Source organism: Erithacus rubecula, assembly GCF_903797595.1.
Source record: "Erithacus rubecula genome assembly, chromosome: 2".
NCBI lineage: Eukaryota > Metazoa > Chordata > Aves > Passeriformes > Muscicapidae > Erithacus > Erithacus rubecula.
The window spans coordinates 19181670-20335102 of record NC_136685.1 but is presented as its reverse complement, the minus strand read 5'-3'; the positions used below and the strand labels follow the sequence as shown (position 1 = coordinate 20335102).

At 38.0% G+C, this 1153433-nt stretch overlaps 8 protein-coding genes and 4 long non-coding RNA genes across 30 annotated transcripts; 3 read left to right on the top strand and 9 right to left on the bottom strand.

Moving 5' to 3' along the window:
• Positions 1-214445: 214445 nt before the first annotated feature.
• On the bottom strand, positions 214446-286965 carry MYOM2 (myomesin 2). Of its 3 annotated transcripts, XM_079297947.1 has the most exons (39): positions 286860-286965; positions 281819-281898; positions 279873-280005; positions 278733-278852; positions 276962-277100; positions 276631-276788; positions 275652-275744; positions 267720-267808; positions 267589-267639; positions 267147-267311; positions 262607-262768; positions 260554-260695; positions 258763-258962; positions 257519-257572; positions 254784-254911; positions 251967-252150; positions 248672-248846; positions 247212-247333; positions 246962-246982; positions 245402-245589; positions 242815-242941; positions 238467-238645; positions 238186-238300; positions 237464-237620; positions 237265-237371; positions 235836-235880; positions 235221-235357; positions 230527-230671; positions 230353-230412; positions 229555-229622; positions 225693-225806; positions 224259-224346; positions 221214-221252; positions 220441-220546; positions 218560-218723; positions 218196-218232; positions 218051-218073; positions 217114-217169; positions 214446-215157 (listed from the first exon to the last, which is right to left on the bottom strand). In XM_079297947.1, the coding sequence occupies exons 3-39, from the start codon at positions 279977-279979 to the stop codon at positions 214831-214833; spliced, it is 4392 nt and encodes a 1463-aa protein (XP_079154073.1). In that variant the 5' UTR covers positions 279980-280005; positions 281819-281898; positions 286860-286965; the 3' UTR covers positions 214446-214830. The 3 variants fall into 3 exon arrangements, with proteins under 3 accessions (XP_079154073.1, XP_079154075.1, XP_079154074.1); XM_079297949.1 differs by lacking the exon at positions 246962-246982; XM_079297948.1 differs by lacking the exon at positions 281819-281898 and having other exon boundaries at positions 286860-286954.
• A 25220-nt stretch (positions 286966-312185) lies between these two features.
• LOC306797885 lies at positions 312186-314916 on the bottom strand. Its single transcript, XR_013773218.1, has 2 exons — positions 312777-314916; positions 312186-312728 (listed from the first exon to the last, which is right to left on the bottom strand). It is a non-coding gene; the product is annotated as an uncharacterized lncRNA (long non-coding RNA).
• Positions 314917-317647: 2731 nt separating this feature from the next.
• Positions 317648-339252, bottom strand: KBTBD11 (kelch repeat and BTB domain containing 11). The gene is made up of 3 exons (XM_079297539.1): positions 339191-339252; positions 325392-325523; positions 317648-324972 (listed from the first exon to the last, which is right to left on the bottom strand). Exon 3 carries the CDS (start codon positions 324898-324900, stop codon positions 323125-323127), a length of 1776 nt encoding a protein of 591 aa, XP_079153665.1. The 5' UTR covers positions 324901-324972; positions 325392-325523; positions 339191-339252; the 3' UTR covers positions 317648-323124.
• Positions 339253-349786: 10534 nt separating this feature from the next.
• ARHGEF10 (Rho guanine nucleotide exchange factor 10) lies at positions 349787-455106 on the bottom strand. 5 transcript variants are annotated; one of them, XM_079297951.1, is made up of 30 exons: positions 454917-455106; positions 446785-446844; positions 442440-442515; positions 427824-427994; positions 425460-425750; positions 424489-424552; positions 423237-423316; positions 422076-422132; positions 419372-419535; positions 416258-416374; positions 414984-415098; positions 412465-412577; positions 408725-408802; positions 408324-408503; positions 406957-407073; positions 405104-405196; positions 403574-403744; positions 401121-401266; positions 398669-398844; positions 383872-383987; positions 382125-382252; positions 381534-381634; positions 380696-380817; positions 377234-377320; positions 375691-375914; positions 374475-374632; positions 365931-366073; positions 360016-360190; positions 353620-353742; positions 349787-351695 (listed from the first exon to the last, which is right to left on the bottom strand). In XM_079297951.1, the coding sequence occupies exons 3-30, from the start codon at positions 442474-442476 to the stop codon at positions 351181-351183; spliced, it is 4062 nt and encodes a 1353-aa protein (XP_079154077.1). In that variant the 5' UTR covers positions 442477-442515; positions 446785-446844; positions 454917-455106; the 3' UTR covers positions 349787-351180. The 5 variants fall into 5 exon arrangements, with proteins under 5 accessions (XP_079154077.1, XP_079154076.1, XP_079154078.1 ...); XM_079297950.1 differs by lacking the exon at positions 446785-446844; XM_079297952.1 differs by lacking the exons at positions 446785-446844; positions 454917-455106 and adding an exon at positions 454681-454701.
• A 7649-nt stretch (positions 455107-462755) lies between these two features.
• CLN8 (CLN8 transmembrane ER and ERGIC protein) lies at positions 462756-468084 on the bottom strand. The gene is made up of 3 exons (XM_079326320.1): positions 467996-468084; positions 466059-466697; positions 462756-465671 (listed from the first exon to the last, which is right to left on the bottom strand). Exons 2-3 carry the CDS (start codon positions 466623-466625, stop codon positions 465357-465359), a joined length of 882 nt encoding a protein of 293 aa, XP_079182446.1. The 5' UTR covers positions 466626-466697; positions 467996-468084; the 3' UTR covers positions 462756-465356.
• A 35192-nt stretch (positions 468085-503276) lies between these two features.
• Positions 503277-941532, bottom strand: DLGAP2 (DLG associated protein 2). Of its 4 annotated transcripts, XM_079325551.1 has the most exons (16): positions 941378-941532; positions 866146-866200; positions 729442-729474; positions 652808-652840; positions 600189-600254; positions 584203-585272; positions 569022-569233; positions 553776-553923; positions 550393-550612; positions 532892-533241; positions 522727-522812; positions 521077-521492; positions 512289-512380; positions 507856-508008; positions 507011-507028; positions 503277-505511 (listed from the first exon to the last, which is right to left on the bottom strand). In XM_079325551.1, the coding sequence occupies exons 1-16, from the start codon at positions 941393-941395 to the stop codon at positions 505293-505295; spliced, it is 3189 nt and encodes a 1062-aa protein (XP_079181677.1). In that variant the 5' UTR covers positions 941396-941532; the 3' UTR covers positions 503277-505292. The 4 variants fall into 4 exon arrangements, with proteins under 4 accessions (XP_079181677.1, XP_079181678.1, XP_079181679.1 ...); XM_079325552.1 differs by lacking the exon at positions 507011-507028; XM_079325553.1 differs by lacking the exons at positions 866146-866200; positions 941378-941532 and adding an exon at positions 829237-829577.
• Positions 639232-643293, top strand: LOC306813665. Its single transcript, XR_013777018.1, has 2 exons — positions 639232-639441; positions 643149-643293. It is a non-coding gene; the product is annotated as an uncharacterized lncRNA (long non-coding RNA).
• Positions 893704-897154, bottom strand: LOC306811773. Its single transcript, XR_013776729.1, has 2 exons — positions 896897-897154; positions 893704-893842 (listed from the first exon to the last, which is right to left on the bottom strand). It is a non-coding gene; the product is annotated as an uncharacterized lncRNA (long non-coding RNA).
• Positions 941533-941692: 160 nt separating the features above from the next.
• On the top strand, positions 941693-1007390 carry ERICH1 (glutamate rich 1). Of its 4 annotated transcripts, none has more exons than XM_079325639.1 (7): positions 941693-941819; positions 956722-956913; positions 968646-968726; positions 970257-970391; positions 999144-999521; positions 1002219-1002413; positions 1006834-1007390. In XM_079325639.1, exons 1-7 carry the CDS (start codon positions 941798-941800, stop codon positions 1006905-1006907), a joined length of 1077 nt encoding a protein of 358 aa, XP_079181765.1. In that variant the 5' UTR covers positions 941693-941797; the 3' UTR covers positions 1006908-1007390. The 4 variants fall into 4 exon arrangements, with proteins under 4 accessions (XP_079181765.1, XP_079181764.1, XP_079181766.1 ...); XM_079325638.1 differs by having other exon boundaries at positions 968643-968726; XM_079325640.1 differs by lacking the exon at positions 1006834-1007390 and adding an exon at positions 1003495-1006827 and having other exon boundaries at positions 968643-968726.
• On the bottom strand, positions 984219-1056814 carry LOC306811768. The gene is made up of 3 exons (XR_013776728.1): positions 1056551-1056814; positions 1016754-1016921; positions 984219-984299 (listed from the first exon to the last, which is right to left on the bottom strand). It is a non-coding gene; the product is annotated as an uncharacterized lncRNA (long non-coding RNA).
• A 17631-nt stretch (positions 1056815-1074445) lies between these two features.
• On the top strand, positions 1074446-1100892 carry TDRP (testis development related protein). 2 transcript variants are annotated; one of them, XM_079325706.1, is made up of 4 exons: positions 1074446-1074687; positions 1086869-1086928; positions 1095344-1095447; positions 1097689-1100892. In XM_079325706.1, the coding sequence occupies exons 1-4, from the start codon at positions 1074580-1074582 to the stop codon at positions 1098032-1098034; spliced, it is 618 nt and encodes a 205-aa protein (XP_079181832.1). In that variant the 5' UTR covers positions 1074446-1074579; the 3' UTR covers positions 1098035-1100892. The 2 variants fall into 2 exon arrangements, with proteins under 2 accessions (XP_079181832.1, XP_079181833.1); XM_079325707.1 differs by lacking the exon at positions 1086869-1086928.
• Positions 1100893-1108769: 7877 nt separating this feature from the next.
• Positions 1108770-1139660, bottom strand: FBXO25 (F-box protein 25). 6 transcript variants are annotated; one of them, XM_079325586.1, is made up of 11 exons: positions 1139554-1139660; positions 1136546-1136689; positions 1129807-1129916; positions 1128424-1128473; positions 1125344-1125436; positions 1121657-1121750; positions 1120755-1120939; positions 1118825-1119007; positions 1116538-1116681; positions 1112447-1112473; positions 1108770-1109945 (listed from the first exon to the last, which is right to left on the bottom strand). In XM_079325586.1, exons 2-11 carry the CDS (start codon positions 1136680-1136682, stop codon positions 1109856-1109858), a joined length of 1113 nt encoding a protein of 370 aa, XP_079181712.1. In that variant the 5' UTR covers positions 1136683-1136689; positions 1139554-1139660; the 3' UTR covers positions 1108770-1109855. The 6 variants fall into 6 exon arrangements, with proteins under 6 accessions (XP_079181712.1, XP_079181710.1, XP_079181713.1 ...); XM_079325584.1 differs by having other exon boundaries at positions 1136546-1136711; positions 1139554-1139628; XM_079325587.1 differs by having other exon boundaries at positions 1139339-1139589.
• Between the last annotated feature and the right edge of the window lie 13773 nt (positions 1139661-1153433).

Sequence of the window (1153433 nt, the reverse complement as noted above, 5' to 3'; positions counted from 1 at the left end):
GTGATGTACTGATGAATGGTAAAAATGGATTAAAATTTTATAATGAATTATGCTCAAAATAGATATATTCAGAATTCACATAAGCATCATAAAAGGCCTAAGTAGGAAATACAGCATATGATAATAAAACATGAGTGAAGATACTAGAGCTGTTGAAATGCCTTGATGACCTAGTTTGCTGTCTAAGAGTCTTGGATGTCTAAGTCAAAGCCAGTAAGCCTTTGCTGTCTGAACAAACAATGGATAGTCATGTCATTCTGAAGTTTGTGGCAGAGAGAGGTAAGAAGAGTTACCCTCTTAAGGTGCTTGTATTTCTGGAAATATCTGTGGTTTTCTCTATTTCCATCAAAAATTAAAATAACCCATGCTCATTGATTTATTATGAGTTTTATTAATAGACCAGCTATCTAGATTGGTATGATAGCATCTATGAAGTGACAACTGTATCAGTCATTTTGAATTTTGGAAAACTGCAAATATATATCTTTATACTGTTTAGGTTTTTTTTATGAAATGTACTTTTTTTTAAGGAAGAATATCTCTTTTTAAAATAACTATAAGTAGAAAGAGCATCTTGTCATGAAAAGTGGTTCTGTACATTATGCTCAACACCACTTTTTTTCAGGAAGCTAGTGTTAATTTATTATTTATTATTTTTACTCAATTTATTATTTTTTACTCAACAGCCCACAGAAAAGCATCCTCAGCTTCCTTTATTTTCAGCCAATGGAGGTGATGGTGTAAAGCTTCTCATATTCAGTGTCTAAGTGCACTGTCATTTAATGCTCTCTTGGAATTCTTAGGAGGGAATCATTTTCCTGACACAAGTACTGCAGAATGACTGTGTTTTTACAGCAGAGTCAATCTACAGTATTATTCTACAGTATTTTTACAGCTTGTTTCTATCCTCTGTAAGGGCTATGTGGCCAAACCAGCATCATCTGAAAATAAGGTCAGTCTCAAAGGTCAGTTATTGCACACCTTGTTCTTACCAAGTGGGGATAGAGAAGGCCAAATAACCAGACTACTTTTATGTACCATCATTGGGGAGTTTCTAAACTCAGAGAATTTTCATTCTGCTTTTTCTATTGCACTTCTGGCTGTCAATTGTCTAGATGTCTTTGTGATATTAAACATGTATCTGAAAATTATCTTCACTCCTTTTTGCAATATTGTGATATACAATTTATTAGAAAATGAATCAATTGTTCTATTTGTTGTCTATGTGACTCCAAGTCATGCTAATTGAATAGTTCCAGAATAATGACAATAAGATATTATCTAAATCTATAATGATACAAATTCAGACAGGGGTTTAAATTTTTGATGCAGCCAGAGGTTATTGTGAAAATTAAAGAGCTTTGTAAATAGGATTATTTTAATTAACACTGTTTGGGGATTTTTTTCCACTTAATCATTGTGATTGTCCCCCCAAAGGGCAAAGAAATAGCTATTTTTTAGTAAGTAATTTTTTTAAAATAGAGTTATAGAAATATGACATCTACACGCACCTTAGTGACAAGTTTCAAGGAATGAACATTTAAAAACCTGTAATAAACAGGATCTAAAATTCAGAAAAGAAGTGGAAGAAATAAATAAAAATCACTATGAAGATGTCTGTTTGTGGTTGGAAATTTATATTTGATATCCATGTACAAACCTGGAAAATATGGAGATACTCTGACTTTCCTCACTATCATTTTCAGAACAGATTATCAATTCTAATTTAAGTTGATGTGGAAAAAATAATGCTTAGATGATGCTTACTGATTTCTTTATTGTTGTGTTGATATCTACAGAAACTGGACATCTTTTCTGGCAAAATAAAAAAGTTATAACACAGTGCATGAAAATCTGTACTTTATCCTGTATGCAAACCAAGAAATACAAGAATTTCAATTCCTTTCCCTGCTATAACTATCGTCATTAGGATATTAAAAGTATTTTAAATTTTTGAATTTAATTCAGGATGACAAGGGTAAAATTCTTCAATAATTTCAGTATTAGAAATAGCACTTTGAATTTCACTTCTATAAATCAGATTTTCAGTAGTTTTAAATCTAACAGTTTCTATTTAAACACTTCTCTAATTAACCATATTTATTCTTAATTTTATTTTTTTTTCTTTTTTTTTCCCTGTAATAAATTTATTCCATTTGGTGATCTTCCTTTATCACACCTGAGTGTCGTATAATGTAAGCATACAATAAGAAGGTCTGATTAATTTATAAGTCAGTGTATAGGGGCACTCATTTGACTCATATGTGAAAAATGGGGAGTGGTTGGTACCATAAACGCCAAGAGTTGTTATTATACTTGTTATGCAGTTTTGTTATTGTCACTGCTATATCAATCTTACATTATCAAACCAATGTTATAATGTTTGAGAAGACACCTACAGCCTGCAGGTAAGTGCACAAAGGCAATTAAAATAGCAAACAGATGAAACACTCCCTTTTAGAGTTCCCAACAATTGAAATCAAATCATCATTTTTATTATATAACCTGAGGTTGACATTATCTTCTGAATGCATAGCATAGAAAAAAATACATTATGCAGAGAAAGGAGCTCTTTCAGTTTTGTTTGTTTTGCTGCACCATGAGACAAATGTGTCAGAACAGAAATGCTGTTTCAGCTGGGTAGACTGTTATACTTACAGAGAGAAATTCAGAAATCATCACACGTCCCTAGGCTGAGCCTAAATTAATAAGGGGCCAGGTACACAAACAAAGCCAACACTGGAGTGGTGGGGGCTCAGTGAGTGGACAATGACATGCAAATCTTTCTGTTTGCTGAGCCTGAAGGTTACTCATGTTCTTAAAAACTGAAAGAATGAGATGTTTCACTGCTGGGAATTCTGGCTGATAACGACTCATTCATCTTCAGGCACAAAAATGCATATGACCAAAGTGTCAAACACTTAACTGTTTAAGATAATTTTGGTGTGACCTAATTCTGGCCTTCCAGTACCTGATGGAAGCATACAAGAAAAATAGAGAGGGAATTTTTACTCGATCACCTAGTGTAAGGACAAGGGGAAATGGTTTCAAACTGAATGAGAGTAGGTTTAGGTTAGATATTAGGAAGAAATTCTTTACTATGAGGGTGATGAGGCAGTTGAACAGGTTTCCCGGAGAAGCTGTACGTGCCCCATGCCTGGAAATGTTTAAGGCCAGGCTGGGTGGACCTCTGAGCAATTCAGTTTAGAGAAAGATGTTCCTGCCTGTGGTGTGAGGATTGTAGCCTGATAATCTTTAAGGTACTTTTTCAGCCCAGGCCACTCTACAGTTCTGTGATATTATAAACAACATAGTGTTATGATCTGATTATTAAGAGTACTACTGCCCAAATAAAGGTGCAAATGCCAAAATCAATAGTACGGATTTTATTTAACTGTAAATGTGAGAAGGAAATGGGAAAGGGGGGCAGGGGAGAAGAGGGAGATACAGAGAGAGATCAAGCAGCAGATTGTCTGATCCACAGCTGTGGATCCCATGGCATTTCCCTGGTCCTTCTTCACCCATGTCCTCTCAGTGGTAAGGGTCTCAGAGGGGTTCTTCCCAGGCAACACCTTTATACAGTCCAAGTTCTGCGTATCCACAGGGCATAGATGCTGCTTCCATAACTTGGGATGGCACGTGTATAAGCAATTGCTTCCTTTCTCACAGTCTGGCACAGAGGGAATTTTTGCATGTAGGGTGTGCTGGCCAGACCTCAGCTCTGCTAGGCCTGGAATTGGTGCCTTCCTGCTGCAAATTCGTAATGGTAAAAAAAAAAAACAAAAACAAAAAAAAAAAAAAAACCAAACCCCAAACCATCATATACTTTTTTTCTTATAGGCCTAGGTTTTTCTCAGGGATTATACACAAAAGATGCATCTCATGGCATATATTCATATCATATCATATATTATATTTATGAGCATATAAATAAGCTCTCTGCCTTCATTTTCCTCTATATAAAAAAGGAATGCTCCATTGTAGGGTGCTGAGAGGAGTGTCTGAGTCATGCCCAGGCACTGCCTGGGAGAAGCACAGGCTCATTAAGTTGGAGAATCACCTTTTGTTGGAGAGGACCCCTGAGGTTACCTCACCCACTGCATAGCTCAGCACAGGGCAGAATGAGTGCTCCTTCCCTCATCCTGTTTATTGCATTTGTAATTCATTATCCCATGGGAAACATTCTGGCAGGACTTGGCACACACCTGGAAAACCTCAGATGATGATACCAATGTTAAATGTTATCCATATCATACCGTAGAAAATTTCTGTTTTCAGGAACCAGCATCTTTCAAGAACACTGTATATCCACTACATGTGTCTATTGAATCTTCTAATAAGCACTCTGTCTTCTGATAGAAAAGCTGTACCACAGGTCTCTTATTGCTCAGCAGGAATAATCAGAGCAACAGGAGCAGATATGATCTCCAGAACTTTATTAACTAATATTTCTGGACTAGAATAATTATTTGATAATGGTTTCAATTAAAATGAAAAATGAGAACTTAGTAATGCTATCAATATATTTCGTAGACTCTAAGGCCCTCCCATTATTTTGTAGCAAGCAGAGATCTCTAAATTGCTGTTGTTTGAATTATTGCAGAATGACATGTAAAGCTGAAATAGCTTAATAGTATGTCTATAACAAGTCTGGCAATTACATCTCAGATGTGCATGAAGGATAAATAAACCAGCAATTTCACTCCATTTTGCAAAGATAAATGAAATGTCTAGTTTATTAAAGGTATGTCAAAATAGAGGTATTGTTCTGTGGTCTGAACACAGACAATGGGCTAACATTTCCTGAATTTTAATCAAGGTCAGACAATGGATCTGTGAAAATGCCATAATAATCTATGCAGAAAATAACAAACTAACACCTAATGATTGCTTGGGGTCCTTTTGGCAACCATTTGGTATATGTCAGATACCCAATCCTAGTGTGAGTGTCATGATAGCTGCATGGTACTTGGAGCTAAGGTGCTTAGGAGCTTTGAAGAGAGAAAATAAGCCATTTTACTTATAGCTAACTGTGAAATTGTAAAGGAGTTATTCTGTCCTCATTTTGTGTTGTCACAGAAGGGCTTTTTTAACACATTGGTGTGTTTCCATATAATGCACTCAACACCAGTCATTGAAAATGTACTCCTCTGACAGAGGCTTTTCATCCAGTCTTCACACTCTTCCTTCTACAGAGTACAGACATTTACTAGTTCAGCTCTGATTGTTCTGTAATTTTGTTAATCATAACATTCACAAAAGGGAATAGAAACTCTATCTACCTCACACATTGAATAAGAAAGTCCTCCATTTTCATACTTCAAGCCTTTGGACATCAGAAAAATTATTCACTCTTTAGTCAAATTCAGGCTTTATTATTATGGTATATGTCTTTTGTTGATTAAATATGATGCATCTTCATATGAATATTTACTTCAAAATCTTTGAACTTATAAAAATATTTTCCTTTTTCCACAAATGTTTATATAGTAAAGTAAGAAAAAGAAATCTTTCCTTTTTGGCTTCTAGATTTTAGTTCAGAGCACTGAGCTCAGCCTGCTTCACATGTATAGTATAATATGAATAATTAGGAGGATAAATGACAGATAAAGTTATTTCTATCAAATGGATCAATATGGCATTAACATTTAAATTAATTTTCGCTTGCTTCTTATCTGGAAATAAAATCTAGGTAATATTTTAAAATCTAGGTAATATTTTAAAACGCATATTTAGCAACTTATTATATAATGTCAAGTCTGAGATATTCAGTTTCAAAATAATGTATTTTAAGGTAAAATTAATTATTCTCTGATAGTTATAACTTATGCACCAAGTATATCTTCCTCAAAAATTTTCACTACCAAAGCAAAATTATGCTAAATTCTCAAACATTGACAAATGTTAGAATTCTTCTATTGTTCCTAAACTCAGAGATTAATTTAAAAAATAAAAGGCATTTACTTCACGTTTATATATTCAGCCTGCTTTTAGTATACTTGCAATTACTCTTATGTAGTAGATGATGTCTATCAGCAGATCAAAATTAGTCATATGATGAAACTAAAATGAAACATGAAAAAGTAGATAATTAATAATATTAGAACTTTTAGAAGCACATTAGCATTTAAATACTTGCGTATTTAAAAAGCCTCACCGACTTATCAGATTTTATTCATTTAACAAATAAATTTGATTAAAACTTGTGCTGGTTTTGTCTGAGATAACTTTCTTCAAAGTGGCAAGTATGGAGTTCCATTTTGGATCTGTGCTGAGCACAGGGTTGATAATGCAGAGATGTTTTTGCTATTGCTAAGCAGAGTTTACACAGAGCCAACCAAGATCTTTTCTGCATTTTGTGCTGCCACGCTGGTGAGGAAGCTGAGGGTCTGTGGAAGGTTGGGAGGACACACAGCCAGGACAGGTGACCCAGACTGACCAGAGGGATATTCCAGAGCATCCAGCTCAGTATAAAAAGTGGAGGGAAGAATGAGGTAGAGGGCACATTTGGAATGACGACATTTGTCTTCCCATGTAACCACTCCCAGAGATGGCTGAACACCTGCCTGCCCTTGGGAAGCAGAGAATTAGTTCTTTCTTTTTTGTGTGCTTTTCCTATTAAACTGTCTTTATGCCACAAGTTCTACAAATTTTACCCTTCCAATTCTCTCCCTGATCCTCCTGATGGAAGTGAGCGAGTGGCTATGTGGGGCTTGGATGTTGGCTGGGGTTAAACTGCAGCAGCTGCAAAAGCAGTCCCAAAAATCTAGTCAGCTGGATTCCTGGTCATCTGTTCATTCTACAGGTCTACAAAATTATGGACCCTGATAAAGAATTTTATATTTAGCTTTGTGACTATATTATTCACTGTCCTTTTCTAATGTCTGGATTAATTTTTAAGATATTTGCCTGACATGAACTAGCTATGACAAAATTATATTCCCTGAAGTTTAGTGGAGTTTAGAACATTTTTTCTAATACCTTTACAAATACTCAAAGTGAAAATAGAAAAGCATTGACATTGCAATGCACAGGAATTCCTTTTGGATTTAAATGGAATTTAAATGTCTTCTCGACTACTTCTGAGCTGCTCAAACTTGCAAGCTCCAGCTCAAACAGAAAGGCAAGTTCTTGAGATTAGAACTGCAAACTTCTAAGTTTAAATACCAGTTTCTGTCCATAGGTAGAAGAGTTGACTTGGTTGTCCAGAATGAAGCCAAGCATCTCAAGGCTTGGCATCTCTGGGTAACACAGTCTGAATGGCTGTCTTGAGCTTAAGCACTTGCTTTCCAACAGCTGTCACTTTATAAACTACACTCTGAAACCTAAAGGATTTGATATTCATTTTCCCATTACCCTGGATCATGTTACAGAATTATTGTACTGCAGTCAGTGTGGGAGGAAAAATAAACATTTCACTATCTTCTGTTGATAAATTACCCAATTGTAAAAATAATTTTAATATTAATGTGGAAAAAAAAAAAAAAGATTAAAAAAATTGGTTGTCCCTAGCCTCAAGAATTTACTTCACCAAGATAGGATAACAAAAGACATTTTGTTTTTCCACCATTTTCTTCAATAATAACTCCAGCAGAGCTCTGTTCCATATGAAGTGAAAATGCTTGCTGGAGATGACTTTTTATTGCCATATTTTGAAATATCTTGTGTCATATCTGAGACATCTTCTCAAAAAATGATCAGCAGCTATTGCCTCATGACCAAAGTGCCACATATATCACTAAGTAAGATATACAGCTCTAATTTCATTTTTCTAATTGAGTTATTATGCTTATGGTCTAGAAAAAAAATTCAATTTTTGTGTGAAACTGAATTAATAAGAATTTTGGAAATCACTGTTGCTAGTAGCACTTCCAGATAATAACCAAAACGGATTAACTAATGAAGTGTAAAAACACCATGCAGATAAAGTACTAACATACACAGGAGAGCTGACACTGTACATAGATGTATGAGCCTTAAACAAAACGATCAAGCAAAAAATGTAACAGATGCCAAATTTGTGATGTTACAAATTGATTAACTGATGTCAGCATTTTAACTACACTGAATAGCTCTTGAGGGTACTGCCCAAAAAATGTCAGTGTTAAAGTGCATTTATTGCCTCACTGGGGAGATATAGATTCACTCAGTTACCCTTTGATTTTTGAGCTCAATAGCTTTTACAGAAGCACAGCCATTATATAAATTATATGTTTAAAATTGTTTCACCTTGATGAGATTAAATAACTCTTTTCAAGATGTTCATTTTAGCTTTTTGACCTACCACAGAATTTTAAAACAGGAAATTACTTTAGTATTAAAGGAAAATAAGAAATTGATTTTAAGGAAAATGTCAGAATTTTGAAATTTATGGCATTACAATTGCTTTATTTATAGTGACTAGAAAAAACCACAGTTATTTTCGTTTGATTTTTTTGTCATCACAATTTACTCTTACTTGTTCCACTGAGGTAACATCTCATTTGTTTATATGAAAGTTCTGTCAAACAATTATTTTAATTTTGGAGGGAAATAATGTAATAGATTTATTCTCTGACACATCCACAACAATCTCTTTATTTTTAAAGTGCTAATCTAATTAAGAAACTTTTTTAAAGCGTCTCCACTTAGGTATTTTCAAGAAAGGCACTGAAAGATGAAATCGCTGAAATTTGACAATTTAAGTTATTAAATGGTAATGGGTTAAACAAAGATATTCTGCTCTTCAGGAAATCACCTGAGTGAAGACTGATCCTAATAAATATGTAAGCCTGATTACTTTGAAATTAATGATTAAAACCAAAGGAAATGACAGAACCAAGCTGTTAATTGGAAGAAACTTTAATGCTGCTGTATTAGGTTTGCATGGCCAAGCTTTGGTAGCAGGGGGCTGTGGGGTGGCTTCTGGGAGAAGCTTCAGAAGCTTCCTCCATGTCTGGCAGAGCCAGTCTCTGACAGTCCAAAGCTGGACATGCTGCTGGCCAAGGCTGGGCCAATTAGAAACTATGGCCATGCCTCTGTGATAACACAGTTAGGAGGAAGAAACAAACTAAAAAAAAGTTATTACACAGTTATGATTTTGGCCAGAGAAAGTGGGGTGAGAACATGTGAGAGGAACAACTCTGCAGACACCAAGGTCAGTACAGAAGGAGGGGGAGGAAGTGTTCCAAGTGCCAGAGCTGAGGCTTCCGTGCAGCTTGCAGTGATGATACCAAAACCAGATGGCTAGAAACTTTCTAATAGAGTTTTGAGTATTAGCACACATTCTTTATTGCAGTGTGCTGGTCACTCAGGGATCCTTCTTTCATTTGAGTGGCCTGAGCAGCAAGCGAACAGTCTTTATTATACATGCTGATTTCATATTCATTAGCTATCTCCACTACCTTTGACTTTATTTGACATAGTCACATATGACATCAGAAGTCCTTATTTGATTCTTTGAGGTTGTCTTCATACCCAGTGTCGCTTTTGGCAGCTGTTCTTCAACTCTGGCTTTTGAGTAAGCTCAATGTTGTTTTGCATCATGGCATCCTGCTTTTTGCATGACTTTTGTTTGCCTAAATTACATTCTTTATCTATTTCTACATGGCTGTGCTGTTCTGTTCTACTGACCCTGATAAGAATAAAATGTTGTTCTCTTCCACTATCCTTATGCTATTCTGCTCTGCTGTCCTTGTCATTGAGGCAGCTGTGCCCCTGCAGCCCATGGAGAACCACAGGGATGCAGAGATCCACCCACAGCCCATGGAGAACCACAGGGATGCAGAGAAACACCCACAGCCCATGGAGAACCACAGGGATGCAGAGAAACACCCACAGCCCCTGGAGAACCACAGGGATGCAGACATCCACCCACAGCCAGGGGAGGAGACCCATGCCAGAGCAGGAGGATGCCTGGGAGGAGCCTGTGATGCTGTGGGAGGCCAGTGGGGAGAGGAGCCCACTAGAGCAGCCTGTCCTTGAAGAACTTCACCCTGGAGGAGTGATTCATACTGCAGTAGTTTGGGAGAGACTGTTGCCTGTGGGATGGAGTCATGTTGGAGAAGTTCATAGAAAACTATCTCCAGTGGGAGGGACCCCATATTGGAACAGGGAAGGATTCTTCTCCCTGAGCAGTGGCAGAAGCCATGGGTGATGAACTGACCATAACCCCCATTCCCATCTGCTTGCACCTCAGGGGGAGGAGGTAGAGCTGGAAAGGTGGGAGGAGTGGGCAGATATTGTTTTTAAGATCTTGTTTTACTATTCATTATCTTGCTCTTATTTTGGTAGTCATCAATTAATTTGATAACTCTAATTTGTTTTTGCTTTTCTCATGATGGTATTTGATGAGTGATCCCTCCCAGTACTCATCTCAACTCATGAACCCTTTGTTAAATTTTCTCTTCCCTGTCCAGCTGTGGAGATGAGAGACAGAGAGGTTTTGGTAGGTGCCTCGAATCCAACCAGGGTCAACCTAAATTTATCAAGGAAGGAAACTCCCTTCTTGTAAGTCTGTAAATAGAAAATCATACGTGGAGGAAGTGATAGCAGGAATACCCAGTCATTATTTCAATGCCAATCTATACATTAAATAAATATTTCCTCTCATTCCATTTCTCCTCCAAAATGAACCAAGTAATCTTCAGTTTAGGCATTTTGAAAAGTAGTTAGCTAAATAAACTGAAAATTCAAGTGGATAAATTTCACTTTTGAAAGAGGAAGTCTGAGCTTTCTGCATTGATGCCCTTTACATGGAAATGGAAATAAACAATTCCTTGCTCAAGAGATCCATGCTTCACTGCCACTCTCTGTGCTACAAAGAGTCGTAATTCTTGAAGAGATAAGAATTCTGTCAAAAGTAGAGACCAGAAGAACAAAGACCAGATGTGACAGCATAAGCCCTTGGCAGTGCAAGCCTATGGATATACTCTTTTAGGTGCAAACTAATTTAATTTTATATAAATTCTTTTTTTTTTTTTTTAATCAAGCATTTCTGCTAGTTCTGGATTTATCGACAGTGATGATAAAACAAAATCTGTGCTAAAACAAAACCATTCTGTGTATACTGCCCATGATATAAACTGAAAGAGTTTAAAAGTATTTAAGGTTCACAGGCATGGATCACATCTCTTTCAGCAGGCCATATGGAATACCATAACTTGAAATTATTAAACTTATAGGATAAGTATATAAATAAAATTACATCAATCAGTGTGGCTAAAGATTCTCAAAAACATTCACAAGGAAAAATAAGCTGAGTAACAAATTTAATAGCACAAAAACACTGTAATGAAGGAATAAGGAATCATAAAATATTTGCACTAAATATTTTTGTGGACCATCATAAAGCCCCAAAGGACTTGCTGAAAGGGCTTTACAGAGGTTCTGCACTCTGGGTCAGACTAACAGGAAAAATACCAACCAGATATTCTCATGAGGTCAAAACAAGACAAAACTTTATTGGAAAATTATAGAAAATCAAGGAATTTGGCAAAAGGTTTTGTACAACATCCGACTAACTCAAAACAATTCTCACAGGATTAATTTGGCCCATTCAATTTACAGCAAACTAATTCCAATAGCAAACTATTTGACTTTAAGTTTCTTGAAATCTTCCAGAAGTGAGAATTAGAAGAAGAAAGAGAGAAAGACAAAAAGAAAAGATATAGAAAAACACACATACAGCTACAACTAACTCCTGCATTCCAAGTGTGTTCAGACAGGAACTCCAAGGGCAGGTAGGATAATACACCTGCACCTTTCTAGTCTCTGACAAACATGGTAACAAATTAATTTTGGATTTAGTGATAAGATTATGCTCAAGACACGACATTGGATTTAAATTGTCACAGATACCTCTATGGTACCTTCATAAAAATATTTTCTTGCCCCAAAATATAATAGACAATATTTTTGGTCTAACAACATAGCATATATTTTTGAACAGTGATAGATACATCAATTTTCATGTACATCAAATATATTATCAAAGAATCCCCTGACAGACAGGAGATTATTTTTTAATGATGGTTCTGGTGGTGATAGAAATTTACACTATATTGACTGATAATAAGCTTATTCCATTTAGGTTATAGTTATCTAACAAAAGACATTACTGATTTCCACGGTCTGCCTTTAAAAATATTTGGTAACATTTTATAACTCTAGTCAATGAAATGAAATTACATGGGCTACAATTTAATTTTGTGAGGCAGTTATGAAATGCGTCAGTTAAAGGTGAAAGGCCTGCCTCCCTTCAGAATGTTTCCCAGGAGAGTTAAATTCTACAGCAGAGGTTTTGGGACCTTTCCACTGAACACTAATCAGGAAAAACAGTGAGGAAAAAATGAAAAATAAAAAAAGAGAAAAAAAAAAAAGAAATTAAGATGAAAATGAAAATATTCTTAATTTACTCAGGTAAAGTCACAGCACAGATGAGAGAAATTGAAATTATTAATTTAAATAGCATCAAACATTCTCAAAGACTGAAATACAAAATTAACATTATTATAACTATAGAACCAGTCAGTACAAGGTGTTTTCCTTACTGTGTTTTTCCAATAGTAGTATGGTAAGTGACAATGTTCTTACAATGGAAGGTAAAGATGGTGTATAGCATTTAATTTTCTTCTCTTCTCAAATCTGGAGTCAAGCAAAATGCCATAAAGATCTAGTAAGGTGCCATAGTACTATAGTATGACATCAAGAAAAGAAACAGCTCTGATAAAAGATGAAGCAGTGAAGTTTTTACAAAAAAATAAGTCAGTTACAACAGTTGCCTTTGAGGAGTCAAAACTTAAGAAATGGCTTCATATTATCTGAGCTGAATATCATTGCTTATCAGGGAAAGTGTAGAAAGTATGTTTTCTAGGGGAATTGAAGAGTCATAAAGCTATTGGTGATATCAAAATGGCCTAAAAATAATTTGAGACAAATTAAAGGAGATTTAAGCATGACCCCCAAATTATAGAGCAGAGGGAAATAAAGTAATGATATTTAGATTTTTTACTTACTTTTCTTCCTTCACTGGTTTTGATAGCATTTATAAAAATCCCATAGAAACATTAGATTGGAAAATATCCTGAAGAAAACAAAATGCAAGAGATCTTCAAGCTCAACTTCAATTAAAGAGTATGATTCCTGAATAAATATGAAGGATTTAGATAAGAGTGACTGGAGTCTAAGTAAAAATATCTGAAAGAGAACATGAATAATAAATGAGTGATTAATGTAAGGAAATAAGAATGAGATATTCAGGATTTTATCAGTACGTAGCATAAGTATTCAATATAAAAGTTTTTAATAGTCTCTGCAGATAAATAAGAAAAGAAGAAAGGCTTTGTGTCTCTCTCATGTCCTCTTTCCTTCAGTGGCTGTCAGACAGTACTTAGACAAGAGTAAATTGCAAACAATTCTGCTAAATGTCCTATTTTCAGTTCAGTGACTTGCTGATCTAGTCAAGATTTCTATATATTTAGTGTCGTGTTTCTTTCTCTACCTGCGCAAATTCGTTTTTTCCTCTGTGCCCTTCGATGAAGAATTCCATCCTTCAGAAGAGCAATCTTATTTCCTTTGTTTTGACCTGGCTTTTTTTTTTAAATATAGTCTCTAATTCTCACTGCAAGAAATTCTGAATCCTCATGTCCATGACATTCATACCACTCTGTTACATCCTTCATCTCTTTTCCACACTTGCATATTTAGTTCTTTGCACTGGAACTGAACCATGCCTATGATCATAATTCCTCCAGTTTTCAGTTCTACATTACCCTTTCAGAAGCTGAGAGCACCATCTGAAAGATACCTGTAACAGTCTTATCATAAAGCTTTTCCATTTTCTCTTATTTTTTAATATGAGCAATGTTGGAAGATTTGTGAGACTGTGTTGAGTCTTCTCAAGCATCTCATATTTATTCATACTGATTCCACTGATTCTAGCTTTTGCAGGAGTCTTACTCCATAAAGGATTAGCTAGGATATTCTAGGATTCAGTCATGACAGATGAAACTGAAAACTGTGCTAAGCACCAGTGTTGGTTTTGCACAGCCTGGTTTTTGGTAGCAAGGGGCCATGAAAGTGGCTTCTGTGAGAAGCTGCTGGAAGCTTCCACCATGTCCAGCAAAGCCAATCCCTGATGGCTCTGAAGATGGACATACTGCTGGCCAAAACTGGGCCAATTAGAGATGGTTGGTAGTGCCTCTGTGATGACATACTTAAGAACAAATCAAAACAAACGTGGGGGCACAGTTGTAATTTTCCAGCCAGGGTAGGAGTGACAACAGGTGAGGGAAACACCACGGAGACACCAAGGTCAGTGCAGAAGAAGGGGCTGGAGGTGCTCCAGGTGCCCAAGCTGAGATTCCTCTGCAGGCTGTGGTGATGACCACAGTGAAGCAGTTGTGCCCTGCAACCCATGGGGATCCATGGGGATGAAGAGATCCACACACAGCCCATGGGGATCCATGGGGGATGCAGAGATCCACCCACAGCCCATGGGATCCATGGGGATGCAGAGATCCCCCCACAGCCCATAGGGAGGTGGCCATGCCAGAGCACGCCTGCCCTTGGAAGACTGACCCCATGGAAAGAGCGACCCCCAACGCAGCAGTTTTGGGAGGACTGCTGCTTGTGAGAGTGGAACCATGTCAGAGAGGTTCACAGAGAACTGTGTTCCTGTGGGAGGGACCCCACAGTCTCACAGGGGAAGGACTTGTCTTCTGGAGCAGTAGAAGAAAACCTTGGTGATGAACTGACCAAAAACCCCCCAAAATGTCTCCCTGTGCTGTCAGAAGGAAGAAAGAAGGGTTGGGGGGGAAGATGGTTTTAAGGGCTTGTTTTACTTCTCATCCTACTGCTCTGATCTTGTTAGTAATAAATTCGCTTAATTTCTTCTTCGAGTTGAATTTGTTTTGCCCTAGGAGTGTTTTCTCCTAGTCCTTATCTCAACCCATGTATCCTTCATTAATTTTTCTCTCCTCTGTGCAGCTGTAGCAGGGGAGAGTGAGTGAGTGGCTTTTGTGGGTGCCTGGTATTTGGACAGTCAAACCAGAACAGCGCCATTCTTACCAAACTAAGATTCATTTAGAATGGTTCTCTATTTATTTTTAATAATCAGCCATTAGGGAGTTTCTAAGTGTGCTGGTTTGACCCTGTCTGGATGATGGGTGCCCATGAAAGACACTCTGTCACTGCCAACTGGGAAGGGTGAGGAAGTGTAATGAAAGACTCACATGTCAGGACAAGGACAGGGAGAGATCATTCACATTAACCATTACCAATCAAATCAGAGTAAGGTAACGAGAAATAAAACCAAATATTAAAAACATCTTCCCCCTAACCCTCTCTTCTTTCTCAACTCCATCACGAATTCTCTCCCTCCTTCCCCCCACCAGAAGTAGGGGGGATGGGGAATGAGGGTTGTGGACACTTCATCACATCTCTTTAGCTGCTTCTTCCTCAGGATGAGGACTCCTCACATTCTTCTCCTGCTCCAGTGTGGGGTCCCTCCCACAGGAGACAGTCCTTCATAGACTTCTCCAATGTGAGTCCTTTCCACAGGCTTCAGTTCCTCACAAACTGCTCCATGTGCATCCCTTCTGCGGGGTGCAGTCCTTCAGGAACAAATTGCTCCAGCTTGAGTCCCCTGTGGGGGTCACAAGTCCTGCCAGCGAATCTCTACTCTTGTGTGGACTCCTCTCTCCAGAGATCCACTGGTCCTGCCAGGAGCCCACTCCAGCATGGATTTCCCATGTGACCATGGTCATCTCTGGGCAGCCACATGCTCCAGTGTGGGGTCCTTCCCAGGCTGGATGTGAATATCTTTGTGTGAAGGCTGTTCTGAATGTATTGCTTATGTCAACCAAAATCTGGAATTCCATTCTATGTTAAGTGTACTCAGTCTCACAGACTGCCTCACTGTATCCAATCCCATAATTCCCAGATATAGAGGTCTTATAAATCCCAAGACTTCAAGACAAAAGACCATTTTTTGTCCAAGAATTTGACATACATGAAAATTATCAGGGGAAAAAAGGAGGAAAAATATGTAGGTAACAACAGGGAACATTGGTGTCAAGTTCATCGGGTTCTGCTTTTGACTCATTACTAATTCAAGTAGCTGTAAAATAAGATTAAAAGTAGTAAGGGTGATTTATTATGTTTTTGTTCTGGGAAAAACATTAAGGCCATAATTATGTATAAATATGTATTATAATGGCAGCAAGAGCATGGGGAGTGCAGCCATCAAGACAGTTCCAGCAAAGTCATTCCCTAGATGAGTTATTACCTGGGATTTTATGAAGACTGAGTCAATGAGAAACATTGCAATCTTTTCTGAGTGAGCTAATGGAGATTCATGGTATAACTGACCATTCACTACTCTAGTAAACCATTGGCTTACTCTCATATATTAAGACACTGTGTGTGAGGGAAAACTTTTAGTCCTGAGATATCCATTAAATGTGTCATAACTAGAAATTTTAAACAAATTAAATTGATATCTGGGATGAGATTTGTGAATAAGGCTATTTCTATAAGCTACATTTTAAAAAATTGTCTGGGAAAAAAAAGTCTCTGGGAAAGATGTTGAAATTTACAATGCATATTATTTGTGTGGATTACTCAACTCATTTGGAAGGACTTCTAAGGAGAATTTGGTTTTTTCAAGGCAAGGGAGTACTTTGCATATTGGCATTGCAAATATTTGGAGAATAATGCTGTAAAGGATTAATTGTGTAGTGTGCACTAACAAAAATCCTGAGCAGGGCACAAACATGAAAGAGGAAGACAACAATATTTGAATAGTTTTAACACTAAGTTTCTGTTGCTAGGGAAACCATTTCCTTCATCTGCACCTCTTTCAAATGTGCCTATCTCCAGGTCACTCAAATAGTGGAGATCACAATCTGGTGTCTTGTGAAATGTTAAAAATAAGTCATATATGACTGTTATAGAGTAATTAGTGTGCTTTTTAATAATCTGCAGAAGCTGTAGGAGATTCGTATCTGCAAAATCATTTTGAAACTCACAAAGAAACCTGTATATCAATCATTGTATTTTCATTTTGTTCTAAGTATTTTTACCTTTTTCTTTGTTGTGTGCCTAACTTCTACTGTCACTGTTTCAACCTATACTTTACATTTTTAAACAACAAATGCATAAGATGTCCTGCTTTTTATAATCATTCATTGAATTCTTCAGCTTGCTACATATTATTTTGCAAAGAAGAATTAATAAATCTATAAAAAGTCTGTATCTGCATATATATAACTCAAGGTTTGACGTGGAGAGCAAATAGATCTACCACAGTTGTGGTACAGGCACACTGACAGCATCAAGCTTCAAACAAGCACTTCTGTCATCACTCTGCCTTGTATAATCTCCTGGTTCACTGGAGTAGAGAAGTTCACAGAACTAGGCAATATTGTGAGTTGAGAAATGGTAGTTTTCCAGGATCTGTCATCTCCTACATAAGACTGAAATCCATGCTTATTCATATTTTTCAAACAAAACCATAATAAACTGCTTCTGCCCTAAATTTTAAATATTAAGTGCTTTGTAAAACTAGAGACAGAGATATACCTGTTAATTTGAAATTGTTTCTTGTAGATGAAAAACATTAGGAACAAAGAATAGATCCTGCATCAATATTAAATAAAACAAATTTTAATTTCTACTTTCTCTATATATCTATTTTTGGTTTTGATTGACATTGATGACATGTTGTTTGTGTAGCAATAAAAAAACAATCAAAAAAACCAATGGTGCTTAAGCCACATATTTTAGTTAGGAATCAAATTTCCTTGAAATGTCAAGTTTTGAAAAACAAAACACAATTGTTTCATTGTAGACTGTAAGAAAAATTATAAGTGCTTGGATAGTAGTAAGGTTTTTATAAGGAAAATGAGTTGCAAGAATAGGATTTTTTTTTCCAATTTCTATGTATTTTCAGAGCTGGTATCCTTTGATCAGGCTTATTCCTCGTTACTCACTCCACAATGTTTATTTCCCATTTCTAAATTAAACATGTGGCATTTAGGTATGCCCAGTGCCTGAGATTAAGCAAGAAGGAGTAATTTGTATTTACCTGTGTGAAATTTCTTCTGATGAAGAAATAAGACTGAGTTTGCCAGACAGTGGCAGAAGCTAAACTGTAAAATGGTACAACAGCTGCTACAATGGGTACACCAACTCTTACAGCTGTTGAAACTAATCTGTCTCCCAAAGTCCTCTATCCAATTTAATTACCACGGTAAATAATTAGTTGTTATGCATTTTAAAGGCTGTTTGTGATGGCCACAGACAGGCATGCAGGCAGTCACACATGGGAGGGACAAGCCTGTCTGTCTGTGTGGAAGAGCCCTCCTTGTCTGCTACCTCCAAACTTTTTTCTTAATCTTACTCTACAGAAATTACTTACAGCAGTTAGATTTGGCATGCTGGATGCAGCCCAGACAAAGGACCTTTATTAAATCAAGTATTAATCCCTAAATATGACCTTTTTTTATGTATTGTTTCAGCAAATAGATAGATGCTGAGATGATGAACTAGCTATACTTTATCATGGCTTAGCAAAGTAACTGCAGTTCCTAAATGTTACAAAGCATAAGCTCAAGAAGATGCAGTGGAGAAGGTACCTCTTAAAAATGGTGACCAACAACTGTTCCAAGCAGGGTTGTGACCAGGTGTATTATCAATAGGCCTTTAGCATTTAAATGGTCAAAATACTTTAAATTTAAGCACTACAGTTGCGTGTTTTGACCCATCTAAAATAATCTAAACCAGAATATCAATGCCACACTCCAGTTAAAATATTTTGGTAGGATTTTATGATGATTCTTTGAAACTGATACTTTTTTTTTCCATAATTTGATATTACTGCTGCAAATTAATACCTTAAGTTCTGAGTAGCAGAAAAGCCATTCTCCAAAAGCTGATCATTACTTTCCAGGTCATGCATGAAGGAGAAAAGGAGAAAAGGAGGAAAGGAGGAGAGGACCTCTCCATGGCTGTATGATATATAAGTACAAAATTTCAGTAATGGATGAAATTAATTTACAGGTTGGCAATTCTCAGCATTGTCCTTCAGTGGAAGAGACAATCTTCATAACCCTAAAAGTCCTAAGGAGGGATTCAATAATTGCCTCTCATCCTGAAGCAAGGTGCAGAAAGGGTGGAGATGCAATGCACAATATGTCCACATAACCCTGCCTTCCTCTTTTAGTAACATCCCCAGCATTGCAGGGCACAGCAAGAAGGCCCAGAAATAAATGCAGTAACATGAGAAAAGCTGGCCTAGGTTCATGACCAATATTCCCAACTTCTGGGCTACAGCTGCAGAATTCTCGCAAAGTGGAGAAAAGCCCAAGACCAAAATCAGGCTGGGTGCACAAAACAATTCTGCACCTGTACCAGCTGCCATCCAATGAATCCTTCTATGCATAAGTCAGTGGTTATCATTCTCCATCTGTAAAACAAGGTGATCTCAAGACTCAGAGGAGCTGATTTTAGCAGACTTCAGGAACCTGCCAAAGATAAGTCAGTATGGCATTTGTCACTGTGACAGCTGGCTTTGTGAAGACTTGTGACACTGGTCTCATGGCAGTTGGTTAATATCACTTCCTGGAGTATAAAATCATTTCTCTGAAAACACTTTAAGGACATGAGGCAGCTTTTTGCATCAGTTCTCTGGAGTGGCCTCACAAATTAGTGTAGGCAAATTGCTATACTGATTTCCTTTAATATTGCTATCATTATATTATTATTAGAAATAAATTATAATAAAAACTTTACAACACTAATCTCAGCAAGTTAATACTCTATATATTACCAGTGTTAAATTTTGAATTAATGTATTTCCAAACTATGTGATCAGTTTAAAGTTTATGGTATTTGTAAAAAATAATGAGTCTTGGATTTCTACTGTTCAGTAAATATTTTGAATCTTAAAATCTCAGCAAACATAACACATAAAAGGCACTAAATTAAAAAAAAAAGCAAAAAATGACACCATATCTCAGGATAAGCATTTCTGATTTGCTTTGCTATAGACCTTAATAAAAACACATGTAGCACAGAATATGCATATAATCATATTACCAGCTTTAATCTTACCTAATTAGATGCAAAGATTATCTACAATTTTAAAGCTCTGCTTTTTTTTGTCTTGTGCATTGTGATTTCACATTTTTTTGATACCTTCTTCTATGTTTTTCATGGAACAGTACTTCTTTTTGTAATAATCTCTTATGATCATTGAAAAGAATGATTGATGGTGGTTTTTCCCAAGACACATTTAATTGAATGTCTGACAGTTTCCTATTCCTCTAAATACTTTGCTTCCACTATTTCTGTGCTTAGTCTCTGTCTTCATTTCATATATCTTGTCAGTCAAGGTTGAGGGGAAGAAATAGGTATTTGTCATCTACCTTTTGAAAAGAGGGAAGTTGTAGGGACAGCATTTTTGGTTTGTTATACATAATCTCTATTGGGTAAAAAGCACAACAAAATTCATGTATTAGATATTAGCTTTATGTATGACCCTGATTTTTATTCATATAATAAATTTTAAATAAATATAATAAATTTTAAAATTGTAATTCAGCAGATTCCTTCCTCACATATAATTCTCATGAGCAAATTTCTACAGTGTTAAGCAAAGACAAGCATGCCATGGCATTTTAATTATACTAAAATTCTACTGCACCAAGGTGTTGGTTTGTATTCTCCTCTCCACCTTAATAATGTGTCTGTATATTCACAGTATTAAAATTTTACTGCAGGCATCCAAACATTTAATACAACTTCAGCAGAAAACTGTGGATGGTTTACAACTCATCCTCTGAATGAAAAATATCTTAAAATACTCCTTCAGCTATTTTAATAGTAAGAAGAGAGTTTTTCACTGCTGGACAGAAACACATATTAATTCTACATTTCCTTGAGTCTTAGAGTGGAAGGGGAGACTAAAAACCCTAAACATTTGTTTTAAAAATATATTTAAAATGTTACTTTTGGAACCTGAAATTTTATAAGGAAGATCTGTTTCAATCATGCCTCACTTTAAGATAGATGCATAAAAATTCTCAAAATCACTCCCAATTTTGAAAATGCATTATTTTCTCATAAGAAAATGTGTAAAATGCCCGAATTTTATAATTATATTTGTAACTGCAAGTAATTTTCTTTAAAAAGAGAGGTTTTAACAAAAATTTCAAGAATTATCAAGGCAAATATATGTACTCAACGATAATAATGGACTAAAGAGTTCACAGGTTCATAAAGCAGTATAAAACTTAGCTGAAGGAATGGAGTTTATTTTTTACAAACAATAAGCTGTGGGGTTATTTTTATTTATTTGGTCTGGAAGAACAGCTGTGTTTATACAACCTTTTTGTGACTCCATTCCAAAGGGGAAATGTATAAACCTGGCCCCTGTATCTCACAGTGAGAGTGAAAAATTCAGATGCTACATGAGTCCCCCTAGTTCCTTTCAAAATAGTTGCCAAGTCTTCTGAAAAATCTCACACTTGAAGTAATAGTACAAAAAATAAATAATGAATTAAAATAAACCTTTGTCTTCTCACTGTTTGAAGTCCACCATGTGTTCAGTAGTTCAGCCTCTCCTTAAGCCATCTCTTACTATCTCACCTTGGAACTGGAAGAAGAGCTGGTGCCTGAAGAGGACTTTAAGCTGCACTCCCAGCAATTCAGCCCAGCACAGCACTGCCCTGGCAGCCACTGCTGAGCCTCTGACTGCCTTATGGTCCTTACCTGCAGCTGAATTGAAGACTCATCTCCATGTTGCATTGCACCCCTTAAAACCCCTTGGATTTTCATTTGGGCTCTGCCAAGTGGCTTCTCTTGTACACCTACTCAGCACTTGGCAAAGCTTTCTACTCTGCATTATTTTTCTTATTGGAGGTGAATTACTGTGAAGATTCTGGCTGGCAAACTGCATTCACACAAACTTTCTATTCAGCATTCAACAGTGGATTTCTATGAGCTTTAAAGTTATGAAATTATGCTTCATTTCTTCTCTTATATCTCACAGTATGAGGTACTAGCATCCAATGAGGGCTAGATCCTTGCTTAAAACAAAACTGCTCTATTTGTAATGCAGTTTTGCAGGTTGGGACAGACACTGTCCACTGTGTCACCTGGACTACCATTAAAAGTAGGCACTGATATTTGGAATTTCATCACTTATAGGGACAGTGTGTGGCTTGTCAAATTTTTACATTTAGTGGATGACTACAAAATGAAAAATTTTGAAAAAAGGGAAGGGAAGGGAAGGGAAGGGAAGGGAAGGGAAGGGAAGGGAAGGGAAGGGAAGGGAAGGGAAGGGAAGGGAAGGGAAGGGAAGGGAAGGGAAGGGAAGGGAAGGGAAGGGAAGGGAAGGGAAGGGAAGGGAAGGGAAGGGAAGGGAAGGGAAGGGAAGGGAAGGGAAGGGAAGGGAAGGGAAGGGAAGGGAAGGGAAGGGAAGGGAAGGGAAGGGAAGGGAAGGGAAGGGAAGGGAAGGGAAGGGAAGGGAAGGGAAGGGAAGGGAAGGGAAGGGAAGGGAAGGGAAGGGAAGGGAAGGGAAGGGAAGGGAAGGGAAGGGAAGGGAAGGATTACTGTTTTCTACCAATGGTTGTTATTCTCTTTTAATTATAGCAGTGAGATAAATGGTGATTAACATAAATCATTTATATAAGGATCACAGGGGAAATTTTTTCCTCAGTTAACTGATTGATTTCTAAGGAAGCGTCAGATGTATTACTGAGGACAGAATTGAACTCAGGACTTTAAGTCAAGATCTCATTTCACATATACATCAAAATCAGATCATTACATTTGTGAGATGCTGCTGTGTTGTAAATCATATATTTTTTAACAAATAAGCTATTTTTTCAAAGATTATTGAATATTGATATTATCTTCCAGAAAATAGTATCTCTAATCTCTAGAAAATTTCTGATTATGTTGCATAAAAGAAGGATCCTTGCATCAGTAGTTAAGTTCATTGTTCCATGTCTGTCTCACAAAATCATTTGTCTTTCCACGTACTTTATTTCTCTTTCAGCTGTTTACTTAGGAATTACACTCGAGGATATGCTCTTCAATTTATACACCTATATTCTGCTCAGCCATAATGGGATTAAGTGTCAGTCATGCACTCTACAAAATTCTGATGTCTTTTATTTCATGCAGATAAACACTACCTTAAGTAGCTTTCACATCACTCAAAACGAAAATGAAAATCCATATTTGCTACTGTACCTGGTTTTATAATGATTCCTCCTACATACAGATTTGCAAAAATGTTATACAGTAAAGGCTAGGACCATCATTTCCCATGCTGTCTTCTAAACCTGTTTTCCATGATAGCAGGACCCCACAGCCTTCTGGTTTGAGGTATATGGATTTCTAACTTGACTGAGTATTCTGCAAGGGAACAATCACAGCTATGCTACCTGAAATGGAGGCACCTGCTGAATTAACTGTTGCTAACTGGAGAGAGCAGAAAGCACTAAAGCTCACTTTCTAAGTCTTCCTTTCATCATAGCCTGTGGGGCCTTCTGCAGATGATCTAAGGAGCAAACAGACAAATTTGCAAATCTGTCAACTCATTGTCATCAAAAAGAAAGTTTAATAGTGGGAATGGCCCATTGTTCAAAACAACAAGGAAATGTGACAAAGTTCTCAAGTCAAGGATTGATTTGATAGACTTTGCAACACCTGTGTATTAAAAAAATGCAGAGTATTTTGGAGTAGGAAGGCAGAATAATTATGTTCATGTATTTTTAGGTCATTTTCTGTCTGAATCATGATCAGCAGAACTTAATGGATAAATGAGGACAACAATCTTTCTTCTTGACATAAAATTTACCAGAGGTTCCTAAATTTTAAATGCATAAAGTGCATTATTTTCATCTATCCTGATCTTTTGAAAAACTGTATGTTGTTCTGGCTAAAATGCAACTAAAACTATTTTGTTTGACCTGCTTTATGTAGCTGAAGTTTTCTTATATACCAGAAAAACTCTATACACAGGTGTCCTGGTTTGAAGGACAGGTGTCTGCCAATAAAGGCAGAAGCTTCTCTTTCAAATGGAGAATGTAAACCCCTCCCTTCAAATTATTATAAATTTGAAATTAAGGAGCTCTCAGGCAAAGATATGGGAATTAGGAATAACAGTTCTTTACTGGGAAAATTAAAATAGAAATACAGTATTACAAAGAACAATCCCAAAACATAGACAGAGTCAGAATACAACCTGACACCCTGTCAGTCAGGGTGTTGGTAGCAGTCCCATTAAATGGCTACAGTTTCCCCTCAGTGGCAGATGTGGTTCAGTTGGAGCAGTGCTCCAGTAGAAGGTGCAGTTTTCCTCTGAAGGTCCAGGGATGATGTGGAAAGGTCTGGCTACTCCTCTGGAATCCAGTGGAAAAATGGATAACTTGCCATCCAAAATCTCAGTTTTTTGTCTAGGTAGTAAAGGCTTGGCTGCTCCCCCTGGCTGGAGCATCTCCCAGTGGGATGATGTAATTTTATCAGTCATGCAGTGGGACTCAATGGCTCAGCAACAGATGATATCTCCTGGAGGGAAGATGGCTTGTGGAAAAGATAAAGATGATTGCTCCAGCTGGTTTTAAAGATGGCCCATTAGCAGATAGTATGTGCCACAGAGAGAAGGGTCACTGCCCCACCCGGCTTCAACAGATAGTGATAGAATACACATTTCTGGTCACATCAACCCAACACAACAGGGCAGTTAATCTTGTTATGGCCACTCTTGTAAATATGGACTGAAGCTAGGAAAATAATGGCATCATATTGGATTTAAAATTAAATCAGAGATCTGTTTCAGGTAAGTAAAGTTTGTGTTTATTGCACTACCTTGAACATTCGCTCTGCAGGAAAGGTTTTAGCTCAAATGCTTACATTTTGCTCTTAAGCAGAGCCAACCCTGAAAAAAATGTTCAGATGAACACAAATTTCTTTTTCCTATTCCTTTAATATATTGTGAGTGATTAGTGAGAGAAATCCCTTGTAGCTACAGTTCTGTCAGAGTTTTCATCCACAGGGATTAATATTGCTCTTAAAAATTGGTGGTAACTCCTTCAGTTCACAGCACTTATAACTCTATTAATTCATACATGCCAATTTATATCTAAACCAGAAGAGTGGTATTTTTATTTCATTTCCTTTCATGTAAATTAGTTTGGATATTTTTTGATTTAAAGATATTTAAAGTCATACTACTAGGCATGTCAAACACTTTGACAGAAGTGGGCAGCTTTAATCTATACCTCACTGGGGTTCCTACATAATTTCCCACAGGAGAATACAATTAATCACTTGATTTCAGCTAGCTTAGATGAAATTCTGAGGTGGAGAATACTATATTTCACATCACTGAAATCCCTCCAGGTAGATTTACTAGGCACCCCTAGTGTTTTCCTGATGTTTTCTACTAGTTTTAAATTAATCTTTCCAGAAAGTAACTGGCTGTTTCAAAAAAAGCAATATGTTAATTTCTAATCATATCTTTATTCCTTACTTTACAGGGATGTCTGCTTCAGAGATAATGGAAGAAGCTTGCAAATTATAGAAACACATAAGCTTATAAGAGCTGGCAAAAAAGGAAAAGCAGTGCAAGGATTTAAAGCACATCCCAGGATTGCAATCAATTTAAATTAAAAAAAGAGAAATTGCACTGCAATATTCCTTTTTTGTAAGTAGAATATTTTTAACCTCTTTTCTCAGAGATACCTTTCCAGCTCCTACTGCTCTTTAAACTCTTGTAAATTGATCAGTAATACACATTAATTTCTCCTGATGAACTTAGATGTTTGAGCTGAACCTTTAGCTAGATTTCTTTGTTTAAATAATACATCATTTTTATCGGTGTCAGAGAAATGTTATCATTTATGTATTCATAAAGAAGGATTTTGCCTATTACAGCAAACAAATAACAAAGCTGCACCAGCAAAGCCCACCCTGAATGGAACCCTGAATGAGGCCCTGAACTGTGGATTAAATCACCTAATGCAACTAGAGATAAGGAGAGTGACACTGTTGTTGAAAACATCTGGAAGAGCATCCACAGCAGGGCCCAGCCCAGGGGGTTCAGACCACAGCCCCAGGTTTATCTGTGCCAGGCTTGCACACCAAAGGGGGAGGAGGAGAGGTTTTGGGGCTGTGTTCCCAGACACTGCACCAGAGCACTGGACATCATGGAACAAGATGCAATGGATTCACAGTCCTGCAAGGGACAGTGTCAAACCTGCTCCCCTCAATGTATATAATATATAACCCATTGGAATCTATACTCTTTGGTGAGGGATCCTCAGAGACAGAGGGAAGCAACGAGACATTGTTGGAGCCCATGGAGCAGTGATACATTTCTACTTAATCTCTGTCACTCTCCCTGTTCCCTCTCAATGTACCTCTTTTTTACTATTTATTTATTTATTTATTTTCTCTTTTTCTTTGCCTTTTTTATAATATTTGTAATAATATTTTTATAATATTTTTATTATAAAATATAACTTTGTTTTTTGTTTTTTGTTTTTTGTATCAACATCTAACCTCATTTGGTTTTAATCATGTGTTTTGGATATACACAAACCTTTCAGGATTCAATCAATTTTATTCTCTGAGAGCTCCCTTAGGTCTTCTGTGCTCAGGGTACATGGCAAAAGACAACTTTTTTTTTTTTCATTGCAATTCCCACAATAGCTCCACTAAGTTTTTCTGTTACTGGGAGTTTTGAAAAAAATGCAAAAATTATTATAAAGAGCCTTTTGTTAATTTTGTTATTATTACCTTCTCAGGTTACTCCTAATGTAAGAAAAGAAGCCTGAAAGCAGAATATTTGCATGAGTAATCTTAAAGGTCTGGACAAAGTCCAGTCAGGGAAGTAAATTTGTAATCTAGTATTATGGTGCCTAAGCTTGCTGATCAGCAAGTACTGTGAAAGATGTGAAAAAAATACAGACGTGAAAAAGCTACAGTTTGTTCTCTCCATCTCTATAGAGAGATCAATAGATGTTGTCTACCTGGACTTTAGAAAAGCTTTTGGCATCATTTCTCACAGCATTCTCTTGGAGAAACTGGCTGCTCGTGGCTTGGATAGCTGCACTCTTTCCTGAGCGAAAAGCTCAGTGGGTGGCTGGACCCAGAGAGAGGTGGTGGATGGAATTGCATCCACTTGTAGCAGATCCTAAGTGACATTCCCCAGGGCTCAGTACTGGGACCAGCTTAATATCCTTACCAATGTCCTGGATGAGGGGAACAGGTGGATCCTCAGTCAGTTTTCAGGTGGCACTTAATTGGGTGGGAGTGTTGATCTGCTGGAGAGCAGAAAGTCTCTGAAGAGGGATCAACAAGGCCACGTGCTGGGTCTGGCACTTGGGTCAAAACAACCCCATGCAGGGCTACAGGCTGGGTGAGGAGTGGTTGGAAAATTGTCTGGAATTGTCTGGGGGGATATAGGCAGAGAGTTGTGGTCAATAGCTCTATGGCCAGGTGGAGGCTGGTGATGAGTGATGTTCCTCCAGGCCCTTGTCTTGGGCTCTTCAATATCTTCAATGATACAGTGAGGTCCAGCACACACTCAGCAAGTTTGGAGACAACAGGAAGCTGAGCATTGAATTGGACACAATAGAATGGATTCCAACCAGGGAATGGCTGGAAAATCTTAGGAATTGGGTCCATGAGAACTTCATGAGGTCCAACAACTGCAAGGTTCTGCACCTGGATCAGGGCAATTCCAGACATGAGCAGAGACTGGAAGAGGTCATGTAGAGCAGCACTGTGCAGGACTTGAGGGTTCTGGACATGGGTTCTGTCAGAGCCCAGAAAGCCAACCACACCCTGGGAAGCATCAAAGCAGTGTGGGCAGCAGGGCAAGGGAGGGGATTCTGCCCCTCTACTCTTCTCCCATGAGATTTCACCTGGATTACTGCATCTGCCTCTGAGGTCCCCAGCAGGAGAAAGACTTGGACTTCTTAAAGCAGATTCAGAGGAGAACATGAAGATGCCCAGATGAGTTGAGCACCTCTTCCATGAAGACAGGCTGAGATCTGGGGTCCCTGCAGAGACCTATTGTGTCCTTCCAGTACTTAAAAGGGGTTTATAAAGAAATAGGAAGAGAAACTTGTTACATAGGCAGAAAGTGGCAGTCAAGGAGGAGCATTTTTAGCCTGAACGGGTTTAGATTAAATGTTAGGAAGGAATTCTTTACTGTGCGGGTGGTGAAGTACTGGAACAGGTTGCCCAGAGAAGTTGTGGATGACCCATCCCTGGAAGTGTTCAAAACCAGGTTGAATAGGGCTCTGAGTAACCTGGCCAAGTGAAAAATGTCCCTGCCTGTGGCAGGGGGATAGGACCTTTTAGGCCTCAAGCATTTCTATGATTCTATGAAGCATTTTCTTTCTGACTGAGAAGCGGCACAGTTTGCTCAGAGATGCTGCAGAATCTCCATTCTTGAGGTATTGAAATGCTGTCTGGACATGGTCCTGGCCAAGCATCTCTAGGTGGTTCTGCTTGAGAGGGGTGGGGTTGGACCTCCAGACACCCCTTCCAATCACAGCTTTTCTTTAATTCTAATTTTGCTGATGCAGTCAAGGGGATACATGCAAAGAGTGCAAAAGTGCTGCTATTGTGCTTGTAAGGCAGCAACCCTGAATAAATTAGACTAACATCAGTCCCTAGAAAAATAAGATAAAGATGACAGAAAAGTCAAGTACTGGAATGTAGTTAATTACAGACCACTAAAGCTTTATGCAAACTCGGTTTTGTCTAATATGCAGAATTTCATTTTTTAATTTAGTCACAGGTTTTACATGGCAGCTAAATACCATATAACTGTTCTCTTACTGCACCATTTCGCAGGTGGGATTGGAAAAAAGGTAAAATTTTTGGATTGAAAGGAAGACAGTTTAATGAGACAGAAAAGAAAAAAAATAATAACAGCAAGTTAAATATTAGAACATACAAAATAAGTAATACACACTGGTGGTGTGAAGTGAAAAATAGGAAAGAGTTTGATACTGTGTGAGCCCTGCTCACCAATCACAAAAACATCAGTGTGTTACCAGCATTATTCTCAACCTAAATCCAAAACACAGCACTGTACCAGCAATTGGGAAGAGAATTATCTGAGCTGAAACCAGACGACTGTTTTGATTTGTTTTGATTTGTTTTGTGTATAGCATTTTATACAGTTTGACATAACATGCTGAGGGGAAAAGAACCATGTATATTAAATCACTGTGGTTTGTATTAAATGGATTAAAAAAGGGTTAGATTGTGATGCTAAAATAAAGTGACATTTAAGACAAATCAGTTCTTCTATTCACAATGATGGCTTAAAACCTCATGGCAAAATACATATAAATGAGGACAGACAGTTCACATTGCTTTTTAACATAGGATTTAATAACAGATGTTTTAAGAAAAAATGTAATTTAAACACATAGAAATAAATTACATGCACAGGTTATTAAATTATCATATTATATAAACCCCTGAAGAAAGTTTATGGTTTTTTTGAATTTACTACATAACAAATTACTTAATACACATAAGGGTAAGAGTACTTTTGATGGACCCAACTACCTGGCAGCTATATGATAGCAAATGACAGAATGAAATACAGTGATGGAGTTATTTCTGTGATGCAGAGAAGTTATTTTAGAGGAACCAAAATTAGGATTAAGACTATTCATAATTTTAATTAATTATCTAGAAGTAAACACAAAATTACTACTTAAGAAACTCTCTAGATACCACATATAAAATTTCTGCATAGTTAAACAGTGGTAAGGATAAAACAGATGCAGAACTTTAAGAGAGGAAAATTCACATATATTTAGAAAGAAATAAAGACAGAAATGGTCACTGAATTTTGGAGAAGTAGCTCTGGAGAGAATCCCCATCTGTAAAACATTCGTAGTTTTAACCTGTCACATAAGTCTTAAACACATCTCTGTTTTCTTCATGAAAACAAATCTTAGAATCGTCTCAATAGCAATAGCATCTTCCTACTTTCAGATCTAGAGTAAAAAATTATAAAAAGACATACTGACTTCAACAGGAAGGTGCAAAAATCAAAATATACATGACAAAGTTTTTTAGGAAAAAAATTGTCAGCTGTTAAAACTGAGTAGTAATGGCAGTTTTAACAGAATACTAATGAACATAGACTCTATTAATAAAGACTTTCATCTGAAAACAGGCATTTTCCAAGTAAAATATACTTCACTGAAAGCAGTTGATGCTACTGGGCAGGACACAGAGTGGATGCAATCTGGTAGACTATTATGTAGGAAACAAGCTGAGAAATTCCACTGATTTCTTCTGGCCTTAGCTGACATACACAGAGAAACTGAGGAGATCTAGTTTAACTTGTCTTCTTTTTTTTTTTTTTTTAATCTTTTTTACATCTTTGTCTTCTACTCACTGTACAATAAGTGAGAGCAGAAGCACAAGAGAGTCAAGGACTTCAGATGAATTCTGGAAAATCATCTTGCAGCCAATGTCGAAATACCACAGCCAGTGGTTCAGAAAGAAAAAACTCTAGAGTGTCTTGCCAGTGATGAAAATACTCAAAAGTTCCAATTCCAAGTATTTTGAGATTATGCAGACACCCTACTAGTAGTCTTTTATTTGGAAGATTATACAACACTATTGGTGAAAGTTGGCAAAAATATGGGAAATGGTATCTTCATGCCTGAGTACTAAAAACAGTCTTTTGACAGTTTATGAAGGAACTAAATGGTGATGTTATAAAAGTCAAGCTTACCCAGAAAAATTCTGGAGGAAAGTTCTTACAGTGGATACTACATAACTGACATTCTTTTTTCTTTCTTTAATTTGTAAAATAATGTGAAATTAGGGTCCTCCAGGTTTATTTTTTTTTCTCAGTGTTTCGGTTTTATCCCCATTATTGATTAATTAATTTTTTAAGTGATTTTATCTGTTGAAGAAAATAATTATATATTAACTTTTAAAGAAAGCAGAACCAAATACATTTTCCTTCCAAGATGCCACATAATCATTGTCTTCATTCTGTTCTTTTGCTCTTTTCATCTTCTTATGTTCAGTGACTAAAAGAAAAGTGTGTAAATGAGATTATGTAAATGAGACCCTACTGTCTTCAACACCTTTTGCATCAGAACTAGCACCTCAAAATTTGCATTATACTGACAAAAATTATCTAAGAAATGCAAGGAAGACAGCAGAACATATAATTTAGGATCAGTAGTGATACGATATTCTTTGCATCTCAGAAAATAAATGAGAGAAAATTTATGTCCATCATAGAGTATTTGATGTTGGAAGGGAGCATCTGGTCCACAGCCCCAATTTTTCAGTACTTTAACTTCTCTAGGCAATCTGTGCTTGATCACAATGAAAAAGTGTTTTCTGATGTTTCTGATGTTGAGATGGCACCTGCTGTGTTTGAGTTGGTGCCCATTGCCTCTGGTCCTGTCACTGTGTACAGCTAAAAGAGCCTTGCTCCATCTTTCTCCATTGTGTATTTACATACACTGAAAAAATTAATCCTTAGCATTTCACTGAACATTCTTGAGTCTTGCAGACTTTCCTCTTAGGAAAGATGTTCCAGTTCAAATCTTTGTGGCCCTTTGTTAGACTCATTTCAGCATGTTCATACCTCTGTTTTACCAGGGAGCTTGGAACTGAACACACTACTCTACCTGTCCCTCTGCATGGCAGTGCATTACACCTCCCAGTTTTGTATTCTTAGCAAACTTTCTGATCATAGACTCTATCCCACCATCCAGGTCATTAATGTTCAATAGGATAGGACTCAATATTGATTCTTAGGATGCACTATTGACCTCCTTCTAGATTTCTTTCTACTGCTCCCTGCTCTCTGGGCACAGCTAGTCATCCTGTTTTCAGTTCACTGTTTTCTCATCTAGCCCACACAGACACAGCCTCTCTGTGAGAACCTTATGGGGGACAGTGCCAAAAGCCTTACTCTTTAAAAACATTTATAGAACCTTCCTTATTGATTATATTTAAGGAAATGCCTAATCCTACAGGAAAAAAATTGCATATTGTAGTTTGGAACATTAATCTAATGTGCCATTTTATTTACCATACCATTTAATTTACCATAACTCTAATTTGCAAAGTGCAACCTTCCTTCTCTTTCAACACTGCATTTCCAGATAAAAATAATTCCTTTTTTATTTACTATATACATGGCTAATATGATGGTTTCACTTTCTTCTCTTTTGCCTCATTCATATGAAAAAACTACAGCTCAAGGTGTTGAAAGTACACATCTATTCTTACAAAACCTAATAATAAAAACCTAAAATAATAATAAAAACCTAAAAATTATGTGTTTGACTTCATAAAAACTAAAGAGCACTTTAAGACAATAAATTTTCTACAACTAGGATTTCAGAATGCTTTTTCTTTCCCTTTCTATTTTTTTAATGTAACATTTACAGCTGTCTACAAACAATACAAGCAATGTCACCCACATGGTTTGGAAAAGCTTAAGGCTTGGATGGAGACCAGCAAGTGTCCCATACCTACTCTTATGTACTAAGACCTGACTGGGAAAAGTACTTTAAAAGACAGGTAATATCTGTAACAGAGACAGATCCATTTGTCAGTTTATTTTAAGGAGTTTTGAAATCTCCAGGTCTTCCAAGTTATTTCTGCTGTTTCTACATGATCATGTTGCAGACAGAATGCCTGTTTTAATTTACAGACTGCCTAGGCTCATTTTTTTTTTTGATAGCAGCCTTGCAGTTTCATCCATGCCTTGGTCACTTCAAGACTAAAGCTATATTGGTACAGTAAAACAGAGCTGCATCTTTCTGGTACTAGAGATAGTACATCATTTCCTAAGCAGCCCTTTTTCTTTATGAAAGTATATTAGGTGTGTGCTCTGTGCTCCATATCAGCAGTTGCTGAGCTGTCATGTCAATGTTACAGGTTGAGATTAGGTCTATAAGTGCTGGAGACCAACACATTCAAGAGACTTACCTGTCTTTCGTTTTCTGCTGCATCTCTGCAATTGTAAGATGAGACAAAACTCACCTGAATTTCAGTAAATATAAAAAAATGCAGTTGGTGTCTTTTTTGTTAGATTCCTCTGTCTCTGGGATTGTTTCCTATCTTCATTTGTATCATCCAGAATCCACTTGCTTTTTTTCAATGCACGCTATTTTTAAATATGCTACTAAAACAGAGCAGTTAGTTAAAGTTTGACAATAATAATATAGACATTGTTGGGAGAATAATTATTTTTGCTGTATTTCTGTCTTGTTATGATTCTCAGTGTGACTGACGCTGACTAAAATGTATTAACTTGCTACTAATGTGATGCTACTCAGATACTAAATGTTTGGTTTTCACTTTAGGGATGAAAAATTCAGTTAAACAAATAAATGGATAAAGAAATAAGCATGTAAACATTTTCCATAGACTGTAAAAATAGTAAATTATCAATTTAAAACTTATAGAACAGTATGTTCTTTTATGTTTAGCTTCATAAAGACTAATTGCTTAATCCTTTTTGCTGCTTCAATGTTTTCTATGATTTTATTGTAAATTCAGCATTAGCATACCATATCTATAATATTTTTATTCTTTTATTAAAGGTTTTTTCTTCTAAATTTACCACAGAAAGTATATTGTCTCAAATGAGTAGACACTGTAATTTGCATTACTTTTCTTGAACTATTTGGCAGAAACAAAATGTGCATTTTTTTACTACAAATTATTTAAACATCAGCTGCAAAATTAGTGCTTTTTATCAATCTGTTATCTTGAATAACTTTGCTTTGGGAGAAATTAAATCCCCACTTAAAGCAACTCTTTAAAAATACATATTAAAATATGTTTCTGTAATTAAAGTGAAGGGAAAAAAAGCTGTTCCTATTAACATCTTCAGTCCACTGACTTTGGTTAAATGAACACTGTTTGAGGAAATAAGCTGCAGCTCAAGTAAATAATAGATATGTTCTCAGTTTTAAGAAGTATTTTCATTACTGTGGTATCTTAGATCCTAGGCAGAATCATGGTGGAGTTTATTTAAATTTTGTAAAACTACTTGATAACAAAAACACTTCAGAAAATTTTCGTATCTTAGAAATTAGATAAATATATAAGACTGAGAATTTCATAATACAGCACTTTTTATTTTTGGTTTAGAAGGTGTTATCTACAATCCTATAAAACTCTGTCATCACTTTCAAACAGGGACTTCACTGAGTTAAAAGCCACCACAATTTTAATCCTTCAGGTTTAATCAACTTCTTTTTCACTCTTAGAGTGTACTTAGTCTGAAACAGAATTTTCTTCTAGGAATTCATTGGATCCTATTTTCTGGTTTTACAGTATTAGAAGATGAGGAAAGTGTGAGTACCTTGAACAGTTTTTCCACAGGTCATGAGAGGCACACTAAGCAAAGGAAGTTTCATTCTCTTCCTATGTCTCACATCACGTAGATACACCTCACAATGACATTAGGAGACTGTCCTCTTTCATTGTACTTTCAATAGAGAGAGATGCTAAAGGAGCTACAAATTGTAAAGAATACAGATGGTCAAGAAGTTTTGTCATTTTTCAAATAATGACTTCAAGGATTCAAGTCACAGCAAAACATCACCATTATGTGCCACCAAACAATTGCAAGAAGAGTCTGTACTTGTTGAAGACAGGAAGAAAAGCCTGGTTAAGGATTTATTTGAGATACCTTAAGGTAATTACTGGTATTTTTCAGGAAGCACTGCAAGACAAAGATGACCCATAAATTACAAATTTAAGAGATATTTTCAAAAAGCCACTGATTAAATTTCCAGCCCTTATGGAGGCAATGGGGTTTTGGGCTAAATTTTTTTAATGCCTTATTTTTTTTTTCTTTGGTTTTCCCATTACAGATAAAAAACATCAATTTCATGTAATTCCAGCCAGTCCTGTGTTTATTTTAAAAAACTTTAGGAAAAGATTCAACACTTAAATTCATAATGCAAAGCTAAATTTTATCTTTATCAGTGGATATTCACATTCTTCATAATCATGATGATCAAGTATTATCTCTGTCTGCTGCTACAGAAAAACAGTCATGCCAGAAAAAAAAAAAAACCCCACACATCCATTCTTCCCTCCACTGTTTGTGCACTCAGCATTCTTCAGGCATAACAAAAAGATCAATATTTGCTTCACATTTTAGTTTCTGCCTGTTATTCCCTGCATTTTCTCCAGGGCCCTATATTGTATCTTCCCCTACTGTTTTATTGAATTTATAATATTTTTTTTTATTTGCTTTCTATTACAGCACAGATAATAAAAATGCAGAGCATGATACTGGGCATATATAAAGAGCACAAACAGTAAGTGGGAATACCAAGTGGTTTCTTGCCACACAAGAAGGAATGGATGATGGGAAATATCATCTATAAACTCTCACGAGGCAGTGAGAAACAGGAATTGCAATTAGGGTTCAATGCTGGATATTGACAGTTCTCTCAGGCTTTGCTGCTTCATGAAATCAGTGAATTAAATTCATTTAGTATTTTCATTTTCTGCTATGTGCTTGGGTGCCATGTCCCAACAGGTATCCTATCACATCTAGGGACAGGGAATGCTCTCCAAGGATGTTATAAAATCCTGTATACAAACTAAGAATTTCCATTATCATAGGGTTAGCCAAACTCAGAGAGACGAGGAATCACAACTATCTCTGGAGTTTAGGCACCTAACTTTTCTCTCTTGGGATCCAGAGTCTAGGTGCAACAACCTGTAAGAAAAACAAAATAGGAAAGCTGTCTGAAGAAGGAAGGAACCATTCCTTTTACAAAGGCCTGGCAGCTGTATCATTCAAGGAGACACTGGAAATGTTTTGGTAATTTCATTCTCATATTAAGGAGTTTCAAATTTTATGTCTTGGTTCCAGAAATTTGGTGTAAGAAACTCAATGCTGAAATATCCTTCATCTTGAACTTCTTCATGGAAATTCTATTTGCCTATGAATGCTTTAATGAGCATGTTAACATGTAAGATGTACACAGCAACTATGGTGATTGTTTTTCAAAAAGTGAGCACATCACGTTTCATGATGGATGTAGAAACACCAGGGTGTTAAATCAGCTCATGGTTGTCACAATGGTTTCTTGGGACTTTGAGAAATATCATGTCTTCTAATTCCCAAGCTCACTTTGTATTTAATGCTACACTTCACTTTGCAAAACTCATGAACATCCTCCCAGAAGCAGAAAACAGGTCTTCTCTCTTCTGGCATGTGTACATAGTCCATTTCTTCTCTTTCCCATTTTATACCTTCTTTCCCATTTTATACCTTCACACCTAGCAAATAGGAAACCAATTTAAATCCTGTCAGATACAAGAGGAAATCAAACATGGATCATTCATTCCTGGCCAAATGCCCCAAATATGAGTCTGTTACTGGAAGTGGCGGCTGAAACAACCATCACTGTTTCCCTAATGGCAAAGCAAATTTTTCTCCATATTATCCCATGTTTTTAAGCTGGAAGAAGTTATACTAAACTCAGATTTTTATGTTTGGAAATAAGATGAGAAATGAGAACTGCTAGGATGTATCTGTAGGTCCCTCTCTTCTAGATTGTAGGTAATTTCTTTCTCAGGCTGCTGATTTTTAAATCCACTTATCCATTAGTTTTCATCCAGAGCCTAAGGAGCTTGGGCAGGGCATGTCTGTGTGTTTATTTTAATTTTGGGGGAACCTGTTTTCTAGAAGACAAAGTATAATGTATAACGTAACTGTACCACTAAAATTCGCTGGCATATTTTATTATGTTTGGACTTAAAAACCTTAAAAACTTCCAGTTAAATAGTTTCAGACCATTGTTTCAATATAGAGTATCACATTCTGATCCCACTATCACTGATATCTATCTAATTCCTACTCTTGATGTCAATATGCTATGTTTTAGGCCATTAATATAATTTTTAAAATAATTATGCAGTATTTTGGCTAAATAATGAGAATTATTATTTCAGTTATGATAGGATTTAAAAAAAAATAGCAAAAATTGGTATTTTTTTTCATTTTCACGAGTTGTAATTATCTTAATCAAATGGCTTCACTGTCCTAATAACCAGTAAAATCCACTACACACAGTCTCTTGGGATAAACAGGAGCAAACTGCAAATGTCTCATATGAGTGCTCTCCTCAATATTTACTGCCATGAAGGGTGTTAGAAGTTTCTGCTAGCTAATTTTAAAATTCTGCCACAGTACAAGTCCGTTGTACTGAAGAACTATTCTTTCTTATTTTGAGGAATGAAGGAAAAGCATACAAATTTTAGGTCATTGTCCTGCAGAACACTCTTGAGGCCACTCAAGCTGATCATTTACAAGGGGCAGGAACTCAATGCCTCTTAAGAAACAATTGTGTATTCCCCAAAAGAAGACTGTAAAAAAATAAATTAATTGGTTTGCCTCCTGTTTTATGAAACATTGTAAGATATTCTCGTTGGCATGCTGAAATCCTTGATATATGTACACAGTGTTGGTTTGTGTTTTTTTTTTTTTAATTGAATTCAAAGCATTAGAATGACCCATGCAGAAACCTTAATCTGAAAGAGTAACACTTTGAGATAGAGCCCCTTCAGATAGCAGTCTTAAAAAAGTGGCATTAGAATGAGTCTGTAATTATATGGAATGCTGCAAAGTAAAGCTGAGTGTAATATCATGCAGGAAAATAAATTAAAATACAGAAAATCTTTAGGAGAGGAAATATGTATGCACTGGGGAGTCCTGAAATAAAAGTAATCTTTTATGGCTGGCAGTTCTGCATCCAACAATTAAATGCTTTGCTGATGATTGTAGCTCATGAAGGACTCAAAATAACAAAATTTGTCTTTACTGCTTGAAAATTAGGATGAGGAAGAAGGTAGTGAGGGAAACACAAAGGTTTAAGCTATACCTGAGAACTACTAATAAATGGACTGTTTTGTTTTACTTGATTCTCTTATACTTCTTTCAATTATTATTATCTATTTGTCTTTATAAAAAAAAAAAAAAAAATAGATGGCATCCTTTCTCAGGGCACATTGCTTTACACGTCCCACTGGCTTCAGAACACACTACCAAATAAGAACTGTCTGATGTACCTTTTGGCACAGCTTTGCTGCCAGAGTTAGCTACAAAACTATCAGCGAGCTCATTAGTATTTATCCTGCATCTGTTTGAATTATTTTTCTCTAGCAATGATTGGCAATTAGTCTTGAATTATCAAGCTAATGCAAGACTTTATATCACTGTGAATACAAGAACAATATTTCTGTGACTGTATTCCAGCATAAGCCTTTCTAAAATAACAATCAGTTTTATATATAGGATAACAGTGTTTCTGACATGTCCAAGCTTGTCAAGGTATTTCTAAACTCACGGGACCACAGAATCTTTGGACACCTCTAGTCTAAATTCCTGCTTGAAGGTGGGTCAGCTATGGGGTTAGATCAGGCTGGCCAGGTTTAGAATCTCAAAACTGTCTAGCCACAGAGACTGTACATTCTCTGGGCTGCTCATTCTCCACTAGTTAGCTTCTCTTATGGTGAAAATGGTTTTCCTTATGTCAAGCCCTGCTAACTGACATTGACCTTGTTCTCCGTCACAACCTTGATGTCTTGTTCAGCATTCAGCCAGTCATTCCCCAGCTGGTATCAGCTACTCCTCTTTCCCAGGAAAAGGACTTTTACATTTACTGAATTTGCAGTCATTACTGAATTTGCAGAAATTCCTGCTGGCCTATTCTTCCAACTTGGCTAGATCCTTTTGGGTGGCAGCTCTGCCATTGAGAAGAGCCAATTCTCTCAGATTTGCATCTTAAGAAGAGGGCGTTATGCTGTTTCTTTGAAGCTATTGAGGAAGATGTTGACAGGACAGGTCTCAGGGCAAAGCCTTCTATTGTTTGATTTCTTACCAAGCTCCAGGAAGAATATAGCTGATTAATCATGAACCTCTGCAGGTGATTCTGTTCCTTCATTTAGTAGTCCACCATTCTAGACTCTAGAATCCTAACTCAGGTGCAAGAAGAAAGAGGAGGCCATTCCTGCCTTGATCCTTCTCAGAGAAATGAGCTTTTGGAGACATCAGGGCAGATCAGAAAAGAGTCACAGCAGAGAAGTGGCCAGCCTGAGAAACTTCTGACAGCAGCAAGCAACAGGTATATTAGCCAGGAGGCAAGGAACTTTCTGAGCATAATAGAAGATTGAGAATGAACTGAAGGATGTCTGATAGTGTGTTAATGTGTACAGATAAAAAAAATGTGGCTCAGACAATTAGTTATTTTTTTTTATGTGAAGCTGTATAACTCTCATTTTTATTATGATGTAACAAGAATGTGTAAAAGTCACCTGCATAGGTTTTAATTTTTAGATTTATAAGAACTTAGTTTCAAATAAGTGGAATATAAACAATTAGATTCAAATGGATTGCTGTGATTTATATGCTTAATTAAAGGTTTATGAATATTAATTATTAAGTTAGACAAGCTGCAATTTTTTTCCAAAAAATCAGTCACATTTGGGTCTATTCAAAAGAACCCGAAGTTGCAGTGTGTATGCCAACCCAGCTGTTCTTGCAGTTATTAAAAACATGAAGGATGTAGCTACCATTCATTGGAAATAAAGGCAGTTTTTTTTATTTTCATTAAACAAATTACAAAATGTAGTACATGAGCCATTTGTTTCCCATCAGATTAAAGCATAAAATTAGTCATGAAATATCCTTGACCTATATGGCTTTGTTAAAAAAATTATTTATATTGTCAAGAAAGTTTATGTTATATTTTTATTTTGACAATGCATCATATGAAGTGGTTATTATCAAAGTCATTGACTTTCCTCTGTGTATTTACCAGTAAATTCCTGTGTCTGCAGAGCTTCTTTGCTGGCAGCTTAACAGAAAGCACAGAGGTACGTGTACCTTTTTTGAAATTGTTACTGAAGAGGACCAGAGAAACAGAACCTTACAATGAAGAATGGGATAATGTTACTTTCATCTGAATTACAATTTAGTGCTGGTTTCCAATAGGGTTTTTTATTGTTATCCAAAAACAGCTTAGTGGCTTCAGGGTTATATATGGGAATACACAGTGTGAAGAAAGAATGCAGTTTCTAGCCAAATTTGAGGGTTTGCCACTTAATGTCATATAGGGGCAGTGTTTGTCCCCCTCTAATCTTCATCTCTTTCTTCTGTTGCTGCCATTTCCATGTGCTTTGGATCATTCCTCATGCAGTTATTACTGCTGATCGAAACACAGGGAGAAAGGTCATCAACCCAAAAAAGCTACAGAGGGTTCAGTAGTAGTTCGTTATTTATACCATTGGAAATAGAATAATGTCTTTAGTTTCTTGCTGTCAACAGCATAACAATCATGGTTATAAAATACATATCTGCAAAGGCTTCTAAATATCCAACTCTACAGAAGTGGTAGAAGTGGATGAATCTACCAAGAGTCATGAATATGCACAACAGAGCCAAAGAAGGGCCAAGGAAGAATGTACAGTGTAGGCATACCAAGTATTGTAAATACCTGCATTCTAAAACCAGATTTTTAAAAGAAGTAAGAAGTGGACCCTGGCATCTGTCTATATAATCAGAGCAAGAATCTATATTTTACAAGTTTGGTTATGGCAAATGCCATATTCAATTTGCAATAATCGGACTTTACTGAAAGAGCATATAACATGCTAAATATGGAACAGCAAAAGTAATGTTTGTTTACATATTATAGTCTACTCTAGGGACCAGAATATAGATGTAGGTACAACACTGAATGTTCTTCAGCAGTGCTTAAAAATATAACAGTGTAGTTTCCACCTAGCAAGGGAGTCTGATATAGGTTTCTATTAAACCCAGAAAAACAGGGTGAAGTTTTTCTTAAGCAATAAGCAGAGTTGTAGCCTGACACTGAGCTGGCAAGAGAAGAGATATATACCAAACCAGTTGTTGAATGTACTTTTGGCCACTGTTGATGGAGATAACCATCAAAGAGAAAAATCCTCCAGGCTTCTTTTCCCTTTCAAACTGTACAACGTTAAGATGAAGGAATCATAAGGTAGTGAAGCATTTTTTTTTACCATGACAATCTGCAAAGTAAAACCAATCAATTTCAGGAAAGAAGATTTAGTAAATTCGGAATTGTTGGACTGCATATCCTGAGAGACTAGTCTGAGCAGAAAAAAATATTTAAAAATTCTGGCAGTTATTTTAAAAAATGGACATAAAAGGCTCAAATGCAAGCTATTCCCCTGAAGAGGAAAGACAGAAAATATCGTAAGGGACCTACTTGTCCGAATGAAGAATATTCATAGATTAAAAATGAAATGAGCAAAAAGGAAGTGGAAACTAGGCCAGACTAATGAGAATGAACATGAAAGTATAGCAAGAACATATAGGGACAAATTAGAACCATAGGGAGGGAAAAAAAGAAAATGGAGCAGCAATTAGCAAAGGACAAAGAGAATGTCAAGTACAAGACAAGAGAAAAAACAAAGGAAAAGGTCAGTCTGCTGCTGCTAACCACAACTAATGACTGCTCTTCTGCTGCAATTTTTAAATCATAGCTCTACTGCAACTAAGAGATATAACAACCACTAGTGGCAGACATAAGAAAATAAGGAGGTGAGTGACAAGTTATATGGATTTGTCATGAATGGATTGTGTGAACCAAAACATAATTTCTCTCTAGTAGAGAGCAGCAGGCCTTGTGAATAGAAAAGCAAAAGTAGATTACATATATCCTGACCTGAGCAAGGCTTTGAAAGACATTCTCATAAGCAGCCTTGGGAGACATAATCTAGACGAAAATAAGTCTAGAGACAATATTAATGTTTTGCTGTCAGAATGAAGGCTGTGTCAAGCAGGGCTCTCCAGGGTTCTGTCCTAGGCCTAACATTATCCAGTATTTTCATATGCTTCTTGAATTTGCTGTTCAGTGGGGACAAATAAAGAATACTAAAATCATGCAAAGACAGCTTTGAACAAACACAAGTCACAGCTCTTACACAAAAAGAATAAATATTATCCTACGCTGTGAGTTGAACATGGAATTGCAAAGTCTTGCTGTTGTGCAAGGGGAAAAAAAAATCACACTTACATGAATAAAATTGCATATAAAACCCATTAAACAGCCTGATCCTCTACCAGGTACCAGCAACACATAATTTGAAGTGGTACGCTCTTTTGGTCATTGTATTTCTAGAAAGACAGAATGTAATAGAGTAGTTTTCATTGAGAAAACAGGATTCAGTAAATAAGGAAGCTATCCTTTCTCTCTGTCCATATCAAACAGCACAAAAAATAAAGCAGCATGGAAGACTGCATGGCAGCAGCATGGAGAGATTTTCCAGTGACAAAAATGGAAGCTGAATTTAACTGAAGTCAGCTACAGCGGCACCACAAAGTGAGTTATCTCCATCACTAGAGCTCATGAAAATCTGGGTTACCATGTCTGTCTTTATGAGTCTGTGTACATACACACATATAAATACATATATGGTTTGTAGGCAGATACATAAATATTCCTGTCTAGAAACAAGGATAAGGATCTCTGATTTCTTGCTGGTTAAAAATAAAAGGAAAACATACAAATTATCTTAAGTAATTTTTAAAGTATTTGTTTATTGCCAAGAATCTCATGCAATTTTTTTATTTTGCTTGGGTAACTATCATGTTCATTCAGAAGTAAAATAGTTTCACTTATATAATGAAAGAGTTTGTCAAAATCATGGACATTTGAATTATATAGCACTGGAGATTTCTAAATGTAGTTTCAACAGAACTGGTAACTAAATATATGCAGATATATTTCTATTTTCCCATAAAAGAGCTGCTTTCCCAAACTCTTCATGAATACGTGTGAACATCCAAATTTTAATGCAAAGTATTACACTTATCAAAAAAATTTAGTGAGCTATATGTTCAGACAACATATTCTACAAGAATCCTGACAAATAAAACTAGAAAGTTATGTGAATAAAAAGGGCAAAGTTATCAATACATTTTAAACCAAACTAAAATAATTTTCAAGAAAAAATTAGTTTGCTGACTTTTATGTCAAGCAGAAGACATAAAAATTAGCTAAAAGACTGGGAGAAATATGGATTCATTGACAAAAGCTGAGTTGCAAATTAAATAGCCACTGAGGGCAGAATTCTGAAAATTAACATCGAACACTTTGGTCAAAATCCTGCAATTTTATAATTATAGTCAAATATTGCAGGGAGGTATTGTTAATCTATAGAGATAAGAAATTCTGCAGATTTTGTACAATGGCATTTTAATCTCTTTGATTAGCTTTACAAAATATTTTTATCATGCAATATTCATTCTAAATATGTCGTAGAAAAAGCAGCTTAATGAATATTCATGGTGTGTAGTTTGTATTAAGGCAAATGTCCAAAACAGAATTGTTCTTTTTTGCCATTTTAAATGTCCTACAAGCTTGAAAAACATCCAGTCATTGAATAAAAACAGTCTTGTGTCTTAGCATTAGCAACAAATCTGGGATGCAGAATATGCAAACTGTTTGTTGAAAATTGTTCCCAAGTACTCTGTATGCTGAAAGAGATTTGTATTTCCGCAATTATTCAAGTTACCACTGAGTAATTTAGCGTGCTGAAATTGTCCATGAAAACAACTGGACTCAAACACACAGCCATTTTGCAAATATGGTGATCTAAGGTTTTAGCACTTCTCTTTTGCTTGTTGTTTTCCTTTGCAGGTTATACCCACTGCAGCTGAAAACAGTGAAAAAAAACAAGAGAGCACATCCTGGTGTCAATTACAGATGAGGATAATTTGAATATGGTTGACCTAAATTCTGTCAAAATCTGATTCTGACAAAGTAAATAAAGAGAAAAGGAAAGCATAACAATGCAAAAGCATTCAGTAGATATGTGTTTAAATTTTTCGAGATCATCTATAATACATAAATTGTGTTTGATTAAGTGCAATTAATATATTATTTTGAAAATGGTGCTTGAAAGAAAGAAAGAATGTACCTATGTCTAGCTTGTTACTGTAAGGAAAGGGACAAAAAAAGCAAATAGAACAGAAGGGAGGATTCTGAGAAGTGACAAATCTTACATACCTAGAGTTACACTAAATGCCAGAACAACAAAAACATTTTTTTGTTACTGATGTGCCTTTAAGGGCACACATTTATCCTTCCTAAAGCACTCTCAGTGCAGACACAGGCTGAGTTCACAAGCTAAACTGTCATTACAGGGAACAGCGTCTTCCAAAAACAACATACAAATGAGGCAGGAAACAAATGAAAGAAATAAAAAATATCAAACACCAATATTTCAACTATCAAGAAGCAGGAAAGTCAATATTAGACATCGCTCAACTAAAACATAATAAAATATTATTGCAAAATCAACATGCAATATAAAAATTATTATCATAATTACAAATCAGAAAAAAAATGACAACTTCCATAGCCATGTAGAATTGATAAATCAAGAGAGAATTTTTTCTAAGTAATAAGAGAGTTCAGAATTGCTTGATCTCAGAAACTACTTTAGAAAATTATGTCAATCTACATTCTTTTCCAAATATTTTTACCATTTCAACATGAACAAAATCCATGGCATAATAAGAATCTACTCAAGCGACAATTGATTTAACAAGGAAAAAAAGTTCTCTGAAAGATTTTTTAGAGTGCCAGAACTTCAAAGTTTATTGCCTTTCATGATCAATATACAAAACAAAAGTTCTCTTTTAGAATGTTAAATTAACATTTAATTAGTAGTGTGTAGGAAATAGGTCTAATATATGGGACTCTCCTTTTTTAAGAGTTAATTATTTCTGAGAAGACGTATATGATGCATATAACATTAGGATGAGTTATTACTCACAAATTCCTTTACATATTAATTGAACTTAAGGCTATCATAAAGCAGATATACAAAATGGGTGGCACACTCGACCAGCCACCTAATGCTATCATTATGTGCTTTGCATATGACACACATAATGAGAAATAGTATGGTTTTGTATATCCATGTACATATGAATATGCCAATATTATTCCACAAATATGTACCTTGATTTTTGCTGATCTAAGTATATCAACCACGACTAAAGAGAATATCCAAACACATTTCATAAGACTGTAGAAATGTTGAGATTGGAAGAGGCTTTCAGTATCATCTAGTCCAACATAGTACCACCACTATAACTCCAAAATTACTAAACATAACCTTCTAGTCTTCTAACTCCACCCACACAGAAGAGAGCAACCTCCACCTGGCTACGACCTCCTTTCAGGTAGTTGTAGAGAGCAATGAGGTCCCCTCTGGATCTCCTTTTCCCAAGACTAAACAAACTCAGCTCCCTCAGACATTATTCATCAGACGCATCCTCCTGTCCCTTCATGAGCCTAATTGCCCTAAACTGGACACACCCCAGCTCCTTAGGGTCTTTGTAAAGTGAGGGGCTCAGACCCCAAGCCTGTAGCACAGCATGGACTTTGCTGTGATCCAAGTGCAGGAGTGCAGGAGCCTTCACCTTATTGACCCCCCTGCAGTTGTCCTCAGCTCACTGAGTTTGTCCAGGCTTGTCTGCAGACCCTTCCCACTGTCAAAGAGATCAATACTCCCCCAAACTCAGTGTCATCTGCAAATTTACCCAGAGTGTGCTTAAGTCCCGTGTCCAGATCATCAATAAAGATATTGAGCAGGACTTGGCCCAAAATGAGCCCTGGGGATTACTGATAGCAACAGGTCACCAGCTGGAGTTGGCTCCATCCACCACAACTCTGGGCCTGGCCATGCAGACAGGTTTTACCCATAGAGGAGTCCACCTATCCAAGCCACAGGCAGTGAGTTTCTCCAGGAGAATGCTGTAAGGGACTGTGCCAAATGCTTTTCTGAAGTCCAGACAGACAATATCCACAGCCCTTCCCTCATTCACCAAGCAGTTCACCTTGTTGTACAGGGAGATCAGGTTGATAAGAAAAGTTGTACCTTTCATAAATCCATGTTGGATGGCCCTGATGTCCTGGTTATCCTTCATGTACTCTGTAAGGGCACTCAGGATGATCTGCTCCATAATCTTGCCTGGGACCAAGGTTGTCTGACAGGATTGTAGCTCTCGGGAACATCCTCCAGTCCTTCCTGTACATGAGTGTTATATTTGCCAATTTCCAGTCTTCTGGAATTTCTCTAGTTAATGAGGATTGCTGATAGATGACATGATAGCACTTTCAAGACCTCATAGACTAGAAACTGAAAGTAATTGCAGCAGTAAAATCAAGGGATATCCTGTTGTTTCCTAGTTAAACTCTAAAGTCCAGACACAAAAACACCATTTTTACTTTTGTGCAATTCAGAAAACTATCTATTAGGTCTTTCAAAAAGTCCATGATTATTACAATAGGCTTCTTAAATAATTGATCTAAATAGAAAACTTTTAATTGCCTGGGACCTGAAGATGGGAAATTGATTGATAATCACAGTCTTTGACAAGTGTCTTTATGCTATCCCATAATGTGTACTCCTCTCTGTAAAGGTATCAAGTTTGAATTTCATCAATCATAAATAGTTTGAGAAGTATATTTTAAAATATTTTAAAATTTAATCCTAATTCCACTTTATGTGTCCAGGTGCCAGGAGCAAGAGGGAGCCTTTCAGGTTTCTGCAAAACTTGAAAGTTCTTTACTGCTGTAGCTGGAGTCTGGGTTGGATAACAAGTAATTTAATTAAAAACATCCAATTTCTTTCTACATTTTACCTTCAGGCTTCTTTTTAACACTATTCATTGTAGTAATGGGACACTGATCCACTGTTATGACAGATGCAGACTTTAGTCCAGCAAGATTTTCAGTGGATATATTATAATCCTGCCAAATTCAGACAAGCACACAGGCAGATATTCACCAACTTCATTTGCATGTTCATTTCACTGGGGCTTTCAGCAGACCTGGTGTAATGCTGCTGCAGATCAGACACTCTTTTGAAACTGATGTCTGCAGACTTTACACAGAATATTTATAGTTGCAGTGAGACAATTCAAATTAAATTTCTTTCATTTGGATAATATAGATGGAGAGAAAAAAATTAGAAAATATTTTATTTTATTATTCCATATCATTTAGTTTAGCTAAAGCAGCAATAGTGTCACTACATCAGTAATTCTTATACTCTGTAACCTTCAAACTCCATAACCTTGGCTGCCATCATTGCTGCTAAAGGATAAGGATAAAAGATACAAGCAATATACTAGCTGTATAAAATTAAAACAGATGCAATAACAACCGTGCTTCATTATTGTCTCCCATCACAAATATTTGGAATTAATAAGCAATGATTGCAATAGACCACAAAAGCTTACTGTATTGTGTTTCCTTGTAGCAGACTATTATGCAATACGCATAAAGAAATGTAGTATGATCTGAAAGCTAGAATATGAAACATTGATTTTGCATTTCAGCCTGAAGACATCAGCCAAGAACTACATAACTAAGCAGAGATAGTATTTAGAAGACTTGGTTATTCATAATTATGGTCATCTCAGATCAGTGACTTTGCATTTGGCATGGATATCCTGATACTTTAATGTATTAAAAACCCAGTTTGATATTAAGAAATGGAAATGCTATAGAATTCTAACGCCCTTGAAATCTTTACAATCCATGTCAAAAGCAATAGTTTTAAAGAGATCATGCCACATTTACATTTCAAAATAAGTAATGATTTAAAAAGTTTTCTAATACAGTAAGCAAAATTACATATTGTGGGGTGAAGACCAAGGTTCAAGCCTTGGCCCTTATCATTCATACTGCTTCAGTAATGGCAAGGGACACCACCTGTCTGAAATGCACAAAAGTCGGAGCTGGCTATGAACCAATGTAAATAGTTTAGTAGTCCCCTGCTTGACACCCCTACCTGTTACTCACCTCAGTTGAAGTGTGTTTCTTCTTCAGTCAGTGCTAGAACAGCAGCTTGAAAGTATTCTCTCCACATTAAAATCCATTTTATAGGATTTCTCAGAATGTGGGTTTTGTTTCTTACAATTTTAGAGCTCCCAGCAACAGTGTTGGAGGGAGCCCTGTGCATAGTGTTAAGATAGAGACTTTTCAACCTCAGAAAACACTGGAGGAAAGCATCAATCTAAGCAAAAAAAGAATTGCCCTCAATATTCCTTGTGATACCCCAACACAGCTGTTAAGCAGTCCTAATAAAGGCTTCTCCATGCATAAAACAAAAGGCAGTAAGACTAGATTTTTCCTACCAGAGCCAAAAGAAGTTTTCCCCTGAAAAAACTGGCAACCCAATAATAAAAACTGTGAAAACAAGAGCATCATGGGAAAACGGAATTTGCAATGAGAGTGATACTGTGAGAAAAACAAATAGAAACAACCTTCCAGACTAATTTTTATCATCTCCATGAGTGACTTAAAATCTCCTCACAAAAGTCTTCTGTCCTCTTCACCATTCCACTCTTGGTCTCCGTGCCTTTCCACACCACACAAGACAGTAGAATTCTTTGGAAACGTTGGACTAACCTCTAGCAGTAACTTGGAACACCTGTACTGGTTGCCCACAGCCTTAGGAGTTAGCCGGATCCAATTTCCTTCTTGAGACTGAGACACCTCTTCTGAAAAATCTTGCTGTGAGTGTGAACATGTTTGAAAAGCAACAGGTATGGTTTCTGTGTGGAAAGTGAGTCAGAACTTGCAGGATATTAATTTTTTAGTAGTTGTCCATGTGGTTTTTTTTACCCAATTTCATATTACTTGCACAGAAACTTTTTCATTTTCATCCTGAGTGGGAAACCTTTTGGGGCATGACTCAGCCTGTTTCAGGCATGCACTTTAGCATGAGACAAACTGCCTCCTCAAGGTGTCTATTGCTCTTTATTGACAGTAATGGGAGTCCCAGGGGTAATAACTGTAGATGAGATGTACTCTCACTGTAGTTTAGTTAAATGAATCTTACCTGAAATGCACCCACACCTTTTTCATCATGAATATAACTCAATTTAATGCCCATACCCAAGGACAATAACAGCCGATGCTCATTTAATTCACATAATGTATTTAGTATGCCACTCATTCAATAGGGGCCTTTTTTGCTTGCTACAGGTAGATGAGTGAAACTACAGGTTCTTAATTAAATTATGTCATCTCCAAGGGCACTTGGTCCTTTCATCCAAAGCACTTCATAGCTCAGTTATCTGGAAGCAAAGAGCAAGTATAAAGCAATGTCTGTAGCAATGAGGTTAAATGTCCATCTGTTTATTCTAGGTAAAAGCTTACCTGTAAAAGATCCCTCAAAGCCAAATCTCACTGAACAGCAGCTTGGAATTCCATCACTGTCATGAGCAGATCCTTTTCCACCTACTTGCTACTCACTGTTGCTCCTTCAGCAGACAGCAAGATTTGCAGAGGGTGAGATATTGCTGTTCAGCTCAGCAGAATTTACAATGCACATTGTATCATCCATTTTTCTGTTCCTTGACAGGTGACAGAGATGTGCAACCGAGTAAGGGGAATTTAAACTCTATTTTCCATATGTTTCTCATTTGCATTTTACTGATGGAACTCCAAATCAACTTGATGGTTGTCGTTATCGTTTGTAGGATTTTTAATTAAAAGTATTAAGCAGAATTTAACTCATACAATGTTTTCATTGTTGGGAGTGAATGTTCTTTCCAGATGATTACTGCATTGAAAAAAAAACCTCTATGCATAACATTTAAGAATCAAGCATACCAAAATACAAAAGAATTGGTAACATGTCACTCCTAATATGTGGAAGTGCTTAAGTTGAAGCCAGGCACCTTTTCAGGGTATTTGACCGTCACTTGGGACATTTGCATTGTGCTCTATAAATTTCAGCATGTCCTGCAGATGAAAATCTGGGAAGGGCATCTTTCTTTGCCTCTGACATGGTCAGATAAAAGCCTGAGTCGATCTGAAGCCATGTGTGTCCTCCAGTAAATTTGACACTATCTCATTACTTCATAAAGGACACAATCTGTCACCTGATGGGGCATGATCTCAGGACTTGTTTGGGCTTGTCCTGGTATGTATTTTGTCTTGGTTTAACTTTCAAATGACACATACAGCCACACAGAATTTGTGTTTCAGTTGGAGTATAAATTAGGCAACTATAAACCATTGAGATCCTTTCTGTGTTTTAGACTACATATTCAGAATGTAAGTGCCATAGAAAACTTGGCCATTTGCCTTTGACTCACACCCACTGCAATTAAAAAAAAATAAAAACGGGGGGAGAACTACAAGCTTCTTTAAATGCAAATGCATTATCAAATATTACAAATTAAACATTAATAGTATACTATAAATCTTCCTGTTATTAATAGATTCACAAATGGCTATATAATAGATATCATGAGAGACACATTTCACCACTGGGTCTGAATCCAAGTTGCAATTTACAGTCTGGAAGGGGAGACAAGTAGATTGTTAAAAGACTGGACTACCAGACTGAAGGTTCAGATAGTCATCATTTAATGATCTACATGACCTTATGACTGGCACCAAGCAAAGTACTGCAAGGGGCAGCACTAGAAACTATCATGTTTTTCACATTCCTCAGTACATTCTTCCAGTACTTAAAAGCAGCTTATAAAAAAGATGGAGTGAATTTTTACATGGGTAAGTATTTACAGGACAGGGGAGAAGAGTTTTAAACTAAAAGAGAGGATATTTACATTAACTGTTAGGAGGAAATTCTTTACTCAGAGGATGGCAAGGCTTAGAGAAGCTGCTAATGCCCTGTCCCTGGAAGTATAGTCCCTGGAAGGGACCATAAAGCACACCTAGTTCCAAAACCCCTGCCATAAGGAAGGATGCCACTCACTAGACCAGGTTGCTCAGAACCCCATCCAACCTGGTCTTGAAGACTTCCAGGGATGGAGCATACAATTTCTCTGGGAAACCCATTCCTGTGCCTTACCACCTTCAAAATAAGGAATTTCTTCCCAATATCTAATCTACATCTACCCTCTTGCAGTTTGAAGCTATTCCTCCTGTTTCCTGCAGCACACTCTTTAGGTACTGGAAGGTTGCTCAAGGTCTCCCCAGACCTTTCTCTTCTTCAGGCTGAACACCCCCAACTCTCTTTTCATAACAGAGGTGCTCCAGCTCACAATTCTTTGTCATTCCTTCTTGGAACTCACACCAGTGTGTCTATTTCTTTCTTCTGTTGGGGATCCCAGAGTTGGACAAAACAGTTCAGATGAGGGCTCATGAGAGTGGAGCAGACCTTCTGGCCACATTGCTTTTGATGAAGTTCAGAATACAGTTGGCTTTTGGAGCTGTGAGCACACACTGCTGGCTCATGTTGACCTCATCATTTAACAAAACCCTCAAATCCTTCTCCTCAGGACTGCTCTCAATCCATTCTTCCTCCACCCTGTATCTGTGCCTGGAAATGTCCCAAGATAGGTTCAGGACCTTACACAGACTATCATAGATAGCTGGGTCTGATAGGTATTTTATTTCTAGGGTTTTTTTAATATTTCCTAAAACTTCCCAGAATTGATGTTTCTGCCGTTTCTTTTAGCACTATTCCCAGTCTTCTACTGCTCTATGATACATTTTTCCTCAGTGATAGATTATAAAAAGTAAGAGTTAATCTAAACCTGTCACTTGAAGCCCAAGTTTTTTCATACCAGAAAATGCATCATATCAGAAAGGGTCATTCTTCATTCACCTTCCAATACCCTTTAGAATATTGCATGCTGTCCTGGTTTGAAAGGACAGGTGTCTGCCAGTAAGGGCAGAAGTTTCCCTTTGGAATAGAGACTTTGGTTCCACTCCCCTCCCCCAAGTATTATGATTGTTTGAATCAAGGACTCTGAGGCAGAGATAAGGGGGGGTGGGAATAACAGCTCTTTTACTAATATATCTAACTATACAAACAGAAAACAATAACAGTTAAAATTGCTAACAGAACGAAATAGATAACTCGGTGTCAGTCCCTTTAGATGCAAGCACGCTGTCTCTGTGCTTAGTCCAGAGCCCGGATTTGCCAGAGGGCAGATGGGAATGAAGGCAGGAGGGAGGGGGGAGGGGCAGCAGCGGCCACGCCAGTCTCGGGCGGGAACGGGCTCACCCTCACCGAGGGCGGCGGCTCCTCGCTCACCGTGTGTGTCCGGGGGATCAGCTGTGTCCGCAGAGGCAGGAGGCTGGAACGGGGCAGATGCAGGGCAGGTGATCGCAGAGGGTCTGGCTCTGCTGTGCTCGGCCGCGTGGCTGAACGATCCCAGGCGTCCTCCTCCCGGCTCGCCGGAAACGCGAGTGCCCTCCCGGAAGCCTCAGAGGCCCCTCCGGGGCCGTCCCCACCCACCCCTTTGTCTGGACCCATCAGGGACCCTGGGTGTAGCCCGGCCAGCTCCATTGGCATGATAATGGGAAAAATTCTTTCAATTGACACAGTAACAGAAAAATAACACATGCAAAGGGAAGTTTAGACAAAATCATAATACATTATGTAATCACAATATTTTCATCTTAATTTGGGAAGTCTGATAAAGATAATATGTTTCCATGCCATGAATCACACTTGATTATGTTGATTGCACGGTTGCTCTATTAGAATTATTGTTCTGACAGAGAACATTGAAAGTTTGCAACATGAAATGAACTTTTAAGTTGTGCCAGCAAAAAAAAAAAGTTATTTGATGACTGAAGGGCATAGAGATCACAATGAAACTGGAAAATCCCATTTTTTTAAATCTAACCACGATGAAGATTTCATACCTTCATTACTATATACAAAAAAAGCATAGTGTGCCCCTGTTAAATAACACCTTTCTTGTTTTGGGCTGTCATGAAGATAATGAAAAATTAGTTTTTTTCAGTTATTCCATTTAAAATTAATTAGAAACTTTGGGAAGGCCAAATATTTCCATGAAAATAATAGGGTTATTTCAGTGTGATCTTTCTCACTGTCATAGTTTAAGTATGGTATTCTTCAGTTTAATGCACCCACTGAAATCATATGCAGCTCACCCACTTCTCCCTCCCACTTCCCTCTTCCCTGCATCTCCAGATTGGAGAGGAGAATTGGAGGCATAAAAGGTAAAGATCACAGGCTGAGATAAGAACAATTTACTGGAAACAGCAATGAGATATGAAAATGAAGAGTAAGAGTAACAGCACCAATACTAATGACAGTGGTAGAGGAAAGAGGTGAATTATTAACATGGAAGCAGCCATGGCCTATGGCTCCTGCCACACTACACCAACTCAGAAGGGACCCCTTCTCCCTGGAGGAAATTCTCTTTTCCCCACACCTGACCATGACAGCAAGTGCCATAAAAGAATCTCTGGATCTTACCCTTGCCCTTCCCTGGTGTGTTGGCTTTGTATGGCCTGTTTTTGGTAGCAGGGGGCCATGAAAGTGGCTTGTGTGAGAAGCTGCTGGAAGCTTCTGCCATGTCTAGCAGATCCCTGAAGATGGACATGCTGCTGGCCAAAACTGGGCCAACTAGAGATGGTTGGTAGTGCCTCTGTAATGACACAGTTAAAAAAAAAATCAAAACAAAAGGTGCACAGTTTTTCTTCTAGTCAGAGAAGAGAAGGTGAGAACAGGTGAGGGAAGGAACATGGAGACACCGAGGTCAGTGCAGAAGGAGGGCAGGAGATGCTCCATGTGCCAGAGCTGAGATTCCTCTGACCACGGTGAGGTAGCTGTGCCCTAGAGCCCATGGGGATCCACAGGGGATGCAGAGAACCACACACAGCCCATGGGGATCCATGTAGGATGCACAGATCCACCCACAGCCTATGGGGATCCATGGGAGATGCAGGGATCCACCCACAGCCCATTGGGATCCATGGGGATGCAGAGATCCACCCCAGCTCATGGGGATCCATGGGGGATGCAGAGATCCACCCCAGCCCATGGGGATGCAGAGATCCACCCCAGCCCATGGGCAGGTGCCCATGCTAGAGCAGGAGGATGCCTGGAGGAGGCTGTGATCCAGTGGGAGATCCATGGAGAGGGGTCCCTGCTTCCAGGCTGGAGCGGCCTGTCCTTGGAGGACTGCAGCCCGTGGAAGAGTCACCCATACTGCAGCAGTTTTGGGAGGACTGTGTTTTGGGAGGAAGCTCATGTTGCAGAATGTGTGGTAGGACTGCTACTTGTGAAAGTGCACCCATGCTGGAGAAATAAACAGAGAACTGTCTCCTATGGGAGGGTCCCCACAGTCTCTCAGGGGAAGGACTCCTCTCTCAGAGCAGAGGAAGAAAATCTTGGATGACAAAATGACCAAAACTCCCATGCCCTGTTGCCCCAGTTTTGAGATCACCCCATGCCCTGTCTCCCTGCACTGTTGGTGGGAAGGAGGGAGGGACTGGGAGTAAAAAGGTGTTATGAGGGCTTTTCATTATCCTCCTCTGATTCTGTTACTAATAAAGTCACTTTGCAACTTTAAATTGAGCTTGTTTTGCCCTTGAAGTGTTTTCTCCTGGTCCTGATCTCAATTCATGAACGTCTCATTAATTTTTTTCTCTTCTATCCAGCTGTGGCGGGGTGAGCAAACAGTTTTCAGTTTTCATGGGTGCCTGGCATTGGCCCAGTATCAAGCCAAGACACCTGGCTACTGCAAAAATTAACCCTGTCCTGACTAGAACCAGGACACTCACTAGTTATTTCAATAGTAATTTGCATTCCATTCACTTTGTCTACATAATTATCTTATTCATAGACTTATATCTGAGGAAGAATCCTGTAAACAAACTATGTAGTTAGAAGCAAGTAAACTTAATGCTTATATAGGATAAAGAAAATATCATCTTACCACTTCAGTAAATCTTATGTGAATAGTCAAACAACAGAGCTAATTAAACCCATCACAACTAGTGTGTTATATGTCCTAAAGCAACAGTTTTATTCTAAAGCTTTTGTGATGTCTTGCTGTGGGAAATGGATATAATTTAAGTTAATACAATGCAATTCAAAGGTATGGCTATTATATGGGGTCACTGGAACACAGTTTACATTGTTTGGGCATCTTAGCTCCATATTACCATATCTTGTTATATTTTGATGTCTTTGTGTAATCATAAAATCACTTTTCCTAAATTTGTGTCTTGTTATGATGTTGCCATGCTCGAAGAGATGCAATTATTCAATTCTGTTTTTCCAGAGCTTTCTATGTTAGTTTTTTAGAGATGCACACACTGTGTCTGTATTCTTGTCGGCAGCTGTGAAGAGAGAATAGAAATGGGACATAAGCAGAGTCAAATAAAATAATTTTATGAAAAAAATATGATTGAATCTTTCCAGCTCCACTTCAGAGTTTGATTAGCAGTGATGACAATAGCTTTATGCTGGGCAGACCTTTTACTAATTTAAGATGACATTTCTAATATCATACTTTGTGTGGCCACACTATTATTAGACAAAAGCCTGTCTGAACTGAGTCCTCAGATGCAAAACACTACCAGGGATCATTTTCTAAATTGCAGTATGAAAGATGCATTCAGCATCAGAAGGTAAAGAGGCACGAATGCCAGCACTGAAGGCATGTGTATCAGCAGGTCTTGCTAGCTGAGTGATTTAATGTGATGTGATACTAAAGTTTGCAGTAGAAAGATGCTGCACTTTAAAATGAATCTTTTTGTAATTCTCTTTAAGTAGGTAACAACATTTTTCCCAACATCCTGCTATTACTCAGGGATGAAAACGGGATACATGACTCATTGTGTAGTATAAATTATTTTGAACTATAGTTTTGATACTGAGGAACATTTTAATAGACTCAACAGTTTCAGTCATGCTTTGTATTCCCTCCTTTCTGTGTGTGAGATATCATATATTTTTGCATATATCTGTTGATAAGGAGGAAATGAATTTAATATCTGTACATTTAGGTAACAGACAGTTCTAAGGCTGCATTTACAGTTCATTTCAGGTAAGGAGGGTACAGGACTGGAATGACTGAGTAAGGAATTGCTGGTCAGACTAAAGGGCAAGGAGCATAGGCAGTGGAAACTAGGACAGGTAACCTGGAAGAGTACAGAGAAGTACAATTGTATAAGGAAGGGGTGAGAAAGGCCAATGCAAAACTGGAACCTAGCAAGGGAAAGCTAAAAAGAATAGAAAGGTCTTGTACATGTAGGTTGATCAGAAAAAGAATGTCAAAGAAAGCTTATGCTCTCTGATAAACAATGCTGGTGAACAGGTGAGGAGAAGGCTGAGGTACTTATAATTTTTTTGCCACAGTCTTCAATGGCACCCTCTCTTCCCGCACACTTCAAGGAGATGACAGCATGATAGGAACTGGGAGAGCAAAGTCCCAGAAAAACCTGAATGTGCATGTCTATGGGACCCAATTCTGTGCATTCCAGAGTTCTGAAGGAAGTTGCTGATGTAGTTGCCAACTCTCCATGATATTTGAGAAGTCATGGCAGTCAGAGGAACTTCCAGGCGACTGCATAAAGGGAAACATTGAACCCATCTTTGAAAAGGGCAGACAGGGAGAAGTTAGGAACTACTGACCTGTCAGTTTTGCCTCTGTGTCTGCAAAGGTTATGTATCAGATCCTCCTAGAGGCTATGCTGAGGGACATAGAGGACAAGGAGGAGATTTGAGGCAGCCAGCATGGCTTCACCAGGGCAAGTCTGCCTGACCAAGCCAGTCAATTTCTCTGAGGCAGTGACTCCATCAAGTGGTCAAGGGAAGGGCTACAGATGTCATTTATCTGATCTTCTGTAAAGCCCTTGACACTATCCCTCACAACATCATTCTTTCCAAATTGGAGCATGATGGATTAGATGGGTAAACTGTTAGATGGATAAGGCCTCATCCAGAGTTTCATAGTGAATGGCTCAAACTCCCAATAGGCATCAGTGGTGTCAGAGGAAGGTGTCTCTTAGGGGTCCTGCTCTGTCCTTAGGGACAAGAGTTATATAATATCTTTACTAATGACATAGAAAGAGATCAAGTGTACCTTCAGCAAATTTGCAGATTTTGCAGACTACCAAGTGTTGTACAAAATGCCATCCAGTACAAGATGCCATCCAGAGGGTGCTGGGCACCATCGAGAGGGACTTGGACAAGCTAGAGTAGTGGGCCTATGGAAATCTCATGAGGTTTGACAAGACCAAGTGCAAGGTACTGCACCTGGGTTGGGGCAATGCCAGATGTCATTCTAGGCTAGGGAATGAACACGGTGAGAGCAGCCCTGCTGAGAAGAACTTGTAGGTGTTGGTGGATGAGAGGCTGGACATGAGCTGGCAATGTGTGCAGGGGATTTTGGCCCTCTGCACTGGTGAGACCCCACCTGGAGAGCTGCATTCAGCTCTGGGGTTCCACACCCCCGACTCAGGAAGGACATGGAGCTTTTGGAGTGAGTCCTGAGGAGGCCACCAAATTGATCAGAGGGATGGAGCACCTCTGCTGTGAGAAAAGGCTGAGAGAATTGGGATTGCTCAGCCTGGAAAAGAGAAGGCTTTGAGGTGACCTAATTGCAGCCTTCCAGTAACTGAAGAGAACTTACAGGAAGATGGTACAAGACTATTAACAAAAGTATATAGTGACAGGACAAGGGGAATGGCTTTGAACTGAAAGTCAGTAAAGATCAGATTAGATTAGATTAGATTAGATTAGATTAGATTAGATTAGATTAGATTAGATTAGATATTGGAAAAAATAATATCTTTACTCTGAGGGTGGTGAGGCACTGACAGATGATGCCCAGGGAAGCTGTGGATGCCCCATCGCTGGAGGTGTTCAAGGTGAGATTGGATGGAACTCTGAACAGCCTGGTCTATTGGAAGGTGTCTCTGCTCACAGCAGGGGGTTTGGAACTAGATGATCTTCAAAGTCCCCTTTCAACCCAAACCACTCTATGATTCATTTGCAGCAAAGCAGCAGTCCCAAGACTGTGAAGGAGGTACAGGTCCAGATGACTGTACCTTGAATAACTGGCCCTACTCAAAAATAAGATGAAAAAGCCAAGCTGATGAAGCTCTCTTGCTTCTCATCTATGTCACTGGTCTGAGTACTGACTTTCTCAGAGTTATCTCTGAAGAAGGCAGAAGCAGTAGGGAGGGTGTTTTAAAATCTAGTTTTCATTTCTTATTATCTAAGGGACGATGAGAAGAGATCCTCTCTTATGAGCTGGGCCTGCTTAGTTTACAGAAGAATAAAACTGGGAGGGGATCTCATCAATTCACACAAATACCTCAAAGCTGGGTGTCAAGAGGAGAGATGCTGGATTGTTTTCAGTGGTGACCAGTGACAGGATGAGGAGCAAGAGCCATAAATTAAAACACAAGGAGTTTTACCTCAGCATGAGGAAAAACTTCTGAGGGTGGCAGAGCACTGCAGGAGGCTGCTCAGGGAGGTTGTGAGTGTCCCTCTCCAGAGACATTCAAAACCTACCTGGACATATTCATGTGCAACCTGCTCTAGGTGCCCTGACTGGAGGTCTGCCCAAAGCTGCAATATCTCAGCCTTCCCTGCATCAAAAGGTTTGTAAGATTCTATAACTTTCTATCACCTTTCCCATCACTGTATCAATAAATAATTATCTGTCTTGAAACTGGGTCTTTCTAGTAGATATCTGAATGAAACTGGAACCTACTGATTCCACCATGAAATTATATAAAATCCTTTTACTTACTTTCCCCTTTTACCTTTTGAGTGCTTCTTTTTCTGAAATGTGAGTGAAAGATGGAATATGAAAGCAAAGTTTACCAAACTGATACATTTATAATTAATGATGAGCATTGGCTGAATGTTTGAAGCATTTTGACTGTTTGATGTATATCCCTCTACAATAAGATTTAAAATCCAAAACTTTAACAAAGTATTTTTGAAATTGTATGACTGTTTAAATGGGCTGCCATTGACACTTCATGTGTTACTTTAAATTTCTCTTAAATGTATTTGTTTATCATCTTAATTTTGATTAAAATATGGCTTATTTCAATTTTCTCATTTTATTTCAGAGTAATTCAAATTTGAAGATACAGTTTAGGTTGATTTAAGACTATCATTTTGCAGTTGCAATAGTTTCACATTAAGATGTGTTTTCTGAGAAAAGTGACATGTAAAACATCTGCAATATTATTCTTTCAAATAGTCAGGGAGGTCTTTATGGCCACCAAGTGAGAATGGAAATTGCAGTTAGATTTGTATGTCAGACTGGCTCCATTTACTGTAAAACATCCTTTTAAACATCATCAGAAACAATGACAAAGGTTCTCCAAGGGTGAGCTATCACAATATATATGTTTCCCATTTTTTTTTGTAAGGCATAATATTTCTACAGTACATTAAACATACTCTTGAGTAAGAAACATTGCTAACAAAGATGCCAAACTCTAAGGGAAAAAATATTGATTACATGAAGACTCTCCTGTCTCCAGGCAGCCTCAGCTCAATAATACTTCAGAAGGACCAGTCACTTTTTAATGTAAATGTTGCTTTAAACTGAGCAACATCTCTAACATGAAAAGTGCTAGCTGCCTCTATGCACTGAAGGACCTGAGGAGGCTGGTTTTTTATCTTATCTGCCATAGCTGCACCCTTCACTGTCCTCAGACTTCCTGTCTGTTGGTAAGAGGATATTTAGCTGATAAATTTTAGATTTTATTTAAAAGAGCATTTTCCACCTCTTTAAAGTTCTTTCCACCTTTCTGCTTCAGTGGAGATATCAAGAATATAGTCACACTTTCAAATGCAAGAAAGTAAGATAGCAGTTAACACTAAAAAGTTTCTCAAATAGGATTTCCCTTTCAGATAAAATATTTTGTCCCACTACACACCTTCTGCCTGTAACCACATGTCAATTTTTCTTACCTCAGACTCAGAAGTTACACCCACAGCTGCCACCAAGGAACACATGCACAAACACAGCAATGAAATTACTGCAGAAAACTTTATACATCGTGGAATTTTCTAAAGAGGTTTTCTTTGCTGTTGATGTTTTGCAAATGAAGCTGTCTTATAAAGCACACTGGCTGAGGAGCTGAGACATGGCAGTTGTCAAGTGTCATGTCAGGAGGCAGATGTGTGAGTCCTGACTCTCGCTTTTGTCATGTCAGACTACCCTGAGCATCTCCATGAGACTCTGAGATCCTAAACTTGCTTTCTCTAGGCAAAATTCAACTGAAACCAAATCGGAGCTCTTCATTAGCTATGCAAAAAATCAACAGCTCACAGATCAATAATCTCAAGTGCTTTTAAGTGACTCAAAACTCAGTACTGGCTTTAAAGGGGGGAAATTATTATACATGAAAGAAATTACTGAAGCGTCTAAATGTCTTTATAACCTAAACATCTGACCATCATTTCAGAAATCAATGAGAAAAAGCCTTTTTCTTAATGCTCTGAAGTGTTACTGCCTAACCCTGAAGAAAAAATTTAGAAAATTATTTTTCATCAGTAAAGTGCCTTAGACTGCATCAGGAATACACAAAAATTGGTCAGATCTAAAAACTCTCAAAAGTCCAGAGGCTAGGTCTAAAACCATCTTTTTAATATTATGTACACCTAAGCCACAAGGATGGAAGGAAAACTGTAATTTTGTGAGAGGCCAGTGTTTCCCACACAGGAATCCATTATTTATCCCATCCACTTGATCTTAGAAAACCCTTCTGCAGTTCTTAATCTATTCTGAAGCAGGTGTTTTTGAAAATAATGACTAAAAATAAACCTTTAAGAAAGTTTAAAAATAATCTAAAGTTATAATCCTCTTTTAAAGAGATTCCTATAGATTACTACTTATTGTTCAGGGATATTTGTCTAATACATTGCTGAAGTTCTGTGCTCCAGAACTTCTGGGCAGGATGTTTCAGTACTTTACTATCACTTTTACTTGGATCTTTTCATTTGGATCATTTTTTTCCCCTGAAATAGAACAGACATTTTCACTATTGGAATAAATCCTTTAACTTAATTTTATTTTTTTCTTTTTCAATTGCATTCTAGGTTATTTCCTTCTTCTCTACAAACCTATACTTATAGGTTTGCTATCAAATGTCCATTTATCATCATTCTCTTTCCTCAAATAATAAACCCTAGATGTTTCAATCTCTGCTTACACATCAGGCTTTATAGTGTTCCAGTTATTCTCATTTTTCTTCTGTGGATGCTTTTGTAGTTCAGACTCAAACTGGTCACAACATTTCATTTTTGCCCACACAATTTTAAGTGGAAATTAAGAGCAACTGGCAGCAAAGGCAGTAGGGAAGAATCCTATTCCAGAGCATCCAAGTTTTTTTGCCATTTATTGGGATTTCAAACAAAGCTGTGAAGCCAGCCCCCTCTGACATAATACTATGAATTTCATCCCATATTAAAGTGTTGATTTCAGTATCCTAAAAACATCTAGATTTGAAAGTCTCATAAGGCATTGGGAAATGCTAAACTAACAGCCCACTGGATAATGTCATGCTCTATATTTAACAAGATAAGCCACTTTTTATTTCCCCAGGTAGAGCAGAACTTCACATTAATGTGAGGATAATACATTCACTTAACTGTGATAGTCTCAGCAGTTTTCAAATTCGAGGGTTTTTTTTAGAAAATAAATTTCCAAAAGAAAATAAAAACAGAAATTCAGACAAAAGATTTGTCTCTTAGGATGCATCAGTAATTAATTCAGTTCTACCAGAAGTACTATAACAAAGAAAATCAATAAAGCCCTTCCAGAAATACAGACTATGAGTTTGAAGTTTCTCTGTTTTTATTTTGTTGGTCCTGATAGGCAGTCTATTCCCATTATCCACAATGAATATTAAGTTAGAATAACTGGTCTATAAATTCATAATAGTGAGACTTCTGGCTTTCACAATTTATCATAAAAGCATTTTTAACTGTACTATGGCTGAGTTGATTTCTTTACATGCTCTGTGCAGTTATTCTGTGCAACAGATATCTTACTTAGAAAAGTCATTGTTGGTTTAGATACACTGAGACTGTTCATCATTGTTTTACATATTTCAGAATGGAAGCAAGTACTTATTACCTGTCAGAGCAATGGAAATGACCCTTAACATTCTATCTGGGGAACATAAGGTATTTTCACAAAGCTTTCACTTCATAAAGCACGTTTTTCATAACTAAAAAGGCCTTTGGGTCAGACTGCAACAAAATAAGAATTATAAAATGTTGGTTATAAAGAAAATATAGACGTTTTCCTGAAAAATGCAAAAGCCTTCTTGTATCAACAGCAGAGAAGTGAGAGGAAAGTCAAAATTGTTTGTGTACTGTGGTACTCACTTGTGATTCCATCCTCAGTCAACCCATCTCTGGTGAGTAAAAATGGCTGAGTCTGCAGTTGCCTAGGAAGTTGAATATAAATTGCTTAGTTTGTACTAGTTGTTAGCTGATATCCAAATAAATGTGCTAATTAATTACTGTTTTAATAATAAGATTTAAACTGAGCTCTGATCCTCTTGGGATCACATACCTTTCCTAAGAACAGCAATCTCAGAATCGGCATTTGGGAGTCAATCAACTATCATTATTGGTTTCCTAGATCCAGGATTTTCATAGCTGATTAGTCAAGTAGGCTTTTTTTTTCACACTCTGAAGGAGAAGGGAGCAGGTGGGCAAAATAATGTCTCCATTCCCAAATGGTGATGTCAGGGGCACATCATCACCCTGACCAAAAACTGAGGAATGAGCACTCAGCCATGGCTGATGGAATGTTGCAACAGCAAGGACAGGAGAACAACACCTGAGACAGCTGAGAAGGTGCAGTGCAAACCACTATGGACTGCTGGACTGGTTGTCTGTACCAATACCTGCTTACAAACACCCCTCCAAGAAAAAGAGCTGGGGAAAATATCACTATGTGGACATCTGGCATTGCCTGAGGGTAATTCACCTTCTGCCAGGGTGAAGTCCCTGACCAGATCCTGACAGTGATGAGCACCATGTTTCCCCAGGCTGGATTGTGCCAGCCCAGCACAGTGGCTGTGGTGAGCAGGTCCTGGCTAACCCCAACTCTGCACACATCTGTGTGTGTGTGTGCATGGACAGACACCAAGCTCTTCCTGACACACCCCCTCTCTTGCTTTTTCCACTTCATAAATTGAGATTTGCAGTTTCCATGGACAGATGTTCCTTTTTTGTCTCATTGCAATAGAAAACTGTGTCTTGGCACTGTAACCTACCTGGCTGGATCATGCACATAGTCCTAAATATGCCCCTTTGTTGGAGAAATTGTATGCCACACTTCCTTTGAAGCATCTACCTCCATTTACTGAAACATTACAAGTTATTAGCTGTTTCATGGATTGAAAAGATACTATAGCAATGTTCAATTTTGCTGTAAGTACTAGTTTTCCTTGATCTTCTTTAGTGTTCTAAGTAACTTTTATTATGAAATATACTTAAAAATTCCTGTCCAACATTTTTGAAGAGGATCCAGTAATGCATTAGGCAATACCACTAAAAGTTATATTTATTCTCTCCTCTTCTGTTTATTCTAACATGTCCTTGTCCTTTCCCCTATTGTCTATCAGTATCTTGGGAAGCAAGGGGTTGGGGTTTCATGTCTACTTGAAAAAGAGGATCAGAAATGAGGAACAGCTTGAAGAAAATGCGCTTTTTTTCACATTTATACTTGAACTGACAGTTCTTAAGCTATAGTATGTGCTTAAGTAACTGAGTCCAAATGAAAATCTCACTATAACGCTCAGGAACACTTTTTTGTTGGGAAAAAAAAAAAAGAGTTTAAGTATCAGAATTCAGCAAATTCAGTTAAAAACAATAAAAACAGGTTTTGATTTAAGGTATTATCAAAACAAGGAAGTAAATAATACTGTCTTCATTCCAATGGCAATCTGAGACAAGAATTATACATGGAATTATACATTATAGATGCTGGCTTTCATATTAACCCATTGGTTTTATAATCAAACAATTTTTTTGTATGAGGGGTGCACATATATATTTTATATCCTGCTCAAAGGCTTTTTGAGTTTGACTTCTTTTTAACTGCAGATTGGGGAAATGTAGCAGTGATACAAGGGGAAGTATTACTAGTTGCTCTTTTGTTATTTTTCTATTACATTTAAATCATGTAACCTATCTTAATTACCTTTAGGTCTGTAGCTATAGAATATATATGCCTAAATATAATAATGTTAACTGTATTTTCTAATAGTGTTTATATTTTCAGAGCATGGCTTTATAAGTCTTTCCTTCATGCATTTTAACCTCTATTTTTGCTCTAAGTTTGAGACTAATTTATGTGGGTGAGAGCAAAATGTTATTTTCCTCACTGTATTAGTCAGTTTGATTAATATTGTTTTAATGATGTCTGCTCTTAAAATGGTATTCTATTCTGATTCTCATTATGCTGTTGTACTGCCTCCAGTATGAGTTCCACAGTACCATAAACAATTGATTAGTCAACTGTGACTTTAGTGACTCATATTTTCTCCAGGTTATACTGTAGCTATCCCTACATGTAAAATCTTCTTTTTCTTAATTGCCTCACATTATTCTCAATTATATTAATAATTATTAACATCATTATACATGTACAATTATTAACATCCTTTCTTCTCTACTGCATATAAGTCCTCCAAATAACACAAAGGGTTAATATTTTTATACAGATATGGAAGAATTTCACAAACTGAATTCTTGTTATTTACAGTACAGAACAAGATGATAATGAACACTGCTCTGCATTAGACCTTTGAGTTGTTATTTGTCTCACTGTTTGAATAAAAATATGCTTGAAGTTATGATCTAAGAGGACACTTCTGCCACATTCAAAATGAAAAATAATGGCAGGAGAGAAAACGATATAATGATTTTACACCAGTCAAAACCTCCCAGGTAATACAAAGCCTTTTTTCTGCATGAGAGACAATATTAAAAACAAAACAAAACAAAACAAAACACCAAAAAAAAAAAAAACCAAAACAAAACCACAACACCACAGATATTAATAAAATACAAGAAATAAATGGGTCATCAAACAGATGGTATATATTTGCTAACATGAGGAGATATTTCCTAGACTATATAATTACCTTTTCTGTTAAGTTTCATGACACCCATTATGAGATACAGCATTACTTGGAGAAGACCTGCATTGTCTTCTTGTGGAATAATTAAGCTTTCCACTGCTCAGTGGATTACACTGAAAGCAAGAGCAAATGTAGAGAACAAGGCAGGAAGGCAAGCTAATACCAAATTGAAATCATAAAAGGAGAGAATAAAAAGGAAAACTATCACAATTACTTTTAAAATATGAAGTCTTTTTTTCTCCTCAAGTCTCTTGGCAATAATTTTAAATTTATTTTTGGGCAGAAGCAATGATTTACAAATGATTTATTTGTAAAGGACCAATTTCTATGTGAGTACAGCTTTATTGACATAGTATGTTATTCTGCACAGGAGAATAGTCTAGTCTAGAGAAAACTGGCCTTAGACTTGTAAAAATCCTGCATCCAACATCAGCTTATCATTGTGTTTACAATAAATCATTGTCTAAAATTTTCCCAAGACGTGAATCTACACAAGTCATGGACTTGTTCAACCTTTTTATAAATATACTTACAACTGCTATTAGTGTGAATTCCTCTCATTGTCCACTATATAAAATAATGCCACTGAACCATATCCTGAGACACAGATGCCCACACTATTCAATATTTAAGTACTTTAATAAGAAAATAATCCATTAGAACCTTGCCTTACCTGCAAACTTGTGTTAAATTTTTCTCCTGTACTATCCCAAATTCTGCTGCTGTTTAGATTCAAAACCATAAAAGTTTGATTTTCTTGCATTGGTATTGAATCACAGTGGATGGAAGCAGAGAGAAATTACAGAGGTTGTCTACTCTATTCCCTGACTCAAAGTCTGATCAGCTGTATTATTCATAACAGATTATTTCAATTTGGTGTTAAAGAGCTTGCTTTTCAACAACTAAGAGAGTTTAGCTCTGCTCCTCTGGATGTAGACATCTGAAATTCAATCAAATGAATCCCAGATTATGTGCAATAGAAATATGTAAATATAATGAGACAAAGGGGTGGTAAAAATATTGAATAAAAAAAAAAAAAAGAACTATAGTATGTGACAATTGTGGGCCTGAAAATTTGGTGAGGAAAGTTTTGGCATGCTATACTAACAAGTTGTAGACAAATGCTCATAATCATGCATTGTTTTGTAGTCATTAAAAGATTTCTGCTCCAGCAACTGGAAAAACCTAACTAAAAACACTAAAAACAGCAAGCAATAACCATTTGTCATTTTAGAGATCACTTCTAGAAAGAGGAAAAAAAAAAAAAATTAAAAATTGCAGTAGAAATTGGGAAATAAAAGATAAAAAATGGAGTTCTATTCTGCAACAAAATGCTTAGTTTTGGGTCCCATAACTCCCATGCACTGTGGACAGGAGTTGGATGATTAGATTATTCTTTCTGTTCTGGTCTAAGTTACAAATACAAATGTTATAGGACTTATAACATTTCTAAAGGGCAGAATTTTTCACTCCAGCTATGGAAAGCAGTTCTGCTGCTGAGGAATGAATTTTCACAGTTTGATACTGACATGAATCTTATGAATTCTACTACAAACAAAATGCTTTTTAAGCTTCAAGTGAAGTTTTTAGTTGAAGCAAATGCAGCAGAAGCATAAAAAATATTTAGACTTTTGAGTTAGACCTTGAATGGAAAGCAGGATGAAATGGAGAGTTCTGGATTTCAGCCCAACTCTACTCAAACAATAAACCTAAGAGATATTTGGCAAACATGCAAAGTATCCCAAAGAGATTTGTATTTTCAGAGCTTTTTTCTTCCTCTAATCCTATTTTCAAAGAATAAGGCTTTAAAAAAATAAATAAAAATCAAACTAAGAAAATGTCAGGGTATTTGAAAGTCTATAATCTTAAAAGCTGGGGTGAGCATTCTCCTGTGCACCACAGACATCTGTGTCAGTTTATTTGATATGTTGTTCTGCCTGCCCAGATGAGGCTGCCTAACCTCCACATAGAAATACAGCCTGTTTGTTTTGAAGAATCATAGAATCAAAGAATGCTAAGGGGTTGGAATGGACCTTAAAAACCATCTGGTCCCAACTCCTCCTGCCATGGGCAGGGTCACCTCCCACTAGACCAGGTTTTATCCAACCTTGCTTTGAGCACTGCCAGAGTTTCAACATCCACAATCTCCTTGTACAACCTGTGCCAGTGTCTCACCACCCTCACAGTAAAGGATTTCTTCCTAAATCTAACATAAATTTTCCCCCTTTCAGTTTGTACCCATTAGTCCTTGTCCCGTCACTGCAGTTCCTGACAGAGTCCCTCTCCATCTCCCCTGCTGGCTCCTTCAGGCACTGGAAGGTTGTTCTGAGGTCTCCACACAACCTTCCCTTCTCCAGGCTGAGCAGCCCCAACCTCCTCAGCATGTCTTTCCCCCAGTTCTCTCATCAACTTTGTGTCCCTCCTCTGAGCTTGCTCCAACAGTTCCATGTCCTTGGTGTGTTGGGGACACCAGAACTGCAGGCAGAGCATCAAGGGGGGTCTCACAAAGGCAGACTAGGATGGCAGAATCACCTCCCTCAAGTGCTGCCCACCTTCCTTTAGGAGCAGTACAGGATTTGGTTGATCTTCTGGGCTGTGAGCACACATTGACAGCTCACACTGAGTTTTTCATCAACCAACAGCCCATCTTTCTCTGCAGGACTACTCTCAGTAGCATTGTTGAGCATTGCAAGTCCCTAAAATCAAACACATCCTTGTTGCATGGGCACCTATCATTGTGAAAAAAAATGTTCAACATTTTCTGCTGTGACAGAGAGGTGTCACTCCTCATCATGAGCTAGTTACACTCTCAGAACACAGAAAAAAGTAGGGGAATAAAGAAATCTCCTATCATGTTTTTGCCATCTTTTCAACATCCTGCGAGCCTTTAGTACCATACCTGAAGGTATTCTGTGCAGAAGTACTTTCCCTGCTGAAAGAGAGCAGGATGATGCAGAGCAGCAGAAAACAGGCAGGAGCAAGTCTTATGCTGCAGTCATAATCAGGGCACCTGACCAAAGGAAAAGTGTTGGGATCAAGACTCCCCTTCAGTAATGACTGCTGGTCATTGGACAATGGTAGCTAGTGAAAAATGCAAAATTTTATTTCATGCTCAGTGAGAGTCAAAAATATTGCTTCCTCTCTGGCCATGCAAGCCTGACCCTACTAGCCAAGCTCTTACTCTCACTAGGGAGAACAATTTAAAACAATAGTTACTTAAAAATAATAATAATAACAATAATAATGGTGAAGAAGACAAAGAAGAATTTAATTCTTTTTTTTGCTTCACCCCTTCATTTTTTAATAGAGCAACATTGTAAGGCTATCTTCAAAAACCAAAGGCGGGTGAATCCTTGGTAGAGGGAGCTTTCTGATCACTAATTTCTACTGTATTCTCATGTAATCAGTGGCAGATATTTGAACCTGATCCTCACAGACAGATGTCCTCATCTGTAAGTTGCTGCTTTTTATGCCTTCCATGGGTGCCAACAGTTGGCAGAACTACAGTTCTTACCAAGTCATGGCAAATACATACTCTGCTTCTCAATTTAATGCTATGGTTACATTCAAAACCCTGCCTAATTCTGCTGACCACACTGAAGCCTTAGTGAGACCAGAGTTACCTAATGACAGCAACAATAACTAAATCTTTTCAAATTATTCAACATTCCTCACAGATTTTAATTATATTTACCTTAAGAACAGAAAATTTCACATCAAAGCTGGATAAAATCACTGGGTAAACACAATATACAGTTGGTATTCAGTTTCCTAGTAAAACTTTTCTTTGATTTTTTTTTCACAAGACCCTTATGATTGTGCATTTTCATACTATGAAGCTCATAATAAAAGCATAGATTTTGATCACTAGATTTTTGTGCTATACTTTTCAAGCTGTTAATAAAGGCTAAACTTAAAACTATATCCTGTTTGTTCAACTTAATTCTATGAAGCATGGGGACACTTGTTTAAGGATTAAGGCTTTGTAGTGCTTATTCAGTAAAAATCCCCCACCATAAATAACTTGCAGTAAGTATATAGCCTACTTAAATGTCAGGAAAGCTTTAATTTAATGACTTAGCAGCTGAGACAACAATAAGCTTATGAATACTCTGAACCCATAAAAAACATAAATGAATAAAAATACCTGTGTGCTTTACTAGATTTTATCTGAAATTTAAGTATAGTTACTTTGTTCAGAAGACTACAATGAGAATGATCAAATAAACACTTCTTTTTGATATTAATTTATTTGCTTAATCAATTCTTCAACACTATTTAGCAAATAATTTCAATATGATGAAAAAGAAAAAATCAGACTTGTCCTATTATTACTCACTTGGGAAAGAATATGGTTTGGAATTAATTCAAAGGAAATTAGTTAGAATCAGGAAGGAATCATTAATTTATAGAAATAGAGTTTCTGAAGATTGCATTGATTTTTTTAAAATAATATAGACCAATGCAGCAGATCCTAACAAGCAAAAAATTGCATATGTTCTTTAAAGAAAAACTTATGAACAACGCAGAGTTTTTAATATAACTCAACCATTTGCAGAGCAGATGAATAGCACTGAGTATTGAGAATGTTTAAAATAAAGAAAAAAACAGAGGAGCAAATATTCCTGAACTAAGGAAACACAGGGTTATATCAATCTGTTCCATCAAGCTTGCTGCTATTCTGGACAAAACAGAATGTACAGACAAAGTCAGAAAGACCATTATGGTCTTTTCCTTTGAAAATTAAAATTTAAGAATGAAAATAAGTTTACACCCATTAGTGGGAAGAATCAAATATACTTATTTTAAAATATGGCATTATATTGGAAAAGTCTCATCAAATTAGGGCAAAAAGTGCCTGCTATATGTTAGTACATGATTAACTACTGAATAATGAAAAGCTCCGGTTCCAAAATTACATCAATTGCATTTTAAATGACAGGAAGCATTTACCCATCTCATACTGACTGCAACCACAGAACTGTGCACATCTCATACACAGACTTAAAGATTATAGGAATATGAGGGAGGCCACAGGCAAGGATACACAAGTGAAAATAGAACTGACTGTATAAATCTCAGTTGTCAAGACCAAATACACAGTCAAAAGCATCTGTAAATAATGGTGTGCTAAAGCATGGGTAGTTGCAGAGGAAATGTTGTGGAAAAGCTTATGGCAAATATAGTTCAGAATCCATCTATCCTTGGATTTAAATAAATTGTTCCAAATTCTTCTAATAAATGTTGTCAATTTTAATAAATTCTGTCAAATGGTGGCAATTTGCAGCAGACCTCATGAGTCATATGCAGTACTGTAGCATCATATCTGCAAAGGTAATAAATTGAACCTAGGACAAAATTCATGCCCATGTATAGAAGCAAAACCTAATCAACAACAATCACAACTGTCATACTCATTTTTTTTCCTGATTACTGAATTTTTCAATCGTGTCTTCTTTTAAGAGGAAAACTTCCTGAATATATCAATGCATTCTTCAGATGTATATTACAAATTTTATGAAACTATATTACATGAGTCAAACACTTATGGTTTTCTTACAATATCTAGAGAGAAAGTTTTCTTTCATATGGAGAATTTAAAGTAAATGAAAACTGTTTTTTTCCTGAATTCTGATTACTGTATATATTTTATGTATATGGTATATATTTTATGTATATGGTATATATTTTATGTGCTGTTTATCTAGGTATATTAAACTGACGAGGAAGAGTTTCATTTAGCAAAACAGTTCAAACAGAGTTAATTAAAACAGTAGCTAAACAAATTTTTATATAGTTTAATATATAAATGGTTAACACTGTTGCCTATGGACTTGCTGCACTATGCCACAACTGCAGGACCTTGTAAAACCATATTTCATTTTTTTCATACACAGCACTCAGAAGTGTGCTAGGTCATTTCCAGGCATAAAGAATTCCTCTCTCTAGGAGATCTCTCTTTTATTCTTTGTTTGGCTGCTACCTTTAATCTAAAATAATAATGCATGCTTGCTCCTGGTATATAGAAACAAAGCATAGACTCTGGAATCCAAGCAGGCTGCAGGATCAAAAGCTTCACCCCTGCGTGGCAGGCTATGAAGTAGCTGCCCCTGGAGAAGGGCTGAACTTCTGCTCCTCACTCTCAATTGGTGGCTGAAGAGCCTGGCAGAGCTCCTCCCTTGCACAGTGGTCTGCTCCACAGGCAGCTTGCACGGGTAAAGAAAACAGAAACAGCAGCAGCTATTTGCCTGCAGGCTGCAAGATGCATCATCTCAGGCAACTAATCTCCATTAAGGGGGCTGTAGTAAAAGACCTACTCTTGCAGGAATAGGAAAAGGTGAATACTCTTCTAATTAAGGCCTGGTATTACGTGGCAGCAGAACTGCAGCTGTGTGGTAATATTAATGACATTTTGAACTGCTGAGACAGATCTTAGTCTGTGCTTCCAGCTGAAGCTTGGAAGCTTGCTTCACAAAAATGGGGCCCCGGGGCTTGCTGTGCCAAGGTGCAGCGCTCTCTCACAAGGTACTGAGTGACACACACAGGAGAGACACTTGTCACACTCAGCCCCCCACCAAAATCCCTGGAAGATCGAGTATATCTCGAACTGTGAACAAAATGCAGAAGAAAACAATCTTCTAAAAATGTTCCTCTTTTTCTCTACCAAAGCCCCTACATGGCTGATTAAAAACACAACAAAATTATGCAATGTCAACCATTCCTGTTAATGATGCTGATTTTTCTTTTTGAACATTTTGTCCTGTGCTCAGCAGCACCTCAGTCTGAATTTAGCCTCCAGCTACATTGTTATACCCTTAATTTATGGCAGGAAATCTGACAAAGATTTCTACAGCATTACATTGCTCTGCCTGCTTCCATTCAGACTGAGAATTCATTCTCATACTTACACTTAGGTGTATCTGTCATTTTTCATTTCATTGCCATAGATGCTAGACATACTTTGCTACAATTGCTGGTGCTCTGCTATTGATTGGCAGTGACTCTGGCTTGTCCTTTAAACCTCCATCTGTCTTTGCATTCCCCTGGTCCTGCTGATGCCAGCTGTGCCAGTCACTGGACACCATTGCTGGAACATCATCTCTCTCTAGTCCACACTATTTGCAGATACCAATAACCACAAAACAAATAAATAAATGATTACACCAAATATTACTCAGTGGTTCCAGCACTGACGGCAGCCAGACATTGGCAACTATAGCCTAGCAGCACTGCTGGGACATAGAAATCCAACATATGAACTCAGTAACACTGAATGACATCAAAATAAGCAGCTTGTCTGATGGTCATGGAACCAGTATCAGTTACACTAGGTCTGATTCAAGGTATTATTGTATTTAAACCTTTGTAATTTTAAAATATTCATTATGGGCTTTATATGCATTTTTTTGCATGCAGACCCAGAGGTGCAAAGGATATGCAAATGTTCTGTTTGGGAGTTCAAAGATCACTGTATAACACATCTGGAAATCTTTTCTTCAAGAGTCAAAATGCATATCTGAAGTTTTCAGGATAGCCCTGCCTCTTCTATATGTATATATATATGTGTGTGTGTGTACGTGTAGGTATACAGATATATAATCTAATAAATCAAGTAGAAAATAATGACCTGCATAAACAGCTGCTGGATTTTTTAAAGGTAAATGGACTTCTGTTTCTCTTGTTCTTTCCTGCAGATTGTTTCCATGTGAGAAGCTATTTATGTACACTGTTAATGCTAATATGATGGTGATCCAAGTCTTCATCAAGCATGCATTATGAGGTGTGAATCATGAACATATCTGTTTATCCATACTACTGGGTTTGTTTCTGATTTAAGATGTGAAGAGAGGTCAAATCCAGGTGATAGTTTTGTGTTGAACACTATACAAATACAAGATTGTCCTTACATGTACTAATGAAAGATCTATTATTGGTTATCCCAAGTGAAAGTCAGTATGAACTTTTTTGGGAAATGTCTTGCTTGTGGGCTTACTCATTCTGAAGTGTTACAGAAATATGATTTAAGGATCTATTTATTTTTATACTTATTTTTATTGATGGTGGTGGCAGTACTGCCCTTAATAGCCCTTTGTCTGTAAAACCTGCTGTAATGTTTACCAGGTATTCAATTACCTAAGACAGAAACAATTTCATAAAAGTCCTTAAAACAGTTTCCATTAAAATATCTCCACTGTGAGACAAGCTAGAACTGCTATTTTCTGAGAGTGTAAGTGGAAATGTCATTTGGAAACTAGAAATCTCTCCCATCCCTGATTTTAGATTATGGTTTTAAAGCTCTGACATTCTGCACTACAACTTAAACTACCACATGCATAAATGCATGCACTGTTCTGCAGACAAGTCATTTTTCCAAATGAAAGTAAATCAACATCTGCTTAAAACATAATGCTGCAGATACTTGTGGGCAGGAACAGTCTGATTTGCCCATTGCATGAGTATTGATTTTTGATTGCAAAGGTTTTTCTGCAGATGAAAAGATCAAAATCACTTTTTAGTTGCTTTACTGAAAACTTGCAGTCTACAAAACAAAGTGTGAAAAAACAATTCAACATATTGAATAAAGAAGCAGCAATTACTGCTATCTTTGTCCTTATTACTAAGACACTGCTCTAAATGGTCACGAATTAAATGACCAAAAGACTGAATTTCTGTTCATATCAGTACTGTGCAAACAGCCAAAAGGGTAAAGTATAATGGTGGGCAAAAGAGAAGGAGGAAAATGAGACATCACAAACTCACTAGTCAAGTGTCTTTATGCATCAGAACAACATAGCCTCAGTTCCACTCCATCTTCCATTTCAGAATATGCAACTACAGGCATTGAGGTGCAGAAACTCAACTGGTAATGAAAAAAAAGAAAATCAAACAGAACTTTAGTATTGTAAGAAAAAAAAAAATAAATTTATACTGGGGACAAGAAAGTGCATAGCTGCTAATCTGTGTTCTGGAAGTACTTCAGGGCTACAGGCACATCCCTGTTTGACGAGTGAGCTCCTGAAAGCACTCCAGCTTCTGCATCAGTGCTTGTGTGCAACAGACCAGGCAGTGGAACTCCATTAATCATGTCAGGATATGGGAGCTGGATTCCCATATGCCAATATCCCATGAAATCCCTAATCTAACTGTGCATACACTCTGCTTTTGCAGCACATACAGGCTGTAAAAAAAAATGCGGGTGAATCTTCTTCCTTCTTCAAAGTGAAGAAACTGTGGTGCTCCTGCTGACCTTTAGTATTATAGTTCCCTTATCAGAGCACTCACTCTACAAACAAAAGACCCAAGGTCATTTTTCTGCTCAGCACAAGCAGATTTAACCTCACATCTTTTACCTCCTGTGTGAGTGTCCTAAATATTAGACTGCAGACACTTCTCTGCATGTGACTATGAAAGTATCATTCCCTCCTACTGAAACTGCAGCTTTACAGCAAAACTGAAATTCACTGGAGTAATAGCAGAATATAAAAACAGAGAAATTCTCAGCTTCAGTCCTCATTTTCTCTATCTCGTCCTGGCTAAGTACTGGACACTGGGAGTTGTGGTCAGTTCACCCATGGGAGAGAGCCCTCCACAAACTTCTCCAGGGCAAGTTGTTCTCCCCAGTCTGCAGTTCAAAAGTTGCTACAATGTGGGTCTCCCACAGGGCCAAATGTCCTGCCAACAAATTTGCTTTAGCTTGGGCTCCTCTCTCAGCAGGGCCAGTGGTCCTGCCAGGACCCAGCTCCAGCAGGGGTCTCCCATGGGTCACAGCCTCCTCTCAGCCACACACTGCTCCAGCATGGGCTCCTCCAGGGGCTGTGGGTGTTTCTCTGCATCCCTGTGGTTCATGGCTGCAGGGGAATCTCAGCTCTGGTGCCTGGAGCACCTTTTGCCCTCCTTCTGCACTGACCTTGGTGTCTGCAGAGCTGTTCCTCTCACATATTCTCACTCCTCTGTCTGGCCACAATTGCTGTTGCAGATTTTCCCCTTCTCAATTACGTTTCTCATCAAGAGGTGCTACCACTGTCTCTGATGGGCTCAGCCTTGGCCAGCAGTGGGCTCATCTTGGAGAACGAGTTTCTGTCAGCCTCTCACAGAAGCTGCCCCTGTAGCACACCCCACCCTGCCAGAGATTTTTTATTTATTTACTACAAATTGTTTATTTGTTTAAAATGGTGGGGTTTATGCAATGAAATCCATATAGAAACTGGAAGTGCAATACCATGGAGTACTGCAGCGTGATGGTGAACTGTGCAAAAGAATAGTGCCAAAATTACATTTTTTTCATTTTCAAACTTGAAAAATCTTTTTTATTCCAGTGAACTAAGTTCACATTTGCAGAAATAGTTTCTTGACTTATAAATGCTGCAGGTTTTAGCTATTCTATGCTCCTTTATCCTGTCATAATTTTTTTGTCTTTCCTTGGTTTTTATTCATCATTTTGGTAATTTCTGATCCTTCTGAAGTACATATTATTATCTTCTCAAGCTACTACAGATTTTATGTGAATAAAAAGCTTTTAACCTAGAGGAAGGGCCTTTATATTATAGCTGAGTCCATCTAAATTAAAATGAATGCCTTGTTCCCTTACTTTGAACATAGAAAGCAGCTTTCTTCACATTTATTTGAATAATTTAAAAAAAGGTATTAACTTTGAGAAAAATTTCAGTTGAATCCATATTTATATATATTTCCATTTTTAGGAATTTCAGTAATATATTTTTTCTCCACCATCAGCTTTAAAGTACACCACCTCTAGATGAAAAAGATAAAAGTCAAATATAGTTTATAAATTATGAGTAGGATGCAGGTTCTGAGTGCACATGGCTAGAGATGTGATAAAACTCCTTTTTAATCTTCCTGTTCTTAGTTTCATGATGCTGCTAGATATTCTGCTCCAGAAAAAGTGGCTTACTGGTGAGGAGGAAGATGCAGTTTTTCATTTCCAAATTCTCAATCAGTGTGACTTTTTCTTGAACTGATGTTAATATTTTTCCACTTTTATTTGAGTAACAATGGGCCAAAGAGTTGAGGTTTACTAAAATATAATGTGGACCATACAGAAAAAAACTGTGTGTGAAATATAAGATTATAATATTATTAAGGGAATGGCTATGGTTGATGGGGCAATTTGAGTTTTGTAACTCAAACAGCAGAGGCAATGTGCTGTGAAGTAAAAATGTATGTACCAACAAGCCTCAACAGAACATGTCAAAACAATATTTTGGGGTTTTACCCCTCTCACAGACGAAGCTGCACCTATCCTTGTCTTGAAAGTATCTCTGAATACATTCCTGAAATGTTAGGTATCTTTAATTGTCTTTGGAGAGAATTTAAATCTTCTTTAAATCAGTCAGAATGAACATAAAGCAGTGACACATCTAATCATATCAAGGTGCTTTAGCTAGTATTCCATGCCCAGCAGTGTTCAAGAGAGGGAAAGATTATAAGAAGTGGGGCATGCAAGTGAGTGACAGTCCCACTCTGGCTTTAGCATTCTGTCAGTTTACAGTCTCTCTAAATTAGAGGCTGAATCTTGGACATTTTATCCATTTCTCAAAATAGATACAGGACTTTTTCCACGTATTTTTCTCATTCATGTAAATCCTCGCCCCTATGATCGCCTCTGACACTCACACTCTCAAATTCCACTGCTGCAGCTATTAAAGCAAGGTTGTTTGCTTGCTTGGTTGTGTGTTCAGCAATTGGAAAAAATGGCAAGCAAAGGGCACTTTAAACAATCAGGCTGCAGACATACCCAGTCTCACCTTATGCCTTTCTTCAACCAGACTTAGATAAGCAGGTTAAGTTAGATTTCTCTTGAGTTATGGAAATGAAACCAAGTTAAACCAATTCCATGACAGACTGCTTGCCCTAGTGGCCTCTGCCTTCCTTGAGCTGCATATATCTTCTTCTAGGAATCCCTCTATATTTGACAAGAGTTTCTGGGCAAAATCATCATAGAGATCAACAGCTTCTTCACTTCAACTCCCAAGTATGAAGTTTCTGAGGCTTGAAATTGTTGTTTTGCTTTTTCTTTTTGGATGAAAAATCCATACAGCAGAGATTTATCTAGGAGACCATCACATAATACTCAGTGGCTTGGAAAGCTATATCTATAATATTCTTCTTGTGAGCTGCCTAGACCTTCTGAGGGTTTGATATCTCCTGTCAATAAGAAATCAGTGTCATTTATTGGTCCCATGCAAAATTTTTTACTTCTAGGTAAAACTGAACAATCTTTGACACAATCTCAAAAAATATATATTATTATTAAGTACAGTGAAAATATAGGGTATAAGAGAAGGGAATTTTCTGGTTTACCAAAGATCCAGCTAACTGAGCTGACGAGTATAGGAGAGCTGTTATCTTTCAAGCAATCAGATTCTTGAAATTTACTGAAGCTGCTACACTTTCCTAGTTTCCAAGAGATAAGTGGCATGAGTGAAGAATGACTGCTCTTCTGGGTTCTCATAAAATACAACTCAGTCCAAAGACACATATGAAATATAGAGACTCAACTGTAATACACTTAACTTTTTTTACAAAGACACTATTGTACTGAGTTAAATAAGTTGTCTCATTGAAAGGAATGGAAAAATCTAGATATGGGGAAGTAAAGTGAAAACATAAAGGAAATAGAAAGCAAATAGTCTTCTCCAGGAAACAATTAAATTAAAATTAATAAATAAAAGAATACAAATTTTGCATTAAAAAAATTGAACTGGAAACAAAGACAATGCCTGTTTTTGTGTATTGGTGCTGAAAATTCAGATACAGAAGAGGATTCTGCATCCCCTGATGCACTGTAATTGGACTCTTAACAGAGAGGTTTAGAGCAAGCACCAGACTATTCAACTTAATAGTCAGTCCTGTTAATGTAGCAAGGAGCCTTTCTTGGTACAAGAATGACTCTACAGTTCAGAAGTGTTAGGCCATCCCAGATATATTTGCTTTTCCAGAAGGAAAATGTTCTCTAACAAAAAGATCCTGACAAAACTTGTTTTCAAATCCCAGATAATGAAGACGAGTCGTAGAGGTTTTGCCAACATAAGAAATTCACTGCACAAAGGAAAAATACTGCAATGTGGAAGTTGTCTCTGGAGTTATTATGGAGAAGGGACAAGGGTGGAGGCAGGGTACTTTAGGAGAAGAATGGTGAGGTAGTCACCGTTGAGTTACAAGTTATCTGTGAAATATTTACCATTGACATACTGCAATTACCATGTAAACTATCAAAAACTGAACACATTATCTTCTTTTTCTTTCCTTAAGCAATAAAAATAGGGAGCCTTAGGAAAATTATTTTATTATGAAAGCAATTAGTTTTTTACTGATATAATATTAGTCCATTTACTGACATATTTAAATGCAGGCTGCGTTATAATGCAAAAAAACCAAAAAACAAAAAACAAAGCTAAAAAACAAAACAAAACAAAACAAAACAAAAAAACCCAAAAAGCAAACAAAGTTTTTAAACTGCTTTGGAAACTCTATTTCAGACATTCCTCTTCCCATAACCTGAGGCTGCTCCTTAGTTTAGAAGTCTTCTGTCCACTGGAATTGAACAAGCTTGAGCACATACCAAGATTTAGCTTTATAGTGCATCTGTGGACTTCACCAGGGTGTGTCATAGCCCATATTTGTAACATGGATCAAAACCTAGCTGGAGACAGAAAGCAGGGAGTAGGATTAAATGACCAATTTTCAGTCCTAGCAAAAGGTTAATAGTGGGGCCCTGAAGGCTCAAGGGTAGGTGTCACCATGCTTAATGGTCTGGGAAGGGGATGAATAGTGAGAAGAAACTTTGGCAGATGCCACAAAGATGCTTAGGAGGGTCAAGCCCATGATGTGCTGTTAGTTTCTTCACATGGGTCTAGAGAAGCCAAAAGGATGGGCAATATGATGAAAGTACAAAGCAAAGTAAAATAGTGTTTTTTGGGGAGTTTTTCCTTAAATATTGATAAATGGAAGCTATCTTTAAAGGAAGGAGGAAAAGAAACCCTGAACAAAGGCTCAACAAGATCAAGAACTAATTATCACATCATTAAGAGAACTTTGAGTAATATCCATATATTACTATAAAAATGAAAATATTTAGAGATGCCTGCTGTAGATCTACAGTTAGAAAACTAAAATGTTAGGAATGCATGACAACTGGGTGATTGCTATGGATGCTGGGATAGATAAACCTTGAATCTGGGTCAATACTGTGAAGTCATGATCCAAGTAGACAAGAATCCTTAATGAGTGTGTCCAGAAATTGTCTAGTAAAGAATTTCAAAGTGCTGTGGGGTTTCTTACTTTATTACAAATAAGATTTAGTTAACTGAGCTTAATAATACTTAAGTTCACTTGTGAATATCTATTTAAATCAAAAGGTAAGAGATGGAATTATCAGTTCTGAAGCTGTGGATACCCTTTGAAATAACATAGACCTGAGTATTTTAGGAGGTGCTGTCCTTAAGCTGAAGGATGTTTTACAGAATTAATGAGTCAAAATGGTAACTTGAAAGCATAATGGGAAAAGCATCATTATTACACCAATCCTTTGATGCCAAACACTGGACATATCAGGGACTCAAAACTGAGGAGGCAGATTCTAGCTAGAAAGAAGCAACATCCTCTGTAAGGGAGGAAATCACTGAGGCAGAGAGAAGGGAAAGGACCCTCCAGCTTGTGCTGGTACCAGCCATTATGTCACTGCTCAGTGCTCACCAGGGGTACCTCTGCATTCCTGACACTTGTCTTGTACTAGACTACAGGAACTGTCTACCACCTTCCAAATACTATATATATGGTAATGGAATTGTTCATGAAGGAATCATAAACCTAATTGCAAAAAAAATAGAAAAAAATTAAAAAGATTTTGTGTTTAATGATTGCAGAAAAATCACAAAGAATATAGCATTTAGTGAGGACATTTTACAGAGAGATACAAAGTAACAAGTGAGAGTTATTGCTTTTTAAATACTGCATCTCCTATTTTAGAATTTTCTACATATGTTTAATTCAGAAATTCCAATAGTTCTGATTACATTCAATATAAAATAGGAAGAGTCTCTTAATTAATTTTTGAGTAGTTAATAAAAGACTGTATAATGTTAGAGAGAATTTCTAAAACAACTGAGACATAAACATTTAAATGTATATGTGATTCACTTTCTTTCAATGGGACATTCATTTCTGAGTTCTATGGAGTGAAATAAAATTAAATTTATCAAATTAGATTTAATCTAAAATATATTATGCATATTAATTTGACTGACTTACTTGATTCAGGGGAAAAAAAAGGAAATTCCTCTTTATGCTTCAGCTCACAGGCCATCTTCCAGATGGAAAAGGTCTTTAGTGGCAAAAAAGGACAAAATCCACAATTTCTGTTGCAAATGAGACATACCACAGCACTGAGAGTGTGGCTGATGCTGGCTGTTTTCTAATCTTCCTCGTACTGCTATTGCTCTTCTGGGATCTATTATCAGATGGAGCCTGGTATAAATCTGGTCCCCAAATCAGGGATCAACAAATGATACAGTGACTTGGCCACAGTAGGTGGTGAAAAGCTGTGACTGCAGGGCTGCAGCTATGACTGATTCTGCAAGGCATCCAGCAGCTGCATGGCAGTCATTACAGCATCCTTCTGCACACACTCTTGTCCACTGAAAATTCTGAATTCTTCCTAAAATCTGTCTTCATTTGACCCACCATAAATGTGTTCCTGACTGCTTATTTTGTGGAGCCAAAGGCAGTCAATTATGATGCTGTTCGTGTCACACACTTGTGTTTTGCTGGCTAGAAAACTGGTGTGCCTGAACCAATTAAACCAGTGAACCATTTGGGCTTAGATGGATCTTTGACCTCTGCCTGTGAAGGAATTTTAGTCCTGACATCCATCAGTAAAAGTGCTGTAGGGCCCAATTAGTCTTTATCCTGCCATTTAGATTGCTAATATGGTACAGATACCAGGGCTAGTTCACTTTTCACGTTGACAGGTTTCAGCCTACAAACCCCCTGATTTCAGTACAGCCTTGAACACAGTGCTTTGTAGAAAAAGTTTGTTGTGTGGTAAAGAAAAATATTTACTTTTCAGTTTACATATTCATTGCAAATCCTCAACTTCTCATTTCTCTGGTATGCTATTTCTCGTAATTATTTACCCATCAGGCTCTCCAGCTTTCTGGGCTGCCCTTCCAGCGGATAGCATTTGCAATATTTTCAATCTTTGAATTTAAAAACCTTCTGTAAGCAGATGTATGATCATCCAAGTGTGTCAAAGGCCATCAGAAGTTGCATATAATACTTTGTAAAGTCTGATTCTCAGACAGAAAGAAACAAAACCTGCAGAAAAGGATTACACTAACAGTCAGCATCATTTTCCTGCATAGATCAAATCTCATTTGTTTTTAGATGCATATCTACTTACTTTAGTGACAAAAATAAACACCATTTTGTTTCTTTGTTTGCTGATTTCTCTCAGCCCTGCAGAAGTAATATAACTATTTGAGACAGCTGGATACTGTTCCATCTTGAGCATCATCGTCAGAATTGCTCACTAAATCCCAATAGTTACACCTGTTCAAAAACCTTACAGGCAAAACAATCACATAGCTACCACTAAGGGCATAATTTAGCCCTTGGAAACTTTGTTACTGTTGATGATTTGTGATGTGGAAAGAAGCCTGCTTGCCTTTTGGAGCCTGGACTGAGTGTCAAAAACTGCAGCTCAGGAAAAGATCATTTCTCTAGGCAAGCTCCTGGGTTGATAAAATGGGTATGATGCCTGAACAGAAGAAGACCCTCACTTCATAAAATGGGCCAGTTTCACTGGTAGTCCAGCAGAGCCAGGCTGCCTCAATTTTCACAATGAGTACCACTGGCAACCCTAGTTATCTCTGTGCCAGTTTGACAACTCATCCAAACAAACATGTGAGCTGATGATCTGAAGTAAAATATTATGACAGAAAACTTGCTAGGAAAAGGTATCTTCTGTGAGCAAGTAATTTTATATAGGAGATTACTATTTCTATAACATAAACTACATTAAGTACTTGGTGTCAGCAGTTTCAGTATATCCTTCACTGGCAGCAGTAAGTAAGCCTGGAAAATCTGACTCATAGGATTAAACTGGTGAAATCAGTGGGAGACAAAAATTGTTTAGTAGTCTGTGTGGTAGAGTATGAGGTACTTAACACCCATCGCCCTCCAAAAGCCATTGTAATTCCCACAGTGCCATCTACTGTTCCAGATGCCAGATGTACCAATTTACCTGTGCTGCAGACTAATGATGTGATCCTCTACTAGGGTACCAACAAAAAAATAATTATTGTTACTCTTATAGCTTTTCTTGTCTTCTATATTTTTAAGTTAATATCTATGGTTTCTTTCAAAGATTAATATTTAGTATAAAGGTTTCCATATGATACAGAATGCTTTTGAAATTAACACACGTGCTCTGCCTGAGCTAGAAATCAACATTTTTAGATTATCTAAATGCAGAGATTCATTCACATATAGACATGTATTTCATTTTCACAGAAAACAAACAGGTGTGCATGTTCACTTATGTCTACCTTCCAAGTTCCACAGCTCACATTTCATATAAGAATTTAAGAAATTTACATAGGATTTCACACAGTGTGAAATAAGTACAGGATGGTAATTGCAACAATTATAAATCTCTATAATTTTACGATGGTGTAGGTGCAAAACCTTAAAGAATGCAGTTTCCTATCTCAAAACACAGTAGAAACCACAGAAGGAGCCTCCCATAAGATAAGCCATCAAACAAAGGATTCCCACAGTGAGAACTTGAGATAAGCACAAACAGCAACAACAGGAAATGTTAATTCCAGTCCTGGTGAGGAAGATTTATAATCCAATCTCAACAGCAGGCCAGATCAATTCTTCCACTGCAGGAACTAATGGTGAAATCCTGTGGTTCTCATTCTGTGAGACCTTCCCTAGTGCTTAGTAAGAGTGATTGACAGATATTTTTGGCCCCACTTCTGAAGCTGCAGGAAAGCAATGAAGGACTAATATCTTTTTCTCTTACTTTACTTAAAGTATTATCATAGTAATAGCTCTCCCATCCACCTTCTCAACTATGGAGCCCTGTAAGATTTATTACTATCCTATTTAATATCATTCTATTTGCACTCAAATGTATTTTGGGGCAAACAAGCTTAAATACTACAAACACAGTGATAACTGAATACTTATAAAAAGCACAAACCAGGATCTCCTTATCTCTGCAACTAGCTGAAAGTAACATCTGGATTGAAAACAACTGAGAGAAGTACAAGCTTGGTGTAAATAAGCTTATTCTGACAATATGAAGACTGAATACTTCTGTTTTTACAATACCCATTTCTGAAGTGGTCAGATACCCTTAGAGATAAAGTAGCTTTGCAACACTAGTTGCCCAAATAATCAGTAGAGCTGAAAATACACAGACTTCTGTGCCTAGTCCCAAGATAACATTTTCTTATCTTAGAGAAAGTTTCACCGTCTCTGTCCTTGGTTATGGGTACTTATCACAGGCAGGAATGAAGCCTATGGTCTGCATTAAAGTTCTCAAAGGAAGATTCTCAGTAATATTTAGCAAAGTACATTAAGGAAGTCAGGATCATCTAATTCTGGATTCGCGGAATGTGTGAGTTTCTGGTTTCTACTTTTACTAGACATGGGACCCAGTGGTCATATATTCTAGTATCAGTCAGTTTCAATACAGTATATCTTATAAAGCAGGGTATTTGAATGCATACACAGTAGAGATTGTTGAAAAATGTGTTTGTACTTCCCAGTCATCTTCAAAATGACTTTAGTGATTAACCAACAATGTGTCTGGACTGAACTATTGCATTTTCTTTTTTATGGTTAATACTCAGAAAGAGGCTTTTCATCAGTCTGCCTCCCCTCAGAATGTCTGCTGCTGACCTCTACTTGTCCTCACACCATGAGGCTTCATTATTTATTTTGACACTTTCCTCCTGCTTGACCAGACAGCTTCTTATTCTTTCTTAATTCATTTATTCATCAAAGATGAATTCACTGCTCAAAAAGCATTACTTATTTCTCTTTTATTCCTTCCTGGTTGGGTATACATGTTTAAAGCAAATGCCTCAAAAATCTGTAAGTTTCATCAACTTAAGTGACTACATATTTCTCTGTCATTATCACTGAAGAACACACTAGCTTTTCTTATAGCTTCAGTGACTTTTAGTAGACAAATAAAATAAAATAATTCCCATTGGTGCAAACATCCGACCTCCATAATTTCTTTTTGATATTTTCAAACATTTTTTTCATTTGCATTTTTATATTGTCATTGTTAAAATCTGCTTAGGTGTAGAGATGCAGCCAGAAGTCCATTTACAAGGAGGTAGTGATTCATGTACTTGCTTTCTTCTCATGTATATTGGTGTAATTTGAATAATGTGTGTCCACTTACCAACCATCTATGTTAGAGAATCCATGACCTCTCAGGTGTGTGCCTCAGTTTCACGGATACCATGGGAATGCCCTATAAAATAGTATAATTACTCAATGTATGCATAAGAAATTCATTGTTAATCAATTTACATGCATTCAGTGTGTATTCAAGCATAAGCACAATGCATTGTCTACTCAAAATGAAATATTCTTTGAATCACTGAGTCATAGAACAGTTAGGGTTGAAAGGGACATTAAAGATCATCTAGTTCCAGCTGCCCTGCCATGGGCAGAGATGCTAATACTTGTGTCAAGTTTGTCAGAGACCCATCCAATCTGGCCTTAATGCTTCCAGGGATAGTGTCTCCACAGCCTCCCTTAGCAACTCGTTCTAGTGCCCTCAGGACAAAGAATTTCTTCCTAACAACTTATCTAAATCTGCACCCTTTCTGTTTAAAACCATTGCCCCTTGTCCTGTCACCATATGTCCAGATAAAAATTCCTTCTCCCTCCTTATACAAGCCCCCTTAAGGTACTAGAAGGCTGAAATTATGTGACTCCAGAGCCTTCTCTTCTCCAGGCTGAATAATCCTACCTCAACCTGTCTTTATAAAAGAGGTGCTCCATCCCTTTATCATATTCATGGTCTTCTTCTTGACCTGTTCTAACAGTTCCACATCTTTCTTGTTTCTGAGGACCCCAGAGCTGAATTCAGCACTCCAGGTGGGGTCACACAAGGGCAGAAGAGAGGGGCAGAATCCTCTCCCTTGCCCTGTTGCCCACGCTGCTTTTGATGCAGCCCAGGGTACAATTGGCTTTCTGGACTGTGAGTGCACACTGTTGGCTCATGTCCAATCTCTCATCCATGAGAAACCCCAAGTCCTTCTCTGCAGGGCTGCTCTCAATGAATTCTTCTCCCAGGCTGTATTTTACCTGGGACTTGCACCAAAATATTACTTATACCTATTTGAGTAACTCTATTGAGATATGGACATTGGCATATATTGTCCAATGGTCTCTTCAAGGCTCAGTTTACACTCCAAACTTGGCTGCTCTCAGTGACCTATGAATGTGAGCAAGATCCTACATAAATGCTAGCTAATTTAGAGCTGGAGAACCTCACCTCAGCTGGGAACTCTGCAGCTTGCCATGTCCCATGAGGAAATGTTTTTCCTGTGCTGCAATATTTAGGATTCCCATCATCAGGGAGAATGTGAGGTTACTACCATCTTTTCTGTATTTTCCATCTTTTACTCATACAAAGTTAAGAAGATTCAAATGTGGTTTTTTTTGTTATTGTGTGCCAAAAGAATTGTCACCTGAGTGCAAAACAGTAGGAAATTACTATGCTTTCAACACAGTACAAGGCATGAGGAGAAAGCTTCCTTCCTGTATGGAAATGATCATTCCAAATTTCAAAAAGGAATTCCTAATACAAACAAAAGCATGTGGCGTATCTTTGTGATATTGGTATCTTTGAATATGCCTTGTCATAGCAATTTTAGAAATTTTTTATGAACTTAAGAGTTCTTATCAGTCCTTTTTAAAGCCAAATTTATACTACTACAGTTTTTTAAATGATTGAGGTACATTCTCTTCCCAATTTACAGAAACATAAAAGAGAGAGACCCTACCCATCCAAGGTGCATCAATGCAGAAAGGGAAGTTATGCAGAAGACTGAGCCCAATTGTTGCAGATGCAGTTGAAAATTACTTGATGAAATAGAAAAGGCAAAATCACTTGTGTGCAAGCATGTGAATCAGAAAGGGCAGGTAGGGCTACAAATAGAGGAGAAACCTCTGTCTGAAGTGCAGAGGGCTCACTGGACAGAGAGAATTTTCTGTCTGTGATGCTTAGCTAAGCGTTCTGTTCTATCTACAGACGATACTCTGAGTCACAGACCCTTTCATGCCCTTTGTACTTAGTATCAGGTCTTCTATCTAATATGGGAGAAACTAGGAATCAATCCACCTTTTCTACAATATTAGGGATTTCCAAAATGTGCATCTCAAACTAGATGTAATTCATATATGCAGGAGGAAGGTTTTGGATTCAGGAGAGGAAACAAAATTAAGTGGAAGACTTCTGAGAGCACATGTGACCCTATGATCCCTTCTAATTCATCTTGGTTTCAAGCCAAGCAAGTAACCTTAGACCACTTCCAGCAGCTGTTTAATCTGTTTGATTTTGCAGTTGGAATCAACTAGCCAATATAAATGTGAGACAGTTTAAGGATGTAGCCTTTTTTGGCTATATTTCTCAGTCATTCATGTCTGTGGATGCTTCTAGCTAGCAGAGGAACAGTCAGACTAGTCAGATTAAGTCACAGCAGTTTAAACAAGTCTCTTTGATTTTGTACAGTAGCAGAAGAGATGAGCACTGAGGCAATCTCATCAATGACAAAATGACAAATAGGAGCTCAGGCTGGTAATGGCTATACCTGACTTAGAGGGTTCTTCCCATCCAGGGTGAAGCTCAAGCTCAACAGATTAATTCATCTGCTGGCAGTGTCAGTTGCACCTTCATTCTCTGTAAAACCCTCTGTCCTAGTTCAGAGAACTCATGGCTTAAACCTATACAGCTTCATAACTGTACTGCCAGGGAAAAGAAATGTTTGCTCAACTATTTAGTCCTCAGCTTTTTGACATGTGATGTATTACTTAGAATATTTAGACCAAAAACCAACCAACCCACCAACCAACCAAATAAAAACAAACAAAACAAAACTAAATACATATATATATATATATATATATATATATATATATATATATAAAACCAGAAGATTAACTAGCCCAAGGTTCTGATCCATATCTGGAAAAAAAAAAAACTAAAATTCATCTCAAAATTGTCCAACTTATTTCCTCAGTGATATCTGAGAAACATCACTCAGGATAATAAAGTGGTATGAAGGAAAGAAATATTTTTTACACATATTTTGCTATATTATGAATTATTGGCAATAGACAAAAAAGAAAGAGCAGATTGAATTCTGTAACCTTGAATAACTGCAGGGCCTGCTGTTGGGGGTCATGCAGACTCCATGTGCAAACTGTTTAAATTTGATTTGGAAGTTGTTGTGACACAATGAATATGGAACAGTGTCATTGTTCAATTCAGGAAAGCCTTAAACTTTGACTCACAACAGCCTTTTTACTCCCTTCTCTAATTACAAATTCTGCCATATGAAAGGTCATGAAACTGTGAGGTAGGACAGCCTGTGAGGGAGAGGGAGAGCACTCCCCTGGTTTGGCTTTGACCTAAATCAAGCTGACAAGTCAGCTGGTCTTTTTAACTCCAGGATGTTTCTGAATAAAGGCTTTCAGACTCTGAAGGAATTTTTAGAAATCAGTAGGCAATGAGTGGAGAGCAAGACATTAGTCTTAGACCCGTAAACTCATAAATGTTTATACTCATAAATGTTTATAATGTCAGATATTAATTTAGTGGCATAGTAATATTACATTTCCTGAGTTAGATGCTGTTCTATTTTAAAACCAATTACAACTCTCCCAGTTATTTTAATTTGAAAAAAATGGTTTGGTTTTAAAAATTTAATAGTTACTGTTATCATAACTTTCATTCATTAATTCTCTAACACTTTGAGGAAGATAAATGCAGTAATTCCCAGTGATTGATTATCTGTTGATGCAGAGATACTCAAGATATAGCAAAACTTAGATACCTAAGGATAGGCACATATTCATTGAAGTGACTTGTCTTCTGGAAGATTGGAATAGAACCAGCACCATAATAAGCTTTTTTCAAATCTAAGGTCAGGACCTGAGCTTCTGCCATTAAACATTAGCAATATTCACCCTTGTTGTAAGATTTGGGAGTTACTGAATTCATTCATTCATTTATACATGACAGCTTAGGAATGAAAGTGATCTTGTCAAGAACCTATGAAAATCTTAAATTTATCCAACTGTAGTTCTCATAAGACTATATGCCTAAGAATTGCTGTCTTATTACATATCCTTTTTTGTCTTCAAAATTGTTTAAAATTTTCTTTTTGTTTTCTCAATCACTCATAAAAAACATGGGCAGCTCTTTTGGAAAGTGTCTATTTTATGTTTAATAGGTATACCACAGCAGCTTGTAGTTTGTGCTCAGGCCTTCTTGTGAAGAAGGACAAGGTTTTTAAAAAAAGAAAATTATGAAATATGCATCAGAGAAAGGAAGGTTTTAAAGCTGTGCAAAATTCATATGCAAAATCCCCTGCTGAAAAAGTGTCTAAATTGAATATAAAATAATTCAGAGGAAATGAGGGAAAAAGAAGGGGAGGGAAAGAATATGTCAGACCACAAATTCCTTTTACAGGTGAAATTCAGACATTCATAAATCAATTATAGAAAAGTGCTGCAGGCTACAAGTTGGAATTCTAGTTCCTAGATTTGAATCAGGGTATGTTTGTTTGATAAATTTAAGCACAAACATGAGAAAAATTCTTTTTTTTTTTTTTTTTAATCAGAGGAGTAATGGTGTACATAATCCCTACGCTCTTTTTTCTTTCTCCCTCTCTTTTTTTTTCCTTTTTTTTTTTTTTTTTTTTTGTATCTACAGTATCTCTTAAAATGAATCTTTAAGTCAATAATTTAAGAATTTTAAAATGTACATCTTTGTAGAAATTGTTGCTCTTGGGTCAGTCTACTTTTTAAAAAATACTGAAATATTTATATTTGCATGATGAGATATTTTATTCATGGACTGAAAATACCATTTAAATAACATTATGAATTATTTTTGCAGAGTCACCAAATGAACATTTTGTAACTTGGATAGAAGGCCATTCCACTGCTGCTACAGGACCATCTGCCCAATATCAGCTTTGAAGAACTAGCAAGTCTCTGAAAAAATCCAGAGATGGGAAAATTATCTTCATGTAGAGAAAACAAATCAATGGGACTTATTCTTTCTAGTTGTCTGCTAAAACCTACAGAATAATATAAAAATAATCCTTGAAAATTGCAAGGCACATCCTCAAAATCAAAAAGGAAGAAAAGATGGTCATGGTAGAGTAAGAACAGAATATAAGCATGTTGTTACATTCAAGGCAGTAATTCCCAAGTACCAGAGAGGAATACTGCATTCTCCTGTGGGTAGCAGCACACACTCCCCAAAATAGATACAAGGCAGTAGCTAAATGCTGTTATAATAAGAACCAACCAAAAAAAGAAGCAAGATGACATATCACATAGGACTACTTCCCACATTTCAGATAGCATCCCTGCGGAAGAAAAACAGATGACACAAGATTTCTGCTACTAATTCTAAACATCATGGACCTCATTGACCTTCAGATGCAGAGCAAAGCACATTGACTGAGCACAGTCCTCACTTCAGGCTCCAGTCTGGCACTCTCTTATCAGAGTATCCAGTCCCTCCACAATGCCTGAACCCAGCAGCAGTGCCATGGCAGGCTCAGATGTGCACAAGCTGCCAGAGAAGGAGAGATGAGCTGGCAGGACACAGAAGGATGTTGTACCCTACTGTTTTCCACAGGAGCAGCTTAGCCCTGGCACATGACCCATCATGTAATCTGCTCTTTCTCATGTACTTGCAGCATGTTTTGTGAGGAGATGTAAGATTGCAGGCACACATTTTATGTGCCAGGACAGCAGGAGGTTTCTGGGCAGTTCATCTTATTTGTCCATTCCACTCATGACAAGAAACCTCTCTTCAGCAGCCTCAGAGGGCACTTAGGAAATCAGACATTAATGGCAAGACAGAAATTCTCCTGCCTACATTACAAATCTTGCTCCCAAGGCCCCGAGGGTTTCTGCTTGTGCTAGGTAGGGCTCTCAGCAGCTCATTTGTTGGCAGCACCAGTTATGCTTCTATGAAAATGCCAGCTGCAGGAGCACAGATGCCTTAGGGAGCTCATGCATACAGGGAGATCAGTGCCGGCTCTGAGTGTGTTACTGTTGCCTACCTGGTGCACTTTGGTGGCTATTTGCTTGTTCCAGTGTCAAAATCACTTTTAAAAGCCTGGCCAAAGGCTCTTAGTGCTCAGTATACAAATAAGACCATTAAAAGGCTGCCACTACAGGACTGATATTCACAGCAGGCTTTCCATGTATGCAGCCAATAAATAAGTAATGGCAATAAAATAATTTCTGTTCTGTATTTGATTCTCTAATATTGTACCACAGCACTGTTTCCAGAAAGGGAAAAGGGACTGAGATTACTTAGATTTTTTTCTATTTTAAAGAAAAAAAATGAAAGAAAAATAAATAATTGATTGGCAGAGACAAAAATAAGATATTCATTTCAGTCCTTGCTTACTTGGGCAGTCATGTCACCTGAACAGAATTTCATACATGAACTGGATTATTTGTGCATTTACTTTATGTCTATGAAAGCAGCAGCTTAGGGATAGTATAGAAAAGCACCTCAAAATATATCAAAAATCAACACTTTTTTTCCTCTATTATCTACACCCAGGCCAAATACAGCTGTTTGAAACAGTTGATGTGCAAAGCAGACAGGGAATGTGCATAATATCCTGAAATCCTTCCTCCATGCCCTGGGAAAGGCAGTCCTGATGCAGCTGTAGCTCTGACACAGCTTCCAGCACACCCTCTGCTCCTCAGCAGAAGTAGCCATGGTGATAGTGAAGGGTAGATGGCTGGATGAACAGTCTGAAGTGAATTCAGATATATTCCCTTGGAAAGTATTTATCATTTAGGAGAAATTGTGGCAGCTCTTAAGGTGCTTTGACCTATCTATGGGTAATTTGGGCAGGGCACGGTACCCTAATTACAGTGACAGAGTTCATCCTCTGGCTGTATACAGCACAATGGGCTGAACACCAACAGCTCTAAATAATTAAATTCCAATATTAATATTCAGCAACTGCACCGTCTGATTCAGTGGACATGGAGAAGCAGACTACCTAGATGTCATAAGTATGGATGGAATATAACTGCTGCATCCCAAAGCAGGAAATGCCTGATAATCTTATTCTGAACTGCAGCTTCAAAGGTCAAAAAACTCTTAGTGAAAATGCAGCAGGGAATATGGCCTGTATCCCATAAGAAAGAAAATCTAAAATGTACTGAAGAACTTTGAATTTAAATAGCCTTAATAAGGGAATGAATGAAAAACAAAAGATGTAAAAATAATCTCCTAAACATATATTTAAAGAAGTGAAAAAAGTGAAAGCTTAGATGATAGTGGGTCCTAGAGGATATAGACTTATTTACAAGTCATAAAATATGATCCAAATAAAAGGAAAATGTGAGCAAACTGAGAGGAAGAAAATCAATTTAAACAGTGGTGAGGCATTCAAAGAACAAAATAACAGACTTGTAAGGAGAGTTTTCAGTTTGAAACAAACTGGTACACTGCTTGAAGCAGATGCAAACAGAACACAACATGGTTGTTACATTTATTTTTCTCCAAACCTGAAAACATGGCAAAGAAATGAAAGGACAGGGAAAAGCAGTGAAAGAACATGGCAAATAAGTGAAAAGACAACCACTCATTTGCTAGTGTTTGTCTGTCTTCCATATAGATCCTTGCTACTTTTCCAAAACCAAGGTGTTCCCTCTTATTTTTATCCCCTCTACAACCTTCTCTGTGTGTTATTTTAAAATACTAAAGAATAAAAACAAAACAAAAAAAACCATCTCCAACCCCCCAAAACATACACACTTGCATATCTCTTGAAAATTTCCTTGCTGGTCTCCAGTCTATTCCAAGTGCTCATCCCCACCCTCCACAGTGTCTTTTTCCTGCCCTGCTGACAAGAAGCAATTACACAGGGAAGAGCTCTGGGGAAGCTTGAACACTGAGTTGTGCCAGGTAGAAAAAGGCTCACACATTCCTCTATGCAGAACTTAGATGTCAACAAACACCACAGAGTGGGCAATAGGATCAAAAAGGAAACAAGGAAACAAGGAAAATATGTTCAAAAGGAAACAATCTATTGACACTGCCAAAGCAGAATGTCAAAATCAAGCTACTAACTGTGATACAGACCAAAACTTAAATTAGGTTTATCTGATGAACAACATAGTAGTACAATGAGCCATTGTAATAATCTTTGGATTGTGGGGACTATTGTTTTGGTTTTTTTTTTTTTCCTGACAGTAACTCCAAGAGAACAGATTGGTATAATAAAGAAAATATTGTCTGGGATTCTCTGAGACAATGTAGCACAACTAGACTTTATGCCAAAAGATAGCATTGAGAAAGAAAAGAATGAGGAAAAATAGGATATTTAAGTGTCCTAGAGAAATTCGTATCCTGATTTATATTTTTTGCAGTACAAGAATTAGGAAGCTCCTGATGAAATGTATGAATGCAGACAGCATCACCTAGCATGTGATAATGTAAGATTTAGTATCTTTTTCTGTCCCCCATCTGATGTCCCTTTTTCTACTCAAATGTTTTTTCTTGAGCTCATTATTCTTCCTACTGTTAAAATACTTTCCTTAGCCAGGCAAAAATTCCTCTAACTGTAAATTTGTACTAAAAAAGCAACTATTAGAAACAATCCCAAATAAGAGCAATATTTCTAGATCTTTTTTTGGCCAATAGTACTATCTGGTCTGCCAGTACTATCTGGATTATCCTTAGTGTAGAGATTAAAAAAATATACCTCCTGTAATCTGTATAAAAACTATACATTCTGTATCTGTTTCCCTGTCCTCATGCTCTGTAGGCCTGTTTTTTATCTTCTGGGAACCATGATAGTATTTCTGTGACAAATTAAATTTTGCTGAATACCACTTCAGTTCAGCTACTTTTTCTTTCTTTTCCAAATATAGTGGAAATCTTTCACCATCTTTATTCTAGTGACACAAAGAGTTCCTGAAACACTGGAATTATTTTATCTTCTCCTAAAGGAAAAGCAAAGAAGAGATTCAAAATTAAAGAATGAGTACCTTACTCTGGAGTTCACATTTCCAACACTTTACTGTCCATTTTAAAAGTTTAAAAGACTTTCAGCAGGGACTATTTGCCACAAACTAACTAAGCTTCATTCACCACAAATTAATCCTCACTCAAATAAATGTTTCTTTACATCTCATCAGAGTCCAGTGACACTGGCAAACATTAGGGCAAACTGCTGCTACAGACAGTCAAATATCACTACAAAGGCTTTCACAGACTTCCACTGATATTCAGTGATGCAATTTAATATACTTTGCTCCTATTCATAGAAACAGGAGAGCAGTACTAGGCAGAAATATACTGTTTTTTCACCTCTTTTCATGAGAACTTGCCTATTATATGGTTTTTGGATGGTTTCTCTCTCTCATCAATTAACTCTTTTCTCTCAAGTGTAAAACCTAAATAGTTAAGGCAACATGATGTAAACCTTTGTGCAATAGCACATTGGCTAATGTAACAGCAGGAAATTTAGAATATTCATATAAAATTGTTATAGAGGAGATATTCACCACTAGCTGCACTTTTTTTTTTATGTATATGGAAAGACAATTTTGTTGTTCTAGATAAAAGGACCTACATTTACAGTCATACTTGCAAAATTTAGGCAATGTATTTTACAACTAGTCACAAATATTTTCTGTTTGGTTTATTTTCATTTTAGTACCCAAATTCCAAATTTTCCAATTTAATTTTGCAGTAGGGTTTAGGCTCATCCACTCCATATTTCTAAGAAGCATGTAAGAAAGCAGAACAAGGAAGATCCATGCTGTACCCAAAGCACCAAGGTCAGATGATCATTCTTTTCATCAGTGGTCTTAGACATACTACTGCAATTATGAGTTCTATTTCAGTGCAATAAAAAATAGCACAAGTGGGTGAAAACCAATCACTTTATCTGACTTAAAAGCAGGATTCCAGGAACAATTTTATTTTTTTTTTATTTCCCAAGTGCCACACAGATTGCAGTGCCAGTTCCAAGTAATTCTTACTGGTATTTCACAGAAAGACTACCTTTAATTCTGTGTGGACACCATGTCACACAGCTGGGTGTTACTCCATTACTCAGGCACACAATTGATAAATCTATTATTATAAAAATTAATTTTAGAAACGAGATTATCTACTTAATAGAGAATTAAATTTTTGAAAGAACTTGAGAACTTTTATACAGTAGTCTGAAACGATTGATTTTCTGGCCATCCTCATTTTGAAGAATGGTCAATAAAAGGTAACAAATATAGTTTCCACCCTCATCCACAGTTTTGGATGGCAGAGGGACTGAAAGAAGTAAAGATTCCCCTTTGCAGTACTAGTGAAAGGAACAGTCATCAGGGAACTCAAAGAAACTTTCCCACGTGTGAGAATTAAGCTGTCAATTACTGGCATGATTCATGATCTGGGAGAGTTATGAGCACTAAAAGCCCTCTCCAGCAAAAGATGACTCAGGTGAATTGATCATAGTTATCTTTTCTTAAACTGCTTTTGTTTTTCTGGGGTTTTTTAATACCTCTTCATTGATATTCTTTATACAGCTAACAAGTGATTTCAGCTTATAAAAATCAAACTCAGCCTGGGAAGTTATTGTGCTGTCTCTCTGGAGAGAGCATGCTTCTCGTTCTAATAAATAGAACACTGCATTCATATGTAACAAAGTACTTTAAAGACAGTTGCTTTATAGACTGTAATGAGTTTAATGAGGATAAATGTGCATGGTGCTCCATTGGCTCCCAGCTAAGTCAGATAGAATTCCTTACAGTAGATGATGTGGACTTTAGAGTTTTCCTTGCAGATTCTTGTAATAGGTTAAAATTTGGTTTACCAATAATCACACAGTAGCTGTATATCATCCTGTGCTGAGATATATGAGTATTATTACTCTTCACTAGTTCAAACAGAGAACATCCTTCATTATGATAAAGCAGGGGACACACTTCACAAATAGCTCTATTTTGCATGGTTCTATTTTCTAACTAGTCTTTTAAGAAAATAAAGAATAGAAATCAAAAGATGAATGGTCCCTAGAATCCTCACCATGTGAGGATTAACAAAAGAACCCTTAACAATATAATTTGGGGGAAAGAACTATAATTCAATGGACCTCAAACTTTAAAAGTGCAAGTAAAGCATAAAATTAGCTTCACTTTGAAATAATAAAAGCCCATACTATGGTATGCGTAGTTAAATAGTGACAAAGTGACAGTTCTGACACTGAATTACAACTTTTACCCTTCAAAATATTTAAATGTATCTTTTTATAAATATTTTTTATGTTTTATATAATTTTGTTTGCAAATATAAATTGTATCCCCCTGAATGGGGATTCAACTAGGATCCTTTGAATACCCTTTCAGGGGCTTAAATATATAGTATCAGACAGGCAAAACTTGCCTGATTTATATGAATTGACATTTTCAGAAGTACTGGAATGCATTTATTGTTTTAGCTAATGTAAATTAATCCTGTTGCATAGTCATGGACTGCTAGTTTTAATCAGGGTAAAACTCAGAGCATTCAATGGTGATTTTTATCTTTCTATAAAGCTAAAATTTTTTTACTGTCTTATCAAATTTCAAAGAAAGGATATAAGTTAAAACATTCATTCTATTCAATCTTTATAAAAACATGAACTTATTCAGATATCCCCAGGTTTCATAAGTAGATGCTGATGACAAAGCACCTGTATTTAATTATTCATGTTCAGCTCCTGTCTGAAGCTCATGATCAACCTTTTTCCTGCTTATGAAACCCTTTTTATTTCTCTTTTTTCTGCTTTATTCTAAAGTTATTCTGTCATGATCTGAAGCAAGATTCAACTTTGTGATTAATATCACTGTAGAAAGCAGCAGCAATGGAGCTACAGCATTCACAATTCTTGAACTTCCTATAGTTTTGAGTTGCTGTTTCTAGGTACATAGTATTCCTTAATGCATTTTCAAATATTATTACCCCTATGCTTCTTCTCAAGCATCACATCAGCACAATTTAAGAGCACATAATTATGTGTTAGTAATTATGTCACTGTAAATAAAACACGTTCTCTTCTGCTCATATTACATTATCCTTTACAATGTGCTTCCCTAGAGACTGTTCTGTAAAACTCATTTTAGTAATTTTTTATAATAATTCCTGTGATGGTGCCATGTTTGGAAGAATAAAAGAACACACGTTCTGCCAAAACCTTCAACCAGTATCACTTTGATATTTCAAGAAAAACTTTTGATCTTTCTGAATATTATCTGTATGGTTACTTGTACGGAGACCACTGTCACTATTGCCTGCATAACAACACTACTGTGAAAGTTGGTACATTCTGGGTAAAACTTTGAAACAAGGAGACAGAAAACTTCTGAATTCTTCCCTATTTATGAATCCTTGGCTAGCTGTAACAGACATAGAAAAATAAAATCAGGAAGTACATAGAAAAAAAAAAACATCTTTTTTTTTTTTCCAGTGTGGCATCTTTCTCCTCCTTGATAAGAGAAATATGCCCAGAGGAAAAACAGCATGCAGTACCTAACTTTATAGAAATAACTAGTCTTGAATACAAATTCAAGGCCTGAAGACAGACACCAGGAATGCTATATGAGCATTAGAAGGAGCAGAAGATGCTGTTATGTAAACTGGAGGAAGCAGGGCAGGTATGTGATTGGGTTAATTGACTGAGTTGTTTCCTTTCCGTATTATTTCCATACTTGGAGACAGAAATGGTTGGATAGTACTATGTTGATATGGATTTTTTGGTACTGTCTTCTCCTCCCCAGAGATTATTGGAGACATTCTTCAGCTCATCATACTTAAAGAATAACTTCAAACTAAAATGTCTAGAATTTATGAGGGCAGCTTTTCAACTCTTGAACTGGTAGCAAAAAACAAGTGTATTTATTAAGTTATCTATTTATTTATCTAAAGGAAATAAACACCACCTAATTTCAAAATGTTTATATCTATGTTGTCCCAAAGCAATTAATTCTGTTTTAAATTCTTAGCATTGGAGGAGACATTACTAAATAGGAAATAACTACCACTAGGTTGAGAGAAGTTGTTTGATAAAATTAACCCTCAGGGTACATAACTAATGAGAACTGAGCATCTTTCTCAGAATTCAATGACTCAATATATTTTTTAAGCTATTCTTCTGGCAAAAAAAACACTGACTTTCCAAAGCCTAAATATAGTACTATATATCAATGCCATCTATAAGCCTAGATATTATCAGTTAACATTGATATTTGTAGGTTACTTTAAGCCTATTAGGAATTCCTGATCCTTTAGTTAGTTGGGTTTTTTTTTTTAATATCAAAGATATTGTGTTATAAATATCACACTGAGAGAATCCAGTCCCACAAATCAGTTAACATCTCCCACTGCAATTAAAGCAAATCAGAATTGAGTTCATGAGACCTCTGAGGACTGGGCACAAACACCAGCAAGATAACTTTTTCCCCACTTACCATCCAAATTCATTGCAAACAAGATTCTCTTCTCTTGAGAGGACAGTTTCTAATTTAAAACCTGATTATCATCTCATTAATTTTAGCTGGTAACTTAGCCTTACAAAAATTCTTATATATTTCTTCACATTTTTTGTAGAAGAAAGAGGATAAAGGATTATTAAATTAGGAATTAGTGCTCACCATTGGAATTTGTAATAACAGTGTTTTTAGTTTTCACATTTTCCCTTTTTTGCCCAGTCTTCCTTGCCTCTCATCATTATGGGCCTAATCTTCCTCTGTACCTATCTTTTCTGGGTGCAATTTCTAAAGGGGAAATATTTTCATGTCTCTAAATAATATAAACATACACATGTATATAAATATATACACATTCATACAAATAAACAATGGCAATATGTGAATTCATACAATTTCAGTCCACCTTTCCTGACTTCATCCTTCAAACTTACACTTCTCATCATCATAACTCTGTGTTAAGAAATGAATTATTTTCTTTCCTATTATAGTCTTATTTTCTGCTACCACCACTAGGAAAATAATCTGAATTCAGTTGTATGTATGTACATATTTTTGGTCCAACGCCGTTACCCAATAATCATAAATTTATGAAAGCTTTTAAAAAAAATCTCTGCAAGTGTGGCATTATTTATAGTTCCAAATTAGAAGGGAAAAGACAGCAGAATAAACAGCATACGTGGCAGGAGTCATGGCTACTGATATGGATTAAAGAAATTAGAAAGGCCGCCTCCCCTCTACAAGATTAATTGAGCAGGTGTTGCTTCAATAGAAAAACATCAGCTTAGTAAAAGTTAAAAAATGTAAGACAACAAAATAGCTGATAAAAGTCATGCTTTGCTCCTGGACTTTCCCATGGGCTGCTGGCATCTGTTGCCTTTCCTGCAGCACCCAAAAGAACCTAATCTTGAACATTAGTTTTCCTTTTGCTTGCACAGAGATAGGCAATGTAAGAGTTCAGCTCTGACAAAGGGTAAAATCACGCTGCCTTCAGCTTTGCAGTCCAGATCATCTGCCCCTGGAATGGAGCAAACAGCTGTGCTATAAGGAACTCTGGAGGTCTGTAGCTTCTCACTTATAGCTGAGTGAGATCTCATTGCTCAGCTCAGAGACATCCTGTCTCATTTCAAATATCTGCAGAGATGAAGAATCCACCACCTCTCTGGGCAGCCTGTGACAGGGTTTGCCCAATCTCACCATGGAAATGCCTTTCCTCCTCTGTGTCTGAGCTTTGTTTGCTGCCTCTCCCCATCACCATGCCACACTGCAAGGAGTCTGTTTTCAGTCTGTTTTCTGTTTTCCCCCCTTGCCTTGTAGTTCCAGGCAGTACAGGAAGGTGTTTTCTTCAGACTGAGTAAATCCACCTCTCCTGTGTGCCCCAGATGGATTGCTGCTGGATGTCTTGTAACAAGACATGATAGAGCTGTCTTTGCCCCCACCATTTGTATGGCTCATGTACTCTGGCACAACTAAGGACTCTGAAGTTAAAATCCTCTCACCAACAGCTTACCTCAGGAGAAAGGACAAAATACAGACAGACTGAAGAAACTTGAATTCCTTTTCCAGCAGATTCTATGTTGTCATTGTGCACAGAATTTCTTCCTCATGCATGTCAGGGTCTCTTCATTAGTGCATAATAGGTTTTGTAATGTTATTACCCACAACAAAAATTTATTTTCACATTTATTATCAAGTTAATTACAAAGAAAACAAACTGTATCAGCTGAAAGCAAAGGACAAAGTTTATTTAACTTGTAATATCTGATTAGAAAAACTTCAGGCTGTAATGTTCAGGTACAGATTTGTAACTGATTCTGATTGCTGTCTTCTTGACTGGTATTGGCTATCATACTTTTTTTTAGCTATAGGAAAGCAGATTTTTTACTTGCACCTTTATGTGATAAGAGATAAAGTTACTCGGTGTAATTAAAAGGTTGTATTTTACCATTTTAATAGTTAAAGAATTGCATTTATAGACGGTATTGAGAATGAATGAATTTAACAAAATGTGAGTGGTATGATGATGGCTTGAACATTTAATGGAGCAATATGCATGTGAGAGGGAGCTGATGAAAATATCAGTGACACAGAGGATTCCTTATCATGGTTTAGTGCATTAGATAATTTCCTTTCATATCCCTGGTATCTAGCTTCCAGTGTTAAATATTCCTTGTCATGAGTGCTGCTGAAGCACAGGTCTTCCACAGCCCAGACTAGGTCACAATCTCCCCTTTATGTGAGTTAACCAAAATTATTACTATTGAGTCCATCTGCTGTCTTTTTTTAACTCTATTTGTTGAAGAGGGAGCCCTGCTGGAATGGAAGAGACAGATTAATGGGGAAAGTGAAATGGTTCTTTACTGCTCTGTCATCTGTGCCTGCTGAGTCCTGCTATTCCAGCTCACTAGCCAGGTTGGGATGACCTCCACAGCTGATGCAGGGGAAGGGGAAAAAGCTGAGTGAGAGCAAAGGGAGAAAAGGAAATATCACACAATGGAAGCCAATTCATCTTGTTTAAAGAATTATGTGAAAAGTAGTGTGGACTGTATTATGGATGGAAATAGTTGTTTGGAGGGGCAAGAAGAGATCCCTGCTTTACCCTTAAAATCTTAAATCCTTTTAAGTGACAAATAATGTTTTTCTCTAAGTTGGTAACATCTTAGAGCACTTAGCAACCTTTCTGTAATTATTTACATTAATAAATCACATTGGGTGAGAAGCATTCATGACAGGCTCTAAAGAGGGTCCAGTTACTTCCAATTGCCATACAGAGAGGATTGTAAATAATATCTTATTATATCAGTTCTTTACATGTTAAAAATATGCCCTGAAATAAATACATTATCTTAAAACATCATTACAAGATTAAATGCCCTGTGTATTTGTACAGGTTTGCACAGTAATTTAGATAAATTAGTCAGACATATTTTTTGTTGGCCTGGATGTTACAACTGATCCTGATGATGCAGAGAAGTCAACTGCTAATTAACCTGTTCTTTTGTTGTTAATTCCTGTCTGGATTAAACTAGGCTCCTGAATATGCTCATTTAAACTGCAGGTGCCATGCTGTTGTGTTGAAGAGCATCTTGAGTAGAGCTAGGATGAAAGACACCCCACAGAGCTGCAAGTGGACACCACAGTCACATGGCCTTAAAAAGTCTGACCCCAAATCACAGTTTACACTATGTTGCTGTAATGGACATAGGCTGAAACTACCTGCAAATGTTGATTTCCCAAGCCACACTGCTTGTAAGACTGAGAGATTCAACTAGAGTTGTAATTCTCATTTTTCTGGGTTACTCCCAACTAATTAAAAGGTGCAGGGTTTGAGGGTTTTTTTTTCCATTTTTTTAAATACATTTTTTTGTCCATCATATTTATATGATGTATCAGCTTGTTCATGATCACAGTTGTGAACTGCTTCACAATCTTTAAAACATTTAACCTCAGACCAAACTTAAAAAGCAGACCATTGTCTCCACGCTCAATGAAACTCCAAAATGGAAGTTACATTTATAAATTACTTTGGGGAGTTATACCAGTGGAAAAATTTAACAGATCTGTCTGAAGACTCAAGTTAGTTTGTTTTTTTTTTTTCCTCAAAAATGTTAGGCAATGGATAGAAAAAGAAAACAATTAAAAACCTCAAGAAATTTGTAATGAGGTGGTGGTAATAGGTATTTTCTTCTGTTGGTGGCTTATGTACATGGAATTATGTACACTGTGATTCACAAGGAAATAATTTAGAAGTGAAATTCAATAAATTATTTAATTTAATATTCCAGTGACACCAACACCTTGTAGGCTGCTGGATCAAAATTTATATTCTGGGCATGGTAATTTGGAAGTTACTATCTAAGGGTTTACAATTAGGAAGTTTTTTTCATTTCAGACAACCTGACAGACTTCCATGTAACTATGCATTATGACCTCTCACTCAGAAGAACTTTCACAATATACTACTGGGGTTTTTTAAACAGTGGCCTTCTAGCTGCACTGAAAATATTCCAGTGTATTTAGTCTGGCCTGTGACTTACGGGCTTGTGAAGGTGTATTGCTGAAATAAACACATGCAAATACCAGCTTCTTAAAGGCATGATGACCTTTTACACAGGATTTCAGTAAATTAAAATTTTAAACCCCAAATCCATACAGCTATCTCTTCAGGGTTGTATGTACTTATAAATATTTCAAAACTAATATCAGAACAAAATCAGGTTGACCTGGAAATATGTTATGCATATATGAATGGGATTATAAATGTTATACAAAAAAACTTCTATGCCTAAGTGTGAGGTAAATTATCCTCATCTTAGTTCTTTCACAACAATAAATACACAGACCTAGTGCTGAAGAACTTGCCTGGGCACAGAATTATCAGAGTCTTCCACTACAAGAGCCCAACCATTAAGGCTGCAGTGTGAGATCCATGAAAAAAAAACACACCAGTCACAGAAGCAGACAGACTTTAAACTCAGCATTTCTGTACTGTTGAGGTGCAGTGTTTTCATTTTTTCCGAGTCCTTTTGAAAGTGATACCGGGACTGAATGTAAGTCTGTTTTTGGAAATGGCTGCAGATGATTAAGTAAACTGAAAAACAGATCTGCTACAAGTCTAAGCATTTTCCTAATTCAGGAGAAAATAAAATGCTATCATATTTTTGCTATCATATATATATATATATATATATATATATATATACACATATATAGATATATATATGATGCAACTATTTTTGCTTTGAAATGATTTTGCATGTTTTGCCTTAAGGATGAGAGATTTTAAAGGAAGTTGAAAAAATAACAAACATAGGATTTAATGATGTTCAGTTTAACCATGAGAGCAATGAAAAAGCCAAGGATCTAAAACCAAAATTCTGCATAGATCAAGTTGTCTGTCTATGCCAATACATTTTTAGGTAGCAGTGGTATTAAAGTAAATCAGCTTCTTATCTGAGTTTCCTGGTGCACTTATATAATCTGACTCTGTGTATATCAGCTGAAGAGCAAAGTCATCAAACTGTTTTGAAATACTTAAGGCAGAGTAAGGAGATGGGTAATGGCCAGTGGGGATTTGTTATGAACCAAATATGTCAGCCTAGTCAGATGTCCTCCTGTGACAGGCTTCTGGCCTTTTTGGATAAAGGGAAAAGCAGGCAAGCTATGTCTTGAATACAATAAAGATTTTTGGTACTTTTTCAGATGACATTCTTATGAATAACTAAGTGAAAGGATTAGAAGGCATATACAAACTGCTTGGAGAACTGTACCTTGTAGGATCTACTGTGTGAGATCCTAAAGAGATCTGCTCTGGCTTATGGGAATAAAGAAATATTCAGTGTAATAGAGACACCTTATTTTTTATGATACCAGTAAATTTGCACTGAATTCAATGGTGTTCTAACAAATTAGAAGGCTGTTCTGTGTAAAATCATGCTGCTGTTCAATGGGATTATGTGCAAGGATCCTAGTCAGAAGGAGTTAAACACATCTACAAACACTAACAAGTGACCAATGGTTCATACAGGCTGCAGGCAAGATAAACATGAGCCAGCAGTGCCCTGGCAGCCAAGGGGGCCAGCCCTGTCCTGGGGGCACCAGGCACAGCATCACCAGCCAGGCAAGGGAGGGATTGTCCTGATCTGCTCTGAGCTGGGGCAGCTTCACTCAAGTGCTGGGGGCAGTTTTGGACACCACAATATAAGAAAGATATTTTAATTATTAGTGTCCAAAGGAGGGCTATGAAGGTGATTAATGAAAGGGCCTTGAGGGGAAGCTGCATGAGGAGCAGCTGGTCTTGGGGGCTTGGTCTGTTCAGCCTGGAGGAGACGGAGGGGAGACCTCACTGCAGTTGCAGCTTCTTGTGAGGGGAAGAGGAGGGGCAGACCCTGATGTGGTGACCAGTGAAAGGACCCAAGGGAATGGCCTGAAGCTGAGTCTGGGGAGGTTTAAGTTGGATATCAAAGAAAGGTTCTTCACCCAGAGGGTGTTTGGGCACTGGAACAGCTCCCCAGGGCAGTGGTCACAGCACCAAGCCTGGCAGAGATCAAGAAGGGTTTGGACACTCTCGGGACACATGGGGTGACACTTGGGGTGTCCTCTGCAGGGCCAGGAACTGGATATCAATGTCTGTTCTGGGTCCCTTCCAATTCAGGACATTCTATGACTCTATGACTCACGCAGAAAATTAGTTCTAGGCCTAGTGGAGCACAAGATAGATCTGAACTAGACACATTATGCAAAAAAACACAAGGTGGACAATTTCCTTAATACCATTCTAGGTTGTATGGCCAACTGACTTAGCCTACAAAATATAAAATGCAAGACAATGCTTTTAATGGTTAAAGCAAAAGGAAAAGAGCATTCCAAAAAAGATGTAGATTTCTTGAAGTCATGAGCAGTGAAAATATTCAAGATGTCTTGAAAATGTGATCTATGATAGAAAATTGAATTAATTTATTTTGTTTAGCATCAAAAAGGGAAAAGGATAGGAAATAAGGCAATAGATTTCAAGTATGTAAAAACAAAAAAAAAAAAAGATTATTGCAGAGAGAAAAGAATTATCTCTTCTTCATGATCATGATGAATAGGAAAAACTTCATAAGTGCATATTTCAGCAAGAAAGATTGAGGTTAGATATGAAGGAAAATATTATAGTGAGAAGTATATTGAAGCACTGGGATGGATTGCTTGGCATTTCCAGACCTGGATATCTTTATTAACAGGTTGGCAAAACATCTATCAGGGTGACACAACACATAGTTAATCTGGCCTTGAACAGATGGGTGGACTGAGTGAAATATTGAAATTCTCAAACTTCTGATTGTGTGCTCTGATTATTCACTTCTGGATTATTGTCTGGCCTACGACTTATTTAAAATAATATTGTCTTTAACTCATCCACACAGTTTAATCATGACTTTCATTTGACTACAAAACTCTTTGGCGGCTTTTTTTTCTTTTTTTTTTTTTTTTTTCTTGCAGTATTACTCTGGACAATCTGTATGATAATGCCTGCTTGCTAAACCATTTTGATTTTTTTTACATCCTCCATAAAAGTTTACCCTGCATTTGAACTTCTGGAAATGACTGGAATTCAACTGCCAGGAACAAAACCAAAAAATTATTTTATATCTGTTTATCTCTTTTTTTATTTTAAAATTGTTTTTACATAATCTACATGACTACATCAGATTTTTCATGTTGGTCATTAGACAACATCATATTTCTCTCCCACCCCCCCTTTTTTACAATTCCTTAAAATTCCTCATACTCTTTTAGGCTCTTGATTTTCTGTGAAATGTTCTAATTTTTTAATCTTACTCCAGATTTTATATAAATCCTGATTGATTATAACCATAAACATGATTTTATGTTGATAAACTGGAAAAATCACAAAAATATCTTTTTTCTCAGAGATTTCATGTTTTCACATGTCACCTTAGTTCCTTGTTAGCCTTTCTTTCTTTTTCTATCAAGCTATTTCCTTTAATTGAGCAAACTCAATATTTTCACTCTTTTCTCTATTACACATATTTTCATAGTCAAATGGGAACCACCATACTATGAATTTCTGATTTCTGCTGGTCATCGAATCAATAAGAATAGTTCAGATTTACCAAGAGTCAAGAAACCTCAAATAACCATCCCCCTAGAATTATATACATTCTGCTACTTACCCATATTTTGCTTCTATTTCTATCTTGGTTTTTTTGGTTGTTTTTTTGGGGTTTTTTGTTTTGTTTTGTTTTTGTTTGTTTGGTTTTTTGTTGGTTAGTTTTGTTTTGGGGTTTTGGGGGGGTTTTGGGGGTTTTTATTTTTGGTGTTTTTTTTTTTTTTTTGGTTGGTTGGGTTTTTTTTTGGGGGGGGGGGTTGTTGTTGTTGTTGTTGTTTCTGTTTTGGGGTATTTTTTTGAGATAGGGAGCATTGAATGGAAAAAAAATTGGACTGAATTTTTAAGTGAATAATTACCAGAGCTAGTAGAATTAGGCACCAATCCAATTTGCATTAAGACAGCTACATAATGCATAATGCATACTGTAATAGACATGATAACAGAAGAATTATAGGCTTTCAATTTTTTTGGCTTTAGTATAGCATCTATATAGAAGTTTAAAAAAAAATTGCATTTTTTCCTCCATCAAAATTTTTTCGAGTGAGTTCCTGTGTAAAGATTGTTCATTATAAATACAGGTGGCACATCACTAGAAAATGTGCAGTTCCCATAGATGCTAACAGAGAAGGGTTCCTACTGTTTTATACTGACACCAGTGTTTTCTTCACATTTGCAAATGATGGATTCAGAGTAGCAGTTGAGAATGGCAGGAGATTTTAGATTCTCTTATACTCTTGATCAATTTTGATAGGACTATGACATGCTGTATGAAATATAAACGATTCAATGCAGGGAAACTACAGGCTGTAATGGTGCACAGGAATGCTGCTTGAAACTGACAGATATGAAAAAAGTCTTCCCGTGAAGAAAAATTGAGAACATCATAGCATTGTTCAGGCAGAAAAAAAATCATTTATTTTATTTTTATCTTTTTCTCCAGAGTGTGTTTCCATTACTACACGAACAAAATCTAAACTTACCTATATGATTAAGTGGAGTTAGGTTCTATGCCCAGAAAACATCTGAAATCAATGGAAAAAAATCTTCTCTGATTTTGTAGGGACCAAAACAATGTATGATTGTTTAATAGTTTCCCTAACTAAAACAAACCTGTGAATCAATGCTTATCTCATAAAATGTGTTTCATGTTTTATCTGATTTCCTTCTAGTAAGTTATTCTCTCTGCTTTACATTTCATCTCAAATTTTGTCTCAGACTGTCAGTTCTCAAAGTTCAAAAGGAAAACAGTCATTTTTTTCTGGGATTTGCTTAAACTATGAAAATTCTTAACTTAGGTTTATCAATAAGATGTACATCTTCTACCCATAATTGTATTTCACTGTTTCTGATAAGACAAACTCTATGACATGGTATTATTTCATTCATGTAAAGGTGAGGAAGACACTTGTATAATGTAAAACAGCAAATAACCTATACAGTGTTCATCTGCTGTATACTTCAGTGAAAAATTAATGCAATGGGAAACAAAATCAGTTCTATGTACTCTCATTTTTAAATTGCCACACAATTCAATTATTGCAGATTGTCAAATATAAAATCAAATTACTGCACAGTCCTTCAAAGTATGGGTGAAAAATTCTAATGAGTAACATATTTAGACTCAACGTCATGCTCATATATTTAGTTCTAATGTTAACTCTACCTTGGTAAATATTACTGAAAAACAGAATGTTGCTATAAGAAATCTGAGGTTTGTCTGAGCCTAGGTCCAACCAGTCTATATTCATATACAATACTTTACTTCTTTAATGTTATCTTCCTCCACCAGTTTTTTTAATTATGCAATTATCATTGCCCAAGTACTCTGCCTCTGAGCAGAGTCAATTTTTATTATTAAATTTGCATACAAATGTCACATCACATGGTTCTTTTGCATAACTCAGTGGCAAAATTTGTTTCCAGATTCGCAACTAAATTGATGTTCAATGGCATATTTCATTGCTAGGTGTGCAGGTGGGCAAAGGTTGCAAGTTTAATTGAGATTTTTAAAAATTATAATTATATAAATGTATTTATGTAATGTAAAATTTAAATAGAAAAACAGGATATAAGGATGAAGGAAGAGAAGTAAGTTTGAATTAAGCTAGAAAATGTCATTATATTGGAATACAGCATCTGCATTAACACAGTCTGGCTGTAGCCTGTTGTCTCAGTTGGAATAGGTTTGATAGAAAAAAGGATTTTCTATCAGGCATATGTGGTAGCAGATAAGGAAGGATACACTGGAACTGGAAGCCACTGGAATTTTCAGGGCTTTGTGACAGAAATATTTCTTTCACTGAAAATAGCTCCCTTCTTCCTCTGAAAGTCATGTTCTCTCCCTGCCTCCCTCCCCTTCCCTCTGCTGTTAAATCACTGGGACCAGAGAATATTGATCCTTTATTTATCTTTGGTCAATGGAGTAGAAGCAGAAATATTAGTGAGGAACTATCGGAGATATGAACTCAAAAGTAACAATTTCAGTTTTGGGTTTAGTGTTCAAATTTTTCAAGGAGATTTTATTGATGGAATCCCTCTGACTACTGTAAGAACCTCCCATACTTAGGGTGAACATTTCTAAATGTGATAAATTCTATTTCTCATTAATCTCATCCCCAGCATCACAAAGAGATAGAAATCACCAGTGGCAAGTCTTGTGAGTGGTTAAACCTTCTCTCAAATTGTCAGTGACAGAGAATTTCTGATTCACATGCCGAAATATCTCCTACAGAGACGTCATGCAGAATGCCTACACAACTGCATCAGTTGCAATTATTATTTTGTCTATTGGTTTTCGTTTCTATATTAGTGTCTGCTTTTTCATAAGGGTTATTTAACTGCAAGAGATATTTAACAGTTACCTTTTGCTTGATATTTTTTCTACCATGTAATTTACCCATTTAAAATATATTGGCTATTTATATGTGTGTGATGGTATTTAAGATTTAAAGATCTCTTTATTTGGTTGATAGCAATTAATTAATAAAAAAGCACTTGAGTGTTTTTTTCTAGCTGTGATATTATGAGATATTCAAAATAATAATTGATAGATTTGTTTAAGTATATTTCACTAATTAGGGTGCTCTGGGGATTTGTAATTGATTTAATTGAAGTTGAATGAGTTAGTAGATATATGGATAGCATATAAAAAAGAACACCTGAGACTGTAAGAGACAGATATTTGGAAACAGAATAACTGGCTGAGAAATTATGTTTTAGCTGTTGACTGTTCATAAAGACTTGATCACAAACATAAGATATTTCCTAATTTTTGCATTACACGTTAAATTTAAAAATGCTATCCTGTAGGACTGTATTTTAATACATAAACATTTTTTTGTATATGGACACTTGCATATATTATACATATACATACATATATGTAAATATATAAACACATATATATATTCTACCTATATATCTATTTATAAGCATATAAATTTTGACTATCTGGTCTCTTTCCTGTTTTTACTTTGTGTGAGAATATACTCATATGGACAAACCTATTCAAACACACATATTTATATGTGTGTAAATTTGCACATACCCAGAATGTAATGAAGGTAAGGGAGATATCTTCAGAGAATGAGTAAGAAGTAAAGTGACAGCATAAATTTGACACAGAGGACCAAAGATAAATTATATTAAAAAAATCTGAGGGGTTCATGAGAAGAACAAAGAGGACTGGAGCCAAAGCTGCAAGCCAAAGCTGCATGCCAAGTATTGCTTAGCCACATGGACCAGGGAAAACAATATGAATTTAATTAACCTTTTGTCAGTCTATGTTACTGCATCTCCTCTCATCAGAGCTGCTGTGTCTTTGTGGACGTCTGCAAAAGGAGTCATCCACTTTGTGGCCCATTTGTTGGCCACAGAAAGGGGAGCAGGAAAGGTCCAGTGAAATGCACAGGAATTAACTGCTGCATGGAGATGTGGGATTAACTGCTGCATGGATCACTGCCTCCTTCGTGGGTGGTGGTCCTCCCATCAGGATGACTCCACCTGGTCTCTCTTTCTCTCTCTTAGCTAACTCTGCTAAATCAAGGGAAACCAAGCTGTAGGCAGCTCAGGAAAAGATGAGTCTCTTGTCTCAGTCCTGAAACCCTGCAACTCAGCACAAAGATTAAGCCCAGATATCAACACTTTATTTCAGGGATACACTACTAAAAATCAAACCATATAGCAAGTATTATTGATATAATTGATTTTCTTATAATACATCTTGGTCTTCCACCTGAGATATGGACACTATAATTTGTACCTTACAGACTAAAATCCATTTTCATGTTTAAGTGGAATAACAACTACAAAACCTAAAGGAGAAACCCTTGCCTACAGTTTGAAAAATGTTTGAAAATATATTAATTCAAAATGCTTTTAAGGATTAATGAAATGAATAGAATTGGGTTAAATATAGCACACTAAACTAAAGAAGTTGCAAGAATGTGTAACTGAATTCATATCTTAAAAAAGCTGAAATTCTCAAGGCAAGTTGAGAGTAATAATAACTTGATGAAAATGCAGGGAAGGGAATAGAGAGTGTTTAAGGCTAAATTAATGTATAACCAAAGGTTATGCATGTCATGTGGTTATAAATACTGAAAGAATAAAAAAAGGTCAGTAGGGATGTACATGAAAGTCTAAAAATAATTGAAGCAGGAAAATAGCCTATCAAAGTTATAAAATATCCAGAAAGAATTTAGAAGAACTTAGAATGAACCCCAACTGTGAAAAGTAATATGGAAAATAATAAAAGAAAGAGCCAAAGTGATGTAATGTTTGCAGCACCTTTGAAATATTATACCATTTCTACTTAGTATGAGGTGTGCTCTTTGCAGCAATGAAATCAGCTCCTTCATTACTGCAGCTCAGGAGAAAATAGATGTAGGTTATTTCAAAAGACTAATCATGAGTGAAATAATGAATGAAAGATAATTTGAAGACAGTTTATCTGTGTTCAAGTACGAAAGTATAAAAGCATCAGGACACTACTTCCACTCCTTTTTCCTATTCTGCTCTCCCCTCCACAGTATGTTTAATTACGATTGAATTAAATTGTTCTTGTTTTTTGAATATTTTGTTTCATGTTTGAGCACAAGCAACAGAAAATTGCAAACAGGGACACTGAACATAAATATAAAAGGGAAATTATCTTTTTTTTCCTCAGCAGTCTAAGCCTTTCTGATTTCAGGTCAATGATGGATAATACAAAATAAAAAGTTTGAATGAACACTGGGTGTCAAATCTCTACTCAAAACAGAAATTACTTTGAATTCAGATCAGGCTTTGTAGAATCTTCACCAATTTCATGTATTGCCAAAGTTACCTTGGCAACTTCACCTGGTAACCTCTTCCAGTGTTTTCTCACCCTTGTAGTGAAAGTTTTCTTTCAAGCTCCCTGGAATTTGCCCTGTTGCAATGTCCACGGCCTGCAGTTCTTTCATAATGTAGGAAGAGTCTATCTCTGTCCTTTCTTTAAACACCTGTTAGGCATAACTCCTTAGCCTTGATAACTCCTTAGCCTTCTCTTTAAGTTGAATGATGTCAACTTCCTTGGCTTCTTCTCATACATGCTCTTTAATAATCTTGGTATTCTTGGCTTTCCTGCACAGAGAAATGCAGAACTGGACATATTTATTCTCAAGGTACCTTAGCAGAGGCAAACAGGAATAATCCTTTCATGAACTGTTTCACTTTGTTGATTTGGCCCAGTATCACAGAATCACAAAACTGGTAAGGCTGGAAGTGACCACAGTGGGTCATCTGATTCAACCTCCCTGATCAAGCAGGGTCATCCTAGAGCACATGGCACAGGATTTCACAGCCTCTCTGGGCAGTCTGTTCAGTGCTCAGTCACCTGCACATTAAAGAAGTTCTTCCTCATATTCAGGTGGAACATTCTGTGCATCAGCTCCTGCTCCTTGTGTCATGACTTACTGCTTGGCACCATCGAGCAGAGCCTGGCTGCATTCTCTGACCACCTTTTTTGGATCCTGATAGACATTGCTGATGTCCCTTCTCAATCATTTCTTCTGGAGGTTGAACAGGCCCAGCTCCCTCAGCCATTCCTTTCCCTAAGAGAGATACTCCAGTCCTGTAATCATCCCTGTAGTCCTCCACTGGACCCTCTCCAGGAGCCCCATGTCTTTTTTATCCTAAGGAGCCCAAATTGTGCACAGCAGTCCAGTCTCCTCACCAGGGCTGAGGAGAGGGGCAGGATCACCTCTCTGCAGGGCTCTCCCATATGTGCACCAGGATATTACAAGGGTCCACTACTGACTCCCTTTCAAACTGCAGTCCCCTGTTCCTCCCTTCTGCTTTGACCTCCGATAGCTCTCCATGAAAAGTTTAAGGTGCTGCTGGCTAAATTAGTAAGGCTGTTGGCAGATATGCTCTTCCTCTGCTTTTTTTATCAGATTCCTGTCCTTTTCCAGCAGCCCTTCTTCCTTGAGGAACTGGGAAAGTCCAGTGAGTGGAACAGGGAAGACAAGCCCAGGCCTTTGAGGTGACAGACAGAAACATTTCTTAGAGTGGAGACCAGAGATTGCTGAAAGTCATAGAATGTACTAGAACACCTTCCTTGCAGACACATGAAAGACAAAAACAGACTTGTGTAAATCTGTTGCATTTCTATTCTGTTTTACCCACTTTATTTTTCTTTTTCTTACTTTTTTTTTTTTTTTTTTTTTCCCTGAGAAAAGGAAACTATTCTAATTTGCATTGTATTAAAAGATGCCTTTTTGAGGTTAAAATCTCTTGTGGTCTTCTATGGAGTGTGCACCAGGAAAACAATGCTTAGGGAAATTAATTTCAAGGTTTAGATTACAAATAATCCTTTTGTGGCATTATGATACCATTATGAGTAAGTCACTTTATTTGAGTGCTATTGCAAAAATGTTCCTCTCAGGGCCTCAACACAGAAGTTTCCAAAAGAGGACTAACATAAGCAGGTCTCTGCTTGGACACTGTAGAAAAGCCTGCAACCTCTCATTTCTCACCTTTGCTTAAAAACAAGAGATGCTAGAAGTCCAGATTAAGTTACTTTTCTCCTATACATGCATTTCTTGGATATTTTTAATTTCCAAATCATGGAAGCTCAAGAAAAATTTGGAAGCTTTTAAAACTAATCTTATTCTTCCTTTCAATAAAAATCAATGCTGATTTGGGAAAGGGCATTTTCATTTCTTCTTGGTCTTGAATTCTGTGGAAAGATAGACTGAAAATAAGTGAAACTAATTCCTTTCAAAGCTTTTTTTTTTTTGCAAACATATAGTCAGTCTCCAATCCCCAGTGTGGTCCAGAGATCTGTGGTACCTTTTCACAAGCAGAGGAAAGCATGCTTCCAGAGTGAGCATCCTTGGCGTCCCAGTTCCTCTCTCATACATGCACATGGCTTCTCCAGAGACCTTTGTCCTTTTCACACTTTTTCCAGTTTCAAAGGCTAAAAGCTAATCAGATCCAGCTCCATGCTAAGGTGAACATAAAAAATCTTTTTGTCTTTTTTGCTGTAGGCTACACTATTTTCCTCCATCATGTACCTGTTTATTGCAAATTCTGGCAATGTTTTAGGTTGTCATTTTTCCCTACACAATGAGCATCTTCACTGCATCTCCTACTGGGTGTGATAGTATCATGTTTGTATTTTCTGGTTGTGTAAAAAATTGCCTCTTGAAAATGTTAGATAAGAGAGATATATTTTTTACAAAATATGACTGACGGATCACTTATTACATCATCATAAAATTATTTTATTTTTCTCTGAAATCAATTTAGACCAGTCTGAACAAAGCAAAATTTCATGTCAAGAATCTGTTCTTCATCATGTTGTCTGCTGCTTCAATGCAGCTGAATGTGAATAGTGTGAATGCTCAAATTAATGTAAATATGCTCTTCTGGAAAATCATCTCCTTGTTTTTTGTTTTCTACCAGTGTATCCCTGTGTCCTGAAGCCATTTCTATTCTGGTTTGTAATTTTTCTTCTTTCCTTTAGATTTCTACACTTTTCTGTAGGGTTTGTTCTTTACCTTCTAGGCAACCAGTCTTAAAGAATCAGTGTGACATAGTTATTTGTCGCTTTTATCTATCCCATCTTACTTGTTTCCTTCTACCTGCAGTTCTGGCTTCTAAGCTAACCCACAACTTCTCTCCAGGCTTTTACATGTTCCTGCAAGGCATGGGGAGAAGAAAACTCATAAACTGCAGGCTGTAGCTCTCTGAGAACTACATGCTAATAAAAATTTTAAGACAGTGTTCTCATTTATTTGTAAATGATTACTCAAGTTCCAGTCTCATGACAGTATAAATCAAACCCTATTATTGGCCTAAAGTGAGATCAGAATATTTTCCTTTGTTTATTCTTAGTATGTGTATTTCACAATCATTCAGGTTTTTTTGGCTAGATTTCAGTATGCAACTGAAAAATAAAATTTTCATCATTCCAAAAGCCTAATAGGAGAAATTCTTTACTTGTAAAAGAAAAAACTGCTACATCCAATCCATACAATGAAAAGATTTTGTATGCCTAGCACTGATCTAACTGTTGGTGCAAAGGAGATGTTTACAGATCCCACAGAAGTGGTTAAGTGCACCCCAAGTTAAAAGATGGAGACAGTGAGTGGGTGATCTGTTGGTGGAAAAGCACTGATACAGAAATTTCATTAACACTAGAAATAGTTAAACAGTTCTCTCAACGTGTTGACTAAAAAGTCATCATTTAAACTCTGCATGTGCTCACTCTGAGCAGAAGATTAACACTGAGGTGAAAAAATATCGTCAAGAGGAGTGGAATTCCATAGGTGTCCCACAAGGTAAGTGCTTGGGTCTTGCACTTTAGGTTATTTCTTTCATTTCCAGATTTCACTTATAGGACAGCATTCTATAAATGTGTAACATCATCTTACAAATTCCCTTCTCTTTTCCATAAAATTTGGGCACATTCTCCTGTTTTTATGCTGATGCACAAGCATATTCACATTAACTTTGGTGAAGAAGAGATAAATGCTGCAGTGACCAAGCAGTTCCTCTCCCCAATCACAAAATAACAGCAGCAAATAAACGATATTTTCCATGTGCCTGGGATATGAGGTCCAACGAAAAAAAACCCTCCAGGTTCTCTTGGAGCTGCTACAGAATACAAAATAAGCCTGAAAGCTACCAATATTTAAATTAGCAAAATCAGAGGTGTGTTGTTATTGTTTTGTTTATTAATATGAGGTAGGATAATCAGGGAGAAAAATATCATTGCAAAATTAGAACAAAAATAGCACATTTAAGGGCTTGGGCTTTTTTCTTCCTCAGTGTTTCCTTCATTGAATTTAATTAAACTCTCCATAGCCTGATGAGAAAACTTCCAATTAAATTCTCATAATATAAGAGTAAACATATAAAATAATTGCCTTCATGGGTTAGCACATTTTAAAAGTAAATTCTAGTAAATTTTAGTGCTCTGAAAGAACTGTGTATGGTTTTTTTCATAGTTGTGGGTTTAAAACTGGTATGTTCACATTATTAAACCACTATTCTAGTAGAAATGAAAACAGAAGATAATAACATTCTGGGTTTTATGTTTATAGTACTCTAATTCTCACAGTATCATTATGCAACAGGTTAATGATACCAGCAACATTTTCCAGATGCAATAGTTTTCATGACCCAAAAGGTCAGTTAATTCTCCCAGAAAATTTTGTACAAGGAGTGTCAGAAGAGTGGGATAGGAAGTGAAAGGCTTGAAGGAATGCAGAAAAAAAAATTCTGTTGTTTTCAGTTCAGGGAACTATAATTCCAATAGCATCCACTCAGCTGCTAGAAACCATGAGACACTCAATAGGGATGGTGCTTAACCTCAGAATGCTGTGGCCATCCACTGCAGCTATTAGATGTCTGTGTCCATGGTATTCTGCTTCTGGAGAGAAAAAACAAAAACAGGTTTAAAAGAAAGAAAAGAAAGAAAGAAACATTCTGTGATGCAGTCAAAATTAGTATCTGATAGTAGAGAAGGAGTCAGGACACTTTAAAGAAGATAAAACTTTGAGAAAACTCTTTCAGATATCAGATAAGCACAGCATCCTAACTGGCTTCAGGAAGTGATAAGAAAAAGAAATTCAGATTTTGATGTTCATGGAGCATATGTTGATATTTTAATAAAATGCAAGATGACTCCAGACAGTAGATGTGTTAATGCACCTTCATCTATAGAATGATCTTCCTGGAAAAATTTAAATTCCTTGGAAAATGGGAAATATTTCCTTGGTTTCTATAGGTAGAGGAGATTTTTATCTGCAGTAGTATTTTCATTCCCAGTCATACCATTCTGTTCAGTGCTTAAGAATAAGAATGTGGGAAAGACAGATGACCTTCTGAACCTCACATTCACATAGAGTTTATATTCTCTGACCACAGGCAAGGTCTTCATTACTTTTTTTGCCTTTCTCTTTTTTTGTGTGTTGTATATTTTATTAGATATTGAAATGCTATATAATTATAGGACATTAAGTAATATCACAATGACTTGAACAATGACCTACCTTTCCCATGTCCCTTCATTTTTACCTCTAACATGGGGCTCATCTATTCCAGATTGTGCTGTGGGAGAAAATTGCCAAATATTATGCTAAATTATGCAGATACTACAAAATATTAGATGCTAAAGGTTATTAAGTTTCAAATAATATTCAATGATACAAATTGACTATGAACTTATGTTAGGCTTAAACAAATACCTGAATATTTGCATTTTTAGAAATGTTTACATCCTGACTCATCTCATAACCCATTTCTAACATCATTGTTACAAATGACACTCAGTGTTAAGAGCAAGTAAATAAATGTCTGTTTGGATATGTACAGACCTGGCTTTACTACTGCTCTCAGTGTGTAACTGTGTGTCCTAGCATACCAAACTATTCACAAGTCTAAAAATAAACAAAAAGGTCTACTTTATTGTGGTGATTTTTATGGACTTCTTCAACCTTATTCCTTACATCTATAAATTCTTGCTGATTTTTGCCATATTTCTGCTCCTACATAATGTATCTGCAGAGCAAGTCTCAACAGTTAGGTCTGATGCAAACTGTACTGAAGTTACTAGAGTCACCCATTACTTGAGTGGCTTCTCAATAAGGTCACAGATAAACTAAAAGAATACTTAGAGAATAGAAGTTGCATTATTGGCTTGGAAAAGTCACTGAATGTGCATTTCCTTTATGCGAATTTCAGTTAACTGCTAATGGAAGTTGATGTGGTTATTCAGCCATTTCAAATAAACTTTCTGTCTGAAACACCAATAATTCGACACTATGCCAGAAGGAATGATTTCCAGCAAAAATAGTCCTTAATTTCCCACTAAACTATCTTACCATTATTATTGGTCCAACAAGCAGTGGATGATGCATCAGTAGTTAATTTCCTCTCAAATTGTCTTACAAGCTAAATTTCAAAAAGAGAAGATCATCAAGTGACCTAGACTACTTGTCCTTGGGCCTTTGTAGTTGAACCAAGTCTGGACTTTGAAGGTGGTTTACCAAGTCTGGACTTTGAAGGTGGTTTACATCTTTGAAGTGAACATTCCTGACATCTTCACCTACTTTACTTTGGCTCACATTGCCAGCTGTCTTGGGACATATGAAATGGATTTTTTTAGGACAAAACTAAACTTTAACATCACTTCAGTCACAAGCTTAATGCTGTTCTGATCACTTTGTAACTAACCATCATTTATATTTTGCATAAAGCAATACATAGCTTTCAAATAAAAGGCTACTGACTCATTGATCAGAACTAAAACTAGAACCAATTGACTTTTACATGTCAATATAAATATCACTATTTATATAATAATCAGTGACACTGGCTTTTCTAAGCTTTCACCTTAACTTTCCCTTTGTAACATCAATTAAATGATTGATGAGAATAAAATTGATAGGTAAACTACAGGATCATGCAGTGATTGGAGAGATCCAGAGATCATCTGGATCAACCTGACTGTTCAACCACGGCCACCTAGAGCCAGTATTAATAAACATTGCATGCTCTATGTTTTGCATTATATTTCCTTATACAGACAAACTATTTCTTTTTTGCATTCAGAAAAAAAGTGAATTGAATATTTTTCCTCTTTTCCACTTGTCTTCATGCAAGAGCTACATCTTATAGAATGCATTTTAATTTAGGCAAACATCATATAAGCAGTCTATATTTTCCCACAGATCTTTCTACTTTAGTGCAGATCTAAAGAATTGAACATGATTGCACTGATCTGACAGTTGCTGAACCACTATCCACAGCCTAATGTAAAGCCATATAGCAAGAATAACTGGAGGCAGAAGCAGAAAATCTCTGGCAGGAATAGCTGGTAGTTGATCTTTCTCAACTATCATCTCACTCTCAATGAGAAATGGAGACCAGACTACAGCAATTAAATTCTAGACACAGCAAAGGCAGAGAGCCAACAAAGGAATTTGAAGAGGTGGAGCTTGAAGTTAAATAAAACCTGCAAGAGGGATGTTAAAAAAAAACAAAAAACAAAACCAAAATTCAAGAGAGCATATATTTCTTGTTAATATCTCTAAATGTCAGAAACTAAACATTCCTATTTTTGTATCTTCAAATATGAAATCTATTTTCTAGAGATATTATTAAATGTGATCAAAGTTTTATCCTATTTTACTAAAAAGACATAAGCACCTGAAATTCATCAGGTGACTCCATTCTTCCATTTCTAACTTTATATACTGCCCTACAGATGACAACACAGACTGTTCAGAGTCCATAAAGTTGGGAGTATATAAAGCAGTCCCTAACGTGAAATACAGTCAGTATAAGGATACATATCCACAGTCATCTGGTTCCCAGCAATGTTTTTACTTTTAGGACTGGTGTAAAGACATAATTACACATGCTTGAGTCTCTTCCTGACAGACAATTGCCTTCTGTCTCCATCCATGACACCTCATCAACACTCTGTAAACTTCTGTTGCATTTTTTACATCTGCCTCCAGAAAATCTCATCTCAAATACTCAAAAGATTGGGTACATGAAAAAACTTCACAAAACATCCCAATAATTATTTTTTTGCTAATGTTTTACAGTTTACCCAAGCAAGTTTGCATGCCAGTCTCTACTACTTACTTAAGAAAGATAGTAGGTTTGTATCTTTCTAAAATTTAATTTTGAACTTAACTCCTTTGAGACTCAAAAGTAAATTTATTACAGAAATAGAAAGTTCATAACCTTCCACTTGTTTGCAAGTTGTAGGCAAATGTCTTGGACATTATGAAGCAGACAATTCAGTCAGCTATCCATGGTATGCTCTGTTTAACTAGACGAAATGTGGCACAAAATTTTAATTATTTAATGCTGAGAAAATGTCAAGTATCACAGAGATGAATGTGGTTTATTCAGATAAGTACCCGTTGGAAAAGGCTTCTGGGTATATTTCTTTAAAGAGCAAATGTGAGCTGACAACATACCTCCAAATACAAATCAAAAATTTTAACCTAGCCACTACATAAACTCAGAATGATACAGGCACTTCAGTAATGGATGTAGCTTTTCTCCACTTGGTGAGACATGAAATGAAATCTGAATTTCTTCTTCCTTTGACTAATTATGTAAGAAATTATCTCACAATGACCCAGTTTTATTGGTTAATGAGCATGTAATTAACTTAGGTCTTACCACTTACTTAGAAGTCTGTATTGAAGGTTGCTCACACAGATTAAGAGAACATAGAGGTCTATAGAATCAGGACACCTCACATGTACAAAGAGCAGGCAGATGAATTCATGGGGCACCCCTCGCTCCACCTTAAAATACTGCAGCTAAATGGCAAGAGAAACACAGCACTCCCTTTACCATGCACTGTTTTCTTGGAAGAAAACTGCATCAACATGACCAAATAAAATCTTCTCTAAACTTAGTGGGGTGAACAGAAAGGTTAGTGTCCCTTGTGTCAGAATGTATGACAGATATGGAGTTGCAGCTACAGAAACATTTGCATCAAGCAGTAGCCCATCCATACTTATGACATATACACCTCCCACAAAAAGCCTTTACTTGATATGGATGTCCTGAAGGCAAATTACAAAGATGATCTAAGGAAGAAGTGGTGCAAATAACACATTAGAGATGTGTGGCCTTTGTTAATCTTTCATACATGTGTGGCACAATTAAATAGCACATGTGTTTCAGTTTTCAGATACTTGTTTTGAAATAGTGTCTCTGTCGTTAAGAGAAGATAGGAAATGATTAAAATGGTACCTTTTAAGTCTGACATACACCATGTGTTTAAACATGCACTCACAAAATGGAAACCCATAAACAGTTTTCTAAGTGGAGCAGTATTATTCATTAAGAAATTTCATGACTGGGGAGCTGTTCACAATGAGATACCTAAAATATATTCTGGACTCCTTTTTTAACACATTAAAAATCAATACCTTAAAATCCATGTCAAAGTTCTATTGGAATATGAACCGGTTTGTTTTCTTGTGGAGTTGTGCAGATTTAAATTAAAATAGACTAATAACAGTATAATTATAACAGACTAGATGAGACAAAGTGACCACAATTTGAATTCCCTTTCATGTTCTAATATAATGCTTTAAATCTGATAAGAATGATCAGTCTTACTGTACAACTTGTTCTACTTTTGCTTATTCTAATAGCAATCTTTGCTTTCCTAACAGCAACAAACAAAACTAAATTTGTTTCTGTGGTAGTTATTTCCAGTAAACCAATAAAATTGCAATCCAAGTTACCCAATACCTTCACTCAGTATTATTCAGCATTTTGTTTTCCAACTAGCTTTATTTCACTACAGTTTTCAAAAACAGACAGTATATCTAAATGAATTAACTTAGGAGGAGCAGGTTTTGAGTTTTGCTTGCTCTCTACCTTTCTATGCTCCCTGCAAAACCTCCTCCCTGATATTCCAGGGCTAACAACTATCCTTTTCTGCAGTAGCAAAGAAATCAGAATGCATAAAAAAACCATTTTGCAGTGTGAACATCTATAGTAACTTACCATTCATGCATCTAAATGTACAAAAACAATAAGGGAACTATTAAACTGAAGTGCATATTCTTCCATTTGCTGAATGTTATCAAACATATGTTTATGCCATTACTTAAGAATATCAAGTAGATAATTTAAACCTTAAAGGAAGTCAAGACAGTCTGTAAACAGAACATATGTAAGCAGATTGTTTCAGCTGGATAAAATACCAATGTGATTTCCCTTAGAAAAGAAATCATAGATGTGTCAGAAATATATTTAAAACCCCTAAAAAACTTCTGAAAGGTCTTAAGGTCTAAAAGGTATTTTAAGTCTTTTTATCAGCTGTGGTTGGATATATAGGGAGAGAAGCCACCCTGAAGTATTCAGCTTTTACCTAATACCAGGATGTTTTTCATCCTTGCAATGTCATTTTGATACCCTATCATATTTGTCTAATTCCACAGCAGCCGTTCTGTCCTGCTTAAACACTGAATATTGATGAACCTTAGATGAAAACCAACAAGGGCAATTGAAACTAATGGAAAAAAATATACCTAGAGACTGGCTTAAAATAGGCTGAATGGAATAGCAGAAAACCCTAAAATTCAAGAAAATGAAAGACAAATCCTTGGATTTAAAATAACATGATAAAGATTTAAATATTATGGTATAATATGCTAAAATTTGTAAAAGATCTTTAACCATTTACTTAGGAAATAACATGTAGAAATTCTGACTAAACATCTTGAATTACAGATTATTTTTATTAAATTAACCAAACACTATTTAGAAGTATATTATGAAATGGTTTTCAAATAAATGTTAAAGCCACCAGCACTTAACATTTTATACACAGATAATGACACAGTCAGGCCAAACATGACTACTGTTTATTACAGCATTTTTGTTTTAGAGAACTCATGGAAGCATCAATGCTAAGTAAGGTGAAGACTTTTGACCAGAATAATAATAATCTGTGTGCTGAAAGAAAATATGTATTGCAGTATAATCCCTAGTGGACAGTAGAGCACACAATAAAACTACCAGACATAAAATGTTGGGGGTATAAAAACTAAAATTTTTTAGAAACTCCCTATTGACTAGTTGTTTGACATATGGCCAACAGGAAACATGGAACAAGAATGACACCTAGTGGTTCCACAGCCTTTCCATTAGGGAGCTTTCTTGTTTCTCCTCATTTGCAAATACACAGCCACATATACACACACAAACATACATGTTTTCTAGGTCTTGTAATGGATTTTACTTCTCACTCTTCTCAAATCAGTGTTCCTCACCCCCACATTGTCCCTGACTCAGCTTGCAATCTCATGAGACAATCTATAAATACCAGGTAAGGGCAGATGCCCTAAACGTAGCTCCATTTATATTCCTCAAGCCTGACAGCTGCTGTGCAGAATGCTGTTGTACAGAAGCAATCTGCACAAGTTTTTGACTTAACTTCTTTTCAATTGACTAAATGGTCGTTTTTTATCAATTGACTCCCTCATATTTGCTTTCATTAGCTATCAATTTTCTTTGAAGAATTCTTAGTAGAAGACATATTAAAAAGAGAAGAAAATATTTCTGAACTTTAGCTGAAGAGGGATCTTCCACTATTATCAGATCTTTGAAAAAGGCTGAAGGATGGATTAGTGAAGAAACTAGCAAATGGAACTAGCTCTTGTATGTAGATGAATGTATTGAAAGAAAATTGCCAGGCAAAATTGGGATAATTTATCATCTGCTATTTTTTAAATATATTCCTGACATAAACGCTTTGTAACACTCAGTTTAATTTAAAAATAGCAATGTCATCACCCTTTCACAATATTTACCCAAAAATAACAGATGCAAAATCTTATAAAAATTGTTATCCATAAACAAGAAAAGAATAAAAGATTGGTTTTCCAAAACCAAAGCCACAATGCTTTCATTGCTTCTTGAAATATTCCACCCTGTGCTCTCCTCAGAAATACATGAATATTTTTGATTGACAAAAGCCTGCATAGATATGAATCAGAACATTTTAATGTTAATTTATATGAAGATGTAATGATATTCTACTGCATATTTTTCTGCTTCTGAATCTATTTCTGGACCACTACTAATAAAAAGGCACTGCTTCTTTCAAAGGTCTAATTACAAACCTCTAGAGAAAACAGTGCAATGGAATTTTTACACTGCCACAGTCACTGACCTCAAGCTGAACAGAGAAAGCACATCTGATACGGTCATTCACTTTACTTTTAAGCAGTGGTGAAAATCCACATCTAATATTGGTTATATTAATTTACATGCCATGCTACATTATAGTGACAAGACCTAAGAAAATACCTAGATTAAATGTAGACAGATAAAATGCACTCTGCTTTTCATGAGTTTATCCTTGTGAGTCAGGTTTGAGAAGTGCTATGGGCTTTCCTGTGATACAAATATAGATTTTCTTTACATAGAATACATGATGGGCTATGGTGCAACCCCAGACAGTGACCAGGGACCACACAGCCTCTCACCTACTGCCCCTGCAGTGGGACAGAACTGGGAGGGCAAAAGAGAGAGAACTCCTGGGTTGAGATAAACACTGTCTAACAGGTAAAGCAAAAGCCACACTGGCAGCCAAAGCAAAACAGGAATTAATTCACCACTTCTTGCAGGCAGGCAGGTGTTCAACCATCACCACAAGAGAAGAGGTCCTAGAGCTTCTCCCCAGCTTTATATACTAAGCATGACCCCATGTGTTGTGGGACATGCCTTGGATCATTTGGGATCATTTGGGATCATTAGCCGTGTCCTCTCCCAGCTCTGTGCACCTCCCAGCACCCTTGCTGGTGAGCTGGACTGAGATGCAGCAAGCACTGAGCAAGAACAGCCCAGCAATAAAGAAAACATCCCTGCATTTTCAGTATTGTATTCAGAATAAATCCAACACACGGCCCCATACCAGCTCTTGTGAAAAAAATTACCTCTATTCCAGCCAGCTGCTGCTAGATAAGTGTCTTAATATGCTGGCCACTCTGTTGAGCATGAATGCAGATTCCTGAGAAATATTGTTTTTCATGTTATGAAAATTGCAGACTAATCTAAGTCTTGCTTGTGAAATGCTCTTGAATGCTTTTGGTAGACTTGGTCAGGAAGACAGCTTTCAAAAATTCTAACACAGTGGGTCACACACTGAGGTTTCTATTATTAAAATGATGTGGGTGTGTGGAGGGGAGAGTGCAGGGATGTATACATGTTCTGTTAAAAAATTTGTGGCTTTATCACTGCATTATAACTGTAATTCATTTTATAGTAATGAATTTAGTCAATGGATGTAGCAAGAGTTTCCTCTTTTTTTTCAAGAAAAAGTTGGTCATCTAATTAAGTTACTTGTGTAGAACAGATTTTTGTGGTTAGGTTTCTTATTTCTGTTTAGACTGAGTCTAAACAGAACTTTCTTGAGACTTAAGTTCTCCTCCTTTAAAATGGAGAAAGTAATTTTAGCCTTCTCCCTTCTATTCAGCTCTCCTGTTTAGGTGATAAAGTATTCAAAATAAAGCATGTTTTGATTTATTTGACCACATAGGTTTTAGCAGCAAGAGAATATTTTTATTCAGGTCATCAGAAGGATCTAGACTGATTTGGATTAAAAATAATGGCTGTTGCCTTGCTGCCTTTTTCCCAGCCTGGAATTGAAACTCAATTTTTGTAAGGAGGTAATATAAGAGTAGATCATTATTTGAAGGCCTTCAGGGGCAGTTATGGAAAGGTCCAGAAAAGCCCACCCCCCCCTCCCCCCCCAGGGTTGAGTATATTTTTATAGGTTTTAGAAATTAGCATAATTGACAAAAGCACCAATTAGGAGGTCAGAGGAGCTTGACCTGTCTGCTGCCCCGTCGTTCACACCCTTCATTTGCTGATGTATATTTGAGCCTATCACAGCTCTGTTGTTTCTTCATTCTTTCTTGTTTCTCAAGGAAGGCAGCAGATGTTAGAGTCTTTTCTACAATCTCCCATAGTTATATCTCTGTTGGAAGATTTGAGAGCTCTAGGGAACATTCCCAGGCATGGAACTCTATTATTTGTTGGGGTAGAATGCCAGATTTTCTCACACAGTTCTGGGACAGAAAATTGTCAGTTCTTCAAGGAATGCCAGGACATGATTCCAGTTTCACAGTTTTCTTTATAAAGTTTTCAGTGGCAATGGTAAGCTATAAAAGTGGTTACAGCAAAATATGTGTGCTATGGTTAACATTTAAGAAATGTGTGACCACAGTGAATGGTCACCAGCAAAAAAAAAAAAAAGGATCATTTCTCATCAGCACCATACCATCTGGATGCCTCTCTTAAGCACATATTTCTGAAGCTTACCTGCATTAGAAACTCACCACAACATTTGTAGCAAGCATCTCTCTGAAACTTTCCTTAACCTTCTGGCTTATTGCTACTACATTTAGGTTTGTTGCACAAATACCTCCTGCATCCTTTGGAGCCAATACAGCTCTTCTGGAACGAAAATTAAAAGAAGAAAGCAAAGAGAAACTACCTAATTTTTCTCACTTATAAAATCTTAATTTAAATGGTGTCTAAATTAATAATTCATAGCAAATACATTCTGTGATTAATAAAGCTCCCTTTTTTATTGTGCACTTTTGTATTATGGTATTATTTGCATTACAAATATACATTATTTATTTTCTCAGTGGAACCGTTCTTAAAAGTATAGTTTAAGAAAAGAGCTGGGGCTTGACTATATCTGGAAGAATTAGCAGAAAGGCAGTATTTTAAATGTGTTTAAAATATTGATTCTGTGTCCTATAAATACTGCTTAAGTTTTCATCCCTAATATAAATTTGCTACTGCGGTATTTAGCAGCCAGCTGCAGAGTAGAAATTGAAAACCTTAGTGTAAGCCCTTGCAAATTACTTCAGGGAACTGCATCAGTTTCTTGTAGTTCATATACTTGCACAGGAAGTTCCAACTTATATGTTAGATCTTTCTCTGGCTCATTTAATTTCCTCTATATGAAACACATTACAAGGGGAAAGTGGACAGTGCCCTTTGCATCCCACAATCTTCCATATTTCTCACTTTCTGTTTATTGATAAAAGTGAGGGATATTTCCCCTCTGCTCTTTGTGAATAAATTCTCACATTGCATCTCTGTATATTCATGCCAGAAAAGCATCCTGCCCTGAATGTTCATTTGAAAGGCATCAGGAAAAGAAGGCACACATAGTGAAACAAGTTCATTTCAACAAAGAGTCACAATAATCCTTTTATGATGTTCACCCTACACCATCCTCAAGTCTAGAATGAAGGTTCAGGTAATTTCTTATTCTACGTCCACACAGAATAACGGAAAATTCCAATTTCCTGTTACAGTGTGTGTGCAGAAAATCCACTTTAACAGCTGAAATTGCTAGAATTTGGAACATGTGTCCCTAACCTACCCAGGTGAATCTTCATATGCTTTGCTTGCTCAGGAAAGTGAGGAGACTATTTCATCACACTTAGAGGCTGTTGAAGGAATTAAACTGTAAAAAGCAAAAGAATACTGTCAGAGAGTTTTATTCACATCAAGATTTTCTTGCTCTCCATGCAATGAGTCCTGCTTGGAAAAACATGGCCTCAGGACCATGTGGTTAAAGACTGTTAAATACTCAGCAACTGGCCACAGCATCAAACAGGAAGGAGTGATGAGAGAACAGAAGGAAATCTTGCATATCAGACCAGTGTAAGAGCAAAATGTAATATTTTACCTTATCACCTTCCCTCTAAAGATGACTGCTACAAAAAGATCCTTTCTGAAAAATGGTTTCTCCAGGAAGTTATCAATAAATGACAGCTCAGATTAGAGAACAATTTGCTGATATTCTGAACCTGAATAGTTAGTTGCCTGTGTAAGGCTAGCTTTGTTTTCTTCTGCTTTAATTTGTTCTCACTTTTATTACAACCCCTCAGGCTCTGGAAATGGGTATCTTCAATTACAAGTTATTTAAATCAGCTGTTCCAGAAACGTATTTGCTATTTTGATCAACTTTTGAATGCTAATTAGAATATTCTTCCTACTGCTTTTCTCCTTAGGAGCTAGAAACTCAGCTGTGTAAATCAGCTTTTGATGATGTACACAGTGGTATGTTTGACTCTGAATGTTTAAAGATAAGGAAATGTTGCAATAGCATATTTACCACAACAGTATTTGATTGTTCTTTGTCAAGAATAGCAAAGAATGACAGACAAAAACCAGGTTTTATAACCAAGTGAGGTGTTTTCCTGAGTGGTTAGACTGCAGTTCAGCAGATCAGTTATTTTGAATCAGGTTTTATGAATGAAGTTCTTAAAAGACTACTTTTCCACAATGCTTTTCCTGTCTGAAAATTAAATCCCAGTCCCTTATCTCAAAAATGGAGCACAAATTTTCCTACCACATCAAAATGCTTTGAGGCTGTTTCCAAACTTTTCGCCACCCTCCTCATAAATGATGAGTACTGCATATGACCTGGAGAGTAACTTTATTTTTTTATTTTTAAACAATGGAATATCTACAGGAAAACAAGCAACATTTTCATTGTCAGACTCCATACTACCTCTTTCCCAAAAGGAATTTTCTTCATAATTAAATTTTGTAGGATACTAAATAGTAGCCAAACCTAGTGCAGGATCCTGACGAATCAGCAGGATGTGCCTAGTGAGACAAACATGGTTTCTTCTGTCAGTTCATTGAAACAAATTTACCTGACTTAAGACCCAGGATGCCCATCCCTGGTGTGGTGGGCATGGATGTGCTGCAGTTCCTGGTGCCCAACTCCAGCCTACAGTGAGGCTGGACACATACTCTGTGTGCTATATACACCCTCTGGAACAAAGCAGCAGATCAGTCCTGAAATGAAAATAGTGCCTTTAGAGCTGATGCCACAAAGAGCAATCACATAAATCTAAACTAGCCTAATCAGAATTGGAACTAAATGAAAGAGAGTCAGATGGTCCCATCTTGTTCCTATTTTCCACCAGACCAGACTCAAATGCTAGCAGACATCACATCCCCACACACCCCCCTTACACAGGGCACTCTGTAGCAAGTCTGGATTTCCCTGTAGCCAGCCCCCAGAGCTCATGCCACACCTACTGGCTAATCCAGGTTGGCAAGTGCTGCTGTCTCACAGGAACACATCATTCTGTGCAGCAGCTGCCCCACAGGGCTCACTCTCCTCCCCATCTCCCAGACTGCCTGAGCTATTTGCCAGTTCGTCTGTCTTGAAGCAAAATTCCTATACAGAAATACACACACAGAGCAGAGATTGCACTCCCACAGAAAAATGTCTAGTGAATGTATAAACTAACTGCTTACATGTGTCTGCAGCTTTCATTCCCCTCTCTCTCTTTTCCTATGCTTGTTCCCTCCACATCCAGCATTTCTCTGCCTATGTCTCTTCCCAAATAAACAGCCTGCTTCAAATTACTTTTCCTGCATTCAGCCCAGTCTTGCTACATCCACACCCAACTATGCAATTTTTGAGGGACTGGAGAGAAGACTACAGTTTTGGTTGTGTGAATGTTTTGTGAAACCTCCTTAAAGGAAGACTATTAGTGTTGTTTGGCCTGTGGAATCAATATCTGTGCCTGGATGCTTGTCTGTATCTGTATTCTGCTCTAGAAATTTATCTGGGCAAACTGTGAGGCTTATTTCACTTTTGTGCATAATTCTAAACTAACCAGGTGTTAGATGTCAAGACAACTTAAAAGGAATTCAGAATTTACTCAAAGCTTATGATGTCAAGACTAAAGATGGAGGAGAAGGAGGTATGAGATTGACAGCAATGTTAAGATTTTATGCTTTATTTCATTAGTTAAGCCTTATGAATATAAAATATCACAAGCTTTTCCAGCCTGGCTTCTCTCTTTGTGTAACTGAATATCTTTCAAAGCTAGAATTAACCACAAGCTGATTCTGAATTACAATCAGAGCTGGCTTCACATGGATAACTGAGACTTGGCTGGATAACACTCCAGGGATCCAAATGGGTATCTACGGTTTGTTCTGAGGGCATATGAAATCAATTTGTTACAGTGGTATAGTTACAGTTTTTGTAATAATTTAGTTTTTAAATTTCAGATTTGGACTCTTCTGAAGCGATCTCAGATGTGTTAGATTTCAGAGTACTCAAAAATGCTTATTATTTCCTGTCTGGACATGGAAAATCATGGATTTTTAAGTGTGAAGTAGAGAATATGAGGCTTTTCTATTGATGAAAAAAAAAAATTATTGGAGGAGAGTATAAGTAGTTCAGAAGTCATCCACATTGGGTGATTCTGGTTGAGCAGTTTGTGTCTTACTGTCCGCAGGGATATGCAGTGCTTCAGATTCAGTGGAAATAAACTAAGGAAAAAGATTTTATGCTACTGTGTATTTATGTGACTATTGACAGCAGCTCAGAGGAAAGAGCATACTAGTACAAAGATTTCCACTTAATGTGATCACTAGCTAATTTGATCCTCCCTGTTATTTGATTTGATCTCCAGGAAATAAATCATTTCCATTGATTCTCAGTGTGGATTCTTATTGCTTATTTTGTTCACGTCCACTTCAGCTAATCCTAGATAATTCAATCAACATTTATTGAATCTGTCATGGAAAAGGGAAGAGTAATCATGTTGTTTACAACATAAAAATAGATTTGTATCATGTGTCTTTTCTATTCTGCTTTTCAGTTTTTCCTGCATCAGTAGATAATGAATTGAAATTGGTAGTTACCTTTGAGAGAAACTGGAAATTAACATTTTATGGCACCTGCAACATGGCCAAGCACAAGGCAAAATTAAAAATGTAAATGCTATCAACATGCTTCTACTCTGATTTGTACTGATGTATAAAAGAGCCCACTGTTGAAGTCAGGCAAGATACACTGACAAAAAAAGCAATTGAGTGAAGAGATTACATTCTTGGTCTGTTTGAGCATTAGGTAATGAACATGTACAAAATGTTGTTTTAAATTGAAATTTCAATAGTTTTGTTCTCTCAAATAATTTAATCAACATATATTTTAGGTGCTTTCTTAAGTCCACTAGAGATAAATCATCTACTTAATATGATCCAAGTAAGGTGAAAAGAAATAGCCAGCCCGTGATGAGAATTCAGTTGAGTCAGTGGCTGCGAAATATGTGGGTGGTAAAAATTAAGTTAATTATGATGGGAGCATTAATTACTCTTTTGAACCACTAATGCAAAGGGATTTTATACTAGCTGCTATTGTTAGCATAAAGGGGTGAATGGAAGTGATTCTTCCCCTCACTGACCAGTGGTCATATTCCCTAGGCATCAAGTGTGAAAATATATAACCTTCTTCAGCACAAATACTTCTGCATCTTTGCCTCAAAATATGGGACTCCAAACAAGTTCCCCTATTGAGAAATGGATAATTAGGACTGGATTTTATTTCAATTTTCAGTGTTGTGACTGCCTTTTTAATGAAGATACCAGTGTAAAAGCGAACAGTAACTCAATGGAAACTGGAAATGGTCCTTTTAGTGAAATGCAAATGTTTGTGCTAAATATTAAGCTAGAGAGGAAAGTTGTCACTTGTTGAAATCGTGTCTTATGTTTTGTAACGAGAATTACAGTAAGCATATATTGATGCAAATTCAATTCAGTAGTTTTCCCCACGTCTCTTTCAAGCTTTTTGAAATATTTAAAACTGTCTTGTAAAAACTCTTTAAGAATTGTCTTTCAATAATCTATCAAAATGGAGATATATATTCTATCACCAGATGATGGCAGTTATTTTTACAACCAAATGCTTTTATTAGTTGGATGCTTAATTTGGCATACAAACTAAAGTATTATGCAGAGAGACTGGAAGATAGCAATATCTCAATTTCCAAGAGATCAATGTTCCAGTATCTGGTTCCAAGGCTCATGAACTGACTCCTCTGCAAGACACATGAGACAATAGCTATAGATTTGATTTTCTCCGTGCTGCATAAGAGGGAAACTTGTGAGAAGCAAGCCATTCTGATCTGACAGGAGCTGATTTCCATCCCTAAATCTGGACAAATCCATAATCTTTAATAAGCAAGCAACACATAGGTTTTTTTTAACAAACAATTCCTGCAACAGCTGATAGCATTGGTCCATTTTGATTAGTGTCCAATCTCCTGCTGTGCTCAGTCTCCACTCATTCAGAAGGAACATGCAAGATAAAACAAATGGCACCAATCTAGCTAATTATGCATCATAAAAATCCATCTTCATGAGGTGTCACATACTAAAAATTGCTATTTCCTCCCAATAAGTATAAATGGTAGAAATATAAATTATATATATTAATGGAAGCCTAAGGTAACAGGCCAAGGTAAAAGCATATTTTGTAGGTGGATGAGTCTACCTACCATGCCCGTAGAAGTTCAGGAAAATAATGAGACAAAATAATGCCAATAATGTGCTGGTTTGTTTCAAATTTCAGGAATGCATTTCTTCATCAGAACACTTTTCTATTTTTGTTTAGAAGATTCTGGAATGAACTCAGACACCCAGTCTCAGTGCAGTGGCTGTTCATTTTCTAGCACAGAAAAAACACAGATACGATAACTCTAGCCCAGACTGACTCCATATCACTTCTGGAATTAAATCCAGATCTTGGAAGAGCTACAGCTTCTGGAGAGAGGAGACACTACCTTCTATTGCCTACAAGAATTTAGGGTGAGTAAGTTCTTAAATGTATTTATTTCTCCTAAATGGCTTAACTAGGAGGAAGAAATCTGGGCTTTTGTGTCTTTGTAGAGATTGGTGAACTGTTTTCATGGAAGCTTGGAATAAGAAGAAATTAGTCTTGCAAATTCAATAGGATATTAAACATCTATTGGGAAAATGTAATAGCAATGTTGTTTTCCTTGCAGGCAAATTGCACTAATCTTGCAAGAGTAAATTCTAGAAATTCAAAGAAAATACAGCAATAAAGGTATATTTGAATGAACCCATACTGATCCAACAATCTGTAAAGGAATAGAATAAACCAATGAAAAAAGATGCAGCGAGTTTTAATGACTAATGGCTGGAAGTTGTGTACCAGCCTGAGAGATAAAAATACAAATAAAATTTCCTTCTGACATTAATTGAAAATTCAATTCAGTGTTACTGCAGAAAATCCATAAAGCTCAAGTAGCCTTGCCATGAATTTGTTGATAGGCAGGAAAGATAGGACGTGTATCTTGTTGCTGGAATCAATGGTACTAAACAAGGACCTCTTGCAAAGGCAGAAAAATATTTTGTCTATATAGTAAAGATCATAATATCAGATTAATTATGTTCCCTTCTCATTATTCTGCAGCTTCTCTTTCAGATTCAGAAAGATTTATAACTAATTTAGTTTTAGAACACTTTAGATGTAGAACTGTTCCCTGTATCTCTATTCTACCACTTTGCTCAGTTTAGTACTGACCTTGCTGCAACTACCAGCAGGTTAAGGTACTGCAAAACAGCTGCAATCCAATAAAGGTTGACCAAAAGATAACAAAAATCTCAGCATTTTTCACACTTCAGCATTAAAGTGTGAAAATGAAGAGCTGGACTTTAATTTCAAGATTAATATAAAAAGCAGCCAGTACTAAGGTACAATGCAGTCTTGGTTTTCTTGTTGTTGAGAATCCAGCAAAGAAAATTTCTTTTTATTTAAAGTAAGTAGTGGCTTAAACAAACCATCTGTTAGTACCATCATAAAGATATATACCTAGAGACACAGGCATCTGATAAGTGTATTAGGATGACTGTTATTTAAAATACTGTGACTGAGTCTTAAAATTTGGAAAAAAAAAAAATAGAGAATACAAGTCTGCACAATCAAAGTTCTAATGAAAGAGTGGATACTGTGTGATTTTCTTCTTTTAGAGTAAGAACACAGGAAGCCAAATGAAGCCATTAGAAAAGGTAAAAAACAGCCAAAGGGGTGAGTCTCCAAGGAAGTGGAAGTGCTTGCCAAGATGTTTTTTGGATGCAGAAGGTTCACACAGATTCAAAGGAGGCTGCACAAAATCACTACAGAAATCCATTGTGGTTCTATGTGGAAACTAAATTCAACTCAGACAATCACAAATACATAGAATCACTGAACAGTTGAGGTTGGAAATGATCTTGGATATCATCAAGTCCAACTTTCTGCTAAAAGTAAACTTTAAAATTAGTACAAGTTACTCAGGTCCAAGCACGAAGGTCCCACAACCACTTTGACCTGTACTCAACAGCTGTTCTGACTCAACAGCTTTTTACAGTAAGAATATTTTCCATGCATCTCCTTGAAATTTCTCTCACTGCAAGTTGTGTTCATTGTTTAGTACTTATTGCCCATGCACTATGCACCTCTGAGAAAAGTGGTGTCTTTTTCTTACACCCCATTAAGTACAAAAATCCCATGACACTTTAGCACCCTTCTTAAACCACAGAACAAAGCCAACCTCTCCAACATGTCCATTCATACTGTAGGCTCTGTTTCTCTACCCCTTTTAGTGAGGTAATTTTCTGGGCACCACTTCCTTGGGCAATAAAAAACCTGGACACATGCTCAATGTGGAAAATTACTACAGACTGAAAACTGGAAATTAGAGTGCAAATTGCTGTCCTTATATCCTTTTCTAGGCACCCATTTTGGGCAACTGTGGAAGAAAGAATAGTGGGTTAAAAGCAGTTTGGATTGACCCAGCATGTCTGTCTTTATATTCATTATTCTGAGCTTATTATTTTTTTACTTTTTTATTGGTTTTAGCTGTTATTTGTATTACCACACTGCTTTTGATAAGTTATCCTGCTCTAAACAAAGAGCATCAGGGCCAAGTATAACTTCTTTTGAACATTTTCTACCTGTCCTCAGCCAATACTAGGTCTCTCTTTTGTGTGTTTTTGTGTCTTATTTCACTTTATTCAAATGAAACCTTGTCTGGCAGTGGTTTAATAATCAAAGACTATTGGTTTTACTGTATTTATCACAGGTTAAATGCCAAAAATACTGCACCTAATCGTCTGCTTGAAATAATGACTCCAGAGAAATAAAACAGTCTGTATGGACCATTTTCTGCTAAAATAAAAGAGAGAGTATAAATGTCCTAATCCCTTTTTAATATTTTAAATGAATAAAGACATTTTTAAATTTTACTAAATTAATCTATTGTATTTAAACTCCACATTAAATATTCTTTCTGTAATGCTAATCAAAATGGTGATTATCAAACAGTACAGTGTTTGCCTGGGGTAAAATTTATTTTTATAAGAAATGTAATATTTTCTATTCAAATATGCTAGCTGTTCAAATTTTCTTCAATAAAATTATATCTAAAGAAAGAATGATGTGCTTTTTTCTAATCTCTGGTTTTTTTACTCTCATCCCTTATTGAATAAATTCTTTCACTTCTTAAAGTCAAACTCAAGTGAAGCAGGATTCCATAGTGAAGATTTTCCAAGGCTTATGAACCCAGAGAAAGAAAATAAAAACCAAGATAGTAATAGGGCACAGTCTCATTCCTTTTCTTAATCAGAGGAATAAAGGCAGCATGAAAACCATACATTTTCTCAAAATCTGAATATTAAAGTGTATAATGATATCTAACGACTTGCTGCACTTTCTCACATGGTGCATGGCTTTCAACAACCACGTCAACTATAACAGCCAACAGTGGAGAGCTTGCTGTGTCTGTTTAAAGAAGGAATAGAAGACAAATGTGATTAGCTTGCCTGAAGTCTAAAGAAAGCATTAGAAAATTTGGGGGAGTTTAAGTTATCAAGTGTGACTTCACAGTGCTTCCAACACCACAAAGATTGAGATCTTAGTTCAGTCTCAGTTCATAACCACTTTTTTAGCTGTTTAACACACCTTCTCTGGTACTTTCAGCCTCCAATACATAAGAACTTGCAAGCAAAATCATGGCCTGAAAACTACAGCTGCTGTGGAATATACTCATTCTCTAATCAGGTTCTGTGTAATTATCTTCTGTCAGAGGAAATTATCTTCTGTCTTTCTTTAACAGAACTCAAAGAAAATGGGGTTTGGTGCCCCCATCATGCATTTTCTCAGACAGATGCCCTGCTCCTCTTCTACAAGCTACCAAGGAGCTCAATTCTGCCATGAAATTCTCATGTACCAACATTCCCTAGTCTACTTCAGCCAAAATAAGATGTATTATCAAAGGATGTTTAAACAGCTCCAGGGTCATTTATTCATATTTGCTTACAATTATAACCTGGAACTTAAGTCTATAACTTCCTGTCCACCAGTACAGGAAGACAATGTACAGCCCAGTACAGAGTCCCCCTCCTGTGTGGCTTATACATGCCTCTATTAGCTAAAGCTTAAGAATTGGCCTTTAGACTGAGCTGAGTAAGTTCCCCAGTCTGCCTTTTCACTGAAATTAGAGTCCTTTATTTGGTACAGAGAGAGTGTCTTTGAATGCAGTGAATCAAAAAATATGCTTTGAAATTATGCTTTCTAATTCATCAGATTACTAAGTGACTTTCCTTTTGATTTGGAAACTGTATTAAGACCTCTCCCAGTTAATTCCAGCTACAGCAGAAAAATATCTTTCTTATTTCAGCCACATAGAAAGAATATCACAGTCCTAAAATACATCTTAAAGCCAGAATGTAATTGTTGAGGGACTGCAGCTGTTATTCTCTGATACCTCTCCTCCACAGCTCAAGATGTCTCTGCCTGAGACATTTCTATTGTTGGGATTTGTCTCCACTGTTTATAATGTTTAATTCCATTCAGTCTCAGAATCTCATCCTAGTTAATGCTGCATTCACCCTCTTGTTTTAGTCTTCTACTTCCTGCCATTGAGGTTGTCCTTGTATACTGCATTTATTCTCTGTTTTAAATACTTTAAATAATCTTCCCAATTATCCAATGGCCATTGATTTTTTTTTCTCTCATTCAGCTGCGGCCTGTCATAAATCCACACTTAATAATGAGGAGACTGCTTTGCATCATCCTGACTGAAAAGCTTTACACAGGTTGAGAGCATCTTCTTATCACAGTTCTAAAAAATAAAGGTCAGCAGTGGTTGGACTAAAATCATCTTATGTGAAGATTGGCTTTATGTGGAAGGATTTATCAAGACAGATGTAGATATAAAGTACTAAGATGCCATTTAGGAGGTATAAGTCAGCTCAAATGAGATTGAACATACATGCAATAGGCAACATCTATGACTAGATCTAGAAATATTTCTAGTTTCTCAGGTTCAAGAATTAATTATGGTTTTATTCCTCTATATGATAACGTCCAGGGAAGATTCTTGTCTTCATATTTTACCACATGCTCTGTATTCTACTGAAAGTCAGACGTATTTGGTATATACAGCACACATATATGGCCCTCTTTTCTAGATGGATTATCAGGGTGTCAGGGTTGCAATGGTACAATGCAATACTTTACAACCAGTAAGAGGCAACATATCATCTAAAATTTATATGTCCTTGGAACACAGGTAAGATTATGTTGTCTTCTCAGCAAAGTTAAAATTGCATAGCATTCACAGATGAAAATGCCCATCCTGGATGTATAAACAGCTGATAATGCAAATAGGTTAAAAAACTCTTCTTCAGTCTGGCATTTTTTTTGCTAAAAAGATCATTGTCTTCTCAGTGAAACTAAATCCAAGCATTCAAATCAAAAGTTCAAACTATTGCTCATATCTGAGGATTTTCATGTATTGCAACCTGCCAATAATAAAAAAGCATGTCTATTCTCTCTGCTAATGTCTGTGTAGCGCCTATTGCTCCTCCTCATTATTTTCTTGCTGGTGCTATATTATTCCTCCCACACTTCCTCCTGTGCTGGTTTTGGCTGAGATAGAGTTAATTTTCCTTATAGTAAGGAAGGGTCTATGTTTAGGATTTGTGCCAAACACAGCAGGGATGGTTTGTTATTGCTGAGCATACACAAAGTCTTTTCTGGCCTTTTCTGCTCCTCTCACCACCCAACCCATGCAGAGGCTGGAAGTGCACAAGAAGCTGAGAGGGATCACAGCTAGGACAGCTGACCCCAGGGTCCAAGCAAATAAAAGGCCTGGACAATAGAAAACAGAAAAAGAACAGTAATATATTCTGGGTATGCTAACACTAGGAGATCTGAGAATTCACCTCACTCCAGGAGCCCGTTCCACACACAACCAGTCTTGAGTGTAGGTGGAACTTAGTTCTGCAAACACAATTGTTTTTTTCGTGCTGGAGGCAGATACCAGGCATCCAAGGAAGAGAAGCCTTTGTTTCTCTGCTCTGTTGCCAATTTAAGCAGGCAGGTTTTGTCTGTTTGTCTGTCTTGCAGGAAAGATAATTGTGCTGAAACACATTAGGGCAGTCTCCACACTGTTCTTTTAACAGACTAGAAGCGTTTCACCATAATCACATCTTTTGATCACAGTGCAGCCACTATTACTGGGCATGTACTGGACTGATTGCAACCTTGAAAAAAGCTGAAAGACAGCCCCTCCCTCACAGTTTGACACAACAATGAGACTTCTGCAAAAATTTCAGAAACAAAAATATGTAGGTGGAGCTTTTCTTGACTAAAGATGAGCTAGTTCACACCATCCTTATTTCTGGAACAGACACTTTCCTAGCAAAAAGATTTCCTGATAGTTTCAAGAAGTTATCATACAAGGTTTCAGAACAAGATTGGTTGCGCCTAATGGGTGCTGAATGCTTAGTGATGAGCCTTTAAAACACCCAAAAGAAGTACTGCCATGGCCTTCTCCACAGAGTGCTGTTCTCTTATTCCCTGCTCTCTGTGTCATGTTTGAGTCTGGGGAGCAGCTTGTTTGCCAGAGGCTCTTGATCAGGGGCTGTGACTAAAGCACCACGCAGGGAATTCTGTTTTCTTACTAACACAGAGCCCAGTGGAGTCTGCCTGAAAGAAAATAAGTTTTTGTCTATCCTCTAGTCAAAACACTCAGCAAGGGCTAAATTGGTTACCAATTTTGTTTGGATTTAACTTCTCTCTTTAAAATTTCCTGAGGCTGCTTAGAAATATGTTCTCAGTAACCTTTTCTTTGATAGAAATGTCTTTCTTGCTCTAACCCTTCCATAGAAAATCACTTTCTATTTCAATTCTTACTGTGCTACTTCAAAAAGAAATAACTTTTTCAACAATCTTCAAAATATTTTTGTCTTCTCCTATATTTGTGTCAGAGGCTAACATTTTTCTCCCTTTCAAAGATTTTTCCTTCACAGATGTGCATGGGCCTAATTAGAGCCCTTGGCTGGATATTTCTAATGAAAGAAAGCTCACATTTAAAAAGCTGTAGTATTGGAATGCATCTTGTAAAGGAATCTGGAAGTATGCAGTAATACCTCAACAGTGAATAATGCTAGTTTTGGAAGAGAAAGACCACTGGGAAATTTTCCTTTATTGGGGGGGGGGTAAAATTTTTTGAAGGTTGAAATCATGCCTAAGTTAGGCTAAATCTGAGCTGAAAAGCAGCAGCTTCATTTGTCACAGAAGCATCCTTCACAGTCATTCATCTTATCACACAATTTCCTCCCTCTGGGAAGGACACAACATCATCTCATAATGCAGTGAAGTACTTTGTGTGTCTATATCCTGTGGTGACAAAACTGAGCTGCTGCTGTTCAGCAAACAGACCAGCCTTGGCAGCACCTGCATTCCTCTGTGACACACCATGGTGACTGAAGGGGCTCTGCTGCACTGGGCTTTATTTGTTCTGAGGTTAAAGGCATTGCTAGACAGTTCTGAAACAGACACTGTCCTCCACAACTCTGCTTTAGCAATTTGAGTCCATTAGAGTCTCCTGAAATACATGGATCATTAAGCTTTATGACATAGGAGCCGAACTTTACAGTCACCAGCTTCCCTCTGAATTATAGAATCATCCATTTATAAATCTGGATGAGAAATGCCCACTAAGAGGACTGTATGGTCACAAATATTCTGCAGCTAAGATCTCTGGCACAGATAGATTTCAATGGACTGAAAATCAGTGTGAGAATTCAGTGAAGTCTTTGCAAAATGTATCTAATTACAGGACTGTGCAAGTTCCACTCTTGATGGGTACTTTGCACCTTCTCCTTGTGAGACAATATCTCTCTGAATGATCTTGTTCCATGACTTATTTGATGTGACACTGCATTTTTTCTACTTCCCCATATTATTTACCTTAGCAATATTCGCAACCTAATTTTTGCACTTCATTTCAGTCATTTTCTGTCTGCATTAATTATAGTTATGCCTGTGTTTCAGGTTTCAGATTTTAAAATAAATTATTACCTACCAATCACTGTCAGGATGATCTAGAGCTTTTAGAGATAACGCTCTGATTTTGCAAGTATTTCTCCTAATTCTCATCTGCTTCATTTGCATTACCAGACATTAGGGGTGATTGTAATCCTGTTTGTGCTAGTTACTCAGACTCCAATATCTGCCTGATCATTTATTAGCTGATATTCTCTGGGTGCCTCTTCATTACCTTCCTCTAATCCCATCTTTTTGATAATTTCATTATTCTATAGCATCCCTACCCTCTGCCTCTCCAGCCCAGAGGTCCAATTCTACTTTTTCCAGTTCAGGCCAATAAACCAACAGAAAACCATCTTCCTTATCTGAGCTGTATTCACCATAAATGCTTTTGGATAACCAAGGTCTGTGGGGTATATCTTCGGTTAAAGATTTAGGCAGCCATTTTTGTGATACAGAACAGTTAAAATTTTCCAGAGGTTGTTGGCATCTCTGACTATCTTCAGATAATTTTCACCCTATTTCTGCAATCTTATCTTTAGTTTTGACTACATATATTAGCACAGTGTAATACATATTGTCAGACTCATAACAAAGAGCAAAACTTAAAGGTTTTTTACCTTTTTGGGACAAGGTTATTCTTTTCAAGGTCACCTTTACAAGCTTTTAGATGTTTGGGAATCACGTAGTTAACTTCTAATCATAGCTAGACACTCTGACAACATCTTGATGGTTTTACAAATGAGTTTTTTATTCCTCTCAGATAATTCTGGATATACAGGATAAATCTCTCAGAATTCTTCCTCACATAACCTTTTAACTTTGTTTTTTATACCTTCTGTCCAGAAAGTATCTAGAAAAAACTTTTTTTTTACCTTAATTTTTAACTCACATTAATTTTTGAGAAAGATGTCCTCTGGGGGACAAAATGGAATCTGCCATCTTAAAAGACTGAAACTGTTTCATCAGCAATACTTATTACAAACTTCTGCAACCCTGCTCACCAGAAAGAAAAATTGGAACACAAGCTTAATTTACCTGACTGAATAATGATGACATGAACCTTAGTGGTGTGACCCAGACTTCATTGAACTAAATACAAAAGGTGCAGCATAGAGCAACTTCCTTAAGTCATACTTATTCTGCTTCTACTCTCTTGAAAAAGTGTTAATTAAATCACCTGCTTGTTCAGGAGTTCAACAGACTGAAGTTAAAGTGCTGTGTATTTTCAGTTATTTGCCACAGATCCATGCTTCCCAACTAATTGCAAACTTTCTCTGTTCAGACCCACATGCCGTGTTGAAGTGTTTGTGCATGTGTGTGTGTGTGTGTGTGTGTACTTCAGTTCCTCCATGCAAGAGAATTAGCACATTGAAATCATGGAGACTGAATACTCCCTAAAGGAGGCACCACTCTGAGGATGCTGTGATTAAAAATTATTAAATGTTTACGAATTACTAAATTACTAAATGCTGTGATGGCAGCAATGAATCCAGCTAAACAGACCTGCAATAAGGGATAAATTAATTTCAGTACTCCATATAAAAGGAGTCTGGGGTAGTAGTTTATAAGTCAGACCTTCTTTTTTTGTGTCTGTCTTATTGGTACTTATTACAGCAAGGTTTAAATAAGTGACCCATAGGTTGATCCAGTTTAGAATATCCTCTGGGAACCTACACAGGAAATTGTGTGCCCTGCTTTTGGCCTTCTTGCTCCCTATTCAGAGTCTCTACACGCACATATGCCACTGTTTGCAGAACATGCCAAGTCTGCTAGAGTCAGGGGAAATCATGAGAGATGTCAATGTTAACCAGGAATCCACTTGATTATTGCAGCTCCACTGCATCATATTCAGAGTTTTAGTGGATGATCCCATTCTTTAGCATTCTTCATACAATTATGTGGCTTCCAGCTAAGTTTGAGAAACTTATTTCTTCAAAATCACTAAATGTTTGGGATTTTTTTAACGTAGACCCTCACAGATGTCCTCCATTTGAAATTTGAAAATATGCATTGATATGTCTATGCAAGTCCTACTGAGTGATCTATCACTTGCAATAAAATCTTCCAATAGCTTCCCCTGCAGCTGATGTTAAATAAAATCTTTTCAAAGCAGGTAATTTGCTGGTTATTCACTGAAAAAAATTCACATTATTGTTTAGCTGCAGAATAACTTTTCCCTTGAGACTTTTCCCCCAAGGATTTGTTCATCCTGGTGCTAATGTCATTTTTGAATAGCATATGAAGGTCAGTCTTATTAGAAAGATTTTGTTTCATTGCAGTAGTTAAGCTGGTACTTTTATAGTCTGACAATCAACTGGCAATCAGTCTATGAAACTTTTTTTTTTTTTTTGGTAATGAAGAATTTGTTAGTATCTCAGTTCCCAATTTCAATAAGAAAAGCAGATATTTTGCTTTTTATCCCAAAGACCAACCAAACCTGTTATGCTAATCAACTCAGTTTGAAGTTATGAGATTTATCTACCTGACTGATAAAAGGTTTAAGCTTTCAGAACTATATTTAAAAAAAATAATAATAATAGAAGAGCGGCCAGCATTCATTTACTGGGTGATTATATCCTGCATAAAAAGCATCTCTGTGTCAACTGAAATTGATCTTTTGAAACTAAACTGAGACCAGCAATTAATTTAAAGTATAACAGAATTTCTCTTAAAAACTCTTCAGACTGTTTTACAGATAGAGTTTGTAGGGTGGAGGAAATATATTTATTAAAGTAATTTCTGATTCTTGCAGTTCAGATTGAGTTTAAAAGTAGTTTTGAGTAGTAGAGAAAACAATGAGAAGTGAAGACATTGTCAGGGGTTTTGGACAGATGGAGGAAAATTTGTTTATCCATATCTGATAACTGAAAAGCTTTGGTGAGAGATCTCAGTATTTTCCGTGTCAAAAGCAGTGAAGACCCCAGTATTTTCCTGTGTTAAAAGCAAAAAAAGGAGTAGTACAGGTCCATTACCTACTCCTGTTATTCTCTCAGTCCAATTATTCCCAAATTCTGCAGAACTCACAGTAATTCAGAGACTAATATAAGTTTGACACACTATAATCAGGAGAGAACAACAGTCATCATGATCCTGTTAAAGGGGATATGAACAATCCCTGTAACTTGCCTGGAAGGAAGTCACGGAGTGACTTAGTAGTGCCACAGCTTCCAGATCTGAAGAAAATCACCAACTACACCAGAGCCCTACTTTGTCTGGCTCCTCAGCATTTCAGCAAGCCCAGTAATTGTTAGCCAGCTTGAAACACAACACAGGAATAGGTGCGTTCTGTTACTCTGTAAATGTATGTGAAAAAAAATGTTCTTCAAACACACCTATCTGTTGAGATGTCTGCAATATTTGTTATGTATCTTGGCTAGCCTTTCAGTTAGATTTTTTAGTTATGAGCATTCAATAATCCATGAAGTGCCTGTGATTGCACCACAGCTAGGAAAGACTGAAGCTGTCCTTATGCCACACACCTGAGTCAGTGTTGTAGGGGATGCAGGTGCCCAGGTGATGGCAGAGGGGGCTGAAGGGGGTCTCAGTGAAGAGAGGCTAGACTTCTCCCAAGCTGAATGCAGATGGAGCCAACCCATTCAGGGCACAGCTGAGCCCACAGCCCAGGGGGGCACTTCAGGGGAAAATATGTGTAAGAAAGGAGTGAGGGGAAAGGTTGTTGGAGGAGGAACACCCAGCAGGAAAGGTGTTTCTTTAATGTTTGTCTTTTTGTTTCACTCTACTCAAGTCACTAATTAAATATTTATTTTTATTTGTAATAGTTTATGTTATTTTTCCCCAAGCAGAATCTGTTTTGCCTGTGTTGTTATTCGTAGATCTTCCCATCTTTCTCTCTGCATGGACCTTTCTCATTCCCATCTCCCTGCTTTCTCCCCTTTGGCCCACTGAGGCTGTGTGTGAGAGCTCATGGGTGGTATTTTGGCTGCTGACTAAGGCTAGTCTAACACAAATGGTGGAAAATCAGGTTATTTTTCAACAGCTAGTCTGGATACATTTCAGAAAATGTTGCCACATGCATACCTGTGCAGGGCATTAAACAGTATGCTGTAGATCAATACAAAGCTTGTTTGCTTCTGACTCCCTTTTTTTGTGCAGAGGTAGGAACAAGTCACACTAATTAAAACACTTCCTGAAGAGTATTTTTTCCTATTTCTCAAGACATTCTGAACTTTTGGTGCATTCAGAAGGTCCTTGCCTCTTATCTATCTCAGGGGCACAGAGTCCCTCCATATTTACCCACTTGCTCTTCATTTCCCCTTCTATCAGCACTGTGCACCTTGAACTCCACCCAGCCCATTCCCTCTGGGAACTGCCCAGCTGCTGGTCACAAGCTCTATGGAGCACACTCTCAGAGCCCCATGAAGCACACTTTGAATACTGCTTTAGCAAAACCCACATACAGGCAAAAATTCTAAACATTATTTCTGCAAGGTGTTCATTATGTGTGAAGATTTCTTCCCTTCCCAACTCCCCTCCCATGTTTTATCTTAATAGAAATAATCATTGTGGTTTTTATCTTAATAAATGGACTGAAAAAATTCCCCCCAGAAGGTTTTACCAAGTTGCAATGCTTCCTCCCAAGTTAGCAGCATCACTTCCAAATGCACAGGTTGTTCCATTCTTGGATACTTAACTCTATAAATAGGAGGATTAGATTCAGCTTTCTCATTCCTCTACTCATATATAACGCTTACCTGTAATTGAGATCTCTTACTTTACATCTCCTTGCTGAGAAATTAGGTCTGTGAGTATCTGAGAGATAGGATGAGAGAGTTTTAAAGCGCTTGCTACTTGTCAAATTCTAGATATAAATTTGATTCTGTAATTTTTTAAAAAACAAGTCATTTAAATACCATTGTAATAAAAAGTATTAGCACAATCTAATTTGTATATGCAGCCATGTAAATTCAAATAAAGTAATGAACAGTTTATGCTTCATCTGAGGTATTCTCATTTTTCTCCTTAGAAAATAATCTTAAAGAAGCACAAGGTATTCCATATTCACCAATTTTGATGAGAAGCAGATTTTAGTAAATAACATGATTTATAGGTGATAGTAGCTTTAAAATCTGTTTTCTTGGAAGGTGTATAATGTTTCTACTTCTTGTTTGATAAATGTAAGTGCAACTAAATTACTCTGAAAATTTATATGCAGGAACTGCAGTCACTAATTGGAAGCTGAAAGCACTAGACACTCCACTAGCCCTAGCCTATTTCTGTACCAAGTAATAGGATTATTGGAAACTCTGTCCTTACATATTCTGTTCAAGGAGAAAAGCACTGAAAAATTCAAAGGTTTAATTTAGCCACCATTAGAAATATACTGCAATTTGTGGAGTATTCTGTGCTGATAGAAAAAATGAGCTACTCAGCAGGGAGCAGGAAAGAGTGCACACAGAAAAAAAAAAAAAAAAAAAAAAAAAAAAAAGAAATTACAATGGTCTTTACATTCATCTCACTGTATGGCATGTACTTTTCATTACTGCTTATATATATTTTTTTATAAAATTCAACAGCAAAAAGTGCACATAAAACATGCACAGTGTTTTCAATTCAGGTTACTAGAAGAAACCTGTTAATGGAAAGGTACTAATATGAGCTATTTCCTTCATGTATGACCCTGAAATAAAATAGTTCATCAATTACTTCCAGCTAAATCTACCCATTGAACAAAAGTAATAGACTCTTAGAGGTCAAAATATTGGTTGTTTTAGATGCCCAGTTCACTTTGTAACAAGACACTTTCAAGTTTCACTTTAAAGAACTAGAGCATTGCTTTCTTTAAATAAGAGATCCTGTGCAGTAATCTATCCCACTACTTTAACTGACAGATGTTTACAAAGAAGCCTGTTTGGACCATGGTTTTTTAATTACTCTCTCCTAGCAAAATGTAGGAAGGCTTCATCAATTCTCATATGCAAGAAAAGACAGTTTTGATTATGTACAACTTCCTTCTGCTCACTGTACAGGATGTGAAGACTCTGTGGAAATCTGTTTAATAAGATCCTACAGTATTATCAGTAGGGCTGTTGGCACTCTTAATATCTTTCTTTTCATTGTATTTAGTGTGCATATATATCAAAAGCTTTGCTTTCAGGAGTATTAGTTATAGACACCCCACATCCCATCACCACGATGTGTGATGTAAGGTTATGTGTCCCCCATCAAACCAATTTTTTATTACTTTTTGGTTTTTTCCTTTTTTTCTTTAATTTCTTTTTTTTTTTTCTCCTTTTTAAATTTTATTTCTTGAATATAAAATTGGGTGTGTGTCATCCTTTGGGAAACATGAGGGTTCAAACAGCATGGCATTAGAATTCTAATTTTGTTCAATTTTATTCAAACAAAGTATTTCTTCAGGCATTCCTCTCTTTGCAACATCACAGTATCATAGACTCCTTGGTATAAAGATATATTCTTCAAGGAGGATGCAAGTATAATTTTTAAAACTTTATATTAACACCAACTTATTCATGGTGTAATACGCAATTTTTATTTGTGATTGATTTATGCAATGTAATCTATACCATTCAGGTTATTTCTCCAGCTTTAGCCAACTTTTCTATCTGAGGATGATTTTAAACTGAATATTTTAATTAAGATAGACCATTAAAAAACATTTAATATTAACAAGTTTCAAAGTTATGCATTTTTTAAACAGAAAAGAAGATTAGTAGAAAAGAATTGATGGCAATTTGAAGGACCAGATACTTGATATATTCATGGAAAAGAGACATCCTTGAATTTGTTTCAACCGAAGAGGGTGCAAAAGAAATTAAAATTAAATTATTTCTGGAAACTAATTTTAATAGGATCCTGCATGAGTGAAATTGCAGTACCTGAGAATATCCTGTACTTACAGTTCAGAAATGTATAAGTTAAAAAATTTTTCCTGATCAAAACATAAATTGGTTTTATTTTACCAACAGAGGTAGGCAAACCACTGAGATTCATTCTTATTTTCACAATCATGAAAGTTTGACTTACTTTGGTAGTTTAAGTCATACTTGAAGAGAAAGTTTATCTGACAGGCTATGAGGTAGTTTATTTTTTGTGAAATAAAATTAAACAGTTTCTTCTTTCACCTTCCTAAATAAGACATTTATTTACCTGTAATGATGCCTAAGTATTTTTAGGAGGTTTTTTATATATATTATATATTTGTAGCTTTGTATATTTTTTATATACACCTGAATAGTTTTTAGCATTTTCTTACACTTGCAGTAGTGTAGATTATCCTTTCTCCATCATTATGTCACCTTCTTGAAATTCTGTTTAGTCTTATTTTCAAGAAAGAATTCCTGACAAGGATACTCTATTTTGCACCAGTACCTGGGAGACACAACAAAATAAAGGGCTAAGAACCCTTGGAGAGACTTAGGCAGGCCTAGGATGGGTTACCAGGGCATCCAGTCTCCTACTGGATGTATTTGATAGATATGCTAACTAATTAAACTTATAAAATCTGTGAAAATCTGATGTCAGAGCTGGGCATAGCTATATTCTGAGAGCATGAAAGTTTTCATTTAAAAATTGTTCTTTATATATCGATTGGAAAGTTTGTCTTTCAATTCTAAGCAACAGTAGCATAATGATGAAACGTGGGTAAAAGATTTCAAACATGTTCTTAGACGCTGGACTTTTCTGAGGGTATAGATGGCCTCAACCTTTAGAAGAAGAGGCAGATAAAAAGTTTGACCACGTGCTGTCTTCTCCTACTTCCCTGGTGAGTATACATTCTATCTCCCTTTTACAGGTGACCCAGCATATAAATTCTTCTGAATAAGAGCTCAGGGAGCCATAGCATGTGGTCAGATTTAAGGGAAACAGCTTGAGCCTGTACATTACCCACGAGGAAGACACCCACTGAGACAACACAGGCAAAATTCAGCTTTGTTTGCTCAGTTCCTGCCATTATCTCTGGCCATTGAGTGTATCTTCTCTCACCATTTTAACTATTTCATAATACAGTTATATTATAGAGTAGTCTCTCCAATCTTCCAGAACATTCACTAGCTGTATGTTCATCAAGAAGCTGGATTTTTATGCCAAGTATTGCCATTGGTTTCTCCCATGTGGTTTCTTTCTTGATAAATGCTAAGGATAACTCTAGATTTAGCAACTCCTAGACGTAAATAAATTCTTCTATTGGATTTTTGAATCTTTAAATCATGTGAATAGCTGCTGAGATGATTAGCACTATTATTTGGTGGGTGGGGATGCAATTTGCTCCCCTTTTATAGTGACATTTATCATCCTCTCCAGCCTGGAAATGTTTATTCAAATAGCACAAATAAAGAAAAACTAGAAAGATTATTTATTAAAATCAGATTATTTTCAGGACTCACAAAATGAACACATTATTTGAAATTGAACAAAAGACCAAGATAGCCAGGTGGAAGAGATTTTAATTAAAATTTAAAAGTTGGGTGAAAAAAGTGAAAGATTTCTCGTAAATATGTAGTGAAGCTGACAGGTCAAATGCAGGATTCACCCTGGCTTTAAAAAAAAAAAAAAAAAAAAAAAAAAAAAAAAAAAAAAAAAAAAGAACAGAGATACTATGTTCTCAATTTGGTCTGAAATTAAAATTATATTTGTGGTACAGGAACTAAAACTATATTGGTGGTACAACAAGATGGAAATGGTCTTTCTAGAACAGTGCCCAATAATAGGGTTTACAACAAGAGAGATGAATCAGCAGCTCCCTTTTGCTGCTTCATGCACTTCAAAGTGAATAGTTTTTCCACTTTGTCTTGTCAAACATTATTGTAAAAGTTCTAGGGGATTTTGGGAAATCTTTTTGCAGTAAAATATATTGGACAGATGAGAAAAAGGCTGAAATGACTTTTACTAAGACAAGGGATTTACCACTGAGGAAATTTTGTAAGTAAATTACTCCTTCATTTTGGTTTTCCTTAGATAATTTCATAGAAGCCTGAAAAAGTTGTGATAAATTAAGTCAACATATTTCAAAGAAATTCAAACCAAAACCATCAATATTTAGTGACAGAAGTAGTCCCAATGATATCTGACAACTGTTGTGTGAACAAGCACTTCAAGTATTCAGAACATTGATGCACTGGGTCCTGCTGAACAGAAAATAAGCATATTTCATTTATACTTTACTGATTAATGTTCTTTTGTTTTTTTTTCCATTACAAGCAGTACAAGCCTAAATGAAAAGAAAATTTAGATTGGAAGAGGAAACGTCAGGACACTAGCTCACAAATATTGACAGTCTTTCTGAACTTCTGGGGTTTTTTCCCATTTAGTCTCAAATGTTATTGTGATTTTTACTATGGCATATAGTCCTAATTGAATAATTTCTTTCTCTTATTTTTAGCCATTTGAAGGATGACTCATTCCAGAGATTAATTAGCTATCTTAAAATGGGATTAACCTCTTTTTGGAAGTACCTCTCCCTACTTCAGGCACCAAGAGTCATGTTTTAGTAGCTCTCAGTTGCTGGGATGAATATCAGTGATAGAGTCAGGCATATTTTCTACTTGTTCCTGCTAAATTAATAACTCAGCAATGGCCCCACCTTCAAGAAACCAGTCTATTTTGGGGGAATTTTTAGAGCTGTTAATATCATTGTGTTTTCCTAACCTTGGAGGTCCATATTGTCACAGTTCCAGAAGCAATGCTGGAATCCTGAGAGGACACATACAATTAATTTATATTAATGCTTATTAAGGTACATAATTATGTCTTATGAAGGCATGTTATTTGTGTTAGGATGTATGACAATAAGTTCAGAAAAGCTAAAATATCTCCACTGCCTTCTTTACTAGCTGACTGATTGTTTGCTAAAAAATGCTTCTTGTGGTTTATACTATGAGAGTGTAGTATGTTCTCATCACCTTCAATTGACACTTCTGTTAGAGTCCAGAATTATAAAGAAAGCAGTTTACTGTCTGCTCTTTTCAAAGTGCTCCTTTGGGGCCAAAGCACAAGAAAACAATTTGGTTAGAAAGTCAAGATGAGAATGTATACAGTGCAAGTCTTGCATTCAAGATATTCTTATTGAAGTTGTGCGTGTATACATATATATGACAGAAGTTTATCTTGGCACTATTTGTCTTGCTTTTTCTCCGGGAATATTGGGTTTGTGAGGCCAACTTACAGTAGCAGCAGGTGGGGACAGAGGGAGCATTTCAACAGTGGTTTCTGTGAGAAACTGCCAGAAGCTTCCCCTATATCCAGTAGAGCCAAAGCCAGATGGTTCCAAGGCAGGTCTGTCACTGGCCAAAACTGAGCCCTTCAGTGACAGCAGTAGTGCATCTAGGTGAACACACTTATGAAGGGGGAAAAGTTACTGAGTGGAAGGAAAATGAAGCCAGAGAAGGAAATGAGTATATGTGAGAAAAACACCAAGGTCAGTGCAGTAGGAGGAGGAGGAGGTGCCAGGTACCAGCCCAGCAGCCCATGGCAAAGCCCACGGGAGGCAGCTCTGCCCCTGCAGCCAGTGGAGGGGCAGGGTGGAGCAGACACCTATAGACCCTGGTGGACCACACAGTGGAGCAGGTGCATGCCCAAAAGAAAGCTATCACACTGTGGAAGCAGGTTCCTGTCAGGATCCATGGCCCTGTGGACAGAGAAGTCCATGCTGGAGCAGGTTTGCTGAAAGGACTGACTCCACAAGGGACCCACACTGGAGCAATCTATTTCTGAAGGACTCCTTGGAAAGGACTCATCTTGGAGAAGCTTGTGGACTACTATCTCCCATGGGAAGGAAGTCACATTAGAGCAGGGGAAGAATTCCTTCTCCTGATGAGGAAGCAGTGACAGAAAGTGACACCTATTCCCCATCCCACTGAACTAGTGGAAAGGGAGAAGGTAGAGAAATGGGAATAGCAAAGGAGGAACGGTTGAGCTGAAGATGGTTTAAGATCAGATTTAACTTCTCATTGCCCTACTCTGATTTTGATCAGTAAATACAATTACTTTCCCCTTGGTCAAGTCTGTTTTCTCCATGACTATAATTTCTGAGTGTCCTTACCTCAACCCACAAACCTTCTGTTATATTTTCTCTACCCTTCCCAGCTGAGCAGGGGAGTAACAAAAGGTCTTTGGTGGGTCCCTGCCATCCAGTCCAACCTAGTCAAAAGGCATAAATTCCTCTTTGGTTTACAACACTGTTGAACATAGTATCATGGAATCATTAAGGTTGGAAAATACCTCCAAGATGTAGGACTCCAAAAAACTGACTCAAACAGGCTTTTAAGAGGGCAGTTTTTCATGTACTCTGACTTACAGTCACAGTATAAATGCTAATAAGACATCCTCAAAAAGTAAAAACAACAAAAAATACTTTACTGGCAACTTCAGAAAATCAGAGGACTTTAGTGACAGCATTCAACAACATGAAACACTTCTCAAAGCATTAACTTGGCCCATTCAACTTAGCAAATTCTAAGCCCATTCAATTTTAAGTCACTTGAAAATTGCAAAATGAGGGAATTAGAAGACAGAAAGATATGGAAAAAAAACCAAACAAACATAGCTGTAGCTCTGGGTTCCAGTTCAACTGATAGAAATTCCAAGAGAAGGTAGGGTCAAGACCTGTGCTTCCTCCTGTTCTTTAAATACCCCCTAAACTCCTGGGCCCTTCCCCAGGTGGAGCTTGCAGCCCTTTGGTCACACAGGAGCTGGGCTGGGGTCTCCAGAGGCAGCTGTGGAGCATTGCCTGCAGTGTGCCAGGGACTGGCATCACTGCAGGGCTGGGATACAGCCTGGGGAAGGGTGGGGTGTAAGGGGCAGTTCATCAGCTCTGGTGCAAGCCCCTTGTCAAACATATGTACCTGAAATGTTTGGAGCCAGCTATGCCTCCAGGCTCTCACACAAGCTCATTGAGTCCAGCCTTTGACAGAACACCACCGTGCCAGACAAATCACAACAGTAAGGGCTACATCCAGTCATTTCCTGAGCACCTCCTGGCATGGTAAATCCAACATTTCCTTAGAAAGCCCTTTCTGTGCTTGGCAACTCTTTCAATGAAAAAAAATGTTTCCTAATGTCCATCTTGCAGATCCCCTGGCACAGATTGAGGCCATTTCCTTATTATTCTCTCTGTTACCCCATGCTTCCTTCACTGTTTATTTCACTGACTTAAATTCAAATTATTAATTCTTCACAGTAGGCATTATCTTTCTGTTATGTGTGCTCCCTATGCTCCACTGCAATGGGCCCTTGAACTTTGTATCACATTCTAATATTGAAAACAGAATGCTTCTAATAAATCTCTAAACTCTATTAAAAACAAAATTATAAATTATGACAAATCATTTACAGTTTCTCTATGGAAGGATTATACAGAATTCATGTTCTTCTCAAAATATGCTAACAAATAATAAAACATCTACAAACTTGGGAAGCTATTAAAGAGGTACACATGACAAAATGATAAGCTCTTTACTCATCAGCAGAAGAAATTTTGGAAGATATGTTTCTTCTGGGCTGGCTGTTCTATTATTACCTCAGCCAAGTCCCAGCCTTCTCCAGCTCTAAGCCCCAGCAATGCAATTACCCCAGGAGCACTGCAGAACACCATCAAGTGGCTGGAAAATGTAACAGATATGGCAAGTCTCTTCACAGTGAAGAGATAGTAGATGAAAAGGCAGGGTACTGTAATTAAAATGTAGCTAAGAGCTACAAACCAATGTTTAAACTCTTGAAATTCTTAGCTTTCAGAAAAATGAACCAATGACCCAAAGCAATCTTGAACTGCAAGAACAAAGACACTGTTACATAATTCAGTTTTCTTCCTCTTTGAGGAAATAAATACATAAGCAGACTTTTACTAAGAAATATTTTCCCTGAAACACTTTTTAATTAAGCACTTCAAATATTAAATAGGAGCACAAGACAATACAGTAATACAATACAGATAATTTAAGTGCAAAGGAAAAGCTAAGAGTTCTATTTTACCCCACACATGGAGGGTACTGGAGACCTGTAAAACTTGAATATATGTATTATATGTGTTAAATACTGAGATTAATGATGTGTAATTTTAATTTAAACTAGATTCTAGCCATCTACTGAAATGCCAAGCAGCATGTGCAGAGACACTTTTGTCACTACTGCAAGAAAAAAATATATGTTTATTGACTGTTAAATTTTGATGCAAACTGCCATGCTAAACTGAGCAAAACTTATTCTAGAATCACCTGCTTAAAGCAACTCACAAATATGTTATCATATCAATTCTCTCTGCATCATTTTCTGCTTCAACTGATGAAGATGAGATTCAAGAACAACTTTTACAGACAAAAATAGTCTGATATATTCATGAGCCAGTACATTGAAAGTCTGTACATAGTTAAACAGATTATTTACACACTTTATTCGATGGCATGCTTAATTTTCACTTAGGATATGTCTTACTAAAGGTCACTGCAGAATTGGGTATTGTAGTCAAGAGATTCTTTATTGCATCATATATTGACTTTATCATAAATTCCTAAAAGCAACATTTTATTTGATCATTTGAGTTGAGAGCGTAAAGACAAATTTTTGGTCTAGTTGCTCAATTAATACTTCAAAGAAAAGTTTCTGTACTAATTGTATGGCTGTTTAAAGATAATGTCCAATATATACTCATCTCTGACAATTTGATTGTTAATTATCCTAGCAATTCTCAGCATGATATTTATTAACATTGTACATAAAATGTTTCCTGTGTTTACTAACATAGAAATTAGTTCTCCATATATCATGGATGCACTTGTTTAAATTTGAACAGACTGTTTCTCTATAGGAAAATTACAATAATGGATTTGCCTTTTATTTCATTTTCATGCACTCACTGTCCTTAATTCTTCATTTACATAATTTATATTTTTCTTTCTGAGGAAAAGATATTAAAAAGTACATTTCTCAGAGTAGAGAGCAATGTTCATTCTGCTGCTGAAGATCAGGAATTCTGGATGTTGGACATACTCTAGTTTTGAAGACAAGGTATGAGACCCAAAATTGTCCTCCTCCTGTCCTGATTTCCATCCTTTGCTTTTGCTCTCCTTCTCTAAACATCTTCCTTCTTCTACATCACAGCATCTATGGCCTTCCTTTGGCTTGTCCATTCCACAGCTGCTGCCACGAAGGGATGAGGAGGAATATGATACTCTGGCAGCAGGGAAGCATGTGAGAATACCCCTCCTTGACTGGCTGTCATGTCCTACTCTTTCCACATCACTATTTCTACCTTTTAGTATTAAGAAGGTTTTCTAGAGCTGCTAAAAGGAACCCAGCTGATTTCTAGTTGGAAAGTCTTTAGGAAATGTCTCAGTTTTCAAACTATATAATCACTTCTCTTCTGGTTCCCCATACAGATCCAGAGGTGTAGGAGTGGTTATTTCAGTGTCTAACAGAGCTGAAACATTTTTTTCTTCTATTGTACAATATGGAGGCAGACGAGGGTGACAGACTCCAGAGACAAGATTCTATCAGTTCCTGAATATCAACATAATCTGACCTCCTCATACAGTCTGAGTTGAAGGATCCATGGGGCTCTCTTACTGCAGGCAGGATCTACAATGCAACAATCTAAAAAAAAAAAAAATATTTTAATCATGAGATTTATTGACAATGGGACCTTTCTCAGTAGCTTACTAATTATAGTATGTTTCATTATCTCTGAGTCCTCATCAAAGACAAGATGAAGTGAGGTGGGAGTTTATCTGAGCCATGGATTGTACAAAAAGATCTTTCCAGGCAAACCAAAGTCAAGGTCTTTTCTCCTCTGTTGCATGTGTTACTTCCCCAGCACAAAACATTCTTTCTGTATAGACATGAGTGACGTATAGATCTACATCCAAACATTTAAAATAAAGAAAACTAGGAATCAGGGCAAAATTGTGGTAATGAGAAGTCTCAGAAGGTATTGAGATTTTTGCCATCTGCCTCTCAAAAGAGTTAAAAATATAAATTCTTTTTCTCTGATTTTTAAAAAGCCATTTCCTTAAATATTGAGACTCTAAGCAGGGAAAATTATTATCATTATTTCTTAAGCATTTTGTGAGACACACCTAAATGTTTGAAGCACACACTCAAATCCCCATCATTTATACTGACATACTCGTCATCCGTATTTATGTTATTACCACAATATCTTCACCCTTCATAATCTGCAAAGTATTTAACCTTCAAAAATCCCTGATGGCAGAGTAGTAGTATTAGTATTCTCTCTGTATAGAAGCAGCAGCAGGAGTGGTGTTGTAGTGGTATTGTATAGTGCAGTAGGAGTATTGTGTGGTACAGCAGTGGTAGTATTATATACATGGCTGGGCAGACATATGGTAAAGACCAATATTCTGTAAACATTGAACTCTATACTGAAGTAACTAGATGTCTAGAGGGTTTTCAAATTTCAAATTATTTGAGCTTTTGTGCTTTTTCCTATTCACATCTTTATCCACCCATATAGTTTTACTGTTCCCTCAACAAACATTCAAAAGCCTTTATTTACACTGCATTCAAATGTTTTGAACAGTTCTTGCAGCTGCGTAATTCTTTCTCCATGTCCTAGATGCAAAAGGAAAACTCGTGGTCAAATTTAGCAGAAAATATTGCAGATTGTGCAACTCTGCAAATTATTCAAATTTCTTAAGCCTGTGGTGTTTGTTGATGCTGACTGTATGCAGCCATGACACTCAAATGCAGAACAGAACTTTATTTGGCTAAGTTCAATCACTGAGTTGTTGAAGCCTCCAAATTCTCAAACTTTGTCCATATTAAACATGGAATATAGATAATTTTAAATAGGCAATGTCTACAGTAATTTTTGCTAGTTTTATAACCTTATTGCACCAAAATAATCTTTGTCCCGCTGTTAAGGGACAAGAGAGGTAGCAAACCTGTAGGGGTTTGGATGTCTGTGGTGAAATGGTGCAACAAAAAGAAAATTCTTAATTTCCACATCTCAGAAAGACTGTTCTTCTTCATTAAAATGGTGAAGTAATGTAATAACTCATGTGATTACACTCTTACATAATTTCAGAATCTTTTAGAAATACTATTAAGGAAACATTATAATACACAAAATGACAGGCTTTGGTAAGGCGCCATAATAAGTAGAAATGTCACATCAAAATAGTGTATACAGGATTTTTCTTAGATTTTAAATATACAGTTTAAAAATTGTCTCCTTTATATCACTACATTATACATAAAGGTCTATTTTCCTCTAATTACACACACAGTAATAGTATATTATAGTAATTTAAAAATCAGACCTGTTTACTTCAAATTTACAACAAATTTAGAGGTGGATGAGAACTCAAACAGTTTCCTTCAAAAGACCACCTTTAGGTGAAATTATATTTTTCTGCAGCTGACTACTCCTGAGAGCCATAGTAGCAAGCAGGTAGATTAGATAAGAGATAGTTTGGTTTTAAGTTTGTCCCATGCCATAAAATCAACATTATCTAGTGCTTACTGGATGATTTATAGGAAAAGAAACTATGCCCTACAGGACTTTTAGATGGCTAAATGTTTGTTGGATGACCAGGCAGGATCCAGTGTTCCTACCTTTCTGGATTAGGATAAAGGTTAGTTCAAGGATAGTTATGATGATGGTTAGGGTAGTTATGGTGCTTCATCTGAGTCCTTATCTCTTAAATCACTGAATTCTTGTTATTTTCTAGAGTCCCACTATCATTACTGATTTGTACTGAGATAAAACACACCTCTAAATAATATCTCTTAAGCAATTTGCAGCCTTTAATTACGCTTCTACATATTGTTCAAATTAAAATATCTCAGGCTTCCAGAACTTCTCTGAGCATGTAGAGTACTCCTCAGGCTGTTAGAAGAGAACCCAGAATCACTTTTCAATGATTTCTAGCAGAAAACACTTTTTGATTCTACGCTTCTCAATCTGAAAGAGCAAAATTCTAGATTTTACTTACTAACTGGGACAATATTTGGTGAAAGTCAAAACAAGAACCAAGGAACAGGACCAGAGACATGGTGCCAAGCATCAGGATGACAGGCAATGGGCAGAAACTGATGTGCAGGAAGCTCTGCCTGAATATGGGGAAGAAAAACTTTACTGTGTGGGTAATGAAGCACTGGAACAGACTGTACAGAGAGGCTGTGGAGTCTCCCCCACTGGAGATATTCAGGAACTGGATGCAATCCTGTGCAATGTGCTCCTACTGGAGAAGGAGGCTGGACTACATGACCCACTGTTATTCCTTCCAATCTTACACATTCTGTGATTCTAAGGTAAATGCTTCCCAAAATACTGTGCAGCACTTACACATTATCCCTATCTCCTACTGAAGGCTGACAGACTTGGAGCAGAGATGAAATGCAGATTTTGTTCAGACAGCCACCAGCATGAATCAGCTTCCCAGTCTTCAATAACCTAGGAAAGAGTCTACCTGGTCTACATCCATCAGCATAGTTGTATCTCCTATACAGTCAGCTACTGCACACTTGCCAAGGGGTTTTGTACAGCTCAGTTCTGCTCAAAATGAATATTGATAAATGACTGCAGGAAATGGTGGGCTGCCAAAATCAAAAATCTACATGTATCTTTTCCAGATGGTTGTGAGATTTTTTTAATTTAAATATTATGCCACTGATTAGGTGTGAATAAGTTCTTTTCTATTGAAGTGACCTTTTAAGAGAGTTCCCATATAAGCAGCTTTTCTACTTAGAGTGTTGCTCAGTGCAGTGGAATGAAAATGGTACTGAAGGGGAACATTTTTCTCTGCATACTCCAAGTCAGTCTATTCTGACAGGCAGCAAGAGCAGGTAGTGATTTGAGACTGGTCATATCAGACTTCAGGCTTTAGAGTGTATGAGAAAATGCCTTCTTACCACTGTCTATTCATCTCTCTGAGCTATTTTTTGAGATACTGTGAAAGCAGTTTTTTCTCCTGTGAACTGTATTAAATAAACTCCATAGGTTTACTGTGATTGCATATTTATAGAGATGCTTACTGTTTCATTTTAACACTAATCTACTAGGATATTAGTTTTACACAGTTCTTTGAAAAAGACCATGGAGTCATGGTGGAATAATGCACTAGCAAGGTTTATCTTCTAACTAGCTCTTCTTCTTCCTAAAAGAAGGTACTTTTTCAAGAGCGCTTCTTGTCTTTGACTATACAGACTTCACATCCATAATTCACTGAGTTTCACTCATTAACCCAGCCACTATTGTTCAAATGTGAAAAAAGAAACAACAAACTCCCCCCCAAAATTAATTTTGTAGTCACATTTAGGGTCCAGTAATTGCTTCGTAAAGTTGATTCATGTAATTTAACACTATAAATGAAATTTTATTTTAACTGTGATTTTTAAGTTTTGATCAATATATAGCAAAATTTCTATTGTATGCATATAATATGACCAATGAAAATGATGAAATTTTTCATCCTATTTTCAGGTTATTCAAAGTCTCCATGATTGGTGAGTAGTCTAACCAATTTAAAAGATAAAAAAAATTCAATGAGGTCCAAAATTTTTAATCAGATAAGTATAAATCTCCAAACTGTTAATATTCTGTTACAGCCATGTATCTGTCATGGCATACAAGGTTAAAAATCCACAAAATTTCACAGCAAATATAGGTTGATCTTGAAACCATGACAGCAGTGTGCCAGAGGAAGTGAAGAGTCCCCACAAACAGAATACTGTAAATCCTTATTTTGTTGACAAATAATTGTTCTGGATAGATTGAAGCAGAAACTGTAATAGAGAATAATGTTAAATAATAACTTTGTGGTACCTGATAGGATGGAAATATAACTTCAAGTTCTCTTAAGTGATTGTATTGCTAAAAAACACACCCCCACAGAAATTTGTATATGTAGATGATAGTATAATGAACTGTACCAAGACCACATTAGGAATTTTGTTATGTAAGTATGAGTGACTAATCACCTGTTCTGCATCATTCTTTCTTTGTTACCTCTTTTTATCAAAAACTGTGCTTGTTTTCTAAAAGATATGTCAGCTGTTTTAGGTTCTTGGCACTCGAGAATTGTAATAAAATCAAGTATCTCAACTCAGCAGGTTGATGGCTCTTGCACACAGGGTAAAAGAACTCATATTTGGGACAATGTGTGTCGAATTTGAAATTACTCTGCTAATCTGCAAGGTGTGTGACAATGACTCACATTCACCCACACATTAAAAGGTAAAGTCATCATCCTCCCTAACAAACTCTCTGATTTTTTACCATTCCTGTGTACTCTGCTCAATAACAAAAGCACTCTTTCCACCATTTCCAAAGCATGTCCCTTTCCATCCTCCTTTCATCAGTCTGATTACAAATTCTGAATGGTCATCAGCATTTGTCCTTCCAGAAGTTTAAGTTCCTCTGCCAGTTTTCCCACCTTTCCTGGCTCTGTATTACTTTGATCCTATTCTCCCAAGGATGGGGTATCCAGATGATACAACTGCAGCAGCAAACTGTTCTCTCCAGACCCACTCTGCCAGAGACACAAATGGGAAAGTCTGGACAGCAATCTTTGCTTCTCCCAATACAAAAACAACATGTAAAGGTACCTTGTACTTTGAAACAACTTCTTGTCCCCTCCAAAGTACACTATAAGGTAAAAATTTGTATATATGCTTTCAGTCCTGTTTTTTTGGGCAGCTTTTATTCACAAAGCTTGGCAGATAGGGAAGGAAGCCAGATAAATGGGATAAGACCTCTTGAGCTGGAAAGGACCTGTGCCTGTGGTGCCAGCCAGGACATCTGCTGGGGCAGGAGTGAATATGTCCATTGATTCTGACTTCTGACTTCCTTTTTAACTGCTCAGATCTTTCTAGAATCCCAGGTCATTTCATGTGGTGGAAAGCTAGCCAGCTAGGTAACATAAGCTTTAAATCAGAGATCAAATTTGTCACATTCAGTTCCATTTAGATGAGTAAGTAAGCATCAAATGTGCATCACAATATATTATAAATGATAAAAGCAAAGTAAACACTTTAAATCTCCATTCATTTGGCTGATGAATTAAGGACTCATTAATGGCAGTGAGTCATTTTTTAATAAAATCTATCAACAGAACATGAAAAAGCCCCTGTGGTTGTCATGGTATTTAATATAAAATGTATGGTAAGATAGATGGCCGATTTTTAATTAATAGATCCCACTCTATAAAGGCAGATATTTAGGCTCTAAAGCCACATAGCACACACAGTAAATTGTGTGGATCCAGGCAGGGCTTTGCTACTGGAATTATAATTAGTCTATCTGCAACTCCATCTGTAGAAATTCCTTCTCAGACCATGCAGATATTCTGTTGTGGTAGCAAAGAAATTTCATAAATAACAGCAAGAATGGCAGCCACAATATATAAATCTCTTTCTAACCCAAAAACAAACAAAAAAATTAAAAATCCCAGATACTAATCACTAAGAAAAATATTAAAATATAGACATCTCAAAAGTGAAAAAAAACTCAAAAACCAGTGAGGTAGATATTTTCTCAGGCAGGAGAACGTATCAGACTCTTTCTAGAAATCCAGTGGAAATTTGTTCCTGACTCAAAGTGATTATATGAGTTTAGTGAATTGTCTCTGTGACAAGCAGCAAAGAACACAGTAACTGGAAAATTATGCTTATTTATTAGTTTTCCATTCTTTCAGCCAGTACTCCTAAGAATCTTGCTTGAAACTCTTGAATTAAGGGACAGGAAAGTTATCCATCCACTAAATTATGTTATTTTATTTGCATCTTCTTTGCAATTATAAATATTCCTTTCTGTTACCTGAATTACAGATCACTCATAAAAGAAACTATGATAGCCAACAATACTTAGCAGGGTGAATGATTCCATCCTGGCATGAAGTAGCTGTTCCTGGGTCTTGTTAAATGTGAGCAGACACGAGGAACTCACGAGAATGGAGAGGATCTCACATTGCTGGTACAATGGGGACACAGGGGTTTCAGGAATGCTAAAGAATAAATGTGTGTCTGAACTGTGTATCTGTGCTTCATTAGAAGTGATGTGACAGGTCTAAAACTCCCTTATATAATTCTTGGGTGAATAAAAAATGAAAAGCTGAATATTTTTGCGTGTAGGAGAGGTGATTCATTAGAATTATAAACAAATATTACCAGACCAGGTTTTTAAGCTAGAAAATATAAGAATCTGTAGGAAATTTTGGTAAAAAATAGAGAACTTGGAAGAGGGTCTAGTCACTGAGGTGCACATTCTTTTCTGTGCTAGAAATTTATTTTAAATTCAATCTTTGTATCCAAGTTTAGAAATATTTCAGGGGATTCCTGTTGTGTCTCCAGAAAGTTTGTCCAGGACTCAAGCTTCAAAACTAGCAGGGTGCATTGGCTTTTCTCTGCTCTGTTTGCCTGAACAATGATTTATTTTCCCTGTGCACTGGGATGGGACACAAAGCTGATAGACCACAAGTAATAGGAATAAAACCAGGAACTGCAACACTGACTTGTCTGGGGATCATTACTTGTAAAGTGCCTTAGTAAAAGCACTAGAATACAAAAGAGGCAGAATGAAGAAGATTCCACTATCACTTAATCATATTTAAGTAGAAGTAAAATAATGTGACAGTTAATATGAAAATTGTTTTGAGAATTTGTGAAACTAGAAATTACATTATTTGATTAATTGTGTTGATTTAAAATTAGACTTTAAGAAGGCAGTACACATATTGACTTTCAAGATCTGTGATCTGTGCTCAACAAAAAATTCTGGGATGCATAAAGAAAGCTGAAACAGCTCCCCTCGCTCCCCAGAAATTTTATTTTTAATTTGTAATTTTTTTTCAGCCAAGCTCCCAGGGTAGCTCTCAGACATCAGGGACAAATAAATGTTATGGGAAGTGATGGTACACCCTCTGGCATGTGATTTCACTATCTTTCTATTTGAGACATGCATCTAAGTGTTCAGAAAACTTTCATATGCACATATTGTATTTAATCACATGGTAAAAGAGTGACAAACCTTTGTTGCCAACTCTGACCAGCTTCTGTTACAGACAAGCAGAAAATGTCACTCCATTACCTGTTTGTCAAGAGTTCTAATATTGCTAAAAAAGTCAATTATCAAAAGCAAAAATTCAATAAAAACATAACTTAGGTTACATTAAGACAAGTCTAGATTTTATGGTTTCCTCTATACTTGATCATAAATATCCTAGTGCTGCTTATAGATTGGAGTTAACAGTACTGTTGTGTGACCATCCTAACTTATAGTTTATTCCTTCACAAGGCAGACTAAAAACTGTGGTATAATAAAGATTTGGGGCCACAACATAGATGTCTGATGCCAGAAATAAATTTTGATATAATAATATTGCAAGATAGTTTAAATACATAAGCAAACACACACTTGTAGTTAATAGCTTACATCAGTACAATTTATTTCCTCTATTGTTTGACAAAAAATATTAAAATTAAATATCTCTATATTTTATATTTTTCTGGATAGTTCTCTATTTACTGTGATCAGAACAAAAACTGAGGACATCATTAACAAGGGCCTGTTGTTACATTAGATAAATTAATATTAACATTAGACTTTGTCTGACCAAAAGAACTGCTAGTGACTTGTGATTTAGGGAGAAAAAGACTGGACAATAAAAGATTTATTTAATCTGTCATTTTCTGACAGATTAAGTAGTCAAACAAAGTTTAATGCATCTTTAAACGGTGTGAGAAAAGGAGTTGCTGTGAAAACAGCTTTACTTTTCCGTTACTTTATTACACTTTTAATTTCTTTATCAGCAGCAAAAAAAAATATTAAAAAATAATAAATTAAGAAATCTATTTATGTGTCTAAGCTAAGTTACTGTGCCACTCTGTTGCAGTATATAGTAGCCTCACATCTGCTTCCTGTACTCTCAATTTTTTGTAAAGAAGTCATATGTTTCAGAGCATTCTTTGAGCTTATTTTTGGGTGCTGAGATACCAGTTATCACACTTAACACAAACAAAAGAGGCCTGGTATCTGAGAGTGGTTGTGAATATAAGAAATTAATAGTTTATGACATATGAAAGAAGACAGATAATAATTATGATATGTAACCTCAAAATGATGTAATAATCTCCTTTCATCACAATGTAAAGCTTATGACCAAAACTGTGATGTTTGCCTATCCCAGAATGGAAGTTTCTCCTTTTAATTCCATGGCTCATTCTCTGCCACTCAATAAACCATGGGGACATGCATTAGTACTCTGATTTCAGGGGAAGCTTTGGGGTAGAGGGGTGGTCTGGGCTGAGTCCTCCCACTTTCAAGCAAAATTTTACTCCATCAGTGTGCCAGAACAGTTTTCTCTTCTAGAATTTTCATTTTTCAGGTTCTTTTTATTGCAGAATCACAGAATAAGCTGAATTGGAAGGGACCCACAAGGATCATTGAGTCCAACTTCTTACCCTGCACAGGACTGTTCCCAAGAATCACACCATGTGCCTGACAGTACCCATTTTTCAGCATATCTTTTACTTCTCTTTGAGGAATTATATTCCTTTGCTCTATTAGAGGGTTTACTTGATGGTTATTATTTTGCTGCTTTTATTTTATTTCTTGTTCCTCTGTCCTTGCAAGCTTTCTCGAGAGCTGTTGATATTGACCACTATACATTGTTCTATATAAAATCAGAAAGTTATGTTCAGACAGTAAAACTGGCTAGCAGTCAAGTCCTCTGTTTATTTTGTATAATTGCACTCTTGAAGAAGCTGCCAGAATATCAGTGAGATCTAAGCAGCCACTTGATTGCAGTAGCACAAGTGTGGCACAAAACTCACTCCAGTCCTTCTCACTTTAAGCTCTGTATATCTCGGAATAGGAGTCCAGAAGAACTCACCTCCCCACTTTTTTATGTTAGGAAATTAATGGGGTTTGAAAATCATTTATTAAGAGTATTGTGTCAACTGGCAACTATGGTAAGGTGTCTCCTTATTTCTTCTGGCACTTTACAATGTGGTGTTATGGGTAAATCAAGTTTTTTAATAGAGTATCATTCTTTGAAACCTAAGCAAAACAAGAAAAGCTAGCATAATAAAATCTCATTTGCTGCTAAGTTTAATCAAGTGATTATGTGTTTCATTCAGTCTCCAGAAACTTCTTTATGTATTGCTGGAGTTTGTTTTTTTTCCCCAGAACCAGTGCATCTAAACACAAGAAACTCCTAGCATTTTGGCTGAGGCTGTAGTTTTATTTAGCTTTAGTTTGCACAGAAAGAAAGATTTACTAGTGTAGAAACAAAAATCTAAAGAATGGAGGACATGACCTATGGGGAAATCTGCAGGAAGCAGAGATACAGAAGGGTTTCTAAAAGATCTATCAACACAGTGATTAGACAGGTAGAAAGAGAGACATGGTGAGAGCAAAGACAGAAAGCAAAGACAGAAAATTATTACAAGCAAAATAAAAGGCAGTTTAGAGGTCAAAGATGATGAAGAAATATTGTAAAAGTCAAAGCTTTTGCTAAAATGTCACTGAAGATATTAACAAAAATAGTACCCTTCAATGTAAGGGATAAATTGAGCATAAATAAATGGGGAAAACCAGTCTGCATTTAATGAGCTTGAAGTAAAAGGGACTAACAAGATAGGACAAAAAATGAGAATAAAATTTAAGATAAAGGTGGGATATCTTTCAAAGAGCAGAGACTGCCCTTTTACATTGTTAAATAAAAGATCCAGAAAGTAGTGAGAAATTATGTGGAAAGAAAATGCAAAGGTAAGAGTGGTGTGGAAGAGTTTCAGAGTTGAAAAGAGGTCACAATAACAAGAGCAAAGTTGAGGGGAGAACTGCTAGAAAGTATGCAGGTCAGCATGGAGAAAGGAGAACTGAATGTCAGGAAGAAAACAAGGAGGCAGAAAAAAGATGAGAACAAAGACTTGCCATATTTCAATAATATCATCTTGCCAGAAAACAGCAGAGTCCTATATGGGGAAGAGGAAAAGAGAGAGGGATGAAGGAAAAGACAGAAAGAGAAGCAGGGAGGGAAGGAGATGACAGTGGAGGGTTTGAAGTTTGAGTCAATGGTGGGGAAAAAACAGATGGAACTAAGGAGTTTTAAAGTAGCTGGAAAATAGTCATTTAGGTAAACAGATGGCAGAACTGAACAGAAAAAGCAGGTTTGAAGTAAAAAGAGACAGCCTTCTCAAGTACTTAAGAAAATATTCCACTGTGTTGAGGAAAGTGTGAAATATGCAGATTCAATGACATGAGAAAATAGGAGTTAAATGAAGTGGTGGAGTGCCAAGGACACACTGATCATGAACCAGTGTGAGGACAAAAGAGACAATAAAAGAGATGCTAAAGTCAAATGCAATCTCAAAGCTCAACAGACTGAAGATAGAGAGAGAAGAATATTGCATGAGAGTAAAAGAACATTTTCTAAATGAAGAAAAAACATTTCTCAGTGGCAGCCATAAGCCACTTGCATGGTAGTGTGATGAAACTGGGCATTTTTTGAATTTTAGAACAAGAATTTTGGTTCACATCTGAAAGTTTTATCATTTTCAATACAATGAACCTTTCACAAAAATCAATTCAACTTCTACATGAAATATATGTGGATTGAGGGGTTTTATGTGTCTTATTTTTTCAAAACTTCCAGACAAATTGTATAGATCCTTAAAAAAGTATGCAAATCTGTGTGGCATTATTCAAAACGGTTTTTTTTTTTCTGCTCTTCAAGCTCATGAAAAAAACTCAATATATGACTGTCTATATATGAAGATGACTGTCTAGATGCTTTTTCTCAGCTCCTCACTGCTGTAAGCTTTTGTGTCATCATTCTTTCTGTACAGATTTGTGTAGCTGAATCCCCCAAGTTCTTTTTGCCATGTTTAGCTTTCCTTTCATCTATTTAAATTTCTTGATCAATTTATTAGCTATTCCCAAAAAGAGTCTAGCCACAGCCCTCTTGTTTTCTTTATTCAAACCAATTCTGATAAACACTGGTAATTTTCTCCTACTCTCTTTTTAAAATAGAAAGTCAATAGTCTCACATTCTTTTTTGACTCCAAGAGATATTTGGAATATCCACAGGCAAAACTTATCACCAGCTCTGCTGCCATTTTTCCCCTGAGAAAACACAAAGCTGTAACATCAGTAAATATTGCCTTTTTGCCTAACCTTTCTCACTGACCTCATATTGACTTAACAGAACCTTTACCTCTGTAAGGGACCAAAAGTTGGTCAGGTCCATAGGAGCAGCATATGTTCTCACAATGGTAAAGAATAGAACAATTCCCATTCCTCCAATATAGTTCATTTTCAAAAAGCTTTGTGGTTTTTAATGACAGATTCCCTATGCTGTAAAACTGAGAACTAAAAAAGCCACAATAACTAAAAGATTTAAGTGTTTGAAACAGCTCAAAATAAGAGGAAATCTGAATATTCAAACCAGAATAACTATGCTATAAATTACTCACACAAAACCTTTCATTTCAACAGTGACCTTGGTCCCAATCAAGACTTTAGGGGAAAAAAACACAAAAAAAAACCCTCTGGAGAGTTTTTTTTTTTTAAATGCATGCCTCATCAAGTTATCATAATTAAATCATCATTTTCATCAAGCAGTAAAATGTGACCAAAGTACCATACAAAATTATTAATCACAACACATATAGAATTTCAAACAGTTTAAGATGCATTTAATAAAGTTTCCCTAAGATAACAATGAAATAAAATCATGTTAATGTTTTGATACTGGAGGAGGAGGTAGAAGTATTGTACAAAGTTTATTATTAAAAATATGAAATCCCCAATACTGAAAATTACTGATGTGGATGAGGGATTCATTTTGATGTATGTTTCTAGGATTCTTTCATCGTCATTTAATAAACTGAAAAATTAACCCTGTTCTTTATTTGCCTGTATACACTACAGTAAAAGTTAAGTCCAAAGCAGCCAGAAATCCTTCCCCTCAGACTTAAACCCTCTCTAATTTAAATTTCCACATTTTTAAAAAGATTTTGTTACTTTTTCATAGAAATCAGAAGCATTTTAATACACATCATCTATAGGTGCATGCATACAATATCCCATGGCAAACCATTTTATTCAATTACATGGACATTTAACCTTCATAGAAAATGAAACTACGTAACTTAGAGGATATAACTGAAGTCACTTTAAGACTCAGAATGCAGGATGCTAAGCAAATCTTAATCCCTGGTTTTGACAAGAAAAGAAATAGAAATGAAAACATTTCAAATTCATCACTCTAATTTTTTTTTTTTTAAACAAACATCCCATATGATTTTCCAGAACACTGTATTCTGTGGGTATTCTTCATTTTCCTTCACATCAGGTTCTATGGTTTTTATGCTGATATCCTAAGTAGTGAGCAACCTTCTTATTTAGAAATTATGGCCTGTTGACTCAGCAATCGAGACCTGACAATCAGACCTACCTTTCTAATGATAATCAGCACTGTTACAAGTTCACATATCCATACTAATTTCTTGTTTCAAGACATAGAAATATTTTTATCCTAAATCCACATTATCCTTTTTTTTTTTTTTTTTTTTTTTTTGGCATCCTTAGTTGTCCTTTCTCTTTCTACTGATCTCTGGTTTAGTTACAATCACCCTCCTCCATTCTCTCCTATGCTGTTCTGTCCATTCAGTCTCTGGAGGGAAGTTCCAGAGACCTCAAGCTGCAGTAACACCAATTGGGCCAGTCTGAAAGAGCTCTGATATTTCTGCTTATTTGGCCTTTTGTCTTTGCCTTCATTACATAGGAAAGCTTTCCTTCATAGGCAGTGTCCTGAACAACTTCTGTGTTTTCTGATTTGATGGGCAAAACTATTGAGGAGTCAACTTGCTGTCTGCCTATCCATTAAGTAGATTTCTTTCTTACAAAAATACAGGAGGTAGAAATGTTTCTGATTTCTGAGAGAGCATTCCTTCTGTCTTGGTCACATGTGGTGTTTTGCTGTTCTGATTTCTGCTTAGATATCTGAACTAAGTTTTCAGTGGTGCAAAGATGATATTATATTAATATATAATATATTAATATATTGAAATGTGTGGGACAAAACACCCCATTCCCAAGTGCTATGGCTACATCTACACTGCAATTTTGCTGGGAGGCCACAGATGCTGCCTGAATGTTAGCAGAGCCCAACTCCATCTACCTTCACTGCATTCGTGGACAGCCCAGGTTCCAGCTGACTCTGTAGTAAACAGTGCCAAGGCTGTTCTTTCTGCACAAAATCAGCCAAACCTCAGGGAGCTAGGTTGCAAAAGAAAGACAGCAATCCCAAAGTACTTTTCTTCTCCAACACTGTAAAATATTAATTCAGTAATAAAGTATAAAAATGGGTGTGCTTTATATCTATATGAATACTTGGAGATATCTTCCCTAAAAAAAATACAAACTGGTTTGCCTCAAACTCAAACACAACTAAACTTCTGAAAAAAAATAGAGTTATTATGAAAATTGTTTACTTGAAGAGCATTAGTTTTGTTTGTTTTTTTCTCTGTATTTTAAATAATGCTGCCAACAAAGATAATACAAGGAGCTTAATAAACAACAAAGGCTGTTATTGGACTTGACAGAAAGATCTTTAAAATGGTAGGTTTTGATTAAAAATATCAATTTTTCTTCAATTTATTGGGCAGGTAAAATACAGTTTGTAGTGCTTTTCCTACAATGCCCTTGTTCAAAACATCCAAAGCAGTTCTCCTGGGGCTGTATGCCATCATATTTTAATGTCTTTAAGGACAAAGAAGTCACAATATCTTTCTGGGAAACTTGTGCCAGTGTTTCAGAGTAAAGATGTTTTTCCATGTGTTTAGATGGAACTTCCTGAGTTTCAGTTTGTGCTCATTGCCTCTCATTCTGTACTTGGACATCCCTGAAAAGAACCTGTCCTCTGTCCTCTTTGCATCTTCCCTTCAGGCATTTACAGACATTGCTAAGTTATTCTTCCTCAGGTGTAAGAATAGTTATTTCCTTTTGCCTAGTTTCATGAGGTTCTTCTCTGCCCAATTCTTCAGACTATTCAGGTGAAAGACAGCACATCCTCCTAACTTATCATCCACTCCTCTCAATTTTATACCATCTGTGCACTCAGTTCTGTTTTCCATGTCATTAATAAAGATATTAAAGACAATTCACCCACTACTGACCACTGGGATACTCCACTGGTTATTGCCTCCAGCTAGAGTCTAGTTATTCAACCAGTTCTAATTCTACCTCACTGTCTGCTCAACCAGCTCATAATCCATCAGTTTCTCTATGAGAATCTGTCTTGGAGGAAACAGGGTTGAAAAGGTCACTGCAATCAGAGTAGACAGTATTCACTGCTCACCCCTCAAACACCAAGGCACTCATTGTATCAGGCAAGGTTATCAGCTTGGTGAAACATTACTTCCCACCCTTGAAATGCTGATGTCTTGTACCTTGTAGTCACCTCCTCACTTACATGCAAATTCTTGAGGTAACCCTGATTCAGCCATGCCTTATTGTATTTGTTTTCCCTTTTTTTCACATTGCTCTAGGCTCTTTGAGCACATAAGGTGTCTTTCACTACCCTCACCAGAGCTTCTGCTAACTTCATATTCTCTGGAATTCCTAGCTTAAAACCCTCTTTGCCAGGTCAGCCACCATGCTAGCAAAGGTACTTTTGCCATGGTTAGTCAGGTGGATCCCATCTCTCCTAAGCAACATTGATCTTCAAATAGTGTTCCATGGTGAGAGAAAACAAAACCCTGCTCCCAGCACCAGTTTTGCAAACAACTGTTAACACATTGAACCACTGCCCTCCTCCTTTGTCCTCACCAGCAGAGTTCTGGAAAACATTATCAGTCTTTGATAACCCCAACATCTGTAGCCACTTTCCCTACTAACCAATGTGCCACTAACATTTCCACTGGTGCCCACACAGAAAACCAGGGGATTTTTAATTGAGGGTTTGTACAGGACTCAGCAGTCTCTCCACAACATCCCATAACAAAGGCAGTGGCAAGCAGCAAACTTTTCTAGACAACAGGCTAGGCTAGCATATCCATATTATTTATCAGCACATTTCTTGAGAGAACTTCCACTCAGGCAAGGATTTCCCCCCTTAAAATGCCCAAGAGTAGTTCAATCAGAACAGGCATTTCCAGCAAGCAGTAAAGGCAAGTCCAAGATGCTTTTTGGCATCTGTGGGGCCAAAGAGGTTTAGCCACATCAATCCATGTTGTGTCATGCTGTTCTCCCTAAGGCACCTTAGTCCATTCTCTCAACAGGAAACTGTGGACCTGGAATGATGGATCCTTCAAAGGAAAATGTGTTTTTAGTATTATGAAAGTAGAGAAGGACAAAATCTTTGCATCAAATAAAGAGAACATGAGAAGGATCCAGTATGCTTTGATTTATGAATCTTAATACAATGACAGAAATAGAGAAATTTTATATATGCCACAAGGGGTTACTTGAAATTGAATGAGTCAGAAAGAATTTGAACAGAGGATGACTCTTTGTTAGTGGACTGACTGTGAAAAAATGAAAAAGATTTTCAAAGTTGAACACAGCACAAAAAGGCAAACACAGCAGGATAAAGCAAAGGAGGAGTACCACAAAGAGATTGATAGAAATTAAGATAAGTGCTCAAGTGTGCACTCAACATAAAAATGAGCTAAATAAGAGATTAAATTTGAATTTATGGAGACTAATAAAAATGGATGTAAACTCATTAACAGAAGATTATTAAAGCCCATCCAGTTATCTGCATATAAATAAATATGTGATACAATGAGCCTAAGCAAAAATTTTTTCAGAAGATAACAATAAAAGTATATTAATATCATGGGATATAAATTGTCTTTAGCATAGGCTGACAGTGTAATGATGCTTGAGCAATTAGGACAGAAAGGGAGAATTATAACTATGATATACAGGTAAGAGGATGATTTTGCTAATATATCTCTTGTGCATTTTTAGAAGTGATGCAGTTGAACAGTCATCATGTGGGCTGTATTCAGAGAGGAAAAACATGGACTCCTTAGGTAATCACAGGCTTACAGGCCAGATTGTGAACATTTTAAGATGGAGTGGAATTAATTAAAGTGCTTCTCTCAGCCAGGATGCAACTTACAGTATCTTTTTTACATATACTAGTGTTTGTATAGGTGGTGGAGGGAATGCTATTCCTGCCAAATACTTAGCTGCAGACTCCATATTTCTCCATAAAATTTTATTACCTGTGTCCAAAATCCCAGAGCTGTGGTTTAATCCGGCCTTTTTTTTTCCTCTCTTTTAATTTCTCTTCAGATCCATGCACTTGTATTACTACTAGTATTACATCTTTTACTTGCTATTTCCAATTTCTTCTGATTCTTAAGGATAAACAATCAAATATTGGTCAGAGCTATCAGTGCATTCAGTTTGTTCTCCAAATGCCCAGAGGTTGGCACAAGATTCACAAGAGTTTCAAAAGAAGACTGGGACATACAGCTAATCCACTAGAATATCCCTGCCCTTGGAAATGATTAATGAAGAATTTAAGAAATAATTTCACATAGCCAGTTTCCAACAATTCAGCATCAAGTATTTACATCACTTGCTTTCCAAGGGGAAAAGAATTCATCATGATCTTTTCACATATGGACTGGTCACATGTACCTCATTAATTTTTCCATTCTATTTTAACTACATATATATGCTCTTTTTCCAGCTCTCTTAATTTGATGTTTTTCTTTCAAAGATGATGCATATCTCTTTGACAATAATAAAAAGTAGTTAGTTGCCTTTATTTGACTGTGATTCAAGATCTTGGGTCTTTGAACCTATTTGTCACTTTGCATGTCTTTTCAGAGGAATTTTCAACATGCCTCACATGATACAATGCAGTTGGTTCATAGTTTTCCTAACACTGCTTGAAATCAAAAAGAAGAAAATTTAAAACATGTCATAAACACAAAATATATCTTTTCTGCAACCATTACTTATTTATACTCAATATGGCAAGAGATTGTAGACATGCAGCAGGATTACACTGGAGTTCTACATTTCTTAAATACTAAAAGAAAAAGAGTTCTTTTAGGTTCTTTTCAGAAATCACACTTTAACACAGTTTTTCTAAGAAATTAGAATGGTTTATTCAGCAAGTGAAGACTGGAATATGGCTGTTTTGTTAGGATACGATAGGGGAAGCAAGGAATAAAGGAAGCAAATATATTCTAACTTTGAAGATTAAAGCACATTAGTCTCATATAACCATGAATGAATCCTGAAACATGGATTTTTTTTTTCAAACTTTACAATTAAATTGAAATATTCTGGAACATATTTTCTTTAGATACAGAAATGGAAATAGCAGTTTTATGGTGGAGTTTTGTAAGTTTGTAAAGTGTTTGGGCTGATAAGTTTCCTAGATACCATTCTTGGGAGACAGTCTGAAATTAATTCACCTGGAGGAAAAGATTTGGGGCACATGAATGGAAGCCAAGCCATTTAGTCTCTGAAGCAAGGGGGGTTCTCTGGCCTGTTACATTAGTAATCTGATTTGCAAGTCTTCACTCCTTCCTATTGACTTTCTTGTCCTTGGATGCATCTTATTCTGGAGTTCCATATTTTCTTTTCTTTCATAAGCACCATTTGTCTTCACAAATATTCTTACACCACCTATGCATTTCTTTTTCCCCAAGATCCTCACTCCTGCCATTTCATTTTCCTAGTCTGGGGGCTCTGTGTAACCTGACTTGGCCATGACAGAGGGTCTGTGTATGCCCATTTTTTTTGTTCCTTTGACTTTTGTTTACAGATGATCAGAGAAATGCTTTGAATCAAAAATATTTTTAATGACACCTCTACAGAATAAGTAAGAACAAACTTGCGTTATCTCCTCCCCTCTAGGGTCAGGCCCAACATCCTTGGTACTGAATTAGACATTTGTTTTGAGATCTATATCATGCAAAATTTAGTTCCTAGATTTTAATGCATTATTTTAAATTAAGGTAAGGAAAGAAGATTAAGAAGATGTCAATGCCCTTGTGCAGGAGTTACAAGAAAGCACAAAATGTAGCTTTCCAAAATCATGATCACCTGTTCATCAAAATTTAAGAAGATATTTCTGTCTTATTTCAGGAATGACAGGGGAAAAGTTATTATCCTGTAAATGATTTTAAAGAAAAAAATAAAGAGAACATAAAACAAAATGTGAAGTAGGGGCAGATAAGAAACAAAATTTGCACTTCCACCTTTTTGATGGGAAGGCAGCTTCACTGACTCAACTTTTTTCCATGAAAAAGTACTTCTACTTCCACAGTATACTTCTAGTAGAAGACTGAAATTTGACAGAAATGTACAAAATGGTCAACATCAACTTATAAAATACATTCAGCATATTATCTGATACTGGAGGTTTATATTTGTCAGTAAAAGTATGGTATCAGTCTGTGCATTCCAGTGGAACTTGGCTACCCCATGGATTATTTTAATATATATATCTCATAAATCAAAGATTCAGGCTGAATCAAAAAAAGTGAAAATCTCAAAGAATAGAACAGAGGGGACATTTAAAATCTCAGATACTCCCTTTTTGAAATATGGCCATTATTTATGGGCAGAAATAAAATTAAATTTTAAACAGACTATTCAAGGCATAATTTAATTTTGGCTCAGTAAATTTACTCATATGGTAAACTGATATCTAGAACTGAAGAGAAGCAATTTTGCCAAGATCTATTCAGACAGTCAAAAAATGGTGAAGAAAGCTTTATACATTGGAGGGAGACCCAAATACATTAGAAATCAAATTAAACACAAATATAAATAGAAATCATGGAAACAGAAACATAAAAAGAAATATTGCAAAGAATCATGAACAAACCCAAAATATACTCCATTTCCCAAGTGAATAATATACTCTTTAAAGAAAATTGAAATGTTGTTCGCAGTAAAACAAACACACAAACACCAGAAATACTGTCTAAAATAGCTTCTAAAACAGCCTGTGTAAATGGCTGAATTTCTGCTTTCAAGAAATTTGATGCAGAAAGAAAAAATTTAATCTACTTGTTTGTCCCAGATCTTTAATTTTCATAGTGAGAAACTATCTTTAGTTTATTAAGGCAAAATTTCTCTATCACTGGGCACTCATATTCAGCACAGTGAGATCAAGCTAGTATTTATGGTAAAAAAACTTTCATGAGAAGCAAACAAAAAAGTCAAAAGCCCTCCACAAACATGCAAGTTAACTCCTATCCAGTCTCCCTGCATTTCCTTCTCAGCCCCAGGTCTGCTGACTGCTCAGGCTGGAGCCAAGGGAGATCCATCCTCTCCAGGGTGTCAGAGACTGAAATAGTTCATGCCTCAAACATTGATATCAAAGAGTTTTGCCCATCATAATAAAAACTGTATAAAGAAGCTGCAAGCAATGAAGCCTCCCTGAAGATACCTGTGAGTTAAACCACCTAGATAAGATGCTCTTGTCCAGCCTGGGGAAAAACAAACAAGGCTGAGGCATCCACAAGGGGTTTGTTGTGAAAGCCAAATGCAGCAGAGTTGAATTTGGGGTAGGGGAGACCACAGCCCACAGAGACCAGGTTTACTCCCCCCAAAATGAGGAAAGGGAGGAGGTGTAAACTCTGGTCAGAGGCAGTGAACAAAAACTGGCCCAGCTGTGGACCCTCCAACCCCACAGGTCACATCCATGGGACATTTACATGAGAGGCAGCTGAGATGGTTCCTTAATCCATCAGAGACCCCCAAAATGCCCCCTGATTAATTCCTGAAGTCTTGCACCACAGGACTGCATGTGCTGCAACAAATCCAGAGTGTTGTAAGAGACAAAGGCAAACTCTCTTCACCCCCCAGCCTGAGCATGTATTAACCCAATTAACCCATTAGATTCTGTGCTTTTTTGGGGTGACCTTCACCACCATAAAGACCAGCTGGAGAGGATCAACAGAGCATCATTGGGATACACAGAGCAGTGATATTTTCCTTATTCTGTCTCACCACCACCATCCCCCCCCCCCCCCCAAAAAAAAAATCCATATTATTGTCACTGATATGGTCTCATTTGCACCTTAATTTGGGCAAAGGCATGTGGTCTGGGGAAGATCCATTTCCCCAGGGCCTCTGACAACAACTGGGCACAGCACAGAAGGCAGATGGCCCCACCTCTGGCATTTCACTCAGCACCCATATCCTGAGAGTTTGCAAAAAATTCAGATCTGAAATTAAGAATATATATTAAGGTGCATTAAGGCAGAGCTAGAGATGTCTATTGATGCTAGTGTAGGGGTTCATATTCTCCCAATTAAAGAAGGAAAAACTAGAATAATTTGCTGCTAGACAAATGTTGAAGACTAAACAGTTACCAGAGCTATGCAGACTGTCCTTTTGTGTGTGCACTGACCACTGTAAGGGGCTGAATGATAAATAGGTTCAAGAATAAGCCCACAGGATGTGGAAGATAAAAATCAAACCTTTTAGAACTTAAATTTTGATTTTCATAATTCTCAACTATTTTGTAATGATACCTCACAGCATTAAGAATGCAGAACCAAGGAAGGAAAACAGCAAATAGATATTGGAGTTTTTTTCAGTTGTGGCATTTTGTTTCATATTTTCAGCAAAAGTGTGGTTAACAGGAAGAAATTTCATAAGTATTTTTTCTGTACAATGATTTTTCACTTTCAAGTCAGCTACATGTAAAATAAAGACTAATGAAAAGTAAAGTTGTTTGAGAGAGAACAAGCCTTGTGATCCCTGAAAAACTCACCTCATTATATCTCTAAGAGACTATTACCATTATATTAATAATCATCATCTCTAGGTTGGAATAGATTTTTTATCTAAGAGACTGAACAAGCTTTCAAACCCAATTTCTCCATTTCCTCCACTCACTACACTTTTTTTCATGCTCTGAGAAGTCCTGTATCATATAAAGTCAATTACTTTTGGATGAAACTAAACTTCCTGAGCACACATAACACTTTCCAATTGCTAATGTGCTTGCACTCCACAGCAGCACTCTTGAGCTGCTCCAGGAGAAAATTCTGAAAAGAGCAGTGAGGAAGTCAAGTTCTCATCACCAGTAATTTGGTTGTATCTGTCCTCAGATCATACAACATGCTTACATAGAGCATTCCTCAAATCAGTGCTAGGATCAAAGATATTTAAACAGTTATCTTCTGAGTCAATAGCTGTTAGCTGCCTCAGAACCTCTGAGTGTGCAGGAATATTCTGATGTAAAAGACTAAGAAGTAGAAGAACATCACTATCTAGTGTCAGTGCAAAACTTTAAACACAACCCAGCTGCATTCCTTGCAAACAGTACACTGCATCAGGCTATGTTTTTAACTTTGTTTTTATTCAGTCTTAAATACTTTGGCTATAATTATGGGGAAAATAAGATATAATTCTTGTAATAGGTTGGACTATTAATTTCAGTTTAATGAGACTATGCTGTTAATCAAAACTTGGGTGTGCTATTTGATTTTGGATCTATTTTTAATTTAAGTCCAATGGCTTTTAAATCAGGTCACTGACCAGTACATTTGCACATTCTCAATGAAAGCAAATTTACCCATATTATGCTTTGTGGAGCATTTCAATATAGCAGCAAGCTCTAAGATTGTATTATAAAATCTTGCAGATAGGGGCATGTAATTTTGTCTGAATAGCAATACTGGTTAAACATACCATGTCACTACAGCTCTTCTCAGTCCTGTTCTTTGCCATTTAGCAGCCAAAAATTCCTGACTGGCAGTTAAAATAGTTGTCTGCTGAGATATCAAGAGTTAAGCAGGTGAAGAAGTGGCACCAATATTTTAAAAACATTGTTTTAAAAACAATGTTTTAAAAAATCTTGAAAAATGCAACAACATCTGACTTCAGGATTTTTGTAGCATTTGCTACATTTAATTACTTTTCAGTTCCTAGCATTGGTACTGACATGTCGCTATAGTGAATCCAAAATTTCTAATTAAATGTTTGGCTTTCTCTTTATTCTTGTTTTTGTTTTTGTTTTTGTTTTTTTTTGCTATGACACATGGTATTACATTTAATTTTGCATTGACAGATTTTTTTTAAATAGAGATTTTTTATTTGTGGAGTTTATTATCGTTATTATTATTAGTAGTAGTAGTAGTTTATTTTACCTGTTATAAGGCCAGCTAGAAATTCTTATATGGTATTATAACTTATGTAATATCTCAGAGGAGAAAATCTTTGAAAGCCACATTAAAATAACCTTTACAATTAATTCATATAAATATAAACATAAACATCCTAAAATGCTTGTAAAAAAACATAGAGATTTTATATTAATATGAAAGAAGTATATGATATAAAAGTCATCCAATGAGATGTGATTCTCTGATACAATGATAAAAATGGAATTGAACTTAAAGAAATCTAATCTTTATTAAAAAATATTCATATGAAGAGATATCTGATTTAGAAATAAAGCTCCCAACAACTATAAATTGATACTATAAATCAATAATAACTATAAACATGTTCTCTCAGTTGAATAGGTGAAGGTAAAAAAAAAATCCAAGTGCTTAAATTTAAATATGGAACAAGAATATAATTTCCAATATCTTAAGCATCAGACTTTGAACAATAGCATACCAGTTATATGCTACAGAAGAATATTTGATAAATATGAATTATAAGATATAAAGTATTTTACATCTCTTTTCATTTTATTTCAAATAAAATAAATATTTCTGATACTGAGGGGTTTATTTTCCCTCTAACATAATTAGATGTCATTTTATTACCATATGTTTTAACACTAATCTAAGACATATAAGTTGTGTCCAATATATATATAATATATATATAAAATACAGCCCAAATAGTTCTCTGATTCAGTGATCCACATATCCCTGTTTCTCAAAGGTGATGTGTGCTGTGTGTTATCTGTTGCATTGTTAGTCAGCCTCCCAGAGGGTGCAGGTGGTCTGTTCTGCAAACCTTCATCCCCCATCTGTAGGGATGCTGGCTTTGATGGTGTGGCTCAATGTCAGCAATTAATAAATCCAAAAAATAGAACAGATAATAAAATTGGTGCTTTTCTTTTGAGAGAAGTGAACTGTTTTACACTTTTCTAGATTTATAGGCCCTATACAAGAGAAAGCAATCTACAAGGGACCACAAGGATGGCTTGATGAATAAATTATTTGGAAACCATCTTTTTGTTAACTCATAGCCCACATATTGAAGAGCCTTCTTGATATGGAAAAGAAAAAAAAAATAAAAAAAAGATGCTCTAGTCACAGACATAGGTGATATAAGTAAATTCAGAGCAATAGTGTAATCAACACCTACTGATGCTCCAAAGTGTTCAAACTCTTCTCTCCAAGGGCAGGTTGTTTGGGGGCTTTTGAGTAACTAGTCTAGTGGAAGGTGTCCCTGTCCATTGCAGGGTGCTTGGAACTGCAAATTCTTGAGGTCCTTTCTGACCCAACCTATTCCATGATTCTTTAATCCAGAGTCTTGTCTGATGCCTTTAAAAACACAGGAGAAAAAATATTTATTAATAAAATATTAGACCAATAGCCACAATATAAAAACATTTTCTTCTAAACTTCCTCAAATTCTGGGAAAAAAACATAATGCACGTATGTTATACAATAATCTGACAGTTAAAATATCTTATGCTTTTTTTAATATTCAAAGGAATTTTTACTTAGAAATGGTCCTAATAGGAATCTTTCTAGGAAAAATGGATGCAATTATGAAAAATAATATTATATTTTCTCACATATAGTAATCTATTTTCTATCACGTTAATTGAGATTGTCAGGGCATAAGGGAATGATCTGGTTACAGAAGAATATGAAAATTTGAAAATAGGTTCATTAAGGATTTTAAAAAAAGAAAAGCCTTATCATCATTCAACTTTTATGTTCTAATTACATGATGATTGATCTGTAATCACCATTGTCTCCTGTCACATGCACTAATAAAAATCCTTCCCAAGTGCACAATAAAGTCCCACAACATTAACTGAATTACACAGTAGGCAAGTTTTGGTTTAAACATTTTTAGTAGTCTTGGTTGCATTGTCCAGAGTTTGGTTTTGAGATTCTTTTAGTTATAGTGATAAGTGTATATTAGAGATTCTTTAAAAAAAAATATTTTAAAAAAATTTAAAAGAAGAAGAAATCTAGCTGATTCACTTAGCTAATTTAAGGAGCTTTAGTCAGTTTCTGGACTACTGCAGTAGCTTCAGAATAATCTCCAGCAGAATCCTGCCAATGGGGCCATGGACTGCAATCTATACACTGGCTTGGAAATTTCCACTTCTCTCAGACAGCTCTGACAGGGAGTTTAGAACTGAAATGCCATTGAATTAGTAATGTTCCAATATATCAAACCCACAGATGATTAATTTTTTTCTCTTCTCCCCTTATTGAACAAGTGATACAGACATTATTGATGAAATGGTCATATGCTACTCCATCATATGGGGCATTCCAGGTCAGCCTGTAAATTATGCTTTTTGAGCAAAGAAGAAAAAAACAAAACCTCCAAACTATTTTCAGAGAGTGACAAATGTCAACATTCAGCACCTTGTGTTCAATTTTAATTCCTGTATGATGTAAACACATATGTTAATTTCCTGTCATTACACTAATTTCAGTAAACATAATTAAAATAAATATGTACCTGCAGTTAATTTACAGTTGTAGCTTGAGCTATTTCTGAATCTAAATACGTGTACCTAGCTGTAAACAGAATGCAGAAATTGCACAGCTAGTTTTTATTGTACTGCAATGCCAAACAATTCTTACAGTTTGGGACTGGAACTGAGTAGTATCCTATATTTAACAAAAAGATGAAGTGAGGAGAAGAATTTCAGAAGCAAAACATTCTCATACAAAAGCAAATAGTTTACATTCTTGGTGTCTGCAGAGACAATCTTTAAAAAAGATGTTATCCTTAGTAAAATTTAAAATAAAATTCAGAAATTGGTTGCTAACAGCTGCAACTGTATACCAAAATTTGGAAGCAGAACTTTTAACAAGTACATATAATTTTGGGAAAACCATCAAATTTAACTTTTATTTTGAAAAAAAAATTTTTGTTTGAAACACGCAACTTGAGAACAAAATTCCCATACACTTAATAAAATTTTACGAGGCCCTGAAAAAAACATAAAACAATTTTTCTTGCAGACCAGATTAAATTCTTTCTTTTTTTTTATAATCAGTTTTAGATACATTTTTTTTAGAGGAATGAAAACAGCAGCATTAAAAAAAAAAATTCATGCTTTAGATTCTGAGATTTGTCCTTAGCTGAGAAAAGACTGTGACGCAGTGAGAAGCTGTGGGCTCTTGCTGGCAAACTCTGCAGCTTTGCAGAAGTGTTTATCAGCCTTGTAGGGTGCACTTGGACTCATAAGAACAATTTTGGCTGTGCTTCAGGACTTTAATTCCTGACTGCCATGGTTCTTGCCTGTTCTCAAGATCAGCACAATAGTGTTTATGCTGCAGAAGAGCCAAACTCAGCAATGCCCAGCTTTAAACTGGCCTCCCAGAACATTCTCAAGCAGGAAAAAGGCTATAATCATTAAAACCTAAATATGTTCTGTCTGTAGATCACACACCAGGGTTTGCTTGCCTTCACATAATGACTAGCCCTCTCATTTACCTGGAACATCAAGTTACAACCAAAAGCACCTGAGGTCTTGTCAAAAAGAAAGGCACACAGCTGAAAAAATTTGCTCCTTAAACTTCAGAAGCTTCCCAGTAATATTACTGAAGGAAGTCTCACCTTTGTTGTCAGGAGTAGAAAGGGTTTCAGGCAGATTAACACCCCAGCCAAGCATCCAGAAAGCCTGCTTGATGCTGCCTGCTTTTAGTTTTCTGAACAAAAGAAACTTTTCCAGCATTGCAACCTCAGGTAGAAAGAAATATGTGCAGCTAGACAGTGCCATCTACATCCTGAGTCCAATTTGGCTCACACCCCACGTGATATCTGACACCTCCTGTGCCCATTCCTTTCCCCTCCACACCCCAGAGGAGATGCCATGTGCTCTGACTCTGTACATTCAGAGCCCACAAATCCAAATCAGATTCTCTTTTTTCAGACTTTCCACAGCCTTGACAAGTGATGCTGGTTATATGGAGAGAGACTAAATGCTAATGGAAGTGGTTTGGGTTTAATAGCATTTAGAGGAACACAGGGCAGGATCATCTCTTACTCTGAAGAGAAAAAATTACCAAGGGCATGCCTCAGTTCTAATATTTGTCATTTTTCAGTTTCCTGTAGTTTATAGAATCATAGAATGGTTTGAGTTGGAGGATACCTTAAAGATCATTTAGTCCATCACCCAATCATAGATAGGAGCCTTACATGAGACCAGGCTACTCAGACCCAGCCTTACCCAGCCTTAACATGCCCAGGGATGGGAGTTCCCACCTGTGTAGGAAACCTTTTCCAGTTCCTCACAACCTGCACAGTAAAGAATCTCTTCCTAGTATCTAATCTAAACCTACCTTCCTTCAGTTTAAGGCTATTCCCCATTGTCCTGTCACTACATGCCCTTGTGAAAAATTTGTCTCCAGCTCTCTTGCAGGCCCCCTTTAGGTACTGGCAGGTCCTCTAAGGTTGGCACAGAGTCTCTCCTTCTCCAGTCTGAACAGCCCTAACTCTCTCTTCAGCCTCTCTCCATAAGAGAGGTACTTCAGCCTTCTGATCAATATAGTAGCTCTTCCCTGGATTTGTTCCATCAAATTAATGTCTTTCTTGTGTAGTTATCAGTTTGTTTCTTATATATAGGTATACATTGTTTATAAGTTGTGAATTCTATTTTGGCATTCACTGCAACACCAATATTTTTCTTATGTTAGAAAACCTGCACTTAGTAAGCAGCTTGTGTAAGAAGAGTTGTTTGGGAAGATTCTACTCATGATCCTTCTTCATAGATGATGAACTCAGAGATACTGACTGAGTTAACTCACTGCCTTTTCTCTGGGGGGTGGAGGGAAAATCAGCAGTGTTAAGCAAAAGTGTTAAACAACACTTTCTAGTTTCAATATTGTCGAAACATGAGAAATTCTTTATTACCTTTTTTCATAAAATATATTTTTCATCTTTTTTTACTATCTCAGAATTCTAGAATCATCTTTACTGTGTGCATTTTAAGAATGCCTTTGACATTGTTCATTCTTCTTTATCTTCCCTGGAAAAAAGCATAACAATGGCAATGCCTATTTTTTCATAATTAGACCCTGCTGGTGGCTTCTGGCTGTTCTATTAACAAAGAAAGCACCTTCTTCTGTTTGCACAGTCTCAAAGCAAATATAAGACTCTATTGTTTAGGACCCATCTGATCTAAGATTAGCTTAAAAGTTAGCAAAATACTATCTCTTTGATAACCTATTATTGAAGCTGCATTATGTAGCAGCCTCATTACCTAAGTCCATATTAGAAAATTATTTGTTTATACTTACACTCAAATTTACCAAATTTCAAACTTTCATAAAGTCATTTTTCTGGTTCTGCTTTCTGCCCAATGCATTTTTGTATGTCATGGGTGAAAACACTTTAACAACTTTTAAGTACAGTGAGCAAAACAAATATTCTGTCACCATTATTTAAACATTTTAGAATAAATTTAATACCTGTGGTTTGCAATAAACCCTTGATATTTGACAAGAAAAGTCTTGGAACAATAAAGGAAAGCCCACGTCTATGTGTAAACTAAGCAAAATTATTTTTAAATCCAGATATTCCCAAGTTTTCCTGGTACCAGATGTGTATCTATAACAAAGGAACTGAAATGTGTAGGAAGCTGTTAAAAACTTCTCAGTGCTTATATTAATAGGATAAAACAGGAATTCATTTCATTCATCTGATTTAAGAAACCAAAAGACCAACAGAGTGGTAATGAAGGCTTTGCCTAACTTCTAGGGGAAAGCAGTATAAAGACTAGCAGTCAGATTTACCCTGCTTGGGGGAGTCTGGTTTTGTGCCTGGAGCTTCCAAATATCTAGTGATTTTCTCTTTGGCTTCTTTTTCAAAAGAATTTATCTTGGAAGAAGAGTATTAGAGACCCTGGCTGTGAGCAGTCTTTGTAGACATCAGGGCTTGACCCAGAGAACATTTAAGACCACAACTTTACTAGTACACAAGGTACTAGTGCCAAGAAACAATCTTCAGAATGAGCTGTCTAGGCAAAACACTTTCATATATTCTAATAAATTATTCTCCAATGTGTAAGACAGCCGAGAGCAAGTTGTCTAGTGGTGCATGGCCCATGCTAACCCTGAACCATGCCAAGAAATCTTTTGAGAAAGTTTGAGATCAATAAACTTACCATGAGCTGCCAGGGCAACTCATAAAATGAAGTTCCAGCATGCAGAAATATTCCTTGACATTATCATATTTACTAGCAAATGAGCAAAAAGGTGTAGTTAAACTGCACAACTTTTATGCCTTTCAGCAGAATTCATGTTTGTTTAGTTAGCTGCTATTTTCTAATAGTCTCACAGAAGGATTAAGCATCTTAGGAGGTATCTGACTGTAAGGATACATGATCAATATCCAGTGAAATACGTGGCAGAGAAGAGTTTAAGTGTGTCACCAGAAAGAGCTAGGTTTGACAAAAATGTCAGTAATGTAGGTCTGAACCTCAGACAGGTCCAAGTTTCTTCCTCTGTCTCTCATTTCTGAATCTGTATTTGATGTTGCACAGTATTTGTATAATATCCAGGAATAATGCTGTGAGCACAGAAAAAAAAGACACATCATCTATCCAAATGGAATTGTCTTCCTTACAAAGTCATGCTTATTCTTGTATGGTCTTATTATCTGGCAAATTTTGTTACCACATTTGCACAGCATTGTAGAAATTCAGTGGAATGACAGCAATGTTTTTCTACCTAGAAAAGACCATTTTTTCATAGTTCAAATACTGTCACGTAGAGCATGGGCAAGAACACAGAAACTGAGAAGGGAATTATATTGATTTGGAAGAACTTAGAAAGAAACTGGTAACCACAGATGTATTATGTGAGGTACAAGATACTATTGGTGTGAGCTGAAATGCGCTCTGAAAATTCAGCCTGGACCGTGTCTGTGTTGGAAATGACCTAAAAAGTCATCAAGATCCAACCTCCCTAGCTAGGCAGGGACACTTTCCACTAGAACAGGTGTTCATAAGCCCTCCAAGCTGACTTTGAACACTTCCAGGGCTTAGGCATGCACAGCTTCTCCAGGCAACCTGTGCAAGCACTTCATCACTGCCACAGTAAAGAATTTCTTCCAAACAGCTAAACTAAACCTACCCTCTTTCAGTTTAACACCATTCCCCTTTGTCCTGCCACTACATGTGTGTGTAAAAGGTCCCTCTCCAGCTCTCTTGTAAGTCCCTTTAGGTGCTGACCAGGCACTAAAGGCAGCTCTAAGGTCTCCCTGGAACCCTCTCTTCCCCAGGTTAAGCAGCCCCAGCTCTCTCAGCCTGCCCTCACAGGAGAGATGCTCCAGCCTCTGATCATCTTTGTGGCCTCCTCTGGACCTGCTTGAACAGGTCCATGCTGTTATTGTGTTGGGGCCCCAGAGCTGGACACACTACTTTAGGTGGAGTGTCATGAAAGTGAAGTAATAGGATAACATCAAATTCCATTCACTTTATCTTTTTTTTGATATATTCTTTCATCAGACTTTCATAACATAGCCTTTCACTAGAGAAGGAAACAAATGAAAAGAATTTATTCTTTTTTCTGATGCTCAATTACCAGCCTTATAGATAAATTCACATGCTTTAAAACTTCCCCCCCACACAAACAGATCATCTGTAGGCATAGAGAAAGATAGGAAACAAAATAATATGCTCCACTTACATATTCTATTTTGTGTGTAGCTTTATCATGTGCAAATTATTCAAGAAAAATAGTTTCTTGGATCAAACTGAGCTGAAAAAAAGCATTAGTGATTGCCTAAAGCAGCATAAATAAAAGAACAAAGTTGTGGTTTTTATTCAGTGTTTGACTTTTGTTCATGTTTTCTTTTCCATTGCTGAACCACACTTCTCAACGAAAAATGACCCTGGGTGTTTGCAAGTCTTACATAATTTCACTTGGGGACTGTAAGCTTTAGTTGTCCAAAATCTATGCCAAATACAGTCAAGAACACAAAGAGAAAGATCAAGCATCAAGTAACACTGGAATGTTTCCAATTTTTTTTTTTTTTTTTTTTTAAGGAAATACAAACTTCAGCATATACATGTAAAGTCTACACCCTTGTAAATAAATCTTCAAGACAACCCATGCAAGACTGCAATAAGGAAGTAAATTTAGGAAATTCAGATGCAAGGGTAGTACTAATGAGAGGAGAGCAAGTTTTTAAGACAAGGGACTTCTCAGCTAAGGTCTTTACAAAACCTGTACACATACATCTCCTGTAGCACTCATGAAATTGAGGGATTTGTAAATAATTTACAGGTCATACATCTGAAAATATGGTAGTGATTATCTGTCACAACTTGCCAAGCAACAAACAGACCATCTTATCAACTTTGATTTCCATTTTTGTCAGTGTAACCTTGAGCATGCCCTAGACCTGTATAAACAGACATTCTGTTAAGTATTATAATTCTTATTTAAATGAAGTGCAAAAGTAATAATTCCACATATTGCAAAGCAGTTAGTGATCTCATTGTCCCCTTGTGTTGTATGCATATTTGTTTATCAGCATGAAGCAGCTTCTTATCTCTTTTCAAAGCCCAAGGCAAACAAAGTAAACATTTAATTAGAAACATCAGTTCCCAAACTTGGCATTTTTGACTTACAGTGAACTCCCAGCTCACTGACAAACACCCAAACAACACAACTTTCTCTGCACTTGTATGTACTGGTATGGGAGAAATCATTATTAATATCACTGATGCCTATGCTTATAAAACTCCCTTATTCCAGTGTCATTTGAGGAAACATTAAGCAGACATGGATTGATGGTTTAAACAGATAAACTCAACATTAGTTTTTAATCCCCTGAATATATATGCAAATGGATGATGATGACTTTAATGGAAATTTTGCCTACATAAACATTGCCCTCTAATGGGAAAGGAGGAACAAGAGCTACTCAGAATTTATATTTGGATCCCATGGGTCATAACCATTTTAAAGAAATGGGTCTTATTGTGCTTTTATGTAGTGCTTTGATTAACCTTCCATTGCTTCATGGGGTTTGAGGCTTCAGGGATCTTCATCTAGACTGATTTCCTGGATAACACAGGCCATTTATTTTCACCCAGCAACCCTTTTATTAGTACAGAAAAAATCCCAAATGTTTTATGTTAAAGCATTTCACTTCATAGAGGCTGAGACTGTTGAATAGCACTGCAATGAAGCAGGAAAGCTCAGTATCACTTCAGGGCCCCAGAGAAGCAGAGAGCAAAATAGAGGATATACACTTCAATAATCCTGCAGGATACTCTCTGCTTCAGGTTGCAAGGAGGAAAAAAAGAAGGAACTCTGCAGCCCTGTGAATATGAATGGCAAAAATATTTATTTCCACTTCTAGCCCTGACAGTTGTTCAGCCTGTATTTTTCTTAACACAAAAGATTGTTTTATTCCCCTGACAGTTGACATGGTTGGCCTCAGGGCACTGCCTTACACTGTCTTGGTCACCTCTGAGGTAAGAGTGAGCAGAACAAAATAAAAATAAAGTTAAAACCCACAAACAGCAACAAAAACCCACCCACACAACTAAAATACCTCACAAAAACAAACACAAAAAAACCCCCAATTTCAATAGACTAAAGAAAAAAAAAAAAAGAAAAAAAAAAAAAAAGAAAACTAAAACACACAAACCACAAACAAACAAACAAACAAAAAAACTTCCTTGATTGTACCTAGAGGAAAACTTTCCTGCAAATTCTGGATAAAATATTAGAAATGGTGCTTTCTAATGCCATATGTCCAAACACTGAGTTGCCCTTCTTTGGGCTATAAGAATGTTCTCAAAAGGTGAAGTAAAGCTTTTTTCTTCCTTTTTTTTCCCCTTTTTTTATTCTCCAAAATAATTTATATTTCTCTGAACTTTGGTGAGTGCAGTACCTCCCCAATGTTTAATTACCTGCACAGCAAGTAAAATTCATCTTACCTTGAGGCTGATTTCTTCTAACACTAACCACCAGTCACTGAATCCTGTTTTGACTTTTTTTAGGAATGTTAGAAAGTTTCCACCCATCAGATTCACTTATGTGTGAAATGGTCTTTCAGACTGCTTTTCAACAAGCTCAGAGGGTTGAGTGCTGTAAGTCTCACATTGTTTTGCAATTCATAGATCACTTTGAGTGCCTTCCTTCAAGCTGTCTCAATACATCCCCCTTAAATCACAGAGGCAGATGCAATGGATTATCATTTCATCCTTTACAGAGGTTCAGCTAGAGGCAAGCTCATGACCCTATTTCTACTCTTTACCTATACAAGGATCACATTACCTCTCCTTGCCCCCAGCATTACACTGTGGAAGACATGAGGAGCTGGATATTCTGGGTATCTTAAAGCCTTATTTTCCAAGATTTACATTCTCCCCTGCAGACTGTCTTCATTTCTTGCCTAGACTAACTTATTTTTCAGCATTTAAGTGCCTTTTTTGGGGCATCAGAACACTTACCCTGGTATTTCTATTTCTTCATGAGAATATGCAGTCCTCATTGCTTATTTTTTCATCAATAGTCATGTCATGACTGAACTTGCCTGGCAAATTGCTTTATGATCCTAAAGAAAATGTCATATAAATAAATACTAAAATGATAGTCTAAGGGTAGGCTTCTGCTATTTGCAACAAATAAAAGTAAATTTAGGGATTTGCAGTAGACAAGTCTTTAATTCATCTGATAGAACAATTTCTAAGGTAAAAAATTTTAATTATTTTGACACTATCACACAATATAAATAATCAATATAAATAAGCGTAATGAAACCAAAAGTAGTTCTTACCATAGACTTATAATAATATTTTTAAGCACTACAGTTCTTCACTAAGCTCTAAATCTTAATGAAACAGGAAATCAAGAAAAGGTAGCAGGTCTACATGAAATATTGAGATGTTATCTGATTGAGCAGGGGCAGGAAACAAGAAAGATATGGACGTGATAGGCTAAGTACACCTCAGAATTATGAAGGTGATTAAATGATTGAAGAATCTGACATATAAGGAGCATCTGACATATAGGGAGAGGCTTAGAGATCTGAGAATGTCAGGAGAAGACTCAGGGCAGACCTTATCATTGTGCATTAATAACTTTTTAGAAGGAGAAGGAGCAAAGACTTCTCAATAATTTCCACTGACAAAAAGAGAGACACTGGGCACAAAGTGAAACACCTGAGATTACACCCAGGCATAGCAAAACTCCTTTTTACTGCAAGGATAGTCAAACAGCAGAACAGACTGGCCAAGGAAGTTGCAGAGTCTTGATTCTTAAACCCAGCTGGACATGGTCCTGGATAACCTGCTTTGGCCCTGCTTGGGCTTGGAGTGGACTATCTCCAGCAGACCTTTCCCACCTCAATTCTTTTGTGCTTCCATAAATATGTCATATCATTTTAGTAGTCTTTAGTTTATCAGTCTACTTATTTGAATTTTTCTCTTTTTAGACAATAAGAACAAGTTCATGTCTTACCTGAATTGCTACCTGCTCTGTTATCAGAGAAAATGACAGATTGACTGACTGAATACTGCTAGCAGCAGGGGTTAACATCCAAGGCTCTGAGGTGATGGAAAGAATATTTTCTTAAAAATCTTCATATTTGTTGGTATTTTTTAATGCCACTGATAAAAGTTAGATAGAAAAGACTACAGGAAGGACTCGGTCAAAAAACAGCACAATAAGTAGGAGACAATTTTACAAGCTCTCTATGTTTTTTGGGGTTTTTTGGGGTTTTTTTTTTGGTTTTTTTTTTAATGTATGTTATGGATGCCTATGTATGTATGCTGCATGCTCAGACTCTGGCAGCAGCAGAAGGTGCAGGGGAGCTCTGTGAGATTTATCATCAAAAGCCAAACTACCTTAGCTCTCTCTGTAATTAATGGGGAGAAGAGCAGGTGTCTTTTGTACCTGGGGAAGGAGGAAGGAGGACTTTCCCCCACTGCTTTAATGTTCATTTCTTGATCTTATTTCTAATTTCCAATACCCAAATAAATAATTAAATATTCATATCAACTGGCAACATATTAAATTAATTTTCATAAGTCGAGGGGGATTCTTTTTCCACAAGGGTAATTGGTAAATTATCTGAACCCATGTATTTTCTCACTCTTCTTTTACCCTTTTTCTCCTGTGTCCCATTAAAGGGAGGGATGGATTGACCCCACAGGTCTTGGCTGGAGTGGAGACCAGTCTGCCACAGACAAGAGGCTTCTGATATGAGACCTCACATCTCCCAACAAGGAGTACTTGATCAGTGATTTGACTGTGTTCACTACAGTTTGTTGGGAAAGTATCACTAACACTGTTAGGAGCTGCTCCTGTGTGATGCAGAGCTATTTTTAGTTTCTTTCTCAGTATAGGAAATTTGTTCTAAAATATAAAAGTGTATAAAAATTCCAGTTGATGTTGCCTTTGGACAGCATAGTGCATGTTAGCACACACAACCAACAGGCATGATGCATGTCTAGCTTATCCTGATGAACAGAAGCAGTAGAGAGGTTCAGTGAAGCTTCTCTAATTATACCTTAATTTATAAATATATATTTATGTAGATATTGGTCCCATTTCCCACAATCCTATTCTAAGGATCAGCATTCTACTTTTAACCAATCAAACAGTCATGATCCATAAAGGGCAGGAAACCAGGAACAAGAGAACTGCCTCTTGTCACTTAGTGTTGTAGTGCTTAGAGTTACAGGAGTGGGGTGGATGGCTTGGAGGCAAAGCCTGGCTCTCAACCATGGTCTTTGCATCATCTCCTTGAACTGCACACATGGGCTAAGCTCAGAAACTCTTGGAGATTGCCTGTGGGTCTGGACTGAAAGCTGACCTTTTGTTTGAGTGCAAAAATTAGTGTGCATTGAAGCCTTGGTAATGCTCAAGAACTTTTTGGATTTTTTTAAAAATGAAGTACTGTGAAGAAGTTTGCCTTTGTTTTGCAGTGCATTTTCAGGGAAGTCACTCTTGTTATTGTTTGTTTCTTGTATTTCATTGGCTTCCAGAAGTACAATACTCTGGTTCTCAAGCTTGCACAGTATTCCTAAGAGACAAAAATATTGTTGAAAAACAGTGAGGTCTCAAAGGTCCCAAGACTTACTGTCTTCAAAAATGTTAAGATTCCTCCCACAGAAATAACTCTTTTAAGGCTTATTGACAGCTGCTGATTCAGAAATGCATTCAATAAAACAGCTAGTCAACTCGAAAAAGTGGCAATAACAAATAAAGAACACTCCATTAGGAATGAGAACATCTGGTCATCCAAAAGTGTGGAATAAAAACTGCAGTACTTAAGGCCAAGTTCCCATTGTCTTCTGAATATTTTATCATAAACATCCAAACTTACTCAGCTCTTTCTCTAATTAATGTCAACAAATGTATTTCACAGAGCTTTGTCACAAGGCAAAAACACAAAAGCAGTTAAGTGCATGAAGAAGGCAATATATAACTGAAATAATGACTATAAACTAAAAGGGCTAGAGAATAAATAATTTATAACCAGACCTGTTCAACTGTCTTAGTAAAGCTAAAAAGACATGCATATGTTTATCGAAAAGACTCCAATAAAAAAAATACATTCTACCACAAAAATAACAGTAAATCTCAGATGTTGCTTAGAGCAGACAATATAAACCATGAAAGGTCATCATATATTTAAAAGCATTGTGGAAATACTGTGTAGTATGCAGCTATGACGTACACTTGGTTTTCCTGTTTAATTTGATGCTATGGGATAAGTTAATCTAAATAAATAATTTGTTTCAACAGACACTGCCTGCAAGTGCCAAACAGCATGCACATGTTTTTCCATCATATCATAATTTCTGTTTAGGCTGAGAAGATTGTGAGGACTTGCACATTTTTTTGATATGCTTATCTATGTAAAACTAGTAAATACAAAATAAGTAAAGCCAATACTACTGTTCTTGTCTAAATTTGATTAAAAGATTAGAAACAGATGAGCTATGGTAAAATTAAGCTCACAGATAATCCACAACACATATTGCATCTGTGTACTAACACACTCTCCTTCTCATTTGAGCAAATTAGCCCTCATTTAGTGGTGTGTTGTGCTGCCAAACCACTTCCAAGCAGTTTGTTTTATCTCTACTTAATCTCACAATTCAGACATCCCATAAAAACTAAACATGAGAGCAGATTTTGAAACCACGGGACTGGGAAAGGAGCTGTAAGAGCCTGCTCTTGTGACAAAGAGAATTTGTTTCTCTTATTCATTCACCTGGAAATGGATAAACACAAGGGGACAAATAGGGACAAGGGGACAAATTACTGAGGAGTATGAACAGTGTTTAGCTGTGATATCAGCTCACAGTCCTGGAGAAGAGGAAAACACAGGACTGAGGGTTGAACTTACCATGACTCAATGAAATCAACATAGAAAATGGCTCAAAAGACATCCTCATACCTGTATTATATTCCTGCAAATATTCTTTAGAGGTTGTCTTTGCCACAATGGCTACAAGAACATAGAGCACCTGACACCTATTGATTTGCAGGGCTAGTTGGGATTCTCTCACAGTTTTCTACACACTCAGGTTTTCCTGGCTCTGCTGACTCCAAATTTTCAATTCTGCATCTTAAGATCTTCTGTTCTGTGCCCTTTTTGCACATAGTGTCCATTTCATGCATTTGATTCCTCTATATGAATGTATTATAGTAGAAAACCAGTTTTTCTTTATAATATGGCATATTGCAAAGATTTTCCTCTTCCAAGAGATTCACAGAAGGCAGATATTGATATGGGGTTTTCGTTAAATTAAGACTATATTTTCTATATCTCTATAAATCTACAAATTTACATTTGATACTGTTACAAGTTCTGGTTTATGAATACCTGCTTTTTCTATGGTAGATTCATTAGTGGATTTATGTATTAAATTTTACTGTGGCTTTTTAGTAGAGTCCAGACTCTTTTATAACAATTGAATAACTATGACAATATACACTTCTTGTTGGTTTGTCTCTTTTAATTAGCTCCAGGGGGTATTCTCCAATGAGCAATTGATGTAGATGCAGAGTATCTACCAATCAGTTTAAAAATTAAAACAATTATTCCCCTAACCAAACCAATACAGATATTGCATAATACAAAAATGCATAATCCAGTAAAGAACAGAGGAATTTGGGGTTTTTTTAGAGCAAGAGTTTCATTGTACAAATATTATAACTGAATGAAGCCTTGAAAGAAAGTTCATATGCTTTATTTAACTTCATTTTGGATATGTTTAGTGAAGAGAAGAATTCAAATAAATTAAACTATCCTTTAGGAATAAAAGGTCTGAATGTAACTGATAGTAAACTGATATGTAAAATCACAGAATATTTGAGGTTGGAAGAAGTTTGAGAAACTCAGCTAGTGTGCAGGCAGGGTCACCTAGACCTTGTTGTCCAGGACCTCTCTGTCTTCAAGGGAGTCAACAGCTCCTCCCAATTTAGTATGATGGGCAAAACTACTGCACATTCCCCAGAGCTGTGTGTCCAAGGGCCAGTACAGTGCTGTGAGTGGTGCATAATGAAGCCTGAACTAAACTGGTGGAAACCAGGAACACAAACTTTTATCAACAGAAACCAGGTTAAGGAAAATCAAATCTTGGTCAAGGGTTAAATTTATATCCTTAAAAACAAAGTAAACTAACATACTTCCATTGTTTTCAATTTTCTTATGTGCCCTTGAGTAGCTTTCTTTTAAAAGTAAATACTGTAGTGATTTTCTTGAGGCCATAGCCTGTGAACAGCTTTTTGGTGGAGGAGAAAATGAAGTGGATGGAGGACCATTGCTCCTTTCCCTTACAGAGAGCAAAGCCCTTCTGCTTTGCAAATAACATCTTGAATAACATCAGCCATGCTAGGTTTATGTGAGTGGGATGACACACATCACTCTAAGGGAATGAAAAGGAACATCAGCAGGCAGCCTAAATGGCAGTATATTTACTTTTACACTATTCATATATTCATAAATTCACACCAGCTGAGGATCTGGCTCCTGAAGCTCCCTTTCAGTCCAAGAAAGCAAAGTGCCTCATCACAGAGCAACAAACTGCTCACAGTTGGTGCCATTCAAGGTGCAGTTTGCAAAAGCAGAAGTACTTTGGAAATGCTGGAAAAATAGAAAGGACGCTGGTTTCATATCCAGTTCACTGAAATACTCTGTTCACAGATTCAGGGGAATGACCAGAACAATATATTTTTTACTGCTAAATAAGTTTGTAAACCTTTGAGAAAGCAAAAACCTGAATAGATAATGATAATTATGTTTGAAAATGCATAATCCTTCTGTTAACAGGTATATCGTACCATAAATATAACAGAGAGCAGTTTATGGAGATGAGATTTTTCTCATTTTCATAATTCAAAAATCTCCCTTTCTCAAGCAGGCAAGCCACCCTGTCAAGAAAATATACAAAAAAGGCAGATCCCATTAAGATGGATGTTGTTTAACAGTGCAGAAAATATGCTTTGTTACAGAAAAAATAATTCTCTAGTAAAGTATATGAACAAGTGAAGTAAAGTGAAGTAATGATATTGGATTTCTACTTCTTTACCAGGAATTGATTTAATTTTCAAGCTAGAGACACAAAATGCTTACAGAAGTAACATTGATCAATTATATAGTGCTCAAATTGTGCAATATTATTTTTCAGGCTGAGTTAATAACTTTTGCCTCATTTTCTGTCCATTCTTAACATCATTGTGCTAGAAAGAATATTTTGAGACAGTTTAGATTTTTGAAAGATGGCATTGAACAGGGGGTCACTAGTTAGTAATAGTGCCAAAAAGCAGTTTTGCTGGCTCAAGGAGCAGCTGTATTTAAGTAACAACCTACCTTTATGCTACCTCTGCACGGCACATTCATGCAGAGGAGAAAAACATACAGAAGAGGAAAGAAGTCTAGCTGAGGTAAATCCACATTTCAGCAACACTTTCTCTTTGCAGCAGGTCAGTACAGAGGCAGTTAGCAAAGAGCTGCAGTATGTGCTGCTGTGGCATGTGCCAGCAAATATTTCTGAGCAGCAGAAATGCAGCAAACCACGGGGGTGGCTGACACAGTGCTTGTGGCAGCCTGCAGTGGATCAGTGTTCCGTGACACTGAGAGAAACTTGCATTTGTCTGCATCTCCTCACCCTCTAGCCCTTCTGCATATAACAATTTGCACTTGATCTACCCATTTCCTTGGCAAATACTCTCGTAATTTACACTTTCTATGTTAGGGAGAACAAAAAACAAAAACAAAATGAAACTAAAATAATTTTTAAAAAGGGAATAAAAAATAAAGAAAAATAGTCAAATGCATAAAGGATGCAGAGAGAGACCAAGGCAAGAGAACTTATAAAAAGCATCTGAAAGTGATAGAGGACAGTATACTAAGATCAGTATTCATTTCATTACTGAGCTTAGTTGTACATCCTTCTTGTCAGAGATCTTCCCTCTATTCCTGCAAAAGCTTCTCTGCAAGCAGGAGAAATACTCATCCATAGTGAACATGATAGAATTTAAAATATACACCTGTTCAAACTACTTACATTTAATTCTTCCTAAGGTAAATTAACACTCAGGTTAGCAAACTCCTTTTCTAAATCACCACCTCTGAAATGAAGGTCTGAGAGGATGACAAGAGGAGTGAAATATTACCCAAAATGGAGAGACTCATAAGTGCTCTGTTAGAAACAGCACAAATAACAATTTTACAGCACAACTTTCTCTGGCACCACTCCTACCAGTGGCAGGCCAGGTTTTAGGAATGAGCAGTCCAAGACAATTGTGAAAAAGTCCATGTTCCTGGGCTGCTGAACTTGACCATTACCCTTCCCCTGCATCGTCCCATATGTCATCTTCAGCAAGGGCTGTTGGTCCACCCATTTCCCTGGGTGGAAATGCTTTCATACATGTGCCTTCATCTAATTCCAGACAAGCTTCTGTTGGGCAAGCAATTTCTTGGGCAGAGCACCTGGGACCTGTTCCTGTGTGAGAAAGATTGGAGTACCAAGACCTTCCCTGGCTGAACTTGTGTCAGATATGCTTGTTCATGGGAATAGAAATTCAAACAGCAGACTTAAAAGAAGTGGAGAAAGCAAGACCTGGGCAAGGGAAGAAGGATGGGTGCAGTGAATGGGCAGCATTATGGGATAGCTGTAGGAAATTGAGATAAGCTAGATGTTTTTTGGAAGGCCATTTTGTGTCCAGACTCTGCATCTTACAGTGAGACTAAATTTTACATGTCACCATTATTGTTATATTTTCAGCTCTGCTCTGGAATCACCAATCTGGATACACTTTCAAAAGCCATCTGCACACAATATAGGTAATCAACATGCTTTCTGCATGCCCAAAATCTGTTCTTTATCAGCTGTAAACAGTGGAAATATAAGTGATTGAATAGCATGCACTTATCTCTGCAGCCAAAATACCAGACCACTGCCAGTGCATAGCCCATATATTCACACTTTAAGATACAAGCACAAATATGACAGATGAAAACTTTCCCTGTTCCTTGTTGCCATATGTTCAAAGGATAAAAATCTAGACAGAATCAATCATCTTTTATATAACCCAAGTATTAATTGGAGTGAGACTAATTAGTTGCCTACCTTTGATGAGAAATGACAAATGAGTTCTCCTCCTCTCTTTTTTAAAGTGAAAGATTTACTACTCAATTTTAATGGCATTTTAAACATTTCCTTCTCTTTTAATCCATGGTACAAATTTAATAAAGATACCTCAGCAGCAGAAAAGCTTTCTGCAAACTGATTCTGATACATAAGGTGAAACAAGACCATTTTTCAATAGATTCTAGGAGTCATCAGTAAGCTGAATATAATGCTCTGCTGCTAGGCTTAATTAATAAATTTGAACTATGGATTTGAAATGTCAACATCTGATGTAAACACTAGTAAATTATATTATCATTAGTATCTCTGACTATAAAATCTTCATTCCAATCTCTCTTAAAAGTAAACAAACTAGTATACATTGCAATTTGGTGTGCTGACCCAATAAAGCCTTGCTCATTATCACAAAGTAATGGATAACTGTGCCATAAATAGTTTTGTTGGCTTAAAAGAGCTGTACTATATGTAAACTATATTTTAATGACAAAGAGCCTTTCTGGTAAAAAAATACTCAGATCTGCTGAATGGAAGAAAAAATATACTTCTCAGTGTCATTTGAGGAATGGTACTCTATATTTTCACTGTTCATGGCATTGGTAGCAGTAGTATATCTACCATGTATTGAACTATAAAATGCTCATTATGAAAGTATTATTTTCTGCTAGAAGTTCATGTAAATGAGAAAGCTGAACCTCTCAATTTTTTTTTTTGTGAAGAAAATAAATATATAACAGTTTTCCCTCACATCTTAGTGGATTTGAGAGGTTCTAACACAGCTAGCAGTCTGTTGGGCACATCTATTTTATCAGTAAATGGATGATAAATTCAATAGAAAATGCTTAATGAAAGCTTCATGAACTACCCCAGGTCTCCTGAGGCTTACACAGAACAACTCTAATCTTTCATAACATGATTTAGTAAACTGCAACAGTTGCATGTATTTCTAGCACACAGATTTAGTGAACAACTTAGAATTGAAACAAGGCATCATTATTCTGAATAAAAACATGATAGATAGAATTTTATCAGCAAAAATTTACCAGAATACAAATGCATCCTCAGGAACTTATCTGGAACGTTCATTTTGTATCAAGGAATTCTCCTTCCCATAATAACACATTCAAGGTTCATTAATCCTGTGGAACAAAGTTTTCCTTACTTGATTTTTACAGGGAGTTAAAGTAGTAGCATTTCTCAGTCTGTCTATTTGCTACTTTCAGTTTAAATCTTGTATAAAAATTATTTTTGTGTGCACATAATTTATTTAATTAGAAAATTTGATAACATTATATATGGGTGGAAAATACTGCATTCTAAAAATACTTTCAAAATAGAACATTCTTTATGGTGTAGAATTGGGTCCTTATACATATAATTTGATTTATGAAGTAAAGTTTTGTTCATAGTATCTATAATATTGTAATTTCTGAAATACCCAGTGTATATTACAACTTGGACAAATATTGCAATGGTGAACTTTCTTAGGGAGTGTGGTTTCAACAGAATTGTGTGGGTCTGCGGACCTAGACTAGGTCTAGACTGTTTCCACAATGTCTAAGTATCAGCTAATTTATCATCAATGATGTAGCTGCTGCTGATCCACCCTGAAATATTTGTGATGGTTTTGCTTCACAACATCTATAGTCACTCACCTAGTAAAAGTCTGAATTAGTATCCTAGTTTTTTTGTCGCAAAATAAATTACTCTTTAAGTCTCTGTATGTAGTGACACAACAAAGCAGAAAAGATCTAATTCTTCTACTGCTACTGTTTCATTCATGCTGATTCCCACAAGTAAATAATTTTTTTCTGTTTGATTTCCCTGTCTCCAAATCAAAGATGATAACGCAGATCTTGTACAATTTGCAGAAAACTTTCAATTTACTACTACCTTAGGGATTCAGTAGCCAGGAAAACGTTCAGCATATGGACAGAGAGGACCCATAAATCCTCCACTTATTGGACTGAAAGTCTGTAGTAAGAAGTAAATATTGGTTTGCTCTGATAGGTTTTGCAGCTAGAACACACCACCACTGAGATTGCAAGCAGCAACTCTCCTGCCAGCCACCCTGGCACTCACTGTCAGCAGTCCCATCCTCCTGCTTCCTCTCTGTGATCCAATTTCCTTGCCTGCATTCTTCATTAAGTGCCTTTCCTAATGGGGAAGAAATTACACTGGGGGAAGAAAAGGGAAGCCAGGGGCAGAGGTTTGCCCAGCTGCAAAGACTGCTCATGGTAGGGAAGCTGAAACACTGGTGCATGTTTCCTGGTCTAACCATCAGTCTCTTGCCTCTCTGCTTTCAAGTCTCTGTTCCTGACAGCTGATCAGTAAGGACACATCCAAATGCAAATAAAATGAAAAATTTCAAAATGTTAAAAGGGGAAATGGAGGGAGGATAAGTCTCCGGTGTGCTTGGAGAACCAAATGGAAAAAACAGCTTATTGATTGCTGAGAAAAATAAAACTGCATGAGTACTGAGAAGGGAAGGGAAGGGAAGGGAAGGGAAGGGAAGGGAAGGGAAGGGAAGGGAAGGGAAGGGAAGGGAAGGGAAGGGAAGGGAAGGGAAGGGAAGGGAAGGGAAGGGAAGGAAGGGAAGGGAAGGGAAGGAAGGGAAGGGAAGGGAAGGGAAGGGAAGGGAAGGGAAGGAAGGGAAGGGAAGGGCAGGGAAGGGAAGGGAAGGGAAGGGAAGGGAAGGGAAGGGAAGGAGAATAGGGAAGGGAAGGGAAGGGAAGGGGAAGGGAAGGAAGGGAAGGGAAGGGAAGGAAGGGAAGGGAAGGAAGGGAAGGGAAGGGAGGAAGGGAAGGGAAGGGAAGGGAAGGGAAGGGAAGGGAAGGGAAGGGAAGGGAAGGGAAAGGGAAGGGAAGGGAAGGGAAGGGAAGGGAAGGGAAGGGAAGGGAAGGGAAGGGAAGGGAAGGGAGGCAAGGGAAGGGAAGGGAAGGGAAGGAAGGAAGGGAAGGGAAGGAAGGGAAGGAAGGGAAGGGAAGGGAAGGGAACGGGAAGGGAAGGGAACCGGAACGGAAAGGAAAGGCAAGGAAAGGAAAGGAAAGGAAAAGGAAAGGAAAGGAAAGGAAAGGAAAGGAAAGGAAAGGAAAGGAAAGGAAAGGAAAGGAAAGGAAAGGAAAGGAAAGGAAAGGAAAGGAAAGGAAAGGAAAGGATTCTTTTTATATACACCTACAATAAAAGGCTAACATAAATTCATTGCAAACAAAAGATATTTGAAATGTACACTTAGTCCAAAAAGCCACAGATTGTTATATTATCAATAATGAGATGATCAAATTTATCAAAATTTTGTTTATGCTTGGATATAGAAGAGATACATGAATGTCAAGCAATTGTCATTTTGCTGAAATCAGAGGTAATTAAAATCCTCAAATATCACACACCATGAACATTTCCACCTTCCTTCTCTCTTTTAAAAGCAATTCATTCCAATGCAAGGACATAGAGATTTACATTTCCCCCTGCATAACACGCTGCACAACTGAAACTAACAACAAATTCTTCTTCTCCCAAGAAAAAAGTACATAGGTCCAGTAAAGTGACTTGCTTAGTAATTGTTGAAATATTATCTCAAATGACTGCTTAAATGACCCTTAAATGAATACTGAATGACAGAGTTCCAGAATGTGGTCCTTGCATCCACCCTGAATCCTGTCCTGCTCTGCTGGGAGTCCAGCTAAGGCATAACTTACTGAAAGGTGAGTCAGAGCTAGATTTATGGTTTAATTTAGATGCAATCATTTTAAGAAAGGACTAGTAAATTCTCCTAAGTATTAATCAGTCTCAGAGCTCATCAGGTGCTTTTTAAATTTTAGCTGGGAGACTGACTAAAGTGAACCAGAGAGCTGTGGTCAAGCAGAGAGATTCAGAGAAAATGTTACACCTGAGTGATCCTGCTAATACAGGAGAAACTTAAAGCATTACAGTTGAAAAGAAACGCAGTTTGAAAAAACTCTGATTGGTAGCAGAAATCAAGCAACTTCAATTAGACTTGCCCTTGAGGAGATGTCTGGAGCTGCAATATGGGTACAAATTGCATTGCATTGAGAAAATACAGAAACTGTCTCTTTCAGAAACACAAAAATCTACTTTGAAAAAACAATAGGCCTGCTAACATACCAAGTGGAACAAATTAAAACCATCAACATCCCAGAAACTGTTTAAAATTGGTAACTTAGCATGACCCTAAAGCAGAATAGGAATTAGATGTTCTGATAATGTTCAGAAAAATGAAGGCAGAGATTGGCAGCCTGCTCTAGGAAACAGCAAAGTAGTAACATACAGAGCCCTTCAATGAAGTTTTGTCTCATCCACACAAAACACAGCTTTAGAAACTTTTATAGGTTGTACAATAATCTCTAACAGAATAATCACCCAAGGAAAAGGAGTCATTAGCACTGAACAATCATCAGATGAGTGATTTATCACTAGTCTTCTAAATAATCATAATAATGATGGATGTGAAAACTTCATTAAAAGAGCTATGGAATCGATAATCTCTACTGTAATGTAATGTGTAATCAATAAGCATGTGGAGGGTCTAGTAATATGCATCCCTGCTGTCTTCCTGATGTTTGGTTTAAAAAAAAAGTATGACATATATGTAAATTCTAGCAAAGTAAACAACTCTCCCTGGCATGTTTTGTTTCAAATTCAGCTGAAAAACTGACAAATCTGATAAACAGATAAAAATTTAAGACTTCCCCAAATATTTCATGTGTGCACAGCCACCAGTCCTAGAAGAATTCAGGAATTAAACTGTTAAGCAGTGTTGTACCTAGCCTTTAGGCATCCCAATCAGGACACCTAGACCCACAAGAAGCAGTATATCAAGCACAGAGGGGAAATATATATCAAGCCTAAAGGGAAGAGGTCCTGAAGAAAGTGTCCCAGCACAACCAGGCAGCACAATCTTCCATTTGGGATTTGCAGCCTGGAGAGTTCTTAGACCCATTCCCTCTACCCTCAAAACAATCAAACAAGTTCTCTCAAGGTACAGCTTTTTGCAGGTGGAATTGCTGAAGATAAGAATCAGCTCCCTGCAAATACTTTTTGAGAACACAGGAGAAAAAGGCAGAGTTCAACAGATGCAAACTTGGCCCAAGAGCTCCCTATTCCCACCTCAGCTATAGTGCTACCAGGTAACTGTAATGTTCTATTCTAGGTATTTAGCAAATGTAAATGGTGAAGATTAGAGAGAAGCTGGGTGAGGGTTTGAGGATCATGGGTTTGGTGTTGTTTCCACTCAGTCTAAATCCCCCATCAGACACCATGGCCTTTTCCTAATCTTTGAATGAACAGCTTTAGGATGCCCTACAAAAGCTGCTTCATTCATTCAAAGTCAAGGAAAACAAAGCACAAGACTGCAGTACATTTAATGCTGGCCAGATAAATGTAATAATGTGGTATTATGCTGAGCTGATATGCTTGACTGCTTTCTTGCTGACTGGACCACAATATGCTGGAACTACAGTCTGTGACCTTTCGGGGTGAAAGTTGTTCCATGGTGCTGACATTTACCCAGGCTTTGTGGGTTTCTGTCTCCTAATATAGTGACTGCTTTATGAGAGATCTTGGCATATTCCATGGAAAAAAAAAAATAAAATGGAGGGCAGTGTAAAAACTTCAGCAGCCTAGGTTACCAGGATAAAGAAAAGAGAATTCAAGAAATTTTACATTCATAAGACATATGAACTTACTGTTATCCCCAGGGAGTGGCTGCTTACCAAAACTCCATTAATTTTACAGCTGTGGCTAAAGTAAGTGGGTTTTATTGCACAGATGAGCAGTGTCTGTTCCTTGCTAAGTCTGTCCTAGTTTCACATGATTCATTTGCTATTTCCAAACTTGTTTGATGGTGTTCCTGGCTGCAGATGTTTCTTCCTCTAGAATAATACCTGTTTGCAAAAATTATCTGCAGATGATAAAACCAGAAGATCTTGAGATATATTCAGATAACTGCAAAATATACAAGGTTTTGACCAAAAATCCCTGCAATATAATAGATAATACTTATCACTAAAAAGCAGGCAGCAGAGCAGGCAGGCAGGCAGCTTTCACATGCACTAATAACATCACACTGTGAAAGCTGTAGAGAGGGTGCTGTTGCCCTGACAGATAATTTTGTAAATAATATTGCTTTTCAGTAACCTTTTTTACTGAATAGTCATTTGATATTGTTAAAAGCATTTTCTTAGATCCAATATTTACAATTAAAGCAAAATGAGTGTCCATGGTATTACAGTAAAACAGAATGTAGAACAGAAAAATATGCAAAGCAAGGGAAAGTATATTGCCTTGGCTTGTCTCAAGCTCAAGATGACTTACAGCATTTTACTGAATTATAGGGGCAAGCAGCAATGGGAGGATTATTCAGGATGAGATAATTTCCTAGTGGAAAAAATGCAGCTGTTCTCAGGTTGCCTTCAACCCTATGGCTAAAGTAAGGAAGGAAAAGGGTAAAAAAAGGGACATACACATGACATTGACATTACATCTGCCACAGCAACCACTCAGGATCACTCACAGCAGCAGTTATATTGTTCTAACTTATGCCACCAGTCTGGTCTGATACACAGCTGGCCCAGGGTCATGGTACTGGCATCCAAAGTAATTTACAGCATCTGTGCACCTCCCCAAGTTACACTGTGTGCCCCGCAGCAGCAATGAAGAGTTTGGATCATTAACTTTAGAGGCATTTAACTTATGCTTGTATTATGACTGCTGCCTGATGGCATCCTACTCCTCTCTCTTCCCAGGTTGCCATGACAAACTAAAAATCTTGATGCAACGACTAGTTAGTAAATCAGATGAGTTTCATGAGGATTTAGAGGATAGTAGCTCTGCCTCCAATATCTTAACAGATAATCATTTTCATGGCCACTTGACAGTGGCAACAGTTATGACTTCTGCATACTGCTCCATTAGCATTTTTAGGATTCAGCATTTTCCAAAGATGCAGCTGTTCTTTGATTCATGAACACTGCAGCACTGCACAGAGGATACACATGGCCAAATATTCATCAGCCTGGATTTAGGCACCTGTGTACATGATCTGCATTTTGTCATTATTGGTAACATTTAGCACATCTCTTTGGCATCATGAAAGTGTTTCTACTCATATTCTGATAAGAAATCTGCTCCTTTTTCCCTTTTTTGTCTTCACCCTTAACCTAAAACACTAATTTCATGAAGTTGTAAATTATTATTTTAGATGTTGATGGGGGGTTTTTACCTGTGTGTGAGTTAAACTGCTTGATTTACGCATCTTTTTAATGAGCACATCCAGAGCTAGGTACTTCCCAGAGCTTAGTTTTCCCCTCCAAACAGTAAATACTAAAGATCAATGTAAATTGAATTCCAGATAACCTTCATTTTTATAAAAGTAGTTCAAGAACATTTTCATTCAAAAGTTATGGAAAAGAATGGCTTGTATCATGGCTCATGTCAAAATGGCTCATGTCAAAAGCAGCGATATTTTGTGACAATTATGTTAATAAACATATAAAAATTTTCTTCAGAATAGCAAGCTGCCACTATGGAAAGAACAGTATATTTGCTTGTATAAATAATTTATTTATGAGTTTATAGCTAAAGATAACAGTTCTGTCATGTCAATCTTACATTGAATTAGAGTATAGTGCAGTAAATAGACTATTATATGAATATGACCAAGAAGGCTTCTAGCACAGATAAGGACTCTGCTGTACCTGGAAATCAAACTCCCATACAAATTATTGTTTTGGGGTTGGTTTTAAGCAGTTTCTTTTCTAATAAATCTTGGTCCTTACACAATTTTAATTACACATGACAAAAAATATCTCATTGCATTCATACATTAATAACTATCAGTCTTGAGGTTTATGATAGAATTACAACCCAGAGATGCTCACCTCACACCCAGTGGGACTTTCTGCAGCATCCCTTTCTCTTCAGCCAGTTCAGTATCAATCAAGAGTAGGAATGAATTACAATAAATTGATTTTCTTCTGTCATGTCATGAGGGAAAAGTCACAAGGGGAAATGGTGGTGAAGAGCAGATTGAAGTTTTAACAAGGACAGTTCATGTAGCCAATCTTTTCTGACCCCATGACACCTCCAAAGTAAGGGGCTCCATAGCAGATAGTTTGCCAAATTGCTCAGATAGTTTGTCAAGTGGCTCTAGTGGGAGCAGCCAGCTCCAGGATGATTTTTTTGGGTGCATCTGGGGAGACCACACTTGTGAATGGTGTGGCTAAAGTGGACAGAATAAGCCAGTTCTCTTGAGAAGTGTTAAATGCACTTGACTTCTCCCTGGCCCTGACAGGCAAACTTTTCTATTTGCTGCCTTTTCTAGTTCAGATTCTCTAGCTTTTCTGTGCAACAATCATCAGATTAAAATTGAATTCTTATGTTTTAAATTAAAACTGAGATACTAGAATCAATCTAGGACCTCCAAGTCTAAATTATGAGATGAAGCAGTAAAAATTCCAGCCATTGGCAGTGTTACATCTCATCAATGTATATGAGGCTTTTTGTTTATCTTATAGCACCATTCAGCCACAATTTTTAACAGAAATTTTAATTTTATTGTGGTAAAAAATAATGATAATTTGCATTTTTACCATGTTTTTAGACAGGTTTTATCCATCCTATATCACAAACACCACTTGAAAGATAAATCATCCTGCTACTGAAATGCAAAATGATTTAATGAGACACAGTACTGTAAACTCCATCTTGTTCTCATCAGCCTTTTTCATTATCAAGGGAGTGCAATATCAAATTAGTTTAACTTCTTGACTCACAAGAGAATGCAAAGAGCTCACAAATTAAGATTCACCTGCAAGAATTTTTCAGCACCAGGATTAAATGTGAATGCCCAGTTGATTGATAAGCAGAATTTAGAGCAGGCAAATAAAGTCCTTGGGGACTAAACCTTTCCAGTGCCCAAGAACATGTCACTTAGCATGACCCCATTTGTTTCAATAATATGACAAGCTTGTGACTCAAAATCTCAGCCTGATGATATACAAAGGGCTGCATCCAGCTCAAGGTCTTTAATGATCCCCATTTCTGAATGCAAATACAACTGTACTTGTCACATATCTTTTACTGTGACAAAAACCTTCATTTTGTTTCCCCAGTAAGGGAAGAGAAGCCTCATTGCTGTTGAGTTGTACACCCCTCATAATGACAGGGTCTCATTCTTTCGCTCAAGACCTTGTCCCTAAATCCATGATCTGAAGAAGGAATTAAGTTTTCCCTTAATATGACAAGATTACATGGGACTACTGCAAGAGTTTTGTAGATTTTTACAGCAGGAAGAATATCAGTGGCCAGCCTGGACAAAAAAACTACTAGCTATGCCCTCCCTTCCTAGACAATAACAAAACAAGCAAACATATAAAAATGAAGTTTAATAGTAAGTATTAAATAACTTGCAATGTAACTTGTAATCTGTATCCATTCAGAAAGACCCTCTCTCTCTCAATTGCTGTACAAGCTATGTCTCACATGTTAGTTGAACTCGCTGTTGAAGATTAGCAAGTTGATTCCAATTTGAATTCTGTTGTCCTCAAAGAGGGTTACTTCCTCATAATACCTTGTGTTGAATGCATATCTGTTTGTCACTGTTTAAACAGCAGAAGGATGACTGGACTATAGCACTGGGCATATTTTCACACATTGCTTTTTTAACATGTTTTCATGCATGGAGCATCATGTAAGACAGAATCTTGTTTGTCTGTAGAGATATATGTGCCGAAGCCCTCTGAAAAACTTATCCCTCTAGGGAAGGATAGAAATTGAGATTTTGTGGTGGATTAATCACTGTGTAGAAGTACTCAAGTTGTCTTAGTTTTTCCTTTAAATTTCTTTAAATTTTGGCAGAAGCACAGAATCAATTAGGTTGGAGAAGACCTTCAAGTTCATAGAGTCCAACCTTTGACCACCACTCTTTAAACTAGACCATGGTGCTGAGTGCCATGTCCAGCTATTTCTTGAAATCTTCCAGGGATGGGAACTCCACCATTTCCCTGGACAGTCCATTCCACTGCTTTATAACACCTAACATGAAGAAATTTTTCCTGATGTCCAAACTGAGCCTCCCTGGGTTCTGCTTGAGATCATATTCTCTGGAAGGATAATGACCACCCTGCTGCTACCTCTTTTCAGGTTGTTGTAGAAAGACAGGTGGGACAATTTACAAAACATCTATTTTGTTTCAAATTGCATTGTCAGAGTTTCACACATTCCAGCACACTAATTTTACTCCAGGTCACAACCTCAATTTTTCAAGAGCCTCAGTTGCCCATAACATTTCTTTCATGGCATTTCTTATGCTTGAAGTGCAATACCTTTTCTCTGCTCTCCTATCTTCATAAGTTTGCTTTTCTGTGAAGAGTTTGAACAGTAATCTATTAAAGTTTTTCACTATAAAATGTAATTCCAGTAAATGATAGCTAAGGTGTTGCAGTTCTGGGTTGAATAGGAATACTGCAGCTATCAAGCTTCTCCAATATTCTGCACATACAGTCTATGCACTGAAACAAAACCTTGTAAAAAATGGATGGAATAATCATAACCCATCTGGAATTAGCCATCAAAATAAAATGCATAAAAAAGGAAAACAAGAAATATGTGAAATAACTTCTCCTTGTCTTTCAAATTAGGTGTAGGTTCATCATTGAATCATTTATTATAATTCAGAAACATGAAGAAAACAGAACGAAGCTTAAAAATCAAAAAATGGCAGTTAAAATATGCACCTTTTTGTTAGTTTGTTTTTGGTTTTTGTTGGTTTTTTTTGCAAAGGCAGAGCTTCAACTCTTCACAAAATAACTTATGGCCCCAATGGCAAGGTAATGAAAACAAAAGAGAATTTGAAAACTAAGTACTTCTAGAGGTGAGAAAAATATATGCTAGATTCTTGAGGTTTGTTTTGTACCATGACAGAAGAGCAAGAGAGACATAAACACTGAGGTCATGGCCACAATGAGTCACTGAAGCTGGGTACAGAGAACCAGGGACACATCAGTGAAACTGGCAGGGCACGGGATCCCTTATTGGTTTTTTTTCTGTTAGAGATTTTGGGTCTATAAAATCAAAGCAAAAAGCTGTATGCATCTTGACAGATGAAATCACTGCATAGAGAACAGTGATAGCTGTGCAGCTCCTGCTCTGCCCTATATGCTATCCATCCCACTGCCAGTCAACCAGAAAAGAACATTTAATCAGGGTATGTAGCTCAAACTCAATTTTTATTTTGTGGCAACTCTGTTATTGGTATCTCAACACCTAGTATGGAGAAGAAACTCTTCAAACTAAAGAATTCCCAGCTAGCACCTCCTCAGAAAGAAAAGAGTGTCCCACTTCTCATTATGAATAACATGTTCAGGTATTAAGTATGTATTAAGTATTAATTAAGTATTAATTACTATGTATTAAGTCTACCAGGTCCAGTGCTGCTCAGAGATCCTGAGAAGGGGACAGCTAGGGTTGGCTGGACCCTTGATCTGTGTGCACAGAACCATCAGGAAATCTAGGAAATCATCAGGAAATTTTACCACTAGGAAATCTCTATCATGTGCAAACAAAAATTTAGCACCTTGGCCACATTTACACTGGTTTTGAAGAGGACAGAAAGAGCCAACTTTCTTCCTCAGATCCTGCTCCTTCTCCTTCAATCTGTCATGAATTTAGATCACTTAAAGGACTGCTGCCTAAGGTATGAGCAAAAGCAGTTTTAATATGATGCTGTAAAGCTGTGGTGTAACAAACTTCAATGACAAGGTTCACTTTTTCTTCTGTAGAGTACAATAATTTAAACTCTGATTCAAAACTTACCAAGACAAAATCCTAAGTCAGCAACTCAAATCAAAGTTACCATATTGCAAGTTTATGTACAATATTGGTTGCTACCAAAGATCAGTCACTGGTGAAAGTTCTCTCTGTAACAAGGAGAAACCTTGAGAGGTTTCCCATCTTCAGGGGAGATCACCACCATGTAACCATGCTGCTGAGCAGGGGGAGATCAAAGGAGGCTCATTTAGGCTGCCAGTGTTAATGTGAGGGTCTCCACACTGTGGGTCAAGCTTGTTACCATTCGAACCAGATTCGTCTTATGCTACAAATGATTGCTCCTGCAAGAAAGATAAGCAATCCTTCAAAGGTTAGCCCAATCTCTAGGGAATATGTGCTGGTACAATTCCCAGTATCATTCCTGAAAGGGAAACACACTATGAGTCTTGGCTGAATTTTTCTGGATGGGTTACCCCTTGGACGCTCAACTTATTTAACAGCTCAGACTAAAGACAAAAGTCCCTTTGGCCACTCAGAATATCCCTGTCTCTTTAACATCAAAATACAAGATCATAGGAAAGAATACAGACAGATATAAGCAAGCTGCCAATCCTGAAATGCCTGTGGAGCATCTTTAATTACAGTCTGAGGCCTCATGAGGAGACTTGGGAGCACAGTTACTGCAAAGTCATTAGCCCATGGCATTTTCAATTAAAGCCTGTCAGGCCCAACAAGATGTGCTCTGATGGAAGGGGAATTACTATCTATGTTCTTTGGAATGAAAAAGTCATACATTTTGGCATGGGATGGACACGAGGCCTGATCAGAGTCCATCAGAATGTAGTGTGCAGAACTTGGGAAGTGATATTTCTGAATCTGCACTACTATGAGGTAGGGATTAGTTTCTGAAAGGGAAATCATGGTTAATTAAATGGATTACAATACAGGTGATTTGATGTCCTGATTCCAGCTGGGATAAAGTCAATTTTCTTCTTAATAGCTTGTAAGGTTCTGTGTTTTGGATTTAGTATGAGACTAATGTTGGTAACACAGTGATGTTTTAGTTGCTCATAGCACTCACTCTAAATAAAGGACTTTTCAGTGTCTCATGCTCTGCTGGGTACGCAAGAAGCTGTAATGATAGCAACCCCCCAGAGTTTGCCTTTTCTTTCCCATTCTCCTCCACACCAGGGTGAAGGGCTGGGGGAAGTGAGCAAACAGCTACATGGTGCTTAGTTGCCAGTTAGTGCTAAGCCATGACACTTAACGATGTAGAAGACAGAGAGGTCTGCAAGAGATATTCTCTAGCTTGTGGCAAGACACTTCAGGCAGTCACAAAAGGATGGGACATAGACTTACTTCATATGAGTAAGCCTGAAGAAGTGAGTGCATAGGAATTTCTAATAGGAGAGCAGTGCATGTAAAACATGATTGTGTTTAAAGAGAACAAATGATTGTGTTTAAAGATATTGTGTTTAAAGAGAACAAAACTGGGTTTAAGACCTCACAACAAAGTGAAACAGGTTTGCGTGTCATGCTTAGAGGAAAAGACACATCTGAGAAAAATTGGAATCCCATTGATGAGCCATTAATGCCAGACTGCAGCAGCAGGGGATGTGCACCAAGATAAGCTAAAAGATCACACAAGAGCCCAACCTGTTCCTGAAAGGTCAGAACATAACCTTTAACAGCCAAAGCTGCCACAGGTGTTTACTGTACGTGACCTGGAGGCCTATCCAAAAGCCAAGAAAATCAGTAAATTTTACAGTTAAGCCTGCAAAGTTCTGTGTATCTTGCAGATGATTTCAAGTACAAATGTGCCAGTTAATCATAACACATTTTTCCCTAAGTTACCCAAAAATTAGTGATAAGATAATCATTGGTGAATGATAATAAAAAGGCATCCTGAACAGGAAAGGGTTCAAAATCCAGAAATGCTGGGTTCAGCTACCAACAGTACAAGATTCACAAGCTGCTGAAGCAAACATTTCATTTTCATTAGGACAGGCTTGCTCACTGAAAAGTGGTTGTTAGAACAGTAGGCCATGTAGCCCCAATTATTTACTTACTAATAAGTCACTGAGTCTTGATGTTATCACATACACATTTCATGTGGCTACTGGTGCTTGGACACTTCAGTACAACCTCTGAGAAAATTAGCCAGCACAAAGGCATCTGCACTGAACCTAATTAGCTAGTACTTTTATTTGTTTGGACTGACCTTAGCAAAGTTTTGGTGCAGGTCAGCTCACACACTCCTAAATGGCTCTTGAAGTTAGGGTGGGTAAGTACTGTCTCCAGTGGGCACTTAAGATCACCCTGAAGTTTGTGGTGGGCACTAGAAGAGAAAAATGTGATATGTTGGTGTTGGTCTAGATAATAGAAAAACAAGCCTTGTGCTCTTATATTTCTTGGGACAGACTCTGCCATTAAAGCAGGATTAAATGACAGCAGATGGAATGACAGAGGAAGAGAGATCATACCAAGAAATCAGTAAACCAGTAACAGAAGTGAACAGAAGACAACTGTAACAAGTCAAACAAAAGACAAAGGCAAATTCCAGCCCAGAAGCAGGAGTATTCAGAGCATTTGCCAGTTTCTGAACTGCCTTGGGCAGAAGAACTTGGACTTATGAGAGTCACAGAATGGTGCTTCTCCAGCCAGAGGATGTGCTTTGCCAGCACAACAGAAAAACTGCACAAGGCACATCTTATGGGTTTAGCTAAAGGACACAAACAGACCATGAAAGGCTTATGGCATCCATTGGTTGAGAAGTTGCCACAGAGAGATGGCACTGAGAGGAGCAAATGCAGAAACAATTTCTACACTAACAGAAGCATCACAGTCAGTCAAAAAGTGGGATGAAGATGCCTACATATTTAAAAGACTTGAAGGCATAATGCAATGTCTTCATAAAGGCCAAATTATGAGAATCAGCTGTGAGTTGGGACCAAGTGACTGATGGAAATCAACAAATGCTTGCACAGAGACTTTGAAATAAAATAGATATCGCAGAGAAGGCAGCAAATTAAAAGAGTTCAATAGAGGAAGACAACCTGTAAAAACATAGGAAAAAAAACAGATATAAAGAAAGAAATCTGTAAATAGATTCTTCAACTAAAGAGCTAAGAAAGAGAAAGATGGTGCAGAATTTATCACGCCTGACTTCAAACATCAGCCAATGCAATGCCTCCCATCCAACCAGTTTATACTAAACTCACTTTACAGACAGTGGAAAGAATATATGATTCATCTCACTTGTTTGGGAGACCTGCTTTAGAATGACAGGACTTGTGCCCTACTGGTACTTGTTTCTCTCCATTTCCAAGAAGGGAGTTTCAATGATTAGCTCAGATGGAGACATCTGCATGTGGCCTCATAACTCCCAGCCAGGGAGTCGTCTTGTGTTTTACCTCCCATTAAGCACCATGCAGGAGGTTGATTGCCATTTTCATATGTGGAAGGAAATTTTTTTCCGAGGCAGCTAAAGTGGCACATGACTATATGGGGTTCTTTTTCACATACTATCTTGCAATCAGGAGGGCTGGCTTTGGGTTGATTCACAATTGTTGGCTTGGCTTTTAGTGCACTTCTTTATTCAAAATGGTCCAGTGGAGGTCACCAAGCCAGCAGACTAAAATTTTGATCATAATTTGTACTGTGATTTAAAATGGTAAAGAGCTGCACTGACTCTGTCTTTAACAGAAGCTGTAGTTCTTTCCATCTGCCTCCCTTCTCCATGCTGTGTGCACCAATGTCATTGGATGGATAATGGCTTCCCACTAAGGCCCTCAGCAGGGTGGAGGGCAGATTCACTCTTGGGAAGTGATGATGTCTGGTGAAATCTGCATTGGGTAACCTTGTTGGATAATTTAGAATACCATGGGAAAGACTCTAGCTGCAGTTATTAACCCTATCACTTCTAACTGCAGTGGGGTGTCTAAGTCTCTTTTTCCTACAAGATGTCAGCTGTACAATAGGAATGTAACAGAGGAGAAACAATAACATACAATGAAGTTGCATTAACCTAAAAAATGGCACATGTTTATTGCAAGTTAATAGTTTTTCACTGCACCTCCATGTATTTGAAATGTTCACAAATGATATGGTGTGAACACAAGTGCACTATTATTAAAATACAACAGTCTGATAAACCTTGAGCTACCCGAGGACAAAGCTAGTACTGAGTTACATACACATCCCAATGAGGAATTAAATATTAATCTAGAAAGCTAGTGGTAGTTTCTTACAGGTCGTGGCATCACTGAATCTTGCAGAGGCAGAGCTGAGAGTCAAACCTGTGGTCTTTGCTCACACATCTTATGTTAATTTTAAGTGGAATTATCCTTCTATAAAAACTGAATAAAAACTGAAAAAAAATTGTAGGGCATGGGCCTTGGAAACCTGTGGAAGATGCTGAGTCTGAGAGGCTTGCATTCAGAGCTCGAACTCTAATCTTCCTTCATAAATATGGTTGATATTCTGGGGTTTTCATATCCTAAGAAGAAACTTGATCTAAAATGAGTCTTGCAATATTTTACAAGGCATGCTTAACCTCTTAATTTGTGTCATGCAAAGATTAAGAGGCAGTGTTATTGCTTGCAAAATCACCTGCTATTTCCAGGAAACAGTCTTTGCTGGACCTGTCCTTGTCACTGGCATAAGTATAATGCTTTTAATAATCTCCCATTGCCTAAGTGATGTGTTTGCATCAAAATGATGGATATGCTATAGCTGGCAGAACTTTTTAAGATCTGTGTATCTCTATCTTGTTCTTCTGCTGCCATCTAGAGGTTTTATTCTTAGATTTGCAAAAAAAAAAAAAAGAAAATAAAGTGTATTATTATATTTCAAATTTGCGTTTAAAAATTGTCTTAACATCACTTAAGGTGCTGTTACCACTGTATCTCTGTCTCCATATAGGAGCATATTAATGAAGCATGTACAAGTTTTTGAGCTGTGAGATGCAAGTGAGCCTCATGGGCTGAAGTAAGATTTATACTAGAGGCAAACACTGTCATAAAAAAAAATCTTGTCCTCGTAAAAATCACCTGTAAATTCGCCTTAGGAGGAATTTTCATAAAACTTGTTTTCCAGCAACTAAACAGCAACATATCAAAGCAGCCTCTAAGCAAGCAGGTGCTTGGAGAAAAGGCAGAATGCCAACATGACAGGTACAGCCAGGAGTCTGCCCCTCACACAGCTGGCTGGCATTCCATCTGCCTCCCGCGAAAGGCGGCGAGGCTCCAGCTCACACTAGCGGAGCCCAGGCCAGCACAGGCTGAGCTCACACCACACAAAACTCACAGCGCCACAGAAAACCATTCTGACACAAACACTGCTCCTTACAGGCAACAGAAACAGCTAATTCACCCCAATGGGCTCCTGGCTCTGTAAAAATAACAGAGTCACATGCACTATAAACGACTCTGTCTCCCTTGACCCCAGTGTGAATAGGTTAACTTGGCGTCAGACCTCCTCGAGCAAATCTTACCTTTTGCCTCTTCAAATGTTTATTAATTAAACTAATGCTAGCAACAGATCTGTGGAGGGTGTGTGTAAATGCTAATATGCCTCATCATGTATTTCATCTGAATGGATTACCAGAGCATCGTTTTTGTCCCTCTTATATCCATCCAATTGTATTGCCCCTCTGGGCAACTAGGTGCACATTGACCCTGAAAAGATAGTCCCTTTTGAACAGAGTTGAACCAATTCATTTCCCAGCACTGATAAGATTTTTAAATGTGTACAAAGGAACCAAATGTACACTGAACACTGAAATATGTGAAAGAGTTTCTAGGAAGTCTTTAGCTTTTAGAATAAAATGTTCCTGTGAATGATAATTTCTGTACTTCAGCAGAGGATTAGCTGTCATAATAAATTATTTCTGTTTGCCTGGAAGGAAATAAGTGAAACTTCCTTAACTAAGAAGGCCAGCAAAAGGTACAGCAGAGATGAGACTAACCTTGTCTACTGTGCCCAAGGATACCTCTGAAAAGCTGCCATAACATGCAATAATTTGATAGTGTCAGCTAAAATTAACCTGTGTACTGTAGAAGGAGATAAGAATAATATTAAATTCCTGCTGATACTCACTTTGTATGCTACAGAGACTGGCTCTGATGTTTTGTAAGCCTGCCATAATATGATTTTGAAAACCTTAAATACATTTAATAAGAAATTAGAATAGAAAATATGAAAATGGTTTATTTTGTTGAGATTTGCTGAAGTTCTTGTGATGACAGATTCTTGTAAAATATATTTTCTTGTTTTGACAGGTGTTCAGATGGCAAATCCTTACTTTTTTGTGTCCTAAAATCTCCTTACTAAAATACTTCATGTTACTACCATGTTCTTCAGTCTTCAAACCTCTTGGACACTTTCATTCAATGACCAGATGCAGAATGTGGATTCCTAGCCACACATTTTCACCCCAAAAAAAGTATTTTTCATCACCATTCAGTATAATTCCTGGATATTTATACTGTACTTAATATAAATTCACTGTTCGTCTGCTCTGGATACAAAAAAAATTCAAATTATTTTTATTTAAAATCAAAACATCTTTTAATAAAGTGTGATCAAAGGCTATTTCCTTTCCAGAGCTGGCCAGTTGTTTTGTATCATGACTGCTTACAGATATCAAGGAGTTGCAGAGGTTTGCAGTCTTTGGAGACTTTGAAACTACAGTGATTCCATCCTCATCATTACTTATTCAAACCATCAGGTTCCTAAGCAGTTTACACTAGCATGCCCTCAATCCCTCCTTGACTACTGAAAATTAGGATAAAATAGAAGAAAGGGAGACAACCTCTCAAATCTAGCATTTTACAAGCCCATGTGAGAGGCAGGATATCTCAGTCTAGTCTCTTTTTCAGTCTGTTTACCCAGCCAGGTAAAGTAAAAAAAAAAGAAGCAGCAGCATTTCCAGATGCAAACCAAACTCAGCCTTAGTGCACTCCCTTGATAGAAATACTTGTTCAAATCTCCATGGATGAGAAGGAGGAGGGAGGGAATTGCTGCTCTTTTGTCCCCAGATGTGTGCTCCAACCTACTGCATCTGACAGATTGTAAGTTGATTTCTCATTTCATCTGCTTTTCATCTTTCTCCAAAGTAAAAACCACATTGTGGTTTTTCAGAAAGCCTGAAATTCAATTTGTTTCCAAAGCTGTCCATTTTTCTGAGTTTTTGGTTTTTTTCAGTTTTCCTCCAGCCAGGAGGAGAAGTCAGAGAAATTGTTCCTCTATTTCCCACAATTAAGCTCAGAAGCTGAAACTCAGAGTGAAAGGCTCAGCATCAGCTTTCAGCAGTGACCCCAAACACAAATTTACAGGCTGCATACTTGTGTCAAACTCTTTCATCCAGTTTCTTCAGTGAAGATTTTGTAGAGCCATTTCTTCATGTGACCCTTCATCCAAGCCCCCATCTCCCACAGGACCCCCTTTTTATCTCATTTATCCTGGAGACTGGAAGAAGTCAGAAGAGAGGAGGGCTGCCTTCAACGTGTTTCACGAGTGTTATTTACCATGAGAACTCTTTGCTGTTTAGCAAGGAGCAAAGCTTCTTCTAGGAACATAGATGGATTTTTATTGAGCAGGGAAACTGATCCAAAAAAAGTCATCACTGCAAACACCCAATTATGTATCATATGAGAGATACATAAGCAACTGATGCCCATCCCATTTGAATGTTTCACAATAAGATTGTATTGAAATTTTTGCCTAAAAGAACATCACTTCACCCATGCAAGAGTTCCCTTGTTCTTTTCACTGAGAGGAGAATCAAAGACATAATTATCTTAAGTGACTGAATTGTATACATATCTTCTGGTGCCAGTTTAAGCTTGACCTGTATTGTAAAAAGTAAAATTAATGTTGCAAGTGCCACCCAGTGACTGTGATTAACCATAATTTGCATTCTTTATTGAAAGTCGATAGTCTGCATGCTACCAGCTGTGAAATTGTGCAATAAGCAATAATTAAACAATGAAGAAGAATAAATAGAACTAGTTAGGTGTGATTTGGAGCAGTGAGTAGCAAAGGTGACTTTTAAAGTTTTATTAGCACAAAGCAGGAAAAACAAAATACAACCATGGGACATATGGTTCAGTTAGCAAAGAGTGAACATTTGTAAAAGTCTACTAAAGTCATGCTATTTATAGAACAAAAGTATAACTACTAAAGCAAGACTATTCACTAAACTTGCAGGACCAAGGGCTTCAATGCCAAAAGGAACATCTCTGAATATCTAATCTAATATCTATAATATATATATCTAATATCTATATAATTGCAGTTCACTTATCTCTACTGATGGGACACTTGTTCTCAGAGGCTTATTTGATTGCTTGAACTTCGTTTTTTTTGCAGAGGATGAAGAAGTATGGAAATGAAAGTTTACTGTAGGTTTGTAGGTTTTTTGAAACTTGCCCTTGCATATGGGAACCTCTGGCAGGAATATGACTTTTCACTGCTTGCAAGTCCTAGTCTATTATATGGTTTCAAAATGAGATTGTTGCAGATGCATACAGCACCACAGCACAGCTACCTCCCTAAGCAAACTTAAAAACTCAGTTTCCCTTTGGACATTACCAACAAATTTTGTGGCAATAGCTCAAATACAGCTCATCTATTCTTTTCTGTTTGCAAAATATAGGGTGAAGCTTCATTTGTACAGGATCTTCACTTATCCTCAGGTGGGAGAACTTCTTCTGATGGTGGTATTGGCCTGGGTTTAGCAAGCTGACCAGGCTTAATTTCAGGCATTTTTTCACCATGTCTGTACACACTTACAGTGACATCCACTGTTTCCCCACCATGCTTGTTCTTGACATGGATGCTGTATTTGCCTGAATCTTCTGAAGTCACCCCCTTGATGGTTAAACTGGCATATTTCCCTTGTTCCAGTGAAAATGCATAGTGCTCATCAATTTCAATTGCCTTGTCATTCTTAAACCAAACCACTTCAGGGTCAGGATTTCCAAATACAGTACAGGTCAGATTCAGTGTCTGGGGGAGAAAAAAAAAAAAGATGTGATTTTGAGATCAGTAAGATTTGTTTAACTAGAATATGTTTTGTATTGTTTTTAGGCATTTTTTATTGTTAGCTAATTAAACTAAGGCCTGGTATCATGGTCTTGAAGACTGAAAAGTAGAGCCCCTAATATTTCTTTTTCCTTTGATTCAGATTTTCCACCATCTCACCAGCAACTGTGATACAGCAATAGCCTCAGGGTTGCAGTGTCTGAAGATGGTAAGTTGGACTGTCATTGCAGTCCTGCCTGCAGGAGACTCCTGACAACCCATTAGTCTGACATGAGGTTCAGGCAATGATAGTTTTAAAAACATCCTTGAAACTCCCCTGTACACAGCAGGGAGGAGAACTGAGCAAATCTTTTCTGACCAAGGCCTCCTGAGGTTATTGCTTGAGATGATTAAAAAAAAAAAATCACTTAAAAATAGAATACAAAACATGAATCACTGGACATTGGTTCCAGGTGCGGCTGACTGGTAAAGTGGAAATATTTTATGAAGAATAAATAATACATAAATATTGATAAAGCACTCTTAAAATCATAGAATGGGTTAGAAGGGACCTTAAAGAACCCCTGCTATGGGGAGGGACATCTTCCACAGGCAGGAACCTTCCAGTAGACAGAGTTGCTCACAGTTCAGTCCAACCTGGCCATGTGTTATATTCATGTGAAGCATATTCAGAAAATAGCTGACATTATGTAATGGACCATCCTGGCAGCTTAGGCATTTTTCAATGGCTGAACTGAGATTTAAAGAACTCATAAAATTTTCATGAGTATTCTTCCAAATTTTTATAGGTGCATGCTGAACCCCACTTTGGCCATCCTCTAAGTGTGTGCATGTAAACCTCATGTGAATAGGTACAGTGATCACAGAAAAAATGAAAGAAACTTCTGAGAAGTTGCATTGATTAATCTGTTCTTTGTTTACATTTGCTGAAAACTCAGTCCGACAAATTTTGGCCCTAGATAACTAAGTTACTTTAAGAATTGAACATATGCAGCATTGAGGTAGAAGAGAAAAAGGAAAAAGAAAATAGGAAAAAAAAATAAAACAAAGGAAAAAAAAACCCTGCTGTTAGCAACCCCAAACTGATAATTTCTACCAGAATTCTTCCTTATATTCCCTCCACTTTCCACGTCAGGTTTCACCAAACCCTGATCCAGAGGGAGCTGAGAAAGTCCATCTGTGCTCACACATAGACATTTTTGAGGAATGTTTTTCTTGACTGAAGATGACTGAATAGGTATGATATATATAACTCAGAGTAAAAATAAAAGGAATTAAAAATAACAGGAATCAAAATAATAATAAGAGAAAAAATAACAGGAATAAATTTTCAGTGATCAAAAGCACCATATGTTCACAAATAGAAATGGTCTTGCTCAATTCATGCATCCAAAGTCAGAATGCTGAAGGAAGATTTAGATACTATGGGTACAATCTAGTGGCAAACTAAGTCTGTGAGTATTCTTGAAGTGCTATTGTGTAGGAGGCAAGGTTAACTAACAGCATATAGGAACTAGAATTACTATAAAATATTTAAAGGAACGATGATGCAAACACAAAAAAAAAATTTAGGACAATAACCTTTTGTCTAATAGTGTGAATTTTATTCTTTCTGTCCTTTTTGTAACATGGGCAACATTTAATTACTATTGCTTACAAAAGTGATGTCATTAAAGAGAAATTAATAATTAAATTATAATAATTAATCAAGTCTTAATAAGTTAACACTAAAAACTTAGCAGATATAACCTACAGTCATTTTTGATAATTTGGGTCTGTTGTACTTATGAAATTATAGATTTGAACTAAAAACAAAATGTCTCCTTCTGCTTTCATTTTCTATGAAACCATTTGCATTCCCTCACCTTTTGACATCAAAGTAAACCTCTCACTGCTCAGCATGACAAAATCTGTCCTTACCTTCCCATCCATGATAGTAACAACATCAGGCAAACCACCAATGACTTTACCACGATCTAGGAGAAAGAAAAATATTTTATTTATTTAATTTATTTAATTTATTATTTTATTTATTATTTTATTTATTATTTAAATAAAAATATGGTGACTGTGTGAAGTTTAGACCTCAAAATTACTAATTTCTTAATGATTTTGGTGTCATTAGTCACAACTTTTTTTTTTATTATTCTTTTTTTTCCTTTAAAAAAAAAATTACAATTTTTGTGATATTTTGGGAGAGTTTTAATGTGTTGTATAGTCTCTTTAGATATTTTTGGCAGAGATTGTGCCACAGTATTCTAAACTGATACACATGACAACTCTGAAGGTACTGCTGAGCTTGACAGTTTATGTTTTGTGCCCAGAGGAAAGTAAGGAAGGTGCTTTTAGCATCTTGATGGTATCCAAAATCTAGGAAAATTTGTTCTGCCAGGTCTTTGTGGGCAGAATCATCATATCACCAGGGAATTGATACCATTTCCAATACTCCTACAGTTTCTAACTGTAACAAGCTTCCCCACAGTCTGGGTCTCAGCAAGCAGTGCAAAACAGGCAGCAGCAGACAACTTTTTAATAGATAGATCCCAATATTTAGTATTCTCAGCAGCTTTCAGACTCCACACTTCCTTGTAAGACACACAATTTACACTTCACCCAATCTCTGCAGACACAAGAAGATACGGTGGAGGCTTGCAAAGTATGCAAAGTGTTTAGTGGGTTTCCAAGAAAATTAAAGACAACTAAATCCAAATTACTGCTGTTAGTGCAATATTTGTGCTAACAGAGTTCTGTAGCCACATAATTCAGTAAGTAATGGTAGTGCATCCTCATGAATGCTTTAAAAAAAACACTAGATCACATTGTAAAACACCTATGATAAAATGTAAAATAAACTTACTCTTCTCAGCAAAAGCAGCTGCCCTAAAGTTGTTGAGAAAGAAAGGGAAGCATATAATGTTATTGATGAAATTAATAATAAAATATTTTTTGTAAGCAAAGATACTGTTGTTATGGCATTAAAATACAAAAGATGCAGCACTTACTTGAGTCGCTGGAACTCTGCATATGCATCATCAAAAGCTGTAACAAAGCAATTGAGAGGGTTATTGTCCATGAACATGACTTGCACTAGGGGCTCAGTAAACATTTAAACACATACTCGTGTTACAGCTCTTTTAAAACCCACATAGGGTCACACAGTAGCACAATGAGAAGCCAGACCCCTGAAAGCTAATGCAGCTGGTGCTGAAAACACATACAAGACTAAAAAGATAATAACAGTTATAAAACTTAACCATGACTGGTTCTGATCAAAGACAAGCTCTTTCTACTATCATTCCTCTATTTCCAGTAAAGTCTACACAACCTATGAAAAGGCACTATAGAAATCTGATTATATAAATATACCTTGCCCAGACAGATCAAGCGTGCGCTTGTAGGATTCCTTGCCACCAAAGATTTCAAAGGTGTAGTTCCCCTTATCTTTTTCAGTGGGTTCAGTTATCTGCAACCAGGCAACATCATCTCCACCTCCAATCTTCATCTTTTCACCAGAAGAAATCTTAGATTCCCTGGGAAAAAAAAAATATTAATAAAGATAAGTTTGAACATTCTTTTCCTCCATGTTGTTCATAGGAAATATCTATAAAAAGTCACAAATTATAACTTACTATTTCTAAGGTACAGATAGAATACAACTTATGGGCACATTTTTCCAGAATACTCTTTGCTCCCAGGTGGGAGTATAAAACACTTCAAAAATATCAACCTGTCTTTCAATTTCTAAGGTTCATTTGTTCACCCTTTCCTCATTCTCCTTCTGTCCTCACACAGACCTATGCTTACATCTTTATGCACACACATGACTCTGTGTGAAAGTGCTTAGGGTTTTGTACACTTCATACACAGTCAAATATAATACACAAGGGTTATAAATTATAGGCCAATCTCCTTTTTTGATGAGGGAAAGATATCTTTAGTTTTTCATTAACTTCAAAAATCGATTAACAAAAGATTTGTACAAAATTACCTTTGCATCAAGTTAAAATACATTTTTGTTTTTTTAAACAAACAAGAAAAGAAAATTTCTTAATTGCAGATACGTAATAAAGATTCTTTTAAAAAATGGCATTAACTGGACTTATCATCACTTCCTAGTTAAGAATAAGGGAAATGCTTTGCAGATTCAGATCAGGCGGCCTTCTGGGCCACAGTCTGTCACAAAGAGAGGAAATAGAAGAAGTTATTTAATGAGGGCATATAAACCAGACCTCTTTTAATGGCTCAAAGGGAACTTTCTTCTTTCACTCATTAACTAAAGAAATACTTCTTTTCATTCTTCTTCCCCAAGCATTTTTAGCTGGAATTTTTAAAAAATGAAGTCCGTTTTAACTTTTTCTTGATCACTCATTTTATTTGCCTAGACAAAGTTAAGTTGACTCCATAGCTAGAATTATTTTGATGGTGAAAAAGTATTTTTACCATTTTCCTTTCTTTAAGAGGTTAGTCAATTGTTTGGTTGGTTTTGTTCTGTCTTTTAGCTTTGGCAGCTCTGATGATAGCCACTGTATTCATATAAGAATTGAAATGTTATTCATTCAGAATCTGTGTTCAATGATCTTCAAGATCAAAGTGTAAGACATTTTAAAGTCTGAAATACTTGGTGACTGTCTCCAAAGTCAAAGATTAATGTAACATGAGAGTGGAAATCTATTAGCAACTTTAAAGATCATTTTCAGCCATATTCTCATCTCTGAGTGTTATTCTCAAGGTTCTGTGCCCCATTGAATATCTTTTCAAAGAGGAGTATCAAAATTAATATATTTTTGGTTACTTAAGACAGTAGTAGTTTGGAAAAAATAATTCTGTTCTTAATACAGGCTTTTACTAAACTGTGAAAGCAGATCCTTGGCATTCACCTAGAACTGGAGGAGAGTTTCGTCCACTTTAGAGAAAGGGCAACCCTGAATTGGAAACTTTGCTCAAATATTTTGCTGTCTTCTGACCAGTCAAATAATACAATAAAAGACAGTCTTGTGTTAAATAAGAGAATGCAATACAGTTGATTCCTTTTTTCTGTCATTTTCACCCTCCTGATGAGTGTTGGGCAAGCCTTTTAACATTTCTTTTTCCAATGTACTTTCTGTGTTAAAAGAGAATATATTATTCTGGAAAGAGGAATTCATTCATGTGGTCCAACTTATAAATAAATATCACAGAACAGCAAATATTAAATTGTAAAGACATCATTTTTTTCTCAAGTAAAATTGAAAAAATATTCTCATCTACCTGTGGCACCAGCTGACTTTCATTTCTTCATTGTAGTATTTCAAGAAACACTGGAGCCTTATTCCTTCCTCAGTGCAAAGAATCTTCAGTGGAGAGGCTGACTTACCTAGATTAAATAGAGTATGTGTGGATCAAAGAGCAGAGACAGTGGAATGAGCAGGAAACAGAGGAGTGGATTATTTGTACTGTCTGGACAAAAGGAAGACTTGAGTCATGATTCTCAAGTATCACAGAGATGGTTGTCATAGCTCTCAGGAAACATCTGCTGATTTATATCAGGTGAAAGTTCAGTAAAGTTTATGACCTTATGGTCATATACAGGATCATGACTGGCAAGATCCATTATGAAATAATAATCTAGTCATATAATTGCCATGAAAGAGTAGTGTAATGATTGTATTTGCATAAAAAGTTTATTCTTGTGCAAATCCTGTTCTTTAAGTGGAAAGAACAGCTTCTCACTGGGAACAGATTCGGAATATCATTCTCTCTATATCAAGGTTCACTTACTAATGGAAAATAGGGAGAAAATTATTCCTGCAACATTTTCACAGTATCTAAACCAAACAAGTCAGGTGGAATAATAATTTGTTCCTTTTTAATAGTGACAATTAGCAAGGTCAACTGCCTGTTCAGAAACTCAGTAATGTCCATAATAATACAAGCACTGGCACTCTCAGAAATTTCCCACTTAAAATAAAAGTTTTCTATCTCAGCCTAATGTGACTTCAAAATTTAAAACTACATGAAAATTCAAGACAGTGTTTACTTACCACTCATTCCACTCAATGCTAGAATTATATCATCATAAACTGCAGAGAGAAAGAAAAAAAAAAAAAAAGGAAGAAAATGTGCCATCAAAATTCAATCAGAATATAGCTTTTTTATGCTCAGTTTAATTAAAGCAAAATGGGAAATCTTCATATCCTTAAGCAAAGAAGACCATTAAAATTGCAACAGGTACACAGAAGTAATTGAAAACTGTCTGTGTACAGCATATGAATATTTGAATTCCCTGCTGTGTCAGTCAGTATTGCAGCCTTTTGTGGAGTTAGCTGTCTGCTGCCAAATCTTTGTCTCTCTCTCCCTTAGGCCAGCAAAAAGAAAAAAAGTCATTAAAACTGAATAGTTCACATTCAAAGACAGTGCAGGTGAAAAAGAAATTATCCCATTCTTGGTGAAAACCCATTCTCTCTGTAGGGTGGCATTTGACAGAAGTGAAGTCCTTTAACAGCAAGGGAAATAAAGCAGGTATCATATTGAGCTTTTGAAATATCACAGAGCTGATGGGTTTGTAGCAGGAGAGAACACCAGAGACAAGGGCACCAGAGTGGGGAACCCTTTCACAGCAGAAGAATCACATTCAGTGACACCATGTAAGATAAAAAGAAGGAGAATGAGCCACCACAGTCTAAAGAATGCATAGTCGTGTCTGAAGGATGCTTATTCAACACTAATGATTTTCATGAAAATGGAAGAAAGAAAAATGTGACAAGTTCAGAAAATACTACTTACATACTTGTTCTATATTGATCTGTCTCAGATAAATAAGTCATTATACAGTTCCATGATTCTTTGCAATCTCCAGTATGTTTCTACTGATGCCTTGACATAAGGATGGGAATTGCATATTTTATATATCTTACATTACAGATGCCTGAGAAGGTAGGGTTAGATTAACCATACTGTCTAAATGATGGTGAGGTTTTATTCCGAGAGAATAATGGGAAGAATTTATGCAAAATAAAAATGCCTGGGAGACAATTGATAATACAGCCTTCTGCAGTAAACCACAGCTTAAGAACTCAGCCTGATACTCATCTTTTCCTCTTATTACAGATACTTCCTCCGTCTGCTGAAAAGGAATGTTAAGAGTTAAAATTGAGTTAATTTTTTAACGTCTTTCTCCTTCTATTAGGAGCCTGAAAATAATACTCATCATTTGGGACAAATATCTACATGTGGTTGGGATGACTCTAGATTCACTTCAGCCTGTTTGGTGTGACCTCAAATATATCCAGGGAAGATCTCTTCACCAAAGTAAAATTCACTCATGTTGGCAACAGATCAGTGTTTGTTATGGACTCAGAATCACAGAATGTTCTGGTTGGAAGGGACCTACAAGAATTATCAAGTACAATTGTTAAGTGAATCCCATACAGGGATCAAACCCACCACCTTGGCACTATTAGAACTATGCTTTAACCAACTGATCTCATCTGAGGGTCAAAGTAAACAGACACTTTTTACATAGAAAAAATTAAATGTAAATAGAATTGCTGTATCTCACTGTGATGTCTGATATCACATGAAACCTGTTTAAATGTCTATAATGTGCATATTTTAGATTATATTCCCTTATTTGAATTTAACTTCATTTGAATGTCAGTGGATACTGAACTTGAAGTAACCTGACCCGTAGAATATGCAGTCTTCCCTGCTCCTGCTAGACATCTCCTTTTATCTTTTATGTTTCAAGGCTAACTCCACCATTTAGGAGAACCATTGTTTAGTTTATTAGTGCAGTTTTCATGGGTTTGCTGGATGGCATTTTCAAAGCTTCCTGGACCCACAGAATTAGATACTGTGAATTCTCTAACTAGACATTTCACTGTAAATTTCAAGCACCCCATAGTTTGCCATGCCTGAAGGGTCATCACTGGAAACTGGACCTCTGACCATATGATGGGGACCTACTGCACCTTTTGCTTATTCCAGTGGTCAGGAAACACAGACATATCATAAACTAAGGGAATGATACCTGTGTATGTATCCAAGGACAGGAAGGGAGGAGGTGATTAATGAGAACATATTGCAAATTGTGGGACCTGAGCATGACATAAATGGGATGGAATAAGGGACAGAAATTGTACTGGTTGTGGCTGGAATCAAGTTAATTTTCTTCACAGCAGCTTTATGGTGCTGTGTTTTGGATTTGTGACTAAAGCAGTGTTAGTGCAAAGGGATATTTTAGCTGTTCCTGAGCAGTGCTTGTACAGTGTAGAAGGTTTTTATTTTTTCTTCTCAGACTGCCTCATCAAGAGAAGGCTGGGGGTGCACAAGAAGTCAGGAGGTGGCACAGCCAGGACAGTTGACCCCAGCTGAACCAAAGAACATTTCATACCATATGATATCATACCCACTGTATAAAGGGAAGAAGAAGGAAGTGAGGAACACTTGAAGTGGTGTTTGTCTTCCCAAGTCACTGTTACATGTGATGGAGCCTGGCTTTACTAGAGATGGCTGAACACCTGCCTGCCCATGGGAAACAATGAATTAATTCTTTTTTTTTTTTTTTTTGCTTTGCATAGCTTTAGCTCTATCTATTAAATCATCTTTAGCCCAACCCAGGACTTTTTTTTACTTTTCCCATTCCAATTCTCTCCCCCATCCCACTGAAAGAGAGTGACCAAGTAGCTGTGTGGGGCTGAGATGCCATCTGACACTAACCCACAAAACTGCTTTATGATTTAGAATCAAGTCACTCTCAGTCCCCACTGAGAGTCACTCTGTCACATTAGGATTTTTGGTAGATATTAAAGTTTAACAAAGCTGAGAGACTCCCAAAAAATGGAGTCTGTCTGGTTAGAAACAAACTTCATCTCCTGCCTGTCAAAATGCTAGAGATTAATCACAGCAATGCCCAGTGTCACCCTTCCTAAAGTGCTGATCTGCAGTTCAGGTCCCTACAACATAATAAAAATCAAATTCAAAGAATGCAAAAAAATATGCTAATTTGCCATTTGCAAGGATAGATATTTGACACATCTGGAGAACATGTGGAGATCATTATTCCATTATGGCAGATTGAATGTTACCTTTTCCTGATAATTCAAGAGAAGATACATCATGACCTCTATCATCTGATAGTGTTGCCTTATAAACTCCTTCATCTTTGCGAGACAGCTGCAAGGAAAACACAAGGTGCTTACTGACAAACTTGATATTAATATATAGTTCTAGATTTGCTCAACTCCTGCATTATTTTCTGAATAAAACAATATACATTGTATTGTCTTCTGGATAATATCACCAGAGAGGAGATGGAAACTATGAACGGCTTGTTCATGCTTTTTTTATGTAGATGCATTTAGTTCTCAAACCTAAAACTTATTCTGATTTCAGTTCAATTTCCTCTAGAAACCATGAGGTTTTTTCTCTTGTTTTGAAATACAGGATTGATATTGATCTTGATCAGTAGAAATTACAAGCACTGTAGTAAGATGTAACAAGGCATAACTGCAAGCCCCACAAACTTTAAAAATGTAATTTTTCTTTAACAAAAATGGTTTTTTTTAATTATGTAAACCATAGCAGCAAATCTATATCCTGCAATATCAGCTCCTTCATTCTACTTGCATTCAAGCAGCAACTGTAGTCAAATTATATCTGTGCTAAGTAAACAATTAATCCATTAACCATGAAGAGTTTACATTCTGAAATCTATCACATTGATATTGCATTAAAGGCAATAGGAATTTTCTGGTTTTGTGGATTTATTTTAAGTTCTTTTAAAACCTGAAGGAAAATATACAAACAGTTATATATAGACTGGAGATTACTTAAATACTTAGACTTATAAAAATCCACAATCATGGAAGCCATAGCTCAAATATCATAAAATTGAATGACAAGTAACAAGAGCAATCCAAGATAAACAGAAGCCACCCTCCCAAAAAGAGTCTACTCAAGAAAAATGAAGCTGGTAAATCAGTATTCTCTTTCAAGAGAAATGAAGGAAGGAAATTAGAAGAATATGAAGCCAATAAATAAACAATTGAGATGGAATGCACATTACTGAAAGCAGAAAATCTCATTCTGAGAGGTTTTGTCGCTTCACAAAGGCAGCAACTATGCAAGTTAAGGTTTAAGACAGAAGTTGGGTGATCCTGTTTGCATAAAGATAAATCTTAAGAAGCCATAAAATTCAAACTTATTCATTTTAGGTGATAAAACTAAAACACTGTCATGAATTAGATGCTTGAACAAATTGAAAAATTAAGGAGTAATAATAAAGAATGAGATATAGGTCATTCAAGGACTCTGAAGCAACTTAAGCATGAACTCTGAGCTGATTACAAAACAGATACTTTTGTTAATAATTGTTATTCACCTGCTAATTGAAGAGTAGAAAATATGGGGTTTTTTTACAACTGTTAAAAAAATTGTGATAGCTGTCTTACTGCTTTGTCTGGCAGCTCTGCAGTGTGTCAAGAGAAGCTGTAATTTGTAGTCTGCAGGTGATACAGTACCTTGGGAATACTGAGGTGACATTCTCCCTTCTGCAGATCAGGCAGCTCCTCAACATCAACCCCAGAACCATCCTTATACCACTTAAAATCAGTCTCCTTCTTTGTGTTTGCAATCTGCACAAGAGAAAAGGCACATAAGCCTGGCTATGTCCTGAGGAAAGGTATTGCACTGAGGAAAGTCACAGAGGTACTTTCAACATATGAAACTCTTTTTTTTATAACATATGTCAAATAAAGCTAAGTAAAAAAACAATTTTGACCAAGTCCTGCTAAGCAAATCTTAGCCTTACAGTGTTTCTTTGCAGCACAGTATACAGGTTACAACTTCAGAGGCCTGTAAAATCCTTAAAGAGAATCCTGGCAATCTCTTCCTTTAAACAGTTCAGACCCTTGTTCTGTGTTTGTAGTTTGTCTGGAGACAGCTGCAGAAGAAGTATCTTTCAAATTAGAGCTGAACTCTCCTTTATCTTTTTGTGTTTGCCCTGTGACTCCAGAGAGTTGATACACAGAACTTGGATAGGACTAAGCCCTACCTTAGTCTTTGGCCAATTTGGAAGTTTATCCCAGCTACCTAAGCAATGTCTCTCATGGATAAGCTGCAGAAAGCAACTGAAAAGCATCCAAGACTTCAAAATTGTGAGCTGCACTAAAAGTCCTTTTTTATTTTACCTTCTACATTGAGTCCTATGGGGCATACAAAGACCTGAGGAATCATACAAATGTAGTCTCTCCCAACAAAAAGGGGCTTCACAACCTAGTGCATGTGCAGAGCAGTTGTTTGAAAGCAATAATTTTGCTGTAGTAGCAGCAGTTCATTGAAAGAATGCTTAAATAGACTACAGCTGTATCTGAAGTACTGTTCTAATTTTGATATAAAAACTGTAGATTGGATACACTTTAAATATTACTGGATAAATTGCCTCAAACTGTTAATTCAAAGAAGCTAAAAGTGCAGCTCATTTTAGAAACCTGGCTACAGATATATATATATAATTTTTTTTTCCCCCCTCACTTTCAAAAACGCTATGGTTTATTTGACATCATTATCCCCACACCCTTCTAAAAGTCATAAAAAATGCAATGGCATTTTCATGTGTAGCCTGAATTCCCAGTAACTGTGGCTTTGGTAGTAGGACAGAGCTGGCAAGATATTTCTCATTCCCCAGGCAGTTGCTTTAAGAAGGCTCCTGAAAGAAAAAGCAAAAATCTGAACAAATGGCTAGAGGGCAGCCAGGAACTTAATACAGATCAGCAATAGTTTTCAAGTGGCTTGCTTGGAGGAAAAAACATGTGCCAATTTCTAGCCCTTTTACATTAGAGAAGTCATTCCATAGACAAAGAGCTCTATGAAAGCTCTCTGCAGAGGTGACAAATTGGAGGGTCTTCTCTACTGATTGCTCCACATCTCTATCAAACATGCTCAAATTTATCACATCTACTCTTGCTTAATAACCAGTGTGGTTGCTATGGATCTCTGACAGTATTTGAGATCACCACTTGGCCCAAAGCAATGACTTGCTGCAGAAAAGTGAGCAGCATTTTACATTTACCAGTAACTACAAAGTGGCTGTTCCTGTAGTCCTGTGACATGAGTGACAATTTTATTTGAACAAAGCCTGAAGGAACAAGCCTTTAATGCTTTCCAACAATTTTTCATCAAAGACTGTTAGCACTCAATCTGACAATAAATAGACTGAGTTTCAGACACATGCAATTTGCAGTGCTGGAGTTATTTCATGTTGGCATTTACTATGAAGTGTTATGTTTTTCACTGTTTACCCACACAACAAAAATCATGCTTTTAACAGACACAGTACAAATAAGGGCCAAAGTTGTGCAAGAGCAAGTAGCTTCTGAATGTTCCAAAATTTAGGATTATTGAAAGCAAAATGACAGTAGTTGCTGGCATATGAAGAAAAATAAAGACAAAACAAAAAGCAAAAAGCACTTGCAAATAGACAGCCATGTTCCACTGACATTGAGGGGCTACAACACCAAGAATATGGGTCTCAATCCCAGCTAATTCAGAATTAAATACTATGCCAATCAAAACTCAATCAGGTCCAGTCATATAGAAAATAAGGGATATGTGAAGTAATATTTGATATACTCTTTTATAACACAATCCATATTTGTCCATCATTTCTGTTATGGGCCTGGATCACACAGTCAGTCCTTTGCCCTACACAAACTTCCAGCTGACGTGATTTCCTAGCTTCCCTATGCCATGCTATGGACTTGAAAAAAATCAAGGTAAAATGCCCTCTCTTACAGATACTCACTTCACATTATCCCAGGCTCTTAGAAGAGGCAAAAACTTGCTTGAAAATATTTTTTTTTTTCAGTGAAGCACTAAACAGATCCTGGAAGAGGCCTGGATCAAGTGTTATGATATGGCCTGAGATGGCAGAGATTATTCCTTGATTGTTTTTATTACCACAGAAATAGCGTGGAGTGGCCACACTTCTAAGTTGTTTGTCAGGTATCTGGAGTTTGAAGGACAAACCCAGGCTTTGTTTTGCAAACTCTTCCTATGTACAAATAGAAGCTAAACAGCCATAAACAACAGTAGCATGTGAACCTAAGGGCCAGTCACATACTAACAGTTACAAACATTATAAGGTCAATAGCACAGTTAAAATGATGAGTGTGCAAGCAGCCCACATCCTAGATGCCATTTACATAAAATGTTCTGACCTTGTGAACAAAAAGCACACTGGTGAAAAACAAATAATCAGATGCTCAGCCTTTCACAGCTTCACTGCTATAAACAGGCTTGACAGTCAATGAAAGAAGGATAATTTCAGATTAATTTGTAGAGAATTAACACTAGCATAACTGGTTCAGCAACATTTAATTCCCCATGTGAATGAAAGGATAAGCAGGGTTCATGCCTGAGGCACATGCATGTGGAGATTATAAAGTACTCCAGCAAAGGTACTGTGTTAACTAATGAGTGTTGAGCTCTAAAATGGGAGCACATGGAATGGCAGCTTCAGCACCAGGTCAGCTCTGCTGGGAATAACTTGAGGTTAAGGGTCTTCTAGTTAATGAGCAGGAAAAGAAAAAAAAGGGGGAAAAAAAGAAAAAAATCCCCCAAATGTGCATGTAAATTGCTCATAATGAATGATTCAAGTTAGTCGACTTATAAGCCAAAAGTTATTCAAAAGGAGAAGAAAATTGATACAAAGGATTCCATATTAGATGGAAAAGAGAATGAAGAAGATTTTGATGTCTGAATTCAATTTACTTAGTTATTTGGGCTCTAATTAGCCACTAGAAGAGCAAAACAAATAAAAATATATCTGTTCAGAAAGGCATTTAAAGATGTAATAGCAGAAGTTACACTGAAATTAATACACATTATCATTACTTAACATTCAAAAGTCATTAGCCAAACAATTATTTAAAAATCATGTTTTATACCCTTAATTTTAGAAGTTTTTGTTGCACTTTTGATTACAGTTGTATAAATAACAGACGCTTTGTTAGAGAAATCAGAAAATTGTAAAGAAAGATTTTGAACTCCAGCTTTTTTTGGCTATTTTTGAGGTAGAAGAAAAGGGATATATCTTAAAAGATGCATATTTTGTGTAAATTATTCTTATGGCTCACAATTCTTATAAAGAATTAGACCACCTAATAATACATTTAGAAATGTTCTATAATTTTTTTTTCATCAACACTACTGCTGAAAAATAGAAAGTCAGAAAATTCCACATTAAAATTTTCAAATTAATTAAAAAATACTTTTCATATGGAACTTTTGTTTTTTAAAGGTATCTAAATCCTTTTTAATATTTTTCTACCTCAATTCTTCATCAACATATTATAAAAAATAATTTCTAGTTTATTTCCTTACCTTACAAGAAAGCAAAACTTCGCATTCCTCTGTAACATTCCAATACAAGAACTCTGAGAAGTGAGGACCTAAGAAACAAAAAAATCTTAGAGAAATGTAGCATGAAGAGTATCAGAAAGATCCAGTGAAAGAAAGGATGACAAATACAACATCCCTATACCAGAACAAGACAGAACTTCTGAACTACCCATGCACTAGAAGGAAAATCCTGCAATTTTTTATGGTACTTACCCAGTGTCTACATTACAGCTTAGAAACATGAATCTCATCTCTGAATCTGTATGAATTAGGTACCCAATATCAATTTTCTCATTCAGCTGCAAGCAATTTTTATAATGAGTATTTAAAAAATTCTACAAATGTATAGCCACTATGCAACAAATATACATTTATTCCTGGAATTTTGCCTCAATAGAAACAATAGCATCAAGCTTTCAGTCTTCCTTGTCTGGCACTACTTGTCTTGGCTGTCTACTCTTCTGTCAATTATATCAAACAGACAACTTGTACTAAATGCAATTAAATGTTTTATTGGTCCAGAGCCTACAGTAGGCACACTTCTCATTAATATTGAGCAAAGATAACCTCTTGTGAGAACTCTTTTTTCTCTGTTTATGGAAGGTTCTGCCACAAATTAACAATGCTGGAAAATAAGATCCACCAAGGTTTCAAGTGTCTCCTAAGACTCAACCATATACTCATCTTCTGATGAACAGAAACTGTAAGCACTTAGCATTCACCAGGGATGAATCATTAGCTGCAAACTGAACCTAAAGTCACCAATCTGCCCCATCTTACCTTGTTTTCTGAGAAATTCCTTTCTCTGGAGCTCAGACTCGGCCAATACTTTCTTGAATGCTAAATTTTAGAAGAGGTGAATGAAGAATGAGTTAGCCACAAAATTACTCAAAGAATAGTTGACCTTCACTTCTTCATCAAAGTCTCAATGTTTCAAAGTTTCAGTGAACATACCATCTCCAATGAGAACTAATGAGGACTGGTTTTTGGCCTTTCCATCCTGAATCTGTATTGTGTAGGTACCTTCATTGTCAATTGTAAATTTTTCCATCACCATTTCTATAATGCCATTTGGACGGTCACAATTTATTTTATGCCTCTGAAATAAACAGATAAGTACTTTACTATAGTGTAAATTACTTTTGATCCCTATTGAATAAATCATAATTTACATTCCTTCCCCCACAGTCAACCTTTTTCATTCCCATTTAATTGTAAACTAAGGAAAAAGAACTCTGCTTTTATTTACTGTTTACAATAAGGTCCCACTGATGAGAGAAACCTCTGTGTGCAGCTGCATTTGGAATCCTCAAGTCATCATAACACAGCTGGTTTGTATCTGAAAACAGTTGTTTTTGGCACTGTGCATATTTGAAGAGCCTAACAGCCAGCCTTTAGTTGCATTACAGCTTACAGTTCAACAAGGGTTCTTGCTAGGCAGAAACACTATTCCTTGCAGAGTCCAGAAACAACTGGAAATATTATGTTTCTAGGTACAAATGTGGATCTTCAAAAAAATCCATTACACCAAATCCAAAAAAGTAATCCCTACTAAATGTCTGAGATATATATAGTAGTCAATAGTAGATCTTATTTTCTCATAAAAAATAGTTTATCTAGGAAGTGTATAATGATTTTCTCATTTAATGCTAGGTGTAATTTTCTAAGAGCACTTATAATAAATGACCATGAGAAAAGCAACTTATGTAAACCCCTCAGAGTTTCTGGGAACCAAAAGGAATTGATGAAGTCCAGCAAAAGAGGTATAATTCTATCAGGACATATAGTTACCCACTTAAATGTTTCAGGAATACACAAAACACCAAATATTGACTTCAATTAAAAGTTAAATATGCTTTTCATTGTTTTTGTCCTTTATGTGTTTGCTTTTTATTAAATATTCCAGAAAGACAAATTATTGGCAAGCATTGTCATGGAAACAGAAAATCACAAGCTAATATTAGACAATCTTTGCAAAATATGTGTTTTGAATTTTCAGGTCCTGTTTTAGATACAATCATGTTTTACTAATGTCTTTTATTCAATGAGTTACAGCTATGAGGACAATGTCCCCTACTAACAATGATGTTTTTTGAATCTCAACTAACAAATTCCGAAAGCTAAATTAAAATAACCCATAGAAGTTTCTTGGTGAATACTTTTAGGTAAACAATGTGGCCAAGGATATTACACACTGACTTCGAGTCACAATTTCACAGAACCATAAATGTCATCATCTAGAAGGAGTTATATGCAGTGAATTACTTTAGACCCTGCTACTTTTAAATTTATTACACATACTGTTAAAAGGAGACATGGTATCTTATAAATAGAATGTTTTGATAAACCTGTTTATTGGTCTCCAAATGTAACAAATGGTACAAAAGTAACAGATAAAGTTTAAGGATGGAGAAGAAAGAAGAAACTTTATGAAGGCTAGTAAAAATGTCACTTATCAGCTCTCTAGTATCTTATTGAAATTGAAGAACCTCTAAGTCCCCTAAGATCCAAAGGTAGTAGGAATGACCCCACAGATATATCTCCTTTAGTTTTAAGGGATGTGTCTTGGCCCAGTCTCAAAAACAGACTCACTCTTGCATGGATAACAAGTCTGGAAGAACAGTGTCACACAGTCAAGATATTTAGCATTCAGTACTGGCATTTTCAAATATATAAATCTTTTAAATCTTAATGGGATAATGGAAGGATGAAGAAAAAGAAAGGATGTGGAATTAAAAAAGCAGTCAGCTAACAGATTGATCAGAATAATAATTTTTTAAGGGATATGCATGTTAACTTGGATACACTATTTCCCATCCATAGTGGAAAGAAAGATGTCACAGAATAAGACAAGATTGAATTAATTGGGAAATTAAGTAGAAAATCTACTTGTGTAAGAGTTCATCTGTAAGAGTTAAGGTGACAAGTGAGGAAGGTTAAAAAGAGCCTTAATTAACTTACCTAAACTATCGAAATTGCAAATTTCAATGTGCAAAAATCAAATTCTTGCTTACAGACTCTTCCCCTCAGAGGTCAAGGACTACATTGGCATTTAATTCATGAGTTCCCAGGGAGAACATTAAATTATGTTTTGCCAGAAGCAGAAAAGTTTAAAAAAAATCAAGGTGTATGTTTTAATCTGATTCTTTATGACACCTTTTTTTCTACTTTAATTAAACAAAATATTAAAGTATTCAAATTAAATCTCAGTAAATGGGGCTGAGTTCATTCCATTTTAAGCTTATTTTGAAATCTTACCAAAAAAATCCCTGTTAGGACCTAGCAGGAAAAATTTATCACTTCAGCCAATGTCAAGAATCAGGCTACAATTCACCAGCATAATGGTCTATTGAACATGTTCAGTGACTGTAGCCCAGTCTCCAGACAGGTTTTAGAGTGCAATTAGGCTTCTAACTATTGCCATTATGCAGCAAGATGAAGTTCAATGATTTTATGGGCATCATAAATATTAGGCTTTTATGCGACTTTCCACAAAAATATCATCTGTCTCCAAACATAAATGTCACCTGTGGGTTACTAATTAAAGAGGTGAAATAATGCAGCTTCATTTCAAGACTATCTCTGATGTCAACACTTCCAAAACATATGCAAACTAAAAATAGCTCTTTCTGTTCCATGAACATTGCCAAGACAGAGTATTGTCATTTCAATACATCCTAGGCACAAATATTCAGGTTTTCAGTGCTATGGTTTATTACTTCTCAAAGCAAGAAAAGCAGAAATATTTTACTCAGAAATATTTCTTCCACTTGTCAATATGTAATTAAAGTAAATGCCTTTTGCTTTTCTATGGTGTAAAAATGCTGATAAAGCTTCTCTGACCCAAACCAGGATTTGCATTCTCAATAATAAACTGAATCTTTCAAACAGCTGCACAGGACGTGAATCCCTACCAAAACAGAAAGCAATACCATATAAAAATTTTAAGTCTATGAACACTGCTGCATTGTCAAGTGCCACCCACTTGACTTACTACCTAAAAGTAGTAATATCAGCCTCAGAGTTTTTGGGAACAGCATGTCTTGTTGGTTTGGAATCCAAAACTGTACTTGAAGCAGCCATTTTCTCGAGCTATTTTTCTAAAATATATGTGCTTAACATTGGTCTGTATGTAAATTCTCCTTCTGTTTGGCAATTGATCATCTAATTACCAAAAATGAATTTGGATAGTCCAACTCTGTCCAGTATGAATAGGCTTACTCTGCACTCTATACCACTACTCTATAATGCAAAAAATATTTGAGTTATAGATTGGCCTTCTTTTCAGGTATTATCACACTTTAATGACATGATATTAGGAAACTGTAGCATCCAGGGACCTACCAGCCTGTCAGCCTGATCTCAGTGCCAGGGAATATTAAGAAGTGGCACATCTTGAGAGACACCAAGCAACATGTACAGGACAAGCAGGGACCAGTCCTAGCCAGCATGGGCTTGTGACAGGCAAGTCCTGCTATAGTGACCTGTGACCGTCAGTGACAGGGTGGCCCACTTGGTGGGTGAAGGAAGGGCTGTGGATGTTGTCTACCAGGAATTAAGCATTTAACACTGTTTCCCATAGCGTGGAGAAACTGCCTGCTCATAGCTTGGATGCTCCTTACTGGACAGCCAGGGGCAAAGTGGTTGTGAATGGAATTAAATCCATTTGGTGGATATCACAAATTATATTCTCCAGGGCTCAACAGTGGGGCCAGTCCTGTTTAATGTCTCCTATCAATGATCTAGAAGGATCAAGCTGGGTGGGAGTGTTGATCTGCTGGAGGGTAGGAAGACTCTGCAGAGATATCTCAACAAGCTGAATAGATGTCTTGAGACCAATTGCATGAAGTTCAACAGAGCCAAGAGCCAGGTCATGCCCTTGGGTCTAAACAAGGCTTGGGGAGGAGTTTCTGGAAAGTGGCCCAGCGGGAAAGGACTTGGAGGCTCAAGTCAGCAGCTGGTTGATCATGAGCCATCAGCATGTGTCCGTGAGATCAAGCAGGCCAATGGCATCCTGGCCTGTGTCAGCAGCAGTGTGGCCAGAACACCAGAGCAGTGACTGTACTCAGCACTGGAGAGGCCACAGCTCAAATCCTGTGTCCAGTTCTGGGCTCATCACTGCAAGAAAGCATTGAGCTGCTGGAGTGTGTCCAGAGAAGGACAACAGCTGGAGCACAAGCCCTGTGAAGAATGGCTGATGAAGGTGGGGTTTAGCCTGGAGAAAAAGAGGCTCAGGGGAGAACACTAGTGTTATCTACACCAGCTTGGAGGAGGTTGTAGCCAGGTGGGGACCAGTCTCTTCCCCCATGTAACAAGCAATAAGACAAGAAGAAATGGCCTCAAATTGCGTTGAGGGAGTTTAGATTGGATATCAGGAAAAATATCTCCACTGAAAAGATTGTCAAGCATTGGACCAGGCTGCCCATGGAAGTGGTTGAGTCACCATCACTGGAGATACTTAAAAGACAAGTAGATGTGTCACTTAGGGACATTGTTAGTGGTGGACTTGGCAATGTCATGTTAACTGTTGAATCATGATCTTAAGGGTCCTTTCCAACTTAAATGATTGCATGATTCTATGATAACAATAGAAACCTACAGATCTCTTAAACAAAATCACTCATGAATGGTATTCATTATGTACTTACCTCACTGTTTTCGACTTCTTTATCATTAATAACAAATCTGAAAGTAGAATCTGGAGATAAGCTTTCAGCCTGAATCCAGAAACGAACTTCTCCTTTATCAAGAACCTCATAAGCTAATTCTGATTTCAGTGGTATTGCTGCAAAAAGAAAATAATCAAAAATTGACAGTTCATTAAATCTTTTGAGAAATAGGTATATCTTAGCAAAATATTAGTAATTCCCTATTATTTATGGATTTCTGGATATCAATTAAATTTTACGCTGGGAAAAGTCCTCTAAAGCAGCCTTTGGCTGATTTTTAAATTAATTTCTTAAAGGGAGAAGAGAATTTACAGCTTACTGTTTGTACATTGTGTAAGGATTTGACCAGTAACAATCTCTAATACATTGTTATTAAACTTCAGAGACATTTAGAAACAATGATTTTATTCAATGTCAACTAATATTCTTCTAAAAAAAATAAAAGATAAGGAAGCAAGGTGTTCCATGGTAAATTAGGCTGCCATAAAAATTAAGTTGCCATTATCTCAGGAAGAATCTTTTTGGAACTCCAGTCATTAGTATGTAATTATATTCCTTCTAGAAGCGTCTAATAGAATCAGATCATCAACTTACTTGGATTCTTTATTTCATAGCTTAACGCCATCAAACGTTCAAACTCTGAAAATAAAAAAAAAAATTTACATGTTTTAATTTATTCCGAAAAATACCTACAGCTAATGGGTGTCAACAAAAGTAAATATCAGCATCAGCAAATTATCTTCTTAATCTTGTATATGAATACACAACTCTTCAGGAAATGATTGAAAAATAAGATTTAGGAAACATAAATTCTAACACATGGATTTAGCAAATGTTCCTATTGCATGCATTTTAGTGCACACTGTCTTATGCAAGAGAATCTAAACAAAGGCCAAAAACTATTTTAAACTCTAAAAATAGCAGTATGAAAGAATGATGGGAAACAATAGCTTCTAAGCAGTGTAAATGTTCATTTATCCCCTGATTTCCTTTCTCATACTGCTCCTTAAAATTTTGTTTTACTGTGGCAGGAAACAAGATTGAGTTCAGGTTAGTCTGAAAACAGTACAGAAAGTTCCAGTAAATGCATTAGATCCTCATGAAGGCTGTGTGAGAGTCTAGAATTCTGTTTTTTAGACTTTCATACTAATCCTATTTGCCACAGTCATTACCAATAAAGATTTGGAAAATGAACATTACTGTCAATTCCAAATTTAGAGATAATATAAAGACCAGAGAAAATTAGCATGGATTTATGACATGATAGAGGATTTAGCAAAATTACAGGAGAATTTATTGCTTTTGAGAGAGTAAATGAGCAGTGAAAAGATGGTTTTCAGTGTTAAGATGCAAAATCCGATACATTTTTTTTCTGCTTTTGTTTGGTTGGTTGGGTTGGGTTTGGGTTTTTTCCCTGAACATGGATTTCTTCTCAACACCTAATTGGAAAGGGTGGTTTGACAGCTCTCACTGTGATTCCTTAAATGGCTTAGTAGGTTGAGAAGCAGAAGGATTTTACTATTTGAGGAACCAGGCAGAGCACCAAAGTAATTTTTATTTTACCTAAAATAGCACATTAATTGTGAATCCAATGAAACAAAATAGCTACAATAAGCCAAACAATAATTTAACCCAGTGTATTTAGACCTTGTTAAAGTATTTTCATTTTTCTCACTAATTTCCTGCATCTTGGTTATAAGAAGCTGCATCTAGAGCCTCAAGAACAACTGAAAGTGTAAGGGATATTTACAAACATCATTATAATCCCAACATAAGGAAAACAATTCTAATTTACCATATTTTTTATCTTTATCTAGAAAATGTTGCTCGAAGTTTTATTATCATTATGATAATCCGAAAAATAAGTAATCACAAAAAGTCTGTTGTGTGTTCTTCTGTGTTTTTCTTTAATGCATAGGATATAATGCAAAAGTTGTAGGGTTCTATTCTTTTTTCCTTGGGCAATTTTTAGTGCACTTGAGGTGATACAGTGAAGAAAGATTTGAAATTGTAAGGACCTTACCTTCATCATCCATAACGAAGCTGGAGGAAACCCCATCTGTGTCACTAACTGAGATAGAGTAAGTTCCCAAGTCTGATTTATCAGGATTTTTGAAGTACAGCTTAGAACTAAAACCACCAATGAAGAAGAATATAATTAGCTGGTTATCACATTTTTAACACGACTTACTGATTTCCTTTGGTAGATTGGCATGACTTACTGATTTCCTTCTGTTTCAATCTTAAACTTATGAGAATCTTCAATCTCCTCATAAGATTTACCCCATGCAAAATGAGATGCATCTGTTGCTTCTTTGCAGTCAAAAGCCAGGTAAATATTACCCTCATCATCCACACCTGAATAGATTTCTTTTGTTCCTGCAAAATAGGAATCAACTCAAATGTCAAGACTGCATTTTTCTGTCAAAGTGCAAATCATAAATTACTAAAGCCCACATCTATTTTGTCCTAAAAGATACTGATTGTATTTGCAGATCTTAAAGCAGATTTATGTCATATGCTGACTCAGCATCACATGCTAGTTAGTTTCTTACTCTACATGCAAGAAAGGAATGATAATACTAATAAATGCTTATTGAGAAACAAATGGATAAGATATAACTGAACATGAGAGGACATGAATGCTTAAACAAACCAATTTAATTATCATTCCTGGATCTTTAATAAATATGTCGTCACGACAAGTAGCACCTTTGTTAGAATAAAAATCAGAATGATTATCAAATAACTCAAATAGTAAGTAAAGGAAAAAAATTCTGATCACTGCCTTGTATCCACATGATTTTTTAATTTAATTTTTAAGGCTAAGAGCTTCTTAATTCTTTAACTACTTACATGTGATATAATATCAAATAAGGTTGATTTAACTCAATGCCAAGTATTTCAGTATTTTAGAAACAGGAGATTAAACAGTTCATGTTACCTGGGCGTTCCTCAACAAGCACTGGTTCAGATATCTCAGATGACTTGCCTACCCCAGCATCATTCACTGCACGAACTTTGAAAACATAGGTATGACCCTCATGTAAATCAGTGACCTTAAACAAGATAAAGGGCAAAGCCAATTTAAAAAACAATCTAAACTATTTTGTTTACTCGTATGAAGGTATTAGCGGAAGCTGAAGTTCAAAAACATCTTTTTTATACTCGATCAGAACATCTAGTACTCAGTTTTCTATTAGTATTAATTAATAAAAATATTACCTTAAAATAACGCTTTGGAGTAGGTTTTTCATTAGCAGTGATCCAGTCTTCTGCATCTACTTCTTTATAGTCCACAAAATACCCAGTGATAGGGCTTTTGCCTTCATACACAGGAGCATTCCACAAAAGAACTAGTGAAGTATTTCTAATTTCACATATCATTAGACCATAGGCAGGACCTAAAATGTTTCAAATATTGGAAATTTATTTCAATATAATTAAGCTTTGCAAGCTGTCCCTGTAGAGGCTGAAATATATTGCTATAATTTTGACTGTACTTTCTTCCAAAAATCTCATCCTTTACAATACACCTGGTATATGTAGCATTTAGGTCATTTTCCCCTCATGGCTGTATACAGAAACACCTCTCTTATATAGTGAGTGACATTAGTATTCTGAAGCATACTTTCTTAGCTAGATCTCAGTAACTCTTTTTAAGGTTAAGTTAATCATGTGGAAAATCCATTCAGTTTAAGATTTTCCAACATGCAAGAGAGGCTTCTTGTCTATTATTTAACTCACCAGCCTCACATCAAAGTTGCTTCACTGAGCCTGATTCAGGTTAATAATTTAACATCAGGATTTTTATCTTTTCATTAGTATACATTGGCCATGATCTTTCAAAGTAAACCAAAATCCAGTGGCACCAAGAGACTTTGGATCAGCCTTCTTGTTCCCTGAGAGAAGAATTTTTATTGTGAGCTGGATAGCTCCAGCCAATAGGAACTTCTCAGGATGAATGATATCTATTAGAAGAAAAATTAAACCAAAAATACCCTGACACTCTACAAATAAGTGAGAGTTTAAGGTTATGTTCCTTCTACTATACTTTCCTTCTCCTTCACCTAACTCTTGAAGCGCCATTCAGTCTAACTTATAACAATTAGTTTTTTACTATGCTCTTGATAATTATTTACACTATACTCCTGATATTTATTTACACTAATAAATAAATATAAATGTAAAGGCATAATCATATAAGTTTCCTACCACAGTCAAACACTCATGACAGAATACTCATACTCAGTCAAATTATGTTGCATGCTCCTTGTGCTTCAGATGTAAAGCAAGGTAAGCTCAAGACTTAATGTTTAACTTGACACAGTTTTCAAGATATCAATTTGCCCTACAACACATAATTTAAAATAATAAGTAAAAAAGGGAGTGGAAAACCTCACAAATAAATCTGATTGCCATTTAAGCCTACATGATGTTAACCAATGATGAATGAACATAAAATTTGTAAAGGATAATATTCAGTAAACACACTGGGGGAAAGAAAAAAAATTCGAAAAGTTTTTCTCCAAAGTGGATAAACACATTTCAGAAAAGTAATATATTAAATATCCTAATAAGGATAAACATTAGATTTCTCATAGAAAAACTTCCATTTTCAAGGAACCTAAAACCCTTCCTCAGGGTTCTTTAAAAATCCCAATCTGAATGTCTATATATCCACAGATAATTAAAAATCCACTGTCAAATGGACCCAATAGAAATCTAGACAGTAGAAGGAAAAGTGTAATGAAGCATGTTCTATTCTGAGGAGTCTGAGAATAGACAGACATTTATTTTTACTTAAAGCAATGTAAGATAATCCATTAACTATCATTGCTAACTCACAGAAACTCACAGAGACACCTAAGACTAAAGTTCTGTGGAAGAATGAAGTAATTATGGACTCTGGGCAATGAATCCATCACTTGTGCTGGAAATCCTGCAAAAGGTTTTGGCCTTTCTAAGGAAACCTTTCTTCTGTATGAAAAGGTGGAAGAATATTGTGTTGACATGGGGAGTATATTGCAGTCAAATTACATTAGTTTTTCAATATCTTTAGTCCATCAGAGAAGAGGGTCAGGCTCTTTCTCCCAGTCTTAAATCTCAACTATTTATTTTCATTATTGCCATGTTTAAAAATGCACTTTAAAAAAAGCTTGTGAAATATTTAAGAGGTTCAGAGTTTTGAGGATTTTTTTTTTGGTGGGATGGGCAATGTTCTTTGCCTGTAGGGGGGATTTTTAAGCAGGAGGCAAGCAATACTGTCCATTCAACTCATATAATAATGAGAAAAACGTAATCAGCCAGGCACTAAAAAGGTCAGATTGTTCATTATGGAAATTTCACTCTCTCCATTTCCATTTCTGAAAACACATTTTAATTTATTTCTTTATCTGTCATTTAAAATGAAGGATAATTTTTACTTCTTTGCACACCACATAATGTCAATGATGTTTTGAAAGCATTGTAGAGAGCATAAATTGTAAATAATTTCTATAAGAAAAAATAATTGTTCAAATAATGATGCATTTACACTAAACATTATGAGATTATAAGAAAATATAATTAAAGTGAAGTGAGTTAAGGTCATGAGATTAACCATTTTATTATTGGCTGTTTGTCATATAACCATATAAATCCATATGGTAAGATTTATGAGCTCTGAAGAATTAAGCTAAGAAAACATAAAGACAAACAGCTTTTCAACAAAGAATATGGGCATTTAAAGGAACTAACTTGGAACTTAACAATGTGATTTTTGTTTTAGAGGGCAAAAAGGGGGATTTTTAAGAAGGCAAACAACTTGCGAGAGGTGGAGTTACAGTTACTCTACTCAGCACTGAAAATTTGTTTGGAGTTGTGTCTCCAGTTTATGCACTGCCATTCAAAGAAGTGAACCCACTAGAGAAAGAAGAAGAGCAAAAACATTTTTCATTAACAATAGGGAATATATGATCTATAGGGAAGTTTGCAGGAAGAAAGATTCAGGAATGTAAGAGAAACTCAAACTGCAAATATAGCAAGATTAGGAATGGATCTTGTTCAAAGAACCTGGACATTTCATGAGCAGAAGACTTTAAAGATATATTAGATAAGCCTCTGTCAAGGAGATAGGTATAGGTAACCTGCAAGTGAGCAAGCAGATGGATTAGATTTGAGATTCTGTCCTCATAAACAATTCCATGATCTTATCAAATTTTTTCTTGCTCCAGGTAAGAACTACCTTTTGCCTAGCATAGGAAAGAAAACTGAAATTTCCCTGCCTTATTATTCCACCTCACTAATAATTTAGATAGTTTTAAAATTCCGAATTTAGGAGGTTTGTGGGGGTTTTTTTCTTTAGTGAGAAAGTAATGGTGTGAATATTTATGCTCAGAACAGATGTTTTAGGTGTCAGACAGCTCCTGATGGCATAAACAAGTATTAGAATGAATTTTTAGGTATATACCAAAACTCAGTGTCATATATAGAATTCAATATAACAACACAGCAGTATTTTACAGCATTTGCAGGAAAAGAAGGTAGAAATATTTTAAAGTGGTAGGCCCCTGTGTTTTCACTATGGCCTGTATTTGTGACACACTTTGTTTAAGCAAATCAGCCCAGACATCAGAAACAGCTTCATCAAATGTGTTTTTCAGTATGGGTAATGGTGTTACAGTGTTATAAAATAATAAGAATGGACCTTCAAAAGTACATTTATAGCATATTTATGGGCCTTGAATATTGCTGTGGGGGAATAATTCTTTAGATTTTTACCATTTTTATATTTAAAATATTATATAAAACATATATTAAAATATAGCATATATACATAGAATATGTATTATATGTTATGTATTACATAACAAATTTATATGCTCACATGAGGTAGGTTACAGATTAACTTCCTTTCGGTGAGGGTCCCAAATTCATAGTACTTATAATTGCAATTAATACTCTTCAGCTACATCTACACTGCCAAACTACAGACAGCCTAAACACAGGGTTTGAGTATTGGTGCAGAGTTATTCCTACTGTGTGTTTGTTAGCACATTTGTTCTAACACCTGGCTAACAATAATCTCTCAGGTAACCCCTAGGTACAATCTAGGGAAAACACACATACATGGGCACACTATTTGAGAATAGAAGACTAGCTGTGCCATTTGTCTCTACTGTCAAGAAACAGGCTCCTCTTATGTGTTATTTATGACTGAAAGCTAACATAGTTTTGGAGTCTGAAACTCCAGGAATATTCTTAATAGACTGCATTTATGGTGCAGAGATTTTGTACAAGTGATGAGGGTGAGGTGGAGCTTGTAGGCTTGAAGAGGTGATAGAAACACATAAAGGCTCAACATTATTCAGAGATGGTGAGAGCAGTGAAGGAAAGGGACACTCAACAAGCTAAGTAAAGGTAATCTGTTTCCCAGGAGACTCAATGCCATCATTGGAGGCATGGAGATAATTTTTACAGAAGCAAGGGCAATCTCAACAGGTACTATGGAAGAAATTAAGCAAAAGACATCCTGCAGAACTCTGTGGCTGTGTTTTAAGGATTTTGAGATTCATGAAGAATTAATACTTACCAGGTTCTGGCATAGTCCAGGCTTTACATTTAAAATGCTCACTAGGATCTGAAGGTTGACCTATTCCAACCAGATTTGCAGCAGAAACTTTGAATTCATAGAATGCATCTTCAATCAAATCCTCTACCTTTTTTAATTTGAGAAAACAATTCAATATATCAAAAGCCATGATTTACATTAATTTAATAAATACTCAAATATAAACATTATTTAATTAAGTACCAGGCCTGACTGCCATGCTGAAAGGTCTAATTTGAAGATTTTCCTCTTAAACCAAACACACTGCAGAGTTCTATATTATGTGTCCACATTTCAGTCACATAATCTATGAATAACAGCATCCATATATTGGCATGAAAAGTTGTAAGAGCTTAGAGCAAAGGTTAAAGGAGTCCAATCCATGAATGATCACTAGCAGATACTTATGGGTGCGTGTTCTAAAATTAAATACCTTCTTGCATTGCTTGTGAATGGCTGTCCACAGCCATTCACTTAAGCAAGAGTTTAAATTGTGTGTTGCTTAAAAAGGTCACAATGGACTGACATGGAAAGAAAAGGAAATGATAGAAAACTAAAAGAAAAACAACATAATTAGTTCAACAATGTGCTGATATAACTCCAGGAAAGAGCCTCTCAGTGTTTTGTGGCTTGTACGAATCTTTCTCTTGATGTTTGTACCATTACAAAGTGAGAAACTAAGCACTGGTAAAGGGATGAGCAGAATCCATAATATTCCTCTGCAAACATCCCTGGTAAATGAACTCTGATTTATCTAATGAGCACAACTCCACACCAGCATGTCAGATTTTGAGATCAAAGTAGAGGACTAAAACACATGAATGTCTTGACACCCAGAACAGCTCATGTCAGCAGCCCTCTTCTGTCCTCCTTTTAAAACACCTAAATACAAAAAAACAAGTCTTCTACACCTGATACCTCTCCATGATTTTCCCACAATTATATTTAATCAAATGTCTCAAGAGAGACAGCTGAGACTAGTACTCCTAGTGGAGATGCCAAACAGTTTTTCATTAATAAATAGTTTGAAAATATGAAATAAAAAACTATTTTGGTGTCATTTTTTTAACAATAAAAAACACGTGAGGGTAACAAACATATGGGGTAGCATCAAATACAAGACCAAAGCAAACAAGGTATCACAGAAAAGTTAGGCAATAAAATAATTTAGATATAATTTCCTCAAGACTAGGAGCTTCATACAAGCCACAAGACAGAATAACAGGTCAGCCTGTAAAAATTGTTTTGAAATCCCAGGTTATTAAGGGAAAGAATATTTGTGGGGTTCTCACAGAATTATTTAATCAGAGCAGTTTAAACCTTTAGTGATTTCCCAGTGCTGCACTGAATATCTCGGGCATTCTCTGCTTGCAGTATGTCATAAAATATTCTGTGCTACTAAAAGCTGTCTTGGTTTTATTTCCCATCAGTATTTCAGAATCTAGTCATTCAAAGTAATGTAGGAAGATGCACCTTTAGGCATAAATACAGTTACTGGCAGGATTGACACTTAAATATCTAGTTAAATTCTCAAAAGTGGATCCTAATTTACATAACTCATTTGTTTGCAAATGCATTAAAAATAAAAATATGTGGAAAGCATTGCTTAGTACTGCCCTTTCATGCCTATCCTACCTGTCCCTTTTATTTCTCAACATCCTTGCTCTGTCTGATGTCAGATGCCAGTCACAGAATCAGTCAGAAGCACAAAAGCATCTGAGTATTGTTGCCTGCCTTCTAAGCATGAAACATTCTTCTTCAGCTCATCTGCATTGTCTTCTACTTCAATGTCAAACACCTGCAAGTCTTCCCTTTGCCCTAGGGTTTACAGGAAATTTGCTGACTTGCAGAAATAAGATTTTAAGTAATAGTGAGTAAAATCTGATTGTTATTTAATTTTAAAAGCAGCACATTATTGATTATTTACTATATCTTATTTCCCTAACTTTTCCTCATGGAAATTCACATCCAAATTTTCCTATTTTAAGAAACATTTAATATATTGCAAGTTCAACAAGAAGCAATTTGTTTCAAAACTGGTACTCTTTGAAGGAGGTGATGAGATATAGGGCTGAGTTCATTAATATACATGCTTTTTCAGTTGAAGGCAGATTTGGAGAATAAGAACAGGGACAGTTATATTTTCTTTTCTCAATCCATCTCCATTTAATTTACCAGTCTCCAGTTCCACAGAGAGTAGTTATCTGTCCTGCTAAATGTTTGTATCCTTTCTCAGTATGTTGTTATTATGGTGATGTATACAGTGATCATTAATGAAAATAGCTTGTGGAACATTTTATAAATAATCTTTTTTCTTCTGAAAAATGTGCCTCACACTTTTCCCTGAAAAAAATTCTTATCTGAATAGAATTATTCATATTAGAATTTCATAGTAGGGGATGGAACTGATTCTTTAGTCCAGGTTTAACATTGTTGCACACAGAACAGAAGTGCCTAGTTTTGTTGAAGTGAGCATTTAAATAATTTATCTGGAAAAAAAACCAAAAAAACAAAAAACAAAGAAAGATTCAAATCAACTCCAAAAATATTATGATCAAAAAATACAAACCGTATAAATGGTCTGGGTAATAAGGGCAGAATTGACTTCATGCCAGTTTTGGTGGTTAGCTTCCCGTTTATCCATGTAATAACCAAGGATTGGTGAACCTCCACTGTATGTTGGTGCTTTCCAGCCAAGGGTCATTGAATGCCCATCACAGTTCAGAAGAGTGATGCCATGAGGATATGAAGGGCAAGCTACAAGACAATAAGCAACCTGAGAGTTAGGACAGAGACTAAAACACTGCAGTGTAGAAGCTGCTTAGCATTTTTTATATTGTTTCAATTTTCTGCATCATACTGCTCTAAGCTGCATAATGATAGTAAAGTAGTTGTAAAGTTGCTAACCAACATTCATTTTATCACCAGATATAAACATGGAAGGTTTTAAAACATCTTCCTAACATTTTGCCCTCTCAGATGGTAGCAAAGAAGAATAGATGATCTTTGCAGGTAAAAAGTAAGGTCTAATAGCAAGGGTCTCCAGACCCAAAATTATGCTAAAAGATTTAAGTGGGTCAGAAAATCTCTTCCTAGTAAGAAAAAACAAGAAGCTGCTCAAATGCTACTAGAATACAGTAATAATCATCTACTAAAAAAATTAAAAAGATTATAAACTTGAATGGAATTAAGTAATATAACTGACTGATCTATGGCCACCACAATTTTCCTGTATTATCCTGATATTATATGCTGTATTCAGACTGTGACTGCTTTTTGCCCTAGGAAGAATAGAAGATACTTATACTATCAGTAGCCTAACCTATGTTGAGGCACAAACGTAATGTTCTTCATGAGGTTACTTGAATGGGTTTAATCCCTTCTGTGGCAGAAGCAGAAATGTCACCAAGGCACCTTGCTAGGGATGAAGAAAACTTTTTCTCTGATCTTTTTAGTCCCCTCCTACTGGCATGCACCCATACAAAACAAGCAGTTTTGTATTTGTCATCCATACTTGAAAGTCTGCCCAAAGATACTCTTTTCCTGACACTGGGGTGTTTCAATCAGTACAGCTAAAACCTGGCCCTAATGCTGATCTGATACTTTCAGTTGAATTACCAGTATAACTTGAGATAATGTGACTTACCTCATTCAGAAGAGAATACATTTGCAAAGCCCTTAGTGCACTCTCTGATCTTGTAGCTGTACTAGTGACCCCCTTGAAAACTGATAATAATCAGCAGAACTCTCAGTCTTTTTTTTTTTTTTTTTCCTCTTTTCAGATATGGTGTCATACTCGGAGGTCTCAAAATGTGGCCTTGTGTTTGCTGCCACTTCTTGGTAAATAATGACTGTAGAAGGCTCCTGTAAATAGTCCTAAAATAATGCTACAGAAAGATTCTGGCCATGCTGATGTTAAGTCATCTATGAATAGTCCTGCTAAATTCTCATAAAGTCTACAAAAATGAATAAAAGCCATCCACATCCCATAAGTGTGTAAGATCCATGTGCTCTGTGTTTGGTGGTATAGCCCATGCAACCCTCATCTCCAAAGCACACAGTGACAAATAGGTGCAAGTGCATTTACAACATTGTGGTGATAAATGTGCAAGTGTCCATGCACACCTACCCATATGAGACACACTTCCTCCTAAAAAAGTCAAATAGAGTAACTTTGTCAGTAACATACAAATTTACTTTCTGTTGACTACCCTGAATTATAAATCTTTTAGGAGATTATTTCTCACAAGTGTGTCTACTGGTCTTCTCCAAGAGGTAGAGGGCAATCTGCTGGGGAAATCGGACCAGAAGTGATGATTGCTGAAAATGTGGTTTTCATTCTGGAAAAAAGAACCTGAGTTCCACAGGATGACACTTACTAAGGGCTGCCTGCACTGTCACAGCCTCTGACTCCTGGGAGTTTTCACTCAGTCCCACAGCATTGGCAGCTTTCACACGGAACACATACTGCTCTCCAGTTTCCAAACCATGGACAACAAACCTGGGGTAAGAAAGATAGCATCACACATTGGTACATATTTTAGTGGTGTGTAAATATATACATTTTATGCTGCAACTTGAAATTGTTGTATCAATTAAAAAGCTCAACTTCTTGAGTGCTTCACAAAGGAAAATATTTCCAAGAGGGAAATGTAATAAAATGGCATGGTGTAGTACAATGTAACTGCATGGGACACTGTAGCAAAAATCTACATCAGAACTCATCAAATTGTTAGTACTGATTCTAGCAGGTGAAGTCAGATAAAATATAATATATTCCCTCTGAACTTTGGCTTGCAAAATTCTAATCAATTCTGGGAAGGAACCGTATTTTCCACTGTAGCTTTATAGTCATTAACAAAAATGGTTTTCAGTTTTGATCTGAGGTTCTAGGTATGACTGTACTAAATAAAATACTCAGAGCTACCCTATCATAAAAGATGTGTTCACATATGAAAAAATGAAATGTTTTTTCTTATTTTTGTGATTTCCCAACCCCCTTTGACCAAAATTGGTCTCTACTTTTCCTTTGATCAAATTTCTTGACTATGTGAAAGGAAAAACCCATCAGAATACAAAGTCACTTAGTTAATGACTGACATAATACACTACACAAAATTACATGCTTGTTTTAGAAAATACAAACTACAAATACAAAGTACAAATCTAAACTTTGCATTTGGTGATTGATTCCAAAAAAAGTAAGTATGATTTTTCACAGGGGAAATTGCTTGAAGCATCCCATCATGGAGTTTGATATCTTCAGGAGTGAGTAAGCAAACAGGGTCTACTGTCCTTTATCCAGAGATGTAACAGATCAGGGAGCTCTGATGTTTCTGAAAAGGGACCCTTGGTTTCCTACACAATAGTGTCAGCTGCCAAAGCACTTTCACCACCATATTTATAGCAGAAATGCTATTTTCCTCTGTTATTCATGAACAATGATAAAGCTTTAGAATTCCCTCTTCTTTCTCATACTCTTCCTCATCAGCTCTGTTACCCCACAAAAAATTTCATACTTAAAAAGGGCATATTTTGCACTTACTTATGTCCAAGAGTCTCAGAATCACGTCTCTAGAACCTGCTTTTAAAACTCAAAGCCGTGGAATAGAAAAAAAACCCACTTCTTCATGGAGAAAAAAAAAAAAAAAAGAAAGCAATGGTAAGGAGAATTGCCCTGTGATTTGGAAATCTTGGCTCTGAGAGTCTGCAGACTGTTTTTCTTCACATACATTCAATATTTTCCTTCAATTATAACCCTATGGCTTAACACATGAAATGTCTTTAAAATATCCTTCAGTTTTCAAACTTCCCAAAAATACAGAAATATTATCATTACCTGTTATATTTAATAGGTTTATGGTTACTGGGTTCCCAGCGATTTGATCCCACCACAGAATATTCAATGTAGTAGCCATATAAATCCTCCTCATGTTTTGGTTTATCCCATTGAACTACAACTGAGGTTTTTGTATTCCTTGTGGCCACCACCTGGCCAGGTGCCGATGGCAAAACTAAGAAAAAAAGATAAAAACATATACTATTATAAAATGCACAAAAATGGAAGTAATTTGAACTAGATGAAACACTGTATAATTTGACCATATTTAATCACTACAGCTATGACTATACCTACTATGTTAATATTTTTATATGATATATATTTTAATATTTTTTTCACTCTAAGTCTAGATAACCATATATATGTGTATATAAATATATATTTTTTCTATTTTTTTCTCAGAATGCTCTAAGCTGTGAGTCTCCTTGCCTAAATTATTTTACTTCGGTTTTATGATAATCAATTATAGGAATATAGATTTTCAAATATGAGTGTGGATAAAAGCATACAGATATGAAATTTACACTCTCAAATTTCTCTCTCAAATAAGAGGTTGGTGTATAGCTTATGTCCCTGTAGCATTAATGTGTCAGTAAGAAATGCACATGAACTATAGAGATATAATATGAGGATTAAGAAATACTGTCTTACAGTTAATTAATGACATCCCCAATTCCAAAAATATGAGCTTTTCAGGGCAACTTTAAGCATATATATTTGAAGCCCAGAAGTTTATCTAAAAGTAGCTAGATGAGTGTCATAGAAACATGGGGACATTGCCTGGAAGGGGTCTCTGGGGTTCATCTAGCCCATCCACCCTCACTGTGAGTGAGATCATCCCTAACACTAACCAAGGGTGTCAGTCATGGATTTGTACCAGTCTTGAAACCTTCTGGCAATGGAGATTTCACAGCTGACCTGCACATTGCATCTTTCTCATTAAAAGAGTATTTCCAGAATGAGCTTGTCATTTCACAATGCTGAGAAGTTTGACACCATCATCTTTGTAAATCTTCAAACTAAATAAACACCTCTCTTCATAGGTCACAATCTCTAATCCCCTAGTCATCTCGGTTGCCATACAGAGGAACCTCTCCACTTTACAACCATCCCTCTCAACAAAGGAAGCCAGAACTGGGAAATAATACTCCAGGACCAACCTCAACAACATCAAGAAAAAGAGGATAAAGCTTTCTTCAATCTGTTGACTACCTTCTCTCCCAATGAGCCATAGTATGCAGTTTACTTTACATGTAAAGAAAGTTGGTTGCCAGTTTAATCTAAACAGATGAGAACCAGAAATATTGAGATCCAAATGGAAATATTGAGATCCATGGCCCTCACGGTTCTTAGTAAGAACCAATACACAGTCTGTACACTATAAAAATCTATCTGAGCTTTCATGGTATGAGAAACTAAAGCAATGTCTCAGCCTAACATGACAGGTTAAGAGAGGCACCCAGTACTGCCTTTTTGGAGGTATTTTAGTTTCCTCAGATGAATATTGCAGAGAAATGCAAGCAGCATGAAACAAAAGAAAGCCAGCATGTTTTCCACTTAGTCTTTCAATATTAAAACTAATACTTACACACTACTGTACTTTATGCAATAAATTTGCAAGATCAAATGTATTCAGGCTCATAAATGTACCTACATTTAGGCTTTTATGTGTGTCTACAAGCACATATTCTTGAGCTAATGCTATAGTCAAAGAGCTATGGCTTAACTCAGTTACACAAATAAGTTAATTTTGGATCATCTGTCACTTCTTCATGGCGTTGTCAGATACAACTCTGGAGATACCACAGTCCTCTGGAATGGCAAATTGTAAGCATTTGAAAAGGATGTCTCTTTAGCCAGTTAAACTGAGCCTTCCATCAGTGCTTGGTAGGGCTCTGAAAATTATTCATCTCAGCCCAAACAGACATGGGGCAACTTATGACAACAGCAGCCATAATCCAGGCTTTAATTGCCACAGTCAGAGCAGAGGCATCTACTGCACCTGCAGATACCTACATGGAAACACCTAAATTTAGATTTTAATATAACACTGAATTCTCTTTTACCACTCAATTAAATTGCATCATTTAAAGTGTCATTTAGAATGACCTAGGATACCCAACCATTTTTTAGTTTCTGCTCATAAGGTACCCATAACCACTGTGCAGTAATTGCTCTTCCCATGAAGGTGCCTCAGTCACTCTTATGAATATCAAATGACACTAAGTGTGGCAACTAAGTGTGTTTCTGGTATATTTTAGCTCGGGTGATAAACTCTGTCTCTGAAAATACTCCTGAAGTTTCTCTTTAAAATAAATTCTTCTGCTTTGTGCTGTATTTAAAGCTGTGAGTTATGCAGAAGATATTGCATAAACCCCTAAGGGATAACTTATTTTCTGTCCTAAGTACAATAAATACAGTGTTTTTCTTCTCTACCTTGGGGAATGTTGGATGGTTTAAATAATTTATATACATTAATGAGACATCAAATCAAGAATATATGAAAAGATGCTTTTCTTTATCAAGTAGTAACAGATCAAGCTGAAAGTATGGATTGTATTTTTAAACTATGGTATATCAGATACTGTAAATATTTTGTGAATTACTGGAAGGTGTACTAGTAGCATATATGCACTTAAGGTGACAGTTATCAATACATCAAGCTGCTATATGTAGCTTCTGCAAAACTGCGAAAACAAAACACATATTTCAAAAACAAGATGAATAGCCTCTCCCTAAATTTTCATTTTTGTTTTGAATGTGACCCCAAGATAAACACTTCATTTTAATTTGGAAAATCACCACTGAATATGTAGTTGTATCTTCCCCTTTCCCTGAAGTCTACTCATCTGTATGACACAGGAATAGTACACCAGCAGTAATTTGCAACTCAGAATACTAAGAAAGAAATGAAAGGCTACCTTATCTAAGTAAAACTGTAGGGAATTGGGTAGTATATAATTACCTGAGCCAGAAAATATCATTATCAAAGTTAGTGATTAACCTATTTTTTGATGTCACATATTAACAGAACACTGAAGAGTGAATAACTAAAAATAATTTAACTTTACACTGATTATTGTTTTCATTAGCAAGGCTTGTGATCAATAGGAAAATTCAGGAAAGGCTCTAAAATTTAGCATCTTAGTCTTTTTTAAATCTTCCACAGAACTGACACAAAGAAAGTTGACTCCTGTTATTGTAGTTATACTAATCTAATGAGAGTTATCTATTCCTGATTTGTAACATATCTATGGTTTTTAATACTAATGCCTTATAATTAATACCTTACCAATAGTATCTTGTGGTTGAATAGGTTCTGTGATTTCAGATGGATCACTGATGCCATTTTTGTTTGCTGACAACACTCTGAAAACGTATGGTTTTCCTTCTGCAAGGTCAAACACTGCATAGCGAGGAGATTTTACTGCAACCTGCGCATTGACTCTTTGCCAACTTCCACTGCCAACCATAGACTACAAAAAACAACAAAAAAAGCCATGAATCATTTCTGTGAACTGTCAAAAAGTGAACATATTGCTGTATTGCATCCTGTCATGAATTTATTTAAGAGCTATGAGAGAAGGATCACTTTCAAATGCCTGACTTAAACATATGCAAATTCTTACGGCTCGTGCATTCCATTACTCTACAGAAAGGTCTGAAGAGCTCACTGTCTCCTTGCCTCTCTCCAGTTCAGTACATGCACACTTGTACATACAGCCAGACTACTTTCTGTGACTGTCAACTGTGATTGGTCCCAAAAGAGTTATTTTCATGTCCTGCAAAACTCACGTGAACACCCAAAGGTTTGGAGTCAAGCAAACAAGCCCCTATCCAAATTCTAGAGAAAGGTAGGGAGGGAAATGTTACTTCACTCACAACTTTATCTTTATTTATTATGTTGAGTAAAGCCATGTCCCCCTAAAAGATTTATCAAATGAAGTAATTACTTCTGAGCATTCTCAATGCAGCAGCTGAGTTTATCATCACCACAATTGCACACGGAGGAGAGCCAGCAAGTTAGTACTCTGAGAGAACTCTGTGTCCATTAGATTTACCATGTAAATTGTTTAACCAAATATTAGTCATGGAGTCTTTCAGAAATTTTGATAAAACCCAAATGCATAATAAATAGATTGAAGAAATTTTCCTTGGTACATAGATAGGTGCATGCAAATTATATGTTTATAAAATTTTGGAACAGAAAATCTGAGAACAAAATCTGATGGACTCTGCATTTCTTAGAGGAGGAACAGTGTTTCATGGGTGCTTGGAAACCACCCTATATATAATGACACCTACAATAGACAAATAATAATAATGTAAACAGCTGGAGTCCATATATCAAAATCTTTCTCATAGGTACTGAACCCACCTAGTGTTCTTAACAGAAAAAAGAAATATAACATCAATTTTCTTCATAATAGAAAACTACAAAATATAAAATAAATATTATTTTCCCATATATTTTACTTCCTGCCATGAAAAACATTAATTTCTTTTTTCTGCAAAGAATCAGCATTGCATTTTGTTCTTCAATCTGATTTGATTTATCTGTTAAAAATGTATTTCAAGAGAGCATAGAAAACTCTTTTCTATTTTGTCTATTTGTCTCTTGAAGGCTTTATAAATATATTTTTATCCTTCAGGACTGAATCTTTTTTATTTGAAATAAAATAATTAGAAAATGTTGCAAATTAACAGACAACAGTGCAAAGCCAAAAAAAACTTTGACCTATGAACTGATTGAGCTGTTCATATAATTTATGTAAAAATATTTTAGATTCAGGTATGCATTAATGCAATGAACCTCTTTTTTCTAATAATAGGCTTTTAGTCCTTATTCTCACTTTCCTTCTGAAAATTTGATGTTTAATTGAGACTTTTTTTTCATCATTGACACTGCTCTGTACTGTTTCTGGAGCTATATATACTTATTTGCATAAAACAAGCATATAATATATATTTTCCTATTCATTCTTAGAATGAAATTCAGCTAAGAAAGTGTAGGTGTCCTTTCAATGGAAATCTACCTCTGAGCCTTTTATCTGGGCTATTTCTGCATATTCTGGAATTAATAAGGTATTTCCAAGACAAGAACTGGTTCAAAATCCATACCTTAATATTCTTGAAATGTATGGATCAGAGAAGACATATGTAACTTGGAATAAATGCAAGAAAGGCATTATATTTTATTGCATATAAACAAAAACTAGATACTTGTTTCTATGAAAATTTTCATTACTTTTTTTGAATGTATAATGCAGACCAGGGTCATGCTTGTTGGAAAATTTGTTCAGAGGCTGCATATGCTAGAAGCATAATTCATAAACACTAAGTATAGCTTGACCTGTAAGTGTTTTAGAGGTCAGGTATGAAGCCCATTTTACCTACTGGGAAAACTTTGTAGCAAGTTCCTGTAATCCAATACAATTTAGAAAGATGATTCAGGGAAAGATTTATCTAAATTTTATTCACTTAGGTGGATGAAGAACAAACCTCTCCTACTGTGAACACTGAAGTTCCCTTTCAATTCAAAGAGAAAAAAGAGCCATGAAGAGTACCAGGGACCAGTGAACCTGAGACAGGCATCTGCCTCTTTGCTGACCTTACAGGGGATAAATTAGAAATGTCAGTGCAGAGTAGAGGTTGCCTTAAGCCTGCAAAAAGTGAGGATCAAATTATGAGTTATTTTTTTATTCCTTGCTCTACCACAGGATTAACAGAATCTTCCCTTTATTATAGAGAGACTGAAAACTTAAAATCATGCCTGTAGGACTGTGAAAATTATAGATGTTTCTTTTCTTTCCTTTTTTTTTTTTTTTTTTTAACTGCTACTTTACATGATAATTTGTTCCCATTTAGACAGCAGTAAATAAATAGCATAGGGGAATCCTTTTCTCTGGACCTTGAACTTCAATGGTCATTAAAACTTGCAGTAAGACATTTGACTATACAAGCTTCTCTAATATCCCACTTCCAAATCCTGCAAGACCACAGAAGGTGTTAGTTTTATTGCTCATTCTGCAGTTCTGAAAATGGGTTGAGTGCAATTGCACACAGCAATGAGGCACCTTCAACAGAACACCTCTACAGAGTGCAGTACCTTCTCAATGAAATATGTCAGTGGCTCCCTGCCACGGGGAACAGGTGGATCCCAGCTGAGTACAACATATGTTTTGCTGATTTCTGAAGCATGTACATTGGTGGGAGGGCCTGGAATCTGAACATCTCCTGTAAGATTAATAAATGTAGCAAGTGTTAAACAGCAGATTAACTCCTGGGTCAACATTCATACTACAGCTCATCTTTCTGATTCAGCTTTCATACCCTGCACTGCAATGCTCAGCTGTCAGCAGCTGTGATATCATCTGTGCAGTTCACCTGATCAATTAAATTTTGATAAATGAAATTTCAGTATTAATAGCTAGTTACTTACTCTTTCAGTAAAACTTAAATGTACTCCCTGAAACTCTGTGCATTTGTTACACTTTGATCACATTTGAATTACTTCAATCTGCTAGTAAAAAGCCTTCTCACTATATGCAAACATTTTTTGATCAGAGACAGAAATCTAAAGAGTTATTATGATAAATCAGAATTTTTAAAAATAGCTGGAAGGGAAGTACAATCAAAAAAGCACCTTTAAAACAAAGAGGAAAGCACAAAAAGAATCAGAACCTATTGCCAATATATCCCATAACATAATGGCATTATTAGCTGTATGGCCTAAAAGGCTTCCAAAATCAATAAGTCTAAGGCATAAAAATTTATCAGCAGTCCTATGATGGCTCAACCATGTAGTGTGGCCTGATCAAATTCCTTTCCACACTCACTCTGCAGAGTTACCAGCATTGTTAGACAGGCTGCCTACCCTGGGCCGGCTTGAAAAAATTCATCTCAGCCTTTCATGGTCCTGCTCACTGACCACAACATGAGAAAAAGGTGGTTCTGCTATCCAAGGAATCCAAGTGGGGTAAAACAGCACCCATGGGATGGGAGAGTGACCTGTGATGGACCTGTGATGGACCCCTACACAAGCACAGCTACACAGCCTTGAAGAAACAAAGACTTGGTAGGTCAGAAATAGCAATTCAGCAGACACCTAAAAATTTATCTTTATGGATTATCATAGAAAAAGGAAAAAGCTTTGCTCTTTGAAAGCAAATTTTTCCACTTCACAGGCTAAGAAAAGAGCATATATTCTCAAAATGTTTAAGATTTCTCTTCAAAAAAGGGAAAAATACTTGTGATAATCTCTAAATCATGGCAGTGGTATTTTAAAAGATTATACATATCTGTAGAATGAACCAGGCTCAAAATATACACTGATATTATTTCATCATATGCATTTACTAAATAAAAACCAAACCTTTTTTAAAGCAAGCTGATATATCCAATGAAAATTATTTTTCACAATGCTTTCTATATTTGATTTCCTACAATTGTATTTTTTCTTTCAGAAAGGTACATGAATCAGCTGAGTTTAAGACAAAATTGATGATGTATAGTCAAGAAAATGACAGTAATCATTACATTAAGACAAAAGGCTTCCAACTCATTTCAGGCAATGAAATCTTAACATATTTTCTTTCATTCTTGAAAAAAAAAAAAAGCCTCCCATACTTTGTAATGATATAAGATGGTGGTACAGAATGGTTGCCAGAATGGGACATCAGCCTTCATTAAAAAAGAAAACCATTTCTTGATTTGTGAGATTGCTCTCTCAAAAGTAGTCTCCAATCTTGCAGATGAAAGTACTGATCTACATAAAGAGTGATATTTGAATATTCATACTCTATTAAATATGTACATTCATGTGACAGAAATCTAAATATCATTATTTGTGATTATTCCAGAGTGGCCATTTACTGGACCTGATCATTCTAAGGCAATCCTGAGAGCAGAAGAATGGTCTGTGAAACCAAACAAGACAATTAAAATCTGACACTGTAATGTACCTCTGATCCTATAATCAACATATCAATTATTTAAAGCACTACTATAAAAATAGTGAAACTTCATCTGTCCTATACATGCACTGGGAAAACCATTTAATGTCTGATTCTCCTTAAAGCTACATCTGTTCTCAGGTGATTTCTCTTGTACTGTGTTATTTTTTGAGTTACAACTTTATAACCTTTGTGGAATAGAGCAGATAAGACACTTTTTAAAAAATTTTGAGCCATTACAGTTAATAATTTTAACAGTTTAAGTGTAAAGAAGGTCATTATTCAAGTATAAAAACCAAATCATCCCATAGAAAAACAACAAAAACCAGAAAAAACTCGAAACATTATCCCAAAAGTTGTCAGGGCTCTCTCCAATTCTCCTGGGGAAAAACATTACTTAGTCTATGACCTTAACCTTAAGAATAACCTCTGTATTCAGGTAGATATATTAATTAAAGAGTGGAGATGAATTGTGTAAGTTTTTATGAGAATGGCAATAACTTGCTCAGATAGTCAAAATCAATCTAAAAAAACTATGCTTAGCTGCCAGAAAGCTAGAAAGAAGAGAAATATGGGAAATCAAATGCCCAATCAAATGGGCAATTAAATGTTCATCCATTTAACTCAGAGTAGCACTAGTAAAAGCAAAAAGGTGGGAAAATGCTGTCAATGTCTCATAAAAGTTTTGCTGTTGAGACTGTGGTGTTCTCCATCCTCTAGACCTCACTGTTCACTTGCGTTCTCTGAACCTTGCAAGTCATAATGTGTGTTTATTTCTTACTAAAAGGACTTTAACACTAGAAGGATTTATTTTCAAGTTGTGTTTCTAATTATAATGCTAAATTCCTGGGGTATAAGCACATGGACTGAAACTAGAAATGCTACCTACCTTCAAGGTCATCCTTACTGATCACAATCTTTCGCCCTTCATCCACATGAACAGCTGTTAATCAAAATATACAATTAGTTTCTCAAATTAGTTCAATATGCTTACAAACATTCCAAATTATTTTTTGTCACCTGTTTAAAAACCTGTATGACTCTTTTTCTACAATGTTGTTATTAAATCTTTCCCCAGAGAAAGTCAACTTGAAGTAATATACTGGCTTATTCACTATAGGAAAATAGGGCATGATCAGACAGTACTATTCAAAGATGTGCTAAAAAGCAAGAGTCATAGTCACAGCAGATGGATTTGATTTTGAGGCAGATTAGTAATCAATTGTATCATGAGTATAGTAATTAATCATAAAGCATAAACACATACATAAACCATATGTAAAGGAAATGCATATTCAGTTCAGATTTCACAGGCAACATTGGGGCAGTGCTTTAAGATATTCATAATTACTTTAATTCCCTTCTGACTAAAAGGAGGACACCAAACAGAAGGTGTGCAAGTACATGATATACAGAATTTGCATAGGGGTTTAGGACAATGCTAAGTCAATAAAACTACTCCCCAGTGCAAGGCAGCTTAGTGTATTCATGGACAAGCTCCCATAAAGCTATTTAGCAGTCTGTAGAGAGATATTGAATCAAAGGAAGAAACAAACTCTGCTCCTTAAATTAACTGGGCAAAAAAAAAGAAGAGAGGGAGGGAGGGAGGGGAGGAGGGAGGAGAAAGAAAAGAAAGGGAAAGAAAAGAAAGAATAGAAAGAAAGAAAGAAGAAAGAAAGAAGAGAAAGAAAGAAAAAGAAAGAAAAAAAGAAAGAAGAAAGAAAGAAAGAAAGAAAGAAAAAGAAAGAAAGAAAGAAAGAAAAGAAAGAAAGAAAGAAAGAAAGAAAGAAAGAAAGAAAGGAAAGAAAGAAAAAGAAAGAAAGAAAGAAAGAAAAGAAAGAAGAAAGAAAGAAAGAAAAAGAAAGAAAGAAAGAAGAAAGAAAGAAAGAAAGAAAGAAAGAAAGAAAGAAAGAAAGAAAGAAAGAAAGAAAGAAAGAAAGAAAGAAAAGAAGAAAGAAAGAAAGAAAGAAAGAAAGAAAGAAAGAAAGAAAGAAAGAAAGAAAGAAAGAAAAGAAAAGAAAGAAAGAAAGAAAGAAAAGAAAGAAAAGAAAGAAAGAAAGAAAGAAGAAGAAAGAGAAAGAAAGAAGAGAAAGAAAGAAGAAAGAAAGAAAAAGAAAGCCTTGAATATCCTACTTTGAGTTCTCTCCAGGTCAAGAGGGTCGAGCGCCGCCACGGGCTCCGAGGCTCGCGAGGGGCGGCTGATGCCAGCGCTGTTCACTGCTCTCACACGAAATGTGTAAGACCTCCCCTCTTGAAGACCAGTCACAGGATACTTGCAGACTTTTACAGGAGCATCATTGCACTGGACCCAGTTTTCCAAACCTACTTCACATCTTGGAACAGCAGAAGAAGCATTGGTCAGTATTGTCTCACAATAAATATGCCCCATGCTATTACACCAGGTCAGAACCACAGAAGTCTCCTACCCTAGGCTAAACCACACATCTCATTAAAGAAAGTCACAGACTTTATACAATCTTCTCAGATCAGAGATCCAATTCCCACTCTGTTAATATTTTTTTCATAATGCAAAGGTCATTTTTCTTTCATGGTTTTTGGCCTTTTCAAATCTCTCTGCTTCACTTCTGTTTGGTTCTCTTCCTTGCCATGTAAAGAATAAATTACTCACTTTCATTTTTAATATTCGTGTCCACATAATACAATGAATTTGCACCTAATCATTTTCTTTTCTTCCTCATCATATTTTCAAGTAAATTTCTTTGTGCCTTTCCCTATCAAATGGCTGGGCCACAGGGCACAGGAGTCATCAAAAAGCAGAGTGATGTGCTCATGCTGACTGCTTTGTGTGTATATATATAGCTTGTGTGCTACTACGATAAACTTTGTGTAGAAGACTCTCTTTTGCCCTGACTGAATCAGAAAAAATCTGTGTTGTGATCAAGGGCTCCTTGGTACTCTAGTGATATGAGCAACATGCCAAATGGCTCATCTGACTAGATTATACACAATATAGGTGAAATACTTCTATGATCTGTGCACTGCATAAATTGGATATAGATGCTCCCAGGTCTCAAGTTAATTTCCTCATACTGACTACCATTCATAAACCACAATTTTTCCAGTTATTCCCAGACAGTTATCATTGAATTAGACCAAATGACAGGGTAGCAAGCAGCAATGAGCTGCAAATGTTGCTTTTAAGTGCAGAGCAGTACACATTATGAAATCGTTTCAGTAAGGCTTTGCTGACTGACAGTTTCAGACACAAAGGATCAGATGTTCTGCTCTGGGTACAAGGAGCAAGCATTCACTTCAGTGGAAAAGATATGCAAAACAGTGCCTGGATTCCCCTGCTTGCCAGCTGCCTGCACTGAGCTGAAACCCCAGCAAAGTGCAAAGCTCACTGAAGGACAGAGCCCTGCCACTGTGATTTAAACTGCCAGCTCCCAGGAGTCCAGGCCTTGAGCTCCTGATGTACTACATTTAAGAAAGAAATAAAAAGATAATGTAATAACTCCTAGGTTTCAGCTTTTGCAGTATAGAGATTAAAGAGACTAAATCTAATTCAAGATGCCCATGGATTCCAGCTTTTATAAATTAAATACTGTCAGGGCTCATTCTCTGATGTGCCCACATCCATACTATTGAACATTTTAAGTGTATGACAAAATATGTCTGTCTGCAAATATTACTTGGAATGGCCTCCAGCCTCTGCTAATTCCCAGACTGTGCCCAGAATTGCCTGTGAAAATACTAAATCATCTGGGCCAAAAGTTTGCCTGGGAATAATCTAGTAATTTAACACAGTGTGTAACTGAGTTCCAGTGCCAAGTACCTGTAAAAATATATCCAAAGAACACACACACTGAAAAGATAAAATGGCTTTTTTTTTTTTTTTTCCATCTACAGTATATACATATTTCTGGCAATTAACAAAATTAAATAATGCTAATATTTACATACTTGTCAACAAAATATCCAATAACAGGGCTCTCACTGGTTGTATTTGGTGGTTTCCAGGTAACAATAACATAGTCTCTGTTAGCATCATGGCATTCAACATCCATTGGTGCCCCTGGTGCTCCTGCGATCAATGCATCCGCATCTGGACCACAAACAAAAATCAATTGGTTTTAACCCCAACTGCTCTGACATACATCAAAAAGTCAAACAGAAGACTTCCAGTTTATTGTGCTACTGTTTATATGAATGGAAGCCCAAACTTATTGTGCTACCTCTTTATATGAATGGAAGCTCAAACATTTTACATACTAATTCACTGCAATAATGATTCAGGACCATAACATCTATATTTTTTTACAGACAAATTTTTCAAGGATATTTTTGAAAACAGAAAAGCTTTTTAGGAGCCAAATGCCTTTTTTTTTTTTCTTTGTGAGAGTTAAAATCCTAACCCACCCATGTTTTTGGTGCTCTGATACACTGAAAGCTGACTCAGTGGGTTACCAATCAGACCAAGTTGCTCAGTAAAAAACATGATCAGGAAAACAAATCTCTTAAAGAATAAAAAATTTGTAGACTCCTGGAACATTTATGATGCTATGTTTCATTTATAGTCTTAAATAACACCCTTAAGATACCCTTTTGTGTCTTCATTTTGAGAGATATTGACTAGTCTGGACCCACAACTCCTAATGAAATCTCGTAACATGTAAAGTTCTCTCCTTTCAAATGAAGATTTCTATAACAAAAAAACAGAGTCTAAATTTACAGTCTAATCCCAATCACTTGTGAAGTAGTTTGTGCTCAGTATCAGAACACAGCCTGCATGAAAAAGGCAACAGACAGCACTAGAGACTCCAGGGGACTTAGCACAGGGCCAGGGTTCTGGGCATGCAAAGGAATCAAATGTAGTATAAAAATGACAAGAGACACCTAAAATTTACACATCACTAGAAAAAAAACTCTTAAGAAAGCTTTGATATTAGTGGGTGTTTTCCACCTGAATAATGTCTTTCTTGGAATGTACTCTGGACATAAATGGCTTTACCAAATTCTTTCTAATGAGATTAGGGTGCTAGAGTGGTTTGTTCAAAACATACTACAAAGTTGATGAAGCCCTTGCACTAGTCAAGTGAAGAAGTTGGATTTCAAACCCCTGAAAAAGACATTCACTCCCTCTACCCCACAGAAGCTGTCTGGATGACACTCCCACAAGGCACATAAGCTCCAATATGTTTTCAAGAAGAACAAGTTTTTAAATTAATACAGCTACAGTGGCCTCAGTGGGGCTGTTCCATTTTGCCCACATCAAGGATGTTGTCCAATGTATCTAAGAGAGTGTAGAACTGCTCAACCAGAGATATTTTTATCTTTCAATGAAAAAAATATAAAGCTGAATACTAAGTTCTGCTCACAGGTACATGCAGAAGCTCATTTTTACTTCACTGAGAGCTGTGCATGGAAATGTGATGAAAAGTTCTGACCTTTATTCTATTTTAATCCATTTACCTCCTTTTATCTATATCTCTTGTGAAAACTGCATTTCTTCAGTCAGCTAGTTTCTTACTTTGCTTCTTTTTTCTGGTTAATGACATGACTATGACTGGCATAGTGGTGGGAATATTTATTTTGCTTTCTTCTGCTTGTATCCCTAAGACCAGGCACAAGATACAAGAATGTCCAACAGGGCACATTCCCAGTTTCCAATCTCTAAAGCCAAAAACAGCATGGTGAGAACTGATTGTAAGCAAAGATGTTTATTTCCTACCAGGAAAGGAGATGAAAAATAAAGAAGCAAATTTTTTCTTCACAAGCATGGCTTCTCTGCTCTTCAGGAAACAAAATGTCATCAGGAACTTGCTCCTCTTGAAGCTCCCCATACATGTAAGGTGACTGGTTTTTAGTTCAGACTACTATATACAAATCAAATTACTATGAAATTCCACAGGGCTAAATTTCTTTCATACTTCAGTTATTACATGTGATTTTTTTCATAAAACTAAACTTTATAATGGTTTTTAATTTCTCCTCAAGGACCAGATCAAAAGTTTACCTCTTACAAACAGGTATGCACTGCATTCACTGATTCCACCTCTCGAAACCATGCGCAGGGTGTATAAACCTTCATCATCTTTGCTCAGATGAGTAAAGGAAAGAGCTGCCTGGCCTTCTCCAAAGTACAGCTTTGTCCACTTGGAATCCTTTAGCAGCACATCTGGAACAGAAGACCCATCAGACACATTACTGTACTGCTAGAACAACCTGCATCCTAGTGCAGTTCTCTGCTAAACAGGGACACACACTGAAATTTCTGCCAGTTTTATTCAGAATTATAGGGCTTTGATGCTATGAATCCTCTAGAGAGAGTAAGTTGCATCTCTTTAAAATTATTTGATCAGTGAATTTTAGAGAACATGAGGTCTAGTACTACCCTAAGCAATGCCAACAACAAAATTCCTATCACTAATTTTTAATACACTGAGAGAAAAAAATGTTACCCACATTTAGAAATATTGACATGCAAACCTACCATAACCTATAATGAATGCAGGGTGGGACCTTGATTAGTTTTTAATAAGTTTTACTTCCTGTTCATGTCAAATGTTAGTTTACTCAATTTTTTCTTACAAATTACAAAAAAAAAAAATAAAATAAAATAAAAGATATTTCAGTTTAATCTTAAAACTGCTATAAATATACACCAAACTTAAATCCTCAAAGCATGCCTGTTGAGCAGTGAATTAAATTAAATTTAGACCTCTCAAAGGTGAGAGGTGGTGACCCATGATTAATGCATATTAATCTGATTGCCTAGTGAAACCAGAGCAAAAGAATGAACAGGATATTTTATGCTAGGCAAAGGGCTTTCTCATATCATCCTTTGAAATAGCTGATTGGATTATTTTTGATTTTTAACTCCCTAAGGCAAATCACATACAAATTTATTGTAATCAATGCAGCAGAACTGTATTTAAAAGATCTGAATATCTATGAATATCTATTATCCTATTGCTTAAATAGATTTTGGAGCTGGTGCTCAAACATTTGCAAAGGAATCAGTGGTCTCACAAGCCAGCTGAGTTGTCTAGGAAGGTATAAAACATGACACACATTCAGATAATAAAGCATGTAGAAGACACACTACTAAATCTTACAGCAGTAAATTGCATAATCAGCTAAGCATGCTGCAGTTTTCTAAGAAGCACACAAACTAAATTTGATCACATTCCTTCCCATGAGATCCTTAGTCATGAGATCCTTACCTAGAAAACCTGAGTGACCCCTTTCTGTCATGCCTGTCACAATGATACTCAGACTTTAGGTAGTCAGACATGATATACTTTAAATTAAATCAGAAAATGCCTTCACCTAGAAACGTTAAGCAATTCATAAGCCCTGTGGAAAATGCTAAGCAAAAAAAAAAAAAAAAAAAAAAATTGATTAACCAGCATCTTTTAAAAGCTGGTCACTTATTTAGACTCCAAGCTTCAGTGGATTGGTAGCCACCATCATTTCAATATATAGAAATTGTAGGCAAGTCTACATTGTAATGGTCCTAAGGCCAGAATCACCCATTTCCATTCTTTATGTATACCTGACAGCAGAAATTGAGGAGGCAGTTGTGTTTGGTAAGAGCAGAAAAGCTTCTCTCCTCCCACAAGGCCAAAGATCCACCAGAAATCAGCACAAGCCTACTTTTTTTTTTTTTTTTTTTTTTTTTAATGCAGTCTGGATGAATGATTTTGTAGGCAAGAAAATTAGAATAAATTTTGGAGGGCTCAAACATATTTAAAAGTTCTAATAGAACAAGTATTCATAAAGCTGCCAGCACAATAGTGTTACAAGTTCTGACTATCCTTGGTCTGTTCATGTGTTGTGCTCTGTTATTTCTCCAACAATTTATTTGCAGAAGACTAACCCTCACAGGCAGTGTACCTCAAGCCTCACAGGCTGTTTTTAATATGTAAGAAAATTTTCCTAATACAGTACTCTGATTAAAATTCATACAGTGGGTAACTATTATATACTGAAATTTATTTTTATTATGCATATTTTGTTCTGCTATATTTTTGCTAGATTCTTCATTCCATGATTTTTCCTTCTGAAGTCAATTATTTTATTTTAGATTACAGTATAAATGGCTGCATTATGGTGGTACATATAGTTTTATAGTGTTTATATTACATTAGAGATCAGTAATAGAAAATTCCTGCTATCAGCTGAAGTCATGTCCAGATTAGATATAGGTTCCTGAACTGTTATTTTGATTTTGGTCTTTTTGAATGGTTCTTTCAGTATTCTAAATTTTTCTGAGTGGGCCATGAATAACAGACATCATATTCATGTTTGTGAAATCCCAAATCAATTAAAAGGATTTGATTGAGCTGACTTATATGCCCTTAGGAATCTACTGATACCCTCAATAAGGATCACAAGTGTGAAGTTTATTTATGCTAGATAAACACATGCTTCTCCTGTGTATAATTATTAGAAGTAAATCACACATATCTATCTTGGGGCCTTGGTTGTCATTATTTGATTTACACAAACTGAAAAAAATTACAAAGAATATAGTCTTAATGAAAGAGTACAATTAAATATTACCTCTCTAAAGAACCAAAATGTCTAAAGCATGTGATATTAGACAAATTATTAACTTCTCACTGCTTATATTTATGCATTGCCTCCAGCTCTCAAGAGACTCAACACAGGGAACTGTAGCACAAAACAAAGGCTCATAGTGGATGAATTCCTGCTGTGTTTGGGAAGAAGTTCTGCCAGTTAATGCACCTGTACACCTCTTGGAAGTATTGTGATCCGTGTACTGGTAAAGAAGGACAAATCTAAGCTAGTTTGCAGCATCCTATTTCACGTAGCATAAGTAGAATAATTGGATGAACACCTGTCTGACTCCCTAGCAAAAACCTATGGCTTAAAACAGACCAAGTTTTCATCTCAAGTTTTCACAAGTAAGGACTTATAAAGCTAAATAGGGGGAAAACAAATAGTGCAATATTGTTACATATCAAGAAGGAATTATCTTGTAATTATGAAGACACAAAGAGAAAGGGTCATGAGCTTTTGTCCATAGTGCAAGAAAAAATAATGGTCAATGAAAAGTGGAAGAATATTGGGCATTCCTTGAAAATTAGAAGTTCTTCTTAGCTGCATTTTCCAACTTAGAATTTGAGAGATTTGGCAACTTGAGAAACTGCACCCAGTAGGAGAGAAAGTAAAGGTACCCTTGAAAATGATAGTTCATCTGAGAGTGAAGTGAGCAATTATTTTTAGTTATTAAACATCCTGAAGTGCACAGCAAAATTCCTGTATGCTTCAGTGAGAACAGAATCTGAATTCAAGGACCAGCTGTAGATTTTAGGTTATTCACCAAACAGAAAAAGCCATTTTTATTGTCTCATATTTTTTTACTTTAGTGACATCTAACGGTTAATCACAAGGAAGTATCCACACTGATAGAAAAATAGGCATGGAAGATTAAGCAGTAGTTTGCTGCCTAGAGGATCAGATGTGAATCTATATGAAACTATGAGGTACATGAAACAAAAGGTACAACAAGCAGTAACAAAATCATTATTTTTCTGATTTTTGTAATCTTCAATTTTCTTTACAGCCTTATTAATCTTACTGTCATTTCTTAGTTTATTATCACATTTTGTCCACTATGGAAATTTCTGCCAACTTTTCTGGGACCGGTCCAAACATGAGTTTTGGAAGTCCACCATTATCAAATGTGATCCCTTTGAGGAAAGGTCTAACCATTCAAAAATAACCAAGGCTTTCCTTAAATCCTCAGGTGGAATAATCACTTTAGAATCCTACAGAGATTGTGGTTGGTGAAAGGTGATGGGCTAAATATGTACAATAGGCTGCTATCCATTGAGCTCTAAGTAACTAGTTTTATGTTTCAAAACCCTTTTTTGCTGCAGTGAACAAACACTACCCATCCAGAGTGTATGTACCATCCACCCCAGTATATGATGAGTTTAGTGATGTTATCTTGAGTACTTCACGGTAAGACTGCTTCACCTGGCATTAGCACAGATTTTCAGAGACAAAGGAGGCAAGGTAAGAGACCTACCAACATGGCACATAAACAGCAGAGCAAACATATGTGCATCAGACCTGGCTTCTATAAGTATTGCCTAACTATACATTCACGTGATTTTAATATAAAATTCACAATAAATGCTGGAGCAAAATTAAAGTGGAGAGCCATGCCCAGTAATTCAAACCTTATTTTAGTGCTCTGTGAGTACCCTTCAGCTCAGTGGTCACAGTATTCAACTGTGAGTCATTGTGAAATCTAAGAACTGGCTTTGCATCTCTTCCAAGTAAATGTTCTAACTTTTGTGCTATCATGATATGAAGTTACTCCTGCTGCTACTAATGCGTGCTCAAGAAAATGTTGATCAAGTCACTTAATTGAGAATGCAGGACTATAAATTCTAACTAGAGATTTTTTTCTCTATTCCAAATTTAATTGTGAGAATACAATACCCTAAACCTCACCTGTATCCTCAATGTATCCTCCAGCATTTTCCAGGTAGATTCTATTCAGTGTAATAACTTACCATCTCTGTACCACTCAGCACGAGGTCGTAGTCTTTTCAGCTCTGGAGTGATCATCATAGAACATTTCAAGGTCAGTGTTTCACCTTCAGTTGCAAAAGTGACTCCAAACTTCTCCAGAAACTGGACATCAATGTGGGTGAAGCAGACATCATACGACAGGGGCACTGTGCATGAGAAAATGAAAGCATTCTTGAGTACAAGTCAATTGTACTTGGCATGGATTAATGTCTGATCTAAACAGGAGATGGAGTTTCCTGTTATACTCTATTCTGACCCAGAAATTCAACTGGGAAAGCAAGAGCATCCGGACAGCTCCTACTGTAACTCAATGCTTAGAGAGCAAAGTTAGAAGAAGCAAGTTGCATCCAGTTTTCTCATCTGTAAAACATCACTCTGACATGAGGACATAAATTATCTAAGCAAATAGAAAAGAGGACTTACTGTGGAAGGGCATTATGGCAGCTGGGTGAGGCTCTTCATTCTCTCTGAACCCTATGAATAAACATACAAGAAACATTCAGTGACATGAGCATTATATTTATTCACTGTTTTAAATATAAAGTAGGACTTACTTCGCACAATCACAGCACAATTAGTTGATGCCTGACCATGGACATTTGTTGCTACTGCTGAATAGGTTGCAGAATCATCAAAGTCAGCTCTGAAAAGGGGAAGGAGAAGAACTGATGTCTCTTTGAGCAAATAAAAATTTTCATAATGATTGATATTGCAAGCCAAACTATCTCAACCACAAGGAAAATGTATAAAGCTCTTTACTGGTAGGGCAAGTGTAGAAAGCTCTTTGCTTTCTCCACAATGCAAGACATCAATGAAAGACAATCAGAAAGCTGCTGCTGTTTTTAATTGCAGTTTTATCACAGCTTAGTGTGCAGGCTGCCTTAACTTGAGCAAACTGCAAATGACCTTTAGAGAATGATCTAAAGGAAATAGCTGGACAATGCCAGTCTGGCTATTCCCTTTCTGTATGTAATCTTCCTTAATCCATATTGCTCTTCTGCCATATTTTAGGAGAGAGACATGGAACAAAAGAACATTTGATTCTTGCTAAAATTCTGTCTTCTATGACTATTCCCAGCTGACCGACTGGTATTTTTTTGCCTCTCTCACATTTCAATCCAGGAAAATTATAAAAAATCAGAAACACTGGTAAAAATTGTTTATGTGCATACATGGCTTGGTTTCTGATATTTTTAGTGAGGAAAAAAATGTATTATGCAAGGGCAGTACAAAAAATATAAAGCAAAAATATAGTTACTTGGTGCAAAACTGATTGTCTCACTTAATACATCCTTCCTTAAAGTTTCATGAGCACATACATGATCAGCTGTTAAGATTGTTTAAGTTTAGGAGATCCCTTTCAGTGAAGAAATTTTTCCTAATATCTAAACTCAACCGCCCCTGGTGCAGTTGAGACTATTTCCTCTTGTCCTGTCACTTGTTTCTTGGGAGAAGAGCCTGGTCCCACCCGGCTACAACCTCCTTTGAGGCAGTTGTAGGAGCAAATAAGGTCCCTCCTGAGCCTCTTTTCTCCAGGCTAAGCACCCCCAGCTCCCTCAGCTGCTCCTCACAGCACTGGTGCTCCAGACCCTTCCCCAGCTCCCCTGCCCTTCCCTGGGCTCTCTGCAGCCCCTCAGTGTCTTTCTCACAGTGAGGGGCCAGAGCTGGACACAGCACTCGAGGTGTGGCCTCAGCAGTGCTGAGCACAGGGGACAGTCCCTGCCCTGCTCCTGCTGGCCACACCATTGCTGGCACAGGCCAGGTGCCTCTGCCCTTCCTGGGCACCTGGGCACACCCTGGCTCATGTTCAGCTGCTGTCAACCAGCTCCTCCAGGTCTGGTTTTCCAGTGGGCAGCTTTCCAACACTCTGTGCCCAGCCTGTAGCCCTGCCTGGGGTTGTTTGGATCCAAGGGCAGGATTTCTCACTTTGCCTTCTTGAACCCCACACAGCTGGCCTCAGCTCATTGATCCAGGTTGTCCAGATCCCTCTGCAGCCCCTTCCTGCCCTCTAGCAGATAAGCACTCCCACCTGACCTGGTGACATCTGCAGACTGACTGAGGCTGCTCCTGTATCCCTCATCCACATCACTGATAACAATATCAAACAGTTCCTGCTCCAATGCTGAGCACTGGGGATCACCACTTGTGACTGGCCACTAGATGGATGCAATCTTGTTCATTGCCATTCTCTGGGCTGGATGTTTTTTAACAGTTTGTTTTCATGAAGGATTTTAAAGAAATTACAATACCTGTTCCCAGAGCTATGTTAAGCTTAAGTGACTCTGGACTTATTTGAGAGATGTCAGACTTGACAACACTTCTTCGCAGTGAATTTTTAAAAGCAGAACATTTTTGTTTTATTATCCCAGTTTCACACTCTTTAACACTTGTGTAATACAATGCCAAAAAACAATATAAAACTGCAGTACAGGACAATTTCCTAAGGCATATTATGCCTCTATACTGAAATGTACATACTTCATCTCAATCCCCTTCCTAGGAGTTTTGTTCTCCTAAGAAGCAGCAAAATACATCTTTGATGTATTTGTGATGGTTTCCAAGGTAAAGAAAAAAGAATATGATCTTAAATGTCACTAGAATAGACAGAAGAAGTTCAAAATCTGAAAACAAATATTTGACAAATGTTAGTGATATAATTCATTTTCTCAGGGACAACATAAGAACTAAGTAACTGACCAAATAGCCAGCCATATTCTTACAGCACCTTTTGTTTTTTATGAAGAGAAATGAGGTTCTTACCATTGTTATGAACACACAATTCCACAGGCCAGGCACCTCTTACTATTTAAGAGGTCATAACAAATCTACCCATTTTTTGTACTTTACTGCTTTGAAAGCAATTTATATGTCTTTGCTAAGATCACTCATCTGACTCTCCAGAAGAGAAATAAACCATCTTAGACAGCCTAGTATTCACTGAAACCCCTTTAAATCTTATATTGGAAATGTTGGATTTTTGTGGCTAGGAGCTAGACAGCACTTTTGTTTCATATCCACTATGAAAAAAATAGCACAGGATGGCAAGTTACATAAGGTTCTGACTTTTCTTTAGTGCCAGGTAATGCTCAGATGGAGGATTATCCTGGAAATTATCTACTTCGTTGTATGCTAAAAAAAATAGGTTTCCTAAATTGCACTGTTAAGTGTATTGAGTCAAGACCAGTTAGAAACTACATTTGAAGAACCCAGGAGGCAAGGTGTGGTCTAACAGTTATTCTTGTTTTATGGTGGAGAATATGTTTTTCAGCCCTTACAAAGGTCAGATAAAATATGCATAGAGTACATTTAGATATCATAAAACGTGAGTGCAGAACTCTATCTGTCCCAAGGTACCAATACTTTTTTGAGTAAATTAAATTGCTCTGAACCCACATGAGGTTCTGAAGTGCTAATACTTGTGTGGGGAATATTCCCCAGGCAAATACATCTATTTAAAATGCATATATTCATCTAACTGCCTAGTGTGGATTTAAACACAGGAGTTAAGAGTGAAATAGCATCTTTGCCTGAATTACAACACAATTCAGTGTATGTAAAGAACGCAAGGCAGTATGTAGTAGATTACAGAGTTTAAAATCACTCCTTTGAATACAAATGACAAAATTTTCAGCATTATGGCTATATGACATCAAAATGTGGAAATACTCTGCAGAATTGACATTTCCTGTCCTGGTTCTCCAGTCAGAGTGAACCTGACTGATTCTTTTTATTTGGTCGGATTTCATTTTTAGGAAAGAGGAACCTCTGTTATAATATGGCCACTTCCTCAAGCCCCCAACTACTGCAGCTTATAGGGACAGTGACTAGCAAGTCAGAAGATCACATATTTGGGAGCTGTTCCTTGCCTTTCAGCAAGGAAAGGAGAGCAGTACACCATTTTGCTGCCTATACAGCCACTGATAATGCATACCTGCAAAACCCAGGGACCTGCAGTCTACCACCCACCAACCTTGCACAGCTCAAGGGCTCTGCAGGCTGTGCCAGAGGATCTCTTTTGTCCCAATACCTCTGCTCTGCTCAGCTCCCACCCACAGCACAGAAAGACATGCCTCACTCTCTACCTCCCCAGATCAAATAATCTCAAGCCTTTTGTGCCTAATCAAACTAAAATAGCTCTCTACTGACCACACAGGCTCATTTGTTAAATCAGAATAGCTAACTTTCCTTTTTAAAGCACTGGGGGTGGTGCTGAGGACTGGAGTAGCAGATGAAGCTCTGGCTCTGCCTGCTGCTCCATTCAGGTGTTACACTGCACTCTGCAGGCTCTGCTGCTCCATTCAGGTGTTACACTGCACTCTGCATGTTCTCCCTGCTCCATTCAGGTGTTACACTGCACTCTGCAGGCTCTGCTGCTCCATTCAGGTGTTACACTGCACTCTGCATGTTCTCCCTGCTCCATTCAGGTGTTACACTGCACTCTGCAGGCTGTCCCTGATCCATTTAGGTGTTACACTGCACTCTGCATGTTCTCCCTGCTCCATTCAGGTGTTACACTGCACTCTGCAGGCTCTGCTGCTCCATTCAGGTGTTACACTGCACTCTGCATGTTCTCCCTGATCCATTTAGGTGTTACACTGCACTCTGCATGTTCTCCCTGATCCATTTAGGTGTTACATTGCACTCTGCAGGCTCTGCTGCTCCATTCAGGTGTTACACTGCACTCTGCATGTTCTCCCTGATCCATTTAGGTGTTACACTGCACTCTGCATGTTCTCCCTGCTCCATTCAGGTGTTACACTGCACTCTGCAGGCTCTGCTGCTCCATTCAGGTGTTACACTGCACTCTGCATGTCCTCCCTGCTCCATCCAGGTGTTACACTGCACTCTGCAGGCTGTCCCTGATCCATTCAGGTGTTACACTGCACTCTGCATGTTCTCCCTGATCCATTCAGGTGTTACACTGCACTCTGCAGGCTGTCCCTGCTCCATTCAGGTGTTACACTGCACTCTGCATGTTCTCCCTGATCCATTCAGGTGTTACACTGCACTCTGCAGGCTCTGCCACACACTCCTGCTGATGCACTGCAAACTACTCCCTCTGCCGTGGTATGCACTGCTCAGGCTGTGACTTTATTAAACAGGAAAGGGACAGACCTCTAATAAAGAGAAATTACTGTCAAACCTTGAGCCCTGTATATATGAGAGTGGCCACACCACACTGACAGTGCCCTGGAATGACAAAAGTCCTTCCCTGCTCCTGCCACCCACCTCAGCTCACCCTCCACTCACTGGGGGGTGAAAGTCAGGAACAGCCCCAGGGAGGAGCATCCTGCTGCCTCCTCTGCACAGCAGCCAGTGTAGCTGGGAATATAATATATTCAATCATAGCTGAATAAAACCATGATTCATTTAATAAGTCATCACAGTAAATAAAGACGCAAAAATATTTTGCTAGACAAGCAACTAAAAACTTAAAAAGTGTTATGACTGTTAATTACTAAGATATTCACTGAGACACACAATATTTTTCAGCTATGCCATAAAGCAATGGCCACCCTCATCTTGATGACCACTGATACAGAATTTTTTTCCTGTACTATCTTTTTGTAAATCTTTTTATCTTCTTGTAAATTTTTTCTTGTGCCCATCCATAATTGAATTATGTAGGATAAAAAATGCATTTTAAGCAAACCCACACGTTCCCAGATATGTATGATTTATTTCAACTACCAGGAGCTTTCTCTCCTAGGATTCCTCACAGTCTCCTCCTAATAACCTGTGAAATGACAGCTGAAAGATGGGATGAACCACTACCCCAGTGCCTAACTTCTGCTATAATTATGAGATGTGAAAAAACATAATTAAACTCCAAACTCCTTTCTCTACCGCACAAGGGAGATTTTGAGCTCAACCTCCCATTTGAAGCAGTTTAAAAGGAGAAAGAAGGAGACATGATCATGATAGCCCTGCATGTATGCAAAAAAATGTGGTAAATTGAGAACACAGCATCATAAAAAATGTGAGACAGAGAAATTTAAATTATCTGGTTACTCTATAGGTTCATGTGTTCTGGAGAACACCAAACAGTGGGGGGTGAAATTGTGTCCAGTTACTACTTTAAGACAACAAGGTGACGTTAAGCTTTCAGTGCCTCAAGAATGTTTCCACTGGGATCAGGGAATACTCCCAGGAATAAATATCACACTTGCATCAGAAGGAAAAAGTTCACTCCCTGGCTTCGCTGAAGTGCTGGAAAAGTAGCCAAGAAATTCTAAGGCTGTTCTGACCGGCTGTGGATAAGATTACATTCAGCTCAGCACTTTAGTATGAACAGCTGAGAAGAGCACAGAAGTGGATAGGAAGAAACTCCCAATGGCTCCACCTCCCAGAAAAACTAATTATTCATAAAATGCAAAATATAAGTGCACAAAGATATTAATGGAAGATACGGAATTAATTGATCATTACATTTGTATAAAAAATAATTATTTATTTATTTTAACCATTGTCTATACACCTATTTCTTACAATGCAAGATATACTTAATGTTAATTATGTGCTAACAAAATGTTCTTCCATTTCCTGCCCGCCTATTTTCTGTGCTTTTAGTACAGAAAATACAGCTGATGATAAAGTTTTGAAATAAAATGGATTAGCAATAAAGAATAAAAATTTAAATTAGGAATTTTTATTTAATAAACTCTCTAAATCATAACCATCCTCCAGTACTATTTTAAGTGTAGAAGACAAATCTGTGGGAAAGCAGCCAGGAATCTTTAGGTGACAAAAAGACCACACTGCCAGACAGAATGAAAGAGAAATGGAGCAAGAGTCTCTGAAAATGGCAGTTTGGGTGAATGTGAGTCTGCATGAGTACATGAGGTCTGGTCTAACAGACAGGGGTTGGGAAAACCTGAGTGGGTGCCAATAAAGGACTGTGGTACATCTGAATTTGCCTGAAATACAGCTGGGTCTGAACACTCCCAAAGCTGGTTGTGCTTACATGACTATAACAGCAGAGAAAAGAGGTAAAAAGCATCAGGAGGATGGAACCCATTATTACCCTTCAGCCTGATGGTTGCAGGTGCTCAGAAAGCAGCATCAGCACTGATTCTCATTTTTTCTAAAAGCTATTTACTCCCAAAATGTCACAAGGGAACCTACATACTACATAACTGCATCTGAACTCACCAAGCAGTTCCTCAGGAGTGCTAACCAAGGGAAACAAACAGTCACAGTCACTCACCATCAGGAAGTGAACAAGTTTCATCTCCTGACTGGCACTCACACATATCCAGACAAAGGAGAGAGTTTTCCATTTCCCTGCTAAAAGGGAGAGGAGTGCAAAAGGACAAGCTGTTTTTGTATTTTAACCTCCTGTTATTATTTTCAAAAGTAATGTTGGTGGGGAGAAACAGCAGTGTGGCCAGATTTCATGGATACAGAGAGCAGTTAGCCAGTTATCCATGGCCTGGGGGTAGAAGACTGAGTGCCTTTGAAGCACCTTGGGAAGCAACAACCTGGTGATTCTTATTGCCACATTCTGTATAGGGATGTGTTTCTCCCATCCTGAGCTATGAAAATGTTGACAGGTGTGCTGGACTTGGCTGCAGGATGACAAAGACAAGTAGTCCTTCCCAAAAGCAGAAGGAATTATGCACTTATTTTCTGTACTAATGCCACAAGGCTGTGCTCAGGGCTGCTTCCACTGCTGACAGATGGAGACAGGGTAGAAGATTAAATGTTTGGGCAGCCAAGTGTTAGCCACAAATATTCCAGCTGTTTCAGCACAGCTGATGTTCATGTTCTGGACAAATTAAAAGAAGGGGGTTGTGTCTCTGCTCTAGATATTAATTTTCTTTTTAAATATTGCAGTCCTGTCTTCATTTTTATTTGGGCTTTTATAGTCTTTAAAAGTCTCATGTAACATTTCAGTTGTTTCTGAAAGCATGGGATTGGTTTATTGGAAGCTGTTATACCCAAGCATGTTCTATATCACAAAGTTCACATTTTGAAAAAATAAAATTTATTAAATTAGAACCTTTATAAAAGTAATTTACACTTTCTTGCTTTTTGAAAGGAAAAATAAAGAGATGAAAAAGTAAATAGAATCTAGCATATAGTGAAAAAAATACAGCTATGTATTCCTGCCCTGCCCAGATATAATTTTGTTTACCTAAAAGAACTTCATCATCACAAGAACATATAATTTTTCACTTCAAATGCTAATATGTAATTCTAATAAAAAAGAAACTACCGTTTTTTTCATGTACTTGCTCTTCTTTTTATATTTTGTAGATTGCTGAAGTTAATGAATACAAATATCTAACTTAAAGTTTCATTTTCATAGCCTACTACTGAGGCATTCAGTGAACCTTCTCCATCCTAAAAGTCAATACCAAAAGAAAAGTGTGTTGAATTCAACAATTCTCTTTCAGACTTTGTGCTATTTTTTAAATTGTATTTGATATAAAATACTTTGCATAGAGTTTAAGAAAACCATTGTATTCTGCAGAATGATTTACCTGTTTATATGTAACACATGAACTCCATATTTGCCTTCAATTCTGTACTTTGTTGGATCACTTGCAGGAGAAATCAATTCCTCATTTTTGTACCTGACAATCAAGAAAATCAAGAAAAAAATAAAATAATCATGAAAAAAATAAAACTCATAAATATCAGCAATTCATTCATTTGGTAGATCTTAGGATCATGATGTTTACTATCATCTGAACTGTCACTACTTGCACAGAGGATTTCCCAGTCTGTATGGATAGACACATATTGGGCCATGTAGGCAAAGCAGGACCATCATAGCAGCAAGGAAGTGGAAAGGGAAGATGTGCACTCTGTCTTGAAGAGGAGGAAAAGAAGAAAAGAGAAGATGGCATGAGGTTTGAACTTACAAGTCCACCAGCCCTGACACAAGATGGGAAGCAAACTTTACCTTGCACCATAGTAGAACGCTTCAGCACAAAACAGCAACAGAATTATGCCTTGTGTTAGGGCTTTACAGTCCAGCCTGAGGGTTTTGTATATACAGGACAGACCTATACAGAGAGGAGGGCAGCTGGAAGGACCTTTGTGTCCTCCTTAATAGAAGCTGACAGGATGTGACCACAGGCACTGCCCATTACAGTGACACTGCCATTACAGTGGTGCTGTGCACATTTATCCAGGTTTAGAAAGTAGCCTGTGAGATCTGCGTGTTTTACCACTTGCTATTTTGTGATCAGGAAACTGAATGGCCAGAAAGACTGGAATTCCTGTCTCTATCTGCCTTCTGAAATGCTTGAGTTTGTTTCTCACATTGCATGGGGCCACTCTGCAAATGTTCCTCCCACTGCAGTATCAACTGCTACGATCCAGCACATCTAGGAGGATTATAAAGGGGATTTAACAAAGCCATTATACACATGACACTTATCAGTTATGGCATAACTTTCAAATGAAAAAAGCTTAACAACATTTTTGGAGGGCTAGGAAAGGCCAGACTCTTACCATTGTACAACAGGGGTTGGAAATCCTTGTACAGTAAAGCAAAGGCTCACAGACATCTTTTCCCAGACAGTGTGAGACCTCAGCCGCACTAGAATTTCAGGGGCTCGACTTATCCTTTCTTCAATGATATGTCTTTCCAGAGCCATACTTTCTTCTACCTATTAAACAAGGGAAAAGAAAAGAAGCCTCTGGCACCAGCCTCAAATAGAGTAGATCTAACCTTAAATTCACAAAAAGATGCTTAATCACTACTCATTCTTGAAGCACAGCTTTAAATTTCAGTATATCTTGGAATTATTTTTGCATAGGAGCAAAAAGATTCAGCAGGTACCATTCTTTGCACAGCAAGTCTATCCAGATGCTCTCGAGCACGGTGCCTGGCTGTGTGAATCTCCTTTTCCAAAGCAGACAACTCACTGGCAAAACGGATTCTTTTCTCATCACTTACATGAGACTTTTGCTCATGACTCCTGTGGGACAAGGAAGAAAATCAGGTTACTACTGTGAAGCTTTAAGTTTGTCAGTCATACACACCAGGCAACCAAGGGCTCTGAAACCATATCAGTAGGATGCAAAATTTAGATTAGGAATCCATTAGGAATCAATCTGCATGTCCTGAATATGTAAAATCATGTGAATATTCTTCATAGTCTTTCTTCATAATCATTTCATATTCCCCCTGTATTTGTGGGGCCATAGCTCTAAGCCTTGAATTCTGCTATGGTCACATTGACATGGTTCCCCACAGTCCTCTGGTAATCAAGATCAAGAACCTGCCTGGCCTCCTTCTGGCTCCTGATTTTCCTTCCCATGGACATAAGAAGGCAGAGGAATGAAGGCAAGTTCTGTGACTGTTCACATCCTGTTAAAAGTTGTGCCTTACTTGCATAATACCCTTAGCTTTAGAAGCTTTAGCACCTTGGAGCTCTTGTAGCTCCATGGGCTGTATCACCTGACCTCACCTGGAAGATACAGACCAGGGAGTTCACAAGGATTTGATGAACAACTGCATGTAAAAAAAGCTATCCCTTAACAAGGATGAGCAAGAAGTATTACAGAAACTACCAGGAAAATATAAAAAAAGTTTTGAAAATATTTAAAGTTGTTCCCTGAAAACCTAACTCCATAGATTTTCCAGAATTCCTAAAAATACCCCAACTCATAAATGTTTTTAGGAGGAGCTAGCTTCATTCATGCTGATTCAGTAAACAGCCTATGCTACTCTTTTCCTTCCCAGGACAAAATAATATCTGAATATCAGATATTTCTAGCATAGCTGTCAATATAGTCATCGTATGGCAAGACTCTGAAAGCGCAACCCAGATAAGAAAACTTCCATGAAATTCAGTGAATAAAAATATTATTTGTGTGATGTTTTAAAAAAATTCTCTATACTGTTTCAATGCATTTTAAATACCAGCCGTGTTTAGCCATTTTTTTTATATTGCTGAAATTAAAATCAGTTTTTAAAACCTAAATTAAAATAATTTGATTTTTCCTTGAGATTTCTGTTCTGAGGTTGTATATTTCAAACCAAACCAAGTACCAGAACCATATGGGTACATATGATTTGCACAACATATTTTCTATAAACAAGGCAGAATTCCTTCTTGTAATATAAATCCTCCATGTCTTTGGTGCAGTAGCTGTAGTACACAGCAGACCAGAAACAATGAAATTCACTAAAAGGAATATTGTCTTCAGCACAGTTACTCTGGGACTTCTCATCAAGGCAGTAACTGAGACACGACAGAAACCCTTCTGATATTCAGGAAAGCATTTAAAACATTTAAATTGATCCAAATTAGAAATTTAGGAATAGTGGAGTAGCTTTGTTCAAAATGAGTTCTGGGTACTAGCTGGATTCTAATTTATTTTTCTTTTAAAGCTGTTTTCAAGGGTCAGAGTGGGGATCAGGGGAACAACTCAGTTGAAATATGAGACTGAAAGTGACACTCAGTCATTTAGTGTTCCAGCCAAAATAGATTAGTACAGAACAGTGACAGAGAAACCTCCAGTCTTGTCAACTCTGAAAAGAGCCCTGGCAAAAGAGCTGGGTCTAGTGCCACTACCCAGGTCAGATTGGACCAGCAGAGCTTTACCTTTTCCGGGATTCCTGCATTGCTTCATGCGCCAAGGTGCGTGCCCTCCTGGCACACAGTCTACACGTTGTTTTGCCCAAGCCAGATGATTCATAATAAGCAGCCTGCCTGGAAGCAGCCCTTCAAATATAAAAGACATTGTTATAACCCAGCAATTCAAGTAAAACATGAACTCACAAATGTCAAAGAAATTACTTTGGGCTGAACGAGCTAAACGCCACGACTGAGCACTGTTCAGTGAGGCACCTTTGCATCTTCACTGTCTGCACTAGGTGCTGATTACCACTTGTCTTTCAAGGTCTCAATGCCCATCATCTGTCACTGGGGATCATTAGGCACTTTATTTCATTCTATTAAATTTATACTTATTTCAGTCTTCAGTCATTCAGGTGTGATGATAGCATTTCAGTGAACCACAAGGGTACCAGCCTGTCTAACACACAAATCACAAAGATTCCCCATAGCATTGTCTGTTTATAAGTATTCCTGCCTTTCTATTTTTCACAGAACTTTCTGAAACTGGTCTCTTTCACAAGGGAAACTGGACCAGCTAGACAGCTAGGTAGGCATGTTAATTACTAAGTAGGGAGAGCAGCGATTGTGAAACAACCACAATACAAAGCTTCAGGCTTTGAGATACAAAGAATGTGTATTTTCTGGTTAAAACTCTGAGATTTCAAATGAGAAGCATTAAGCCTTCATTTAAAATTAAAAAAGGAATTGAATCTCAAAATCTGTAATTAGTTATAGCCAGTTTCTGGAGAAGGAATATCATCATGTCATATGGAAGAGTGGCTAAAAAAGCTGTTTCTATGACTTACAATAAATTTCACAGTATTTTTTCTTAATTTAGAGTTTCAATTCTAGCCTACAAGGAAGATTTATGAATTCTCAATTTAAAGGTACCAAAGAGAACAGATCCTAAACTCAAAGCTCTGTGTAGGTGTCTTACAATGTTGCTAGGAAGTTCAGCTATCCTGGTGGGAGATTATAGACAAGGAGTGTGCCAATGGAAGGAAGTGGAAAACTATCATTCTGAATAAATAAGAATTTTTTGGGGGGGAGGAAAAAGGTAAGTATCTTGATTCTAAGGACTACCCAAAACAGAGACCTGTCTATGCCCAAATACATGTCACTTACTTTCTTGCAGCATATTCCTCAAGTATATATCTTGTCTGAATGTTGCGATAGGATTGATCAAAGTGCTTGTGCCTCCTCTGGTAAAATGGCACTGCTACTGAAGACATGCTCCCTCTGTGATGACCAATAATTCCTGCAGAGAGGGAAGTTAGCCACAGATATTTAGCCATGCATTTAGCCATATCTTTCAGACACTTTGGTTTGCTATTTTTTGACATGTTGACATGTGTAAACAGGCCCAAATGTATAAAATTGCACTAATTTGTGACAGAGCCACCAGTCACACACGTGGGCACCTCAGGCTGTATCTTACCAGTCGTACTGTGTGAGCTATGGAATCATAGATGATAGCATAGAAGATATTTCACTAGACCATTTTTCCCCTTCTTTGCAGATGTCATTTAACGCCTACAGAGAAATTTCCAGGGATGGAAATTTGACAGGTTTTTGGCCATTGTTAGATATTTCAGTTCTCTGTTCTTCAAACCTTTCACTTTTTCCATTTTGGCAATTTATGCTCACTATGTTTTCTCCAATTCACCATGACAACAAACAGACAGTATTTGCTCACTTTTATAGCAGCCTATCAAAGATTTTCTTTGCTTTTCTTTCCTGCTCTCCTGTTTAAACTCAATAAAGCTGGCTCATGCAATCTTTCCTCATGAGGTTTTTTTTTTCTGGACTATCTATCATTCTGGTTTCCTTCCTGTGGACTTTCTCCAAAGCATGGCATAGATTTTGATCAATATTTGGATACAAGATTCTAAGAAGCATTCAGGGTGCTCCTAGAAGCAGTGTGGGGAGCAATAGCACATTTCCCACTGAGTGAGAGTTAAGCAGATTACCAACGCCATTATGAGAACATGGAGGTGCCTACATCCCTTTGTGCTTGTTAGAACTATGATGACAACTTCTTGCAAAAGTGAGGAATGTCACGAGCCATGTCATGAGTAGGTGCCAGCTTGTGTCACTGCAGTCTTGGGGTTGGGTATGGGGCTCTCTGCTCCTGAGCTGTTTGGTCCAAACAGTGGTGAGGGATCCCAACTGAACAGCCAAAACCTCCCCTACAAGGCACCTGCACTTCATTGACAACAGAAGCAAGCTCCCAGTAGAAGTCTAAAAAGCAGGTGAAGGTTTAGTCAGGTAAATTACTGCAGTAACATCCCATATCCCACCCAAAGCTGAGGGAGTGCCCCTGCTGTTATGCTCCCTATAGGCTGTAGGCTGCCAGCTCCATGCCAGCCCCCAGGGCACTGAGGAGCAGCCTGGGATCACCTCAGGGCACCCATGGCAAGGGGAGCAGCACCAGCTCCCTGTGCTGTGAGCACACTCAGAGTGTGCAGGGTCCTGAGGACAGCAATGGACCTGACTGTCCCAGCCCAGCCTCATCCAGAGCTGCTCCTGCCCTGCCCACAGATCCCGTGTCAGTCCCAGGGCCATCAGTTTCTGCCCCAGAAATGACACAGCAGAACCAGACTCCAGCTCCCTAAAGCCTGGCCTTGCTGGATGTGGACCAGGCCAAGAAGAATCTGCCTCAGACCCACACCAAAAGTCCAAATTTGCAGCTTCATGATGTATATCAAATGAAAACTCAAAAGGATATGAATAGAAATCTTATAAACTCATTTAGATAAAATATTTAGCAAGTTAAAATGACAGTAGAAACCATATTTCCAGCATACAGTATTTATCAAAAAAAGGAAATGCTAGTCATTGGTTAAGTAGAGAAAAAAATGTAATTGTGTCTGATTGTTACTTGCAGATAGTCAAGGGCGGAGTCAAGTACTCCCAAATTGTGATGTTCTCATATCAGCTACTTTTACAAGAAAAAATAAGGAGCAAACATTAAGTATATTTAATAGAAATCACATCTTATTTTAAAATGTTGAGAGACCTAAAGAGATTTTTACAACTTATCACCTCATAATTGCATAACTTAGAGTTACCTTTTCAGCTTTTTTTCAAGAGATATGGGAATGACAAGTCACAGGTTCAGTAGTGAGAGCTTTAGGCAAAGCAGAAGACACTGCAAAACAAAAATTTAACAGGTTTACAACATTATCATGGGGCATTAAAATTTTATATTGTCACATTTATAGAAAAATACAAAAGTTAGCATGGCCCAAGTTGGTTCAGAACCTCACAGAGGTGCTGGCTTAGTAAGATGCTGTCATACAATGCTGAGCTGACATGGACCCCTCAAGAACCTATTAACCCATCATAAGGCACAATGTCTTGGTTACAGGAGCAGAGTTGCACAGACCCACAAGCAGCCTTGGCTCCTGCTAGTTTTAATATCTTTACCTCATGTGACCTGCAAACATCAAACACTGATTTTCTTCCTGCTGTGTGACTATTATGTATATGGCACTGGATTTCCACATTGCTTCATATGTTAACTGGACAATTAATGGGTAGAATTTTCCCTTTTTTTTTGTTTTTATTTAGCCTTTTTGCCTAAATGAAGGTGCAAAAGACAAACAGATTGAGCTCACTCTACTGTTAAGTGCTACTCATGTTTACATGTGGCCAAGTTAAATAATTCTGTGAATTTATCAACATACAATGTAAATGCTGCCCCATATATCATTCACACTGAGATCTTTATAAGGATTGCAGAGTAGTGCCCATTTATCTGGATAGATCAGTCTAAGTTATTTTCATTTTTGAGAGAGGAGAAAACACCATTGTCATTTACAGTCCAGTCTTTTTCACTAAATGTAAAACTTACAGTTTAATTAACATATCTTCTTCTATTTGTCAGCACCCAAGACTCCTCAAATTTGGCTTCATATATTTTTCACAGTTACCCAAACACCTTTAGTATAGAAACAAGGGTAGCCACCCACTCACAGCCTTCATACAATCAATTAATTGAGCTTGTTAGCAGCCAGACTGCCTTTGCCTTCTGTTAACACAGAGGGGAGCTGCCTGGCAACAATTCCAAATTTAATAATAATCATCGGTTAATTACAACAACATTTGCAGAATATGTATTTAATACTTAATAGTGCTGCAAAGACAAGTATCAGAAGAGCAAAGTCAAAGTCCCACTGTAAAAGCAGCATGTAGGGTATTGAGCTCCTGATAAAATAAGTGAATAGTGTATTCCTAGGAGCAATATGTGGACTGTTCTTCCATTTTCCACTGATATACATTTATATGAGATGTTTGAAATATGTTCAAATATTTAGACAATCAACCATTAAGACACTCAGATAATATGATATGCTGATGAAAGCTTAACCTTAGTGAATTTACTGGTTTAGGTGAACCAAAATTCTGTTAATGACAGTGTCTGGAGACCTAGTTATACTGGCAAGTGAATTGGTAAAACTCACTCAAAAATGTGATGAAGGAAGTAGTATAGCAGAGAAACTGGGGGGGAAAATCCCAGTGGAAAATTGAGAGTCCAATAACAACAACAACCACAATAACAGCAACAACAAAAAGGATAAGTCCAGAGAAAAATAAATTAATTATCTGAATCGTTATTAAAAAATCAAAAAGCAAATCTCAAGCTTTATTTACAAAGTTCCACTGCAAAAATTTTGGAAGCCTTGATGAAATACATGGCCTGTGTGTCATAAACAATCCTTGAGTTACATCCACACACATCCTATTAATGACCCTAGATTTCAAGAAAAAGACCTAGAATTACAGGGAAAAGATGATCCTAAAGCATTTGGTGTCTCATCTGACCTTTCCATGCTTAGTGCAATGTAGCACTATTCTACCCTATTATTATTATTATTGTTATTATTCCTATTTTTTTCTATGACTGTAAATGCTGGGGACATCAAAAGCACATAAAATGAACTAATCTATGTGTTGTATAAACCATTCAGAAGATTATTAAACACAAAGAAAAATATTACCTCAGTCAAAATGCCCTTAAGGATTAATGACATAAACCATAGGTGAATTAGACTATTCAAGTCAGTTTACCTAAACATACATTTCTTCATGCTTTGTAGCGTATATATAACAATTTTTACTTGACCCTGAGTAAAAGGCTGAGCTCCCAGGTCAGGATATGCATAGTTTTGTGACACAGTAATACTGATCTGAATAGAAAGCCATAATCTAGGACCACGTGACAAGGGGCCACATTCTTGAGCAGAGAAGCCAAGGGTCTGATATAAACATTGTTAGTCTGATAAGTGAGTTAATTTAAGGTTTAAAGGACAAGCAGTAAATTCTAGCATGATCATTTACATTGCCTCAGAGAGCAGGCACACAACCAAGTAAATTGATGGATGGCTTGACAAATGCCATGGTAAGAAGGACATGGCTGCACCCACCATAGATAGAAACTGGCATTCCCAGATTCAGAATGCTCCTGTCATGAGCAATGCACTGTACAGCATGTGTTCTCTCAGCCTGACCTGCCACAGCTATACCATGCAACATGCACTTCTGTGCTCATCTCTGTTCCTGGCCATCTGCAGAAATGCCAGAAATTATTCACGGGTTCTTGCCTGTCCTCACGTTGACAGAAATTCCTTTGACCATTTGCACTGATTTGAGGGCTTGTCCTGTTCTCCCCATGACTTAGACATCTTTTTCTCTACCTGTCTCTTGTTCTGCTAGCTGTTCTCCCCATTGTTCAAAGTTAAGTGTTTTCAGGAAGCTACCAACTTATTCTTTCATGGTGCATAAAAATCCCTGATATTTAACTGATAAAATGTCTTTAAATCCATATCACCTATATACCATATGGAAGATACAAAAAATTGGTTTCTCCTAATGACCAGTATAAAAAATTACCATATTGCCTCAACAAATACATTATCCTTTCCAGATGGCTGTATCCATGCTGTAGAGATTGCAGACTTAATAACATATTATCATTTTCTCCCATAAATTGACTTTGATGGAAATCTTGTAAAACCATCATGAACCACTGTGCAGCTCTAGACACTACAGCCTAAATGGAATAGGATGCAGAGGATCTGGTTAATTCTTCTCCATTTTGATAAAAAACTAATTTGATTAAAACTTGATTTGACAAAATTTCTAATATGTCTCTCCAGTCTTTTTTTTTTCTGTGTACACATGGGTATATTTAGATCTTCCAGAAAATTATATTTTGTGAATGAAAAAACCTACATAAATATACTATAATTTTAAGATGTTTCAGGCCTCCCATTGAAGATCTTGTTCAGTCCTCATAAGAATTCAGTTACAGCTTTTTCGACAATAGAACAAAAATGCTCATCTTTAAAAAAAAAAATATCTTATGGAATTCTCACTTGCTTACTCTGCTGAATTCCAGACATCATTCAATAAGCTTGAACACTTTTTGTGTTTTTCCTTTGATTTCTTTAGCTACATCATAGTTGGTCTCATGTTTTACTGATTGCACCTCCTTTTCATGGAAATAGTATTTTCCTCATTTCACCAAAGTTTTAAACAGATTCAAATAATTCCTTGAAATGCATGTGTTACTTTTGTTATTACACATTATAACAAAAAAAAATTGAGTTCTCTATATACACTTGTCTGAATATTCAGCAAAGCAACATTTTCAAGCATCTGGCAGCATCCACCATCACAAATCTGTCTATAATTTTTACTAATTTTATATGCTTTGAATGAGTAAACCTTCAACATTTCTCAACATCAAACAAACTGTTTTCAATGACATACAGGTAGATTAAGCAATTTAATGCAATCATTCGGTTACAGCACAGGTATGATTAGTTAGAATGAACACCTTGACTTTCTGATAGTCCCTGAATGGCTTGCTTCCTGCTCTGGCCACAACAGTTAGTGAGGGGTAATTTGAAATATATAATGGGTGGTCACAATCATGTCCACAGCCCTTGATAAGGGCTCTTTGCTCTGAGGAGGTGAGCAGGGGGCAGAGCCATGGGTACCCTTCCCTCCAGCAAGGTAATTGTTGTGGAAGGAAGCACCAAATCCTGTACTTTAATAAACCTATAAAAGAATGTAATTTTGCATTTTCTGTTACTCTTATAAAGGAAAGGAGTGGAAGTTTCCAAACTGACTTTCCTTCCATATCTCTAATAGAAGCTGAACAGTATATATCCCAGATAGGGTACTAATGTGGATGTTACCCTATGAATTCATGATCATACAAGACTGGGAATTAAATGAGGCTAAATTTGTCCACACTGACTTGAATCCTTGCCACCCTAACATTCCAAATGCACAGAGTTCACACATATTCTGATAAAATTTGAAGACTTCCCTTCATTTGGCAAGTATATTATATCACTTCAACTGGACAACTAAGAACATTGGACAGTGAAATGATAAAAATCATTTTTCCTCATCCCAACATTCATTGTCCCTCATTATGGTGCTTCTATTGGCTCACAGGCATTGTCAACATACAGGCATAATTTCAAGAGCATGAACTTGATTTCCCAGGACTCTATCAGTGGTATTTAGCTGGAATTTTCATGTGGCACAGAACATATCACTTAGCTTAGAGCAATACAGACACCAGAGACACATCTTCTGGAAACATGTACTTGAAAGCATGGCAGACACAAAATAAAAGTAGAATTTTTTTTGCCTAGCTACTTCAGCTACTCCCATTCTTCAGCAGGCCAAATAGTTTTGCCAGCTACTATAGGATTTTATGCTTAATCATTTACACACAGACTTCAGAAAAATCATACAGTATAAGCACATTAGAAAGTGTGCAATATTTTTGCAATTAGAAAAGAATAAATATGAATAGAGCTATATATTTTTGTAGTGTAATTCTTTATATGCAGAAACAGAGGGAATGTAATACACAATAAAATCAAGGTGACTATGCTCAGGAAAAACCAATCTTACTTTAAATTTTTATTTTGCTTTTCTTTTCATGAATCACTTTGTGTCCTACTCATTGCTTGTTTTCCCTGAGGAAAGTAATTTTTTTTTTTTTACAGGATAACACACAATCTCCTCCTACAAGCACTCTCATTTGTTCTGTACAAGAAAAACATGGATAGAAAACGGACTTACCTGGGGATGTAGAAGAACTGCAAAGCAGAGAGAAAGACCAGCCTTTCCCAGCTTTGCAAGCACTGCCCAAGGAAAACAAATAATTCCCCTCTCTAAAGGCTGCTCTGCCCCTTCACTCCTATTTAAGGGCAGTTGCAGTGCTATATTTAGAACTAACCAAGTGATTCTCCCAAAACTGGGGTCAGCCTAACACGCAATGAGGGAGTGATATAAAGGCTAAAGCAAAGCATTAGCCTATATGCAGTGTAATACTGCATTTTAATAAAAGACAAACCTCATTCCTTAAAAAAGCAGGTGATTATAATAAAAGTGGGGCTTCTTTTCCCAGCAACACCAAGCACATGGGAAGCAATTAAATGTCAGAAAACAGTTTAAATTTTTTATTTAGAAAAGTTTGACATTTTGAAATAATCAGTAGCTTAGAAGACCAGTGAGGAGATGTAAACTGCAGAATATTATTAGTAGAGACATGAGATCACCTTGGTGCTTCAGGCTGTAAAATGAGCCTCCCTATTGCTTCCTTAAAAGCTCTCTGGATGTGAGACTGTCTGCAACATATGAAGGCATATCAGTTGTATAAAACCCTTATTATTTCCATCTCGATTACATCACCCAGTCAATCTGAGAGAGATTTTTCTATGTCTTGTAGTTAAAGTAGGAAGAATTTAATATGCCTAGAGACATAGTCATGCAGAGGAAAAAATACAGCCAAAGCAGTCAGTTCTGTGAGACCTTGTCCCCTGATGTCTCTTGATTATTACTAAGTAAAATGGATGCTTGCTGCCTGTAGGACTCCTAGGTTTCTGTCCAGTATCTGCAAGGCACCACTGTGGTGGCTCTGGCATGTCCAGATGGCATGGGGTAGCAGCACTGGCCCTGCAGAGCCAGGCTTGGGATCAGCCACTCTGCCCCATTCTGGTGGTAGACAGCCCCACAGGGAATGCACCCATATGGGGGAAGGGAAGGGAGGGTGGGACCTCTGACAAGGCTTTGTGACAAGCATGAATAATTAATCACTTTCCTCTTATCCTGTCTGAAAGTAGGACAACGTGCCTGGGAGAACCTGGATAAGTGGCAGACCTAACCATACCTCATGACTTAGCCCAAAATGACTCAAACAATCAGTGAGTCAGCAACATACAAGAGGTAGGGAATTCACTTATCTTAAAATTATTTGAAAATAACAAAATCTATTTTCAATTTACTTATATAGAAATCCAGTAATTTTTAAAGTCACTAAATGACAATCTCTTCCACTGCTTGGTATGTGACACTTTGACAAATGCACAATGTTCTTTTTAAGTCCTGTGTTCTTTTATGCATACATGTAGGGAAGCAGAGTAAGAGGTGAAAAGCCTTTAAATAACTGATTCTTATCCCATCTGCAGTGCTCATCCAAGTTTCCTAAATAGATCTGGTACTTTTGTATCATCTAGGGCTACCATTTGCTTGAAACAGGCTTCTCCCTTCCTCCCATTGATCTTGAAATATAACTCAGTCTGACAGAATTAGATCTACAGAGACAGAATGTAATGATTGCATATGCCCTGAATGTAGATGCTGGTTCAGAAGCAGCTGTCAAAGTAATTAACATGTAATAATCCTGAGCAAACCCACTTTACTTACCCAGCTCCATCTCTTCTCTCCTATTGAATTTTCCTGTGGGAGGTAAAAGGCCATTTTTCAGGAAAACTTTAAAGTTCTCCCTATGCTCTGCTTTTCATTTCTTGTTCTATATTTATTATCTCTGCAGAAATGGAGGCATTTATTGCCTGCTCTGTCTGTCCTTACACTTGAGCACTCTTCTATTTTAAGTTTTCTTCAGGGTGTGGCTGGATGACAAAAATATAGAAGTGCATCTTGAGGACTGTGGGAAAAATGCCAAAGGCAAGAACATGTAGAAAGGCTAGTCCCAGGTTGTGTCCAGGAAAGACAATACATAAATTTTTCTTCTTTTCATAGATATTACAAAATAAGATGGAAGGGAAAACTGCAATGTGTTATTCACTGGTGGTGAAATTTAGACAGCAGAGCACCAAAAATTATCGAGCATTTTAACTATGAAATCATTTATATTATATTCCTACTTCTCCCCTATCACAGAAGGTCCCTTCACCTCCCAAATAGAAGATCTTCCCTAAGAACTTTTCTAAAGCAGAGATTTAACAGTGTATCAAAAGGATTATTCAAGTATTTTAAATTTAGCATGTGCTAAAATCCTCTTGTGAATTTGGCATTTTATAATTACTTCTTTATCTTATGCCAGTTCCTTCATGTGGGTTGCTTAATTGATACAGGCCTGAGAAATGTCTCAACTACTCCAGGAAAAGGAAAGACAAAGAACTGAAATGGAGCTCAGGAAAAAGAGGTGTTAGCTTTTTAGCCATTGGATTAAACATCAAAACAGAAATGACATTAAATGTAATGGTGCTAGAAGAGGTATCCTTTTAGCCCATAAGGGTACCTTAATAGCACCCTTGTGCTTTAATCCTTCTCCAGTTCCAGGACAGCCTAATGCATCTTTGTATGGCAGCTTCTGAAGCCCAGCTTTGCTAATATGTTAACTACTGATTTCTTTGAATGCTTGCTGCATATTTATAGATTGGTAACTAGCAATGAGGCTCCTCATCTCTGAGGCAGTCCTAGTTATTCACATAGCCCTGTGGTGAGGTTTCTAAAGCCATGCCAGAGCAATGGATACTGTGCACTGGTGATTTTAGAGCAGTGTCTCTCTTCACAGTTACCCAAGTCCCAATATCTGCCATGGTATTACAAATGAAAAACAAAACAGTTCATGCAAATTCAACCACATAAAAAAATAAATCATGCTCTCCTTTGTTAATGCCTTTGGTCAGAAATTCAGGACTATCAGTCCTATATCAGTTATGGGCTCCACAGAGAAATCCAATAGAATGTGTCTCATTCAGAGGAGAATACCACCACCTGAAGGACTGAACTCAAAACAGGTTAGGAGGCAGTGCACCTGCCCATGAAGATTAGGTAGGAAGAGAGCAGTAACAGATGCACTTGACTGCTGACAGCACTGTAAATGTGCAGTTGAGCACAAATCCCCAAGGGAAATACACCTCATTGCCTCATTCAGGTGGGGAGAGAACAAACCCAAACTGACTTCTAAAAAGCCTAAGCACTTCTCTCTCTACCTCCTCTTTTCTGCTTATTTTCTTTTTTCTTAATGATTTTTTCTTCTTCTAGTAGAATTTCCTAATTTTCTTTTTCAGTGCCCATCTTCCTGTATTTTAAGGCTGGCTTCATGCAGCTGAAAACTGTCAAAAGCTAAAACTACCCTTCCCAGAAATGAGACTATGCTGTGTGGAGATAAGACCAGAGGAGAGCCAAGTAATTTGGAGGAGGAGGAGGAGGAAAATACAATTCCAGCTAAGGGAAGGGTGTACAACTCCCAGGAGAGAGGACAATGGCAGCTGAAGGAAAATAAAACAAAACTCCCCACATTAGATGCAAGATGTTTTTAACAACCAGACAAGGAATTTTATTCAGCAATTCATCTGAGCTAGACTGAACTGCATCTAGAACAACAAACAATTTTAGCATAAGTCTTTGAACAAACACTAAAACACATGAGTATACAACATGTTGGGATTTTTTTCCCTGCGACATAAGGTTGAGCAAATCTCTTAGTAGGTATCCTCATTTATATCTAAGACAAACACACCACTGAGCTACAACTCTCTGAGTTACAGCAAATCAATTATTTTTTAAGATATCTAAACAGTAATGTGTCCTCCTGCAACCCAAGAAGCCACTCAAAAGCCCATCAGAGTCAGTGCTAAGGTTTTACTGACCCAGGAAAGCTCAGATTCATGTCCTTGATTTAATATCAGCTCAGTGGCATCTCTTTATTTACCTTAAAATGAGACCTGTGTAAAGACAAGGACCATAAAGATGTTTGTTTTATCCTTGGTATATTTATTCCAGTGTCACACAACACACTTGGCAGATAGCTGCTGCAGCAGCAGTTATCTTTACAACTAACCCCAGTATCATCAACAGCACATTAAATCCAAAGAGAACCACAGGCTGTAAGAAGGCAGAGACTGAAACTAGCACTGCAGTGCTGTGGTCCAGAGGTTTGTCCACACTTGGAAATGAAGGCAAGGCAGCTGCTGTCCTGAATCCACCATTAGCAGCACCACTCAAAGGTCATTTTAATGTCTTTAGGCTTCAGTAGCTGTCAGCTGTGGGGGTTACTTCTTGTAACAGCACTTACATACAGGAATCACATCAGGCAAGCACAGACAACTGAGGCACAGAATTAGGGAATGTTTGAGGTTAGAAGAGAACTCTGAATGTCATCTTATCCACCCCATTTGTCAAACAAGGCTACTTGGAGCTGGTTGTCCAGGACCATGTCCAGATTTCCAGAAATGAAGACTTGTCCTGGTTTTGGCTGCGGTAGAATTAAATTTCTTCCCAATGGCTGATATAGAGCTGTGATTTGGATTTTTTCTAAGTATAGGGTCATTAGATAACAGACGATAACAGATGTTTTTGTTATTGCTGAGCAGGGCTTACACAGAGCCTCGGCCTTCTCTGCTTTTCACAGTCAGGCTGGTGAGGGAGCTGGGGGTGCAGGGGAGGCTGGGAGGAGACACAGCCAGGACAGGTCTCCCACATTGACTAAAACGATGTTCCAGACCATATGACATCCTGCTCAGTATGTAAAGTGGAGGGAATAAGAGAGATGGGGGGACATTTGGAGTGACGACATTTGTCTTCCCAAGTAACCACGGTGTGTGATGGGGTCCTGCTATCCTGGAGATGGCTAAACATCTGCCTGCCCTTGGGAAGCAGTGAATTCCTTGGTTTGCTGTGCTTGTGTGTACAGCTTTTGCTTTTCCTGTTAAACTGTCTTTATCTCAATCCAGGAGCATGTTTTACCCTGCTAGCTCTCTCCCTGATCCTGCTGGTGGGAGTGAGCAAGCTGTGTGGGGTTTAGCTGCAGGCTGGGGTTAGACTATAACAACTGGGCCAGCTCCTGTGTACTCTCACAGTGATGGGGGGAAAAAAAAGAAAAAGAAAAAAGAAAAAGAAAAAAGAAAAAAAGGAAAAAAAAGTTTTCTGACATTCATAGCTCTATGTTTGAGTTTGTGTCTCTGACTGGAACTGACTCTGGCTCTGTCCCCTTCTCCTCTTGGTCTGGCAGAAGCTGAAGGTCACTGGTGAAGGCACAGACATGACACCCTCCAGGTTCACAAACACACACATATTTGCTTTGGTTGCCTACTGTCGCTCTGTCTGCATCAGTGCTTGCTACAAACAGATGCACCCTCTCGTGATGGCAGATGTTGCAGGCACACCACACCCATGGGTCCCCCCAGATAAGTGTATGTAGAGTATAAGAGCACCTTAAACCTTCAGTCTGACACCAACAGCCAGCAGCCAGCCCCCCAGTAACTGGCAGCCAGTCCATGCAGTATTCACACACATGGATGAAGAGTGAGATGACACAGCTGTACAGTTAGGAAAGGTTTGAATGAAGACAGGACAGACTGTGGTGATCAGGCTCAGGGCTCAGTCAGATAGGTGTACTTTATATGCAATCAGCCCTTTTACAGCCCTTTCTAGGTGATCCTCTCTTTGTTCCAGTGATGTCTTCCCCTAAACATTTCTTTGTCACTTTATGCAGATCTACCAATTCTCATAGCTCTGGACCAGCACTCAGGATCTCCACTCACCCCACCACAACATCTCCAGGTAAACTCTTCTCACACTCCACATATCCTCACCCAGATAATGTGGAAATTATCTGCTCTTGTTTCACAGAGGAAAAGGAGAAGGAAAGGAAAACATAAGAGATCACACGGCAGCGCCTGCATGGTGAGTCCAATGTGAGAGCTGACATGAAAACCTCAAACGGTATCAGGTTCAGGCATATCCTTCTATTCAAGGTCATTGAACTTTTTATGGCATATCCAACACTTCACATCACTGAAGGCACATAGCTATGGAGTGTATGTCCCATGCCACACAATATACTGCCTGACCTATGTGATCATTACTGACTTTAGAATAATTAACTTTTACTGTATCCCTGGAAGCAGGTAAAAATTGTAAAAATTAAATTTTTTTATTTCAGAACTAAATTAATTACATTCACAACAGCTCCAAGGAATGATGATCTGTCAAGATTTCACTGTAAAGGGGCAAGAACTATTGCAAATGCAGATCACACACAGATCACACAGGCACAATTTTCTTAAGAAGTTATATCAGCTGGACCCCTTCATTCCTGTTCCTCACTACTGCTGGACATCTTTGATTCTGTACTTTCTACAAGAAAAAAGAATGAGTTTACCATAGGTAGATATAACAAGAAGTGTGCTAAGACTGATGGTCTCCTGTAGACCCCAAATTTACACTGCTTTGATAGGTTTTCATATTTTCAGTAAGAACAAAGACAGAAACCACTGTTTAGCAGCAATGTTAACAAATCATGCTGATTCTTCTCCAACTGCTCAGTGGTTGTTTCTTCAGGTCTTTAAGAGCAATGCCACACTGCATAAAAAACAAAGCAGTATTTCATTACATCTTCACAATGAAGAGACCTCCTCGATTATTCTATCCCAATCTTCAACTACTGTTTCTGCCCATGGTCCATATAATAGTGCTTCAGGTCAAGCTACATTTGGAGGTCACCAGTTCTTTCCATTCCTGTTACTGCTCCTCCTATAGAGCTGTGAGTATTCCTAATGGGGAGGTTTTGCTGAAATCTTTGTCCATGCCATTTAACTGATTATTAAGTTTTCTCACTCTTTACCAGTCAGTTGTCACTAAATCAGTAATCCTCTAGTGTCTTTGATTTATTTGACAAAGCATCAAAGACTCATTTCATTTCAAAAGGTGTTTTTACCCAAATAAAAACTGTAGGATTCCCCATGCAAACACTGTTCACATTAAAATAAAACTTAGAAAAGTTATTCTTAATTTGTTCTTTTTTTTTTTCATAATTCATCCAGACTAGGTCTTGCTCCACATGCTAGCCTGCTGAGTATTCCTCTGCAACTGTATTTTAATCACAAGGTAATGTTTATTACATTGCTGATTGACAAACTTACAGATATAAGTACATATATTTTGATTTCTACATTACTGATATCTGAATCAAACAATTTTTCTATTATTCTTAGCTTTAGTCTGAGATAGCTATGTGCTCCAGACACAGACAGCTTGGCATGGCAGTGAAATTTTTGTACCACCTGGTTTTTAAGTCTGATTTTTTACCACAAATTAGGCAGCATTAGGTACCGCCAGCATCTGGCATCTAATGTAATATATTCTGAATAAATGGTAGGCAGATTCAGAGAGCTGCAAGACCAAAGCAGGCTTTCATCCAGCTGATAAATATCTCGGGGCTTACGTCACATCAGAACGGCACAGAATGTAAAGCTCTGAATGCTCAGGACAGCTGTCCTCCTTCCCTGCCTCCGTGGCCTTTCTGATTACACTTGTACCCAATCCCATCCACTGGCAGTGTTTCCCTAGTGACACTAATACTGCACCAGCTCAGGAGACGAAAAGATCTTGAGCGGAGTGTGGTCGTCAAGATGTCTGGGTATTTATGACAGGACAATATCAGCAACATCACAACATCACAGAAACCACTCAGGCTGCCTAGGACCCCAGTGAGCTCAGTGACAGATCATTGTTCCTTACCTGATCAAACCAGCTGTCTGGAATTTCCAGTATTGATTGGAAACACATAGTTTGAGACCAGAGTATCATAATCAACACTGCCTTATACCTCAGAATCTATTCAGTTGGGTTGGCACCATGCAATTGATAAAACATATGGTTGAGACACCAGCTGGCTGAAGTACTTGTACTATAAAAGGAAATAGGTCTTAATTTGGATATATCCAGGAATTAATCCTGACTTATTGCTTATGCTTTTCTCCAACTCCTAATTATGATTAGTGTATATATAAAAAATGTGATTTTTTTAATAGAAATTAAAATTGCCTAGCATTACCTTCCATGCAGTAGTTTTTGCTGGCTTCTCAGATTTAAAAAAACACTGCATCTTCTTCCTCTGAAGGTGCTCACATACTAAACCTAAAACTTCACCTTCCCACTGCTATTGTACTGAATTGTTAGACAGAATATTGGTTTCTGACTGTATTCTGGCAGGGCAGCCTACTAACACAAAGAAGCCAGGAGTTCTGTAAGCAAGGTAGAAAAACCAAAGAATTAAAACAAGCTTGGGTTTTAGATGTTTATATAATTGTAATTTTGCAGATGTGTGAAAAAAGAGGATCACTCTTTAAAGATATTGCAAGCAGACAATGAAGCAACAAGGAAATTGGAACTATGTGTTGACATAATAGTCGATAGCCACCAAGAGATGAGAGACAGAAATAGATCATGGTAAACATTAAACAATAGAAAAAATAGTTTGCAGATACCTTTCCAGCAGTGTGCATTTGTGCCTTTCTCCAACTTTTTATTATATTCAATGTAAAATAATGGTGCTGCTTTTTCTAGAGTTGAAATTTGCCTATCATTACCTTCCACTAAGTGGTAGTAGACATTCATATCAGAGCAGTAATTCATATCAGAGAAGCAGTATGGACTTGCCAGCAGTGTGTCTTTCTGGCCAAGAAGGCCAATTATATCCTGGGTGTATTAGGAAGAGCATTGCCAGCAGGTCACAGGAGGTGATCCTGCCCCTGTGCTCAACCCTTGTGAGACCAAGACTGGAGTGCTGTGTCCAGCTCTGGGCTCCTCAGGGCAAAAGAACCATGCAGCCTCTGGAGCAGGTCCAGCAGAGGGCTATGAAAATGATTAAGTGCCTGGAACATCTTGTACAAGAAAAGGCTGAGGAAGCTGGGCCCGTTCAGCCTCCAGAAGAGAGGACTGAGATGGATACAGGTATCTTAAGTGAGGTGTCAGAGGATGTTTCCAGGCTTTTCTCAGTGGTGCCCAGCAACAGGACAAGAGGCAATGGGCAGAAACTGATGCACAGGATGTAGCTCCTGAACATGAGGAAGAACTTCTTTACTGTACAGGTGACTGAGCACTGGAACAGATTGCCCAGAGAGGCTGTGGAGTATTCTTCACTGGAGATATTAAAAAACCATTTGGGCACAATCCTGTGCCATGTGCTCTAGGGTGGCCTTACTTGAGCAGGGAGGATCTACTGTGGTCCCTTCCACACAACCATTCCCTGATTCTGTGATTTTGTTACCAAAAAAAGTAATATTACAGAAAAAGGAAGTGTGTAGGAAAAGGAATCTTAACAAAACAACACCTTAGGATTATGATATTTTCAGACATTTTCTGGGAAGTTCTAATTGAGCAACCTGCATCGCATTCCTAAACTTTACTATAAAAGCTTCAATTTGAGATTCAGCTTTGCATCTGTAAAAAGACAGATATCTTTGTACATGTATTTTTTTTCTGCTTAATCCTAGGTAGAATTAGTACAAAGATGTAAAAAGTAAAAAGCTTATTGTGATAACTGCTGGGGAAGAGACTACCTGACAGCATGGAAGATTGTGTCTTTGCAGGAATCATGAAAAAAAAGCCAGTAAATAGAGGCCTGTGCAAGGGAAAATAAGAGTTCTGTTTGGTTCTATTATGTTCTTGGTGAGTTTGAATGGGCAACAAAATATGATGGCTGGTTTTCTGTGCACTTTTGATCAATCACACACTTCAAACTCATGTATGATATATGTGGAACAGAAATACTGCCTCCATTTTCAGCTGGAAAAACAAAAATGGCACTGGAAAGAAAACAGACAACTACCCATGTAATCTCTCTAACAGCAGAAAGAAATGCATGTGCAGTGTTACTCTCTTTCTAATGGAAGTAGGACAGGAACTTCCTCATGTGTCACATACCCTGGGAAACAATTGTGCTTCGTGACAACCACATAGAAATAGTCCACTAAAGCTCAATTCTCAGGTAATATAGAACAGCTGTCTCAACAGTTTAATTTCTAATTTGCTGTGTGCATTATTCATTATTATTGTTTGCTATTCCACCTCCTCCCACCTCCCCATACCTCCCTTAACATTTCTCAAGAAGAAAGAAAAGACAGATGTCCCATCATTCCTGCCAGCCTGGAGGATGAGACAATGACCAGGATGACAGTGCCACTATCTCTCCCCACTCAGACACATAACAAGCAGGGTAACACAAAACTTACCAACATAACTAATAATGACACCCATTAGTCTTCTGAGGGGTCTGTCTCTACAGCCAGTCAAGCCTCCTGCTGATGAAACTCACAGGCACCTGGACCATGGTGGGTTAGTTCTGGTCCTGAAAGCAACCCTCCTCATCCAGCCCTTCTGAATTCACAGCTGCAGAGGTGCTGTATTCCTCCCATTGTGAACTTGACCCAAAATTGAGTAAGGGGATGTAAACTGCTCTGGGGAACAGCACAACACATGCATTTGCTTTGTTCTTTAAATCTTTCATAGGGACCTGCTATTTGCTGTAGACAGGGCAAGGGCACCAAAATGTACCTCTAGGCCTGGTATAATAAAGCCATTCTTTTGTTAAGACAAAACTTATGAAATATGCACCCGGGATGTTAAGGAAGAAAAGGTCAAAGAATCTGCATTCCAGATGCTAATGAACATTTGCTTGGTGAATGTAATCTGTTGAAAGAAAAGAATAGAGAACAGCAACCAAGTAAGGAAGACAAATCATTGTGTATGAAAGAGATCTGAAAAGGAGCCAAGTAGATGATCTCTTTCTCGGCAGATACCTTACAGCTAAAGATCAACACCAAAGATCAACAACTTCCTCCAGGTAATAATTTAAATAGCAGCTATCCAAAGACAGCTGCCTGTAAAAGTTGTTTGAAATTAATAACATATACAATCACCTCAGATTTCTTTAAAACATTCAAGGAAGTTTCATGACTTGATCATTCTGGACACCATTTGCAAGTCTACCAATTAGTATTCCATTTACCATACTTGGAATAATTGTTATGTACATTAATAAAACTTGAATACATAATTATTTACACTGACATACCATGACAGTCATTAGGGACTATAGCAGCTGATATACAGGGAGAGGATGAGAAATCTTGGCTGATCATCCTGGAGAAAATTAATTTCAGGGGATTTTATGAATGTGTATAAATACCTAAAGGGAGGATGCAAAAAAGACAGAGCCAGGCTCTTTTTAGCAATGTTCAGGAATGTGATAAACTGTAGATTGGCCCTGGGGGATTGAGATGTGGCCGTAGGCAGGGCAGGGTGAGGCTCTTATTAACTCCAAAGTTACATTTGGGCTGGAAAATTGGTGAAAGTCTCCACACCTCTGATTTCTCTTGAAATGCATTGCATTGTGTTGGCCATTAGTGAAACTTCTTTGATCAGGAAATGTCTACTGCCTGCCTTATTCCACAATTTGGTAAGTAATCCAAAATAACAGAGCAAGGTTTCCATGCAGAGTATTTGCATTTAGACAACTGGTCCATTTAAATGCTGGATTTCATTTTAAAACTTCGTTTAACTTCTGCAATATATTATGACTCATAAACTCCAGTTTCAAATGGGCAAGTTTCAGTGATTTCACTATTGCAAATTATTTAAACTTCATGCTGCCGTGTAATGATAAACATTAAACTTCATATTTCTAGTATATTAAATATTCACTTGCCTTCAACAGATAAGAACATCTGTAGATATGGAATTGCTATCAAAGGCTTCTCAGGTCCAAGGAGGACTCTCAGGCCACAATGAAGGTGTACTTAACTTGTTTATGAATTCTTAGGATACATTTCTGTCTTCCTTTTCACAGGGGAAAGCTCAGGACAGATCAGCCGTGGGTGTGGGGCCCAACCCGAACCATGTAGTCTGGGGAGCAGAAGAGAGGGCAGCCAGGAGCCAGGAGGGTGCCTGGGGGTGAGGCTGCTCCCACATGCCTTGTAGCTGTTATTGTGGCTCACCAAGCCCAAGAGCAGGTCAGAAGGAAGGAAGCATTGGACCATTTTCCAAAGGTCTCCTCAGAGCCAGCCACAGCCCTTGGCCATGCAGCTCTGCCCTGCCCATCCCCTCATCCCTGTGCTGCTCAGGGGGCCCTGGGGCTCTGCTCCTCTGCTGAGACTCCTCTTTGGCATTGACTTCCAATGGAATAAAAAGGGACTGAATTTTCCCTCTCTGAACGGCTATTTTTGACCCTGTGCCAAATCTCTCTAAAATTTGAATATTTAATATCAAATGGAAATAGTTTACCTAAGAGACCATATAGAATAAACCTGGGATGTGACATTCAATACAGGCGAGAGAAGGACTTCCATTTATCATTAGTATCAGCACTGTTTCAGTTCAAGGCCTTTTTCTGAAACTCAGAAATCAGAGTGCAAAAGACAATTTTATTATGTCTAGAGTGGAATATATATATTTGTGATACAAATTTTCTCTCACAAAGATCTATTTCCTAAAAATCATATAAGCATTCACCTCTGTCTGACCTTCCAGCCTTTCCTGGGGAGCTGAGCTAGGTCAAATTTTTGGTCAGTGTAATAGGAGTTACAGGATCATTCCAGCTGCTGTAACTCCAGCACTGTGCTTCAGATCATTTATTCTGAAAGTAATTTTTTCCAGGATCGTTTATTTTGGAAACTATTTTAGTCCCTACAGGCTGAGAAACACAGTGAAGGAAAAAAAAATAATTTGGAGCTTCTCCAAGATGTTCACAGCTAAAGATCTTTCTCACTATCCACGTGACTCCTGAGACAGCATAAAAGTAACCTAGGCTAAGAAAATAAGGAAATGTGAGTGTGTTGTTAAAAGGAGGTCAGTTAGAGATTCTAAAAAACAAAAGGAAGAGGTTGAACACTGAAACAAAATAATATGAAAAATAATATATCAGTAATAATAAAAGAAAAATTATTTGTCAATCACTCTTTCATACTAAAACACACTCACATATTGTCTTTTAAAACTCTTCCTCTTTTCTCCTTTAAATAGAGTCAGATTTTCAAGGCATGGAAAGCTACTTCATTTGTCTTTTTCATACACACACAAAATTTAAAAATAAAAAAATAGGCCAAGAAAAAATAACTAAGACAAGGAAATGTTCAAGGTCATCAGTCAAAGTATGAAAATACTTCTTTCTCCACCATGGTCTTTTTATTTTAGCCAGACTCTCATTTATCTTCCAATATCTCTACCTTGGGAATTTCATGCATATTTTTAAATAACCCCACCAAGCAGCTTAATAAAAATAATAAGCCTATCATTTATAAAAGAGATTTTTTGAAAATAACTCTGTTACACAAATGCAGGAGTACTCAATCTCCATCGTCTATGATGCTCTCTGAAGATACAGATAGCACAGAAACACTTCGGAAAGTGCTTTTATTAATTGAAAGAACCATTTTACAGACATTATCTTCAAGACAGCTAGTTCTGTAAAATACATTTGCCAAAGAAAACAGCATTGTCCTTACCAGATAGGTTAGCTATTTCCTTCTTTCTTTTTCTTTTGAAAAGGCAAAATATTAGGTAGCTATGGCCACATGTTTTGTCTAGCTATTCATCCTACTCCCTTGGGCTACTCTGAATGACTTAAATGCAATTGAAATCCAAATTTGACTTACTAAATTCATTTGACAGACAAATTAAGAAAATGTAATTTGTAAAAGTAACTTGGATGAAGCTATAAAACCTGTTTTTCATTTATCAAGACACTTTCTTTTCCTTAAAATACATAAAACAAACAGGTCCTGTCTGAACATGGTTACCTTTTTAACATCTGGTATATAAGCACTTCTATCATGAAAAAATACAGATTTTAAATGTTCATCTCTGACAGACCTTTCAGTGTGGATGGAATATTTTGTATTTTCAAGTTTACCTAAGAAGCCCCTTATCTTTTGGACTTCACAGAGTAATGCTTATATCCTAGTGTGACTTAACAATGACTGCAGCACACTCAGTGAAATAATACAGCCATTCCATTGACAAAACAAATAGTACAGATACAGAGAATAAATTGATTATTTCTCTAATCTCCTCTTATGTTTTCTTTTTTTTTGTTTTGTTTTGTTTTCTTTTTCTTTTTGTTTTTTTACACAATTAGGGTATGCCTCCACTATATTATGAAACTCCCTTGGCACAAAATGTAAAGTAATATTATCTCTGTAGAGAGAAAATTTTAAAATGGCAGCAGGACAAGAATGAACAAACAATTATTTAATTTGTGATTGTTAAGCTCTGTAGGGAATTTTTGTATCATCTCCTTTTCCTGCTTTTCATTTCTTAGCAATGTGAATAAAGTTGCCCTTGTTGCTGCTCAGTAGAAGCCAGTACCCACTAGATGGGGCCCCAAGGCAAGAAGTTCTCGGCTCACAGTGTCAGGTTCACTCTGAGAAGCTGCATTTCCAGAGGAGAAATATTACAATGAGGACAAAAAGTGGTGAGAAATATCAGAACCCCAGTGTGTTTAAGAGTTAGAGTTGAATTTGTAATTTAGTTCAGAAGGGTACTGGGGAGGTTGCAGATGACTGGAAGCTGGCTAATGTGATGCCCATCCACAAAAGGGGTAGGAAAGAGGATGCTGATAATTATAGGCCAGTCAGCCTGACCCCAGTGCCCGGTGAGGCAATGGAACAGTTTATACTGAGTGCCATCACACAGCACTCCAAGGATGGCCAGGGGATCAGACCCAGCCAGAGGGGTTTAGGAGGGGCAGGTCATGTTTGACCAACCTGGTCTGTTTTATGACCAGGTGACCTGCCTGGTGGATGCAGGAAAGGCTGTGGGTGTTGTGTACCCAGCAAGGCCTTTGACACTGTCTCCTACAGCATTCCCTGGAAAAGCTGGAGCTCAGAGCTTGGACAGGAGCACTCTGTGCTGGGTTAGGAACTGGCTGGATGGCCAGGCCCAGAGAGTGGTGAATGGTGCTGCATCCAGCTGGGATCAGCACCAGTGGTGTCCCTCAGGGCTCTGTGCTGGGGCCAGTCCTGTTCAATATTTTCATTGATGAGGGTGTTGAGTCTTTTATTAGTAAATTTCCAGATGGCACTAAGCTGGGAGTGTGTGTTGATCTGTTGGAAGGTAGGAGGGCTCTGCAGAGAGACCTGGAAAGATTGGATGGATTAGGCAGAGTCCAGTAAGATGAGGTTTAATAAGTCCAAGTGGCAAGTTCTGCACTTTGGCCACAATACCCCCTTGCAGTGTTACAGGCTGGGGATGGTGTGGCTGGACAGTGCCCAGGCAGAAAGAGACCTGGGGGTGCTGGTCAACAGCCAACTAAACGTGAGCCAGTGTGTGCCCAGGTGCCAAGAGGGCCAGTGGCCCCTGGGCTGTGTCAGGAACAGTGTGGCCAGCAGGAGCAGGGAGGTCATTCTTCCCCTGTACCCAGCACTGGTGAGGTCACACCCTGAGTGCTGTGTCCAGTTCTGTCCCCTCAGTTTGGGAAGGACCTTGAGACGCTCGAGCATCCAGAGGAGGCAACAAGGCTGGAGAGGGGCTGGAACACAAACCCTGTGAGGAATGGCTGAGGGAGCTGGGGGTGTTCAGCCTGGAGAAAATGAGACTCAGGGGTGACCTCATCACTCTCTGCAACTCCCTGAAAGGTGTTTGTACTCAGGTGGGGTTGGTCTCTTTCTCCAGGCAGCAACTGACAGAATGAGAGAACACAGTCCTAAGCTGTGCCAAGGGAAATACAGGTTGGATATTAAGAAAGAGTGATAAAGTACTGGAACTGTCTGCCTGGGAGGGTGGTAGAGTCACCATCTCTGATGTGTTAAAAAAAGATTGGATGTGGCACTTGGTGCCATGTCTTAGTTGAGGTGTTAGGGCATGGGTTGGACTTTATGATCTTGAAGGTCTGTTACAACCTAGTTATTTGGTGATTCTGTGATTCTGTGAAGCTAACAGGAGATTTGCAAGCATGACAATTCAATCATCAATACCATAACAGTATTTAAATTCCTCTCTTTTGGACTTTAAGGTGTGCCACTTTCCCAAACAATTCCTGAGTACAGGCAGGATTCAGTCTGAGAAAAGCATCGCTGCCCGAGTGGTTTGGAGGCAGTTCTGTACTGCTAGGTAAGATAGCTTTACAGTGCAGTATAAAGTAGCCCTACAGATGCCAGTAGCTCCAGGGATCAACCATGACAGCCATAACCCTGTTCATTTTAATATTATATACACATATACATGTATGTGTGTATCTAAAGCTAGCTAGCTATCTGATAATACCAGAATCTGGTAGACTTATAAATGGAGCAATTGCTGAGAATGAAAACTGCTAAGCAATATTGGAGTGAGGGCAGGGGAGAGACAAGTACCACAGGAGGAGTATGGAGGTGAAGCAGCTTGTGCATGCTATGGCAGGGTCACCACCCATCTTGAAAGTCTGTAATTGTAGCAGGGGAGAACAGCATACCATAAGAGAACTGACAAAATTCAAATGAAGGAATGGAATCATTAAAGTGTGAATTCAGGGTTTAACTGGAGCAAAGAAACTAAAACAGACAAGACTTGTCTATGTTCACACTGGTGCAGGAGAAGGAACATGAGGTCCAGATAACACTGAATATTTGCAGTGACCAAAATAGCAAAGTGCTTCTGAACAGGCAGGCCTGGAAGAGCCACTAGCTCCTGATGACAACTAAGCCCTCTTCAGGAGCTGTACTTCTTCAGAGCAGGCCCACACTGTAGAATGCCATCTCTCTGCTTTACAGTGCTCTCAAAACAGACTCTCCTCCTATCCAGTAATATAAGGAAGGGGGAAGGAGATCTATTACTTCATCCTCACGTATGTGGCAGCTTTTCTTTGCTGCCTCCTACACTTCATCTGCCACTGCTTTAAGTCTGCCCACTCTTCTCCTTCCACATGGTTCATGTACAGTTCTGTGCCAGATACTCCTTTGTCACCTGCATGGCTCGTTTTGCCAAGGTCACTTTCTCACATGCCATCATCAATTGTTCTTTCGCTTCTCATCCTTTTAATGAATTATTTAATCAATCAATCAATCAATCAATCAATCAATCAATCAATCATTTTCCATGTTTGTTATACTCTTTGAAGGCATTTCATTCTCCAAATTACTTTTCTCCTGCACTTCATTAGACTACAGTTTGCTGAGCTCTCTCCAAAGTTCAGCATGAGATTACATGTGAGTGGGTGAGCCTATAAGCTCTCAGACAATGCTCCCAAGATAATTAGAAGCATGTATTATTAGAAGCAGGGCATCTGTGTTCAATTAATCTTGAAAATACTTAATAGTACTGTATTGATGCCTTGAGTTTTAGCTTTCATGTTTTCCAGATTTTGTACTGTGTTAGTATATAGCTCTGAACTTCATATAAAGTGTTAGCAAGTTCTCTTCACAGTTTATTTAGATAAAACAATCCTTTTACAACTTGAGAACCAAGGACACCATTGCAGCTTTGGGCACAAAAGATGTAAAGAACAGCAAATTGAGGAGAGAAATCTGAAAAGTTTCTTCATTTCCCAAAACTCATATTGCTTCCCTCCCCTGAGTCCACATTTCCAGTCAAGGACAATGCATGAAACTCAGTGCAATATTTCAGCCAGTCTCACCCATACAATTAATCCTCACTTGAAAAATAATGCTCCTGTTCAGACTTTTAGCTAAATGGCAGATTTCTCTTTGGTACATAACAAACACACACGGCAACCCAATATTCTTTGTTTTCCCATACTTTCCTCAGAGACTTGATGGGATTCTGTCACCTGACCAGCTGCACCCTACCTCCATCTCACATTTAATTTCACATCCACAACAGAAGCATTTAGTGTCATTCCTTACTTTTGTTCAAGGTGTGCCTTTTTTTACTCCAGTAAAAAGGCTTTCTTGCTGCAGTGCAGACTCCTTGCTTTTTTCCAATATCTACATGACTTCATCTGCAGAAAAAGATGTATACTGAGGCACTTTGTGTGATAAAGCACTTCTGGAAAGCAGACTCCTCCTTGCTGTCATGAAGCTCATTTTTATTGCCAGCCATGGCATATGGGAGAAAAGACACACTCAGCCTCTTTGTGTGTGCCATAGAAGTAAGATCTGTGGAGGAAGCAGGAGTACACAGATACATTTGTTACTACAAGGCAGGGAGCAACATGACACAGACCAAACGGCTAAACCAGGAATAGTGTCTGGGGTCTTGTCCAGAAAGAAGAGATTAAATAGACTATATGGCATTCAAAAGACATTTTAAAAAATCCCAAACCCAGAACTAAACAAACAAACAAAAAAGAAAAACAAAACCATAAAGCTTATTTCAAGCGTCAGATTGCCTAAATAGTCTAGGAATAGGATGGAAAGAAAACCAGCATTTCATGAAGTCCAGGAGAGGAATAACTTTGAATTTTGAGTTTTCTTCCCTGACACCACCAGAACAAAATCTCTCAGAGGAATAACATACTAAATCAACAGCCTGAGCTCACTCTAGGCACTTGAAAAGCCAAACAGGACATATGAATTACTTGCTGCCCACCTGGAACATCATGTACCCTAAAAAGCAGTCTCAGGTGAGTCTTCCTGAAAACTGCATAGCTCAGTCAGAGCCTGAATTAGGAAAAGCAAGATCTTAGCCTACCAAAATATTCACACCATTTGTTTACAGTTCTGGATGTACTACACTTCCTAGTTAAGAGACTTCACATCTTCTTGTTGCTGCACCTTCCAGTTCTTCTATGTTTTACTATTTGCCGTCTTTGTACTACCTCCCTTTAACAGCATCACAGTCAGCTTCTCCAACACTGTCCTGTAATTCCCTACACATTTTCAAAGCTTCTTTTCTTCTGAAAGAAGAAAAAACGTAAAGCTAAAGCATTTCATTCAGTTCAAATGCATTGGAGCAAAATCCTCAAGAAAATACATGTTTTTATTATGTTTACCAGTCATTAAATGAGATTTTCTCCCTGAGGTATTTCTCTTTCTGTGCTTGTTTGCAAATAAGGCACCAGTGTAGCACAGACATATGCTTGGTTTCCACACAGAATATTCTCACTGAATCCCACAGGTGAAAATCGATCTAATCACACTAAAAAAATGCCTGCTCTCAATTGTCTCACCTGGGTACAGCATTTCAGCAGTAAAACTATGCTGGCACAAACTGTTAAGCTAAGCACAAGCATCTGCTGACACAGCAGCTACTCTACTTAAGGTTCAAGGGTATTTTATATGCACTTAGAAGAAAGATATTGCATGTGTATGGTAGTACACAATGCTCTTTAATTGTTGGTAAAGCTATTCAAATACAGAAAAAAAAACCCTCAGTGTTACAGAATAATGACTTTAATGAATTGGTTAAGGTTTTAAAGACATGATGTATTTTATGTAAGGTGCAGTGACCCCTCTGAACAGCAGAGGACATTTAGTTAGTTCAACTTGTCCTTTGAATGGTATCCAGAGAGAGGAACAGTGAGGAAACTCAGGCTGGGGATAGGCAGAGAGAAAGGCTCTTTTGTGTGGCAGCAGAGGCAGAATCCCAAATGCTCATTTTCACACACAGACAAAAGAGGAAGGGCAACATTTATCTCTTCTGGTTTTTTTAAATTTTTTTTCAAGGTCTGCAGCACAAAATTCCTCCTAGGCAAGCTGCAAACAAGGAGGAAGCATCTTGTGTGCAGGGGCCCAGCCTGGCAGATTAGCAGCATCACTCACCACAAACCTGATGTAGCAAGAGAAGCTGCTGTGAGAGGACACAGCAGAGCAGAGCTCTGAGAGCTGTGTAAGAAAATAACAGCTACAGCTGCCACTCTAATCATTGCACCAAATTTCCAGTGATGGCCTCATTTTGCCATGCCAGTGACCCAGTGTGGATGCCAGAGGAACTCACAGCAGTCAGTGGGCATTAGAGCAGGGTAGGCATTACAGAGGAAGGAAAACTAGAGTAGCAAAGCCCAGTATCAGCTTAATCCTGCATACCACACTGTGTTGCTGCTGCATTTTGACTTCACTTGTTAAGCAAGACATGCACTGCAGCAAACTGGGCTTCTCTGCCAAGAGGAATGCAAACTCTAGATCAGAGGGATAACAAGAGACACAATTGCCTGCAATGACTGTGGCCTGCAGCTGAGCAAGAATCAATCATGTTGGTTTTTATTCCAGATCCTGGGGCTCTTGAGGGTTTTGCATTAAAACTCTGCTGCATAAACAACCAAGAGAGGGACCAGACTCTGAATCTGTCTCAGCAAACAGCAGTGTTCAGCATGTTTTTATATCCCTTCTCTCATGCCCTAAATCTCTCATATCCACACATTTTGGTGACTTAAACTCTAAAGTTTTGCTCATACCATCTTTTCTAGTTAGCTCTTGTCATAAAGCCTCCCTAAGTGAACTGTACCTTACCCTTGCAGATATTTTGTCTCCTTCATTACAGTGTTACCTTTTCCAGTGATCACAACCAATCACATAGAGAAGCTTTCTGCCAGCCTAACTCACTCCATCTATACCAGGCCATTCCCACCATCAGCTGACTTATATGTGAAGACCCCAGTGCTTCACAGATGTCCATATTACCTCTGCATAAATTATGAGTCTGGACAAGTCACCCAGCCACAGGGATAGGAAGCATCAGAGATCTCCTAGGAAGAGCACCACCATCTAGTAGGGTTTAAATAAGCGTCATGAATTTGCCATGAAGAAATATGGGAGAAGTGGAGGTGATGGGGAGGGATTGAGGCTGTTAAAGGTTCCCGATGCTGCAGGGAGCTGCAGCTTTTGCAGAACTGTGTGCTCTATCATCTGCATGATTATAAAAGCTGATCTGTCTCAGATATAGCCCAGAAGGTGAAAATAGTGTGGAGCCATTAGGTCTGGCACCAGAGATGTCCTCCATCCTGTAAATAGGATGTAGAGCTGTAACAAGCACCATGAGTCTGTTTTTTGTGCAGGTGAACAAGCCCACACAGGCAATGCCTCTGCTTCTCCCTCCTGCTCCCTGCCTGCTCCCTTCAGCCTCCCCTGCCCAGTGCTGCTGCTGTGGTGGGGACAGCAGGGAGCAGCCCTCTAGGCAGTTCAGTGAACCCAAGAGCAGAGCACAGCCCCAGCCCCTCTCCCTGCTCATCACAGGCTGCTGGAGAGATCGAGCAGGGCTCTCTGACAACCCACTTCAGCTCTGGATTTAAGCACTTTGGATAGACTGGAGGTAGAGACAGGACAGGTTTGATGCCTTCCTCCCAAACAATTTCTAACTGACTGAATATTACTCCATAAGTGCTTGAAAATTCGTATTAACCCTGCAATGGATAATTCTCAATGCTGTTTTACCCAGACATCCAAAATTACAAGCTCTTTCAGATCTTCGAACAGTGAAAACCAAAGCATTTTCACTTTTTTAAGCATTTCAGGTTTTCCTCTCTATTCTGATCTGAAATGACAGTGTGCTTTCTTGTTTCAAGGAGGTGCAATAGGTAACAGCAAGACAAATATGTGACCCAGGGGAGGTATTTGAACAGGAGCTGAGCTCTCAAACAGACTATAAACCTTTCATCCCTCACTCTCAAGCCTCTACTTTGTTTATGCCAAGCAGAATTTAGTAGAGTAGCAGTTAGTAATGCTAGTGAAGGAACTGCAGGCTGGGTGTGGGAACAGGCCTTCTGTCAGAGCACAGCTCTTATCTGTCCTCCATGGCATGCTCCAGTCATGTCTCATCTGCTGTGAGAGATCATTATCCCCCTGCCTGTCCTAGCACCTCTCCACTGCCACTATCATTTCATTATTTGTCATCCAACCCACCAGCTTGAATGTTTATGTAAATGTAATCTGTCTTTTGCTTTACTATCACCTGCTTCATTTACATTTAAATGCCACCTACTAGCAGTAAGGCAATAGTTCTGTTTCCTCCCATCTGAGACACTGAAATGTTATGATTAATGGCTTACCCATTTTTAAAAAAGGACTTTGCCCATTACAGTAAAATTGTATAAAGAAGGTGTGAACACATAAGCCCACTCCCTGTCTGAATATGCCTCCTGACTGGAACTTGACTATGAATTAAGCCACCTAACAGGAACTTGAGATAAGGGTTGTACTCCTGTCCAATTATCTTGTGTCTAAGAAGAGGAATGCATCCACAAGGAAAGCCAAACCCAGCAGTTGTCCTGGCAATCATCCTGGCTGGGTTCAGGGTGGGGGAGGCCATAGCCCACACACTCATTTGCTGAGTTCAGGTTTGCACACACCTTCCCTAGGCCAGGGTGGGAGGAGGAGAATTTTTGGGTGTATGGTGTAACCCCCGGTCAGAGAGAACACCCATGCTCCCTTACACAAACTGGCTCAGTTGTAAACCCCATCAACCCCAGGAAGGCCACACACACATGGGACATTCACAAGAGGCAGCTGAGCAGGAATCATAAACCATCAAGGACCCCCAAAGCACCCCCAGACTCATTCCTGAGGTCCTGCACCAGATGACAGCAAAGGATGCAATGGGATGCAGCCAATCCATGTCTATGGCAAGAGATGGTGTAAAACTTTCCTGACAGAGGAGGCACCTGGGTGTTCCCAACTAGCCTGAACATGTTCCATATTAATATATTAATTCACCAAACTCTGGGTTTGGTGGGACCCTCACCACTGAGAAGACCAGAACAGGATCAGTGGGAGGCTGCCAGCATCCACAGAGTGGTGATATTTTCCACTTAATTAATTTCTGTCACTCTCTCTCCACCACCCCTCTTTCCTATTACTCATGAGCTCTCTCTCTCTTTCTCCTCCCCTCACATTTACTGGTAAATAAAATCCACATAATTGACTTTTTCTTACTGTCACTTTTTTACACCTTAATTTAGGCAGAGGCACCTCTGTAACAATAACTGGGTCTAAATATCCCATAGAAAGTACCTTACCTCTGGAGGAACATTCACCAAAAGACTCAAAATACTGTTTTTTTATCTTGAGATATTTTTGACTGATTTCCCCCCCCCCCCTTTTTCCCAGTTCTGCTCCACTGATGCTTGCAATGGTCAGGTAGATAACCTAACTTAAAATACTGCCAAATACAGTATCCACATTCTGTCTTACATAGATTTTTAAACTGCTTTAAAAAGCACAGTGTTCACAATCCCAGTGGTCTCTTGTAGATTTTTGGGCTAGATACCAAACCCCGCTGCCACCATCATCATCATTCAACTAGTGATTGTAACCGTGGGATATTTTATTTTAAATTTTTGTGCAGTACATGCAGTCACTGTCACCTAGGAGATGCTGAATGAGTAGGAGTTTAGCCACAGATGATTTTGAAAAGTTGTATTTTGCAGGGTGAATCAGATGATTCTTCCTTTAGCTGAAAGGTGTCCATGTGACTAGTGAAAAATAAAACACTTGATATAATCTCTTTCGAAAATTCATCTGATAACAACTGTGATCACATCTGGCATTTAAGGAGTAGTAAAAGGAGTTGTGTATGAGCAGAAAATAGAAAAAAGATGAAAGATGAAGAAGTAGCCCAAAGGGTAAGGAAATTACTGAAATCTCAATTACTTAACAACAGACAAAGAAATAAAATTTATGTTTTCTATTTATAATTTTGTAAGCTATTACCATGAGTGCTGCACTCATAAACCCACCAGTGAATAAAACAGAATGAAAAGTGCAAAAACTTGCAGAGTCTGCAAGCTTAGTTCTGTGCTTCAACACAAACATCACCCTGCAGACAAGCTCTGTCTATTGCCCCTTAAATGAAGGAGCTATCCTAGAGTTTTCTTAGATCAGAGAAACAAAAAGCAAACTATATGGGGAGAGAGAAAGCAATAACATCTCTGTTTCCTTCTTGAAATTTACTAGGGCAGCCACCGGTTTTACTGCAGAGCCACAAGCCTTTTCTATTTACAAACTCAAAGGGCAGCGCTAAACTTTACAAGATGCTTGTGCCAGGCTCTGTTTCCAATTACCTGCACACTGTGTGGTTTCCCAAGTGGGGTTTCTGCTGAAACTGTAATCAGTCTAAAGCAAGACATATCCACAAATGGCAGCCTGGATCCACGGGCTGGCTCCACATCCCCAGCAGCCCATCATGCCTATAGGAAAACACTGCCTTCACTACCACAAGAACCCAGCTGAACTTAGATACATTTGGCTTCAATTCAGATGTAGGCCAGCTACTCAGGAGAAAAGTGGCCAACGGAGGTGAGGGAAAACTATTAACAATGTATTCTTTCTGTAGCACCTCTCTGTGAGATTTCCCTCTTCTTGAAGGGCTTGCAGTGGCCAATGCAAGAGGCTACACAGGATGCTTGAGCATCCAGATGAAACAATTTGCCAGTTTACTAAACCGCAATATCTGTAAAGCACTTCCAGCACAGAGACATCCAAGTCTCCAGTTTTGAAAGGAAGAGGAAGCTGTATGCAGAAGGACTGATGGAAGCAGCTCTTTCCATAAGCAGGCTGTGCCCTTGAAAGAGAGCAAAGCTCTCCTGCTAGGATGAGCACAGAGTTACCACACCGCCAAAAGAAACTGCTCAGTGTTTCTCCATACTTTGTTTTGAAATTTTAAACCAGAGGTATTGTGGCAATCATCAGCAGCTGGCAGAGGCAGGAATTGACTGTTCAGTGAACTACACCACCAGAAATATGTAAAATGTCTTTAATGGGAATGGCTAGTGTATTTTAGATATCCTTACCACCTTAGATCCTTACAACTGCACATGGAAAGGCACTGGCAGAGGCGTTCCAGAAGCAGTTTTTCAGGAAGCACAGATCAGCATTGTTCTCTTTGACTTCATATTTTCAGATTTGCAGCCCTTGACAAGACCTATGAAATCTAAGGAAAATGCAGTCCTTCCCAGGTAATGTGTTTGGTTCGTTCTTTTCTCCCTTGTATTAGGGATTTATTATATTTCTTCCTTTTTTTCTTTCTTTTTTTTTTTTTTTTCCCCCTGACAGAATTCGAAATTCTCTGAAGTTTCCAAAAATATGCACTTCAACACTGTAATGATATTTTACCCATTTAGGATTTTGGAAGAGAAACAAAAAGGAAGGTCCTATCTATTTTGATCCACAAAAAGGACTCCAATGATCTATTCAGTACTTCTGATGTAACTTTTGAGAGTTAAGATAAAAACATAAAAACATAATTTCACCCAAAATCTTAAAAATTTGAAGTGAAAAAAATTGAAAACTGGTTTGTAACCTTAATTATGTGCAGATGGCAAGGCACTGAACATCTATTCAGATAAAGTCTCTCAAAAGAGACTGAGGAAGAGCACCACTTTTTCATCACACTTCTCTCAAGACTACACGTCCTCCCTGGTATAAAGTACAGGGGCAAGAGATGAAGGTGGAAGAATAGTCACAGCAGAGGTATTACTATTTCCAAACTGTCCGTGTATTTACTCACCTGGTTCCTCCACTGCAGATTTGTGTGCATCTACAGAAAGGCAAGCACCCCACTGCCTTCTCAGAACCCAGGAAGGATGCTGCAAAAGGCCACAAACAGGGACAAAAGTAGGAATGGTTTCACTCCTTCTTTATTCAGGTCAGCTTCACAGGAAGAAAATATTCTGTTTACAAGGAGTGAATACAGCAAAGTATTGAAACAGTAAAATGTACTCCCCAATATTAGCCAATATTCCCAAAGTGCTTTACTAATGAAAAAAACCCCAAACTTAATTCCAATACCTAGTGGATTGAATCACCCAGCTCTCCCTCCCAACCCCCACTTTTCTCTTTGGAGAGAACTGAAGCTTTAACAGCTTTCCCCCAGTAATAAATGGAATTTTATGGCAGAACCAGAAATGAATCTAGTTCTTCTTTATGTCTCTGTTTCCTAATGCAAGAGCAGCAGGAACTAATAATTCATTGCCCATAGAATTATCTGTCTTTTTCTTTTTAAAACTATGTGCAAGCATATGTAAGAGTCAAAAAAAAAATTATCAGGGAACTGTTTCCCAGGTAATCTGCACCTGTGATTTCCTCTCACTAAGAATACTTCACTCAAGCTCCTTTTTGCTCCCACGTTCTCTCCCCACCTGCTGCCATCCACCAGAGCAGTGCAGAATCCCTGTGCAGCACTGTGGAAGAAGAACTGCTGCAGTCACTCAGCTGGCTCCTTTGCCTTTTTTAGTGCCCCCAGAGAACAGGGCAAGTTCAAAGAAAATGAGGCTATTGCCTGAATCCCTTCACATTTAAACTGTGCACGAGGAAGCCCTGGGTCTGATGAGGGGACCTACACTCCAGCTGTTTCAAGTACAGTAGCAACATCAAGGATGGCCACTGCAAATACCGATTGTTTTACTGCCCCTTCAAAAATAACTTTTATAAGTTCTTTTTTACCACATGCAAGCTGAGCTTTTTTCTTGGCTCTTGGGACTGAAGGGCAACCTTGTAATATGAGTAAGAGAAAGCCTGGAAGTGTGCTTTCCCCAGAGACCTACAAAGGAGTAAGAATTGTGCCACTGTGCCTCTCTTGTTTTTGGGAGAGGGAATTTACTCCTTTCTGCAGACACTGAGCCAGGCACTTTGGTCAGGAAAGCAGTGGGAGCCAGAACAAATTCTGTTCCCCATGGCTTTCCAGTTGTTGCTTGCAAGAGATTATGAGCAGAGACTTCTTGCCTGGAGGCACAATGCCCTTAGCTAGACTGGGATAAAAACATGTTACAGGGATATGTAATGACACACACCTGTACACAACAACCTGCTCAAAAAGCCTGATATAGCAAGGACAGCAGGTATCATGTGTTAAATGACAGGCTGGGCTCCTTCCCATTAGTGTGTCAGGCAGCTGAGTAAGAGCCAGCGTAGGCTTTTTATGGACCAGGCTTGTCAAACATTCCATATGAATCACCATTGTACCCTTATACTCCAACTCTATCAAAGGCAAACCAGACTTGGGCACAGAATCTACTTTAAATAACCCTGGATTAATTGAAGAAGCACTTTAGAAGGAGATATGAAGAAAGCTGATGATTAATTAAGGGGGTTCTTTCAATTTTTCTTTCAGTAAGTATTTTAAAATATTTCATTTGCTTTAGAGTAGGGTGATATGGAGTACTGCACCTGCAAGGTGTGTTACTGAATCACAGAGTCAGAATCAGCATTTGCTTCAGTAGATACACAGGAGTAGAAAACTTCAATAAGAATGTAAAGGAAAGAGGTTATTCTCTTGATTAGTCCATGGAAGATCCTGCATCATGCTGCTCCCAGCCAAGGAACCCTCTCATGGACCTGCATGATTTTGCATTTTCCTAATAGTTTAAAATGTATTTTTAAGAAGACTCTCTGCCTGTCTAGGACTTTATTATGATCTAAAAAGAGATTGCCAGTAAGGGAAGAACTTTATTTTCCTTATTTGTGTTCCCTAAAGTTATTTTTAAATCTCAGCTTTTATTTCTCTAGTTCTTATAAAGATTATATGTTTTTCTTTAATTAGAAAAATACGGGAGAGACAAATGATCCATCACTGCAGATGATAGATCCACTTACCTGTGCAGAATATGTAAAAATTCCTACACATTTTGTATTGTCAAACTCTGCAATGATTTCCCACGTGTGCATAGAACTGCCAATCAGCAGGTCAGGGAACAGAATGGGCTGAGACATGGAGATGTGGATCATGTTGACACAGGAAAAAAGAACCACTTTATCTGTAATACAGTAACAAGTTCTCAGTAAATTAGTCCCTGATCACCTAGATAATGGTTTCTAAATGGTGTGGGAATTAACTTTATTCCACCGCAGTTTGAGCTCTTTATTCCTCAAAGACTTCTTAGCTGGTTGGTACTTTAATCCTGCAGTTACTTTTTCCTGTAGCTGCAGTTGTGCGGTGACTGAAAGCTCAGGTGAGCTTAACAAAAGGTGCCAAACTCTTGCCTTAAGTCTGCATTATGGCTAATTGCTCACAACTTTCTCTATTTCCTTAGGAAGTGAACGGCTCATGGCTCCACTTTGCCAAAAAGAAGATAGAATAGGTCTTCCACACTTCATATAAAAATTGAGGGCTGTATTAAGGGAAAAAATTATCAGGCTATGGAAGGAAAGTTTGTCTCCTGGGAAAAGATAGTTTCAATGATCTCCTATAGGTAATTTTTCCAAATTCACAGACTCCCTGTGTTGTCCTATTGAAATAAACATTTGAGAGAGAAATACAAACAACATCTAAAGGAAAAAAAAAATGAAAAAACCAAAAGACTGGAAAGGAAAAAAAACAGGCAAAAAAAGGAAAAACAGAAAAAAACACAAAAAAAAAAAAAAAAAAAAAAAAAAAAAAAAAAAAAAAAAAAAAAAGGATAAAAAGTCATCACCTTCAAGACTCTCCATGAATAAGCTGCTCAGCAGGGAACTTGAGAACTGGCACTGCCAGCACAGAGAGAGAGCACAGCAACGAAGGGCACGGCACAAGACATCCAGGCATGTATTGTCTTCTCTCTCCTTCCCAAGGACTCTGCGTAGGACAGCTGTGATTCAGAGGCTGCTCATTCAGCTCCTTCTTGTCACTGCTCACTGTCAGTGACCTGCCAGGAAGGTGTCCCTGCTGGCAGGCACAGTCGTGCTCTCCTCCCTCTGCCTGAGTTGCTCACCAGCAGCTGCTCCCATTGGGATTTATGAGACACAGACCCTCTTCACACTCACTTCAAGAAGCCTGCAGGTATTGCCACATTTATTGCTTCCTGGCCTACTTTTAGCCACATGCTGTTATTTAGCCTAGGACCTCCTTCTTCTCTTGACAGCTGCCAAGACAATGCAATCCTGAAACAAGAATGGGCTTTGTTTCTAGGCATAGTCCCAGCACTAACAGCTACTGATTTGAGTTTCCTTTGTCCCCACCCGTGATAGGTACATCTGTCCATAGCCTGTAAACCTGTGTTTGATGACACTGTTGTTCACTTGGTAATTACTCAGCATGACATGGGAGTTCACAGCTCTGTGGGACTTCTCTGTTTGCACAGTCTAGCAACTGAAGATTTGTCTTTCCAGCAAGACTTCTCTGCCTTTGGGAATACAGGTCAACATCATCTGCCTGCAGATGCTTTTATATGGAAACTTACTGGGAATTTTGAATAGTGATGCATTATACTTGGAAGCAGGGGATTTTATGTGTCCAAATTGAAAGGTCTTTGAAATCCACTTTTTTTTTTGTGCTACAGCTGTTTGGTTTAGCACTTCAGAACTGGAAAATTAATCATGTCACAGGTTACTGGACCCACCTACATAATTTACTAATTTACACCTGGGTTTGAGCCTGGGGCTGAGATGTAAGTGCAAAATATTCAGTGAATCAAGCAGGAGTATATACTCAAGATAAAACTTAATTTTCACAAAACTTCCCAAAGTGTAGTTCACAACACAGAGAAAAATTAGAGTTAAAAAATTTATATTCTAGTGAATAAAAAAACCCCAAAAGACATGCAAGTGACTGATTGCTTCAGTCTTATTCAATCAAAGCTTTTATTTTGTTTTCCAAAGCAGGTCCCTGATGATTTTACACCACACTCAAAACTCTGGGGCTGAAAGGAAAAGGAAATTCTGGTAATCTAAGATGTTTGGTTGAGCAAATTCCAGATTTGCCCCAGTTTAATCAGCAGCAGAATTTAGCCCTTCTTAAGAAAATGTAAGAAAGCTTGCAGGTTGCAACAGATAAGGAAATAACAGAAATTACAACAAGTCCAACCCGACACAGTCTCTGAATACTGGAGTTTTCAAACAGGTCATACGATATCATGTCAAGCAAAATATCTGATGAGAAAATAAGTAGGAGACAAAGTAGGGAATTTACATTGTGCTTGATTCTGCTTAAAATTACACTGCTGTAAATCTACTCCAGCCAAAAATCTGCCATGTGTGACATAATACAGGAGAGTATCCTGGAAAAACCTACATGTAACTTCAATAAATGAGTAATGCATTTTAAGATGCTAAAAATAAAAAAGAAAAAAAGGGAAATAAAAGTCAACTGGAGTATATGCTAATCTGCACTTAGGAAAATGCTTTCACTGCAGAATATTTCAAGTTCCAAACACCTGGGGCACTGTGAAATTAAAATACATCATTTTTGCTTATCCTTAGAAACATTTCCTAAATATTTGTGTGATAATGTGTATAATTTTGTCTTTGCTTTGTAAGAAAAAATGTAATACCATTTACTGATTGGATGTGTAACAAAGAAAAAACAACAATTACCCAGAAGTCCCTAATGGGGAGCATAAGTTTTTTTTAAAGTATTTATTTCATTACAACATAAATTGGGAGTACATAAAAAGCTTTACCTATATATGCTTCAAAAATGAAATTATTTATACATCAGTTACACATATAATTCATCTGAACTGTGAACATTGTCTAAAGAATTTGCATTAGTTAATCTGTTGAAAGTGGCAGCATCAACATTGTTATTTCATGATTTCACAAATTTGTCCAGGGTTTATCTACTAAGACTTAAAAGCAAAGCAAGAGACTCCTACAAGACATAGCTTATTGAACACTGTGGTGGTTTGAGAAGCATTGGAGGTGCAAAATGGTAAAACTAGCAATATAATTGGTAAAAAACTAGCCTGCTTAAGAAATATGTGAAAAAAACCTGGCCCTATAGTCATCACTGTCTCAAGTACCAACTATGGATTCTCTTCCCTGCTATTTGTTTCATCTGGATATACAGTAGGTACTTTTGACTCCGAATTAATCTTTTCCCTTCCATCCCTCACTCCCATTTCTTTCCTTTGATTAATTCATGAAAGTTAGTCTCCAAAATAGCCTGCTGTTGCATTTAACCCCAGCCAGCAGCTCAGCCCCACATAGCCCCTCACTCACTCCTCCCAGTGATTTGGGAGAGTGAATGAGAAGGGGGAAAGTGAGGAAACTCATGGGTTGAAATAAAGACAGTTTAATAACCAAAGCAAAAGCTGCACCTGCAAGCAAAGTCAAACAAGGAACTCATACACTGTTTTCCATGGGTAGGCAGGTGTTCAGGCATCCCCAGGAAAGCAGTGCTCCAACACACATAGAGATGACTAAGGAAGACAAACACCATCCCTCCACATGTTCTCCCTTCCTTCTTCCCCCAGCTTTATATGCTGAGCATGACATGGTCTGCAATATCCCTGTGGACAATTGGGGTCAGCTATCCCAGCTGTGTCCTCTCCAAAGCCCTTTACACCACCAGCCTCCTCCCTGGTAGGGTGGGATGAAGTGCAGAAAAGGCTTTGGCTCTGTGTGAGCACTGCTCAGCAACAATGAAAACATCTCTATTATCAGTGCTGTTTTCAGCACAAATCCAAAACACAGTCCCATACCAGCTACTGTGAAGAAAATTAACTCCATCCCAACCAAAATCAGCACTCCTGCTGATTCCTAATACCAGTGGGTTCATTCCAGCAGCTCTCAGGATGCAGTAGGCCAAAACAAATGAAAAGTGTGTGATTTCATATTTGAGCACACAATCTTACTGAGCTTGTGTGTCAATCTCTGCTTTTAGTAGCAGTAATATAAAGTCAGAATAGTTCCAATAACCAATAAATGAATGGAACTATTACAAACTTGCAGTGCATTACCTGAGCTGAGGCAGCAAATAGGTAAAAACATACTTTGCTACAATAGTACTTGGACTCATACTATTGGTAATAGCCAAACAGAACTGTTCTGTTAAACCAGTGCCAATCACGTGTGCAAAACAACAGTAGAAAAAAGAGAAATCAATAAAATGATTTTTATTACCACTGCTCAACAGTACTACCATTTCCCCTTCTTCTGTTTTCTTAAGTTTCCCAGAAGCAATGGAAAAGAAAAAAAACCAGAAATGCCCAAAGATAGGATTCTGTCTAGATCTGGATTCATTTCAGCAGAAAACAGTACATATCAGTCCAGAGACAAAGCACCAGCACCACTGTCAAGCTTTGTGATAATGAAAGTTAACACATCTATGGAGCAGTCAATGGAATACATGATGTAAATCTGGAAAAGCAATAGCCACTCATGAATAGTGGTAATTAGGATACAGCACTATGAGAGCCAATCAAACAGCACAGGAGAGGTATGGCTTTCATGTGAGAAATTTATTCTTTTATCACTTTAAATTTTATCAGGTATTTATTTACAAAGAAACTTTCTGTGGATAGAATTTACATCAGTGACTGCACAATTTTAGTCATCACTAGGATATGACTAACATCCTCCCCATGTTGCTTAACAGTGCCAGTTTTGATCAAACAGGGTTATTCTTTTGCCAATTTTTTTTAACTTAGTTTCAAGTGAAAACAGAATTTGTACACATGCTTTTGCTGCAATTAAGATTTCTATTTCACGGAACCAGTTAATACATAGAAACAGTAAAGTTTCATCTGTTAAGAGGATTTCTTTATTGAAATTGGGATTTAGTTTTAGATTCAACGAAGGGTTTAGGCATTTCATTGTTAGTACTGCAATGCCTCTTCACTAAGGTGGCACATCTGAGAAGAATCTCCATTCCCTGTTTGGCTGCCCACTACAGTAGCTCACCTCAGACTGGAACCCAAAACAGAGAGCCTGTCTGCAAAAGCTTTCCAGAGAAAACTTACCCAAATATAGGCACTCGTACTAAATCTATGCTGAATTACCCATCCAGGAGGTGGGGCCTGGAATCTGCCCAGAACTCAATGCACAGGAGCCTATGTGTGATTTCAGAGCATCTGCATGAAGCTCACCCAAGAAAGAGCTGTAGGAGGTGGTTCCAATGGACTTTCCCTGAAGAGCCATCAAGATTTGAGAATGTGTGAATGCATGAAGTGCAAGGCCTCAGTTCAGTCCTTACTCAGTTTAGGGGAATTCAAGCCTAAATTCTCTAGTAAGCAACCTTGAAATTAGGAGTAGTCTAGGGAGGGAAAATTACTCCCTGAAAAACTAGGGCAACTATCTCCTGCATGTCCCATTAAAATGGGAGGACTAAGATTCAGGGGGAAGAAAGACAGCAGGGCAGACTGTCTCTCTAGCTAGTCTCAGATCACTCAAGTGAGGATGACTACCTTGATGATTTGTGAGACTTTTAGCCAATTAACATACAATGCAAAATGCATAAATATTTAGAGACCATGGACTAGCTCCAAGAGTTCCTTTAGTCTATTGACAACCAGAGGGTGGGAGATGTGGACTGAATGCTTGCAGGCTAAGAAAGCACATACTGATCTCTGTGTTCCTATGCAGATAGAGTAGACTTCAGGCTACTCTAGATAAAATGGCTGTTTTAAAAGCAAAATATATGCAAACACAACTTGAGAGTGGCCTGGCCATTTGGTTTGTACCTACATTAAACCCTATTACATCAGTGATTTCTGGATATCCCATTTGTTAGGTAGGTGTGAAACTGCTCTGAGCAGTTCCACATGGGTGGAGGGAACTGCTCAGCAGCTCCACATGTCAAAGAGACAGTCGTTGCTAGGTTTAAGGAAATGTGTAGGGCTCTGGAATGACAATTTCAGACTTTAAATACCTAAAGAGTATGTAAAATCTGCTTTTAGTACCCAAGTTTGGTGGGGGGGTTTCTTTGTGAAGATACAAAGAGGGGAGAAAACAACTCTCAGCAAACCTGCCTGAGGCCTACCAGGGAGGAAACAGAGGCCACAGAGTAGGAAATCTGGCTAGAAACATGCCTCTGTTGTTAATCATCAGGCTGTGACTATGCAGTGTACAAAGGAAACAGGTTTGATAGACAGTTACTAATGAAGCCCAGACTCTCCCCACGGACACTGTGTAAACAGTGAAAGCAGGTAAGCACTTGATTCAACTTTTTTTAAAAATAGGAGCTAGCAAAAACACAAACCACTGCTGGTTTGTTGAACAATTATAACTGTAGAACTTACTTCTAAATGTTTTTCTTCATAGTGTACAGCAATAAATATTAGAAGAAAGGGCATGGTTCATTCTATCCCAAAAGTTTGTGGATTATTGTCACATCTTAAATCATGGAAACCTCCCAAAACTCATTTAGAAGCATTTTCATGCATTAGCAGAATGAAAGTGCTCAATTAATGCTTAATTAATAGGAATGCAAAACCTGGCTTGATAGCTCACTATGCTGTAGTATAAGAGCTATACTAAGTAAGTCTTTTAACTATGAGACTGTCTTGTATTGCAGGATAAAACAGACATTTCCTTGTGTGTGTTCCTGGTGACGCCACTATTTCAAAATCTGGCCTAGCACTTACATCTCTAGTCTAAGTATGCACCTAAGCATTGCACTACACAGCTTGAAATAATTTCTACAGTTAACATAAAAATTATGCTGAAAGCAAACATGTAATTTTTCTTTCCTGCTCAAGCTACAACACTGAAATTCAATTTAGAGTCAATATTTCCAAGGATTCTCGTCTGAGAATTAAATCAAATATTCTGTGAAGGATGTTAAATTCCACTGCACCAACTTGTACTGAGGCTAAGATAAATGTCACACTCCACAGGCCTACAGCTGCTGCCTGGCTGATGCTTTAATTAGCTCACTAGGGAACAAGCTCACTTGGCTAAGAACTTCTAGGACTGGACCACTGGTTTCTATAGAATGACTAACCAGATTAAGCTGCATTAAAACCCTGTGCAACAACAATGAGAAAAAAAAAAAAACAAACAAACATTAAAGCGAAGGAAGTAATTATCTATGAAGGTCACTATTCTCTTTCGTACAGATGGTGTCTCATAGGACAGAGCCTGCTGCCTTCCTTTGGAACTAGCAATTATGCATAAGAATGCTAAAGTCCTGTTTAACAAAAACATCTTAATAAAACATAGTAAGATCAGCTTTTTTTGATGAAAGGTCTCTATGTCTTTCTAAAATATGAATCTATACTAGAGCTTTGAGTATAAACAATTCTCTTCCACAGTCCATATGAGTCCATGCTGAATATACAGCAATGTACCAGCAAAAACACAGGTTCTTTTTTCTGAAAAAGTTTCTCAGTGATTTACCATAAAGCTGGAACATTTGTCTTGCCTATTGATTTTTTAAAAATATAAAATGTATAAAATAAATGCATGTGCCCCTTTCAATATAGTCTGTCTGTGAAGACATTTTTTGTTTTCCAGTTCTGAATAACATGACAAAAAGTGTGCTCCAGCTTTCCACAGGCAGGAAGAAGTTTTGTATGGTTTTGCCTCATTTGGATGCTGCCCCACAAACAACACTCCTGGGCAGTTTAGAATCACAATGACAGTGTACGCCATCAGCACGTACTGCAATTAACAAGGACTTATTGATTACAGCAATCATTAGTTCAAAATAAATAAAACAGTCTCTCAATCAAAAGACAGGGAAGTAACATCATGCTAGTGCACAATATAATGAACATGTGTAGCACATTCCTATTTTCCATGGCCCCTTTTGATGGTCTTGAAATAAGTGGGGAAAGGCCTTTTGCCACAGGTCATTTTAGGTTAACCTTCCTTGACCTGCAGCTAACTAAAAAGCATATGAAGTACAAAGCTTTTCCCCAGCTCTAGTGGCATACATGGTCATGTCAACTGGTTGCAATCTGAACAGCTTCAGTTCATTTTTAATTTAAAATCTCTGATCAAAAAAAAAAAAAGAATTAAACAGTATCTTTTCATACAGAAACCATTGCCTTTCTCAAATAAAGAACATATCAACATTTCATATCTACCATAAAATGCCACATTTCAAAAAGGCAACTTGACTTTTTTTTTTCTTTTTTCTTTGCATTCCAAGTAAAACATGTGGCATACATTTGTGTTACTTAAAACATTAAGTTTGGTATCTGTTAAATCATCTGTGGTTGAAATTCCTGGGACTAACACAGTGCCACAGCTTCCTTAAACCATCTATTGCACCAGAAATGAAAGGCTGTAATGGAGATGTTCTTCCTATACTTTTTAGACACAGGAAATAGTTGGTTTAACATGAAAACAAATGCAGCTAAACTATGTTGCCAGCAATGTTTATCCCTCAGCATCATCCCAGAGGGGAAAAAACCACAAATGACAGAAAAGGCTCCAGCCCAGATAGCAACTACATGTAAACACACAACCAACACTAACATCCCGTTATGATACTGTTGTCAAGAATATTTTAGAAATAAGGTGTAAAAACGTTTTTCTCAGATTGGGGATTGGCACAAACATAATCCAGAGATTATCTTTTATAGCAGCTTTTACTTTTGTGTGCTTGGCTTTTCACACAAAGCACAGCAAACATGAGAAGAGTTACAACTGAGTTAAAACCAGCTCAACATCTTGAGAGCAGAGACGAGGAAAGGGGAAGTCCATTTTCTCTGCAAACACAATAGAGAGGGTCCTCACTGTAGAGGGGAGTTTGTGGACCTGCAACCCAACTCCCCTCTCATGAAGCCAGAGCCAGGCTGGCCACCTTAAAGCGGGAGGGAGCCTTCCTGGTCCCCTGCTTTGTCCAGCCTCTCAGGCAGGGTAAGCACGAAGGGCAGGAGGACACCCTTGGCATCCAAGGGGGCTTTAAGTAGCTCGCTGTCAAAGGTGCCCTTGAGCCCACCATCTGCTTCCACCTCGCCGTCCTGGGCCAGGCTGAAGCGCAGGGTGCCGGTCCGGTTGACGCAGTAGATGGTGTTGCCCAAGGGGGCGCAGCGGAAGGGCTGCACGGGGCCGCCGCTGGGCCGCAGGCTGGCGCACTGGCTCCAGCACTTGGCCACCGTGTTGTACCGGAAAACTTCAACACCGCCGCTCGTCCCGCCGCCGGGGCCCTGCTCCCCACCGCGGCCACTGCTCACGTCAAAGCGGTAGATGAAGCTCTTGAAGGCCACCATGTCAGCGGAGCGCCGGCGGCTGCTGTTGTAAGGGCACTCCTGCCACTCGTCACGCTTGGGGTCATATTTGAGCAGGCGGTAGAAGAGGGAGCCTCCTGACACATAGATCTCCCCGTTGCAAGTGGTGGCCTCGTGGGCGACAGCAAAGGCACCCTTGGGCAGAGGCGCCACAGGGCTCCAGCGGTCAGCCCGCGGGTCATACCTTTCCACAGTGAAGAGGCACTCGCCCCCCACAGCGTAGAGGTAACCATCCAGGGCCAGCAGCTTGAGCTGCGAGCGGGGCTGAGCCAGCGGCCGCACCTGGCTCCAGCTGTCAGTCAGGGGGTTGTAGCAGAAGACCTTGTCGGAAAGGCGAGCCCTGGGTTCGCTGCCCGCCGGCCCTGTCACGATGCCCCCTGCTAGGAAGAGGTAGTTGTGGAGGACACACATGGCGCAGCCCTTGGCATTGGCCTCCTCGGGCAGGCGCGTCAGCACCCTCCACTCGCCGCTGGCCTCCTGGTAGCAATGAATGAGGGAGCCGCTCTCCTCCAGCGATACCACGGAGGAGGGACTCTGCGGCCGACTGCTCTCGCGGCTCTGTGGCCGGCTGCCACCACCCGGCCGCTCGAAGGCGTCGCTGACCTCGGCCACCAGCAAGCAGGGCCGGCCGGCGTCCATGCGCTGCTGCAGGATGAGGTCCCGCTCAGCGCCGCTGAGGCGGCCGTACACGCTGGGCTCCCGCAGCACCTCCAGGTAATGGTCGCTCATGAAGCGATAGGCGGCCTCCCGCAGCTCCGCCAGCCGCTGCTTCTTGGCCAGGCAGAGCAGCTGGTAGCAGTTGCTGAGGCAGAGCTGGGCGCGCATGGCCTCGGCGGCACAGTGCAGGGCACAGGGCATCTGCAGGACGCGGGCGCCGCTCACCACCTCGGCCAGGTTGTCGTGCCGCACCTCGCCCATGCGGGCCGTGTACACGTAGTCGATGAGCAGCCGCAGCGCCCCGTAGCTCACCCCCTTCACCCGCAGGACGTCCCGTGAGGCGCGGGCACGAAAATAGTCGCTCTTGGCCGCCAGCACCGACTTGTGCGCCCGAATGCGGCGGCCCGACACCTCGATCACCAGGTCGGGCTCCTCCGGCGGCCGCTCCCGCGGCCCCACCACCTCCTCATCCTCCTCCTCCTCCGGCGGGCGGGCGGCGTTGTTGATCTCCCACTGGCTCTGCACCACCCGGCCGCCGGCCGCGGGCGCCTGGGGCTCGGCAGCGGTGGCGCTGAAGCAGAGGGAGGAGCTGAAGCCGCAGGGGGCGGCCGGCGTGGGCGGCGGCGGCGGCGGGGGAGCGCCGTTCGCGGCCCCGCTCTCCTCCTCCTCCGGGGCCGCGCCGTTGCCCTCCATGGAGCCGCGCTACCTGCGCCGCCGCCGCGCCTGGTCCGTGCGGAGCGCTGCCGGCCGCGGCGCGGCCATCACCTGCGGACAGACCCAACAGCGCTCAGCATCCGCGCCTTCCCCGCTCCCCGCCGCTGCTTTCCCCCCCGCCCCTCAGCAGCAGTATTCGGGCCGCCGCTCCCGCAGGCGGGGCTGGCTCTGGTTTCCGGGGCTAAACCGCCGCTTCTCCTTTCCCCGGGGGATCCACCCCTCCCGCGGCTAACTGCGCCAGCTCAGCTCCCGAAAACCTGAGCTCTCTTGGTGGGATGGGGGATGGCCCCGATGAGCACCTCAACAGCCTGAAAAGCAGCTCTGGTATTCCCGCTGCTCTGCAGAAATTTTAAGCAGTCTGCAGGCACTGCAATCCTTTCCATGAGAACTGATCCATACACCGTGCTGGGTGATGAGCACAAATCTGCTCTAACTGCGGATATGTAGGAGTAGCATCACAATGTATTCACCTTGAGCAACTGTTTCAGTGGAAGGCTGAGGCTGCACTCTACTCTGGAAGGCGATTCCCCACTAGTCAAGTTTGCCTCGGCATGACCTTCGGGAAATTTTCTTCGTATTAGTGCTCCTCATACGCATTCCCCCTGTTTAAAACAAAATGCAAGAAGATGATTATTTTTAAAATTGATATATTCTCTGTTCATATATATATATATATATGTAATATATATACCTAGAGTATCTTAAAGACACCATAAGCAGGCTAATAATCCTAAATGTTCATGAAACACATGAACATATTTTTTCTTTATTTGGGACAAGAGCAATCTCACATTTGTGTAGCAGCATAGGTAGCCGTAAAGCACTAGCAAGGTGTTAATCAGACTTCATAAAGATTGCTTCATGTCTTTATTCAAAGATTTATAGCTTCTGTTAATAAAAAGTAGAAGCAAGGAAAAAAAAAAAAACACAACTGATAATTAGAACATAAAGTCTCCTGTAGGAAAAGGCAGGAGGGCATAGCTGCAAGTAGGTTAGTCCCTGTAAGCAAAATCACCACCCAGTTGTACCTTCATTTCACAAATATAGTTTTTAGAATTTAATGAGGTCATTTCTTTGCCTTATGTTTGTTTATGAATTTCCCAGACTTGGAACCAAGCATCAAAACTTGGTTTAAGTTTTGATGAGTGACGCATAAAAATTGTCTAAACTGTCTAAATGTACTTAATATAATTTAATAAGTATCTGCAGCCCTGATTCTATTTTTAAGGATGTTATTAATTTCCATTAAAATCCCCTTTGTCAGTTTTTTCACAGTCCTCAAGGAACACTCATTTCTATGTAAAATATGCATTGTGGCTTCCTTTCAGCAAACATGATTCATTTACCATGTTAAATTAGCATTAGGGAGATCTAAATTTTTAATTTTTTTTTTACTGAAAGCATAATTGGTAAGTGACATTGTCTGGAAACCCCTGACACAGACAGGAAATGTAGAAGCCCATACTTGCAATGCAAACTTTACTCAAATGATAATATCAGTCTTCCCTCATGGCTTTTTTATTTTGTCCACTTGCCCAGTAAAGGGCTTTCTACTACATTTAATCACATTCAGTTAGACTCAATCAATGCTAAGATTTGATTTCTGGGTATTGGAGACTTTCAGACCATAAAACCAGCATTTTAAAACTTAATAAAATGAGTGTATTTCATCAACTTTGTATTCCTTGTCTGAGTGTTTAAAAATCTGGTACTTAGGAACTTTCTATGACTGCATGAACTTTGGCTAGCTTTAGTGGCAGACTTCCTGCCGTCCAAACCCAAACTCTGTAGGTCAAGCTCTACTGAGTTTTCTGTGGTTTTAACCAGACAAGAAGAAATGCAGTGATTTGTGTGCACACTCAGTGTGTCTACAGAAGTTGTGCTGACTCATTAATAACTTAAACTGGGCAGCATCCCTGTTAATGTGATTCTGTTTTCCATGGAGCCTTAAAGGTACACAGAGCAGCTACTGTAACTGACAATATTCTGACCTCACTTCTGACACCACTTCTCCTAACTTCTACTTACCTACCCCCCCTACAAGAAGAATTCAGTAGCTTCATAGTTTCACACTCTTGGTCTATGGATTGATTTTGCAAGTGAAACTATTAAGGAAAAATGAAACAATGCTACCAAAAATCAGAAGTACGTGTGATCAAATGTAAGAAGTCAAAACCAGTAACTAATACCAGTAATATCTCTCTATGGTGAAATGTATTTATTGCATTATGTCCCAAAAGAAAATGACCACTTAGAATATTCAAAGTAGTTAAAACAATAACCAGAAAAACTTATCTTTTTAACTTTGTCAGCTAATGGAAAAAAACCAAACAAAAGCATGAGATCCTGCTCAAGCACAGTAATCATACCTTTCCCATATTCAAATATCTGCTCGGCTTAAAAGTTTGATTTGACACACGTGAAATGTTATTGAGAAAGAAGCTTGTAACAAACACCTGTGTTAACCCACTACAATTCCCCTGAGGAATCACAAGGAGAAGGAAGGATTGATGGCACTGCTTGCTAATGGCAAACAGCAGAATTCTGAAGAAAATTATCCTCTGGTACATCCAGAGCTAATTACCAAGCATATGCTGAATTTCATGCTGAGCATGAGAAGGACCTAAAGTACCAAATGCAGCTAAGGCAACATGGAACTATACGGAGAAGCTGAAGATTTAGAATAGCTGAAAGAGGGCTTGGAGGATGATAGCAATGACCATGACAGCAGTGACCACTCCAGCAATCTCTGCACCTCTGTCTAGTTGAAAACAAAATACACGAATTACACAAAGATGAAGCTGAAAAAAAACTCAGAGAAGTTGTGGAACTTTTCCATTATTGAGCAACAAAACTGATCTGAGTTAAAAGGTCATGGATTTAGTATGGAACAGGAAGATGCTGAAAGGGCCTGATTGGAATACAAAACTGAGATCCTTCTCCATTCTTTTCTTATCTACAGTGATCAAAGAGTTGTACTGCTCTTCTGGCAACACAGATTATTCAAAAAGTACAGAATTGCAGAAGATACTTGATAGCTGTGATGATTCAGAAGAATCTGACCACCTGACAGTCTCATTTGGCTTAAAACAAACTTGGTTTTAATGTTCTTTCAAAACTCACAAACAGGTTAGGTACTGGAAAATTAATCAAGCTATTGAGAGTACTGTGTACCTATGGACTGAGGTAACCTTTTATAATGGGGACTTTTAAGTTAGCAGCTGAATTGCTTAGTCTGAAAATGTTTTCATTATCATGGGTTTGGTCTAGGGATGATGTAATGTTAATGGACAGAGGAGTTGCCAACAAACATGAACTGTATTTACAGACTTGGCAATGACACAAAATGTCCTGAATGTGTGGCCCCAACCTCAAATGCTGTGACACACTGCTCAAGTAACAGCACAGATAAGGCAGTTTTTCTGACAGAGAGACTGTAATGAAGAGCTGCAGGTAAAGTTCCCTGGCACTGGATTCATTTGGCAGTCCTTCTGATAAAATCCAATTAAACACTTGTATTGAATTGTTCTCTCCTCATTTTTTTGTGCAGTGCCAATAGCCTTTGATCCAAATCACCTCCTCTAGCAAGACCCACTTTCTCTGGGGAATATGTGCATGTGGGAGGAATTGGGTTACTTCTCTCCAGTTCACAAATGAAATGGCTCTAACTCAGTCTCATGGCAAATAAAAACAGTGCTTTCCCTACCATAAGCAACTCTAATTTACATAAGCAGGTTATCCTCCCCAGGAGACTTACCAGTTCAGAAATTACAGAATGCCATTCTGCTCCACCTTAGCCCAGAAAAAATGTTTTTATAAAAACTTGTACTGTGAAATTTTTACTTAAGTAGAGAAGCCCCTTGGGATAGGGGTGTCTTCTGACTGAGATGATTAAGGCATCCAAAGAGGTGGGATCATCAAAAGAGAAAAAACACCCTTTATATTTATTTTAAAAACTAAACAATGACTTAAAAGTATAGTTGGCCAGCATGAAGTGAAGCAGAGTCAAGTGTAGAGCACTTTGCATATTTATAAAAATAGTCTGTAACACTCCTGGTCACTGAGTAGATCTGTGAAATCTGAAGGAAAAAAATCTTCTCTTTGTAGATGGGGAAAACATCTGGAGCATAAAGATGCCATTTCTCTGAAAGGGCCAGCACTGCTTGGATCCTATTACAGATTTAAACTCTAAATCTTAACCACTTGATTAACCCTCCTGTTTGTAAGGAAAAAAGTACAATTGTCTTTCAACATGACACCTCAAGAAAAACAGCAGGAAGAATAATTATTTTTCTCTCCCTCTTTTAATGTTAGGTATGATACAATTCTAGTGTCTTGCCCTAACTGCTGGATATATAGCTTTTATAGTACTACCTTCACAATTAAGTGTGGATGCAAATTTTGACCTCTGAAGGTGCTGTAATTTTTTTGACAATATGTAATAGAGGTTTGACCTGTTTTTCATCTCTACAACATTTTCATACAACCACAAAGAAAAATAAACATTTAAGAATTGCAGCTTATGACTACAGACCACACAAGAAACAGCAGTGGATATAATCAGAAACTCAGAGGAAGAAAAGAAAAGGTTATGTGTGTCTGGGCAGGGAGGAAGAGATAGAGGAAATAAATCATAATAAAAATATTATCAAAAGCCTGATTAAACCAATATTATAGGTAACAAATCTAAACTAAAAATTATACAGGTTCTTAACAGTCATCATGACCAGAGAAAAGGTTTCCTAACAATGATATCCATAGAGACAAACATTCTCTAAAAAAGGAAACAATCTTTTTGAGTTCCTTCCAGTTTAGACTCTTTAGAAATAGTTAGGGAGGAGTAGTGTCTCTCAGGAGTTCTCACAGAAAAAAGGAAATAACACTCCTACAAAAGCAAAATCTAGCAAAGATTAAGTTCAAGATATCTCCAATATCCCTTTAAAAAAAGTCTAACAGAAAAAAAACCAAACCAACCAAACAACAACAACAACAAAAACCAAAAAAACCCCAACAACAACAAAAAATCCAACCAAACATAAAAACAAAACAAAACAAAAAAACCCAAAAAAACCCAACAAATCCAGACAGAAACAAGTTCTGAGTGATTACAATACCTTTAGAAAAAACACTCCAGGGCTCATGTGGTGTCTTTATCATTAATACACTACAGGTTAAGAGATAACTATGGCATAACAACACCATACTGTATGTAACAAAACTTTTTATGCAGAATTGCTGCTAATTCTACACATGGGCTCACAGCTACACTTCCAGATATGAGTATATGGTCACATCTGTGATAAACTGAAGTTTGGTTGCTTTCATCAGATCTGGGCACAGCTACATTACATTAAATTGACAGCAGTACCAAACATACCAGAGTGGTGCTACAGCTGAAAGGATAAATGCAGCCCTTGAATGTGTGTACTGGGAAATATGGAGTACCCATAGGGAAAATGTTACCCTTCAGCATCAGTAGGTTTGCAATGGAACATGGTGGTTGAATGGATGGAAGCATGTATGTTCAAGGCTTCACATTTTGGAAGTAGCATTTAAAAATCTGTGAAGACAGAGAAGAGTACCAAATTATTTCAGAGACATAAAAAACCCCCACTTTAGTGAGAAACTCAGAATTGCACTTTGCAACCAGACAAAGGCTTACTCTGTTTCCATGCTGCACACCAGCTCCCAAGAAAAAGGTGGCACCTAGCCTAGGCACCCTCTAACAGCCACACAGCTTTGGAGAAAAGGTGGCTTATGCCAGTAGCCTGGAGAACTAGTACAGCAAGCCTTAGTCAGCCTGAGAAATGCAGAGCTGACACCTCTTCAGGGCTTGGTATGTTTGCTCTGTGACTTGATGACTGTGCACAAGCGTAGGCACATGAAAATTCTGCATGCTGAAAGCTTTCTTAGGCTGGTGAAAAAACCCTAAGCAAACCACGTGTAAGTGTAAACAAAGCAAAAGATTTATGCTACTGAAGGGGGTAAAAAGAAAGACTGCTAGAGCATATTGTGGTTAATTAAAGTTTACCATAATTGATAGGGAGAGTACAGGATGGGCTCAAGGAAATCTACAGAATAAAACCCAAAAAGTGCATTCAGCTTAGGAGGATCCTGAGTAAGAAAACTGTCAGTGTATTAATAATCAAAGACAAAGAAGTATGCCATGGAGAAATACACATTTTTATCCTGCCATATACTTCTGTCCCATGTAGGAGGCAGGATGCTGGTCTGGGTGGACATTTCATCTGACATAGGAAGATCCTTATTCTGATGTGATGAAAGGGATCTTGAGTATGTGCCTTGCTGGAAGTCACTCAGGAAGCAAGGATAAATAAAATTTGACAGGAGCAGACTAGTTGATCTAGAAATCCCTTCTGACCTTAAATTCTGAAAATTGCCACACACTGGGAGCACTGACTTGAAGCAAAGCACCAGCTTGTGATGATTAAAAGCCTCATTTAAGCATTAGAGTGTAATGTACTGTAATGTGGTAATGCTGACTGCAGAAATGCTTTTCAGTATTAAACTGTATTGTCAACAAATTGCAAACATATTCAAAGTCTCTATGAACACTTTGGCAAAGTACTAACAAAGAAGGAGGAGAATATCAACTGAGATGCCAAGTCAAGCAAACCAGCAAATTAGTTCAGAAACATTTTTGAAAATCAAAGTAGAGTCAGGCTTGGTTTTGCATTCCAGAACAGCACTTGACCTCCATAAATGTACTGCACTCTTCCAACACACCTGCTCTGTATTGCATTTAATACAGAAGATGGCGCAACCTTTTTGGAGGAAATTAAATTGCTGTTTTAAAATAAAACTGGATTTTGCTTTTTATATCATTGTGGAAATACAGATATGGACATACAGATTGAAGAGCCCAAAGCACCAGAATCTGCCAAAATATGTCACCATTGTGCTTGAAAAAGATGGAATGTGAGAGGCAACAACAGACTTCAAACGGAAGCTAAAAGTCCTGTTTTTCTGAGACTTATATCTAGGAAAAGAAAGTAAAAGAAAAAGTTCTAGAGGAGGCAACAATGAAAATATTTTTTTCCCAGACAAACTCTATATCTGGTACTTAAGAGAAGAAAAACCTCACTTTTAGAAATGAAACAATTTCACTGATTTCGGACAAATTAAGTAAGTGATGCTAAGAAAGGCAAAGGTCCTTTAGATACATGGTGAATGGCACCCTTCTCATTTTTGGAGATCATATATGGTTTCTTTGCCCAGATACTTCTTCAATCTTAAGGTTTACAGTCATTCTAGCTGCAACTAAAAATTACATTACAGCTAGTTTGATTTAAAGAAAAATTCCAGGTTACTGCAGACATTGTCTCTGGACTTTGGACTGGATTCAAATAAGGAGAGACCTGCCCCAGTGCTAAACACAGCAAAGGCTGACTTTGAGGGCAGGTTTATCTGGCAGCTGGCAATGCAGCAAAGACGCAAGACAGCCAGATCAGATAGCAGAACAAAACCTCCAGCATGACAGCCCTAATCTGAAAGAAGGAAAGGAATCAGCTTGCACAGACTTCTCTCTGCCAGGGCAGAAATGCTGCTGGTACACTTTGCTATTGATCCTATAACTGTGACCTACTAGGTGACTCACAGCAGTTTGATTTCTTTTATTTATTTAATGAAAATCAGGCCAAAGTGGATAGACATAGGGCCATACTCCCACACAGAATTGATCTGTGGGTGGGATGCACCTCCCAGTTCTCCTGCACAAGAGACCAATTCTGTGGGTCTGAGCTGCACAGCCCTGCTGATCTATCCGTAACCAGCTCCTGGAATGGAATCTGGATCACACACACAGGCTCTGCACACATATGCATGCGTGGGTATAATTAGATGCCAACTGATTTGGATCCCCAGAAATCAGCACATGAGAGCTACAAAAGGCTATAGAAAAATACCTAAGACCATGGTGATGAAGTGCTTAGCTTGTACAATCAGGGGACCTTAGTTCTTGCTTTGGGTGCCTCAGACCAGAATCCTCTGCAAAATAAATCTAAATTCCTTTAAAAGATAGCAGTACCGACTCTTGTTGCCACTTTGCCTTTCTGTACAATGATTAGAGCTCTGATCAAGCCCCATGAGAAATCTGTCACTACCTCTTCCTTTGCCTGACAAGACTAAAACCCCCAAATATCAGCCAAGTGCCCAAACCATCAAGTCTATGAAAGCAGGGTTATTTTCCTTCACACTAAAGCACTCTGGCTTGTGCTGAGATTGAAAAACATTTTTGCTGATCTCAAAGCATGCTGCAGTCATAGGTACTTTGGTGGCAAGCCTTTACTATCAGGAGTACCTGTAGGCTGTCAGCCCTACAGTCAGATTTCAACAAACAATGGGAATGCTTTTAGCAGCAATGATGCAACTAAAGGCCTAACAAAGTATGAAATGACTTTATGTAATCATTGGAATTAAACAGGGAAAGAAGACATAATTTAGTGTAATGCATGCTGTTGACATTAGTGGAAGTAACACTTGCTGACCATTCTGGGACAGAAATATAAAATAGTTTTCTATTAAAATACTCTTATTTCCATGCCTGACACTTTGTCCCTTGGACACATAGCATTTTTTACTATAACGTGAATTTCATATGCTGAACCTGAGTCTTCAGGCAAAGGTTTTCTGGCATGGATTTCTCTGACTAAGCTCAACTTTTACTCAAGAATTTAGAGCAGGCAATTCAAATCTCCCACTATAATTTTTTTTCCATTGAATGAGGCAGACAGGTGTCTAAATTAAAGGGACAGAAGACATTGCCTGGTTATCTAATCTTATTCCTGCAAGAACAGGCCAAAGAATTTTACTCCTGTACCAAGCCAGTAACTTCTGGATGAATTAGGTCAAAATTTTGTTCTGCTCAGATCATTCATCTCACATCTATTTGGTTTCTCTGTTTTGGCCAATGGCCTTGATGGAAAAGCAGGTGTCAAATAGATCATCCTGAATACCTTGAAAAAATGTACATGCTGCTTTTCACTTTGAAATTCTCTTTCCCCAAAATGATTCTTGCTTCTTTTGAAGAGACATACAGACTTGCAACACAACCATGAAGGGTGATGATGATGCATGTCTGACTAATCTATGATCCAAAGGTGTCATTTTCAAGTGCTGCAGAAAAAAAAGGTTGCTAATGCATGCAGTTAAATATGCATGTTCAACATTCACAGTGCTATCCCTTACATTTATTAGTTTGCAATCTGGAAAGAGCTGTGCAGCCAGAGTAAGAAGTAAGACTTTTACATCAATAGAATGCAAGACAGATGTTATGGAGGTGTGAGAAGAGACTTAGGTTCAGGAGTCCTGGTTTGTGGTTCTGACCATTTAGAGATTTGTTTCAGTCAAAAGTCTAAACTTTGGTTGCTTCTGCCTGGAAAGATTTTAGATCCACAATATCTCCTCAAAGCAGGTACTGAGGCTTTTCAGCCAATGTCATGTGAAAAGCTTCCTGATTTTGGAGGTACAATCCAAGTATTTATTTCCAATAAGGCTGCAAAATATCTTGGCAGAAATACTGTCCAGGTTTTAGACTAACAGATTCTTCCAACTCTCTTGTCTGTCTCAAGGTCTTCTATCACAGACAATGAGTGTTACAGACCTCATCCTGAGCAACAAGAAGCACCAGTAGTGAATTTTATCACATGAATGCACATGAACAGCTTTGCCCTCATTTTCCTATATCAAATCTTCAAACTTCTTGGGACACATGGCATTGACAAACTCCAAAGCTCACACTCCAAGACACTCAAACGACATTGACTGTTTCCACATCTACTGTGGAAACCAAATTGCAAAACTCAATTATCAATTGTTATCAAAGAAGTATGTTTGTGTACTGCTCACTTCTATGGCTTTGAAGAGAACAAGGCTTGCACTAGTAGCCTGCAACTAGACTGCCACCTAAGTTTCACAGAGAATTTTGATAAAGCCAGAGTCTGACATCACTTTAAATCCCAACCCCCAAGGAAAATTCCCATTAACTTCATGGGCATCTGGATTTCTTACACTGTAGTACTGGGTTTGCATGGCAAGGTTTTGGCTGCAAGGGTGGCTTCTTTGAGAAGTTGCCAAAGGCTTCCTCATGTCTGACAGAGCCAGTGCCAGCCAGCTCCAGGACAAACCTTCCAGAGCCCATCAGTGATGGTGGTAGTATCTCTGGGATGACAGAGTTAATAAGAGGAAAAAGTTATTGCACAGGAGCAAACTGCAGCCAGAGAAGACAGGAGTGAGAATATGTGAAAGAAACAGCTCTGCAGGCTCCAAGGTCAGTACAGGAGAGGGAGGAGGTGCACCATGCCCTGGAGCAGATTCCCCTGCAGTCTGTGAGGCAGCTGTGTCCCTGCAGCCCATGGAGGTTAATGGTGGAGCAGGGATCCACCTGCAGCCTGTGGAGGATCCCACACTGCAACAGCTGGATGCTGTGGATGCCATGACCCTGTGGGAAGCCCACACTGGAGCAGATTTGCTGGCAGAACTTGTGACCCCACAGAGGACCTACGCTGGAGGAGTCTGTTCCTGAAGGACTGCATCCAATGGGAAGGACTCATGCTGAAGCACTTTCTGAAGAACAGCAGCCCATGGGAAGGACTTATGCTGGAGAATTTAGTGGAAAACCTTCCCCCATGGGAGAGAACCCTTCATTGGAGCAGGGGAAGATTGTGAGGAAGAAGGAGCAGTAGAGACAACATGTGATGAACTGACTACAATGCCCAGTCCCTGTCCCCCTGTACCCCTGGGGGAGGGGGAAAGGTAAAGAATTCAAGTCCAAAGTTAAGTCTGGGAAAAATAGAAGTACGGTGGGAAGATGTTTTTAAGATTTTGGTTTATTTCTCATTATCCTACTCTGATTTCCCTAAGTTGACTCTGTTTTGCTCGTAACAGTAACTGGTGAGTGACAGCTCACTGCTTATCTTGACCCATGAGGCTTACATTTTATTTTCTCTCCCCTGTCCAGCTGAGGAGAGGAGTACTAAAACAGCTTTAGTGGGCATGTGGCATCCAGCCAGAGTTAATCTACCACAACTGTAAATGGTAGCTTTTTTTTGAACTAAAGCAATGCAGGGAGTTGCAGTAAAAGGAAAGATGAAAGAAAGCTACAGGATAAGAGAAAAACTCTTCCATGAACAGATTTGTCTTTGACTGACAGAATCAGAACATTTGTTGTTCACTTGCCACTCCCACAGCAAAGTGTCAGCTTTTAGTTCTTACTGTCTAACACCTAAAATATGAGTTGCAGAAATAATAGTTCATTTCCAGAGTTTAGGGCCTGTTTTTTCAATCTACTTACAACAAAGGGGGAAGGAAAAAAAGCAGAACTGCTTCCAAGGAAAAAAAAAACCAAAACTACTGTATAACTCTGACAGGTTGATAGTCTGAAATGATTCAGAAGTCCAGGAGCCTTCCAGCAGTTAGAGAGCCAAAGCTGAGATGCAAAACTTACCTAGCTGCTTAAGTACTCCTGAAGGAATCAGTGTCCAAAAAAACAACAAAGAGCCTGTGCTAATCTACAAATGCATACATGTAAAATAACTTCAATTAGCACAAATCATGTTGTGACAGACAATGTAACAGCATGGAAGCTGCTTGACCAACATATGTTGATTTGTATAGAAAAATTGTGGTTTCTGGCGTGTTTCCAAGTGAGTTAAAAAAGGCTGTCAACCTGTCTGTTTCAGCCAGAGGCACAGCAATGTGGGCAGCTTGTGAAACATCACACCTGAAAAGCATTTATGTGACACATCCTTCTTCTCCCCCTGGCACATGGCGCAAAATCTGTAGAACCACTGGAATTATTCCCCTGCTTGTTTTGCATTAAATAAACTGATTTAATCATGAATTCCTACCATCCTCGCTGATGAGGTATAAGAAAGAAAATGGGAAGTACCAAATGTGTAGTGCAGAACAAAAAACCCCAGCCAGCTCTTCTTTGCATTAACACTCAATTCCCCATACACAATACTGACCCAGTCCTGTAATCCTTCTGAAGCCAGAACTGCCAGTTAGCATCCAAGGAGCATTTTAGGATGAAGAAAAGGGTGCAGCATGGCCAACAAACTGGTCCTGATTCTGCAGAGAGTTACACAGAGATTTAAACACTCTGTTCATAGGAGTACCCCCACTTGTAATGCCAACATCTGCAGTGTAAACTGAGGGCTTGCTTAATTAACTACAGGAGGAAGGCAAAATCTCTGTCCAGTCAGTGTGTTGCCACATGGTGAAGAGATCTGGCACAGGGAATCTGGCAGGAATGTATGGCCCAGGTTAGGGAAGCAGCAGGGTCCCTTCCTGCTCAATGACAGCTCCGTCACACATCAGGTTAAACTGGTTGTCAAATCTTGAACTGCTATAAAGTAATTCTTCTTCCATGAAAGGAACTAATCATGCCTGCTCACTGACAAAACAACACTGAGAGCAAACATGAAGCAGAAACAATAGATGGTGACAATTTCACTAAAAAATAAAACACCAGGAGTAAAAAATATCATGTCCTGGGAAGGCTAATGAGAAAATACAATGAAAATGAGCTCATTTTTTAAATGGGTATTTTCAAGGATGTGAAGTGGTATAAAATGACTTCTCTGCTTCTGTTCAGAGGCAAGAAACAGGCTTCCAACTGCAATGCTGTATATTAGGAATAAACAGAAAAATCCCTGCAAAATCCACTAAGGGTCCCACCAAGAAAAAGAAAAGTATTTTAAAAAAATTTTACTTCTACCTTAAGAGAAATTGCAGGATTTCCTTTCATGTTTTATTATACCCTTCTTTAGCAGTCAGCTGCCCCTAATATCCTCCTGCAACAGGATACTACAGGATGCTGAAACCCCTGCTAAGTAGGATCTGGATGCAGTCATCTCACCACATTGTCATCTCTATGGTAACCTAGGCCAGCCCTAAATACTATAATCCTGCTTTACCATTGTAAAGCCAGTTAATGACTTTCATTGAATGTTTCTGCCAAATAATGGTGTTCTAATATTTATTGACATTTCAAGTCTGTCCACCTCCTCGGACTATTTGTTATACTGAAAAGTGATGCAAACACAGCATTTGTAGAAGAAAGGAAGCTACTATGGATTTCAGCTCTTTGATATTATCTAGGTGCAGTCCTGCAAAGTCCAGCTTTGGCACCTGGCACCACTGCCAGGAGCGAGTCCTGCAGAGCAGAGAGGAGCTGGGGCAGGCATGGGACCAGTCCTTGGCTCTTGGCAGGTTCTCATCAGACAGTGCCATTAGCAGTGGATGAACTGAGCATCCCACTGGCATGCACTGGATGTCCTAATTAAAGAGTGAATAAATGCTGTGTGATGGGCTCTGGGAAGAGAACACAGAATAAGTAGGATGGGCTAAACAGTTAAACAAGGGAGGAAATATTGCTTTGACAATACTAGTGACAATTTAATTATTATTTTCCACAAACATTCCACTTAATTCCTTTTTGGGAGACAGATGGTTAAGTCTCTGGAAAACAGAGAAGCCCTTTTGCTTCTCAGATCATACAGAAGGATTGTTCTATTTTATTGCTATTCTATTTTTTATTGCCCTACTTTTTTTTTTTTTTCTAGCTTTTTGCTCTAGTTTTCTATTGTTTGGTTTAAATGCTGTAGAAAAGCTTTTCAGAATATTATTATTTCTATTTTTATTTTGTCTTGACGGGTGAAGGAAGTTTGCTATTGGATTTAATGATACCATTTTTTGTGTTACGTGCAAGTTTGGGTTCAAGAGTCTTCTTTTTGTTGCTTTAAAACACCTGACAGAAAAACCTACCTACTGAAATTCAGTACAAGTTTTTTTTTAAGCATCTCCCACCCTGCAAAATGCTGCTCGAGTATGTTCACCCAGGGCTTGCATGTGATTTTAGTAGGATGGGGTAGCACGCCATGAGGAATTTATAGCGGGAAGCAATCTCCTGCTGTTACACATCCCTACACGTTAGTGTAAAGAGTCACTTGGATTTTGAATAGGTCAGCAGGATTTAAAAAAATTAAAATAAAATACGCAGGCATCAGGGTTGGCTCCTCTGCGCCATACGGAGAAGGGATACAGGGATATGCCCGGCCTCCCCGCTGCCCAGGGGAGGTGGATTAAGGCGGCCAGAGGAAAGAGAAAAGAGCACGATTAATCCTGACAGCGCTCCAGCAACCCCTCTCACACATGCGGCTGCCGCGGTCGCACCGCAGATCTGGGCAGATCAAGCCCGGCACCAGCGCTCCCCGGCCCCGCTCCGGCCCCGCTGCTCCCCGCTCACCTTTCGGCGGCCGCCGAGCCCGCGCCGCTCCGGGGCAGCTCCGGGGCAGCTCCGCGGCGGCCCCGCGCCTGGCCCCGGCAGCGGCACGGCGGGAGGCGGCGGGAGCGGCGCTGCGATGCCAGGCGAGGCAAATGGCTGAAGCGCAGGGGCCGGGCTGGCGGAGGGGCCGGGCGGGCGCGGGGCCGCGCTCAGCCCCTTTGTTCGCCTGGCAGGGGAGGGAGGAGCGGGCACGGACCTGTTGCTGCCGGCGGCGGCTCCCGGCGAGCGGCTGTGGCCGAGCCCCGAACGCTGCGGGATGCCCGCGCTGCGCCGCGGGCTGAGGCGGGGCGAGGGCGGGCGGCCCCACCTGCCCGCGCTGAGGGGAAACTCCCCCCGTGCGGCGCCGGCCGGCAGCGCCGGGCCCGCCCTCACCTCCGGGCGGGGCCGCGGAGCCGGGGTGAGCGGTGTGGGGCAGGGCCGGGGCTGTGCAGGGGGTGAGCGGTGTGGGGCAGGGAGCAGTGCCGGGGGTGAGCGGTGTGGGGCAGGGAGCAGTGCCGGGGGTGAGCGGTGTGGGGCAGGGCCCGGGGCTGTGCCGGGGTGAGCGGTGTGGGGCAGGGAGCAGTGCCGGGGGTGAGCGGTGTGGGGCAGGGCCCGGGGCTGTGCAGGGGGTGAGCGGTGTGGGGCAGTGCCGGGGCTGTGCCGGGGTGAGCGGTGTGGGGCAGGGCCGGGGCTGTGCAGGGGGTGAGCGGTGTGGGGCAGGGAGCAGTGCCGGGGTGAGCGGTGTGGGGCAGGGGGTGAGCGGTGTGGGGCAGGGAGCAGTGCCGGGGTGAGCAGTATGGGGCAGGGAGCAGTGCCGGGGTGAGCGGTGTGGGGCAGGGCCGGGCAGTGCCGGGGTGAGCGGTGTGGGGCAGGGGGTGAGCGGTGTGGGGCAGGGAGCAGTGCCGGGATCAGAGGTGTGGGGCAGGGCCGGGCTGTGCCGCAGGAGCCGCAGCGCTGCCCCGCCGGAGCCCCGAGGGCCGCGGCCCCGGCACCGCCTGCCCTGCGGGGAGGCTGCCGAGCCGAGCTCTGGTTATCCAGGAGGAACAACGCCGTGGAGGCCAAGTGCAATTGGCACCAGGGTCGCATTTCCTCCTGCGCTTCGAAGCTGAGACTCTCACCAGGGTTCCCAGAATTAGACCCTCTTTTCAGTTTCTTACAAAACTCTTCACGTTATGTTGTTTGTATTCTGGGTCTGTTCCCGGCAATAGACAGTGGTACCTGATCCGGCTCATGTCCCACCGCAGGCTGCAGTTCGATTTCTAGCAGAGACAGCAGATGTGTTATCCTATCCCGGTCTTTCTGATTCGTTCCTGGTGCTAGGATATATCGTATTGTCTTTGTAACATTTAGTTTTCCTATGATACTGCTGCCTCAAAACACTATTCATCTGCAGGTTTTCTCTTTTTCCCTCTCCACTGACTCCAAGGTCCTGTCAGACTGGTTCCCCAGCAGTGCCCAGTGAGTGGCTCCTGGCCTTGGGAGACACTCCTGTGCAGACTTGAAAAGCTACTACTGTCTCCTGTCTCCAAACAACCTGAGACTTAATTGCTTCTGTGCTGGCAGCATGGCCATTACAGCTGTATATTCTTCCATCATCATGGAACCACGCTTAGCATGGTTTGCTGTCTTCTTCATTTTGTCCCATTACTTCTACATTTTGACACCAGTTGTGCTAAAAACGTATGTGTTGACTTAACACTTAAGCTAAAGTGCTTGCATGCAATGCTGGGTAACTGTAACCACTTGAAACCCTTGGCTCCACTCATGTTGTGTGCCGACTTCAGAGCAGCCCTTAACCAGAAGGCTGGTGTTCAAACAGGTCGCATCTCATCTTGAGTGAGAGAGGCAGCACTCTTCTGGGTGCTATAAAATAGAAAAGCAACAATCATAAAATGTCGTCAGGGTCTTGGAAGACACAGTAACCATAACATCTTTAGCATAACTGCAGTTGTAAGGCTTTAGCATAACTGCAGATTTGTCACTGTCCCCTGATTTGGCTCCATTACAAGGTTAGAGTGTAAGTTTTAGATGTGGTTTTATTCCTGGCTACCTGGAAGAAATTTCTGTGTGATACAGCAGATCCATTAAAACCTGCCAGAAATAACTCCTCTCTCTGATGTGAGGAATTAATATTCTTGCTTGTTACTTCATGTTACTTTAAATACTGTATAATTCAAGATGACACTAAAATTAAACTGATACAGCTATGGGAAATTATTTTCACTTTTAAAATCTCACTTGTTCTATTTCTCTGTGGAATATTGCCTCTCCTTCAAGTGCCTGACTTCTATTAACACTGATGAGAGTTACGTGACTGTGGCAGCAGTGTAGTATCTGAGATCATATGAGATCATTCTGACTTATACTTTCTGAATACATGACAATTTTAAACACTGCTGGATTTTCTTAGCTTCTCTTCAGGTTTAATTGCTACATCACATTCCAGTACAATTCCAGCACACAGTGATGTCTGTTATATTTTGTGGAGACAATTGGAAAACCAGTAGTGGATAGGAAGTAGCATATTGTGGTTTTATGGGTCATCCTTGCCCCTGTGGCTGGAGCCAGCAGAAGACCTATACAATATCCAATTCCCATGGAGATCCTAGCCTGAGAAGTCAAGTAGCACTTGTCTGTTGCAGACTTCATCCTCTGCTTTCACTGAATATTGCCAGAAGCAGATCAGGTAAAATGACCTCAATTCTGCTTTATGAAAGTTCAGCTTTGGGCAGCAATTCCCGAACTTTGTAACTCAGTCTGTGTTCTTCCCACCGTTTCTTTACAATTCTCCATGCCCCTTTGCCATTAAATTCATTAGTGAAAACAAATATAAAGGATTTGCTGACCTCTTAGCAAAACTTTTGCAAAACACTGCTGCTCTATGGTTCACAGGCCAGAACACTTGCCATGGAAAATAAGGCTGCTCATCAGTTAACCTCACAGTTTCTCATAGGGGGGACACCCATTGTAGAAATAATCTCAGTTTTAGTTGCTTGATTTCCCTACTTAGCCTGACTTCCTGAGGCTCCATTTATAATTAATGTACAGGAATAACTATGTCTGAAGGACAATTTTTCTCACCTATCTTCAACATCTTATCTTAGGGATGAGGTGAATCATCCTTTGGTTATTTCGCATTTTTCTGCATTAGCTGTAAAATCAGACTGGTACAGCTGTAGACAATTTTTAAATGCCTGAATTACATGAGATGAATCATTGTCCCAGTGTAGAAAAGACCTTGTCCTAAAGAAATCGGGCATCACAGTTTACATAATACGTAGTTCTGTTCCTGACATGCATTTCTGTATTCAAGGGGACTGGTAGATTATTGCAATGCTGCTGCTGGCCATCAGGACTTGCTGAGATCCTGTGTTCTGCAAGGGGCACTTAGCCTGGGGCAGCAACAGTGGAGTGCTGAGTTGAGGCAGGAAGGGAAGCATTTGCTGTGCTCTGCTCCAGAAACCTCAGGTGGCCCCTGCCCAGTCACATACAGCAGACTTCCTTCTGGACATGCAGCCCATGCTCTGTGCCTCTCGTGTACCAGTAGTGGTGCTCAGTAATGGAAAGGAAACACAGTTTGGAACAAAAGAATTTTATCAAGTGTTTCTCGGTTAAAAAGATTAAAAAAAAAAAAACAACCCAAATGAAGAAATAGTAGTGGGGAGGTTTTTTTGTCTCACACACCTTTCTGTTGAATCCACATTAGGCAAAACAAAGTATTCCTTCTAGAAGGCATAATACTGCAATGTCTTTAGTTCAGAAACAGGCAATAGTGCTGAATGCCTTTCTCATGACAGGGTCACCAAACAGTATCCTGATCTAGAGCACATCTGATCAGAGCTTTTCAGGGCCATACTCTTTCAGGGCCAAGGTAGTATATTGATTTTCTTTCTCCCACTGGCTGCACCAGCATCTGCATTGCTGCCATTCCCAGCTCAGAGGCTGTCTTGCAGGATTGGGCTATTGTGGTAGTTGGAGCAAATGCACAGCTCCTCAGCCAAAATTAGCCTGTAGGTTACATCAAAAATTAATCATCCCAGTCTCAGGCGGCGGATTTTTTGCAGAACTTCTCATTTAAGGAGGTTAGGAATAATTTAACCAAATAATTATTTTATGCAGATAAAATGTTCACTCCACATCCTATGAAGCAAGAAGCTTTAAGCCTTCCTAGATTCTTAACAGGCGTAGAGTGTATCTCAGAGCATATGCAGACTAGCTTCTATAAGCAAGCAATGTAGAATCCTGCAGGTAGTGCACCCATGGCAGCAATTATTTGTCCAGTTAATTAGGTGGGCTTTGTAGCTTTTGCTCATTGAGTCCATCCCATTGTGGGCACATGTCCAGCACACTAGGCAAGACTGGAACGTCTGCACAGACTTGCTACCACTGTCTTTGCACATGCAAAGCTGTTGGTAGGCTATTTTTAGTTTTCTGCGTTGGCTGTTTTGTTGTTTTTTTTTGGTTTTTGGGTTTGTTTTGTTCTGTTTTTTGTTGTTGTTTTGCGGTTTTGTTTGTTTATTTGTTTCTTTGTGATTTAGATTGGCAGAGGGATGTATGGAAAAAATAAATGTTGCAGCATCAAAATTCTGGAACAGATAATAGTTGAAACTTGCTGGTATTCCTTCTGTGAGTAGATACTGGAGTGTCAGATACATAGTGGTAGTAGCTGATGTGTGTGTTCTCTGGAGTGCCCAGAGATCTGCTTCATGGCTAGAAGCCAACATGTAAAGCCAAAACAAAACAAAGAGAAAAGAAAACCTGACTTCTTTTGCTCATCCTGTGTTTAACAGCTGAACACTCCTGTGTGAAATGCTTCTTGATGTTGTAATACAACAGCCTCAAGGACTGGTTTGATGCTATTGCTAGAACAGACAAAATAGTTACTGTATTTCTGCTGAGCAGAGATGCCTAAAATACATTTTTTATACTTGGAGTACAAAATGTACACATGCTGTATACATGTTACACATGATATGTTGTATATATCTGATTCAGGGCAAAGCTGATCTGCCTGTATTATTTTTCACACATCCCTGTAATATGTTCATGTAGTAGAATTGGAAGAAAAGTGCTGGTTGCACCATGAGGGTTATCAGCTTGTAGCAGACAGAGCCTTGTAGTTGTAAGGAAAAACAAATCATAAAGATTTCTTCAGTGTTGGTGTGCACCAGAGATAAATCAATATTGGTTTCAATTTAAGAAAAAGCAACCAGCATAAAAAAAAGACCTTATTACCACAGACTTCTGCCACCCAAAAGAGTATTCTGAATAAGTGGAGCAGCTTTTAATGAGGTTGAAAGCATGTGATAAAGTTAAAATACACAGCATTTACGTAGATGAACGATTCAGAAAATGTGCACATAATCCCCTAATTTGCTAAAAATAAAACCCAGAAGAATTTCAGGAAAGAAAAAAGGAAAAAAAAAAAAAGCCTACCCTTGCTCTTTACATTGCTGAATTTATCCAGTCATTTCTTCTCAGCCATAATTAGCCACAGATTGTTCCCATTGCCCATCTCATCTATATGTGTCTATGACTATGGCCTGGGAGCAAAAATACCTCATTATCTGTCCATTTCTCCCCAAATGCCATATGGAATATTATCATGTATTGGTGTATGTTATAACCAGCTTTGCTCTCCTGAAAGGCAAGGAAAGGATGACACATGGACCTCACCTGATAGAGCCTCATGGTGTGTCTGGAGCCTCTGAAGTGCTCTGCAGTTCAGCAGTGCAGATGCAGCTTAAGTTAACTGATGGTGTCAGTTGCTTGTGATCAGGATTATAAGCATCACAGGCTGCTCTGAACAGCACTGCACAAGAGTGGTTGCTCCTACAAATCTTGGGGGTAATCCTCCTCATTAGTGCACACAGTCTGTGCTACCCAACTTTACAGAAAAAAAAAATCTCCTTAGAAAGGGAACACTAAAAAGCATTTAGTTAGTGTTGTCTGGCAGGCATGTTCCACACCTTGAAATGCACACAGATAGAGCAAACCAGAAAAGCCCACAGGAAACAAATTAAAACAATTTGATTTGGAAGGCATGAACAAATGCAATTTTTGTACCCACATTAAAGATATCCTGATGCTCAAGTTGAAACCCATGGAGTTTCTCTCCAATGTAGAATAAGAGAAAGGAAAAATGAAGCTTCTGTAAGTTTTTTTTTAATTTAAAACCCAGTCATTTTCTGCTTTTGGGCATTTAAGATACATAGGTTTCAGTGGAAATCGGGTACTTCAGTGCTTTGAGAGCTGGAAGCTCAGCTGAACTTTTTGATGTCAAAATACTCCTGAAATTGTATTTCAAGTAAATTCTTACAATGATTTCATCTGCCCTAAGGTGTGTCATTTTAATCCTAGGTGTTCCAGCTCATCTTGTAGGTTGGGACACACACTAATGATAACTGCAATTATCATTGGAGTGTAACAATATGTACCACAGTAGAACTTGCAGTTCTGCTGTCAAGGCCTGTTTTGCTGGAGGAAAAAAAAATGCCTTTGAACACCTTTGAAGGTCATGCTGTGAAAGACTAACTGCTTTATAGTGTGGTTTATGGAGCTTGGCCAAAGCAGTTGAAGCACTTTTGGTCAGTATCAGCATTGTTGTATTTCAAATGGAGTCACACAGTAAATCTCCACTTGCTAGGAAATTTTCAGATCCTTTCATCTGAAGCTGTTTCAGTGTTGCTGAGTCAACACTCTTTGTTTTAGGAGGAAATAAGTGTTTCTGGCAATTTGGTAGGTGGGCATGTCTTTAAAGAAAATGCTATTAATCAAATAAGCACAATTACAGGGCAGCAGCAACTAATTCTGCAAAATCTCAAGCTAGATCTCTCAAACTGAATACCAGATAGATCTGGCAGTGTGCATGCTGCATTTGTAAGGAAACAGAATATAGTTTCTACATGTGGATTCAAGCCCCTAAAGCTTGAAAGATATAGGAAGTAGACCAGAATTCTGAGCTGTGGCATGGTGCAGGCAGCTATGATTCCAGATTAACAGTGGCACTCTTCATACCAGCTTGGCACCTGTGTGACACATGTCAAGTCTATGCTAGTAGGTATTTCTATCTCCTGACTGGTCCCAAGTTCCAGACTGTTTAGGCAACCATCCCACAGGAGGAAGGTTGTATGGATACATGCAAGGTTGCATCAGTATCAAGAAACTAGAGGCAGAAAGCCTATTCTGCAAATGGCACCACACAATTTACATACACGTAGTTAATCAGTCCCTAAAATATATCAGGTAAGTGGCTTTGCCAGTGCTGTCTGACAGGAGCAGCCCAGGCCAGGCTCAACCCCAGCCAGCTAACTACTACCTGTGATCACAGCTCAGTGCTCCAGTTGCTGCCCTAGTCCTGGCCAGTTCACTCACACAGACATTTTCCACCACTACATGTACAGGGTACCTGCACGGAGAACATTGTTTAAAGGGCTAATCATAGACTTGGAGAGCAGCAATGGCTTTAATCTGTGTGCTTTTACAGACTCATCATATAGCTTCAAGTCAGGCAAATGTTTTTCAACTTATTTTCTTCCTAGCTACAGATACTAATCTGCCTTCTTAGAGGACTATTATTATGTGAAGTATTATTACTATGAAGCTATGTAAAGCAATCTAAAAATACTGTTATCAGCTCCATGGTATCACTCATTGCAATACAGACTAACTCATGCAGAACCCTCCATTTCAGCTGCACCTTTCAAATGACTGATATTTCTCACCTGCAAATGCATTTTACAAAAAACAATTTGTCTATATGCAGTCAGAAAATTAAATAGGACAGAAGAGAGAGGAACAGTGAAGTTTAAACTCTGAACCACAGTTCAGGAAACCCTTCCCAATAATGAGGTCTCTCTCAAAAAGGCAGTAAGCAGTTTTATCCCTCAGATTGTCACCATAAATAATGAACTGGAAATTCCCATTGGGACAGAATTTGTCTCCAGATGTGCATAGGTATCCTGCACTCGTATGACTCAATGTTTTTTGGAACCATGTATTAAAGAGATGTGTTATACGGCCAGGAGCAAAAAAGCAGGCTTTCCTAGCATCCAGAGAATTCTCAGAAACTCCCCTGGTTTGTTTGTATTAGCACAGGTACACTTAAAAACGCTACTGCTGAGTCCAATAAACACGAGTCTCTGCATTTAAACACAATCATGGGATTATGTATGCATCCTTTAGGGCAGATTAATTAGAAAGAATTGCCTGTTAGCAACCAAAAATTAATTTCCTCTCTTAAAGCCTTTGCTCGGCAATACTAATTTTCAAAATTAATGCTTCTCATTTTTATGCAGCATGCATGCTGCCCAAGTGCTGATGCTTACTCCACATGGCATAGTAGAAATTCTACTGCTCAGACACTATTTGAGTGCATTGAGACAGTAATCAAGCCTTATAATAAATGACTGCATAATTTCAGAAACTGCATTTGCTGCTATTTAATTTGTAGAAATATAAATCTAAAAATCAAAATTCATCTTTGTCATCCTAACCACACATTCTATTTTCTCTTGCATGAGTCCATTACTAATATATAATTTATTAATGCATGACCCAAATTCTAGCCTTCTAGTTAAAATGATAACCCGAGATGTTGTTCTAAAGTTAATTTTTATCATATTTTTATTCAACATTTTTATCAATTTATACTTTGAACATAAATACACAAGTTTTATGGCTCGTTATAAAAGACACTATTATGTGTTAGAAAACATATATAGAATATATCATAGTGGTTACATTTGCTCCCCTTTTTTTCCTATTATTTTCGTAACTTCTATTAATTGAGAAAAGCAGTATCAGAAAGCAAAATCCAACCTCCAAGCAGCACAGTCTACAACAGCTATAAGGATTTTTGCCAGCTGTAAGAGAAACTTTGGTTCCTGCCTGTTTTCGTAGTAAGGTAATACCAGTAAGTTCCATGTCAAAAAGAAACATTGCACCTTGTGCTCAGTTAGTGACTAAAATCTAGTTCATGACAATGTGCATTTTTAAAGACAGACATACAGCTTCTCTTTTGCTTTACAGCTTAATAAGATAAATAGACATTTTCAAAATAGGGGAATTGAATGAGGGACCCATTCTTTTCTTACGGAAGTCACTGGCAAAACTCCAGTGTTCTTTCAGAAGAGCAGATTTGTACTTCGTTTTTACTGTTCAATTGATAGAACTGAAGAAAATTATATTTCAGTTGACAGGATAAATGTCTCCACAACTCTCAAGAATTACTGCTAGAGGATCCTGTAATAACACCATGCATGGGTTTCCAGTTGAGTGTGTGGTGGACTCTACTTACTGCTCCTAGTGATCAAGATCCATCAGGGAGTAGATGTGATTCTCCAGTCCTGAAGGCAGGGACGTGGAAATACCACGCCCAACGAGCATCCAAAATAAAACCTGTGGTCTTTTTGCTGCAGTGTAGCCAAGGGATACTAGATTATATATGCTTTATACACAGAAGAATCTTTAAACTTGTTTTTCAGTATACATACATTAAACTGTACAATGTAATGCTTCCACACAGTGGGCAAAGAGCAGCTCCCGGGGCCATAGCTATGGAAGAGTACAGAAAATCAAACTGGCTTTGATCTCTCAAGCCAGGGGAGCCTAGGCAGTAGGTCAGGGAGAAGAAGAAAAGTCGGGGAAAATGTTGCCAGCTGCCTGGCTTAGAGGCAGTCTGCTTTTTCCTTTTTTTCCCCCGTACCAGGACTCAAGCCAACACTAAGCCTATGCCAACACTGACAAAACCCAACTGAAGTTGCAAGACACACAGCAAAAGACATAGAATAAAAGCAGAAAACAGTAATGAAGACCCTAAGCCTACAATCCCATCTGAAACAAGTACCCTTTGTGACTCATTGAAATCCATGATATTATGGATCAATAAAGGATGTAGGCAAAGCCTCTGAAATAGGATGCATATCTGATTTTGAAAAGCCACTTAGCACACTTTTGGTGCCACTTAGCAGGAAAAGACTGCCTTCACCAGCATTCCCTCTGTCCCACTCACTGGTGTCAGGCATCAGGGACGACCTGATGTTAGCCCAGTGCTCTATCAAACTTGCTCAGTCAGCCTACACACAGATTTTTGGGTCACCTTGACAGAGGTTTGCTTTTTTAAGCAGGCAAGACTGAAAATTTTAGACATACACAAATCTGCTGCAAAATTAAGAAAATAAAATTCAGCAACATTTTAAAAACCCCAACCCTACTATTATATCCAACAAAATGCCTCAGTCTCTAGTACTGTTTGCCTTGAAATGGCACATGCTGAGAAACACTGCCATTATGGTTGATAGTGATTTAAACTGGGCAGATTGAAACAAAACATAGTAGAATCAATGCTTTGAATTAGAAATAGCAGAAACTATATCAGGACAAATCACCCACTTACTGGATAAAAATGGTACCAAAGTAGCCAGAAGTTTTATTTTATTCTAGTCAATGCATCTGATAAATGTTCTACTTCACATACACTTAAATGTCATTTTACTGAATTGATGGACAGTATTAGCATTCTAAATAAAACTGAAATTTAATCATTCTAATTTCTCTGTATTTCAGTCTACTGATGAAGGAAAAGAATGATCCCAGTGACTATTCAACAAGTTACCTGCATTAAACAGATTTTGACTGAAGGATGTGTCTCATCACCATTTCCAGCAATGTCTTTATGAGCTGAAGCCTTTGTCTTGTATTTCACATGTTAATAGACTAGTGCAACAGGTGATTTCAGTACAAATCCCAAATTCAAAGTTTCCTCTGGAAATACATCAATTAATTAATAAAACATTGATTAGATCCCTATTTAGAATTCATCCTTTTAACAGTACCAAAGCAACAACTTGCCCATGAGGGAATCCCACTTTCCCAATACCCATTTACAGGACCGTGCTTTGCTGAAACTGGGTGAAAAGAAGTGCTTGCCACTCAGATATGACCATATCTCTGCTGTTGCTGTTGCACTGTGACTTTATTTGATAGATGCTTGCCTGGGGACACAGCACAACTCAGATAACGTTTGACTTACAGTGATTACTTGGCATTCCTATAAATATTCCTATATTAGTATATATCTTCCAGATTAATGACTTGCTTAATAACTTCATTATTAATTTACTGGATGTGCATGCCTCCTTAAAAATGTTACAATCCATATTTAACTTTGATATTGAGTTGCAGAGGGAGGATGTGTTAGCAGCTCTATAATGCACAGGTGTCCTGTATCTGCATTTTCTCTTTTCCCAAAGCCATCCTTGAAACTTTCTGTATAACAAAAACAAGTCACATACACATTGCACCTACCAAGAAAATTAACGTGCCTTTTGTACTGCAACATTTCTAATAATACTGACCATTAGAAATTAGTGTTTTAAAAAATCTATGTTCTATGTTGAAATAAACAGATACCAATTAATTAATTTAGCCATTTTGCCCCAGCCAAACTCTGGTTTGTGGAATGAAGTTTAAAATATTATAGTTCTTGCCAAATTAATATTAGCTCACATTAAACTACTTATTTAAAAATATTTGCTAATTTGTTAAAATCTACTGTTCCATGCAATATGTCAGTTTGGAAAAAGTAGGAACAACTGATTTATGTACGCAGAAACCAGCATGAAACATGGCATATCCTCCCCACCTTCCCTAAGTGCTATAGAACATAATTAAGGTATTTATAAATGTGAGTATAAATAAGGTAAGAGATTCTAAAACCATTTAAAAGTCCCTAACAGTTCCTTTTTTACTAAGAATCAAAGCACCAATAGCTAAACATTTTCCAATACTCCAACACTGAAGAATGTTCTAAGTAAGTGAAGACTGTCTTGCACCCTTAATCCTGTGATCCAAGCCTACTGAAATTGCTCCCAGGTGTATAAAGTCTATCCGCTTGGGTCCTAAACTGGCATTAGCCACAAAAGGATGTTACACTTTTTTTAATAGCAAAGCCAATATTGGATTTAGTTCAGTTAGACATTTAATAGTGGGATTTGCCAGACCATCACTGAAGACACTAGTTCATCTTGTCGCTGCTGTTTGGTCTTCTTGTTCACTCTTCTGTGTCCTTGGCCACCAGAAATTACTAATACTGAACTTGCTTTCATTTTCTTAGATTTCTGTCTTTTACTTTTGAATGAGATATTTTGATCCTTCAAAAGCTCATAAATGTTACTGTCCTCTGGTCTGTGTTCTAGGGAACTTGATCCATGAGACAAAGTAAGGGATCCAGAAGATGATGACAAGTCACTTCTTTGTGCAATGGACCCTATTGAATCCCCCAGCCAGACTGCAGTGTCCTGAGTGTTACTCAGGGAAGAGCCTGGTCTTTCACTGTGCAGAATGTTCTTTTGGTCATCGTCCTTAGATTCTGAGCCAGGGGGGAGGCTGTTCCTCAATTTGTTTCTGTTCTTCTTGTTTATAGATGTAGCTGTTACAAGAAACTTGACTGGGCTATTGTGTGCATGGTATGACACCATTCCTCTTCCTGGAGCCAAAAGAAAAGACACAATTAAAGAACATAATTTCTCAGACCACAGTGTTCTACCATAATTAGTTCATGAAATTTGCTCAGAATAGCATAACTTTTAAAGCCCTATTATATGCATCCAGTCTTTTGCCTTGTGTGGACATTATTTACAGAAAAAAAAGAATTACAAAAATAATGTTCTACCACAAGTGTTTTAGGACTAATAAATCAGCTGAAATATGGCATACGAACTTTAGATGATGTATTTTTGTGCTCTGTTCTCACTACATGAGCATGAGCACAGAAATACTGCTGACATTTTAGATGGCATCAACACAAATGTAACACTGAGTTTTCTCCAGTAATTCCCACATATTTTGTGTACCCCAAATAAATCCTATTCTTCTGTACCTCTCCAGGACAGTATAAGAACATCTGTTTCATTGCAACAGACTCATATACACTGTACATGAGGAACTAAAACTCATCCTTCTGATTTCCTAGTTATCATTACAGATTCATAAGGAATTGAGTGAACAATCTTTTTTTTTTTAGAGTATTTAATCTGTGGGATATTGGTGGTACAAGGAAGATTTACACAGTGCAAATCATTTGAATGCATGCAAAAGAAATTGCACATGGCCAAATTGAGAAGCTGTAAGAATATCAATAGATGTGCCTTTTACAGCAGAAGAAGGGAGAAAAAAAATTACATCTACCAAGAAACTAAAATATGAAAAAGAGCTAGGTTAGCAAGGGGAAAAGCCCACAAACCTTATAAATCATTACATCCATCCCTAAGTTCCAAATGCATTTCATGTTATAAGAAAACACATTCTGCTTTTACAGGAAGTAGAATCATATAAAGATGAATTATTGCTATTGGAAACATAATGGGGAAAAGCCACAGTTTTTAAACTCAAAATACAGTTATCAAAGACTATAAAAACAGATCTCTAAATTTAATGTTGATAGATCTATGAAATCTGACAAATCTTGATCCCAGATAAATGCAAGAATATATACCAAATACATAAACCAAAATAATAAAAATAGAAAATGGAAGAATGAGAGATTTTTTGATTCTGCAACTATGCATATTCTTGCAATTCCATTTATTTTCACCTAAGAGAGGTTCCAGACTTTTACAAAGCCTTTATCCTGTGTCATACCAGATTATTGCTGCGTATTTTGCTGAACACAGAGGATTTCATTTTCATTTTGTGAAGTTACATAAGCTTTTTTTTCCCCCTGGAGGAAGCTGCAAACAGCTTGCCTCATAAAATCTGCCAGCTTCCCTCTGCAACACAGAAGCTTGAGCAGAATTCTGAATCCAAAACACTGGGGAAAAGCCCCTATTAAACACACTTTTTAAAGCTTGCTTCTGCTAGTATCTTAAGCATTTGTATAGCAATGCAGCAGCATTGGTGTGTTTGTATTTCAAATGGGGTAATATGAAAGTAATTCATAAATACTTCTCTCCAGAATGAAAAAACCTTGATCACTGTTAAAAAAATGAAATATATACTCTCCTATATTCCATATCTCCAGTTTGGGAAAAAGGGAACACAACCAATTTATTCAAAAACAAGTTAGACAACCTGTTCATTTTTCAGTACCTGTGTCTCTAAACCTAATGCACCTATTTTCCCTAAATCTGGAAAAAGGAGTGCCTGCATTCTTTTCTCATCCCCGGATATTTGGCTGTAACCCGACAGGATTAATGCCTGTCCTTTAAAGAAGAACAGTTGTCCCCTCTCAAACAAGTGAGACAAAACTAGACAAGTATGTGTATAATACTATAAAGTTTGGAAAGAACAAGTATAATTTCATCACACAGTTTTATCTAAACAATACATATAATTTGGCAGGTTCACTTAAGTTACTGGCAGAAGAGAAGTGACATCTTCAGTACTCGATCTGTTTGAGAAATTCCACTCACCAGTTACTTTGGGAATCCCCTGCAAGCGTGGCACTGGTAAGGCTACTATTATACCCAGGTTTGTTCCAACCAGCAGTAACCCATGGCACACCAGGAGGCTGGTCACAGACACACGCTGCTGCCCTGTGGAGTTTAGCAATGCTCCGTTACTGAACAGTCATGACCTTTGCCTAGATCAAAGCAACTTCAGCTGTACCATCTCAATTCAGCAAATATTTTGCTGGATTATGGCATTACACTTTACATACATGACAATTTAAATATTACCAAACTTCTAAAATATTCTGCCCCAAATCTCTGAACCACAGCATCTAAAAGTAGACACAGACTGTCTCTACAAACATGCTTTTATGAATAGGCTATGTTTGTATATTCCCAGTAACAAAACTGAAAGGCATTTCACTTCACCATACTCAGCAACATTCTATACTCAAGACTCAAGCCTGCTCACAATTACTTTTTTCTCCTAGTTTTTAATCAGTGAAACTAGATCAGCAGTGCTGTATCCACCTGTCTAAGTTTGGGTCCCCACACACAAGAATGCCATTGGCATATTGGAAGAACTGCAATGGAAAGCAACCAAAATGATCAGGGGACTGGAGATACTACAGAAACTGCTGTCTGCACCTACCTGATAGAAGGATGTGCAGAAGGCAGATTATATCCACATGTGCAGAGTGCATGATACAACATGCCCAAATTTAGAGTATGGGAAAATTGTATTCTATGCAGGGGAAACCTGCATCACTGCAAAGGTGGTCAAAGACTGCAATGGGCTGCTCAGAGAGGTGGTGGGATCTCCATCCTATCCAAAAGTACTAAAAATTTGACTGGACAAGACCTTGAACAACCAGGTCCAATCCAGCCTTCTTGAAGGATGAACAAGACAGCCCCAGGACTAAGTTCCAATCAAAACTACTCTCTGATTCTTGCTCTATGATTATATGCTTTTTCTACAGCAATATTTACGGGATTTCAATTTTTCTAATGAAAACAATGTAATTTTTGCTGGCAATGCTGACTAAAAATATATTTGATCCAGTTTAGATGAATTTTCAAAATGGCCTTGACAAGTTTCAGAAATGGAAACTGATGGGCCCAAACTTCTGCCCAAGTTTATGAGGAGGAGCATTTAGACTCTGCTCAAAGCTCAAAGAGTTTCAGGTTCAAAACATATACAATCTTGGATTTATTATTAACTCTACATGCAAGAAAGCAGTCATTCCATCATCATAGCTCTCAAGTTGTGAATCACTTCATTAGTAGGTCAAGAATTTGAATTCTATGTTTGATTCAACTTGAGTGAACCCTCATGTTCAGCACTTTGGAGATGGATTTTAATTATGGTGTTTTACAAATGGATGTATTTTCTGTCTTGTCCTTCAAAGCTGAGCTAATTGACATCCAAGAATATACGAATTACAGACTCACTGGGAAAGCAGGGAAGGAGCAGCTTGACAGTTGCCCAAAGCACTTGACTGGAAAATAGGAGGCAGTCCACAGTACAAGTCTTTACTCACAGAACTTTACAAAACCAAAGTATTAACCCAGCAATGATATATTCTAAGAAGCTCACATAGGGTCAGATCTGGAATCCAAGTTCTGTCTACCTAAAAGCACATCCTACAACACCCTAAAGGCACAATGATTAGGCTATCCTGGTCAGGTGTAACAAGAACAAGTAAGTTTAAAAAGCTCCATCTACTTGTGCAGACTCCTACATTGAGTTCCATGAACTATAGGTGTTTATGCTTGTACACAAATTACAAATCTTTTGAAGTTTGCCCTTTCAATGGGTTTGTTGTTAAAGGATTTTTTTGTTTTGACTTTTTTGAGATATTAATGCGATTAATTTAGTTTTCAAAACAAAGAACACAAAGGCATTCTTTCAGCACAAAAGTCCCAACAGTAATGCCCAAACACCTCTGTGTTCTGGAGTTTTCAAAAATCAGTGTTTGAATTTGTGATTTAGAGCTCAGGCTTGCTCAAGTTATTTACAATGTGTGAGTCCTCTCCTACCAGTTGTACCACAGCAAGTGCAAGCTAAGGTTTACTTAGAGTTTGTTTTACAAACTACACAAATACTTGAGTGCAATATTTTAATTTTTAGTATTATCAAAGGCTCCAAGTACACTGTTGCCTCTCAATCCCATGCAGAAGCAAGATGCTCCTATTTTTAAACAACAGAACTTCAATGCTTTTTAAGCATTTAAAAGATAACATTAAATTCATGATTTCATACTCCAAACCTGAAACAACTTTTAGACAATAATTTTTACCTGGCACATATGTGTTATTGTTTCCATAGGAAAAAACAGCAAATTATCAGCCAGCAACTTAGACTCTTAAACACTGAGCACAACCTAAAGCATGAAACAGCTACAGTGAGGTCAAAACAAAAATTGTTTGATGTGAAATCTTGGCAAAGCAGGAAACATCTGCATCTGAGAAGGCACTCTGAAATAACATAAAGCAACTAAAAAAACACATATACATATATATAGATTTTAAAAAAACAAACTTAAAATATTAATTTATGTGCTAGCCAAGGTTTGAAATCATACTTATCTTTGTTATTTTCTGATTTTTTATTTTGATATATTTCAAATTCAGAGAGAAATAGTCAATCAAAATCCCCAGAATGTATTATGCAATAAGCAGACAAATTAACAAGTTAAGAAGGGAAAAGTATAAACATATTCCAAAACCATTAAAATACTCCTCTTTACATAGCAACTTTTAGATCACACTGTTCCTAAAACCTGTAAAATAATCTGACCAAGATCTTGACTTTACAAGAACTGAAGCCAATAATTAAGTGTAAGGTCTGCTCTGTGTTCACCCTTCTCAGGTGTCTATTACATCAGAGCTAGATAAATCCTCACAGATCTGAATTCAACCCCAAACAGGTGCAAGGACATTGCTGTATCCTTTACATGGCCCTGCTGCTCTTACAATGCAAAAAACCAGCCCACTGCACAGATGTATTGGGCTGACCTAAAGTTTCTTCATCTTATTATCACTTCCCAGCAGTGATCACAAAGCAATTGCATTGTATGGTCAGAACCTGGCAGAGAGGGAAAAAAACAAGCTGTAAAGCCTCATAGTAGAGTTGGTTTTCCTTAGAGAGGAAATGATACTTTTTTTCCTTTGCTTTTGCCATCTGTTTCCAGGAAACACACATGCCATTAGAGGATATATGGATATAAACAGAATACAGCAAGTTAAGCAGAAATAATCTCTTCATTAAACAGGTACCCTGTCATCATCCACATGAGCAAGTATCAAGGTCACAGTAATTACAGTAGTCTCCTTAAAAGGGCAAATTATTTTATAGCTGAGAGAAAAAATATGTTTAAGGATCTTCTTTAATAAAATACTGACCATGACTATGAAAAAACAAGTGGTCTGTTCATGTACAGTATGATTTTTTTTTTTTTTTTTGTATGAGCTATGACAAAGGCTGGTGAAAAAGTGCCTTTATTGATCCTTCAGCTACAGATTTTACATTTAAGTATAAACTTGCTAAATGATGTATGCTGTACTAGTGAAGTGTGTGTATTTGTCTTCAAATGTTAACAGATTTCTCTGCTGCCCAGTATGCCCTCTGTTAAGATAACAGAGAAGTGCTTGGGCTTCTTAAAAGCAATCCAGCTGTACTGTGAATCCACAGTGAACTAGACAGTGAAATAGCTGGATCTGTAACAGTGATTATGTTCTTCCTCTCAACCATTCTCTTCCTTTTGTACATGGCATTTGGTCTTTCATTACAGAATAAAATCTTGTTATACATTATTAAGAAATATTTCTGATGATATATGAAGCAAAGGTAGTGCAGATCAGTCTAGACTGTATGTCTATCCCACAGTCACCTCTGTGATCCTGGTTTCATTTTCAGTCCTGCATTCCTACACTCAACCTTTCCATAGTTCCAGAAAGTGAGAGCCTTCCAATCTCCAATATTCAGAAGTGGACTGCCACAGATTTAAAATTACTTCCAGCAAAAAGAATCTGCACAGACACAGTCAGTTTTTTTGCATTACTAAGCTTCACCAAATCATAAGGCAATCAACTTCTGTGCTACTTCACTCCCCTGTGAGTCTGTCCTTTACAAGACAAAGAGCTGTGATATTTTAAACTGTCTTCTCCTAAGAACAAGACTGGGAAAATTTAGTGCTATGAAAACACATTATTAAGGTTATGAGACCCTCCTACTGTTTAGTTACTGTAGTTATCTTTTAAGTACAGTACTGTAACTCACAGTAATCATTCTTAATAGTGACAGTAAGTTTTTTCTTATAACAGCAAAAATTCATCAACTTAATGAAGCAATATTCCTCTTATTTACATTACTTGAAATGAAGACTCAGATGACATCTCTAGAGAACCTAACAGGCCAGTATTACATATTGTTACTACTAAAATCCTGGGAAAAGTCCAGCTTCTTCAAATTATATAGAAATCTTGTCTTTCAAAATTTCTCTTCTTAAGACTCTTAGCAATGCTTTTATACCAATTTCTTCTGTCATTTCAACACCACTTGAATTTTTACTTATCTGCTATTTCTGCATATTAAGGAACTTCAGTTGAATTTCAGAAAGCTAACAGAGCTGTTTCCTTTAAAACTAAACATCATAAAAATGTTTCATGAAGGCAGCTACATATATTATAAATAAACAGCTATTTCAGCATGTTGTCATTCAGTTTCCCTGTCAGTTTTTTATCCTTTTTTATCTCATTATAGACTACACAGAACTTGACTTATTCTTTAGCTCCTTTTCGTTCTGAAACTGCTGCTTTAGTCCTTATGCTGCTTTATTATGCAAACCTCTGTCTTTTAACTTTTTTTGTTGTTGCATTTTTGAGATCATATAAAGAGGCCTGAGAGCTGCTGCTAAATAATTGAAATTCAGTTCATTTTTAGAAAGGAGTCTCCCTTTGAACATCTGCTGTAATAATGTCCTACTCCTGAAATAAACTCCCATTTCCATTCACTGGTGTGCTTTCTGTGAAGACACTGAGAAAAAAAAAGGAACTAAAATGGGTAAGAATGACACCAAGGAGCTGTAATTAGCTAAAATTCTTTTATAAATATAATAGTATGTTATATCAATAGTTTTATTGCCATGGCAATGAACACAAGGCTGAATTTCAAAATATTTCTATATGCAGAAAATACATAAAAGGGAGGTCTTACTTCCCTTTTTCCCCCCTGCTATGTACTGCAGAACATAAAAAAAGTTAATCATTTTACAACTGATCTTGACTTCTTTGCACAACTCTGATGAATCCAATCAAATTATCTATTTAAAGGCAGGTGATCTGCTGCTGTTCAGTGCTGGAGCTATGGTCAAACACCACATGAAAAAAGCACCCTGTCTAGAACATGACAAACGGACACAATTTATAACAGAATTTTATTGCAACGCTAATGGCATCTGAAAGAAAATAAGGTAAGAAGACAGAGACTGAAAGAGTGAAACATTTTTGATGTAAGATTCATACCTAACTCCTGTGAGAATATAAATAAAATCTGTGTGGGAAGAACTGGCTTCATCTAGAAAAACTAAGCAATAAAGCTGGCACACACATTGCTCATAAGAACTGCAGAAGCTTGGTCTATTCCAATCTACAAACAGGGAGAGACAGAAAGAATGTTTGTCCACTCATGGATACCTCCTGCTCAGCCATGCCAGTACCACTCTTCTGTCTGCTCCCAGCACTGCCCCAGCTCCCACCTGATGTGTTTACTGATGCTGAGGTCCTTGTCACTCACTTGCTAAACTGATACTAGCCACTTCAACTGCCTATTGAATAGCTTCATCTTAAAACATCTAAAGAGCTTTGATTTGTAAAATTTTATCCTAACAACCACAGGTTAGATTTAAGACTAACCATTTAATTCAACAAATTAAGAGCTCTGGTCAGCAAAACACTGAACACACTCTGAAATGGCAGCATGTCAGTGGTTCAGCTGAGTTCCCTGGATCTACTGATGCAACTAAAATTAAGCACGTGGTTTTTTGGTCCAGATCCTAGGCAAAATGATTCTATCATGTACTTGATTCTAGGGTTCCAAAAGCAAATGCTAATCTCTGCAAAGTAAACACATTTTCATGACAGATTACATTGTCTGTTTCACAGTCACACAATATGATCAAACAGAAGAATCCACCTACTTATCTATCTAATTCCATAACCTCTGAGGAGAGCTGTTACTCAACCAGCTCACTGCACACCTCACCTGGGCAGGAGATGGACTATAACTTACTAAAGCAAATACTCAGGAGACACTTATCAAAGTCCGAGATGAAGCTTCTGATTCTGGCCTAATCTACAGCGTTGGAGAACAACAGTGATAAAACAAAAATGTTACCAATGATGCAATTCAGCTACCTGGCAACATATTGTGAACAGGTGTGGCAATGTTAACATCCTGGAGGTGTTTCAGTGTCTCTGTGTGGAAGAGCCGAAGAGTAGATCCAGATGTGAAGGCAATCCAGACTCCCACTCCAGCCACAGCCATGTGAGAGATTACCATCCCTTCCTCTTGATGGGCTTCAAAATGGTTCTGCAAGAAAAACAAGGGCTCTGTGGGAAGATGCAGTCAGCATATCACTCCACCTTTCTTATCAGCTTTTCAGTGTAGGCACTGTATCTTCACCCTCTTTGACAAGGACACAGCTTCCTCTGTCTTGCTCAGGATTTGTTCTGATAGCCACATATGATGTGTTAATTTCCCTGGGACTTTTTCTGGAAATATATCATCATTAGTATAGAAGGAGTCTTGGCTCTTGAGCCAAGGTTCCGTCTAACAACAGAGCAACTCTGATTTTCTGTTTTTTAAAAATATTGCATGATAAGGGCTGGCAAGGCCAAAACAGCTCCAGCTTAAAAGGATTTTGTATTTCTTTTTTGTATTTCCTTTGGGAAAACTACCACAGCTGTACTTTTATCTGTAGCAGAACATCTATTTCATCAATAAAAAAACACTTTTCTTTTGTTCTGCCAAGGGATCTTTTCATAACAAGAATAATAGAATGTAATAAAAAGTAATATTTAGATAGTGTTTAAGAATATAAACACACAACTATTTGCTCAATTACACACATAACAATGTCAGCCTCAATATTGTGGTTTGGTTTTTGATGCTTCTGAATTTCACAAGTATTATCTATTTTGTTTTCCTGTCCTTGAAAGAATTGATGCTTCTCATTATAAAAGGCAAAATCCTCTTTCTATATGTAAGTAACAAAACACTTTAAAGATAGACCTTTTTCCTTGCCTAGTGTCAATTACAGCCTGGCTTGAGGAAGGCAGAAGTGTCTCTCTCTGTCTCTATTAACATGTGATATAAAGCTGTAGTAAAGTTTCTTAATCATTAGCAAGAAGGAGGGATTTTTCCCTCTAGTTTTGTCTTGTAAGAAGACTGTCTCTGAAGTTGAACACAGCCTTTTATTGTTGTGCCAGCTGTTATCAGAAACTCAGTCTGATAAACACAAAACTTACTTACCTAAATAAATGGCTAATTGTTCCTTGGATAAAAATCTCTCACTGAGGGGTATGGAAGTAATAAGTGCTCTAATATTCACTTAATGTAATATATACTCTTTATTACATTTGCAGATAAAATGTAGAAGTACCTCCTCCTTCCTTGTGAAATACACTTAAATTTTCTAGGCATTACAATTAAGAGTTACATTTTGGTATTTTTTTAAATTAAAATTTAAATATAATAGTGTTATAGATATATTGAAATATATATGTTGAAATTTTCCATCAAAATTCAAGTAACAGGCTAAGATCAGAGACAAAGAATAAAAATTTAGAATTTCCACAAACCATAAGTTTTGGTATTATGTTTAGTCTTAATTTTTTTTTCATACTTTATTACTTCAGAAATTATTATTTTCATTGAGAAATTTCTGTTTAAAGAGAATGGGAATTATCTTCTGTGTTTTTCATTTGTTATGTAATTCTTCCAATGTTCAGTTTTTAGTAAATGAACAGAATTTTCTCTTCAGCTGTCAAGCAGTGGCTCAGTTTTTGAGTGTTACTATATTTCCTTTTGATTCTTTGAATAATAACACTGCAGAATGTAAGGTAAGCAAGTCTGCTGGGCACATTTATATTCAGTTTTCCTCAAGTAACCACTATTCATTTGTTACCAAATGATACACACAATTTGAAAATCATAAAATTTATCCAACAGAAGAATTTATCCATAAAAAGCATCTTTCAGAGCCAGAAACAGCCCTTTTGACTAGATTTGCTGATATTCTCATCATGTATGTTCCATTGCAAAATATATTTACATTGTTTATAGACTCCTACATCCCTACACTGGTGACTAATTGCCTTTTGAGAACTTCTAAGGGATAGACCCATGGCTGCTGGAGTAAACTGACCAGCAACTTGCAGTCTTTGAAATTAGAAGAAAAATTAAGAAGCTTGTAAAAAAATTTTTCTCTGGAGTGATCCAACCACAGTGACAACTATGTTGGTGCCACTGAAAACAACTTGCACATGCATTTTTGTCACATTCCATTTTTACCAGCCAACTCATTATACTCCCACTTAAATCTGCCCTGCCATTTGTACAGCTGTCTGCTGGAACACACAGATCCATTTGAAATAAAACTGCAAACATGACAAGACCTGTAGAAAGAACTATTCTTCTCATTGAAAGGGTCTTCTAACATGGAACAGGAACATAGCCCAAAACTGCACCTTCTTATGCATAAATTTTTGCATAAAGGATAGCTTTGACATCTGTTTCAATTACATGTCCACCTGAAAACCAGTGAGCTGGCCTTTTACTTCTATTTTTCTTTTCTTTTTATAGCAAGAAATACAGATACAAAAGAACAAAGATGTCTCATTCCTTTTGTTGGCAAAAGAATTTAATTTCATTTTCTTTTTCTCTTTTAGTTTTCATACCTACATTCCTCTCTATTCAAAGCCTGGCTTTTTCCCCTCAGTCTCTCCCATTCTAACTACAGCAGCACAGAAATTGCAGAAGGGTTTGTGGGTGCCACAGCCCAGTGCAGCTCACCAGTGTTCCTGCACACAGCAGAGCCTTTCTTTTGAGGGAGTGCCCTCTTGCACCAACCTGTACTAAGAGATAAATCTCAATGTCTCCAGCTTCAGGTGAAGAGGATAATGGGTGCCATTACCCCCAACATCAAACAAATGTCTTCACTGCTTTAAAGAAGTTACAGCACTTGGGCAACACACACTCATGTATATTGACTTCCATTTCCATAACCTTTCAGTGTAACTCCTGTATAGTTAGCAAAGTTTTAAAAACAAGACAAAACAGGCTAGGATAGAATGACACTGATGATACGGTGATTTCATTAAATACTCTGGCACTTTTTGAAGCTTTGAAATGAGCACAAACTGCCTTTGCAGAGTACAAGTTGCTCTGGGCACAGAGACCACTACTGGATGTACCCAACAGCAATACAACTGTCAGATCTAGGGTCAAAACTAAGTGGCCAATTTCTTCTTCACAGAAAGAAGATCAGAGCATGTAATTAATATATAACAGCAATTGATGCATTTCTCATGTGTGCCCTGCCAAGGATCTTGAGGCTTTGTGCCAGTCTGGGGCATTGTGCCAACAAAACACATTACCTAAAACATTCTATTACAGTAACATATCATTAGAACAAGTGAATTGAGAGTCTTAGTCATATCAGAAGGGGGGAAAAAAGCAAAAGCAATATCAAAATCCAATACACACAACACCAAACCTGCTCATTTACAAAAATTATTAAATAAAGAAAAAAACCTTAGGAAAGCAACGAGGTATGGAATGAGATTGTCTTCAAGGATAAAGTAGTTTGTACATTTCCACTTTAGCAAATGCACAGAGAGAGTTAAATATGGGATACCTATGAAGCAAAGAGTGCCTCACAAGAGCAAGTTTAAAAAATAGTCTTGAATATGCTCATGGACTTGCACAAATATGGCTTTAAAATTTTGCCTTTACAGATAATGTACATGATGCAGAGCACATAGTATGTATGCATGACAGCAGCAACGAACTAGCAAGCAGCTGCATTGCAGTATACAGTGGAGAATCTCCACATTAAGGATGTAGAGATATGAAGGAGTTCAGTGAATAGGGAAGAGTAACCAGGTGAGCCCTGTGCAACACTTGGATTCCTGCTGACAGAATGAAGATCATGTTTATGCAAACAATCTTGAGTCAAATCATTACGACTAACTCTCAACAAGAGAGAGCACAGAGAGAGAACAAATATTTGCTTGCTGCTGCTTCCCCACATAGCAAAGATTCTGCCCTTCACAGTAAGGAAGAGGCAGCTCAGATGTTAAAATATTTCCTGTAGACAGCGTTTTAATTGCCTCATGTATAATGCTGAAACAATATTGCCAATGAACATGGTAAGGACAACACAGCAGATCATTTTTGGAAACATAAACCTAGCAAGTTATCAGAACAAGTCGGGTCACTAAGTAGGCAGCAAAACTGAAAACATTAGTGACCTGTTTAGTCTGAGAAACTAAACAGAAAAAGATCAGTATGTCTTAGTACCCATAAAGAAGCAGCAGGAAATCATCACTAGTTCACAATTCTGTGAGAAAGATGACATGCTATGCCATGAGTAGTTGTGTGAAATAAAAAAGATGACCCTCAGCCCGATGTAGAGAAAATCATAGTGTTCTTGAACAAAATTATTTATATTGAGAAAAAAGAACTCATACACACCATTTCTTATATGCTGCTTGCTGCAGCACTTACTGTGTGTACAACAGACCTATAATAACCTGAGCTCTGACTACAACAGATGGCTTAGTTGAGAAATGAGGAGAAATCTCCTGTGATGCTTTTATAGGAAAATCTGTAGTAACAGCTGAAAAATGAAACTGCCACGTCAGAGATATTGGTAGAGTACTTGTAATTTTATGTCTCCAAACTTCTGTTTTTAACACTGCAGTCCATGACATTTTACTGTATTATGACAGAGTAAGCTTTAAACATTCTTTAATCCTCAAAGTTTGTTTGACTCTGGGTTCTCCTCCTCTAAAACAGCCCAGCATAGCCAAAACTGCAGCCATACCATCTGACTTAGGGAGAGCTTTGTTACTGAATTAGGCCAGACTTGCAAACTTATTTACAGCAATCAGGCTGTACATATCCAGCCTCACACAGGAATAACCTGGCTGATGTCTTACCATTTTCCTAGTGAGAATCTGAGAGATTTTACCAAAGTCTGTAGAACAGCAACCATGTCTCCCAGAAAGTCCATTTCAAATACCTATGCAAATCACTCATCCAAAATCTTTCCTTAATCATTCCATTCAAACTACCAATAAAATAAGCCTTAAAGTGGGAGAATATAAGACCCAAGTGTCTTCTTAGATGAAACAAATATCTCAGAAAACACAGAAAAAGACAGAGGAAATTAGGATGTTAGCTATTTCCCTGCAAACCCATGACAGTGACTCACAGAACCAATTGTACCAAACAGACAATTGTTGGGAGAAAACACGATCATCAAAGAAAAAAATGCAGCAACAAAGCACACAAAGAAGGAGGCTGTGAGCTCATCATGACTCCTGTTAGAAAAAACTTCATGGCTGTAAACATCATGCAATTCAGTGACACTGTTGTAGGCTGAAGAAGAGGTTGAACTTCTAATGTCTCATCAACTCTTAACTCTGGATGACTAAGATGTCCTTTTGGTGAAAGCTGTAATTTTGACAGAAATAATGGCTTAACATTTTCTGGGAAATATGGTCACAAATGTTAGTTTGAACCCTTAACACTCTTCTCTCATTCTGAAAAAGCTGGCTTTTGTGTGACTATTCATGAGAATGTGCTCTTGTGCAAATAAAATTTTTGTAGGCCACCGAGAAGCAAAACTCTGAAAAAGTATATTATGAAATTATCACAAGGTACAAGTAACATCTAACTATATAGAGACAGTATCTTAGTTAAACCTCATTTTGAAATTAACATGAAATTCCTATAGGCACCCACTTCTCTGCTGCCTTCCCTCAGATTTCATTTGCAAGAAAATCTCTTGCCCCAGATGCTCTGTCATTTCCAAGCACCTCACAGAAACCAGTGGGTAAATGGGAGCAGGGTCTAATGAGACATCAGCAGAGAACACAACAGCAGAACTACAAACTAAGGGAATGACATTTAAAAGATCTCAGACCACTTCCAATTAAAATCTTCCTGAATCATGATGCTTCTTAAACAGATTTTCATCTTTAAATTTTACCATTTATACCCTGAAGCATAATAGGTGAGTAATACATTTAAAAGTGTTTACCTCTATGGAGTGTGTCACAGTGCTGATTATAAAAATTTGTCCACCACATGCAGCCCAAATTGTGTCCTCCATCACAAGCAGACTCCTAACAGGCAGAACCCCCAATTTAACTATCTTCTGAGGTTCTGTGTTCCATGTCCCATCTTCAAAAGAAAAAAAAAAAAAAAAAAAAGAGAAGAAGAAGAAAGGTTATACACAACCAAATGGTGATACTGCTTGAATTTCTGCAAGTTGCCACTTCAAGCTACACTGTGATTTGTGTATGGTTACTTTTAGCTTCCAGGGTAAATTTGTAAGGATAAAACAACATTAAGGGGAAAACCCAAGCCTAAGTACTCATATATTTGTCAACAGAGCAAGTTTTATCAAGATTAAATGATGATTCAGGATTGCCAGAAATCCATGGCTGACACAATTGGCTCCAACTTAGAGGGAGCTCATGACCAACTTACTTCAAGATGAATCAATTTCTAACTAGGACAGAATCATCTTTCATGTGCAAAGTAGTCAGGAAGATTTTTATTGTAGGCTCTAATGAGTGCAGATCACTCTGTAAGAGCATTTTGATGGAATGGACCTTCCTGCTACTACTAGGTGCTTCATTTAAGACAGAAATTAAAACAAAAGAAGAAATTAAAATTTGGTCTTGTGCCATATTTGCACTTTTCTTACCTTTTCCACTAATTATAAAACCCACAGTGTTTTCTTTGGACTGCATTTACCAGATCTAAATTAAATTATGCATGTGTATGTGGCACAGTCAGTGAGGTTCTGGTAAGAACTTCATGCTATGGTCACTCTCAATTGCCACCTCTTTGAAACAAGGACTAGCAGATTATTTACCCCAAAATGTAGGAATCAGTAACATGAGCTTCTTGAAACAGTTGTAACTTTATATTTTATACATACATATGTATATATAAAGTATATCAATAATAATTTTAATGCTTTCATATTAGTTTATATATTGTAAGTGCTCATTGAATATAGTCTCAAAAATGATATTTCTATACATTATGAATTATTAATAATATAAAAATCTAAGCAAATTAAAAGTAACTGGGTTTTACACTGAGATATAATATTTCACAAAGCACCATTGCTTCATTAAAAAGCCTTCTTCCTGCACAAGTTGCAGAAAAGTTGCCTATTTTTCTGACACTGGTTTCACCTCAGTAACCACTTAAATTTTGATTGACGAGACCAAAGTAAACACATCTTTAGGCAAGCACTTAAGTAACATTTTTTTCTCTTCCCTCCTGAAAACAAGTGCATCTTCTATTATTTGCTTAGAGAATGAGGATACAAAATTTCCTGCTTCACCAATAACAGTAGCAACAACAATAATGAGAAGCCTCAGTTCTGGAGTACTTCTCAAAATTCCTGTCATCTGGGTGATACAAACTTGGCTGAGTCATTCTCAGGATGTGGCTCTTTTCTGACAGCATCTTTGTAGAAGTGATATTTAGTTTCAGGCTGTCAAAATAATTTTCATTATTTTAGTTTGCATTGAGAAGAGTGCTCCCAGTTATAAGCCTGCAAACTCTCCCAGCAATGTCAAAGTCACTGTGTTCTCTATGACTCATATGTACTATTAGTAACAAACAAACTTCTGGAAAAGTTTCCATTCTTTAGAAACCCCATTATCCACAAATTAAATTCTAAACTGCCCATACCCCATGATTGCTGTAACCACTGTAGGCAGTGCAAAGCCTTCAGAGAGTGAAGCTGCACACCTGCCTGTCAGACCTTTCATCATGCAAAGGATGCTGACTGCAGAAGTTTATCAACAATCTCTAACATAGCACTATTCTTAGGGATAAACTCAGCATAACTCTGATACATTCTTTCTGTCTTTTCTGGAGGATAAGAACTCTGAGTTTGGAAAAGGAGCAGGTATGCTAAGAAAAAAGTTAACTTTCCTAGTTATATTTTCACACTGAAAAAAACATTAACATAAAACAAAAAGTTCATGGAACTAGACAACCCTTTCTGTTAAAAACATTCAAACTATACATTAATTTTATATAAAGCATAGCTGATACTGAAACAACAGGAAAATAAGGATTTTCAGGATCTCAATTGTGGACTCATTCACATTTTGCCTAAATCAAATTTCAAACATCTAATGTGTTTCTTTTTTTTTTTTTTAATCTAGACCTTTTTGCCCTGAAGTTCCATGTAACATCTCAGATGACTAAGCATTAAGCCTTATTAATAATTTTGATCAATGTAAGAAGGGGATTTCAATACTATCAATGTTATAAATACCAACTGAGTAATGAATATCTGATTCAACATTTATGCCTAAAAAACCTCAGTTCTCACAAAACCATTTTCTGTTGGTGTGTGTGTTAACACAGTAGTTGACAATCCAGTTTAAAAGTTCTGTAGGACTGGACATATGAAGAAGGTGAGACAGAGGTCTCATGTCTTTCATCTTACCACGATTTCATGAAAAAACCCCTGAAGCCCCACTTGATGTATCAGCCCAGGAAAAATCCAAAGCTGTCACTCCACACTATGACCCTAGTCATGGGATAAGGCTATTCCCTGGTGCTTTTTTATGTCTTCCTGCAAATATTGCTGTCTTCCAGATCAGACAGCATCTGAGACAGATGAGGGGGAATAAAGGTAGGTCTGGTAATTAGAGCAGTATTCAAAGGATGTGTCAGCTGTGTTCTGGACCCTGCCTCAGTGAATGATTAATTAATTATCCAAAGTGGAATGGCACCAGGAGGACAAATTAAGGCCTGTGCATCTCTCTCCTCTCATTTTGTGGCAGCCAGGGAAATCTCTTGAGAGTGGAAAGCATGGGTAAAAAACCACTCAAGCAAGGCAAGGGATTAAGCCTGATAATCTGACATACTTCTGTAAATGCTTTAACCACAGGCTGCTGGCTAAAAGGAAGATCATGACTTCCTTCTGCTGACCAAGAATTTTATCATCTATCTCCAAAATTACTTAGCAAATCTGTGTCTAGCTCACAAGTGGTTTAAGACAATCAAAATCACACTTTGAAGAAAACATAATGCTCACCCTGCCTCTCCCTGCAGATCTCAGCAGACCCTGTTCAATGCCTGCCTGCACAGACTTCATGTTTGACACTGGCTATTTCATATTATTTGTCTGATCCAGTGTCCATTGCTTCTAAAATCCAAGGGGAAAGAAGCATTATCTCTATCTGACTTGTGTAAACACCTGCAGACTCAACACTTGCTTATGCAAGTCGTTTCAACAACTGGCACTATCCAGGTACTTAAAATTGGTCACAGCACTTGCAAAAAAGATGAGGAACAGCTTTGTTTGATGGTATAAAATCCTTTCCTAGTAACTGACTAAAATAAGTTTATTTTTTCCTGGCAAAAGAGAAAAGAAGCAAGCCAAGATAAAACCTTTGCCAACAGAATCTCAAGGCATACTATTTTTTTTTTTTGCAGGTACAGCTGTTTGCAGAAAAGAGTTGTGTCTACAAAATCTGAGAACAGGGTCAAAGATAGAAATGAATCCAGGGGCTTCTAGAAATTAGATGTCATATATTTATGTTGCATATAAGATGACTGATATTTGCATATTAGTTGAGTGTTTTAAAAAACATAGAAGACAGATTTTATATTAATAGATCTGTGTTATGCCACTATTTTTAATACTCTTTGTAAGTTATATTTCTCCAGAAGTGACATGCCATAGTTTATGAAAGTGTTGAACAGTATCTTGTGTATTGTGTTTAGCTGCACCAAAGTAAGATCTCTCATGCACATAAAATATTTCAAAGACTTTAATGTAAAAGGACATTATTTGCATTAGTGCATTTTGTTATTAGTCTTGTGATTTATGAATTTGAAAAATTAGTTATCCTTCTATTCACTCAAATTTAATCAGATAGGAAAAGTTTCAAAACAATGCCCATTTTATATGAAAAGTTTCAAAACAATGTTCATTTTATCTTTCTGTGGTCTGTTTCCACAAAACCCAATGAAGGAAAGTAATACTATTTTACAATAATTTATAAGAATAGGCTTCCTATTATTAATTTATAAATATTTTAAATATTTAGTGCTTTTACAATTGTAATTAGTTGGTGCACTCAGCTCTTCATATGAGATAACATATAGTTTATTTCCTCAGAAAGTCTTTTCAAAGTTTGTGGTAGTCTTCCCTTCCTTTATGCTTTCAGTCAAGCTGAACTGAGCAGGCGTTTTTGTTGACAGCTTCCTCTTTCTTAGCAGCACTATTGATGGTTTCACAAGAGCTGCCAGCACAGCCCTGGGAACAGCACTTCTTGGTTAATTAGTGCAGTGGAGCACAAACATTTTTTCCATCACATGGTATGTAAACCAGCACTGTGGAGGAGTAAAATAGTACCTACAGAATTCAAAAGTTAAGCACATTCCTTATCACTTAAAAATGAGACACTCAGGCTCTTCTAAACAATGTGTAACTAGGAATGTCCTATACTGTGCATGCATACTCATTATTTCTCCCATATGCATCAAATTCTTCAAGCTAAACAGCTGACAGAGCTCTTCCTAAAATTTCCAGGGTGGTGCTGGAGGTCCCAGCATCAGATACCAAATAAGACAGAAAGCAATGTCAACATATTTCTGGTAATGAGTATTATGTGACACTGCAAAGACAACAGTATTTTATCTCTGTTTCTGTATCACTGCTCTAGTCCTCCCAAACAGCTTAATACCACTGCTTATTTCTCACAATGTCCACCTGAAGTGGCAATCACATGCCACAAGTCCACTCTTCAGAGAACCCAGAGCAGTGCATGGATCCACTCAAGCTCTGACTTTGACATCAGCATTTTACAGTCCATATATTCTTCCTTTCCTCAATTTGTCAGAGGACACAAGAGTCTTACCAAATCCATCAAGGTACCTCACCAGTCAAATGACTTGCTACTCCTTCACTGTTGTAACTGTCCTCCTGTCCTTTCAGTTTCATCATTTTCCTTGATATCAATCCTCTGAAAATGCTCACTTGATTAGTGCCATAAGGCCTCTTTAGACAAGTAAGTCATAAAAACATCAGAGCACCCTATGTTCTTACCAGTGAAGTTTCTTTTGTTCTGTGCATGGCCAAAATTGCCTCAGTCATTATTTTATCTGACCAAATTCTTACTGAACTACTAAAATATTAATTCTTCTACTTTCTGCCTCAATAATTCCAAATTTTTATTTTCTTTTTCCTGTTTCTCTCCTGTACTCTTCACTGGACTCTATGAAAAGGAAATGTATATCAATGTCTAGAAGAAAGGAAGTAGCTGGAACTGACTACAGTATATCAGGAACAATACACCTATATTATATAGAGATTGTGATTTCCCTTTCCTAAGATACTTTTGTGAATGGAAGTCAAACACGCGCTGACCTTTTCTGCTATTACATCACTCAGAAAACACATCTGCTGGGCTGTCTGCAATCATCACAAAGGGCCTTTGTTATGTTTTTTCCACAAAGACAATACAACACACTTTTTCCTTAACCTCTTCTAAGCATGTTTTGCATGGAAATATTAACTCAGCCAGAGGCAAACCCCACATGCAGAATTTTTCACAATGATAACTGTGCAAAAGTTCATAGACCTGTAAAGGAAAATCTCAGCAAACAAGGTGTCAGAAATTTAGCAATCTGCTTCACTCCCATTCCTATATAGAATAGCATTTGATTTACCAGATATCTCACAGGTCCCAAAACAAGTCTTCTCACACACATAGAATTAAGGATTAGTGAGGATAATTATAAGGGGCACTATTTTTACAATTAACATACTAGCACATACACCCTAGTGTTCTGTGATATTTCCACAAATCACCATGCTAGGTCACATTGAAGAGCCCAGTAGATTTTACAGTATCAGCACCTCAAGACTTTGCTTTTAGTTTATGTTCAAATACACTAAAGTATATATTTTTAAGTTCAAATACATTAAAGTATGTATTTTTTTAAGTACTTAAAAATACATAAAATACTAACAAGTATTTAAGTCTTTTCCTCATATGTGAAAATTCATGGATACACAGATGTCTCACTAAAATATGACTACCCTCCAGAAAGGAAGTTGTGCACCTCCTACTCTCCCACTAACATGGCACTTGCTCCTTGGTTTACTGTACAGACTTCTCAGTTTCCTTTTTTTACTACCTCAAGATAAGACTTTCTGCAGCCAGAGAGCACTCTGGATGTTGCTGATCTGACAAAGTCCTCTAGAAGAAACTCAGAAGAAAGGACTTGCTGTTTGTAAACAAACACCATAGATATTTATATGCACGGACCCCTCTGAGAACATCTGGAGAAATTAGAGCTATTTGGGTCCTGCAAAGCAAATGACACAAGTCATGGGTCTCTGACTATACAGAGCAAGGCATTGAGCTTCAGTGACTGAACTGATCCACACAGTTTCTGCCCAACTCTATGACAGACTGTGAGACAGATTTTCATCCTAGAAGAAAGATTATCTTTTCTCATTCACGGAATCCTGCAACAGGCCGCACAACCATTTTTCCTGTGCATCTCACAGCATTTGTCCTTCTCAGGCTTCAAATCAAGGTGTAATGTGGTGATATATTTCACATTCACTTTTAAATTTTTACTTAATCTCCTTGATGGTGACAGACCAAAACCCAAGCTGAAGTGCATGGCTGAAAAGTAATCCCCTCTGCAGAACAGAAGGCAACCCTGATGAATTGCACAAAGCTCCTCAGAGGTTGCATTCCCCCTCCCTCCCATTTCACTGCTTGGATTCCTTTGTTTGGTAAATAGGTCAGTGCTCATAAAAACACCCCTCCAGGGCTGACTGCCTCACATAGCCACAGCAGCCAACTATAAGGAAGACAGACACTAACATGGCAGCAGCTAATCACACAACTTCCATGGGGCCTGGAGAACTGAAATAAGCCACACTGACCAAGCAGGAAGGAGAGGGACTACAAGATTAACTGACAAGTGTCAGAAAAATATCATTTCCCATCTCAAAGTTCCAGTGATCATGGCTCAGACTTTGACAAGCTCTGTGAACATCTCACTGCCCATAACCAGTGTCTTTAGGAGAAGTTGAACAGGGTCTATGATCTATGATCCTGGTCAATGCAACAACCTCCATCTCATAACCAGACTGTAATGCAGTCTAGTTAACAGCTTTGCCCCACCTTTAACACTCTCTATAGATATGCAACCCATGAATCCTTTCTTAGCTATACTGCCAAGGATGTCAGTTGTGGTTTTGAAGTGGTCTTTTCTGGAAGCTGAGTGATAGTAATTGCAGTCTTAAAACAGCTTAAATACACCAACACATTTCAGAGAAGTCGACAGATTCACTTTAATACCCCTCTCACGTACGTAGAGAAACTGAAATACCAAAAATATTATGAATCTAGGATCAAGACCTCACTCCTGTGCCTCAAAAACAAAGAAAAAAAATGCTATTCAGTGGTAAAAAAAAGTTTGGCTTCAGATCAGAGACAACAGCTCAACAGGAAACCTACTGGGTTGAAGATGAGAACTGGACAAAGGAAGTCTCTTTGCCAACACTTTTTCCCAGATCCTTTGTTGCTTGGGAAAAAAAAAGCATCCTGTACCTTTCCCAAACAAAGTCTTTATATGAGCTAATAGTGGACATACAATTTGTTCCAAGATTACAGATACTGAGTTTGATTCCTGAGTGACAGACTGGTAGTATTTAGTAGCCAAGACACAGTGCGACACAAATGCAGCTGAACTGTTCACAGGGCCCACCTCATTAGAGAGCCATCATTACAGCAGCTCATACAAGTAAGGCAGATCTCTGTTGGCTCTGTACTTTGCAAAGTTAGGAGTGTCTGTGCTAACATTTCACTTAAAACCTTGAGCAAAGCCTCACTGATTTTGAACTGAAACACTAGATAAATAGGCAATGCTGCAGGGAAGTTAGTGAGATGTACTGGAAGCACCTAAATCAGCTCTGGAAAAGACAGTTGTAGTTCAGAAGAATTGCCTGGGATTTCTCCTTTATTCAAATTATTTTAGTCAATTATTTAGCTAAATACAAAACAACCAACTGTGATGCTAATAGAAAATACAGGCCTACCTTTAAATACATGAACGTCACACATAGGACTTATTCATCTGTACAGTAAAAATGGGGGTGTAATCTAAAGAGATATACAGAAATCTCTACCAACAGATTTCTGTGTTTCACAAACACCAGTACTGGGTAGCTGAGAGCAATAAGCACTGTGCTGTGTAAAATACTGTGTACTGCTGTTGGCACATAAATTTCTGGACATTTGCAACACTGAAGACTTCAGGGTTTAAACTAAGGGGGAAAATCAATTGTCACATGCATGTATGGTGAAAGTGGAAAACAGTATCAAAGTTCCTACTATCCTTCAAAAAGAGACAAGTCTCTTCAGACATACAGGAAAAAGTAGTAATTCTAGCTCAGCAGTTTTACAAAGGATTTTCAGAAAATATATTAGTGGAAAATTACTTCTGCCAAAATACACTGACATGTGAGTTCCTCAGGATGCCATCAAATCATATCACTATGCAGCATTACCTTCTGCTTTTGTGTAGATTGAGATGTTTCCATTTACCAAGCCAGCAAACAAGTACTGAGATCTATATGTTAAGCTCATAACAGTTGATTTCTCAGGAGTGAAGAAGTGTTGAAGTCGAATTTTCTTTGAGCCTTGGCAACTTTTGTAAACAGAAATGCTATAGAAAGAAACAAGAAGAAACAGACCTGTGAAATTATGCTTTACATAGTTCTTGTTAGAATATGCAGAAGAAAAGTTTAGAATAAAATATTGGGGGAAAGAGGATTTTCTCCTTCAGTTCTTGACACTCCAGAATGTCTGCATAGACAACTTGCAATTACTTGGCATTGACATATGACAACACATTCATATTATCTTGTCTGCAGAAAGCTATTCCAAAAAGAGACATAATAAAAATTCTTCTCAAAGTCCTTATTATCAGTCTATCTAAAACTTTTGTTAAAAAAAAAAATATTATGTGGAGAACTAGGGAGAAGAAAAGAAAAACTCACTACCAGATGTCACTTACACTTAAAATTTTCACAATTCCTATTGATTGTTATGATGGGTATGCTAAGAATATTGTTAAGGCTGGAATTAAATCACTCATTTCTAGAAATGGCATTTTCCTTAGAGAATTTTGTTCTCCTTCATTTAGACTGGTTACAAACACCTTCAAAAATCACATGCAGTTACACACTTATGCCCTCAACTAACTATAACAAGATCTGCTTGCTGACTGACCTATAAGTTTAGAACAAGTTCTCCATGTTGTTCTCCAACACAAATCAAGTGATGGCTCAGAAGGCCACCAGTTCAAAGACAGAGCAAAGTAATTCATGTCAACAGTAAATAGCAACATTGTTTTTTCATGTGCCAAATCCTGCATAATATGACAGGACAGAAGATTAATTGATTCCTCTTTGCCATTCTGAAAATTTTCCAATACCTGAAGATTATTCTTTATTGTACTACACTTTCCAGATGCGATTATCTAACCCTCTTTCATCAAAAAGATGTCCTTTAATTTCAAACACCACACAGTGTAATTTTAAATTATGTAAAGTGCATTTTATCCTTGATTTAAGTGGAAAGGATACCTTGAGGTCACTGAGATAACATTTGAATACTTTCTTTAAAAGTAAGTATTTTCTTAGCAGTATGTCACACAATTTTGCTATAGAATAGTAAATGCAATCAATAAATCATACACATTACACTAAAACTAAGAATCACCTTCCTTCTTCCATGCCAAGGCAAATAGTAGGCACATTAGATGTTTTTGCAAGAACATTTTCAGAGTCTGGAGCTTTGTTTTGCTCTTTCAGCTTCTCCTCCTCTGGTATGTAGACCATGCAGAGAATCCGTGATTCCACATTGAAGCACTCAATAACCTTGGGGCTGGAGCTTTGAAAAGAGACTATTGCAATCTGGCCCATCTGATTAGTACAACTGCCAATCTGAAACAAAAAAAGGAAAATAAAATTAAAAAAAACAAATAACAGACCATGACTGATACCTGCCTTCAGGAAGATCAGCATGTACAAGAAGGAATGACTGGAATGTTAACTGAAGTGTGCATTTTAAGTTATATGTGTGAATATGAATTTTCATGCATTAAGACAGAAGAGAATTATTCAGTACACATACAAGATATGTCAAAACATTATGTATACAAACTTGCCTTCTACACTCAAAGAAAAAAAATATGTTTTTAAAGCAGGAATAATAGTATGGCCTATTCTGATATCTGACTCCAATGTATATACATTACATAATGCAATTACTGTAAATATTTGTGCAACATGCCATTTTAATAGCAGATGTTCTAAATTGTCTGAGGTTCTTTTAAAACAGGCAAAGTAGCTGAGGCCTGTCCTTTGCCCAAATAACAGGTCTACAAAGAAATGCTCTGTCCTAAAAGAAGGAGTCTTGTAAACTTGCTGATACAGAAACCTGAATTTCTCCCTGATCCAGCACTAAGTATCATCAACATGTCCATAAACTTGTACATTTTGGGGATCAGAGAGAAATAAAAAAAAAACAAAAACCAAAAAACCCCAAACAAATCTACCCAAGCACAATACATGTTTTTGTATAATAACTCTTTCTGTTTATATGAAATAAAATAGAAAAGAGAGAGAAAGAATATTTTGTAGCAGTAGAAAGATTTAATTTGCATGTTTTTGCAATGACTGTTTACAAATGGCAAAGACAAAAGGAAATTATATAGGTCGCCTTGAAAACACCTGGTAAGAGAAACTATTTCTAAATTTTAATTCACTATTTCAGTATTGTAGCAACTAGAAAAGCTCCTGAAATCATTAGCTTGCCTTTTTTTTTTTTTTTTTTAAGAACAGCTTCTATCCACCTCTGCTGGAAATCTGCATATCTGGAGTCATAGTAATATGCAGAGTAATTTTTTTTTCCTATGCAGATTTAAGCAGATTATTTTTGTCTAAAACATTCTTATAATATGAAAACAGTAAGACAGTGTATGCTCATTTCTGTTTCAGCAGCAATTGTTACAAATTAGCACAAATCTCCCTTCTGAATGTGCTCAGCACTTTGGAATTCATTCTGTGCTGTACAAATAATACACACTTAACTACAGAGATCAGCAAGATCACATGGACAAATTAGTAGCTAACCTTTTATCTTTAAACAAATAAACAAAGTCAACCCAACATTTCTTTCATACCTACACATTGCCAAGTCACAAAATGCAATGGAAAGAAACAGGAGACAACCACTTTCAGATTTTAAATATTACACTTACCCAAAGAAAACCATGTTCCACAGCACAGGAATCTGACTCTGTTTCTCCAGCAAGGTATGGCTCAGGATTGTAAGCAGCACATTCAATCTTCAAAGAGAGGAAAAGAGAGCTGTTATCTCATTAAAAAAATATGCCTGTTTCTGTCTATTTTAGTTTGCAATTAACTAAAGCATTTTAGGATATCAAAGACTCTCATAAGGCAAGGAGTCAGCTTAGCTCACCCAGATTCTGGTGGGCAGGGTCAGCTGCACAGATACTGTTCCTGATGCACTCCTTATCTACCCCTGAAGACCTTCAAGACCAAAGACTACACATTTTCTTTTGCTGATCTGCTCAAATGCTTCATAACTATTATTAAGCTTTTTCATGTCCCCAACCTGACACCATCCCTGATGCAATCCTTAGCCTGTTACCTCTCATCTCAGACACCAGGTAATTTTCATTATCTGCAGTGTCCTTTTCAAATTTTTATTTTTCAACTTATTACTGCCACTTTTTCAACTGACTTCTCTCCAGCAGATGTATCAGCCACATGTGTATACTTGAGAGTGCAGAGTTTTCTGACCTGAACTCACTATTCTAGCAGAGCTGGTACCAGCACCACACCATTGTTACCTCTTCAGAATCCTGTTTCAACACATTTCATCATTAGTTCTCTTTGTAACAATATTATATTCTTAACCAATCCTTACCTTGCTGGTCAGTATTAAAAATTACTTTAACAGACCAACTAAACCACCTCTTCAATCTGGATTTATGGAATTCCTAATTTCTCCCTGAGCATATCACCTGTCTGTCCTGCTGACTGTCATCCTTTTTATTTTTCTTTTCCCTCCCCTCAAATTATTTCCCCAGCTGCCTTAGTCCTTCTGAATGCTAATATTATCATTCTTTAGACTTCAACTCCCTTCCAATCTCATGTCATCATGTTACTGTCAGTAAGTTAATAACAATACTCATGATTTTATCATGCAGGCCATTTAAAAAAAAAACTGAAAGCAACACCAGACTCAAGGTCTATATTTAAGTCCATCCCCACTCCAAAGATCATTCAAGCTCAAGGATCTGAAAAAAAAAAAATTTTTATGACCAGTCATGGATTTCTAATTTCCTTAATGTTCACAGCAGTTTCCTAAAGCATATGTAAACACTTCAAAATATATAAAAGGAATTCATAACTGTGTAGAGAATAAAAGGATTTGTAATGAGGTGTGATATTCCATTTTTACACAAGATTCTCTACAATTCAAACTAATGTTCTCTTGGAAATCTTGGACATCAATGTCCTGATTATATTGTAGTACACATCTCAGTTAGTATTAACTTAGACTATTCAATTAGTATTAACTCCCTATAGCCTGGCAACATCATCTCCCAACACTGAACAATTAAAAAAAAAAAACAAAAACAAAATGAGTCAGCAAAAGTTAAAAGTTCTAAATTCAAAGCTAATTTTCCAAAGTGCAAAGAATTTTACAAATTGCCTTGAAGTCAGCAGGCTTTACAAAGTGATTTGCTTTAGCATAAAAATGATTATTAATTCAACAGAGCAATTTCCTATATACAGATAAAAATTTGAAATCACTAGATGATAAAAAAGACCAAAAAAAAATAGAAAAGAGAAAAAAAAAAAAAAAAAGAGGAAAAAAAAAAAAAAGAAAAAGAAAGAGCTATCCATGCCTGTCTTAGCATGTCTCCTTTAGCACATGCTGAAGCTATCTACTTGTGGTAATTTAGAGTAGCTGTGACAAGGAAATATATCACTAGCAAAAAAATTAGACAGTCTGCAGATTGAATATTTCCCAGGCTCCTTGTCACACCTTTGTGTCACTGTGCATCTTAGTCAAAAGTGATGTTTTATTCCATAGTTAAACCCTGGCAGTTTAGCTCTCAGTCTTGTCAGAAGCCTGGGATGTAAACTTGCTCTGATGGCTCCTTACACCACTGGGCAGCCTGAGCAGCACACAGAGCCAACAAACAGGATTAGCCAAGCAAAGAGTTCTCTTCCCACCCTGAGCTGGGGCCTGAGAGCCAAACTGCAGCTGAGGCTGCAGTAATACCTAAGCCATATTTTCTAGCAATATCAAGGACTTGGGAGAACCAGAAATGATACCTGGGCTCACACCCACATTACTTTAGAAGCTGCAAAACTGGCAAAGTTAGCCCAGGGCTGAGGCAAATTTTGTCACACACTCTGCTCTCCTGAAGTGACTCAATGGTAAGGGTAACAGATTTTCCTTTCAAAATAAGAAGACCCTGTTCTAACTTGATTACAAGAGTTGAGCCTGGGCCTTCCTGGCATGTATTTTCAGGACTTACAAATGCCTAGGCTCTAAGGAAATACATACATAATTTAAGTTTCTGAAAAAAAAATAAATTAGCAGGTTATTTCACCAGTGGTGACTTTAGAAAGTAGTCAGTACAGAAAAAGCTGTTTAGTAAGACAAGCACAACTGGTTGTATGGGAAATCAGAGACTTTCAGTAAACTTTCTCTGCTCTGAAAACCAGTATCATAGGAATAGATTGTCTTAGCTCAATTATACATTTCTACTGCATTTTGAACCACCAATTATTTTCCCCCAGCATCCAGACTTGCATACTCACACTTGAAGTGAAGCTGTCAGCTGAGCTTCCCTCCTGTGTAGGCTGATCTAGCAGTGAGGGTCTGCAGACTCACCTCTTTAAGCAGCATCCATGCTATGACATTAACTTAATTTTGGGATTCTATCCACACATACACAATTTTATTTCCATTACTCTTTCTGTACAAGACTTAATTACTGATGGTCAATAAGAAATCCTGTTGATACACAGGAAAAATAGCATCCAGCACTCTTCCCTTCCCTCTATTGGTTTGGTATTGTACTTATTTTCACCAACAAAGTCAGTGGTCAAAAAGGCTTCCTAAAACATACTGTTTTAGGAAATGAACCATTAAGACAATTTCTAAATCATTGTTCAGAATATGACATTGTACATAAGATTCCATGAAACATAATTAAAGAAAAAAAATTAAAATACTGTTCTCTGTGCACTAATAAAAATGAGAAATTTGAGGAGGATTTAGCAGAGTTACATCAGAAGAGGACAACTTTCATGGAGATCAGATTCTTGCTCTTTGTAAACTTCAGGTTACTTCTAAACCCCAAACATACATTTGGAAATCTCAAGATGAACTAAAAAATTCCCATCCATTCTGTTTACACTGAGTTATTCACTTACGTATGACAGTGAATGTCATACTATGTAAAAATAAACATCATGCTCCTTAGTGCCTCAAAGATTGCAGCATTTTGCATTCCTGTGACTCTTCTTTAGTTGCTAATGACTTTTAGTTTCTAATGGTCTTAAAGCAGGGTGGCTGCTCAAGAAAACTAACAGATGTGTTTACATTATGGAATTCTTTAGAAATTATATCACATAAGAACCTAACTGACATCTCATATCAAAATTCCATTCACCTTAAACTCTTGTTGCTTGGCCATCATCACTGGCATGTGTCTAACAAGGAGAGGATGTTTTTCCTTTTTGATTTGATTCCCATCATCTTCTATGCAGAACCAACCTAACAGGTTATCCTCCGCTGTAATGGAAAGAACAAACAATAAACACTCCACAATCCTTTCACTGAATAATCACTTCCACCTCTCCACAGGAATAGAAAAGAATTCTGTCAGGCCTAGTCATACAGATCAGGCTGTTCTTATGCCATAGATACATAAATGACAACATAAAACTGTGAACAAAAATTTAATTGAGTAAATTACATACATACTGATAATGCAAAAAAGAGCACCTTAAATTAGCAAAATATTAAGGGTAGTCTCCTAATGATCTTGTAAATTGAATAGTGAAAAAGACTCATCAAACCTTTCCTCAGACTCTAGGAAATATAGAAAATTTGCTGAACAGCATTTCTCTGCCTAAGTAACACCCCTACCAACTGCCAGTTATCATAATTTTAAGGATCCTTCCCCTGGAATGATGGAAACATCCATTCTGTGTTGTTTTTTGTTACTTTGCTTGTCTTCTGTGAGACATCACAAAAGTACTGTATTTTGGCCATGTGCTGGTGAAACTTGATATCAAGCAAGTTAATGTTTCTCAACATAGGCACCTGTTATTAGTTTGTAGTGATACACAATCATTACTATTTATTGTATTGCAATTTTAAACATCTATAGACAAATTTTCACCAAAATCATTCTCCAAAAAATAAAATAATAATAAATAAATAAATTACACTGTGCATTGAGAGCTATTTTAACTTGTTAGGCAATTTGAATAACTAGGAATTACCAAGGGCCAGTTTAGCCATTTGTAAATTGTTGATCCAAGACTGTTTGATGGCAGGGGTAAATGTATTGAACACAGCTGTAAAGAAAGTTGGCCGCCCAGACCTGCAATACAGAGAAAAAAAATCAAAAGCCACTATAAATGCATTGGGTATGAATATAACCATGGCTAAAAATGTTGACCAAGGTGAAATTTAATTATTTTTTAATACTTAGAAAAGACTCAGCTCTGATTTAAGTGTGCAGGCTATGATATGCTGTATGTCCATCTTCCTGCACTTTACATGAAATGTTATGAGAGGAACTAGTGAAGGAATACAACAGTAACTGTTCCCTATTAGCAGTCCCTGCCATGGTTCCTCACCTGCTTCTTGCATCCAGAACTGGGCTGGGCTGGGCTGAGAAAGAGGAGAAAAGCTACAGTGCTGCTATGGAACATGATAGCTTCAGCATTATGGCAAAAGAGCAAAAGTCAGGGGCTTACCATGGAGACAGAAGGGAGGGAAGAGCTAAAGATTCCCAAATCCTCACTCATACATCTATACCTAACACACACACCAATTTAGAAAGTTTTGTAATCAAGATTTCTACTGACTTGTCCTGTTTTCCTGGGAGTTGCAGCTGAATTCTACAGCGATCTGCCGCTCTGATTTCGTCTTCTTTTTTCAAAATCAGTTTTTGTAAACCTGAGGTCCAGTCATGGGCTACAGATTGGTTTAAGTTCTGAAAAATTAAAAAGCTAAGATTCAACACCAGCCTGTTGCAAACAAGATAATAAGGTGATTCCTGCATATAACAAACAATGACACATGGGCTTCAATTAGACCACATTTCCATCATGGAAAATTTAGCCATATTTATAAACACAGTTCAGAAATATCATAAAATATTTTCTAATGTATTTCATCTGAATATTTAATCTCACATTGCTCAGTTTGATGATGCATAAGTGACATTCCCAAGTGTATGTCAAATTAAAAAACGTAAATTTCTATCAGCTGTATGCATAAGCCTTTTACTTTATTGCAGCATCACAAATTCTGCTACTAAAGAAAGTCTTTTGAAAACATCTATAAATCATACTGAAAATATGCTTTTGTTCAAATCTTTGAGTCAAAATTTTTACAGACCCCTCATGAAAGATGTGTGGTCTAAGTCTGTTTAAGATGTTTAAACAATAGCTCACTGCAAGGTGAGTGTTCTTTTGCAGAGAGTAAAAGCTCACCTGAATGATACAAAGCATCAAGACTAACAAGTAAACAGAAGTACACACACTTTTCACCATCAGAATTCTATGACAACTTAAGCCTTTTTCAAAAATAAAGAAGCTGACCTTATTCCTCAACTAAATTCTTGCCATGGTCTTACACACATCTAACTGGAAACAATGACTGAATTTTAAGTTTTCAAAGAATAGTTGGCTCTGACTGTCAGTGCTGACAGAAAGGTTTTTTATATGGTGATGGCTGAATGTCTTATGGTATATCTGTGCTATACATATTCCCAATTATGCAGATGAAATTCACCTTCAATGCTTGTGGAAGCTTTGTCTAAAAGCATTCTTTCCATATAGTACATATTTTCACAAAATATTCAGAGTACATATTTTCACAAAATGTTATGTTTTATCTAATGCCTTCACTCTGAAGCCAAGATATGTCAAGAGAAGCTCAGCTTTCATATATTCATACATATACACACATTTGAAACCTGTGGTGGCAGGTAGGAGTTAAAAATTACATGTAACCACATATAGAACATACAAAAAACCAAGCAAAAAAGTAATTGTTTGAAGTCTCAAGATGATTGGTGTTAAGCACTATATCTGTTTGCCAGAATATAAGCTAAATCAAAGGGATGTGAACAAAGCTAAAGTAATATACTCTTAAAATTCTTCTGAAAATCCTTTTATAATTTTTGTTATTTATACTCAGTTTTAAGTCAAAAAAAAAAAAAATCCCCCCCAAAAGCCAGGATTATGAGCTTGGATGGGGATCAAGAGCTTCCTCCAAACAACCATCCTCCTACTACCATGTCTAACTGCAAGAATCCAATTTCTTAACATCAAAACCTAATTGTGTTTCCATGTAAGCTTATCAGCTACTGAACAAATGCAGACACTTGTAGTACCCACCTACACTTAAAAACAACAAATAAAAACAAGATTAGGAGGACAGCTGTAATCTATTTATAACACTTAAAAGTAAATGCATTACTAAAGGTAAAAAATTTTCCAATTTTGCAGAGAGAACTAAAGAATGGTTTGTACAAATCCTAGGGCGAGGCAACTATACTTCTTTACAAGAACAGACTTGAAAAGTAAATCCAGCTTTGTTTATTACCTGATAGTTTCCTTTAAGGCTGCTTATTAATTGACTAATTTGACCAAGTACATTCAAGTCATGTAAAAGGTTCTGCAGATCATGGTACAGCTGCCCTGGTCCCATATAAAGCTTGTCTGAAATGAATCAAACCATACAGTTATACATAATAAAAAGATGCAGTTATCAGTTGAACGAGGAAAGTATCACAAAGACATATATATAAACATATATTAGTCTCAAGGTCAAAGTGGTTTATTTCTACATATATCATCAGAATTTCACTTTGTTGCTCCAGCTGCTTCTAATGTCCTGTAGACAGATAATTGTGAAATGCATCCTAGGAGATAATAGGCAGTGGCATATATCACATACAATCTTTGCAGGTACAGGCACTACCATTGGCATTTCCTTTTAGATCATCTAAAAAAGCTTTTTTAGCTACAAACAAGATCCAAGTTGTTCATCTAGTACGATGGAGAGCACCATCTGCAATTTAATATCCCACACTAGAATTGTAACATATATCAAAGCTTCACCAACCCCAAAATCTCTTTCTGCCATGGAAGTTTTGTTTAGCACTAAACAATAGACTTGCTGTAACACATTAATGCAAACATCTTTCCTGGAGGTTGGTTTTGGTTACATGACAAGCAAAAAAATCTGTCTGCATTTTTTGCTTTGATGGTTTAAAACTCAAAATTTGCTTTATTGATTATGAGACAGTTTGAGGTCACATATCCATATCCTAACTAACATAAGCCTGCAATTTCACTGAACTACTTGAAATTTTAGTGCAATCATGCCTACATTTAAAAAAGGATCTGTTCTAAAATCAGTAGCAAATATGAAGAGCAGCAGAAAATATTTTATGCTAATAAACAATAAGTACAAGGACTAATATGGGAACAGTAACTCAGAAAAGCACACTGATTACTAGAATAAGGTGTTCATTTAAATGCATAAAGCTTGCAAACCCCTGCCAATAGACTCTGAACTATAATGATGCTAGGAGTAGAATGGCTAAGTAATTCCTTTGGAAACAACACTCACTCTCCCATAAAAAACCCACCCTGACTCATAGAGAGTCAGCATGTTTCCCTTTGGCTGAATGACAGTAACAGGACTGGATTATCTTGCCAGGAAACTCCTGCAGATTCTTTAGCTCACGCAGTGCAGTATCCAAACTATGGATGTTCATCCCTAGCACAGCTTTGGAAGCCAGGCAGCACACACCCCTGCATCAGAAGGATTTCAGTAGTGCTGGCAAGAACAGGCTCTAAAAACAGTGCTGGGTCCTGGCTCTGCAGACAGCTGAGGGGCACAGACACGAGCACAGCCTGCTGTGGCTGCAGGGCAGAGGGTGCTGGGCACAGCTCAGCTGCCCCACACACACCACTGCTGCCTGCCTTCCCCAGCCTGCTGCAGGGCCAGGGTAAAAACCTGCCAAACAAAGCCACCCAAATAGCCTAAGCCAGAATAAACATGAAATATAAACATGTATGAAACAAGCTACTTAAATCATTAGTATATTTTCAGTTAGGTATCAAAATAACTATTTCCTGAAGACATTTTCCTATTTGGAGACATCATACAGGTAGAGGCTACCACAATGTTTTTCTTTAATGCCATTCATTATATTAAGCTGAAAGTCTGCCTTAAACCCTGAAAAGCATTAAATTACAAGGCTCAAAGAAAATATTATTTCTGTGCATTGTACTTGAACACCGAACAGGAGAAACACTGCACTTTACTACTGTTCACCCATCCAGATAATAGATGCAACTATCATCCTCTTCTTTGCCTGCTCTGAATGTTAGTTAAAGGAACAATCTAGCCTTTCTTACCCTTAAAACCAAAACAGTCCATAAGAAAAGAAAATTACATTTATTGCATGCCATTAAAAGAAAAAACCACAAAGTAGATCTAAGAAAAGAAATTTTGAAATTATGGTCAGTTGACTATGTTTGAAGTTTTGTTAAAAAAAAAAAAAATACACTTTTCTTGGACTGCAGACTGTATACCTTCATTAATCTGCATTTTCACTTTCTTCAACCCAAATACTTGAAAAATCTACATCTGGAAAGATGCAAACACTTCTCTCCTTGTATCTATCTTCTGACAGCTTGCACCTTTTTTCCTGCTAACATCCACAATAATCATAATTTGTAAAGTTCCAGAATTACCAGCATCAAATACTCGATTTTGATGGGGCTACTTGCAAAGAAAGGGGCAGAGCAGTGTTAACAGGAAATCCAGTCAAATCTAGCTAAAAGTCATGATAATGTGTCTTGCACTGTAAACAACACAAATGATATCATTCTTGCTCCAAATTTCTCCAACAAAAAGATAACTTCTCCAAAAAAAATTTACACTGAACAGAAATTATTGTTCGATTGGTTTTTGCAGAAGTGCAGTCACCTGCCATTTACAAACTCCACTACTAAACAAACCAATAAAATTACTGCAAGTATTTTTGAAATTTAGCTTTGAGGGTTTGAACCAAGAGAAAATGTACTACAATCAGGCTGTGAAAATCTGAGTCTGTGAGGCTTCACTTGTACAGGATGGATATTTCCCCCTAAGTGAATGATATTATTCTTAAATTATAAAAGCCAGGATCACTCTTTGTAGCCTGATAAAGACAGCTAGCAGACATTTTGTTTATTATTGTTTGGAGAACAGACATTAATGCAACAGATACCAAGCAGCATCCAGGCAAATCTCCTAGATGCTGCAGGACTTTATGCCACAGTCTTCAACTGAGGCCATAAAGCAATATTTAACTGCTTACACAGATGGGTTTGCACTGGGCAGTATGTATATATATCCACCATGCCTGATAATCCCCTTCTTGAAGCTTCGAATAATCTTACAAATATCTTTGTTCTAGCCTTAGAAATAAGGCATAACATAAATCTTGAATTTCAATCAGTAATTGTCACCTGAGTCTTTTTTTTTGTCTGCATCATGCACATTTTATAAGCTATTAATAAGTCAAGATAAAAAGAATGCAATATGAATGTCAAAGCAAATAAACTAACCTGGCATCTGAAAGGCTGTCACACAGAAAAACCAACAAAAGCAATTTTAGACTCATTCATTAGAAGATCACATTCTTAGTATAGGAAAGGAAGCACAAAATCAAAACAGTAAATAATTAATGAGAGCCTGCTTCCATCCTCTGATGTTCTAGAAAAGAGAAATGGTCAAGCTAAGAAGGAATTTTAATAGTCAAAGACTGGATCAATAGGCATGAATAATATCAGCCTTTCACTGAGGTCCTTAGTGGGCACAAACTGACACAGAAAAATAAGGCTTCAGAAATCAACAATGATGTAGATTCATCAGAAGCAAGTTCTCCAAAAAGTGATCACTTGGATTGTGTCTGGGTAATAGTTGCAAGTTATATATCAACTCTATCTCTGAATTGGGTCCTGTAAGGGTTGCTCACAATGTCTTTTAAAATAGAACTGGCTTCTCAGTGTTTAAGCAAACACTGACTACCAGTTGGTCCTGAGAATTGACTGATGGAGGATTTTTCTTGAGTGGAGGAGGTGGGGGAGAACACTACTCTGTTCATCAGATGTTTCCCAGTTCACAGGCACAGACTGGCTGCTTCAGCCCACACATGTTCCCTGACCATTCAATTGCTGGCTATTTTGGGGTGGGTGTTCACTCCTTTTACCCACAGAGAGTACACTTTAAAACTCTTGGCTTCACACCAAAGCAGATACATGCTTGGTTTCTTTTGTACTGTGAAATGTTTCACAAATGATAAAGACATTTCTAAGCCACTCTTGTCAATTATCAAGCTCTGAAACAACTCATTTTTCCTATGGGAAAAAAACCCTTCATGGTTTAGAGAAGGCTCTCCCCAACTCTACACATCCTACGTGCTACAGAGTGTGCCTGGGCAGGAGGGAAGGCAGCGTGCTGTAACCAATAACCACATATGTGGCTTCAAAGGCAACATTTTTGCATTCCACCTACAGATCAAGGGTGAAATCTTGGCCACATGTAATCTAGCAAGAATTTTTTTCACTAACTCCTTTGTTGCTAAGATTTTACCCGAGGAATTTGTGCCTCCCTGCAACAAGCAAGTTTATTGCCAACAACCAGTAATTCTTTCAAAATACCCAATTCCTTGCTCAGCTTAAAATGAAATACACTCAATGTTAAAAAAGAAAACAAAACCACAATTTGGTTTAGAGGGAAGAAAGGAGGTTAAAGTTTAAATTGATTTTGCTGCTATGTAAAACTGGGGAGAAGGTTATGCTTTTTAAAACAATTTCTTCTTGGTCCAAAATACATTTGAGTATAATACCAAACATTTATTTTACCAGCTTGCTTCCCAGTATTACTCTCAACACATCTTCAAATTCATCAATTTTGCTGGTATGAAGCAATTTTTATAATTGAAACAGAAGCAATTTGAGGTGCTGTATACCCAGGCATTTTCAAAGCCTGCAGGAAACTCCCTGGGTGTGGTCAGGGAGTCAGTTTAACTTGGTTCAGGCAAAAGTAGAATTTGGAAGGTTGTGAATAAATAGACACATGCTAGAGAAGCGTCCCTGTGCTAGTGCCTGGGCAGAGGGGAGGATTCCCAGCTCCGGCAGAAGGCTGCATTGCTGGGGAGCACAGAGAGCAGCCACAGCTCTCTCCCTGCACAGCAGCAGCTGCTCCAATAGGAGCTGGCACAGCCGCTGCCCCCTCGGGACTGTCGTCCGTCTGGTTCCCCTAAATTTTCCATTTCCATGGCCTCTTCAAGCATATCAGAATCCTGAACTGATCCCACCCTATTCTTCCTTTCTAAGAATTACAAAGGGACACATTTATTTTCCATGGTGATTTGTTACCTACTAGCTCTTGCAGTGTGTTTTGATTCCCATTTGTGGGTTACTATTTTGTCACAGATTTATGCTACTAAAGACAGAGTAGATGCAATCACCCCTAATTTGAACATCTCTTGCTGGGCAAGCAAACATAATGGCTCAGCTGGTCCCATCACATACCAAATTCCTGTTTATTCCCAATTAGAAGGATTTTCTTCAAGTAATACTGTTACATAAATCCAAATGTCACACAAATGAAATAAAAGCTTCAATCAATATACTCTCAATATTGCAACAATTTTTGCAAACATTTCTGTATCATCCATCATATTGAAATGAAATACTATTAATAGACAGACTTCTGGGTGTCTCTTTCACTGCAAAGTAACTAATATGGACAACATCTGCCTTGAGTATAATCACAGTAATAATCTTTTCTCCATGTAATTCAAAACTATAATACATCAATGCAAATTGTTTTTGGAAAAGCTATATTGAAATGAAGTGAAAGCCAATGCATCATGAAAAGTCAAGGTCCTCATGAAGACTGCTTTGCTTCTGAGAGACAGAGCCCTGAAGTCAGGCTAGTGCTGCACAGAAGATCATGAAATGGAAAAACCACAACTGAATCTCAGAAAGGCTCTTCCCCTGACTACAGCTCCAATGTTACTGAGGGGTAACAGAAAATTAATGATACGCTTGAAGAACATGCCAGATTTGAAGACCACTCCGAAAGGTTGGTACATCCCAAATTTGACTTGCCATTTGCAATCTGGCCTTCAAGGCTGAGCATATTTGTCTTGCTTCCTCCCACTGAGCCATCTGTGTGCATCCAGGCAGCACACTGAAACGTTAGATGTTACCAAAGGAAGAGATTTGGGAAAGTTTCAATCCTCATATACAGCATAAAAATCACCTGGGGAGGGGGAAGAAGCTACATATGTGGGAGGTAACTTTAAAAGTTGCTGTGTCTGAGAAACACATAACAAACTGGTAGTTGTATATGATTACGCACTTGGAACAAATAATAAAAAAAGCAGGCCCTTACACAACATTTCAACTACATTTAAACCTGAGAAGCTTGCACAGTATTCTGGAAAGCAAAGTATCATGATACTAGATGAATTATTGATCAGTTCATAATAAACTGGACATATACCATGAGACTGTTAACCTATTTATGTTAAACTATGATGATGCAGCACTAATATATTTAAAGTCATTTAAGTGTAGACAGAGCTGTTCAAGCCTTTAAATTTGGCTTTGATTGTCCTCGAAAGGTTTTGTTGATTTTTTTCCTGAAGTAATAATTAGCAGACAGCATCCCACTGCTTAACTTCTAATGCCCACCTTTAGAAAGGACAAGAATGAAGACTGGGAAAGACAATGTTGTATCTGAAGTAAAATAGTTTTCTGTACACCAAAGGCCTTGCTAATTAATATAAAGAAGAATAACCTGAAATAATTAATAAGGCCCAAGACTCAATCACTGCAGCTGAGGAATTTTTCTCCTATACTTTGTACTGAATCCTGCTCCTATAGATACACTGGTATGCAAAACACACCAATGCTCAGTAGAAGAGAACTTATCAAAGTGAGAAACAACATTCTCCTTTTACAGGTATAGTGGAACTACTTTTCTCAGTACAAACAGAAAAAGAAATCTTTATGTGGCATTATTATATGCAAGCTATCTATTTCAGCAACTAATAAGCTGGCAAAAATATTATGAATATTGAATTACCAGAAGCACTATAATTCATTTAGCAGTTGATACTGATGTTATATAAAGTATTATTTTCTTTCCCTTTGCAAACTCCTTGTCCTAGAATACCTAGCTTTCTCTAGAGGGCTGGTGATGAGGACCTCCTTCTGTACTAAGACTTTATCTTGCACAGAACATGACACATCCAAGCACCTGTTATACACCAGAGTCACATCCATACCTCTGATATACTCCTCATCCTCTCCAGAAATTCTGCATGCGTGTTAAAGCCACTAACAAAGAAGATGAGGTTTTTAGATGCTGAACTACCAACCTCCTGCATGCTGTATTATGCAAGCAAAGTCCCTGACAGCCCACATCACCATCCTCATCATATCTGTGTCTTCACTTGCTCACTCATGCTGTTCCTGTTTCCACAGATGCATCAGAGAAGCAGCACGTGGGCAGGCTCAGTTTTCTTGTTTCTCCTTTATGAGAGTTTTTTGAACAGCAAACAATTGAACAATTGGAATTTTGACTAAAACTGTAATAAAAACAAAGTTGTTCAAAATCCTGGCCTATGACCTAAACAAGTCCATGGGTCAATTTAAAGTTCATCACAGAAAAGGACACTGCTTGTCCTCCCCTGGTTTGCTCTTTCATACTAAATCCAAGTCATGATCTCCACAGCTGCATGCACACAAAAAAATCTGAACCACCATAAGTCAACTGTAGGTCTTCTGAGATTATACCACACTTTCACGTCCAAACTACACAAGTTTTTAAGTGGCATCAGTCTCCAGGTTTGGAAATTTAAGCAAGTCAGGAATGATGTCAGAGAACAAGAGTTTAGCTGGCAGCCACCAATGCAAAGCGGATATTTGCAGCTACTCACACGTATCTCTGCAGAACAACCCTAACTTAGGCTTAGTAACCTAGTGTGGGAAGAAGCAGCACAAGCACACAAATAGCATTAGGTGATAAGCAATAAACCCCTTGAGTTTATTAGAATGCAAATTATTCAGCTCAGACATGGTATAAGCAAGCAGTCAGGATACAGTCAGGGCTCTCCATCATCAATCAACATGAATCGGTTCATCATAAACATTGAAATGACACTGCTCAGTCTAATCATACTTTAAGCATGTAAGCACCTAAACATAACTTATGTTCGTAATTATTAAAACTGATAATCTGAGTCCATGAAATTAATGTATTAAATTAACTATTCTCATTGCCATGCAAGACAGGGGAGTTCTTCAGGTCCTAATCACAGAACTAAATACCACACGACACCCAGTACACAGAGTAGAGCAAGTCTCAACTCTAACAAAGTATTTTTAACATGCTTTACCTCACTGTCAGTTGCTAATACCTTTCTCTCAAATGGTAATTAATTACATGAATGTTAAAACCTGTCTTTCTCATTGTACCAGATCTGAACACTGAAGAAATAGGCAGCATAAAAGCTACCATCTAACTACAAAACTGCTTATTCATATACCTTGGGGAATAGCAAGATAAAATCACCGGCTTGCAACTGCAAGCAGTGAGCAAGGTATTGAACTCATAGTGCTATATCATTTGTGAATAAAATTATGCAAAATAATGCAAAACCACTGAGGAAATGTAAAGCCCCTGAGATAGTGAGAAGTAGTTCATACATTGAGAGCACAGCTTCAAGATTATATTAAGCTCCAGCTAATCCTGACCGCACAGGGAATTTCAGATATAAAAGGCCATAAATATTTTCCTTCTGACAGAAGCAGCTGTACTGTATCAGAGATTAAAGCAGCAGGGGACATAAGGGAGAAACACTGGAGCCCTGATATGCTCATTAGAGTGGACCCCACAGCCTGGTTCCCCAATGTCACACCAGCTGGGACAATGGTCAGGGTCTCCCCGGAATCTGTACTGACCACAGTTCCTGGCTCTGCTCCCATGAGGCAGAAAAGTGCTGTAAACAAAGGCTTGAGAGTGAAAGAAAAGAAGTGCCATGGCCCTTTCTCTCACAAGGACCAAAGAGGAAGGCTGAGGACAGCATGGAGCTGGAAGTCCCTGCCCTCCTAAGGAGGGAGAGGGTTCACACAGGACCTCTGGGATGCACCTGCATGGGCACAAAGGGCAAGAGAGAAACGGTGCAAAAAGACAAACACTGATACACACAGGCAATGAAAGTACACGTGTGAAGGCATTTAAACAATGAAAGCACTGCAGGGATCCCAAGACAGGTCTGCAGGCAGCTGTAAACTGGCCAAGCTGCCAGAGCTTACACTGGAGCTCCCACCAGACTATAACAACTCATCTGGGAATGGCACTGTGAGGAACTCACCTCCCTCTTTCATACACACCAGCTGGGTTTCTAATATCTTTACTCCTCTCATCATGATGTGGATGAGACCTCTGGCAACACAGAGCAAAGTTTATAGGAACAGATGACAAATCCTATAACTGCTATAAAAAACACAAAAGGTGAAGAGAAGAATCTCATCCTGCATGGGTGAGACAAGCATGTAACACCAAAATTTATCCTTGCCTAATCCACTAGATAGAAACTTATGTCTGCTTAACAAAGTGAACTATTTAATGTCACCCCATTTGCTCAGAGGAACATACTCTTTGGCACTAGATTTAGTTAAAATCTTTGGTATTTTGTTTGCATGTATCAGTGACAGTTTATATTTCTAAACATATTAAATCTCCTTTAGTGCACAGTACTGTCTTCAATAACATTAACTTTTTAAAATAAAGAACTTACATTATTAATCTTTATATATTTCATTGAGATGAAAGCTAGTTCAATTAAGCAAGCCATGCCACATCATTCTTTCTAAAATCTTATCACCAATGCTGGACTTGATATGTCACTTAATATTAATTTTGCTTACTCTGGATTACTATTTGCTGTGCCATAGTGATCATAAAGCTGACTTTTTTTTCTTCCCAATTCTGTACCTCTCATTAGAAAAACCTGAAAAAAAAATCCAGCTTTAAAGGGAATAGCCATCACAGCAGCACTACCTCCATTTTTGAAAAGAGCTGCTGTTCCACTAAGCAAGATGCTGACAGAAACAAGTGCACACTGCAGCCCATCAAACATCCCTCTCTGTTTCCCTGGCAACACTCAGAGGCCAACACAAAGTGACTGCATCAAGCAGAAGGAAACTTGGAAGAGATGTATCATTTCTGCACTTTAGCATCATGTCACTACTATATCTGACAGTAAACAAACCCCACAGAGACCAAGAACACAATCAAGTGGAAACAGAGTACAAATGTATCCCTGGAAGTCTGAATGGGAAAGGGGAACAGCCATGGTTTAGCAGTGCTGAGCTTTGCTCTCAGTTACAAACCATAAACCTGTGAAAGAAAGAAAAAGACACTAAAATGCAGCTAGAAGCATACTAACCTGATTTTTGACTTCACTCTTTTCTTCAATGCTCATCACTGCATGGATATATAGTATAAATGGGTCTGGCTCATTTCCCCTTTCAGCCTTTAGACATATGGCTCAAATTGATGTTTTTTTGCTTAAGTAACTGTCTATGCCTCCTAATCAACCTGATCAGAACAGAACACCGCTGACAGGCACTGGTTTCCCACCCAGACGTGGCAGGGTGCTTAACCCTCTCCCTTTGGTTCTACAGTCTCTCTAGTCTGGTCTTCTTAATTAAAAGCACTGTGAGAAATTTCTCACTCACCCTTTTCATTCTTGGGGACCCAAGAACAGGCAACTGGGGGTGGTTGTTGCTGCAGCACCAAACCAGCATTTGCCTCAGCACAAACCACAATTCACAATCCATGTTTGCAAAAAGTGCTGCAAACTCATAACATGTGCCAGAAGTCTGAGAAACTGAAACTCTGGCCAGTATATTTGACTTCTATTCCTATATTCCCACTTAAAAGGCAGCAGAATACACATATTCACAGTGATTTTATGTATGCATGGATGAATTGCAAGGGAAGGCTGTCTTCTGATTCTTCTAGAGTGATAATACTGAATAATTTGATAAGAAGTTACAAATTTGCCCTTTGACTATACTATTTATATTTTTGGAAAGTGTATTTATAATATTTCATATCACAAAATCTTTAGGTTGGAAGAGACCATCAAGATCACTGAGTGTCTGGTAAAGTTACAAGGATTATTGTGGAGCTAGTGAAAAACACCTGAAAGACAACACAGTCATTGGGCCCAGCCAGAACAAGTTCATGAAGTTGAAATACAAAGTAACCCAGGTAGCTGATCAGGGGAAGCCAGTTGATGTGAACTGTGGTTTTCAGTAAAGCTATTGATTGGAGGTCTCTCACAGGGCTCAAAATGTCCAGCAACTGGAAAAACACATCATGTGATGGGTGAAACACTGGCTCACAGGTCAGGCTCCAAGGGTTATTTATAGTGAATGGGGTGGTAACATCAGTCTGGTGACCTGTCACTAGTGGGGTTTCCCAGGGCTTCATTTTAGGCTCAGTTCCCTTCAATGTCTTCAAAAACAACTCCAAGGAATAATAAGTGAATTTACCAATGGCACTAAATTGGGAAGAGCTGTCACCTCCCTTGAAGACAGAGAGACCCTGCACAGAAACCTTGACAAATTACAGGGCTGGGCAATCACCAACCATAGGAAGTTTAACAAGAGATTAACATGCTGGATTCTGCAGGTGGGACAGGGCATCCCCGGATGTACAGAGAGACTGAGCACAGACACTGGAGAGCAACCACACAGCAAGAAAACTGGAAATCCTTGTCAATGGCAAGTTGAATATGGGTCAGCATTACCCTGGAGCCAGGAGGGCCAACCATGTCCTGAGAGGCAGGTACAGCATCTCAACTGGCCAGGTGAGGAAGGTGAATATCTTACCAATACAAGTAAATCAAAACCAAGAATATAGAAATTTCTGTTCACACTGAAAATATTCCCTTGTTCCTATATTAATTCAACTTTTCCACACTATGAATATGTCTACACTTCTGCACATGGACTAACTGGGGTGAAGAGAACAGAAACAGCCTATCAGAAACAATGAATGGATTTACCAGGGGAAAAACTCTATCTCACATCTTTCTGCCAATGGTTCTACAAAGAAATTAACATATCACACTTCTGGGATACAAAATTAAATAACTGCTTCCAAAAAATTGTCAGTCTGGGATGCCAGAGAGCCCATACAGACTTTCAAGCAAGACTAACTCTAATACATGAAACAGGAGTTTGACTAATTAGCTGAGAGAAATGCGTTTTTTCCTGAAGACTGAGATTGTGAAATGTTTACCGGTTATTATTGCAGAAAGCAAAGACAAGTTGTAATTGCACTCTACCAAGAAAAAATATTAGAATCCTACAAATAAAGGACCCTGCCAAACAGCTCAGGCGTCAATCCTTCTTCATGTTCAAGAGAATTTAGTCTACTGTTGGTGCTGGGGAGAACAACAGGAACAAAGCAATAGCACATCAAGGATGGGGCAGTATGGCAGAATACACTTGAGTAAAAATTGCCTGCTTTGCCCCACACCCTCAGGCCACACAGCTCTACCAAAATACAAATGGCTTAAAAAAAAAAACAAAACACCCCCTACACAGGTTCTGTAGAATTCAGAGACAAAAGACTGCTGTACAAAGCTCAATGGGGTTGAAAACTGCCCACTGAGGATTTTGCTAAGTGAAAACCAAGTTCACACAGCCCTTGCTTTTCATCTTAGAACAGTACTAAAGCATGCCTTTGATTTATACATACTCATAAATCTTTCCACCTTCCAGTTGCATATTACAGGCTGTACAAGATTAACTCAAATTCAGCTATTAATTCAGCACCCAAAGGAAAGTTTGCATCTTTAAACTATACTGTTTTTTTTCTTGCCACAACATAGAAAACTGGAAGCACCAATTGTATTTGGTCAATAAACAGCAAGGTACAATTGGGATAGCTACCTCTTCACAGAAAAGATTTTGGTGGAGGAAAAAGTGCCATGATAAGGGAAATGTAACCAGCAATGAGTAATCCTCACAAGTAACCACCTGAATTCATCAAGAATCCTTGCTAATCACAGCAGCAATGTCAGAATACTAACCTTACAAGAGCTAAGTGCTCAACCTGGCATGTGGCAGACAGAAACAAACTTTTATCAGTCTTCCAGAAATGCAAGAGGTAATCCTTCTACTACTTAATGATTTTACACAGAATCATTATTATTCTATATCTTTTTAGTACCCACAAACTGGATATGTAAGCTACAAATCAGGTCTGAGAAATGGTTTTCTGTCTCAGGATTTTGCCTGCAGTATCCCAAACCGTTCTTGATCGCTAGATTTTATTAAAACCACATACTAAGAGGCCACCGGGATTTCACTCTAGACTTTGGAAACAGGAGACATAATTTTATGATGGCTGCAAAGATATGAAGTTTCAAGCAGAGTAGATAGTATTTCTCTGTTAGCTTTTTGCAACTTGTAGTAAACACCCAGCAGTCTCACCAATGATGTGATACTACCATATATTAAAGATCATGTCATCATCAATTATAAAATGCAGCAACTTGGTGGTGCAAACAAGAAGCAACACTGAAGGAGTATACAGACTTACCAGTCTGTCCCTCTGCAGGAAGGCTGTACTTTCTGAGCTTCTGTAATCTTTAGGAGCCAACTTAAGCTAGAACTAAGGAGACAACTCCATAGAATAACTAACACAATTAGGTGTGTACAGAAACTTGTCTATAAAGGCCAGTTCAAACAATACTGCATTCAGAGTAACAGCTAGTGAAAACACAGTAGTATGTGCAAAAACAAGGCTATGATTTTCCTCTTTCATGTGTTCAGTTCACATTTTACCTAGAGTACCATTTAACCTGAAATTTGTACAAATTATGTACAAAGTAATTTATTTTTTTGTGTAATATCATCACCAAACATGTTGCAGCTGAAAAACCTCAAAAGCCAAGAGGTTCAAGTAAGTTCTACATGTCTGTTTGGGCAGGGGGTTTTGTTTCTCCCCCATATGACCATGCTGACATGCAATGATTTGGTCTTATCAGCTGTGAAACTTCTTCATAAAATCATAATAGGAATATTCAATGATCTGTTCCTCCCACACTCCCCTACAAAAGGGTCCCTCAATTCTAAGAAATACACTTCTTTATATAGTCCTCTCAGAGTTATGCATACAGCAGCTGCTAAATGATAAAATAAAGGCTTTAATCTCATTCTCTAAGTAGTCCATTATTGCTTAAAAGGAGTCAAGAATTAAGTCATCCATGCAACAAGACATAAGTGCCCATAAAATTTCTGTAGCTATTTACAATGGCAGGAGCAAGACCTGACAAGAACCATCCTGGAGAATACAGGGGGGAGTAAATGCTACACTTTGATGCTGTAGCATTTCTGCCTCCTTAGAGCACAACTGTGGGAAAATTCATGAAGTCAAGGGTGCAATATTAAATAAATGTAGTGTGAAATAATGTCTAGAGCAAGCACTGAATTATAGCACAGATGAATTATAATCCATGAATAGGAATCAAATTACAATCTAGACATATTAAATGCATTTAATATTGCAATATTTAGGCAAAAAATAGGATATAAAAATAACTCCTTATGTATGAAAGTGTAGCTAACAAGTAAAGTCTTAAAATTCCTATTCCTCTTATAGGCAGTTGGTAGACTTGTAGGAGGCATTAATTACCATAGACAAATTTGTCAACTTCAGAGCTCAAGGTCATTTTTGGGAGAGATGCCAGGAGGAAATTGCCTATTAACATATAGCTCCAAAAACATTTATTAAGGTGTTTTTTCTGAAGCACTAGTTAGAAGGGCAAGATACCACGGGCATGAGAGAAGAGAGTAAATTCTCAAGTGAGAATTTACTTGTGCCCAGACTCTTAATCACAGCAACAGGGTGGCTTTGTAATCTTTATTGAGACAAACTTCTTTGCTCTAACTATGGAGTAAAGAACAAAGGCAGAACCAGAAACCACGAGACCACTTGGCACACTACACCAAACCCACATTTTTGCACGTCTGCACACTCTCATGCTTTAGAACTCCTTACTCATTCATGCATAAAATCCTAAACTACGACAAATACAAGTGATTCATGTTGCAAGGCAGGAGCCTGGCTGTCACTTTATGCATTCTCAGTTTCCAAAGAAAGAGGTTCTACTACTCTTCATGCTACAAAACTCTTCATGGACAGAATGATTTCCTTTGTTTTCACTAGCACATTGAATTTCAAATATGGATTTAAACAAAGCAGTCTGTAAAAGTCAGTAACTCCTGTCACTTACTTGGCTTAGAGTTAATGATGACATTTTCAGCAGAGAGCTGGGGTGGGAACCTGCAGTTGTCTCCTTGGCCCTCACTGCTGCCATACTCGATGACATCCACTTGTCCCAGGGGTACACTCCACTTCAGCAAATACCTCTGGCCACTTGTCACGGTGCCACTGCCTTCAGAGGAAGAGCTGCAAGATGCACAAATTATCACTGTGACAAGCAGCTGTGTTTCATGGAATACTACTTATTATTTTAGCTTCTAAAATCTGTTTATCAGCTGGAGTATAGTGCACAACTTCAAAGAAACATGGATCAGGCTGTCTTTTGTGACTGACCTTTCCTGGCATGCAAAGAGCAGCCATGCAGGTGCAGCTAATCTTGTCCACAAACACCACAGAACTGCCAACAACAATCCTTTTATTTCTATAGTAAAACATAAATGACCAGCTTTTAAGATCAATGTGCATTCTGAAATCCTAACATAAGTACTGTAGCTCATACTTTGGCTCCAGGTTTTCCTTATTTTTTTAAAAACACTTATTTTTGGGCCCTAACTGCTATGTTTAAGGAAGCACAGACTATGGGAGTGAATGACTTCAGATGACTACTGGCAACAGGAAGGACAACATGACCTCTGAAGGGCTGATAAGCCAACACCTCTGCCAAGCTCCACAACCCAGTTCTGTACAGCAGACCCCTGAAACTGCTGCAGCTTTCAAGAGTAATTCTGCCTGAGCTGCTGTTTAAGAAGTGCACATCACAACAGGCATTTCAGAGGGAATAAGCACACTGAGGAAGCTCATTACGAATAGAAATGACATTAATACCAATTTTACTTTGTTTCCTTCATTCCCTTATTTCCATTCAAGAACATGTAAGAAGCATTTATTATAAAGGATAAAAGAGATATTAAAGTGAAAAAAAAGGTTTACTTCACAGATAGCATGACTGAAATCCAGAAGTCAAATGCTTGAGAGAAATCAGCAAAATGCATTTACTGAGAATAACTAAATGCTGAATTCAGCTACTCATCTACACAGATTTTTGTTTCAATGAGGACGCAAGTATGAACAAAGAATACAACTGCCACAACTTAAGTAAATATTTATAAATTCTTGACCTTGCTGAGAAATAAAAAAAAAAAAAACCAACCAAAACTAGGAGGACACAGTTGTGTTACTAGGGATAGCACCCACCCCATCCAACTGCTGTTACTCCAGAGTCAGGCCACCAGCTCCTGCTGGTCATCTAGACTGGGAGCAAAGAAAGACCTGAGGGTCGTGTCATCTGTAAAAATATCTATCTTTTGCAAACCAGGAACACTCAAACGTTCCCAAGTGCATAGGGTCCACTAGCTACAGAGAAATTTTCTATGGCTTGCAAAAGATACATACTTTTACAGAGGACATGACCCTCAGAGGTTCAGAGACTTGGCATGATCATGAACTTTTAACATGGAAAACAAAAACAGACTGCACTTTGCTGCTTCAAGTACAAATACAGAAAATCCAATACTATGCTGGTATGAAAGAAGACAAATATGAATAGTTAAAAACAATATCCAAGTGTTACTAAGAAAATAAAGAATTTATAAAGGCAATGATCACAGGATAATTGACACGAGCTTGTTCATTTTCTGAAGTGTACTTATTATGTGGCACTTCTCACTCACTAATATGAGACCTAGCAATCACACACTTAGAAATATATATACAGGATTCATACTTCAGCAATGAATTAAAACAGGTTAAGAAAACCTGTTCTTGGAAGATTTTAATGATCCACATTTTCTTTGTACCATCACATAAAACAATTTATGATCCAAGCAACATATGAGTGTGACACAATCTTGGCATACACAGACACTTAGTAACAGGAATAATTACAGCCAACAAAAGCACAGAAGGAACTATGAGAAAATGCTTTTTTCAAAGCATTTCACCTTTAATCCTTCAATATTTTGTCTTAGAGATAACAACCCTTCCCCATCTGGAACTTCATTAGCGAATTCCAGGTTTATTCTGGCAACCTGCATTAACTTTATGGGTTTGGTTTTGTTTGTTTGTTGGAGGTTGTTTGTTTGTTTTACAGAGGGTGGGATTTAATTTACAAAATTGTGTCAAGTTACAAATCTGTGTGTGTTACAGTTTGAATTTAAGGAAGAAGAGAAATAAAGTCTTACTGTGGCAACCTGTATTCCACTAAGCACTAATACACAGCAGCAATTAGACACTACAGAGCATTTCTATCTGTAATGTCCAACTGATATAATTTTTTTAAAACTTACTCTAGAACTTCCAAATATCAGCCAGCAATTTGGAGGACTATAACAAAGCTAGTTATCCACTTATTATGACTCCTACAAAACACTAGCCACAGTAAGTACAACACAAAAGCAATCCTCTAAGTGTCATTTTTTCACACCTGAAGCTCAAATGATCATCCAAAAAAAGAAAAAACTTACCGAATATTTACAGTTGCACACATCAGCACATCATTTAACATGAAAAGTCGCCGTTCTTTGGTTTTGATAATTTCTCCTTTGTCATTATAAACTGTCTCAACCATATCATCAGTCCGTATGAGGTATCTGTTCCCACTGCTGAGTAGCTGGATTTTGAAAACAATCAACATTGCATATTACACACTGTTCATCCAACATCCAGCACACAAAAAACAAAAATGATGGGTTATCACTTGCCATCCCACCACAAGTGATTGCAGGTGGATTTGCCAAGGCAATTAGTTATCTTTATTAATCTACTTTTGATTTAGAGAAACAGTAACTTCTGCTGTCACCCATGTGGATATAAAGGGCTTTGTATCTCAATGCAGACCATGGTTGCTTTGGGAATCTTCCACACTGACAAAGTTTTCTTGGTGAAAGAAGTTATTTCTTCCACAATTTCTGTGATTTCCTTCCTCAGTCCTTTCTTTCATAGTCACTGAAGACCTGCACATGGTTCCAGCTGCCCAGAGTGGGAGGCCAGAGTGTGAGAGGGAAGTGTGCTCAGCCTGTAATGTCCCTGTGGACTCACAGAGCTGAGGAGTGCAGCTGGCAGACTGTGGAGAAGATTAACATGTCCCAGAGAATCTTGGCATGTAAATTTCTCCCGACATTTGCCTTCAAGGGCTGAGGATAAACCACTGTGTGCAAGCATGAACTTATCCCTTAGATGTCAAACATTCCTCCATAGTGTCCAACAGGATAAAATGGTCCTTAATGCACTAATTTTCCAATCAACCACCTCCTTCACCCTAGCTGGCATTGTTCCAAAAGTGTATATGCAAATATACAAGCCCTGGGGGACCAACCCTGTCCTGGGGTGGCATCAGGCCCAGCACTGCCACCCAGGCAAGGAAGGGGATTGTCCTGCTCTGCTCTGAGCTGACCTCACCTGAATATTGTGTGCAGTTTTGGGTGCCACAACATAAGATAGATATTAGTGAGTGTCCAAAGGAGGGCCTCAAGGATGGTGAAGGGCCTTGAGGGGAAGATGTAAGAGGAGAGACTGAGGTCACTTGGTCTATTCAGCCTGAAGGAGACTGAGAGGAGACCTCACTGCAGCCCACAAGCTTCCTTGTGAGGAGAGGATTCTTCACCCAGAGGCTGGTCAGGCACTGGAACAGGCTCCCAGGGCAGTGGCCAAAAATGACATAATTTTGACAAGCCTGATTTAGTTCAAGAAGCATTTGGACAATATTGTCAGGCGCTTGGTGTGACTCTCAGGGGTGGTCTTGTGAGACAGGATTGGACTCCATGATCCATGTGGGTCCCTTCCAACTCAGCTGACTGTGATATTAACACACAAGGCCTGCAGGACCCTGTCAGATTTGGAGTGACTACCCACATATGTATCAGTGAATCCTCCACTGCATAACACACAAAATCTTACAGTCAGTATCAACTGACAAAATGTAACTTGGGCAACCTCTTCAAAAGCACATTCTGTGCCTTGGAACTATTTCCAGATGAATAATAGCTGTTTCAAGAAGCAGGATTATGACAACTAGAAAAGAAAGTAAAATGTCTGAATCCATCTTCTAATGCAGTTAGAATTGAAATACTGTTCCAGTATGACAATAAATTCAGTGTTCCATTCCGAGTTAATAGCTTAAAACAAGTGTTTTCTGGTTGACTATTGTTTTCCCAAAAGATGTGTCTATGTATCACCAAAAACCACACCATTCCTTCAGCATATCCCTACTACTTTATCTGAGAAGAAGTCCACAGGAAAATAACCTGTAACTTCACAAAAGCAGTAATTGAAGCATTTATGCCCCACTTCATGGGAAAGAAGGAATTATTTATGATACCAACAAAACGAGCATACATGTATCCACAGTACAGATAGCTACTAATAAACTCAAATAAAAAAAAAAAAAATTGTTCCTCCCTTCTTACTGAATGTCTTCTAGAGTTCTTTTCAGACATTTCTATTGTATGATGCAAATACATAATGAAATAGACTGAGATTTTCCTTAACACAAGGAAGATGTTGGACCTATTCAATAGCACATCCTGAAACGCTTCAAAGTTGGAGGCACTGCCTTATAAAGTAATCCCTTTCTTTACACATGAGTAATTCCTCATAGCTAGGGTAAATTAAAAGTTGGATTTTTCCACGCAGAAAATGTGCATGAGATTTTACTATATACTATTATTATTTCCTACACTGTCACAGAACACCAACACTGCTGAGGCTAGTTCAGTGTGTTGCCCATTCCAGCACACAGCAGCGAGCCTGTTCAGTCCCAGAGGTAGGTCACATCTCATATTTACCACTAGAATGACTCCATCTGGTTGAGCTCTACAAAAAAAAAAAAAAAAAAAAGCCAACATAGCTGTCTCTTTGGTCTCTGCTGTAGAGATTGCTCAAGGCCCAGAAACTGACTCTTTCATTTTACTTTCCTTACCTTGTTCAGGTAACGCTCGTTCATTGCTTTTGCTATTTGTTTTATTTCACAGCGCTGATCTGCATCCCTTTTCCTTTCATTTAACTTCTCTGCCAGTGTCTCGAGTTCTGTAAGAGCCATCTGTAGAGGTAATCTGTCAGGATGTCCTTTATTAGTGTTCTTCAACATATCCTGAGGGGTAATTATAAAACAAGACCAAAAAACCAGATTTATTTCCAAAGTCAGGTTCCAAAGTTTACAGGATGTACAGTTACAATTACATTCTTTGCTTAAGTAGTACTAAAGAATAAGACCAATAAACACTTAATTAATAGGCAGACAGCATGTTGCTTAATTATCTTAGTAATTATTTAAAAATATACTCAATGGGATCACATATATTCTTATTTAAAGAACAAAATTACATAGAAGAGACATAATACTAAACAATCTAGCAATCAGTATTATACTATAATATGTATATGTCAATAAAAATGATTTAAAATGAAACCTTTCTGATATTTACTATCATAATAATATTGTATTATCTTTATTACTGTTATTATTCCTCATTAAAACGTGGACAGCATACTCCCTCCTAAAGTAGGAGACATTACTTCATTATGGTCACTACAGCTCCTCCAAGTCTTTCTCTTTTGAGTTTGAATTATACTTTGTTTCCATTCCCAGAGCACTTAAAAAATCCCTGTATGTTCACTCTGTCTTCCTGCCACAATAAACTTCATCATTCCTGCTATTCAAAAACTCTCCCCATGGCTTGTGACCCACATGCTGCCCCCAGGGCTGCCTCTGCTCCTTTGGCCACAGAAACTGCCAGACCTGCAGCCCAAAGCCTGTCCTCCTCTGCAGTGAACACAGTTGACACGTGGTGCTTGCTGAGGTGCATCTGCTGTGCTCTGGTACAACACAGCAAACCTGTCTGGAGCAGGTCTGTACTGGGGAACTGTGCTCTTCCTGCAGACTGACTGCCTGTTGAGATGAGACCCAGGGACTCCCTGCCAAATCCAGTTTCCATGGGAAGAGAAACATAATGCTGCAGGTCAGATGGAAGCTGCACCATACTCCAGCAGGTCCTGTGAGCCATGCAGTCAGAGAGTGTACTGTTGTTCTGCATCTCACATATATTCTGAACTATCCAAGGAATGAATTCAATCCTCTTTATTTATTCTTCAATGAAAAGTAATGCCACTAAGTCCCTAGTCATGTTTTGAAGTGTTACTACCTAACAAACTGATACAAACAAGTAGCATATTTGAACTACACTTTTACTAGAAAACAATTTATAAGCTATATTTTACTTAGCAAGTAAACTATAGTAAATCTAGTTTACTAAGGCTTTCCTGCAGTGCCCTTACTGCCTGTCTCTGCAATCAGACTATGAGATCAGCATGTTTAACGCACTGAAATTTTCTATTTATTTCCCCATGATCTAGTGGTCACTTCCACTGCAGCATGATCCTCTAGCAGAAGACAGCTACCAAGAGTAAACTAGGCAAGAGGTAAACATTCCCTTTGCTAAACATTCTTTACCTGCAATAGTAGAATGAACTGTGGAAAACGTTGGATAGGTTTCATCATTAAACCATACAGTGTAATGCGATCAGGGCTTGACTCCTGACACTGCTGCAATGCAAGAAAGCCACATTTACTACCATGAGAACATTTCCACCAGTTACAGATCAAAAGGAAAACATTTCCTAAAAATTCATCTATACTGCTTACATTAATTATAATAGGAAGGCTGGAAAGATTCCATTTACTATCAAGACTTAATTTAAAAATATTAAAACTTTTAGAAAAACCCATCACTATTAAAACAATGGCCTGCCACTGAACTGAAATATCCTCCTTAAATAAATACAGCTGGGCTAAAGCCACACCAGCAATGCAGCATCTATAAATCTAAAAACCAACCTATGGTTTTTAAGAGGAAATCTAAGAAAAACATCATTATCTCAATATTACGCAAACAGAGATTTTGATCTTCTTTATTAGAAGAAATGAAGGAAAAAATGTTCATTTATACTTAGAAAGAAAATTGTTAGACTCCATTACTTCAGTTACCAGGAATGGCAGATAAAGCCAGACAAATTTCTTTCTGCAAAAAGCCAGAAATGGCCAGAAATATGAAGGTTATAGGAAGTACTCAATATTAAAAACAAAGCAAATATAAACAATATTAAACACCACTAAACTGGTGTTGTGCTTAAATTGCTATTTATTGCTACAACTATCTGCTTCACAACAACTTATTTACATAGTTATCTATACAAATCTATTTTTTTTCCAAAGATTTTGATCTTCACTGCTTGTGGAGAAAAGAAAAAAGGAAAGGTAAAGAAGTGTCATCTGTCATCAGAATTGGGCTGTGTTTCTGCAAGCAGAACCAGTGTGGCCCTGACAAGCAGTGATGAGAGGTGTGGATTATCTCTCTAGTGGGAAAAGAGGCTTTTAACAGTAGAACATGTTTAACATGTGACTACACTCTCTAGTGAGTCTGATCTTCATGGTGCTAAAGCTTCCAGGGTATCATCCTGCACAGAGCTGTCCACACTCCAAAGAGTTATTAGCTAATTTAAGATCTGAAGAGAAACCCCTGCCACTCTCCTCTAGAAGAGCTGCACTAAGCACACAGCTTTACTGTTTTGTGGACCACTGTAACTGTCCTGACAGGCTGACCAGCTCTAAGAGGCATAACTCAATCCAGAATGCTTGGGGAATGAGACAAGCTGAGCTTCCAGACTCTCAGCAATGTCACAGACAGCCAAAAAGCCTTGCAATGGATTCTCTGCACCCTCAGTAATGTCAGCCCTAGGGATTTGCAGAACTCCTACTGTGTGTGCCAGGCTCTCCATACACATCATGACAAGCATCATATGCAACAGGGCAATATGCATTCTGCAAAAAAATCACCAATTTCAACCCCAAGCCAGAAACACGGTCTTCAAAATCTAGGAAAATCGTTGTGGAATGGAAATCCAATTGCACTACTTCTCACAACACAATAAAAAAAATTAGAATTAAAATAAATTCCAAATTAAAAAAGGGCTGCATACAATGAACTACTATTTGAAACTCACCTGATATGGAGGAATCCTAATGTTTAGCCAAATAAAGTAATGCAAACACCAGTAAGCTGATTTGAATAACAATAAAACTATTGTCCCACTTCAAAATACATCCCAGCTCTGACAGCACATTACTATGCCAAAAATACAATACTGGAAGGGTCTTTTTGTGCCAAACCCATAAAATAGACCTTAAGTCCATGAAAAACAGTGAGACAGTATACAGTATCAGCAGTCAAATTTCCTCCCAAATTATAACTCATACTTTCTTATTTATCACATATGCACAACTATATAAAAATTGAATGAACTAACCTTTAAGAAGTCTAAAAAGGCAGGTTTGGTGGCACAAGATTTCTTCAGAATCCCAACCGCTGTGCTGAAGTTGTTTACATATTCACTGTATGCATCCAATACCATAGATTTAGAAAACTGAAAAGAAAAAAGGGCAAATCCTAACTATAAATACAGAAGACCTCTGCCAGCACAGCTATACAGACCTCTGGCTGTCAGGGACTCACTCAGAACTAAGAGCTTTGCTTGGCCTAGTGCTGGACACACAGAAATACTGGTAATACCTGAAAATAATCTTTCTGCAGAAGACAGACTGGAAACAGAATGATATAACAGCTGTGAACTAGAAGAAATATATTTACAGAAATTGCTTCATCTTGGCTAGAACACTGGGGCAGAACCTGAGGACTATGGGCAATCAAAGGGCATCCACTGAGATTCAAAGTGACAGCTAAGATCCCCTGATAATCTCACTACCTGTCTTCCAGATTAAGTGAATCAGCAAAGTCCCAGGGCCTTCACCCTGACTTCAGCTATTATGGACTAATCAAAAAAAGCAGATAGATTGAGTAGCCTGCCAACAGTTATGAGAATGGTAAGATCACCACCCATTGCCTTCTTAGTGATTTTATCCCTCTCTTTTGCAGAGCTGGTCTCATTAAGACTACCTAACTTGCTTCAGTCACATTGAGGCTGGTTTGCTTTAAGCGACAGATCTTTAATAACTGTTTCATTTTGGCTGAAGTGTGATCAGATCCCAGCTCTCTTACAGCAGGCATGAAAAGGTGGTGATTTCCAGAACCTGGGTGGCAATAAAACAAAGCATTCAAGCCAGGAGACAGGTAGTCAGCTTCTTTCATGGTGAACAATGTTTTTCTATCAACCAAGGTCACTTCTTGTTTTCTCTAATTTAAAGCATTAGCAAATTCTGTCCTATACTGAATTTAGTCAGTTTTACAATTAGCTTTTATCAGTGTTCCACCTCAATTCAAATTCAGGAATTCAGGACATTACCTACTGTGGTTTCTTTCTACTTGCACACTACTAGGTACGACTACCTGTTTTTTACAAGATCCGAGTCTCAGTCTCACTTTCATTTCAGTGGCTTTGTGAATCTTTAATTTCCCATAAAAATAAACTGCTTACTTAAATGTCTGAAAGATTAATCAAAGCCTGAAAACTTTTCTCACAATCCTTCATATCTGCCAACCGAGCTGAAGATATGTGTTTTGGTGTCAGTTTCCTTATCCGGATAGTACATGCATGCTCTGACAGTTGCCACAGGCATTGGAGAACATGGGAATAAAGCAGTGAAGTTAGAAAGATATGGAGATGGAAAAACAAGACTAAAATAAAAGCAGATTATCTGTTCTGACACATTTGCTTACTGAAGCAACAAAGACATCACCGATCATTTCCACAGAGTCCCACTCAGACACGCGACTCGCCAGCGCAATCTGAAACATTGAATGGCACTGAAGAATTTCCTTAATTCGATAAAAGACCATTTTAAGTTTTCTTTCACTCAGTAATTTTGGTTCCATATCTGAAAGGGGCTTCTCATATTGCTGTGGGAAAAAAGAAAGCAAATTGATTTAAACAAACAAAAAAATGGACTTCTACAAGCAGAAAAACTTATGCAACAGTATACACACACAAAATCACTAAACATTTGGCACAAAGCATCTATAGTAAAATCTGTGTTAGTCATATGACAGATTCTTTAATGATAATTAGTGATTCTTTTTTAAATATTCAGGATTTAAAAATACAAAACATATTAAGGTACCTCCAGGATTCTTTTGAGAGCATCCACGTAATTCTTCTCACTATCGACTACAGAGCCCAAAATATACCTTCTCACAACCTGTCGAAACAACAAAGTTTTGTCCAAAGCTGTAATCAGGTAACACATTAATTATAGTTGGAAACTATGATGATAAAATTCTCACATCAATTAGAAAAGGAAATACAAACAAATTTCAATACTGGAACTGCAATAAAATAATACTGTATCTCTTCAAAATTAATTAAATTTACTATTACTCTAAAAATACTAATTTTAAAGAACACAAAAATTATTGTATTGATATCTGTAATTTTTTTCTCACTGTTATAATTCCAACATTGTAATTTTGAAACCTGTGTTTTGACTTCAGCATTTTACAATGATCTCAGGCACCTGGTGCAATTTTTAGACCTGTCCTGTGCAGGGCCAGGAGTTGGACTTCAATTATCCTAGTGATCTTCCAAATCAGGATATTCTATAATCCTATGCACCTTAAATGTATATATGTAGGCATTAATGGAAACAATCACAGGTATAAGATGATGTTCACTACTTCAGTGATTTTCTACAACAAAATAGGTAACAAGTTTTCAAAAATCAGTCCTAAACTTTATTTTTTAATAGGTATTATCAATTTACTAGGAGCAACATGAAGGGTAAACAAACACTATTTGCCTTTTAAAGTTAAGACCATATAAACTGTATTATTGAGAAAGTATCCAAGTCAGCATTCTCTTTTGGTCATTACCATGCGTAAGTGAAAACCCCCATGTTATCTATATTTATATGCATTGACAGAGTTGTAAGAGCTTCAGGAAAAGCTACCACATTTCATGTTAAACTACAGACTATTTATTACACCTCCTCCTCCACTTTCTGCTTCTGTGATTCAGCTGAAATGCACTTTGTATGTACATGTAGGTGCAGGACAGGAAGGACTGGAGAGCCAATCTGGTTTAGAATTTAAGCTTCTTGCCATCAATTAGATCTCTTCTGGCTTTCACCCAAATCCATTTCCTAATCTAGCTCACCCCAGTTTTCAAAAGGGGGACTATGAGGGAGAAGACAGCACAGGGGCAGGATCAAACCGCTTTCCACAACTACAAGAGAAGGAAAAACTGCTCATTTTCCTATTTTAAGCTAAATGATCATGAAACTCAAATCTCAGGCTTGCTTCTTTCTGCTCCAGAATCCCACAGCCTCCTGCCTCCTTCACCATCACTGCCTTTAAATTCTCCACACTTGTATTTTGCATTATTTAATGCAGGTTATATGAGAATATTTTTTTCTCAGGTACTGGCATTGCAAAGGAGGACCTCAAATTATCTGAGGCTTTGCTTAAGACATATACAGTAAAATTAGTTGTGTCCAATCTGTGTTTAGAATGGATTTAGCAGTGTCTTATTTGGTACAGTGGATCAGTGGCTCTGGTAATCCTACTTTTAGTCACAGTTCATTCTTCTGAAAAGAATAAATATCTGTATAAATAAAATTTTCAGGCTCTAATACACAAAAAGAATACTTAATAGTGGCTTCAGGTTATTGCAATGGATACAAACCCCAGCCCCAGTACATGCAGGCACCAGGATTTAAAGAGAAGCCATCATGCCACCTGCTGTTTGAAGCCAGCATGTCCACAGAGCAGCTCTGCTGTGACAGGGAGCTGGGCTGGAAGGGGGTCCTGGCCTGGGGCACCCAGGGCTGTGACCCCTTCCCACAGCCAGGCTATGCTGGCTCTCCCTGGACTGCTCCAGTGTTTCTGTGCACCCCAGCCCATCAGAGCCCTGCTGATCAGGAGCCAACCTCCCCCACACAGTGGCTGCACCTCTGCAGTTTGGCATCACCTCCAGATGTGCACTGCAGCTGGCATCCAGATTACTCACACAGGCTTTAGATGCCAGAGGCCAGTGCCTGCTCCTGAAGGACAGCACTAACACTGACCACTCACTGCACCATGGACTCCCTGAGCGTGGCATCCTCACCTGTTTTCCACCCACCTTTTAGTCCACCCATACAGACTGTATCTCACCTACAGGAGTACAGGAATACTTCAGGAGACAGATGAAAGCCCTGTTAAGGCAGAGGTAAGTGACCCACTTTGCTCCCCTCAGCCCATAAAGTCACCACAACCACCTGTCCCCTCAGTCACCTCAAAGGGGCTCAAGCTGGTCATGCACAAATGGACTCTGGTCCATCTATGCTGATTTTTCCCCACTCACTCTCCTGTCCTGCTAAACACAGACACAGCTCACAAAAGCATGTGCTCCATCACTTTTGTTGGGATTGAAGTGAGGCCAGACTCAATTCTACTTCTTGTGGGTAAAAGTGTGACACTTTTTCCCAGTGTTCTGATCACTGTGATCTTAGATGACTGAGAAAGGCCTTACCCAGAGCATCCTGATATCATCCCATCTGGTCCCACAGACACCTGTATGTCCAAATGGCCTCAGGTGCCTCAGCTGCAGACCTTCACTCCAGCAGACCTGCTCTGGGCTCATGGGCTGAGTCCTGAGGACAAGTCTCACCAGTAAAACCCAAGGAAAAGGTGGCACAGTTTGTACCCTTTGTCACTAGGTCTGTGCCCCACCAAGCAGCATACCATGTTTTTCTCAGCTTCCTTTTGTTGCCAACGTAGATATCAGAAACTATTCACTGTTGCCTTTCACATCTCACTAGCTCCACCAGAGCTTTGGCTTTCATAACTGCATTCCTGCCCACTTAACAGCTCCTCCTGGGCAGATGAGCAATATTTGTGATGACTTATAAGAATATTACCAGTTTTTTACAAGCTGCAAAAGAGGGTAAACTTATTTGTACAAAACTACCCAGTGATACTCATATTCCTATTTGGAAAGAAGGAAAAAGCATTCTGACTGATGCTGAAATCTAACACTATAAAAAATCTTACAGTAATGGAACACAGTTAGGTAGTTGCTTTGTTACAAGATTAGCACTTCACTGTGTTAAACACAACAGAAAACTAAACCTCATCCAAGTAAAAGGTTAAACGAAAAAAAGAAATCCCAAAACTCCCAGTCCTCTTCTTAATTGTCCCTTAGTTTGCTTTTTTGCCCATTCTCTTAAAGTACTGATCAACTAACTCATGACTTGACACCATAAGAAGCTAAAAACTCTCATACAGTTATTAGTTGTCATAACAATACAGTAACATGAACCCAAGTGATTTATTTTCAACCAAAATTTCTTAACCAATGCTGATTTCAGTATTTTTTGAAGTGACTTCCACAGTGACTATACAGTTTGAGGTGGAGAACAGCAAAATGAATTCTTTTGTAGACTTCACTTTATCGGGGATGTTTTTTTTAACCAAAACCCTTTAGATTCAAAGAGCATACAGAATATTCTCTACATTGACAATAGAAATCCCAGAGCACCTGGAATAATGTTTTCTGGTTCAATAAAAATGCTGTAACTCTCTTCTTTTTTTCACTCAAAACCACCACATTTAGTTTAAGTTTTCACGTAGTGAAACAATATAGTTCTTATAGATAATTTTATAATGTAATCCAGCATTTTGCACCTCTGTGTGTACTCAGGACTGATGCAACTATATGTACACACAGCAGTTTTCAAAAAACTACTTATTCAGTTCTGAATTTGATGTCCATTTGAATAAAATGCCAATATGTTTGAAGACCAAAGGCATGTAGGAGCCATTGGTGCAGAGTAGAAGGGGAGAAAAAAAGAGGCAGAAGACCATATTTCCCAAAGCTTACTACCTGCTGCTGTGATAATCCTTCAGGCATAGGAGTCATAATTGCTTCTGTATGCATACAGTCCACATCAATAAATAAATTTAACTCTTCTTCTTCCAGACAAGATGATCTATGATCTAAAAATAAATAACCAAAATGTCAGCTTCTACATGTGGATTAAAAAAAGAAGAAAAGCAAAACAAAACCAAAAAAACAAAGACCCTATCATCCAAGCACAGGAATTCTAAATTTACACTTACCAAACAAAAGGAATTTCCCAGCACTTCTGTATCATCTATGAAATCACATAAATGCTACTACCAATAGGCACTCTAATACAGAATACCTTTCAAAGGTATCCTAATATCCCACAGCTGGAGACAGCCTAAAAATCTTTTGCTTGACCTCTACTCCCTCCTCTCAGCCAGGAGAATGGGGCTGTCCAGAGGGTAGAGCATGACAACTTGGGTTAAAGCACTGCAGCTCCAAGGACAGCAGTTTTAAAATAAATTATCCCTGGGAAGAAAACCCCTATATTATGATCTAACTAGAGGAATTCCATACACCCTTCTATAGCTGAATTAAAATAGCAAATTAACCAAAATGTTTGCTTTCATCAGAAGGGAGAGAGGGATTCTGCACTGCTCTGTGGCTAAAAATTTTACTGAAAAAGCACCACCAAAATGCACTGATAGGTGGCAGTACACAGTCAGCCAAACAAGCAGTCATGAGGAAAGGAAGCATAAAGAACAGTATGAGAAACTGCCTTAGAACAAAAAGAGAAATAAGGGAAGCAGATCTGATGGCTGGGAGAAACTTGTGAGTTTTGTTAACAAAATTTTCACTAGCTGATTTGGAAAGTGGTTATGGGATTCAGCCATTCACTAATACACTGTGTCGGCAACCTAATCTATAGAAATGTAAGAAGAAATGCCAGGTCCATTGTAATTCTGCCCTGCAGATCTTATTCATCTGTTCAACTGCAAGAAGTTAAGGATACACTTTTTGATCACCTCACTTTTTGTACCTTTCTATATTCCATCTGTGAATTAAGTAAATTGAGAAGCAGTCAGAGGTCATGACAGATATAAGATGTCCTGGCCTGTACAGATAGAATGCAGTTTTATGTTACCTCTCTCAATAAAAATATTTCATTCCAGCCTTGTGGTTTTAGCTACCTATAACTGTAGTTTTATAAGCTCTAAAGTCACTACTATTTAATTATTTGGGCAGAATTTTGAGCAGAAAGATATACTATCTCTCAGACTTATCTGCAAAATAAACTAGTTTAATTTACCTGTCTCTTGAAAAAATTACCTGTGGACACCTGCTGCCAAGACTCATGGCAAAGGACTGTCACTTGCTCTCAACTATAGAAAGAATATTTCACGGGATTTTTGATTTTACATCACTTTCTGTTTTCCCAAATTCAGTTTTTATAAAAAAATATCAATTGATTAAGCAGTACAGTCTTTTCTCCTACTTTCACTCTTAAGCATGAAAAGCATTACTCCTTACCCAGTGCTGAACTTTTTTAAATAGTCAACTACTTCTCCACTGAAAACCATGTCTTAACAGCACACTCTCCTGACATTTAAATTATTTGATGGAGAGACCTGGACAGACTTAGTAAAACTGTGCTGGTTTTGGCTGGGGTAGAATTCATTTTCTTCACAGTGGCTAGTACTGAGCTACATTTTGGATTTGTGCATGGCACATATTTGATAATATAAAGATGTTTTTGTTATTGCTGAGCAGGGTTTACACAGAGTCAAGGCCTTTTCTGTATTTCACACTGTCAGGCTGGCAAGGGTGCTGGAAGGTTGGGAAGAGAGACAGCCAGGACAGGTCACCCAAACTGACTAAAAGGATATTCCAGACCACATGATATTCTGATCAGTAAGTATATAAAGTGAGAGGAAGAGGAGTAAGGGGAGGGGATGTTCGGGGTGATGACATTTGTGCCCCAAGTCACCACTGCATGCAATGGGGCCCTGCTCTCCTGGATATGGATAGGCACCTTCACTGCCCTTGGGAATCAGTGAACCAGTTCTTTGTCTTTCTTTGCTTATGTGTGGCTTTTATGTTCACTATTAAACTGTCTTTATCTCAACACACAAGTTCTCACTCTACCCTTCTAATTCTCTCCACAGTCCTGGTGGTAGAGGAGTCAGCAAGTGGCTGCTGGCTGGGGTTACACCATGACAGTAACTAAACATCACTTCCATACCCCCATCCACCAGTACCTAGGTCACACTGCTTGGTGGGATTTTTTGTAATTGTTTTTAAGTTGATCCTTCTCTGTGACCCTCAGGTTTCTCAGGTCACTCAGGTTCTTGTCCCAAACAGAAAAAACTGCTCAAGATGCACTGACCATACTGTCACATGAACTGAATATTAATACTATATGTTTCTGGATATATATCTGATTTGTGGCATCTAGCTCTCAGCTCCCACCACAAAAACTTGCTAGGCCAATCATCTTCCTTCTCAGAAATTCCTAGAGAATGTAACAAAGAGAAAACACTGTAAATAGCATATACCTTGAGAAATGAAAGATTTTGTCCGAATGAAGGAACGACCCTTCTTCACAGCTGCTTTTGTCTTTTCAAGTCCATCTTTGGTACCTTCTCTAGCAGCTCTCATGAGCTTTTGCATCTGTAAGATAAAAAATACAGTCTACATGTTCAGTGAATAATAGGAAAACATTTGAGCCTGCACACTTTTTGGTTATCAATATCATCCAAAGTCAAATGAATATATAGTAAATAGAGAGAACCATGAAAGCTCAGAGCCAAGCTCCTGTAATTCAAAACAAAATTAAAACTAGAGACAAGGACTTATTTCATGGCAATATTGTATGCAAGTCTAAAAGAGCAGAAATGCTTTCCTAAGAATCCTTTTGTATTCAAACAGAAACTTTAAATAGCCTCAGATGTTCCCCTACAGAACAAATACCTACTACTCACAGGTCATTAACAGCCAGAGGTCTTGTCCACCTTTTCAGTGTCACAAAAACTCTTCCAAAGTATTTCTGACCTAAAGATAATCCCCTAGACTCAGTTATATATTAACTATATTCTTAAATGAATACTGTTATGAAGGAAAAAGTTACAACTAATAACTTAATTCAATGGAGAAATACATTTATTTAATTGAAAATTCCATAATCTTACAGTATACTACTACAGCCAAATGAAAGTTCATTAAAAAAAAACAAAAGCACCAAACAAATTTTTCTTTGCTGGAAAATGTTTATTAAAATACCCTGCTTTGTACTACTTCTTTCCCAAAATGCCACCACAACAAAAAAGCCCCACTACTGTCAGAACACAAACAAAGCTGTCTTGCTGCAATCAGGCAATTTCTGGGTTTGAGACTGAAGCTTTTAGCAAAAACCCAGTCTTTTCATACTGGCTCTATTCAGAGTGCAGAGCAGGGAGATTCCCAATTCCATCTTGTGTGGCTGCAGAGCTAGGGCCAGGCTAGCCCTCTAGAGCCAAGGTCTCAGAGAGGCACTAGGGTTGTACACCTGGCTCACACTCTGGGACAAGGGCACCAGTCAGGAGGGAAAGACAATGCCCTATCTCATTTTCTGAGACTGTTAACATTAAAAGTAAGCATGAGAAAAGGTTATTGACCAAGCATTTTTAAGAGTATAGCAATATTATAGTCGTTAATACTGCACAATAAAAATTCATCACACTCAGAATTCATTTCTCATAAATTTTTTCAAGCTATTAACAAAAGACAACATTGTCTGTGCTGGAAAAGCAATTACTTAAATGTAGCTAATTACAAAAATCAACTACACTACCTTCAGCTCATGTTTTTGCTTTAGTTGCTGAATCTCTACTGCTCCCACAGTGTTTGACATCAAATCTTTCATCTTTCTTTCATAATGCTCCTTTAAACGCGTTAGGTCATGAGAAAGCTACAGTGTATAAAAAGACACAATCTTTTCATAAAGCCATAGTGAAAACTTCATGCTAAAGCACTCACACAAATCATGCACATTGCTCCAGCTATCTACTGACACAAAGACAACTAAGGGAAAACTATCACTGAGGGAAGCTCTAGACTGAGGAAGTGACCATTGCTCCTGGGCACTGCTGAACTCTGCCAGGTGCTTTTCTGTAAAGACAGGGGCAAAGCCACTTCAACTAATTGTTATACATATTAATTGTATTGTGCCTATCACTTAAAAAACACATGGAAACAATACATCAGCTTTAACCATAAGTATTATTCACTGGACACAAACTCTAGTCTGTATTTCAGACTATCCTTCAAAACAGTGAATCAGAAGAAAACTCAAGAGACTGAAGAACGTGTGGAGATTGCTGACACCTGAGAATATGGAAATTGATAGGGCAGTGAATCAGGTAAGGAGACACTAACAGGATTCATGTTCTTGCAGTTTCCACATGCATTATAACCTCATTATATGAACTTTGGTGTAACCATCTCATACATGAATATATTCATTTGCAAGGCAAGGAAACTATCACAGAGAAGGAAATGCTCTGGAATACTAATTACCCTTTGTTAAACATTTTGACAAAAGTAGATAAAAGAGGTTTAAATGCAACCAGGAAATAAAAAAAAAGAGGAAAATATTTGGTGTGCCCTATAATAGAAGTCCAGTAGAAAACCTCTCAGCTTGATATCAAGAGAATTATTTGGCAAGAGATCAAAGCCTCAGGAAAGAGAAGGCCTACTGAGTTGAAAACAAAGCAACAGGCTCAGCACGTAGCTCCACTAGGCTGGGTCAGGATGCAATTACCTCTAACATGATGATTCTGGCATTACAGTGGTATAATGAAAATAGCATCTGGTTCACAGACAAAAAATATTTAACAGTACAAAAACCTTCCCTTCTTAAAACAAATTAGTAAATAAATAGAATAATAAGAATGATAATGAAAAGGTGGCTTTGAGGGAAGTCACACCAGCCCTTAAAATTAAAAATCCCACCTTCAACCATGTCATACTTTTCAACTAACACTAAAATTATAATTAGGGCAAGTTCCTCATAGGTTCTGAAAGGCTACAGAAGGCAATGTACAGGGAATAAACTGCAATATCCATCACAAGACCTGAGGAAATGTGAGAGCTAGTGTAAAGAATGGATACAGAGAAAATATACATAAAGAAGAGTAGTGTCTGCCTGTGTTGAAGTGCCAACGCAGGGAGGGCTGGAGTTAGTTTTTTGGGGTTTTTTTTTGTTGTTGTTTTCTTGGTTGTTTGTTGAGGAGTTTTTTTCAGCAGTCCTAAAGTTTCTTTCCTCACCTTGCCAAAACATTTCTCTAATTTCCTGATTTCTCCATCTCCCAGGTGCAAGAGCCTCTTTAAGTGTTCCTCACCTCCTCACATCCATCCTCACAAGGCAATCCCCAAAACCTTTTGTCACAGGCCTGAAAAAGCCATCTGCAGGGCAGTACCCAAGGGCACACCCCTCTTCTCTCATCCCTCCTGTGTCTCTTGCTCTGTGTCCTATCCTGGTATGATCACATTCAACCACTGTCAACAGTTTCCCATGACAGATCAAAGTATACTTTTAAGAGTACCAAAAAAATATATTTAAACCTTGCTTTGTTCACATATGTAAATAGATTCTTATCACTATGTCCAAAGTTGAATCTAGGGATAACAAAACAAGATTTAAAAAAATTTTAAAGAATAAGCCAGCAGCCATGTTAAGGTTTACACACTCCATGCAAAGTAATTTCTTAGTCTCTCTGAAGGTATTCAAAAGAAAAAAATAATCAAACTCAGTATTTTCAGTCTTGTTAAAAAAAAACTCCCAAACAAACAGCTGTAACAGCTTAAGATTGTTCTAGTCAGAACAAAACCAAGACAAAAACAGAGGATGAGCACTCAGCTTACAAAATGCAGATTTGGGTGGGCTCAAGTCTTGCAGTTAATTGCTCACTCCCTGATTTCCAAAGGACAGGCAGCAAGGATGGGGGTGAGGGGAGAGCAGATAACATGTACTGGAGGGAAACACAGACAACAAGGCTTTTATTCTCATCAAGTTAAGAAACCTGTAAAATGAAAATAAGGGTCCCATGAAATACCATCCTGTCTGCAACCCTGCACATTCCAGCCACGGGGTGCTGAGGCAGCTCACAACACACAGCTGCCAAGTGGCTCTTGGGGGCCTGCCCTAGTCAGCACACACTGGGGAGCCTCTCACACAGAGGGTGCACAAGGGCAGGAGAAGAGGAGCCAAGGTGACAGGAAGGCAAGAGCCCAGGACCTGTCTCCCTGTGCAATGGGACAGATGCAGTGAGGACAGGCACCTGTGTCACCTGTGCCTTCCTGGCTCCCACAGAACAGATGGAGCCAAAGGTACCAGACTGAAGGGTCACAGATGGATCATTTTAACCTCTCTTCTCTCCTAACAGGTAGAATTCTCTTTGATTACTAAAATCTTTTATTTTCAGAAGTTTTTTAAGCTCAGTCACTTTCAAACAAGCAAACTGATGCAGATCAAAGACAGAAGGTAGGGAACAGTGGCAAAGAGTTTAGTGACTTTTGAGCACCTAAAGATCCCAAATCGTCAATTCTTGTCAGGCTTGTTCCTGTTTATTCTTCACCTTATTTTCCACACTTATTTACACTTACACTAATCCAGCAACTGCAAAAGAAGAGAAGGTGAGGAACTTCCCATAAGCAAAAATAATCTAATCTTTAATTTCATTTTTATCCATTTTTTTTTTGTAAGAAGCTTCTGTTTAATATTTTCATCTCTTCTTTTCCCTGTTACATTTTTTTATGCACTGTCACTTCCACACTGGTTCATATCTCCTTTAAAAGGATGCTCTTGGCATTTGATACTGAATTGAGGAAAAAAAGAAATACAGGTGAGAAAAGCAAATGTTGTAAACCAGGATAACCTCAATGAGCAGCACTGCAGGATACATACATGTCTCTTGTGGTTGCCTCGCAAAAAGGAGCTGGGAATTCCATTTTTACACTCAGAATCACTCTGTTCTTCATAGCTTTCAAACTCACTTGAACTCCACCCATATTCCAGTGAGCTGTTTCCACCATCATCACCATTTTCAACATCATCATAAATCAATTCCTCTGCAAGAATTAAACCAAAATAAAAAAAATCTGCACTGAAATGCATGTTTGTTCAAACACCAAAAAAATTGTACAGGATATGCTATAAAGAATTGCACAGACTTTTGTATGCACATTAAAAATTCTGAATTAAATCCAATATTCAAAAAGCCAAAGTAGACTGTCTTTGTTGAAACAGAGTACTAAACAAGGACAGTGTTATGGTACACACTATGATCCTTTCAAAAACGTACTACTCAAATGACACTGTTGTGTCCAAATCCCACAAAATTATTTAGAATTTCAAAGGAAGTTTACACTAGCTCTGAATGCACTTCTGTACTGAGAAGTATCATCCTTCAATTTGTAAGCTTGCCATTTGTCCCTAGGGACATCAGCTAAAATGATAAATGCTAAAACATTGCAAGAATCAAATGAAAATGTCACTACTTCCAGCAGAACAGATCAGACCAAAGTAGTAAGAAAGGTGTTACACAATAGTGTTTTATGACTCATCACCACCAGTCACTGGATAGCTCCCACACCTGGCAACTACCTTGTTCAATTTACTTTAAAAACTAGAAGTATTAACCTTTTCAAGACATAACCTTTTCAAATCTATATTGCAAAGGCTGACCAAAGGACCTCTTGTTAAATACACAGGTCTTTCCATTGGCACAGATGTCAAGAACATAAAACTTACTCAAAATAAAATGGAAATTTTAGAGCCAATTGCTTATCAGGAAACAGGAATGCACTCTATCTGCAGCATCATTTGTCATTACAAGTAGAAAAGTGTGGACACTTGTCATGGTACAACACCTCTGCCAGGAATCACTATTGTCAGAGGTTATGATGCAGCATTTACAACTGTCTCCTATTAAACTCAGGAAACAGCAGCTGTGCTTTTAAGATTTGAGATTTTATTTAAACAGAGAAAAAATATATACTCAAAAGAAAAGCTGACATGTTTTACACATCCATCTAAACCTGGATTTTAATATTAACACTAATTAAATTATTTAACACAGAGGATTATCGATTCAATGTTTTTGTAAAATAAATTTAAATCCCCATGCATATCAAGACAGTCCTTAAAAGCATGGCTCCTGAAGAAGACATTTTAGTGCCAATCTAGCACAATGAGTAATTTAAAACACCATCATAGTAAGTCAAAATAAATACTGACTTATGCAAGTCTAACTCCTCTGCTGTCAGCTTTGGGGCAGGATCACCCCATGACTGGGTAAATTTATCTTATCCTTACATTACGCTAATGAAGATTGCCCGACTGAAATTTTTTTGGAACAGTTGCATCTCCCTGAAAAAATCTACAAATAATAAACATAAAGATCATGAATGTACATAGGTGAAACTTCCCTCACTACCTATTTCCTCAAAATCTTTCAATGTCTTTAGGGAAAAAATGAAAATCAAAATTTTAATCAATGTCTTATGGGTCAAGCTAAAGATTCTGACCAATAGCTCAACTACCTGGGCCTAAGTGTACATGTTTCCTTTATTGATCAGCAAGATCACAAAATGTCAGCATCATCACAAAGATGTCCCTGCTCAGAGTAGCACAGTCCCCTGAGGGAACCTCCAGTAATATAAGTATTCAAGTCATGAATGTAATACGGTACTTTCCAATAATAAATGACAAAAAATTCAGTAGTAATTTGTAAAACACCTTGCCTGAACACTCCCAAGGACAAGGAATGAAACTGTTACAGCTTCAATGATTAATGTAGTTTTCACACAAGAAAGCTTTTAAGTGTTTTCTTGATTCATTAACAATTTCAGCATCAAACACCTACACCCCCTGAGAGCCATGAAATAAAATGCTGAGCTCCCAATAAGCCAATTCAAACACAAAATCAGCCAGTAGCAACTGATCTTTAAGCAGACTTCACTATACCCAAAACTGCAAAACAAACCTGAACAAGAACCCAATGAAATATGGCTCTCAAGCCCTAACTCCATAATTTCCAGTAAAGGTAAAATCTTGACTCCAGCAACTACTTTGAGATCTATTCTGCCCCCTCCACACATGGTCACAACCATCAGGAGTGGACCACTTTGAAGCTGAAATAAAACATTTCTGTAGAGTCACAATCAGGATGGTGAACAGCCACTCTGAACCATCTCCTCCATCTATCAAGCATTTATATATTGAAGGGGACTTTCAAGGAAAGAGCTTCTCTCTATAACCATGACACATTATCATACATCATTTAATTACCCTTTCCCTAACTACCTTGCCTTGTTCAGGGCCCTACAACACCCAACATTGTAATTCTCTAATATGCAGAATACTCAAGTATTTGGAACAGTGCCTATAAAACAAAGCAGAGTTCAGCTTCTGAGAAGAGCAGTATACAAGATCAGCTGAGATAGCCTTTAAGTGTCAGTATAATTCTGAACTTTTTAAGACCTACCAATTACTGACACCATATTAATTCCATTTACACATACTTCAGGTACTTAACCAATGTATCTGTTGAGTGTACATGCACATAATTCCATTTTACATTGCTTTCAACATTACAAAGATCTCAAACCTGGTTCAGAGTCTGAATCTTCTCTTGGCACATCATCATAAATTACCTCATCCGGGTCTAAAACCAAGACAAAAAAATAAATAAATAAAATTAGAAACTTCCTAAAATTTCAATTGCACCAAGTGTTTAAGCATGTAAGAGGCATGTGGACGAAGCCATTAACATGCATTTAGCTTTTGGTCAGCCCTGAAATGGTCAGGCAGTTGAAGTGCTGTAGGTCCTCTCCAAGATATATTCTATTATATTTTAAATAATTTGGTTATATTGGCATATATTAATACAATGGAGATATGACTCTCTCTCCACTAGCATTTTGCTTGCATATCTAATATTTAAATATTGCAATAACGCACAAAGCAGTATATGGCATCTGTGAAATTTCAGAGTTTTATCTGCATTGTTTATGATGACTTCTGGTAGCATGAAAACAAAAATCTACTTCAAAAGCCAGCACTTCTCCCATACTTCTCACTGAAGTATGGTACGTTCTGTGCTGTTGAAGGCTGCTCATTGCTTTACTGAATGGCTGCAGAAAAGCTGAAATTGACTTTGGAAAAAGAACCAAAACTAAATAATGTAATGATCATCATAGACATTAGGAGGCAGAATGACAACACAAATTCTTCAGTTGCTTCACAAAATATGTAAGATGAACCTCCAGCCCAGTGGGAACAGCTGAGAACAGGCAGGATAACCTGTCCTCAAACACACAGTCTCTGTTCTGGTTTAAAATGCAGCTAGCAGCCAAGATTCAATAGCATACACCAAGACTTTCTCTTCCACCTCCTCCAAGTACTTATTTGCCAACTACCACACAAGAAGAGCAATCTCAAATATGGTCACAGATCAGACTCTCAACTGGAGCTTATTTCCACTGCACATGCATTGATGGAGCCAAATGACTTCCATAACAGATGATTTCACAGACTCCAAAAGGTGCAAAAGTGAATGTTACCTTTATTCTAAAACAGAATTTTATTACACTGTTGAATGCTCTAACTGGTACAGCTTGGTTCTGGAACCTATCTGAAAACACACAGTAAAAGTGAACTTGGATATTCCCATAAAATCTGCTTGTGCATGTAAACACACACATACTGCTGATCAAACTTGAAACTGACCACCTTCTACAGCTGTACTTCAGTGCTCACTGGTACTTACTTTCCATCCATGCTGTATTTGCAGGATCTGCAACCCATTTGGCCAGGGCATCATCCTCTCTCTTGGTCTGGTTATCTTCACTTGAAAAAGAGGCCATAAAATAAAAGAAGTAAACGTTACACCACAATGTTTTTAAACATCCATGAAGACAAGACAATAAATATATTTCTGCCTTCTAGTTTTCACTCCAAGGCTGCTGGTTAGTCAAAAATATTGCTTCAGCATGTAGTTGGGTGACAAATAATCTATTCTAGTTAACAGTCCGGCAATTTTAGTCAGAAAATTGAAATAATTTTCTTTACAATTTTAAAAAATACTCTGGTTTTGAGTTCATCTACCAGAACACAAGAAATCCTCTCGGAGACAGTGAAGTGAGTGCTTCCTTTTCATAGTAAATAGGACTAAAGACATTCTGGGTTACATCAGGAGCAATCAGGCAAAGCTGTTATCCTCCTCCACCTGGTGCCACTGAGGCTAAACCTGTAGCAGCACACCCAGTTTTGGCTTCCCAACACTCCCCTGCTAGTGAGTTGTGGAGAAACTGAAGCTACCTCTAGAAAGATGTAGAGAAATTGAAGTCAGGGACTAAAGCACATCGTTTACAAGGAAGGAGGTAAAAGACATGGAGACTATTTAGTCTGGTGAAAAGGATGCTATGGGGTGATCCAAGAGCAGCCACAACTATCCAAAAGAGAACTGCAAAGTTCTCTACAGAACTACAGAGATGGAATCAGAGTCATTTTTCTGTTTGGGTTTGTTTTGGGGTCCTTTTTTTTTTTTTTAAATGCCAGACAAAGTGGTCAACAGACTGCCACTGGAAGGTTTGGTTTGGATATTTGGGAAGGTGGGAGGGACAAAGGGGAAAAAGGAAGGTACAGCAGGGAAGATGGCTCAGGGAAGCTGCAACACTTCCACCCTTGGAGGGTTTGAAGGCTCAGCTATCAAGGTTGACCTGATGGAGTATTGGCAGTGGTCCTGCTGAAAGCAGCAGGCTAGACAAAATCTCCAGCAATCTGTTGCAGATGACATTGCCATCAGTCTATAGAAAAAATCAACCTAGCATCTTCAAAAATGTCATGCACAGTTACATACATTAGTGGTGATTTTAGTACACAATCAGAATTACTAAGAAATTTAAAAAACCAAACCAACAAATATGGAAGCATCACACAAGGAAAATAGTTATTAAATGCAAGCTTTCTTGGGAATTAAGGTTTTACAAATCATTAAAACGTGATGAACTGGCAATTACCTTTTCTGAGGGTCCTCCAAGTTTACAGAATTATAATGACATTCTTCAATTGCTGACTGTGTACCTGACAAGCAGAAAAAAAAAGGAAATAAAATGCTTGCAATAACATGTCAGTTTGGCTCAAATTGCACATTTTAGCATAAGAAACTGATTAAGAATAATTATTCTTGCTAAAGAATAATCTCCCTCTTTGCAATAGTTTTATTCTTACATGTGTTTAAAAAAGAAGTTTCCTCACACCACACATTTTTGAGAACTAAGTAATTCAAAGACACAGCCATTTGTTAGAAGAGCTGTAAAGAGGATATTACAATGTCTGATGGACTTAATTCTATCTCTCAAACATATATTCCTCTACAGGTAATAAGGACTACAAACACTTGCTTTCACTTGACAGTGTTCCTAAAGGTGGTAAAAAGCAAAGGCTGGAATAAAGGCTGGAGTTATAGAAGAATTACTGCCTAGCTCAAGAAAAGTATATTCAAAATACAAAAAGGAAAAGGCAGGATATCAGGACCTTTCTTTTCCTACTGTCTTGACATTAAGTGTCAACTTTCAACTCTGGTTGCAAAATGGATCTCTTGTTTCTGTAATAATCCATAGTTATTTCCCTTTCTAGTTTCCTCTTCTGTCTTAAAGTTGTACTAGCAGATGGAGAATTCATCAAATCATCAATAGAAAAATCCCACAGCACTTCTAAATCCACAAGAATTGGAAAATAAACAAACTGAAATGCATATAGAAAAGGCAGAGGGGAGAGAAATTTTGCCAGGATCTAGAAAAAACAATAAAAGGTATGAGACGAAACCATTTGGCTTGAACACTGAACTCTGGATCTGAAAATTATCTGATTATGTTAAAAAGGAATTAGCATTAACCATACTCACCCAGGGTGAGTGCTATACAGGAAATGTACCTGAGGTTAACCAAGGACTGCCCCTCAAATAAAGTAAGGTGTGTAAATTCAGTACCTTCTTCATCTACAGAAACACTGCGTATGATGACGGGGCTGGAGTATGCTGGCACTATCAAAGGTAAGTTGGATGGCACAGCATATCCACAAGGGACAGGAACAGAATATCCAGCAGACAAGGTGGGACTTGCACATTCATCTTGAGGACTTGGTTCTGGTGATGAGGATGGATCCTTGTCTTGGACTGGGGAAATATTTATGACTGAGTAGGGATTTACTTTGGCTGGAGTGCCTCCTGCAGCAGGTTCTGATGTTTGCATCTTCTCACTGTGTTCTGAATCACCAGCTCCTTTAGTTGAAAGATTAAACAAAAATACAAAGTTTTATTTTTCATACCTGTTCAAGCTGCTCTAATACCTTTTTGCAAGTACTCTAAACACTGACCTGATTTTTACTATACAAGTTGCTTACAACCTGACTCAAAATTCCCCCGCAGTAGCGCCAACCTCCCTATTTTACAGATGAGGATTGCAACAAGAGCAAAATGAGTTACAAAGATGCCTATGGAAAAACAGCAACTTGACTGACATAAGCACATGAGTCAACCCTGAAGGTTAAAATCTGGATTCTAGATGAATTTGAAACTAACAAACACAAACACAAGAAATATTTTAGGGGTAGTCATAAGGACAAGAAACGTTCACTGGAGGGATATTCCTCAAAGAGCTGTCCTGAAAAAGCACTGTTAAGAAAGGGAGGAAGAAAATAACTTCACGTTTCTCTCTTTGAAAATTTATTGTTTTCTGTTATACAAAATTCCCAGTATTTTTTGAGACATTCTGAGGTACAGCAGAACCACAGGCCCCTCTGCATGCCAAGTGACGAAATGACTTTAAGCTGTAAGCACAACTTCACAGTAAGTGTGAGCAAGCAACAGATGCTCAGGGAAAAATAGTATTTAAGTTCCAGGTTGTCAAACTGCATAGCACCTGAAGATTTATCTATCTTCAATTGCCATAAGCACAGTGAATCTGTTTACAAAAGAAAATTGAATCAAAGCAAGCAAAATCAGCTGTATGAATTTGAGCAGAATACAGCAATTTCCAGACTACATCTCAGCATCGGGACCATCTGCATATGTCATAGAAAATGTTTCAATATATAGCATAACTTCTGTTTATGAACAAAATCCATACACTCAAACTCCACTGAGTTTTATATACAACATCTCAAGCTCAGCAACCAGCAAGTTTAGCTGTGAAACAGCTTATCTCAAGGCATCAATGTGCCTTAAGACCAGCAAGGATATACACTTTTCCTGTAGCATGACACTCAGACCATGTCTAATCCATTGGTTTGTGTGTCACACTTGAATGGGAAAACTCACCATGAATTATACGAGATAGTCACTTGCCCTGTCAGATCTACCATGACTGTAAATTGGCAGGAATATTCAAAACACTTGCAGGGTATTTCCATGTGTGAGACTGGATTATGACTCAAAAAAAACTGACCACTTTCAGAGGTGCCTGGGTGCTTTGCTGAGGCCAGGTTTGCAAGTTCACAAAGAACAGGCAGTGAGTTTTTGTGGGTGTAATGACAACTTCTGGTCTGCATAAGACCAAGAGGGTGAACTGACCACCATCAGAGGCTACAAACTGGGCTCTGAGGCCAGTAAGAGGCAGATCTTGGAGAGACAAGATCATGTCTTTTATTATGCCAAACTGCCCTCCCTTACATACATGCCCTCCTCCTGGGGATGTCACATTCACACAGGTTATTGACACAAGAGGCAGCTGCCTTAGAAGAGCTCATAACCTGCAAAGGACTCCTGAAGTGCCCTCAGACTAATTTCTGACACCCTCCACCAGAGAAATGCACGTGATCAAAACTTTAACCTCACACAGGAGGTGCTTGAGCACTTCCACCTGAACCTGAGTGTATTAACCCACCAAACCCCACATTTTGTGGGTTTTTTCTCACCTCTGACAGATCAAGACCTTCAATCATCACTTGAGTCGTGTCTCATCACAGATCCATGGGTGATGATAATGTATGTTCCTACTCTTACCCTTTCTTTCTCTTTCTTCCTTTCTTTTCCCTTATATGTTTTATTAAGTGAATGGTATTTTTATGCTTTGATATTGCCACATTGCTATATATATAATAATAAAAATGGCTACATATATGCTTTCCATTGCAACCAAACTGTTCCAAAACAAACCCAACATGTGTGTATCTACAAACACCATTCATTCAGTGTCATTTCTCTCTAATCTGCTCCAAGAAATCCATTAAGAAGAACCTGAGCTGCCCTCAGGGGTGGGCTGTAACACCACAGAAAACCCTTGTCAAAGTACTTTTATTGCACTGTCAAGAAATGATCAGTCTTGACTACTTAGCCCAGTGGAGGTTGACTTACCTGCAGCACCAGCCTCTTGGTTCTCTATGTGATTTCCAGGATCAGGAATAGGGGGCACAAGGGCTTGTCTGTCTGCTTCTGGTATCTCATCTCCACTATCAAAGTCAAACTGTTCTCCCTCGTCCTCCTCTTCATCATTGGGACCCGTGGCTTTTGGTTCATGCTCCAGAACTGTGAAGAAAGACACACCTTTGGTTGTTTGCTCTTAAGAATGATTTCATGGGACCAGTAAATGCTCTGCATTACAAATGAAGCTTTCACAATGAACCCTTAGATTTTTAAGTTACTGGAACAGAACAAAAGTTGATTGATGTGTTGATAACCTCATACAGTTTTCAGTAAATCCTTTAGTGCAAACAAGGAAATTACTTAGAAAGAAATAAGCAAGTAATAATGCAAATACCCTTGCTTTTGTCATAATGAGCCAAAAGATTTTTACAAAAACACTTCAACGGCCAATTTTTGAACAAGAAAATTTCACAGATTAATTTATTTGCCCAGGGACTTTGCAACTTTATAACTTCAATTAATTTTTCCTTTCTAACTCAACTCCTAAGTCTATTCTTTTCTAACAGTGTCCAAATACCAGTGACAATAACTCAGTTCACACACTCCAACAGAGACCAGCAGATTGGTTTTCCTACTCCAATCTGAGACAGTTTTAAACCAAGGATCTCATGGAGCATGCTATTAGCTCTATTACCATATATATGTGCATTCTGGTGGAGGGAGGGTATGGAACTTTTGAAGAAGTAATGGCTGAAATAATGATATCCTAATATGGATAGGAAGGGTGGGGTTGGGATTTTTTTCTCTTGGCTTGAGAAGATATTGTAGCACAGATTTGTGTGTACATGGGGCTCGGGAGAGGGAGCAGGAAGAAGGACACAGCAGTTTCCCTCCCACACTATTAGAAAAAACCCATGAAAATGTAAACCCCTTCATGTACCCACAGCAAAAATTATATCCTAAAAAAGATAAAGATGTAAACATAGAAATATGTTATAAGAATTCACCTGAAGAGGGTAAGTTAACACAAAGTGAAAATTCCCCCCTCCTTCCACAGGTAACATAAAACAAAAATTAAGTCTTGCAAAGAAGATTGGATCTACTGCGTCATGGTGATGTTATCAGCTATCCTACCATCCAGGACACTTTTTTTTATCTGCATGATAAAACCCACAACACCCCAAAGCTCTAGACTGCTCAGATTGTCATGGTAATCAGCATTCCTGCCAAGGCTTCTGTTTCTTCAGGCAGGCTGAGCCAGCATATTTTACCACAGCCACAAATAACAAGATCTTTCATGCAGCCTCTCTGCAGGACAAAAAGTGAACTAATTGCAAAAATAGTAAGGAACAAAAAATCGGGGTTATCCTGCATTTATTGTCATGTTTTATAGCTGAGGCAGCAGGACATTTAATTTCATTTTGATTAATTCCTTTCAAACATTCTTCTGTATGAAGTCAGGCTTCTCATTTTTGCTTTGTCCATTAGCAATTCTTTTTTTCCTGAAAGATGCAAGAAATTCTTCAGATCTCTTCCAAGTGATTAAAGACAAACATGGCATTCTTCCTGATGCAGCATCCATCTGACTAAACTGTAATACTTGTTACTTGACTGTGTAATGAAGAAACAAAAGGGGGGAAGATGTCTGCTCAACATGAGTAAAAAAAAAAAAAAAACAAAAATGGATGTGCCACCTATTTTTTTTTTCTGTTATGGCTGCTAATACTGCCCTGCTTCATTAATCTCAAAACATTTACTTTGCATCATAGATATAAACAAGGCACAGAACCTGATAAATGGGGACTGCAGCCTAGAAAGATCCCATAATCTCATCACTGATGGGACAGCGGGTTAAGATTACAAAAAGAGACAAAAAAAGAAAGAATACATTGTCTGTCAGAAAGGGTAGACAGGAGACAAACAAATGTCCTCGGTTCAGAAAGTTCTAAAACTGTATTTCAGCTTCGCATAATTTTCACATTTGCTTAATTCTGCACGCATAAACTTTAGCCTTTTAACTTTAAAGATATCTTCCATCTCATATTTAATAAAAATATTCTCCTTTAAGTTTTTAATATCAAGGGCATACTATTTCAATTGATGGAAGAAGTATTTTAACAACAAAGATAAAATAAAAAGAGGATGGGGGCTTTTTACTTCAACTTAAGAGCTGATCAGAACAGCAGTTAAATACAGATTATGTCACACAAAAAAAAAGAAAAATTCCTGTTTTGAAAATACTTACTTTCCATAGTTCTTTGTGTTATGTCACAACAACACACAGACAAAAGCTCTTTTTAAGTGCTACAATTAGGAGGACACACAGCAGATAGACCCAGGCTGAATCTGGCTGCTACCACCACATCTTAAAATTTCATGATCATGTAGAAAGCCCCAGTTCCTCCTACCCTTAATCTGCAAATCAAAAGGATCAAGCCAAAAAGTGCATGAGGCAAGTGTTCTTGCAGAACAAAAAAAGGGGGGAGAGGGGGAGTCTGGTAGGTGGGTGTGTGAGGAGGGGATTTTCAAAGGCAAAAAACACAGAGGACAGCTATTTTTAAATTATTTTAATTAATTAATTTAATTAATTTTAATTAATTAATTTTATTTTTAAAACACACTGATTTTTTTTCTGAAATAACAATCACACAATGCTAAGAATAACAGAGTCTGTCTGGAATTACATCAAATAATTAAATTAGTTACTAAAAATCCAATTTTCCCTTTTGCCACTGCTCACATCCTTAGCTTTATGTGTGGCAACAGAGCAATGAGAATACAAAACTTGATTGAACTTGTTCATCTTATGGCAATACCACTCTGTAAGTGCTTCAGGGAAATTCTCATTTCTAAAAATTTTTATTTTGAGTTTTCAAGACTAAAAAAAAATCTTATGTAATGGAAACATTGCCTTCAAGTTAAATTAAGTACAAAAGTGCTAACTTAGAATCAGAAAGACAAATGTATGTTCTCATAACTGTGCACAGCAAATTTATGACTTTTTATGTGCTTTGTTATCCAGTGAAATGACATTTCCTAAGTTTACTTCAAAATAAGCTCACTTAGGTTGTGTTTACAGAGACCTGCTGGGGCATAAACAAATTTTAAAAATGTTTGGCTGCTCTGCAAATTGCAAAGCGTTCTTGGAACCATTTGCCTTACCATCTATTATCCTCAAATTATTTATAGTTCAATGTAATACAGGTTAAGGAGTTAAAAGAGTGACATTAAAAAGCCCAGATTAAATCAGTGAAGCTTCATTAATAGTTTTCTTAAACAGTTTATTTTAGTGCCACAGAAGTAAGATAAAATAGCTCTGCACTTACTATCAAGTGCACTTTAAATACCATATGAACACACTGGAAATAATAAAAGCACCCCAAATGTCTTTGCAATCTCATAAATCCACGATGACCCAGAAGAAGACAATTGAAGAAGTCAACTTTCTTCCATGAGAGAAAAAGCCATGATGAAGAATGAAATAGAACCCCAAGCACAAACAGTTCAGCAATCTGGGCCACAGTAACAATAGACCAGGAAGCCCTGGAGTAAAAAAGGCGTGCTGCCACCAAGAAATATGAATACTTTATGTTTTAAGGTTTAAAATATATTTTTAGAAATTGAAGGCTTCTGTATAATTAGGAATGCCATCTTTGTAATCACTTGTACTCCTTCTTTTTAAGTTCATGGGCTATTATGGAACAAAAAGCAAAAATGCATCTATTATATTTAAAGAACTCAATAAATATTTTTAGTCACTTCTACCAGAACTGATAAAGGAAATAAGTGCACAATGTTTCAAATGACACATATCTAATTAGTATTTAGTGAAAATATATTAATAGAATTGAACCTAAAACACATTGGCAGGAGTTACATACTCTTATTCCAACATGCAGTTTTAAAACATTTATCTTTTTATTCATTATTTCAGATTACAATGAGACACTTAGGACTGCAAAGACTCACCTTCCTTTCAAATGGATTCCCCAAATGTTTCAACTTTCTACAAATACTTCAGTGCCTTAAAATACACAAAATTTTTTTGTAAAAAAAATTTAAACTACTACTATCCCTATGTCAGAATATTTTTAGGTATTATAAAATTTCTAGCTTATACAGGTTGTAAGTCAAAACAAACTGCCAGACATAGCAATCTGAATGCTTATTATTTATCATTGATACATTCCAGAGATTTCTCTGAGGAAAAAACCTTCCCTTTACAGATATGTATTTCTCAGCAATTAAAATCTGCAGAACTCCTTATGTAAGTGTACAATAGAGATAAGTATTGAAAGCATGCAAATACAAGGAAATTACTGAATTTTTAAAATGATCATGATTTTTGCAAAACTAACCATTTGAGACCAAACACACCCTACTGACTGGGTTCCAGGATAAATGGCATTTCAAGCTGTTCTCTTTTTATTTCAGACAAGATTTTGTAGCAGAGGCTTGGTGTTTGCCAGGATGGTGAGCCTTGCGCTAGGAAACACTCATGCCTGCAGAAGCCTCCAGATTAGGCCAACTTTGTAAAATAATAGCTGCCTCATATTCAGCAAGAACTTGAACACTGCTTTCAAGAAACTTGGTCGCCACTGGGCAGCCTCTTGTTTTTCCCAGCTTGAAAGCACTACTTAAGCTGCATTCCTACAGCTAGAAAGCAACGTGGTGTTTTCAACCCACTCATCTGCCACTTGTAACCACTAATTCTTCAGTCCCAGGAGAGAAAGCCGCAGTTATTCTTTCACTCTGGTACTCAGCTGACACATCACTCTTCTGCCTTTCCTCAAAGGACACCTGCACCAGCACCTGCACAGGAGAGTGGTGAGGTGCAGGGCAGGAGGGACTGGAAAAAGGCTGACCTGTATGAGCAAGTGCTCCTGCCACCACTGCCCTTCACTGACACAGCACATCCACCAGCATGCACTGGCATCCATAAACCACCTCCTCACAGTGGAAAGTATCATTGTGCTGGGGGAAGATAAACATCTAGGACAAAACTGCGTATGCAAAAAACACAAGTGAGCGCTGCTTCCCATGGGAAGTGGATCCAAGCCAAGGACTTTCATTCCCCTTGCACTCAGAGCTGTGCTGAGCTGGCACTGCAGGGAACCCAGGTCCCTGTGGTACCAGCACGCTGCTAATTACACACAGCTACCACACACATCCAAAGCATGACCACAATGTCAGCATCACCAGCCTCTGTGGAAAACAGCTACAAGAAAACACCAGCCAAACTAAAGAGTACACATTCATGCAAAAAGTGCTTCCAGTGATGGAAACAAAAGCAAAACCACATGAATTAACAGGCTTTCCCTGTAAATAAATAACAAAGAAATAAATACAAATGCCTCTTTAGTATTTTGCAAATACACACACAACATACTAATTATGGTGTTGAGTATGCACAACAGATATTGTTCTTCTGGATAAAAAACAAATTCAAAACCAGACTCAGGAGAGCAATGAATCTCCCTGCTCAGGTTTCAGAGAACCTGCTAACAACAGCATGTCCAAAACCAAAAAAATTGCATTCCTTAAAATAAAGTCCAGGTCTGTGGATGTTGGTAGAGATTTACAAATAACAAAAACCATAAAGTTTACAAACTACTTACAGTGCTAAAAAACAAAAACAAAAAAACAACAACAAAAAAAAACCACCCTAACTCCTAATTAGCTAAAATTTAAAATAATTAAGTAGCAAAAAATCAAGGTCTAAAATAAAAGCATTACGACATGAATCAGGCTGTCCATAGAAGAGCGGGAGCAACACCAGCAGACTTGTACTCCTTTATAAAGCCTCAAGGTGCTTTTCAGTGCAGGCTACCCAATAGCCAAAAAGGCAGCAAAGTAAAATCAGTGTTTTGTGGCCATTTACTTTAAATATTCAGCATACTGGTGGCAATGGTATTGCCTGCCACCACTAGAAACTAGATACAGCTTGGTCCCAAGGATGTCTTTTCCACCTCAGCACCATATTAACACATTCTGACATACAAATTTCACCAAGAAATTTTGCTGGTGCTGTGAGGAAAGCCTGTACATTATTTGGAATTTTGCATGAATACATGAGAGATCCCTCTCTATGCTGAAAAGCACCTATCCATACTAGAGGCTACTAGCTTTCCATCAGTATTCAAGGAATACCAATGCACTTAACCCCTAGTACATTTGTGGTACAAATGCCACAACAGGTGTGCTGAGAGTGGCTCAGCCCCAGCTACTGCACACACGACCCACTGAACTCACCTACAATGTGCTGCCAAATGGACAATCCACACAGGGAACAGGAAAACCAGAGAGCTCTAAGGAAACAGAAATCAAATAGCTCTGGCAGCACAAGGACAGAGCATGTTAAGGTACTATAAGGTATCATAAAGTGCCAATTACATGCAAAGGAAAAACAGAAAAAAATGGTAGAAAATGTAGTTTTGACTATGTAGTCAACAATTTTATGAAAAAATAACCATTTTTAAAGGAAACTTCCATCAGTGAGAGCAGTCTGGCTTATTACTTACTTCTGTACTTCCTTTTTCTATCAGTTATCAACTATTAATATCTTGTTTTCCAAATAATTACTTCTACTTTGAAGCAATTGCTGCTTAATGGTTTAAGGTATATGCATTTCTCTAATGCAGTCTTTTTAATTCTAATTAGCAATAAAGATTTGCTGAATCATCTAGCAATACCTTGGACTAAAAGCACTTTAAAAGCAATTGGGAACCCTATGAAGCAGAAGGCAGCCAGACACACCCTGGATATCTAAAACAGGGAGCATAAGAACCCACCTCCATAGAAAGAAAACATACAGCTCAGGTGCATAAACTGACTATCATACTGAAGAAAAGCTGAAAGCCAACCAGAGCAAAAGCTTGAGATTTTAGGTCTTGGATCACTCTAGCAATGACAGAGTCTGGTAAAGTTAGCACAGGATTTTGCCTTCATTTTTGGATCATGTTTTTTCCTCCCCCTTGCCAGCAATTGTACATATCTCCTAGACTGAACCTTCAGATGACTTAGGCAAAGAGATGCCTAAATCCTGGATCATTGGTCCAGGCTCAATAACCCTTTGTCTAGCAATGTCAGCACTTAAGCACTTACTGGGTCTCCCCAAAAGCAGCACTCAGAACACCTAAAAGCCTCTTCCTTCCCACAGATGCTGACATGCAGCTGTTGATGTGCTCAGCCCACCTCCACAGCAGCAGCCCAGGCAAGGATCAGGAGAGGCACATAACTCCAGGAATCCAGCTGTTCTTTTAGACACACACACCAAAGGTTCCTTGTTCCCATTACAACTCCATCTAGCACTCTGAGCATGGAGTGCAACCTGTTCACATGTTTAAAATTAATTAAGATTTAACTATTTGTGTTTTCCTCCTGATGAATTCTGGACAAAGAAAAAAAAATAGATATTAAATTTTCCAGCAATTTACTGTATCTTTTACTAAAAAAAAGTATCAATTAGAACAGAATGGTTATGTCCTGTAAATCCCCAACAATAGTGGAAATATTTTGGATTTCAGCTGGCTTCTTACCTCCTCATTTCTATAGTTACCCCTTCATCCAGCCTAAAGAGCACTAATAAGATAGACTGATTTGTAAACTGATTTGTAAGCATAATATTTGCAAAACATGACAAATCCATTATCTCAGCAACTAATGAGGAGAGTTTTATAGCATCCCCTTTCCCAGCATTTCTTTAAATTATTATTTGAACACATCTTGATGTTCTTTGCCATAACATGGTACAGTCCAGTTTTAACTCAAGTTAAAAACCCTGTGGAATTCAAGCAAACTCATGGTAACAGTAATTTTTCTGAACACTCAGAAATCCTATTTTAACACACCTGTTACCAGAAATTCTATCACTTTAGTGGATACTGGGCAACAATGGTGTTCCCTTGGGACCTTTCAGTCCAGCAGCCTCAGAGCCCTTCTCACTGCCCCCTTTCATTAGCCATGGAAGCTCTGCCTTGGCCCCAAAAGTGGTCCAAGACACCACCATGAGCAAACATCACCATTCAGACCTTCAGCCAGTCCACATGGAAGTCAGAAACTAATTTCTTCTATTATAAAGACTCTTGTTAAGAATTGGTTTTGTGTATTTGTCTTCCACAGCCAGGTTTTGGTAGTGGAGGGGCTACAGTGGTGGCTACTGTGAAAAGCTGCCAGAAGCATCCCCTACATCCAGCAGAGCCAATGCCAGCCACATCAGAGTGAGATGCTGTGGGGAAAATGAACTCCACCCCAGCCAGACCCAATACAGCTGGCAAGTGTTCTCATGCAAATATGAATGGGTCACCATCTGATACACATCAGGAAACAGCAATCCCGGCCAAAGTTAATTTTACTTCTACTTCCCTTTGCCATACAGGAGGACTGCTAAGATCCTCCAGGTAAAGTATACTTAACAATTCACTGCTCCCAGGGCAGCACCTGCACTTCCCTCTATCCCCCCTGCCAACATAGAGAATGGGGAAATACAGCAATACAGTCACCCATCAGTTGGCATCCCCATGGCACAGGAGCACAGGCACCTTCCCTTCCAGCCCTAGAGAAACTTCCACCAGCATAAGATGATCCAGAAACTATCATGATTTAACCTAAACAAAGTTATTGAGCTCAGCAATAGACTATTTAACAGTAAGACTTATTCTTGCAACAACCCTTCTTTGACCTACTAAATCATCTTCTGTATCCATTTCAATGAAAATATGGTAAGGCTAGAAAGATTATTTCAATGAGGAAGAAAAAAGAAAATCTGTGCATGGGGTTGGAAGAGTCTTGTCCCAAAAATGCTTAGACAGTATGTTTTCCTCAGATTACTAGGCATAGTTCCATTTCTTCCATGCAGGAAAAGCAAGTAGTGATTAATAAATGTCTCATTCAAAAACTGACACTTTATTCAAGTTATTGCAATGCAGACAAGCTTTTATCTGAGAGGGACTCATGCACAAGGTAAGAGAATTATAACAAATCACAAAAACTGTGAATCTTTCTGTAAACTCTAGAGTGGAATCATTACAGAGGCTTTAGGCATGGTTCGTGAATATTTACTGAGTTCACTGAAACAGAAGTAAAACCCCCAAAAAATATAATATTTCTTGGTTCTTGGCCAGCAATTCATACCAGCCAGTTAATGACAGATAGAAGTCCTAAAAAGGCAAAAGAAGTATAGAACAAAATAACTCATCCTGCTCTTACATGTTGGCTCACTGAAGTCAGAATTTCAGAGTTCAGTTGCAACTCTTCATTGAAAGAATACCCAAAAATCAGCACAAATTCCAGTATAATTTCTGGGGTTTTCTAAAGCAATCAACACTAGTTACCACCAACCAATGATCAGGTTTTGCTGCAATCCCCTGAAAGGCCTTTGCTTCAACTACACTTTCTGATTAACATGTCTGGGCCTTGTCCCTACACAGAGCTAGCAAGTAAAGTCCAGTCACCTTAAAGAGCAGCTGAGTAAACAGGAAAAGCCACAACAAAACTACTACATCTTATTATTCAGAAAGAAAACACCAAATACTATCAAAACAATGAAATCACCCACCATAACAATAACATCATTTAATACATTCTAAACATCGAGCAAAATTTTTTATCATTTTTCTTCAAAATAAGATATAATTACATTTATGTATACTTTGTTTTCTTTGTGGGTGCTAAAACCAGAAACAAGCTATTTATTATTTATTTATTTTCTATTTTTTGTTTTTCCCAACACTTGGCTAGAAGAAAAAATACGTAATTAGGAGTGGCAGGTCACACCATGGATGGTTTTTGCAAAGGGAATTTTCTTAATTTTCTTGTTACTCTTCATTACACAGTTTTTCTTATAAAATAATTAATCCTTACCTTAAACAATGCATTTTCCTTCATTTACTGAGAGAAATGTGACCTTTAGAAATAAATAAATTGTTCTGTTACAGATGGGATGTCAGACACTAGCAAGCCATTGCCAGTTTCAAAAACAAGGAGCCATTCATAACTACAATTCATATTCTGTTCCCATTCTTCTGAAATCTTGGCTCCCTTTTTACAATCATTTGTAACTGTCTATATGCTGAAAATAGATACCTAACAATATTGTTTAGCCCAAGACCAATTCCCTTTATATCTGCAGTTTAATTTAAGCAATTCTTATTTTCCCAATAACAGTAAATAAACACAATCTTAGGGTCTTCAATGTTCTGTACTTTCAGAAACTAAATCATAAAAGATAAAAGTGCTTCTCTTGTCAATATAAAAAAGCCCAATTTCACCACCTCTTGTCTCAGCCACAACATTAGCTACTTAAAACTCTTACAACATAAATAAACTATGAAATTTTTCACTAAATAGTAGAAATGGTACCTAAATAATCTGAAAGAAATACATATAGGATACAGAATAAAAAGCAGCTCCCATAACAGAGACATAAACTCATCTCTACAGCAAAACACAGCAGCTCCTTACTAGAGTAAACAAATTTTTTTTTAGGTTGGTGGGGCTTTTGTTGACTTTCGCTTTTTTGGGGTTGGTGGGTTTTTTGTTGGTGGGTTTTTTTGTATCAGGGAGGTCTTTTTTGTTATAATGTGTAAAGTCATCCCAGTGGAAACTTTTATGAGAGCACAGTTGTTTCTACTTCACTCTTACCCAAGGACTCAGGCCAGACTTCCTTCTCAGGGACAGAGGAGCAAGGACTATTTTAGTGTTCTGGCTCTGACAGGGAAATGACAAAAAATAACAGTGGAAAGACACAATCATGGCACTCAGTTGCATACAGGATATCCAGATTTACGTCCTTGACCTCCTTGCTCTACATGTCTCCATATCAGGAGCAAAGAAATTTCCCAGTCACAGGTCTAGAGAGTTGATTTTGTTATATAAAAAGGAGTACAAAATTGGTGCGTAGGAAATATTTTTAGTTAATTATCAGTTTTAGAAAAAAACAACTTTATTTCAAAGAACATCTTAAATCCCAAACTTCAGCATGACAAGGCTGCTTATCTAGCTTTACCCAAGGAACTGGGGACAGTGATGTGGGTGAATGAACATCCAGCTCTCCACTACACTTGGTCCTTAAGGGCACCTCTCATACTTCTCAAATGTAGATGATTCTCTCTCAGGTAGAGGGAATATTTGGTAATAATATAAAGATTATGCATTCAAATTAATTCTTGCTATGTCCCATGTACAAACACTGAATTTTCAGTATTTCAGTTTAAAATTTTAATACATCATTTACGTTAATTTCTATAAACGGGAAACAAACAAACAAACACTCAGTATGAGGCAATACAACAAATGCTTCTAATACTTTTCACAGATATAAGGCATAGTGCCATGTACCAGAAAGAGTGACAGAGGGACAAATTCAGAGACAATGAAACTGCAGAACTAAGCCTCCTTGACACAGAAAGCACCCCAGTTTCCTCTGGGCAAGAAGCTGTTTCTCAGGTATCCATCCTGCCAGGCAAACAAACACAGCTTTCCAAAGGAAACCAGCCCTGATAAATGCCTCTCAAATCCTCACTTAAAGTAATGGACTTCCACTTTTCAAGATAGCCATGTATTTTCCAGGTAGAGAAATGAAAAAGTGCCAGACATGACATCTCCTAATGAAGCAGTAATCTCACAAGTACAGGCCATCACACATAAACACCATCCTAACATCAACACCCAGCCTCCAGTCCCAGCTGTTCAGTGTGAAAGTAAGTCCTCCACATGAGAGACTCAATGTGATTCCAGATTCTCAGAACTACCAGCTTTGTCATTCTTCCCTCCACAGTCTGCAGTCCACAGCATATGCTCTTCTTGTCTAAATGGGTTTGGTTAAGGACACTCCATTACAGCAACCGATTAAAAGAATAATTACAAGTTACAGCCACAATAAAATTTGCCATTTTCATTTAGCTTTCAAGAAAGGATTTTTTTTTTTTTTGACAGAACAAGAATCATGCTCTATTTTATTTCACAAGATAGCCATGGAATTCTTTTATGTAAGACATTCTAAATACCTGCACTTCATGCCTAAATTCATATGTACAAGCACACCAAAGAAGGGAACACAAGCTAGCACTATCATCACAAGTATTTTTTGGATTTTGCTCTTAGCCAAAGAAACCTTTGCATTTACCCCACTCCAACTGCTCCCTGGTTGCTAAAACATACATCCCCTCAACACACACAGGGAAAAATACTAGGAAATTTTTAATCATGACTAGAAGAAGCTCTTTTTAAAACAATCTAGAGGACAGAACACATAGGCAATAATTTTTCCAAGTTACTCACTACTTGAATTTGCTCTGAGGTAGGAAAGGTAACCAGCACAGACTTGTCACTACCTGATTAGCAATGCATGAATGGAATGTCCAAACACCTATGAACAGATAAGTTGCATAAGCACAATAAATTAAAACAAATAAAATATGTTACATTCCATTCTTTTATCACATGTAGTTTTTCCTCATCAAGTAATGGCAGAAGCAGCTTCACTATTGACCTCTGCTGCACCTTAACTCAAACAAGGCATATATTCAGATGGCTATTACTAATGAAAACACATTATTGGACTTTTCATCTGTTTTCTTGCAACATCCCCATGACAAAGGTGAAGGTTTACTACTATTTCCCCCTTTTTATACATTAGGATTGATATAAAATAAGTTTGGAGAATTTACTGGGCCAAACCATAGAAAACTTGCTCGATAAGAATAAAGCTGAGATTTATAGTGCAGGGATAGGTAGGAGCCCACATGACTTTCAGTACTTCAGCTATCTATGTTAGGACAAAAAATAAGTGAACAAAATAATTCCCACAACATCATAAGAACTTCCTTTTTTAAAAAGGCAATTGATTTTATCTGTGGCCCCAGTGTGGGATTTTAGAATCATTATGCCAAAAGTAAAATATTTTTTTTAATAGTGCAGCAAAGGATTCAGGACCCAACAGGAATCTCATCCTCACTATGAGCTAGGATAACCCACACATGTGCCCACTGTCTGACGACACTGACAGGTGCTGCTCACCCCCTCTGAACAGACACATGGATTGCCAGTGTAGATGCAAGCAAAATAAATCTTCATTTGTTAGTTGTTACGTCTATTTGCTGCCAGACTTGGCCCTAAAATCCTCACTTCTTTTCCACCTGCAAAACAGACAATGAGAATTATCTAGAAAGTTAACTGAAATGTCTTTCAGTGTTATTATTAAAATTTATCTTCACTGATAATCCCTTTAATATGGTTTTAAGAGAGTCAGCAATGGCAAACTAAAAAAACATACAAGTTCCACTAGTTTCAGACATAGATTTTTCAGATGAGAGAGAAAGCACAGAATATTCTGAGCTGGAAGGGACCACAAGGTTCATCAAAGTCCCACTCCTGGCTCTGCACATGGCTACCCTGGAATCATACCATGTGTCTGAGAGCAATAACCAAGCGCTTTCTGAACTCTATCAGGCTTGGTGCTGATCTCTGGGGAGCCTGTTCCAAATCCCCCCCCATTCCCCTCCCCCAGCACACCCCCACCCCCAAAAAGTATTAATTGACATTGAGGCAATATTAGGTAAAGCAGAATCTCAAACTATAAATAAATTCAATATTTAAATAAATCTAATCCCAGCCTATTAAGAACTGATATATCTGAAAATAAGGACATGATACACATAGTTCTACATGTCACAAAAACCTTTGCCAAGAAAGAACTTTAATTCTGGAGTCATACTGAACTGCATAACCCTGAAATCTTGTCAGTGTCCCACAAGCAGAAATGCTGCACAAAGTTGGAGCTGTTGCTGCAGTTATTGGCAATCTTTGAAAAACAGCAGCCTTTGCTCAAGTGGAAATATTGATTCCATAGGGATGGCTCTTCCCCTACAGCACTCCATTGCTTTGGAGATGGATTATCCCGTAGAGACAGTTTCACAGTAACTGTCACTAAACAAAACTGAGCTCAATTCAGGGTCCTGACCATATGGATTAGGACATGGACAGCCAAGGAATTGCTGCCAACAATAACCTCAGTGATATCTCAGAGCATAAACGAAACTGCCAATAATGTTGGCCAGAAATCTAATCCATTAAAAGCTGATTTCACAAGTTTCTGCTTCTTTCACATTCCAAACTCCCTAGGCAGTATCTAGAAACAGACCTCTATCTGTAGCATTGCCTAAACTAGAGAGGAAGCAGTTCTGATCTAGAATGACAATTCCCAAATTCCTAAAGAGTTACAGCTGAAAAAAACTAAGATTAAATATGTTTTTATACTCAAATGGCTTCATGTAAGTCCTGCATGAACACTGAGTGAAAAAAATGTCTTATAAGCAATAATGTATATTATTTATACATATTAATATATCCATTTATTTATTAAAGTGCAAGACAGATTTGGACAGCAAGGACCAATGGCTCCCAGGTTTCTTTCCATCATGTTCTAACTACACCAATGAGTGATGTCCAAGAACAAGACAGGGTAGATGACAGGAGTTCACATTTCAAGAGAACCAAGCCTTAGGGTGATATGGGGAAAGGGAATGTTGCAGAGGTAAAATCACTACTGGAAAGATAATCAAATTCTTATAGAAAAATTGGCCTTAAACTCCAAACTATTTCAATTACCTTCTGGTGGTGGTGGAGGGAAATCCTCTGCATCCATTCTAGTGTATCCACCGCACCTTTAGCAGACTGGAAAACTCTGCAAAAACAAAGGGAACATGTTTTGTAGATGAACACTATTTACAGATATTGAGACACTCCTTTTCAATTTGGCCAAGCTCACACCTATTAGCTAATACCATTATGGAAGAAAGGAAATTTGCCTGGCTTCTTGCTTAGATATGAATACAGTCCAAATTTTTATGTACACAGCCCTCAGTTTTGGAGCCAACTCTTCTAATGATCTCAGTAAGCCAGCTGAAGAAAGACGAAGTTTTAAACTATTTGGTACTCTGCAGTTCCCACTGTGACAATCACAAGGAGATTACTAAAACATGTTATTTCAATGTCTGTTTGGAGTATATATTCCATCTCAAAATCTTTGTTAAGGAGTGAAGGATAAAAATTCTAGGAAGCTTATCAGTTTTCATGATGCTTTTCTCTATTCAGCAACCAGAAATAACAAGTTTTAACCATATACTTTGTACACAGCTTCTTTCCATTTTTTTTTTTTTGCTAATCTTAAAAATTCTGCTTCAGTCCCTTTATTTCCACCTTTCCTAAGGAGAGTGAAGTACTAGAAAGCAAGTTCCTGAGGATCTTTTCTTTTATCTTCTTTTCTCAAATACCATTGATCTCATGTTTTAAGGAAAATAATACCTCTACAAAGCATTCCCCTACTTTGGTACTGAACACACAACTGAAGTGAACAAAGCCCAGAACCCATGAGAGACATCATCCTTCCTTCCCCATAATGCTACTTAATAGTGACATTCCAGTATCATCCAGAAGGAAAACCTATTGTACTAAGCAATGTACACACACTGCCCTCAGCCCATTTTCACTGTAACTCAAGAGACAGCATGTCAAAAAGACAGATTTCAGCATAAGGCTGAGGAGGAAAAGTAAGTTTCCAAACACTACAAAAGATAATCCCTTTAATATGATTTTAAGAGAGTGGAAGAGCCAATGCTGAATTTTCTGTCCTACTCTTGAGAGGTTCATCTGAAGAAGTTATCTCATCTGCTGGCAACAAAACAGCTCAAGCCCTCGGGAAGTCTCCATAGCCCAAATATGAAAAGACTAAGTTGAAGGAGACAGTGAAATTCAAGGTACAGTGGCAAAATATGAAACTAAATGGATCAGGATACAAAGCTCAAATCAACTGCCACTTACAGAAAAAGTGGCACTGAATAAAAAAAAAAAAAAAAAAGCTTCAAAAAAATAATCCAACCCTAGGAAGCACCAGGCAACTTACCTCCCTAACATTAGGTTTGCAAGGGTGAATTATCAGGATAGATATACTAGGAAGGATAACAACTCTGGTAGTGCAAGAAAGATCCTATTATGATGAGACAATTCATAACAACTTCATTTACTAAGCATACAAAATTCCCTTTTAAACTATCTGCAGCTTTGGTAACTCTTATTCCAAAATCAAGTAGCTTCAGAGCTAAGGCTCAGAAAGGATTTACCCAACATCTGCCTTTAACACAATAAATTCCATTATGTGCTTTCACTATACAATGTTCCTTCTAAAGCTTCTCTACAGTTTACATCTGCAGAGCTCCAAGGCCTGTTCCTGCTTACAGATGTCTGGAATGAATCCTGCCACACCAAAACTGTCAGCCAAAACAAGAGATAGTTATGGTTTCAAGAAATGGCTATTTTCCTATATTTTTTTAAAGCTGCTCATGACTGGAGCATAGGTTTTCAACAAAATAGGTGACACATGTAATAGCCAGCAAACCTCTGAAAGTGAGTCTCAGCACCTTTTCCAAATGCATCTTTAAGAGAGCAGCTAAAGGCTTTCAGATTTTTATTTTCTTTAAGTATATGCTGCAAGCTTTTAAACATATATCAAAGTTAAGTTTCAACAACAATATTTTGAAATCAATTCCTTCCTCACCAGCAAATATTAACAAGACACAGAGCTGAGCCATGGAGCTTGATTTCCATTTTGATCTAGCTCACAGTGACGTGCTTCAAATTACACCAGAATTGTGTCAAAGGACACAGACCCAGTGTTAGAGTCCTACCCACTGACCTGCTTGCTCCCATCTGAACAGTGCAGTTATTCACAAGAAGAAAGATACACTTTCTCACTTAAGAATGCCTCAGGGATTGATTTATACATTACATTAACTCATTTTGAAGTTCCACATATTTTCCTCTACTTTTTAGATGCTGAGAAGAACTCTGCAGCAAAAAAGAGAGCTTGGGTATTACAGATTGCATTAATACCCTCCAAAAAGAAAATAATTGCCATATTATGTAGCAGACAGCATGTTTATGAATGATCTCTAACAGCACCATATTTCAATGAGAAGTTTTTCACTCTTCTTTAGAGAGGCAGAGGAATTACCTCAATTTAAAGATGTATAAATCAAGATTAAGGCAGATGATTTAATTTGACTAGCAGCATATGGTACATTTACATTTGTAGCTCAAGTGCTTTTCCATTGATTCTCCTGCTAACAAGGTTACATAGCACAGCTTACAGGTGCATTTATACAATAATCATGAACATCAAAGCTCAAATTAAGCTGAAAGGGATTTCTGAATGTTCTCTCATATACTCAAGACAGGTGTTTTCAAAATTAGCCCAGGTTACTCAGTGCCTTTGTCCTCCCAAGTTGTGAAACCCCATGAAGGTGGAGGTTTCACCACTCCCCAGAGCATCCTGCTCCTGAGCTAAACCAGAAGCTCCAGGAAGAGTTTTTCTTGTAAGCCCAACCAGAGTTGGCCTTGCAGCAGCTTGCAGCATTGCCTCCCATTCTTCTGCTGTTCACCCTGAAAATATCCTGGCTCCACCTTCTGCTTCCCACCTTGGGAAGCAGAAGACTGCAATTTAATCCACTTCACTCCTTTCTTTTCAAAATGACACAAACAGACCACTGAATAACAGTACTTTCAACATAAAATTCAACATATTTTAAAAATTAACAGCTTTTAAGATGCAGGATATAATGATTTTGTTCCAAAGGTATTTTTAAAACTGCAAAAAGAAAAAAAATCCTTATTAAACATGAAACGTATGTGCTACTAGGCTATAAAAATACAGAGCTCTTCTCCCCCATATAGCATTGTCTTCTCAAATACAGTATAACCCCTGTTTAATGACTCAAACTGCACCACTCCAGATTCTACAGCAATCACAGGAACAAAGGGACAAAAAGAAGCTCTCAGAGTTACTTAGCTGAAAGTTTAACACTTCCCATTGGCATCCAGATGTGAAAGGAATTCACCTGACTTGATGCTCATAACCTCCTTTGCTTCAGATGTGGGTAGAGACAGCAGTGATAGCTGTGGGCCACAAAAGTGGTCTACAGATTGTCTCCTTTCTCCCTATTCCAAGCCTAAGGTACTACTATTAAAAATAAAAACCTACTTGTAGCACAATAGCATGGTTTTATTCCAGATGTTTAGCTAGTAACTTCAAAAACATAACAAGACCCTTATTATACTGCAATATATTCAGTTCCTGACCAAGTTTGCAATGCTAAGTTTTAAGTTGATATGTAAGGAAAAAAAGAAAAATAATTTAAATAACACATTAAAAACAGATGTTTATGGGCAATGTTTCTAATGCAGAGAAGTCCTCCACAATTCAAGCAATCAGAAATCCAATGGCACTCACACCAGAAACCAAAATCATGCAAGTGTGGAATATTCCCTAAGCACAGCTCCCAACACCTCAAATTTTCCACCAACTACACTCACCTTTGACCATGGAAGCTGCTACTGAAGGAAGTGAGAGTCTGTGATGTTCCACAGCAGACCTCACAACCTCAAAGTGCTAATACCTGCAAAATCTGAGACTGAAGTTCTGATTCCACAGCAAAGGGCAATTTCAGCAAATGAAACAAAGCAAAGACTCCTTTGTCCTTGTCCAAAGACCACAGAAGAATGTCAGCCTTCTGCTCTGAGACTCAGTTTTCCTTTCTCCTAACCTCTGGTAACTCCTTTTTGCTCCAGGACTAGGCTTCTCACCTGCATCTGCAGATTTGATTTTGCTCAACAGTTTCCTCTAATTGTGGAACAAACAACAGACCATCAGTTCTCAGCTAAATGATTACAAATACTGATCAACATCTGCATTTCCACTTCAACAAAACTATTTTCCACTGCTTGTGCAGAAGTCAGAATGCAACAAAAATGGCACCAGCACAAACTCTGCCAAAACTACAAGGCAGTGCAGCATTCAGACCTGGAGGCACAGAACTTATGTACTGAGCTCCCAAGGGGCACGTGCACCCAAGCTTTGTCAGCTCTATCACCCTAAGAACTGAAAAGGTGACTCACATACCTCCTCTTTAGGGTGTGTGCACTGTAACTGCAGCAACATCAGGACTCTTCGTTGTTAGCACTGCAGAGAGAATGAACATTTCATGATAGGAAACAGAAGCTGAATCAAGGAGACTGATTTCGTAGAAACTGTGACTGGTAGAGAAAGTTTAGTCCAAGCAGAAATGCAATGTCTCTGAGAAAGCCTGAGAGTCTAAAAATTAAACTGCAAAAACATCAAAACAAGAAAACTTGCGAAGATAAAGCTCATAAATGTCTAAAATCCCTTTGTGTCCACATCTCTTAGTGAATATTGTTGTATAATGCCCAATTGAGTCTTCTTCCACCTAGAAATACAAAATTCCCATTGGGAAGTAACTCTTGCTGAAATTTGCTATGAAGACTCTTCCAGCAATCCAGAGAAATTACAAGATAGAAGAAGGCAGAGGGTAGGTTAATTGCCTATTTTTTTCCTCCTGTAGCTCTTTAACAGACAGAAAAAATAAAAACTGCTTGTACAATTTGTTCTCCATACAAATTATTCCTACGAAACATAGACTGTAAAATTTTTTAGAGGTGTCTACAGTGAGTATGAATGAAACAGCCATTTCTATTATGGCAGCTTCCCATCCCATGCTATAAGCCATTAAAGAAGTCAGTATCAAGACTGAATCATATTTCTTTTGACATATATTTCCTTTTATTAATAGCTAAGACAACTGTTCTATACAAATTTTATCTTTAAATTTAGCAAAGAAAATTACTGAAATCACAACCAATGAAATAAAAAGGAAGTACATAGGTTCAGGCAGAAAATTACAAGGAAGCACAATTCTTGGCTAAGTTAAATCTGGGTGACATTCTATTTCTTACAGCAATTCAAACAAGGCCAGATATGCAGAGATGAATGTTTTTCAGAATGAAAACCACTTTGACAAAAGCTACTTTGCTTCTTTTTCTGCTCCCCTTTCTCACACCAAACTGCTCAAAACCAGAGAAAATACAGCAGCACAAGCCCTGAAAAATAAGCAATCCACAGACATAGCCCAAAAACATGGCTGAAGATGGGTTTTCTAATCTTTCTTTTTAAAGGATATTACTTACAACTTTTCTACACTTAGATTCCTGATCAGTACATCACCTAAAGGAAGGAAAAAGAGGGAAGCAAAGATTGCATTTGTAGATTTGTCTAAAGGATCCTGATCACATTGCAATCAGTGTTGTTAAATTTTTAGTATTTATGTTCCTCCCCTCTACAGATTACTACTGCAAGGCAAATTGCACAACCACTGCATGATAGATTTGTTCAGGTTGGCAGGAGGTCATGTAGTCCAACCTGCTGCTCCAAGCCAAGCCCACTACCAAGTGAGACCAGGCTGCTTTATTTACTGAGATACTGGAAAATCTCTAAACCATGTCAGGCATCCTGACACCTTGTTCTGTTGTCCTTCTAGAAAAAAACAGTGCCAGACCCCCAAGAAGTTTTTTCTTCTCCAGGACACTGCTGCTACTCCCTGAAACAACTGCAGCCTTGTACTGAACTTGCTTAGTTTTATCTTCATCTCTCTTGCACTGGGGTGAGGTGTGGACACAAAACTGGATGAAATGCTGCAGGTGTGGTCTGACAAGTGCTGAGTGAGAGGTACTCTTCCCCTCCAAGGAAACATTCCTTCCTGGGTGTGTAACCTTACCCTCCTCACTGCTGAATTCCACAGAGTTCTTGCCAGCCAGCTTCCCCAGTCCACCCAAGTCCTTCTGAATGACAGCCTGAATCTCAAGAACATCCACTGCCCTCCCCTTTTCCCCAGTTTGGTGTCACTTGCAAACTCCGTGAGCAAGGGCTGGTCAACTTCCACTTCATGCATATCATTAAACTGGACACATCCTGTGATGGACAGCTGGGGCTCCCCACTGGCTATCAGCCTCATCTTACAGCCAACCAGCCACCTCCAAACCCAACCATCCCTCCAGGCTTCCACCTACCTGGCAGCACACCCACCTAGATCACAGTCACATTCTGCAAAAGACCCTGCTGAATCCAACACAAGCATATGGTTTCATTAAAGCTCAGTAGCAACATATTTACTTTATAAAAGACATGACCTACAAGTGTTTGGGGAATGAGAGGAATAAAGATAAAAAGTAAACCACGAAAAGGAAGAGGTTCCCAAACGTGCACTTAGGACACCTAACTTTTTTAGTGAATGAGTCTTGCTCCTGTCTTTTGTCCTGGCAATTGTTTGAATACCTAAAGTAAGAAGACAGGAATCACCCCAGGATTTGCAGACCATCCTGGAGGTCAAGAGTACTGCAACAAATTGCAAGAATCTGAAGAACTAAAAGGGAACACTGGCATCATATGCTTTAAGCCATGAGTGATCTGTTTTTCTTCTGTGTCAACAAACTAGAAAACTGCATCACTGGGTCAAGACAAAAATCCTTGTCCCACATGCAAGCAAAATAAAAATTCATTACTATAAGGAGTATTATTCTTAATTTGTGATATAATTTGATCTCCAGCAAGTAACTTCATCTGGAAAAACAATCATATTTCTGCAATTTCCTTTTTTAAATTTAATTCAGATTAGTTCCTTCCAATGTTGAATATGAAGAACTACCTTAATTGGAAATATCCTCATCAAGGTTTCTATTTTTTAAGCAGAGAAGATCCCTATATGCTGCAGCCCACTTCAGTTGTGATGTAAACCTATAGAGGGCTCAGTTGCATACATATTATTAGAATACATGGTAATTAGAATTAGGATGCAGAGAGTTTAGAAATGCTTTTTATTAAAAATGCAGCACCAAAATACCATTTAGCATATTAATTGTGATCACCCTTATATATAAAATACAGTAATAAAATACATATCACCTCCAGAAACATGGTTTCATTCTCCAGCAAATTAAGGTCTTAACTTGAAAAGCCATGGAAATGTTATTTATGGATACAGTCAATACAGCATTTTTCCCCTCCCCTGTACATTAGTCAGACATTCATTACAAAAGCAGAAAGTCTTGTCTCAACTTGCACTAAATCTTTGCATCCTAGTTTCACACAGCACAGGTTGTCTTTCAAGAGACTGATGACAACTGATGAAAATTTCCACCAGAAGCTGTTTCCAACGATGCAAGTGAAAGGATACACTGAAATGGATATTCAGTTACTACTGCTGCCTGCAATCCAGAGACACTTTACCCAAACATTTTCAGCTCTTTGGGTACCACTGCCCTTGGAAAAGTAATCATGTTGTTTCTCATCAAGGACAACACACACTATCTGATCATTAGAAAATCATCAAGTTGAACAAATGCATTTCACCTAGTAAATAAAGTTATTAAGAATATAAATAGTCTTATTACTGAGTTTCAAAAATACATGGAGTAAAATACAGAAATACATTTCTAATAAAAGTTAAAATGCATGCTGTAGAAAAATAAGACTATTTCCATTGACTTTCAAACACCAAAATTTTATTCAAATAAATCAGAAAGCAGGTAATGCAGCTGTTAAATCATTAATTACAGGAAGAAAGAAAAATAGTAATAGTTCCTGCAAAGAATAGCCCCTGTCTTCAAAAAATGTATAATGGAAGCTAGATTCCCACAGAAGTCTAAGTTCTGCATCTAGTTCAAACAGCAGCAGTCTTCACTCTTTCCTTGATTTGGAAATTATCTACTAGATATCATTCTTCTCAATCTTCTACAATTTGAAAGTGAAGTTTTTAAAACTCAAATTATTCAATCCATGGTTTGCAACAATATTGAATATTAAGTATGAAATTCTAAAAGGACACTGAGGATGAGACTGAGAATGCCTTAGAAAAATGAAAAATATAAAATCAAGAGACATAAGCTTGAGACTCATTGTGAGCCTACCAGGAAATCTAAATATTGCCATCTACTTCTCAATACGTTATTACCCCATTTTGCAGATGAGGAAATAATGTTTACCCTCTTTCTTGGAAGTTTTTGAGATGTACAGTTTGTATCTCTAAGGAAAAAATATCCATATGATTTCTGCAATTTTTAAATGCATTTTGAGAAACAAGAGATTACAGAAGAGAAACAAGAATGAATGTTTGACCTTGAGCTTGGATCCTAATAGTTAACATTCATGGTTCAGTCCCAAGTAACAAGTATCGTACAGTACAGTAAGTCACTGAAACAGATTTTTGCAAGATAATGCCCCTATTCAGCAGCACGTAAGTAGAACAATTTATTTTGCTCTGCTTAACTGCTTCACCCACGCATTTGACATTAAGCTTCAGGCTTCCTGAGTGAGCAGTGGACATGTAGGGCATAATCAATGTTGTGCAGTTATGCATCACTTCCCACAGTCTTGCTGATTCAGGCATTTCAGAATAAACATGAATCAAGTTTTTGATCTAAGAACACAAGTTTGAAAACATATTTTTCAACTCTTGTTTAGCATTACTTGTCATCACTCCCTTAAAAACAAGTTCTATTTTTACATGTTCCTGGTTTCAAAATAACCTACACTATTTTGGTGCAAGTAAAACTCAAGATTCTTTACAATAAGAAAATGTCCAACGGATTAAAATCTCAAGAGATGCTAATAATAATGCAGCAGTTTTCTGCCATGGATATGTGACAAAACATGAGTCACAATATTCTGCTCTCTGCATACCACATGCTCACACATACAGTGACATTACTGAGAAAGATTTGAAAACAAAAAGAATGCTAAGACATAGTTGTATAGGTCCATAATAAGAATTCTGGTTTACCTTGCTCATGTGCCTCCTACCTCTTTATAACAAAGAGCCTCTCTCCCTCATGATACACCTGCAGTCTCCTCTAAGTAATTGTCAGGCTTCAGTTTATGAACCAATCTCTGAAAATTTCCGAGTATCCAGACTTGTACCTTTTCTACTTGCCAAACTACCTCTAAATACAGAAATGAATTTAACAATATTGATTTTCCACTAACAGACGTAATAACAAGAATGACACTGTATTAAAAGGAATGGGCAAAAATTATTTGTAATAAATGCTAATTTTAACAAAATAAGATCTTAGATATGTAAAATGTTTCCCTTGAAGCGTGTTGTCGAATACACCCAAAATGAAAGATTAATTCATATCACTATCAATGAAACCTCATTTGTTGTTTCATTATAACATTCAAAATGTAAAAAAGTAAGAACAATTGCATTCACAGTGTTTAACACTGTAACTCCAAAGGAAGTTTCTCTAAGGCACAACTGCTGCAATAGATATTCCACAAGAACCATACAAGGATAATCCAGAAATTACAGCTCAAAAAACCATCAAGAGGCTCAACTTACAGAAAGACAGTTTAAAAAATCCTTTTAGAAACCATATGACAACTTCATGGGATCCCTTCTAACATTCTAAAGTAAAACTGCAAATGGAAATTCATAAAGAAAAAAGTGAAATAGAAGTCACTGTACATAAGCACAAAATTACTGACCCACTTACGTAAAATGAAGAAAAGAAGCACGTCAGCTCATTTCTCCATCACTAATAAAACTGAGAACAGTGCACAAATAAACTGACTGCAGCTTTGTACAACATAGAAAGTTTAGTCTGAAAGTCTGAATCAAAATCTCCTTCTGGACTGCAGCTTTTCTTCCTGGCTGCTTCAGGAATAGACCGAAGTTTATAAATTTTCTACATCAGATTCTAAAAATAATTTCTAATTAATATAGAGGCAGACTTCCTGGTTTATAAATAAGCAATGTACTATTCCCAACTGCATTAAATTCCGTTAACAATTATGAAGTCTAACAATAGCCCTTCAGGTTTGTTGTCTTCCTTCAAATGTTTATATAAACTATGCAATGATTCCTAAACAGCTCAGAATCAGCTGAAGAACTCCTCTGCTGTTGAGATTTCTTCACAGAATTGTAGAATGGTTTGGGTTGGAAGGGACCTTAAAAATCATCCAAGTTCCAACCCCCTTGCCATGTATGAGGCAGGGACATTTTCCACCAGACCAGGTTGCTCAGACCCCATCCAGCCCAGCCTGGCAAGATAAAGCTTGTTTTATAGAATTCCAGTATGGGAAAGGATTTTTGCTGTCTACTGATGAGTGAAATCATAACCTACCTGCTAAACATTAGCATAGCTCAGGGTCAAAGAGAGCTCAGCAGGGAGGGAAGGAGGCAACCCCTTTTCAGTACTTTAGTGTGCTCATCACTGGCTGTCAGAGCCAAAGCACAAGATTTTTACATTTGGCTTCCACATCTCAGAGCTGTAATGCCAGACTGCACACACCCATCACACAGCACTGGGGCTCCTCTCCATACCCTGCAAACCCACAGGATGCTGCCAGGTCCCCACACTCAGCAGGAGGTGATGGACAGCCCATTACTCACGTGTCTGTTTGCTTCCATGGTCCTTTCTCCTACCACATCCACCTGTGGGTATCAGCCACAGAAGCCCCACACACTGGAAACCCAGTGCCACCACAAGACACCTGCCATCACTCACACAGTAAGTCACATCTCATGTACAATGCCATGGGTAATCTAAGGAATCCATAGAATATGTTATAAAAAATCTCGAAATCTCACAGCAAAGCTTCCGGAAACATCGGATTTCAAGGTAGCATCTAAAGAACTACTGTTCACAACCAGATAAACACATGTAACTAGTTCATGGAGTACTAAGCCTGGGGGTGAGAAGGAGGGAAAAAAAAAAAAAAAGACAAGATGGATTAAACAAAGCAAGTCAGACAGATTATCAAGATCAAACAGATCACCCAAGTGAAAAGAATGAAGGGCCCATTGAAGGATACAGCTGAACAGCCAGAACCTCTGCCTGAATAATGGGCTTGAAGTCGTAGGCATCGAACATGTCCCACATTCGGGCAACAAACCTGTGTCTCCAGAATGCCAACAGAAAATTTTTAAAAAGTTATACTTCATTTCTACCACAGAACAGATTTTTCACCTGGGTTCACCAAGCAGAGTGAAGGTTTTAGGAAAAATATTCTTTAATTTACAATAAAAATAGCCACAAACTAACAGTGTTGGTATAAACTCACTGTATTTATTTAGCACAGAACAGTTGTTAAGCAATATTTTTTATTTTCTGACTCGTGAAAAAAGACCCCAACTCTACAACTTTTATTGTTAACAGTTAAACTGCATGACTGAAAAAAAGGGTGTTTTTTACATTGCAATTAAACAACTTAAAACCTGCTAGATCAAGGTAAAAGCCGTGATCTTAGTATTTCTGGGGGAAAAAAAAGGATTGAAGAAATATGTAAATGAAAGAGGACAGAATTTAAGATGGATAAAATTGTTTTGGCCAAAAATACAAACACCATCTAAAAATCTGTAAAATAAGCCTTTGCTGTGGTCAAATTATCAATAGCTGCCTTTCCAGGCACTTGGTACTGCCTATTGACACAGCTTACTCACTCGCCCGTCCAGTGCATGACTGGGCAATCTTTTAAAGCTCTTCTTACTCTACCCTGTAAGCACAGGGCGTCTTGCAAAATCAACTGCAAGGTTTGGGATCACCACAAACAACTATGTAACTCCAATAGCTGCACCGTTAATTACAAAGAAACCAAAGGGAAAAAAAAATACATAAAAGGACAGTATTTATTGAAGAAGTAATTTCCCCGTTTCAAAACAACCAATATAATTGCAGATGCCAACTAAAAAACTGGTCGACACCAGCTTTGAAGAACGGGGGAGGAAAGGAACTCCAGCCCCCACGGGAGATCTATTTTCCATAGCCGCGTCCGTGGCTGATGGAGAGGGGAGGGAAGCCGGGGCCGGCGGCTGCCCGCGCCGCGAACACGGAGCAGCGCCCACGAGAATCCCCCGCGGAAACCTCGCGGAAGAAACTTCACCTCGGCTCAACAGCGAGAAGTTTGGCCAAGGCGCTTCACGGACCCCTCGCTGCAGTGACCCACCTCGCACGGTAAAACCTGTTCAATGGCAATCCCACACGGCGCGTCCCGCCCTCCTCCCCCGGCGGGTCCCCCGCCGAACTCCCGCCGGTGTCCAGCGCCCGCCGCCCCGAGCCCCCGCAGCCCCCGCAGCCCCCGCCCTGCAGGGCGGCTCCGCACCGAGCACCGAGCCCACCCTCCGAGGAGCGCACTCCCCGTGACAGCACCGGAGCGAGACCCGGCGCGAAGCGAGCACCCACCTCCGCCGCCGCGGCCGGAGCCGCCGCCAAACGCTGCGAGGCGGCCGCCGCCCGGCCCGGCCCGGCGCGCTCCGCCCCGCTCCTGCCCCGCAGCCCGGACACGTCACTCCCGCGGAGCTCGCACTGGCCGCCGGGCGGAGCTCCAGAGCGCCGGCGGGAGCCGCCCGCCCTGCCCCGGCCCGGCCCCGCCTCGCCGCGGCCGCCGCCGCCCTCAGCGCCCGCCCCCGCCGGATCGCAGCTGCCCCGCGGGCCGGGCCGGGCCGGGCCGGGCCGGGACGGGGCGGCACCTCTGTCCCCGGGCCCGCCGCATTCCTGCCGCCCGCACCGGGAGCTCCTCCCGCCGTCCCCCGCCCTCGGTGCGGCGGGGACAGAGCGGAGCGGGCCGGCTGCGCCTCCAGCATGGCACCCCGACCCGGGGCTGCACCCCCGACACACTCAGCCTCCTGCTCACGGATAGCCCCGAGCACGACACACTGGGCCACGGCGCTGCTTTGGATATTAATCTCATTTATAACTTAAAATCCAATCATAGTTTTCAAATTAAATGCTATCTAGAGACGCCGGCACCTCATGCCGAACGTTGTTGCTGTTTGCATCCTTCTCTCGTGACAGTCCTGCCAGCGAGAATCGCTGCAGACCCGCGGTGACCATCCAACCGCACAGCCACCCAAAGCCAGTGCCACCCGAGTGTGGGACGCCTGTCCTGAGAGTAACACCGACCACTTGTACACTCGGGACTGACCGTGCCACTTAGTTAAAACGGAAAACCTTTACAAGATGCAATCACTTTGCAAATGTGTACCTTACAATATATCCGTGAACACATCTCTCACACTTCAATAAAAATAAATGCCCTTAAGTATATTATAAATTCTTAAATAAATTATAAGTCATTACAACTGTTTAATATAGTTAAGTATTGCCTGAAATATTTGGACCACTTTTAAGAATGAAATCTTTGAGCTAAATGCTGTTCCAAGATCCATGTGTCATCCAGCAGTGATCCCTGCCCATTTAAGTAAACTCATTCTACAGTAAGTAATAAATACTCTCAGTAAACAGAAAATTCATTGTCATTACAGGAAAACATTACTAGAAAATGATGGCATTTGATATTTGATTAATCCGCATTTTCCCCTACATTTTCTCTCTGTCTGTAGTTTAACAACACAGATTCACAACTACAAAGTCTTTGTGTGAGTTCACAGTCTGAATCACAAATTTTTTCAAACTATTCCTTTCAAAAAATGTTTCTGTTTTCACAACATTATTTCTTTTTAATGTAGTTCATTATGGCATTGACTCAAAATAGCTTTCACATGACTCTATAGGTTCTGTGAAAGAAAACAAGAAAATTGGGTCATAGTAAAAGTTAAGGCCAGGAATACCATGATGATGTCCAGTTCATATCAGACAGCACTCAGTTCCATCAGAGACCATTTTATCCTGTTGCTTTTGTAATTTTTAAAATACATTGCATTTCACACCAAGCTATCATTTCAGGAGCTGAAAAAGTGGGGAATCAATCTTTGGCAAACTGCTCAATAAGTAGTTATCATTAGAGGCCACTTCAAAAAACAGACACATACCTAAACCAAGTACAACTAGCTTGATTCTGTAATAAAAAATACCATTTACTAGTAATATCCTTCTCCTTTTGACACTTATCTCACAATCTCTATGCAATAAATTCTCCCTTTCATAATTACCTTTCACAGATTATCTCATCTTTTACAATTATCTCAGGCAAAATTGAAATCCTTCTGCAAGTCTTTTTGTGAACCCTTTTGATCTTTGACAACTTCTCCTTTTGATTCTGGTCACCATACATATATTCCAAGAAAAGGTTACTGTGGAAACTTTGTTGGACAAATCCAACAACAGCAGATCAACTTAGAAAAATTACATTTCAAAATAACTCACACTTTCCTACTGTTTTATAACTGCCTATTAGCAGGAATAATTAGCACCCTAATAATTGCAATCATAAAATCATTATTTATCCACCCATAATTAGTTGTTGATAACTAGAGTACAGATAATGGCTGTCTCCACTGTTAACATAATGGAAATTGGCATTGTTGAATGTACACCTAAATTTATGACACCTAAGCTATAAGCCATCATTCTGATAGCATGCTTTCCAAAATACTGCATGGAATCTGAACAAAACAACTAAAACTTAGGTTATCAAGTTCCTCAGCAAAGCCCAGTTTTCTCAGATTCTTCCATTTAACAGATGATGTAGCTGGCACTTTTTCCTAGGGAGTACTCATCCACTGGAAATTCAGTTGTTCCCAGCTGTGTCCCCCATGAAGACAGGATATCATCTCCTTACCCCTCAGAATCCACTCCAAGCCAGGACATCCAATGAGCTTGCTTAACTCGAGCATCTGCAGAACACATGCTGGAGCCTTGTAAAGTTACAGGTCCCCTCTACATTCTTTACCAAACCAGATTGAGTGACAATACTTTTTAAATTTTTATATATGATATATATTATATCATACACATTTTAAAATACAGTTTTCTTAAATTAAGACTATTACATCAAAAATAACATTTGGATATATAAAACCACTGTTTACTCACATTCTGTTTTGATGCTTACTGCTGACTCATCTTCCACATCTTCCTGAAGCACCAGCACCACTACCGTGAGACAGTTCCTCAGTTCTGAGCACACCAGTACAGGTTAACCTGACAATTAAATTTTACAATATTGTGATCTTTTACCAGCACTAGAACTTCTTTCATTAATGCATTTCATTTCACTTCTTTCCTTCTTTTATGAGGAGTATTTGCAAGTCAAATTCTCAGACTGCCAATTCAGACAGACTAGGTATAAATTTTCCTACATTTTAATATTTCTCAGGAGCAGAGCTCTTATTGTCATGAATGGTACGTGATAGTACAGGTGATGCCATAACTTCTTGTGATGGGTTTACCTTGGCAGCACCTTCACCCAGCTGCTCTCTCATTCCTCCTCATCAGCAGGATTGTGGGAGAAAATAAGATGGAAATCTTGTAGGTCAAAATGAAGACAAGAAGATCCCTTAGCAACTACTGTCATGGGCCAAACAGACTCAACTTGGGGCAAATTCATTTTTTGCCAATTAATATTAAAAATGGGATGATAAGAAACAAAGACAAAAGTAAAAAATAGCTGCCCCCTCTGTTCTTCCTTCTCACCAGGCTCAACATCACTCCATTTCCAACTCCTTGGCCTCCTCCACCCTGAGGGGGGACAGTGGGATGGGAACCGGGACTGTGGTCAGTCAATAACAGCTCCTCCCTGTACTTCTTCCTCCTCTCATTTCTCCTCTGCTTTAGTGTGGGTGCTTCCCACAGGCTGCAGTCCTTCAGGATAAACCTGCTCCTCCAAGGGCTCCTCCATGGCTGCAGGTGAATCTGCTCTGGTGCCCTGGAGCAGCTGCTCCCCCTCCTTCTTCACTGAACTTGGTGCTCTCATGTTGCTCTCCTCACTCTTGTGCAGGGTTTCTGCCTTTTACCTACATTTCCCCCGATGATGATCCCGCCCGTGGCTCAGCTCCTTGCCGCGGGGGGTTCGATCTGGCTGGATCCGCTTGGATCCGTTTGGATCCGGCTGAGTTTGGCTGGGGCAGCCCTGGCCTCCCCGCAAGGAGCCACTGCTGCTCCCAGGGCCTGGGCACCCACACCCCAGACTGTCATATGCACTAGTTGTTTCCATAACACAACATTCCTACTTCCAGTTTTTCACTTTTCTCTGATGGTTCTTCTTCATCCTGAAGCTGATAAAGGGCAAAACTTGAGTGAATTTCCTCTCAGAAGCACCACAAAGCACTGAGGCCACGCAACCCTGAAAGACAAATGCGGCCTTTGGCCAGAGCAGAACTCTTCCCAGGAGAGGGAATGAGGTTCTGGTGTAATACAGGATACTGAGAAGACTTTAAATCACATGCTATGTACAACTCTAAGCTGCCAACATGTAATAAAAAGGAATTCAAGTGGGAAAAGTGACAAACAAAAAGTATTAGGATGGCTGGCAAAACAAAAGAGCAGATTGGGTTGTACTCATGAATATGCAAAGGAGTCTCCAGGGGTGAAAAATAATTATGTAAGATAAAAAGGCAGTGACGATACAAGAATAAATTACTTTAAATTAGAATAGACCTTAGGCTCTTTCTGCCTTGGGCAATATATTGTTTAGCAATTTTGATGTCCTAAAAAGTTTTTAAATTTAGCCTCAACCAGTGTCACAGTAATACTCAATATGATGCTGAGAAAGAAAAAAAGAGTTAAAGCATCAGAAAAACTATATATTCTATATGTAACCACAGCAGTATACAATGTCAATGTAACAACCAGTTCCATCTACCTCATCCCAAAGCCTCCTGGCTTTTTTGTGATTTAACTCATAATGACTCCTTAGGAAGGAAGGCTACTGCTGCTTTCCAGGATACACTTTCTTCCTGTAAATACAATCCACAAAACAAGATGAGCAAGCTCTTGTTAGATGCTATATGCCTATTCTATGCAAACCTCCATGTAAAAGTACTCTATATGCCTCAGTAGTTTGTCTGCATGGCTTTGTTTTTCAAGGTATCATAGTTATCACCTTGATTTACACTTTAAAGATCCTGACAGCAGAACTGCAAGGTTGAGAAACATAGGAAAGTCAACTCTCTACCTTCTACAAAATTAGTCTTTTTTCAGGTATATTTTGTCCCCTTCTTGTTGCAAGCCTCATGCTTAAATTTGAATGAATAAACTTAAACTTCAGTATTAACATGCAGCATTCACCTGGTAAACTGCTTTTAGTAGTAGAGGCAGCAAGGCAAAAGAAGGAAGTTGCAGATCTATATAGCAATATATAAATCCCAGCAAATATCTGGAGCTGCCATAATCAATTACCAGTACTAAAACCTCACAATTCTTTAAGGAGGACATAGTGGTGAAAACACTGTTAGCTTATACAGCACACTAACGTGAGCCAAGAAGTCAAAGGAGCAGAGGCAGCTACAATCATACAAGGAAATACAAATTTCAGATCAGAAACACTGCATTTGACAGAGCTAGTATTAAATTTCCACTTTCTCTGCTCAGGTCATATTCCTAAGTACTCAGAAGTGACCCTTACTGGCTCTCAGAACACACAATAGCAGCAAGCAATGCTGAACAGCCAATTTCCTTGCTTTCTAATTTGTGGATGGGTGAGCAGGCTCCACTCCTTCCAAGCTGTGAACAAGGTCTGCTATGGCCTTGCAGGTTTTCTGCATCATCATCATTCCCCCCATGCACCAGTGTTCAACTTAGGGAAAAGAGGTAAAGAGGCAAAATGTGCTGCAAAATATTTGTTCCTGTTTTGTGGCACCACCACTAGCAGAAAAGGTTAATTTGTCAATCAGATCCAGTGCACTAGATCCAACACTAGAAACAGATCTGGGGGCTGACAACTACATCAACAGGCATCATTTACTTCGTTAATGATCACTGCTTGCATTTTTTTGTTCAAATTTAAGTTAACATTGCACTGACACAAGACCAAAAGACTGTAACTGCTGTATAACATTGTTGGCACAAGTCTGCTCCAATATTTTTCTGAGAATGTTTAACATTACAAAGTAAAATGTGTTTACCTATTAATTGAAACACGGGAATAGCAAAACAATAACATTTAAATTCATTTTACAGATCATCTACCAAAAAAAAAAAAAAAAAAAAAAAAAAAAAGGATTTTATTCATATGAACACTATTATACATTGTTCTTCTCATCCCAGTCTGTACCTGCACACATCTCACAGTTAGTGGAGCTGTACACACGAACATCTTGCTTCTGCTTTAATTAATCTTGTGGACTTCATTGCAGAGGCAGCCAACCAGTTGCTTGCACTGTGCATTCTTATAATAATTAAAATGCCAGTAATGATGCTGTGTTCCTTTGACTCACTAATCTAAAAAGCATCAGGAATTAATTCCTGGAAAACATCCTGAAAGAAACGCTTAGAACTGTACTTTACTATTTTACAATGGGGCAAGTTTTCAGTCTTTATGTTTGTTGTTTTTGTTGTTTATTTAAGGTAGCTTATACTAAACCATGAAGCATCATGTGGTACCAAATGAAGTATCTTCACAGTCAGAGCCTAATGCAAAAATGGACCACACATCAAATACACAAGTCAGAAGGGTCGTTTCCAAGAGATGGTTTTTAACTGTTTTTAAATACATACTTACATATGGCACAACTTCTAGTGTTCTAAACATGTTTGTAGGAGTAACATGAAATGCTGGTGAAGGGACATTGGTTCACAAGATTTTTATAGCTATTTCCATTAATATGATATTACCTTTGTCAAGTTTAACATTTCAAAATAAATCACTGTTTTAGTGCATGCACTGCAAAAACTGTTTAAACTACAAATAGCAAGTAAAAAATAACAGGGATTATTTTAATCAGTAAATGAAACTCATGATAGACAGCTATTCAATAAAATACTTTTATTTATGTACAGTGTAAAGATGCTTTTCAACACGTTATATTGTACAAGAGCAGACTTGAGTTTGCTTAACACCTTTAAATTCACTTTAAAGAGGAGCCTCCCTGAGGTTAAAGAGGGTTTCTTATAACTACATATCACATTAGTATTTAATCCATGTTATCAAGAAAACACAAAAACACTATGAAAGACTTGGACATGAATATTTAGTGGAAGACGGGCCAGACTGGATGTATTGAAAACTATTAGACAAAAATTTCATGGTGGTAATGTGACTCCTCCAAGATCATGACCAGTACTCTAAGTAAGAATAAAAATTTAAAAATTGGTGGGTTCAGGGGTTCCAAAACAATGACAAGTTTTGGAAAAAACATTGGATAGAAATGGAGGAAAACACAAACTCTGATTTAGGAATGTTGTATGAAGACAGTAAGAACCAGAAGACTGGACAAGGTGTCTCAGATCAGACATTTTTCTTTAAAAAAACAAAAAAAACCCAAACCAAAACAACTGAACACCACTATCCTCACCACAGTTTGCTGGTTTGAGTTTTTGTTGTTTGGGTTTTTTCTTGTTCAACAAGAAAGCAGTGCCAAGTCCCTAGAAGTCACTTTTGGCAAACAATTCACTCAAAATCATATTATGCAAGTTTTCCAAATCCATAGCAGCATACCCTGTAACCCAACCCAGCCACTACTGAAGCTGACTGAACTTTCCTAAATAGGATTGTAATGATGTTGTTTAAGAAGGCCCAACAGAACTGAGATGAGTTTCACTAAAACAAAATTTACAAACAAGATATGGCTACTCTACCTTAGGGCTGAAAAAGAGCACTTAGTTACAATGATAAATAAACACCAAAATCCTCTGTTCAAGAATTTTTTCAGACTTGTTTCACAGCAATGTGACTTCCACAATAATAAACCAGAAAAAACAAAAAAGGAATCCCAGAAGTTTGGGATTGGAAGAGACCTTACAGATTATCCAGTTCCAACCCTCCTGCTGGCTGTTCAAAGCCCCATCCAACCTTGCCTTGAACATTTCCAGGGATGAGGTATCCACAACTTCTCTGGGCAACCTGTTCCAGGGCCTCACCACCCTCACAGGGAACAATTTCTTCCCAATTCATTCTAGCTCTCCCCTCTTCTAGTTTAAAGCCATTATTCTTGTCCTATTGCTACATGCCTTTATAAAAGGTCCTTTTATACTCAAGTATTAAAAAAGAGACCTTGTGTAACAGAATTGGTTACACCAACACTAAGCCATGAAGAAGATGAAGAAGAAAGTTCTGTATATTTTTGTTGTGTTGTATTTCTAGCTGGACTATAAAGTACTGCTAAACAACAGAAATAAAATAAGTGCTGTTATTTGCTTTATTGCATAGCTTTCTTGATCTAGCAGGTCTACCAGCATTTAGGTTAACAGGGGCTCTATATATTCATTACACAGTTAAGACATGCAAACCCTAACAGCCTTTTTGTGAAAAAACTCACACTAGGATGCAAACTAAAAAGATTGCATTATGATGATAAAAACATAATTTTAATGAAAGATTTTAAATTCTATTAATAAAGTTATACAAATCAAGAATATAAAATATTAAACTTTAGACATCTGGTGCTATTACATAAATTCCCACCTGTCTTTTTTCAGTCTCAATTCACTACTAACCCCCTACCCCTCCATATTCTTTTATTTTAGCACAGAGAAATTTCATATTCTTAAGTGAATTCCACATTCTTTAGCCATCCACTATAAGAATTACACATTTATCCCAAACTTCTGATTTTCTGTTAGGATACTTCAGAATTCTGCAGCTGAGATTTTACAATTATTACCTTGCTTCATCAAATCCAAACCTTCAAGTTTTAAGCTTCATAGAGTACACCATCATTCTGATACCTGATGTCTTATTCTCTGCCTTTCTCCCCAGAACTCCTGCAAGTGAGGTTTGGATTCTGAAAGATATGCATTCAGATAATATTTTTTTGTTCCAGAGGAAGGGAATTCATCCCTCTAGTTTCTTCCATAGTATTTTCAACATTACTCTTCCACATACAACTCCTCAAGCCAGGTCCACTATTTCAAACTTTTGAGAACCCTTTTTACTATAGGATGGTGCCCATGCAGACAACACTGCAACTTCATTCTGCCCAGCTTAGAAATAAGAAGGTAGCTTGAAATTTAGATTTTATCTATTAAATATCAGTACAATAACAGACAGAGCTGCTGGGTAAAATTACTGTCACCCTCTCAACCTGCTTTTGAATAGGAAATTTCAGATATTAACCACATCATTATCAACAAGATCTGGCTATCTATTTGTGACCTAAAGTAAGAAGTTTCCTCCCTGTTACAGAACAGGAATTCAACTCTGTGCTCACACACAGTGATTTGGGGAACACAGCAACCCAACCACTCCCTTCACTCAGAACAAATCAAAGACATTCCCACCAAAAATTAATAAAATGGAGCACTTCCCTCAGACATTTAAAACAATATGCTCCACCACAGATCAGTCCACAAAGCCTTTAATTCATGGCTTGATCTAAAATTCTTCACAGCTTGAACTTACCCAGTCTTAATGCTTTGGGAAATAAATCTGTGTAGCAGTCATGTCACATGGAGTTCCAATTAACCATTTTTTAAAATCTCATATGTTCCAAGCACCAAAACTAATACCCTGTCATTCTCCTGCCACTAGGCGTCACTCTCTTCTGTCATGATCTTTATCCCTCCATCCACTTCCCAACATTTCACCCAGGAGCCATCAAACCAATATAAGTGGGAGAACATCCATCACCATTAGTACCTATCTAAAGAGCAACTCAGTTTCTCAGGTCAAGGAAAGATTTTTGTCACGTGGCAGATAAAGTGCAATGGATTGTTAGTGTCACTTGGTAGTTAAAATAAAAATATTAAAACAACCAAATTCCTACACAAGGTGATATGGGCTTTCCTCCATAGAGAAGTCACCTTGGATTCTGAAACCATTTAAAAAAACCTCAGTGCATTCTCAAAAATAAGAGGAGCCATAACAGAAGCACTAGAGGAACTAATTGCATGATCCCTCATGTGGAACCTACAAACAAAATAATTTTACTTATCAAGCAGCATTTTTTTCAAGGACAATACAGGGTCACCTTCTGATGTTGCCACTTTCATTGATTTCATTGATTTCAAGTCCAGAAGGGGCCACTATGACTACCTTAAGGACCATTCATATGGCAAATGCAAGGATCTCCATATGCATGGTTTTGAAGGGTATGAACTCCTCCCATACTGAGGGCAACCTGAAAACCACAACTTTGACAGCAAACACTCAAACTCAAAAATTATTTTCCTGTTCCTTAAGTGCACTTAAAAAAAGAAAAAAAACCAAATACCCAAAAAAAACCCCAAACCCACAAACCAACCAACAACAAGACCCAAACATGGGCCATGACTGCATTCTACCTGCATACTGACCAGTTCTGCCACTTGGAATGATTCACTGGTACACAGGAATTAGGTACCCATACCTAACTTGGATCATAATTGTTCTTAATAAACAATTTAACATAATTTTCAGTATCAGTATCTCCATCATATGTGAAATAGGATTCAAGTTAAACTTGATTGAAGCTGAGCTAATAGATGACTTATGACTTACTGTAAAGCTACTTTGAAGCATTAAGGAAAAAAAAACATGCCATTAGGGAGCACATCACTACTAAATTATGAAATACTGTCCAATGTGACAAATTGTTGGTGTAATTCATAATGAGAGTTGAAGTTCTTTTATGTATACATATAAGAAACATAAACGATGCTTTTCAACACTTGTGGTGCATACACAGTACAACCAGCAAGGAGTTACTGTGTCAATGAGCTTCTTGCAAAATCTTCTAGTTCACGTGCAAAGAATGAGTTTGCATTGTAGTCTTCTGTTACCCTGTTGGAAAAATTGTTGCTTCAGTGCTATATCCTCTTCTTTTGATGTGTTTCACCATTTAATTTTCCGTTTTCCACTGCTTTACTTTCGAAGTTCCAGTCAGTTGGGTTGAGGAGTTGCTGAGTTTTTTTGTATGTCCAGTATGGGTTAAGTATTAGTGTAACAGCAAATAATCCCGAGAATAAAACAATGAAGTGAAGAAGTCCCAGATTTTCTACAATAGAATTCCAGTTGAAAATACACACCCACCACATGTGGTAGGTAAGAATCATGCGGCAGTGGAACAGATGGATCATCACCCACTGGTTTGCCTTCCAGAAAAAGGTGTTAGCACGGCCAGCCTAGAAAAGTAAGAACACAAAGTATGCAGAAGTGAGATTGCTACTTCAAGACAAGGAACTGAGGAATCTGTAGAACTAATACAAATACCCACACTCTCAGGCATTTTTCCTCATAATGCAATGTTACTCCACAATGTTACTCCAGTGTGGCATGCCAAACTTGGTATGGATCTATGGTCCCACTGTGCACGTGCACACAGCACCACACTGCCTGGAGGCCTGCCCAAGTGCCATCATGACAACAGCAGGTATGACAATAACACAGATATCAACTGGATAAACGCAGTTTTGATGAAAAACTATCCAAACAAACCATAGAGATTATTTACAGACAAGTGAAATGCATGAAAACTGTTACAAACAATCTGAAAATTATCATATTCTTACCTTCAGAAGCATCCAGGAAATGCACGTTGAGGGAGTACTCATCTCCAGCAACATTCCCATCAAAGGCAGATAATGTCCAGATTTCACATTAATTACTAAACCAGCCAAGCCACCAAAAGCAAGTAAATGATGAACTACCAAGAAAACATCAAATGTTCTAAAAATAATGTTGGACACATGAACTGCTACATTTTCAAGCAAGAAAAATCCAGCTGCTATTAAACAGTTAAACCAACTCCACTTTTGCTGTGAATAGACTTTGTCAGCATGAAAAACGGGATCTATGAGCAAAGCCCATAACCCAGCAACACAACTCTGAAGTCCAAACACAGCACGTGTAACTGCCATATTCCAAAACACCTTCTCCTTTGCATACAAGGCACGGTAAGTGGTACTTCTCCAAGATGACAACCAGTGAGACAGAAGAAATACTCCCAAGTAGATTAAAAAACCAGCAGATAAAAACGTCAAACGAATTTCCCATAAGAGATAGTCCCAGTCAAAAATGGTCCCAAACACTGGATCATCATTTGTAGGATTCATTTCTTCTCTTTTGACACTTCTCATCCCCACTATAGTCTCCTCCACGCCTATTTAGCCTCTGTAATTATGCAAACCAGTGATCATGAACTCTTCCATCTGGAACAAGGAGAAAAAAGTTTAGTGAATTTTTAAGTACATCCACATACATAGATTCTAAACCACAGAGGGCTCACATCCACTGCACAGTTATGACTGTGCTCCTGCTGCCATTAGGCACAGTCATCCCAAAGACAGGTAGACAGACAAAAAAAAAAAACCTTAAGCAACAAGATTTACAACTGGCCTGTGAAGTTCCTACTAGTACAAAGTAATGCACTGAAGCAAAAGCAGAAGAGGGTCAAGTAGGAAGGCAAGAAAGAGGAAGAGAAAATACAAGAAGCAAATCCTGTTTTGTTACTCATGAAACTTTTATTTCAACAGCATTGCACAGTTATTGTCCTACTCCCCTGCTTTGCCCGCACTGATTTTCCAGCATTTGCTACAGCTTTGGGTGCAACTGAGAATCTCAAATACAGATCCAGGACATAAAACTACAGAAAACTAATGCAGTAATGGGGACTACTTACACCAAAAAGGGCTGAAATGATCATGGCTCAAAACAAGGCTCTGCAATCAGCGAAAAAAAAAAAAAAGAAAAAAAAAAAAAGAAAAAAAAAAGGAAGATTCAAAAATGGAAATAGAGTATGGAATGCAGACAAGCAACATTATTACATATTACTGGCAACATCAGTGTAATTAGTTGAACATCCCAGCATCAAGTGCCTCAAGTTGTCCGAAACTTCCTGAATATGCTGCAGTTCAAAAACAAAAGGCTTGTGGGGAGGGAAACGTCAGACAACATTGAAATATTTTAACTCCACCTCGGTTTATGAACCATACAGGTGACAGGAGCACGACCAGCACACCCGCCGCAACCTGTGAGCGCTGACCAGCCCTGTGCGTGTGGGAGTCAGGTGAACGCAAGTGCAAAGAGCACAAAGCCCACCGAGGATCTCCCGCCTCGCTTCAGCAGGCAGCAATGGCAGCACCGCTGCCCTGGCGCATCCCGCGGGGCGCCGGCTCGCCCTGCCCTTTGCCCGCAGGTGCCCCGCTCCAGGAGGGGGATGGGCCGGCAGAAAAGGCCCTTCGCCACTCCACGGCACCACACCTGCCAAGCCCGACTCCAAGCTCCAGCAGCCCCCCCGCCCTCATCTCTCCGAGGAAAACCAGGGCAAAACATAGCACGACCAGGCCCTGAAGAGCGCGACCCAGTACCGCAAGCGCCGGCTCCAGCTGGGCCGCGGCAGCTCCTGCGGTCCCGCACAGACACGGCACCGGCACCGCAACCCTCCCCGCCCCCGCGGCCGCCGAGCCCCGCACCACACCGGCCCCCACGCGCAAATCCCGCTCCTCACCCACAGCGCTGCCCGCAATGACGGGACGGCGCTCCCCGGTCCCCCAGGAGCGCCCGGCCCGGCCCGGCCCGACCCGCCTGGGGAGCCCCAACCCGGCTCGACCCGGCTCGACCCAGCGCCCCCACAGCGCCGCCCGCAGCCGCCGGGCGCCTGTGCGCATGCGCCGACGTCAGCGCCAACCACCGCGCGCCGCGGGATGGGGGGGCGCGGCTGTACCACGCGGGCGGGGGGAGCGCTGTTTACACGGAGCGTTTCCCGGCCACCCCCGGGAGCGAGCGCTCGAGAGGCGCCTGCTCAGCGAGATGGACTGCGAAAAGGAATATCGGTGGCGGCACAGCCTCTGCATTTAGCTGTAATTACCCCGTTTCATTAAACGCAGCACACTATTAAATGGATGTCAAGATGTTCTGCTACATGATTCTCCTCGTACGTGTGACAATTGATGTTGTCACCCCAGTGACTCAGGCTGAATCTCCCGAGGTCACTGAAGCCACCCCGGGAGGTTTCCTCGGCTGTGTGACAGCCCCGCGCCCGCCGTGTCTTCAACAGGAGTGACTGGCAGGGCCTCTGTTTTGCCAGGGAAACTCTCAGTTCCACAACAGATCAGGTGATTCCTCAAAAAGAGAGACCAAAAAAGACAAATAGAAGCAAGCCACAGCTTCTGTCACGTGGAAGATTTGCCTAGAGCAGCTGAAATCCAACCTGAATCTATCAATGATGGGAGACCAGAGCTGGAAAATCTGCATCGACAGTGTGACGTGTTCTTGGTTTCCATTCCCTGTGGAAAACTGGGTTCTGACACCAAAATGGGATAACTGGTCAGCAGGGGTTTTGTGCATTAGCTTTTAATTGCTAGTGTGATACCAGGGGCTGTGGCAGACCCGTGAACTCTGTGAAAAGTTAAGATCTGTTCGTATACCACCTCAGGAGTTTACATACAGGCAGCCAGCAACACCTGTTGCTTGGGAAATTCTGGGGACAAAACCTACCTCTTGTGCCTTCTCTTAATCTCTGAACTCCTCTGTAGACAGAGTGCCTCACGCCTAGGCTCTACCTGTGTGCCACTGAGGTGAGTCACAGGCAGAGCACTCCTGCCACTTCCCCAGCACTAACCTCAGGGGGACCTGGTCAGCAGCAAATGCTGGGCAAGAAACTTCAGCCACAACACTGATTTCATACAACAGGCACAACTGAGTGACAGAGATCCTAATGGCAAGCTCTGGCAAATTGGTCTTGTAGACAAGACGATTCATTTTTTCACAAAAGGGAGAAAAAATTTGTTTCAAAGTACTGGACATGGTTAGAGCCATTTTCTAACACTGAAGGGGAAAACAGACCTCAGGGCCTGAGAGATGTGAAGTAAAAATCTGGAGTTCTTACTTAAGAAGTACTTCCTAGCTGATCAACCCGTTTTCCAGCAGGTGCTGCCTGGGAAACCTGAAAAGGATGATAAAGCTGATCAAGCAAAAGCTGGGAAGAAGTTGCTCTCTCAAGCAACATGGTGGGCTTATGTACCAAGGGCATGTGTTTTAGCTTTCCTCAATATTATTCTTTGCCAGAACTGTCTTTAAATAATTCCTTTAAGTTGTCAAGGAAGGAGATTTTTTTACTTATATATGAAGAACTGTGACCATAATGTCAAAAGCAAGATCACTGGCTCTTGTATTTCTTGTGGATTTTCTTCGTCTTTGCTGCCTTTCTTGCCCTCTCAAAGCAAGATCACATTTTTAAGTTGCTGGCAGCCACACCCATGTTGAAATAGTTCAGTTGTACTTTCTGAATCTTCTACCCATACTACAACCATACTTAGTAACAGCTTTTTTGTAGGCGTTTCATTATGCACTTCAGGTATTTCAAAGTAGTTCTTCCTGTAGTGTGGCTCATCTTCCACATTATGTCATACTCAATCCTCCCTTTTGCAGACATCCTGTCTGGGTGCTACAGCATGCCCTGTCCAAAACTGAATTTCCTTTCTAGACTGTCTCAATTTTGGAAGAGTTTCTCAGCATCTTCAGAATGTCAAGGCTGGAAGAGCAAAGAGCACCTTCTGGCAGGCATCCATGTATTTATGTAATAATATATACATATATATGTCTACAGGTATATATCCTCCAGCATGTGGGGCTGCCTTTTACTTTGAAACAAGTGGTTGCATCCCTGCTGCAAATTGGAAATTATTTTGATATACATTATTCCCAAAATATGTGTGTAATTGTTGACTTCAAAAGGTAATTTTGATCATATTGCTGCTTCAAATGGACCCACACCCAATTCCCAGGAACCCTTTAGACAAGTACCAGTTAGTTCAGTTGAACCTTAGCATGCCTTAGTGTCATAGCAATAATTAAATATTGCATGTCGAAACAAATCAGTAGCTCTTCTGTTTTATTTACAAATACACAGATACCTAATGACAGTTTAAAATGTCTTTAGTTTCAACACTTTTTTTTTCATTATTTCCCAAATCAAAGTGCCATGATCCCAAGTCCTTTTCCTGTTCCCTGTGGTTCCAGAGGCAGAGTAGTCCCCTCTCAGTGGTGTGAGAGCACTGAAAGGTCAGCTTAGGAGATGAGTATGGGGGACACAAAGCAGAACAGTGACACCTTCAGAGAGAGGGGAGCCTACAGCTTGCAGAGACTGCAGGACAGACACTACAGTAGGATTTTATGTGCATGGGGTGGGAATACAGAATATGGACAACCTGTGCTTCCATTGCCATTCACAGTGAGTTATGTGTTTTAGGTACAAGTTGAGAAAGGAGTTTCAAACCTACTATCAAATTAATCCATCCATTGCAGAAAATTGTTTGTCCTGTAAATGTTTTCCTTGGACATGAAGTGGCAGAAAAGTCCACAATAAGCCACTGTGAATTCTGCTTTTTGCACTGGCAACAGAGAGGAATTTTGTTCCTGCAGGAGACATGGTGTGGTGGGGCCAGAAGTTATCTGTTGCAAAAGAAAAGGGATGGAGACTGGAAGAAAGCCTGCCTGATGAGACAATTCCCTGACCATTTTATAGCTCTTTGTCACCCTCTAAGAACTTATGAAGGAACTCAAGTTACTGCCTAAGGTTATTTTCATTCATTTTTTAATTCCAGAGTACCAAACGCTTGTAGTCACTGTATGTTGAACTAAGTCACATGATCATAAATAAAACCTGAGCTGGTAATCTTCTTAATAGAGGATAAAAAATCTACTGCTGATTTAAAAGCCAAGAACTCATTGACTTCTCAAAAGTTTTAGCCCTCTGCTCTCGAAGTTTTAGAAAAGCTTACATGTTTACAGATATTTATTCATGCATATCTGCACAATTTATGTTGACCTATCACATAATCCTGTATTTCGGTGACATGCTTCTTGAATTCTCTTTTTAAACTGAAATTTACACCTTCTCCACCTTCTAATCTACAGTCTGGGTTCAGATCTACAGGAGCTTTACTGCTAATTGTGAGAGCTTTGGTTCAAGTCCGTGGGAGGCTTGCTGCATGCCTGCCTCAAGGAACACTGTGGCAATACCAAATGTGTAATCTTGGTTTTTTCAATGCTTTACACACACTCTCAAAGTTCTTCTGATTCTTGTCCAACAAGTACTTATGCAGTATCCCTAGATGCAAATCACAATTGTTAAAATGAGCACTTTGAACATGCTTGTTTAAGGCCTTTTTCCTCTTAGCTAGTAGGAAGTATACTTGACTTCTTTTAAAAAACCTGTATTACAAGGCTTTCATGTGTGCCATGAATTCAGAATGTCTTTACATTGCATAACATATTAATCTACCTAGACTGCTATGCTTTCCTTAGTACTGAGAGATCTGCACAAACTTTTTGTATTTAACTTATAGTCAATTTTAAATAAATTAATGAACTCATGGTTCAGAACAGATAGTGAAAATAGTTGCCTTAAAACGCTTGATATTCTCAAAATTTTAAGCAACTCAGATTTTCTGAGTATCCACACTTTGAGCTACCAGCTGTGGGGAAGATCACAGCAATGAAACTGTTGGTTTCTGCCTGCTTGAATCTTTCCAAATAATGGAAGTGATATAGAAAAACTGGAGATTCTTTACTCAGTCCCTCTCAAGGTTATCCCCTATTTCTGTTGGTGAACATTCCATGAAATTGATGGAGCTATACAACCACTGTTGAGTAGTGTTGGATACCTCAGTTTCACTCCAAAATCTCTGCTACATGTCACCATGGTTCAGGACATTGCTCATTCCCATGCTGAACCTGTGACATCTAGCTATTCTTTGTTCACTGCTTAGTTGGACCTCACCAATTACAGCTTTGTGCAATTATTCCTTCACTATTTCTTCTCATTCTTTTAATTCCATTTAAGGCAAGATACACTATCCTTTTTTTTTTTTTTTCCTTAATCCTAATTTATTTCTATTTTGATACATGACACTTTCAAGGTCTCTCCTGCTCAGTTCAACCATTTGTGTCATGAATTTATCTGAATCTCAAATTCTCTCTTCTGCTGGCTCTGCAGTTAATCTGTGAATAATAATTCATTCCAGCTTCACCTCTGTCTCCTTAAGTTCATACCTCAGTCCACAGACTCCTTAGTCTCTTTCCATTTTGCAGCTTCCCTTTATATTCCGTAATGCATTTATATTATGTATGCACAGTAAACATGTCTGTTGTGTCATTGCTTAAATATATTTATTTTTTTTTTCTTCCTCTTTTCACTATCCCTGTCTGGTCAATGCCTCTTTATGGTCCTATCTGAGGATCTTCATCTTCTACTGCCCAGTATCACTGGTGTCACTAACCCTTCTTTACCCCATAGGAATAATAAGTAAGAATAATACTGACTGTATTCAGTCCTGGACTTAACTTCCTCACTTGCTTCTGGCTGGCTTCAGGTAAGTACCACAAGGTGATGATAAGATCCTGGGTTTGCAGTTGAACCTTTTTATTCCTCCCTCACCAAACAACATGTCTTAACAATGTTTGCTGGAACAAGTTATTCTGCCTTAGTATTTAGGCTCTTGCTTCACAGCTGTAGTCATGAAGGTTAGTCTTAACTGGTGTTTCAGGTTGACCTAGAATGTCTAGTCCTTCTTTCTCGTTTCTCACACAGTGCCTCTTTGGGAATCAAAGGAAAATACTGTGTCTATCTCCTGGAATACATGCTTATCATTCTGGGGTTTTATTTAGCTTCAGGTAGTCTCACCAGCAGGTAAAATGATGTTTGTCAAATAAGGGCAGCCAATGACTTGCTTACCAATGGGTCTCTAGCACGGGTTTGATCCCAGGTATCACCTCAGACCATCTTTCAGTTGTTTCAGTAGACAGCTACAAACAGTTACTGTGAAAATTATCTGAGGTGAAGTTAAGGAATGTGCAATTATTGTGTGGCAACAGTGAGCAGAAATGATGAACAATTCTGTGGACTCAGCCAGTAATATGACAAGTTTAATTTTGGGGATTTCAGCAAAATGACAACAAATCCATCATAGTAAGAAGATTCTGAACAGCTTAAATGGTTTCTTGAAATAAGCAGCCTACAAGAAGTAAAGAAGATGGAAGGTGATGAATTATTTTATTGTTTTCAGCCTGATCCAAGTGGAAACATTCAGTTATTTCAGAAACTGCAGTACTGTGGAAAAATTACAAGAGTATAAATCAGCAATTAATATTAGAAGTGAAAAGGAAAATAATTTTTGTTACAACATTTGCTAGGAATAGTTGGAAGAAATGTATGTTTAAAACAACAGCTGTGAACAAGCTGCTTTTATGGCAGGTTACTCTAGACCTGCAAAAGATGGATTTTTTTTTTTTAATTTAGTCTATTTACATTTGTTTAGAATAAGAAGATTCTTACCATTTACTTCATGAATTTCTGAAAACAAATTCTACACATATTAATGCTAGTAAACAGCAGTTATGTTGTCTCTTTTAATCCCTAATACAGATTTTCATTTAACTAAGCCTGCAGTGCTGCAAAATCTTCCTAATACCTCCTTTCTCCTCAAAGCTAGGTTAATATGCAGTGGTCAGGAGTCAAGTATTTGATGTCTGCCACAAATCTGTCAGTGTTAAATGAGCCTAGAGCTTTCATCAGTCTGCTATTTACTGCATTGGTATGGTGTGCTGGAACAGTAGGCATCATCCAGCACATGGCCACTAAACTGATTTATAGCAGCTCATGGTCAGGCCCTGTGTGGGCTTTTCCCATTTTTTTGTATTCCATTCTTCCTGAATTTTCATTTTCAGTAAAGAGTAAACTGGCCTGTTCACTATTTTGCCAGACTCTTGCATACTGCAGTAGGTTCATCACATAGTTTGATGTGAAAGTTAAGACTTAAGGCCCTTCATTCACAAGTCATATCCACAGAGGGAAAATAATATATTTCAAGGATGAGAAAGAACACGTCAGAGAATTTTCTGCCAAGTTATCCTCTCCTCTTTCTTGCAAGCTTAATCAAAACCCCACTGAAATAAACCATATCAGGTTATGGGTATAACCCATTGTAGTAGCCTTTAGAGTATTTTAAGAAAAATTAGAGGAAAACACACAATTAACAAATAATAGAATTTTAAAGAAATAACATTTTATGTTATCTTACCCTTTGCACATCAGCTCAGAAGAGATTTTTATATTATGTTTTGAATTGGTTGGCTGGTTTCATCAAAAGTAAATATGACCTGAAAAGTTTAATAGAAATCAGTAGAAAGGAACTCTTAGTTAGTACCTCATGAAAAGAAAAGCTGCACCACAAAACAAGAGTTCTCTGTCCTGTTTGGCTATAGGTCCCTCAATTACCAGAGACAGCTCAAACTCATCAGATCACACATCACCAGATTCATGCACAGGGCCAGCTCATTCTGCAAATTGCTAAGGATGACAGTAGACCAGGGGAATAACATGATATGAGAGGAATTTCTGATAGAAAGATTACAGGAAACAAGTTTCCTTTGCCTTGCTTCTCTCAAAACAATTTGATTTTGCAATCCATAATGGCCACTCAGAATATGAACAAGCTTTTCAAGCTTTTTTTCCCAGAAAAAATGTCACCCAACTTTATCAATGTTTCAGTGGGATTTCTCACAATTAAAAGCACAAATAAGTCTTTGTGGACTGAGACTGTAGTCTATTAAATCTGTGTGTAAATATTTTGTCAAGTTCAAAGGGTAGTGCTGTGGCATGGCCCCACTGGTGAGCAGCAGGCTGTGGAAGGAGCCAGTTTTTGGTGGTCTGAAGGCTGAACTGGGCTCTAGTTGTATACCCATCCTCCTTCCTTTGGAAATGATGATGCTACAGCACAACACTGTATCTGTTCACTACATGTGTACATTGTGTTGGAGATGAGTGTTAGTTTCTGTTTCACCCTTTTATTTCAGAAGGTTTAGGCACTTGAAAACAAAGCACAAGGAAAATTCTAATATATTCTGCATAAGTTTACAGCTTCACACTGGTAGACTCCTAAATAAAGCAGCCCTGGTGAAATTATTAACTTCTTACTAGATACTATCTTCTCACTTCCACTGAACTTGACAACTCCCCTAAACGTGAAGTCAGCTGGTTTTCTTCTTCTTGAGAAAAGAATCCACACTCTGTGAACATTTAACTGATTCTTAGCCTTCTTATGTCTTCCAACACATCATTTTGGAATCAATTATGTTGATAAAGGAAAAGCCCCATTGAGAGTTAAAGCAAAGGTCTTCACTGCAATCAAAGTACATTTTTTTTCTATGATGGTGACTGTCTGAACTGAAGTTGCTGTATTTATGAATCGACAGAGAAGTAACACCTGCTTACACAGGCTGTAGAAAGCAATGGCTGTTTTTTGCTGGTTTTTTGCTGGTTATTTGGAAGACCAGAACTCTTATGCATCAGGCTCATCTTTATGTATAAGCATTCCAAATGAAAGTAATGTCTGAAAAAAGAGAACAAACCGAAGGTGAAAGAAACCAGTTAATGAGTCAACACCTTTGTTAAAAGGAGACAGTTTTTACAGTGTCAGAGGTGCAAGATCTCTGCTGTTCCACTACCTCCAGGGAATAGGCTATTAACAGAAACTAGATTTTAGCTGCCAAGTAATTCTATTTCTGATTTAGTCGTAAGGTAATTAAAGGTTTCATTATTAGCTCAGTTGGGTAGAACATGGTGCTAATAACACCAAGGTCATGCCTCCAATCCCTGTATGAGCCATTCACTTGAGAGTTGGATTCAATGATCCTTGTGAATCCTGTCCAACTCAGAATATTCTGTGAAATAAAATGTCCCTCAGGAAATGTTTTTCACAGAAAGGGGTGAAATAGCTGCACAGAATGAAACCTCCCTTAAGGTTTTTAGCAGGAGTAGCTCACTTTCCCCTCTAAACTTAAATATAAATTTACCTACACTACCAAAAATCAAACTGACAACCAAGGAGAGAGCAGGTGTATTCATGAAATCATTGTAGGAGAATTTACTGAACATTTAAACCTTCAGCACAGAGAAAAGAACTCTACACTGACAAGGCAGTAGATTTCCATTTGCTAAGGTTAAAGTTTCATTCTGCTGAAGTGACTGGATTTAAAACTGCATGCCAAAAGAATCAGATTAATCATTATCACTGCTGAAGAGAATAAACAAAAACAAACAAAAAAATACTGAGTACTTCCAAATGGCAGGTTTCTGAGGAAATCTGGTCATCAAAACCATATTGCAGCAGCAGTAAATAATAAAATACCAACTTCGCCTGAAGCCCAAACATAAGAATCTAGATACACACTTCTTATTTTACCTCCTATGTATTCCCCAGTCTCCATTTTGTATTCAATACAGAGCTGGAACTGGTAGTTGGAAGCAGCATGAAAGAAGTGAATACATTGGCAATAGCAACAAATTGCATAGATTCAATTTGTTAAATTAAGTTTTTGATTTGAGTTTTTGTGACTTGCAAACCCATCATCTATTTCAGAAGGTGAATTTTTCACAAAGTGACCTGAAGAATGAAAATGAGAAAATACTTTCAATTTCTTCCAAAGTAACAGTCAGGCATAAGTTCAAGTACTAATTGGTACTGTAGCATAACAGAATTCACAGTATGATCACAGACACTGTCTTTAGAAGTGAGTGGGAAGTGAATAAGAACAAAGAAGGGAGATTTTAGAGGGCTCAATGGGCAAATTAAAATCCAACACTTAGGGGGAGGTATGCATATGAGATTGGGATAAGTAGAAGCTGCCAGAGGAAAACCCTACTTTCTATTGTACTCCTTATTTTAGATGAGAAATCAAATAAAACTAAGGCTGCTGCAAATGTTCACTGCAAGATTTGGCTGAAGCTGTTGTCTTCAGCTGACCACCTCTCCCTCATCCTTCATGTTGCAGCTTACTGCCCCTTCTAATCTGTTCCTGAGCTGCTTATACTCCTGTCAAGGCCAGCTGGGCTACCTTGGCCAGTAATCCTTTTCTGACCTGTTGCAGTAAGCTCCAGGTAGGGAAGGAACAATTTTGCAAACAGCTTAGCTAACAGCTGGGGTGGAATGTGAGTGTCTGGCAGCAGACCTGTCCTGTCCTTTTAGCTGACCCAGCCTGGAGCTGGAGAGTTCATTGTCTGTTTCTTCAGAATGAGTGATGATTGGTTTCATATCCAAAAGATTCATAAAGCACCAGCCCTTATGGTAGTAAAAGTGGTGTAAGGGCTTTCTTTGCAAAAGAGAAATCCTTGACCAAATCTGTCTACCACAAACCTTAAGTTAGGCCAAAGTGTAATATGACTATAACTGGCAAACCCCCCCCCCCCCAAAAAAACAGCATTACACCAAATACAAAATAGTTTATAATTTGACTAGCAGCAAGTTGTAACAGCCTTCTCCCTAAGTATTCAGTTCTCATTGCTTATATATGTCAGATCCAAGACCAGTAGCTGTTAGAAAATATCTAAGAAAAGAGAAATGACAAACAAATAAAAGAGTAAGGTGAAATCAGAATCAAATAATATTGGAAGCAACCTTAATGATCATCTAGTTCCAACTCCCTCTGCCATGGGCATGGACAATCTTTGCTGAACCAAGCTGTTCAGAATCACATCCAGCCTGGCTTGGGAACACTTTCAGGACAGGACATCCACAACTCAGAGAAACCTGTTCCAGTGCCTCACCACTCTCACAATAAGGAATTTCTTCCTGGTATCTAATTTAACTTGTAAAAAGTCCCTGTCCAGCTTTCTTGCAAGCTCCCTTTAGGTACTGGAAGGGTGCAATAAGATCACAACCCCTTCCCCCATCTTCTCTTCTTAAGCTTTTTTGTTGCTTGTTCCATCATCATCATCGATAGAGGTGAAAGACCAGTCACTGTGCTGGTCTGGGTGACAGGCTGAAATGCACCTTCGAGTTACAGCACACTGCAAAGCAGAACATAATGCTTGGAACCCCCAGAGAGCAGATTACTGTCATTTGACACATGGTCCCAGGGAGGGGAATGAATCACTGCCAGCCAAGTAGAAAGGCAGAGGGGTGATTAGGCTTTGGAATTGCCTGACTGGGAACGTAATGAGAAGCACACTTAGATGTCTCTTTCCTTGAAAAATGACCTCATTGTTTCCAGGCTGCACTGCAATGCATTTTAAAAGAAGCAACTGTCATGGGACATCTCTCAACAGGGTATGGTTACAACCCCAAATAATTTCACCTTCTCTGTAATCCCTTTGGACCACAGTGCTGGTGAAAATGTCCCAATCTGATTCAGCATGGCCTCAGTGAAGGCTTCCTGACAAAGGTGTCAGCTCAATCCAGAGGCCAGGATGTGTCCCAGTGGTCTGTTTAAGGGTTTTTGCTGGCTGTGGGAGGAAGGAAGTACCCCCTGCAAAGGATATTCTAATACTGGGATTAGAATAAATAAATCAAGACATAAGGATGAACTCACCTGACCAAGCTAAGACATTTTTATTTTCATATATATGTGAAAATAAAAATATTAAAGAACTTAGTGATTAATCTAGTGATTAATATAGGCCTTAAAATTGTTTACTTCAGTCCTCTGAGTAACACAGGTCAATGGACATCCATTATTTAATTTGCTTCAAGTCCAATAGATGTTGTTGAATTAAAGCATGTCTACCAAATAAAAAAACCCATGTTGATTTAATACTTTTTAGTGATAGACAACCCTTGATAGATAATTTCAAGAATTAATATGTACACAGATAACTAATGAGAGCATTATTTATGGTCTGAAATAGTTTAGCTTCATCTTCCTGTCACTGAATTTCATTATACCTTCAACAGCTAGGTTTGACATTTATAAATTGTGATCAAGGGGACTTTAATCTTTGATTATTTAAATAGAACAAGCTTTTAGGATAATTAAGCATTTTATAAAAGGTTTAATCTATAACTTTTTTAGATCTTTATTTATTTGAAAGCAGTATTCTAGTAGTTGTTTTGCCAGCAATCTATAGGAAAATACTATGAAAATACTGCATGTCTCTTCTAGCCCCTTGTTTGTACAGAAAGACTACCAGAATGATCTGCAAATTTCTTTCTACATGTTTTTTCCCTGAACACTACTGTGGAGGTATGTTCTTTGTGCCTGAAGTCATAGTCTTATGACTAGGGTAGGTGAGCACCTTTTCTGTGATCAGACTCTTGATCTCCCACTGAATCACTGTGATGTCCTCCTGGCATCTCTGTTGGATTCATAGGTAGGTGCTAGCCTCTTCACAGAAACACAGTTTTTAATTGAAATACTGTAGCTGAGAAGTAATAGATTTTTAAACAACTCTTTAACTGTAATTTTCTTTGTTATCTCTGCTCAGTCTATTTTTGAAGGACAAGACAGTGAACTTAAAATATTATTGAAGTACCTTTCGTCTTACTTGTCTACATGCAAATAGTTTTTAAAGAAAAGAGGTTTTATATATGCAAATATTTAAAAATAAAATTATTCAACTGCAGTTGTTAATACTTTTGTACTGTCAACACTTTTGGCCAAGAAAACATGGCATAGCTATTCTACTGAAAAGGAGAGTTGTTTTAAAAAAATTTTTCTTGCAACATATTAACTGAAAATGGTTTTTGTTTATTTTTTTTCTCCAGAAAAAATGGACTGCTGTTAGGTTAATGAAGCTGAAGGAACAAGAACAATAAGTGTGATGTGATGTTGCTGGATCCACACTAAAACATCTGAGCAGGGATGCTGTATAAGAGCTGGGGAGGGCTGAAAAAATGTGAGGCAGACTTCTGGTCCCAGTTATATGAGTCTGGTCAGAAGGCTCTAGGCAGGAATGGAGGGACATTTAGACAGAAATCACAACTGAATTGACAGTAAAACAGTTAGGTGGGTCATGAGAGCCTTCAGCTGCCCAACACCAGGTTTTCACAGACTCACATGGATGTCAGCTTCCTACAGTGCAGCAGGAAACATTCATCCTGGAATAAACCAGTTTTTAGCTGTGGCTGAAAAGTGATTTCTCAACAGAAGGGACAGTTAATCTGCTGCTCCCAACACACCCTGCTGTACCCCTTTGCACTGTCAGCAGCTGTTTGCCCAGCAAGGAGGCGTTGGGAGTGTGCCTGTGTATGAGGAGGACACTGACAATGATCAGTGTCATCAGCCTTGTCTAATAAATACTCCTGTCTTGTCTACTCCTGTCTTCCATTTTGCAATACCCTTAGGCTCAATTCTCAAATCCCTCTCACCTCACTTCAGTGCTTGTCTCCCCTCTCCCCTACTATTGCAAAATAAGACATCCTCAACCCCTTTTCCACACCAAAATTATCTTCCACTCTATATCTCTTTCTCTTCCCCATTCCCAAATATCTTTTCTGCCAAACTACCAAACTTTTCTCTTACAAGGCCCTTTATCCAAAGTCATGGGATTCATCTCTCAGCATCTTCCTGCCTCAGTATTTTAATCCTTCTGGCTGATATTGCTTTCCTATGGTTGGGCTGTAAGACTACTTTAAAAGATGGAGAGAGGGTGGCTTAAAGATTGACTTCTCAGGGACAATGACAGCTCAGTTAGTAGCATGTTTGTTTTCCTGATGACAGGATAACAGCTTGAAATGGTTTGAAGAGAATCTTTTCCATTTAAATCTTATGTGTTCTCAAATTAATGCATAAGAGATCTCTTTCTTCACACAAAGAACAAAATTCAAGCTAGAAGAAAAGGGAGATCTTACTTATTTCTTTCTTAATGTTTCCCAGTCATTCAGTGATGTTTTTCCAGGGGCTGGCAACCCTGGGGAAACAAATGGCTTGATGCCTTAGCTGCTTTTAGCTCAGACCCCTTACCAGGTGCACAGCAGAATGGCAAAAATCAATCAACAGCTAATTCAGCAGAAAAGCCTAAATTCAGGAAGATATATGGAATTGAGCCCATACATGTCAATAATCATAAAAACATTTATGTGCCCTGTTTTATGAGCTACTCTGCAATGGTATCATTAAGCACCATCTGAGTGCTGAGAAGGCTGTGCCACAGATGATGTAAATCACTGTCTAAATCACACTTTTCACAACTGCCTGACATAGAGGACAGAAAATACATCCTCTGAAATCCAAGGACATTTGGATTGGAGAGTATATAAAATACAAGTATTTCTGTGTATGAAAACCTCTGTCAGTGTTTGAGCAGAATAGAATTGAGAGGACAGAGGTAGTGAACAGAGCCCAGAGAATGTAGCAGGGTCAGGCAAGCATCTCTGTTCAGTGTCTTACAAGACACTGCAGAGGAAAAACATGGGGAAGAAAGGAGAGTGTCGATAAAAGTGATTCTGGAAAAAAAAAAACAAGCAAACAACCCTCATATGTATTTTGAGCACAATAAATATCAATTTTAAATATATGAACAATATTTTTTGGGAACAGCTTCATGCAGAGATTTGTAGTATCTATTGTTTCTGTTTCTAACAGAGAAGAAACACTAAAAAAGTACCAGATATAACAAAAAGTAAGAGCAGAGGTCTCCTTGTTCAGTTTAGGAAAAGTTTCCATATATGAAATTTGTTTACCCATATTAAATCTGCCAGTTGGGAAAAAACTAGTGCAAAATTATTTTAGAACAGAAATTTCACACCCTTATCATTGTTTTACTTTGATGCCTTGTTACTTAATCTTGCTTTCATACTATAGTTAAAAACTGAGGTTATATTCATTGATATCTAAAAGGAGGCTTGATTTTCGGTTTCTCTGTTGTAATTCAGTAATTGTGCAAAATAAGGTAATGTTACAGAATATTTATTTATGAAGGTTGGAGGTCTGCTTAGGCTCTGTGAAAGCACTATTTGCGAGCCACTTATTTTTCTACCATGGGTTTCCCCAATACTTCTTAGCTGTTTTCTTTATGTGTCAGTTCATCTTAATAAGTATATTTTAAATTAAGCATCAGCTATGTATTAGAGGGTTGCTTTGATAGAAAGGCATGGTTTGTCCCACCTAAATGAAAAATACTTTCAAGTTCTTTTCAACACTGCAGCATTTTTGTTGAATGTATGTATGCATTTGTCAATTGACATGATAGAGTTTTCCTTAAGCTGAGCCATGGGTGTACACTTAGGTTGTGAAAGAATAAGTAGGCATGTGCTTGTAATTTCTCTGATTTGAATACACCCTTCAGGCAACTTATCTATAAAATAGAGCAAGTTGCACTTTGAATTTTAACCATATTTAGGAAAATTCTGTTGGAGAAAAAATGTCACAAATATTTAGAGGTTAGCTCTGCCTTTAGGCAACAGGTAAGCAGAGGAGAAAAGGAGAAGAGAAATCCTGGAGATATTCAGAAAGGATGTTTGTGGTGCATAGCTCAGCCTTATACTCTATATCCCCAGTTTTCCTCTAGTCAATGGAAAACAAACATGTTTTGTAGGGAATATTTCTTGACAGCTGAGCTCTGTGTGATCTGGGACCCAGAGGACATCAATGACTTGGTCCCCATCTTCCAGGACCATGCCTGTGCTGATGGCCTGGCTGTTGGGAGCAGGGGCTCAGCAGTGAGAAGGTTCTCTGCAGTCAGGGTAGGTCAGCTACACAAGGTCAAAGCCTGCTTTTGGAAACAATTGGGCTCCTTGGCAATTGCACAGTTTGCTGCACGAGATCTTTGCAAGGCATACCAGTGAGGCTTTGATGACAGGCCAGGAATCCACGTGTGCCTGCCAAATTCTGGGAACCAGCCAGGGTTGTTTCTTTCTGGGTTATCAGCCCCATGCATCCCCACATCTCCCAGAAGCAGCCCGGGAAGGGTTGCTAACACAGAATAAATGTGACACTGGCAGAAAGGTTCAACAGGGGTCACAGTATAGAAGGCACATCAGTTTGCAATGAAAATATGCTGGCTACAACTTCAGTGATCTCTGACAGCTTGCCCATTACAGAAGGAGAACAATTTATCTGCAGAGAGGAGAAACCTCTACATAGACTCCCATCGACTATGTCAGATGTGGTCTCTGCTTTTCCCTCATGTGTTTTCAGTGCCTCTGAGAGCCACACCAGACAATGATTGACTACATTTGCCATTGGACCCTGTCAACCCATCTTCCTGAATGACCACTTTAGGTCTGAGAGTGCATTTCTGACACCAGGTGCAGAATATTCTGCATTTATTTTCTTTTTCCACATATATGTTTACTTCCTCTGATTAAAATAGGTGATTACTCACAAAAACTATTGCAGCAGCTCCAAATAAAGCAAATTAAACTTTTTCAGGAATTCAGGCCTGCAGAAAGGCAATAATTTAATTCATCTCACATTCACAATCTGAACTCTTGCATAGATGCATATCTTGCAACTACTCCAAAGACTTCTCTATCAAAGAAAAGTGAGGACTAACACCCAGCTCCTGGAACCAGTATTCCTGAGGGATTACAAGAGCTGTGCTCCCAGGGGAAGGTATGACTAGGCTGAGTCTCCAGGTGCAATTTTAGTTACACAGCTCTTTCTCCACCCTGTGGCTGCATTTGGCTTTACAGACTCTTTCTGAGCAGCCAGGGACCTGTGTCAGGGTACTCTCATGACTTTTCCAGGGCTGTAGGGCCATCTGCATTGTTTGGTTGTAGCTGTCCCTCCATCTGGGGTAGGAGGTGCTCACAGGAAGAGCTCAGGGAATGCATTTGGGGGCTCATCTTAAGTTTTAATGTCCATGTCCGGTTTGAGGCAGGTATGAGAGATGTAGTATTGCCTGCATTGGTTGGGAGACACAACACCAGTCAGTGGCACAAGGTCTGTCAAGCCCTTGATGGCTGTGGGGACGAGCAACCTTATGCCACTTAATGGTTGATGTAATGTTACCTGGGAAAGGCTGGCCTGTAAAAAGGATTTTACAATTTCTTGCTTTAGTTTTTAGTCTTCAAATTTACAGCTTTAAATGGTCTAAGAGCAACCTGTAAGAAATACTACAGCAAATGCCCAAAGTTATAGTTACCCTACTATTCTTATCCACTGACAGGTTAAAAGTCTGATTTATAATTATTACAAATAAGATCAAGTACTGGATAGGACTGGCCTCCATGACAAAAGCTCCATGATAAAAAATTTCAGTAGCTTCATCGTTGCAGTCTAGGGTTGACCCTGTAAAAGTCAGTAATTAAGATTGAAACTGTCCTGAGGACTGAATTACTGAGGAAACTCACCTGAGTTTCAGTGCTCAAAAATTTACTGCTCAGAAAGGGTTTGGGTGCTGGTTCCAACAGTAATTTTACTAAAAGGACATGTCTTGCTGTGTCTCAGTTGCTAATGATTAAAACGTCAGAGTGGCATTGCAATACATCACAGCAAGAGAAGTTAAAGGGTAAATTAATGAGATTTGTCTTCTGGAAGGGAACTTGGCCACTGTGTATAAAGATCCGACACATTTTGAACAACCTTTCACGGGGTTTGTCACTCTTGGGCAAATTCTCCTTTCTCTAAATTCTCCTTGCAGAAGCAGCGTGTGGCCGTGGCTCCACAGGTCCTGCGGAGAGCTTGTGGTGCGCTCACCACGCACCGCGGAGCCCAGGTCACTTTCGGAGCAGCTCAACTGCGCTCCCAGCTTTCCGTTTTCCTTTTGTTTTATTATTGATTCGAAACCACGCAAACAAACATAAACCTCACCACGTTTTCCGCGATTAAAAAATCACCCAAGCCCTGCAGCTTTCCCGTGCCGCCCTCCGGCGGGGCGCGGCGCTGGCTCCGAGCCCTTCGCTGCGGCTCTGCTGCCACCTGGTGCGGGCACCGGCACCGGGACCGGGACCGGCACCGGGACTGACACCGGGACCAGGACCAGGACCAGGACAGGCACCGGCACACAGCGCTGGAACCGTGCAGGATCCATCTGTCCCGGTCTCCTCCCTGTCTCATCGCCTTGTCCAGCCCGGCAGAAGTCACGGCCATGGTGCAGCCGGGCAGGAACGAAGCTCGGGGGTCCCGAAGGCTCCGCCGGTTTCCCGCAGCGGTGCTGATGCTTTTGCGGGGGGCTGCGGCTCGGCGGAGTTGGAGATGGCCCTAGCCCGGCGGGTTTGGGTTAATCCTGGTTACACTGGCGGGGAATGGAGCACTCACCCCCGGAGCAGGAACAAACAGCAGGCTGTTGGTTACCCTTCCAAAATGTCAACAACCCCGGATGGGGAAGCAGGGACATTATCCTTACAGGTTCCCGGCTGTCCCCCGTGTCCCCGCCGTGTCGCCATCCCCCTGAGCCCCCAGCCCCGCCGGGGACCGGCCGTGCCCTGCGCTGCGCTCCGCCCTCCGCTGCTCTCTTCCCCGGCCAGCAAGAACCGGGCAGGATGCATGGATGTTAAATCCAGGGAAACAGGCAGCGGTGCTGCTGTCGTGAAATCAGCATTTATTCACGGTGTCAGGAACACGGATATTTAGAAAGATCTTGCCAATAAGAAGCACAGCTCCTCACCTGCAGAACGACTCCTCAGAGCAAATGGTAGCAGTGGCTTCTTTGCAGCACTTCCACACTTTTCAAGTACATTACTATTAACTAATACTTTTTTTCCCATTTAAACTTAACCCAGTGCTGGAAATCATTGAAGAATTGAAGATGCAGTGGGAACTTTCCTTGCAGAGAAATAGAGAAGAAGATACAACAGCCAGAAGTCTGGTATGGGACAGGCATGACACAAATCTGCAGAATTAAAATTGCTGTTTCAATTAAATAAATAAATTAATTTTAAAAAAAGCTTTTTAAGAGTTACTTAAACATCTTTAGTGTTTATTTTTTTCATAGAGCTGAAATGAGACCTGAGGCTCCCAAGAAATTCCTAAAATCTTGCCATTTATCCCACATGCCTGAGGCTACAGCAAGCCCAGTGAGTGCCTGTCATTTCTGTGGGTTTAGCAGCAATAAATATAATGGCCCCAGCTTTCATTTATATTATAATACCATATTAGTGTGAAGGGGTCATAAAGTAAATTCTGCTTCTTTTAAAGATTTAGGAGCATAAAAAATAGCAAAGCAGACAGACTGGAGCATGACAATTGTCTCCCAGATTTCTGAAAAGGAACATAAAATTGAGGAGAAGAAAAAGGTGGATTTGCTGAATTCTGATCATTATGCTTGAAGCAAGTACAATGCTGTATTTACTCAGGGCATTTAAGGAGAGATGCTATCACTAGAGCGTGTAATCCAGCCTCCTGCACATCACACACCATTAACATTCACTCAGTCATTCCTTTATCAGGCTGCATCACTTGAGGTTGACTAATGCTTATTTTCAGAAATCCAGTTATTGTGCTTTTGAAGGCCAAAGAAATGAATTTGCTGCTTTTATTAGCAGCTTGTTCCAGTGACTAATCTCAGTTAAAATGCAGGCCTTCTCAGGATTTTGAAGCAGTCTACCTTCACCTTATATGCTGCCTGTTGTACTTTTCCTTGCTAGGCTAAAAAGCCTATTAATTCCCAGTACTTTCTCCCTGGAAAATACTGATATACTGAAATCAGATGACATTTTAGATTTTTGAGGTTGGAGTAGATTGTGCTGGGTGGGAATATTTTTATAAATTAAACAGATTATTTTTGTGCTCACCTCTTAGACAATTTCTGAAGTTTAATGTAACTTTCACAACTCTAGATTTGGAGATTTCTTTGAAAGACTATATATGGACTCGAAGTTCTATGCCAAAAATGTCAAATAAGGGGGTTTAAGCATAATTAAAACTGAACTTACTTTCTTAGCTGTTTTAGATGTAAATGTAACAGCTTGTTTGAAGTCGCTTTTTCTGTTAGTTTTTTTTTTTTTCATTCCATCAGAATGTTCTGATTTGTTGGTGTTGAGATGGCTTGCAAAAATGGACTATTTGAGGAACATGTTTTTAAGGGATTGGACAATTTCCCATGGAATGTCTTTTTAAAAAATTTTTGATTGCTCAATTTTTTTTCATTCTTCCTGGTGCAGACAGCATTTATCCAGAGAAAGCAGTAGTAATATTAATATCAGCAGAGCAGCATTAATCCAACATGGTTCAAGAAAAGTCAACTAGGAAACTGCTATCAAAATGTTATGGAAAATAACATCTACAGATGGAGAGGAATATCCTTTGTCCTCTACTCTCAACTAGGCTGTGACTAGTACCCTGGTCCTCCATTCTATGCCCCACCAGTTAATATCAGACTCTGGTAAATGATCCTTTATTAGTATTTTGAAAATCCATTTGTAGTTAATAAAGGTAAATTTTTAATTGATTTGTGTCTTTTCTCTAGGTGGATAAATACAGGAGCTACTTAATGTTTCAAGAATAGGAACAGCAGATTTTTTCCATCCCCAAATATACAAAATGATGTTATTTTTCTCATTGGAGAAAAGTTGCTGAGCATAGACTGAGCTCAGCCAGGTGCAAACTTGCCTTCTAAGAGTTTTCTGCTTGGCCATTGCCCATGGTAGCCCATGGTTCCCCAGAGCAGGGAAGAGGGGAAATCACAGTCATGGAGAAGGTGTTTTCTCATGTCAGTTTTCATGTTGAGACAGTTCATCCTGATATTTATGACAAATTTCCATTTTTAAATTGTACTTTTGTCTTTCCATCTGAAACTAATAGGGTTCCTCCTTGTCTCCAGTATACAGAAATGTGTTCCAAATGCTTATGCCACAAACCCTCATGCAGTCCTTGCATATAAGTGACAATTTGTTCACCAGAGCAAAGTAAGTGATTTCTGTCCTGTGACCTCTCATTAACTCAGCTTTTTCTACCAATGGTATGAGACAGCACTGGGGTGTAGATTGCTGTAGCTATTAAAAGTTCCCTTAATTGCTGAATTTCAGCAACCCATATGGGCTGGATGGAGCTGTCACTCAGACACTCCCTTTAAAATCACTGCTTGAACAAATGCTCAATCATACAAGAACTGTGTTTCACAACATTTTTAATTTAGAAGAAACAGAATTATTTACTACTTTCACACAACACTGTAATAATTTTATTATTTTTGGAAATTAAAAAATTGTGTATCAATATTACAGACCAAGTCTTCCACTGTTATTTTGGAACTGGAGAAACCAGGTGGTATCTAACTTAGCTTGCACTTAAAATATGCTTTAAATTATTTTACTTAGAGGTATAAAAGGAGGTTCTCTGCTCGATTCAATGGTTTAAATATAGGCAGTGAGAGGAAAAACCCAGCAAATTCCAATTATAGATTAAAGTTCAAGTGCTATTCATGAATCCATAGGGATAAGCCCAGGCTAAAGTGAGGGACAAGATTACTCAAGCATGAGCACAGAGTCAACAGCAGGTACTTTTGTAAGATCTGGTATACCTGTCTTATGTTCAATGAATGCACTGCTGATCCTCCCTGGCATACCATGGCTGATAATGCATTATTGAATTGAAATTGCATCTGCAATAATTTGTAGTGAGTTGGATTTGTTGATTTATTTTTAAAGCATTAACAAGATCTAAATATCTGAATTCAACTCCAATTTTTTTTTTTTTTGTAATTTGAATAAAAAAAAACAAATAAAATGAACATTCTGTGATTCAGCATTCTTTATGTGTTTATTTATTCATTTATGCCTCATTGCTTGTCTTGTGTCTTGTAATGTGTCTCCTGGCCATTAATTAGAATTACTGAAGTTCTTTTATGTTCAGATGGGAACCTTGTTTAATTTCATTATGTAGTTTTCTCCTTGCTGTGCTATAAATCCCTGTGTTTACTTGTAGTTTCTCACATTTGCATATGATGTGCCAGCACTGTCAGTGAGAAAATGGAGAGAGGGTTCTGAAAAACCCTCCATGAGCTGACAGGGAGCTTGCTCATCCTGCTTCCCAACAGCTCTTTTGGTCTAATATAAACTGTATTTAATTTATTCTTTATAGGTTGAGGGACAGGTTGGGGTTTTTTTGTTCTCTTGCACACTGAAAGAGGCTTTTAAAATCTCCCAACCCTTTGGTAATGCTTTGTTACCAAACTAAAATCCAGTTTGGCATGTGAAAGGACTAGACCCTTCCATCATTTTTACTGGCTTCCACGTGAACTGGTGTCTTAAGAGGGCTGAGACAGCTGAGTAATGATCTGTTGTTTTTTCAGAGGCACTGACTGGGAGTAGCTGAACATTTACTGTTGAGTAGCCCTGAATTCAGTCTGGGCCAGGGAGGATAAGCTCCTATTCCATCCCAGCAGCCAATCTTGGCCTCCATCAGCATGTTTTTTGCATGTATTTCTTCCTGTTTCCTGAAGCATACCTCTTCCCCCCCCGGCTCTTTTCCTGTTCCTCCTCTCCAAGCTTGCTGCCCTCCTTCTCAGGTATGAGCTGGATTTCTTCCTCAGTAACTTCTTGCTTCCTGAGCACTAGACAGCAAAAAACCAAACATCCCTGGAGATACTTCTTAGCTTCCAGTTAGCAAAATCTTCTCATCCCAGACTCCTCAAAGCTGGAAGAAAAAAGCAGAGGGAAAATCCTGGTCTCCTGTCCTGTCCTTTACTGGGCTCTGCATGATTGCTGTGTCCTAAAGCACCCAAAATCCCTCCAGCTTGAGCTGCCATGCACAAATGGCTTCTTTTTTTTTTTTTTTTTTGTTTTTTTTTCATGACTCATGCAGAACTGAGGTTTACTCTATACATGCCATGGACTTCCTCATCATGGACTTCCTCAGTGCTATGATGCTGGTGAAATGAGTATCACTTTTTAAAAAAATACAAACAAAGTTAATTTTCTTCCTAGTCCCACTTATAGAAATGTATTCTTACAAATGTATGCCTACAAATGTTCTGCCAGATGATGCTGACCAATAGCATGGAAAATTTGAGACTGAACTTCATTAATGACAAGTGCTGTTGCAAAGGAATTTATTGTCTATGCACATGTGTGCATGTGTTGGGAACACAGATGCAAGCTGGTTTTGTATAGATACAGCAGATGAAGTCAAAGGGAAGAAATGAAATGAAAATTAAAGTTTATTGAATAGCACAAGCATGATGCAAGGAAACATTTGTAGAACTATATGATAACATGAAATCTCCCAAATTCTCTGAAAGAGAGTCATTGGCATTGAAGAAAGCTCTTGAATTTTGTGCTTGCACTGACTGCTGATATATTGGTTTAATGCCTTTATTTTTTGAAAGCTCTGTCCACAGAAGAACATAGATTCCATTATTTCAGCAGCATACATTGATGGCCCAGATGTATCAGCACAGTCCCAAATGTAGTTTCCTTCTCATCTCATTTTACAGGAGCCATAGTTCCCATTGCACCTGCCCTGCAGGTGCACTTATTTCCAATCATGTGATGTAATCTGTCTTGTCAGGCAATGGTGCTCAGCCTCAAAGGTTATGAAGGCCTGAATCTTTTCCCCTTCATCACTGCAATGTACTGACAACATCTGGAACAAAACCCCTGTGGCAGAGGGACAAAGCTGGGGCCAAACTATTCTTGGCTGGGAAGAAGCAGGCACTGAAAATAGATGCAATGACTCCACAGTCTGATCACACTTTGAGAGAACATTTCCACTCTAACCTACACAGCCACACTTCAGAAACCATTATTCCCAAATATATCTGTTTGCTGTGATGGAGAGCTGCGATTCTGGGAAGAGAAATGTGTTATTGCGAATTAAATCTGCTCAGGAGCTTGCTATCACTTTCGGGGAAAATGTGCTCAGATGGAGCAATGGGTGGCAGTATAAACTTCTGAAACTCGCAGAGCTGTGCTCAGAAGTGCTGGCTGAGGCTGTGGACACGGCAGCTGCACTGTGCCTGTGCCAGCAGCCCCAGCCCAGCTGCGCCGCAGGACGCAGCGAGAGGCAGCGGCGGCTCTGCGCACGCTGCCTGCCTCTGCAAACACAGCCAGGACGCCAGGCTGGGAAGGAGATGGGATGGATGCCTCTCATTTCTCACACTTTCCACACTGGCAAAATGGGACTGAGAAAAGCTTCTTCTGTCCTGTTTGACACGGCCAAAAGGAACAGAATAATTGAGTGCCTCCCCAGACTGTCCCTCTGGACAGTATTCAGAAGCATTCTCTAATCTATTAATCTAATCTCTAATCTAAAGGTTTGCCTTTAACCAGCACTGTACAAGGAGGGAACTCCCAGGACCCTGGAAAATGTCTGGGGTTTTTTAGAGCAAAAGCAAATACCATTAAAACTTTGGAGATATCCAGAAAGGAGGGCACATCAGCAGAGAGAGCACAGCGATGTGGTGAGGGTTGAAAGGGTCGTCAGCTCCTCGTATGATTTCTGAAATCCAGATCTCCCTTGGGTAATGTAAGTTAGTGGAATGAGAACTACAGCAAGTTAAATACATTTTGGTCACAATAATTTTTCAATTTTTAGCTACTGAAAATGAACTTGTGACTGAAAACCATCTATTGTTCATTCTCATGCATTTCTGACATCTCTCACCCACTTCCTCAGGAACAATGTCGCTCATACATTCTACCTTGAAAACTACCCCCTTCCATGAATTTACTGAGGGTTATCACTTAACTTGTTCCTGAACTCACTTAACCTTTTCCTTCACAGGTAAAAATACAATATTAGCTTCACCTGAAGCCATTAATCCTTGTCCAAAAGAAAGTCAGTTGTCACAGTATAGCATCTGACAATAGATAACACAACAGATAATCATAGAAGATATTTACAGATATTTCATTTATGACAATAAAGATAAATACTTAGCAACTCATGGACCAGCTATTCTGTTTCCAGAAGAGAAAAGCTGATCCCAGAAAGAAGCCAAGGAAGGGTCACAATTTGTTATGTCTTACAAGGTAAATGCCATCAAATGAAACAGATCACAGATGGCAAATGTGCCCCAGAAACTTCCTACAAGACTTTCACATGGCCATGAAAGGCTGTCGTCTGCTCCTCAGATCCTCCTGTGCACAAACCCCTCCTCTCCTTGTATCATCTCATTCTCCTGTGACACAGTAAATTCCAGGGAAAACTTTGTAGCTCCAGACTTACAACAGTATTTTTACTGCACTTACTTTACTTTGATAATTGGAGACAAGCAAGCTGGGAAATGACACACAGAGGGAACCTCCCCTCCAGATGTGCTATCACAGCTGGTTTGCTTGTGGTCTTAAGTGACCCTTCTAACTCAATGGATAGAAATTCACATTCATCTTCAGATATTAGGCTTTTATTCTTTCTTCAGTTACTAATTAAAAATGTAAAATCTGATGGTTTCTTACTTGTTATTTCAAATGAAGATGCTCTTGTAAATTTTTTTTTTTATTCCGTGTCTCATTAAATAAGATGACAGTAATATGTATTTTGGAAAGATTTGGGAGAATGAAGTGAATCTGAGTGGAAGATTAAAAGACTTTGAATTTGTTATACACCAGTTTGTCTCAAAACAGTAAAACCACCTCCTAATTGAGGCTGAAAAGTGGCTCAATGAATTAGCTCATCTCATGCAGAACCTGTTTGCTTTCTGGCACAATATGCATGTGTATATTTGATTTGAGATCTGGCTGTAGAAACTGATATGTAGTGTGAATTAGCCCAAAATGCTCCTTCAGTGTGAAGCAGAATTATGAATTATTCCAAATCAGCTAAAGGAATAATGCATTTCCAATAAGCAAAGAATAAAGAATATAGCACTGACATTGATTTTGCTCTATAGGTTTTCCCTTTCCTTAGCCTTCCTTTTCAACTTCCTCCTTCTGTGGTTTAGACAAGCAAATGGTTTTATCATGAGATACAGACATGCACAAACCAAACAGAATATGATTTCTGGCCATTTGAAAAAATTAAATATATATAAAATTTACAGTTGCTCTCCTTTTATTTCTCTATGGATAAATATATGCATACATATTATATATACATATATACATATGTATATATATACACATATACACATTAAAGCCACATAAACTCATACCAATATATAAATATAAACATTCATAAAATTCTAAATACCAGATGTTGTCAATGCTTCATAAATTTATAAACATTTTACAAAATTCACTTTGACATATTCAAACCCCAAAGCATAACATTCATCTGCTTCCCTTACTGTTCAGTCATGATTTATTTCCTATCTGGCAAAACTGATTTATCACCTCTCTTATGATTGGGATTATGTCACTTTTTAATACACTGAATCCTTGATTTTTGCTAAAGCTAATTTCCTTTTAAGATTTGTCTGAAGCAGTCTATTATAATATACTCCTCCAGGATCTGCATTTAAATTGATTTGTCATTATTTTCCATTCCATTGACCTAAGCCCTGTCCTCCTCAAATATTTTAGTGCCAAGCTCTGCAGTGGGTGTGATGGTGCTCAGCTGCAAGGAGGAAGCCAAGGATGGCAATGACAGGTGCAGAGCCCTTCTGACAAGCAAACTCCTCCATGTTTTGGATAGCTCTCACCTATGCAGGTGAGTTAGTGTGGGTCACAAAGGATGCACGAGCCACACAAAAACCACAAGACCTTTTAGGAGATTCTGGCTAAGAAGGTTAATAATGTCTACTCCTGGTCAGAATCTGGGCTTCTGGTCTGGTGTAAAGGCTGAGGTGATGTTACTCCTCATTGGAGCAGAAATTTTCTTTAGTTTTTTTTCTTAATTTGCAACACCTCAAGCAGCCTAGTGCCTGCTACTAAAAAAAGGGAAATGAACCTCATACTGAGAAAAGAGCACTGCTGACTCAGCTGCTATCACCAATTTTTGCAATTCCTTATTTAGCATTAGGTATTTTATTCAAGAACAGCCCATCTTTGTTCCTTTGTGAGCTGATAACCCCATAACACACAGGAGAAGAAGGGGAGACCCTGAGCACTCACCTCTCCAAGAGCTGAGGCCAGCAGAGGCACTAGCCTCTGGCACCCACCTTCCAGGCCAGCCTCTCCTTCTGGGAAGAGCTGGGGAGCAGCTTTGGCAGGTGAATGCCTCTTTCACACTTGCAAATCATCAGCTGCTTCTAAATAGGATCTCATCAAGTGAGGTGAGGGTACCAGTGGTCTAGGCACATCCCTTTCAGAGATGTGGGTGGTGGTTTCTGTGGCTCTTCAGGGAGTTCTGACATGGATCACAGCTGCAAAGCTGCATAGGATAAGTTTGCTACCTTGTCCTAGGGTTAACCAGGGCTTCACTACCCTTATCCAAAGAAACAAAATGTAGACTTTTCTGCTAATGATGCTAATAACCTCCTGCCAGGGAATGGGAAAGTGATTTCATTAACAGCTCATAACAACTCATTTGATTGAAACAAACCAGTCTTTTTTTGATTCAGGGTCTGAACTCTGTTCACTTATGTCATGCTTTCTAAATATTTTGTAATGCCTGTTACTTTCTTTCAAGTTTTCTTCACTGCTTCTCAATTCCTCCAAAACAGGATTTAATACTCCAACCAAAACTCAACAGCATTGAACAAAGAGGAACAAGAACCTCTGCAGCACACAGGAAATGCCCCAACATCCCCAGCATCTGACTTGCCATTCTCTCAGTGGCATCACTGGGTACTCAGCCAGTCAGTGTCATTTTAAGGCATTATAAAATGTTTCTGCCTATCTCTCTTGTTAACATTTTGTGCTTGAGTGTTTGCTCGAGATTCAGAGGGTAATTTCTGCCATCTCAGACAGAATGTGGGTGGAAGTGGCTAAGTTGAAGATAGCAAGATTCAGAGAGTCTGTATCACACCATTGCCCAATTATGACAGTCTGGTTCCTAAACATGGGCAGACAAGCACACAAAAAGCTCCTGTGTTGTATTTCAGACTGTCTGGGGTTCATACTTGGGACAGAGACACACACCATCTACACCCAAGGCTGTGAGAGGCCCTTAGGCACTTGACACAGAGCAAATGCAGTGCCCATGGAGATTCCTACTGAGCAGCCTGGATGGGGGAGAACGAGCCATGTCTCAGACACACAAGTTTGATTTCTATCGATCTGAAGACTTCTTCCTTCCATGGGTAATTTGTTTTAGCTTGGCTTGCAATGTCAAGTCCAATAACGTGTGCATGCTGCAATATAAGGTTGTGTATACACGGATGATTACACAGCACAATAATTTGTTAAGCCACACTGATTTAATGATATGCTAATACATCCACTATTAAATTTCCTCTTTTCTTAAAAGCATGGGATTTAACTTGTGTTGATTTAGCATCAGGCTGACTCTCCTTTAGCTTGTGATCACATTTTCTTTGCTCTGCTTTTTCACAAAAGAATATTCTGTCACATCTGGGTGAAACATTTAGCATAGCATTCAATATAGCATTTTTTCTTGAGTGAATTACATCACATTGAATTTAGAAAGCATACCTGTTTTCTTGACATCACTGTGAATTTTGATTATATCCTCCACGGAACCTGTAACTATTCCCAGGACAATGAATATAATACTGACTATTATTTTTTTAGTAAATCATCAAAGTTGTCAATGATATTGCTGAATAGTACTGAGATCAGGTTAGATTTTTCTCCTCCTCACACTTCAAAAGGTCTTCAGATTTCACAAAAGGTCAAACACATATGCATATTTAAAATAACATTTTTAGATGCATCAGTTTTAATTTTAGAAAAAAAAAATTAGAGAGTATTTTCCAAGTTTTATATGAAAATTATACACTGGAACTGAATAAAAACCCTCAATGAAATTAAGATCTATAAGAGCTACTCTTTTTACCTAATTCCTTAGGCCATTCTTCTTGTTAAAGAGGAAAATTAAATTGGCTGACACGATAGGATGTTGGCAAACCAGTGTTGCCTAGTTTTTATCACTGTGTTATCCTCTAGCTACTTATAAATTGCCTGTTTAAAAAGTCACAGCAAAATTTGTGCAGGGATTGTGTTAGGGCTGCAGTAGGTTATGTAAGGTACTTTTCTTCATTTCAAAATTTTCACACTTCATCTGTGCTGCTACAGTTAAAACAATAGCAGCCTTCCACAAACCCACTGTCAGCATCAGTGCAGTTCAACTGGAATAAATATGTTAATTCCAGAGCATGTACTCTTCACCTGATTATTTGGTTCAGCAATTGAAATAAAATATGTCACACCTATGCCCCAGCTTTACTTGACCTTACTAGTTCATCAGCGCTGCCTGTCCTCATTTACATGGCTGTGCCTGTAATACTGAGGCTGACATTCTGCCATCTGTAAGCTGTTGTACAAGAAACAGCTTGCTTGTTAGTCCTGAAATCCTTCCCAGATTGCAGGAAGGATCAGCCTGTTTCAGGGAACACATGAAGGACAAGAGAAGCTAAGAGGTTACTGGAATTTCAGCTAGGAGTGATCAAAGCCTTAGTTCTGATATAATAGTACAGAACTGCTGTAAGTGAAGCTCCATGTTATAACATCCAGTGTTAGGACATAGAAAAAAACAACCACCAAGCTGCTCTAATGACCTCTCCCTAAATTTCATTCTTATAAAAATTGCTGACATACAGCTAGAAAATTTTGAGCCTTCCACAACACATATTAAAATGAAAATTCCTTCATAGAAGCAATGAGCCATCAGAGTACTGAATGTTGAATTTTATTGGTCTTACTGTCAAGACATTTCACAGCCTCTTTGTACACCCCCTGTCCATGGTGCACCTAACACCAGTGATTAAATCAGGAGGTCATCTTCCCCTCCAGGTGGCTCAGGATGCCAAAATTCATCATCTCTGTGTCAAATTTTCAAACAAATGTCTTTCTTGAACTCAATCCCTTCTTGGGAAGAGGGTATCTTCCACTTCATTATCCCCTCTTTTTCTGATGGCTGCAAAACAAATGACAAGTGATGGGATGCTGGGATCCTGCTCTTCATTTTAATTAATAGCATCTCACTTTTCCCCATCATTTTCCTCCCCGTGTCTGCTGATCTGTTATTTCTTATCTAACGGCTGGGCTGTAAACTTTTCATGGTAAAGGAAAATCTTCAGTTTGTAAATGTAGAATGTTCAAGTGTACAAGTGGTCTGTAGCTAGAGCTCCTAAGCATTACAGTGGCATATATAATACATGAGGACTAAAAATCTGATGATTCAAGCAACTAGGCATTTTCTATGCCACATAAATTTATATTTTAAACATTATTTCTCATACCTTCTTTGTTTAGACTGATCTTTCATTCATGCCTACAATGACTTTTATCTAATCAAGAAATGTGGCAAAGTATTGATCAAATTTTCTGCTGAGTTGCTAAAGCCATTCCCAGAGGGAGACTTGTGTGCCCTGAAAGAGCTGAAAACCACAAAGGAGGCCAGAGGCTCTTTTTGGTTATCCTGTTGCAAACAGTAAAAACACACAGAGATGCTTCAGGACTCACTTTGTAAAAAAAAAAAAAAATCTATTCAGTTACTTCTTCCCACTAATGATCACTTACAAGTAATTCAGTTTTGGATTTTTTACAAGCAAAAGAGAATAGTATTTTTTCTCTAAATAATACACAATGTTCTCACTCAAAATCAGTGAATGACATTCTATATCTATAGTATTAATGACTATAAATGAAAACACATCTATGGAATGGCACAGCTTATTCTATTATTTACTATTTTCCATCAGATTTTATATGTGTCTTCCTTTGATTCTATCTAAAATTCTATAAAAATTAATTTTAGAATTTATTTCCTAACACTCCAAAGGCTGCAAGTCTAAAGTAATAGTTTAGTGCTGTCTACAAATTTCCTAACTGGAAATGTCAGATTTTAACTAATGTAAAATTTAAAATGCAATAAAGAGTGTACTCTATCTTTTCTCAAAAAATTTAATTGCAGAATTATTTACAGGAGATGAACATAAACAATACATAAACCAATTGAAAGAGGCAGCTTCATAAAAGAGCCATGGGGCAAAATAGTGAAGCACATTTTCTTACAATCAGCTGGAGGTGAGTAGAGAACCATGAAAAAAAGAATAACTCATTAATAAAACAATTTTCAAATATGTCTTCAAAGTAACAAATAACATTCTGGTAAAGAAGATATTACTGAGAAGCAATAAATTATTGTAGCAATGAAACAACATACTGTACATTCAATTTAGGTATCCTGCATGCTACTAAATAGAATTTATCAAAAGAACCATAAAAGCATGAGAAATAATTACATAAAATTGTTTAATTCTAGTGAAGTGTAGCTTTATACAGATGGTGAATATTTGGCACTCAGTTCATCCTCATTGTTGATATGATTTCCTATGTATATATATATTTATATATATTTATATATACTTTTAATGATAACTAAACAGCTAGTTTCCTGGTTCTAACATTCCTTGAAGTTCTATAGGAGGCATTTAATTTAGTCCTTAGGCCACACTTGATTATTTTGGCATGTCCATGGTAAATGAAAGTATGAGTTTTGTCTCTGTACAGAAAATCCTGCACAGCCATAGTGGCTTTTCTTCAGGAAAGAACAGTTTTAGAGCATGTAAGCCAGGCTACTTGAAAAGGAATTTTACTTCAGTCAGGAAATTAATGTATAAATTGAACTAAATACATACATGCTGAGCCCTTTTAAAATGAGATGGCCATTCTATTAAACCTCCAAAGGGTAAATCAAGGCATGGATATGAACATGTGGATTCCATGGTAATTATAAACAAAGTTGGCATTTCTTTGTGAGGACTCTTTTCAGAGACTCAAACCTACTGCTGAGTCCTCTGCATGACTCTGACCTACCTGAAAAGAAAAATGAGCTCCTACAAAGTAATGGCACACTTGAACCAGGAGGCCTTCCTACCTCAGACTTGCTGAGTCAGGTATTGATCTGAATTATATTCTTTCATTCTGATTTTTCTTGCTAGTTTCAGTTTCTGAGCATTGATTCTAATACAACTGGGATCAGAACTTAGCCCAGTGCTCTGCAATAATCCATCTCACCAATAAGAAACTTGTATGACAGTGAAGCTTTAGGAATGGGAAGTAGTGTCTTGAGTGAAAGAGTGGCAAGGTAAGAAGAAAATTCCTCACTAGTGGGCTGTGTTTGTAAATAATGACTATATTTTCAAATAAGCCTCCTCCTCATTTATGCTTAGGTGAAACTATCCATGGTCTTGTACCTAGAGAAGTAAAAAATCCTGTCCAACAAAACCACTTTAGAAAAATAACAATTTGGCCTTAATAAAATATAGAATTAAATTGCCAGCTGATGAAAACTGTTTTGTGTTTGCTCAGTTAAAGAGCAAGCTGTGTAGACAGACTAATTTACCTTTAGTACAATCTGACTTCAGAAGCCCAGCTCTCTTCTGGCCATGAAGGGTAATGAGACAAAAGCTGGGTGTGGAAAGGTGGACCAGTGAATGTACAGTCTTCTTCTGCCATCATCTTTTATTAATTGGATATGCATTTAATGAGAAAAGATCTGGAAAACCATTTTTAGATACAGAATCATAGAATTGTTTATGTTGGAAAAGACATTCAGTAATGAATGCTGTGGCCTCTTTCAGCTATTGGAATTTTATTTCATTAAGAGGAGCTGAATCAGCCCACATATGCTGGCCAAATTTTCTTTTGGGCAATGTTCCATTTCAATTTTGGTTTTATACTTGCTATCCTGAACAGCCTATTATGTAGTTAAACAGCTACAGCATTATGCCATAGAGGTAGCTGCATTTCAGAGATAAATTAAGCAATTTCTGTGGATACAGAAGGTTTAATTCCTGACAGGACTTTGTATATGCATATGAGTAAGCCATAAAACATCTGTTCCTGAAAGATGGTCCCTGGAGGTGAGCACAGCGAATAGTTGCCGATGGGCCATGGGGCTGCAGTAGGCAGTGAACCTGCCACAGCCAAAAGTGTTGAGGATGAGCTGCAAGAAAGTGACACAATCTACAGGAATGTGAGTGTTGACTGTGGTTCCTGGGTTTGGTTCTCTGGAACCCTGACAGTGAAAAATCCTTATGTGTATATATTGATAAATGCATTTATCCTTGTTCTGTTCTGTGCAGTGGGAAGTGGTGACCTCTCATCTGCTGATCCTGGCCATGCAGAGAGCTGTCCCATTGCTCTGCCACAAAAGGACCCTTAGGCTTAGGGTTAGTCTCATGAAAGAGCAGCTGCCCAAACCAAAGCACAGTCATCATGCCTAAGTCCTGTGCCCCACGTCATCCCCTGTGTTAGCTGGGCTGGAGGGCAGACCTGGGGATGGAACAGGAGCCTGGGGAAGGCTGATTGTGCAGCAAGTACCCCGGGTGGATCTCTCCCGCTAAGAAAGGGGGGAAATGCACTTGTGAAGGGGAGACTTGCCAAGATTCCTGGCCAAGAGGGCTCAGCTGCTGGTGCCATCAACTCCCGTGCCTGGCACCAGCCAGGAGTCTCCTCCAGCACCCTCCAGGGAGCTCCTCACTGCTGGGACCTCACTGCCATTGTCAGGAAGAGAAAAGGCAGAGATTGTTTTGGAAGGTTAGTTTGATGCTCATCACTCAATGCCTATTCCCTGGGGGATGATATGAGCACTGATTACCCTCATCCCTGCTTTGCTCAGGTCTTCCTCTTGGTTCAGTGAGTCCCTTTTTCTCCTTCAGCACAGGCTCAGACTGTGAGGTCCCAGATGCTGGAAGGGTGCTGTGGAAGGAAACACTCCAGCAGCATGGGGACAGGTGGGAAAACCCCCAGCATCCCGCCATGCTGCACCTGTCCCAGCTGCAGCCCAGCCTGCAGTTTGTGTGTTGGCTAATAAAGTGCTTGGAGATCCTTCTGGATGAAAGGCACTGTGTAAGTGTGGGTGTCAACCTGTCAAACACCAGGAAGCACCTCTCTAGACACTCAGGGGTTTGTTGATATTCCTTACCTTGAGCGCAGTTGGCGCGTGTATCCCTGCATCGAAAGATGCTCTAGGAACAGCAATGGGACTAACATTGCTTCATGATTCATTTAAGCTCTCTCACACTGAGGGTCTGCTTTCACAGGTTTTCAGTGCACACAGCTTGACACCTGGAGCTGCCAAACCAGCTTCAGACCTCAAACTGGCATGCACAAGCCAGCACTTGATGGGCCAGCCTCCAGTGTGCCCTTGCCAGGGTGCCAACACTGAAATGCTGAGGAGGAATCAACCCCACCGGCTGGGCAGGGCAGGCTCAAGGCTTTGAGTGGAAAAGGCTGAGCTGGGCTGATGTGGAGGCTCTGCTCTGGGTTAGGGGGGTCTGCATGGGAGGGCTTAGGACAGAACTGGTGACACTGCCTGGGGTGCCACGGGGCCAGGAGCCTCGCAAGGGCACAGCTTCCACCGGCCCGAGGAGGCTGCAGGGTGACACACTGGGACACCTGTGACACCCCATCACGCAGCAGCCACTTGCAAAAACACCCAGTGACCAAACATTCCTTGACTGTATACTAAATGCAGTGCTGAGGAAGCAGAGTACTAATTTACTGATACAGCAGGACATGGGCTTATTTTAAAACAAATAATTTCCATTATATGAAATATATGTTACATCTATCTATATCTGTGAAATTCACGCATTTTCCTATGCACACTTTAATTCCTTCCTGTATGATCTCAAATCTAATATAGTGTCAAGGTTTAAGCATGATTTAAAATATAATTTTTTGGTATTAAACTGTACAATGTTATTCATCTTTGCATTCTGCCAAAGGCCATTCATATCAGGTGGACATGAAATAATAAAGCACTTCATAGTGTACTTCACCAAATTGCAAAGAATTTAAAATCTAAAAAAAATATACAAAGCAAAAATAAGTGTGGCAAATATCAACAATTCTACCATTCAGGCCTTTTTCCTTATTTAAATTTGCTGAATTCTGTTTAGTACACTTGTGTTTTACAGGCAATGATTAAATGAACAGAGACTTTCTATAAAGTGTTAAAATACATATTAGCCCAATTAATATTTAATTAAGCACTAGACTATTTTGCTATATTCTGCTGTTTTGGGGGGAGTCATGAACCTTCAAAGGAGAAAGAATTCTAGTTTCTATCTTTCTCTTTATTTATGCTCTTCCTACTTTGGTTTTGTAACTGACTTTTACTTGTGTGATGTGGAGTCAGATTACAATTGATCTGGTCATATGTTTATTAAAATATGGTGTTTCTCATGTCAGAGAATGAAGTAATCTGACTGATTTATTTGCAATACAAACATGATAAGCATAATGTTAGCTTTCTGAACTAACCAGGTATAAAATATGTAAATTGGAATGGCTTATTTGCCATAAAAGATATAATGTTACCTGTACAATAATTTAATATATTGCACTTCAAAATGTAATGTGCACAGATACCATTGTCTGATTTGTTGGTAGGCATCTAGTTTATTTTTGGTTTTTTCCAGTTGTTTTTTGTGGGGTTTTTTGTTTGTTTATTTGGGTGTTTTTGTTTGGCGGAACAAACAGAAATCATAGATTTATAAATCTTATACTGAAAATTTTCTTATAACAGCATGGGAAATGTAGAACACAGACTTCTCCAAGTCAGCATTATTAGGCCAGCTAGGATCTCAGTTTATCTCTAATCTGTTTGGTTTAAAATTTCTCTTCATGAATTCTGATTACTGGCAGGATCAGGTACAGCTTGTCTTAATTGCATGACCTGTTGCTGCAGGTAGCAGGGTTCAAGCAAGTAAAATAAGTGTGATTCCTCCTGGAAGTGTACTTAAAATTGGAAAAAATGTGTCAGCTGCCATATATCTAAATGTGTACAGATGTGTGTTTCTCTATTTCAAATTTCTTCAATCTAGGAAAAATACTGGCTTTGGTTTTGTGTGGATATTCTAATTAGCAGCTCCGCTTTAAGATACCAGTTTTCAAGACTAAAGATGCCAGTCTCTGCATGTACTTCTGTACTTAAAATAGTACAACAAATACAGGAAGTGGCATCAATATTATTAAGTGCCTAGGATTCAGCTCTTTCCTTAACAGAAAATGCCTTGAAAACACAAGGGATGGGAAATATAATGCTTTCATCTATAGAAGAATACTTCAGGGATTCTTTATTTTTTATTCCTTTTTTTCTTTTTTTTTTTTTTTTTTTTTTTTTTTTTTTTGTTTGGTTTTTTTTTGCATTCTCAAAGGATATACATTCGTCGTGGTTTTTGCTTCAAATATAGTTTAAGGCTATTTGGTAAAGTATATACCAGATACCAGGCTCAATTTACAGGGGTGTCTTCTCACAGAAACTTCTCAAAATTTCATCTCTAAAGATTCATACTTTGAAGCCAAGCATGCTTTGTCAGCTGTCCAAAGACAGAACTCATGCTTACTACCACACACTGTAGGAAAAAGAGAAGGGAAAAAACAACCAACCAACCAACCAAAAGAAAACAGATTTGAAGCAATGTCAGATCTGCATAACCTATGGTACTTTGTATTTTCAGTCATCCATCAGGCTGCAGGGTGTGTGGGATTTGGATTTAAAGTGCTCAACAGGTGAAGAACCAAAGTGCTTGAGTAGAATAAAGAGTTGTTCTGCCTATGGCTAAACACATTGCATTTGTTAAAGCAGGTAAATAGGGAATGTGGTAGCTGGGGCTGTCTGTCTCACTGGGTTCTTGCTCCTTTCACCTAAACTTGTGTTCAATAGGATTCAAATCTTGGTATTGGGGGCTGTGTGTTACTCGTTTTATTGCGTCTTCACCTGAAGACTTCCAAGTGCTGGATTGCTTGGTTGGCTCTGGAAGGTAAGTGAAGTGGAATAATTCTGTCCTAATTTGTTTTAAATGAAAGCCTCTTGACTGTGGTAGCTACCACTTCTCTCTTTGACAATATGAGGCTTGAAAATATATTATTTTCCTTATATTCCATGGCTGGAAATCACTTATCTCTTGTGTCAGTTTTTTTTGTTTTTTTTCCTATGTCTGAAGCAAGCAAGAATCTTATTCTTGCCATAAATGATACTGCATAGAAAAATAGTTCTAAAAATAAAAATACAACTGTAAACCACAGTTCACCTTTACCTTAACATAACCATTTAAACTTATATATACTTACCACTCACATTCATATTTCTTAAACTGTTTACAACATCACAACTGGCATTTTAAACAAGCAAGATTTTTTTGTTCTCAAGGATACCCTGGAAACTCAATTGTTATAACAATTTGAGAGTTTGAAATAGTACATGTAGCACAGCTCTTGAAATGAAAGAGAGAAGGTTTACAAAATAAATATTAACATGTAAAAGAACTTTTTAAAAATGCAATGAGTGGTCCAAAGGAGCGAGTATAACTTTTTCTTTACTCATCTTACTAGAGAAGATCTAACTTTTTAAGGCTTCCATTTTCCTTTCACCCATCACTCAAGTCCTCTTGCATTACAATTTTGTTTAGGTTTCAGAGTGTCGTTATACTGCTAACAGCAAATGTTTCTTAGTGGACATTCCCACCATCACCAGACTCGTATGCTTCTTGGTTTCTGATGAACTTTGGAGTTTTAGTGGCTGGATATCCCTGTTCATCTCCAGAAACTTGAATGAGATGAGAGGCCTAATGTTATTTTGCAGTAACAAAGATGAGAAGAGTGGCAGAGTGCATGGGTAAATATGTTAGCTGGATTCTAGGAAAAGAAACTGGAGGTCAAGGAGATAAATGGGTTCTTTCTTTCCTGCTCTTTACATTTGTAGCACCTTCTACTTGGATTAGCTAATGCCTCTAGTGAATGGTGAGATGCACCCATTTATAGTTTGTTATTCTTATCCCTAATTATCACACATTTTATAAAAATATAAATAACAAAAAGTAAGCTGGGTTCCATCTCAAGAGGTGTTTCTTGTTGTCCTCTGAGAATATATTGGATAAGTCAGGTCTTGACAAGCCCTATCCATTGTAGCTGATTGTAAGTCAGACAATAAATACAAAAAGAAGTCGTTCTTGCGGTGAGCTCAGCAAATTCTGAGGAAATCAAAAGCATTCCACTGTGCTTATGGCACAAAGAACACAACATCAAGGGCATATTTAGTGGAGAGAATGAGACAAAAATTACCAGGTAAGTGACAAACTGTACAAGCATTTTGTTTAAAAAAAGGAAGTGTGCAGCATTCTGTCTTTAAAGCCGGGTTTGAGCCTCTGGGATGTAGATCTCAATGCTGTCTGCACGCTCTGTGGCTGAATTCTGCCGGAAGGAGGCTGCTCGCTTGGCAGCCATCAGCCGTCTCCTGGCTTCCTGCCGCTGTCTGTCAGGTAGGTCCAGAGATTTTTCTCTTGTGATAGGGAATTTTCCTTTTGGGGGCTTCTTTGGTACAGGAGGAGGAATCTTTCTTTCTTCCTGCAATAGGGCATTAAAGCTAAGGGTGAGCTGCACGTCAAAGGCGCTTGTCAGCAGAGCATGCACATCAAAGACATGAAATGCAAAATACTGATTACATACATCAAGCATGCTCAATTTGTGCTTGCCCATCAGCTGACTAATGGATTACATGAACAGCTATCCACACTAGAGACACTGACAAAACCCTCTTACTTGACAACCATTATGTATTCTGCGGTCCTGTGCCTGAAAAAAGACTGTGCTTCCTTCCACCATCCTTGCAGGTATTGGCACATGCAATCTGCACACCTCACTTTCATACGGATTTGTTTAATTTAAGCTGACACATTATTACACTCATTATAAACAGAAACACACACTGTCTCTCCAATAGGAATTCAGCGCATCTGTGTGGTCTGATCAAGTGGAAAGACTCTCTAAAGTTAGCAGGACAGGATTTTTGATTAAATTAATCATACTGAGTTTAGCCTCAGTTGGATATGAGATAGCAGCTGTGTATACATGTCTATTAGTTTAGTCTCCTCCAGGAATTGCTCTGTGGAAACATTCAAGTGCCAACCAGAAAGAGAAGATACGGCTAATTGTTCTGCTTGCAAGCCTGAGCCATTTTAAAGAAAATTATTCTGAAGGATTATCAAATTAGAAAGTGAAAATCAGTAGATTTTGTTACCAAAGTAGATGTAAATTTCTCTGCAGGTGTTGAATAAAGAATTGTTTTGACCCTTTAGAGGCTGTGAAATATCATATGAGGGTCTATAATCAAGGCATGGTACACTAATTCAGCTTAGAAGTGATGGACCTCTGGAGGTGATTTCATACAATCCCCATTAAAAGTGCATTTGAAATTAGATGCAACTTTGAAATTAAATCAGTTTTTGTTTGTTTTTTATTTCATGTTTAATATTGGACTGCATAGCCCTGAAGATGAAGACTCCATAACTTCATTTGTATAGGTATGGTTATTATGTTAGATCTTTTTGCTGTATAATTTCTTAAATTCTTTTTTATTTCTGGTAATAGTCCAGAGTATGGGCTGTTCCTTATGGAGAACACAGTTAATTTGATGCACAGCAGGATTCAAATAATACAAAAATTGAACTGATACACTTATGGTTTACAGACTCCATTTTTTTTGTTGTTTGTTTGGGGTGTTTTTTGTTGCCGCTTTTTTTTTTTTTTTTTTTTTTTTTTAACTAATTCTGACTCTACTATACAAATGCAATAGCCAAGACTAAATAACTAAGGTTATTTTAAAACATAGTTCTGCATTAAAAAGGAACAGTGAGACAGCCTAAGATGCTATTCCCCAGGATAGCCAGTTCTGCCTGGCTTTATTTCCTCTATCTCCTGTTTTCATAAAGGCTCAATTTCTGTCATCCCATCTTATTTTTTTTCCCCACTTTTAGTTATTTCTCTCCTAGGAATATCACTGCTGCTGCCACTATAGTAATTTCTTACTTCCAGTCGTCACTAGTAAGCAAGAGTTGCAAACTCACCATCCACCAACCCGTTGGCTGAAAATTAAAATCCAAGAGGAGCATGAAGAAATGAAAAAGTTGTCAAAATGCCTCCTAATTCCTCCCAAACCAAACAAGTATTCACCTGAGGCCAACAGTATTGACTCAAACCAAATGCTGTTTTCATCTGTCTGATACAATAATCAGCAAGGATAGTGGGATAATCAAGGTAAGGGATGAAGCTCTAGAGAGGAGAAAGGCAGTTTCAGAATTACACTGCTTTTATGGGCAATTTGTCACCTTTGGTTTGTAAGCATCATGTGGGGCATCTCCCAAATGGTGGAGTTGCATGGCAGAGGTGCAGGGAGTTCTGCAGCAGCACTTTGTCCCCCAAAAGTGTGTTGGCTGAGCTTTAGTATGACCTGTGCTATGTTTTGTCACATGCTTTTCTCTCATTCCTGTTCTGTTATCATTCGTGTCATACATGCTGGGTTAAACACTGCATTATTCAAGTTTGAGCTGCCCCAAATGTAGCAGAGTGCTGAATTTACCTTGTTTAAATTCTTGGGGTATTGTCTTCAGACTGAATTAATAAGAACATATTTCTGTTCTAGCTTTTAGAATGTGAATCAAATAATTTGAACAGAACTGTAATGGAGCAAACTACCTTAGCAAAATCCATTATATTTATTATATAATTCAGCTCAACATTGTTAAAAAAGAAAATACTCCTCACATCTGATGAAAATTTCCATGTAAAAATTGGGCCATGCCAATTAAATAATTCCCAGGGTTAGAAACCTATTGTGTTTCACTATTGCATTTAACAGGAGACTGAAGAACTACAAATTGGGAGTAAATGGTATTGTCCACGGTCTGCTTACCTTCCTTTCAGGTGATTCTATTATTTTCCATTCATTGAGTTTCAACTGGTGCAGTTCATCAAACTTCATGCTGACGTCTTCAATTGAGAGCTGCAGTAAGTCCCAGAAACCTGCAAGGTCTTGGGAGGTTGGTCTTGGCATGGCACTCGGGTCCTGAAAGGCACAAAGGAGAGAACGTGAATGCTCCAGGAGGATTTCAGTGGTGTGCACTGAGGCAGGAAGGGCATGCTGCCAGATTTCACTGCTGCAGCACTGCTCAGTGCTGGGGCTCTGTGTGCTCTGCAGCTGGGAGCTGTGACTGGGAAGCCGTGCCTCCTACACAACCCAAACATGAATGAGCTGGAAGTCACACGCCAGCCTCCCTGAATTTGCAGCATGGGAAGTTCCTCAGCACCATATGCTGTGCTGACCTGCATTTCTAAAAAGGAACAAGCTGACAGCTTCTGTCTGCTGATTATTAAAGGCAAGGGGAACGTGGTTTGTGTTCCAGCCAGCCTGAAGTCTTCCTGGTTAAAAATTACATTCAGATAGCTGATTAAGACAAATCAACCCCATAAAGACGTTGTCACCTTATGCTGAACTTGATGTTTACATCGTCTTGCATTTTCAAATGTATACATGAGGTATGAAATCTTGATGGGATGGTTGCATTTTGTTCTTTGGGGAGTTGAATCACACTCAGGAACTGGGAAGACGTTACCTCCAGGTACTGCAATTAAGAGGCTCTATGTGCATAAGACTTAATGGAGCAAACATTGGTGGTAACAATTAGCAAGACGATTGTGTATTTGATAATTAACCTGATGCCAGTGCTGGATAAAAATTGTATTATAACATTGTGTTTAGAGTCCTAACCCTATGCTCTCTGAGCACTGGTACTTTTGTACAAAATGGAGATTTTCACTTTATTGAAAGAGAGCATAATTGGTAAACACATCTCTGAAGGTAATGAAGAAATGACATTTTCCTTCCAGGACAGGAGGAAGCCATTATGATGGTCCAAAGAGCAGAGCTGGGAGAGAGGACATCAAAACCATGCCTAACAAACTCTGGATCTCTCCCTTCCTGGGCAAAACCTGTAAAGACTAGTTTGCTATGTTAATATCACTGTGCTATGGCAGGCTCTGTTCCCCACCTTTTTCAAATCTAGTGGTCAAAGGCATTTTATATTTAAATACAACCCCAATGTTATCTAGAAACCAGGAGATAAGTCAGCGTTGCTATTGAATTTCTCCTGTGAATCACACATTTCTAAGGGTTCTAAACTAGGAATTGCTGCTCAAACTTGAGTTTACAAATGCTACTGTGGGAGATGAGCACCTGGAACTGTGCATGACAACATGGAGTTTCATGCATATCTAGACCCCTGCTGGAATCTTGGACCAAGAGCAACTTATGTGTCTTCTTCACTAGAAGAAAACTTTTTATTGGGAGCTTCTGGGATTTAAGAGAACTGGCCATATAGATTATAACAGACTTCTGGGAAACATTACAACTCCAGATTGGTGTTTACTAAAAACTAAGTCGTTGGGTGATCCCAATTTGTTACAAAACAATTAAGCTTTATGTCAGTGGTGTTACTTACTCTACAGAGGTCAATATTTCAGGCTTTAGGAATTGACTCCCTGTGTGAAATTTGTGAGGACAGTCCCACAGCAGTCTGTCTTACTTTGCAATTTCTTGTCTCCTGCTTGGTATTCTGTCACTCTCCCCAGCTTCCTCTAAACAGCCAGAAAATGATGCCACTGATTGCAAGGGCATTGCCTTCTGCATCAAGGCTAATTGCTGCTCTGTACCTTTGTGCTCCCCACTCTGCTCATGGTGTTTGCAAAGACCATGGCCTCCAGCATGACTCTTGCAGAGGGCTGTGCCGTGTGTGGCTTGGACACAAGAGGGCTGCCTCCTGCTTCTTACACAGCCAGAGCTTATGGATAAATGCTGGCAAAAATAAGTACTATTATAGCCAACTAAGTTTTGAAAGGATTGGCTTAACCTGCTTCTTCTCAGAAACTGCTTATTAATTTGTATCTTACTTGGGATTCAGCTTTGCAGCCCTCATTTAGAAGGAGACCTAAAGCAAGCAGCAAGAACCTAGATGGAGCTCAAGATGCTCTGTTTTAACCTGCATGAGCAGGATCTGTGCTGACTAGACAGCATGGAGGAGGACACTTCTAAGAAAAATAGTGTTACAGAAAGTAATGTGAATAATGCAGAAGAGACTATTTATTAACCAGTAATGATATTTTTTCTAAGTAGTTAGTGGGAACAGTATACACATAAGAGATAGCCAGCCAGATTCATAAAAAAGAAAACCTCATTGAAGCTTACATTTCTATGAATTTACCCTAAGTGAGAGTCTTTGATAAGAGCTCCTAACACAGAGCATAATCAAATATACTATTTGAAGTTCACATGGTCCTTTAGAAAAGTCCATTGGTGACCTTCATGGTTAAATTCCAGTTTGTGTAAGTATATTACTCTGAAACCCTTGTTGCATTTTGAATTGGGGAAAGTAAATGCTGTTGTTCTGTGTCCTACATTTAAGCTGAACACTGTCAGAGAAACTGCTGTGTGGCAGCCCTTGTACATGATGGATGTTTTGGAGAGGGAATGCACAGGCAGCATTCCCCTGGGGCACTGAGATGCTGCCTTAGGAGCCTATGGAAAGCCTGCTGTAGGAATGCACTAAGTGACTATTTAGCAACAAACTTTATCATTAGGTACAGGAAGAAAAGCCTCCAGACATGAATGACCTACAGTCAGTTTTGCAGCTGCTGCTTTCTGCAGAGCCTATTACTGATTTAATGAAAGTGAAGGATATTCAGAGCCTAAATCTTGAGAGTGGGGTAAAGCCACTGTTATGAAGTTTAGAGGCTTATTATCCAAAGGAGAAAAAGGGAAGTAATATCTTGCCAGCTTTTTGGTTGTCTTGTCTCTAAAACTGGAGATTTCTCCTAGCACTCCTATTGCTTTTGCAGTAATGAATTGTTCTCACTCCTGAACAGCTGTGCTGAGCAGGAGCTGCACTTGCTATTACAGTAATGCTCTTGAGCACAAATGCTGGGCCCACTTGGGGATAAATTAAGTGGAGTGGAGGTTAGGCTCTCCAAATCTTATTTTGCATTGCTTAATCAATCAGATAATGGAGGGCATTTTTAAATTTGCAGAGAGAAACTTTCAATGATGAAGATTCCCTTCTTTTGGTATGAAACAAATTACTAGATAGGACCACACATGATGAAATTGATAATACAGATGTGGTAAATTCTTGCCTGCCAGACTTTTGAATATTTCCTCTGTTATTCTGTAACAGTTTTTAAAATTCTTGTTTTGACAGAGTTTTTGAAGTGGATAAGTGGATTCTTTCCTAATGAGCACCATGTATCTATCAGAAGGTATGGCATTTTTGAATTATTATCTCAGTATTATTTCATTGCAGGTATTCCAAATGTTCAAATTTACAGACAGAAAGTACCAAGTAGGTCTTTGCAGAATGGATGTTCGTGGAAGTTATGTGACAAATCCCAATGAGCAAAGAAAAATATGTGAGCAGATGTGTAAGTTATGGCTGCTATCATGCACACAGCAAAATTCAGTACTTTCAAGATATGAGGTCTAGGGACAGGCAGAAGGAAAAGGTACACTTGGTATTTGAGAGAGACAAAGAAAGGTTCTCTACCACCAGCTGTAGCTAGAAGAATTATGTTCTTCTATTGATTAGTATTATCTTGCCACAACGTTTGAATGGCTGATGGCTGCTGTCATATTAATGAAGATAACATTTAGAATTGAATTAGTCTCTAATGAACTTCCAGAACAATAGCAGTAACTCTCATAAGTAATATAGTGCATCTGTTCCTTTAGCCCCAGGACATCTCATATATAATTGGCAATGCAAATTACCCAACTCAATTTGATGAACATTATAGATATCCCATTTCCATCATCAGTTGTGTTTTCAGGTAGGTAGAAAGATGGATCATGTATTCTCTACTATTCTATTTTACTATTTTCCACTGATAGCAATGTGAAAAATTCCCCCTTTCTTACATGAAATATTATTATATTATAGTATTGCAAAAATAAGCCACAATATTATGTCTCAGAAAACTTGCATTTGTTCTCTTCTTATTTTATTTTGTTTAATAAAGGCAGCAAAAAGAGAAAAAACATAACATAATCAGACCAAAATTACTGAAATGGCATATTTGCTAAAAAAAATTTACCAACGTCATACTTAAGTACTAAGTGTAAAAAAGGAGGAAAGTAAATGTGGGACATGAAAATAACAGTTCAGAATGCTACTGCTCTGGTGCACTACAGTTGTTCTTGAAGTAAAAATATTAAATTCTAAAATTTAAGGTGACATTTTGTGGAATATTATAGATGAATAAACTTAAACTCTTCAAGAATAGCTGGGCAAAGTGACTTACCAGATTTTGCTGACAAAGCCAATAAAATTGCTGGAATTTCTGAGACATGAGGAGCTGAGCACTTCCAACAGCACTTCGGATCTTACCTAGAACTAAGCATACAGATGGATTATTACCAATAAATGTTTTTTGGCAGCAAATACAATATGCAGCTGAAACATATGCAGGTGAAATTCCTGGTTATTTTAAAATGGAAGTAAATATTTGTTTTTGTTGCTTGTGATTATACATGTAAAATACTTTTTTAAAAGACTGAGGTATAGGCCAGCTCAGTGGCACCTTACCTTTTGGCATTAATGAATGAATAATAAATATTAGTAAGTCAAAACAGCTTAGACTTTACTTGCTTAAGAAAGTAGAAAAAAACAAGGGACTATATTCAGCTTCCTGAAGTGGGCGTCCATCAACCCACATGATTTTGAAAACACTCTTAAATTTCAAAGTAAATGACATATTTCCCATTTATATTTGCTCATGTAAATTGAGAGCTGTTGAAATTGTCTTGCCTCAAGAACCAGTTGAGTGTCTGTTCGTTCTGATGTCAAAGGCCTTAGATTATATCTTCTGGTTCTGTGATTGCAAATTGCTTCACTTACTACACTTGTGGATGATCCCTGAACGAGATCTCTTTATCTGTTCTGAGGGTAAAGTTATTACATTCAATGGAAATATACTTCTACCATAAGCATTAGATCCCTACAGGAATTACATCTCTGAGGTATATTTTGGTACACCCAGTAGGAATCACAGTTTTCTGCCCAGGAAATATACACAGTGCTCAGCACAGGAGCTTCAGACAAAGCGGGGCACAGAGAGATGCTCCAGGACACTGCTGAACCAAGATCAGCCCCCGTGGATGTGTGGATATTTCCTCACTGTCTGTGTACATGCCCTTACAGCATGCACTGGGGAAAACGACCAAACTCATTTTATGTGACTTTGTTTCCAATAGTCATCTGTCTAAATTAAAAATTTTTAGTGCATTATAATCAGTGATCTGAGTTCAGTAGCTCAGCCATGTTAGGCAATTAATTTTAGATGAGCTGAATTTCCTTCTGGAGATGCCTCTGTCTTTTGGCAGTACTACCTGAGGGGATTGGCTTATCCCTAAGGAACTAACACATCCTGACTCCCACATTTACTGGGATAAATACACTTTGGTAGGTAGCACCATGCTTTTCTATACCTTCCAACACATCCTTTCCTACAATTCCTTTCCTCCACATCCATCTCTATGATGAAAAAAACCCCATTCTCAATAATACTATAAGCTGTGGTCTCAATAAAAAATTTATTTTAACAGGAGAATTTCCAGATCTTCAAATAATGTTAAAGAGATAGAGAGGTGGGGTAATGGTAGACAGGAATCACTCTGGTATCTTTTACTTCAATTTGGAGAAACCAAGTTTGATAATTCAAACAGGATGTTGAGTGCAGATAAAGCTGGTACAGCCCAACAGATCTACAGCTCCTAATATAGGAAATATTAAACTGTGGCAGGACTTAACATTTTGTTCCTATTTAGAATAAATACAGGAGGGCATGTGAAAACAGTATTTTAGTAGTAGATTTTACATTTTAATTCAGCTTTTTTTTTCAACCAATGAAACATCTGCTCACCTAAAAATAGCAGCAAGAGATAATTTGAAAGTTTTGGGCTCCAGTTACAATCTCAGTAGCTTTCAAGGCATGTGCTAATATGTAGAGCTGTGGTTCTCAAACTCTATTCCATTTTCTGTTAGACAAACAGTACAGCTGTGCCACAACAGTAAATTAAACAGAAATATACATAATTCATCAGTCCTGTGTGACATCCATCATAGAAGGGTTAAGTGGTTCAGGGCTGCATGAGTAATTCACTGAGATTTGTTTTTGTTCCATTGGCCAAATGACATAAAGCATTTTAATTGGTTTGGGGTTTTTAATCACCAAACCCCTCACTTTCCTCTACAGTGTTATTGGCATACAGAAAGGAATATTTGGAGTGTTAATATCTGAAAAACATGCAAAAACATAAATAAAATGTTTCATTTGATCTGACAAATTGCTTTGATTTGGTTTTCAACATTTGAAATAAAGACAATGACTTCAATGACAAACAGCCTTGTATCCTCCTTTTTTCTCTTGGTGATCTGTACTTAGGACATTAGACAAACTCCCAGTGTGGGGTCAGAGGTCCTCCTTTTCCAGGATGAGGAATTATGCTGTAACAGGTCCCTGACATCAGCTATTCCATGCTATGTTCAATGATTCACTGAACAAAAAAAAAAAAAAAAAAGAAAGAAAAAAAGAGGATGATTCCATGGGTTGATGGTTCTACAGCTTGTCTCTAGTGAGATAAGTTTAGTTCTTATTTCCTCTGCTGAATTTTACAGTTCATAGCTCAAATACACAGTCTGAGTAAGGGGAATTGGTTTTAGCTCCTCTGCAGAAATATAGATCCTGACAGAATCCATATGTCTTATATTTTCTAGTGAATCTCAGTTACCCAAACCCTCATATTAAATAAACATTAATTTTATCTTCATTATCATGAAGCATCATGTCAATAAGCATTACTGATTTAAAACCCAGTCAGACTAGTTAGGACCTAGGCACTGGCAATGCAGCATTTTGGTGGGATACACATTTGTCAGGGATATAAGACTGCAATGTTTGCATGTGCCACTGAGTCACAGTGCTGAATACACGTGTAATTACAGCCCTAGCATTTACTAAAGATCTAACTCTATTTCCATTTTAATAAGTAAATCAGATGTAATAAAACATAGAGGTTAGAATCTCTCATATTCATGCTACTCTGCCTTGATGTAATTAAATTAAAGTATTAAAACACTTCAACTCATAATCTTTAGCACAATATTAATAGACATCCAAAGCCTTGTTATTAATTTCATGCATTGGGGAATTATTCTGATGAGTGCAGATTGATTATCTCCATGAAAGAATGATGAATGTTAGAGACTGAAGAGATTGAGATGTTTGGTGATGACTATAAGATTTTTCTTGTAAATAAATGACAATAAAATCTACTAATACACATAAATAATCTTCATTTAATCCATATACCTCCTTGCATTAAGACAATTTTGTATTTGCCCAAATGTCAGGAAAGAGTTACACAACCCTAATTCTGCTCTCTGAAGCATATGAAGCACTTTATCTTTGTTGTATGGTCCTATATGACTTCAGCTCTGAAGACATGCAAAACCCTGACCATGACTTCAGAAAAAGTAGGCTCAGGATTTACACCCTGACTAGAGATTGTGTAAATTGCTTGAGAAATTCTACAAAACCTTGTAATCAAAAATTATTTCATATCACAAATGTAGAGAGGGGAAAGTTAGGTCTGTATTGATGAAATTGATTATAATCTGATGCTGTAACTCTGATCTTGACAGGTTAAAAGCTTTGTTCAATTGTGCCACTGCTGTACCAGCAGTGAGAAACTGCTAACAATCAATCTACTTCTGCCATCCATTACTGTCTACTTAAATGACATGTTTTAATTTAAATTTTCATTCAATTCCCCCTCTACACTTGTAAATAAATTACTCCACAATCTGAGAAAATATGTCTGAGAAAATATTGAAACTTGCATTTAGGTCATCCTCCTAACTCAAATTATTTGTCAAATCTCTAAACCTAAATTAGTAATCTTTAGAATTATCTTTTTCACTATCAAGAGACAAAGATAAACATATAATGTTCAGATGGCATTTTAGGACAACACAGTCCCCAAATGGCAATGCTCTGGAGGGTAATTCACCAACTGGGACTTGCTGCAAATTTGCTTTTTACCTCAACAAAGCTAAGTTCAAAAAGGAGAAAATTTCAGCGGAACGATACAGATGCTGGGATGAATTCTTGGATGCCACACTGTAGAACTTTACAGACTGTTTCAGTACAGTTAAGTTATTCTTTAGTCATTCACAACACTCCAACTGGAAATTACAGTAGCTCCTGAAGGACAGGTTTATGAAAAGCATTAGAAAATGATGCCAGCAATTTCTCTTTGGTTAAAGGATAACCTGTATTTGGTCAAGCACCTAAGAAAGCTTTCATGGATAATTAATTCATGAATATACTAAAATCAATTGGCTGTGAGGGTTTTTTGTTGATTTTTATTCCCCTAAAATTACAGGAGATTTTACTCTGTGTTTTCTATTACTATTCACTCCCATTAGTAAAGCCTTTGCAGTAGTGGAAATATCAGCTAGAGGATTAGCAAGGAATGGTCCAGTTGCATGGAATTAAGGGGAATGTGAGAGAGAGGTGATACTTTGAGCTCCCACTCTAATATCTTTATTTTTTTCCCCACTAGAGATCACTTTACTGCTATGCCAGCAGAACTCCTAACCACAATCCAGAGGATACCAGCAAAACAATGTTTCTGCTGGCATAGTTTATCCTATAGTTAATTTTTGCAACCTACCTAAGGATTTTTGTGTGAGAGTAAGCTCTGTGGATCTGTTCTCCATAATGAAGCACTCTAGTGGCCAAGCATGTGGCACTAAGCAGCCCAGGGCATTGTCTTCTTTCCCCTGCCAGACCCTGCCTGCAAGCTGTGGGCAGGGATTGTGGTTCTCTCTCCCTGCTCTCCCTGCTCCCACCACCAAGCTCATGGGATGCAGAGTCCTAACCCTCTTGGTCTTCAACAGCTTTGTGACACTTGAAATTGTTTTTCTTGTCATCACCTACACACCAGCAGCCAAACACAATTTTCAGGGTGTAAAACCGAACCTCCAGTCAGCACCCATGAGAAACACACATTTTTGCCTGGAGGCACCCTGAGAGTGCAAATGACCAGATGTCAAACCCTGGGAACTGTTTCAGACACATATCTATATTTTTTACATATAAATGAATACACACATACAGACACATATAAATAGTAAACAGAACACAAATTATTGCCTCCATAAAAAATATAAGAAATTTGCAGAGACTTCAAAATAAAACTCATGGCAACTGACCAAATAAAAAAAAACCTCTTTAAGAAGAAGGAGAGAGAGGTTATTTGTGCTGCAATGATTATCTCTTTGTCGAAGACCTGATGAGTGAAGTTCTTAAAACAACATTATGGGAGAAAAGCTACAGTGAAAGAAAAAATCAATATAGCAATCAGACAGCTTTCGGTGATCTCAGGGCTGCTGTGTTAACACCAAAACTGAAATTGTTTTCTAAAATGCAGTTCTCTTTTAACTGTTCCCATGTTTAAAACAAAATAGAAGTGGTATCATAAGGATAGCCTTCTCCTATGAGATGCAAAGCTATATTAAGCCTTCAAGTACAATTAATATATCCAGGACAAAAGAAATTATTCAGCATTAAGAATGACAATTTAAGTGTGCAAACTTTGCTGTGAAGTGTTTTGGGAATAGTAGTCTTGCTGGAAGATGGAAAACCATATTTATTTGCTTTTGGCTCAGCCATTTCTGTTTATTTTCTTCAAGGAACTGGCAAATGTTTAAATATGTCAAGACACATTTTGTGCTGGGGTATCAATAAACTTAAGTTCTTGAGGACACACAACTTACAACCTCTGTGGCTCAGACTGGGGATACAAAATGTTCTAAAGGCTCAACAAGAAAAAAAATTACTTGCACAAAGATTTTAGAACGCTATGAAGCTCAATCCCCTGGTGAAATTAATTCTTTAAAAACTTCCTTTTGCTTGATGTGTTATTAGATGAAAGGATACTGTCTTGGTTTCCAACACAGGATGTGAACCAAAAGTATGTATTCTATCAGCATTTGCTGAAACCAGGTGGGGCAGTGATCCTTATCTCTGTGGAGATATCCTCTGCTAATGGGCTATTTGTAAAAACCAGATGGGGCAGTCATCTTTAGCTTTTCCACAACCCATCCTTCCTCCAGGAAGATATCATCTGTTAATGGGCCATTGAGTCCCACTGTATGACTGATAAAATTACATCATCCCACTGGGAGATGCTCCACCCAGGGGGAGGAGCCAAGCATTCCCAACCTAGATAAAAACTGAGATTTGGAACACCAAGGTATCTTTTTCCACTCGATTTCAGAGAAAAACCAGACCCTTCTACATCATCACTGGACCTTCAGAGGAAAACTGCACCCTCCTACAGGAGCACTGCTTCAGCTAAGCCACATCTGCCACTGCAGGACTGCAGCCACCGTTTAATGGGACTGCTGCCAACAGCCTGACTGTTGGTGTCAGGTTGTATTCTGACTCTGTCAGTGTTTTGTTTTTTGTATTATGTATTTTTATTTTAATTTTCCCAGCAAAGATCTGTTATTTATATTCCCATATCTTTGCCTTAATTTCCAAATTATAATAATTTGGAAGGGAGGGAGTTTATATCTTGCATTTCTAGAGAGGCTCCTCCTTTCCTTAGCGCACACTTGTCTTTCAAAGGAAGACAGACACCATTTAAAATAATGCATTTTGAAAATTATTTCAGTAAGATCTCTTGAAACGAGTGAAAATGAAAATACAATGAAAAATCATGACTTTGAAGTTCACTTTTGACAGTCAGCTGAACTCAAATTCTGACTTTGCAAACACTATGTAGACCTATTCTATAACTTCTTTAACCTATTAGGGAGGTCAAAGTGTTTCCCACAAGCACAAGTAATTAACCCATTTTGTTAGTTTAAAAAAAGAGATTTCAAGGATTTCAGCTGTATTTTATCAACTCTCTTATTAGGGAATTGCTTTTTCTTGTTCTGTTCCAAATTTGAGTCCCTCTTCATACAGGGAAACAAAATCCCAGTAGTATTTTGGTTTTTGACTGAAATTTTCCAAGTTAAATGGTGTTACTAACTCCAAATAGAAATAAAAATTACTGAAGTCTGTATTGTCATATCCTATGTAGAATTTACAGAAAATTACCTTCTTGATTGCCATTTCACCATGCAGCAAGGTGTTCCAGGGTATTTCTGGAGTGCAAAAGTATGGGTTCACATGATGGGAAGGAGAATGGTACTGCACCTTAGGATAGGTAATCAGCTAAAGTCAGGTCATCCAAGTTTTCCTCATGTAATACCCAGTTTCATATTCCAAAGAATAACAGCTCTAACTGCCTCTCCACATGTCCAAGTGAGGGAGCACTGATGTAAGCATGTTTCCACTGCTCATTTCATGTGGCTGCAGATTTGACTAGGGCTGTACAAAAGGAGCTTACAGAGAGAGGAGATAAGTCCAGCTCTTGCCTGCAGACTCCTCAGTAGGAAAGGGCTAAAAGACTGTGTGTTTCTCCCCTTTGCTCCCTAATAATCTTACTCTTTCAAAGGAGATCAAAGTCTTGCTCTTTGAATTTCTGCTTCAGACTGAAAACACTGATGTTCCTACATCAGTAGCAGGTGATCTGGGAAGCAGGTGCTTTGGGATTCTTAATGATGACATTGAATCGTCAGTACACAGCACTGCAAAGACTTGAAGAACTGAAAAATAGGACATATGTGGGGAAAAAAAGAAGTACTGAGGAATGACCATTATGAAAGGCTTGGAAAGTCTTCCACAGGATAATCAAAGCAAATTATGTTTTTATTTAACAGTCTCTAGGAGGGTATTGAAGTCTTCATAGTATCAATGGAAAGGGAAAATTCTGAGCTCTATTCTGCTATGATGAAAATAAAGACAAAACCCACAGTCCAGAAAGCACCAGAGGCTGAAGGAAGGAAACCCAGCCAAAATCCTCTGTTATTACTTGGCAGATTTGTGCACAATACAGCAGAGAAATATGACTGCAAAATAAAAAAATTATGACGTAAAAACATAGACATTCTTGGCTTTGAAAAGGTCAGTGCAAGAAATAGAAATTGGCCTTTTAGTCACCATGGCCTGGCTCAAGACTTGAGGGTACATCATAGTAAGAGGGGGAAAGAAGATGACCACAAAAGTGAAATTTGTAAGAGTGCAGGGAAATATGCTAATTAGAAAACTTAATATGGATTCATTTGTGATCTGAGAAAAATCTCAGCTGAGACAATAATTCAGATTTCCAGGGATTGAAATATTTATAAAACTGAGCCTGAAGAACAAGGATAATTGACCTCAAAGGGAATCATAGGGAGCTGGCTACTGAGTCCTAGGACCACTTTGATATATTACTATCATTAGTGCTGTCTTGGAACTTGTTCCAAAATTGTCTACATTATTTTTCACTTTATCCTATCACTTCTTTCAAGGTGTCCAGAGGACATGAGAGAATAATAATGATTCTTGACAAAATTGTAATAAGAAAATGCAGCTGAATTTTCTAATAATGTATATGCCTGTCTAACTGCAGAAGTACTTTAACTATTGTTCTTGCCTGCTACTGCTTTCTGTTCTTCCAACTGAAGAGACTGAAGAGACTGAAGAGACTGTAAAGGAATGGAAACATTTTTAAAGTGGCTGCTCACTAAGAGGCAAAATTGCAGGTTTCAGAAAAAGAGCAAAACAATGTTTGTATAAGACCACTCTGTGTGCTCTGGCACAGGGTCAAGCACTGGAGCCACAGAAGTGAGTGGGAAGGATGTGTCAGATTTGGAGCTGTGGATGGAGCTATTGCACCACCTGAGCTCTGTGTATTACCAAACTTTTATCCTGCACTGGACTCTAGAGTTGGCTCTTTAACTACTTCCACAAAGCCTTATTCTGGGAAATACCATCTTGCACAGCCAGATGCAGAACAGTGTTCTTATGTATTATGGTTCTTTGCTGCTACAGAATGAGTGAGGACAAAACACAGCTAACAGCTTTATCCTAAAAGCTTTCACATTATAGTAACTGTCTGTAAGAAAATATACTGAAATGTTCTTACTTTCTTCAGAAAGATCATTTTCTTCTGCTTCTCTTTCCATTTCTTTGCACCATCCTTCCATTCTCTTGGTTTCAGTGTGCAGTAGCTTCATAAACCAAGATCCGTCCCGCCGACAAGGAGACATCCGCCCCGTCTCCACTGTCTCAATGGCTGGCTCTAGCCAGGGCTCTGGTGGTGGAAGGTTTGAGGTGTCAACTGGGGTCCTATAGTCTTCTCTGTAACTGAACAGTCCCTGTGTCCGTACAGTTCTCACTGCACTGTATTGGGTGGGTGTGCTGGGCTCTGAGTGCTGCTGGAATGAGGAGCCAAACTGAAGTCCCTTATCCTCCATGGTGATGTGTCCTGGAAAACCCTCCAGCTCTAGGTCAGCTTGGACAGCTGCTGTCACACTGTTTGAACGCTTGAATCGTCCATGTCTTGGGGAAGAGGGAAGAAAGAAAAGATATTAAGGCATATAAATAACGCATGCGATGGTACAGAGGCACAGAAGAATGTTTCAGTGAGAAAAAGTGGATTTTGTTCTTCCTGTTGGACTTTATGCTAAACCATTTTTTCTTTGTGTATGTCTCTTAAATTAGATGGTGAGTAGCAACAGAAAGGAAAAACAAAATGCATAGTGGAGTCATTGATCTAAGCAAGGGTACAAAAGAAAATAATTTAAATTATCTCTGGAAGCAAGTATTGATTTATTCTCACACTACCAAATAGCACGTATCATTACTAAACAAACTGGAAATAACTAGCAGAAGTAGAACTTCCTGATAGAAGTCTGTAAAGTGTATATATAAAAAATTTTCACATGTTCAGAATTTTAAGTAGAAAAATCTGAAAATCTGCTCAGATAGGACTTTTGAGAATCCTGTAATAAAAGAAAGATAGCATCAGCATGTTTAAGACTGTGGGTTGGGGGTTTTTTTGGCCTTATTGGATTCCCATTAAAAATTAACTTTCCACTGTTTCATGACACTGAATAATGACATTTTAGAAAAGTTTTGTGTTAAAAAGTTAGATAGAGAAGCAAAGATTATTGTGAGATCTTATCACATTGGAGTCTATTGTTTTAATCATTTGTAGTAAGTGATGGCAAAAAGGTAATTAGCAGCCAGATTCTCTCAGACAGCTGGTGTTAAATGAGATAATGGTCCTGGTCCAGTACTTGAAAAACAGTACCTGCCAGGGAAAACCTCTGGGTCAGTACAAGGGCCAGCCAGCAGCTTTACAAAATTAGAGAAAGATTGAACAAATAAAAAAGCTGATTCTATTTTAGAATAAAGGTACCATCACAAGAATTGCATCTCCTTTTGTGGGCTGGGAAAGCCTGGAGCAGCATGAGGAGTTCTATTGAAGGGAGACTGCTCCAATACGTAGCTCTTAGTATTTGTTCTGTCAATAATGAAATTATATTAAGCCACTATTTCAATTTAATACTTCAACTTTGTTTCCTCCAATTAAAAACTGGAAAGTTAGGTCAATATGAAGCAACTGCTAAGTAATGTCCAAAAATTTTACCAAATGACAAGCATGCATATAGGAAATTTGACTTTGAGGATTATTTAGTGGCAGCACCTCTCATGTGTTATTTATTCAATCTGTTTACAAATACATGTTGTGCTATGAAAGACTACAGATTTTTGAACATGCATGAATTACCGTTTTTCATCTTCCACTTGTATTCCAACAGAGTGGTATTCCCGTAGGCCTCTGCTCTCAGTGTCTGAATCAGTTGCTGTTTCCACCTAATTCAACACAAAAGATACATCTGTAGAGTGAGCATTGGCAACTCAGCACAATTTTACACACACTTATTCAAAATTAATTATATATTTAATTTCTTACTGCTAAGAAACACCTAGTACAGTAAAATAAATGCAACAGGTATTATTGTTTTGCTGCTGTGTCTTTTTTAAATTTTGCACAAGTTCTTCTGCTATGTAATTCCCTATTTCAAGCAGAAGCAATTACTCAGTTTGGTGGAATCAGAGTAGGCTTGGTCTGGAAGGGCTGTTCTTAGAATGAGGAATCCACAGGGTAACCCCCTTTTATATTATTATAAACCAGTCTCATTATAGTCCTTGATTTACAAAATAAAATAAAATCTCAAGTAGCCCCATAAGCTTGCAAGTGATAAAAAGAAATGGAGCAATGAAATTTTATCGACAACTGTGTTGACAAATATAAAGCCATTAAATGATGTGAGGGATACAGCAGAATGCCCTATCTCACCTTTTTTTAATAACACAGTCCTGAAAATGCTGTATCAAGCAGGCAATTTATGCACTTTTTATAGCATTCCCATCTGAAATACACTCACCAAAATATATTCACAGTAGTCTCCTTCAAGACTGAGAGTTGCATTTGCAAGTTTCTGTGGGATTTTATATAGCACTCCACACCACCACACCGCCCCCAAGTCTTTGACACAGACAGAGCAAGTGCTGCAGTATGCAAATTATACTGAATCAAGGGAGAGGCAGAAAAAAAAGGAGTAGAACTGACTTTTCCTTCTGAATGATATTTTCACTGCTAAATAATAATAATAATTCAAAAAGTATGAACTAGTATTTCAATATGCACACTCCAGGTGTTAATTCAAAGAATATATCTGAGGATAAGAAAAGTTTTGCCCTTGCAGCAGTCACAGGCATCTCTGGAAAGAGCCTGATGGTCTTTGCAGTTGTGTCTCTGCTGCACAGTCCCTACCCCACCTGGTTTCTGAAGGGATGCAGGGACAAGGTGGGGGCAGGGTGGGAAATGAATGCATATGTTGACTGCACTTCGTGAGAAAGGCAGGTGCTGGTAACTTCTCCTTCCACCTGTAGAGTGCTCAGTGTACATTCACATGTAAGGGAATTCCAGCCTGCAATGAGTACACATTCATATTTGCCTGTGTGTGAATCATGGAGATGTTCATGAGAACAGCTAGTGCAGGAGCCCTTTAGTGAAAGTTAATGGCAAGCTTGAACTGCACAGTATAGCACCAGGCAAAGTGTGCTAAAATGTCTGGCTATCAGTGTGACAACAGTCCAGAAAAGATACATTTCCTAGCAATTCCCTTTGTTCTGCATAAGGTCTAGGGGACAGTACATACTGCCCTCTGTTTCCACCCTGGCAGCTGCATGGAAGTTTGCTGTATTCATTTTGATGGGCAGTGCATTGAGAGAATAAAAATATCAGACTTGGTAACAGTCTCTGGAATGTGATGTTGTCAGTATAAAAAGAAAAATTCCTTGTGACACTGAAGGTAAAAAAAACCCCTTAACCACAGAGGTTGGCATCTTGGGGGAAAGAAAGACAGAACAACCAAATGGAATGAGAAGTTCATTGGCTTCCTAGTTAAGGTGGATCATGGCTGCAACATGAGTGAGAAGCTTCAGCTGTTTGGGGGGTCACAGTCTCTGAAAGAACAGTGCTCTATGCAAAGCAGCCACAAGGTCCAGTTGCCAGCACAAAGAGTTGTCTACCTATCAGGAAATGCAGACTTATCTATAGCAAAGAAGAGTACAAAAGAGCCTTAAATAACAAATTCTAGTCTAAGTGAGGGATTAGGCACTCACCTAGTCCTTCCAGGGCTTTGAGGAAAGCTGCATTTAAAATTAATTTCCTGAATTAACTGGGCAAAGAATGAGATAGTCATGTAGGCTGTTGGGGGGGAGCAGAGAGGCAAGTTGCACTTGCAGCTTTGACTTCTGAAATGAGACCTCCATCAAAAATGTGTGGACAAATTTTCAAAAGTCAACTCATTCTCAGAGGTAGAGGAGATGATTGAGAAGGGACCTCATGAATGTCCACAGGTGTCTGAAGGGAAGGTATAAAGAGGATATTTCCAGGCTTTTCTCAGTGGTGCCAAGCAGTAAGACAAGAGGCAATGGTAGAAACTGAATACAGGAAGAGTTCCTTTACAGTGTGAGTGACCAAGCACTGGAACAGATTACCCAGAGAGTCTGTGGAGTCTCCCTCCCTGGGGATATCCAAGAACCATCTGGATGCACTCTCGTGCAATGTGCCCTGGGATGCTTTAGCAGGGAGGTTGGACCAGATGACCCACTGTGGTCTCTTCCAACCCAATCCATTCTGTGACTGTAGTGAATAAGAGCAGATAACACAAAATGCTTAGGCTGTGGCTACTGGTTGCACCTGTAGGAGTGCTAGCAGGAAGATTATGTCTGAGGTGGGAAAACATTTTCTGGAGGATGTTGTTTGATGTTGAAATCCATAACAGCAATTGGAGTGATCAGGAAGTCTAAAGTGTTGATCATACTGGGGTTCATCCCAAAGCAACCAGTCTGAGTTAAATCACATAATTTAGGAACAGATTTCCCAGAGAAGTTATGGGTACCTTATCCCTGGAAGTGTATTTGAGGCTAAATTGGATGGAACCCTGAGCTCCCTGGTCTACTGAAAGGAGCTCTTGCCCATGGAAGTGGGCTGTGACTAGATGATCTTTAAAGTCCCTTCCAATCCAAACTATTCCATAATTCAATTCTATTTTATTATTTTATTGGACTGGGTCCATAGGAGAAGACCATCAGAATTTCTTATTACTTCTGCTTGCTGATCAAGTTCCTTGAACTTGTTTGACTGAACTGCAACTCCAGATGATGGTGTCAGTGATGTAGGCACAGGCTCCTCAGGGTGACAAGGTTTGTAAGGTTTGACAATGGAAAAGAGGTTTGTGGGTGGCCAGATTGAAGAAGTTGAGCAGATGGGAACAAAAGATTTATCAGGACGTTCTGTTGGCTCACATGGCTCAGCATGGAAGGACAGGACATTATGTGCCAGTTCAGACCTGAGACAAAGCCAGAGAGATGAAGCCAAGCTGCTAACTCTGCACGTCAATCTTTGCCTTCAGCCCTTTCCAAAGCACTGCACTTCCTTCAAAGAGCGATATCCTTAGGATAACCATTTTTATATGATGTGCTCCTTAGTATCTAGGGAGTAAGTCCCAGGGTATGAGGTGTAGGCCAGATTTCTGAACACAGAAATAGGGTAAGGAGGGTCAATGGTATCACAGCTGTGGGAGTAACAAACAGCGAGTAACACTCTGGAGGTGAGCAGTGGCCAATGGACAAAGAACAGACTTTTGCTTTCCACAGAGATGGCTCAGCAGCTCAACCATGGTGTTGTTGGAAACATGATGGTCCAAAGACATAAACAAGGAAAGGCCCCTACGGAGAACATAATTGGTCCATCAATTTTTTCTGGAACAAAGCAGACAGACTTGCAACATGCACCCTTCTTCCTTATTGCATATCAAAAACGTACCTGTTTTGCCAGCTACATTGGTTGGTTTAGTAAGAAATGGCAGGTCTTTTGAACTCTGCTTCTGATGTGTTGAGGCAGATTTACCTTTTATATTCGGAATGGATTGGTATCTTTCTACTGATGCAATACATTGAGAAAAAGTCTTTTTCATCTGTCTGTTTTCAAGTGCTTTCTTACTGGTATTTCACCTGGAGATATAATCCTGGGTAACTGACCCAATGTGCAAGTGATACCTAAAATTCACAGGCACAAATGCAGTAATATGCTCTAAAATTTTATTTTAAAAAAATCAGAAAAATGATCATCCAGATATCAAACTAAAAATGATATTACTTATCTTTAAATACAAACTCCTGCCAAATTATCCTTCCCTCCAGCTTGCCAAGACTGACAGTAACTAAATGACCTGATGATTGCCTTGATATTTTAATGATTCCATTTTCTCACTCTGCCTTGTAATAGCAGGAGAATGCCAATTGTGTGTGTGTGTGTGGGGGGGGGGGGGGCCAAATCTAGCATTGCAAATATTGTAACAATCAACAAAATGAAAAATGGAGGCAAATACCAACACAAGTAAAAGAGGAAAATAAGACAATAATTTGCAATCATAAATAAAAAGAATGAACAAATAAATTATATTGCTGTATGACAGATATTATAAAGACTTCTGCTAGAAAACAGCAGGAAACTCTTTCATTCAATTGGCCAGGTTAAACTCAAATGAGCAGAGGATAAAAAGGAATGCATTTGGTTTGATTGTATGACTCTTGAAACTCAAATAAGTTTTACTAAAACTGTTGTTATATTCCTTGATTCATTATTGTTTTAATATTTACACGGGTTCTAAAAGCCTTAATATTTTCAAATTGACCTACATTCTCAATAAAATGAAATAACTTGAAAAATTTTATCTTGATATGTGCATGATGGAATCTCACTCAAAAGAGGAAAGAAAAAATAGGCAGTCACACCAAAAGCAGAAGGAGTAGATCTAATGTAGTATGTCATCTTCCTCTCTCATTGCAAAAAAAAGAGCTAAAACTTCCATAAAATTGGCATTTTATGCTATGAAAAATGTTGCCATATGTGCTTATGTTCATAGGCTTATATTATTAGTAGCAAATATAATGAAGCACCTTGAGATTATTTCTATTTTATCAATGACCCTTGTGAGTCCCTTCCAGCTCAGGATATTCCATGAATCTATGATTCTATGTCTTACCTTTCACAAGACATAACCATCCCCTTCACATTCCTTGCTGTTGATACAAGGAGCAGACAATACTATTAATCCTCAGAGATCAGCCACTGCTGACTGATACAGCTCTAAATCTGAAAATGGAGTATCAGACACTAACACTGCTTTGGTAGCAAAGGATCCACAAATAAATTACATGAACACAAAATTATTTGAATAAATGCAAATCACTATTGCAAGTAACTTGCTTGTTATTATCAATTTTAGCATATTTATAGGCACACATTCTAGCAAATAATGCATGAACTAAATTATTCTTTCAAAGTATTTACTATGTTTTTTTTAGATCATATTTTAACTACTCTAAAAACAATCTTTATTTCTGTGTTAAAGCCTTATTCTGCTCTTAAACATGAGCACTGCAGCTGCAATAACATGGTAGCATCCTAAAAATTCCAATCTATGCCACTATGCATACTGTCTCAAAGGTAGACTTGAAGTTAATATATTCAATGCATAAGAAAACAGATTTTAACCTGTTGACTTTTGCTTCTCTCTCATAAACATTAGCAGTAAGAGTCCTTCAGGCCACATTATCTCTCCCCATGCGACTTCACTGCCCTCAATGGGTTTTCACTGCTGTAACCAATTTATTCTATAATTAGAGTTTAATAAACATTCTCTCTGATGATGTACAGGAAAGGAAATAATTCACCTTTCCTCTCTTGCATAGGGTTCTGAGAGATAACAAGACTAAAATAGAGTAGAAAACAGTACTTTTGACACTAGCTCAAGTACATTGTGAATTCAGATAACCATTCTTAGGTATGGGGAGACCTTATTTGTATGCAGTGACTTCAAAGTAGGCAAAACACTTCAAATAAAACTACAGTACTAACAGCTATTGCTTTCCTTGGCTGATGGAATATTTTAACCAGCCAAAAACTCTTTAAAAAGAATTTTTAGAAACCCAGTAAAATAAACCTATACTTTCATGCTTGTGAGATTTTTTTGTGTCTCACCATGGAGCTCCATTTTGCCATTCCAATACATCCCAGCTGTACATCTGGACTACTCAAATATGTGGCATGGCACAGTAACTGCTAATTACCGAAAAGAGCAGCTTGAAAACTTCCTCTGATCTTTCAAGAAAGGACTTTTTACTAAAAATACAAGCCAGAGTTTAGAAATGGGATTTATGTCAATCTTATATGAGATTGTAGCAAGAAAATAATGCACACAGTAGAGATAACTTTTTTTGTGCATTTAATCCAAGTGGCAAATTGCTCTTAACCAATAAATACTCACTGACTTCTCCAGGCAAAGGTCTTCATACACTCCTCTCACAAAAGCACAGTCTAACAGTCATTTTAGGAGGAAAATACACAATACTTACTTCTATAGCTTTGGATCATTTGTCCCAAGCCCAGTGTAATCAATGCAAATATTTTTTTGGCTGCTGTGTATACTCTGAAGCAGAGCACTGACAGAGGTGTTATAACCTAAACTGTACGAAGAAAATGTAGGTGCCTATCTAAGGACATTTAACATATGAGTACCAAATGCTTTGTGTTAAAGGGGAATTTTAGTTTGAGACAGCAGAATATCATGAACAACATTTTTATCATGTGACATGAATAATTTCATTTTATATATATATAATTAAATTATGCAGAAGATCCTCTTTTGTCACAAAAATACTTAGGCAACCAAACTATTCCATTAATCTCCCTGGATACAACCTTTAATTTATAAGAAGGATTTGTTCAATGAGATTCTGGAGATTATAAAAAACACACTAGGTATTTTGAAGCGTGATCTTGTGATGATAAATGAAGATGACTGAGTCCATTCTCTATGCTACAATTAGTGTTTGTCTCCAAAAATACAACCGTGAATCAGCCTTCACACTTAGAACATTTGTTTTCATCTCATCCGTTTCCAGGGTTTCTGTTCATTTTGAGATGCCTTGATGTCTTTTAAATAGAGAAGAAACAAAGGACTGCATGTTTTGAAGTACTGAAATAAATAGGAGGAATTTCTTGACATGTTTTCTCATATATTTCACATTCCTAATGCTTATAATGTGAAATGGTTTATAACTAGAGCAGATTTTGAAATGTTAATCATTAGCATATATACCAGGGTGTGCAAAAGAGCGAGGAAAATCCTGGAAAATATCTTAGCAACAACCTTGTTCTGATTTAGTGCTTATTTTACTCTTGACAATCCCATATCTCTATTTTAATTCACATACTTTGAGTAGTCTTTTGCTGTCATGATAGAAGACAGATATGAAGTTCACAGCTACTAGCATTACAAGAGTCTTGTTCTTTTCATATCTATAAGTTTTCAATTGCTAACTAAATTTTTAATCTCAAAATCAGTATTTTAAATTTCATTTGAATTTATAAGTCAGCATTTTTTCCCAGTGCCTATTGACATGCTTGACATTTGTATTGTTTTAAATATGTCAGTGTTAAAAATAGAACAAAAAATCAACCAAAACTCAAACCCCCCCAGCTATTTTCTGGAAAAGCTTAATTTCCTAAGCTTTTTTTGTTGTTGTTGTTGTTGTTGTTTTTTTGTTCAAAATTCCCATCTGGGATAGGACTAACATACTGTGAGATGGATTAGTGTATCTGTGCTGTTGTCTGTCTCTGCAGACAGGAGTTACAGATGTTTAGTAACTCCAGTGCTTGACAGATGTGTAGGAATATTACAGATATATAGGAACTCCTAAGAGTTTGGGCTCTCTGTGCATGTGAACACCAACCTTATTGGCACATGCCTAGCACGCCATGGCTTTTTAAAAGGGCTTGTATTCACTTGCATTCACTACAGGTACATTCCACAAATCATGTATCCCAAAGATACATCTCAAAGAAACATCTCAAAGACATGGAAGCCCTAGGGTGGGTCCATTTGCACTTGCAGTGGCTCTGCTGGTCACTCTGTACCTTTGTTCATCCCTCTCTGCTCCTGTATGAAGCTTTCTTGGCAAACATTCTCCCATCAACGTGTTAAAGGAGTGGAACAGTAAAAAATGCACAAATTAACCATCCTGATAGCAAATTAACTGATGCAAATACATGCAAATTCAATGCATTACCCTGGCATGCCATGCTAATGAGAAAACAAGTCATTTAGTCAATCAAGGAAATATGCAAATAAAAAACATCCTTTTCCAAGGTACTTTGACGCAGAAGTCTAAAAGAAATTAAATACTGCAACTGTACTTTGAGTGCATAAATTACTATTTGTGTAGTTTGCAATAAGAACATTCTACCTTGTGCTTTTTATTCTGTCCAATCTTGGCAACAGTAACATAAAAAAATGCATTTCCGATTTAAAAATACTGCAGAAATGTATTTTTTGCACTAATGTGGTGTTTGAAGCTGCTGAAAAAATCCCAAACAACTAAAATGTACTCAGGATACTGTTGAAAAGTCAGCCTTATCTAATGTTAAATTTTACAACCAAGCAGTTTGCATTTCTTGAAAAATAATAAACATGTCACCCTTCTACGACCTGCTGTTGCAAATATTTCCCTTTCTCCATGTGCATCTGAGGACCGCTGCTACAGAACCAGTGTCAGATGACAAGTTGCAGTGGAAAATCCACTGCCTCCATGGAAATCATTGCACGGGTGTTTTTGTGGATTATAAACACATATTATGAAACACAGCACACATAAAGAAAGGTCAGGGCCCAGTGAAAATACTGGCCATCACCTGTAGTAATAAACAGGATCGAGCAATGAAATCAAAGTTCCAGAATTAACCGCTGGAATATCAGGACTGACCAAATCAAGACACCAGTATTGATAAATACCACTGTGCACAGCTGCTGCAAAGGAGAGATAAGAACAACACCAGATACTGTTCCTTTCTGAATAGTAAGTTTCAGGTTAGGTAGGGCTAAAAGGTACCAAAGATTTCTTTGCTGTTCCTTTGAACTTTTCAGTGTTATCTCCCAAGCTCCTTTTCTGAACAATTTAAAATACACTAATTACTTTGTAAAACACTTGAAATGTGAATATTTTGCCATGGTTGTTAAGTTGAATTTTACTTTTCTGTATCCAAAGAATCAGAAATAAAAACTTTTATATCAAGGAAATGGACAAACAGCTTTCTGGCAAAGCTGATTCCTTCCCATTAGTCTAATGCATTATGGAACAGCAAAATTACAGCATGCTAAAATGTTAACCTGTAAAGTTCAATCAGCAGCTGTGACATGCTTAACCCAAACACTTTTCTATGACTATATTATGAAATTAATGGAAATGCAATTACTACTTTTAAAGAAAATCATATCCTTTCTTTTATATTCTTGTATATTTCTAATATGCAGTCACTCACTGGGCTTTTTACATGGACAATTACCTTCTCAAGAACTATGTTGCTGTCTCCACAATACCTATGTCAAAATAAATGTCAGTTTCTCCATCGCTAATCTAGCAAAAGTGAGCACAAAAGTGAACGCAGTGATGTAAAAGAGGATATTCATCAGAACACAAGCCTACACTTTCCTCTACTTCTGTCTCAAAGGGGGTCACACTCCTTGCAAGTTCAACTTTCCAATTTTTATTATTACTTGGTATGCCCAAGGGATTTGAACAAATGACCATTTCTAGCTATCTAGTGCTTACCATTTAGCAGAAGGAATAGCTATCAAAATTTGCATTTGGAATTGTCTTATTTCATTTGCCCAAAACAACAGAACTTGACTGAGCTTTCCACAGTCTGACACACATTTTGTCCGGTGAAATAAATATTGTGGGTTTTGATGGACAAATGGAAGAATGCTCAAAGACTGTGTTTGTTAGTGTTATTTTATTACTTGCCATCTCTAATTATGCTGTGTCTACAGCAGAACACTTATTACTCTTTTTTGATACCTTCTTCCAAGCGCAATTAAAAGGACAAGGATCTTTTTTTGATTAGAATACTTGAAGATCGAGTGGCTTTACACATTTTCCAAGGTCAAAAGAGAAATATAATGGAAAAAGTACAGTAAAGCATTTTAAAGCTGGTGAAATTCTATAAAAAGGACTGAATTCATGGAGGGAAGGAGATGAACATGCTGTTCACCTGTAGCTCTGCAGTATAATTTTCATATCAAGTGCTAATGACAGGTAACCTCCCTAGAGATTTATTCATTCATTTTCTCCCAGGTACAGAGTATTAGCCGGAAACTTTTCTGCCGAGCCACGATGCGAATTGCAATTAACGCTAAGTAGCCAGGGGCTGTTTGTTGGATTATTAGAGCGAGTGAAGCTGAACGACTCATTCTATGCTATTTACAGAAAGAAGACGAGCAATTCATCAGAGACAGATGTCAACCATGGGCTACCTGGATGCCTATGGAGGAGCGCCGGCTCTTGAGGAACTCCTCCGCCTTGGTCACAAGGATGGCCTTGTCGCTGGTGCGGATGGAGCCGCCCTGGCTCTCGGCCGCGTGGCGCTGGGCAGCCGCCGTCTCCAGGGCCAGGTTCATGGCCTTGGTGCTGTCCAGGCTGTCGGTGGAGTTGTACATGCCCCGCCCGTCCTGCGGCCACGGCGACATCCTCTGCGCGCGGCCGTCGTGGTACGCGTCCTGCGTGGACTCCGTGCTGCTCTGCGCCGTCACCGAGATCAGCGGCTTGGAAGTGGTACGAGGGGGTACTGGCGGGGGGGTTTTCTTGTAACTTGTGTAAGTTACGGCTATGGGAAGAATTAAAAAGGGGGAAAAAAATAAGCGGAAAGAAAAAAAAAAACAAAAGTAGAAAGAGAGAAATGAAAATTATTCAGATGGAAACTTGACGACAAAAATCACCTTAAGATTGTGCTGCTTAAAACTTATGATAGTGTAATGTAGTGCTCTTCATGAACCTCACTATTATTTGAAAATGTCATTCAGAGTCAGTTGGCTGTCCACAGAAACATTTTACTTCAACAAGAAAGAAGGAACAGGTGGAATTGGGAGTCCCAAATTACAATGAAGATGAAAGAGAGTTAGCAAGGATATGTGTGTTAAGGCTTGTGCTGGGTAAGTATGCACTGAGGCTCCTGAGATTATGCGATCAAGCTCATAAAAGAAGTAAAGAAAGATTTCCCCCCACCCCCCATTTTTATTATTTGAACTGTGAGCTTTGAATGGATACAGTATATTAAGAAAATAGTATCAATATACTGGAACAAAATATTATTCAACAAATTCTACTTTATGGTATACCACATTTTAACCTTTTAAAATCCTTCTAGGTACACTGGTTGGAATTATGCAAGATTGGTTACTTGTGCAAGAAGAGTACATTTTAAAAATATTCACAATACATTTGATAAAAGGAAATTCAAGGCATGTTAAAAATATTGTAATATATGCAAAGCTATTAATACTTTGATGAGCAGAGCAGTTATGAGGCTGGTTTAACATAGATTCTGTCTTCCAGCATAGGGCTCAATAAAAGATCCAAGAAAACTCTACAGAGGCAGAACTGTTCCACTACTGTTCCTTACAAAATTTTAAAAATTTCATAGAGATTAATATTTAGTCATGAATATCACACTGCTGAATTTCTTATTGTCTAAGCCCATTATCCGCTTTTTCACCTTTTTTGGTACAAATAAGTGTATTTCTGTAGTGGAAGAGTATTTTCCCCAAAGAACATATAATCATAATTCATAAAATAATCAACTGATAAAAAAATGCATTGTGGTATATCTTTATTCCTGCATGGAGAAACCGAGTCCAATTCACTTTCTATATAGTTACAGGAGTAAGTTTGCCTTTGTGTAGTGTTACTAAATGGATTGACATTGCAACAGTGACTCAGGTGACCTTGGAATTGGGGTTACTTGAGTCCAAAAAGGATTCTATAAAAACTCCTCTTCCCATTACACCAGTATGGGCTGACAAGCAATGAAGTCAGCCTCTCCAATTGTGTATTTTTATATAAGGCTTTGTTGCAGCTATCTGGAATGAAGAGATCAGCTCAGGAATTAACTGCTTGGACTGCTAAGTCTGTATCACCAGGTTAGCCTATGTGAACAGTGAGTTAGAGAAAGCAACTCTTAAATGTTGACTCCTGATAATCATAAAGAAAAGTGTTATCATACATAAAGGAGAGAAAGAGCTAGGAAAGAAAACCTCAATTTAAAGAACATTCTGAATTACTATTGATGCTGCTCAATTCTGGTAGAGATTTATAGCCTTGCTCTGAGCTAAATTGCTCTAACAGAGTGAAATATGTAAAACGTGAAACATGCTCTTCAGAATCTGAGATGGCTTTTTTTGAAGTGCCCTTTGGTTGCCCTATCACCAATCTTATCTCCTGTCAGTTTTGTAACCAGCAATTAAGAAGAAAGTAAAAACTCAATATTTTTCAGATGCTTTAGGGAGTACAGAAAGTTCACAGAAGGGGAGGCTGTAACGATTGGAAATTAAGACAGAGTCTAATGAATTCAAGCTGTGGGTCTAAGGAATGTTTCCACTAAGAGAGTTGCCATAATGCTGCTCCCCCACCTTGCCCCTGCAAATGTAGATGCAAGTGATCAACATTAGAAATAGAGAAAATGTGGTGAAATAGGGTGAACAATATCCAGCACAGGAAGCCAATTTTATGTGCAACATAAGACAGGTTATCACTGTGATAACTACTTTACTGTTTTTTACATCTGACTCCATGTAAAAGAATAGCAGTGAATAATCAAACATATGGTTAATGTGCTAATGAAACATCACAAGCAGGTATATCCCTACTAATTGAGCAGCAGATCACTTCTCTCTCTAATGAATATGAATGTTAAACTGCTGTTGCAACCCTTCATAGCTGACTTAATCTTCATTTTCATTTCTGAAGAAGAAAAATTCTCCCTGTGGCAAAACCAAAACAATTTCTTGCCTTTTTTACTTCCCCCCATTTTCTCTACCCCTAGGATTGAATATATTATTCTAAAAATGTCTGATTACTTCAGTGGAGTGACATGATTTAAAGCCACCAAGTATTAGAGTAACTGCAGTGTTCTGGCAAGCATTTGATTATGAACACTAAGCAGAAATAAAAAATCCCTCAGATGTTCAACAAGTTCAACAAGTAGAAGAAACTTCCAGTAGACTGGAAGTTTGTGAGAAAATGGCTACATGTTTACAGTGAAATATGGCAGGAAGAAATGAAATTAATTCTTATACAGTCACAGAGATCAAATATTGAGCAGGGAATAAAAAAAATCCATCTCTACACTGTTAATGAATTCTTATCTGGAATAACAGTTTCAGAGACAGAAATCTGGGACTAATTGGAGATTAACAAAATCAAGAAAAAGGACAGAGAGTCAAATCTTGCTATCAACTTCTATTTGCTTTAAACACTAAAGTGTTTCTAGTGAAGTAAGTGGGATAACTTGGCACCTGTGGCTGACTTAAGAGATGACTAAATAACAGATTAGGGTCTTGTTAAAGAAGAAAGTAACACCACCGTTTACTGTTCATGCTTGGGTTTAGATCTCTAATAGATAAGTCCTGCCCTAAGGTCTGAAGCATGAAATTTTATGTCACTTATTGTTTCAATTAGTAATGGCAACTGAGAATACTCCTGTTATCAAGAATAATGCTTTTCTGTCATGTCTAGCTCTTGGTCCTGGCAATTGTAAATACAACACATTACATATGGGAAGAAACATTTCCTTCTCCTAATAGACAAGGAACTTTTTTTTTTATCATTGCTTATGCTGATGGGCAGGGGCTCCTGTCACCTTTGCATCATAAAACATCAATGCAGGATAACTTCCTGTTGTTCCTGGTGCTGACCAAAGATTTCTGATTTCTTTTGTTTTCTGATTTCTTTAATTTTTTAGTGGTTTTAGTGTGCATATCCTGGACATTCCTGATATTTCTCTCACCAGTCCTGCTGCTGAGCAATGAGGCTCAAGTAAAGGAAAAGCAAAAGACCTCTGTAATGCTGTTCTTCAGTTTGCAAAATCTTTAGCTGCTGTGACATGCAAAGAAGAAGAAACTAGATGGCACAAGACATAAATAGGTCTTTTTATGATAAAACTAGAAAAAGAAACAAAAATTTTCTTTCCAGTTATATTAAAAGGCTATCTTGATATATGAAGCAGATTTTTTTACCTAATTTAATAAAGTGGGAAAAGTATTTTTTTAAGGTCCTAACATACATTCTGTCTCCCTCTATTAGCTTATCAATCAATTATCAATCAAAAATTACAAAAATGGTAAAAAATTGTTTTAGTCCTAAACTATATGGGTATTTCAGACTCCTATTAAAATTGAAGTATTAACTGCTTAGGTACTTGCTGCACTTCAACATAAATATGTGTAATTGGCTCCACTGGATTTTCCTTTAAGAAAGGGGATTGTTAGAGAAATGCAGAGAAAAAAATGGTTCTGTGCTGCTTCATAGTGGATCAGATTCAAAAATGATGCAAACCAGGTATAAATTGTCCAGGAGAAATGAGGATGTAGCAGTGCAGCATAACATGCATTAACTTGTCACTCAGTCAAGAAAAAGTGTAAAACATCAAATAGTTTTGTAAGGATTGATACTTTAAGTGCCAGACCCTCACATACACAAGATTGCCCAGCAGTGCCAAAGTTGGCACAGAGAGGGCTACAAATGACCTGTTCTGTAAACCACAATAATTTTTTTTAAATGTGCTGTCTGATGCCATCCAGGCAGCATCGGTCACAAAGCAAAATATCAGGTGCTATGACAGTACTACAGAGTAGCCAGGAAGAAAATTCCAGCAGTGGAAAACTGGCAATTTGGTGGTTTTGGTACACACAGTAGAAACACAATGAAGATTTCCTGATAATTCATAATAACAATTTAACTGATGTTGCTGGAAGCCGAATATCCCTCTTAATCTACACTGCATTTGTCTAAACTTGCTGAAAGTTGCTGTTGTTACAGCCACAGAAGTCAGTTACTCCACCCATATTTCAGTTCCAAAAAGTTTATACTGGAAATAAAGTTACTAAAAGAAGTCAATTGAGATATAAGACCTTATATTTGACCTTCACAGATGCAAGGCAGTAGGAGAAATGTGATCTATTTGATGAAATAGCAGTGGCTGTAGGTGACATTCAGAACACCTTTCAAAAGGCAGCTTTTTAAAAAATCACCACTTTTGGTCCATTTGCAAGATAAAATCACCTGAGGGGTTTTTACAAATCAATATAACCATTAAGCACTTAGTCAAAATAACATTATTTAGGCTGAGATCACAAAGTTAGCTGGATGATGAATATACATGAAAGCACCATCAATTAAAGGAAATGGTTGTGGCAGGAGTAAACTGGATTTTCTGTTTTGTAAGAAGGTTTATTCAAAAGGAGGATAATTACTCTGCAGGGAGCCTAGAGCTGTCCTGGGGACAGAGGTCCCAGGGGCAGGTTGCTGAAGGCACACAGCTCCTCTGAGCACCACAGCACCAGCAGAAACACAATGCAGGAGCCCAGGCTGCTGCTAGAGCTTCTGCTTTGCACTAGGAAATTCAACACCAACCCTGAAATTGTTTCAGAAGAAGAAAAAGAGACCTTCTCATAATGAAAGGCAAATCTCATCCTGTATCAAAAGAGTAGTCAGTTTTTGGAATTGTCTTTTGGTGCATACTGTTCTAGCCAAAGGCTTTGGAAGTCCCAGCTAACATGACTGTCCCTGAAATGCCCTGAAATCTCTCCACTGTTCTCCATCATGGTCATTAGGAATTCGGAGTTACTCCTAAAATAAAAATGTACATATGGATGCCTAACAGTTACTTCTCAAAACACAGAATGATGATCATTAAAAAAACATTAAAAAATCAAAGGGGACATTTGAGAAAAAAAAAAAAATCTCAGACACTAAAAGAGTTTATTTCTTACATGCAGAATTAATTATTTGATGCTTTTTCTAACAAAGTATGAATGTCAAAAATAAGAATGAAATTTAAAAGAGGGGGTGTTGGGACACATCTTTTTATATATGTCTCATTACAACTTGCATCTACACCAGTCTCTGACTCCAAACATCATTAAAAGGAGACTGTAGTGTCAAACAGGCGAGTTTGATTGTACAAAATAATCAGCTTTTCTCAGTCAAATTCTGAAATGGCAGTAAGGGGTTTCCTTCTTGAATCAGTAATACCTTTAAAGTTCAGTCATAAGAAAAATATTTTAAAATGCTTAGTTTTAACATGTGTAGCCTCTGGTATTTAATTAAGAAAAATGGATCTGTTAGAATGAAGACAAAAGGTTGAATCAGACTTTGGATTCAAGTAAATCAGTAAATCAGTCTGTTTGGATCCAAGCTTGCCATTTTCAATGTGTGCCCTCACTGACTGCCTCAAAACCTACGCTGATGATTGGGGTCTCTACTTTATTCTTTCACTGCTGGAGCAGTTATGTGCTCAGGCTGCACAGAAAAAAAGAGATATTTGCTCCATTGCCTGACCCTAGACCGGCCCCTGAACGCAAATCAAGTCCTTCAGAGTGCTCCTTTAACACACCCACTTGTATTTAAATTGAAATATTGTCTGTATGTGGGTGTAGGGCAGGCAAGGCAAACGTGGCACATACAGTCCAGGGTTCTCCAGCCCTTTCCTTTGCTCCTCCCTGGAAAGGTCCACACCTCTGCTTGCTGATCTGGTTGTGAAAGATCCTGTAATTTCTGAGGGCTTTCCATGTTCAGGAGTTTCTCCATTTTTAAGGTAGTTGAGAATGTTTTTTTTTAATTGCAAGGATATTCAAACCTTTCAAAAATAGTCATTAAAACTTACCAATGTCATACTGTGATTGAAATTCAAGAGATAATTTTGGTTTTAATTAAGTTAACTCTTTTAATTAAATTCTGAATAAATTTCTCTCTAACATAATCAGAGAGATACTTTAGTTGTTAACCCTTCTGCTTCTTCCCTTTTCTCATTCAGGCCTCCATGATGAGTCCTAGCCAGTAAAGAGACCAGAGAGTTTCTCAATAGAGAGAGTCTTGAGTTTGGTTATCTGTGAAAAGACCCTGTCTATTTATTTTGGGATTAAACAGTAAGAAACAGTGAGAGATATATATATCACTATTATATATATATATATGAGATATAAAAATATCACTGTGATATTTTTATGAGATTTTTTTTTGTAAGGACTGCTTACACGTAGATGATTTTTATCAGCACAGGCTGCACTTTATTTAAACTACATATATTAAAGCATTGCCTGGATATTATTCATTTATAACTTTGTAATCTTTTTTCCTGTTGGATCATTTTGACATGTCTTGTGATTAAGTTAACCTGGATATTTGTTACATCCTAAAGTCAGATGTTAATTGGTAGTCTCATGTTGGCAAAGTCTGTAAGGGCAAAATGTTGCATTTATTCTGTGCCAGTACTTTAAGCAGAGTCTTTTAGTAACAGTGAATTACATAGGATCTTCAAGACAGTTTTTGGGAACTATACATGGGAGTCTATCTCACATCAGTCACTGAAAAAACCCAGTCATCCAGGTCTAAGTTAGTTGTCCAATCACTTTTAGAATTTCTGTGAGAAAAATAAGCAATTCTGGGGGCAATTCGTGCCCATTTTAGATGCTTATTTTACCAGGAAATGAATCATCCTATGCTTTTCTCTGTCAGCCATAAAGACAACCAAGGACAGCCAGCTCAAATTAGGACATCTAAGTTTTTCCAGTTACCATCACTGAAAGTGTTAAGTAACAAGTGGGCCTGGCAGTTGATTTAGTTGACATGGTGGTGTCCAGTCACAGGTTGGACTCGATGACCTTGGAGGTCTTATCCAAACTTAGTGATTCTGTGGTGCTATGAAATGCCCAAAGGGATGATAAAAACCCCAGCCCAAAGCTCTGTTCCTGTGGCACACTGGTTTGGGACATAACCCCTCCTGTCTTTTGTTACCAGTGCTCTTTGGAAAGGTGGGAGCTTCATCTCCCCTGCTCCTCATCCTCTGTGAGCTGCATGGTAAAGCAAATCTGAATGGAACTTGCCTGCAGTAAGGACTGAAACCCAGTTTCTAGCACCTTGAGCCCTTCTGCTGAAACTACTGCATAGCAGCCAGTACCAGCTTTGCCCAAGGTATCTTTGTAACTCCAGACAGGAATGAAGGGCAAACCTTCTGTATTTCTGTAATTTTTAACATTGAATTAGAAGTTTGAGGCACTAGATTAGACCATGCTTTTAATCCCATTGAAAATGTTGATATTGAAGACAGTGGAATCTGTCCAATTCCTACCAGCTCAGGATCTGGACCATTATATTAACTTATTATTGACACAGATAAGAACTGTGCTTCCTATATATAACTTTTTTTACAAAGATTTTCAAAATAATGCATCACTGAGACACTGCTGCCAAATAAATTACATATTAAAAACCTATTTTTTTAAGCAGCATCTGTCTTTGACATCTCTCTGATAAACAGAATCTGTGCAGTACTTTTAAAAACCACTGAAATCATTAGTATGACACATAACCTCAATTAAAATTTACTGAAATAAGGCAAAATTACTGGATGAGGTTTTTTTTTTTTAAAAAAAAAAAAGAAAAAAGAAAAATCTGTGTGGGCGACAGGTTAGTCTCAATACTCAGAGCAGATCCTTCAGTTCTGAACTTCTATCTGATTTTGTACAGGAAACTAACAATTAAGTGGAAATGTGACCACTAAATTTGGAAAAAGCTGGAGCCTCTACAGTCTCCCTGGAGAAGAAATGTATAAAAGGAATTACTATAATCAAGTAATTCAATGTGCAAGATGTTACCTCCATATTGAGAAAACTGAGGTCTGTAGGCAGCTCCATGTTACATAAATGATAAATATGTTTTGACAGTGTAATTAATGTTAGTCTCAAAACAGAAATGCAAATCAAACAAGACATCAAGATCAGAAACCGTAGGCCTTTGCTAAAATTAAAAGAGATGTGGGCAACACAAACCTCATAGATTGCTGATGGACTGGTTACAAAGGGTTCTATTTTAGATCAGTTAATTAGCAAGAAATTACAGCCTAACCAGTATCCTGTAGATGGCACAGCAAAGTGCTGACAGCTGTACTGCTCTTCTAAACAGTTCCTATGTGCCTCTAAAATACTGAAGTTGCATTAAAAAGCACCATCTCAGTTTTTCAGTTACAGGAAGGAAAAATGTTCCTTTAACTATATTTCATTTTCAAAATGCATGTGCAGCTTTTCAGGAATACAGACTGCATTTGTCCCATCAACAACACAGTTAGAGACAAAGAGAAAAAAAGTTCCATACAGTAAGAATCACTCTCCTTGTGCCATTCTTTTCACATGGAAATGAAACAAAAATACTGAAAATGTTTTTCTGTAGAATTTGTTCTTGAACGCCCATGTAGCCTTTTCATTTGGTTGAATTAATTTTCATCAGCCTCCTAAACCCCCTCATGAATGTTATGTAGGCTTATAATTGGTTTTGTTTTTTCTTTATTCTATTCTCTTTCTTACAGTAACTATGTGTAGTTTGTAATTTTATTTAACTTACAGTAAGGAATTTTAAAATGAAGAGGATGAGAAAAACAATTATTTTTTTGTTTGTTTCTCAAAAACCCTTAAGGAAATGTTGCATCATTTTATCACTATATTATGATAATAGTCTGCATTAAAGAACTTAAGTGATTACTAGATATTTTAAACAAATGCAATTCAATGCCTTTAAACAATTAATCCACAGAGATTACAAGTCTGGACACAAACCCAGAGTGCACTGTTTTGTCAAATCCAATTTTACCCAAGAAGCAGTTGGATGGAGTCAGTATGGGTGTCAAAACCAGTGCTAAAAAAGCTACTTGTAGGCTCGCAGCCCTGTATTAAGGTGTAAAAAAGGATGCTGCTGTGTTTTGACCTTTCAGACTTGTAAGTCAGAGCCTGGTTCTCTCAGTTTCCCTTGGTTTCAGTGGGACCCGATTTTAACCTTAGTTTTCATCCTAAAATGCAATTTGAATAGATTTAACTTTTGCCTTAGATTAATTAAAATTAGGTAGCTATACAATGCTATAATTGTAGGCCATTTTAATAGACAACAGAGAGAAACAGGTATATCCAGAGCACCACGTCTTTCATAATGGGTACAAGTTGTAAAGGACATATATATCCATTGGCTATAGTTGGATATTAAGGTGATTGCCTTCAACACCTACATTTTAGATATATGGATCACATGAGATGAACTTTCATGACTGAAATTTCTATAATTTCTTGACTGGAGGAAGGAGACAGAGAGTGGAAATACATGTATTTTTCTGGACACAGGAATGTCCCACAAGGTAAAGAAATGCATATAAAATTAATGTTGATGTGTCTTTGATATGCTGTGCTCATTCTTAGAAAGCCAAGTGGTATTTTACTCACTTCAACTATCTTCCATAACTCTGGATGTCCTCTAATTGTCCTTGAGGAGTAGTAGTGTGCTGTTGGGATTACTCTGGTGTTTGTGGTTTCCAATGTGTAATTTTTAATGGACTATATATTGAGACTGAACCTTGGCCTTACAGCAAGTAAGACTTTGTCAGGAACTATCAAAGTGCTATTCATTGACAATAAAACACCTCAGTGTAGGTTGAGGTTTGTTGATTCTATGTTGGGGCACAATAGGATCCATACACTGTATTCAGTCTGTAACTCACCAAAATACAGGTACCAAAGCCTTCCTCCCTAAACAACAGCCTCTTGTCTAGAATGATGCAATTCTCTTCTAGGTCCTGTGTAGGTGTCTGAAATGTCTCAAATTGTACCAGTCAATTTCCTTTGATTAGTTTGTTGTCCTGGGGACTTAGACAACTTAGATTGCACAAAAGCATCTATGTTAATTGACTTGACCTGAAGGCTAACCCAACACAGTTCAACTAACCTGTCTGGTCAAAGGCTAATTCTGCCAGGTTATGCCCTAGGAATTCACCAATTTTAGTGTCTTTATTTTTTCTGATATTCTGGAAAAAAATCTTTCCAACGTGTTTTAAGTATCAGGTTTATCACTTGTCTTTCTAGGGTAGATCTGAGTCTGAAAAAGTTTCCTGATTCAGAAATGGCTCAAATGATGTTTGTATCACTGGCACAGTCTATCATTACTGCTCCTGACACATATATCTTCAACAAAAAACCAGGACTGAACACATGCAGAGCTTCTGAGAAGACTCATTAGTGGTTATTTTCTTTCACAGGAGGAGAAGCACAGGCAGGATCCTTCCTTCTTTTCCAGTGCAAAGGAGCACAATGAGCTGGTGCTTCCAGGGTCACCCATCCTGTGTGCTTCCCTCAGCTGCACAGACAAAGCCCTCTGGCAACCTCAGGTGAATAGCTGGGCTGAGATTTACATCTGCCACTGTCAGCTTCTACCACATCAGGAAAGGTTCAAACTGAGCAGTGAACCACCTTCCTTGCATGTTATATTTTTCTGATAAATTCTTCTTCTTCTTTTTTTTTTTTTTTTTTTTTTTTTTTTTTTTTTTTTTTTTTTTCCATATAATACCATAAATAAAACATAGCTGAGAAAACTGTGAACAGCATAGCTTTGAAGCCAAATTCAGCCAGGGGAGGCAGCATAGGTGTCCTTTTTAATAAAAAAAGAGCCAGATGTCTGGCAAATCCAGAGGGTTATGGAGGAATTTTGTCAAGCACAGAACAGCAGGAGCAAGAGAGAAACAGTCATTACACATTTTTAAACTAACCATAGATGGAAGGCAGTGACTTCATTTTTTATCTTTGACTCTGAATATAATCTGCACCAGCGAGAATGAAAATTATGAAAAGCTCCTGGCTTACTGTTCCAACTGCTTTCATGCCTCATCAGCTTGAAGAGGCCAGGCAGCCCTGATTAGCACAGCCTTACTCCATCTCCAGGAATCCCAGAGCTGTGAACAGCTGTGACAGCCCCTTGGCCATCCTGTCGAGCTCCTTGAACCAAAGTGTTTGTGTCACCTTCATCCTAGACTTCCTGGGCCATTTCTGCCATGTAGAGCTGCTCTTGAACAGCAGAATCAGCACAGCAACAGAACTTCAGTATCTTAAAAAAATTAAAGACTAATTATGCTCTCCAGATACACCCAGAGCAATGAAAATTATGTGTCCGTATCCAAGTATAGAACTGGGCTCATGATTAGTTAGGGTAAGATTTATTCTCACAGTATAGGAACACAAGTTGGCACAGCATCAAAGGATTAACTCAGGATGCCTAAATGCTCCCAGAGATAGATGGTGTTTCCTGCAGAGAGTTAGAGTGTCAGATAATTCCATAGAGCCCCAACAGTAATTAAAGAAAGTCAACATAATAAATTATGATTAATAACACAGCCTCCTATACCTTATTTGGACTCAATGCTTTGTATCTTTAAACATACCTGTTGTGGATTCCACTGCTAGCTATTACTTAGCAATGGATACCAGTAAAATCCTCTCAGACTGAGCATTTATTGCTATAGAGAGAACAGAAATAGGGGAGATGTTACTTCATGCATAGGTTTTCCCCTATTTGGCTGGATTTTATAGCCATAGTGCATCAGATTAAGAAGATCCAAACAGCCACCTGGATGAAGTATCACGTATTTGAGGAAATAAAAGAAAACCACACATCTGTTGCTCACAAATAATTTTTAAGAATTGAAGAGCATTTCCCCCCTAAATTTTTATATTTATACACATTTATAAAATTCCTTCTGAGCTTTTTCTTCCCCAAGCTGAGCAGTCCTGACACTTATGTTTTTTCTCTGGGAGGACTGCCATATGCAGTAGCACCATGGCTTTTTCCCCCCTTTGGTATTTTCATATGTGACAAAAAACCTCACAAACCAGAAAAAACTAAAAACAATAACACTAATGTTATTAGTGTTCAGATAGCAACCAGTGAAACAGTGCTTTTAGAGTTTGAAGGTGTAGCCATGCTATGGAACAGTACAATTTCTCCACAAAATATCATATTCTCATTAATTTACTTTTGTAAGTACATGACTATGCAATCAGTTCACTGACCATGAGAATTTTGTGGCTAAATATCAAACATGGGCTGTAAAAATTCCCCTTACAGAGCCCTTTATTTGAAAATGGAATGCTGAAAATAGCTTGAAGTCAAGGGAAGGGAAACCTGCAATTCCTCAGGCATCCTGAGTATTGTAGGAGCTCTAATTGAAAACTCCCTGATCCAATGTGACCTTATTTGAATTAATTGATTTTGGAATTAGTGTTGAATAGTTCAGTAAATGTGGAATTCTCTGAAGTTTACTCATTGCCAAGCAGAGTCCAGCTGACTAGCAAAAGTAAAATGACCCAAAGACAGTTCCCTACTTTTCATTTTCCCTCAATGAAATCTTTAGCAGGCATGAGCTCAGTTGAGCTACCTGCTATGAATCAGAAAGAAGGAGGTGTGTGCAGAGCTGAGAGAATCATTAAAGTTGGAAAAATCTGACAGATTGCATTATGCCATGTTTTCTAGAAAAATGAAAAAACTTTATGCAGTATACTGGAAACTTAGGGCTAGGAATACAGTTACTAGCAATGCTAAATCCAGCAATGCTTCATGCTAAAATTTTTTCAAGATTAGCAGAAAATCCCTGAAGTGGGAGAAATTATTTTGGACATTGAATGTAGGACAGAAATCCAGGATGCCTTTATGTATCCTGACCAAGTACCCATTGTGCTGAAGTGTGTAGCTAGGTGGATTTTTAAAATCATTAATCCATTCATTTATCATTAATCCAGCCAAAAATACTGTTTTAGCCAAAAAAAAAAAAAAAAAAAAAAAAAATTTAAAAAAAAAAAAAAAGGTTAGAGGAATACATGGAGTTGTTTTAAGAAACTGAAAATGATCCTTTTCATCAGACTAAAAATCAAAGAACCAAAGAACTTCACAGAGGCTGCTTAGTCCATGCTTGTTGCTGGAGAAGGATTTTTTACATCTAATTCAGTCACCTATTTAGTATTTCTGGCTAGTTGTTTCGATTTGAATATAAAAGCAATATACACTGAGAAGATATTCCATCTGGTGGGTAAACATCCTGAGCAGTGGTCCAGAGAGGAAATGTTTATCTCAATAAATATGAAAGTGTCTTATGCAATGAATATAATATCATCAGGAGAAAATATGTGTGCCCCCACATCTGAACAGATGATAAGTTGGTGTTCAAGTTGGCCAGAAGTGCAAATATCAAGTTATTCTCTCTATCTCTGTCTCAGGGAAGGGATTGCAGCTTGTTCTTCTGTTTCACAAGAGACCATCCTAACTGCTACCTGCATTGCCATTGCAATTCAGTGTTTCTGCATTCACAGTAAAACCACAGAAAAAAACCTGTGAGGAGACATCCTGAAATAGTCTATAACATACAGAGTGATTAATATAAAGGACTCTCTCTACATAGAGAACTTGTAGGAAAAATAAGCTGACCTTCTCAGACGAAGGGGAAACTAGGGAGGGGGTTATTAATATTTTCCAGAGGTCCTTGCTGGTTATGTTTTCATAGAACAGGCTGCAGTATCTGAACTGGTTTTGAGTAAGAGAAGCCAGGTGCTGCAGTTGGGACGAGGTGTCCCTGCAGCCCTGCTCCCGACTGCTGCCCCATTCCCCAGCAGGACTCTACAGCCAGGGCTGGCTGTGGGCTCAGCTGTGGTGGCTCAGCCCCATCCCCCTGCAGCCTGTGCTCCCACTGCACCGTGCCACCCTCCTGTCCCACGGGAAGGGTCTGCCCAGCTCCTGTGGCATGGGGAGCTTGCACAACAGGGAACCAGGCTGCCACTGCCTGGGAAAGTGACCCAGTTTCTATGAACTCTTCCTGAAAAGTGAAGCTCTGCTTGCAGGAGTAGCAGAGCTGTAAATCAGTAGCACTTAGGATGACTCCTGCATTCAGTGACTTCCCATTCAGGAAATTACATGTTGTCTGTGATGGAGGAACGAGGTGGGAGGCAGCAGCAGCTGGAGCTGTATTTTCTCAGCTGTGCATCTGACAGCTGTGACTGGATACGGTTCAGAGGCAGAAAGCATATGCTGCCATTCAGGGCTTTTAACATCAACTATCTTTTACTGGGTTCATTATCTCCTCACAAAATGAAATGTGATGGCTAGAAATTCCCTAATCTCAGTGAAACAAGAGTCTCAGCAGGGGTGACACAGAGGCCAGGTCTGGCTTACCATGGCCAGCAATGCTGGCTGCCTCCCTGCACTGTCACTTGTCTCTCTCATTTACACCTGGGGCAGCAGGGAGTGCCCTGGGCCTGTCACAGTCTCCTTCAGAGGGGGAGAAATTCCACAAATAATTAAACTGCATGGATCCATGCAGAAGTCGTGTGTTCTTTAGCACCAATGTTTCATTGGGCTTTCTCTGTGAAGCTGTATGCAGTTAAGAAGAGCCCAATGCTGGTAGTTCATTTTCCATTAGAAAATCCTGTTAGCATAGTCCCTTAATAATATCCCACATAATATTCACTATAGTTGCAACCTCCTGGAAGTTGTTAATTCATCTAGGAATATTTTAGTAAAATGCATGCTGTAAATATATATTCTATACTTTTGTAGTTGAATTCGGAGATCAAATAATACAATTTTATTTTAGGTTTACATTTTTAGTTACAAGAATTAATTTTTAGCTAAGCCTGTGTGTTATGAACCAATTGCTTTATGACAATGATAAGGGGCAGTCATGACCTATATAACTAAAATTGAATGGAATAATTAAATTGAAATGGCTGTTAATTTTCTAAAAAAAATCTTTAGTTTCTTTGCCAAGAAGAATTTGTTACATCAGAAGCAAAAAAGAAGTTAATGTAATTTTCCTACGAATTCAAAAGACTGAATTGGAACTAAAAGCTGATGTGAAAGTCTGACCTTTCTGACATTTATTTGAATGTCAAATATCTAGTAACATCATTTTCACATTTCAGGCAACTGCTTCTTTTACAATTTTCAGAAAGGAATGAAGTAAGATTTTTGTAAAAGTTATAGTAAGGATAGAAAAGGCAGCATCTCCCTCCAAAGTGACAAGGACTGAAGACAGAAAAATGTAAGCATTACACCTAGGATTTTAAAAACAAGAACTTGTTTGGCAACTGAAATTTCCCTTGAAAGTGAATCACATAATCCTTACTCTTCTTGAATATCAGATAATTATTTCTGATTTTCATATTTACTTTATAGAGAAGCTGAGGACAAACTTTCTCAGAGATGACATTTTAATTACAGAATTACACTCAGAGCCACATACAGTCCATAGGCATGGAAATAATTTCGGATCAGGAAAACACCTCAAATAATCTTTTTTCTACAGATTGCCAATATCACCTCACCACAACAATGAAGAAGAATTACATTGTGAGCAAGAAAATCTATCTGATAAATAATTTCTGAGATGAAGAAGTTACATGTGAAAAGAAGCTTAAAATTTTCAAAAGCACAGTATTTAATCAGAAGACTATTAATCAATGCAAAACATTTTTCATGAGTATGAAAATCCTGTAATGTAAACATACTTACTACCTAATCTTGTATTTTCCAAAAAATATTATATTATTCAGCTTTGTCACTCTGAGGGAAATAAATTCTTTCAACCAAGTAACCAAGGTAATTCTTGGTAACCAAGGTAATTCTGAAAATATTCCAATTCAGTGCATGGAGTCAGACTCCAAAATAAGCATCTATTTGTGTCTTTTGCCATGGAAGGTGTCTTCATAATGATCACATAGTAATATATGATAAAGATGAAAATTAGTCCCTGGGGTAGCAATAAGATCTCATTTTATATCATGATAGCACCTCTATTAATCAAAGAACAGAAATATCCCTAGAGGGGGCACTGTAAGCAACAATTTCTAGTTTTACACAAAGTTTTATATAACAATTAAAATACTATGCTTAAGATAAAAGAACATTTTATGCTACTTCTGGTATGCAAATATTTGTTATTCAACCACAGCTTCCTTTCTAAGCTCCCAATGTTCTGTTATACAACAGATGGGTCAGGCAAATAATTTAAAAGTATTTTTATATGATACATTTTGAACTCATTTTTACCTTTTTGTAGATGGGTAGCCTGCACTACAACTTAATGTGGCAAGGACACTATCATAATTAGGAACTGGCATTAACGTATTTGAAAATGTAGAAGTGAATTTGGATCAATTTACCAAGAATACATATTTCCTATAGATTCCACTTAAATTATTTAATGGCTCTCTGTGCAATCTTTTCCCTACCAATATATGCTAAAATTCAAAAATGTATAAAGCTATTGTCTTTGCTAAGCAACTAATAAGAAAAAAGAAAGTGCCAGAAGAATGTTAAAAGATCATAACAGTGAGTGTTGTAAGAATGAATGCTAATGGCTGCTGCTGAGTAATAGCAGTTGTGTGAGGCTTGCCAAAACGTTTACAATTCAATGCACCAGTACAGTTGGTTACAATTTTCCTAAAAGTAATTAATTACCTTTTACATTAACTGCCTTCGAGTATTTAGACCAATTTTTAAAAATTTTACTTCTCTTTTTTTTGGCACTTAGGTAACAACCTAAACTAAAATTAGCACAACTAACCTCATTTAGAAGAGCAGTTACTTGATAGATAAAACACATTAATGTCTAACAATATTGAAATGATACCATTTGCACTTGTATTTTTATATTTGCACCTAGATAACTATATGTATGTGAAATGGAGGTCAAAAATCCAGGTCCATTACAATATGCATGCAAGATTCCTCCCAGAAGGAGCTGATTCCAAGATGGTCACAATGGTACAGTATTACAAACATAAGAATGCTGGTATCAAACATTATCCTTACACAGGGAAAATGTTTCTAGAGTGAAAGATCCTTTTAGAAAACAAGCTGATATGCTTTTACATGCAGAGCAGTGGAAGGTCAGTGGAGACTTGCTTACCTGTGGTTGACCTGATGGTTGAGGTGATGTTGGAAGATGCCAGTGCAGGTATACATTCATCATCCTGGGAATAGCCTGCCTGAATGGCACGCAAGTAACTGTGGCTCCTTGTCCGGAAACATCCAGGGAGGTCAAGGGCATCCATTGCCTGAGCTTCAACTTCACTAAACACTGATTCACACACCGATTCAAACTGTCCATTAACCTCTGCTTCACTCATCTGAATAAACAACAACAATGCATTTGATTTTTGACTTGCTTTTTGTGATCATCACGGCCTCAACATCTCAAATGGACACCTGTACATTGATGAAGAACTGTTTTAGCAAATAGTTAAAATGTAGTAATCCCTTCTGATCACATTCACATTGTTTAACTTACATCAGCTGTTTACATGTATATTAAATGTGTCTATATTAAATGCATCACACATGCCATACATTAATGCTACATTTCATATCTTTTGGCATAGTTGAGCAGGGACCCAAGCCAAAGTCACTGCCTGCTTAACTGGGTTAGCAGTTCACTGCCATGGAAGAGCCTTCTCCTCAGCAGCATTATATAAAATATATAAAATATATAAAATATGAGACTTCTACTGGCTGTGGCACTCTGCCAGTCAGAGCAGCCCAGCTTTGCCTCCTGGACCCTCTAGCAGGTTGTGCCCTTGGGGTATTTCAGGAGTACCTCCAGCTCCCTGCAGAGCCTGGCCAGGAACTGCTAGCCCTGCCTTGCAGGTTGGGCATGATGCAACGCTGTGCCTGTTTAGAGGCAATTTTCATGATAAACTGGGCTTAGGCAGAGTGGCCAGGCTTGGGGAACCTCCCAGTAGCTAACCATATGTTGCTGTTTTGAAGATTAGTGCCTTAATTCTACCTACTGCATTCACTGTAGGCACAAAAGTTCCCTGAAGGCAGCCCTAACTACCTGTAAATGTACCTGAGTAATTCAATATTGTGCTTATCCAAAATCAGATCGCTAGTTAACACTGGACAAATATTGCATAACTTTCTGAAAATTATTTTTTTCTAAAAAGTGAGTGTTAGAAATCAGAATCAGTATGAATAGTTTTACAAGTTAAATTTATGGCATCACTAAATGGCGCACCCAGTTGATATTAATTTTCCTATACAGCTGCTAAGTGCTCCTAGTGCTTCATTCATTATGGAAAGAGAGTCCCATCAAATGTTTCAAATGTTTTAGGGTTTTGGTTAAGCAAATGGAAATTTTATAGAGAAGTTCTGATGATTATGAATAACTGAATAACTGATATTTTAATTTCATGTAAGACATGTTGGCTACTAAAAATCCTCTGAAAAGAATTAAATTACTCTTCATAAAATTTGCTTTTAATAAAGTTAAGTAGACGAATGCAATCTCAGAGATCAAAAAAATCTTACTCTGAACTATTTTGCAATATTGTTGATCAGGATATATATGGTAGTTTAATCCATAAACTCTGCAAGCCTTAGCCACTTCTTTCAAACTAAGATTACTGACCAAAGAAAATTAAAAGTTTTCAAACTTAATAATATAAATCATGGAATTCAGCATTCTTCTTGAGTCTACCCTTTGTCAGGTGTGAAAAAGGAAGGATCTCACAAAAGGCATAAAAAATACCACAAATTATACACACTGCTATTAGGTAGATGGAACGAGAGGAGGATGGTGTCATGGAAAAAGAACAGGAAACAGCAAATGTTCAGAACTCAATATTTTAATACATTTGCTTTGGGTAATACCTATTAAATGCATTTATTAATGGTCTGGAAACAGCTGGACTGTCAGGAAGGAAGTGTGTGGCTAACATAAAGTTGCATAGGTTAGTGAACACTGAAAAAGCAAGGAACTATATGCAGCAGGTTTAGTTAATCTGGCCAATTGAGCAATCTACCTGCAAATGAAATCTATTGTGGACACTTTCCAGGTAATGCACACTGAAATGAAGAATTTTAACCACTACTGAAATCAACTAATCATCATGGACAGCTCAGTGAACATCTCTGTGCACAGACATGGTCAAAGAGGAAGAAGATGTTAAACTAGTTCTATGTGAAAACATTTTTAGATGGCAGCTGACAGCATTTGCTTTGAATGCAGGATTTAATACACATAAAACTTTCTCAAAAGCAGAGTGTTATACAAAGACAAAATAACCAAACCAGCTTTAATAAAAACCAACGCCTCAGAATGATTGGAACAGTTTTCACGAGGGCGCTGTGAAAAAAATGGTGAAAGGTTTGGAAAATGACTGACTTTGTAATTCTAATGTGTGCACGTAAGATTATATTTAGAATTACATCATAGAAATTAAGGAATTTGACTGAAGGGCATTAGTCAGGTGACTAGCCCCTCCCAGCTCTCTGCAGTCAGGGCAGATTGACAAACATTTCCAGAGGGCTCTCAGCCCACTTGGGATGTGCACTGTCCTGGAAGAAACTCTTTTGCTCCATTAACTACAGAGGAAGCTTTAGTTGTTGCCTCAGTTAAAAGCCTCAAGTTAGATGAGTTGAACCCAGGCCTGAATAGCCATGCAACACAAATCGAATATGAATGAATATGAACTTGCTTTAAAAAGATTTCTCTTTTAACATAACCATTTGTGTGTATACCCTTAGGTGGATCACTAAATGGTCAAAGAAATATTAAGTACCATGTCTGAGAAGAGGGCAGGGCCCATCTGTCATGAAACAACACAGGGAAGAAAAGTCAGGACCAATAAACATTAGAAACATTGGGAATTTTATGTAAAGTCTTCTGCTAAACAGAACATGCACGTAATTCTTATGGCTTATTTCACTCCAGGTGTGATTCAAACCTCACTTTACCATGAGTTAGGACAAACTAACAGACATAAAACTGGTAGGGAGGAAGACTGTAGCTTATCAGGAGTCCCCATACATAGAATAGTGGATAGGAGTTATTCTTTCACTGAAGAAAAGTGAGTGATTTGATTTAGGATGAATAACTTCTCCTTTGGAGCATAATTTTTTCAATCTATATCTTAATCTGGCAACCCACATTTACTGAAATCAGAGCAGGTATTTTCAGATGATGAGTACTGTAGGAGTGTACTCCTCATGTTCGGTCTGAATCTCCTTAACATTTAAATATTTAATATGAACTAAAAATAAAAGCACCAGTATTTATATTTTAATGAAAAATAAATGAAAAATATCATGTTTGATAGTGTCTCTTTGCCTCCAGCACTCAGTATTTTTCTTGACATTTGAGTTATGTTCCTTAGAACTGAATTACTCCCACAATTCACAACATCAGTTTGATACTAATTTTAAAAATGCAAAAAAACTGAATCCATCAGCTAGTTACAACTCTCACATCTGCAGTTAACCTATAAAAAAATTATAATAAGAATTTCCCACCTGACTAACACAGCTGGCCTGACTGAGCGTGCTCACTGCTCTCATATAGCTCTGATTCCTTGAGCGAAACTTTGGGGAATTGTAGTTTGCAGAGGGATCCAGGTTGTGACCCCCAGGCACGTCACTTGCAGTTTGAAGGTAGCTCTGACTACAAAGGAAAGAGGAAGAAAAAAAGGAAAGGGTGTAAAACTACAGATGGAATCAATTAGGACACTAAAGACAGTAATTTGTATGAAACACACAAACCCACTCCCCTGGGTCCAAATCTTGGTCTTTATAAAACATCACATATCTGTTGTAGCCAAATGTCTTACAAGGAGACAATCTGTCTGTGGTTTTGCAACCTAGATGGTATGAAATTTCTTTTCTGTATTGAAACACCATCAATCCTCCTGGCTATTAACGCTGAACTTTACTAAAAGACAATGTCTGTGTCAACAGGAACAAAAAACAGCTAAAGCACAAACCAAAGTAACTTAAAAATCTTTTTTTGTCGATAAAATCTGCTACTTGTAATCCGGTTTTCATCAGGGTTTTAGGCATCAAGAGCCCTTTTATCTTCCAAGAATTGATATAGTTTTACAAAAGATTAAAATATCCCATGTTCAGCTAAAAAAAAAAAAAAAAAAAAAAAAATTAATAAGGTGCTCAGAGTAACTACATGAAGCTCTAGAAATTGTTTTATTACAAAATGTTTCCCATTTTGCAGGAGTGGGACCATAACATCACACTGAGCTCTCTTCAGTATGCTTTCACACCAAGTGTATGCTGGTCTTCGTGTTCTGTTTTAAATGTATTGATTAACATTCCTGGAAAATAAATAAACCTGAGAAAAGTGCAGTACTTTGTCTTGAATACAAAAAAATTAAACTCTGGTACGCCAGAGTTCTCAGAACCTCTGTAAATCACATTTTAGAACTTTCCTCTGCACATCAGTGCAGAAATTAATTCATGTCCCAGACAATATTTGGTTTCATGCAGTAAACAGGCAGATTTCATATTTATTCTTTAAAGGTAGCTCAAGCATAAAAGGCTTCTAGGAAAGTAGATTTGTGCCAGTTGAATGCCAAATGTTGGCCATACAGTCACTTCATGCTGAGCTGGCAGAGCTGGTCAGTTCAGCAGTGACATGTGCCTGGGCTGCTGGAAATTTCCCTGTGAAAGTGAAGTTTCCTCTCTGGAAGAACCACTGGAGACCACTCAGTGAGTGAGAAAGCCACAGGTTCAACTCCACAAGACCAAGCACAAACCAAGGTTTTGTTTCTCAGACCATGTGCATCAAAAACTGAGCATGACCATGGGCTGGTGCTTGAGGAAAATCTCAGCCTTCCTCATGGAGCAGACACAACCTGAGTTTGGATGCTACCCCCAAGGAGCACTCTGGGAGGAGTCTCAAACGTGTTATCATGGCTTTGCCTAGAAAGGCAGAGCACTGAGATCCATCTCCCCGTGTGGCCATGTCCTTTCATGTCTGATGTGTGATGATCCAGTATTCCCTCACACCACCAGCTGCAAGAGCAGATGGGATTTAGAGATCCTGATACTTGGGAGGTCTGTTCTCAGGCATTTCCATGTGTTCCCCCATCTCAGGGTCAACATAGACACAGCCTTGCTTCCTTGGTGCATCTGCCTTGGATTCACAGAATCATTTGCTTTGGAAAAGGCCCCTGAGTTCATTGAATCCAACTGTTAACTGAATTGCCAAGTCCATTGCTAAACCATGTCCCTAAGCACCACATCTACATGTCCTTTAAATACCCCCAGGGATGGTGACTCAGCCATTTCCCTGGGCAGCCTGTTCCAATGCCTGACAATTGTTTAAATGAAGAAAATTTTCCTAATAAATTTGCTGGAGTATATCCAAAGAAAAGCAACAGAGCTGGTGAAGCAAGAAAAAAAGGATGCATTTTGTTTTCATCTTTGTTCAGGACAGCCATTCTTTCAAAATCCAAAGAAATTACCCTGGAGAGAAAAACAATTAATTTCTTCCTGTCTATTCAGTTCCTTCTATGGAATGTCTCTGTAACCTCATGCCAGAGGTAAACTATGTAGAAACTATGCTGTTACTGCTAAAACCAAAATGAAAATGTATGAGATTATTGCAGGTACGTGCTCAGAGGTTAATTAAGTCATTACAGTCAAAGCAATTCTATGATTAAAATAACAGCCTGATAGTGGGTCTAATTTGGTTCTAGATGATAAAAACAAGAGCATTTGTTTGTTCCCATAGGTATGAAGACAAATATAAAAGATTAGGTGAAGTGGTGTAAAAGCTCACTATTCACATTTAGTTGCTGGATGTAACTAAACTTCCTTTCCTCTATAGATAGGCTGTTGACTGACAGCTGCTCTGTGTCATTCTGATTTTCGCATATACTTTACTTACTCATGGAATCACAGAATGGCTTGTGATGGAAGGGGCCTTAAAGATCATGTAGATCCAAGCCCCTACCAAAGGCAAGTACATCTCCCACTAGCCCACATTGCTCAAAGCCCCATCCAGCCTGGCCCTGAACACAGCCAGGGATGGGGCATCCACAGCTTCTCTGGGCAGCCTGTGCCAGGGCCTCGCCACCCTCACAGACAATAATTTATTCCTAAGATTTAACTCAAATCTCCAAGTTCAAAACTGATCACCCTTTGCCTTATCACTACCTAGCTAGGTAAAAAGTCACTCTCCCTTTTCTTTAAAAGTCCTGTTTAGGTACTGGAAGGTTGCAAGTGTGCCTTCTCTTCTCCAGGCTGAACATCCCCAGATCTCCCAGCCTATCCTCACAGGAGAGATGCTCCAGCCCTCTGATCATCTTGTGGCCTCCTGTGCACCTGATCTAAGGGTCCACATTCTTGTGCTGTCTCCTTACCTGGACACACTACTGCAGGTGGGGTCTCACCAGGGCAGAGGGACTTTTAATCTGTCTGGTATTGTCACTAATCTTTTTGATGTTGGTACATTAGTATTTTTTCAAAACAAATAAATCCCTCCTGGACGTTCTGCTTGTCATCATCAGGTGGCAAAATCTAGATTCTGAGCTCATAAACCGCTTGTTAAAGAGATGTTTGAGATTTCAGTAAAACATGGGGCATATTAAGAAAAGATAGAAGGAATAGAATTAAATTAGAAATTACTGTATGAAATACTTAAAATTAATTAATTCAAACCTGATTCTAATAACTGTCCCCTTTGCTAAATAATGCTTAACAACCTACTATTTAATTAATCACATTCTGGTCCCTTTTTAGGTATTGCTATCATTAAATATCATCAACAATCTTTACAGAAATAATTGCTTATGGAAAGAAGCCCAGTATTCCATAGTACTTCCAAGCAGCTGACTTTTGATGAATGAGTTTGGATATCACCTTATAGTTAAATATCACCAACAATTTTTCATTTATCAGAGAAGATTAATTGAACCATGGAACTGTAGCAAAGTAAAAGAAATGTTGCATAAAAAAGGCTATAAAGACAATTTTACACTCATTTGATTAACACTGAAATTTTCCTGATAAAATATTAGTTTTTATTCTTAAGATATAATCTCAAAGTTATCCTCTGGGATAAATCTTGTCAATGCATGGTGAAAATTATGACCTTTCTATAAACATGATCCAGAAGTGAAATGCCAGAGTTACATGGGGAAGTTGCTCTCAAATGTCATGATCTGTTGCTCAAGGAATCTCATGCTTGTCAACAATGCTAGAAAACACAATCAACATCTGGCCTTAGTAAATGCTGACTTTTTATTGACTTTTAATGACTCTATCTATAAGCTTAGGAACAAAATTCTTGACCTTCATTTCCAAAACATCAAAGTTTTTTGCTTTGAAAAATGGAAATAATTTTATTTTATGTCCTGTAGCAGCATAGATGATCTTATATTTCAGCTGATCACTGCAGAAGGGCAATGTGCAAATGAGATGTTTTAACAGATCATCTTTAGGACCACTAAGCAAATACACACAGTAACATCAAAGAAGTGGCTCTAAAAATCAGTATTATGGAAAAGGAAAAATAGGGTATGACAAACAGGAAAATTAAATTAGTATGTCTGCTGTCTTCCCACTTGCTTTTCTGAATAGACTAGATTTTAGGAAGAGATGTCCTTTAAAAGCTTTTCTGTCCCCAAGGGTTACTTTATATTTTCCATTGGCTTCAGAAAAGTTCATGGCAGCCAGGCAGAGGTCTTAAATTTAATGAGAAATATCTTAGCTGAAAGAAATGCTCAAAGCCTAAAAAAATTTTGGGGAAAAAAAGCACTTCCATTTAATGACTGTGCAGCTGTTGAGAACCTCTGCTCTAAAAGTGAAAGACTCCCAGTGTAGATAGCTAAATTTGCAACAGCACATTCAGCACTCAGCAGATTGTCTGAGTGTGTTCAGGGAGGACAAAATACTCTATTACAACAGATAAAGTGAGCTATAGCATGACATGGTTATCTGGGACAGGACAACTGTTGGCATGTCTGATAGCACAGCTGGGATAGCCTGTCACCCTGGTGCAGAGTGAATGGCAGAGAGGCTAGGCTGCATTTTCAAAAAAAAAAAAAAAAAAAAAAAAAAAAGAAAAGAAGAATCTTCCTTCAAGGGAAGAGACAGTAGTCCAAGAACAGTCCAAAGCAGTTCCTAAGGGTTTTGCATTACAGTCTCCATTTTGCATTTCTTTAAACTGCAAAAACTCAGGCTTCTGTATCCAAACCTCACGTGTCCTGATGCTCCTACCTGAAAGCTGCCCCCTCCTCCAGGCTCAGAACTCACATTTACCAGCACCCCCAAGGACAGCTTTTTCCTTGCTGATCCACCCAGATCCCAATCCTTACTGCTCCCTCTTTAAGTCCCAGCTCACAGTTTCCTATTCAAGGTCCTCTAAGACACCCCCTACCCCCTGCAGAAATCAGCATTGGATCACTTATCCTTCTGTCCTGTGCAGATTTCAAAAGTACCCCTTACACCCTCTATTTGTCACCAAAGTCCTGTTCAACCTGCTACAGCCACCTAATCCCACCTCCTCACTTAGGAGGCTACCATGAATCCAAAATCACTTTGACTTTTTGTGCAAACTAACTGTTCTTGCCCACACTTTGTCAAGAGTAAAATTTAAGAGCAGAATGGGGGAAAATAATTGCAGGAAAACACCTGTTACTTTAACCTTACAACAAGCAACAAGATGTGCTAAAAAACCCCAAAGCCAAAGGAAAATTAAAAAGGATGACTTTTAAAAATCCTTTTGACTCCAAACTCCCAATTTAAATTTGTGCTTTTCCTTGTCTTCTAGTTATCCTTATTAGAACATATATCAAAAATCTAGAAATAAATTTAAGTTTTCTTGTACTGTAATAAAAAAGCACTACATAAGGTTTGTGAAGAGATTTCAGGAGATAGAAAAGGATGTTTATATCTCCTTATCTTTTCCCAACTTAGGCCCTTTTGAAAGAAGATTTGGAAAACCAGAGAGCTATTTAGAACATGTTTTAATGAAAGGAATAATAATGTAAGCTAATCCAATATCTGCAATAACACATTAACAAATAATAAGGGAAGGGCATTAACTAATGATAATAGAAAGACTCTCATTTCCTTGTCTTCAGCAATCTAATATTTAACCTCCTATTTCCTTTTATATTAATGATGTGTTTGTTAAAAGAGTGAGATACTTTATCAATAAGAGAGAGCTAACATTATTTCATTGGTTTTTTTCCCCTGAATTCCATTGTTTTATATAACTTTTGGAAAGTTTATGGGACCATGGATAGTGTCTGAAGTAGCATGGTGACTTCACATTTGGTGATGGGGAATTTGAGGCATTCCCACTACAATGTATGCCACAGGACCTCACACCTCTCAGTCAAAATCTATCACTTTGTGTAGCACTTGGCCCCTCCTTTGTTGTCACTGAGATCAGACGCTGATGAGCTCCCAGGATGGTTTGTGGAATGTTTCCTGAAGTCTCTTGCACTGCTGCATGATGACTATTGCTGTGAGCTAGATTTACAACACACAGTACTGCACTAGGACTTATGCAAACATTGCATGTTTTGCAGAAGATGAATCATTTTGTTGTTTGGTGAAAAGATATGGATGGAAACAATGCTGTTTCACTTTCAGGACAGCTTGAAATGCCAGAATTAGAAAATGGCAGAGTTTTACATCTTAGAGCTTGTCCATGGTCAAAACAGCACAAAAATTTTACAAAATCACAGATTCAAGTAGGTTGGGAAAAGCCTCTGAAATCATCAAGTTCAACCTGTGACCTAACACCACCTTGTCAACTAGATCATGGAACTGAGTGCCACATCCAGTCTTTCCTTAAACACCTCCAGGGATGGTGACTCCACCACCTCCCTGGGCAGCCCATTCCACTGCCCAATCACTCTTTCTGTGAAGAAATTCCTAATGTCCAACCTAAACCTCCCCTGGTGCAGCTTACGGCTGTTTCCTCTTGTCCTGGCCCTGGTTGCCTGCAGGATGAGGCTGATCCCTGCCTGGCTACAACCTCCTTTCAGGCAGCTGTAGAGTGACAAGGCTCCTCTGAGCCTCCTCCAGGCTAAACAACCCCTCAGCCAATCCTCATAGGACTTGTTTCAGACTCTTCACCAGCCTTGCTGCCCTTGTCTGGACATGCTCCAGCACCTCCTTGTCCTTCTTGAAATGAGGGATTAAAAACTGGATACAGGAATTGAAGTGTGGCACCACCAGTGCCAATGTCGTGGTTTAACCCACTACAGCCAAGTACAGGGCAGAAGCCCCCTAACTTCTTCCTACAAATTCTAATTCCTGAGCAACAATACTTCAACCCCAGGGGGATAATGGACTATATAACTCCTGAGAAAGGGATCTCTCAGTCACACTGGTTCAGCTTTTTTACTCCGCATTTTCTGATAAGTGATTGACATCACATACTTTGTCATAAACCTAATATCATTGTTAAAAACAGTATGATTGTGATGCCAGAAATATACTTGACAAGGTTATTCCTTGATCCACTCACATTCTAAACACTGAGCACTCCTCAGGGTACCTCTTCTCTGTCAAATGTTCAGCCATCAGTACGCCCTGGGTCAAGAAGGCACTGAAAGTGAATTAACCTCTTCTGAGGCCTCTAAAAGTTTCAGCAAGAAGGTCACCTTCTGACTCTGAATGGGTTTATCAGGTTTATTCAGAGAGCATCCAGTATAAAGAAAGTCCATGGTCCATCAAATTAATTTTTGGAATTGCCATATTCTAAAATCATACCTTTTTATTTTCATGATCATGCCTGCATTTGTGCAAAAATATGAGAATGAATGGGAACATTAGAGAAAGCACAATCACTTCTGTTCAAATCAGTATAAGCAATTCAGAAGCATCTTTCTGGGACAAAAAGATAAAATTTGTAAAAGAATTCATCTTGGGTGCTTAAAAGGGAGGTGCATTAGAATTATCAAAGTAGTGGCACTTATCAAAACCTATTTTATCGAGAGATTTGCATTTCAATGGATATTCATTTCTCTATCTGGATCTATCTTAACTATGTCTTTCTAGATACATGAAATAACTCATTGACCAGAATCTAATGATTAAGTCTATCCAGCAGTGCCATTGTACAGCAGCTGCTAGTCACACAGTATCTCCATGGAGCCCTGCTGGAGTCAATAGAGCTCTGCAAAGGGGCCCAGATGTGCCTGCATGCAGCCCATTGCAGAACTCAGAGGGTGACATTAAGTCTGATTCTCCCTTTTGAATAGCACATTTAGTCTGGCTCTTTGGAAACTGAAAGTGCACATAAATCTCATAAATTTATCTGTACCAAAGAATTCCTTTTCTAATATTGCCAGTCTGAAGCTACTCTTTGATCACTGGCAGAAATGAGAATTTGGGCCGAATGAAATTATTTAGATGCCTAGATAGTACATAATTGACCCATATATTTTTAAAAAGTGTGCCTGAAAGACATTGAATATTTGATTTATTACAGGAATATGCTAGGAAAGAGGTGGATTCTGCTGTTTCCATCCTTATGAAATGCCTACTAATCACTGGTAGGAGAAAACTCTTACTGTCAGTAAGTGTTTAGGGATTTGGTACAACATGAACCAGAAGAAAATGAGAGGAAATAATCAGAATGGTTAAACAGTCTGGTGGTTTGATCACTCCTTGCAAAGATACAGAGGATGTAGGCTCAGCCAAGCCTGTATTCCAAATCACTCAAAATGTGCATGCAATAAAAAAAACCGTAGGATATAAGAAATCAAAACTCTAAACTTTCTAAAAGGTGACAGATTTACACATATAGCTAATCTATAGCTAATCCTAAAAGTCTTGTTCCAATATTATATTTTCAGCTTGCCTAGGCAAGCAGGCAACAAGCTGGTCAGTATCAACAAAAATCAGGCAGATGTTATGGCAAAAACTTAAAGAGCATTTAAAGCATCGTGTGGCAGTTCAGCAAATGGGACCATGGATCTAAGCAGAACTCAAATATTGGATGTATGTTCCCAAATCCATTAGTGGAATTGAAATATTCATTAAGGAAGCTATCTCTCATTTCTTTTTTTCTTTTTGCTTTTGGTGCCTACACATGTAAACATGCAAAAAGTCCTAATTGGGTAGAACAATTGTAGACTGCTGGATATCAGGACTCATTAAAGCATTTGAACATGAGCTTAATCTAAACACACATGTAAGTCCATTAAAACCAGTAGATCTAAAGTGTCTTCATGCTGAAGATGTTAATGAGCCTATGTAGTGTCTGGAGAAGCAATTGAGTAGAATTGGGACAAGTGAATATATATATATATATAACTTATGTTTTTTTAACCAAAAGCATCTTGATTTTCAAATCCTTGCCTGAAGAAGTGTTTCTTTACACGTCCTTTATAGTCCTACTTAGTTTTTTATTGAAAACTAAACAAATGAGAAAATCAGCTTTTGGTCCTTTTCAAATGAAAAGTAAAACTAATATATTTGTTGGAAGTAGGAACAAATAGGCATCAAAAACCAGAAGCATATTTCCCCTTGGATGTCACTATTTGTGCTTGTTATATTGACCTAATCTTACTGCATTTTATCCACAATCCATCGTGTAATTGCATCTTTCTGTGAAAAGCCTGCTTTACTCCTGAAAAGAATCTGGACTTTCTTTGGAGCCTTAGGATCCCATCTTCCATCCCTAATCCAGGGTAATACATTTCAGCCCTAAACATAAAGCTGGTATTTACTAAAACAAGGTGGGAAATCTGAGCTCAGCAACCCCCTGTGTTTCACACCATGGCACTTCTCAGAGAACAAGATGCTTAACACTGCTTAAGAGTGTTTGCTATTATTCTGCAGAGGAAGAAAAGATGGAGATGCCTTCTGACCCCACAAAAGATGTTTCCTAGGTAGCCAGATGACTGTCTGCCCTTCATCAGCATTTCCTCTTAACCCTGCAGACTAATCTAACCCAAATCTTATTGACTGCAGCAGAGAAGGCATCACCGTGCCAGTGGCCCTCTGATTACATTATTAGTTGATAAGGCTTTGTAATTAGCCCTCCAACTCTCCTCAGTAAATCTCCAATTTCACCCCTCAGAGACTCTGAGTAGATGCTACTACACTATAGGGCCTCAGAAAGCTACTAATGAAGTGTGTAATGAGGCTTTTTAGAGTCAGAAGATTGAGAGAAAACAACCCAAAGATAAATAAAAAGCTTATAAAAGATGAGGGTTCCTTTTTCAGTGATTTTCCTCATAACTTCTATTAAGAATATTTCTCAGGAGTGGCTTCAAAGCAATTCCTAATTTAAAAAGTAGAGGAGTTAATGGCAAATTGAAGTTTACCTTAAAAATTAAAAAAGGCTTGAAACCCTGGTGCACAGCAATGAATAATGTTGAAAGAGAACATTAATTTTTCTAGCAAGGAAGGTGTGCTTTAACTCTCAATCTGTGATATTTTTGCAGCACACCTACTCCCCCACACATGCACATTTACCCATGGCCTTTTCTGTGTACACTTGCCAAGGGTTGTGTCTAAGGAGAAACACCCACAAATTTGTTTGGCACTAAAGAATAATGGAGTCACTGTCATGGGCAAAGATGGATGAAAACCCACAGGGATGGTGTTAGACATTGCTTGCAAACTTCTCTTTTGGCTTACACTTTCTGTTTTGTAAGCATATTATGGTTAGCACAAATGATTGCAAATTGTAAGATTTTTTTTTTTTTTTTTTTTTTTTTTTTTTTTTTAATTGGAGATTTCCCATATATCTTAGAGGAGCCTGTGCTGTTCCATGGCTCCTGCTGAACCAAGGACTCTGGCAGCTAAGTGCTGTCAGATCTGGTTGAGGTTTAATCCTCTTGCTGTCTGCTTTGGTAACATTTTTGTTGCCAGAATAAAGTCTACAGAACAGAACATGTGGACATGCCTTGGATAACAGTCCAGATAAGAATTAAGTTAGTGTGGTCATGGATAGATGCAATCTCTCACTCTGAGAAGAGGGAAAGCAGTGAAAAGCCATTTTTTTGCTGTGGTTTACTATAAACCCAGAAAACATGTCAACCATTTCAGGCTTTAGACATATTAGCTTACAATACTGAATAAAGTGTTTTGTGATGAGATACCAGACTGTGAGTATTTTACTGTGAGTAAGATGGCTGAAGTATGGACATGCATCATGCTCTTCAGGTGTGCTATGGGTGTAAAAAATCTACAAAACATGTTAAACATGCTCTCTCTCTGTGAGCATGATTCATAATTTAACATACTCATTCCATACAGTGGCCAAAATCTGGCAGAGGGTTAGGCTAAAAACTTAGTTTGGGATTCTCAGGACAATTTCAAGTATCACTGGTATTGTAGTGTGGTAGTTTGCCAAATAATTTGTACTATTGTAGATTCCTTTCCTCATTGAAGGACTATATTTTTGTACTATCTCATGTCTGTCTGCCCACCCATCAGCTTAAGGTGTCTGGACTACCAGAAACACAAACATCTGCCATTAGAGATTTACAAAACAGAAGTACACATTGCTGTCACTGAATTTATTTTACTGTAGCTTAACCTATTTCATCTTCATAGTTTCCTGTGAGTCACTTCAGAGCATAATGGAAAACTTCAGCACAGCATGACTCTTCATTTGTGTGAGTGATACCAGTATGATCTTCAAATAGAGTGTATTTACTTTGGCCTAAAAGCCATTGTTATCATTTTTGACTAAATGGTGAGATGGTTTTCAGACTATTTCACAACACTTCAAAAAGGACATACTGAAAATGAAATTTGCTATTTCTACAGTGTTATTCTGTTCATTTACATAATCAGTATATTAAGTATTTTTTTCTTGAAAATGAAAAGCATCAAATAACCATATTTCTTCAGTTTTTCAGAATTCCTCTCTTAGTCCAGAGTATAAAATTCTTGCTTTATTTTAAACTTTGCTTTCTGGATCCCAGCGTCTCTGATGCTTCCATCTCAGCTTTGCTTGTTTTTTGTTATAAATACAGAAAAATGACATTTACTAGGTTGGAAGGATACCCTTACAAATCATGTGGGTCTCTCTTCCAGGATTACCCAAAACTTTTTAGGACAGGGACAGACACTCCCTTTGTTTCAGCTATCCATTTCATAAACTGCTCAGTTGTTTGATCTTTAATGTAAATGAAAATGCCTAGCAGTATAGAACATGCTTTCTACAAACTACTGCCTTCCAACATGATTTAACTTTATCTTCAGTAGCACCACAGTACAGCAATGCACTGAATAGAAGGGCTTACATTTCAATTTTACTATACCAAAAGTGACATCTGAATAACTTTTTATAATCAATAGTGAAAAATAATTTTTTAAAAATTTATAAAAATCAACATTTTTTTCCCCAGGGCTACTGGGAGTCAACATAATTTCTGCATTAAATGGGACTTCTGGCATTATTCCAAGAAAAAAAAAAGTTGAAAGGAAGCAGATTCAGGTATGTGTCCTGTCTCCAGCACAGCAAGTCTGATTGCATTATAATTTGCTCAAATGCAATTTCCTAATAATTGTAATCAATTACATTGGCCTTCAAATTGATGTTATTGGACTAAGTAGTGCAACATACTATTTAGTTTTTTGAGACATAAAGAAAGAATTGAAATACATTTATCTTCATTGAGTAATCTGGATATTTAGATGCATTTAATTTTTGAAAAGTCCAGAAAAAATTGAGTCCCTTTATGCTATAGCTATACTCAGAAATAAGGCATGTCCATTTCCTGAACCTTTGGCCAAGCTTTTTTATCCTACAGTGAGCGTGGCTGCATTCATCAGAGCTGGTCCCTGAGCCATGTCTTGGCCCTCTCCAGAGGTGAGACAGCTGGCCAGGGCTGGGGATGCTGCTGGTTGTGCTGTCTCTCTGGCAGAGGTGGTGATCAAATAGCTGTGGTTGGGTGTATGACCTGTTTCTGTCAGCTTTATAAACCAGCAGTGGCAGACTATACACTTCTTTTTTTTCTTTTCCCACCAGCTTGGAGTAAAATATACTCCTTTCCAAAAGCAACTTAAAAGCTATTATTTCAGAATTTTAATGCTCCTATTTTGTAATTTACATTTATCTATTTGTATTTATTTATTCAGATGCAGATATGCATTTATATTGTTTAGAAACTTTTAATGTTCCATTTGCTGAATCTTTGAGCAACACAAACCAGCAAAATAGGGCTTACTTTTGTCAAAGCATAAACAGAATTTAAATGAGAAAAAAAATCCTTGCAAGGATGCCTAACAATACTCAGAGGAGAAACACACACACATGTCAAACGTCTGTTGAAGGTTAAGTGAAGGCTGTTCTAATTTTCATTTAATGGTATTCAGGATAGTGATGGAAAACCAGGTTTTTTCTTATGAAATCCATCTACTTTTGGTTTTCAGCCAATAAATTTTTTATACTGCCAAAACTATCAATATTCAGCTTTTATTACAAGTCTACTGGTGCTCTGGCAGACTGCAGTTCTGAGCTACCCTGTCACCCCAGCAGAGGACTAAGAGAATTAAACCCCCATTTTATTTCTGTGCACTAGCTCCCTCCATCTGGGTAAACAAACTAAAAAGCCAGCTAATGCAGCTGACATCTTAAATTATGTAATTTCTCATAACACATGCCAGAAATGCTATTCAACCCTGCTATACATGCAGGAATGCTGCTCAAAGCCCTGGCTTCTGGTTCAGCAGCATGATCAGTGGTACAAATGGTGCTCAGCATGCAGTGGGGATTACTGAGCCATGCTGGAAGAGGAAGGAAAGCTCCATAACCATTATCCATTGCCATATCCTACATGGATATCTGCCAGAGAGAAAAGGCAACCACAGTGACAGGGAGACAGATATACTGGGAGGAGATGGCTTGTGGGGAAAACCCAAGTTTGGGATCACCACTTTGTATTTCTGTGCAACATGAATTTTTTTTCTGCTTTAGGATTGCTGAAATCTGTATATTTTTGCAAGAAACACTTACAAGAACCACAATAGTTGTCATATTTCTGCTTGAAGCTCACTGGAAAAACCCATGAATGTTAGGCAGATTCAAGGTGTTGCCCTTCAGTTTAAGGAAAAACTGGGGACTTAAAAGATATCTGTCAGCAGGAGCAGCCTGGCTGCTCAGTTATTTTTAGTCCAGTGCTAGTGACAAATTTTCAACAGAACCCCTAATAATATTTTACAGTATTACAAAAAGCTTCCTTCTTTTCTGACTGGTTATTGGTAACTATGCCATGAAATCCTCTGGGGCCATGAACAAGCACAGCTGTCAACCCCAGTACATGCATCAGCAGTGCACATTTGCTTTAATCAATTAAATTTTGAGTGGTGTATTTGCAATACATGGAAAACTGACAGAAGACACAACATTTGGTATCGGCCTACTAATAACCACCTGCCTTCAGGATTGAACAAATCAGGGATACTTTCTGTCTTGAAATTTATTCCTTTTTTGAATATGTATGTTTAGTTATGTTTAATTGTTGTCTGAATCTATTTATAAGCTGTAGTGGTCTAGGGCAGGCACCAAGACCTGTCATTCACTGGAAAAATTGTGCTGCTACCCAGATTCCACTGTGGGAGGCCCAACCATAGCTGGAAACAAAGAACAGCACAGAACATATTTTATTTGGTTTAAGTGCTTGGAAAGATAGAACAGTGTCTAGTAAAAGATTTCAATTTGTGGCACAAATAAGATGTACCCTCCAAAACTGGAATGACTGCAACCAAACAGGCTCTGGGCTACCACCATGCCCAAAACCCAGCAGTGGCTGGGACAGTACAATAAGCAATGCAGCTGGAAACTGTTCTCTTCAATAACAGTGAAACTTGATGTCTTTCTTGCAGATTGCAAGGTAAATGATTAAATTTAATTAAGCCAAAAGGATTTTTGCCAAGGGTTTTTGTTTTATTTTATGAAAAGGGGAGTAGAAATGGTAAACCATATGGTATTACCTACAGAACAATAAACAACACTTGGTCAAAGGTTTCACTCTTAATTTCTTTAGTTTATATCCCAGGCAAAAAGATAAAATTGCTAAGCCATGAGAAACATCCTGTTACATTAATAGAAACTACAGATTTTAAATCAGGCTACCACTTTGAAACTCCCCTGACAAGTATATTTACAGTTTACTTATAAAATGGTATATTGAAAAGATAAAAAGAAGAGGAAAATGAATATATATTGGAAAACATATATAGCTACATATTTCCCTGTAGTTTTAAGATTTGCTTTGATTATTTAATAGGCCATATTGTAGTTAGTATGAATGGTAGTATGAATGAAAAACAACCCAGTCAAACAAAATCCTTCACAATGTGTTTAAATGAGTATGATACAATATAGCTGATAGATAAAGCACTGATAAAAAAGGTGTAAAATGCCCCATATATATGGTACAATTATATATTTAATATTATATCTAGTATAGAATAAAGTATATGTCGTATTTCAGAGAAAGCAATGAAATAGCAAAAAACCATATAATACAAACCAATCATTCTAAAGAAAAAAATCAGCACTTTGAACTTTTGGCATAAAATATATATATATTTCCTTCAGAAAACATAGCAAATCATTCAGAAGTAGAAGGATGAAAGAAGATGGCAGGTTTTCATCCAGTAACCACAAGAAACTGTAGCTAAGTTAAAATGAAGCATAAAAATTACCTTTTAAACTACAGATATTTTTTTTCCTATGGAAGCTTGCCATTGCCCATAAGACACAAAGAAAAGTTATCCAAGTCATGACAGCTTCCAGAAAGGAGTAGTGAAGCTTACTTTTGGTGATCTCCAAGTGGTCTTTGCCCAATGGATTTTAACAATGACTCTGGCCGAACTGTTAATTTTGGCGATGTCTTGGGGCTAGTATCAGAATCTCCACTTTCTTCATCTCCCATGGCCTTAATATAGCTCCCACTTCTCATTCTTCTGCATGGGATCTCTTCATCTTTCCCACCAGCTGGGTATCCTCCCCATTCATCCTGAGGTACCTAACAGAGACAATAAAACACACACACAGAGAATGTGCTTTATTTTTTTCATATGTTTAAATACTTCCTTCTGTTTTATATTTTACAAAGACAAGAAATGAATTTTTTAATCTTCATAAACAGATTGCTTATAAAGAGATTTCTAAGAACCCTAAATGATTTTGCCATTCAACTTCAGAGCTGGAAATTTTCAGTTTATAAATGTTAGAACCCAAGGAACAATGAAGTCATGGATTGTGAGCTGAGCTGTAATATCTATTAGATGTGCTCCAAACTGCAGGAAGCAGCTTTAAGTTTGCATATAGATAAGAGTATCAGGTATATTAGACCTAAAACTCATTGAAAGCTGAGCACATTGGGGTTTATTACCAATTGTTCTTATAAGGGACTTTCAGTCCTTATATAAGGGGCTTTCAGGGAGGTGAATGGTGTATTAAAGATAAGCTAAGCCATGATCTTGGTATAAAAGGATAGGATTATGATTTAGGGCAAACTTCTGTGGTTTAAAAAAAAAAAGAAACAGAATAATTTGTCTTTTTTTCTATTTAGAAACTGCAAAACAGTTCATAGAGACTGTAATATATCAGAAATGCAACCAGTTTAATATGTGTGGTTGCAGGATTGCAGTTGCTTCTATGCAGTTCAAGTGGATTTCTAAATAGTGAGATTGGTAGTCAGATAATGCACAGCTGGTGGATGGAAATCTCTGCACCACAAATTAACAAACAATTGAGCAGGAGTGGCTTCTTCAATCCAAAATGAAATCAGCTTTGTTTTAATGCTTATGATTAAATACAGTAAGTCTGTCTCTGCCAGTATTGATTTTTTGGTTCTCGTTTTTTGGGGGTTTTTTTGTTTGTTTTTGGTTTTTATTTTTTCTTTCAAGGTGGTAAATCCTCTGGTTCTAATCCAGAAATACATTTATGCATTTACTTAGTTTAAATTATATAGGCAACTCTCTGAAATTATAAGGACTCATGGTTAAAAAGTAGGATATGACAAAGTTCATCAGTGGACCAAGGCTGATGCCCTTGACAGTATCAAATCCTTTATAAACATTATGATTCCATCTATATTAAATAGTTTAATGCCTTTATTTACCAATATGCTATAGGTCTGAAATCTCAATTAAGCATGTATTTAGTAGTTTCTGCAAAGCAGTATGTCTAATAAAGATTTTCAAGGGAAATATACTTGAAAGCTTCTATAGACAGAGTTCACTGTGGAGCTGAAGCAAATGCTCCCATTGGTTTCAGCAGTATTGGAGGTTTGGTTTAAATAACTAACATGATCTGCTTGCCATCTTTACAGCCCTTTGAAGATGAATTAGCCACTCACACCAGGGGAACAGACCTGGGGCTTTGGGTTCTAAAAAGAGATTAAGGGAGAAATGAAGTTTTAAAAGGGTGTGAACAAGTAAAAATAGAGATATTAAATTAAAAAGTCCAAGCTTAAGACAGAAAAAATATTGAAGATGAAGTCAGATAAGAAGAGATGAAGTAGATTGCACATATAAGAAAAATGTTAGAGATAACTACCAGAGGAAAAAAAAAAAAAAGAGTCATGTTCTTATACAAAGTAATAGGAAAGGGCATGAATCTAAGTGAAATATGAGTTAGATCATGCAAAGAAATGAACTTTTTACATTATTCAGGTTTGGATAGTGATTGGAAAGGAAGCATTGAAAATATTTCCAAACTTGAAGCCTTTAAGTGTGATACATCATTCTCATTTCTTTTCTCAGACTTAATATGTATAAGATTAATGTTGCAGGAGTGTTTTTTATGATTCTGTGAGACCTAAAAGATCATTTACATGTAGTCATAGTAGTCATAACCATGCATTTAAAATGCTAAAAATATATATATTAAATTCAGCATTTTTTTAATCTACAGCTGACAACAGCTGTAAAAATCTGAATTAGAGAGTTATTTTATTACTTGACATCATATAAACATACTCTTATTTTTAAATATTCTTTATTGAATGTATGTCAGTATGGCTAAAGCCAAAATCTAAATGCTGAAAAAGCAGTTATTGGCATCTACATAGGCCCACTACAAGATATACTTTTTAATTTTCAGTATTAAAACAGAATTATCATGTCTTAATATTATTTTCTTAAAAAATAATCCCTCTTAACTTTTTCATAAAATAATTATTTTGGCTAGAAACTTCTTTCCTTCATTTTAGTTCAAAGATAATTAAACAGAAAGTTTAAAAAGACATTGATCAGTAACCTTTCACTTACTAAAATGCAGAAAATTATTACTTTCTCTACTTTATTTTTTCTGAAATTTGATGTTCAAATAACTAGATAAGGACTGTATTTAAACCAGTACAACACAGGCTTATTTGTTGATTGAAGCTGTAATCTTAATTTAAAAGATAGGAATGACTGATTTTGTACATTAAAGTATCTAAAAATTAAGCTTCTTCACTGTGATAAAGACAAATCTTACAGTTATGTGCTTTACTATTTCTGTTGATTGCATTGCTTTTGTTGACTGAATTCATAAGTTATATGAATTCACATAACAGCTACAGACCAAAGCTAAAAACCAAAGAAGTCCTGCTCCATTTGTGCTTATGATGTGCTCATGGTACACAAGGCAACAAGAATCTTTTCTAATCAGACCAACTCACTGGCTAGCACAGAAGCATTTATATGGTTTTTATATTTTTATTCACAATTAAAATATCTGGGTTTTGCTGGATTTTTTTTTTCCCTTAAGCCATTCATAGGAGCACAATACAATGAACACAGTGAAAATGCTTCTGGAAACTGGTGAGGAAGTTTGATCCTGTGTTCTCTCAGGTTTTATCCAGAGCTATGGAGAACAGCTGGAGTGTTTTTGTCATCTTCAAAATAAAAATAAAATTCAAAAAGAGCCCTTGACACTGTTTTTCCTCATGGACTGAGATAGAAGCAAAATTTGAGTCCCAGTTCAGCCTAGCTCTTAATTTACCTGAGTTGATAGGTTAAATACTTGGAAAAATCTTTCCAAATCCAAGCCATCTCAGACCCCAACACAGATTTAAAGAAAAGAAAAAGCATTATACGAGTCCAGTGATGATTTTTATTTTGAGATATTAACAAAAATATTTAAATCATGTACGAGGGTCATTAAATATGCATCTTCCAAAATATGGAAAGGGCTTTGCAACTTACAGAATTTCTATCTTACAATAGTTACCAGCCCCTGAAATTCCCATCTGCAGGGCTTGCAGCTGATAATTTGGAATAATTACCCTAATTATCTACTTACGTACAGTGATGAGTGCTGATATTTATAATGTCTAAAAAGGCCTTCCTTCTGTTCAAGATGTTAACATGAATCCTTGTATATGCAGTTTCTATCCACAGAGGAGTTAGGCTGCATATTACCATATGAATTTCCTTTTGCAAGAAAGGCTGGCTGTCAAGGTCTGGCTGCTGATCTGGTTACAACTATCATGAGAATGATGAGTCCCATTCACAAGTATCATTCAGTGTTGCTGTAAGGAGACCCAGGTTCAGAAAATTTGACATCTTTCAATTGTCCATCTACTGATTCATTTTAATATCTTACATTAATCACCCAGGGTCAATTTTAATAAAGCACTTGGTACCTAACCCTTGCTACATGTTATGAAGCTGAACTGAAATTGAATTCCAAAACATTAGGAAGGATCCTAAATTCCCATAAAGGTATTTAGGAGAGTTGTTTCCTTCAAAGTAGCATACAAAAGATCCATCTGGTTAGCAATCAAAATGTAAAGTGCAAAGAAAAATCTCAAATCGTTCTCCTTTCTTGGACTCACTGTATCTGATTGCAGGCAGCAGAAAGGCTTTCTGTTATTTCCCCATCAGATCCTAAAATCATCTTTTGAAGAAAAAAGTTTGGGGTTTGTTTGTTTGTTTTTTTAAAGAACAGAAGCCTTATTCTTTCTTCTATGATAAAACAGCTGTGGAAGTGTAAGACCTTCTTGATCACCTTCTAATCAATAATGTTTGGTGAGCTCAGGAAAGAGAAGACCTAGTGCTCATAAATAAACTGCTATGCTCTCCTCTTTTTGTCACTCCCAGCCTTTTCATGACACACTCACAGATTGCCTGGGGAAGGCTGGTTAGGAGACAGGGACTCCATTCACATAAAAGGGTGTGATGCAGCTTTGTGATCAGGAATTTACCTGAAAAGAGGGATCTTAGTTATGGCCCCTAGGCCAAGCATGAATTCACATGAATTTTATATAAAAGAGTGCTTGGATAAGTGGAGTGGATTGGAGCCACTTAACAAAGAAGTACCTTTGCTCCAAACTGATGTACATCCTGCTGCTCAGGATGCAATTCAGGGAACTGAGAAGATGGTGTTTGACCTTCTATAGGCTAAAGAAGAAACCAAACTGTCATCTTCACAGTGGGTATTCTAGAAACTTTGTTATTATAAAAGAAAATATCCTTGCTTTAGATGAAATGTCACTATCCTTGTTCTTTATTAGAAGTTCATGTCTTGAAATACCCCTTAATACTATTTTTTTTGTTAAATGCCTAGAGTGTCACGTGACCAGTTAATAGCCATGAAAGTTATGATTTCTGAATTTTATTCTAAATCTTATTTCTATCTCCCTTTTATAGAAACAGTATATATTTGTGTGAGTAGCATTCTTATTTTTCTTCTTTTATTATTTTACATGTTTTATGTTGTGTTTTAATTTGATTAAAATGAACCAGGTAAGTAGCTGAATCACCATCTCTGGAGGTATTTAAAGGGGATGGTGCTGTGCAGGGACAGGAACTGGACTCAGTGATCCTTGTGGATCCCTTCCAACTCAGGATATTCAGAGCTAATTTGACTGTGTCCAACTGGGTTTTGAATATTTCCAAAGATGAAGACTCCACCAACCTCTCTAGCCAAACTGTTCCAATGTTTCACTACACTTAGGGGGAAAAAGCTTTTCCTTATGCATTATGAGACATAGGTAACCTAGGCCCCCTAAAAGTAATTCTAGGAGTGTGAATATCTAATCTTGTATCTAAGCAATACTGATGACAAAACTGGAAGAAACAATGAAATATTACTTATTGTGGATTTTGACCACTTAATTTTTTAATTTGGTTTTTTTTTTTAATGTTTATTTCAGTTTAGTGTTTAGCTAAAACAGTCAAAATGGCAACAGCCTTTGACATTTCAAAACAGACCTGCTCCTGTTCCATCTACTTCTATGCATTTGCTCACAGCTCCCAGAATTTTCAAGATGTTCCACAACTAAACTGCTGATCTTCTTAAAACTGCTGATTACTTTACTATCTAAAATGAAACTCTTCTAAATAAAGGGATTCAGCTGAGGGAGATGACTATCACTTCATATTTCTGATTCCCAAAGGTTAAATTGAGGATTACCTACCTCATAGGAGTTCTGTGAAATTTAATTACCATGCAGATATAAAATTAACTGAAATATTGATTTTTACCTAAATCTTATTTTAGTAATACAAATTTCACATTTTACTAGAAGCTATCTGCACATGGAATTAGACTATATATGATGTGAAGAAGGATAAGATATAAAACACTCTGTTGGAGACATATAATTTTTGCAATTTTATGCTTTCTCAGCCTGGTGAAGAAGATGACACAATCTGAAATGCAGGTAAGAGGTTTTCTCCTAGATCATGCCTTCAAGAGCCTCAGAAAAACAGCCTTTGTGCACAGCTGCAAGTAGATGAAAGTAAATTACAATGAGAGCAGACAGAGATGATTTTTTGCAATGGTAGAAAGTTTCTATGATATTACAGTGGGAGATGAGAGTGTTTTCAAAAATTTCACTCAAGAAGGAGCATCAAGCCATTAGAAGATTATTTTTCTGAAGTTGATGGCACTAAGACATTCCTCAGTTTACTGACTGTGGATTCTAGACCATGTTGCTTAGGATTTCTGCAGGAGGGAAGAGTGCAGTAGCTGACATGAGAAGTTTCTTTCCTCAGTAGCTAATCTTGTGTCTACAACTCACCACAATTCTCAGTGCACATTTTAGACTAGTTTCTTTTGTGTGGCTTTATTTATTTATTTATTATTTTTTTTAAATGTGCTGATTCATTGTGCAAAGAACATGAATTATGCAATGAAGTCATTGAAAAATCTCTACAAAACATGCCAGGGACTCCTCCTCACCACTAACAATATCATTCTTTGTAATTAGCTTTAATTTTCACATGCCACCCTCTACTCCTTGAACTTGACAGCTCAGAAGCACAGAGAGTTCCTGCAGCATTCCTGAAGGTGTGTTGCCACTGTCCATCAAGGCAGGAGCTAATCTGAGAAAACAAGTCATCTTTACCTTGCCAGACATTCTCTCCAGGCTTTGCTCTGAACAGCCATAGTATTACAGAAAGAGGAAGGAAATAATGTGGATCCCAAACAATCTATGCTTTACATTGTGTTGAAAATGAGTTCAGGAATTTGGGATTTGGTAATAATCTGGACACCCATGCAGATCACAGAACACAAACATACTGTTCCAGCTGGGAGATGTTCAAATAGGAAAATCATTATCAGCATTATTTATTGCTTGATTTTATTCTCTCATGTGGAGTTCCAAGCAAACTGCACTAAGCAACCTTCCATGGAAAGATTTCTGTCCAGTACTAAAATTGCTTCTGTGTTTCCTAAGAAGTTGTGCTCTTTTCACTTAAAAAACATGTTATAACTCATATCTCAAAAGTGATGAATTAAAAAAAAAAAAGAAAAAAGAAAAAAAAAATAAAGAACCAGCACTATGTTTCCCAACTGGTTCTCCAGCAACAATGTGAATTGTAAATCAAGTATGGCTAAGTGCTGTAATTGGTGTTGTGAGGACTTTGTGGGTTTGTTCATACTATCTGGATCAAAGTGGGCCAAATTCCCACCTCATTTCCATCTGTGCTCATATTAATGGCACAGATCCTTGCAGTTCAGCCACCTGCAAATCCTCTGCTGTGTTGTTGGGTCTCTCTGTGACTCTCTCAGGACTCTGTGTTGTTTTGACATGGTGGAGCAAGGTGCAGTCAGACAGGACTCATGGGCTTGTCCACACTGTGGGTGATTTTAGCTTGCTAAGATCACTAAGATCTTGTGCCAGAGCTTTGATATAAGGTGTACTTAGACTGAAGGGAGGGCTTGGCCTGTAATGAGAACCTGTTATAGTCTCTCAATCTAAGACACAAAACCAGCAGAGTTTTAACCAAGAAACCTCTATTTCAGTTGACTGCATATTTCCTTTTGTATCTGATCAAGGACATTGCTTTGTGGTCAGCTCAAGCTACTTTAAAATTATATTATCATTAACTTCAGTGGGGCAAGTTTTCCATAAGCAATATTCAGCTTTTCAAGCAATGCTAGTAATGGTCAAATGACCTAAAGTGCTACCCAAAAAACTGTCCTAACAACAGTAATAAGGACAGTAAAAGTTCAGCTGAGCTAGTGACTTGCTCCAACTCATTGTGCTGCTGCACAGCCGTCAGAACTCGGGGAGAGAAGGATGCTAAAGAGGTGGTGACAGCCTTAGGGCTGGGCAAACACAGTTCAGTAAAGACCCCTGTCTTGCCTGGAGGTGCATTCATTCCCATGCTGTGGAGCAATCCTTACCTCTGAAAAAGTGTGGCTACCAGGAACACACCCTGGCCTGTGCTAAATTCTGAACCAAGAGTGCTCCGGAGGGAGTTTAGGAAAAAATTGGCTAGCTTGGATAAAAAACAATGTCTGAGACCTGCTGAGCCATGTAACAGCACTGAGGATCAGAATGCAGTTCCAAGGAAACCATCCTGGCACTGTAATTTGATAGAATAGATGTAGCATAAAGTAGCAATTATTTTCCTAGTAGAAATTCACAGAAATATCAAAGATCAAAATTTGGAACTTTGCAGTGTGCCACAACAAGCTGCTTTTCTGCCAAGAAACAGAGTTTGCACCAAGAGTTTGTTTTTATATGTCTTTGTCTTTTTGGGCCAGCTCATAGTTACATTTTCCTTAAAATCCTTTTCTATAAATTGAATTAAATTCATATTCTGCTAAAGCCAAGCATCAAAAGGCTGAAGACCAAAACAGGATTGCAGCTGTCTCTTTCTACAGGTGAAAGAGAGCCAGGAATTCACTTGCCAGCTGGGCTGCCTGACTAGCAGGCAGCAGATGAGACCCAGGGACAACAACATCAGCACATGAAGCTGACCACAAGTTTTTCTGAGTCTGGCAAGACCCCATAGACCATTCAAGGTTACGGAAGAGAAATAAAGAGAAAAAAAGTGTCCATAAAAAGAAGAAAAGGAGATGTGCTCCCAACAAACTTACAATACACAGCACCTCTGAAACCACAGAGTCTAAGGAGCAAGGTCTCCAGTTTTGCAGAGCTATTATAATGGCTGGAGAGGGATGTACCTAAAAGGCAGCATATGCAGGGCTGACTCAGAAAGTGGCCTGGGGTGAACAGCATCTTATTAAATTGAAGCAGGAAATGATATAACTTTTTTCCTTTCAGTTTGTTACAGGTCTACTGCTGAAAAAACAGCACATCTTTAAGATAGAAATATTTTAAAGACTAATAGCTATATTTGCCTCTCATCATTTTTTTTCTGATTTTAACTAATGATTGACATAATGTTTGAAGAGTTAAGTCCAGATGACTGCAATTATCTAACTGTCAGGGCAAAAAAAGTACTTTTCCCTGTCTATCTACTACGCAGTGATTAACTATCTGCTTACTTTTCAAAAAGTGTTTCCCTACCAAAGTACCAGGAAACCTGTCCATATGGACAATAAGCTATTTGAATACATTGCAATTCCACTTTAAAAAACAAGTTTTAATCACAGCACTGTAAGATAGCCAAACACAGAAAAAAAACCAAAAACAAAAACAAAGCAACTTTTGTGAATACCATTTCTACAGTCAACTCCTTGCAGGAAAAATGGCATGGAGTGCTCAAGAGAGGAGCTGGGTGTGCCTGTGCCCAGGAGGGTGTGCAGTCATTACAGCCCCAAGCGTGTGTTCCTGGCAGTCTCCTTACCTAGTAAGGTACTCCTGTATGAAAACTTCTTCAGAACCAGTGACACCTTTGAGAAACAACTGCAAAGGTCACCCTTCAGCTTCAGTGAAGTGAACACTGAAAAACAATTTGGCAACACACTTCTAACATCATAAAGGAGGACAACTCCCCCTGATTAAAGGGCAGTGGGATCACGGCCTCCCTTTTCTACTCACAGCTTTGACATTTCCACAGTAATAGGGACATGTTCTGGCAGCTTTAAGAAAATAATAACTCTGAAATCTTAGTACTCTCTTTTGGAAAAAAGTTTAAGTAATTCGTTTTATCCAGTATGAGGATCCTAGTACATGGGCATGGAAGCACTGCACTGTATCACTGATTGACACAGTAATTCAAGATACCAGTGATTTAAGAGAGTTTGGTCAGAGCTTTGCTTTACAATTCATTGATTGAATGTGTTTTTAAAATTTTCCTTTTTCTATATTTGTTTTATCTTGGGAGGGTTATATAAGTTTCTGGGATCTGTGATGCACAAACCCACCAGCATTCTGTAAATACAGGCAAGTGTAAGCTTTATTACTCCTTTTTATTTAATGCTTCACGAGATATTGAAAGCTGATGTTAATACTGTGAATGGACCATAGGCAAAAACTGTCCCTTCATTTCCCTTTTTGTCTGGGCACTACCTGTTTGTCTTGCACATCTCCACTGCTGACTGGGAAGGCATAGGGATGGCTGAGACATCCTTGTGGGACTGTAATGGGCTGTGGAAAACCAAATGGTACAGCACTCCTCCATGCTGATTTAGGATGCAGACTGCCCTGCTACCCTACTGTCTATACTAGCTTCTCCTGCTGTGGAAACAGCCCAGTTAATTCTTGAGTAGTGGTTGGCCATAAATCATTGTGAAGGCAGCGTGGGTGATAGTGATTTGGAGGTGAGTATCAAATCTCTCCTAGCTCTGCCTAGCTCCACAGTATGCACTTACTGCTAGAGGACTGGATGTAGTTTCTGTAGTTCATGCATGGGTTTTATGTCAAGCAAACAATCTAGTTTCACAAAGATGAAGTGCTGAGAAGAGTGCATTGAGTTCAAATCCATCTATCCCTGCAAACCAGAGGGAGAGTGCAAAGCAGTGGTGTGCCTCACAAGGGCACTGGTTTCATTTGTGGGAATCTGTTCTGTCACACTCACACAGTAGAGTTCCTGGGAAAAGGTAACTGAGGGCTTAAGGCCTATTTATCCATTAGCTTGTACTCAAAGATTTTCTCCATGTAGCCTTGACTTAAATCAGCACAGAGCCTTCTCAAAACTGCTGCTTTTTTCTTTTCCTTTTTTAAGACCAACTCTGTGCTTTTCTTTCATTCTGTAGAGTTCCCAGCTGACATTATTATCCACATGCTTAGCAGTGCCTCTGCTGTAACCGATGACGCTCGTTCTTAAATGCACTAGGAAGACAGGAGTGGGTTGAAGCCATTTTTAGAACAACATGCTATTTCCTTTTTTAGTGCTGACTCATTCACTGTACCTTGTGGTATGTTTACCCCAGTTCCTTGCTGCTTTGGAGGCTGTTGAATGGGTGAGGAAGGAATATTAATCAGTGACACATCACACTGTGTTCCAGAACTACAGTCATGGTGAGTGTGATGCCCTTGCCTATCTTTTGTCTCTTTTGTAGGAATTATTTTTCTTTAACTAGCATCCAAAGTTATCTCAGTTCTGGAAAACTCAGTGACTCTTTTGTGCACATCCTTTCAGCACAGTTATCTGGTTCATATCATTTTCTTTTTTCTGTTAAAAATCTTTGCTCCTATGCTTGCACTCATATCAGAGTGGAATTAATCAAAGTCATTGCACTGTACACGTGTGAAACCTAATTAGCCAGAACAGCTGATGAAAGCAGAGGAGATCTCACAGCTCATTTATCTTTTTCTTAACATATTTTATGTTAAAATTTAAGTGACTTGGAAAACAGGAGCAGCCACTATGGCTAAAATGATACAAAAGTGTGCATTACGGCTGTTTTGCCTGCTGAGTGAGGTGGCAGAGTGTTTGGTGCCCAGAAATGCACTGAGATGCTCAATTTGTCTGCATTCAAAATAGAAATTAAAGTCCCATACATAACAACTGCAGCTAATCAATCACAAGACATGGTCTGATAAATGCTGTTAATGTACAGTTACAAATGATTGCCCTCTGCTCTTGAGGTGGTGGTTGATCAACTGATTGACATTACAGCCCTCCCAAATGAGCTTCTCACTCTTCCCCTCTCCCTTGTCCCTGTATGTTCCCATCACCTCCACTGTAGAAGGAGTGATGCAAATCTGATCTGGGTTTTAAACAAGAAACACAATCACTACTTTATACTGCTTTATTTCAACTAATTTACTACTGTCAAACCATCCACTTTAGGACTAGATGACCATCCATGCTTGAAAAAGGCATGTTGACTGAATCACCTCTGACTTACAGCACACACTCCCAGTCCAAAGAGATGCCTTAGCTGCAAGGACTGTGTGGAGAAGGGAATGTGAAAACCTAAAAGAGGAGCCAGAGATTAGGCCTGGAGATTTACTAGGTTAAAGAAATACTTTCTTTCAACTCTAGAACATGGCTGAAGCATATAATGAGCAGACACCTTCAAAATCCCTTGTGTCATCTCCTGTTTCCAGGCACTAGTTACTTTGCTTCCTTTCTAGACAGAAAATTCCTAAATTCACTCTTCAGAGTTTCAGTTTGAAGGAAAAGAAGTTCAGTAATTATGGTGGCAGGCAAAGTGGAAGCCCAGAAATGTAACACAAAAAACAAGGTCTCAAGCACAGGCCTAAGACTGCCATGGTCTTTCAGTTTGAAATTCTGCATATCAAATGACACAGTGGAAAACAGAAGTAGAAATACTTCATGCAGATACTGAAAAAAATTATAGGAAGAAAATCAATGGATAGAAAAGTGAGTTGGCTATTGAGAAACCTCATATAACTACATAGTAGAACAACAGCCATGTATTAATATAAATAAATTGATATTATTAATATATAAACATAGACATTTAAATTTTGTTGTTCTGAGGAATGCTTACATATTTGTGTATTCATAGAAGGGTTATAATTTCACACTTTTATTATAAAAAGAGTTAAAAATATATAGCTGACATCAATCAGGACAAATGTATTTAATATCACTTTAAAAACAGAGACCCTGTGAAAGGCCTTGGGGTTTTATGCTGATCTGTTCACTTGTGCACCTCAGGGAAATCTGCTGCTGCACATCAGAATCCCTTGAATTCTCATAACCATCTACTTTTGAGCAAGGCAGTAAACTCTCCTGGGTAAGGATTCTGACATGTTTTTCTACCTTTCTAGTTTCTGAACCTAATGGTTATTTTTATCCAATCGTTATTCAGTGATGCTGCTTACACTGCTGTAAGAAAAGTTAAATATCCTTCCTCAGTTTTTCAAATAGAGCAATTGAGGTGTGCAGCAATTAACAAATTACATTTCCTGGGTCAGAGAGAATGTTCCTGGCAGAGCTAATAATGGGGCATATTTCTGTTCTTAATAATTACATCGAGACAGCCCAACATCCCTCAAAGCAGAAGTTTCAAAACCAAGCATTTAGTTAAGACATTGACAGAATGGAGTCCCCTCAATTTGTTTGCTGACCGTGGGCTAGTGAATAAGCCAGCCACTCAGTCTGAAGGATATCTATGCTCTGAATGGCACATTCTGATATAATGGAACATATGGTTTATTTTAGTATTTTTTAATGAGAATGTTTCTGTTATAGAATTCCTTGTATTATTGGTTTGGACACAACTATAGATTCCCTGTGGTAGTAACTGAGCACTTGACTCTTAACGTATTTCCATTATAGGATCCCTGTGAATAGGAAATGGGTACTATCCCATTTTTAAAGGGTCTTAAGAACAAAGATCACAAAGTCTCTGTGCAACAAAAATTTGAATTCACATCTCCTAGATTTTAAGCTGGATAAACCTGCATAATTACAGAATGAAAATTCCTTTCTGTAGTAATCTTAATTCACAAAAAGCATAAAAAAAATGACTGTAAAGAAGTGTGCTATTCTGACCCCTAGGCTTGTCACTGGGCTTGATCTAAAACTTAGTGATAGCCGGGTTAGTTTGTGAGCTCAGTCTTTTACATTCACTTAACGATGCTGATATAAGCTGGGACTAAGGAGAAGGCCAATGAAAAGCAAAAATTGATGGCTTCTGCAAAGACAGATGAAATGTAGGAGTGGAGGAATGGGGAAGAAGAAATAATGAAACATGATTGAGAAGGAAAGCAGTAAACCCAAAAGAGGTATAGAGGAACCAGGATTGTCAGGGTAGAAGCATGTAATGGGAAGGAAAAAACTAGTCTTATCTAAACTCTGTAAGTCACAGCTGTATGCATGGTTTTAGAACACAGACACTTCACACAGAGTGGAAGTCTCTGCACATGACGCACTTTCAGTTCTGGCTCCTTCAGTTGGATCAAAAACTTCCAGGGAAGTGCAGTCTATTTTACATACATGAGAATGTACTTGGATATGATAAAATACCACAGCTGTCAGTCTAGATTGGAATCAATTTGCATGGTAATGCTCTGAGGGCTGCAATTTATTTTCCTTTCTCTTCAATAAGAAACTTTCCCTGTTTCAGTAGGGAAGAGTGATCCTGGATGTCTGCATATGCATTTGAAAAGATCTGTCTCTTCAAGTGTGACTCATTGCTATTGGACACCTATAGCTCTGAGAGGAGATCTGCACAGAAGTACAGTCATTTCTGCAGGGCCCAGAGAAACTGAAAATCTCCAAATACATAGACCTGGACTAGATATTTCCTCAGGTTAATGTGAGAATTGGTGAAGTTCTGGAGAAAAGGAGTTCCTTAAAAAGAAATAGAAGAGAACGTGCTCAGAACAATGTGGGCTTTGCAGGCTATACTTAGTACAAATTACTAAAGGAATATTTATATATACTACATTTTTTCCGGTGACAAAGCTAGCTGAAGTTCTCCTCTGAGTACTCTCTCCTTTCTGCTCTGCACCCACTAGAGCTCTCTGTATAATCTGATGTGCTTATGTCACTTGTGATGGGACTGAGCTGGACGTAGGCCAGGTAAATTATGCAAATGTCTAAAAATAGTATTTTGGAAAGTATTTTTTAAACCCATGTGACTTTATAATCTGGGTAATTTTGCAGCATGATAAGTAGTTACATTAGCATGACTTTGGGGTGGCAAATGGCATCAAGCAGAGGTATTAAAATTTAAATGTAGGAGAAAGTGGGAGCTTCTTTGTTGCTGCAAGAGAAAACCTGTGCAGAACACCATCAAAACCAGTCTGAGGCCCAGGCCTGAAATATCTTTCTCTCTGAGGTACCCATGTATCTTTGAACACAGATGTTGTTAGAGTATGGCTTCAAAAGAGGCCGAGTTCAATATGATCCGGGGTGATACAATCATTAAAATGAAATATGCGGCTGATCATCACCACAACAAAGCAGTTTGGTGCACCAGTAAATCCATTCTTCTGTTACTTACAAAGACATGGAGAGAAGGAATAAAGGAACACAAAAATAGGATTCCCCACAGCCTGTTTTTAAAACCACTCATTCATAGATGTGTTTGAAAGCCTTTTGCTAGCTCTCAGACTGCTGAGAGGTCTGCTCCCTTTGTAGTGCAGTATATATATTTCATCAAGGTGTTCAGTGTGGATTCCAAAGATGAAAACACATCTACTCACATGAAACTAATTTATATCACACCTGTTTTATAGTTTTTAATCTGTGGTCTATAAACAAAGACAAAAGCCAGAGGTTTCTCACTTTAATGAAATATCTGATATCTGCATTAGAATAGCCATACAGAAATTCTTAGACAGGTACCTTTGTTTATTTTTTTATGATGACTATGGCATATACTGTGATGCTCTTTTCATTAAAAATCTCAAGAAAATCTTCCTCTTACCTGAAGGTAATGGCACGGCCTCAAGGAAGGTTTGATTTCCTGATGAACCAGAGGCTTATCTAAGTTCAGAGATGATTTGCGATAAGCTTCTTTAGCCTGACTTACTGTAAGCGTGGACCAAGAACTCCTTTTCATATATTTACTATCAGGGGTCATTGGTAGCCCTTCACAAGCCGAACACTTCACATCATTGTTACTTTTGGAAGTCTTCAATGAGAGATCCCCAAAATGCCCCTGGAGTGCCTCAGGATAGCAATGGGATATATGATCTGCATGGTGCCTATTTACCACGCTAGGGGTTCGGTAAGTGCTATCGCTGTCCAAATTATCATCAGAGCTCCACCAGCTACTCATTCCAGATTTATGCTTGGTTTCTGGTTTTCGCTCCTTACTTTTACTCCTTTTGCTGTGCTTGGAATGGTGCCCATGATGATGATCGTCCCCTCGACTGTCTCCCTTTGTTCCATTAACATTGCCCTTGGATGATCCTTCCAGAGAATGAGACTTAGTAAAAAGTTTCTGGACGGAATGAACGAGATGGCGTATCCTTCCCGGGCTCTCGCTGCGCTGTTCCGCAGCGGTTGAGGTCCGCTGGTACTGCAAGGTATGAAAGCCATCCCGGTGGAGAGGAAGCTGTTTCTCAAATTGGTCCAAAAGATTTGCAGGAATACGGTTAATCTTAGGGTTACCGTGAGACATGGCGCAGTCGTCTCTGGAGTCGTAATGAGAGCTGTAGTGCATTCTGGGGAAAGTGCTACTTGACATGTGATCGCCCATTACCATGGGCATCATCATGCACTCAGAATGGATGGAGCTGCGTGGGGAGCAACGGTGGTGGTCCAGAGGACAACTCTCCGTGGGGCTGAGAAGATACGATGGCCTTGGCTCCTGCCCATGGTGGATATGGTCGTGGGTATGCTCACAATCTTCAGGGGATGCTAAGCCACAAGTATGAGCTGAACATAACTGTGGTTGATTGCGACTACCAGATAATCCTTTCATATTCCTCGGAGCAGGAGAGTATCTTTCTTCATTGAAGTGCTGAGAAGGCGACCATGAGTACTGCTGGTCTGTCATGAGAACACATAAAACCTGTGTTATGTGTCTGATTAAAAGATTAACCTGAAAATTCCAAGTATATTGAAAAACTAAACATTTTTTCTCTAAGACCTTGGTGGAAAGTCTCACCATTCGTGAAATTTCTTCCACCATTTAAAAACTGATTAAAATTGTTCACTATGAGTAAACTATGGGGTAAATACAGCCTCCTTTCTCTTTGCAAAATCATCTTCTAGCAATTCTAGATGTTATGAAGCTATTCGCTGTGTAAATTTACTCAAATCTAATGGATACATTCAAGTATTCAATTTATTATTTAATATTTATAGCTCATATGGCAAACTTTGTGGCTAATCATTTAAGTTACATGGGTCTGGTTTCTATATGGTGATTTCACAGTTGGATATATTACATGTATCCTTTCTCCATGGAGTCATTTTTGTATACCATGAATTGAACTTCATTTTCTTCAATGAATCTCAGCTCATGATCCTAAGTTCACTCTTCATAAGTAAAAATAATAAACAGCAAGAAGAAAAAAATATGAATGTGTTGAAATACAACTTTTTTTTTTTTATTGCTAAGCAGTTTATCAATAAGCATTTCATACTATTTGAACATCTGTTATCCTTAGTTCAGAAGTATTATTGCTATTGCCATACATGTAGAGTATTCTCTATTAGGCAGTTTTCCCCTTTTTATGACCACACTACAAAATATTTACTTAATGACTCTAAGTTATTTCTGAAAAAAAACCAAATATATTTAGGTACAAGCTATGGGGTTTTATATACTTGATTACTTGTTCCTATGAGTCATGTGCTCCAAGTTGTGGTTATTATGCAAGTATGATTGCTAAATAAGAGTAGCTTGTAAGCAACGATTTTGATACTTAAGCCTTTGATTTTTTTTCTCTCAAACAATTTCTTGCAGCTGTCAAATGTTACAAACAGAAAATTAAAAACAACCCCAGAAATACTTCAATTTGATTTTCTCATTCACTTTCCCTCTTCAATTTCAGCTTATTTAAGAAACATTTCAATAGCAGACAAAGAGATAAGATGCAAGATAATCCTTTAGAGGATAAGACAGATGTGTAAGTGTTTACACAACCCACTTAGCACAGCCTTTCTGCAAATTTGCTCTAAGAATCTAAATAATTTTGCACAGGTGGTTGATACAAAGAAGTCGCAGGTCTCAACCAAAATGGAAGCCAGTGAATATTTATTAACTGGACACTTGAAACCAGGCTGTAGAGATAACACAGTAATTGGCAGTACTTTGAAGGGTTTCTAACCCTATGACAAAGCTGTTCTAAATCACATTTCCACTATTGGTGAAAACTCAATGCCTGGATATGGTCATGAAACAGATCAATACTCATATCTCTCTAATATGTGTTACTTCATAATACCTTCAGTACATAAGGCAATTGGTTGCAAGTCTTTAGCATCAGCTATCTCATAACCTAAATGCTGTATATTTCCTATTGTGGGAGATGCTTTGATAATTTTATTACCACTTAATATCAACAGAGTTGCACACATCATTTTAAAATGGATGCAGCATTAAACTAATAAACAGGGAAGTATTCTTCAGCCTAGGCACAGTGATGCCACACTGAAATCAAAATATGGTTTTAAGGGTACAAACGGCACCTCCATACTTTATCATGGCATCAAACTGATGGATCTGTGCATATATCCTTTTCAGCTTCTATTTTGTTTTCCTGTCTGTTTCTTTTACTTAATTCTTGGCTATTATCACATTAAAATAAAATCTTATTACTGCTGATTACTCAGTCTGGTGTCCTATTTAGGTTATAATATCTTGGATAAATGTTGTTACAGGAAGGAAATATAACTGTTTCTTTGAGATGACGTAATTTTGATTATATACAGACATGACAGTAAATTATAACAGTGCTTTGGAATTCAGCCACATAAGTAGTCCTGTAATTAGTGGTACTTTATCCAGGATATTACCAAATATTATCAGGGGAACAATAATGGACCATGTGCTGAATTTACTTAGTCTGTACTTCCCATAAAGGGTTCCCAAAGCACTTGACAAAGATTACTACTGCAGTTCTTACAAACCCATGAGATTCCATAGACTGAAGAAGTTTTTTTTTACAATGAAGGTGGTAAAATACTGGAAGAAGTTGGTCTAGTTGAAGATAACACTGCCTATTACAGGGAGGTTGGATTAGATAACCTTTAAAGGTGCCTTTCAACCCAAAATATTCTAGGATTCTATGTGGAAGGTACTGTTCTCCTTTTACAGAAACAGGAAGTTGAAATACAGGAAACATTTTCCAAAATGCTCATGGATTTTCTGATATTGATGTTCACAGAGGTGTGAGCCAGAGGGAGGTGGAAGGAAGCTCTTCTGTCACTCTAACAACATGATGAGAGTCAACCCCAAGCCTTTTCATCACAATCTTGCACATCTATGAATGAATATAACTTGTACTATGCCTCACCAATGTATTTAGACAAAAAAAAGTAAGGGCATGGCAGAGATCCAGAATGAAAGAACGAGAATAAGAAACTAATTTTGAATGAGTTCTTGAGCACAGAAGTGCTAGTCCCTGGTGATTTCTTTAGGCCTCATGCAATGTCAAACATAGCCCAGAAGGCTTCAAACATTTTCATCCTGTTATACACATAGGAATATGATATGTGATGATTTGACTGCACTGCAATTGATAATCTAAAAACAGCTTTTCTGTCCCTCATGGCTCCCTGTGATTCCAGCTCATTGCAGCTATAGAAAAATACAATTTTCTGTGTGTTGCTTTCACATAGCATGCTTTCATATAGCATTTTATGTGCTACATGGAATGTCTGAATTATTTTTGTTTGAAACACAGTAGCTAGAAACTGCTATAGGCATTTATTAAGAGTAATCAAAATAATTAAATCATGAATTAAAAAGTAGTTTTCCAGAAGTAATTGCCCCCTCTTAACTCTGTCATAGAGAGTAACTAAAACTAGATAAACTCCCAAATTACTTATGTGCATAATTTAGATTTATTACTACAATTAGGTTTGTCTATCTAGGACATCAAACTTGCTCTTTATCCCAGACACAACTACTTATTCATACAAACTTTTTGAAAATTATTCAGAATTTTGAAATACAATATATAAATTTATCAAGTAATTTGTGCTTTGTATTATTCAGTCAACTTCAGAAGACTGAAGAGCTTGAAGAAACAATAGAGCTGTGGCTGAATGAATTAGTGTGTGGTACCAGAGCAGTGTAATTGCCCATGTGCTAGCTCTTAGCCTGTCAAGAAAAATGTGCTAGCTTAAAATTCTACTAAGCTAACATACTTTCCTAGCATTTGAAAGGGGCTAAAAGTGTGTCTATGGTCAGTGACTACAGTTCAGCTGATTAATAAAAATTCATAAAGCTACAGTAATTTTTTTTTTTCTTCAATCCTTTCAAAATACATTTAATATTTTGGCATAATTAAATAGTTTCATAATTGATAGATCAAATGATAACAGATTAGACTGAAGTTTTAGTCTATATCTTGAAGTTTGTTTTTTTCTTTACAGCAGCTCCTATGTTTGCTCTGGGTGATCACTCTAAAAACATAAAATGCCACCATCAGAACTAAAGAGCTAAAGGGAGACAGAAGAACAAATAAACATAACCTAAAGCAGACAGAGAGATAAAGGAACAGGAACAGAAAAATATGAGAGCTTAGGAAAAATGAATGGCATTTTTTAGATTTCATCTGAGCAAAATGGAATTTTCCAATTAACTTCAGTGGATAGTCAGGTAGTACTTAAAGACTGGGGTTGGGGGTGAACCTAGAACAAGACATGGGCTGTTATGTCAGAAAATCCAATAATTCCAAAACCCTGAAAATCCCTTAAAGCTGTTTTTTTTTATTTTTTATTCAGAGACGACTGTACAGATATGTCAACCTTTAACCTTGGCAGATGGAAGGATTTCTGCATCCCTTCCTATCTCTTTCAACTCTTTCCCTGTTGTGCCATGTGTTTCCCTGATTTTTGTTCTATTTTCAGTTCTGGACTTTCTAAGAGTTGTTCTCTTGCTCCAAGCAGACATTGGTTTGCCTGTGCTTAGCATCTGGCTACAATTTTTAGATAATTCAAGACTTTTCCTTGTGCTAGTTGGTATCAAGGGCCAAGAAATTTGGTTTGAAATGTTTGAAACAATGAATTAAAATTGCTGTTAATGTTTTAGGTCACAAGGCTAGAACCCTCTAAGTAATGAAACATAAGAGCTATGCATTTCTGGAGTTTCTGGAACACTGCTCTTGGCTAAAGAGCACCAATATAAAAACACAGAAACTTCTCTGACATTCTGTAGAAGTGCATGTCTCCACAAATCTTTTTGTGTGTTGCATATTAGAAGCAAGTTTCCAGGGTATGATAATACTACTAAAAGATGCCTGATTTTTTTCTTTTTTTTTTTTTCAATTTTCTTTCTCTTGAGAAATTTGAATTGCTTTAACCTTATCAACTTATCAGTAAAGTGCTTTCCCATCTGAAACATCTGTGCTGTTTTCATTGAAGAAGGAACAGTTCTTCTGCCTAGTGTAACCAGGAAAATACACTACTGAAAAGAGATACCTAACCTAGCCTTCAAAAAGAGGTGATAGACAAAACCAGACTGCTGCATGTTGCTGTTTCATGCAGTTGAATCAGTGCTGATATGCATAATGAAAATTATATATACAACTTAACCTATAACTAATAAAAAATGAAATATTGGAAAAATTGATGTATTAATTAAATTAGTAGACATTAAACATTAAAATGGGTAATTAAAATGCTTTAGCTAGAAAAATGTCTGTCCAAGGTCTGCATTAAGTAGTATTATATGAGAACTGTTTCCTCATTAACTTGTAGTAGTATTTTTCTCTGTTCTATTCTAGCTTTGAAAATAAGTATTTACAGGGATTGAGAAGAGTGACTAATTGAAAAATGCAAGGAAGAAATCTGGAAATGCTAATGCTTAAGCTTCTGCTATGGTCTCATGAGATTTCCAACCTATTTTGTAGCACAGCATCTTGTATAAAATTTGCATAAAATTGCAAAGATTGAGTGACCATCTTCCACTTTTAGAAGACAACTTGTATTTTTGGTGTTTGCTCTTCATGCAGTGCATTGACCTTTCTGTGAATTCCCACATAACTACCCAGGCTGCTTATTTGAAATATTGAAGATTGAGTGGCATCCCCTCAAAGACAAGTTGTATTGGTTCTCACAACCCTGTTGCAACAAGGTCCTTTATGCATCCAGTATCTCTGCAGAGTCAAAGGAGAGAAGTAGGTGGTTCTGAGGGCCTAAAGCCAAACACCAAAATGCCCAAAGCTCTCAAACAGCACATGGACTGCATGTGGATGATTGGTTTGTTCTGACACATCAACCTGAAAAAGAAATCTAATTCTCTATTCAGAATCCTGGGCACTGTGTGGCAGGCATATCTGGCTCTGTTTCCACTAGCCTGAACAATGTGTCCAAAATCAACATGAATACTACCCTTCATGTAGATATTTGTCAGTGCTGACTATGGCAAAAACTGTGGCTGACAAGCTCCAGTGCAGAAACCTTCCTCAGAAATGAATATTTAGGTGATCTGAGGCACATGGATATTGCTAAACCATGGAAAATGTTTTTGACAGCTAATTCAGTGGAACCACATGACAGTGACCAAGAGCAAGATGGTATTTATAACTCCCATGTTAGGTAAAAATGGACATTCAAATTGTATTCTTAGAACAGCACCAGAGTCCAGAACATACCAAATTGGAGCAAAGTCAGGAAACTGAAAGGGAAAAGTAAGGACCATGTGGAATGCTGCAATTTATTCAGTAGAGTCAGTTTTGAGCACTGTTCTGCAGGTGTCTGCATGTGCAACAAATATTTGATAGGACCAAATCCTATTGTTCAGCCCAACAATTTTCCACATCTATCCATCTTTCAAATATAGATTAGTGGACTGATAGTCCAACATCTCAAGGGATTTATTTCTGAGATAAATAAGCATGATAAGAGAAAAGGGTATATAATAAAAAGAGTGCTGAATAATAGTCAGTGAGCAAGAATGGAACAGGCTTGTGGGGGACATAAAGCTCAAATATACTGGGAAGAAGGAAAGCAGAGAGTTGTGATAACTGGGGAAAGCTTGATCAGGGGCAAGCTAAAGTCAGGTTACAAGACTGACTGCCTGGAATGGAGAACAAGGCATGCTATATGTGAAAATGAAGAAATGTGGAAACAGTATTTGAGGAATGAAGACATCTCACATCTGGGTGGAAAAATTGGCCCTTGGACTGGATGGAGAGGATAAAAGTCACCATATTGTGCCCATGCCATGAAAAAGAATAGGACAGAAATCTGTAAGAGGCAGTATGGGATTTGTATAAAGCTCCAGGATATGGAGTGGAGCAATGCAGGGAGTCCTCAGGATGGTGCAAAATGAATTTCCATTGGTTTGAAGTGTGTGATGTTTTGCTACCAACTAGTATGCAGCACACAGAACTTCACAGTGCTTTTCAAGTTTGAAGTACATTGCCATTTTTCACCTTTCAACTGTGCTATGACTCAGGTAAGGCCACAGAATGATTTATGACTAATATTTTTTCACAGAATGTGTATGATCAGCGAAGTTTTGAAAAAAATAGAATGTAGCACAACTAGACTGACCTAAAATAACTAACATGTAAACTTATTTTCTGGAAAAATCCAGCTGTATGGAGTCCACTCTGTGAATATCACTGAACAATTGGTTATAATGCTTCCAAATACAGAGCAGAAATGCTAACCCAACGCCATTAAACTTCTTTTGTTCCTTATTGTGCCTGGCTTTATGGATTTCCTTTCCTAAAGGATGAAATTTTGCTGCTTGCAGTTATTAGGCCATGAGACAATCCATTTCCCTCGGGGTCATAAAACTGCCACTATTTTCTCAGCAATTAAAGGAAGCCAAAGTAATTGCACAGTACAACTCAAAGGTATACACAGAAATCTATGCCCAGCTCTGGAAGTACAAGGGAAGTCCTTGTCATGTTGATAGCAGTAACAAATCTCCCATTAACTTAATGGGGCCAAGATTAGTTGTAAATATTTGCTGGGAAAAGTTCTTGGTCATTTTACCTGTGACCCCTGTGTTACTTGAGGTAGATCATGTCTAAGCAGAGAATACACAATTTTGCTGGACTGGAATAAATGTGTTAGAAACCTGCAAGGTTTCCCAGTCAGAAAGATGATGACATTGAAAGGTGGTTCTTTTGAAATACAGCCTGTGATGGCATAATTACCAAAATTTAATCCCAAGGATCCAAACCACATGGACCAACTATTCAGTTGCATGGAACCACCAAATCTCCAGGGTTTCTTTTTTACTAAGAAATACTTATCATTGATCCTTAAACAAAAATCAAACAAAAGAAATAATGCTGATACCTATCATCTCCTTCCCTGATTTTTTTTCTCAGTGTTTCTGGAATTCTTCTGAATTTGTTCACTTTTTATGATGATATATCACAGAGAAAGTTTTTTTACTCCATCCAATACTAAGGGGACTGCAAGAACTAATGCTCGTGTATCCAAGCAAAAATATTTCTAGTATATTCTTGCTAAATTGCCTTTTATTATTTCTTTAAAACATGGATATATTTTTAAAGATTTCAGTTATTTTACAGACTGATCTTCAGGAAAAGAAATAATGTAATAATTAATTACTGAAAGCATTGGCATGGAACAATGACTGATTTAAAATACTATTCTATTTCAAAATAAACTTCATATTTTCTCTTTTAAAACATTAATTCAGCTTTTAAATTATCAAAATTGAAGAAAATTATTTGATTTTCTGTAAGCTTCAGCATCGGTTCCTTGCAGACTTTTGATTCACCAAAAATTTTAGTTTTATCCATGGTCTGACTCAAAAAAATTATTTTACTTTGTGGAGTCCATCATTATCTGGTTAGGTGTACACTCTTGGCACTGTCTCTTGCTGCTTTGCCATTGTATGGTGAACTTTTCTGTTCAGTTCAACCCACTGAGATGGAGGAGGACTCATCCTGATTTTCCTGTGGGGTACAGGAAGAAACAGCAGCCTGGTGACAAGATCCCTTTTAAACCTGTTTCCATAGTTACAGGCAGACAATCTTCCTCTTTACATAACTTGCAGACTGGGAATTTTCCAAATCAGGGTGCTATCTCTTTTGTGCCTGGCTGAGCTCTGCTTTGCAAACATTAATTGCCTTTCCCACAATCACTGGCACCCAGATTTTCCACGTGGCAGTGAAGGGCCAAGCGGTGACTCCTGTTCCTGGGACAAGGTGCTGGCTTAAGCACCCCCACTCTGGGCAAGTTTGAGACAAGGCATCTCAGTATGCTGCTGTCTGTTCTCTAATGAAGAGAAATGACATTATAAAAAGATGGAAAAACAAGTGAAGTTGCACAATGAAAGGTGACAACTGAACTCAGCAGTGAAAGCTGGGATTGTGTTAGCAATCTTTGCTGATGTTTATGCTGCTGCACTGCTTCTGCCAGTGCAAATTCCCTTGGGAACACGGGGATCTTGTGCCCAGCACTCAGGCAGAAAACTGCTGTCATTTACCTCCACACTGGAAGCATCTCCACCATACTGGTGGTGCCAAAATTGCCCCACTCCTGACAGAACCTAAGGAGGCAATGATGGGAATTGTGCAGGAATTCCACAGGAATGTGGAGGTAGAGCATGGTAACATTTTTCTGAGGAAATCAAGAGGACATCATTTAAGCTGCTCATCATAGGAATATATTTTAAATGCTTCACAGTTTATCCTTTGGAAAAGGGAGAATACAATGAAAACACTCCTTAAGGAACATAGGTGTGGCTAAGCAGGCGGTATCTCATCTCATCATCTCATCTCATCTCATCTCATCTCATCTCATCTCATCTCATCTCATCTCATCTCATCTCATCTCATCTCATCTCACCATCATCATCATCACCATCATCATCATCTCTGCAGCAGCCATCACACTCTGTATGGGAAGGTAAATGTTGCAAGTCAGGTACACACCCAGATGTTACAGAGGTCAGCAGGCCACGAGGGAGAGGAAAATATCCCTTCTGTGCTAACATCCCACATGTGAAATTATTTAGAACAGAAATATTTGTTTATGAATGCATAACCCTCTTTGTATTCTGTAGTAGAAGTGGATGAATAATTCATTACAAATATCCAATTTGATTATTCTTACATCCTTACAAATATCTTTGCCTGCTTGTGTGAATTGACCTTGGGCCTAATGGGATTTTTGCAGTTATTTGACATTATGAGGTATTTAATTTTTGGAAATAGCTTTTTGTTTGTAAGCATTTGTTGCCAGCAACCTATAATTAAAATGCTGGACAGTTAGCATGTTTTTATATGATCAGGCCCTATGATATGATATTGTTCTATGACTGAAAGTTACTTACAGATTAAGTTCTCAAACATAACTAAAAGGAATTTGAAGTTCAAAATTTATTTTCTGAAAAATATTTTCTATTATTTCATTAATGTTTTCTACAGTCATTATCATGCCAGTAAGCCTCTACATTACAGTTTTGGGTACAGAAAAACAAAGGATTTGAAGCGTAATTATTTCAAGATATGATGGAATAAGATAAATAAGAAAGGCTATTTTTTTTTTTTTTTCCAGTATCTCTTCATCTACTCACAATTAACAAATCATATGGCACTAAATCGTATCGGGGCAGTCATATTTAAAATCTCTTGTAAATCTGAAAGACTTATAAATTGTCATACCAAACCACTTGGCTACATGTTTTTATTATATGACAGACAGATAGCCCTGTGGTTAGAGGACTAACTTGGGAAATCTGCAGTCAAGTTTTCTGTCAGCCATGAATTATTTGTGTGGTTCAGGACAAGGCCATGGGCAGGGGTGTGAGCTGCCATGGAGAGTCTTGACCTTACATCACTGGGTTGCAATGATCCTTTGTGCTCATCTCTTGTAGACTCTCGACTTCTATTCTCCACTAGACTAAATAGGACTAGATTAAATTCTAGGACTAGAATAAAACTTCTGTACCTCTGAGTGTTAGTGTCACAAACCAGGGAAATATTCAGTCTGTGGCCCATTTAGGAATTTAAACCAGAGTGTTACTCTGGTGCCTGCTGGTTACTGGGATGAGTGTCACTGCAGTGGCTGCTCTGTGTGGCCAAGCCTCGTGCCTGAGTGAAGTCCCACCAGCTGCAGTCAGTCTGCAGATGTTTGACTATCCCTGGATGCTCTGGGGGAAGGTGCACCAAGGGTGGATGTGGCACTGTCAAGAGCTCACTGACAATCCCTCCTCTGTCCTTGGGAAAATTTCCTGCAGTTCCTGGTACATGAAGCTAAAACCCTTGAGAAGTGTTCAGACACTGACTTTACTGAGCAAGGAGGGATAATACAGTAGAAGGACAGACAGACTGAAAAGTCAGGACTTCATTCATGTTCTGATTTCAATAACAGCCATGTCCTTTCTTCCTTCCAACACATAAGGTCATAAAGGCATGATCATGCAATCAACAGTGATTGAATAACCATGAGTTACTGTCTGACACTTGAACCTTACCAATTAATCAAAAGCATCAACTGTGAAATGAAAATACGTTTTTGTAACCTGCCCTTTAACTCCCTTACAGTTTACTTTGCAATCAGGGCACGTTACAAGCATTATTATTAACTGCAACCTGTTTTACAGGTTTCAACTTTTCCTGAACATCAACTCAATACCCATTCCTAAAGAGGAAACAGCAATTTACTGTAGTAAAAGGCAAAGGCGAAAAAAATGTAAAAAGCCTTTAGTGCAAGTTCTTTCTTTGCTTCACATTAGATGCTGCAAACTATAAACTCATGTAAAGTAAATGTTTTCCTGACCTGAAAAAAGGAGTTAAAAATTTTCCAATAATCTATTTCCCCCCTTTACTCTGTGCATGCAGTACCTATTAAAATATATATTTATAAAGAATTTCATCCCATCTTCCCTGTTCACATTTCTTTAACTATTTGAATGCCTTTCAAACACAGATTTTTTTCTCTCTTGTTAAGATTGCACTATTTGCTTTTGACACCTAAAGCAAAATATTGCCTTACCCTTTACATGCCTAAAGTAAACAAGACTAAGAAATTTTCAGATTAGAAAGATAGAAAAAGATAGAAAAGAGTGCTTTCATTAAATTTTTCTTTCCTTACACAGTAATATTTCCTAGATAATATAAACATCAGCTAGAAGAAAGCTTGGAATGAAAGAACTCCAGTTTCCATGAGACTTACAATGAGCTGCTTGAGCTCACACAATAGATCTCTTGCTCCCATCACCATGCCCTGCTACCTTTATTTTCCTATTAGGTTAATCAGGTTTCTTATTTGAGATATTCCTAGTGAAAAGAATAGGAAGTTTTGGTGTGAGTGTGAATCTAGTATCAGTGATACAACCTGAACTCTGATAAGAAATACATGTTAATGAAAAAGCTATGAAGTATTATTCTTAAAAACTGACTGTTAATGCTTAGATAAGTTTTTTGTTTTGTTTTGTGCTTTTTGGGGGTTTTTTGTTGTTGTTTTGGGGTTTTTTTTTGTTGTTTGGGGTTTTTTGTGTTTTGTTTTGTTTTTATTTTTGTTTTTGTTTTTTGCACCTCTGCCTGTTTTAACTAATGAGGTCTTTTACAGAATCAATATGGGAAAGAGTTGAGATCAGTCCTATCCCTTGATACTTTTTTCCAATTAAGGCAGTGGTTCATTTTATTAAAAATATTATTTAATGTCTATTCAGCATTTTCACTCTGGTGTGATACTGTGCAAACATTAATTAAACTCCACCAAAGCCCCAAACCTCACTAGGAAATTCTAAACCCACTTTGCAAACAAGGACCTGGAGCCAGAGATCTTTCAGTAGCAGAGAGATCATAACTTTAAGCCCCTCAGGCCAATGAGAGTCTAGAATCATGAATGGCCCTGCAGTTAGAGCTACCTCAAAGAACACCATCCTGACTCTGTCTTGACTCAGGGCAATTTATTTTACTTCTCAGGGAAAACCCTCTCTGTGTTTTCTTCAGGGATGAAGGTCTCTAGCAGTCGGTCAGATTGAGACTGTTCATACAAAATTATGACATAGTCATTGGGTTATGTATTTACAGAAAAGAAGTGGGCCCATTTCCATATTCCAGACATTAGAGTATCCACCCAGACTCATATTTATCTCCAAAAAATAATTAACTTTATACGTGTCCAAAAGCAAGAAAAAGTGAAGACTAAGAAAGATGTTTGCAGCTTTTTCACTTAAGTTATATATCCAGCTCATTGATTTGAACACAAATCTTCAAGTGACAGAACACAACACCAGGGCAAAGACTGAAAGACAGGTATGTCCTATCCAGCTGTAGAGGTGTAGCACATAAACACAGCTGAGCTTGTCTCTACAGAATTTAACTAACTATCCCACAATTTTTCTAAAGGTCTTTCCAATTTCAGTGATTCCCTGTAGGGGAGAGGGGGATATCATATGTTTTTACATTACTGATGATATCCAGTCCACTTACTTTGTCCACCTCCAGTTTGGTAATTAGGTCCTGTCAGGAGGACAGGATTTTCTTCTGAAAATATTAAAGCTGTCCACCTCTTCCCATGTATTATCTAGCAATCTTTGGTACTTATTTTCAGAAGACTGCAATAAGGACAATGTTTAGGAGCAAGGACAGATTTTTCCTTGCTTTTGGCATATTTTTTCAGTCATTTGGCCATAAATAGTTGAAATGCTTGAAAGCAGCTTAATTTCTTTGTAGTCCAGTTGTTATTTGCTGTTCTTATTGCTGTTTTTCTTTCCTATTTCTCATTTCTGACTAATCCCTCATCTTCTTCCTAGTCAGGGTTCTGGATGATTGGTCAGTTAGGATATATCTTTGTGTTGACCTTTGATTACCTATTTTGTAAGAGGGTCCTTGCTCCTATAGGCACCTGAGGTTTAGTGTTATTGACTTGTATCATTTACTCTGGCTCCAGAAATCCTGCAGTTCTTTCTCAAACAAATGGGAAGGAGAACAATTTTGATATACCTCTAAATCATGACTTATCTCACTTTGATTAAGCTTCTAAAGTAGGCCAAACCTGCTATGTCCTAGAAAAGTCTATCACTCTTCATGGACTCTAAAGGAAATCCTGAGATTTACAGTTTTGACTTGTACATCTGAAATATTTTCCAACTCTCAGATGAGATGAATTCTAACCCAGGACATCTGAACTCCTTCCTATACGCTGTGAAATGGGACAGCAGGGTGAAAAACCTCCAAATGCCCAAGAAGGCTGTGAGACTTGTTCATTTCATGACCCCTCCATAGGATCCACTTGTGAGATTCCTTGGAAGCCTCATGTTTAATGATATCTTCCCTCTTACACCACTTTGATTAAGGCAGAAACTGCCTGAGGCTTCTTCAGTCTCTTCCTTAACACATTCTTCTGTCTAATTTTTGGAATGTATCCTGTAGCTTCTTTTCACTTGCTTTGAAATGTTAAGTGCATAAAAAAGTCCAGTACAGATATTTTTACATTGAACATTAATTACACTCCCTGATTTAAGTGCAATCAAGTGGTAAACACTACTTGTTTGAGAAAATCCTCTTCTAAGAGATTGGCTAAACACAGGGACCTAACCTGTCTGAATTCATGCTCCTTGTTCTAGCAGCTTAGCTAGTTTTCCTTAACACAGCAACTATAATTTCTCTTCCCAGCAGTGGGTAATAACACGGTCAGGGCAAGAGTTTATAATATTCTTGTCAACTACAACAATATCCTAATAGCAAAAAATAAACTGTTGCAATATATTAACATGAGCATATGCACAAAAAGAAAAATTACTTTACACTGACTACTGAAATGTAAGTAAGCTCATGTTGAATAGAGGGAGCTTTAAGTAGCAAATACATAGAAACCACTTCTCATATTGCTTTTCTAAAAATAACCACATTGCATATAAATTGTAATTGCACATAAATCAAAATTCTGACAGATTTCACATAAACCAGTGACAATCTGAGTATGAAATTCCAGGAAAAGAAACTCAATTTTTTCACAGTCTAAATGTATAAAATCGAAGCCAGTGGGACATTTTAGTGCTAGCTTTGTAAGACAGAGGTATCAAGATTTTCCCCGTGTGCTTTAAGAGTTTCTGATTTCTTCTTGCTTCTGTTATTTTTTCAAATTGGAAAGGTAACACTGAAAACTCTGAAACTCTGAAACTTTTTTCATCTGCATTTAGGATGTTCTGTAAAGAGTAAGACAAGTGCATCTGCCTGGGCTAGGGTGGTTCTAGTTTTGGGCTGCTATGGGTTTTGGATAGCTTCGAGAGGTTCCAAAGGTAGTTTATTTCTTCAAAGGGTTCTACCAGCAAAATCCAGACACATAGCATAGCAAAGGGTTTGTATAAACTTTAGGGGTTTGAACTTCTAACCAGTAAAATTATAACTTGAGAACTATCCAATTACTTTGATTCTAGGTGAGAAAAGACCAATCATCTAGTAAAGTTAAAAGTCAATAGAAATCCTAGATGATAACAAGGGTTTTGGTAGGGAGGGGTGGCATCTCTCATGAAAGGTTTCATTGTCTCAGGGCACAAAATCTCAGGGGTCTTTTTCAGGCACAGTTGTATCATCCACAACAAGGAGAAAAACACAAAAGGAGGAAGGTTGCCAATTTCCTTGAACACCGTATTTTGAATCCTCTGCGTGTTAGCCAGACCTGAGGATTTCCCTTCGCATTCTGTAACCTTAGGAGCAGGTGAGAAAAGCCCAGAGGGTCTGTCTGGGAGTTCTGTGCCTGTCACCCGCGGCGCCGGGGGCTGTGCCCCTGCGCCGCTCCTGCGCCAGCCCGCGGTACCAGGTGTCACAGGTGCATCTGTACCTAGCTCCTCCTCGGGCGTCCCTGGAAAACTGAAGCCCGCCTTGAGCAGATCGCCACCCTCTTCTTCTGAAAAGACAGAAACAAAGTAGCTCTTTAATAACGCTGATATTTTTCTACATCCAGACATAACTCTCCACTTGCTTTTAAATCCACTCAGTGACACCTATTACCATTCGGGACCTCTGTTAATGTGAAGCTGCTGAGTTGCTATTATCTGCAGTATCTGTCCCTTTGCCAGTTTTTCAAGTGTTCTTCTATTAGCAATATTATTAATTATGATTATTTTAATTTTGCTAGACATTTTCAAATTACTAGTGTCATAATATTCATAAACGCCTTTTTTGTAACATCTCTTTAATCGTTCTTTCCAATTTTTAAATTGTACTGCCTTTCAGCCTTCATGTAATTATTCCAGAAGAATCCTTATTGTTGGTTCTCCAGTTGCACTTCTAGCACTTCCCACACATGATTCTTACTTTTATTACCTTTTATACACAACCTTTTCAGTTCTGATAGTGCTGTGATGATGACTTTTTGCTATCAATAACATTTTTTTTTTTCAAGAGATAACTTCTGTAATTCTGAAAGAGTATTTAAACTTGGATGATATGTATATGCTGTATGAATGCAGAAACCACCTGAATGTCCAGAGTGCAGCTCTGAGCTACTTTGCTTATATCCTTTCAGAGCTGCAGTTTGTTGCCTCTGCATCACCCTCTGGTCATGCTGTAAACTAATTTTGGACTTGGCACCTAGTCTAGATAATTCTGTAATGGAGCTGCAAATGGAAAATTGGGTCAGTAACAATTGCATGAGATGCAAGATTTGCTTCAGAATATAAACATTACAATACAAAATATGTCAGCAATATGTGTCATGTATTTGCTCAATACTACATTTTTAATGTCTTTTATACTTTTTCCTATTCTCCATATTTGCTGGTATCTCAGGTGGGTGGGAATTATTGAGTATACACAGCCTTCCACTGTCCTCTTTTTTATCATCTGTGTATGTTACCCTGTAAGAACTGGGAAATAATGGAGTACTTCATATCCTCCCACTACCAGCAGCTCTTGAAAGAAAGATAAAATCAAGTATTGCAGACTATGTTTTTCTGGTGCACAACCAAGGACTGATGACTTACAAATAACTCACATCAGTTCCTGCTATCATACCCTTGGGCAGACAGTTCTGTAAGGCTGAACCAACTCAGACTTCTCTTAAGAGTGCCTCAATGAGACCAGCTGGTTTTTGTGGTACAGCTTACAATAGACACAGTTTTGCCTGTTTCAATGCACCATTTAACAGTTAAACATGTGCATTTTACATATTTCTTGGCCTTGGTTACACTTTTTATTCGTAGTCTGATTTTTTCCCAATTATCTCACAGCAAGCAAAATGAGTGAATATACTCATGTGGATCTCTCAAGCAATTGTTCTGAGGTTTTTTTGACAATTTCTGAGGTTAAGAATATCTAATTGATAACAATAAGTTGTATAGCACAGATACTGCATAGAAATTAAGTTCCAAGGATGTTAAGAATGTTGGATAAGCTGAGCTGTCAAATAAACATCCTGTTTATAAACTCAATCATTAAATAAACTCAGTCTGCTAAAATACAGCCTACAAGAGAACTCGGTAAGTGATGGATGAAAAGTCATACACAATTTAAAAAATGACTGGCATATGAATTTAAATTAAACTTCATTTGGAGAGGTAATGGACAACTCTAATTAAATAAAAGCACAAATTAGGCAGTTTCCATGGAGACTTTGCTCACATGATCTGCCTATATTGTATAACTCATATGCTTGTCCTCTAATGTGGCTGCACAGGAATCAGTTGTAAGTAATGAAAGTTATAACAAAAATATTCAGAAGGATCCTTTATATTCTTGTAAGTAAGTAGGAGATCTTACTGCTAACTTCAAAATCAAGAAGATAGTTTTATATTTTTGAAAAAGCTATTAATTGATTCCAGAGGTCTATCATGCACATATATTCAGAAACACATACAGAATGAATGCATAACATTATTTTCCCTTTCAAGAAATCAGCATCATAAAACAAATCTGCCCAAAACTAGACTAAGATGGTAGAAGCAGGATAACTAAACATTTGGGGTGTGAAGTGTTTGAGGAAAAAAAAAAAAAAAAAGAAAGAAAAAAAAGGTTTTTTCCAAAATTAAAGGGAAAGGTCATGCAATGAGATCCATAAGTCAGATTCTGATTTTGCTGTAAGCATTCCTGTGCAAATTTGAACAATCCATTTAATCTCTTTCTGTCTCAATTTCCCATTAGAATTAGGATTAAAATTAATTTCTTTCTTGTAGCTGTACTACATTTGTTAATGTCAGTCACTTGTCTAGAAAAGCCTATAGAGAGAACAAAGAGGTGTAATGTCCTTCCTGCAGAAGAGCTATATTCTGTTATAAATAGGGTCAATTGCAGCTATTTCAAAGGAACTTAGAATTTCTTTGTCATTCCCTTAGGTTTATGAATCTTTATGAGGGTTATGAGTAGGTCTTAATGATTAGTTTACTTCCTAATTATGAGGACTTCTTATTTCTTTATATTTTATAAGTATGTATTCACATCACTATTTCATAATTTCTGTTCTTTTCAAAAGGCTTTTTTCAGCCCTTGAAGAGATTCAGTTTTTGTGTTCTGCACTTATGAAGCATAAATTAATCTAGAGTCTTGGTGGCTCTGGCAATATTAAACAGATACTCTTTGTATGAGATTAAACTGTACTCCAAACTCATATACCTTCAGCATCATGCATACATGGCCTTTGTTTCTTCAGTTTAATTTTTTTTCCTAGAAATTGCCATTTGTATTATTGACTGTAAAAATGAAAATCATAGCCTTCATTCATGAACACGCAGCATTCATGAGCACATCATGTGTCACAGTAATGGAATCATGCAGATTATCACAGCATTCCCACTCATGCTGAAATGCAAGTGTCAGGGAATGAGTGCATTCATTTCATGCCATTCACCTTCTCTGTCTCATAGATATACAGCCCTCAGTTGCCCTTTTCTGCCTCCTGGTAGGACATTCTACATCAATGGACACAGAAGAAAGTCGTGCTCTTAGCATGGAATGCTTCAATGAGCAATAGATTGCAAACAAAGAGATTATGAAAATAGGATGATTTACAATGTAAGGTCTTTAACAATATATGGAACACAGTTCACACACAAGGGACACATCAATAAACAAACTACTGCATCCCAGACAGGTCTAAATAGAAAGCAAGACTCTTGCTCTGAACCTGAAACTAAAACAGCAAGAAAAGTCTGCACTCTCAACAGGGCTCAAAACATCGACAAAAAATGAAAACTCTAAAATGCAGAGAAATTTGCTTTTGTGAAAGCTCAATGTATAGTAAAATGATGCTGTGATCTGCATAAGTAGAAGACCACAAACTATCACGTACATGTAGTATCTCATTTTCCTTTTTAAATATGTGATGTATCTGTCATTCATTCCAGTGCAACACTGCACAGATGACACTTAAAACTGTGATAGGAACTTGTCACAGCTGAAGTTTTCCAGACTTAAGCTTGGAAATGTCAGGAGATATTGCTGAATTGGAACCAGCTTGACACATCCAGACGGCTCATTCAACCCTGAAGCTGCTGCATGTGCCGTAGGGAATGACACAGACCAGTGCCCAAGATCAAGCTGGCATGGCACAGCCTTTGTCCCAGCACAGGCTGGATGTGTGTCAGGAGTGTAGCCTGGCTTGTGCTGTTCCACACCCTGCTGAGGAGATGCTCTCTAGGAAAGCACAGCTTGGCATGGGCCAAACCTGGTCAAGGGTATGTGCTGTGGCAGGGATGAATAATCACTTTGCCTATACTTCAAATTTTGTCATCACAGCTTTAACCTCTGTCTGCTCTCTGAACCTGATCCATCAGTTTAAATTCTATTTCTCCACCTGCAAAGTCTTGCCTCTTTGTTGGCCCTCATTTTTCATGCATTCATTCTACTCTTAACAACCAGGCATGTTGTTTCCATCTCCTAATTGTCCTCTTTTATAACATATCCATCCAAAAATAGGCTCCATTGTCAGTGGACTTGTTGCTCACATGCTTTAAAAGGTTCACATCAGCAAGACTTATAATCAATTAATTGCCTTCTCCATCACAATATAAGAGCAAGACTGAGCTAGAACTGATACTGAGCTTAGTTCTATTTATTATTGGCCTGCTCTGGACCTCGCATCAATTTTTTTCACTGTGTTATTTTCTTTCAGCCTGCAAGCTCTCTATGGCAGCTGTTGTTTTTTAGTTTTTATACAGTGCCTGGAATTATAAGTCTGGCGACAAATGAGAGAAAACACAGCCCTAAAAATGTTTGAATTAAACTGCAGCTGGAATTTAATTCAATCACATAATGAAAGAATGTGTCCAGAGGATGAATATGGGACACTCACCACATCACTCCATAATCTGAGGAAACACAATCATCTCTACCAGACCAGGGAAACTTAAAGATATAAAAGAGAAATCTCCTGCATCTCAAGTCCTGCTATGCAATTGAGGCATTTCCTGCAGTTGGCTTTTCACCCTGGCCGAAGACATCCCCAGACTGCTCAATGTATGTCATGAGAACAGAGAACTGAGAACTGGTCCTGACCTCAGGGAAACAACCAAATGTCTGCGTGCCTGGGAGATGTGATGGACTCCTTGCCCCTCCTGACAAGATTGGATTGGTTTGGACTTCCCCAAGAGGCTAAAAACACTTCTGGAAAATCTATTCCTTTCCTTACCCAATCCTCAAGAGGTTACATCCAATTTTTATATTGCATCCATAAAGCACACTAGGCATGGTGAAGGCTCCTCCTCCAGCCATAAGGTCAACTGGCATGCTCTAGCCATATCCTCAAGAAGAACAGGTTGGATCCATCCAAACTGTGATGGGGAATGATCCCTGGTCCATGCTAATTTCATAGTAAAGCCTGGGAATCATTTGGGACAGAGAAAATTAGCTGGCCAAATGTAAGACTAAGACAGGGACCTGTTTGAGCAGCATTGCAATTAATCCAATTCCTATTTGTTGGGCATTGTCCTGGCACTGTTTAATTTACTACAGATGTAGCCCAGGTGGCAGTATTGTCAAATACAATATTCTCATGCATTGTTCTCATAGCATGCTGATAAGCAACAAATACACAGAAGGACAGCAGGGCTGGGAAAACTCTGATTGAAATGAAAATTAAAGCTGATAGTAGCAGATTTAGGGTTATTGAGGTTTTCCTTTGCAAGAGGCCTGTGTGAAAAGTATTAACAGTAAGAGGAAGTAATTTTTTAATTAAATTGCTTTTTCTTTTCTCATCATAGCCTCCTTTTTTTTTGTTGCTCTCTCTCTCTCTCTCTCTCTCTCACACACACACACACACACACACACACACAAACACAGACATGTTCCTGGTGAATTCAGCATAGATCTTTTAATTTCAGTATGCTTGCTCAAGCACTGGCCCAAAAGGATATTGCTAGAAACAGGGCAAATACATAGATAGCCTAAAATACCTTTCCAGCTTCCTGCAACCAGCACTTAAGGGACTTCCTGAGACAGAAGTTTAATCTAGACCATCATTTTTAATAGTCACCAATGGGTCTATCCTCTATGGATTTATCTAATCTTCTCTGAGCCCATTTATACTGATAGCCTCCACTGCATCCTGTGCCAATGCACCTCACAATTTAATTATGCTTTATTTGAAAAAGAATTTCCTTTTTGTTTGTTTATCAGAATGCCTGGTAATTAAATTAGGTGCCTCTAGTTCTTTGGTTGTGAAAAATAATGGATCATTGAGCCCTACTCACTATGTCTATATAATTTATAATTGTGCAGATCATATCCCTCCCTTAGTCCTCCCTTTTCCAAACCAAAGAATCAATCTGCTTAGTAGTTTACTATGGCAGAGCTATTCTAAAACTTTCATTATGCTTTTCACTCTTCTCTATACGTTTTTGTTTCTCTGCCATGCAATTTTCAGACACAGCAGCCAGAAATTCAAATGGCTTTACAGCATGTTTGTTTGTTGTTTTTTTTTTTGTTTTGTTTTGTTTTTGGTTTTATGTTTTTTTAACTGTGGTATGGTGTGGTTCTCTGTTTTTTTTTTCTTCCATTTTCAAAAATATTTTCATCTGCCCTTTTCATAACTTAGAGAATTCATTAGTCATATTAAGTTGTGCCCAAGAGAGACAATTTATTTGGCTTTCCAAACACAAACATACTCCTCTTATATATTACACTAATAAATATTGAAGTATCCCAGCCTTTTACTTAGAAAGCTCTTAAAACAAACCACCCTTCACATTCCCTGAAAATCAGGACTGAGGAATTCCAGTTCTCTTGCTTTCATCCAGCCTTTCCACTTTTATACAGTATAGTTCCAAACAGCAGGACTATGAAATCAGGTGCCAGGTTTTGGAGAGAGTGGCCACAGACACAGCCTAATAAATCAGGGAGAGGAAGCCAGCTGTGTCAGCCAGATTCTACTTTGGAAAAAGAATAAAATAAAATATATTGCGGGGGACCACAGAAGGGATGTCAGGGATCATCTTGGTCTTGGCACATGAACTCCCACCTTCCAGCTTTTGGCAGCTGAAAATCATCCATCAATATTGCCCTGGCAGTATTGTGGTGATCACCCTGGAAAACTTTGGTTCCCCACAGCAGCCTCTCCTGAGACAGCCAGGGTCATTTTGCTCCTTGAGAGGCTTTCTGAGCTGCCTTATGCCTCTTACCCCAGAGATCTACAAGTTCCTCTTCCCTTCCTCAATTAAAGCACTAAATCCAAAAACGTGTTGGATGATGCTGTGAAGTTTTAAAGCAGAGTCACTTTTCAGTCAATCTAACACTTAAATGAATAATTCAATTAAATAACTCTATCTTCTCATAACAAAATGAACAAGTGATTGTGAGGGGAAAAAAGTGACTCAGTGATAAGGCATTGTGTTCAAACATGGCTTTGTGTGATGTGCTTCAAACAGTCTACAGAATTCCTAAAAGTTCATTCTTCCCAGATTTTTCAGGGCTGAATGACTATGTCAAGCCCTGAAGAAGCTATTTACCCTTTATTGGTTTTCAGGATCTGTGAGAGGAATCCCAAATATTCTATAATAAAAAGTGAGAATATTAAAAATAATATCTCATTATTGTGAATTATAACCCACATTCTGTGAACCTAGTAGTTCTGGATACCCCAAAAAAATCTCTAGTTCTCCCTACAGCTCTTCAGAATCCATTATATTTCTTATGCAGGTAATCTGCAACAATTTCCTTTGGTACACTTTCCTCTTCCACCCACTGTGCCAGCTCTTGGAAGAACTCTAAGTTACCTCACAGTGGACAATTGAGGAGGTCCAGGAAGTCTGTCTTGGACCTTGGCAGGGAGGAAATGCAAAATGCATGTCAGGAGGAATAGAAGGATTTTGCACAGCTGTGAAGTCTTAACTATCCTGACAGAGAAATAAAATGATCACCAAATCTATTAAAATACCTGCAGAAATTACATGAAAACATATTTGAGAGTCAGTGGTGAGGAAGAATGCCAGAGAAAAATGTAGGAAAAAGTCCAGTAGTGAGAGGGGAGTATGCAAGTCAGAAAACTTGACCTATACCTCTCCTAAAAGTACATAAAAATTGTCCTTGAATTGCATCTGTTTGTGACGAAGAAAGAAGATATTTTTCTTACTGGATGAATGTGATCATAGTGATCTTTCTATCTTCTGCACATGTATGGAAATGAAATGTAATTTAGAAAAAAATAAAATGTAGCTGAAATTAGCCTTTTCAATGCATTTCAAAATCCTTTTCTGAAAAGGCATTTATTTAAGACTTTCCTTAAAAATTACTGAAATCTCTAATACTAAACTATGTTGACAGAACATGGATTTTCTAACCTTTCCATTGTCAGGTTAAAACTAGATACTCTCACACTATATTTTGCTTTACTCTTTGGTAAAAACCACAACCAGATATACAACAATTATTGCTAGGTCATGTTATTCTGATTTTACAGATTCATTTTATGGTAGGGCAAAAGGTCTGAGCAATGCCCCTGTCTTTCAAATGTTCAATAAATAAGATATTTTATCATTAGAGAACAACTGCATTTGTTACACTGATCTACCATACTATGAGACATTTAGCATGGAAAACCTTTGACCCCAATGGGAAGTGAGGGCAAGGTCAGCAGTTCCACTGAAAACTGAAATTAGCTATTAGTATCTGCAGCTGTGAAACCCCTCAATGAGGCCTTTGACATTAGATGATGAAACTCTCTATAACTGGAGACAGGATGTGCATATGTTTTTCTCTACGTTCAAGGTTAACAGAGAGCAGAGGAAGGGCTCAAATATATTAATTCTTACACAAGACAATTTTGGTGAGAATTTCTGTGAACACCTACATGCTGGGGTGGTGAGATTGACAGCTGATGGGATTTTTTTATTTAGCAAATATGATTATATATTATATAATATGCAGCTTCCTTTTGGCAATTTAAGCAGATATGAAATGCAGAACCTATAAATGAGCCTTTTTTCTCTCTCAAAAATAGCAATAATCAGAACAAGTTTTCTTCCTAGAAAGAATCATGGGTCTGGAGCAGCTGTAGCAGGCAGACTGATGGATCAGGATGCCTCATTTCTTTTCCCTGTGTTTTCATCATCCTGTGGATGCTGCTGAAGTTGTGCTCCGTGGCTCAGATTTAATGCATTTTCCAGCAACTGGTTATTAGTTCCTCCCCCACCATCCCTATGCAATTGCAATGTGAGATTTGCTCCCACATCTACTTCCTTCCATCTCTCTCATCTACCCCTTGTCCTGTATCATCCTTCTCTTTTCCATCTCCTGCATATTTATTTTTTTCTCCTTTTCCCTTTTAATTCTGCCCCATTATTCTCTTTTTTTTTTTTTTTTTTTTTTTTTTTTTTTTTTTTTAAATCTTCTTTTTCCATTCAGTGTTAATACAATTGAGGTACAAGTAATATGGCCCAGGTTGAAGGTCAACTGAAGATTTTGTGCATGATGCATGTATAGTCCCAAGTCTGTGTTTTCCTGAGTTCTTTGTACCACCAGGTCTTTAATGGAGAACTGCAAATATTTAGGAAAACCTAAGAATTTTCCCTCCTTGTTCCCATAGCAATTTTCAGCTACAAATCATAAAATCACAGTTTAAAAATAACTTTAAATTAATTAAATTGTTAAGTGATAATCTAAAATCAAAGAAACATCTATATTTTCAAATTAATTTCATACTGTTTTATCCTTTTTTCACAAGTCAAAAAGATTTCAGGCAACACATATTCAAGGTAGAAAAATGAAATTTCTTAAAATGTCAAAATAGGATGCTTAAACAATTGAAAATCTCTTTGTTCCCCCTGCATTTTTAAGAAAGAATTTGTTTGGAACTGACTCATAAACAGCTTCAGGAAGGTTGTGCTTTACAAAGAAAAGGATTTTGCCAACTACCTCACCACAGAGAGCTTTCTCACTAATGCATTTGTTTAACACTGCACAGTGGGTGCAGCCCTCCTTGGCTCCTCTCTAGTTGCTCTAGAAATTGTGTAATATATAGCAGATATTTCTGTGATTGCTGAGGATATACAGACACACTGACTCATTACATTTTAAAATCAGTTACAATGGGGCTGAGGTGAACCTTTCTATTTGTTGGTTGTGACATTCAATTACAACCTGAGCAGCTGCTGGGTTATTTGGATTTTCCCTATGACACAAACAGAAATGAAGTTGAAGGAGAATCAATTCTCTGTGTGGCCAGTGAAAATGGAAAGCTGTCTGTTGTGGGATGGGCAGAATCAATATTTAGGATGCTGCAAAGGGTACACAGATGCTCGGCCAGTTCCTAATCTTAAAGTTTACTGTACTGATCTCATCAAAAGAGACACAGTTTTCATTTCATTTCTCAAGGATAGGCTTTCCATTGAAGCACCTGGGGAGCCTGGGCACCCTTGTCTTCCTCCCCTTGGTGAGGAGGAGTGGGCAGCTCTAGACTGATCTCTGCCCAACCCATTTCTTAGGGACTAAGGAAAGTGCTGGGTTGCCAGTCTCATCACCTCCATCCTCAAATGAGGGCCTAAAGCAAAATGACATTAAGCCAGACTGTCATGGTTACTTAAAAAGGAACTGAGAAACTGAACACAAATATTTGCTCTCAGCAAAGGTGCTATTTGTTCAGGTCACCTCACTAGCTGTGGTTATGTTTGTAGCTGCTATGCTGGCAGAGCTATAACCTAAATTTCTTCCACTTTTAACTGCTGCTAGTCCTACCTGAGCGACAAAGCAAAATAGTTTCCAGACCTTGCTCACTATGAGAATTTGTCTTTGAGGTCTGTGTGTGGGCAAATACGTACGCAGAGCCAAGGTCACTGACATTATGTACATGGACTCTTTCTACTCCTGTATCTGCAAGGCATTAAAGGTGCTTTGCACAGATGTTCACTTGGCCTTTTCCTGCCCTGGCAGGAAATACATCCAGCTTGCTCTTTGCAAGAACTCACACAACTGAAAAATTTAACAACAACGGAAAATGGTTTAATAATATCAGCTTATGTACTTGATCAGATTTGGTTGGTTTAATATGCTTAAGAATATCAGCTCTGCTGAAGTAACCATCCATCTGCCTGAAAGGTAAGTAAAATCAGTTAAACCATAGCCTGAAAGGTACAAGTACCAGGAATTAGATAATATCTGCCAATATTGCAGTGTAAAGAAGTTCAGTTACCAAGGGTCAGCAGACATAGGGTGACTAACAAACTACTGCAGCATGCTAGTGTGGGCAGGGCTCTCACTTTGATCTGTCCATCACAGACACAAAATATATAAGAAATAACACATCTGTTTACAGTTATATTTGGGCAATTTCAGTACCTTGAGCATAGTATCTTTTAATTGCAATCCATTTTTATCACAGCCTTACTCTAAAAGCTGTTCAGGACACCCAGAAACATTTGATGGGATGTTACACACAGTCATGCAGTATTTCAGTTATGATTGCATTTTCAAGTGAAGAAGGAGAAAGGCTTGTATAAGGTTCTTGTATAAGCTCAAATTACAAATGGAAACCAAATTATTACTGTTAGCCTCATTTTGCTTCTCCATATCTTTGTTTATTCAAGGCCATAAGTAGGTTCACCAAAAAGGCCAGAAGCTAAAATGGAATATTGAGACTTCAATTTCTGATGCAATGCTCAAATCAAGCCCAGGCAGGTAGTGACAAACTCCTTGGCTGAAAATGAATTAGCAAATTCTGTGAATTCCCACAAGAGAGGTGTGCCATCATGACAAAACTTTCATCTCTTCTCTGTTGTCTCAGAATCAAAGGGCAAGTGGAATAAAATCCCCTGTCAGCTTCTTACCTCATCAGTCAAGTCACATCAGCAAGACAGGACTAGGAATTTTGCTTCCATGTACCCATTATTCACCCATGCAACTGGATGTAGTTCCTGTGCTGTCATTCTGGTAACTCTTAAGGACATTTGCAAGTTTTAAGAATGCAAAGATGGTTTTGTTCCATGGAAATCCATGAGTAAGGCCTCTACAATTTTAGTAATTTGGTCTCTCAGTAATGGGATTTAAAATGAGTTTAAATCAGGGCTTAATTTCTGCTCTTTCAGGACAATGGCAGTGATTAGTAGTAATGTTTGACTTCCACTTCCATTTTTTTTAATGCAGCTGTAATACTGTCTGCATTTGGCTGCTGCTTTAATGATTACTAATGACTTTCTTTTGGAAGTAATATTATTTTTTGTATTCATTCTCCGGCCTCTGAGCAAAAAGCTAATTTGAATCAAATTATGGAGTCTCTTCATATAAGACCTTCCGTTGGTTTAACTTTATTTGGAGTCAGTCCAAAATGGCAAAGGCATTGAAATCACACCATGTATTTAAAGGTGGCAGAAAGAATACAACAGTGTGAAAGTGGCAGCTAAAAATAAATAAGCAAAAAGATGCCATACTGACAAGAAACATACATCAATGACTTTCTAGCCATCAGTTCCAGCATTGAAGGCATTTAATGGGTTAAATTTCACTGCTGCACCCTCATTTCTTATATGTAGAATCACCTCCTATCACATCCGTGCAGACAATCACCTATGGCATCATTGAGGGCTGTGCTCTGTGCAGTCTCTTAATCAAAACATAACCTCTGAGCATGCCTTATGCATCCCTTCCTTTTGGATTTCCTGAGGAATTTTTCTTGACTTACTCCTTGACTCTCCTTTGGGGGAGAGTGTTGTTGGGCGTTTTCTTGTTGTTTTTTTTCCTTTTTTTCACTTATTATGTCTGTTCTAAGAAAATATCAACTCCTTGAGGCCTAAATTTCTTTGCAGGAATGTATTAATTTTGATGAAGGTTTCCTCTTCCAATCAAAGAGAGAAGGAAATCTGCCTTGGAAGAACTTGCTAATTTTGACATTGATTCAGCCTAGAAGAAGCAGCTATCATCTGTTACTTTATCTGGGTCAATTTTGGTGTTAGAAAACAAGTCCCTCACTTTGATCAACCACTCAAGTATCTTGGTGTTCTGGACTTGATATTTTCTAAGTTTTTTTGTTGGGCCTATTTAAACTAATTTAAATGATTAAAGGTTTGTTAAGACAGAGGGAGGATGATTCACCAGGCCAAAACATAAAGGTTTCACTTTCTGCTGGGTCTGTCTGGGATGAAGCTCTTTTTCTTCATCTCAGCCCAATGAAGGAGGAAGGATGTTTGTAGTTATGGCAATAACCACAATATGTGGATTTGTCCTTGTTATGGTTGCTGGGTCCCTCGTTTCCACAGAATGGCCACACACTTTCCTGCTGATGATCTCTTTGGTTGCATGTACAGCTCTTACTTTCTTTATTAACTGTCATTATCTTGGTCCATGGGTCTTTCACCTTCCTTCTATTTTCACCCATTCCATGGCAGAGGGAATGAGGAAACAGTTGTGTGGGCATTTGGCTGTTGGCTGGGGTTAGCCCACAACCCAGTTTTGCTGCAGTCCTGAAAATTTGCAATCCTGACAAGTCCTGTGATAGTGAAAAACTGTTTTCTGTTCAAATGTTTAATTGTCCAAATAAGACTAGCACCTGTTGAATATCCTCTGCACTTGATTTGAAATTACTAATATTTGCACCATGCAAATGACCGGCTAAGTGGGCAGTTGGACTCAACAATCTTAGAAGCCTTTTCCAAACTTAGTTATTGTATTTTGCAGCTCATTCCATAAAAGGGAGGGAAACAGAAACAATTTTTTTCCCCCACAGAACTTCTTTTAAAGTTTTTGGATTTGTGGACTAAAATGGAATTGTCAGTGACTAAAACTTACTGCCTTTGAAAGATATAGAACATGACATTTGTTGAAATGTTTTCACTGATGCAAAATCCCACAAAGTTAGGCTCAAATACCCTCTCCCCAACCCTAAATTTTGCTAAATCTTTGAGTGAGAGCAGGGCCTCCTGTGCTATCCTGTGCTCACTCCAGTACTTTGCCATCTCCTACAGGCTGATGTGTGCTTATCCATCTTCAGCTCCCTGTTCTCATATCCATAAACACACTTGCTCAAGATCTTATGTCTTATTAAGAATCACTACAGGACACAAAACTTTAGTCTGCCTAGAAATGACCAGTTGCTAAGCAATAGCAACTCAGGCCTTCACCACCAAGAGCAGACACTGAGTCCTGCACAAACTTCACTGAAGCCTGAGCAGCAGCAGCCTTGCTGCCATCAGTTCTGGAGCTAACACATCAGCCAATCTGCTGCACTAATTAAAGGAAATCACACTTGATGGCAGGATAAATACCTGTCTGTGGATAATGCTGTCCAGGACAGCATGACACCGTTTCTTTCACCATTCATTAAGTTATACTCCTCATATTCTGGACACATGGACCCAGCCCTGGGTAGACCCAGGGGACTCTGAAATATCCCCAGCTGTTCCCTTATGTTTAGTTTCCCAGTTGGAAAGAGCTTTCTTCTTCTCAAAACTCCAAAAAAAAAGCTGTAAATAACAAGTAAAACCTCCATTAAGAATTCTCCCTGACAGAGAATTAGCATGATATCTGTAAATTACTGCTCAACCTGTGTCATAATAATTTCTCCTCTTATTTGATCATCTTGAAATTAAAGATTAAAAATACTATTCTCTTAAATTTACAAAATCTCATTGCTGCATTGCTTAGCTCATGGTGTCCTAATGCTACAATGCTAGATTTAACATATAAATAATGAAATAAGTAATTAATATTAGATTATGATGGTTATTCCTAGTAATATAATAGTATTAGCATTTCTAATACTCATTAGAAGAACTATTTTACTGAAAACAGTTCATGAAAAAAAGTCCACAATCTGGGACAGCAAAGCCTACAAATGGAGGTTAGGACACCTGGAAACTCTGCACCCATAGAATTTTTCATCCTGGTCTTTTATTATTTTTAAGAATGTTAATGGCTTTAAGGATGAAAAATGCAACATAATAAAAGCAACAAAGAAAAAAGCTTTGGGTGCTCTATGTAGGAAGATAGAGATGTCTCTTGCATAGGTCATGATTCATGTAACTGACAAATAAATATTTTGACAATATACACATAATACTTCTGGAAACAGATTCTCTAATCTATCACTACAGTAAATAAATAATAGCAATAATAGTAAACAAATGGGTATGCAAATGGAGTGGCAACTTAGGTCTGCACTGTCTGTATATATTGAATTTAAAAACCATCATTAATTGGCATATACATCTATTTCCATTTACAGGAATCAGATTTCCCCTGGAGATGAATCTAAAACTATACAAAACATATGAAAGTATGAGTAAAAGTAATTTCAGTGTTTCAGTCTATACTTTATAAAAATTCTGTAGGTCTTTTTATTCTGCTGTTTCAATTATGTCAGTGTTATAAACTCTGTAAAAGTTTCAAAAGTAGACACGTTTCCTTTCATTGTTTCCACTCTTCTTGCCTTTTTTCTATCCATTTTAACATAATTAGGAAGAATATGATACATCTATAGAAAGAACAACATCAGGCTGGAAAATTAAACCTCCTTGTATCATGATACATCAGATAATCAGAAGTAAATCTTATAGGTACAGTGGTAGAAACCTACTCCCTGCTTGCCAAGTGCAAACTGGAAAAGTCTTTACCCAGCATAATAAGCAGGAGTTTTTAAGGGATTACTAGAATCCTTCCTGTCTGAAATGTTTGAGACATCTGTAGGTTGTATTTGAGTCCCTGATCCTAACAGACTTTCTCACAACTAACAACATTTTTTTTCTGTCTTTCCCACTACCAGTCTAAACATTTTAGCCAACAATATATTTCTTCTATTGTTTGTAAATCATATTCCAAAATTATTTATTTTGTTCAATCTTCTCCTTTTTCCATGGACATGAAGTAAAAAAGTAGGGACAGAATATAATTGCAGAAATCCTTCAGGATCCTAAGTACATGTCCAGCCTGCTTTTATTGCTGGGATTCATGTCATGTACTACCTCCCTAATTTTGTCCTTCAATATTGTTTTTAACATAAATTTTTTTTTCCTTGTAGTTCCAGACTATTATTGGTGCTTTTTTATGAAGATGATTTTTTTAATGTGTGCCCAAAACTCACTTCTGCACAAAATAATAGGCCCTATAATAGCCTTGTGTGTCTCAAGCTTGGCTTTTATTAGGATTTCAAAGCTGTTAATTATCTGCTGAGAAAAGCAACAGGCATTCTTACTTTGTACTTGTGCTGTTCCTTAATTAATTTTCTTATTAAATTTCAAGTAATTAATATTCTCTGGTATTAAAGTGCATTTTTTGTATCAGGGATTATCTATCTAAACATTTCATAGCTATCAATGCTATTTTTTCTTTCCAATAATGTTACAGCTATTCATTTCATCATTTGGAGTCTCCTATAACAAGATGTTTCAATATCCCCTAAAATTCACTATGTTTATTACAACAGCTGCTTGTGCATATACCATAGGTATGAAAAATGTTAATACTTCTGATTTGTTGAAGTGGGTGAAGGCCAACATTTGTTTGAATAGTCTTTAAAAATTAAAACATAGGAGGTAAAAGACAGTTCAGATGAGAAAGAGTTCATGCCAATCAAACACTTCCAAAAAGAAAAGTGGGAAAACCGAAAGAAATCTTGTTAACATAAATGCTGCTCAGAAAACATCCAGAATTTTCAGGCTCCTGTTCCCTGGAGTCAAGACATTTTATGAAGATATTTTGATTGCAACAAAGCTTCACCATAGCTCAGCAAGGGACATAAATTCCCTCTGCCTTGGAACTCTCCCTGTGCTCTCTAGGAGCACGGCTGCAGCCCAGAGCCAGAGCTGAGCAGCATTTCAGCTCGGACACAGGCTTGTCATTGGAAGTGCCCAGTGTGGGTGCATTTGCTAGCTGAAGAACTCAAAATTTAGAGGGTTTTATATTGAACTAGAATTTAAAGGAATTACAATATCCTTTATGATGTGAACTTTTATTCCTAAATGTAGTTACAGATTTTACATGTCCAAAAAAAAAAAGTATTCTGTTGAAAAAAAAATTGGGAAGAAAAAGCACCTCCTGAGGGGAAAAAAAACCCCAAAAACAAAAAAACAAACCAGATTTTGTCTGAAAGGAAACAGAAAGGCAAATAAGTAGAAAAATTAATCAAAGAATAATGCTGAATACAAGTAAGGATGTTTTTTAAAATAAACTAAGACAAGCCTAGCTAATTCCTGGGCTGTTAATCCACAGAATCTGATGACTGGTAACTCAGTGTTTTCATGAGACATCAGTTTACCTCTTCACTCTAAATATTTTTTTTCTCCTTTACTTTTAAGTGTCAGGTATTTTTCACATCACTATTGTACTTGGTATGTAAAACCCCACCTTTGGTCAAAATGAACCTGTCATTTTTTCAATAGCAAACAGCTTCTTCTTGTTGAATTAATGTGAATTTTGGTGAGTCTGTGTAGACTCACCAAAAGTGCTAACACTCATTTTTTTGTTTTTCTGATTTTAATCACTAGCAATAAAAATAGAATATTTTACATGGGCTGGAGCCCTGAGGCTTCTGTCTTCAAATGCCAAATGTCTTGCTTTGTCTAGGCAAAGCCAACCTTGTGAGAAAAACAAAATAAAGCCCAGAAGACAGTTTTTCAAAATGCAAAAGTTTGCTTAAATTGTTTTCCAAGTAACAAATCCATGGAAAAATATATTATGGAGATAATATTCTGCACTAGAAATCACTCACCAGACAAAAAATATTTTCTTTTGTTGCATTCTTAGATTTCAGGGTAGTTTTCAGATTATTCCTTAATCTGAATCACTACTTTCTGCTTTAATAAAATGCTTACATCCAACTTTTTGTCTTTGTGCATCAAAATTAAAATCTAAATTAGATTTATTATGCTCAGTTTGCAAAACTTTTTTGTTAATTCCCCTTTTTGTCTTTTCCCTACTATTCCAGCATTTTTACTGATTCATACAGACTGCACTTTACTAAAATACCTGCAACTTGTCTCTTGCTTTTCTGACCATCTTTTGACCATCTCCTCTTTTCCTTTCATTAAGATGCTGTGTTTGCAGTACATACCATCCCCATTCTGTGCAAAAATGACTGGATGCCAACTTGAAGTATTAGATGTCCATGGATAACAGTAACATGAGCAAGTCAAACTACAAAGCCTTACAGAAAAAAACAAAAAAAACAAAAACAAAAAAATCCCTCATGATAAAAAATGTCTTAATTCATGATGAGTAGTTTCTTAATTCCTAAAAACAAATATGAGTTTATGAGATTGACCAAATTGCATGAAAAGGATGGATAGGAGACAAACACCATGAAGACTGAGTCTGAAATGCATAGAAAATGTTAAGGCTCAAGTTATGTATGGCTGAGAAATCAGAAAGCTGCAAAAGATGTTTTCCAGGTTTTATTCACAGACCATAGGCTGTAGATTGGGGATATGAAGTTTGAAGAAAAAAATTTACCTTTTATCAAGCAGAAAAGAGGGGGAGAGTCACATATTTTTTAAAAGGAAATCACTGTTTGCAATTAATCAGAGAGTGGGAAAAGCCACAAAATTCCCCCTTCAAAGATATTACTTTCACAGAACTACTTCAGAGCATGCAGAAAGAGCACACCTGAAGTGTGGAAGAATTAATGAAAGGAAAAACAATGCATAGATATTGTGAAGCATTGCTCTTACAGGTGAATGTCAAAGGGAAAAGAGGTTGAGTAGCAACAGGATGCAGTTTGCTGAATTAAATGAAGAGTCTGCATGTCAAGGTTAAGAATAAAGCAATATTTTTACCTTAGCTTTTCTCTGAAGATCTGTGCTGTCCTTTCTGCTGCTAGACCATAATGAAAAAATTGACCTTTCAAATCCTTTTCCCTAAATTTCTTGTGATAAATATTTCATTTAATACACAAAATGGAATTCAATACTCTATTTTTGATTTTCAAGAAGACAAGTTAGTACCATTGGCCATGCTTTCCAATGCATGTTGAGGCTCTCATGCCCTGGCCTTTCAAAGGGCCTTTTAAAGATGAATTACAATTTGCAATTACAGTTAAATTTCTGGGATAAAAAAGAAAAACTATAAAGGAATGGTGAAGTGGCATCATCTGGGCAATTGGAAGACAGCTGTGAATAAGGAACTTGTGGGTCCTAATTACTGATTTTGCTGCTGGTTTGGTTTGAAACCTTGGGCAAGAGTCTTTCTGCATCAGCTATTCAATCTCCGTAATGCAAAATACAGCTGGACTCTCCAAGACAGCTTGTGAGCTCCTATTTCTGAGTTTATTCAGCTCTTCCTTGCCCAGGTGGCTGCAGTGGGCCCACTGAAAGCAGTGTGGATGGAGTGGAATGGGCAGTGCTCATGGGAGAAGGGCTGTGTGTCCTTCCACCCGCTCACTGCAGCTGCTGGCTGCCTGTGCAGGACCATGGCATCAGCTGCTCCCACAAGCTGAGACATTTCATTCTCCTTGCACTCCTCTGGTCTCTCCAGCTTGCAGTCTTATAAATATAATGATTAAAAATATGATGGTTCTAAAATAAAATGCCAAGTAGCTACTAGTTCCAAACTGTCTTAATTTTTATTAGCTCCTAAAGCACACATTCTAGGCATCCCAGCATACTGTGACAGCTCATTCAAAACAAGTAGGGACAGAAACATAAATCCTGTTAAATTACTTCTGATACAGAATTTTATTTCACCAGTATGTTGCTATTTATAGATGAAAAGAGCTGGATAATTTCAAAGCAGAAAGACATAATAGATGTTGCACAATGCGAAGACTAGATTCAGCACACAGATGCCAAAATCTGGTGGTAGGTGCAACAACTCAGCAATACTTGAAGAAAAAGGTATTGTAAAAAAAGGTAAAAAGGTAATGTGCAAGCAAAAAAAATAATGTAATAAGGAAAAAAAATATTTTTAATTTATATTGAAATAATTTCAAGTGAATGTTTAAGACAAGTATTAAAGAAACACATTGCTATTTGCCTAATCCAAATTTTACTACAAAAGCTAGAGAGAGGTTTTGCTTGGACTAGGCTATCTGCACAAGACCATTCAAGTTTCATTTTTTCTTTTATCCACTGTCATAATTTAAGTTTGCACTGAAGTCGACAATGAGAGAGATTTCCAACACACTTAGAGCTAACTGTATTATTTTACAGTAAAAACAACAAAAAGAAATGTGACTTGTGAATGCATTCAAATACAGTGCAAAAATACATCTGTTACTTCTAAAAGTCAGTAGGCATGGCACTACAGAATAAAAATCTCATAATTCACTGTCCTGTGAGATAGTTTTGTTTTGGGGAGAGGAGGTGGAAAATAGCCAAACATAAATGTATTGAGTTATCTTCTATTTACATGTAAGAGTCACTCACATTTAAACCATATTTAACATAATCATTATATATCCTTTTGTTAGTCCTACACTACACTACCATCCTGCTCGAGGCAGTATCTAAATTCTGTTTCCATGGCACCATTTACCTTCCCATTCCACTTGTTCTGTGTGCATTTCTAGAAAATCCAAGAAATGTTGCATTGCTGTACCAATAACTGAGTTATCATAAGCTGTGGATGGAAGCTGCAAACAGAATTATATGTACCTTATTTCTTGATTTCTTGGATTAGTGTTTGTGGATTTTTTTCCTTCATTTGGAACCAAGCTGCTATATTTTTTTTACAGCACTGTAACACTCTTTCAGTCCAGCTGGATCATGCTGGATTCAAAAGAAAAGCTTACGAGTTATACAGATGAGAAATGCTACTTAAAAGCTATGAGTACGTAATAAATTTAACAATTCCCAGGAATGTGCCCAGGCTCTGGTGCGTAGCCAGATGTGGATAAATTGTTGGACTGGTCTCCTGCATGTTTTTTTGCTCATGCCATCCAGCACCCACTACCTAAAGGGGTTTCAGCAGTGGTGTGAGATCAGAATGTTGCTGGCAGATGGAGAGATCCCTGCCATTTCCAACAAACACTTTTTATCCATGTGCACAGGCATGTTTTGGAGGCTGGCAGATTTGCCAGCCAAAGTTAGTTCAGATCATGCCACATGGGTTCATTGCCTGACTCTATTCCAGGGTATGTTTCTACACAGATGTAGATATAACATCTAACCCATGTAGGAATGTTAAGCAGAACAACTTTTACAGCCATCTCACCATGTTGTATCCAGGCCAAATATTCTATAAGTCTGGCTATAATTTGTTATACTTTTATTACAATATTGTAGGTGAGATTTAATTCACCCATAATAGCTACTTATTAATGAAGGTGTCTACATATGTGCTAAACATCAAAGATTTATTAAATATAATCAATGGACTCTTTATAGTGAGCTGAGGCCCTACTGATGAGAACTTCAATGACTCTCATGGGAACTTAGAGACATCTAGCCATTTTCGTCTGTAGGTACATATATTTGATACTTTAATTTTGAACTGAGTGTCTGTTCTGATGCTTGCCAGCATTACCTAAGGTCATTCTAAACATAAGAACACGAGTAAAACAGAGGAATTTTCTTGATTTCAAAATTGTAAGTGAAGCTTAAAAGCGAATGATAAAGGAAAAAACTATGGTTTTAATTTGTACATGAACTCTTATTCTTTCCCTGTTCCAGCATCTTGGCTAATTTTAAGGCCTGGCAGCTTGGGGTACATAGGCCAGCTAAGCTGTGTGTCTCATTTAACACTGGGACTGGAGTATATTCCAGATCCTATTATGTCCAGGAAAAAGAGCTTGGCTAAGGCAGGTCCTTCCAGCATGCAGAGAGATGGAGCATCCACAGAGAGCTGGGAGGCACCCAAAGTACTTGATGGGTACCCTCTATGTTTCACATTCTCCTCTCTCTCTTTTGCTGAGGATGGTAACCCTGGTTTCTCTTTTTCAGCCCTTCCATCCCAAATTCCTTCCTGGTCACTAAGAAGGTAACATGAGTAACAGAACTGATTCGCTGGTGAGTGGGCCAGAAGAACTTAGAGTTCTCCTTTTCCTCTTCTCTCTTTCCACTTTCCTCCTTTCCATCCCGTCCATCTCTATTCAAGACTTTCCATTTGGGAAAATTTAATTTCTGATGCATCAAGTGGTGTTGTTAAAATATCAATTATTTTCATAATAAATAATATTTGAAATTAAATGTGTGAGAACTAGCTACTTATACTTTACACTGCTTAAATGACCTTAGACAGTATTTCTTTGATGACTATCACCAGAAACATTCAGAAGATTCATATATATAAGAATCATGTATTTCATCAGTAAAACTGGCTGACTTAATATTTTTAACAAAAGCCCAACTTACATCCACTGATTTTCATTTCCCTTGAATTGCTAGTTAGTTTATTGCTCAAATAATTTTGTAATTTCTAAAATTATATTATTACAAGTGTCTGACTTCTACTGGGCACACAGGGCATCCTGACCTATTTATAATGTTTTAAAAATATATTGTAATGTGTTATCCCTATAAGCTATGTGCCATAAAAATGACAAAAAGAATAAAACATCTTCAGTGCACACTCTTCCAGTTATTTTACCAGTAAATGGTCTAGAGGGTTAGCATATTCATAAATATATATATTTTCTGCAATTTAGTGACGAGTGCACAATTATCATATTGACAGTTTCCCTCATAATATATTTTCCTTCAGCAATTTATGCTTTCTATAATGAGAAATCTGGCCACTTTATTACATTTGGCACAAAGCACTTAGATAATAGTCAGAGCCTGGAGAACAACATAAGATAAATTACCATTAATGGTGTAGCTTTTCCCCATGACACTTATAAGAACTCAGCTGTGCTACAGCTGTTGCCAGCTCTTGCTGAAGAAATGAAGCAGTTTTCTCTCTTGCTTCCCCACTTTTTATGAGATCTCCTTTTTACTTTTCAGCAATAAAAAGTTTTGGCTTGTGAAAACCATTAACATGGAGGTAAAGGCAATCACATAATATTCAAAAATGCATCCTCAAATTCTTTCTTCTGATTTTCCTTCTTGTCTTTTTTTTTTTTTTTCTTTAATAGAAATATAACATTGAAACCTGCTTAGATGAAAAAAGGTCTCAGAAACTTACTGCTACACCTCTGTGCACAGCCATACACACACTTGTGTGACTCTCCTGAAGTTCACATTTGCTCATAATTGAATATGTTCTGAAAAGAAATAGGGTTCAAATACTTGTTCTGGCACTAGTATAGATGTGATTGATGTGGCATACCAGAATTTAGGCAATCCTTTTGACAAAGAATTCCTGTTTCAAAGTTACAGAACTTGTTTTCAGGGCTAGATCCCTACAAAGGGATCTAGATTCTCAAATATATTCTGAATATTTACAGATGCAATGTAAATGCCACCTATCTACCTAAGCCTAATCATATTTCTACCTAAGAGTCCAAATGTTTCGATCTCAGATCTGCACTGTGTTGCTAATTCTAATATTACCTCAAAATCTAACATTTTTTGCTAATTTTGTTTACCTGAAACATACTGGCCTAGGTAGGAAACACCTAAATTCCATCAGGAGACACAACGTAGGAATTTTTTCACCTATCTAATCTATTCCTTCAAACTCTAATTTTGATTTTCTACACTGAACAGCCCTCTCAAAATATTTATAAAATTTCTTGTATTAATACTTTAATACTTAAATACTTAAATATTACTCATCAATTATTGTTCAGTTATCCAAGAAGTAAACAATTATTATAATACCTCTCTCTAATTTAAACTTATCCTCATCAGTATATCTCAGATTTTCTGATGGAATAGTTGGTAGTTGGTTTCACTATTCAGAATTTGCAAATTGGGAAACAATCAAGTAAGGTTTTGTTGCCAGAAGTCATGCCACAGGCTATGGCAATAAGTAGATCTCCTGAATCCCTGGTTAATGCACAATTCAGATAAGCTCTGAACACAAAAAAAAAACCATTAAAGGTAGAAGCAATGAGTCATTTCATAGACTGATAAACAGTCTCTAATTATTCCTCTGTTCCAACAGACAAATCATACAAAAGGATTTACTCTTGCTCTTTTATGCCAAGTGGAAACCTGAGATTTGAGATGCTTTCCATTGAGATGAAAAAGAACCAGAGGAAAACTCAGCTCATGCAATTTGGTATTCCTTTCACTTCCCATCTGAGACACACTGTGTTCAGGCTTTTATAGGAAAACCAGAGTAAACAGCTGGGCTCAAGGACTGTCTGTGCCTCACTTTTATTTCCACCAGACAATTTGGCTTATTCAATGTCTGAATAGTTATTTATAAGAAGACATGTGTTCACTTGTCCCTTCTGCATAGCTTATGTTTGTAAGATATAAAAAGCAATTAACATGGTGATGAGTCTGAGCCAGTAAGTTCTGGTGAGGGAGGGTTTATTAGCTTAGGGTCAGCACCCTGGCAGCCACATCCAAGCAGCTTTCATTTGCCCTGGGGCAGGACAGAACAATCTTGTGTCTATCCAGGAAATAGTGGTTTAGATCCAGAACCAACAGCTGACTCCCCAAGCTTCACACAAGGTTTCTAATTTTATTGCAGTCAGAAACAGCTCCTTCAAGTTGGTGTTTCCAGATGTTTTGCAGCAGCAGCAAAACACTGAGCACAGGGAACAGCTAGAAGGTGTGCTGAGTAAGCCACACATAGCTGTGGTCCACAATACCTGGTCTGTAAGCAGTGCTGACAAAACTACTTCAAAGGTGGCTTAAGATGTGTATGTGATTTTAAGAGAGATTAGATGAGTATAGACATACAAAGTCTCTTTCTGAAACACTTATTATCTGGATACAGCATCCAAATGGCTACTTTAATATGTCTCTTCAAATTTTGATAAGGTGACCATTCTTAGCTGACCACTTCAAAGAATAATTGTGCTTTGAAGTGATTTTGAGCTTTTGCACACATCTCTAAAACAGCCATTACAGACATTTCCAGGAATATATAAGGACAGCACACATAAGCTAGGTGTATTTGAAGGCTCAAATTTATCTCTGGGCATAAAAATACAGCTTTTTCTGAAGTCAGTGAATTTCATATCATCCTCACACTAATAAAAGGAAAATTTTCCACACCTTGAGTCTGCTATTATATACATCTCAAAAGCTCCACTCTAATTATGTGTTATCTATTTTCTGACCCTCCCAAGAAATTATGTTAGAAAAACTTTCAAGAATTATGTTATAGCAGAGTTGTCACAGCCAGCCTGTAAAATGTACAGCCTAAATAAGTCTGAAATGTCACGGTTTTCTAAAATGTCTGCATTAAGGATGATTGTACTCGATTGCATGTACAAAATTACTATACAGCTATGACCAGAAACAAGGAAAATACATGTTTGAATAGCTCTCAGTGGTAATGGGAAGACACTCAAATTCTGCCTTCAGCTGTTTCCTCTGCTTTTCCAAGCAGGCTGCCACTTTATCTGAGTCTGCAGGAGTCCAACAAAGACAGAGACCTTGACTGACTCTAAGTGCAGCAGACCATCTAGCAAAGAGCATCTCCCACACAGGCTATGGTGGAACAGCAATGATGGTCAATATTTGCCAGTAATAAATGGGCCATAAAGAATTTGCAGCTATAAGGATCTTCCTTTAAATTGGAAGAAGAAAAATTCCAAAACAGCTGCTGGAGACTGGCATCAGTAAACTGATATTTCTTATTACTCTCCTCATGACATCTTTTTTTCCCTTTTGACCTCCCATTGTCCCAATGATACATATACATTTCCACTCTGTTAACAAATTTTGTTAATCAATCAACCAAATTGTACCTATTCAGTAGGAAAAAAACTCTTAAAATTGTTTCTGAAAATTAATCAGGATGTCTAGCTAGCCAGACTCTTTTTCTTCGTAAATCAAATGAGGCTAGGGTCTTAATCTTCACTAGGGCAAAAATGAAATTTAAAAATTTTCATGAGGAAGTTGTCACATAAACACTGCTATTAGAGATGTAAGCACTGCTGTTGAAGAACTGCCAAAAGACAAATGGTCAGCTGTCCTGTGTGGTGCCTATACACTGCTTGCCTTGATGTGGGGCTTGACTCTACATCTCTCAATGACAGCTAAGTACCCTTACCACAAGGCTAATGGTATTTTTTTCTAGTTTTAGCTGTTCTATCTTGCTTAAATAATTAAGCATTCAGTGACCCCTGAAGAGTGTGTTTCTCTAATCCAATGACTAGGACATTTGCTTGGCAAATTGACCTGTTAATCTAAGAAAGTATGCTGCAAAGACATTTATAGTCAATTTATTTCTATAAAAAGGAGAGATTTGGAGTTTTTGCTCATCCTTGCATTAATTCTCTCAATAGTCACGTGTCCCTTGATTCACCACTGGTTATCATTTTTCACAGTGCTGGTAAGTGAGCCATTCTCTACACAGCACATTTGCAAAGTGTAATAAAATGTTTTTAAAACATAAAATGGGCTTGAGTTATATAATAAAAAAAATATTTATAGCAATTACTTCTGAAAATGGCTAAAGAAGAGTAGAATAGATAGATGCTAAATACACACTTGATACCCTTATGTATATTTGCTTGGTGTACACTTCTAAAGTCTGACTACAGGGTTTCCACCTCTCATATGGTACCAAGTATCAAAAATTCAATATTGAGGAGTATGTAGACTGCTGTAGCAGAGAAACCCATTAGATATGGAATGCCTCCATACAGTAGAGGGTCATGAACTTTGTTCTTTGATCCTGCATTAGGCACAACTGTATTTAATTCCATTATGAACATTATTAAGCAGGAGGAATATCAGAAACACTGTAAGATTCCCATCTCTGCTGTGACAAAATTTGCTAGATGACTGTTAATCTCTTCCTAGCCAAATCAGTGTGTTGATTCTTCCAGCAGCTCACTCTGCCCATCTCTGCTTGAATGTCTCTGCTCAAAGTGCAAAACTGTAAAGAAAAGCATAGCCTATTTATGACATCCTGATATCGACCTGTTTCCAACATTTTCATCTGGAAATTAATAAAGAGGATTGGGGCAGGCATGTAAATACTGCTTCAATTTCCTCCACAGGCTTTGACAGGTAGCATCATAAGGGGCTGGGCTGCAGCCTTCCCCCCCAGACTCCCTCCAGACTGCACATGGCCATGTTAGGGCTTTCTCCAGGACATTTGGAATGAGAGAGGACTGCCCTGAGAGAGCACAGTTTAGCCACTTACTGTGGCCCATTTTACTCACTAAAACAGATTCAGTGAAAGAGGCTGAGTAAGTAAAATTGGCCACTGTCAAAGGGCCAGAAAAAGTTCAGGGAATAGCATTACTTGTTGCCACAACCTGCTTTACTGCCTGGCTGCTGTGGCTTGGTTTCAGTGCAGCTCCACACCTGTTTGGGAAGAATCACTGCAGGCACCTGATGCTGCTGGCTCTGGGAAGACCTGCCCTTCCTCCTGCCCTTCCTCCTGCCCTTCCTCCTGTCCTTCCCCCTGCCCACCAGGCCTGCCAAGGGCAAGGCTGTTGTGTGAGGCCCCTGCTGAGAAGATTCTGCATCATCCCAGCTTTAGCTCTGCCATCAGCCAGCCAACCTTCTACCCCCGTGCCAGGGTGAGGATAAATGGAACCCTATCACAGAACACACTCAGACAAAGTTGAAAGGCAGTCCTGAACAGTCTATACACAGACTGTGCCTGACAGCCTGGCCAGATTTTATGGACCTGTCCCTGTTGTTTTTCCCTGTGCTGGCTGCTGGCTTATTTTCCTATGCACAGTTGTTCAGCAAGTGACACGAGGCTCAAGTGATGCAGCTGTTGCCATGGAGAGATGCTTGAGTTTGCACCACTTTATTTATTTTATTTATTTCTGAATGGCAGCATGCTGCAGTATGTAAAATCAGCGTGGCTTGCTAGCACACAGGATGCCACAATCCTGGGGCTGTGTTCAAATATAACCTGTCTTTGGAAAAGCACAGTAAAAAGCTGAGCCTCATTTACAGCTGATTTTATTTCCTGTTTGGGATTGGATTTCCCTGGAGACTCGTGTCTGAATTGTCCACTGAAGCAGAATTAACACCTAGCTGAATTAAATGACTTTTTTTTTTTTTTCACTTGATACAAAGACTCTTGATGCCAGTGCTGTAAAATATGTAATTTCAATGAGACATTCAAAAAGGAATGTAACATGGTCTTTTACTCCTTTTTATACATTTATATAGTAACTAGAATAATGCAGAATCCTTACTGCTTCCATGAAAAAGGCTTAACTTGCATGGTAATATTTACAATTCATTAACCACTGAAATTTATCCTTCAACATAACAGTAAATCTTGCCATGCTAAAATGGCACAGGAGAAGTGTCACATTCTTTTTAGATTCACTAGATCTAGTGATGCCAAAGCATTGTGCATTTATTAGGTGCAAATCTTGTCCTGGATAAAGAATATTTTATCTGCCATGCACTCTCTACCACAAGTTTTGAAGGTTTTACATTAGTCATTGTTTGTAACTAAAAACTACAGGAAAATCTAGTCTGTATTTGTATCACTGTCATTAAACAAAGAGGGTAGAAAGAGAAGATAATGTTAAAAAAATTCTATGGATTTTGAGTGAACTGAGGACATGGATATGAGAAGCAAGCCTTGTTCTGGCTAGATATTATAATTTTAAAATTATACAGAAAACAAATATAGCTTTTATAAATCTATTCCTTCATAAAATAAGTTAAATATTTACAGAAATATAGCACACTGGATATAATTAGAAATCTTAAAATTGTGCTTATGTCATTTGACAGACTCAAGGACTGTACCTTTTCCAGTGTTCTGTGCATTCCCTGCTGCCTGGGGAAACAGACATGCCAACCAGCCATAGAGGCTCTGCAGGATGAGAGCTTTTGTCTTTCTTCTTACTCACATCCCATTATATACTGCCAGTTGCTTTGACAGTGCTAGTTATCTTTTAATTGGTTTGGTAGGTAATATATGGTTAGTCATATGCACAGATGATTAATCAAGCCAGTTCATATCCATATTTAAATTCAAATCTTAGGAGTAATATTCAATTTTGTTCTTCTGCACAAGAAAAAATAGAGGGATAATCAAAGGATAAAATAAGGATAAATAGATTAAAAATAAGATTAAAATAAGGATAAAAGGATCCATAGTTATAAAGGAATGGAAATGAATAGATTGGTGACTCTGCACTATGTGAGTTATTTAATGGTCCACAGACTTGAACTGTATTATAGAACTCATTTCAAAGTAATATCTTTCATTAGCACAATACATGCACTTTCATTATGTCAAAGAAGTAATATCAAGCCTTCATTCTCACCTAAGAAGGTTATATGGCCTGCTGTCTTTGCATGGGAGAGGAGGCCAATAATTCAGCACTAGAAAAGTTAACACTGAGCTTTCCAAAAATTTACATGGGAGTCTTACAGGGCTGGAGCAAGCATGTCAGAGAAGGCCCTGAAAGAGTTAGTCAACAAAATGTCAGTTCTAAAGATACTGGATACTGCAAAGGGAAAGGATCCCCTGTAATGCATATAAATGGTTTGTCATACTGTGTGTCACCTGGTGTGACCTAGATTTTAGAAATTAGATGTGGCATCCAGACAATCTTAAATATGGACATTGGTAAAATCAGCTGCAAAGAGAGGTCTAAAATCCAGAATCCTACTATTCACTGGTAGTTTCTTTGTAGGTCAGGAAATGCCCCTTAAGGCAATATGACAAGGTTTTGGAAATATTACCACTGCTAAACTAGGCTTCTGAATCCTTCCTAAGCTCTACCACCATCTAAAAATCATAGGCCAGGCAGCTGATCTCTGTTTGAATTTCCAGAAGGGTTGACCTTTCAGTGACACTCATGATAACACACATTGACAGCATGGGCTGCAGCACAAAGACCTTTCATTCCACTGGCCAGAATCCCAACTCTCAGCAGCTGGGAGCTGCATCACAAGCTCTTCCCCACTCTGAATTTCCCAGCACATCTCCAGCTCTGGAGGCAGGCAGAGAACTGCAAGGTGGTACACACTAAGCATGGGGCAGACTTGCAGAACTCCTGCCAGGGACTGGCATTGGAGAGCCTGTCCCTTCCCCTACTGGCATTCAGGATATTGATGGTAAAAAACACCATCCCATCAAACAGCCCTAGCTTCACTTTTCATTACTTACTTTAACCTTTCAAGAGCAGATCCTAATATTTTATTTCTCTCTGCTATACATACAGAGCCCAGCAGTGTAGGCAACCAGCTGCAAAATACAGGTTGAAAATGCAAACAGGACATTTCTAGACTTCCCCTGTACAAGTTGACACAGGAGGTGACATGTCAGGTTAAAAAATCATCAGTACTTGAATAGATTTATTTTTTTCAACTTTTGGGGTACTTTTTTTTCTTATCCATGATACCAGAGTGGCATCCTCCAGGACCTTTAGCAACAGGCTGTCTTGCTGTAATCTGTGCTATTACAGACCAGCTACTTGAAAAGGGCTGAATACATCAGCCATTACATTCAAGAAATGAACAGGAGTGAAAAATGCAACTCCTTAGAGACCAGCCTATCCTCTGGGCAAAACACTCATATCAGTCATTAAGGAAAACAGGGTCTGCTTCTTAGAGAATGACAAAAGGAAAAAAAAAATCCCAAACTCCAACTAATATTTATTTGCCAAACAACCCTGAGTGAGTTCTTTGAAAGGGTGACCAAGAAATAGATGATAGAAAGGTGATGAAAGCAATCCGTCTGTATTTCACCCAGGCATTTGATAAGCTGTCAGATCAAAAACTGGTGGGGAAATGATAAGACAGGAACAAGTACCATGTTGACATCGATTAAAAGCTGTCTGTCATCCTAAACCAGAAAATGCTAGATAATGAAGTAACTAGTTAAAAGGTGGAAAGGCACAGGTCTTGACATGGGCATGTTCCAAAATCTGGGTTCATCCTCAGATTTTTTTACTATATTTTATGTATGATTTCTTAGGATTTATTTCAAACGAAAAAAAAAAAAAAAAAAAGATGAAGGAGGAGGAGGACTTGTGCCTGTTACAATTGCTACTGCTATTCAGAAAAGTACCTATATTCCACATATGTATTTATGTTCTCCATGGATTTCAATTTAATAGCATTATACTTCCTCAGAAAGTGAATATAAGAATTCAGGAAAAACTAAAAACCAGATTATTGAAAAGTACTTTTATGACTTGAGATCAGGCCATGCTGCATATGCTGCATGAAACACTCAAAAGGATGAACAATAAACTCTCTTTCACAGAAGTAAATGGAAAACCCACACATTGGTGTTAATCAAACACACAGATCTTATTCTAGGCCCCTATCCAAAGGCATGCCAAACTAAAGCCCAGGTAGTGGGGAACCTCTGGCATTTCTGGAGAACAGCCAAAATTCAAAATGCAACACAAAAACAAATAATAAGAATTCAGGACAAACTTGGGATTTTTTGCAGCTTGAAATAGAAATAAATTAAGAAAAGAAGAATGAGACTCTGTTGAGATTTTAACAAAACTAGATGATTCTCTAAAATCTCCATGTTTCTCTCTTCATATATGATTCTCCATTTAACTCTGTGCAATTGCAACTTTTCAGTTTTAAGAGATGTTCATAATTCAGGATCAAATTTCTATGACCTGTCAGTTTTTTAATAAAATATGTTTAATTTACATTCAGACTTCAAGAAAATGGGAAATTGAAAAAGATTAAAGCATTTGTGATAGTCTAAAGCAAAGAATTGCACTGCCTAAAACAAATATTCATTTTTCCTTGTTATTAATAATACATGTATAAAGCATATTAAGAACTACAAAACACAAATATGTCACATTTTTTCTCTACTGCAATATTCAAAGCCACTGATCACTCATGAATAAGAACTTCAAAGCTGTGTGAAAATGCACTTCCCACTACCTCAGCAATACAAAGAGCTTTAATCTCAAGATGATAGGTTTACAGAGGTATTACTTAAACATAAAAGTTTAATCAATATCCTAAAAGACTTGTGTACAATGTAATTTTTAATATAGCTTTTTACAACAGAAAAGATATTGAACATGAAAGTTCAATGTATTTCATGTTCATGATACAGAAATTTTCAAATTGGGCCTAGTTCAATATACAGAAGCCATTAGACTAAGAAAAATGTGGGGGTTTTTCTCCCCTCTCTTATTTTTTCATGCATGGAGTATGGAATGGTTCTCTTCCAGGTCATGTGGAGCTACTGCAATCTAAACATACTATCAGCAGCAACAGAAATGCTGTTCTGTTTGTAAGCAGGGAGTAGCTGCAACACTAGTTAAACTGGCAGCTTTGGGCAGGAATTGGTACCAGTTGTATTCCTTGGCTGTTTTGCAGCTCTGTGGTTCAGAATGTTTTTTGTGGCTGGCAGCTGGGAGGAAGGATGGGGCAGCTCCACAGAGTACCCTTGTCATCATGGCAGCCCTCACTGCCAGATTCTGCTGCAGGTGCTGGATCCTAAATTCCCCCAGCTGGCACATCCAACACTGCAGTTAAGAAACTACTCTTTTGGCTTTTCCCTTGGGTGCTTCACCTTCCTGTACAAAGATTACTAAGAGTCTCATTAATAATGGAAAGCTTTACTGGAGACAATGAAAAGTAATAAAGTGACAAAAAAAGGCCAAGCAAATATTAGACCTGATGAAAACTTCCAGTTACTTTTATTTTAAATAATGTGCATCTGTTTTACAAAAAGGTGGCTAAAGCATTTTAGTAGCAGGGCTTTTAAAATATTTTAAATATGTGACTCAAAACTTCCAGAACCATCTCTAATCCGATATTCCTTGAAAACCTTCAAATTTCTAGCTGAAAACATCCAAGAACATTTTTTTTTAACAATGCTGGTAACAAGGTTTTTAAAGATTCTTTAAATGAGAGATCATCACAGAAGACTGAAATTTGCTGTGAGAAAGCTTCCAGTTCAGTGGATTAAGGAAAAATAATTTCCCAAAACACTTAAATTAATCACAAAATTTTTGCTTTTGATTATTTTTCATCACATACCATCATTTTGTGCATGTGTTTATATTTCTTTGGTGTTTTTCACTATAATATCTCAATACTAATAGAGCATCTACTCTGCACCAAGAGAGTGGAGATTTCAGAGTAAGGATCTAAATCTACTTTAATATACATTTTATAATGCATATTTTAAATATTCCATGTACTTCCAAAATCTTGGTTGGTATCTTGGCTTAAAACATTACTGCCTCATTCTCACCTGAATTCTCTATGTGATGAGTAGTATCACAACCATTTGTAGTGATCTCTTGTAAATTTAATAAAGTGTTACAGGTTGAGGTTTAAACTACATTTATTCATACTTATGATGCTTCCTTAGCAGTATTTGCTGGTGTTCTCACCAGTGCCTCCATAATGCAAGTGCATTTATTTAACATCAACTTGGGAGTTCACTGAGTCCAATATAAAGCCTAGAAACATCGATAGGACTATATTCATTCATTTCAACTTCCCTGGGATCAGACCAGTAGGAGTGTACTCATATTATTACACTGCTTCTAGAAAGAATCATGTACCAGTCCATCTGGAACAGAAGTGAAATGCAGAATAAGATAATATCTGTATTTGAAATATCCAATTCCAAAGACTCTTTGAATTGAGGTGGAAACAGCTGTATAGCCAGAAAAATCCTAGTGTACCAATTAAATACTAATCATGTACTGGGAGCATAGAGTTTTCAGCAAGAGTAACATGAATGCAATGCATTAATATTCATGATTATTACATATGTTATTAGTATAATTAATGTCCATTTACAAATCCATAGACATGGGTTTGGATAGATGGACCACCTATTCTTATGGTGAACACAAAATCAGCTGGACAGCTGGGTTTGCAGTGTTGTGATCACTGATAAAAACCATCCAGTGGCTGGATACTAGTGGCATCTCCACACCTTAAATCTGGGGTCAGTTGTTCAACACCTTCACTACTTTCTGGAGGAGGTGCCAGTCCTCTGTCAGCAGCATCAGCTTAGGGGAAAGCTTAGGGAAATACTATTACTACTGCTATTCACAAGAACCTGGCAGAGGAACAGGCTGACAATAAACTTGTGGTGTGCAAAGATAAATGTCAAGTCCTGCATCTGGCATGTCATAGCCTCTTACCTCAGCTGAGGCTGGTGGTCAATTGATTCCAAGGCAGCTTTGCAGAAAAAGACTTGGAATTCCAGGTGGATAAAGTTAAATATGACTTAATGGGACACCCTTGAAGTTTTTCAAATATTGGGCCAAGTTTTCTAGAAAGGCTGCAGATATCTCCATCCTTGGAGATGTTCAAACTTGACTCTACAAGGCCCTGAAAAACTCCAAGCTGGCATTGCTTTGAGTGCAATCTAGACCAGATGATATGCAGAGCTCTCTTAACATTTGTATTGTTTTGTGATTCTAGATTTTAACAATCTGCTCATAAAAATATGGAATACTATGCATTTACACTGATTGGTAAAGAATTGACTCTGTTGCTCACTACATCAACCTGTCTCCATCTTTTATGAGTGAATAGAGTTGTGCTTCAGTATTCTTGTGTAGCATCATATCCTATTCAATTTTCCCTTCATAAACTGGGACAGCATATTTGTCATTCTTAAAGCAAGAAATAATTTTGCAAGTCTGACACTGCAACAATGAACGTACAACATACTCATAAGGCAGATCTTTTCAAGCTAAAAAAAAAAGAATGTTAGCATCTGTTTTATATGATTTAGTGACTACCTTCTGCATAGACAAAGCACACCATTCATAGCCTATGCCCATTGATCAGTATGTTTAAAAATAGATTGCCTGCTGTTCATTTGATAACACAAATTTAATTGCCTTAAAAAATGACTTTGAATATGTAACCCCATAGAATTGGACTTAGTCTATAAAATGGCTTTTCTTTTGACAGTACCATGCAATTAAGGGGCACATCCCTGAGTGCACACAGCTACACAACACACAAGTTTACTGTACTCCTCTCCTCTGCTAATTGACCTCTTTTCCAGTGACACTCTGCTTACCTTGTTTTACTAAAAGCCACTTTTTATTATCCCATGGATTTTTAGTATCTCCAGACTAAATGTGTTGCAACTCTTTAGTTAACCTAAAGCCTTTGAAGAGACATTAAAGACTCTACCGTGTTGTTTCCTGAAGGCAGTGAAATTCTTTGCTATGAAGATGTAAGGTGTGCTTGTGTTTGTGTCACAGCATCTGTATAAATATCAAGTTTGTTCTCTGCTGTATGTTGAAATTTTCTGTCTCTGCATGGGTTTCCTCCTGTCTGTCACTCTGTTCTGGCTATCATCTTTCCAGCACTTCCGGTGGTTTCCCTTTTCTTTGCCTTTTTGTCTTTCTGACTTGCAACAGAAAATGACAAATGAATGTAAGTTATTATGTGACACAAAGAATGTGGTTTCATGTTGTCTTGGTTTTTGCTGATATTGCTGGAGTTATGGTAAAACTCTTTTTAACTGTCCCTTGTGTAATAAAATTATTTTAAAAGGGAGGGAGTGTCAGTACCTTCTAGGAAGTGAAGACTGTTAAAATACCAGTATGTACTGATTCAGTACAGTAACAGCACCCAGCAACTGAGTTTCAGACATTATCTGTATCCAGATAAAACCAGTAAAAATAAACACAACTCTTCTTTGAAGTCACAGGGTTGAAAACAGCCACTCTGAAGTGCTGCAACTGAAGCTGCTTACTATTGAGCTCTCCTACTTTGGATGACAGGTTTTCTGTAATACAACTCTATATTAAAAAGCCAAATTAGGTGAAGTTTAATTCAGTTGCAGTGTTTTTTTTTCCTTGATTCTGAGAAACAAAGTATCCATTGAGATTAAATTGTACCCATTTTAACAATTTTAACCATTTTAAATGGTTATATTGGTAACCATCCTTCAATGGACTTCCTTACTTCAATTAGATTTCAAAGGCCCAACCACAAGAAAGTGATGATTCTAGACATTCTCAATTGGATATATTTCACTTTACAGAATTTTCAAGTCGATGGAACATTAAGATTAGTTTATTTGTAATACAGAGTTCTGAATTTCTCTCTTTCCAGGGTTTATTTTTGCCATACCAGTTTTTCAAATACATCTCATTCACCCCGTAGTCCATAAGACAGCACAATTTTATTGAGATCATAGTTTTTCCCTCTGAGTACATGTCCAAATTCTGAGGCACATAAATACTCCAAAGACAAAAATAACTTAACACATTTGAACATTTAGTTTCTATGGAGACAAAACTAAAATGTCTAATGTGAGTCTATATTCAGCCTGATGTCTTACAGGTTAGAAGCACTTCATTAAGCCTTAGATAGAGATATTATTACATAAATACATTTTAAAAAGAAGAACCACCCCAAATCCTAAATCCTGTGCTTCCAATAGGCACTTGTGTATTCTAGTTGTGTATGAATTGCTGCTGGCAGCCAGTCCCTGTTTTTCTATTCCCACCCTACATTAGAGACTCATCGATAGATTCAAGACATAGTTTGTGTCATTTTCAACAGAAAAATCTTTTTATTGAAACATGAGAAAACTCAAAGTCAGGACTTTGAGGCCTCTAGCTTTCACTCCAAGTGTTTGGAGAATAATAGCTGCAGACTGAACTGCTACAGATGCCTGATGCTGCGAGGTCAAAGTAATGAATGTTACATGTCTGACCTTTTAAGCCAGGATCAGCAAAAAAAGGCGTGAAAAGCACAGCATCATGATTAGAGCTGTAGAAGTACTTGTGAGACTTCTTTCAGGCAGCTGGACACAGAGCCCACTTTTAAAAATGCATTTTAAGTGGCACTCTACTCTGTCTTAAAGATCATACTTGAAAAGGTGTTGTTTACAATTATCATTGGCTTTAATGATGTTTTCTGAATCCTGTGCTTCTGCAAGCCTTATTAGCTAGCTTAATGTCTCAGTCAGCTCTTCCTTCTCACAAACTGCAGGCAAAATACAACATGAGATTATCGGTACTGAGGGTTTCTGTACAGCTTTTTGCCAGGCTTTGATGATTATGCCTGAGCCAACTTCCATGTGATAACCGTGTAAGTTGTCATTAGCACAGCACTGGGCTACAACTAAGTCCCCAGCAGGGCTTTTTTATCTCCAAACTGTATCACATTAAATATGGCTGCAAGGCTTTTTGGCTTGAAACTTGCACACAAATGACCAGTTCAGAGCCTGAGCAAAATGACTGTAAGTACAGACATCTAGAAGAACCATGAATTACAGTGCAGGAGCCAGGCTTGGCCATCTTTAGTTGATCTAACTCACTTGAGTCTTATAGTATTAATTCTTTTTATCCATCTGAGGATCTGACAAACTTTGCATGAAACAAGACCATGTATCTGCTTAGCTAAAATTTATTATGCAAAAAGATATAAAAAGCAAAGAAGAGCAGCACAAAGCCAGGTTCAGTGGACAGAATTCTGCTGCCTGCAGAATTAACTGCAGTGCAGAGACAGGTGGGAGCAGCACTGGAAGTGCTCCCAGGTGGAGGCTGACAGCAGTGAGGTCCCTGCCCTGCCCTGGCTGGGAGCCAGCACGGGCTGATCCTCTGAGTCCCCACTCATTTGTGTTTCCATGCTTGCTACCAACACCGAGTCAGCCTCTTTGTCCATAACAACACTTCAAACACTGGATTCTCACTTACTAAATCTGACATTTTTCCACCTGCACGTTTGTTATGCTGCAGAACAACCCAAGGAAGTTCTGTGCAGACTGACCCCATGTTTAGTTGCCTATCTATGGCACTGTGTTACAAAGATTTACCACTCAAATAAATACGAATTTAGAGACCTTCACCTCCATTTTCCAGAGCACCATTAATATTAGTGTCTGAAACTGCCATTTCACTACATATTCTTGTTTATATATGCCTTATTTGTGCTTTTGGCATAGAATTTTAAGAAGACCTTACTTGTGCAATCAGGTTGTCCATTGGTTTGACAGTGTGCAATGAACTGTGAACTCAAGACCCGACTTAAAAGGGAATACAAATTACTAGAGACAGTTTGTGAAAATCAGAGAATAGTAGGGAAATGCACAATAGTGACTTCCCTTGGGCAGGCCTGACACTGGAGCTGGCAGGACCTGAGTGCCCAGGTGGCACATGGGTATTAACTGAGCAATGCTCAGACAGTTGCAGGGTAGCACCAACATTGCCACTGTATGGGCTGTTATGGGGGATGAAAAGTCAGGCAATGAACACAACTCATGGGGAATTGGACTTCAGTATTTTCATTTGCCTAAATAGGAACTTATTTTGTGCATGTTATCATGCTCATCAGTTATCCTGATTAATTAAGACTTGACTGTGTACTTGATACCTTAATAAATTCTTATGCAGAGTAGCTTCATGAAAAAAACATTTACTTATCATTTACTAAAACTCCAGAAACAGATTTATATTACTTGGCCAGAATTCTACCAAAAATACTTACATGTACATTAGAAGCCCGAACGTATTTTGCATGTTTATTTGGCTCAATAGGAGCAAAACTCAGCTGCCTAAATGAATCTTGGCAAACACTTTTGAATCCATATGGGTGCAGATGAAGTGCTATTGGGTGAATAGGCTGCTATTCATCTACTCTTAAAACAGACACCTTAAATAGGTCAGATGAATCTCATCCTGAAAGTACTTGATTCTCTCCATTTACTGTGGAGTCTGGGGTAACTAGCTTTAACAGAGACATGTAGAGTGTAAATACTTAGGTGGAATGAATGTCACCTCTGAAAACCAAATGTAGAATCAGATACTTAATATACAAATAAATTATGTCAAGGATTCCACAGTGAATTTCTTTAAAAGGAAAAAATGAAATGAAATAGGCAAGTCTCATTAAACCCCAGCTGATTTTTTCCCTCTTGAGTAAAACCCAAAGAATAAATCTTTTCTGTTTCAGAAGTTCTTGCTCTGTTATCTCAAATACAGAAAAACTGTTGACCTGAACAGTTAGACTAACATGAGAGACAGACACACTAGTCACTACTTAGAAGCAGAGGTCTTCCCTGGTATCTCCTCTTCCAAACAAGTTCTTCTTGTTTGGCTCAAATTTGGTAGTTGATGGCACAACCTCCCACTCATCCGTGACAACTGCAAAAAAAAAAAAACCCATAGCCCCTGCCATCCCCAGTCCTTGGCATTTCCTGCAACTAAACCTTGCCAGTTATAACTCTGCTCATTTTGCCCCAACAGAACACGAATAGTTGTCTAGGATGATTTAGCAAGGCTTAACATTATATTTTAGGGGAAAAGAACAATGAAATTGCAAGGAAAACAAAAAAGACAACCAATTCTAGAAGGTAATTACTAACAATATTCTCTACCTGTGTAGACTCTTTCTTACCCTAGTCCCTCCAGGAGATGACTCATACATGCAGGGACTCTAACACAATGCCTTACACCACAATGCCTAAAAGTCTGTGAGCCCAGCACTGATTCACCATCCAACACATGCCACCGCTCCCCCCTGAGACCTGGCCCTCACCCGGAGCAGAAGGTGCTCAGTGTGGGCTGAGCTGCCCATATTGCTGAGTAATTTGAAGTGTGGAGAGCAGGGCACATAAGCAAAGGCCTCTGCCCTCCCCTTTCTCACACCCTCGTGGGTGCAGGTTGTGGAGAGGCTCGTGTCCAGAGCTGCAGACTCAGAATTGAGAACTTCCAGCATCCTGTGCTGTCCTGCACAGGCTGTACTTCTCTAATGCCTAATGTATGGAAATCAGTTTCCAGAACTGACCTACTTGCTCTAAGGGAGGCCCTGTGAAGTCAGGGCCCCAGCTATGCTTCTACTTCCTTACATGCCAACAACTGGTAATAAAAACTCAGGCAAATCAGCAGGGCAGTTTTTAGGGGTTTTGAGCTTAGCATTGGGGTTTGAGAACAATATGAGTTGCAGTAACAATCTAGAAGAAAGTTTTACTAAATTTGGTCCAGAATGTCTATAGATTTACATAACTTTAATTTTGTATACATTTAGAAATATTAAGAATATAAAGTTTACTATGAAAATACTTTAAGACAGCGATAGTTATATTTTTATCTTCTCGTAACATGGCTGACACCTTATCTAGCATTCTTTACATATCTAGCACCAATGGGAAAATAGGTTAGACTTCAGCTTTGTAAGCATGAAAAATATCTCAAACACCCCTAAACACCTCTATTTCAAGAAAAAATAATTTACTGTATTGTGCAAATTGATGAAGATTTTGGTATTCACATGAGAAAGATCTTGTTCACAAAATGTGCTTTTGTCTGAATAAATAAAAAAGATGCCTTCAAAGACATAAAGAGATTGAAACATTCATATCATCATATCTGTAATTTTTATTGCAGACATGTCTCCTATTGCATAACAAATGTTCTGGAGAGGTTTGCAAAAGGTCATGCAAACTCTAGGCAATATTTTAAAGACTAAGCTCTAAAATAGAAAGAGGTCAAGAAAACTGAAAGTTATCGTCTTAAATAGCAAAATAAAACACTATGTAAGTGTGTTTAGAGTATATGAGGAGTGAATAGTAAAACGTCTTCAGACCATGAAATTCACTAATATCATTAAAGTGCATGACAATCAGCAAACAGCTATAATCCACCTTGACAGAAGTTAGTGCATCAAGCAAATCCTTACTTGGGAGTCCTGTCATTTCTTAATTGGGCAGTAACTGGGTTTGTTTGAAAGAGTGAAATGTATTCTTCCTCTTAAATTACACTAACAGGTAAAAGAAAAATCAGAGCAGAAAGATTGCAGAAATTACTGGAAATAAATGCAGTTGAAGACAATTTCATGATAACAAAAGTTATTTAATTGAAAGGAATCAGATCATGCAAGGAAAGTTGTTTGTGAGACCAGACAGGAACAGCTGTAAAGCTTTTATTTTAAAAATAAGTCAGAATATTCTCAGCTAGGACTTCAATATCTATAGAAAGCACCATGGATATTAATGAGGGTGACTAGGGTCAACCCCATGGTGCACAGAGGAGGGAAATGGCAGAGCACTTTGGCATTGTGGTACAAGTATATGCTTTTCTCAGTCAATGTAAAGTGTCATGGTTCAATTGTCTTCAGTCAGTACACTAATGCACACCAGGGGAGGAACTGCCCCCCAGTTCTGTGCAGGCCCTAACAGGGAAAACTTGACTGTCTGATGGTTACAGAAGAAACAAGTGCAATTATCAGGAGATAATATTTCTGTACCAGTGCAGACTTTCTTATATCTGCATAGGCTGTATTTACATGTTATGATGGTTCTGACAGAGGTAGGGTTAATTTTTTTTCACAGCAACTGGTATGTTGTGCTGTGAACAGAGCTGATAAAACGGGTGTTTTTGTTATGGCTGAGCAGTGCTTGCACAGAGCCAAGGCCTTTTCTGCTCCTTACCTCACCCCACGCCACCAGTGGGGAGGGTGTGGGTACACAAGGGGACACAGCTGGGACACTTGATCATTGTTCCCAAATGAGCCCACGGATATCTCACAACTTATGGTGTCATGACACAAAGCTGGGGGAAGGAAAAGGAAGGCAGGGATATTCAGAGTGATGATTTTTGTCTTCACAAGTCAGCATGATGGAGACCTTTCTTGGGGACAGAATGAAGTAGTGAATAAATTCTTTGTTTTGGTGTGGTTGCAGCTTTTGCTTTACCTATTAACCTGTCTTTATCTCTACGTATGTTTTCTCACTTTCACCCTTTTAATTCTCTCCCCTTGGAGAGGAGTGAGTGTCTGTGCTTAAACCACAAGCTGGGGTAAATGAAATGGGCCTGGGCTGTCACTACACAGCTCTTGTTTGTACCACTGTAATCCTTCATCCCCTCTTCCACTAATAAGGTGCCTGCATCCAAACTGTTTATTGGGGAAGATGCATTGCCAGCCTAAGTCCTTGAAGCACACCCAGGCACACACACAGGGAGTGCTGTCACTTAGCAGTGAGGATGCCCACGCCAGCAGGGAGCTCAGAGCACAGCCCACGTCAGCTCACTGTGGCAGATGCAGGAACATCTGGGCAGCATGGTTCACTCACTGGGGCAGCAGGACTCAGACCAGATGTAAAAAAAAAAAAAAAGGACTAATTAGATGAGGCTGGATAATTACAGACATGGAAGAAAGGAAGATTTGATCAAAGAAAAGTGAAAGGAAAAATCATTTTTTTAATGACTACGTGTATTTCCTTCTCTTACTGTGACAAAAGTCCCAGCAATAATCCACTAAATGCTTGAAGGCACTATGCAAGGCTTCTGTTAGTTGGAGCCTTGTTTGCCCAAGGAATGTACTTGCAGTCTGATTTTTTGAGATGAAGGCACTACAGCATCTCCATATTCCTAAAGAATTGCTTTCATCTTATAATATTCAATTACCTTACTAGGATCACATGCTTTACATAAATATAGTGTTCCAGGGAAAATTTCTTCTGCTTGGCTTGTTTCTGGTCTCTTGCAGATAGATAGTTCTCTGTTTATTTAGCAGTTACATAATTTGATAAAATAATTGGGAAAATATGAGTTTCAAATTCCAGTCTGTGATTTCAAGACAAGTATAGCACTTTCCTATTAAGTAAGAAATAAATGAGTGCAGTGGGTGCATTTTACATGATGTGGAAAATGTTATGAGAATGCAAGTAATTCTCTGCAGGAAGAAAACAAATTTTTGGCTATATTCAGCGAGAATGTTTTATAATATATAAAAGGAAATGAAGTTTTGGATAAAACTTTTGAGGGCTTGGGTTTCATCTCTGAAGTCTGTCTTAATATTGAGGTTTTTTTTTGCTACATCTCAACTTAGAACAAAAAATTACATAAAGGGGATACTGAAAGAAGGCAGGTAGGGTCTTAATTGCAACATGCAGAATAAACAATGTTTGCTTGAAATTATTTGCATTTTCCTGTAACTATACATTTTTAAAGCATTGGCAATGGATATATGAATCAGATTTAAAGGTTGATAACTTCTTGATTATGCTGCAATTCAAAAACTGCCCAGTTAATTATGATGAAACATATTTCCATGGAATGGCATGTTATTTCAGCATTTGCTCTTGGGGATTAGTGCCCAATATTGTCATTAAAGTAAAGCAAAAACCCGATGGTGAATGAAGCATAAACATTGCTTTTAAGATAAGATGTCATAAGTATTGTACCTCAAGCACTTACATAAAAATTCATGAGCTACAATTTCCATAGCAACAGGCAACATAATTTAGCTAAGATAGCTGCTTTCCATTCTAGGGACTTCATTGCCAATGCAGCTTACAAAGTACAAAAGTATGTCTTCTAAGACTGATGCAGTAAACAGACAAAATGCTGGAAATGCTGAGGAAAGCATAGATTTTATTATAGATGCAGAACAATGCTTCTTTCTCTTTTTACCTGTGTTTCATTTTCAACTCACCACATACTAATCTAGTTCTCTTTGTTGTGCAGGAGATCCAGTGAAAGGCATCTGAAGCTGGCCTGACTCTCATATTAGTCTGATTCTTTCTGGAATGTGCAGAAGCAGCTTCTTCACTGGCCAATTCCTTCTTTCTCTCCTTCCTCCTCTCAGTTACCAAAATAAAATTCACTTCAATGCAGAGAGTCAGCAGAACATATCTGGGGCACCTGTTAAATCTCATATTGAGCCTACACACAGTTACTAATTTAACACACTGCTGACACACTCCCATAGTCGTAAGTCTTTTGCTTCCCCAATGACTTCATGAATCTTGTTATTAATCTGAATCACTTAAAAGTGCTTTTAAAAAACATCTGGCTCCATATTTTTAAATTAAAAAAAAAGCTTGTAAAATTTTTAAAGTAAGAACTTAAAAAGACAGCATAACTAATATTCTCACTAAAGATACTCTGAAATTGCACACTTGAGTAGCTGTGGTCTAAATGGAAAGATCACAGGGAGCACCATCAATTTCTACCTACTGGAAGTATAGGATTGCAGTCTGCTATCCTTGCCTTGCAAATAAGAATGTCTTATACTATTTTCTCAGTGAGGCTGGAAGAATTCTTTTTGAAGGAGAAATCTGATTGATGTCAGCAAGTGAATCACCACCTATCCATGGGAAATGGATGCTTTAGAAAGCAAGCTATATTGGACACTGCATTTGATAGACTCTGTAATGAAGTGATGGCTCTGTCTCTGAAGTTCTCCTGAGCTCAGCCCCTGACAGGGACCCTAGGTACTCACCTTCTCACAGATTTTCCTTACTATAAAAATATGCAGAAGGTAAAAACACTAAGTTTTTTACTTCACCACTGAGAATGAATTATATATGATATTAGGGTGCATAATTTATCTGACTTCTAAGTTATTTTCTCATTTTGACAAGTGTGCCAAAACCAGAAACTGGCACAGGTAGCTGGAATAGAAGCTGAGATGCTGGAGCACAATCACTTGTCCTGTGGGTAGGTAACATGACTATTTGTCAGGAGCAATTCAGGGATCAAGGGTAGGATGCAATATATACTACTTATGAACTTCACCTAAAGAATATATAAAATTTAAACATGGCAGTTAGCTTCTTTTTTCCAGCTACAATACAATGCATGATTTCTTACATACAAAGATCCTGACACAGGGAAATACATCCATCCAAACAAATATGTACAAGCTGGCTATCATTTCTTTCATACAAACTAATTACGTATGATCTAGCACTTTGATGAAGGCTTAAACATTCAGCTGATATAAAAAGAAAAAAGCATTACACCTACCAGAGTAATTATTACAAGGGAATTTTTATCTTGCAGTTCAATATATGCAATAAATGAACATTAGATTATGCTACTGAAATAGTACATGAGCCTTTATTGTCCTACAGGACAAATTCTCTAATCCCCTCTGACAGACTCATAATCACAGCAATAACCAGTTCTTGAACTGCGAGGCAGGTTGAGTATCCCTGCCAAACTAACAAGAATAATAACTATTCTGTTTCTGAAAAGTTGATTGTCAACCACCAGAACTGCAAAAAGTCATCTCCATATTAATTAACAGTGCCTAGTCTTGCATTAAAATCAAACACAAATACACAAGTCACTGATCTTGATAGATTACTCTTACACTACCACCTCCAGACTTGTTCAGAGGTAAAGACAACCAAGGGAAACACCAGCACCTATCGTGTCTGATCATTATCATCACTTCCTTGTCTGAAATCTGAATAAAGAAACAGTTCTAGAGCTATGTCAAAAACAAAATTTAAATTCTATCAGCAAGTTTGCTTTGAAGTAGTAAAGACTGCTTGTGTCATTTTAGCATTGAGAGTGTAATTTGAGAGTGTCATAAGAATGTGTTTATATAGCAGCATGATTTATTATTGTCAAAAATCTTGTAGTAGCAAAGAAATACCTGACTGGTGATGCATGCAATACATAAAACTTCTGGGCAGAATCTGTTATAGATAATAATATGAAAATCTATTCTCCTTGGATAGTTTTTGTAATTCACAGCTCCAACTGCTCATTAAAAGAAAAGGAAAAATTTAAAGGTCTGAAATAAATATATATTTCAAGATGATAAATTAAAAAAATCTGTAGTGATATAATATTAAGGAAAATGAAAAATTAATACCTATAAAAATTAGAACTAAAACAGAAACAATTTTTTTAAAATATTTTTTTTTTTAATGCAGCAAACAACTAAAATTCATTAAAAAGTGCTGCTGGACCACTTAATTGTCCACTGAGGATAACAATAGTCATGATTTGTATTGTGTCTTGCAAAAATTATATATTTTCATATATATATTAGAAGAATATGCACTTATACCAATTACTTATTTATTCTAAGTGCAACATTCAGCTGTAATGAGCTGGCCTAAACATGTAGCCAAGGACTACCATTGGATAGTACATAATGAAAGTAAATACAAACCCCATCAATACAGGATATTTAATATTTGTCTATTTTAGAAGCTACTACCTGATGAATTAAAAGCATTGTCTATATTTAGCTGTGAAACAATCTACATTTAATCCATGCCATCAAAATGAGGAAACAAAAGATAGCAGATTTCAGATGAGGAGTCAAAGCTGGCAAGAAGATAAGATTTGAATGTCAACATGGTTGGTTCTTTTCAATTCAAAAATTAAATTGTCCTCCTTAAGGATTTGCCTTTAGCTCAAATTCTAATTGATATCTTTCTTCATGTGAGTTCTTGTGGACTATAGCATTAGTTTAAAACATCTCAATATGCTTCTTTTAGAGACTTTAACATTTCAGAGTTTTCCTTTGACCTGTTTCTATTAACATTATGCAGTGCTGCAACAATCTCCTGCAGCATCACAGTCTAAACACGGAGCTGAGACTAAGAATAATTGAATGACAGTTTGGAAAAAGTACTGCCTTAATTGAACATTGGGGATAATTCAAGAAACCCAGTATCATAAATACTGTAGCCCTTGCTACTCTCAGATAATGACATTTCAGATAGTTCTAAAAAGATGCTTAATTAGAGAAGAATCAAGCTGTGACTTCATGCATTTGCAAATCAGAGACACACCATGTAGCTCGGCAGTATCTGGTGGAGTCCAAATATTTTTTTTATTTATTTTAGTTCCTTTAAATTCTGTTTGGTGGTAATGAATGAGGTGTATAATTACTCTGATTCATCCTGTACCCTTAACATGAAATACCCCAGAGCACTTAAAAACAATAATTAATGAAATATCAAAAAATAATTAATTAAAAACACAACTAAAAATAAGTAATTAACTTCACATTAAACAAGATCAAGAATTGTGCAGAACTCATTAAGACTTAGTATAAATCATGTTATATAAATGGCTAAGAAATTACTAGTAATACCTGAAGTACCTCTATATCAACAGCTCTTTATGCAGTTCTTGTGAAACAAGTATGAATCATAGCTAAGAGCCCAAGAAAAGAGACCAAGTAATCTTAAAGACCAAAGTAAACTCATGTGGCAAAGCATCAATACCATATGTCTCTGTGAGACTCCTAATTTCAAAGGAGGAATATATAGTTTCTTCACTTCTGAAATTGCCATATTTTCAAGAAAAGTGTATATACCTTTCACTTTTGCTTTTTTTTTTTTTTTTTTTTTTGCCTTTATTTAGGTAACTAAACAGGTGAAATTGAGGATATGGAAATAATCACTTGAATAAAGGAATGAATCCAACAGCTGTCAAGTCCCTACATGATCAGGCACTTTCATTTGTTTTCCCATCTTTGTACCTCCAGGACTGGGTTGCACTCTAGAGCAAGGACCTGTGCATGCCCCAGCTCAGCTGCACCCCCAGCCCAGGAAAGCTTTGCTCAGTGACATGCAATCCCCATTGCCCAATGACCCACAAGAGGCAGGCTCCAGAGCAGCCCAGACTGAAAACATGAGAGTTACTTTACACCAGGAGCCCAAAAGAGCTCAGAAACAAAACTAATTCAAAAAAATTCAATCCATTTAAAATAATGTTTTAATATCTGCCTCACCCCAAGTGCAAATTCCCAGAGCAGACTTTTCATGTTAGTACATAATTCATGTTTTTTTACCTGCAAGTTCATCTGGAAAACTGCTATTTTGAACAGCAGGACTATGCACAGTTACATCCCAACTAAGAGTCTAAAGGCAAGATAGGGTACACACAAACTTTCTCCTCATGGTTTTCACTTGAGACAAAGAAGTCAAGGGGCAAACACAGAACTGGAAGAAATTAACAGAACTAAAAAAGTTATTAATTCTTGATAAAATCTATACCAGACGCATAGTAGATGAGTACAATAAACACAAGATAATTTATTTTTAGTTTGATTTTGTCCATTCAATTATACAGAAGCTCAAAAGGAGCTCATTTGTGAGTGATCTTTTTAGTTTTGTTTTGTTTAGCTCATCATACTCCACCCTCTGATGGTTTGGTGGCTTACTTTTTTTTTACTTTTTTCTTTTTTACCTTTTTTAACAATCAGGCTTGTCTTCAGCCCAAGCTGACGAATCTTATTTTTTTGAACATTAATAATAAAGTTACTGAAATTCAGTAGAAAGATTAAAAAAACATCAAATATTTAGCAAATATTAGCAGTCAATTGACTAGGCAAGCATTTCCCCAGACAAAATCAAGATGACAGTTAGCCAAAACCAGCCATAAAGTAGTATTTTCTTCAATTTTGTTCTTTAAAAATCTGTCCACTCTAATCAAATAACACTGAACATTGATATTCTGTTATTTGTTCTAAGTCATCCAACCTTCATTTTCTACCCAATCTTACACATACTTTAGGCAAAGGCAGAGAAAAAGGGCAAAGTTGAGATTTTCTGTGCTTCTGATCCAATATTACAGTAACTACAAATAATATGGCTGAGAAGACAGATAAACTCACAGATAAACTTTTATTTCAGCCACAATACCCAGTGCTGGTGTACTGAATGAAATGTCCACTTAAATTGTTGACCTAGCAGATCTGTGAATAGGAAAGTGCACAGTTCAACAAGCCATTAACTAACTCATGAAATTATGCTCATTTTATGGACAAAGTGTTATTTCTTCTGGAAAATGAGCAGGTCACTGACCAACTACCTTGATTGGATACATCCAGGAATTAGAATGGGTATTTTGAGTTCCATTCCATACTTGATTAGCATTTGAGACACTCTTTCTCTAAACACTTCCCACAGTTCTGCACATGCCAAGTTCCTACCATAGCTTGAGCTATTATTCAAAGACCTGAGAACGCTCATTCCACTTTTACTGACAGTGCTGAAGACAACAGTCTGTTCCCTAGACTATTAAGGGACTTTCAGAAATTTAAAAAAAAAAAAAAAAAAATTGAAGTCGAAATTTAGCATTACACTGCCAACAGTGAAGAAGTCTGAAAAAATACCTTTGTCCCTGAGGTATTTCAGAAAGCATCAAGCCTATTTAGATGAATTGCAACAAAACAGCATTCATCTTTAACACAATGAAAAATTAAATCTGTGGATCTTATTGACTGGTTCAGTACTTTGGGGTGGTAGATAAAGCAGAATTAAAAGAAAAATCAACAGAGATGCAGAAGGTGCATTTGGATTACCTACTGTAGATTTCTAACTCAGGTGACACCTAACTAATTTTTATAAGATCCAGAGCAAGAATTCACAGGTGTGCTTCACAGCCCGTGGAAATCAAAGCAGACAACTGCTATTAACTACCTTCACCATGGAGCTCCTCTGTATTAAAGGCACTTTCTTAATTTTCTAAGTGAGCTAATACAAGATATTAGTTATAGGGATGCAGTCTGAGGAATGCATTTGAATAGTCTCTAACCTTTTTTTCATCCTACTCCTTAGAGCCTCATTCTGGCTAATTCTTCTTCTTTGGACTAATGGTCACTTGGAAGTCAGTGCCCACCCAGATTTCACCAGATTGAAATGGCTAGATTTCATATGCTGGCACAAGAGCATTCCCTTCCACCTCATATTGCATGTCAGCCACATCAAACTAAGGAAAAAAATGCTGCTTCCTATTCTGTCAGTTACCTTTTAGGATTACCACTTGGTTTGCTTGACACAATCACTGTAACCTGAACCATAGCTAAATCCTTATATAGGGAGAACTAAGATGGAAGGGTTATGTACAAATAAAAAAATACTTCTATATATACAGCATTTACAAAATTCTAAGTGAATATATTCTCATAGTTTTTGAAAAACAGGGGTTCCTAGGACAGCTGTCAGATAACCAGTCTTACAGTGTGAGCCTTAAAGAGTACAGCATATCAAATTTATCAGAACAAAAGTTGAAAGGTACTTTGACTACTGTATAAAAGTTTTTAGTAGTCATAGGGATGAGAAAATTGTGATAGCCTATGAAAGAGGCCAGGTTTGCAGATCAAGGCAGTATGTTCATCAGGCCAGGTGGCACAGCTTCTCTGCACAGAGACCTTTCCACAGGTCACTGCAGTTTGTCATAAACACTTGTTCAGAAAACATATCTGAAAAAGGGGGAATTTCAGTATTGCTGACAAAGGCATAGCAAAAGGAAGACTGGCAGCTGAAATTCAACAAATTCAACCTTTCCACAACATTTCAATTTCCTAGCACTAAGGGTAATTAAATATTGGAATGGCTTACCAGGGGAGCTGGTGGACTCGCCATTGCTTGGAGCTTTAGGACGAGATTAGATATCATTGTAAAAGAGATGCTTTAATCCAGCTTCTGGAAGTTCTCAACATGCCCATAACACTTGCAGCTCTGCATTAAGACAATGACTATAATCAAATCTCGTACTTTAGGGTTTCAGCTGATCAACTGCAAGGGTTATAAAGAATATTTTTTTCCCTTCACATAAAAACCAGACAGATACTTTGGTGTGGTTTATATTTTTATCTGTCTCTGAAGTAGCAGAGATTGCCCAAATCTACAGAAAACATGGGGCAGCTGAAGCAGTTGCCAGTGGTGATAGGGAAAGTACTTCCTCTTAGCCTGAAATTCACAAAGCAGTCGTATCCAAAGAGGAACTCACTTAACTGAAACTCATCTAGATGGATGCAAACCCCTTCTGCCCTGGAACCCGTGTGGTTAGGTCAGTGCAGAAGCAGGTTTCATGTCTGCCCTGCTAAGGCTCTGGCAGTAGCACCCATTCAGCATTTCACTGACACTGCTACATGACTTAAGGAAAGGAGTCATTTCATGCTCTGCTCCTGCAGAGCATTGGCCAAAGGTCAAGTGAAAAACTATTGGATCACCATACCCTTAGAGGTCTTGTTAATGAATCCTGCTGGATTAGCTCAAAGGGTGTGCTTTTTTCCAAGGCGAGATAAATAGAAATCTCAAATGAGCTGGGTTTGTGTTTGCTCAGCATGAGATACAAATCACCTGTTAACACACATATCACAGCTAATTAACTAATTGCTATTAAAGATGCATAAGTTACACCTTGATCTCTCCTATCTGCTTGAAAGTTAACATACTTTAGCCTAACTAGAGTAATCACATTAACTCATAGGTAACAGGATTTACTGTTCTGTGTTTTCCAGTATATATACATAAGCATCCTTTTTGGTTTTTAGTTTAGTTACATATGTAAATACACATTCTGCACTATATTAGCAGAATACTGTAATGAATTGATTAATAAATGTAATTTAAGCTGAAGGCAAGAAAGAACATTCTACTTTTACCCTTTTGTTTGTGAAGAGCATGTCTTAACTGTGTCAAATAAAGCATAAAATGGGAGATGGTTCTTCTAGTGATTTCTGTGAGCTGCACCAAAACATGTTCATATTGTGAGTCTTTAAATAAATATCTATTTAAGTGAAGTCCACCAAGGCTTTTATGCTTATTGGCTGCCTATGTTATTCTCCTACATCCCTTTGACAGTTTGTTAGATTGTAAGACATTTCTGTCTGTGCTAAATAACAGGCCATTTGATGGATTTGTGCACAGCTACACCTGGAAGGTAATGCAGGCATGTACAGCACCTGTTGTGCAGTTCAGAACATTTTCCATGCAGAATAAGGATGGTTTCTCTTTGCCATGATTCTGAGGCATATGTATCAATATAAGGCTCTGTTGTCAGTATTGCTTATTATGATTATGTTGTCATGTTACAAAGTAAGAATGCGACACACCATGACAGCACCATCTAGTAACATAAAATATTCATGCAAAAACAAAAGCAGACTCAACCTTTAAAAAGTAGAGAAAAAAAAAAAAAAGATACACTGATCCTGCTTGTTTCAATGTCTATTTTGGTGACACATGCATATATTTGGCAGCACTTATGAGGATCAAGTTTACAAGATGGCACTAATTAAGCAGTATGTTATTCCATGGGTAACCTTACTCAAAGCAAACCAAAACACTCAGAATAAGAGTTTCCTCATCTGGGGTGAAAATGACAAAATCTGCACTTAGTCTTCTGACTTCTCAAACAGACTTCATTTGTTATGCTGCTGTATTTAAGTGCAAATAACTCTGACAGTAAATCTGTACCCAGATATGCTCCACATTGCACACAAATTTCATTATAATGAACTTCTAAACTTTTTTTATTTTATTGGTCTATTTTGTTTTATATCTTACAGCATACCTAATGCCTACAGTGCAGGAATGCTTGGAAAACTTCAAATCAATCTACAGTCCCATATTTTTAAAGAAAGATCTTTTAGGAAAAACTGAAGGAGAAATATTATACTATGCACTAGGCACTTCAGAAGCCAATGAAAATAAATAATGATATCATTCTAATGAGAAATATCATCACAAATTTTGACTAAATCTCTTTGTTATACAAATATTATGCCTTAGTTTTTACAGCCTGTTTAACTGAAGCATTATTCAAGAAAATTTTGAGTACAGAAAGAGCTTGCATATTTGCAGCAGAGATTTACTTTATTTCAGACTGTGTTCATTTATATTCCTTTGCTGCCAAAATCCCTGCTCAAATAAGACAGAAGTTCATATGATTATTTAGCATCGAATTGTCTTCTCTTGAATTTCTGCTAAAGAATTCTCAACTTGAAATATTTGAATTGTATAGTTGTAAAATGCTAAAATTTTAATTGAATGTATTATATTTAAATTTTAGTTCTACACAGCATAAAAAATGTGCATGTACAGTAGAATCCAGAGATTAATGTAATTGAGCTATCATTCTTTCTTGGTTCTCTACTGAAAAGATTTTTACTATTTGAAACCTCTTACCTACACTACCCTTCTAGTAATAAAACTGGAAACTAAGTCTTGTATACCTCGGATGTTTGTTTTCCTTAAATACTGACTAGTGGGTTTTTTTACCTGCCTTACAGAATCACACACAAGTTTAAATAACTTACAATCTTTTCATTAGGACTTGTTGTTTGGGAGTAATTCTCTCCCCTTGGATTGTTTACATTAATTATATAAGAATTTAAATTTAATGCAAATTTTCAATTCTAATGTTTAAGCTAGTGCATGTAATAGCTACCTTTTCTTCCTTTATCTTAAATATAAAAAACCCCAACTAATAGTACAATTTTGACACATAACAAAATGCTGTCAGAAGCACACCAAATAAATTTTACAACATCCCTTTCCCCCCACCCTCCAAGAAAACTCAATAAACTGAGTATAAAACAAACAAATAACATAATCTAATCTGACTGTCCACTTTACCTGGAAATGCATGCCCTGTTAGAGAATCCAAATCTGAAATTAAAACAGTGAAAAGATCATCTTTAACACTAATTTAATATTAAAAAGCACAAAAAATCAAAAGCAAACCTGGCACCAAATATCACATTATCATCAAAACAAAATTTTAATTATATATGTAGAAAAGCGAACCCAGGAAATTTAACATTACATTATGAATGTTTTTTCTCCATAGTTTTGTAAAGATTTAAATTATTCTCTATCTAAAGATGAAAGCTTTGAACACTATGAGAAGCTAATTTATTTTACGATTTAAGACAGATGCACCACAATTAAATAGGAATTTTACAATACTTTGTAAATTAACCTCTGATTTCAGAAAACGTAGCTTGGGTATAAACTTTTGTTCTATTTTTGTACATATGGACAATAATTAGAAAAGTGCAGTATGCTTTTTAGATTGTACCCTTTAAAAATATTTACTTCATGATCACAACAAATCAGAGACCTAATTTTGTCTATTCTAGTTTTCACACTTTCTTTTTTATTTTTTAGCCAATCTATCTGTTTATCTGTTTATAAATGAGCTTTCTTGTAATTTTTAGGAATTGATTGTACTTATTGTATTTAGGTATTGATTGTATTTACTAGCAGTGCCTGGAAAAGTCCTGTTTATAAACTACTTCATCTTAAAAAATAAAGTTACTTTCTTATTACAACAGTCAACAAATACAAGATTCACAGTTAATGGTTTAGGCTACAGAAATTCTGAACTTTTTCTAATGCAGTAACTAATTCTAGAAGTCATTGGGAAAATATTTACCAATTAAGTCCTGGAATAGCAGAAGGAACTCTTTAGACAGGAAGAAAAACGTGCTAGGTTCTAAAAACTTACAACAGCTTAACTGAGACATTTCCTGAGGACTGTGAACATGCTTTGTTTTGCAAGTGAACAAAGGAAAGAATCAACCTGAAATGTGATACATTCACTAAAGAGAATTGCTTTCTGAAATCCAAATTGCTGAACACAATAAATTAACTAACAATTCCACTATGTGGGGTCCCAAGCCTTATCATAAACTACAGAGGAAAAAAAAAAAAAAGCATCCTCAGGATTTTTTATTTCAGAGCCTAAGAGATAGAAAAATGTCATTGCCCCCCAGGAGTCCATAAAACCACACCAAAACCAGATTATGCATAAATGGAGCATCTAGCTAGGCAATGACTGCTCCATGAGAGCACAGAGACAGCACACAGCTACCTTGCAAACCAGAATCACCCAAAAATTATCTAATACTTGAATTGTCCAAACTGCTGTCACTGTGCACATCCTGTGGCACATTCTGTCACAGAAATAAGGTGTTTGAAAATGTCTGTCATGAATAAAAATATCCTGATGCAAAACCTGAACATCCAAGAAAATGAACAGAAGAGGAAAAAAATTATCTTCTTCCTATCGCAGTGAGAAATATCTACTCAGACAATGGGATTTTTAAAAATAAAAACAAATAAACAGAAAACCATCCAACCAACCAACCAACCAAAAAACCCAACTAAAACAGAAAACCCAAACCAAAGCAAAAATCCCCTGCAATTAAACCAGAAAAGTGGGATTTTTATCTGAAAAGTTCATGCACATATTGTAACTTGCAGCAGAAATCACTATTAAAAATGCTATTCTGAAAGAAATGTAGATAAGTTTATGCAAATTAATTAGGGTCTTGTCCTGGTATAAAACAACACTACTGTGTAATACTTTGTGTTAAGCTGATGATACAAATTGTGGATGTGTTTATTTTTCTTACAAGTCAGCCTACACTAACTGAAAACAAGGTAGTTTGTCACCCAAGCATGTGTCCTGTGTGAACTGTTAAAGAAAATCTGACCTACTTTGCTAGCTGAGACCAGAAGATTTTTTGGTATATTGAACCCACAAATCATGATCCACATGCCCCAATTCCATCATTACATTTCACAAAGAATGATGTGAGCTAACACTGCATAGGCAGGCAAGGTAAAGTTTCCCATATAAAGATAAATACAGTGTGCAACATTTCCCTGCTAGAGTTCAATACACGAAATTACTGCAGTTATAATGGAATGAAACCTTTGCTGAAACAACTGGAATATTTAGTCTCTGCCATAAGATTTCTTCTACTCTTCTATGGGCTCCAAGGGCAGCAGAAAAATCATCATTTCCTGTTATTGTTGAGAGCATTTCTCAGTTTCCTTGACTGATTTTCAATTAAGTAAGCCTGAATGGGTAGAATACAATTTTCCTCCATTCCATTTATTTAGTGAATTGCCCAGATTTCTTGCTATTCACTTTTATTTTCATACATAAGACTTTCTAAGCAGCAGGAATCTGAGATGAAAGTGGAGAACATAAAAGTGACACAGACTTTCATTTCCTTTTTAATGCAACATAGTAACATGTCCACATTAGCAGTTATCATGGAATTACACTCATGAAATCCAGATCTGATTCATAATATAAGTCATTGATTTAGGTAATAAACTGGTGATTGACAATACAGTTGACTTTGAGTTATAATGCAAAGCATGATTTTTTTAAAAAGGGAATGTGTGTGCACGTTTTAGCAAGCAGTATCTTTGGTACACCACATTTTATTAGCTCAGTGCAAAATAGACATTGGAGATAGTACAAGATTTTCATGCCAATAAACTAATTATTTCTTCCTAGAGTTGATTAGCAAAGATGTAGTCCTCTCTGTATCTTGCCTCCAAGGCCCATTCCTCCTATTTTACAAGTAGTAAAATGTGTTCACTGTACAATGCAGTGTTAAGTTTTTGACTTTTCTCTCATGGTATTCCTTGTGCTGTGCTTACATTAAAATATCAAAGCACTGTATGGCTGCCACTGACATGTGCTGGCAGAATGCCAACACAAAATGAGTGGAAAGGATGACTTTTAGAGTGCACAGGAAAACACATTTAAGGTGCAGAACACATTTAAGTCATTTAACATTAAAGGCTCTCCAGGGCATTGGCAACAAGATGATGTAATACTAAACTATCTCTGGGAGCTGGTACCTGCTTAGAAACGTTAGAAAAAGCTAATGAATGCTAAATCATGCTCCCTTGAAAATACAAGATTTTACCCTGCTCCTGTGTTTTAACAGCTATTGTCAGCAAGAACTGTCTCTGCTTTGCTGAATCCCCAGTTAGACTCAATCTTATTTTATTATAAGCCCCTAAGTGGGCAGCAGAACTCAGGAACCCTTGCAGATGTGCACAACACCTGGACCATGAATTCTACAAAGCTCAAGCCTTCTTTAAGCAAGATCAGTGGAGTCCAGCTGCTCATAATATTCAGAATACGAAGGGCTGGTTGCAAAGAGGAGCAGGAAGAGTGACATAGAGGTGCAATGGCTGAAGATGAAAGATGATTTGCATTAACTAGAAGTTACAACTGTATTTTTGACAACCAGCTCAGTAAAAACTATTGGCAGGTGACTCTAGATTGGATTGGGATTGTGAGTTTGTCTGCACCAAGATTTGAGGGTTAATTTGGCATTACCCAAACCTAAAGCCAGATGCTAAAGGAGAAATAGGTGAAAAATTCTTCACATTAGCTTCTGCAGGGAGAGTGTTTCCTTCAGCTCCAGAAATTACGTAAATTATTCACTGAAAAACTGTTTTTACAGTAAAAGCAAATCTTGCACAGTCCTATTGCCTCAACTTGGCTCTCCTCTATTTATTATTTGTCACTATAATCTTAACCTACTGCAATAAATCTGTTTTCGGAGTCTCTTATTTTCATTAATAGGCTATTTGCATTCATTGGCCACCAATCCTTTAAGGAGCATAATTAAAATTTTAATGGAATGTAAGCCTCTTGTTTCAGAACTTCCCTGACAAGAAAAAAAAAACAACAACAACAAAAAAGAGTTTGCATAAAAGTTGCACTCAGGATTTCATAACAATGCCATCATCAATCACCATCTTACAAACCTACTGCTCACTTGTGCTGATGTTTGGAATTTGTTTTTATTTTTGGGGATAACTCAAAGAGAAAAAAATCCAGCTGAACAGCTTGCTATAAAAAATTATCAATAAGACTTTGGAAAGCCTATTTATTGCTCTGATTCAATTTGATAGTATTATTTTTTGATTAAAATTTACATCAAATTGAGATAAGTAGATTACATTTACACTGCTATCCAGGGCTTCATTTAATGAGCATTCCTTCCTGTGATACCATTAAGAGTCAAACTTACTTTTCTTCAGTAGAGGTGATATGTCTGAGCTTCCATTAGCTCCAATGAAGAAGTAGTTGAAATTGAGTCAATTAATTACACTGAAGAGTAGAAATTAAACTTGTACAGAAGAATAGATAGAACAGCTCTTTCCATTGACAAGATCTCTAATAACCACAGACTGAGCTTAGACAGCTACATATCTACGTAACCTGTAGTGTGGGTAATTGGAGATGAATCTCACTGTAAGAATCTTTCAGGAAAATAATCTACATATATGGGTGTGGATCTGAGAAGTCACAAGTATAAAATGGGAATGATTTAGACATGGAAAAATTGCTGGTTTAAAACTGGTAAATTTGATGGCCTCAGATGTCTAAAATGGTTCATTAAAATAAGTCCCAGACAAAAATAAACTTATTTGTGTCAGTTTGTAGTGCAAATATTCACTGATCATTTTTCCCCATCTCTTAAAATGATATGATAATTATAGAGGTTGATACTTGTCACTTTATATGTTGCTTTCTGATTTATGTTATTTCAGGAATAAATTTACATTGGCTAGAAACAAAGGATCCATCTGGACACCAGGAAACACCTTTTTTCTTCAGTTATGAGAGGGACTGAGCACTGGCACAGGTTGCCCAGGGAGATTATAGGCCACATATAGCTGTAGTGTTGACAAAGTAGGAAAAAAAAGTCAATTATTCCTGATGAGACAACAGAATTGAGTGAGACAAACCACAAAAAAAAAAAAAAAAAAAAAAAAAAAAAAAAAAATTAGGAGAGCTTTATTAATAAGTCTGGTTTCTGTAACAGAAAGCATCTGTTACTGTCAATAACTGGCAATCATTCACACTGGCCATTGAAGTCTTCAAAGACACAGCTCACCTTGTGCTTGCACAGTCACTCTGTTTTCCCAGTGGGAGGCCAACACAAGCTGTCTGCAGAGGCACAGGATCCTGACAGCACATGGGAGCTCTCAGGTGGTTGCCCAGGGAGTCCCTCAAAGGGTCCTTCACTTCATCACATGTACCCTGCAGCCTGGCCACACGTGGCAGCAGCACCTACCCTGAGCAACTAAACTGGATCATGATTCGCTTCTCTTCTGCCAAATCATGTTCTCCTCATTTCTTTACTCTGTCTCACTTTAAAAAACTGAAGAAAAACAACCACTAACAAAAAATAGAAACTCCAGAAACAGTTTCCTCACATTTTGAAAGCCATCATTAATCCATTTTCTTCTGCTGCTGATCTCAAGCAATTGGTCTGCTTCATGCTTCATAGTATAATCATGGCCTCAGGACTGGTTTATCCAAATTCAATGCAGGGTTTTAATGAGCGTCTTAAAATATGTTGTAGAACCTTCAGCTGCATACAGACATCTCAAGATCAGAACATTAATGCTGTCCAAAGCTCTCTTCAGGAAACTAAAAGTAGATAATAGGTGAAATCCCAGACCTGATTTCCTGCAGTGATGGATGCTGTACTGACAGCAGCAGCAACTCCCACCCTGCTTGAGTGCAGAGACTTTACAGAGGCAGCATTCCCAGCACTGAGCAGTCATGGACACCTATCATCTGAGGCAAGTATACTGTGATTTGGACCCTGTGGAGCTCATCACAGCCTTACTGCCTCGTATTGAGCCAGGGTTTCCAGTGGACTACCACAGGCATGCCATCCTCACCACATGCAACAACCCAAACACTTCCAGGAAGGCACACAGTATCATCTACAGTCACACTGTTATGCTGATATGTGCATTTATGTAAAACAAGCATACAAATGGAAAAGTTTTTCAGAAAGGTCAACATGAACATTTTTAATGCTTTCCCAGTGACTTCCACTTGTGTAGCTGGTTTAGCCATGGAAGAGGTGAGAGCACCTCTTTTACCTAAAGCACTTTAGTGTCTTAGCATATTCACAAACCTTTATAAGATCAAAAGCCCTTTTAAAATTGCATATGCTGATCATTTAATAACCAACACCTTAAAAACATAGAATAATTTAGGTTGAAAAAGACGCTGAATATCCTCAAGTTCAACCATTAATCTAGCACTGCTAAGTACACCACTAAAGCCAGTCCCTAAGTACCACATCTACACATCTTTTAAACACCTCCAGTGAAGAAAGTTTTCCTAATATCCAATACAAATTCCATGTATCCATTCCATTCCATGCTGTATCACTTGATCCGTGGGAGATGAGACCAACTTCCCCTCACTACCAGTTCATTTCATGTCCTCATAAGGAATAACAAGGTTCTGGCTGAGCCTGTTTCCCCAGGCTAAAAATCCCCAGTTCCCTCACAGGACTTGTGCTCCAGACTCTTCCTCAGCTCCCCTGCCCTTCCCTGGGCTCGCTGCAGCCCCTCAGTGTCTTTCTCACAGTGAGGGGCCAGAGCTGGACACAGCACTCGAGGTGTGGCCTCAGCAGTGCTGAGCACAGGGGACAATCCCTGCCCTGCTCCTGCTGGCCACACCATTGCTGACACAGGCCACACAAGTCATTGATAAAGATACTCAACAGGTCTGGCCCCAGAACTGAGTCCTGAGGAGCACCACTCAGGACCAGCTGCCAGTTGGATAGAATTCCACTCACCACGACTCTCTAGGGCTATCCAGACAGATTTTACCCAGAGAACAGCACACCATCCAAGCCATAGGCACCATTTTCTCCAAGAGAATGCTGTAGGAATGGTGTCACAGGCTTTTTATTTGTCCAGGTAGACAATATTCAGAAAGGAGATCAAGTCAGTCAGGCAGAACCTGCCTTTCATCAACTTGTGCTGGCTGGGTTGTCCTAGCCTCACATTTGCTACCTTCCAGTCACCTGAGACCTCTCTGCTTAGCCAGGGCTGCTGATAATTGATGAAGTGGCTTGGTGAGCATTTCCAATAGCTCCCTCAGCACCCAAGGGTGAATCCCATCCAGCCCCATTGACCTGTGAGTGTGCAAGTTGTGTAGCAGGTTACCAACCATTTGCCCTTGGATTATGGGAGTTTTGTTCCATTCTCTGTACTGTATTCCAGCTCCAGAGCCTGGAACCTGGAGAACAACTGGTTTTACTGTTCAAAACTGAAGTAAAAAAGGCATCAAGTACCTCAGCCTTTTCTTCATCCTTTATGACAGCATTCCATAAGAGATGGAGATTGTCCTTAACCCCCTTTTGTTTCTGATGCAATTATAAAAACATTTTTACTGTCTTTTGCATCAGTAGTCAGACTAAATACTAATTGGGCTTTGGCCCTTCTAATTTTCTCCCTTCTTAACCTCATTTTGTCCTTGTAGTATTCCCAGGTTTTCTGCCCCTTCTTCCAAAGGTCATAAGCTTTCCAGTTTTTCCTAAGTTTCATGAAAGGTTCTCTGTTTACCCAGACCAGTCTTCTTCCCCATCAGCCCATCTTACAACACATGGGGACAACCTGACACCTAAAGCTTTCTAAGTAGTTGTATTTCTAACTCATTTTTTTTAAAGGACATATGTAAATTTATTCCAGTCCAGCCAGAACTGCAGCCTGGTCATAGGATGCATAAAATAAAATAAATAAATAAATAACTTTGGGTCAGAGATTATTTCTGTTCTCAAATAGGAAGTGTAACTCTTTCCTATGTTTATGAATAATATCACAGAAAAAAACCAGTTTCTAAATTCAGGAGATGGCTAATACAGGCAGCTATAGGTTATTTATACTTAATCAAAATCAAAAAATCATTCTTTATACATAGAATTTCTATATCTGACAGCAAACAGATGGTAGAAATTTGAGAGTCTACTTGTATCTGATATATGCAATTTAATCAATACACATTTTATCTGATATATGCATTTTGTCTTTCCATATGAAATGTTAAAACTTCAATTTATCATACATTGTCATGGAGCATTTGCATTCCATGACTCAAGAAGTAAAGACAAAATACACATCATGATAGGGTGATAACATGACTCTCAGAAATATCAAGCTATCAAATTTTTGAGACCAGAAAACTATAAAAATTAAAAATTTGCTAAATAAAAAACAAAATATATGTGTTGTTGAGATATTTGTGAAACAGTCTGATGAAATTCTGAAGGTAGGATCTGGGCAAATGAGGAGTCTCAAACAGAAGTTCCATAATATCATACCAAAAAAAAAAAAAAAAAAATCTTGTTTTCTGAAAAGTGAACTTCAAGAAAATGTATCTGCTCACTTTTATTGCTGTTCCATTCTAAATCTGCTTTCTTCATGAGAAAGGCAAGAAATCCTCTGAAATTCAACTGTTTCACTTTATGCCACTAATCATGTCAAATACTATGACATGTCTCTTGGAAGCTGCCTTCTTCATGTCAAATTCTTTCAGTTTATCTCATTCTTTAACTTCTGGAAATGCCTCCTCTTTCCCACTTTTCCCGATTTTTAGTGACTTTTTTTCCCCTTGAAAATTATAGAAATATAAGCTGTTGAATCAGAAGGCTTTTCTGAGCAAAAGGTTATTTTCTCTCATTTTTCGCACAGCAACAGCTTCTCTTCCTCTAAATCATGTGAGATTGCTTTCACATTTGTGTTCAGCTTGATCTGGTCTTTCATACATCATTTATTATGTTCTGCTAACGAAAAGACAGCATTTTTTCATATTTGTTCTCCTGTCTTTTTTTTCTTTTTATCGGATAAAACAAACCAATATTTCAAGCCTTTGATGCCCTACCTGGTTTCAGAAAGACTAAATAACTATGTTTGACATATAAAGTACCAAGTCAAGCTTTATATCACAAAGCTGACTCAGTGATTTACTAAATATTAGGACAATTCTGGTTATACTAAGCCAGCTGAGTCTTCCAAGGACTTTAGCTGTGCAAAAGCGAAGGAGGAGGGGAAAACAATACCCATGAAAAAAAGCATTTACTTAAGTAGCTGTGGCTTGATCCAAAACAGCAATTGCATGACAAGCAGCCACTTGCTCACAGCCCCTCACCCTGCTGGGTGGAGAATCAAAAGAAGGTAAAACCTGTAGACTGAGATAAAATCAATTTAATGACTGAAATAAAAGAGGAAGAGGAATAAAATCCCAGAAAGACAAGTAATGATGTAATATGCAGTTGTACCTGCTGACCAATGCAGTGATTGGTCCTGCCCATACAGCTCTTCCCCATTTATACACTGAGCATGACATTGTGTGGTCTGGAATATCCTTTTGGTCAGCTTGGGTCACCTGCCCTGGACATGCCCCCTCCCAGCTTTTTGTGCACTTGCTCACTGGAAGAGTATGGAAACTGAAAACTCCTTGATTCAGGGCAAAACACAGCACTGTACCAGCTAAAAAGAAAATTAACTCTATCCTAGTTGAAACCAGAGTATTATCCACCTCTATTTCATATAATTTATGCCATGCCCATGTCCTATACTTTCCAGTACATCCCAGTAAACCATCATCACTCTCCCAGCGCCTATATATTTATATTTACATACACACACATTTCACTCAGTTTATCGACCATCCCTAAAAAAGTCCACTGGGTTCATTAAGTCCATGCCTTTGGACTTCATCTGTTGTTACAGATTTCCATGAGGGTAGGAAGGAGTATAGTGTTGAATTGTTGCATCCTGATTCCAGGCAGTTGTCCCTCTTCTCCACCTGTTTGAGGCAGGGCTCCTCTACTACTGGTAGTAGGATTCTCTGCTTTCTCTAAAAATGTTTTCGAATCTGTTTCCATTGGATCTGGAATACAAAGCTCCAGTAGTTACCAGTGCACAGTGCACCCTAATGCCATCAGACTAAAGGCAGGACCCATTTCTATTGCTGGAGTGACAGGAGCTGACTGCATTGGAGGCTGAAATAAGCCCTCCAGGAAGAAGTGGCAAAAGCACCCCATGTGACTGGCCCAGAGATGCTGTGGATCCGTGATGAGCTGAGGTTTGTGTCTCATTCACTAACAATGTCCAGACTCTGGTGTGGTAGCTTAGCAGAGTTGTCAATGTTTTCAGTGATACACACCAGAGTTCTATCAGAAATGCCTGAAAGACACCCTTTAATTTCATGGAGGTAAGAATTGCACTGAATTCACAAGAAAAAGACTGTGGAACAGGAGAAAGGATTTCATAGGGGAAAGTTTGTGATAATGTAATTAAAATCTCTATGCACAAGGGAATGAACCAAAGGCTGAATTGGCTTTTGCCCACAGGCATTTTCAGATTTGATTGCTTCACTTGGTTGGTTTAGCATTCTTTCAACACAGTTTTGTGCTTTCAACATTGTTCATGTGGAATATAAACAGAGGAGAAAATTATTTCATGTTATAACTCACTGCAGTCAATAGAATTATTCCACTACAAAAGATGGTTCAACATCCAAAGTATTTGATTTTTCAGATTTTAAATATTCAACTATTAGATGAAATAACAACTATTTATTCATAACCTAAATGGTATGATTTTTCTGAAGCTTATTGTAAAATACATGAATGTAGAGTTAAAACAGAGTGAAAAAGTCAATTGCCATCTCTAAATCCATGACATATATCTGAGCTATAAGTTAATTCTGGACTCTGGCATGCAAACAGGCAAGCAGCCAAATTGTTCTGGGTCTCTTTCACTTTGACCAACTTTGGCTTTGAAAAACTTTTCTAAAGAAACTGCTTTGTTCTCGGGAAAAGACTCAGTTTTGAAAAATCAGCATTTTCAAATGGAGAAAAATGTTATCTGAAAATTTTAAAAATAACTGTATTTAAGGCCAAGTCTAGTCTGCCTGTGTAATTCCTAAATGACAAAGACCTCCTTTCAAATTTTAACATTTCTACATATTATATGTTCTGGAGTTAACAAAATGTGCAACAATAAGTAGGTTGTGTTAATTTACTTTTTTTTTTTTTTTTTTTTTTTTACAGCTTTGATATGGAATAAGAACTGCCTCCAAAATTAACTGCTTGAACTTTGTAGAAACAACATTTCCCCATCTGGATATATTATGAATATGAACCTCAATGCAACATTAATATTTATATTATGAGAGCCATAAGAAAACCCCTTCAAAATCCCCCCAAGTCCACAACCTCACAAGTCTGGAGATCATCCACAAATAAAATAAAGTAAAATAAAATAAAATAAAATAAAATAAAATAAAATAAAATAAAATAAAATAAAATAAAATAAACCATGTGACTTATAAAACTCAAAGTCCTCTACAGTAATGCATGTTTCTAATTGTAATCTTAATTTGCCTTCGTAGCATTTCTTAATCAGGTTATTTTATGGCATGACTGTCAGGAAATTTGGTTATGGCATTTAAAAAACAACCAATCAACCAACCAACCAACCAACCAATCAAAAAACCCAAGAAAAGCAGTCCAAACAACTTCTGATTCCTGTCCCGTGGTTCTACTTAGCCTTTATCCTGAGCCAGTTGAATATTGTGAGAGGATGTGTCATAAAAAGAATAAGATGCATAATTTTAAATACTGTTCCTTAAGAAGTAAGGTATCATTGTTTTTAGGCACTTATCAATGAGAAAAGGGAGCTGTTTTGTGTCCTACAATCTTGCAGTGATTTAATTGTTAGAAGAACTATTTCACTGACATAAAGTGGAGAGGATAATATCTATCTTTCATATTTCTTAGTTTAATTGTTTTACTGCAACTGAATGTGACACACTGTGTAAGAAAGTCTAATTATGAGAGAAAACTGAAGTCAGCAGCCTCAGGCAAGACAGTTTCTTAGAACTGGCTTTAGAATCTCTGTGAAGATACCATTAAACTTAAATTAATTTGGATTTTTTACCATTTTCTTTCTTTTCTGAGACAGGACTGCAAAACATGTTACTGAAGTCCATCTGTATTCTTAGCAAAAACGTATAGCTTTCTAATTCCTGAGCAGATTTTAAATAAATTCAAGCAGCATTTCGTCCAAATTTATTGCATAGTGTCAAGAATTTGCTAATATTGAGAAGTTTCTGAATGTGATTGAAGGAGTCCTTATCAAACCCACCCTGAGTTTCTGCAGTAAGTTCAGCTCTGTACTGAGACAAACAAACAGAATAGGTTCTAAGCAATGAAAGCAGCAAAAGTGAAGTGTTGTTTTCTCCCATCCCTGGAGGTCCCAAAGACATGAACTGTCTGCCCTCATATTTCATGCTGCTGTTCTTCTGCTCTTCCCTGTGAGACCTTGGCCTCTTCATCTGCTCCTCACACATTATATATGTCTAGGATGTACTTCTTTTCTCATCAGGGAGGTGTTGGACACTGAGAGCCCATCATGTCTCCTCTTCCAGCCTTTGCTCTGTGGGAGCAGCTGAGGATGAGTGCTGTGTGTTAGCCAGAAATCTATTCCACATTCTGATCAGCTCTCCTTTGTCCCTGCATTCAACTACAGTATATGCATGTGCCCTAAATCTCTTAATAATAACATTTCCTATTTTTTACCAGTATCTGCAGTATTGCATGTGCACCTTTGGGCAGAATGGACTCCATTACCTTATTGTTATTTTATTGTTGAAGGAGATTTACACACTTTTCTGCCTAAGGGCCAGCTGAATGGGTTTGAGTTCCCAGATAAATCTTGGATTCTAACCTACAAGGACCAGGCATCAGCAATGAAAGCACCATTGCTACTGGTAATATACAGAGGAGAAATATATGAATAGATCTTTGCATCTGGGTTCATGCACATTCTACATCTCATGTGTTGAGAAAAAATAATCAGGCATTGCAAAACAGAGTCCTCAGTCCTTCTGATTACATGCCAAGGGATTAACTTAATTTAACTAGCTATTTTATTAGTTTTCTTTAGACACAAAATATGAAAAAATCATATAAAAACCTTGAAAATATGGAGAGGTTGTGCAAATATTCTGCCAAACATTATCTCTGACCCTCAAAACTAGATGCTTAAAAAAAAAAAAGAAAACAAAAGGGGCAAATAATAGGCTTCATGTTTGCTTTAAATTTTCTCTCTAATAAACTTATACCAAGTTGGCCTAAGGTAAAGCTGTACAATCAGTAACATAAAATCCTTCAAAAAGCTGATATCCTGTCAATCTCCATTATAATCACTAATATATATTATATCAAACTCTGACTGGGAGGGCAGTTTTCACAATGATACCTGATAATTTGTTGCACAGTACTTAAAGTAGGTACTGGAATTAAAACTAAATTTTAAAACTAAAATTTGAATTTTGCATTACATTCACCAATGTCCATATTGAAAGAGTTCTCATAGTTTCAAGTAAAAAATAAATAATTTTCTGTACAAAAACATAGCAGAAGTTGGCCTTTCTATGTTTTAGCTGCAAGTTAAAATTCTCTTTTGTAATGCAATGCACAAAGGCAACAATTAGAGGTGCAGAGAAGTCAAAGAAAGGAGTTCAGAAGCACTGGCCTATTCCCAGCTCTATTGCTCTGCCGAGTAAGTTAATGAAATTTCCTTAATAACCATGTCTGCATGTAGCCTATGAAAAATTAGCTATTTAGTATATGATGTTTGTTTAGTCTCCTTCTATAACCAACAGAGAAAAACACATTTCCAGGGGGTGATTTATGCTACCTGAGGACAAGAATGAAAACAGGCCAATACTAGTGCACAACTGTGGAAAACTTGTGTAACAAGTACTTATAGCATATTTATAAGTGGATGGAGGACAAAAGGAGAGTTGTTAGTCACAGACCATTTTTCATTTTAGTTCAAGGTTTTTTTAAATGACATTCTATATTTGCTTTTGCACTGAGTGTGTTTATTCTGGCCTATCTGAGCAGAGCCCAGGGTAGCTAGAGAAAGGTACCTGGAGCAGCAGGCTATGACAGAACAATACTACTCATTGGAAGCTCTGGCTTGTAGGACAAGTAGGAATATTTATTTCACTAATTCTATTAAATTACCTCAATCTTGTGGAGGATGGACAAGGTATTATGTAATTACAAAGGGAAGCAGCTTAAACCTTTAAAGGGATGGGGTAGAAATTATAAATTCAGGGGAAAGGAAAAAATTTAAAACAAATAGCAATATATAAGCACTTGGAAGAACAAAGCAAAGGAGTGGCAGGCCACATTTTGTCTGTCTAGAATAGAATGATTTCTTTTTGTGTTAGAGTAGAAAATCTTATATATGAGGGTGAGCCTTGGGTGTCTCTGACTTTCTTATCTCTTTTGACACTGGCCCAGATGACAAAGGCAGCAATGTCACAATGGGAAGTACACATTCTAGATGAACTTACATAATTGAACTGATAAAAAAGTAAAAAAAATTGTATCCTAACCAGTCATTCACAACTGAAATCTCAGAACCATCAAGGCCAGAAGACAGCTTCAAGATCATCCAGTTCAGCTGCCAATGCAGCACCACCATAATCACTCCCAGCCCACATCCCTCAGTGCCACATCCAGACACCTCTTGAACCTTCCAGAGCAGTGACTCCACCATCTCCCTGGGTCACTTACTCCAATGTCTGACCATTTACAGTGGAATTTTTTTTTTCTAACATTTTATCTGAACCTCCCCTGGTGCAAGTTAAGGCCATTTCCTTATGTTATGTTAAATAACTTAATCACTTCATACTGATGAATAAGTAATGGCAGTTTGGGGCTTTCTTGATCAGATGGGATTGTGTGACTGACTGGGTATGTCACTGGGACAGCATAAGGGCAAGCTTACAATTATCTTGTAAACTAAATAAATTCCTTACAGAAAAAAATCAAATGGGATTGAATTTAGTAAGGACAAGTACAAGATACTGAACTCAGTGGGGAAAAATTAATTATAAGACACCAGCTGGAGGACAAATTGCCATGTGTCTGTTCTAAACAAAAAAGTGTTTACTGTTACAGTTTAGCACACTTTAGATAGACAATATCATTATTATTTGTGGAAGAAATAGGGATCACAGTGGGACATACAAGCAAGGGCAGAAACTGAAAGACATGGAAAGTTTTTCTCTTTTCTCATGCAGTACAGGTTAGGGCCTCAGCTGTCTGCAGATTTGACAGGTGAGAGTGTACAGAGGAGACACTGATCAGAACTCTGAAATACATGTCCCTAAAGTCTAATAGATATAGAACCAACAGAATACAATATCAGTCTTCAAATGTGGGGAAGGGTGTTGCCAAAGGGAAGGAATAATCTATTTCTATTCTCATATGCAGAAAAAAAAAAAAAAATGAGGTGCTTATTCTGAAATAGGCAAGACTTGTGTCAAATATTAGGTGAAATTTCTAACAGCAAGGATAGTGTAGAATAGGAGCAGAATTGATGGTGATATTATGGTCTTTCCAACATTGGAAGCAATGAAAAACCAGTTAGATCAAACATCTGATCACCATCACCAATCCTACAAGGGCAGGAGATAGACTGGCTGTTCTGTGCAGTTCTTTTCTTGGCCTATTCTTCTGAAAGCTTATATTCTGTTTATTACAGGGATCTGCTGGTAATATTGTGAATTAATATTAGATCAGTCAATAAACAGTAGATCTATACATTTTCTACTCTGTCAATATCAGAAGAATCTTAATGCAAAACAAATAGCTTAAAAAGAAAAGTTCAAAAGATTCCTTAATGCTCACATGAATGAATACTTCATGATACTTAATGGAATACATAATCACACAGTTTCTGTGCCAATTCAGGTTAGACCAAAGTGAAAAAAATTATTGGGAAAGGAAAATTGAATATTACAACTAAGAGCAATAAAGAATTGTGGCAAGCACAATGATAAATAATAACATCTAAATCAAGTACTCACATAGTTAAACCACAACATAAAATCTTCTTTTACAGACTTCTGTGTGATGCTTTTTTGAAAATCCCCATTAAAGTCAAACCAATTGAGACTGAAAGCAGCACTGGATAGAAACCTTACTACCTCCACAAAAGCAATGTACAAATAAAAGGCTCCACAAAGATGCTGTTTTGCATTTTTCTTTTCATAGATCTATACCTTTCTATACAATAGAAATACAATTTATCCTTTGCTTATAGACAGGCTGTAGAAATAAAGCCCTAATTTTCTCTTTCATTGGTATTAAGTGATAGCATCTACTAACACAATAATTATGTTTCTAAACACTAATCACTGTTGTTGGTTTTATTCTGAAAATTTCACTCTTCTCAAACCATGTAACTGCCTTATTAGAAATCTTTAGTCTGAGTGAAACTTGGAAACACTATAGGTAGTAGCCTTCACAAGGTCAACAGGAAAACACTCATTTAACCCTTTGTTTGGTGTACCAGAAACAAAGAGAGTGCAAAGACCAGGAGGACAAATACTGTAATTAGAACTTAAATAAAATATGAGGGTTTTTTTTATTGTCTGCATGGGAGTTCTGTCTGGGCATTATTCTTTGGAACTTTTAATCTAAAATATTTTCAAAAACCCAAACAAAAGTGCAAAGGATAGTAGCAGAACTGAGGGGAGAGGGGAGAATTTTAAGAAATCAGGAGAATATATTTCCCTCTTCCCCCAGAATTCTGGTGCAGCTGAGGGTGACAATATCCCCCAACATTGAATTCAGGAATGTAAACCCACAGAAAATACTAGCTTAATACTTAATTAATTTTATTTTCTTAAAATTCATGGGTATTACAAAACTAAGGAGAATCAAGGACACAGTCCTGAGTACTATTTTCTGTAAATACAACAATCCTATTTCCCTTCTTGTCTCAGTTAATACCACTGAGCTATGGATTCAAACACTGCTCATAAAGTTTGTATTTCCAGTTAACCATGTTTTACCAATGTTTTACTGCTGCTATGAAAGTGTATGAAAATTTTGACGATACTTCTGGCTGGAAAGGACTTTGAAACAGCCTCTAGCAACAATAGAAATGTTATGAACAGCTCATACACAACGTGTGCTCAAGTCTGTAAAAAGTACAGTAATTCATTTTTTGTAGATAAACCAGAACAACATCAGTAAGACACAGTAGCTGTGAGGTTGTGAGGCTTTAGCTTTGTTTTGAAACTTCACTTAGGCTTGGCAGCAGCAGTAAGTAAATATGTTAGTTTATCATTCATAACTATAATGGATGAAACATTTGGTGTGCAGCAATTTGTGGGAGTGCAAATCATAACAGAATTTTTCAGAGTTAAGAAAAATACAGAATCACTTGGGTAGAGATCATTGTTGTAATCAGTTTCATTTTGGCAGGAGAAAGACACTGGAGTGAATGGCAGTGGTATGACAAGAATATGCATTCATGTACTGTTCAAATTGGTCCCCAGAGAAAACCAAACACTGAGTGGCTCTCTAATTCACACCTAATGAATCACGACTGAAAATAAGCACCATCGTGTCAAGAGGGACAAAAAATCCTTCTGTCTTCAGTGACACGGGTTGTTCTCTTTTGCCTACATATGTCACTCAGAAACTTTGAAAATCTAAATTTGAATCAGAGATTGGCAATATTATAACATATTCAAGAAAACCTAAGATTGTCCTAGAAATATCAGTGTATGGATTACAGAAAAAGCAACATAGTACAATTTAAAATTCCAGCATCTGGTTCCCAAACTGTCTTCTGAACCTTCTTAAAAAACCATTTGCTCAGCAGCAGCAGACCACTTATATTTTATTTGTGCTGTGTTCTTTCAGCAGTCTGGGGTTGGATGCCCTTGTTTGCCTCCTCCTGGTGGCTGTGCCTTCCCTGGGTGAAGCGTGTGGAGGAAGGTCAGGGCTGCTCCTGCCCAGGGGAGGGCAGGGGTGTGTTCCATGGCAGAGATGTCCCCAGCAAGGAGCCACAGGCTGAGGGACAGGTGGGAAGGGCAGCAATCAGAGCCAATGGCACAGGTCAGCATGCCTGCTTCCTACTGCTGAAGAAGGGATTGAATGCAACTCGCAGGAGTCAATGGAGAGCTTCCTGAGCTGGGACCAAGATGGAAAGAAAGGATCCCTATCACAGGCAAGGACGTGGAGACCAGGAGGAAATAAATGGACAAACACCATTTGTTTTAGACCACTCATTTTGATTTTTTTTTTTTTCAGGTGTTGCCTGCTCAAAAAAGCTTGCTTTAGGGCATCAAAGCCCTTGACAGCTCTTCTGAGGCACTATTGAGGGAGCAGCACAGGTCTTGAGGCAGACAGCAAGACGCAGAATTTCCAACATTTCTGTCAGATTTTGAGATGACTTTCTTCTGAAAAATTGCTTGAATAATGATAAGACTATGCAAAACAACTGTTTTGTACCAGTAATTTTATCTACAAGATAGTATAAGCAAAAGAAACTTGGTTTGCAAAATATTGCTCTAGTCCATGTCCCTCTGTTTAAAATACCATTCTTATTCTTAAACTACTTTTTTGGGAGGGGGGTTGTGATTTATACATATTCTTGAATTTAATTTTTTTTATACTATAACTATGCTGCCTCAGTGCAAACAAAGATTTTATGTTATCAGTTATATGGTGTATTGTTTATGCAAGTTCTGGGATTTCCTATTCACTCTAGGTATAGATTTAAGAATTATATATTGGCAGCTTGATTACTACACTCAGAAAATAAAATAAGATTCCTACATGGATGACTAGCAAAAATGTGTGGTAACAACTCTATCCATATAAGTTTTAAATACTGAAAGAGTATTTAGAGGTTTGCAGATAATGCAAATTGTCAGAACTTTGGAAGTCATTAGAGCTCTTATGGTAACCAGGTCCTAAGCATTCATACATAAACTATTCATATATAAGAGCACTTCAAACTCTGAAACACTTGTGGAAGGGAAATGACACTTCAGAAGTTTTGAGATAAGAATTTCAAATTCATTGAAAAACACTTTTCCATGTCACACAAATTTCTCACAGAGTAAGAACTTCAATATCCTCACACATGCAGTAAGTGCAGAACTGAGAAAGGCCAGCCTGGGGACCAAAGACTTGAATCCTCTAGCACCAGGAAGGGGACAGAAGGAAAAGCAGCAGCAAAGTCTGGATTTCCTTCTTCTGCAACCAAAGCAAGTATGATGAAAACTGTGGGGCAGCCAAAAGAAAGAAAAGGCTTTCCAATTGAAAATGGCATTGTCAGCAGAGCTCAAAGAACACACAGAAATGGAGGCTAAGCCAGATAAAGATTTCTAATATATAGAAAGCCCAGTACTGAATAAGAAATAAGAGAGAACAGAACTAGCTGTATTTCTTCCAGAATAAATCACCCTAAGGCAGGAAAGTTCATCTGGTGACATGAAGTTACTCACAGCCAGTTTCAGGGTTTACTGCTGATATTAATTTTAATTTAGCACTTAAGTAACTTTACACTTCTTTCCCCCTGGCAAAAAGCTGAATCTGAACAGTTGGGTATATCTGAAGAGCACAGAAAAATTACTGAGTTAAAACAGATATTTATTGTAACTAAATTTGACTTTATTTCTAGCACCCTTTATCAATAATCACAGTCAGAATATCAATATTTGTTAATGAAATTATTATTTTTAGCCTCTTAGTAAAAGTAAAAATACTGTTTTATTAATATTTATCCTCTTGATACCAAGAAGTACAAAAGGGTTCTACCCATTCATGGTGGAACTGTAAGAACTTGGAAATCATTCTAAGCAAATTGAAGTGTGAAATGAAAACAGAAACCCAAAGAAATGTAAGCAGGTATTTAAATCCCTCTTATAAACTTGAGAAGCTTATGTAGCATAGTAATAAATGTTAAAAAATAAACAGAATAGAAAATTGAGGAAATTGTAGAAACAACTGGAAATCTCTAGGCATATAAGCACCCTAGGAGGGAAAAGAGCATGGAATAAAGCTTCTTCTAGCTAGAGTGGGGGAGAGTATATTCTTTCCATCAGGTATCTTATGCACTGTAGTAAAAAAAAACCAAAAAACCAAAAAAACTGTTACTCTGATTAAGCAGAAAAACTCAAAGGTTCAGAAGCAACATTCCATAGATTCACCAAAAAACATCACAAACTTTATCACCCTTACAAAGCAAAAATGAAAATTGTTGTCTCCTTTAGTTTGTGTGTCATGAACTTGTACTGTGAACTGCCTCTGCCTTCCAAAAAATATTTGTAGGAGAGCACAGAAAGCTGGTGCAGCAGCTGTGCAGGGCACTGATGAAGAAGACACGGCCATGCAGGCAATAAAAGCAGTAATGTGTTTTCATTTTTGTTGCCCTACTGCAGAAACTTACAGGAGTGCAACAGGTTCTGAGAAATGTATCAGAAAACTGAACCTGTCCTGCCACTTTGTCACAAAATGAGAAAGTACACAGTACCTGTCAGAAGACATGGCAAATTAAATCATCCATTAGCTTCTGCCTGATCCATCACTTGCAAAGGATCTTGCAAGCGAACGCTCAAGTGCTGAATAACAAAGTAAAGAACAAGAGCAAGGTCTTTTGATGTGCATGAGATTTTCTTACCAAATTTTAATAAAGCCTCTGACAATTTAAATTACTACAGGTGATTTCAGTTTAAATCAAGTCTTCAAAGTAAATGCATATAAAGCACTAATCCGTCAGAATGAGGTTAAAGAGGATAAAAATCCTACAACTGCAATTTTAAATTACTAATTAGAACTATTGCAGCTGTTCTTTTTGCTAACCATTAAACTATAAAGATATGAAGACAATGAGAGGAGAATGACCTTCTATATGTCAGAGAATATTGCTGAAGGCATCTGCAGCTAATGGGCCTATGCTTGCTCGTGCAGAAAGAGTAAATAGGTTTATTAGCTTACTCAGCTGGAAAATGCTTAACAGCTACTGGTCATCTGATAACAAATTTAATTCATACTTCATTTAGCTACAAAAGGAACTGATTTTTTTATGCTGCTATTCAATGTCCTGAAACATAATCTATACCCAGAGGGGTAAGACAGACTCATGAACTCTAGAACAAAATGTTTTCTACTCATTCTGCCCTAGTTTGCATCCTGCACCACTGCATGTGAGGTTCTTAACATTTCAGCATTGATTTCTTAGAAAAAGATTAGTTCATGGAGCTGGAATAAAAAATGGAAAAACTGAAAGCTTCTTGAAATCTCTATCAGCCTTGTTGTCACTACACAGATTCCCTAGCTGGAAGATGAGCTTAAAAATACTTTATAAAAAGTATATTTTGTAGGAATTTTAATGGAACAGTTTTGGTTTCGATGTTTTAGTTTGATTTGGATCACATTCTTATGCATAAACTCCTGTCCTTATGTTGACTGTCTTGTGTTAGATGGGAAATCAAGAAAGGGTCATCACTGCAAACATTTGCCTGCAGCTGCATCAGTGAGCCCTTCCCACCCACTTGTCTTCTGGAAGTTTTTTCCCATTCACTAAAGAAAGAACTTCAGTGAACACTTGCAAGAAAGGGGAAATGAACACTCAGGTCCAGGTCACAGGATCGGTGCTACAAGTTCTCCTGTCTTGTTTTGATACCTATAGAAACTTAGTCAATAGCAAAGATTAAAGCAAGTGGAGAACATCTGGATAATAGATATCAAATACATATAGATAATATGGATCACATATAACCACACTATCATGCTGCAACAAAATGTCTACATAAGGGAGACAACTAAAACATATAAACAGGATGATAGCAGAGTGCAGCATATATTTTTCATGTCAAAAAGGAAGGAAGAGGACAAAAAGAAAGAAGATTCTACCCTTAATGAAGCTACAATGTCCTTTTTTTTCCCCCTGATTTTTTTTCAGAGATCCATTTTTAAGGCTGGTTTAATTTCCTCCCATGGTATTGTAAATGTTCTGTTTTTATTCGAGTGATAAATTCATCTGTTATGATTTACTTCTTATATATTCCTTACTGTCAATAAAAAATCATCGAAAAAGTAGAAAAAAAAATATATTTTTTGCTAAGTTTCTGGAATAAAATAACTAATTCTGTGGCCTGAATTATTGTTAGTACTTGTAGTTGCCTAGTATTCTTGAACAATCATTCTTATAACTGTGAAACCCATCACAAAATTTCTGTTCTTAAAACACAGGAATGAAAAGCAATTTGTTGAATGAAACTGCTGTTGCTAACAACAAGAATTTTTAGGATATATTTATGTCTTCTTTATCACAAGTTTAACACAACTGAAGAAAAGGCCTTAAATTTCTTTGCAAAACTGTGTGGAAAATTACACACTGATAAATTAAGCTGAGAGATTTGATTAAAATCTGTTTCAGTGCTACATCTTCAGATACCTACAGTATTGAAACATGGTGGAGCAGAAAAGATTATTCATTTGGCATTCTGTTCAACACAGCTTGATCTTCAAACAGTGAAAAAGACCTGTGGAGTTTTCTGGTTTAGCTCAGAGTAAATCTAACAGCATCAGTCTGACAGTGTGAGCACTTTAGGCAGGTTTAGAAGGTGTGAACCCAATCAGCACAGCCCTATTTCACTTGGTTAAGTCAGCTAACCCACACATCACAGTCACTTAGGATGCTCTTTGCTCCTCACTCAAAAACTAGCTTAATGCTTCTCTCTATCAGTGTTCTCTTTACACATTAAATTCATGCATGCATGGGTGTTTTCTTCATCAGTAGTAACTCTTCAGAGCAAATTAAATGTTCAGACTACAGCAGTGTCTTATATGCTTTTAGAGGTGTCTAGTGGCTCAGAGAGGTTTTGTGTGCAGACTTCCAGATTTAAACGCCCACATGAAAAACACAATTTCGATGTGAATCACACACTGCAGTAGAAAAAGCTTAGATTTCTAAAAAGGATTGCATTTTTGGAGAAGAGATGCATTAGTCTTAAAATATCAGCAGAGGACAGTAATAAATATATCCTATTTGCACACATTGCTCCAGCTACACACAGCCTGAAGTCACTCTATGCTGCTGCAATTGTTTTTCCTATTAACTGCCTGTAAGTAAATAGCTTCCCACCTGAGGGATCTATGGGTAAGAGCAGATTCCAAGTGCTAGATAAATCTTTGATTTATTGAATCAGGACTGGTGTTCTACTGAAAAAATAACTTTCTCCTTTATGAGAAGTTAAAGCTTTTTGTCAGCTGTCTTGTGCAGGTGTAGTGTAAGGAAAAGTCACTCTTACAAGCAGCATTACGCTGTAAGAGATCAGAGGGAAAACATTAGAGAAATCAAGAAGAATTAGCAATGAGTTAGAAGTTTCCATTATCTAGTGGAAACCTCGTCTCTTCAAACCTCCACTAAGGTAATGAAAAATTCAATGTAAAATGGGTACCAGCTCATGGAAGGGGGATGAATGATGCAGGAATTCAAGAAAGTGGAGAGGTGAGAAAAGCAAAGAGAAGGAGAAACTTCTCTGAAACTGATGAAAACAGGAAAAGGAGAAGATAAAAGGAAGCCAGAGAATGAAGAAAGGTCACGACAATTTCTGTTTATTTTCCCTTGGAAGAAAAATCAGTAAGACTCTGTCAAAAGAGAGAGGTGGAAGCTTTGAGAAGTAATTCAATAGAATAAAGGTTACTGAAACTGTGGGTATGGCATTCATTTGTGCTGAAGATGTAGAGCTACTGCATTCACATGCATTTGATCATAGAAGTTATCAAGTAATAAAACCCTTTTCTTGCTGTACCCTGCTCTTTTTATCTATTATCCTACCTCAAAATAAGTTTGTGTAAGGTACTCTTTTTTGGTTTTTTACCTTTTGGTTTATATATATATACTTGAAAATATTTTCTGGGTTTTTCTTTTTACTTCTCCCTCTATCCCCATCATCTTGAAAGCCTGAAGAGGCAGAAAACCAAACTGATGTGGGAGTTTTATAAACAAGCTGAGCATACTATGGTCCTTTTTAACTTCTCAGCATGTTACCTAAATAAACTTTGTGGAAAGATGAATTAGGCAAACAAAACAGCTGAGTACCTATGCTAGGAAGGCTACTACTGGTAACAGTTTGGTTTTCTGAAATTTTTAAAAGATAAAAGATGAAACCTAAACACATTCTAGGTAGCTTGCTTGTTTTAGTTAACTCTCATTCATAGTATTAGAGTAATAATATTTTAGTCTGATATGAATATGTATTTTTTTGGAATTTAGTCTTTCTGTGAGGCTAAACATTGAGGAACAATAATAACTACTAACAAAATATTTTGCAATATTCTAAAATTATCAGAGTGCAAAAACCAAAATCCTGTCTCCTAAAAAAAATTAATGGAAAACAAAACCTTAGGTTTTTTCCACTTTGGCAATGTATTTATTTACAAATACAATGAACTGTACAATTCTAAAAATTTCAACTCTTGTTAAAAGAAACTACAGTAGCAAACAAAATAAAGATATTTTAGCTTTGGCACAGTGTATTTATTAACCAGTAGGCTGAATTGTTCTTAGAGGTTTTCCTAAGAGTTTCACATGATAAATTTTTCCTTGTGGTAAAACATTTTCCTGTCCCCATCAAAGTCTCTGAAGTCCAATGTATTTTATATCTAGCCGCTGATGAGTTATAAGCCATTGTTCAAGAAAACATTCCATGAAAACAAGTAGACAACACAATCTTAGCTCTTTATATCTAGTGAGCTTGTTTCTGAGTGATGAAAACCTTTTTTCTTTGTTGGATTAAAAAAATAAGTCTCCTGATTGTGCATTAGTCAGTCAGCTGGAGCTAAATATCTTAAATAGTATCTCAAACATCTTTCAAAACCCCCACAAAAAAAAGAGTAAAACCCACGTGCCAGTGTTCTTCTGAGGAGTAAGAAATTGTGAAAATTAAACCATGCAATTGTACCATAAAGAAGGAAACTTACAGAATATAACAGCCAGTTACAATTGGCTGGTTTACAAATAAAAGTTATAAAACAGCACATTGTGTTTTTTTCGCAACAGTTAGCATTTTGCTTTACTAATTTCACAAGTCATGTCCTGCCAATATATGCCACCAGTTTTTGTCAAACTGAAAAAACTTTAAGCTAAAGCACCCCATATTTATGAATGCTTAATCTGTCAAAGAAGTAGAAAGTACAGAGTTAATAATGCCTCACACAACAGACCTTTTAAAGATGGACACTGAAAACATACTAATGACAAAGGTAAAATTTAAAAATCTGGGTATGGCTAATCCAGTACAAACTGTATCAAAGGAAAGGAAGGCAGAGCTGTGTCTAATGTTGCTTTGCCATATCCTGCAAAAATATATTTCTTTCACCTAAAAAGACCTTGTTAGTTTTGCAACACTTGGAGTAAGAATACAAAAAAATGTGAGAACAGGGAGATTTTTAAAGCCTATATGGTATCTTATATAACATACCTAAAAATGCAGTTCCCAGAATGTAAAACGAATATAGTCAATATAGCACTAGTTGGTATTATAATGGCTACAGTAGCAAGGCCAGACTTTCAAGTAAACAATTAAGCCTGCTATACCATGCCTGTAATTATCTATTCTAGCTGTCCAAGGATTATTGATGTCTATTACTTATTTTAAATGTAGAAAATCAGAGTGGTTTTTTTGTTATAATCAAATAATGCAATAACTGCCCTTAAGACTGATGACAGTCTGGTTATATAAGTAATGCAAGAGTTTAGGAAATTGTCAGGCAAAAGCATTCATTGATGTTTGGAGGCTGATTTTGGTACTTTCTCTTCATCAACAATTAATATTACTGCTGTTGTATATTTCCTTGTTTGTGTCAAAAATAGAGAAAAAAATAAAAATATACATTTTCACGGTAGATCTATACCTATTGTGGGTCGCTTCCTGATTGAGCAATCTCAGGAGTGTAGCAGGTGCCTTAGGGAGTTAAAACACAAAATGATAACAAAAGCATTAGAAGATAAGCACAGTGTGGTATCACAAAGCCTGAGGGAAGGAACACAAACCAAAAATGGTCAATTAATGGTCATCAAAGGAGTACAACTCCAGGAACCAGGCTGAACCCACTATGACGTGTAACAGAGGACAAGGATTATTAATTCAATACTGAAATAACCAAAATATATGGAAAATACAATGGAATTATATAGAAGGGTGGAGCACCACAGCATTTGCAAAAATGGGAGCAGAGGAAGCAGAGGGAAGAAGAATGTGTCCAGGTGTGCATGCCCTGGTTAGGGCTGCTGCATCTAATCAGTGCAGAGCCTTCCCTCTCCTTGGCAGAGAAGGCAGGGATGCCATTCACCACATTTCACTACTCCAGCTCAACAATTGTACCTTATGTGTTATATTTTGCTGTGTAGCTGGATTAAGCACATGAGAATTTGGAAGAGCAGTGTGTGTATCCAAGTGTTTTCTGCTTTGACTTTTACACATGGTGAATTGATTGATTCTGTGGCACTGAGACACAGTAAAGTGGATGCAACTGGTGAAGAATGTTAGCATGTTACTTATGGAGACTATTTATACATGGCCTTCCTACCACTCCAAATCTCTATATCTGCATAATAACTATCAAATCATACCTGAGTAACACCTACATTCTTAGTGAAAAGGTATGGAGATGTTAGTAAATGCAGTTGAGGATTAGGACAATACCTGAGCCAGCACATTTTTTTTCAAGCTTTGCGATGGTTCCATCAATGATTAGAAAAAGATTTTTTTTTACTCTGCAACCAACACAACTAATTTACTTGGTTTTGTTAAATGTTAAGTTTGCAACTGGGTCTTTGTAGATTATTCACAATGTTTGTCTTTAGGTATTCACACTCCCCAAACTGGTCAACAGAAAAAAGGGTACCTAAATTAAACCTCTATTCTTAGCTTTGGGGATAGCATCTCTTTTTCTTGATGTGCATTGTCAAATAGCTATCAATATTTCTGGCCTTTCTGAAAACAAAGAAACATGTGAGTAGAAAAAGAAAAGTAAATTTAATGGGCAGATTTTCCCCCATCTTTTAAAACAGAAACAGGTCAAGACAATAAAACTATCTATAACAAAGAGCAAACAAGAGACCATCATTCTACTTTCTGTTAAAACATACTGTTTCAGAGGAATTTTTTTTTTGTTATACAAGCAAATGCAATTTTCTGGACCATCCAGCTGAGGGCTGAGATATATGGGAAAAAAAATAAATAAAAAAGAAAACAGAACTTACAATGACTTTCAAGGAACTAAGCTTTAAAAGTCTTCCTTAATAACTTTTTTTTTTTATTTTTTTTTCTCCCTAATTACATAAAGAACATTTCAGGAACTAGCAAAAATTTCTACTTATTAGAAAAAACTTGTACTGAAATCTTCTTTTACAAAAGGATGAGTGTCTGAAAAATGAAGAATGTCATGTCAAGAAGTGGTACTTCACATCTCTTCAAAAGTACTTTACTATAATCCAGAGTTCAGCTATGAATGTTCCTCCAAATTCTACACACATAATTTTTTTATTGCAAATGTTGTCTTCTTATATTTTTACAATAGTTAAAAGTTATCAAAAATTACCTAAATATTTAAAAATAAAAAAACAAAGCTACAGTTATGAGACATGACAGGGACAAATAACCTTACCAAGTGATCTTAGCAACATTTACTTTCAGATTATTATGAACATAGGCTCTTTTTCTTTCAGTGAGCATGTTTCACCAGTCCTCTAGAGAAAACCACAAGTGATGAACCTGGTCACACATTAACAAATTCAGTTACATTGCCCCTTTTTAAAGCAGTACAGTATAATTCCTCTAAGATACTGTACCAGGCATCAGTTGCCATTTATCTCTCTGAGAAACATCTGTTATGGCAAGTAAAGAAATGACCCACATCATTCATACTAAGTTCCCTCTGGCCTTGTCCAGGTCACTGGTGCAGAACAGACTCTTGTTCCATGTTTTTTATGTAGGCCTCTTTTTCAAGACCTGAGGGCCTTAGACAAAGCTGTGAGGATTTAGAGATCTTCTCCAGAGTGACACCAGGTTAAAGATGTGAAGAGAAAGCTTCCTACCCTGATATGGGCCTGAGATTATTATCCATTATTGATTTTCCAGGTGGGCAGCAATGACGTTGCAATAAGTCTGAGGGCATTTGAGAGACCTTAGGGCCTTGGGATGACTTGTTAAGGGATCAGGAGCACAAGCAATGTCCTCCTCTATCCTTCCAGCTGCAGGGAATGATAAAGGAAGAAACAGGAAGAGTCAGCAGATCAATACCTGGCTCCAAGCCTGGTATCACCAGCAGATTTTAGAGGTTTTTGATCATGTGTTTACACAACACTGACCCTGCTGGCAACAGACAAGGCATACCTGTCTCAAAGGGGGAGAAAGATTTTTCACAGGAATTGCCAGGGCTCACTGAAAGAACTTTAAAATAGATTTGAAGGAGGAAAGGAATAAAACCAGAATTGCTAGAGAAAGGTCTAGGGCTAGCATGCCAGTGTTTGAGGGATAGTGGGCTGGCAAAGCCTCCCACCTCAGGGGACATGGAGGATGGAGATACATGCAGGAGCAAAGACACAAGGTTTATTAACGTGTTAGTAACCATGGAAGTGCCTGAGAATGGTCATGTAGGAATTAGAGCTTCTCCCCCTGAAAAAGGTGTCAGGATCAAGAGCCCAGATGAGGTGCATCTACACCAATGCACCTTAGGATTGATCCAAAAGTGCTGGGGGAGCTGGTGGAAGAGCTTGGGAAGAGTTCATTGAGCCATTTTCCATCATATACCAGCAGTCCTAGTTACCTGGGGAGGAGAGGACTGGAAGTTAGCAAATGTGACACCCATTTACAAGAAAGGCAGGTTCATGAAAGGCAGGTGCTGCTTGACCCACCAGATATTCTTTTATGACAGAAGGACCCTCTTACTTGATGAAGGAAAGGCTGTGGATGTTGCCTACCTGTGCTTCAGAAAAGCCTTTGGCACCATACCCACAGCATGCTCTAAAACTGGCTGCTCATGTTTGACAGTGCACAATGAGTAAAATCTGGCTGAATGGCTGGGCTCAGAGAGGGGTGGTGAATGGAGACATATCCAGCTGGTCATGAGTGGTGTTCTCTGGGGCTTGGTACTGGGGACAGTTCTGTTTGGTATCTTTATCAACAGCCTGTATGAGGGGATTGAATACAGCCTCCCAGAGTCTGCAGATCACATCAAGTTGGATGTCAAAGTGCTGGAGTTTAGAAAAATGCTACACAGGTATCTGGAATAGCTGAATTTATGGGTCAAGGCCAGTTGTGTAAGGTTCTACATGACCAAGTTCTAGATAGTGCCCTTGGGTCACAACAACCCAGGCAGGGCTGCAGGCTGGGGACAGAGTGTCTGGAAAGCTGGCAAGTGAAAAAGGACCTGGAGGAGCTGGTTGACAGCAGCTGAACATGAGCCAGTGTGTGTCCAGGTGGCCAAAAAGCCAATGGCACCCTGGCCTGTATCAGCAACAGGGTGGCCAGCAGGAGCAGGACAGGGATTGTCCCCTGTGCTCAGAACTGGTGTGGCCAACTTTGAGTGCTGTGTCCAGTTACAGGCAGTACACTGCAAAGAAGACACTGAGCTGCTGGAGTGTGGAAAGGCACTGGAGCTTGTGAAGGGTCTGGAGCACAAGTGTGATGAAGAGCAACAGAGGAGCAGGGGCTGGAGAAAAGGAGGATGAGGGTGAACTCATCTCTCTACAAGTACCCAAAAAGAAGATTGAAGAGAGGTAGGGATCAGTCTCATCTCCCAAGTAAAAAGTGAGATGAAGAGAGGAGACAGTGCCATCTTGTGCCAGGGGACAATTAAATTGGATATTAGGAAAACCTTCCTCATAGAAAGGCCTGTCAATCATTGAAAGTCTTCTCAGGGAAGTGGTGGAATCACCATCCCTGAAGATATTTAAGGTGTTGATGTGGCTTTTAGGGATGTGATTCAGTGGTGGACTTGGCAATGCTGGATTAATGGTTGACCTTGATGACCTTAGAGTTCTTTTTCAACCTAAATGATTCTATGATTCTGTACCAGTGAATATCTCTTTTGCAAAAACACAGTGATTTCTTGTCTTCCTGATTCAAATTCCATGGTGTTGAAAACCGTGCATTGGCTCTAGTGGTAAATAGCACAGAGAGGGATGCTTCCAGGGATTATTTTCAACTAAATGGTTGCTTTCAAAGGGTTGTTTTATGTGTAACACAGGATCTTAGCCCACTTTCTGTAGTAACTGGGAAAGTTTTGCTCTAAGTGATGACATTACAGCATTACAGTCATAATGAAGAGCACTGTGAAGTTAGTAACACACCAAGCAACCAGTGGTTTATGGTGAGAAAAAAATAAAGTAAAAACAAATTTTCATTGTTTGCCATCTGAAATACCAGTATTAGTTGTCACTAGAGCAATTGAAACAATTTTTCTGTCATGTCATGTTAATATTACATTTTCCTTGCCAATTCCTTCTGAACAGTTGGTTAATGGAAATGAATACAGCTTGCTAAGTTTCCTCAAAAGCAGCAAGGTTATTAATGAGGTCAAAAGAGAAGGAAAATGCCTTAGGCAGTGTTCACCATGAACAAAAAGGAAGATTTGCTCTTTTCCCTGCCCAAATATGTAGAGGTCTCCTTGGGTTACAGTCATGCATGTGAGAAGACAGTAATTTGGGCTCAATGGAATTCATACACTGTAGAACTAAAAAGATCTTTTGTATACACAAGAATTAGGGAGAAAAGTAGAATGCTGCCTTTGATTTTATGATTAATCCATATGACTGGAAGCCTGCTGCCATTTTACTAATTTGAATTTTTCTACATATTTATTTATATGGCACGTGTGGTAGCCAAAATGACGACAACTGAATACACTGTTTCTCCTTCTATTTCCTTATCTCAAAGGTCTGAGGGTAAATTTAAACATACAGAACTCTGAAAGCTATTTATCTGGAAAAGAAAACAAATTTTGTTTTCACTAAAAGCATTTCTTAAATTGTATTAAAGATCTTTTTGTCAACATTTCTGATTTGTTTCAGTTACAGCATTTGCAACTTCAGCTGGCGGTTTATTAAATGAAGAAATCACATAGTCCATCACATCAAGGGTTTGACTGAGGGAACAAAAAATGGCAGGCTGTCATCACATCTCTTTATTATTATTTTAATGCAAAATTATTAGCTGACAAACAAAATTCATTGCCAATTAACATGACGAAGGCACAGCTTGTGAATAGTATAATAGGAGGAACATTTGGAGATGCTTCTTGCTGCCATTTAAATTAATGGGAATTTTGCCATTGAGTTCAATGGAAGCAATACCAGATCCTATGCAGTGCACTCATACTAATATAATCTTTAATTTCAATGATAGCACAGTCAAACTGGCTTAGTGTAATATAAATGTGATGCTCTTCCTCTTGGGCTCCTAGAACTTCTGCTAATGAACTATATCTTTATCTAACTATATAACTATGGTTGTATGAAAGAAGGGAATTTATATATTATATTCCAGATCATTCAAAATATCTTTTTTCAGAACCATATCACCTGAGATGTAACACTAGGATGTAACACTTTATACTGGATTGTATTCAGACCAGTTTATTCACTAATCTGCTTGCAACTTCAAAGATTAAAAGTAGTATGAATAAGAACTACAGGGAAATGCAAAACTGATATTCAAAGCAGAACTTCATCCACTTTTGAAATAAAATTTATATTTAGACACAAATCAAAACACTTTTACAAAGTAATACCTTGGTTAAATTAACCACAGTTGTTGGTAGCTCAAGCTAGAGGGAAGTTAGGCTACTTGTTAGTTAGGACTAAATGACTGTGTCCTCAAGATTTTTTAAATCTGCACTGTTTCAGTTAAGTTTGTTCAAGATAAATGTATATTTTTCAACTTGGATAATATGAAAGGGGGTTGGTTTTGAGTCATGGGTTAAATTAGGGGAAGGAGGGGGATTTCTGGATGCTGCTTTAGCTGATGGCTACCAGATTTCTATTTTTGCATTTAGCATGTTGTATTTTACTTCCTTTTCTCTCAATTTAACAAAATGATCATATTTTTTCTTTCAGAAATATCACTTAAAGTATACTATTGCCTGGACCCATTAATTAATTTCCTCTTATAAAAAGATCGATTGATTCTTTTCTGGATTGTGGTTATTCCCTAGGATATTTTAAAGTCTCTTTCATTATAGTCTCACACATAAACTGGCGGAATTCCAAGAACAAATACAGTTTGTATGGAGGCTGGATTGACAGCAGCCCTGAGGAGAAAGATTTGGGGGTGTTGGTTGACCAGAAACTTGACATGAGCCAGCAGGATGTGCTGGCAGCCCAGAAAGGAGTTGTTTCCTGGGCTGCATCCAAAGCAGTGTGGCCAGCAGGGTGAGAGATGTGATTTTCACCCTCTATTTTACTCTCCTGATGCCCCACCTGGACTGCTGTGTCCAGCTCTGGCCACCCCCCAGAAAAAGAACGTGGACCTCCTGGAGTCCAGAGAAGGGACAAGAAGCTGCTCAGAGGGATGGAGCGCCTCTCCTGTGAGGCTGAAAGAGTTGGGATTGCTCCTCCTGGATGAGAGACCTTAGAGCACCTTCCAGTAGCTGAAGAGAGCCTTCAAAAAGGATGGAGAGCAACTTTTAAGAAGGTCATGTACTGATAGGACAAGGAGGAATGGCTTTAAACAGTCAGAGGATAGGTTTGAGTACACACAAGGAATTACTTCTTTACTGTAAGGGTGGTGAGCACCCAGAAATTTGTGGGTGTCCCATCCCTAGAAGTGTTCAAGGCCAGGCTGGATGGGAACCCAAGAAATTGGTCTAATGGAAGGTGTCCTTGCCATGGCAGGGGGCTTGGAATTAGATGTTCTTTAAGGTATCACCCAACACAAACCTTGCTGTGATTCTATGAAACAGTTTTGCCTTTTTACTGCTACATCAAATGTTAAATTTGATGTATTGTATTTTGTTAAAATTTTAAATTTTAATAAATGTTACTGTTTTAGTTAAAATGTATTTTGAAAATAAATGTAACTATTAAAATACTTGGACTTTTATTCCTTATATAGTACATGATGTGATAATTCCACCAAAAAGAATTCTTCTTATTCAGTTAGAAGGAAACCAAAACTTTATAATTTAGAGGTACATCTTAAAAAGGATTAATTTCCAGCTGCAAAGATCTGGTCAGTATTACTATGCTAGGAATGGGAAGTCATAAGGCACTCATCTTTCATGAAAGAACAGTCAAATTAATGTGAGTGGAGCAGATGTCTCAGCAGATCAATAATATCCCCTTGACAGCCACTAACATATGCCAAAACATAACATCTGAAAGACAATGAGGAAGAAAAAGACAATAAGCACCTGTTACGTTATCCCAGTTTTATCGTTAAGGTGACATCAAGCAGTTCAAACTGAATACAAAACATCCAACAGAAAATGCTTACAATCTGATTAAATATTTATTTCAAGTTTAGAGGAAGAAAATTCAAAGACCACGATTGAGCTGCATGGAAGGCATGAGTTCAATAGGAAAGGGGAAAGAATATAATATCCTACTTTTAAGGGTTCACAGCCATTAGTATACTGAAGAATGTATTCAATTCTTGTTGAAGTGAGATTTTGTCAGTTAAATTATTCCAAGATCCTGATTCTGCTGCTCTTAAATTAGTTTTTTTCTTTATCCCTCAAGCATTTGTTAGTATGGGAAAAATGGTAGAACCTATCTTTAAACTGATACGGTCAGATGGGAGCATAAACAAGCATAAACAATGACCATTGATAAGAGAAATCTGTAAGAGTGACTCGATAGAGGAGCAATTCCAATTTTTCCACCACTCTCTGTCACAGATACCTCAACATCAGCAACATGGACAACTCCATCTGGATAACTATACTAAATTTGTCAAACCTGTCCAGCTGAAACAAAATTTCTCAACGTATAAATATACATATACATATATGTACAAACACTGTCATGCCAGTCTAATCCACTCAGAGGGATTTATTATTAAAAAATAAAAAATTAAGCACTTATTTGGTGTACAATCCAGTTGTGATCAAAACTTTGAACTTCTGTTTTAATAGTCATGGAGTAATTAAAAAATGGGGCTTGAAGAAACCTTGGGAGGTCATCTGGCTCCCAGGTAAGATAAATGTTATCTACATTGTTTCCAAGACCTGTTTGACCAGTTTTTAAAAACCTCCAGTGATGGAGATTCCATCACTTACAAAGAGAAATATGACAGTTCTTCATTGACTTTGCCATTTTAGAGTGTTTTTCAGTAATGAAACAGGTCAAACTTTACAGAACTGTAATTCATCTCATTAATTTATTCCAGACTATCTCCACTGCACCACATAGTTCTTGAAGTACAATGCCCCAAACATCAGCTTTCTAGATGGCTTATCCACCAGAGGCCACATTTCTGATTACCTTGTGCATCTTTCTGTCTGTACTTTAGATTTGTGCTTGCTATTTTTTTAATTTTTTTTACAGCACAGTGGGCTCATGCTCAGCTTTTTGGGAAAAACTGCCACCAAAGCAGCTGTCCTCATTTTGTATCACTGCAGTAAATAATTCCTGCTTTATGTTTTCCCATGCACTGCTGCTTTGTCATCATCACTTTGAATTCCAATCCCATCTTCCAGCATATGAGTTCTCTCCCAGTTTTGGATCATTGCAAGACACAATAAACATACTCTATTCCATCATCTAGGTTGTTAATAAAAGTATCCTAGAGAGTGTACTGCATCAAATAAAAGATATATGACACCTAGTGCTTTGCTCCTCTATTTGACTTTTTGCTCTAGAATTTTTCTGAGGATTGATGCTAACTGCCAACAATTGCCAGATTGTTCTCTTTGTTCTGTTTACCGTCAAACAGTGTGATTGCTTTTTTCCAATTCTCTTGATATCTTGTCTCCTTCTGTACAATCTCAAATATAACACTGAAGAGTTTTGGGTGCAGACATATATAGGGTAGTAACAAAGTTGATGTCATGAAACTGCACAGAAGAGTTGTACTGCTTATTCAGCACTACGCCCTGGAGCTCTCTGCCCTAATCATGAATCAAGAGATACCCTGGGCTATGCCAAAGTGACACAATGCTGTGCATTTGCTGCAAAAAATCACCAGAGAAGATCAAAATTGTTCAAATAAAAGGAGAAAAATCTTTACTGCAGCTGGCAAGCACACAGGATATATGCTGTAATTGGAACATCATCTACCCCAAAACACATATCGAGCAGGGATGATAAAGAATCATTTTTACTGAAAATGATGTTACTGTCTAGGTAAAAACCTAGACAATAAGGAGTAAATATGTTGCTATGCCCCAAAGAGCAACGGCCACTCAAGTGGGCAAGTTAGGAAAGGATGTGGCTAGAAAGGGGGGCTGTAAAGAGGTGGAGCAAATTTCCCTGTTCTGGTCCATGGTGACTGCACAACATAAAGAAAAGTGCAAGAAAAGGGATGGGGTCAAAAAGTGGTCAGGAACAGTCTACTGAGAGCCAATCACCAATCTTTGGTGAGTGAGATCACCAAAGATCCTCAAAACACCCAAGAAAGGTCCAGAACAGACTGTGCATGCTCACCGTTTACATGATGAGCAAGAAACCTAATCCCAGAGCAGGAAAAGCTCATCTATGAAAAGGTACCCTCAATAAAGGTTATTCTTTGGAATAAACATACAGATGGACTCTTAAAATTAATTAAAAAAAATTAAAATAACTAAACCAGGAAATGATGCTGTAATTTGAGCTAAAGGCTTTATACAGCTAACAAGATAACCAATTAGACCTCAAGACTGAGGTGAGACAAATGAACTGACCAAAACATAACAACTCTCCACACAACAGAGAACTCTATAACAGACTTGTTAACAGCACACAAGAGCAGCTGTGAGGTTCATAAACTCACTAGGGACTGGGTACAGATGTGCAAAGACATTATGTCTAGAAAAGTCACAACAGTGAACCAGAGAATTGCCATTAGATGTGATCCCTACTGTAATATCAATATTTGTAATTGCAAGACAATTCACAAATCTGTACATATCTGAACTGGGCTCAAATCCTGACAAGAACCAAATAATGGTAAACTAAAAAGAGTTGTTAAGAGAACTATAGTCAGACTTCAGGGCTTTATTAAATGCTTTGCTGAAAATTGTTATTTAATGAATATATACAAATTTAATCCAGCAATGTTAATTATCTTTTAATTCTGTTTAATGATGTTATACTCAAACATACATCTAATTAAAAAAAAGCAAGCAGTAAAACTTGGAAATTATTCCCTGCATCTTGGATGAAAAGATTCCTCAAGGAAAAAAAATTACATTTTATCTGACTCCCAGGATTTTGTTTAAATAATCTTTGATTCCAAATGACCTTTAAATTTTGTTTAAATATAATTACACTTAAAATTACTTGTGATATCACATATAATTCCCACCTATATGAATCAGAGCCATCTTTGGTAGCAGGAAAGCACTAGCATCAGTTAGGATACATCAGTGAAGCCCCTTCTCTCAGCTCTCAAAGTGAGTTGAAGTCCTAAATTTTCTTACAACTCTGACAAAACATCTAATGACTGCAGTCCAGAAGGGATTTCACATCTTAGCTCTTCTTACCAGTCTGAAATCAGAGTAGATTTCCAGCCTTATTTTTACAAAGGTGGCCAACCAGAGTTTTACTTTGTTGATACCACCAGTGGAATGATAAATGAGGCAAAAAGCAAAGATTTATGAATCAGGCACTATAATATAGCATAATCCCCTAACAATAACATCTGACTGCTATGCAAACAGCACAGAAAGGTGACCTTGGTGAAGCAGTCCTTAACAAATGAGAGTTCTTAGCTATTCCATACATTCATAGTATTCAAATATATTGCAAAACTATATCCAACTGCATTTGATTTTTTTTCAGCCTCTCTGAAATATTCAGTTTTTATCTGCAACTCTACAGTTCTTGGAATGTACCCCACAATACCGTTTCTGGTTTATTAAAGAGTTCACACTTCATTTTAGAAACAAGCAGTATTTTTTTTTTTTTTTGCCAACAATTTTCTAGGTTCTATCATTTTTCACTATCACACCTTTATCTTCTGCTTTATAATTGGAAATAGGAACACAAACAGAAAACTTTGAAAATATATGCCAGTGCAGGATGCTACTGATGGAGTGCTGGGATGTTTTATCAGTCTTTATTAGCATCAATTGTTTGGTTTTTATTTGATGTCTTTCTATGCTGGGCACTGCACAAGCAGAAATTACAGGATTATTTGTCCTTTGGATTTTATCTCCTCCAGTTGGCTGGATTGCAATTGTGATTGTAAAACAATGAACAAAGATAAGAGAAGGGTGATCAAAAGAGTGATTACCTAATTTAATTTTGGGCCTGCAAAGTTTGTTTTAGGTAGGATATATGAAAAAAGTTATCCCAGTCTGTAAGCAGAGTCTTTTAACAATTTATTAATGGTTCAGTAATAGCCTAATTTAAATGTTGCTTTATTTTTCTTGCTTCTTTTCATCCCATTTCATTACTTCTCCAGTCTTTCATGACAAGCAAACAACAGTCAATTGCAAGAGCAATCTAGAATGCACCATAAACTGCACAGACACTTGTGGAATGCCATGCTGCTAAGTCAGGATCTTGATGAACAGCCAGTTCAGAGATAAGAGCCTTGTCTAGTGCAGCACTCCTGTACCACAAGAGGAAAAAAAGCCCTGACAAACCAGACAGACTGGTCTTGAAGCCTCTTCAAAGCAGAAAGGAATAGAATGAAATATCTGCAAAATATAATGCTATGTGCAATGTCAGACTCTGCTACAACTGAAATTTTAAAGTAGTTTTCAATCTAGTTCCCATTTTTGCATTCTCATTTTAAAATCATTAACCCTCTAGGCTTGACATTTTACTTTGGTGAAAACCATATTTGTTGGTAATACATATCTGCAAATGTACTTTCTACTGTTTTGAATTCCAAAAGAAACAATTTTAAGTCTTTGTTCTACCATGGACAACTGTACAAATGTCCCAGCTGTGCTGCCACCTTTTCAGCCTCTCCATTGCACAACTTTGACCACTTAAGCAAACTGTAAATAATCTTTCAAAATAGGCAGCTGAGCCCATGGCAAAAATCCTATTGCCTTTAGCAGGACCAGCACTTCACTCAAACTCAAACTCAAGCTTGGGAGTGACACACAGGTGATCTTTAGGAGGGAGCTCATTCTTCATCAATTTTGCAGTACAAGGGCTTATTCCAGCAAAAACTGGAAGTATCTGAGTGCCCTATTGGGCAGGTAAAACAAAAAAAAAGATAAAAGATAAAAGATAAAAGATAAAAGAAAAGTGTGGCTTGGGAAGAGCACAATAACCAGAGCAGGTACTTGTCTCCACAGTATTTTTCTTTTATGGCCTAATCTTTAGTCCTTTAGTGATTGCTTAAAACTCTTTCCAGGATTTTTTCTGTCTTTAAATGAGGCAGAATTAAAATGATCTAAGGCTTTGAAAGCTGCTTAAAACCTTAACCTCTCTAAAGCCTCATACATTTTACATTTTCTAAAATATTAGCCTGACTTATGTTAGTTTAAAAATAAATAAATAAAAGCAACACAAATTTTTCAGCTAAGTAACCAAGAGAGAATTAAAATAATTTATTACTATTTTGTATTTAAGGTCATATACCAGGAGACAGGCTAATAGTCTGAAATCCAGACTCTGAAGAGTTTTCAAATCTGAATGAATTTTAAGACTTTTTAAAGATTAATTAACAAACATTAGGGAAAATGACATTGGCTGCATGTAAAGGGAATTGTGACCACACACACTATATAATATTCTCTGAGCTCCTGATCTCTAAAGTCATACAGAGCAGAGATTTGGCTAAAAGTATCCTTTGGCTTATCACCATGTCATAAACCTGGGTGTTCTTGCCCTCAAAACCAGGGTACCCAGGATGATAGAAAAACAAGAGGAAAAAAGGCATGACTATAACCAAATTGATCTTTAAAAATTAAAGTTAGCTATGGGAGACTTTCTTCTTACTGTCCCTACACTTTTCTCCTTTGGAAAGTGAAGAAAATTTCTCTTGAGTTATTAGGAGGTATTCACCTATGACAGCAATGGGGTCATTTTCTTAAGAAAGGTAAACAGTTACTCAACCACAGCATACTTATTTCACAGTCCACAGGCTTGTTTGCTGCTTCTGCAGCTCATTTATTTTCTACAATATTTTGACAAATTTCAAATATTTTTTAAATGGAAATGTTTGTGAAAGTTTTAAAGCTGAACTGTGCATTTACTTTTTTTTCCTATTGCTGCAATATGTTGTCATATAATTTGACTTCTTTGTGTTGTTTATATGGGCTATGGGGCCTTCTGGAAATCAATCATATTATGGGAAAGAAAATAAAGAATTAATAGAAGTTGGAATTTAAAAATCATGGTATTGTTTCTGGCTATTGCCTTTCTTCAAACCCTGCAACAACCAGAAGTGCTTCAGAGAGAAGAGGTATAAAGTGAACAGAGAAGGATTAAACTTAGAATGCCACATACAACTTCCAGGCCTGGGATTTGCAAACCACAAGCAATACTGATAAATGGTTCACAACATACAGGCTATGGACAACTGCTGTTAATGGAAAGAGACAGAGACTCAGTAACATACATGATGAAAACCCTGAGTGACATCACCCACAAGCAGGAGCTATTCTATTTTCTATTTTGACAGGTTTATTACATCAATGAATGAATGGCAGATCTTTTCTCTGTAGGTTTAAGCAGCAAGAATACAAATAGAAAATTGAGTTTGAATTAATCTGTTCATACTGTAAATAAAAGAGCCACTAGGAACACCACTACCTCCTTCACCTCAAGTACTTTCTCTTACCCTCTTACCTTTCAAAATTCCAGCATTTTAAAAAACACAAATTCATAGCAAGATTAGTTACAAGCAATTTTGAAATAAATAGCTTACATGGAAAAAAAATACTTGTAGTATGAAACTTCAAATTTGGAGGAGTTTTTAGGAATTAAACACTTTATACACTTAAATGCCTTAACCTGGATTAAACACTTGTTTACTCATTAGTGATACTTATACCTAGTTATTTCTGATAGACTCATAGTGGTATGTTTGAAAATACTGTTATAGAAGATGTGCTATATTTCAAAACACTTTTTAAAGCAAGAGAAAAAAGGAAAAATCAATTAAAATATTTATTTTTAAATTAAGGTCTAAATTCTAAGGAGACTGTGTTGCTGCTTTTAAGAGAAGGACCCAAGCAAATGGTGAATATAACTGCATTGGTCTTAGTGCAGGGAGAGTGAACAAGATCTAAGGATGGTAACAAGTGAGCTAAATAGAATATAGGCAGAAGGTTGTGTGACAACAGCAGTAACACTGAATGGTTTGAAAGACCAGTTTTGACTTTTTTTTTTGCATAACATCTTTATATTCTTACTAGGTTCACAATTAATGTGAATGAAATTTTACAGCTCCAACATTATTAGACTAAGAAAAGTCATTAACAGCAACAACAAAAGCTTGCAATCGTCAGCTTTTGTCAAATGCAAAGACCAATGCTGTTACTAACACATTTTGTTCATGCTTAAGAGGGTTTACTTGCCTTAACCCTCTGAAAATTAAATAGCTGATTAAGGAAGTTGCAAAATGTTTATTTTTTTCTTTTTAGTTTGTGAACAAGGTTTGAGGCACAGAAAAAAAATTACTGTCTCACTAAGCAACTTTAAAAGATGGATGAGAAATCAATAACACTGCACTTGACAATATACAGCCAAAATCAGGTGGTGGTGTTGATGACAAACACCACAATTAAAATAAAGATAATTTAACCAAGTGAAATGCTAGAATAATAGAAATCTTCTTTTCGTCTATACTGATGATCTTTTGATGGGTGGGAGGGCTGATGCATCTGAGCTAAATAATGGAGAGGAGCAAATTATTCCTGTGTTTGAAAGGTTATTCTTCTGTGAAGAATAACAAAAAAAACATTCTCTGGGCACATAGGTTAGAAAAGAAAGGCCATGGAGACTCTACCTCCTTGAAAAATGAAAAGGGAGAATGGCTGACAAGGTACATGAAGAAAGCTGAACTACTCAGTGACTGCTTTGCCTCAGTTTCCACTGGCAGTCAGGCTTCCCACTTCTCTCAAGTTCCTAAACCTCCAGGTGGAGGAAGCTTCCCAGTGAGTACTGAACTATCATAATGGCTGCATGTGAAAAAGTATTTAATAAGTAATAAAATCATAATGCCATAAATACGAATCATAAATATGCTGTGATTTCACAGTTCACTACAAGTGGTGAATAATCAGATATAAACTGTCAGTAATTGAATATACTTACAAACTTTCAGTTTGTCACAGTGATCAAAGATTAATCTGTTCAGAGAATTTAAGGTTTGCAGGTACATTCACCCCGCCTGCTCTTTGTCAAGGCAGACTTTTCCATTAAATTGCTCTTGTGCTTTGCTTTCACAATGTTCACCCAGCCTTGCTTCTTACTTTCAAGTTCCTACTTACTAGAGGTAAATTTATACCATTCTAGCCTCTTATTCATCATTCCCTTCAGCACCTGAAAAACACTAAATATCTCACTAAACAGGTTTAAGACAGACACTACCACAGTCAGGCACTGTAGTTCCACACATTTATTACTTTATGTGACATAGCTGTGACAGCAGGGCTGGGGGCTCCACATGCCTTTCCAGCCCTTGTCTCTACACGGTGCAGTTCACAGTGCAAGAGAGAGGGGAGAGGTCTGGCAAGCAAAACCATTTCCACCCTCTCATTTCCCAGAATCTCTGCTGAAACCCAAGACACCCACTCCAGTAACCACACCCTAGAGAGACTATCTGTAAAAATCTTTGGTTGAACTGAGGCAGGAGCACCAGCTTTTGTCTACATTGTACTGCATCACAGTGACAGTAAGGTCACATATGCTAATAAGAAAAAAAAGAAGGAGTGTGGGTGCATAATCTAATATTTTTGGCATCTGGGTTTATCAAGCACAGCCACTCCTAATTCTCTACATACACCAGTTTCACTGGCACTGGTGCCACATACTCTTAAATTGATGTGTGAGGAAAGAAATTACAGGAAAGAACAGCAGAAGGCAGATGTGATGTCTAGAAATGTAGATGTCTGCTCAAAAGGTGTGAACATCTGTTTCAGAAGGAAAGGTAATGAAAACCAATGCAACTACTACAAAACTTTTTAACAGTCCATTTCAAATTACAGTCAGTCTTAACATTCCTGTATAATTACATATGAACAATATTCTATGTATAGGTCCTGAGCAAGTTGTAAATATCATTAAATTTGTATTCATCTATAAATGTCTGGTAAAGATGCAGATAGACCTTCTGTTTAGTACAGTGGAGGGGGACTGACAATCTATATAGAGTTTCCTGATTTCTCTATGTTAGCTCTAACACACACAAGCAAAACAAAGCAGCTGGCAGAAACCCTAGTTGTTCACCTGTCTCTGTGCTCTCTGCTTAAGAAATGAAAAGGAAATGGGAAATGGTTGTGTTGCAGCTGTCTCAGCAAAGGTTCTCTTTTCATATGGGATTTGAGCCATGTATTTATGAGTAGATTATTAAAGGTTTGCTTTTCTTCCTGACATTTTTTTCCCCTAAAGATACCAATATTGGATACTATAACATATGATCCAGTTTGGATGCAGTCCTCATCAAAGAGCTGAAATGACAGGAAAATTTCAGCACTAGCTTCCTGGATGCTTTTTTGGCCTGAGGTTACAAAGGTGAACTGCATAAAAGTGAAGGAGAGGAATGGAGTGTTTCACTGATCAAACAGATATCTAATATAGACATTGTATCTGCCTTCATCATGTAGGTTACCTCTAAAATCAATGATGAGAAACTAGTCATAGTTTTATCTTAAAGCTGATGTCTGATGAGCTACACTCCTACTTCTCTGCCATGATTACAGTCTGCCTTGTACAACTCATTTACATTCAGAAATCCAAATTGCAAAACCTCATGTTAAATAAGACGAATTCTTTCCACCTGCTTCCCCACTGAATGCCAGCACACATACCTACCCTTTAACTCAGATCAGAATTTTTAGTTAGTTTTATTTTTAAAAATTTTCTCCTTTCATGCCTCATACATAACCTTAGTAAACGGTTCCAAAGCATTGCAGAATTCATCCTTAAAAATTCAGTCTTTATATCTTTAACCTGTCATCTATCATAGTTTTCCAGACTCTGTCCCACCCAGCCTCATTTCCTGAATGCTTAGAAACTGTTCATTCCTAAAACCAAAAGCTTCTCACCTCTGACTTTACTGATTTGTCGTCTACTTCATAATCACATCTAAAGATAAATCCTATCTATTTACTACACTTGGTCTTTTTACTACCCTTTCTTTGCTGCAGATTTATGTTTTCTCTATCCCATAAAATTGATATAGGTTCATGTTTTTCTATAAACTAGAGTAAAATTTATCTTCATCTGCTTCAGTTTATGAAAGTCTGTGCTGAGCATCTTGTGATAAAGTTTTCTGTGAAGGATGGTTTGTAAAGTAATGGTATTGCTTTACAGAATAGATATTCCTCGCCTATGAAGTAAAGAAATGATTGAGAGACACTTTGACTTTTTGCATTAGTTCACAAATCAGGTGCAAATGCTGAATAAATAGTAATATTTTTGAGTAAAGAATAAAGATTTGGACAGAAGTTTGTCCATGAAATGCACAAGTAAAACTTTGATAGCAACTAGCAAACAAAACCTTCCTCTTCTTTCTCATATACATGTCAGGTTTGGATTTCAATCACAGCAGACACAAAGAACTCAATTCTACAGGGATTTGAGACAGCGTAGCACAAATATGTACTAACATTTATGTATAACTAATAATCATACTGCTCCCATTCTATTTTCCTGTTACTCTAAACATATTTATCTCATTGCCTCAGCAACCACTTTTAATAGCTCAAATAGATAAAAAAAGCTTTACACTACTTCTTAATTTTCGTATGCTGATATTTTAGTGCTACAATATTTTCATGTTAATAACATATTTTGGAATACACAAATATTTCAGTATCATAACATTTGAATATTTAAATCCTAAAAAGCCCCCAGATGTCCTACTCTTGAACCTGGAGCCCTTTGTTCTAACACTGTTCTCAGTAAGTGTTCCTGTTATGAAATAAAACTCCTCATTGAATGCAAATTGAAAATGTCTTAATTAACATCAGAATACACATAAGATGTAGTTAGTTTTTGTGTATGCAAGTGTCTATAATTTTATCCCAGGATATGTGTATTTTTTTAAGAACTAGTAAACAGAACAAGGTCAAAATACTTTCTATACATGCCTTTCAAATGGAATGATAGAAATTTTTGGCTTCTTCAGAATTTAGAAAGACAATTTCAGATGATCGAAACTTCTCACAAAAGTTTCAAGCTTTCACCATGTTTTATATATGACTAGTGTTGTTATGGTTCAGATAGCTGCTCAGGTGTCTTTTTATCTTGAATGTCATATACACACTGTTTGCTTTCCCATGTTTCCATGATTATTCCAAACAGATTTTGTCATAAGGCCCGCTTTAAACACTCCAGTGAAGTTTGAATAGATCCAATTGTACTCTGCATTCCTTGAGAGTACATGTGGACAGATTTACTGCCATTTGTTCTGCACATATCCCAGTCTTTCTTGTCTCTATGCCCAACTCTGCCAAGGATGCTAACTCCCCACGGCCCTAAATCAGAGCTGAAAGCTCACTTATTTCCCCATTGTGCTCTCAGCCTTTTGGTTGGCAGTAGACACTACAGAATTCAATGAACAAGTGCCTTATGCAAAGGGCTTTGAAATATCATTGCATGATAAGGTGGTACAACTTAAATACAATTTAGATTTCAAGGGTTAATCATAGACAATGGGTGATTCTGCACCATGGTCTTTATGAGTGCTAAGGAATCAGAAATTAGGCAGAATACAATGGATTTGAAATACTAGACCACAACAGAAGACTTCAAACCAAATGAGAAGTCTTTTACTCTTGATACTTCTAATAAAGTCTCAATAGTTAAAACAATTCTGCAATATCCTGTCTGTGCTAAAAAGTTAGTCTTCAGTACTAGATTTGGCTCAATTTAGGAGGAAATGTCCTGAAATGAACGTCTCCTTTAAAGAAGCCAGCTTTCAGCACTCCCTCTCCCACTGATACAAAAGGAATTTTTTGGAGGAAAGTGAAAAAGTCTGTATTTAACAAGGAGAGTGCCCACAGACATGGGAAAAAATAATAACCTTCTCACTGTGGAGAAAGCTGGTGGATTTTAGAATTATGCTCATCTTTTCCCAAGGTCCAGAGCCAGGGTGCGGCTGTCCTGCAGCTGGATCTCAGACTGGAGCAAAGATGAACAATTACAGAAGAAGAAGAATCCCTGGAAAAATCTTCTTGCCTCAGCTAACAAAAAGAAGCTACTTAAATGCAAAAAATGTACTCACTCTCTCTGCTGCAGAGCTTAGAAAAATGAGGGAGTATGTGAGAGCTGGACACAAACTGCCGAAATAATTCTCCCTGCTTCCCCTCCTTTCCCCAGGTCCATCTTGAAGCTATAGGACCCATTTCTGGCCATAAAGTAGATGATAGGGGAAACAGTATTTTATAAAATCACCCCAAGACAAGATCATAGGAAAAATCCCAAGCCAGAAGCACACTGGTAACATCTTTCAAAGGAGAAAAAAAACCCAAAAAAGCAAACAACAAGTTTTCCACAAAGCAGGATTATTTACTTGTTGTGACTGGGGTGGATCTTTTTCCAGTGTGTTAGTTTAGTTTATTTTATTGAAGGCTAATCACCCCAAAGTAACAAGCTCAGTGAGGACTGGAGGAGCAATGACTGGCAGAGGAACCCAATTAAACTAAACTAAACTAAACTAAATGGGACACTAAATCACCTGCTCCCCAAGACCAGAAAGGGGATCTGCTACATGATGGCTCCTGGGTGAAACACCCCAAGGTGATGTTGTGAAAGAATCACTCCTGTACATCCCACGCTGAAGTGGGTAATTGTCCTTAAAGGTTTGAGAGTCCTTGTGGGATGAAGGGAAAGAACATTTTTGGAGACTGTGTTGCTGGGCGTTGAGTGTTTTTCTATTACTGTGTCAATTTAAAGAATTTTTCCCATTATCATGCAATGGAGCTGGCTGGGTTACACCCAGGATCTCGCGTTTCCGGCGAGCTGGGAGGAGGACGCCTGGGATCGTTCAGCCACGCGGCCGAGCACAGCAGAGCCAGACCCTCTGTGATCACCTGCCCTGCATCTGCCCCGTTCCAGCCTCCTGCCTCTGCGGACACAGCTGATCCCCCGGACACACACGGTGAGCGAGGAGCCGCCGCTCCAGCCCGTTCCCACCGGGACCGGCGTGGCCGCTGCCGCCCCTCCCCCCTCCCTCCTGCCTCCGTTCCCGTCTGCCATTGGCACATCCGGGCTGTGGACTAAGCACAGAGACAGCGTGCTTGCATCCAAAGGGACTGACACCGAGTTATCTATTCTGTTCTGTTAGCAATTTTAACAACTGCTGTTGTTTTCTGCTTGTACAGTCAGATATATTAGTAAAAGAGCTGTTATTCCTACCCCCTTATCTCTGCTTCAGAGTCCTTGATTCAAACAATTATAATACCTGGGGGGAGTGGAATTAAAGCTTATTTCAAAGAAATGCTTCTGCCTTTATCAGCAGACACCTGTCCTTCAAACCAGGACATGTGTAAAACTTTCATACGGAGTATTTTAAAGAAATTTTGGGAATGTGTGGAATTTATTATGGGGTGTGGAAGGACTCAAGGTGGTAAAAAGGAATATAGAGGTTGATCAAATAAATGGGCTTAATAAATGGAAATCAAATGGATACATAATACCTGTCTGACTATACCCTGTGCTTGATCACCCCATATATATTCTATATGCATATTTAATGCTGTTATGTATACTTTCTGTGTGGATGCACTTCTGTTCTGAGTGGGCACAGGTGAATGCTGGGGGCCATCAAGCTGGACTGCATGGCAAACAGGATGAGAAATCTCAACACCAGGAACCAGAGGTGGACTCTGGGCCTCCAAGGCTCCTGTGTCTATGTGCCAGCAACTAGGGAGACTTGAGGTTCTATGGTGAGCTCCCAGGCAGACTGAGAGTCTAAGACCAGCTTTTAGAGTGTTCTGAAGTTCATAGATGTGCATATACACACATCTATATATGGATAGGCATATATGCCTGCACATGATAAGCAATACGAGTATCCATGTGTGTACATAGATATGAACATACGTGGATATGTCTCTCATACATAGGTGCTCAGCATTTTTGAGCCTTGGGATACAGAACCATAAGAGCTGCACTGCAGTGGGCTACCAGACTCTGCAACCTCGGGCAGTATCAAAACTAAATAATCAATGGTTCTAAATCTAAAATGCTGGCATTTGCAAACATTAACATACATGTGTTCAGTGTCTGAGTTATCCAAAAATAAATGGCTTTGAAAAAGGAATCTTTTAGCAACTGGAGAGGTTGTGTGAGGTTTGAAAGCCAAAATCTGAAAGCAACAAAAGGAGAAAACTACATAGTGTTTGAAAATAAGGGAGGACAAAAAGGCAAAAGATTCAGACAGAAGCAGAACCATACAAGGACTGATGAAGAGAAAAAAAAAGAATGAGAAGAATTTAACCAATGAAGAGGTTTGTGAAACAACTGGGGAACAGAAATGGAAGAATAGATGCAACACATTTGATATGTGGGAGAGATAATGCCTTACCTATCTAGAAAGGACAATGAAAAAGTGGAAATAATCAGGCATGATGAGGGCAGTGTGGAATTATCTACTGTGAGGAGACAGGAGGAAGTAAAAAATATCTGAAGGGGAAAACCATCGATCATGAGAGAGAAATGGGATTCCCTCTAAGAACATGACCTTCAGAGCTAATTCTTCTCAAAGAGTATATAACCACATGGGGTTTTCCACAATGCTTCACTAGGTATTTCAAATTATCAGCCATAGAGACAGACTGTCTTAGCACTTGAAGCACTTTACACCCAAGTTTTTGATAAACTATGCTTCTCCAAAATAGTACATAGTATTCCTCCATTCTGAAGCCACAGTTTCTAGCCTCTTTCCATTTGACATATCCTAAATATTTTACAACATATATGAAAGTTATTGTAAATATTTAAACACAGATATGCCATCAGAAGAATAAATGTTAACATTTGCTTAAATAAAGAATAGCCAATTTTGATGAATTCCAAAGTAAGTAGTCGACTGGTGAGATTCCAGAAAATTACTGTGTATCTGTTCTGAGGGAAAGGGTATAAAAGTGAAACACAATGAGAGCCTATTACTCATCCTTCCCACACAGTCCAGTAAGAAGTGCATTTCTAGCATGAAATTTCATAAGAACTTGTTGACGGCTCTTCACTGCTTTGTGGGAGGGAGCAGTTGGTTTCACTGGATCAAACTTCTGATCTCTATTTCAGTCTTGCAGATTGTTTCCAATATGGTTATGAGGAGAGGGATATTCAGTCTGTCAGAGGCAACAGACACAGTGAACTCTGTTCTCTGAAGCTGTGCTCTGAATTCTTTTACTATTTTATGTGCAACTACTCCTTGGGTTTAGGTTTGTACAACACATCATCGTGAGGTTGCTATAAGAACGTTTGTTTGTTCCACTATTTCATTTTGGCAGGGTTTCTGCAGTGCTCTTCTGCTAGCTTTCTTTTTGTTTATGGTGTGCAGGATTCCCCACAGGGTAAAAAGATGCCAAGGAAATGGCCCATGCTCCTAACTGGAGTGGTAAACAGAGTCTCATCTTCCTCTACACAGTCCTGTGATCTGGACAGCTGCTCACTGACAGCAAAAATTCCTAAGCTGGCACATGCACTACAACAGCTCTCTTTGGAGAGGGGAATAAAGGAAGACAAGCCTTTCTGTATCCAGCATTTCCCTGGAAGAAAGTATGTTTCCACAGACTGTAGCTGGTGCTTGCAACTCCTACTGAAATATCAGTTGTGTTGTTTCCATTTTTTGTTTTTTTTATGGACAGCATCTATTGCTTGCAATGAAAATTAGGACAAGCTGCTTGATATTCTGGAAAGGTGCTAAAGGATACACTTCCTCATAAGACATAAAAATAAAACCTCCACTATTTCCATTGAAAACAGTAAGCAATATTGCAATTAATTAGACTTTCAATGACAAACAACCAACAGCTACAAATGTGTATTATACACACACACAAAAAATGTAATAAAGAACATTATTTTCAAAAATGAGCCTTTCAACAGTGAGAAAGTGCAAGAATTAGTTTACTGGGGTTCTTCAGTACTGGGGTACTACCACTCAGCTTGACTAGCCTTAATTACATGGTCTGATTCTATTTTGAAGTCACAGGGTTCTGGCTTCACTCAGAACTCATGATGGTGGATGTTCCCATAATATGCATCTTTACAATATTCTATTGTCGCAGTGAGCAGTCAGACAACACCTGTAGATATTATTAGTTTTACAGATTATTCAACTCCAGAGATTAGCAGCATTTCACAGATCTATTTTCTTTATGCCCCATATGATGTATGAACAACTGAGGAATATTCAGAAAAGATCTCAGACAACTAACATTCAATGTCCATTCTGAACTGCCTAGGATTCAATCTTTCAGAGAATTTTGTTTTATATATCCCTTCTAATATTCAAAACATCCTCTGTCCCAGTTGAGGATGATCAGAATTTCTCTGTAGCACACCCCACTTCATCAATTTAGATATTAATAATGAAGAAAAACTGCATTTTTGACACTTTGCAGGAAGGGTGGTACAAAGACATCATCTAGGAACTGCAAGAGTTTTTGTTTTCTCTAGTGCTTTTCCCCCACAAGTGATTTAGCAAACTTCTAGTGGCTAAAACAATTTTCCTTCTTCAAACATTGAAATCACTAACGTGAGATAATGTCACATGCTTTTGAAACTTTATTGGATCAAACATCACCTTTTTTTTGGTAAGGTTACAAGTGTCAACATGTGTATATGTATCTCCACACATATCTCAAAGGAGCCAAAGAGGTTCCTGGTATATGTGAAAGTATAGGATTAAAGCTAGCAGAAACAAACCCTTTTGATAATTTCTTTGAAAGAAACATCTGCATGTTACCTGTCATGTCCAGTGTAAACATTTTCACTTGTGAGAACAAGAGTAGATTGGCTATGCAATCAGAGTAGGGATAGTCACACTTCTTGATTAGATCTCAAAAAAAGAGTATGAAAGAATAAGAACAAATTCACACAAAATAATGTAGGGTTGCTCTATGACCTTACTGCATTTTTGAACAGCATAATGATAAATGAGGATATAATATAAAATCTTTGGAAATCTTTGTGACACCATCTGGCAAAAAATCTCAAGTGAAATGTATTGGTGTCTGCTTCTGAATGTTAACATTTTTTCCTAGAGACAAGAAACTGCTTCAGCTGGCTAAAAAAATAACTGGTACTCACACTCTCTAGCTTTCAAATTATTTTCTGAGTCGAGCAAGTTGCTTCTTGTATTTTAAAGCTCTGTTAGACTGTTGTATATAAGTAATTCTACTTTGCAATTCTTCATAAAATCACTTTCTATTGAGACAGGTCATTTATCTGTCCTATTAAACAACTAAAGTTACAGAAGATTGTTTCCATCATTTCTTTGAGAGACAAATCACAGAACTGCAATATTGACATGAATGGTACAATTAATTTTTTAAGGGCAGGCATACTTCCCTAAGAAGTAATTTTCCTCTAAATTCAGGAAGAAGGAAGAGTCCAGTTTATTCAATGTCATAAGAGGAGGTCTGAGAAGAAAGAGAAGATATACAAAAATTTCCTTTTATTCATCTGGTGAGCAACTATATCAGATTTAATTTTTATTAGTTGTGAGGAATTCAGTGAGAATCTAGAGGGAGAAAATTATTTGGAAAAACAGCTATTATAGTTAATATTTAAATTAATTGGAAAATTGAGTAAAATAAATAGCAATAATAGGTTTCAAAAACCTCAAGTGTCTCTTGAAAAGTAAATCAAAGTTGTAGTAAGCAAGCTAAGGTGGAGATGCTGGAGACAGTATCTGTAGATAGGCAGTTCTAGGAAGCAGGGCTAATACAGGACCAGAACCAAGGAGTGACAGCATCATCAGAGGAATTGATGAAGATATCTCCCAGCAGCTGGTTACTACTGATTTCCAGGCTATGAAATTGCCAAGAGCTGCTATCTTGTTTTTTAAAAAAAAAGCAATATCATAATGGGATTGACAGCATCTGTCTCCTTAAGAGACAATATCTTCTAGATCCTGCTGAGACTTAGCCTTTAGGGGAAAACATTGCAATCCAATTGGCTGTGTGCTCCTGTTCTGTCCTGACCAAAACAGCAAGGGCTGAAGAGCTGATTGTTTTTGTAAACAGCTACAGAAAATCTCAAACTAAGGACTTGCTAATCTAAGTGCATTGGTTTGCTGAAAGCTGAATCTTTTGCTGTTTCTGATATCATGAGTGCCATGAGATGCTTTCATCTTTGTGTGTACACTTCAAATTCTGTCTTGCCTTTTCTCAGTCTGAAAAAACCAAAGTAGTACATTTGGTAGCTTATTCAAAAAGTACATCCTAGTAAGTACAGAAACGTAGTAAGACACATTTCAACTAATCTGAGCATGTAGTTTGAAAATATTCCCATTAGCAAGACTGTACATTTTGTTACCAAATGTACAGAGACAAATTGTACATATGTGAAGAAAACAGAGGAAGGAAAGCTGGAGATATTTCTGGCTGAGCTAGGAACTCTTTAATGATCTGAAAGCAGAAAAGGAATCATAGAAACACATGGGAGTACTTTATGTTCATTTGAAAATAAATCAAAAAGACTAGTGTGAAAAAAACCAAAAAAGGTCTTATTGGAACAAGGAAGAGAAGGAAACAGAAAGAGTCCATAGCTCTACTTGAACAATGAAAACAAAAGAATGTGAAAGAGAGCAGAGACAAACCACACAAAGGAAGGATAACCTGTTCTATTGCCTTTTCCCTTTAAATATTTAATGAATGACAAATAATGAATATTAATTTAACAGAATTAATTTAACAAGCATAATTGAATGCACAGATAAAAAAAATATGATAAAAGAAGATGCAGATCAGTCAAATGTGAGCAATGGGGTAGAGATTAAAAACATTCACTTTGAAGTTTTTATGAAATTAGGCAGTGAATTTCTGAATATTACTAAGTATTTATCTAAGTATTTATCAAGGACCTGTAGGAGAAGAAAAAAATCCCAAAACCACCAATGTAAAATTCTCATGCCCAAAGAAACACCTAATTAACTTAATAACTTTTAAGACAAATATTAACCATGATATCTGCAAGCTCCTAGAAGACAAGATAGTAAAAGAATACATGCACATCTCTCAGAAGGAACTCATGTCAAGCCAGTAAGCCAGTCTACTTTCCTTCTACAAGTCAACTAGATAGGAGGGAAGCTGCAGATATGATATATCCTGACTTTTAATTAAGGCTTCTGACATTATTCCATATAATATTCTCATAAAAAAGCTAAGGCAGGAGATCTAATCACCATCAGATGTGCCGACAGTCAAGAAATTTCTCTCAGCAAACAATTGCTAATGATTTGCTGCCAGAGCTGGAAAGGATTTCAAGTAGGACCTGTTAAACTATGAAGGAGATGCAGATGTAATCTTTTACATCACCTGAATTTCTCAGATAATTGGGAAAACAATTTGATCAAAAAGGAGATATGTGCAAAGTTGAATCAGGTTGCCCCATATGCTTCCACACCAATTCTGAATAATCTGAGTTCTGTCTTGGTGTTCAGACTATGTGGACAAGCTGAGACTGCATGATACTGCTTACTCTTAAGTATTGTGTAGATACCCAGTCCAAGAATCACACTTTAATTTTTTTTCCCATAAGCACACAGTAACATTTAATAGGGGGAAAATTCCTGCTGATTTGCAACCATATTTAAAACAATCAGCTCAAGCTAAAAAAACAAACTGTGAGTTTAACTACAGATGCGACATTTCTGCATGAACAAATACAGTTTTGTTTACCAGAAAAAAAAAAAAAAAAACCAAAAAAAAACCAAAAAAAACCAACTTAAACAAAATGGAGCATATTGATAAATATATGATGGTACAACAACTTTAAGGGAAAACACCTCTAAAATAACATAAAATGATAAAAAATTAGAAAGATACTCAAAGTGGTCATATAAGAGTGGATAGAGTGGAGCTATAACCAAAAGTTCATTATTGCACCCAGGAAAATCACCAGAAATATTTCTTTTAATACAAGTAAAGTGGGATTTAATTTTTAAATTATGTCCTGAAGACATATTTTGACTCTTAGGGAAGTGATTACACAAACAATTTTACTCTGGTTCAAACTTTGCACTGGTACCTGTGTTTGTGTAGATAAACAAACCACACACCTCTAAGTGCTCAAGAACATGAGAACACCTGCAGCTTTCAGAGGCAGAGCAGTTAAGTTATTACTGTGCAACACTGAAAAAGGAGCTGTGTGATTTCTAAAATGACATTTCAAATAGACACAGGTAATCAGAATGTCATGATTTGTGCCTTTATCATCTCCTTATTGCTTTCTATTGAAAAGCATTATCTGGCTCTTTTTCATTTTCTGTTATTTGCATCCTCAGTGAGCTCACTCAAAATTTGGGAGCAGATTTTGTTAGACAGTTTTTGGAGTTGACTCTTTGGTAACCCAACAGAGAACCAAAAACCTCAGCCATTTGGGTAAAGGTACATCACCAGGAACTTCTATAGAAACAAATATTTGTCACATGAATGTGTTATAAAGATGTCAAAATGTCACCCTAAATAACCACTTTTTATTTGGAAACTTGATTTTTTATCTTGAAATGTTGAAGTCTTTCAGAGGGAAAATACAATAGTACTAGTTTCTGTTTGAGCCAATATTTTTGTTATTTATAAACTTCAGCTTACTTTCATGAGGAGATCAGACAGGTATAGTCTCTTGCTTTACAAGACATTGCACATTTTCCTGTGGTTTTCCTATATTAATGTTACAAAAAGCTTAATTCTGCCTCTAATTTCTAATTAAGGAAGTCACATTTGTTATTATACCACTTTCAGATAAAATATAAACAAGAATTTGGCTACATTTGAAGTGGATATTCATATATATTTACTCAATTGCTTCTGTTCTCTAATGAGATCTAATACCTAATTAAAAATAAATAAAATTTTGCATAAAATTAAAGAACAAACTGGACACCGTTGTAAATGAGAGATCTACTCTGCATTTTTCTGGCACTGCCTTAGTGCTCTTGTATCAGAGAAAAGAGGAAAAAAAGATATTGATAACCTCCCATATTGTGCAATATGAACCATTTATGCAATATGAAGCAGTTATTGAATTACACAGAATAGATCTGTTTATCCAATTCAAGCTTTGAACAATCTTTTCCAATTTAGAGAAGGGTAAAAGGGCATGTAAACCCAAGTGCAATAAAAAACACAAAATACATTGCAAATACACTTTATGAAGTGAAAAAAAACCTCAACAGACCTACTCAGATTAAAACGTTCAGTTTCATTTAGCCAGAGTACAGAGAAAAAAAAAAGTATCATATTTCTATGTTTTACCAAAAAAAAATCCACCACAGTTAAAATACCTTCATAACTATCAATTTTGCCAAGTACATGAAATTATTCTATTGCTTGCCACAACATAAATACAGGTGACAGTCCTAGTAAAAGGTAATTAGCATATCCAATGATCCATGAAGCACATAGCTTTCAGTGTAGAGTTTAATTATCAAAATCTCACACTAGGCTGGATATTACGTTGAGATTTATGAGACAAATGAAAGACTATAATTCTGAATGTACTTTTGGTACAAACATATTTTCTATTTTTTTACTCAGGTAAACTGAGGGACATAAAAGGTCTTCACAATGGTGTAGAGCAGTTCAATCATCTGTCTAGGCTGGAGAGTCAGAGGGTTTCCACTGTCACCAGCACTGCTAGTGCAGCAAGAATTATTACCTAACAGAGAAATTCATCTGTACCACTGACACAGTTAATCCAAACCACACTGCAGGTCCTGCCTAGCAGATTTTGAGCCTTACTCATCTTCAAAGTCACATCCAGAAAGATGACATTAAAATGAAATAACCTCGTCTGATCTCGTGGAGTTAAAAACAACTATATTTACGATGGCACACATTAATGAAAATTGCAAATTGCTTACAGAGAAATTATTTCAGAAGATATTCTATTTACTTAGATCAATCTATTTTTTTTAAGATCTTAAAAACATAAGTGTTTGCTACTTATCCTTCCTGTAAAGCTAGTATAATTTTTTTTTTTATTACTTTGAACAAACTTTCAACTGAATTTACAGATGAGAAGAGAATGGACATGAGCAACCTACTGAAATGAATTGCTGTGCTCATGTGATAAAGCCTTTGTGAAGGTAAATATAATCTAGGCTGATAGAGCAAACACACAGAAGCATATGAAATACCCTGTGATTTTAATAACTCAAATGCTTTTTGTTCTCTGAATATGCTCCTGCAGTTGTGAATGTCAGAATCCACTGCTGTAGTGGAACTGGAAGCAACTAGAATTTATATTGTGGAGCAGATTGTTAAAGTATGAAATGGGCAGAGCAGCTCTTGCTTTTAGAATAAATTCTTCCAATTTCTCTAGAATTACTTTCATTAGTCCTTGTGCACAAATACCAAAATAATTGGAAAACAATTGAATAAAAAGTTGATATTTTCCTTCAGGTCTAGAATAAATCAAGACAAAGTTTTAGAATCTTAAAAGGAAAGTATGTGCATTAAAAAGGTCAGAAATATTTTAGTAAAATTGTGCTCATTTGCAACACAGGAAAGCAATAGCAATAGCAATAGTTCTAATAGCTAATAGTGTAGAATTGATGAAAATTTGACTTTTCATGAGCCCACAGTGTCTTCTACTATAAACAAGCCTTCCTTGTTTGATCTAATCACAGTAGCTGGATATCTGCAGGCTACATATCAGCAACTTATAAGACATATCAGCAACTTCAACTTATAGGAAAGCTGAATTCTTCAGTCGTTCATTTAAAAGGTGATTCTGCTCTCCAGCTCTCCAGCTAGAGGAGTCTTGTCAGCTCTGGGTCCCCCAAAAGAAGATGGACAAGGAGGGTGAGCCCAAACCAGGCCATGAAGATGTTCAGAAGGCTGCAGCTGGTCTCCTTGAGGAGAGTTGAGGATGGTTCAGTGTGGAGAAAAGGCTTCTGAGTGATCTAAATGCAGGTATGCTACCTGACGGGGACATACAAGGGAGCTGGAGAGGGAAATTTTACCAGGGCATGAAGATATAGGACAAGAGGAAATGGCTTAAAACTGAAATAGGGCAGGTTTATATTAGAGATTAGGAAAAAACCCTTCACTATGAGGGTGATGAGGCAGTGGAACAGTTGTCCAGAGCAGTTGTGGATGCTCCTTCCTTGAAAGTGTTGAAGCCCAGGCTGGATGGGGCTTTGAGCCACCTGATGTAGTGGAGAATGACCTTGCCTGTGGCAGGGAGGTTGGAACTATATGATCTTAAGGGTCCCTTCCAACCCAAACCATTCTAAAGTTCCATAAATATAATAAAAACATTGCTAAACAAAAGACAAAAATCTCCTTAAAGGTTTCATAAAAATAAGGTCATACTTTAATAAATAGAAAAAAATGTAACACCCACTGGGAAAAAAAAATTGAACCAAGTTTGTTGAGGATAACCAAATATTTTGATCATTAATAAAGTCTTCCTAAATTAATTAAAACTAACACCGTTAAGTACCTTTTAGCATTTCTTATTAGAGACCCTAGAAGCATACCCTAAAGACTTCCATGGCAAAATAAACATTAATAAAAATGTGGGTTTGTGTAGCATAGCCTTTTTTTTTCTCAACACAGTCTTATACCAGTTTTAACCACCTTTAGAATCCAAAGAAATTTCAGCAATTTTGAATTTCTGGGGAGGAAGTTACCATAAAAACAGAGTGAAAACACAGATTTGTAATTTGAAGCTGAGAGAACAATACCTTGCATACTAACAACCAATGAAATATTTAAGTGAAATTCTGATTAAAGAAAAAATTAGGTATTTTACTGTTTACTGATATATTGACATATCTTTGACAGCTAACATCGTGAAAATAAAGTTTAAAAATGGAAACCAAAACAGAAGTTAGATTAATAAAAGAAATAAAAAATATTTAGCCAGAACTCTGATTTGAAAACGCAAATAAGGACTTCAGATCTCTTGAGCTCTTTGTGACCTGTGAAATGCTCTGTGATAAATGTCCTGTTCTAAATACCATAACACCTATGGTTTTGTATCACAATGGCAAACAAAAAGGGTATTTCTCAAAGGTGGTTCTGCAGGAACAGAAAAGTTAAAAGTTTAAGAAATGTACAGTTTTAGGAGTGTAGCAAGTACAATGTGTTTCAGGAAGGAAAGTGAGCAGCTCTGTAATGTGTCTAGCAAACAGTGATGCTCCAGGAGCAGCAGTGAACCAAGTGCAGTTCCTCTGCTGTTCTTCTGCACTCCTCCAGGCACACTTTATCACAGCCAAATTGCTGATTTAAAGTCACAGTATTCCTGTAAGTACTAACCCAACTAATTCTGCTTCCTATGCTAAGCGATGACCCTTCACCAGTAATGTATAAGCAAGAAATGTTTCCCCCTCTATAAGCACAAAAATTAGAGTTTTAGGAATCCCTGTGGTTGTTCTGGAGGCAGAACCAGGCATCCAGACAATATCATATCCTGACTGATTTCTGATCAGATTCAGGCCTTCCAAGAATGCATTTCAAAGAAAATTGGAGCAGTCAGTGAGGGTGGGATTCATCTGACCAAGAATTGATATCTGCAGTATTCCACAACATCTGCTTTTGTCACTGATTCTACAGTCAGCAAAGATTCATCTGACATTATAGAGGCCTTTAAAGAAAAGTCCAACGAGCAGACTTGAGACACAGTGTGGGAAAACAGTGGAAGAATGTTGAGGATTATTGCAAACAGTTCAAGAGACTTTCAGATGGGGTGTAGAAAACTGTACATGTTACACTAATAACACTTCAGTCTTGAGTGTTTGACAAACAGCACATTTATGTTCAGGTAACACAGGCCTATGAAGCTGCCTGAGACTCCTGCCCTGCTGTGGAAAAGATCAAAGCCCAGTGGTTAAATGAACTCACACAGTGCTTGTGTGAATCCCTGGAATTCCTGTGTGGAAACAGCAGGTCCAGCCACCCTGTGGCAGGGAGCAGGCTCCGCGGTGCCTGTGTCCCACCCAGCCTGTGTCACTGCCCAGTGCTGCTGGGGGCATCCCCCAGCTGCTGAGGTCAACGAAAATAAGTTCACACTTTGCATTTCATCTGTGGTTTTGTGTTTGTCCCTGTGTCCTGTCTATCCTGACACACTCATATTGTTATTTCTCTCTGTTGCTTGTAGTGGAGGGGACAGGTGCAGGATGTTTGACTATGGCTAAAGAGAGTGAAGGGAGCAACTGACACACCAAAAACTGAACTCATGGGCAATATACAGAAGAAAGGAGTAGTAAGGGAATGGAGCAGGAGGAAAGGATGAGAATAAGCTTTGGAGAATAGAACTGGAAATAGAGAGAGGAATAAGGAAAGAAAAAGAAGAGATTAATAACAAAGTCTTCTTGCTTGAAAAAAAGCCCAAAAGACCCACAAAAACCCCAAATTATTCCAAAGGTTAATAAATTTTATTTATTCAGGTTCTTAATGTATACAATTTTAACAGTGTTATTGATGTTCCCTTAGGAACAAATCTGTGGCTCCATATATGAGAAACTCACAACTTCTTGTTTTCCTTCCTTTTTTTTCCTTTCTTTTATTTATTTTTATTTTTATTTTTTTTATTACTGGCTAGCTTAGGACGACACACTTTTCCATTTCCTAATTCTTCCCATCCGAAATTACTTGGCTAAGAAAATACACTGGGTTTTTTCCAACCACAGTAAAGTAATTAGTGTTCATATGATGAAGCTACACTCCTGCCACTAGTACAAAAGTCTTAAAAGCACCAGAAAAAAAAGAATACATAAGATTGACCTTCCTAACCACTGACCACAGTAGTTTATTTCTTCAGTAATTGAAATAAATTAAATTCCCGACTGGCTAAAGAAGGTAAAAACAGAGGTTTGGTAGTAAAGCAAGGATTCAAGCAAAGGATGGTTTTGAGGGAAAAATTTTACATTGCTTGCTGCAATTGAAGAAAGAGGTTGCTCCAGGCTTGTAGAGAAAACAGTGTGAAAATCCTGCAGAAATGTAAGGTTCTGCAAGGCAGACAGTCTTGTCCAGAGTTCTGGATGGGTGCATTTTAATTAAATCAAAGTAAACAAGCCACAGCAGGGCCAAGTGAGTCAAGCTGCAGGCAAACTTGACATACAAAACTTGAAGGTGAGTCTGAGGAAGCCTGAAGTTGTTGAAGAAGGAGAAAAGAGGGGAGTGTGGGATAATTTTCTTGGGAGAGAAGGAAGGACAGTAACTCTACCTGCAGGATGATGAATGGCCTGCAGCAGAGAGATGCTGGGTGTACAGGCTGGAGCAGAGATGGTTTACTTGTCAGTATGTGGCTGACACACATAACTCACCCTGGACTTGGAAACGGTGCTCACACTTTGCATGCTTTTCTAATCCTTATTTTCACACCAAATATGCATAAAAAAATACTCTTCTGAATTCTGAACTCTCATTTATGGGTCACTGGCCACATTTTGCATTTGAAGCAAATTGTTCCATCTATTTTTTAATACTGTAACTGGTTAATTGTGGAGCATGTGAGTAATCAACAGATACTTTTATTTTCTGGAAACAAGTTTAGGATAAAGTTTATATCTGTAGAGATTAGTAACACAAAAAGTTATTCAGCCTTGTTCCCAAGGAATTATGCAGGCTGGGTCTTGCAGTGCAGAGGACAACATGATGGAAGGGTTTGCAAAACATATGCAAAATGGAAAACAAATTAAAAATCTTCATCCATAACTAACATCACAGAAGTGATCATCCTGGAAAGTGCCACTTCCAGTGCTCTTGTTTTCCCACATTTTTTTTCCTTAGATTGATCAATAAATAAATAAAAACCTTGCTAAAAAATCTAGGCTAAAGTAACACTTGTGAGCAAGAAGTAGTACAGCTTGTCAAAATATTTTTCCCCAGATATTTCACCCTCTTTTTACAGGAAAAAAGTAAATACACACCTCAAATGTTCAAGTGATCTAGTAGGTACTACTGTGATGCATTTTTTTTTTAAATCTAAAACAAAAGTATAAGTTTTTTAACATTAAAACTATGAAGTCTAAGACCATTTATCTTACGACTCCTTACATGTATGTAGACTGATTCACAGTGAAAATCATGGACACAGCTGTAGGCAGAGAAAAATTGCTATATGTATAGAAAGCAGGATTTTTATCAATCACTGGATTATTCCCAGAATGGCAGATTTCAAGACATAGTTAATTCAATTAATTGTCAAATGTTTTTAGAATTTAGTTACATAAAAGCATTTTGCAGGTCATTAACTGCTTATGTTTCTCACCAAAGGGGCGCTACATTAGATAGTAAATAAATTATATTAAGCGTATTAAGCTCAAAATTGATTAAAATGATAAAAGACCTCACTTTGAATACATATACACTTTTGCCTGAATGTCTTTTGGAGGAAAAAACAGCCTTGTGCTGTTTTTGTGTCAGCAAAGACACCTGACAGGAGACTTTGTTCAACAGCAAATTAAACTTCATTCTGTGTTTACAAGGGATGAGTTAACTGCTGGAGGTATTATGGGATATCTGTATATCAAAAATGCACTAGTTTGATAAAATAGATGAAAGCATCTTGAATGTCACCAGCAATGTTCTCATGGAAATTAGGCTTTTAAAATATGGGTTTGCATACAGAAAGTATTCGTAAACAGGTCCCATTTCAGATATTTCAGGGTTTTATGATTTTAAGCAATTCTTAATATCAGCTTTGTGCTTTTGGTAACTTGATTATGCAAGTAAAGCATAGTAGAAATGTTTACATTCAACCCTGAAATTCTTAATATATAGCCCTTAAATCCCATTTTTTCCATGCTATTCAACATTGCTTCACTGTAGTGTTTAGCTTTACCTTCTTGACAAGGCTGACTTGATAATTAAGACCCAACTGATGTTTATTTTTCAGTGGGAACTCAATGGTTGGTGGGGCAGTTCTATTGATCTAGGAAACAAATAACTTCACTTTTTCCACAGCTGCCAAAAATGTACCTAATTCAACAAAAAATATCAGCACAGGCTTAATCTGGTTATTACTATCATATAATGAAATATTTAAACTTGTCTGCTTAAGACAAAGTCTGTGCTCAGTTGAGCAGCTAAGCAGACAGCTAAACAAATAATGTGTTAGCCTTTCTTAGGCTGCTGATTGACCAGCAATTTCACAGCTGAATTTTATTTTTAAAAGTGCATACATTGTTCTTTATACATTGTTCAAGGCCTGGCAGCTGTGTATTCCAGAATGTCTCCTGAGATCCTGTAGAAGATTTCTGTCATTGCCCTCATGACCCAGTAGGTCAACAATAAAATGTACAAATGTCTTGTGATAATGACCTTTTGTCTCACTCACAGGCCTAACTTCTATATAATGCTGTATCAGCAATATTTTTGCTGCTCCCATGGCACCTCCTTCTTGAACCCCATTTCCTTTGTGGGTTTGTTTTGTTCTCTTTTGCTTTGTTTTAAATAATCTCTCCAGTTGTGAATTTCCTCCAATAATAGATTATTTCACCTTCTTCTAGTAATGGTGCCAGCAGGTAACCTGCTCACCCTGAGCTACTGAAATATGTATCTGAGAGTCTGAGACTTTTACACATTCCAGACACAGAGCACAGCAGCTACAGTTCTGCAAGTGATTTTTTTTCCATCTTCACAGCATTGCTTTGCTGTGTCAACAGCCAAAGCTCTGACGTGTCTGAATTCTGTAAGACTGAAAGGTTCCAGTCTCACCAGAGTTTTAGTAGGGATGCCACAGCTGATCAAATAATTGCCTTCCTGTTGCAGACCTGAGAGCTGCAGCAGTTTTCATTCCTCACACAAACTCCAAGGCAATTCTTTCAATCATCCATACTAGCATACACTTGTGCTGTGTTATAAGTGCTGTCCGTGGACATATAGGACAAGTGGCAGTGGAAGCAGAGAATTATTTGAAGGACTTTGCAAAATATTTAATAATTTTCTATATAAGAAATAGGAACTATTTATTGGTCCTAATTCATTAGTGCTCAGGTTGCATGTTACCTCTCTGACTACCCATTCAGCTATCTTATAGATTAAATATGCAGTTCTGGAAAAAAAGTATTAGTAATCAAAGCAGTTATAAGTGGTTGCATTCAACTGCTTGATTTATACTCTTATAAAGACTACTTGATTGAAGTAAGACAAAAGAAAGGAAATCACAGTGGGAAGAGAGGAAAATAATCTGTAGATCAATTTAGCCAATCTTGTGCATCAGTTTGAGAAATAAGACAAAGGACAGAATTAATTAGCTTACCTAAGAAGCTGAGATTTTCTGTTTCAGGAGTATGTTTAATTCCTACTATATGCTTAATTACAAATTTTGTTTCTTTGCATTAATACCTTTTTCTGGAAAACAACCCACTCATTGAAGCTTTGATAGGTACTCAGCAGCCCTTGAGCTTGCCTTTATTATTTGATGCCTTTATTATTTGATGCACACATTCAGATCTCTTTTGAGGATCAAGGTTATTTCCCTGCTCAGTGCAGTAAAAGGGCAAGAGACACAAATTGAGTTGAGGGTAAACAAAACATGTTGATAAACAGAACATTACTTCATCTTTTTGTTTCTGAAATATAATAAAAACACAAAAATTGCAGATTAAATGGCCCGACTTGGATTATTGAGTCACTGAAAAAGGTACTTGTTTTACACTCAGTTTGAAAGTAATCCATGGGAGCTGATGAAGGTAGGATCAAACAAGGTCAGTGAAGTTGCTGTCCAGGAGCCAGCAATCCCCTTGCTTTAGCCAGGGCAGTAAGATCAAGCACTTAAGTGAATTCAAAACAGACAGATTGATGTCAGCATCCTAAATATCACCAAGAAACCTACTAGCAGCAAGTACAGCAAGCTTCTCCTTTTAGTGTTCCAAGTACTTTTCAGTAAAATTAATGTTGGTAAAAGTGAGATTTTAAGCCTAGCAATACACTCATGTTCTCTCAAAACGTGATATTACTACAAATGTCTCTTAAACATGCTAAAATATATACTGAGAGGCCACGCTTTAAATCTGATTATCCAAATTAACATTTCTCAAACTGTAGAACCATAAATCATAGGAAATACCAAGCAAATTGAAGTTAACTAAATGGAATTATTCACTGAACAGAACTGTTGTCTTCATGCACTTTGTTTCACTTTTATTCCTTAAAAACAGAATGAGAACAGGTAACTGAATTTTGCTTTTGGTTTATGTGTTTGTCTGTTTCTCTTGTACCATTATTGATAAACAACCATATACTCTTTCAAAGAAAGAATGATTACATAGGCCACTGAAGATCTGTTCTACATTAGACTTTAATCCAGACCAGAATATTCATCTGGAAAACAGACTCAGCTTCAATGTTCCTGCTCTGAACTAAATGGAACAGGGACTGAAGAATCTCTCACATCTGTTGGAGAGCTTGTCAATCAGCTATGGAATATATTTATTTTATAAGACATTAGTAAGCACATTGTCATCTCAGTCCCTACATTTCCAATATATGTTTTCTTTACAACAGGTCTGACCTTTTCTTAAAAAATTAAGCTCAACCTATACTTTTAGATCACTCCTTTAAAATTAATATTCATTATAGTCACTTCTCCTAAGGAGAGACACTGTATCAATGTTATTCCACCAGAAATTACAGCCAGAAAAAAGCTTTCCAGAAGTTCAGTATAGTTAGGGAGCTTAATTTACCACTGTATGAGCAATTACTTCTTCAATAAATTATGCAGCATTTATTAATCAATGTACTACCTGTTCAAACAAGAAACAGAATTCTCTATTGTGCATATTTTAGTAGATGGAATATGATACACGATGCTGCAAGGAAATGGAAAGAGGAATGGAGGGAGCTATGGCACTAAATTCAGGGTGAGACAGCAGAGATGTTTACCACAGAGTGAAAAATGTTCCATAAGGAATTGATGAGTTGAAGAGAACATCAAAGCTGTGAATATTTACAATGCATTTATCTCTTTCTAAGCCAGTCAGAGAGAAAGAGCCTGACATTTTTGGAATTGCCCTTCTGTGTTCCCACATTTTAGTTTGAAAACAATTATCATTAATTTCTACAAATTTTATTAAAATATTGCTTCTGTTAAATAGTGTCACTTTTGATTCATAAATACCCTTTGTCTTCACATTTTCTCACTTTTTAGATCATACAGTTTATTAAGTCTCTGTGGACTCAACCAAAACATACTAGATGTTGTTTGGAATTTAAAATTTAGTAAACAACCAATCACTACAAAACAAGCATAAACACTCTGACAGCAGTTTATGCCTTATGCATTTACTATACTGAAAACAGAGAGATTTGGGTTAGACATTAGGAAAAAATTCTTCATTATGAGGGTGGTGAGGCATTGGTGCAGGTTGTCCAGAGCAGTTGTGGATGTTCCTTCCCTGAAAGTGTTGAAGCCCAGGCTGGAAGGGGCATTGAGCAACCTGCTCTAATGTAAGGAGTTCCTGCCCATGGCAGGGGGGTGGAACTGGATGATCTGAAACTCCCTCTCAACCCAAACCACTCTGTGATTCTATTTAAAACTAGCTGTGTTAAGTTCTGCTTCAGAGCCTTCCATTGCTATGGTCACTTAGAGCCCTACTGAATGGCACAGAATTTTGTGACGTGATCACAGCTGATTCACAACAGACTAAAATGGGACACTGTTCTCTTACTACATAATTGTGCTGTTTACTACTTCAGATTTTAACCCTTAAAAATAATCCAAATGTTGATTCATTGTTTTTTTTTCCTAATTCTCGGTTGGAAGCACTTCATTCTCCAGCAGAAGATTTTTCTGGAGAAAATAGTCTCTGACAAAAAAAAAAGAGATATATTGAAAACCCTATAGAGTGACTGTTTTTTTTTTTTTTTTTATTTAGCTATAATAATATATTATTTAATATAACCTAGAATTTAAAAAAAATGTATTTGTTGCAGTATTCCAGAATACAATATGAGACATTATTCTTTTTAATTCCAAGTATTGAATTTACATCTCCAGAGTTGGTTGTTTCTGAATTTTCCACTGTAAATGTAATTCATCAGATATTAATGAGTAATCTCATTTTTCAGCTGTGAGGGTAAGGCAGGTTTGCTACAGAATCCTAGTTGTTTAGAACCAAGCAGTAATTGTACTTTTGCTGCAATATCTTGCAATCAGTCAGCAGGGATAGTGGGCAACTTCACAGACAGCTAGGGCTGTATTTTGTTTCTGCTTCTGTCAGTGTTCCACTTTGGATTCTCCTCAAACTCTTCCTGCTATCTTCATCATTCTTGCAGACAGTAACAAATTGCCTTTTTCTTTCCACTGTGAGTTGGAATGATTGATTTGTCAATGTCTAGTTAAAATATATTGTATAAGTCTTTATACATCTTCATATTCAGAGGCTGATCTTTCTAAAAGATAATGTTAGGACTAGAGCACAGATGCAGGCACATCTATCTTGTAGAAAAAACTTAGTGCAAAATTTCCTTAACTATCCCATTTCAAACAAATAAACCATTTCAGTTTGTGTTGCCTACATCAGATACATCAAGTCCTGGGCTTTCTCTGTTGAAATAATTGTGGCAGGAAGGTACTATGTGGTTTAGCAGACTACAATTTTTTTCCACAGACATAATAAAATGCTAAAATGGGGCCAAATTTGCTGCAAGTGTTAAAACCACCTCCCTTTAAGGCTATGACGCTGGAAAAAAATCCTGCATCAACAGAATAGAGCAAGAATTCCAGTTACAAAGTTGCTCTTTGTTCCTCTTTTGTTACATCTTCTATCATATCCACAGCTGATCTTTTGTGCTAGATGATGTTTCTGTATTTGTTTTTCCCAGTAGAGAAATGGATGTGTTTAATCTCCTTCCATGGTCTCTCCACTCTCATGTCACAAAATGAGAACTCGAAGCTCAGCTATATTGGTTGGGGAGATCATAAATGTGCCTGTCTCCCCTCAGGTTATGGGTAATCTCAGGTCACTTTTTGAAGGTTAAAGACATTGAACACTAACAAACAAATTAGATTTATGAAGATTCTGCAAATAAATCACATTTATCTTATTGTGATGTCACATAAGCCATGATCCAGCACAAGAAAAACAGCTTATACTGTGTCATAAAAATAAAACACAGAGAGGGTCTCCCTTCCTTTGTTCCTTGCTGCTCTTGAATATCACTGTTGGTGACAGCAGAAGTTTTTATGTTTTCCCAGTTCTGCTCTTGTATAAGTCCCATCATCAAAAGCTTTATCTCTCTGGCTTCTCCTTTGTTAAGTGGAATTTGATCTCTTTCTACCTGAAGTCCTCCATTAGTCAGTGAATCTGTTGCTTATTTACCAAATATCTGGAATTCAACCTTGAAAGCTGATTTTGTCTTTGTCATATGTCTTGTGGGACATGCATTTATATCTATGGTTGTTGAAGCTTAGAAACCTTACACTGCTAGTCTTTTGCCTAAAGCAAGATTTTTTCCTTTTACTGTTTCTAGGTTTTAGCCTAATATGAAGACGTTCATATACAGATTATAAAAAAGCCCCATGCTTAAAACAGAGTGCACTCAGACCCAACATTTGTAGGCAGAGAACCTTTGGTATCAAGCAGGATTCCTAAATTACGTATTGATTGCTACAAAGAGTTTCTCATGGCAGAAACAATGACAACATGTCGTTTTATGAGAGCATTTTTACAGCATGAAGTAAATCATTCCCAAAAACCCTTTCTCAAGATGGGTTTAAACTCTCAGCAACTGGCTAGCCAGAAAACATAATACATATGTAAATGATACATGGTATCAAGAATCAATTTAGCTTACAGAAGAAAAGACCAGAATTTGGACTACATGGACTTCTCTTGATGATAAAGTGTCTAGTCTGCTACCATAGACCAAACAAAGAAGATGATTTTTGTCATGTCCACAGGAATATCCTCCAGATCCTCCCTGTTGTTTCTGTGGTACAAGACAAAGACTGCAGTGGTTAAACAACCACTTAATCTGGTGCTTCACCACCAGAAAAGTGAAAATCACTACGTCTAGCACAAAATTATTTTTAACACAAATAGTTTTTACACAGTAAATATGAAGGAAAACAATGGAAGACAGAAAACACACACATGCTCTTCATCAGTAAGAGAATTAATTTTCTTTTATCTCTATATGATGAACTGAAGGTTATTAAGGAAAAGGTGAAAATAAAATATCCACAGTGCCATTCATGGCATTTAACTTAAAATCTTCTTTCAGTTCACAAAATTCATAGCTTACAATCTACAAGAGGAATCTTGTTCCATCACTAGTTTTAGATGCTCTTGGTAAGGAACAGAAACTGTTGAGATGGAATTATCTTGAAAGTTTTTTTTTCAGAATGGAGTCTGATTTGCAAATATAGACATTCAGCTCTTAGAAAGGACACTTCTTATATACTTGACAAACAAAAAATTTAATGGCATAATGAAAATTTAATATAAGCTAAAAACCCCCAAGAGAATATTGTCTCCACATACACTAAAGATAAATTATTTCCATGTTTTAATTATTAGTCTGTCTCCTAAGGAATGCTGATAATGGACATTAATGTAACCAAGCTCAACATTCAAAGTTTTTAATTAAACAATGAGTCCATTCTAAACAGCAAACAAAATTATTATCATTTTCTTCCACATAACTTGTTGGACCGTATACAAAGCCCAGGATACATTTATCCCATTGTCTTTTCATGGGCTACATTAAGTAAAACAAATAAAGAGTGAACCATGACCTGTGTGAAGCATTAATGTAAGGGTTTATTTCTTTTGCTGAGCATGGTAAGGCATTCAGTGGTAGTCCATTTGTACCACTGAGAAAAATAAGCTGTGGGGAAAGGACAAACTCATACAAATTTCTGCTATATTGTGTGGGGTTAAAATTTGTAAAACCACCTCTGGGGTAGGAACTGCACTGTGAAGGACATGCTGCCTCTTGATGCACCTGGAAATGCATTTTTCCAGTAACTGGAACAATACCATTTCAAGATTTTTCTTAAATGTTTTTCAGAGACCAGCACTGAAAAGCTTGTTTAATGTTCATCTGCACAAGCTAATTGTTATTAACACAGTTTCTGCCATCAAATTTTTCATTTTCATAAACAGTCAGTCAGCAAATATAAAAAAAAAAATTATTTCCAACTTCATGCTGAAAGGTATTTTTTTGTCACATACTATTACAGAAAAATGTTACCTTTAATATTTTATAAGGTGTGAAAGATTCCAGTGACTACAATTGTGATGAAAGCCCATGAAAAATAATCAGCAAGTGCAGAAGACTAAATCTATCTGCTTGAAGTTCTTTGCTGTGAAAGTTCTAGTTCTTTTTCTACATAATATTTCCATTAATATCAGTTGTAGCTCTGCACTAAGTAAGAGCTCAGGATTTTCATACATTGTTGAATGTTGCCAGAAATTATCTAAGTTTATCTTAGTTATCTCAGATTTAAGTACTTGTCTAAGTTATCTAAGATTTATGCAGATGTACTCTAGGAGAAATTAGCATTCTTTCTGCATGGAAATCTCTTTAAAATTAGTGCAGATTTTGTCTTCAAGACCATCTTTCTTTTGCTAGCACACTATTGCTTAACCTTTTTGGATTGACAATCTAGAATCAAAGTATAAAATAATTTATGATCTGCTCAGTCAGAATGAAATGTGTACATGTGCGCAATAACGATAATTTTATTTATTTGTGCATAGGTTTCAGATGATGGAAATTTTCAGTCTTGAAGGTCACAGTATGTGGTGATAGGAATGGAAGTTTTCTTCTGCTTTCTGTTAGATCTGTGCTTCTCAAACTTTACAGTTGCAAATTTTTAAAGCCTCTACCCAGAAGAATTAAACAATGATTGAGAAACAATAAGTTAACCTTGCATAAAGAAGATCCACTGGCACTTAGAGCATTTTGCATCTCACTCGTGTTCCACTTTATATTTAGAATTAACCTCACCTTTTTCTAGAAAAGGACAAAGATACCTACAATGCCCCAGTAGCACAAGGCTCCTGATAGACATAAAACAGCAAGTTAAGGGAGGCCTAGGTTTCCTTTCAAACAGGTGTCTGCAGAGGCCAGGATGAGCATGTGAGCCTTCCCTGAGCCTGGGACTAAAATACAGGGCCAGGGAATGATAAAATCAAATCAAATTTGCAAACTGTCCACTCCAATCTACAGACTGCAGAACAAAAAAATCCCTGACCCATAATATCAGCTACTTCAGCTTTACTGGGTCAAATCCATAGTAAATTAAATAAGGAATGAATGTTGAAATGTGCCATCTTTAAAAAAATAAATCTTTATGTTTAGGTAGAAATCCACCATGTTTCGTATCCTACAGAAATGCAGAAGTATGTTTCTAAAGCATAAAGTATGCTAGAAGTTGTAGGCAGTATTCTGTAGACATTACTGTTCAACAGAAAAAGTTCTGCTATATATACATACAAAGAAGAATTACAGTTGAATTGCAGAGCATGGAAATTAGAAGCTAAGGGAAAGCACACAGGGTTCACACTATAAAAGTTTTCATTTATGAGATATACTTCTAAAACAGCATCTTTAAGAAGAAGGTCCTTCTGCAGAAATTAACATTCAGGAGACAAAACTGACATATAAGAACAACTATTCAAAACAGGACATTTCATGTGATATGAAAGTGTGCTAAACAGTTAGCAAAAGAAGACATATGGAAGCATGAAGTGTGCATATATACATATCTACTTCTATGCAAAGGTTAATTTAAAATATCAGCATCTTCTAGACCTCACATCCGCCTCCACTCCAGTAAACAATGCACCCCTGAGACAATTTATTCCACTTACATTTGCAACTTCATCCACTGTTGGCAGAGGAAATATTCACATTTCTAATGCTGCATGAAGCCCTAAGTGTGTGCTGACTATAGTCTTTGAGGCCAATTTTACTGCCCCCATCCCCAGAAATCTAATCAGCTTTTCACTCATTCAGTCATATTCGAGCAAAAGAGATAAGATGGTCCTTGTCTTTGGTTTTGTTTGTTTATTTAATCACAGCAATGTGAAATGAATGGGCATTTGGGATTACATCATATTTATCTAAATTAAATCAGTTTTTTTCTTTTTTTGGTTTGCAAAACTCAGGGGAGTAGATCAGTAGATGAAAAAAAACCAAGAATAACAATGTAGTTTTGAGTACAGCTGTTTCCTGTACATATGAGAAGTAAAAAGAGCTGAAGAATTAATTTAATTTATTCCAAATATAAATTAAGTGAAGGCCTGGGACACACTTCATTAAAGAAAATAATTTATTTTCTTAAAATAAAATGAGATTTGTTTCTTTAAATATTTATATCTAACCAAAAGATGAACTATAGAAAAACAAAATTAGTATCACTGTATCTCATACTCAGTTTGCATAGGACCTAGGCTTTTGAATATACCATTCTCTGTTTCAATTCAACTAGAAAAAATAGGCAGCTTTATTACTAGTTATAAACAAAATTATTAATTTTAATAATGTCATATATAACTTTTTAAACTATATAAATATAAAGCTTCAAAATTGAATCTTCAAATATTTCAAGTATAGCCAGAGACTGAGAACTTTTGCAGCAACTAAATCATTAACAGACATACTATAGACAACTTTTTCTGTCTGCCTAAATGCAGGCAACATGAAAATGCAGTAGCAACCTGTGGTTCAACATTGTTTGAAGAAAAAAATACTACACCTCTTTCCTAAAAATCATGATGCACATCATACCTCTTCACTTTATGTAAAACCCAGTGCAGTTCAAGAATAATGCCCATTGTGAATATAATCTAGCATGGTGTCCCAAAGAAATTAACTGGTAGAATCTCACATATCAGCCCAGTGAAAAAGAGATTTAAAAATATTTAGTTTCATGCAATCTCCAAATTTTGCAAGTTGTTTTTAAAAATGTGCAGTGCAACTAACTTGCCTGTTTTGTAAAAAAAAAGTTCAGTATTTACAGACTACCCAAAGGAGTACAACAATGTACTCCCAAAAGGATTACAGCAATACCATTCTGTGAAACTTGAAAAAGCTTCTATAAAAATGACTATTTTGAGAGTAGTAACTGAAGTGTTAAAAATATTTATTAATAATGCTTGGATCAGGAGGAAGTTTCATACAACCAGTAATTTTATTACAGTAATTTAAATGACAGGAAAGAAGTTCATCCAGGTGCACAAATGTGTCTGTTTATGAAAACCAAGGTGTTGGTGTACAAATAGATCAAAGCAGAAAGATTGAATATCTCTATCCTATATTTATATAAAATTTTACATACATGACTAAATAAACTCAGCATAATATCAATCACTTCAGGTAATAATTATAAATTATTATGTTCATAGCAGGAACCATAACCTATTTTTGTATTTTGTGGTACATACACAGAACAAGAAACTTCCTCACATGAAGAAACAATTATGATTTTTTTATAAACATCATGAAAAGAAGAAATAATAAATTAGGCAAGGTATATTTTAGTATTTATTATTCTTTCCTTAAAAATGTCAGGATTATGTGTTGTGAAATGTACTTTGCTTTCTCAGACAACTTTAATTTTATTACTGGCAAATGTTAGTCTACTAAATACAACAGAAGTACAAAAAGTTAAGACTACAGGACTCTTGAAAGTCATTGCTAATAGTGGCAAAACTGTCAGCTCTCAGAGTAGATTACTAAATGTTAAGACTTGCAAAAATGAAGATTAAGGAAATTCTCTGGAGTTATTAATATGTGTGTAATAGTTTTCCATGAGATACCAAGGGAAATGTTTATATTCAGAGCCAAAACTACCCAGATGGAACATCATCAATATTAAGACATATTGCCAAGTTTAGGGTATTTTTTTGAACTACCTACTCTCCAGATTCTTTATTTAAAGAAGAAAAACAAAACCAAAACCAAACAAAAAGCCCCAACAAAACAATATAAATAAAACAGACCAAAAAAACAAGGCAAAAAACCAGACTAATTTCCCTCAAAATTCCAACACACTAGCATTAAACAAAGCATTGAAGGCACCAAAGTTGATAGCACCTGAAATAAATACACCTCTCTAACACTGATGTATCTGAAATTATTTTTTTTAATCAAGGAATATAGATTTTTGTTGTTACTGTTAACTATTTATTTACGTTTCTTAAATTTCCCCAGTTATACTGAATGTTTTATGCATCTTGTGAGAAAATAAAATTAAACAGAACAATTTGTTTTTCTTTTTCAGAACATTCAAAATTTCCTTTACTAAATAAAAATAGAATAAAAATAAATTAAATTCATCTTCCATTATTATTCCTATCAAAAATCCTCCTACAAGTAATTGACTAGACTTCTGCAAGAGTAAATCTGTGACATATGCTAGCATTCTTGTAACTGCCAAAAATTTTGCACAAACTTATTTTTTCTCAGAGAAAGACAAAATTATGTGGGTATCTGAGCTCAAAATTTAAATCAACAGTAAAAAAAAATCTTAATCTTATGACAACTGGATTTATTATCAGATAAAATATAATTGTGAGAAATTTCTGAATCTTTTGACACTTGGAGTCATCCAGTACCTATGCATTGGCTGTATGAACTATTAACTGTTTAACTTAACAGAACAAGTTTGGGAAAAAATCTCAATGTGCAATGTGAGATGCATTAAGAAATAGGTCTCTTCTAAGCTCTCCTTTTGTGTAGAATATTAATTTTACTAATTAAAAGACTCACTATTTAAAATTTGCTACCACAAACCCAGCAAGTCTAACAACACCAACCAGCTCTTGTGCCAGTTACTGGCAAAAAATAATGGGTGACCTTAACTCAAACTGTAGGTGTACACCACAGCCCAAAAGAGATCTGAGACACTGAGGAAGAATCTGAACTACCTGGACAAATTATAAAAAGAAGAAGACACTACTGGAGTTATGAAGGATATTAAAAATGCCTGGAAGAAAAGCTTTCATTTGTATAGGCTTTGAGAAGACAGAGGGGTCTACTGAAACCTTAGCTGCCACCAAAAGTACTTGTTTTCTGCTATGATAACATAGAACATTACATGTGATCATATCATCCATTCAAAACCTTCTGTGAATAAATACAAAGGTTTAGAAAGAACAGAAATATCTGCTAGAGAATTTAAGGGATAACTGCTCCTGAAACTTCTCATGACTACACCAGTGTGTCTAACAGAATACTTCACTGTCACAAAGACTGAGCCAGACACGTGTCTGTAACATGACATCCTCACTTAAAATCTGAGCAGGAATATAGCAAACAACCCAGCAATGTTTACCATGACAACATAATCTGTCAAGTGCAGATCACTTCCCCAAATGTAGCTGTTGTCACCTCTCTAAAAACACGTCACTGCTGCTCTTGTGTTTCCAGAAGATGGATCTGCTTGAACTAGCCACGTTAATGGGATTCTGAAATTTTAGTTTCCTCCCAGTATAAAAAAACCTGATGGTCTTCAAATATCTCACACTGACAGGAATGGTGGCTGGCATGCTACCAATAACAGAGTAAACCCATGATTGTGAAAACAGAACACAAAAGTCCTTGCAGCTCACACAAAGACTTAAACATGACCTCAGTTTTGTATAAACTGTTCTCTTTAGATAGGTTTCAAAGGAGGATGTGACACACTTAACTGCAGAACCACAAGTTCCCAGACAGAACACTGAAATGAGACATCTGTACTCTCAGGATTTGTATCTCCCTTCCATATCAGATATCTTTTCTCTCTAAAAATATGCATAATGCACACACATTGCTCCACATCTGTGCAACAGCGTGTATGCAGATAAATGCCCTTGCTTCCTGCAATGCAGCACTAACTGCTGAAAGTTTGGCAAAGTGCCCCAGCAAAGAGTTCTGTTTTACACAGTCATTTTTATGACACTGAGATAATCCAGCAGAAAACTGCTGGTTATGGAAGTGATGGTTAGAGAAAGGCTGAGCCGTAATGAGAACAGTGAGACTACAGCTGACCAATTTGACACTCAGAATTTGAGCCTTGAATAATGCTTCCATTCTGTCACTGTTACAGAAGGCCAAACATGATCACAACACACCTAGCTGCCTGCAGGTCTTTCCAGAAATGGCACAATCAGCTTCAGAGGAGCTCAGAAAACATAAGATGTGGTACACTGTCTTCCTCTCACCCAAGCAGAGGAGATTTCCTCACATCTACTATTTCTCAGATGAGTCTCTACTTAAGACTTTGGAAACTAGCACAGGAGGAATACACTGTGGCAAGTCTGTCCTATAATTCTGCAAACTCACCTTGATATACTAAAGTATTTTAGGGGACTTAGTGAACTATGGTTTTTTGGTTTTTTTGGTTTTTTGGGTTTTTTTTGGTTTTTTACTATTTCAAAAGGAGAAAGAAAAAAGGAACTTGGAGGCAAATAGTATCTAACTTTAACTGATCCTCTCTGAATTACAGAAATTACACTTAGAACACTGCAAAAACTTGATTTTTAAAGTTCTTCTCTTAGTACATTATGGAACCATAGCAGAATTTATAGAACATAGTATAGGAAAAGGATATTTTTGAGGGGCTTTTGTTTTGGCTTTGGTTTATAAAACAGAGATATGAAGTTTCTCTTAGAATGACCTTCTAAAAACTAACATCATATTCCCAGAGCAAGTGCTTTTTCATCACAAAATCACACATCAAACTTTTGGGAATGATCAGTGTTAGATAGGCATTTGTGCTAACCTGGCAAGTGAAAAACTTCAGATTCTATATCTTGTCACTAATCTAAGGTGACAGTTATATCAATATTTTTAAAATTGAGGCAGGTAATTAATAATTAGCATTCCACAAATACTGTGCTTTAGAGGAGAGACTGGTGATCCAGGAGACATTCACTCCTGGGAAAGTTCATTTCTGTATAGCTAAAAACTGAACTATATGTTCTTGAGGACAGTTCCTACAGTATTACATATAGTTATCTTTTGAATATGGGTTTTTAGTCACATAAATGTTTAAAAAAAAAGATTACCCTCTCTTTTTTTTAATTCCCTTTTTACAAAGTCCATATATATATATTGATTAATATTTGCAAAGCTGAAGAGGTATGAAAGAGCAGTAATGAAAAGAAAGGAAAGGTATTGTTACGAAGCAGGTGTAGCATATAATAAAACAGAATCCAATGCATAACTTTAAAGTTGTCCAACCTTATCAGGAGAAAAATATCTCATGAAAGGCAAATAAACACCAATCTCATTTTCCTATTCATGCACATATCTATATTAATATAAATTTATCAAATAAGGGACAAAGAAAATTTAAAAATCAACAATTGACTGCTTATTAAAGGAATGCAGCCAAAACAAATTTCTAAAAGAATTATTTGTCAGTAGATAACAAAGGAGAAGAAGATAATTATTCTTTAATTTACTGAGTTATTTCTCTAGATGCAAGGTCTCAAAGTCTTCCACTTCCAGGCTTCATATCTTCATAACTTGTCCCTCCTAAATTTTATAGAAGTTGAAACTTATTTTTCAGCAACTATTCAAGTGTCTTTGTGAAGAGCCTATAATATATAATTTTATTTTTTAGTTCATGTACTTTGATCTAGCATTTACATTGACTATTTTGAGCTCTTCCTTAGAAAGACTACAGGTGGCTGATTTCAAACTAAGTCAACCTTTTAACATTTTCTTTATAACACCAATGCTAATAAATGAATAAATTAGAGATTTTTTTTTAAATAATGGCATACTTTAAAAATCATATTCTCATTGCTTGAGCATCCATTTAAACAAAATGTGGGTCTCATCTTGGTATTCAATTAGTTACTTGGAAAAACCCTGACAAAACAAACCAACAAAACTACCATGTGTATTTATTTGAATTACATAGGTTTCTGCTTAATTATCTTTATTTGAGAAGCAGTATTTATTCACTTCATCTGCTATAATGTGTTAGCTTCTCTGTAAATGTAATACCTATTCTAAAAATATTTTCCATTTCTATTTTACATCCCATCTTTATATTTTCTGTTCTTGAATTTTTGTCCTTAAATGTCTCTTTACACTTACACTTACTGACAAATTAGTTTGAGAAACACATAAAAGAATAAGAAGTATTTCAATTTTTGTTCTAATGGAATATTTGTCCTTTAAGTTATTTCCTGACTGGAGCATGTGCTCAGCTTAATCAAAATATTTTTTTGCATCTAACATAGGGTAGAATGTCTTTTATTGGTTTCCATCATTCATGTGCTATTTCCAATCTATTGTACATAAGTATTATTAAAATGAAATGTTCACCTCTAGCTGCTTTGGAAAATAGTAGGAAAACACACTCACCTTCAGGCTCCCCACAGAGTGTACACTGTGACTCTGCAAAGAAAAAGGGAAAATTAAAATTTCTTTATTTTAAGATGCCATAATTATATCCAAATATAACAAAACTTAGAGAACTCAAAGTTAGCACAAAAAAAGCAATTCTATTTTCAGCATACATTTCTGAAAAGGTGCAAAATAATTTTAAAAAATTCTCTCAGGAAGAATTTTAAAATAGAACTATATAAATGTTTAGTTACATTTATATAACTATCACCTTCAGAGACTCCAGATGATTGCATTCCTGTAGCAGGAGTTCTTGATTCCACATGGCTTTTTTTGTGTTTTGATATGTACACTCCTGCAGTGACAACAGTCACTCAAATAAAAAGTTTAAACCTGCTAATATTTTACTATTGGAGGTAGCAAACACTGACATAGTTATATTCCTTTCTCAATAAAGACTCCCAAGTTCTTCCAGACAAGAGAAGTCAAACAGTCATTCAAATGTATACTTATACTCTGCAAAATGTTCAAGTATAGAAATGAAGGAAATAAAACTCCATCATAACAAACATCGAACCTCTAAACATGCAGTTACTATTTTATCCACACATCACTATTTGGAAATTGGTTGTCTTAAAATCAATTTTACATAATGTACAAATATGTGGACACATGGAAGAAATATTTTGAAGTATCTCTTGAGACCAAGCTGCTTCAGGAGTCAGTATTAAGCTGTAGAACAAAGCTACTGTTTAGAATACAAATACTAAAATCAATTTAAATCCCAGGGAATGTAATCATGTTGGCAGATAATTCTGATAAACTGATAAAAGCACTACTAGAACAAGAAAGCACAGTATATTTTATTTATATCACAAATCTCTGAAATCTTCATTTTAACCCTTAGGTGAAAAATGACATCTCCAACAGCAACATATATATATATGCAGGCATACACACACACCCGTGTGTATACATTTTAATATAAAATCAGTACAAAAAGCACTTTAACCTGCCTGGCAAATAAAGTCCACTACAAAAGCTTGCTGAAATTACCTCCACCTTGAATAACAAATAGAAGATTTGACTTTAGCTGTGATCTTCACTCAAAGGCAAAAAATGTCAGAAAAATACAATATGAAGCACATGCACTGAGCAGATTGACCTTCATAGCACCACAGTGACACTGCCAGTTATTTAGATGTACTTTCTCCATACAGATAAGAAGCTGTCTAACAGTACTTAACCCTACATCTTTCATATATTTTAAACATGGTAATCATTGGGGTATTAGTACTGTTAGATACTGTGGCATTCATGTGGGAAACGAATGAGGAAAAATAAGTTTTTCCAAGCAGCTCTGCTGATGGTAGGTAGATCAAGGTTGCATGATAGAAAAGAAGGAAATTTAAAGCAGTTCAGCACCATGAAACATGCAGTCAAAGTTTGTATTGACAGACTCATTAGTGAACCCAGCAGAGCTGACAAACTAGAAACAACACCCCAACAGCAAGCTTGAGAAAATCTCCAGTGAAGAGCATTAAAAGCCTGGCCACATGTAAGTCAGGCCAGTTTCGTTCAATGCACAATGAAAAATGCACTTGCCACAACATGAAGTGATGCAGAGGAAGCAGCTCAGAAGATTTTTTTTTTACACTTAATTCAAAGGCTTTCTCAGGCTTTACTGAGGTGGACTGTCTGCCTGTGTAGTTTGTTATCCTGATTGATAAGGAAGATTAGGCTAAGACTTGGTTTCTGAACTTCTGACTTTTTTGATCCTCTGTGTTCCGCTAACAAGTGCTTCACCAGTTTTTTACAATCCAGAGTCTGCCTGAGATATTTTGCACCTTCAAACATCATCTTCCAAAGGTCCCCACTCAACAGTAAAAATTACTAGCTTTCCTCTTTTTTCCTCATAAACATAAATTAGTGCCAATATTACAAGTCTGCAGCAGGCTAGATAGTCTACCCACAAAATAAGGCTTGCAGCTATGATTAGTGCCAGCAAGTTGTCAAAAGCTAGAGAGGTGTCAGCACTATCCCTGCCAGACTACTGCTTTTTTGGACTTTTTTCAGATATTTATTTAAGGTCTTGTATCTGTGGGCAACCCAGGTGTCCCCCTATCTTATCTCAGCATGCCTGAGGAGACTTCATGGGGAGATTTTGTTTTGATGCTTTCCAGCAGCTGGGAATCATTTCAAACTGACAGCAGTAAGTCTCTCTCTACACTGGTAAGAAGCAGACTTTTAGATGTGGATAATTCACCAGTAAGTTGCTGTTTATGAATTTCTCTCTGTAGTTTGCCACTGGAGTGGGGAGACTAGGTGCCCTTGTTGTTGTGCTTGACACATACAGGTTGAGTGACAAATAAAAACACAACTAATTCTAGCAGGCATGCAAACAACACACAAGGAAGTTGAACAGAGCCCTGCTTTCCATAGAGCCTCTGTGACAGAGACAGAAATAATTATTTCTCTGTATAGTCTGTTTAGCTCTGTACATTCACTCTATGGCTACTGTTGAGAGACTGTATGCCTTTAGTTTCTAAAATCATAACACATAAAACATACACATGGCACTCAATTATTTGTAGATTTGCATTTTATGAAAATCCAGAAATCTGAAAATTATGTTAAGAAGCTATGATTTGACACTTATTTTAACTTATTATCTCTGTAGTGAAGTTGCTGTATGCTGGTAGAAAAGATCTTTCTGGAAGATAGCTCACTACTAAACACCTGTATTAATTAATATTTTTTCTAATTTTATTTTCAATTCTGTGGGCAGATGATAACAATGAAGGACATGATAATAGTGTACCATTTCATAAGGTGAAATTACATTGTTTAGGCTTAGATCCATCTCACCCAAAATTAAGTGAATCAGCATTAGTTGAGGGTATCAGCAAAGTCTAGATTAATCTCAAAACATTTACCAATGAGAGAAAAGAAACAGCCACCTAATTTGCCTTAGAAACTTACGTAGCATGAAATCAAAATGAAGAAATCAATTTTTAAAAAATTACTCATTCCTTTTTTTAAAATGTTGCAGAAGGTCTTAGACCTCATAATAACATTCACTGCAAAAGAGGAGTGCTTACAATAGGGGACCTCTGGAGGTGAACTAGTTCAGCCTCCACTGAGAGCAGAGAAGGGCTTCTGCCAATACAAGTTCAACTGTGCTGGAGCTTAATAGTCCAGTCCTGAAAGTCTCCAAGGATGGAGATTCCACATCCTCAATGAGCAGCCTGTACCAGTGCTCCATCAGCCTCATTAAGCTGTATCTGCAGTTTGTGGCCTTTCTTCCTTGTTATTCTTCTTCCACTCAGCATTGCCAAAGTTTCTTTTGCTCTATCCTGTCTGTAATTCTCCTTCATGTAGCCCACTATGTATCTTCACCCCAGCCACTAAATAATCCCATGTCTATTAAATATTCTGAGCAGAGAGCCCTCTGCTAGACTCCCTCCATTTTCTCCCTATGCCAGTCACTTCAGGTAATCCCAAGAAGTGAACACAGTATTCCATGTGCCACCAGCCTCACCTGCATCAGAAGGAAATAATAACCTGGAAAATCCTCTCACAACACTCATTCTGATATAGCCCAGCTCACATTTACCTGTTTGCAATGAGAATATTATTTATTCATTCATGTGCAGCCTGGTACTCATGTTCATTCAGAAAAACATTAACTAGTATATCAAGTCTTGATGAGTCTCCTGATGCAAGTCTCCCACCTATCATAGCACTGGTAATGTACATGAAATTATATCCACAGACAAGAAACTTTTCCACACCCATGCTGGATAAAATGTTGAAGTAGATGAAATAGGAGCAGGGACATGACCACATTTCAAAGATATTTCTTAAGCCTCTCCTTTGCACAGTTGCTAGCAATGGATTATGTCCGTACATATCTGACCCATCCAAAATATTACAGTGATACTTTCAAAGGAGGTATTCCTTCTTTGTGGTATGTTGCCAATCAATTGCACTTAACAAAGGTGCTCCTTGCAAACACTCATACATCTGCGTAACTTTTTGTCATAGTTCTCAATATTAAAATGACTAATATAGGTGAGTGTTCAGAGATTTAGGACCCAATAAATCAATAGAACAAGGAAAACCCTTATTTATATTATTAATCTCACTCTGTCATTTTGAAATTGTCTAACCAACAGAATTAATGTTCCCAGATAGAAGAACTTGCTGACAAAATAGGTCATAAGAAATATTCTATGAAGAAACAAATTTATCATAAAGACACAATATATTTTCCCTCCAAATATTACAAAATGTATTTCATTTTTATTGTTTTTCTTGTCTAATCTAAATGATAAGATCAACTAAAAATAACAAACCCAGACATATAAATGCCAACATTATTTCTCAAAAAAAACCTGAGCTCAACATTCAATTTTAAATTAGAGTGAAAACAAATTTTTCTGCTAAACACATTAAAATCTCATTCTCTGTATATACTTTTCTTGTATGGCAGATGCAAATAAAATCAAATCTACTATAAAGAGGTACAGTAAAGAAAGAATATAAGGGCCAGGTGAAATATATAAAATAGCCATTAAGAAAAAATTGCAATTGCAAATATCCATGCAGGCTATATAATGGGACTATAGTCCTATATATTGTCCTATATATAATAGGACTAAAACACCACATATCAGCAATATTTTTTAACAACAACAACAACAAAAAAACCCCAAATTGGATTGTATTTAACACTACATTTTACTGCACACTATGCACTCAAAAGGGGTTTATCCAGTTTGTGGAGCCTAATCTGGATGATTTTGACTAGGTTTTATGGAAGTGACAATACAGTGAGAAATAATATGCAGAGGTGAGAAGCAGTGCTGGGGATAACTTGTCACCTTGGCACTACATTCAGAAAATGCATGAGGTCAGCACTTCTGAGTACCCTTTGAATAATGTACCACGTATCCAGTTCTGCATCTCCCCTTTACTTGTGTTAACAGGCTTTTCTGTCTCCCTTTTCCTCTGATACATCCTGTTACCCTTCATAGCTCTTCCCTGCTGCCTATATTATTTTAAATTTCAATTAGAAACACATACATTATCTATTGCTTATATTTCTCTATTTATTTTTCCTTTTTTCCCCACTAGACCTAGTTACTAACTGGCCAAAAAAAGCAGATAGTACTGTACAATTACTGAATATCACTGTCTATCTGAATCCAGGGTTTCATGCATCAGAGGAAAACTAGAAAATATTTTTGTTTGAAAGAGAAATATGAAAATAGGGTTTGCCTCACAGAAAACAATAGTCAGTTTGCCTTTTCCCTATTCACTTAGGCAAAATACTAATACTAATACTAATACTAATAATTTTTAAAACAAAGAAAAAATTGATTCAGTTCCATGAGGAAATTTAGCAGATAATTCTTTAGATGTTTGTTCCAAAGGCAAGAAACACAACGGTTTCATCATTTTTATCAGCACCTTGTGTCATCAGTCTCTTTACATCATTTTACTGATGTTCATGAAACAGAACTCTGTGGCACTCAAAGAGACAGAGTAGCCATGCATTATATTGAGATTTAGTGCAGTTGAAAAGCAAAGCATAATTTAAGGTTCAACTGTGAAACCAATAATTTTAAGGAGTTTAATCCTTATATCCTAATATTTGGATCTAAACATGGCTATAATAGCCCAAATAAAAGCTGAAAATATTATGAATTATGTTTTCCATTCTCCCTCCTCATGTATTTTTTCTCCTACACCTTTTGCTTTATCTGTTTAAGCCTTTTCCTGCTGTTGGTGTCTCATCACTACACAGTGTCAACGGCTGAAACATCAATGTGACAGACCTGTAGGATAAACTGCAAGATTTTATCGTGCCTACCAAGATTATCCATTCACAATATCCTCTTTGTTCCACACTGATGCTAGAGCAAATCCTCTGGAGATTTTCTGCTTCGTGTTCAGTCACCCATTTAGGTAAGGTATTGAGAGACATCTACAAAAATCAACTAGCCTTTTCTTCTACAAAACTCATTTTACCTATAGATTTTTTTTAAAATCTACTCTAAAGCCTCCAACCACAGGCAATAAAACCCTCCATATAGAGTTGGAGAATAAAATTTTTAATGCACTCAGGGGAAAAAAGAATAATATCAAATTAATACTCATTTCCTTAAGGTTATTTTTCTCTATTCTAATTCTTCAATTTTTCTCTCAGTCATGGTGTCATGGTGTGGAGTACTCATCCTTGCTGTTCTCCAACTTAGCCATATCCTGAAGTTATAAGTGCCCCACACTGAATACACTTCATGACCAAAATCCTTTGACTGCCTGGTACAGCAAATCTCTTCTATTGACAATCTCTTCTATTTCTAAGGATGTTATTAGCTTGATTTAAGACAGCATTATTTTCTTGACTCATATGATATGTCACTTGTCTTTTTGGACAGAAACTTGACTAGAGGTACCTGGATCAACTGCCATCATAAGAACTAAATTAAAATGAAGTCAAAGGTACTTTTTTGATACCCTTTTGCAGTACAAACCCTATTAAGGTAATCTATGAAACCAAATACACAAAGCATTCAAGGTGCTTTTTACAACTTCAAAGAAGTTTGAAACTATGAAGTGGTAAAAATAATCAAAATGACACTACATCACAACTCTGTATTTCTTTTAGTATTATGAGTGCTGACACATGGCACAATAGGAAGAGAAAGCAAGTATTTTTGAACTTAGATATTGTTTGGGCCTATTTCCATGAACAGTCATAAAGGAAATAAAAATAACTTCAATCAAAAGAAAACCACATTTGTGTGTCTGTAGGTAAATATATCTGTCCATCTTGAAATTTTTTTTGTTTTTATGTGGTTCTTTACTTAGAAAAATAAGTCACTTCATGCTGCAGAACATGCTGAAAAATATAATCATGACAATGGTCTAGAGTTTTTGTGGATATAGCAAACAAATGTATTTAATTCCTTAGAAACTATTTCTACAAGCATTTCTTTCTGAGTGTAAGAGCCTACTTGCCTACCTGCCTTTCACTGTTGATCATTCTATGACCGTTCTCAAGATGAGATTCCCCTGCATTTGCAATTTCAGCTTTCTTGAATACTTCCTTTCAACTGTGGTATTTATAGCTAAAGCCCTTTTACTGCCTACGACTGGGCCTTGAGGTTAGGAAAATCAAATAACTACTAAAGTTTTGGAGAATAGGACAAATACAATAGGAAATAACCCAGCTGCCTGTGAGAGAGTAGTGGCTGGGCTATACTGGGAAAGACAGAGCGAGGGAAATGAGTAGCCATAAGAACTAAAGATATTGAAAGTACTTTAAATATAAACAGAATACAAAATAGTCATTATTAAAATAGAGTGAGCCTAAAGCTGAAGAAAATCAACCAGCCTGGCAGTAAAATAAACTTTGTACATTTTTGAGCAAATGAACTGACATTCAACCAAATGCATAACCACTAAGAGACCATTATTTTCCCAGATAAAAATACAAGGTTCAAGCTCAAAGCAATGCCAGAACCTATTCACAGTATTTGCACATCAGATCTTTCTCCATATGAAGTTTACACATTACACATGCATTAACCAAGCCAAAAGAGATTTCAGGAAAAAATCAGAAAATCAGATATTTTCACAAAAAAAACCCAAAAAACAAAAAACCAAAGCAATAAAAAGGAAAATATTAGCCACTCAAGAAACAGAAAAGAAGTTAATGTTTCTCTTGGTGGACTGGACACAAATGCTTTCTTTTCAGAGGAGCAGCCATAAACAGAGTAATAAAAAGGTTGTGCTTTAGTACACTTCTGACACACATTTCAAATGCACAGTATCCAAGCACAGAGTCAAAATATCCCAAACGAGTCCGAAAAAAAACGGGTGATAGGTTTATAAAGAGCAAATCCATTTGTATTTCTTCTCATTTTTTCCTACTTTTCTAGTGATATTGAAGGTTAAAGTGAGTCATATTCCTCAGACAAGGTTAAGAACCTTGCCACCCCCTAATCACATTGTAGCATATTTTTGAAAAATACCAAGGAGGGTAAGGGTGACGATCAAAAATTGTAGGAGTGATGACCCATGAGAGTGCTTTGAAATACAAAACTGGAGACAGTCTGCACCTTGCTTGCTCCAAAAGCCCTCTGGAGCCAATGTAAGTGTCACTGGAGTTCAACTCAGGGTGAATAGTACACTAGTGCAAAACTAGCCAGGCTATTTATCATCATTCCACTATTTTATATTTTTTGTCTCAATCTTTTTTCCTTTTGCTCATTTTAACAGATATCACCAATATTCTCAGAGCTTCATAAGAACAAATAAAAATGGCACAAATACAAGCTGAGTGTGATATAACAGAACCAAATAGATAGATGGCAAAAAATATAGGATCAGACTGCACAGGTATAGAGTATATCCCATACCCTGGTACTCTGGTACGTTAAGGTTAAATAGATTTTTTCACTCCTTTCTCTTTTTTTTGCTCTCATATAGGAATCAGATTTTGAAAGCATCTAAATGGAGTAGGGATTTGACTTCAAAAACAAATTTAAGGAAGTAGTTTGAAATACAAAGGGTCTACAAAAAAATGTAACAATTTTAAGGGGATGTGTCCATATCAGGGCAAGACTTGAATGATGTCCCTCATATAAAGTCAGTAATGTACCAGCTCAGAACAGTGCAGATTGGAGTAGGCTGTTAAAGTTTATCCCTCAAAGCAGAATACTGCCAAACTAACCTTGTGTTTCTTAAGGCATTGCCTGCTCAAGTTTTGAAAATCCACCAGAAAGAAGAACTAACAGTCACTCTGGACAACTGTTCCAGTGTTTGACTACCCTCACAAAGAAGAGTTTATACTTCTAATCTAATTGAAATTTCCCTTGCTGCAACATCTCTCTGTTCCCTCCTGTCCTTACACTGTGCATGTCCATTAACAGTCTGGCTCCATCTGGCTGTAATGATCCATTAAGCAGCTGAGGACAGCAATTAGCTCTGTTCTCCTCTCAGTTTCCTCAGTCTCAGGCTGAACAAATTCAGGTCTCTTCAGTGTCTCCCTGTGCATCATATGCTCCAGTACCCTGCCCATCTTGGTGCCCATCCTCTGGACATGGTCCCATTTGTCTGTGTTTCTTATCCTGGGAGATAGGGGGTGGGGGGTGGGTAATGGCCAGAACTGGGCCCTGCTCCAACTGCAGCGTCTGAAGTGCCAAAAAGAGGGGGAAAATCACTCAATTTAACCTGCTAGCTGTACCAATCCTGTCCAGTGTGCAGCCAGCCTTCATTGCTGCAGCTACACTCCCGAGGTCCTTATAAAAGTCCTGCATTTCTAGGTCCTAATTCAAACCCAAAAGGACTGTGATATACAGCTTTAAAGCTTTGAGCTGATCCAGTCCCAAGTATGCAGTGACCTCATGTGCTAAATGACTGCATGAGGACGTTTGCAGCAGCAAATTTTGATATGCCAGGCAGTGTTTACCAACAGCTAGGGACCATACCTCAAGGTCTGATCAGTTGTGTAAGACTTTTCCATTTTCCTGAGAAAGAATCCACTCTGGGTTCCTGCTTAAATACAGGCTGAGAGGAACTAAGTTGACAAGAGCACTGAGCTGAAACTGTTAGAATGTCTGCATTGCCTGGTTTTTGAGATCTGATGATATTTCTACATATATCTGAATATCTCAGGAGGAGAGCTTCCATACAGTCTCTACTGTCTATCAGAAACATTGTCTTCTGGAGAGCAAATAAAGAAGAAGCACAAATTTAGTGTGAAGCACTAAAGCTGATTTTAAGAAATTAAACAAAAATCTGTTTATGCTATGTAGCATTTGCTGCCAAAGAAATAAGAGTTAATAAAGCTGATCTGAAAAAATTAGAAAGTGGACTTACAGAAATATTCTTACTTTTCCACCTTAAACTTTCTCAGGGAAAAAAAAAAAAAAAAAAAAAAAAAAGTCTATTATAATGATGATTTAAAACACTTCCATCTCGTTGGATACATAAACGTGACCTATATCTTAACCATTACAAAGGCACAAAAATCTCACTGCAGGACTCAGACCTAAGCTTAAAAAAATAAGTTCTTAATTTTAGCTTTTACAATAGAAATTAAAGATTTATTTGGGGTTATAGAAACTTTACAGTGAGTTAAACAGGAAAAAAAAAAAAAAAGTGTGCTGTTTTCTGTAAAAAGCACCAGCTTCAAGCTCCATACTTTTCTCTGGTGAAGTATTCACCCACACTTGTACAAAGCCTCTGTGCTGAAACCAAGTGGAAAACTGAGAACATCTAGAAACTTTTTATGCATGGTTTCCTATAGTGAACATTCCTGGTGAACATAAATAAAGCCAACCCAAAATTCCAGTTACAACTAAATGAACATTAATTATAACTAGATAAATCCTTTGACAAAAAAGATGTAGAATTGCAATAAAGGACTAGGATTTGAAGGTGCAAAAGATATTTTAAGCTACATTGAGATGTGGAATTTAATGACTGAAATAGTCTGATTTTTTGTAGAAACACTAATCAATTCAACTTTAAATAGTCAAAAACAAAGTCAGAACAGCAAATTTTAAAATCACTATATCTTTTCTATGAGCCCCTTGCTTTCTTCAGTGCATCATGTACACAGCAAGTGGTACCTCTTTCAAGCCAGCATTACATTTTAGATTACTGCAGCAAGCTAGAATTCACTGCCAGTGATTTGACCTTCACTTCCTTTATGCCTTTGCAATGGTCTGGTGATTGCTTTAATAGCTAGCTATGAGGAAGTCCAAATCTGCAGTATTAGGAGTCTATGTACAAAGCACAATCATTGAAAGGTCAAAATACAAATTGTTAACACCCACTATGGTATAGTTGTAACTGCTAAGTATCACAAAACTCTATGGCATGTAGAAACTTCAGGGAACCTGAAGTGTAAACACATAAAATTCATATGAGATGGATTTATCTGATTATAAAACAGCAACAAAATTAGAAGCTCAGCACAAGCCTTGCAAGTATTTTAGGCATTGTTATTGACACATTGAAACTCTCATAAAACTCTCAAGATTAAATTAATGCATAATATACTCAGCTAATTAAATACAAATCACTGGCATTATCACCACTGGAGCAAACTTCCACTGACCTATCTAGCCTAAGGACAGATACTACTAATAGCCCCATCTGAATGTTACTGCCTTTTGGAAAAGAAACATTTTGTTGTGTCAAACACATAAAATGGAGTTGCATAATCACTCTTCACTTTTAAGAGAGAGACAAAAGCAGAAGTTCAAAAAATACACTAGGACATACTGAATGAATGCCCATAATTTCTCAGATGAGTTTAAAGCTGTACGAGGTTTCTTCCTATACTTTAGAACTACCTTTTTTCCTTTCCAGCATTAAATATCTACTGAAACTGCCTCTTTCAATTTTAGGATAATGACAGCCACTGTTCTCTACTTTCTAACAAGATACTGGAAGCAACTTTAAATACAGAATTGAAAAATCAGATTGATGGAGTAGTCTCTCTTTATGATCCAGTGTTCAAAGTCATGCCAAGAAACTGCCACCCTATTTTTCTGAGAATATTTAAATGGAAGAAATTTGCTTCAATCATGAGAAATTTGTTCTTAATGCAGCCTTTTCTTTTAGATAACTATCCTAACCACTGTTGACTGACCTCTAAACAGTCATATGAGTGAGGTTACCTGCAGGACTGGCCATGAATTTAGAAATTATAAACACACACGTGTGATTACCATAATTTTACCGGCCTCCATCAAGCTATTTGCAAGATGTAACTAAGGGGAAAATTACTGAAAATTTAAAACTAAGGAGATTATTTTTATCAAGAAGAAAATATTGAATTACTGGCAAGAGACAAGTAATGAAAAAGTAATGATCTATATTTCATAGTCAACTATAAATAATAGACAAGTTACTCATAAATAAATGTCGCAAATGAGAAGTTTATAATACTAAAGAATTTAGCATTATAAATTCTCTTAATCATAGAAACACCTCTGAATTACAAATCAACAGAAAACAGATATACCCACATGTGAAATTAGTTACCATGCAGATTTAATCCTTCATCCTTAAAAAAAATAAAAAAAGAACATGATTTATCATAGCAATTTTTCAGGACTATTTATCTACGTTTTCTTATTTAAAACATTTTAGTTATTGGATGATATAACTAGACAATTACTCTTTCACTTCAAAACTATTGTACCTCTGGTGTGGTTGAAAAGAAGTAAACCTAACACTGGCTAAGATGGAGTTTAAACAGAAACAAGTTTCCCAATAGATATTTTTCCATTAATATTATAGGTCCTTTAAAGAACTATACAAACTTCATGAACTAGTTGTACTAGTAATGACATAATTCTATCTATTAGACTTAAAAATTCTTTGTCTTACATGAAGTTTTACAATACAAATGTCTAGCCTAGCTTTTTTATTTCCATAATAATCCAGCAAAAAATTGTCTAATATCTAAATTTCACAAAGGAATTGAAATGCTTATGAGAATATTCACAAAAGTTTTCAACACACTTTTTAAAATTTTCATGTTCTGAAGGCATATACCATTTTCTCTAGGGTTGTCAGTTTAATTTCATCTCATGCCATAGGATTAAAATAATTAATCAAATGATTTTTTACAACAATAAAATAAAATTCTTGATGGAAAATTACATGCTTTCACATAATTAATTACATGATGCAAAACCTACAAAAGCAAACACGCAAATATTTACACTGATTTCAGCAGAACAAAGTACTCTTTTGTACATTTTTCTAAAATGTGCCTGCTTTGAAATTGGCCCAGATTAGGAGAACCTTAAATACTCTTACAGAAAAGGAAATAAATTTAAGAATATCTGTTCCCTCCTTCTCTCAATTTCTGTCTCCTCCTTCCTTCCTTCCTTCCTTCCTTCCCTTCCTTCCTTCCTTCCTTCCTTCCTTCCTTCCTTCCTCTCCTTCCTTCCTTCCTTCCTTTCCTTTCCTTCCTCTTCCTTCCTCCTTCCTTCCTTCCTTCCTTCCTTCCTCCTTCCCCTTCCTTCCTTCCTTCCTTCCTTCCTTCCTTCCTTCCTTCCTTCCTTCCTTCCTTCCTTCCTTCCTTCCTTCCTTTCCTCCTTCCTCCTTCCTTCCTTCCTTCCTTCCTTCCTTCCTTCCTTCCTTCCTTCCTTCCTCCTTCCTTCCTTCCTTCCTTCCTTCCTTCCTTCCTTCCTTCCTTCCTTCCTTCCTTCCCTTCCTTCCTTCCTTCCTTCCTTCCTTCCTTCCTTCCTTCCTTCCTTCCTCCTTCCTTCCTTCCTTCCTTCCTTCCTTCCTTCCTTCCTTCCTTCCTCCTTCCTTCCTTCCTTCCTTCCTCCTTCCTTCCTCCTTCCTTCCTTCCTTCCTTCCTTCCTCCTTCCCTTCCTTCCTTCCTTCCTTCCTTCCTTCCTTCCTTCCTTCCTTCCTTCCTTCCTTCCTTCCTTCCTTCCTTCCTTCCTTCCTTCCTTCCTTCCTTCCTTCCTTCCTTCCTCTCCGCCTCTCTCTCTGCCTCTCTCTCCTATGATTTTTTTATTATGGTAATACAATAATAAGTTGCAATATGAATAAATTAATAAAATTGTAAAATACTAATATTTATGGGGGGAAAGTTAAATTATATTTAAGATGGTGGAAGAAATAATTTCCTTGAAACAAAGTCTCAGGTAAATACCCCAACTAGCATTGCCTCAAGTTGCAGGAACTGAATGCAATGTTTACAATTCCCATTCTTTTAAGCAGAAAAATAGGGATCTATAGCACCTTACTATTGAAAAAAATAATTAGGAATATAAAACAACTAGTAGCCCTGAGGAAATATGAGTGGTTTTGAAACTGTCCTTCAGCTTGCTTTTCCAGCTAACTGAAAACTCAAATACTACTTTTAAAAAGATCTATGAAAAGAATACTTGTATTGCTAATTCAGAAGATGAAGTGTTGCAATAAACCTGTTCCCTATGGCTTCATGCCCTTGCCACAATATTTCAGTGACACTGCTCAAAATACAACATACAGGGGTTCTGTTTATATGAAACCTTTTTTTTTTTTTCCACAAATAAACAGTTCTGCATAGTTGACATGGTAGAGCTCCTTACTGTCATAGCTTAATAGATTCAAAATCCAATTCAGCTGATTTGGAAACAGGACTCTATCATGAAAAAAAAATCCCATACAGACTCTAGGAAAAGATACATAAATATACAGACAGGAAAAAAAAGACTGGAATTGTCTTTATGAGAAAGAACTTGGTGACAAGAATCTAGAACTGGAGCGAGCAACACACAAATGACCAAAATTTTCACCAAGTAAGCGTATTGGGTTTGCATGGCCAGGTTTTGGTAGCAGGGGGGCTACAGGGGTGGCTTCTGTGAGTTGCCAGAAGCTTCCTCCATGTCCAGCAGAGCCAATGCCAGACAGCTCCAGGATGGATGTGCCCCTGCCAAGGCTGGGCCAATTAGAAATTGTGGTAGTGCATTAGTGACAGCACACTTAAGAGAAGAAGAAGAAAAAAACTAGTGATTGGGCAGGTGTAACTGTGGCCAGACAAGAGCTGAATGAGAACATATGAGAAGAACAGTTCTGCAGGCACCAAGGTCAGTGCAGGAGGAGGAGCAGGAGGTGCTCCAGGTGCCAGAGCTGAGATTCCCCTGCAGCCCCTGGTGCAGCCCATGGTGAGGCAGCTGTGCCCCTGCAGCCCCTGGAGAACCACAGGGATGCAGAGAAACACCCACAGCCCATGGAGAACCACAGGGATGGAGAGAAACACCCACAGCCCCTGGAGAACCACAGGGATGCAGAGAACCACCCACAGCCCATGGAGAACCACAGGGATGGAGAGAACCACCCACAGCCCATGGGGATCCACAAGGATGCAGAGAAACACCCACAGCCCATGGAGAACCACAGGGATGCAGAGAAACACCCACAGCCCATGGAGAACCACAGGGATGCAGAGATCCACCCATAGCCCGGGGAGGAGACCCATGCCAGAGCAGGAGGATTCCCGGCAGGAGCCTGTGATGCTGTGGGAGGCCAGTGGGGACAAAAGCCCACCCTAGAGCAGCGCTGAAGAACTTCACCCTGGAGGAGTGATCCACACTGAAGCAGTTTGGGAGGGATTGTCTGTGGGATGGACTCATACTGGAGAAGTTTATAGACAACTATCTTCTCTGGGAGGGACTCCATGGTAGAGCAGGGGAAGGACTCCATTCCTTGAGCAGTGACAGAAACAACCTGTGATGAACTGACCATAGCTCCATGCCCATCTCCCTGCACTGCTGGGCAAGGAGGTAAAGCTGGGAAGGGGAGAGGAAGGTGTTTTTAAGGATTTATTTTGCTTCATTATCCCACTCTCATTTTGTTAGTAATAAATTGATTTGATGTCTAATTCTAGCCTGCTTAGCCTATGACAATGTTTGGTGAGTGACATCCAGGCAGGGTCAACCCAGTACAGTAATGTAACAGCATCACAGAATCTAAGAGCAAGGCTTAAAAAATACCTACACCAAAATGGCATATAGAAACACTGAGAAGCTGAAAAAAACTTCGTAATACAGAGAAAGAATAAAAGATACATGAGAACTTAAGATGTTATCAGTTTGGGGGTTTTTACGCTGTAAGCATCGATATTGCCAAACATCTGCAAATGTTCACATATGTGTAGCCGCAAATAAATGTTCAGTTCATGTTTATTGAAACATTGAAGCTCATTGGAAGTGCTACTAACTTCATGTGAATTCTCTGGAAAGACTACTTGCCAAGTATAGCTAAATGAAATACTCATTCACAGTGGGAGCTTGGTCTAAGTGTGGGAAATGCAGCAATACTGTAAACGAAAATTGAGAGAAGTGGGACTCAGATGTTTATATTTTGAAGGATGGGGAACTTAGAACACTAGGCAGTGAAAGATCAGGATCTTGGTATGCATTTGCATGGCTCAGACAAAATCAAAGGAATCTCAGGTTTTTATTAATTATTTGGCCCAAGATCTTTCAATCTGTGGGTAATAACACAATTGGAGACAGAACCAGTAATTAGGAGAATGCAATTGGATTCAAAAGGTTTTCCATTATTTTTTTACTGGATAAGCAGATGGCAAATGCAGCTTAACACAGAAAAAAAATGTGTGAGATAATTAGCAGGGAAACCAAACACCAAGTTAGAAAATATATACTAAATGGAAATCTCATCTAGGAAGCTAATCAAGAGAGGAGTTTGGGGGTTATTATGAAAAATAATTAAAACCATCAAATCATTTCACAGCTGCTGCAAAAGAAGGCAAAGATGATAGCAGGTTACATTAATAAATATATATACACCACAAAGTAAAGTGGTATTATTAGTGCTCCAGGCATTTATTAAAAACCATCTAGAATCTTCATCCAGCTCTGGCAGTCATGGGAGCATGCAGCAAGGTGGTGCATTACTGAGAAAAATTGGTGTGCTAGTTGTACTCCCCAAGCACCAGACTCCCAGTGCTGTTGAGAGTGAGCTTCTCCAAATCTCATACATAATGTGACAAATTTCACCCAAACCTAGGTAGGATGTTTGTGTTGCTCTTACAGCACCGTTTCAGGAGCCTCAGTCTTGGAGGATTAAAATCATCCTACTAAATTGGAACTGACATTAATTCATGGCCAGTTTATCCGTCTGCTGGCAATATAATTTAGACTATAACACTTATCTTTATTCCTGCTGTTTACCTTCTTGAAGTATTTATAGAGAGTAATTATATCCCTTCTTGGCCTTCCCCTTGGTGTGTAAAAGTTGTCAACCCATAATATTTTCTCTTGTAAAGCAAGCACTCCTCTTTCTTGATTACCACAGAAGCCCTATCAGCTCAATTGCTCACTTCTATTGCAGTCCAAATTTCTGCTCTGTTGACTGGTCTCTATGCTTGCAAAAATCACTTCAACATCGATATCTATGTTAGCAAGTGGTTATACACTGGACCACTGCCAGGCACCCATGAAAGTCACTCACTCACCCTCCCCTGCCACAGCTGGGCAGAGGAGAGAAAAATTAACCAAGGGTTCATGAGTAAAGGACCAGGAGAAAACACTGCAAGGGCAAAACAGGCTCAGCTTAGAGGTACAAAGTGAATTTATTACTAACAGAGTCAGAGGAGGATAACAAAAACACCTTCAAAAACACCTTCTTCCCCTAACCTCTCCTTCCTTCCTACAGCACAAGGAAACATGATGTGGGCGTTTAGTCAGTTTGTCACACAATATTTTCTTACATTCAGGGAGAGAAGTGTAAGAAACTCCCAAAACTGCTGCAGTGTGGGTTCCTCTTTCACAGGGTGCAGTCCTCCAAGGAGAGGCTGCTCCAGCCTGGAAGCAACGACCTCTCTTCATTGGTCTCCCACTGGATCACAGCCTCCTCCAGGCATCCACCTGCTCTGGCATGGGCACCTGCCCATGGGCTGGGGTGGATCTCTGCATCCCCCATGGATCCCATGGGCTTCAGGGCACAGCTGCTTCACCATGGTCACCACCTGCAGAGGAATCTCAGCTCTGGCACCTGGAGCATCTCCTGCCCTCCTTCTGCACTGACCTTGGTGTCTCCATGTTCCTTCCCTCACCTGTTCTCACCTTCTCTTCTCTTACTAGAAGAAAAACTGTGCACCTTTTGTTTTGATTTTCTTTTTAACTGTGTCATCACAGAGGCACTACCAGCCATCTCTAATTGGCCCAGTTTTGGCCAGCAGTATGTCCATCTTCAGAGCCATCAGGATTGGCTTTACTGGACATGGTGGAAGCTTCCAGTAGCTTCTCACAGAAGTCACTTTCATGGCCCCTTGCTACCAAAAACCAGGTTGTGCAAAACCAACACAGCAAGCAAGGAGCCCAAGGGAAGGAATGTGCTTAGCTGTCAGAGTAACCAACATGTCGGTCCAAGTGACTATAGAGAACAAATTCATAAGAGCAATCCATCAGCTCAGACCTATCCATGTAAACGAAAGTACTTGGACCTGGCTGAGAAAACAGGTAGATGTATATGGGGCACTGACCCACAGGAGAAGTGGAGGTGGAAAGCGTTGGGACTAGAGGATTGGGAAGAGGGATTCTGGGATAGAGACTAGGACCAAGGCTGGGGCAAGGCTTAGGGGATTTTGGTCACTATGGGAGAGAAGATATGCGACTATGGGTTATGGGTAGGGGAAGACATTGGAGCAATCAGTGAGGGATATATTGTAGGTAGCCTCAGAGGGCCTGGAAGGAAATTTTCTAGAGAAAATGGAGAAATACTTGGAAGGCTTAGGACAATGCCAGTGCCACTAATTTGGACTCCATTTGTGGACCAGAACACACACATGCTTCCTTCCTGCTACTTGATTCTCCTTTAAAATTTTGCTTTGATAAGGAGATTAAATATATCTGACTGTCCATCCCTTTGGCAGTTCTCTTACTCTTCTATGCAATATTCCCACCACCTTTGCCCCCTCTTCTGCATTTCAACAGGGAGCTTGGCACCTAGAAGACAAGTTGTTAAGATATTTGAGAATACTGGCATCTGGAAAGAGGAAACAGAAACCCAGCATAAGACCCCCACTAGAAAGGCAGCCATACAAGCTCAGGAACAATCAGATTTGTTCATCTCTCAATCAGCACACGTATTATGTTGAAATCAGCTCTTATACAAGCAGCTCCTTCCCCAGCAGCTGGGATTTAGGGAACATGGGAGAGAGCCAAGCATGCTGTGAATAGGAAAGCCTAGCAGATGTTACTGAGGAAGTGAAGATATTACTTGGGGTGGGAGGAAGCTTATTTATAAGGAACAAGAGGAGAGGACCAGGCTACTGCAACATAGGAACATAGGTCATGAATCTGTAAGATAGGTTCATAAGTTCCAGCATTAATCAACCAACTTAGTTGCTTTCAAAATCAATGTGTCACTGAAATGTTCAGTATAAACCTAATTCTAAATTAGTAAACAACAAATCATTAAAGCAAATATTTTAAGAAGAATTTTAATATAATGGCTGAACTATATGAGGTATTAATTACAGTTACATCAAAGAATAGAACACATAAATGTTTTCTTTGATTATGTCCCTTAAGTTTGCAGAGAAGTAGTGATCTCAAAGTACTTTTTAACCAGTATTGAAAAAGCATAGTAAATTTTTTAATTGAACAGAGAATCTCTACTGTTCTTAGAACATTTCTCTAAAGCTTGACCGTCCTTTGGAGTACTTTCAACCCATATCTACAAGAAAGAATAAGACTTTTACTGTACATTTTTGTATGCAAACTATTTATTTCTTGTTCTTTTACCTGCTTCCTCTTTTCTACCTGGTAGGCGGGAAACATGCAGTTTTATCTTCCTATAACAATACAACCATAAATTTAACTGTACTGAGTAAAGTGGTACTTTGCTTCTGTTATAGTCAGTCATCTGAGCAATGGGAACAAAACTGCCTCTGACACAGATTTCATCCCCAGGATGCTTCTGGATTCATATACTCACATAAAATCATATTGCCATTTATCTTTGAGAAAAGTAGCATGTTTACTGTACAAATAAGACTACTTTTAAAGTAACATTCTAATTCACTGGTATGCTGTATGCTTAGTATTGTTTACAAGGTAGATTAGTTAACACAAATAATTTCTAACCAGTAGTTCATAGTTCCTGAGAAAACATAACCCAACCATTTTGACCAGTAAGTTGATTTGATTTAGGGCCAATAAGGAATTGGCTGGATACTGGTTATACTCAAGGAGCTATGGTCAATGGCTTGATGTTCAAGTGTAAACCAGTGACAAGTGATGTTGTTCAGGAGTTGGCATTGGGACTGGTGACATTTAATATCTTTCTCAGGATGTCGGCAGTGAAATTGAGCTCACCCTAGCAAGTCTGAACCCTGAGATTAGCTCAGTTGGTTAGAGCATGGGGCTAATACTAAGGTCACAGATTTGATCCCAGTGTGAATTTAAGAGCTGAGCTTAGTGATCCTTGTTTATATCCCATTGAGTTGAGTTCAGTGATCCTTGTTTAATAATCTAAGTTTTTCCAACTTGGAATAGTCTGTAAAATCTGTGAAGTTTGTGGGTGACACTAAGCACATAGGATGTGGTGCAATTGACACACTGGGGGGAAGGAATGTCATCCAGAGGGACCTTCACTGACTTGAGAGTTGGGCTTGTTTAAACCTCTTGAAGATCAACAAGGGCAAATTCAAGGTCCCATAGCTATGTCAGGGCAATCCCAAGCACAAATGCAGGTGGAGTAGAGAATGGATTGAGACTAGCCTTCAGGAAAGGCTGGCTGGTAGACAAGAAGCTCAACATGATCTAGCAATGTCCACTTGAAGCCCCAAAAGCCAACTGTATCCTGGGATGCATCAAAAGAATCGTGGCCAGTGGGTCAGAGGAGGTGATTCTCTTCCTGTACTCCACTCTCATGACACCCTTCCTGAAGTACTGTGTCCAGCTCTGGGGCACCCAACATAGAAAAGACAGGGATCTGTGTAGCAAGAGGGGGCCACAAAGATGATCAGAGGTCTAGAGCACCTCTCCTATAAAGACAGGCTGAGAGACTTGGGATTGTTCAGCCTGGGAAAGAGACAGCTTGAAAAATCTACCCTTGAATATTAAGAATATTAAGAATAAATTTTTTACCATGAGATTGGTAAGGCACTGGAACAGAGAAGCTGTGGATGCCCCATCCCTGGAAATGTTCAAGGCCAGGCTGGATGGGCCTTGAATAAGGCCAACCTAGTCTCATAGAAGGTGTTCCTGATCATGGCAGGGGAGTTGGAACTAGATGACCTTTAAGATCCTTTTCAGCACAAACCACTTAATGGGTCTCTGATAAGAACATGTATACCATGGGAGAAACCCCCATTCAGGAAACCTATGCCACAAAAGGAGCATGGACACAAGAAAGGACTCTCTAAAGTGATTCAAACCATACCAGTGGTGCAGTTCAGTATCTAATACAGGGAAAAGCACTCCAGCACAGCACAGCTCTGCAAAATGGCTGATCTAGACTGATACAGAAATCATATTCCTTTTCATTATGTAATGGTCAACAGATTCAAAATCTGGTAGTCTTTTTATGTTGCAGGAAATTTTTCCCCAGTCATAGAATATGTACTAAGCATTCACAGAAATCAACTTTTAGTAAAAGAGTCTGTCACAGGCATTGTGAAACCTGCAGCATGTTAAATACTATTAACAATTAATACAGAAAGGGTCCTAAATATTAATGATAATTTTATTATTGTTTCTGTTAAAAGCTTGTCCTGTTACCTTTGCAAAAAAATTTCTCAGATAGAGAATGAGAACTAGGAAATGGACTTGTGCCACTTTAATAAAAAAGATAAACTGCAAAGGGTTGCTGTAACCTGTTATATTTCCCCCTTTGGCCTTTAGTCTGGATAACCAGTGCTGGCTATTTTTCTTCTAGTCATTCTAAGCTGCAACTCTTCTCCTCAAAAACAGCATCCAGCCAGGCTGGCTTAATATAAAAGGTTCACATTAAAATACAGCTGTGTTTTCCTTTCTCTCAGAAGCTGGAGAAAAGAGCACTGTGTGTGAAGAATTAGGTATGGTTTACAAAACCCTGGTGAATTTGAAATGTAATCATAAAAAAATGACTTGTGCTCAAAGGTTCATGTTAGTGTTTCCACTGTTCTGTCTCCAGTGGGTAACATCAAGAGTTTTTATTTTTGTATGTTGACAGTTTACTGTTCAACAAGTGGTTAGAGAATGGTCTCTAATTTTTCTGAATGTGAACAAGTAGCCATTGGAGGGTGCAAATGTTATGTTTGTGTACTTCTTATGGGTCAGAATGCCATAACATACATTTTCATAGAGGACTAACAAAATAGAATCTTCCAGTAAGTGATATACTTCACTGAAAGGCTGTACATGAGCTAGGTAGGATGTGACAACATATTAAGGGGAGTATTGGAAAGCAAAATTCCTTCCTTATCTTCCTGTTATCAGTTGTGGCTACTCATTTACAAGTTTATAGACTGAATAAGGTCAAAAACCATAGTCAAGGCTGTGGAACAAATGTTCCTCTAACCCATAACTTTTCCCAGGGAAGCAAAGTAATAATGATTTATTAATCATCAGATACATCAATGATCATAATTAAAGCTGCATAAGGGCTTATTGCTGCTTGACTACAGCTAGATCTCACTCTGCCTACCTTGCCTCTGTCTTTAGTGCCATGTCTGCTTTTCTAAAGGGCGTGAAGAAAGCTGATGTTCTCTAGTCAGGGGGACGAGTTCCAAAAACTTACCTTCACAATCCTATTTGCTGAAAAATCATACTCTCTTACAAGAGCAATCTTACTGTGGGAGTCGAATTGGCTAGAATAGACCAAAACTAAGCCCAGGCTCCCTACACAGAGGGCATAAATCTGAGACCCTGAGCAGGCTTTGGGAAGAAAAGCCTTGAACCAGATCAGGACCTTGCCCTGCAGATGTGGAGGCTCTGGCCTAAAACATGGGACTTGTGGGAACATGTAAGGGGATGCCCAGACATGTTCCTAGTTCTTGTCTGTGACTGGACCTTTTTGCCCTCAGATACTCATCCCTATCTATCATTCACCTTCCCTCTTCCCCTGGTCTTTGGATGCTATCTCTTGGACCCTATGGTCATGGATGGATTAAAGGATTTCTCAGGCACACCATTGTACCCATCCCATTTATTTTAGCCACCCTCTGACCTGGTCAAGCTGGACAAGTTTCCAACAGGGAAAAGAATCCCTCCCTGCTCTTCCCCACTGCAACACCTTACCAAATTTATTTGTTTAATCTATTATTATAAAGGTTATAACAATACTAGTACAAATCATCCGAGACCATTTTAATATATTAGATTTCAGTAGCTAAGGAATAAAGAAGAATTTCATAAAACAGGAATCATGATATTCGAGTTTTGTTAAAATTACATAGGGAATAATCATTAAATTATATTGCATTTTCTAGGAAAATCATTAGGTGCTGTCATGTAAGTTTCATAACCCTTACCTATGTGATTCCCACTAGCTGCAAGAACAATACTGGACAAAATATCTATCCATGCAAAATATTTCATCTGTAATATAACTTACTCTCTTTCCCCTCATCTGAAGTAAAGTACCCATGATCTTTGATTCACAGTTCATGCTATCTGGAGGAAGAAGGTAGTTGTTGAAATACCTAGAAATGACAGCACAGGCAAAGCAAATTTCTGCTTTCCAGTGCTTGTACTGTGCACACAAAATCACACAGTGGTAGAATCACTTATGTTGGAAAACATCTCCCATATTATCGAGTCCAACCATTAACCCAGCTCTACACAACCTATCTCCCATTCTAAGGTTCAAGACTGTTTGCCCATACACACATGCTGGTAATTGAGTTCAGTACTTTCCATACAGAAATTATTCTGAGATACGCTTGCCCCCCATCACAGAATCCTAGAATCATTTAGTTTGGAAATTACCTTTATGAACATGGATTTCAGCAGTTGAACTAACTCTACCAAGTCTCTAGACATTTCCCTAACTGTCACGTACACACATCTTTTAACTACCTCCAGGGATGGTGACTCAACCACTTCCCTGGGAAGCCTCTTCCAATGCTTGAAGACCATTTAGGTAAAAAAATTCCTAATATTCAATCTAAATCTCCCCTGGCGCAACTTGAATCCATTTCCTCTTCTCCTACTGCTTGTCACTTGAAAGAAGAAACTGACCCCTACCTCACTCCAATCTCCTTTCAGGAAACTGTAGAGAACATTCATTTTTTCCAGACTAAGCAATCCCAAATCCTATCAGACTTGTGCTCCAGACTCTTCAATAGCTCCATTGCCCTTCTCTGGACTTGCTCCTGCCACTCAATGTCTTTCTTGTAGTGAGGGGCCCAAAACTAAACATGGGATTCCAGCTGCATCCTGATTCATGCTGAGTACAGGGGTAGTTTCCAGGCAGCAACTGACAGAACGAGAGACACGAGAAGTCTTAAGCTGCGCCAAGGGAAATTTAGGTTGGATATTAGGAAAAAGATTTTTACAGAACGATTGATAAAGTACTGGAACTGTCTGCCTGGGGAGGTGGTGTAGTCACCATTGTAGTCACCATCCCCGGATGTGTTTAAAAAAAGATTGGATTTGGCCTTTGGTGCCATGGTTTAGTTGAGGTGTTAGGGCATGGGTTGGACTCAATGATCTTGAAGGTCTCCTCCAACCTAGGGATTCTGGGAAATTCCTGCTGGCCACAGTGTTGATATTACAGGCCAGCAGGTCATTGGTCTTCTTGGCCACCTGGGCACACGCAGGGTCATGTTCATCCACTATCACCAGCACCTCCAGGTCCTTTTCTACTGGACAGCTTTCCAGCCACTCTGTCACCAGCCTGAAGTAGTTGTGACCCAAGGGCAGGACTAGGCACTTTTCCTTGTTCGACCTCACACAACTGGCCTTGTCCCACTAATCCAGCCTGTCCAGGTCTCCCCAGCAGAGCCTCCCTACTCTCCAGGAGATCAACTCCCACCCAGCTTGGGGTCATCTGCAAACTGACTGAAGACACTCTTGACCACCTCATCTGGACCACTGGCAAAGGCAATAAATGGGACTGCACCCAATACTGAACACCATTCATGACCACCACCAGCCAGATGTAACTCCACCACTACTTCTGGGCTCAGTCACCTACTCGTTTTCATTATCTGTCAAACAGTACACTTGTTTAAGGTGTGGAAGCGGGATTGGAGGCTTTACTAAAGTCCAGTCACCAGATTATATGCTCCATAATCTTATCCAGAATCAAGGTAAGACTGAGAGGCTGTAGGTCCCCCGATTGTTCTTCCAATCCTTCATACAGATGGGTGTTACATTTGCAAACTTCCAACCAGCTGGGGCCTCCCTGGTTTGCCAGAGCTGCTGGTAAATGCTTCAAAGTTGCTTTGTGAGTTGTTCTGCCAGCTTCCTCAGTACGCTGGGTTGATCCCATCCAGCTCTGTAGACTTTTCCTTGCTAAGGTGATGTAGCAGCTCACCAAACATTTCCCCTTGGAATATGGTGTCTTCATTCTGCTCTCTGCTTCTATATTCCAACTCAGGGGGCTGGTACCCAGAGACCACCTGGTCTTACTGTTCAAGACTGAGGTAAAAAAAGCATTACGTGCCTCAGTCTTTTCCTCATCCTTTGTCACTGTTTCCCCCTGTACGAAATAAAGGATAGAAATTCTCCTCAGTCTTCCTTTTGTTGCTGATGTATTTATAGAAGTGGCAAGGAGCTACACAATGCAATAGTCACCAAAGCTTGGAGAGCATGAAGATGAAAAAGACTATGACAGGAGCCACCACTGTCTCTCTCAGGTCACAGAGGATACAGTACAATCAGCCTTTTTGAACAAGGCATCATGCCAAACCTATCATGCCAGACAAGTGCTTTTAACAGCTGCAATTAAAAATACACCAGTGTCTTCAGAGAAGTATATTTTTCCTTTCTGCAAGTACCTTTTTCTGCCATTCTCTCACTTTCATTCCTCCCCCATATGACAAAATCCTAAGGTCCAAAATGTACAAATGAACCAGTGGCAGGCCTGACATTCAATATCTGGCAATTCCCACTGAGATAGCAAATGGTACTTCATGTTACTGGGAAGTGAACATTCCTCACAGGATCCCAGCATATGTCTCACAAACCGCACTTGAGATTTTTTTTTTCTTCTGCTATACAGAATTCCAGTTTACATAGTTTTAAATCAGATCTCAGTAATTTCAGTTATAAGGTCAAAGGAGGATTTTAAGAAAAATTCTAATAAGATTAATCAATATGTTACAAATAATTTTAAAGCAGGGTGGGTTTTTTTGCATATATCATCTGCAAAGAAATGTGACATAATGTTTACGGTGCAAGTGTTCCAAGCAAATCTTTACTACCCTCTCCACATCAAGGCTGATATGAATATTCAGATATTTTATTTGTAATATAACATCTGATTTTTCTCAAGGATTTTACCATATATCATAGGAAGTTAAAAGTCATAAGGAAGATATTAATAGAAATAGGAGAAACTACACATGTAAAGATAGTGAATCCATTTTTGTTTACTGAAAAGGCAATGGTACATGGAGCAGTTGTGCTTAACTGTAGTGCACTCTGAGATAGTAAAGAAAAAGTAAAAAGCGATTCCTGTGTGCTAAAAAGGCAACTTTGTTTACAATAAATTATGTCCTATCTTTTTTATGATGTTGTATCTTTTATTTTTCTACTTCACCAATAAATTTTAGCAATTTATGCCTGTAATAGCAGAATTTGCTTAATCACATTGCAAAGAAAAGAAGGAGAATTACTTGAATACCTACAGTTACTTGGGATATTATCAGTGATTTGTCCATGTTGATCATTGCTTAGAGACAGATAAAGCAGTCTTTAAGGGGTTAAGAGAAAAGCACCTATAGTGTGTATGAGAAGGGATGTTGAGTGTTTTTTTCTAAGAGCTAAAAGAGAATGATTTTAAGTCAATTCAATGTCCCCTACTGTGCCAAGTTGCTTGGATGGTACATAAAGGCTTTGAATTTTTTCAGTCTTCTAATCCTAGTCTTTCTGAACTGAGAGACAAACTGAAAACAAACAGGCTTTTGCAGTACTTGAGGTCACAAGAGAAAAGAGATGCAGGACAAAAGGCTACCAAAGCCAGCAGATTGGGCCAAGGTATCATTCATAACCACAGCAATGTCAAAATCTTGCAAATTAAAGCCTCTGGCTCCTAACTCCTTATTTGTCTGGTGTAGATGGGGTCACCAGTATTTCATCTTAGGGCGGGAAGTAATTATGAAGACAAAAACTGAGATTTCCATGACAAGAAACCTCTGAATTTTAACCAAACTACCTACATTTATAAGATGATTTGAGTGTTAAGTTGCACGCGTTTGATTAGACAAGAAAATTTTATTTAGCTAATAGTTTTTATTTTTGTGAACACAGCACACGAGAGGACTGTAGAAAGTTTCCTCTGGGATCTGTACAATAACAGCTTTAGAGCTGTGATATACACATACTACATTCTTTGCCCAAATGAATGACACGAAGATTGCCCATCATAAGTGAAGTCAGTGAACATTAAATGGAAAATACATCAGAACAAAGGAGATAATTTGCAGATGATGTTAGTTCTGTGAGAATAAGAGTGTTATTTTATCAGTGCAGAGTCAGAACAATAGAAATAATTTGCAGATAAAGTTTGAAAGAAAAGCAAGGGGGAAACGGTATTTTTATCAAAGATAAAGTCTAAAGTTTGTGATGACTACTTTCCTGAAAGATTATGATGATTCACTGTGGAAAAAGGAAGCTAAATAAATAATTGATCTTCACCCAAAAACGTGTCAGAGGAAATCCATGGCGATTTGAAATAAAGTTTCATAAGCAGAGGTTACAAATGCATTTTTTCTGGGTTTGATTGGTTGATGGGTGGGTTGGTTGGTTGGTTGATTGGTGCTTTCGAGGTTTTTTTGTTTGTTTTCAATTATGTTCTGACTCCTGACATACCTTTTACTGTATTCTAGGTTCTCCAGATGCATGCAGTACCTCATGTACTAATTCCAGTTTTCTTCATATTCTTCTCTCTTACATTTCCCCGAACTCATCCCAGTCTTCCTCACAGGCTTCTTAGTAGCTTTTGCCTGGGTGTGTGCCAGGGCTGGGCACTGACTGGCCCATGGGCACACACCCATTGCTTACACAGCCAACTTTGGAGTCAAGACTGAAGTTTTTCTGACAGTTTGATTGAATTTGTGTCTCTCTCCCCTTTTATAAAAATTTATTAAAATTATCACTGAATTGACAAGAATTTTTTAAGTCCATTCTTCTGAGAGTTCCATCACTGGTGTTATGGAGAGCATTCCAGTTCTCCCAGGCACTGAATCCAGTCAGACACCATCACAGACACAACTGCAACAGATATGCTGTCCTGCCAGACTGCACTGATCATGAACAAGCTGCTCATCAGGTATTCCCTAAAAGCTCCAAGCAGATGACTTGCTTCATCTTATACTTCATTTTCCCCCTCATCCCAAGCTATTCCTGTTTACCATCCTCAACCCCTTCTAAATGAACTTTGCACTCTAATTTACCCTTACCTCACTGGCTCTGGTTTTACTGACTCTATACCCTTGGAGACTCTGATACAGTTGTCCTGGTACTTCCTGCCTTGGTCCTGCATTCTGTCAGTTCCCTTCCTTTATCCATGGTGTCCTGCTGTCTGTTATGTGCCATCTTAGGAATGTCACCAAAGGACAGGTTGAGTCATGTGCACTGCTCCCACTTGGCTATGAGCACCCTGCAGCTCCTCATGTCATTATCTGACTTGCAATAGCCCAGGATCTACACACATACACCTTAACCCTGTAAGGGGAAGATTCACAGACAGACAAACTGACAGTGCATGCATACTAAGGTCAAAACCTAAGAACAATGGCACATTGCCCTGGTGAAATTCAACAGCCACACAAAATCCATCCCAGTCCCAAAGGAAATGGAATTTCAGGAATCTCCATAAGTTAAGATACTACTGATACTACTTGATGGGAAGCAGAAAGAGATTTTACTTGGGATATATAGATGAATGAGGTTTTTCTACTACAGTAAAGTTAGAGGTTGCAAAAAGCTCACTGCTACTTTCAAAACACAGATTTACTTATTAAATACATATCTAGAAATTAGACATTGAAGCAAGGCTATGTGAGAAATAGTAAGAATAACAGACTTTTATCTTAATCTTTTGGTCAAAATCAGATATTAGAGTACTAGTAAGGAAAACACAAAAGCATCTATACACATAGATATCACAGAGATGGAGTGAAAGTGCTTTTTAACAAGCATATACAAGAAGCTGTGGAATTGCATATATTATCTAGAAGACTTACTCTGAAGTTCAGAAAGAACTACAAACTTACTGGGTATCCCAGGGTGGATCTAGCAAGAGGCAGCAGAGTCATTGCCAAGGAGTAGGAAGGCAGTTGTGGATTATAATTTTTTTTTTTTTTAAGGACATATCATTATTCAAACCTTTAATGCAAAAGTTCAGTAAGTTTCAAGAGGTGAAAAAAGCTACTGGGGGAGGAGCTACTGTCAGGGTTTTTTAAACTTAAAATGAAATTGTGTCAGAGCAAAGTTAATATGAGGTCATTGTGAAATTGTGAGGTTAACTATATAAAAAAAAAGATTTTAAGTACTCATTTTGACTTAAAAAGCAGAATAAAAGAGGAAAAGAAAACCTACAGTAAGATAAATAAGATTATCTAAAGGATAAATGAGCACATGAGAGCTACGACCAACTGAGAGAAACTATACTGAATATACAAAAACAAACTTCTTTTGAAGTGTAGGTAGGAAAACTATGAAGAGACCATTCTAACTGCATCAGTAGTTTTTGGTAATAATATGAAAATGGAAAAAGAATAATTCTAAAAGTGGAAATAAAAGCAGATAATCAATGCTAAGCAAAATGGAGAACTCACATGCCCCATATGGATAAAAATCAAAAGACTGGGGAGCAAAACATTTTTCAATTAGCTAGAGACACACAAGGCAACAAGACTTTCTAGTCTACAAATAAATTAAGCAGTTATGGGAAGACAAAAAAAAGAAGGAGACCACTGTTTAATTGGACAGGAGACATAGGTATGGATGATACACAGACATGGCTAAAGTGTTCCCCACTACTTCAGGTTTCATATGTGGAAGAATTAATTACAATGAACCAAATCAACCAAACAAAATGCATTTTAAACAGTAAAAAAAAAAAAAAAAAAAAAAAAAAAAAAAAAAAAAAAAAAAAAAAGCTGAAGAATATGTAGAAAAGGTGAATATATAAAGTTTATATATATAAATATATATTTAAATATATAAAAATATTTAAATATATAAATATATAAAGAATTAACTCTTTTAGAGAACTTTTCAACTACCCAAGGCAATCTTGACAGAGAGATCACCTGCAAACACAAAAGACTGAAGGGGCAGAATAACAAACACATCTCCTTATCTGGGAAAAGGAAAGGCTGAGGAAATAGAAATATTTATCTAATATTTATATTAATCTAGCTTGGAAAGTCAAAAGCAAAATATATAAAAAAAGAAAGTTATAAAAAGAATATAAGGCAATCTATAAGCAGACAATAAGAGTTTGCCAAGTACAGTTAAGCTAATGTAATTGCCTGCCACCAGCAAATATAAGAATGACTTTAATATAGTTAGTGATACTGCTGCTTATTTAATAAACATTCTTGTAAATGATAATCTGAATGTAACTACTACTACTACTACAGAGAAGCACAACTTTGGGGGAAAAAAATCACAACCATTCCTGCCATTATCAATTGTCAGTCATCAAGTTTGAAGTCACTAAATTTGGAGTACATCTCCAGTGCTCCCAAATCTGGGACTAAAATGTATTTTCAACAATAATATACACAACTGCAGTGGAACTGCATTCATATCTCCGTAGGGGTGTAAAGCATTTTACCAGAAAGTATTGGAATTCAAAATGATTTTGACAAAGTTCAGCGTGTTCAAAATTGAGAGGATAAAATTCAACAGAGACCAGGCAAAGTACTGACATTAGAAAGGAGAGATCATGTGCACTAATACAAAAAGTGTCTATACAGGCAGGTAAGAACTAGCTGATAGGAAGCTAAGTGATCACATAGCAATCAGTAAGGCCAATGGCATTTCAGAGAAAGGGCATACCTCTTTCTGGGTCATGTTAGTAAGAGATGCCTTGTCACAGGGTGTCAGCCATTTAACTTCCTGAGTTGGTAGAGCCCTCCAGAGATTATTATACCTTCCAAAGCCATTCCCTTTCAGAAAACTATAAACTAGATTAAAAAAAAATATACCAACAACCAAACCCAGCACATTTTAAGTGGTTTAGACAGGATGCAAGATTAAAAGAATTGTCTTACTACCAGTGCTCTCACATTATATGGCATGGTATTTCATGTAAATGTTTTATGAGTAACTGCACCATGGTATATTTTATAAAAAATATCTGTAATCAGCATGCAGATTTTCATAGCAACTCCCTTAATGCAATACATTCTCTGTTCTTTCTGACACCCCAATAGGATAATGACTTCAAACCAAAAAAAGATGCCACAGTAGAAAAATGTAGCACAGCTGAAACAGGATTTGAACCAGGTTTATTTGGCAAACAAACTACATCACAATTTACTGTAGCATTCTGTTTATCCTTTGAATAAACAGATAGATACTTTACAGATACTGGAGACAATAAGCAGGGCACATGTATTTTAGGGGTTTTTAATCCCTCCATGCCTCCTGGAGTTCTTTAAAAAAATGATTATTCTAAATGTTCATATGCTTTCTCTTCTTTCTATAGTAAAACAAACATCATGCTTCCTCATCAGAAGAAAATATGAAAATAATAATGATCACTGTTGACCATACAATAAAATACTAAGGTCTAGACTGAGGCATTTGCAAAGGTGATATACTACCCCATTATAACAGGAGTACAAGCTGGATCTTGGCAATGATGACACCAGCTGTGGTAAACAGCAGCTGTACAGAGTTTTGTTAGAGTAACTGCTCAGTATGGTCAGAATAAAGTCTGCACTCTAGAAGGGGTCCTTGGGAGGAAAAGCACAGAACAGTTATAGGGGTATTGAAAGAACACTCAGTATATCAGTGAGGCCCCAGGGAATAAAGCACATGCTGCAAATGGTCTGTTCTTGGCCACTAAAGGAGTGCAACTTGGAGAGCTCAGCAGAATTGCTTTTACAGCACAATAAAGAAAATAAAAAGCACACACCAAACACATAAATCTAGATACACAAAATGAAAATTCTAAGGAGAAAACAAGAAAGACTGTAAGATCACAGCCCTATGAGAATGAGGATGAAGGAAAAGCAGGGAGAGCATTGCTCCAGCAGTGTCTCCCCTGGTTAAGGATGCTGCACCTGATTAATGTCCCACACTCCTTCAGCAAAGAAAAAGTGCTATTTTGTTTGATGTTCATCATGGGGTTTTTTTGCAGTTTAGAAATTATATATTAAATGTTATTTGTTACTGTATACTTATAATAATAGATTTAGAGTGGCATGTATATGTGTTTTATTCAGCAGCACTCCTCTACACAGCAGAATGATTGATTCTGCAGTACCAATCAGAATAAACCCTGATGCAATAGTAGATCGTATTTAGACCTGAGCTACTTTAGCATAGATATATTAAAACATAAATTTATTTTTTTAATTCCTCTATAGCATAATTGGTGCTGATAAAAGGTATTCAGTTAGCCTGCCATCCTCCTCACAATTTTAGAAGTTGCAAGATGCCCATTCAGTTCCTCACACTAGGTACTAATATGGTCACATGCAGCAATGGGTGAACAATCCTCCATGGGTTGATGTCAGCAAATGTCAAGAAACTTTCACTCAAAGCAGCAAGATTCAAGAGGATACAGGTCTACAGGATGACAGATTCTCTTTCAGATTGCATTAGGACTTAATTTGTTTACTATACAAAACTATAAGCTATTTGATTAAAAAAGTTAAATTCATACACTGGTAAAAAGTTTCCAAATTATAAGTCCTCTTCTACTTGAATAACTGAGCCAAAATAAAATGCTATTTACTTTTTCTAGGCTGCTTATCACATCTGTAGTCTTCTCTGTAAGGTTTAGTCTGTAAGTATGCACCCACACAGGAGAGAATGGAAGAACCCTGCAATTAGAGCTCTACACAAACCAAATTTTAGGCCTGAGTGTGTAGGATTAAACCAGACTATTTACCTAGCTATATCTCCTTTGAAACAGGTGAGCAGAAGGTACCTAAGGAGGAATGGGGGCAAGATTGAAGCCTTTATCCAGCCTTGTTGGCTAGAACAGCTGTGCCACTGCAGAGAGATAGTAATTTCCAGAAGTAAATTGCTATCCCCCCAGAGCAAGGAAGAAGCAGAAGAGAAAATGTGATTCAGAGGAAAATCTGAGTCACTATACTTCCCCAGGCTGGCATTACAATGATGCAGCTCACAAACCACCTCTTGCTGAAGGCTATGCCAATAGGCACAATCTTACCCTAAATAAAGAACAGGACAGTTGTATCAGCAACTTACAGTTTCCAAAAGTAAGCTTTATATGCTGATGTTTAAGGCTTAGGGGAAGATCAAGAATCTAGGAAGTTATGAGACAGAGCACTTGCTATGTTCTCATACTAAAATATCGGTGTCACATGCCTTGTGTCTTTTCATAGCACAGAAAGTCCCCTCTAGAATCAAACCCAGATGGATCATTTTATAATGATTAGGCATCACTGTTTAAATGTAGACACCATGAATCATTCTGCAACAGCTGTCAGCAATTTGGCTTGGAAATAAAAGCAATCATCTACCAAGTTTAAAGAGCTACTTTATGGAAAAGGGATGGGAAGCATGTGTTCAATAAAAACAGAAAGACACAAAAATGCAGAAAAGCAAAAGAATTTAGTTTTGACAAAATATTCTGTAGTAGTTATAGACTGTCATCATTTAGATGGCTCTGGAGTCATGTGGTCCAAGCACAGGGCCAATGCTGAATATTGATATTCATCATCTAAATATGATTAACTTCACTGAGATATCCATGTATTTTATTATCAGAAATAAAAGAAAGGTGCATTAGTATTAACTTATTGGGAAAAATATTGGTTTGGCTTTTAAAAATAAACACCCTATAGTTAAAAATAAGTTTATTTTGTTTTGAGCCTAGATTTGTATGTGTAAAGAATTTTCCTACTATATATGAGAAAATAAGAATGAGCTTACTTTACCAGATTTTCTGATAGAAAAATGGAATAAGTATACAGGAAGAATAAAACCAGTAGACAAAAATGTAAAAATCCTACTGTTTGCATTGGTAACCATCATACTAGCAGTGCTATAAAACTATTATGGAAAGATTCAGCTATTTCTGTTAAGAGCCCTTTTTGTGCACATGCTTAAAGCTGCTTTGATTTTGAGTTTCTAAAGTAGTGTCTCATAACTCATGTCCCCTCACGAGGCTCAGAAGCAGAAGTGCACATGCCCAGCAAGACATGATCAGAATCTACCCAAGACAGTAAAATCCTTTAACTCAGCAGTGCGATCTCAGCATCAATGGCAGCTGCACTGATAGCACACACTCGATGGGTAAGAAGTAAGGGACCTATTTTTATCATTACTATACCAGCCTAGAGTTGCCTTTATCCAAGAGGCAGGAAGACAGGTCTCTTCCAAAGCCTTCTTCAGCAGAAGATATTTTCCTATCACACCTCTCATTTCCCACAAGTGTCATCCACTTATCAGGTTAGAGAAACTGAATCTCTGTTGGCTGGACATTCAATTGGGAATTTTGGAAACAGAATCATATAATTTTCTGCTCCTGTAGTGCCTTGTTATGTATCTTATCCTCTGTTAAAAATGCAAACACTGCTGTGAGATTTGGATACTTCATCTTACCACAGTACATTACAGGAAAAAGGAGGGACAATATCACAGGAGTCCACTGTCCAAGATCATCTGTATAATCTGAGCACTTACATCAGCCACTGTAGAAACAGTGGTACTTGCTAAGCTATTTCACTGATCTCTGAAATATCTCAGTGTATTCCTAAAGCCATAACATGAAACATCAAGCTTATCTTTGTTCAAGGAGAGAGTTAGTCTGAAAGTACTGACCTTCTAATAGGGCCAATCTATAGCATAGAAGTGTGCTAAGGCTGTATGAATCTGACTTTTGATGAAGAGAAATCACATCCATTTTTAAAATCCTACTGTTATAATTTAGGCTCAAAATACCTGACCCCATTATGAATGCAATATTTTTCTATGGCTATATATTTTTGTGGACATTTTTACTATCTGTGAATGTGATGTTTAATGTAAAAGGGATAAAAGGAGAGGAACAATGTATTCTGCAAGACTAATGGACAGCTAAACATAATTCATTAGGTGAGACGGGCAGTGTATAGAACAAGAAGTTAAATCATGCAGCAATGACCTTGGACTGAGCAGCTTTTCTGTGCTAATGTACTGAATTTTGAATTTACTTTGGGAAGGGGTACTAGTTTATAATGCAATAAACACTATAGAGGGGAATTCATATAATCAAATGCAAATGACTTCATTAAATTATACATAAGATAGTTGTCTCACAGCAAAGACAGAAAAACAGCCACTTTGATGGCACAGTTGATTCACACACCTGAAAGAAGGCAGACTTAAACCCACCTATTTCTCAGCATTCATTTTAAAGGAAGAAAGAGATGAGCAGCTCAATATGCAGACATCTCTATTATACCAGTATGGATGGAATTAATTCCATCCAGAAGGACTAAGAAATTCTGGTCTTTATAGTTAGCTTCAGGCATCCAGTTTAAATCTCATCCAGGGATTTAATTTTAGAACTGGGGGATGAAGAACATACCAGATATAATAACAAGGCTTACCTCCTACCTCCTTCTCTAAAAATACACAGTTTGTCTCCTATTTGCAATATACCTCAAAATGAGCTGACGACTGAATCATTTAAGGTAAATAGTTTTTCTAAGGAAATTCTTCATTTTGGGTTCTTTTCAATCATGAAGAACATTTTTATCCCTCTTGCAAAATCTTCCTCAATAGAACTAAAGAAAAACCTGTGAATCTATATCATGTTGCAAATTTTTTTCTTTTAAGAAAATACTAGAAAAATGTTAAGGAATATTATGTTCACTTTCTCTCTTAGAGCATTATTCTCAACTTCAGTCTTATTTAGCATCTGGCTAAATTTAATTGGCTGGGAGCACAAAGTATGCCTAGGGAAGTAAACACAGTAATAGCACCAGGCCTGCACTGCTTGGGAATTGCACAGCATCTCTCCATACAGACCCATAGTCTTCCAGCAGTGCTCACTTTGGTTTGTATTTTAGAAACCAGCAAGACTTGAAGTAGCTGAACTACTGTGTTAGTAGTACTGAAGTACTAATTATGTTAGCAAACACAGGTGATCAGCTGGGACCCTGTGTTGTGGGATTGTGCTTGCTACAAAATGACTTAAAATGCATGAGGCATAGTTTTTAAACAGCAAATATCAAACAGCTTCTGAAACTATGAAAAGTGAAGCTTTCAGAGTGTAAGATATTATTCATCTGTCAACACCACAGAAGCAGATTCATATCCATTCTTTTCTTTTAAGAAAGAAATGCCATGCTGAAGTACATGTCAAAAGTATCTTTCTGCAAATGAAGAAGAAAAAGAATAATTTGGGCATACTGCTTTATGTCCTGGTCATAGTTATTTTAATTAAGCCTATTGGCTCTGTCTTTTCCAAGGAATATGTATTATCATTTATATGGAGTTTTTTAACATTAACATTTATTCCACTGACTGTTATATCAGTCAATATCAGTAGTGAAATGGCTATGAAATGTCTCAGTCTGCTGGGAACTAGTGACAAAATGCAACACAAGCTTCAAATCCTTGCCAAGGCACAGTGGCATGAAAACAGTAGGCTGAGGACAAGACTACTGAGCTCCTTTGCCAGCACCCTTGCTGGTTTCCTCTTCAGTCTCCATCAAGCTAATATTTTCTTCTGATTTTTCTATTTGGAAGCTTGGAGATAATAATGATTAGGTTATCAGGTCATCTTAATAAAGACCACTGAGATATATGGAAAGCCAACTAAGGAAATGCAGGTCATTTTAATAAAACAAAAATAGATGCACATATCTACAATAGTTTTCTTATTCATCATATCTGCTAAGAAAACCATATTATAATAGAAAAGTAAAATTTCAATAACAACTTTCATCAAAATATGAAAAGTAAGACATTTGCTGTTATAAAATCACCAGCTATGGGGTCATTTTGAAAATGTCTTTAATGGTTCAATGGCTTAATCCATTTAATAAAAATTAACAAATTCTTCATGCTTCTGCTTTTCTTTTTTTTTTTTTTTTTTTTTTGTAATATTTGCTGTCACTACACATGAACTCGAGTCCAGCTGTCTAGCCTTTTGTTACAGATTACTCCAATTCAGTCAGTGTGTTTAGCATATGGAAATCTACAACCTCTGGGTCTTCAACATGGATTAAACCATGTTATTAAACAATGGCTATTACACAATAGACTATAATGAAAACAACTTGTTCGATTTCCAGTGCCTAATAATTTAAATCCTCTTATGTATTCCAAATTTCTGTTTTGCTCATACTGTACAATTTCTTCTTCTCCATGAAGGCACCACAACTAAAATTCCTCAGCTTCAGAGATAACAATTAAAATTGCACATTTCCTGCAAACAACCATTTGCAAAGGCATTTAGTTGTAATTCTAAAGTTAATAATTTACTATCTCCATTAATTATAAAAAACTAAAGTTTTGCTACAAATTATTGTCTTAAGAAGATCTAAGGAAGACAAGCTTTGGATGTGTTATATAAAAGCTTGTAATAGCAATGTTACATTATTAAAGGAAAAGCTGACTTTAAAACTGGAATTCATCAATATTCACCCTTTTAAGACATTTGACTAGTACATAAGTGACCTTGAAATAGGTTATGAATCTTCAGTGTAGGATGCATAACAAGTCATGGTCAATTAATACACAACAGAGTTCATAATCATGGAGATTATTTCCTGATCTGGAGAAAACATAGTCAAGGGCATTACTGCCTAATTTAGCTTCACAGTCAAACTGATAACTTCAGGACCTCCAGCACTCAGAAACCATAGCAATGAGAACTCTGGAAACACACACAGATTTCTAACAAAGTGATTCTCTACAATGGCACTTAGAGATCTTGAAAACTTGAATGAAATAAATATTAGAGCCATAAGTGGCATTTCATAACCTTGCTAACACAAAATTACATGGTCCAGAACTTTTCCCCTGCTGCTATTTCTCAACAGAGAGCTGTCACCCAAAACAAAAAGTTTAGCTCTGGGTTTCTACAGGGGGACTGCCTAAGAAAAGTGTCTGGGTTCCCACTGCAATAGGCCACTGCATGGCTCAGATCAGGCAACCATTGGAAATATTCTTACAGCTCTTCAGAGCTGCAGATTAAGGAAGCACCATGCATTGCACCACTCTTCAGTATCCTGCTTTGATCAGCTCAACCAGAGAAAGGACAACCTGGGCCAGATAAAGAGGATAACCTTAAAATAGGAAGAAAATATGAGGCTACTTTTTTTTTTCAATTTAGACTGTGTAAGAGTACATTGATTTTAATGCTTATACTTTATTTCTGTAGAGGCTCTGAACATCATTAAAACTCTTCTCATTAATATCCACTGTAAATTTTGTGGATGGTTTTTCACAGCAAAGATGACCTACCCTCCCTGCTCCCCCACAAAAAAAAGTCAGATGAAAAACTTTGGTACCAAATTGTAATTGATTGCTGTTTCTAAGTTAAAAATGAGTTTTCCATATGTCCTGAAGCAGATGAAAACAAATGAATAATAAATAAGAATGTTTTATACTTGCAGGATTTGGAGCCTTTAATCTGAGGATTTTAATAGGGCTCTGAAAAGTATTTCCTAATTAACCTTCACTTTACTATGAACAAGACAAATCCTTGTAACTTTCCTTTTAGTTCAGAAGAAAAATAAGAGAAAAAAATAAGAGAAATTGTGTGATTTTTTTTCTATTTTGTGCCCCCATGCTAGCTCATAATCAATAATGCAAAACATTTCTTTAAGATATAACACCTCATTGTCATTCTTCCCACACATAAGTCACAGTGCAGCAATGTTCTAAATTCTAGTTAACTATCCTACCCAGAGGCAAGGGTCAAATTCAAAATACTGCTGGTACTCCTGTTAGTAAAGCAGTGAGGAGCCAATGTAAGTAGTGGATAAACTGATTCTCCCTGTTGCACCTCAAGACTCTGAGCTAGAGAAATGTGAAGAATGCCTCTTCAGACAACCATTCAGAAGAAAAGATGCTGAGATCAGTATTTCCATTTTCCCAAGGAAATCGTCCCTGCAGCCATCACAGGACAGAGGAATCTGCATGGCTCAATGGCAGGTACATTAAGACACATGAAAAGTGACCTGACCCTTACAGGCTCAGGAGGAAATTCCCTGTCCTACAAGAAGGATAAGCGGGTAAATCAGATTGCTGGCGCCATCATCCTCACTTTCCCGTGCAATATTAGGGACCAGGCAAAGCAAAGAGATCTGCCAGCAAATACATTCTATTCAAATTAGTTCCTTGTTTGGAATGCTGTGAAACTGCTTTTTCCAGAAAAAAAAAGACTATTCCAGGTAAACAAACAAACAAACCCCACCAAACAAAAACTACCAGAAAACCCCCAACAAAACCCACCACCACTATCATCAGCCCCATCTTCACAGCCTGATTCAGCTATTCTGTGCTGTTAATCCAATTGCTGCACTGTTACTTTCCAGTGTAACTTCTCTCACTCAAGAAGGCTGAATTGACAGAAATGAACTCAAATTCTGATGGTGCAGCATTCATGTCAGTCACATTCAATAGATATCGATTCCTCGCTCTCCCTTTTCCGCGAACTGATGAAGTAGGATGGGGTCAAGGAAAGAATAAAGGAATTTTGGAGATTATCTGAGATAAAACTCTTGTTTGTCAGGGACAGAAAAGGGGAAAGTCATCTTGATCGCTGAAAATGCTGACTGAAAATGTCTATGTCAGGTCTCACACTGATGACACTGAAAAGTTGGAAACAACACGGGTTTTCATGCACCCTGTCATCAGAGAGTAAATAATGAAGTTAAATGCTTGAGTTTCAAAAATCATTACAGGGAACAGTAAAGAGAATTTTGTAGAAACAAACCATAACCTATATGAAAAGCTTAAAAAACCTGTAAGGTTTAATTCATACAATCAAAACAGTAATAGGAACAATACATGGCTACGTATTCAAAACATACATGCACATGACACATACAATAATGTATCTCTGACTCTAAACTAAAAATGAAATTTCATTAAAAAAGTGTAATCATCCTATTTATTTTAAAATGGACTTAGATTCACCATACTAACCCTATTAGAATTCTGTATTTGTTTATCAGAAATAGTTGTGTTGAATGCTGAGAAATGAAGACTGACAGATCCCAAACTAGATATTATTATATCATTCCATGCCTAACCCTTCAAAATTCAAATATTTTCTCTGATTTGTTTACTAATTTGTTTAATATTTTTATTTGCTGTATTAGCTACCTGAAGAAAGATCATCTTCTTAGAGGATCTGAAATTATATCCAAATGTTGTTTGTTTTTAAATATGAAGGCTAAACAATTACCCAGCTACAAAGTCTAAGGTTCAACACTGTATTTGCCAGTACACACATGCTGGTTATCAAGCCTGGTGTTTACATATAGAAATTATTCTAACTGAGATACCTTTGTCTTCTAAAACAGAATCCTAGAATCATTTATGTTGGAAAAGACCCTGAAGATAATTGAGCCCAATTGCAAACCTACCACTGCTATTCCTAGCTAATTCCTTAAGTGCCACATATACACAGTTTTTAAATATCTCCAGGGATGGTGACTCAACCACTTCCCTGGGAATGCTTGACCACCCTCTTGATGAAGAAATTTTTCCTAATATACAATCTAAATCTCCCCTGGTGCAACTTGAGGTCATTTCCTCTTGTCCTATCACTTGCTACTTGGAAGAAGAGACACATCCCCACCTGGCTAACACTTTCTTTCAGGTAGTTGTCGAGAGCAATAAGTTCTCTCTGAGCTTCCTTTCCTCCTGGCTAAAAACCCCCAGCTACCTCAGACTTGTGCTCCAGACCCTTCACCAGCTCTGTTGCTGTTCTCTGGGCACACTCCAGCACCTCAGTGTCTTTCTTGTAGTGAAAGGGCCAAAGCTGAACAGGGTTCCAGGTGCAGTCTCACCAGTGCCGAGTACTGTGCCAGACCTGCTGGCCACACCATTGCTGATACAGGCCAGGATGCCATCGACCTTCTTGGCCACCTTGGCACATTCTGGCTCATGTTCAGCTGCTGTCAACCACCACCTCCAGTTTTCAGCTAATTTATCCCGAGCCTGTGGCACTGCAGGGAGTTGTTGTGACCAAAATGAAAGGTCCAACACTTTGCCTTGTTGGACTTCTTACAATTGGCCTCAGCACATCTTACATTCTCTCCATCTTCTCCTGGCATTATGAGTTACTTTTCTGTTAACTTTAACTGTGGCTCCTTAATGATTAGGGAGAGGTTTGTTGCACAGGGTGATCATATAAATCCAGCCTGCTTAGGAAATAAGGCCACAAAAACAAAGCTACAAAACAAAACTGGAGAGGATGAACAGAACACACAGAGCTGAAGAACATAATTCAAGGCAACTGGATTATCAATATAAATGTACTCTGAAGGCAGATTCACAGCTAGCACTATTGCACAGCATGACTGTATCAAAGCAAGATGTCATTAAGGCACCCTCATTAACAGTGCCTGCCAAGGACAGGTAGAGTGCAACTCATCAGAACAGGGACTCCTATCACCCAGGAGCAGGAATGTAAGAGCTGGAATGGCTCACTGCATAAAAAATATTTACCAGGTAACCAGTCAGGACAGAGATGATTTGGAATGTGCTAATGGAGCAGGAGTATGGCTGGCTGACTATCTGCAGTGGATAAGATTTATCTCATACTTATCTCTGAGCAAAAGCAGAATTTGCACTCTCTTTTTGCTACAAGTGCCTCAACACCTGCTGTGACTCAGGAGCCCATGCAGCCCAGGAGCAGGCTGTTTCAAAAGCGTTTGTCACTTCACTGTGCTGCCTCCCACCTGATCTAGCTCGGCTTTGCCTGTGACTCATTTAGCCTGCTAATCTCAGCAGAGGCAGGCTCCATCTCATGCATCCCTGTTACTCTGGTGCTAGTTAACTTATGATGGATTCTAGTATGTTATGAGACATTGCTGATTGGATCAGATCAGCTCATTTTCATAACCACCTTTACATGTCAATTTTGCAGAGACAAAGGCGTTTACATTTCCATTATTCTACCTGTTCTACATCTCATGTTGAAATAAGCCAGTCAGCTTTGAATTGGCTGTCCTTTCAGACCACTGGAAGCATGCAATTTAGCAGAGAGAGTTTAACTCCCCTTTATATCTTTACCACCTTGGGATCATGTCAACTTTGTTAAGATGTTAATATAAAAAACATATATAATCTCATCACATTGTCCCAATATTTTCCCACGCTACACTTTAGGATTGCAGTGTGCTGTAGTTTTATATTAACTAGTCTATTTTCATATCTGAGGCTAAAATGAGGAAACCTGAGGATACCTCAGAACAGAGTATAAGGCCTTTCATGAGTACTGGATATGTTATCTGTTGCCTCTTTCCTGTCTGTAAACTTTGCTACTATTTCTGAAGTTCATGGTATTGGCACTTCTTTTTCAGCACCATTCTCTATACAGTGACAAGTAGACATGCCTGCTGGAGTAAGGTGTGATGCTGTAATCTAATACATACATTATTCGATTCAATGTGGATTATCAGGCTGGACACACTCACTAAAATCTGACCAGAATCACCTCACACATCAGGCTGGCTCATGATGTGCGTGGAGCAACCATGACAGTGTCTGCTCTGATCTGTGTAAGCCTCGCTTAACATCACATGCAAAACACTAAAAAAGAGGTGTAAAATACAGTTTCAAGTAATAGACTGGAAGAATATTCCTTTAGGGAGTGCCTTTAGTGTCAGAATTTCCAAAATTCTAATAGCATTATGTCCTGAACTGAAAATTACTATTTCAGTTTCTACTATGCAATATTTTTGCTTTCTTTGCTAAAATTTACTTTCAAGAGTTACACTGCAGATAACAGTCAGACTATGTAGTTAATTGTTACAACCAGTAATAACCTATTTTTCGCAAGCTGATTTTCTTCTTATTTATCTCAAACATCTGGAATGGTTAACATTTGAAGTACAAGACAGATGACCACCCTTCTGAAAAAAACCCAAAACATAAAACAAAAACAACAACAACAAAAACACACACAAAACCCCCAAAAAACTCCCCACCAAACAAACAAAAACTCAAACAAAAACCCACAAACTCAAAAAATATCACAAACAAAAAAGCCAAAAACAAACAGAAAAACCCTAATCAAAAGAAGACCTGTCCTATTTGGAAGAGGAGCTGGAAAAAAAATAGTGTGCTTTTACTTGCAGATATCTATTTGGAAAATGCAAACAGAAACTGGATTATTGTTCTTCAGATATAATCTTTGGACTGCTCAGATAAGTGTTACAATTATACCTGTGCATGCCTTTAAAAAACACAAAAGGCTGGTGTGATTTAAAGCTACTGATTTGTTCATACAGCTATATTATGGAATAAATTATCAGAATAATAAGAAAATTTCAAAGAACAAGGAACAATCTTTATTACCTCAGTTAGCTTCTTCCCCCTATATAGAGCTCAGTTAAAATCAAGATATGTTCATACAGTATTTTTTATTTTATCTAAGACTAACTTTCTTCAACAAGGAATAGTACACATATTTAGGATCTAGAATATAATATTTTCAGAGTAATGCTGTGGCAAAACATACAGCCTTTCTTGAGGTCATATTAAGGAGATCTGTCAGAATGGTGTAACTTTGGTTTTTTTTGTGCCATCCTGGAATATCAGTTCGCAACAGAAATGAAAATTTCCAAATGGTTAAAAATACTCATACTATAAATGCATATTTTTTTATATGAGACATAAATCTAAGCCATCTTTTCTTTCTGACTTACTCATAAGTAGTTATAAAACACTTGTCAGAGAAAGAACAACTAAAGCTTAAGCATTTTGAGATGTTTGCTTCCAAATTACTAGCTTTCTACTTTAAAACATCAGAGGCAAAATTGTAACTAACTATTAATAGCTAAATACATTACCTGGTAAGATTGCAGCTAAACATTTTCAGAATATGCTTCTATTGTTCTTGCATTGAAACAAACCATTTTGAAAGATTCACTGCCCCCTAATCAATCAAATTCCTCTTGTTAATTAGAACTAAGGTTTTTAACAGATGTCCACATGTTCCTGGCAGGCACATCACAATCTATAGTTTAAAGCATTTTGCTCAATTAATTAATTGTCTTTTTCATGTTTATAACATGAAATACAAGCTTAAAGACCACAGGGAAATGATAATTAAATGAAGAGCACAAGTATTAGTCTCTGTTGTATTGGCTATTTGCAAGAATGAAATCTCATCCCAACAGGGTTAGATGAAACCATAAAACACTTGTCTGCAATTTTAGCCTTGATGAGATTGTGATATTTATGTTCTCTTGTAACATAAACTTCTCTCAGGTGATCATGAACAACCATCTGAGAAAATATGTTTTGGATTTGCACGACAGATATTGAAGTAATATAGCAGAATGTTGTGTAGAAAACAAAAAAGAGACATTATGTTATTTATGATCTCCCTCACGGCTGGCCAACTTTCCTCTCTCTTATTGGAACACCTATTAGTATGTTTTCTCCTGAGGACACTTCTCTCAAATGACTCCTCTCTTAATATCTGTTTTCTCTGCCTCAAAATATGGAGTTCACACAATTTATTTTCCATTTATGTCACATTCATTCATTCTCCAAAGTAAAAAAAAAAAAAAAAAAGAAAAAGTGGTAACAGGAAAAAGCTTTACTCTAAAATCTGTTTTGTGCTTTTGCTATAAATGGGCACTTTATATACTTCTAGTGCATTTTTACACAATAGATGGGTGGCCTAGAAAGTAAAGAAAATATCTTCCTTTGTTGACAGTGAAATTACAAGACCTTTCCTTTAGTTTGTATGCTTCCAGATTCAGTCTTCTGCTTAGAATGGCTCAGTCTATTCCTGACTTTCCAGTTACGTCAACATCCACTGTACCATCCTGGCACCACAGAAGTTATAAAATGAGGATGAATATAACTTAAACCAGGTTTTTTTATATTCTTCCAGAAGGGAACTAAGAAGCTTGACTTCCAGTGATATCTCCTATACTCTTCACAGATGGAGAGAGTAACAAGCAGCACCTCTGAACATTTTGAAACGTGCTAAACCTTTCTTGAGAGTAACCACTGGTAAGAGAGCAACATGCCCAAAGCAAGCATTGTCAGATTTTGGTGAATATTTTATTGTTTAAGTTGGATTTTATTTGTGTGCTTTCTCTCTTCTAGTGTAACTAGTGTTACTAGCCACTCTTTTGTTCACTCTTCTAAATGATCTGCCATCTCTGCTGCATACTGCCCAATTACTAAAACATTTATTATATTTCTTTCTGTCTTACAGAGAATGTTCACACTTTCAGAACTATTCAGCTTGAATACCATCTTTGCAGCTTAAGAATACTAGTTTGTTGCTGTTTGAAATACAGGAGCAATGCATCAAATTTGTTTTACAGTACTTGGAAATGTAGATTAGCTGCTCCACAAAAGACTGGGAAAAGTCAAGTCCCATGCAAAAACATTCCCAACACAACTTCTGTCACACACAATGGTGGCAGATGATGGTAGCCAATTCATAGGGTGGTTGGAGAGCACAGAAATAAACACTGCAGAAGTAATCACTCAGGTTAGAAAGTACGCATTGGAAATATGTGTTGGTTTTCTTTTGTTTGGGTATTAATTCTAATTTAAATTAATATCTACATTTATGTAGTCTTTGTGGAGATATTACTAATCATAGTTACAGAAAAAAAAGACCTCGAGATCTTGATACTTGTTTTTTGCAGCACTTGCAATACAAAAAGATTAACCCCGGGGTTTATAATTAATATATATTAAAATAATATGTTATATATAAAATATTTAGGAAAATATTAAAGAAGCTACATAAAATATGTACTACCGCTTAACATAAGGTTTGAAGTGTGAATAGTCAACCGACTAGTAGTGAAAATTACAGGCAATATAAAAATAAGTTTTAGCATTTTCTAATGCTAAAGTGTTTACAGTGTGTTGCACAATATATGTATAATACCACAGTGACAAAATTTGCAACAGCCAGAACTGTTGCCACAGTAAGAATTACCAAATTGTGAAGAACACTGGAGAGACTCATCATGCCTGAATTACAGTAGAAAGTACAGCCAGGAAATGCCTTAAATTACTTATCCAGTTAGGCTGGGCAAGAAGCTGTAAAATTTTTAAATATATATGTGTGGATAATGTCTCTAGACTCACTCTCCAAATGTGGGAAGTCCTTTCACACTTCCACTGACTTCCCCATGAACAGGAGGCTCTCAGCCCCTGAGGAGTGCATTGTCATTGCCATGACTGAGCTTTTGCATACAAATTAACAATGAGCATTTGGACCTGCCTAAAGTGGTTTAATTTGATTTAATGTGACAACTCATATGCACCTAAGGATCTGGGTCCAATTCAGTAAATAAACATTGATTTCCAAAATTATCATGCTAGAAGTAAGAAACCTGTCATGGAAGAGGTTTACCTAAACCAGTATGAGACCAATAACAAAACAGCAGTTGTCTAAAAAGCACCTGGACAACTGGTTCCTGTTCTGAAACAAGAACGTAAGGCTGTTCCTTGGATAAAGCAATGCTTGCTCCTGTTTTTTTAACTGACAAAATAAAATATAGTAGTAAGGATTTAAAAATCACTTATATTGATTAAACAATTGTGGCAATTCTGAGCTATTATTATTAATTTAGCTCATAAATTTCAGTACAGTTCTGCTGAGTCACACAAATGGAAAACATGGCCAACTGGATGGATATATGACTCGATTAGTATACTGAGACAAAACATCCTGTTATGTTTCTACAACATAGCTTATTGACTTGAAAATGTGGAGTGTGCTATTCAGATAGAAGAAACAAAGACAGCAATATTACTTGGGACAGCACACAGGCACAAGGGCCAGTAGGTAAATGGCCCAAAAGACTAATTACAAGAGAGAGATGCCCCAAACGGTGCCTACAGAAAAAACACTAATGTTACCTCCAGCAGTCTGAAAAAAAACATTTAATACCTATTCCACCTTTATTAGATATGCTTGTTTTTAAATGGGCAGGCTGGAACAGCAACAAAATCAATACATAAATATATCCAGCAATGAATTAGATCCCACTTGGATACATGCAGTCATACATAGTGAATTTCATGCACTATTTATGCATATATACAACTAACAGGCTTGTTATGCTGTATGATCATACAAAAGGGGAATCTTCCTCATCACTGACAATGAACATGTACAGACAGGAAATACTGCTTCTTTCTCTTTAATCAGCCTGTGAAATTTGTCCTCATTCCTTTAAAAGAAGTGACAGTCATCTCCTAGGAGGTGGCAGAAACTTCACATTTCTTTGGGAAATGCAGCAGCCTCGGTTACTGCTTGCTAAAGACAGGGAAAGGCTAAGAGAGAAAAAGTGGACACATCTGCATCCTGCAACTCAAAGACAGCCTGAATGATTGCTAAGAGCATCAAAAGGGTGAGAGAAGAACAACAGGAGATACAGCTGGCGACCTCACAACCTCACAGTGAGGAGATGACTGACAGCAAAGATCATCCTGCAAGGTCACAGGTAGAAGAAGGTCATTGATTTATAAACCTTGTATTTCCATTCTGTTTCATCTGGCCACTTGGAGTTTTCTATTGCTATTATTAATTATTCCAGTTCCTAGCCTAATAGAATCTGGCTTTTTGAACTTCAAAGCCATTTGGATCCTGTTTGGGAAGCACTTTATAAGGAAAAGGTTCAGGCCCTATGCCTCAAAGCTCTGGCAGCTTTGGCTCTCTCACAGCTCTCAGTTCTCAATGAAAGCTTAATAGAAAGTACACGTTTCCACAAGGAAGATAATGTCTTTTGCAAACTACAGAATAGAACCATTGGCAAGTACAACATAAAGGGCTCACTTGAGTATGTACTGTATCTCCTACAGATGTGATTTACTCAGCCTTGTGATTCTCCATTCATGCAGCTACTCTTATAAAGAGGAGAGGTGCACTAATATCAACAATAGAAAAGTCCAGGCAAAGGAAGCATAGCAAGTGTGTCAGCAGTAAACCAACTGTGAAGCACTGAAGCTGGAGTCCAAGCTGGGATAGCTAATAACACACTCCCTTTAAATACAGATGCCTGTAACTGTGCCAGCAATCTGTGAAGTTGCACAGCTAGAACTGTACTTTACTGCCTTAGATGCAGCTTTCTGATATGAATTTTCATTTGCAGTATCTGGCCTTTATCCTTACACTTTTCATTTGGAGACAAGTCAAGCTGAAATCATTTGAAGTGTACCCAATAAAAGCTACCATAGGTAGCATTAATCTCCAAACATATATCTTTAAAAAAAATCAATTTTCTAAAGAATATTACTATGATCAAAGAGTTCAGGTTCCTCAATAGATTAAGATGGTATGGATTACCATAAATCTTAAGTGAATTGTATTACTGTGATGCCTGTTTGACAACTCTTTTTCCTATCTACTAGTGGAAAATGTCCTACAAATACAAAGCACTATCGAAGAACGCTGCACATGTGCAATTCTATGCTCTTGGAAGCTGTCAATTTAACACTAACATATTGGCAAGGATAACAGAAAATAGAGAAGATAAATATCCTTTCAGAAACAAATTCTCTTGACCTCAGTAAAGAAAATTTCCTGTCAGATTAATGCTATAGAAAACAGAAGATTTGGTCCACTGTTTTAAAGATTACTTTTTTGAAAAAAAGGGAAATAAAGCAATTTCCTAGTACCAGGGTTTAAGATTTTGAAAGCAGATATAGCTATATTTATTCTGTAAAGGAAGATATGCAGGCAACTCCCCCTGACCAAACTTTAAAAAAGCAAATTATTTGACTTTAAAAATATTCTCTATGAGAACTAAATAGAATATTAGCATAAAGGAATATTCAAACCATTCCAAATGCATATTACTATGAATTGGTAAATGGCATATTAGCAAAAAAAAAAAAATTAGGCTGGATCAAGAGTTTCCTGACTTTCCTAATAAAAAACTTCTCATTCAAGTTCAAAACATTAAAGAGTCTTTTCCAAAAGTATTCATGATTTATTCTTCTACAGTAGCTGTGCAATTTGGGAATGAAATAGATGAAAATTAACTTTTACAGATTTTGGGATTTTCTCCAGCAACTGAATACATATTTAAAAGTTTTACACTGGGGATGAACCTGAATTTACTCTGCCTCTAAATGTACAGAGTTATTTAGAATAAGGAGCGCAGTGCCTACAAAAAGACAGATTCTTCACAGCTCTTGGTGCTACTGGTCAGCAACAGGAGCAGTGGTGGCAGCTACAATATCCCCAGCCATATGGCAAAACAGCTCATTTCCATGAAAGGCAAGTATTCTATATAGTCATAGGATCACAAAAAGGCAGAAAGCTCCTGTGACTAATTGTTCTTTTTTTTTTTTTTTTCACTTTTTTACTTTTTTTGCTTAATGACTAAATACTACTTCATCAGATGACAGAAAATATGGCAGAGTTTTAATTTAATCTTTGTGGCTTTGCTGGTTGTGAATGAATGCGATCTGAATTGGAAGATTTGCAAAATGGATGACATGCACTTTTCCTGAGTTGACAGTGGTTGCACAAAGAAATTGGTCTGTTAAAGCATAAAGTTTAATTACTGGAAGATCTGTGGATATTTCTTCCTACTTTTACATAACAATCTGTCTAGATTTCCTCATGCCAATCTACCCACACTACAGCAACAACAATAAAGGTTTTGCCCCTAAACATCTTTCAATTTGCAGATCTTGAAAAAATCACATGAACAGCTACTGATATTTCTAACTACCCAAAGAGTGAGTATTAAATGGAAATATCCGTTCAAATGTTTTCACTGTATTGTACTCTTCTGTTTTACAATCTCCTTGATGTATTTAAAGAACTCATGTCTTCCTCAAAAAAAAAAAAAGAAATTCTGGTAAAAAAACATAAGTTCTAATAACACAAACAATATTTTGAGACTTAATATATAAATAAATTGTGGCAAAAAAGCACAGATGTCACTAAGAACCAAACAAATTTTCTGAATTAAAATAAAGAAGAAGACTATTTCACCAGTCCAATTTTTAGATGCTATAAACTGATGTTTTATTAGTCTCCAGAAATAAATTTTTTTTCATGGCTTTAATGCATTATTGTTATTGTTCCTATCCAGAAAGGTGCTGGAGGCTCAAACTGTTTCCAAAACAAATGCAGTTGGTAGCAAAAATCACTCTGTCTGCATAAGTGTGTAGGTAATGATCATAGCAATGCAGAAGAGAGTTCTATAAAGGTGTTAGGGAAAGTGCATTTTAAAATAAATGCCTAAAGTTTCTTTCATAAATTGTTGTGAATTCTGAATCTGAATGTATGGTATGCATATAGACCAAAACTGGAATCTCTCTTCTTGAAAATGTTCAGGTATTGGAAAATCCATACCCAGAACAAAGCAAGTCTGTGCAGTATGAATTGTTGCTGGTCAAACATGTGAGTGTTTGGAGTTCTTTCTCTAGTGAGAACAATGTAAGTTCCAGCTGTGTGACACTGTAACTTCAATAAAACAAAATACTGTAAAGCAGCAAAGAATAAGCTTTCACTAGAGAAAGACAGGGTTAGGTTTCCTCCTCTTTCAAAAAACTGTAATTTGACAACTGAACTCTAAAGATAACCCTGGAAAAAAATCCAGGAGAAGAAAATCAACCTGGACACAGGGATTTACCTTGCATTGTTTCAGTGCAGGACAAAGGAAGGGTAGTTGGGAAAGTGGTGTATAACCTGAATAGAAGTCTTGAGCAAAGAGCCCTGTCAGTCCATTCCTTTACACAGAAGATAACTCCTGCATAATGTGTTAACATGAATACATTTTTTTCCCTGCTGGTGGAAGATTTTACTGTACTATTATTATCAGCTCATCTTCTCCATTCATTTTACAGGTTGTAAAGACAAGCAAAAAGTAGATTTTTACAGTGAATTAAATATTTCACTGAAAAGTATTTTGACAATGCATTAACATATATATTCCTTTACATAAGCCAAATTTGTAAGAAACTTAATTAATTGCTTTTGTGTCATCACCAACAAAACAGCTGAGGTGCCTACACAGCATGGATCATTAACAGAAAAAAAATTACCATCCCTAAGTACTGTACAAATCTATGAAGCTGTTTCTCAAGATATTCTAGAAAACAAAAATGGATCCAGTTCCAACAATATTCCACTGTCTGAAGGATACATGATATGGATCTGAAAGCATATAAATGACTCAAACAGAATTCATTATTGCATATGCTCAAATTTTTTAAATGTTGAGTAAGACTGTATGAAGTATACTTTTAAGCATCAAATGAAGAGTTGTTTTATCTTTCCCTTATTTTTGCAGTTTCTCTCGAACACAGTAAGAGGTCAACTCAATGCAAGAAAAACAATTATCTGAGAAAAATTCCTCAGGTGGCATGCCACTTCTTACAACTTGAGAGATTTCAACAGGACTTATTTATCACCTAAAGTAATCAATATTTAGAATCACAGAATCATTTAGCCTTTAAGATCATTAAGTCCAACCATAAACATGACACTGCAAAACCATGGAGCTTAAGTCACTAACTGTGATCCCCAAGTGCCACTTCTAGACATCTTTTAAATACCTCCAGAGATGTTGACTCAACCAGATTCCTGGACAGCCTGTTCCAATACTGGACAACCCTTTCTGTGAAGAAATTTTTCCTAGAATATAACTTTCCCATGGCACAACTTGAGGCCATTTCCTCTTGTCCTGTTGCTTATTATTTACAGATACTGGTGCATACCTTCTTTAAGAAAGAAAAAGGCTAACAGTCACATTGCATTATTTTATACATTTATATATTTATATATTAATATATAAATACATATATTTATTTATTTCAGCTGGAATCAGCCTCTGTGCTTTAATGTCAGAATAAGTCTACAATTCTAAACTAACAAGCAAAGAGGATATGTGGCTAATTTAGGTCTGTATTAATTGTGCTTCCTACATAATCTAAGTACATGTTGTTTCTGTACACAAGACTAACTGTACTTCAGCAGGTCAGAATTCCCATTGATTTGTGGGAAGGGAACAAACATCTATACTTTGCTAAACTGCAGCACTCTGTTTACCAATAGTGATCTTGTTCTCAGTTTAGGAGACAGAATGTCTATGAGTCTACTGAGAAAATTCTACAAGACTACAATATCCACTTTTAACCAAAATATTAATTAGGCTTCTAGTGTCTAACTGTAGTCCCACAACATAATGAATGGATTATTTCCCAATGCTTCATCTTTTGCTTCAAGCATGTATAGCATATCAAAATCTACAGCCCTCTAAAGATTTGATTGCTTTTCTTTGAGATTAAACTCACCCATATCATGATAGATCCAGTTCCCATGGGGAATCAGAACATTTCTCCCATGTTTAAAAACAGTCCAAATTCTATCTCTATAAACAGGGTCTTTTCTGATTGTTCAGATAGTTTGGGAAGAGGTCTTTAGTTTAATACTGTGTCTACTAACAAAATACATCTTTTTTTTCATGTCTACTTCCTTCTTTCAAGTGAACATGAATGCAAAAGTCTGGTTCCATTTCCAAGCTGCACAAGATATCACTACCATTAACTCCTTTTCTCTCAGCATTATTGTGCCTGTATTGGTGTAAACTGCCTTCACAGAGGTGTATGAAAGAGTATCTCTATCATTACTGTGGCTTTAAGCTTCTTTTCACTTTCTATTTTTGTATTATTTTTTCTTATGCTCTACAATTTACTATTGTGTATTTGTTAGTTTCATAACAGCCTTGATGATACACAATCAATAGACAGTTAGTATATGTTATATATATATATTGCTTTTCATTCCAAAATGTGTCCTTGAGTTGATTTTCACTACTGAAAAATGCAGTTCCATTATTAAAATGCAATTATTCCTATGGCATAAAATCATTACTATAACTAACATACCCCCACCCCCATTAAAAAGAAATTCAAATTAAGTTCTCCAAGCCTCCAAGACCTTGAGGTAGGATATTTACAGAACCATAAAGTTAAGTTTCTTTAGCATTCTTGTTATTTTCTGGTTATTAACATTGGAAATTTTCTTCTGAATTTTAGACTCCTTCACTATCTGAAATTTTCTATTTCATTCTGTGCTTCTGTTTTTTAAGTACATAAGTGTGTTTTGCTTCTTAATGCTTTCCAATTAGCAAAGCATTTACTGAGCTTTCACAGTCAATACTCTGTAGTGGCAGAACCACCTTCTGAATATTTAAAAAGTTGAGACTACCCCTTTTCAAATAACTCATGAAAAAGGGTAAGATATTTAATCACCAGCTAGCTTAACATTTTTTAATACATATTGAAAACAATTTTGTTGTAACTGGCAAGAGACCACTAAGTTAAGTTTAATTCCATTAAAACCAGCCACTATGACTGTATATTAGGAATGTCTTGCATAACTAAGTTGATAGAACCTTTTGCAGACAATGCTGTTGTGATAGATAAGAGAGTGACGTGGATGGTATGCATCTTTCAAGAAGCATTTGATAAGGCTACATATCAAAGGTAATTGGTAAATGTAAGGAAACCTTACACAGAATAGAACACATTTTAGAGAACTGGAAAGTGCATAGTTCCATGAAGACACAAATATTTTTGTCTTGATAACTGCAAACTATAAGACAAACATAAGTCTGTTAGTAGCACAGACACCACACTGGACATATCAGAACACAAAAACATCAATCTATGCAATTTAGTACAGTGAAATTCTGCTACATTTAAAAATATGGGAGCATATATTTCTATCCTAAAATTTTAGTCAACAAATGCATACTTTTCTGGACCATTACTGTGAATAGAAAGGAATCAATCTTTTCAACTTTATGCCAATGCTTCTATGAAACATAGTGTAGATGGAGGTATTAACTATGAAGTTGTGCCTCATTTTTTTTTTAGTTGGAAATCAGAGACCACTTACTTTTTGCTGATATTTTTAATGTGCTTTTTTTTGTTTGCTTTCCTCCTTTTGGAAAAGCTGAGTTACAATAATTAGGCAGCCCTACCTAGAATAGAGATGTATTTGAATTTAAAATAATCTCTACAGATAATCAGAATTTTCAAATGCCTTTGAGTAAACTGTATAAAGCATTATGAAAACATACCAGGGTGACAATTCCTGCAGTGTAGTGAGAGAGATTAGATGCTTTGCATGTTCTCTGAGCTGTGAATTATGATATTCAGAGTGGGTATATCTCCTTTGAAATCAGGTACTCCTAATATCTGAAGATGTAGCACCAGTTGGCTCATATCTTCATATTCTCAGCATACACTTCCTCTAAAACTGATGAGTCTATCATTCTTTCAGAGCAAATATATTCAAACATGCAGGGTCAGTTCAGTATTCAGAAATTGTCATCAACATTTGGTAATTATTACACTTCTGTTTAGGAATGATAAGCAATAAAAATGTCATTCATTCATAAACATAGCCTTTCTGCTTTTGTTGAATATTGAAAAGGTAATAGTTATTCCACACTTAAACTCATATGACTAGTTTGTATATCTAACCTCTGAAATTGTTTCATAATAAGCTCTCAATAATGACAGACTCCACTGATTTACTGTCTAGAATATCCTTTGACTGACTGAACCCATGATGATGAAACAATTGTATTCCCAGCAGCATCTATGCTTATACAGCATATGCAGTAATACATACTTGGTTTGATTTTATTTAAAACCTTAATCTGGATTCTTTTGCCTACTTTCCATATGTCTATATTTTTGCAAGAAATCTGTAAACATTAAATCTATATGCTTAGTTTATCTATTCATCCCATTAATCAGCCTTTGACTACATGCTAGCAATCTCTCTTGGATACACTTGGTTTATGTCTGTCATAGACATCATCTTTGTTTGGGGTTGTTTTAAAGAGTATTTTACAATGATGTTGTTTTATAGCTTTGCCCTGGTTATACTGTAGTCAGATGCCGACAAGGCTGGAATGACACATGAAAAATTTCCAGATTATAAGTCATTTACTAACCATTATGTTCCAGGGATCTTCTACTTCAGTTTTTGCACCAATCTAGTATAAAAATTCTAAAGAGTAGACCAGCAAGGACATATTTAAACAGCAGGGAGAGCATGAAAAGAGAACGCTTTAGTTTATACTTGTAAGTATACTTCATACAGTCTTGATAGCTTTGACAGCTTTTACTGTTCTTTCAAGTTTCTGCCATATGACTGTTTTTGAAGCATTTGAAGCATCTGCTTTTTAGCAAAATATGCTAAAAAGCATTGGAAAACCTCCTCCATGTTCAAGCTTCCCACTCTTACAGATAACTCCTATTTTTTCATAGCTAGAATGAACTATTTTTTTGTTTATTTGTTTCCATGCACCTTTCTACCTTAAAACATTCATTTATAAAGGAGCCAATGGAAACTGTCCACCTGAAGAAAATTGGCTTTGCAGTTTAGGAAAACAATGAAAGCTGCTGAGGGGGAGTGTAGAAGCAAAACTTTTTATATTACAGACTTCAAACATAGAATATAACAGCTTAAAAATGCTATCTGGTGGTGGCAACCATAATTAAAGGTCATATAAAAATACTGCTCAAAAAACCAGAAGACAATATGGTCTTGTTTGTTAGTTTATCGTCTTAACTACTCACCTCACCTACTTTGTTCAGAAGTTTCAGTAAGATGCAAGTTACCCCAACATGAACAGGAGAAATTATAGTCTAGATAAATGGACCTTGTATTATGATATGGCAGTCCTTGCCATCCTGCCCCTGCATCTTCAGCATGAAGTTTAGCATTTGCTTAGACCCAAGAACAACATTTAAACTCCAGGCCTTTAGTATTTAATTGCAATATCAGCTATCAGTATTTCCATATTGGCATGCAATAGCTTATAGGTCATACCCATCATAAACTGCTGCTCAGTGATTCCATATGACAGACTCAAAACAAATGTGTCCTCATGGAAAAACATTATATTTGAAGTTATATTTTACTAGATGTATTCACAGAATTTATTTCTGATAATTCCATCTAATTCAACCATTTTAGGTGCTTGGGTTTATAAAACAGCTCACAATTCATTTTGTTGCCTTTCCTGATTTCAGTCAGGAAACAAGATTTTCAGAATGTTTGTGAATGAGTCAGAATACATCTGACATTAATACATGCACACCTGCAAAGATAAACAAAAATATAAAAAACTTCCTTGTGATCTCATTTATATTACCCAAGTAATTAATCAGTCAGACAAGACATACATGAAAAGAGCCTCTATTATAATCACTGGCAGTAGCACAGTGGCAGAAAAATTACATTCAGGAAAAAAGAATGAACACAACCATCATAACTTGTGCAGTGAAGTTATAAAAAGTTATGAAAGAGATTAATCCAACATAAAAATACACTCATGTCCCTAAAAATTAAACTAAAACAATACTTGTAATGGAAGAGAGTACCTCAATTTTAAATCTTAAATTATTCTAGTTTCCAGAGATTTCTTTCTAATAATAGCCTTTGTCACTCTAAATTGCTGTCAGAGAGCAACACTCCTTTTCCTTATACCTGAGAACAGGAGAGAATTAATATTTAATGAATTTTTTCTTCTTTTTTATTATTTTTTTTAATTAACTCACACCTTACCTCTCCATTCACGATGTTTTGTAGAGAGCATGAGTATTTTGGTTATTGCAGTTATCAAGAATATTCATCTCTTAGAGAGTTTCAGTTCTTTACACCTAACTTTGAATAATTCCATAAAATGGAAGCTGAAAATATTCCCTCTCTCTACACTGGAGAGAGAAATAAATCTCTCTCAGAGACAGTAAAAGTACCTGTTACCTCTGCCACCTCAAGCAAAACTCTGAAATATTGGCTAATCTCTATTTTCACCCCATTGTGTAAATAGGATTATCTTAAATTCTTATTCAAATAATAATAATAATGAAAAATTATCTGTTGAATATAGTAGTTTACAGACAGCAATCAAATCCATTTGTACAGTTTCATACTCACAGAACCCTGGATTATGATATAATGGCTGAAAGCCATCCACATATGTGAAGTAATATTCAGCACTACTCTGATAAAAATATTGGCAATCGCTAAAATGCTCATAGAAATGAAAGAAATCATGCTGGATATTTAACCTTTGAACTACATGTAGCCCTGTAGAATGATGTGAGCCTGTGAATTACAGTTACAAAACCTGTTGGCTGTTTTTGTAGCAGATGGTGAAGAAAGAGGTTATTGTCATGATAATAGCTGTGATTGTGAATAGATTTCCACAGCAAAGCATATTATAAGTGGGCACCAGAGGACAATCAAAGCCTTCACTCATTTATAGATATTAAAATTGTGTAAATTATGTACTGTAGAAGCCTTAATGCTTTTCTCTAGTTATCATCCTGGATCATGATGGGGATAACTACCTGGGTCATGAGCTACACCTGAAGACTTTTGCCCTAGATATTCATACAGATATATATGCATCCATATGCACTTCCAAGAGAGAATGAGCACTCCACCCACTCCCTTGCAGCAAGATGTATTACTGATTAAAGAATGGGGATATAGTCAATTTCTAATAAAGCTGCTGTGACTATCTCATTTCTAAATTATTCTGAAACAAACACTGCTGAAGTACAAAATCACACTGTACTAAATTTCTTGTTAATCAGTCTTGTTAGTTAGTTGGTTAGAATGGCATTGACTTTGAATTCAGCTGAGTGTCCTGGACCCATTGAACCTGTTTAGAGAACACTTTGAAAGGGAAGAATTTGACCTCTGTTTTCAGAGGCACAGAGAGGTAAGCAAAGCATCAAGTTCAGACTTTTCCTCCTACCTAATTTCTAGTAATTCCAGTCTGGAGTGGGTTTTTTAAAAAGATTATTGATCTATATTTAAAGAATAGAGTAACAACAAAAATGATAATATTACTTCTTAGCTGTTCCTCTTTTTGTTTTGTAAACAACATAGTGTTCTGCAGTTCAGAAATTAATAACCGTCCCTCTGTTATATTCTTCTTGGAATAGCAAGTGACAGTATAGGAGGCAATGGCCACAAAACGAAATAGAGGAAATACATTTGAAATTTAGAAAAAAAAAAAAAAAAAGTTTTTTACTGTGAAACAAAGAAAACATTGGATTAATTCCCTAGAGAGTTTGTGCAGTCCCCATTCTTGGTGACGAAACCCAACTGACATGAACAGTGTCATGGGCAACTAGTTTTTAGCTGGTGAGCTCTGACTGGAAAATCACCAGGGATGTCTTCCAAACTCAGCTATTGCTCTATGAAATAATTCCACCTTAAGGCATCTGCTGAACATGCACTTTCAGCATAAAAGCTCAAATCATGACTGCATTCCCAGAAGAAAACGAAGCAGCTAGGAGTTCAAAGACACCTTTGACACTGGAGGTCAGTACAGTATTTCGTGCCTGATAATCTTATACTTTACTCTAGGCCAAAGTTGGTGTTACTGTTGCATTCCCAGGGCTATTTTGGCATTTAAACAACCTCTCATTTAGGCAACATCTTTAAATAAGTATAGTAATAATACAGCAATCTCTGCTCACATATTGAGTGCCTCTTTTCATTTTAATATAGTTATTAACTGAAGATTCAGTTTCCTCCCTCTCTTGGCTGATCCATCGCTTACTGAACATCACCTGGAGTGAGGTAAATGGCCAGTATTTCAAACAGCCCAGTTTGGTACAATAGTTGGCCTCAATTAACTTAAAGGTCATTTCCAACCTAAATGATTCTGCTTCTCTTTTTGTCTGTATTTACAACAGTGATGAAAAGTATTGAGGACGAAGTTCACATTGGAACTTTGTGCATTTCTAGCAGTTGTGACTACATGCAGAGTGTCCTTGATGAAAAAGGTATTACTGGTGAAAGAAGGGCCACCTCAGAAGAGGGAGGCATTCCCTACAGGGATATAAAAAATTGTGGAAGATAGAGAACCATTCTAGCTTGTTTTTTTGCTTTGTGTAATGTTTTGCATGGAATACCTCAGATGTAGGAGCTCCGATCTATTTAGTATTTAGACATTTCTGCTTTAGGTGAAGTGTCATCTTCTGTGCCTTCTGCATGGCAGACATGGGGAGCAACTACTGGGACTGTCCTCTGTTAGCTTAGATCACTTTCTAAGAAGGGTTTGCCTTCAGTTCTTTTCCCCACTGTTACGCATATTTACCTGTTTTCCAAACCTAGGGACAATGGAAGAATACACACTGCTCAGAAAGAGCAAAAATTAATCATCTAGAGATGCTTAATGCAAAGGACACTCTGCTGGGGCACAACTTGAGAGAAAGGAAAAGGACAGCATTTGGTCAAAACAGGTATTGTGCAATAAAGTCTTCAGTATTTCCAGTTACCAGCAGACCTGTTGGCAAAACTCAAGTCTAAGAGTCCTTAAATTGCTGACACCATTTTGCTCCTATTGCATTTGATCAAGCTGCAGCTGAATGAATTGCATTGAATGAGTTGTTGAGAATTACCAAGACTTTTCCTGTTTAAGTCAGAGAGGTATTTCCTGTCTTGAAAGGACAATCTGAGAATATAGCAAAGCTCATGGTAGCACATAATAGAAGAATGCCTCTGCTGTTTATTACCCGGTTTTGCTATTAGTTGGCTAGATTTAACCTGTTTGCACACGTGAATAAATCCTCAAATAAGCAGTATCAAAGGCAGCTTTTCTTCCTGAAGTGCTGCCATGCATAGCTTTATTAATGCCAGCCTGAATTTCTTCATGACACTCTGTGTCTTAAATCTGTTGTGAAATGAAGCTGATAGAACACTCCTGGTAAATGATGTACTAATGCAAACACATCAATTCCTATGCATAGCTGCTAGTTTCTAAGTAAACGTATAATTTTTACATAGAGTGTTTTTAGCAATCTGGATTGTTCCCCTACTTTTCTTCAGTTGTATCGGCAATGAGCAAAGGCATCTGACTTTGAGAAAATACCCAAACTCTATTCTCACTATTTCTATGTAGAATCTATTGTAAACATTTCTTTCCCTTCTAGTCTCATACTAAACTAAACTGTATCAGCTTGGAAGTGTTCTCGTATTGTTCAAAGCATCCACAGATGAGAAAAAACAAGAACACATGCCAGGTACTGGGAAGAATATAATTATGATTAATTCCTTGATTAGATATTTTTGTCTGGTGATGGAGTTATGATTTAATAGCCCTATTAATTATTTATTTAAGAATTTGTTTAAAATATAGGTCATGGTTTCCAAATGTCTGAGGAAAATGCTTTCCATTAATCCATACAGAACAAAATAAAGATTGCAAGAATCATCAGCTGTCCAGTCTGTTCTAAAGTAGAATTTCTATCTTGCATTTTATTTCTGTTGAGACACATCAAGGCTGAAAATGGCATAGGTGCCTTGGGATGCCTTATTCCCAATCACCCTCATAGGTGTCCAAGGTCTTTTGGAAGTTTGAAGAAATTCTGATATCAGAGTATCTGACTAATGTAGTAGCACCCCTGCCACTTTCAGGGGTCTGTGACTGCAGCTGCTTGCCAGGCTGTGTTTTCATTCTCCTCACCCTTCAGCTGCCAGCCAGCTCTCCCTGCCTACCCCTCACAGCTCTTGGTGCTCAGCCATCTCCATCTTCTTGTTTGCCTCAATGCCACCATTGCTTCCACTAAACAACTGGGTTTCTTCCTTCCCAAGTTTCCTTTCCTCCAAAAGACTGCCCATAATATCTAGCTTCATGCACAACTCAGAACAATTCTCAAATTGATGTCAAGCTCTTTTCTCTGATAGGCAGAGCAGAGTCTGATCTTATGAAGTCTGGTAGGAGTTTCTGGTTTAATTCACTGGCTTTAGATTAAAAGCGGAATTAGGCCATTTGATGCTAAATTCTCAGGATGTGTCTGAATAAAAATAGTACAAATACTGTGGCATTCAAGCTCTTCATCCCTAATATATTCATCTTGAAGTGCACAGCTGCCATGCATATATTTACGTAACTGCTATCTGTAGAAATAGTTAAGAATTCAGTTCAACTGAAAAAAATTTTAGAAAAGTTAAGGAAGGCTAAGTGGTGAACACAAGCAAGAGGGATAGTCATTAGACATGTATGTTTTCAGAAGGCAACAAACCACTAACATTTTCACCTGAATCATTGAAGGTACATAACATAACTAGAAAATGTACAGAGAGGAACAAAAATGGCCAGACATTTGGAGAAGTCAGGAATCTAAGCAGACCACAACTTTTCAGTTAATAAGCAGACAGCTTAAGGTGGCAATAATAAGCATTCACTTTTCACAGTCAAAACACTTGAGGCAATCCATAAAATACTCAAACACAAGGCTTAAACCAAAGACAACATCATTAATTTACAGAACCTCTTTTCATAATATTTTTGAAATCAATAGTATAAACAAGTTAAAAACCAAGACTGATCAAAACCATAAACAATTGAGACATCAGAAGCTTTTAAACATAGTATGACCTCCAGCCTGAGAGGACCAGACACAACAGAAGCTGGATATGGATCAGACAGGAAGGTGGCAGCATTCTCTACAAACCCCATCTCCTGTATTTTTTTTCACTGTCAACTACTGAGAGCTTTTGTTTCTCCCATTTTGGTAGCTGTCTTGCACTTGCCCTACACTGTTCCCAACCTTCACAAATAAAAATGCTGCACAAAACCTGGTCTATATATGCAGTAGGTGCCAAGGGATACACAACACCTCTGCCTCCCTGCTGGTACAGCTATGAAGAACCTCCTTACACCGGCCTCTACTTTTTCCAGATTTCTGCTTCCTTTCTTTCTAAACTTAACTGTGCAAAGTCTTTGGTGCAGCAATACAAGCACAGTCATATTAATCACCAATATTTTTATTCAGTTGCATCTCTGGCAGCCTCTTGGCAGTATAGCAACAAACATCCCAGTAATAAATGAGCTTTTAAGTGCACCAAGCTTTATTATTCAGCAGCTGACATGTGGTCCCTGATCTAAACTTAACATATATAACCCCTGCATAGGCAGCACACCAAATAGCAATAACAGCAACATGAATAAACAATATAAGATCTCAAGTTAGGAACACAGGTCAAGTGCCTTCCTAACTATACCAAAATCTATTACTTCAGGGGCTCTTTTCTTAAGCTACACTAACACGCTACTGAATTGTAGTGAGGTAGGTAAGTAGGACCACAATGAACATTAAGTCTCCATAAACAATTAACTTTTGAAGCTGAGCTCTACAACAAAACAACCTGTCTGCTGCCATGGGATGTTGTTTCAATTCATGTAGGTCATTGGTGAGGTAACAGACAATTTTATCCAGCAACAGAAGAAAGTAGCAAAATCCCAGCACAACACATCCTTTGATAGGCTTAATAAAAATATAGATCAAGTTTATAGCAGAAGAAATTGAAAAAAAAAAAAAAGCAATTACCTCACTTAAATGTATTTCACATGTTTGTAAAGTATATAGAATTTTACTGCTAAAAATACCCCAACAAAACATACATTCAATGTAAAAAAATGCCTTAAACTTACCTCTTAGTTTACACTGATTTAATATATTTTTTCTTCTACTTTTCAACTTTCCTTGCATCTTGGGAATATAGTGGTTTTCTCCACCCGTTTCCTTCCTCTCACCTCCTCCCCCTCCAATCTGGCCTCCTTTCCTTCCTTGGAGGTTTTTAAGCTTTAATTTGAGAGTGTAAAGCTGAAAAATATTTGATACAATTTTTTTTTTTAATTAGAGAATTGAGCTCCTCACCATGGTTGAAGCATTTCTGGGAACAGCACCAAAAAGCTGGAAGCTACTGCACTGAGTAGCCACAGCATATCTCTTAAAATCATCACTCATTTATTTTTCCCAGACAACTAATGTTTCAGCATTTTACTTACAGACATGACTGCAGTTTAGGAAACTAGAAATGAGTCCGAGTCTCTTTGTTCAATATTGGAACATGAAAACTAGATTCCCAAATTCCAGCGTGGGCCCATCTCCAGCTGGAACAGGAACAAAACTCACCAAGTGGGATTTGACAATGTATGAGCTGAGGCTTAAGTTAGTCACATTTTAAATGAGCTCAGAAGGGTATTGATGATTATATGTTCCAACTGGAGGAGGTAGTTGTCAGTCTGCCTGCAGTGTGCATGTCACCACAGCGGGGAAGGGGAAATATTTTAGAGCTTGTGTGGGACTGGGCTTGCTGAATGAAGCACTTGGGAAGTCTCCTCTCCTATAATTTGAATATTGTTGGGGAAGGGGGTAAAAAAGTATAGGTTAGATATGCTCTTTAGGAACTCTGTAACATGCATTTACAGCGAGGTGTGTTGGAGAAACTTGGTATTTCTGTGTGCAACCGAGTGGAAGCCTACAGACTGTATTAGGCATCCATTAATTGGCACTGAATTGTGTAGATATATATATATATTTCTTAACCTTGATCTAGTATGGCTAGAGATTACTTTCGTCTAATAAAGAGCATTTTCCTGATAAGATATCAAATTTGTAGTAATGCTATATAAGTCATATCCTTTCTAAATTCTTACACATTTCAGATATGTGGATAATAGTAGTCTTCTTCTCCATTCCTTTTTTGTTCATTCATTAAATTTTAGTCTTTCCTCTTACATTACCCCTGCTTGAACAACAGCAAATTGCTCCTACAATTCATTTATTTGTGTAAAACTCAGCAATTACATGTCTAGTCTTTTACACAATCTATCTGCACATTCTTTCGAAGACGGTATTTCCCTTTTAGATATTATACTGACTACAAACAGGACCTTTCACGACAAAAAATAAAATGTTTAAGTGTAATTGAATGTGTATGTTTCTATGTAACTAATTAACATGTACAAGGCATATAAAATCAGTTCTGAACTAGTTTATCGCAGATGCATTAGATTCTAATTTCTCTCAATCAGAATATGATACATTGATAACTCCTCCTGCTCATGTTTCTAACCTCTAAGTATCGTTTATTTTCTGTTTCCTGCTGTTTACATCATCTGCTGACTTCATTAACATGCTGTTCACTTGCTTTCTTTAATACTATTAATGAAACTGTTAAATAAGGCTGAAACAGAGACCAATCATTGCAGCAGGATATTGGATGACTGGAATGTGTCATCAGCCAAGGTTTCTGCAGCAAGTTCTAAAAGCTCATTTGTCAGAATCATTTCTTTTAATTGGTTTCACTAAGTTATTATTTTTTCAATTGACTGATGTTTAATTGTGGTGTTACCAGAAAGCCATTTGTGAAACTTTGCAGAGAAAATCTGACAGCTTACGTATTTGCTTTTTTCTAAATCAAACCTACTGGAAAGTTGCTTCAGAATGGATTTTGAACTACTTTCTATAGTTGTCCTTTCTATTTACCTCTTCATGCTCACTATTTCATAACATCATTTACTCATACAGATTTCAGATCCTTGAATTAACTCCATGCAATTGATAAAACAATTAGGTTCCTTTAAAGCTGTGCAGAAGAGTATGTGATAACAAACAAATAATATTAAATAGAAGATAATATTATTTACATGAATAGACACACATAGTGAGAATATATATGAATGCAACTCAGACACAAACAATTCCAAATACATTTCCAGAATAACTAAGGGAAGCATGAGAGGTGTTTGTTAAATGTCAAAAACCATTAACAGAGAGGGAAAAGACCTATTTTACCTGCATGTTACTGGTGACCTGCAAACACACTAACTGAGAATTAGGCTAAAAGTGAGAAGGTAAATAACAACCATCAGGAATGAACCTTCAGATAAGTCTTCCATGTAGCCAAGGCAATGAACTTTTTGCCTTTAATACAAAGCTGGCTTGGGTCACAGAAGGAGTTGCCAAGTGGTTGCTTGAAAAGGCAGTGTACCCATCCCTGATCTCAGACATGGTGGCCCTGTCTGCCTTCCAGTTCTGCGAGCATGACAGCAAATACCAACAATTCTTAACCCCTAACTTTGTCTTTGAAATTACTGATTCACATTTTCTTCATACTGAAAGTCTGTAATACTTTCAGTATGCTGCTCGGTTTTGATGAACCTCAATTGCCTCATGAAATCTAAAACTAAGAAAATGCAATTATTAATCTTCATTACTAAAAAGACATGAGCTGCCAAATTTTTAAGTGACAAAGTTTTGGCCTCTAAAAAATTAGTTTTCACTAAGTACACATGGGAGAAAGCTTCACAAGCAAGGGCACTCTTGAGGACACTGGATTCTGGCACTAGCCAAGGTCTTTGTTGAAAAGCACAAGTTCACTCCTCCTGACATACAGCAACTACCTCAGGGTCTGCTGCCTCCCTAGTCATATCAACACAAACCGGAAAAAATGGATATAATCCAGACCAAAAGAACATATCCTTGACATTTGTTCTTTTTTGGGGGACAAAAACCATGGAAATCTCTCATGGCTTAGAAATGATAGGAAATATTTGAATTCAGGTCCAGGGAACTATTTTAAATCTGAGAAATGACAGAGCTGATAGAAAAGGACAATCAGGCATTTTTGTAACCATATTATTTTGAGTATATAGGTCATTTCATTCTGAGGAGTTCAGAAAACATTTCTGGACATTCAAAAATTTCAGTGTATCTTTTTATACAAAAAAACCCCCAGTCTCAATTAAAAGGACTCTCAAAAGATATGCTCATGGACATGTATTTGATTTCATGAAGAATTCTTGATCCTCCTTGGAGCATTCTCCTCTAAGATTTTAACTCTTTTCAGTGGAAGAAGAAGCTTTGGTGAAAGTTATTTAACCTTTATAGTGTATTACTTACATAAACGACTCAAAGAAAACAAACAGAGCTGTTACTCTAGGTACAATCTTTTTTCTTTGGCTGAATAGTTCTTGGCCTTTTCAAAGCACACGATTCATTGTTTTTATCAGCCTATGATCATAATGATACAAAGAAAAGTCACAGTAATTATAGAGCAGTCTTCATAAGAGCTATATTTAATAAGCTATGTTCATCCCTGTTCCAGCTCCACTAGCTGCTGTCAAAAGCAAGGATATATTTAACTGTTATGTGCTAGCTTGCATAGCAGCAATTATTATCCTTGAGAAAGCAGTAGTGCTTTGGCCCTTTTAGAGGTTAAACCTTATTTTCTGTCTGTTAACAAAAACACTGAACAGTTGAAATAAATTGAGAGTGTGATAAATATTCATAGACTTCAAAAAAACACATTCTTTCTGAAATCATGTCTATAAAAGGATTAATGTGTTTTTATCTTCTTAGTTGGACAACAAAAAGGGTGATGAAAGGTGAGCACACATATATCTGTATATATGCATGTATTAGCATAAATACAAACATATTGGCAAGAAAGTACAGTATCAAACCCCCAAATTGAAAAAAAAACCCCAACTCTTTATCTAGAGGAGATCACAATGAACATATGAGACAGCAGGAGGATACAGTCTGCTGAAGTAGCACAAAGAAAAGATGAGAAAAAAGTTGCTCAGGATACATCTTAGCACACAAACTGAGCATCAGATGTAATCTGTTGCCATCACCAGGTGGTTTACATAAACATTTATCTGTTATGAGGCCTCTGCAAATGCCATTTTGAATTGTCACTGGAAATTTATTTCAGCTATGAGAATATGAGCTAATAATAAGGGAAAAAAAAATCAGGGCACCAGCCTGGTTATATTTTATATGTTCAATTTAACCAGGGGGAAAATAATTCAGACTTCCTTGCAGGAAGAATAGGCATATTATTGACTTCAAAGGGCTCACTAATAGTAGCATACAACTTCTGGCATCATTTCAGTCTCACTGGTTCTTGTTAATTAAAAATATTGTTTACTTCACAGTACATTTTTAATTAATAAACAAAATAATTTACATAGCTTCTTTCTTTGGCTGTTTGCTAGCACGTGTTCTGCCACACAAGTGTTTACTTCCTGCTGCCCTGAAGAGGAATCCTTGTGCTCACAGTGGAGGAACAATATGGCTCAGAGAATCAGATCTACTGAACCATTCTGCAATAACTGATCATTCAGGGTGGGAGGGATGAGGGGTGATATTTCACAGAAAAATTATGAGGGCAGCCAAACAAATATATAAGATAATATTAATAGAATTCATTAATATCAGGTAATACTAACAGAGTTCAAAGAATAAGCAACATATTATATGTTCATTCCAGAACTCCACACATCCTTCCTATTTATAAAAAGTATGAGATATAAAATCCTTCCATCTCATCTACTGCATACAAGATATCTATCTGCCCACACTGCTGCCCAATACAGCTCAGAATTCTGATCTTATAAGCCTCAATATAAAATATGCTGTTCCCTAAATTAAAACTTTGAAAGCATACATTTTGTTCATAGGCTCACAGTCATGGGGATCATACATGCTTGTGCATGTATATGTGAGTGCATGAGACAAGAGTACTGAACCTATTGATTAATTTCTAATTAAAAGACAAGACAGTGAAACACTGGGAAAATTCTGAAGCAACCTTGTATTGTGATATGCAGAAGAATGCAAGCTGCAGTTCATTGGTGTCTCCATAGAAACAAGACATATTTGGAGGGTGTAAGACATTGTCAGAGGACTAAAAAAATTCAGCTTCAGCAGAAAACAGAAAAGCACCTGAGGGATTTTTTTTTTTTAACCAGGAAAACAAAATTAATTATTCATTTCCTATATGGGAAGCATCCATTTTTAGATAAATTACTTAACATACATCAGGATTAATTTATGGAGTGGATAATCCTATGATTTTTTTAATCCATAAAATCTGTAGAAAATGCATCGTTACACTTCTAAGTATAATGCCAAAGAGGAATATAAGTAGGGTCTCAATGAATAATTGAAAGGTCTATTCAATGTGCTGTTAATACCTGGTAATATTTTCACACTTGCTTTAGACAGTGCTTATGCATACACATGAATGTTGACTCATAAACAGAACCCCTTTTTGGCCTGTACAAAAGGTGGCCCAAAAAAAATTTAAGGCAGAGGAGAGATATTGCTTCAAGACACTGTGCTGTAAACCTGCTCAGCATCCCTCCTACTTCAAATGAACAGAGACTCAAAGTGTGCAGCTGCAGCAACTATTTTTAAGAAGTTGAACCCACACACAGGATGGATTAAAAAAGGCTCATCTCCATATGCTAAACCTGAAGCTATAGGCAGAGATTTTTTCCTATGTGACCAAGGGATCTATGCCAGCTGATAGATTCATAGGCTGGGATACTGTTCCCTGATTTTATGTCCTGGCCACTGAAGCCTTGGGGACAGACCTTCCACCTCTGAACCAATCCCAAGCCCCCTCAGCTCCTTTCCTAAAGAAAGATATTCCTTAACCATGGAGATCCCCAGTGACTGAACTGAATTCAGTACTCAGTACTGAAGGTACCTCTTACCTCCTTTTCTACTGAAACAAAAGTGCTGTGGAAATTATCAGTTTCCTCATCAAGTCGTTTCTGCTCTATTTCCTCAAAAGAGAAGAAAGCCTGTCATGGCCTGGGGTACAGATGAGGTACTTGTGCTACACAAGGGAATTGAAGCTGAGAACTGCCATTAGCTTGGCTGGAGATCTCTGCAGTATTAGGTGCTTCTCTTGGGGCTATATTAAAAGAGTGAATGTTAAATATCAAAAGAGAAAAGGTCCTTCAAGAATAACCAGGCTTTTTCCTGGTGGCATCATGTGCCATAATATCATGGTGATGATCCAACCCTTTCATAACAACTAACCACTTTGAGGAAGATGAGGATTAAGAAAATGGATAACTCTGAGACTTCCCAGCTGCAAACAAGAAAACAAGATTTAAGGGTTTTAAAAGGATGTCTTAGTGAGTGGGAAGGAAAGAGAAGGTTAAAGTGAAAACAGTTTTTTACGGCCTTTCTAGTGTGCATGTCACACATAACCAAGTTCTGTACATTTTTTTTATCAGGTATAATCTTCATAATAAATATTCAGATATTAGAGCTCTGCCAGAGTATGCAGACTCATTCTCTAGCTCTCTACAGACTTGCATCAAGATGCATCAAAGATCAGAGACAGCCCTCCAATTAAAAAAACATGGCATCTTGCAGTCAATTGTCAAAACTGAGACAAAATAGAATGGCACTATGAGTGATTATGACATGTTTATGTCCAGCTGTGCTTTTGAGCATATGTGAAAAGATGCACATTCAGAGAAATGTGAACTGATATGGACTCATTTACACTACAGTTTATCCAGTCTGTGCACCAGAGCTGAAAGCAGTGAACTTGCACTCAGTCACCTATCTTTCACAAATGCAAAGAGCTGCCTGCACAGAAAAAGTTAAAATTGATGAGTACATACAGAAAACAAATTATTTTAAAAGAGATACAGAAGAAGATTAAAAATGGCCCATGCTGCTATTGTTTTTTTTCAAAGAGGAGAAGAATTAAAAAGATATAATTATTGTTGGTCTTAAGAAGACTGCAGTGGCCCAGTAATTGTCTTTTGGACTTTGGATAAACAGTAATACTATTCTGTACCTTTGCTTATATGTGTCATTCTTGTCCACATCATCCATCTTAGGTGATTTAAGGCCATTTCTCACACAAGTAAAATCTACTCTAGGAATAAGAGATTCCAACAAAAGCGTGTTTTCCTGAAGGACATAATACTAGGCTGCTCCTTTAGGGAATCTCTTAAACTCTTCTATGTTGCATCTAAAGGAAAAGACAAAAGAGTTGCGCATTCTTGAGTAATCTGCCTTCACATCCTTCACTGCAATCACAGCTTTGGGCCTCCTGAATCCTTATGGACATAGAGGTAAAATGAGGAAAGGATAAAAGAATTTGAAGTCTCTTTTCCTCTTTCCTGTACCCCCATCCATTTCCCAGAGAAGGCGATGAGAATGGGAAATGACTGATGTTTTTCACTATCGTGCTACTTATTAATAAAGGTCAGACTGAAGGGAGAGAGAGAAAAAACACTCAGAAAGAAAGAGTGCACACCACCACCTGATACACAGTTGCTGTTGTATACACCATGATCATATATTACTGCAAATTCAGATTAAATTAAATTAAATGTCGGCAACTTATCTCAGGAGAAAATTGACTATAGCTTACAAAATAAGGTCTTTATTATCTGTCAAGCAGTCTTGACACTTATTTTTACAAATTATGATACTTTCTAGGAGGCTATGCAAACACTTTGACTTGTTTATAGGTGATATTAGATCTAAAGCACATACCAGCATCATGTAGTGATGGAACTTCAGCATGGTTTTGACATTAGTAATACATACTGAGTTTGCAGTAATGAGTCTTACAAGTTGTTATGTCCAGGAGTGTGTTAGGCATATTGCAGTGGGTTCACAGATGGATATTCCTTATTGCAGTTTCAGGAACAGTGAATTCAAAGATCTCTACCAGATGTGCCATAGATGTGCACACAGACCCAAGTTTTCCAGAGATTCAATTTATCTGGGAAGTCAAGGCTGTCTGAGTCAGCACAGGATATATGAAGTTTAAGGGCAATTACTAGAGATAACACATTGGCCGTGCTGGCTGTCACAGAATTTTGTCACATGCAGTTATCAGATGTGGAGAAAAAAATCAAGAATAACTGTTATGAAAGACTGAAGACTACTGCAGTGTGTCCATCATTCAGGTCAGTGGTTATGGCTGTAGTGCAAGACTGGTGAGTAATGTGTTTAATTTCATACTTTGCCAAAGGCCACTTTGGGGACATGGAGGAGCTGACAGCATCTCTGCTTAATTCTCAAAATAAGGGTAATGATCTTTCCTCACTTCAGAGATGTGCTCAGATGACTGAGGCAAGTTGCTGCAGTGTGCAACAGGTTTATATTACTTCTATATGTATCTATACATATAAACATATATGTGCATACATTTTCTTCAATTAATAACATCAAGGACACAGTGAATTTAGATAAACATAGCAAGCTCATTCGTTTTCCTAAAATTTGCGGGTAAAATTTCTTACTTTGAAGGATAGAGGGTTTTGTAAATATAAAAGTTTGAAAATATATTTCTTGAATCCATCCATCCAAGACAACCTAATTCAATATTTTTCCCCTAGTTATTTGACACTTTGGCATATACAATATTGGTTGTGAGAATATTTGAGTGAGTTTTTTTGACTTTTGAACATTATATATATGTAATGCAAGTTCCTTTGAACAATTTTACTACTTTCCATAATTAAAATAAAATAAAGCAGAAAAGGAACACATTCGTTTTCCTGCCAGAGCTGCATTTATCCCTAAGCACTTTGAGCAAGGCACAGCGATGCACAATATGCTGCACAGTAATTCTGCCTGAGTAAAGCTCCTGATATTAAAGAATAACCATGCATCCAAGAGACAGTCAGCCTTAGGCACAGACAGATTGACACAGCGTGGTGCAACATTTTTGTCCAGAATCTGGAAATGCCTGCTTGTGAAACTTTGGCAAGAGTAAGTCTGCACCATATGCATCTCCTTGTAAGTTTAATCATCTGTGTGCAAGCTATTAGTCTACCTTCAGGAGTTACTTTTCTTAACATCTTTCTCCTTCGTTGCAGTATTATGGCTAAACAAATATTATTAAGTCAAATAAATAAAAGGCAATCCGTGGTAGTTTGAGGCTTTTGACCAAGCCTGAAGCCAGAGCTAACAAATAAGATCAGTCAATCAATCAGTAAGTGTTTGATTCTAAATCAGTGTTGGTATTCCACAGGCAGCATTGCTTAAGGCAAAGGTTCTTTTAGTGTGAATCACAGCTCTCCAACATCTTGATCTCCTGCCATCACTGCACCTCAGTGCAGACCTCATTCACTTGTATCCTCATCACTATGTCTTCACACTATAAATATTGGAGCTATGCTTGATGAAAAAGGGATACTTTAAAAACCTACTAAAAATTTGCACTGAGAAACAGTGGTCAGTCCCACTAAAACTGCATGAGAGATCTGCAGCAAAATCCAAGATTTCTTAGAATTTGCATGCTGATTACCCAGTCAGTAGCAATAATCAAAAGTCTTACATAGATAAATTAAGACACCTACAAAGAAAAAAAACATTTACTGAAAATAGGCACAATGTATTTTACATTTCTCTCTTGCATTTCAGTGCCACAGCATAACGAATCAGTGTGAATAGCATGGTGATGGTTTCTTTAGAAGGCATATCTGTATGCCTGCTAAAAAGGATGAGCATCCCATAATGTGTCCTGTGTGAGTCTATTCAAATAAGGTAGCTGTATTACAAACTGCACAGACTACATATCCCTTGAGTGTATTTTCAATATTATTGTCATCAGGACAGTCCCAAGAAAACAGAGGTGGTTTTGTTTGTTTGTTTGGGTTTGGGTTTTTTGTTGTTTTGTTTTGTTTTGTTTTGTTTTGTTTTGTTGTTGTTGTTTTGTTTTTTGGGGGTTTTTTTTGTGGATGTATTTTTGCTGTGCTGGATGCAGTACAACCTCTCATGGGCTGGACTGCATCAAAGACGGACAAAAAGAGCACATGAATCTTATTGATTCTACAAATATATTTTACTCCACATTTAAATGGTTTTTGAAATAGTTGATCCACACTGTCAAACTTGAGGACTTTCCTCTAAAATAATACTTCAAAAAGCATTAACTGAAACACTATGAAATTTATTAAAATATAGTTATTTTGGAACACTTCACAAGAAACTGAGTGTCTTCCCCTGGATATGTGCAATATAGCCTCCAAAAGAGACAGATTAAAATAGATTAGGTTTTAAACAGAAGAAATTGGGGACAACTTTTACATTTCAGATCAAGGTGTCATATTTTAGGCAGGCCTGCCTGACACTCCATCCTTCTCATGAGAAAAGGCAAGATGCCACTGTCCAAAAGCTTACATGATTTAATTTTCTGGTGATTCTCCTACACATCCTACCTGCACCCCACTCGTATGACCTGGGGCTTTTTACACCACTGCTCCATACATAATCAGATAAATGACAAACTCTCTGTTTTAAACATTCCAAGGAGAAAAGCACTCACTGCACAAGGAGTGGGTGCCAGGCCCCGGCAGCAGCGGTGAGTCCGTGAGGGGAGGCCTGGGCTGCCCCAGCCAGACACAGCCAGTTCCAGCCGGTTCCAACCGGATTCAGCGGGATCCAACTGCCTCAGGGCATGGCTCACCCATGGCCTGGGCTGCCCCAGCCAGACACAGCCAGTTCCAGAAGGACACAGCCAGTTCCAGCCAGTTCCAACTGGATCCAGCCGGTTCCAGCCAGTTCCAACCGGATCCAGCCGGATCCAACTGCCTCAGGGCACGGCTGAACCATGGCCTGGGCTGCCCCAGCTGGACACAGCTGGTTCCAGATCCAGCCTCCTGCACAGGGCACACTGCAAGGACAGCACATGTAAGGAGGGGCAAAAACGCTGCAGAAATGGTGGTGAGGAAAAAAAAAGAGATAAACTTTCAAAAAAAATCCAAACGTGCCTTTGGGCATGAAGGTGAGGGCAGAGAGGAGGAGGTGCTCCAGGCACCAAAGCAGAAATTCCCAGCAGCCTGGGGACAGGACTGTGGTGCAGCGGCTGCAATGCAGCCTGTTGACCCCACAAATAGGCAAGTCTGCCATGCAGGGTTACAGCCCGTGGAAGGACACATCGGGGAGATGGATGTTGAGGAGTGGCAGAGAAGAACTTTTATGGATGGACCCCAACCCCTATTCCCCATTGCCTTGGGAGCAGAGGCTAAGGAGTCACGTACAAAGGAGTAAAGTTGAGCCTGGGAAGAAGGAGAGGCCAGGAGAAAGGAATTATTTTCATTTTCCTTTGCTTCGCACTGTCCAAACTTTTTTTAAACTGGCAATACATTAAGTTAATTTCCCCAGGCTGAGTCTAGTTTGCTCATAATGGCAATTTGTAAGTGACCTCCCTGTTTTATCTCATCCCATAAACTATTTCCCACCTCGTCCTGCTGTAGGAACAGAATGAGAGGTGGCTGGGTAGGGGTCTGGCAGCTGACCAAGGTTAACCCAGCACAAGGACTGAAATCAGAAATATACACTCTTTTCAGAAATTAAATCATCACATCAGATATTTTGTTAATGAAATAAAAACATACTTTAAGTCAATACAGAAATAAATCCCAGTTGCAAAGGTTTGCATTTATGGCTAACATGAGAGGTTAACAGATGAATGTTTAGCAGTTTTTTACAGCAAAAATATTCCAAAAAATTATTAAATAGCTTGATGCTGCTCCTTTCTCTTGCTGCAGGCTGAGAACAAAACAGGGAAAGCCTACATCTGCCTGAGGTTATGTAGAAAAATTTTCATACCACATAGAAAAATGGATTCCAGCATTTTGCCTAGACAACTTATTTTGGTATTGGAAGAGACAGGTTTAACCCCTGCAATACATTGGTGGCAAGTGAAAGAAGGACTCCATGAGCAGAGAACATGGCAAACAAGCCATTTTATGTCAATAAGCAATCTAGTTCAAGGTAACTCAGGGAGATCAAATCAACTCTCCAGACTAAAGTTTAGTTACAGAGATGTAAATTTGGAATAATTTAAACTAGTGCCTTAGTGGTTCAAAAGATAATCTGCTTGATATAAACGCCAAATCACTAACTTCTTCAACAGATCAGATCTCATATTCTACGAGAAGATGATATATAAACATGCTCTTATTAACCTATGTGAATCAACACTGTCTTGCTGAAAATAAGGATCTTTGAAATCTCAGTTCAGATTTATGCTAAGTTCTTGGGCAAGGAGCTTACTCCTTTTTCCTTCCTCAAAAGCATATGCTTGTATCTTACTTCCACATTAGACCTGTCCAATATCTTTTATTCTTTTAATATATTAAGCTCTTTGTTTAATGTTGCCATTACTAGTGAAACACCACTTTTTGTTTTATTCTTCTTCTAACAGAGAAAAAAGAAAGCTATAAAAAAGTCCTCAGAAAAGGTCTCCAGCTGATGCAAGATTACTATAATTCTGATTTGTCCATTTTCCTTTTGATGCATAAAATATGTGAGGAAAATGAAGTCAGCTTTGGATAATGTCTTTTCAAACTTTCATTGAGCATTCTCATTAATGATGTGTGTAACCTGGTTTTGAACTTTTAAAGAAAAGCTAACAGGTTCTCTTGGCAACTTACTTTACTCCATAACCTCATGAATATAATTTTTAATAGATACCTCTCACAAGTCAGTAAGAACCAAGGTTTTAGCTTTAACTGGTAATGCATTGAGCAGAAAGAACCATGTTTAGGTCTTCTAGGTGAATATCAGGGTAATTTTACATCCACTTTTGTCTACTAGTAAGTATAAGAGGACCTATATACTTCTGCTAAAAACAAATCAAAATCACACAAAGTTAATTTTGAAACCAACAATTTTGTACAATACTTGGTTGGATGTCTGAGTATATTGATTTTGTAAGTTCAGGAAAGGTTGGGTAGATCCCTACTTCCCTTTACTTGGGCACACTGTTATTTTATTCCTCTCTTATGGCTACAACTTCTCTGTAAAAGTGTCCTTCATTTAAAGGGAACAGCTGCTAACACAGTAATCACAGTGTCCACTTCTGTGTTGGAAACTGTAGCTCAGAATCCTGTTCTCAACTGTTATATTTCTGTTCATGACACATCACAGCTGTGTGAATAAGACCACTTAAATTTAAGGATAAAACATTAATTTAAATTATTTTATTTGTAGGAATCTCTATTATTCAATATCCAATACGGTCTTGATCTGTTCACAGATTTCATCGTCTCCAAAAAAATTTAAACCAAATCAGCTCTGTCTAAATTCCCATGGAGCAGGGGCATAGGTGCCATATACAGGTGACTAGAAACTGTGCAGTCCTCTGTCCTGAAATTCTGTTAAAATCTCATCTTTTCATAACCAACTGACTACTCCTAATTGGATTCTTAATGGCACACTCCTTGGAATTCAAATGTGGCCTCTCTTGATTTCAGATTTCAACCCATTTGAACACAGACAGTTAAAGTGACTTGTTAAGACCATTTAACAGGAGTGAATACTCTAGAAAGCAAGAAATTATCTTACTTCACCCTTAGGGGGTAGGGAGAAAAAGATTCATATTGTATTCATAAAATTGACACTGCTAAAAGAAAAAGACACAGCAGCTGATTGCCTCATATTGAACTGTTAATAGAATTTGAAACTGAAATCAGTAAAACAGGAATTGAGCCACTAAATTAGCTTTAAAACAAAAGTATTTTGAAATACACTTTTAGATATTTGAGTTAATTTCCAGGCCTCTGTGCTACTTGTGCATAGAACTTGTCTTTTCGTCTCATGCAGATGCAGCACCTTTCAGGCTAGCTGGCTTTCTCAGTGCTTCAAAACTAAAATGAAATTAAGTGTATAATGTGTTAAAGAGTTACACTTTCAAGAACTTCATTACAATAGTCCTCAGCCAAATCCCACCAGCTGCAGTGTGTGTCTTCAATATTTTTTCTATTTCAAAACCTTAATTTTTGGAAGCTAATGCAAATCTGCATTCTTTATTAGGCCTTTATGTCTGCCCACACTTGACTATTGCTGTAATTTTATGCTTTAAATCTAAAGAAATGGAAAATACAGTTGAAGAAGACATTTGAAAGTGAGCATATTTGTGGAAAGGTTTCCTAAGTGCCTTCCCTGCTTTCTGCATGTAGTCACTTTCACTGGACTTCTTCAGTCACAGCATATTGACAGAAGAGAATCAATAGAAATGTCTGCCCTTCTGTGAGGATGATTTCCCCTTCCTTAGCATAGAAACACATATAAACACCATCAGATGCAATTTATATCAATTTATGTCAGTTCTACTTCCCAAATATATCAAAGGGGCAACTTCCACACCTCTATTTCAAAGGGCACTACCTTCTGCTACCTGGCAAAGTATTGCTGTCCATACTTTAAGAGGAATGACTTTTAAGGAAACTGTATGACCTATTAACAATCAAAAACACTTTCAGCATAGTCACATCTTCAGCCTTCACTGAGGTGCCTGAAACACTTTTCCTACTCTTTTTTCCCCAAATACCTTTTATTATCACTGCTAGTAGCATGGTCACGAGTGAAATAAAAATATCTGAATCAAAGGGATTTATCTGGCAAAGAGCCAAAATTACTGTTTTGCTACTTTTCTGGAAAAAAAAAAAAAAAAAAACCAACAAAAAAAACCCCCATGTATTGATCCCCCAGGGGCCTGGCTTGCAAAGCAGTGGCATTGCATGAAACAGTGAAGACAAGTATTCATGAGCCAGCTAAATTGCAGCCCTGTGTGAGAGTTTGGGAGATGCTGTTAATTATTCATTTATAAATTAAGAGTGGAAGCTTTAGAATTATTTGTCAACAGTTTTATTCGCTTCAGAGTCCCATCACTATACGACCATCATTAGTCCAAAATCCATCTTTCACTGATTTTATTATTTAAAATGTACTCAGTCATTGAAAAAGGCTTAACTGAGAATTGTGTACCCACATTTAAATATGTTAGAACCAGAATTTGGACTGGAGCAGGTCTGTCACTAGTGCTCCAGGCTTGGGCACTGATTGTAGTACGTGTGTGGCCATGGAGCAGGACAATGGGATGAGTGAGAAAAGGCACCAGGAGGTCTGTAGGGTCCTCCCTGGCTCTTGAGGCCCATGCTATCTGGCAGTACCTCAGGGGGGCACACATTGCTTTTTCTGGCTCTCTTGCTGAAAGTGTGTGTGTCTCTGTGTATGTGTGTGGATATGTCTGCATACATATGAACAAATGCCTGTTTCTGCTCATTACAGCATTCCTGGGGGAGAACAGGCACAGGAGACAAGAGATCCTATGAGAAGAAATGAAATCAAAAGAGAATCTCAAGATTACATTGTTAAAAATATATATATCTGTTCTTGCTTACTGAGACATATATGTATCCATAAAGTCCCATGCTCAGATCAGACACAAGGATTTTAATTCAAAGCAGTAAGTGTCTAGGTAGGTTATCTAGGGAATTCTGTCTGGGATGCATGGGACTGATAAGAAGCAGGCACCGACTGCACAACAGGCACATAAGGAAGGGATCCATCAAAGTGGTACTACAACAAGATTCAAGGGACACCAAACACTAAAGGCTGTGCTGCCATGCACAGTCCCAGGAAAGGGAGTTTCCCAGTTTAGAAAGCATTTCAAGCTCATACTTGTTTTCATCTATAATGGACCCAACATTTACACCAGGAACACGTATCAAGCTTTTTAATATTTCTTCGGATGTAAATCTGATTTAAGACATTCTTTTTGGAAGTTAGTCTTACTCCTAGTTGAAGATTTTTTTTTTCCTAGATCAACCTAGCTGTCATCTGGTGTGCTTTAAAATGGAACTGTGAAATGGAACATGCAAATAAAATGGAACGGCATGCACACAGAAAAAAAAGGAATATAATTCATAAAAAGGCCTGTTCAGCTTGTCTCTGCATGTTTTTGAAACAAGATGTCTGGTTAAAGCCAGTTTGGAGTGTGGCCACAGTAAAAGCCAAGTCAGCACAACCAGGCACACTTTGGGCATAGAGTGGGAAGGAACAAGTGTGTGTGGCGGGATGTGAATCTCTTCTGATGAATCGGCTAAAGGAATAATGAAATGGTACCACAACTTCAATATGTGGCAGTATGGTTAAAATATGGAGAGAGAAATGCTTAGACAGCAGTAGAAAGCAATAGCCCAAATTAATTGTCTCATTGTAAGGTATAATTTAAGCTTTAACGAAGTCTATGAAAATGTATGCAGACTGCATATTTATGAGAAAGATTCCAGTGACCACATATAATCAATAAACTCAAGATTCCCTATGAGATTCAGCTATTTAGCCTGCCAATCTTTATGACACTACAGTATTATTCCTCTTGGTTTAAGATGTTTTCTCCGTTCAGCTTCTATTATGGCTGCACAAATGGGAAGAAGCCAAATGATTGCACTGAGGAAACAATGAGGCTGAATAGATACAAAATGCTGTCAAACACCCAGGGTGAACAGAAAAAAAATGTATTTAATTTCTTTTAGTTCTTGCCTTTACTTTTATCAGCAGTTGGACAGAGGGAAGGGAAATAAATCAGACGCAAGAATAGTTGTCCAGATGACAATGCCCCACTTAAAGAGCCATTGATGAAATTTATAGGACCAAAAATGCATGAAAAAAAAGGGATTAAAAAATAATTTCTACAGAAATGCATAGAACAGCTCCTGAGTTCTGTGCCCTCTCCTAGTCATGCAGGTGATGTGAATGGTGAGGGATATGAGGTTTTGGGGGAATTTAACCCAGGCATTTTCTCTAGGAGAGCTAGCACAAAGACAAGATTTCTAAGAATAAGTACCTCTTAGGTGCCTGATTCTGTTAAAAACAAGAACATCTGAACTGGGCCCACTCCTCAAGGCAATGCCGAACTCACTTCCCCCTCCAACCCCGCAGCAAAATTTCTGTAGGAGATGAAATACCTCCTTTTGGGCTTCCTTGTCATCACACGGAGAAGAGCAGCCACAGTGAGGGAGTGTGACTATGACTGTGTGCTGAAGTAACATCTGATCCTCAACACCTGCTTTCCTTTCAGATCCTTTTAGATTTGCAGTGCAGGACCCCAGTGGGGTGCAGGTGCTGCGTGGTGCTACATGCAGGCAGGCAGCACAGCCTGGGGCACACAGCACCTGGCTGCCCTGAGCCACACCATCATTTGTGCCCTGCTGCTGGAATATTTCATCTTGACATGTCTGGCCTGCCCTTGCTCCTCCTCTCTCTGTGGGTAAAGCACACAAAGTCTGGAAGTCCTCTTCCTCTTCATGAACTGCTCTGAGATTTCTGCCCCCAGAAACAGCACCTGGATCTGACAAGCAAAAAGCAGCCTGATATTTTCTGGGCTCTGTTATTAAATGGTGTGTTGCCCTTATCATGATCCCAGGAAAGCCAGTGAGTGTTTTGCCATCAGATTCAGCAGAAGTGTGCTCAAGCCCTAGAGACCAAGCATTTGATGATGGTAGGTCACCTAGGAAATGAACTGAAAATTTTAAAGGATGTTGTTGCTCTTGTATCAAATGTCAGATTGAGTGCTTAGAACTGGGAAGACAAACAAATTACTATACAGATCAGCTAAAACTTGAACCTAGTGACAAAGAATTCATTTTCTCAGAGATTATGGAAATGTATGATCCCTAAATAATTTTTCTGCTTTGGATATCTTTCTCTCTTTAGTGTGATGGGCAATGGTCTCCTTGAAATCTTTGACTTTAATACTGCAAGTAATTATTGCTACCACAAAAGCTGCAGTAGCATTTATTATTTGCCTGCCATTTCTCTGAAGATGTTAATAGCAACTAAGTTGCAGTTTCACTTTCCTTCAGTAAAAGAAATCTATGACTTACTCTGTGGTTTCCTCCGTGTATCTCTGAATGCTCTGCTGTGGGGTTGTCTGACAGTAACAGACCTGTTACCCTATTTGTACCTTGGTAATGTGCTGCTAAGAGGAATTAACAGCTTGCTGTGCAGAACTACTTTGCTGGCATTCATACTCTGTTGTACAATTTTCAGGCTTTAATATCAATTTTGCAAGCGTATCTGTCAAAAACAATTAAATTCTACAACAGATATAATTTGTATTGCACCAATCTATGCAAATCTTTCATTGTTACAGATATGAATATTTTATATTACACAAGAAGAAACTAAAAGGAATTCAATTTAATTTAGCCATGGGGTCTCCAGTCAAGGATGCGTGGTTTTGTGTGTACTCCAGACCCTTTCACTGTTCTTGGGGAGAATTCCTAAAGTATATATAAAAAGAAAAAATGTAATGCCTGTTGTATCCAAAGAAAATGAAGCTGGCACTTATGAACACGTGCTATAATAAACGTTAACACTAAACAGATTTTTTTTTTTTTTAATGTGTGCAAAAAGCCAGTTAATTTCCCTTACTACTCTAGAATAATTTATTAGGATTTTATTTTTGATAGCAATGTGGATCTCATATTCTTTCCTTTGTGTTCAGACTTAGCTCCCTTTATATTCACATCAGAGACATCTATCTGGTCTCATTTGTACTACACTCATGAAACTTGAATGCACAGAAGTCCAGTTACTAGTGATTTTCCTTGAACTCCAGCATAAACTCAAGCTTTTCTCTTTGAAACCAGAACCCAATTATTAACTACATAAATTTATTGCAATGACAAAGCCAAGAGCAAAAAATTAAATATCTAAGATGAAACATCCCAAATATATAGTTCAAAAAGTTTTCAGAAAAATACAGCTGAGATTTCTAGCACAATTAAAAGAATAGAATGCCAGAAATAATAGGCAAAATTTATGGAGCATAACTAACATGACGTAATCTATGCTATGGAGTTCTATGACTCCTCCAAATATAATTTTAAAACATTATATAAAGCACAAGTGAAACATTGTATGCTCTGTGCTATGATAATTTCTCTTTCTGTATATTCTTTTAATTTTAGGAATCCTATATACTTTTTGAAACATAATGGATGGGTTGCTCTTATTTATGTGCCCTTCAGTGTGCTTATGCTACAACTATGTTGATTATCTTTTCTATTATTTTTAAATTATTTTATTGTTTATGACAAGCAGCTGATTTCCTTTAGTGGACAACTATAATAGATGGAAAACTGATAAAAATTATTCATGGATTTTTGGTTTTTTTGGAAAATAATATTTCAAAACACCAAGTGGGCTAGTAAAAGCAGTGACTACACAATTATTTTTTTTAATTTTTGTTGCCCAAAAGATGTACCCTGCAAGCAACTCAATATTTGAGATTTGACCAGCTAAGCTGCATTACAGTTGTATGTCTGAAATACAGTGTGTACAATTTGGCCTTTACTCAGTATCTGCCACTTTCCTTTAGCTTTTACTCAATGTGCACAAAGGAAATCTGTGAAAATGTTTTCGTTTTTCTAGATCACTTTAAGAAGCCTTTGCAGTAAAAACGCTTCCATGAAATATATTAAGTAAATTTCATTATGTAACTATTTAAACAAAATAGTTTTTATTTTGTGTATTTTCTTGAAAAAACAAACAGTAATTTCAGGCTCAGTACTGCTGTTTAATCTGCTCATGTGTTGAAGCACCTTCACCTGCTTGCTAGTATTTTAAAATAGCATGTTTTGGACAAAAAATGATGCCAGTTGTCACCAACTTTACTAAACACACAGATTTTGTATATCCAGCAAAAATATTGTTTGACTGTTTTCATGTTTCAGAAGATACCTGTTAAAGTGTACTGTACTGGGCACTACATGATCATGTTGGTCACTTGTTGCTAAATAGAAAGGATGTAGTCTGTCTCAAATGACAGGGAAACATGACAGATATGGATCCATGAACTAATTATGATCAAATGCAGGAACTGATATTAATGCATGCCTGTAAAATAATCATGTTGATACTTCAGAAATAAAACCTTCAAACTTCTCCACAGCAGTGAAAAAGCGACAGAAATTACAACTTGGGAATCAATGACAGCCAGTCTGAACCTTTGTTCTTATTTTATACAGACCTCTTTTTTTTTCCTTTATGGCTTTGCTCCTGCATAAACTTTTAAACAGCAAGATATTTTACCTGCACATCAGAAATCTATACTGGAAAATATAGAATTATTGATTTTTTGGATAGGCATATCTAAAACTAGAAGGGCTAATACTCATGCAAAAGGAGCACCCCAAACCTCTACGTTGAAAAGTTTAGAATACGAGAAGGAGAAAAATACATACAGAGAATACTTCCCATATTGAAGCATTTCAAGGCATTTGAGCACCGTTCACTTGCTGCAAAGTTGCCAATTCTAAAACAAGGATTGAATGAATTTTACTGAATAAGACCCAGTAACCTACTGATCTTAAAGACCTCTGCTTAAAGGTAGGTTTCTCAAAAAAAAAAAAAAAAATCTTATATCAAATCTTAACCCTTATTCTACAATTAATATTACGTATCCAAAAGAATGCATACTGTGTGTGTGATCACAGCACTTTATAAAGCTCATTAAAGAATATTTCTGTTTAGTAGCATTTTTGTTAGTAATATTTTTCTAATGTAAAGGCTCTCATCACTGTACAGCAAATATGTGGGTTCTTTGCTCTTATCTCATGTAGTGCACTTGATAAGGAGTACTACTGAACCTTCTGCACGCTGCATTACAAAGAAAACTGTCTTTCTGTAAGGCATTTTCTCTCCACTGCTTTCACATGAAATAAGGGCTCTTGTAGCTCAATGTATCTGACTGTATTAATACTCAAATAAAAACTGAAACCCTTCTACTTTATCTGAAGTATAAATCCCTGAAAAGATCCTTTCCTTTCTTTGCCTTTCCAATTATGTTCCCTGTAATAAAGGGTAATATTGAACTGAACTTATTGTATTCCAGCATCACATGTTAACTTCCAAATCTCTGCATATGGTCTATTTTCTTCTTTATTGTCAAAATTAGAGAATAGGTAAAATGATGACAATATTATTAAAAATATCACAGCAAAATCATTTTAGTTAAAGACAGTTCAAACATATTGCTTTCATGAGTAGGAAAAAAAACATGGTGCAAAGTGCTCGGGAGAGGGAAGGGACTAGCATCTGTTGAAAATTAACTACTTCGACATTAATTAACACATAATTTTCTACCTGATGAGATGGTGTTGTAGAAAGTATAAATTGAAGGCACAAGAGTAAGAAATGAGTCATCTTTGACTTACCGTATCAAAGACTATTGCTGTATTGCAGTCAGCATCCAAACACAGAGCATGAAGCTTCTCACAAATCAGAAAAAAATACAATCAATGAACAAATCAAATTCATTGTAAAAATAAAGGCCAGAGATTAGAGTATGTATCCAAGGGTCTGGTTAGTCACAGCTTTGACTAGCCTGCTACAGAGCTCTGCAAAACAAGTATACTGCAGCAGTGTGGCAAGCATAGGATTGCAATGCATGTCCCATATATTCAAGCATAATAGAAAACATGGTCTGGAGCTTATTCCATGTGGAAGTGGGGTTTGTTTTATGCAGGCAGAAAAAAGAAAGGCTCTTTTCCCACATAATAGAATTAGAAATGTAGATTTTTCTTGATTATTGTACACAATAATTCCCCAGGATATCAATTACATAAAGCAGGTGCTTCTGTCTCCTGTTTCCCAGATAAATGCCTGTAATCTCATTTCACAAATGATCCTATTTAGACAGGAGCCACCTATTGTGATGATATCATTTGCTCTAGTATCCATAAATGGGCAACTTCCTACAAAACGTCATGACTACTGACGACACAAATTTTTATAATATTGAGTGGGCAGGGTGGTTGATGGGGTCCCATCAATCTACAGCAGCTTCTTCTGATGTGATACCACGAATCCTGCATAATCACCTAAAAGACTGTAAATGAAGAAGAGCATTAAACCTCTCTAGTAAAGCTCATTAAAAAAAAAAACAAAACCAAAAAACAACAACAAACAAAACCCACACACCTAAAACTAAGAAAAAAAACCCCACAGAGGGAGTAAAGACAGATAAAACATAATGACAGAGCACTGGCACCTTTTCAGATGCCTTCAGCACTCTCAAGGATACTGGTAGATATGAACAAAATCACTCTCAGTTAAGAAGTGTAGCTGTCAGTTTCTTTTTAACAAATAATAAAAGACTGAATATCCTTTTCCCTTGCAAATTCAAAATATGCACTGACAGCAGAAAAGACCAGTGCTTCAGTGTTACACAAATTAGCCCACTCTTAGTGAATATTTTTCAGAATTAGCAGCTGCTTGTCACAGGAGCTTAGAATATGAGCACTGTATCAAATTACCCTTAGACTGTTTGAAATCCAGCCTGCTAGACAGGCTTGCTTCATGCTACAGGGATTTAATTTCTTACAATAGTGTTTTCCTAAGAAAAACCATTCCATTAAATATATGTGTTTGGGAAATGCTATGATACTCAGAGATAGCTGAAATTAGTCTCCACCTGCCTGCTTTAACACATAGAGATGTGAGGAGAGTTAAAGGTGATTCAGCGTTTGCTCACTTACCCACCTTTTCCCCAAGGGACTCAGTTGTGCCTAGAGGCTAAAGCAAATTGCTTAAGAACCTGTATTTAATATTTTTTTCTAGCAGAGGTTGGTAAGAACTTCAGAAGAAGGTCCCCTGATTAAAGAAAAAAATTACCTGAGGGCATTTTTCAACAGGATCTCCACAAATCTTGGTTTACTTACTCCTGCTTTGAACAGACTCAGCTACATCTAAACAACTTCTTAATACACAGGAATAAATGCATTCAGATTCAGCTGCATTAATGTTTGGACAGTGCTCACCAGAACACCAGTCAAGCTGGGGTTTCAGGGTAGAAAACTTTAAACCTTAAAAGTAAAAACCCCGAGAGGACTTTATGTACATTTCCACTGATGTAGTTCCAGCAAAACAGAGTCCACTTCTTGAAATCCAGCCCTTCCACTGTACATTCCCTTTTAATACTTTATTTTATAGTTTATTTGGATCAGGGACCACCCTCTACTAAATTTCTAGATTACACATAGAGAGGGTCTCAAAGGCAAGGCAGTGCAAATTTTAATAATAAAAGCAACTCTGAAAGAGTTGACTCCTACCAGAGTGACTCACATCAGGTCTAGATCGGTTGAAAGCAAAATCTGAACGCAGCATCCATGGATACAAGACACAGTATGCTGTCAAAGCAGAGAAGTCAATGGGTTTTTTACAGGCACCCTAAAGAGAACTCCTTCCTCAGAGATTGAAAACACTGGAGAAAACAACTCCAGAGCACCAAATAGCCATTTAGATATGAGCAAGTTCTTTCCTTCTCCCTCTCTCCCTCCTGTGCTTGTCTTCAAGATAACACTAGCTGATCTCCTTAAATATGTTGATTAGGAAAAGACAGAAGCACAGCTTTGACTCTGGATATCATAACCCCTTCATTTCAGTACTGGGTGGAAATAGAAAAGCATATACTCTGTGTATCCAGATGGCATAAATATTTTCCATGTGTTTCCATGACAAAAGATAAAGATAACACAAGAAACAGTTAGAAAGTAGAAGTGTGTGTGAGTGTAAATGAGATTGATGGTCCAGAAGTTTCTCTCTTGGCTAGATAAAAGCAGATGAAATGGAAATGAGGAGAAGAAAAAAAGACAGAAAATAGCTAAAAAGAAAATTAATCACTGCTTTATCAAATTCAGTACTGCCTTGGGAAACACCAAATGCCAGATTTCCTTGTTAATGTACAAAGTCTTTCAAGGCTGTTCCCAGGATGTAGTAGGCAAGTGTGTGCTTTCTTAAAGCAATATCTTTTCCAGCATCTGAGCCAAAGGATGTCACCACTCTTCCTTAACTTAGTTTTGAGCTTACCAAGAACACAGTGCTGAGCACAGAGTTCATTCCCATGCAGTGGAAAATGTTAAACATGGTCCATGGAAGATGCCTCGATGGTTCTGATGTGTGCCTAAAGGCTTCCAAGCTTTATAAAACCTAGTGCTAAAGAGAATGGGCCATCATTTACAACAGTTCCCATTTGTTTAGGGAGATATTGTGAGAAAATACTCCAAGCATATTGCTGTCTCAGGAAGGATTATACTGAAAGGATGAGTCACTCCAGTGAAAGCAAAGCTTCTGTGCTTGGTCATGGGGAGTTGTCATAATCTACAAGATCCAATACTAAGGAAGTACACTGGACATCTGATAAAACTGCAGACTACACAACAGAATATTCTACTCCTCTTAAGGTCTTTCCTTTACATGTGGGATCTTTGAAATACCCTGATATCCTAACAAATAAGTCTAAATGTCCTTAAACCACCTTTGAAATTCCTACTGGTCTTCCTTTTGCTTGTTCTTTCTACCATAACTGCAAACTAAATCTCTCCAGGCATTCCAGAGAGCTGATAAATCTGAACATATCTGGGCAAAGAATTAGAAAGGCTGGATCTTCTTTAAAATGTCTGGGCTTTCAACTAATTAGAGTTGAAACCTAAGTTATAGAATACAAGTGGATTATTGAAACTCCATTCTGAAAGGTATAAGACCAAAGGATGTTGCCTTCTAAACTACTGATATTTTAGTAGATAGTCTCTAAAGCAAAGATAAAATAAATTATTTCAATTAAATGAGTTTGTCTGCCATCTCCAGTATCATTGTAACATATATTAATTAGTGGGGAAATACCAAACCAACAAAAAATGATGCTAAAAAATTTACAATGCTGTCCTTTTAAACTGAAAATGGCTAACAGTGAGTACAAATAAAAAGTGAATTCTTACATGCCACCTTTTCCCAGAAGTAGAGTAGGAAAACAGTTATTGCACATTGTGTGATGCTTCCTTTAATTGCATTATTTAGGCCACCCCATGTGCATATCGATTAACAAGGCTCACACTCACTAAAACAAGGTAAAGCTTTACAAGAACTTGCACTTCCACTTGTTTCTATAGCAAACAAACAGGAAAATTAAGCAAGTCTTGGACAAGGAAATTTTAATCTGGTATCCTTCATAATATTTGCAGCCAAGATCAAAAATGCTAGGGGCTATACATTTTATCTTTCAGCCAGTTCTAGTTGTGAGGAAATCTCTTGAGGAGCTGAACTGAGCTGATGGGATCCATTGAACATACATTACTGCAACAGGCATGACATTTCTGTACCTAAGCAAAGGTTCTTCCTTAAATCCCTCTGAGATTCATCACTTTTGCTTTTCAACAGCACTATGAAAAATTTAAAGGAGCATTTCATCCTCATAAGGCCAAATTTAATTTGTAATCATATAGCAATACTGATGAAGAATAATGTGCAGTTTTTAGTTACTCATCAAAATCCTATTTCCCAACAAATAGCTAGAAATATCAATTACAGGTTATCACAACTAAATAAATTCTTAAGAATGATAATTGTAGTAAATTATTACATAATGCTTGAAAGAATCAGAAAAAAAGTTCTGTTCACAAGCTCAGTTTTATATTACCAGCTGTGATATTGGTGTCCCAAGGAAAATTTGAATTTCACAATCAACTAGCATTACAGGTGGGAAAAAAAAATCTACCAAATAAAAAATTACCTGTTCTAATAGAAAAAAGCATTAATTTTCATTTCCATATGAGTATTTAAAAATTGAGAACAGAAATTTTCTCAAAACAAAGTGAGGAGGGCTTTATTTGTTTTTCAAAACCTGGCTAGCACAATTGTTGATTGTTAAGGGGCAATCATGGTTTGCATCTGGTGACTGTTCTAAATGAAATAGAATTGTTTGGGAAATAGGAAGAAAGGGATAAAATGTTCTGCCTGATTTCTTTCTGTCTGTGAAACTGTGTTTTACTAAGTCATTTTCTTTTCAAATTAACTCCCCACTTCTTTGAAAGACAGCTACATTGAAGCATTTATGGCCCTAAAGTCTGTACAAAATACTGTTTAATATAAGCAGGAACTCAGTACTCTCTTCTGCCATAACCTTGATACTGTAGGATGCCTGGTAGATTTCCAGAGGTCAAATGTTTGGTAGGGTTCATTCTGGTAGTCTAAATTTCTAATTCTTGGAGCATTTCAGATCTGGATTCTCTATAAATTATAGCTATTGTGACAAAACATTGCCTTTCACAGGCAGGGGAGCTATAGAGAGAGTTTTCTTCATTGAAGATCAAGGCTATAAAACAGCACTAACATTGACCAGCAAAGTTGTGGTATAGCCATACCATTGACATGAAAAGAATCATGTTCTTGCAGGTTAGGATGTCAGAAATTCTTCATATTTTGATAGTATCAAAGTGGAAGATGCATCTGTGAGCAGGTCAGCTTTGTGAACAATGATTCCTCACTCATTTGGTGGCAAGACTGCAAAAACATCTGGCTGCCTTTAACTGCAAGTGTTGAAGAACAGCTGTAATAACAATGAAGAGAAAGACAATCCCAAAAGACCATATCCAAAAAATATGCCTTCCTTTAAAGACAATGAGTTTGCTTCAAAAATTGCACTTTTTTCTTCTTACCAAGATCTTCACAGAACTTAAGTTAGAGGCTTTTAATATTCCTTCCTTCCTTCCTTCCTTCCTTCCTTCCTTCCTTCCTTCCTTCCTTCCTTCCTTCCTTCCTTCCTTCCTTCCTTCCTTCCTTCCTTCCTTCCTTCCTTCCTTCCTTCCTTCCTTCCTTCCTTCCTTCCTTCCTTCCTTCCTTCCTTCCTTCCTTCCTTCCTTCCTTCCTCTTCCTTCCTTCCTTCCCTTCCTTCCTTCCTTCCTTCCTTCCTTCCTTTCCTTCCTTCCTTCCTTCCTTCCTTCCTTCCTTCCTTCCTTCCTTCCTTCCTTCCTTCCTTCCTTCCTTCCTTCCTTATCCTTCCTTCCTTCCTTCCTTCCTTCCTTCCTTCCTTCCTTCTTCCTTCCTTCCTTCCTTCCTTCCTTCCTTCCTTCCTTCCTTCCTTCCTTCCTTCCTTCCTTCCTTCCTTCCTTCCTTCCTTCCTTCCTTCCTTCCTTTCCTTCCTCCTTCCTTCTTCCTTCCTTCCTTCCTTCTCCTTCCTTCCTTCCTCCTCTTCCTTCCTTCCTTCCTTCCTTCCTTCCTTCCTTCCTTCCTTCCTTCCTTCCTTCCTTCCTTCCTTCCTTCCTTCCATCCTTTTCCTTCCTTCCTTCCTTCCTTCCTTCCTTCCTCCTTCCTTCCTTCCTTCCTTCCTTCCTTCCTTTTCCTTCTCTTCCTCCTTCCTTCTTCCTTCCTTCCTTCCTTCTTCCTTCCTCCTTTTCCTTCTCCTTCCTTCTTCCTTCCTTCCTCCTTCCTTCCTTCCTTTCCTTCCTTCCTCTTCCTTCCTTCCTTCCTTCCTTCCTTCCTCTCCTTCCTTCCTTCCCTTCCTTCCTTCCTTCCTTCTTCTCCTTCCTCCTTCCTCCTTCCTTCTCCTCCTTCCTTCCTTCCCTCCTTCCTTCCTTCCTCCTTCCTTCCTTCCTTCCTTCCTTCCCTTCCTTCCTCCTTCCTTCCTTTCCTTTCCTTCCTTCCTTCCTTCCTTCCTTCCTTCCTTCCTTCCTTCCTTCCTTCCTTCCTTCCTCTCTTTCTCTCTCTCTTCGTTTCTCTTTCTTTCAGAGCTTCCAGCCATTTCTTTGCAGTAGAATCTTTAGAATGTATTCAAGAACTTGGTATCTCAAAATTATTATTGTAAATTAAATAGTAACCACCTGGTCTCCCTGTCTGTTAAAACTTAGAGCCGTTAAGAAATTTCTCCATTTTGCATTGTTTCATTTTGACAAACTTTGTAACAAGGCCATTATTTTACCAATTTTTCTCAAGTAGTACTGCCTCAGAAACCACTAATCTGAGAATATTTGTGTAGACTTTCTGACCTTTTTTGTTTTAAGTAAAACTAGTTATCAGTGATGTGTGACTTAATTTTTCTATCTTTTTGTCTTTTAATCTATGTTCTTTGTCAAACAGTTCCTCCACTTGCAGTCCTGTGTTCCTTGCCTTTACTTCCCCTTTTCCTCCTTCCCAATTTTTTAAGTTCAAGCAGAGAAAAAAGTGGTGTGAAAATAGACAAAAAAGTGATTATTTCCTACCTGTTTTTTGATTTTACACATATCTGATGTCTTTGAAAGATGACCAGTTAACTTTATGACAAAACTGAACATGCTGTTCTAAAAAAAACAATTCTAGAAACTATGGGAAAAAATAAAACAAAGAAGAAGGACTTGAATATGACCAAAGCAGGATCAGGTTAAATCTCATATCAAACCATCTGTTCTCCCTTGACAAACTTTTGGGAAAGGGGCAGAGAGACATGACAGCAGCTGCAGACAGTTCAAAGGCTTTCAAAGGGTCTGGAGACCCCAAAGCAGGCACCTCACACAGTGAGGCTCCAAGCTGAAGCCTTGTCTCCAAGTCACAGCCTTGAGAAAGAGTCTGCAAGGTCTCTGTAATATTTCTTGATTATTTGCTAAATATAGCAACACAGTCTAGATCCTCTGGTGCATAAATAAAATTCTGCTTCACATATTATCTGTTTTGTTCACCAGTATGCAAATATGGCTATTATGTCACCCCAAGATTAACTGTGTCTTGTGCTGCAGCAACTGCAATGCCAGAGTTTGGACCTTTGCAAGCTGAAACGTGGGTTTGACCTGATATTCAGGTTCTTGTTGTGGCTGATGAGAAGTTTTGTTTTGAAGGTGAAACAAAGTCAAATTCTGTAACTTCACATGTTGCCAAGAGATGAAAACAGTCGTCTTCTGGCCATATCTCATCAGAGGCTCTGGCACTAATCCATTTCCAGGCATCACAGCTCATAAACTCAGAACTATTATGGACTCGATAAAGTCAATCGATACATTAGTTAAGTGAGATGGAATGATTTAGCTCTTAGGGAAAAAAATATAGGGCTCAGTGTTATTCAGTGCTGGGTTTGAGCATCCTGGTATAATGAATTTCAAGAGCACCATTCAGACAGACACACCTGTCTTGGCACATTCTCTTGAAATACAAACCAGGAAAACAAAGTATTTTTGTTTTGTTTAAATTAATTGATTTGATAAATTTAAAAAAAAAAAAAAAGGACTTCTTCTTACTATCTGTTTTACAAAAGCTTCTTGAAGAACTTTTATCTGAGACCCTATTTCATAACGAGTATGTGTAACAGCACAACAAGAACCTGGATTTGTTCCTTAGAAACTTGAAAAGTCAAACTCCAAAGTATCAGTGTAAGACTGGTACGTTTTTCAAAGGTGGAGAAACCTATAGCACTGACATAACCTTTCCTCACTGGCAAATCTGAGCTAGATAGAAAAACAAAGTGACAATGGGAGGAAATGGGGTACTGTGGATGCCACAATATGCATTAAAAATACATTTTCACACAAATTCTCTTCAATCCTACAAGCTACCTTAAAGTAATAAAGGTAAACAGATGCATACATTTACATATATCCAAATAACCAATAGTGTATGCTGACTTATCACAATCTTTATGAGGCCTCTTTTAGAAACTAATTTAATCTTTTATTTTAAAAAGTAAATACATTTTATTTCATGCTTCCTATTTGAAGAAAAAATGTTCACAACATAGAATAGGGAAACTGCATTAAAAGAAAAAAAAAAAAAAAAAGCTGAATACTTTAATTCAGAGGCTTTTAGCATAAGCTACAGCAGTGAAAATGTGCATTGAAATTACTGGTTAGCCTGACTACTAAAAACAGTTATTTTGGCCACACCATAGTAGAAATATTCTTTCTGTAGATTATTTCTATTAAGTTTTATGTTTCTTGCAGAAAGACAATGTGAGCACTACTCATTAAAGGTGGAATGCAGGAAGAAGTAAAATCTAGCAATGGCTCAAGAAAGCAGATTACAGTACATTTGTAAACCTGGTTTTCTCAAAGGGTGACTGAGGGCCAGAAAATGACAGGACAGAGATGCACATATCCACAACAGATTATTTAATCCTGCCAGTGTGCAAAGGAAAAACATCAGCAATAACATTAATATTCACAGTGGCACCCTTTGATGTTTTCATAATTTAGATTTTACCTCAGTGAGAAACTTGGCAAATTACTTTTGTTCCCATGTTTATTGTCTTTTACAAAAGGACAATAACACCCCTGCATCAACCCTGCATTGTAATTGCCCAGTAAGCATCCACAAATGTTTGATATCCAGGATTTTGCAGTCTAGAACTGAAGCACACTGGAAAAGCTGATACGTGTAGAAGTCACTATGGTTACTGCCTACACTTTCTTTGCCTCCAATAAGATCTTTCATTTCCATAAGCATTAAAATTCACCAAATGCACCAAAATTATTCAGACAAAAAAATAATCTCTGGTTTATAAGCCTTTTAGCTGTGTTGCTTTTTTATCTTTTTAAGTATAGACTCTGAGCTGAGGCATATTATTCCACATCTGAATATAAGGAAAAGTATTGCAGGAGAAATCTTGTGGTAGAAATTCTTTGTGGACCCCCAGCTTCGGCAGTGTGTGTGGAACAGCAGTCTGTTGTTGGTCAGTGCAAAACCAAAACCTAGAAAACACTGTACAGGATGCCAGAAAAAAAAGCACTAGCTGGAGATTTAGCAAGCCAAATCCGAATGATTATTGTTAGCATTGTTGTAAATCTTCCAAATAATAACAAATTAAAAGTTCATCTTCCGTGGTTATATTCTCTATCTATTGTAATAAGAAATCTCTATATGTAGAACAAATGTATTTGGTTGTTTTTTTTTTTTTTTTCTTTGCTTTATCTTGCAGCAATCAGCAGGATTCTTTCTTTTAGTATTCTTACATAAATATCAAACTGGTTAGAGCCTATAATGTTTCCTGATCTCACGGTCACTCAGTATACCAAGCACTTTAAAATAGTACCCAGTGGCTGTGTCCTCACCAGTCATTTAAAACATATCTTAGTTTTATCCTTTTACTTCAGTTAGCTTTCTACTTAAGTTCCTTTCAGCTCACTGAATTATTTTGTTCCCTGGTATTTCCTGCTATTTTGAAATCCTCCCTGATCCACCACTGTCAGTTCTCCTACAAACAAGTAGCCTATTTTTTCTTTTCACCTCAATTATCTCCTTACAGCTAGTTGCTTTTAGTGTGACATATTTGACAGATCAATATATTCTTTATCAGTTCAGTTACTTCCCTTCATTTTTTCTGTTTGTGATTTTGCTGATGTTCCCTTTAGGTGAAAGTTCTTAATACTACTCTTTAATACAATGAGGTCCTTTCACTGAGAACAGCCACAGACAGAACTTTTCCAAAATCATAAATACTTCCTTATAAGACAGATATGCAAATTGCCCTTCAGACCAGATGTCCAACCTGTCAGAACTCAGAATACTGCTATCATGGCATTCACTTCTTAAATCAGACTGGAAAATAGAGCTTTTCCCTGTAACCCCTCACTTTCATAATAACAAACTCCTGCTAATATATTAGATGTCACACAAAACAATAAATCAGCAGTGATCACTTTTCCATGTATCATTTCCATGTATGAAACCAAGATACATTAAAGAAGGGGAAGTTAGAACTTCCTACAAGTTCGGATTCAGCTGTTGGCTTAAAAGAGTCATATGACATATATTTCTATATAAGTCATAGAAAATATTGAACAATTCTCTGCTCAAAATTTTTCAGTGTAAATGAGAATGTGACAAAGGTTTTTACTTCTGATAAATTCATAGTAAATGCACATGCATCCAGATTTCGACAAAAACAGAAGCAGTTTATTGGGAGCTTATAAAGCTTGTGGAAGGGGAGTACACCAAAAGGCTGATATTCATTGGTAGAGTGCTACTCTGACATTTAAGCTGTTTTCTGTTATGCTTGCTTACTTACTTGTGCTCCTGTCTTATTTCCTGGCAGAAATGCCAAAAAAATAAAGTGACCTCTGTATACTAACTATTAACTATGTCACATCGTGCTGCTTAAAATATGTTACAACCTGATTGGCACAGAAACACATTTTATTCTGTTTGGGAGCACTTATACCCAAGAACAATGAAAATTCACAGCCCCCAGCTTTTTTGGGAACCAAGAAGTCAGCTCTAAATATGGCTTTTCATAGGGGTTCAGCTGCAGCATTAGAAGCTGTGGCAAAGTATCTTAAATCACAGACAAGGTCATTTATAATGGGACAGTATTTGAAATAAGCACAGATCTTGCTCAGATTAAATTAATCTAAATTGGGGATCAAATGACCTGCAAAGACACAAATTATTCTTTAGAAATCATTCCAAGCTGCAAACACTCAGGAGACATACCCTGGTTTTACCTAAAGCACACACCAATACAGTGCAGATTCACAATCACAGCAACTGAATGCACAGAATAAAGAAAACACAGCTTTAAAAAAGTTACTATCTTACAGAACACAGCTGGCTGGTAGACTTAAGGAGAAAATGAAGATGCTGAGGAACAAGTGGCTTCTGTAGGCCTGGCAGATGCCAAGACACAGAGTGAGCTGCAAGGGGGGCACAAGAAGAGGGACCAGAGAAAGCCTGCAATAGGCAGGGATGGGAGCAGGGATAAAGGTCTGCTGTGAACAGGGAGAGCTGCTGGTGTGTGGGGCTGTGCCCTGCATCCCTGCAGGAGCATCCCGCTCCTCTGAGACGGCTCAGCGCGAGCGGACGGCTCCATCTAGAGGCAAAGAGCCCCGAGCCGGCCGAACGGCATCATCCAGAACGCCTCTTTCTCCTCAGGTCAGAGCCCTCCCAAAACACCACTCTGGGCTGCTGGCCTCTTGGCAGGCATATCCAGCAGCAGGGAGTGAGCTCCATCCACCTCACCTTCTGCAAAGGCTGAGCAGTCGAAAACCAAGCCAAACTTTCCCTGACATCCACCTCTCAGTGCAAATGGGCTCCCACACCACGACCTGCCAGATTCATTCTGCAGCACCCGTAAAATGGCACAGATTGAAGGCTTATTCTCTTTCTGATGGCAAGAATGGGTCCCACAAGCAAAGGGCTCCTGCACTCCTTTACTACTTGTGCCTCTTAAGAAATAGAGTATTTCCCACTAATATCTTGATAAGCACATCCATATTCACTATCAAACAGAGCACTAGTAGTTAATATGAAGTTAAAGAAGTGTTTAAAAAAATAATGACATTATTTAAAAGAACATTTATAATCCTTTTTGTTGCAAAGGCCTTCTCTGTTGAACAAAGATGAAGCTATTCTTTTCTGTCTATCAATAAACAAGTATCTTATCTCCAGCCACATATTGCTACTGATAAAGAGCCCAGGAGCAGCAAATCACACACTTTAAGCAGGCCTAACTTCATCCTCTATATTGCTGGGCCTGGACTCTGTGTCAAGCTATTCTCACAGAAGGGTTTCTTTTCTGCACTGATCAAGAAAAAAAAAAAAAAGCCTTTGAGAGGATGTCTCTGGAAGTCCTTTTCTTCCAGTCACAGGCTCAAACATGTATTGCAATGTAATTTTACAAGCTTAACTCCACTGTAGCTTACTGTACATCTAAAAGGACTTTTTCAAATAAGCAGCAACCAGTTACATGAATATAATTCTTCCTGTTCACTGTTTCCAGGCTTGTGGGGTATGTACCACCAAATATGCACTTTTTATAAATCAGTATGTTTAGATTCAGACAAGCTGTGTATCTGAGCAACAGCACAGCTAGGAGCGACTGTTGTCTATGCATTACATTAGCTCAGATTACTCATTTATTATACAATAGTGTCCTAAATTTTGCCCATCACTTTCTTTGGGTGTTTGTTAGTGAGGAAGAAAATTTGGATTCAAACTTGATAGTTTTACTTTTTCCATAATGATGTATTCTGCAAGTTAGATATAAATAGTTAAGAATAAAACTGGTGAGCTGATTATTGTAAGACATATTGAGGAGTGATGGCAGAGAAAAAATAATGCTCATTTTCCTATAAAAATTAATTGCAAAAATGTCTGGTCATTTCTTAACCTATTCTTTTTATATGTTTTATTCATTTTAGACGTACTTTTGCAATAAGAATACAAATCTAAATGAACAAATGCAGAGACAATGTATTTTACAGTTCTAGGTTAGGTTTTGGATTTCTTCTAAGGGCACATATTTCATAAAGCACTGTTTATTTTACAGGATTCATTGCTGAAAACAAAACTAGCAAACTACACAGTCATTTCTTCCCTGACTTCTTCCTGCTTTAGGAATTCAGATCCAGTTTGCTGTTACTCAAAACAAAATTACTTGCAGCTATGACTCATAACTTTGTGGTAGCAAAGAATATAAGATGTGTGTCTATTTATGTAGCATATGCATAATAGCACATTGGAAGTTTTTTAAGGTCTCTTCTAAGAGACGTGCAAGAGCATGGATGGAGAAAGAGCCCATTGGAGTCAAAGGAGGACCCCAGTGGACTCTCCTATGTTTGCACATACAGGTACAAGGTCACTGAATATGTACCAGCACCTATGGGAAGAGTTGAATACCAATCAAATGGAAACATCAGAGCTAACCTCCATGAGGCTCTAGTGATTAGCAATCACTTATGCTCAAAGACATTCCCACCTTGCAAGCTCAGCTTCGTCCCTTGGCTTCAGACCCAGAACAGACCAGCCCCCAAGCAAGTCCTGCCTCTTTGCAGTGCTTGGCTTTGCAGTGTCCAGCACTGATTTAAATCAATGTCTCAAAGACATTGGTGACCAAAGAAACTGCACAACTAGTGTGCCTGTGAAACATATGCCACTGTCCCCAGCTTTACCTGGGTGATCCAAAACCAAAGAAAAACACGAAGAAAACACAGGTGAGAGATGGACCTCAGACTTTCATTATTGCAAAAAGTTTTTGGAGGCAGTCTTTTATGAAAATCTGAATTAATCTAAATGGATAGAAAAAGAAGAACAGCTTAGGTCAAGATACAGTGCTCAGAGAAGTGAATAAAAAATGGAGGGAAAAGTAGCATGTTGAGAAAGATGGAGAAGAGGGCCTGTTATGTTAAAGATGTGGATAGGACAGAGATGGTTCACAAAACTTTAACACAGCCCCCTCTGTGTTGGGAACACATATGACACAAAAATCCTAACCTTTTTTTATATTTGGAATGGCTTAGCCTTCTCTTGCTCTACCTGAAAATGGTAAAATATATGAACAGTGACTTCCGGTGACTGATCTACACAAGTATCCATGGGTGTGATGCCAAAACTTCAAATGTCGAAATCAGAACAAGACTGAGACTATTTCAGTCATTGTAGATCAATGTTCCTGGTCTAAATTAGTCAGCTGCCTGTTATGCAAGATCATCCTCCCTGCTAGTCATTCTCACAGGGTATTTACAGAACACTGTATGGGAATGGTGAGAATCTGAGTGAAGGTACTACCAGGAGGAGGCTATTTAAAAAAGAATGTACTGCATACATTTTCAGGCAGACATTTAAGTAGACATTTCTATAAAGCATTTGCTTTTCCCTTTTGCATTATATATGCACACAGACATACATGTATACACACATACATGTATAAACACACACACATCATGTTTTTCATGTCATTGCAGGTAATGTGGGAAGGAAGGCATACATATATATGTTTTTAAAAATCTTTCTAGAGCATGAAATACTTATGCTACTTCTGGGTAGCACAGGCTTATTTGAAAATAGCTTTCAAAATGCAGCCTTTGGAGAAAAGCATTTCACAAATCAAAGTGATTCTCAAAAAGCTTATTTTGCCATGATAGCATTTACTAGAGTAGGAGGAACAGGAAAATTTTTTTTTATATCACTCCTGTGGATTCAAATCTGCCCTTTCCTGGATGTTTGATTCAGTGTCCTGAGCTAAATGTGAAACATCTTGTTAAAAAGATCACAACCAAATGCACATAAAATATTTCAGCACAATGATCTGCAGCTCTTCTCCTTCCTTTCTATCTTGCAGACTAGTTTCTTACCCTCAGTGGCTGGGGTTGCAATATAGTTCCATCTGTGTGAGATAATTTCTGCCTGATTAACTAATGTTAAAAAACTCCTTTTTGGAAAAATACAGAACAAGTGAAGTGACCATAAGGTGGACTAGCTCAAAAAAAAATCTCATTGAATAGCCTTTTGCTGTTTGCATCATATGACAGGATTTCTCTGTGTGCAGTGTTATCTCAATTACTGCTCTACAAATAGAGTCACAGAGAAGGTGGGGGGGAAAGTCATGTTTAAATTTTTAACTATTATTTTTACTCTATGTTTTCATTTTTATTTCTTAAAGGGTATAGTACATGAATTAAAAGGCCTGATTTATTTTGTTAACACAGAATACAGCACGATCTGCACTGATTCAGAGTGCATCTTATTTGCTAAAGCTGGAGATAAAGACCCAGAATTGTTGAACCAAGCCAAGAGTTAGGCTACTTTTTCTTTGATAAATAGCACTTTTTTCAATAGCACTTGACCAAAAATGCAGGAGCTTCAGCAAAACCCGCCAAACTCCAAATGGACTGTCTGATGATTTGGCACAACTTGAGATAATGCTGAAAGCAAGTACAGCCAAATTAGTACTTGCATTCAGTTAAAATGAAATGGACTGTCATATAAATAGATCAAAATTGGGCCCAGATCCTGCAATTCACTATGCAGGCAGACTGTCAAGTGCAGAATCAGCACTTTGGTGAGCAGAAATCTAATGAGGAAAAGCTCTAAAATGCCGGAAAGAATTATTAGAAGAAAAACTATTTAAACCCTCCACATAACTAGAAATATTTGCTAAATACCACAGAAACTAATAAATGAGTTAAGAGCACTTACTTAGAACCTGTAAATTATTCTTTAAATGTAGTAAAAATAATTTCATGCAACAATGTGTCAAGCCAGTTTTGCAAAAGCGCTAAAAAATCTTGACTGTGTTTATCCACAGCACAGCAAGTCTGTAATCAGTCTTAACCAGCCCAAGAAGCAATGCACTACCTGAGCACAGCACAAGTGACACAGATTTTGGAAGAAGATTAAAGATGAGAGAGAAGGAGTGAAAGGTTAAACGTACAAATCCCACAAAGAAAGGAGACTTTAAATGCTGGGCTTTTTTGAAAATTGCAGCCTACAGCGCAGTTCCTCTGCTTCATGTTTGCTCCGAATTAAAAATAAATAAATAAATAAAGATAAGCTGTTTAGTATTTTTAAAGAACCAGTTTCAAAGAGAATTCTATTCACATTAACAGAATAGATCACATCGCGTTATATAAATAAAACCTTATACTGTGACACAAGGATCTGCTAGGAAAGTCAGAAATTCGATAGACAGAAATGCTGTGAAAAATCTGCAAACCTGAACAGTGAGGAGAAAAATGAAACAAAGGAAACAGAACATATTTCTAGACTCTTTATGAATAAAAATAAGTACAAATAATAAAGGAACAACAACAACAACAACAGAAAGCCTTACCATGATGTTTGCACAACTGTGTGTCTGTAGCCCATGCTATAAATGTGGATACCTTCTATTTCCATCATCTCAGCCCCTCTAGTGGTCAATACCTGAAGATCTTGCCTTCAGGAGGGACACGATCTATCCATATGTACAGTTTGCTCTTGCTCCAGTATCTTGACAGATATTTTTTTCTTAGTGGTGTAATTTTTTCTGGAGATATAACTTGTCACTTTTTATTAGCATTTTTGTCAGTGCTGCTGCTACGTGCATACATTTAATTGCTAAGCAACAAAGAGTAAGCTCTGCACAGCACATTCGACTACTGCATTCCCTGTGCCATGCATTGTTACTAATGCACTTATATAATATGAACTACCAAAAAAAAAAAAAAAAAAGATAAATATATTTACTTCTGTTTCCATAGCATCTAGAAGCCACAATCTGGAATCAGGGTCCATCATGCTAGCCACCAGAAAGAGAGCTAGCAGCTGAAAGAAGATGGGGCAAGTGGACCAATAGAAAATGCACAAAAGTTAAAAGCAGAGGTGAGTTTCAGTGTTTCCATAGATGAGTAGGTTAAGTCTAGAGCTCAAGGTGACTACCCACCTACAGTTAGTAATGATTCTTAGATATCAGGGAACTATTGCCGTGGCTAAAATACTCAAAGCTTTTGCAAGTGTGATGGCCTCAAGGTGTAAAGCATTAACAGTTTTCAAAAGTTTATCAGTTTGGAAGAGATAGATCTGCATTGTATCACGAAATACTCTCTCTTCCTTTTTCTCTTTAAGTTGTAGAAAAAAATAGGGCAGGCAGTGCTTGTCACCAAATGTTACACATCACTGTCTGCTCCTCATATCGAAATATGTATTAGCCCCTATCCTTGAAGGCTGTCTCCAAAATCTGAGTTTGGCATTAACAAGAATTACTTGAGTCTATCACACAGGGGATAGACACTACAACTCCATCTTTCCTTTGTTGAAGTGCAGCAATGTTCACCAAAGATTTCTCTTTATATCTGAGATGTACAAGGACAGTGTTCCCTCTTGGTGTGACTATTTTGCAGACAGCACCTCATTTCTTAGTGCCATATCTGCAATGCTCAGCAAGAAGAGCTGGTTGATTGCAGGCCTACTAAGCCATGATTGTGTAGATGTGCAAACCGGCACAACCACATGCAACCACTTTTATTTCTGCAGTTAGATTCAGGAAAAGGGCCTGACTGTGTCTGTGTGTCTTTGGCATTTCCCATGTACCCCAAATGGAGCAAAGAGCTAGATGGGGAGACCAGGTAAAATCCTCCCATACTTTATTTCAGGATACTATATACCAGGAATGATAGCAGGTATACTTTAAGACAGGCTTCTACACTATTAGCTCAAAGGATCAAGAGGAGTTCCAGGAAAAGAGGTAGGTGCTTTTGAATTGAATTATGAACTGTCATGTGCACAGTCCTGCCCAACAGCATTAGTATTTCCTCTGGGTGCCAATATTTTTGCAGAAAAACTGGAATTCCCCAGTATCTAATGTGTTCTGTCTCTTTTGGTGGGACTGAAACAAGGGCTGTAGCTGTCTTCTAGGCACATCTTTTATACTCCCATGGGAAGACCAAGCAGAATTGTTCTAAATGAACCACAGCAGGAGACCACAAAGAACATTATCAAATTCCCAAACTAATTAAATACAGCAGTACTTAATCATATAAAGTGCTTCTGCATTAAGCTATTCAACACATTAATTACTTAACCCCTGAAATATCATTGTGAATATATGCTTTTTATTGCTATTTCATAGGAGGGCAGATGGATGTTTGGAGAAGCTATATATTTCCAAGAACTACAGAGTCAAACCCTTTCACATTCAGACCTTGCTGGAAAGACTAGGTAACGACAGCTCTAGCAACTCCTGCTCCAGCACAGCATTTTTAGTTCAGAATCACAGGATTTGGAAGGAATCCACAAGGATCACTGAGTCCAGCTTTTAAGTGAGTGGCCCACATAGGGATTGAACCCACAACCTTGGTGTTATTAGGAGCAGGGTCTGACCAACTGAGCTAATACCATTTTAGATCCCATAGCATCTTGAACCAGAATAGATACCACCTGCTAATTGGAAGACCCTGATTTTGCCTCCTAGGTCATTTTGGGAGATAAATACAGAACAAAATTACTGACTTTCTAGCTACTAGTAAGAGCTCAGTGATTTTCTTATGACCCAGTCCTACAATTCCTCAGAATAAGGATTCAACAGAAGGTAGCACAGAAGTCACATCACTTGGCTTATAAAATAGAAATTTTAAAAACCCATCAAATGAGGTAAATTAATGACATATTACATTACACTTGTGTGCTGATAACTGTAAGAATTTAATCTTTTTCATATCATATAACTTTCTAGAATTCAAAAACTACTACATGAATAGGATGTGCTTCTACATTTCTTAACACACAGCTCATTTCTGGATCCTCACATTGAACATTAGTAGTTTCTTCTGCTTAGCTCAAGACACCAGAATGGTCACACACTTTACAGCAGAGGGTTCAAATAAATGTTTTATTATTCCTCCATTTTTATAACTGCCCTTTAATGCCTCCAAAGGAGAATTGCAGTCATATTCTGTTTGGCTTCAAGGAGGAAAGTATATAGCTTATGTGCAGATAAATTCAGAGGTCCTTAGTAACAAGACTATGTTTAACAACTCCTTTAATTTTTGGTCAGCCTTAAAATAGTTACACAGTTAGTCTACATGATCCTTGAAGGTCCCTTCCAATTAAAATAATTTATTCTTCATTCCATTCCATTCCATTCCATTCCATTCCATTCCATTCCATTCCATTCCATTCCATTCCACTCCATTCCATTCCACAGTGTTGGGCACACCAGCCCCAGACCCCAGGGCAGGCAGGGTGATGCCCAGTCTAGCTGGGGGATGGACATCACAGCAGCTGTGGACTAATGGCATTTGAAAAGGGATTTTTTTCTTTCCCTAGCAAGCCCCATTAAAGAGCATGTCTACTTACAATAAAAATGAAAGGGACAGTAAGCCTGGTCTTTGAAGACTCTTAGCATTCTTTTATCAAAAAAGGACTCACAGCAGCAGTAGCCATTGTCCACACTTCTCAAATCACAAGGGTTAATGGGGTCATCACCCTTCAATGAGATGGCAAGACAATCCTTACTGGACTCAGAAAGCAATCTTGTTCTGAAAATAATAAAAATTGACAGATTTCTCTCTATTAGAAAGGTATTTTTCATGGACGGGATCCATCTTGCATAGACCACCAGAAACAGCATAATTTTCAGCCAGTACTAAGCTAAATATATGTGTATGCCTAACTCAAAACAGCTTTAAAGGTGTGTCACAGAAGACTGAGTCCAAGCCAAAATAGAACTGTGAATTAAAAAGACATTTTCAAGAGGTGTATGTGTAAAAGGCTCAAAGATACTTCTCAGTTCTGGAAACAAACCTTGCATTTTGGTTGTTATATTCCTTTGCAGTGAGATCATTCAAAGGAAGCCAAAAGTAAACCTTCACTGACAGCATAAGGACCCAATGGGGTCCTTCCTCAATTACAGTGCTTTACAGATACTTAACATCAACGAGTTTCCAAGTTTTTTTTTCCTGAACTATTATTTTCACTTCCTCATATCCACTATTTTTGTGATTTTCTGCTAATGTGTGCCCACCACTTTGGGGAGAGAATTTTATCCAGCAGCCAGCTAAGGGGCTGAGGAGCAGCTGTGAGCTTTACTGTTGCAACATTAATAATTTAAACATGTAAAACAGTTTGTTAGGGATGGGCATGAGGGCATTACAGGGCTTTCTGTAATTTAGCTCCTCAGTGTGAGGAACAGTAGAGCACATCTTCAAGCACTTGTCTCCAAATCAATGCTTCCTTGCTTGTAAGGCAGAGGCAGGGAATGTTTTATTCACAAGATTTCAGGAATGCCTAAATGCAGCTCAAATAACAAAACTTTTAGAATGTGTACTTTACTTAAGCTTTGAACCTGATAGTATCTGTTAAGATTTACACATCTGAGAAAAAGAGCTTTTCAGTTTCTAAAGTTGTGAGGTATATTCAGTCTCTACTGTATTCTAAATCTTGCAGTCATTATGAAAAATCCTTCTCAATTCCAAACATTTCCATCAGTTCAGAGTGGGGTGGAAGTGGGGGACATCCCACAAAATCCGTATCAATAATATGGGGGTACAGGGACAGCAGTGAAATTCTAGGAATTATTCAGATCTTAGACTAATATCTCTCTGCATGGAGGCAAAAAATATTTTATGTATATCATACTGTAGAAAAAGCTTTTTGACATGTGAGAGCTGTATAACAGTGAAAGAAGCCTTTGTCTGTTGGTTTCATTTGCTTATGGTAACAAGAACAAAATACCAAAACAGACATTAATTTTCAGTCTTTATTAATATAGCTGTATTTGCATATCCAGGACCAAACTGAAAGGTTCTTGTCTACATTTCCCAGAGGAAAAAGGATGAGAAGATGTAAGTGTTAAGACTGTTTTGAAAGTTTGATTTTGAAAGACTGATTTTCTTTGGAAAGAATACTGACTAGGCTGAAGAAAGCCATCACTCATTCTCTAAAATAATGAAGGCATAGGATGAAGTGTACTTTGATTTCCTGATAATAATAAAAGTGGGAATACTTTTTTACTGTATGTAATGTGAAGAAGAAAACAGTGATGTTCTCTTGGCATGCAAAGGAGGTGTATCTGAAATAGTGTGGTATTATGTGCAACAGAAAATTATGTATAGCAGGATTATGCAATGTGCTGCCCCTCACCAACACTGGAAAACATCAAGTGTTTTCATAAATGGAACAATAGCATCCATTATGTTGTCTCAGAATACATATGCTTCATAATTGACATTATTAAAAGGGGAAAAGTCTGTTCTGTAAAAGCAGAGCAGTTAAATGATGCTCATAATCCCTACCATGCAGTCCATTAACCTCAGAAATTTTAAGTAGCTTCGTAGTCATCCATGGCATTTCAGATTTCTCACAGCTTCAAATCTGTGGGCAGCTTCACAAGCTTTTTGTAAAGTTTCTCATGACTAGGACATCTGTAAAAGTCCCTCCAGACCTTTCTTCAATTCATCTTGTGTTAAGCAGTCAGTAATTGACATATCTGAATAAAGATAAAGGTACATCCCTAAAAACATGTTCTACTGAGTGCAATTTTATTTTTTTTTAAGACTCATTGGTAATTTTACATGCTAAAACATTAAAAGCATTCTATTTCTTAATCCTGTCTTTTTCTTCCCATTTCAATGGGAGTTTTCAACGAGCAGCATTCCCAGACAAGACACAAAGAAAGAAGTCAAAGTAATCAGATATGAATCTTCTGTCTTTAACAAACTAATCTACCATTCAACATAGGTGTCCTCACTATTTAGGTGAAATAAATTATTTTAGAGTCAGATGAAAAATTGCAACACTGCCTAACACGTTGCTTAGAGACAGCTGACAAATTTTCTTCCTGGATGTCTACTTGGGAAATATGAAAGGCAGAATCAGGATGCTAAATTTTGGCATAGTGCTTTTTTGTTAATTCCTTTAGTCCACAGAGGGAAGAAATTCTGAACCTTTGTTAATGCTGATCTCATGAAACTGGCTGCCTTTTCCTAGAAGGAATTGATTTGGGACTCAACTGCAATAATAATAACACCTTTAAGTTATCCCTCACAAATGTACCTGACTCCTTGACAAAAACACTTTTGTATTTCCAATACACACATATGAGCTGGGCCTAGCTGAAGAAACATATGAGGATTATGTTAGAGGAATTCAGAGATCTGCATGCAGAGAGGAGGATGTAATCTCTTCCTCTCTGGATGGCAGCACTAAATAATGTTGTACTACATAATATAAGAGAGTATGAAAAAGATATTTAAATACTCAGAGCACGCTAATGTCTAAAACAGAGATACAAAAATACACAGGATATTGTATCTCAGGGCATCAGTTCAATTATTTCAGTACTAGAGGAGAAGAAACAATATATTCACCCTCTCAGAAATCAAATCCTGCCTATCTAACTTGAAGTTTGCCTTGTGTGATGAAAAATCTAGATGTAAAGCTTCCAAATGGCACACGGGGGGACAGCTTTAGCTGCCCAGGATTATCCATAAAAAGACCATGTCTGAGCTGCTGACCTGGGGTTTTGAATCTAAGACTTCAAATTACAGAATTTTTAAGGACTATATGTGTTTGCTGTCTTATGAGCAGGAAAAAAAAAAAAAAAAAACGAACCAGATTTGTGATCTGAATACTAGGGAAAGATAGTTGCTTTAGATCTTGTCTTGTACTGCACAACTGAATTTGCTAAACTCAAACAAAATTTTCAGTGTCTCCTTGGTGCCAGGGTAGCTCTGAATTCCCAACTCCTGGTGACCACAGGCAGCAATCCCACTGAATGGCTTAGTGTGTCTCAATACTGCCATGCCAAACCCCTCTGCGCCAGCACGAAACTCCTTTAGGCCTCCCAGATTCCCTCTGCACCTGCTGGCCCTGGTGCAAGGCACACCTTGGCAGGGCAGACCCTGGCTCTCGGGGGTGTGTGGCAGGCGCCTGGAAGCGGCAGAGCCCGGGAGCCCCGGAGGATGGGGAAGGCAGCAGCAGCTCCCCCTCCGCTTCCCGCGGCTCCCAGCGCAGCCTCAGCGCCGCTCCTCCCACGGCAGCTCTGAGTCACTGCTCCATCTGCCAGAGGCGCCGGCTCCAACCTAGGGGAGGTGGCACTCTGACTGGGGAAAGAGGCAGGATGTGGCATTCATCTGAAGAATGATGCTGTACCAATGTCCCACATCCTCACCCAGCTCCTGAGTTCATTCAGATTTCTCCAAATGCGGGGTGGAAACTCGTGTTTGCTTGACATGCAAGAGGAAACACTTCAAATTGCAGACAAATAACATATATAAAAACTTACCAATGCTGTCTATGAGTCACATTTTTTTTTCCCCAAAGAGAACTGTAAACTAACTAAACACTAAGTGCATGTCTGGTAAAACAGAATATCCAAATTTGTTAGATACTTTATAAAGGTCATGTTCTGTAATACCACACTGATCACCACCTGATCAAATTGCCCACTGCTCCAAATTTAATGAGAGACTGAAAAGTCTCAATGGTAATTGGGATAGATGATCCTTTAAAGAGAGAAAGTGAGTGGGTAGTTAGCTGAAGCACAGAAGAATGCTTATTAATGTGGAGGTGGAAGAAATCCTTTCTGAGAAGAACAATTAAAGACTATTTTATTTGGAAAACATTGAATTTTTATTTGTGTTGTTCCACTGAAATCCTGGACACAGTATCAATTCTCTAATGGGGGGGAAAAAAAGGAATAAAAAAATCCAGCAACTAATAATCCAGCGGGCTGTCTTCTGCCTACAATTTCATACTGTATGGTAAATTTAATGATTTCAAATTTTTTATTAAAAAATTTGTCATTATTTTTAGGAACTCTCTAATGTGTCTTGCTCTGTTTTTCTTAAAAGGTTTTACTCCAAACAAAGTCATCATCAGGAAATCCAAGTACACAAAAAGATATAAAGACAAAGACAATAATAACTATCTGAGTGAAAATTACAGAACTACTACATTAGGATAAAAGGAATAATTTATTCTTAATTAATATAAAGTACCTCAAAGACACTAAGTATGCTTTATGCTCTTGCAGTAAGATTATCCAAATGTTTTACTGGGAGTTGAAATGGCACTGAAGTAAAGTGCTGTTAAATATGTTACTCAGATGTTCATCAGGAATACAGGGACAAAGGGCAGTTCTTATAAAAATAACTCTATTTTTAAAATCATAATCAGATTTTTTCTGCTTAAAAGATAGAGACAATTTCAAATAAGTATTATTTAAAGGAAATCACATGAACTGCATTATATAAAAGATCAAGCAAGGCAACTGCAATAGCTATTCTGGGTTCATAATCAACAGAATTACTGACACTTTTATGTCCTTAAGTCTGCAATTCTACTCATATTTTACTCTGACTGCAAAATGCATATCAAAATTCCAGAGTGACTTTTTTGAAGTAAGAATGTGCCATGAAAGCAATATTTAAGTTTATATTAAAAATGGAGCGGAGGGGGAAGTAAGCATTTAAGACCCTCTTTTAAAAATATAATTTAAAACTGGTAATTCGGTGGTTCTGATTTAAAGGGGGAAAAAAATAACATAACAAAAATCTCTTAATGTTTTATTTCTGTGAAATTGCTAGTCCAGCTGTCAGGAGCTATGACAAGTCTGGGATCCTCAGGTCCCAGATAGGAGGATTGCACAAGTGCTCCAGCCTGAAAGCTCTTTCAGAAGCCATATTTGATGTTCCTTGTCTGTTCTATGCCAGGAGCATGTCAAAATACAGATGAATTGTGATTCAAGACTGGGGTTAAAAATCTATCCTCAAACATATGACTGCAGTTTGTTGCTCAGGTGAAAGGTTGACTAGTTTTCTAGTTCCCAATTTTCTTTTCTTTCAGAGCAGGTATTTTATTTAGAGCCATAACTGGCAGGGTGAAAAGGACAGACATAAAATACTTGGTATAAAATCTGTGACAAGGTACTTGGGAGAGTGGAAAAATGTACAAAACAACAGCAAACACAAGTTATAAGCAGCAGAAGAGATTTAAGCATGAGCAACCACCAGCATGAGCAACCACCAGCATGAGCAACCTGGCCTCTTCCCAAGCTTCCAGGAGAAATGAACTTCAGTAAAAACTTATTTCCCTTCTTAAGAGAAGACAACTGTGGTTTCAGGCAATTCCCACCAGGTCTATTATTATTTACAATGGAGGCAGACATCACTCTTGGCTCTTGCTCAAGAAGAACAGGCAGAGGGGGAGAGCTCCAACAACTTCCAGAAGAGAAGAGGCGTAACTGTTCACAGCACATTCTTGGGTGCAATGAGAAGGGACTTCATTGCTAATTATGGCTTATTAGTGCTGTTGCATATTAAGTTATATAGAAGGGGTTCAGGTTAGAAAGTACATTATCATTTCGAAAAACTTCTGACCTACGTTTCCCTGAAGACACTGAAGTCCTTTTGTCTAAACCATGGATCAAAATTACCTCTCTCTAGCCAAATGGCTCTAGCCTACCTCCATAGGCTTAGAGAAGACACCCCAGTCCCTGAGAACAGGTCTGCTCTACCCTCAGACTGAGAAATTTCACACAGAAAGGCAACTCTTGCACCATTGTCCCTGTCATGTCCTGTGATGGGTACAAGAGACACAGCAGAACACGACCTGGGCAGGGGGGAGGATCACAGATTTGGCATAATTTGCATAGGAACCCATCCATCAACAATTCAAGTCAATCCTTCAACTTCTCTATCTTCAGCAAGGGGCACGTGGCACTTGCTCCCTGCTCAGCCCTGTGTGCCATGCACACAGGTAAGGCAGGGACATGGCACCAGCTGGGGGCTTCTGATGCTTGGAACATGCCATAGCCTCTCTCCAACACAAAGCACACTACAACAAATATCCCTTCACCTCACCATATGCTCTTGCCAGGTGGGGGATTTGGACCTGTTTGAATGTGGTTGTGTAATTAGGACTGAACTCATTCTGAAGAGAAGTTTGGAGAGGTTCCTACTCCATCTCCCTTAAGCATGAGATAGTCAAGAGCAACCATGGCAGAGGCAGCTCTTTCTCTTTAAGTCTCTCCTCATTTTCAGACTTTGAGGAAAAATGATAATCTACCAATGTTTCTGCTGAAATTCAATTTTCAAGCCTATATTTACCAGATGGTTTTCAATTCTGGAAGGAGAAGGGAAGGAAAAAAATAAAGTACAAGTAAAAACAGAGGAAGAAGAGAGACTGTAAAAGCTAGTTTAAATGCTTGCATCATATTATTTCTAGAACTGTTTCCATTGCCCAGATTCCAGTGGCATTATTAGATAACCATTTAGCAATCAAGTCTGTAAATCACAGTCTTGGAGAAAGACTCTCCTGGACAGAATAGAGAGGAGGAGCAGGTAAGAGCAAGGCAGTTACAATTACTCAACTAGACAGTGGTTATTCATCTAATCTCTAAAGAGAAGGCATATTTTATTATTCACTCTGTCTAAGCTCTGTTCTGTAAGCCTGGTTCTTTTATACATTGAGAACTGCATTACTGAAGTACAAAATGAATATAAATAACATTTATATTCAACTCATAGTTCCTATGTCACAAAGCTTAAGAATGCCAAGCAGATGAATCCAAACAAACTTAACTTCAATGTCATGATAGGAAGACTCAGGAATAATAAAGCATGAAAATATAATAGTGGAAAGGAAAATAAAAAAAGAAATCCCTTCTTTATGTTTGGTTTAATTTTATTCTCTGAGAGGTACACATTGCAATTAATTGTGCAGGCTATAAACTAAACATGAACATTTAATCATGGAAATCACTGTCAGCTAATTGATTACTGTCAAGAATCTGTTGATCACAGAACTTGTTTCTTCTTGATCCACCTTTACAAAACTGAATATTAATGCACAACAAAAATAGTACTCTTTGCATGCAAAACTTATGTGTTTCACTGAAGACACCCCCACTTCCTCCTACCAAACAGCTGTGTACAATAGTACATTCCAAAAATTTTTCTTTAATGCTAGAGCACCAAAGAATAGTTGAGGTAAAAGGAAGTCTTTTTGTCAAATGCCTTTTTTAGTAAAGACACTTGCATGTATTTTAATTTTACCTACAAATTTAAAAGTTATATTACATAACTTCTTCCAGACCAGATTATTTTACAATTAAACTATCATCTGAATGAATCTTAAAAGAATTTATGGCACTTTCTACTCCATCTGTTGGTGAAAAAATATATTGAAGCAACAGAAGAGGTCTGACTAGGAAAGTATGTATTATGGATAGACATACAAACCTGTTACTAACCGACTATTCATGAGTACAGCCAGAGCAGAGACCCATTGAGAAGTGCATTTTCAGCCCAAATCAGGAAAAGAAAATCTCTAAATGGATATATAAGCTAAGAACAATATCTAAAAGTATCTATCTTGTTGGTAGTCGATGCACCAAATAAAGTAGGTAGATCTTGCTGTGTGCAAACACATGGTCTGAAATGCAAGGCTTCTAATGGTTCTGTTATGGACAAAACTTGCCTGATGGTGAGATACCTCTTGTCTCAATGTCCTGAGTTTAACCCCACAAGCTCATGCTAATATCTTGATCCATTTCAGCCTGTAGGGAACTTGTGAAAGATGACATTCACCAAGTCAGGGTAGTTTCTGTGCTGCAATGGGTGGTTCTGGGATGATTTATTTCAGGACAGGTTTTTCGTACAGTGCAAATTGCAGCTGCTTAGGGGTGCACTGAGGAGCCTCCTGGCTGGAAGGATCTGGAATGACCAGGCATGCAGAACCAGCACCAATTTGCTTTCATGCTGTAGGAAGTTAATGCATGATGACCAAGTGGTATTCTCAGCAGTTTGATCCATTTTTACTAACAAAGTATTCTTTGTGATCAGCAGCTTCCTTTAGATTGTGCACTGGGCCTCCTCTTGGCTTATTTTCCTGTTTGTTATGCAGAGTCCTGAGTGTGTACATACTGCTCACCCTTCCAGCACTAACTTTAAGAGTTAAATCAGCTTCCTCAGGAAGCTGCAGAAGCCATTTCCTTCCTGAAGGACAGTGGAACTGTGGCTAACACCCCTGAATGAAATGGCATTGCACTGGAGCTTGAGATACAAGACGACCATCATTTGTGTGTGTAGAACTAAAGAAAACAAATAGGGTTTTTAATTTCTGATCTTAAAAAGTATTTGGTTCCAAAGCTCAAGGAAAAGGTGGCTGAAAGCTCTACAGTGATTGCTAAAGCTCTTGCATCATTTAGCAGTGGCAGAATTGAGTGACTTCCCCTTGGACCACTGCAGTGATCTCGCTGTACTTCAGCAAGGGGTTCACAATGACCCAAAATTCTCCATTCAATGCAGACAGCAGGCAAGCTCTTCTGGCAAGCACTGGCCAAGATGACACAGAAGGTAGGTCAGTTTGGGACTTGCACCTGGCATTCACACAGAGCAAAGGGTAAAGGCAGAGATAAGAAAAGAATAGGGTAGAAGGAATCTGTCATGTATTTTTTAAAGAAAAGAGTTAACATGTTTCCCACGGACTGAATGTAAATGGAGCAGTGTGCTCTGTTGTTAGCCAGCAAGCAGATAAAGTTGCATGGAATGCAAGAAAGAAGAGCCTGTTGGAGATACTTTTTCACCTGACAACTGCACAGGCAAGTGGAAAACCTCATATAAGAACTACTCCTAAAAGGAAGCTGTGGGTTTCTCCACAAGGACTTCCCACATGCTGGTGTTTCCCAGGGGTCAGTGTTGGCCAGCCCTGTTTAATACCTTCATCAATGAATTGGACACAGGGATTGATGCTTCCTCAGCCAGTTTGGATATCACACCAAGCTGGGTGGGTGTTGATCTGCTGGAGAGTAAGAAAGATCTGCAGAGCAATCTGCACAGGCTGGATCAATAGGCTGAGGCCACTTTTATGAGGTTCAGCCAGAACTGAATCACAGTGAGCCCAGGCAGTGCTGCAGGCTGGGCACAGAATGGCTGGAAAGCTGCCCAGTGGAAAAGGATCTGGAGGTGCTGGTTGACAGCAGCTGAACATGAGCCAGGGTGTGCCCAGGTGTCCAGGAAGGGCAGTGGCACCTGGCCTGTGTCAGCAATGGTGTGGCCAGCAGGAGCAGGGCAGGGATTGTCCCCTGTGCTCAGCACTGCTGAGGCCACACCTCGAGTGCTGTGTCCAGCTCTGGCCCCTCACTGTGAGAAAGACACTGAGGGGCTGCAGAGAGCCCAGGGAAGGGCAGGGGAGCTGGGGAAGGGTCTGGAGCACCAGTGCTGTGAGGAGCAGCTGATGGAGCTGGGATCACTCAGTCTGGGGAGCAGGAGGTTCGAAGGAGACCTCAGTGCTCTCTACAACAGCCTGAAAGGAGGGTGCAGAGAGGTGGGGATCAGTCTCTGCTCCCAAGTAACAAACAGTAGGATGAGAAGAAATGGCCTCAAGCCTCAACAGGGGAGGTTTATATTGGATATTAGGAAAAATTTCTTCACCAAAAGGATTATCAAACATTGAAACAGGCTGTTCAGAGAAGTGGTAGAGTCACTGTTTCCAAAGATATTTAAAAGATGTCTAGACATAGTGCATAGGGCCATGGTTTAGTGGTGAACTTGGCAGCACTGGGTTAATGATGGGTCTTGACCAGAACTTAGAGGTCTTTTCCAACTGAAACAATTCTGTGATTCTTTTTTATAAGGAAAGTATTGCTTGAACTAGCAGGCATGACAAATAATTTCTCCTTATTTTACAATTAAGGTTTTCAAACATGATCATCAAATATCACTGAAGGGCACCTTTTTTTCTTTCAGGAACAAGAGAGAGAATAGATGTTTTTAGACAAAATACTTACATTACTGGCCTCTGGTGGGAGTGGTGAGAGAAACTGAACTACAGCTAAACATCAAATTTCTAGTCACTAAATTTTATTTAACAACCTGATTATTATTATATATTTAACAACTCAAGATCTTGAGTTCAATCAGTTATATATAATTTTCTGATGCTGGAAGTTCACTTTACCTGAGTATAGCTATGCTAATTACAATATCTTTACTCCCCCTGGGACTCCACTTTGGAATGGGCCACATTTTAATAAAGGAGAATGCTTTCTTCTGCACCACTGATGCCTATCCAGACCTCCTTGCAGAGGTTTCCTCCATTACAGCTGTGTACAAATGGGTGCAAAGGGGTAAAGTAGCTACAGATCTAATATGAATGAAAGTAAAACTTCAGCCTCTCTTGCTCACATGCTGCCCCCTTTTTTTCACTTCTACTTTCAGAGTATTGTGAACACTGGAATATTTTTTTTTGCTGCCTCTGTTTTTTCCATTTTTATAAAACCATGCTGTAATAAAATTGAGACTTCTCCAGAAGTCTTCACAAAAATCAGATGATGAGAGATAATTAATTGAAAATATTAAAGCAATAACATTAAAATGCCTTTTCCCCAAGTCTTTGTTTTCATTTAAAGAAATTTGCATTTACTACTTTCCTTACATGGCTTTTAGTCATATATCCAAGAGGACAGATTAAAGTTTAGTTATTTCCATTCACCTTGCAATGTTCAAAATTAAGGTGCTGTCATGAAGAATGTGTATGGAACCTTAACTGAAATAACAATAATAAGGTTTTTTTCTTCTATTTCCACATAACATAAAGTAAATACTATGGACAGCAAGAAAAAGTTTCTTACTAACACTAAATTGGAAGATTTTACATATTTGACAGAAATTTGAGAAATTATTACCTGTTTGTATCTTAATTATAAATAAAAACTTAATTTAATTTCTGTGAATTGTAATCAACAGTTATGTAAACTGCAAACGAGGAAACAGGTCATCCACTAAAAAGCTAAAATGCTGTATACAAGTCATTTCTGCACACAAAAGTATCTCACTGTAACTCTATAGGTCATATTTGAGGTCATAAATACTGGTCATAGGTGATCCTGGAGGTATTCCACACTGTCCTCCATGAAAAAAAGATTGCCAGAGCTGCTCAATGATCATACAAAACCAGTTCAGCTAACTCAGATGTCACTAGTCTAGGTGACATGGTTATAATCTTCCCTCCTACAGCAACAAATCTATGAGTGGAAAAATTACTGCCTTCTCAGTTCCTCCAAATTTTCTGTTTATATGCAATTTTGCCATTTTCCTTAAAGCACACATATAGCCCCACTATAAAATGTGTATTTCTGTTTTAATTAGGTTCATTTGGCAGAAGCTGAGAACAATCTAGCAGAATTTGGCCTCTCTGGAGGATCTCAACAGCAAGCACTGAGGCATAGGACACTCCTGCCCTGGCAGGACAGGGACAGGATCTAACCTGGCCCATTCCCAGAGCTGCCAGTTCATCCTCAGCTATTCTCATGGATGCTGCCAGTGCATCACTACTGTGTCTTATTAACACTTAAGTAAAATTCTGGGAGCAAATTGTAAGACACTGTACGTATCTTTCATTAGAATACAAGATATGCATGATTCAGTATCTGTGCCCTTTTCAAATCCCAAGTTCCCACCAGTCCCAGCAGATGTGCCAAGATGCAAAAAACACAAAAAGTGGTTGACTGAAGAAAATGGCCAAAGATCAGTACAGAAAATATGGCTTGAAAAAAATTACCAATTGAAAAAGACCTTTAGAGCTTCTGCTTTATATAGAGCAGGTCACTGTCAGCTTCATTTGCCTTTTTAAACATGAAGTGCATGAAGTACAAAGTCTGCTTTGTAAACATGAAGACATGAGATGTGTGTGAGACCACTGAGAAGAAAAAAGAATTCAGGGCATCTGAGCTTCTTGATCAAATATTTAGAATTTTCTTGAGAGACTCAAATGCCCATATTTGAGCCATGTCTATGATTATTATTATTATTATTATTATGTGTGTATAGGATTGCCAAGAGGTTGCGATCTGTTCTTTCAGGCACTAAGTTTTCTACACAGAGATACAACTTCTCAAACAGCCTTTCTAGAGCAAAGGGCACATGAAGGCAAGAATATATATAATTTACTGCCTTGACCCAAACATTTTTAGCCTTACTTTGCTTTGGTTAACTCAGATTACTTCTCAGAAATGTTTCTTAAAAGAAAAAAGCATCCTTTCAGTAATAGTGGTCAAGCAAAGAAACTGGGTTCAAAGTACATCTTGTTTCCAGGAAACACCAGTATTGAATGCAATGGGCAGTTCAGAGGTAGAGACTCAAAATTCCTCAGCAAGGAGTGAACCAGGAGTGAGGAGTCTGAGGAAGAGGGGCAGAGGAGAAAGTAAATAGCACCAAAGTGGAGAACCAGAGCTGTGACAGGTTGGAAATTAGAAAGGATAAACCTGATCATCATCAGGAATTTAGGATACTCAGCATTATTCTTCTACTTTCACAGCAAGAACCTGTGAATCCAGCTCATGACAGACCTGTTGTTATTCAGGCCAGGCTCACAGGCCATTCACAATCTTCCCCACTATCTCTTTCCTTTGCACAAAGGTCTGTGTCACATCAACACCAGCAAACAAAATTCACTAAGGAACATTCTCTTCCTGTGAGGGTAACATGTTCAACCTGTCCACACAATTCTCTGGACAACTCTCCTCTAAAATAAGAGTGGCTGCATCCAAGAAGCTGTTGGCATGTTCTGTCCTTAGCCTCACCTACCACTTGTCCTTGTCTAGGAATTGCCTGAGACACAGAGAGTTTTGGCCCCAAGGAAAAACTGCAGTAAAAAAACCCCTCTGTGTTAACAATTCACCAACATGGAAAACATTAAAATCTGTTGATTGGACAATAGCAATATCTCTGGATCTGTGGATGATATTAGGATGTTTGCACTGCATGTTTCTGTTTGTTAGTACAGAAGTAGCCTAGGTCCTACAGCCTGATTGAAGACATACTTGTAATTTCTAATTTAAAAGGGGAAAAAAAAGGAAAAGAGAATGGAAAAGGAAATGGGAAAGTAAGAAAAAGAAAGGAGAAAAGAAGAGCCCAGAGAAGCAACCTGAAAAACAAAACACAAAATCTTTATATAAAGTGCACTAGGCAGTGGAACCTGTGCATACTCTAGGATTAAGAAGAGCTCATCTCAAACTGCTGTGTGGGACACAAATATCTGGCTACTGGCCCTGTATAAACAAAAATCCTGAAGTTTTGCAATTGTGGGTCAAATAAAATACTTCTTTCAGTGTAAACCACACTGCTATTCGGACTTAAATCTGAGAGATATGACATGAAGAGATAAATTAGCTTAGGATCTAGTGAGTAATGTGTGAAAAAAGAGTTCTCTGTTTGAATAGATCTCTGTCAATACCTGACAGTGCAGATGGCAGTGCTGGAAGCTGGAACAGTATTGCTGAGAGGCAGCTCTGAACCCCAACATTTGACCATGTGGTTCTTGTGGCTTTACAGTGGGACTTGTAGATGCACAGCTGGGAATTAATACACATTAAAAGTGAGTTTTATTCTGGATAGCTTCTTTGCTCCCTCTGTGCTCACACAGATATTTCCATGACCTTCACAGTGGGGGAATGTAGGAAGATCAGCCCAGCTCAGGACTGTCTCTCCCCATGTTGGCATGGATGTAAATCACTTTGGGAGCACATGGCCAGGCACCCACTCCCCTCTCAACAGAGCCCCTGTGGAGGCAGCTCTGGAAGTGTTAGCCCACTTTGTGGTGCTGTCACCAGGAAATTTGTGAAAACATCAATAAGAGTAACCAGAAGTTACGGAAAACCTTTGGGAGACACCACAGCACAAAGAAAAACAATATTTCAATCTCTCTCTTGCTTAATTGCTCACTTTGTATTCTATTATCACTTCTGAAATAAGATATTATCACAGGCCAGAATGAGTACTATGGGAGACAAGGTTATGACTGAACACAAGTGATACAAAACCCCCCAAAAAGGGGATTGCAGCCCCAAGTTGCCTTCCTCTTGCCCCACTCAGCATAGACAACTCAATTTTACTAGGGTGTGGCCCTATTCTCCAAAAGGGCAGTTTCTCACTGCTTGTAGAGCTTCTGCAGCACAGCTCACAGCTAATTACTGCACCATCAGTTTCCAAAATGTTCCCTATCCATCTTACCCATTCTTTTCACCAGCTATTGTCAGCAGCTTTACATATTTGAGAGCATAATCTTCCTTTACTTACTATTTGTTTTTATTATTATTGTACCATTATAATCTCATTATAGCCTTTTCCAGTTTCAATTATTGTATTTATTTTTTTTCTGAATCACTGTAATTGCTTTTAGTTTTTAATAATGTTTAAAATTTTCACTCTCCAAAGCACACGTTATTATTCCCATTATAAAATTCAGTTAAAAGGTTGTCAGTAGTCTTGGTTTGCATTGGTCTTGGATTGATCTTTCTGCCATGCATGATACAACAACCCTGCCTTGCCAATGCTTCCAGCCTACAAAGGTAGAGTCACTTTTAAACTACAGGCTCATCAGAATATTAGAACTCATTGGAAAACTGGCATTCATACTAGTGTGGAAGAGAAATGTTTAATAAAATGCTCAGAGCCTAGAAACATTGCAAAATTATTCTCCAGTCCATCCAACTGTGGGAATTACTGTTTTTTCCACTCTGGGTGTGATTTTTAAAACAACAATTTTTTTACAGGACTCTGAACTCCTGTGACAGAATCACTATTTAGCTTACAAAACACAATCACTTCAACGAAGTGTGATAAAGTAATTCACCTCTGATAGAAAATTGGAAGACATTCTCCTAATTTCCTGATTATTTCTCTCAAATATGAGATTAAGTGTATATCCACCAATCATGCACACATGTCCAAATAAATTAAGTAAATAAGATCTGAAAATAAATACTGGTGTGTTTTCCTGCACAGAAATCCTGTAATCTTTCAGGAACCCTCTTAAAACCAGTACAGCTTTACTTGTTTGCATGACTTATCCATGAGAAATATTTCCAAAAGAGTTGATTCAAATTCTAATGATTCATTTTTTAAGTTACCAGAGATATCATCTTATCCCATCACATTAAATTAATTTACACATTACTGATTTACCAGGATCAATGTTTTCCTAGAAATAGAACTAAATGCAATGATACTGTAATACTTTTAAGAAATGAGCCCTTCCCCTTTTCAAATAGCTTTGGAACCTGAATCTATCAACAACTTGGCAATAGCTTGAGCCCCCCTTTATCTACAAACATTATTTAAATACGTGCACAAGACCCACTGCAACAATGACAGAACTTTCCTCTGCAACAGTAAAAATACTGCACTCTGCTCAGGAAACACTTTTCAATGCTTTTGAGAAACATGTCTCATCATTGAGTCCCATGCATATCACATTCATTGTACATACATCATAAGCATGTAATATTTGCATACTTATAAAATTTGACTGAATTAATTAGTAAGGACACAGCCCATGCATTTACTTGTGTGCAAAACTAGATTAGAAAATGTTTTGAATATTTTGTGATGCAGGATCACTAGAAATGGGCAAGGATGTATCTAGAGGATGGGTGTACTTCTCATCAAGACTCAGTGTGACAATCCTGTTAATCCTCATTGCACTTCTGATTCATTCAGAATTGCTGCTATGAAATTGCTCTTCAGCTTGTTCATCTGCATAACAAGTGATCTCTGATCATTTCGGAGCCAGAAAGATCCATCCATGATAACATCAAGATAAAAGCTCTGATGTTACAGATGGCTGGGAATAAGAAGGCAATTTAAGTGTAATCTTCAGGAGAATATGCAAGCTACATTGTACAGGTAACAGGATGTGATGAAGAAACCATTTCAACTGCTCCTGAAGCCCTTAATTACCAGAAAAGCAACCTACATACAGTTCATTGTTTCCCAAAGTCCTAGAAAAGATCATGAAATCTTCTAGTTTAGTCACCATTTCTCCACAGTCCTCTACATTTTACACAAAAACTCCAGTCAACTTGGTTGTCTGAATCATGACCTTTTAAAGAGGCATTACACACATACATTGGGTGTATGTTGTGGTTTCATTGACAGCAGCCTCTGCACCTTGGCCACTGGAACCCCAATGCCCAGAAAAAAAAATTACACAATAAGAGTGAAAAAATTCTGTAGACAAAATAGAGGGAAAAAGAATTTGGATTTTTTTTTTTTTAATTTAGCGCTACAGCTAATATCTAGTTTTATATTTTGCAAAATCTGCAAACAGCAATTACAGCCCAAAAGGTCATCAGTACATACCCATTGCAATGAGCAAAGTGGCCCAGATGAAGACTTGTACATCTGCCTGAAGTGCATTATCAAGGTATTTGAATAACAAGTGCCCTGCAAATTCCCACAAACCAAAGTCAGGAAGTCTAGGAAGGCTGGTGTTCCAAAGGGTTATCACTTGGTCTGGTATCACAGTGCTTGTCTCATGCATATTCTAGAAGCACACCTCTCACTCAGCAGGCCTGGCCTCTCGAGCTGGAAGGGTCAGCCCAAAACTCCTCAGGTGTCACAGGTATGAGACAAAGCAGACATGAGTGGGAGCTGGTCAGAGATGAAGCATCTGCTATAGGAAATGTTTCACCACCCATTTCTACCTCCATTTCCACCATAGCAAAAAATTTGCCTTATTTGTAGTGGTCTCGTTCTACTTTTCTCTGACAGTTTCAAGAACCTTTTACTTGATGATGTTTTCACTCAGGACTGATCTGGTTCAGCTGAAATACACCTCTGCTTCTCAAAAACCAAAAATCAAAATTAGTCTGACAAGGCATTTTACCCAGATCTTAAGGCATTTTTTTCATTGTTTTTGCATGCCTATGTGTTCTTCCAAGGTCACTTAAAATAGACAGGAAAGAAAACTGTCACATACTAATATTAAGAACACCACTGTGATGCTGAAGCCCTCTGCCTGTTCTCTAGTCCTCTGTTTAAATACTGCATCAGTAACAGCCCTTCAGCTCCCAGCATGATCCTAAAACAGTGCTGCATCCAGCCAGCCCCAGAGAATAGAAAGAGTTGAAATTTCCAAGAAGACATTCTTTGCTACTCTAGTTTTATGACCTCCTTTTCTTGGTTCTAATTGACCAGTTAATTTTTCCCTAAACCAAGTTTTCAGCTTTGTGGACATGAACGAGATTAATTTATACACACATTCTAGCCATGGTGTTCTAATTGTTTGTTTCAAATACAAGTTTTAGAAGAATTTTTTTTAATATCTTTAATTCCAATGAGTGCTGCATTAGGCTGAGCATGGTTCCACTTGTTTCACAGCCATTCAAAAAACAATGTCTTTTCACTGCCATCACAGCAACCTTTTGAGATCTGTCTTTCAACCACTATCTAGCTCATAACTCTGCTATAATGGAGTCATGTTTTTAAAATCACCTGCATCAAGTCAGGAAGCTTGCAGCACTCTATATACATTTGGTTGAAATTAACTAAAACCTTGAAGAAAACTCTTGCATCCCTGGAAATGTGTAAGACCAGGTTGAATAGAGCTTGGAACAGCCTGGTCTAGTGGAAGGTGTCCCTGTTTATGACCGGGGGTTTGGAACTACAGAACCTTTAATGTCCCTTCCAACCCAAACATTCTGTGATTCTATGACAAGACCTGATGTCATTTAAAAATGTGAAAACCCATTACAGAGTCTAAACCTGTAACTCCTTACTAACCAAAAAGATTAGACAGAATTCAGGTTTTATATAAAATGAATCAAATTTGCTACTGGAGCAATCCTGATTGTTACTTTGCATACTGGTATGACACTGACACACTTAGAGAGTTTTAATGTACACAGCCATACTGGTAAATTATTTTAGCATTTTTTAGCCAGCTTGAGGTGATCTGGAGGAATGAAAAAGTCATTGAACCATAAATTGTACATTAATAGAATTGAATTGCAAACAAATAGTCAGTCATAAAATAAAAGGAGGGGGGAAAAAAAGAGCAAATTCTTCCAAATACCTCAAAAAGATAGAGTTCAGCTTTAGTTTCTTCAGACAGTTTTATTTCAAAAAAACTAACTAGCACACACAGGTAAAAAAAAAAAAAAAAATATATATATATATATATATATATATATATTATTATGTTTTACTATTAGGAAATTTAAAGGAGAAAAAAAACCTTGATGGAAGGCAAGTTATGCAGCGTTTGGTAAATGCATGCATGCCCTTTAATTAATTTGAATAAAATACTTGATGTTGAAAATCATTGCAGCAATATGTCTAACTGCATTTCTTTATTTTGCATAACATAAGAAAAACAGGCATTTATCTGCTATAGATTTACTTCCCAGTGTGTAATCTGAATGTGAGCATATTAAATGAAAAACACTTAATATTGAAAATAAGGATTATCACTGGGATGGCTGCTGTTCCATAAATATATGCCAATACAAAATATAGAAATGGTCAAGGGTCACTGTTGCCAGATAACTCATATGTTAGTATGATTTATTTATTGGCTGTTGAACCTTAAATATTGTAAGTGCATCCCCAAAGTCAATATCTATAACATCAATGAAGCTACTCTGTTAATAATCTCAAGGATAAAATTAATTCAAATAGGCTAAATGTTTTTCTCAGCTTTCTGCAAAGATCACCTCTAAATTAATCAGTAGAATGAACTAGATAGTACAGCTAAGGAGACATACAGAAATGAGAATATTTTTAAAGTGCTTATTTTACCACAAATGGAGGGATGGGGGAAGGAAAGAATGGAGAGCAAGAATATGTTTGGTAATTAAGAACTTATCATGCCTTAATTCCTATTTAAATGGAAGACAATCCACAGCTGTATACATTAATTGACTTCTTAAAACTGAGTTTTTAAATTATTACTTCCTTCTTATGCTTCTAATTCACATAGATTAAGCAGGATTATTTCACTGTGGCTGTTGTGTTTGCCTATGTCATTTGCTTTGTAACATCTTATACAAATGTTTAATTTTTTTTTTTAATTAGGTTTAAGAATAACCACAGGACAAACATTCTTGTTATCTAGGAATAGGGATCACATTTTCTTGTGCCATAAGAAGAAATATCAATGCAGTCACATTACACTTTAAGAAAAAGAGTACAAAGCCAGATTCACTTTTTCCACAAGGGGTTTAGAAAACAAATGGTTAATGGGCCAAGAAACTATTTTAACATCTTTTCTTGGAAAAACAGAAGGCTCAAATCAAGGACACTAGTTCCCAGATACATAAAATACTATTGCATAAGCAGGTAAAAATCAAATATTCTCTATGTCCATGGTGGACCAAACAATATAAAGTTTAAAGTTGCAACATTGTATATTCAGTTTGAAATACTTGGCACAATATTTAATAGTAAGACTAATCAAATGCAGATCTACTTTGCTTCAGAAAGCTGTGGAACCTGTCACAGGCTGCACAACCAACAGGAATTACCTCCAGGAAGGCAAGAATAGAGCTTGTATTGGACAAGGGGAGGAGACTATCCAAAGTTCAAACCCTGACCTTCCAGACACAGAAGTTTTCTCTGATTATCTGAATGATTTAAAAAAAAAAAACGTGGCCATCACATCAAATAGATACAATTAGATTGAAAAATGCAGTTTTCTATTGGATTAAATAAAATGCCTTCAGGCAGAATTCTTGCATATATCACATTCTTCAAAAAGTTAAAATCACTGTAAAGTTTTTTATTAAAATACATGCAAAACTAGTAATTCCATAAGAAATTGTGTGTATTGGCAGATTGTGTTAAAAGTTATCATCCATTATGAAGATATTATGAAGAGCTTATGCAGAGACAGAGACTGTACCAGAGATCCTAGATTATGGAGAACCCTTATCACCATCTAAGAATTTAGAGGAATACTAACTCACAATACCTGGAAAGGAGAGATATTTCTGAAAAACAGATCCCTGGCAACAGCAGTCAGCTGTGTGAGAGAAGACATGCTGTTTGTGGGAGTCTGGAAACTCAGTCTAAAGAGCAACAACACTCTGCTGTGACTGCCCTGTCTTCAGGGCACAGTGCAAGTAGAAAAGACAGTGAAGCTAAAACAGTGGAATGAAAAATCCATCTTTAACTTCATCACCTATCCAGGAAAAATTTAAAAATAAATAACCTCAAATCAATATACTTCAATATACTGCAGCAATGACAACTAAACAAGAGAACCCGTATCTTAATTTCTGCTGAAAATTTGGCTCATTCTTGGCACTTCCATACCGTCCTATCCACATGGCTTGAGACAGAATTCAAAGATGAATGTGCTGTGCACACATGCCCAATTACCAGGAGGAAGAAGGGGGGAATGAAAAACCAAAATATTTTTCCTGTAAGCTAAACCTCCTAGGCTCTCCTAGATAGCTCAGTGTTAAGTCAACATCAGATTTCTTGAATGGGGAAAGAAATATTTATGGTGCAGTATTTATACCTTAGTCAAAAGCTCCAACAGGAAGGCAACAAAATTCAAGTTAAATAACGACACAGTTTTGTAGGAAGCCATATGTCTTCTATAATGCCAAACAAAGATGCCAGTAACAGTTAAAAATGCTCTGAATTTTACAGCCAAGCATTACACAACATCAAAAAGCTAAGAATCTGCTAGCCCAAAAGACTACATTAATCAGGAAGAAGTACAGTGAACAGGAACCTGTTTCTTATGTGACTAAAAAAAACCCAGAAAAAGAATTCACATAAGTTTTAAAGAACTAAATTAATAGATCAAATAGATGCAGCAAAACTAGACAGAAAATAACAAAAAGTCCTACAGGGAATTGCAAAACATTAGACATGAGAATCACCAAAATATCTAACCAAGTGATAAAGCTGTCAAGTTTTTTTTGAGAGGATGAAAATAACTACCAACAATGAAGAAGATTTGAGTTATTTGCTATAGTTATGAAAGGTCCTTAGAAAAAGGAAGTCACAGAAATCTGTGAATATATCTGTGATGGTCTTGAATTACAGCTCAAAAAAATCAAAATGATGAAATAAGATAGGATGTCTTCCACAAGGGCTTAAAAAAATGAACTTTCAAAATAAGAAAGATGACCACAGCCTCTTTACTGGAGTAAAGAAGTTGGAGTCCAGCTCTTGCAGAAAACAGTGGATGCAGCTCAGCAACTATCACTTGCAATGGCTTCCAACAGAGTAATAGCTTCATGCTTACAAGGCTGACATTTTGAAGATGTCAACCTTAAGGCCAAAATCTGCCTTCCAATATGAAAGTGAATCTCATGACAATTGAAAGGACAGGCACTCAAATCTATCTCAAAATTTACCCTTTCTTGAATTTTAATTCAAATAACAAGTACAACCAATATCAAATAGATTCCTCAAATGGTTTGGGTTGAAAGGCATCTTCAAAAATGATCTTATCCAAGCCCCTCTGCCATAGGCAGGGACATGTTTCACTAGATCAAGTTGTACAAAGCCCAATCCAGCCTAATTTTGAACACTCCCAATGATGGGTCATCCACCACTTATCTTCTTCCAGTGCCTCACCATTTTCATGGTAAACAAATTCTTGCTTATGTCCAATCCAAAACTACTCTCTTCTCAATTTAAAACAAATGCCCAATGCTCACTATAGGCCTTGGTAAAAAGTTTCTCTGTCTTTCTACAAGCCCCCTTTATAAGTTGAATTATGTAGGATGCATTTTCAAATAAACACTAGAAATGGAAAGACAATCATAATGAAGACTTATGGCCTGCCCCCCACAGGGAAAAAAAAAAAAAATAAACAGGCAAAATAAAATACTATTAGCCCCTCAAAATATCTCTGCCTATGAAGATGCTTTCTTTTGGATGATACCAAAACATTTGTTTTTGCACACAAAGAAGTAGATGCCTTGAGCACCACCCAACAGCCTACTTCTTATTGAACATCAAAGTAATTCTGTGTCTTTGAGGAGCACCATTCATCGCCATTGTATCCAAAATCCAAAATCCAGATGGGTTATCTCAGTCCCTGTTGCAGTAACAATACTCATAATATTGCTAAGGAATCTGAAAATGAAAAACCTAAAAATTGGGGTTTTGCTGACTACCATTACCAGGAGTACATCAAGGCTTTGAGTGATGATTTGTGTTTCTCTACATCAACAGCTTTCCTTATTAGCACACCATTCCTATCAGTTTGTTTAAAGCCTTTTCAGAAGTGACTGCTGTTAAGTAAAGTTATAACTGATTTATTTAGATATTCAACATAGCAGGTCTTCAATGAAACAAGTATCATAAGCTTTTCTTAGAAAAGAAAAAGTATTTTGCTTATGCTATGGCAGTTCTTTAAGTTGCTAAAGTGTATTTAACATTACAAACCTGATCAAAGGTGACTGCCTCATTGCCACCCTGCAGCCCAGGGGAAGAGTTCAGAGTAAATTCCAGTCTCTTCAGCATATGAAAACCAAGCAGGCTTCTCCATTCCTAACCTTGGCTATTGGAGCTTTGACTTTTCATTCCCATAAAACACTTAAGTAGTATAGCATAGGTATAGCACTTATTGACTCATTTGAACAATTTATTCAGTTTTAATCTTCAAAAACCTCTTTACCCTTTTCATCATATTTAGTCACCTTGAAACTGGTATCACAGAAGGAAGGTTGTAAAACAGAAGGCAAGATCAGCAATCAAGCAGGGATTTTATTGCATCATCAGTGAGGATGAAGTTTGCCACCTCAGCTCAAGCTCCCAGGGTTGGCACATGCCTTCAGGACACACCTTCCTCAGCGCTGCAGGGGATGCACTGCCTGCTTCTGCCTGTCTTCCCAGCCAGAGCAGGTCAGGCTCCTCACTGTGTGGCTGTGTTTGCACTCTAGAATGTACAGAGAACTTCTTGCTGAATAAAATACTTCAAGACTTCTGTTGGACATGGCTCGGGAAGATGACGCTCCACTTTGTGAGTTCCACAAAAGGCTAAGTTTAATTCTTAGACAGCAGGCTGTGCCTTTCCAGCTATGTCCCAAAAGACCATGACACATAAGCACGTTCAAAAGAGTCAAAGGCAAAAGAAGTGTTTAGTTTCTGCATTAGCTAGCAACAAGTGTACTTCTACACTTTGAGGTTTTCCTAATTCTGAAGCAATTTGTATAAGCACTCACTAGTCTCCTCTGAGCTAAGCAAATATTAGCAGCAGCGATCACTGGCACATACCAACTCACCACTGTGTTAGGAAAATGATTTAAGAGCAAGTAAAAACCCTCAAAGCTAGAAGATAAGTCTTCAGTGAAAATTAAATAGATACTTTACTGTTTGAATGGTTAAATGAACAATGCCTGTCACCAGATAAATTTGGACAGATATTAATAAAATGAATGTCCTACTAAAGGGAAGGCTTATAATACACTGCATTTGTTTACTGTGTCTTATCAGTATTACAGTTTCCATAGAAACAGGAGAGAGAAAATTTTAGCACTGGGCAACAAATTCTAATGATCTTTAGTAAAGAATCATTATATATATTTAGTGTAAATAAAATACATCAGAAAGATTTACACCCAGGTATATGAAACATTGATCACTAGTCCTAATGGACAGATGCTCATGGCTGTAGATGATTTCCAAGTCTTTATGGCAAAGAAAGAAAGGACACATCTCATAACACATGGTGTTAACAGTCCATGCCATGCTGATCCTTCCTCTTCAGCTTTTCAGTTTTGTATTGCTTCCTCCAATTGCCCTCCAAATTAGAAGAGGAGCAAAAAAGTATTGAAGCATTTTCAATATATACATGCCTTTCCCTGAAGCTTATCTTATCCCTTACATTTATAATCACCTGCAGCTTAACCATGATGTAATTTCTTATGCCTTGTGGGCTGATTTCTATGAGTCACAATTTCCAAATATATTTGTGAAGGTGGTTCATGAATTAAACTTCTGTCAGCTGAAGCCCCCAGCATTGTTCTGCCCATGTTCAGTATGGAGGCTCATGGCTCACAAGTTTTAATGTACAGTACAGAGGATCAGTCCTTGGTTTATAAAGGACATTCAAGAAGCCATTACATAAGGTAAGAAAAACCACAAATGCCCCCATGGCTTTTTGTCATTCCATCACTATTCTTTGGTAAGTTTAGGTTTCCTATATATACCACTGAAAATCTGCAGATGATTCATCCCCAGGATTTGCTGTCAAATGAGTACAGTTTTGAGTTATGCTTCTCATAGTTTCCCTGGTGCTGTGCTCTGACCCTCTCTTCTTCCCTGATTTTAAGCTGTGTCCAGATAAGACCTGGGCAATTCTGGGACAGTAGCTTTGGCCAACTACATATTCAAACTCTCTCACTTAAGAATTTAACTACCTAAGTCCAGCAAATCAACATATTTTAATAAAATTGATACAACCTGCAAGTGACAGCATGCATCCAATCCTGTACAATGACTTTCACAAGATATACTGAAATATCAGCCTCCTTTATGATGAAACATCTTCACTTTCTCTGCTCCTTCCCTGTCCCAATGATCTTTGTATCAGGAAGGATAAGCTCATGTGTTTTTGCTGTTCCCAAGCTCTTCCCTTGCTTTTTTTCTGCCTAGCAGTGTCTCTCCTCTTGGCTGGTAGATTGGGAGAGATTCTCTGGAGGTAGAGCTGGTGTCTCAACCAGTGCACTGTCATACTGAGAGGACTAAACCACACACATGGAAACATTTGCTAGCGTTTAATCTCGAGTGCAGAGGGTGCAGCACTGCCTCTGGTAATATACTTCTACAATAAGCACCACTAATGGCTTTGGGGATCATATGCATTATTGATGCAGAAATGTTTGATATTTCCCTTTGTGACAGAAAGGAGACAAGTGGTTAAATTGCTTCCTGTTGTGCATGACTGTAGACATTAGCAGCTGTTATTTATAGCTCCTATAGTATCCCAAAAGGCAGGAGAATCACGTCATAACACCGTTACTACAAATAAAATCATTCTAGCAAAGTAAACCATTTTAAACATAGACAATATCACTGTAGAATGGAAAGCATGAACAGCTCAGACGTTTTGATAATAAAATGTATGTGTTAGTACTCCCACCCAAGCAGCTAATACAAGAAGATTTAGGAAGGATGGCAAAAACTTTACATTAATAAAATCAGCTGAAAGAAAAAAGGTACATCTGGAAAAAGTCTCGACCCGTACATCAGTGGAAGGGGGATGTCCTTTTCTGGAAAATGCACTAGAATGAAAGAGAGCTCTGATTGTTTTAATCATGGAGATGCTTGCATGCTACATCTCTTTTAAACTATTATTCTATCCCAGGCAGTTAAATACTAGTCCAAAACATGAGGCAGACTATTCCAAATTAAGAAGCATGCCTTAGAGCAAGAAAAGTTTGTTCAGGCATCTTATGAAAATAAAAGTTATCTAACACTGTGGGCATCTTAGATACAGAACCCATTTCCCCTTACTTTCCCACTCTTCTAGTAAAAAGGGATGGGAAGAGTGGGAGGTAGGTGAAGAAGGACAAAATAAAGCAAACAAGAGTTTCATAAAACAGTTCTCTTTTAAGAGGTTAGCAATGTGAGTTCTAGCCCTTATTTTTTCTAACTTACATTCTTTTTTCAATAAAAATTTCATGATAAATTCTATTATCCCCACAAACCTGAAAAAAAATGTTTTGCTGTTCAAAACATTGGAGAACTTCCACCAAATTGGAGAACTGTGATACAAATGATATGAATCTGGAATGAAAAACTGGTGGTCATTTCCAATGCTGCTTTGATTGCTTACTGCTCTCAGGACTGTCTTCAAAGTTTAGGTACATATGTCTTTTTAAGATAACGGTCTACTTACACAGTTAAATTGCAATTTAAGGGGAAAAGGAATATAATTAAAATGCTTAAAAATGGTAGCAAATAAAACATGTCTATTACTTCTACACTTTGCTCAACTGACTTATGTATGGCTAATGCATACCAGCCAAGAGGTCTGTTCATGCTTCAGAGGTGTTTCAACATAGCTGGAGAGGCAGGATGCTACTTAAGCAGGGAATGCAGATACTTTTGTGTGGGAATCCCTGAGAGCTTTAAAAGGTAAGGGAATAGGGTTTTTTTGGCCTACAGTCAAATTTCTCTAAGGGTAATGAAATATCAGTGTGGTCTACTGAACCCACACAAAACCAATTAATTCAAGAGTCCTTCAGCATTATAGCTATATTCCTCTGAGACCTATAAGAATTTCCTGTGCTCCTCACCTTTAACTTATTCTAGAGAAACATACTAACATTTTTCCTTACTCATTGTATGAGTAGAGATATCTGTATTTTGCTTTCTCTGCTCAATTACACACTCTTTACCTCTACCCACACACTGCTCTGTGTTGGCCAAGACATACCTTTTGGCAGTGAACTTCAAAACCATGTTGCTCCACACGAGAGTGCCCGTGTACAGAACACTCACACACCCAGAGCCCCTCATCCATGTGATTTACATACTGCCTGGGCAACTGCTTCACAAATAGATGGAAGCATGAAAAAAAAACCCCACACTTTGGCACATAGAAATCTACATAGTCATTCTACATACAGCTTTCCTTTATCAAGACTTACATTATTAACATGGCCAGTTATCAGAGCTGCCTGCACTTTCTGTGTCTGATGATGCACAGCTCTCTCTTCCTTCAGCAGCTGAGCTGTACACATTGGAATGCTTTAAAAAACATTTCAGAAGTAAAGGTCAGGTAAGCTTTCTTGAAAAGGATGCTGTTTTCTGGAGAGAATTTCCTTCCTACACACTTTCAGCTACCAGGACTCTGCAGCTCTTTCAGGCCAAGAGTCTGGGAACACGCATGCCCACGGCTGCCTCTCGAATCGAGACTCACCAAGTCAGAATTCTTCCTTCAGTCCATTTCCCCACACATATAAGGGTGAGACTGTTGGGAAAGTGCTATTTTACAGCTAAGGGTTTACACCCAGTCCCAAAAGCACAGAGGTTAGGAGACACTTGCCTTTCAGGGTAGAGTATTTTATCATTCTTGAAACATTCAACATGACATCTAAACATCAGTGAAGTATTTTGTTCCGTGTTTTGGTTTTAGGACTACATAATTTTGGGTAAAGCAAAACTGTGACTTCTCATAACAGTAATAAGAGTGGAAAAACATCTCCCTGGCTGAACTAGTGGTAGTAGAGGACCTGGAACTCCAAAAAGGTCTTTGTACTATGCTTGCAACCAACTAGGACACCATGCACAGACTGAAGCACCAGAGCTATGTGATCATTGTTTTTACACCACAAGCAAAATGGCACAGAGATCTGTGCCAGTTAGAGCCTTAAAACATTTTTATGCTCACACATATCAATTCTAGCCTGTCCAATTATTTTAAATGGACTAATATGTGTTGATTAGTTTTATAGATGTCTTGATACTGAAGTCTGAGGTCCTATTGGTCTTGAGATAATAGACCTGGCCCCTTTGAAGTATGAGCCTAGCCCAAACTGCCTATGTTTTTGCTCTTGTGGAGGCCAGAGTTTAGTGGATCAAGATGAACAATCCTAGGTACATAAAGGTCCAATAAGACAAGGCAGTCTCCTGGCTAGTTTGAGATGGAAAGTGCATAGTTCCTTATTCTAGATGAGGAGATCTGGCAGGACTAAGTTTAAAATGGCCACTGGGTATTACTACACATCCTTTCATCAGTTTATTCTTTCCCCCTCCAGTTCAGTTCTTTCTTCTTCATCCTCTTCTGGTGATCTACAACATCTCTACAGGGTCATGGTAACAGGTTTTGCTTGTTGCAGCTCTGATAATTACTTTTATTTATTTTTAAATTTGCAGAAGCTGGCATCATATGCCTATCCAACTAAAAGCAAAACAACCTTGACACCAAGGTAAGAGAACTTCCGGATTAACTAGAAGATTAAGAAAATACTTATTCTTCCTTTATTTTCTCCCCTCTAATTCCCATTTCCATGGAAACTGGGCTGGAAAGTACCAGCAGGCAGCCTGCAGCTGAACATCTGAATGAGAATGCTCATGTTTAACTCAGCAAGCAGACAGCAGGTGAAATCTGCAGGAACTGTCTAAAATCTATAGCTACATCTTGAAAGCAAAAGGACAACTTCAGTTTCAGCAAAGAACTTCTAAAGAGGGTCATATATCACCCCAGTGAATATTCTTGTGTGGCAGCAGTTGATAATCTGACTTCCTCTTTCATAAAAGAGGATATGATAAGATTCTTTATTACAATGGCAGAAGGCAAAAACTCATCACAATTAATTTATTACTTCAAAATGTTCAGGAGGAAGATAATATGCTAGTGTGTATGGTAAAGATATTTTTGTAACAGGACTTTGGCTTCTGAACACTGTGCTGTAACTCCTTCTGTGGAATCAAACTGGCTGCTGTACAGTTCATACATACACATTGTCAGCCTAGTCATCTGGATGGCTCTTCTTACAAACATCCATTGCATTTCAATAAATATATATATTATATATATATATATATATATATAAAATTTCACTAGCAGACACCAACATATTTGCTAGCTATAAAGCACATTGGTTTTGAGCACTAAGTCACATTACTTGTATTTTAAAATCTAATAAGGCAACACAGTTGTAGTTAAAGAAAAAAAAGCTATGTTAACTTCTTTAGCCGGTTTAGTAAATCTGTGTGGAGGAATTCTATTTAATACCAGATTTTTCTCCTGCTCAATATTTGCTCTTCAAGCAACAGCAAGAAAAGTAAACAAGCAAAAGATGAAACATTTCAGTCTTGGGCAGCACTTTATCCAATGAAGAGATAGGTTATTATTAAATTCCTGCTTTTGTATATAAAGCAATTACCACTCTCTCAAGAAGATATTACTCATTCTTTGCAGAAAGCAGAACACTGGTCACACTTTTTTTCAGTGCAATTTTAGGCAATGCAGTGGACAAAAGAGGATGATTATAATGAAGGATTTAACATCTTGCATAAGTTCAATATCAGCACACAAGAGCTGACCTGAAAATGAGTTATGAAGAAACTTGAGACAGCATCAATCTTTTTCCTTTTTTTTGTTTTTTTTCCCCAATAGTGTTGCTCAAAGTTTAAAAGAGCTATTTACCCAAATCAAGTTGGCAAGATAGCTGCAGATGCTCTTTATTGTACCTATGTTCTCCTTCAGGGTGAGGGGGAAATTCAAGATTAAGCATCAAAGAATGAATCAGCCCAAGAAGTGCTAGTGACTATTGATTCATTCCTTCCTTTGGGATCTTCAGTGGAGAAAATGAGTACAAATTTGCAGTCCAACATACCAAACTCATGGCCATGATGAAAAAGAATAGTACAAAAGCTGTTTGTGCAATTTCCTCATATGATAAAAAACTAATAATTGTGTATCAAGAGCACAACAGTGACAGACAAAGCACAGAGCTATCAGTATCTCTGCAGTGCAAGAATGTCCATTTAACAGCTGCAGCAATGTAAAAATCACACCTAGTGCTTTCTGTTAAGGTGTTCTATTATGTTTTACTTCATCAAGTATATTTATGCATACCTTGATGATCACTTATTGTGCTACAGTATGATACAAGGCATCCTGGGATAAACAAAAATCAAACTCTAAATAATTTACTCTTCTGCTCTAAGACTGCTTAAACACAGGATACACAAAAGCATAAGCTCTCAGATAATGTCCTCTTTTTTATTTGCATTAATTTTTCTACAGCTAAACAACTCACATGTACTGCTTGAGGAATTTTATTTCAAGCAAACCTGGAAATAAAAATAAATTTTTAAAATACATACATTTAAATAAAAAGTAACCCACAGCAGGGTACATTGACTTCTGCTTCAAATCAGCATTCCTGCCCCTCGATTTTTTGTTCCATTTAGGAATGCCAAAATATATTGCATTTAATGCAATATCTTCATTTTGAGGGTAGAAACCAAAGGCACTGCTCATACCCCATGGACAGCTCTCTTATCCATTACCCTATCCAAGAACCTTACTAAGGGAGGGAGGAAGCACAGCCTTAGCACCTGCCTAAGGTTTACAGAAGTGATTCTCCAGTAATGGAAAGGACTTCTGAATTGGCTGAAGATTTCCCAGTAACAGGGAATGGATCATTGCTGGGAAGTATTTATAAAGAGAATATGAGCTGACTGCATGTGTACACAGAGGGTGGTGGATGTCCATCAAAAGGAGTGGGTTATTCCTCCCACCTGGAGCTGAAGAGAAAGGTTATAATTCAAAAAAATAAGCAAGCTGCTCCCCACCAGGTCATTAGTACTTTCACACTGTTACCCCTTATGATCTTGTTACTAACACATGTAGAGAGCATGTAGCTGCTTCTCTTCCAATTAACTTTATAACTGCTAATGCATCCCAGTTGTTGCTGTCTTGGTTAGGAGATGAAAAAAATGAGCAGGGTCATCAATACAGTTCTTACACTATAGTCATGGCATATTTCTTGTTGAGTATTAGAGTATGTGACAAATAGAGTTTCTGGATAGCAGCTAACACAATAACAAGCACACATTGTGCCAGTGCACGGTATATAAACTTTTCATTAAGTAATGAAAATATCATTAATGGAAAGCCACAAATAAATTAACAATTAAGAATTGAAACATCAGTGTCTGTTAGCAAAGCTTAATGCAAGAAACCTACTAGCTGTATTCAGTTTTTATTTAGAGAATCAGATTTTGTAAAGGTTTTACATGTTTGAAAATTAATCATTCTTTAACCTTTGAAACAACTTCTCATTAAATATGTATCTTCTTCCAAAACTGCATTGCTATGGGATGGCTGAATTATATTTTTTTGTGCTTCCTTTTGAAAGTCTTTTCAGGACATATTTTTATAGCTCAGTTACAAGCACTGGGAATAACAGTTCATGGTAGAAGCACTAACACATATCACCACCAGAAGGAGATCACGGCTCCCATGTACCTATATTTCCATGCATAGCTCTCTTCTCCAGTTTACAAATACAGAATACCAATACTGACAAAATTTGGTCACTTCAAACTCCCACACACTGTAGGAAGGGACAGTGAGACATGCAGTTCTCTAGAGTACTATCAGGTTTCACTTTTCTAGAGGCAATCAGGAATATATTACTTTTCTCTCTCAATTACAGGCTAATTGCATACATTCCCCAAGAATCAAACAGTCTCAAGGGCAGCCAGACACAAGGATGGACAGGCAGCACAGGCTCCATCATTCCCAAGGGCTCATTTCCTTCCCTGGGGTGCAGCTCCAGTGCTGATAGTGTGGAAGAGTCTGATCATGGGGGCACTCTTGAATGAGGAGCCCAAGAACTCCAAGCTGCCAATGCTTGAAATGCTGAATGGCTGTAAGTGAGAAACTGCCTCTCTCCCTTTCACTCATCCTACTCCCCACAGCATCTTGTTTTTCCCTAATGGTTTTGTCAGTCTCATTATGTCGTTCTTCCCCTCTCTCTTCTCCCACCCCTCCACCTAGTCCATTTCTCCTTATCCTTCTGTATTTATTAGGAACAACACTCAAGCCTGCACATTGCTCAGTTCCTCCAAATGTCGACAGCTGAACACAAACAGACCCACAGCTCACAGTCAGGTAATTTTTCTGGGCTCATTTACTGAGAGTAGAGCTGGACAAGATTTTGTATGATATATACATTTGAATGCAAATAGCACATTCCACATTTACAGAAATTTACTTGGTTTTAGTTTGGACTAGTTGATTTAGACCTAAATTCTGACAAGACAAAGGTTAATTTATCTCTAACAGATGAATTTAAACAAACTATAATTCAGTCATTCTTTTACTCCAGAAAGGAGGTGAAAAATCCCCCATGTCCTGTCTGAACTTTCCTTCTCTCTGCCAATTGTTTAAACACTAAATGGAGGAAGTGGAGGAAAATGGAATACAGATTTCATTTACTTTGCACCTGCTGGCAAATCCCCACTATATAGTAGGTAAGTAGTAGTCACAGAGACACAACAGAACTTACAGATATTTTCACACATAAGTGTGCTTGAGTTGCACAGCAGCTGCTACATACCAAAGCCTGATAGACTTCCTCCTCAAAGAGTTCAAGACATTCAAAACCAAATTTTACATTAGCAAGCTCCTCCTTTATTTCTTATGTTGAAATGAAGGCACTACTGCAGGTGACTGAGTCCTAGACAAATGGTTTTCTTGATATTGGTTATAAAGATAAATGGTCAGTCTCACTGCCCAGCTCCAGGCCAACACTTCATGTAACTCTGGCTTTGATATCTACATGATACACTTCTATATTTGTTAAGAGTTTGGTTGCCAGTGGAATCTGGATGAAGTTCCTATATTACAAATAAAAGGAAAAAATCATTGGCACAGGATAACAGCAAAGGAGCACACAGTCTGGGCTGAGGTCATTACACCAGGCCAAATTTTCAGGAACTCTTTAAATTGTTATGAAGGCCAAAGTCTGTCTGTAATTTGCTAGCAAATTATAAAATTTCAAATTCTTGCTGGAAGGGATGTGTTATTAACTATCTTACTAGAATACTTCTATCATGTTCACAGTCTAAAATGGAAATCAGATTTTAAATTTCATTTGAATATTGGCAGGTAAGCACAAATCCCACTACAGTTCAACACAGTTGTCAAGTTCTCTCTGTATTTACCTTTAGTGCAAACTGTTCCTGAAATACAGGTAATAGCAAGTCAAGGAGCAAATTGGTTTATTTTAGTGGCACCTACTGGGGGAAAGGGGTATGCAGATTTAAGAGATGCCAGCAATCACATATATTCCAATAATAATATATAGCAAAAATGCAATATTTTCCTTTCTCCAAAATTAGTCTGTCAAATCATATCCAGAGCTGCATATGCAGTCACTTTCACTCAACTTATAGTATTTTTGAAAGGATTTTAAAACTTATTTTAAAAGAAATTGTTTTTTCCTGTAATAAAAGAATGCAAAATTCAATCATGGCTTTCTTCTCTTCCAATATCATTCTCAATTTATTTGTTCTTTCACAACCACTTTAAGTTTCTTCCTGCACCACAATAAGGTATTGTTAGTGATAGTGGTTCTGTCTACTCCTTCACTCTGAAAAATAAGCATAGGGCAAGCATTTACCTGCAGTTAGAGCTACATGCAACTTAATGCTTAGTACTTTTTTGAATCAACAGGACCAGACTGCAGACTGCAATATTAAACCCCTTTTCTTGACAAAGTAGTAACTTTATAATTAAAAATATAAAAATGCTTCAGAAGTTCATACAAATAACTTTATAAGTGAGACCTGAGAGCAACCTCTACACCTGTGCCACCGTCAGAATGTTAACAGAATACATGAAATCTTCACATGAAAGCAGATAATTCAAACAAAACACCATAGTTCATTTCAATGACTATAAATAGCAAGCAAGCCTTCTCTATATAATTCTATTAGTGTTTGTGTTTCTCCAAATCATATTACATATTAAGAAAAAAGTTTACCTGTGTTCCTGTCAGGTAAAATACAGCAATGCTTCTGCAGTATGCCAGGGAGAACCTGTGGCAACAAAGAAACAAGTGTTAATAGATGTATATATATTTTTAACATCATGTGAAGAAAAGCCAGAGATTGCTGGAATGCTGCATCTGATCAAGCTTTGTACTCTCAAACTGAATCCAAATTAACCATCATGCGATGTAAAGGTGAATCCTATTCATCAGAAACTGTAAACAGAGAAGAACCTTGCAAAATTAGCTGCTTACTACCTGCCTGTAACGTTAGTTTCACGTTCTCCCATTGATTGCAATATCAAAAGTTGATTAAAAGAGCCCTAGAGCCATAATCAAACATGCTAAACTTAGAAAGACAGTATGTTATCAGTCAGTGATGCTGCTGTCTCTCTCTCACACATGGCACTGGGGTTATGGCATCCAGCTTGTTGCAAACCACTCAGGTCCAAATTCCAAAGCACAGCACTTTGCTCCCCACACAGCCAGTTCCAGTGGACAACATAAAGCTCCAGAAACCTGAGAAGGAAACTCAAGGGAATGGGGACAGAGAAGATCCACATTTTGTAGTCCACCACATCCACCATGGTGCAGTGTTTCTGGCAGCCTGTGGGAAATGCTGCAGAAGCTGACCAGCACCACTGGCCCTTTCCCACAGGCAGGAACTCATCCTTTTTCACAGATGTACATATTACATTCATCAATTTTGGTTCAGACAACCAGCTTTGGTACTCCTACTAGCAACAACCTATACTTAAAGCACCCAATACTTAATTTTAATCTGACTTTAAAATCTAGAATTTCCATCCTGGACAATTATATCAGGATCAATAAAACTGTAGCTTAAAGTTTAATGGCTTTTCTTATGCTGTTTCTGAGAAAAAACATATTCAAAATCATGCTCTAAGATGGCTTCTCCAAATTTAACCTTGAGGATCAACAAGCACCCTTTAAAGTCTGAAATGTAAAAGAAAAAAAACCATTTAGTTTCTAAAGACAGAAGGCTAACATCACCACTGTCAGCAAATCCTGGGCTTCCAACCTTTAAAACCACAAGCACAGCCACAGCTGGTATTAGTTCTAAAAATCCAGGAAGCAAAATATTTTAGGGAATAGAGACATTTCTATTTTTCCCAAAGACTGCTGCTGCTGTTTGGCCAAGATCAGCAGACCCAGCTGTGGCAGCTGCACATCCCCACTCCTCCCTGCAGGACTTCTCCAATGCTCACTGTCACAACACCCAGGAGGACAAACACCTCAGCTTGTGGGTCCTCCAGAAAAGCAATTTAAAGTCTTAATAACCTTGCTGCACCATGCTTCCTCCTGAATGCAGAGGCAGGGCCATTGCACAACATTGATTTTTATTACAGTCAGTCTGTGGCCAGACTGAACAAAAAGCAATGGGTACAACTGACAGGGATGAGAATGATCTCCCCATCCAACTCATCTGCACTTTACACAAGGCACAGCATTTAAATGTAAGCTTTTACAAAAGTCATTCACTTGCTTTGGCATTATTCAAAAGCTAAACTTGAGGGAAACAATTTAAAAAAAACCAAAAACAGCCTGCTTTAACCCGCTTCATAGACAACAGGCACTTTGTATTTTGGGAAGAATCACTTGTATAAAAAACAATTTTCTGAAAACCACACTCACGATTCTACAGTGTTTCTTACATTTTAGAATTTTAAAAATCCAATAATTCTTGGAAGTACAATGTCATATGTACAAAATATAGCATTTTCCTTATGGCCATGGATATAAATAACAGCAGTGTTACAGGCATAGAAAGAATAAAATATAGAAGCAGAGAACAAAGAAATCCTAAAATGTGCTGAGACAGTCTTTGCAAAGCAGTGTAACACAAAGACTGAATCTTAAAAACATGATGTCTTATTGAATCTTAAAAACATTTATGTCTTACACAGACATGAAGTAACATTTAGTTCCTTAGGAATCTGTCACATTTTCTTCCCCACATTCATGAACAATGAAGAAGCATTATGAATTTATTATGAGCTCTCAGTTAATCAAATTAAGACTGAAATTAAAAGTAGAGATGAAAAAAGAAAAAAGCAGGTCTGAAGTTGTGAGAAACTTCAATGGAAAAAAAAAATAAAAACAGTTCGAGAAAATAGTTCACCCTTCCTGGTAGACTGGATATAGATAAAAGAACAGACATATGAAGAAAAAAAAAACAAAACACAACAAACCAAAAAACATTTATGTGTCCCTTTCCTTCACTCTCTTTAAGTGCTAAGTAGGCAAACAGTATGGCAAAGTCTTAAACAATGCTTCCTGCTCCCTTTAACATGTTTACCCTGCACAAAGCCAGTTTCTGGCTGGTAGGAGTTTGATATCAACCTCCCACTTACTTATCTACAGTATACAGATTTTTACACTGTACCCATCTCCATGGTATCCAAGAGCCTTTTCACACTGCTCTCCTCCCACTTTCTCCCCACTTTGTTTCTCTCCTCTCTAGGGAAACTGACAGGAGAATTCCTCAGCAAAACTGTCACCTTTCCCTCTACAAGCCTCTCCTTTCCCCTGCTGCTTTCCTTTCATTCATTTGCAAGCTGTAATACCCAGTTTGTTGCTTAAGATGCCTAAAATGCCTTATCAGTCTCCGAGATTTTTCTCTAATTTTACAGAAGATCCTTAGATTATTTTTTTTCCCCTTTTGGTTTTTTGAAATTTACCTACACAGGTAATTGGAGGGAGAATCCTTACCCAAAGCAGATTTGGATTGGTTTCTTCTGTAGAGATCAAAATCTGTGAGCAACTGGAGGGATTTATATGCAGGGGGAGGGAAAAAAGGCAAAAGAGAAACAGGTTTCAATGATAGCAACTGATGATTTAACCTTCAGTTGTTTTATAAGCTCTCAGTTGGGAGTTAAGGCATTGCAATACTAAATTAAAAATGGACTCATGGATGCAGAAACAGAACAAATAATACAGCAGGTGGTATGTCCTTCACATCAAGGTGCTTCCCTAGCAGCAGGCAAATTAACTTTGGTCAATGGTATACATGACAGTCACATGTAGCAGGAACAAAGTCTGTGCTTATGATGCCAAGATGAAAGCATCCCCAAATTCAGTGAAAAATACTAATTGTTGTGGTTGGAAATTGATTAGGATGTATTTAAAACTGTTTTCGTTATATGTTGCTGTGCTTAGAGATATATCAATATATAGTTGTCATAATCAGTGTTCAAATTTTAACACAATATAGGTATTCAGAAAGCTCCTCAGAGCAGCACAGGGTAGCTACAGAGCTGACTTAAGCTTAATAAAGATCATACTTTTAAAAGTTTGCTTGGAAACTTTCCTTCCATTTCTTTAAAATAAGACAGATAAGTCCTTTGAGTGTTCAGTACACAACCTTTTTTTTTTTTTTTTTTTTTAGAGTGATATAACAAGAACTAGAATTCATTCCTATAAAAACAATTTAAGTTCGGAAAGTATTAACTTCAAACCAACTAAAAAAATCCCCACTTTACAGAGAAGCAGAAATGTGAAGCAAAATAATTCTCATGTGCAAAAAGGCCTCTGTGAAATGGATATCTACTTTCTTAAAAGGATCTGCTGCACAAAGATGATCAGACCTCTCTTTGGTACTGAATGATAAAAATGTTTTTCTTTCTACTCCACTTATAATTGGACTGCTAAAATAGCCATAGAAAAATGAGCTAGATACTATTTTTCCTTCTCAATTTACATTTTTTTCTGCTAAAAATTAAGTCAACTGAAAATGAATGTTTCATAGGTCCAAATTTGAAGAACTCAGGAGTCCGAGAGCTGATAAGTGAAATTCAAGGAAGAATTTAACAAGGATTACATTTGTAACTTGCCAGAATAAAATAAGCTCAACTTGAATTTCAAGTCCAAGAGGAGACAATATTTTCTGCTTTTTACATCCTAGAAATCCAGTGAACTCAAAGACTAGAAAGTCAGAACATATCGTTTTAGGCATGTGAGCCACACAGCTCCTGTTGTGACCCTTGTGGGCATGTCCAGCCATTTCCAGGACTGCCTCTGGGAGAGCCCCCTATGCTCCCAACCTCCCTCCCCACAAAACTGGCACAATTGGCATGTGAGGTAATTTGATTGCAAGAATATGGCAACATTCAAGAAGAAGATGTTTCAAAAACGTGCTGGGAAAATCCAGATCAATTATAAAATTTCAGAGAAGAGGGATTCCAGTGTGCCACAAAGAGTGCCTGGCCTCTCCTATGGAAGCAGTCAGAGACTGGAGACAATTCGGGTTAGATATTTGGGTGTGACCCAGTGAGTTCCTATCTTTTTGTCTTTCAAACATTGTGTCGCTTATTTGGAAAAGAGAGGCATCTCCCAGACCCTGCTACCTGCACAGCTCTGTGCTACACACTGCTGCCTTCCTACCATCTGCATGAGCCTCATGGAATTAATTGTGTCTGGTTTCATTCTAAAGATCATATCAATTCTATCTTTCTATCTATTTTTTCTTATATTTGTCTCAGGGCTTTTTTTTTTAGGAAAAATTTCTTCATCAGCTACTACAGAGAGGTTTTGGAATAATGTTTGTAACTATATCTTAAACCACTGGGAATTCTGCGCTCCTGCTTCTCTGAATGTCTTTTGCTGCCCCCTGTCATTAAAGAGGTATAATATATTTTTTATTTTTATTATTATTTCCATCTATTTTTAGCTTCATACCTGAGGATTTTAGATATCTTTGCTCCATTAGCACTGTTGAAGGAGAAGGAAATTCTCTGGAACCTATTCCATGGTGCTTCTTAAGCTGAAAAGAAGCATTTGGCATTTGGCTGCTCACAGAAGCCACTTATCTGGCAGGTCTGTAAAGGTATCTGACTTCAGACAGGGTGTGAAAAGTAGGCAAGATTTCCTGTTCACGAGCTGTTGGATGATACAAACCATCATAAATCAAAGGCTTATCATTACAGCATTATCATAATTCTTTCAGAGCAGAAAGGCTCATGCAGGATAAGGAGAAAATGTTTTAAACTAAAAGTAGAGACACTTAGATTAGATAGTAGGAAGAAATTCTTTACTCAGATGGTAATGAGGCACTGGAACAGGTTGCCCAGAGAAGTTGTGGATGCCCTTTCCCTGAAAATGTGCAAGGTCAGGTTGGATGGGACTTTGACCACCAACCTGCTCTAGTGGAAGATGTCCCTACCTATGGCACAGGTGTTGGAACTAGATCTTTATTATCCCTTCTAACCCAACTTTTCTATAATTCTATGATGACTCTATGCAATCAGGTGGGAGAGTGTTGCATTAAGGCTGCTTGCCTTCAGATTTCTAATATGCAGTTGGTTCAACTTACCAAAGCCAAATCTGAACTTCATAGCACTCACACAAGCATAATTATATTTGGTTAAGCTTTTTAAGGGCTATCTAAGGAGTGTAGCAACAAACACCAGATATCATTTCCATTCCTCAAAAGAGAATTCCTCAAAATTTCGAGTAAGAACTCGAAAGATAACCTCATGACTAGTGTGCCTTTTCTGAGTCTTGGTTGAAGCTGTTATTGATACAACCCACACCAGCATCAGCAACAGTTCCAAGTTAATCCTAAAATCAGTCCTTGAAATACCCAGCTCTGGCAGAAGAGAGCATCAGGACCAGTGGCACCTGCCTTCCCAAGGCTTATTCCCAAACCATATGTGTCCCCTGTCACAGCAACACAGATGCCACTTGCAACAGCAAAGCTGGCCCAAGTAGAACATATTAAGACTTGATATTTTTTTGTCTGTCTGGTACTGCTGGAAGTAGTAGAGATTTTGCAAGACCTTTCAATCATTCCCTGTGAGCTGTCAGTTCTTCTGCCCTCCCAAGGAAACAACCTTTCCTCTCAGCTGCTGGTGAGATGTGCCCTGCTGCAAAGGCAGCCTGTGCCAAATGTCTCCCACCCACGGTGTGTGAGTGAGAAGCCTGTCTTGTCAGCTCATTCCATTGTATTCTGATGAGATGGGCCAGACTTGTCCAATTATGCTTCCTCAAGATTTTACTCGATTGCTATTGTCCAATATCCAATTTCTCATATACACTGGCGGGCATACAATATACAATTTCACTGATGTTTTAATTCCTTTTTCCAAAAGCTAATTTAGTGTCAAAACAGAACTAATGATTTATCTCTTTATGAGGTTTTTGGTAAAAGTATTTTCTTTATATTATCCTCTGCCTTAGCCACCATTCCCAATTAATTATCAAGAACATAAATAAAACATGATGATTTTGTGGAAAGGAAAAGTTACAGTGAAAATAAATAAACCATGATTTTCATATATCAAACACTTTGGCACCGTAACAATGTATTTATCATCTCACACCTTATCAAATTTAAATTTTATTTAAATACGTATATTGTGTCCTTTTCGTTTTGAATAAAAAGAAGTGTTTAAGAAGATGAATTTCAAAAATGTTCTGAAAATATTACAATTTCCACATCAATATGTTTTCTTTCAGATTGTATTACATCTCAAAAAATGCAACTTCTCTACAGCCCTTTCCATGATTGAAGGTAGTACTGACAGCAACAACAGTAGGTACATTTCCTTAGCAGAGTTTTCTACAAAAGGTGACAGACATTTAAATAATGAGGAAATCATTGACTGCATTATCTACTTTTTATATCTCAATCAAAACTAAGAGAAATAACTCCAGAAGAGACGGCATAGTGCTACAGTGACCCCAAATAATGTAGCTGATCTCCTTGAACTGCCATTGGCTTCATTGCTCCTTCCATCCACTCACCATGACAAGTGAAGCTGAAACACAGGCTAGATAATTTTTTGATGTCCCAGGAAATAAAACATGATAACTATTATGACACTTTTCAGAATAATGTTAGCATGAATCTGCATTAGCATGAACTAATTATAAATGCCCTACAATTAATACATATTTATAACATTAATCTTTTAGAAGTTATCATCTAAAGTATAATCCACACCTCTTCCATAAAAATATAATATAGAGACTAAGTAGAGTAACTAACCAAGGGAAAAAAAAAAACTACGTAGACTGGAATTAGCTCTGAAGTGATTCCAAATGATACCTTAAGACAGTCTTTTCATACTTAATTGTAGGAAAATAAATAGTGACGCTGGCTACAGTCACAAACCCTATTTATTTCTAACTTCCTTTTCAGTATTTAGACACTTAGAGAACAATACATCATCAAGAGCAAAAAACTCTATTAGATCTCTCATTTTTCATAAATTTACACTCTTGACTGACAGAACAAGACTTCTCTGCAGTGGTACATATACTTGTGACCTCTGGGTCCAATTACTGTAATTGGCAGCACTTACAAGGGATTCCACAATTTAAGATCCCTCAGACTAAACAAAGCATGATAGATACAGGTCCATTTGGAACTCTTCACTTTGTTGTTCAAATAATTGCACCATTACACATTGTCCAAAACGACGCCTTCAAAAATCTGGAACAAGCAATGTCAAAGTTCTCGGACACTAGAAAATGATGATGCTCTCAAAGTGCTCTGAATCTGAGAGATGATGATATGGTCCTTCCCAGACTAACATTTCTAGGAGGAAGAGGCCAAGACTTTTCAGTTGAAGTTTTAATTCCTTTTTCCAAAAGTAAATGAATAGGAGGATAAACTTCAGGACAAAAGCAATTGTATTTTGAACTTTCTATCAGGCAAAGAATTCCTAAGCATCTCATCATCTGACTGACCACGAACCAGCAGTGTGCCCACATGGCCAAGAGGGCCAATGGCACCCTGGGCTGTACAAGGAAGAGTGTGGCCAGCAGGACTGACCATTCTTCCCCAGTAGTCTGCACTGGTGAGACCAGACCTTGAGTGCTGTGTCCAGTTCTAGACCCCTAATGTAGGAATCATGGTGAGGTGCTGAAGTGTGTCCAGAGAAGGGCAATGAGGCTGGTGAAAAGTTTGGAGCACAAGTCCTATGAGGGACCTGGTGTTGTTTAGCCTGGAGGAGGCTCAGAGGAGACCTTATCACTCTCTGCAGCTGCCTGGAAGGAGGTTGCAGCCAGGTAAGGATCAGTCTCTTCTCCCAGGTAACAGTGATAGGAAAAGGGGACACAATCTTAAGCTGCATCAATGAAAGTTTAGGTTGGAAATTAGGAAGAAGTTCTTCTCAGATAGGATGATTTGGCATTGGAATGCCAGGGAAGCAGTGGAGTCACAGTCCCTGGAGGTATTTAAGAAAAGACTGGATGTGGCACTCAGTGCCATGGTCTGGTTGTCAATCATGGGTTGGATCCAATGATATCAAAGGTCTTTTCCAACCTATTCGGTCCTATGATTCTGTGATCAGATATGCAGTCACTGCATACATTTAGCAACCAAAATAAGCAAATTCACTTTCCTGAGATTGTACCTGAGAAACAAGTTTTGGTGTAAAACAGAAATCATGAACATTTCTTCTGTCTCTTAGCACCATGAGCAGCAGTGGCATCTCCTACCTAATGGCAATAGCCTAGATACAAGAAATCCTGTCTCTAGCATGATAGGATCATAAATGTCCAAGCATCACTTGTTGATGGGAAGTAGACATTGACTTTTCCCTTCACTTATGTGCACACGTCTTCCTTCCTTCCTTCCTTCCTTCCTTCCTTCCTTCCTTCCTTCCTTCCTTCCTTCCTTCCTTCCTTCCTTCCTTCCTTCCTTCCTTCCTTCCTTCCTTCCTTCCTTCCTTCCTTCCTTCCTTCCTTCCTTCCTTCCTTCCTTCCTTCCTTCCTTCCTTCCTCCCTTCCTCCCTCCCTTCCTCCCTCCCTTCCTTTCTCTCTCTCTCTCTCTCTCTGTAATAAAACTACCTTATCTCACCTGCTGGTTGTTCTCCATCTTATTCTCTCCCCTGTCCCACCAGGAAAGGGAGTGATAGAGCAACTTAGTGAGCATCTGGCACCCAGCCAAGGTCAACCTGCTACAGCATCTGACTGAATTTTGAGCAAATACAAATTCTAGAGTTTGCTACACATATATTGGAGCAGAACAAACATCTTAGTTTTCACTCTTTAAGATACCAAGCAAAGTAACAACAGCTCCTTTTCTTTCACCTGTACTAGTCTATAAAGATACAAAGGATGTATGGGCAGTCCTTACAATGCCTAGACTGCAAAGTCTAGTTGGAGAGGATGGTACTGCAGTGGTAGGAATAACCCTTTCTCTGGGAAAAGAACACCTTGGTGTTACTCTTGTCACTGCAACACCCTGAGACTACACACCAAAAAGGTGCAGGTAAAAGTCAGTACAGAGCAAGGCTACAGGAAATCACAGCAAATATTCTCAGGCTGGGGAATTTTAAGCCCTTTAGCAGATGAGTCCTGGCTACCTCCCCATACTTGTAACTCATCTGTCAGATTGTCTGCACACACACACAATGCAGTGCCACCCTCCCTGACAGTTTTATTTTATTTTATTTCTCCTGAGTAGAAGTCAGTCCTCCTTATGGGATATTTTGGATCCTGCATGCCTACCTTGCTCTTTCCACAGGGCTGAATCCCTGCCAGGCAGAGCTGAGCTGGGCTGCAATAGCCTGCAGCACATCCACAGGAGGAAAGAACTCCTCCTCTCAGGAATGGTCTCCAGTGAGCACACCAAAACCAGAGCTGGAGAAGTGGAGGTGCCTCCCCACCAGGGAGAGAGTTGCACCTGGTGGCACCAACCACACCACGCCCCTGGTACCTCACTGGGCAGCACTTGACTCCTCAGAGGTTTTGTCAGAGATGTGGGATGTTTCCTGCCCTTTCCTTGTCTCACCCACACACCATTAACAAAGCCCTCTCAGCTTTTAGTCTGGGAGAGTATTGTGAAATATGTTTTTATTGTGGCTTGTTGTAAGAGATCTTTTTTATGCACAATGTCAATAAATGATGTGATTCAAAAGCACGGATTGAGATAATAATAATATATATAAAGCAAATGCCAAGGAATACCAGGTGGTATTTCTACTCGGTGCTCTGGAATGGTACTTCAGATTTATGTGTGAAGCATGGGGATTTTAAGTATTTTGATGCCTATGCTTGCACTGCAGAAGCAAATCCATTAAACATGTAAAATGGAGTAATAGTCCTTCCATGCATCTTTGTTACAAAGAAACTAATTGTCAATAAAAATTAAAGTTTATGGTTTTGTGCTAGGACTTGTCAACAAAACTCTCCCAATGGTCTGCTTTATTCTACTGTGTAGGAGTCACATAGATACAAAGACATTCAGTTCAAAAATTATGAACAAGGTAAAAGAGGATGTTGCAAGCATAAAAGTTACTACAACAAAAATAAAAAAAGAAACATCCTAGATGTTTACCTGCATTTATGGTGCTGGTATCACAAATGTTTTCTGCTGTGAAGCAAACTTGTACAATGTTGTACAAGAAGTTGTGAATCATTACTTCAACTATCCAGGAAGTTACTTAATGGTTTATAATTTATTAGTAGTTTGACTTTTAGAAACCATTTGATAAATCAAATTTCAAATTTATTAATAGCTAAAATTAGAAATCACCTATATAAATGGGGAAAACTAAAGCCTCCACTGTGTAAGGACCGGAGTCTGTAAATAGTATTGGGTATTACACATCAAACAAGGTTTTTATACATTTGTCACTTTGGGGAAGTTGAGACTCTAGACATAAGTAGCACTCTACTGTTGATGGGAGACCCACCAAGGTGAATCAGATGTCTGATACTTCATCTAGCCATTCTCCCTGCCCAGGTGAAAGTTACCCTGAAAACTGGGAACCAGGCATCATTTTTCCAACAGCTGCTTTCCTGTTCTATGTAAGCCAAGTCCATTTAGTCACCTTTTGGCCCAAAACCCAAACTGAAGCAGCAACACACTACAGAATTCATGCATAGGCAGAACTGGGACATTTCACTCCTGATGGACAACTGCCAGTGACAGCAGAAAACCAGAGAAGGATGGATTATTTTTAGGAGTACTTATTTCATAGATTTATGCTATACAATTCTTTCATGCAAAGAGAACAAACAGAGAAGGATGCTTGTGCCTCATTCATGCCCTTGGCAATGTTTGATAGCTAAGGGAGATATAGATTTCAGAACACAAAGCAACTACCTCCTTCCCCAGTGAGCAGGCATTCTTATGGAAATAATAGCTTTCTCTTTAAGACAGAAATATTACCCACGTTTCATTCAGTGTTGAACAATGGGATAGTTTATTGTAAGCCCCAGTCACCTGGGGAGTTTTTGCTGAAGGTGGGATAAAACAAGGGTAGGTCTCAGTAAACAGATGATCATTTTTTCAGGACCAGTTAAACACTTATGCTTCTGGTGGTGATTTTTAAAGAGGGAGATCATCATTTGTGCAGTCAGTTTTTGAAAATACAAAACTGGAAGAGTGGTAGGGCAGTTTTAATCTGTGAGCTGGTGATGCCCCACTGTTAAAACTATGTAGCTTCAATGCGTTGCTTTATCTTTGATCTGTTTAGTGTGTACACACCACTAGGTGAGCCAAAGATGCACACAGAGAAAGGGCATTTTTGATGCCTATTAAGGTGGAAAGACAGAGGTAAAACACACACAAATATCTCTGTTTCTCTGCATTGATGCTACTCCAGTGCAGTGGGAGGAATCAGGGGAGCCTGGGGAACCCCCAGGAGTGCTACCAAGCTGGTAGTCATAAAATACCTGATACATTCTTGGGGATAATCTTAAATTGAGCCCTGGAGATGAAACTGCTGTCTCACCTCTGGAGAGACAGGCAACAGAGGCACAGCTTATCTACAATATGGGAGATTGAGCTGCAAGTCAAATATCTGACAAATGGAGATGAGAGAATCTTATCTTTTAAACGGCTGCCATGAGCAGTTACTGTGAGATAGCATTCATCTTTGATGATTTTCTTCATTTTGAACACTTAGAAAAATGTTACTAATGTTACTCAGACCACAAAGAGCTCTAAAATTTAGCTGTCAGAAGTCTTGCAAAAAAAGGCAAAAAAAAAAAGTAAAAGTTCCTGCCTCTTTGGTAACACTCGTTTAAGTATTTTGTAGAAAGCAGAATTACTTTCACAGAAAAATTTCCCCAATTTTATAGCACTGAAGTGGGGAAGAACTCTGAAATTAATAAGAGGATATTCAGATCTGTGCCAACTACATCCCAGGACCACACACTAAGTACTCCCCTATAAAGAAATTATTAACAATTAACACTTTTCTTCTGCTGTCTACATTTTGGGGGTTTTGTAAGGCTTGCAAGGGGCAGCAAGGCTGTACAAAGTTAAATAGTTCTCTGACAATTTTTTTTTTTTTTTTTGTATAATGCTTCTAGAGTTTTCATTTACCACCAGAGAAATAAGCACAAGAACTGGTGGAAGGGTACAGGAACACTGTTTTGTTGGTAAATATATATGTAGAATGCCTTTTTGTGTATCCATTCCCTTAACTACAAGCTAAAGTAAATGTAGCTTTAGAGACTTTTTTTTTTTTTTCTGTCTTGACTATCCAGTTGAAAACAGATTGTTTTCAGCTTGTTTGTTTTTAATTCTTCATTTCATGTTGCTTTCAAGGAAATGTCACCTCTCAAGAACAAAAGGTTAAGTCAAGCAATGTTGAACTATATAATCAGTCTGCTTGACAAGCCTAGGCTGCTGAAAATATTAAAGAATGAGCACCCAACTAGTTGACAAGCCATCTCTGCTGACATAATTTCTTTTTCAGTGTTTTAATTATTCTCATGGGTCATTCCATCTTCAAAAACATCAGCATTGATGTTACCTCATGACTGGTAAACACCAGCAATTTATTTTTTTAAAACCAGAATCTAGAATTAGCAATGAAATTTCCTGAGTCTGTCCCAGTTGCACTGGTGTGATGAAAGAATAAAAAGCTCTGTCACTCAGCATTTGCATTGCTTATTCCAGCCAAAACACTATTATAAAGCTACCAAAAATGTTTTGACACAGACAAGATTCCAAAGTATAAGTAGCCTGTTTATTTACACAAATGTTCTGTACAACTAATGAAATATCCTACTGAATTTCAGACTGCCTTAGACTGATGAGTTTTTGTTATTCAAACACACAAAAAGCCATGAGGGAAGTGCAGCTAATTTGCTTTTGGAGTGCTTGGAGAAAGTGGCAATTCATTTTGTGGCTCTCATTTAAACACCAAGAGAAGATATTGTGATCTGTGAACTAGAACAGAAACATTATTGTTATGTGACATAGTGTGGAAATTCATATCAATGCAAATGAAGGGGGGAAACTGTTAAATAAAATAAATCACTACTTCAGTACCTGTGGGTATTTTTCTTTGACCCATCTTCAGGAAAGGATGCTCCTTTAAATACCATAATGATTTTTGTGGCAGATAAGTAAATGCTTTCTACCTCTCAAAGGTGACCTGCTATTTGCTGTCCATATTTTTTCATATTTCAAATAATGAGGCCAGAAAGAATAGCAAAATTATGTACATGATTGTAGAAGGCAATATTTTCACTGTGTTACTGATTTCTTCTTTGTATTCACTTTTAAAAATAAATAATTAAATCATGTTGAAGCCTTTTCAAATGCATGGACTTGATGGTCAACTCTTGATCACAAAGAAAATAGCATGAATGCTGGTCCACTCCTCAGTGCTGGCTTCCTCACTGACATGTCCTGTGTGCTTGTCATTCTTTCTAACTATGAGCTCAAACAATTGGAAATGGGAAGCAGGCACTTGGCATTCTTTGCTGGAAATCAGATTTTAAAACATGGAAAACTGAAATGTGATCAGAATGTGATTACAGATTTAACTACGAGCATCAGGGGTAAAAAAACATAATAAGCCTTTGAGGTATCAGTAGAATAAGGTCAGGACAGTGTAAGAGTCACAAAAATTTACATATAACTTGCATAAACAGAACAAAATAGCATTAATTGGCCTCAGAATAATAAAATAAATACTCCAGGGGTCATGTGTGTTTGCTCCTTGGCTTGGCACACAGATGTTTATCACAGTTCATTCTTTTGTTGTGATTAATATCCATTCATAAGTCAAGCCCTGATACAGCAGTATTTAATCACATATTGAACTGCAAAATATATACTTTATTATTTTGTGGGGTTGCAGCATAGACATGATCACTACTAAATCTATTATTAAATATTTAAATTAGTGAATCTAATAATATTTGCTATATACACATTTGGGTCATAACTTCAAAACCAATGAGTATTTCAGCTGAAAATTTTAACACAAAATTATATATTTCAAAGGGTAAACAATGCCCTGCATTCTACCATTGGATATGGTAGAAAGCTGTGATGCTGTCATCAGCTCCCATGCAGTTTATCCATGTGGCATTCCCTGTGCCACACTGTGCATCCCAGCCTGCCCTGCTGTAGCCCTGAGCATGATTTATCACACCTGTGACATTTTTAGAACCTTTTGCTGAAAAAGAGGAATACCAGACTGGACACCAGAAGATTACAACTGATTGTTGCAAAAATAACTGGTTGGTTTGGCCAATATCTTTATGTTGTAGTGCCTCAGGGCAAAATTCATCCTTCAGGCACTGCTTTGAGAAAAGAATGAGGAAAAGTCACTAAGGCAGTCCCTTGAAGATGCTCCACAACACTGGAACTGCACCAACAGCAAGGTTTCTTCAGCTGTCTCAGCTACACTGGAATAGGTGGGTTTGGAATAAGGGTATAGGCTTTGCCAGGGGTATAAAGGAAAAGAGGAATATCTAGTGTATGTTCCCATACGTGTGTTTATAGTTCTTACTCTGAAGTTTTTTACTAGAGTAAAAAACAAGGGACAAGAAGCTATAATTAACTTATTTATCATTTTTAGACTAATGCTAGTTATATTGAGTAATATAAGTAATGCAAATGAGATGATAATTTGGCCTTGCTCTGAAGAGTTACAACAGTACACGAAATGCAGAACACAAAAGAAAACCTGCAGCACCATTCTTGGGATCTGAGAAAAAATACTTTGTTTCCTGCTGCTTTGCCCTGCACCATGAGCACAAAAAAAAAAAAAAAAAAAAAAAAAAGAAAAAAAAAAAAACTGTAAAGATCAAATTATTCAATGGTCAAACTTGTCTCTGTCAAGTGATGCAAAACAGTCTTTATTATAAACAAATAGAGCATAAAAATTAATCTAAATTATTAAAGTAACACAGTAGTCTTTCACAGTATAAATACTTTACTGCAGACATTTGTTACAGTAACAGTTAGTAATAATAACCATTTGTTCTTTGAGTTTAGGGGACATTTTGGATTTGCTATGGGGAAGGATACTACAACTATCACTATAACTAGTGATAGGGTTTTTTTCCAAAAGGAGGTGATTAGGTAAACCAGAGGAGCACATAAAGTACAAATGCACAACCTAAACTACCAGAATTTGTCATGCTTTCTGGTATTTCAGGTGGGTTCTTTTCAAACATGCAATTAGCTTATATATTTCCATATGCATCTTTATATTCTACTCAGTATCCTAGATATTTTATTAATAAATCCTAAATGTAGTAGTGTAAATAGGCATAACAGTAACTCCTTCATCTTCCTACATTTTTTAACTGATTAGACAACATTATAGCTTTCACAGAAGCAAATGCTATAATTAAGTCTATCAATTTCATTACAACTTCACTGTTTTCACCTGCTCATCCTCCTTCTCCAGAATTATCCTTCTGTACCTCAATTCATCCAAAATAGCATCTGGAATACATCATTGTAATTTGTGGCTTATTGTGAATGCTGTTTTTAGACAGTCCACTGAAACATATTCATTCTGAGAGTTGGGTGCACAGGATAAAGGAAAGCAGAGGGGCCCACAGGCAGCCTGGGGAGGGTCTGCCTGGGGAAGGATGCTGTGGCTGCTGCTCCCCATCACCCACAGTGTCCTTGTGCAGGAGTCACACCTGCATGGGAGGCAGCTCAGCCATCAGACTTGCAGCAGCCCCTGTGTGCAGCACAGAGAGCTGGGGGGTGCCTACAGCCACGAGAAGATGCCATGCTGCTGCCAGCTCAGGAGCCTGTCCACTCCTGCCTGCTGCCAAGGCACCTTCTCAGAAACTCACTTGGCTGCTTATCTTGCCTGATGCCAAGCCCATTCAGTTCATTGAGCTGGCAGAAAACAAATAGAGAAATAAATTAATTTCTAAAAAGTTAATTTCTGCTGGCATATTGAGCTAGATTCTGGCTTCAGAGAGAGAGCAGAACTGCATGCCCAGGGATGAGGGGGACATGAGGCAGGGCAGAATGCCCACAGTTTATGCCAGCAGAGAGAGGAGGTCAGAGCTCTCTTCTGAGCTCACCTCGAGTTAACCAACCACCAATTCCAACAGTAAACAGTTTTCTTAGATGTCTAAAAGTTAAACCAAGCTCTTTAGAGAGGACAGGTGAAGAATGGAGGGGTCAATAATCTCAGTGGGAGGCTAAGGACAGCAGGCCAGTGTAGGGACCCCATTGCCTATCTGAGCATCAAAATGTAAGAGGGAGAGTAAATTGTGAGAATTGGAGACTAGAGTCAGGAGAAATTTCAGCTGAAACATTTTACTCGGTGCCACAATAAAGCAGCAACTAGATCTGATGGCATCAAACACTCCCAGGACGAGCCCACATCAGAGTCCTCATGCAGTCAGCTACACTTTGATGGCTACAAAGATCATTTATCAAACTACTGATATAACCAACAACAATGTTTTTTCAAAAATTTCAAACTAAAAATCAAGTTTTTACTGAATTACCTTTGCCTAGTACTAAGGCTGTAATTTCTCCTTACAACATACCTGAATTTTTTCAGTCCCCCAGGACAGTGAAACTACTCTGCATGAATGATTCCTTCAAGTGAAAAATTATTATAGGCTTTGTAAGCATAAATGGAGTTTGGAAGTTATGTCTGACAAAGAGGATGCCCCTCATGAGAATGCCAAAGGAATTCATATGCAGTTTATGAAATGTGGGTGATGTTATAAAACTGTCATGCCACTGAAAGCCTTTATGTATGCGAAGTCTGCAATTTTTGGCAGTGTTTCTGTCATTTAGCTCCCAGTTCAGGGATGGTGAGCAAACTGTTACATGGAGAAGACACACCCAACAGTGAAACACTGGACAGGAAAGGACTAGGCATGACTTGTTAAAGCAGTTCCCTGCTTTTTAATTTAGAGAGAACTTTTGTGGCAGAGAAATTTCCCTGGATGGCTTCCAGATTTTGGTTGGTGACCATCTAAATAAAAACGACCAAGGCAGTGCTGGAAGCAGGGATCAGAACTACATGCCTTTGCTCCCAGAGGAGAGCTCTGAACAGACAGCAAAATCTCCTTATCTTCTTCTGGAGAGACGAATTTCAAAAGAAACACAGTGCAGAGTTTTTCTTCTCTAAAATGATCCATAAAAGTTACAAGATTTATTATGACTCATGTTTATCCCTCCAAGGCCTGAAAATTAGACTTCTTCAGCTGCCAGGGATAGAAACAACTTCAAACTAAGCTGGGGCTTAGATATACCCAGTGACTTCAGCTCCCAGAGACAGTCACCTGACTTAAAACCCTTTTGGGTCCAGACCCAAGAGTCTTAACTGCATTTGACTGGCTGCACTTACCCAACATCTTTCCTAAGTCAGCTGCTCCAAAGCTGGTCTTGTCCTTGTACCACACACAAAGATCATTCTTCTTTAGGCAGTTCTTGAATTTAATGTTAGATGTTGTAGTATATGAACTCATTTGCAGATAAATTCACAATATCTTATGAAATTCTAGTAATGGAATAACATTTTCCTCTTTGTACTTTGGCCTCTAGAAGTGCTATTTTTTTACTAAATTTAGTATAATAGTGTTAAAATAAATATACTTTCTCTCTTATTCTGTCATTATAGATTATCATTATGGCCTGGCCCTAATGTGCTATTTTCCACATGTTCAGGGATTTCCAGGACTCCCTCATGCTTTGAAACAAGTCATTACATATACAACAAAAGCACCATTCTTAGTCTAATCATGTATTGCTTTGCCTTTGCTTTTTCCTGAGGCTGCTTTGTTTTCTGGAACCTTACAATGTACTTACAATTATCTAATGTACCTGGTGCCTAATTATTTAAAAAATCCCATGCAAAATGGCAGCAGACAGCAATAGCACATGGTTAAAATCAGCCACCATAGAATTACATAATATTCTGTGCTAGAAGTGACCCACCAGAGTCACTTTTAAATTATTTTTTTTACTTTTTAAAAAATTTTTTATTAGTCAGATAGTTGTCTGGAAGAGGAAATGAGGAACAATTCTTTAAAACATCTTTAGCAATTCTTGGTGGTTCAGATCCAGTCTGATCCAAAGCACTGCTGGCAGCTGCACTATAAATGTGCATTATCCAGAGAGAACTGAGCAGAGAGAGCTCTGCTTTTCTTTCTTTCTTTCTTCTTTTCTCTCAAAAATTCACTGAAACTATTACAGAAGTTCTGATCCCATGCTCCAGATGGGAGAACACAGAGGAGCACATGAGAGCTCACTTGCTACTGGTGTGTTGTGTTCCTGTCCAACAAATACTAATGGTCTGGCCTAAGTACTCACTTGAAGGGACTGGGAAATGCTCCAAAATTCCCCAGTTCAAATGTGCCCAAAGAAGGTCTCTTGGCCATATTTACTTTTAGCATCCTTTGCAGTCCCTACTGACACACACCTCACACTGATTTCAAAGGGGCATTTTATGAATCCATCCACTTTCAATGGGAACACTTTCAACACTGACACTTTGAACACATTGACCTTGTGCTTTTCTAAGTGTAGCATCTTTAGCCCTTCCATTCCTGCATATTGGCTGGAAATAAGTACTTTGGTTACTTCTTTTTGATAGTGGCTTCTGCATTAACTCAACAGGATAAGTTACTCATGCAAGTCATGTGGAAAGGCTGCAGAGATAAAGCACTGAGAAGAAATGAATGGGGTGGATAGGAGGCTATTGTACAACAGCATTTCCAAATGCCATTAGGGACTCTGGAGGAGATACCTGGTCTAGGCAAGTAATGGGAATAAATTGTGCTGAAAATAAAAAACGCAGCAAAAAGCAAAGCTGAAATGCAAGACAGAGGGAGAGAAGCCACTGGGGAGGTGTTCATAGTGCAAGTTTCTGACTCACTCCAAGCTAGCTCAGGTGCCACCACCCTGATGGTCCCCACTTTGGAGACCAGCAGCAGCCAGTCTGCCTCTTCTCCTGGTACAGCACGAGCAATCCCTGACTTTCACAGCAAGCCACAAGTGGACAAGATCTGCCAGGAGGCATTGCACTCTGTCACAGCCAGCAAGAGTGCCTCAGAGCACGTGAAAACGTGGCAGGGAACTGTAAAACAATCAGTGGTTGAAGGAGAATGAGCAGATCGAGCAACAAAGCAAGATCTGTGGGTAGATCCAGTGTGTGTGGACAGGGCAGGGAAGCAATAGCTAATTCAGGAGCCTATCAGGAGACCACAGTCTCAAAAGAGTGCTGGCTTTGCTATATAAGCACAGCTCCAAGTCCTGATACTGGGTTTTGTCTTTCCTTAGTCTGATGTCTTACAAGTAAAGAGAGAAAAGATACTACAGGGAAAGGATCTGCTGCCCTCTAAAAACCACTACCAAGAGCCAACCACTACCAAATATACTCAATTTTCTCTTACACAAATGGCAGAAACAGTGGGATATACAGCTCTTCCAAAAGGTTGCTATTGTTGAGCCTTGCAGTACTCAGCATTAAACAGGTCTTGGGAGGTGAGATCTAGCTAAAATTACCTGCAGGGACTATTGATGTCTCTCCTACAGCAAAGTAAATGGCAGGATGAGAAAACATCGGCTGGAGAACAGAAGAGAGTGAATACTCAGAAGATTATTAAAACTCCACTGCCTACCATCCAGGAGAGGAACAAATCTTCAGAATTTTAAGTTTTGACCAAAAAAAAAAAAGGTTGAAATTTTTATTATCTGTGACACAAGTATGCCAAATGGTTTTCAAAAAATATCACTGACATGTTTTCTTATATCTACCACAATATGAATTATACTGGCCCATACTGACATACTTCTAGATATAGGTGGAGTGAGGGCTTGTCCATTACTAGGATAGACTACCTTGAATTTCTTTGCTGGGTTGGTCTACTGTGCTGCAATACCTTAAAAATAAATGAGAAACTGCTCATAATTTTTCTTTCTTAAAAAAAAGGTTACGAGAGGGACAGGGAAGGGGTGGGGGGGTGAAGCCTTAAGGGGTGATGAAGCAAGAGGTCTGACTCAAAACCTAGATTCAGTTTGTTTCCAGGGTAGATTAAAGGAAGTAAAGCACTTAGGTGTTTCAAAGGTAGTATTAATCATTCTCTAAAATTCTCCATAGTTCTATCTTCTAAAGAAATTGCATTGATAATAAGAGAAAACTGGTTTTGAAAGCAATCACCAGCTTGTGATTTGGGGAATTTGATAAGAAAGATATCTGTGTGAGTCAAAGGACTTAGTGCAGGGTAGCCAGCAACAGGGAAGATGAAGTCTTCCATTGGATTTAAACCTTCATCTTGGGTTTTGTGCCCTGCACCTGGTATTGCTTATAAGGAATGTAAGATAAATCAGATATGACATTTACCATGCTTTCATGCAACTTCCTATTACTTTTACTTAGATTACTTGCTGTAATGGTGGCTTTGTATAGACACTTCCTCTGAGGCAAGAGACACTTATGATTTGTAATGGGCCATGAGCGACACAGCTGCCTCTGCTGGCAGCAAAAGTCATTTTATTCCACAGGGACCAGAGGTGTGAGAGACGTGGCTGGGATATCTAGTGCACAGTTGAATCCCAAACTACCACTGGAAGGAACCCATGGGAAGAGGATGCTGTGAATTCCCTAGTAAGCAGATCATGGCTTGGTCACCCTGATCTAGGAGATTTCTGTGCCTACATTAAAGCACAAAAATGCTTGAGTAATTTAACAGTTCAAGAATGTCAGCTTGTCACTGCAAAGATGATATTTGCACATAAATACCTGCATTCATCCAAAAACTCAGGTTTTTGTGAGAGTGGCACAGATTTTTCTGTTGCTTGAGTTATTGCTGATATTAGTTAATGAGCCTCCTATATGCACCTTTGTTTTTCTTCCAAAGGCTGCAGGAACATTATTAATAAAACTGGAGCCTAAGACTTATCAGTGTGGAGGTGTTAAATTGTTTGAATTTCAATAAATATGGAAAACTTCATCTGTATTTGGTATTCCTCATTGTCCATGTAAAAAAATTTCAGTCATTCAATACGATAACAGAAAATATGGTATATCACAGTCAACTCTTTCTTTTTTTTTTTTTTTTAATTTTATTTTGCCTGATTTCTTCTTGAGGATCCGGATCATTAAATCAGGAGACTGCAAAATAAACTTCCTTTAATAAAATGTGTTATTATCCCGATTTGCAAAGAAATTTAAAGCAAATGAAATTTGAAGGCTCAAAAGCCAAGTAAAATCCAAACAGCAGAAGTATTTTAACAGGAAAAAAACAACATAATTTTTAAACAATCCTATGATTTTTGGAGGCTGACTCATGATTCTGTAATGTTTAAAGTTGGCAATACTGATACCCTGTGATTTAGATGACTAATCACAGACTGAAAAGCTAATAATCAAAGTAAGCAGTTTGTGAAGTACCCACAGACTAGAAAATATGTATCTCAACTACTCAGCAAAGGCTTATGTATAAATTGACAACAAAGAGAGTCAGTTTATATAACTGTTTCACAAAGAGAGAAAAGAGCTAATCAGTTAATCAGTTATTTTATTTGTATCACATAATGCTACCAGCTGCAGTACTGAGTGTGAAGAGGGAAGAGCATGAAATGGAGAGAATAACAGGGTAGCACTTCAGCACTGCATTCACAGGGAACAGGGAAGTGTGGATGGAATTCAGCAAGCAAAATGCAAGAGTAAAAACTGTCTGAAGTAAGACTGCAATTACACTGCACACCAGATGAGAACATACCTGGGGGAAGGAGGGAGGCAAGCACAAAAGGAAATCAGGAGAGAAGTGATCTTCTGGCAGTAAAGAGTTAAATCTGGGTTTAAAATGCAGTCCAAATGCAGTCCATGGGAGATTACTTTGGGGAAGACTAAAGAGAATGAACACAGAAGAAGAAACATCATTTTCAGACAGGTAGAGGCAACAGGGGTGACTCCTGGTTTCTTGGCGGGTTTTCTGATTAGATCAATTTTTTGTGCACAGTAGTTCTCAGCTGGGCTCTTTCCAATCTTTTATCTTATCTGAGGGTAAGCAGACAGCAGAAGGAGGTATATGTAGCACGTGCTTGGCACCAGTTATATTTCCTAACAAGAAGATGGATTTTTTTCTGAAACTCTGCTCATAGCAAAGTGATGTTGGCAGAAGCTAAAGCATCTACATGTATTGAAGCTGTTCAATCAGCCCAGTTCCCCTGAAATAAAAATGACAAGGAAGAATGATTTCTAATTTTAAGAAGCTAAAGAGGAACTGAAGAAATACATCTAATATGGTGGAACTCAATTTATGGACTTGCAAAGGCAGTAAACAAAACCATTTTGAAAAGAAACACTACACGTTTCTCTGAATTAGTATTTTTGTTGCTACTTCATTGCAAAATATAAAGAATGTGCAGCATTGGCCCACAAATTTGTATCCTCTTTATATAAAATTAATGTCTTCATTATATAAAATTTATATTCTCTTTATCTAAAATTCAATAGAGCTGTTAGTAGTTTCAGAAAATTTGCCTGCAAAGGCATATTTAATTACAAGTGAGCCAAATGGGAGTTTCACTTTCTTTTGAAGAACCTGTTTTAGGCAGGGTATTACATTAGAAGGATCTCTAATCTGATCCTGCATGGAAGCTCATATATCCCTGGGAAAAAGAAAAGATGGCACACACTGTTTGAAGATGAAGGTTCAATAAAAGCAAGCAAACTCAAGAAATTGGAATGAATGGAGAAAAATTATTCATCTGTATTAGGGCTTCCTATAACAGCTGTCACTGATTAGCCATCACTGTATCACCCAAGGTGCTGCAAAATTGGAGTGGATCCCAAAATTCAAAGGAAGATTGCAGTCTAAACAAGAAAGACAGAGGGATGTATTTCACAGCTGTCATCCAGATAGGAAAGATGTTCCATTCCTTGCTCCTTTCTGCAGCTCACATTTGGACACAGGGAGTGAAATGCAGGGATTCATTCATGAGCTGCATGTACAACGTTGAACATGTTGAATAATGTGCTGGGAAAGGCAGGGCGGGCATCAGCATAATTAATCCCTTCATGCAGGAAATGTAGGGGTCACTGAAGGGAGCAGTGTTGCAGGATACATGTCTCACATTCAGAGAGTATCTGTTTTGCTTTTACATTTATTTTTAATAAATGCCTTAACATTAGCTATGGCACTCTAACTGCAGGGAATCCTTGTCTGGTGACAACTTTCTGGCTCTGTTAACATAATTTCATAATTAATTGTAAGTGTGAGATTTACCCAATAATATAAACATTTTTATTGAAAGGCATGCAAGCACACAAAGGAAAAAATACTTACATAAATATACTGGGGAGGGTGACAGAAATGTCAGTGACAAAAAGTCCTAAAAATTCTTAATGGAGAAAAAAAATTGAGAAGTGTGCCTGGGGTACATCAGGCAGAACATCATCAGACAATGAAGGGAGAGGATTGTCCCACTCTGCTCTGTACTGGGGCTGTCTCACCTTGAAAACTGTGTGCAATTTTGGGGGCCACAATATAGGAAAGATACTGAGCTAAAGGAGGGTCACAAGAATGGGGAAGGGCCTTGAGTGGAACGAATATGAGGAGCTGTGGAGGTCACTTGGTCTGCTCATCCTGAAGAAGAGGAGATGGAGGGGAGACCTCACTGCAGTTACAACTGCTTGTGAGAAGAGGAGGGGCAGATCCTAATCTCTTCCCTGTGGTCACTAGTGACAGGACCCATGGAAATGGCATGAAGCTGAGTCAGGGGAGGTTTAGGCTGAATTCAGGGAAAAGTTTCACACCCAGAGGGTGTTTGGGCACTGGCACAGGCTCCCCAGGGAAGTGGTCACAGCACCAGCCTGACAGAGCTCAAGGAGCATTTGGACAAGACTCAGGCACATGATGTGCATTTTCAGGTGTCCTGTGTAAAGCCTGGATTTAGGCTTGAATATACTGATGAGTCCCTTCCAACTCAGCATATCCCATGATTCTTGATTCTAACAAATGTACATGAAGTGGACAAAAGTTGCTATAAAGGTTCATAAAGAGCAGCAACTCATCATGCAATATAGTGACAATAAACTGACTAAAAATCCCTGTGTATTTTCAAGGGTTGTTTTTAACATCTAGAGCATCTCAATGCATTTATTAAACTGAAAAAATAATCATACTCACACAAAACCTATAAAAATTAGACAGAAATAAATCTTGAATATTATGCCTGCATACATAGACTTTGTAGAGCACATCCTGTACATTCTATGTGTTCTTACTATTCATACCATTTGATATGTGTTTACAAGCCATGATATTGTTCCACCCAGCTCACCTCTCCCCAGATGCTTGTAAACTAACATACTGATCTAACAATAGACATTAAATATGATGGTTTGGGGAGCTGCCTTGGGGAACTCAAACATTTCTATTTCATTTCATGAACACTTTGCAAGCTCATATGCTTGTTTATGGTTTTTATTGCAACCTTGAATTGTTTGTCTTGCTTCAAGGAAAGGAGATACTGATATATGAGGGGCGTTTCACATGTGCTTCTTTCTTCTATTTTCCCTAAGAATAAAGTCTGATTCATGTACTAAAGGCTTTGCCAGGAGTCTGCCTGTCCATGGCTGAAACTCTCTCAGCCTCTGCAGAATGAAAAGGCAGCATGGGGAAAATGCAAAGGGATTGTGCACAAGCTGTTATGAGACAGTCTCAACACAGATCTGGAGGGAAAAAGGAACAGCACCCCTGAGCTCAGTCCTCCAGAGACACCTCAGCCTTGGCCTCTATATCCACAGGAGTCTTTGAGTGCTGCTAAGGGTCAGGCCAGAGCAACCAAGGGTTTGGACATAAGTCAGGGAGTTCTGGAAGATCAAGATCTCAGTGCTAGAGGGATGGTTATGAGAAGAGATCAGGACAGCAGGATGCCTCCACTAGAGTAACTGCAGTCCAACAATGCCTGATGCAGCGAGCTCTGGAGTCATCTTGCAGAGAAGAGGCTCCCAATAGTGCACTGAAACCCTACCAGAAACTCCTTTATCTCAGGGAACTGCTCTGCTCTTACGATCATTAGCTCATTGCAGCTGTGTACCTCTATCTCAACAATTTATTTCTTCCCTGAAAAACTGTAAAATGTGGATGCATAATGACAACAAAATCCAAAAATTGGCAGTGCTTTATACTTGAATTCTTGCATTTCAGCCTGTATGACATCCAACAAAAAACTACATCATATCCAGTAGCACGTCTGCCTCGTTTAATTCTCTACACTCACATCTCTGCTTGGTCTGCAGCTTCTCAGATGACCACTGAAGTCTCCATAAGTAAAATCCTTTGCTGAAGACCTGTTAGCCTATAACAGATCTGTAATTTTTGGTAGAGAAAGGGAAAACAGGCAGGTGTCTCACAGTGCTGCTTGGGCACATTTGATCTCTGAGAACTGCCAGGATATAACCCACAACTCCCCCACTGATGATGCTATTAGATTCCTGATGCACAACTAACAGACTGTTTAGAAGCAAGTGACTGTGCCCCCAAGGAAAACCTGAAGTCAGATAACCAGCAGTGCTGCAGAGCAGCAGCTCTGGGCCCAGGACTGTGATGCAAGCCCAGCTCATCACACAGCAGCAGAGAGCCTGGGGATGGGAGGGCTGTGGGTGGGAGCCTGTCAGCCAGACAGCAGGGACCCAATGCCACAGAGAGCTGCCAGAGAGGCTGGGAGTACCAAAAAGCCAAACCACCACAGCCATGAAGGTGCTGTACCTACAGTGGATGGGATTTGCATGACTCATATTCATGCTCTCCATAGGCAACAGAGAGAAGCAAGCACCCTGAGAGAGACATGCAGATGGGTTTCTATGGCAGACAGATGAGCCATCTCTGAAAGCCTGTTCTCTCCATTGACTGCAAAGGCTGACTATGCAGGATCCACAGCAGTACTGTGTGGCTCAAAAAAAATTTAAAATTATTTCACCACAGTTAGCTTGACTCTATTTTCCAAATATATGCCTCATCTAGGACTTCTACATATTCTGCATTTTGAAAACAAATTGTTTATTTCTGCTGGTTTAAATACTACAGTTACTCACTAGCCAGTTTTGCATTTTTCTTCTTTTATATTAGATGATAATAGGCATGAAAGATTTTTATTATAATATTTATAAGTATATTTACACACATTTATCTAGCCTACACATAAATGTGTGAATATGGATTTTTTAAAAATTTTGTTCTCAGCCTTCTCTCAAATATCCTTGCTATTTTAAAAAGCATTCATATGAATATTTACATTTGAAAGTGTGCTACTAGAGATTTACAGTATGCTTTCATATGCTGCATCTCAAATGCCTATAATGGTATACATCTTGTTTCAGTCAGTAGACTTGAGCATGGTCTGTTCCATATTTTGCCGGGTTCTTCTGAAACCTTTGAAAGATAAATCAATTACCAGTGATTTCAAGGGGCTTTGAACTGGACTTCCTATTATATTATTAAGACAAGTGGCCCAGTTTACTTCTATTTTAAAATTCTCCCTAAATGGGAGGGCACAGTAATAGCACTGTCACTGAGAAATGCCATACACCTCACCTGAAAAGACATGTTTGGAGAGATAAAACACACATTTGGAAAGAAAACCCTGTAATTGCTGTAAAAGTCACAGATACTGTGAGGTTGGAAGCAAGGAGTAGCAAATGTGGTGGCTGACCTCAGGCTTATTATCTGCTTCATCCTGCTATATCATCCACTTCTACCTAGGCTGATGTTCATATTTCAAGCTCTACACAGAGAACTGAGGCTAAATCCCTAAGTCCCTCACCAAAACTGATATTAATTTAACTTCAGTTAATTTTCAGCCATAGGTTCTTGCTGTGTTTTTGTTTGCAAGGTAGGAAATTGTGCTCCTGTCAGATCCTTTGCTCTGGATTTGTGTTCAGCGATCTGGGGACCTCCCCACCTCCCCTTCCACAGGGACAGACATCCCTGCTGGCATGCCCCTCACAGAGCTCTGTGCCTCTTCTGCTGTGGGTTGCTCCCCAGGACCCTCCCTCTGTGTCTGCTGGGAATGCCACCAGCACCCTGCAGCACTGTCTGCCACCTGCCATCAGGGACAAAGCTTCATCTCAGCTTCTGCCTCATACTCCTTGCCCATGTGCCTTCCATCTTCATTCTCAATTCATTATATTGCACTCGAATTAATAAAGCAAAATACTGAACAGAAACTATTTAGATAAGAATCCATACAATTTGTAGCATCTATGTGCCTTCCACACGCTTTACCAGCCATGTGTTAATTTAGACTACTGCCAAAGTACTGAGCAGCTTTCAGTCAATAACCAGTTTCTGCAGATCCCCTCCAGGAAAAGACATAGTCAAACCTGAAAATGAGACAGTTGTTTATTTCTCCTAACACAGTTGTAGGTTTTAATCAAAATACCCTGCGATACCACGCCAAATACTTCAGAGAAATAAAATTGCTTCTGTATCCAGAGTTGTTTCCATCAACCAATTTATAGTTCTGTCAAAGAAACACAACAGATTTATTTGACAAGTCTTCCTTGCCATCAAGCCATATTGACTGGCATTATTTAGGTTTGTTAACCTACCCTTTCTGTTGAATCTTCCAAGGTAGCTGTTCCAGTATTATAAGAGAAATCAGATTCACAGAAGAGGCGAGTGTGTAGGTGTTCTAGGTCTACCTTTTCTACCCTTGACATTTGAACTATATTATAGCCCTTCTTCAAGTTTCTGAAGTCTTAGCTCTCCAGGATTCAAACTACTGATACAGAAGACACTTCTGCTCTTTTCTCTGTAACTTTTTTTAGGGGGTATTACTCAGAACTGACGACCTGGAAAAGCTTGGAAGACTTCCATCACCCAAGGCAGGCTCACAGCTTTCACAGAGAGCTGTCTGCCTTTTCCAAGACAACAAGCAGTGCTCAGCCACTTCACAAAAAAGGAGAGCTGGGCTGGAGAAACAGGGAGTGCCCTGAAGAGTCAAGGTTGCTGTGCCCATTGTTGCTGCTCCTGTGCACATCTCCTCAACAGGGAATGCACACCTTTATTACCATTCTGCCATTTTCTTCTGAATACAGTCATAATTAGTGTAATTATTATGCAAAGAGACACATGAAATTACTACAGAACATGCATGCTTCCAGATGGTTTTCTCAAGGTGAAGTGCTGATTGTAATACAATTGCTACTACACCTCCTAAATAACCCTAAATTCAATGGGAGAAAATGAGGCAACTTAACTTGAGTTCTGGTAGGAGAAAATAAGGAGAAAGAACTCAGATTGTATCATAAGGACAGGAGGGAAGTCAAAGGATAATGTCTTGTCTTTTGTGTTTTAAATGCAGTATTTTGTCTGTCAGATTCATTCATTTGATACAAAGAAGAGCATTAGCATACACTTGCAAGATAAAATCAATTATGTATTATCTTAGAGTTGTACAATCTCATTCTCCACAAATGTCTTAATGTGACTTACATATAGCATAATTCTTATTCCAGATCTCTGAACAAAGTTAAATTTTACTGACAGCTCACTATACAAATTCCAATTTATGGGTTTTTTTCCAATTTATGGATATGGTTTTATCAGAGGGTATAACATTGTAAATACCATCTCTGCTTATAATAGAATATGAATTTTGAAATATAATTAAAATAAAGGAACAAGTTAAAACTCATGTGATTCAATTCATTACCTCACAGCACTTCTGCTTACAACACCCGCCTATATTTTATGTCAGTTTTTAAAAATAAATGAAAAAAGGCTTTGTTCCTCAAAAACTTGCAAACTGTGGCCAAGTTAGCCACATTTTAATTAGTTTCTTAATTTATCACCATTGTGAAATAAAATAAGGAAATAACTCTTGTTTGTGTGTTCCATTAAAATTTTTCTGTAGAGTTAAAGATTATTTTGTTAACATGGCACTCCAAATTTCAAGCAATCTATTTTTGTAAAAGCTAAAAATAATATAACACATTTTAGATTATCTTCATTTGCCAAGTTTTGGCAGAACTCACAAAAGTACAGCAGAATTTGCTGGAAAATTTCAGAGTTTACAATGCTTAGTTCATTTTCAAAGGGAAAAGTTCATTTCCATTTCCAAAAAGATTCTTTCAGAAACTCCGTGTTTGTTGGGTTTTTTCTGAATGCTTGAGGCATTTCAAGCAGTTGAATTTGAGCTTTTTCTTGAGTCTCCGAGCTGTCATCACGTTGTGTTTCAAGAGTGTTCTCACTAACAAGACACTATAAAGCATTTCATTCATTCCCTCTGAACAGACCAATTCCCATGAACTCCTTCTCGTGACATCTCTCAGAGGAAATGAGAATGGAAGAATATGTGCAAGCCAGTGGGGCAGTGAGCCTCCATGCAGCAGGCAGAAGGTAATGTGTGAACACTAATAGGCAAGCTCCTAACTGGACAAAACTCTGCTTTGAGAGCATGGATAGTTAAAGGTATAGTTAGTACCTTTCATTCGGTATGTCCAGGGTTTTACTTTTAAAAGGATCTGTTACCAGAAAGAAAAAATAAAATGGATCAACAATCACAGTCACTTAGTCTGTTGACAGACAGCTGAGTGGTGTATACAGAGATGAAATGTAAAATATTAGGCAGGAATGAGAGGTCAAATCACCTCTGAGAGCTGTGATGTCTTTAAAAAAAAAAAAGTGAATTCCTAAACAATTACTGTTTTCCAGAAGATTCTCAGTCGTGGTATTATATGAGGAAAGTATGTACAAATAAAATGTAGCACGTAAGCAATGATCAGAAGAGCATTAATTGTAAACAACTGCATAAAACAGTGCTCTCAAGTCTACTTGATATGTGAGTATCTGATGAGAAGAGACATGTTCCCATCAACCCCTCCAAGATGCAAAATAGATGAGTAATGCAAAAGAATCTGGCAGAGACTGATAGTCATAAAAACCACACAGCTTCTCATGAAGTCTGGACTGAAATGCCATGGTCCAAGATGAGGAGCCAGATTGTTATTGTGTGCAGCTTTGATCATGGACATTAGAAAGGCACTACCAAAAGGTCAATGTGCTCGAGCTCAGCTGCTTGCTGCCAGCCCTGTGGATAACAAGACATGTTTCCTCTTCTCTCTTCCCTGGTTTGGCTTCCAGATTCCTTGTCAGAGCCCCACCATGCTTGTGTCATGCTCTCTGCCTCTCTGCTCTTGTGTCCCTCAGTGAACAAGGACCAAGCACATGTTTAGAATAATTTCCCTAATAAACAACTCTATATTTTGCATAACCATAATATTATATAGTCACCATCCACTGAGTGCTATATGTTACACTGACAGACAAGGAGGCAAAATGGGACACATTTATGGGCCTAAGTGCTGCTAGATTCAACACTCATTTCTTTCTCCTCTGATTACCTACTGTAACCAGAAAAACTCCATAAGGAACTAGGAATGCATCTTCTCATGAAAACAATCACATAAAACGAGAATCCCGAGATCATTGCAGTGAGCAAGGGCATAGCCTTGGCTATGGAAATAACTGAGTGAGCAATGTGACCTGAAGCCCAGTTCCCTTAGGCACTCACTTTCAATTTCCTGGACTTCTCCAGCTGGAATCTTCTTCCTTATGTGGCTGCCTATGCTCTTTCTCACAAAATACACTGGAACATTTCAGAGACTGACAGGAGGTAAGGAAATGGGTTTTAAGTTGTTTCCATAGCTGCCTAGAGTCAAGCATCCAGCATCTGTCACTGAGGTGAATGCTCATTAACTTCTTGATCCCTCTTACTACAGCTCTTCTGTCTTCAATGGGCAATTGTTGGGTTTTTTCCTTTGGGTTATCTTTTTTTTGTTTTGTTTTGTTTTGTATTTTTACCTGAGAAAGACAAATACACAGAATGGGATAGTTTAAAATTAATTATTCTTGTAGTGCATATATAACTATTTCAGTGAGTATGGAGCACTAAGCATTCAGAACACAGGCAGTCTCCCTTCCTCAGAGAAATACCCCAAACAACTAGCTTTAGCTTTTTTTGTCTTCCCCATGAAGATTTAATTATTTTTGCAAAAGGAGGAATTCCAAAGGACTTCACTAAAAAGAATGAACCAGGACACTCAGACCAGTTTCTGGTAAACTACAAGACAGAAGACTGAGCCCCTTTCAACAGGAGAGGGAACTGAATACCTCTACATTTAGCTGGGAATGCTGCTGTTATTTTATAGCTAGAAATTGGGCTGCTCTCCAGCATGCTTGCTTTGTGCACAGTACTAGTGGGAAAGCAGTTTCGCAGAATGAACCCCACAGATAAATAATTGTATATCTTGTAAATTCTAGGATTTAGGCAGGAGATCACAGCTGCTGCAAAATAACTTCCTACTTCTATCACATCTCCTTGAGGTACAGAGCAATTTGAGCTTTAATAGAAAGGAACTGTCTTTGAAGAGCACAGCTGGAGCATGTTTTGTGAGGTTTGCTGCTCACAATACAATCAGAAGGAAGAGGGTAGTGCAGAAATCAAACCAAACAACCCCAGGAATCAAAATGACATAGCAGTTCTTCTTGTTTCCCCTGAGGGACATCTCTATTAGCACAAGGCTGAGTCCCTTCAGCAAATGAATTAAGGAACCAGGGCCTTCTGATTCCCATGAGATGTGCTCAGTGAGTTGGGGTTTTTGTATCATTGTTGGAGGGTTTTTTTAAACACTCACAAGAGTTTTTGCTAAGTCAGGGCTCAGAACAAGTACACTCCTTGCTTGATTTCATCTAAGTTCTGATGAAATAGCCTAATCTTTTCATCTGCTGTGCCTTGGTCTGCACACAAGCTAGCCAGCATTTCTACTGTGGTGTAACACAGTACGCTATAAAGGAAAACTAAGTGAAACCGATAGCAATCAAACTGTATTTTTACAAGTATTTCAGCATATATAGCAAACATAACTCAGAAAAAAAACAGACTATGAGGTATATTTATTCATACTCTAGGTTAAATCTACAATCGAAAATCCCACTCAGAGTGGGATTCAAATAATTTCTTTGTTTGAAGCTTAAGAAAATAGCATATAATCCACATGATACCATACACTCACTGACTGGATAATAGTTGGGGGGAAGACAGCTCGCATAGGAATAGATAAGAAGTAGTAGTAAATTCTGCAACAGATACATTAGCAAGAGGATACATACATTTATACAGATATATAAACATTTACAAAGTCTAGTAGCAGTAGCTATTTGGACTAACTAAATTACCCTAAATCCAAAAAACTTCAGGCTACCTAGGTAGAATTTAATGAGGCAAGGCTAGACTCTAGGGACATAGTTTAGTGATGAACTTGGCAGTGTTAGGTTAATGGTTGAACTCAATGATCTTAAAGGTCTTTAAATGATTCTATGATTCTATCTCTGCCATCTAATTCTGTCAAGTAAGCAACCAGGAACCCCAACATTTGAGTTAGATTATATTATTTGAGTACAGGATACAGCCTGACCATTTATGACAAAATCAGCAATGACTTTTTATTAAAACTTGATGGACACACAAATATATATGTACATTTATTTATTTATTTATTTTTAAGGCTATGTTTATTTTAAGTGTTCAAAATAAAATAGACATTTGAAATCTCTGGTCGTTCAGGCATTTTGTATTTGGTATCTGTTTAAGATCCTTTTTTTCTTTTACACGAAAGTGTAAATATCACAGTGATTTGGCATAGTACATGGGAGTGGTTACTTGTAAAAAAAGTGTAAGATTATAACAAGACAGTTTATCGAAACTTTACAGCATGACACAGATTGCAAAGCAGGGTCATTATCCAAGTGATGCACTGCTTTATAAAGCATCAGTAACAGTCAACAGAGAATCAATTAAACTCCTATATCACTGGAATTGCTCACTTCAAGCTATTTCAACCGCATTAAAGCAGTGTCAGTATCAGTGGGCTCTAGTAGCAGCCTATGACAAGCTTTGTTTCAGAGTGTTGCAGTAAATATAGATTAATAACTGTAAGAGAAGATTTGAGACTTAGAAGGAAAAAAGACTGGCTGTAGCCCACCATCAGACACATGCATTCCTGGCTTTGCAATGGAAAGCTCTTGACCACCATAAAGACAAAATATGCTGACTACAACAGGTAAGTAACAGCAAGGCAAGTCTGAAGCAACATTACCTCTCTGCTCTTTTGTGCCATCCATCCATAACTTCTACTTTTGCAGGGCATTTTTACTCTTCCAATGGCTGATGCAGGGCAATGGAATATCCATATCCACATCCATATCCGTATACATATATCATATCCATATCCATATCCATATCCATGCTCTCCTCCACACAACCAGCAGAGAGAATAACAAAAAGCACAGCAAAGCCCTTGTGCAGCTCTGGGAACATTCGTGCAAGCCAAAGTGCTGCATGGTCAGATCTGAGAAATCAATTAGGGCCCATTTCCTGGCATAAGAGTTCATGAAGAAGGGCTGGTGTTTGGCTTCTGTCCCTGATGGAAGGCCTAGCCCCAGGATCAGTTCACAGGACTTGACTACATTTTCTTGAGCTGCTGAACATGAAACACATGCAAAGCTTTCAGCAGGCTGCAGAGAAGCAGAGCCAGTGTCTCTTGCCTTGTCCAGGTCACTCCCACCCCCTCACTGTGTGTCCTACAGTGCTGGCTGAGGTCAGATCCCTGTGCTGGTTTGCCCCATTCTCACTGCCACCCGTGCTGCAGCAACAGAAGCATTTCACCTGTGCACTGAGCAAGACACCAGCTAAGATCACCTGTCACATCTCATTAAAACTGCCCAAGCCCTGGCACTTGGCTCATGCCTTGCTGAGAGTGTCCATGACCCTCAGGTCCCAACACCAGGTGCCCAAAAACCCCAGCAGGCCTCCAGCTCCCTTGTCTGACACATCCAGCTCCACCACATATCCTGCACCAGCCCTGGGGAGATGTAATGGGCACCCTCATGCATCTTTAGAGCAATCAGAAGGCATTAGCAGCTGGGATGAGCCATTTGTGTTTAAGAACCCTTGTGCTGACCTGACCCTGCCCTGAATTCACCCACTGGAATAATTTAAATATCCTGCCAGGCACCCAAAGAATCCTGAAGCAAGGGGTATTTCATTATCTATTATCTATATAGGATTAACCTACTCACCGTAGGCAGAGCCTTCACCCTGCACCTCCCCAACCTGCCACCTGCAAGTTTGTGTTGATGCTTCCTTATTTCCTTGTTTCCTTGTTTCTATGTGAGGAGAAAGAGGTTTCCTAGCTTACCTTTTTCCTATTACTTTTAGATCTTTCTCAGCTCCTTCTTTCCCATTCTGAATCATTCCAGTCTGTTTAACCTTTCAAAAGTTATTCCAGACCTTTCTCTGTCCTTCTTTCTCTTTGTTGTGGTTTGCCCACTTCTGCTATTTGGTTTTTTTTAACCAGCTTAAGAAAAATAAAAACATCTGCTTGGTTTTCATCAGTGATATATTAGCAGCAGCCTTTATTTGAGTAACTGCAAGCTTGATTGCTATTTATTATTTTTAAAAGGAATGGGTGACTAATGGGTTTAGTCCTCTCTATAATTTGGATCCGTGGTGAATTTCTGTGTGACAGGATTAGAACAAAACAGAAGTAAATATAGGGATCTGTCACTGAAGTTTATGGCAGGCACACCAAAGAGAAAAGATTCCTTGTATCAGCCATCAGGATAAATAACATCCATGTCCATAGTCCTGGAAACAACTTGCTCTTGCCTGAAATTTAGACTATCACAGTCCAACTGCCTAACCAAAATCAGACACATATCCATGCTCCACTTCAAATGACAGTGGAGTTACCAACTCTTGTGGAGCTTTGCTACAAGCTTTTACTCCTCTGGTCAGAAAAAGCTATAATATGACTGTGGAAGACAACATATGAGCAGTGTAACATGAAGGTATGATGAAGAAAAAGCACTTTAACTGCATCATGTCATAAACTATGTGAGATTGACCATGCCAGAGATGTCATTTTTCTTCAAGATACTTCAATTTTTGAGAAAAACCCATAGTGGTTTTTCCCTACAGTGCCTTTACCTCAGGACGGTTTGTGTCAATCAGTTACTCTGCAGCAAAAACACGTTTTTCAAGCCAAAACTGCATGCAGTAGTTAAGGATAAAGAGCAGATATGAAGACAGCAATCAGCTCCTTTTTGGTGTTTGCTGAGCAGTCAAGCCTGCCTGGCAGTTGGACACAAGGCAATTATTGATGTGCAAACAGCACTTTGCACTCAGTTCTAATTTATATATTTAAATAGAAAACCCATATTCTGCTAAATCTGTTATGTGCACACCCTTTCCCTGCAGCAAAAATTTACTCTTGCAAAGTAAATTTACCTGATCATAATACAAAGGCTCCATATCATGTTTGCCAAAAGCAAATACAATGCACTGTCCATGTCCCCAGTTTTACTTGGTACTTTTTTTTCTAAAGAAACACAATGTTACTAAATTTTCCTGGGTTCTTTTGGTTTTTTAAAATTTTTTCTGAGGCTGGAGTTATTCCAGCAGCAGTTTATACCCCCCTCTTCCCCCACATCAATTTTCTTTTCTCAACCTTAGGAGTATCCTAGCAAAGGTGATAATATCCATGGAGAGATTCCCTGAAGCTTGGTCTGCCATGATATACAGTGACACACAGAGAAGGTTCAGAACCACTGGCCTGAGTTCTTAAATGGTTTAGGGGCATGGTGAGGATGGAAGGCCTATGAGAAGCTTAAGTTCTGCTTAAGCCCTCACAAAGCACAGACTGGACCCTGAGCCTCCAAACACACAGGCTTCTTACTTTGTGTGGCTCTTGCAGTTAGCAGTGAGTTCTGGGCATCAGGATAACTGCATGCATTCATATCATGCTAGATAGTTTGTCAAGTAAGTTACTAGATAGCTGTGAAGTATCTAATGTTGAAAATAATTACAAGCTGAAAGATAAAACAGCGCAAAATATCATTCAAAGGCCACATATTCACAAATAGTGAACTGAAAGCATGACTTTTGAGGTCATTGTATATTTGCAGTTGGTCTACTGCAGAGAAACCGCAGCATCTGGTAGTTACATACTTAGGCATCTAAGAAAAGAGCATTGAAAATACTATCATTTTTATCCAGGTCAGTAAGAATGGCTACAAAAGAATATTATAAAAAACCCCAATGGCATAAAGAAGATGGCTTTCAAGATTACAGCTACCTTATATTCAAATAAATGTATTTAAATGACTGGTCTTGGAAAAGGTCATGGTCTTTATGAATCATTCACAATGTATTTCTTATTAGATTACTCTGCAAGGGATAACGTGTATCTTCCTCCTTATAAGGAAGGAAGATATATTTGCATCTCAGGCTCAGCTTGTGAATGCAAAGCTGTAAATGAATTTAATCTGGTAATTTAATTCTTTAAATCACTGCAAAGGGAAGTAGCCCACTCATACTAATGGCAATAGTCTACATACAAAGCAGACCAGCAGCTGAGAGCCATTAAAACTAATACTAAAAATAATGCAGTATTTCTAAATTAGTGAATCTACAATATTAAGAAAACAATAAACTTCACCCAATCTGCAGAATGTATCTGAAAAATATGGATGTGGATTAATTTCGTTTGGTATATTCAAGTTTCTTTCCATGAAACTCCTGGTTTGCCACCTTAACTCCTCCAGGAACACCTCTGATATCAAAATGTATTCTAAAAGTATATGTAGTAAATAATTTAAACTGCATTTTTTACTGCATGCATCACATTTTCACTTTTGCTATTAATTTTTCACCATTGTATGATCCTTATGTGTCATCAGAAAACAAAGTCAACACCTAGAAAGCAGATGGCTTAAACAGGATTTGAAAATGATGCTGTGATAATTTGTCTTCTATATTTTCAGACATACTTATATGTTCACAAACAGAAACTGCATAAATATTGATGAACAAAAAATGACACTCAAAGAAAATGGAAAACATAGAGCTGCACAAGATCTACTGTATGTTTATGATATTTATATTTATTTATTTATTTACAGCCAATGTATTTTATAATCCACTTCATCATCAGATACCATAATCCAAAATTTCCTATTTACAGCACCATTAATTAATTACTAAGAAAAAAAAATAATGCTTAGTTCACTTGAAGCATTTTTTGAATTACAGTAACACACTGATTCTTTCAATGTAATAAAACTAAATCTAATCCCAACAGCAGATGAACACCTAAAATGGACTTAGTGCTCAAAATGGCTCATTTTATTTCTTGAAATGTGAGTTCAGGGCAAAAAAAAAAAAAAAAAAAAAAACAACTTACAGTAGAAAATTATTATAAATTTGTAGAATTGTTCAGTCCATAAAAAAAAAAAAAAAAAAAAAAACAACAACAACAACAAAAAAACCCAAAAAAAAAAACAACTGCAAAAGCTCAAAGAAATGTAGGTAACTAAACAAACATCTCCCTTTCCCCATACCCCCATCCCCTGGTACAATTTTTCCTACTAGGATGTCCTGGTTTTGGCTGAGATAAAGTTAATTTTCTTCCTAGTTGCTGGTACAGTGGTGTGTTTTGAGAACAATGTTGATACAACACTGATGTTTAGTTATTGCTAGCAGTGCTCACGCTAAGTCACAGACTCTCCAGTGGCCCAGGCTTTGCAGTGGGCAGTGAAAGGTCAGGAGCAGGCACAGCCCGGCGAGCTGCCCTGCACGGGCCGAGGCGCTGCTCCAGCGCGGGGAACACAATCCTGGATATGAACGGGGAGCTGCCGACACCCGCCCAGTGTGGGCTGGGCACCGGTCAGTGGGTGACGAGGAATCGCACTGGGAATCACTTATTTCTCCGTTCTCTCCTTTGTATTGCAATTATTATCATTATTATCATCATTGCTATTTTTGTTGGTATTATCATTAGTATGAGCCGTATAACTATTACACATTATTTTGCTTCAGATATTATGCTGTCCTTATCTCAGACCCCGATCTTCACTTTTCCCCTTCCCCATTTTCCTGCAGCCGGGCCGGGCCGGGCCCGCTCCCGCTCCGCCGCCAGGGGGCAGCAGCGCCCCGCGCCGGCGGCCCCGCCCCGCCCCGCCGGGAGCGTGAGGCGGTTTCGGGAGCGGCTGTGGGGAGCGGGGTCGCTGCCTGGCGCTCAGCAGCCGCCTTTGGCTCACCGCTCACCTCTGCCCAGCCGGGAGGGTTTCGCCACCGCGGCCACGACCCACGGCAGCGATGGACGTGGTCACAGGCCTGCGTGGCAGAGGGCGAAGAAGGAGAACTGAGGGAGGTTTGGGCTGTGCCCCTGCCTGGGAGCAACAAGCAGGGTTGATCTCCCCGCTGAGTCCTGGATGTCACGGTGTGTGCCTTCAGCCTTTTGTCTTCTCCAGACAACAGCGGTGGGAAAGTATGGTAAAAATGCAAAAGAGCACCCCCCCCCTTAATTAAAAAAAAAAAAAAAATTTCTTGCAGTGTGCACGTAAAGCAAAAATAAAACCATGGCTCCAAGAAGCTTTTAATTTAATTAAGCGTAGAAATGTTGCACGTAACAAGAAACCCAGGGGCACATGCAGCATGTTAACAACCATCCTATGGAAAAGCTTCTTCATATATTTGACCTTGCCATCATAGACTGGGAATGTTTATTAACAATCCCTTTTCTCTTTACAAGACACAAATAAAAGACAATAAAGAGACAATATAATTGAATCTTTTAGTCATTCATTCACAAGGTAGGATGGACGTATATGGGAATGGACCGAAAAAAGGTCTGAGCTTGTTTGGGAAAATCAGCATAGCAATATAGGATAACCAGCATAGCAATATAGGAAATCAGAAGTCGAGTAGAAGATGCAACATATTAATATGCTGATTCCTCTATACAACCCAACAAATAAAAATTCATGAATAAAGGATAAAAGGTGCATCTTTTGGGAAGGATGTTTAACGTGTTTGGAAATTCTTAAACAGAAACCCACATGATAAAACTATGTATATAATACATTCACAGAGAATCTGAGATATCTGAAATGATGCAGCCCCACAGAGCTGACCCATGGACACAGCAAGGCCTCACATCCCACAGACATCTGAGAAATAAGCTGCCATTGACAGCATTCAAGGAATTTCACACTTTGGCTTTATTCTACAGTACTTAAGCAATGCAGTACTTCTACTCCAAGTCATGGTCCAGACAGTCCAAATCACCAACATCCAATATCCAGCAGTTAGACTTCCTAAACCATGTTGAAAGAAATTTGAGATACCTAAGGGTAGGTGCCACATAAGCCAGCATATTAGAGCAAATAGTTGAAGATTATGGAAATGGCTGAATTTTATTTTTTTTTTAGGTTTTTTGTTTTTTTTGTTGTTCTTTTTTTCCCTGGAATTCAAAAACTTTTGAGAAAAAAAGTGTGAAGGAACTTACTTTAACTTGGGGATTGAAGCACTAATCCATGAATCCCAGAGCTGCATAGGAAATACTTTTCTTTCTTTCAAAAACTGGAAATGTCTCTTTAAAGAAATGCTCAGAGAAATTCTACTTGGTAGTGGCAAGATGTGGATTCCAGGGAATTAATTTTCCCTGTAAATAAGGCCATTTCACTACAGGAACAGGTGGAGCCTTACCAACAGAAACTCTTAAAACTTAGTGAGATTCGTACATCTGTCTCCTGCCTACAGTGCTCGGAAGATTTTGCTCTTTACATATATCCTTTGTAGGCAGAGCTACCCAAAGGACAGAGCTGCCTTGTAAATCTGTACTTCCATTTACTGGGAGCACTCTCCAAATGCAGAGCAGTGCTGAACGCAGGGTGCACCAGTACTGAATTGTCATCAGTATCTTAGAAAACTTGAATCCCACCTCAGTCTTGTCTGCCTTGATTTTGCTGGGATAGCATTCCCTCAGCTCACAGTGCTGGCAGGACTATCAGTAGCATGAGGTCTGGATGATGTTCAAGTATTAGTTGAACACCCTTTAAGAATGTACAGAAAAAACTCAGAAGCTTGTGCAAATAAGTAGACTGAGTTGTCTTCTCAACCACACAGCCCCAAAGGCAAATATAACCACTGAAGATTGGGAACCAGTCACTCTTGAGGTAAGGGCACAATGAGGGATGGGGGGGGGTATTATATATATTTATATAACATTACAATAAATGTGTGTTTATGTTCATTTTTCCCAAAAATACTGCATCAGAACAGGTTTCAGGCTACTCCAGGCAAGAGCTCTGGATATGCAACAATGATAGCATTGTTCTACTCTTAAGAGCAGCACACAACAATGTACACACATCCAAAACCACTCATGTTAGGCACTTAAATCCCAGACAGGCTCTTTGGTTTGATTTATAGTAGAAGTAGGGCTCTTTACTTTAGCAAAAAGAAATGAAATTAAATTAAATGAAATCAAATCAAAACAAGTTAATTCCTATTTGGAAATCAGTAAAATACTCTTTTCCATACCCTTTAAAAATTAAATGTTAGTTTGACTCACCTGTCAGCACTCAACACTGAATTTCAGCTGATCTTCTCTCAGCCTAATAAACACTGGAGCTCAGTTTGTATGATGTTGGAGAATGCAACACCACTTTAATCTATCCATGGTGGTCTACATTCTTGATTAATGTGTATTTATTTCCCCACTGCTTTGCTCTGTTGGTTCACAGAGAAATGGCACCAGCTTACCTGAGCTACCAGGATTAAAGGATAAACTGACAATTCAGGTTTCTCAGAATTTTGCCTCAAAGTGACAAAAATCAAACGCGCATAGCAAAGGATTTGATGCCTAACAGCAATGTTCTACCCCAAAGAGTAGAAAATCATAAAAGCAGCATTAACCAGCTGTGCTGCCCACAGACCCATGTATACCAGCAGTGGGGAAAGAAGCCCAAGGCAAGCTCAGAAGTACTGAAACTACAGCTTTGAAACTGGAGGATAATCCAGAAGTGAGGAGAGCACAGCCTGTCTCACACTTGCAACACTGAGTGCAGACACCCATGGAGTTGAAAACAAGAATAGGTGTGACCCCTCTATCAGGTGGCAGCAGCCAGCCCCCCACCTAAATACCCCTCCTCCCAGGTCCTGCGTGACTTCTCTGCTGGGCTGAAATACCAAGTTTTAGGTCAAATCACTGCAGAAATTGCACCTAAGTGTACAGAAAGTGGGTCTGAAAGGGTGGTGGAGAAGAGGTCAGAGGCTCATTTAGCACCTGTCTGCTCCTGGGTTGCAGCATCTCATCTCTGCTCTGGTCTCTTAGGCAGCATTTCACACTCTCCTCAGACAGCTTCTGTGCAAAGGAGTGAGAAAACCCAGCCTCGGGCAGCCACAATTCCAAACCACAGCCAGCCCTGCTTTTTCTGCAGCCTCCCTCAGAAAGGGGAGTGCAGGACAATAACAGTTTTTCCTGCTGCCCATGTACTGGCAGGAATGTCTCCTACCTGTGGAAGCCTTTTTTTTTTCTTTTACCTCTGTCCCACCACTGGGACAGTGCTGGAGATGTGCTTGGAGCATGAGGAGCAATACTAGCAAAAATAGTAATTCCCCGCAAAATTTTAAAATGCTCTTGTTTATATCATTGTTTATATCATTATTTATTGTTTTAAATAATAAATTGGATTTGTTTTGATAGGATTGGATTAACTGGGTTAGTTTATTTAAACTGGATTTATTTTGTGGGACTTCCCAACTCGTTCTGACCCTCAGCTGAGACCAATCACCAATTTCAGGCATGAAGGGAAAATAAAGGCAAGATGATGCCTTCTGTGAATGCTTCAGTATTCAGAACAGGACCAAATAACACATGGATAATAACAATAGCAGGATGATAGTTTTGCTTCAAAGTAAGACTTCAGAATAAAATAAAGACAGAAAAGATGTAATCATACCATAAGAGAAGTTAATATTTTCAAATCCAGAGCAAAAGGAGGTCCCTGCCATATGTATCTAAATCTTGCAAAGGTCTAAAATGTAGGTCACATCTATTTAGGACACTGAGCATCCCCTTTGGCTAGTTCTACATGGCTTCACACTGAGGTACTTGAAGAGCTGTTTGGTTCACCATGCTACTTAGCATCCTGTTCTGAAATGCTATTCTCTCACCCCGGGTATATATATAAAGTTTCTATGGGCTTCTTCTCAGGACTGAAGACTCAACTTTTGGGAGGCACTGCAGTGCTGGAAATGGGAGTGTGCACATCATTCAAAGATATTTCCCTGAAGTCTCTCAGTGCTTCATTGGTAATGGTGACTTAAAAGTGAGTGTTATGTGTATAAAAGCATATAAAAGTATATAAAAGTATATAAAGCTAATTTACCTTATCTGAATAGCACACAGTTCCTGAAATGTAGAATCTTGCCAGTTTTACCTTGACTTTAAATTTATCAATATTTGGGTCAAAATCTAGGAAAATCCAAGATTATAAAGAAGGATTTCTCATAGACATGTGCACAGCCAGTTCTTCATCCTGGACTTTCTTATTCCTTCAACCTGCCAACATTTTAGTGAATGCCTTCATGGAGTTGTTATATCAAAGCTTTTACACAAACCTATGAATCAAAGAGAGCATTCAATCCTGTGTATATTCTTTGCTTGCTACTAAACCCCTGCTGATTGATTCAAGAAAATATAGATGTAAATTTTTAGAGGGTCATTTGTTTAAAGTTTTCTTTGAAGACAAAGAATATGTAGTAACTCTCTACAACCAATGCATTTAAGAACCGAACACTAAAACATGCACCAGTTTGATGTTGTTATGTTACTTTAAGCTCATACATTACTTAATTGCTTAGTATTATTTGAAACAAAAAGCTTGAGAAATTTTGAAGCTGAAAATAAAGGAAATAGAATGCAAAGCATCTCATCCTTAAATTGATTCAATCAGATTTAATGTAAATATTACTGATATTTTAAAGCTTGTTTTTTTACATGGCTGTTTGGGGCTTTGTTTTCAAACTAGAGAATAATTTGGGCATTATTTTAGACTTTGGCTCGAGCAGAAGTGTAACTACAAATCAAAGGGTCTTTCTGGGTGCTTTTGGTAATGTGTGTCAGAAAGGACAGTATAAATAAAGAACAATGATGTTTGCCTTTATGAACTTAAGTTTTCTGTTCATTTGATAACTTGCAGTAACAAAGGAACTGAAAGGGATCTTCACTGCTAATAGGGAAGGGCAGAAGATATTTTCCAATTCTGTTTACATAGCACTATGTCTGGAAATGCATATGTATCTACCAAGGGCTAAAGAAGTATCAGGTAGCAAAGGTTATCCAAACTGGAAAGAAGTAGTATAGTGGTGTGAGAAACAAATTGGCTATAAACTGCTAATTGTTGAAAAAGTGATCTTTTTCTTAAGAATACAGTGAAACTGAGTCATTACCTTCTCATTTGCTCAAGTAACCATCTTACACTTCAATTGATTTATTGATGAAAAGCTTAGAAAAAGAGCTAGTAAGCATCTTGGAAACTTTAAGGCAGATTTTTATTGCTCACAATTGAGATCCCATGAGCTTGCAACACTACTGCAGATGGGAATGCTGGACAGCCATCATTTTTTTGTCTGAAAATGTTTCTTTACAACGAATTTACTGCAGAGGATACTTTTATAACAATGTAAAAAACAATTAAAATAAAGCAAGTTTACTGTATTTTTTACAATGTCAGGTCATTGTAATCTTGCCGTTACAGAAACAGAATTAGTCTTTTCATACACAATATTTTCTGTAAATGAGATACTTAGAGAATATAAGAATTTACAAGCAACATAGTTTTGGCAACTGTTCTCTTTCATTGTGAAAGATCCCTTTGCATCAGGGAAGATGCTGATTCTTTTAGCTCTGAACTTGTATTTATTGCCTCAGCACTTCTCAGGTCTGGAACAAAATTTTAAAATTACTCTTCAGTTTAGGGTTCAGTATTAATGTATTTGATAGTACTTTGTAAGGCTTAGTTAGCATTGTTTTATTCATATGTAAAATATTCAATGGAAAAAATTCAATGGAAAACATTCAATGGAAAACTTTAATTACATATTACTGATAGAGTACAACTGCTAAGTCATATCTAGAACCATTTATTCAGGAAAGCAAATGAATGCAAGTCTTCTAATAAAAATAAGGGAAAGAGCAACCTTTTCTTGTGTAGATTTCTGCCTGCAATGGGTATGGTCTCCACAACAAAACCACCACACGTCTAACATACTCTGTAAAAAAATACAAAGATGGTCCCCATTTGCAGTGAAAGAGAAGTGAAGATGAGGAAGAGGGTTTTGAAATAGAAACTTCTTCACAGTGTCTTATTTTTCTTGTCAGAGAAAAAAAATGAGACCAACTTTTAACTCTTGAAGCAGCTGGGGGTTTAATAACCACCATAGAGCTTTTATCTTCTGGACCCTAAGGAGGCCCCTGGTATGGTTTGGAAATGCTTCACTTAAGACAATGTTTTAGTAGCACTAAAGTGCAAGAAGATAAGCAGTAGCATAACCTTGTACTTACATTTCAGTCTGGGTTAGATATAATGACAAGGTTTTTTACAGTAATTTTTTGACACTATGAATATGAAAGTAGTAAAATATTTCACATCTCCATGCAGCAAGCTCATCTGTAGCATGAATTTGGTATCTTGAAGTTGCAATGCCTCATCTTGGCTGCTGAAGACTGATGAAATGTAAGGGGTGATTCTGACAAAAGCCTGAATCAGTGCAGGAAGCATAAGGATGCTCTGAAAGGTTCTTGATAAACGAAAAACACTTTCAACTCCACGGCATATGTATCAGCAGATTGCAAATTTGTATGTTGGAGGGACTCCCAAAACAATCTTGCAAAGGCTGCTGAACACCAGTGAAAGGCCAACAGAGGCTGGTATTTGAATCTAGCCAGCCCACTATAAGTGTGGGATTTTTTCTGCCTTTCTTATTTCTTCAGAGAGATTTGGGAAAGAAAGGACACAAATCTCTCTGTATCAACAGAATACGGGGCAATACTCTCAATTCCAGCCTATTAATTTCCACAAGCTACCAGGAGCTGGAAAGAACAAAGAGAGAAAAAAACACTGAGGAACTTTATCCTTCTACCAGCATTTTTGCAATGCAATGGCACCTCTGAGACTTTTGTATTGTTGCTGAAAGGGATTTTAAGCACTGCACTGCAGTGCCAGTTTGCTGGGAAATTGCCTTATAAAATCTAGATCAGCTGAAGCTTGTTCCCCTGTACCTTAGCTTGTGACTTAAGTGGCAACTCAAAGATGCCACTTGCACCAGTTTCTTGCTGACTTTAAGAAACAGCTAGAAACAACCTACTAAAAAATAGCACCAATCTTTCGTGGAATGGAGTAAAGGGACTGCAGTCCATAGTGAAATTGTAAAATTGATGTGTTTATGAGTCAAAAAAAATGAAAATGGACTCTTTCAAAAGTACAGCAATGAATTATAACTTTTCTTTGAATCAGATGGTTGCAATAATGAAATAATATTGAATTTTCCCAACCAAATGGTCAAATTAGTGCTGTGATAGCAGACACATTGGTGGTAAATGCAAGTGTAGTCCAGGGGGGATGTTGACTCCTGCTCAAACTATAGCTTTGATAAGTTGGACTATCAGAGAGCAATAAACACTTCCAGTTAATTGTCCCACAGACACCAAGCAGCAGCCAAAAACTTTTGGTATCAAATGGATGTAGTAAACTTCTCAGTGCACTCTTGGGCCAACTGGTTGGGAAGAGAGACATTTGGTACAAAATACAAAATTTTGAATGGACAACCACTATCTGAACTAAATTCAGTCCCAGCTGTGCCAGGAATAAAAGTGGGAAGTAGAGTTTCTCATGCTGGGTCTCAGAAGGGACAGACACTGCAGAGAAAGAGGTCTGGAGAGGAAGGAGCAGGCTGGGCTAACTCCAAAGGAACCCAAGCCCAGAGGTAAGAAGCAGTGAGGGTACTGAGAGAGGAGGAAAAAGCAAAATTACTGGAACTATTCACTAAAAATAATTTCTTAAAATTATTTGCCTTGATCTCTCAGAAAAAGAAGTCACTGACTAATCTGCACAGGGCAGCATAAGACAATGTACAACTAGATAAACACGTAAATTGACTGTGGCTTTAAAAATACTTTAATGACCTGCCTGCTGAATAAATGCTGCCTACATACTAGCTACAGAACAGCAAAATGGAGAAGCTGGAGCCTTCACACAGACAGAGCTGGAATGGCACCTAGATTCTAGTAACAATGTAGGTTAAAGGCTGAGCCTACATCCAGACACAGGACTGTGTATCAGACTTGACACCTGCAGGACTCATTCCAGGGGGACAAAAAATGGGACAGAGATACTATTAATTCTGTAACTGTGTCACCAGTCTTAAGCAAGGACTCATGGCCAGAAACTTCATAGCACTATAAAAGCCTGTTTCTTGTTGGTAGTCTTATGTTAATATAATATATATATATGTATGACTGCCTTCATCTGTTTAGAAAAAAATTTTAAAAACCCCAAAAAAACAAAGAAACCCACCACAAACCTTTTCCTGGTATGATAATACAGTCCTTGAAATACTCTCAATAGGAAAAATAACAATACTAACAATAATAATAATAATTGGAATATGGTTGTTAGTCATGGATTACACTGTCTTCTCAGTGAAGGTTCAAATTAAGTAATTTAAAATTAACTATTACTATTGTTGCTATTATTATTGTAATAATGCCACAAGAGAAAGATGCTCTAAAACTTTAAATTGTTCACAAAAAAGACAAAGGTTAGTATTTTAATCTTTTTCCCCCCACTGGTTTCTAACAAAAATTGTGTAATAAAAACAAAGGAATCCCAATTGTTTCTTAATATCTTCTGAGCAAAAATAAATCACTTGAACTCCAGAGATATTTTTGACAGTGAGCTAAAGGTGTATTATGAGTGAGTAGGAGGCCTGGTGGGTGAATATAATAATTGCTTACCTATGAGGGGTATATCAGAAGCTGTAAGGAGAAATGTGGTTACTCTGTTTAATGGATCTTAGCCAGAAGAGCAGTCACACAATTCATCTTCACTAGCAATTCTGGTGAGTGTTTGTAGAGATTTTTAAAGCAGAGCCATACATCAGCATAAACCACAATTCTTCAGCTGGTTGGCAAAATCTAGTGCAGCACCTCTGCTTCTGCTTCTTGTTCCCGTTTTTGTAAGTACAGAGAACCAAAAGAGAGTAAACATTTTTACTTCTGGCATTCCACTTCAGATTTCCTATCTAGATCTTCATGTAGCTAGGTATTACTGCCTTCTTGGTACTTCTAGTAATGTCAAAAATATCTCAATGTAAACCTGCAATCAAGCACTGACAGTTTGAAAATTATGCTTTACCCTATTGAGAGAATTCCTTTGAAATGCATATAGTGATTTATTTTAAAATATTTTGTTAAATAACCATGTTAGTATATAAAATGCATTATGTGCCATGTTCTCCACTGATGGTTGACAAAAGAGCTTTAGAAGGAACAGAATCTTAGATAATGTGATCTGGTTATATAAGATGCTTTTAAATGCTCTTTCTGTGTGGGATCTCCTCATCTATAGGTATATCTTATGATGTGGTGTCAGGATTTGGCTTTGACCAAACTGAGCAATACAAAGCCAAATCAATCACAGTTACAGCTCCCCCTTTAACATGGGCAATTTTATTCAGATTAGAGTCATATACTAACAAATTAACATTAACAAATTTTAAATAATTCCAGCTGAACCTTCATTCACAAGGCAATTCAACTCATGACGTTTAACACCCATATTATGGTTTTCTTCCACTAAAGCATTCCTTACCTTCAGGACTCATCTTTGCTGAATCTTAGCATCTGATTTGCAAAGCCAGGGATGCTGTCCAAAAACATGTTCCAGTTTCTGTACAGTATGTACTCCCAACAAAGCGTTTCACTTACACAGTTTTAGTCAGAGCTCAGTATTCCACATAAAGCCTAGATGTCAATTCCAGCATTCATAATTACATTGCTTAACCATACAAACAAAGCTGAAGTCTGTTTGGTTTTCCCTAATTTGACCAACGTTATTAGCATTTCATAAGCTGTCCTGTTAGCAAAATATTGGGTCAAATAATTTATTGATATAACTCAACTGAAAAACAACAGAATTACCCCAGAGAATAATTTGGCCTATTAGATTTTCATTTAATTGTGAATACTTAACTTGTAATTATCTCCTTATGGAAACATAGCTACGTAATAGAATCACAGAACACTTTGGGTTGGAAAGGTCCTTGAAAGATCCTCTGTGTCAGCCCCCTGCAATGAGCAGGGGCATCTTCAGATAGATCAGGTTAATGGGTCTGGCAAAATCCAAAGATCATCCTGATCAATGGAAGACTGTCCAGAAAGCCTTAGGTTGGATCCAAAGTATGGTACACTTGAGACTTCAGGTTCAGCAGAAAATTCATTGTTCGGTGTCTTGGGCTGCCAAGTTGGGGTCTCTCTTCAACTGAGACCTCCTGGTCTGACCAAACAGCACGATAGGAGGAGAAGTTCAGCATCTGTCCCTCTCCAAGACTGACAGCCAAAGCAGCAGGATAAAATAGGAGGTACCTGAGAGAAGGTAGGACTATAAATCATCGCTTCAAATGGCAGCTCAGAATGAAAAGGCTGATAAATACCCAGCCATGTTTTATGCTATCTCAGTACCCTGCTTTACTGCTTCCCCACTGGAAGAAACTCTTACACAAGCACAACCTGTCACAAGCAAATAGGCACATTTCGGAGTTTATAGCAAGAGCCCTGTGCCCTAAATTAAAAATTTCAAATAAAATGAAGGACCTGAGTCTCTTCTATACCATAATGAAAATACAATAGGTTTCTACATGGGAGCAAAATGTTGGCTCCAATCTCCAATGCCATGTGTGATTTGAGACTATATTACCTGAGAAGTTGCTTCTCTCTGTCCATGTGAAATCTTACTGCAGTGAAGATCTGCATGGATGTTCAATTGTGGTTTCATGGTGTAAGGCTTATGAGAAGGCTTTTCTTATGATGGAGGGCTGAGTTTGGGAGTACCCTCAGGTTTGTTAACCTTCCAAGTGTACTGTGAAACTTCTCTTCTGCTGCAATGCAAGGACAAACTAAAAGCAGGAAAATATTTTATTTATGAGCTGTCCTCTAGCACTATTTAATGTGTGTAACATATAGAAAAGACGTGTGGAACACAGCTGTGCTTGTTGCATTGTCTGTAGGATAGTTTATACATGGAGAGGAGGATGTAGAACAGATGACAAAAAAGTGCCAACTGGTCAGTTATTAAACCTGCCCAATCAGTACAGGCCACATGGAGCTTGGAAACTCATCTGACTGCTCTACTCATAACAGTAATGCTGTTATCCCAATTTCTTTTGTTAGGAAAAGCAACACACCTCTTTTATTTCCTTTCTTTATTTACCTTTTTTTTTTATCTCTACTTGTTTCCTTTTCTGTGTGTAGAATAGTAACTGGTTTTATCTTTCAAGAAGTTAATGATTTGAGGCAGGAGTTCTAGGATGAAATTTTAGGGGAGGAAGCTCCTTCTTTTTGCTGACCAATGGACAGCAAACACTGGTAACCAGTTCTGGAAATACCTTATTTTGCTCAGTCAGCCACAACTGTAGACCTCTTTGTTTCAAGCTTCCATGAGCAACAATAGGCAGTTGAGAGGAGTGTGGAGTGAGGAGTATTGGCTTCTCACCAGCAACATTCAGGAATCAAGTTCAGATATTCAAAGTAGCACTTTTAGTCTGAAATTCCATGAAACAGTGAAGTTCTGTGTACCTCACAGTGTTGTCTTGTTCCTAGACCAGAAGCACAAGAGGTCACTACACCTGCTCCACTGCAGCACTTCAAGCTGATCTGTGCCATCCCCACGCTTTTACAGGTGGTGGATGCAATGTGACATGCAACAGAAACACTATCCCACATGGAGTATTTATAGAGAGGAAAGGATATTTCTACAAGAGAAAGAGAGGGTAAGCCAAAAGATTTTGGACACTCTGTAGGTTCCCATGAGAGAACTACAATACTACACTTCCCAAGACACTACAATGAATATGTGAGGTACAAGGATTTCTTGATGGTGATATATCCTGCCCAAGAGAAATAAGAGTGTGAATTAGCCTGTCAAATTACAGGCAAAACTGCATGAAAAAATAAAAAGGGATGGAGTATTTTGAGGTATCAGTCATAATGTCCAGGAGAGGAATTCTGATGCAAGAAAAGACTGGAAGGAGTTAAGAAAAAGGTGCTCTGTGAAGTTGAGGAAGCTGAAGCAGTGTTGACAGTGTGTGATGAACATGCCACATGTTTAACTGTAACTTTAACCATGAGAGGTAACTCAATTCACTGAATCAGGCAATTTCACAAATAGAAGTATTGGCTATATGGAATGCTGTCTTTCTGTGTATTCTGAGATACTCTGGAAAGGAAAAGCAACAAACCTTGTAGTATTATGTATTAATTTCTGCTATAAAATGCCTGCACTTCCTTTGAAATGTTCTCTTTACAGTTTCCTGCAGAATTCAAACTTTAACAGATACATAAATCATGGAGGTACTTTTTGCCTTCCCCTGAAAAAAATCCAGTTAATTGGAGAAGATCACTGAAAGACAGCATTTTTTATCCATGTATCAGACCTCATAGGGCACTGTTGTCAGCCTGGTAATACTCTTCAGTATTTTTTTCTACTCTGTATACATTGCTTTAGAATTAATATTGGCTTGGAACAACTTGATAACACAAATATTTTACGTGGAACAATTCTCAGTTGCTGAAAACACTTCTCAAGTTAAGAGTGATATTGTAAGAATAGGGGGAAAAGCTAATAGTCTTTTATCTTGATCAGTGATGTGGAAAAGACAAATTAAGTTAAGGCACTAAATCTGTGCACAGTAAGAATTGAATATTGGTCTTCTACTTCCTAGACAAAGATCTTAAACATCCTGAGAATATTGAGCTAGTTGAGAAAGGGGAGTGCTGTCTGATATAGTAAAATTAAATCTAGTTTGCTTTAAACCATTGGAGTTGCAAAGATTTAGAAAGCTTTCCAAAACACAAAATAAGGACAAAAAATAAAAATTACTAACAATAAATAGAACTGGGACTTAAATCAGTCCAATGAGATATATATGATCACATTATCTCACTGACTCAAGTGATCCTTTTCAATACTAAATGCTTTATTCCTCAGAGTAATTGTACCTTACATTCTTGCTCACTGAGCAAGTCTGTTCCAGCATGTCACTACAGCAGTCACACAGCTGTGTGGCTCTGGGAAGCAGAGGAACCCTTCCAGCTTCCACTGCAGGCGCTCCGGCTCCTGCCCGCTCGGCCGCCGTGTGCCGGAGCAGAGCTGCACAGCCTCGTCTGGCGGGCTGGTGTCTCATGGAGGAGACACTCCTGTGACCTCAGACAAGACTCTACACTTCTCTGTGAGTGATTTTCTTGTAGACAGGGTTACACAGATTGTGAGAAACAAAAGCAGTCAGGATCTTTTGCCATATGCAGTTATGCACCACTCCAGTAGGAATAAATAAGGTTAACAGAAATATAGCAAAACTGTGTCATACACATACACTGTCTCTCAAAGTCACTCCAGTATCTGTGTACAGCTACTGCTGAAGGTCCTTTCCACCATTCCCAATTGTTAATCATCTTCTCCCATGACTGGTTGAACTAGACTGGTTGGATGAATGTCATTCTTAAGCATGAGTGACAGAAGCATAGGGTAGCTAATGTGTGCTATCTCTACAAAGTTTCTTAAAAATAAAACTGTTTTTAAATCTAAGAAGATTCTGAACTGTAAATGAAAATAAAATAATTGAGGTTGTCGTGTCAGGGAGTTGGAAGTCAGGAAACATGAAATGTCTTTATTTGGCACTTCTGAATATGCATTAGGATACAAACCTAAATTACACAATGACTGACTGATGACCAGAAGAACTCCCATTTCAGGCATTCAGTGAAGAAAAAAAAACACCACCTTGTGCATAAACTCATATTAATGAATAAGGAAACTGCAGTATTGCTCAGAGTAATAGGTGCCATACTTCTGGTTGCCCATACACACGAGAGGACATTAAATTACTTCAAAGAACAAGATAAATGAAACAACACAGGCACATCCAACGTCTAGGATCCATCCAGAATTGTTCAGAAGAGATTCACCAAGTCCTTAGTGCAAAGTGCAAGAGGGGATTGAAACTACAAGTAAAAAACTTTTCAGTGTTTCTCAGGGGGAAGAAAACAACATTATTTCAGCCTCTAAAATTTAACAGGGAAATCAAATCTATTCTCCAACAAAACCACCTGAAAAGTTAAAAGCAGATATAACCTTTTAATATATAAAGGGATAGCAATATGTAATTACATATTTAGACAACAAAAGTCTGATAGCCAAAGGCTTATATGAGATACTGATGCCTTAAGTTTTATCTTTTCTATTTTTCAGATTCTGTACTGCATTAGTATATAACTCCAAATTTAATATAAAGTGTTAGCAAGTTCTCTTCACATTTTAGTTAGACAAAACAATCCTTTTCCAGTCTGAGAACCAAGGACACTGTTGCACCTTCAGGCCCAAAAAGTGTAAACAACAGCAAATTGAGGAGAGCAGTCTGAGAGGATGGGACTTCATAACCTGAAGCTGTAATTGGACAATTAACCTCAGTATGTAAATACACCAAAACTTATAAAAGTTTTTTGAAAACTCATGACACACTGTCCATCTTGGGTCTATCTTGGGTAGAGCCATGGCTGGGCTCTTGTACTGCCCAAGGTGTATCCTTCAAAGGCTTTTTAATAAATACCTACCTTATTCCTTTAACACTGTCTAGCCTCTGTTCCAGGTAACCTCTCCAGGCATCAATACATTCATTAAAGTAGTTTTGATAATTTACCTGCCCTGCTGATGAGCAGTTTTCAAAGCTTTTGACTGGGAAGCTGATATCCTTTTATGTAAGTCATTCCTGAAGACTAGAACTACATTCTGTAAGCTCCTATAAATAATTGATACTATCAAAGAAATCCAAGACAGTACTTCAAAAACTGAATTTATGTGAAATGCTTTAATTTCTCTAACATAAATATAAACAATGCTACTAACTTAAGATTTGGTCAAATGTGCACATCTTTAGGAGATTAAGCCAAGAGTAGTTACACCTGCTCAGACCCACAGTCCACGTAACATGTAAAGTAGAAGCCCTGCTTACACCTACCATCAGTAGGAGACATTTTTAAAAAGTGAATAAACTGAATGTTCTTCTCTGGGTGCACACTCCTGGCTATTAGCACTCAATGGTTTCAGATCCTCCTGACTAGAAGTTGCATCTGATCACTCTCTGAAATAGGTTCTAAGAGCTCAGTTTTCTATGTTATGTTCAGGAAAGGAATTCTTTTCTATCAACTAATACATAGAAATCAATAGAAGTGTTATATGAATGAAATTACTTCACATTTAAAATCTAGGCCAGTAGAGTGAGCCTTTCTGAAAGTAGCCATGTCCACCACTTTCCTGGCTTCTCACTCCCTTCTCAAGTCAACTTCTCACTCTTTAAAAGTTGAGATGGCAACAGCTAGTCACAAACAAGTGAAATACTAGGCCTGTAGTGAGCTATGTTTCCAGCAGTCAGGATTCTGGAAGTATACATGGACTCTTTGAGAAGCACTGCTCACAGAGAAGTTCCCAGAAGCAGAGGCACAATTCAGCCCTGAGGGTTGAGAAGCAAGGGAGTGGACATGAGAGCAGGGGAATACGAGTGGGTGACTAGGAACATGACTACAGTATGATAAAGTAAAACAAGCAAAGATGGAAAAGAACAAAAAGAGAAACAGAGCCTCAAGCCACAATGAAAAGTTTTGTAGAGTGGAAGATCTCATTTGATGAAGCTTAATGCTGCATTAAGTTCTTTTAATAATCTGATCATTTTTGGAACTGCTTCTCTATCTTTTGTGTAATGTTCTTTTGTCAACTCTTGATTTTTACAATAGCTATTCACATTTGTAATTATTTTTTACCATACTCTTATCCATTCTGGATTTAAAAATCTGCATTTTATATTCTTATTATACTAATGTAAATTTAGAGACAAAATCTGAGTAGCAATTGAAAAATTTCACTGCTAGGCTACTTTTCAGTCTCCATTTAGGACAGGAATGCCTTGATTCAAAAGCAATTACATAAAAGCAACAGAAACATTTAATAAGACTAATCTAAAAGTCTTTATTGAAGTGAGATGGCACTGCTTAACAGATTTTAAGGGATGAAATAACAAACCACCCTCATATATTACGGACTGTAATAAGACTCACACTGAAATTAATATCAGGATTGTAGCTTTGACCACAACTCCTCTTTGTATTTTTGAGTACTACCATCACAACATTATGTTACCACACTAATGGCATAAGAAACTACTGAACTGCTACAGATTGCACACAACAAACAACTCAGCTTACCCTCTGTTTAGTTATTTACTTACATTTTTTCTAATATATAATATACCATCATTCCAATGTGTTTGTCCCTTTACCAGGTAAAAGCTTCTTCAGAAATATAAGAAAAAAATCCCTCCCTGCAAAAATTGAAGTGCCTGAATTGAGAAGATAGGTTAATAAAAAAAGGCATTTGTATATGTTTTTATAAGCCTCAATGATGTTACAGACACTGAAGTTTTACAAAATATTTCAGAATTGTACTAAAAGTAACAGAAAGGTTCCTTTCTGCATGCTCAGTTTGAAATATGAGGTAATTTCCTGCAGTGATCTCAAAATGCCAGTCGTGTCAGTTCTGAATATGCATGATGAGTTACCTTTTCTAAGATACACTTTGGCCAAGCCCCTACGCTCATCAGCAAATGAACAAGAAAAACAATTAAAAACTGCACATTTGTTCACAGACACAGCACAGCCTTATTAGATTGTGCAGAGTATCACCCTCATGCAGCTTCACAGTTTTTGGATGAGAGGAGATACTCCCTTACAGTTTGCTCTCCCACACCTTTATTTAGTTATGCTATTTACACTTGCTTCTTTTGGGGATGGTGAATATGAGGCTGCTGTGCTGTAGGTATGGGTAGAGCAAATACACTCTTGTCCATTGCTCCTCTTATATACACACAGTTTCTTAGCATGACTCACATTATTTCTGTAACACCCACCATTTATAATTTCACTTTCCTGCAGAGTTCCTGACTGGCAGATTGCTAACACTCCTGGCCTTTTTTTTTTGTGTGGCATTTTCACTGGCAAGAGTAAGGGCAGTCAAGTCAGTACTAAATCCAGATTGAAACTAATTAACTTGCCCTTCCCAAATAACGTAGCTTAAAATCGAACTTTCCTAAATTTAGGCATTAAAATTTTATGATAGATTTTAAAATTAAGATGTTAAAAACGTGCCTTGTAGCACTTGAGCAGGTTTCAGGATCTGAGAGATCTGTGGCCTGACTGGCCACACTGACTTAGGATATTTTTTCCTTAGGTAAAACACCACATGAATCCCTTAATATTCTTTTGCAACTGCTATGGCTAGCCCACAGTGCCCAAGTTGTATCTTCAGAGAAAAACAGGGCTTAAACATTGATTTATTTTAATTGGAATTAAATTAAAGGAACAAGTTGAATTGTTTCTTCTTCATATTTAAATAATTTGGCATTGAGTACACAATGGAATGTCAAAGAATTTCCTAGTAAATTGTGTGATTGGCATGTGAATAACATTGTTTTTAAAAAAAACTGTAAGAAATAAAGCATCAAACTACCTATTCATGATGCAGGTCCCATACATATTTACTAAAATATTATAGATTATCTTAGTGCTTTAAGTTACTTTTTTGTTTTGTTTTGGGTTTTTTTATTTGTTTTGGGGTTTTTTTGGGGGGGTGGGGGGGATTGAGTGGCTTGGAGTGTATTTTCCTTTATCTGTTTGTTTGGAAGTGGGTGATTTTTGCTGTGTTGCTGATTATTGAGACTTTCCTCACCAGTAAAAGCTGGTAGAGAATTACCATTGCTTATAGGATCTCATATAGAGCTGCTTTCTTCCAAATTGAAGCTGTTCCCAAGTTTTGAAAGTTGTCAAAATCAACTAAGATAACACTTGGATTAATTTTTGAGTGTCAACATCCAGTTATTGCTGTAGAATAAATATTCTATTATAGAAGATTAATATATTTTCACAGTAGGGAAATCAGCCATGACTGTGAAAGAAGCAGAGCAGAAAAAGACTACATATAATTAGGATGAGAATGAGAACTCAAGTCAGTAACCGTGTGTAGTTCCAGGGGATGATCTATGCCTGCTCTGAAATGCTCAATGCAGCTAATTCCTGTCTGTAACATGATTTTCTTTTAGATGAGGGTAACTGTAAGAGATCCAAGTAAAGAGATGAAAAATAAATGAACCTTTACACAAGATATCCACATATGATGTCCAGTGCCAGTCTGAGACACACAGGTGTGCAGGTACCTGAGTCACCTGCACAGTGGCAGGTAAGACACAGAAGCTATAGAAGACAACACCTTCCTTGAACACCATATGCAGATAGGGATGGTTGCATATGGTTATCAAGTATTGCATTAGATCTGGGAAATGTGAACAAGGTTTCATGAGATCACATTAAGGAAGAATGTAGAAGTCCTAGAAATTAGGAAGTCCTAGAAATAGAAGTCCTAAAAAATTTCCTCAATCCTCCCCTGTGAAACCTTATTCATTGCTTTGCTTGCTGCTCCAGACCCACACAGACATAATGAGCGTTGCCCTTGTGTTTTTGTAAGATGATAAATCATTTTTTGGTATTTATAATTAAATGAAAATTCTGGTATGACAATCTGTGGTAAATGCTTAAAACAGACTTATTCTGAAACACTTCTACATCTGGCATGCTAACTGTGGCTCAGTGAAGTTGAATGTATATTTTTAAAGGCAAAATAGCAGTTGTGCCCACGGAACAGGTAGGATGAGATTCAGTTCTCCTACATCTGAACTAGTCACCTCTATGCAGCCTTTGCAGTCAGTCTGATCTATTCAGACACCTACTTTAGAATGAGATTAGTTACACTTTACACTGACTAGACCTCCACTGACTGTAAAGAAATGCAAGGATAACAAGCTTAGATGGAGACATCTGCAACTCTATGAATTCCACACATTTTGATAAATGCCAATATGAATTGTACACTGAATCCCTACTGACATTATTTTTGGCTGTAAAAACACCCCTACACTTGCCATTTCAGATAGCAAGCAATACCCTCCACAGCTAGCATTGCTTCCCAGCTCCCCATTAAATACAAAAGTACTACTATCCACCTAGGAGAGGAGTTGACAATCTGAATTACTTACCCAAGATTTCAGGAAGAGTTCATAGCTTCTTTTTAATTCCATACTTATCCTCACAGACACGGGCACAAGCTAACAATATGCACTTCATTATTTGATGTTAATACTTGCAAAACATATTTAAAGCCTCTGATAATCCAGAATTGCGAGGTCTTATTGTGATTATTTCATAGTTTGGCTTCAGCCCTAGCTTATGTTCTGGCTGCATGCATGTGGTCTGGTGGGAAGATTACTGCACACTTCAGATTCCTACACTTCAAGCATTTGAACTTCATAATACTGAAATGATGTTCTGATAATAGAAGCTCAATAAAGGACTTAAAAAAGTGCTTGTAGACATGACCTGCCAGTCTTAGTCCTAGGTACACAGATGTTGGTTCATGAAAATCAGTGATGATTGTTCAAAGGTTTAATTAGGCACAGAAGGTGTAACAAACAGGATATTGTTTGGATTTCAAGTCAAAGTCTTGAACAAGACTTAGAGGCCAAAGAGCAGAGAATGCTAGTTTATGGGAACAGGTCTCTTTAGTTGAAGACAAGTAATTTCTTGTACATACATGATAATGAAGCACTGAGGTACCACAGGCAAAGAGCCAAGCAACAAAATTATGCTGAATTAATATCTAGGTCCTCAACAAGGCAGAACTCAGCTTACAGATCCCTGAGGCACAAATACTGGTGTGTACAATTCCCAAAGTGCCTATGCCTCTAGTAGGGTCAGTGGTGCCTCTGATAATACTCTGAGCTCAATTCAGCCGCTGGCATACCAGTGCCTGGTGTCACTGCTGCTGCTCTCAGAGGCAGTGTCTGACCTCCAGGCATTCTTCTAAAGCACATACACCTCTGTACATCCTACAACACACTTTCTACCCCATGCAGGTGTCTCAGATAACCTCAAGTATTTGAAATACCACAGTTTACCACACACACAGAGGTTGTTCAGCTGAACTTCTCAGTTGCTGTTGCTATACTGATTAATCTTCATGCACTAAAGTGAGATCTTAGGCATGGAGGAGTTGAGACTACATAAATACAGGTGACTGTGTTTACTATTATATTATTGTTGTTGTTGTTGTTATTATTATGCCTTCCCCTGACTTCTGAGGTGGCCTATTTACTCAGAGCTCTGCTAATGTTGGGAGGTATCACACAGGACCTAAGAAGGATTGGAGTCTTTTAGGGCAGTAGCTGAGAGCAACATGGAATTGCTTCAGGTTTTTGAAAAGGCATTAGATGTCTGATTGAGGCAGAAAACTACATTCAGGTATCTTAATCCCAAAGTGAGTATCATCTGTAGATTCTGACATAAATGCTACCCTAAGAATTTGTAGCTAGATTGTAGAGCTGACTAGAGCAATAGGTCATAAAGAATGTGATTTTTAAAAGTAACATTTTAAGCTTCCAGAAAAGTGAAAAGAAATCTAATGGAAGCAAAGAGTGGTGCTCACAACCCCAGCTGGCAGTGGTGTTTTATACTTTGGTTGAGAACAGGAACACACATTGCACATGAACTTTATAAAAATGCAGTGAAACATTTCAATGAAAGAATATGCTGTCTGAATGGTGACAGTGCACACAGGCTACCATTGTACAGAAGAAAAAAGGTTACAGTCACTTTCTCTACAAAGTATTATTTATCTATGCTTAAATATGATTATGATATTGATATGATTAGAATAGATGTCCACCACATCTATGTTTATGCAATTTATAAACTAATTATTTCTCTTATTTTATGGATAGGAAATTGTGTGTTTGAATTGAATTGCATGTATAATATGTCTATACAGCATTAAAACACAAATAATAAGAGTGTTGATGAGAATTGGAGGGAGAATAGCCATATCTGTATTGGACTGTTATCTTCTTTTTTCTCAGTGTCCTGCAGAGATAGAGTAAGGTAACTATTCAATATTCGAAAGCAACAGAAAACAGTTTAGAAGTTTGTCAGCTGGACACAAGTGGTGTAACCTACCTATATAGCTCAAACACAAAGCATATAGGCTCTTTGGAGAAACAAAAATGCTGAATTTCTAAAAATAAAAGTATTTAGGGAGCCATTTTAAAGTCTTTGGAATAAAGAACCACAAAAAACCTGTTTGATTTCATGCTTACAGGGCAACAGAGGGTCTGTTTCTTTAATGCATGAACATGTGCCTATTGAGAATGCTGAACTCACTAGGACTAGGATGACTTACAGAAGTTTCATATGGAGCAATGCCAATATCTCTAAAGGCTTTTTTAGGTATTACAAGTATTCAATTTTAGAATGTTATGCATATTTTTATACTCTTACATATAAAGAAATTGAAGTCTTAGCCTGAATCATTACCAGCTTTCTCAGTTGAAATCTTCTAACATTGAATCACTTTGAAAGAAACTCTGTGACTGCTTCTAAAAATAGCTGTGTGTGCAGTATGGTAAAATAGAGCTTTACAAGCTTTTAAATCCCAGTAATAACACTTTCATTTAATTAAAATTAATTTTTTAAACACTGAAATTTGTCAAATATATCTGCTATTGAAAAAAAGAGAATGGGTATGTGTATGATGGTGTGTATTATATATACTGACAATTTATCCCTTTTATGCTAGCAGAGTTATGGGAGTATAACTTTTGACTAAAAACATCCAGTTTCAATGGAAATTTTCTGTTTAACATTCTAATGGTCAGCAGCATATTCAATTAATTAAAAATGCCAAAATAAGTTCAGCTGCAATAAAGTGCACAAGAATTGTTCTCCTAAAAGATTATTTTACTCTTATTTGTCATGTTATTTTAACTCTAGGATAAGTTAACAGCAGCACAGTACAGAGTTTCCACTTCAAAAACTGACAGTAGATTGATTAGCCAAGAAAATGCAGGACACATCCATTCCAAGAACACCATGGATGGAGCCAACATTTTCATGTCACTGTAGAACTTCCCATTTTTTAGCATTTTAAAACCAGTACCACTACCATCTAGTCATGGAAAACCTTGTTACAAAGACCAGCTTAGAGATCAAACTCAAATATTGCTGGTGAGGGAAAACAAACACATTTCTTATGTGACTGCTAAACTACTCTTAGCAATAGTTGAAGGAAAGGCAATATCAAGTATTCCAAACAGACACTTCTGCCTCTGCCTTATATTCCCTATCTCTCAATCCATTTGCTTTTTTTTAATGCCAAAATATTTTATGCCTTTGATATTTTTATGTATTTAACCACAGGCAGCAATCAAAATGCTGGCACTTCCTGGCTACTAACATTTAAAGCTTCTATCACAAGAGAGAAGGAGCATGTCATGTACTCATAAGGAATATATTCATTACCAGCAATTGCTATTATTGGCATGTTTCAAATAGACTCCAAAACAGCCTTCTTCTATGTCTTAACCTCCTGTTGCTGAGCAAGGAATAGAATCAGCATCTCAGGAGATGTGACAAAAACTTACTTACTGATAAGATGAGAGAAAGGGAGAGAGAGAGAGAGAGAGAGTGGGGGAAGGCAGGTACCCCAGCCCTGCTCTTGTGTGGAACTACATTAAACCAGACTTCTACTATGATGGTAAAAAATATATAAGTCTGTATGAGATAGGACATACAACTCAAAGTTCATGCAGTGTTAGGACAGAATTTTTAACTTTCTGCACAATTCAGGGCATGAGAACAGTTGATTCAATTGCAGCCTCATATTAATGACAAATCAATTATTTCTGATGTAGTAATGCACAAATACTTCTTTTAAAAGCATCTTTAGCAACAGTGACAAACTACAATCGAGATTCATTATTTCAAGACCTGTATAATAGTATGGCAAGATTTCCCTGACGAAACCCACCATACTTACATATACCTCCTTTATGACAGAAATCCACTCTGAGCCAGTCATCCCAAACTGCGGTGTTGGCACAAGCAGCACTTCCCAGGTGTGATGCAGCTAACCTTCCTTAGGACAAGGCTACATCTCCCCTTAGGGCTGCCCATCCCACTCCATTCTCCACACCAAGGGAACAAAAAAGTCCCACTAACCACTAGTTCCTGTCCCAATGGAGCAGCTAAAAGATGCACATTTAATCAGATTAACTTTGCACCCAGCAACAAAGTCTCAAGGAAAGAACTGAGTCCATAAGTCTAGACCACCATTTCACTTTCATTTAAAGTCAGCATCACAGAAGCATGTGAAATACATCAAATACTGTAAGAAATAATGGATGTCAATTATGAGAAGAAACAAACATATTTCATCAAGAGTCACAGAATTTGCTAGGCAACATTTCAATATATCCCAGTACTATACATAAGAGACCAGCGTTATCCACAAATAAAGCAGTGTTCTTATTTATTTCAGAAAATATTTAACAAAACAAATGAAAGTACCAACATCACAATTATAGTATAGACAAGGAGACAGTAAAAACAGAGCATTATGGGAAAAAAGCTAGCATGGGAGAGATAAATTAATTTTTATAAAGAACTTAAAAATGCTTCCCTGTTTGGGAAACCAAATCCATTGAGTCCTTTGACTGTGAGAGCAGAGGCAGAGGAATGGTGATCTCCATAAGCAAGGCAGGAGCACTGCTTTACACAGCCCAGCATGTGCAGAGCTCAACCATGTAGTACTAGGACAGGGGAATTTGTAACAGTGCAGGCAAGGAAGATGCAAACTGGGATTTTACCAGCACCTGACTTAGGCATGGGCTATGTTGGGAAGGAAATGACCCCCACAGGGCTACCCAGACCTGGACTTGGAGGACTTCCTGACCCACACAAGGAAGCCAGGGAGAACAAGGTCCAGTACTTTGAGGAACGTATCCTAGAAGAAAGGGAAGCCTGAAATAAAGCAGGCAACACCACACCTGCACCTATTCCTACTCATGCCTTTGAAAGACTTCAGAGTGAGGTTTTGAAAGACTTCAGTGAGGTTTTGGTGGTTCCAGTAAGCTGATCTACAAAATGGAGCTATTAATTAGCTAATGAAGGTTGTCATAGCAGGCCTAAGACATGCAATAAATATTGAGGGTCACTGGATATTTTTCTGCTTATTTAAACCATATCTTATATTTAAAACTGCTTATTGATTTCACTTAGACCAAAAATAATTTCATCTTCTGAAGCACTATTTAAAATAGATCACGCATTGTCAGCTCTTTCAAAGGAAATTTCTAAAAATGGTGGAAAAGCACTTGCAGCCCTGTACAGGATAAACACTAAATCTGTCCCCCTTCTTGGTCTTTACTGGAGCTCAGCAGAGAGGATTGCTGACTGCACTCTTCCCAAACACTGCACCCGGATGAGAGGTCAGTGTTCCAGTGGCAGGGCGAGCTTTGGAGCTGGTAATTGTGGTTTGGCAGTGAAATGCAATATGCTGCCCAGCTTCAGTATGCCCTGAAGGCATCATCTTGGATGGAGAAGGCAGAGATCTTCAGGTGCCACTCCTCTCCTAGACTCCTCCTTCAGGTTTCTCTGATGCCAGCAGAGGAATGGTCCAATGTACTCCAGTAGTTCTCATCATGCCAGTGACTGGGCAGCTTGCAGAAAGTTCACAGATGGACAACACACTGACAGAAAAATGGACGTCCCCACTTGCAGGAAACTACAGATGGCCACAAGCCCCAAAGATGGAACATTCATCAACAGTGCAGTGGTAGGGCAAGAGCCACTGTGCCATTCCATGCCCTGCTGTTCTGGTCTCAGGCACCTGGCACACCATCAGTGGTCATCGGTGGAAGGGGAGGCTGTCAAACAAAGGGGGCTGCATTGTTTGGGGAGAATAACTGGTGATGCTCTCCCTTCAGCCATCAGCAAATAGCTCAGTGTTTTGGGGTATTTGGCTACTTTTCTGACAGAAGCAGATGCTTTATCCCAGTTTCACATTACAAGAAAAAAATAGGAACATGGATTATTTGTTCATAAACAATACAGAGAAGCTGAAAATACACCTTTCTTTGTAGGCAGTTTTTTTTCTTTTTTGCCTTTATGACTTGAAAATGCACATGCTCGTAAAAATTTTGCTCAATGATTTAATATATGCAAGTCACCTTTTCTGTGGAAGGCTACAGTGTAAACAACTGAAGTATGAAACAGCCCAAATACAATGTTAAAACCCAAAACCCTGCTCACAGCAAGGTGTGTGCTCAGGGATGTCTGTGCTAGCTGGCACATAAAAACTGGGTCTGGATTCAGAGGCAAAACCTTCCTTGTTCACCTGTAATTCAAATGTCTGAATTAAAACATTTCAGATATTTCAGATGGCTGGGAAGCAGGCTAATTTTGAAAGCTAAATACAAATAAGCAGAAGTCTGAGAAACTGATAGCTCAAATTTGCACCTAGCCAGCACAGTGCTCTCCAAGCACACCTGAAGAGTACTTTATATGTGCTCATTTATTATAGAAAATAAAAAATACAAATGCATTTAAATCTCTAGGATCCATTAGTTTTAAATTTGCCTTACCAGTGAAGTTTTTTCATCAAAGTCAATGGTTATAGTCAAGTACTGCCTCTTAAAGAGCTCCCCTTGGTGCAGTGGCAATGCAGGTCTTGGGCAGGATTTGGTTATGTGCAAACAGGTACCTGGCATTATTAAGGAAAGTTCAAGATACCTGGGGTGGGCAGATTTGTATCTGCTGGCAGATACAGCACACGGATTACAGGGGGCCCTTGTGGAGCAACAGCTGAAGGGCAGAAGTGTGACTGTCTCTAGTCCCTAGCCTGGCCCTGGGCTCTTCACCAGAGGCAGGGAAGGGCCACCTTGGGGAGCTGGTGCTCCCTGGGCAGTGCTGGATGCAGCCAGGTCTGCACAGGCACCTTGGGGATGCTGCTGCACCTAAAGTGATGCTGGGCACTAAAGGGAGCCCAGCTGCATTTAGTCCCAGCTGTAAGCCAGAGCTATCGAAATGCTGCCTCCTGTCAAAATGAGGATGCTGAGTTCTCAACACCATGGAGTCAAGCACAGGTAAAGCAAATAAACTGCCATTGTGCAAGAGAAAGCCTGCAATATCCATAGTGACCAAACCACAACCAGGAACAGAGGTTTCAGCCAACCCTTTCACTGCATCAACAAACTAAATGAAGGCCCAAGTTCTGCCACAAACATGGAAGATATTTTTACATGAATTCACAAATATATATCACTTCTGATGAAATTTCCAAGTTGCCTGCTGTGGGAAAAAAAAAAAAAAAAAAAAAAAAAAAAAAAAAAAAAAAGGGAAAAAAAAAAAAAAGAAAAAAAAAGTTAATATCATGGAAATTCTGAAAGCTGTTGTTTCCTGGTGACAACAGGCAACATTCCAGGAAATTATTTTCGTTGATCTCTGAATAAAAATTTCATGTCATGAGTGAAGAAAAAATAATTTTATACATAACCACTAAATGACCTTATATCATATTTGATTTTTTAATGAATCAGTTCAACTGTGTTTTCATCTTCTAGTTAATGAGCTTTTTCATATATTTTTTAACAATTAACTGCCTCCATATGAAAAAAGGTGAAATTATTACTAATTTCATTTTCATAATGACTATATGAATACTTCTTTGCTATTGCTCAATATCATTAATTCTGTATTATCTTCTGACTTTCCACTTAATTTGTTATACTTTAATCACTTTTTTTCCAGTTGGAGTATTTAAACTACTCTTAAAATTTCTAGTTTAAGGACACCAAAGATATTGAAAACTTACTGTTTGGTCTGCAATCTTCCCTCTTTCTCCTCTCTCTTTTGTAGAACGTATATAAATGCTTGGGAAAAGTCACAATTTATTGCTTATATATACAGTGAATTTTTCTAAAAGGTTTATGGTGTATAGATTGAAACAGATTTGTGTTAAAACAATACATTAAAAAATCTATCAGAAAAGAATATCAGAAAATCCTCTAGGTCAAACTACACAGGATTAATAGCTACAGCCAAATAAACAGTAGTACTGGACAGTTAGAGTAAATTTTCATGGGTACAGCTTATAAGAAAATGCATCAATAAGATATTACAGAACAGTATTTCAGTGTCTCTACTATTCCTATATAAAGGGGACATCTTGCATGCACATTTATTGCTCTTTTTTTGGTAATTTCCTTGCAAATCTCTCAGATGAGATTTCACCAGTGGTAGTGATTACAAGAGCCGGACATATTTATGAAGGGAGGACAAGGCTGAAGGATTTTATGTTTTGCTCTGAAAAAAAAAAAGGACAACTAATGATCACATTGAGGTCTTTCAGAAGAGAATTCACATGGAAACAGCCGGGCTGCCAAGAATACTTTGCTCCTTGTGCTCTAAAACCAGAAACTCAGGAAAATTTTATTCCATTGATCAAGAGAAGCACAGCTTTCATGGCAAATTTCAGTGATAATAGCGAGTAAGATATTTCTTGAGGGTAACTTGGATCAGGCCAATGAAAGATGTTGAAAAGGAGACAAATTTTATTTATCATTATGTAGAATTACACAACTGAAGTTATTAGCATTTAACTTCAGATAAATTTCTTTCAGTAAATGTCTTCTTGGGTTTTGTTGTTTTGGGTTTTTTTTAATATAAGTTACCCTATTTTATGAGCAATCTTTTTTCCAAGTAAAGAATGATACAAATGTATCGTGGCAGCTATCTCATATCAGCTGAGCCTTTTCTATAAATTTTTATATATCAAGATACATTAAGCAATAGTGATGTCTGTTTACCTATAGTCCATGAAATTTTATCTTGTACTCATGAAGACATTGCAGTCTGTCAATCTTGCATGATGCAGTTCCTACAATGAGTGATACCACAGGAAAGGGATCGTATGAAGCTTATTCCTGCCCCTTACATATAACCAGAACAAGACAACCAAAGCAGTCGTCCCCTGTATTGCCCTCTTAGGATCTCTCCAGTGTTACTTTCTGACATTTTCATCTATATTCTTGGTCATTTGTCTTCTTTTCCTCTGGTGCCAAGCAGTACCACATGTTTTCTTAAACCCTTCCATAATACTCTCCCTTTTTTTCCAACGTTAAGCTGGGTTTGTTCCTGTGTCAGTTCACCCTCCAACTCATAGACTGCAACATGAATGAAGTGCAGGAAAACTCAAATGTAACAAGCTGTTCCTGGAGCACTGATGGTTCTAGCAGTGAAGCAAAATGTTAGATTTTATTTCCAGGCTGTAATCAGAATGTAAGGCTTTACATCTTGTGATTCTCAGGTATCACACTACTTTGCTAATCTTCAGTGTCCATGTTTGAGTAACAAATGGACATTTTTCAGTACATTTGAAACAAAATTCCATCCAATTAGGAAGCATACCACAAAGTTTTTAAAATAATGGAGTGCAATTTAAATAAATTAACAAATGCAGAGAAAACATTCTATTAAAGGAAGTTTGAAAAAATTCATTTGTATCTTTCTTAAACAAGTGAAAAGAAAAATGTATTACATTACTCAGGAGTGCAACTAAACAGAAGATTATTCACAACCATGCCAGGAAAGCTCCTGAAAGAGAATGCCATCTGAATGTGATATGCTTGTACAGGATAAACTTTTCCATTTTATTGATCAAAGCATTATTCTACAGTCTAGAATACACTGAGCTTCTCAGCTTTTTATTTTGCTTTTTCTGCATAATTTTTAGAACAGCAATTCATGACAATTTTGGAAAGTAAAAAGAAGTAGAAAAATCCCAGGAAATGGATCACTGACACTGATTTGACCTGACACTGGTTAGCAAAGTAAGTGTGCTGCATAACTTATCCACAACTAAGAGTATTGGAGAGACTTCCACACTACTCTAAATCATAAACACAGTACATCTTAAAAATAATAATATATCAGATGAGACATTTTCTAGGGTATGCAGAATATCAAAAAGCACCATAAAATGGAAAAGGTATTTTGAAATAAAATAATTAAGGGGGGGGGAATAAATACATGTAAGAAAAGATAATTCAAAATGAAACAATATAAAAGAACATTAACTGCACTATAAATTACCTCAAAACTGAACATGCATTACTATATGAGGCATTTTACTGGTATACATAAGAACATTTTCACTGATTTCTGTCACCTTTAACAATTTATTTTAGCTGTAAAGAAACAATAATGGGGGGAAAAGAGAAAAAACTCTGGGAAGCATCCAAAATTAATCTACCAGTTTTATTTTAAAAGAAAAAAAACACAACTTCAAAATATTTAATTTACTATTTAGATCTGTTTAATACTTTGGTCCTGTATTTCCTTACTTTCAAAGGTCACTATGTGCTTTTGAATTCATAAAGTAATGTATAACTTTCTAAATCTTGTTGCAGCTGAAACCTTGCAGTGTAGATAGCTCAAATTTTCATGAAAAAGGTCAGTGCAATATAAAAATGCATCATTTTACTAAAGGAGATGAGACTGAAAAGTAACATAGAAACTATTTTTCCCTTAGAAATGCTGTGTGAAAATTTTGAGGAGTATATTATAAATTATCACTTAAGAAAACTGTTATCAAATTTGTTACCATCTAAATTATTATAAAAGTATATGATATCATAACTAATTGCATTCCTTTTCACCTTCATAAAAAGTAATTTCTTCTCAAACACCTCACTTGCCATACTCACCTCTTGCATAATGAATAAGAGCTGACATATATGGAGATGGGAGACATTAGGAATCCAATACAATTCAGGACTGGCAACAAAAGTAATGCAGCATTCTCATATGAACTGCAGCCTTTTTTTCATATAATGCTATAAACTGCAGGACCTTGTGACAAAATTACTCTGATATACAAATTGTAGTAAACGGGAGTTTAAATAACTGTCATGAAGGAGCCATGCCTAAGCTACATGTAACATTTTGAATTCTCAGTCTACTAGAACTGAAGGGAAGAAAAGAGCATTTCAGTTTATTCATTTGAATTCAAGAAAGAAAAGGAGTAAATTTAAATGTATGTTAAGTTACCAAGAAAAAAAATAATTTACACTACTTAATTAATCTATTATATATTGAAGCTAATCTCTTAAATACAACAATTTATCTAGCTCTGAAAACTAATTTTGGACTTTTGTGGTATGAATATAAGCTGCAGTAGCTATTCCTAAGTGACAATATTTGTAAACAGACCCTCAAATTAGTGAGATCAAAATCTCAGACTCAAATAAAAATAAATTTATCATGTATACAATGCATAACAGGAACACTTATCATATTTATTTCAATTTCTTACCTTAAAGTAAAACATTTTGGCAAAGATAATCCCAAAATAGCCAAAAACCAGGCCAGATGCTAGATAACAAAGCCACAAGTTGCCATCAAAGAAAAGATCAGTTTCATGTCCTGCTGCCAGAAAGGGCTGGAAACATCAGAGGGGCTTGAACTCTCCTCCAGAGGGAAGGTGAAGCTCTTGTCATTCTTATCAATGGGAGCCCATCATCTTCCCAGCTGGAGGATATTAATACTTCTCACTGGCACGCAGCATCTTCTCACTCTGATGGTCTTCGTAGCCCAGTTTTAAAAAAACACACATTCTTAAGTCTATGTGTTATAATTTCCTCTACATTGTGTTATCATGAGGAAGCCTGGCTAAGAATTGAGACACAGTTTTTTCAAGACATTTGGTTGTACTTTTCCATTTCCTTTTCTAGCATTAGAAGAAGACCCAGATTCTTCTTGTAGCTTTGACTATGAAGGATTTGAAATGCTGCAGGGCCAAGAGAAGTGAATCAAAGGGATAAAAGCAAACATTGTCCTTCTTTCTGCTCATCAGGGAAGATAACTGTTATCAAACTATAAAACTAAAGAATATATTGGTTCATTTAAGTGAAATCTGCTGTTGCACAGAGGATAAAGGTGGCCTTATACTGATGCTCTTTGGAAAGAATTTCATTGCATGAATGAAGCAAAAGTGTTGTCTTTTCTCTTACTTGACTCTGCTTAAAGAAATTCAAGAGTATAAGAGTGTTTATATCCAAATGACTTATTAAGTCATAAACCAATAAGAATGTGGAAGTGGAAGATCCTCTGGGGTTTATTCCTTGCTCCCCTAGTTTTTGAGTATATAAAATAAAAGGTGTAGTAACTACTTGAGATTCTTTCACTACTGTCTGCTATTCAGGGGAAAAAAAGTGGTTAAAAAGTAGCCTCCCACTTGTGGTGATTGAAGCTATTTGTTCAGTGTTATTTTATAGGCTACCTGTGAAAGTAGAAAGCAGATGTGAAAGCTGAGAAGTTTGCTCTACTCCTCAATGTCAGAAATGCATGGAATAAAACATTAGCATACTTCTGTAATCCTGCAGCTTCATGAGCTCTAAAGCCACCATATGAGAGTGAAATGGTTTGGACAAAGTTTCCTTTAAGGGCAACTTGGTTATTTGCATTTTTAATAATATTGTGTTTATTTTCTGTGAAAAGTCACCAGCTTATCCAGTTGCAAAACTAGGAGAATTGTTGGAGACTGTGGTGTTATTTTATGATATGTAATTTGCATGACATTATTAAGGCGTTTAAGTTTCACAATACAAGCCATACCATTAAAAAGCAAAGAATCACAGGAGGCTTATTCAGTTGATCTCCAATGCACAAAAAAAAAAAAAAAAAAAAAAATTAAGAAAATCAACATTTTTTAAAATGCTAAGCGAAATTGGATTCCAGACAAGCCTGAACAATTAGTTTGCATTCTCACTTTAGGGATTATTAAAAATACAGTATCACCTAAATCAAAGGAGAAAGATAATAAAAATAGTTTTGAATTGTTTTTCTCAGTACTGACCTGCTGCCTTTCCAGGACCACACAGAGGAGTTGTTTCTTGTGAAAGGCAGCACGCCACAGGCTGAACACTGCTCAAGCAGCCTCCCAGCTTCCAAGAATGAAATACTTATCAGAGACACCTTAATTGACCACTATACTACAGTGGTGTTCAATTTCTTCCTAAATCTGTGTCTTAGTATTTTATACTTTCCTAACTGCTTTCAGTGTCATAATCAAGATTTAACCTTTACTTTTTCTAGAATAAACTTTGAAATGCAACAACTTTGGTGTACAGAATGAGATCAGGTCAATCTGACAACACTAAGATGCTCTTCTTTCTTCTGATGTAACAAATTTACTTTTAAAGAGATTATTGAAGATGGAAGATGCAAAATTGAGAGAAGAATTTTGCATGGAGGAGAAGCTATGAAGGACCCAAGATGTGGAGCTATAGATAGACTGAAAGCTCTGGCATATGCTTTAGCTCCTTCTACTATTTGTGCAAAGTCTGAATCTCTAAATTACTGATTTTTGTCTTGTTGGATTTATGCATTTGGTCATATTTTTGACAAGTTCCACTACTTACAATTTAGCTACACACAGTGGTTGCAGGATCTCCTGAAGATAACAGACACTGAATCCCCTTGTGAGATAAAAGCCTTCATCTATGGTATATCTCATGTATTCCTGCCAACTGCTGGTGTATACTACATTTACTATCAAAAGTGGAAAGTCTTTTTACATCACAGAAATATATGCTTATAAAGCCACAAAAAATTTAGAGGGCCTAATGCCAGTGCCATTTTGGAAGTTATTTGCTGTTCATTTTCAAAACTGGCAAGGACAAAGAAACATGACAAATATGGAATGAAAATGCATGGAAGATAAGCAAATTTTATGCATAAAAGAAGTATTCAAGAGAGTACAGTGAGAAACAGATAAAAGCAAAGTGAGACCAAATATATATGCATGCGTGGAAACACTGATTGAGAAATCTAACTGCAGTGATTTCCATCCTCTCATCATAACTGAGCGTGTACTAAATGAATAAACTGCTACTTGACATTTTCTAAATAAATATCATGGGAAGAGTACTTATTTTACTTTAATGAATCATTTTGGCCTCTCCAACAGAAAGTAGTTGTGATGAACTATAATTTGTTCTGGGAAATATAGTTCTATAATGGAGATATATATGGACTGAAATATGAGGAGTTGTGTTCTCCAACGAGTCTACTTTAAAAGAGATTCTGATTCATCCATGCCCACTTCTACTTATATTTGATCATAGCTGTTGACATACTGTATCTGCCATGCTGAGAGCTATTTCTCTACTAGAGGTAAGAAAGCCATATGGCTCGTGGATGACTATGAATTTTTGCAAGGCAAACTGAACTAATATGTGTATAATTTTTTTTTTTTCCTGTAGCTATTCAAACAAAACTACCCATTTACCAAACAGAACATTTTCAATTCAATGGGATATTTTGGCCCATGTAATACATTTCTAAGAACGGAAAGTCTTTTTAAAATATAATCACAGTTGATGTGCTAACACTAACTTTCTGCATTAGTGGTCCTCATTCACCATGCATGGTTAGATATAAACAAATTCACCATACTGATTAAGTGAAGCAGCAAATAAGACTTGTCTTGTTCATGGAGTAGAACCAAAACAGCTGTTTTTGTTTGACTGACGCAGATTCAAGGGCCCCCAATGGTATACCTCATAAAAAATCAGCAGGTTATTCGAGGGGTTATGTTCTTTTTATTACTAAAACTTCTCATAAGATTATCCTAGTTATACAAGGAAATTGCTTTGACTATGTGTAATTAAAAACAGGGAAAAAATTTCTTGCCAAAGACAGTCATAAAATAACATTTTACCATCCTTGTTAAGGCACAAAAAAACCATGCCAATAATTACTCCAAAATCCACAATTTATCCAGGCAAAGCTCACAATCAAGCTGAAATTCAGCCATTCAGACTGCATCTATAAATATTTCCTATCAGAACACCTGCTGTCAAAAAACCCTTTCATAACTGTGACATGATAAGCGGACCAGGACAGGCAATGTTCAGGGGAGGTGCAGAGGGTACCCTCTGGGCAGAATGCTGCTTCATGTCCAGACACAGTGGAAACTGGACATGCAAGCTTTCCTCAGGATCAGGTATGAATCCCTCTATTCAGGGATATGTTTCTTCTATCACACGTACCAATTACTATTGAAATAACTTCATTCATGTCTTGGAACTCATTTAGAATATAACTTTTAGTTTGCCACAATGGACCTTGAAATTTCTGTCTTGCTTTGGTAATTTTTGTTTCAACAACTTGGCATTGCCAACATTATCACTATTTGTGGGATCTTTCCATAACAAATGTGAAATCCCAATCCCATTAAGTCATTATGATTATTATCATTGATTCAGCAAGTCTTGGATTTTAATGTTGTTTTGTGTGTTACATAGACAAAACACATTCTCCTCAACACCTCTGTCAAGAGCAGACTGTTTGCTGATTGTTAAATGCTTGTTTAAAGCATTTATGACTTCACTCTCTAAGTATAACTTCAATTTGCACCAGGAATTTAAACTCATTTCAGAGAAATTAGAAATTCTAGAAAGTTACTAGAGGCATACCCTATACTCTTCTAGTGCAAACTAGATATATGACTAACTAAATGTAAATAGCACTTTATAAGTACTAAAATGAAAAGCTAAAAAAAAAAAATCTAAAATAAAATCAACACATTTATTTGACAATCCTAGATTTTTGTTCATGTATTACTGAGCAATGGCATAATAAATGCATTCTTTAACTTAGGAATATTATGTCAGATCACACAGAGTCTGCCTCGAGCACTCAGAATTAAATCTCCAATGTATAACATTGCAATTCATAAAACTATTAAACACTGTCTGAGTCCATTTTAACCACATAACACACACCTTGAAAAGCATGCAAAATGATGGGGGAAGAACCTTTGAAACATAAATTATATGATCTGCCTAGCACTGTAAAAACAGCTACACACAATAACATTAAAACTTGTAGTTCTGAAAGAAAGTGTTTTGTGCAAACCATCTAGAAATTACTTGAAAGTATTGCTATATTGCTGAAAGCATAGAAATATAAAACTCCTACTATTCCTTTTTACCTGTTTTCCAGATACAACACAAAGATGGAAATGCAATGAATCAGATATGTGAACAGCTGGTACTTCAAATACACGTGCATTATAAAATATTACCATCCATTCTCTGCTCTACCCCCAAGCTGCTTTTTAAAACGTCCAGTACCATCACTATGGCTCCCCTGACACATGCCACAGTAGAAAATATTCAGTTACTAAGACTCCACATGAGATTTCTCCATCGTCTGTACTTGGATCTGCACTCGGTCACACTGAGGTGCCCATTCCCGCAGGATGCCCGCTTGCAGTGATCTGCTACCTAAATGGCTGGAGGTATCCAGTGCTACAAATGTTGCTAGTGCTGCGCTTGTGTTGCTACTGTGAAGAGGAGAAATACAGTTACAAAACACTCCAGCGCTAAGAAGGGCATATGCTTTCAGAGCTGTGATCTTGGGCTCACACCACCTAAGGTGACGGGAGCACTTGGTCCCCTTCGCAGGGCTTTAATTTGGAAGAGATTCAAGCATCACCTGCTCCTAAAGCACTTTAAGTCTGTGTAAGAATGTCCCGTAAGGAAGCAAAATTGGAAACTAACAACAATAGGTTGTCGCCGTAAATTAGAACCCTTTAAGTCTAAGGGAAGTTGAGGCCGAAGCACTTATATATGGATTTATGGCTAAACGCCAAGCTGTACGGCACCGGCACCGCCGTTAGAACTGGGACAGCAGCAGCGGCAGGAACTGGGTTACGAAGGCGACAGAAAGCGGGGCCGTGAAAGAAAGCCCCTTTTCTGTACTTCCCGCCGGCTGGAAGGGGCTCCCCTGCCCCGGACCGACCCACGCCGTCCCCAGAGCAGCGGGTCGGGTCGGATCGGGTCGGGCAGGACCGGCGGGGACCGCCCGCCCCGACGGTGGCGGCCGCCGGGAGGTCTGCCGGCTCCGCTCCGGGACGCGAGGCGGGCTGGGGCGCGCTGAGCTCTCGTTATGACGCTGGGTAATTATTTTATTTCTCCTGCAGACGGTGTTTCAAACGACCGCGGAGGCGCTCAGCCAACGCGCCCGCGAACGCCGCCCTCTGCGCGGTAGAGCCGCCCGAGATCGCCCCGGAGACCGAGGGCAGCGCAGCAGATGCGCCCCGCAGCCACCCCCGCGCTCCGGGTGCGCGCCCGCGGGCGCTCCAGCCGCGCCGAGCCCCGCGCACCCGCGGCGTGGCGGGGCGGGGAGCGCGGAGCCGGGCTGGAGCGTGCGGACTCACCTGCCGCCCCCCGCCTCGGTTGCCAGGCTGCCGCCCCACCGAGCCCCGGGGGCCGGCCGGCCCTCCGGAGGACTGGGACAAGCCTGGCGGAGCAGCGCGGCCCCTCCGACGTACCCGCAGGCTCTCCGGCGCGGCACGGCGGCCGGGAAGGGAAAGGGGGGAGCGGTGCAGGCGGCGGTGCGCCGCCAGCCCCGGCTCCTCTTCGCGGGGCAGCCCCAGAATCACGCCATGCCAAAATTTCAGTCACCCCGGCACTGCGGCCCCGCGCGCAGCATCCCCCTCCCCGGCGCTCCCTCCGGCCAGAGCGGCCACACGGACGGTGCCAGCCCGCGGCCGCCCCGCTCAGCACCGGGCGCTCCGCCGCGCAGCCGTCCTGCCCGGGCTGCGCGGAGCCGAGCCCCCCGCCACGGCCACACCGCGCCGGGACGCGCCGGGGATCGGGGATGACACCGCAACCGACGGCGCGGCTGGCGAGCCCTCGCCCCGCCGCCGGCCGCTCGTCCCCGACGGTGCGGTGCCCGCGGCACCGGCACCCGCCCGTTCCCTCCGCCGCTCCTGCGGAGGAGCCCCGCGCGCAGTCCGGCGCGCCTGCCGCCCCGACGGCGGCCCCTTCCCTCTCCCCCCTCCGTTACATCCCTCGCCTCCCCTCCCTCCCTACCTTTTTCAGCGCTGACATTCTAGAGCATTATTAACGCGGCGGGTGCGGTGCGGGCTGCGGCGGGTCGGGACTGAGGAGGCGCCGGGAGCGGAGCAGCGGCGCGCGCCCAGCGTCCCCCGGCGCCGCTCACCCGCCGGGGCCGCCGCGCGCCGCTCCCCTCGCGCCCCGCGCGCACCCCCGCCCTCGCTCCCGCGCGCGCGGCAGCGGCGCCCCCGCCGGCTCTGCGCAGCCGCGCGCCCCCTGCCGGAGCCCGCGGGCATGGCGCCTGCTGCGGCGGGGCGGGAGGGGGCGGGGCCAACCCAGCCCTGCCGCGGTTCCGCCAATGGCGGCGCTCAGCGCCGTGAGCGACAGCCGCGGCGGCCAACTGGAAGGAGAGCGGGCGCGGGGCCGTGCGGGGTGTCTCGGAGGGGCCGCGGGGCCATGGCCGGGAGCAGGAGGAACGGTGAGACCGCGCTCTGAGGGGCGGGGGGCGGTCGGTTCCGCCGCGCTGCTCCCGGGGCTGGTGACGGAAGGGAGCCGGGGGGCGGCGGTGACGGCCCTGGGCGCGGCTGCCCCCAGCCGAGCTGTGCTCCGGCCCGGGCGCACCGCGCTGCCGCGGGACTCGCTTGTTCCGCTCCTCGGCGCCCTGTCCGCGGGGGAAGCGGTGCGAAGCTGGGCGAGCCCGGCAGCGGGGTGGCGGGTGGGCAGAACTGGCCTGGTCGGAGCCTGGCCGCCGCACGGGCGGGGTGTGGGGGCGCGGGGCCGAGCCCTCCCGACCTCCTGCGCTGCCCCTGCGGCTCGGCGGGGCCGGGGCGCCTTCTGCTGCCGCGAGCTCTGCCTGGCGCTGGGGACAGAGCAAATAGCATTTACTCCTCTAATCATAAAGTATTGTAAGGTGAAACCTCTTTTTCCTCACTATGCACATACACGCGTACTTACTTGTTAGTGGCCATCTGTTTTGGCTTATTTAAAGTGAGTTAGATCGCGTATGAAATGACTGTGGTACTGTGCTTGCGAAGAATAAAATAAAAGCCTTCTGCTATCTACGCACAGCTTCAGTCAGTTCCGTTTGTCAAAATGTTTTATAAGGCACGGCGTTAGAAAGCACAATAATAAAAATACAAGTGTTTTGTAAGTAATATCTCGTTCTCAAGGGGTGTCGCGTGTGGCTGAGCTGTGATAGAGCTGAGTGCTTGCATCCTGTGCCTGGCTTTTGCCTTTTCAGACAGTTCCAGCGTCCTGAAACTGGAATACTTCATGCACGGATAACATTTGAGAGTGAAACTGATCAGTACGAGTTAATGTTTAAGCTATTTGCAACTAGAGATCGTTTGAAGGAGGTATAAAGACACAGTGGTGTTCTCCGTGGTTTCGATGCAGATTCGTTATGAGAAATGGGAGAAGGAGTTACTGTTTTGCTTTTGTGCTTTGGGGATGTGAATTACAAATTGATGTTTTTCTGGAAAAAAGTGAATTAGGAAGAGTGAGTTCATGCATTTGTGAATGAATGGATGACTCTAGAACTGGGAATGGGGGAACTGAATTCTAAAGCTCTCAAAATAGTTTAAAACTGAAGGTCACATAAAGAGCTACTTGTTTTGGTAGCGTGTCAGAGAAAGCTAAAACGATCATACTGAGTGTCTAACTTTACTCTGTAAAGTTTGAAATCATTCATGTTTTATTCAGCCAATCTAAGGAGCGATGATTTAAGATTAGGAAGACAATACAGTGAGAAATAACAAGGATGTCACGTGTTCCTCTGGGAGGAAGTAACAAAACTGGAAGAGTTTAGAACCTCATCTGATCTGCTTCTGCAGCCCATAGCATACATGAATACTGTTGACTTTCTACTGTGAAGCTACATATATTTTTGAAAAGACAGATGTCCTATAAAAGAGCTGAGAAGGAATGTTTAAGTGCTTCTCTTTAAGGTTAGCTTTGCTCTTTTTTTGTGAGAGTATGTTGAAGATGCTGAAGACATATTTTTGCCTGCATTACAAGTGAACAGTGAAGCGTTTTATTTTGTCTGGAACTGGGCAGTAATATAGAATAAATGGCATGGTCAACAGCTTGTAGGTCATGTCAGGTCAAATTGTCAGTGAAGAGAATCTAAGCAGTGAAAATCCAGTGGAGCAGGTAAGTGAAATGCACTTCACTCTGCCATGAAAGGGTGCAACAAAAGTAGTTGAGAAAGTGTTTTTTTGTTTTTTTTTTCTTTTGAGTTTTGTGGGGCTTTTTGTTTTTCACTTTCTCTTGTACCAGTGATTCATGACAAGGCTAGAGGTACTACCACTGTCATCCTGTGTGTTATCAACACGGTATTGATCCTGTCTGGGACAGCTGAAAATCCTAATTTGTTGCTGTTAAACCTTGACAATTGCATCTTGAAAGCTTTGGTCATTGTTCTTGAAAGTTTGTGCCACCCCAAAATAACACTATCATAGTTACATAGGAGATACAGAGTTGTATGTTGATAGAAGTTGTATGGAGAGTGATGTTCCAGCTTCTGAAGGGCAGAGTTAAGGTATTGATGCAGGTGTAGTGTACATTTTTTACTATAATTGCTTGTAAAAAGTGATTGAAAAGTGCTGCACAAGGGATGATCTAGTGGGACAACAGGAGACTTCTCTGGGAGAGATTAAATTGGAAAGCAAATGTAGACATTTGATAGGCATCAGTGACAAATGGTTTTAAATAGTGAATATTGTTTCAAGGAGTGCTGCTTTCATCTCTCAGGTGACTTGGGGCAGGAATATAATGGATGTTGAAATGAGATTGCAGGGCCTTTGTTTTGGGTTTTTTTGTTTTGCTGTTTTTTTTTTTTTTAATGGCCATATCACGTAATAAACATGAGTTCTTGCAGAAAAGCACACAATTTCTTTACTTTTTCTAGTTTCAGATAAGCACTGATTGTTAGAGATCTTGAAGTTATTCAAATCCTTCTCTTATTTTTGTTTTTCCGACTCAACAAATTTTTGGTGAATACTTTGATGTTTTACTGGGAAAAAAATATGCTTTTTTTTAAGTGCATGTGTTTTCTTTCATCATGCACGTTTATCAGTAAGGAAAATATTAATTGCAAATGGAGTTTGATATCTGCATTATTTTTTTTTTTCTGTGAGAAGTATATCTTGTTCCCCCCAAGATTTATTACAGCTTACCAAGATGTAAATGCTATTTGGATTGTAGTTGGCTCAATTACAAGTAGCTGGGGTTTTGTGATTAAATGTAGAAATTAACTCATGTAAGTGTACTTGATTCTGCCATTAAAATCTTCTATAGAAGAGGAAAAAAAGGTTTTTTTACTGACCTTGGTGTTGTGCCTAGGTGAGAAATGTAGTCAAGGAGAAAGACCAGCCAGGTAGTGAAAGAAGCAGAAATGATACAATGGCTTTCTCTTCAGAAAGTCTGCAAGGGGAGCACATGCTCACAGAGCCTGACATGATGTGGTCTCTAAAGTTCTGTGTTTTGTGTAGGTGACTGTTGGGGGTTTTGGGTTTTTTTCAGCAGATGGGAGTGTGTTAGTGTAGGGTTGGTTTGTTCTTAGGAAGTTGGAGCAATTCTTGTGTACTTTGCATTGAGATAGGATGGTCCACAAGTGGTAGGTGGGACTGTTTAAACTTGCTGGGACATATTTAGGAGCAGGTGAAGGAACCTGTGTTACTTAGTAAAAGCAGTGGAGGTGGTGGTGTGTGCCATTAAGATGTCTGTAGTTGCCTTTTTAAACACTAGATTTGCTCTTGTCGTAAAATAGATTTCTGGAATCTATTACCTCCAACCAAAGCCTCTCACATACTCACCTGCTACTAGGATGAGGGAATCAGAAAAGGAAAAGTGAGAAAACTCACTTGGTTGAGACAAAGAGAGTTTAATAGGTAAACCAAAATCCACACAAGCAAAGCAGAAGAAGGAATTCATTCACCACTTCCCATGGGCTGGTAGGTGTTTGGCCTTCCCCAGAAAAGCAGTGCTCCAGTACTTGTCGTGGTGACTTGGGAAGGCAGACACCATCACTCTGAGCATTCCCTACTTCTTTCTTTCCCCCAGCTTTATATGCTGAGCATGTCAACTTATGGTTTGGGATATCCCTTGAGTCAGCTGCTCCAGTTCTGGGTTCCCCCCACCCAATTCCTTGTGTACTTCCAGCCTTCTTCACCTGTGGGGTGGGGAACAGAAAGGGCCCTAAGACTGCTCAGCAGTAATGAAACCATCCTTGTATTATCAGTCTGTTTTCAGCACAAATCCAAAACAGCCCCATACCAGCTACTGTGAAGAAAATTAATTACATCTCAGCTAAAACCAGCACAGATTGTTATGGCAATATGTGGTTTCTTATGTTTTCAGTTGTGTTTAGTTCAGAAGTTTGAAAACTGTTCACAAGACGTTTGGATTTCTATGGGTTGCCTAATGTCTTAAATTAAAACTTCATATATATCTAGACAGCAAATAAAAATTCAACTGCATTGGAACTTCCAGAACTTTTTGTGGTGTATGTGTAATATTGATTTCTGTTATATGTATATGTAGGGATGCTTGCAGGAGTTGTTTGGTATTGTTGCAATCAAATATTGAAATCACTGCAAAGGGTGATATATTTACTCTCTGAAGAAAGCTATGTAGAAATTCAATTAAATGTATATTTTTTATAATATGACATTATGAAGATTCCTTTTGAATAATTAATGCAAAAGCTCTTTGGACTTTTGTTTGTGCTCAATGATACTACACCTGCCATACAAGGTATACTTGCTTCTTCTCCTCATGTGAAACTGTTTAAAATTTGTAAATTTTTTTTGCTTCAGTAATCTGAACTCATTCTGAGTAGCATTTTTTTTGTGTTCTGCTTTTTGATTTTTACTCTTTTCAGCTAGTTTGATGTCTGTTTTCCATATTACTACTATCATTTACCATAACATTTAACTTTAGCCCATGTGTGGTATAGTTCAATCTTCACTTTTACCCATGTGCTCTTTGCATCCAAATTTAGGCTTAACAAGATTTAAACTTTCTGAAACTTTATACCTGTGTTGGCAGCAGGTTGATCTCAGTGGGCAGTGGTAAGTGAACAGCCTTCCCCTTTCCTTTGCCCAAATCTGTCCAGAAGAGACAGGAAGCAAGTCTCACAGAATTACAGAATACACTGAGTTGGAAGGGAGCACAAGAATCATTGGAGTCCAGTTCCTGTCCCTGCACAGCACCATCTCCAAGAATCACACCATGTGCCCAACAGCACCATCCAAACACTTCTTGAGCTCTGCCAGGCTTAGTGCTGTGACCACATCCCTGGGGAGCTGTTCCAGTGCCTTCACCTCAGGGTGAAGAACCTTTTCTTGATATCCAACCTGAACCTCCCCTGGCACAGCTTCAGGCCATTCCCTCAGCCCTGTCACTGTCACCACAGAGCAGAGATCAGGGTCTGCCCCTCCTCTTCCCACACAAGAAGCTGTAGCTGCAGTGAGGTCTCCCCTCAGTCTCCTCCAGGCCTGAACAGTCCAAGTGCCCTCAGCTGCTGCTCATAGGGCTTCCCCTCAAGGCCCTTCACCATCTTTGTATGTCCCTTTTGGATGCTGTCTCACTGCTGTGTACTACTTTCTTATATTGTAGCACTCAAAACTGTGTTCAGGATTTGAGACTGGGGGACAATCCCCTCCCTTGCCCAGCTGTGCCTGATGCCCTCTAGAACACAGTAGGCCCTTTTGGCTGCCAGGGTACTGCTGGAAATCTTGTGCATCTCTAGTTTACAGTTGGTTCAACTCAGTGACCAGAATTATGATTATTAATAACAGTAATATTCACCAAAATTGAGCTTTAGTAAGAGTGTATGAGATATCTTTGGATATTTTCACTGTGGTCTATTTGATTGTGCCAAGTAAGAAAAAGATGATGGTGCAGTATGAGATACATATTTTTAAATTTTGCAGAAGATAGTATGCACAAATTGAAACTACAGTGAAGATGTTCTGTTTTCTGTGGACTGCAGTAGCAATAGACATTTTGCAGGGTTTTAAGGCAATGGCAGGGTTCTTATGAGCAGTGGAACAAAATCCTGGTGTTCTCATTGTGGTTAGGTAGCTTCATATCATCTTTGTCATGTCAAGTTTATTAGATGTCTAGGAGCTTGTGGCTGCAATTAAGGAGGCCTGCTGACAGATCTCTGAAACCTTTGTTGAGACAGGATGGCACGATCTGTTAGGCAGATTCCTGTTGAACTACACAGTCATGTAGAATTTGCTGACAGATGTAAAACCAGTCTTACTGATTTGAAAATGCAATGTGACAGAAACTGTGCTTGGTCTAGCTAAATAAGTTTCTTTTAAGCTAAGAAGAGAAAATAAATGTTGGCTTTTTCTAGCAATAAGTTACTGTTTTGTATCTGCAATTGCTATGAACTGTGTTGGTCAGGTCAGTTTCTCTGTAATAACTCTCCTTTTGTAATAACTGCTTCATTTAGGTGAATACATAGATACAAGGTGTTTAATCACTATATTCTTTCTCTTTCCTACCTTTCAGTCCTACTAATATGTGCCATATGCTTAAATAACTTCAGCTGTTTAAAAGTTGTCTCACTGACAGGAGAATTCTATATTACTGAGCTTTAGATTAAAAAGTGGGTTTCCATGTGCTGTAAAAAGATAAATGGAGATGTATTTTCTCAACTGCTACCTTAGAGCTTGTGCTCTAAGGATTATTAACTGGATTATTTCTCTCCACTGTGGTTCTCGAACCTGTAATAAAGAATAAGACAGGTGTAAAATTAGGGCGATTAGCATCTGATTTTTTTGTCTAATAGAATGTTGAAGACTAATAAATGCTGTTTCAGTGGGAATAATGTCAGTGGTCTTGAGACAAACCTTGATATTGTGAAGTTGCTATTATGCACTACATATAAAATGATAGCAGCTGTGTTTCTTGTGCAGTTCCCTGTGACATTCTGGTTAACAACCAGACTGAGATGCACCTGATACCTAGTAGTTCAAGCACAGAATTCATGTGACCTTGGATATAACTAAATCCTTCTATTATTTCATTCCCAAATAGTACATGTGGGTGCTTTTCACCATACATATGTAACAATATCTTTAGCAGTTAAAACCGTCTGTTATGTCTAATGTCAGTGAGACCAATTGTAAACTTGCAAAGAGAACGATTCCCACCTCCTGTAGACATCCTGTGAAGAACTCTACACATTTTTCCCTTTAAGATGTCACTAAAGTTTTGTGAGTCTTGTAGAACTAAAAGATTGTCTAAGGAGCTAGTCAAGTTTAGAATAATCAGTTTGTGATATCAGCATTTCACCATGGTGTTTCTACTCAGTCTCAGTTTTAGAGTTTTGTAGTTCAAAAAACAAAGCCAGCAAAACTTCGCAACAACCAAGCAACTCACCATAGCTTGTGGGAGAAATGGGATGAACAGCCTTTGTTCAAAAAAATGCTTGCTTCATGAAGGCAGATAGTTAAAAGTAAGGTGTATGAAGCTAAGAGACTGCTTTCCAGGCCAAAAGAGACTTCAGAATCAAGGTTTCTAACCTCTTTGAAGATCTCCAATGGGAAACATATTCCTTTATAATGTAGGATTCCTTTACCTAGTAAGGAGAGGCTGAAAAAGGCCCAGTGCTGAAAACAGTCAAGTTTTTCAAGTCTAAATGAAGACACAAACATGGTATGTGTCTTTGTGTTTTATACCAAAGGCAATTAGGCACTGAGAAAAAACCCGAATATGAGCTATGGAGTTCCTCTAGAATATTTTTAAGTATTGAGTAATATTGAGATACAAGTTTTTGGGTCTCAGTGTAGGTAGGTGTGTAAAATTACTTCTCCCAGTCATTCAGACAAGATGGAGTGGTACATTTTCTGGTCTTAAGATGCAAGTGAATTCTATCCTGAAATGTGAAGCTGAAAATTTACTTGGTGTCTTCCTCAGGAAAGCCTGTAATAAAATAGCAGTGCTGTTTGGAAGGAAGGACTATAAATTCATAGATAGATGTGATTGAGTCTGAAGTATGAAAACTGAAGATGTAGTCGATGATCTGCAGAATGGCCTCCTGTATGACTAAATACAAGATCTTGTAAGCTGTTAGCTTCTGTGTTTGTGTACAAGTGCCTCTTGAAAGAGACAGTCAGCTTCAGCCTGAATTTTCTGCTGCAGATCTTGCAGCCCTTGCTTTTTTATCCTTTTTTTATCCTTTAGCTGCTGTTGTAAGAGCCTGTTACCATAGCTTCGCCTGCAGGATGAGGACTGCTTGCAGACTGGGAGCACAAAGCTAAATACTGTACACGTTCCTGTGTACATAAAACTGTACTTTGATCACAGCTAGGTTTCTGCATATTTCACTGTATTTTCCCCCAGTTGGAAAGATCAATTTTGTTATTCCCATAATGCTGCTACAGTGCTTTTCTTTGGTTTGTAGCACAATCCATGGTGAAATGGAAATACGTCACTCTTGGCAAAACTGACCTTGCTGATAGCAAGAAAATGACATTTTCTTTTTCATTGTCCTGACTTGAACAAGAGCATCCCACCTTAGATGTTAGATACACCTTTTAGATGATCTGAACTGTCAAGCTACACAGAATGTAATTGCATGTCTCTGCATTGTTCTTTCATTCGTATCCCTGCATAGCTTGAATGTTTTTGGTAAAGATGAGGGGTAGTAGGAAAACGATACCCTGTTCAGGTGCCATGGAATGTTTTGCAGTGGTTTATTACTCTCTTCCTTGATTTTAATCTTTTGGTAGTTGCTGAACTGGTATCCCAAATGTGGGAATCTTCTCTGCAGCTAAGTGATCCCTATTCAGAGGATTTTGAAGTTAATGACTAAACAGCTATGAGGTTCCCTCAGGACTAGAATATGTTGTGCACACACATAAGCTCTCTTGACTTAATTCAAGCCTTTGGTCTTTGCCTTTGGTAAGGGGTCTTAGAGGTTTCAGCTGATTCTTTTTTGTTTCGCTTGTTCCCTTTTGGCTGTGGGGCTTGATGATTGGAGGTTTTGGGATTTTTTCTGAGCTTCGTATGTGTATATGTGTGTGTGTGTGGCTTTTGCTTATATTGGCAAGTTTAGGTCAAGGTTAATAAATTTAATTATCCTTGGAGATTCTGTGTATTGATTTCCATTTAACAGGGGCCTGTACTCAGTGCACCATCATCTCTACTGAGTATACCTTGGGCACCCAGAGGCTCGTTGGCAGAATTGGTGTCTTGTGTACATGAGGTCTCTGGAGCAATGTCTAATCTGCAGGCAAAACAGGGTATGCTGTCAGGCATCATAACTTCAGAGTGAATTTTGCCCTGGTGGCTGAAATGCAAATGGAATGCCTTTGTGAGGCTTGCAGAGTCATGACCCAAGAATCACTGTGTTAGGCCAAATAAACACAGAGCAAAGACCTTTGTTAATCATTTTAGCCACTTAGCAACTCCTTTCAGAAAGAATCCAGAAGATTCAAATTATGAAACAGTTCTGTATGGTTAAAGGAAAAGTAAGCTTTGTGGAGAATAGTTCAAAGGAATGAACAGCTCCTGGGCTGAAGTTATCATCAGTCTCCCACCTGCTATCTGTTAAGAATAGCAGCCAACTAACATTTTCTGTCTGTAGCAGTCTCTTAGAATGCTTTTACACTGTGTTGCTCTGAGTCCTGATAAACACAGTCATCTCTCTTTCAAGAGTCACTCTTTTTCAGGTGGTTCCCATGAGGATCTCTGGTCAAGAGTGTCCAGCCATGATTAGGGAAGAGGAGTTAATTCATGCAATGGGATTGTTATACCCAACTAGGCAAGGCCTTCTGCAATTTGCTCTAGTTGATCCTGCTCTGAGTTTTGGGATTAGACTGGTGATGTCTGGAGGTCCCTTCCAACTTTAACAGTTCTGTGATTTTTATGATCATGTAGTAAAGTGACTGTCCTGTCCTGACCTTCGTAGGAGTTGTGGTACTTGCATGATAAAAGACACTTCAAGGACTTAAATTCATTTGAACATAGAGAGTAATTCTTCAGTAACAGAGATGAACTGAACATTTTAATGAAGCCTTGTCCATATGTTCTGCATGAGGATTATCATTCTGTCTGCTCTTTCCGTCCTTTTCCATTCTGCTGTACTATCTTTCCTTCTGCTGTAGCAGAAATAGCATATTAGCACATCTTGCACATGGGATGGTTTCAGAAGAAGTTCCTGATTCTTCCGTTTTTGGAAAGCTTCTGTTTGTAGGAGAGACAAAGAGAACAAGTAGGACAACTTGCAAGCTTCACAAAGTTTAGTGCTCCCAGTGCCACTTTACTTTGCTCTTGCTGCCCAACTTTGACTTCAGTAGGCAGGAGGCAACCAAATGAGAAATGTGGGGTTACTTGCTGTATGCATGATAAGTAACCAAAAGTATGTGGCAAGCATTTTCCTCACAAATGTTTTTGAGGAAGCTGTCGCTGCACTGGAAAGTTCCTGATGTTATTCAGAACTTAATTTATTTAGTTCTTCAGCATACTTTTATTACAGTCTCTAGTCCTGAGTTTTAAGTCTTGCTAAGTCCTATTTCCAGCCCCAGAATGTTCATAAATCTGCAGTGTTATGTCAGTGTGTTTGTGGGTAGTCTGCTTATGTATGTCATATGAATTCAGTCAAGGTAACAATTTAATACATAGGTGCCAAAAATGCTTTTATTTGAAGGAGGCTCCTTATTGTTCTTGAAAAATTATTAGTAGAAAGACCATGAATGTTCACAATTTGTATCAGTAGCTAGCATGTGTTCTGCATTGTATTTCTTGGAGTTACATTTTGCTTTCTTTATGTGGTGTCAAACTGTAGAGACCAGGTGCTTTTTCAGTTTTCTGATGTATTTGTACTTCCCTATTTCCAGACATGGATTGTCAAGAATTAGCCATGGTACTAGTTTGGTACCTATTGCAGCTTGTTATTATGTCTGAAAATACTGGCTCCTTTTTGTCACTGAGGAGTTCCTGGAAAGTCAGGTGTTATGATGTTTCTTCAGCTCATTGCACAGTAGGAATATTTTGATAGTGCGTCATGTTTTCAAGCTGGAAAGTGACTTTTTTTTTTTTCTTTTAAAATTAAATTAAAACCTTAGATCAGAATCAAAAGACCACATGAACCTGTGCAGTTCTCCATCAGTTATGTTGACAGGAAAACATCATCAAGAAATAACTATGTGGTTACTAAATTGATTATACTATGGCTATGGTGAGAGTAAGTCTTACTCCATTTTGAAACTATTAGGTAAGATGCATTTCTGGTAGTAAGTATTTTTGCTTGAATTTCCTTTATTGCTATTTTTTTGTTAAGAAGTAATTATTTTTAAGTGTCTGAGCAGTTCTTACCAAATGGACTGATCTCTGATGCTGAGTAGTATCAGAGACTACCAGTTTAGTACCATGTTAGGGAGAGGTTTTCAGTAGGCTAGAACTGCTCTAGAAGACCATTCTCCTGTGGTTGAGCCAGTGTTTGTGGATATCACATGATACCCTTTTTTCACGTGATTGCAGCAATAAAACCCTCTGGAAAGGGCTTCCTTTGTCACCTGAAAAATGTTTTGGTGGCTCAGTTCCCTGTTAACTGCAAAGCAGAGTACTGCTTTGGAGCAGGTAAAGCTGCTGAGGATGGCAGAATGGGTAATCCTCAGAACTTAATTTCTTTGTTCACTTATACTGAGGACCACTTTGTTCAAAAGGTTTTGGGCTGCAAGCAGATTTTTTTTTTTTTTTTTTTTTTTTTTTTTTTTTTTTTTTTTTTTTTAATTTAGGCTAGAATATACCTAGGATTTCAAATAGCTCACAATAAGTCAGTCAGTTTTTTCAGCACTCTGGCAATTCTAGGGATACTAACCAAATCTGCAGATTACACAGATACAAAACTGGGAGGAGCTGTTGGCTCCCTCTAGGGCAGGGAGGCCCTGCAGAGAGACCTCAGCAGATCTTAGGGCTGGGCAATCACCAACCATAGGAAGTTTAACAAGTGCTGGATTCTGGGGCAGCCCTGTCTGTACAGACAGGAGAATGAGATTCTAGAAAGCAATGCCATGGAAAGGGACCTGGGGGTCCTGGTGAATGGCAAGTTGAACATGAGCCAGCAGTGCCCTGACAGCCAGGGGGGCCAGCCCTGTCCTGGGGGCACCAGGCACAGCATCACCAGCCAGGCAAGGGAGGGATTGTCCTGCTCTGCTCTGAGCTGGGGCAGCTTCACTCAAGTGCTGGGGGCAGTTTTGGACACCACAATATAAGAAAGATGTTAAGCTATTAGAGAGTATCCAAAAGACACAAAGATGGTGAAGGGGCTTGAGGGGAAGCCCTGTGAGCAGCAGCTGGTCTTGGGGGCTTGTTCTGTTCAGCCTGGAGGAGACTGAGGGGAGACCTCACTGCAGTTGCAGCTTCTTGTGAGGGGAAGAGGAGGGGCAGACCCTGATGTGGTGACCAGTGAAAGGACCCAAGGGAATGGCCTGAAGCTGAGTCTGGGGAGGTTTAGGTTGGATATCAAAGAAAGGTTCTTCACCCAGAGGGTGTTTGGGCACTGGAACAGCTCCCCAGGGCAGTGATCACAGCACCAAGCCTGACAGAGCTCAAGAATCATTTAGACAAAGTTCTTGGGCACACGAGTCTTGGGACTCTTGAGGATGGTCCTGTGCAGGGACAGGAGTTGGACTTGGTGACGTTGTGGGTCCTAACTCACCTGATTCTGTCATTCTTCATTCACCTGAGGAAGGTGAACTGCTGGGATTCATTGCTTCCTGTTATCTTCAGAAGGCTTGAAATACATCAGGTTTAAAATGAAGACCTTGCAATGTCTGAAGTGTCAACATTGCTCACTTCTATTTTGTTACAGTTTTTGGAAATCACTAGTTATTTTAAGAGATGACTTGTGTCAATGCTGAGATGCTCTGACACAGATATGAAAACTTGGTAGGCAGTAAAGAACTTGGTCACTCCACACCAGTGTCTGCTGAAAACTCCAGCCAAGTGGATGTTGCTTTGGTGAATCTATCACTATTCCTGATCTAGATACTTCTTTCTGAGCAAGAGATCTTTATTAAAGAATAGCCTCCTCAGTGTTTGTATCCTCCAAGGCAGGCATTCTATCAGCTTGCTTTCTCAAGCAAAGATATTAAAGATGGGGAGAGCTCCCCATAGGAATAGAAGGAATGAATGTATCGCAGCAGGTCTCATCTTGCTTTTTGAAATAATGCTATTGTGTGTATGAGTATAGTCCCTCAATTTTTAAAATGAGAAGGAAAAGGTGATGTAATCTGGGGGGAGATGACTAAGATGGGGGGCCTAAAATCCAGTGTAGTTATGAGGAGGTTGCTCTTCTCAGCAGATTTGGAGATATATCTGTGTATCGAGATTCATCAGTATGTCAATGATCATTTGCTTTGGAAGAATAGTTCCCTCAGTACAAGTGCTTGAATGTTAATCTGTGTACTGGTTGTGGATGTGCCAGAGTTAATGTTCTTCATAGCAGCTCCCGAGGTGATGTGTTTTCTGTATTTGTGGTGAAAATAGTGTTGATGACTCAGGCATCTTTTTGTTATTGTTGAGCAGTGCTTACATGGAGTCAAGGCCTTTTCTGCTCCTCACTTCACCCCACCCCACCAGTGATGAAGCTGGGATTGCACAAGGAATTGGGACAGCTCACCCCAGCTGACCCGAGGGGTATCCCACACCATATGTTGTCATACTCAGCATACAGAGCTGGGAGAAGGAGGAGGAAGTGGGGCACATTTGTCTTCTCAAGTCAATATTGCATGTGATGGAGCCCTGCTTTCCTGAGGGTGACTGAACACTGCCTGCCCATGGGAAGTGATGAATGAATTCAATGCTTTGCTTGCATGCATGACTCTTGCATTTAACTGTCTTTAACTCAACCTGTGAATGGTCTCAATCCTATCTCTCTGATTATTTCTCCCATTCCATGTGGGGGGAAGTGAGCAAGCAGCTGGGTTGGACTTGGCTGCCTATTGGCATTAAACCATGACATTTAGTAATGGCTGTACTATAGATTATTAAAATGCCATAGTGTTAGTAGCAGTTCTTGGGGAAAGGATTCAGGATAAACCTCTTGGATAACTTGCTTTAGAGTCAGAGATCTGCAAAAGGCAGTTAACTTTGTCTCATTACACTGGTTATTTCTGTCTACTTTCTTTAGCTGAGGAGGGCAATTGTGGATTTTTGGGATTTTTTATTGTTTGTTTTCTGGTTGTAGACTAACAACAAAACACACAGTCACTTTTTTATGTCTATGTGGAAACTAGTCATAGCCCATAACAAAGCATTCTCTCACATAGTTAAACATGAGAAAGCATAGCTGCCAAGATACAGTGGAGGTCCAGTTTGTCAATCAAAGACTGGTGGTTCAAGGATGAAGGGTTTTTTTTTCAGTTGTGAAGTAATTTATTGACAAGTTATGTGACAATAAAATGTTTTTCTGCTGCAGTGGGATGCATTCTTCTTACAACAATTTAAGTTATTTTCTCCTGGCAGAATTACTTTATTATGAATCTGCAGCAGGTTGCCTGTGTAGTGTCCACAGAATGTACATTAAATGTGAAGTTGCTGTTCAGATGATGTTTTTCTCTAAATATCTTTTTTACCACCTCCACATACTGCAATATTGCCTTGACCACATGGAATTGGTGAAACTAGAGATGTTGCTTTGCAATGGATAATAACCTATTGTAATACTTTATACTTTAGTATAATGTTTTTTTGAGTTGTTGAAGTATACATGTATATATAAAAATGATAATGGTTTTGTTAAATGAGTAGATTATTTGCATATATTTCTTTAATCAAATGATACTTGCATTTGACTAACTTGTAGCAGATTGTCAGTGTCGTCAGAAATGGGCCCATAAGAAGAAGAGGCGTATAAGAATACTGATAATTCTGTAGAAATAACTGGCTACCATGTGTTTCTGCTGCTGTCTACTTCGTTTTTCTGTGTGATTAAATCATTGTAGCTTACAGATTTTAATGAGTAATTCAATTACAGTGCCTCTTTGCCAGAAGAGACCTGCATTTTGGGCAGCCTTATGACTCTTGAATAGGAAGATTCTTGTTTGAAAAATTAATGTGTGTTTAGTCTATAAATATACTGTTAATTTATTGCCAAAATGTAGTCAAATAGGAGACTTCAAATGTAACCTTGCTACTGAACTCTGGTTTTTAAAGCTGTTTTTCTGGTTCAAGTTTTGAACTTAAATATATATATTTTCAGTTTCACCTTTGAAAGGTAGGGACTGCTTAAAACAGAGTTCTGTGGAATATGCGGAAAACTCGCATATCAATTAGTTGTTGGGTTTTCTGAAGTCTTAAAGTATTTTTAAAACACTGCATTTCTTCCTGTTAAAAAAAGTTTTCTTACCCTGCAGTATTCTTGGCGAAATTACTGAAGAGACTCTATGGTGAAACTTCATCTTCTCTTGTTCATACTTCAAGTAGAGAAGAGGAGGTGGTTCTTGAAAATCTTGGATCAAAATCTAAAGAAAAGAATTCGGACAATGTTCAGACTTCATCAGCAGAATGTAGCACATCAACTAATATACACTGTGAATCAATTCAAGGTGAGACTGTGTTGTCTTATTTCTGATAATATGCTTTTAAATATAGGTGCTTTATTTCAGTATAGTATGTCATTTTTTTCATCTATTGATACCAAAAGATGAATTTGAGTACTGGTGCTAATGGTACTTAATACCTGGAACATTTGAGATCCTATGAAAGTTAAGAAATAGTCTTGGTGTATATGCATGGATGTAGCATTTAGCAGTAGCAAATATGAAAGCTCAGTGTAAGCTGTAATGCTCTTTGATACCATGTCTCTTAAATAGTGAAAAAATGACTCCTGTTGGTATAGCTCTGCTCAGCTGTTAAAGATATAGATGAAGATTGGTGGGAATAGATGATCCTGCCCTCATGCTGCAACAGAAGCCCCATGGGGAACACAAATCCAACAGAAGGCAAATATTAATTCACAGACTATGTTAGTCCCTTGAAAAAGAGCATTATGTTGTGTGTGTTTATGCAATAAACATGGCACATGAATATTTGAACAGGTAAGTAAAAGTCCTTTTTTTTTTTTCTAAACAAGTTGTAAAATATGAATGGCATGCCAAAAGATGGAGATGGAAAATGAAGTCTCTGTGGTATTACTTGTGGGTGAAAGGCTCTGAGCACAAGTATAGTAGGAGTGTGAATTGCTTTGTGTTTGTCTAAAACCAGATTTTGCTAGAACTAGAAGGCTGTTAAACAGACTTCAAATAGAGAGGGATGTTTCACAAAAGTATAAAATGTTTCCTCTGGGGGAGATGGTCATCCTTCTTACTTGCTCACAGGGAAGAACTGGTTGTGATGTGGTCTGAGATGGGAGATTAATGTCCAGAAATAGGTGAACAGAATGATTAGGAGGGTTAGAACTGTGTGCTCCATAACAGGTGTTTGTCTTGTTCCAGGATCTGCTTGGTGGGATTAATGAGAGGATTGGTCTGAATTGCAGAGAAGCATTGAAGAGCTAGTTCAAGAGTAACCTGTCAAAGAACAAGAATGTCTTATTTTGACATGTAGAAAACTAAGCAAATATGGCAGGATGCCTGTCTGAGCTCAAATGAGTCTAGGAGAGCAGCAAAGGGAAGGTGAAGGAAGGGTAGCTGGGACAAGGTAGGTGAGGAGCTGTGTCATCACTGTGGAAATAGTCCCACAGTGCCTGGCAAAGAAGGGGAGAACATCTGTGAACAGGAACCAGGTTCAACCAGCAGTCCAGTGACACTGGGAAAGTTAATAGTGACAAGGCTGGTCTGAGGTGAAGCCAGTATGTCAAGTCTGTGTGTCAGTGTGTGCATCAATTGGTCTGAAATATCCCTCTGGTCACTTTGGGTCACCTGTCCCAGCCATGTCTCCTTCCACTCACCCCCAACTTCCTCACCAGTGTGGCAGTACAAAAAGCAGGAAAGGCCTTGGCTCTCTGCAAGCTCTGCTCAGCAATAACAAAAACATTTCTGTATTATCAACCCTGTGTTCAGCACAGATCTAGAGTACAGCCCCATACCAGCCACTGGGAAGAAAACTAGCTCTACCCCAGCTGAAACCAGCACACCATTGCTGTAATAGAAGATTGCATGGAAATTTCAACTTTTGTAGTTTGTATGTTTTGTACTCAATTTGGTTTTCAAGATTAGTACTTCTGGTACTTTTTTTGTGTAGTTAATAATGAAAAGCATGTTGTCAGAAGATTGATAAAGCATTAAACTTATTCTGTACAATGATATGTGATAGCGTTTGGAACTAATAGTCTTTTCAAAATAGGTATCAGGCTAGTTATTTTCTCTGTGATAAAAGTGTGCTAATTTTACACAACTATGGAGTAATTTCTTAAGCTAAAACTATCTTCATTTGTAGTGAATCTATACCATTCCTTACAAATTAGGGCCTGGCAAAACTCCCACTGAAATTAGAGGTGAGAGAGGGAGTTTATTTGACCTTGTGATTTATAACTCCTCTGATTTGTTTATAACTGATTCCTAATGCAATATTCTTCAAGGTAATGAAAGAAAAGCTTTTTATTTGGAATCCTAATACAGGGAAAATATAGTTTATGGGATAGGAAACATGGAATAAGAGGAACAGGTTTATATTTTGGATTTTCATAGCAGAGCAACGAGGCTGCTTTTGAAACTAACGGCAACTATAACTGAGCTTGTTTTCTATTGGAGGCATGCAAATGCCACAGTAGTACAGACAGAGTTCTGCCTAGTTTCAAGTTCAATATATAAGTACTTAAAAAATAAAAGAAGCCTTGAAATTAACAACTCATAAGAAAGAAAGATAAATTAGTTATCCATCTGGGAAACCAACACGCAACCATTCTTTTCTGGTTCTGATTTTATTTAAATTCAACGAGCTCTTGCATTTACATGTGGTGATTTATTAGCATTGGACACTGAAAGTATGTGTTTAGAGATAGGTAGCACGTCTAAGCTGTAAACTCTGTGGCCTTGGTGAAGGAAAACCATAAAAAGCATTGATTGAATTTTTTTATCATAAACTGTTTTAAGTGACTTCTTATTTCCACACCAAAGATTATGGGCATAGCTACAAGACAGCTGATGATTTAAGTTACAGTAGTCAAAGATGGCTATTTGAAAGCAACAATGGAAAATTAATGATTTTTTTTTTTTGTAGATACTGTTTCTTAATTTGAATGTGATTATTTCAGTCCTACTGAAATACTACTAAAAATTATCTAGTCTCAATAAAGAGTTGAGGATTTCTTAAAAAATAAACTGACTTAAATATTTTCTAATGTTAAATAACAGATTTTACTATAAAACTCATTACAATGTCCTATTGGCTTTTAACAGTTATTCTCAGATTGTGAAAATACCATTACCAATTTGTCTGAGCTAAGCCACCACCACCTTCCCCCTGCAAGATTCTGATCTTTATTGGAATGCAGTTTGCAGCATTGCCTTTAAATTTTATGGGCATGTCCCTATTGTCCTTCCAGATGCAGGCTTTTAAGATCATACTTTTATGTCCTGTAAATATTTGCATTTATTTGCCTTTTTTGAGACCATGTTGAAGTTCAGATGCTTCAGAAGATGGAACATCAGGACCTATGTTAATTATTTATTCTCATTTAAATTTTGGATAATTAACAGTTTAGTTTCAGAAAGGATTATCCCATAAAGCTCCACATAGTTCTGGAACCGAAGCTTACAATAAGATCTGGAATAACTGGAGGTGGAAGGCAAATTCTGAGGGACACTGTCCTTTGTAACTACAGAAAGGGCTTCTGAATTGTATTAGTGTTTTCTTCAGGAAGGTGATAATTCTGTTGGGCATGGAGAAAACATGTGGAGGTGTCATGCTTCTTCTGGACCCCCAGAAGAAGAGTAGTCAGATCTGTTTACTTGAGAAGAGAAATTTTGGATTTTTTAAAAACAAATCAACCAAAACAAAATACCCACACATACATAAAAAAAAAAAAAAAAAAGGAAACCACCCCCTCCCCCACAAAAAAAAGCAAAACCAGCCAGCCAAAAAACCAACCAATGAAACAAATGACAAACCAAACCAAAACAAAGCACTTGCCTCTGTGCAGAATTTGAGGGTGTAGATATTAAGATACACCTTCACTTTGGATTATAGTTGTCATAAATCACTCTTTATTCCCCTTTTGTGCCAAAATACTTTATAAGAAAATGAATGCAACCAAAGTAGGGACACCTATCCACAGGACAGTTAGAAAATACTTTATAAATGCTCTTCCCCTTGAGGAACTTGATTCCTCTATTGCAAGAGCTGTAGTTCTTAAGACTTTCTTCCTACTTCAGCATAAAATTAAAGAGGGTCTAGATTGTAATCTTTATTACCTTAAAGCATTTAAAAGTTTCACATGTGTGGTTCTACAAAGGTTCATTACTTGATTCTTATGGCAGGCAAAATATTAAAAGAGAGCAAAAAAGAGAGCTGAAAGCTCCTAAAACAGGGGATTGTTCTTCCTAAATGAAGGATATTTTATGAATATGTTTCCAAATGCTGTATTAAAATGCTTTAAAACTTGCTATATCACAAAAAAATTAAAATGGTATCTGGCAAAAGACTGAGCATTTCAAAATACAAATTTTTCACATAGTTATGAGTTGTTGCTAAATTCTGTCCCAATAATTTGTTTTGTTAGATTTTGACCTTTGTTAGGGCTAGATCTATGTGCAACAAGGATTGATATAATGAGAAATGTTTCTTGTGAGGTCTGTAGTTCTGTGATTTCTTTACTTCTTTATTGATATTTTAAAACCTCAGTCATTATTTCTAATAGTTTAGTAGTATATATTCAAATGTCACATGCATGCTTCTAACTAGAGATTTGCTAATTGTAGAATTGACTTTTTCACAGAATCACAGAATGGGTCAGGTTGGAAGGGACCACAGTGGGTCATCTGATTCAACCTCCCTGCTCAAGCAGGGTCATCCTAGAGCACGTGGCACAGGATTTCACAGCCTCTCTGGGCAGTCTGTTCCAGTGCTCAGTCACCTGCACAGTAAAGAAGTTATTTCTCATATTCAGGTGGAGCTTCCTGTGCATCAATTTGTTCCCATTGCCTCTTGTCCTATTGCTGGGCACCACTGAGAAGAGCCTGGAAATGTTCTCTTGGCACCCTGTGCTTTAGATACTTACACACATTGATGAGGTCCCCTCTCAGGCATCTGGAGGCTAAACAGGCTCAGCTCTCTCAGCCTTTCCTAGTATTGGGAAATAGCTTCCTTAGTCTCTGATCTTTTTCTTGATCAGAATTACAGCTACTTCTTATAAGACTTGGGATTTACTGATCAGTATTTAGCATCTTCCGTATAAAAATAAAAATTTCAGAGTTGCTGAAGAAGCATAATTGCATTCAAGTGAAATATACAGTGTTTAGTTTGTCAGTATAAAGCATGCTGTGCCACTTTTGATTTTTGTTTCTTCCCTAGTTCTGAAAAACTAATTTGAAATGCAGAGAGCCTAGCCAGAGTTTTGGATCTTATGGAGACAACTTAAACTTTTCTTCTTTATTTATTTAAGTAAGAAATAGTGATGAATGTTACTAAGCTGTTGCTAGTAATAGATTTTAGTTTTCTAAAAAAGTTGGAGTCCATGTTTTGCTATATAAATAGACAAACCACAATTTACTCATTATTCATTAAATAAAAATATGGATGTCTTATCAAATGTGAAATATCCCAGCATTGTTATCCTATATGAGGAATTAATGTCAAAATTCAGTACAGCTCTGTGATTATTTTGTGTTCTCCTTTTTATTTATTCCACTGAAGTTATTGATGCTGACAGTGTACTGCATTTAGATCATCACTACGACCCCAGGACTGTGTCCTTCCTTATATGAATCCTGTCTTCCTGCAGACATTTTAGTGTAGAAAACTAAAGCTAGTGACAGAAATGCCTAGAAGACAAAACTTGTCCAAAAAATATGCATGAACTGCCCTGCCTTTTAGTTGATCAAGTTGATGAAGTGCTTATGGTTGAGAAATTAAATTCTAGCAGTACTCAGTGCAATAAACAACTTGTTAAACAATTCAGCTTTGCTTTAGTTAATTACTTTGAAAAGCTGTCTATTGTGAATAAGCTAAAGAGCAATGAAAATTGTAATTATTATACAATAAAGTGTTGTCACACATTCTTATAGTCTTTTCTCAAAGGTTTAAAGGTTTATATATATTACAGTACTATTATGCTGTGCAAATGGGACAGATGTATCCAGCAGTATAACATTTGATTGAAGGTACCAGCCCATAGTGGCTGTGGTAAAAATGGTGCCCAACAAGTTCTACAAGCCAGTATAGCTACATGCTTTAGGGAAACATAGAAATCTGGGATTTGGGTAGGAGAAGAGAAAAAATACCAAAATCGAGCCTAAAAACCCAACCAATCTAAATCCCTCAGAAAAACCAAAAAACCCCTCTCTCTGTTCAGACTGAGTAGGCTGCATGTATAATATCTGTACTTCTGTTTGTGACAGAAACAGTTCTGTTGTTGTCTCCAGTTCCTCTAGCAATGTTTTGTGAGTTTTGGAGAGGTGGTTTGCTGCTGGTTGGCAGATTCTTTCCTTTTCCAGTGTTCTTATGTATAATGTTAACTCATTCTCTTCTACATGCTCATTTCAAACAGCTTAGCTTTCACAGGGAGAGCTGCTGGCCTCTGTGATACCCCAAAGCAGTTTAACAAGTAGCTCATCTAACAGTGTGTAGTGGTTGCCTGTGTAGAGTAGAAAATGCCAGCTTTAGCTCTAAGTGTTAACAAGCTCTAAACCTAAACTAGTCAACTACAGGAAAACTAATTGTCTTGGTAAAGGAAATGGAAAAATGGCTTAAGAACTTGATAAAATAGCCTTGTTTTACCAAGAGATGGCTGATAGTACTAAATTGGATCAAACTGTAGGGTAGTGATTGTGTGTTAGCATTCCCACTGTCTGCCTTGACTCCTTGTTTGAAATAATTTTCCATGTCTTGATGATAGAACAAGTTGTTTGAGACACCACTCCTGCTCCAATTTACACTGGGGAGTTTATCACTTAAGCTACTATTGTCAAAATCATAGTTATTCAGAGTCAAATCCTGTATTTTCTGCTGTTGCATAAGCTTACTTTCTGCTTGTGTTTCCTATCAACTCTAACCTCTAACAATTATTTGAAAAGTGGAAATGTTTATAATGTGATCTTGATGCTGAACTATGTCCTGAGAAAATACTTTTTCCGTAATATTTTGCGCTTTATGTTGTTTTTTACACAAATGAAAATGGACTGTTACCAATAACTTCTAGTAATGGAATAGAAAATGTGAGTTTAGATTTAAATTTTGTTTGCTTTTACTCTTAGGAGCACATTTCTTTATTTTCTGGTCTTGTTTCAGGTATGTTCCAATAATGACATAATCACTTCATCAGTGAGGATAATTAAATAATTACAACTTAGACATGGCCTTTTAGATTCAGTGTTGTTGCTGGGGTTTTTTTGTTATTTTGTTTGGTTGTTATTTTGTTTTTGATTGGTTTTTTTTGTAAAGGGGATTGATTAACAGGGATATATTTGGCTTTTGAGAAATGTGTTGAACACATAAGATTTGTATCAGGAGAAGTAATTAAGCTGGGTACTCACAAAACATTAAGATAACCTTATAATCCTGTTTATACAGCTAGAAATCTTAGACATCTAATCAAAATATTGCATATAGCCATGTACCAGGGCATATATGGGACACATATACCATTCAGCTGTATAGTTTGTTTCATCATTACCACCTATATTCAACTTTCAGAAAACGGCAGAATTTTAATTCCACCACCTGCCTGTAGTCAGAGTCGCGTCTGAATTGTTCTGTTTTCATCCATCAGTGTTTTTTCCATGCTTCACTCTCACTTTGTTTCCTGCTTAAGTTTTCATTACTTTTTGCACGGAAATGTAGATATTTGAATGATTCATATGTAAAAGGCAAAAACACCTTCCTCAGATCATGAGTGAGAACAAGAGTTAGGATTTGTATTTAATCAGTTTTTTCTCTGTGACAAAGAGTGTCTGACACTCCTAATGTAGTGAAACTGATGCTGGGTTATAATGGTAAGTGTGTCTCCAGTAAAATGAGCTATAGTACAGCTTTTCTATGTGTGTAAAAATTACTCTAGTGTACATGTGGGAACTAGTGAGGGAAATAAATGTGAGATCTCTTGTTCCTTGTTTTTTATGAATTTCCCATCCCAAGTTTAGGCCTTATAAAAGTCTGTATTGACCTCAGTTTCCTTTTGAAGTTTTGGTTTTCAACAAGCTGAAGGAAAACACCATAATGAGGAAGTACTTCTAAGGATTTTCTCATTTTGTTTTCTTCTTTCAATGCTCTAGTCTCATACCCTCTGTAATCTATACTTTTTCTTTTCAATGGACTGAAGAACTTCTGGGAAGTGTCAGAAGGGAATTGTAATGAACTGGCTTGAGTTTCAGCATTCTACCAGGCACAAGTGGTGTACACCCTAAGAACTGGGAGCAGTCATCTGTAATATGGCTAGGACTCTGAAAAAATAATACCATGGGTGTTAAGTGAAAACATGCTTTGCTTGAATATCAAAGGATAGTGGACTTGTTTTTGTGTAAACATAACTGAATAAAGTATCCAAAATTAAAATCAATCCAAAAAATTCAGTACTGCTATCTGCACTAATATGTTGTGACCTTTAGTATCATAAAAAATGATTATTGGAATGAAATAAATGTACTGTACTGCTTCCCCAAAATGTTTTCCAACAGTTGCTGATTTTCTGAGCCAGAGGACATGTATCTCTTCAATTATAAGACCTTTTTCTTTTATCACTTTATTGTTTAAATGTATGTAATTGTGCAATTTAGAATAGAACTTTAAACTTTTGCATTTTACTTGGTAAAGAGGGAAATTTGTCCTTCCATAAAGAATAGCAGGCATCTTCAGAATTATAAAATTTTTGAACTCTGAACTTGCAGAAGAAAAAGCTTTTTCAGCATTCTGTTACATGTATTGGTGGTAATAAAATATATGACAGTAATAAGAGTGTACTTGAGATAACTGGATATCTTAAACGTTCAGAAAACTTTTTTTTTTGGTATTTATAAAAAGATAGAGAATCTTTGGGAGGAATATATATCTCGTCTTCTGCCAAGAATGACTTCTTCTTGAGTGACTGCCTTTGTTTATTCCAATAAAGTAAAGAAGATGAGGTAGAGTCTATAGTGACTGGTAGAGTCTGGTTGGTTTTTTTTGTTTGTTTTCCACCCAGTGTGATTTCTCTAGTATTGATGGAGAGAATCCTGTTGAAGGCTGCTGTCAGGCAGTAGGAGTTCCATCCTCCAAGCTGTACTTTCTGGTTGCACAGAGGACTACAAGCTTCTGTCTGTGTAAAGCACTCTAATGTGTGTTAGACTGGAAGACAAGCCTGTGCTAAGTCAACCTGGGAACCTCATGTCCCTGAGGTTACTTTTTGGTACCTTATCATAGAAGACTGAAAGAGCTTGGTGTCCAGGAACTTGGATACTCTGAACAAAAATGAATATACATTAGGGAATGGGTATGTATTTAGGTATACTGAGTTTGTTCATTCTGTTGAAGGACATTTTGATGTGTTCATATTGATCAACAGGAAAAACATTTATTTTTCAGTACCTCAGTTTAGGAGGATACTCAAGGTGTGTACAGTTAGTCACTGCTACTGGCTTTGGTACACTTGAAGGAAACGACTCTTACCTGGGATTTGTGTCCTCTTTTTATAGATGCTTGTCTTGCTAGTCAATGAAGGGGAAAGTTATTGTGTACAGATAATGAGGTGTATATGATTCCTTGGGAATTGTCAGAGTTTTGGGGTCACAGTGTCACTTGTATGCAATAAAGATGAGGAATAGCTATAACAGGGTTATATTCTAGCTTACATTCTAAGTAAAATCCTACTTTCATACATGTTTTTAAGGGAAATAACAAACCTCATTCTAGGCTTATTTTTGTCCTGGTCATACCTACTGTAACACCTGCAGAAAATGCCTAATACAAACAATGACTTTTGTAGAGGGTATGACACTGAACTACTCAGACCTCGTATTTGATTCAGCATCAATTCCTCATTTCCTGTGTATGGTGTTTTAAGAATGGTACTCAAATTTAGTACTAGAAAACCACCAGGTGCTCCCTTCCCCTTCTCCACTGGGAGACAAAAGACAGGGATCATAGGTCAAGATAAGGGCAGTTTACTGGAAACAGCAATGAGATAGAAAAACAAACATAACAGCAACAATGCTAAAAACAAAGAGAGGGTGATTTACAGGCAAAATGTTCACCCTAGCCCAGGACACTGTGAAACAATGGCAAACAGCTCTTCTGCCTGACCGGCATTACCTGAGACTGGAAAGGGGCAAGGAGCACCCTTTCTTCTTGGCAGCTAGAGTCCCTTTTCCCAGTCCCTGGAAGTGGCATAAGGTGGTACTGAGGAACAGCAGTGTCTTGGCCATGTCCTCTGGGCACAGTGCAGGGCTGCCCAGAGCTCCTGGATCAACTACTCGGGTGGGCTCAGCCTACCCAGCAGCTGTGACTGCAGGCATGAGCCACTGCACCTGACTGCTGTAAAAAATAATTAGCTGTCCTGGACAGAACTAGGACACAGTGCTCTTCTGTATAAAACCTGGTTTTGGGGATGAACTCTTTCTGTCTGCTTGGAAAAGTGATAATTGGGTGTTTCCAAGGGGTAATTTTGTGGAAAAAAATGACAATATTGGTAAGATTGGGCTAATTTACAGTTGTTTGGGGGCAAGGGGAAGCAGCAGGATTTTTTTTGGCTTGACTTAGGCTCTCTGTTTGCTCTTATGAGTTCTGCCCTATGAAAACTTAACTTGGCTGAATTATCAAAGCTTTCTGAGTTGAAGAGAAGCACTTGACAGCTAAGACAAAGTTTTTGTCCGGTTGAAAAACTCTGCAGAGTGTTGGTGTCCAGTCACTGGCAGTGGGACTTGTGTGAGCAGAGGCTGGGGATGCCCAGTGCTGGACACAGCCAGTTCCAGCCCACCCACTGCAGGTCACAGCTGAGCCCACAGCTGAGGCAGGGGCACCCCAGAGGAAACTTCTTTAAGAAATGAGAAAACAGTCCCAAGACAGGAGGGAACTAAAAGGAGTGGCAACAGAGGGAACCCTAGGGTCAGAGGAGGAGAAGGTACTCTGTTGTTGAGTAAATGTTCCTGAAGGACAGCAGCCCATGAAAAACCCCTGTGGGGAAAAGGAAGGAGCAGCAGAGACTTTAAACATTGCCCCCACCACCTCCTTGTACAGCTCTGCCTCACTGAAGGAGCTGAGTTAACCTGCAGGGAGGGGAAATGGGAGTGAAGTTGGGAGTGAAAAGAGCCAGTGAGGAAAGATTCTTGTAGTTGTTACCTCCTTGCTCTTGACCCATGAGCTCTCCGTATTATTCCTGTTCACCCCATTGTAAGCCCCCCCACCCTCAGCTGCTGAGGAGAGAGTGAATATCTGCCTGGGTGTTCAGCTGCTAGCCAGGGCCAGCCCAGCACAGAACCTAGAACTGATTCAGTCTCTGTCCTGGGCTTAGTCTTACAGCGAGCGAAGGACCGAGACCATATGAACGTGTGCTCTGGCCATGTCTGTGCCTGAGGTGTGCCTAAACATGCTTTGTGTTGAGGCAGTCTGGAAACCATGCTAGTGCTGTGTACCACCATTCTGAGCTACAAGCAGGGGATAGATTAAAGATGCTGAAAAATAAACTTAACAAAATACAGTGACTACCTGAGATGATGACTGACTGACTGGACAGTTGCCAATTCTGTATGGCTGGAAGATTTACCTTCAGCTCCTTTTAAAAAGATCTGATACTTGTTTGTAGTAAGATAGCAAGAGAAAACATAGCTGGCCAAGCAACTGACATGCTTGGAGATGTAATGTTGGTAGTGGCATGGTGTAGATGCTTTTCCCTACTCAAGTGCACGAAGCTGAGTTACATGCCATGGATCTCTGTGTGGGGAACATGAAGAGGAGACAGTTTCAAAACAGTTTTTCTGTATTCTTGGTTTGCCTTAAGGAGAAATGTTTACTCTTTTGGGGGCATTGCAAATGACCTTTAGCTGTTGGGACTTTTTTTTGTCGTAAAATAAAACTTCAGAAATGGGATTCGTGACTTTTAACTAGTAAAAGGGTAGCATTCTTTAATATCTCTAGTATCTGATTATTTTGTTAATCAAAAAACACTCTTTATGTCACAGTTTTGTAAGCTCAGACATTTTCTTTGCAGCAGTGTCTGACTTTATTACCAACCCATCTTTCTTGGCCCAAGGAGATTCTGTCCACAGGCTGCAAAAATCCAAATGTAGATATGGTAAGAGTTTGACACACTTGCAGAGGATTAGCAAAGACTAATTCTTGATTTATAAGCTTGCAGACTTCTTAAAGATGCATCTGGTCTGAATAAATATGTTATTTGGAGACTCCCATTTAAAGAGGTAAAATTAAAAAATATAGTTTTGAGTCATCATTTGTTTCCATAGAAGGAGTGGTAACTGTTCTTGTAGGACTGTTACAGATGGTCCCTCAAATTCTGTTATGTGTAACTTATTTTGTCTGGGAGGTTATTATCCTAATATATCTACTGCTTTTGTGATTAAAAGATTTGAATTTCTCAAGACTGTTGTAAATTAAATTTAATGTTTTTCTGATCATCTTTGTTTTGTAAAACCTAAATAAAAATGGAATAAAAGGGGAAACTTGAAATCCTTCAGAAAGGAATAACTTAAACACTTATACATCCTTATAATTTTAAACCATCATTTTAGCACTTCAGCAGTTATCAGCCTGGATGGGGGGAAAAGTGAATGCAGGTACTTCCAGTTCAATGAATTGGCATCATCTACATGAAAAAGATCTGCTGAAGAATTATACCTTGTTAATTTTTAATGGATTTTTTCCAAATTGAATAGTTGTTCTTCATCTTTCTGTATTATTTATTTATTTTCCTTTATTATCTCTTAAAATAAGTATTATGAATACTGGAAACTCTGGCTCATTCAAGAAAAAGGCAGTATTATTCTAATGTGTTTCAAAACAAATGTATTCCTCATGATGAAAACAATGGTGTTTTCACAAGTACTTTGTTTTTGAAGTAGGCTGTCTGAGAAATGTCAGTGCATAGTTAAATTCTGTATTAGAAATATAGAAGTAATTCATTAGGGATCTATCAGATGCAACCCCATTTTAAGTATTTAGTAATTAGTCCAACCATAGTTATACCTAACTGCACCTTGGTAATCGACTTGCTGAGGCTTAGTCAAGTGTGACTTTCAAACTTCTTTATCTTCGTGCCCTTCAGAGAAGCAGAGGCTGTGACTAAACAGTGTGCAAATGGGAAACCATGGTTTTGTGATTCTTTTTCTGTTGCTTCTGTCACTTCCTAATAAGCCTCCATCCATCCATCCATCCATCCATCCATCCATCCATCCATCCATCCATCCATCCATCCATCCATCCATCCATCCATCCATCCACCTTTTGTGAAGCAGTTCTTAAAGAAATAATGTCTGCTCATGCAAAATGGAGAAAAACTGTTTAGAGTTTCTTTTAAAATATCACTGTAAGTGGAAGCTTCTTCTGAAGATGGGGGAGAAGATTTGTCTAATAAAATAATAAAAAAGATGTTTCTGGTATAAAGAACTAACCCATGGAGCATTTGTTTATTTGTAGATGCTACAAAATTTGGTGGAGTTCTGTTGGTAATTGGATAATTTAAGTGTTCCACACCTGACCCTCTGTAGGAATTTTTGAGATCACTTATTGCTGTAGTTGGGAAAGCATTTGAGAAAATCTGTAGTGAGACCACTATTGAGCCAGATACTCTGGATTTTCTGTTTTGTAGGTAATGATGATACAGTTATGTCTCCAAGAAGAATTTACACAGTGGATCTTCCTCCAGAGGGTTATGTTGCAGTTAATCCAGATGCTCTTAGTAATGCAGTTTCTGAAAACTCTGGCAGTAGTGCTGACTCAACAGGTAAGTTTGTGGGGTTGTCACTGGGATTAATGAATTTTTCAAAAGGGAAACTTCTTAGCAGCTCTTATCAGTTAGATTCAGACTGCAACAATCAAGTATTTAAACCATTGCTGCCAGTGGGTGTCACTGTTTTGCAGCATAAGCAAAATGAGGATGTATATCCCTATGGGTTCATTTCCATCATTTGGGGTTTCTAGACTGGATTCAGCATATGGTGATAGCCATGCAGTGCCACAGATCTTACTGAAGTTACATAGAACCTAACTGAGGACAAAGTCTTTGGCTCCTCCCACTCAAGTGACATGTATATTCATATTGTGCCTGCTAACTGTCATATTATTTTTAAGGGTAAATGTTAGATAAAACTGTTACTAAGTCTACCCTTGATGTTCCGAGGAACTGGGTAAAGGTTAAACAACCTTTTAAATTTGTCTCTCTCAGAACAGGCATTCGTCTTTGGAGTTGTGGGGGTGAAGGTATCAATGCTTTATTGTTGAAAGGCTTTCTGATGAGAAACTGTGACCACATAATTTCAGAAACAATATTTGATGTTGTCAAAGGATATAAGAGAAGAAGCACAGAATCTGTAAAGTGGGTTCTAAGTTGACCTCAGTTAAATACATAGTTTTCTGAATGACATTGCCAGAATTCAGGTGATTCTGTCTTTAGAAAGAAGTCCTAAGCTTAGACAAGACAAATGAATTTAGTTTTTTCAATTGCTCTGTTCCTGTGGATGTATGTTTGTCCAAAATTGTATATCACTGTCGTTGGCCACTAGGGACATTCCATAGCAAAGAACATACTGAGGTAAGGCAACTGAAGTAAAACACCTGATATGCAGAATTATTAAACTACATTATCAGTTTCAGCCTGGAGATTCCCTTAAATGCACTTTCAGATATAGAAAGGCAAATTCTGCTTGTCTTTGCAAACAATACCCACAGAAGTGAATTTTGAGCTTGTAAATTTGGTCTACAGTGTGTTTTGAGCTCCAGTCAGAATCTGAATACAAGTAAAACCACTAAAGTAGCTCAAGGGACTGAAGCAAAATACAGTGTGACTGAGGGTATGTCAATAATGTTCTTCTTTGGTGTGCAGTGGTTTAAAGACCATTTTTGGTCTTTAAAGAAGAACTTTATCAGAGTAACATAAGAACAGATCTTGATAGTTTTTGGATTATGAATGGAAAGATAGTCTAATTTAGAGCTTCTAGGTTGTGCTCTTCTCATTTAGATAGGATTTGTGTTTGGAATCCAGAAGCTATTCTAGGTTACCTTTAACTTTGTTTAGTTGCAGAACTGTCTTTGGACAGTTCACTGGGTTTCTCTTTTCCAGCATGTCAAATCCAAGCTGCTTATTCTGATCTTGAAACACGTTTCTGTCCTTCCATGCCATATAATTTCTGTTTATTATTTCATGTACTTTGAGATATTAGAGGAATGCTTCTTCCTCTTCTGTATTTGGCTGATAAGACTAAATGAAGTCTCATTATACTTTGTAGGTAAATTCAGTTTTATACAGGGACTTAAGTTGCTTTTAAATAAAACACTGGCATACATACTGAACACTGCTGCAATCCTTATTAAGGCATTAGCATGAAGAGTTTTTGGCAAATTTACTCAACTGCTGTTTAAAATCTATAAATAAATTAGATTATATGTGGTGCATATTGGATGTTGCAGTGATACATTATTATACATAGTTAGATGTTAGATACATTGCAAAGCAGTTAAGCGGAACAGAATTTAGGATTGAGTTAGGTTGTCTCTTTTTAGAGTCATAAATACCTGCCTGGTTTTACAGTGGATAAAGTATTGAACAATGGCTTTATTTGCTTATTTTTTAGATTTTCCTTTAGTATTTCAAAACAAATGTACTCAACCATGATAGCATTAAGTAGGGTTCTGATGTTGCTTAGTGACAGTATTGGCCGTTGGATGGAGGATGCTGTTAGCTGATCCCAGTTTCACTGTTCAGGACAAGTAAGTTTTGGGTTTTAGCCACTTTTTAAACAGTTAACAAAGGATCTGGAATTCTGGGAGACTTGCTATTGGGTTGGGTTGTTACTTGGCTTTGCATTTTGTCATAGAATCAAGAAAAAATAGGTTTGAAGTGAAGGTTTTTAATTTGTGGCTCCTTTTGTAAGGTAGGTTTGACTTTAAATGTTATTCTTATCAGGTATTTGCCTAATTAGTTTTTCAAAACATCCTTACAGGGAGATTTTTCTTATATTCCCTTTTTTTCTTGGTGTAGTGTTTCACTACCCTTTAATGCTATATCTTGCTGCAGTTTAAACCCTTATTTGTTTTGTCTAAATAAGGATTGTGGAATTGGAGATCCGTGCTATCTTGCAAGGGTGAGGGGACGTGCTTCACTTTAGTTGTGTATGTCATTTAAGCATACACATAAAATCTATTGCAGGATGAAGTCTCTGATTTCAGGCAATGCTCATAAAATATTAAAGGAACATCTTAAGCAATCACACTATGGCTTAATTAGTTTGCTCACCTAGATTTAGTTGCATATCTCTTATTTAAATCGTCTTTGAAGGGATAAAGGAAAGCTCTACCTTTGACACGGAGGAAAAAAGAGTGTGCATGCATGACTGTATGTATGAATATTTTATATATATAAAATAAATCTATTATGTTTAGAGTTGTCCCAGCTATTTCCAAAAGATCAGCTCCATAAGGTGAATTTGAGATTTGGTGTATGCATTGTTCTAATGCTGATAGTATCTATATGATGTATTTTGTATGGCAACAGGTAATCTTCCACTGTATTTCCTAAAAATGTGAGCATGCTGTTTATGTACTGAGTCAGAAAAGGTTCTTGTGTTATCCTTTTATAGCTCAGAACTAAGGGGAATGAATGATTTAGAAATTCAACAAAAATCTGACTCAAAATAAAATTCATTGTTTATCAAACTTTTCTCATTAAAATAATATGACTATTTTAGGATTTAAATTATGTTACTTAAGTTGTAAATCACTGTGATTTGCTGTGTCCTCTCAATAAATTAAGAAAACCAAATACAAGTCTATCTGAACTAATATAACAAGATCATCAAGAGGAATAGATGTGCCATGGCTGACATTTCATTGTGGTAAATTAGTCTGTAGAAGACTGAAATATTCAGTCATTAAAATGTGTATTTCAACATCAACTGTTCCTGAGAAATGGTTTAAAAGTTGAAGTTAATTAAAATTATAAAATAAAATAATTTCTTGTCAGCTCTAAAATATGTTTGAGTTTTTCCATTATTATTGTTGTTTAAACTGCTAGTTCCATTAGGGTTGGTGTTGTCAGGATGAAATTAATGATGTCCAGAATAGCTTCTGAACAAAAGGGAAGAAGAAAATTCATGTAGTCTCTTATGTGTCTGTAGTGTCTTGATTCACTTAAAAGCAGCCCTTTCAGGAAGACTTAATGGTGCTTAAACTTATGTTTGTTTTTAAGGAGAAGCTATTATGAATCATATGTTGACTGCTTACATTGCTGGCAAGTGGTTGGGAATGTGACACATGACAGGGCTGATACACTCAGCACACCAAGGGAGCAATATGTTTTAAGCAGCTAAAGTCAGCAGCAAACTTTTTTCACTGAGAGGTAGCACCAGTTGTGAAACTCCAACATTATGAATCTTTTTGTAGCCTTCAAACCAGAGGAATCATTAGACCATTTAACTTAATCTTCTGTACCTGTTAGAGAAGTTTTATCCCATGTGGAGCTCCACGCTTTGTATTTAGGAGAAACCAAACCACACAAAAAAAAGCCTTTCACATTTCAAAGATGTCACAAAGGTTCCACTACTTTCTAGTGCTAACAGTTATTTGGTCTCACTCTGTTTAATGAAAAAAACAAGATAATTGCTTTTTCTGCCTTCCTCTATTGAAGGGCCTCCATTTTAAGCAGTATTTTCTTCCAACAAAGAAGCACAGTAATCAAGCCACCATTAATATTTTTTATTAAACAGGTTCACTTATGCATTGCTCTAAGATATTTACTTCAATCCTCAAGTCACATTTGTTGCTATTTTAGATATCACCCTTTTCATAGCATTTTTTAAAGAATATAAACTCCACTACAGCATGTGGTATTTGTGTTTCTTTACCTTTGAAGAAACTAATACTGTATCAATGTCTTAGATGTGTTTTCAAATTAATCAGAGAATGTAACAGTAGACAAAAGTTACAAGAAACAGTTCATTTAAAAATTCTTCTGCGTTAATTCCACATCAGCTCATTCATGGATACAGTCATCTCAGTTATATTAATAAATATTGTATTGTCTTAACTAAATTGAAATGTTTAACATACTCAATGTTACTTATCCTAAATAAAAGAGTTCAGGAAAGAACTCAACATGAAATAAGCTTAAATTCTCTTGAAAACAAAAGGGTTTAAGAACACTTACAGTTGCTTTTTTGAATCTTATATCAGGGAAAAAAAGCTATGAAAAACCTGCAAATCAGGTTGTCTTACAGTGCCTTCTGTCAGCTGCTCCTGCATTGACTGTTCAGAATCTTATGGCAACTTCTGTGAGAATATCCTAGGCTTATAGGAAGAGTAATTGAGAGAATTGTTTCAGAGTAAGGATTCTGCATCTGCAAATTAAAAATAACAAAATTCCTTCCTGTTTTGTTTATTTTTTTAATAGAATAACAAGCCCATTAAAGGATTCTTATAAACAAAAATCCTAATTAATTACTTCATTAAGTGTGCCTGAATAATGAAAGATGCCACAGTACAGCTCTTATTATAGTAGCCAATGTTTTGCTACACAGATGCACCAAATCATATTTCAAATCATAGCATAAGTGAATGGGATTCATAAATAGATGTGTAGAGTTTTTTTTCCAACTTGCTGAAAAAGTGTTTTACAGTTCTGCTTTCAGCTACTTTTATAACTCTTACTTTGAGATTTTATTCTCTTCCTTCTTTTGTTAGATTTATTAGCATGGGTCTTTCCTCTTTTTAGTAAGGATGGTTTGGATTTGCAGGTTGAAAACTTATTTGTGAATGAGTTATTACTTTAAAAAGTTGGTTTCAATAATTCAGCAAGGAAGGAGCAGTGATTATGTGGTAGTTTGGGCTCTATTGTATTTCTAATAGTTAGGCTCAGTCTTTTAGTATTTTTTTCTTTCTTTTTCGTTTTTTCTTTCTTTTTTTTTTTTTTTTTTTTTAATTGATGAATTCCCTCAGTCAATTTTGGGTGTTCTGGTTTTAATTCTCTGCCAGTTTGGATGTCTTAAAACAATAGTTTAGTATTAATTATTAGTATTTAAGTTTAGTATTAAAACAATATATCTTCCCTTTATAAAATAATAGGTGAAAACACTGTAGTATAGCTTTGTCCTTGCAAAAATCAATGTATCTCTCCCAGTTTGGGAATGGCAGATTTTTCTAAGCCATCTACAGCTTCAGGAATTCTCATGTATTTCATCATCAGAAGGCAAGCTGTAGCAGCATGACACCTCTGTTGAGGCTGTTGCTATAAGCATTTTCAAAATATTGTAGTGTAAAGATTAATCAATAACTTGGAAGGAGAGATGTCTGTGAGGTTAAGGAACTTTCTGCAGCCTGTTTCTTCTTCAGCTTAAGTGCACTTGACATTTTGGAATCAGTTACAGTGAAGGATGCCACAAACAAATAGGACAGCTATGGCTGAAGAATTCTGTACTTCAGATGTCTTTTCCTTTAATATCCTCTTGGCAGACCTTGTATTTGTTGATAGATGCAATGACATTTCTTAATACATAAAATCACCACAGTTTTCTTTCTGAAATTGACTAAGATACTAAATAACCATTTTTGTTTCCAGAGTTCAGATAATGTATTTAATTGTTTGTTAAATCCAGCTTAACTGTTAGAAAAAACAAAAGTCTAGATCCAGTAATGTTCATATGTACACTGACATTGTTATGGGTTGATTGCATTGCTGGAATTATATTAAAAGTTAAGAAAGGCCTAAATCAACTTCTCTGATAGTGCTTTGGAAAAATTTTGATTCCTTCTCTCTCCAAACAGGAGAAGATTTCCTTTTTAAAGTGACACCTAATTTAAGAGTTGTCAGGAATTCTAGTTATGTGTTTAACTTTTATCATACTTAATTTTAAGGAATTAAGCATATGCTCAAAAGAAGATGCTTGCTGATGTACTGGCATTACAAAAGCTGACCAGTGTGATGCCATCTTCTTGGAAGTATTTCTAGTGTAGTGAATGTGATACAAATTATAAACATGTAAGGTGTAGCTTGGGCAGACACTTAGGAAAACATCTCCCAGCTATCAGAGTCCTGGAACAGTGTTACAGGCAAATTCTTTGCTCTGTCAAGCAGCCAGATAGAATGGACTAATCACTTCCCTTGGTTTCATAGCAAACAAGTCTGAACCTTTTGCAAGTGAGTTTAGAATTTACCAAGTCACTGCTGTCCACTGAGGGATTTAACACAGGACTGGGCTATCAGTTGAAGCTGTAAGGATTACTCACTAATTTAGGTTTATATACAATGTAGAAACCAGATATTTCTAACTACCAGTATCTGTAACTATTTACATCTTCTAAATGCCAGTATATTCACAAGCATATGGGTCTATTGCAGAGTGAATGGTACAAATCATAAGTTTTTAATGTCACTGAAGTCTTCAGTATTTCTTGTCATAGTCTCTGATGTTAAGATGTTGGTAGACCTTATCAAACAAACAAACAATGCAACAAAACAAACACCCCCACCCCAAACTCTCAAAAAACCCTCTGGAAGATGGCTTTGAAAGCCAGCTGACAAAGAATTCTGCCCCAGATACTTAGCTCACATTTGTTTTTGGTTCTAGGAAAGGGTGTAAATGCTGAAAAAAGAATACATGGTAATGTGATACACTAGTGATGCTTTTCTTTTCCTGTGGCTGCATGTTGATGGTTTATTGAAGATCTTTGATATATATTTTTGTAACTGTAAATAAAGTACATGTTTAGATGCTGTATTAGTTTCTGCATGCTTTTAAAAAAGCCTCAAGTATTTCAATAACAAAAATTTACCTTTAAAATAAGCTTTCATTACTGTATGTTGCTGTAGTGCAGAAAACAATGTACCCCTAATCCTAGTGTAGTGGGTTGATGCTGGCTGGATGCCAGACACCCAACCAAAGCCACTCCTTCAGTCACTCCCCTCTGCAGCTGGACAGGGGAGAGAAAATTAAACAGAGTTCATGGGTTGAGATAAGGACCAGGAGAGATCACTCTCCACATACTGTCATGGGCAGTATGGCTTGAATTAGAGATAGGAAGTTCACAAACTTCTCAGTGTGAGTCCGTCTCACAAGCAAGAGCTCTCTGAACTGCTGCCATGTGAATCCATCCCATGGGCAGCAGCTCCCCTCACACTGCTGAGGCACGGGTCACTCTTCCACAGAGTGCAATCCTTCCAGGACAGACTGCTCCAGCATGGGAGCAGGGCCCCTCTCTCCACAGGCCTCCCACAGGTCACAGCCTCCTCTCAGACATCCAGCTGCTCTGCATGGGGCTCCTCCATGGGCTGTGGGTGTTTCTCTGCATCCCTGTGGTTCTCCAGGGGCTGTGGGTGTTTCTCTGCATCCCTGTGGTTCTCCATGGGCTGTGGGTGTTTCTCTGCATCCCTGTGGTTCTCCAGGGGCTGTGGGTGTTTCTCTGCATCCCTGTGGTTCTCCATGGGCTGTGGGTGTTTCTCTGCATCCCTGTGGTTCTCCAGGGGCTGCAGGGGCACAGCTGCCTCACCATGGGCTGCACCAGGGGCTGCAGGGGGGTCCCAACTTTGGTGCCTGGAGCACCCTCTGCCCTCCTCCTGCACTGACCTTGGTGTCTGCAGAACTGTTCCTCTCACCTGTTCTCATCCCACTCTTATCTGGCCTCAATCACATCTGTGCAACAACTTTTTTGTTCTAATTTCTTCCTAACTAGGTTATCACAGAGACATTACCACCATTTCTGATCGACCATCAGAATGGTTCCATGTCCATCATTGGAGCCACCAGGTATTGGCATTGCTGGACACTTGAGGAAGCTCCTGGCAGCTTCTCATGGAAGCCACCCCTGTATGCCACCCCCACCACCAAAATCGTGGCCATGCAGACCAAGTACAGCTAGTTTATACCTTTCCATTTTAACAAGGAGAATTCTGGGCTGGATCCCAGAGGAGAGATGTGTGCTTAAGCAGAATAAGAATTCGCCAACAAGTGCATGTTTAATGAGATACATTGACTCTGGTCATTTCCTTTACTTTCTGTGGTAGTTCTTTGACCTTCAGCTTTTCTTACTCCTTTGTGCTACAATTGGTGTCTCAGATGGAATCTCTTTTTGTTACATGTCCATAAGTCTGAAAGTAATTTGATTAAAGTAGGTTCTGTAGTCAGGTGACAGCATGCATAGTAAGAGGAGAGGGAATTAGGGCCATTATCTGACTTTTGTTTTCTTGCTTTTGTTTTATTTCAAATTACAGTGATGACAAATATTTTTGTTGAGCATCCTATCCTATAATAGAGAAGTCTCAGAGAAAGAAGAGGCATTGTGGCTTTCTATTTTCTCCTCCTTCCCTACTGAACATAATTTTTCCCTTCTTGCTCCCTGCCAGCTGAGTCACTTCACCCCTTTCAGCTGGAGCATGCTCCCCCTTCTCCTCCCTTGCAGCTGTGTTACAGGCTTCTGTTGTCATAGTGACACTAAGGAACTGATGGGGAAGGAAAATAGAGAACAGCATCAACAAGCTCTTTAGATGCCAGCAAAAAAGCCAACACTATTATAATTGCTGCCTCACTTGAGCAGACACCCAACACTTTGGAAATCTGACACAGCTTGACTACTTTCGTCTCCTTGTTTCATAATAAAAGCATAATCAAGACCTAAGCTTTTGTAGTTAAATCTTCATGGAGCAGCAGGTGAAGTCAGTATGGGGCTAGAGGAAGGAGAAAGGCAGAAGACAGCTGGGTCTCTGTCTGGAAGTGCTCCATGGTTCTGAATCTTAATTCCTTATGTGTTAAAGCAGGAAATTTAATTGGTTTGTGTATCTTGGGATATTTCTAATCACATGATATTTTCATTTTGGTTATCAGTTGTATAGTTGGTTGCATGCAAGTTTCTAAACTCCACTGCTTTGCTATTGCTGCTATTGCCTATGAACCTATTGAACCACAGCAAAACATGGCTGTCCTTCATGTTATGACCCAGATGTCCACTGACAGACAACACACTTGTTGATTATTAGGTGACAGAAGGTGACCCTGGCTCATCCTCTTGCTATGAGTACCCGTGCTACTCTTTCTAACAAGACTTGTTTCAATGCAGTATTTTCAAATGGAAAATAAAATAGGGAACAGGGGAAAAGAAAGGCCTTTTGTAAGAATAGGAGTTCTGCATTCATATTACCCTGGTGTTTAAATACTCTGGACACTGTAAAAACAGAGTAGAAAGTTTGTTTCTAGCATGAAGGGATTTAGTGTGGTTGAGTGGACAAGGAAAATTAAGACAGTAAAAAAAGTGTATGTGGTATTAATCATGTCTTCTTTTTTCTTGTGCAGTTTTCTGCAAGTGTTTTGCATGACATGCAGAAAATGCTGCTGTCTCTGATTAAAAGTCAGAATCAGGCCTACCTCATGATTTCATTTTAACGTTATTCTTTTTTTTATAGCAATAGTTGTAGTTTATGGCAACTTGTAGGCATAACAGCTATACATGAATATAGCTTCCAGTAGGCTGCCTCCATTCAATCTCAACTGGGAAAATTTCTTGATCTTATATCCTTTGTCTTTGATTACTGCCCTCTGCAAAGATAGCAGGTAGCAGTTTGAAAGTACTGAAAAACCCTCAGTACAACTGTAACCTGTGCCAAGGAAGCTTTGAAAACTGTCTTCCATCAATCCCCCATTCAAAGTAGCTTTGCTAAATAATTTTGTTGGCTTCATTCTATTTTCATTCCTTTTTATCCCTGCAAGCAGACATTGGTACATAAGTAGAGTTCAAATCACTGACAGGGCATTCTCCACCAGAGCCTTCTGTATTGTAAACTGTTGAAGAGAAAGGAAGCTCCTGTCTTCACTGTAGGCTCAGGATTGTTCAGTATTACAGGCTGAGTGTTGCCCAAGCTGTGCATCAGCCTCACTCACCCACTTTCCAGCAATCTATGTAGGGCTGAAGAAAATGGATATTGCTATAGCAAAAGACAGAAATACCAGTGCACACAAATCTATTTCTGTAATCCAGCCAAAATGCAGTGCAGGCAATCCAAAGTGCATTCCAAGGATCCCCAATTGCTTTGAGCAGCTTATGATTGAACAAAGCTGCTGCATCTCTGTACCAGTAGTTCTGTTTCGCAGCTGCATCAGCTGTGTGCAGGTGTGGAGGAGGCATTAGGGCCAGTAAAGCAAATCCCTTCCAACAGCTGCACTCTAGCCTTATCCAGCTGATAGTGCTGCATATCATAGACTTTTCTCCTGAAATCTTGATGTGCTCATCCTCTGGGCTGGTACAACCATCCCAGCTGTGCAGACATGACTGCTAGTTTGCAGTTAGCTGAGCACTCAGCTCTGTAGGGATGTAGTGGGGAACATGGGGAACAGGTTTTCACTAATCTGTTTGGCACTGCCAGCATCTCATACTTTACTTCTTTTCTTGATGCAGATATTTTAAACAATAGCCTTGAACCTCTGGTCTTGTTGTAACAGATCTAATGGTAGGTGAAGTTTTGTCTGTAGTCACACCTGTTCTGCCTGCTTCTGTACTATTCCATAAGAACTAGGGGATCCTACTTTCTCAAAGCTCTTTGTTTCTGGGTGCCTGGATGATATTTGGAAAGGACTTAACCTGACTAACTCTCTTTGCATCTTGCTGTGGAGACAGTAGGAGAGAATGCAGAAATAGTTTTATGCAACTATTTTTGCTTTGTTGGCATGATGATACCAGATTTTCACCAATCAAATTGAATGAACGTGAATGAAAGGTTTCTTAAGTTGCTTTTTAAAAAAAAAAAATAGTATATTTAAAAGTGAATTCATAAGTGTTAGGAACATTGAGAGAATGCAACATTAGCTAGTTTTCTGAAAAGTCCAATTTAAGGTGTGTACAACAGGATGAAAAATGCCACATGACCTTAAGTCCTGACTGCTAGAAACAAATTCTGCATTCACATCTTCTTAGTGCATTACTCTCAGTGGATGTTGTTGTGGTGGTGGTTTTGGAACAGGTCCACTGTGTGAGTGTAACACTGAACTGGATATCAGCATCCTTGCACAGGTAACCACAAAATTGAATTTATTCTGTTAATTTTCTTTTCACTGGCCAATAGCCATTGTACTATCACAATGCCAGATATAATATTAGATAAAACATTTGTCTTGGTGGCTTGAATAGCAAGTTAGCTAGATGCAAAAATCTGAAATATAATGGAACTGTAATGGTTGCCACACCTTAAGAAGAGCCTGACACATTTAATAAAAAAGATGCATCTTCAATGCACAAAGAGCTTAATTCCTTTCATGCTTCTGTCTTAAATTCAACCTAAGTACTTATCTGGATGGCTTAAGTTTTCAGTGTGTTCACAAACCATTCCAGTCTTTTTATATTTAGGTATGCACTCCGTTTCAGTAGTATATCAGCATTTATTGAGTACTTAGAAATGGACACATCGTTTGTCAATCTGGACAAATAAAGAGCTTTATTCTATATTTTGGTCACTGTCTGTTTGAAGATGACAAGTTAAAAGCTAATGCTGTCTACTGCATGTCTTCTCACATGCAGTGAAAGAATAACAATGCATTCATATGGAGTGCTTTGTTAGCCCCATTATGAAACAGCATGTAAGATAAATTTCCAAAAAAAACTACAAAGGAATGCAACATTCAATTGATAAAAATTCAATTTGCTGTATAACTTTATGGAAAGTGGTTATTAATAAATACAGGAGCTGTATATCTAGTTACTCAGCTAGCTTTCCAGAAGAATCACCAAATACAGGGAATGTAGCAACGGGGAACAAAGCAACATAGACCCCCTTGTGCATGTTTTATTGTAGAAAACACTCCCCTTTTACACCTTCAACTTCACCAGACACAACCAAAGCTTAACAGAAGAAGAGCACCCATTGGCTGACTCAGTTGTAGCCTGGTATCCACACGTCCCATCACCCAGGCAGCTTCCCTTTCATATGCTGTCCACATAGCTGCCCTAACCCCCCAGCCAGCTTCCAGCTGGCTTCCAACTATCCAGGCTGTAGCTGTGCCTTTCTGCAGGGCTTTCTAGTAACCATAAGCCTTAACAGTTATAACAAATATAAAATCTTATCCCACAAGTGAAGACATCTTAAGGAGTTCTTAGTGTTCCAGTGTGGCACATACTCTTTTCCAGCCTTCATTCAGTATACTAAAAAAGCCATAGTTTGTAACTGGCAAATTTAGATAGTTCTCCATTAACTTTTAGACAAGGTAGCAGAATTAATGTGCACCTTTATTAAGACTCACTCCTCAGAGAATCCAACTTCACTGAATGCTCAGATCTAGGAACTTGTCATATCACAAAGTATATAAAATACTAAAGATTCTGCTGTGGCAGCCCAAACATAAAAAGACGTGAACAAAAACCTGCATATAGTAATGTAGTTCATATTGAGCCAGTGCTGATAGATCAGCACAGAAAGGCAGCAACTGCTGCAGGCTCCAGGGCTGCTCTGCAGGTTTGTAGCACTTTATACCCTAAACTGCTGTAGTACAGCATATTTGTGCATGGATCTGATTATTTTTCCCACTTCTTCACTGAAGCATTTGAGAATACTCTATTTGAATAATTAGAAGAGCAAGGCACCTAATGATATTAGGTGAGTCATGATATTAGTGAGTCATGATAATAAAGTCTGTCTAGGATCAAACTTTCTATTTGGAGAAGCCTGTCTCTTTTTATGTGAGCCCAGAAAGGGGAGTGAATATTATGGTAGCTTTTACATAGCAGTTAAATACCTTAGCTGAACTGTGGCATTTTTACTGAAAAGAACATGTCTATCCTTCTTGTTCTTCTGCCAAAGAAAATAAGTGATTGATTCTTTGTTCAGTATTTTATTTAGTATATAAGTGAACACTGTAGAGGGGAGAAATACTAATTTGTTACAGCTCCGTAAGAAATAAAAATACATAGCCTTAGGATAAGTGGGAAGACTTAAAGTAATAAACCAGTGATAGAGTTCTTCCACCTCATGATATATATTTAGTTTTGTCTTTTTTTTGTCAGCTTTTCTCCTCCTGAGAAAAAATGCCAGACTTTCTTGGTATCCTTCTCCTTTGCAGCACTTGCTAATGAAAATTGGACATTGACCTCAATGTGGGTTGACCCCAGCTGGATTTCAGGCACCCACCAAAGTCTCTCTCTCTCACTCCCCTCTGCACCTGAACAGGGGAGAGATAATACAGTGAGAATTTTATAGTTTGAGATAAGTACCAGGAGAGATCACTCATCAAATACTGTCACAGGTAAAATATCCTCAAAATCTGAGGATATTATTTGAGTTTATTATATAAAAAAATCAGAACAGGATAATGGGAGGTAAAAACAGACCTTAAAACACCCCCTCCCCTCTCACTCCTCAACTCTGTCTTCTCCCCAGAGAGGAACAGGAGCACAGGTGATGGGGGTTATGGTCAGTTCATCACACTTCTGCTGCTGCTCAGAGGGAGGAGTCCTTCCCCTGCTCCAGTGTGGGGTTCCCCCCACAGAAGATTGTTCTACATTAACTTATCCAAAATGAGTCATCCCGTGGGCTACAGTTCTCTAGTACAGGATGCAATCTTTCAAGGACAGGCTCTCCAGCCTGGGTCCTCCACAGGATCACAAGTCCCACCAGCAAACCTTCTCTAGTGTGGGCTCCACTCTCCCCAGGTCTGCAGGTCCATGCCAGGACCTTGCTCCAGCACAGTGTTACCAAAGGTGTTACAGATGTGTTACCACCATTTCTGACTGGCCCAGCACATCCATCCTGGAGCTGTCTGGCATTGGCTTTGCTGGACTTGGAGGAAGCTTCTGGCAGCTGCTCACAGAAGCCACCCCTGTAGCCCCTCCACTACCAAAGCCTAGCCATGTAAACCCAATACACTCAGTTACTGTCTCTTGGGCTCTGTTGGTTTAATTTTGGGTGCTTCTCCCCCTCCATATTTTTTTATACTCCCCCTTTTTATTTTTCTCTGCCCTTCAGTGATTATTTTACTACCATTGCCCATGATTGTTTTAGGGCAAACAGGTTCATGGTAAAGTAAGTACTCATAGGCAGTTCTAAAACGCTGCTCAACTAAATGTTGGTACCATAATCTTGAGTATGCTATTGATGGGTGGAGCCTTTAATGTTAAATATCACACAGCTTTGTATAATAGAGATTCTTTCTTTTCCTCTGAAAGGGGAGAAGAATATATCAAGAAAAAATGAAATATTATCAAATACAATATGCAGTGTTTCTTTATTTTGTATGTTACTTATGTGTGTCTGTTTCTAATTTCAAGTTGTAAATTTGTTTACTGTTTGCATGAAATTTAGATGTATAAGTCTAATCTCAAGGAAAAAAATCTGTTGAAGTATTTTGTTTGACATATCTAGAAATCATAATGGTATACCACATTCACTAATAATCTGAAACATTTGTAAATAGTCTTCACACTTTGTTTAGTATAAAACTGTATGGGCTTTCATAAAGAACTTTAGCAGAAGCTTTAGAGATTGTGTTATGGGTTCTTCTGACAGAAGAACTTGTACATACGCAGAAAAACACTGAAGTAATAGTAAAATTATTAAATTATTTGAATGTGTTCTGTATTTGCCTACCATGCTTTTCCTTTTCCCTCTGACTCTGGCATTTTTCTTGTATTAAATACGTTCTTACAGTAATACATAAATTGTATTAAATTGAAGTGCCTCTAGCAGTTATGTTGCAAGCAGTATAAACTTCCATTGTGATTATGCATCTGTTAGTTTGAATGTATTTACAAGGTTTTTATACTTCCTTTTTTATACCTTTTCTTTTAATGGCAGTAATTTTATACACTTAAACTTACTTGCAGTGAAATGCTTATGTTAAAAGCCAAGTCAATGGAAAGTCCTTAATTATTTTGAGCTGTTTGCAGTGTATTCTCTGGTGATCTTCTGCCAACTTTTTGTGTCACCGTATTTGTTAGTACAATGGAAGTTCTTTCTGCTGGCTACAGTGTGATTTAATGGCAGAAGTGAATCTTGTGTGAAGTCCTGATTAGCATGTGTCTCCTTGTGGGGGCTGAGTGAGTAATAAAATACCAGCTGTAGTCTCTGGTGATGCTTGCCCAGCTGGAGAAGTAGCCAACACTACCAAGAGCCAAGCATCTGCAATCTCCATTCAGAGGTCACTCATTCCCAGTCCTGTTTTCACAGAGGTCAGTGTTCTGGTCCTTGTCTTCAGTGAACCTAAAGCTATTCCTAAGATTTATTGATCATGTCATCTTTCACCTGCAAGACTCTTGTTACCTCTTTAGTATCCAGAATGAAAAAAGTCCTGTGAACACAGTATCTGGCTACCAAAGTCAAAATCTCATTGTTTTGAGAACACAGAAACCTGTGCTTTGTGGCCTCTTTTCCCATTTGGTGAAAGATTACTTTTATGGAGGAATCAGGAGTGGAACTGAACAACCATTCCTTGTGATTTGAAACCCATCATTCCAGTGAAACCTTAAGAATCTTGAATTTGCTAATAAGATGTGCAAGTAGCTTGTAACCTTACTATAGACTTGTTAGTCTTTCTTTTTAGCTTAAATAAGTAGATTTGGATCAGATCTGTCCTGCTTTATTTTTGCTCTTAAGTGGTATATAAGAAAATGTCCCACTTTCTTATCATTTATTTTGCATATTCTTTGGAAAAAATCAAAACAGAGCTGAGCTGGGCATAAACCCCTTGATTTTTAGGATTTCAGTAGAACATAGGGCACTGGTTTTGGTAGTGGTTTGGTTTGGTTTGGTTTTGATTTAGTAAAGCACTTTTTCATATAGTAAACAGCCATCCAGGAGTCCTCATAAAACATAAAGATTACTTCTCAAGGAGGCAGTTTTGGTGACCTGTACTCCACAGTGCATATTCAGGTTGATAGATATGCAATGGCTTGTGCTTCATGTATAGCATGTGATACAGCCATGAGAGTAGTAGTAGTGTAGTGTGAAAGGAGTTGGATAGTTTGTACAGACAGGAACAGTAGCAATCCTGTAATATATATATATTTCTTACAGAAGCATACATATCTCTTTAAATTCATGTTACCTGGTTAACTAGCCTGCATTGTCTAGCCAGTTGTAAAAATTTGTGTGTTCTCAAGGTGGAAAAGGCCAAATGAAGCCATAGTCTGTGACTCCAGCAGAATATTTGCATTTACAATGAGATTTTTTTTCACCTTGTGTTTGGTAATTAATTAAAATTAGGGAAACTGTTACTGCTTAAGGAAATTGAAAAATTATTCTTGGGCCTATGTTCCTTGCATTTAAATCCAGAATTGTTACTTTATGTATCTGACTTATCATACTGGGGATGTGCTTGTGCCTAGTTTCTACAAGAAGGCTCTAATTTGTCCCTATACGGGTAAAATGAAGAAACTTTTACATTTTCTTGTTTAAATAAAATGTTATGTGATGCATATCATCAGACTTTGAATATAAAAAGGTAATATTCTCCTAGTGTCAGAAAATTTTTTGTGATGTAGTAGCTGTTTTGGGGAAAAGTGAAATATGACAGTCGAGTTGGATTTGAAGATCCTTGTGGATTCCGTCCAAGTCAGGGGATTGTGTCATTCTGTGATAGCATTTAGCCTAGAGAGAGACTCCCTGAACCTGGATTTATTCCTCTTCTCACATATTTCTTACCTGCTGCTCAGTATTTCATTCAGGAAGAACATCCTACCTAAAAGTCATTATATATGGTTAGAGTTAGGTGCTTGTGGCAGGGTAAGCTATCTTTGGGAGAACCTTTCTATTCCTACCCCAAAGGAATGGCTTTTTACATCAACAAGGAAGTTTACTTGCATCCCAACTGGATTAATAGTAGTACACATCAGCCAGCTCATGAATGCAATTGAGAGATTCATTTTGTAATGAACATCTAAGTGCATGAAAGATGAAAGATTTATGCATATCCATAGCATATTATGGATAGTCTGTGATTGACAGCTATTGGTACCTAAGGTTCTATGATGTTGAAAAGGAAATCTAAACCAGCTTTGTAGAGGTGATAGGCAGTGTACCAAGTAAAGATGAAAAGCATTTGCATCACACTAATCTGGACTGGAGGGTACAGCATGTGATGCAAAACACTCCATTCTGCAAGCAGATGACTGATCTTAAGATTTGTATGAAATACAAAGTCAACTGAAGACAGTGAATGCATTTCCCTTTATCATAGGATTATTTCACAGATCATGTCATATAACTGAAGAAGAGTAACAATGTCTCTCTTATATTCAAGGGATGATACTATTCTTTGAAATGCAGAGTGACTCTTATTTTTCAACAACTTAAATGGGAATTAAAAGCAACTTGAAACTTCACTAAGCTTAATAGACAATTTGTTATGCTCCTGTTGCCATTTTAAGTTTTTCTTACTTTTGGGAAGCAGCGCAAGAAATCCTGGAAATGACAGAAAGTGATTCATATTATGCTGGTAACATTTTACTGTGCCCAGAAATAGGTGGTCTAATAGTGTAAAGATGATGTACAATGGATTCAATACCTAGGAAAGTAGAGTATGCATACTACATGATCTTCTGTTGAGAACAGAATTATTTCAGTCACTTTCCAAACATTTATTTTTGTAATTGATGCTTTCAGCTGTGTTATATGGTTTGGGGTTTTTTTTTTCATTTAAATTGTAGGAGATTTAAAATTTATTATTATGAATAAGTAAATGTTTATGTCATATATTGTATTTCACTCTTTGAAAATCTGTAGCTGCTTAGTACAGAAACCAGGATGGTGCCCTTAGGAGAAGAGGAGACACCCACTGAGAGGGAATAACTTTATAGAATATGAGGGACACACAGGTGTAGAGGAATGATGGCCAAGGAATAAATGCTCTGCACAGCAGAGACCAGTCTGCTGAGAACAGTGAGAACCCAGGCTTCAGAGGGGCATTCCCTGGAGACCCAGAGAGCACTGTGCAGACTGTTCTGCAACTCTAAAAGTATCTGGTGTGCTGAACTGAGAACAAGCCTAAGCAAAGAGGATTAATTTATGAGGATGCAGTGGGCAAGGTGGAGGTAAAGTTATGTATGTATAGTTTTGGGTTGATTTTCCTCATTTTGAGTATTCTCCACCCCCAGAAAAGACATCAGCTATTCTGATGTGTCTGTTCTAATAAAATCTAGCTTTCCTGTTAAAAAAGCTGGTTTAGAATGTTCACTATAAAAAAAAAAATTGAGCAGTGTGACTGCCCAGCTCTGGGCAGGTCAGGGATGGCTGCAGCACAAAATGCAGTCAAGAACAAACCTGCATACCAGGGAAGATTGTGGCACCAGGTTCACCTATTACAAACTGACAAATTACCAAATTACAGCTGTTCTGGATTTTTCCCTGGAGTGTTGCTCTTTTTTCCAGCATACCTGCCTTTTTTATATGTATGATTAGTTCATACATGGAGCACTTGGTCGTTAAGAAATTACTTACTGCTTCAATACACAATTAATTTAGACTGTGATTAATGAAAGTAAGCTTAATCCATCTCCTAAAACATCCTTGTTTTTGCAAAGCTGCTTGGAAACTGTGTAAGTAAATTTAATTCAAATCTAGTTTAAGATCCAAAGATAAGTGGATGAAGGAAATAGTTTAAAATAAAACACGTGGAAGTCCTGCGTTCTTTCAGACTTTACTTTTCCAGAGTGTTTTGAAATAGAGTTTACTGGAAGAACCATGTAATAATTTGCAGTTGTGGCAGCTCTTTCGTGTATGGAGTTAGATATGATGGTTTATTAGATGCTTTGTAAAAAGTTACAAAATATTGCAAAAAGTATAATTGAGGTGTAAACTGAAATATTGAGGTGATAACTGACATGAGTTGGGCAGTTGTTGCTGAATATCTTCGCTTTGCTGTGTCAGTGTCTATGTACTTTCATGTAGCTCTTTTGTGCTACATAAGATTTGTGCTAAAGATTATACTTTAGTTTAGATCTGCTCTTAGATGCTTTTTTAATCATAGGGGAAAACTACATATCTATTTTCCAGTAGATAACCTGTTTTTCAGTATTTCCCATTTCCAGTCTGTGTTTCTATACTTTTAATAACGTCTAAACACTTTGTGCTATTTTAGCTGGTATATTTGGAAAGAATATTTTAAATGCTGCACAGGATTTTAAGATGTCAGTATTTCTTATCATTTCTAGTGTTGTTCTGAGCAAAGGGAGAGGTTTTGATTCTTTAAATTAACCCTTGGCGAAAACCATCTCTGGGAAAAAAGCTTTGAAGAAAACTGTTAATATGTGTTTGTGTCCTGAAAATTAAAAGACAGAACAAATATTTAAAGTGGAAATATGACATCAGGTGTTTGAAATGTTTCCAGGATTTTTTAATATAAATGTTACAGATCTCTCCCTGCCATTCATAGTGATGCTGTCTGTTCTAATACAGAGATGTAATCTTATTTAGCCAAAGACTAAGAAGATTTCTCTATTTAGTAGCAATTAGTCTTTGTGTCTGCTTAAGATTCTTGAGCATTTCTGATTAAGTAGCCTTCAAAACAGTTACTGGTTGTCATTGAATATCTCATTTTTCTTGTATGTGAGTATGCTCATCTTTGTGATTTTAGTCTATTTTCCTTACTGAGTCAACATAATTCTTAGTGGTTTTGGGGACCACAACTGAGCCCATTTGGGATGCACTATATGATGCCTCTAAATGATAGCAACTGAATCTGATTGTTTGCACATCACCCCAGAATGTGCCAAAATGACTGAAGACACCGAGTTTGAAATTTAAAACAGTAAAGGATCACTAAAAGGTCAAAATACTTGCTTTTGTTTAAAAATTAAGTAATTGAATGGTACAGAATTTGTATCAGAAATACTTCTATTTAAGAAAGACCAGGGGCTTCATCAAGTATAGTTTTCTGTATAAAGTGACAGAAGGCCCAAAACATTACTGCTAAAATTAATTTATGCATTAGAATAGTTTCATATGTCTCCTGGATGCCTTAGATCAGTGTGTGTGTGTGAACTGTGACACATATGAAAAAGTAAAGCAAGCTTAGAGTAGTCTGTTTCATCATGTATCCAGCTGGGATTGGGAACACTGACTGCTGAAAGATCAGAGAAGCAGCAGAGAGCACAATAATGTGTTCTTCACATTATTTCTCTGTTAGTATCTCTTCAGGATGTTGTGAAAAGGTTCAGATTTTAGACACAGTCAATAAAATAAACAAGACATTGGTTAGTGGGGCTGTGAGAGGAAATGAGACCCTTGATTTTATCCTGCGTAGTTTGGTTCACAAGAGGCACATCACAACAACAACCATTGGATTCAACATGCTGGAAAAACAACAGGAAACAAACAACTATCCACAGCAATTCAAGAATGAACACTACTCAAAAATAAAGATACTTACTAAAAAGAACCTAGAAAAGGTCAGCTAAGAGAAGGAAGCTGTACCAGGTGGTATGGAAGCTACTTAAGGACACCATATGTGATATTCAAGGCCAGCGCCCACCACCTGTCATGAAAGGCTTGAGAAAAAGCAAGAGAAAGACAGCAGAGCCAGACAACAGAGTAAAGGAAGTTGCTAGAAAGAAGTAGGTGTCTTTTGAAAAACTGAATTCACACCCAAATGATGTATTAAACATATTTAAATATAAGAACATGGTAAGATGGGTGAAGGGGTGTTTGAGCAAATGTTCTGTGGAGTTAAAACTGAATAGGTCTTACTTTTGATGCACCAGGAGCAATGTGTCTGCCACTTATTTGAGCCAATGATCTTGGTGTAGAATGAGTATTTAGAGGGGCCTGTTTCGTAGAAGTTAAATAAATCCTTTGCATTGATGTTAGCTGTGGAAAAAATACTGTGGAGAATCCCACGATGCAGCACTTCTTCCTGGCTTTTCTGAAAGGGTAGGTGAAATTGAAGTGATTTAATGGTCATGCAATGAAACAGATTTATAAAATGAAATCACAAGTACCAGATTTTATTCACCTAAACTTTCTAAAAGAATTTAAGGAAAAAAAAATCCCCTACTTGCTTTCCAAATTTCCTTGATGTCAAAGACTTTGAGATTAGATGGGCTGAAGGCAGTTTTTTAAAACAGCTCTTAATTCATCCAGGAAACTGCAATGCCTGTTATCCTGTTGTTTGTTTAGGCAGTTCAGTACAAATTATGATGAAAAATAATATTTGTGGATGCTTGATGTGATCTGAATGGGACAGATCAACAGAAGGTTTGCAAAGAAGTACACAAACATCTTGGAATCTTTGAAGATGTAGGATATAACATGAATAAGGATCATGCTACAGCTGATGTGGTTTCCTTGCATTTCCACCAAGCTTTTGATAAAGCCTCTCTCCAAAGAGGGCACATAGACATAAGATGAAAGATGAAGCCCCAGATAGATGAAGAGAATGCAACAGCTCTCAAAACAGAGGTCTCAACTGGAGGCTTGTGTTCAATAGCTGGTCAGGTAAGAAGAATGAAGTGATATCAGAAGGTTTCCTGATGGCTACATGGACATTGACTGCACTAAAGAGTTGAGTGCAGTGTAATCCCAGATTGAGTGATTTGTCAAAAACACATCTTAAACAGTTGACAAGTGATGTACTTAGGAAAAAATAACCATTTCAAATTCACCTGCAAAATGGTGAGCTCAGAACTGACTGTTACCAAGCAGAAGTAAGATTTTACAACACGACAAATAACAAAACAACATTTTAGCACTCAGCAGTTTTGCAAAAAAGCAAAATAATGGCAATTATTAGGGTAAAAAGTGCAAAAGAACTACCTCTGTGTAAGTCCAGAGTTCACATTTTCTTGAATGCAGTGTATGGCTCCTGTTTGATACAGGATATCATATACTTAAGGATATATATACTTAACTTACAAGTAAGAGAAATTCATCTGTCTATACAGGTGAACATTTATGATTGAAGACTTGTGCAGAAAGTGGTATCTGACTTTAACTAATTATTGGCATTAGCATTAATTGGATTTGCTTAAAAGTCCAGGAGGTAATACTCTTTTGTAGTAGGCAGCACTTATGCAGCATTTGCCAGTTCTTTGTGAAGTCTTCATTTGACAGCACACAAACATAGTAAGAATGAAAAAATAAAAGACAATAGTAAACAGCTTCCAGTCTTTCGCAGTTTTCTACAAGTGTTGCACATTAATAGAAGTTTTAAAGTTTTTTAATGGGTTTTCTTTTTCTGATTTCACATTATTTGAAGCAGTTTTCTCAAAAAACAGTGAAAAAATAGTAACGTCATTTTGTGTGCCTGAGATCTTACCAGTATTGCGTTTATTCTAATGAACCATTCCATTTTATTGCATCCACCAGCCACAGCTTTTCACTCTTGGTCAAGTTGCAGCTACAAATATCTTAATTGGCACTAAAAATAACATTCAGTTTTTCCCTTACAAGATCCTAAACCAAAATTAAACTCCTCTGCTTTGACTGCATGGTGCACCATGGAAGATTCATCCAGTATCAAGGAGAAGAAAACTGGCTGAAAAATCAGGAGGGCATACGTTCTTTCATCTGAAAAAAAGAAACCAACCCAAAGCCACAAAACCAACAGAATTATAGAATTGCCAAGAGCATCATCCAGACAACCAACTGTGGGACTTGAACAAGAGAGCAAGCTGCCATACTTGAGTCATGATGAGCACACTGTATGGATTCCTAAAGCTCAGTGGATGATCTTTTACTCTGTTTCCTCAGTATGCTTTACCATTTTTTTTTCTCTCTTTTTCTTTCCCCTGTTCTATAAGTTTGTTCTAATAATATTCAGGGACCTAATTTTAAAAATTGCTATAATTCAAAAATCCCAGCTTATTCTCATAGCCATCTTCATTTTGCATACTGTGGAACTTCGTATCTCTTAGACTTACAGACACCTAAGTAATCAGCCTCCCATTTTTCATTGTCTTATAGGGTGCTGTTTCACAATGTTTCCATCTGGCATTGTCTGAAGGAACTGAAATAGTAAAGATAAATTCAGGAAAGCATGTATTTTCCATCGTGGAGCTGCCAGCAGTGTGTTAGTGCTGGTAGCCTGGACAGGAGGCAGTCAGCTGTTGCTCTTAGCCTATGTTAAGCTTCATATTTGATCTATTTGTGTCTCCAGCTGCTCTGATGATGAATAAAGATAACTTAGTGGTAATCCCCCTGCCAATTTTTTTTTCTATTTTTCATTGTTTTCTGTTTTTCCTTGAAGACAGAAACTGGCAGCACTGACTTTTCATTATCAGTTCAGTAAAGCTGTATGTATAAACTGAGTCCTCTTATTTCTTGTAAAGTCTCTTTTTTATATATTTCTACGTCTGTTCTGTTAAAGAAACATGCAGTTATAATGGAGAAAAACACTTAAATCTTCCAGGCAAGATAAAATAGGCTGTTAGAAAATTACTTTTTTTTTTCTTTGCTGACTTATATTCTGAGTCTGCTTATTCATACTTCCATATCATACTGTCAGTCAGGGTAGTGTGAGTGTGCACCTGCATGGTAAACTGCATCCAAAAAGAAATCTGTGCAAAAAAAAATTAACTCAACATTCCTGAGGAAGGGGTTCTTATAAAGGCTGAGAGAAACGCTTATGAAATTATGACTGTGACTGGAAAATGCATATAGGCATTCCATCTGGAAGACACTTAACTCAGTCTAAAAGAGCACTGAGGGCAGACTAAGCAGGTTAGAGTCAATTGCTCCTGGATAATTGGATTGTGTGATCAGTTAAGCAACTTGTGGAGCAGAGATAGGTCTTGGGAGGGAGAGAGGTGACAGGCCAGTATGGAACAGGGGAAGAATCATCAACTCTTGTGGAATTGTAGAGCAAGCTGTATCAATAGTTATGGCTAGAGTTAGTGTTATTCCTATCATTGTTGCTTAAATACTCAACATATTGAGATTGCTTGCATAGTGTATATTCCCTGCATTTTTAGAATTACTTAACTTTGACATAACAAATCTTTTTCTGTGAGTGGGAAAAATTATTAGAACCAAACTTGTATCTTTTGAAATTTCATCAGGCCTCCCTACTGGCTTGAAATGTAGACAAGCATTCAAAAGTTGGGTCTTTTTTGGTTTTTTATAAAACAGTGGAATTGGTTAATTAGTAAAAATCATCTGATGAGCAGATTCATGTTAAGAAACACCTTCCTGTGTACCAATATTTTCCATAAAAGAGGCTGTTTATTCTCGGGTGTTACAAGCATCTAGTCAGAACTCATCATCTTGATTTCCTTTGTGGTTTCCCTAATGTTTTCTCTGTGTGTTTCCTTAATGGAAGGGGAAAGGGAGAGAGATGAAGTCCTTTGGGTTGCATTTCCATCCCTGCTGGTTTAGGATGAGATAAACTGCTTTCTGAAGAAGAAAGTGTCTTTTGGGTTATCAGAGGGAGCATAGGTCTAAGTATGCACTAACTATTTTCAGACAGCTAAAGCTGTGGGAAGCAGATCCCACTGAAAATGTCATTTGTTAAGGTCATTGTGTGGGCTGTGACATAAACTTTGTGGTGTATATTTCTTGTATAACTTTCATTTATATTTTAGCATGGCTGTTGTAGCCTTGCTGGCTTTATGAACAGGCAGTTCTCTTGGCTCCTCTGCATGCCACACGCATGGGAAATCTATAGCAAACCATGCCATCAGTGAAAAAAAGGTTTTACTTTCTTCTAGGAGCTTGTTAAACAGCTCAGATCAATTCCATGTCACCATGAGGCAGAAATAAAGTCTATTTTGTTACTCCTTCAAGTCAAATCATATACATAGTTTTGGAGTTTCTTTCTCTGCTTATTTCTGTGAGAGTCTTCATTTTGCTTGCCAAAATCCTAGTGTTCTGTAATTATGGTAAGAAACACAGCATTACAAGCTTGAACAGCACAATAGCTTTATATAATAGCTCTGGAATATTTTTCCAGTTATTTTCCATCTCTTTTCTTATGTATGCAAACAAGGCGTTAGCTGTTATAATCACTGATACCAACGGAGCAAGTGTTTTCATTGAGCTTCCCATGCTGATGCACAGGGATAGATAGCTTTTGTTTTTCCTGAGCTGTAACAGCTCACTTTACCCCTACCAGTGAGCTGTTTGAATTAATCCCTTTTGTGTGCATTGCTTTGCATTCATAAGCATCTAATTGTATTTGTTCCTGGTGTTGAATCACTGGTAGCTCCCACACATGGAGCAGTAGATACTGCACAGATACTGGAATACAGGGCAAAGAATGACCTGAGAATTGCTGAAGGGCTGCCACTCTAGTTCCTTAAGAGAACTAGTCACAGTCTTCCTGTGTTGGAGGAGAGTCAACACATTTCTGGTTTCCTTTCAGTCAGGCATTTATCTTAATACCTACATATGAGAAGAATATATTCCTTCTGCCTTTTGACAGCTTCACCGTGGTCTCTTCAGACCTTCTCCTGTCCTGAGCTACTTAGGATAAGGAAACTTTTGGACTGGACTTAAAACATTGTTTATCTTATGCCCCATCTTGGCTTCTGCCCTGTTTTTGATCAAGTAATTTCAAACCTAAGAAGGGTGCTTGACTGCACACCATGCTGTAGTTTCACTGAGATTTGGGGGTCTCAGATATTTAAAGGGCAAGTTAAGCTGCTTTGCTGAGAGCATAGATTAAAGAAGTATTATTAGCAAACAGTGCTATTCAGGTTAGCAGAGGGCTGAGGAATTTTGCAAAACAATATATATATTTGCAGTGAAATTCACCTATTTTAACACAAATACTTACATGAAAATCCAAATTAGATCACAAGATGAAACACTGATGTTTTGTTTATAGCATCTTTCACCATTCAGATCTGCCTTCAGTTCTGGTATTTTATTCCTTCAGGATGACACAGACGTTATTTTTCCCACATCCCATATGTCCAAATCACATATAAAGATATTTAGCTCAAATACCATGGGTGCGAAACACTCCACACTGTGGGTCCAGGGTGACGTTTGGTGTGTCTTTAATGTGCTGTGCTGTTCAATTACAATACAGCAAATTTATTTTTATGCAGCCTTCTTCATTGAAAGTATGGAAAATTGGTTTGCAGTGAGTCATCTGACAGCTAAAGAACTAAAAGTCTGTAGTGATATTTAAAGAGAAAGTGGCTCGGAGCTGACAGAGTTCAAGACAGAAAAAGAAACAGAAATTAAAGAGAGGGCCTCCAACCATGAAGAAAATAGCGACAAAGACTGGTTAGGGGGAGGAGTGATGAGAAAGCCAAACATGCTGAGAATGTCTGAGACAGTTCAAGAGATTATGCATATCATTCTGAAATAAGTATTAGGCTTCAAATGTCTCTCCTGTATCACACCTGCCTTAGCCAAGTAAGGTTCCTTTGAACCTAAGAGAATGGTGTAAATTCAGATAAATAAGAGTACTAGGCTCAGGGTACTGTAAGGAATTTAGAAGCATGCAGGTAGGGGTTGAGAGAAGGATTAATGTCTTAACTTTCTAGAGCAAAATATTACAGTTTGGTGTTTTCACCTTGGCTGAATGCCAGGAACCCACCAAAGCCATTCTATTACTGTCCTCCTCAGCTGGACAGGAGATAGAAGATATTACTAAAGGTTCACAAGATAAGGGCAGGGAGATACCACTCACCGATTACAGTCATGGACAAAACAGACTCATCTTGGGGAAACTAATGGAATTTATTAACAGTTAAAATTAGAGCAGAATAATGAAAAGTAAAACCAAATCTTGAAAGCACCCTTCTGTTCTCCTCCCCTACCGCTCCATCTTCCCAGGCTTAACTTTATTCACAGTTCTCTACCTCCTCCCCACCAGCAGCACACTGAGTCTTCATCTCCTCATGGAAAGGAGTCCTTTGCCTTCTCCAGCATGGGGTCCATCCCAAAGACTGCAACTCTTCATGAACTGGTCCAGAATTAGTCCTTTTGTACAGCATGCAGTTCTTCAGGAGCAGTTTCCTCTAGTGTGGGTCCCCCATGGGATCACAAGTCCTGCCAGCAAACCTGCTCCAGTGTGGGTTCCTATCTCCACAGGGCCACAGATCCTGCCAGGAGCCTGCTCCAGCATGGGCTTCCAGTGAGGTCACAGCCTCCCTCAGACTTGCACTTGCTCAAGTGGAGAGGCCTGCACAGGAGGAACTCTCTTCCACCATGAACCTACATGGGCTGCAGGGGCACAGCTGCTTCACCTTGATCTTCACCACAGACTGCAGGGGAATCTGCTCTGGCATCTGGAGCACTTCTTTCTCCACTGACCTCAGTGTCTGCAGAGTTATTTGTCTCTCTTCTCTAGTTGCAACTGCTTCTGCACAATAACTTTTTCCCCTTCTTAATTATATGATTGAGATACATTTATATATATATATATATATATATATATATATATATATATATATATATATATATGGATTAGTATGTTATCCCAGAGGCATTACCACCATCACTGATGACTCAGCCATGGCCAGCAGCAGGTCCATCTTGGAGCTCTGCTGGACATAGGTGAAATGTCTGGCAACTTTTCACTGAAGTCACCCCTGTAGCCCTTGTGACCAAAATCTTGTCATGCAAAGTCTGTACAAAACTGGCATTCTGCAATCAGTGATGTTTAAATGTGTGAGGATTTTGTTAGACCATGAGTGGGCATTCAGAGGGAAGATGGGTTTTGGCTTTTAGTCAAATCTTGTTTGGCTAGTGCTAAAGGGGCTAATCCTCAGAAATGAGTGTGTGGGAGGAGCAATCAATTCAGGGTCAGAAAATACCTTAAAACTTGGGCTTTGTGTGCAGGGATAAGATCTGAGTAAAGAAGTGTGAAAACTGTCTTGAAGAGCAAGAGGGTCTTATTTCCTGTGACATTTTAGGTTTTTGAAGAATTAGGTAGTAAGGAAATTATAATATAGCAAGGGAACAGCAGAACCAAGGCAGGCTGTTAAAGATATTAGAGATTACTTACCAAGGTCTTATTATTACTGTTGCCTTGCCTGCTTTTCCTATAAAATTAATGTCCAAAAGTTAACTAGCAGTAAGATACCCCAAAGGAGGAGAATGTTGAAGGAGGAGAAAAGAGATGAGTCAGAACAGATGCCTGGTGTTTTTAAAGCACTGTCATGAATGGATATAATCAATATAAACACTATAATCTTTCATTGTAAATTATGTACATTTTACTTGTGTTCTTGGTCAAGTCTACCAACTGGTGATGTGGGACTCGTTGGGGAACTCTCTCGTGTCATGTCGCCCAGTCTGCCCATACTGTTTTTTGCTCTGGGGATTCTTTTTGACCTTACTCTGTATAGGACCATATTATCTGCCTTAAGAAAGTAAATGAGATGTAAAGTATAAAGCATGAAGGAGAATACAGTCTATTGAAAGCAGAAGGGGAAAAAGCTTGTCTTTTTAATGCATTCAGAAAAGTTGACTTTGACATTGTAGTACTGAAAGACAATGTAAGCATAAAAGTAAGGTTAGAGCCACTCAAGTATCCCAGAATTTGAAGGGTGTCATATTTCATTGTATGCAGTTCTAAAATGCTTATTACAGATCTTCTTATTTACAGCTCTCATGTCTCTTTTGAATCCACAGAAGAGGAATATCAAGGGCAAACCAAGAGAAAGCGCACTCGAAGGAAGAAACAAAAGAGCAGTTTACAAATCTCTAGTAATTTACATGGAGAACAAACAGATTTGGGAATGCAAGAGACTGTTGTTCAAGATAATTTACAGCTGCAGCAAACAGACGGTCCCAAACTAAGCAAAAACAAAAAGAGGAAAATGAAAAAGAAGCGACAGAAAGAAAAAAAGAGAGCAGCTGGCTTACTAACAAAAACTGCCAGTGTGGATTTTACATATCAGCCTGACAAAAACAACAAAGAAGAAACAGCAGGCTTAAAAGACATAGGTGAAAAGGCAGATAGCATTCTGGACTTCCTGCAGGCAACACAACAAATCTATTTTGCTGACAGTATGTACCACTCTTTCTCCTTTCTTTTGATGAGTATTACCATGCAGGGGAAGATGGATATGCATTTGTTATTGATGTAAAATGGGACAAATCTACTAAAAAAGTGTTTCTCTTGAAGAGAGACATGTGAGAAGTAGTAAGGCATGTGAGTACCTAGTATTTGTCCCACTTTCTGGTGTGTGCAGAAATATGCAAGAATTCACAACAATAGAAAAAAAACTGTGGTCCTCTGTCTTTAAAAATAAACATGATGTTCCTTGCTCTTCCCTTAAACATTGCAATGCACTTGGGACAAGTGGATAAAATTCTTTTTCTCTCTGCAAGCAAACACCCAGAAGGATTACTTGCTTTCAGAGAACTTCAAATACGGGCAATTGCTATCTTAAACTGCTTTCATGCTTAGTATCTCTGAACCAATCTACTTTTCAGAATGTTCCACTTCCCAGGAGGAGATTTATTTGTATTCTATAAGGAAATCTAGACAGACAGCATGTAAAGGAACAGGGAAATACTATTGGCACTGGGAAAGTATATTGGCATAAAATAATTGTGAAGAAGATGAATGGGAACTGTTGTTCAGTGCACATTCCCTAGTTCTTTTAAAAGAATGGCATGGATTTATCCCTAATGGCCTATCCAATGTTTACTGGTCACTGTGGAGCTGAATGGAGAGTATTAAATAGCTTAACTACCTGTATTAGTCCATCTTAAGGCAGATCTGTCAGCTTCTAGTACCATAAAATTCATCTTTTGGTTACAAAATTACTGGACAATCCTTGTTAAGATGACATCAGGGATTTCATGTTAACTTTTTCAAGATTTATACATAGAATTTTTTTTGCTTAATGTTAAATTTTCCTGCTGCATCAGGTCTTCATGCTAAGCCTAGAATTTGAAATATATCCTACTTTCTGGCTAAGGTATTTCCATCACCAAAATTAAGAATTTTACTACTTTACCATATGGCTAAGTAAATGCAAGCTAAGCTACTTGCATTTGCTGTAGTGGAACTCCACAGTGACTGAGCAAGATTGCAAATTCTTCAAGTTCTGCTGTTAATATATGACCCAGAACAAAAATCTGATGAATTGTCCAGAGCTGTGTTGCATGTTGATTTTTAAGAAAGAGTGTCGTTGCAGCTTTCCTGCATGTCAAGTTCAGGTTTTGGCAGTTCTTGACAGTCTAACTAGCTCAAGTTTAAAACTGATTGGAGTGTTGAGCTAGTGAGGACCTTAGAATCCACAGAGAGGAATTCTTAGATAAAAGTAATTTCATCTGCAGATGAGATACAACATCTGTAAATCAGAGTGTGAATAACTTTCTTCTTAGGCAAATCCCAGTTTATATATAGATCTGACATTATGCTATTTTGCTTTTTCCAGTTGAATGACTTTAACACTCCCTATTTATTATAGATAAAATTTGAAGCCATTGCTTTTAGCTGCATTTTCAAATGGTCACATTGGATTATACTTCTAGTACATGTGTTAAAAATCTGAATGGGGAAAATTCTCAGGTGTCTTGCTGGTAAAAAACAGAATTAAAGGAAGTCTGGTTAAAGGGACAGACAGTACATTGTTTCTGGAATGGAAGAGTGAATTTCTGGTTTAGCACTGTATAAACCATTGGGTGTGGCTTAGCTGGAGTTGATTTGTGTACAGCAGCCCTCAGAGTACTTTGGAAAGGTGTTGATAACACACCATAGTTTTGGCTACTGCTGAGTAGTGCTGGCATTTTACCAGTGCCCTCTCTCCAGCAAGGGGCAGGGAATGGGCAAGATCCTGGGAGTGGACACAACCAGGCAAGCTGACCCAAATTAGCCAAAGGGATATTCCATACCAGATGACTTCAGCTCAGATAAAAAAGCTAAGGGAGGGAGGAAGAACAGGCATTTGTTCTTTTACAAGGTTTGCCTTCCAGAGCAGTCACTAGATGGGCTGAAGCTGTGCTTCCTGGGAAGTGGCTGAACATCACTCACTGGTGGAAAAAAGAGAATAAATCTTTTTTCCTCTTTAATTATGTGTGTGCAAACATCTGCTAGTTTTGGTTGGGTTTTTGTTGATTTGGGGTTTTTTTAGCAAACTGCTTTATCTCAACCTATGAGGTTATTTTTATCTCATTTTCTCTGTCCTGTCCCACTGGGAAGGGGAGTGATGGACCATCTTGGTGAGCACTTGACATCAGCCAAGCCAACCCATTACTGCAATGTATCTTTCTATGCTGTCTTGCATGCTGTAATACTTGCTTTTTAAATAAAAACATAAAGGTGCAATACCAAAGCAATTGTTTGCTTCCAAAAGTGCTTTGCAGTAGTTACACAGAGTTGTTCCCTTTTCCAAATATGTGTGCAGTTTATGACATATAGTGTGTAGGCAGCAAAAACACCGTGCTTTGGCCACACTACAAGTTGTTCTTCACGCCTTCTTTCTCTGCTAACTTTGAAAATCCGATTCTTCTTGGATTTCTGTCATTATGAATCCTATTGTCCTTTTTGCTTACTGATTTTTGTAGTTTTTGCTTTACCATTGTTTTAATATTTAACAAAAACATGTTTAACAAGCTACTCTTTAGTACCTGATTTTGATTGTCACCTGTACTAAAATGGAAAATGCTGCCTTAGGAAGAAAAAATTATAATTAGGAAAATTCTCTGAGCTCACTGAATATTTTTAACATAATTTTCTAACTGTTCTTGCAGAGAAATCAGAATGCAGAGATGCTGCTGTAAATTCAGCAACTGCCCAAGAGCTCTTACAATGTCTTGAGTTTCGCACCATCTCTTCCTCAGATGTGACTCATCTGCATCGGCTGAAATCCCTTGTATTGCTACAGGATATTGAGAGATTGAAGGATGCTTTGAAACAATTCCAAGAACAATCAATGATGTCTCCTGGTAGGTACTACTCACATGTTCATACACTGATATTTTGGTGAGAATTAAAATGCACACCATTTAATTTTTTTTAATTAGAAAGCAGTAAATAATGATGTAATAGTAAATATATGCTTACACGTGATATGAAAGCGTAATTCCCACCAAAAATACAGTGACATCCCTATTTCCCATTTGCCTACAATCAATATAGAAGCTTTTCTCACTTTGCAGCAACTACAGAATACAAGATGATTCAGGAGTTTAAACCAATATTTTTAAAATCTGAAGTGTTTTAAGATTTAATCATGTTTAAAGCATGTTTTTAATACATTCCCATGGTAGACTTTTTAAATTGCAGAAATTAACTTGTTTATCTTGGAGATTTCACCCCTCCAGCTAAGGACTAATTTCACATGCATAAAAATCAAAAAAACCCATTATTTTATTTCTTCCCATTCACAATGTGGCTTCTTTAATACACAGACTTTTCAAGCTAAATTTTGATTTACAGTTTTGGTTTTGTTTAAATATAAACATCTGGTTTCACTTTCTAAAAAATACTGCTGATAATGTAAAAATTTAAAGTTATTCTTTATAACAGATGATATTCTGAAGTAATTCATAAAAAGAAAAATTACTGTGTTACTATATTTTTTCGTGCCTGAGGCACAGGCTCTTTCTGTTCTCTATTATAACTCCTATAATTTTAGTAGAATCTCTTCTTGTACAGTTAATAGTTCTTCGAGTAAGTGTAGGATGCATGTAGTCCACATGAGGTATAATGATTCATTTTCCATGTAGTCTTCATTTAAACAGTCATTGCTACTAGTCATTAGAACTGGTATTGCAGCATCAGATAAAAATCTACAAGATATGCTGAATTTTCTTGCATCCCAAAGAATTTAATCAGAGTTGAGAGCACTTGGCTGCAGCATGAGAGAATCTCAACCATTTTAGATTGTACTGTAAGTCTTTTGAAGAGTAACAGCAGAGATGGCAGCAGTGTGGTAACAGTGTAATTAAGATCATAGCCATTGGAGGCTTAGCAACAGCATTCAGAGAAGAGGCATCTGCTTGTAACTTCATTAATAATTTACAGCATGATAGTGGCTAAAGATCCTCATCAAGACTGGACCCCACTGAATGCTGTGTGTTGGACAGACAAAAAAGAGGATTCCTGCCTGTCGAGTTCAGATCTGATACATTTTGAAAAGGATGCTCCTAGGGAACTACATATCTGTTCTTTTAAGGGTAGATATGCAGTATGACAAACCTTAAAGTTCTGATGGATGTGAAATATCCACTATACATGGAATGAAATCCTGTGCATTTCAAGCCTACAGTGTGATCCTATATAATCACATGGACTCACTGGATGTAATACATGTGCAAACCAAGCAGAACTCAGCAGGAATCATGGAAATGGTATTACCCTTTATTGGATGAACCATTTCAGCTTTTCTTTATTAAATCCAAATGGAATTGAAGTGACATAATTCAGGATATTCTTTACAGGCCTTATATAACTTTTATACAATACAGTAGGAGTTCTGTTGGGTTTTGCAGCCTTGAGACAATTTGCTCTGTTTACTTTTTTATAGCAGCAATGTCAAAATGAAGAGATAAAACAGAATCAAATTAAAATCCCTAATTTTCCAATGCATGTATGCATCACTTGAAAAAGCAAAAAACAATTTTCTGAGTGATTTTTAAAATTCAATAATGTTTCTGCAGGTACAGCCTGGAATTGTTTACTCTTCCACTTGATTTTTTTCCCTTAGTAACTGCTGTTACTCTGGACTCAATTCTAATCTCATTGCACATGGTGTAACCATAGTAGTTTATTTGATATTCATGAGGTACAACAACATAAGAAAGAGGAAAAATACATTCTTATAAATTATTAAAGGATAATTAAGCACCTGCTAGTCATTAATTTTCCTCAGCAGACTTTAAAAAATACATTTGCCATGATATCAGGTCATCTTGTCCTGTGGGTTTTTTACATTTTAGTTTTCACTCCCAATGAGGAGGTGATAAAAGTTAAGAGTTTTTACAAGGACCTTTGTAATATAATACCTTTCTATAATAAGAACTTGAATTTCTTAGTACAACAAAGGTACAAATTTAAGTTCTTATAGAAAGACTAGTTAGAGTTTATGAAGGCAAAATGCACAGTGCATAATAGTAATCTCTAATTCTTTATTACTTTGTCTTATTATCTTTTCTTTTCTCTCTTTATTTTTATGGGGATGCAAAATACTATAAGGAAAGGTCATTCCATGTTAACATGATAAAAAAACAATCTTGATTTTAGGAAGGTGTATTGTTTTACAAAATAAACATTTTTATTCCCTTTAGTTCAAGAAATAGTATGTTAACCCTTTCTCCCATGGTTATGATTCTACTTAAGATGCCATCATCAAGGAAGTAAAGATGGGTGCTATGTTTTGTTCAGTTTTATCTTTAGTTCCAGGAAGCAAACAGTAAGAAAAAAATGAGAAGGGATGCATCTCTTCATATAAGTGCACATTCTCCACTAGTGAAAGTTGCAAATTGTCCATACCATTATATCTTTTATTTCTTCATATATGAACATTATGGTTTCATCCAGCTTTCCACTGGGGCTACCAAGTCTCGCTTGGCAAGCTTATGCCTGCTGATGGTAAATATGCTTTACAGTAAAGCCATGGGCTGCTCCAGGTCTGCAGATTACAAATTCAAAACTGTGATTTGGTATTGCCTTTGCATCTCCTAGCCTGTTACTCAGATTGAAAATCTGAGTAACAGAAAAAAAAAGAAAAAAAGAACAAGAAATAAATTTCTGTTTTATCTTAAGCTCTTAGATCCTAATATTTGAAGTCATTGAAGAAAGTCCTAATTAGGGTGATGGTAGGGTCTGAAAAATTTTGCAGGAAAAGGAAATATTAAGGACATTCAGACACAAAAATTATCAACAGTAGATACTATCTTTTAACCCTTCATTTAAATGAGAAAAAATACTTAAATGAGAAAATCTCTATGGTTCAGAGATTCTGGTTGTTCTGTTTAGTTGTTAACCTCCATTAGCTTACCTTGTACTTTGTTCTTCAAGTTGCCTTTGACCTTGTAGGTGAATCATCAAAGTTGAGGTTGGTCAAGAGTGTTCATGTGAACATGGTTATTTAGAGTGTCATGGTTCTCAGTCTGTAAAAGAGAATAAAATGCCCTATTACTAGTTCCATTATTGGTAGTCTTGAACAAAAAGTACTTACCTGTACCCAAAATCTTCTGTAAGTGCAGGGAAGAGAATGTTTAGAAGTCACATAGCATGGATTTCTCATGATGGGGGCTATGCTGATCTCTGTTAGAAGGTCCATGGCCATTAGCAAAAGGAGCCAGAGACTTTCATGGTCATCTACAGTGCAGTGGGCCAAGGAGGAGAGCTGTGACTGGAAGTAATGCTCCCTTTGCTGGTTAGAAACTAGCTTTGGAAATGAGAGCTACTCAATTCCCATTTCACATCAATTATTAAAGCATAGGTGATCTCCTAATTAAAAATAATGTCATTATCTCCTAATTTATGAACTCATTTATGAACTTCTGCTCATCAACTTAATTCTATCATCTATTAACATTTTCCCTTTGTTGGTTAGTTTCAAATCTCATACATGCTCTTCCCTTGTTGCCTAGGAAATTATCACTCATGGCAGAGCTAGAAGCTTCTTTTAACTGTCTTTTTTGGGAGAATTGCCATTTATGTAAGTCTTCATTGCAGGGGAAGGTACATTTTGGAGGCCAGATTTAATACAGTTACTGTGTGCCAACAATGCAGAGGTTGGATATACAGAGGCCTTAAAATGATGAAATTTACACTTGGTTTTTTTTGAATGGATGAGCATTCAGAGAAAAGGAAATTTGAAAACTGCATGAGCATTATCTTATAGAGTCATCTTAAATGTGATTAATATGTGATAATACAGAAAAACCTATCATTAAAAATTCATAAAGGCACATAGGTAATCTCTGAATTAAGACAGAAGTCATAGCATTTTGAGGCTTTAGTGCAGCTGTCTGTACAATGTGACTCATTCTCAACTAGGGCTTCTAGGTACTACTGTAAGTTAAATTATGATGTGTGAAATTATTCTCCAGACAGAAAGAGGCCTTGCCCATATGATCATGTCATTTCAATCTCATATTTTCTGAATTATTGAATCATAAATAGGACATTTCAAAGTGTGTGAGCAAACTGTGTCTCATACAAATGACTGACCTCCTAAAATAAAATGCACCTGCTTATATAGAAATTCATAGATATTAGTCTTCAAGCTCCAGTATCTGCACTGGCACTGAAATGTTAATACTGAATGGAAACAGATGTTTGCGTGAGTTTTTTTCATAGTGTTCAGAAATGTAATGGAGGTATTTCAGGAGAAATGTGTTTTCTTTGTTTCAGATCATGCCAAGGTAGCCACATCTCTGTTTCACTACTGGATTACAGATATCCTTCCTGTGAAGAACAGGAAATAAAGCCTTACCCCTGTGTCCATATGCACAGGATTAAAATTTAATGTACAAACCCTTAACCAATTCAGGAACTCTTTAACAATTATTCAGGAAGAGCAGTGTCAATACACATTCTACACCTTCAGGTAAATTAATTCCTTTTCTGTGTTACTCCTGAAGACAATAAAGATATAACTACAATGTGACTTTTGTGATGGGTTGGTCAAGAGTATGGCCTGAGTCTTCAGCTGCATTAATATGTACATCTCACTTTAGGATAAAGTACTTAACTGGAATGATAAAGGCTCTACCTGGTATTTTGTTTAAGAAATATAATATTATCTTTTTTGTTTGTAAATTTATCATTCCTTTCTGGAAGTTGTATTTCTTTACTTTTTGTATATCTGCTTGCCTGGAAAACAGAACTATATTTTTTTATATTTAAACCTAAGCAACAGTATGTCTGGGAATGTATTTCTGCTGAATAAACTGGTAGATTGTGGACATGGATACATTTCTATATGTGGGTCATGTAGATCCTGTTTGGAGTTGTGCAGAAACTTGGATGGCATTTTCAGAACTACTCCATGGCTCATCCTGTTACAATCCAGTGGATTTCACTGACTTCAGAGTTATGAGACAGGGTTCTCTCTCCCTGATTACTGTGTAATCTGTCTACTGCTGTGTGATATTTCTGCAATTGAATTTATCCAAGTGTGGATACTACAGTAAGTAATATCAATGGTTGTAAAATGTTTTGGAATAATGACGAAAAAAGTGCTTTGTGAGAGGCTCTTCTCTCAGCTGTATCATTCATCTGACAAGTAATACAGAGCAAACTATATCTTATATCTAGGTGTGTTAGCTTTGTCATCAGTAAGATAAGGAAACATTTAACTCTGCCAACATGTGCTTGGAGATACAACACTGATGAGACCATACAATGGGTTTTTTGCTTTGTTTTTTTCTGTTTCATTACATTGCCTGATATATCCCATTGCAAGGCATTGTTTTAGTGATGCTCAAAATTTGCAATAAAAATAAAATCATAATTAAAATAAATCTTTCTCATGAATTGATGAAATTAAAAGGGGTTTGGTAATACACCAAATGATTACAGGTACAGAAAAATCATATTTATGGCTAAGGGAGCTTTGTGCACCTCTGAAGAACCTGAGTTTGGGGTCTGTATCTGATAGGAAAGGTGCATAAACCAGACTCTGCAGAAGAGAAATTAGTGGTGTGTTCCCTGTTTTTTTGTTCCTGAATTATTAACACATAGGAATTGAACTGTATCTGTAACTTTTCACTGAGATCCTTTGTGCCTCAGTCCCACATTTGGAGAAAGAAGAAAACATCACTTGACTGTGAAGCACCTAGATACCTTTCTTAACTGACTCATGGGAAATTAATGACTTCATCCTCACTTTAAGATTTGAATGTCACACACTAAATGAGGCCTAGGAACTGCAACAAAGGATACACAGCAACTCATTAAGTAAACATCATCTGTCCTAAACACTGAATATGAAAGAAAAAAGCAAAGTCATATAATCAAAGACAGATTTTTGAAACACAAGTACAAAAGAGATCAAATTAGGACCACAAAAATAACTGTAGTGTCTGCATTTCCTGATGCTTGAGTGACTGTGCTGAGGGAGGTTATAGAGCTGCTGCCTTGAGTAGACCCCAGGATCTGGCAATTCTTTCTCTTTGTCTTCTGGATTCCGTGTTAGTGTAGCTCGAGATCTCATAATAACAGAATGGTTTGAATTGGAAAGGACATAAAGATCATCAAGTTCCAGCCCCCCTGCCATACTCAGAGACACTTTCCACTAGACCAAATTGTTCAATATTAAAGTGATTTTTAAAATTAAACTTTTAATTTTAAATAGCTGCATATAGATGAGCAGATTTTGATATCTTTGCCAAACAGAAGTATTTTCACAGAATCACAGAATGGGTAGGATTGGAAGGCATCCCTACAGTGGGATCATCTGGTGGAGTGCTAAAGCAGGGTAAAATTTTGTACTGTTCCAGTGAATAAAAGTTCACAGGTCAAAAATACACTTTGCTTGAACCAGGTAATAATGGATAAAATTTTCAGTCTCTCTATTTTTCCCTTTACTTTTACCACTGTAAGTCTGTGCAGAAATCAGCTGGCCCCAGATATGCAAGCCCAGGAGCAGTTCCTGAGTGTAGCTGGTTAGTCAGTGATATCTGATGTCTTTGCAAATGACCTGTGATATGAGCTGAATCTTACACTTAGCAAACCTGCCACCGTTGCACTAACAGGGATTATGAAGAAAATAAAGTATGCTAAAGAGTTTAGAAAATTGGACCAAATTCAAGCAGATAAATTGTAGATCATCATTGTAGATAAATGCAATTGCACAGGAGTGTATTTGTTTCTGAAACAAATGTGCCAGACAGTAGTGTGCTGAACTGCAACATGCATGAGGACACTTAAAAGCAATGCACAAAAGAACACAGCAGAAAGATCTAGTTTAAAAGCAAAAGAAATGGATATTACTTGTAATTTCAATTAGGCAGTGTACTAAAAATGGCAGGGGTTTGACAGTCTGTTTGCAGTCAGCAATTTTAATACCTGGTCACTTCTCTGCACTGCTTCTCTAAAGAAGTGGTGCTCAATCTCCTTACACCTTTTCAGGTTTATTTGAGCACTGGTATCACAATTTGACAGAGATGGGAAAACTGAAAAATTTAAATTAACATCCACCGGTGAACACTGTTTTTCCTTTCACTATGCATGGCTCCTTCATGTACTGAAACATTTATCCCCTTAGATTTTCATGCTAAACTTAAAAATGGCAAAGGAGATGGCCTTTAATTTTTGCTTGTTCAGCATCAGTCAGTGTAATGAATGTGCTGCATCATGTGGAATTACTGAAACATGGAAGAGTTTTTAAAGTGGATTTTGTGTCAGACTACTTCTGGCTAAACAGTACATACACTATTATTAGCATATTTCAGACTTTCATGAAGACAGAACTTTAAATTTTGGGTTTTAAACCTACATGGACTCCAAGATTAGGAAGAATTTATGGATCAACTGGAAAGTAACCTGCATGTGTCTTCACAGGTTAACTTTCTGGTTTACATTGTTGAACAGTGCACAGTAAGTAAGGAGCAGCAGCACAGTGGGAGAGAAATCTGCTCTAAGAGGCAGTGGTCCCTTACCAGCATGTACAAGGAAGACCACAGAGGCTGAAGTAATTTGAGACATTTGTAGCAGTGGATAAGCTGGTCACTGCACTTGTGTGCAAGGGTTTGAGTTCAAAGCCATTATCTCTATATGTAGGTATGTTTTATTCTTAAGACCTTAATTTTTCTCCTTTGTGGATATGTAATATGGGAATCAGTCTCTAATGTTACAGGTTTTTACTGCTTTGTAATTGGTGCAGTATTTTAGGTAGTGCTTTACAATCATGTAGAGGTATAAATTCCTTAATGTGTTTTCTATGACAGCTGGCTCTTTTCTCTGCACCAGTGTAGGGAGTTACTACTCAATAGGCTGAATGTCAGAAATTACATCTAGGGGAAAAATAACTTAAAAAAAAAAGTAAAAACAAGGAAGGAAAAAAGTGGTGAATGGCATCATATCATGAAGACAAAAGATTTTTAACCTTTCACCAAAGAAAACTTACTTCACCTAGTAATACCACATGTATCATAAAACCAGTCCACAGACATAGAGTGGAAAGAGGTGTGTGTTATGCATGTACACTATGCTACTCATTATGCATAATAATAGAGAGTGCTAGTGCAAAAGACAGCAATCTGTAGGATTGGGAAAATCTATTATATTTAATATTGAGGGAAAACTCAGGTTCTAGCTATACAGGTTTTGCAGCTAATTGCTTCAGCCCTGGATTGTCCCTAAGGAGGGCTGTATTCCACGTGTTTATGGAGCTACTTAAGCTTCACTCTTTACTGCTTTATCCTCTGCATTGCATCTGAGTAATTTTTTTTGTTGTTTTAAACAAAAATAGATGTATACAGGCCTAATGAGGGGGACATACATATTTTAGAAAAGCAGAAATTTAGATGTTGTATTTGTTTACTATCTCTAAGAATCTAGAAAAAAATATATCTAATATATATATTCTATGATTATTTGAAACTGCATATGCACCACAGTCAGTGAAGGTCAAATATATAGCTTTCATAAGGCTATTCTCTAAGTTGAGTGCTTAATTTTGTATAATTAATATCTGTTGCAATTTTAATGATCTCCATATTCTGGTAAAGTATATAAGCAAGCTGTAGTTCTCTTTTACATTATTACTGCAAGGCTGCATCCTGTTTTAGACTACACTTATTTTTGGTCCATTATGTATCCTAAGATTGAAAAGGAGTACACAAAAACAGAAGGAACTTTTCTTTTACATCAACTCTAGGCTGCTGTAGATTGCATTCAAGATCTTTGTCAGTGCTCTCCATCCCTCATTCAGTGCACAGATGTTGGAGGAATCATCCCTGTCAGCCTCTGTTCTTAACTTCCATTACCCATTTGCCATACTTTCAGATTAACACATTTGTGCTTTTTCCCCACAGTGCTTTCCACAACTTTACAGCTCAATCTTTCCATTATCTTCCTTTCCCTCTTTAAAGCTCCCTTTTGCTGTAATCCTGCCCAAATCCTTGGCCAAAACCCCAAGTCTGGTCAGTATGGTGGTAGGAAAAGTGCCTGCTGTGTTGACTAATGCCTTACTGTCTGAGTACTCTGCCATCAATCTCCCCGTTTTCTCCTCTGTTTTCTCCTTTCCTAAATGAGGAGCTGTTTGATGCAGGGTTTGCCCTGCTGCACAGCACCAGCACAGCCAGTTCTATTGTGTCTAAGATGACAGTGTGCTCAGGAAATGTAATAGACCTGTCTACAATGGAGAACATGCTTGAACCTATAGGCAAGGCTGCTGATACCTTAAAGTGGCTTCATAATTTCACCTTGAACACATGATCAGTCTGGTAAAATGGGGACTTGGTTCTCCCCAGCACCTTGGAGGCAGTGTTCTTTTGCAGATTGCTGAGGAGAGCTTGGAGGCATGCAGTCCTTCCTCCTGACTTCAGATGTCTACAGTGTAGCTTTTACCATCTGAGCTGCCTATCAAAGAACTTCCTAATCACTGGGATTAAATAGCCTGATACAACTGACTGCTGCTAGGCATCTATTTTAGAATTGGAGCAATGGTACCAATAGGAGAAGTTAGTGCTTTATGTTGACTGGTATGAAAGCATAAATAGGTAAGTAATGAAAACATCTGCATTGCAGACATCTGGATCTTATTTAAAAAATAAAATTGAAAAAAGGAATGAAAAAAAGATACTCTACTGCATCTGAGAAAAGGACAAGAAGAGCAAGGAGGTGTTGTATAGTTGTGCTTGAAGTTCACCCCAAACAAACAGAGGAAATGTTTCTCCTGTGATCAGGCACAGTCTCCACTATTTCTCAGGTAGACTCAGGAAATGTTTGCTATGTGATTCATTTCTCCTTCCAGTGACAATAATCAAGTGGAAGTAACTATAAATGCTCAAAGAAAGGGTAGCCATTGCTAGGAATATCAAGCTGATCAGCTATTACCTGGATTCAACAGAAGGAATCAATACCAAATATTTTTTTTGAGAATCACAGGTTTAATCACTAAACTCTTTAGACATAATGATAACTGTTTGATCTCTGTCTGGCATGTTGGAGCTTAAAATGAAGGTCATGTTCAAATCTGATTGGAATTCAGGGAAAGCTGCTTGGCTTATTACCATGACTATAGTGCTGGATTCTATTTACATTAGTAAACAGTTTAAAATACTTGACATGTTATTCAATTAAATCTGTGATTGGAAACTGACAGACCAAAGTTCATTGATTTTTCCAACCACATTAAACTAAGTACATGGCACAGTGTTTCATTTAGCCTGTCTGCTTAACCCTTTCACCTTAATTCAATTACCCAGAATAAAATTAATGTGTAAAATATTAAGTAACTCTAAATTTCTAAATTAGAAGGCACTGCAAGAATATATTCATCTTGATGGCTTCTGACATACATTTATTACTCTATGATTTACAATTTGCTATGGATTACACTGTTATTCAGATGGCAAAAGTCAGAAAGTTTTTTCTTTATACTCATTCAGTAAATTGATACATTTCTGGAAGGTAAGACTGAAGAGGGCATGAGATTATCTTCTCTGACCCCATCTAGATCCCTGGTCATAAATTTTCACTTTACTTCAGAATGAAGGCCAGTCTTACAAAAGCACAATTTGTGGTTTTTGCTAAAGCAAGTCGTGTACAGAGACAGGCCAGCTTGATTTAAGGACATTAAGGAATGAAGACTTAGCCCCTTCTTTAGTTATTTATTCCAGTACTCAATCACTTTCATGCTTAGAATCATGTGCCTTATTTAAATTTAAATTTGTCTAGATTTGACTTTCAGCCACTAGTTCTTGGTATGTTTTTCTTCACTAGATTATGTAGTCCCTCACTAGCTATATTTTCTGTGAAAGTTTTTGAACACTGTAATCAAACTACAAGGCAATCTTCTTCTTGACACTGCAAGCACTCTCTTAAACTATTATATTTAAGGCATCTTCTGTAGCTTCCAACTTGGTTTTGTGGCTCACTCATACACTGCCTCCATTTTTTTCCCACCATTTAGGAAACAAACCTGCTGGAACTGAGTGTAGAAACTTAGCATTCATTTAAAATCTCAGAAGCACCAACTTTTGTACTTGCTGTTTCATTGGTTTTGGATCAGCTTCTTGACACAGGATTGTATAGGAAGTCCACGTTAAATTATTTTTAATAGTAGACAAGAACTCTTGAAATTTATTGCTATTCAGGATTTAGTCCTTGGTTCCATACTTCATGTTTGTAAATGTTTGGTCTTTCTGTTTGGCTATATTGACTTCAATTTTTTTTACTATATTTATATTAGTAAATGATGGATCATTCTCTGTGCCTGTACTGCTATCATTAGAATTGATCATCTGCTAATTTTTGGTGACATCTGCAAGTTTTACCAGCAATGATTAAACTTTCTTCTATATCATCAGTAAAAATGCTAAATATGTTAATTTCTAGTATTAATCTTTATAGGACTCAAAGAAAAATGGCATTATTCAATCATGATTCCCTATTTGTACTTTCTTTTTGGAAACAGAAAACTGAAATAATCTAGTGGATTTCTAATGTATTTAATATGTATTTATTATTTTATATGCTCTTTTTGTTTTGCTCAGAAAGTCATATGTAACTAGTTGTAATAGTTGTGAACAAGTATTTCTTCACTTTTCTACCAAAACAAGCTTTACTGTTTTTCAGATAAGGATAAGAATCCAAACTAAAGACGCTACCAAAAAAAACTCTGAAATTGTGTTTTAAGAAATGTATAGGGGGAGGCAAAACAATTGAAAAGTATTCAAAACAAAACAGCTTCTCAGATTTATCTTAGGTGTTTTCAATTTGTTGCTCTAGAGGGAATGATTGGCATTAGTTAAGAATGATTGTTGTGTAATATTCTTTACTTTTAAACATCAAGGGAAAAAACATTTTTTTTTTTGTTTTCCCGCAAGATGTCATCCATAGTTTTAGTTACAAAGATATCTATTGTTTTTATTACCTGTTGTGTTGCATTTCTTCTGGCTGGTAATTGAAGAAAGATCCCTGCAAGACGTTCATTAACTGCTGATGAATAAAGCAGATATGAGATGCAGAAGTTTGATTGCAAATTCGCATTCACAGTTTTGTAGTGGGATATGTACATTTTCGGTTCTCTGAGCAGATTTCTAGGCTGCAGCACAGGCATGTTGACTGTCAGCATCAGCATTGGCTATCTAAACCCTAAGATAAGATCAGTGCAAGGATTCATCAGTAATATTAATTCTGCTGTGGCTGTATGAGTCCTTGCAAACACACAGCATAGTGCCTTCAGCTCCCAGGATCTGCCTCACTGCTAATACAGAACATATTGCTGGATTCCCCTGCACTGGAAATCTTAAGGGGGAAAATACCCAGCATTTCTGTCAAAATGTCCTGGTACTATGCTTTCCTCCAGTCTGGTTATTTTATGCATGAGCAAAAACATCAAGGTTCAATATCAAGCCAAAAGCAGTTCAGGTGTCCTTGTCATTATACCCGAGGCACAGAGACTTCACTGACTGTTGTGTTTCTAACAGAGCCCTCTCCGTCTTCTTTTTCCATAATTTTCAAGGCCTTGCAAAATGAAAAGTGATCTCAAACAAGCTGGCAGGTACCAAAGGGTGAGAATTTGAACATGGGCAGATCCTGGGAAGCAGCTGGCAGCAGTGGCTTTCTGAGATGGGGTGAACAGAGGGAAGGAGACACGAGTGTAGCTTTGCCCTTGTAGGTTGTGATGGTGACCACAGGCCCATTCTGCTCTGCTTGACAGCATTCTCATGGTAACCTGAGACTTTTATTTTCAAATGAGAGCAGTGGAAAACTTGGGAGGTAAAAGTAACAAAGATGAGATGACATTGAGCAAGTATTTCCAAGAGGATCATTAGTATTTTCAGAAGCAGCTATGGGTCCTCTCTGTCAACCTTTGTGCAGCTCCAATGGTTCAAGGCTGATCATTGGAAGCACTGGTTGAAATGAAATTATGAAATCATGGTTGCTTTGTTCAGCAGTCTCTTGAATGGTACTTAGCTTGAAGCTGACCAAAGAAAAAAGTCTAGAATTATACAAAAACCATGAAACTGTTATTTTAGAAATCCAAACTAGGCCAGACTTTGCCACTTTTTTTTTTTCTTGCTGAGCCCATAAATTGTAGTTGTCATTCTTTGTGAATATCCAGGTGTTGTGGTTTAAAAACATTCAGCACCTAGTCACCACACAACTACTCACTCTCTCTGATAGCAGGACAGGGGAAAGAATCAAAAGAGCAGAAGTGACAGTTTAAAGAGTTTAATAGGTAAAAGTAAAGCAAAATTCCACATGGAAAATAAAATAATAAATAATTTCATTACTTAACACAGACAGGCAGGTGTTCAGCCATCCCCAGGGAAACAGGGCTCCCTCCTGTGTAACTGTGACAAACACCATCACTCCAAAGTCCCCTCCTTCTTCCTCCAGCTTTACATATTGACCATGACCCCTTAACCCCTGCATGAGTTGGGGTCAGCTATCCCTTTCCCATACTCTGTGCACCTCCAACCTCCTCACTGGTGGGATGAGGAACAGAAAAGGCCTTGAGTGTTGGAGAAACACTCAGCAACAGTGTAAATATCCTTGTATTACTCTAGTGGATTGATCCCAGCTCGATTCCAGGCACCCAGCAAAGCCTCCTTCTTGCTCCCTTCCACATTTGAACAGGGGACAGAAAATATAACAAAGGGTTAATGGGTTGGCATAAGGACACAGGGAGAGCTCACTCATTAAATACCATCACAGGCAAAACAGACTCAACTTGGGGATATTAAATGGATTTATAAGTAAGCAGGATAATGAGAAGTAAAATAATTCTTAAAAGCACTTTCCCCACACCCCTTCTTCCATCCCAGCTCTACCTCCTCCCCCAGCAGTGCAGGAAGATGGGAATGGGAGTTATGGTCAATTCAGAGGTTGTTTCTGTTCCTGCTCAGGGAAGGAGTCTTTCCCCTACTCCAGCATGTGGTCCCTCCTACAGAAATAGCTTTTGATGAACTCCCCCAATCTGAGCCCTTCCCACAGGCATCCATCCTCCCCAGCCTGCTGCAGCCTGGGTCACTTGCACAGGGTGCATCCCTCAGGCACAGCCTGCTCCAGCCTGGGTCCCCCACAGGGTCACAAGTGCCACCAGCAAACCTGCTCCAGCCTGGGCTCCTCTCTCTGCAGCTCCCTGCCAGGACCCAGCTCCAGCACGGGTCTCCCATGGGTCACAGCCTCCTCTCAGCCACACACTGCTCCAGCATGGGCTCCTCCAGGGGCTGTGGGTGTTTCTCTCCATCCCTGTGGTTCTCCATGGGCTGTGGGTGTTTCTCTGCATCCCTGTGGTTCTCCAGGGGCTGTGGGTGTTTCTCTCCATCCCTGTGGTTCTCCATGGGCTGTGGGTGTTTCTCTGCATCCCTGTGGTTCTCCATGGGCTGCAGGGGCACAGCTGCCTCACCATGGGCTGCACCAGGGGCTGCAGGGGAATCTCAGCTCTGGTGCCTGGATCACCTCCTGCTCCTCCTCCTGCACTGACCTTGGTGTCTGCAGAACTGTTCCTCTCACATGTTCTCACTCTGCTCTTCTGTTGTTATCATAGCTGTGCAATAACTGGTTTTGCCTTCCTGTGTTATCACAGAGGTGTTACCATCATTCCTGATAGGCTGTGCTTTGACGAGCAGTGGGTCCCTTTTGGAGCTGTCTGGCATTGGCTTTGCTTGAAATGGAGGAAACTTCTGGCAGCTCCTCATAGAAGCCACTGCTGTAACCCCTGCACTACCAAAACATGGCCATGCAAATCCAATCCAATTATCAACCCTGTTTCCAGCACAAATCCTAAAGAGCCCCACAGCATCTTTTGGGAATTAACCCTACCCTAGTCAAAACCAGCCCTCCAGGATATGCACCCCACCTGAGAAACCTACCCAACCAAAGCATTCTACTGACAGTTGTTCTTTCTCTTCTTTGGGTTCAAATCTGAGTCCATGGACCTGAATATTATCTCAGTGCATGGAATGGTGTGCTGGCAATGCATTATGCCCTGCAGCATTCCTCATCCCCTTCCCAATTCAGCAGCCTGAGCTTTTGAACAAGAGTCATTACAACTGGGTATGCTGTGCTCTGGGATGCCCTAAGGCTGAAATGTCTGCAATCCAGCTCCCAGCTCAGGAGTATTGTGCACCAGGATATTAACTGTAAAACTGGCAATATTGCTTTGGTGCAGAGGCTTCCTCCAGGCACCCACAAGACAGATGGCTTTATCAGTACACAGCCATTCACCTCTGCATTGCAATTGGGAAGAAGTACAAGCAAATTTCCAACTATCTTTGCTAAGCAATTTTACAGCTGTCTATCTGAAATTAAAGCACCCTCTCTTGGTTGTGCTTTGCATTTTTATAGTGACTAGCAATCTGCTTTCTACAGTGCTACACTCAGCCTTCCGTTGGTTTTCTGATGATCACAAAAATATGTGACACTAAGTTAATGAAGATGAGTGCTTCAGGCTGTAGGGAACCAAGCAAAGGAGAAATCTGTGTAATCTGTATAATTGGACTCTTCTACAGACAGTGTAAAAAGCAAATTATCTCTAGCAGGGAAAGACTTGCATATAGGAAGGTATTGATCTGCCCCTCATGGAAAGTCTTTGTGGAGCCTATACAAAGGGCAGCTTCCCACCCACAGCCCATCAGTCCCATTCCTCCTGAACTGAAATCTTTGAATAGGTATGATCCAAGGACTAAAGCAGTGGGTTTCTAGTAACTGAGTGTCTGTCTCACTCAAATGAGTGGGAATCTATGAGCACATGTCTTAAATTGGAGTGATTTTCCATCTGACTCAAAACTGGTCAGAGGTAAGTTTTAAGATGAGGCAATCAGGGCATGGCACCCCTTGGCAAATGTAGTATCTGTGCTCCAGTTTTCAAATTAAGAGTGAAACCTCCTTAAAGAGTTGTACTACCTCACCATCAGGGAAAAGCAGAGGACTAAGATTTGTTTAAACTGTGAAGTGGGAGGAGTTTATAGTCAGCTCTGAAAGTAACTTCCCCGTGGGAGTCTGCCACTGCAGTTCTTAACTCATGCACTGAAAGCAGTCTCTGCATCCGAACTGGACAAGTCAATGTCTAATAATTACTAAAATCTTACTGACAGGGCTGTGATGCAGGAAAGAGGTAAAAAACTTAAAGGATTTTACTTTTTTTTTTTTTTTTCAAATCTTTGTATCTTAATACAGTGAATCCTCATTCACTTTCTGCTTTGGAGAAGGAATATGGAAAGATGGAAGAAGCTCTCTCTCTAACTCTGAGTTAGAAGAGAAAATCCCAAAGCTTGTCTTTTGATCCTTGATTTTCTGGGAAGACTGTAAACTTTGGTGACAGCAGAGTAACAGAGAGGGAGAGGACTCCCTACAGAGGAAGGAGGGAAGCAGAGAAGAAGAGTAGAAGCACACAAAACTTGAAGAGGCCTGTGCAGATTCTTTATAAAGAAACTTTTCCTACTTTTCTTTGTACCTTCTTTTCCCTTTCCTGGACCTTTTCTGTTTCATCTTTTCAAAGATGAGAGAACAAAAACTGCCCATGTTATTAAAAATGCTGGTTCACCACGCGTTTGTTGAACTATGGTCTGGTTTGTTTTCTAGTCCTTTTCAAATAATTTGGTTGCTTTTTTGACCCCATACTGAGCATGGAGCTGACATCTTCATTATCTGTTCTGTGGAACAGATCTTATTAAGTTTAAGTAATTATGTCCACCATTTTGTGATATCCTATGTAGAATTTTATCTGCCATTTTATCTCAAGTTGTGCATGATCACAGTGCTTTTCTGCAGCTTTGCACAGTCAGCTTTTGATTTTAATCCCTGTGATAACTGTAATGGAATCAGCAGTCTCTCTTCTCCCATTATTCATCACTTTTCCAGGTCATTTAAGACTTTGCTGAGCAGCACAGATCCTTGCAAAAAGTCCCAAAGGATTGTGTTGGTGATTTCCTTCCAGTGGGAAAATTGCATTCCTACTTTTTTTTTCTTCATATTTTTAATTGCTTATTCATTTAAATTAGGACCTTCTTAGCTCATGAGACTTCCTTTTTAAAGGGCTTTCCTTTTCTCCATTTAATTGTAAAAATGCACTTTAATGCACCTTGTTTGCTTAGTAGCCAATTCCTCAAAAAAAAAAAAAAAAAAATGCCAGTAGGCTTGTGAAGTGTGTCTTCCTTTTACGGATGCTTAATGGAGTGCTTCCCAATACATTTTCCACGTGTCTGCTCATTCTGTTCTTTGCAGTGGCTTCTACTGATTTGCAGAACAAGGACATCATGTTCACTCATCTGTGGTTCCTCAGATCACCCCTGGGATTCTTTGTAAGAATTAGTCTTTCCCCACCTTCCCATCCCCTGATGCAGATGATTCCCAGGGAGAGGTTACACTCTGCAGTTTGCACTGGTGCCATTTCACCCTTCAGCTGGTTTAGAACTCTTAGGTGAATTCCATCTGGTCCTAGTGAGCTGTTAGGGTTATGCCCTGGGAAATCTGATCTCTGAAGAGAGAACTCCTGACTAAGTTCAGTAGATCGTACTTAAGTGCAAATACTCTCTGCTCTGACCCTCATTTTGTTTTTCACTCCCAGATAATTTTAATTCAGTTCTAGTAATTTCTGCTTGGCCTCACAGCCAGACATTCACAACATCAGAATAAAGACCACCTAATGAAAAAAATATTATAGAAATGGTGCTCTTTGGATTAATGTATTTGTCATGCTTTATTTCTTGTTATTGCATAGATTTATTTTTTACCCTCTTCTTAAGTTGATGAAAAAATCTTGCAGTGTTCAGCTAGAGGCTTCACAACATGACACATGTACCTTTACCAGGATTATGCCTAAAAATAGACTACCAATAGTGTTAAATAGCCACACCTATGCTGGTACAATGCCATGCCAGAACTAATAGATGTCTGTTTAAGGGATTAGAACATTTCAATTGGACAACAGACAGTAAGGAATGGGAACCATGTGTAATCAGCAATGTGAAGGCAATTGCAAGGAACCAAAACAATACCAGAAAGCATGCAAGAACAAAAATTCAGTTAGCAAGGTTCCCACTAAAGCTATGTGATGTAATTTAAAGCTTTGAAAGATTTTCTGTCATGCTTGGAAAGCTCAAGTAATTTAGATCTTCTTATATTTCAGTTTAAAGTCTTACAAGGGAATTTACAGACCTTTTGTGGTTTTGGTGGACTAATTCACTAGCCTGTTGCATAGGAGACACACAATGTTCTACAAAATATATTCAAGATGAATCAAAGCACTTAAAATTTCTAAATCAGAAACTATTTTTTAATGTTACAGACCTAGATATCCATTGCCACTAAATGTAAGAAACTTTCCTAGGAGACCACTATGGAAGACTTTACAACCTCTGGATGTTTAGACACATTTTCTAATTCAGGAATTGTGTATGGAAGTAAAATTCTACATTTTCATAATGGCTGTACATGCATTTAAACTGTGATCGCATGTAAAAAAGGTTCCAGCCCCTCCAAAAAGATTGTACAGGGTTGTTTAGAAGGTGGAACGAGTGCTTTTGTAGAATTCATTACTCACAATTTATAAAGCCATGTGGAACATAGTAACTTAGACATTTTGATTGTCTGAAAATTTTGTTTGAAAGGCACAGAGAGGTACCAATGAAACGATTGGCTGAAGTTGTGTACTTCTGTTGTAATTCGGTGCTTTAGAATTAGAACCAAAACTGTGGTCATGCTTTGAATGTATCTGTTTCTTCTTAGAATTAATCATTTTCTATTCCAGAGTCCTGGTACCCCAGATATCCCCACTGCATCTATTATTTCACACTGTGGCTGTGCTCTGCAACAAATGGAACTTGTCCCTAAGGTACAGAAAAGCGCAGCATGCTGGATATTAGGATTGTTCACACACACAAAATATGGGAGTTCTTTGCAAGCCATCCAGTCATTCATTGGCATTGTAGATCTCACAGCCTCCTAGCTTTATTTGCCTTACCCAAATACCTGGAATTGCATGTCAGAAGGCTGCTTCCCAAGCTCTCTCACGTGTGTGACCCTCGGGGTCTTGGCGTGTGTGTAACAGGGTTGCAATGTGGGAGATCCGCAGGAGAAAGAACTCTGTGCAATAGTTGGTTACATATGCATCTCCTCATGGGCAGAGTTTTACTCGTGAGAAAATTTCCCAGCAGCAATACAGCACTTGTGGGAATGATCTGTCCAGCTTTTTACAAACATATTCAAATTTCAAAGACCTGTGCTGTGTGTGTGTGGTGGGCAGGTTACAATGGTTACACAGGTCTGTATCTATACACTGTCTGTCAAGGGGCAGAAGATACCTGGGGTGCTGTGATGAAATCTGGCATGACTTGAAACCCACTGAAGATGAAATAAGGGATGCCCATGTGGACATGGAGTATGACAGTCCAGCTTTTAGTTTTGTCAGCCACAGAAGCAGCAAAGGACATGACATGAAGTGTTCTCATCACAGATTGTAATAAAATTTCTCATACCAGCTCTCACGGTGAAAAACACCCACTATGGATGGCCAGCCTGGAACACTTGTTCATTCTGGCATAGGAGCCAGTATCTAGTGGGTGTCTTGATGCAGATACCCACTTTAGTGGACTTTGGGGAATGGAGCAGAATGAGAGAACATGCCTTGCTCCTTAACAAGCTTGCCCCTCTTTGCTCTGAAACAGATGGGAAATTGCAGGCTGTTCACAGGAAAGAGCCTCATGCTTTGTTTCTGTGCAAAATAGCAGCCATTGTATGTCACTTCTTTAGAGCAAGAAATAATCTACTGTCGTGGATTAAAAACAGCAAAGTGGTACACACAGTCAGAGAAGTGCATGTGCTCTTAAGTAATGATGTGTCTTGCAAGTCGTGTATCCAGATATATCCATAGGGGTGCCATAGGCTTCCCACACAGATCAACAGTGCCTTGGTAGCTGAAAAATGGCTTTATGGGAAAGGATGATCCCCACCTTCTTCACAAGGTCCTGCTGTCAGGACTGCACTGCATGTCCTTCAGTGCACTTCCTTGCTTACCGAGTGCGTGCACTGAATACTGGGACCCGCAGGACAGGGCATTGCACTTGTGAGAAACTGGGAACTCTGCTGCTCACTGCTTCCAGGGTTAACTGTGACTCTGGACCTCTGCTGGAAGTGTGTCCACTGCCTGCCAGATATGAGCCTTCCCGGAATAATGGCCATAGATGAGTCTGCCCAGCAGTATGCACCCAGACAATTCTCAGGGCAGCGAGCACAGCTCTCAGGACACGTGTTCCAGCTTCTCTCATAGCATGTTGTGCTGGTTGATCTCTGAACCCACCACAGAAGCAGCAAGACATAAAGTTGTCCCTCCAAAAAGACCTTTGTAATTCTGCTATGCATTTTGAACTGGACCAACTGTCCAGGAGTGTGTAGCAAGTGAGACAAGAGGAAGGTGCCTGTGGTGCAGGCACAGCAGAGGCAGGCAAGCTTCACCCTGCCCATACCTGCTAGAACAGTTTTCTGTTGCAGTCCAGCCTACAGATTCTGCAAAAATTGTTCTGCAAAATTGTTCAATGCATTGGGATAGACCCTAACATAAGAGTTGCCAGTGGTTGGTGTGAGTGTAGCAGCACCTCTTCAAAAGGTGCTAGCTTCTATTAAGGTCTTCAGACCTTCAAGAAATGCCCATTGTTTCTATTTATGGGTTTGGGTTGGGTTGTTTTGTGTTTAGTTTGGTTTTTTTTCATTTTGTTTTTCAGTTGTGAAAAGAATAAATTCATCTATACTAGTACACATCTGAGCTAGAGAAAAGATGACAGCAAGTTTGCTCATCCAGCTGATGTCTCATGATCAGTAGCTGTCAGTTCTGTAGGGCAGTGACTGTTCTGGGGCATTGGAGATCATCCCCCCAGAGATGCTGTAGTTGCATATCAGGTCAGATAGTAACTGTTTATGCAAAGGCTTCTATTCAGCCTTCTTACACGTTGGCTTTTCTATGGCCACTTAATGTTACTGGTGTTGTTTCCTTTTATGCAAACCTCTGCTTGAGTGAAGGGAGTTGAAGCTTGGCTGTTGACCACATCCAGTACTTGGGGAGTGAGGCAAAAATCAGTGCTCAAGCACATCCTCACTGCTTGTCAGTATCTGAGAGGGTTTCATCATCCTCTTTTTGTGAGGTTAAGCATAGCTTCTTCTTGTAATTTATGCCTTTAATCTGGTTAAAAGCCATGTTAAAAAGCCATTCATGTTAAAGCCATTTAAAATCATGTTAAAAGCCATTCTTCATAACAGTTTCACTTTGAGTTGTCCTGCTGTAATCAGTGCGGTGCAGTTCACACCAACTCACTCTACTATTGTCACTTCCTGCCCTGATCTTAACGTAAACATTTGAAACAGGTAAATTAAAATGGGAATTTAGAGCAACTAGCTCCAAGGCAGGCATCTGTGTGAGCCTTATCTGGAGTTAGGTGAGAGAGATCCAGCCCTGCTTGACAGAACTGGATTCCAGGTAAGCTCTGGAGCTGTACTTTTGTGCTTTTCCTGTGACAATAATGCTTTACCTACCTTTGCTTAGGAAATACCTCCAGATTTTTCCCCCCTGTAGTTTCTCACACATACAAATTGCAGCATTTTCTGATAAAATTTGCTGCCATTAAAGCATTTCTCCTTTCTCCATAGCTATAATGAATTTGAGTTTTTGGTATTTTGCTATTATTGCATTTTTGTCAGTTTCTGTTCTTTTGTTCCTCAATGGCATCAAAGCACTGTGGGCAGGCAGGCTGCAAACACAAGAGTAACTGCTTGGCAGTGGAGCTGTGGGAAGTGCAGGAGTCAGTGCTCAGCAGGAAATAAATGAATAGTTTAAGCTACTTCAATGGTAACTTCGTAAACCTCAGCAACACAAATCTCTTGCTGTAACCTTAGATGACATTGAGGACTGAACTCTGCAGTCTATAGCTCATCTACACAGCATTGCAGTCTTCTTTTATTGATGGTGTTTCGTACTTCTGTCATCAACATATTCCAGTGCATCTCCTTAATTTTGTGCTTTGTGAAGATACTACTGTGTAATGCAACAATACAACTAACATTGTTCCTGTTCCTTGCCTCCCTTATCATCTTAAAATTCAATTACCTTCTTCACATCCCTCCTTTACACTGTGTTTTGCTGCAATGTCTACAAAAATTTGAAACAGTCTGACCGTAAGTGAGCTGAGAACATTGCTTCACATGCCAAGCTATACATTCTCTTTGTTTCCCTGTGCTCCTTCAACTAGTGACAATCTTCTGTCTCCCCACAGATTCTAGGCTCTTTGGAGCAGGACTTTCTCTGTGCCCACTCCTGTTACCCCAACAGAGCTGGCAGTTCAGTTACATTTGTTTAAGGCAAAATTAATTTTAGCTTATCTCTAATTTTTGAGTAATGCACATAATGATTTGAAAGGACATGCTTCAGATCTAATAACTGTTCAAATCAAAAAGCCTAGCATTAGTCATACAGATGTGTGTTGAGAAAGATTTGGTGGTGAGTTTTCTTTATATGGTTTATTTTATTGATTTGCCTGCAGTGACAGCACTTTATGTTTACTCCTATCCTGCACAAAAGGGTGTTAGTGGAAGCTGAAGATAAGTTCAGAATTCTGACGTGTATTCCTGCAGCCTGGACTCTTTAAGGATGATGAATTTTGGAAACTACTTCTTTAGTTAAATATCTGGATTGTTTTCAAAATTATGACTTCCAAATGTCATATTGTTCACCATGCATAGAATGCAAATGGTATACACTTTATGGAAAATCCTCTTTTAAAATTCTGTCCCTGTGTCAGTACAGAGAGCCTTGAGTAAATCAAGCTTAATGGCCCTCAAAGCCAGCAGAGAGTCTTGCTTTAAACCAGTTTATTGTTCAGAATTGTGGCTGCACGTAGGCAGTGCCCTGCAGTGTTCTGCCTGCAATCTGTACCCATCAGGTAGGAGCAATAACAATGAGACATCAGCCCCAAGCCCCTGAGCGAATGGTGGATAACAGGAAACTGATGTCCTGCACATGTGCACCTGCCTGAGGTGCCCTGGGGCTGTCCAGAGCCTCCTCCAGGCTGCAGGTGTGCAGCCCCTTCCCCTGGCAGGGAGGGCTGCTCGCCCCAGCACTGTCCCCTCCTTGGTGTCACATGCTTGCTCTCACAGTCAGGCTGGTGACCTTGCCCCAGCAAAGCCAGTAGTGTGACTGTGGCAGGATCCCTTGGGAACTGAGTGTGGCAGCAGGATCTTGTCCCTGCTTTTCCCACTGTTTCTGGGCCCAGGCCATACCTGTGTGCAGGGTGTGGCAGTCAGTGCACATACAGCTCAGAAGGATCAGCATCACCTGCAGGAGCCACCAGCAGCAGTTGGAGCAGTGAGGCTTGTGTCCTTTCTGCAGGGAGTTTGTGTGGTGATTGGTGATCTGGCTGCACTGCAGGGGAGGCCTGAGGGGGCTCTCACCTGGGCACCTCCATCACCTCCTCCTGTGGATTAACTCATGCACCTGAGCTTGCCTCACTCTTCACTCCCCCTGCTGCAGGATGGCTAAAGATTTTTTCAGAAATAGATGGGAAAAGAAAAAAAGAAAAAAAAAAACATTGAAGGGAAAAAAAGCAGAGGTAGATGCAGGCAATGGACTCCTGTGTGTGTGGCAATAAGGGCCTGCTAGCATCCAGAGTCTCAAGTGCCATAGGCCATTGCTACTCCAGATTTCACAAGGTTCTGCAATGGCAAAAACTGATGAGCAGAACAAATAAGTATAGAACCCTCTCCTGAAGAGGAATTTCTGGTGTTAGAGCTGGTATAGAGGGAAATGCTGATGTAGCTGCCCTTTTGTCGGGATAAAAATAAATATGCTAGGAAGTATGTGGTAAAATGAGCTGGTAAATAAAAATCATTGTATGGAGCACAGGAAACAAGGAAAATTGGGAGATGAGTCCGATTTTAAGATAAAATGTTTTTAAGGATCTGAAAAAGGATTCCTATGGTGCAGGAATCATATAACCATTAAAGCTGGGAAAGACCTGTAAGATCATAAAGTCCAGCTGTCAAGAGAATCAGCTGCCTGTGAATGAGAACCTAACGAAGTCTGAGGCACATAGGGAAAGTGACAAGTCCATGAATTATTACTGTCTAAGTTTTTAAGGCATTTTTATGAGGGTGGTCAACAGCAAAGGCTTCAAAATCTGCCAGAAAAGCTGGGTCCAGAGCCCCATGTGCAGTACTTTCCCTGCTGCTTGCACTGAGCTGACGTGGGTGATGCTGTCATGAGAGTCCCTGCTCCACACTCTGGATAGGCAGGGACATGATCATGGACAGCATGGAAAGCTTTTTGGGGAGTGCCAGTCAAGAAGGGCCTTTTAAAACTGTGAAAATAATTTATTTCTGTTGGTTGATTCCTGCTGCATTTGGGGAATCAGCCCTTGCTGGTCCCAAAGGCACTGCATTACACCAAAGGAACTGGTCATTTCATTATTGATTTTTCCTTCTAACGTAAATTGAGCACAAGGTGGTGAATACTGACAGCTGAGTTCAAAGTATCCCTTGTCTTTAATACTGGGGATGATGTCAGCATATCACTTGCATTCTTAGCTGTTTGAAGCCTATTAGAAAACAATGCCTCCATCAGGCAGGGAAGGCACTAGTAGAGGAATGAAGTGAGCAGTCTGAACAGCATGTGGGATCCCTGTGGTTGTGCCAAGAGAGGTCTTTGTGGCTTGTTGTCCAGTGCCTGGTTCATCTCTGCATCCTGGCAGTCAGGACTCAATTCTCAGAGGCTTGGACTTCTAAAGGAATGGAGGCAACCCCTTGTTTGATCAAACAGCCTAGGCCAGTTATTCTCTCTGAGTCCTTGGGCATGTAATTCAGATTTTGGTAACATTCACAATTAGAAAATATCACAAATGCATTTGGGCAGGTACTGATAGGCCTCCTGTTAACTTCAGTCAGTTATAATCAACATTTTATGTTGATTACTTCCTGTGAATACTGTATTTCCTGTAGTTAAGGGATACAGTGCAAAACATTTAGCATGGGATCACTGTGAAAATTGGATATAAAAAAAAAAAAAAATAAAAAAGAAGAACAGATTGACAGGTTCCCAGTCTCTTGCTTTTAGTGCCCAGAGAAGTTGTGGAAATATTCAAGGCCAAGTAGGATGGGCTTAGAGCAGTCTGGTCTAGTGGAAGGTGTTGGAACTACGTGACCTTCAAAGGTCCTTTCTAACTCAAATAATTATGATGATTCAATGATGATGATTTAGATTGATGCTATAGGATGAGTTCTTTTTTTAATCTTTTTTTAATGAGTTATTTTATTTTAATGAGACATTGCTCAGTTGGTGCCACGGGGCTGGTATGCTACAAACATGGTGCAGGGAAAGGAAAGTGAGAGCTGCCCACTCTGTGTTATGTAAGTCAGAGCCTTGCAATAAGAGAGAAGCATTCCTTTATTTAGCATTAATTAGGCATCTGCTGAAAGTAAGATGAGGAAGTGGTATCATTGTGGAATACCTGTGGATTACCTGGAATGGATTATTCCTCCAAGCAGAATCATGCTCTTCTCTTTTACAGCAGGAATATTTCTCAGAGATCCTTAAGCTGCCATAGCAGAGATTATAGGGGTGCAAGTCAACAAAGATCTCTGAAACTTTGTCATGAAAACTGGTGTGGGCTTAATGTGCACATTGTTGCTCTGCACTTTGAGAAGTAGGACTGCAGCTGGAGTCAAATTCTGCCTTGCTATTTATATGCAAGATTGCATATATTGAAAATAGGAAAAAAGAGTTTTCTTAGCATGGTCTATCAATGGACCATACTAAAAGCTGGAGAAATTAATTTTGCAGATTATATTTTAGCACCATTTCTCACATAGTATGCTATATGACTGCAGGAATAGAACTGAATTCAAGCTCACTACAGTGAAAAGAGATCACAGTTAACAAAAAGTAGCAATATCAGTAAGTATCAGATTAGGTATTTTAGTTGTAAAGAACTAGCAGTAGAAAAATGCACAAGACCATGCATAATGCTGAGTAAAAGGGAATGTTATCAGAAAAGAAAGCACTTATTTTTAAATGTGCCTCCAAATAGCTGGCTAATACAGTGTTCTATTAGCACATCCTTTCAACTTGGGTCAGGGCTGCATTAAGCTTCCTACCCAGCCAGGTCATCCTGCGGGTATAAATACATGCTTTAAGTTATATAAACACCATCCAATCCTATTTGCATTGTCACTCTGCAACACAAAATGCTATAATGACCTCCTTTTCCAATGTCCAGTGCTATCTATAAAGCAGGCTTAGGTCCTTTTCTTATTAAGGAGGTCAGCTCTCTTAATGAGCTTTAGGCATTCCCAGAGAGTTTTCCAATATTGCAAGACATACCTGGCCCCAGGCAGGAGGTTGCAGCCGTGCCAACACCTAAGCAGTGCAGACAGATCCCATGTGACAGGTTATGCAATGGAGCAGGGCTTTATATACCCAGGCCCTAGAGCATGGAAAGGGCTCGAGGGAAAAGAGCATCAGGTGAGCAAGAAATGTTTGCATACTGTGCTTCTTGGGGTGCTTTTGGCACTGTAGAAAACTGCATCAGGCTTAATCTCATGCTTCATTAACAGGTCAGCTTGTAAAATATTCTGGAGTTTAATGATGTTTTGTGTGTTCTGGAATTGTAGGGGCTGAAATTCTACAAAGACTCAGAAATCATGGTTATTCCTCTCCGGAGAATGACACCTGGGTACATAAGGTTGCTGCAGGTATGATTATTTTTTCCTGCTTTTAATTAATCTTAACAATGATTAAGATTATTTTTAATCAACCTGATCAAGAGATCAGATTTATTTTATTTCAAATTATTGCACGACCAACCCAAGGGAACACTGGTTTCTTGTGGGTTAACTCACATAACTCAAAATAATTAATCCTCTGCTGAAAAGCAAATGAATTATGACATTTCTTGATAATTGATATCATGGAATAGCAAATGCAGGATATTTGAAAGGAGTTAGTTCTTCTGCAGTGCTTAAACAGAAAGTGCTTCTCCATAATTTTCTCTTGCAATGGCTTTGTGTGTTCGAGGCAGTGGGAAAATGCTAATGGAAAGAAAGATGCAACTCAGCTGACCCATCAGTGAAACATTTCAGCCAGCTTCTTAGCTGTGATAAGGAAACCTCAATCAGTATTGGCCTCTGGAACATTGGGAAGCAGCCTATCAATCATTATATGAAGAAAACAAATAAAAGCATTTATAGAAAACATTTTATATCAGCTGAATAACTGAGACTAAAGCAGCTATAAATATATATACATATATATGCACCAAAGAATACAGAAGAATTCCTTATTGTATTCTATATTTTGACATTTACGGAATATCCATCCTTTCTCTGGAAAATATCACAGCTCTTAGCACTGCATCCTGACTCATAGACTGTATCAGCTGAGAGGGGATAGTTGAATGGTTGAGAGGCTGAGCTAAAGATGCTGTGTTTCAGTCCTAACCATGAACTTCTTTCACACCTCCCTGCATATCTTTTGATATCACTTTACATAGTAATTTCTTTTGTCTTTATTTATTTTGCAGCTGAAATAGTCACAGTCAGACACAGGTCTGAGCACTAAGCTCTAATTCTTTAAGTTCAATAAAAAACTTAGAATCTGGAAGTGAAAAAGAGGCCCCTTGGAATCTGTTTCTTCTGTTAGTGATGCCATGCTTTTCATCCATGGATTGCAAGGGAAAGCATTTTAAAAAGACCAAAAAAACAACAAAAAAGAAAAGAAGAAACACCATCAGTATTTGTGGCCTAGTAATTATTTCACTTAAAGAAACAATGCAGCACCAAGAAAGACAGATGTTGTATTTTAACTCAAAGTGCCAATATATACAGAAGTTTTATTAGTGATCCCTTCTAGGCTTGCTTTCCTGAATTAATATCTGATGTTCAGGGTAACATCCTGTGCTAGTAGCTCATCTGTTGGAAGGAAGAGATCTTTGTTCCTTACAGAATAAGGAAGTTCTTTCTCTTTTATGCCTAAGCCTCCACACTTGATTCAGCTCTCCCTCTCAGGTAGCCAGAGGGAACCCCATTAAAGTCACCATAATCAATGAGCAGCAACTGAAAGGAAAATCATACCAGAAATGTGTCCTGCCTTTTACAAACTGATAAAAAGGGAGAGTTTCCAAAACATGCAATAGATAGCGCGAAATGCTCTTCAGTGGAAAGCAGAGTCATACCCTGTTAAATGGCTGGGGGGAAAAAAGTTCTTTGTGGGTTCCAAAGACCTTGTTTAGCGCAGCAGTGAGCTGGATGAGGCTGTGACCTGCCTGTTTGTCCCCAGACTCAGGCCAAGATGGCCATCAACCCGTCCGACACGGCGCTGCAGCGGGCGGCAATGCTGCTGGGAATGCTCGGGATCGGCCTCTCCAGCTACAGCACTCACCAGCTCGCCCAGACTAAACGATTCCCGCTGAGCACCTAGCCTGGGTGGCGGTGTCACCGGGGAGCCCAGCCTTGTTCCATACCGACGGCGACTGGCTTTTCTGCCCCTCCCGCCGGGGAGGCAACGAGACTGCAGCCGTGATTTCTGCATGCAGAGTTTAACAGGTGGAAGAGCTGCAGACTTCTTCAAGAAAGAATAAAGATAACTGCCACCAGAGGCATTGGATTTTCAAATAAGACAAACTTCCTGTAAATACTATGGACTTCTTTTGTGTTCTAACAGGAGCTGGTAGCCTTCTGCCAGAGATGGCCACAGGCTACACCAGCCACATGGTGCTGGGAAGGGCCCGTGGCTCAGAGCAGAAACTTCATAGCTGGGCACAAACTCTCTGCTCTAGAAAGTGTCAGTAAAAATATTGGGTTGGGTGTCATTGCAGAGTTCAATATCTGGCTGTATTCTTCTGCAAAGTCAGCTCATCTCATAATATGCATTCTGATTAAAATAGAACTAGAGTTTGACCTTTTCCCCCTACTTCTCCCTTATTTGCTTCTCATGTGCTACAATGGCTTATTCAGGAAAGTTCTCTTACTATTGGTTTGCACTTTTCCAGCTGTTTCTTATGTTTTATGTAAACATAGCTTTGTAGGCTCTTCTGTGCATATGTTAGCATTTAAAATCCTTTGTTCTTGGTTGCTAAATACAAATATTATTTTGGGGTCTTTTTCAGTGTTTAAAATTATTTTGTCTGTCAACAGTGTTTAAATTCAACCACTAAGGGGCATCCTACACAGCTGAATATTTTGAACTTTTAAGATTACTCATTCCAACATGACAAACCACAAATTGAATCAGGCTGAAATTTTTACTTTTTTATTTTTTAATTGTTCTTGTCCCTGTTTGCCTTTTGCTCACCCTCTCTAAGAAATGCCATGTCCCCCCACAAGTTTTATTAGAAGACTATGTGAAAATCAGTGTTTACAAGGTCATTTTTTTTTTCAATGTGCCAGGTCACAAATTACCTCCATCTTATATAGACTTCTGTTTATATTAAAAAAAAAATAATATAATTAAATATTCCATCTTCTGACTTCACCTACAAGACATGAAACAAAATACTTGAACTCCTTGGCAAAATTAAGAATGAGACCTCTGGAAAGCATTCAGTCACAGAGACTGACACAATATAGAGTGACCCCCACCACCACCCTCAGTATGCCATAATTATGGCTTTTTAATCTATTACAGGATTTTTGGCTGCTGCATTTTTGTTAATTGATTTCCTGCTCCCATTCAACATGAATGTAAGACCATTAGCTGTTTTCAGGGCCATTACTATGCTAATGCAAGCTCTTTTGTTAGATGAAGACTTTGTGCAATAACATCATTTTAACAAGATATACTAGAAAAAAATAAATGATGACTTGGCCACTGAGATGTTCCCATTGGAAATGATGCTCATGCAGAATGTGTACTTTTCCATGAGAATTGTTTTGAGTAGTTTTGAAAGCTTTATTTGGTGCCAGTGAAAATGACAGGAGGACAACACAGGCAATAGACACACTAGGTGTGGAGAGATTTTATCAAAGTAGAGGCCATAGGAGCCTCAGAAACATACAGTGAAGCACCAGGGAGCTGTAATTGAAATTATTTACAAAACAGACATGTTTTAACTTGCTTCTGAAGAATTGGGCCTGGGCAGAAAATCACCTTTATGTGAAAAGTTGGGACTGCATCCAGCAGAAGATGTAGGTATTGGTATCTAACCTATCTGTTCCTGCAGAAATCTACACCCAAATGTCCATTTTCTGAAGTGCATCTGCCACCTCATGCCAGGCACAGCAGACAGCCATGTGCCCTTCTCTTTCCCTGCTGTGGCTCCCTGGAAGATCTTTCAGGTTTCCCCTCAGCCAGGTGGGACTGGGCTGTGCTGAGCACCAAGGCACCCAAACCTTGTGGAGGTGGCAACAGCATTCCTGTCTTCTCATCTCTCCTGTGTCTGGAAGCCCAGCTGTGGACTGGAACTTGCCCTGAATATGACTGGAAGTTAAAATCCTGTGTCCCTTTTTGTCCTGCTGTAGGTTAGAGCAAGCACTCTTTGGCAGAGGAAGGAAAGGCACCTGCCCAGGTGCTCCAGGGAGGATGCACTGTACCTTCCCTCCTCCTGCTCTCCTGAACTCCCAGGGGATCCTGGCTCCCAGAGGAGGCTGGCTGGATGGGCCTGTCACTGCTCTACAAACAGGCAATTAAGACAAGCTAAAACCTTTCCCTCCTAAGTGCCTGCTAGCTAAGTTTCCCACTCCCTGCACACAGTGTGCCATGGATTTGGACCTTTCTTATGTTTGCTGTGTTTATAGATATCTAACTGAAGCCTGCAGGCTCAGTGTGTGGCTGGGCTCCCAAAACCTGAGTAGGATACTGCTCCATGCTGCAATTCCCAAACCTGCCTGTGAATTTTCTCTTCAAAGCTCTGAGCACACCAAACTTCAAGCATATGTTTATGTCCTATAGAAGTCAAAGGGGGTTTAAGGAACATCCTTACATCCTTTGCCAGACTGAGGTATTTAATCTTTTCCTTGATCTCCACCAAAGAAGCATTTACATTTTAAATATATTTGTACTTTTGTTTATATGGTTTTACTTCAAAAATGTTGGCAATTCATCAACAATTGAATGCTGATGAAAGTCAGGAGCCTGGTGAGCTTGGGAGGTTAATGCTGCATTAGCTAGTTTTAAGAAACACCAGCAGCGGATTTCATTTGGCATATAAATTGTTATGTTTGAGGACTTACCCTCCAGGAATCACTTTGTACCTTCCCTAGTTTCTAAAAAAATTTAAATAGAAATACTATTTGAGCTAGTAAATATTAGACCTTCTTTACAAATACACTTTAAAAACCATTTAATAAAATTTATTGGATTGATTTTACTTCTAATATTAGGCAAATATAGATTAATATCTCCTGATACTGAACAATTGTAACTCAACTAATCCACTTCTAACAGCAGTAACTTTTGTAGTCCAAATTATGTCTTGATATATCAACTTAATTATTTTATTCTTTGAGGAGGAATCACAGGAGATTTTGTGGCTGTTTGATTTGTATGCCTGAGTCCACTCCTAAAGGCAAGAGAAATGAAAGTATTAAATAATCAGAAACTCAAACATGGTTGTTACTCTCTTCAAACAGATGTAGCATAGATTGGAGACTTGTTTGTGATAAGTGGCACTGCTAATGAATATCACAGAGCATTCAAGCTATTTCACATATATGTGCTGAGTTATCTAAAGCAGGATTTCTGTCTCTTTCCATCAGGACAGGTAACTAAAGGCAGTCACTCAAGGAAGCACTCATCTTCTACTAAGGGAAGTATAAAATAAAGGGAGTGTCTGACATATTTTGGTGCATCTTCTGGAAATTATGCTTCTGATCAGAACTGTTGCTCTCGACCATTATTTATGTCTGAAGTCAGGATTGCAGAGGATATATCTCCCAATATAGCACAGACCCAGCAGAAGAAGTTAAGTTTGCCTTACCCAGCAGTGGATGCTCCATTTCTTACAAGGCAGTGGTAATGTCATCATGGGGCTGAGCCCCTAATTCGTGTGTCTGTCTGAGAACAGAATGCAAACTGAGAAACTCTTCAATTCACACATTCATTTTTGCTAGTGCCAGATTCAAGGGAGCCTGGCCTCAGCTGAGGTTTAAGATGCTGATGTACTGCTAATTGACAAATTAATAAATTAATAAATTAATAAATTAATAAATTAATAAATAAAACTAGGGCATTGACGCTGTGTGGGAGGTTCCTTGCTGAAACATTCTGTGTTTGCATTGCACTTTCAATGGCAAGGTGAGCAGTGGGTTTGTCAGTGGACAAGTTGTGTGTTAGTGTTCATTCACTTCCCTGGCTTCACTCGAGCACAGCCACTGACACTTAACTGAGAAATGGTTTACCTGTGCAGTGCAATGATGCTTCCCTGTGGATATATTAGTGATAAAACAAACAGAGATATTAATGCTTGTCACATCTTTTCTTACCTTGGATAAAATGCATTTTCCCCCCTTACTTACGAGTAGTCAATGACAACACAAAACACCCTCCAGCACTCTTGCCTTTCATATGACTTTGTTGTTATTCTTCTAGAACTATCACAGTTTAATAAGGAGGCTGAAAGGTAGTTTAATCAAACAGTAGATTAATAAGGTTCCTAAGGCTACATTCACTTCAGCTTTCAACTTTGTGTGTAATCATGAGCTATGGAGTGTCACTGACTTTTAATCAGTGCCCCTGTCTCTGCAGTGGGTGTGTTTGTAAGTATAAAAAACAGCCCCAAAGGGCCCAGAAAGAGTGATTTCTTACCCTCCTTAGCATCATTCTTCCAAGTGACCTTTCTAAGAGCATAAAAACCATTAATCCACACCTTTTAGAAAGGTTTTAGGAAATTCATGTAGTCCCCAGCACACCACTGATGAGGTCCATCCTACAAGGGGGACACGAGTCAGAGTAGTCAAAGGAGGTGTCTGATGCCAAGCAGGGTGAGGAATTAGCTCTTAGTGGGTGCTTCCATGTGTTTCCAATAAGAAACAACAGGTGAGATCCAGCTCAGCTGACATGAGCAGTGGAAACTTTGGCCAAATCTGCCCACACCCTTAGCTCTCAATACAGAGAGCAGAGGTGGGTCCTAGGGAGGCCACTGCCACCTTGGCACCTGGCAGCAGCCTGGAGGTGCTTTGTGGTGAGCTGAAGGGATGGGAATGGTTTTCTTGCATTGCAAAGTACCTAGTGTTTTGAGCGTTGTCTAAATTTTCTGTAATTTTCCTGACTAGGGGAAGGGACTGTATCTCATTGCTGTTATTTAAACCAGAGTAAGGAAGAAATGCCAAGGCAGAGTTACCCTGCTGCTGAGAAAGATTTTTAATCTTTTTTTTTTTTTTTTTAAGCAAATGACAAATTGTTTTGTCCTTCACTCTCTGTCCTTCAGTAATGGATAACAGGAACTTGGAACCCTTGGTCCAAGAGGAATGGGGGCACGTGAATCCAAAATTGCTGAAAGCTTGAACAGAATCATCACTGGCTAGGAATAGCTCAAACACTGTGTGCCTTCCCTGTCACAGCTGAGCCATAGCTCTTTTTAAAAGTGAGCTCTGCCCCAGGGGAAAAGGAGGCACATGAGGCTGCACTCCAGGTGTTATTGAGCTGCACTGTGATGGATTCCCGAGGAGAGGAAGGGCAGAGGCACGGAACCCTAAACTCTGCTCACTCCAGTGCTTTGAGCCAGGACAACCAGAGGATGGCTGAGCCTTCACAGGGTCCACATCTCCATCCCAACTGCTGTCTGCTGCTCCCAGAGCTGCTCTGTGGCCCCTCTGAAGCTTGTGGAGCTGTGGCTGACCCAGTGCCTGTCTGTCTGTCTGTCTGTGCACATAGGGAGGAGGCTCTTGTGCTCAGATGCAGGTGGTGAGCCTGAACAGTGTGAGGAGTGATGCCTCACAGCATCAGTGTTTTGTGCAAGTCCCTGGTGCTGAGTAACCTCCAACCTCCCACTTAGCTTTCATCTGCAGCACAGCATAGGCAAGAAGCTCTTTCATCAGGTAACTCAGAGTCCCCTTTTCAGTCACTTGCCGGTTACATCCTGTTCATTAGCCCCAGAGCTCACCTGAGGGATTATTTGTCATGCTATATCCCCATCTGAATTCAGCTGCTAATTTGATAGCGTAGAATCAAGAGAAGAAACTAAATAAACACTGTGAGTGTTTGCCCTGAGAAGGTATTGCAATGTTTTTTGCCACTTTTCACCTTTTTTTTCAGTTTTCCCATAACAATTCTGCTGTTGCATGTGTGTCCCTGCATCTTCCTGCTTTCCCTTGCCAAGCAAAAAGGCCCTGAGACCTCAGCTGACCCCATCTTGCAGAACAGCATGAGAAGGGATGAAAGAAAGAAAGAGAAGCAGAAGCAGCATCCCTCCCACTGGGGGAGAGGGGCTGTAAATCTCAACTGTGGGCCATGCAGTGAGCCTGGGACCACTCTGAGCCCAGGGTGGCTGTAATGAGCCAGAGTTCCCACAGTCACTGAGCAAACCTGGCAACTCACACTCTGGGCAGCTGTGGCTCAGCTGTGCAGCTGTCCCAGTTCAGGTTTGTGTTTAAGTGACAGGAGGATGAATGTAAGGAAGCCCACTTTCAGTGGGTCACTAGCAGATTTTTTGGCTGTTTCTTTTTAAAATCATAGAGTCTGAATTCTACTTCATAGTTGCTCTCACACATTAATTAGTTCTTTGCTGAGCAGTGCACTAAAAAGCCCAGAGTTTGCTGTAGGATATCAACACTGCAGTATGATTCTGCACCTTTATTTCACTAAACTTTTGTCACTACATATTAAATATTCAGCCTGAGTTATTTCCGTAGGTTCTGTCCACAGTGAGTGGAAAAAATTAACATCTCCAGAAAAAATTCATCCCCTTCAGGAGGTATCTGGAAGAGGTGGGCCAACTTCCCATCTAATGAGTGCCTCTCTCTGTACTGACAAGATACTGGACATCTCAGTGTCAGAAAGCTCAAGGCAGCAGAGACAAATCTTCCCTATCTCTACAAAAACATTCTGTTCCAATGATAGCAGTTTCCCATTGAAGACAGACACTGAGACAGAGAGGGAATTCATTCTCAATTTCCAGGCTCCAGCTTTCAGAGGGAGTCACTGAGCTGCAGATGCTGTTTCTGGGACCAGGAAAGCAGAGCCTGGGAACTGGCCAGCCCCACTGTGCCTCCCCTCTCATTCAGAGGCACCTGGAAGCCTCAGCTGGAGCAGCACTGAGCAGCAGCAAGCTTCACTGGAGAGCTGATGTAGGAGACTGCAGGTACCAGCACCCCTGAAAGGGGCAGTGAAGATGCCACATCTGAGCCACCTCATGGGAAGTAGGAGGTCACAAAGGACATTCTGTATTTCCTTTGGATGCAGCCCTTGGCACCAAGTGTGCACTGTCTTGAGCAACAGCAGCAGCTGCTAGACAGGAGTTTGGCACACATCTACTGAGCATCCTCCCTGAAAATGGCAGCATGCCTTCTGCAGAGAGAGCAGCTTCCAGTACCCAGAAAACTGCAACAGCATTGAAGGATCCACCATGAGGCCCATTCACAGCCCCACTGGCTCCTGCCCTCCATCTCCCATTGCAGGAACAGGGACCCCAGTCTGGGGACTCCTGTCCTTTCCACCTGTCTTGGTGTGCCTGCCAGGGAAATGACCCTCATCTGCAATTCATGAGAGAGGGCTCCCTTTCTGCCCCTGAAACAAAGGGGTGGCCACTGGCTGCAGGCTACAGGCTGGGGGTGGGCTGAGGGCCAGGGTGAAGCCTGGTGGCCACCAGAGCCATCTGCTGGCCCTGGGACATGAGTTGTGCCCAAATCAAGAGGTGCCTATGCACTGCAGCAAGGCCATTCAATTGATTAATTTCTACTGGAATACAAATGAATTTAACAAGTTTCCCAATCACTTATGTAAGCTAGGAGGGAACAGCAGGAAATTAATCATTTCTGGGTGAGAACTGTAATCCTTAAACAAAAAAACCCCAACAAATCTCAAACAAACAAACAAACAAAAAGGAAAGTGCAGCTCTGTGTAAAATATGCTTCAAATACTGTCTTGAGTCTTATTTAGTTCATCATTATTTTGCTACCTGAGCAACTTGTAGACAAAGTGACATAACATAAAATATCCGTGGTATTTAAACTAGGATTGCAATTACTTTAGGTTCTTCCCATTGACACTGGAGAGAAATAAATGTTACTCAGTTCTTGGGTGAGACAGTCCACTCTCCAGAGGCACACATTTCTTTCCACTGATTATGGAAGGAGCCTACTGTGCCTGTGCTCCTAATTCAGGCATCTCATTTATGTTTCCATAGCTAGCTAGGATGAATCCAAGCCAAAATCAATCCACTTAAGTGTCAAATCTCCCACTGCCAAAGGTCAAGCAACTTGCTCTTACAGCAAATTAAATCCATGGCCCTTAACACTTGCTTTCCCCAAGCAACAAAGCCACAGTCAGTCATGAAGAGCATCACAGCATCACAGAATCATGGAATGGTTTGGGTGGGAAGGGACCTTCAGAGTTGGAGCTTCACTGTCATTCCTGAAATTTGATTTAAAGGTCAGTTGTGCTGTACCTCATGTACCCATGGTTCCTTTAAAGCTGGACTTGTGTACTCATTGTAGTCTAACAGCCCTTTAAATGAAACATTCTTTTGCCAATACCTGTATTAAAGTATTATTTCCCCTAACACAATGTTTAACATAGAATGTTATTACATTCTTTAATCCCGGGGACTGCTGAGAAGTTCTCAATAAATAATAATTTTCATTTCTTTTCAACACTCTATAAGTAATTGTGTAATATTGCTGAGGCTGAATTATCTGCAGATCTCTGTTGCACTGTAAATAAAATACTGTGTGTGCTTTGCACTCTCAGATCTGAACTGGTGCCAAGGACTTGAAATCATCCATTTTACTGAGAGAGGATGAGGAAAGGAGAGAATATATGGATAATAGGGCTCAAGTTTTACATTAGAGTCTGATTAGGAGCTCCAGCAGTTGTTTCAGTTCCTCACCTGCAACAGGCAGGTACAATATTTCCTTTTTCTCACTTTTCTGCTCTGCCCATGGCATCAGGAGGGGCTGCCCATCCTACCCAGGCAAAGAGTTCTCTGGGTGCCAGACTCTGATGGACCACAGCCCTCCCTGATGCCTGAGGAAATTGCCTCAGGAGTACTTTAGAATCTGGCTGAAGGAGACTCAGAGCCATTAGAGGTTATAGCTGAGGTTCTTGAAGAATGAGGAAAGTCCCAGAAGACTGAAAATAGGGCAAAAATCTTTCAGATGGCAAAGCCTAGGATCACCACTCAGTACTGCTCAAAAACCACTCAACAGTACTCAAAAAATAATCAGAGCTAACTGTAATCCCACAAGAAAATAAGAGGATAAAAAGGAGAAAACATGTTTATCAGGAACAAATCGTGTGCAACCAACCCAGTTTCCTTCTCAGACAACACTGCAAGGTGAGCAAGCATCCTGATGTAGGTGGCAAATGCCATTCTCACATTCATGGGGAAAACACCCTTAAACAAACCTCAGTAATGAGATTACAGCCTTGTTCAAAAACCTACAAAGAATGAAGAGCATTCCCTGAGTGTCCAGGAAGAAGGGATAGAATGGGCTGCCTGGCATTTTTACTGACTCATGGTGTGTAAGTGGGAATGCAAAAACATCAACCTGGGAAGGGCTCCGTGCTGAGAGACAGGAACAGAATTCAGAATGATCTGAAACCTGCCAAGTGCTCTAAAATCAGTGGGATTAGGAGGGACAAGCACAAAGCCTTGGCACTCTGGCAGAGCAGCAGCTGTGTGAGCACAGGATGAGGAGCAGGGCAGGAGCAATCCCAGCACTGGGCAGGGGTGGGAAATGCCTGCAGGGATGGAAGCAAGGGAAGCAGCCCCGTGGGGTTGTCAGAGAGGGGTGCAGGCTGGGAGTGTGTGGAGGAGTCTTCTTGCTTTGTCCAGCACTGGTGAAAGCCCAGCAAAACTGCTGCTCTCATTCTGCACCACCCTTCAAGGAACACGTGCACCAAGTGAAGAGAGCTCAGAAGAAAGTTACAAAAGTAAGAAGCACAGAAAATGTGACCTGCACAGAAAGAGTGAACAAAGTGGTGGCTTGGAAAGGGGAAGATTGATAAATGCCATGGACCTGACCATCTCCCCAGCAGCCCTGACAGGGGCACTGTGCCTCTAGAAGGCACCTCTGCTGACCCACAAAAAGCAGGTGCTGGGTCTTGCTGACCTTGTCATGCTCTGTGTCACAGCACTTTGCAAAGCCAAGGCCACCCTGCTTGGCAATGCCTTTGTGGATGCATAGTACACACTCTGTTCCACAGAATTATGCTGGAGACAGCTGGTTTGGACAGGGAGATCAGGGGTGCTCTGGAGCCTGCCAACACAGCAACCAGCCCTTGATACCGCAGGAGCACCAAAGAGAGCATGCCACCAAACATGCAAGTAGGGATGAGCCATCCCAGAAGCTTCCTGCCCACAGGTTGGTGTCCAGGAACATAGATGTGCAGGGGTGCACTGCCAAGTGCTTTCAAGGCAGGGGAGTGGGGAAAAGAAAGCTTGGCTTATATTTGTAAAGGCACTGAGGCCAAAGTCATGACTTATTCCTTTCTTCAGGTGCCCTTCTTCAGGTACCACAAAGCCTGACCTCATGGAAATGAGCTGTACCCTGCCAGGAGAGTCAACTCTGCTCCCCACAGCAGTGGGGGAAGAAAAGGGACTGCAGAGCAGCCCAGTGGGTCTGCAGGATACCATCTCCAGCTGAGGCAGCTGCTCCAAAATATCTGAGCTTCCACCAGCACTTGGACAGTTCTGGTCACTCAGGACCCACCAGCCAGTGGAAACCTCTTCCAACACATCCATCCCTCAACAGCTGGTGCCTCTGGAAGCACAGCTGGAGGGAGCAGATGATGCCATTTGCTCATACCCAAGAATCCAGTAGTCAAAGCACCTGTCTCAGCTGTGTCTCTTGATATGGCACCAAACTCATCACCAGGAATGCTGTGTCCCCAGCCCTGGATACCTCCCAGCCCCAAAAGGGGACCCAGACCTGGGGAGGAGGCAGGTCCCTGCTGTGGGACACCGAGAAGCAGGAGCAGGAGGAGGAGCAGGAGCAGGAGCAGGGGCAGGAGCAGGAGCAGGAGCAGGAGCAGGGGCAGGAGCAGGAGCAGGAGCAGGAGCAGGAGCAGGGGCAGGAGCAGGAGCAGGAGCAGGGGCAGGAGCAGGGGCAGGAGCAGGAGCAGGAGCAGGGGCAGGAGCAGGAGCAGGAGCAGGGGCAGGAGCAGGAGCAGGAGCAGGAGCAGAGCTCTAGGTGAACAGTTAGCGTAAGAAAGGAAAACAAAATCTTTAAACCACAGACCTTCTAGCATCTGCCCTGCTCTTCCCGTGGCTCCCCAATCAAATATAATCACTGACTGAACGTCAGCATAAACACTGTATCAAATGTCTTCAATTCTCCTTCTCATTATAATTGCTGAGACAGAGCTGTGATCTTGTCTGTGCTCTGTAGAAAATTGTTTGCAGTGGTAAATAAACTCCATCATGTCCAGTGCCATTCCCTGTCACACAGCCAAGCAAGGCTCACCCAGCAGGATTGCTTGGCCAGGTGGATGGAGGCACAGGTCTCATGAGCTGCTGGACCATGACAAATCTTTAGCTTTGGACATCTGGTCCCAGGGGTCACAGCTGCCCATCCCCACAGCAAGCCTCCCCTGAGGCACTTCAGGCAGCTCTCCCTGGTATGAGCCCTGCTTTGCCTGTTGATGGAAGGTGAAGATGGCCCAGTTTTGGTGCAGGAGCCCAGCTTTGGGTACATGAGATTTTCATACTTCTGACATTTAACACACCAAGTGAGATGAGCAAAGCTCTTTCTGATTTGTAGCATAACATCTGTGCCCTGAAACTTCACAAACCATGCACCCAGATGTTATTTGTTAGGTAAAAGCATAATAATTTTATGTAAATATCCATTCTTTTCAGTACTTTTTTTCTTCCCATTCTGGAATTTTCACTTTTACCATCTTGTCCATCTTATGCCCAGTTCTGGTGTTTGATTGGAAATATATGTGATTTCTTTTCTTACTCTAGTTGTTTCACATGGTGCAATTCAGTGGCCTGATTTATTTTTCTGCATCAACTATTCAATGTCATGCAACTTAAATCATAGTTTAGATGCCTAAGGTAAAGTTAATTCGATAGCATAAATCCCAGGTTTCTTTTTGGGACTGGAGCTTTTATTTCATATCCTATTGATCATCAACAGACAGAATGTTAATGCAGGTTTACTCTGAACTGATCCTATAGCACCAGTGTGGGGGAAGCATAGAGATGAATACAGAAGAGAAATTATATTTCTTTTACAAATTTACATGGAAGTAAAAAAAGGATAAGAATACTTAGTGAAAAGTTCCATTTTTCTGTTTATCTCCTGTTGAAATATAGCTTTTCTTTTGACCAGCTCTACAAGAACTCAATGGATTGGGCAAACATCAGACCAAAACTATTTTTGACATCATTCTGAAAATATTGGCCAGCTTTTGCAGTAGAACATGCCAGAGGGTTGAAGCAGTTGCAGTCAGAACTGGCATGATTTTATTTTATCTGCAAAATCCAGTCAATGCCCTTGCCCTGGTGAATGTAATTTCCTTTGTGCAAGCCCTCACCAAAACATCAAGTCAGTATAAATGAGCTCTCTGAGTGAGCACAGCCACCCTGCAGCCAGCAGCATGCTAGGAAAAAAAAAAGGGTCTAGAGCTCAGCATGTCCTTAGGATCTATTTTGATTCCCTGTACATCATTTTTCCATGGTGCTGCAGTGAGGCTCTTCTAAAAAATTATGTTCATGGTTCATTTTAAGTAATCTCTGGTGCCTCATCACCTTGTTCTTTGAAACAACTCAATCTGAATATCTATCACTGAAAGGTATTTGAGGGCAGGTTTCCAGAAAAGGTCCTAAACCATCCCTGTAACATGTATGTGTTCACAAATCCACCTGTGCAAATTCCTACATTTAAAAAAACCTATTTTATTTTTAATGTACAATTATTTTTGCCAAATCAGGAAACTTTCCCAAGGCAAGAGCAAGTGAGGATTTGGTCAACCCCTTGTATCTGTGCTTACAAGATAAACAAAGAAGTGGAAGAGACCAGAGTCCTGCAAATGCAAATAAACCACCTCTTAGCCCCAGCTGCTTGTCCTTTTAAGTCCTATGAAAACTACAGTGCTAGGAAATTTAACTTTTCTTCCTTTTGACAAGGATGAGGTATGTTCTTTGGGAGCCTGCCTGGGTGTGACTCCCATTTACCCGCTGAGCACACAACGAGGATGAGTGGTTTAGACAAATGAATCATCTTTCTGTCAATGCCAAAAAACTGCCTCATCTGTGGAACACCTTATGGGGAATAAGGTAATCTTTGTCACTTTGAGACAACTCTAAATGCCTTTAAAGAAGTCAGAGGCTATCAAATTGATGCAAAAGCTCCTGGGTGAGGCTCCTTCTGGTGTGCTGTGGTCTCCCACTCCAACGCTGCACATAACACATCCTGCTGGCTAATGTGCCTGTGGAGAGGGGATGGAGGAACACGTGGAGTTCTGCAGCCCTAGGAAATGCTGGGGGACAAACATGAGGGCCAGGCTTTTTGTGGTGCTCCAGTTTGCTCCTTTACAATATACAGAATCAGAAATTGCACCAAGGTTAGAGGTGTGGGCAGCAGTTTTGCAAATCTCATCCATACACAGGGGCCATGGACCAAATCCTACTCCATATAGTGGGTGAGATGGGGATCTCTGTGCTGGATTTGTGCTTGAAGCTCTTCTGTGTACAAAAGGAGAGGGTGTGTGATGGTTTATTGCTTCACACTTGGCCTTCATTCCAATTTTGGACATTTGGATTTAGTATATCTAGCTATGTTCTGATTTAAGTGCATATTCTTATATCATCAACAAAGTTCTTTAACTGCTTTAATATTTCTGACAGTTCAGGTATCTTCCTCTGCAGCATCCCCCATGGAAACACAAGTCTTATGAAATTCCTCTGTATTGAAACAACCCATACACTAAAAAAGATTAGTTGGGATAACACAAAAAGTCTCAGGTCCTGCAGTGAGACACCATATCTCCAGTAAAGATTTCCCTACAGGGAGCCTTCTCTTGTCAGAACCACACTGTGCACCATCCATTAGAATGACAGTCCCCAGTAAGACTCAGTGCACCCTGTGTGCCAAACTCCTGCTGTTACAACACCAGATAAATTTCCTGCTGTATTAAGGCTGGGACTGCCCACAAATGCACACACCCCCTCCCTGTGTCCTGGGTGCTGCAGGGGCTCACCACATGCTCCCTTGGGCTGGTCCTGCTGCCAGAGAAGTGTGCCCCTGTCACAGACACCCCACAGCATCACTGGGAGGGTGCCCAGGAGAGCCAGCACAGCACCCACCACCCCACAGCTGTAAAACACCTCTGGGGTGGCCCCAGAGCAGCACTGCCAGCCCTGATCCACCCCATGTAATAAACCAAACCCACTGGCAGCCCGTGGATGGGTGGCTACACAGGAGGGATTAAAGGTAATAAAAACCCATCACCAAGTTTTTCTATACTCAGTGCTGTAGTAAGTATATAACTCTATGTATGACCCATCAAGAAGGGCTTGTTTTACACTCAGTGGTGTACCCTTCAGGGCAGGGCAGGGGAATATATGGGGATACACTGTAATTAACCTATAAGCATATGACAACTCTCTTTAGTGGCAGATTGTCAGAGAGGAACACTAAAATGAAGTGTGACTCTATGAGACATCACAGTTTGGGGGTGGGAGTCTGTTAATAAGTTCCTTTCAAAGGCTCTTATTCAAAGGAATAGCTGGCTGATGTCACAGAACCCAAAGCAGGAGGCAGTTCAGTTTGTGGGATGAACACTACAGGGCATCTCAAAATATCCCAAACCTGAACAGCCCCAGCACTGCTCTATCAGTTTTGAAATATTCAAATGTTACTCACACTGATTCAACCCCACTGAATTTGGCAGCACCCTGCAGAGGGTACCAGAGGGAATGATTAGACAAGGCAGTCCTGCAGCATCAAAACTGATATAAAATTTTTCCTCACTTGCCCCTCAGCACTCCACAGGCAGCAAGGAAGGTCTGCTGACCACGACTGTCCTGGTTTTGACCTGTTTGGTTTGGATTAGGGTCTATATTCATGCAAATCTGCCATCAGATCAACATTACAAGCCCTGTAATTTTGTGTTTAACTCTTGTATTCTCCAGTTTTCTGACCCTTCTAAGAGTATGAACTTTAGAAATGCTTATAAAAAAAAAAAAAAAAAAAAAAAAAAAGAAAAAGAAAGGCTCCTGCCAATTTAAATGAAGAAACTGAAAGTTCTGTCATAAATTCACCTAAAAGCAGTTCTGTGGATCAGCACAGTGGAAAATACACACCCTAAATAAATAAATAAATCATAATAAAAAAAGACCAGTGGATCAGATGAATGTTGGAGTGGTTGGAGACTGGGAAATCAATCACTGCTCTTGGCTGTCTCTGCACATTTCTTCCCATGCCCAGTTGCCCAAAGCTATTTCTCAAATTCCCGACTGAAGTCTCTGCCACTCCTACACCATCCTTTGCATAGTAACTATCACTGTCTTTCTTCTAGAGAATTCTCAATAATTTCTTCCTGTGAGAGGCAACTGCAGTGGTAGGTGCTATCTTGAAATTCTGAAAGAGCACATTTGCACAAGAAATACCTTCTGAGCACTTCAGATAATCAGATGTTTGTGTTGAGGCAGCTCTGAGGATGATGTGTATCGTCTTTATCCCAGGCCATAAATCTCACCACTCTCTGGGAAGTCTCCTATCAGCCAGCACTCTCAAGGAAGGAGCCATATTCAGAAAACCTTTAGTCAATATTTCATTTTTGTCTGAATTACTTCCTGGGAATTAAACACAATCCATAAAAAGAAAAAAAATAAACATCTGGGCAAATATGTCAGGCAGGGGTATCCTGCAGCAGTGGGGTAACATGAAAAGAGCTGCTACATAATGCTGTCATTGCCACCTGTATATTTAGGTTGAAAATGCAATTTATTGAAAACCAGTACTAAAATGAAGAGATGCAAGAGCTGAACACCACAGTGTTAATCCTCTTTGTGAAGTTTTATAAAAGGGCACTTAAGGGCACCTCTGCTCTCCTTGTGCCTCCTCTTCAGGAGTTCTCCTCTTCTGCAGTTTTTCCTAGACAGTAACAAAACTGTCTGGCACTGCAAAGGCACAAGACCTGACAGATCCACTCATCTATTTCAGCTGGGGGGTTCATGTACACATATAACATTAAGTCTAAAAATAACAATACAAATATTGTATTATGTACATACAATGCATGTAATGCATGTACTATATATTATATGCATGTGTGATAATGTAAAATGCATAAATATAAAAACTAGTAATATAAAACATACCACTATATGTCTATTATATCACATATATATTATATAAAAATACTATGTATGTTACTTATGTTATATAAACTTACATTGCATATATAATGTATACCATATACTATAGTATATCTTTATATATGAATATGTCATTACAAAGCTGTTGTTATATAAATGTATTATTTACATGATAATACACATGCACTATCCATATGCTACTTATCCAGAACCTCAACAACAGATCTGACATGGAGCTCCTGGAAAATGTACACACAGGCACACACATCCCTATGTGAACAGATAATTATTTGAAAGTATATCTATAGATCTAAAGATCTATAGATCTATAGATACATTGATATATAGATATATATATAGAGAGATATATATAAAACCTCAAAATGTGAGCCTAGCTTCTTGCTAAGGCTGCCACCAGAAATGCAAGTGAGATGCCACGTGACAGGGATTTGGAACTACAATAAAAACAGAAAAGCAACCCCCTCAAAATGCCATAAAACTGCCCAACACCCCAGATGTGCTATAGCTGCAGCTCTCTTGTGCTTGAAGTAGTTGTGAGACAGACAAGAGTATTTTGTGGGCTGGTGTGGCAGAAATGAGAGCACCCTCAGCAGAGCCCACTGCTCCAAGGCACAGGCAGGGCTGTCACTTGTGGGGGGAGCCAGTGAACTGCTCCTTTCCAGAGGGAAACAGGAAAAAACACCAGCACACAGAGCCTCGAGAAACTGAAGTCAAAACAGGAACTAGAGTAAGACTTGAGAGGAAGAAATAAAAGAAACTTTCAGGCACAGCCCAGCAGGGAAGGAATCTGGGAACCTTTGCTGTCTTGTCTGTTATTCTTGCTTTCAGCAGGAAAACATTTGTATCACAGAGCTATCTGGATCCATCAGCAATTTCTACATCTATCTGGTAAAAAATTATTTCAAGGTATGGCTTTTCTTAAACTGATGAGTTCATGCAAGAGAACATGCTAACCTGACACAGTTTCAGAGGTCTTCTAAGCAAATATAAACAAATGCAAATGTTATTATCCTGATTCATTAGGATTAAATTGTTAGTTGTGCATTTCCTTTGTCCACTTATCTTGGAATACTAATTAAAATTAATTATTGAATGAGTTATTCCTATTGTTTTCTCAGGCCTTTGAACTTGATGCTGCTCTCAGGATTATGGACCTGTAGGCACCATATCTTCTGAATTTATTGTGTGTTGGCTACAGCCCAGGAAAAGATAAGCTGAAAAGTTTTACTCCATGTCCTACTCTCAGCAGAGCAGCAGCACATCAGGAGCTACCCCGTGTTTGCCATGGTGAGAGGTGCATTCCTGTTAAGTAATTACTGGGCAATTAGTGTTAAGCAGTTGAGTGGAAGTAGCTTGTCAGTCCCTGGGGTGTTGATGTGCTCAGCTACATCGGGGTGACTCAGGATTAGTTCCCTGAGGATGATGGGTGAAATCCACCTCTCAAGAGCACAGTCTGTTCTGAGGAGAAGCACTTGTGTCTTGCTGCCTCAGGGCATCCTGTTGTGCTTGCCTTGAGCTGAAGGATTCAGGCAAGCCTTGCTGCTGCCAGGATGTGAACTGGAAGCTGCTTGAGTGCTGTTCTTGTTTCCAGCAGGCACAAGAGGAGGGATGTGCACTATCTGCATGAGGGGTCCCTTTCCTTGACTTTTGTGGTGTAGAAGGAAAAAGTGATTCAGCACAGGAATGACCATTACAAATTCTTATTTTTCTGATTACAGAAGGAATATACAAATGCTTTCCAGACACATCCCCCTCTTCCTTGTGCTACCCCATGAGGCTGTACTGCCCTTGCTTTCCCAGCCTCCTTGATGCTTTTTTTTCTTCTGGCACAGTGGTGTGAACAGCTGCACTGCAATTAAATACCTGAACTCCTGCATTTGGGATTAGATCCAAATAGTACTCTAAATTAATTCCTGCTTAAGCCTTCCTATGTGGCCCAGTGGTTTGGCCTGCACTCTGCTATTTAGTACAACAGCACTCCATAAAGAAGTGTCACACTGGAGGATAATTTCAAAAAATACCTGCAACTATAGGCCTACATACACTCCAAGAAAATGCTAAGATCAGAACATAACACAGGATATATGGAACATGAAACCTTCCAACTGAGTGGCCAAGGCTGAGATTCTCTTCCAGTTGAAGCACCAAGTCATCATTCCCACCTTGCTATAGATGTCTTAAAATTCCCAGGGAGTGCTTCCCTGAGCCAGCACTGTGCTGTCTACTGGAAGATCATCAGATCCAGATGAACACTCTGGCTCTCCTTCTGCAGCACGGTTCCTTGGGATTGCAGGAGTGATCTAATCTCATCTAATTTTGCCAATCACATTAGATCAATTGTACCTAATCACAGGTTAGGTTAGACACCTAGAGGAGCTGTATTAACCACTGTCACCTCCTCTGACAAGGGGCTACTGAGACCAGAATCACCTCCCTGATTGCTCACATGCCTTTGGGGAAAAGCTCAGTGAAGAGCTGCAGCTACTGCTCCCACTGATGGGAAAGCTGCTGGGAAACATCCCGTGCTTGGACCATGTTTTGACCAAAATGGTCAGCATTGCAAATGCCCTTGAACAAACTGGATATTTCCTGCTCTAATAGATGTGCTGAACCTGTGAAATACTGGTTTGAGGATGGAGGGCTTAGGGGAACACTGAAATTGTCTGTCAGTCAGGCTGTCATTGCTGTTGACAGGTGGTAATGAGAAAACAAGCTGTATGTTTCTGTCTGTAAAGTGATGTTTTTTGGACTAGTGTTAGAAGACTATGAACAGGCTTTGCCTTTCTTGACTGCACAGTAGACTAAAGATTTTTTTTTTTATTTGAATACATATCAATTCTTTTTGTTATGGAATTCCCTATAGCAACCTGGGTTGCATTGCAGTCTAATGTGTAACAAATTAAACTTGTTGCTTAGGGCTCAATAACTCAGAATAGGTGATCCTGTCCTTCCATTTCTTACAGCTGGAAGTTATTGAGGAGTGCCTATTTATTTAAAAAGTTGTGATTGTGGTATGAACTGATAAGAGCAGAGAAAGATGCAAATTTTTTTGTGTGTGTTTAATTGAACACACAGCAGAGCACATGCAGGTGCAGCCTGGACAACTGTGTGTGCTCATTTGCCTGGAAGCCCTGGTGTATATCTGACAGCTTTGGTTCGGTTCCTACAGATGCTGACTGAAGAGAGATCAGCTCTAGGCTAGAAAATCAAGTTTCTGTGGGTGAATGCAACCCAAAACCAGCTCATAGTGGGGCCACTCACAGGAGTATAGGATGTAATTTGAGGTAATGTCTACCTTTAACCTGCACACTATCCAGGTGAAAGGAGGATCATCTTCCCTGCGGTGCTCAGCTCTCTCTGAAGTGTGTTATGCAGAGACACAAAAATACTGTGAGTTTGTCATGACCAGCAAATAGGGGGAAAATTAATTTAGATTAAAAGCTGAAAAAATATCCAGCTTTTCTGAATCCCGTCTTTCTTGGAGTAAAAAGAAAAAGAATCCCAATTTCTAATCACAGAAAGGAAATGTCATTAGTGGAGTTCCTTCTTTCTTATGAGTGTACCTCCCTAAATGCTGCCAGGCCATGCAAGGGGCAGTAAAGAGCTCTTCTGGACTCCTGTTCCTTATGCTAATATGTTTTTATACTTTTTAATGCTTTGATATTTACTTTTCCTCAAACTACAATGTTTGGTTTTGGACAGGTATTTTGTGACTAACTTTACACATTCTCTTTTTTTCTTTTTGGAGAAATTGTTTCCATTCACTTGAGTGACTGCTGGCTACTGTATTCAACAATTAATAACTGTGGGATAACATGTTCCTTGGATATATACTCATATAATTTTTGATCAGTAAGATTGTTTTCACTTGCAGAAAAACTACTCACTTGAGGCTTGTATTGCTTTTATTTTTTTTTCTGATACCAGGAACAGAGACATAAGTTAACACTGAGATCTTCTCCATAGATCTTACCTCTCCCATTGCAGCAGATTGTTTACATTTCTGTAAATTCTCTGTCAGCAGAGCATTATGAATGCAGGGAATAATCTGTTAAGCTGATTAGGGATCTGGGGTTTAGCAAAGCAATAAACATGTGAAAGCAACTTGTAAACTTTTGTAGCTTCACCACTGAGCTCTCCCCTTTACTACTTGTATTAATTAGAATGTGTGTAAATCAAATAAATATAAATGTCAACAATAGCCATAGCTAGCAGAAATATAAATATGCTTCTCTTCCCTTCTCTGCTGTATTTTCTCCTTCTGATTTTGCTACAAAAAGGACAGTAAAATGAAGGCCCACACGATTTCTTTCTCCTGTGTTGAAAGAAAAAGTGCAAAGAAGAAGAAAATTTTAAACAGGAATAAGAATGGTGGAGAGCAAACAGAGCAGGAATTGGGAAAATTAAGCGAGGAAAATTAGAAAAATAATTAGATTTGAGAGTATGAAAGAGAAAAGCCTCTGCATGCCAATACTTGCTCCAGGGATTACTATATGATTTACTTCATATTTACCACATTTAAGATTTTAAATGGATCAAAAAAAGCCAGGAGTTGGGCATCATTCATTCTAGTGACAAGACAGGGTGTGGCAGATGGTTCTTCACTTTCCTTCAGGCTGTGGGGGATGCTCCTGTCCCTTACAGCTGGTGAAGTCCTGAGTTACCTACACATCCCTCCCCATTAACTTTTACACAGTTAGTATGTGCTAGAGCACAGCCAGTCCCTCACAGTGTTGGCAGGATATGCAGTAAGACAGTGAAATCATCCTATTTTCAACTTGTCTCATCCCAGTTTCTAGTGAAAGCTTTTGGTATGAATTATGGTTTCATTTCAACAAGCAAGAAATACACCTAAAAATCTCATGTAGTGGCCACAGATTCTCCATGCTGCATCTCCCAGCAAAAGAAGAGTGTAAGAGTTTCTGTGGACACATGATGAGTAAGTCTGTGCCTTGGCCTGGGCTGCACTGGGGGATGTGTCACCACTGCCAGGCTTTGGCAAGGCTGCAGGCACTTTCAGCAGAACTCACAGTTTGGATAACAAAGTTTTCTAATTTTAAATTAATGAGCAACTTTGAAATACCCGAGTAGAGGCCTCAAATGCATCAGATCAGATCTCATATTTTCATTCTTTTCATCACAAGAATTTGCCTTGTGTGCAGTGATCTGTGCACCCTGCTCCATAGGAGAAAATTATGACAGTCAGCTATTTCTTGGATATGTTCATTGGCAAATAATGTTCTCCTAAGCACGAAAATCATACAGAGCCAATTTCCCTTTTCATATTTCAACCCTGGTGTTCAGCTAGCATTCTGTCCAAAAGAAGTTTTCTGGTTTTCTTTCTGACTTACAAACATGATTTTTCCTGTCTGCATGGCTTTCTGCTGAAATTCTGCCTGTTCTATAAGTTGCATGCACATATAAACCCTGAATTAATTGATTCCCAGTGTTAGTGTTTATAGTCAGTCTAGTCCTTGGCAGTCACTACCATTGCTTTAGGTCTGGCTGAGCAGTGGGACACTTAATTGTTTGCTCATTTAGTCTGAAGAGAGAGCAGCCAGCATAACCATAAAACCCAGAGAGAATTGTATGTGACCAGATTGAAAAACAAAGATGTATTTGCTGGATTTCACCCAATCTCCTGGAAAACAATGCTTCAGCAGTGCATGAGGAGGCAAGCTGCCATCCTCACAGGCTGAGGGGAGGCTCCACGAGTCTCCTGGGTGAGAGCACAGATCCCCTGCCCCACCTGGGGCTGACACTGTCCCCAGCTCCACTACTGCTGCTGCTTGCTCCCACCACCATGTATTCCTGCCAAGGCAACTGTGTAATTAAAAAAAAAAGAAATAAATGTTTTTAAACACTATTTCAAGCTCTTATTATTTTCTATTTGAAATGGGATAATCTGCTGTGTGGAAGTAGTCCAGTGAGCAATCATGCAGCTGTATCTGAGGAGCACAGCCAGGCTGGGGGCACTGGGTAGCCTAGGCTTGGGTGATGGGCATGGGAACACATTAAGCCAAGCATTGCCATCTGCAGTGCAACTGGTACATGAAACTTAGGAAGAGGAAAAGCCTGGATCATGCTTCCCTTACCAGTTTTGTGCCTCAGATTGCCCATTCCTATATTTCTGAGGATCACCTTAAGACATTGTTAAACATTATGAAAACTTTGAGGTCCCTGAAAAGAAGACAACACCATTTATAACAGAAGTTTGTTTACTTCTAATACTTCAGGTTATACATCAATAGGACTGTTTCTGCCACTGCAGTCATTCTGTAAAAATACTATGTAAGTGCTTCCTCTTAAAAAATGATTAGATGAAGGAATATAATTTGCATAATTACTTAATATCTATAATTTAGCATTTTCAATGGCCATTAACTTATAATTCATAACAGCAATTTATTCTTCTGTACTCATCCAGTATTTCTCTCTCTGCCACAAATAGCAGTGGCTTATTTTTGGGCAGCCCTAGCAAAGAAATTAATAGACTGACTTTGTGGTTATTTATTACTTGTTGGCCTTCTACCAGTAACTGTGAGAGTCACAACAGCCTGACATCTGTCCTGTGACAGGTGTAGATCTTGCATTTTTCATCTTCAGCTCAGGTTTAGAGGAAGCTCAGCCTTGCCATTGTTGCTCTATGCTATCATTTTACTACAGACCTAAGTGTTCACAGAGCTGCTAACATCACATGCTGTAAGAGCAGCTGTTTGAGAGCCAGTGGTGTCTCCCTGTGAGGGCAGTGGAGAGAAAGCATTTCTTTCTCTTCTAGAAAGCACTTCAGACCCTCTCAGCTCAGGTCTTGATCCTTGACCAAGAGACTGCTGTCTGTGGAGCAAGGGTAGCTGCCCAAGCTCACAGCACCAATGTCTTTCCTTCCACTTTTTGACACCTGGAATCATAGAATGATTAAGGTTGGGAAAGGCCTCTAAGATCACTGAATCCAATAACTAACCTTACACTGCCAAGTCCACCATAAAAACATGTCTCTAAGCACTGCATCTGCATGTTTTAAGAAAACTTCCAGGGATGGTGATTCCACTATTTCCCTGGGAAGCCTGTTCCAAGTTTGACCACCCTTTCAGTGAAGAAATTTCTCCTAATATCCAATCTAAAGCTGATTTGTAGAAAAGGTATTAAACTGATAGTGATTCTTAATGTAATATATACAGCAAAAACCTGGTTAGCTCCTTCAATCCTGCAGCATTTCAGTACCAGCTGACATCTCTCTGTGGAGCTGCGTGAGGCAAACATGGTGAGCCAAGATTACAAAGGGACTCCTGGGCAGTGTCCTTCAGGCACAAGGGTGCAGAGCTGCCTCCATCTGCTTTGCACTGCCTGGAGGCTGCTCCAGAGATTCAGTGCATTGTTCCCAAGCGTGGGGACAAGAGCTGTTCCCTGTGGTTTAAACTGGTTGCAGTCACACTGCCTTGCTGGTGAGACTGAGCTTCAGACAACTCCTACCTGCTGCCTGAGTTTCTGCACCTGACAACTCCTACCTGCTGGATCACACCAGGGTGACATTTCTCTTCCTTGCCATTTTTTAATTGCCCATGAATCATCTTTAGTTAAGTTTAAGACAATGAGTAACTCAGTGATGCAACAGAAACTACAGCTCAGAAATCAACTCGCAGGCACCATAAGTAAAGCGTGATACTTTTGATTGATCTATTGTCAAAACAACTTCAGTTTTAAGCAGCATTTAATTTCAAAGGGTTTTCCTTTATTTCTCAGGACTTTGGCATATGGATTTCTCTTTATCTGATTGGGAAAAACACAGGTGGTGGAACACTCAGGGCTCACCTCCATGTGGAAATGCACTGGAAGAGACATTCCCCAATAACTGTATCTGATGCAGAAATGAGAGCTGGGACTATTATTCCCAAATAAATTTTTAATACCTTTTTTCTATGCAGCCACCCAATTTCTGAATTAGCTCTGAATAAGGATTAGAGTCAGACCAAAAAGGCATTTGTACTCTGAAATAGGAGCATCCAGAGAGGATGTACGCCCAAATAACCTTCTGGAATAACTATTTCAGAAACTTTCCAAGCACTGAGGAGCCCTGAGGGCAGGCAGTCTGAGGTCTTCCAGCAGCATCAGGGTGGCCAAGTTTTGGACTGCTGTGAAATCTTGGGTGGAGCAGGGAAAGCTGCCACTACCAGTCCTGGAGAAGTTTGGTGTGCAGAGTTTCTTGCAGAGAAATAGATCCTGTCCTTGAACACACATCCCCAGCTCACAGATGTGAGCACACATGGTGCCAAACAAGCCTGTGTCCATCAGTCCTGCCAGGATATTTTAGCTTGACCTCCTCTCTGTCTCTCTTGTACTTTGGCAGACCTGCAGTTATTTTTATAGAGTTAGCCCAAATACATACTGAATATACTGAAAATATGTATTTGAATTTCTGCTTCACATTTGCCTAAAATGTCTTACATAAAGAACTCTTTGTATCCCTTTTATGAAGGCTAAAAGTCAGTTTGGGAATTTCTCCTCACTATTCAAGAAAGATCGAAATAAAATTTTCATGTGAAACCATTTTTCTTACACTGAACAGTGAGATAATTTTTTGAGTTACATTTACTATATAACAAATGTATAAATGCTAATATAAAATATGTGCATATTCTTTTTTTCTGCTTTCTTTTATGGAAACACAATTTCCCCCCTCTATTGCATTGCAGCCTATTTACATATACAATCACAGTCTTCCTTTTTGCTAGCAAGTCAACAGCCATGCCAAGTTCTAACTGTTCCTATTATTTTCTTATTATTGCAGACAAATGTTAACAAGTAGGTACATATATAAGTAACTTCATGTTCCTCATAGCTATGAATGCAACATGAAGTGTATTTGCATAACCTAAAACAAAAACAAGCTTATTGTTTACAGTTTATAGTAGGTTGACCCTGGGTGGATGCCAGGCATCCACTAAACCCATTCTCCCTTCTGCTCCTGGAAAGGAGAGAGGAGAATATAGCAAAGAGTTCATGGGTTGATTTCAGAACAGATAGAGATCACTCACAGGGAAAACAGACTTGAATTGGGGATATTAATTGAATTTCCTCCCACTGGAAATAGCTCTCAATGAATTTCTCCAACCTGAGCCCTTTCCACAGGCATCAGTCCTCCCCAGCCTGCTCCAGCCTGGGTCCCCCACAGGGTCACAAGTGCCACCAGCAAACCTGCTCCAGGTGGGCTCCTCTCTCTGCAGCTCCCTGCCAGGACCCAGCTCCAGCACGGGTCTCCCATGGGTCAGAGCCTCCTCTCAGCCACACACTGCTCCAGCATGGGCTCCTCCAGGGGCTGTGGGTGTTTCTCTGCATCCCTGTGGTTCTCCATGGGCTGTGGGTGTTTCTCTGCATCCCTGTGGTTCTCCAGGGGCTGCAGGGGCACAGCTGCCTCACCATGGGCTGCACCAGGGGCTGCAGGGGAATCTCAGCTCTGGTGCCTGGAGCACCTCCTGCCCTCCTTCTGCACTGACCTTGGTGTCTGCAGAACTGTCCCTCTCACCTTCTCACCCAGCTCTTCTCTGGCTGCAATTTCAACTGTGCAATAATTTCTCCCTTCTCAACTGTGTTATCCCCATAGGTGTTACCATTTCTAATTGGCCCAGCACATCCATCTGTCTGGCATTGGCTCTGCTGGACATGGAGGAAGCTTGTGGCAGCTGCTCACAGAATCCACCTCTGTAGCGCTCAACTACCAAAGTCTGGCCATGCAAACCCAATATAAATTCTTTTAAAGTTGTTTTTGTTTTTCAATCTACATAATATCTACAAAGTACTTCCATACTCCACTGAAACTTTTACTAGCTTCATGCAGAGGAGTAACCTACCTTGTTGGTTTGTATCATCAAACTTACTCACTTTGGAAATTTCAATCCTCTCTTGGCATATGTTCAAAGACACCAGAATGGCTCAGTTGGCTGGCACAGCAATTGGCTGGCACTGCAAGAGGATGGATATCTTATTCCTGCAGGAATACCCAATATGGAGCAGCAGAAATGCCAGGGTGACCAAACCTGCTGTTTTTTCTCAATTGCAAAAAAAAAAAAAAAAAAAAAAAAAAAAAGGCTAAATATGAGACTAGAAAACACTGCTCTGGCAATATTGGCTAGGAGTGTTTTGATGACTTAACACAGTTATATTAACAAATTATACTGACAAAAAAACATGATACTTTTTTCCACCTTTTTGTAGTTTGGGAAATTATATTAAGCTCTACCTACCAACAAATCCCCCCAAAATGGAAAGACTAAGTCCAGAGGGATCTGACAGGACAAGGAGGAAATATTATGGTGGTGTTTGGGATAATTTGGTGATCCCCTTGGCTTGCTGTGGTATTTTAACCTACAACGAATGCATATAATTTCCTCATTGAGCAGGCAGGAAATGAATGTGTGTGATTTATTATTACTGCTGTTAATTCAGTCTGTAAATGGAGGTAAAATGGGCTCACTTAGGTAGTGTCATCCTCTTCACTCACCAGCTCTCAGGACTAGAAAGCAGTAAGCACATCACTGGCTCTTTTGTTCTCTATTGACTATTAAGCCTTGAAGCAAAGGATTAAACCTCAGACAAACCTGTGAGGCAGGAGAGTATTCTCTGTTTATTGCTATATAAATCCCAGGGAGTGTCTGTTCTGATGTTTGCACTAGCTGGATGCCTCCTGTACACATGATTTTTCTGAAAGCTAATTTGGGTGCCTCTGCCTGACCCAGCATGGATGTGTGCCCTACCCCAGGCAGTCCCAGCTCTGGTTAAAGGCTGGAATGGGGTCTCTCGAGGGCAGAAAATCCTCCTCCATGCATCATTAGTCACTGAACATCCTCACCCAGCCACGCCCTGGGCAGGGCAGACAGAGACCTCATTTAATGCCCACCCCACACACTGGGTCTAAAGATATCCTTTAAACTATTTGGCAGGAGGGCAAATGGAGTCACCTGCTCTGCTCTGCTTCCAGCAGTGCTCCACAGCCCCCAGCAGGGCTTTGCTTTACATTCAATCATTTACAACTGTGCAAAAGGGCAGAAAGCCCCCACAAGTATGTAGAAGGGAGTAAAAGGTTACTCCCACACTGCATTTCTTTCCACAAGCTACAATATTTAGAGTGTGATGAGTCTGCTGATTGCAGCTCAACTTTTTTACGTTGGCAGTCTGTATTTCTGCCAGTGTCTTGCCTACAGTTGATCCAAAAGAATGAGATTCAGGGAGTTATTTCTCCACACAGAAAAAAAAAAAAAAAACAAACAAAAAACCCACATGATTTTACTACTATTTACTGAAAGCTGTCCCATGGATCTTCCAAGGTATAGAAAAGGCTAACTGCTACTAATAGAGGATTTGGTGTTTCAGATATCCAGAGGTTCAGACAGCATCTTCAAAATTGAATAAGTGGGATTACATGAATCAAGAGTTAAGAATCAGGCCAGTTCTTTCCTGGTGCTGAGAGACAGAAGTCTTCCCAGCAGTCTTTCAAAATGGTGACATCTGGAATTATTCAGCAGCTTTTAATTCCATCCCCTTTAGGTGTCTAAACATGGATTAAAAATAAATAGTATGTACCTCTGATCATACTTTTTTCCTTCCTTAAATATGCTAAAGCAGTCCTCCTTTGTGCTCACGTTTATGGATAAACCCAGCAAGTTTTCAGAAGAAATACACTTTAATTGAAGTTGGTCACTGTCATTATTTTCATTATGTCAGGTCCTCAATACGAAGCTCAGAGTAATAGTAACAATACTTTATAGCTTGTGCTGGTTTCTCAGGAATCTCAAAAAGCATTTCTGAAACACTGAGCCAAGTAAAGAATGTAACACATCTATTCATATTTGGAAGGCTTCTGCTAGGTAAGTAATATACCAATTTTGCAAGTGACTGAACTGAGGCTTGGGAAGAGTCACAAAACAAAACCAAAATTTTAAATGGAGATAAATTACTGCAGTAATAAATAAATAAACACTTTGTATTTTGTTTTTGTCATCTGAAATTTTCAATCTCTGATGTTTGTTTATTTGATTTGCTTTCTTCCCAGGACTAGGGCAAGCATTCTTCTAGGCTTGATTAGATTTAGATCTCTCTCTTGTTCCAGCTTTGTAAAGAAGCAAAATGAGGTGCTTTATAATACTCAGGATCTGATTGCACTGCTTTTCTCCAGCCTTGGTTTCAATTGCCCATTTTTTTCAGCTTCTTTTTAACTCTCCTCACTTATGCTTAGCCTCTGGAAGGCTATGTCTCCCTGTGCTGCCAGGTGCACCCATGCTGAGGGGTGCAGTGTGGGGAGTTCTCCTTGGCTGTGCTGTGACTCTTACAGCAGGATTGGGGTGCTTTCTGTGCAAACTGAAGTGTAGGGAAGGCATGTTCAGAGCACAACTCTGAAATGAGCAGCTCAGTTCTACTACAAAATCTTGGAGGTCAGGAGCTCTGCTTTGCAGACCTAGACCTGTATGCCTTTAAAAGAACAGATTACCTGTCCTTTTAGTATTTACAAGGTTGAAAAAACAACCAAACAAATAAACAAATAAAAGAGACTAATGAAGTACATTGTATCACCAGAAATAAGAGTATTTTTACTAATTGAGTGATTCTGCAGAAAAACATGTACAGAAGAAAGGCTCATCCATGTGGGGGGTTTTTAATGAGGCTTTCTTTTCCCCCATATAATCCTGTGCCATTCCACACACAACAGCATCTAAGGAAAAATGGGGCTGCACAAAGCTCTGGGATCTACAATTCCAACATTTCCACCTTGCTCTGTTACACTGCACCTAGATATAACAAAAATGTTAACCCGTTGAATAAAGCTGGCTACTCTGGATGTCACATTTTACACCATACACAGCAATTTTGGACTGAATATCAAATTTACCTCTGCACTTTTTAAACTTTCTTTAGTTCATATTACAACCTTAGTAACACACTTATTTCTTTTGTTTCACTGTGTCATAGGTTAAATTCTTATTAACCACAGTCGTTTCAGCAATGCCAGTTCAATGTGAGCTCACTAAACTTCAATTCAGTTTTCATCCACATGTAATATCCTCAAGTCACAACTTGCACATCTCCCTAAAGGACTCAAATGCTATGTTGCAGCAGCCTGGTAACACAAGCAAAGACACTGGCAGTGCTAATTCATGAGCTTTAGATTTCTGTACAATAGCTTACAATGAAATGTCTTATGAGAGACATGGCTGAGGGAGTCAGCAAGGAGATTTTGAATACCAGTGTTTTTCTGTGATGAAGAACTGCATTTTTTCAGGCACTGCAAATCTTCTATATCAGAGTTTAAAACTGCACTTTATAGCAAACAAATATTACTCTAAGACAGCACAAAACCATCTTCTTTGAATATTTATGCATTTCATAACACTGCTTACTCATAGATATCTTGGTTATTCACAGGTGGGAAATATAAAATACCAGATAACTAAAAGAGTGATAGTAATAAGCATGACAAATTTCTTACAGATTATTTTAAACTTAATAGCATACAGATTTACAGCACAATATCACACTTACAGTCATTTTGACAAATGCATAAAAAACTAATAAATTTTCAATTAAATAGAATATACCACTTCTTTTGTTTTATGCTGGATGGCAGTTTTGTTCATTCTATGGTTGAAATTACAGATGACTGCAATCATGGATCTCCTTCATTATCCTGCAGTTGCAGAGTTGGGCTAGGAAGTGAAACTGAATTGTTTTCTCCTGGTACTACCACTGGTGCTAGAAGTAGCCCTCATGCTGTTAACCACTGCATTGGATTACCCTGCCCTGTTTCACTTTCTCAAGGTAGGCAAATTTACTGACAAATTCACTTCTTTTACCAGTTAAACTGGTAAAAATGATCACTTACTCTGCAATCAAAATATTTAAGATATTTTCTGTTGCTGACCTAACTTTGTGAGCAATGTCTGCCTGCAAAGAAAGGCCAGTATACCTGGAAAGATGTAATTCTACAGGAATAGTGATTAACTCCTCCATACAAAAATGTGGGCTGTGGAACTAAAAGGAACTCATATTCAATTAGGGTATGCTGGATTTCTGGAGGGCAATTGATCATAATCTGCATCTTCCTAGTAAGCATACCTAGGAATTACCCGTGGGAAGTGCAGCTGCCCCACCAATATGGATGGGTAAGGGATAGTCAACATCTAAGTCAGCCTCCAGCTGTGTTTGTACAATTTAGACATGGTGCTTCTCATCTAAGATTATGCAACATTATTAACTTCTCCTGCTTTCAGAAAGCAATTAAAAACCCCCATCAACGAACAAAAAACCTCAAATCTCTTTTGGGCATGAGGTTTCTGTAAGCTGTTCCCCGACTCATATGCACAAAACCCCTGCTTGGGATACTACTGAAAGGCAAAAACTAGATTTTATTAATGTTACATTAATGTTTCCACAGCCCCTCAGGAGAAATGTCAGTGGCTTTTTTCATAGAAGGGGGTCAGCACTAGGATGGGTATTTTTATTGAGTGAATCGATTGATTCTTATGCTAATGTAATTCACAACTTTGCTTAGGCATTTCCCTGCAGGCTTGTTTAATGGAGAAAATATGCATACATGTATGACCTGCAGAATTTCTTTGGACTTTTACATAATTAGGTTAAAAACTTTCAATTTTATTGTCTAGTTGTTGTTACAATTATTGTCAGAGATATTGTAATGTTCAAAAATTACACATTAAAATTATGTTTCCAAATCTCTAAAGAACACAAGGATCAAGTAATTAAAGAAAAACATGTAACATTTTATACACTCAAGTACCTACCACCTAAAAAATTCTCATTCTTTCTTGCAGTGGCAGTGAAGAGGCAGCATGACCTCTGCTAGGCAGAAACCAGATATTTATAGAAGCGTCATGAAAGGAATTCCTGATTTCTTTGGGCTCAGGTCCTGCCAGTTGTGGAACTCTTCTCAGTAGCATGATAAATACTTACTTGTAAGATGGGCACACAGGTCACTGAAAAAACTGGGAATAGATATGCCACCATTGGGTCTCTGTGCTTAGTCACCCATCAGAGGGCATCACCCTTGCTGCATCTCTGCAGACTGAAAAGACTTACTGAGGGCAGGCAATCAAACCTCTTTGAAGGAGACTAGCAAAAATGAGATTGTTTTCTTCTTAACACTGAGCTGATGAGGGGGCCAGCTTCCCATCTCCCAGCAAGCAGGTGCTGCAGCACCCAGGGATGCTGCAGAGCAGGGAACTTGCAGGCCCTGTACTTAGGGAGCTGGTTTAGTTAAAATGTGATGAAAGCAGTATTTGTGGATTGCACACTAGGATTTAACAGACCACCAGGTACCCAGATCCCAGTGCTGGTTAATGGCATGTGCTTCCCTCTGAACTACCTCACTGACAGGTTTTCATCAGTGTACACAAGAAAGATGTGGATACTGCATCACAATGCCAAACCTTTCTTTGCAAAGAACACAAAAGAGGACCATTAAAATTTATCATGTACAAATAGATTAATTTGGTGGCTTAGCTATCATGTACCATCTGAGACAGTTCAATATCTGCCTTTGAAGGCAGTGACAAACTGCTCAAGTGCAGGCTCCAATGCTACTGAACTCATCCAGAAACCTTGCACAGGACAGGTAAACCTGATATTATTTGCTCTGAAATTCAAAGGAAATTTTACTTACTAGGTAGTTCTTAAGCAAAATACAGGATGACTGACTTTGCACACACCCCTAATGGCTGCTTACCTTCAAGATCAATATTGAGGTCAATGTGGAATTGCCAAATCACAGATGAAACTTTAAAAAGTTTTGCAGAAGCAGAATGATGAGCTTACAGCACTATAAAACAGCACAACAGACACAATACAAGACACAGCAGGCAATGCTATTTCAGAATCTAAGCATTTTCCCTCATAGGAAATGTATGTTTATTCTTTTTAATATCAATCTTCACCTTTCCTGAAGAACAAGAATTTCTTGGCTCCAAGTAATTGATGCTTTTTTTCTTTTTGTTGTTTGAAAGAAATATAAATTCCTAACCAAATGGATAACTATATAGTAAACTATTATGGTATTAAAAGCAAAAGGATTTGTTTAAAGTATGTATTGAGGCTACTGAAGTCAGGAGGGAGATACAGTGGGATTTCAAAGACATTCATGATTTTACAGTATAACTGTAATGCATGAACATATAAACTCATCAACAGGGATGAAATAAAGGCAGGTAAAGCTATGGAAAAAATTAATTACATTATTTTAAATATATATAAAAGCTATGCAAATTTAAGTTACGAAATTCTTATGAGAAATAAGTACTGGTATGCAAATATATCTACAAAAGATAAACTCTTCTAATTGAAGCCTTTCCTAAAATCTCTGAACTCTCTAAATAAAAGTAAGCTCCTTAAAGCATAAGCAAATTCTCAGCCAGTACAAATCTCTCCAGCTTTAGCCTAAACTGAATTCCTGTGTTGGTGTAAGCCCCTTGTGGCTAAAGCAATCATTCTATTCCCTTACTGCCAAACATAAGGGACATAGTCTCTGTTACCTGGCCTGCACTAAGCATAACACACAAAAAGCAATGTAAGCTTTCAGAAAGCAACTCCCACCTGTATCTGCTCTACAGTAGACCTTTCTGTTAGTAAAACCAAGCATGTTATTAGTGAACACCTGGACAAAAATTTGGTTGGATCTAAAATTTAAGGCTCTGTAAAAAGGTGGAAAATCTAGATTATTGTAGATTTACATCTCACTGGGGATACATGAAGGAAATTGTAAAGCAGCAAGCTGCCAGTTTCTCTGGGGATCCACACTGGCTTTACCTGATATTGCCTTGAGAACAGCAAAAAGCAGCTGATCAACTGATCAGTGAAAACTTGATGATTTTGGAAGCACTTTGGTTTTGCATTATGCTTTTTGAACAGCCAAATGCTGAGAATACTATTGTCACTGAAGCTGAGATTAGAGACAAGAAAACCTTAATGATTCCATGATTCTATGAAAACAGAAAAGACTCAGCCACATAAACTGTTTTCTAAATTTCTGTAAATATATTTTCTAAATTTAAATCATCTACACAATTGGATAAATACTACCAAAACAGAATTTAACACCCTGCTCCAACATCCACTAGATTTTTTTATGCCTGTAATTTCAAATAATTGATCAGCAACGTTTTAGATAAGTCTCTGTCAGAGAAAATGGGGCTAACCCAAGGTCTCCTTTAAGGTTAGGAAGATCAAGAGGAAAAAGACATGAAAAAATTCACTCCTTTAGATAGGATCTGAACCAACTGAAGTGAATCTCTTGTGAAATTTAATGGATAACAAAATCTATTTTTAATACTGATCCCAAAGGCATAAGAGAAAAACCAAGAACTAATCTGATAAAATACCTCTTTAGATTACATTGATATTTCTACACTGCACGTACACAGGTTTTTTCCTATCCCTTCTGCATGAAGTTATTTTGAATTAAAATATACCTCTGCTAAAGTGAGGGAAAACTATCAATGACATCAATGAGGTCAAAGTTTCAGCAACTCAGTCTAAACATAAAAAGAAAAACACAACTCCATCTTGCATCATTAGCCCATGCATGGGAACCTTTTTTTTTCTTGCTAAAGAAAATTAATAGGAATGGCAAATACTCCAGGCAAATTTGGGCAAATGCTACTGACTCCTGTGTCCTTTATTAGAAAACTAATTAATAATCAAAACTGAGTAATAAATTCTGTAGAAATATTTATAGCTCTCTTCCTGACTCTCATTATCCAGGACTACAGCAGTCTCCCATATTAGCATGTCACACCAGCCTTGATTATGTAGAAACATTAAGGAAAATTATCTGAACCACCTGCAGGTGTGACTTGGAAGTGTATTAGTAAAACTGCCTTTACTCCTATGTGGACATAGCTTCAGAATTAAAGCACTTTTAATTTAATTTTGTATGTATGAGAAGCAAAGTAAAAGAACTGAAATCAAGGTAAAATCAATATTAAAACTATATATGTAAGGAGTAAATATAATTAAATTCACATTTTAATGACTTCCAAAGTACACTAAGCAAAATTCTTAATTGCAAAATGTTTTATTCTGAATGCAGTTTTATTGAGATGAAAATAACTTGCATTAAAATTATTTTAAATTTTCAACTTTCATGAATAACAAGGTTTTTTCTACAGAATTCTATGGAAAATATGTGGTCACAATTCCACGAACCATAACTCCAACTTCATCTGTTAGGCACTTGGGACAGTTTTGTTGCTTAGCTAGTATTTATACTTTTTCAAACACCAATCAATCTTTTCATTTTCTCAGTGCCTTTGATGCATTATCCATAGTGTGCTTCTGTCACAGTACAAGCTTGCTTTTTACTGGGCAAATGGTTCTCCATATAGGGAGAAGCAGCCTGATGGGACAGGCAGTCCTCCAGGGAACAGTGATAGGATAAATTTGGAAACAGACAGGGATTTGGGTTTATGGGTTCCTGCCTGGGCTGTGGAGGCTGTTGGTCAGAGACTGAACTTTGAACCAATCACAAGTGCTTGCCAAGGAACATTAAGGAGGTTATTTAAGGAGCAGTTCAGGACATTAAAGGGCTTTTTGTCACATGGTTACAGAGTGCTTGTGTCTCTGTCTTGGATTGGGCACCTATCACATAACATGCTTCCATTCTATGTATAATTGCATATTTCCTTGCAATTAGAAACCAAGTACATTTCTCAGATTCTGGACTGCACTGGCATGCTCATAGTCACAGATTATAGATAGCCAAATGTTTAAAAGGGCAGGAGATTATGTGTCTGTATCATATAATAACAATAACACTTCAGATGCTTAATGGACAGTTTGGACTTGACCTTTATCTTTTGCCAGCAAGATAAAGTTAAATTACTTTAAATTTCATCATCCCCTGAAGGTCTAAGCTTGAGCAAAAGAATACCTGAGTTCTGGGTACCCTGGCTGTGGGCAAAGAAAGTAAGAGGATGCCCAGATGGGCACAGGTTTGTCCTGTGGTGATATACAGGGGGATGTTTTGCAGTGGATGGCATTGTTCCACTGATAGGAACATGACCAGGTGACCCACATTAGGTTTCCCACCATGCTATTAATATTCCTAAATACTGCTGCATAAAAGCAAAGTTTTCTGTGTGGTTTTCTTTCTAATTGAATTTAAAAAGAAGAAAAAAATAAAAGAAAATACATTTTATGGAGAAAAGTTGAATCTGTAGTGAAAACTCATGGAATAGAAGTCCATCAGGCTTTTCAAAAGCAAAGATGCTGATATAGTCTCTAGAATAGGAAGCTGATGCTGGCAGGATGTGCCATGGGAAGTACCACACTGGATTTACTTCATGCCTTGTTTCTTTTCCTAAACATCATTTTCAGAGACAGGATGCTGGCACCAATGGACTTTTGGCCTGATTCAGCCATACTGAAAGAAATATCCCTTTACTGTTCCTGAAGGATGTTTGTCTTTTAGCAATAGTGCTTCTCATTGCCAGGTTTGCATCTCTTCTGTATTCCTCACAAACCTGGCTATTGCTGCAGCTGCATGATGAACAGCCTTACACCTTCTCTCCAGCATGAGGATATTCACACTCTTTCTCTGCAGACAGAGTCACAATTTATGTGAGGCAATGACTGCCTGCCTGCGATTTGGACTAGCAGTGGAGAAAATAAAAAGTCTTTCTCAGATGTGAAGTTTTCATATCACATTGATCAATGCAAAGCAATAGAAAACAAAACCACAATGGGATAATTGCTTTGAGGGAACAGGGAATTGTGGAACTGGAAAATTGTTAAGAAATATATAAATGAGGAAACATCCATGTTCCTATTCTTCTGTAGGCTTGATAAAAGCTTCTGTGGCTTTGGGAAGGTTGTATCACTTGGATGAGAATATTCTGAGGTTTTGATCACTTAAAAATGTATTTGTAGGTACACAATCCATGACTACTTCGTGACAGTTCTGCAATAGTGCTTGTTAGTGTAGATGTGGAATTGGAAAAGAAAGTGGGCTAGTGGATAAACAGCAAGAACGTGAAGTCAGGATGTTGCTGCTTGTTTAGTAAAAGATCTGACAGCGCTTGCTAGAAAGTCTGTGTATTTTGGCTTTAAGCATACATAGTGCTTTATTAGTAATCCTGATTTGTTGTTTTATTCCAGTAATAGCAAACTTTGAAAAAGACGCAAAAAAAAGGTAAGCTGGAGTTTTCAGCTATGAAGATTTTTTTTGACTAATATGTTGTCAGGATTAATTCACTAATATGTAAGTGAGTACTTTCAGATCATTGCACTGAAGTTGCACTACAAAGGAAGTATGTAATTTGTTTTTTCACATCTGAAGCCCATTATTAGTACAACAAATAAAGAACATTTTAAATGTCAGGGAAGAATAGAAGTTACAAATAAACAAAATTCTGCCTTAAATCATGCATGACATATAAAAAAGCAGGCTTGCTCACTGCAGAACAGTATTTCATTTTTGCCTAAATTAAAGAGTATTTATTCTTCCAACACATTTTCATTAATGATCGCTTGAGATGTTTATAACACAATGGGAAGTAAACACAAGACCTATTCATCAGTCTCCTCCTGGTTACAGCCAAAGTGGCCTTTCACACCACCATGAGACACAAATGAGGGTATCCTGCCAACTGCATCATCTGCTTCCAGTCCCTCATCTTCTCATGCTGACAAAGAGAGCACTGGTGGGCAGCAGCCATGGCTTCCCTGGACACATTCCAGGAGTGACTGATGTTGGGGGCTGCCCTCCTCCAGTGCCCATCAATCTACTTTTGAGTGTGACACATTCACACATTTTCCTTTTAATCTTTTTTTTGTCCTCTGGCATCACTTCTTGTTCTCCTATTTCTTTTTTTTCTCTAGCTCCTTCTGCTCAAAGAGCTTGAAGGGTTGGTTACGGTTGGCCTAGCACCTGGCTCTAAAAGGGAGAAAGACAGCTAACATGGTTTAAACAGTACTTAATTAAATTTTTTTCTCTTTTCTGCAGGGTCTAGTGAGAGCTTATGTGCTCACTGCATCACTGAGAAATACTCGAGGAATAATTGGTCCCAGGAGAGTCATATGCTGGTGCCTTGAGATTCCCCCTTCACACTGAGCAGTTTTCTTTGTTATCTTCCCACTTCTGATGTTAACCAGCAGAATAAGCACTGAACTGGAATGTTTCTGTCATATTTTTCTTTTTCAGAAAAAATCTTTTTCTCTTCATGTTTTTTGAGATTTTTTTTGGTGACTAATGGCCTCACAACGCTCTGAGCAAGAAGAGAACTTGGAGATGAGCCTTGTGCTCCTCAGTGTCCTTGTGCTGTAAATTTGGATCAAAACTTCAACTAAGAACTGGATCTCCAAAGAAAGCCAAGGCCATGTCTACCACAGCCTGTCAGACTCCTGCAGTCCAGAGATGTGACTTGTGGTCAGAGCTGCTGCTCTGGTAGTTAGCTATGTGGGGGGCAGTCCCCCTTTTTCCCCCCAGCACAACATGTTTTCCTCAGATAATTGTGGAACTACAAAGCAAAAGGCCCCGCCAGGAGATCTTTGCCTGTTTGGAGTGCTGGCATATCCATGAAAATATCTCAGGCTGACATTACCAATTCACCAGGCAGAGAAGGCCTGAATCTGCAATTAAAGTTTTACTGTTGACTTAAAATGCTGGGAGGTTTCATTAGGTGTAACTCTTAACTACTGCAAAACAGATCAACAAGTATTCTAGAGGATGATTCATGTTTGACTATTTATTTATTCTTCTTGAGTGAGTCTGGGCAAACTCATCTCTGTGGCTTAAATATTCAAAAGTTAATCTCCCAGTTTTTCATTTTCATTAGATTTTGGTAATTAAAAGTTGGAAATGCACTAGATTTCTTGAAAAACAGTTTGTGATTGACATAATACAAAATAGAACATACCTCAAAGAATGGAGAACTTAATCCACTTTGTATTATGACATTTGTTTCCTGCAGACAATGGAATCTTAGTACTTGCAATCTTCTGAGTGCACATCTATCCAGTGCTGATATTGCAGAGAACAGCACTGTTTCAGGTCATTTTATTTTAACTTTTTTTGTGTCTATGAAAAAATTTTGAAAAGACTTACGAAAAAGAAAAGAGATGTAAGATCAGAGAGGTTAGGTTGTGGTGTGCTTTATGTAATATCCTATTTCCTGCAGAGGTCACTGCCAATTTGATGTACATTACAGCAAGAAATCCTGCAGTAGAAAATAATGGAATATATTTTTATTTTATTAAAATGTAGCTTGTGAAAATTAGCATAATACTTGAAATCTGGGTCTAATACTATTAACTTTTTTGGGCTTACTTGTGCTACCTGATGATCTTGTTATCCTCATGAAGTTCCTCTTTCTTGAATACAACTTCAATGACATTTTTTAGAAATTAATTTGCACAGTGTGCAATTACACTGTTGAAAATCATCTATTTCCTTTTTCAGTTATAAATGCATTATCTTTTGTCTAAATGGATGCTTCCTTGTTTATATCTGATGAGAAGAAGCAATTCTATTAACTCTATCCACCTTTCCAGTCTTTTTCTGTGTACATTTATTCCATTTCCTTGTATTTATTTCTGGTTTAAAGCACAGTGTACATCTATCTTCATAACAGTATTTTTCCATGTCTAAGAGTCTTTGTCATCAGTTCTGGCCTTCTTCTATTTTTTGCTATGTCACCCCTGGGGACATAAAATCTCTATAATAAATCGTAATGACAAAGTATAAATTAATTTAGCATGCATTTGCACGCAATAATCTGCTTCCTCTAGGACTCTTGGTATTTCTTGAACTGACTTACAGTTGATTCAACCAGCTGTCAATTTTTAAAATAAGTCTATTTTCCAAAAGTATTTTGCTTTTCTGTCTTATCCGTTTTCTTTGGACAAAGATCTACATTGACTAACTTACATGCCAAGCCACAAATAGCTTTTCTGTACATGTGAGTATTTCAAATCAAAGTGGGTTTGTTATCAATAAGAATGGAGTTTGGCTAGAGAGAGAATATTTCCTTTCCCTTGTAGGGTTGGTCCTCCCCTTTCTATTGGTAAGTCTTGAGCGTTTAGAAAGGAAGGTGAGACTATCTTGGGGTGTTTTCTAGCTCCTTAAACCAGCCATATTTATGTTTTGCTTTAAATGAGAGTTATATTACAATCCCAAAAGAGTAGAACACTACCTCTTTCAAATTGTCTAGAGCAGATTTTCTGTAATAAATGTGACATACACACCTATGTACATACAAGTGAAATGTAAGTATTGCATTTGAATGAGCTTGGACTTTGTGATGACTTGCAGAACTCATGTACTGCAGTTATCCAGAAAGCACATTCCTAAAAACTGTATATTATATCACACAATATGCATTTTCTCATACATATCACATATGTTTTAGCTTGAAGTTGGCTAGGGAACTGCTATGAAGCATGGGGGAAAACATGAAGTTTTGCCCTGAACTTTGCTATTACTAGTTGCTGAACCTTCCTCTCTTTCTGCAATTTAAAAGATATAGCCCTGGCATTGCTTATTTTTGTGAATTTTGATACAGTTGTAGGTAGATGTCCACTGTAAACACTCCAGAAAGCTAAGATGAAAAAGGCAAAACAACACACTGTTACTCTCCACAAGTTAGAAAGGGATAATAACAAAGATATGACATCTAGTCATTAAAAATTTCATGAGACAAATTCAAGGCTGGGACTGTAGCACTATTAGTGTCCAGAAATTGAAAAACATATGTGGGTAGGAATCTAGGAAAGGATACATAGATATTCCAGTGCCTACACTGTATTCTGGCACACTGTTATAAAGACAATTTTTACCACGAAATGGCCAACAATGGGCCCCTGCAGGGGGAGAGGGATGTCCCCCTAAGGCTTGTGGTGTGCTGCTGGGAAGTGGCAAATCTCACCTTGCTAGAGTAGTCTCCAACAGCCTGGCTAAGGTCTGAGTACCAGGTGCAGATGAAAAGGTTGGCAGTGGTGGCAGCAGCAGTGGATATGTCATCTCTAGCACATCATGGGTTTGTTTTTACATCTTGCCTGGAACAGCAGCACTGCAGTCATGGTCAGGCAGCCACAGCAAGGTCAGTCTGTCAGGAAGGGTGACAGACCCCTCACCTGAGATACTGATTGTGGCACAGATGAGTGAGAGGTGCCATGAATAGTAACTGGGATTTGAAAGGCAAATGCTGAGAGCTGTTGGGATGGATCCAGCACCTGAAACCATTGTGCATGTACCTGAAAGTCTGGTAATATCCAAAGGACCTGCAGCCTGGAGTCACTAAAGAATGCTAAAGCCACTAATGTCATGGAGTTACATGCTATGGTACAGGGGATCACCTCCTTTCTGCTCTTCACTTTTCACATTTTTGCTCTCTGTCTCCTGAAAGTCTGGTTTAGGCTAGAAAAAGAACTCCATCCTTTTCTCTCCTGGGTCATAGCCTGGAGTAAAAGAAGAAAGGAGAAACATATTTTTCAGCAGCATAATGTTTTGCCAGGTCATGAAGTGGCTGCTAAAACCATGTTGTCTGGCTTTGCTTTCGAAACAGCTCAGTGCTCCTTGGGAGTCAGAGACAAAGGCTGCATTTTCTGTTACTTCTCTCACTTTTTTTGCCCCCAGATCTGTGCTCCCTTAAGGGAGATAGGATCAGAGTTCAGAAGAGGAATCATTAATTTTTTCTCATAATGATATTTATAAAGATGTTCATGGCATTTTAAACACCATGCAGGAAGTTGCTCAAACAGGATTCCACAGCTTTCCCCTGAATACAATTTAAGGACATATGACAATATAGTTTCTTAGAGGAAGAAACTTTGTATTTAACTGTTTTGTATTTTTTTTCACTCTAGGCAGATCCAACTGGCAGATGCCAGCTTCTTATTCAGGAAATCCAAATTTGATTAGTTATATATAACGAATTTTAAAAGGAAATAATAAATTTATAGGCCCAAATCTGTAAAACAAATCAGCAGAAAATAATGTGCTTCTCAGAAGAAAATGAGATAGTGCTTAGCCATACCTTGGAGTCTTGAAGGTAAATAGAAAATGTGAACTGAAATTCTTACCTCTCTAAAGTCAACCGGATTGATTTTCAGTGACCAAAGTACAGCCAAGATTTCACACTGAAGTTCAAGTTCTTAGAAGAAAATCAAAGGGGGTAAAAAAACCAAAATTAATAAAAATTAAAAAGACCAAAGGCATGTAGTTAATTCTGTGTATATTGGGAATGCTGTGTGAATTTCTTAGTGAGACCATAACTGAGCAGAATCATAAGTATTTGCAGAATTTAAGCCTAATGGTAGAATTGGTGTTTCAGGCAGCCATAAGAAAAATAGTATAGGGAAGGCATTCAATTAAAATAGTAGGGTCACGTGGTGACAAATACCTTATTTGATCTTTTCAAGGTCTAAATATTAAAATCAAATTAAATAGTTGTGTAAATCTGAGTAGAAAACAAACATGTGCCAATATAACTTAGAAATATTTTGTTTATAAATTTGAAGGAGTATGAGATTAAAGAACTAGCTATAAATTGACTTGGCCTTCTAGAGGAAATCTATGCTAAACCTGATCTGTCTTTAATAACCAAGAATGTGTTTTGTCTCCTACCCTCTTGAGATTCAGTTAATATTAATGCAAGCAAGATGTGAAAGGAAATTCTGTGCTTCACTTTTTAGTAGTTTTTAGTCTCAGAAGAGAAGGGATTGAAAATGAGATAAAGAAGACTTTGTTTGAAAACTTACTGTAAAACTAAAGACTTTTAGAGTCCTTCAAATATTTGTGCACTTGCTTTATGCTGCTTGGTATAATTTTGTGAAGTTCATTTCCAAGACAGAGGGCTAAAACTGCACTGGTGTAAATTCTGTGGTTACAGGTCCAAATGAAGTGAATGTATCTTTTGTGGAGTCAGCTCCAAATTATAGTTAGCTACACAGCATTCCTAAGTCATATTACAGAAATCCTGAACCAGTATGAAAGAGAATTTACAGTTAAAACCGTGATGCCTCTGAGGTTGGCTTAGTCCACGGGACATTTTATGACAGAAGAAGTCCTTTTCTCATTGAATCCTTTTCTCACTGAATCCGTGGGTGCTGTCCTGCCGCGGCTGGGAGCAAAGGCAGCAGGCAGCGCACGGAGCTGCGTTCTGCCCCGGGTGAGCCCTGCTCCGGTCAGGCAGGCAGGGGCACATTGCAGCCAAAAACAGCCTCAGGAGAGCCCTGCTGCTCACCCCCGGGGCACCAGGCAGCCACAGCAAGACTTGCAAGCTGTCATGAGGGATCCTCGACTATTGCGGCCTTTCACTGGTGAAATCAGAGCAGCATTAAGCAAGGGAACAACCAAAAATGGTCGGTTTAGAGTAGTTTCCCAGTTCTTGGGACATCTGACCCTAATTCACAGAGCAAACTAACGTATAAAGTATCCTAGCAAACCTGTCTGAGAACTAAGAATCAATGAAAATACCAGCTGGTACACAGGGCATTAAATCTGGACCATTCAGCCATCAAACTGGGAGCTCCTGGCTCACTGCACTCCGGCTGGATGCACCAGGCTTTTCCACCCTGGCTCGGGGCTCCGGGGTGCAGGGGAGCAGGCCCAGGTGTGCAGCCTGCCCCTCCTCAGAGGCAGCCCCGGGGTACCCGGGCGAGCACACACACAGTGGGGTGGATAAAGCAGCAGGTACCCGGGCGAGCACACACAGAGGGTGGGTAAAGCAGCAGGTACCCGGGCGGGCACACACAGGGGGTGGGTAAAGCAGCAGGTACCCGGGCGGGCACACACAGGGGGGTGGGTAAAGCAGCAGGTACCCGGGCGGGCACACACAGGGGGTGGGTAAAGCAGCAGGTACCCGGGCGGATGGATGCACAGGTGGGGCCGCTTGGCAGATACACGGCTGGGTGCGCCAGGACCCTTTGCAGAGTTGTCGGGCCATCTGTGGCGCTCTGCGGGTGCCGCTACTCCCGCTACCCAGACGGGCCCAGCTTCACCTCCGAGTGCCCGCGTTACCCCCACAGACATCCTGCTGCCACCGCTGGCCAGGTCCTTATCCTCCTTGTCCTGCCGTGCCTGCGGGAGGCGGCGGGCCCGGCGCTGTTGCCGCGGTGATGCCGGGCACCCCCCCCGCCCGTGCCCTCCTCACAAACATGGCAGCGGCGGCTCCGGCGGGGCGCGGCGGCAGGTGAGGAGCGGCGGGAGGCGCCGGCTCCCGGCCCTGCCCTGCCCCGCCCCGCCCGCCCCGCGCCTCGGGCCGCCCGTCCCCGGCTCCATCCGCAGGCCGGTGGGCGAGGCGGCGGCGGGGGGCGGGCTCCCGGCGCCGCCAGGCAGCTCCTCCCTCTCTGCCTCGCTCCCTCGCTGCCTGCCGGCCGGGAGCCCCCGGCGGGGTGACAGCCCTGCCGAGCGCAGCCGCCCCGGCCGGGGCTGCGGAGCAGCGCCCGCTCCCGCCACGGCCCGCTCGCTGCCGGGACGCAGCGGGGCCGCCCCGCGCCCGCCATGTGGAAGCTCAACAAGAGCAGCAAAGTTCTGCTGGACGACTCGCCCGAGGAGGAGGAGACGCGTCCCCGCGGGCCGCCGCCCGCCGCCGCCTTCGCGGCCCCTCAGGTAGGAGCGCGGAGCCGCTTCGGAGGGGTCGTGAGGCTCGGCCCCGCTGCCGCTGCCCCGCTCTCCGGCGGCATGAGTAATCACTTTTCCCACCCTGATGTGCCGGCAGGCTGGCTCTGGTCGGAGCTGGGAGTGTTTGAGCGGATCGTGCGACTGTCACCCGGTTTTTTGAGGTGCCGACTGGCCTACCCAGCCTTGTTTCCCTCAGCAGCCGGCCTCCGGCGTACCTGGAACTTGCTGTCCTTCATTCCAGTGGCTTCATACCGCAGGGTACTTTCTCTCCCAACCCTAGGCAGAGGCACTGCAACCATCTGTTAGGCACAATACATTGAATAAGGATGTTTAAGAACGTAACTTTATTTATGCGTTTGTATAGAGCACCGATGTTTCGGCAGGTTGCTTTTTTCATATGGTTTCAGTAATGGTAGTTCACGATCTTTAAATAGCTGCAATCTTGTTGGAAAGCTTTTGTTTTTATGTGTTAACTTAAATATCAACAGAGACTTTCTCAACAAATATAACCTGAAAGGAAGGGTGTCAGTTGAGTATCGGGGAAAACAACTAAAAAAGCGTTTGTTGACTCGCTTTCAAAACTTGGTAGCGATTAGGTCTCCATCCAGCTCAGAAGCCTGTTACTCTGCCCGGTACAGCTTCGTTGATGATCTTCTCTTAACACAGAATTACTTTAGATATTGAAGGAGAGGTTCTGAAGTAAGCAGTTGCCCAGGGTTGCAAACCATTGAGGTTTCTTTTCAAAAGACACTGTAAAGACTTCACAGATTTCTACCCCGTATTTATCTTGCCTATCTTGCTGAAAGAGCTGGAGTGTGTCTGGATAAATTAGTCTCACCTTGAGTTTCTGGTTGACAGGTGCTGTGGGTTGTCAACACCTGTGGCAGCTGCTGAAGAGCAGCCCCTCCCAGTCACAGCAGTTATTCTCTCCATCTTCCAGTAGCCACAATCACCACTTTAGCTTTGCCTTGCCCTTGCCCCTGCACAGTGAAGAGTAGAGCCATAGCCCTTGCTACTTTTTTGGCACAGCTGTGGGGAGTCATGTGGACGACTAGGATCTCCTCCTGCAGAAGAAGAATGGATGGTAATTTTGGAGACCCTCTTCAGTGAAGGAGTGAGAGCTGTGGGGCTTGAGATGACCTGAATTATCTCCTCCAATCTCTCACACAACATCTAACCTCTGCCTCCTACAGTTCCTATCCTCAGGTGCTTTTAAGCTTCCACAGTTTTTGCTGAGCTACTGACTTATACTGTTATAGCCCTTGTAGACTTGCTCACCTCCAGAGACCCTCCTCGAACACCAAAGGTCGCCAAAAGTTTCCAGTAAATCTCACTGACTGCTCCTCTTCTCTGACATTAGTGATCCAAGCCCTCTCTGAGGCTCCTGACCCACCAGTCAGGAGAGGATTCTTCAGATTTCTGCCCAGACAATTCTCTCAGCCCTTTACTTTAGCAACAGAGGCTGGAATTTGTTTGTTTTGTTTTGTCCAGTCCAATTGTCTTTTACTGTCCTGGTCCTCTGTTCCATTAGTTGAAGTCTCAAGTAATAATGGTGATGACAATGATTTCTTGTGCAAAAGGCTTGCATTTTCATGAATTTTAAGAAAATTCCTTTTCTACTGCCAGTGGAACTGGGATACTGATTTTAGTGTTGGGGGTGGCAGGAGAAAAATAAATTACTCTAAGTCACTAAATGAAGTATTCTTGAAAATAAAGGATTCAGTAAAGTTAGCACAACTGTAGTGTAGCTTGGCACAGAAGCTGGTGTGCAGATTATAAACTGTTATTTATTTTGCCTGTTAACATCTTTTGAAAGGAATGCAATGTCCTGCCCAAAATATTTAGCCATAGTCATTTTACAGTTGGTGTACACTTTAAGGAAGAACTGTAGGAACTTAGGTAGAGACTATACAGAAAGCTCTGACCCCTCGATTGACTCTGTCATGATCAGGGCAGCTTTTAGGCCAGCCATAGCTACAAGGTATTTAAACCATGCCTGGGACAGGTGTCAAGGGAACCAAATGCACTTGTTCAGCTTGTTCTAGCTGATCTGGTCCATGTTCCTTGCTTTTAGTATTTGAAATCTTTGATGTTTCATCAGATCCTGTTTTCTTCTCCCAGTAGTATGATTGTAAGGGAGTGAAATCCAGTAATGTGTAGAGGGATTTGATAATGATCTGCACTCTTTGCTGCTGCATTCTGACCTGCATCAGCCAACCCCCTGGCTTTGGAGGACAGTAGCACCATGAAACCTTGGAGGAGTTATGGGGGCAGTTCTTGTGGTAGCTTAGCTGTTCATGAGGATGCCTCAGTATGTGTGTCAGTTGTTACAGTACAGCCTGCTGTGAATGAAGGATTACTTCATCAAGATGAGAAGAATCCAGGACTTCCTAATTTTATATTGTTAGAGCCAAAATCCAGATAATTAATGTGAGTGCTTTTTAGTAAATTAAGAAGCCCAGCTTTAGATCTCATGCAGAAGTTGATTGTTATATTTAATTTCCTTTTCTGATACATCATTTGGTAAGAGTGGATTAACAAGTGTCATTGTGTTTTGACTTTGATTTATATGTTGTTTTCCCAACAACCATCTTTTGTCTTTATTTTCATTTTTAATAAGCATGTGGAAAGAAAATCCTTAAGCTTCTACCATTCATGCTATAAATAAGGCTGAAACTTTTTACTTCAAAGGAAAGAAATTGGTAGTCACATCTATGTCATTATAGCAAACCACATTGAAAGTATTCCAGTATAATGAAATGTTGGTGCTGTATATTGCTTCTTCAAAGGTGAGAAAGAGTGAAGGAGTTCTCACTGTGCAACCTAATAATTAGGACATTGCAGTAGCAGACAGCAACAAAGAATTAGTCTACTATAAGTTAAAAAAAAAGTCCAACACAAAAAACTCCTTTGTTACTCTAGAGCAATTTTAATCATCCTGTTTAGATATGGAAGCCTGATCTGGACTTAAGCAGACATTTGAATTTGTAGACATACATAGTTCTTAAATAGAAAAGCCTAGTTTGATCTTAAAAAAAGTTTTGACAGTTCTGGTTTTGTGTTATGCAGAATGGTTTGATTTTGTTCCAGGGGAGAACAAAAACAAATTTTAGAACATGAAAATTGCAAGGGAGGGAACTGTCAGCCTCTGGCCACTTTTTAGCAAAAGTTTCTGCATACATTCAAGTACTTTGAATTGTTAACACTTTTTTTTAAAATAGTAAGGTGTTTCCTGAGATAAGAAAGACAAGTAAATTTTGAAACAGTACTTGTGTAAATAAATGTGTGGATTATTGTGAAGTTTTTTTAGACCAGACAGTTTTAGACTGTATCTTAGAAGTTAATTTTAATTTATGCTTTGAAGCATAAGTGTTTTTAATTTATGTAATGAAGGTGCTTTATTCACTTAATAAGTTATAATTAATGCATGAAGCTAACTTGACATGCATAAACAGTGCACACATATGAGATAAAATTAATATGCTTTTTGTGTGTCTCTCTGAAAATATGCTAGAAATGTACAGTGGTGCATGCCAAACTTGTGTTCAGTTTGGAATATAGTCATTATGTTTCAAACTGTAGTTGTATTTTTGGAAAGGGAAAACTGCTGGGTTTTGATTTCTGGAAGGCATTGTTTTGGCAGTTGTGCTAAGTTCTTGATGCCATCCTACCATCTAATCAGTACTCAGGGATGTCAATGCTGTGTCAATATCTCATGTAACTCTGATGTAAAATGGCACTCCACATTAAAATACATCTATATATTAGGGGAGGGGATGGGTGTCAGGCTGACCTATATTACCTAATGAAATTCTGACTTTCATGTAAAAATATTTCAGAACCCTAGCCTTGATCTGTTCTCACCAGTTGTATTTTTTTGTTATGTTCAAAGAGAATGTGTGCAAAAACATCTTTATGCTGAGTTTTGTTTAGACTTGCTCAGGATGTTTGAAGGTTGTCTATACAGAATTTTAGTTATCTTTTTTAATGAAGATGTTTAAGTGTCTGGTACAGTTTTAATACTGGCTTTCATGTTGGAATGAGTTGAACTTGGACAAACCCTGGAGAAATGGGTGGGAGCTGAGCAGCATTTATGTTTTACTAATACATTGAATAAGGGTATTTTTAAATTAAAAAAAATTAAGTAGAAAATGTTAATCCAGATAATGCCTTTCCTTCACTTTCTAGCCATTTCTGTGCGTCTCAGGCTTTGCCTTCAGTACTCCAGTAATCTCATCATACCTTCTCCTCTGCTAGCCTGTTTTTTTCCTCTTCATTGGAGTTGTTCTTGTGACATTTCAGTGGCATTTTCCTGGCTAAAATCCATCACCTATATTCTGTCATCATTCTTGAACATTAGATTGTGGTACTGTCAGTGAAGACTTCCCTGAGCCTTCCTTGGCCTGCCTTTCACTCTTTTCCTCCTTCTTGTGATATACAGTCTTTCAGCAGCTTCTCCAGTGGGTCCTCTTTCTTTCTCACAGTCTTTCTGGAGCTCTGCAGAGCTGGCAGTGTCTTTTGGGGGTTTAGGCTTTCTAAGTTTTAAATACTTTTTGTTTTTGAGGTGCTTCACTTCTTAATTTATACTGTGATTTTTTACACAGTTGGCTGTTTCTCACTTCTTATCCTCTCTCTGTTGGCTTATTCTAACTCTTAAAAGTCCACAAAGCACATATTGTCTGATTGGTCTCCTATTACAGACACCATCAGTATATATTTTTTTCTTTCAGCCAAGCCTGTAACCTGCAAGTTGTCGGTGGTTTTTATCTATTGTGTGAAAGAGAATTTGTGTCCTAGACTTTATTGTTGTTTCCTCCATGAATTTCAGGTCAAGTTTGCTTTCTCTCTCTCTCTTTTTTTTTTTTTTTCCCTTGCTGTCTAGACAGCTGAAATTCTTGTGCAGACCCTCTTTTCCCATACTGGTGGTGATTACTTCCTCTGCAGCTTCTAATACCTATGCTGTGGTTTCCTGTCCCCTAGTTCCTGCAAATTCCATTGCTGATATTAATGTTGTTGCTTATGGCATAAAATTTAAGTCCTACTCATCCTTCAGATTCCATTTCTTCAGCTCACCTCCCTTTGTTTCAGGAAATTTGCATTTAAATCTCTGTCCTTGCTTTCAGGGTTTTTCTTAGTACAAACCCTTCCTCTCCCCCATTTGTCATTTTTATCATTTGTATCTTTCCTCCAGCCTGTTCTGCTTTACTGGCTCTGATTGCCTGGGTTTGCCAGCAGCAGCCGTGTCTGCCCTCCTCCCCTCCAGCCTAGCACAGAATTATCCACTCCCACTGATACACAAACCCACCATCATCTTCTCCTCTACAGCTTTGCTTGAGATCTGCTTTCCCTAGGTTATTTGTTGCACCTTCGTGGGGTTTTGTGAGATTTCTGGAGCCATACTCTCCTGCCACTGCTGAACTTCCTACCATCAATATACAAATGTTATGGGTTTTGAGAATGAATGAACAATTTTAATTTACTGTTAAATTCAGTTTATAATATTTTTCTTGCTTTTATAGAAACTATTTGCCAGACTGTGTGGGGACATCCATAATGTAAATAGGGTTACTAGAAGTTGCTGAACACTTTACTTAGGTAGACTTTCAGCTCTGTCATCATCAAAGGTGCATTTCCAACAGGTTTTGCTGCTGGTTCTTCAACAGGAAAATGTGTGTGATTGCTGCACGTGTGATAAAAGCCACATATCAAAAGGAAGCTGTAGGTGTGCTACTGAACACTAACAAAAAATGATGCATTCAGCCCATTTTGCAGAAACTGTACTAGGAAGATATGGCCATTAGTCATCCAAGACCTTTATTGGAGACATGTAGTTTAATGGCAAATTCCATGACTGAATAAGAATTGTATGTCTGCTACTGTCTTTTGAATTAGCATTTATTGGTTTGTTTTCTGGATAAGGAAAGAGCAAATATGAATTTCTGCTATGGCTAAGTTGTTAAAAATAATTGACAGATTTTCAGCTGCAAATTTCATCAAAATTGAAAACTTCACTAGAATAGCTGAATTGTTACAGAAATTGAATTAAAATTGATTATCTGACCTTATTTGTTTCAACTTTAACACTGATTTTCTTTTTATCGTAATATAGCTGTTTCCTTTTAATGAAGCATATTTGAAATATTATAAATTAGATAAAACTAAATTCTTAATAACTTATGAACTTTTAAAATGTTTTAAGGTGATCAATCTTTAATATTCTTCCAAAAAATATTTTGGAGAAGCTAAGTCTGAGTAAGATGTATTATAACCTCTTACTACAGAGATGCACAGTAATGTGAACACTTAATAGTGTAATCTTGTGTATTGATATAAAAACAGAGAGCATAGGAATCTGGTGTTCCAGTGTTTCTCTTTGTAATGCCAATAAAATTCAGAACTACAGAAGTATTCTTGTGTAAATACTTACATTCTGAAATTAATCTTCTCTGGTACACTTGGCCATTTATATCAATTGACAGTAAAAATATGGAAATAGTTTAGATATTCTGTTTTAAAATGTAATGGAATGTGAAAGAATAACTGAAGTGATTGAATGAAACTGAGTTTGAAAATGCTAAGCAAGTTCTTAACAGTTGCAGATTATAAAGTCCATCATCTGTATCATTAATACTGAATAAATTAAAATTACTTGAAAGATGAAAGCCAGTTTCCCTATGTTTTCAACTCTCAGCTGATCTGGTGAATAGTAGGCAGTTATGAGAGACTGGAGTCTAGACGGATTATTTTTAATTATGTTGGATGGGTTTTCTCCTGAATCTGAAGTAGTCACCCAGACTTTTTAAAGTTAGTGAAGTGAAATAAGTTCTTGTAGAAATGATCTGATGAATTACATTTTAAAAGTATGTTTCCAAATTAGTGTTGTCTATGAAATATATGCCAAAATTCAAGTATATTCTTCAACACGCTTATATTTTATATTTTCTTTTTCTTTATCAACAATAGTATTTTCAGTTTTGCTGAAGACTGGCAGAGCAAATTTGCAGCATAGGAGTCACTGTCACCATATAGATAGTTTATTGTCATAATAAAGATGTTTTTTCTAAGCATAGGGAGCAATTTGGTGTGGAAAAGTATTGTTTATAGAAGAGAAAAAAATTAATTTAAAATACCAAGTCACTCTTCAGCAAGGCTTTAGAAATGCCTAGGTTAATACTTCCATTGATAACATTAAGAGGAAATTTTCAATTTACACCACCTGCCCAGATGGCTGGTTTGATTCAATCATTGCTTTAGGGAAATACAAATGGAAGATTGAGATCTGGGAGCAGATGAAATGTGGATGAGGCTGATCACATTATCTTGATTTCAGTCTAGGCTATCTCTGCCAGTAAGGAGCAGAGGCAATTCACAGTTCTGCACTGGAGTTTTTCTGCTGTGCACATAGCCTCATGTCCAAGAATGTGTGTGACTGAGTAATAAAGCCTTTATTTGTTAAAATTGAAAGCCTTGTTTTCCTTAAAGGCACATTCAGTTTTGTGTGGGTGTTCAGGTACAGTTCAGCTTTGTTTTTCAGCCATGTTAAAGGAATATTGAAAGTACTAAAGTTATTTCAGTGCCCATTTACATTTGATCACTGTTGCATCAATTTCCTGACTCAGCATATATCCATGCATTGAATTTTTCCAGGTGTATGTTACAGGTGCAGCAAAAAAAAGAGGCCACATGGCACTGATCTTCTACTGATAACTTTCTTCTTACTCAGTGTTTGAGTGTATTTTGGATTGGTTTTGCTTCATTTCTAAACTTAGATAAGCAGAGTGACTTTTGCATTAATAATCACCTTTAGTCTTGTTTATTTCTTTTTACATTATATTAAGATGCTTCTCAAACCCAAGGAAATATTTTCTTTTGCTAGCTGTATTTTAAGATGGTGATCTGGCTGTCTGTTCTCCTCTTCCCAATCTGTGTTGTTTCTGGTCAGGCTGTGTATATGTAGTTATTCTACTGTTTGGTTTGTAATCAGTGTTTTGGGAATCTTTCCAACTTCAGAGGTTGACTTTCAGGTTTGTGATTTCCTGAGTGATTTTTAATTTTTTTTTTTAAACCTTCCCCTTTCCTATCACTAAATTATTTAGTAGGGTTTGTGGAGTACTGGAAATGATGTTAAATTCTTTCCTGGAGTGTATCTCTTCAGGTGCCGTTTGTTTTGGGATTTTTTTTCCACTTAAATGATACATTTGTGGTACATAATCTAATTCACACTTTCAGGCATGACAACCTGGACTTTATATTACACTCAGTCCTTGATGAGATATGATGATAGGCAGAGGGGATGCAATAAGTCAATAGAAGGGTGAGAATTTGTTCCAAAAGGACCTACTCTTTTAACAATAGCTTGTTTACTCATACATTTGCACAGCTAATGTGTGTGTGTGTGTGTGTCTATGATAGGAAACTCCCTCAACTGGCTAGAGAAAATCGATAATGGACCATTTTACTTACTGGAGCACAAGAAGGACATGCAGGACAAAATGATGCTATTATTTCCCTTAACTCTTTGATGTTCAGCATTCTTCATCTTGGCCTGAGTTGTGAAAGTGAATGATCTAAAGAGACTAATTAATTACTTTACCACAAAGGAAGCTGAGGGAAGCAGATTACAATTTTGATCTCTGTACAAAAAAGGTTTGTGTGCTAGTTGAATTAGTCCCTTGAGTACCTTATGGTTTGCAGTATGTCCAACAAAAGGGCACTTGTTTCCTTATGAAAACATGCTGTGCATACCAACCTTCCCCTGCCTGAACTGGAGGGTTATTCAAGTTGCTGCTCAGCATTTCCCACTAGTGTAAGCATTTTCACCTAGAAATATCTAAATACTGTAATGTATCCCAGGTTTTTCTTTTAACTTTCTTTTAAATAAGTAAAACAGTGAATTGTCATAACTCTAAGCTGACCAGACTAAAACACACTGAAATAATTTATAAGTGTTCAGCATCACTATGTGTTATGCAGCATGATAGAGTGAAGATGAGCTCTTTTTGCATGTAGCTGCACAGTAGATTGTCCTCTAAAGAAACTTGATAGACCAAATCATAGGCTCCCTTATCTCAGAATAGTAACAGAAGTAGGGAATGTGTATCAGGAGAAGGGTGTACTAATGTGTATCACTTAAAAATACCAATTGTTCTGTGGGTAACTAGGGAAGATGGGTTGTAGTGATCTCTCATCTTTCCTCCTGGGTTCTCAGTGGTGGCACAGATCCCCCTTATCCCTCTGCTGTTTCCCTCAGTATTTTTTTTTTTTTTTTAGTACAAAGCCCAGCCCTCCTGCAAGGTGCACAGGTCCCTCCCTGCCGTGTGGGCCATCACTGGTCTGAACTCCTATAGCTGCTCCTCTCCCACTCTGTTTTTGCTGTGTGGCATTAGTCTGCTTCTTTCTGCTTTCCCTAAGGATGGATTTTCCACAAAACATTTTCATCTAGCCTGTTGGAGACAGCTGAATTCAAACCTTCAGGCTGTTTCTGAGCAATGCTTGGGATGTGTGGATGGACATCACAAGCACTCTGCTGTGAGCCAAGTCTCCTTTTTCTTCAGCAGTGTATTTAAAAGGATGCTATGAATACTTGATCCGTCTACTGCCCCCAAAAAATGCATTTTAGGGATTGGCATCTCATCAGCTTTTTTTGAGGGTTTAATACATTTCAGTCTTTGTATTTCATCTCTTTAAACTCTGTGTTGCCCACTTACCATCAGCCTGGGTTGCATGAGTATAGTTGCTGCAAATGTGTCTCATTCCTTAGGAGGTACCACTTTGTATAACCCTGAGCAGCAACTCTGTATTAATACAGCAACACAGTCATAGTTATACCTCTTTAAAAGAAGCAAATTAATACCCCTTCTTGTCTATAATTTATTGTTAGTTACAACTGTTGACAATGGTATTCACATTTTATTATGCTGACTCCCTAGCCCTATAATGCTTTTTGCATCTCGTGATTTTCACTGTGGAAATGCCTTGCACTCTCATTTCCTTGTGCTTAGCCTTGCTAGAGGGTGTATACCTTCACACTTCATCTTTTCTCTTCTTTCTTCTAGAACATGATGTCTCTATGCACTTCTGTATTTTATTTTCCTTCCTAAGATATTTGGAGAGCTGGAAGAATTAAAATGAGTTAGTACCTTTGGAAGGTACTAACAGTGACTTGTTTGTTCTGGAGGTACTATTGTTGGTTGTTGAAACTGATAGTTCTGCCAGCTCTGGATGTCTGAGAATTTCTTCTCTTACCATATTTCCCCTTGGAGCTTTCCTAGTTCTTGTTTTTTTTTTTTTTTTTTGTTTTTTTTTTTTTTTTTTTGTTCTTGGGAAAAATTTGGATAAAACAGGTGATGTATTCTCTAGCTCATACCGTGTGTCCTAGCAGAGAATCCATCATGTTAAGTTTAGGATTTGCAACCTCATGCACAAGTTTGAGAGCTGAGAGTGTCGAGGGGAAAGAGGTAGAGTTCTGAATAGTGTGTGCAAACTGTTTCCATTTAAAACATTGCCAATGTTTCTTTTAGAAGTAGAGAAATGAAAAAACTGAAAGGAGTGGAAATAGTTGAATTTAATTTGAGAGAGCTGCACAAGCCTTAATGTTTTCGTTTCTGGTATCCCATCTACAATCCTCTTGTGTTAGACAGCTAACTGAATTCAGAAGTTAAATAACTTGTTGCAATCCACAGGAAGTAATAGTCTCATTTTGAATGATAATAGGAGTTCCTGAATTCGTGTTCAACCTCAGCAAGTAAATCTGGCTATCTACAGCTCATTCTATTCCAACATAAAAATACTATTCAAGTATGGAGCAATGGTCTTCATACTCTATTCTACAAATGTTCTGTCTTTGTCCCTTGTATAATAATATAAAGTATTGCCTGTAAAGTAAGTGGGAACATTAGTATGTAAATAAATATATATAAAGAAATATAAATAAGTAAGTAATTTAAAAAAAATGCCTGGGATTTGAAGCTGATCTGTCAAAATGAAGCTGATCCATCTGGGTCCCCACATGACTAGAAATACATAACATTTCTGTGCTGGTTTTCTCACCTCTTTCTGATGCCATTAGCAAAGTGAAGGAGGCCTTTGGAAATGCATAGGATTCAGGATAATGAGTAATTTAGGTGTCTTGGGACATGTGCATGTGGAGTTCATATCAACTCCTTGGTATTTACTTTAGTTGAAAAGAAAGGAGTTGATAAATTTGATTTTTGTAACAGTAAGTGGCTGATGTAATCGAAATATGGATCAGAGTGAATACTGGAGATTTTGTGCAACTGCTGCTTCAAAAATACTTTCCAATTTTTTGTTTTAATTCTGTTTTTTTTTTTCCTGAAACTGGGGTTAAATATTTTTGGTCATATTTAGCTGTTCTAGTTTTGTACTTGGGACCGCTTGTTTTTGGAGTCATATGTAGGGGGAAAAAAGGCAACATTTTTCTCATTAAAACGCAGAATGAAGAAATTGAAAATTGGAGATTTCCTGAATTCTGTGTCCCACTTCCTTTATCTTTGTCCTCTGAAGTACTCCCAGCAATGATCTTGCTTGCCATGTCTTGAAGAGAGCACAGATAGTAGCAGGAGGGCCTGACAATACTAACATAGCAGTTTAATTCAGAGATGGACAGAAATGCTTCCTTACTGAATAGCCTTCACAGGCATCTTTAGTGCTCTGTTTTTCTTCTGAAATCTACAGTTGTGCATGGAGGGGAAAGGAATGTGGACAAAACTCTTTCTTTGAATTAAGGAGCTTTTTAATGTGAAAGAGGAAAAAATCCTGGGACATTCCTCTCCCTCCAGCCCACAGGCAGTGCATAAACCATCATCTATTACACTATTTACAAACTAAGTGCAGATCTAAAAAATTAAGATACTACTGTTTAGATAAAATCAAACTAATTGTACTACATTTTATTTATGATGTCATGTGTTTTTCCCTTTCTGGTATGAGGTTTTTGGTTCTGTAAGGTTTGATTTTTCATCATTCTAAGTGTAGATTTGTATTTTAGTAGTGGTGTTCGCTTAGTTTTGTGTTGAAATCATGTTTTGTCAATTTTCTTTTGTAATGTACCAAATAGAGTAAAAGCATTTGTGAATAATCTAAAATGTCAGTGCTAATTGTCTAACCAAAACTGACTATGGGCCTTTTTTATCTTTATCCTTCTTTTGAGAATAAAGACCAGTTTCTTCATGATGAAGTTTCATCTTCAGTGTCACATCTTGCAACAAAGGTAAATAACTGTTCTTTGAAAATGTCAAAATGTCACATTTAATATCATATATATATTTCAGTCCATGTATGTTGGAAAGCTGATTAAGGAATTTATGTAGTTCATTGATGATTTTATAATTACATATGATCCTTGATCGTGGGGTTCTCATTGAAGTAATATTAGTTGGAAAGCTCCCTTACTTGCTTTCATTAATGGGGAGGGGAAGGTATCCGGTTTCTTTTTTTTTTTTCCTCCCAATGATGGCTATTAAAATGCAAGATGAAAATAAGAAGCCACAGGAATAATTGAAGTCTAAAGAAGCCCTACATTCTAGCAGCAACTGGCAATAAAAACATGAAAAGTAGAAGAGTTTGGGGTTGTTTATTCCACTATGTGTAGCTCCACTGTCTCTCTGATCACAAGAGGTTAAGGATTTTATTTTGTATCTCTTTCAGGAAAGAGAAGTAGGCATGCAAGTTAAATTTTTTTGCCTTGATACGTGTCCAAGAATCTTCTTTAATGTTTTTAAAATACATTAGTAGAAGATGAAAGAAGTGGAAATTATTATGATAAGCTAGAGCTTGTTTTGAAATTCCATAGGTATAAAGAAAATTATTTTAAAATAGCTTCATTAGTGTAATAAGATACTTTACATTAATATGTATAAACTGAACATCTGTCTCTGTTACTTCTTTTTGTTCTACTTCAGATGCAGCATGATTTTCCTTGAAAATAGAAGTCAGATTGTACTATACCTTTTTCTACCCTTTTGAAGAAATATATTCTTTTTTATGAAAACATAAATTACCATATATTTTAGAACAGATGATAAATGTTAGGGAGAAAATCTTACAAGAAATCTATTTTCTATTGAAACAGTTTTTGCCCCTTTCTTAGTCACTCAGAAAGGCTTGCCAAGTGTGTGTTCTGACTTAAAGAAACAGAAATGTCACCAGGTAATCCACTGAACTGCAGTGTTTTTGTCTTCTAAAGTAAAACCCTTTTGTCTTAAAAATGTATTCTCAAAAAATCACCTTATCCTTTTTATATTCTCTTTCTAGAAGCAATTCTGCATTTTATTCGATTGTTCTGCTGTCTTAGAAGCTGTCAGTACAGTGATATTCCAGAAGTTCTAAAATTTTAATATGTTAATAAAAGACTGAATTTTATGTGTGGCATTTCCAGTGCACACATATTGTGAATAAAATCATCTCCATGATGAAACAATATGATGAAGAGCAACAAAGTTCTTGAAGAAGAATGTAGTGGATGAGTAGTGTGTGTGCTCCTTGGGGAAACAGCCTTCCTGGTCTTTAAAGCCTGATTTTTAACAGTGCTGATGCCCATTTGCAGAGGAAAGCCTTTGACCTGAGTTTGGAGGTCTCAAAGTGGGAGCTAGTCCTAAAGGCTGCCAGTGGAACTTGGAAAATGGTCTTAGATCCTGCTCTGCAGGAAGCTGCCTACTGAGCACTGAGGACAGGCTGATTGCAGTGCTGTTTTTCTGTCATCACAGCTCTCTTGAAAGGCAGGTGTAAGTGTTTAAAAAGCCACCTCATGACATCTCAAAGTGAGGAACCATGAATGCTACAGTGGTGCTCTGCAAAATGCAGATATCTGGATCCTGGGTTCACACTCTGCCTGGATGTGTGAATTAGAGAGTAAGTCCTATAAGGAGTGACTGAGGGAGCTGGGGGTGTTTAGCTTGGAGAAAAGGAGGCTCTGGGGGAACCTGTACAACTACTTGAATGGAGGTTGTAGCCAAGTGGTGGTGGTCTTCTTCCAGTTAGCCAGTAACAGGACAAGAGGAAATGGCCTCAAACTGCACCAGGGGAGGTTCAAGTTGGACATCAAGAGGAATTTCTTCACTGAATGTGTGGTTAGGCATTGAAATGGGGTGGCCAGAGAGGTGGTAGGGTCACCATTCCTGGAGGTGTTCAAGGAATGACTGAATGTGGCACTCAGTGCCATGGTCTGGTTAAGCACCTGGTGCTCCGTCATAGGTTGGACTCCATCATCTCTGAGGTTTTTTTCAGCCTAAATGATTCTATGATTTGGCCTTAGTCTTTGGGAGTCCCACTGCCTTGCTCAGCTTCTGAATTAAAAGTACAGTCAAAACTTCATTTCAGTTGTTTTTAGGCCAGATTTTGAAAAGAGACAGTTTTGAGAAACAAAATAGATCAAGAATTCTATTGCATGCAAATCCATGAAACTGGATGAGATGCATTTGTATGTTCTGATGGAGCTGGAAGAAGTGGCTAAGCCACTATCCAGCTTACTTGAGAAGTTATAGCAAGCTGGTGGAGTTCGCACTGACTGAAAAACGGAAAACATGACCCCCATTTTCAAAAAAAGGAAGTAAAGAAGAACAGGGAACTGCAGACCGGTCATGGCTTCGCTATGTGCAAATTTGCCTGACAGATTTGATGACTTCTGTGACAGTGTTACAGCATTGGTGACTGAGGAAAGAGCAACTGATGGCATCTGTGTGGACTTGTGCAAAGAATTTGCACTATATCCATGTCTTTAAATTGGAGAGACATGGATTTGACAGGTGGATCATTTGGATCACATGCAAAGAATCAGGGTCAGTACATTGATGTCCAAGTGGGAGCTGGTGACAAGTGACTGAGACATTGGGGCCAGGCCTGTTTACCATCCTTGCAGGGGACATGGACAGTGGGATTGAGTGCACCCTCTGCAAGTTTGACAGGATAGAGGTGGGGCTGTGTGAACCTCATGAAGCTCAACAAGGGCCAAGTGCTGTGTCCTGCAGCTGTGTCCTGGCAGTCCCAAGTACAAGTACAGGATGGGTGGAGAAGGATTCAAGGGAGTTGGTACACAGGAAGTATTGGTCTGCACATCAGGCTGGCTGACTTGAAAATGTCCAACACCACCAATGACTTAATATCTGTAAGACAAATTTGGAGGGGAGTTGGTTTTTGAATTTCAGTTATCCGTCTTCTTGCTTGTTTTGAAGAGATTTCCTGTTGTGTGGGGAAAATGCTTCTTTAATTGAAGCTGATTGGTGTTGTTTTGACTGTTAAACACTTAGTTGTAACTTTATTGAATTGTAACGTACTTATGTGGAAAATTCTATCTCTAGCTTTTTATTCTACCTTCATTTTTTTTATGGGAGGAGTGAGGGAAACTGTGGAAAGGCAATTGCTTCTTTTCAGCCAATGTTAAGAGGAAAATCCGTGCTTTTTGTTTATATTTATAAAAAATTTCTGCCAGTGTTTTGTGAAGTGCCTCTACTTAGCTGGATAATTTTGATTCACCAGTTGTCAATCCTCTGTGAAAATAATTGTGAAGGTCTGCTGAAACATGGTCCAAATATAAATTTATGGAAATCTCATCTCATACATGCTGAGCAGTGACTTTTTAGGGATTAGCTGCTTAACTACACAATGGTATTGAAAGTGCTGGTTCTCACTGCAGGTGTACAGCAAGAATGCTCTGTAATTGCTCATTTTGCCTGCTAAGACTCTGTCATGTGGCTTGTTCTAGCCTGCAGAGAGTGATTTCTGTGCTCCAGAGCCCCGCTGGCCTGGCTGTGGGGAAGTAGAAGAGTCTAACAGGAATATACTGAAAGTACCAGTACCCACTCCTAATATTGTCAGGGTAAAGCTCAAACATACTTGAATCTCTTGCTTTCTAAACTGCTTGTCTTGTACCTCTAACTCTGTGACCCAAATCTTGTTATTATTCTTTGACCTGATTGAATTCTGTGCTTTTTTATCTCTCTGATTATAAGACGTTAATCTGTGTTAACCACATCCATCTGATGCACAAGTTTAGCTGTTTTCAGTTAAATTTACATCATCTTCCTCTTTAGTATATATTCATCTGTATCTGCATACTTCTTTTGGGTGCAATAAACTTTTGAAATTTGCTTTTAGGACTGAACTACTTTAGTTTATATCCAGCTGTTAGTATTCCCGGTTTGTTGCCTTTTACCCTAATATTTCATGAACTTTCTTGCCCTCTAGCAGAGCTCTAATTATTAACTATTTACCTTTGACAGTAAACTTAACTGAAAAGTCTTCATAGTGATGCTTTACTGTTTCCCTGTAGACTCTTTGGTAGTTAATTTATTAGTTTTTGCCTGTTTACCTATTATGGGAAGATAGGAGTCATGTAAACATCAGAGTTCATTGATGTGGTGAAAAATGGTGTCCTTAAAGTAGTTTTTTGTAATAATACCTGTCAATTTTGTGGGAGACTTCCAATTTAAGGGGTCCTGACCCATTCTGTGAATTTTATAAACTTAACTATCAGTAGACATTTGTTCCCTGCTTAAGCTAAAGAAAGATAAATTGTAGTCAACATGTACAATTTGAATACTGTTAATTCACTTGAATCAATATAGATAACAGCTGAAGTCTTACTGTGAAGGTTGAGATTAGAGTGAAGCTTAGGGGTTTGGGGGGGGAGCCATATTGCATATACAAAGCTCTGATTATGGAAGAAAGCTGATAGATTACTGCCATTTTCTGAGGGTGCTTCAGATGTTATAATAGTTGCTGCTACAGAAAAGGTGCTGTTGTCCCTAAATTCCACATGCTTTATCTTTAATGAATTGATTCTTAGCACTAACCTAAAAGAATGCAAAAAATGAGAGAGTTAGATTTCTGCCGGCTTAAGTAGTTGAACCTGTTTTCCCCAGCATCAGACAGGTACAAAACCATAAGGGAGGCAGTATCAGTGAGCAGGCAGTGGACTGGGCAAACCCTTTGCAGCAGCAGGATCTGATGAACCAAAGCTGCCACCTTGTGATCCCCTCTCTGTGGGATCTGTCTGACAGATGGGCACCAATACTGGAGCACTGGCAAAGCCGGAGAGGAGCGAGCAGGAGAAATGGCAGACAGCTTGACCAGGACACAGACCACATCCTTTGCATATGTTCTAGGAGGGACTGCTTGTACTCCCAGTTTCAGAAGATACACTAATTTAATGGCAGCTTTCTCATGATGGGAAAAAAAACCAAAACAACTTCATAAGCTAGAAGGAACTAAAGGAAAAGAATCTGTGCTCTGGGCTTGAGCTCTTAAGATACCAGTTGGAACAGACCATGATGGCTTTTCAATGGTTTGCCAGTTGATGGATTAATATGTATGTTTAATTTCACTTTTTACAGATTCTTTTAGCAGGTTGCACAGGGCATTGCTGCACAGGTTTTCACAACCTAAATTGGAAGATACAGGAGAGAATTTATGAATTGCTGATTGGATAGGTGTACTCTTTGCTGTCATAGTCAAACTGCTGTGAAAGCAGTCTGTATTTCTACTTCAGAGAATACTGAAATGGCATTTTGAGAAGTTTCTGCTTTGTTTCTCATTGACGTTTTTGAAAAATAGTAGCTTTGTAGCATCCAACATGGTCCTTCAATTCTAACATCTGATGTTGCATTTGTAGTCAGTAATAATGCTCTCTTCCTTAATAGTGGTCTCCTTTTTTTTTTTTTAGCTGTCCCATGTGCATTTCTGAATTTGAACTGAATTTTTTTAACCTAGTTTTGAGTGTAGACCCGGTTCTATCAGTCAACTTTGATTTTCAAAGGTCACCTATTCCAAGCTCAAGCCAAACCCATCAGGCAGTGAAAGAAGCAAAGGTGGCAGGAGGCATGAACATGATATTCCTGAAAAACCTCAAGCATTAAAGGGAGCCATACTAGAGGTGGAAGCAGGGTCAAGAGACCTGAGGGGAGTATAGATACACTCTTTGAGTATGCAGGGATGGGGTTAGGAAGGATTAAACCCACCTAGAATGAAATCTGGTGAGCAACAAGAAAGGTTTCTGCATGTACACCAGCAGCAGAGAGTGTGAAGAAGATGGAGCCTGACTCTTCTCAGGATGTTCAGTAAATGAGCAAGAAGCAATGGGCACAAACTGATATAGAAGAAATATAATTTAAAAATAAGAAAAATAGTTTTCACCATGAGGGCAGTCAAGCCCTGGAACAGGTTTCTGGAGAGGTTGTGGATTCTCCAGCTGTGGAGATACTTGGCTGTCCACGATCCTTAGCAATTTGCTGAGGGTGACCCTGCTTTGAGCAGTGGGGTTGGACTAGATTTCTCCAGAGGTTGTTTCCAGCTGTAAAGGCTGTGTAATGCTGTGAATTATGGATGTTGAATTATTTCTTTTTCCAATGACACAGGGAAAAATAGTTTAAAGATTTGAGAATATAATCAGGTCAGTTACATTTATAAACCATCCGGAAAATTTTAGGAGTAGTACTTTTGTGTAAAGGGCTACATCATAAAAATGAAATACAGAGCTTCTGCTGGTAATTTGATGCTTTAAGACCATATCAGTACTGTGTTTTCATACTTTGCATAACTTTAATAGTTTCACATAAACAAGTCTCCGTGTGGTGAGGAGTCAGATTACTGAAGTGTCGTCTTTACTTACTGACCTGCCTTTGCCATCCATTGCAAAGTAGCTAATTGTTCTGGGATATGGGCCTTTCTCCAGGTGCTCTGTGAGACTGTAAGTGATTCCCAGCTGATTTAGATTCTGGCAATCTGTGACTGTGGCAACAGGAGATGTTCAGGGAGAGCGTGGCTGGTGTGTAGGGCCTCCTCCCCTAACATCAAGAATCATTGTTTTGAGTTATTAGAGGGTACACCCCTTTAAATAGAAGGTATTCATTTATGCATCTCCTGTCTGTCTAATTCTTCTTGTGATGGTTCCCAGCACTTTTTGGCTATACAGCTGCAGCATGTCAAAATGATGGTTCCAGGAATGGTAACTTCAAGATCTCCTTCCAGAGCTGATACAGTTGTAGCTGTTCCAGCTGTACTTGTCAGTTGGTTAAAAATCTTTAAAAAGCTCTGAAAAGAAACAAGGAAATGCAGCAGGCTGTTCTGAGGAATTTTGTTATTATGTGTCAGCTACATGGCAGTAGGCAAAAAACAAGATTGCTGTCTTAAAAACAGTTCTGTAGTTGCAAAAAACTTTCTGAAGTGTGTATTTGTGTATGCATTTGTATGTGCGTGTGTATTTGACCTCCTCCTTCACTAAGGTTTAAATTCTGGAGAATGCTAACACTGAGAAGAAAATCAAGGGGGAGCTGTTTGCTCCTGTTCGGTGGAGTGAAAAGATGTTTCAGGAGATCAGTTCCAGTGTAGGCAGGTGTAGAGGAGGAGGCTTAGGTGTGGTAAGCAGAGATTCTGTTTTTTTCTTGCACTTCCTGGTTTCTTTCAGCCTAGTCTGTTTAATGTGTGGTAGGCTTTGTGCAATGAGTTATGTCACATACTGGCAAAATACGGTTTACTTGGACATTGGTGTTCTTATGCAGATTATCCTGAGAGTGTTTCCTTCAGAAATCCCAAATAAGTAAGTAGTGGAAGTGTATCTTAAATGTTTAGTGTACATTTCTCCTAAGGACTAGTTGAGAGAAGAATAAATCAGTTACAGTCTGGTTATTAGTCTTGTGTGTACCTACCAAATGCCATGGACATGAAAGTATGGAAGGAATGGTACAATGTGTACAGAGATGGTGATTTACATACAGGTACAAAGAGTGCAGAGCTTGTAAAGGTTTATCTGAAGACCTGCACGTGCTATCTACTTGTCAATGAATAGAAATTTTCTCATTTTTGTTTTTAAAGATATCTGTGAATCAGAACTGGACAAATGAAATGGAATGTAAAAAAATGTAAAGTTAAAAGATATAGAAAGCTCTGGCTAGATATAGGTACTTTTTTTTGTTGTTTGTTTGGAGGATTGCTTGCTTGTCCAGATGGTGCATCAGAGGTTGGGATTGCTTTCGTGAAGTATGTGTAATGTTCTAGATTAAATAAGTTGTATGTACAAGTACATTGTGTTACATTGAATGTATTTGTATAAATGCTTCTCTCCAAGCATTTCATCAATGTTGTCCTTTAAAGGCACACATAATTTCAATTAAGCCTGTTCCATGTCTTAAATTATTTGAAAACTAGTAACAAGGTGATTATATTTTTTTAAAATCAGCAAATTCATTAGGTGTAAATGACTTGATGGAACATCATTTTTGTAAGAAGACAGCTTATCTATGAATTGTATCATCTAGTTTAAAGGAAAAAAGAACTTTTAAGTGTAGCTTGTAGCTGTGTTTTTGCCTATGGTAGCAAAGATTCCTTCCCAAAAAGGCCCGGATTCCCTTCTTACAGTGATACATGAAAATGGAGCCCAGCTGTACTCAATGACATCACAAAACCACCCAGGGTTTGCATTGATTGCTGAGCAAGGAAGAGCTCTTGCTGCAGGAACTGGACCAGCTCTTTTCCCAAGCACCCATCCTCTGCAGTGTGGAATCACTCACTGCCAGCAGCTCCACAGGCAGGAGACAGCAATTGCAGCCCCAGCATCAGCAGTGGCACTCCCACCTCCCACTCTGTGCCTGTGAGTCTGCCACTCACACTGATGAGCATTTGCTTCTCTCTGCAGGTTCAAGGTGCAAGTTTCCGGGGCTGGAAGGAAGTGACATCCATGTTCAATAAAGATGATGAGCAGCAATTGCTAGCAGGATGCAAGTCTCCAAAATCCAAAGGGTGAGTAAAACCATTTGGTCTATCTGCTATTAAAATACACTCACTGGAACAGAAAATAACTGCAAGTAATGGAGCTGGATGCTGAGAAACAGCAGTTTCCAACTGATGGAAGTCAAATCGACACAGAAAAGTTTATGGGCAAGCTGTATATACATTAAGGCTACAATGAATAAGCCCTGCTGTATTAGGAAAGGACAGATGATGTTTTTAGCATTTTTAGGTTTGCCAGGAAGGAAAAGGAATTTAGCTGCATAGTAATTTTTTTGTTGTAGAGAAGTAATAAAGGCTTGTGAGTAAAAGGGTCATTTTCACGCTTTCACTTTCCTCTTAGGGATTAATTATGGTTGAGTTTACACCCTTTTTTACATGCCTTGCTCTCGTTTTTGAAGTCTTACTACACCTAGAAAGGTTAAGTGGAGTACTAGATCCTAGCTGTACTAGGATCTGCAAGTGTTCCTTTGGCACTGATCTGTGTTTTGGCACAGTTGTGTGCTGTTTGGTGAGAGCAGCTCCCTGGACAGAACACACTTCCAGGACAGACTGTCTTCCTATTACAAGTGTCTGTAGGCTTTACCTACATGTGCTACCTCACTACCTTGTTTGCAAACCAAATACACACATAGCAGTAGATCTGTTCCTGCCAAATATGAGCTGTGATAAGACTTGCTGTAGCAGGTTTTGTTTCCAGTTTACTTTGAAATTGATGTTTCAGAATGCTAGCATATATATATGCATGTAGGGGGAATATGAATATAAATAAACAATTTAGAATATAAATCCATATATTTTATTTCCATATGAGCCTGTTCCATAAAACTTCCCGAAAGTTCCCAGCTACTATCACTGTGCAATTTTATGGGTTTAATTAAGATGCTAGGCTCCTGTAACAATGCTTTGCAATTGATGCCGAGTATAAGAATCAAGTAATACAGCAAAGAGAGCAGAAGTATGGTAACGGAGTTACCACCTGTGTAGAAAACTGTTTGGGTATTAGTATGAGAACTGCCTGTTTTATATCTTCAGGATTCTTTTCTTTAATTATATACCACAATTTTTACTTTGCTTTTAAAGACATGCAAGTTTTAAGTGTGCTGTTAACAAAATACAATAAAGGTCTTTGGAGTCTGTGTCTGGTTTTAAGAAGATGAAAATTCTGAGGAATCATAAATTCAAAATCCAGTAAAGAAAAGGTGATTTTTAAGGGTATTGGTTAAGTTGATTCTGTTAAATATGACAGAGCTAAGCTTTCATTAATGAAACAAAGCTTTTTTTTAATACAAATGTGTTAAAGGGATTCAATGGTGGGTTTAGTTGTTGCTAAGGAATTTATAGGCTACTACAGATAATGTTTTCAATTTGATTTTTAGATCATTAATCCCTAAAGGTTGTGTCTTTCACCCCTGGTGTTCAGCCTTTCCTTGTGTCCCATTATTTGATTATATACATAATCCTGCATATCAAGTTATGCATAAAAATTTGACATTCTGTAATTTAAATATTTCACGCTGCAAAATTATTCAGGTTGAATGTTGTTAATGAGATAGGAAAAGTAATAATATGAGTAGCCTTTCATAGGTCTGAGAGAGAAGTTACAGTTATTTTTTTGGGTTTGGGAGGGAGATTGTGGGAGTTCATACCAGAAATACGAAACAGCTGTTTTCACATTATTGTGTGGATCGTTATGAAAATACTCATAAAAAGCCTGGTATCTTTAAAGTCCTATTACTGTATACATCAACTATTTTAGGGTATAAGGTTTAACTGGCAAGGTGGTAACAGGTATATGAAACTGAGTAACATAGTGAGTGTTAAATCTGGTGTCAGAACATTTTCATATTCCTTCTACTATCATACCCCTGATTTTTTAAAATTTGTTTTTGTTAGTTTGTTTTGTTTGGTTAAAGTAATAAATTGTTCAAATGCATCCTAAAATACTTCATACATTTCCAAAGGCTGCTCTGTGGAATTCATCCCACTGGAATGAGGTGGGGATGGTTCTCTTATGACAGAAAATGACCATAATCCTCTTCTGATTTATCACTGCAAGATTCTGCAGTGTTTAGATTTGTACATATGTGAGGGTGTTTTTCCTGAAGCTGACAGCAATGGATGTGCTGCCACAGGCTGACAATTGATTAGTGCTCCTTACTGTAAAACATAATTTAATTGAATGTTTATTAATAACTACTACGTACATTGTTAAGTGAAGGAATTAATCACTACATCGTTGTTGTTTTCTAGAACAAACCTAAAATTAAAGGAAGAGATGAAGACTGAAAAGAAGCCAGGTTTTTGGGACAGTTTGGTGATAAAGCAGAATGTTCCATCTAGAAAACCAGATGAGATTGAGGGATGGGAACCACCACAGATTACCACTGCTGACTCTACCAGTGATGCAGCAACTCCTATAAGTGACTATACAGCCTGGTCAGGCTGGGAAGATGAAACCAAAGGCTCCACAAAGTATACAAACCTGGCCAGCTCAGGAAACAGCTCCAGGTGGAGTATCAAATCAGCTGGAAAGCTGGTTAGTATTAGACGTCAAAGCAAAGGTAACCTTACTGACAACTGGGAAGAACTAGAATGATACTGTAATGTGAAATACTTTATATGTAAGAAGAGAACAGTTCCATGATTTACTCACATGTTTAAACCAAAATCAAATCTGCTCAATATTGCACCTTTATACAATACTTTGTTTTAATTAAAATTGTTAAAAATTTTTGCTCACCTGATAGTAAATTTTCTTATTACATTGTTAATAGCTATGTTTTCCACACTGAAAAAAAAGTAGAGAATCTATTTTGTGCCTATATTTCACATTCAGACTCTGCAGTATGTCAGATAGTTGGTTTTACCAAAAAAAAAGTAATTCCTTAGTGAATGTATACACTGGTTGTAAATTTGACTGCCTTATGAAGGAACTGCCCCTAGCTTGAGGTCCTGCTTCTTTTCTGGTGTTTGAGGGCCATTCAAAATTTTTGTTTTGATGCTGTCCCTTTTTAACTAAGAATACCAATCTGCCCCTTGCAGGGAGAGTGCTTGTACTTGGTGCTGTTTTCCAAATCTTCAGCCCAGCTTATGCTTCAGCATTTTCATACAAGATGCTTACTGTCACGTTGTGCTGTACTCTGTGTGACATGGGGAAATACTGCTCTGATGTAATTCTTTCCAGTACAGGATTGTCACCAACAGTCGGGTCAAATGGGGATTTCATAGTTTGGGTCTTTTTTTCTCCTGTGGGCACTTTTTTTTTTTTTTTTTTTGGCTTTGTTTGATTATTTTGTTTGGTTTTTTTTTAAATATTGAACTTTTTTTGGCAAAGCTGAGCTTCTCAGTTTTTAAGATGTACGTTATGCCAAAAATAGAGATGATTGAAAATTTGGAAAACGGCATTGAGTAAAGTGTAAAATGATCTCGATATTCTGGGGTGATATTGAATCTGGATATAGGAATAAGTTGCTTTTTATGGAAGGGCATAGGTTTTCATTTTTTTACAACAGCTGATCCTTGTTCTACAAACAACTTTTTTGGTTTTGACTGTTTTTCCTTCCTTCCCACTGCATAAGCAATGATTGAATTATACTCTGGCATTTTCAGGGTAGCTGAGTAACTGAGCCATTGCAAGTATGTCCATGCACACAACTTCTGAAGCATTTTTGTTAAAAAGTTCCATCTTATTAGCTACTGATACTTTGATTTTTTTGGTAAAAGAAGGTGAAATGTTAAACTTGAGATTTGAAATGTATATATGACTAATAAAAGTGCCTCTTTTTAGCATATTGTCTCTCACTAGTGGTGCAGCTGATGTCAGATCCAAAGTTAGTTTCTGTTTTGTTTATATGACCCACACAAAGACTACTTTAACATTCATGAGTAAAAATCAAACCAAAAGTTTTGTAAGAAATGAGCAACAATATGGCCAGTGCAGTTGGAAGATGAAGCTAGCATGAGAAATCAGCATTTTTACAAGAAAGTATAGACCTTTATGAAACAGATGTCTTGTAAACATATTTTTGCAAGAAGCTTGTGCTGACGAAAAGGGATGCATGCAATTTTTTTTAAGCTTGTTTCTGTTACTGCCACATTACTCTTCCCTTAGCTCTCTCTTTCTCCCCTCTCTTCCAATTCATGTGTAGTTTTCTGGCTTGGAGTTCCTGTATAGCTGTTTTGTGGAGATTCCTGCTGAGATGTGCCTGGAGGGAAACTGTAGCAAAACAGTTTTAGTTGGTTGGTGTTTTTTTCCTAATATTGATAGGATGCTTAAAGACATTGTTCTTAAGTTTACAAAAAAGAACGGTGATGTTTTGTGCTACAAAACAGAATCTTGCAATTGGCGAATATACTTGTAAAATTTGCATTAGATATTAAAAAATATTATTGGGGAGAAAAAGTTAGCATTTATATTGCATTGTTTTGTCTGTGAGTAAACTATTTTTACCTTGGGCTGAGGTTAATTGTAGAAAGGATTAGTATTCTTGGGTAAAGTATGCTGCATTTTATAGTTTATGGAATACCCTCTAAAGCATGAGCTAGTATTTAATTTGGTTGTTGATGCTGATCTGAAAGAACAGAAAAAGATCTGTTAGCAGCCCTTAATATTATGCTCTCAAAGATGGGATGAGAAGTTTTAATTTCCCTCCTGAAGAAACTATTTATACTGTGACCAGTAAGGGTTTTGCCTTGCACATTATACTGTCAAGTGCCTGTTTCTCACTTTGATGATGTGTTTGATGCACAGCTTAATTGCAACCTTTTTCAATTTGTTTTTAGATGTATGGTAAAGAATATGCTCACAAGTCTGAAGCCTATTGAAAAACAAAAGTGGGAATTTAAGATATGTAGAATTCCAGTTTCACTCCTAGTGATGAAAGTTTTGGTGTGCTTTTTAAATGATATTTCCTCAGAAAAAAAACATTTTAAGGATCAACATTCTTAAATTTATTATAATTTATTGTTATGCTTTAATGATGTATTTGTCTGTTGAGAACTCACTGGTGTGAGCTTTCCTTGTCTCATGTTTATAAATGTGTCTGAATTTTCAGAATGGGGTCCTTTCATCTTTTACCTTTGTTAGTTGCTTAACTACATTAAATGTTATGAGCTTAAGCTATACACAGCTCCATATGTGGAATAAGTGTAGAGTATGTCCCTTAATATTTGTTTTTAAATTGCATTTCAATCTATGTGAAATGTTTTAGAAGAAGGTAGCATTAAGATTGTATGATAAGATTGCACAGAATAAAATATAGTTTATATTGCTTTCTCGTAGCCAATCTGCATGATCGTTGGCGTGGTTTTAACGGGAATTAAAAGCTTTGCGTGGCTGTTACTAGTCACTTAGCTCTCAGCAAAGTTCTTTCTGAGTATTTTTATTTATTAGCATCGTTTGCAAAAAGAAAAGTAGTATTTTCCATATGAATAAAGATTTAGTTTGAACTGAAATGCCTTATTCTTTGACTTTTTTTTGGTCCCACTTTGTCATGTGAATATATTTATTTGCTTGGACAGTTTTGGCCACCACAATATAAAAAAGATAATTAAGCTATTAGAAAATGTCCAAAGGAGGGTGACAAAGATGGTGAAGTCCTTGAGGAGAAGCTGCATGAGCAGCAGCTGAGGGCACTTGGTCTGTTCAGCCTGGAGGAGACTGAGGGGAGACCTCACTGCAGCTACAGCTTCTTGTGAGGAGAAGAGGAAGACCCTGATCTCTGCTGTGTGCTGGCAGTGACAGGGCTGAGGGAATGGCCTGAAGATGAGTCTGGGGAGGTTCAGGTTGGATATCAGGAAAAGGTTCTTCACCCAGAGGGTGTTTGGGCACTGAAACAGCTCCCCAGGGATGTGGTCACAGTACCAGCCTGACAGAGCTCAAGAAGTGTTTGGATGGTGCTCTTGGTGTGATTCCAGGGGATGGTGCTGTGCAGGGACAGGAACTGGACTCCAGTGATCATTGTGGGTCCCTTCCAACTCCGTGTATTCTGTAATTCTGTGATGTTACTTGCATCTTTGTAGAGCATGGCCAAGGAAGTGATGGCAATGTTTGCCCAAACTGTGAATCATGACATCTCCCTACTTTAAATCCTAGATTTAAAGCATCACACACTGCTTTTACAGTGGCAAGAAATCATTGGCTCCAACAAACTAAAAATATTTTGCTTTATTGGTATTTTTTTTGTTTCAAATGAAAGGATTTTTTGGGTTGTTTCTGTTTGTTTGTTGGGTTGTTTGGGTTTGTTTTTGTTTTTTTTTTAACTTACTGGCTGTTGTGAAAGCTTGGGCAGAGCAGTATTCTTTCCCTGAAGATTTCCCAGCTATGTATAGAATGGAGGACCTGAAACACCTTTGCACACATTGGCCCCATGAGAAGGTGAGACCTGCATGGCCTGGCCCGTGACACGTGAGCAGCAGCCACTGCTTCCAGTGAGCAGCTGCAAGTTTATTGCCAGTCTCTTCTTCCACTCCAGTCTGCTGGCTTTGTGATTGTCTACACAGACTCAGCAGGGAACATTTAGGCAAGATGTTTCTTGCCATAGTGAATGAAGTAGCTAGACCAGAAAATTTCATTCATACAAGTTGTATTCTTATGGGGGAAATAAAAGGCTGTATTGAGATGCCTCTGACTGGACACAGGTGGGTCAGATGCAAAGCCAGACAGATGAAAGGAAGTGGAAGGACCTGCATTTCCACACCCTGAGCAAAGACCCTGTCAAATTTTGAGCATAGATAGCCCAGGTGAACTTAGCCTGGCATCTGTCTCAATTTCTGAAAGTTTTCAAAATGCTTGTTATTGTATGGGAATCTTGGATGACAAACTGTAGGTCATGTGCAATCTGAAAACATGAATATGCATATTATTTAGCTGTGTCTTGCACATCCAAACTGTTTGTGCTAATTTGTGTTGGTTTGATTATTTTCCTCTGAGTGCCTGCTACTTTGTTTCTGATGTATCTGGGAAATAAAACCAGTAGTGTGAAGAAGAAAAGTAATTTCCTAAAAGACTTATTATCAGTGACAGTTGGCAAAGGTGTGTATCAATCTCAAAAATTTATTACTGGTTTGTACCATACAAGGCAGGAAGTCAAACATACATGCAAAAAAGCCAGTTAAGAAATAAAAAAAGGAGAGAGTTCTATTTATTGTAAGTGCCACCAGCATAATAGCAAAAAATATTGCTGCTTCTATAGTTAAAAGAAATAAGGAATATGAAAAAAATAATATAAATAATAGGAATTCATATGAAATATATAATATTAAACAAAGTGTAGGGAGATTATGGCTTTTCACATGGTATCTACTGACTGTTATCACTGCTAATGAAAAAAATACCTGTACTCTGTACTTAGGAAGAAATTTTTCCTATCCTGTGTCTAGCAATTACTGAAAGATGGAAGAAAGTGAGAACCTTTGAGGCCATAACAATCTGGTAAAAGCTTGAGTGGCATTTAAATTTCTTTGCCCTTGAGACCCAAATAACACTACTGAAAGCTTAATAACACATTTTGAACTGTGAGTTTGCTACCGGAAAAGAAAAATGAGTATTCGTTGCATAGAAAAGTTCACAGCTGTGTTTTCTGAGATTGGTTTGTCCACTTCTGAAAATAATCATGTGGTATTTTGCTTTCTCTGATTTTTGCTCCAGCCTCTTGTACTGAGGAGACTGAACAGTTGAGTTTAATTTTTCAGAGAATTGGCTGGTTTAATTGAGATTGCTAATTTATAGGAATATTTCTATATCAAATCTGATATACTTTACTATACAATGTCTTTTGGCTTTTTTATCTCACTTGAAAGCTCCAAATGCTGTGGCCTTGAACATCTTGTTTGTCCAGAAGTCTTGGATTCTCTGCAAGGTTACACTGGTAAATTCTTCTGGCATTTGAGGGATGGAGGAAACACTGTGGTGTGTGTGTGTGTTGGTGCTGGAGAAAGGAGGGGAGACCAATGTATCTTGACACCAAGTACTGTACCTGGCATATTATTTTTTTTTCTGCAAAAGCTTTTTAATATGCAAGATGATTAATATTAATTATTCTGTGATTTGGTTTATTTTTGTACATGTAGTCTGTTAGCTTTTTAGAAGGGGTCACACATGCAAAGACATCCTGATTACATGAAGACCCACTCTCTGGTGTTTCTTTCAAGACAAACACACCCTTTTAGGCTGAAATGCTTTCAGTTTAGGTACTGCCTGTGAGCAGTTTATCTTCTGAGCATTTGGACAGAAACTTGGCAACCAGCATTTGATAGGACAAAAAAAGGAAAGCAAGTCAAGCATCACTTCCCATTAGGAAGTAAACCATTGTTTGATGGGATGAAGCACAAGATTCCCAGAAGTCATACTACAGATAGAGTAAATCTGCATACAGGGTTATTTTGAAAGTTAGACACTTAATTGAAAAATATACATGCTCTTTTTATAATTTACAAACTAATCCTGAAATGCAGTAACCCCTTTGCACAGCATGGCTGCCTCAGTGCTCCTGCTGAGAGCCAAACCATTGGGGCCAGGGTGAGCAGCAGGATCTGAGCTCCTGAGCTGTGCAGTGAGGACTGGATGCCCTGGAAAGGGTTTGCAAGACCAGGGAAGGAGCTGATGGTCTGGCACCAAGGAATGAAGCACACTATAAGGAGAAGTAAGAGTCCAGAGCATCTGGGAATGTTCCTACAGCTGTTAGTACCAATACTTACTATTAGGCCAGGGTTTTGGTCTTAGAGAGTCAGAACTAACACAAGTCTAGTCCTTTTCCCTCATGTTTTTTCATAGTGTTCCTATTCAAGACCTATTTTGATGAGCAACTGGAAAAAACATCCCCTGTCACAGGTACACATAGCAAATTGTTTGCAGCATTGGTGTTCTTGCAGCAATCAGTTCTCCAGATCTATTCCATACTACTCTGCTTATAAATTAGACTTGGTGAAAAATGTAGAAGGTGAGTGCAGGTGGCAGAAGGAAGACAGAATCAGCAGAAGGCCTAGGGGCAGATTACAGCCAGAGTTTCAGTGGTGGTGGGATTAATGTACTGAACTAGGCCCTGGATAAACACCCATCCTGGTTAGTGGTGGTCTCACTTCTGCCCAGTGGCTGCTTAAACATGGCCAGGGTTCAGTGTGAGAGCAGGGGAGGGGCACAGGATCCAGCTGTGCACTGTGCAGCTGGGTAAGGAAAAACAGCAGAGCTGCAGCCTGGCACATGCAACTGCAGGAGCTGCTGTGTTATGGTCAAGTATATCTGCCTCTAGTGAAAATGCTGCCAAAGTAACACTTCTATAAATTCACCAAGCTCTGAAGGGATACCAGTGAGTTCAGAAGGGAGGGCAGGTTTGCAGCTTTAAATGTTTTCAGTAGGAATAGGGGTAAAAATGGCTGTGCTAAGAGAATAATGGGGACCAAAACATTGGGAAGAGGTGCTCTCAACTTGCAGAACTTTATGTGGGAATACTTAACTGACTTAAGCACACAAATTGTTCTTTGATTATTGTTTTGCTATAAACACTACAGAAAAATAGCATTCAAGTGGGAAGAGCACATAAAAATCAAGTAAGTAAATTTTAGAATTAAGTGGCAGCTGTTGGTGTAGGCCTTGAAAATTGCTAGAAAAAACTTTCAGCTGAAGGCACAATGACTAGAAGTGCAAAAAATACCAAAAATGAACATGTTTTATTCATATTTTTAGATGACTGTACACATAACCCTGCAGGAAATAAGCATTACCAGCATGTCTGACAGGTAGAAGGACAGGTCTATGTGTGGCACAGGCAATGGCCAGGGGGAATCAAAAGAAAGAAATCCACCCTTACTCTCACCTCGTGTTCTCATCCAGTTATCTGTCATGTCCTTCAATAGAGACATTTTAAGCATTAAAGGGAACCTTCATCCTACTGAACTTTGTAGGAATGTTTGCTGGGAATTATGTTCCAGTGTTTTTGAGGGGTTGGACCTGAGCCTTGCAAATAGAAGTATAAAAACAAGACAATCAAATAGCATAATTAGCTAATGTTTCAATATTCTGAACTCTAATTTAACTGTCTCCAAACATTTGATATTGATTTACTTAATGCAGGTATCTATCTGCCAGTTCAAGCAACTCCAGTTGCATATTAAAGGTCTAGCCTCCCTCTAAGTTCTTTGCCAATGATGGAGCTGTAACTATGCTAATTTCTGCAGCATGAAATCCAAAACGTTGTGCTGCTGTTCCCCATCCCACCTGTTTCTTCCTGCTAGCCCTCATTGCTTCTGCCTTCTGGACTGCAAAAAGGCCACTGGAGTCCCTCAGTGCTAGTCCTAGTGGAGAACTCTGGTGTTTTCTTGAAGTTCAGCTTCATCCTTCTTTCTAACCTAAAGCAACTTAATTAATTTCTCAGGGATAGGGAACAGGTGGGAAGGTCCCACTCCTCTGTTTTTTCCAGACAAGAGCCTCAGTCCTCTCTGACATCCAAGGAGTGCTCTGGGAGGAGGTCCATGGCAGAGTGTCTTTTCCCAGAAATGGGTGAACAAAACCATTGGGAGAGAATGTAATAAAAAAAACCAGGAGTATCTCAGAAACAGTTCAGGAGGCAGTGACTGGGGAGTTGGAAGGGAGACCTTGTTTCCAAAATTGAAATATCGAGCTCCTTGTGGACAATGGCTGAGAATGTTGTGATTGCCTTTGAATGGGTAGTCTCAGGACTAGAATTCACTAAAAGCCAAATCACCCAGGATCAGGAAGTGATCATGGAGGGGCCACAGTTGAAACATGATTTTCTACCATTGCCAATGCAAAATCTGTCTATAAAGAGATCCAGGTTTGGGGACAAAAACCGTAGAGCAAAAGGAACCTCTGCTGCAGCCATTTAGTACACATTTCAAGGCAAGGGGGAGAGTCCCTGCCTTTCCTCCTGGGACAGCAGCACACAGGACCCCAAGGAGCAGAGGTTTCACATTAAGGCATAACCCTTCTCATGGCTACAGTGCTTTAGGTTACATGAGAAGGTGCTGGAGTAAAGGAAAAGATTAATTCAGGCTGTCAAAATATGTTCTGTGCATCAGATGAGGTATTAACAAGATTGTTATCCCAAAGATGAAATCTTTTCACCACTCTTTATGTGATTGAATAAAAAAAACACAACTCAACAGACCAACACAAAAACCCAACTACCACTAACCCTATAACCAAAATCACAGCCTCATCTTTTTTGCTTAAGTAACACAATGGAAAGTTATCTTCTTATGCACCTGATGACTTCAGATCACATAGTCACTCTTAATCAAGCTCTTATTTTCCTAATCTAAGCAATGTATTCACTAAATACTTAATGAGTTTGTGGAACTGTTCCCAAAGCTCAGTTTTGCCAGTGGTAAAAGTTTATAACACTGCTCATGACAATGTGCCTTCTGCACTCAGTGTTTAAGATTTCTTTAAAAGAGTCCTGAACTGACATGCTTCTCCACACATCTGTGCACATCTCTTCTAAAAATAAAATTTATAAAATAAACAAACAAAAAAACCAAAACCAGAACCAACCAACTTTATAAAGCCACCATAATGGCACCAAGTTGACTGGGGGTCAACTGGACTGACTGCAGGTCCTGGTGCAACCTGAACCTGAGCCAAGCAACGTGCCCATGACACAAATGAGCTACATGGACCCACTGCAGGGAGTCCAGTGAAGGGTCATAAAGATGAAAAAGGTGTAAAGAAAAGGAGATGACTGCAGCATCTGTCCTGTGAGTAAAAGCTGACCTGGAACTGTTCAACCTGGAGAAGATAAGGCTTGGGGGGATCTCACCATCTAGCAGTACCTGAAGGGAGGGTGGAAGGAGAAAGGAGCCAGGCTCGTGCCAGTGAGCACTGAATGGACCAGAGGCAAGAGGCATAAACTGGAACAGAGGAGGTGTTACATGAACATCAGGAAATGCTCTTACTGTGAGGGTAACCAAACACTGGCACAGGTTGCCCAGAGAGGGTGTGGAGTCTCCCTTCCTTGGAGATAGTCAAAAGCCATTGGGACAGAGTTCTGGACAAAGTCCTAGACAATCAGCTCTAGCTCATCCTGCTTCAGCTGGGTCCCTTCCACCCTCAACCAACCTGTGAGAGTAGAATGAAGCCTCTTAAATACAAGGCAGAGTCCTGCTTGTCATCTTAGCTCCTGCCACCTCAACCCAATGGGCCACCCTGGTAATCCTAAATGGATATCCACAGACAGGAACAAATCTCAGAATTTAACCTCAGCCTGTCAGAGTTTTTTTTGCTACTGAAGAAAGAGCAAGACAACCAGCAGGGAAAGGCAAACAGAGAGTAAGCCTGACTGTTGTCACCTGACATTTCTAAGAGAACAGAAAATTAGTTATTACAGATAATTATTTTTTCCAAACCTGTCTTAAAATGGCTTATAAGACCTTAAAGTCATTTCTCTCTCCTCAATTCAGTGGCTAGGAGAGGTTTCCTCTCAGCTCTCTTAATACCTTTCCCCAGCTGTCACCTTATTTGTCTTTTCAGCGCTGGGCAGCTCTCAGGTCACAGTGCAAGAGCTTTGCCCTCTGTCTGCAGCAGAGATGGTTCTGCACAGTCCCTCAGCACAGGCCTTCAGCACGAGGGGGAAGAGGTCACAGCAGCAGTAAACCAAAGGCTGGCCTTACACCCTTTCTTTCAAGCTCCCAGAGAAACCATCCATATATTTACAGGAAGTTTTATGCAGGGTAGAAAAACTAACTTTGATAAAGGAGTGATTTGTGATGTCAGCCATCACCAGCTACTGTCAGGGTTACTGAGGTCACAGAGACAGGAAAGCATCTCAGCTGTTACAGGAATTAAATAAATGGGGTGCAAATTTTTGCTAAAGAAAGGCAGTCACAAATCCAGTGCTTGGTGGGAAAGCAAGGCTTGCAGCAATGCTCTGAATGAACAGGAATAAGAATGGAGGTCCTTGGAGCCATACTTGACCATTACTATCACCACAGCCAACACCTGAATTGAAAGAAAGGAAAAAAAATCCACAAAACCCTGTAATGAAAAACCCACAAAAAAATCAGCAATTCAATTACCAAGATTTAGGTTAACATAAAAGGCTTTTAGAGGATATAAATATTCTCTTTTTCTTGTGCAGCCTATTAACAGCCCAGCTCTGATATAACAAAAAGGGCTAATACAACAAACTACTGTAAAGCAATAGCACTAGGACTGCTTGTATGCTTCTCATTCCATTACCAATTACTACAGACAACAGGTTACAGAAAGATCTTACAAAATTCAAATTGATTCATCTCTATGCACCAGAAGCTTCTAGGAATAACAGATAAAAGCATGATTTATTACACTGTACAAAACTGGATTCAAAACAAGGAAGTGCAGAATATGGTACATGATTTATTTTTTTCTGTACATTACATATTGTTAAGTTTCATTGACAAATCCAAAACTTTCATAATTTTTTCTTTACCTGCTTAAGCCAAGCAATTTATTTTGTTATCCAGGATAAAATAAAAAGCTTCCTGGAGAATTTATCATCTGACAAGGTTAACTTGGCAAAAGGTGCTGCAGGCCAGGCTGACTTTCAGTGTTTCCCATAGCTTGTCAGGTTAGAACCCCAGCTGGTAGCATAGTGTTCTGCCACTGTACCAGTGTAGAAACAAGCAACTCCATCCTCATTAAATTTCAACAGTCTTCTTCTTAGAAGATGAATTAATGCAGTTGCACTTGTAGACTTTCCAAACAGTATAAATGAAGGCTGTAGCTATCATCAGAAAGATTTCCAGTAGCCCCAGATTGGTCTCACAAGTTCTGCAAGATGTGCTAAGATAGGTTAAATGTTTAATAAAGTCCTTAAGAAAAATAAATATTTTTGCATAACGTATGTACAAAAATTGGTTGATTTCCTTCATTCATATAGGTTCAACAGCAGATATAACCACAGCTGTATCTTACTCACTAGCTCCTAATAATTAATGCCACCTTCTTAAGAGTCTAAGAGAATATTGGCCTATTCTTTATAATAGTGCAAATTATATGGAGGTGTTTTGAAAACCATGGCTTATAAAAAGAAGGATTAACAAAAATACCCCTCCTTTGGTCCCTGCAAGAGTAGTTGAATTCTTCCATGAAATTTTCAAAACTCCCCTACATAATTTTATCCAACTATTAAGGCGTCAAAAGCATGGATTTAAAGTTGAGATTAAAGTGGTCTTTCTTGGACTTGAAAAAAAAGTCCACTGGAGATTTCCTGACAAAGAAATTTTCTTAATGTTTCTCCTTTCCTCCTCTCTATTCTGCACAAAAGCAATATGTCAAATGAACCTCTCTGATAATCTCCCCCATGTTTTTTTAAACTACAGTAAAACATTACACTTAAATATATTGCACAAAAAGCATAACACATCCTGCCTGACTCTTCACAAAAATGGCCACAAACACAGGAGAACAGCTACTGAACATCTCAAAATTTGAAGAGATCAATGAAATGCTGAGGAGATACTGGCATGAGACAGGTGTTTGGATCACTGGCTGTGCAGGGGTGTCCTGTATCCTGAAAAATGAAGGAGAAAAATAAGTAAGTTCTCTTTCCATATTCAGTCTCCCTTCACCCCCTTTTTAGGAAAAAACCCCTAAAAACAACAACAGTAGAAAACCAAACCTAAGAACAATTCTCTCCTTCTACCAAAACCAGAACCTGAGTTGGAGCCCTTGAAAGACTATCATCTTCCTCATCCATTATTTTTGATAAGCATAAAAAAAAGGGGAAAAGCCTCCTGTTTTGTTTAATCTAAATTATCTGTTTAATCAAAACCTGAAGTCACCTATTCCTTTGGGGGAAAATTAGTCCCTTGCTTTGAAAATGATGGGCAGCAGTTACTTCCTCAAAAAACCTGAACTGTATGTTTGAATTCCCAGTCTTAAAAGCTTTCCTACTTTGCTACATTTCCCCCAGTCTTTCTTTTGTCTTTCACTCCTACCTTTTCCCAAAGGGAAATGAAAGCACTGCTTTAAAACAAAAGTTGGCACCTAAGCAAGGTAGGAATAGAGAAGTTAGACAAGGTGGAAAGGCTTTGTCATGACAAATTGACTAAGCCTGCAGTGCTTTCTTTCCTCTTACAGAAATGTGACCTCAGCAGAACTGTCTAATTATTTAAAATTCAACTTCCTCTCTGAAAAAAAAAAAAAGTTCTTTTTTACAACTTATTAACCCTCTAAATGAGGGAAATGCAGAGGTGTAATGACAAGAAGTTCCCAGACAGTTCAATGGAGGAGTTAAACAACTTGTCAGTGTTGTTGTAAGGCTCAGAAGTGTCCTCACCAGAGTTTGAGGAGTTTCTGTCCCTTTTCCACCAATGTTGGTAAATGCACCATGTAAAGCAAGAAAACTAGATAAAAACATGACAAATAGATCACAGACTACTATGGTCTTCATTGTTTTTGTTTCCACAGGAAATGAAATTACATGCAATTCAGTTAATAGAAGGAAAGAATCTCTAAGTGGTTTTTTTCACTGTCACATTCCCACCCAAAATCTTTGCAGCACCCAAGTGCTGCACAGCTTTTCCAGTGAATATTGATACTACTTGATAGATTTATTATCTGTGTTTTTCTATTAAGTCTATGGAGGACTACAAGAATACACCAGGTGGTATCACCTCATCATCCCCCCACTCTTTTTAATAATTGCTTTAACATCACCTGAGAAATAGTTGTTAGATTCACGACACAGAGGAAAAGACAAACACACACACACAAAAAAATAGACACAGGTAGAACTGCCTATTGGGGGAATCTGCAGATGAGAAAGAACAGATGACCAAGACCAAAATCAGAAGTGTTAAACTTAACACCTCCATCTTGAGATGGCATCTGCAAGGAAGAGCTGCACCACACCAGAAAACAAAGGTAATTGCTGATGGACTATTATCTTTTCTACCCATTGCTATGTCAATGTCTTGTCATTAGTTTCCAGGAAAAAAAAACACCATCAGAATTATAACTCTGGAAAACAAAGTAGGGTTTATCCTCTTTTAGCACTTATTTGTACTCTTGAATATTCAGACTGAGTTTGTAACATGCTGCTTTCTCTGCACATCATTATAAAAACACTTTTGAAAGTTCTACCCAGTTGGGAATTACAGGTGCAATAAAAATCTCAGATCAGTTATTGGTGTTTTTAGTTATTGAATACACCATAAATTTTACAGTGAAAAAAGTGATGAGGACTGAAAAGAAAAAATCACAACTTTCTTGCAATTATGAGTATTCCTCATTTCAAGAGAAATATATTTTCATTGGAATCGCATTTAATAAAGTGTTAAAATAATTTGATCTCAATGTTTCAGAGCTAAAGCACACTTCTTTCAAAGTAAGAAGAGAATTCCCCAGGTGAAGTATTTACTGGCAAATGTAGTTTTTTTCCCCAAAATTCAGCATAGCTAGACATTAAGAAGCTCTGTGTAAGTATTTTCACCATTGCTTGATTCAGAAGGTAACAATATAATTGCTTCCCTCGATTATCTCAAGTCACATGCAGCCAGTTTTGGGGAATTTTCTTTTCAGAGAAATTCTCCATAAAAGTAAATACAACTACAGCATTCCAAGTGCAATAAAATCAATTTTAGTACCTTTGTATGAATGTTATCTGAGGTACATGCTACTGTTCAGATTTAAGTACTGAATTAAATACTTCAGGGAATGCAGAAAACAGTTTATAATAACACTGAGTGCAGAGAAACCTATTTCTTAGCAAAATCTGTCTGATTTCACTGACACCTATGGTCATTAGAAACTGAATTATGGCTCCTAGTTTAAATGGCATTCAGAGGAAATACAGCAATAATAAAAAGACAAAATGATGAAAAGCAGAGATGGGAAATCATCACTACCTTTATCTAAAAGAAAACAAGAAACAAACTATTCCTGCTGCTAAACTGATGTGCAGAAACAAAAATCAAAACAAAGAGCATCAGACGATTAGAAGGGAACACATTATTCACGTTGACAGTACAGAACAGTCAGCAGTGAAAACAGATGAGACACAGGAAATACCTGGAGTAACAAAGCAAGGTGGTAGTCCTTTGAGATCATGAAGAAGGAAGCAGGAAGGAGAGCCATAAAGTAAAAGAAGCAGAGTTAAGGTTTGTTTAAGCAAAAGGTTCATAAGCCATTTAGAAAAAGTCTTTTATTCTTGTGGCAAATTACAGGCAGCTTTGTGAGAACCAAAATCAGCACAAGTCACAAGAAGACTAAAACCAAGTGTTATGTGAAGTGATTACACTGTTTTCATAAAGCCCTGGAAACTGACAGAAGAAAAGGTATTTCAGCTTCTGTGGCCACGAGATAACTGCAAAGTTCTAAGTAAGCAAATAGGAAAAATAAAAGAAAACAAAAGAAAGTGCCACAATTGCAGTGGTGTCCAGTGGAACAGAAGAAACAGTATACATGAAAGAACCCACAGAGACATCACACAATAATTAATCATTACTTTTGCACTACTGGAATTAAGTGCTTTTTCAGTTTCATCGTGGACAAATCCTTTAGCAACAAGTCACTCTGAAAACAGACATTCAATATGAACATTTTCTTATGTCTCCCTCCTAACACAGAGGAGTACAAAAGTCACTGTACTTCCCACAAAGAATTCAAGAGAGTCCTACGTGCTATATATAGATTTTAGGCAAGTACAGGAATACAAGTGCCTCTTCCTGAAAAAATCCTAAAGACTTGTTAAAAACCCACTATGATTGTTATAGCATACTGAAAAAGTGAGAAGTAACTTCCCTACTTCAGCAGCTTAACAGGTAATTCAATTCAGTGGCCATCAGTCCCTTCTTTTGCCAGGCCTTCTTTGAAAATAAAAAATAACACAAAATAGAGGTTTCCAAGAATTCCCTGTGTGTAGCCTCCCATATTGTCAACAATTACATTACATTATCAATTTCATAAATTGCTGAAAATTTTTCTCACCACTAGCCAGGCCTGTGCTTTTGGGCTATGTCAGACCCTTTTGGCTTTGGTTCTTAGAAACTCCTAACTCTCAGCACACTTACTCAAAACTACAATTTACTTGCATAAAGGATGTCCCTTAGTGTAAATAAATTCCATAAGTAGTCTCATGCTTATGCACCACTTCTCTGTCTCCAAAAGCAATTTATGGAGAGTAGTCACATTCCTTGTTAGCTTTAACATAGCTGAATTAAGAGAAATTATTAATTCCTAGTCTTCCTCAGGCCCTGCTCAATTTAGCACTTTTTTCATCTGCAACTACTTCAATGTTTTGCTTTGCTCTTTAATGAAGGAAGAAAACTAAAAATAGATGCCTTATGAAGAAGTCTTCAGTTCTGCCTGAAGTTTTTCTGAACAACCTTGGAAATAAAATTTGCCTGACTTCTGAATTATACCATTAAAAGAAGAAACAAAATTTTTACATATTATCAGCTATCTGAAGAATACAGTGCTTCCATTTGCTTCCAGATTCAAACACTTGCTACTTTCCCTCTGTAAAGTAGCTGGGATTGCTCTTTTAAAGTCTGGATTTGTTAGTAGTATTTTTGTGGGGTTTTTGCTTTGTTTATTTTGGGTGTTTCCTGCTATGCATTACACATATCATTGTATGTCAAGCACTCATATGTATATTTAATTTAACAATCTTTCTAATCAAGTATGATACTGAAGCTTGAATAAACTGTCAAAGCTGAAAAAAGTTTTGATTAAGGAATATTTTCACCTAGCACAGAATTTATCTAGAATTAATAAAGAACTTCCTGTGCCTTTGCTCCTCACCCCTGCTTTACTTCTCACCTCTCTTTAGCAAGCTTGAGAAAGGACTTGGACACAAGAGTCTGGGGTGAGGGGAACCCACTATTTTTCCCTCCATACAACTGAGTGACCAGAACTACTTGACCCACATTGCCCTGTAAAAAGAGGGACAGTATTTCAGATGAACAGTTAACTTGTGCCTGCCAATAAGAGTTCCAACTATGCATAAATCAATTCATTTAACAATCTATTTCAGCCTGACCATCATTTATTTTAAGACTGAGACAAGGCTCAGATGCCAAGGCTAGAGAAGGAACACTGCAATGTAGGCTCACAGAATGATCAGGCACCTGAGGAGCCTCCAGCCCAACTCCTGCTCAAAGCAGAGTAAGCTGGGAGATCAGACCAGGCTGCTCTGAGCTTTATCCAGTCAGTTCCTGATCACATCCAAGGATGGAAAGTGCATCAGCTCTATGGTCAAACAGTTCCTTTGCTTGGGTGCCCTCATGGCAGGTTCTTATGTCCCCTGAAGCAGTCTTCTCCAGCCACTCCTCACAGGGCAAGTCCTCCAGCCTCCCTGATTAGATGACCCTCCCCTGAACTTCATCCAGTTTATCAGAATCTTTGGTGTGCTGTGGCCTCACTGGCTGCAGTATCCCAATGGTCTAATGAGTGCTGCATGAAAAGGGATAATGGCTTTCCTCAACCTGCTGACTGTGCCCTTGCTAAAACAGCCCATCCCAAACCCTGCTCCAGTATTTTTGTGCAGAAGCACATAACCAATTTATAACTGCACTGTCACTTCAAGGCCTGACCAAATCTTTAGGATGAGGCAGTCAGGATTGGAATGGTGATCTAGGAGGTACTGCTCATCAATCCAAAGTACCTTTAGAACTTCCTGTGCTGTGTTTCAAAGAATTTAAAAGTCTAAAACAAGCCCCATTATTCCAGCAGTAGATTGGAACAGGTGTTTTATCACTTGAGTACTACAATCTACTAATGGAATACTACTGTATTCCATGTACTAATGGAATTCTACTGTAAACTGCCTCTTACTGCCACACAATCTCCAAAGCTAAACATTTATTTCCAAACACATTTAAAGTACTTCTTTAATATTAGAGACTTGCAGTTTCAAGTATACTAAGATCAAAATGAGAGAAATTTAGTGTAGAAAGCATTAACTCTACAATGAAGGTAGACAATCCAGAGAAATCTGATACCACAAATGCCCATTTAAATGCACCTGAGTACTTACCTTTGACATTTCCCCTTTCAAAGAGAGGCTTTGCCCTGCACATTGAGCCACATGCTAAAGACTTATTCCACTGTAAAGTTCTGCCATTCTTGACACAGATCGTTCAGAAAATGTCCAGGCTTTTCACAGTAGAAGCCAATTCTGGCTACCTGCTTTCCTAATATTAATTTTGCAAAACATTACTATCTGGAAGGGCTCCCATGATATCAAAAATACTCAACTTCAAGATAACATGATTAAGGAACATGCTATTTCTAGCAGGATTTAGCTTAATCCTGCTAAATAGCCTAGGTTTTATAAAGGAAAATTAAAAAGCCTCACACTGACATACAACTTCTCCTAAAAATCACCAAGATAACACAAGAGCAACTAATTTATGCTAATTAGAATATGAGTAATATGAGTATTTTCCAAGATTTCTCAAACATTTCTTGCTCTTTGCTGTCCACTTAATACTACCCATATGTGATCTTTCAGCTGTAAAATTGAAGAAGTCTCACTAACTAGAAGACTCTGTTGCAGTGCAACACAATAAAAGCAGGATTATGTAATCACACAGATTAAGGAAGAGAATGCCCTACTGAAATTAAAATTATCCTGTAAAACAACATATGTTTCATGGTAAACCTCAAAACCAGGGCAAAACACTCTCTGGATGAAGTTTTAAATATTATCCAAGCTTCATATGGGACAGAAGCAAAAAATATAAAAATACACAGCTCTACACCAATGTGGTAGGAAAAAATATAGTCATTTTTTCTCATTAGACGTATATTTATTACCATGGCATCATTAAAAATACTAACTTCAGACTAGTCCCTCACAACTTTCCATAAGATCAAACTAATAAAAGTAGACAGAGTAACTCTTTCCACATGGCACCTTTCATTGCAATTCTACATATTGAGGTTTTCAGATATCAGGAAATAAGAAGGCAAGATTAAGAACAACTTTAGACTTCAACATAGATTTTATATGGAAGTTTTATATATTATTTTAAAGTTAGATATTATCCAATCACCTTTCACATGAGAAAGATAAGAGGACCTTAATATTTTTCCTTGCAGAAGATCAGCAGTAGCTGTTTGAACTTATTTCTGATTATCCATTTCAAAGCTCTTACCTTCCAAAACAGAATACTACAGTGTCGACAGAAATGCAAGGTGTCCCCATACTGCTCCTTTATTGGGTAATATTTCTGAAGTGCAAAGTACATCAGCTTCCAGTCAATGTGACCTTTCTCTGATGGAATCAAATGCCTACAAAACTAGACATAAAATTAATATCTTCCTTTAAAACTGTTGTAGTCAATTCAGGCGAAGGACAGGGGAAGGTGGAGGGAAGAGAGTTAACTGAAGTTTTGGAACTAGAATTCTTTGAAGTCAATATTATGACATCATACATCTCTGCAAAGCAGTGAGAGATCTGGCAACAAAAAAAGATGGAAGGCAAAGACTAAAAATAGGAGAGTGCATATTTGCCAAGAAAAACTAGGCCATACACAGCTGATCTAATTCTACTGTCTCAAAATTATTCTAATTATAGTCAAGAAGCGTTTAACAAAACAGTATTTAGAGCTGTAAGCAATTAATTTTATCCTTCAAAAAAACCCAAACCACTCAGGAATGAGATTTAAAAACATGATTGTGCATTATGGATAGTGGCTTTCTGTTAAAGCATTATGGATTTAAATAAAGATCTTCATTTTAAAAGCATATAAACATTTATTTTTCCCATTTGATTGTGATCTTTCTAGAAGGACAGCAATTATTAGTGATTGATGTACTTCTTGAGGACCTAATCTGCATATACAGATTAGCTGCTGCACAACAGCTATTCCTCCCCATCTTCAGAGACAGACAAGGTGTATTAAGCATGCATTATAAAAGACTTCTGTTCCACTCAGTGTGGATTAATGCTAATACATTGAGGGCTTTCTCCATTCAGAAGACAATTTCTGAATGGGGAGAGAATAGCACTGCCTCTTTGATTTCAGCTACACTTCACTTTTGTTTCATAATGGCTCTCATTTTTTCCAAAAGTGCTCTTCAGATATCAATTTTGTTTTCATGGTTGGCTCAACAAACACACTGCAAAAGACAGAAAAAAGCACCCTAACGTGATTCTGTGGCTTACTAAGCCAGTACTCTTTTAAAGAGAAGAAGCAGAATTTGATATGGGAATATAATTAGATAATAACTTAATAAGAAATTGAATGTGAACATTCAGGGGCACACTGGAAACACTGTGTACAAGAGTACTTTATGGGGCACAGGGGCAGCTAACTTCACTTAAACCCTTCAGGGTCTTTTCCCCTGTATTAGGCTAGTATAAAAAGTTCCTATCTAAGTTTTGTTACTGTTCAACAGAGCTTACTTCTATCCTCAAAATCCACTCAACTGCTATATAATCTTAAATTTGTTATCCTTGTAACTTCACCTGGAATTCTTCTGGGCTGCTTCTGAAGAGTGGTTTACAGTTTGCTTTTGTCTGTCTAGTTTTCCCACAGTTAATTCTAAAACCTATTATCTCACAAAAAAAAAAATTATTTGGGTCAATAGTGCATGAGTTAATTGAGCTTCACTTCTGTCTTCCCCATTACAGTAGTACATTATCTGCTAGTCAGCAAGCAAATTCAACCTGTCAGATTTAAGAATGGCACTTTGGCTTCCTGCAGTACAGAATGTACTAGGTTTCAGAAGTTCTTCCTCTAGCTCTGATGAAGTACCTTCTACTTTCTTAGGTTTATTTTCACCTAGTCCGATTTTTCCCCAGCATTTATTAATGTCAGAAAATGAAGACAGTTCTGGAGTCATTCCTAGATTAATGTAATGCTCTTTATGAGGAAGTGACAGGGAAGTACTGTTTCTGTTATTAATTTCAATGCATTTGTTCTAGTCTTCTTTGCAAAAATTTAATTTGGCTTTTCCAGAATTTTTATGTAGCTTAAAAGTTTGAGCAACTTGTCTGCCTACTGTAGTTGGTAAAGCAAGCTCTACTTCAGAGGAACACTTCAGAGGTATCCTCTAAAACACTGGTTAGGCAGTTGTTTAGAAAGCACATCTTGCAATCATTCTGAGGTAATTGTGAGTATTCTCTGTATTTGGGGCTTGATTCCCCCTAAATATTGCATTCACCATATCTGTGATATACTGGATGCTTAGGATAACTACTGGGCTGTTTCCTTGCATTATTTTTTAAAGTGAATGCCAGGAAACAGCCCAGTAGTTATCCTAAACTCACAGACACACTGAATACAATATTCAGAAGGAATCAAGCCTCAGGTACAGAGAATACTCACGATTACTGCAAAATGATACACTTGTATCTCAAAAAGGGCAAGTTCATGCTCCATTATTAGTATATGATACCAAAAAGGTGACATTTATACAAATAACAGAGTTCCTTACCTGCTTTTCTGCAAAATGGTACTGGCAGAGTTTTTTCCACAACTGTCTGTCTTCACTAAGCATGTACAAAGTTGGGGTCACTTGACCCAGAGTAATAATGTCCCAGCCATCAGAGAACCTGTACAAGATGTTATTCAGCATATGGAGAGGGAGATCGCTAAGTGTAAGTCCATTGTTGACTTGCTGCAAATAAGAGTTGAAGACTTTTAGCTACAAAAACATGACAGTATAAAGTACAAACAAGATTCTTTACTTTAGAAGTGTTTTAAGTCTTAGTTTAGTTTTTTCAAATCATTGAGTAAAATATATGATTAATGCTTGACTACAATTAATCTCTAATTCTGTTGAAAATTTGAAACACTTCTGTTCTCTCAAAATAATATTACACAGTCTTGAAAATCATAACATAGTCAATTTCATCTCTAGTGTTCTAAAGCTGTAACTGTAAGAAAGGCATGAACCAATTATTTCTAACTTGCTGGATCACTACAGTTTCTCAATTTTTATTAACAAAACAAACACATGTCAACTTGCCTTAAAACAATTAGAGTACAAAATGGAATACAGAATACAGGACTGAAGACCAGAGATACAAAATGAAAGCACTTTGGAAGTCAGAGGCAGAGAGAGCAGGATAATGTCTGAACTCTAGAGAAAGTCCCCCCTCATTTATAGATGAGGAGATCTGCAGAGGTGACAGATGAGATCACTGAGAAAGTTTCCAGTAAGACTGCACACCTGTGACCTGTAGTGGGTAAGCTACAGCACAACTCCTACAGGACTAAAGCTGGAGCCCACAGTGCCAGGTGGCAGAGGCCCAGCAGGCTAGAGAGGCCATGAGCAGCTCTTTCCTCCCAAATTTGCCCTAAACCAGGACACAGCACCAGGGAGCAGAGCTGCCCTGTCACAAGGTGGTGGCAGCACAGCAGCCCTACACCCACAGGCTCACACTTGTGTTTCATTCACCTTGCTAAATTATAGACCAGGCTTTCCACAGTGACCTGGTACAAACACTGCTGAGGATGAATATGTGAGCACTACACATGCAGGATTTCTCAGGGGCTACTTCAGCCATGTAAAACAGCTCCAAGGGAAGTGTGACACTGGAAGGAAACAAGCACAGCACTAACTGCTCTGCCTCAGGAGTGTCTGTGCTGTGGTTGCCTGGCACATGAAAACTGCTGAGACCAGGCTTCTCAATTCTCCTTTCTATTCCAAACGTAGCTGGTTTATTCAGATAACCAGCTCACACAGAAAGGACAATTTCAAACTTTCATAGCTGAAAGACAATAGATAAAATGCTTGTATGACTTTACAGTGAGCAATATCTCATAGAATTTCTTCCAGGAGTAACCCAGTCAGATTAAAAAAAATTGTCTGCTAATCATCAGAACTTTCCACTATAAAACCCTGGAACAGTGCTTTGAACACATGAGGAGACTCCAGATGCTGAAATAATTATCTTTTTTTTTTGTTTTGTTTTTTTTTTTTTGACAAAAGCAAATGTGCTAATGAATAAATTAGTAGAATTGTAACTTGAGTTGATATACCTCCAAAATGTCTTTCAGATTTTCATTTCTTCAGCTGCAGCAAATTTATTTTTGAACTAAAATTGGGGCATTTTCCCTATGTCTATCTGAAAAACTACAGACAATTTTGTTTTAAAACTTGAGTGGGAAAATCTATCTTTACATCTTTACTGCAAAACAGCAGTACAGCTACTGTAGCTTTTCTCTAAAGCAAATTGCTATTAAAACATTAGAAAATTAAGTTGATGCTGATGAATTAATTTCACATTACTTCTTTATAAGGCAAAACAAGTAAAACAATTTAAAATGTATTTGAAACTTGGTTCACTTACAAATCCTCATGCAATATTCAACATCGTTCCCCTCCTCCAAATTTGAATTAATATGATTTAATAATATACCTTGTTCATCTGAAGATTTTTTAATTGTTGTTGCCACAGAAGGATAGTTTCTAAACGGCAAATCCAAATATTGATGTTGCCTACCAACACAGATTTTCCTACTCCCCTGATCAGTATGCAAAGAGTAGAACTCAGATCCTGTAGAAGATCTTTGATCAATCGTGGATTATATTGGTCTTCCATAACTGGAAAACAAAACAAACCAAATATAATTTTGGTTGACAGAGTAAACCAAGTTAATTAACACTTTTTTTAAGATGAGTTAATTACAACTCAATTGTCTGTGTACAAATAACAGCCCTAATTCCCACCATGACATTCATTGGTGCTATTCCTTATACACAAGATCAATAATTAACAATTACAAAGGCAAATTTGATACAAAGATTCATGCACTTAATACAGTTAATGCTAAACAGGTAGTTATAAATCCAATTTCTTCAGTTCAAAGCAAACAGTATAACATCTCCATTTCGTGTGATTACCAGAAAAAAAAAACAATCAATATAATGTAATGGCTTTTTCTTAAAATAATCAAAATTTATGTTTTTGAGTCTCAGTACATCGTGCAAACTTAAACCCAAAAATTTTATTAACCTAAAAGCTTTAACATTTTGTGACATGTATAATTTAAAAGTAAACAATAGTTTTTGAATAGAATCTAAATGTCACTTAATTTCACAAACCTGGTTCAATAGACTTCATTCAATAACTAAGAGAAAATAACTTGCTCCAACCATGGGATGGGAAGTACCAAACCTGGCATTAATTAAGTATGCTATTGCTATGCCTTACAATGTAAAAATGATAATAAAGCTAACAACAACAAAAAGAAAATCAGTTGAGAGCTTAGTTACAGTAATTAAATCTGAACAGTGAGATTACAAATCCTTAGGTCTTACCCTTCTGCACAATTTTGTCCAAAATGTTAAAGTAGTTCTTCTGTGCTGCACCACTCAGTGAGGTTAACTGGGATTTTGCAATTAACTGCAAAAGCTATGACAAAAAATTAAAAGTCAGAAGAATGACAAGTAAAGGGTGGTTTTAAATGCACATTTAGTGCACTCATATTCACCTACAACAGCCTGCATTGCCATTTTGTGAAAATTTAACTACAAATTTCAGAAGACAAAGTAAGACATACAGAAAGCTTTAAGCATTCCCACTGGCATCCTAGTAATGATTTCTGAAGGATTTACATTTTCAAAGTACTGTTCAAATACTTATCTCTGGTGCTTATCTCTGACAAAGCACATGGCACAGACTTTATGAGCTGTAATGAAGCAACACAGAGAGTCTGTTTTGGGGGTCACAAATACAAATGTGAACTTGGATGTGGCTGGGTCCTGAAGTCCTTGACAGATTTGGTGCCAGGAATATCACTCTGAACTGTACCAGCTATGAGAATTGCAGCTTCTGAATGAAAGTATCATACTGGTCAGACTCAAGTTGATAGATTTAGTGCACTACCTTCTAGTCACGGAGAGAAAATATCCTGTTTTGCCTAAACAAGGGAAAAAAACTATTTCTGTATTAGACCTACACTGAGCAGTGTACAAACCATATCAGTACCTCTCCCTTAACTATTATAGTAAGAATCTCCTAGTTATCCACACATCTGTCTCTGAAACCACTGTGAGGAAAAACATGACAAGAACAGTGGCAATGGTTTAGGGCAAAATAATCAAAACAGCTGTCCTGGTTTGATCACATCCTGTATTGCAACCTAAGACAACAGCTTAAGTTTTTGCTGCACATAATACCAAGCTATAGCTACTAGAGGCAGCCCCTGCCCATTCTGGCACATTTGCTTTTACATTTCAGATGAAGTTTCATAGCTGATAAGAATCATTAGCTCTTAAAAAAAAAAAAAAAGTCTCTCATTATGAGAGACTTTGATGTTGGGACACCACTGCAATGTTTAGAGGTGTGGCACTGAGCTTGGCAATTGCACTTTGTAACAATGAGTTCAGAACAAGGGTTCTCAACACACTGGAAAGGGAAAGCAAAGAACAGAAAACAGCAATCCCTACAGAGTGCTCTGGTGTAGGGCAGCATCAAGTGTTGGCACAGAGGATAAAAAAAGACTCAGCTTGCCAAAAATTATATTGTACCTTCAATTCTAAAACACCAATGACACTTCATTCAACATTAATTTTCCTTGGGAGGAAAAAAGAATACACCTGCTCTGTCCCTGATTTAATGTTACTTCTGGCTTCTCTGCACAATCTCTGACAAAACATTATGTACTATGAAAGAAAGAAATCATTGTCCTGATATATTTAAATACAAGCACTCTAGACTCAAAAACTGTATAAACAGATATCAGGATTTCTTTGTTGGCTTTTTCAAAGCCTATTAGCTTGATTAATAATTTAGAACACACCTAGAGGTCTCTGGCAGTCTGCCAGTTCAAGCAAGCAGGTACATTTCTCTTGATTAATTAGGGGAAAAAAAAAAAAAACAGCTATGTCGCTCAGTCTAAAGATCAAATCAAAAAAACAAATTCCACCTGACTGATTTTAATAAAGATTCCAATTCCAGTGAAAGTTAATATGCAGGGATTAAGACAATTTTAGCAAAAGCAAGGTAGCAGGGAGTACAAATATCACACACTGATGCATGCAGAGATATGGCTTATGTTGTCTATTAGAGATTGTAACTTTCAGTGGATCATCTGTTTACTCAGAAACAGTCGGACAAAACCCACCCATATAAAATTCAATGTATCAGAATTTAACAGCTACAAAGTTATCAATACACTATAGCATCAACAAATATAAAAAATTAACTGATCCTACCTTCTTCCCCTGATTGACCATCCTAAAAGGGTACTGGACAGATACCAATAATAACTTTTAATAATGAATGGCATATTTTTAGTTAGTTGGAGAATCATCTTGATGGTCTGGGATCAAAAAAGAGCTAGAGTAGGGTTTGGGCTTTAAAAATAATTTTCTTGATTTTACCTTGCTATCAACAAACAGCCACTACCCTAGGGTAACAGATGTAAAGACATGATTAAAGTTTTGTATTTCTAAAACAACTCTAAATTTTTAAACAACTCTAAAATTTACAAATAAATTCTAAAATATTTAAAGGGTTTTGAAAGTCTATTTACTATTTTAAATTCAACCAGATTTCTTATGGTCTGCTATTAGCAGAATACTGGTTTGGATTGCAAAGCCAAGTTCCAAATTTTGAAGTACTGCTCCTTCCTCAATCATCTTAAGCCTAGCTGACTAAGTGAACATTTTATATTTCTTGGTGAACAGAAGAAAAAATGGTCAAGGGGCTTATGCTGGACTTTGCACTTTGAATTGATCAACTGTTTTGAACAAGCCAGTTTAGGCCCTGCAGCACCTAAAACAAATGCAAAATTCTAGATCTGCATTCCTTTTACCTGCTTGCTGTTAAGTGAGGCACCCAAGGCTGACATCATTTATACCAAACCACCTCTTCTAAGTGCTTTGGTTTTTCTTCTTCCTACTGTTCAAGGCTGCAAAGGCTGGGGAAGGATCAAGGCTCTCGATTCTTCTCCCAAAATAGCATTAAAAAGTAATGTTCTAAACCACAACACATACATACATCAAAAAAACCCCAAACCCTGCAAGGGGAGCAAACCAGGCAAGTACCCTAACCACGAGCCTGGAAGCAAATCCTTTTTGCTTTGTTTCCACATCTCTTGTTTTTCTGAAAATACAATACATTGCCTCAGCTTCACAGGGATGGACAGAATGTGTTTTCTCTCCAAATAGTCCACAGCTTAGTGGTAAGGGTGTTCTCCTGGTATGTTTATTTAATTTTTGTGTATTTTCAAGTTCTGGATGCATTCCAAGAAATACAATCCTTATGAACAGCCTCACCACTGAACAGAACTCTAGTCCTGATCTCACTCATATTTTGAGCTTCTCTAGGAGTTGGGATATGCACTTTACTACCTCAAGTCAGATAATAAAATAAACCTGGGGCTAGAAAGAGATCAGTACCCCCAAAACAATCATTTTGAAGTGGGCAGCTGGTGAGGCATTAAGGTAACTAAGGTTGGAGTCTCAATTTTAAGGAATGTTAACAAAGATAAATGCACAGATATCTTCTCCTTGATTAAAAAAACACTGCAGCGAATCCCAGGAGTGTTAAGAAGTAACAGAAGATACATAAATAGCAAAAAAATTACACAACAAGCATTCTTCTGGAAACTGTTATTTGAAACATATTTGAGATGCAGCAAAGTACATTTAAGATTAACAACACTTTGCTGTATTTGGCTGTATATAAATTATTTTACCTGTAAAGAGAGTTCATTGCCCAGACTGATAAACAATTGAACCTACCATCAATGTTGTCCTCTAAATAACACAGCACACTGGCCATCTTCTGGAAGCTACAGGCTTTTCAGACAGCCATATGATGAGTTTTCACCAAAGAAAACTCAGTTTAGAGTTGCTCCTTGGATTATAAACTACATATGACCAGTGTATTTATACAATTACAAATCATCATCTGTTCAGTGCCAAAATATTCCTTTTGTACACTCAGGCCAATCAGCAAACACATTTTTATAATATGCATATAAAGGAAGAGCTTACTTTGACCACATAATTGAACCTCCTGATGTCCTGAATTGCACTTGAAAAGTCTAAGCGGTTAAAGGCTTCTCCCAAGGTGCAATAGCCATGTCTCTGGGAAGGGAAAAATACACTTTAAATGGAAGGAGACAAAGACAAAATTGAGCAAAACACTCACAAAAGCACTCTGACATGAAGCTGATGCTAATGGATACCATGCTCCCTGGAAATACAGTGCCTCTGTACTGAAGAGTTATTTGTTCCACAAGAAATTAAATGAAACCAGAAACGCTATTTGTAACTATCAGGTATGTAGGCAAGGCCTTTCAATTCACACTAAATGTGTAATCTGGCATCACTGGTATTTGATTCCCTGGGAATCTACTCCCTCTTGCATGGCCACAATGCTGGCACTCACTCACAGCTATCACAGTCCCCATTCTCCACACACAAGATGAGCTTGCTTATACAGCTGTCTGAGCTGCAATTCTGAGAATTATCTGATACACACTTGAGGGTGAGAACACAGCTAGCTGCCTCTGGGATCAGAAGAAAAATGGTGTCAACATCTAGAATTTATTTTCCAGGTGCTAGAACCTTAGGCACATTTTCTTTAATTTTTTTTTTTTTTTTTTTAAACGCACCAAGAGCAAGAGCAACTGCTTTTTCTTTTGGGGCATCTCCACATCCTAGTATGAAAATGGAAGTTTCAGAGGCTGTTGAGAACAACTTAAGGTGGCAGTAGCAGCCCAAAAGGACATTGGATTATGTAAACTCAATACATTTAGAGACACAAAGCCATACTGGAGCCCAGGACCAAATATACTGAGGCTAGGAAAAACTCTAACTGGTAAAAGAGAGTCTTGCAGAGCAGTGTGCTACTATGTATTTATTCGTCCAGGGAAGGAGGGGGATAAATAATTATTTAAAGCTCCTTCCTAGACAGACTTCCTTGGTAAATTATGGGATGGTGACAAATTTTGAAGTACAAATAATGTTCCTTTTTTGTGACCCAGTGAGTGCCTTCCCTGCATGTATCGCAGTGGGACTGGATAGTTAAGAATTCACTGCAGAGTGGTGGTGATAATTACTGCCTGTTGGTTAACGACCAAATTCAGGATTGCACTGCTTGTCATTCAGCTGATGCTCCTCAGAGCCAAGCACATTGCACTTTTCATTATATGCACACCCTGCTTAGCTATAAGGAATGAATTAATACAAACAGTCAACAAAACTTTTGTTGAAATTTAAATATTTGTGGCTGTTCTCCGGCTAAACAGTTATCATTAGTTCATGCTTAAAACATTAACAAAGGAGACATTTCCTTGAACAGATTTCTCTGAAACTACAGGTTTATCTTTCCCAGTATACCATCATGACAAAGTTATTCAAAAAACATCTCCAATTTCATTTCAGCCACACACATGCACTTGTTTTGGTTTTCTTTAATTTCAATGCTCTCCCATAGCATGTTTTACATGTTTTTATCAACACTTTCCTATCTTGCAATTTTGCCCCAAAAACTAGCATCCAGTTTGTGAAGAATGCTTCCTTGTTTTGAGACCGTTATTTCAAAATCAAGAAAGATTAGAATCTCTAAGAAAAACTAGAGCCTCTAAATTATGTTGCAGATTATCTTAAATTGTTGCTCTGAATTTCTTGGTTCATGTATTCTTATTCCTTGATACTTTCTTAACCTACTACTCCAAGCTTTTAAATTTATACAAAGAATTATTTGAAAGATTGGTGCTTAATTCTAACCATCCCTGGTTTATTTTTCATATTAAAAAACTCAAACAAACCTGGAAGATGAATGGCTAAATATTAGAAGGTAACCAAAATATTCAGTCCACTCTCTGAATGGACAAGGAACAAAAGGAAATACTCACACATCACAAGTACACCAACTTCTGCACAATTAGAGGAAAAAATAACTATGTATACAGGTTGTGAAGGACAGCAATGCATGAATTTAGGCTATTTGTATTTTGGCCTCAATGTACTTTGAAACCTCAAGTTAACCTAATCATACAAAGCACCACAATGACTGGTGACAGTCTATTGTCCCCCTGCTCCTCCACACCCTAATTTGAGATAGCACAAAGGGAAAAAGCATGCTTGAGACTTTTGCAGACCAATATAAGAGACCTCATCTAGAAGATAAAGCACAGAAGATAAAGATAAAGGCTGTGAATCTGGTGAAAGGCTTTAAAGTACCCTTTAGATGCAGGCAGTCTCTATGTCACTGGTCTACAAGGGCTGCAAAGTCTGGCAGTATGTCCTTTTTTATGTTAGCTCTCCTCAACAGCACACACTTCCTGAGTAAAAAGCTCTGTATTATCTCTTTCAGCTCTAAAATGTAAAGCTACTTTTGTCTGCATGACTAGAGTTATCAGCTTCACCTCCTTCCCACTCTCCTGGATGGCAATGTAGATGTAAAATCCACATGTGGATCACCATGTGGATGTAAAATGTCCTTACTGGTGTTCAAGTTTCACACATCCCAGACAGCCATGGCAACCAGCACAGGAATGAAACTCACACTTCAAGATAGTTTAATCTCTACATACAATGGATGTATTTTGACTCCTGACTTTCCAAGAGGTCACTCATATTCCTTTGTGTACATGATGCAGATTATATTCCAAACTGAAAGCACGTGGACTTCATTCAAAATAAAGATCTTCTTTGTAAAGTTTGAAACTGATGTTTTACTTGCTTCCATTCAAATTTACACCAACATCCCAAAATATCAGGAGGCTGCCTGCAAGCAACTTCTTTGGGGATATTTCTCTGGTTTTGCAATTACTTTCAATTTTGGTTGAAAGAGACAGTAGAAAGATAGATAGGCTTGGATAAGTAGAGTGGAGAACTGTATGTCTGCCCTTACAAGTTCCCACATCTCTGCCACACAGACCTACCTAGAAGTCAGTTTGCCAGCTGCCTTTGCCTCACCATGTGCAGGTGTCCAGTGTTGCCAGGGAAGAGAGTTAGGTAAAGCCCCTAACACCACAGGCCAAAAAATACTTTTTTCCAATATACTATCTGTCAATTAGGAAGCACAAAGATTTTAGGAACTGACCCACACCATGCAGACTTACTTCCTTGGTGCTTTCTTTATGAACATAAATCCACTTTTCACGATAAAAACCTAAAATAAAATCAAAATACAAGCATTTTAGGCTTTCACATTAGTTAATACCTTCCAGGAAAACTCAACTAAACATGCAATTTTCAATTAAATGCTTCATAGGTTAGCAGAACAGTTTTAATGAGGGAAGCTGATAAAGGCTAGAAAAGATAACTAAAAATCTTCACAAATCATGGATTTCATAAAAAGAATAGAAAAATTACATAAATGTTTTTTAAAACAGCAAGAGTTGGCACACAATTGGCAGATTTTTGACAACTTTTGTCAGCTATGACCAATCACTGACATAACAGTGGTACTAAATAATTGCTAATCTCTTTTTTTAATAGAACAGGCTCCTTAGCATATGAAAGTACAACAGATATAGACAATGCTTGTACTCCTGACCACTTCACCCCTTTAATCTATTTTCTTTTATACAGGTGCTTGTTCTACACTTGGTTCAACTAACTGCAGAGGACTGCAGGGAAGTCAAGGATACAGGACTAACAAAGGCAGCCAGGCTGACCTTCAGCTTTTATAAGTCTCCCATGTTGTCAAATGGGACACACAGCCCCTTGAATCTTCTGAAATACCTGAAACTCAGACCAGCCTAGAGAAGCTTGCAGCTTTCTGCAACACCAACTCTCTAACAATTTTGGGGATATACAAATAACAGATCAGTTCAAGATCAAAGCATTAGAAATGCAAGTGGTTGCTAACCAACTTACCTTTTTTTTACCTACTCTACCAAATTCTCTGCTTCAGACTTACTTGCTGTCATACACATTTGCAGTCCAAAGCACAAGTGATCTTTTGCAAATGAGAACTGATAAAATGATTTCATATTTTAATTTTTTAAAAGGGACTTGTTTTCAAGAAATTCAAACCTGATAAAAATTTTATCAGGATATATGATTATGATATTTAAATTAAATATATTTATTCATTTTTATTTATTTATAAACTGATTCTGGAGTTGTATGACTAATTAGAACTTCAATTACACAAAAACAAACCATCTGCTTTGGGAAGCAGAAGCTCCCATAAGCATCCAGAAGAATTTAATCTAAAACTGGTCCACAAAACAACCATGGTTAGTATGAGAAGACACCTAATACTCAGGAATTACTGTTCTTAAATGAATTACCTTTGGGTCTTTGAAAAAAACCACAATAAATGACAGGTAACACAGTTTCAGTTAAGACATACCACTTTTGACACCAGGATTTGTTACCAATACAGAAACAGACATAATTTGGAAGGCTACTTTACAGGTGACTAACATGGCTATTATAACATTTCTCTGAACCTACACGAGTCTTCTAAAATAAATGAAAATATCCAGCCTTACATTGTGAGTCTGTGTTATTCCCAAAATGATCTTTTTTCCTTTTCTTGGCTGCAAACTCACAGTCTTCAGTATTGTACACTTCTTCACTCTCATCATCCCCAGTTATAATACTGAAATAAAAATATCTAATTAGAATAGCAGTAATTAAATATTTAAGATGCATACATCTTACAATTTTCTGCATTAAAGTCTACCAGCTGAAAGAGAAAGAAATCATATTCTTAATTAAGACATTCTACCTGACTGTCTATAGCAACATGTATCTGGAGAGATATCTTCTTTTCCTCCCAGAGGGTTTGCATTTTGTGCCAAAGTGATTAAATACACAAAAGTATCTCCCAAGAGGTATCTTGTAAGTCATTACTAACATTCAGGAAGGACTACTAAGGAGACAGAACAAGCTGGACAACTTTAAAACTCTGCAAAGTTCTGGTGTACAAAAATCCATTATTTGAAGTGGACCAAGCCTTAACTGCACACAGGTAAAAAGTCTGAAGAATTACTGCACATCCTTGCATAGGCAGGAAGCCAGGAAAGAACATCTCTTACTCACCTCTGGGGCAAAGACAGTCTTTCTTTTAAGAAACTCTTGATTCACAACTCTGCACACACTACAGGTGTCATGGCACTCTTTTACCCATGATTTGTACAGCAGCAAGAGCCAAGTGGTCAGTTTCTGCCAGAGAGACTCAACTCCACCTTTGTCACTTCTCACAGGTAACTATCTAACACAATACTGAGGACTATATCAAATGTTTACATATATTGAACATATAGAGTGAATATTAATAAAGACACAAAATTTATTGAAAATATTCTTTAATAAGCTAACATTTCTAAAACATATGCATTTAAAAACTGTCTGTGCTACAGGAAATCTATACAGCTTCATAAAATTCTTTCTAGTTTTGCAGATAACTATAAGGACCAGCAACAAAGATAAGAATGGGTGTTCTCTTCTAGCACTGAGAAGGAAGATACTTCATATGAAGGCCACAGTCTTGACAGATAAGAAGAATGAAGGATATATTGCAATGAAGTTTAACTGGGGGATTTTTTTATTTCTACATTACTGCTCTTTGGCAACAAAGTTGTATATGAAACTCCTCACATTCATTACTATTTTTAATCTAAACTGCTTTTTATCACTGCCAGTTTGAACTTCAGATTAAAACAACTGAACACTGTAAACTGAAAAACAGAGGGTTTTTTTCCAAAATAATCTGTATTTGGGCATTAAGTGGCAAAAATCAAATTATTTTAGTCTATTGCTACTAGGTTACAGAATTAAAATTTTCAGGTTTGACCCATCTATTAAACAACACTGTAAAAAATTTTTGGCTTTTGAATTGCTCCAATCAGTACAGGCAAGCTCAGCTTAAACATACACAAGTAAAGATCATTTAGAAAAAGAAAATTGGTTCTCATCTTTTTTTTCAGGATTTAAATGCAACATACCTCTGCATTTAGATAGTGCTCAATCCAAGGTGATGGCCTTAGTTCAATCCTTAATATTTTTAAAGCAGAGGATAAAGACTCAACAACTTAAATATTCTATGCAACGTGCCAAATATCACATCTGGTCAAACAGCAAAAGAGTTCAGAGGGAAGAAACCAGCAAGAGACAAAAGCAAAGCAACTGACAAAAGCAAAACATCAACACAAGTTATTTGATTATGTAACATTCCAATCCATCCCTTTGGGTTGTCTTTTTTCCCCCCAAAGCTATCATAGATGAAATCTCTAAACCCACTAAAATTAATTTATGATTTAAGACACTGGCTGCATCACCACATCATGTGATAAGCTATGGCAGAAGCTGAAGAGTTGCTAGAGAAACAGAAATTGAGCCCAAAGCTCCCAGAGCTTTATCATCCTAAAAACGGATACAGGACTAGGGGAATAGGTCCTGGTACTCTGCAACATAACCCAAGCAGCACAGAAACTCTCTTATCCTCCCTGACCCCAGGAAATCAATGGGGAGAGGATGGGAAGCCACGTTCCTGAGGGCCTGCTTAGAAGAAGAAGGTTAGTAGGTAAAGATTCCTTTTTTTGTTTCTGGATCAAAGTGTCTCCCTAAAAAGTAATTTAGACCAGTAACATACCAGAAGTGATTTGAACCCACTCCTGACACCCCCTATGATACACTTCCTCAAGCATAATATAAATAACTAAGGCAGCTTAAGGAGTCAATAAACATAAGGAATTTTGAAGATGAAGATGGTTATTTCAAACATCTTTGTCTAGCATTCAAATTTGCCTGTGACACAACTGGAACTCCTCAAGCCTCTTTAGAGAAAAGACAAATTGGACTGTTACCTCTGAGGATCTTCTGATATTGGCTTTATTTCCTCATGCTCTGTCCCACTTCACATAGAAAGTCTTTCCCTACTCATCTGTAAACAACACCACCCTTCTTGACAAACCTTTAGTCTGAAAGCAATGAATGAAAGCAAGGGTCCCACAGACATCAGAAGAACAGGACAGAAATACAGAGTTACCCAGTGACTGCTTGCATTCCTTCCAGAAACCTGCAGAGCTGCTTGACAAGTAATAAAGCTGTTCCAAAAGCAACCCCTGCCCCCTCAAACACCAAGCTAAGATAGAAGAAACCAAATCAAGTGCTGCACGTGCCATATGGTGTAACAGAAGCCTTAATTTAGTGTTTTTATTATAATACTGCACGTGATATTTGAGTGCACCTGGCAGGATTTAAATACACATATAATACTGCCAATTTACAGCTATTCTTACTCTCTTGTCTTGATGACACACTTAATGAAAAATTATTCTAAAGCTTTTAAAAGCAAAGTACCTGGTGTCCTTAGAACTATAATATCTTGGATAAATCATGCAACAATTTCATTTTTTCAAAAAAAAAGTCATTTCAGCGTGGTATTTAAATAACCTCTTGGGTATGACACTTAAAATGATGGAAAATGTGACAGGGCTATCTGAGCTCCAACTATTTTCCCTCATCCTTTGCTTCTTTTCATATGGCCCTCAAGGCAAGCAATTATATACAGAGACACACTGAGTACTTTAGAAGTGACTCTCACAGCTTGACCATGGAAAATCCTGAGCTAAGTGTATGCACCAAATGATTTTGTCATTTAACAAATATATTGTAATGTTATCCATTAATAGATTCAAATCAAAGGACTTCTATCCAGTGCCAAAATCACTCTTGGGAACACTGTATCTCACAGAACTAGAAAAGAGACACCACAGACTGAAATTACCACCCTGCCAGCCCAAGTAGTTAATATGAACCTAACACACAAAAAAGTAAATATCACCATCATGAAAATCTTATTAGTCTAATTCTCTTTCTTTTACCTCAGAAGGAACACATAAGACAGCCTTACTCCTAAGTTGCAGACTATTGAAAGCCACTTGCATACAATTCTGTAAGGCAGTTCCATCCCCACCAAGCTTCTCCCCATCACCAAATTCAAGTGCATAGCAGTGGAAGGGTCTATCTCTGCTTGAATTTGCAGGCTGTCATGGCCAGCATTGACACCACAGAATGCACACAGCCCAAGCCACATTTCCAGCTACTATATACCTTCAACACAAGGCATTCTTATGCAAAAACTAAGACCTACAGAAGTGATGGTCTCAGGGTTATTTTCTAGCTTAGTTTCCATAAAAAGATCTAAAGTCTAACTTTCCAAGCATTATGCCAAATAATTAAAACTGTTCCTGCACAAATGATTATATTTGTTCAAGCATGGTTACCATTAGATCCATCAATGTTACTAATTCAGCAGCTGGATTCACCAAGGCATTGGATGACTAATCAAGCAAAGTCAGAAGTTCTATTTTAATAAGAACATATTCTTCAATATAAGTAACTCATGCGTCTTTAAGATTTATTTCTGAATCTGTTTGTGATTAGATCTTTGTAATTTCTGAAGAGAAAGTACTTGCAATGGGTAAAGGACAAAGTTTGGCAAGTAACTCTATCTACACTTTCACAGAAGACAACAGAAGCAAAAGTAAAAAGAGTTTCATTCAACTACATAGCTTGAATTTATTTCTTTATAAAGAAAAATGGCTATAATTACTCCTTTAAACACAACACAAAAGTACTGCCTTCAGAAGAATATTTTCTTCCTTCCTACAGAATATTTTAGTGAAAAGGACTATTCCTTACAATGGATGTAAATGAACAAAACCCTGCTAGAAATGCCAGACTGGCATACACCACCATCTCTACTCACAGGGCAGCTTACAGAGACAAATGGGTGGTTTTGTACTGTTTATTCTATGTTTCTTCTACAAGGAAGCATTTTATCAAATCAAATTTTTTAGTGCTACATCATCTTAACAGATCTCCTAAGCTGAGTTATCTTCAAATATGCACCATAGTTATTTCCAAATAGTGTAAGATGGTACAGATAACCAGCCAGCAACACATCTTACACTGCTGTACCACAATGTGAAGCCCTGCCCATGACCTACAAGAACCCCAAGCCTGGGTATATGCTGAGTACAGACTAGATAGGAAGCAGTTTTGCAGGAAAGGAGCCAGGAGTCTTGAGGATAAGTAGCTGAAAACAGGTCAGCAGTGTGCCCTTGTGTTGTGTTCAGCCAACTGCACCCTGGTTTGAGCTATCAAAAGTGTATCCTGCACACTGAAAGAAGCAAACACCCATCTTTATTTGGCAAGAGTACTCATCTGCAGTGTCTAGTTTGGGGCTCCCCAGACCAGTGAAAACATTGTCATGCTGGAACAACTCCAGTGGGGAGTCACCAAGGTACTGGAGTACTGGGTAAGAGAACTGACCTTGCTCAGTGCTGAGAGCTGGTGCTGGAGGGAGACCTGAGTACTGTCAGTTTCTAACATGAGGCTATAAATTAGATGGAGACTGCAAGGTTGGAGGTGGGCAGTGGTAAGTCAAGTGGTAATGGGCAACTTGTGATAAGAGAAAATCTTACTAGACTGAGGAAGGCAGGGAAAAATGACACAACAGGGCAGCACAACAACAAAATAACATTGACAGTAGCAGAACTTAAAACAGGAGCCCAGAGAAGAACTTTCATCCTTGGAAAAGAACAAAGCTGAAGTGGGTAAGGCTCTGCAGAATCCAACCTCAGCTGGCCTTGCTTTGAGTACGTGTTTCAACCAGATGATGCCTAGAGGTCATTTCCACCCTAAATTGTTCCAAAATGTTGTGTAAATAGACATTAACTGCAGTTCAGCACCAGAACTTAAATGGTATATAGAAAGTTTAAGTTACAATCAGAGATCTAAAGTTAAAAGTGCAGTGAAATTACTTCAAAGCAGTGCTACTATGCCAAGACATACCAACTTGAATTCTCTAGTCTGAGTTTGACATTTTAGACAGAAGCAAAATTAAGAATCAAAAATTAAAGCCAAAGTTTTTGGCTCCAGAAAAATTCAATTCTAGAGTCTTCCAAGACAAAGGAGGAAAAAAAAATTCAAAAAACCAATCCAGTATTTTTGCTCAAAGAAGCAATAAAAATACCTCACCTTGCTTTTTGGGGAAAAGATACATATATACATTTAGAGACACACAATTTCAAGCAAAAATCTTAAGTATTCACAAAGACTGATAATTCCTTTCATACTTACCAAACAGTATTAATTAAGCAGCCTACATGTTACTTATTTTTTTAAGCATTTTACACAGTTGCTAAATACTTATTATATTTCCCTTTAATAATATACTTGGCAAATTAAGATATGAAAGAGAGAAGATTTTTTTTTCAAAGGTATTTAAGGCAAGTTTTATGTTGGAAGCTTACTGAACATTCCTCCAGACAAAGTTTTGTATCCACGGTGGCCAGACTGTGTGGATAAAAATGTCCAAATGAGATCAGAGACAGATGAACAAAAAGAAAAAAAGGCATGAAGAAAACAGTAGGTTAAGCTTAATAATAATGCTTCACTGCTTGATAACTCCTTTGAGGATTTTTCCACAAATTTAGAAAACAGGTGTGTGATTACAGCAAGTCCTAGATTCCCAGTAAACTCCCTCTCTAAACCAGATAAGTTATCATTTATTGGACTAACAACAAAACACTGAACGCTCCCTTTCCTCATTATGAGCACATTATGCTGGAATTTATGACCAAGAATGCTATTCCTGATAATTACTTCTTTGTGGAGAAATTTGCTTTGACAAAGCAATTTATAGCACACCAGTCTGTGGGCATTTGCCTCAAGTATTACTTTATTTATCTGAGCTCTTTCTCACCTGTCTACAAGAGCACATACAGTCATATATTGTGTTAGAGAATGAGCAGTAAGATACCACTGATTGTATATTTGGAGCAAAGGCATTTTATGGCTGCCACAAGCTAATCCAACACACACCCAGCAGAAAGCCTTCATTCACTTCCAGGTAGTTCAATATGCCTGTTGCACTTACAATTTACAAGTGTCACTTTTATCTTTAAATAGTGCTCAACAGGCATTGGGGGACAGGGTTTTTTGTTGTTTTTTTTTTTTTTTTAAGTATTTATTGTTTTATTATTTTGAAAGACATAAAGGGTTAGAAGGGATCTGGCTGCTTCAAATAAGCAATTTGCAAAGCAGTGACAAAAGACAAACAATCTCCACAGGAGTCTCCTGTCTGCCTAACTAACAAAACACATGACTGCATTTGGATACAGATGACACCAGCTACACAAACAACTGCAATCTGAATGGAAATTAAGTCAATTTTGCCTTCCCACCTGCTATTAATCACTTTCTTTTTAAACTTACACAGTGTGGCTGATGTCATTCAGCTGATTATTCCCATCCTCAAGTGCAGGACTAAAGGGCTCACATCTTTTCCATCCATCTTCTGTTTTAACCCATCTCCATCCAGGGGATCTCCAGTCTTGGCCCAAAAATGGCATGGCTTCACTATGAGCAGAAAGAAGAGATTCTTTGTCTATTATTTATTTTATAAAAGTTTCAAAACTTCCTGTCATTTCAATTTTCTCTTTAGCCTTAAAATATATATATATATATACACATATACACCTTGAGAAAAGTTCTCTTAAGGAAAGTAGAGCATTCTTTTAAGAAACAGATTCAGTGCTTTAAGTAGATTTTTTTATTCTCTAGCTATGTTCTTCTTGTCTTTCAGCATTTATTAGATCAAGGTAGATTTCCTTGTTCTTTGGAGAACAAGGAAAAGAATCCTGGTAGTCAAAGAACAGAATGATACAAAAAAACCCACCCAAAATTATATCAATTACATCATTTGTAATCTGTTTTGCCATGATCAAACAGATTACTGATTTTTATATGTGACTAATAAATGGTTTTAAAGATACTGACAGCTCACAAAATCAATATTGTGCCTTTTTCTAATCCTTACAAATACTGGGTTTATGGCACAATGTGTAGTGATGTTTTGGTAAAGGAATTTTAACATTCCCAAAAATCTTTTTAGGTTGTTGTTGAGGATCACCTCCCATGCCAGCCTATTAAGCAGATACCAGGACAAAAGAAGACTGCAACAAAGTCCATTGTGACTTGTCTCCAGAAATTCCTATGAACAGATGCAGGTCATCACAGGTATATTGCTCAGTGTTCTGCTGCCATTTTTCAAAAGTGAGATTCACTTCTGACACATTAGAAATTTGAACTAGGCAGTTTTCTACACTCTGATGGCTATAACCTTGCCAGCTTTTACCCTCTTCTTCCCATTCATCACACAAGCATATTGCTCCCCAGTTTAACAAGAGATTTCACATGCAAGCTATAGAGGGAAGATAGTATTATCATATTTGAAACACATGTTAATATACAACAGTAACAGCTTTGGCTCTAATAAATATGCATTTTCTAATATTTTTTCAACTTGAAAAAATATTAGACCCCATCAGTAAACATCACTGTGAATTTATTTAAACATTTGCACTCTTGACCAGCATTTGCCCAATATATTTGTTAGAACAGGATAAAATGCCAGAAAAAAAACCCCAACAAAACAGGGTGAGTGAGCCAGCTGGGGTTTTCTTTATTTAAAAATCTGCACAGCATGCAAAACAAAGTGCATTCAGGATTGACTAAAGTCCTCTTCAGCTTTCCTCTGCTCCTAACAAGAACCTTTTCTAAAATTTACAATATCCATTCCCCCAGTCACAACAAACTTTATTCATGTTGATTTGCTTCTCCAATCCTTCTACTGCTTCCTAGGAATAATATGAACTACCACAAGTTGTTTAGTACTCCCCCCATACTGGTGTCTATCACAGAATGGTTTGGGCTGGAAGGGATCTTAAAGATCACTCAGTTTCAATCTGGGTGACACCTTCCACTAAACCAGGTTGCTCAGAGTCCCATCCAATCTGGCCCTGAATACTAAAAAGGATGGGATACCCACCACTCCTCTGGGCAACCTGTGCCAGTGCCTTATCACTCACAGGAAATAACTTCTTACTGAGACCTAACCTAAACCTACCTTCTTTCAGTTTGATGCCATTCTGCCTTGTTCTGTCACTATGTGCCCTTGTAAGTCCTTCTCCAGCTCTCTTGTCACTCCTTTAAAAACCTGGAAGACTGCTCTGACGGTCTCCCCAAAGCCTTCTCTCCCTCTGGCTAAACAATCCCAATTCCTTCAGCCTGTGTTCGTAGGACAGGTGCTCCAGTCCCTCCTCTGGACTCTCTCCAACACATTCACAGCCTTTCTAAGGTGAGCATTCCAGAGCTGGGTGCAACCCTGCAGGTTATGTATGAGGAGAGCAGAGCAGGGGGGCAGAATACCTCCCCTGACCCACTGGCCACACTTCTTTTGGTGCAGCCCAGAACACCTTTGGCTTTCTGGCCTGCAAGTGCACATTGCTGACTGATGTTGAGCTCCTTGTCAACCAACAGCCCTGAGTCCTTCTCAAAGCTGTTTCCAATCCATTTTCCATCCATCCTATATTTGGGACTGCCATGACCCAGCTGCAGGACCCAGGACTTGACCTTGTTGAATTTCACGAGGTTTGCACACACTCATTTCTGTCCTGTCAAGGTCTCTGTGGATGGCATCCCTTCCCTCCAGCTTGCCAACTACACCACACAATCTGGTGCCATCCAAAAACTTGCAGAGGATAACTTAATCCCACTGTCCACATCCCCAGCTAAAATGTTAAACAGGCCCAGTCCCAACCCCAGCCCCTACAGAATGTCCCTTGTCACTCATCTCCACTTGGACACAGAGCTGTTGGCTGCAGCTCTTTCAGGATCACCATCCAGCCAGGTCCTTACCCACCCAGCAGTGCACCTGTCAAATCCATGTCTCTCCAGTTTAGTGACAAGGAATTTGTGTGGCACTGTGTCAAAATACTTTTCAGGCAAATTACATCAGTCACGGTGTGACCCCGTATGACCTCACCCACCAACTCTGAAACCCCACGGTAGAAGGCCACCAGATTTGTGAGGATATATCCCTAGTGAAACCACACTGGCTGCCATCCTCACACAGCCTAATGAGACCCCAACACCCCACTCATCCAGGCAGCCCCACACACCTCCCTCCAGACCCCTCAGTGCTGCCCGCCATGCCTCGCCCCACACCCATCTGCCCACCCTGACTTTTAACACCGTGTCCCACACCCCTTCGGCTCCACACGCCCTTAAGAGCCAACCCCAAAGCCCTCAGACCGCGACTGCCCACGCTCAGCCCCAACCCCCCCGGGCCGATGTGGCTCACACACTCGGCCCCACAGGCGCTCTCCGGGCCAGGCGCTCTCCGGGCCAGGCGCTCTCCGGGCCCGCCGCTCGCCGCTCACCTCCCGCCGCTCGCCGCCGCTCCCCGCCCGGCGCTCGGCCCGGGCCCGCCGCTGTTGCCGGAAGTACCATGGGCCGCGCTGGCCACGCCCCCGCCGCGCTGATTGGCCGCCGCCCGCCGCGCTTGTTGCTACCCGGCAGCGCGCGCCGCCATTGGCGCGGTGGGGCGGGGCCGTCTCCGCCCACTCGCGTCACGTGACAGGCGCCCGGGGCCGCACGTGCCAATGTTTTGGTCGGCGGGGGCGGGGCGCGTGGCGCGCGCGGGGCGGGGCGTGGCCGCGGGGGGACCCCCGGTGTGACCCCGAGTGACCCCAGTGTGACCCCCCCGGTGTGACCCCGAGTGACCCCAGTGTTACCCCCCGGTGTGACCCCGAGTGACCCCAGTGTGACCCCCCGGTGTGACCGTATGGGGACCCCCGGTGTGACCCCGAGTGACCCCAGTGTTACCCCCCGGTGTGATCCCGAGTGACCCCAGTGTTACCCCCCCGGTGTGACCCCGAGTGACCCCAGTGTTACCCTCCGGTGTGACCCCGAGTGACCCCAGTGTTACCCCCCCGGTGTTACCCTCTGGGATCTCCCTGAGGACTCCCCCGAGTGACCCCGTGGGGACCCCCCCGCCGTGACTCCTCCCGATGTGACCGGCCTGGGGTCCCCCCCAGTGTGACCCCGTGTGACCCTCTGGGGAACCACCCCCCCCCCCCCGTGTGACCCCCCCCGGGGACCCCCCCAGTGTGACTCCTCCTTGATGTGACCTCATGGGGACCCCTCCCGATGTGACCCCCTGAGGACCCCGTCGGTACAACCCCCTGGGTAATTTCAAACATAAATGACCTTAGATTTTGTGCTGTAAAAAAAGGCTTTATTATTGTAATTATTTGAATGCTTTGGATTGACTATACTACAGTTACTGAAGCAATCGTTAATCTTCTTGCTAGTCATAAGAAAATGGAGTTTATGAGCCTATGAAATAATTTCAGTGTCATGACAGCACAGAATTCAGCAGACTCAGACTAGAAGGGCTTCTTTCCTGTCTTTGGTCTTGAAAAACTTAAAAGAGTGGTTATTTTTGGTCTGGGATTCATTGTGTTCTCAATATGTTACTTCTAGTAATTAAACTAGAGATAGGATTCCTTTCTTTTCTTGAAGACAGAAATAAAAAGTTGGATACCCAAATCTTTTTCAAGACCCCGTTATCCTGACACAAACACAGGCATGGCAAAGGTGCTGCCTTTGCACAGCCTGAGGCTGCAGGCCACTCTCCCTGCTGTTGCCTGCTGAAAAAGTTTTTTTTGTTTGTTTGTTCGTTTGTTTGTTTGTTTTGCTCTTTGGCATCTGGATCTACAAAATTTCTTCATAATGTGGCAAAAATCCATTTGTCTCTAGGATCCTTCTGTATTTTCTGTCTTTGAGGTATCCTGTGGTGTGTGACCATACAAGTACTCAGTTACCTCATGGCTCTGGTTGGGTTGTTCCTTTAGGGCAGGCTGGATTTTACTAGCAGAGCTTCATGAGTGAAACATCTAATCCAAAAGGGATGCAGTTCAGAAAATATGCTGCAGCTGTGTTTACCTGAGGAGCAAGCAGCATTAAAGCCCTGAAAGACATTAAGCAGGAGATTACTTCTTGAAAAAATGCAGCATTTTGGGAAGGAGTCACATTGGAGCAGTTTATGGAGGACTCTGTCCAGTGAGAGGAATTCTATGCTGGAACAGGGAAGCAGCATGAGAAGGAAGGAGTGACTCAGACAAAACATTATGAACAGATCCCAACCCCAGTTTCCCAATTCCCTGTGACACTTGTGGGGGAGAGAAGGTGGCAGAAAAATCAAGAACAAGGAGTGGAGTTGAGGCTGGGAAAAAAGGGAATTGACCAAAAGGTGCTTTTATTTTTGTTTCTGTTTCTCATAATGCTATTTTAAAAATAGCAAATTTCTAATTCACAGCAAAATAAATTAATCTTCCCCAGGTTGATTCTGGTTTACATATGATGGCAATTGGTGAATAATTTCTCTGTCATTATCGAGACCCATGAGTTTTGTTGTTGTTGTTGTTGTTTTTCTTTTTTCCCCCTGTGCTGCTGAAAAGGGGGAGTTAGAGAGCAGAGGGATGAGCACCACACTTCCTAATACCATAGAATGGTTTGGGTTGGGAAGGATCTTTGAAGATCATCTATTTCCAATCCCCCTGCCATGGGCAGGCACACCTTCCACTAGAGCAGGTTGCTTAAAGCTCCATCCAGCCTGGTCCTGACCACTCCCAGGGATGGAGGATTCCTGAGCAGCCTGTGACAGTGGCTCACAAGGAAGAATGGTTTCCTGGCATCTAATCTGAACCTATCCTCTCTCAGTTTAAAGCTATCCCCCCTTTCCCTATGAGCACACACCCTTGTCCAAAGCCTCTGTGTTTTCTCTATGAGCCTTCTTCATTCACTGCAGGCTGTAGAAAGTCTTCTCTCAGCTGAGCAGCCCCAGCTCTCTCAGCCAGGCTGTGTGGGACAGGTGCTGCAGCCCCCGAGCACTCCCTGTCCCTTCCCTGTCCCTTCCCTGTCCCTTCCCTGTCCCTTCCCTGTCCCCAGAGCTGGGTGCAGCACACGGGAGGGGCTCCTGAGAGAGGAGGAGAGGGGCAGAATCACCTGCTCAGCCTGTGCCACACCTGCTGTGTGAGCCCAGCTGGGATGTCACCCTGCGCGACACCTCACGCTTCAGGGAGGAAACAAGAGCGAAGGAAGAAACAGAGGAAGTCGTGCTTCCAGCTTTTTTTCTTTTTTTCTGGTATAGGTCCTAAAAGGACAAGGACAAGTGTGTCTTCCCAGCTTAGGCATCACACTCTTTGACTTGTGCTTCAAATTTAATAAATTTATTAGTAGCTGAGATACATAAGTAATTGGGTTTTCCATGACAACTCTCTTTCCTGCATATTTGCTGCTACTCATGCCCAGCTACTGTAATATTTCACCTGCTGACTTCAGCATATTTATATTAATTATACAATAGAGGGAGCTGGAAGAATGTGATTTTAGATTTATTTTTTAGCAAAGAGCCACTTATTACAAGACTTTATGTGTATGTGATTTCATTCCAAGTTTCTAGAAACCTTGTGACTATTCAACAAGCAGATGCAAAGAGGTTATTGCCCAGTTACTACTGAGCCATCCTCTCTTCTCAGTGTATATTCTCATTCTGTACTACTAAACCAAAGTAATTTTACTGTATAGGGTTTATGAAGTAATTCTACTATTTAATATTTCTATCTTTCCATCTGCTGTTTTTGTAACACTTTTTTGTGACACACTTTCAAATGAAGAAATTTAGAGATATTTCCCACGTTAAGAATAATGCTATCTTGAGAGTCCATGCTCTGAATTATAAAAAATTCATCGAAGACTGAGAAATTTATTTTAAAGTATTTTTTATATGTAGTGCATGTCTGTGTTAAAAGTATACAAAAGAAAGCACTTGTTCACTTTAGGGGGGTTTTCAAGACATAAAATAACTTAATGGCATGTGGAAACCTTTAAGACTATTCTGATCAACATAAAGCAGCTTGAGTTGTTCTTGAATAATTTAATATTGATTGACACTATTCCATTTCAGAAATTCTTTATAAAATTCTATGGTAATTTTCTTATTCTGGTGTCACAGCCTTCTATTATGTTTTATTTAATACTAAAGCAGTTTAAATCTTTGCAGTGGAAATTGAGCAAACTGATCTGAAGTGTGGCTGTTTGCTTCTGACTGTTTCAGGGAGATTTTAAAGTGAAAATTTCATTAAACCCAATGGGTTTTGCTATTGGGATAGTTACCTTGCTGTTGATTGCAGGTCCATGTAGATGAGACACTAGATTGTTGCCACATTAACATGAAATTAGGAGACCTCAATAAAATGGTGAATTCCATCTTTCCCATTCTTTGCTATTAAATTACTTAAATTATGATTTCTTTTTGATAATCCACAGTGAAGGTGAATTCTTTAAAGGAGATTACACTGAAGCCAAGCTACCTTACTTTAAAATTGCTATTGCTTGTAAAATCTGAGATGCATTATTAAAAGCAAAACAAATGGTATTTGGTGAGGTTTAGTATAACCTCATGTAGCATGCAAAGAATCTTTTCCTTAAGATTCATATTTCCTTAACTGTTTGGTCTGGGAAAATGCATTTTAGGAATGTTTATATGTGTTTATGTTTATATATAATATGTTTGTAGGAATCACTTCCAATTTTTTCTTAGAAATCATCTAAAAATGAGGATTGTGGTAGATGCAAAGGGCTTTCTTTCCTATGGGAGAACAGTTTTCATTTTGCTGAGTAATCTCTATACATATTTCAAAAAATAGGATAGTTCTGGCAAATAATACAGCAGCCTTATTCAGTTACTTAGCAACATTTAATGCTAACGAAAAGAAAGAGGAAAGTGATGCAGGAGCAATAAAATCATTAGAAAGCAGAAGGAAACTCATGAGAATAATGAAGATGAAACTCATAAGTAAAACAAAAATGGAAAAGAACACATAATCCAAGCAGTTAGCCTTTTTCCAAGGAGGCAGTTGCTTATAGTTTCATTTTTCAGGAAACACTATCAATCTGTAAAAAAAAATTAAAACTTGGAGAAAAGCCTCATTATCCCAGATATGACTTAATGTGTGTGTTTTCAGTGTATTACAACGTTCTTCAGAAATTTCTTTTGTAGCTGGCATTATTTTTTTCTCATACACTTACCACAGATACTGCCAAACCAGGAGGTAATGCTACCATTCCTCCTTCATTAGGTTCATTGCTCTCCCCAGTGTGAGGAGATAAATAATTCAGTGTATTAGAGAAACTGTAGATGCATGGGGCAGCATGTCCCTTCCCAAAGGCTTGGGTGCTGAGGAGAGATCCAGCTCAGCAGTGCTGCAGCCCAGGACAGCCCCTTTCCTCCTGGGAATGCCAGGGACAGGCTCTGACCAGCAAGGCTCCTGCCTTGCCACCCCAGCTCCCCTCTCAGTGCCCAGGCCCAGGGATGTGACATCACCAGATTGCTCTCCAAAGAGCATGGGGAATGGAAAGAACTGATGGACAGGCACATCCTATAATAGCTTTGTGAGGAAAAAAGGATTCACAGATATACAGTGGGTTGTTAATGAAAACACTCAGAAAAGTATTTGCCTTCAGCAGATTTGCTCATCAATGTTGGTTGCAGAATTTTAATATGGAAGATGTATTTTATAACAATTCACTGTTGAATGTAAAAACAGATTTACTTTAATTGGAACAAACACTATATAGTAGAGGGAAAAGAATTTTGAAAACTCTGTGGAAAAATTGAGTAACACTTTGCTGGGAAATAACATTAATGGAGAGACAGAACTTACAGCATGGCAGTAAAAACCATGATTTTAGATAAGTCCAGAGAAACAATCTGGAAAAGAGCATGTATTTTGAGACAAATCTTTAATTGAAAGCCCTGGGACACAAACAGAAATGGCACCATTTGATCAATGGCAGGTTGGATACTACACCTAACTCATCTGTGATGGGGGGAACGTGGGGTCAAAACTAAGGTTTGGAAAAGAAATGTTCATTTTTCAAGAAATATGTGCTTTGCCTATTTTAAAGAAAGATAGCTAAGAAAGAAAATTAATTAGTTTAGAAATTTGCAGGGGTGGAATTTCATGGCAGTCCAAGGTAAAGAAATTGGTAAGAGATTACCCATCAAAATAAGGTTCATTGCTTTTATGGTAATGAAGGATGGCAAGAGGTTTCTAACCTTCTCAAAACATTTAATCAGACAAAACCAGCCATTTTTAGATGCAGACTTTATATATTGGTAAGTTACCATCTGTTTTCACTATCTTTGTATGCATTCATAGAACCTGTAAATTGGTTTGGTTTAGTGGTTTCAAATATATTCCTAAGAGAAAGTGATTTCTGCAGCAGAAGCTGGGGATATAGAACTTGAGGAAGAAATGGATCAAAACTGAAGTCAGTGCTGTAATAATTGAGATAGATACACAATTAATGTGTAAATGAGAAGATATGTAATTGTTGAAGGAGAGAAGTTCTTTTTCTCTAGTTTCTGTGGGCTTTTCTCATAAGAAGAATTGGAACAAAGAAATCTAATTGTACAGAGAAGTTTCATCAGTATAGGAAGGGAAGCTTAATCAGTATATATGATATAGTTGAATCTGACTGCAGGGAACCAAATGCAAACTAGTAGATGTAGCTAGAAGGGCAAGAAAAGCAGTAAACTATTAGTCTACTATTCTACAAAATGATATATTGTAAAATTCTCAGCTAAAAGTATTTGCTAAAATGCTTAGCTGAAGGAGATGGCTAAAAGAGCTGCTGCTTGAAAAGGGTAAGTTTTCAAAGACAGAGAAAAATAGGGTTTGGAAGAGAAAGATAGCTAGAATGCTTAGAGAAATTAGGTGTTTATTAGTTTGGCTGGACCTGATAAATTGAGTTACATAGCCACTAACCAATCTTAAAGATACTAGCATTTATATAGAAGACATACAGAGGATTAGAGAAGTGTGACAGAACTGCAAAAGAGCAAATACTGTGTCTATTCTTAAAAAAAATGAAAAATAAAACCTATCAATTACAATTTGTAAATTTAACTTTAACTTCTGGTGGAAAAATCCAATACTAATATGACCTCTGTAGTGAGCCAGAATACAGAATTAAGTGTATGCATGTTAAATTGGTAGATGGTAGGAAATTGGCAAAAGCTTTAAGAATGTGGAAAGATATGCTAAAAATTAAAAATGACCTTGGAGAAGTGGTCTGAAACAGGATGAAACTCCCTATAGACCTTCTTTTGTATATCTATTCATAATTAAAACATCTGTCCATAGGATGCTTTGCTCCCATTTAGCTATGCTTATGATATACATGGTTTAATGGAATAGCATAAATCCAAACATAATTACTAGTGCTAGGAGTAATTGTCATTATCTCAGCAGCAGAATCTGTATCTGATATAATAGCAAGGTTATTGTGATAAAACTGACCAGTGAGGAAATAAAAAAGAAAGTATTGAAATTTAAAAAGCCCCCAATCCTGAAGTTTACTTAGGTTTTGCTTGCACTGATGATACACCTATAAATAATAATTATGTTAGTTAATTTATGTTGTGGTTTATGGAAGTGGGAGAAAAGAATCAGGCTTTCTGATTTATCAAAATTTTAATGGAAGCTAAAAAACACATTTTAATCTTATTCTGGTTTCAGGTGGGGTGGAGGGGAAGGGAAAGAGGGTGGAGTGAGTGGCTGTGTGGTGTTTCACCTCCAGGTGGCCTTGAAACCATGACACAGTTTAATCACATGGAATGCAGAATCTCAACTTTGGTAATTCCAGTTATGCTCAGCTACTGCACTTTAGCTCAATGATATTAAAGAACTGTGGTTCTGGATTAAAAAAAGTCCAGTTCCCAGGTTTGGTGGGTTTGTTTTTTTTTTGTTGTTGTGGGTTTGGTTTATTTGTTTGGGTTTTTTTTAATGCAAACTGCAAATGCATAATAAGGAAAAAGAAAAGTCTTGTGCAATAAAAATTTGATTAAAGTCCCTTAAAGTGTCTTTCCACTGGCATAGCAGACTCCACAGAAATTTCTAAAACAACATAACCAGCTTCTTTCTTCAACTATTTTTATACTATGCCTTGTCCTATGTTATTTTTCATAACCGAAAAATCTTCCACTCTTACCAGAAGTCTTTCCCTGGTAGATTTGTGCATGTTGAACATTCAGTTTATTGAGGTTTCAGGAAGTTTCAGTTCCCATGTTTTACATTTGAGCAATTTTCCTCAGTGCCATCAATAGTGACAGGCAGATGGCTGCATGCACTGTATGTTTTCATCCCTTGCAGGTGTCCTGTAGGGACTTTGAAACCTCCCATTTCCACTTCCCTCTCTCAGGAGGTTCTGAATTATGTTGGTTTTTCTCTTCAAAGCCCTTGGAAATTCAGCTGGAGATCAGGCAGTCCATAGCCTTGGCCAGAGGGAGTAACTGTCATATTTAAAATGCACCATCTCCAGCAGCTGGAAATTAGTGCTCTTATCTAGTCTTTGTGTAAGCTTGCATATTAGACATTTTTTTTTTTTTTTTTTTTTGAGAAATAAATTTTGGTTATAAATAAGATAATGCTCTTTGTTTTCAACAGAGTAATTTACAGTACTGCTGAATGAGAGTGACATCAATGGACTATCAGTCTGACAGCAAGCAAGCTGTCAAAAACCTTTAGTTTTTGGGTTGGTAAGTTGGTATTGGAGTGATGGGTTCAGAATAATTTTATCTTTTCATGGAAAAATGCACATATAGGGGATTCTAATGAACAAAACAAAAACCTGTTTGTTGACTGTTATAGAGGTTACTGTATAATATATGCTTCATATACTGTATATTTACAAGTAATTTAACTATTCAAAAGTCTATCAGAGATTAGTACATGGTCAGTAGTTCCACACCTCACGATTAGTAGTCCTCATGATTTTTAATCCACTGTGATCTGTGGTAGTAAAAAGTTCCCTTTGGAAGCACTAAACAGAGGAAGCCTTAGAAAGTAAAAACAAAATGAACTTTAGAAAGTATATTTTGTGAAATAGGAGTGCAATATACTTTTATGATTATTATTCATTGCCCACCATGTAATTATAATCCCTAAATTCACGTTTCCTGCAAAAGAATCCATGTGGGGGGTGGTGGTGAGTTTGTCCAGTAAGCTTTATGGGTTGAAATTCCTTCATTTGATCTCTTCTCACTGTATTGATATCAGCACCACTTTGTATGACAGCCTCAAGTGCCACCCAAGCCCCAAGGGAGTCAAGGAGGATTTTGACCTTTATTGCACAGGAAATTAATCAGTCTTGTTTATAAGGAAGAAAAGCAACTGCATATTGTACAACTACAATTCTAAACTTTATAGTTCGATTCAGTGCCAGTCCAGTACAAAAAACAGTCATGAAAAAAAGCTGAACAAATTTCAGGTTTGTTTTCTTAGTGTTTTGTTTATTCCCTGATAAGGAAGAAACAAAAGCAGCATTTTATTCACTCACAGGTAGATTTCTGCATAGTTCTTAGGACCATTCTATTACACTGAGCATAACTCCTTGGTAGTCCATCTTACCAGTTCTCAGAGAGGTTTACAGATATTAATTCTGAGTGTACATTTCTTCATACATTGTTTGGAAATTTTTATTATGATTTTATTGATATCCTAAATATAAATTTTATGGATGTAGATATGAATTTTTACAAAACAGTCAAAGGCCTTGTGGGTAGGAAATTTTTTTTTCTGGTGCATTTTATAGAAAAAGGATGATTACCATTAAACTTAACAGCATTTTCAGAGGCTCATAGGCCTGGAAGACACATAGTTTTAATTTTTATATTATTTGAACATAAGCAATGCACAAAGAATTAAATCATTTTTGCAACCTATTAAGATAAAACTGCCTCATTAACACAAGTATTAGACTAGAGACACAGCAGGAAGTGATCAATGTGCCTTTCAAGATGGAAATTTATACTAGTAAATACCAATAAACAATATGAATGGTCTTGCTGGTAGCATTGGAAATGCTATTTAGGCTGACATTACATAACTAGGTGTACAGTTATCCCATGAGCTAGATTCAAGAATCACTTAGATGTATTTCTCCTGCAAGCACCCTGGTTAAATAAACATAAAATTTACTGCAGCAATGGTTGCCTGTCCATACCAAAAGGATGACTAAATGTCTTTAAAACCCTGAGAACAAAACAGAAACCACATTTCCTCGTGTCTCTCTTTTCCCCTTCTATTTCTTCTGCTTCTTTCTTTGGCTTTGTAGTTCTCAGGCAGTGGAAGTCCCACCCTGCTCCCCAAAAACTCTCAGCTCTTTGGGTAGTGTTTAACATCCAGAACCTCTGAGAAAACAAACTGATGAGTGAATCCACACTGCCATGAAGTGAGGGAGGTTAGCAGCCACTCCCCATCACTAGCTGTAGGTCTTTGGCATGAATGGGATTTAGACCACTCTGTAAAGTACAGAAAAGGTGTAGCCTGTTTAAAGATGCAGCTAATTTGTTTAAAGATGGCCTGGTCACTTCCTTCAGATTCAATGATTTTTATAAATGTCCAGTTTTGTGATGTCACCAGTTGGGTAAAGTGCTGATGTTGAAATGAGTTTTGTCTAGGTAATGGCAGCAGGATTGCACCCTGTAGAGCTCTGTTCTGTGGCTTCTATTTCATTTGAATCAATATGCTTAAAAGAACATATTTATAATTATACTAATAATTGCTGCTGTTAACCTCTACCCTTAAATTAATTCTTCAACTTTGGGAGGACAGAGCAGCTGACTATAGATTATTAAAGTTAGGACATAATTCTGATTTACCTGTCTGAAAGATACTACAATTTGTTGTTGCTAAATTAAAAGCAGTTAATAGCTTTCCTGTGTTCATTTATATTGAGGAGATCATTTCCTGATTGAATTTGCTGGCAGTTCTAAAATGTAAATTCATGGCATGTATTATTTTTTGTCTCTATTTTATAGCATGGTTGCATTTTATTCATTTAATTAAATAAAAAATGAGAGTAATTTATAACTTTGATGCTAGATCTTTCAGCTGCAGAATTGGCATATGTACAAAATGGTTTTGGCATAGTAGAGATAAGAGGATCAGGGAAAAGTGTTTTTTTAGCCCTTAGCTGGACTAGTTTGAGTTACTACAGTGACAGATGAAGTTTCATGTGGGTGTAAATACCACTTTGAATGCTTATTCCTTTGGTAGTCACTTCCATGCTTGCTATGGAAGCTGCCTGGTTTAGGGAGTATTAATCCCATGGCAGTAATAAAGTGGTGCTGCAGTGGTTAAGTCTGTGGGGTGAACTGGGCTCAATAATTTCAGCCAGAATTTGTCAGTGTGAAGACTGGCCCCTACATGCTGTTGATTTTCAGATGTCTGTGCCAGTCTGTGGAATTAATTTTGTTTTAATGTAAAAAAATTACTGAATTAAAACCAATTCACAATTATTTAACCTTACTTGAGGACATGCATTTGATTTAATGCAGTGCTAACTACTGATCTGATCTATTTCTTTAAATTTATTTACAATTTTATGTGGCATGTACCTGCTTTGAGCATAATGTCCATCAGGAGACAGAAGGCAAAACCTTTACAGCTTCTAACCTTCTACCAAGAAAGTATTGGACCACCCAAAGCTGCAGCTCTGATGGTGGGAGGAATAATCTGATGAATTCTAGTGGCAGCAGCATCAGTGGTTGTGAAGCACTGAATTTAGTGTCTAAAAATGCAACAGGCAAGTGCTGTGTGCTCTCAGTAATCCATCACAGCACCATCTATCATGCATCTCCTTTTCCTTGGATGACATCTCCTTCTAGCAACATCAGCACAAATATTTGGAGGAAGATAGAGAAACATATGGCCTGCAGTACTTCACAGGCAAATTGCTTCAGCAGAAAGCATGCCTTTTCATTTACCTTCCCAGCCAATGCTTAGAGTTAATCACAGCAACCAAGTGCCACTGCTGTGCCATATGGAAGCAGAGCTAAGTGCATTAACAGAAATTTAAACACATGTGGGGAGAGTCACAGGAATTATGAGTTCTGGGAGTGTACATTTAATAGTCAGACAGGAACACTTGACAGAAAAGAGAGGAAAAAGTTGCACATTTCTTGAATCTTACTCGTTCCAAGACTCTCTTTTGACTTAAGCTTTCACCTCATATGCTCCTTCACAAGTTGCTGTGCTCCATAAGTCTTAGCTCTTGATAGAGTAGGCAGCAGCAATACTGAGAATGCAGTCATGATCTCAATGAAATCAGTGGCAAGACTCCAGTGGACTAGGACAAGCCAAAATTTCTCTTTTAATGTAGGTTCAGTTCTATTAAAACTGTTGCCTTAAAACAAAACTAAAACCAAAAAACATCCTGCTGTCTTTCTAAATGTTACAGGAAAATACCACAACTGAATCCCCATTCTTCAGTTACTTACCATTATGATGAATTATTGTGTTGGACTGTGCTTTGGGTTTCCAGGTCTAAAAAGATTGTCTTGGCAGCTTTGCTGTATCTTCACTTTAATCAATTTTGTAATCAAATTGTCCTTCTTTCTCCAGTGTTCTGTCGACCTCTTGAAATGATTAGAAAAGATTTAAAGGATACTAGCTGCCACCAGTGACAGCAAGCACATAACTTGTGGAAAATCTCATTACTACTTGTAAGGAATATTCAAACAGGGCTATTTAAAAGACAGGCTAAAGTCCAAATTTGGACAGTTAGTAAATTCTTTCCAGACCTTATGAGAGTGAGATAAAGTAAGATTCATTTCATCTGCTTTTAGCCATCTCTAGTTTAGATGTGGTCACCTGAATTTGCTACTTGATGCTGGCTGTAGAGTTGGGGATCGCAGAGAAGCAGACAGTTTTAAAGCACATCAGTAATTTGACCTGCTTTGTTCTTCTGCTTTGGGATGAGATGAATTCCTCCCTGAAAGCACCAGTGTCTTTCCAATGACTGTGGAGGGAACTTTAAATGTAAATGTCTGTATTGTAAATATGTCTAGTTAGATGAGTTTCGTTCCCTCTGGGATCACCTTTCATCCTCCTGCAGGACATCCCATATTTCTTGCAGTTTTTAGGGAAGAATTTCAGTTCTCACCATAGTTCCCAAGTTCTGTACCATGCCTAGGTGACGCACAGAATTGAAGATAAAGCACAGATCCCTGCTAGCTGACCTTGGAAAAGATATGCAGCAGACATGGTAGGAGTTGGGTGGCCCTTGTTACAAAGAGTTGATAAGGAGAAAAGAAAAAAATCAAACTAATTTAAAGATTGGTAGAGACATATAAATATGTGGTTATTCTCCTAAAAAATGGGAAACAGAACATTAAATACACTGTTGGGGTTTTGACACTAGATGGCAACAGTATACATTAGAAATACTGGATTGTCAACCAATAAAAGTAAATTTTACTCAAGGAATTGAATGAAGGACAAATTCAGAAATTATTTTTAGAATAGATTTTAAATGAAATTAGAATGAAATAAAGCATGTTTAAAGTACCACATTTCCTCTATCAAGATATAAAACCTAGAGAAACTAATTTAACTCTACTAGAAAAGCTTGTATTTACTCTGAATTGGAATCTGCCCTTCCATGCAAGAGTATTTATTACAAGTTTATCAATCTAAACAAAGGCTTTATGTTGCTTTTACTGGCTGGATGGTTACAGAAAGTCTGATGGTCACAGGCCCCCTCCTTTGCTCCTCAACTTCCTCAACAGATTGTTTTATGCACAGAGTTTGAGAGCAGTTTTCTTTTGTCATGAAACACATTTGCAGGACAGAAGAATCAAGTTCTCATTTGCAGCTCTTCTACTGAGTTGTAGCAACACAGTTCATTTAATTAGGAAAAAAACCCACTGAAACACTGCAGCAAGATTAAATTGTGGTGTTAATTTGGGAGGAGAAACTGCACTTCTCCTTTTACAGTGGTCTAAATCTTTTGGTTTGGTTGGTATCATTAGTGCAGAGGAAGAGAAGGATGTGACTTTCTGGCAATTCCTTTTTCTTTCCTGATGTACTTGAGACACCATGTTTGGGAGATAGATGGATAGGACTTCCCAGTTGCTCAGGGAAATATCCCCTGCCCTCACTGTTTGTTGGTATAGATATTTTTTCTTAATATATCTTTCTCATTGCCAGGTTCCCAATGGTGTTTAACATCCCACAAGAAGAGTCCAGAGTTATGCATAATGCATAATGCAACTTCTACAGTAAATGAGAACATTAGACTTTCAAAGAATAGAATTGACTATTTAAGGGTTAAAAAACACTGAGAAAAGTTCCTAGATTATTTATCAATATATCCTTTTAATATTGCTACTATTTTGAAAGAAAAG

Coding starts and splice junctions, on each gene's coding strand:
- MYOM2 (XM_079297947.1), bottom strand. CDS start 279,979: ATGTCTTCAGTAGCAGTGCCATTTTACCAGAGGAGGCACAAGCACTTT. Junction 237,372..237,463: donor ATTGAAACAGAAGGAAATCA/GTAAGTCATGCC, acceptor TGGTGGTTTTAG/TTCTAAGCTGTACTTCAAAA. Junction 217,170..218,050: donor AGCTGCTTTTGCTGAGAAGA/GTAAGTTTATTT, acceptor TCTTTCTCCTAG/ATCGTGGTAAAGTCATTGGT.
- KBTBD11 (XM_079297539.1), bottom strand. CDS start 324,900: ATGGAGGGCAACGGCGCGGCCCCGGAGGAGGAGGAGAGCGGGGCCGCG.
- ARHGEF10 (XM_079297951.1), bottom strand. CDS start 442,476: ATGGATGCAGAGGATTTCCCTCCACCACCACCAGAAG. Junction 380,818..381,533: donor AATGGCTAAACTGGCCCTTG/GTAATTCCTAGT, acceptor TTTCCATTACAG/CGGAGGATAACCTGTTAGGT. Junction 377,321..380,695: donor CCAAGCAACAAGAGTTTAAG/GTGAATGGAATT, acceptor CTCTCTTTGAAG/ATTGAATGTGCTGCTTACAA.
- CLN8 (XM_079326320.1), bottom strand. CDS start 466,625: ATGAGAAGTGTCAAAAGAGAAGAAATGAATCCTACAAATGATGATCCA. Junction 465,672..466,058: donor TTTCCTGGATGCTTCTGAAG/GTAAGAATATGA, acceptor TTACTTTTCTAG/GCTGGCCGTGCTAACACCTT.
- DLGAP2 (XM_079325551.1), bottom strand. Junction 533,242..550,392: donor AACCATCAGGTCAACCACAG/GTAAGCAAGTCT, acceptor TTCTTCCCATAG/CCGTAACTTACACAAGTTAC. Junction 522,813..532,891: donor GCTCCTCCATAGGCATCCAG/GTAGCCCATGGT, acceptor GTGTTGAATTAG/GTGGAAACAGCAACTGATTC.
- ERICH1 (XM_079325638.1), top strand. CDS start 941,798: ATGGCCGGGAGCAGGAGGAACG. Junction 968,727..970,256: donor AAAATCCAAATGTAGATATG/GTAAGAGTTTGA, acceptor TCTGTTTTGTAG/GTAATGATGATACAGTTATG. Junction 1,002,414..1,006,833: donor ACAATCAATGATGTCTCCTG/GTAGGTACTACT, acceptor TCTTTGTTTCAG/ATCATGCCAAGGTAGCCACA.
- TDRP (XM_079325706.1), top strand. CDS start 1,074,580: ATGTGGAAGCTCAACAAGAGCAGCAAAGTTCTGCTGGACGACTCGCCC. Junction 1,074,688..1,086,868: donor CCGCCTTCGCGGCCCCTCAG/GTAGGAGCGCGG, acceptor CCTTCTTTTGAG/AATAAAGACCAGTTTCTTCA. Junction 1,086,929..1,095,343: donor TGTCACATCTTGCAACAAAG/GTAAATAACTGT, acceptor TTCTCTCTGCAG/GTTCAAGGTGCAAGTTTCCG.
- FBXO25 (XM_079325584.1), bottom strand. CDS start 1,139,623: ATGGTACTTCCGGCAACAGCGGCGGGCCCGGGCCGAGCGCCGGGCGGG. Junction 1,121,751..1,125,343: donor GGTTCAATTATGTGGTCAAA/GTAAGCTCTTCC, acceptor TTTTTGTCATAG/CTTTTGCAGTTAATTGCAAA. Junction 1,119,008..1,120,754: donor AAAATCTTCAGATGAACAAG/GTATATTATTAA, acceptor TCTTATTTGCAG/CAAGTCAACAATGGACTTAC.